This window comes from Myotis daubentonii, chromosome 3, assembly GCF_963259705.1.
Source record: "Myotis daubentonii chromosome 3, mMyoDau2.1, whole genome shotgun sequence".
Taxonomy (NCBI): Eukaryota; Metazoa; Chordata; class Mammalia; order Chiroptera; family Vespertilionidae; genus Myotis; species Myotis daubentonii.
The window spans coordinates 64,246,090-65,399,522 of record NC_081842.1 but is presented as its reverse complement, the minus strand read 5'-3'; the positions used below and the strand labels follow the sequence as shown (position 1 = coordinate 65,399,522).

General features: G+C 39.4%; 4 protein-coding genes, 1 non-coding gene and 1 pseudogene across 6 annotated transcripts; 2 read left to right on the top strand and 4 right to left on the bottom strand.

Annotated features, from left to right (window-relative positions):
- Positions 1 to 185,840: 185,840 nt before the first annotated feature.
- LOC132229609 (large ribosomal subunit protein eL29-like) lies at positions 185,841 to 186,385 on the top strand (annotated as a pseudogene).
- A 122,162-nt stretch (positions 186,386 to 308,547) lies between these two features.
- Positions 308,548 to 412,662, top strand: GAP43 (growth associated protein 43). The gene is made up of 3 exons (XM_059687785.1): positions 308,548 to 308,681; positions 373,027 to 373,636; positions 411,975 to 412,662. The coding sequence occupies exons 1-3, from the start codon at positions 308,652 to 308,654 to the stop codon at positions 412,061 to 412,063; spliced, it is 729 nt and encodes a 242-aa protein (XP_059543768.1). The 5' UTR covers positions 308,548 to 308,651; the 3' UTR covers positions 412,064 to 412,662.
- Positions 412,663 to 432,056: 19,394 nt separating this feature from the next.
- On the bottom strand, positions 432,057 to 432,503 carry LOC132230396 (large ribosomal subunit protein eL21-like). Its single transcript, XM_059687784.1, has one exon. The coding sequence runs from the start codon at positions 432,462 to 432,464 to the stop codon at positions 432,072 to 432,074; it is 393 nt and encodes a 130-aa protein (XP_059543767.1). The 5' UTR covers positions 432,465 to 432,503; the 3' UTR covers positions 432,057 to 432,071.
- Positions 432,504 to 471,489: 38,986 nt separating this feature from the next.
- LSAMP (limbic system associated membrane protein) lies at positions 471,490 to 1,123,160 on the bottom strand. Of its 2 annotated transcripts, XM_059687782.1 has the most exons (9): positions 1,122,528 to 1,123,160; positions 785,165 to 785,397; positions 711,784 to 711,909; positions 523,928 to 524,062; positions 513,408 to 513,528; positions 512,768 to 512,916; positions 505,218 to 505,253; positions 486,178 to 486,210; positions 471,490 to 479,448 (listed from the first exon to the last, which is right to left on the bottom strand). In XM_059687782.1, exons 1-9 carry the CDS (start codon positions 1,122,680 to 1,122,682, stop codon positions 479,351 to 479,353), a joined length of 1,086 nt encoding a protein of 361 aa, XP_059543765.1. In that variant the 5' UTR covers positions 1,122,683 to 1,123,160; the 3' UTR covers positions 471,490 to 479,350. The 2 variants fall into 2 exon arrangements, with proteins under 2 accessions (XP_059543765.1, XP_059543766.1); XM_059687783.1 differs by lacking the exons at positions 486,178 to 486,210; positions 505,218 to 505,253.
- Positions 490,533 to 490,669, bottom strand: LOC132232178 (small nucleolar RNA SNORA41). Its single transcript, XR_009452320.1, has one exon. It is a non-coding gene; the product is annotated as a small nucleolar RNA SNORA41 (small nucleolar RNA).
- Positions 907,732 to 908,295, bottom strand: LOC132230394 (selenoprotein K-like). Its single transcript, XM_059687780.1, has one exon. The coding sequence runs from the start codon at positions 908,247 to 908,249 to the stop codon at positions 907,974 to 907,976; it is 276 nt and encodes a 91-aa protein (XP_059543763.1). The 5' UTR covers positions 908,250 to 908,295; the 3' UTR covers positions 907,732 to 907,973.
- Positions 1,123,161 to 1,153,433: the final 30,273 nt, after the last annotated feature.

The window sequence follows — 1,153,433 nt, the reverse complement described above, 5'->3', positions numbered from 1 at the left end:
TAACCTTTACTTCCATAAAGGTTCTCTCTCCAAACACAGTCACAGGGCTTCAACTTATGAATTTGAGGGTGGGCACAGTTCAGTCTATAATGCCATTTTAAAGTGGGTTATAATGTCTTTTAATTGTTGAGTTGTAAGAGTTCTTTATTCTGAATGCAAGTCTCCTATCAGATATATGGATCTGTGAATATTTTCTCCCATTTATGTTTTCTTTTTCACTTTCTTGATGATATCGTTTGAAACAAAAAGGTTCTTAACTTTTGGAGTGACATTAGTTAATAAGATTATATGGGTTCAAGTATAGACTTCTATGAAACATGATCTATATATTGCATTGTCTGCCTACCCAAAGTCAAATTTTCTTTTGTTACCATATATTTGACCCTCTTCACCCTTTACATAGTCTGTGTCTATGGGTTTTTGTTTGTTTGTCTTTCTTCTTTGTAAACTCTTACAGTCATTATGGAAAACAGTATGAAGGATCTTCAAAATATTGATAGAGACACCCATCAACCCCTCTTCTGGGATTCTACCTGAAAGGTTTACAATTTTGATAAAGTCCAGTTAGCTGTTTTTTTCATCATTTGGTGGCATATTTAAAAAACCATCGATTAATCCAAGGTCACAGATATTTGTTCCTATGTTTTTTCCAAGAATTTTATATTTTAAAATTTTATAATTAGGTCTTTGGTCTATTTTGAGTTAATTTTTGTATAAGGAATGGTGTAGGGTTCCAACGTCATTTTTTTACATGTAGCTATCCAGTTCTTCCAGCACCATTTGTTGTAGACTATTCTTTTTCTACTGAATTATCTTGGTATCCTGCTAAAGATCAATTGACCACAATGTAAGAGTTTGATTCTGAAATATGAATTCTATTTCATTGATTTATGTATCTCATCTTCGACCAATACTACACTGTCTTGATTACTCCACCTTTATAGTAAATTTTGAAATTGGGACATTTGAGTTCTTCAACTTTGTTCCATCCATTTCCATTTGTATTTTAGAACCATTGCAACAATTTCTGCATAAAAGATAGTTGAATTTTTGTGTTGAGTATGTAGATCAGTTTGAAAAATATTACTATTGCAACAATATTAAGCCTTCAAACCCATAAACCTGGGCTATCTGTACATTTACTTAGTTCTTCTCTAGTTTTCTTCAATAATGTTTTGTAGCTTTTAGTATGTGGGTCTTACACTTTTGTGTTAAATTTATCCATAGGTGGTGATACCATCATAAAAAAATGTTTTTCTTATTTTCACTTTCAGGTTGTTCCTCAATAGTGTGTTACAATACAATTGTTTTGTATATATTGATCTTTTACCCTACAACATTGCTGAAAACATTTATTAGTTCTAATAGTGTTTCGGTGGATACCCAAGATTTTCTATATATTAGTTCATGTCATCTACAAATAGAGATACTTTTGCTCCTTTTCCCCCCAATCTGCATGCCTCTGACTTACTTTTCTTGCCTAGTTTTCCTGACTAGAACTTCCAGTATAATGTTGACTAGAAGTAGCAAGAGTGTATAGACTTATCTTTTTCTTTGTATTAGGCTGAAAACATTCATTTTTTTCACCATTAAGTATGATATTAGCTGTATTTTTAATAGATGTCCTTTATCAGGTTGAAAAGTTACATTGTATTTTTTTTAAAATATATTTTTTATTGATTAAGATATTACATATGTGTCCTTATCCCCACGTTACCCCCTACCCCCCCGCCCCCCGCTCATGCCCTCACCCCCCCACCCCCCCCGCTGTTCGTGCCCATTGGTTAGGCCTATATGCTTGCATATAAGTCCTTTGGTTGATCTTTCCCCCTTACCCCTACCCTCCCCTACCTTCCCTCCAAGGCCCGACAGTCCAATCAATGCCTCTCCATCTCTGGATCAGTCCTTGTTCATCAGTTTATGTTGTTCATTATATTCCACAAATGAGTGAGATCATGTGGTATTTATCCGCTCTCCAGTTCCATCCATGCTGTGGCAAATGGTAAGAGTTCCTTTTTCTTCTTCCTCTTCTTAAAGAATACCTTTCAGCATTTCATATAATGCTGGTTTGGTGGTAATGAACTCCTTTAGCTTTTTCTTATCTGTGAAGCTCTTTATCTGACCTTCCATTCTTTTTTTTTTTTTAATATATATTTTATTGATTTTTTACAGAGAGGAAGGGAGAGAGATAGAGAGTTAGAAACATCGATGAGAGAGAAACATCGATCAGCTGCCTCCTGCACATCTCCTACTGGGGATGTGCCCACAACCCAGGTACATGCCCTTGACCGGAATCGAACCTAGGACCTTTCAGTCCGCAAGCCGACACTCTATCAACTGAGCCAAACTGGTTTCGGCTGACCTTCTATTCTGAATGATAGCTTTGCTGGATAAAGTAATCTTGGTTGTAGGTTCTTGCTATTCATCACTTTGAATATTTCTTGCCACTCTCTTCTGGCCTGCATGGTTTCTGTTGAGAAATCAGCTGACAGTCGTATGGGTACTCCCTTGTAGGTAACTGACTGTCTTTCTCTTGCTGCTTTTAAGATTCTCTCTTTGTCTTTTGCTCTTGGCATTTTAATTATGATGTGTCTTGGTGTGGTCCTCTTTGGGTTCCTTTTGTTTGGGGTTCTCTGCACTTCCTGGACTTGTAAGTCTATTTCTTTCACCAGGTAGGGGAAGTTTTCTGTCATTATTTCTTCAAATAGGTTTTCAATATCTTGCCCTCTCTCTTCTTCTGGTATCCCTATAATTCTGATGTTGGTACGCTTGAAGCTGTCCCAGAGGCTCCTTACACTATCTTCATATTTTTGGAATCTTTTTTCTTTTTCCTTTTTCGGTTGGGTATTTTTTGTTTCTTTGTATTTCAAATCTTTGACTTGATTCTTGGGATCCTCTTGTCTGCTGTTGGATCTCTGTATATTATTCTTTATTTCAGTCAGTGTATGCTTAATTTCTAGTTGGTCCTTTTTTATATCCTCGAGGGTCTCACTAGATTTCTTGAGGGTCTCACTAAATTTATTGGCGGTTTCCATAAAATTCTTGAAAAACCTTACAAACGTGGTTTTGAACTCTATATCCAGCCGTTTGCTTTCCTCCATTTCTGTCATTTGTGACCTGTTTCTTTGTCTCCGCATGTTTTTATGCTTCCCTGTGTTGGTAGAGTGGTTTTGTGTGCTAGGTGTCCTGTAGGGCCCAGTGGCTCAGCCTCCCCCGTTACCTGAGGTGGACACTCTTGGTGCACCCCCTTGTGGGCTTTGTGCACAGTCTTGTTGTAGTTATGCCTTGATTGTTGTAGGATAACTGGGAGGAATTGACCTCCAGGCCAATTGGCAGTGAGAATCGGCTGTGTCTGCAGTGGGAGAACTTCTGTGCTGAAGACACCCTTCTGGGGCAAGACTTGCTTCAGTGGGGCTTTGGTGCTCACTGAGTCTGCCCCCTGGGTGTGTCCCTTATGGATCTGAGGAGTTGTAATCCGGATGGTCCCCCTCTGACCACTGGGTACACTGGCTCTTGGAGGTTACCCAGCAGGAGCTATGAAGAGAACTGCAGATTCCCCTTCCTTTTTAGGAGTTTGGAGGTGCCCTGATGAGGCCCAGCTGTGAAGCAATGCAAGCTGCTGTGGGGCCTTGGGCCTTCTCTTGGAAGTTCTGGGTCTGTGGCCCAGCTGCAGTTTGTTAGGTAATTTTCAGGTTGCAAAGGGCCAGGGCATTCATATGCAAAAGCCTCTGCTGCAGCCTGGGTGGGGCGGGGTCTCAGGGAATCAAAGGGCGGAGCAAGGAACTATGGCGGATTCTCAGCCCTGCCCTAAGGGGCCGCGTGTGTCTCAGTGTCCTGATAATTTAATTGCTGCAAGCACCTCTGAGGGAAAGCCGCCCTCAAGTTCTGAGTTCTGCCCGCTGCCAGACAGTCCAGTTTCTCCCCATATGAGTCCTGGGTCCCCAGAGACTTCCCTGAACCAGAGTTCAGAGCAGTCGGGAGCTTGTGACTCCCTCCCGATTCAAAGAGACAGCCGTGTCCTCAGGTACCAGCCCCTTTCCGCGCACTCTCGAGCCTCTGTACCTTCGCTCTTTACTTCCGCAGCTCCTGACCCTCAATGTGCTTTTCTCTTTCCTTCTAGTTGTAGAATTTCCACTCCGCCAGCCTCCCTGTAAGTTCTGGATGATGTCCGTTTTGTCTTTTTATTGTGTTTTGAAGTTGTTGTAGGAGGCAGCAATTTCGGTGTTTCCCTATGCCGCCATCTTAGTTTTCCTCTCCATTGTATTATTAATTTCAGTGTTTTTATCAAAATAAGTTGTTCAATTTTGTCAGATGATTTTTCTGTAACTACTGAGGTTTTGGTATTTTTTTTTCCTATTAATGTGATACACTGATTTATTTTCACATGTTGTAACAACCTTGCATACACCTTGTTTGTGGTGTATAACCCTCTTTATATGTTATTGGATTCTGGATGCTAGTGTTTTGTGGAGAATATACAGTATATGCTATTGGTCTGTACTTTTTTTGTGATGTCATTGGTTTGGTGTCAAGATAGTGATGGATTTTGAACAAGAGAATGATGCTAGTACTTAATTTGGTGGGGAATAAAGTAATTTTTCAGGAAGATCACTCCAAAGCATGATGAGTGGATTGGAAGATGTGAGGATGGGGGGGGGGTGAGACTTGGAATGTTGGAAACCATTGAGGAGTTAATTAAATTATGCAAATTAGAAACAATGAGGTCTTGAATCAAGGTTGTTGGCACAAAGATTGAGAAGTGTTAAATACACAATGTTGGAGAGGTCTATGAGAAATCTCATTTTTATATTCTCTAAACATTTTTATATTCTCTAATGTTCAAAGATAGGTGTACATGCCTTTGGGGTTCTTTTATTTTATTTCTGCTGACATTGCTGCTCTCCCTTTACTTGTGAAACAAGCATTGGTAATATTATTCTCTGCCTTTATAAAGCTGAAATCAGGTGAATTTAAGAAAGAAACTTTGCTAAAAGACCCAGGGTAAAACAAGAGAAACAAGAAAAGAAAACATGCAAATATACACAAATGTGCCTCAAAACCTCATCAGACAAACTTAGTATAGATTTTGGACCCTTCAGTAGCCAATCCTTAGCAGGTAAGCAAGCTCAGTCTTAACCTGTATCCTATACAAGGCCAATCCTCATTTTCCTTCCCTCCCATGCTCCCTCTAACAGAGTCCATGTTCAAAGAGAACAGATTACCTATAAAAATCAATGGGTATTACAGCTCCTTGAGAAAAAAATCAAACTTTCTTTAAGAGTCCATCATCATAGAAAGAAATTGTTTAGAGAGATATTCACATTTTTGACTCCCTCAAAGGATAAGGTCCATGAGGAAGTTTATCCTTTCCTTTGAGGCAAAGTTCATTCTCAGACACTCAGTATCTTGATAGATGTAGCAGTTTTCCCTTGTGTCTACTAAAGGGCATAGAAGGGCATCAACTTACCTATTCATTAAACTAACTTTTTCTGACAGCTCCATATGTATCTGTCAGAAACTTGCTGGGCCCTAGATTCACATCCATTGTCTCTAAGAGGCAGGAATTGAGGGGAGCAGGGCAAACACCGAAAGAGTCATTGCAGTACAACGTTGTGAGAATTAATGTTAGCAGAGAGCCTGGATGGTGGCTAAATGGTTAGATCATGGCCCCCACACAAATGGGTCTTGAGTTTGATTTTCAGTCAAGGGTATGGATCTGGATTGCAGGTTCTCTCTCTCTCCTCCCTTTCCCATTCCCATTCACTCTCTCTAAAAATATAATCAATGGAAAAATTATCTTTGGGTGAGGATTAACAACAACAATAAAAAAATTAAAAGAGAGCCCAGCTAGTGTGGCTCAGTGGTTGAGTGTCAACCTATGAACCAGAAGGTTATGGGTTGATTCCTGGTCAGGGTACATGCCTGGATTGTGGGCTCATTCCTGAGGGAGGAGAGACATGCAAGAGACAGCTGATCAATGGGTCTCTCTCATCATTGATATTTCTATCTCTCCTCCTTTCCTCTCTCTCAAAAAATCAATAAAAACATTTTTTTAAAAAAAGTTAGGAGAGAGAGCACAAAAGAACAACATCTCAGTTGAACATGATGTAAAGAAAGAGTGGGAACAAGGAACTCTTTTTTATTTTTTAAATCATAAAATAAAAAAACTACCTCGATTTTGCATATATTTGCTTTCACAATGCACTAAAATTATCCTAGAAGTTTCCAACATAGTAAATTAATTGGTCATCTGATAAAACAGATTGCTTATTAAAATAAACTCTTGCTTTATCTTTCTAAGCCTCAATTATTTTACTTTGAAGAGAAAGAAGTTGGATTCCATAAACTTTACTGTCCTTAGATTGTATGTTCTTCCTCAGAGGAAAATGTGTTTGTCTCTGGAAAGTTAGTAAAGACATCCAAAGGGATTTTTGGAAGCCTGGGATGATTAGAGAGATTTTGGGTGTGGTGCAAGTTGAGTGGGCTGGGATAGCAGGTAGACTGAAAGGGAGTACTGTGGCTTTAACTCCACCTCATTTGGAAGTGGATCAGAGGAGGGAAAGCCCACAGAAATGGTTGTAATACACTTGGGTTGTAGGAGATTCAGAAATGAATTTGAAAGGTTTAATTATAAAAGATGCTTATTACCCATTGGATCTACTTCTGTTTGTTGTACACACAGCTTTTTTTAACTTTATCATTTTTTTAAATTTCTTTATTGATTAAAGTATTACATATGTGTTCTTATCCTCCCATTGCCCCCCCCCAACCCCCCACTCATGCTCTCCCTCCCCCTGTTGTCTGTGTCCATTGGTTAGGCTTATATGCATGCATACAAGTCCTTTGGTTGATCTCTCCCCCTTACCTCCACCCTCCCCCACCTTCCCTCTGAGGTTTGATGGTCTGATCAATGCTTCTCTGTCTCTGGATCTGTTTTTGTTCATTAGTTTATGCTGCTCATTATATTCAATAAATGAGTGAGATAATGTGATATTTATCTTTCTCTGACTGGCTTGTTTCACTTAGCATAATGCTCTCCAGTTCCATCCATGCTGTTGCAAAAGGCAAGAGTTCCTTCTTTTTTACCGCAGCGTAGTATTCCATTGTGTAGATGTACCACAGTTTTTTAATCCACTCATCTGTTGATGGGCATTTAGGCTGTTTCCAAATCTTAGCTATGGTGAATTGTGCTGCTATGAACATAGGGGTGCATATATCCTTTCTGATTGGTGTTTCTAGTTTCTTGGGATATATTCCTAGACGTGGGATCACTGGGTCAAATGGGAGTTCCATTTTTAGTTTTTTGAGCACACAGCTTTTGGTGTGTGCCATTCTGGAATTCAGAAACTGTGGTTGTATATAGCCATAGTGCATGCAACTTCTCAAAGGACCTATGGCCCGGGAATTAATTAATTAATTCCTCCCTTTCTTCCCTTCTTTCATTCCTCCCTCCCCTCCCCCTTCCCTTCCCTTCTTTCATTCATTTTCTTTCCCCATTGTTGAGTAAGACTCCCTCCACGTTCTGCGTGGAGTAGGGTTCGGTATCTGAAAGAGGAGCCGCACAGCAAATGAGAGAAAAAGACACGAGATAATTTTGCAATATTGGGGGACCAGGCAGCAAGTCAGAAGGACTTCCCTCATGCTCAGGCCTCACCAAGCTTTTATTGATCTGGGATGCCCCCATAGCATAGCCCTTAGGCAGGTGACCCCCTAGTAACAAGCAGACTAGCCCATCAGCAAGGATTTACATAATAATAAATGGGGGAGTAGTTTCAGCTACCACTGTCTGGACAAACAGAGGTGTTGCCTAGCTCTGACCTTTGCTAGGGCTTCAAAGGCACCCAGCCTTCGGGGGTTCTCTGTCTCCGCTTATCAGATAGTGAAGGCAATAAACAGTTTCCCACATCCCATTCCTTCCCTCCCTCTTGCCCTTCCTCCTTCCTTCCCTGTCTCTTTCTTCCTTGTTCATAACGAATTCTTTGTCACTCCTAATAATTTTCCAGAAAGAAAATGCAGAAAGTACTAACTGAAGAAATATTCTTGAGGAAGATCTCTTGATTAAAGTGTACTAAATTCCAGAAACACAAACTAATGTCCTCCGAGATGAATGTTGGACATGTTCGGACCATGAAATATGTTTAAAGATCACGAGTCATAATTTAAAATAAAAATTTTATATATGCATTTGAATGCCTAGCTTCACTTATAAAGTTATAACATTTGACAACACTAACACACTAATCTTAATGCCAGCAATAAGTTGTACTTGAGTAGGAGACACACCCTTTATATGGGGTGTGTGCTTATAACTTAAAAGCTGTGTTTCAGTTTTCCTACCTTTAAGTTGGGGGATAATAAGGGAACCTAACTCTTGGAGTGGTTTGAGGGTTAAGTATGTATAAACTCTTCAAACGGTGCCCGGTTTAAGGTAAGAGCTATTTCAATCTTTGCTATGATTCTCATTGCTATTCCTTCCCAATGAAACATGCCCTTTACCACTCGCTATTGTCTTACATCCATCTTGAGTTATTCATTTATGTTTCCTACCTGGCTCCTATCATCATTTGTGTTTTGATCCCTGATGTAGGCTTTTGACATTTGTGATTTTAACCACTTTAAATCCACCCAAATATTCATGACTTATTGCAAGTTGTCATTCTGTTGAAGCAAAATTAGAATTATTTATCTTGAAAGCCTGGTCAGAAGAAGCAAACCATCTAGCCAGTGAGTGGGCCCAGCTCAGCATCCACTTTTCATGTGGTGCTGTTGTTCTCCTGTTCTCTGCAGTAACTATCCTGAGGGGCTGCCTGAGGGAACATCTATTGTAATATTCATTGGGCCATCAACACAGCCCTCTGTGCACCTCAGGATCTATGGTCTGTCTTTTTTCCTTTGATACAATGTTATCCCTGTTTCCATAATAAACACTCAAATAAAATGTTATTCTGTGACTCCAAAGGTTGGAACACTTGAAAAATGAAATTCTGAATACAACTGTGAATAATTTCTATGAGAAGGAAAAGAGGGGATCTCTTTAGAAACCAAAGTGGCTGCCCAGGGAGCACCAGCCAGCTCAGCTTTTCTGATGGGCCCACATCAAGATGGCAAAAAGAGCATTAAAAATGAATACAAAAAGGAGTTTCAGGGGCCTGGAAAAATAGTAGAGGAAAGCAAAAATCCACTGGGAACCTATTTTTGAAAACACACACAAAACTAAGAATAATAAAAAAGCTTGGGTTGAAAGAAGTATGGGCAAAGTCTGATGCTGCAGAAAGATAAATGTGATATTAAGAGACAATGGCGAGATAGAAGGCAGAACTTTCTGATGCAGATTTAGTGATCACCCTCTCTGATAACCAGAGGTTTCAAACATTGAAAGGGTCAGGCAATGGCTGGAAAATCACTGGTCAGGGAGGCGGTGCCACCTGGCCCTGCTCCGGGAAGCCTTTCTGCTCAGGTGGGTTAGGAGCATTTCTACACTGAGGCCCTGAATCCCTCTCCTGCATTGAGGAGGTGCCTTAGGATGGACCCCTCTTTCTTAGTTCTATCTTGTTTCTGCTTCTCTTCCCAACTCCTTCAGATTGAGGTTTTATTTGATTGGCTCATAGTTTTGATTTCACCATGTGATGTGGTATTTCTGAAATGTCTTAAGCATATTTCACCCACCTGTAGTCCTGCCCAGATTCCTGACACTTTTCTGTAGCCTGAAACTGCCAGTCTAGGAGAAGAATTAGAGATTTTGTTATCAAAACTCTAGTGACCAAATGAAGCAATTAACATTTTCTCTTCATTTTTAAATTTCTTTTTCTTTTTCTTTTCTATTTTATGAGATTGCACTCTAAGTAGGATATTGGACTAAATTATCTTTGTAGGTAAATTCATGTAATTGGAAGGTTGTACAATTTTACAGTATTTGGAGAAAATAGACACATATTTTCCTGATAAGATCTAGAGAAAGAATACAGTGACTACAGAAACTGAAAAAGAGGGGAGAGGGTATTTTTATGTTGTTCCTTTCTCCTTCTACTGGAGTTAAGTTTCTTCCTGTTAGTAAAAGGGCATACTGCCCTGCTTCCATTCCCCTGCCCATGTGTTAAAAGGGCAGAAAGGACTCATATCTGCCCACAGCTTTATGTTGTAGCTGCATTCAGGAGTCCTGACGGTGCTGCTGTGATGTTCCTCTTTGGCTTTGCAGGCTGAACTGGAGTACAAAGTAGAAATTGGCCCTCAGCTAAATATAGGCACAGATACCGATTGCCCAGTTCTTGGCTATCCTAAAAAGGGACTGTTGTTTGATCACAAGAATATAATTAATGTGCCTCTCTCCCCAGGAGACAGAAGTTACCTTTAAAGAATTGGTTAGTCATTTCACCTTCTGCAAGTCCCAGTTCCCTCATCAGAAAGTTATGAAATTCATTAAAAATATTAGAATGATCCTAATAAGTTACTTGTCATAGGTGTGCTTTCAAGATACAGAGAAATATTGTTGAAATCTTACCACGGGAAGAAGGCATGGCAGGATAGATGGAGGGGGAGAAAAAGCAGACAAAAGTGGTGGTATTTTTTGTCCTAAAAAAAGGAAACTATTTCTAGGGCACAATGTTTCATAGAACATGCTGAACAGACAATCTTATGAAACCCAGAAGCAAGCAGTGGAATTTTGCCCCACTGAGCTGGTATTGTGGATGATCTCTCTCTGCTTCTTTCTCCGTTTTTGAACCTCTGCTACCATCTCTTTCTCTTCTCCCCTCTGTATCCTATAATTTAATGTCTATGCTTCAGTTTGTCCCTCTTCCATTCATTTCCACATTGGTCCTCTCCTCTGTCTTTTCTGTATGACCATTTCCATTTGTCCTCAGGAATTGATTCATGATATTGACATTCTTTCCCACACCCCTGTGCCTACACATTCTGTACTTCATGGCTTCCATTGTGCCTTTGTCAATATACTTTTATTGCTATCACTGACTCAGTGGGGATTCCTTTGAAATTCTGTGTTTGTCTGTTTAGAACAGTGTTATCCTACTCTCTGACATGCAATCAAAACACCACTCAAATTTATTCCTGTGTTATGGTTGTAACTAGCTAGTTGATATTAATAATAGGAAGAGAAAAGGGGAGGCCAGAAATTATAAGCATGATCATCTTGGCAGTTTCACCAAGAAGCTACAATTTCACAGTCCCTAGGGAGCCACCAGTCTATTCCCTGCAGATCACTGTAGGGGGACTGGACAAAGGGGAAGATGGGTGCATATGCAGTGAAGTGGGTGACATAAACAAGGCACTTGTTTGTCAGTCTAAACTGGGGAAAAAATCACTGGCCAGGAAGGTGGACCCCAATGCAAGCCCATAAAAATTTTGGAATACATAATCTACAGACAAAGGAATTCTCTCTTTCTTGTTCCCCTTGTTTTGCTCCTGCTTCCTTACACTTGCTTGTTCCATGACCTGTGCTAGCCCACATTGTATCCCTAGATGCTGCATGGACCAGGGCCATGCAGACCCCACACACAATAGACTGCAGCTGGGAACACAAGCTAACCTTGCCAGGTTCAGGACTGGATTGTGCCGCAATATGGAATGGAAGCTATGGGCAGTGGCTTTGATTCTACCTCTGTGAAGCAAAATGGAACTTTTCCATGGCAGAACAGAGAAAGATGGGACCTTGGAGACTCAGGGGTTTAATTCCACAGAAATACAGCTTTTTATGACACTTCACTCTCCTGTGGGGGGCTCAGGATATTCTTAGTGCTGTGGCACCCCAAGAATCCTTTTACCAGGAACAGGTGGGGATACAGAGAACACCACACCGATAACACCTGCAGAGCAGAAAGCGTTGGAAATGATCTTGGGAAAGAGGCCATGTCTTCTGACTCTAATTGCAACAGAAATCCCCTAAATGGACAGAAATAGAAAATTCTTAGGTCATGCAATGCAGGGACAGAAAAAGAGTTGCATTATCTGATGTGGGGGGTTCAGAAATAGAGGGATCACATAAGCAAGAATTTCAGTGTCCAGAACCCTTACAATGAGTCTATATAATACTGCTTGCTAGGGAGCATAATTTTGTCCTGCATTAAAACATATATTGTTTCTGGGCATTTTCATGGCTGTTTCACACATTGACTACCTTCCAACACTACCACCCTAGACATCCCAAGCCCAAGAAATAAAAGGGGTTCATGGGGAGCTTTGTGCACTCTGATGTAACCCTTGGTCTCTATGGTTCTCATATCATTTGGATGTTTGAGAAGTTTGGACGTAGAGTTAGTTGGTATCCGTAAATTGTATTTCTTCAATTTCTCAAATCCCATTCTTATCTTTTTAGACCTGACTCTAAGATAGAATTTGATGAATAGATTTGCCACAAAACCATAATTTGATGTTTTAATTCCCACCACACTCACAGGTTCTTCCCACATTGAAGGAGAGGGTTTTGGGTTTTTGGGGGGGAGTTTATACCAGCAGGTAGAAATCCTTTCTCATCAAATTTCTAGTTTGTTTTTTTCTGAGACTAAAGTTGATGATGGTATTATGTATTACCCCATCAACAAATACTTATTGATCTGTACGCAAGGCTATACTAATGCACAAAGTATGATTCCTTCCCTAAGGAATTAGTTATAACCATGTTAGGAAAAAAGAACATTAGATGGGGGAGGGGGTGAAGGTAATCTATATGATCTGTATGATATATACAAAGACTGTAAAAGATAATGTATGAGAAGGCCAGTGCAGGAATAGTATAAAAATTTTCCTGGAAAAGGTAGGTATAAATAATGGACAGAAGCAGACATTGACCTATGTAGTGGTCCTATTCCTTCATTGGTTACTGACTGCAGATACCCTGGACGAATGGAATAAAAAAGAAGAATGGCAGACAGTACAACATAACTCATACACATTAGGGAACTATGACTAGATAGCCAAGGTGGAAGATCATAGGTGTGGAGGAAGGGCTTGGCTGCTGTCCAAGGTGCCAGACCACCGTTAGTTTTAATGCTAGCTGATTGACTCAACCTCTAAGGAATGCTGAACCAGGTATGGGCAGAAGTTTTGGTGGTAGAGATGGGAGAAGGGGAAAGAAAAGATAAAGAAGAAAATAAGAGATTGTTCCAGTGGTATAGCCATTGAGAAATGTCACAATTTTCAAACACTTGCAGATATGGGAAAGAAACCACAAGTAATCTCAGACAAAAGAATTAAAATTTTATAAAGGATTATGTACTGACAATACATTTAAAAATATGTATTTTGAAACCTGTTTTGTTTTGAGTAGAGATGAGATTTTTTTTTTTATCATACTGTTGGTTTTTAAGTCAAAGTTCCTAATGCATTGTATATTTGCAATGGATAAAAAAAATAATTGTATTGGTTTTTATGACTGCATAACACATTTCTCAAAAACTTAGTGACTCATAAACAGCATAAATTTATTATTTCACAATTTTTTGAAGGTCAGGAATTTGGGCATATATCAAGCTGTTGACTGGGATGCATTCCTTTCTGGAGCTTGGAGGCTTCTTTCAAGCTCATGTGTTGTCAGTAACATTTAACTCCATGGTTCCTTGTGGCTGTAGGACTGAAGCCCCCAAAGTCCTGTTGGCTCTTAGCCGGGGCCACTCATAGATCCTAGCGGCCATCCATAGTTCATTGTCACATGGGCCCTTCTATACGCCCCTCAAATCTCTATAACTTCATGAAAGACCCCGTCTCCTTTAAGAGCTCATCTGATTCAGTCAGGTCTACCCAGGTAATCTCTGTTTTAATTAAGGTCAACTGATTGGAAACCTAATCATTGGAGTGATATCACACCATATTTATAGGTCCTACCTCTATTCAATGGCATGGAATTATACAGGTAGTGTATATTAGGGTGTGGAAATCTTGGGAGCCATTTTAGAATTCTGCCTATGCGCGAAGGGAAAATAAACTTGAGTTGCAATTTCTATATTAAGGTTCTTTTTATTATAAGTATCTATATCAACTCTAAATAACTTAAGCTAAAAAGGAATTCATTGGACATATAGTAGGCTATTTTATGGATTCCAAGGAAGAATTGAACAACCGGCCATTGAGAGAAGTAGGTTCTAAAGAAGCTCTAGAGATCACAGCTAATGGACCACCTCTGCAAAGCACCAATAGTTGGCCCAAAGTAATTGTGCTTCTTAGTTTGAAAGTATGAATTCCTGGGAGAGAATTTTGAGATAAATGTCTACCTCAGATCTATCAAATACAATTGAGGAGTATCTCATAGTATAGACATGGTTTATAGAATCTATTCCTGGGCATTGGGTCTAGTTATCAGTGAACTAGTAATCACTTTGAATCGTGCAGCTACCCTGAAGGGAGTCTATGCCACAAGCGAGGCAAAATGATACAGTGTTGACATATAGCAACAGTTATGCCTAGACAGCATGAAAAATGTCAGCCGGATAGAAATGGTATCATTAAAGTGTTTTTGTTGGTTAAGTTACCTATCTATATATAAACACAAGCAACCAGAATGACGGAATGACCAGAACGACCTCTCGCTATGACGCACACTGTGGCAGCCAACTGGCCCGATCTGGGCCCCAATCGGCCCCCTCAACCCTGATCGGGTGTGGGGCCGGCCAGCCAACTGCCCCTGTTCTCTCCCCACTGCTAGCCCGGCTCCGATCAGCCCCCATTGGGGTGAGCCGGTTGGACCCCACTCATGCATGAATTTGTGCACCAGGCCTCTAGTATTAAAATATTTAAAAGGTTTAGTGTTATACATTTTTCTATTTTGATTTAACTGTTGTATTTTTAAATGATACAATTTAAAGAGTTTATATAGTTGTATTTATTTTTAATAATTTTAACATGTTTTTAATCATTAAGATACCCACACTTTTCACCTTGGAAATTTGAAAGTGGATAGACAATCTCCCTGCTCCCCAGGTCACACGTGTAAGATGGAAAGGAATGTTTAGACCTGTGAAAGTAATCTGAGAAAAGTTTGGCATCGTGGGCTAACTATACCTGTCATTTGAAACACCCCCTTTGCCACCATACGTCAGCCTTTGACATAGGTGTGTTTGACATTGCAGTTTCTGGTATTCATAAGCAATACTGAGAAATTACATATATTGTACTATTGCATGAATTGAAGCCATATGTACTAGGAGATTGAGATGGAATAGTAAGACATTTTGCTAGTGAGTGAGCATAGCTGACCACACAGATCCTGAAAGTCTTATTTTAAACATTTATTTTGTCTCTACTGCTATTGTACATTTTTTAAGATGGGAGGAATTAATTGCAATTGTGGTATTTACCTCTGTGTTATTAAGTTCTGGGGTGTATTTGTTTTTTAAATGGTAATGAAAAGAATTTTAAATTAAATTAAAAAAATATAATGATTTTATATGAAGCTTAATATTTATAAAATACTTAACAGATTATAAAGCACTTTTCTACATATGATCTCTCACCAAAACCCTCTGAGGTAGTCAGGTAAACCCTATTCAGGGGGGAGAACTCAGAGGGGCTCCTAAAGAATGTTTTGGATGCTGAAGCAGAATCCCTGGTTTTTTGACGTTTACCCCTGTGCATTTTTTTCTTAATAGAAAGGTGCCTTTGTTTGTGTCTGAAGTTGTAGCTGCCAGTGAAAATAACAAAAGCCCAACATTAGCATACCTGTGCGCTCTCAATAAATATTCATTGTGATGTTTAAGCCATTTTTTCAAGAGGGTGTCCACAGATCTCTTAGTTAGTGTGGAATCATCCTAGTAATGTTCATTTTCTATGGGCTTTGTTCCTAGAAACTCTTTGAAACACAAACAAAATAGACTCATCCATTATAATTATTTTTTAATTTCTTTCTAATATAGGAATCAGGAAGAAAAGACACTGAGCAGAGAAAAGAAGCGATACAGAGCTAGTGACAGGCTGGGCCTTGGGGAATCCCTGGAAGTCGAACAATGCAAGACACCCATCTTAATTAACAGAGGAGTGAGTTGTATACAGTCACACACATCATTTAGTTATGTCTTCTGTTTCTTTGTTAAGTGAAACAAAAAAATACTGGACATGAATGTATTGTCTGGGAGAATGATATTTGTGACAATGTGGGCAGGAGAGGGGCAATGATAAATGATGGTTTCTATATTGCTTTTTTTTTAACCTTAATGATATTTTGGGCCAGTGGTTAGTCTCTTGACTTGCAGCTGTGTTCTTTTGTTAGTTGGTTAATGTGCTAGGTACCTTTTGTACGAGAAAAATAAAATGAAATATGAACACAGCATCTGCATGTTGGACTGCTTAAAGATAGAGTGTTGGCCCTTTAGCTATAATGTTGCCTTAGGGCTCAGTGTGGTCCTGCAAGTCTGATGTATTCAAGATGTGTATAAAGCAATATTGCAGGATTAGAAAAAAGGTTTGTGCCCAGGCTGTAAACACATGTTCTACTGTCCTTCGCATTGCTGAATCCTTTGTATTAATGTTCCTTCCCTCACGTCCTCAACAACACCTGTGATGTTGGTTTTGAAGAAAAGAACTGTCCTCTGCAGATGATTTTGTGATTTAGGAAATTTGGTCTTAAATATTTTAACTTCATCTTCATTTTTATTTGGCTTTAAATATTTTAATTTCATCTTTATTTGGTTTTAAGTATTTTTTTTGGTCTTAAGTATTTTAATTTCATCTTCATTTTTTAAAATTTAAATTCTTTATTGTTTAAAGTATTACATGTGTCTCCTTTTCAACCCGTTGAACTCTCCCCGGTTGCTCCCACCCCACAGCACATGTCGTCACCCTCCCCACCCCCCGCCTACTGTCTATGTCCATTAGTTATGCTTATATGCATACATACTAGTCCTTTGGTTGATCTCTTACCCTGTCCCCCCCCCCCCCGCCCCAATGCTTTCCCTCATAGGTTGGACAGTCTGTTCAATGCTTCTATGTCTCTGGATCTATTTTTGTTCATCAGTTTATATTGTTCATTATATTCCACAAATGAGTGAGATCATGTGATATTTATCTTTCTCCAACTAGCTTATTTTGCTTAGCATAATGCTCTCCAGGTCCATCCATGCTGTTGCGAATGGTAGTTCTTTCTTTTTTATAGCAGCATAGTGTTCCATTGTGTAGATGTACCACGTTTTTTAATCTACTCATCTGCTGATGGGCACTTATGCTGTTTCCAAATCTTAGCTATTGTACATTGTGCTGCTATGAACAAAGGGGCACATATATCCTTTCTGATTGGAATTTATGATTTCTTGGGATATAGTCCTAGAAGTGGGATTACTGCGTCAAATGGGAGCTCCATTTTTAACTTTTTGAGGAAACTCCATACTGTTCTTCATAGTGGCTGCACCAGTCTGCATTCCCACCAGCAGTGCATGAGTGTTCCTTTTTCTCCACATCCTCGCCAGCACTTGTTGTTTATTGATTTGTTGATAATAGCCATTCTGACAGGTGTGAGATGGTACTGCATTGTTGTTTTGATTTGCATCTCTCAGATTATTAGTGACTTTGAGCCTGTTTTCATGTCTCTTGGTCTTCTGTATGTCCTCTTTTGAATTTTTCTCTCTTTTTAAATGTTCATTCTTTCAATTCTACCAGAACAATAATTTTTCCAAGGTCTATTGAAGAGAAAGATAATCTTGTAAATTAAATAGAAATAAAACAGTAGTTATTTCAGGTTAATTTTCATTTAAAAGTGAAGTTTAAGCAATCAACTTTTCTAAAAATTTATTTTTCAATTACAGTTTATATTCAACACTATTTTATATTACTTTCAGGTGTACAGCATAGTGGTTAGATAGCCATATATTTTACAAAGTGTTCCCCCCGATATTTCCAGCACCCACCTGGCACCATACGTAGTTATTACAATATTATTGACTGTATTTCCCAGGCTTTCCTTTTTACACCCTCATGACTACTTTGTAACTACCAATTAGTCCTTCTTAATTCCTTCACCATTTTCACCCAGTCCTCCAAACCCCTCCCCTCTGGTAACCATCATCTGTTCTCTGTATCTATGAGTCTGACAACAAACTTTTCTTGTTCACTAGGTTATCCTTTCATAGATGAAGACATGGGCTTAAAGGAGGTCAGTAACTTACCCGGTTACTAAAGGATGCAGGTGAGATTTCTCTTCCTCCAAAGTCTGATCGAATTCCTTGCCTAGTTATGCTTACCACTAAGGACAAGAATTTCTTATAGAGGGAATTTTTAATCATGAAGTTATAGAATTTTAATAGATAGGGTTACAAGGTCTTACAAAGAACTCTCAGACCTCATTGTATTTACTTAATTCTGTTTAAGGAAAACCCTACTGCCCAGAAAAAGGTTTTGTAAGAAGAAAATCCTACTGCCCTTTCTTCAATAGGGTGGGATCATTGGGGGAAAAATGCCAAGCAGTGAGTGGGAAGTGGAGCAGCGTCAGTTTGGTGCTGTCCTGAGGTCCTCCGTTTTCTCTCTGCACACGTGCGCTGGGTCTGAGTTACTGCAGCTCAGCCGAGGGCATTTAAAGTAATCTACCACTTACCTTCCTGAGGGAAGCAGAATCCCTCTTTTCTTGCCCACGTGTATGGTTAGGGATCAATAGGGAGGCATGGTGGGGATGAAGCTATGTGCACAATGCTTAACAGTGGAGTCTGATATCAGCTGGTCCAGGTTTGAGACTCAACTTTGCTTTTTTAAAGTATGGGACTTCAGGCAAATGCATTACTGTCTTCACTTAAAAGATGAGATGATGTTAGAAGTCTATCTCATGGGCTGGTTGGTGGATTACATGAAATAATAGAATGTGGCTGACATAGAGGAAGTGTGTAATAAATGTTGGCTAACTTAAAATGCTAATTAAAATAACTCCAGTGTAACCTCCTTATAATTGTTCCTTTCAAGTACTAACGGTGTGGCTTGCTTCTAAATTACATGCCCTGATAGGGAAAAAGAAAAATAAAGAAGGGGAGTGTGTAGAAGGGAGAAAATTATATCTGGCTAGATAACACAGAGATGCTAACTAACCAGCGGCCCAGAAGAGCCCGGATATCTTTCTCTGGAGCCACAAGCTATAGAGGAAGTTCTGCTCAGCTCTACTCCGGAAGATGTATGCGCTCTTTCCTGAATCCTGGCTGTGTGCTTTGTGTTGCAGGGTTAGCTCAGCCCCCACTTAGCCTGTCTCTGCAGGGCTGTCACCGTGTGATTCATAACTCAACATTAACCGCAGATGAGGGAGGAGTGGATAGGGGGATTTTCTTTCATGTGACACAAAGTAACTGGGATCAGGGCTTTTGTATAGAAGCATTAATTACCCTTGTCAGTCTAACCAAGAACAAATTTTACTTCAACCAAGGATCATGGTGTTTCATTGGCATCCAGTGAATGTGCAATGAAAGCTTTGCCATTTATCCATGAGTATAATAAATTTAGAATCTCTGGTAATTTATGTTTTCCCCTTTTCTGTTTAAACTAGTATGGTACCTGTTAATAATAAGCACACAATTCTGGAATGTGAGGCAGGAGGAAGGTTATCGGTGATAAGACTAGATTATCAGTGTATAAGTAAAGGTTTTTCAGACTTCTCAATTCATTGCCTCTCTTACCCTTCGTGTTCTCTCTACTTTCCCCTTTATTGATTGTGGAAACTAATTGAATATTAGATTTGAAAGATCCTAAGAGATCATCAAATCTATTCTAAGGAAAAAATGTAAAAGATTAAAATTTGGTGGGTGCCCTGACTAGTTGCTGTATTTAATGAGGATACTTAGGATATTCTGCCAACATAGAAGTTAAATTATAAAAACCGTATGATAATACAAATAATTTCTGTCTATAGAATGATTCTGATAGAGTAAACTTGATTATTAGCCTATAGATATAGATAAGTTGTACTAGTTTTATGTCTGTAAATTCAGTATTCCTTATCTGACTATAATTCCTTATCTGACTACTGTAATATCTTACTGGTTCTTCATTAAAATACAGGATGTATTCATTTTACATCTGTATGAGTGATATAGTTTTACCTTTTAAAAAATTATGCATTAACACTAGAGATGATAAAATAAAAATTAGAAAGAGAGTTATATATACTCATCCGTAAAAAGGGGGGAATGTTACCCTTTGTGACAGCATGGATGGACCTGGAGAGCATTATGCTAAGTGAAATAAGCCAGTCAGAGAAAGACAAGCACAATACAATTTGACTCATATGTGGAATCTAATGAACAAATTGAACTAACAAGCAAAATGGAGACAGACTCATAGATAGAGAGCAGACAGACAGCTCTCCTAGTGGTAAGGGTGGAGGAAATAAAGGGATTGAGCAAAAAAGAAAAGGAAAAAAAACACCTCATGGACATGGACAACAGTGTGGTGACTGTGTGTGTAGCGGGGTGAGTGGGGGACGGCAAGTGTAAGTGGAGATGGAAGAGGCTATGGGGGAAAATGTTGATGGGGAAAAATAATAAAATAAAATAAAGGAAAAATAAAAATAACAAAGAAGCACCAAAAAGAAAGAAGTGAATTATACAAACTTTTTGTCAGAGTTAGACTTGAATCCATGTTTCCGGACCCTGGCTCCAGAAACTACATTTACACCATGGGTTCTTCCCCAATCTACTGGCCTGTATTTTACAGTTCCTCAGATTTTCTTGGTCCTTCAAAATCAGATCATGTGTCTATAGTGCAATGAGTTGATGTCTTTAATATCGACTTGGTATGTGCTATATTTTCCCCCAATCAGATGTGTAGAGATTACTTGGCAAAAGGTGGTGAAGGTGACTATGTCGAATGCTTTGAGGAGCACTGTCCTCTCTGCTTCCTTCCCTCACACCTTTCCTGGACCACTCCAAATGCATCTCCTCATCTGACCCTCATTGACACTTTGGCTGATATCAACAGAGCATCACTTATTTCACCAGAGGGGCTGGCCCTAAATAAAATAAAAAAATATTATTGGGAAGAGTAAATATAGCACATAATACAAATAGTTCATGGAATTTATTTCCGGTTTGAACTCTAGATGAAAGAAGGTTGTTGAAAGAGAAGACTGGCTTAAAGGATGTGGACATTTGATGTTTTAGGAGAGAGGCTTATTCTTTCACTCCAATAATCTCATGATATCTGTTTTGTAATTTTGGTGTTTGAGAGAACTGACCTCTACTCTCACAACTCGGGTGCCTTAATCATTGTGCCTCTACTTTATGCATATTTCTCCCTTCACACAGGCTAAACTTAATGGTGAGGGCTTTCCTCAGACTGAAGGTGATGTCTGTTGGAACCTCTCAGATTTATACCTGGGAATTTCAATTTAGTTTTCAAAGTTTTATTTTTTATACCAGTTCTTAGGGATTATAATTTTTAGACTTTTCTCTTTTAACCCATTCAGCATTAACACATTCTTATACTCATCTGTTTAATTTTGGTATCCAGTCCTTTCTGATAAGCTTTCCTGATGGATATAGCAATAATACATTACCATTTCTCTAAGTGCCAGATTTCTATCTAGTCATTGAAACACATGCCTACCAGATCATTTAAACTCAGTGTAATCATCTCTAGTCATACATAGGTAGATATACTCTGGATATGGTTAATTTGTGCAGACTCTGATTTTCTGAATATCCTTACACTATACCTACTTTTCTGTATCCCAGAGGCATACTTAAGTTCCTTAATTAACTTTCTTCCATCTCTTCCTCTTTATTCTCTTCCTTTTCTTTCCTTCCTTTTTTCTTTTCCTTCCTTCTTTCTTCCCTTCCCTTCCCTCTCCTCACTAAGTACTTACAAAGTTCCTAATGTGTGTTCAACACTTTGCTAGGCACCATGGAATATGTTTTATTATCCAAATTAAGTATTTTTAAGCTAAAGTTTTAGAGGTTACATAGGCTTTGAATTTACACAAAGTCCAGTTTTACCTAGACATTATTTTTTCTCCTGTTTTTGTTGGCAAACATGGGAACATTGTTTAAAATGCCTACCATTTAGAAAATTTAGATAGAAAGGCTATCTTCAGGTTGAATCATGACAAAATCTAATCTTTCAAAGACCACTAGTTTGAGTATATTTTTAAAAAATACTAATGACTATGATGATAGTAATAATTACCTACATTGTAAGCATTTTGAGAAAGAACATCTGAGATTGATATTTAGATAAGATGCTCTCCAGGCCAGGACTCAAACTGGCCACATGTCAGGTATATTGAGATCTTTCTTATCCTTTTTCATTCTAGAGAAATTTACCAATGCTACAAATTAACCTTTGAACAACCTTCCTTGAATTTCACATGAAATTCCCCTTTACTCAACTGTTTCATGTGATAAAATGTAAGAATGTGTCCTACAGGATGTGAAAAAATTGGGAACTCTCACACAGTGCTGATGGAAATGTAAAATAGTGCATTTGGCAGTTCATCAAAACGATAAACATGGAGTTATCATATAACTCAACAATCCCACTCCAAGAGAAATGAAAACATATGTTTACACAAAACTTGTGATTATTATAAATTATCACAGCAGCATTATTTATAGTAGCCAAAAAATGGTATGTTGAGTGTTTCCTTCCACGACTCGCGTGGAGTAGGGTTCGGTATCTGAAAGAGGAGCCGCACAACAAATGAGAGAAAAAGACACGAGATCATTTTGCAATATTGGGGGGACTTCCTCCCTGTGCTCAGGCCTCACCAAGCTTTTATTGATCTGGGATGCACCCATAGCATAGCCCTAGGCAGGTGACCCCCTGCAACAGGCAGACTAGCCCATCAGCAAGGATTTACATAATAATAAATGGGGGAGTAGTTTCAGCTACCACTGTCTGGACAAACAGAGGTGGCGCCTAGCTCAGACCTTTGGGAGGGCTTCAAAGGCACCCAGCCTTGGGGGGGGGGGGGGGGGGCGGTTCCTCTGTCTATGCTTATCAGATAGTGAAGGCAATAAACAGTTTCACACAATGGTAGCAACCCAAATGTCCATTAACTGATGAATGGACAGATAAAATGGACTATGTCCATACAATGGAATATTATTCAACAATAAAAAGAAATGAATTCTTGATACATGCTACAACATGAATGAACCCTGAAACTATTTTGACAATTGAAAGAAGTCAGTTACAAAAAAATACTATTGTATAGTTCCATTTATATGAAATGTCCAGAATAGGCAAATCTATAGAAAGAGAAAATAGATTATAGTTTTTTAGGGTTGGGGAGAGGTGGAATGGAGTGACTGTTAATGGGAAAGAAGTTTCTTTGGGATGATGAAAATGTTCTGTAATTAGATTGTGATAATGGTTACACAATTCTGTTAATATACTAAGACCACAGAATTGTGTACTTTAAGTGGTGAATTTTATGGTATGTAAACTATATCTCAACAAAGCTGTTTTTAAAAAAGCTTTCAGGGAGATAAGCTTAAATGTAAAAACAAAAAACAAAACCTCAGACCTGTAATATATGGATTCCCTTCTGTACCAGGACCAAGGATAGCATGGCATATAAAGAAAACAATATTATTGGTCTGACTGGTTGAAAGCTTGATGTCCAACAAAATTCTAAGTGGTTATTTTTCAAGAGAATTTGGAAGATTCAGTAAGGATTGTGGAGTTAACATCAAGAATGTACTTCTCTCCCTATCAGTTACTGGCTGTAACTGCTGGATTTTGTTTTATATTCTTTGAAAAATGACAGTAACAATGTCTCATAGTGGTGTGTGTGTGTGTGTGTGTGTGTGTGTGTGTGTGAGAGAGAGAGAGAGAGAGAGAGAGAGAGAGAGAGAGAGAGAGCGCCTGGCACATAGAAGGTACATTATTATTTTATTAATAGTGTTATTACTACCTTTATCTAAGAGAAAGAGCATAGGTTCATTGACAGATGTAATACTTAGAATTTTTTTAGAGTAGGAAATAGGTTAAAACAGCCATAGAGACACTTGGCCTTCATCTCTGGTGTGTCTAAAAAATTACCTTCTTTGTCTAGGAAAACTATTACTTTAGTGAAGTAGATTTTTTCTTTCTGAATTTGTAAAATATAAATTTTTTTCACTACAGTACTTTGCAATGAAATGAGTATTTTTTTAGGAATGCTTTTTTTAAAAAATGAGAACAACTGAAGTAAAGTACAACATTAATTGAGAGCGAGAGCTATGGGAATTAAAAAGCAACTAAATTCATATATTTTTAGACAGTTGAGAAAGATTTGAAGATACTGTGATGCTGGATTTGAAGATGAAGGAAGGAACCACAAACCAAGGAATGTGGTGGACTCTAGAAACTGGAAAGGTAAGAAAATGTACTTCCCACAGAGCTTTCAAATGGAATGCAGCCCTGCTGACACCTTGCTTTTAGCCCAGTGAGACCCATTTCAAACTTCCGTCCCTTTGAACTAGAAGATAGTAAATTTGTTTTAAGTCACTAAATTTGTCATTTGTTCTAATAATAATATGAAATTAGTATAGAAGCTATGTGACTGCTGAAGCTGGTTCATAAAAGGAGATACAGTGGTCACCTGATTTTCTCTGAGCCTTGTCACCGTGCCATGAGGAAGTGGAAAGATCACAGGGAGAGGTCACATAAGTAGGCATTCTGGCCACCAGACTCAGCTGAGGTCCCAGCCCATGGTGAGCATCAACTCCAGACACGTAAATCGTCCACAAGATGACTGCAGCCCCAGGCACCCTCTGACTGTAACTTCATGCAAGACCCTGAGCAAGGATTGCCTAGCTGAGCCCAGCCAACCCCAGGACTGTGATGATAATAAATTATTGTTGTTGTTTTAAGCCACTAAAAAAAAATTCATATATTTTTAAAATATAATTATCAGTTTAAAAGCAAAAAACAAAGATGTATTTAAATAATGCAATCAATAGTGAAAATATATCTCTGAGCTGGAAAGAATTTAAGTACTTAGTGAAGGATCCAGGTGTAAAAGAAGAGAGAATGAGAGGTTAAAAAGGATAGAGAGAAAGGCAGAGAATAACAACAATGCTTCTGAAAATTCTGAATGTTAAAAAATGTAGCACATTTGACTAAGTTAATAATTAGTTTAAAGCTTTAAAACCACAAGTATTTTTGAAGCATACATGGTTTTGAAAACTTTATTGGTTTTCAAAGAGAAATAAAAACCTCTATTCAAGAATATAGTAGCTATTGCAACTCATATTTTTAGACAGACTATAAACACAAGTTAAATTATCATGTTTTCTACATCAGAAAGCTAAATTATTTTCTATTTTAAATTCTAATATTATATTTCTGACATTTTAAAAGATTCATATTGAAAAAAATTGGCAATGGTAATGTTAAATTTTAGCTACAGAATGAAAGTTTCCCATAATAAAGCTAAATTTCTATCCATTCCTAGTCCATTTCTGTGTCATTAGACAAATAAATGTACTAGAAATATGGACTATCTCGAGTCTGAGAGCTATACTGTGCTGTTATCTGTAGCAGCACAGTGGGATATGTTTAATGGCACAACACTTGGATGCATTTAATGATCATTTCACATTCTGAACAATTGTATGTGGCTATTTAAATAAAATTAAACATTTAGTCCCTTATTCATACCAGCTACATGTAGTTAGTTGCTACCATATTGAGCAGTATGGACATAGAACATTTAAATCATCTCTGAAGGCTCTGTTGGATACACAAAACTACAAAAAAGATACTTGTTGCTGAAAGATCAACTTGATATCTAAGTTTATTGGTTGAGGTTACTAATAAGGCAGAGTTTTGATACAAACATAAGACATTCATTTTACATAGAAGTTCTCTTCAGTGGCCATAGAGATGTCCTTAAGCTTACTTAGAGATGTATTAGTAGACCCAGTGACTATATGAGACAGTATGAAAGAATCATTTAATCATTCATTTATTCATTCAGCAAATATTGATTGAGCACCTACTATGCTCTAGGTACTATGTTCACCTATGGTAAGTTCACATGGTATAAAGAAGGCAATGTCCTTAACCTGAAGAAACTGTATCAGAGCAGAAAGAAATAAGTCAGGTCATTACAGAGCTAATAGCAGAAATAGGTTCTATGGGAACACTATAAAAGGAGTGGTTTATTATAGAATGGATAGAAAGGGAAAAATGGAGAATCCTTTATTTTTTGTTCTGTTTGTGACACTTAAGAAGAAGGTGGGTTCCTTGGTGATGAGGGAGAGGAATTATATGGAGTACTTTTCCTTTATTTCCCCACAGAATCTAGTAAAATCTTAAATTCACAATAGATAATCAGTACATGAACTGAATAATTTAGCAAGTACGAATCACATTTTTAGATCTTGAGAGAATTTTTCTTAAAGTAGCTATCTCTTTTTTTTTTTTTAAAGAAGATTAAAAACACTGCCTAGCCCTAGCCAGTTTGGCAAAGTGGATAGAGCATTGGTCTACAGACGGAAGGCTTGTGGGTTAGATTGTGCTGAAGGAAACCTATCCATGTGTCTCTCTCACATTGATGTTTTTTTCTCTCTCTGTCTATCCCCCTCCCTTTTACTCTCTATAAAAATCAATGAGAAAAAAATGTCAACAGGTGAGGATTAAAAAACACAAAACACAAACAAAAGCAAAACAAAACAAACAAAAACTGCCTGGCCAGCTTGGCTCAGTGGCTGACCTATGAACCAAGAAATCACAGTTTGATTTCTGGTAGGGGCACATGGCAAGGTTGTGGGCTCGATCCCCAATGTGGGGGATGCAAGAGGCAGCTGATCAATGATTCTCTTTCATCATTGATGTTTCTATCTATCTCTCTTTCTCTCCCTTCCTCTCTGAAATCAATAAAAATATTTTTTAAAAATATTAAAACATTCTGAGTTTGTTATTGTGTATGTTGTAAGTTGGTGATCTAGTTTCACTTTTTTTTGCATGTATCTGACCAAATTTCCCAGCACCATTTATTGAAGAGACTATCTTGACTCTATTGTATTCTCGTGCCTCCTTTGTCAAATATTAATTGAGCATAATGGCTTGGGTCGATTTCTGGGTTCTCTGTTCTGTTCCATTGGTCTATATGTCTGTTCTTGTGCCAGTACCAGGCAGTTTTTAGAACCGTGGCTGGTAATATAGCTTTATATCTGGTATTGGATTCTCTCCAATTTTGTTCTTCTTTCTCAGAAGAAATTGCTGTGGCTATTTGGGGTCTTTTTTTTTATTCTAGATGAATTTTTGGAGAGTTTGTTCTAGATCTTTGAAATATGCTATTGGTATTTTAATGGGGATTGCATTGAATCTGTAGGTTGCTTTGGGTAGTATAGGCATTTTAATGATGTTGATACTACCAATCCATGAACATGGTATGTTCTTCCATTTGTTTCTGTCTTCCTCTATCTCTTTTTTTTTTTTCAGTGTCCTGTAGTTTTCTGAGTACAGGTCTTTTACATCCTTAGTTAAGTTTATTCCTAGGTATGTTAATTTTTTTGGTGCAATGGTAAATGGGATTGTTTTTTCATTTCTCTTTCTGTGAGTTCATTATTGGTGTATAAAAAGGCCATAGATTTCTGGGTGTTAGTTTTGTATCCTGCTACATTGCCAAATTCATTTATTAGGTCTAGTAGTTTTTTGATGGAGTCTTTGGGATTTTCCATGTATAGTATCATGTCATCTGCGAATAAGGAAAGTTTTACTCCTTCTTTTCCAATTTGGATGCCTTTTATTTCTTCTTCTTGTCTGATAACTATGGCTAGCACTTCCAGTATCATGTTGAACAGGAGTGGTGAAAGTGGGCATCCCTGTCTTGTTCCCGTTCTTAGGGGAAACAAGTTTAGTTTTTGCCCTTTGAGTATGATGTTGGCTGTGGGTTTGTCACATAAGGCTTTTATTATGTTGAGGTATGATCCTTCTATTCCTACTTTGCTGAGGGTTTTTGTCAAGAAAGTGTGTTGGATTTTATCAAATGCTTTTTCTGCATCAATTGATATGATAATGTGATTTTTGTTTCTCAGTTTGTTTATGTGATATAGCACACTTATTTATTTGCAGATATTGTACCATCCTTGCATCCCTGGAATAAATCCCACTTGATCATGGTTTATGGTCTTTCTAATGTAATGCTGAATCCGATTTGCTAGAATTTTGTTGAAGATTTTAGCATCTATCTTCATCAAGGATATTGGCCTATAGTTCTTTTTCTTTGTGGTATCTTTATCTGGTTTTGAGATTAGGATAATGCTGGCTTCATAGAAAGATGTTGGTAGGGTGCCTTCCTCTTGAATTTTTTGTAATAGTCTGAGGAGGATAGGTTTTAGTTCTTCTTTGAATGCTTGGTAGAACTCCCCTGTAAAGTCATCTGGACCAGGGCTTTTGTTTGCTAGAAGATTTTTGATCACTGCTTCAACTTCTTCTGTAGTTATTGGCCTATTCAGGTTTTCTGATTCTTCCTGATTGAGTTTTGGGAGCTTTTATTTTTCTAAGAATATGTCTATTTCATCTAGGTTGCCCATTTAGTTGGAATAATGTTGTTCATAGTATTTTTTCATAATCATTTGTATTTCTGTGGGATCAGTTGTTACTTCATCTCTTTCATTTCTGATTTTGTTTATTTAGGTCCTCTCTCTTTGCTCCTTGGTGAGCCTGTCTAGAAGTTCATCAATCTTGTTTATCCTTTCAAAGAACCAACTCTTGGTTTCATTGATCTTTTGTATTGTTGTTTTTTTGTCTCTATGTCATTTATTTCTGCTCTGATCTTTATTATTTCCTTACTTCTGCTTATGCTGGGCTTTTCTTGTTGCTCTCTTTCTAACTCTTTGAGTTGTAGGGTTAGATATTTATTACAATTTTTTCTTGTTTTTTTTTTGAGGTAGGCCTGTAGTGCTATAAACTTCCCTCTCAAGACTGCTTTCACTGTGTCCCATAGATTTTGGATTGTTGTGTTTTCATTGTCATTTGTTACCATGAGGCTTTTTATTTCTTCTTTGCTCTTTTTGGTAATCCAATCATTGTTTCATAGCATGCTATTTAGCCTCCAGGTGTTTGATTTTTTCCGTTGTTTTTATTGTAGTTGATTTCTAATTTTATGCCATTGTGATCTGAGAAGATGCTTCATATGATTTCTATCTTCTTGAATTTGAAGAGACTTTGCCTGTGTCCCAATATGTGGTCTATCTTTGAAAATTACCCATGTGCACTTGAGAAGAATGTGTATTCTGTGGCTTTGGGGTGGAATGTTCTGAAGATTTCAATTAATTCTTTCTGATCTAGAGAGTCATTTAGGATTGATGTTTCTTTGCTGATTTTTTGTTTAGAGTATTTATCCAGTGGTGTTAGTGGGGTATTAAAGTCCCCTACTATGACTGTATTACTGTCAATCTCTCTCTTGATTATCTTCCAGAAGTTTTTTTTTATGTATTTTGGTGATCCTGTATTGGGTGCATATATGTTTACCAGAGTTATCTCTTCTTGTTGAATTGCTCCCTGTAGTATTATGAAGTGGCCTTCCTTATCTCTGTTATGGCCTTCACTTTGAGGTCTAATTTGTCAGATATAAGTATTGCTACCCCAGCTTTTTTTTCATTTCCATTTGCCTGAACAACTTTTTTCCACCCCTTCACCATCAGTTTGTGTGAGTCCTTTGTTCTGAGGTGGGTCTCCTGTAGACAGCAGATATATGGGTCATGTTTTCTTAGCCATTCAGCTACCTTATGTCTTTTGATTGGGGCATTTAAATCATTTACATTTACAGTTATTATTGACTAGAGGCCCGGTGCACAAAAATTTGTGCACTTGGGGGGGAAGGGGACCCTATGTGTCTACACCCAAAGACTTATATTCCCAAGTTTTTATTAAATAACATCAGCATATAGTTATAAATATACTAGAGGCCCGGTGCACAAAAATTTGTGCACTCGGGGGGAAGGCGGGGTCCCTCAGCCCGGCCTGTGCCCTCTCGCAGTCTGGGACCCCTCGGGAGATAACGACCTGCTGGCTTAGGCCTGCTCCCGGGTGGCAGAGGGCAGGCCCAATCCCTAGGTGCAGCCCCTGCTCGGGCTCCGAGCAGGGACAATTGGGGAGTTGGGGTGCCGCCCCTTGTTATACACAGAGCAGGGCGATTGGGAGGTTGTGATTCCACCCTCAGTCACGCTCAGGGTAGGGCCGATTGGGGGGTTGGGGCACCATCCCCTGTCACACTCAAGGCAAGGTCGATGGGGAGGTTGCGGCGCCACCCCCTGTCATGCACAGAGCAGGGCCAATCAGGGGGTTGGGGCACTGCCCCCTGTCACTCACAGAGCAGGGTCCATCAGGGGGTTGGGGCACCGCCCTCTATCACCCACAGAGCAGGGCCCATCAGGGGGTTGGGGCGCTTCCCTCTATCACCCACAGAGCAGGGCCAATCAGGGGGTTGGGGTGCCACCACTCTCACACTCAGGGCAGGGCTGATGGGGAGGTTATGGCTCTACCCCGTCACACACAGAGCTGGGCCCGTGGGGTGGGGGTGTTGGGGCGCCGCACCCTGTCACACACAGAGCAGGGCCGATCAGGGGGTTGGGGCGCCGCACCCTGTCACACACAGAGCCTCAGGGTGATCAGGGGGTTTGGGCGCTGCCCCCTGTCATGCTGATCCTGGTGCCGGGAGGCCTCTTGGCTCCACTGACCCCGGTGCTGGGAGGCATATTAAATTTTTACTATATAGGGTAGAGGCCTGGTGCATGGGTGGGTGCCAGCTGGTTTGCCCTGAAGGGTGTCCTGGATCATGGTGGGGGTCCCCACTGTGGTGCCTGGCCAGCCTGGATGAGGGGATGATGGCTGTTTGCAGCTGGTCACACACCCTTCAGGGTGGGGGTCCCCACTGGGGTGCCTGGCCAGTCTGGGTGAGGAGCTGAGGGCTGTTTTCAGTCTGGGGTGACTGAAGCTCCCAACCGTTCCTTTCTTTCTTTTTCTTTCTTTTTTTATTCTGGGCCAGCTTTAGCTTGAGGCTTGGCTCCAGCTCTTAGGCTTCCGCTGCTGAAAGTAGGTTTCTGGCCTTTGCTTACAATGTTGCGATCCGGCTGGCTGAAGCCCAGCAGGTTTCTGGGGTTTTGTTTAGCTTCTATGTTTGTTACATAGTTGCTTGCAGCTCAGAGGCCTGAAGCGGCAGACGTGGAACGTTGGAGTCCTCCGTCACTGAAGCAAGCTAGCCTCACGTTAGTTTCAAGCTGCCTGGCTGCCGGCCGCCATCTTGGCTGACAGTTAATTTGCATATTGCCCTGATTAGCCAATGGGAAGGGTAGTGGTTGTACGCAATTACCATGTTTCTCTTTTATTAGATATGATAGGTACTTGTTTGTTACCATTTTTATTCTTCATGCCTGTGTTCTTTCTTCCCTTCCTATTTCTTCTTTTTACAGCAGACCCTTTAGCATTTCTTGCATTGCTGGTTTGGAGGTAATAAACTACCTTAGTCCTTTTTTGTCTGTTAAGCTCCTGAATTCACCCTCAACTTTGATTGATAGCCTTGCTGGGTACAGTATTCTTGGATTCAGACCCTTGCTTTGCATGACTTTGTATATTTCATTCCATTTCCTTCTGGCCTGATGTGTTTCTGTTGAGAAATCAGTTGATAGTCAGATGATATATCCTTTGTAGGTAACTTTCTGTCCCTCTCTGGCAGCTTTTAAGATTCTTGCTTTGTTGTTGGTGTTTGTCAATTTAATTATGATGTGTCTTGGTGTCAGCTTTTTTTGGGTTCATCTTGTTTGATACTCTGTGAGCTTCTTGGACTTGTGTGAATTTTTTCTTCCCAGTATCAGGGAAGTTTTCTGTCATTATTTCTTCAAACAGGTTTTCTATTCCTTGCTTAGTTTCCTCTCCTTCTGGCACCCCTATTATGTGGATGTTGTTTTGTTTCATGTTATCCCAAAGTTTCCTTAGGCTCTTCTGTTTGTTTTTTTTTTCTTTTTCTTTTATTTTTCCAGTTACTGCTCTGCTTGGATATCTTTTTTTACCTTGTCTTCTAGCTCACTGATGTGGTCCTCCTCTTCTTCTGTCTACTGTTGATGCTTTCTATTGTGTTCTTTATTGCAGCAATGTCATTATTCATTTCTTCTTGGTTCTTTTTCATTTCCTTTTTGTTCTTACACATATTGTTGAATTTGTTTTCCATTCTTTTCAGTATCCTTATGACCATTGCTCTGAATTCTTTATCTGACATATTGCTTGCCTCAATTTCATTTACTTATTTTTCTGGTGATTTCTTTTTTTCTTTTGTTTGGGGGCTGTTTCTTTGTCTCCCTATGTTCACTCTTCTCAGGGTGTTGATTATGTAGCTCTCTCTCTCTGTCCTGCGTTGACTTAAAGGCGCTCTCTCTAGGTGATCTCTGACCTTTCCATCCACAGATTGCCTCACCAGCTATGTTTAATTCGCCAGTTCTGGGTGGATGTTATTCCATTCAGCTGTTCCTTCTATCTGCTCTGTGAGAAGGTGCATGACCCATTTGCTTAATTGGCCACCACCTTGTTTCTCCCTTGACAAACTTTTTAGGTGCCCATGGCCAGGGAGGTTGGAGTCTCGGTGTTTGTGGGTTCACAGCTGAGGCAGCTGGGTCAATTTTCTTAAGTTTTAATGAAGTATTTTTAATCTACATTTATTTTAATGTCAACCGAAAGGGCCTTATATATATTATCTACAAAGATTCATTTTTTATTGGTAATTTTATGATGAACTATAGATGACTGACAGGAAATATAATAAATTGATTCTACTTGCCAGGTTGAAAGCAGTTTAGACTTAGTAATATTGAGACCTGGCTAAAAAAAATAAAATACAATAAAATAAAAGAGGAAAAGCCAGGAACTAGGAAGATGCAATGTAGAGTAAGGCAGTTGCAATGAACATTAGGGTGGGCATCAGTTCTCCCAAAAGTGCTTATGAGTTGGGCGGTTCCAAACTACCCTTTTAGTCTCTTAGTTACCACCAGATGGGTTGTCCAGTTCTTTCTACTCTGTACTAAACAACATGTCGAATAAATATTCAACACTTAGCATATGCAAACTGCACTTGTTGAGCCTCCCTAACAGTCACTAATGAGGACATTAGCTTTCAATTAACTACATAAAGCTTTGGGTTTGGACTGGAACATTCATTCAGCACAAGCATCAATTTGTACATCATTATAGGATATTAGTTGTTTGCAAGGCAACCACATGTCCTAGCAGATTTTAGGATGAGCTCCAATGATGAGCAAACATCAGATATTTCAACTCTTAAATTATGTCTTATTATCTCCTCTATCTAGACCAGCCGTGGGCAAACTACGGCCCACGGGCCGGATCCGGCCCGTTTGAAATGAATAAAACTAAAAAAAAAAAAAGACCGTACCCTTTTATGTAATGATGTTTACTTTGAATTTATATTAGTTCACACAAACACTCCATCCATGCTTTTGTTCCGGCCTTCCGGTCCAGTTTAAGAACCCATTGTGGCCCTCGAGTCAAAAAGTTTGCCCACCCCTGATCTAGACTATTCTAACAATTCTACAAGTCTCACTACAAGGCAGAGATTTTGGGAGCAGCTACTAAGTTACAATTTGGTAAAATATGAAGAAGTAGAATATCTGTCGTAAATGCAGAGGTAGAAATGTTAGTGTAGCTTGAGGCTGGTGACAATTGCAGCCAACCTGTTAAGGGAACTACCATATGGAGCAGGTAAATCTGCTCACATGTTATCAGGTATGACTTCATAGTTTCATTTTAGTGTCTTTAAATTTACTCAAGTTTCATGATTATTTCACTATTTTTTAATAAAAATTTTCTGTGAGCAATATGATTTATAACTATTTTCTATAGTTGTTATTTTAATTTTATTATAGACAAGTCTTTTCCATAAATGTGTCTGTGATATTACAATAGAATCAGTGTGAAAAGTAGGATATTCTACAAATATCACTTAGCTAAATTGCTATACCTTGCTGTATTTAGTTAAGTGTTTCTCTAAGTAAATCTTCATAAACAGATCTCTCATATTGGGTAAAATGGCCACAAGACAGAATTGACAAGTTGGAAAGTACCAAATGACTGATTTTGTATTGCTTATACATTTGAGTCGGATTTGCAAATTTTGTGAGGTCTATGGAATGCCAGTCATGATTGTGGCCTCTGGGGTTGTTCTCCAGCCTATCATCTTCATTCCATAAAGTAGGATATAACTCTGTCTATTCCTCTCTATTTTTGTGAGTTGAATCATCCCTCCTCTCCAATTCATATATTAACTTATAACCTCCAGTACCTCAAAATGTGACATACTTGGGCACTATGGTTGTTGAGGATGTAATTAATTAAGATGAGGTCATATTAGAGAAGGGTCGTGTGACTTGTAAAAAGGGGAAATTTGGACATAGACTGCACACAGGGAGAACACCATATCAAGATGAAGGCACAGATTGGGGTCATTTTCTGTAAGTTAAGGAATGCCAAAGATCACCAGCAAATCACCAGAAGTTAGGAGAGAGGCAAGGTACAGAATCTCACACCCCTCAGAAGGAAGCAGCCCTACTTCTAGTTTTTGTTTTTTGTCTAGTTTCCAAGACTGTGAAACAATAAATTTCTGTTTTTTAAGTCACTCAGTTTGTGGTACTTTCTTGTGGCAGCCCTAGCAAACCAATACTAGTACACCTGTAGTAGTAAGATGAGCAGATGCCCATACATTTTCTGGTCAGTTAGTTCTCCCAAATGTCCTGCCCAGAGGTAAAGTTCAGGCTACTGGCCATACAACACTTTCAAAATTCAGAGAAGATAGAATCAATAGGCTTGGATGTTACTACGAATTCATTTGTGTCATCTATCAATAATACAGTCCTTGTGTCTGATCCATATCAAATTCATTCCAGCAAGTGATTTTCAATGATATCGATAGAAGGCACCCCCTCTATTCATTTTCGGAAGCATGTGTCATTACTCCCTAAAACAAGCATTGATCTCATCCCATAGCCTCCTCTGCTTTGAGGAAGCAGAGAAGGGCCTGATAAAAGCCTAGTTAAAGGGATTTTCCATTGACCAGGGTGCTTTTCAAGATATAATTTAAAAAACCTGATACATCTCCAGTCCATTAGGGTAAGCCACACCTGTCAGAGGCGTATTAGCAATTACAATTATAGAATGTCCACAGTGGGTCCTGTATAGGTGAGCAATAAACACACATTGAACTGGAAAATATGGTGTATTATGATGCTCTTCACATTTGATTCAAGGCCCTGGTTGAGCTCCATGGCTGTTTATTGCCAGTAGTATTTCTATCTGGGACTGGTTCCCTTTTACACATAGTAAATGCTTAGTAACATTTGTTAACAGAATCAATGGATGCATAACTAAACAGAACTAAGTGGGTTCTAGATTCACCCCTAAGCTCTGCCTATGTTTCTTTTCAAGAGCCTTTAATTGGGCATCCCACTATCTTATACATTCACAAAATAAAGTTCCTCGATATTCCAGTAAACAAACTATCTCTCCTTGCCACAGGGTTAAGTAAATGCTACACCTATCTCGTACTTGGCACCAAGTTATACGTTATTCCTCCAAATGGTTCAAAATCCACCTAGCTCAATGGTCCATTTGACAGACGTTACTAACCAGTATGTTTACTTAGTTGTAAAAATAAGATTTATACATTAATCAAAAATTGGTGGGCACAAGCTGCAGCACAGATTGAGGATCACTGACTTGCTGTTTATTGGGATTCAGAACCCCTTCAGTTTATGTTACCAATTTATTACTCTAATTTTGGCCATATGTGTGTCCAGATATCAGCATAAACACCCTCAACATCATTCTCTACACTAAAGCAGCAGTGATGTAGACTGGAGTTCAGGATTCACAACTGTGACTCCCAGTCGGGGCAGGGGGCGGGCAGTGAATTAGCGGACACATAAGGCCAGCAATTTTGGGCTGGTTATTCTTCTGCTAGGAAGACTATGATTAGTCAGCATGCCTGGCTATTTCCTCTCCTGATACAGACAGCTGGAATCCATATAATTCCCTTCTCTAACATGGTTATTGATAGTGCCCTGCCATTAAAAGGGCAGGGAGTAACACAGATTTATAGGAAGACATAGGTCAGGTTGTATTAGCTTTTGAGCACAACAAAGATGGCACTAATGACCCATCATCAATGCGTGTGCTTAGCTTTGTTTATCCAGTGGTCAGGATGGGTTTCTAGTCATCTGGTTCACACATTCTCATTTATTATATTTAAAAGCCACATTTTGGATCTGTAAGGCTCTATCCTGAAGCTGGAAGATGGAGAGGAGATGGCTTAAAGCAGACTCAAAGAACTAATCAATCTCATGGACTTGGACTCATCAGTATGATGTTCTCAACTGAGAGAAGCATGGAAAGTGACAAACCCATGGTTCTCAGAGTCAGACATACCTAAGTTAGAATCCTATTTCTGCTACTCCCAAGCTATGCCTCATTGAAAAACTTATTCAAACTCTCTGTTACTTAATTTTCTTTTATTTAACCTGAGGCTAGTAATACTGCCTTCCTCCCACATTTGTGTGTGTGAGTGTGTGTGTGCAGATTATGAGACAACATATGTTAAATAAGATAATATATTGGAAAGTGCCTGCCACAATGCCTAGCACCAAACAGGTGTTCAATTGCTAATTCCTTTTCTTTCTTTATAACCAAACCAGGATGCCGGAAATTTTCTATCTGAGTCATACAGTTCTGCTTGCAAGACACTGTCTCCTTTAAATCAGAAACTCATAAACAAATGAAAATCCATTTTGAACAAATCTGCATGTTCTTTTTAAATCAATAAAAATAAAGTTTACTTTTATGGGAGCTTTAGCTGCTCAACAACAAAGACCCAGTTGGTTTTTTAGCCATTGCATAATTGCCACAGTGTGATCTGGAAGAGAGGTGGGTATTTTGCCAAAACACAAATGTAGATGCCTTGAGTACATGAATAATGCATATCAAGTTAACACATGTATACTAGGAAAATGTCATTTTTAAGACCAGGATTTTGGGAATAATTAGAAAATGTAGGCATTGATAACAAGTAAACTTCTTCCCAATTGAAAGTATGTCATGTTATGTTCCCTTTAACACAATGTTATGCATTTTTTTGTTAGCAAAATAGATATCACCTTATAGATAGTAAAACATTAGCACAGGTGTTTCTCAAGAGAAGAAACTTGTTTATATCTCTTTTGTCTGTATTTAGACAGAAAGTCCTCAAGTATCTTGTGCTTTTAAAAATAATATTTCCTCTCACCTGGTATAATGTTGGCCACATGGGAAGTAAATTCTCATTGATTAGAATTTAATGAGTCAGAAAATAGAAGTATGACCAAGAATAAAAGTGCAGATGAGTTAGAGAGGAATGAGAAGGGCCAGTGTTTGTATGGAGAAGTAGGAGGAAGAGAAGGAAAAGATTATCATGTGGACATAGCAACTACTTTTGGGGGTGGAGGCTGTTAGGCCTGCTAGTATTTCAACAATCCTTGTCTGAAACATTAGCCCCAAAAGATGCTATTTTATGCCCTGAAAGTAAAGAGGGACCTAATTGTATTTAGCTATTTACAGTAGTCTCTTCCTTCTGGTCTTTGTTTAACTGTTAATTTATCAATGATTTTTCCCCCTGACAACCCTACTTGAAATCCATCAACACCATCACCAAATTCATTCTTACAACTAACATTTTTATTTTTTTCTCCATAACACTTATCATTATCTAACATACTATATGTTACTTATGCCTCCTTTATAAAGTTGGCTCTACAATTGCAGGATTTTAAAAAATTCCTCTATATCTAACATACAAACCAGTATCTGGAACCTAGTAGATTCTCAACACGTATTAGTTCATGTGTAAAATTAACTAATGAAGGGATGGGTGAATTGAGTGTCTACTGCATCCCTGGCATTGTACTAAGAGGATACTGGGACTATAAAGACAATAATGCAGGCTTCCTACCTTGAAGTTTATAGAGACAGACAAGTAAAACAGTAGTCTCCAAAAATTATGATCAGTGTCCTGAGATTTATGGTAGAGGTGAGTGTGTGTTTGTGGGAACATACAGGAGGACCTCTCACCTTGGCTACATTAGGAAATTGGAGGCTCCAGGAAATTTTCCTCAAGGGAGTGAAGTCTGAGCTGGGGCCAAGAGAATGGGTAGAAGTTAGCCATACACAAAGGAAAGAAAAGGCCTTAATCCAGCAATAGATGTTTGGGTGCGAATAGTTTCACTTTAAGAGGTTAAATACAGTAATTAACCAAAAGTATAAACCTAACTGATTTATGCATACTTCGGACCATGCAGGCCTTAACTGGCAAGGAGAACCTGGCCATCAGCTCTGTGATAGAGTGATATCTTCTGAAGCTGAACATTGAAGATGACGCCTGAGATTAGGCACTCAAAAATTAAGGCAGATGCCCAGTGGCAATAAAAACTATTAGAAACAAATACAGTCAAGTTGCAGGATACAAAATCAATGTGCAAAAACCCAGTGCCTTTCTGTACACTAACAACAAAACTTCAGAAAAAGAAATGAAAAAAACCCAAAACAATTCCTTTTGCAATTGCAACCAAGAGAATAAAATACCTATGGACAAATTTAACAAATAACATGAAAGACCTATATACTGAAAATTACAAAGCATTATTAAAAGAGATTGAAAAAGACACAACAAAATGGAAAAATATCCTGTGCTCATGGATTGGAAGAATCAACGTAGTTAAAATGGCCATATTACCCAAAGCAATATACATATCTAATGCAATCTCCATCAAAGTACCAACATCATTTTTTAAAGAAATAGAATGAGAAATCATCGTATTTGTAGGGAACCAAAAAAGACCCCGAATAGCCAAAGTAATCCTGAGAAAAAAGAATGAAGCTGGAGGTATCACTCTATATGACTTCAAATTATACTACAGAGGTATGATCATCAAAACAGCATGGTATTGGCAGAGAAACAGACACACAGATCAATGGAACAGAACAGAGAGCTCAGCTATTAAACCACATGTATATGGACAGATACTTTTCCACAAAGGAGCAAGAAACACAATGGAATAAAGATAGTCTCTTCAATAAGTGGTGCTGGGAAAACTGGAAAGCCACATGCAAATGAATGAAACTGGATTAGTTTGTTCCCATCTACAAAAGTTAATTCAGAATGGAGCAAAGACTTAAATATAAGACCCAAAACTAAGTTACATAGAAGAAAATATAGATACAAAACTTATAGGTCTTGATCATAGAGAACTTTTATGAACTTGGCCCCAAAGGGAAGTAAAGGCAAAAATAAATGAATGAGACTATATCAAACTGAAAAGCTTCTGCACAGCAAAAGAAACTGATAAAAAACAAAAACAAAAAAGCAGCCAACCAGATGGGAGATGATATTTGCAAACAGTAGTTCTGACAAAGGTTTGATTTCCAAAATATATAAAAAACTCATAAAACTCAACACCAAACAAACAACCCGATTACAAAGTGGGCAGAGGACCTGAAAATACACCTCTTCAAAGAAGACATTCGAAAAGTCAACAGATATATGAAAAGATGTTTAGCTTCACTGGCAATTAGGGAAATGCCAGTCAAAACTACAATGAGATACCACCTCACACCTGTCAGAGCAGTGGTTCTCAACCTTCCTAATGCCGCGGCCCTTTAATACAGTTCCTCATATTGTGGTGACCCCCAATTTCATTGTTACAAATTGCACATAATTAAAGCATAGTGATTAATCACAAAAACAATATGTAATTATATATGTGCTTTCCGATGGTCTTAGGCTACTCCTGTGAAAGGGTCGTTCGACCCCCAAAGGGGTCGCGACCCACAGGTTGAAAAGTGCTGTGTTAGAGTGTCCATTATCAACAAGACAAGCAATAACAAGTGTTGGAAAGGTTGTGGATAAAAGGGAACCCTTATTCACTGCTTGTGGGAATGTAGACTGGTACAACCACCAGGGAAAGTAGTCTGGTGATTCCTCAAAAAAGTAAGAAAAGTAAGAATAGAGCTACCATATGACTCAGCAATCCTTCTCCTGGGGGATTTTATACCCCAAACACTAAAAGTCATGCATTCGCAAAGATATATGTGCCCCTATGTTCATTGCAGCATTATTCACGATGACCAAGACATGGAAACAACCAAAGTGTTCTACAATAGAGGACTGGATAAAGAAAATGTGGTACATATGGAATACTACTCAGACATAATAAAGGATGGAATAGTGCCATTTGCAAAAACATGGATGGACCTTGAGAACGTTATGCTAAGTGAAATAAGTCAGAAAAAGCTAAGAACTATATGATTTCACTTCTATGTGGGATATAAAACTGAAACTTGTGAACACAAACAGCAGTGTGGTGATTGCCAGAGGGAAGGGGGTGGGAGTAGAAGGGGATCTTAATATATGGTGACAGGAGAAGATCTGACTTTGGGTGGTGGGCATATGGTGCAATATACAGATCTTGTAACATAGAAACCCACACCTGAAATCTATGTTTATGTTGACCAGTATACCAATACATTTAATAAATAAAAAAGAAGATATTGAAGAAGGCAATAGGCATTCCATTTCCCTTCTTAAAGAATACATTAGGAATTTTTACACTTAAGCGAAGAGAAAATCGAATTAGTTTAGAAAAAGGAAACCTGTAGTGTTTTTAATGTTCAAGACTATAAAGATACCAGCTATGTCAGAAAAAAGCATCACCTATTTTGAGCCCATTGTGTGCTGGAGTTGGCTGTTCCAGCTCATAAGAGCTAATTCTTAAACTGTCAGAAATCCTGTGAGTTGGTTGTTAAACATCCATTCGAAAAAATTAAATTACATAAACTTTCCATTAAATAAATTATATTAAAACAAAGATAATAAGTACTCCAAATACATCCTAATTATTTTAATATTTTTGTTCCTAAGATTATTTTTATCTACTCTACCTGTATGGTGGAAATACTGTGGAATGGAGAGCATCAACTCCCCAAACCCTGAATGCACACCACTGCTTTGAGCCCAAAGACCTAATTGAGGTCTGAGGGCTGAGTCTGTCAGATTCTGTCCACAGAGTAGATCTGTGTCAAAACTGTGGTTTCTCAACTGCTAAATGCTTTTCTTACATTTTGAAAATTTCCTAATATTAGAGTCCTAAAAGCTTCTCCCAGCCTCCATTGCCACTAGGCACAGACATATGACTTAGAAGGGGTGCTGCTTAAATTCCCTGTCACTTGCAGGGTTGGTACAGTGTGGTGGAGGGGTGCAGAGAGTCAGGACAGTGATGAAGCTGATCCTATGGTGGCCTCCTAGGTCTCCTGTGCAGTGAAAACGGTGCTGTCTGCTTATGCCCCACGGATCACACCTCTAGGGAACTGATAGTGATCTGGCTTATTCAAGGCTAATCAGCCTGAGAACTGAGTCTCAGCCTGATTTTCTGACTGTGAGCTTCTAGAAATCCTGTGATCTTTCCCTTTAATCAATTTATATTCTGCTTGAAATAACTAGATAGGTTCTGAGGTTTGAAACAAGAATCTGGATTAACACAGAAACCCACTTCTATTTTAGCACACCATAAATGAAGCTATAATGGTTTAAACTTTGATATTGTAGAACAAAATCTAATTATATTGTATAGGTTAAAATCTTTACTACCAATTTATTTATACTTTCATAATAAATGTTGAAAATATAGTAGTATTTATTACCCATGACTCACTGCTACTAACATTTAATATTTCTCCCTTTTTCTTTTTGTATGCAGTATATATTTTAATAAGAGCAAGCTCATACTACTTTGCATTATACTATGCTGGTGGCATTAGTTATTATACTTAACAAGCATTCTCTGCATTTGTCTTTGTAAATCAAAATTGTATTCATTTCTCAATTTAGGTATAGCTTATATGAGGACTTTCATTTGAATCTGTTTCTTCTGAAGCTTTGTTGAGTTTTTTTATTTATGGAGAGATAGTCTGATATCTTGGAACAAGCATAACCTTTGGAATTTATTTAGACATTAATTAATTTAATAAATGATTATTGAGTATCTGCCATGTACAAGGAGCTGCTGTTAAGTGCTGGAGATATAGCAATGAGTATTTGGACAAAAATCTTTGCCCTCAGGTAGCCTATATTTTGATGGGGGGATGAATATTACAGCTAATGAGTAAGAGTTGGGTAAAGGTGCTAAGTTACTATGGAGAAAAATAAACCTGGGCAGGAAAGATAGGAAGTTCTGGGAATGAGAAAGTGCTTACAATTCTAAACAGAGTGGTTAGAGTGGGATTCACTGATGATGTGATAGTTGAGCCAGGACTTAAAGGTGATTGAAGCTTGCAGGGGAAGGGGCTTCCAGGCAGAGAGAGGAACAAGTAGAAAAGCCAGAGGTAGGATCTTGTCTGTAGTATTTGAGGAGCACTGAGAAGGCCAGTGGGGCTGAAGTGGAATGAGCAAGGGTGAGAGTGATAGACGATGACAGTGAAAGAGGTAAGGGGGAAGTTTGGATCACTTAGGATTGTTGGCCACTGCAAGGAGGATGGCTTTTACACTGAATGAAGTGGCAAGAGCATAGAAGAAACATGACTTCATTTCTGTTTTAAAAGCATCGCTCTGACTTCTGCTTTTCAACGTGTTGTCTGTGAACCAGGAATATCAGCATCACCTAGAACATGCAGAGTCTCAGGCCCCAACACACATCTTCTAAACCAGACCCTGTCTTTGGTAAGATCCCCAGGTGCTATGTATGCACAATACAGCCTGGGAAACAGTAATACAGACTGAGGAGGAGGGAAAGTGAAAAAGCCGGTGAACTGTTAAGAGGCACTTTCTCTACTTCTGGTGGGAGAGGATGATAGCATGGCCAGGGCAATATTAGTGGAGGTGAGAGACGAAAAAGTGGATGCAGAGTGTAAGGGAAAGAACAAACCAAGAACAAACCCCTGTTTTTTTGCCCAAGCAAATGAAAAATGGAGTTCTCATTAACTGAGTTAGGGAAAGAAAACGGGTGGAGCAGACTTGGCCAAATTATATTTGAGATGTGTGATGGTTACCTTTGTCAACTTGGAGGATGTTTTTGGATGAGATTAACATTGAAAGTGGTGAACTTTGGGTAAAGCAGATTGCCTTCCATTATGTGAGTGGCTTTACCTAATCAGTTGAAGGCCTGAATGAAATAAAAAGACTTTCCTGAGCAAGAGGGAATTTTCTAGCAGATTACCTTTGAACTTCATCTTCATCTGCACCATTGGCTCTCCTCGGTCTTCACCTACCAGTACACACTGCAGACTTGAATTTATCATCCTCTATAATCATGTGAGCCAATTCCATATATATGTATATACTAGAGGCCTGGTGCATGAAATTTTTGCACTGGGGGTGTCCCTCAGCTCAGCCTGAGCCCTCTCACAGTTCAGAAGCCATTGGGGGGATGTCCGACTGCCGGCTTAGGCCCACTCACTGCAGGCAGTAGGACATCCTTAGTGCTGCCGCAGAGGCGGGAGAGGCTCCTGCCACTACCGTTGCACTCACCAGCCATGAGCCTGGCTTCTGGCTGAGCAGCACTCCCCCCTATGGGAGTGTACTGACCACCAGGGGGCAGCTCCTGCATTGAGGGTCTGCCTCTTGGTGGTCAGTGCGCATCATAGTTACTGGTCATTTTTGCCATTTGGTCGATTTGTATATTAGCCTTTTATTATATAGAATATCCTAATATCATATTGGTTCTGTTTATCTAATTTTGAAGTCACTGGATTAAATAAAATTACTAAGGAAGTAAGGTAGGTAGAGAAGGGAGGAAACCCAAAGGACTAAACTCTGGGGCCCTCAAATGTTAAGAGTTCAAAGAACAAGGAAGAAACCAGCAAAGGCTGAAAGGGAAGTTCAGGGAAGATGTGAAAGGTGATTGTGATACATAGAAGCCAAATGAGGAAGTGTTCCAACAAAGAGGTTGTGTCTAGTGCTATTGATAAGTTGGGTAAGATGAGGATTGAGAATTGGATGTATTAATATTGAAGTCTCAGATGACTTTGGCAAGGTTAATATACATTTATTACAATTGATGAACCAATATTGATACATTATTAACTGGAGTCCATAGTTTATAATAGGGTTCTTTGTTTTGTATATTTCCACAAGTTTTAACAAATCTGTAATGTCATGTATCTACCTTTACAGTTAAAATTTTCAATCACAAATCAACCACTCACTATCTGTATGATCTTGAGAAAATTACTCTAAATTGAATCTCTATAAATTGTGATGGCTAAATAAGATAATATAGATAAAAATGCCTAGCATAATTACTGGCATCTATTAAATGTTAATCTCCTTCTATTCTCTTTTGAATGAAAGCCAAAGGTATAGCCCAATACTATTGGTTTTATTAAAATGCAACTGGATTTTTACAATAACTTAAATAGTACCAGATTAATGTTAATTTTTTCATTTTAATTTCAGGACATATATCTTCCCCCAAATAATTGTTTTACTACCACAATTATTAGTATTTGGTCCAGATGACTCTGTGGCTTTGGGGTGATAAAGAGTCCAAGTCATCAGTTGATCTCTATATGGGTCAGTTAGTTCTACAATAAGAGTTATATTGCCACAGACAACACATCTCACCCATCCTGGCCATCCATCTCTCAGATAGACTGAAAGAGGTCTTAGCCTGGGCATGCTGACATCCCAGTGCAATCCCATTATTTTTAGAAAAACAACAAAGGCTATAAGGCTTTTATGTGGTATACACATTTTTAGGTGAAAACCATTTCCATGTAAAGTTTTTGGTAGAAGGTGTTTAAACATTGGTTAATTAGACAATCTTTAAGAATCCCTTTAAACTGACACTTTCTCAAAATTAATTTAAGAGTTAGTAAAATAAGTGTGAGATTCTGGAATCAGAGAACTGTGCTCTTATGGGAGAAAAAAATTGATTGTTGAAAGGAAGGCAATTTGAAATCTTCAAGTTTTTGACAGAGTTCATAGAGCAGAAGGCAAATATTTAGTCTCTACTAGAAGGAAATTTTTCTTTGGTGGTTTTGGAAGCTGTAATGATCTTTTACTTTATGAAATCAAATATTTTTTATAAGAAACAGTATTTAGGAAACGTAGTGTGTGAAATGATACAGCTAATGACTAAGTTGAGCTAAACTGGATTAGTTCAATGTGAGTATAGAATATGAAAACAAATGTTTTTCTCAGATTTTATGAAAAATGCATTAACTATAATCTGTCTTTTTGAATTTTGAGTGGAAGGTTGATAATACTTGTTAGGTCTCATATTGACAATAAATTTTGGTGTGAACATGGAGTTAACTAAGAGGGGTGAGCATTGTTAGTAAAGGTAGCAGTAAGTGCTCAGAATAGGATACAATTCATCTACTAAAGTAAGTAAGTAAGTAAGCAGTAGTGCTGGTAGCTGCCTAGGTTGAGACAAGGTAGGATTAGAGTGGGCACAGGTTTCATGGCAATGTAGATTATGTAAGAACTAGACAAAATGTAGGGTTAAGAAGATTAGGGCCATCCATGGATATCAGGAAGGGCAAGGCCAAAGAAATGCCAAAGAGAAGTCAAAGGCAAGACAAGGCCTTTTGGCTGAACCAAATTGTTTATTTTGGCAAGCTGCCTGGGTTTCCAGGGTAGAGCCACCTACCAGGTAACCCTTTATAGCCTTCACAGGGTTAAGTTTCCATTTAGTCAGTAATTTGTGTAACATCTTCATGAGTTTTAGAATATTCAAGTACCACTCTATGATTAGCTACTTAATGTAGACTGACTTTTTAAACCCTTTTATAAATCATTTTAAAAGGAAGTTTTTAAATCACTAGTTTAAATGGAAGACCTTTACTATAAAAAAGGTAACTATAAAAATAAATATAATAGAAACTAAACAATGTTAATTGAATTACAACTAATTACTTCTATCTGCACATTTGCCAGATTCTGATTTATATCCACTTCCTCTTTATTAAATGGGAGATTTCCTTAGTGTTGGATCTGATACAAGTTCCAAATTGAATCTCCATCTCTGCTCAGAAGAGCTGAAGGAAAACAGAAATAGATACAACTTTTCGCTATATGATTCATTGTCATTTAATGACTAGTCTATGTGAACTTCCTCAGATACCACACAAATTATCTCATTTACTACTCAAAGTCATCCCAAAATGTCACATTTGCGGAAATACTACTCTAAAATAAAACTTCTGAAATCTGGAGTAACAATTTCCAAACCTTTTGTGTGTAGACTTCTGCTAACCTATGAAAGTGTTGCTGCTGGTCCATATTGAAAAAAAAAAAAAAAAAAAAAGAACAATATGTAAATTTTTCTTAATGCTGATTTTATTCAACTTATGATTATTATCTTTCAATCCTAGCTGAAGTCCCAAGTTTCTTTTCTTGAAACACACTATATCTTCTTGTAGAATCTTTCACCTGAAATAACACCTTTATTCTGTAGGAATCATTTGGTAACATCTTTATTTTGTAGAATTCACTTGTTCTTTATCACATTTTACATTGCTTGCCTTCTTGTCTTTTCTATCCTGCTATCCCATAAGAAGCTGTCGAGGTGCAAAGGTTCTTTTTACACCTCTTTGGATCTACCTGCAGTATGTAATGCAGCATATAGTATATGCTTAATACGCTTTTGCAAATTATTTCATTTAGGATATCAAGAATGAGTAAAATGCTTTAGTGGAAGAGCTGGCAAGATATCAAAGTAAACATCACTTCTCCATGAGTCACCTCACCTGTCTTCTTCCCAAAGTTTTTCTAGTTCTAGGGTTCACCTAGCTTCTACTTCTCAAAATAATCTGGTAGGCCATCTTTTCTATTCATTCCATTGATAGCTCTTGCCAGGGCTACTTCCCTCCATATGGAATTTCCTTTTGCACGGTTTGTGACCAGGAGACAACTTCCCAGGAGTGCAGATGATTCTCTGTGAAGCAGGAGTTGGTCACCATCCAGCTCCCCTGGGCAGAAATCCATACCATGGAGCATGACTGTCCAAATTGGCAAGGATTCTCTGGATTCAGCAGAAAGGATACTACCTGAACAGATAGCAGAATTTGAAGTCCAAATTGCCTTTTCTGGCTCGAGTAACTTCCTAAAACTCACTGCCAGTCAGAATGAGCTCTATGTGCCCCATTAACTTCTAGACACTTGATGTCCTGGGCTTTCCAACATAAGAAGAATGAGCATGGATTCTTTTCTCAGGGTTATATTTTGGAGAAGAAGAAAATTAAGATTAGAGCCTTTGTTTCTCAATTGCCTGCAAGTGTATCACTATAGCCTAAGAGAAGAAGAACATGGCTGAGATGATTTTTAATAGCCTCACTGCCGGGGTCCAGCCCCAGCAGGTCCAGGGGTCCCCAAAGGTGTGGACGGAGTCGGCGAAGAAGGAATGACACGGAGACAGCGTTCAGTTGATCAGCAGCCTAGCCAGGATCTCCAGCCAAGTTCTGGTCTTGATCTCCAGAGAGGCTCTGCTTCGGATCTCCAGCGAGGTTCTGTAGCCATGTTCCTCGCTAGGTTCTCCAGCCAGGTTCTGTCCAGGCTCTCCAGTCAGGTTCAGTGTCCAGGTTCCAGTCAGGTTCTCCTGCCAATCTCTGTAGTCAGGTTCAGTCCAGGATCCCTTGCCATGTTCTCCCTCTAGGCTCTGTCTCTAGGCTCCGAGGCCAGTCCCTCTCCAGGATCCTCTGGCATGTTCTCTCCAGCAAAGTTCTTCTGTCTCTAGGCTCCGTGTAGGTTCTGTCCTCTTGATTCTGTTCTAAGTTCTGAGTCTTTCTGTCTTATGAGTTCTGTGTTCTGAGTTCTGTGTTCTGAATTCTGTGTTCTAAGTTCTGAGTTCTGTCTCTCTGTCTGGTTACATCTGTATTTATACCAGTTGATTCAATCCTATCAATCTCTATTACAAAGGTTAGGGCGTTTCTTATCTCCATTCCAGGGAGTAAAGATTATGTAGCTTAAGCATGATTGTTTGTAGTGATTAACTACCCGCCTGGCACTTAGTTAAGGAGTTTCATCCCCTCCCTGACTTCAGGGAAAAATTCCTACCTGGGGAAACAACCTTTCTAGGAGAGGCATCCGCTCCCTGACTTCAGGGAAAAATTCCTACGTGGGGAAACAACCTTTCTCAGAGAGGTGACCTTGGTTAAAACACAGCGCCAAGAAGGTGAGCAAACATATTAAGAACCGTATGGTATATATGCCAGGTCCCTTGACAGCAAGGATGGACCGGCTCCCGGCACCTCACCATAGATTTCTGACTCCAATGTATTTTCGTTGAAAATTTCAGCTATCTCTTAGAAGTTCTGAAAAGGGTATTACTTGATTATCTTGTATTTTATTTTATTCCATGACTTTATTGCACTTTGACTTTCACAGATCCATATATTTATCTGACATACTCCTTTTTTCAGCTCTTTCTCCATGTAACAGACTAGCTAGGTTAAAGCATTTAGAGGTGAAGACTTCCCTCAAAGACAAGAATAATTTACCAGATGTATTTATCATACTGACTTGCACACACACAGCCTCACTCTTCAATATGACATTTTAAAAAATATATATAACTCTGTTGTGATAATTATAGGAACACTGGAGGCCCAGTGCATGAAAATTTGTGCACTCCGGGGGGGCGGGGGGGTCTCTCAGCCCAGTCTCCATGCTCTCACAATCCGGGACCCCTTGGGTAGGGTCCAGTCCCATCGCAGGGTGGAGGGGGAGGAGGGACCAAGAGATCAGTCTGATCGCACCATGGCTCAGGTTCCCCGGAGCCTGAGGGTGGGGGGAGGGTCCAAGATTCCCAGATTGCAGCATGGCTCTGGTCCCCCAGAGCCTGTGGGCAGGGAAGGGACCAAGAGGCCAGTGCGATTGCAGCATGGCTCTGGTTCCCTGGAACCTGCAAGTTGGGGGAGGGACCCAAAGGCCAGTTCAATGGCAGCATGGCTTTATTCCCACAGCTCCCTCCTGCTGCAGCGCTGTGGGCGGCCGGCACCCAGAACTGACTCCTGCCATGGGCAGCCGGGACCCAGGACTGACTCCTGCCATGGGCAGCCGGGACCCAGGACTGACTCCCGCTGCAAGCGGCCAGGACCCAGGACTGACTCCCAACACACCACCGGGACCCAGGACTGACTCTCGCTGTGGGTGGCCGGGACCCAGGACTGACTTCCACCATGCCCGCTAGGACTCTAGCCTGGTCTTCAGTCGTCCGTCTGGATGTTTAGGTTGTGAGGGACCCTGGCTCTTTATATATTAGGATAGCATTTTGGAAATGCAGCCATTGTGGTATACAGGTAAGCAGAGAAAACAGTGATTCCTGACCTGAGAGGCTTTGTGAGTGCACTACCTGCCTAAATGAAGATGAGAACATTTCAAATGTAAGGAGAGCATTTCTGTTCATCTTGCCCTTAGGAGGGCATTGAAAGTAATTTTCAAGTAAACACTTCCTTAACATCTTTAGGCTTTGGTTTCCTTACCTGTAAAATGAGAGAATTGGATCAGGATATCTGAGGCTTATTTCATGATTTTATTGATTAGACTTAACATGGTGAAATCACTTCAAGACAGACTGATAAAATTTCTGACACACTTAGTAAGGTTTTCCTATCTGAACCAACACAATTACATCAAACACTGAGCTTATTCCTACCTCTCCCCATTTCCTCATAACTATGAGTTGTTACAAACAATTTTCCTAAGGTTTAGGCTGTAGTTTGGTTGAATCCTTACTGACTTATATGGGTACTGTATCATTATCCAATTTTGTTCATTGCTCACTTAATCCAGTGCTTCTATGGAATGGCATTCCCCAGAATGTAACAAGCAAATTACTAATCAGGGCAAGAAGTGGCGACAGATGCACTGTGCTCAGCACTGCTAACTTCATACAGCAGAAAACTGGAATCCGGGTTCTGGAGGGCACCTAGCCCTATCTATCACAACCTGGGAAAAGTTATTGCCTCTGCTTCAGAACTGAATCACGTGCCTCCATTCTCAATATATATGAAACAATAACATCAATACCATCTCTCCTTCAGGCTGTTACAACACCTGTAACTTGCATCTTCTGATCGCTTCAGACTTCAGTGGAAATAGGTCACAAATTACTTTCTTAGTGCCCCCTCCTTCTCCTTTCCACCTCCTTCACAAGAAAGTTGTGACTTCCTTTTTAATTAAAAAAGGCAAGAAGGCTTTACTCCCTTCATCTACTTTTGCTTATTTCTCCCACTGCTTTATTTCCTTTTAAACAGTGAAGGTAGGTACATAACCTCCTTTCACAGACATCTTTCCAACTGAGAAGAAATCCAATGAACAAATATTTATTACACATGTACCATATACTAAACACAAGAGGAGCTAAAACAAATAAATCATGTTCCCACAAAGAGCTCATCAGGTACACATGTAAATGAGTGAATATAAACAGCATGGGCTGTGTCAGAGGTGAGTACAGGATGTACAGAGGTAGTCGGAGAGAGGCACTCCAGTCAGATAGGACGTTTAGGAACGGGTCAAAGAAAGCTTCTCCAAGGAGAAAATACTGCTGTGGGCTTTGAAGGACAATTGTGACTTAAGTATTGGGTGGGCATTCCAGGCAGAGAAAAAAGCTGGAACCTATGCCAAGAGATAAGGAGGAGCACAGAGCAGTGTCAGGATTGCAAATGACTGAATATTGATAGAAAATAAAGTGGGAGTAGATGAAAAAGGGAATGCCAAGAAATGACAGTGATGAGTTGGACAGAGGCCATGGCATGGAGACCCTAGTAAGCTATACTATTATATAAGAAAACTTAGATTTTATTCAAGGCCTCCTGACGCAGGAGAATTTTTTTTCTGACACTACAAATTGAAACAAGAGAGTCACATGATCCAATCTCCATTTAGTAGGATCACACTGACTGCAAGGTAAGGTCCAGAACCAAGAGCAGGACAAGGCACATAGTATGCCCCTAGGAAGTTTTTGTAGAATGAATGAATAAAGGAATGGTGTCAGGACAAGAATGGATTGGGCAGAGGCAGGTTGAGCAGGGAGTCCTGGTGAGAGAGTGTTGTAATAATAATTTAATGTAATAATAAAAATAACATTAATAATACAGTATTAATAACTAGAGGCCCGATGCCCGAAATTCGTGCAAGTGATTTGGCCCTCGCAGCCCCGGTTTCATCCAGAAGGTTGTCCATAAGGATGTCCGGAGAGTCGTTTGGCTGTTCGGTCTAATTAGCATATTAGCTCTTTATTATATAGGATGACATTAATAATGTTACATATGGGATTAAGAGAATGTATTTGAAAGCAAATAATAAAGTATAATTGCTGCCCTGACTGGTTTGGCTCAGTGGATAGAGCGTTGGTCTGCGGACTGAAGGGTCCCAGGTTCGATTCCGGTCAAGGCATGTACCTTGGTTGTAGGCACATCCCCAGTGGGTGGTGTGCAGGAGGCAGCTGATCGATGTTTCTCTCTCATCGATGTTTCTAACTTTCTATCCCTCTCCCTTCCTTTCTGTGAAAAATCAATAAAATAAATTTTAAAGTATAATTGCTAAATCTTCATTTTTAAATAATAGCTAGGCAAAAGGGAAAATAAGGGAAACAAGGTGACTACCAAGTTTATGAATTAAAGAACTAGGGGAGAGGGCTATGGCATTCACTTAGAAAATGAAACATGATGAAGGAGAGGATGAATATGAATTATTCAAATTTGGACAAGTTGTATTTGAGATGAAGTAAGACATACAAGTTGAAATATTTGGTTGGATGTTTAAATTGGGAACTCAGGAGGTAAGTACAGGTTGAAGATTTGAGTCATCAGTGTAGCCATCGGAGCAGATACGATCAGTGGTAGAGCCCACATGGAATAACATGAGGGCCTGCGAGAAAGTCGGGCCAAAGATGAAGACATGAGAATACCAACCACTCCAGTGGGTTTTCCTACTTCCCCATTAGTTGTGAATTGCTCTGCTGTCCTCTGAGATATCTAAAACATGCTGCTGAAAATTTGGGTTTCTAAGTGTGAAATTTATAATAAGCCTAGCTAGCAAGAGAACACGAAGAAAAGAGTCAATGCATATAATAACAATCTATACATATGAGTAGGAAGATAATGACTGTGATGGACAATTTAAGTAAGAAAATTGACTCAAGGGAGACCTGTTGAAAGATTTGGGTTATGAAACTCAGGGGAACATGTAACTCAGTTGTCACTAGAGATTGGAATTATACATGAGCATAACAAGATGCAGCATCCCTGAGAACTCAGACTATGAATTGGCTAACTAGCCTGAGAATGGAAGAGATTGAATTTATAAAATTCACACTGTGCTGACTTATGCTTTGTTAAACTAGATGCAGTGATTTAGCTTAACACCATGGTTAACTTACCTATGTGACATTCCTCACTCTACAGGAAGGCAGACTTTCTATATAACATGGCTAGATAAGAAAGCCACACGCTAACACACTATTTCAGAGGCTATGGAATATGAAATAATACTGTGACCTAAAAGTAAATTTGCTTCCTTGGATTTTTGTGGCAGAATTCACCCGAAGGTCTCCTGGACAGTTTTGATACAGTAATATTGTCTAGACTTTTACTAGCATTTGAGGTAAGAGATTTTTTCAAATTTATATCATTTTGATTAATACTAAAGCTTATTCCCACTTTTCTTTTTTTAATGGGAAGAGAAAATTACCAGTCACCTACATTATCCAATAATACTTAAAAAACTAATTCAATCTTCCTACATTTTTTTCTTTAAAAGATATAATGTCAGTTCCTTTAGGATTTCATATTGCTACTCATTCCACTAATCTGGAATAATTTTTGTTTCTGTCATCTTTAATTTTTCCAAGGATCCCACTTCACACTTCATTTGTGGCACCAAAATTTGGACAATTCTTCTACTAAAGATTGACAAATATTAAAAGTAGAGAGGAGAGATAGGAAGATGGTGGCGATATAGGCAGACGTGTCCCAGGTCATCTCCCAGAGCAAATGGAGTAAGCAGCTGAAACTAATAACACCCACCCCAAATTGGCGAAACTGGTGAGACGGTTTGCAGCCTGAAAGGGCAGAGCTCCCCTGGAAAGGTGAAAAACCAGGGATCTGGGCAGGAAAGTTTGCCAGACCTCTGAGCCCAGAGGGATAGAGGGAGACCGCGTGGCAGACAGCCGCGTCCCTTGGGACAGGCACAGCCCCTGACTGGGGAAAGGAGATCCGGGGGATTCCTGGCACCGCCGGGGGATTTGAGAGCTGGGTTCTGTGATCACGGAGGACTGAGCCTAAAGGGAGCAGCCTGAAGAGCTGACCAGAGCATGCAGTGCCAGTAATAGAAGAGCTTGTAAGAAAGTCAGCCTTCCCCGTTTCCGCGGCCGGCGTTTGCTTGTTTATTTTCACTGAATCCTGTTCATAAGACATTTTGGATACAGACACTCACCTGTGCTGAAGAGAGGGAGAAGGTGCGGACGAGTGGAATCTGGGGAGAGACTGAGGAGAGAGGCAGGGCCGGGAGAGGTGGCAGTGAATTGAGTGCTGAGACACCCCTGGGCCCAGGATCGGGGCAGTCATTCTCTCCAGAGGGTGGGACTCCCCTACCTAGCCCCCAGGCAAGGAGCACAGCCACACCCAGATTCCATTGTGAACGAGATCAAGGATTAAAATAATCTGATCAATCCCTGGGAGTTAACAGGGTCTGGCCTATAGAGGGATTTTCAATCCCAGCAACAACACAGAGCAGGGTAATGATTAAAGAAACAGCTCTGGATAGTTGACCTCCCCAATCCAGTTTTAAGTGCGATAATGAAGCCGTATAGCCTCAGAGGCCAACCCCAGAACACTGCCACCCAGAGGCTGAGCCACAAACTGACTCTTTGCTAAATACAAAATAAGGCAGTCTGGGAAACAAATGCGGCCTGCTTTAAAATAAGGACTGTGGTTTACAACACAAAGGAACAGGGTATCGCAGGGAAATTCAACACTCTCCTGAATACCTGGCAGGACTAAGGCGAGCCAGACTGACGAGTAGAAGAACCGAAGGACCTTCACTACTGCAATTTTTTTTTCTTTTTTCACCTTTTAACTAAGAAACCAATTTTTTTTCTTCTTTTTCCATCACCTGATTTTACCCTTTTAATTACTACATTCTTATTTTTAACCAGTATTTTTACTGCTACCATTTTTTTTTTTTTACCGTTTTTTAAAGTGCCATTTTATTTTATTTTGGGATTAGTGTTCTCCATTCTATTTTCATCGTTCCTTTAGCAACAATTTTCCCTACCTCAATTTTACCTCTATGCTAAAACCCTCTCCCTCACTTTTCCCCTTTTGTTGTCCTGTTTCTCTTACCCTATTCCTGCTTTAGATTTTCCCTATTCCTTCTGTTTACCTCCTGTCAAAATTTCACCCTACTTATATATCCTATTTCCAAACCACTGCTCTAAATCTTTATACACATACGCCTTATCTTTCTTCACTATCCAAAATTTTTTTTATTTTTTTCTTCTTTTATCTTTCTACTGTTTTGTTGCTGTTTCCTTGATTGTTGAGTATACTCTTTTGTTGTTGTTGTTGCTTGTTTTTGTGTGTGTGTCTGTGTGTGTGTGTGTGTGTGTGTGTGTGTGTGTTTTAGGACTGGTTGTGAGGCTCTTTTTCTTTTTCTTTTTCTTTTTTTCTGCTGGTTTTTCCCCTCCCTCCACCCATCCCCCCCAGTTATTTTTGTGCTTCTGTTTTCCCTTGCCTCTCTTGATATTATTGGCTGTTTCTAGTTTGCATTCATCTCCAGGGAGCTGTTGCTGGAATTTGTTGGGATTAGTGGCGGTTCTGTAGGAGTTTTCTCCTCATATAAATAGTCTCTTCCCCTCTTCCACTTTATTCTCTCTTTTCGCTCTTTTTTTTTTCTTTTCTTTTCTCTCTTTTATTCCCCCCCCCTCCTTTTTCCCAATTTCATTTTTGCACTCCTTTTTTTTTGTCCCTACTTTTCTTTTCTTTTTTCTCTTTTAACTTTTTCTCTTCTTTCTTCCTTATTCGGGTGTTCACCTTTATTTGGGGTTATTAATATTGTGAATATATTTGTGTTTAGTGCCTGGTACATGGTGCCTTGTTGTGTTGTAATTTGTGCCTTTAAATCAACGCAGCAGATCCAAGCAACAGCAGCCACCTGAGCACCACACCCTCTGTCTGAGGAACAGCAGCTGTACGTGAAACCTCCCCCCACCAGCCAGAAGAGTCACCACAGCTGTGAACAGCACCCACCAGAGGAGCTGCTGCCAACTGAGGAGAAGCTGCTACCGCAACCGCCCGAAGAGCAACCACAGCCCAAGGAGTCACTGCCACCCAGGGAGCAGCCACTGAATGACTCAACATCTAGATATGTCAGTGAGATCAAACATGGGTAGACAAAGAAACCCCCAAAGGAAAGAAAAAGAGGACTGGCCAGAAAAGCAGCTAAATGATACAGAGTCATGCAACATGACAGAAAAAGAATTCAGAATAAGGGTCCTAGAGTGCATAAACCGGATGGAGGAAAAAGTCAACAACTTCTGCAAGAAGCAAGAAGAACCAGATGAAAAAATCAATCACATATGGAAGAAGCTAGACGAATCAGATGAAAAAATCAACAACTTAAGTAAGACCCAAGAAGAAATGAAGAGTGATATAGCTGCAATAAAAAACACCATTGAAAGTATCAATAGTAGACTAGGAGAAGCGGAAGACCGAATTAGTGAATTAGAAGACAAGGAAGCAAAACACACCCAAAATGTACTGCAATTGGAGAAAAAAATTAAAAGACAGGAGGAGAGCCTAAGGGAGCTTTGGGACAACATGAAACAAAACAACATATGAATAATAGGGGTGCAAGAACAACAGAAAGATGAACACGGATTAGAAAACCTACTCAAAGAAATAATATCAGAAAACTTCCCTGAGGTGGGGAAGGAAAAAGTCACACAAGCCCAGAGAGTGCCAAACAAGGTGAACCCGAAAAGACCCACACCAAGACACATCATAATTACCATGGCAAATGTTCAGGACAAAGAGAGAATCTTACAGGCTACAAGAGAGAGATGGAAAGTTACTTACAAGGGATCTCCCATTAGATTATCAAATGATTTCTCAACAGAAACACATCAGGCCAGAAAAGAATGGATGGAAATTTACAAAATGATGCAAAGCAAAGGACTGAATCCAAGAATACTCTATCCAGCAAGGCTATCATTCAAAATTGAAGGGTAAATAAGCTTCACAGACAAAAAAAGGCTAAGGGATTTTATCACCACCAAGCCAGCAATGCAAGGAATGCTAAAGGGACTGGTGTAAAAAGAAAAAATAAAAAGCTCAGAAAGAAAACAGCCACACAAAAAAAGGAATGGCTACAAACAAGTACCTTTCAATAATAACTTTAAACGTAAACAGACTAAATGCTCCAACCAAAAGACATCGAGTGGCTGAATGGATAAAAAAACATGACCCATACATCTGCTGTCTACAAGAGATCCACCTCATTAGAAGGGACTCACACAGACTGAAAGTGAAGGGATGGAAAAATATCTTTCAGGCAAATGGAAAGGAAAAGAAAGCTGGGGTAGCAATACTTATATCAGACAAAATAGACCTCAAAGTGAAGGCCATAACAAGAGATAAGGAAGGCCACTTCATAATACTAAAGGGATCAATACAACAAGAAGATATAACTCTGGTAAACATATATGCACCCAATGCAGGAGCACCCAAATTCATAAAAAAACTCCTGGAAGGTATCAAAGGAGAGATTGACAACAATACAATCATAGTAGGGGACTTTAATACACTACTGACAGCACTGGATAAATCCTCTAGACAAACAATCAGCAAAGAAACAGCATTCCTAAATGACTCACTAGATCAGATGGACTTAATAGACATCTTCAGAACACTTCACCCCAAAGCCACGGAATATACATTCCACTCTGATGCTCATGGGACATATTCAAAAATAGACCACATATTGGGTCACAAGCAAAGTATCCTCAAATTCAAGAAGATTGAAATCATAAAAATCATCTTCTCAGACCACGATGGCATAATATTAGAAATAAACTACAATAAAAACAACCCCAAATACTCAAACACTTGGAAGCTGAATAGCATGTTATTAAATATTGATTGGGTTAACAATGAGATCAAAGAAGAAATCAAAAACATCCTGGAAACTAATGACAATGAAAACACAACAATCCAAAACCTATGGGACACAATGAAAGCAGTCCTGAGAGGGAAGTTTATAGCTCTACAGGCCTATCTCAAAAAACAAGAAAAAAATGGTAGTAAATCATCTAACTCTACAACTCAAAGAATTAGAAAGACAGCAACAAGAAAACCCCAGAGTGAGCAGAAGGAAGGAGATAATAAAGATTAGAGCAGAAATAAATGACATAGAGACCAAAAAAACAATACAGAAAATCAATGAAACCAAGAGCTGGTTCTTTGAAAGGATAAACAAAATTGACAAACCTCTAGCCAGACTCACCAACAAGCAAAGAGAGAGGACCCAAATAAAAAAAATCAGAAACGATAGAGGCGAAATAACAACAGACTCCACAGAAATACAAATGATTGTTAAAAAATACTATGGACAGCTCTACTCCAACAAACTAGACAACCTGGAGGAAATGGACAAATTCCTAGAAAAATACAACATTCCAAAACTCAATCAGGAAGAATCCAAAAATCTCAATAGGCCAATAAGTATGGAAGAAATTGAAGCAGTCATCAAAAAGCTTCCAGCAAACAAAAGCCCAGGACCAGACAGCTTCACAGGGGAGTTTTACCAAACATTCAAGGAAGAACTAAAACCTATCCTCCTCAGACTACTACAAAAAATCCAAGAGGAAGGAATACTTCCAAGCTCATTCTATGAAGCCAGCATCACCCTAATACCAAAACCAGGTAAAGACAACACAATGAAAGAGAATTATAGGCCAATATCCCTCATGAACATAGATGCCAAAATCCTCAACAAAATCTTAGCCAATCAGATCCAGCAGTACATCAGAAAGATCATACACCATGACCAAGTAGGATTTATCCCAGGGATGCAAGGATGGTACAATATCCGCAAATCAATAAACGTGATACATCACATAAACAAATTGAAAGAAAAAAACCACATGGTCATATCAATTGATGCAGAAAAAGCATTTGACAAAATCCAACACCCATTTTTGATAAAAACTTTCAGCAATGTGGGAGTAGAAGGATCATACCTCAACATAATAAAAGCCATATATGACAGGCCCACAGCCAACATCATACTCAATGGACAAAAACTAACACCATTTCCCCTAAGAACAGGAACAAGACAGGGATGCCCACTCTCACCACTCCTGTTCAACATAGTACGGGAAGTATTAGCCATTGTAATTAGGCCAGAAGAAGAAATAAAAGGCATCCAAATTGGAAAAGAGGAAGTAAAACTGTCCTTATTTGCAGATGACATGATATTATACATACAAAACCCTAGAGACTCCATCAAAAAGCTACTAGACTTAATACATGAATTTGGCAATGTAGCAGGATTCAAAATTAACCCCAAGAAATCTGAGGCATTTCTATACACCAATAGTGAACTTTCAGAAAGAGAGATTATAAAAACAATCCCATTCACCATCGCACCAAAAAAATTAAGCTACCTAGGAATAAACTTAACTAAAGAGGTAAAAGACCTCTACTCAGAAAACTACAGGACGTTGAAAAAAGATATAGAGGAAGACATAAACAGACGGAAGAACACACCATGTTCATAGATTGGTAGAATCAACATCATTAAAATGTCCATACTACCCAAAGCAATCTATAAATTCAATGCACTTCCCATTAAAATACCAATGGCATACTTCACAGATCTAGATTGAACTCTCCAAAAATTCATCTGGAATAAAAAAAGACCCTGAATAGCTGCAGCAATCCTGAGAATGCAAAAAGTAGGTGGGATCTCAATACCAGATATCAAGATGTATTACAAAGCCACTGTTCTCAAAATTGCTTGGTACTGGCACAAGAACAGGCATATAGATCAATGGAATAGAATAGAGAGCCCAGAAATCGGCCCGAACCAATATGCTCAATTAATATTTGACAAAGGAGGCAAGAACATACAATGGAGCCAAGATAGTCTCTTCAATAAATGGTGTTGGGAAAATTGGACAGATATATGCAAGAAAATGAAACTAGATCACCAACTTACACCATACACAAAAATAAACTCAAAATGGATAAAGGACTTAAATGTACGACAGGAAACCATAAAAATTCTAGAAGAAGCCAAAGGCAACAAAATCTCAGACATATGCCGAAGCAATTTCTTCACTGATACAGCTCCTAGGGCACTTGAAACTAAAGAGAAAATGAACAAACGGGACTACATCAAAATAAAAAGCTTCTGCACAGCAAAAGAAACCATCAACAAAACAACGAGAAAACCCACTGCGTGGGAAAACATATTTGCCAATGTCATATATGATAAGGGCCTAATCTCCAAAATTTATAGGGAACTCATACAACTTAACAAAAGGAAGATAAATAATCCAATCAAAAAATGGGCAAAGGACCTAAATAGACACCTTTCAAAAGAGGACATTCAGAAAGCCAACATACATATGAAAACATGTTCAAAGTCACTAATCATCGGAGAGATGCAAATCAAAACAACAATGAGGTACCATCTCACACCTGTCAGATTGGCTATCATCAACAAATCAACAAACGACAAGTGCTGGAGAGGATGTGGAGAAGAAGGAACACTCGTGCACTGCTGGTGGGAATGCAGACTGGTGCAGCCACTATGGAAGACAGTATGGAGTTTCCTCAAAAAACTGAAAATGGAACTCCCATTTGACCCTGTGATCCCACTTCTAGAAATATATCCCAAGAAACCAGAAACACCAATCAGAAAGGATATATTCACCCATATGTTCATAGCAGCACAATTCACCATAGCTAGAATCTGGAAACAGCCTAAGTGCCCATCAGTAGATGAATGGATTAGAAAACTGTGGTACATCTACACGATGGAATACTATGCTGCTGTAAAAAAGAAGGAACTCTTACCATTTGCAACGTCATGGATGGAACTGGAGAGCATTATGCTAAGTGAAATAAGCCAGTCAATGAAGGAAAATTACCACATGATCTCACTCATTCATGGATAATAGAGACCATTATAAACTTTTGAACAATAATAGATACAGAGGCAGAGCAGCCTCAAACAGATTGTCAAACTGCTGCGGGAAGGCCGGGGAGGGGTGGGGGGCAGGAGGGAAGGGGGTAAGAGATCAACCAAAGGACTTGTATGCATGCATATAAGCATAACCAATGGACATAAGACACTGGGGGGTAGGGGAGGCCAGGGGATTGTCAAGGGCAAGGGCGGGGGGGAAAAAGGGACACATATGTAATACCCTTTGTAAGACTGTAAGCAATAAAAAAAAAAAGTAGAGAGGAGATGCAAATCCAATCCAATATACAATGCTTTGATATTTGAAAGTATAGTATATTTGTTCACAGCATCCCATTGCTGAATCATAGTTAGCTTGTGCTGAAGATGGCATTGTAATCTAGTCAGTCTGACTTGGGAGATAAAATCTTGTTTTCATGGCATTGAATCCTACTTATTTCATATCACTTTTGTATTAAGAATAGACAAAAAATGACAAAAGAAGTTATGAGGTGGAGATATTAAGTTTTAAAGTACAAAATTGTATTTGAATTTTTTAAAGATAAAGCCTCACAATGGGGAAATTTTTAATATGAGTAAAGGGGCAGGGAAATTTGAAGATGTTGAGAAGTTGTAAAAGTGAAAGCAATTTTACCACCTTTAGTTCATTTTCTCCTACCTCAAATCTTCCTTAGGAACCCTTTTCAAAGGTTCAATTTCTTTTTTTCCCCCTGTTCTTTCCCATTCTTCTTTCCTTTTTCTTCTGCCCTCCATTTTTTGTTCTCCGACCTTCATCCTTCCTCTTTTTTTCCTTTTTCTCCTTTCCCTCATGACTGAGTTCTGCAATAGGAAAATTCAGAAAAATTGCCAGTCTACACATAAGTGTAGGGGATAAATAAAGACAAAGTTAAATATGAGCTAGAATAACTGGGAAATGTGCCAAATAAGTTCCACTATTAAATACAATTTAATTCATGTCAACAATAATTTATAAAGCACCTCCTATATGCAAGGCATCATGGTAAGCACTAGGGACACAAGGATGGAATTAATATGCCATAATTTTACAGGATACTCCAGCACATTTAATTCAGACATTCATTGACTACTTTATTTTTACTGAAGAGAATTGTCATCCTTTTCACTTTTCATCTACTGTTTACCAAAGAGTTTATGTAGCAGTATTTGAAGACTAAATAATTGAGATCTGGCAGGGATGTTTGCTGTTTTGTTGCCTGGGACATTAAGTGTTTATTAGAGGAGTTCTTTAGGTGCCCAGTACAACCTTGATATTTAAGACTTTAGCATTATACTATTATTTAATTTTATCCACTTGACTCAAGAACAGAAAGATAAAACTAAGTCAGTCCAAGGCTTCTCTTCTTGTCTTTATTTTAACTACGTCAAACATATCTCATAGTGAAGACCCTAAACTGAAAGCTCCATGGTGGTTTTGCAGTGTTTGGGCACCTTCACACCTCACTGAAGCGGAGAGGTCATGATGGTGGCAGTGTAACCAGAGCTTTCTTTCCTCTGTGCTTCTTTCCTTCCCTCTTTCCATTTCTTTCTAAGCATCTATTGACTCTCTACTGCAAGTTAGGCACCATAGTAGCACCCCTTTACTCTGCTCTTTCTAAGGCCATTTTAAGGATCACTAATGGCATCTGCATACAAAGGTGTCTGAATTATGTAAGTTACACTGTGTTTGTTAGCTTACACATACAATTTGAACTTTTTTCTTTAATCAAATTTAAACATGAACTTTGTTTAAGGTGTGAGAAGACTATCCTATATAATAAAGATGTAATATGCAAATTGACCATCATGTCCTCACACAAGATGACCACCCCTATGTGGGCACAAGATGGCTGCCACAAGATGGCCGGCAGGGGAGAGCAGTTAGGGGTGACCAGGCCAGCAGGGGAGGGCAGTTGGGGGCGATCGGGCTGGCAGGGAGCAGTTAGGTGTCGATCAGGCTGGCAGGGGAGTGGTTAGGGCAGTGATGGCGAACCTATGACACATGTGTCAGCGGTGACATGCGAACTTATTTTTTTGGTTGATTTTTCTTTGTTAAATGGCATTTAAATATATAAAATAAATATCAAAAATATACACCTTTGTTTTACTATGGTTGAAAATATCAAAAAATTTCTATATGTGACACGGCACCAGAGTTATGTTAGGGTTTTTCAAAATGCTGACACCCCGAGCTCAAAAGGTTCGCCATCACTGGGTTAGGGGGTGATCAGGCAGGCAGGCAGGCAGGCGAGTGGTTGGGAGCCAGCAGTCCCGGATTGTGAGAGGGATGTTCAACTGCTGGTTTAGGCCTGATCCCACAGGGGGATAAATCTCATGCACCGGGCCTCCAGTAAGACATAAAAAAAATTAAATAAGCAGTACTCTGCATCTCTATTTTATGCTATGCACAGGCAAATTCTTTTGACACTTTTAAGTCTTTCTTTTGAAAAATACCTCTAGATTCTTAGCATGCCTAAAATGCTGGTACATTTTTTAGGCCTTATCTATTGATGGAACACTTTGGAATATAAGTCTGCAGATCCCTTTTATCACTACTTCCTACCATCCTTTGTAGTTTTGGAATGGACAATGGTGTAATACAGTGGAGACTGAGGAGAAGTCTGCTGGGAGGTGTGTTAGACATATACGTCTTAGCTCACATCCTCTCAGCCCACTTCTGTGCTCTGCCCATTGCTACAAGCAGATGTCCATCCAAATGCAGTCTACATCAGTGGATAGCATGCTGGCCTGCAGACTGAAGGGTCCTGGGTTTGATTCTAGTCAAGGGCTCATGCCTAGTTTGCAGGCTTGATCCCTAGTAGCAGGTATGAGGGAGGCAGCCAATCAATTATTCTCTCTCATCACTGATGTTTCTATCTCTCTCCCCCTCTTCCTTCCTCTCTGAAATCAATAAAAATATAAAATATAAAAAAACTATACAAATGCAACCTACAGCACTTAGTCCCTGTGAGTTTCTTGCTTTCTGCCTTGGCTCATCTCTGTATCTCCTTGTGGGGCATCTTAGAAATATACTCAGCCATATACATTTGTTCATAGAACTGATAGTGCAACAGAGTTCATTTCCTTGGGTAAACCCTTGTCTACTGGGGGACAGGAGCAAGTAGCAAATGTTCTCTTCTTTTTTGTTTTGGACTGACAGGCTTGAAGGGCAGTCACATGGTTCTTCTGAGGACTCCAGGGGAACCCAGTCACAGTTGCCTGTCGGGGGAGCCAGCTTAATAATGCAACTTTGCATTGACTCTCTTCCCTGCCCCTCCCACCCACCACCACAGACTCTGCTTATTTTACTCATCTCAGTCTGCCCTCCATAAATAATTACCTCCATACAGGCTTTTACTCTAAGCTTAATTGTTCTTTTACTTTTCTGGAAACACAGGCCACTACAAAGGCTTTTGGGAAAGATGATTCTAATGATTCTATGTGATTAAAAAAGGAATGATGCTTAAGAAGAAAGGTCTGCCTTTTTTTCATGCTATTGCACATCGTGTTGATAATATGATGCTCAGAACTATGAAAGAGAGGCCAGAGAATCACAAAAGAGGAAACCTACAAAGAACCACAAAGGAAGAATCTTGACATTATTAAGCTGCCTAATTCTGGAACTGCTTCTTTTGAATTCTTGTTACGTAAAATAATGATACGTTAAAATGTCGCTATCTAGGAATTTCTTATTGTAGCTGAAACTGTACCAACACACACCATGATCTGTCTTGGCTTTATTTATATCTGTCCTGGTGGAAACGGAAAACAACTTCCTCTCATGTCCTACCCTCTGATCCTGCTATTCCTTGTCCCTGGAATGGCCTCCTGTCTCCTTGCTTTTCTACCTCTTTTGGTACTTCTCAGTTGTTGAATTCTCATTCTTCCTTCAAGAGTCAACTCAAACTCCACATTTAGTTTGGAGTGAATGCCCCTCCTCCATGCTTGCCTGATGCTCAGTGCATACCTCCATCAGTACACCAAAACCATTGTCTTATAACATGCTGTTTGTCTTTTTGTGTCTTCTATTGATTGTAATATTACTGGAGATAGGAACTCCATTTTCAGGGATTAGCACATGCCTAACATTTAGTTATATATTTGCTGAATGACTGGGTTTGGTTAGTGGGGGGAATGTTGGCAGAGTGATAATATAGACAAGCCACATGTTAGACAGAGTCAAGGTCATTTGTTTCAGCACTCCTCTTTCACAGCAAACAAAACAGGTTGCATATGGGTGGTGAAGAATTCTTACTATATTAGAATTACTAAGATACTCCATAAAACAATGGACAGGATTAGATGACCTTTATGGTTCCTCCAAAAAACAAAACATGTATATTCTTTTGTTTTTGTTTTTGTTTTTTTCAGTACCAGATACTGGCAGAGCAAGTCTTAAAGTCAAAGTTTCTTAACATTTATTTAGTCTTAAAAAATAAACAAAAACTCCTTTGACTCCTAGTTCAGTAGATACATGAATAGATATTATTATTAAAGTTATCTCATGGCAACTGTGAGTAAAATTTATGGGTAAATAAGAGACTATTAAAGACAAAATAGTGTGCTGGTTATCAAGCTATAATTTTTCAGATTCAAACTTTCTCTTCTATACTCTGCTCTTTGATGCTCTGTCTGGGACTCTGTAGACCATTGGTTCTCAACCTTCCTAATGCCGTGACCCTTTAATACAGTTCCTCATGTTGCAGTGATCCCCAACCATAAAATTATTTTCGTTGCTACTTCATAACTGTAATTTTGCTACTGTTATGAATCATAATATAAATATCTGATATGCAGGATGTATTTTCATTGTTACAAATTGAACATAATTAAAGCATAGTGATTAATCACAAAAACAATATATAATTATATATGTGTTTTTCGATGGTCTTAGGCAACCCCGTGAAAGGGTTGTTCGACCCTCAAAGGGGTCGCGACCCACAGGTTGAGAACCGCTGCTGTAGACCAAGCATGTCAAACTCAAAGGCTAACACAGGCCAAATCAGCGAGGCATGTGGCCTGTGGGTCGTGAGTTTGACATGCTTGCTGTAGACCATGTTCCTGCTTTGCCAGCTGGCTCCCATGAAGTTCTGCCAATAGAGAACACTACAGGGAGACAAAGGCAAGAGGAGGGAAAGAAAAGTGTCAGGCTTCTTCCTGTTTGTTGGCTTCCTGTTCCTATCACTGTCATTCCGGCACTGATGCTTTGCCCCAGCAGCAGTGGCTAGTTTCAGTAGCAGTTTGTTTCAATTTTCAGTTTTTTCTCTATACTCCCATATTCAACCTTATTCCTTACCCATGTCTATACCAGCTGAGTCCCAGCTCCCTGGGGACCTTCCTCTGAGCACCCACATCATTAGCACCTGACGGCAGTGTCTCTTCCTCAGATTTCTGGGTCTTTGCTCCATGGGGTCATCCTTCAAATTTCTTGGCTCTAATAATCCACTTCCCTTTGCTACCCCAGCCCTAGGGGTGGTAGTTGCTTTCTGCAGTCACTGCCTCTGTGTTAAGCAAAGTCTCAAGTGTTCTCTTTTGCTTTTTTTCTAGTTCTCCAAAACCTATCTATGTAGATCCCTCTATTAAATTATCTCAATTAAAATAACTGGCATGGTTTCTATTGTTTAACCAGACTCATGGTCTGAGACATAAATGAGTTTACTATAAAAGATAGATACATAAAATATTTACATTTAATTCTATACATTAATAGAAAGTAAATGTCTTAACATCTATAAGCAGTTTTTTCTTTATGGAAAATCATTGTGAGCTCTCATGGGCTCCTTGAAAACAGTGATGATCTTATTAATTTGTGTGTTCCCTGACCCAGTGCAGTGCCTGAGCCGTAGTAAATAGGTTGCTCAATGAACAAATGGTCATCTCTGGTTAAAATGCTGCCTATACAAAAGCAGGACTAATGCCTGAAGCCATGATTAACAGCAGGAACTTAGCCTTAGCTGCTGCAAAGCAAAGGGTCATCTCTGAGGGAAAGGAACTGTGGCACTGTCTGTAACATAACCCTTTGAATTTTACATCATTTTGGAAGATAGGTTTATTTATGACTCAAAGAAGCTAAATTTAGAAACAAATTTCTGGCCACAAGGGGCTGGAATGTGCCAAGATTATACGAGTCTCAACCATTCCTTATGCCCCTACTTTGTGTCTGTGTGGTGCTACTTTGAATGTTTTATCTCTAATTCCCCCCATAACATCTTATTAGTTAATAATATAGTACCAACTTTAAAAATTAAGAAACAGACTCTTATAGTCTAAGTAAATTGTCCAGGATTAAATAGCTAGTTAATGGCTAAACTATGATTTAAACTAGGTTTTTACTCCGAAGAACATTTTTTTTTGCTATGTCTTTGCAGGGCCTAGGAGTTGGGCTTGTTAAATTGAGATAGAGACAGACATGCTTTAGTGTTTTCATATCAAGAACAATGTGCTCTAATAAGCCCTTGAAATTGTTGGCTAGTATGAGAAATAACAGCTATAAAAAGATTGAAAATTTGAAGTTTTTTTTCTGTGGAAATAAATGCCAGTAGAAGAAAATAGTACTTTTCTTACACTTTCCTAACAATTGTCAGGCATAGTTTAATCTACTTCTTTTTGTTGTTAATCCTCACTGGAGGATATTTTTCCATTTATTTGTAGGGAGAGTGGAAGAGAGAAGGAAAGACAGAGAGAAATATCAATGTGAGAGAAACACATCAATTAGTTGCCTCCTGCATGAGCCCCAACCAGGGCCTGGGCTGGGGAGGAGACTGCAACCAAAGTACGTGTATTTGACCAGAATCAAACCTGTGGCCCTTTGGTTCACAGACCCATGCTCTATACACTGAGCCAAATCTGCTGGGGCTAATCTACTTCTGACTCAGTGATGAGCTTTGGTCAGAGTGTTCCCTAAATCTAAATCTAACTTCCTGTTGAAATCTGATTGAGATTTAGCTTTGATTATTTTGGTGCCAAAGACCCTTGGGATTTTTTCTTTTAGGAGCCAGTGGTTTTACTTTCTCTGTCTCTTTCTAAGTTGATGAACTTTTATCTTTCTTTTTAATATGTTTTTATTGATTTTTAGAGAGAGAGGAAGGGAGAGAGATAGAGAGATAGAAACATTGATGGGGGAGAAACATTATCAATTGGCTGCAGAGAGAGGAAGGGAGAGAGGTAGAGAGATAGAAACATTGATGTGGGAGAAACATTATCAATTGGCTGCCTCCTGCATATCCCCTACTGGGGGACCGGAATCAAACCTATGACCTCTTGGTTCCTGGGTTGATGCTCAACCACTGAGACACACTGGCCAGGTTAAGTTGATGAATGCTTTGTCAGCATTAGAGAGTTACCTCTATTAGCCATAGGCCTCATTTTTCAATCATTGAACTTGACTTTTTATTTTTCTAGTTCTCTCTTCCTGGCTAAAGGCAATTCACTTTGTGAGATGAATCAGGCACAGCTACTGATCTTGTCTGGACTAAAATCCCAATCAGGCCAGTGCCAACAGGAATTTCCAAGTGTGCTTTTCTGTTGAATTTATTTCTTTTCCTTCTCACCATTTCGCGGAGCAGAACAGCCTTCCACCTCTTTCTTAGAACATGTAAAAATTGCTTCACATATAATAATAGAAAGGCCATTGTACCAGATTGTTGCTGCCAGCAGCTGTTTTCACAGTTATACTGCTTCAGTTCAAGGGCCCTTGTGGCACACAGAATATTTTTTAAATAAGAAAATTAAACAGAATTTTGAAATAAGATTTCCACAGAAAGAAGATAAGTAAATTTTGACAATACTGCAGGTGGGGAATACATGTTGAGCATGGACATGGTTTGAATGAGTTGACATTCAAGGGATCTGGGAAGCAAAAGGAGATTTCAACAGCTCCCCTAGGAATTTCTTGGGGAATGCTATTGGAAAGGTAAATGGAGTTGATGGACTAGATCTTTCAGTAATCTGTCTTTCTAGAACAGTGCTAAACATAAGGATTTTTTGTTTCAAAATACAGATGCAAAGCTACATGACAGTCACATAGGTACACTATTTCTTATAGTTTAAAATGGGAAGGGAGTGCTAGTGGTTTGTGGAGAAATTCAAAGTGAGAGAAAAGATTAAAGACAGATATTGCTAAAATATTAAAATAACTCCACTGGAGAGGTCCCACGATCCAGTGTTATGATTTTTTAAAATAATTTTTTTATTTTTTCATTACAGTTGACATACAATATTATATTAGTTTTAGGTACAATTTGTGATTAGACATTTATATAACTTATGAAGTGATCATGCTGATAAGTCTTGTATCCATCTGACACTATATACAGTTATTACAATACTAGAGGTCCAGTGCACAAAAATTTGTTCACTCGGAGGGGAAGGGGGTCCCTCAGCTCAGCCTGTGCCCTCTCGAAGTCTGGGACCCCTCAGGGGAAGACCACCTGCTGGCTTAGGCCTGCTCCCCGGGGGATTGGGCCTAAGCTGGCAATCAGACATCCCTCTGGCAGCCCAGCAGCCCTCGGGGGATGTCCACTTGCCAGTGGGGAGCAGGCCTAAACTGCAGTCGGACATCCTTAGCACTGCTGAGGAGGCAGGAGAGGCTCCCATCACCACTGCTGTACTGGCAGCCATCAGCCTGGCTTGTGACTGAGCAGAGCTCCTCCCATGTAAGAGTGTCCTGACCACCAGAGGGCAGCTCCTGCATTGAGTGTCTGTCCCCTGGTGGTCAGTGTGTGTCATAATGACCAGTCATTCCCAGTCCTTCTGCTGTTAGGGTCAGTTTGCATATTACCCTTTTACTATATAGGATAGAGGCCTGGTGCACGGGTGGGGGCTGGCTGGTTTGCCCTGAAGGGTGTCCCAGATCAGGGTGGGGGTCCCGCTTGGGCACCTGGCCAGTCTGGGTGAGGGGCTGAGGGCTGTTTTCAGGCTGGCAGGTGACTGAAGCTCCCAACCTCTCCTTTTTTCTTTTTCTTTTTTTCTGGGATTTATTTACCTTCTATGGCTGTCACTGGAACTGAGAGCCGGCTTTAGCTCTGAGGCTCTACTCCAGCTCTGAGACCTCAGCTGCTGAAAGCAAGTATCTGGGTTTGTTTGCCTTCTATAATTGAAACACTGTTGCAACTCCAGCTCTGAGGCCCGGCTGGCTGAAAGCAGGTTTCTGGGGTTTGTTTAGCTTCTATAATTGCAACATTGTTTCTTAGACTGCAGCTCAGAGGCCGGCAGCGGCAGGCAGGAAACCTTGGCTTCCTCCATTACTGGAGCAAGCAAGCTTCCTGTTCGCTTCAGCTGCCTGGCTGCTGGCCGCTATCTTGGTTGGCAGTTAATTTGCATATCGCCCTGATTAGCCAATGGGAAGCGTGTCAGAGGTATGGTTAATTACCATGTTTGTCTATTATTAGATAGGATTATTGACTATATTCCCTATGCTGTACTTTACATCCCTGTGACTATTCTGTAACTACCAATTTGGACTTCTAAATCCCTTCACCTTTTTCACCCACCCCCAAGCCCTCTCCCATCTGGCAACCATAAAAATGTTCTCCGTATCTATGAATGTGTTTACATTCTGCTTGTTTGTTTATTTTGTTTTTCAGATTCTACATATATGTGAAATCATCTGGCATCTGTCTTTGCCTGATTTATTTCACTCAGCATAATACCCTCTACATTCATCCATATTGTTACAGATGGCAAGATTTCATTCTTTTTTATGGCTGAATCATATTCCATAGTAGATGAGTGGATAAAATAGCAGTGGTACATTTATACAATGGAATACTACTTGGCAGTAAAAAAAGAAAGAAATCTTACCTTTTGTGATGGCTTCATTACATAGGCAGGACTGATTAAATCATTGACCATTGGTGATTGAACTCAGTCTGCAGCCTCTCTTCCCTCCTCAGAGGTCAGTGAGTAGGAAGACTGAAAGTTCCAACCCTCTAATGTAGGACTGGCTCCTAGCAAGCAGCCCTAATCCTTAGGTGCATTCCAAAATTTGCCTCATTAACATAACAAAAGACACCTTTATCACTTTGAAAATTGCAAGGGTTTTTTGAATTATGAGCTCCAAACTCTGAAGGAAGATCAAATATATATGATCTTCCATTTTATAAATCACAGTATTGCAATTTCATTTACAACTAGTGCCCCGGTGCATGGATTCACGCACATTGAAAGGAAATTAATTAGAAGGTGGCCGGTGGGACGAGACTGGGCTGGACATGCCCTGGAGCCAACATCCCACAGTCCCTCCCTGGCCAGCTGCACCTGGGGGCAGCATCACAGCTCAAAGGGTATCTGTAGCGTGAGCGGAGTCCCTCCGGCAGGTGGGATCCCTCAGCCTGATCTGTAGGGATGGGGCTGAAACCAGCTCTCTGACATCTCCCCAAAGGGTCCTGGATTGTGAGAGGGTCGTTCTTGGGTAACATACCCCAGAACTGGGCTCCCTCCTCTCTGGTTCTGGGGTGCATGACCCCAGAACCACTGCTGCCAAGTCACTGTAGCTCGGCAGCTCCTGCATTGAGCGTCTGCCCCCTGGTGGTCATTGTGCACCATAGCTACTGGCTGGATGGTCGAATGGTTGCTTAACCTTTTATATATACAAATGATTCTCATTATCTGACATTCTTATTTATTTACATTTTCATTCTCTGCCTCCACAAATATGTAATCAACTCCAAAATGGGAAGACTTACTACCTGTCTTGTTTACTGTGTGGACAATAAAGGGAACACATACTAAATCTGATAAGCGTAGGGATACCTATCTAGTGGGCCTTAAAAACTCAAAGACCAAAAGCAATATCAGATGATCTGATATTAAAACTTTCTAACTAAAAGCAAGTCATGACAATTAGTTATGTCTTAGGCCGGTATCTTCCTTGACAAAGATCAATCTTTATATTAACTAAAGCTGTCTATTATCTTTTTGCATCTAAGGTAACATACCTTTGGAATGTCAAGGTAATTTCATTTTTTCTTGACCTCTCACTGTACCAGAGCAGAGACTACGAAACCCATCATTGCTGTTATCCTGTTCATTGTTATCTGTTAGCTGTCCTTTACCCACGATATAAAAGATGTATGTATCTATTAATTTTATTTTTTTATCCAATGTCAGAGGTTTCCCATTTGCCTTCTCCCATCTCCCTAATCTATCACCAATGGATTTTATGTAACCCCATATGGCTTCTCCTTTTAGTGTATAAAATAAGGTGTAAAACTGCCATTCCCTGGAGCATTTTCTCAATCCATTCAGATTTTGCTTTCAGGCAATTGTCATCAGTTTGCTCAAATAAACTCATAAAATTTCTCTATAGTTTAAATGTTTCTTACATTGACAAACCCCTTTATATCTTCTCCTTTTATTCTGATGTATAAAAAAAATGGTAAAATTGCCATTTTCCAGAGCATTTTCTCAATCCATTGAGATTTTGCTTCCTGGCAATTGTCATCAGTTTGGCTCAAATAGACTCATACGACTTTTTCTTACGCTGAACGTTATTTTGTCAACAACTGCTTTAGTCTCAACTTCTAGTAGAGTGCCTGGTACATAGTACATGCTCAGTAAATAGTTGTTGAATGGCTGAGTGAATTATAAGCAATATCAAAAAGAACTAGGTCTACATGTTGATTCATTTCACCTGGAATATAAATTGGGTTTCTGCAACTTGGAAACGTGGCCTCATTTTCTATTTTTTTCTTTAATACAACCTACAGTGAGTATCTGCTCTGTGAAGAACAATAAGCTGTGAGGAGTAACAAAATAATGCCTATCTTGTCCTCAAGTTTAAAATCAGTAAATAGAAACACAGGTAATTCCTAGTCAGCTAGCCATCCTCTGAGGGATATCTGAACCAGGAAAGACCAGATGGGGGCGAGGGTGAAAGAAGGGGTTCTTGTCTCATTAGCCAATGGAGTATAGAGGAGTTTCTGCTCCCTGGAAGTAAGTGTCCTGGAAACCACTATCCTATTGAATCTCCTGGGATTTACCCCCATGTGGTGATGATTCTGATATGCTATCCCTCCTCCGCCACTGTTTCTCACACATATGGTTTTATGGTTCCCCTGAATCTCCCATGCCTGGGAGGGCCCCCTGCCATGTATGCCAGCTGGCTTGTGGGTTCTGCTTTCTCACCTCATTTCTGCCAGCCCTGTTTCAGAGAGCTGGGCTTGGGTCCCACTATATCGAGCCTTATCTCAGAGAGCATTTCCTGAACACAATCATCCTCAGACCGGAAAAGAAATACAATCAGGATACAACAACTTTTCAATACTCATTGGATTCTCTGCCTGGAAATTTCCACTATTAAGGACTCATGTTTTGAGTTGATTCATTAGCCTCTTTTGAATACAAATGCCTCTGGGAACAAACGTGGGTGCATTAAAATATTACAAAATAAAGAATAAAGCAAAACTATTAAAATCTTAGTATGAAAATGTGAATCAGGCATTTGCCATTTGGATTATAAACTATCACAAGTGAAAAGAAATATGTATTATTAAATATACATTATATTTCTGCATATGTATATACACATATATACGATATCCCAAAATCTATATACACTTGGAATAATTATTAATTCCAATGGATTAAATCTGAAAAGAAAAGAACATCAATTGAACTATCAGCTATTAAGTGCATATACATTTTTGGGGAAACCACTATATATATAAATTTTTATCTATCCCTATTGTTTTTCCAGGATGACAACACTGAGCCCTAGAAAAGCACAGTAGCTTTGCTAAAATCACAACCAAGTTTTCTTACTACCTGCCTCTTTGGAATTTGAGGGGTAGATCTTGTCGAGTATTAAGTGGAAACCAGAGCAGACAGTCAACAGGCTGAGACATTGAGCACCTAGGTTAACATAAAGAATCATGTTTCTGAAGGCTCTTTTCAGTTGTGTTGTGGTTAAAGGCTTGGGTTCTGGTTAGAGCAACATAGATTTAACTCTTGTTTTGTTATGCGAAGTGGACAAGTAACAAAATCTTTAAGATGCATTTTATTCACCTCTAAGAGACAGATGGTGATAGTTTATGCTTCCTGGAGTTTTTATAAAGATTAAATGAGTTAAAGTAGGTGCAGCACTAGCAAAGTCCTGTGCTCATAGTATGCAATTGATAAATACAGCTGTAACTGTGAGTTTTTAAAGACAAGTTTTACCTACTTCACAGTGTTGTGAAGGGCTCTCCCAATGTCTGGGAGATTGTTCCAGCCAGCTCTCCTCTCATCCCCACTGTTTCTCTGCATCTCAATTTTCATAGCTTCAAAGTGGAGTAGATGATTCATTTTCCCTACTTTTTTTTGCAAGAATATCTCATATATTTTATAAAACAGTTAATTTTAGATGGGACAGTTTGTCCTTGGGCATCTTCAAAGCTCAATATTTTTGGAAAGTATGAAAGGCATTTTGGAAGGTGGAAAAAGCAATCAAAATGTTAAGGCTTTATGATAAAGTTACCAACTACCTGTTTTCCCCTGAGATGACATGCATTTCCATTGGCTGAAATGTAGCAAGGATTAGAACCTAAGTATTTGAAAGGCCACTGGAAACTCTACCATGAGATTTAGAGGTTAGGGGAAGGGACTAGGAGGTTTTAGCATGTTCTATCTAACGTGTCTAATTTGTATCAAAACCCCAAGAGGGTTCAGAGTGTGTCTATCTGGTTTACTCAGCAGAAGACATGGGATCAAAGCTTACTCCTGAAGAAACTAACTTGTCAGTTTTTAAAAAAATTATACTCCAGACAAAAAGTAGCCTGGGAAACTCAAGTGAAAAGAATTTATCATATAAGTCATCTTTGTGGTTTTCACATCACTTATCCTATCTAATAAAAGAGAAACATGGTAATTAGCCATAACTTCACTACCCTTCCCATTGGCTAATCAGGGCGATATGCAAATTAACTGCCAACCAAGATGGCAGCCGGCAGCCAGGCAACTGACGCAAACAGAAGGCTTGCTTGCTCCAGTGACGGAGGAAGCCAACGTTCCCCGCCTGCTGCTGCTGGGCTCTGAGCTTCTCTCTAAGAAACATTGTTACAAATATAGAAGCTAAACAAAACCCAGAAACCTGCTTTCAGTCAGCCGGGATCTCAGAACGGGAGTCGCAACAAAGTTTCAAATACAGAAGGTAAACAAAGTCCAGAAACCTGCTTTCAGCAGCTGAGGTCTGAGTTAAGCCAGCTCTCAGCTCCAGTGACAGCCATAAAAGGTAAATAAATCCAAGAATAAAAAAACAAGGGAAAAAGGAGAGGTTGGGAGCTTCAGTCACCCACCAGCCTGAAAACGGCCCTCAGCCCCTCACCCAGACTGGCCAGGCACCCCAGTGGGGACCCCCACCCTGATCCTGGACACCCTTCAGGGCAAACCAGCCGGCTCCCACCCATGCACCAGGCCTCTATCCTATATAAAAGGGTATTATGCCTCCCAGCACCGGGATCAGCAGAGCAGCGAGGCCTCCTGGCCCCTGGAGCAGCGTGACAGGGGGCAGCGCCCAAACCCCCTGATTGCCCTGTGGCTCTGTGTGTGACATGGGGCGGGGCCACAACCTCCCTATCCGCCCTGCTCTGTTCGTGACAGGGGAAGGCACCCCAACCCCCTGATCAGCCCTGCTCTGTGCCTGATAGTGGGGAGTGCCCCAACCCCCTGATTGGCCCTGCTCTGTGCGTGACAGGGGTGAGCTCCCCAAACCCCTGATGGGCCCTGCTCTGTGGGTGACAGGAGGGAGCTCCCCAACCCCTTGATCAGCCCTGCTTTGTGTGTGACAGGGTACGGAGCCCCAACCTTCTGACGGGCCCTGCTCTGTGCGTGACAGGGGGCAGCGCCCCAACCCCCTGATCGGCCAGCTCTGTATGTGACAGGGGTGGCACCACAACCCCCTGATTCGCCCTGCTCTGTGCGTGACAGGGATGGCACCCCAACCCCCTGATTGGCCCTGCTCTGTGCGTGACAGGGGGTGGCGCCGCAACCTCCCCATCGACCCTGCCTTGAGTGTGACAGGGGGTGGCGCCCCAACCCCCCAATCGGCCCTACCCTGTGCGTGACTGAGGGTGGCATCGCAACCTCCTGATCCGCCCTGCTCTGTGCATGACAGGGGCGGTGCCCCAACTCCCCAATTGGCCCTGCTCTGAGCCCGACCAGGGGCTGCGGGGCAGGCACCTAGGGATTGGGCCTGCCCTCTGCCACCCGGGAGGGGGCCTAAGCCAGCAGGTCATTATCTCCCGAGGGGTCCCAGACTGTGAGAGGGCACAAGTGGGGCTGAGGGACACCCCCCTCGCCAGTGCACAAATTTTTGTGCACCAGGCCTCTAGACTATATATATAAAAAGCCAGGGGCCATCACATCTGAAATACTGAAACAGATGACCAAACAGGCTGAGTGGGGCGACAAGGCTGGCAGGGAAGTTAGTGAGGGACAACCAAATGACTGAACAGAAGGCTGCATGGGGCGACCAGGCTGGCAGGGGGACAGGCAGTGGGGGGCAACCAGGCCGGCAGGGGGGCAGTTGGGGCAACCAGGTTGGCAGGCAGAGGTGGTTAGGGGTGATCAGGCTGGCAGGGGGGCCAGTTAGGGGTGATCAGGCAGGCAGACAGGTGAGCAGTTAGGAGCCAGCGGTCCTGGATTGTGAGAGGGATGTCTGACTGCCAGTTTAGAAACCGGCAGTCGGACACCCCCTGAGGGGTCCCGGATTGGAAAGTGTGCAGGCTGAGATGAGAGAACACCCCCCCTCCCCCCCCACACACACACGAATTTCATGCACTGAGCCTCTAGTTTCATTCATAACAGCCTAAATTCCCACAAAGTCCATGGAATCATCAGGAGTTTTAAAATGCAGATTCCTAAGCTCTCCTTTCAGATTTTGATTTAGTAGGTCTGGAGTGGGCCCTTGGAATAAGAATTTTCAATATGCACCCTAAACTGATTTGGACCCAGAGGGGTCAATTGAACTACACTTAGAAATATATTAGGTGAAATGAATGTTTGTCTGAAAGTTAACATAACCCACCTCTTTTATATTCTTTGTTATAAGAACCACTCCTTTTATTTAGAGCTCAGATATGATTTCATTGCCAGGAAAGTTGAATGGAACAGACCAGAGGATTTAAAAAGTAGCTTACATTTTCAAAATATCATTTTGAAATGAAAAATGCAAGGTGAAAATAGTATGCTATCATTTTTGTAAGAAAGTAAATAAGAATACTTACAAGACACACACAAGTATCTTCTAAAGCAGTGGTTCTCAACCTTTGGCCCTTTCAATACAGTTCCTCATGTTGTGACCCAACCATAAAATTATTTTCGTTGCTACTTCATAACTGTAATGTTGCTACTGTTATGAATCGTAATGTAAATATCTGATATGCAGGATGGTCTTAGGCGACCCCTGTGAAAGGGTCGTTTGACAGCCAAAGGGGTCGCGACCCACAGGTTGAGAACCACTGTAAAGGAAATACAAGATGGTTAACACAGACCCTAAAGATTTTGAGTAGCTACTGGGGTTGGATGGAAATAAAGTAGAATGATAATAAAGAAAGCAAAAATAAAGCCTACCTTTCAATAGAGTTTTGACATTTAAACCACATTAATGTTTTATATATTCAAAAAAGGATATTCATTCACCAAGTATATATCTGTACCCAATCTTAAAATTGGTTACGAATAGAAACACAAAGTGAACTACATATTGAATTTATAATATGAACACAAAGAAACAATTGATTCAAGTAAATGTTGAACTGCACCCCACCTTCAATGGTTTTTTTTTCTAAAGTCAAAAAGAAACTGTAGGTATTAGTGGATACTTTGAAACTATTTTGTGTGAATTGTAGAATTGAGCAAATTAGTAAATATATTGGAGTTTTTGGAAATGAAGTGCCACAACTCAATTTTTTGGAGAATGAGAACAAACATGAAAAGGGGGAAGGAGAACTCTTTTATATTGGACTAGAGTCCCATCGCATGGATTCATGCACCCATGGGGTCCCTTGGCCTGACCTGTGCCCTCTTGCAATCTGGGACCTCACCGGTGCATGATTGGGGCAGGGAAAGGACTGAGGGAAGGCTCCAGGGTGTGTCCGGCCCATCTCGCCGAGTCCTGATTGGCCAGACCCAAGCAGCAAGCTAACCTACTGGTCGGAGCATATGCCCCCTGGTAGTCAGTGTGCATCATAGCTACCAGTTGAATGCTCCAATGGTCAAATGGTCTTTTAGGCTTTTATATATATATATAGATTAGAATTGGAGATATCAGTATAAACTTTATGATTTTATAAAAAATATATTTTATTACTAGGTGCAATGAAACAGCTTAGAAGCAATTACACCTCAATAAGAACGAACAAGTCTAACATTCTGATCTTGGTTCTAACTACCACTTCTCATTCAAAGGAACCAGGGCTCCCTGAAAAACTGTCTAATTCTAAGTCTGGGGGTAATAAAGTACTAGGCAAGCCTAGAGCATTAAATTGAACAAAAAAGTAAAGAAGTGCTCAAACTTGTTTAGGAAAATCTCCAAAAACATGGAAGCCAGATTGAAAGGGCTTCCACAGACCAATTTTGAGATACCTGGAATAGCAAAATAAATAATGGCAGGAATGGATTATAAAATTTATTTTAAAACCCCGTGAGTCCACAATGGTACCAAAAACAATGAAGGTAAATGGAGAGAAGAGGGAGCTTATCTCTAAAGAAAATGGCAATTCATAAATGTAGAAAGAATAACAGTGATGATTTTTCTAAGGCTGTCAATCACCACTGTAATTATTGATTCAAGCAAAAATCATCAAAGTATTCAAAAAATGCTGTGTAAAATGTTGGCCTTTATAATCACCCAAATTGAGAACTATTTAATTACTGTGGGAACATGGTATATTTACAATGGAGAAATCTGGCAGCATCACCTCAACTAAATGATCAAACTGTCACCAAGTTTGAAAATCTGACAGTTGTCTCCTGATGTGATACACTAAGAAGGACACATCCTGCCAAAAATGTTTAACCTTCTTCTAATCATGAGGAAGCAATCAGAAAAAATTAAATTGAGACACAGTTTGTAAAACAATGGTCTGGATCCTTCAAAATGTCAATGTCTTAAAAGTTTAAAAAAAAAGTTAGGCACAGTTCTAGAATACAAATGACTAAATGACTATAAATAATGCATAATTCTGGATTGGATAATGGATTTTTTAAAGTTATAAAATATATTATTAGGACAATTTAGAAAATTGGAACATGAAATGCATATTATATAATATTTTATATCAATGCTAACATTTTCTAAAAATGATAAACTCCATTGTGGATATGTATGAGAATGACATAGTGCTGTCTGCCATTTAACAGTAGAGGGAGAGAGAGAGAGAAAGAGAGAGAGAGAGAGAGAAAGAAAATGAGAGAAAAAGAAAACATGGGAAAATATTCACACTGGTGAATCTTGCAAAAATAGCATCTCATTTTATTACTAGTGAAACTTTTCTGTAGGTTTGAAATTTTTCAAAATAAAAGATTAGGAGCAAGGGAAAGGACAAAAAGCGAAGGCAGCATTGGTTGTAACCAGTATTGGTTGCCTGAATTAACTGATATGATTCACCACTTGTCACTTATTGGGCTGGGCAGAGCCTGCTAAGAGCCACATTCATTAATTCAATTCCCTCCTCAGACTGGCTTTCTCCCTTCCTCCTCCCATCACCAGGAGGTGCTTAGGTACAATAGTGAGGAGAGGAGGAGGAGTATAGGGAATGTTACCTATATTACCATCTCAGAAGGATATTCCCACTTCAAGCACCTCTCTCTAGGGCTAATGAACTACAAAGTCTTATTACTGTCCTGGGATAAGTTCAATATATTTTTTATGATAGCAATTTATTACACCAGTTTGCCACTTGCCTGCTGCTTCCTTGTTAATCCAATAATCTATATGAGAAAAGCAATTTGAAGTACCTCTTTCCCCATCTGCTGCCCATCATCTAATCTATATCTTAACTATCAGTGATTTATTAACGGTGTCTGCATTAAGCACATCTCTGCTTCACTGGAGCCCTCCTTCTCAGCCTCCCACTTGGATACACTGTCTGGGTGTCTTAGAAGGCAAACTCAGCATGGAGATTAAAAGCAACAATGAAATAATCAACTGAGCTTCGTCCAAGAGTTGCTCCTTTCAAACAATTAGCATTTATACACATCCATGCATTAAGCAGATCCATTTCAGAGCCAGTTTTAAGAAATGTGAGAAACTAGGATATTTCTTGTCATGCTTTTTATCATTTTTCAAACTTGATTTTCTTAGCTGGTTAAAATTAATCATTGGAACCTGCAAATAGGCAGCTGTGACATTGCCCCTTGTGCCCCAAATGAATGTTGCATTCCTCATCCCGTTTCCTACATGTCCATCCACTTGAATTGAAGGCCAGCCTGAGCCTGGGACCCTAGTCCCTTTCCTGCAGAGATGAAAGGAGCAGATAGCTGTTGGCTGGAGGTACAGAGGCAGCTCTGAAGAAGGAACTTTGTTCTGAAAGCTGTGAACCTGCTTCTCTGCACATCAGAGAATTGTGATTCCTGAGCTGCATTTTTCTCAAGTCACTCTGGCCTACCCAGAAGAAAAAGGCTCTAGAATGATACTCCCAGAGGAAGGGTATAATAGAGTTGGGTGGGTAGAAAATGATAGTATTTAAAAGTGTTTGCTGTCTGCTCTGATCTGAACATGCCACTCCCTTAGACTCTGCGCTATTCTTTGCCTATAGAAACTTGACACACATGGCCCAACTTAAAACCTATGGTAAGAGAAGAAACGTGGGCATAGAATGGAAATCTTAGGAATCCATTCCTACCAGTACCTATTTGTAGTTTCCACATACAGGAAATCCGTATGGTATAGTGGTTAGCTCATTGGCTGATGTGTGAATTCTAGCTCTGCAACTTCCTATCTCTCTTCTCTGTAAGTTTAGGAGCCTGTTCAAGTCTCAATTACTTCTGTAAATGGGCCTGCTCTCTCTGCCTCATAAGGTGGTGATCAAGAGCAATAATGATTTATCAGTAAATCGTTTTTATTCTCCATTTCTCATCCAATATGATCTGATTTTTAATTCTGTAATGACTTTTCCTCCCCCCACCGTGCCCCCTCCCCAATACACCCCCTCCCCCCCAAATTAGGTGCCCCAGGAGTCCTAGTTGTACTTGCTTTGCTCTCCTTGGTCCTATTTGCTTTGGATTGCCTCTGACCTGGCTTGTTCGGCTGCTCTCAGGCTTGCATTGCCTGATGTTCCTGGTATCTCCCTTCCAGACTGTGGCTTTGAACTCTCTGCAGAGTGAAAGGCATGCAGCTCTTGTTGAGAGTGAGCTGTCAGAGGGACACTTTCCTGAACTGATGGGTTTTAAGGAAAGGAGGTGAAAAAAGACAACCCACCTGGTTCTACCTTTAACATTCCTTTTCTTCCAAAGTCAAAGGTGGCTTAAACTCACCTACCAATGCGCCTTGTAAGGCAACAGTTCTGAAAAGCTGGTACATTCCATTTCACAAGGGACTGAAACTTATGATTTTGCATAGCAGTTGTTGTATAAATATTTTATCCTCTCAACTAAATGCCAATTGCCTAAGGGTAGGGATTGTTTGATTTCATTTTTCTTCCCCACCCCATCTCTCGCCCCCCCTCCCCCCAACCCCACAGAACCCAGCACAGCGTATTGTCCTCTGAAAGTGCTGGGTAAATGCTTCAGGAACAAGTGATTATGGTTTCAACTTTGTGAACAGAATGATAACATATTTTGCTATGATTTCTTTTCCAAAATTCTATTACTAAACTTTTTCCTTCTGTCCAAGAGTTGCTTTTCTTTCCAAAGTAAACATCCCCCTTCATCTTTTCTTAATTAACAGCCCTTTCCAGTACTTTTTCCCCCCTTCTCTGTGACAGTTTCCCACTATTGTCTGTTTGCAGCTGTTACACGTTTGAGAAAGGGAGTAGACATGCTAATGAGTGCCTGGTGTGTGGGAGGAGCACCTCTAAATTCTCTGGCACTGGCCAAGCAGCCTGATCCTACTTACTCTTTTTTTCCCTCTTACTCTTTCTAAAATAAGCCTCTAGCTGGCAGCCTGAGGATGGGTTGTTTGCAGTGTCTTTCTGTGGAGGAAGTTCTTGCTTGGACTAGCTGCGTTTCTATTTAAGCACAAATAAACATGTTGCTGCTCCCAAACTCCTTAGGTCTGCATCACACTTCAAATTGCCTGATGCAGCCTTGTTCACAAACACGTCCAAATGACTAGAAACCAGCTGTAGTTTATGTGTTTATTTCAATTAATCAGTTACTTTAGCAAATTGTCTTGTGTGGGGGTTTTTCTTTTGTCCACATCCAGTCTCTTCCTACATTGATCTTAGATGTATTCTCTGGAAAATTAAGACACATTGTGTCACCGAATGGGTTTTGGTCCTTGTAATTGTCTTTACAGCTGTTGTGGCTGAAATTGCACACTTCCATTAGGAGATTTTGAGCACTTTGTTGTTTATTTATTCTTCCCAGGAGCTTTGAGGAAATGATATTGATAGCTTGTGTTCTGAGAGAGGTTACACAGGTGTACGAATTTCCTAGCATCTGGGATGATGACCCATAGTACTAATCTGAGATTCACATTCTGAGTCATGTATTTCAGCCAGTAGGATGGAGTCAAGCTAGTTAATTCCCCTTTGGTATGTTTTGCAGCTGTTCAGATTCCATGACCTTTACGCAAAGACATAGAAAATCTCACTGATCAGAGAGCAAGCTGGAGGGGACAGGTTGGAGGCCTGGAGAGATGGCAGGCTTTGAAGAAGGCATAGGTGGCTGCCAGCCATTTTGTTAACACAGGCATTGTCTCAATGATAAAGATACTTTAACTTCCAATCTATCCTAAAAGAGCTCTTCTTTTCCCATTGAGTTTCTAAGATGACCTGTAAAATAAAATAAAATAAAATAAAATAAATAAAATAAAAGCCTAAAGTGGTTACACATTAAAAACCAGGAGACCATATGGAAGAAGTTGGAGCTATGAGGTTTCTTTGTCAAATCCTCTACCTTTCTGCCCACTGAGCATAGAAGGAAACTATGGAAAAACAAAAACATCTCATTTGTATCATTCTCTTTCTCTGAGGAGGTAGGAATAAGGGTGAGACAATATTAGACTATGTATTCTTGTGAAGGGGCTTGCCTTATTCATCTTTGGGTTCTACTTCTTTACCAACTTGTTCTCATTCCTACTTCTCCAGGACGTAGACAATAAATCTGATAGCACTTGTATTTTCAAAAGTAATTCCATATACATATACATCTCATTAATAGTAATGGATCCAATTTGAAATTAGTACCTATTTTACTTACATGTGCCAGAAGCTATTGGGTTTCCTCAGAGCCTCAAAATACAGCAGGGCAATTTCTTCTCTGAATTCTATGCCCTGGCTCAGTTATGCTACTCTAAATAAGCATTCAGGTTAGATTGCTGCTGGGGGTTTACCACTTTACTCATCATTTGTCTCAGCTTGGGAAGTTCTTTATTGAAAGAGTCAACATAAAAAGTAATGCTCACAGCTGGAGAAGTTGAAAATATGTGATGAAATAATCAGACTAATTGGCCAGGTCTGGTAATCAGTAGGTAACCCAATAATTTTGACATAGAAAATAAACAAGAGATTGAGTGGAGTAGGTTGATTTTTCCAACTAAGAAGAAAACATCCCGTTAAAATAGGGAGACTAGCTAGGGATACTAGGATATTGTAATTTCTTTGTATTACATATCGATTTTCCTCACAGACTGTGAAATGAGGTGCAGATGGTTGGCTGAATAAGAATTGCAGTGTATCTATGATTCAGGCTAATGTGGAGAAACTATGGAGGAAGAAAGCTTGAGACTATATATCAAACCAGCCCATAGTGGATATTTGTGTTTAATTCAATTAGAGTGTGAATACACTGGGACTACTATAACCAACAATAAAATGAAGGCAGAAATATCAACAAACTCCCTCCCTTCCGTTGCCGCCTATCTCTTTGTCATGGTCCAGTGTCTCTCTGATCTATTATCAAAACAAGAAGTGGTTCTCTGTGCATAGTGCCACTAGCAGCATCAGCATTTCTCCAGGACCTTTTAGAAATGCAAATTCCCAGGCCCCGCTCTAAACTTGCTGAGTCAGATACTTTGTTAATGGGCCCAGAAGTCTATCCCTCGGGTGATCCTGCGGCACACTAATGTCTGAGACCCACCGGTGCACAACCTTGCTACTCAGAGTACGGTCTGCAGTCAGCACCCAGGGGATCATTGAAAACATGTAAGAAATAAAGAACCTTGAGCCCCTCCTCATGGTTTCCATTTTTAGCCAAACCCCAGGTGCTTCAGATGCCCATAATAGTACCTGAAGTACTGGTCATTATTCCTACTTCCTCAGGTCTGATTTACACTCCATCTAGCTCCTGCCACTCCATGCCTATGAAAGAGCTCTCAGTATGACCAGTGACTCCTAATCATGAGATTCAATAGCTATTTTTCTGTCAGTCCTCATATTTTATTTTATCTCTGTGATATATTTTATAGAAATGTTCATTCCAGTCTTTGGATTATGGCACAGCCTCCATGGCTCCTTAATAAGTTATTTTTTGTTTTTGTTTTAAACCTTTTAAATATTAGCAACCTCCTCCCCTCCTGCCCATCAACCAGGTTTCCGTCCTCAGCTCACAGTTCTCATTCTCTATTCTCTTTCTGGGTCATCTTAGCTCATACATGGATGACATCTAAATCTAGTTCTAGGCCATCCTTCAGCTTATGAGGTATTTTTCTTTGTGTGTCTGGCAGGCACTGCAAAGTCAACATTCAAAAAATGAACTCATCATTGAGTTCAACTTCCTCCTATTTTTATAGTCTCTCATTCTGTCAGTGTTATCACCATCTACCCACTCAATCTAGACACTTGGAATTTATCCATTATTCTTACTTATCTTTATTCCCTAATAGAGAATGCAAGTTGCTACTCAATATCTACTCTTCTCCTCTTTAATGGAGAACCAAAATGTTTATTCCAGTACTCGGGATAAAAATTACATTTTCCAGCCTACTTTGCAACTAGGCCTTCATATCTGAGTTTTGATCACTAAAATGTAGGCAGAAGTCTTCTTGGAAGTCTTTTCTAAAGACAGGAAGCATGCACTAGTTTTTCCCCTCCTCTGTTCTTCTGCCTGTAACATAGAGCTGATGATTCTGGCTCTAGCAGCCAGCTTCGATCATCAGAAATAGGTCCACATCAAGGATGACATATGGAGAGAGGGAAAGAACTAGATTCTGGAGGAAAATGGGGCCACTACTAGACTGAATTCTGTTATATATGAGTGAAATAAACTTTCCTCTGTATAAGTATTTATTTTTTAAGTCTCTGTTTTCACAGCTGAACTTTATCGTCAGTGATATATAACCCATATCTAGTTATCACCAAGATTTGCTAATTCAACCTCAAATATGTTCTAAATACTTATTTTTTCCCATAGCTTGTAACCGACACTTATTAGGCCCTAATCATCTCTTACCCAAATTACTAAAATATTTCCCATGTTCAAACCTTTAATTCTTTATCCTCCAAAGTCATTCTCCATTGATGTGAATAATTTAATTAAAATGAAAATCTCACCTTGCCATTCTTTTGCTTACTACTCTATCAATAAACCCCCTTTTCCAAATAGAATGGCTTTTCAATTTGTTTCCTATTGATTTCTTATGCTCATCATTAATGCCCAGGCATATGAAATGTCTTATAGTCCCCAGAGTACTTGGAAGTTTTCAAGTTTTATTTTGTTCCCATGGACTGGCTTCTGTTTCCTGATGTAAGAGCACTACATTTGGGAGACCCATTTCTCTATTCTATAATGTGTTCTGTGATGATCCCCTCAGAGCAGAGTTGGTCATGCTTTCTTTTGTGCCTCCATAGCATTATATTTTTTGTTGATTTGTTTTTGCCTTCTATTTCATGAGGTCCTTAAAGCAGGGATTATATCTTATTCTTTTGTATATTACTACTACCTGTTGTTTGGCCAGTATTCATTTATTTTTAATTCATGCAATCAAATGCCACTCAATATTTATTGAATGTCTGCCACATACTAAGCAGGTCAATTCTATGACCTGCTCTTTGTTCCTATGACCTCCATGCCCTTAACTCCTCCTCTAAGCTCTGCTCTCGCCCCATATGCTTCTTTCTCTAGTTTATAATGTGCATTTCAATTATGCAACTGCTACGATTATAGAATCTCTTGCTTTTTCACTTTGCAACATTTCTAAATGCTTTTTTACTTTTCTTTTTCCAAAGACTCACTCACAGCAGATGATGTCCTCTGTAGTACATGTTTTACCATCCCCCTCTCCTTTTGTTCCCGTTTCTGAGGAGGAGGTGCTGGTCTTCTTCCTGCTGAAACCATGAACCTAGTCCTCGGCCTCCTGCCTCAGGGTTCTGTCATGGAGAAAGCATGGCTTTCAGCTCTAGCCACACAAGGGCTAGAGGTTCAGGCCTGTTTGGTACATAGATATATGTTCTCAGACATGTTCAACCTCCTTGCATCTTAGATTTTAATATTTGACAGAAAATAATAACATATCTCTCACAGTGTTGACATGATAACTAAATAATAAAACATAAATGTATCTTATGTAGTGTTGGGACAAAGTGGACACTGGATAAATGTTAGTTTATTCCTTTCCCCTGGTGCTGGATTAAGGATTCTTATTATGGTTTTACTTTTCATGTAAGCTCTCTATCTAGTTCCTTTTCCTCTGTATACACCTGTGCTTATACCTGTCCTAATCGAAACAAGCTTTCCTCCATCGCTAAGTAGTAAATCCATGGTCTTAGTCCTAGTCCTCCTTGTTCTCAAGGCCTCATCTGATACTATTGACTACACTATTTTTTTTAACTGTTATCTCTTGGTTTCCAGAAGTAAGCTGCTATCCTACCTCTAATGACTTCTTTTCTTTTTTCTGGCTCTTTTTCCTGCTGTTCCTACTTTCTTCCCTTTTTTCCCCTATAGTTCCCCCCACCCCATTCTTCTGATTCACTCCGATGGCCACAACATTCACCTTTAAAATGACTTATTCTACCAGATCTCTCCCAAGGTCCAATCACAGATTTTCACGCACTGATATGCACCTGCATGTCCTGGAGATACCATAATATTTATAAAGCTGAACTCTTCATTTCCTCTTCTTAATAACTCCCTTCAAAAGGTGCCCTTATTTTCTCAGAGTAATCTTTCCCTTCAAAAGGTGCCCTTATTTTCTCAGAGTAATCTTTCACACTGTTCTCTGCCTTGCCTCACATCTCATCAGTTGCCAAGACCCTTGAATTATGACAAATTTGTGTTTCCCTTTAAAAACTGTTGTTCCCGATGCCATCGCTGTACTTCAGAATTTCACTGCCTTTCCTTTGTACATTAGAAGTGCATTCCTAGCCAGCCTCCCATCTTATGCCTACTTCTTCCCTGTCCATACTAGATACACTAAAAACATTTCCCAATTCAAAACACTTTGGTGGCGCTCATTGCCCTCCAGCATTCCAGATTCTTCATAACCTTTTCCTGCCTAATTTATCACTATCTAACATATTTATCACTGCCTTCTGCCTAAGAAACCTTCATTTCAATAAAACTGGAGTATTTTCCCTTCTTCAAATAAGCCTTTCTTTATTCTGCCTTCGATAATATATTAGTAGTGCTTTTTTGGTCTGAAATGCATTCTGATTCTCTTTTTACATTTTGACATCCTACCCTGCTTTCAAGTCTAATCTCAAATCTTTTCTCTTCCCTGAAATCATTTATGTTCCTCATCTACACTTATCTCAATTTTAATAAATTTCTCTTTCCTTTGAATGAGAAATCTATTTCTTTTTCATATTATAGCCATCTGTCTACTTATCTACTATACTACATTGTATGTTGTCTATGAGCAAAGATAGTATTTTACTTCTCTTCTCCCATTTTGTGCTTGATACATTACCTCGCTAATAATATTTACACCATATATATTTGTTGAATTGACTTAAATCAGTAGTACAACTGGTTCATTATATGCAAATCAAAACTCTGTCTTAAAGAGAAAAGTGACAGAACAAATTTATTGCTTGTTTAGGCTTTTTCTATATTAAGCAATATAGAAACCCATACAAAGTTTATAAACTCAAAACATTTTATTTTTGACCAAGAGTGAATAATTAGGTAACATGCAACAGAGCAAGAGGAAGATGAAGACTATGTAGGAATTGGTTTCTAAAGAATTGTCATGGAAGCACATGTGCACGCACACACACACTCACTTCACTTGGTAAATTGGCTCCATTTTGTAGATGACTCAGTTTAGCATTTGAGAGACAATAGTTTTTGTTTAGCCTCTTATAGTAATTTCTAGGATGATAGTATAAAAATAATAATCTTGAAAGTTTGTGCTAATAAAATATATAACCTTTTAAAAAAATTAAATGCCATTACTGTTTGGCCCTCAATGAATTTGGTAGTGTGCGACACTTGTTTGTTCCTCAATTCGTTCTTTTTTTTTTTTCAAATGTCACCTCCTCAGAGAGGCCCTCCTTGACCCCTCTACCTAAATAGTGTGTCTCTTTCAGTCCCTTTACCTTCTGTTGTTTTTCTTCATGGAACTTACATTACCCATCTGTCTCCTTCATTGGAATGTAACCACCATGGAGGCAGGCACTTTGTTATTTTGTTCTCTGAAGTATCTCCACTCTAGTCTAGAAAGCCTGCTCTATGATGAGAGCTCCATACATTAATATTTTTTAATGATTTAAAATGCCAAAATAATGTCTACAATTATTTTGTAGTCATTTCAGTGACATGTTATTACAACACCCAGTTGCTTGATAGGATGTTATTTAATTTGATTCCTCTCCGGTTGTGTTCACGTGGGCAATATAATTGTAAAGCTCTCTTAATTCTTTCTAGAAACCCTTTTTCATACATTGGCCAACCTACTCTTTCCTTTCTTTTTTTATGATTTACCTTGGTTTTTCTATGAGGGAAGATGGTTTAAATTTTCTCAGTAAGTGAAAATGGGTTTCTAATTCAGGCTTTAACTCCTTATCTTTTTCTTTTAATTCACAACCATTCTTGTTCCTAGCTGGTCTCTGTTGACCTACTCAGAATCATTACTGGGAACCAGTAAATGGTATGTAATTGAATTGGTATCACTGCTGTCACCATCAATTTGTGCAGGAAAAAAGGCTGAGGAAACACAAAGGCAGAAACGATAATTGAATTTGGTTACTCCAAAGGTAAAACACAGTTGCAATTTTCAGAGAGCATGGCAGGTCAGATGGTGAATGGGAAGGGGCTGAGTGAGATGGATTATCCCTAGGGGATATGAAAACCAAAGAGATGGACTTAGATGGACTTTGGCTGAAATGGATGTTAGGCGTCACTAAACCCACATCTTTTTCAAGGTCAATTCTTTCTCTAGGCATTCAAGTACAGTGCGCACTGGATTATGAGGTGATTGGAGGGTCAGAAGTGGGTTCTAGTTCCAATTTCTCCAGTAAAGGTAAAACAATAAGCAAATGATTTAATTGCCCTGAGCCACAGTTATTTCACTTATAAAATTGGCACAACACTATAATTCCTGCCTCTCAGGGCTGCAAAGAGGACCAAATGACATGATATCTTAAATTGCTTTTGAATAGTGGTTCATGCTGTTTGGAAGCTAGTCTTATTATTATTACATGATCAATGCCTTATTTTTACAATGACTTGTCATTTCAGTTCACTTTTAATCCATTACAGAAAGCATACCACAGAGAATTTGCTTGCTTAAATTATATTTATTTAACTTCCAACCTCCCATTAATATTTATTATCATGGATGGAAATTTAACAGGCTTTGTAAGCCAGGGAATATGGAAGTAATAACTGCATAGCATCCTTACATTTCAGTACTTCTGTCATCACAATGAGAAATGATGTTTACTTACTCTGTTGTCTGAACTATTATTTTTGTGATATTCTTATAAATACTATTTTTGATGGAATCCTGTGGATCAGTTCTTTATCTGTCTCTTTTCCACCCAGAATTTTTCCCTACCATTGTTTTTATTTCTTCAAGTCACTGCATTTGGCGATATTAGAGAGCTCATTTAATATCTTACTTAATTATGGCCTCAGCCATTTAACAGAAGGAGTGAGAATTGCTTTAAATTTTGTTCTTCTATTTCAAAAATTTCATGTTTATTTCCTTTTGTATTATCTATTACTCTCAGACATATTGGCAACTAGATATAAAGTTAAAATTTTGAAATCTTAATGAGGATCTGGAAATTGTTCATATATGAAGGACAGGGTCTCCCTACAATCCAGTGTGCCTAAAGGTTTTTACCTGATATCTAGGAATAATTGTTAATAATACTCCCTTTCACTCACAACATGTTTGTTTAAGGCAATAAATAATGTGACACTCTATTGCCGACAATATATCCAAAGTACCTTTCTACTTTTAGAACTGTGGGTTATTAGAACAATAAGGGTCTTTAGACTCACCTGCCAGTCTCTAACCACATAGATACTGATAAAGAGCTTCAGTAGTTCTGGTCAACCCTATAACTTTTGATGAATCATAATCTGTCTCAGACTTAGAGTGTTAGTTCTAAAATGTTAGCATTGACCTAGAACTTATATGGTTTCTCTCTCATCCATATTGATATTATAATTACAAAATTAATACATAATCTTTAAAAATTAAAACATTATGAATCATGTAATAATTAGAAATAAAAAGTGCGCTCAGAAGTCTATTCTGAGATAGACAATATTAAATATATTTGACATTTATTTAGTTTTCTTTTAAGTTTTTTTTTCTTGCTAAAGATCTAAGAAAAGTTGTTTCTTAGAATAGTTTTAGAAATTTTTAAAAATATATATTTTATTGAATTTATTTGGGTTACATTAGTCAATAAAATTATATAGGTTTCAAGTGTATAAATCTATAATATATCATCTATATATTGTGTGTTCACTACCCAAAGTCTAGTCTTCTTTTGTACCATTTATCCCTCCCTTCCCCCTTCTCTACCTGCCACCACCCACCTTTCCCTCCGGTATTCACCATACTATTGTATGAGTCTATGGGTTCTTTTTTTTTCTTAATCCTTTTACCTATTTTACCCAGCGCCCCCACAATCCCTTCTTTTCTGAAAGCTATATCTATAAGTCTGTTTCCAGTTTGTTTGTTTATTTTGTTCATTAGATTCTACATATGTGTGAAATCATATAGTATTTGTCTTTCTCTGACTGGTTTATTTCAGTTAGCATAATACCCCCAAGGTCCATCCATGCTATCATAAAAGGTAAGATTTCCTTCTTTTTTACAGTCAAGTTGTATCCCATTGTGTAAATGTACCATGACTTTTTTATCCACTCATCTACTGGGGGGCACTTGGGCTGTTTCCAAATCTTGGCTATTGTAAATAGTGCTACAATGAACATAGTAGTTATTATATTCTTTCATATCAGTGTTTTAGGTTTCTTCAGATATATTTTCAGAAGCAGGATTGCTGGGTAAAAAGGAAGTTCCACTTTTAATTTTTTCATGAAACTCCATAATGTTTTCCATGGTGGCTGCTTTTCTCCACATCCTCACCAACACTGGTTGTTTGTTGATTTACTGATAATAGCCATTCTGACAGGTGTGAAGTGATATCCCATTATGGTTTCAATTTGCATTTGTCTGATGATTAGTAACATTGAGGATCTTTTCATATATTCTGTGTGTCCTCTTTGGAGAAGTGTCTAGTCAGGTTCTTTGCCCACTTTTAAATTGAATTGTTTTTTGTTTTTTGGTGTTGAATTGTATAAGATCTTTATAAATTTTGGATATTAACCCCTTATCAATTATATCATAGGTGAATATGTTCTCCCATTCAGTGGGCTGTCTTTTCATTTTGTTTATTGTTTCTTTTATTGTGTAATAACTTGTTAGTTTGATGTAATCCTATTTGTTTATTTTTTCTTTTATTTCCCTTGCCCAAGGAGATATAGCAGAAAAAATATTGCTATGAGAAATGTCTAAGATTTTCCTGTGTATGTTTTCTTCTAGGATTTTTATAGTTCCTAGTCTAATATTTAAGTCTTTAATCCATTTTGACTTTACTTTTGTGTATGGTGTAAGGAGGTAGCCTAGTTTCATTTCTTAGCATTTCATTTCATTTTGTATCTGTCCAATTTTCCTAATACCATTTATTGAATAGACTGTCTTTACTTCATTGTATGTTCTTGCCTCCTTTGTCAAATATTAATTGACCATAAAGACTTGGTTTATTTCTGGGCTCTATTCTATTCCATTGATCTCTATGTCTATTTTCATGCCAGAATCATGCTGTTTTGACTACTATGGCTTTGTATTATATTTTGATATCAGATAGCATGATACCTCCAACTTTTTTTTCTTTCTCAAGGTTGCTGAGACCATACAGTGCCTTTTGTGGTTCCATATAATTTTATTTTTATTTTTACTTTTTTCTCTTTATTGATTAAGGTATTACATATGTGTCCTTATCCCCACATTGCCTTCTCCATCTCCCTGCTCGTGGCCTCACCCATATAAATTTTTGTTCTAGTTCTGTGAAATACACCATTGATATTTTGATAGGAATTGCATTGAATCTATAGATTGCTTTGGGTAGTAATGACTTTAATTATGTTAATTCTTCCTGTCCATGAGGATGCTATATACTTCTGCTGATTTGTATCTTCCTCAATTTCTTTGTTCAGATTCTTACAATTCTCCTGCTACAGGTTTTTTACCTTCTTGGTTAAATTTAGTCCTAGGTATCTTATTTTGTTTTTGTTGTAATTATAAATGGAATGGTTTTCTTAGTTTCTCTTTCTGATAGTTCACAATTGCTGTATAAAAATGCCACTGATTTCTGAATATTAATATTGTATCCTGCTACTTTACTGAATTCATATAGCAGTTCTATTAGTTTTTTGGTGGAGTCATTATTATTTTCTATGTAACACTATCATGTCATCTGCAAATAATGACAGTTTTACTTCTTCCTTTCCAATTTGGATGCCTTTTATTTCTTGTTTATGTCTGATTGCTATGGCTATGATTTCCAGTACTATGTTGAATAAGGTTGGCGAAAGTGGATCCTCTGTCTTGTTCCTATCTTAGGGACAACATTTTTTGTTTTTGCCTATTGAATATAATGTTGGCTGTGAGTTTGTCATGTATGACCTTTATTATGTTAAGGTATGTTCCCTCTGTTCCAACTTTCATGAGAATTTTTATCATAAATGGTACTGAATTTTATCAAATTCTTTTTCTGAATTTATTGATATAACCATGTAGTTTTTATCCTTTATTTTGCTTATGTGGTGTATTATGTTTATTGTTTTGTGGATATTATACCAACCTTGCATCTGGAATAAGTACCATTTGATCATGGTGTATGATTTTTTGTGTGGGTTTTTTTGTTGTTGTTTGTTTTGTTTTTTAATCCTCACTTGAGGATATTTTTTCTTTTTTTTTTTTTCAGAGAGAGCAGAGGGAAGGGAAGAGGAGGGAGAGAGAGAGAAAGAAACATCAACATGAGAGAAACACATTGATTGGCTGTCTCCCACAGGCACCCCTAGGATCAGGGCCTGGGATCAAGCCTGTAACTGAGGTATGTGCCCTGGACCAGAATAGAACTGTGACCCTTCAGTCCTCTGGCTGACACTCTAACCACTGAGAAAAACTGGCCAGAGCTATGATATTTTTAATGTAATATTGGATCTGGTTTGCTAATAACATATTTGTTTATCAGGGATATTGACCTATAATTTTCTTTCTTTCTAGTGTCTACCTGGAATTAGGATAATCCTGGCCTTATAAAATGATCCTGGGAGTCTTTCCTTCTCTTTAATTTTTTGGAATAGTTTGAGAAGAATAGGTGTCAGTTCTTTTTTGAATGTTTGGTAAAATTCGCCTGTGAAGCCATCTAGTCCAAGACTTTTGTTTGCAGGGAGTTTAATTTTTTTTTCTTTTTTAAAAAAGTTAGTACTTTAATTTTATTTCTTTTAATCTATCCAGATTCTCTGATTCAGTTTTGGAATATTGCATGTTTCTAGGAATGTATTAATTTTATCCACGTTCTTCAATTGGTTGGCAGAGAGATTTTTCTAAAGGCAATAGGGCCCAGCCAGCATGGTTCAGTGGTTGAGCATCAACCTATGAGCCAGGAGGTTATGGTTTGATGCCCGGTCAGGACACATGCCTGGGTTGTGGCTCCATCCCCAAAGCAGGCCATGCATGAGGCAGCTGATCAATGATTCTCTCTCATCATTGATGTTTCTAACTCTCTCTCCCTCTCCCTTCCTCTCTGAAATCAATAAAAATATTTTTAAAGAGATTATAAAAAATAAACATAAAGGCAATAGAAATCATCCTGAGTGGTCAAGAGGCTGATGACTATTTAAATTGATTTTTCTAGAAATCAGTTTTACCTAGCAGCTCATAAGATAGAAATGAGGTGATGGCAGCTTTTCTCTCCTTTATGCTTCCCTGTCATTGCATCAAGACCTGTCTTTTGATTATGTAGAAGTCCACTGATGAAAGGTAACAGGCTTCATTTTGGCTGATTCAACATGCTATGAATTACCTGGTTATACTGTAACTCCTATACTGTAACACTGATGGTCCTCTTTGTCTCCTATGGCTGTATTTGGTTGCAGTGATTTGATTGTACTGACCAATGGTGACAAGAGGCAGATGTCCTGAGAGTCCTCATTTCTGAGGATAAACTGTCATGGTGGACAGACTCTTCACTGTGCATAGAATGTGGTTTGGATACCAAAAGCACATGTCTAAATTGAAGGCCTGGACTTTCTGCTAAAATGAAACCAATGCTATGGAACTAATTAGCAAAGCTGGATCCTATGCTTGCCTCTGGAGCTTTTGTAACTAATTAATGTGGCAGTAAGGCAAAGGAGATAACATGGCAGAATGGATATAATAATACTGTTATACTTGTCTCAGTCACAGAAAGAAGCCAAGCAGTCCACAAAAGCATTTTAAAGGATGTAAATGGTTACACAAATGTTAGGCATAATTAAGTTTATTATACTTGCTTTGTGGTATTCAGGTGTGGATATTCTGGATATTTCTGGTATCATTTTCTGCCTAAGCAAATTATTGCAGTTTATAGCATTTTGGTCTCATTGGGTACAGTTAGGATATCCCAGGAAGAGGGATTTTAATAGTGGTCCCTCCAATTTTATGATCATAGATACGTTTGGTATGATGTAGAAGATGTTTGATCTCTTGGGTATATTAATCAGGTAATAATGTTACGCCACTTAATTCTCTCTTAAATGACAATTTGGATAGAAATCATCCCTAAATTGTTTCTCACATTAAATTAACTCTGTCAATGTAAGAATTGTCCAAACCTGTAAGAATTTTTATGAGTTTTTTTTGAGCCAAACTGATGACAATTGCTAGAAGCAAAATTTCAAGGAATTTAGAAAATGCTCCATAAAATGGCAGTTTTACCACTTATTTTATACATCAGAATCAAAGGGAAAGATGAGGAGGGGCTAAGGAGTTACATAAAATCCATTGGTGATTGATTAGGAAGGCTAGAGAAAGCGATGCAGGAAAATATCTGAGATGGGATAACAAGTAAAAGGAATAGACACCCTTTTATGTAGGCAGGTATAAAATAGTCAACAGTTAAAACTAACATGATAATAACAATGAGAGGATTTGTGGTTTCTACTCTGGTGTGGTGGTTGTACTTTGAGGGATGGAGGGTGGGAAAGAAATTATAAATTACTTCGATATTTCAAAGGTATGTTATCAGGTATGTTATCTTAGATAATAAAAAGACAGCAGACAGGTTTAGTTAAGGCGAAGATTGACCTTTGTTAGGGAAGAATACCATCCTAGGACATGACTACTGGCCTTGAGCTGCTTTTAGTTAGTTAGTTTTAATTTTAGATCATTTGATGTGGTTACTTTAAGTCACTGAGTTTGCAAGGCCATCATGCAGGCGTCACCTGAGCTTGTCGGTTTTAGTATTGGCCCCTTTTTCATCCACAATTCAACTTGATGCTTCTCTACTACTTCTCTCCCATCTTCCAGTTTCTTAATTCCTCATTTTCTGTTGCTGAGGGCTCACACTCCTCTGGGTGCTGGACCTCTGCTCTATTTTAAACCCACCTGTATTCTGATATTTAAGGTCAGGGACCCATTGCTAATTCTATGCTGGCACTACCTTCTGAGCATTAATTACAGAGATGTGTAATTAATGTTACAGAGATGCATAATTAATGTTACAGGGATGTGTAATTAATGCTAACAATAAAAATACTTTCATGCAAAGCACATTTCTGGAACCTGGTGACATAAAAACAAAAATAATAACAGGCTGAAGATATTTTTATGATTATCCAGTTCCACCTGGCTTTGGTTTGATAGCCTGTTTGATAATTGACAACAACAAAAAAATAATAATAGAAGATGGAAATGTTTGAGAAAATCAGAGCATTTTCATAGTCCTAGCCAGTTCCTGCTGCTAACCAAATCCATGATGCAATCTTCTCCATTTCCTAGGGGTACCTCTTTCCAGCATGACGGGGAATACATTTGAGGCTTTTTACTCTGCCCTAGATCCACAACCTGCTACTCCTTTGAATGGTCACTGCTGCTAAGGAACCCAGTGACCCCCTGATGAGCCTCAGCCCAGTAGCCCATCCCCTTTTCCCCCTTTGCTGAATTGAATTGCAAATCTCAGCATCCCTCAGTGAAAACACTTATATTGCTGATTCCCCTACTCCTCTGGGAGAGCAAAACCCGGAGGAAACTATCAACCTCAGTTAGGCCAAGCCTCTGATCAGATTAGCTCTTTGCTTAATAAGACTTGAGGTGGGCAGCCCAGCTGCGCTCCTTCCCATTTCACATAAGCAGAAGGGTCAATGGCTGAAGACCCTTATTCTGTAGAGTGAGGTTTGTAAAGGTAACGCTAGTACCAGTTTCTCCAGTTTTATCATGAGGTTCAGACCAGGAGACATATTTTCAAGTTTTAATGGAGAGATTTAAAATATAAGAAAGAGCTGAAAATCCTTACCTAGCAGAGGTAACAAAAGTATGGGCTAATAAAACTTTAGGTCCTGTTCACTTCTTTTAGGCATGTAGCCCAAACAAAACATGATTCTTTTGATAGCATAAGGTCATCATTATTTCAGCCCTCTGGTTTCTTTTCCTAGTATGTAAAACATATTGAGATAACACATGATAAGTCTTAATGCTCCTCTCTGATATAGACTTCTATAAGATCCTCAGACTCTATAATACTTTTATGGGCAATTATCTTGAGGAAAGAATGAGAAGACTGACCATAAAATGAATGAGGAGATTATCCATTTAACTACTTATGTATTTGGCAAACATTTCATTCAGGGCTAATCACATGCAGAAACTCAGGTAAGAAAGCGCAGTGCCTGCCTGCAAAAAACTTATAGTTTAGTGGGAGAAATAGAGCCATAATGTGTAATCATAATCCAATGTGGTCACTAAAAAAATCAAGGCTATCCACTCTATTAAAACCATCTGCATGGGTGTCTTTCTCCATTGCTTATGGGAGTGGGGTTCTTGGGCAACCACTGGAATTGGCATTTCTTGAGGCTCCCCTGGGAGGATTAGATGTGGTAGAAAGCTTTATTTTCATGGAATTATATCTCTGGGTTTGCAAAATCTTATTTTCCTTAATCCAGTCCTGAAAGATGTACAGCTGGGGATTCAGTAGAGCTAGAAGCAAAGCCAGCACCCAAAGTTTCCATCCCATGGCGGAGTTGGGTCCAGTACAGCATTAGGCTAGTTGCAGTCCAATAGTCCGTTGTGTGGGGTCCACGTGGCTGTGGGCCATATGAGCGAATGTAGGAGTGTGAGAGTTCCACAAGCCAGGAGTCAAATGGAAACAAGAGCGAACTTCTTTGCTTATGAGATTCAGTATCTCAAATTTTCCCATGCTTGCAGTGGCCATGCCTACTCTAGCAAATGACCTGTTCCCATGTCTGACTGACAGATAAGTACCGCCCCTATTTCACTCAAACTTTACTGGGCATGTGTCTATTCTTCACCTATCCAGTCCCTTTCCCCAGCAATCTGTGGGGAATAGACCTGGAGAGTGGTAGGCTATAGCTTCCTGGCAAAGCTGCACAAATGGCTTCCCATAATATTTGGACTTCTCTTTGCTCCTTCCTTTTATTCAAAACTAGGTTAAATTACAATGGTATCACTATAAAAGTAAAAGTTTCCATGCCCTATTTATAGGCTAAGAAGAACCATAGGTGTCTTCCCCTTTTCTTATCTTCCTCTTGGAGTCCTCATTATTCATCCTGGAGGCCTGCTAGGTCTTAACCCAGCATCTGAATTATAATTATTTTGCCTAGTATAAGGATGAATACTCACAGAAATTATTTGAGGCATCTTAGAAGTTGTATTTAACTACAGCAGGCCCTGTGGGATCCCAGAAATAAGCCTGTTGAATCTGTTTTGGGTTATCTTTCAACCCAAATATGTCATCAAAAATGGAGGTTGACCCAGCCAAACTGATGTATCTGGTTACTTATCAGGAAGAATATGAAACTAGCAATATTTTTAAATGTTAATGTATCTATTTTTGGAAACATGCCACAAACTAAGACAAGGTTTTGTGGTTTTTTATTGAATGCTTTGTTGTTCTTCAATTTTGTAAGCTGATAAGAGTGCTACATTCTTCTTCAGGTGTAGACATAGGCCTTTTCTCTTTCTAGAAAAACATCACTGTGCAATAGAAAATATACTGGTTCATTAGTTAGGAGACCTAGGGTTTGGTTTTAGCTCTGCCATTAAATAATGTTAGTCAGATTACTTAAACTCAGAATCTTTTCTATTAAATAAAGTGGCTGAATTAAATGATCCCCAAGTTTCCTTCCAGCTTTAATAGGATAGTGTCTGTTTCTGATCTCAATAGTGTTCAGTAATGATATGTTTGACAAGATAGGCTCAAAGCATAAGAAATTAGTATGAAGATGTGTCACAGGTTGAGTTTCCTGGGAAGCAGGCTCTGAGATGGAGATTATCAGGCAGATGGTTTCTTAGGGAATATTTGTGGGAAGAATCCTTTTGGAATGGAATGGAATGGACTGGAAGGGAAAGGAAGGAAGGGAAGGGAAGGAAAGGGAATGAAGCAATAGTGAACAGAAAGACAAGTGGATCTTTGTTGTAGTCTCAATGGAAAATACACATGGGATGACTCTTCAGAGCCATTCTGAGTTGAATAAGAGAGCTTGACCTTAATATGCTTCTGTTGAGCAATCATTGAATATGGCATCTTTTAAGCAAAGTAATCCCAAAAGGAGACTGACAATTTCAGGATTTCTGCCAGAAGCACTTCCAGTAGCTGGAAGAATCAGTCCTTGATTCTTCCTAAAGAGAATGGTACATCACTGCATCCACTCCAGAATATCTGTGTGCTCTCAGACTGTTGTGAGCATCAGTGGAATATATACGAAAACTCCTAACATAGTGTCCATGTTCAATAGATGTTCATTTGTCCATCCATCAATCCATCCATCCATCCATCCATCCATCCATCCATCCATCCATCCTTTTATTACTCTCTCTCAGATGTCATAGGACTGAAAGGAGAGTATGGGGTCCATGTGGCTGTGAACCATGTGGGTGAGTGCAGAGTGTAAGGGCCCTGCAAGCCAGGAGCCAGGTGCTAGCAGCCAGAGGTATGAGAGCAAGAAGAGAGAGAGAGAGAAAACTTTTTTCATTTAGGAGCTTATGTATCTCAGTTGTTGTGCCCTTGCAGTGGCCACACCCATTCTGGCCAATGAACTGCTCCCAGGTGTGACTGACAAACAAGTGTCTTCCCTATGTCACCCAGACTTTACTGAGTACGCGTCTATTTGGCCCTTTCTTTGTTCCTCTCCAGTTAATTAATAACTAGGTTAAGTACAATGATGTCATATCTACTTCCTTACATTTCAGCCCCATGTAGCTCACTGAGCCTGTGCTTACTCCTGTGTATAAACTGTCAGCGGAACCGCTAAACTTGGCAATTTTATAAACAAAGAAGCAGAGATTGGTTCCTGTGACTTAGTGTTGGTTTATGGTGAAGAAAAGATGTCTTGGCAGGTGAATGTGATGTGTGCCATCCCACCCACCGGTGCTTTTCAAGCCTCAACTTGCATTCAAACCCACTGGAGATCTTTTTTTTTTTTTTTTTTATTGCTTAAAGTATTACAAAGGGTATTACATATGTATCCATTTTATCCCCCCGCCCTAGACAGTCCCCTAGCCTCCCCTATCACCCAGTGTCTTATGTCCATTGGTTATGCTTATATGCATGCATACAAGTCCTTTAGTTGATCTCTTACCCCTCTACCTCCTGCCCCCCAACCCTCCCTGGCCTTCCCGCTGCAGTTTGACAATCTGTTTGAGGCAGCTCTGCCTCTGTATCTATTATTGTTCAAAAGTTTAGAATGGTCTCTATTGTCCATGAATGAGTGAAACCAGAAACACCAATCAGAAAGGATATATGCACCCCTATGTTCATAGCAGCACAATTCACCATAGCTAAGATCTGGAAACAGCCTAAGTGCCCATCAGTAGATGAATGGATTAGAAAACTGTGGTACATCTACACGATGGAATACTATGCTGCTGTAAAAAGGAAGGAACTCTTACCATTTGCAACGTCATGGATGGAACTGGAGAGCATTATGCTAAGTGAAATAAGCCAGTCAATAAAGGAAAAATACCACTGGAGATCTTGTTAACGTGCAGACTCTGGTTCAGTAGGTGTGGAGTGAGACCTAAGGTTCTTCATTTTAAACAAGTGCCAGGTGATGCTGATGGTGCTGGACCATATGTTTCCTCTCATCCAGTGACAAAAACGTACAGTCTTTCCCAAAGAGAGTTCAAGGTTGGTCCTTGCCTTAAAAGTTAATTTGAATCAGTCATCTCAAAGAAATTATCATAATTTTACTGTAGTTACAGATTCTCATTTCTTCCATCCCTTCCTAACTTCCACCCTTCCTAAGGGGGAAAAAAAGGAAGAAGGGTAGCAGTAAAGGGAGGAAGGGAAGAAAGGAACAGAGAAGGAAAGAAAAAATGGAAACCATATTGGAAATGTAGTTTGTGGTCAGAACCAACAAAGCTGTACATACATATGTGACACTATTAACAGGTACCATGCCACTTGAAGCCTCTTCTTTTTAGTAGGGTCAACATTATCCATTTTGTGCAAGAGAAATGGAAACCATATGGATGAAATCTGCAGACACCAGAGGGAAAGATGTTGCGGACAGGCACTCAGAGTAATGTGAGCCCTTGGGGTTAGAAACACAGGAGCAAAGCCCTGTGATCTGGCCAAACCAGCTCCGTTTAATGTGCTGCGGCCTGGTATTTATGCAACAGAGCACCCCTCACTACAATCCCTGGGGTATTAGTTTACTCCTTGATGGTGGCTTCATTTCCTGGCTTCTTAGGCTGGTGGAGGGGGAGGGTGGAAGGAAGCAAATGCTTTTGAAGTGATTTTTCTTGCTAAAACATTCAACTTGCTTTTTCCTAAGGGAAAGGAAATATTTTCTGAGATTTCACGTGTATAGTTTCTCCAAGCAATTGAAGGAGGGGGCAGGGAATGGAAGCTGGAAACAGCCTTAGTCAGGCATGTTCTCAGGAGTAATACCAGGCAAGATGGGGGGAGGGGAGCTTTTCCCTACAAGGCAAGCTCTCTAAAAGCAAAAGAAATATGAAAATTGGGCCTGCTCACCAGGGAAAAACTGTCAATGCAGTGGTGGAATATACATGTGAATGGAATATTTAAAACAGGCTTGGTCAAAGCCCCAAGGGGTATGCATTCTGTCCAAGTAGCTTCTCTGCCAGTCATCTACTGTCTTCCTGACTGTCTCCATCCTGGTTTCAGAGTGATGGCGTTGGGAGGGGCAGGGCTGGTGCTGACAGTCATTGTCTGTATTCTTAGGCGTGTGTGTGTGTGTGTGTGTGTGTGTGTGTGTGTGTGTATGTTTTCAGGCTCTGGCGCCAGCCTTCCAGAGTGAAATCAGAAGTATGATAATTAGGCATCTTTCCCCCTTAGGCAAATGGGGAAGGAGTTTGTTTTCCCTGAGAGTCAGCCTGCAGAGATGAAAACCAGGAGGAAACACCTGGCTCAGGATTCCTGAGGTCCATGGTGAGAAGGTGCTGCTCTGAGCATCTGTCATAGGAGACACTAGCTGTCAATTTGTACATCTTGGTCTCTTTTCTGTGGATTTTTTTTTACCCACTTGTTTGAATGATTTATTACAAGGAATTCACATCCTCTCCTTGAACATTAAAATCTTCTGAGAAAATGGTACAGTGGGCAGCAGGGAGACAGACATAACAGGGTATATAATTTTGCTTAAAGGAAATCTCCATGGACTGGAAATAACTTAAAACTTAAAATAGCCTATTTTGTAAGAACACTTGCAGTTTGCTAATTGATTTGCATGTTTAGCTATTGAGTTCCACAACAGGCCTGCAGGAGGCAGTATGATAGTCATCTCATAGATGAGGACTGAGATTTTGAGAGGCTGTGGGTTGTCCAAAGTCATACTATTGTAGGTGGCAGATTTGGGACTATTAAAAGGTCTTCTGTCGCCTTCTGCTGATTGTGATAGTCTCCAAAAATGAGCCGTTCCATTCCATCTCCATATGGCAGTCCTACTTCCTTTGGGATTTATTTTACTATTGTTCATAGAAAATAAACTGACCCCCACTCACTTTGTAATTCTAGGCTATATCTTTAGTTAGTATTATATATATATATATATATATATATATATATATATATATATATATATATATATAATATATTGTATATATAATATATATATATTATACTACATAGTATTATATAGTATATTATATATTATAATATAGTATAATATATATATATATATATAATCTTCACCAAAATTTCTCTTGTTGAATGTTGAATACAAAGGGAGGTTGCCACGCCTATCCTGCCCACTATGATGTCAGGGAAGCACAGGGGTTCCACTCTGCACCAGGATTTCAAAGCTTTCATTGCGTTCTGGTATAAAGCAAGTGAGAGGCAGTAAAGTAAATATTAACATGGGCTTTGGAGTCAGACTTTCCTATATATTCTAACCATATTACTGATTAACCTTTCTAGGCCTCATATTTTTATCACCTATAAAACAGGAATAATAATATCTCTCTCAAAGTGTCACTGTGAAAGTTAGAATAAAGAATGCATATGATACTCTAGCCATCTTGGCTCAGTGGATAGAGTGTCAGCCAGCAGACTGAAGGGTCCCAGTTCGATTCTGGTTAAGGGCATGTACCTCCTTGCAGGCTTGATCCTCTACCCTGGTCAGGGTGAGTGCCAGAGGCAACCAATTGATCATACCAATTGATCTCACATCTATGTTTCTCTCTGTATCTCCCCATTCCTTCAACTCTCTCTTAAAATCAGTGGAAAAATATCCTCAGCTGAGGATTAACAAAAACAAACAAAACAGAATGCATATGAAGTGGTCAGTAGGGTACATGGTCCCAGGATATTAGCAACTGCTATTTTTAGGTGCATAGACTTTGCAATGGGATCCTTGATAAAAGGTTTGACTTTGAAATACTTGCAAGAATTTTGTGTTTTAAATGCTATTCAACTGTAAGGACTTTACTTTCAGCTCTGTGATTCTAAAGGGTTTAGGAAATACTACAGAGCCAAGGCTGTGTTCCATGCATCCTTGTATTTCTCATGGTTACCAAACACAAGGCCTTCCATGGAAAAGGTGCTCAATGAATTTCAGTTGACTGGGTAAGATGGGGAGAGAGACTGTGTATGTGGGAGGGGTGAGGAAATGGGGAAGGTGTTGGATGCAAAGTAATGGTGAATAGGGGGATATGGTGATGTGTCCTTTGAACACAACTTAATGTCTTTGGATACCTTCTTTATAGCATTGCCTTTAGGGAAAATACCCTTCTTCCTCTTGTATTTTTTTCCAGAGTACAATGTCAACAGAGATACTTTTATGATTATTGTCTTGGGTATAATAAACTCTGCTTTACTAGGGATGTAAGAATATTTTTCACAATAAAACAAAAAAGCAGTTACCTAAATGGACAGAACTTCCAAAATTTTTCAGCTTTGGGAATTACTTGAAGACCAACCATTGCTGGATTTATTGGCTCACACCTCTCTATCACAAAATCCATCTTCTTAGAGGTCGCATCCTGTTCTCTTCTTAGACCGATCTGGTCATCAATAAGATCACAGAGAGCTGCACCTTTACCTCTATGAGCTTAATCCTCAGCCTCAGTGGAATTCTTTTCTTTCAACTGACTCCTCAATCTTTTATGAATTATCCTGTGAGATCCCTATTTCTACACTAAAGAAAGTAGATAGACCCTATGTTCAAGATCTCCAGGGAATAGATAGTAAGAGACCTCTTTAGATCTGTTTACCTTGGGATTAATGACCAGTAAAATGTTTAGTTTAGATTGGGGCCTGGATGCTGAGATGAAGATGCAAAGCTACAACAAGGTGTGGTGTCAAGATCATTGAGAGTCCGTCCTATTTATCCCTATATCACTTTACTATCATGTCATTGGGAGTGATTTGTGATTATCGTTTATAATTTTTTAGGACTTAAAGTCCTGTGTTAGGTATGTTGAATCAGAACAAACCAGATAGACCCAGAATCATTGTCTAGATTCATCCATTACTGGATCTATGACCTCAGACAAATTGCTTTAATTTCTTCATTCCGTAAAATGGCAAATATATCCCCTGTGTGAATGTAGTACAGAATAGAAATAATGGCTGTAAAGTGACTCATAGTGCTTGATATGTATTAGATGTACAATAAATGGGAGCCATTTATTATTTTAGTATTTATAAGTTGTTCCTCCTTAAACCATTTCCCATTTCATGAATATGCCTCCTGGGAGGAATAATACTCTTGGTTTATTGGTTTAACTAGCTTCACTTTGGAAAACATATAGGTGTCAAGGCATGGGGCAAAGAGAGGTGGGTTTCGAAGAGGAAGTGGTCTAGGGGAAATAGGCAGATATAGCAGGAGGTTAGAATTCATATGGACACTTGAGGTTGAGATTCCTGTGTATCCAGTGGGTAGCAGAAGTGCCCTAGAAGCCTGAAAAGGGTAGTTGATCAAAGGGGGTGGTGCCCAGAGGTTAAACTGGAAATAGACACCTATCACCAAATTGTACCCATGATGATTGTACTAGGCACTGTAATAGATCAAGTCATAGAACTCCTGACTATGGGAAAAGTTCTTCAGCACTCCTGCAGCTTCCAAATAACCCCACTTTCTACTGTCTCCGGCTATAGCAGAAAGGAGCTTGGTCAGAAATAAATTAGACATTTCTTAAAGCATTGTATGAAGACCATGCTTTCCAATATATAGGAAAGTCTGAAAACCAAGCAGAATGTGTATTCTTTTAGCTTGTCATTTGGCCGTTTACTCACAAGGGGCTGACTTTTGGAGAATTGATCTAGAGGCAGAGTCCATAAACCCCTTTCCCATTTCATCCACATAAACACTGATTTTTGTGTTTTATTTGTAGAATAGTTAGATTCTGTGAAATAATGGAAAATATATTGGTGATCTCCAGTTCCTGGCACAAAGCTGCTAAAAACATTGTAATTCTTTTGTTCTAATACTTGGTCTTTAATCCTAGTTCCTTATGCAGCGCTCCTAAATCTCTTAAAATTTCCTATGTGATAGGAATGTCTTTTTCTCTAATGAGGTGACTTTTGGTGGCCTCCTGGATAGCTTCAGGGAGGAGGCTGGTCTCCAGAATGATCAAACCATGATTAGAAGGTTGAGACTTTAGTTCTACTCCCTATCCTCTAGGAAGGGTGGAGGGGCTGGAGATTGAGTTAATGGTCAATCATGCCTACATGTTGAAGCCTCCATAAAAATCCCCAAAGTACTAGAAATACTGGTGCACACATGTACATGTCAGGAGGGTGGCACATGTCAACTCCATGGGGACAGAAGCTCCTATGCTCAAGACCCTTCCAGACCTCACCCTAAGTACCTTTTCATCTGGTGATTCATTGATATCCTTTTTTAATAAACCAGTAATTGTGGACAAGTGTTTGCCTGAGTTCTGTGAACCATTCTAGAAAATTATCAAACCCTAAGAGGGTGTCATGGGAAACCCTATATTGAGCATATATGTCTTAAGTGGGGGCAGTTTTGTGAGTCTGAGTCCTCATTCTGTGGGATCCAGATAGATAGTGTCATAATTAAATTGAATTATAGGACACCCAACAGGTGTCAAAGCATTGTTTGATATGTGGAAGATCTACACAGACAGTGTCACAAGTATTGTGTGGTAAATGTCTTAGAGCGAAGGAGAAACACAGGAGTGTTTTCATAGATTCTCTTCTCCACTATTGTCTATTACCCTGGGACACTAGGGAAGTTTTTCTGTGTGGTACTTCAATTTTGAAGAAAATGACTTATTTTATACTAATAAGGTACAAAAAGAACTGGACTGCAATTGATATGTAATTGCTTTTTATGAGCTACACTCTAAGTCCAAGCTGCTGGGAGCCCTCCATCCCTTACTAATGCACTATCTAAATGCTGAATTTTTCAATTAGTAACCCACCAAAAATTATCTGAAATTGGCCTAGAATAAAAAGAAAGATGATTTGATGGTTTTATAAAACATTCATTATGGAGGGTGGGGTAGAAATACCTTATTCCTTTCCTTAATTCAAAGCACAAATATCTAGATGGTTGAGAGTTTTCTGGACCTTGTGAGCAATTATGGGTGAATTATCTGTGTCATCATTCTAGTTTCTCCTTGAGTTGAATCCACAAACAGATTTATTGCTTTCTACACATTTTAAACCCAGTAATCAATTTAAAGAGCATTTTAAAGTACACGTGCCAAGTTTCATCAAGGGTTTTTGATGTCTGTTTAGAACAAGCTCAATCCTAGAAAAACCTCACAAGTAAAAGAACAGCCAAGGGATGTAGCAGGTGTCTGGAATGCCTGACCAAAGCAGGAGATATGCCCAGTTGTAGTTCAGTAAATGTGAATTTTTTTCCCCTTACTTGGCCTAGAATGTTGATTTAATTGCATTTAAAATATGAGAAAGGAAACTAGGTTAAGAGGCAAGGTTCTCTCCTTGTAATTGAGGAAAAGAAACCATTTTAAGGAAGGATCTGATCAAGACAGTTCAGAGAGGTAACGTGGCCCACGAGAAGGAAGCAAATAGACCTATCTGAGATATAACTAGAAGCATTAGAATTCTATTAATAATTACATTATTATTTATTGAGAAGCCCCAAGCATTGTTATACTATTTCTCACCACAGTAGTACCAAGTGGGCACTGAAGTTCCTATTATTTAGATGAAAAAAATCAAATGTATCAAGTATTGATCCAAGTTTATAACACCAATGAATGGAAGAGCTTAGATTTGAACCCAAAGTCTGTTCTTGTCTTATAACTTGCTTATTCTTTATTCCACACAAAGTAAATGTTGTTTTGTTTTTAATGATTAATTATTCATTTGACATTTATTTAACCAATATTGCTGGAAACTTCCTATTTGCTAGGAATTATAGGGGCTACAACAATTCATAAGGCAATGCCCTTCATCTCAAGAAGGTTACAGTTCGATAGGGGAAATAATTGCAATACAAGGCAGAGTATAAAATATGCCAAGAGAGAAGTATGTGTCTCTGCTTCTCATTTCTCCTTCCCACAGATAATCAATAATTAATTCTACTATGTATTTGCTCATACCTGTCTTTCAAGGAAACCAAATGCTTTGCATATACAATATTGTCAGCACTCCCAAAGGTAGAATAGCTTCATAGTTCAGTTCCAAAAATCTATGACTTGTAAATCTGTGTGTGGCCAATCTCACAGTTTCTCATGTCAGAACAGTGACACAATGTCTTGTAATTAGCATTAGTGATCTCAAGCACACAGCACCAGCCTGGGGATCACATAACCCAGTTTTGTTTAAATCTGCATGGACACAGTCAATAATAATAATAATAATAATAATAATAATAATAATAATAAAGATTGTGATGGATAAGTTAGTCAATGGTTCAGTAAGGTAAGGGTAAAAAGGATGAAGCAATTTTATTCAATTTTTCCAGCAGCAGAAGTCAGACCCCAAAGGGAAGTTAAGGGGCACTGATAGCATCTGAATGCTGAGTTATAATGAAGGATACCATTTATGGAAGACTGACTATGTACTAGACATGGTGCTGAGTGCCTTACTTTCATCACTTCATTTAACCTCCACTTTCTTAACTTTAAGAGGGTTGTACTTATCTTTGGGTAAACACTCTCATTATTTTCACTTCCTTACAGGTGAAGGAACTGGAACTCAGATTGGTTAAGTAATTTGGGCTAGTCTGAAATAAACTGGAGTTCAGCCACAAATGTATTCCTTTAAAGTTCAGGTGCTAACAACTATGTCACATCCCTTTCCAAGATTGGAAGAATCAAGGAAAGCTTCGTATAGATAGAGGCTGGATGTTCAGGGAAGCTGTGGGTAATAACCAGGAAGACTGGAATTGGGAAACATCCAGGTTTATGGTATGTCCATGAATTGTGTAACAGTAAGAACCCTTGAATTGAAATGACAGAAGCCCAACACAAGCTATCTTAAACTACAAGGAGCTTTTTGTCCCAGGGAACCAAACTCAGGCAATAGTGGGGAAGGGTGGGTCCAGTCTCTTTGTCTCCCCATATTTCAATCCAGCTTCTCTCTTTTCTTTTCATTCTTCAACACCCACTCTCCCCAAGAGGCTGAAACCATATCTATAAGGTGCCTCAAAATTTTGTCTGTAAAATTTCATGACTCATGAGAAAAAAGAGCTGTTCCCCTTCAATTTCAGTTAGAGAAATCCCGGCAAAATTTCTGATTGTTTTTTTCCTGTATTATTTACTTCTCTGTGGCTAGGGTAACATTCTGATTGAAATATCACCACAACCAACCAGATGGTGGGAGTAGGAGGATACCTATTTCTTCTTCCAGTAAAAGGAGAAAAAGAGAGGTTGGACTGACAATAACAGCAAGTGTGTACTACAAGCAGAAACCAGATTGGTCATCACAATAATGGATATAAGAAACTATGGAAAATGTACCTTAAAATTGGTACTTTTTTCTGCCTGATAAAGCATCCTGCTGCCAGAAGCTAATCCATGCCAACCCAAGATCAACAGCATCATAAAATCACAGACTCCTTCCATCTCATAGTTCTCCCCATTGCTCTCCATATTCATCCACAATGTTCTCCCTTTAGCTAATTCTTGAGTGTAGCTCATTTCTTCTTAAATTTTTCTATCTGTTTCTCCATTTGCAGTGACTTTTACCCAGTTATTCAGATCTCAGATCAAGTGCCACCTCCATATAGAGGACCTGACTACCTTATTATTGTAAAGTAATCCCTTTTCAGTTTTATCTTGTCAAAGGACTTGACACCACTGACATTCTTATTCTTCTTTTCTATTTTTTATTTTTTACTTTCTTTTCTTTTCCTCTTCTTTCCTTTCCTTTTTTTATTTTGTGTTTGCCTTCTCTAAAAAACAAGTTCTATGAGAGTAGAGATATTTTCTGTCTTCTTGTCCATTGTAATGCCAGTACCTACAATATCTGCATACTGTGTGGGTCCTTAACACATACTTGAATATTTGAATGAATGAACCACAGATATAGAAAGGACTAAAGTATTTAAATGGAAGGTTTTTACATAAGAGGTACTTCAGACATGTTTTCAAATGGATGGAAAAGAGTCAGGAGAATCCCAGAAACCTACATTATTAGAATATGCTGGGAATATTGCTGAATTTGAATGGTATAACCAAAACTTCAAATCCTTACACCAAGGTCAAAAGGAAAATGTCCACTTTCCCCCTTCCTTAGTCTCATGAGGTTGTATGATCTGTGTGAATGGTATTTTGGAAAAGCCTAGCCTCTTGCATGACTATCATTTATTGAGCATATGTCATATGCCAGATGCCATGCAAGGTACTTAAGCGGATTACCTCCAATTCTGAGAGTCAAAGTGGTAGGTAACTTGCCCAGGGTCCAGTGGTTTATGAAAGGCAGGAATGGGATTACAATCTTTCCACTACATCACAGTAGAACTGTTTTTTCAAAACCTGCTCTAGTGTATCAAGGAGATGATGTTAGAGTTGTGTGCATGATGTGATCTGATCATTGGTATCAGTCCACAAACCCTTTTCATTTTTACCTATTCCTGGCATGTGGTGAACTGATGAAATTCTGTTCCCAGTTGTCCCAGAGGTTTTTATCTCTCAGGACAGTGGTTGAAAAGTCTGGTCCTCAGAGCAGCAAGTCAGCCTGTTCTGAGGACATGCTAGAACTGCAAATTCTCAGTCTCCATTCTTGACCTACTGAATCAGAAACTCTGACAGTAAACCTAGAAATCTGTTTAAGGAGCCCTCCAGATGATTCTGATTCACACTAATTTTTAAGAGTTATTGCTTTAGCCTGGCCAGAGTGGCTCAGTGGTTGAGCATTGACCTATGAACCAGGAGGTCATGATTCAATTCCTGGGCCAGGTTGTGGGCTGGATCTTCTGTAGAGAGTGTGCAGGAGGCAGCCTATCAATGATACTCTCTCATCATTGATGTTTCTATCTCTCCCTCTCCCTTCCTCTCTGAAATCAATTTTATATATATATATATATATATATATATATATATATATATATATATATATATATATATATATATATATAAAAGACTAATATGCAAAGTATGCAAAGTGTCCCCTCGGGATTTTGACTGGGAGACCAGGAGTTTGATTGCTTGCTATGATGTGTGCTGACCACCAGGGGGTGGAGTGGAACATGGCGGGCGACCAGCAGAAGCAGCAGCAGGGCGCTGAGGAAGCAAGGGAAAGAGGAGGCATAGAGGCGGGGCACCTAATTGGCCATGATCGCCAGCCAGGCCTAGGGACTCTACCCACGCATGAATTTCATGCACTGGGCTTCTAGTGTATATATATATATATATATATATATATGAAGTTACTGATTTAGGGCATCTTTTCGGAAGCCAGGTAATTTCAGCTGAAGGGTACCTATGTATTAATGGAGAATTTTAGAGCCCAATACTAGGGGATGAGAAATGGGGTGGAGTGACCAATTGTCCTGGTTTTCCTATATCTAGAAGGGCTCCCTGGATGTGAGATTTTTAGTTTTAAAACCAGGATAGTCCTGGGAAAACCAAGAGGAGTTGGATGCCATAACAAATTGCCACACATGTGTAGGTTTAAACCAAACATTTATTATCTTTACAGTTCTGTAGATCAGAATTCCAACATAGATCTTATAGGGCTAAAATCAATTGTTAGCCGGGCTGTGTTTCTCTTGGGAGGTGTGGGGAGAATCTATTTCATTGCGTTTTCCAGGTTCTAGAGGCCTCTTCCTCTGTAATTAATGCCGGCAGTGTTGCATTTCTGTAACCATTCTTCTGTATTCACACCTCCCTCTGACCACAGGCAGAAAGAAATGTTGTTTTGATTTTAATGACCCAGCGATTATATGGGAGCCTTTCTGGATAATTTCAGAGACTCCATTTCAAGATCCTTAATTTACTCACATTTGCAAAGTCCTTTTTGCCTTGTAAAGTAATATATTCATAAATTATAGGGATTAGGATGCAGATATCATTGGGGAGCCATTTTCTGCCTACTAGTTACCATCACGGAAAGCCTAGGATTTGGAAAGTCCTCGGCAGAACCAGGACAAGTTGGTCCTTTAATTGGAGTGAAGGAGTACACGAAGGGCCCCATTGCTGTGGTGATGGCTACATCATAAATTGGCGAGAGACTGTGAGCTCATGCACTGAAGCTAGGCAATTAAAGTTGTGATGTGCTTTTGCTACCTCAAAACTTGATAACTAAATGGTAGCAGTAGTTAATGTAGCATTTTATAAGGAACAGTGAATTACCCATGGTTAGTGACTAATAATAAATTAGTATGGTTATATTCAACAAAACACGCACACAAAAATGTCTACCAATGAGAGATCATATGACAAGTATGAAAGAGAGAAAGTTTAAATCAGGTTACACAAATCACAGAATAGGAAACTCAGGAAAACTCAGGAAAGGCCGTTCATTCAACATGCTTTCTATCCTGTGTCAGGCTGAAACTGAAGATATAAAAATTAATAAATGAATAATCCCTATCTTCTAAGAACTCACAGACTTTCTGGAGAGCAGGAAGATCAGTGTTCCTGAGTTTCCTATTCTGTGATTTGTGTAACCTGATTTAAACTTTCTCTCTTTCATACTTGTCATATGATCTCTCATTGGTAGACATTTTTGTGTGCGTGTTTTGTTGAATATAACCATACTAATTTATTATTAGTCACTAACCATGGGTAATTCACTGTTGCTTATAAAATGCTACATTAACTACTGCTACCATTTAGTTATCAAGTTTTGAGGTAGCAAAAGCACATCACAACTTTAATTGTCTGAATCAGGCTCTGTGTGTGTGATCGGCATGCGATCAGGGTGTTGCTGAGTCCTAAAGAGAACTGGGGAAGCACATTTACAGGATGCAAGCTATAGTGGTAGCTCTTGCAGGGAAGTAATGTTCCATGAGTATTTTATTGCTTGTAGTATATAGTAAGGACTTATTTGTCCTGTGTAAATATCTGACTGTCTCTACTTCTACCATCTTTTTAGATTAAATGACCCAGACAAAATGCCTTCTAAAATAGCTGGAGATAGATGCACATAGAAAGTATTGATGATGCTATCGGGATTTTATGAATGTAATATAAACAGAGGCATATGAAACCAATGAATGTTCCTCTTCTTCACATTAACCAGGAGGCTAGGATAGAAGTAGACTAAGGGCTGTGTCATAGGTGCTGTTCTACTTTACGTTTTGGCACAGGTGCTTCTCTGTAAAGGAGAGAGCACAGTCATTGAAATAAAGACAGACATGGAAGGACTCAAGATTCCAAATCTATTATTAACCGTGTGACACAGGGGTATTTCTTATCTTTCTGAGCTTTGTTTTTCTCATTTTTTTTAAAAAAGGATAATAATACTTTATGTTTGTTGGGAAGATTAAATAATAACATTCATTAAGCATTAAGTGTGTGATACAGAGTTGACACAAATAACTAGCAATTATGAATATTATTGGTTCACTTTTCAAAGATATCTCCAATAATAATTGAGTAGTTGTCAGGGTGCTTTAGCACAGTGGTAGCTATTTTCACTCCTTGAAAGGCCGTTCATTCAACATGCTTTCTATCCTGTGTCAGGCTGAAACTGAAGATATAAAAATTAAATGAATAATCCCTATCTTCTAGGAACTCACAGACTTTCTGGAAAGATGACACTTGCTTGAACTGGAGGAATCATTGAGTGTCATTTGGAGAAGAGAGCATGCCACCCTTTGAGAGCAGCATGAGTTAAACCAAAGCACAGAGTGAAGTACAGCCTGGTCTTTGTTGTAAATTACATGTAGATGATATTGCTGTGATATAAGTATATTAGGAAGGAAGTAGTCAGAACTGAGGCTGAAGAGACAGCTGAAGCATGAAAGACTTCTTATATGATGGCAGAAAACTTGGACATTATCTGTGCATAGTGAGAGTTCACTGATGGTTTTAAGTGAGGAGGGTTGTGCTCTAATTAATATTTTAAAACTATCTCTCCAGCCATTCTATGAGGAATGGAAGGGTAAAAGAGAAATTGGGAATATTAGTAGGAAGGCCTATCAGTATGGTATCTGCATTTAACAGAAACCACCTGAAGTAGCTCATGATACTTCAGTTAAAGAACTAGAGAGTGAATGTGAACAGGGTTAAGGGGACCACCAAGACTGTTAAAACACTTCAAGACTAGCAACAGTGGGAATTGTTACCAATCTAAGGCACGAAGGGGCAAGAGAAAGAATCAGTGAGAGCTGGAGCCACGGAGAAAAAGCACTGTGATAGATAGGAATTATATATAGTCTTTTTCAGGTCTGGTTCTCCAGAAATTGACCCTAGGGCAAGATTTCTGTGCAGGTGAGGATGTGCTTCCAGGAGGAACTGGAAGGAAGTAAGGGAAGAATCCATGCGTGGGTACTATCTCATCTGTATCTTGTGAAAAGAAGGCACTGTGCAATGAATTAAGAATGAATAGGAGTTAAAAGGTCTGGTACCAGGCCCTCTGCCACTTATGTCACTCAAACTCTCTGCTTTTTAGTTTTATCATCTATAAAATTGGCAAAGTACATCCTTCCAGAGCCATTGCAGGAATGAAAAAATGAAATATAAGGATTTTGTAAGAGGTTATGCCAATGTCAGGTGTTATGATATAGGAAAGTCACAAATATTTTTTAATAAATATCTCTCTTTTTTAATATATTTTATTGATTTTTTACAGAGAGGAAGGGAGAGAGATAGAGAGAGTTAGAAACATCGATGAGAGAGAAACATCGATCAGCTGCCTCCTGCACATCTCCTACTGGGGATGTGCCCGCAACCCAGGTACATGCCCTTGACCGGAATCGAACCTGGGACCTTTCAGTCCTCAGGCCGACGCTCTATCCACTGAGCCAAACCGGTTTCGGCAATAAATATCTCTTAACATGCTTATTTTCTATCTATTACTTCATAGGTGAAGTATCTTTATTAAATTGATTAAGGTGACATTGGTTAATAAGATTATATAGGTTTCAAGTGTATATTTCTATGATACATGAACTGTATATTGCATTGTGTGCCTACCACCCACAGTAAAATCATCTTCCATCACCATATATTTGACCATCTTTACTCTTTATTACTCCTCATCCTCTTTCCCTCTGGTAACTGCCATACTGTTGTCTGTGTCTGTGAGTTTTTGTTTGGTTGGTTTTGTTTGTTTTTTTGTTGCTTTCAGTTTTATATCCCATGAAAGAATTAAATCATATGGTTCTTAACTTTTTCTGACTGATTTATTTCACTTAGCATGATATTCTTAAGGTCCATCCATGTTGTCACAAGGGCAGTATTTTATCCTTTCTTATGGCTGAACAATATTCCATTGTATATATGTACCACATCTTTATCTAGTCGTCTATTGAAGGACACTTTGGTTATTTCTATGTCTTGAACAACATAAATAATATTACTATGAACATATGGGTGCATATAACTTTACAAAAAATATTTTCACATTTTTTGCCTGGCTAGTCTGGGGAATGAGTTCAGAACTGGAACCACATAGAGAGGCTGCTCTTAGGTCTTCTGAGCCCTACATTTGTACGCTAGGCCAGATGTAGGCAGGCTTTGAATTAGTTCCTGGACACTAATGGCTATCTTTTTATAATGAACAGAAGATATGCTGCTAAATGAATTTTTAATTTTTTTATGATGATAAGGATAATTTGTATAAATTTTTAAAAAGAGTTTTATCTTTTTTAAAAAAATTCTCACCATGGATATGCTTTTTAAAAATGATTTTTTTTAGAGAGAAAAAGGAAGAGGAAGAGAGAGAGAGAGAGAGAGAGAGAGAGAGAGAGAGAAACAACAATGTAAGAGAGAAACATTGATCAGTTGCCTCCTGTACAAACCCTGTTCAGGAATCAAACCCACAATCTGGTTATGTGCTCTGACCAGGAATTGAACCTGTGATCTTTTGGTGTATGGGGCAATGCTCCAATCAACTGAGCTACACCAGTTAGGGCTTATCTTTTAAATTAGATGTAGCACCTAAATCAGGGGTGGGGGACATTTTCTTTGTCAGGGGCCATTTGTGTATATATATATATATATATATATATATATATATATATATATCATTATTTGCTTAATATAATTCACTTAATATAAATTTATATTGCTATGAAAAAAGCTCCTACATTTATTGAATTTCAAGTCCCACCTGTGGTTGCCTTGGCAGGGCCAGATCAAATGATTTTTGCGGGCCTTATATGGCCTGTAGGCTGGATGTTCCCCACTCCTGACCTAAATGATGATGTATAGATACAAATTGCTATGGTTATTATATTTTTAAAAGGATGTTTGCATCCAATATTGAGTCATTATCACAGTATGAGCTTTGTTGGCCAACAATACTGTTTATATTATTAGTGGAAATCTGACAGTATATAAATTAATAGAATTACTGCCCTCTAAAAAGATGTTAAAATATAACTATGTTTTTTTTTTACTATTTTATGTTTCTCTAAACTTTTCTTTTCTTTTTTTCTTTTTGTTAATCCCCATTGATTTTTAGAGAGAATGGAAGGGAGGGAAGGAGGGGGAGAGAGAGAGAGAAACATCAATGTGAAAGAGACACATCCATTGGTTGCCTCCCACAGAGGCCTGAACTGGGACTGGGATTGAACCTGCAACCCAGATATGTGCCCTTGACCAGGAATGTAACCCTTTACCCATCAGTACTCAGGCCGATGCTCTAACCACCTAGTCCCACTGTGCCGGGGTCCAACCCCAGTGGGTCCAGGGGTCCCCAAAGGCGTAGACGGAGTCGGCGAAGAAGGAATGACACGGAGACAGCGTTCAGTTGATCAGCAGCCTAGCCAGGATCTCCAGCCAAGTTCTGGTCTCGATCTCCAGAGAGGTTCTGCTTAGGATCTCCAGAGAGGTTCTGTCCAGGTTCTCCAGTCAGGTTCAGTCACCAGGTTCTAGTCAGGCTCTCCTGCCAATCTCCGCAGTCAGGTTCAGTCCAGGATCCCCTGCCATGCTCTCTCATCAGGCTCCGCCTACAGGCTCCGAGGCCAGTCCCTGTCCAGGATCTTCCGGCATGCTCTCTCCAGCGAAGTTCTTCTGTCTCTAGAGAACGTTCTGTGTAGGTTCTGTGCCTAGGCTCTGTCTCTCTTGGTCCTGTCTTCCAAGCCCTGTGTCCTAAGTTCTGTCTCTTTCTGTCTTGTTACATCTGTATTTATACCAGTTGATTCAATCCTATCAATCTCTATTACAAAGGTTAGGGCGTTTCTTATCTCCATTCCAGGGAGTAAAGATTATGTAGCTTAAGCATGATTGTTTGTAGTGATTAACTACCCGCCTGGCACTTAGTTAAGGAGTTTCATCCCCTCCCTGACTTCAGGGAAAAATTCCTACGTGGGGAAACAACCTTTCTCGGAGAGGTGACCTTGGTTAAAACACACAGCGCTAAGGGGAGCAAACATATTAAGAACCGTATGCTATATATGCCAGGTCCCTTGAAACAGCAAGGATGGACCGGCTCCTGGCACCACTGGCCAGGGCTCCCTAAACTTTTAAATAATTTCTTACTAAATGGTAATATATATGGCACCGTGAAACAGTTTGGTAAAGCTTTTTGATATGGAAGGCTCTCATTATCTCTGGGTGTTGGAGAGAAAGGCAGAGTAGCAAGGAATGTGTGGGAGCATCTGATTCCATTATGATCGATGCACAAGTTACTTTCTCCAGTGACAGCAGGAAATACTGGTAACCTTGGCAACACTAGTGGCCCTTCTCATCCCTTTTCAATTTAAATAACTGTTGCTAGGATACACCCTAAAGCAAAAAGAAGGGAAGAGAAGGGAGCAAGAGGATGAAAGAAATGAGAATGGGAGGGGGAGGAAGGATGAAAGGGAGAGAAAATAAGAAAGGTAAGAATGAGAATGAGAAAGGAAGATGAAACAAAAATATCAGGTAGTATTTGAAGGGCAGACTCCAGGGCATGAAAGAGACTATTGAATTACTGCCAAAATTAGAGCATGAGGTGGGGATAAGAGTAGAGTGTTAGTTCCTGACTTACTAAAAATCATTTCGACCTTGAGTTTTCTCCAGCATGCTCACTTATTCTTAATGTGGGTGTTTTCATATTGCCTTAGGAAATGTTTATTAGCTATCTTTCCTTTAACCAAAACCTGCCATCAGCATTCTTTCTTCTGATGCATGCCTTTTCTAATAGCCTAAAAATTTAGTATCTGCTGATAATAGCATTACATTAAAATGCAGTGAATGCTCCTCTGTCAAGAGGGCACAGAAGTTTCTCTGGTGTCTAGAGGAAGCTATGACCCAATCATCCATGCTTCTGCCCTCTATCTCCTGTCCATCCATGCACAGGCTTGAATACTGGTTAAGACAAATAGTTTCAGCAGCTGACAACCTCTGAGTTCAGAGGAAAGGTTATGGTTGCTCTGGGTGATTGTAGCAGGGGAGTTACATCATGCAAGACTTACAAATGAGGAGCACTGGCAGCCCTGCTGAATGTTTCCTCTCTACTGTGGTGTGGAAGAGAGTCATCCCATTTCCAATAAACTAGTAGGCTACCCATGATAGAGTCATAAAGTCATTAAGAAGCTTTGAAATCTTGGGAATTTACTGCTATTAAAGGAATTTTGTGTGCTTTGTTCACCATGGTATCTTCACCTAGATTTGAGGTCCTAGAAGAATACCAGGAACATGGTAGGAGCTCAATAAGTGCTGATGAATGAATGAAAAGAAATCACTTCCATTTTCTGAGCCAATGTCATCTCACTAGTCCAAATTTTAGTTTAGAGGGTTCCCATCTCTGATCTCTAGATGTAGAACCCAGGCTTCAGCTCATTAAGAGAGCACCTTGCCTCTGACCATGGTGATTGATTCAAGGATGGATTTCTGATTTAATCAAAGCTGATGAGATAGAGGAAGAATTTATTTAGGATTCCTAAACTTGCACTGTCTTGCCCTTGGACATGAATGAGAGAGGGTATATATCTGTTTCCTCTACAGCCATCTGTGAGCATGATGGCCTCAAACAAGAGCTAATCTTAAGAAAACAGGGCCAAGAAGTGGGAACTCTGATTGTCTGCTCAGAGGACTGTTTCCAACGTTTCCCAAAGCTGCAAACCCTTGAGCTGCTACAGGGATCATCACTACCTGCTTTCTACATTATACTGGAGCCATAGGTGTACATGTGAGATGCTCTTCTCACAATACAGTGTCTCACTTTTCTACTTGGGTATTGAATCAACATTGCTTGTGTTTTTCTGCTTTTCCGAATTTCTTAAAAAACAACAACCTAGATGTGTGCTTTTCTTGGTAACTCCCTCTCATGCAGACTTGGTCCTTAGTGCTTTAGATTTGGCTGAGCAACAGAGATTCCTCTCTTCACCTCATTACTCCCACTCCATAATTACTCCTGAATTTTTTGGATTTGTTCAAAAATGTTTTTTTTTCCTTAAAGATAACTTAATCCAAATTAATACAATAATCCAAATTAATAAAATAGATACCAAGAAGCTTCCTACCCACCAACTTATTAGAGTTATTTGAATATATTCTGAGTTTTAGCTAGGGATGAACCATTACCCCGTACTACAAGTAAAATAAAAGAAATTCTAAAGGGCTCATTCATTACCAACATTCTATGGCTTTGACTCTAATACACGATTTCTATAATCTACTTAGTGCCCACTGCAGTGGCTCAGTTGTTGAGCATCTATCTATGAACCAGGAGGTCATGATTTGATTCCAGTCAGGGCATATACCCAGGTTGCAGCCTTGATCCCTGATGGTGAAGGAGGCAGCCAATCATTGTTGATGTTTCTATCTCTCTCTCCCTCTCCTTACTCTCTGAAATCAATTTGAAATATATTTAAAAATAAAATAAAATTAATAACTTAATGTTTTTTTTATATACCTGTTATCTGCCAGGCACTAGCCTAGACACGGGTTACTGCCTTCATGAAAAGCAATCTAGGGTGTGTGGGAAGTAGATAGGGCATTTATCTAATAATAGAATAATATGCAAATTGGTCAGGATACCGTTATGTAACGACTGATCAGCAGGCTGCGTCCCCACCCCCTGTGCCGGCCCAGAGACATGAGGCTTGCGACCCTGAGCCCTGGAATTGGCCCCAGGATGTGAGGCTTGTGTCCCTGCCCCCGGTAACAGGCCTGGGACGTGAGGCTCGTGTCCCCCACCCCTGTGCCAGCCAGGAGACATGAGGCTCATGTCCCTGACCTCAGCAATGGGCCCAGGGATGTGAGGCTCACATCCCCGTCCCCCTGAAACAGCCCGGGGGTCTGCAGGCATGCAGAGAGGCCCCTCTGCCACAGGCCCAGCTAGGGGTCTGCAGTTGCGAGAAGGTCCACAGGTCTGTGCCACAGCCCAGCCCCCGTGTGCCTGCCTTTTTGGGGCAATCCATCGAGAAGCCCTGGATGGGTGGGCGGGGCCTACCTCTTTGGGGCAATGGATCGCAGGGCTCCCGCACTGTGACAGGGCACAGACCAGGCTGGGGGACCCCTCTCCCCTGCCCTGAGTGCACGAATTTCGTGCACCAGGCCACCAGTAAACAAATAAACAAGATTTCAGGTCATGGTATGTGCTACACAAAAGACAAATATGATAGTATGACAGAGCATATCTGGGATGCCTGAGGTCCACCTTAGCTAGGGTAGCCAGAAGGCCTACTGGAGGAAATGACAACTGGTCCAAGATCTAAATGATGAAAAGTAATTAATCACGTGGAGAGATAGGAGAGATTGTTCTAGATAAAGAAGAAACAAAGGTTGAAAACCCTAAGGTGGGAATGGGCTTGGAGTTTTAAAGAAAATTAACCAAAAAAAAAAAAAAATCAATGTTCCTTAAGCAAGGGAAGGAGAGGGATACAGAAAGGACAAAATCACATAAGATCTTGAAGACTATGAGGAGGAGCTTGAATGCCATTGCAAAGCACGGAGGCCATTATCTGATTTTAAAATAATTACTCTGATGCTATATAGAGAATGGATTGTAGGGAGGCAAGGACACAAGCAAAGTAACTGGGTAAGAGATATGAAAGAAGTTTTGAGAGGTGTTGGTAGTTTAAATTAGAGTGTGGCCAAGTCATTAAAGAGATTAAATATAAGCAATGACAAAAGAAAGAAGGATTAAGGATAGCAATTAGTGTTGGGTTTATGTGACTGTGAATGAGAATATCATACTGAGGGAAGACAGGGACATATAATATTTGGGGAAATCAAGAATTTAATTTGGATATATGTTTAAGTAGGAAATTGAATATGTTAGGTTGTATTACAGGGAAGGAAGGTGTCAGAACTGGCAGTGTAAATTTTGGATGAATTGGGCTACAGATGGTATTTTAATTACTATAGTGCTGCATGAGATCACCTGGGGACAATGTAGATAGGGAAATGCAGAGGGCTAAAGAATTCCCACATTTAGAGGAAGCCAAGCAAGCAGAAGAGGAGATGCCAGCAAATAAGAATCTGCATTTTTTTTTAAAAAAAATAGTACAATACATTTGGGAGAACAAGAGTATGGTATCAAACAATCAGAGAAGGGAACACTAAACCAAACTGAATATTGCTTAGAGGTCAAGTTAGGTGTATACAGATATAACCATTAAATTTGACAATACTGGTGACCTTAGCAAGAGGGGTTTTAAGTGAGCGGTGGGGACTGGTTTAACTAAAAAGGTAGCAATAAGGAGAGGCAGCAGGCAAAGACAGTTCTCTCAAGAAGTCCAGCTGTACAAGAGAGAAAAGAAATTGTGTGGTATTTGGGAGGGGGTTTGGATTCAAGAGAAGGTTTCCTGCACTCCCAAAGGTTGGCAATGTTGGATTGATTTTTAATATGAAGTGGAATGATTTAGTATGAACTTTCCAAGGCGTGTCCCAAACTCAAAGGTTTTGGATGCACAAAGATCACTAGTGCCTTCTTAGAACCTCTTCAGGGCTTGAAGATCACAGTCTCACAGAGTGCCTCAGTGGACATCTACATTTTGGTTTGTTATGGCCTAAGTATTACAACTCTAGGCTATTAACGGATCAACTCTGTATCAAGTTTTCCTTATCAAACTGGTAATGCAATATTATTTTTAGTTATCTAATCAAAGAAGAAATATCTTTCCTGGGTTGTTATAAACTAAAAAGACAGAAATTAAATTTAACCTAATATTATTATTATTATTTTCAATTGTTTTATTGCTTAAAGTATTACAAAGGGTATTACATATGTGTCCTCCCCCCCCCCCCCGCCATTGACAATCCCTTGGCCTCCCCTAATAGAAAAAGAAATAAAAGAAAAAATTATGACAAAAATAATCCCTGCTGAAGCAATCTTGTCCATTTTATTCTTCCATTTCTCATTGTTTTGGGATATAAATTATTTACCATTTTTTGTTAAGAGATGTGGCAATTCCACATGCTCTTGGGAAATGAGAAGAGTGGTCTAGGGCTTGGACCTGATATATACTAGTAATAGAGTATAGAGTAAGTTTTAGCGTGTTTTGGTGGTTAAAAACAAAACAAAAGAAAACAACAATCTCTGCCTTCTAGGATAGAAATGGGAATTAACTGTGAGGCAGACTATTCTGGAAAGAGCTATCCTCTGTGTATTCCTAGGTTGGAAGAAACCCTACAGGGAAAGGAAGTATCTATCCTGATACTGCTGCTCTTATTCTGGTTTCTTATTTGGATTGGCCGAGTAAACATATATTTATTTGTTCTACATATCCTTGCGTGTTGGATTAAGGCTGGCATGGGCATTGACCATGTGGAAAAGTGTGGTTTGTTTTTCTTTTCCATAGTATCATCCTAGGACCTAGGGAGTTGACTAAAAATATATAGTCCTGGATGCCACTCCAGGTTATTAGATTAGAATCTTGTAGATGGGCCTACAAATATGAATATTTAACAAACTTTCCAGATGATCTTATCAGTGGTATTCTCCTAAATGTTTATCTGCTGGCTCTTGTGTGTGTGTGAGGAGGGAGAAGCCCTGATTTACATTATCTACCAGTTGTTGTTTTTTCTCTAGTCCACATAGATAAATTAGAAGAAGAATTTTTAAAGCCTGATGGCAATAAAGGGGAGTTTGGTGACATTTTTTATTTTTATTTTTTGCTAAGGACTATTTTTAATACTCTATAGTTCAAGCTTCAACTGACATTTATATTTAGCAAGCTCTGATTTCACTTTGCCTCCTCTCTTGTCAGAAAACAGATATGTCTTTCTGTTTAATAGTTGCTGCCAGTCACACCTTTCAACCTCTCCTCTCCCCTTCAACCTCCAGGTAATCCATCTCTTTACAGGGTATCTATGCCTTCCCCTCACAGCACTAGGTGGATGGTCAACCCTTTCCACCTGTTTATCTGTAGCTTTGCTTTGTATATAATCAACAAAGCTAGGATTTCCAAGGCTGCTTTTTCACCTTCCCTCTTGAAATTATATTTACATAAAAAGAGACTATAAGAAGTCAGGAAACTTAAAGAACTGCTCAGACCCTAGAGTGGGAGGCTATGGCCTTCTACCAGAAGCTCATTAGCTCTTCATTCCAGAAAATTTTCACTAAAAATTTTCCACCTCCACCACAGAGTTAAGACATATTGCTTCCTTCAACCTGAGGCTGACCTCAGAGCCGAGGTGAAGTCCTATCCCCCACCTCACCACCCTGTCACCTAATAAAGCATCCTTGTCATATTCTTTGAAATAAACCTTATAATGTCTTCTCTTCTCAACACCTGGGGCCTCACCCCTGAGCAATGATCTCAGAAAGATGACCCTGAAGTTCCTTTCATCTGCTACAGGATTAACATTATACATCAGTGTCCTTTTCTTTTCCCAATAGGTTCTGAGTTTGGTGGTGGCAGGAAGAGTGTAAGATCTGAATTGTTTATCCTGACTTATCCTGCTGTGGGAATTTAACCACTCAAGAGCTTAACGGTCTGGCCTTCAATGTTTTCCAGCTATGAAAGACAACAAATAGTAACATAAAGAAAGCTTCCCTCTCAACACACACACACACACGCACACACACACACACACACATTTCATAGGTATTTTAAAAGATAAATAGTATAGAAGTTTTGTCAGTTCAGGATTAATCCTTTCATTGACTTGAGAACAAAGTTGGGAATGATTTAGTATGCCATGTAAAGGTTTAATGTTTTCAGAGAGCTCTATTTAAGTGCTTTGCATGAACCATTCTACTCATTCTTCCTAACAATCCTGTGAAGGTTTTACAGATGAAAAAACTGAGGGTCAGAGGGTGTTCAGTAATTTGGGAGGAGTTGGAATTTAGACTCAGATGAACTGGCTGTCCCTAATGACTCCCTAATGACTCTCAACTCTGTTTCTCAGACATAAGACAAATCTATATCAAGATCTATCTCTTGAACTCCAAATTTTATGTCTAAGTACCTGTTTTTAATTGTTTCCCTTTGGAGGTTGCTATTACTGTAAGACAAAGACTCTTAACTCCTTACCTATCTGGTCTTATCCTATAGCCCTCTCCCTCTCATACTCTACACTTGTGCCCTATTGAATGGCTTGCAGTTCAGCCATAACATATGCTGTGATAGATCCCGTGGTACCACATATGTGTCCTTCTTTGGGATCAAGATATACATTTCCACAGTTGCCAGTAGGTGTTGCCTACTTATAACTGAGACTTCCTGAAGGAATTGCCTTCCACGAACGGGAGGTGCCATGCACAAACTTACACCCACTTCAGAAGCAGCTGGTATTCCATGACTGGTCAGTGCAGGGGCATAAAGCCCAGTCTTCAAAATGGGTCAACTCTGAAGACCATTACAACTCAGAGCTTCCCCCATTCGATTGGCTAAGTCCTCTGTTGGAATTGCAATGCTCTTCAACTTCTTCCTCTGCCTAATCCTGCTCTCCTTACTTCTTTACAAGTGGTTTTCTTTCTAAATGCCTTCTCCATAAATCTGCATTCAAAGCTCTGATCCACAGTCTGTGTCCTGGGGAGCCTGACCTAAAATAGTTGATACTGGAGTTGTCCTAGCAGCTTTGAGATGGGATATTGGAGCTACATTACAATTTGGTGGGCTTGGAGTGAGGACACCACTAGTGGTGGTAGGTGGAATTTTGATAACTCATGGAATTCTGTAGCAATGACAAAGTTACATCTTTCACCAGTGGTAAACTGGGATGAAAACTGAAAGAGAATGTATTGACAGTTGCACTGTCTCAGGCGATTGAGCGGTTCTGGGAAAGTAGTAATTATAATGACGGTGGAGTTATATGGCTTTGGCTGGGGGCTATCAAGGCATTAGAGAATGACAATGAGGGCTGAAAGTGATTAATCTCAAATTTAAGGCAAAGTGAGAAAGCCAGAGGGCCTGAGGGCAGAAAGGCTGAGGATCAAACCCAGAATGTGATTTAAGTATAGTAGAGTTCCAGAGATTGATTTGTCAACCTGGCAAATTTGCTCCACCAAGGTCAAGGCCTTAATTGAAAAGGAGTGAGGCTTTGAGGCTTGGGATGGAGTTATCTGAATTAATGTCCTTGAAAATCTTGAATCCTCAGTTTCCTCTGAAACCACAGAAGTGACCCGTTCTTCCTGCTAAAAGTAACCACTTCCTTTTTTGCCTGCAAGATTGCAAGATAATATACACTCTCACACTTCCCTCCCCCATTCCTCTCACCTATCTCTATCTTGGCCATTAGACCAACAACTAGGGTCAAGTCAAAACAGAACTGGCTGGGGAAATGTCTGGTCTGTATATTAGTGGAAAAAAGGAACTATAAACCCAAAGAGCTTCAGAACCTGGCCAAACATGTATCAATAGGACAGAAGAGAACGTGTAGAACTTTATCCTGAGGTCCTAGATCAAGGCAGGATGAGGACTGGGGATGAGGGCAAAACATAAGTTTGGATAAGAAGAATTCATTTATATGAAAACACTATCCATTAATGCAGGATTTAATACCCTGGTAAGGACCCAGGAGATAGTGCTAACATGCTGCTAGAATGGCTCTTAGAAGTTTGGAAAAAGTTATTGCCCACACTAACTAAAAATACAAGAATTTCCATGACACATAGTGAAAGGAGAGATCAAAATTTCAGAGAAGCGGTATGCCAGAGTGGATATACTATGAAAAGCAGAAAACCCATGTGCTAACCATGTTCCATTTAAGGGTCCACAGAATACTCCTTTTACCAGAGCAATACAGAATGAACTGACTAGAGGGCCATCTTTATAAATGAAACACTCAGTGGTGGCTGTCCTCTGTAGGCTAGGGCTGCCGGTGGAGGATGATGTTATAGAATTGTGAACCCTGATAGAAATGAAGAGGATGCCAAAACAATAGAGGCCAGGTGATGGCACATAACTACCAAAAGTGAAGTGATCACAATTATCATAATGAATGGCCAGTGTGAATAAGAGCCAGGGAGGCCTGTCCCACACAGCCAAGGAGATGGTTAATAAAATACAGTGTACCCATAGGTAGCCATCAAGGTTGCTGCTCAATGTATGCAATCAAAGAAGTCAAAGATAATCAGGAGGATAAGGGAACTTATTCCAATAAAATTCATAATCCCTTACCTAGTTTCTCCCCACTGCTCGAAGAAGTCACATCTTGAGGAGGAAGAGATCTGCAATCCCATGTTTAGCATATGTGGTAATTATTCTCTCAGTACTTCCTCAAGGTACCTATGCCTATTTGAATAATCATGCTCTGGGGAAAATGGGAATATCCCATCATTTCGAGTAGTGTTGTACACAGGGTTTGAGTTAATAATTATATCTAGGCACCCGAAGCATCCTTGTGGTGTTAGAGTAGGAGCATATGAGATCCAATTAATAAATGGAAGCCTGGTCTAGTTCCATTTCAGAGTGAGTTCACTACACCAGTGGACTCACTACATAATCACTTATATGATCCACAAATATAAAATTGAAATGGGAATACTTAGTAGTTGGCAGAGTTGTCATATTGGCTCCTTAGCTTTTGGACTAGCACATCCCTCTCCCAATCAGATTGCTATCATATTTATAAGCAACCTAATGGATTCATGGGTAGCTTCATATCCTTTATTCAAATTACAAGTCTAGCTTGTACAAAAAAATCAGGTGGATCTCTGGAGATGATAGTGGACACCTGCAAACTCAATCAAGTAGTGACAACTCTTCCTCAGATTACACATATGGCCACATAGGGGAGGAGGTCCCCTTTGACCGATGGATACAGGAATGAAAGGACAAACCTGGTTCTTGGATGATTTGGTTCTGTATGTGGGTGCAAGCTGAAAATGTACTGTCCCTACCTTAGAGTCCCAATCTAGGTGTCCTGAGAGTCAGCAATGTGAGGAAATACTCCTAATGAATAGAGCTTCAGATGGTCACAGCTGTTTCTCGACCTTTTGGGCAATGAAGGCAAAAGCTGTGAGTAATGCAAATAAATAAGCAAGTGGCTGGGCAAAGAAGCAGAGGCCCAGTAAGAGTGAGGCAGCAAGTATGAAGGGGTCTTCCTGATGCTACCCCTCTCCTGATTTCAGTTTCAGTCAATATCCAGGTGTTACAGCAACCTGCACTGTTCCCAGATACTCTAAATGTGACCCTTTTCCTGATGATCAAAATAACATAACAAAAATAGAAATCAGAGTAAGAACCCAAATTTTGTGGCTCCCAATTCAGTGTTCTCGCCATTGTATCTATTGGCCTTTGCATCTGCCTGGCCCTTCCTTCTCTACCTCATGACCAATTTCTTCTATTCAACCTACCTTGAGAGGGGGGCGGGTAGATGGAGACAAGTAGTCCCCAAAATATAATTCATACAACCTATACTACTAATTATACATTCTGTTATTAAGATGACTCTCTCAAACACAACTGGACATTCCTGACTCATTGCCAGTCTTAAAATTTTACTCTTATCCCATGATGACTCTGCATAAACATGTTATCAATCATCTTATTTGTATGAAAATAGCTAAATTTATTTCCAACCGTATGTTTTGTATTTATCTAAACTAGGAAAGTGGACCACAAGAGTTAATATTAGCTCTAACAGTTGACTAATAACTTATTTCTCTTTGGTAGTTTATATTGGAAAAATTTATATGAGCACTATCAGTCAGGGTTCAACCAGAGAAACAGAACCAGTAGGAGATTACATTAAGAGATTATTGTAAGATATTAGCTTATGTGATTATGGGGGCAGGTGAGGCAAGTCTGAAATCCATAGTGAAGGCCATGAGGAAGGGCAGGTTGAGACCTCTTAGGCAAGGGCTGAAGCTGAAGTTCACAGGCAGAATTTCTTCTTCATCAGGGAATTTTCCTCTTTGCTCTCAAAGGCCTTTAAACTGATAGAGTCAGGCTTACCCAGATCATCTAGAATAATCTCCCCTATTTTAAGTCCATTTATGGCTTTAATGACAGCTGCAAGGTACCTTCATGTTTAATTGAATAATTGGGGACTGTACCATACTCTAGACAAGTTTACATGTTGAAAGATCATGTGAGATCATCATAAATACCATGAAAGAAGCCTACTATGTAAATGCAAAATTTTATTGTTCTGTAAACAAGTAATAGTTTTACTTCTCTAAACTTTAGTTTTCTCTAGAAAAATAAGCAAATTGCATTTGACTAATTTAAAAATTTGATCAATATTTACTTATTCACTCCTGCAAATAATGTATTGTGCTAGTCACTCTCATTTATTTCATCAGCGAATCCTGTCAATTCTGCCTTCAAAATATGTTAATAATCCTACTACTACCTTGTTTATTGGTAGCATTCTGCCCAAGTCACTGTCTCCTCTTTTCTAGACTATTGTCATCACATCCTTAATTGGTCTCCCTGCCTCTCACCTGGTCCCCACTACTATTTAATCTCCATATAGCACCTAATGTAATTGTTAAAAAATCAAGACACAGTACTCCCCTGGATAAGTCCTGCAAACAATTCCTTTATCATGCAAAGTAAAAGCCCAAGTCCTTTCCATGGCCTGTGTGTTTTTACATGATCTGCTTCCACTACTCTCATCACCCAACTCTTTCACCCTCCTTTCCTGTATTCCAGTACCATAGACCTCCTCACTGCAGGGCCTTTACACCTACTGTTCTCTTCAGCCAGAATGAGAAATCTGCTTTGTTTGTTTTCTTACTTTCTTCAGGCATCAGCTTAAATGTGACCTTTATGTGGTCTTTCTCGGTTATCCTTTAATAAGTAGCATCCTCTTGAAATATCATAATACTCTATCTCCCTGTGTTACTCTTCTTTGCATCTACCACTTGGTCTGCTTTGTTTATTGCAGTGCCTAGAACCGTGCTCGGGATGTGGTTAGCATTCCAAAAATATTTGCTGACTGAAGGAACAGTAGAAAGATGTTTACTTGTTGTAAGAGTTAGAAAATAATCTGAACCCTCCTATCTAAGAATGTAACAGTGCTTTTATGTTGAGAAACATCCTCCTCTATTTCGAATTTGTCAGGAAATTCTCCCTGCTTTTCTGCTTTTTTGAATAGTATTGTGATGTTGTTTCTCCTAAGACCATTCATTGAATAGGAGTTTCTATGGTTACAATGTTATTTCTAGTTAGAATCCTGTCGCAGAGAAACCTGAATCTGGTATCTCAATAAGTCAAGATTCCATTGACATACCATTAAAATACAGATGGATTTTCACAAATCAGCTTCCTGCATCATTCACCAAATCAGTTGGAGATGGAGTGGAAGACATATTTAGGGTTCAAGTGCAGAGTTCAGAAAAATGACATTGTAGGAAATAGACAAAATGAGTTACCAACACCCTTGCTCATCAATAAGTTCTCAGAGAAATCACTTCAATTTTACCTTGTTTCCCACCACTGGGGCCCTGGTGTATTAGTTGTCATTGTGCCTTTGTCTTTATACCTAATCAAGCTGTGGATTCCTTAGGCTGTTTATTCTTTCTGTTCCATTCCAAGGCTAGGAATAAAAGTATAGACAATTGTACCTCTAGAGCTTAATTTGTGAGTTTACCCCAGAAAACAAATGAAGTATGGCTAATGTTGACATTCAATGAGTACATGGGGATCTGGCTGTGTTAGAATATCAGAACGGAGCTAACCTTACAATTTAGACTTAAGCTCAATTTCTTCATGCATATCAAGCATAGAGAACTACGGAGAGGATAGAAAATGCTATTTTCAGCTTTGTCTCATTTTTTCTTTTGGTGGCCTCCTCTTTTGTCTTGGCTGTCTATCTTCCCACTAATCTTTAATCTGGCTCATATTGCTCATAATCTACCCAGGTGTAAATTATATACAGTCCTGTTCTTATTGAATTATGAAAATGTGGAAACATTTCTGAAGCTATACAGATATCTCGATATCATCTTAAAACTAAGAAACATTGCAAAATGCAAATTAATTTTCATATGTATGATACAAATAAAATGACTGTTTCATGTCCAATCCCAACTTTATAAAAAATTTAAAGCCATTGTCAATTTAATCACTGAGAAGCAGTTTGCATTTTTATTGAAATATCTTCAAAATATGACAGGAGGAATTACATTTTAAGGCCTAGAGCAACATATCCTCACTATGCCTGGCTGGGGCTCAGTTTATTGAACTCTGCTTGCTCAGGTCTCTCCCTTTGCCACATTAAAAAAAAATGTTCAGGACTTATTATGCCTTCCATGGTACATATTATACTTGAAAGAACTAAATTTTCATTTATTTATTCATTCAACAAGCATTTACTGAGCATATACTATGTGCCCTATACTTTAATAGGTATAAGAACTGGCTTCCAAATTGAAGAATTAATATATAATGTGTATATTCTGGGGCAGGGTAGGGAGATATTGTATCATCGGCACATCCTTGTGCAAGATGTGATAAATTTTGTGAATCAAATAAATGAATAAAATTATAAAAGAGTTCCTGAGCCTTCTGGATAACTAAATTTCTCATTTCCTTGGTGAATAGCTTCACTGATTCTCCGTCATTGAAGTTTTTCCTCCACATCCCTTCCAAATTAAAAAGAATCCAAGGCACCACTCCAACCTGAGTTTAAGATCCACCTTTTTGCAGATGTATTTTATGACTAAATTGCTCTGTCTGTCTGACATAGGTCATTAGCTTCTTGACTAAGATCTATGCCTTTTTCTAAGTCTATTCCTACAGTAAGTAGCTGCTATTTCACGAATAATTAATAAAAAACGACGATGACTCCCAGAGTCTTTGTGACCTACTCACTGGCTTCTAAAACACATCTTTCATTTCTTCTGCTAGGGAATATGGCAAATGATTCTTAGAGTAATTGAGAAAGTTAGGTTGGCTCTTCTAACCAACATTTTAAAAAATGCTGATGAGAATAGATAGAATCAATGATTAGGTGAAGTGATTTCCTGGAACTGTGGAGATTGAGTATAAAGAAATATGGCACCTTATCTTGGCCCAAGAAGGGTACAGCTGTTTGGTTTCTTATTTAATCAATTGTAGATGAAAGGAACATTTTACTTAATAAAATGGACTGAGTCAGACACAGTTGGCTCTGGGGCATGTTCCTTTCAGAATGTGGCTTGGGAGCTACTGGTACATTTACAATTTCTCTCAGTTGAAATGGCCTCAGACTATGAAGTCCATCATAGGATCTCATCTAATGTAATTTCCCGAGGTTGAAATGAGAATGCTTGAAACACTACAGGTTTTATGGCCTAGAGTCACATATGGCTTGGAAGCTCTGATTGGGAAACTGCACCAAAGTCCCACGATGTAAGCAGAACAAGCCTAAGCAGACACCTACCCTGCTGATAAAATTCCTCTGACTCCATGTTGGCCTCAAAGCTATGGTTATCTTGGGTTCTTCAATCTTGTATGCAATAGCCGTGACTATTAAAATGCTAATATATAGTCAGGAAGCAAAATGTTTTATTAAGAGATAAAAATTTTAAGTTATTAGGAAAAATTTAGATAAATTCCTAAGTACTTCTAAATTGCTATTTGGCATCAAATAACCAAGTATTTAACATTATCACTAAATTTATCAGTTTTATTCAGTTAATAAACCTCATTTCAATTAAACACTGTTCATATTGGAACTCATTCTTTATCTGTTTTTTCTTTTGCTGGATATTTGACTATAGTTATCATCTAAACTCTATGGACTCAAACAGGTTTATATTTATACATTAACTCTCATACTTTGACCAGGTAAATAGAAATATGGATAGATATAGATAAGTTTTTAATATAATTGAATGTTTTAAAATTAAATCATCAATTAACATTCAGGTTTAATGTAATGCAATAATGATTATGAAGGTTATAAAGCCGTAACCTTATTATACGTACTTGTAATTTATATAATTTTTATAAACAAATTTATATGTATAGACCTTCAGTGATAAGGACACAAATATGACAAGAAGGCATTTAGACTTCTAGGAATTCCAAGTTTGTTGCATAATATTTGAAACTGACATAGGAGAGCACACTGTAGACTACATATTCCTGACAGTTCATTTCCACTGCGGTAGCACCAGTGGTATGGGACCCTCAGGAGTCACATTATGCTAGAAAGAGCAAATTTCTGGAAGGTACAGTTTCTGCTTAAAGTGAGATGTGCCCCAAGCTTGTGGTTATTGATGGTTTACTATTGTGTTTTTGTGTCACTCAGCTAGATTACTATGGGCTAGTATATTTCAAGTCACAAAGGCTGTTCTGAGGTTGCTTTAATATTCCCCACATATGGTATATGGATGATCAAAGATTCTCATTGGAATAGCACATCTGTTCCTAAGTGAAAAGAAAAACACTACAACCTCTCAGGTGAGAGCAGCCACCAGGTAACATTGAGAAGAATTCAGCTAATAGCTGCCATTTCAATAGAAACAGCCCATCACATAGACGAAATGGCTAAGGGCTTTATGATAATGGTGATATTAGGAAAACCAGCCCCAAACAGCAGACCATTTTCTCTGTTCAGTTATACATCTGTACAGTCTGTGTTAGTGTCATTTGGCTGAATTAATTTTGTTTGTATTTGACTCAGCCTGCTATAATTTTATTACATGAAAGTGGTCTCTAACAATGGTTAAAAAAAATTCTTTAGAGGGAAAGCTTGGTCAAGCTCGCAAAAAGATGCTTCATTGAAACCATTTCTATTGTTTAGATCTTCTGATATTTGCTAAATTTCAAAGAATGGAGAACTGATTTTCATATCCTGTTATTTCTTACCTGCAAAATTTTACCCTCTCGTTCTTTGGCCTAGAGATAAGCGAAAAGAAAGAACAAAGATGTAATATGGACTAAATTTAATAATGTAATAAGTGTGTATAATTTATTACTTCCAAGGACCTGTACTATTGTTAGAGTATTTTTAATAATGCAGCTGACCTATTAAATAGTGCTGTACCTGCCAACATTCCCTTCCCAACCCAGCCATCCCCACTGGCCCCCAGGCCTTCTCACAATTCCCAGGAAACCTGAGACATAATTACACCTTCTTATAAACTCCAAGAAAGTTCATTAATTTATTTAATAAATATGTATTGAGTGTGAAACAGTGGACATGAAGCATACTGAACAAAGCATCCAACCCCCTGTCCTCCTGAAGCATTCATTTTAGGGGGAATTTGAATGAAATCAAACTCTGTTAGTTTCCTAGGATGGATTGGAACCTGCAAAGGCTTAAATAGGATTCACCCACCTCCATCAGTAACCTCTGAAAGAGCTGATCCAAATTCCAGCACAGATCCTAATTTCTGGAAGTTTGGGGGGCTCTCGAATGGACCAGAGATTTGGAACCGTGTCTTACAATGGAACTGGCGGGGTGGAGACATAATATAGTCTTCTACTCTCTTCACTGTGGGATATGTGCAGTTATCCATTCAAGATAAAATAAAAAAGCAACAAAAAAGTAAAACATAATCAAGACAAACTTCATTTAATATATTTCTCCTTGTAGTTCTAGGGTGCATTATCTGAGAGTAACTGCAAAATACTTTGGTCTTGTCATCCAGGATCTCAGGAACTATTATTCTGGCTGACAGTATACTCTGACTCTACTCTAGGTAGTGAGACTTGGAAAACTCTAAAGAGATTTGGGCATTAAATACAGTGACTTATTACATAATTCCCATGTGCAGTATTTGTCCCTGATTAACTGACCAGAACTGACTGTTGACGGGCTGTAGGCTATTGGTACTTGGTACCCTTGCCAGATGTCTTCATAATAACGTCCAGTCTAGTTTCTGTCTAAACTTCCCTCTGCAATCGTCTCCAGACTCAATTCATAGAACATATTTATTACTTGCTCTGACACAAGTTTCTTCTCTTTATTTTTATGTTTAACTTTTTTTTAAATTTTAGTATTAATTTTAATTGTCTTCAAAGCAGACTTTCAAAGGATTTGAGATTTTAAAGTGTTGGTTTTGAATTCTTTTTATAAATTCCAGCAGTTATATAAAATGTTAAAATTAGTTTATTTTTCCTGAATTTCTAATTTATTAAACATGGACCTTTATTAAAATATGAGCAATAGGTATATTAAGACAGATTTAGAAACAGCTTAAGCCAAATTTTGAGCAATTTTGCTAACTCAATGACAATACCAAGACAGTGCCAATGAATGTAAAGGTAAAAACAGTTGAGTGATATGGTACAAAGATCTGTAAGATTGAGAGGTGACAGCAGGCACTATCCATGCATCTCCTTATGTTTTGGGAGTCTTTTAAGGCCACATAAATACATGGTACCTGGCAAGAACATTTTTGTCCCACCAGAAGTGTAATGATACTGGGAATACTTTTGTAAAGGTTATTTGAGAGTACTTAGGTTTTAACTTTATGACCCTTGGTCCACAACTTGAAATTTGTATGATACAAAGAGATTTAAGTCCTGGATGAACTGTTCTTTGCATCTAAGTCTAAACTTGTCTGCTCTTAATGTCCAGAGCACCACATCAACTGTTGGCATTGACACGTGGTTGAAGACTCCTGTTAGATAGTGACTTTACAAAGAACCATTCTTTATTGATCTGGCCACGTGGTGCAGAGTCATCTCAAGTCTTCTTTTTTATTTTCTATTAATGTCTCCTCATGGGAGGCCTAGAGAACAATTATTATTGTGTTGGTGCAAGTAGTCTATCTGTAATGACCTTCTGTAGAGCCAGGAAGTGGTGTGCCTGTGGCCAACCCAATTGTATCACAGGCTAGACAGAGCACCTCATGTTGACTCTGGTGAATGGACCAGGAAGCAACATGATAAATCTTTATGAAAAATCTTGATTGTTGGAGAGGAGAAAAAAAGACCCCTAACCCCACCCCAATTTTCTTTTTCATTAGCCTCCTGATACTATCTCCCGAATAGCATCGAAAGTAAGCAGCCTATAAATATTGCACGTTTCCAATACTAAAAGCTGATAAAGTTTATTGTACTTATAAAATAAATAGAAGGAAATGCTTTCAGTTTCCTATTTACAGGTCTCTGGGGAGATTTCAGGTATAATGTATTGCTTCAATTTAAAAAATGTACTGCCCCTCACACGTGCTCTCTTCTTTTGCTATTTTTTCTCTTTGGTATTTTATGTCTCAAGCACAACACATAAGCATCCATGCACTCAGGCAATGTCAAGCCTTCTGTTATATACTCCTATTTTTGTTATATCTTTTAAATTGCCTCTTTAAAGATAATTATCTCGTAAGTTTCTACTTTTTCCCCTCTATTTCTTTATCTGTTCTCCTTTTCTTTGGTTAACAAATGGATTAATCTTTCATTGTATCTAATATGTCTGGATTCTGGAAACAGCACCCATGTAGCTACTTGCTCACAAATTTATGAGATTACCAAATGGCTGGTTGTCTAAAACTAAAAATATAAAATATTTATTTCCAATAATGCTCATGCAAACTTTGTCACTGCTTTATATGGAAGAAAATCTTCTGACTGTTTGATGAATAGACTGAATTTCAAATGCTCAAGAAAAGGGTGTGTGGGGGGGGGGGTAAGGGGGGATGAGGGGTGGGGAGGGAATGATGGGGGTGCTTATATAAACGCCTGGTCCCAAAGGTCCTCTGCTTATTGATTAGCCAGTATTATCATAGGTTCTGGAAACCTAGTCTTTCCATGAATGCAAAAATGTCAATGACTGTGGGGATCATCTGATGTGATGTCTCCTTTCATTCACACCATTCATGGTCTCATTATTTCTAAGGTGCTGCATTTGAAAACAAGTTTGGACTTGAATTATCACCCTATATTTTTGGAATCAATGTGCATTTAACCTTTCCTTAATTAATAGCACTTCCTGCCACACAGTGAGGTAGCAGCAGCCTCAGTTTCAGGATGAGATGGGAGAGAATAGTGCTGTGTTCCTTTATTTATCATAAAGATCAACTGAAAAGGAGGCCATCCAAGAATACTGGCTAAAGATATAGAAATTCCGAACTTGCCAAGTGAGGCTTATAAGATGTACAAGTGTCTTCACCCATGCCTTTTACAAGAAGGTTATTTATATTCACTTATGAAAAGGCATGGTGCAAAATAATGAATACTATATTAAATCATTAATGAAGTGCCTTGTTAATTATTATTTTAAAATTAGAGGCCCAATGCACGAAAGTCATGCAAGAGTAGGCCTTCACAGCCACAGCAGCTGCCTGGATTCCTCCTTTGCAGCCTCGATCCACGGCTGCAGCCCTGGCTTCATTCCATCTAATTATCATATTACTAGAGGCCCGGTGCACGAAATTTGTGCACTCTGGGTGATCCCTCAGCACAGCCTGCATCCTCTCACAGTCTGGGGAGAGGGCTTAAGCTGGCAGTCGGATATGCTTAGTGCTGCCGCAGGGCTTCTGGCTGAGCAGCGCTCCCCCTGTGGGAGAGCACTGACCACCAGGGGGCAGCTCCTGCATTGAGCGTCTGCCCCCTGGTGGTCAGTGCATGTCATAGTGACCAGTCATTCTGCTGTTCAGTCAATTTGCATATTAGCCTTTTATTATATAGGATGCTTTTATTATTATAGATAATAATATCTGACATTTATTGGGGTTTACTATGTGCCAGAAATTGAGATATATGTGTATTTTCTAATTTAAATTTTAAAAGAAAACTGAGAAAGAAACTATTGTCCCCAATTTATAGAAGAGAACAGTGGGGTTCAAATAAGTGAAGGAACTCCCTCAGGTCACAGGTTGTGGATAGTGGAGCCAGGTTTGAAACTCAGCTCTGTTTAACTCCAAATCTGTGCTTTAACCAAATGTAATTATATTTATTATTATTATTATTTTTATTATTGATTTCAGAGAGAGAGATAGAAACATCAATGATGAGAGAGAATCATCAATCAGCTACTTCCTACATACCCCCTACTGGGGATCAAGCCTGTAACCCAGGCATGTGTCCTGACAGGGAATCAAATCGTGACCTTCTGGTTCATGGGTTGATACACAACCACTGAGCAACACTGGCCTGACCCAAATGTAATTTTAACATCCTGTTTTGAGTCACTGACAGAGCCAAGAAATATATGAATGTATCTATAAATATTTATATATATAACCATTTATATCTATATTAAGCTAAACGTGAATTTATACTGCTGTCTCCAATTCTAATTCATTACCACAATGATCAATCTAGACCCATCCTATTGTTTATCTGTACATTTCCACTCCATCAGTGAGAAACCTGGTTCTCACCAACTACTTAATTGTTCAATTCTAGTAGATATACAAAGGGATTTCAGAATTGTTAACCCATACTCCCAAGGGGCACAACTTTATCAACTAACATATAGTGCTTATGTGCAGGTACTTTTTGCCTCTGGTCTTATAGATGCTACTCATTTCCAAAGTTGCATAGGTTAGCACCTTGCACCCACCCCTTTCAGTAAGTGCCTTTCATATGTACCTTTATCCTAGTTAGATCCACTAGGCACAATCTCCATTCCTTATGAAATCTCCTGCCCTTATAGTTTTTCTTTTTAATTTTCATAAGTTAATGTTCACTCTTTGTGCTGTAAATTTTATAGGTTTTGAAAAAAAAACCATAATGCCTAATATCATAAAGCATGGTTTTGCTGCCATAAACACACACACACACACACACACACACACACACACACACACACACACACATCACCACCACCACCACCACCACCCTAATCTTCACCTTTTCAACCCTTTTTCTTTCTTTCACCCACTGATGTTTTTGTGTCTCTATGGTTTTGCCTCTTCCATTATATCATGTAGCTGAAATTATGTGTAGCCTTTTCAGGTTGCTGTTTTCACTTAGCCATATACATGTAAGGTCCCCCCATATTTTATGGCTTGATGGCTCATTTTTTATTGCTGAATAATATCCCATTTTATGATTGTATCACAGTTTGTTTGTTTATTCGCCTATTGAAGTAGATCTTGATTACTTCTGGTTTGGGGCTTGTTATGAATAAAGCTACTACAAACATTTACATGCAAGCTTTTGTGCAAACATAAATTTTCAAATTAGGGTAAATATCCAGAAATACAATTGCTGGGTCATCTGGTAAGATTGCATTTAGCTTTGTAAGAAACTGACAAACTGTCTTCCAAAGTAACTGAACATTTTGCAATCCCACCATCCAGAATGAGAGCTTCTATTGCTCCAAGCCCTCACCAGTACTTGGTGTTGTCCATGTTTTGGATTTTAGCCATTCTCATAGGTGTGTAATGGTATCTCATTGTTGTTTTAATTTGCATTACCCTGATGACATATGATGTGGAGCATCTTTTCATCTGTTTATTTGTCATATGTATAACTCTTTGAAGAAGTGTCTATTAAGGTCTTTGGTGCATTTTAAAATCAGATTGTTTGTTTTCTTATTGCTGACTTTTAAGAGTACTTCGTACATTTTGGATTTGTCCTTTATCAGATATATCTTTTAAAAACATTTGCTACCAGTCTGTGGTTTGTCATATTCTCTTTAAAATGTCTTTCATAAGCAGATGTTTTAAATTTCAATTTAACATACTGATTTTTTTTTCTTTAATGGATCATGCTTTTGTTGTATCAAAAACTCATCATCAAACTCAAGGTCATCCAGATTTTCTGTTACTGTTCTTCTAGAAGTTTTATAGTTCTGAATTTTGCACTTAAGTGTACAATCAACTCTGGGTTAATTTGATATAAGAGAATAAGATCTGTGTCTAAACCAATGTTATTTTTGCAAATATACATGCAGTTGTGCACCATTTATTGAATAGATTATCTTATGTGAATTAAATTGCCTTTCTACTTTTTTCAAAGATCAATTGACTATGTGTGGGGCTTTATTTCTGGGCTCTCTATTCTGATTCATTTATCAATGTGCCTATTTTATCAGTGATACTACAGTATCTTGATTTCTATAGCTTTTTAATATCTTGAAGTTGAATGTTGTCAGTTTCCCATTTTTATTCTTCAGGATTGTGCTGGCTATTCTGGGTCTTTTGTCTTTTTAAATAAACTTTAGAATCACTTTATAGATATTTACAAAATAGCTTGTTGGGATTTTTATTAGTATTATAGTGAATACATAGAGTTAGGAAGAATTGACATTTAATAATATCAAATCTTTCAATTCATAAACATGGAATATCTCTCTATTTAGATCTTTGATTTCTTTCATCAGAATTCTGTAGTTTCCCATATAGAGATCCTGCACACATTTCATTAGATTTATATGTAAGAATTTCAATATCTTTTGCTATTTGAAATAGTATTATGTGTTTTTTTTCAAATTATAGTTGTTCACTGCATATATATATATATATATATACCCACTATTGACTTTTGTAGAATATGACCTTGCTACAATTATTAGTTCCAGGTTTTTTTCTTTCAACTCTTTGGTATTTTCTACATAGGTAAACATGTCATCTGGGAATGACATTTTGCTTTTTTTCTTTACAATCTATATATGACCCTCCCTTTCTTTATCTGATTGGACTGGCTAGAATATCCAGTATGATGCTGCATAGGAATGGTGAGGGGGGGCTTTCTTGCCTTTTCTCAATCAGAAAGAAAGCCCTTAATTTCTCACCATTAAGTATGATAGTACCTGTAGGTTTTAGTAAATATGCTTTTAAAAAAATTTGATCTCAGAGAAAGGTATGGAGGAAGGGAGGGAGAGTGAGATATAGAGATAGATAGAGATAGAGATAGAGATAGAGATAGAGAGAGAGAGAGAGAGAGAGAGAGAGAGAGAGAAACATTAATCTGTTGCCTCCCACCTACAATGCACCCCTACCAGGATTGAATCCACAACTTGGGTATATGCCCTGATTGGGATTCAAACCACCACTTTAACTAACTGAGATACTCTGCCAGGGGCTTGGTAAATATTCTTTATCAAGTAGAGGAACTTTCTCTTTATTCTTAGTTTACTGAGAATTTTAATAATGAATAGATATTGGATTTTATCAAATGCTTTTCTTTATCAATTGTTTTGATCATGTGTTTTTTCCTTCTTTAGCATGTTGATGTGGTGGATTACATTAACTGATTTTCAAGTGCTGAACCAGTGTTGCACACCCAGAGAAAACTCCTTTTGGCTGTGGTTTTAAATTATTTGTCTACATTGTTGGATTTGATTTGCTAATATTTTGTTGAGGATTTTTGCATCTATGTTGGTCCGTAGTTTTCCATTCTTCTTATGTCTTTATCTGGTTTGAGTATTAGGGTCATGCTGGCCTCATAGATGAAATAGGAAGTGCTTTGAATTTCTGCCTCTAATTTCTAGAATGTGTTGCATAATTTCTTCTTTCAACACTTGGTAGAATTCACCAATGCAGCCACCTGAGCCTGGTGCTTTCTGTTTTGGAAGGTTACTGATTTAATATCTTTAGTAGATGTAGGCCAGCTTGGATTACCTATCTCTTCTTTGTTGACTTTCATTGTTTGTATCTTTCAAGGAATTGGTTCATTTCATCTAAATTTTCAAATGTGTGATTATAAAGTTGTTCATAGTATTCCTTTATTATCCTTTTACTATCAATTGGTCAGTAATAATTAAACACTTTTTTATTTCTGATACTAATAATTTGTGTCTTATGTCTTTTTATTCCTGGTTAGCTGAACTAGAGGTTTATCAATTCAAAGAACTAGTTTTTATTGTGTTGATTTTGTCTATTGTTTTTCTATTTTCAATTTCATTGAATTATGCTCTAATCTTTATTATTTCTTTTCTTCTGTTTGTCTTTGGCTTAGTTTTCTTCCTTCTCACTTCCCCACCCAGCCTTTACATAAGACCAAAAAAGGTAGAAGCAGTTGGGGTTGGTAAAATGTCCCTCTTTCACCTAAAATATGGCTCTGGATGAACCATATAATTGGAGAGCAGATCTTTGTTATGGAGAATGCTCTGGGCTTCTTTACAAATGGTCACTTTTCCCTTCCCCTTGCCAGAGAAATGAAGTGACTGTTTTCCTTCTTGTCTCCACCATGAGCATCTACTGGTGTTCCTGGAGGTAAAAACTCATTAAAGTATGCCTCCACCCCCAATACTATAGCTTCCAAGAGTTTCTCACTCAGAATAGTCCTCTCTTAGCTTCCAGCAATTTATCAAAATTACTATTTAAGTATCCCGACTGCAGTAGTTCTCAACCTTCTGGCCCTTTAAATATAGTTCCTCATGTTGTGACGCAACCATAAAATTATTTTCGTTGCTACTTCATAACTATAATGTTACTACTGTTATGAATCGTAATGTAAATATCTGATATGCAAGATGGTCTTAGGCGACCCCTGTGATAGGGTCATTCGACCGCCAAAGGGGTTGCGACCCACAGGTTGAGAACCGCTGCCCTACTGGCTTCAGTGGCTCTTATTTCAAGTAGGATGATATTGGCTGTTATTTTCTATATTTGCCTGTCTCTCCGGATTTCAGGGTGACAGTTTCCACTGTGACTTTGATCGGCCTTCCCAAGAAAACTCCCTAATTTTAATTTTTTAGGCTTTTTTTATGTTGTAAGGATGGAAATGACAATGTTCAAGTTCTTTACATATCTGAGGTCTACTCCTTCTGTACCCCTTTAAGACTCCAGCATGATGTTGATTAATTGAATTAGCTGATAAAATAAACCAAGTTTAGGTACAACTCAACAAATTTTCTAAATTTCTCAGGAATTGCTTATTAGATATAAAATTAGAAAACACTGAAAAAAAGAATATAGAATAATAATGATTATTTACTATTTTAAAAACTTATTCTGTGTGTTTTAGATTAGAAAACAATTACATTTAGAAATATAATTTTTAATTGCTAAACTAATATTCAATTATATTCTTGTTTCCAAAACTTCAAGCAATGCATAAGCATATGAATTGAAATGTGAAAATACTCCCTTAACCACAGCTTGCCCTCCAACTCACCTATTAAAAATGCTGTTTTATTTTTTTTAAATGTTTTCAAGAAATATCATTTGTAATTGCTCAAAAACTGATAAAATTTGCAGATAAAATAAACCAAGTTTAGTTGCAAATCTATGAAAACATGAACAGGACTTGTATGATGAAAAACTTCATTACACTGATGAATAAATGTATTATGCTCATGGATTGGAAGACTCAATTTAATAAAGATGTCAATTCTTCCCAAGATGATATACAGGATTTTTATTAAAACCCCAATTACACTTTGTGTATAGGTAGAGAAGATTATTTAAAAATATACATGGAAAATAGAATGGGTAAAAAAGAAGAAAGCAAGAGAAATCAGCCTCCCCAATTTCAAGACTTACTATATAGCTATAGTAATCATGACAGTGTGGTATTGGTGGCTATATAGATACCTGGATAAATGGATAGAATAGAAAAACTAGAAATATACCTACAAAAATACACCCACCAAATTTTTTACAAGAGTGTGAAAAAATTCAAAGTAGGAAAGCATGGCCTTTTCAATAAATGTGCTAGAACAACCTGGGGGAAAATCTTAACGTAAGCCTCATACCTTATAAAAAAATAACTCAAAATGCATCATCGACTTAAATGTTAAATACAAACACATAACACTTTCAGAAGTAAATATACAAGAAAATATTCAGGATCTAGGGCTAGTCAGAGTTCTTATACTTGACACCAAAGCATAACCCTAAAAGGCAAAAAATCAATAAATTGTACTTCGTCAAAATGAAAACCTTTTTGGGGGGGATGAGGACACATTTGTAATACCTTATCTAATAATTTAAAAAAAAATGAAAACCTTTTGATCTACAGAAGACTCTGTTAAGTGTATGAGAAGACATACTACAAAGTGGAAGAAAATATTGCAAATCACACATCCACATGTGGTATCTGGAATATATAAGAAACTCTCAAAATCCAACAATCTAAAAGTAAACAGTTCAATTAGAATGTGGGCAAAAGACATGAAAAGTCATTTCAGTCAAGATTTTAGATTAAAAATAAGCATGTTTAACATCATTAGCAATTATGAAAATGCAAATTGAAGCCACAGTGAGGTATCACTACATATCTATTAGAATGGCTACAGTAAAATATGGTGGTAAAACCAAATGCTAGCAAGGATATGATAAACTGGAATCCCTCATACATTGCTGGTGAGAATATAAAACTCAGTTTGGCGATTTCTTTAAAAACTAAACATGCAACTGCCAGGTGACCAGTAATTGTGAACTTGGGCATTTATCCCAGAGAAATGAAAGCATTCTATATAATAAAAGGCTAATATGCAAATAGACTGAACAGCAGAACAGCCAAACAACTGAACAACCAGTCGCTATGACATGCGCTGACCACTAGGGGTGCACACAAAACATGGCAGGCATTGGCCGCAGCGGGATGGTGGAGCAGGTGATCAGGGTGCCAGACCAAGACAGGGTGCTGGTCGCTGTCATCGGGTTGAGCCTCTGATGGTTACTGAGAATTCTTTGCTCCCACATGCTGCTGTCCGGCCCGGTGCTCGCACCTGCTGCCAGCACCAGAGCCGCTGCTTGCACTCACTGCTAGCACCAACCCTGCTCACACCCATCGCTAGCACTGGAGATGCCACTCGCACCCGCTGCTGGCACTTGGTGCCAGGCCTGATTGCTTGGTGTCATCAGTGGGTGCAAGCAGCCACTGCCAGCCCCAAATGCCACTGAGGGCTTCTCCACCTCCCTCTGCTTTTAAGGGGCAATTGGGGCAGCAGCCGCCACTTGCACCCACTGAAGGTACCAGCTCCGCTGGCACCCGCTGATGGCACTGGCCCCAATTGCTCCCTGCCATCAGTGGGTGTGAGCAGGGCCAGCGCTGTCAGTGTGTGGGAGCTGCGGCAGCTAGAGCAGGGTTGCCTGCAGACAGGGTACCAGGGGCTGCGGTGGGAGGGGCTGGGCTGAGACCTGTCCCTGTGCCCATTGCAGCCTCACGACCCACAGTTCCCTTCAAGGTACACGAATTCATGCACTGGGCCCCTAGTGTTCATATAAAAACCTGTATGCTAATGTTTATTGTAGCTTTACTTATACTGAACAAAACTGTAAATTACCCAAATGGTGAATGGTTAAACAAGTTGTGGTAAATCCTTTCGATTAATTTTTTTTTTTATATCTACTCAGGAATAGGAATGTTCTTTATATTGACTGTATTAATGTCAATATTCTGGTTGTGAGATTGTACTATAGCTTTATTAGCATTGGGGGAGATTGGATAATTATTATTAGCATTGAGGAAGATTGGATAAAAGGCACACAGGATCTCACTGTATTATTTTCTTTAACAATTGCATTTTACTCTCCAAATACCTTAAGATAAAAAAGTTTCCTTAAAAAATTATGGAACTTTTATACAATGGATACTATACAACTCTCTCAATCTCTAAAATGTAAGAAGACATAATTTTATTGTGTTGTTATTTGATATGTTATATTCCCAAATATAATAAAAGATTCTTGAAAGGACACATGAACTGTGGAGTAGCACAGTACTGAGTACTTGGCAGGCATTCAACACATGTTTTATGCAATCAGCTAGATATTTACTCCAACAATCCCCTTGGTTTACCAGCACAGACAGCCCACAACTGCAGACTTATTTACACTCAGTTCTTTTAGCCTCTTTGCAGCTCTTCCTCCTCCTTAAAATTCTCTTTTTTCTTGACTTCCGTGAGCAATCTCGTTTGATTCCCCTAATTACTTCATCTATCTTATGACTCATTCTCTGATATTTCATCTTTCCAAACTAAAAATACAAATGTTACTTAAGTTATTTTATTTGGCTTATTTTCTCTCTCTCTCTCTCTCTCTCTCTCTCTCTCTTCCATTAATAATGTCAACCATGTTTCTGACATTTTTTTTTATTAAGAAATACTTACAGATGGCTTTCTAGTTTTCAGTTCCAGACCTTACCTAAGCTCCTAAACTCTAATTCCTCACTGTCTGATGAACATTGCCATCTGAACTGCCCTGTGGCATTTCTAACTCAACATTTCCCAAAAGAGAACAAATCATCTTTTCTCATCTAATTACCCACATCTCTTCCTTGTCTCATTCTTATAAAGAACACAGCTTCTCTATTTCTTATAAAGACCTCACCAACATCAATGACATGAACTCCATATGTTCATTGTTGGCAGTGGCAAACAAAGCTTTCAAAATTTGCCCCAGGAAACTGGCCATCTTTTTTCTATGCTAGAAAGGACAATTTCATCTGAGGTCTCCCTGCAGAGATTATATATAGGAGTTTTAGAGATACATAACTCTGATTTCAAGACAAAGCCTGCATTTCTTTCCACTAGTATTTAAAACCCCTAATGCTCTACCTCATATCATGCTGGCCTCCCTGTATACTAGAGACATTGCTCCAGGAACCAGCTGCCCAAAGGAATAACCTGATAGCACCTCAAGTTGGCTCCTCCACCTATCTCTTACTTCCTGATCTGGGGCTCCTATGCCCCATGGTGCTGCCTGCAGAAGCTACTCAGCCCAACACAGTGTATAGGGCAATTTTTGATCAGTAGGGGATGGAGGATTGAGAGTTTGCAGATAAATATCTCCTTTTTTACCTGTCAGTTGGGAATTTCTGCATGTTTCCTCAGGCAGTCCCCAAGAAAATTGGATCAAACTACAGTTGCCCATAATACTAACCTGCTCAGTAACACATGCTTGAATTAGCATTTCCTTCTTTCTGGCTTCACTCTTCTCAGACCACAGTTATGTTTTTCATGATCTCTTCCAAAATTCAGGTACATGGATTTCATTCATGATCTCAGGCTTTGCTTGTAGGGCAGACAAGGCTAAGAACTAGTGTCTGGGAAGCTACTTACATTTTATTTTATAGATTATGAAAAGTTACTGAAAATTTACCAGCTGTAAGTTAAGAGGATCAATATCCTATCTAATAAAAGAGAAACATGGTAATTGGCGTACAACCGCTACCCTTCCCATTGACTAATCAGGGTGATATGCAAATTAACTGCCAGCCAAGATGGCGGCCGGCAGCCAGGCAGCTTGAAACTAACATGAGGCTTGCTTGCTTCAGTGATGGAGGACTCCAACGTTCCCCGCCTGCAGCTGCAGGCCTCTGAGCTGGCAGTTTGAAACATAGTTACAAAAATAGAAGCTAAACAAAACCCCAGAAACCAGCTTTCAGCTAGCCAGGATCTCAGACCTGGAGTTGATACAGAGTTTCGATTGTAGAACCTAAACAAACCAGATACCTGCTTTCAGGAGCGGAGGCCTAAGAGCTGGAGCCTCAGAGCTAAAGCTGGCTCAGAATAAAAAAAGAAATAAAAGAAAAAAAGGAGCAGTTGGGAGCTTCAGTCCCAGCCTGAAAACAGCCCTCAGCCCCTCACCTAGACTGGCCAGGCACTCCAGTGGGGACCCTCGCCCTGAAGGGTGTGTGACCAGCTGCAAACCGCCATCATCCCCTCATCCAGGCTGGCCAGGCACCCCAGTGGGGACCCCCACCCTGATCCGGGACACCCTTCAGGGCAAACCAGGCAGCCCCCACCCATGCACCAGGCCTCTATTCTATATAGTAAAAAGGTAATATGCCTGCCAGCACCGGGATCAGCATGACAGGGGGCAGCACCCAAACCCCCTGATCGCCCTGTGGCTCTGTGTGTGACAGGGGGCAGGGCCATAACCTCCCTATCGGCCCTGCTCTGTTCCTGACACGGGAAGGTGCCCCAACCCCCTGATCAGCCCTGCTCTGTGCCTGATAGGGGGGAGCTCCCCAACCTCTTGATCGCCCTGCGGCTCTGTGTGTGACAGGATGCAGCGCCCCAACCCTCCCACCCCACGGGCCCTGTTCTGTGTGTGACAGGGTAGAGCCATAACCTCCCCATTGGCCCTGCCCTGAGTGTGAGAGTGGCGGCACCCCAACCCCCTGATCGGCCCTGCTCTGTGCATGACAGGGGGGAGCTCCCCAACCCCCTGATGGGCCTTGCTCTGTGAGTGACAGGGGGCAGCTCCCCAACCCCCTGATTGGCCCTGCTCTGTGCGTGACAGGGGGTGGCACCGCAACCTCCCCATTGACCCTACCTTGAGTGTGATAGGGGGCGGTGCCCCAAACCCCCAATCGGTCCTACCCTGAGAGTGACTGAGGGTGGCATCGCAACCTCCCAATCCACCCTGCTCTGTGTATGACAGGGGGCGGCGCCCCAATTCCCCAATCGGTCCTGCTCTGAGCCCGACCAGGGGCTGCACCTAGGGATTAGGCCTGCCCTCTGCCACCGGGAGCAGGCCTAAGCCAATAGGTCGTTTTCTCCCGAGGGGTCCCAGACTGAGAGAGGGCACAGGACAGGCTGAGGGACCCCCCCCCCCCGCCCCCCGCCGAGTGCACAAATTTTTGTGCACCAGGCCTCTAGTATTTCCATAAAGTAGGATAAACCGAGAAATGGAAAATAGGAGGCTTTTATACTAGTTCAAGAATGGGTAATGAGAACCTGAACTATTGGCTAAAAAGGTAAGGATGATAATGGGACATTGTATAGGACTTGAGGGATGATCTGATATTGCCAAGGGGTGGATGGATAGAAGCGTAATGACAAAAATGCTTTTGAGCTTTAAACCTATGTGCTATAGGTTAAAACCCCAACCATAATTTACATATTTAAATCTATTGTAATACCTTAGAATATGACCTTTCTGGTAATAAGGTTGTTATAAATGTAACTGGTTAAGATGAAGGTCCCTAAGCAATATGATTGGTACTATCATAAAAAAGGGGAAATTTGGACACAGACTACTCACATGGTGAACACCATATGAAGATGAAGGCACAGATAGGGGTGATGATTCCATAAGCCAAGGAATGCCAAAGATCTTCAGCAACTCACCTGCAGCTAGGAGAGAGGCATGGAACAGACTCCTCCCCCAGAGCCATCAGAAGAAACTGACCGTGTTGGCACCTTGGTTTTGGACTCCTAGCCTGTGAGATAATACATTTCTGTTGTTTAAGCCATCAAGTTTTCAGTTCTTTGTTATGGCAGCTCTAGGAAATGAATGTATCTAGTAAGTAGATGCTATTAATACCAATAAGGAAGCCAACAGGGGGAACCCAATTGAGGTGAGGACAAAAGTAGAGGCAGGGGAGAGTGCTTCAATTTGGGGCATACTTGATTCATTAGAAAGGCAACATAGAAACATGAGTGCAAATTGGAATTTTTGTGTAATAGGACAAGAAACATGGTCCCCGTTAATTTAGTTGGAAAGGAAAACATTATGTGAAAAGGGCAAAACTCATCTTCTGCATGTAAGTAATGAATCTGCACTTGAAAAGCATGCTTACTCCCTCAAGCCTTAGATGGATAGAGAAGAACCAATTAGGTAAATTGGGTACAATTCAGATAAGGAATTTATGAGAATGGAGGATTGGCTTTGAGCAAAGATGAAAGGAAAGAAATGTACTTAGCAAGACTAAGTGATGATTAAGTGAGATTTGATGATAAGGGACACATTTTAAAGCTGAAGTTCAAAGTAGAAATAAAGTGATGCATAGAGAAAGATGCATGCATTATATTAGTTTTGTTATAAATACAGGAAAATATTTTTTTAATATGGAGGTGGGAAAGACCTTATTAACATGATAATAAAGTGAAAAACAATATGAGTAAAATGAACGAATTGAATAACAGAAGCATTTTAGAGTCTGCAATAAAAAACTTTACATCACAATAAAGAACAAATGAAAATAGGAAAAATATTGTAGTTTATATGACCGATAAAGGGTTAAAATACAAAATGTATAAAGTACTACTATTAGAAAAAAAGTGATTAATTTTAAAATAGGAAAATTTTGTGAAAAGATAATATATTGAGATAGACATATAAATGACCAACAGACAGCTGAAAAGATATTCAAAGTCACTACTTATCAAAACATGCAAATTAAAAGTATAAGATACTTTTCTTATTATGTTGGAAAAGTTTCTAGAGATTTAAAATACTTGATTTTGGTGAAGGTACAGAAATTGGTACTTTTGTGCAATAGTGAAGGGCTTAAGTGGGTCTAGACTCTTTTGCACCAATTTTGAAATTATTTAAAAAAAATGTAAATTTACATATATTTTGAGTCAGCCAATCATCCTACAGCCAATTACTGTAGGAGTTTATCCAACAGTAACACTACCACAATTCTTAAAGAAATATGTGCTGTGATATTTTACTGCATAATTGTTTGGGTAGTGGAAAACTGGAAGTAACCTAAATGCCACTATTAATATAGAAATAGTTAAATAAATGGTGATAGTCATAACATGAAATACTATATGCCAAGTGAGGTAGATTTCTGAGCAGTTTTATGACCTAGGATGATGCTTGTGACATATTTTTAGTGAAAAATTGAACGACAGGATGGTGTTAGTTAGATGAGCCTCTTTTTTGGTAAGCAAATACATATATATTCATTTAAAAGCCACAATGCTTACCTCTGGTAGGTAGGATTATGAATGACTTTTACTTGCATTTTGCACATATCTGCATTTTTAAAATTTTTTCAATATGAATGTATTTCTTTTATAATCATACTACAGGCCTGGTGCACGAAATTCATGCATGGGTAAGGTCCCTAGGCCTGGCTAGCAATCAGGGCCTTCCAGCTGCTGGCCAGGGCCTTCATTCTGTGCCACCCCCTGGTGGTTAGTGCACATCATAACAAGTGATCAAACTCCCAGTCTCCCAGTTGAACTCTCGAGGGAACAGTTTGCATATTAGCCTTTTATATACATAGATACTCTTTAAAAATTGGTTAAAAGAAATCTTAAGAAAAAATAATACTAACAAGCAAAAATATGTTCCAGAAATAAATTTTTGAAAGATAAGAAACACCTATTGAGAAAATGCTTATGGATATGGGATGCCTGGGTCAGGTGTGACACTCTACCTAGTTAGTATTATTTTAAAAAGATCAATAAATTCATGATGGAACTTTGGATTTTATAGATTTAATACTCAGAGTTTCCATTGACATTTTGTGATAAAAAGTAATTTTTTCATTTTCCCAAGGCAGAGACTTGAGTTAGGTGCTGAAAAGCTGGTCTGTAGGATGCAAGTCACTTAGCTATGAGAAAGGTTTAGAAAACCACAAACATCTTCATTTCAACAAGTCTTTGATTTTTTTCCTGTTGTAGATATTGTAGCTCTTGTGAAGTAATGAAATCTTGCTTTGTGAAAAAGGGACAATAAAGGAGAGAAAGGTATTTTCAGATGAGAATATTCCCTCAAGAATATCACATTATGTTACTATATAAGTCTTTAGATCTAGGAAAAGGCCATAATATCTGTGGGTTAGCCATTATTTGTGTCTGTATAGTACCTACTCTCCTTTCCTCCTACATCTGGTGAAAGGCCCTTTTCTTCTTGGTACAGACAGGAACACATGACCAAGATTTGAACAGTAAGATCAAACACCCCCAACCTCCTATTATAGTCGTTACTTAGGCTTGAAATAATCAGAATCTGTCTTAGATTAGGATCCCAAGAAGTAGATCCTGAGATGAAGACTACTGTGAAAGTGACTTTTTAAGAAATAGTCTAAGAAAACTCTTGAGGAAACTTGGAGAGGAGGGAGATGGTACTGGGAAGGAGGTAGCACCAAGCAAGGCAGCAGGATCCTATGCAGGAAAATACGTCTTGGTTCCCCAAGACCACTCACAGGATTAATGATTTTCTAGGAAGATTCACAGAACTCGGTATATAATAGTGCTCACAGCTATGATTTATTACAGTGAAAGTATACAAAACAAAATGAACAAAAAATAAGGGGGGGTGTATAGAGTGAAGTTCAGAGGAAACCAGGCATACGCTTTCTAGAGTCCTCTTCCAGTGGAGTCACACAGGGACACTAAATTTCTTCAGTAAATGAGTTGTGACAACACATATGAGATGTTGACAATCAAAAGAGTTTATTAGAAGGTCAGGGCTCAAGGCTTTTATTGGGGGCTGGTCATATAGGTACCTTCTGCCTAGCATGTACCAAAGTCCTAAGCTCCTAGAAAGACAATAGGTTTTCAGCATGGACAACATTGTTGGTACAAACAGTTTAGGTACAGCCACTCTCATCAGGGAATGGTGAAAACCATCCTACTATCCAAGTTCCCAGATGCCACCAAGGGCCAACCTTGTAATTGATCACTTTTAAAGGTACCAGTTTCAGCCCTGCTCTGTTAACTCTTTTCTACACAGGCACCTTTGGGTCAATCTCAGAGGAAAGTTCTGAAAAACTGTAGGGTTATGCCTCACTTTTGAGTAAAGGCACTAGAGTATATTTCCACACCTGCCAGTCATTGATATAGATTTCCAGACACTTCTAGAAATCTTTGTGGGCGGGTCAAGCTGCTTTCAGCCACCTGTGGGCAAGTGCTCCAACAAAGAGATGCACAACATACTGAGAGACACGTGCTTGAAAAATGGACCTAACCCTGAAGTTCTGAGAGTATCTCTACAGATTTTATACACTAAACTAGAGATAGGGAAACCATCCTCTTGAGATGAGCCTAAAGCAGCCTGTAGCTATATTCTCCACCAGAGGGGGAAGAACCTTCTGCAGTAGCCAAGAATGAAATCTGCACTCACCCTAGGATATTTTCTCCATTGATCTTTAGAGAGAGTGGAAGAGAGGGATGGTGAAAGAGAGAGAGAAAACACACACACACACACACACACACACACACACATCGATATGAGATACATTGATTGGTTGCCTCCCACACATGCCCCATCAGGGTCCAGGAAGGACCCTGCAACCCAGGTATGTGCCCTTTACTGGAATCAAACCTGCAACCTTTGGTGCACTGGCTGATACTCTATCAGTGAACCACACTGGCCAGAGACCATTTCTTATTTTTTAAAAAATAATTACGTATAATAGTACTTAGAAAAATTCTCTTCAAACAGAAATATGGGAGAGATTGAACCAACAAAATTGGATGACATTTAATACCTTATCCTGGTAGTGACAGTGGGAGGGTTGGCTTAATGACAGTGACTACCCATCACTAAATGGGTAAGTACAATGACTGTGTTTGAATACAATTAGTGTTGCTATCTGCTTGCCCTTGAAAGCATAATAAGGTGAATGAGAACTGATGAACCTCCTTGTAATTAAGTTTTGAGAAGTCAATTGAGGACTTACATAAAATGCCCAAATCTATGAATCTGACAGCTCAAAAAATCAGAGATTCAAGTGTGTTAACTAGTTCATATTTTAAAAGCAGATGCATCTCTGAGAATACTGAAGAATTCAGTCATTCATACCAAGTAAGCATAGTTTTTATCATAATAGATCACTTTTTTGTTCAGCTATCCAGGGTATGTAAGGTGTAAACAAAGAAAGAATAGGAGGGAGAAAAAGAAATGTGGTTTTTGACCCTGAAAAACTTTGAAAGAAGGTGACCCTGTGTGTGGCACTCCATTGAGTGGGCTTTTATTTTTGTCAGACTGAGAACTGTTTCTAAGAGTGCGATAGGAGGAAAAGTAGTTAACTTTAAGATGTGGGGGAAAGACACAGAAATAAATGTGGAGAGTGCCAAGGAAATTTGTTTTATTTCACACTTTTACCTAGAGACCAGATCTCCTTATATGCCTATGAAATACACATTGCCTGCATATAATTAGAAAATCAATGTGGATATATTATTATCTTAATTTTGCTGTTGTAGATATTTTGATGGACAAGTTGTATAAAATCACCTCCTTGTGATTAAGTTTTGAAATGTTTGTTAATCCCAGTATAAAAACAATGAAAGTGAAAATTGACTAATCCTTCTTGAGGGGAGAAACCATTTCTCTCTCTCTCTCTCTCTCGCTCTCTCTCTCTCTCTCTCTCTTTCTCTCTCTCATTTTTAATTAATCCTCACCCAAGGATATTTTATCCATTGATCTTTAGAGCTAGAGAGAGAGAAAACACACATTGATGTGAGAGATAGTTCAATTGGTAAGTTTTATTATATATAAGATATTTCCTAATATTTTTTCTGTGGTTGCCTCATGGCCTTTCCTAAGGAATTACTTGAAACAAATAATCATTTATAAAGCATTACTGCTGGACTATTTTAAGGAGCATTTCTTCAAGCTAGTAAATAATGATTTACTCATATCCTTTTAGTCACCCACTGGGAGGAGGTCTTTGTAATCCATAATGAGGAAGAGATCTAGACCAGTTTCTCAAAGGGTCTCCTTAGCTTAGCATAAAATTACAAATTGGAAACCTTAACTTGAGAAATTCATTGTCTTAGATTCAAATTCCAAATTTTGGAATTTTGTGTAGTTCATTCAACAGGTATATATGAAGAACTAACCATTTTCTCTTCACTGTTCTCTACCTTAGATACAATGATAGACAAAATAGAGAGTGGGCCTGCCCTCATAGTACCATCATCTGCCTTCCATCCTGCACCTATGTGTGTCCTTCAAGTCTTCAGCAATTTATTAATATCCAACATTGGTACATTTTCAGTCTTTAATTCATGGTTATTGTTATATTCATTCCCACATAGAATTGATCTGTTAAACAAATTATGAAATTTGGTTTAGCAAGACAAAGACACATACATTTTATAATGATAATGGCTAACTATATTGAGTATTTATTAAGGGGTAGGCCCTGTACTAATTAGTTCACATGCATTATTTCAAGTATTCCTCCCAACTTTACTATGTGATAGGTAGTATGTTACTTCCATTTTATAAATGAGGAAACAAGAGTGGAGAAATGTTAAGTAACTGCTCAAGGTCACATCACAAGTGAGTTATGTTTCAAACAGTACTCTGACTATCAAGGCTGAATTATTAATTATTGGGATAGAACCTCTCTTTAAACCAATAATTCTTACTGGTGATACTTGGTTATCATACAACTGTCTGTCTCATGAGAAGGTAGAATCAGTCGGTAGATACATTGACTAGGCAAAGTAATTCCACTTAGAAAGAAGAGCAAGACCTGAAGAGGTAGAATTAGTATGGGGATTGGTAAAGAAGCATATTTATAATGAAGAGACTTTCTTGACCATCAATATGGAGACTTGTGGAAACCAAAATTAGACAAATCAATGCCATGTGTGGAAAACCATGAATACCACACACACAGGACTTTGAATTTAATGCAGCAGAACTGAAGTATTATAGAAGTTCTTATGCTAATGTGGCAGTTTGAAGTATGCATTGAAGTCAGCCAAAATTGTTATGTAAGTTGGTTGGGGGGAATGGTATTTGGTGAAAATATAAAATATACCCACGTGAAGGGAGAGAAGAGAAAAATGAGTAGGTAAACTTTGAGCACGTTGAAATTAAAGTGAACTTAAGATGTTATTGGCTGGTTATCCAAGTAAATATATTTCATAGGCAGTTTCAGTTACAATATTGTAGTTTCAATGAGTGGTATTAGGATTGATGATTGGGGTCTATATAGAGGAATGGTCATTGAAGCTATGAAGAAGGAATAAGTGTAGATGAAGAATAATAGAAGACTGGGATCATAGCTTTGGTAGAAACGAACAGTTTGGTCATGGGAGGAGAGAAAAGAGCCATTAAAGAAGACAAAAAAAGAATCATTCATCAAGTTTGGAGAACAATGGAGTACAATGTCATGGAAGTCAAGAGAAAAGCAAGAAAGAAAAAGCAGGTGCTCAGCAGTGGCAAAAGCCATAAAGAGGTCAGGAGGATGAACACTGAGGAGAGGTTGGACTTGATTATATGGAGATCATTGGTAACACTTGAAAAAGAATTTAAGAAGGTGAAAGAGAAGGAACAGACTGTAGGGAATACATAGGCAGGAATAAAAGGCAATTAAAGTGATCTAGCTTGAGTGGTTTGACCCTAAAAAGAGAAATTTAAGTGTTATAATATAACACAACCCTTATTTTGTAATAAAAGACAACAGAAAATTGAGACTCGTCTAAGAGGATTTCACTTTCCAGCAACACTTGCTGGAGCTTCTATAAATGAGCTTCTATAATCTTTGGTGGGAGAGAAATCAGTAGGAGTGTGTCTTTTTACTACTGAAAACTGAACTGCAGAAGTCCCTATTTCTAAGTTGCCCTTCCACAGGCATTAACTTTACATTTTCCTTAATGTCATATTTCTTTGCTGACAGTAGGAAGAAAAAAAAAAACATCCTAATCGACTGAGAAAAAGGTGAAATTTCCAAGACTGTCAATTACATGATTTCTCTGGTGATTTTCCATTGGCAATGAAGTGTCTAATGTTCAGGGACAAGAGGAATCAGACCGCAGGGTGCCTGCTAGCTCTCCAGGGGGACAGAAACCCACTTTTGCATGCATGTAAATGAGCCCAGAAATAGATTGTGAGATAAGAAATGGTGTAATATGATAGAGCCCTAGCCATGGTAAGGGGCCTGGACTCTCCTAAGGGAGGGGAATTTGGATGCTGTGTGGCTGCAGTAGATAATGATGTTAGAAAAGAATCTCTCAGAGGCATGATATATTTTCTCAGAGTCCTGTGCCAAGGTGGCAGGTTGTTTAATTGCGGAAATTTAACACTGAACTGTTCCTTTCCTCTCAGCTTCCAAAATTGCTTATGCTTGCAGAGAGAAAGTTTGGCATCAGTTTCCATTCACTTCAAAGAATAAAAAAAGGCTAATGTAGAGATGTATTGATCTTTTGAAAGGTCAGCAACAGATTCATAGGTCAAGGTGCTCCTTGTAATAGCCAAGATACTGTGTGATGGGAGGAACCACAGGAAGGAACAAGAACATAACAGAGAAATGTCCTGCACATAAAATAATTACATTTTATTGCTTTGTCTCTAAAGAACAATATAACAATAAAAATTAACATTATATGTGTATGTTAACATCAGCATTTACTTTAAAATTTGAAGCAGAATCCCCATTAAAATGCTAATGGCATATTTCACGTATCTAGAAAAAATATTCCAAAATTTGTATGGAACTAAAATGACCCTTCAGCAATCTTGAGAAAAAAGAACAAAGTTGGAGGGGTCACAATACTGAATATCAAACAATACCAAAATGCCATTTTAATCAAACAACCTTGTACAGGCATAGGAACAGGCAGGTAGATCAATGGAACATAACAGAGAGCCTAGAAATCAACCTATACCTCTATGGTCAATTAATATTTGACAAAGAAGGCAATAGCAGACAATAGAGTAAAGACAGTCTCTTCAATAAATGGTGCTGGGAAAATTGGACAGGTACATGTAAAAACATGACCACCAACTTACACCAATACACAAGAATAAACTCAAAATGGATAAAATACTTAAATGTAAGTTGTAAAACCATAAAAATCCTAGGAAAAGATATAGGCAGAAAAATGTCAGACATTTCTAATGACAGTATTTTTGCCAATATATCTCCTTAGACAAGGAAAACAAAGTGAAAAATAAACAAATGAGACTACGTCAAACTAAAGAGCTTCTGCTCAGCAAACTAAAAAGCTTCTGCACATCAACAGAATGAAAAGACAACCCACTGTATGGGGAGAAAATATTTGCCAATGTTACATCTAATAAGGGATTAATTTCCAAAATATATAAAGAACTTATGCAACTCAACACCAGAAAGACAAACAATCCAATTAAAAACTGGGCAAAGGACCTGAATATACACTTCTCCAAAGATAACATACAAATGGCCAAGAGACATATGAAAAAATCCTCAGTGTCACTTATCAGAGAGATGTAAATTATCAGAGAGATGCAAATTAAAACCACAATGAGATACCACCTCACACCTACTAGAGTGACTACCACCAATAAATCAACAAACAAGTGCTGGTGAGGCTGTGAGAAAAGGGAACCCTAGTACACTGCTGGTGGGAATGCAGATTGGTGCAGCCACTGCAGAAAACAGTATGGAGTTTCCTAAAAAAAATTGAACATGTAACTATCTTTTGACCCAGTGATTCCACTTCTGGGAATATATTCTAAGAATACTGAAACACCAATCTATAATAATAAAAGTACAATATGCTAATTAGACCGGACAGCCGAAAGAACTTCTGGACGTCATTCTGGATGTCCTTCCAGATGAAGCCGTCATGGCAGGGGCTGAGGCAGAGGTGGTTAGGGGCAATCAGGCAGGGAGAAAGAGTGGTTAGGGTTGATCAAGCAGGCAGGTGAGTGGTTAGAGGTGATCAGGCGGGCAGGCGAGCAGTAAGGGGCGATCAGGCAGGCAGGCAGGTGAGTAGTTAGGAGCCAGTGGTCCCAGATTGGGAGAGGGATGTCTGACTGCTGGTTTAGGCCTAATTCTGTGTGGGATCCGGCCTAAACTGGCAGTTGGACATCCCCTGAGGGGTTCCGGATTGCGAGAGGGTACAGGCCAGGCTGAGGGTGCTCCCACCCATTCATGAATTTTGGGCACTGGGCCTCTAGTCTCTCTCTCTCTCTCTATATAAGCATAATATGCAAATAGACTGGTTGGCTATGGTGCGCACTGACCACCAGGGGGCAGATGCTCAACGCAGGAGCTTTCCCTAGCCCGCAGGCCCTGATTGCCTGATTGGGGCCTACCAGCCAACCTCTTGGTCTCTCTGACTGGCCAGCAGGCTCTGATCACCCGATGGGGAATGGGGAACCAGGGATGGGTACTTGCACATCTGCAGGGGCCCCAATCATCCCACCGGTTACCCCACTCGCAGAGGACAACTGGCGGCCGCGGGGAGTGGGGCCAGTGAGTGGGCAAGAATGGCCAACCTCTTGGTCCCTCCCCCTGGCCAGCAGGCTCCAATCACCAGATGGGGAACCAGGGGTGGGTGGTGGCTGATGTGGGTGGAGCCAGGGCCCCAATAGCCCCACCAGTCACCCCACACACAGAGGGGGTGGGGCTGGCTGCTGGCAGCCAGAGAAGATCAGCCCAGATCACAGTGCATAATTTTGTGTACCTGGCCTCTAGTCAGAAATAATATACACACCCCTATGTTCATAGCAGCATTATTTATAATAACCAAGATCTGGAAACAGCCCAAGTACCAGTGGGCAGATGAGTGGATAAAACAAGCTGTGGTAATGCAGACAATGAAATACTATGTGGTGGCTATAAAAAGAAAGTAACTCTTACCCTTTGAGACAGCATGGATGGACCTGGAAATTATAATGCTAAGGAAAACAAGCCAGTCAGAGAAAGACAAATACCATAGGATCTCATTTGTATGTAAAATCTAATGAACAAAATAGAACCAGAGTCATGGATACATGGTACACACTGACAGATGTCAGAGAGGAGGTTGGGGGGTGGGGGCGTGGAGGTTGGTTCTGGACAAAAGAAGGTGAAGAGAATAGCCAAAGAACATATATGCTTACCCATGGACACAGACAACAATGTGGTTATGACCAGAGGGAGGAGAGGACTGGGTCTGGGTAGAGGTAAACAAAGAGGGTAGGGGGGATGGGGGGCATCTGTAATAATGTCAACAACAATAACAACAGAAGAAGAATAACAATAAAAAATACAGAGGAACAGAAAACAAATGGACAAACAAAAACTAACTTGGCTGACCCAAGACAAGTTGACCCTTGACCAAGTTGGCAGAAGGGGAGATAATTAAAAATGTAATTTTGATACAAGTAAAAGACAAACTAAAGAACAATAGAATTTGATAAATAAAATCTGGGAAAAATATATGTAGCGAAAACCTCTTTTATACATACACTCAGGAAATGTAGCACCTATGAACCTTTCTTGAAGAAAATGTATTGACAGTGAATTATGGCTAAGCAACATTAATAATTCAGCAAAGGGGGGGGGCAGACAGATAAAAGGACTGGTAGAGAATTGTCATCATTTCAATATAAAATTAAGATTAAATAATTTTGGGAATTAAGGCAGTAAAACAGCATTAAGTTTCATATACATTGACAATGTAAGAATAATACCACCTGAAGAAACATAATTAGAAGATGGTGGGAGAGATGATAAGAAGAAATGTAAGAGTGCTAATTTCCTTATCTACCCAGCAGAAAGAATACTGGTGATGTCTAAAAATAAACTTGTCATTTAAAAACAATGACAACCTAAAACCTCAAAACAAGAAAATTCGAAGCAGAGTGCAGGCAATTTAATCAGTAATTGAAAGAAATTGATTAGAAATATAGTATTTGTTTCATGGTGTAACCTGAAAGTTAAAGAAATGAGAAGAGACATACAGATAAGGGCAAGTGAGATGAAAAAAGGAGAGGGGAAAGCATTAAATGCGGAGTGACAGGTTATGAAAAAGAAGGTAGAAATGAACAGGGAGAATTAAGGAAAATAAGGAAGAAAGGAAAAGAGAGAAGAAGGGTATGTGTAGGGTGAGCATCTTCTATGCTCCCAGAACAGCAAAAAGAACTAAGAGAAAGGGAGGTTAAGCAGAGTAGTAAGTGGAAAAGAAGGCCTGACAAATGCTCTTTACATTCTGACTTGAATGTGCTGGTTGGCGATCTGTTGCCCTTTTCACTTACACACTGTTCTTTGCCTGAGTAAGGGCACCAAAATAAGCGTGCTTTCATGTCATTGCCCTTTCAAATTAGGTCTAGCTCTTCGGCAGTTTAGAGTAGTCCTTTCAGAGTTTGAAATACATTTTCTTGTTTTGTTTTCAAAGTTCAAAGCAAATTTTTGAAATAAAATTTTACCTTCCTTTGGGATCTATAAGGTTTATTTTTAAGTGGAAGGAATGAGTGCATTTTAGAGTCTGACTTCGGAGTCTTAGTGATATCATTGGACAAGCTGCTGCATGAAGGAATTTGACATTCAGAAAGCAAGATACCACATTTTACCACTGCTAATGGTTAGTGCTGACTGAGTTAGCACTTGTGTCTCCAAAAATGTATTCTCATCTTAACATAGATTTTGCCTTCAGAATAGAAGTTGGCAAACTATGGCCTGCAGGTCAAATCCAGCCTGCCACCTATTATTTGTAAATAAAGTTTTATTGAAACACAATCACATTATTTCCTTATGTCTTTTCTAAGGCTATATTCCTACTACACCAGCAGGGTTGAACAGTTGTGTCAGAGACTGTTAAGCCCACAAAGCCGAAAATCTATGTTTGCCAATATCTTCCCCCCTGCCCCCAAAATATATCTCTATTGATTTCAGAGCGGGAGTGAGAGGGAGAGAGAGAGTAGCATTAATGATGAGAGAGAATCATTGACTGGCTGCCTCCTGCACACCTCCTACTGGAGATCGAGCCCACAACCTGGGCATGTGCTCTTGACCAGAATCGAACCTGGGATCCTTCAGTCCGCAGGCTCTATCCACTGAGCCAAATTGGGTAGGGCACCAATCTCTTTTCTAAAGGGTACAAATACATACTAAATAAATATTTAGTCATAGAAACTATATAAGGATGTTTTAATTCATCAATGTGCCACATGCCACATTGATAATTGAATTAATTAATATATTCTGAATTTTACCTAAAATTTCTCAGCATTTTAGGAAGGATCTTAGAAATCATTAGGTCTAATGCTCTAGTAAGAGGAACACAGCTAGAAAAATTTGTCTTGGAGGTGCAAGCCTGGATTAGCTGCCTTTATGTTCTCTCCAGGGCCACCTGGCATGAGCTACAGAGCAATCTGCACATCACTGCTACTTGTGCTGGGTTTAGAGGTACCCAGGCAAGGCCAACCTGTGAACCAAAGCCAGCTGCTGTTAGTGTCAGGCCTGGGGCCACTTAGCAAGAGGTACAGAGTACTCTGAGGCCAGATGCTACTTGTTTGAGAGATTTTAGGATAACCTGAAGCATAAACCAAGACAGGCCATTTGTATAGAAAAGCCACTGGAAACAGTTTGGATGGGCCCAAAAGTTGGGTTGGGAGGGTCCTCAGGGAATTACCAGGTTGATGGAGTCTCAGATATAATGCTAGCCTGCTGACTCTGTGAGGGGAGGGCTTATCAAAGGAATAATGGCCTCTACCAGCACTTCTGTCTAGGAGAAAGCTGCCCCCCACATTTTGCCCTGATGCTGGACAATTCAGTTCCTCCTCTTATGTCTCTGGTGCCTTTCGAGTTGCTGCCCCAGCGCTGGAGCTCGGAGAGAGTGAGTCCAAGTAAGTTCATGCACTGGCCCTTTAAGAAAAATGCCTGGGACTCCAGGAACACCCTCCTCCCCCCCATCTCCCTCAGCCTCAATCCCTGCTGCTTTTACAGCCAGAAGTTATGGGAATTCTCTTCCTGGCACTGGAACCCTTGGCTGGGTGGTCAGGTGTGGGGCTGGGACCTCTCACTCCTCATGGGGGACCTGCAGCTGAGATATCCCTCCCAATTTTTATCCACCACACATGGGTATGGGACTAGATCATTCTGCATCTCTGCCCCTCTTACCAGTCTCAATGTGGCTTCTTCTTTAATTCCCTATATGTAGGACTTCCATTCAGCCAGATTTCTGGTGGTTCTGAATGATGGTTGTTCTGTAGTTTAGTTATAATTTGGATGTGGTTGTGGGAGGATGCGAGTATGCATTTATCTACACTGCCGTCTTGAACAGATCTTTGTGTCAGTATTTCTGTTCTGTTGGAGAACTATCCAAAATTGTCCATTATATCTCCCTATATTCAGAGGGAACTTTTGTAAGTAGTAAATTCTATATGCTAAATAAGCACAAAGATATACATTTATTAATTATATCCTTGATATCAACAGTAAAAAAAAATCTAATAGCTCCTGTAAAAGTCTAGATAAGTCTAGTCCAGAGTACAACTGTCTCTTTGAGAAAGTCATAGTCTAGATACCCATGGTTATTTACTCTTCCTATGGCTTCTTCACTTGAAAAGTGTTGAGCTGGCTGTACTATTTACTCATTGCTATGTGACAATATTACAAAAAATTAGCTGCTAAAATCAACAGGTTTCTAATCTCACAGATTCTGTGCATCAGGCATCCAGATACGACTCAGCTGGTCCTCTGCAAAATAGCAAAGTGTCAGCTGCGCTGTGGTCTTGTCTGAGACTTAACTAGAGAAAGTTCTACTTCCTTATGCATATAGTTGCAGGCAGAATTCAGTTGCTTGTGGGTTGCTGGACTAAGGGTCTCAGTGCCTGGCTGGCTGTCAGCTGGAGTCTATCCTCACATTCCAGCTGCATGGCTCTCTCCATACATATTTCGCAATATGACAGCTTGTTTCTTTAAATCCACCAAGGTACAGACAGTCTTTTAGCAAGGCAAGCATAACAATGTTAGGTAATATGATTATGTCCATCCATTACCTTTGCTATTTTCTATTGGTTAGAAGCAAGTCACTGGTCCCATCTACACTCATAGATATGGGACTACAAAAAGGCATAAGGACTGGGAGGTGGAGATCATGGTGGCCACCCTAGTGTCTGTCTACCACACTGGTTTATCCTTCTCCTGGAGCTGCAGATACTGCTGTCAGATTTCTTCCCCCTTCTCCCCCTGCAGAATGAAGCTTGAATGCAGTTCAGAGTACCTTCTTATACTCCAAACTAAAATCAGAATACTTACCATACAAATAATGATTTAATAGCAATGATGACCAGAGCTTGATCTTAGCTTCCATGCATTATAACCATTATGCTTATTACATATTTTCTTATCTCTCCAACTGGATTATAAGTACATTTTTTTCTTTTTTCCACATTGTTCATGTTATCAACAATCTCTTTCTTCCAAGTTGTATTTACAAGTGTACCAATTTGTTTTGTGTGTTTTATTGTAATTTCTCTTCATTTGGAAATTGGCTCAGCCTTCAGCTTCCCCTCCTTCCATCAGAGCATCTTTCTTTTAGATCTACCTGAGAAATTACTTTCTCATAACTAACAGTCCTATCACGTTGCTATTTTGCCCTGACTTTTGACAAGGTTGTTTGGATTTTTCCCCTGGAAAAGAAGGATTGTGATTATTCTGTGTAGATCCAGAAGACAGAATAAAGATTAATAGCGGGAAGTGAGAAGAAGAAATATTGTAACTTGGTTTGTGGAAGATATTTCTAATAACTACAACCATGTGACAGTCTCTGCAAGTGCCCAGGTAGTAGCTGGCCATTTATTAGAGCTCCTGGAGAAGCAATGCCTGCATTTCTGTGCCATGCCTTAGAAGACTAATTCTTCCTAGTCCCTCCTGACTGTAGGATGCCATCATTGAGAGATATTTTTTTTCAACTCTCCCTACCATCTTCTCTAAAGTCTAAGCAAAAAACATAAAATAAAATAGTATATAATAATATAATAATAAAATAATAAAATGAGCCGAAACCGGTTTGGCTCAGTGGATGGAGCGTCGGCCTGCGGACTGAAGGGTCCCGGGTTCGGTTCCGGTCAGGGGCATGTGCCTGGGTTGCGGGCACATCCCCAGTGGGGGATGTGCAGGAGGCAGCTGATGGATGTTTCTCTCTCATTGATGTTTCTAGCTCTCTATCTCTCTCCCTTCCTCTCTGTAAAAAAATCAATAAAATATATTTAAAAAAATAATAAAATGAAACCTCCCTGGTATAGCTACCAAATTAACATCTTTAGGATGATTGCATTTCTTCTCTCTCACCTGCACTGTGACTGTATTTTGTAATGTTGGATTTTTTCTTCATCTTTACACTGTATACATCCCTTTATATTATACTAGCGCTGTCAGCTCCCAGTACTATGATTAGCCTTAGCTGCATCTCCAAATCTCATTCTTGGTGTTTTTTTTTTTTTTTTTTAATATTGTGCATGAAATAACATGGAAAAAATGAAAGGCCACATTGCCAGTAAGAGACTAAAGGGGAGTCTTGCCTTATTCTTATAATTCTTCACATTTCTGTTTCCATCAAGTTGAAATGCAATTTCTCACATATCTCTACAACACAATTGAAATACTATATTGTGTCCCACTTTCCCATTGGGAAAATAATCCTAGTTTGTCAGGTTAAAGGCTTTTCCCTGATGAAACTATCTGATTATACTTCATGCATTCCTTCCCCCGCCCCCCATATTCAGCTTTCACAAGGATTTGCCATTTTTCATCCCTTTGAGAATGCTCCCCTATATTCAATATCCTAACATAAGCTCTGCTGTCCTAGCCAGACTTTAAGCTCAGTGATTACATTCTTAATCTGATATCTAATATCTACACTAATAAAAGAGAAAAATGGTAATTGGCGTACGACGATACCCTTTTCATTGGCTAATCAGGGCTATATGCAAATTAACTGCCAACTAAGATTGGCAGTTAACTGCCAACAAGATGGCGGTTAATTTGCATATGTAGGCACAATGCAGGGAGGCGAAAGGGAAAGCAGGAAGAAGCCCCCTGCCACTGACAGTGATCAGAAACCCAGGGGGGAGCTAAGAGCTGCGGGGCAGGGCAAAGGCGGCCCTGGGGCCGCCTTTGCCCTGCCCCCCAGCCATGATCGGAGAATCAGGTGCCTTTTCCGCCCTGGCCAGTGATAGCAGGAAGTAGGGGTGGAGCCAGCGATGGGAGCTGGGCACGGTCGAAGCTGGCAGTCCCGGGAGCTAGGGGTCCCTTGCCTGGGCCTAAAGCGAAGCCCACAATCATGGGGCCGCTGCAGCTGCGGGTCCCCGCTGCCTGGGCCGGACGCCTAGGCCAGAGGCGTTAGGCCTGGGCAGGGGCGGAGCCTGCGATTGGAGGGTGATGGGGGTCAACGCCTGAGGGCTCCCAGTATGTGAGAGGGGGCAGGCTGGGCTGAGGGACACTCCCCCTCATACACACCCAGTGCACGAATTTCGTGCACCGGGCCCCTAGTCACATAATAAAAGGACAGTAGAAATTGCACCTAACTAATAGAAAGTGTAGGAGTAAGACTGAAGTAGGTGTAGGATTGGCTACCTTTGTGAGAAGCATTATTACCTTGTTGAACTTAAATAAATGTAAAGGTTTCAAAGGTGGAAATTATGTGTTCTTGCAATAATGTGTGGTGTGAGAGAGCATATATGACCTAGGATGATTCCGATGAGCTGAGAAAAGGTGCTTGCCCCCTCTATGTCAGAATGACTTCAGGTGTTAATTAGCCACACAGGAGCTGCCCTGGATGTTAAATGCCAGTCATAAAGGCTTTCATGTATAATGTCACATTTAGATTGTTATTGCCAGTACATAGTTATGGAATCATAAATGCTCGTTATCAGCCTACTATTTCTAGGATAATGAATATTACTCATGCAAAATGCCAATGCAGTAACGGGTACACTGTAGGCACTCAAAGCATGACAGGCCCTTCTGCTTCTCACCCCCAACCCACCCACTAGCTTTCTACTTTTGCTTAAGCTCTTCTTAATAAATAATATACATGGACAATCAATACAATCAATAACATACCTTCTGCCATTTCCATTCTTTTAAGGTGGCAATGTGGAATTGAGCATCTTTAAATAATTTTATCCTACATTTTGTGTTTGAATAAAGGGGCTCTGAAGGAGCTCAAATGATAAAAATGCTACATCAGCCTTTTTATGATCTTTGAAAATCATTAACTGGGGAAAAAATCCATTTGGCCTATCAAATTTGCATTTGCTTCACTCATATTTGCAGAACTACTTTCTTTCCCAGGAATAAAATTTACTTTTCTCTATTCCCTTAATGTTCCCATGTTAAATGAAAAAAAAAGCAACAGACATACACACAACACCATCCCCATCATCACCACCACATACACCCAGATACACATTTGCACATCTTTCTGTAGATTTAAAACATTATTTCATACTTGATTTCTTCTATATCCCTGCTAAATCAGCATGTTAATTTGTTTTCAAGGCTGCTTATATAATTGAATAGATGAAAGCTTGAGAAAAAGTTGTGATTTATGGGTATATGTTGGCAGGGGCAGGGAGGCTATAATCAGCCTTGAAGGAAGCTAATGTCACAGTTCATACTAGCCCTCTACAATTGCCAAAAACCCATCATAGTTCTAGTCTCATGATGGCTGCAAATCTTAGTGAAGCTAAGTCCTATTTTCTCTAGTAGGAAGAAGGCATGAGAGAGAACTCCTAGGCTGGAAGAATAAATGGCTGCTAAGTTTTCTCAAGGAATATAACATGTGCCTGTTGATCTATCATTCTGAATAAGTTGTTTTCTCCTCTCTAATCCAGTGTAGTAAGGGTGTAACATTTTGGAAAGTGGAAAGATTTAGTAGCCATTTGAGGAAAATTCTTTCAGCAAAATATAGTGAATAGTAAATGAGGAATATACCAATGAGCCAAAATAACCAGTGAGAGCAGTTGCTGAGGGGGAGTGAGGTAAAAAGGAGACAGATGTGTAACCTCTGGCAGGTACACATGCCTATCAGCACCTCCCCTTTTTTCTTTCTTTGTCTTACCCAGATTTGCAAAAGATTGAGCACTGAAGGTACAGACACTAGGCTGTTGAAGAGAAAGGAGAAGGAGAGGCTTAAATCCCAGTCTTCTACTCTAGTCTGGGTAACTGGGGTCATTGGAATCCTAGAGCATGTCAAACAACTTTCAGAAGCTTAATAAGAGTCTTAAAATATAGATATTTTTGTGCATCTCTTCTACCTCTTTTTTTTTGCTTATTCCTCTTCAGTTCCTCAGAACCTTTGCATAATTTTCAGCTCTTACAGAATCCCCATTTGGATATCCCACCCAGGTCCTCTGCCATCCTTTGCTAATGCCCAAAGTTCCAAGTGACCCCTCCCTTTCAGAGTTAATTACGACTAACACCAAGATTCAGAATGCAGTTCAATTCATTTATGTAGTTACTCAAACTAATTCATGTGAAATTATTTTTGAAAGGATTTAACAATTCCTGGATTTCTACATTTTTAATCTAAGTGAAATAGTAATTGATGGTCTGAGTCTAGAATAGATGTTTGGAGGGAAGGCTTTTCTCAACGTTCTTCCCATCTCTACTCCTTTTCCTTTGATGAGCCATCTTTAAAATGGTTCAGCTGTCGTTCATCTACCTGCCATTTGGAGCCTTTGTAAATATTTCTGAATTCCATGGGACTTAGAGATAATAGTAGGGTTAGGCATATTTTCAAACAGACAAATCACAATCCCAAAATGAAGAGCTTCTTTTTAAAAATTTATTTATTGATTCTAGAGAGTAAGAAGAAATGAGAAAGAGAGAGAGAAAGAGAGAGAGACATGAATTTGTTATTCCACTTATTTATACATTTATTGGTTGATTCTTGTATGTGCTCTGATTGGGGATTGAACCTGCAACCTTGGAGTATTGGGGTGATGCTCTAACCAAGTGAGCTACCTGGCCAGGGCTAGTTTCCTCTTTTTATGTCCACATTTGGCTATTAATTTACCCACACATCAGAGACCTCAACCTTTAAAGATAGTTGACTTTATCATACTTACTTAATATTCTTTATTTATCCTGATAATAGAAAAGCACAAAAGAGCTTAGCAGAAGGTTAAAAATAATAGTTAAATAAAAATAACCAAGAGCCATTGTCTTTTCCCTTCTGTACTTGTTTTACAAATGTCTGATTTTAATTCCTATTTTAAATGTATTATTAACTCTAAAACTGCAATCTTATAGTAAATGATACTACACTCAAACATATTCTAGACATCAATTTAGTAAAGACCACACCCATTATTCATTTTGTCAGTTGAGCTGGGTTTTGTGCCATTCTCAGAATAAAACTTTTCATGTAATCACTCTTTATACTAGTATATTTAATCTTAATGTAACATGTCACAGATTAAAAGAACTCTAGTTCCATGTTATTTTTTAAAAAATTCACACCTGAACATCTCTCCAGTACATGTCTACAGAACTCATTTAAAAGCCATGCAAGACTTAAGCACATCTGTTTGGTGCATGCTATACTCCTGCTTCACTTATACAGACACATGAGTATGCAAAATGTTATTTATTTCTTATAGGTTTGGAAATCATTATAGAAAAGACCTTTATATATAGCAATATGTTCGATGAATTTATTTTAAGCTCATTGTTTAGACTGGGCCCTCAAAAGGTCAGAGCCAAAAAGAAGGTGGCAAATTCTAAATTCATAGTCCAAAGTGAGGTGATGAACCACCTTTGCAGGGTTTTCAAAGGAGACTTGAAAATACTGGTTTTATGACATTTGGCTGATCACTTACCCTTAACTAATAAAGGAGCACAGAGGCCTAGGGAAGGGAAGTTGGGAATTTGAGAAAGGTTTTCCCCAGAGAGATGTTCAAATCAAATCCTGTGAATTTACCACCTTTACCCTGCTCAAAGTGGAGGGCAGTGTGGGGCTTTGTCCTCATGTTATAGGTGTGAGGGACTTCAACAGGACCAATCACAAAGCTTAAATAACCTTCCTATTGTTTGAGGCACAGAAACTCATTCTTGAGGATTGAGCAAGTGGCTGTGTCTGGAGCTGCTGGCTCTCATAAGGAGCACAAAGAGAGGTAGCAGGGACGGTCTGCATGCCCAGAGTTTGGTGGGGTAAAGTCTGCAAATTTTCCCCATGAACCTGGTGTGGACTCTCTAGAACAGTGGTTCTCAACCTTGTCTGCACATTAGAATCACCTGGGAATCTTTTTAAAATCCTGATTTCTGGGCCTCATGCTCTGGAAATTCTGTTTCTTTGTTACTAATGTTGTGGCCCCTCCCCATAACAAAGAAACAGAATTTCCAGAGGGTGGGGCCCAGAAATCAGGATTTTAAAAAGATTCCTGGGTGATTCTAATGTGCAGCCAAGGTTGAGAACCACTGCTCTAGAAGCTCTTGCTTGGGGTTGTCTTAGATGCAGGTTGAGATAGTTGTCTAGGACTCAGAGGCCTCAGTAAACAGGTGTGGGGCTCATAGAGGAATAATGTAACCAGCTTGGGGAGATGCACTTATAAAATGAGCTTCGGGTGAACATCCCAAGCAATTTAAAAGAGGAGTATCTGAGCATTTCACAAAGCATCTGATGAGAGAAGCTGACACTAAATGATCACAGACAGATGAAACCAAGGACAGATTACAAGAATGTCAATAAAGTAACACCTTTTACATACAACCACACTGCACACACAAATACACACACTCACACACATAACACACATACTTACACTTCTATACCCAGAGGAGCCAGGAGTCACAACTAATGACTATTTTTTTTAAGGGGATAAGAACTGTTTTTAAATAGACTTGTTAGGTCAATTTGAGGTTCACAGCAGTATTAAACAGAAGGTCCAGGTCCAGAGATTTCCACTTATTCCCTGTCCCCACATGCATAGCCTTCCTCATTATCTATTTCCCTAAACAGAATGGTGTGTTATCTTTGATGAACCTACATTGACATATAATTGTCACCCAGAATCCATAGTTTCCATTAAGGTTCACTGTTGGTATTGTACATTCTATGGGTTTTGATAAATTTATAATTATACTAGAGGCTCAGTGCACAAATTCATGCACAGGTGGGGTCCGGCTGCCCTGCCCTGATCAGGGCTCAGCCAGGCTGGCTGTGGGTAGGAGCTATGGGAGGTTGCCTGCCAGCCCCGACCCCGATCAGGTGGGGGAAGATTGGGGGTGGGGCTGGCCACAGTGCATGTCATAGCAACTAGTCATTACGATTGTTCCAGTTGCTTGGCTTTTATATATACTAGTATATAGATGTATTTACCATTACAGTATCATCCTATATAATAAAGAGCTAATATTCTAATTAAACTGATGGTGGAACGACCTTTCAGAATGACCAGTGGGTGCGGGGCCAGGCTGAGGGGCTGCAAGGCATCTGGGGCTGTGAGGGCTTATTCTTGCACGAATTTTGTGTATCAGGCCTCTAGTATAGAATAGTTTCACTGCCCTAAAATTCTGCCTGGTCATCCTTTTCTTCCATCTAATCTTTGAAAACCACTGCTCCTTTTATTTTCTACACAGTTTTCCTTTTCCAAAATATCATATAGTTGTCATCATACAGTACATAGTCTTGTCAGGTTGGCTTCTTTCACTTATAAAAGCCATTTAAGTCTCCTCTGCAAGAAACTGCCAAACTATCTTCCAAAATAGCTCTACCATTTTGCACTCTCACGAACGATGAGTGAGAGTTTTATAGTTTTGTATTTTACATTTAGGTCTATGATCTCTTTTGAGCTAATTTTTATAAAGTGTACAAGATCTGTGTTTAGATTCTTTTTTTTCCCACTAGGATGGCCAGTATTCCAGTACCATTTGTTGAAAGACTGTATTTCTTCATTGTATTGCCTTTTCTCCTTTGTCAAACATCAGTTGACTATGTGTGCATGTATCAATTCCTAGGCTCTCTATTCTGTTTCATTGATTTATTTGTCTATTCTTTCACCAATACCACACTGTCTTGATTACTGTAGCTTTTTAGTATATTTTGAAGTCAAGTAGTGTCAGTCTTCCAACTTTGTTCTTCTCTTTCAATATTGTATTGGCTATTCTGGGTCTTTTGCATCTTTATATAAACTTTACATTCAGTTTCTTGACAGTCACAAAATAACTTGCTGAGATTTTGTTTTGGATTGCATTGACTCTATAAACAAATTGGAGAGAACTGACATCTTGACAAAATTGAGTGTTTCATGAACATGAAATATCTCTCCACTTATTTAGTTCTTTGATTTTGTTCATATAAAGTTTTAAAATTTTCCTCATATGGATCTTACATATATTCTGTTAGATTTATACCTAAGTATTTCATTTTGTAAAGGAAGTGCTAATATAAATAGATTGTTTTCTCAATTAAAAATTCCATTTGTTCATTGCTGGTATATAGGGAAGTGATGGACTTTTGTATATTAACCCTATATCCTGAAGCCTTGCTTTAATTGCTTATTGGTTCTGGGGGGAGAGGGGGAGTTAAAAAGTAATTCTTTCATATTTTCCACATAGACAATAGTGTGAACAAAGACAGTTTTATTTTTTTCTTCTCAATCTATATACCTTATATTTTCTTTTGCTGTTTTATCGTACTAGTTAGGACTTCTAGTACAATGTTGAAAAGTGTGTTGAAAGAATATCCTTGCCTTGTTTCTGATCCTAGTAGGAAAGTTTTGAGTTTTTTACCATTAAATATGATGTCATCTTTTTTTTTGTAGGTATTCTTTACCAAATTGAGGAAGTTCCCCTCTATTGATAGTTTATTGAGAGTTTTTATTATAAATGGGTATTGGAACTCATGAGATAATATAAGACATAAGGTATAGTAAGAAATAATGAATTTTAAAAAGCAGATGTGTTTTAGAAAACCTATTATTAATGGAAGTACTTGGTTAGAAAACATATGAAGCAACTGTGTACTTTCATATCTACCACAACCATGTGAGATTTTTTGAAAACAGAAAACTTTATACAATACCTAAAATTTTAAAAGATTAATGATGGGCATACAATACATTCTTCTGCCTATTTATTCTTCTGCCAAAAATTAGAATTTGTGATGCCCTTTCAATTTCTTTAGCCATTATAAATAGTAGCATGCAATAATTTTTTAATGGAATTTCTATTTGTTGAGAAATCCTTGGTTTATATATTGGAGTGCCCACAAAACAGTTATGTCCATTATACTCAGCAGAAACCAGAGAAGGGAATGATGTAAAGCCCTTTAGAAAAGGTCAGACAGAGCATGTCATGTGCTTGTTCTTGTTTGAGCTTTCTTATTGTGCTTACCTTTTAGGTGCACAACAGCACTTTCTCCTCTCCAGCAGTAAATGACTTTTGTTCCATGAAAACAGTGATTTTCCCTGCCTATGAGACAATAATTTTTGATTCAACCATTATTGATTTGGGCAATCCAATTCAATCACATTTGATTGGGCTCTGCTCAATGATTAGTCCATTGCATGCCACACATTATAGCAAATGTTCCTTTGAATTATTATAATATTATGATTATTAAGAATGACTAATCACTCAAATCATTTTAGGATAATTCTATTATTTGGATATTTTAATGATTTTACTTCTGTACTAAAGGTCTTCCATTTATCTACATTCAAGTTTCTGGATGGATTTAATTGAGAAATATCCTGATGTAAATGAAGTGTTTTTGTTTAGATTGTTCTTTGTTCTTTGTTCTTTGTTATTTCTTAGTTTTGTGAATCATATTTTTTACTGCTAGCACATACTAAAACAAATTATAAAAATGAAATCTATTCTCAAACTAAGATTTTATAGTTACTAATTTAAATGGTTTGTGTTTATAAAAAGTTTGTTTTCACTAATGGAATTGATAAGTTGTTACAAATCTGATATTATGATTTTATATTAAATTACATAATTTTACATTAATAACATGTGTTAACTATTTTATTTGAGGTATTTGTATAAATTACATTTTGAAAAGTTCCTATTACTCTCAAATACTTTTGAAAATTATTGGCTTATATTAAAAGTTTAATAAACATCTTGTTTATCATTTGTGTTATAACACTTTGGGCTTCAGGTCAAATTAATTATCCACATTTTAGTAAAAACAGTTAACTTAGGATTGTTTTTATAATATTAATTTAATCACATGGATTTAGGTTTATATTAACAATGTCTGCAAAAACATGTTTGCTAAACATTTTTTTAAAATATTTTTTATTGATTTTTTTACAGAGAGGAAGGGAGAGGGATAGAGAGTTAGAAACATCGATGAGAGAGAAACATTGATCAGCTGCCTCCTACACACTCCCCACTGAGGATGTGCCCACAACCAAGGTACATGCCCTTGACCGAAATCGAACCTGGAACCCTTGAGTCCGCAGACCGATGCTCTATCAGCTGAGCCAAACCAGCCAGGGCAATGTTTGCTAAACATTTTGATAAGGCAGGCCTTTACTATTGTCTGTTGGCATACAAATAGGAAATGTTCATTAGAAACTGTTCATGCTCAGCTGGTATGGCTCAGTATTTGAGCATCAACCCTTTAACCAAGAAGTCACTGGTTTGATTCCCAGTCAGGCACATGCCTGTGTTTTGGGCTTGATCCCCAGTTGGGGACATGCAGGAGGCAGTCAATCAATGTCTCACCAATATTTCTATCTCTATCCCTCTCCCTTCCTCTCTCCCTAAAAACCAATAAAAAACATATCCTTTTAAAAAAGAATGAAACTGTTCATTAAAACAATACAAGGCCCTAGCTGGTGTGTCTCAAGGGTTAGAGCATCGGCCCTTGCACCAAGGAGTCACAGGTTCAATCCCTGATCAAGGGCATGTACCTGGGTTGCAGGTTCCATCCCTGACCCTGGTCAGGGCACATACAGGAGGCAACCAATGTGTCTCTCTCACATAAATGTTTTTCTCGCTCACTTTTCCTCTCCTTTCTCCTTCCCTTCCACTCTTACTAAAAATCAATGGAAATAATATTCTGGAGTTAGGATTAACAACAACAAAAACAATTAGAGGAATTTGATATTCAGACTTAATAATAAACTTAAAAAATCAAAGTAAGGAATAACCAAAGTAATAAATTCCAAATTTCTGTGTTGTTAGGTAAATTATAGGTCAGCCAATCAAAGCACTCATATGGTAATTGAACACCTGTTATGCTAGAAATCTTGTGCAATATAAATAAGTATAAGAAGTAGTCTTGCCCTAGCCAGTTTGGCTCAGTGGATAGAGCATCGGCCTGCGGACTCAAAGGTCCCAGGTTTGATTCTGGTCAAGGGCATGTACCTTGGTTGTAGGCACATCCCCAGTAGGAGGTGTGCAGGAGGCAGCTGACCAATGTTTCTCTCTCATCGATGTTTCTAACTCTCTATCCTTACCCCTTCCTCTCCGTAAAAAAATCAATAAAATATATTAAAAAAAAGAGAAGTAGTCTTTACTCTCAAAGACTTAGATGTGGGAAGTGAGATTATAAACATGTGATATTTAACTAAAAAGATTTAAATCAGTTGAAGAAATTACTAAAAGGATGACTCAAGAGAGTATACATGTTATCAGCTGCCAAAATAATTCATTAAACCGTGTATTCTTTTCAGAGGAAGCCACCTAATCTATCCCATAGAGTGACATATACATTAGAGAATGTAAATCTCAGAACATCCATTTTGATAACTCAGCTTTCTCTTAATTTAGGTGGTTTTATGACATATCTTATATAGGGCACTCCTTGAGATGCTATACATATTTCAGTATGTTAGATCAGAACTTATGCATTGTTAAGAATAACATGAGACTCAGGTGTAAAGTCTTTTGGTTCATGTGACAAGAAAAGGCAGGAAGACGTAACTAATACAGGAAAAGTGGGCAAAAAACGATTTCAGTTGAAATTTTCTATTTTTTTGTGGATTGTAGGTTGAATCTAAGTTTTAAAGTACTATTCTGTAGCAAGTGATTACCAATGAGGCGATAAAATGTTAGTGATATTAATGGTGGGGTGAAAAGGATATTGGTTCCTTAGTCAAGGGTTTTGAGTTCAGAATCTTTCCATCTCTTTGCTCTCTTTTTCTAATTAATTAAGATGAAACAGCTTCTCCTTCTGTCTTCCTCCTCTTCTTTTTCAATTTACCCTGCCAAAAAGATAATTCTCTGATTTTTGGAGTAAATTTCTGTTGCCAGTATTTTTTGTACTATGTTCATTTTTCCTCAAAAGAATTTGACACTGGGACTCAAGGTCTCTTCCCCTTTTGTGCCTCTCTAGATATCACTATCTTGTATTGTCTCCTGTAGTATGACATCTACTTATATAAAAACCCTGGGTGTAACATCACGGCCAGAACCACGACCAAGCAGAAACAAGTCAGTCCTGCAGGGGTTGTCTTGGAAATGGCTGCACCCTCCCCCCAGCTGTTTCCCAGAGCTGTTTCCTGAAGGAACAGGGTTTGAGGCAGGAACCCACCCTCGGAGCTTAGAGGCATTATCTTTTTAAAGTGTGCCACACCAGCACAGCCAAGGGTGAACCTGAGTGGGGCAGCTGAAAGGCTTAGAAAAGACAGACAAGAGAATGAAATCTGGGTCTCGGTGGGACGCTGCTTCTCTGAGAGACAGCGACCATGCCCACAGCCATGTCTTTATTTTATAGCAGATGCCACAAGGCAAAGTAAGGGTGTGACCAAGATGTTTATAACATTCTCCTGGGTTTCAATCCTACTTAACTACATGCACCTGAACTCTATCAAGCCTACATGACTCAGGCACATGGGGCCATGTGTTTGTACCATAGGTTCAAGCTTACAACTACAGCTGTTGGCTATAATTGTGCTGGGAGGGCCCTGACCTCCAAGCTGGGACTTGCACATGGCAGTGAGAGGACTGTTCCCTCTCATTAGTCCAAAGCTTGAACCTGTCCAAAACACTGTAGCGGCTCCCCACAATAAAGTTTTAATACATTATATTAGAGGTTGTAGTAGTACTGTTTTACCCACAGCGTCTACAGGAATTGCTGCAAATTTACTTCTCAGTGGAAGAACCTTTCATTCCCATTATAAATGACCCATTCCATTAAATGAAACTTCAATTTCTAGACTTGATATAAACAGTGAAGTTGCTAAAACGATTAATAAGGCCCAACTTCTCATTATTGATGAATGCATCATGGCATCCAGTCATGCTATAAACCAGTGTTTCTCAACCTTCTGGCCCTTTAAATACAGTTCCGCATGTTGTGACCCAACCATAAAATTATTTTCGTTGCTACTTCATAACTGTAATGTTGCTACTGTTATGAATTGTAATGTAAATATCTGATATGCAGGATGGTCTTATGCGACCCCTATGAAAGGGTCATTCGACCACCAAAGGGGTCGCGACCCACAGGTTGAGAACCACTGCTATAAACGCCATAGACAGATTACTAAGAGAAATTATGAATTTGAATGTTGTATTTGGTGGGAAAGTTCTCCTTCTTGGAGAGGATATTCGACAATGTCTCAGTATTGTACCGCATGCTATGGGATCGGCCATAGTACAAACAAGTTTAAAGTACTGTAATATTTGGGGATGTTTCAATAAATTGTCTCTTAAAACAAATATGAGATCAGAGGATTCTGCTTATAGTGAATAGTTAGTAAAACTTGGAGATGGCAAACTTGATAGCAGTTTTCATTTAGGAATGGATATTATTGAAATCCCCTGTGAAATGATTTGTAATGGATCTATTATTGAAGCTACCTTTGGAAATAGTACATCTATAGATAATATTAAATATATATCTAAATATGAAATTCTTTTTCCAAAAAATGAGCACGTTCAAAAATTAAATGAAGAAATTTTGGATATACTCGATGGAGATTTTCACACATATTTGAGTGATGATTCCATTGATTCAACAGATGATGCTGAAAAGGAAAATTTTGCCATAGAATTTCTTAATAGTATTACACCTTTGGGAATGCTGTGTCATAAATTAAAATTGAAAGTGGGTGCAATCATCATGCTATTGAGAAATCTTAATAGTAAATGGGGTCTTTGTAATGGTACCAGATTTATTATCAAAAGATTACAACCTAACATTATCAACGCTGAAGTATTAACAGGATCTACAGAGGGAGAGGTTGTTCTGATTCCAAGAATTGATTTGTCCCCATCTGACACTGGCCTCCCATTTAAATTAATTAGATGACAGTATCCCATGATGCCAATATTTGCGATGATTATTAATAAATCACAAGGATAAACTCTAGACAGAGTAGGAATATTCCTACCTGAACCCGTTTTCACACATGGTCAGTTATATGTTGCTTTCTCTCGAGTTTGAAGAGCATGTGACATTACAGTTAAAGTTCTAAATACTTCATCACAAGGGAAATTAGTCAAGCACTCTGAAAGTGTTTTCACTCTTAATGTGGTATACAGGGAGATATTAAAATAAGTTTAATCACTTTATCAGTCATTGTTTGCATCACTGTTGTTTTTATATCATGTTTCTGTTGTTTTCATATCATGTTTTTATTTTCATATCATGTTTTTGTTGTTTTTATATCATGCCTCTGTTGTTGTTATATCCTTTTGTTACTGTTTATTTATTAATAAATTTATATATTATTTTCATATACATTTTACTAATTTCCTTTCATCTCTCACACTTCTATTATAGAGAAAGGGCAAATAGCAATATTAAAATATCTCCACTAATTAATTCCCTTTTTAAACAAATATATTTTATTGATTTTTTACAGAGAGAAGGGGAGAGGGATGGAGAGTTAGAAACATCAATGAGAGAGAAACATCGATCAGCTGCCTCCTGCATGCTCCCCACTGGGGATGTGCCCACAACCAAGGTACATGCCCTTGACCGGAATCGAACCTGGGACCTTTGAGTCCGCAGGCTGATGCTCTATCCACTGAGCAAACTGGTTAGGGAAATTAATTCCCTTTTAAATTGCATGAATTTCATGCACCAGGCTACTAGTATCCTGTATAATAAAGAGCTAATATGCTAATTAGACCATCTGGAATACCTTTTGGATGAAGCTGGGGCTGTGAGGGCTGGCCAAGGTTGTGAGGGCCTGTGAGGGCCAGCTGAGGCTGCAAGGGGCTGTGCAAGCTGGCCAAGGCTGTGAGAGCAGAGCCCTTGCAATAATTTCATGCATCGGGCCTCTAGTTCTATTATAATGGGCATGACAGGACTATTTTACTTCAGTGCAAGGGAATCTGAGGGTTGAAACTATAATTAAATCAAATAAGTTACAATTGTGCATTATTTAATTACTAAGTCTATCTTATGAACATTGCAAGCCAACTCTCTAGTCACAACCATGTTCTCCTCTCTACTTTTTTCTATAAATAACTCCTTTGTGAATCTACTTTTATCCTACACCTCCAACATTTCACTTCTTTGTATTAAAAATTATCCTTCAAAATATCTACACTATATGATTTTAAGTATGGAATGAATATTAGAGATTGTCTAGTTCATCCCTTGAAATATAAAATGGGGTGAGAAAATTAGACTCAGAAAGGTAATAATCACAAAGAAAGTGGCAAAAGTCAAGTGGGTCTAAATTTAATAATCAGACATATGCTCTTTTTATAATCAATGCATTAGTTTTTTTTTCCTTTCCCGATGCTATTAAATTGGACAAACTTCAATAATTACTATAGAAAAACTAACTATGTAGTCTAGCCTGCAGTAAGATTTTCAGGAGTGTGGTAGTGCTTCAAACATTCTGGTATTTTTGTATATTATCATTACTAATGGCCTGGTGCATGAAATTCATGAACATTAAAAGATAATTAATTAGAGGCAATATTTTAATATTGCTATTTGCCCTTTCTATCATAGAAGTGTCAAAAATGAAAAAAAATTAGTAAAATGTATATGAAAATCTCCCTCCTTTCAGAGTCTGAGGCATGCCACAAGACCCAGAGTCAAGTCCCTGCCCATTCGCATGCACCTTGAAATTGCACAAGACCCAGACCTGCCAGCCCCACCCCAATTGGGCGAGATCCAGACCTGGCCAGCCCCACCCCTGTCAAGCCCCGCCAGGTAGAAGGAGCAGCCTCAGGTCCCCCAGTGCACCCTCAGGTCCCCCAGCCTGGCGTCGGGGCGGGGTGCATGGCCTGAGGTCCCCCATCAAGACCTGTTGGGCATAGGGCATGGCCTGAGGCCCCCTGTAAAGCTCTGTCAGACAAGGAGTGCAGCCTCAGGTCCGCCACCCCAGCCTGGCACCACACAGCCTCAGGTCCCTGCTGATCACTCGTTATGGCTCATTTTGGAAACCCTGCCTCTGCTGTGGGCACAGCCATCTTGTGACGGTGTGACAGAGTGAGGGTCAATTTGCATATTACCTCTTTATTATATAGTACTAGTGGCCCGGTGCACAAAATTTGTGCACATTGAAAGGGGATTAATTAGAGGAAATATTTTAATATTGCTATTTGCCTTTTCTCTATAATAGAAGTGTCAAGAGATGAAAGAAAATTAGTAAAATGTATATGAAAATCTTCCTCCTGTCAGAGTCTGGGGCATGCCGTGGTACCCAGAGTGAAGTCCCCTCCCACCCACGGCACCTCAAAATCGAACGAGACCCAGACCCAGATGGTCCCACCCCCATTGGGTGAGATCCAGACCCGGCAGGCCCCACCCTTGTCAAACCCCACTGGGCAGGGGGGTGTAGCCTCAGGTCCCCTGGTCCAGTGCTGGATGTGGGGGCACAGCATCAGGGCCCCCATCAAGACCCATAGGGAGGGGTGTGCAGCCTCAGGTCCCTGCTGATTGCTCATTAAAGCTCCTTAGGGGAACTCAGCCTCCACTACGGGTGCAGCCATCTTGTGTTATGGAACAACCCCCCCCCCCCCGCCTCCACTGTGGGAATTTGCATAATCACTTTTTATTAGATAGGATTATTTAAATTCTTTTTTTTTTTTTTTACTGTTTTAAGAATTATTTGTTTTTTTGTTGTTGTTGTTTTTTTTTTATTGCTTAAAGTATTACAAAGGGTATTACATATGTATCCATTTTATCCCCCCACCCTAGACAGTCCCCTAGCCTCCCCTATCCCCCAGTGTCTTATGTCCATTGGTTATGCTTATATGCATGCATACAAGTCCTTTAGTTGATCTCTTACCCCCCTACCTCCTGCCCCCCAACCCTCCCCTGCCTTCCCGCTGCAGTTTGACAATCTGTTTGAGGCAGCTCTGCCTCTGTATCTATTATTGTTCAAAAGTTTATAATGGTCTCTATTGTCCATGAATGAGTGAGATCATGTGGTATTTTTCCTTTATTGACTGGCTTATTTCACTTAGCATAATGCTCTCCAGTTCCATCCATGACGTTGCAAATGGTAAGAGTTCCTTCCTTTTTACAGCAGCATAGTATTCCATCGTGTAGATGTACCACAGTTTTCTAATCCATTCATCTACTGATGGGCACTTAGGCTGTTTCCAGATCTTAGCTATGGTGAATTGTGCTGCTATGAACATAGGGGTGCATATATCCTTTCTGATTGGTGTTTCTGGTTTCTTGGGATATATTCCTAGAAGTGGGATCACAGGGTCAAATGGGAGTTCCATTTTCAGTTTTTTAAGGAAACTCCATACTGTCTTCCATAGTGGCTGCACCAGTCTGCATTCCCACCAGCAGTGCACAAGTGTTCCTTTTTCTCCACATCCTCTCCAGCACTTGTCGTTTGTTGATTTGTTGATGATAGCCAGTCTGACCGGTGTGAGATGGTACCTCATTGCTGTTTTGATTTGCATCTCTCGGATGATTAGTGACTTTGAGCATGTTTTCATATGTCTCTTGGCTTTCTGAATGTCCTCTTTTGAAAGGTGTCTATTTAGGTCCTTTGCCCATTTTTTGATTGGATTGTTTATCTTCCTTTTGTTAAGTTGTATGAGTTCCCTATAAATTTTGGAGATTAGGCCCTTATCAGATATGTCATTGGCAAATATGTTTTCCCACACAATGGGTTTTCTCGTTGTTTTGTTGATGGTTTCTCTTGTTGTGCAGAAGCTTTTTATTTTGATGTAGTCCCATTTGTTCATTTTTTCTTTAGTTTCAAGTGCCCTAGGAGCTGTATCAGTGAAGAAATTGCTTCGGCATATGTCTGAGATTTTGTTGCCTTTGGATTCTTCTAGAATTTTTATGGTTTCCTGTCGTACATTTAAGTCCTTTATCCATTTTGAGTTTATTTTTGTGTATGGTGTAAGTTGGTGGTCTAGTTTCATTTTCTTACATATATCTGTCCAATTTTCCCAACACCATTTATTGAAGAGACTATCTTGGCTCCATTGAATGTTCTTGCCTCCTTTGTCAAATATTAATTGAGCATATTGGTTCGGGCCGATTTCTGGGGTCTCTATTCTATTCCATTGATCTATATGCCTATTCTTGTGCCAGTACCAGGCAGTTTTGAGAACAGTGGCTTTGTAATACAACTTGATATCTGGTATTGAGATCCCACCTACTTTGTTCTTTTTCAGGATTGCTACAGCTATTCGGGGTCTTTTTTTATTCCAGATGAATTTTTGGAAAGTTCGTTCTAGATCTCTGAAGAATGCCGTTGGTATTTTAATGGGAAGTGCGTTGAATTTATAGATTGCTTTGGGTAGTATGGACATTTTAATGATGTTGATTCTACCAATCCATGAACACGGTATGTTCTTCCATCTGTTTATGTCTTCCTCTATGTCTTTTTTCAACGTCCTGTAGTTTTCTGAGTAGAGGTCTTTTACCTCTTTAGTTAAGTTTATTCCTAGGTAGCTTAATTTTTTCGGTGCAATAGTAAATGGGATTGTTTTTATAATCTCTCTTTCTGAAAGTTCACTATTGGTGTATAGAAATGCCTCAGATTTCTTGGGGTTAATTTTGTATCCTGCTACATTGCCAAATTCATGTATTAAGTCTAGTAGCTTTTTGATGGAATCTCTAGGGTTTTGTATGTATAATATCATGTCGTCTGCAAATAAGGACAGTTTTACTTCCTCTTTTCCAATTTGGATGCCTTTTATTTCTTCTTCTTGCCGAATTGCAATGGCTAACACTTCCAGTACTATGTTGAACAGGAGTGGTGAGAGGGGGCATCCCTGTCTTGTTCCTGTTCTTAGGGGAAATGGTGTTAGTTTTTGTCCATTGAGTATGATGTTGGCTGTGGGCCTGTCATATATGGCTTTTATTATGTTGAGGTATGATCATTCTACTCCCACCTTGCTGAGAGTTTTTATCAAAAATGGGTGCTGAATTTTGTCAAATGCTTTTTCTGCATCAATTGATATGACCATGTGGTTTTTTTCTTTCAATTTGTTTATGTGATGTATCACGTTTATTGATTTGCGGATATTGTACCATCCTTGCATCCCTGGGATAAATCCTACTTGGTCATGGTGTATGATCTTTCTGATGTACTGCTGGATCTGATTTGCTAAGATTTTGTTGAGGATTTTGGCATCTATGTTCATGAGGGATATTGGCCTGTAATTCTCTTTCATTGTGTTGTCTTTACCTGGTTTTGGTATTAGGGTGATGCTGGCTTCATAGAATGAGCTTGGAAGTGTTCCTTCCTCTTGAATCTTTTGTAGTAGTCTGAGGAGGATAGGTTTTAGTTCTTCCTTGAATGTTTGGTAAAACTCCCCTGTGAAGCCGTCTGGTCCTGGGCTTTTGTTTGATGGAAGCTTTTTGATGACTGCTTCAATTTCTTCCATAGTTATTGGCCTGTTGAGATTTTTAGATTCTTCCTGATTAAGTTTTGGAATGTTGTATTTTTCTAGGAATTTGTCCATTTCCTCCAGGTTGTCTAGTTTGTTGGAGTAGAGCTGTCCATAGTAGTTTTTAACAATCATTTGTATTTCTGTGGGGTCTGTTGTTATTTCGCCTCTATCGTTTCTGATTTTATTTATTTGGGTCCTCTCTCTCTGTTTCTTGGCGAGTCTGGCTAGAGGTTTGTCAATCTTGTTTATCCTTTCAAAGAACCAGCTCTTGGTTTCATTGATTTTCTGTATTGTTTTTTTGGTCTCTATGTCATTTATTTCTGCTCTAATCTTTATTATTTCCTTCCTTCTGTTCACTCTAGGGTTTTCTTGTTGCTCTCTTTCTAATTCTTTGAGTTGTAGAGTTAGATGATTTACTACCATTTTTTCTTGTTTTTTGAGATAGGCCTGTAGAGCTATAAACTTCCCTCTCAGGACTGCTTTCATTGTGTCCCATAGGTTTTGGATTGTTGTGTTTTCATTGTCATTAGTTTCCAGGATGTTTTTAATTTCTTCTTTGATCTCATTGGTAACCCAATCAATATTTAATAGCATGCTATTCAGCTTCCAGTTGTTTGAGTATTTTGGGTTGTTTTTATTGTAGTTTATTTCTAATATTATGCCATCATGGTCTGCGAAGACGCTTTTTATGATTTCAATCTTCTTGAATTTGGGGAAACTTTGCTTGTGACCCAATATATGGTCTATTTTTGAATATGTCTTATGAGCATTTGAGTAGAATGTGTATTCCCTGGCTTTGGGGTGAAGTGTTCTGAAGATGTCTATTAAGTCCATCTGATCTAGTGAGTCATTTAGGATTGCTGTATCTTTGCTGATTGTTTGTTTAGAGGGCTTATCCAGTGATGTCAGTGGTGTATTAAAGTCTCCTACTATGATTGTATTGTTGTCGATCTCTCCTTTGATATCTTCCAGGAGTTTTTTTATGAATTTGGGTGCTCCTACATTGGGTGCATATATGTTTACCAGGGTTATATCTTCTTGTTGTATTGATCCCTTTAGTATTATGAAGTGGCCTTCCTTATCTCTTGTTATGGCCTTCACTTTGAGGTCTATTTTGTCCGATATAAGTATTGCTACCCCAGCTTTCTTTTCCTTTCCATTTGCCTGAAAGATATTTTTCCAGCCTTTCACTTTCAGTCCGTGTGAGTCCCTTCTAATGAGGTGTGTTTCTTGTAGACAGCAGATGTATGGGTCATGTTTTTTTATCCATTCAGCCACTCGATGTCTTTTGGTTGGAGCATTTAGTCCATTTACGTTTAAAGTTATTATTGAAAGGTACTTGTTTGTAGCCATTTCTTTTTGTGTTTGTGTGTGGCTGTTTTCTTTCTGAGCTTTTTATTTCTTCTTTTTATACCAGTCCCTTTAGCATTTCTTGCATTGCTGGCTTGGTGGTGACAAACACTCTTAGCCTTTTTTTGTCTGTGAAGCTTCTTATTTCCCCTTCAAGTTTGAATGATAGCCTTGCTGGATAGAGTATTCTTGGATTCAGTCCTTTGCTTTGCATCACTTTGTAAATTTCAGTCCATTCTTTTCTGGCCTGATGTGTTTCTGTTGAGAAATCATTTGACAGTCTAATGGGAGATCCCTTGTATGTAACTTTCCGTCTCTCTCTTGCAGCCTGTAAGATTCTCTCTTTGTCCTGAACATTTGCCATGGTGATTATGATGTGTCTTGGTGTGGGTCTTTTCGGGTTCACCTTGTTTGGGACTCTCTGGGCTTGTGTGACTTTTTTCTTCCCCACCTCAGGAAAGTTTTCTGATATTATTTCTTCCAGTAGGTTTTCTAATCCTTGTTCATCCTTCTGTTGTTCTGGTACTCCTATTATTCATATGTTGTTTCGTTTCATGTTGTCCCAAAGCTCCCTTAGGCTCTCCTCCTGTCTTTTAATTTTTTTCTCCAATTGCAGTACATTTTGGGTGTGTTTTGCTTCCTTGTCTTCTAATTCACTAATTCGGTCCTCTGCTTCTCCTAGTCTACTGTTGATACTTTCAATGGAGTTTTTCATTGCAGCTATATCACTCTTCATTTCTTCTTGGGTCTTACTTAAGTTGTTGTTTTTTCATCTGTTTCTTCTAGCTTCTTCCATATGTTATCGATTTTTTCATCTGTTTCTTCTAGCTTCTTCCATATGTTATCCATTTTTTCATCTGTTTCTTCTTGCTTCTTGCAGAGGTTGTCGATTTTTTCCTCCATCCGGTTTATGCACTCTAGGACCCTTATTCTGAATTCTTTATCTGTCATGTTGCATGCCTCTTTATTACTTAGCTGCTTTTCTGGAGAGTCCTCCTTCTCTTTCCTTTGGGGGTTTCTTTGTCTACCCATGTTTGATTTCACTGACATATCTAGACGTTGAGTCGTTCAGTGGTTGCTCCCTTGGTGGCAGTGACTCCTTGGTCTGTGGTTGCTCTTCGGGCGGTTGCGGTAGCAGCTGCTCTTCAGTTGGCAGCAGCTCCTCTGGTGGGTGCTGTTCACAGCTGTGGTGGCTCTTCTGGCTGGTGGGGCGAGGTTTCACGTACAGCTGCTGTTCCTCAGCAGAGGATGTGGTGCTCAGTAGGATGCTGTTGCTTGGATCTGCTTTCCAGGGGAGTTCTGCTCTTCCCGGCTGCAAACCCTCTCACCAGCTGAGCAATTTCGCCAATTCAGTGTGAGTGTTACTAGTTTCAGCTGCTCACTTCATTTCCTCCGGGACAGGACCTGGGACGCGTCTGCCTATATCGCCGCCATCTTCCGTCTCCAGGATTATTTAAATTCTTAATATAAAATTGAGACCAAATGTGAATGGCCAACCTGTAATCATTTAGAACAGATTTACTTTATCTCATAGTAGAGTGTTCCAAGATTAGACCTCAAAAATTCTGAATTATTAATGGCTAGAAACAAGCATAAAAAATGTTATTCTAAAATTTCGATACACTTGCTTCCTCTAGTTCTGGGATTGAGGTAGGAACTTGGTGAACACAAATATATATTTCTTTGGGGGAGTATTCATTATTTGCACATGTCATGATTGTTTAGAAAAAAATACCTTTCTTTTTTTTTTAAATATGTGTTTATTGATTTCAGAGAGGAATGGAGAGAGTGAAAGAGATAGAAACATTAAGGATGAGAGAGAATCATTGTTTGGCTGCTTCCTGCACACCCCCTACTGGGGATTGAGCCCACAATCTGACATTTGCCCTGATGGAATTGAACCTGGGACCCTCCATAGGCCAATGCTCTATCCACTGAACAAACCGGTTAAGGATAGCTTCCTTTCTTTTTCTTCCTTTTCTAGAGCTTCCATTTCCCACCAATTCTTGCACCTGCTTGCATTTCCTGAATGCCAGTGTGGCTGTGAGTGCCAGAGGCAGCAGATGGGAAGGTAAACTTTCATGGCTACACTCTTAGATTAGCCAGTAGGATTTCTTGTTCCTTCCCATAACATTCCACTCAGTTGATCACTAAATAATCAGATACAATGTCAAAGGCATTTAGTACTTGTTCAATATAAGATTCTGAATCAGTAATTACCCAAGACTCAACTGAATGCATGGGTTTGAACTTACTCACTAACTTCACCACCTGTGATGCAATGCCCAGGAAATGTTGAAGGCAAATGGGTGGTCAAGGCTTTCGCCCCCACCCTATGTTGAGGTTATCAGCATCTCCAAATCAATGAACACGTCAATCTTTTTTCATAATGCCTAAACATTGTTGAGTGAGTCTTTGGACAAGATGAGAAACTGGAGAGCTGGGCAAGTCACCCTCCTGAATGCCTGTAAAGTTAGCAAGAGGGGGTCTGCATATACCCTGATGCTGAAGGCTTGGTTCAGAGAACACTAGCCAATGGAACTTTAAAACATAAGAGATGTTAATTAGGTCCACCTGAGAGTGATACAGACTGGAGTTACTCAGTGAACTTTACATTTTAAACTCAGCCTGCCAAAAACTGAATACTCTCCCCAAATCTAATGAACATAAACATTGGTGAGGGGGTGGGGGTGAAGAAGAAATGTGGCTACTCCTGCAGAAAGTTTTGCTTCGCCTCTCATACACAGTCTGATTTCAGGGACTTCCCAATACCCAAGGAGTGCAAAGAAGCTGGTATGGATGAAAAATATTGTTACAATAATAGCTGAAATCCTCAATAGCTTCCTGGGAGTCAGCTGCTGGAGCATTTGGCTACAGGTTATCAGACAGCTGTTGAGGCAAGGGATGCCAATATCTCACTAAGAGGGAACTTGCTCAGCCTGCTGTCACTGGCATGGTCCACCACACCCGCAGTGGAGCTGTAATAAGGAAGGTAATCTAGGTCCCATGTCTGTGGGGAGGGGGAGAAGGGGCACAAGCATCCTTTTCTGGAAAACTTTGGAAGATGTCCAGACCAGGCTTTGAGCTTAGATTTCTCCCCGGATTATCTGGGGTCTCTGATTTGGGGGGGGGGAAGAAGTGGGCTTTTTTAGAGGATCATAAGAGACCACTGTATTTAAATTGTTCCATGGAAAACATGTGTCCTGGTTCTTCTAGTCCCAGGTACTTCAGGAGCCACAGGTCTTGTGAAGATATGGCCAAGTCCAAGAACCACACCACATACAACCAGTCCCCAAAATGGCACAGAACAGCATCAAGAAACCCCGATCACAAAGATATGACTTCCTTAAGGGGGTTTTCCCTAAGTTCCTAGGGAACATGTACTTTGCCAAGAATCACAACAAGAAGGACCCGGAGAAGATGCAGGCCAACAATGCCAAGGCCATACATGCGTATGCCAAGGCTATCAAGACCCTCAGAAAGTCCAAGGAGTTCAAGCCCAAGACTCCAAAGGATGGCCATCACAAGCTCAGTCAACTTGCCTACATCACTCATCCCAAGCTTGGGAAACATGCTCATGCCCACATTGCCAAGGGTCTCAGGCTCTGCTGGCCAAAGTCCAAGGCCAAGATTCAAACCAGGCCTCAGGCTGCAGCTACAGCTGAGGCTCAAGCTCTGGCTCCCAAAGGTGCCCATGCACCCATGAAAGCTGCACAGTGGAGGCCTCTGTCTGCCAATGTGAGGACCAAAGGATTGGTGGTACCCCTAGACTGCTGCTGTTTTTACATGCAAATCTGAGGCAGGTTCTGTCAAAAAACATAAAACAAAACAAAACGTCCTAAAGAGTAATCTTACTGAAGTCAGACTTAAGTGACTGTTAGGTCAGAATTTTTTGAAACGAGAGGGTGGGTAGTCAGTGGTTGGAATCAGTGAGGTGTAGCCAGAATTTGAAAGTAAGCAGGGAGCCTCACTGTAAATTGGAACCAAGTGTAGCCTGTTTAAATGCTAGGCCCTCATTCTTGGAAGCATAAAAACTTGAGGGCCTTCCATGGTTTTTTTTTTTTTTTTCCTTCTTCTTCCTGTTCCCATACTGTGCTTAGCTGCTTACAGAGAATCCAAGGCACATTCTGGGACATCTTACCTTTTTTTCTAGGGATTGAATCCCCCAGAACCCTTGAATTGAGCTCCAAGAGCTCTGATTTCAGGGACTTCCCAATACCCAAGGAGTGCAAAGAAATGGAGAATGAAACTTTAAGCCAAGAGTAATATTTTCTCTCATTATGATTGAAATGTGGAATATGTTCAGGGTGAGAACACAAATAGAACCGAATGACCTTGTCCATCTGAAAAGGTCCCTAAATATCTCATTGTATGAAGTGAAGAACCCTATGTAATCTTTTTTGTGTTCCCTATCATGGCAGTGAGTAAGAAAGCAGTTCTGAGAACCCAAGCCTGTGACTCCCTATTCACAAAAACTTCAGACATGAAGGCCAACTCCATGCACGGTGTATAAGGTCTTATAAAATATAAACCCTAACAATCTCTGAAATCTTAGCCCTTATCACATCTGTAGTTCCCCAAACAGTGGCTGGCACATGGTGAGTGCTCAGCACAAAGGTATGAAAGATAAAGTCTTCCAGCTGGCTAATACCTTATCTTCGTAGGACCATCATCCAAGGCTATAAAGCCTTTTCTCACATCCCTCTCTTTCCCAGATATAACAGTTACTTACTATTATTTACTTCTACAATAGCAGCCATGAGACTTATGAAAGAACTATAACATTCCACTCTGAATTCCCAGAACCTAGCATAGTCCTAGGTATTCAGGGCATACACAATCAATATTGAATGCACAAGTTAATGGCTGAATAACCAAGAAGCTCAAGTACATGGATATGTAGTGCCTTAGTAAGAGCATTTTGTAGAATCAAGACAAGACAAAAATTAAACATAAAAATTTTATCCCTTGCTATCTTCAAAAATCCTCCCACAGATTCTGTTACATGAATCCTTTTTTGCTTGGTCTTGCATTGAGTATCTATAGCTATATATAAAGTGAACGCCTGGTGAGTGGGTGGATGGTGGTGTTCACTCATGTAGTGAAATGTGAATATGTCAGAATCAGAGAAAATAGCAAGAAAGATGTTTATGCAAAGCTATCCGTTCTCATGTCTGTTTTTTAAATCTGAGATGGTGCCAAGATGGTTCAAACTTAATATTCACATCCATTTTATCACGTCAAATATGATCATTAGTGTTTGAATGGTGGTTATTTCCTGGCTGACAATAGCCATCGGGGTACTCACATTCCCATATGCCCGGGACTGATATAATTCAGATAGTCTGGAAAACAGTGGGAGGAAGGAAGCAATTAAAAATGAAGGGGAAGCTGGGGGCAGGGAATAGGCACCAATTTTATTCCATCCAAGAATATCCTTATACCTATTCTTCTAAAAGTTATGGGTGGGGACAGAAATGCTATTTTTAAAATAATTTTATATCCTTCAGTTGGCATGCTGTCTTGCCCATAGAATAAGTGTCAGGAAGCCATAAGGGTGGGCATTAGTATTTAAAATAAGCTCAGGCTGTAGACTGGAAAAAAACAGGGAGAAATTAGTTCTAGAATGCTGTCGTGGTTGTGGAGAAATCTGAAAAAGCGGACAGTGATGAAAGTATAAATTCAGTGTCCAAAGCAATATTTTATAACCCATTACTTACTAACCCCACCAGCACCCTAAGCAACACTTCACTGCCACCAGCAATATCTTTACTATACAGGATGGGGGTGAGGAGTAAAAGGATGGGAGAGAGGCCTGCCATTAGCATTCTGAGCACTGCAGTGGCTTCTTGGGCAAGAGCATCATCACCCAGAAAAGCAGAGGGAAATAATATGTTTGTCAATAATTTGCGAACACTGAGGATCCAAAGTAAAGAGGCTTTAACTGCATTCTTAATTTTAGGACTAGTTTATTGCAAAACCTGACAGATGGTTGTCGAGTAAGACTCCCTCCACGTTCTGTGTGGAGTAGGGTTCAGTATCTGAAAGAGGAGCCGCACAACAAATGAGAGAAAAAGACACGAGATAATTTTGCAATATTGGGGGACCAGGCGGGCAAGTCCCGAAGGACTTCCCCTACTGCTCAGGCTGCTCCAATCTTTTATTGATCTGGAGTAGCCCTTAGGGTAAGGAGGTTTCAATGACACACAGATCAGCAAACAATTGCCAGGAATAGACAAAGTATCTGATTAACTCATCAATAGATTTCCGAGTGTAGGCAGAGTATCTGATTAGCTCATCAATAGATTTCCAGGTGTATCTGATTAACAATAATCAACAAGGATCTACATATGAGTATCTAAGGAATTAAGGGAACTAAGGTGGGGATGCTTCAACTATTATTACCTAAATTAACTGAGTGGTTCCTAGATTAACTGGGTGGTGCACAGCCCTGACCTTTGCTAGGACTTTCAAGCCCTGACATTTACTAGGACTTTCAAGAGCTACTAGCTTTTGGGGGGTCTCTGTCTAAACTCAGCTAGTGAAGACAATGAATGGACTCCGGCAATGGTTTACTACATTCCTGTCCTGATCTTTCTGATCATTCAGCTAGATTAGATTGCCCAACCTTCCCCCATCTCCAGTTAGGTGGGGGTGGGGGTGGCGAGTTCTAGCCAACGGAATGGTCTGAAGTGACTGAGGCCATTTCCTAAGCCCAGCTCATAATCCACTGTTTCTTTTCTCATTTGTAGCCTGAATGGAGAAGAATCTGAGCCTCTGAAAGGGGGAGGGCCCCCAAACTAGATAGGGTCTGGGTCCTTATATGATCTACTCATAAGGTGGCCTACCAAACTCAACCCTTCCTTCCCCACCAGTCATTCCATGAAGCCACTGGGGTTTGGGAGTTTATTCCTTACAGTAGAGATACAGCTGCTTCCTCCAAACTTTTCACAATCATGACTCAAACAGTCTCACATACTATGGCCTCCCATGTTCTCTGTCACTCTCAGGAGCACCCTCTTGACATGTCCCCTCCCGTTTGGGGCATGCAAGCAAACTGTTCATTCAGAATGTCAAAAACTTACTTGTGGCTAGAATAGTAATGACATTTAAACAGCCAAGGAATGGACAGAGCGATTTTGGGAAGAAATGCATACAGAATTGAGGGGACATGATAAGCAATGCCTTTAGCCGGGGCATTCTTTCCTCATTGATGCACACATGTAATTTCTCTTAAAATTCCAGGTCCACATGCATGTAGCCTTCCCCAGAGTTTCTGGAATATCTGGGACTTAACTAGTAGACTAGTGGGGCAATTCAAGCAGCTTTGAGCTCTCAATTTAAAGCTGGGTAGTTGATGTGAGGCTTCTAAACAAATAAATAGACAAATAATGGCTCTCTGTATATCTAGAGTGAAGTCATGGGAAACTGGAATTGGATAGACACTGGGGGACACATAAAACTGAGACGCTGGTGAGCAAAGTATTTCCTCAAGGTCCTGTTGCATATTTGAATCTTATTCTAGCTGCACAGGCTTCTTATTTATCCAAGTGATACATTAGGACGTAGTGCTCCAGGCTAGGGCAAGCATAACCTCTCCTGAATGATGACTCCCCCTCATGCATTCTGCCCTCTACTTACTCACAGTCTGACTTTCAGTTGCCTCTGCCCAAACTTAGAAAGGAAGTTCTTTCTTCAGCAAAGATGATCCCCTGGCTCACTGCATTTCCTTAATTTTCTACTGCCCCTGTGACACTTAGGCCACATAATAAATATAAAAAGAAAAGTTCATTTAAGAGCAGAACTACTTATAATTACAGAGTGAAGAAATAGATGTCTATGCCCAAGCAGTTGCAGGAACCAGAATGCTGAGCTTCAGCAACCCACCGACTTGCCTGCCATTTGACTGGGACAGAGGAAAAGGGGTTCTGTCTACTCATCATTGCCTGGGGCAGCCAGTGAACTGTTGGGGACAGAAGAACAAATTGTTGGTGCCTCTTCCCTGTCTGATAGCCAGAGAGAGTCTTTTGAGTGTCCTGAATGACCCAGTCAACAGAGCACCATGGTCAGGGTCAGCAGTTGCTAAGCCATGACTATGACCTATACCTCTTCCCTTTCTTGATGTATTTTCTTGAACTTGCTTTTGGATTAAAAACCTCCCTTCCCCCATACACACACTTCTTGACTATTGCTTTTTTAGCAAGTTTCCTGTCAGGTACTTTTCTCTCCAACTCGAAGGTACCCTAGATAATGGTGCTGCCCAATGGAGGAAAGATCCCCAAGTTTCAGTTTGGAAAAAAAAATTCCCAAGAAAATGACTCATCATAAGTTACATTATTGTTCACAAATACATTCACTTCCTTGTAGGATTCCCACCTATTGATGTTAAGATCAGCTGTGTGATATGGTTGAGGTAAAGAAATGTGAGCAAACGTGATGTAGGCTACCACCTTTCAGAAGCTTTAGGAGGCACCGTGAGACTCTTCCGGTTCTTTAGCTTCTGTTTCCTGCCATGAAAGTGGTACATCCCATACTGACAATTATTCCTTAGCCTAGGTCCAGGGATAAGAAACATGGAGCAGAGGCAAATGAAATCAAGCAGAGACACAGCATCTGCAGCCACTAATATAAAATGTAGCCTGTTGTAAGTGACTAAAATTTTGGGAATTTTGTGGATGCAGCAAAGCTGACTAATATGCTCTCTGATCAGGAACATGAGGAATGAATTTTGTGAATGAAAGATAAAATTTATTGGGTTAAACCCCCATAAGGGGGATTTGTTGTTTGTTGTAACTGTTCAATAATTACCTTCACATAACAATCTCCTCACCCCTTTAACAGCCTAGCACACTCAGCCCCTGAAATGGAAGAATTATGATGAGGTAGAGGGGGAAAAGCCTAAATACTCAAGCTGGGTAAGATTAAAAGTGACTGGCTTGAAATTTTTCCAAAAAACTGGTGCAGTGGTGGACATCCACCACCCCCATCTACTGTAAGTCATTACACTACAGGTAGAGTGTGGTACTTTAGTGTTTATCTTTGTAATAGCAATAGGAATCAACTTGGCTTTTCTTTTTTATCTTTACCTTATTTTATTCACAGATTTGCTAGGTACTGTTTCTTAGCAACATGATTTTGGAAGGAGCGTGATTCTTTTAAGCTGGCACTGCAACCTGAGCATGCTCTTTCCGATGACCTCTATGTTTCCTAAGAGGCTTCTTAGATTCTGTATTTCTCACTCAAACCCTTTTTCTTCTCCCTCCATGACTCAAGCACATGCCAACCTTTCCGCCTGCTTTTCTCTAGCCTCTGCTTTTAATTAGACCTAGGATTTCTTATTCTAGCTGTGTTAATTTTATTTTTTGGTATCTGCTTTGGTCAGCTTACTCCGTTTTATCTCCCTCCTGATTATGTATCCATATTAACACTAACTTGTACCACTGAAGTATTGGGAGACAGTTCTCCATGAAGCCTGTGTTCCTGCATGTATTGTAAGCTAAAGCACTGACAGCATTTTGTTCTAGACTATCTTTTCAAGGGTGTGTATAGCAAACAGCCTTTGAAAATAGAGATAGTGCTTTTTCACCAGAGAAAAGGGCAAGTTTGTTTTCTGTCCAGTATAATAAAGGTAATGTCTTTAGAGTAAATATTGGTTGGGTTTGTTTGTGGCCCACCATAAAAGAATGGAGTTTCCTATGCTCAGGTTCCTCAGCTGTGACAAAAACCAACTGTGTCACTGCACAGCATGTGTCACCCTCAGGGGTGGTAGAAAACACAGGGAACTAGCACAAACATCTCATTCTACCTGCTGTGCTACAATAAAATCATTTGTCTCTGATCCAGGAGTCTCATGTCTTCTGCCGGCATCCATAACACTATGGCAGGCCAACTTTTTAAGCTTGCAAGCTGAGCAAAATCTTGGACCCTTTAGAGTGTTTGACTTGTACCACTTCCCGTATGATTACAATTTAAATGATAATATATAGTTTATCATAAATTAATATCTGTAAGTTTCCATATGTGTGTGTGTGTGTGTATGTGTGTGTGTAGGATGCCTCTTTATTTAAAAAAAAATTGTAAAACAATGCATCTACAACACACACAAATGCAATTATCATTGTATTCCTGATTGTTTAGTGTAGTTCCTTGCTCTTATAAAAGGTTTGTTGAATGATTGAATAAATTAAAAGCTGGTGAAACAATTATATGTTATTTATTATAGAATTATCAACCCATGTATACCTCTAATTACTACTGAAAGTCAACATTGACTTCATGTCTTCAAAATAGCAATCCCAATCTTGTTGCTATCTCCCAGAAGTGGATGAATTCATTTTATTAAGAGTGTATGGAGGCATCTCATCTCTACCTGTGGCTTTGTCCTTCAGGTAGTGAATGTTTTTGACCCTCTAGTCCTGACCCTCTAGTCCTCTAGCCCTGACCGCACTATCATGTATAGCACCATAAATATTAGTTCTTGAGTACCTTCTTCAACATTTTTTGAGTGCCTACTCTTTGTAAGAAAATACTAGGCCTTTGGGATTTAAACATGTAAATAGGCAAATTATAATTCAAAAACAGTAAATGATATTATACAATTAAAAATTCTGCAGAATCCAGAGAGGCACAACCAATTCAAAAGACAGAATGAGACCACTAAGCCGAAGGACTGGGATAGGGGTATGTATTAACCAATATTTATAGTCCGACCTAATTTGGGGGCCTCATCTACTTTTATTTTACTTTTAGTTTCTTAGCCCTTGATTTTACCATATTGGTGAAATCACTCATTTCTATTTTCTCTGCCCTGACATCCTACTTCACTTTCCTATCAGAAGTTCTTGCTCCTATAAGAAGTTCCTGATTTAATTATTATTCCACAGAGAATTTCATTCTTACACCTTACTTTCCTTTTCTGCTCTGTTTCCCTTGGTGCTGACCACAGAGGGTCACCCTGTTTGGTTCTAGTTCAGTCTGGGGTATCTGTGTCTCTAAAATCCCTTGCTATGTGTTCTAATGTGCAGGCATGTTTGAGGACACTTGTAGGATTTTCTACAACTCCACCAATTCTAAATTGAAAGAGATTATGCATACCTGTCAGCACATACTCATATCTGATTTTCCCCCCAGTTAGTTTCTCTTCTTAGCCAACCCTTCTCTCCTCCCACTCTGCATTTTGACTTTATGAAGAATAGAATAGCCCTGGCTAGCACTGTGTGTTGTTCTAATTTAAAAGTTAGCAATGTAGTTCCAGAGCTAGAACTAGAATCTGATGTTTCTATCAGTAGGACTTGCACGAAGTCTTACAAGGCATAGAAAACCACAAGCAGGATTTAGTGCTAACCTCTGTCCATCCTAGATCCAGTGGAAAAGAAGAGGGCGAGGGAGAGGGAAGGAGAAAAGTTGCAGCTTTCCACCTCTCCTGGTGGACTAGCACACACAGAAAGTAGAGAAAAGACTGGGAGTTGCCATGGCAGCTTAAAGCATCCCACAGACACCAAGGCCATCCTAGTCCAGCCATTGGAAGAAGAATACCTTTCTTAGCAAGTCTCAGCAGATACTGTGGTAGCCTCATGAACTAGGGGTGTACCCCTGCTCCAGAGAGAGTCAAAGAGATGGGCCTCTTTATTTATGCAGCAAGCAGCCCATTTCTACTGAGTATGACCAGGCCAGGATGCCTAAACATAAGAAACCCACTAACTCAGGAGTCCTCAAACTACGGCCCGCGGGCCAGATGCAAATACAAATATTGTATTTGTTTCCGTTTTGTTTTTTTTTACTTCAAAATAAGATATGTGCAGTGTGCATAGGAATTTGTTCATAGTTTTTTTTTAAACTATACTCCGGCCCTCCAATGGTCTGACAGTGAACTGGCCCCCTGTTTAAAAAGTTTGAGGACCCCTGCACTAACTCCTTAAAAATATGTAACTATAAATCAGCCACATTCTTACATTTAAAACATTTTAACATGTTAATCAAGCAACTGAATTACAACCATGTTGCAGCAATCAGATTTATATGCAAGTCTTTTAGTCTTGCAGCAAATTTAGGAGAAAATCTAAAAACTAGAGGAGGTATCATTATCTACCTTGGCATTTATTTGGGTATCCAGGCACCCATAAAAACATTGCCTTGAAGATGCTTTCTAATTCAAATTGGTGAATATTGAGTAGGCTGAGTGTGTCCAGGGATCCCCATTTTTATGCCCCTGTAACCTGAGACATGGGGGCTGGGGGGCTGCTGTTCAATAGGTTGATCAACTAACTATTTGACTCATTAATTCATAAAACATTTATTGATTGGTTATTATGTGCTAAGGACCTTGCTATGTGGTAAGGATATAGAGTGAAATAATTTTATAAATTACTATCTTAGGGAGCTTTTGATATAGACAGGTAGTTGCAGTTTCTAAACATCGTGATAGGTGTTATAATCAGCAGAGAAGTATGTGCATGTATAAAGAAGTGTAGGTATGTGTAAAGGAACAAATAACCCTGCTTTGCTGGAGGTAAGGAGAGATTGGAGTCCAGGGAAAAGATATGGTGTCTCAGCTCAGTTTTGGAAGACAGTAAGCATTTATCAGCTGCAAAATGTTGGGGAAAGTATGCAAGCAGCAGAGATTACACAAGCTAAAGATGTATAAAGCTATGTGCTACAAATGGTACATATAGTGCATAATACATGTGCAGAAGAGCTGCTGGTGAGAAAGAGACAAGAAAGAGTCAGAGGTCAAATCAAGGGGGCTTTTGGCCCCAAACTAAAGAGTTGGGACATTATTCTGCATGTGACAGGGAGCTTTTAAAACCAAAGACTACTTTGATCAAGTCCTCTGTGTGTGTGTGCATGTGTGTGTTTCAGAAACCTTTCAAACATTGGGAGTGGTGGTTATCCAGGTGCTCTGGTATGTTTGTCGACAGGGTGACAAGTTAAGAGGCCATGGGTGACATGTTCATGACATATATCAGTCCTTGGGGTTAGAGATGTGAGAATATATTTCTGAGAATTCACATGATAAGATGACTGTGAAGGTAGGGCTGAGGATAGAAAAGGGTTTTTTCTGTTTTTGTTTTTTATCATCTGGCTTTGGTACTTGGGTGAAGTTGTTCACCCAAACAGGAACATGGTGGGTTGGAGATGATGAATCAGTCTTGAATGGGACAAGTTTGAAGTGCCTGTAGAATATCTAGAGAAAGATGTGTGATAGGTCTATACACAGAGAATAATAGAGTTTATGCTACAAATTTGGGCCTTGTGGTTAGAGATAATGTAGTAGGTCAAATTTTCCAGGAATATATTAAAGGATTAAATACAATATTCTAAATTGGGTTGCTCAAGCTTTAGTGTGTATATAGGTCACTTGTTAAAATATAAGTTTTGATTCAGTAGATCTGGGGTGGGCCTGATAGTCATCATTTCTAAGTAGCTGTATGCAGACCACATTTTGAGTAGCAAGATTCCAGAAAATACTAGTGTTGGAAGACAGGCAGATGATGAATGCAAAAAGAACTGAGTAGAGGAAGTGAAAAATGTAAGGGGAAAAAAAGGAGTATTGCCTTAGAATCCAAGAAAGACAGTTTTATGAAAAGGAAAATGTTCAACAAAGTCAAAGACTGCTGACAAATAGAGTGAAGAACAAACTGTTAAATGTCAGATGAAATCAGCAATTGAAGGTAATTTTGAACTTGGACAGGACAGTTTTTGTACCATGAAGGGAACAGAAGTCAATTGTAGTGGAGAGCTAAATAAATGGTAGGTGAGGCAATAGATAGCAAGTATGGACTGGTTTTTGTAAAAAAACAAAACCTTGGCTGTTACAGCAAAGAGACAAATTGGGTGACAATTTAGGAAGGGCAAAGCTTAAACATGACTCATTATTTTTAAGATAATAAAGACATGCCGTTTTTGGTAAGCCAAATAATGCCTCTCCCTCAAAATATTCACCTCCTAAAGCCTCAGACTTGTGAATTACCTTAAATAGCAAAAGGGACTTGGTGAATCTTAAATTAAGGATCTTGAGGTGGAGCGATTATCCTGGATTAGCTAGGTGGGCCCAGTGTTATCACAAGGGTTAAAAAAGGAGGCAGAAAGGTCAAAGCCAGAGAAGGAGGTGTCACAACTGAGGTGGGAGTGATACTTCTTCTGGCTTTGCTATGAACATGGGAATGTGGGTAGATCCTGGTTAAAATCCCCAAAGAGTTTTCTTGTCCTCACCCATGCTCTCTCTTGCTCCGTGAGCCACACTTGCCCATTCATTCTCCCGTTTGCTCTCCATAGCCATGTGACCTTAAGTAGTAGTAGACTGTAGCTGGGAACCAAAGATAAACTAGCCAGATTTGGGCTGGATTTAACTTACTATGGAGCAGAAACATGGGCAATGGTTTTTATTCTGGCTTTGCTGAAGACAAGGTTATATTTCTTTTATGGCGAGACAGACAGAGATGGGACCTTGGAGGAGAACCTCCTTAATTTTACATTGAGCTTTCCATGAAACTCCTTCTTCCTGTGGGGGCCTCAGGAAATCCTTTTCCTTGTGGAATTCCACTTCCACCAATAACAGTATCATATGTAGAATGCCCAGATGTTACCAGAGACAAATGTATCTCACCTTCCTCCATTGCCAGTGGCAGTAAGGTCCTATGATGTTCTGAGAAAAGGAATTTTCTGAGACTCACCCAAGAGGATGCAATATTTTCATGGAATTACATCCTGGATTTCTCAAGTCCCATTTCTCTTGTTCCAGTCATAGAAGAAGTGTAGCTGGAGCTTCAGTAAGAGCTAAAATCAGAGCCGGTGTCCAGAATTTCCATTCCATGCTGGAGCAGGGTCCAACATAGCAACAGGCTAGGTGCAGTCCATTAGTCCACTGTGTGTGTATGGGTCCACATGGCTATGGGCCACAGAGGAGAATGCCAGGAAGCCAAGTGTGAGCCATGAACCAAGTGTTCCAAGAGTGTGAACGTCTTCATTCAGGGGATTATATATCCCAAATTTTGAGTGTTTGCAGTGGCCATGCCCTTTCTGGTCAACCATCTCTGTCCCCAAGTATGATTGACAGACAAGTATCTTCCCGATGTCATCCCAACTTTATTGGGCATGTGTCTAACTTTCCTTTGTTGAACACCTCCCCCAGTGTTTGGATGCAAGGAACATGCCTACAATGTCTGGCCTTTCCTTTGTCCTTTGCTATTATTAATAACCAGCTAATTAAAATGTTATCACAGACAGACTGGAGGAATGCAGCGGTGTTGCCTCTCTTACTTGTTTTAAGGGATTTCAGGAAAGTGTTTTACTTGAATAGGATATGGTAGCTGCTGCAATTTAACTAAATACAGAACCTGACTTCCCTAAATAATCTCCACTTTAGGCTGAGCTCTGTTGGGTATAGGGGAAATTGACCAGTGGGAGGATCCTGGGATTTCTTGGACTGTTTCTCCTCTGAAGGTTTCTATGCTGAAACCAAAGTTGAGAGAAAATATTGTCTCTTAGCCCCTTCTGTTTCCACCTCATCTTACAGCCTCTCAGCCTGAATCTACTTTATTTCTCACCAGTTTCATGTTAATATAGTGGTGGTATTTTTGCAGCTTCCCTGACCCTGCCAAGCCTCTAACCCCACCAGGTACTGGAGCTGCAGGAAACCACTCTGGGCCTCCTGGTTTCCATGGAGACCCTACTTGAAGTCCTAGGCTGCTCCCAAACCAGGGGAAATCTAAACCTGAACATTTGTATTTAAATGAGGGAAATTGTGGGGAGGGCCTGCTGGTGTTCAAGAACTCAGACAAGGGAATCTAAAAATGTCATTACTCAGTCACCTCCTGCTCACAGCAGAAATCTAAGAGACAATAGGCAGCAAGGGACAGAGGGCTGTTTAAGAAATATCTTTTAAAGACTCATGTTTGATTTCAGGTTGTAAGGGCCAGAACTACCCAGGAAACTGGGAGCCCCCTGTCCTTGTGGGGAGTTCCTGGCTGATAATGATACACAGTTTCATTTCCAAGAAGCAAGGAAGAGTTTTCACTTCCCCAGAGTCTAAAGCAGTGGTTCTCAACCTTCCTAATGCCACGGCCCTTTAATACAGTTCCTCATGTTGTGGTGACCCCCAATTTCATTGTTACAAATTAAACATAATTAAAGCATAGTGATTAATCACAAAAACAATATGTAATTATATATGTTTTCCAATGGTCTTAGGCGACCCCTGTGAAAGGGTCGTTCGACCCCCCAATGGGGTCGCAACCCACAGGTTGAGAGCCGCTGATAAAGTCTTAAAGATTCCCTGCTGATGGAGAAAGGGCCACAGCTGTATCTCTCATTCTCCACCCTTCCTCTCCCTACAAAGCTCTGGGCTCTGGATTAGCGGCTATTTGGTGGCTGAATTCCTAGCAAAAGGTTGGGAGAGGAGGAGGAGGTGATAGCTGGGCAGAATATATGGGAAGATTGAGTTGCACAAGAGTTCAGATGATGTCAGCTGGAATAAGGGTCTGACCTACTGAATGTTAAATGTGGCTGAATGATGAATCCTCGGAGGGGATTGATGGCAGAAAGCTCTAAGAAAGGACCGTGTGCATCTTTAAAATATTAAGCAGGTGGTTTTGCTGATCTCTGGCTGCAACTCCCAGGGCACTGGTGGAATCTCAGCTTTCTGCTATAATCACTTGAACATTACTTACTGCCCTAGATAACCATGGGTCACGTGCAGTTTGCACCGTAAAGGGAAATGTTTCAAAAAAGAAAAAGCCATTTTAAGCTATCAGAGTGCCTGCTGGTCTTACAAAAAGAAACCAATTCAATTTAATACACACCTCCTGAGGTCTACTATGAGCCAAATGTGTGCAAAATGAATGAGATGGTCTTTGCCTTCAAGGGGCATGCACTCTGATTGGGATGACAGATACACTCACAAATGACCAATAGTGCCAGACAGCAGTTAATAAGTACCACGGATAGGTCCAAGGAAGGTGGAATTAATTCTAATACAGAACAGAAAGAACAGTTTAAGGACACATATGTAATACCTTAATCAATAAAGGAAAAAAATAATTAAAATAATAAAAAATAAAATCAATCAATAAAATTTTTTTAAAAATTAAATAAAACAGTTTATATTAGATACATCTGAGATCTAGCCTTTTTATAATAGACACAGAAGAAAGAAGTATAGGGAAAACTTCTGTAGGAATATAATAGAAAAATAAGTTTTATGAATTGCCTGTTATAAGATGCCAATTCCGTAAAATTGTCAAGTGACATAGAAAGCTATTTTTTTTTTCTTTCTGATGACTATTCTATTGCTGTGATTGATAAGGGATTTCATATTGGTCCCGCCTTGGCCTCCATTCCATTTTTACTACTCACTAAACCACAATATGTTGGTATTAGAGATTCAAATTTTCATGGTTTCATTCTTAAATATACCCAGAGGCTAGAATTATGAGAAAGAATGCTTTAAAAAAGTACATGGGTTCAGGCCAAGTAAGAACTATGTGAGCATGAAGGATATCAAGAAATGTTTCTACTTGAGACAGGACTGAAATGCAGGAGGTATTTGTGCCCATCGGAACTTCTTTGCAGAGTCATGGTATGCAAAAATGAAGAGATGAGTAACAGCATCGCAAATGATGAAGAAATTTTTGAAATACTTATCACATGTGGTCTGAGTTTAATGCATGTTTTTCAATAATAAGCCTTCTAATTTTCATTACAAAGGTAAGACAAATTTAGGAATAAATTAAAGGGCATTGAAGCCAAAGGTTAATTCTTGGCTTCAAGCCGTTGGGTGGGAGATATCAAGAGATAATGGGATTAAAGGAAAGCAATTATTTCTTAGAAAGGAGAGAAAAAAAAGCTATATGTGCTCAAGCTAGTCATATCTTCTCTGTCATTAAGATATTGGTTTCTAAGGGTTTGTTTTCTAGGTCCTACTCTCAGTTGGTTAAGGAACATACCTATAATAAAAACATCTCACAAGAGTTTTGGCAATATGGCAGAATTTTAGCAATTATTAGATGAAAACAACAACTTTAAAAGCACAGAATGCCAAGAGTCTACTTATTTTCATTATTTATTATTTTTTTCATTCTCTGTCACATGGTTCACTGCAGGATCTTAGACTCTTAGTTTACTTCCTTTGAGGCCATATTTGTCAAGCTTCTGAATAACTGAGTAAAACTCTCTGGTTTCTTAACTTCAAATAAACACCCATAGACACATGGGCACCTCATTCATCCAAAAACAATCAAATGCTTGTATAGAGTATATTTTTGTAGTGGTCATCAGTATGGCATGGCAGTGCCTAGATATGAGTTTGGTAGTTTAAGGAGTGCCCACTTGTCACCACTAATAGCTGGAAGCAATACGGACAAAATAAAATCATCAAGGAGAAATGAGTCATAAATAATGAAAATATGGAGAGGAAAAAGGAAGTGAAGAAACAAAAGGGAGAAAAACTAAATAGAACAGGGTGTCTTAAGCACTTAGTGAACAGGTTAGGATCTACAGTTTACTCTCCTTGGGATTTAAAGATAGAAATTTCAAAGATGGAAAGGATCTGGTGAGCATTCAGTCTTCTTCTTCATTTCACAGATGAGAAAGCAGGGTCCAGGAGGAGATGAGTGACCTGTCTAGCATCAGAGCTGATTACAGATGCAGCCATCAACACTCAGGTTTCCTCCTGGTCCAGTGTTAGTTTTGCTTCATCATTTTTCACACTTGAAAAAGCTCACTGAATCCAAAGTTCCTTTGACATTTCAATATTTTTTCATTTTTCCTTGAACTCCTAATAAATTTTTTACATTTATATTTTTTCTTTACAGCTTATAAAGTGCTTTATATATTTAACCTTTGTACAAATTCTGAGAGAAGTAAACATCAGCTATAAGACTCACATGGGACTTGTCTAATTTTGATTTAAGATATTTCCCCTCACAAATACTTACCCAATTCTTATTTATGGAGCAGTGAGGTAAATTAAAAATAAATAGACCATATTGTTCCTTCTCTTATCCACAATATCACCAACCAGGAACTCATTGTCTTTCAGGACAATGAAGCATAGAAGTGAGAGTGGACAGTATGACAATAAAGATGACAAGGAAGACATAATAATGTAGTTAGCAAACACACACACAACACAACTTTGCAAATTGGTGCTAGGGATAACTGTGGTTAAATCTGCTGATGGTTCTAGATATTTATGATAGTTGTAGCACTACCTTTAGTTGCTTCTGCAATAGTGATCTTATTATTTCAAGAAAATTCTCTTTGAAGCTCATGAATACAGTTCCAAGAATAAGACCGAGGACTGATGTCAGGGGATAGGAGCATCTCCTCTCACCACTCTCTGCACTCTCTGAGGCTTAGCCCTCCAAGGCAGGATGGTTTCCATCACTCCTGCCATCCAGTCATCGCTGACACTACTTGGCAGCCAGCCTGCCTCTAATGGAACGTGTCCTACAGCTGGGAATTAGGTCATCAGTAATTCACTTAATAGCATTTTATGAGCTGGGCTCTAACACAAGAGAGTGATCTGGCCTCACCAGCAGGAGCTTTCCTTGATGTGAGAGGAAGGAGGGAGGAAAATATACCATTCTGAATAATCAGACAATACATTCATTTCCAGAAAGTAGTGAGTAAGGACAAGAAAACTGGATGTTTCTTCAGACTCCCTGCCTGATCAGGTCACTTCTCATTTTTGGACTTCAGTTTCTCCAAAAGGCTTCATTCAAATCTAACATTGCATATTTCTGACTCTAGGGGACCCCTCATGGAAGTTACAAAATGTGGGATTTGTCAGGTCAACCCCCTCTTTCCTGATGGTGCTCTCTGGAAAGGAAGATGGATAACCCTATTCTTTTGCCACCAGTGTGCTGGGGTGGGGTGGGAGGAGCACTGATTTACAGCCTTTGTTAATTTCCATGGTGTATTTCTGACCCAGTTGATTTCAAGCTATCAGTGATTTAACTGGTGAGCAAAATTTCTGAAAATTGAACAATTGGCTCTCAGAAGCTGGTGTAAGCAACATGAGCACACCACTGGTTCACCACTAGATAAAAAGAGCTGCATCAGTGAATAACTTCTTATGCATAGACATGAAGCTGGATTGTTCATACACCAAATATATATTGTATATATATACCAATAAAAGGGTAATATGCTAATTAGACTGGATAGACTGGACATCTTCCAGACATCCTTCCAGACAAAGCCATGGTGGCAGGGGCCGAGGCAGAGGTGGTTAGGGGCCATCAGGCTGGCAGGCAGGCAGAGGTGGTTAGGGGCGATCAGGCAGGCAGGCAGGTGAGTGGTTAGGAGCTAGCGGTCCCGGATTGTGAGAGGGACATCCCCCAAGGGGTCCCGGATTGAAGAGGGTGCAGGCTGGGCTGAGGGACCCCCCCATGCACAGAATTTTGTGTAACGGGCCTCTAGTACATATATATATATGTATACATACATACATACTAGAGGCCCGGTGCACAAAAATTTGTGCACTTGGGAGGGTCCCTCAGCCCGGCCTGTGCCCTCTCGCAGTCTGGGACTCCTCAGGGGATGACCACCTGCTGGCTTAGGCCCACTCCCCAGGGGATTGGGCCTAAGCTGGCAGTCAGACATCCCTCTGGCAGCCCGGGAGCCCTCGAGGGATGTCCACTTGCCAGCAGGGAGCAGGCCTAGCTTCAGTCAGACATCCTTAGCGCTACTGAGGAGGTGGGAGAGGCTCCCATCACCACCGCTGTGCTGGCAGCCCTCAGCATGGCTTGTGGCTGAGCAGAGCTCCCCCAGTGGGAGCACACTGACCACCAGGGGGCAGCTCCTGCATTGAGCGCCTGCCCCTGGTGGTCAGTGTGTGTCATAATGACCAGTGATTCCAGTTGTTCTGCTGTTAGGGTCAATTTGCATATTACCCTTTTATTATATAGGATGGATATATATATATATATACTAGTCTATCCCTGTTTTGGTTATAGATTAAAAAGAGATTCACAACTTGTCCTCTTTGATTCTACTCCAGCTGCTTTTCTTAATTTATTTGAAGTTCTCTCAAAAATATGTAGAGAATTCTCATTAGAAAAATGTACATACTCCTACAGCTTTTCACATGAATTTCCATTTCTTCTACCACATGTTCAGGGAGCCATTTGACTTTTATTTTCTTCTGATCGGTAGGACCATGCATTCTTCTTGCTGAAAAACTCAATATGTATCTCATGAATTTTTCAGAAGGTTCACTGCTATACGAGGCTTAGAAGTTGAAAAAAAAAATCACTAGAGTCTTCTTTCCTCCTTTTGACTTGATGGGAAAGAAGCCCTTCTTCTGGGTCCCGGAACTTTACTGCAGAAAATCTTCCATAATTGGGGTGATTGAGGTTGAAATCAGCACCTGGCATGGTGATGGATAAAATGATGAGTCTGTTTCCTTTTATCCCTTCAATTGAATAGAGGGTATAGAAAATATTCAATTCACATCTACTGAGCATTTGCTACAAGGACTCAGCACTGCCAAGTATTGTGAAATACAAGAGAAAGTATAAGTGATGATACCAGCCTTCAAATTTATCATCTGGCTGGGGAGATAAGATTAACATGCACAAATTAATGAAAATCAATTTAAAACATTTTATAATTAAGTGTTTAATGATGTGGTACAAATTCTAAATGCAGCACGAATATAAAGAAAAGTAAAATTAGTTGAAACAAGTGTTATCCAAGAAAATATAATGACTGGCAATGGGGCTTAAACTGCCATTGATGTGAAGATAATGTTTCATTAATAAGTGAAGTATAGGACTAGCCAGGTTGAGGGGATTGCATTTAAAAGGCTGGTGGCAAACAAACAAACAAACAAACAAAAAAACAGGGAAAGTGGAGAAAAAGTGAAATCCCTGGCCTAACACTGGGTTCCAGGATGAATGTGTGTCAAGGAGAGAGATCAGAAAGGATCATACAATTCTCTGATCTACAACCTCTGCAGCAACCAGCACATGAAGCTAAGCTTCAGTTTCTGAAGCAATCAGTCCAGAAAGTTCAGGATCTGTTCATTGACTGTCAACTTCCCTAATTTTTGTTCCTCACCCCCTGCTTCCAATTCAGGACCAACAAGAAAGCCAAAGATGCTCTGAAGACCAATCATATAGGTCATCCCCCTTCTAGTTAGTCTGCTTCCAGCTTCTCTATGCCAACAACCTCCAATCAGAGCACACCCAAAGTCTCCCCCCACCTTTTTTCTCTATACAGCTTTCCAAGTCCCCACCTGACTTTGAGTCTTTGCCAAATGTAAGTGATGGTGGTTGAATCACACTCTGAATAAATTGCCTATATGTTTTCATTTGGATGATCTTTGTTTATTCCACAGTGGGAGAAGAGCACACCTACAATTCTGTCTCCTATTATTACAGAAGGATATATATACACACACACTAGAGGCCTGGTGTGCAAAAATTTGTGCACTTGGGGGTGTTCCTCAGCCCGGCCTGTGCTCTCTCACAGTCTGGGACCCCTCGGGGGATATCCACCTGCTGGCTTAGGCCCGGTCCCCAGGGGATCGGGTCTAAGCTGGCAGTTAGATATCCCTCTGGCAGCCCGGGAGACCTCAGAGGATGTCTACTTGCCAGCGGGGAGCAGGCCTAAGCTGCAGTCAGACATCCTTAGTGCTGCTGAGGAGGCAGGAGAGGCTCCCGTCACCACCACTGTGCTGGCAGCCGTCAGCCTGGCTTGTTGCTGAGCAGAACTCCCTCTGTGGGAGTGCACTGACCACCAGGGGGCAGCTTCTGCATTGAGCATTTGCCCCTGGTGGTCAGTGTGTGTAATAGTGACCAGTGATTCCCAGTCATTCTGCAGTTAGGATCAATTTGCATATTACCCTTTTATTATATAGGATTTATATCTATATCTATATCTATATCTATATCTACATTTACATTTATATTTATATTTATATTATTTATATTTATATTTTCCCTTTTTAAATTTATTTTTATTGTTGAAAGAATTACAGATGTCCCCCATTTTCCCCCCTCCACCTGGCTCCCACCCCACATCAGGCCTTCACCATGCTATTATCTGTGTTCCTGTGCTATGCATATATGCATATAAATTCTTTGATTAATCTCTTCCCACCCTTGTACACCTCCTTTCCTCTGAGACCTGTCAGTGTGTTTCATGTTTTCATGTCTCTGGACCTATTTTGTTGGCCAATTTATGTTGTTCTTTAGATTCATCATGTGAGTGAGATCATGTGATATTTGTCTTTCTTTGACCGGCTTATTTCACTTAACATAATACTCTCCATGTCCCTTCATGCTGTCTCAAAGGGTAAGAGATCCTTCTGTTTTACAGCTGGATGGTATTCCATTATGTAAATGTACTACAGATTTTTTATCCACTCATTTACTGATGGGCACTTGGGCTGTTTCCAGACCATAGCTATAGTAAATAGTGATGCTATGAACATAGAGGTGCATATATTCTTCCTGATTGGTGTTTTGGGTTTCTTAGGATTTATTCCTAGAAGTGGGATCACTGGGTCAAATGGCAGTTCCATTTTAAATTTTTTGAGGAAACCACACTGTTTTCCACAGTGGCTGCACCGGTCTGCATTCCCACCAGCAGTGTACTAGGGTTCCCTTTTTGCCACATCTCTTTCTCTCTTCTTGTCACCTTTCCTTCTTGCCTCATGATATCTATACTTTATTTAGGCTTTCTTACCAAATTTCTTAGAATGCTGATTAAAAAAGACAGAAGTCCAGGAAGCTATTATCTCTGTTTCAGAGATGAGTAGAAATAGGTGTTCAGTGTAGTCTCTGCTAATGACATTCCTTTATTTCTTTGGATCTAAAGAGAAGGCTGAATGCCTCAATTCTATCTTGACTTTTGACTCATGTTAAACTTTTTGTCAACAAAAATCTCCTTTGTTATTCTTCTTTTAATAGCAGGCCCCATGTTTTAAAAGACTTAGTCTAACAGTGCTTAACATTTTTCTAGTATATTTTAATTTAAGACATCTAAAATGGGTAATCAGAGTTTCTGATCAATACATGATAGTAAGCATTTGCTGTCATGCTAGACTATACATTTCCAGTCAAATCAAAGAAGATAAGTTTTTTTAAATATATTTTTATTGATTCCAGAGAGGAAGGAGAGGGAGAGAGAAATAACATCAATAATAAGAGATAATAATTGATTGGCTGCATGCTCCTCACTGGGGATTGAGCCTGAAACCTAGGCATGTGCCCTTGACCAGAATCAAACCTAAGACCCTTTAGTCTTCAGGCCAATGCTCTATCCACTGAGAAAGCTGGTTAGGGAAAAGATAAGGTTTTTAAATTGTCAATGCCCTCCAGTAAATATATGGATTCTATTAGGGCTTTCTAAAATTCTGACAATAGCTAATTAATTTCCCTCTCCAATCATACTTATGAGGAGTTATTATGATTCTGAAAAGTCCAAGTTGAAATCAACTCCTCAGATAATATTAAAATATTTTTGTTATGATAACTTTAGTAATTCCTAGAAGTACTTCCGAATTAGTAATTCGGAACATTTGTATCATGTTCCGAATCTGTAAGGCACATTACTTTCTAGGTTTTACAGGTAACATGTGATCAGTTTGGCATTTTAAAGGAATTTGACCCCGGTACCTAACATGTATTAATGGACTGGATGTTGATATGCAGCTAGCAATTAATTTTAGTATGTAATAGCTTCTTCCCTACCATATGATCAAGAAGCTAGAAGCAGCGAGGTGAGCAAGTAGATTAAGCTTGACTATACTAAAGCTCCCCATGTTTTTGCTTTCCATTTAAACTCTTAGGCCTGAATTTCATGTTTGCAGACTTACAGTGTTCAGTTTCTTCTTGAACACTAATGCTTTAGTATATTTCATCACACCTCCTATTATATGTTCTTATCTTACCCTGAGTGTTTCCTTCATTGTACTTACTCCCAGTACCATAATGACACCAGCAAGAGGTCTCTATGTCACTCTTGGGAAGAGGGGATATTACTTTAAAAAACGTCGCTTTCCTGATGATGACTCCCTTCCATAGCATTCATCGTCTTGTTTAATGGAATCACAAAAGCTGGGCCTTCCTCACCAAGGGGTCCTATCTTCTTCGTGAAATTTGCTCAGTCATCTTTTGTTATCTAGGGATGTGTTTTGGGGCATATATTAATTAAGATGAGCTAAGATGCTGTAACAAACATCCAAATTGCATAATGGCTCCACACAACAAAAGCTTACTTCTTATTTCTTCAACAGCCAACTTGAAAGGTGTTTTAGATCAGTATTACTTGTCAGCACCTTGCAGTCTCCATGTGGCAATTCAGACACCAAGTCTTCTTCAGTGTCATGGCTCTGCCATCCTCTAGGGCTTTGCCATCTCCATTTGGCTGAATACAGTAGGGGGATAGAGCATGGAAGAAGCACATCTGCTTCTTTTAATGCCTTGACCCTGAACCAGCACATATTCCTCCTTTTCGCATTCTGTTTGTGAGAACTAATGCAAAATAGGCTAAGAAATTTAGTCTATCTGTGGGCAAAGGGTAAGATGAAAATGAAAATTTGGTGAACAGTTAACATTCTCTGTTTTAGGCATTTGTAGCCTCAGCCTACTTCTTGCTGCCCACTAAAGATATTGGAATATGACTAGAGTTGCAAAGAAACCATGATAAATATGATTTTCCTTTCTTTGGCCTCATTAACTGATTCAGCAGGCAATGGTCAATCTTTTATTGGAGAGGAGACTTGCAGTTGATCAATCATCTCTAATTTTCTCTAGTTTGCTAGGTTGAGAGAGGATGGTTATCTCTGGTATAAAATGTCCTCAGTCCATCCTGTCTCAGTGAAGTCCCAGTGGCTTCTTCCGCTCCGCTACTGTGACAGATGTTCTTGGCAGGAGCTCCTTTCGGCTCCACAATTCCTGCCCTGAGATTCCTCATCAGTGGAACAGCTCAGGGTTATGCTTTCAGCTTTACTTCTTGAGGGCCCACTCATGGCCTCCGTGGGTTTAGATGATCCCAAGACTAGCTACAGTTTGGGGCCCTACTTTAGTGGATAACCATAGAAGGCAGAGAACCTGTCCCTGACTCTTCTTGGAATCACAGAGTCATAGGCCTTTCTACTCTTTTCCCCTTCAGCTTTCTGACAGTACTCATGCCTCAGTTAGCAGTCTGGGCAGAAAGGAATTTGATAACCAGATTCTCTCCAAGTTCTACATCAAGGGTGGAGAACCTTTTTTTGCCATTTGGATGTTTATAACATCATTCGCAGGCCATACAGAATTACCAACTTAAAAATTAGCCTGCTATATTTGGTCAAATATTTAATAAACTCACCCCTAATGCCTTGGCACGGCCAGACCAAATGATTTCTCGGGCCTTATATGGCCCGAGGGTTGGACATTCCCCACCCCTGTTCTACATGATTGCCAAGAGCCTAATGTGCCTTAAGTAGTAGAGAGACATTTACTGTTTAAAAACAGACACTGTCGCCAGCACCGATTTGGCTCAGTGGATAGAGCATCAGCCTGCAGACTGAAGGGTCCCCGGTTTGATTCCGGTCAGGGGCATGTACCTTGGTTGCGGGCACATCCCCAGTAGGACATGTGCAGGAGGCAGCTGATCAATGTTTCTGTCTCTTCGATGTTTCTAACTCTCTATCCCTCTCCCTTCCTCTCTGTAAAAAATCAATAAAATATACTTAAAAAAAATAAATAAAACAGACACTGTCTAGTGATGGGATACAAGCTATGTGAAAGATAAATAGCATAATTGGGCAAAGGTTGCTTTTCTTTACTGCTCAGATCTGTAGTTTGGGATACCACCCATGTTTTCTATATATGAAGAAGACCTTGCCTGGAATCATTTATTCAATGTTTTATTTTATTTTTCCACTCAACAGATAGTTTTGAGCATCCACTATATTTTAGTCACCAGAGATATACTAGTAAACAAGACATGTATAGTTCTAGTTATGTGTGATGTTAATAGGGTCCCTGGGTCACCATAAAAATAAAATTTTCAGGGATGTGTAAATTATCCGAGGACTTTTGAGCAGCTCTATCTCTAATCCACATAGGTTGTCTCTGCTCTACCTCCTTTCTTCCCTCTAAGCTTCATTGCACAGACTTGAAAGTAACCTAGAGACTCATTTTTCTTAGGAAACTAGGTTTGGTATTAAATAAATCAACATACTTAAAGCACCTAGAAAGCTCCCCAAATAGATAAGACAATTAAATGGTAGCTATTACTAGGGTAACATTATAGTCTTTAGGAAATCATGGGGGGGGGTGTCCAACTGACAATTTTAAATTGCTTTTATTTCTAAAAAAGCATGGTCAGGCCTCAAAAATTCTCTTGTGTGTCTGATGATCTCTGCTAATTACTTCTCTAATTCCTCACCTCAGGTAGCAGTCACCAGTCACTTCTGAACAGAGGTATTAGGTCAGCAGACTTGAGTTAGCCAAATGTCACAATGCCTCTAAGTCATGGCTGGGATACTTAATGAATCTTACAGAAATGAATGGGGAAGATCTGTGTTGGGATCGCTGACAATGTAGCATAGGGATGCCTCCAGCCCCAGCAGGCACAACCAGGTACTGCTCATATTTCTGTTAATGACACTGTGGGATAGAGAAAGGGAAAAAAGGTTCAGAGACCAGGAGTTGGAAAGGTTGGAGAATGAAACTGGTTGTTCTGCTACTGTTTCTACATATTCCATCTTCCCTTCCTGTTATACTTCCAGTTTACCCAAGAGGGAGGCCTCCAAATGAATGATTCATGAGGATTGCAACCTCAACATTAAGATGCTATGCAATAATTACCTGGGATCAGAATCATTAATCATCTAAGTTTTCAGTGAGGTTTCTTCTGGGTCCAGACTGCATGAAGTGCTGTAGAAGGAGGCAAGAGGAATTTATGATGCCACTCTACCCTTAAAGAATTTATAACCTCCATGTGGAAACCAAACCCCCCCCCCCCAAAATACAAAACATTTACGGAACAATTCAACTCTAAACTGTTTGCCACTGACTAGAATGACAATTAAAAACTCTAGCTTGGTCTTGATAGCCACCTGCAGGGAGACACTGTGGCACAGTAGAGGCACACAGGTGTGTAGTCCAATACACTTGGAGTCTAAGTCTCACTCTGCTGTCTAATGAACTGTGTGACCTTGATCAGTGTACTTCATGTGCAAAATTTTAAAAAAAAAGCTTTCTCCTGGGGTTTGAATGATCATTCAGTGAATTAAAATCAAATACCTGGGAAAGATTCTATTCTCAAAAATGTAGTTGTACACCCCAAGTCCACATGGCTGTTCCCCAAGAATCTCAGAGGCAAAGTGTTTAAAACCAGATGCATGGTGTTCTCCACACCTCCCTATATGGAAAATCCAACTTGACTTCCAGTTTCTTCTCCATTTCTGCTTATGGCAGCACACTGTTTCTCGTCGTCTAGGCTTGAAACTGCCATGTCATCTTTGACAGAAGCTCCCTCACCTCCACATCCAACATTTCTAAGTTCTATCTGCTCTTTTACTTCCATTCAATGTCTCTCTGATCTAGGGGTTCTCATGTACGGTCATGACTAGCCTTTAGGAAATCTGTGAACCATCTAATCTATGGGGAAAGGGCCATAATTTTCATAAAATTTTAAATGTACCCTGACTCAAATAGAATATATACCACTAATATCCCTTAACTTCTATTTCTTCTGTTACCATGTAGTTGCATGATTTTTTCATTTTCTGCCCAAATACAACTCAGAACCTTCCAATTCACTTCATTCTTAAAAAAATATACATATTTTTATTGACTTCAAAGAAGAAGGGAGAGGGAGAGAGAGAAACTTCAGTGATGAGAGGATCAGCTGCCTCCTCCATGCCCCGGATCTACACTGGGGATCTACACTGGGGAGCCTACAACCCAGACATGTGCCCTGACCTGGAAGCGAACCTTGATCTTCTGGTTCATAGGTTGATACTCAACCACTGAGCCACACCAGCCAGGCTCACTTCATTTTTTATACCAGTGTCATAGCTATTTTAAAATGTACTTCTAATCATGCAATCAACAATTGTCAACACTTCCAAATATCTTTCATGTAAGCTAAAGATTCTTATCCTAGTTCTCTGGCCTAACTTTGAAACTTTTTTAGTCTTCTGCTGCCTCTGCATACTATATGCTCCAGTAAAATCGATTGCTCACTGTTCTTTGAATATACTCCAGAAGAAAATTAGCTGGGTCTTTTGTAATGTAAAACATTAGGGGAAATGCAGAGAAAATCATCAGTGGGCATAAAATGCAGATTTCAAGTGATTAATTACGAAGTTTTACTCCAAGATGCTCCTCTTACACATACATTTGTACTCTGTACTTATCCACCCATAATTCATAGTAATCTGGGTTACAGAGTAGATGCTCAGTTAGGCCTGTCCTAGACCAACCATGGTTGAAAAAAAGCCCACAACTTTTGTTGCTCTTTTACCATAAAACCTTCAAATAATTCCTTTTTATAGTATCCTAGGTTGTTAATCAAAGCTCCTGGACTGGCAACAACAATTTGCTGCTTTCTTTGGCAAATTTGACCTCCTATAATAGACAATGTTTGGGCGTCCACTCAGCCCTGGAGCCACTCCCTCTTCCCTGAGAATGTGCGTTTACTTACCTGTAGACCACCCCTGAGCAGCTATATTTTCACCATGCTATATACTCCTTTCCTGATATTAACTGATTAGACTATGAGTGATACCTGATGCAACCTGGGTCAAACATATTTCTTCCCCACATTTGGGATTGAGTAGAGGGATTATGAGCTAGGCAGGACATACAGCTAAAAGTCTCAAATGTAAATAGAAGCTATGTAGGGAATGTAAAAAGTTATTCTGCAGCCAGAAAAGAGAACAAAGCAGATAATCTGAAAAAAGAGAATAAAATTATTCTGATGCCCTTTCAGTTTCTGGTTTCAGACCTTCAAGAGATCTGGCTCCCTCCCTTTCCTGGGTTCTCTGATAGACACTCCTGCATTGCCCCTTCACATTTGGTGGCTCATACTGACAACCAAGAGTCTCAACCAATAAAATAACCTGATCCTGATTTCAGACTGATAGTATAAATATCTCCCTTCCTCCTTTCCCCTCTCCCCCTCCCTTCCTTTTTTCCTTCCTTTTCTTCCTTTCCACACACACTGATTGAGCATCTACTATATACCAGACACTCTGTTAGCCTCTCTGCAGGACCTTAGAGAGACAAAGAGGTAATAATATAAGAAATTCTCTGGTAAACGTATCTGCAAAATAGATAGACATGGCAAACACATGGATATTGAAAAAAGGAAACATCAATAATTTGAAACTAAATAGCACCTTAACTAAACCTTGAGCCAAGGCTTTATCAAGTGAAGGAAGGAAGCATGCCAGGCAGAGGGAACAACATGTGCAAAGGTGTGGAGGCAAACAGAGCTTGATCTGTTTGGGGGACTGCAAGTCACTTCTTATTTTTGGAGTTTAGTGTATGTACATTTGATATCTCCATGTAGAGAAGGGTGGCAAGATATTAATGCCTGGGCCAGATGTAGAGATTATTGTCTGCCATACCATGGATTCTGTGCAGGTGATGGAGGAATTATTGAAAAATTTAGGCAGCAGATTTAAGACCTTATTTATAAATAGCTCAAGCATACCAAGTTTGGATGGCATGTTCCAATATCTCATCAAGTGGATCATGAAAAATAGCTCTTGTTATTAAGGGCCTTAGGAGTCAGGTGTAATTATTCCTGTTCCTCTCTCTGGAGCAATCACTTTTGATAGATGGGTAAAATTCCTGATCTCTTATGTTTTACCAGTTACTTAGTTTATGATTCTCTCTTCAACATGGTCTATCTTTCTCTCCACTACCTTTTCAGCCTTTTTTTTTTTTTTTTTTACAATTCTGTATTTTACTATCTCTCATGTATATCTCTTACATAAAACATTTTATAATTTATTTTACAGCAATTATTACAATTAAATTTTAATCATAACCACAAAGCAATTAATCTCATTACAATTAAAATTATATGAAACTGGGAAGGATATAGAATAATTTGCATGTCAAGTCAGGACCCAAAAGGATCTCCATAAACTAGAGTGATTGCTGGACTCTAAGAAAATCCACATAATAGTGATAAAATGGAAGGTCCACACTTGTGTCTACAAGTACCCAACAATAACATAGGAAATAGCCTAACAGGATAGCTTTTAGTTATCTGTAAGCTCAATGTAAGTGCTCATCATGCTGTGACATTACCCCAAAGCCTATGTTTAGGGGCCATTAGTGGAAAGATATGTCTTTTTAAAAAATTTCTTTATTGATTAAGGTATTACATATGTGTCCTTATCCCCACATTACCCTCCACCCCCCCACACACTCATGCCCTCACCCCCCTGTTGTCTGCGTCCACTGGTTAGGCCTATATGCTTGCATGTCTTAAAAACAGGGGATTGTCAAGGGCGGGGAGCGGGGGCGAAAAAGGAGACATATGTAATACTCTTTGTAATACTTTAAGCAAAAAAAAAATAAAAAAAAGAAACAAAGGGATAAAATAAAAACGGCACAATTGATACACACACACACACACACACACACACACACACACACACAGCAGGAGCAAATGGTCCCACCAGTCTTGATACTAATCCAATGACATGAAAAAGGTTGGGCTCATTTAGGCTCAGCACACTTTAAGAAAGAGAAAAATCTGAACTGTGACTGAGATCATGAAGGGATTTTTTAAGTGGGGATTTATGATAATAGTTTGGAGAAAAGAAAATTTAGTTGTTTTAAAATATACAGACAACTGTCATACAGGGGAGGTCAGACTTGTTGTTTTTAGGTCCAAAAGGAAGAAGTAGGACCAACAAGGTCAGAGTGGGATATATATATATATATTAGTTTAGAATAAAGGAGAATTTTCTAAGGGCTTAATCTAATGACAGAACAAACTGCCTCAGACAGGGTCATGATTTCTCTGTCTGTATGTCTTCAAGTTTATTCAAGGATGAATGACTACCTGTGAGGTTGCTGTAGAAAGGATTTAAGCTTTACCACTAGTTTTGGCTTAGGCTTCTAAAGTTTCTTCTATTTTCACTAACAGGAATAACCTCTTACACCATTTTTACTCTTAAAAAAAATTCCCATCCTTTAGACAAAGATTTTATAATCTTCCAAATAAGCTCTCTTTCTATGTAATATAAATTCATTTTGTAGTTATTGCACTTCTAATATTTTTCACATTGTATCATGTAGTAGTTATGAATATGTTTTATCACCTCTCATGGACTACTTCGTACCTAAGGGCAAAGAAGTACCTTATTCACTTGGGTATTCCTTAAAGTGCTTTGCACACTAGATACTTAATGAATGATTGCTGCATGAATGAATATTGTTGATTAACAGCCACCTTCCCCTTACTCAGATTTCTCACTGTTAACATTTCACTATATTTTCTCCATCTCTCTCATTTTTCTTTCTTTCTTTCTTTTTTTTTTGTTATCCACTGAGTCTAATAAAGAGGCTGCATCAAACTTAAAAGTCAACCTCTCTGTTTCAGATCCTTGGAAAGAAATTATTTCTAAAAAAGTGTAATTCAAACCAAAAGGGGTGGTTATTAAAAAATAAACCAAGAAATAGCCAATAGAAATGTGTTTCTAATGAAAGCTTAGTGGAAGAGGAAATTCAATCTGATAAAACTATCTAGACATGTTCTCTTTTCTGTAAGGAATGCAATGTACCACAGCCCCTTACATAAACCCTCCTTGCCGGGAGCCGGTCCATGCTTGCTGTTTCAAGGGACCTGGCATATATGGCATACTGTTCTTAATATGTTTGCTCACCTTCTTGGCACTATGTGTTTTAACCAAGGTCTCTGAGAAAGGTTGTTTCCCCAGGTAGGGATTTTCCCCTGAAGTTAGGGAGGGAATAAAACCTCTTAACTAAGTGCCAGGCGGGTAATTAATCACTTTAACTATGAACAATCATGCTTAAGCTACATAATCTTTACTCCCTGGAATGGAGATAAGAAACGCCCTAACCTTTGTAATAGAGATTGATAGGATTGAATCAACTGGTATAAATACAGATGTAACAAGACAGCAAGAGACAGAACTTAGAACACAGGACTTAGAAGACAGAACCAAGAGAGACAGAGCCTAGGCACAGAACCTACACAGAACGTTCTCTAGAGACAGAAGGACTTCGCTGGAGAGAACATGGCAAAAGATCCTGGACTGAACCTGACTACAGAAATTGGCAAGAGAACCTGACTAGAACCTGGTGACTGAACCTGGCTGGAGAACCTGAAGAACCTAGCGAGGGAACATGGCCACAGAACCTGGCTGGAGATCCGAAGCAGAACCTCTCTGGAGATCCAGACCAGAACTTGGCTGGAGATCCTGGCTAGAGATCCTGGCTAGGCTGCTGATCAACTGAACGCTATCTCCGTGTCATTCCTTCTTCACCGACTCCGTCCACACCTTTGGGGACCCCTGGACCTGCTGGGGCTGAACCCCGGCACCTCCTGAAAGTCCTTAATTAGACTACATTTCAATGCAGAGACCAAATGAAAATATTGTTAAAAAACAACAGTGACATGGCCAGGTAACCGAATGTATCTTTCTTTTTCTTTCTTTATTGATTAAGCTATTACATATGTGTCCTTATCCCCCCATTGCCTCTCTCCCTGCTCATGCCCTCATGACACAGGACACCATCCTGGTGTCTGTGTCCATTGGTTATACTTATATGCATGCATACAAGTTCTTTGTTAAATCTCTCTCCCTTACCCCGACCCTCATCCCCACCTTCCCTCTGAGGTTTGTGCATCTGATCGATGCTTCTCTGTCTCTGGATCTGTTTTTGTTCATCAGTTTATGTTGTTCATTATATTCCACAAATGAGTGAGAGCATGTGGTATTTATCTTTCTCTGACTGGCTTATTTTGCTTAGCATAAAGCTCTCCAGGACCCTCCATGCTGTTGCAAATGGTAGGAGTTCCTCCTTTGTACTGCAGTGTAGTATTCCATTGTGTGGATATACCAAAGTTCTTTAATCTACTTATTTGCTGATGGGCACTTAGGCTGTTTCCAAATCTTAGCTATTGTAAATTGTGCTGTTATCAACATAGGGGTGCATATAGCCTTTCTGATTGGTGTTTCTAGTTTATTGGGCTATATTCCTAGAAGTGGGATCACTGGGTAAAATGGGAGTTCCATTTTTAGTTTTTTGAGGAAACTCCATACTGTTCTTCATAGTGGCTGTACCAGCCTGCATTCCCACCAGCAGTGCACCAGGGTTCCTTTTTCTCCACATCCTTGCCAGCATTTGTCATTTGCTGATTTGTTGATGATAGCCATTCTGGCAGGTGTGCGATGGTACCTCATTGTCATTTTGATTTGAGTCTCTTGGATGATTAGTGACTTTGAGCATGTTTTCATATGTCTCTTGGCCTTCCTTATATTCTGTTTAGAAAAGTATCTATTTAGGTTCATTGCCCATTTTTTGATTGGGTTGTTTATCTTCCTTTTGTTAAGTTGCATGAGTTCCCTGTAAATGTTGGAGATTAAACCCTTATCAGAGATAACATTGGCAAAATTGTTCTCTTATGCAGTGGGTTTTCTTGTTGTTTTGTTAATGGTTTCTTTTGCTGTGCAGAAGCTTTTCTATTTTGATGTAGTCCCATTTGTTTATTTTCTCTTTAGTTTCCATTGCCCTAGGAGCTGTATCTGTGAAGATATTGCTTTGGCATATGTCTGAGATTTTGCTGCCTGTGGATTCCTCTAAGATTTTTATGGTTTCCCGTCTTATGTTTAAGTCCTTTATCCATTTTGAGTTTATTTTTGTGTATGGTGTAAGTTAGTGGTCTAGTTTCTTTTTTTCTTTCTTTTTTTTTTTTTGCATGTATCTGTCCAATTTTCCTAAAACCATTAATTGAAGAAACTCTCTTGATTCCATTGTAGTCTCTTGCCTCCTTTGTCAAATATTAATTGAGCATAGTGGTTTGGGTCGATTTCTGGGTTCTCTATTCTATTCCATTGGTCTATGTGTCTGATCTTGTGCCAGTAATAGGCAGTTTTGAGCACAGCAGCTTTGTAATACAGTTTGATATCTGGTATTGAGATCCCTCCTACTTTGTCCTTTCTCAGGATTGCTGCAGCTAATTGGGGTCTTTTTTTAAATTCCAGATGAATTTTTGGAGAGTTCATTCTAGGTCTGTGAAATATGCTGTTGGTATTTTAATGGGGATTGCTTTTAATCTGTAGATTGCTTTGGGCAGTATAGACATTTTAATGATGTTGATTCTACAAATCCATGAACATGGTATGTTCTTCCATCTGTTTATGTCTTCCTTTATCTCTTTTTTCAGTATCCTATAGTTTTCTGAGTACAGGTCTTTTACCTCCTTAGTTAAGTTTATCCCTAGGTGTCTTAATTTTTTTGGTGCAATGGTAAATGGGATTGTTTTTTTAATCTCTATTTCTGTAAATTCACTGTTGGTGTATAAAAATGCCATAGATTTCTTGGCATTAATTTTGTATCCTTCTACATTGCCGAATTAATTTATTAAGTCTAATAATTTTTTGATGGAGTCTTTAGGGTTTTCTATGTACAGTATCATGTCATCTGCGAATAATGACAGATTTACATCTTCTTTTTTAATTCGGATACCTTTTATTTCTTTTTCTTGTCTAATTGCTATGGCTAGCACTTCCAGTACTATGTTGAACAGGAGTGGTGAAAGTGGGCATCCCTGTCTTGTTTCTGTTCTTAGGGGAAACAAGTTTAGTTTTTGCCCATTGAGTATGATGTTGGCTGTAGGTTTGTCATATAAGGCTTTTATTATGTTGAGGTATGATCCTTCTATTCCCACTTTGCTGAGGGTTTTTATCAAAAAATGGGTGTTGGATTTTGTCAAATGCTTTTTCTGCATCAATTGATATGATTATGTGATTTTTATCTCTCAATTTGTTTATGTGATATATTGAATTTATTGATTTGCAGATATTGTACCATCCTTGCATCCTCAGGATAAATCCTACTTGGTCATGGTGTATGATCTTTCTAATGTAATGCTGGATCCAATTTGCAAGAATTTTGTTGAGGATTTTGGCATCTATGTTCATGAGGGATATTTGCTTGAAATTCTCTTTCTTTGTGTTGTCTTTATCTGGTTTTGGTATTAGGGTGATGCTGGCTTCATAGAATGAGCTTGGAAGTGTTCCTTCCTTTTGAATTTTTTGGAATAGTCTGAGAAGGATAGGTTTTAGTTCTTCTTTGCATGTTTGGTAAAACTCCCCTGTGAAGCCGTCTGGCCCCAGGCTTTTGTTTGCTGGAAGCTTTTTGTTGACTGCTTCCATTTCCTCCCTAGTTATCGGCTTATTGATATTTTTAGATTTTTCCTGATTGAGTTTTGGAAGGTAGTATTTTTCTAGGAATATGTCCATTTCCTCTAGGTTGTCTAGTTTTTTACAGTTGTTCATAGTATTTTTTTTAAATAATCCTTTGTATTTCTGTGGAATCTGCTGCTATTTCACTTCTTTCATTTCTGATTTTGTTTATTTGGATCCTCTCTCTTTGCTTCTTGGTGAGCCTGGCTAGAGGTTCATCAATCTTGTTTATCCTTTCAAAGAACCAGCTCTCGGTTTCATTGATGTTTTGTATTGTGTGGTTTTTTTTTTTTTTTTTTTTTTTTTTTTTTTGGTCTCTATGTCGTTTATTTCTGCTCTGATCTTTATTATCTCCTTCCTTCTGCTCACTCTGGGCTTTCTTGTTGCTCTCTTTCTAATTCATTAAGTTGTAGAGTTAGATGATTTGTTACCATTTTTTTCTTGTTTTTTAAGGTAGGCCTGTAGAGCTGTAAACTTCCCTCCCAGGACTGCTTTCCCTGTGTCCCATAGATTTTGGATTGTGTTTTCATTGTCATTCATTTCCAGGATGTTTTTAATTTCTTCTTTGATCTCTTTGGTAACCTAATCATTGTTTAATCCAAATGTATCTTGGTGAATATTTTTTTCACCCACCTCGAACTTGGGCTTTCTAGGAAGATCACCAGTTTTCCAGTCAAAAACATTCTTGAAGTTTTCAGGAACAGAGGGAGGCTTGGCATCTGGGAAGTTGTATCACTGGTTCCATATCTGGAACTCAGGAGCCAAATTGCACGATCATGCAGAACATCATGAAAACGTTCCATATGGCGATGAAGATTCAGAAATACCTGAGGCTCAGTAGAAATTCCCTAATGTTGTCACCTGTGTCAGGCTCCCTGAACTCCTCCCCAAAGCCATGTGTTTCCTTCTTTTCCTCGAAGAGCAGCATGTCTCCAATCATCTTTACAGCTGATGCGTCCACCTGCCCCATCTCTTATTTCTTCCTCCCGCCCTCCTTTATGTTTTCTCTGTATGTATCTGTACATTTATATTATTCACATATATGTATATACACACCTATATTTATAATATTTCCACTCATTTGTCTTTTTTTAACCATTTGAAAGCAAGCTGAAAACAGTATTTCCGTCACCCCTAAATACTATAACTTGCCAAAAACAGAGTTATTATCCTACATGACCATTGTGCAAGCCTTTGAGTCAGGAAATCAATAATGATACACACTTCTGTCTGAAGCAAAGACTATTCTTTTTTTAGCAAGCTTTTCAACAATGACTCTTTTGCCTTCTGGTCCAGGATGGCATCCAGGAACTCATTGCATTTAGTTGTCGTGTCTCTTTAGTGTCTTTCAATCTGTGAACAGTTTGTCATTCTTTCCATCTTTCATGTTTTCAACTGGTAGTGGAGGTCTATAGCTGGGCTGTTTATTATAGTGGCCACCAGCCACATGTGGTTATTTAAATTTAAATTAATTAAAATTAAAAAAGATAATAATTTTACTCCCCAGTCATACTAACCATTTCCAGTGTTCAATAGCCACATGAGGCTCCTGGCTACTAAATTGACGGCTCAGATATAGGACATTTCTGTCATTGCAGAAAATGCTATTGGACACCACTCATCTTCAGAGTCTGGGTCTCCCTGATGTTTTCTCAGGATTGGTCTCCGGTCATACTTCTTTGCCAAAATACCACAGACATGATGCTGTGTTCTTCTCAGTGCATCACATTCAGGAATATTCTCTTTAATACCTTTGTTTCATTTGACTCTATTCCATACCACCATCAGCAGCACTTACTTAGTTCTGTATATGGCAATATAATCCTTAGTACAAATAACATAATCCAGTCTTTGATAGCAAGAAACATGTCATCTGGGAGGCTGTTACACAGTAGATGCTAAGAGTCCACACTTCAGCCACAGAGAGATCTGTATTTGTATTCCGGCACTGCCATTTTTTAGAATGATCTCCCTGTTCAATCATTGTGCATGTGTTGCGTGCACACGCATGTGCAAGCCTTAGCAGGAGGTAAGTTTACTGAGAGCAGAGATCATGGCCTTTTTGGTATCTTTCTTAGCACCTAAGTTAGGTAGCTCTCCCAATAGCAGTGGGTTGTTGGAATGGGAGAACCCATAAATGCTGTGATGATTTGAAACTACATAAAGTTTAGTAACAAATAAAGTCTAGGAAAACTGTGTTGTGTCAAACACTCCTGGTAATTTTAAGCAAAACTTGTGTATTAATGGACAGAATTCTATTGAACTCATCCATCCTAACTATAGATCTACTTAGAGCTGCTGATTAAGCCCAGAGTCACTCATCTCTCAGCAGGCAGTGAGTCTGGTGAAAAGAACTAGAGGATTAAATATTTATGTCCTCCCAAAGTCCAGGAAAAAGGGAAGGATATTATATGGTTACACAAATTAGATTTCCTCGTAAGATATAAATCACACTATTAATCTATCATTAGTACTTACATACCATGGGCTAAATCTCCATTGTCAGGTTAAACACAGCCATCTTTTTTGGACTGTGATTATGTAGAGTCCAAATTGAGTTTTGATTGAAACATACAAACTCTTTTGTCAGACTCTTGTCCAAGTTGCTCACCAATCTGAACGTCAGTTTCTCTGTGCATTACATGGAGATAGAAATAGTTTCTAGATCCTAGGGATGATTGAGGATTAAATGAGAAAATGAATATAAAGACCTTTCTTAGCATGAATTCAGGAACATGGTAAGGCTTTGATTCTGTTGTATGTTATTTTTATTTCTTCATTTTGTCTGTCCTTACCCTACCTGCCTCACACTTAACATAAAATCATATACTTTAGAACTTAAAGTGTTAAAATGTCCCTAGCCGGTTTGGCTCAGTGTATAGAGCGTCAGCCTGTGGACTCAAGCTTCAATTCCAGTCAAGGGTACATGCCCAGGTTGCGGACTCAGTCCCCATAGGGGCTGAGCAGGATGCAGGCAATCAATGATTCCCTCTCATCATTGATGTTTCTATCTCTCTCTTCCTCTCCCTTCCTCTCTGAAATTAATAAAAATATATTTTAAAAAATGTTTGTTTTTTAAGTTAAAACGTCACCTAGTGGCCCACTCATTTTTTAGAAGAATAAACTGAAATTTGGTTTATTGGTACACATGTTAGTTGAAACTGCTGCACAGGGGCATAGCCAAGAATAGAACCACTATTCTGCACATTTATTAAGTATGATCACATGCCTAGCACTAGGCTAAGCCCTGGGAATTAAAATGATGATACAGCTTCTTCTTAGGAAGCAGTCATAAGGAGCTGGGGTGGGGAGCAGGTGGGAAAGAAAGTATAAATCTGTTAAAATATAGTAAGATACAGTAGCTAAGAGAGGGGCATGCAAAGGGAGCTGTGAGACCATTTGACTCCCTTAGAAAGTCTGTGTTTTGACAAATATTTTGTCATAGATCCCAGGAGTTCTTTGAAACACCACCTACAATTATATGTTTTAAACAAAATACTCAGGTGATCAAACCCCAGCTAGCACTCAACTCCCTTCTTCTAATATCATACCCCTCTTAATGGTTTGGGTCAGTTTCCCAATGTGTATCTATGACCTCTTCACCTTCAGATTAAGTATGATTTTTAATTTGTGAGAGGAAATGGTTGAAATAATGACCTGAGAGCATAGATTTGTTTGGGTGAAATCCAATTGTGCTACTGACATGTTGTACAACTTGGTATGAATCATTTGCTCATGCTGTCTTTAGCTGCTTATCTCTAGCAAAATCTCTTACATCTCAGGGTTGTTGGGGGACAGATTTTACCCATGTGATGCAGATGTAATTATGAAACATTTTACATTTTGATTTCTTATGTAAGTATTTTGTTTGATAGAATTGATATTTGGAAGGAAGTTTATAAAATAGTATTTGAAGGAACTTTAGAATTCCCTTTGTTTCTGCAGATAAATTAAGAGTTTTCTTCATAGAATACTTGGGATGTATATTCAACATGATTGCAGCTCAACCTTTGAGATAAAAAAATATATATTGTCTTCTAGATTATGGACAATACTGATTTTAAGAAGCTATCATCCTGAATCCTATGATGAATTTCCAAATTCACTTTACTCATTTATTCATCCATCTATTAAAAAAACAGTGCATTGAATTCTTATATGTCAGTTGCCAGGCTATGCACAAAAGATAAAGGGTTGAATAAACACCTTGTCTAGGAGTTAGTTAATGAGTGAATGAATAAATGCATCTATGAATATCTATCCATCTCTACCCCATAGGTGAGACAGAAATATACATAGCTAACTATAATACAATGTGGTAAATTCTATAACAGAATGATTTTAAAAGTACTAGGGAAGGCGACATATGAATTCTTCTTGACAGTTGTGCCAGGGAATGCATCACACTGGCAACATTGAGCTTGGATATTAAAAAATTACCAACTCTGACAATCTCAAAACTAATTATGAGAAGTCAATCATATACTGACTGATCTATATTAATATTTAAAAGCTTCTGATTTATTTATAGCATTATGGCTACATGGTTCAAAATTCAAGAACCACATAAGGATATACAAGAAAATGTCCTTATCTCACACTTGTCACCTAGCTATCCATCTATCTATTTTCATCATTGGAGGAGCTAATGTTATCAATGTTCAGGGATAATTTATATTGAGATATACATATACATGTAAGGTAAATATATATATATTAGAGGCCCTATGCATGAAATTTGTGCACTGGGGGGTGGGGGTCCCTTAGCCCAGCCTACCCCCTCTCACAGTCTGGGAGCCCTCAGGGGATGTCCTATTGATGGCTTAGGCCTGCTCCCTGTGGGGAGCAAGTCTAAGACGCAGTCTGGCCGTGGAGGCTCAGAGCAGGCACCCTGTCTCTCTCTCTGTGTGTGTGTGTGTGTGTGTGTCCACTGGGGGCCTGCCCTCAGTCGTGCCATGGAGACTCAGAGCAAGTGCCCCATGTGTGTTTCTGTGTATCCACCAGGGGTCTGCCCCCAACTGTGTCAGAAGCTCAGAGCAGGTGCCAAGTGTGCGTGTGTGTGTGTGTATGTGTGTGTGTGTGTGTGTGAATTTGGGAAATTTTTCATCATCATAAAACCTAATATATTTATCAAAGTGCATATGCACATACATACCTCTCCTTTACTCAAACCTTCTTTTATGCTGTTAATGAAGTTATTTTGCTTTATCATTCAGATCTTGCACACTTCTTAATTTTATTTTAATTAAATCCATATTTAGTGTTTTTATTATTATAACTATATGATTATGTCTCATTGTTGAAGTAAGTAGTGAACTGTCATCACATTTTCATCCTTATAGAACCTTTTGTTTTTCTGGAGCTATCAAGTGCCTCCTACCTATACTAATAAAAACCTAGGTAGTCCTTGTGCATGATATCATCACAAGATGGCTGCCACAAGATGGCCACCACAAGATGACTGTGCATACAGTGGAGGCAGGGCCCGGCGGCCGCTCTGTGCGGTGAGGCTGGGGGTCCTACAGCTCTGCGTGGCACAAAGGAGGCTGGTCTCAGTGTCTCTGCTGCCTCGCGTGGAGGAGGCGGGTCCTGGCAGAGGAGGTGGGTCGTGGCAGGGGAGGGCAGTTGTGGGTGATCAGGCTGGCAGGGGAGCAGTTAGGCATCCATCAGGCCAGCAGGGGAGCGGTTAGTGGGCAATCAGGCAGGCAGGCAGGTGAGCGGTTAGGAGCCAGTGGTCCCGGATTGTGAGAGGGATGTCCGACTGCCAGTTTAGGTCAAGGATCGGGCCTAAACTGGCAGTCGGACATCCCCCGAGGGATCCCAGATTGGAGAGGGTACAGCCCAGGCTGAGGGACACCACCCCCATGCACGAATTTTGTGCTCTGGGCTTCTAGTATTTTTTATAATGCTACAAGTTTCTCTGGTTAAGTCTTCTCAGATTCTCCAGTTTTCCACATGTTCAAACCTGCCAGATATGCCAGAAATTCTCTTTTTTTTCTGATGATTTGCCTTCTAGAGTCCTCTATTTTCCTACTCTAATCAGACTTAGTTCTCTGCTGTAAAACTACCATCCTGGGCCTTCCCTTCCTGTTACCCTAGAGATTGCCTTTGGCTCTACACTATTGCATCCCTGTCTCCTGGATTCCATGTCTTTCTCATTCTTGGTTTTATCTCCCATTTTGCTGAAGTACAGCCTGTTGTAGCTTCATGAAATAAGCTTTCATTATCCCCATACTGGAAGCCTAGTCTGGCTTGGTGAAAAATGGAAAGTCAACATGTTTCACTCAAAACTTTGAATATAGGTATCTATTATCTTCCAGGCTCTAAGAAGTCTTGGCTATTCTTTCCTATGTGACCTGTTTTACTCTCTGCAAGCTTTAAGGATTTTGTTTTTAGTTCTAATGTTTAAATTTCCATAATGGGAGCATCTTTTTTTTCAATTATTGTGTTGAGGATTCAGTGGGCTTGAAAGTCATGTCTTCCCTGTGCTAGAGAAATGTTATTGTATTGTTTCTTTGTTCCCCATCATCTCCTTTTTCTTTTTTTGGGACTCCTACTAATTAGATTTTGGATCTCCTGGTGTGATAAAATAAATGTGGACTCACGCACCAAATGCTAACCTAGATGTATTACATTATTAAATTTGAAAGTATTCCTTTAATGAGAGGCACACAGACACAGAGTCCTATAGTAATAGCATGGAGTTTAAGAAGTGGTTAAAACAAAAACTGTTAATATGTATGTTTTAAGGGTTTTAAATGTATGCATAGTAGTTTAATTGGCCATGAAGGCAGACTGGTATGGATTAGAATTTGGCTCTACCCCTTACTACCTACTTACATTTTCTGAACCAGTTTCTACAAATGTAAAATGGATGTAATATCCTATACTAATAAAAGAGAAAAATGGTAATTGGCGTACAACCGATACCTTTTTCATTGGCTAATCAGCGAGATATGCAAATTAACTGTCAGCCAAGATGGCAGCTGGCAGCCAGGCAGCTGAGAACAGGAGGCTTGGTTGCCCCAGCGATGGAGAAAGTCAAGGATCCCCGCAGCTGCGGGGCTCTGAGCTCCTGAAGCAACAACTCCAAAAGATACAATGTTTCAATTATAGAAGCTAAAAGATGGCGGTTAATTTGCATACTCAGGCTCCAAGCAGAGCGAAGCCAAACAGCCCTGAAGCAGCAGGGCAGAGAGGCCTCAGGGCCCCGGGATCAGCGGAGCCGAGAGGCCTCCTGGCCCCGGTGATCAGCGGAGCCGAGAGGCCTCCTGGCCCTGGTGATCAGCGGAGTCGGAGGCCCCGCGATCAGCGGAGCCGAGAGGCCTCCCGGCCCCTGTGATCAGCGGAGTCCAGAGGCCTCCCAGCCCGGTGATCAGCCGAGACGCCTCCCAGCCCCGGTGATCAGCTGAGTCCATAGGCCTCCCAGCCCCGGTGATCAGCGGAGTCCAGAGGCCTCCTGGCCCGGTGATCAGCCGAGACGCCTCCCAGCCCCGGTGATCAGCTGAGTCCATAGGCCTCCCAGCCCCGGTGATCAGCGGAGTCCAGAGGCCTCCTGGCCCGGTGATCAGCCGAGACGCCTCCCAGCCCCGGTGATCAGCGGAGTCCAGAGGCCTCCTGGCCCGGTGATCAGCCGAGAGGCCTCCCAGCCCCGGTGATCAGCAGAGCCCAGAGGCCTCCCGGCCCCGCGATCAGCGGAGCAGAGAGGCCTCCGGGCCAGGGATCAGGGGAGCTGAGAGGCGTCCTGGCCCTGGGATCAGCGGAGCAGCGAGGCTTCCCAGCACCGGGATCAGTGTGACAGGGTGCAGAGCCCCAACCATCTGATCGGCCCTGCTCTGTGCATGACAGGAGTGGCGCTGCAACCTCCCTATGGACCCTGCCTTGAGTGTGACAGGGGGTGGTGCCCCAACCCCCCAATCGGCCCTACCCTGAGCATGACTGAGGGTGGCATGGCAACCTCCCAATCCGCCCTGCTCTCTGCATGACAGGAGGCGGGGCCCCAACTCCCCAATGGGCCCTGCTCTGAGCCCGACCAGGGGTTATACCTAGGATTAGGCCTGCCCTCTGCCACCCGGGAGCAGGCCTAAACCAGCAGGTCCTTATCTCCTGATGGGTCCCAGACTGTGAGAGGGCACAGGCCAGGCTGAGGGACCTCCTCTCCCAACCCCGAGTGCACAAATTTTTGTGCACCGGGCCTCTAGTCTATATAATAAAAGCTTAAGCAACTATTACAGTGGAATGACCAAAACAAACGGTCGCTATGATGCACACTGACCCCCAGGGAACAAACGCTCAAAGCAGGAGCTGCCCCCTGGTGGTCAGTGTGCTCCCACAGGGTGAGCGTTGCTCAGTCAGAAGCCAGGCTCATGGCTGGTGAGCACAGCGGCGGTGGCGGGAGTCTCTCCTGCCTCCACGGCAGCGAGCCAAGCAGTGAAGAGCAGTGAGCAGGTGGGCAGTAATGAGTGAGTGGACCCGGACTGTGAGAGGGCTCAGGCTGGGCTAAGGTACACCCCTGGTGCATGAATTTAGTGCACTGGGCCTCTAGTTTAAATGATAAAATGCACTTAAAGAACTTTGCACAATGCTTGGCTTACAGCAAGTACTCAGTGAACATTATGCTGTTACTAATGTGATGGGTTATTAAGGGGAAGTTGACAATGTTCAGAAGACTTTGCCTGCTGGAATTTGATTTCATAGAGAATTGCCAGGTGGTTTTTTTTGTTTGTTTGTTTTGTTTTTATAGACGTCTTGATGTTACTTTGTAATACATGAAATGGTCCATTTGTTTGATTTTAGAATAGCAGATATTATAGTCTTATATCCCAGAAAGCCCTTTTTGTAGCCATGTTGATGATTAGCAGAAGTTCTTGATCAAATTAGGTGCTTGAGTAACCTAGTTAGATGTTCATTAAATTGTGAAGAAAAAGGATGGACCCAAACAGAAAAAGGTGGTGATATTAGAGGAAGAAAACAGATATAGGGGGAACCAAGACCAAAGGCAGAAAATGAGAAGGAGAAACCCGAAAGGACCATTGGGTTGAGATGCTGCTTTAGTGAAATGGTTCTATCGGTGTGATAAGTGGCCTTCTCTGGGATATTCCTAGAAGCGGTCTCATGGAAGCAGAAAGCAATGTTATTAGAGATAAAAATGAAAAAGGTTGTTGGAGATAGAGGCACAAACCCATCAGAAGAGTTTTGACCACTGAGGCCATTCCATATGCAGCTAAAACCAAATTGAGATACATAAGCTACTTTGGCTGCTTCTTCCATTGTGTATGGAACAATGTTTTTTTGGGGGAAAGTATCTTGTTGATAGCAACAAATGTTGGTTTTTATGCTTATGGTCATTTACTGCCTTGATTCTGTTGTCGAGCTATCTGGTTGCCCTGGTTTATCACGTTCTCTCTGAAACCAAGATTATGAGAAAAAAGAGATACAATCATAGAATTACTTCTGGCACCTGATTATTTAGAGTGGTGTGATGCTGTCATTAACTCACCTGAGCATTTCTGAGGCTCTTGATATTGACTGAATGTCTGTGTCGCCCCAAATTTATATACTAAAATCATAACCCTTATAGCAATGATATTAGAAGGTGGGGCCTTTGGGAGGTAATTAGGTCATGAGGGTGAACCCTAACCCTAACCCTAATAAGAAATACAAGAAAGATTTTTCTCTGCTATGTGAGGATACAAGTGAACATGAATACCTGTCAATTAGAAAAGGCAACTTCACCAGGAACCTAAATATGCTGGTACCATGATCTCATAATTCCAGTCTCCAGAACTGAGAGAAGTAAATGTTTGTTGATTAAGCTTAGATATTCATTATATAGCCTGAATTGATTGAAACAGTCCCTAAAGTACATCGTTTCTACTAGGGTTTAGTGGCAAAAGAGATGAACTGGGCATGGATAGAGCTGTTTCCTAGTTGTGGTGTTTCTAACTGTCCATGGGCAGATCTCCTAACTTCTCAAAGACTTCACTTCCCATGTCTGTAAAATTATTTTATTCATCTGGCTAGGTGGTTCTTAAGCCTTTTGGATCAAGAACCCTTTGAGAATCTGATAAAAGGCACAGATAATCTCCTCAGAATCATGCCGATTGCAGTATTATAGATTAGCAAGAAGTGGCCACACACATGCAGACATCCTCTACAAAGCTCAATTGGCTTTCTATTTTATTTTACCCAAAAATACAAAATTTGGGGGAAGTGATGTGTCAGACAGAGTAGGAGCAACTGCATTTGACCCCGTGTCCTTTCTCTTGGGCCTATGCACCTAATAGGGAGCTGATGACACTATTTGAGCACATTAGGATCTTATCTGATCCAAGACAGGAATGCTTGCTTTTATGTGTGAGACTTGCTTCACCATGGAGGAATTTACACTAACAGTCCGTGAGCTTCCAATCAGAGACATGTTTACAAATAGCCTGTCCTTTATTCTTGAGTCACATGCATCAGCTGAGCCACATCCTTATCTAGAGAGAAATTAAAATCAATGCCCATTTTCCACCTCCAGCTTTCCAGCATGCCAGAAAGCATACACACACACACACACACACACAATTTCAGATGGCTCACAGATCCCCCATCCCCACCCCAAACTTATTTCATGAACTTGAAGTTAAGGGTCTCTGACCTAGATGATTTTTATGATGTTTTTGACCTCTAAAATGTTATTGTTCCAAGACATTTTACTCATCACCTATATTCCTTCAGATGGCAGTGGGGAGATTTGGGAGTGGAATGAACAACTTTCATCTTTTCAGACCAGCAATATAACATTTTCTCTTTGATCTATTTCTTTTCCTATTTTAATGGTAACATCGCCAGAGTTTGCAGCTATCATGAAAAGTTCAGAACAACTTTATCACTCGCTCTTGTTCACATTAGAGATTATAATGTCCCAGAATAACACTTGTAACATCAAAGGTGAAAGATTTTGGAAAGTCATTCTGTGCTGACTTCAGCTGAGAGTGAAATTAATGTCTGTATTGTGGTTTATGTCCCAACTTAATTTAACCTAGGACTCTATCTTAAGAGAAGCTAGATATCATACCCTTTATGTTTTATCTGAAAGGTCATCTCTGCAAACTCCTATTTAACCAGAAATCGGTTTCATGTTCATGGTCACCACCATTATCAGTTCATTGGTTATTGTTCAACTAAACATCCAGTGGAGCCCTCACTGACTTGTTTAGCCACTCATTTAAACAATAATTTATGAGAATAAATAACATTTATTGAGAATTTACTGTGTGTTTGGCTCTCTGCAGAGCACTTTGCAGATACCATCTCCTTTAATCCCATTTGATTGCTTCTTTCAGGGATCTGGAAGTTATATCCTGCTTTCCCATGGTTTTGGACCAGCAGATCATAATTATTTGTGAGGAGGAAATGCTTTTCATTTCCTTGAAACTATGGGGTCACTCCTTCTGCCACTGCAGCTACTCCTGTGGTTAGTAAGAAAGTGGCGCTAAGGACAAGGGTCAGGGGCAGCTGTGTGGGAGGGAGGAGCCCTGGGTTTCTGAGTGCTGCCAGGAGGCAATCACTCTAACCTCCAACTGAGGATCCTGGCAAAACTTAGAAGTATGGAAGAATCAGGGAAATAAAATTTATGAGTTTCTACTAAGTAGCATGCTTAGTCATATTGGCTTTACTACATTTCGTTCTTACTTTGCAATGTGAGATGGGTGTTTACTACCTCTGTAGAGAGGCCTGAGGCTCAGAAGGTCACATGGCTAATGCATGTGGAACTGGGGTTCTAACTAGGCCTGTTATCCTTCAGAGCTAAACCTCTTTCCACTGCCTCATGATGAAGAAAAGACGAGTAGAAGAGAAAGGCCCAGCAGAGCCTTTTTACAAAAGCAACTTGGGCCCCAGTTGTTGAGATTGATGGACAGAACTTGATTCACCACTCAGAAACCTGACACAGATGCTGGGCTGACAGGAGGCTGGTTAACTCCTGACAGGAAGTGCTAGATGTTGAACAGCAAACAGGTAGATAAGTAAATAGTACACATACTCTTGACTAACCAAAATGCTCCTGTTTCAATGAATCATTCTAGCCTGTGAGCCACATTCTCTCCCAAAATATTCTATAAACCATTTTATTTATTTATTTATTTATTTATTTATTTATTTATTTATTGCTTACAGTATTACAAAGGGTATTACATATGTGTCCCTTTTTTCCCCCCCGCCCTTGACAATCCCCTGGCCTCCCCTACCCCCCAGTGTCTTATGTCCATTGGTTATGCTTATATGCATGCATACAAGTCCTTTAGTTGATCTCTTACCCCCCTCCCTCCTGCCCCCCACCCCTCCCAGCCTTCCTGCTGCAGTTTGACAATCTGTTTGAGGCTGCTCTGCCTCTGTATCTATTATTGTTCACAAGTTTATAATGGTCTCTATTATCCATGAATGAGTGAGATCATGTGGTATTTTTCCTTCATTGACAGGCTTATTTCACTTAGCATAATGCTCTCCAGTTCCATCCATACTGTTGCAAATGGTAGGAGTTCCTTCTTTTTTACAGCAGCATAGTATTCCATCGTGTAAATGTACCACAGTTTTCTAATCCATTCATCTACTGATGGACACTTAGGCTGTTTCTAGATTCTAGCTATGGTGAATTGTGCTGCTATGAACATATGGGTGCATATATCCTTTCTGATTGGTGTTTCTCAAAGAATTAGAAAGACAGCAACAAGAAAACCCCAGAGTGAGCAGAAGGAAGGAGATAATAAAGATTAGAGCAGGAATAAATGACATAGAGACCAAAAAAAAAAAACAATACAGAAAATCAATGAAACCAAGAGCTGGTTCTTTGAAAGGATAAACAAGATTGACAAACCTCTAGCCAGACTCACCAAGAAGCAAAGAGAGAGGACCCAAATAAACAAAATCAGAAACGATAGAGGCGAAATAACAACAGACCCCACAGAAATACAAATGATTGTTAAAAAATACTATGGACAGCTCTACTCCAACAAACTAGACAACCTGGAGGAAATGGACAAATTCCTAGAAAAATACAACATTCCAAAACTCAATCAGGAAGAATCTAAAAATCTCAATAGGCCAATAACTATGGAAGAAATTGAAGCAGTCATCAAAAAGCTTCCAGCAAACAAAAGCCCAGGACCAGACGGCTTCACAGGGGAGTTTTACCAAACATTCAAGGAAGAACTAAAACCTATCCTCCTCAGACTACTACAAAAAATTCAAGAGGAAGGAACACTTCCAAGCTCATTCTATGAAGCCAGCATCACCCTAATACCAAAACCAGGTAAAGACAACACAATGAAAGAGAATTACAGGCCAATATCCCTCATGAACATAGATGCCAAAATCCTCAACAAAATCTTAGCAAATCGGATCCAGCAGTACATCAGAAAGATCATACACCATGACCAAGTAGGATTTATCCTGGGGATGCAAGGATGGTACAATATCCACAAATCAATAAACGTGATACATCACATAAACAAATTGAAATAAAAAAAACCACATGGTCATATCAATTGATGCAGAAAAAGCATTTGACAAAATCCAACACCCATTTTTGATAAAAACTCTCAGCAAGGTGGGAGTAGAAGGATCATACCTCAACATAATAAAAGCCATATATGACAGGCCCACAGCCAACATCATACTCAATGGACAAAAACTAACACCACTTCCCCTAACAACAGGAAAAAGACAGGGATGCCCACTCTCACCACTCGTGTTCAACATAGTACAGGAAGTGTTAGCCATTGCAATTAGGCAAGAAGAAGAAATAAAAGGCATCCAAATTGGAAAAGAGGAAGTAAAACTGTCCTTATTTGCAGACGACATGATATTATACATACAAAACCCTAGAGACTCCATCAAAAAGCTACTAGACTTAATACATGAATTTGGCAATGTAGCAGGATATAAACCATTTTAAATAGATGATCATATTCTTAAACTGCATTTGAGTCTTTTCTTACCTAGCTTAAGGGTTGTCACATAAATCCAAGAGATGATCAAACCTAAGTAAGCTAGTTTCTGAACATTCTTTTGTTCAATGCAACGTAATTCTTGCCTGGGAGGGATACTCTTGCTATCAGTATTTAGGGTCTTTAAATCAGAGTGATGAGAAATCATTTTAATGAAGGAAAATCCCTATGTCTTCCCCAACAGCTGGTTTGTTTGCAAGTAAGAAAGCCTAAAAATGAATCAGAGGAAAAGGGTTTGCACAATTTCTAAAATAACTTGATATATTTAGAAGTGTGACTCTGTGTGTATATTCTTGTGCAAATGTAGAAAACCAGAGAGCTTATGTGAGTCTCAACTATGTTGCAATTTTCAGAATCTTTTATCATCATATAAAATACATGGTATAGTTGTATATTTCAACATATAATATCATATTATGCCTGGCTGTGAGCTTCACATTGCCATAAGAGTGTATGAAAGTATAGATTTCATATTTTTAAATTCAGGAAATATAGCTGTTGTACATGCAGACATGGGAGGAAGGTTATTTTATGTATATGATCATGTAGACTAAATACCAGTGAGAAATAGTAGATTAGGGAAGTGTTATTTATAGACAGGCATCTACACCTGTTTTCCTCTCTATAATCTGTGATGATATTTGATGGTTTGTCCATAGAACAACAGGTGGTGCCTAATGTTAAAAGCTGAAAGGCAGTTACTATGGAAACCAGATGCAAATTTAGATTTGTGCATCCACTCTTTGCCGCATATGGAAAAAATGTGTTATGATAGAAATGAAAAACTGAAATATGATTCACATCCGTGTCTTTTGAGTCTTAAAATATCTGCCAAATACTGTCAAATATTGAGTAACTTACAACTTCTCAGCCTTAGCTTCCTATAAAGTCTATGAAAATGCAATTATAAAATTAGTAAACATCTATAAGGTTCTGTATTTTTCTGAATTACCTTTTCTAAGTATATGTATAAAACAATATCAAATCTATTTTATCATATGTAAAGTTCTATAAGTACAGATAAAAAATAGTATTTAAAATATTAATTGCTTATTACATACAATTTATAAAATATACAAAAGTGAAAAATTTAAAGTCATTCATGGAACCAAGATTCAATGAAAAGAGCTACTGATGTCTTTGTCTTTCCCTCATTCTTCTTTTTATATAATGATTTAATGCACTTGAAGTCAGATTGGATGTACATATACTATAAATACATGCTATATATGCTGGATTTTTCTTTTATTTAACATAACATCATAAACCAATGCATTGAAAATACATAATGGACATCATGCTAATGACAGCATAAATATATGACTACATGAATTGGCTTTAAGGTATTTAACCTTTCTTGGTTTTTTTGGACAAATCAGATGCTTGAATTTTTTTGAGTTATAAATAACACATGATAGTATTTGCATGCCAACATCTTTCATATTTTCTATATATGCCTATAAGTAGAATAGCTTCTTAAAAAGTACAAATTCTAGATTACTGTATACTACTTTTGAGACTTCACAGACATATATGTATAGATTATATATAGAGATCAAGATAGAGATAGAGATTTTTTTAGTTACAAGTGACAGAAAACTAATTAAAACGAACAATTATTGAACACAGTCCAGGCACAGTTTAAGTACTTTATATTACAAATTCATTGATCTCTTACAGAATTCAATAAGGAAAGTTCTAGTATGATTCCTATTTTACAGTTCCCTCTCTCTCTCTCTCTCTCTTTCTCTCTCTCTCTCTCTCTCCTCTCCTCAGTGGCTTCATTTCCAGGCAGGTGCTCTATCTCACCTTCTAGCTGTTCCAGATTCACATCCTCCCAGATGAAGTTCACAGGATCTTGCCTCTTTCCTGGTTGCAGAGGCAAAAGTTTCAGATTAACTCTATTTAGATCTGACTCCGGGTTGGCCTTGGCCCGACTCTCACCTTTAATCTAATCATCATGAGGTTGTGAGACCCTTATTGGCCAGACCTGACCTAACCTCCCACCCAGCTCTGGAGCTGAGAGTGGAACTAACTACATCCACACTACATCCACGTACTTGACCTCAGAATAGGGACACAACAATTCCTCCAAAGACAAACCAGGTACTGTTACCCAAAGCAGAGTGAATAGAAAGCAGATGGTCACTTCTACTCCAACAGCAGATTCCACTACAATGAGGACTCAGAAATTTTGTTTGCATTTAGAGAAGGAAACAGTAGCAACAAACTATCTGGAATAAAAATATCTTCCTGGTGTCAGTTTCTGAGGGGAAGTGTTATTACTTTTTACATTTACAGTACAGAAGACTAGCTTTAGTTAAAAAACAAACAAACAAAACCTTTGCAGATGAGAAGCATAATGTAGATAAATGTGCTCATTTTACATACAAAATTCAAACATATATGTAAAAAAGACATTTAAAAAAACTAGCAGAATTACTCTTTGTTTTTGTTAATCCTTACCTGAGGATACTTTCCCATTGATTGTTAGAGAGAGTGGAAGAGAGGGGAAGGGGCAGAGAGAAAGATCTATGTGAGAGAGACACACATGGACCGGGATCAAGCCTGCCACCAAGGTACATGTCCTTGACTGAAATCAAACCTGGGACCTTTCAGTCTATGGGCCACACTCTATGCACTGAGCAAAACCAGCTAGGGCTGGGAAAATTCTTTCCATTTTAAAGCACACATCATTATTTTCCTAAACCTATGTGGTATGTTCAAGAAACTACCTAGATAAAAGACATTTTTCCCAACTTTAAGACAAAAATATAAGGTTTCTTTGTTGCTTTGTCAGTGTTTGGGGTTATGATGTAGACTGTAACTATTCTGCAGTTTTAATAATCAGCCACAACTTCAGTGGCTACAGTACCTCATTGCATTTGCCAAGTATGTCTATTCATTAATCTTTGTGTTCTTTGTGATTTAATGAAGGTAGTGGTGGATAGGAGAGGAAAAAAAAGTCTGAGCTATACATGGATTGCCATGGAAACGGCAGCTGACCAATCAATGACAAGTCCTCAGAACATATACCTCCTCTACTCAGCAGTCTTGACAAATTGATGTTCTGATATTGCAATCCTTTTGGCTTTCATGCCATTTGTAGTGATAGTTTTTTGACATCTAAATACATGACACACACCTGTTATTAAAAAATCAGATTTATAAATTCTTAGTCTTAAATTTTTCAACCTCCATATACATATATCCACACAGGTATTTGTTTCTCCCTCCAAACTGTTCCCTAAATTTTCCATACATTCTCTTCTCCAAATTACTTTACTCACCATTTTCTCACACCATCCACTTACCTTCCTTCCGCTTTACTATCTCAAACCACTTTAGTCCAGTTGGTATAAAGAAATTTCCACAATATTAAAAAACATATAACCATGAGACAATTTAAAACTGTTCATTTTTAGACTTAATAAGGAGACCAAGTGAAAAATATGTTCAGAATAACTACAAGAGGCCAACCACCAAAAACATGAAAAAGCTGATTTCAGGAAATAAAAATAGATCTGTTTCTCAGGAAAGCTTGAGAAAAATGAAGGAAGAAAAAAGCAAGAGCCTTTGGGGTCAGAATCTAGTTTATAGAAATAAGTAAATTACATTTTGCCATAACCTGTCAGTTATGACACTAGTCCCATTGATTACAAAGGTATTTGCAGATTTTTCTCAGGGAGTGAAGCCTTGATCTGCAGAAAAGTTCAGGCTCTCTGGACTTTCAAAGAATCTCTCTTGGAGTGACGTATTTTCTACAGTAGCTTCAGTGAGCAGGAAGGGGTATGTGCCATGATGATAAAGACAAAATCCAGCCCTCTGGTCTTTGCTATTGTTGTTGCATGAGAGATTTAAAAGACTGACTTCCATTGAGCAGACTTAACAATAAATAATGCTTGCTGACATTTAAACCTATCTACAGATCTCATCATAAATCTGTGGGGATGGTTGTGCAAAAGTCTTAAAAAACCTAGTGTCCAACTGATTTGGTAATATAGTAATGATCTTATTCTTTTGGCTCACTAAAGAATTAAGCATTCAAAAAAAAACACCATTTTTTTTTTAATGCAAACCAAGGCTTTAAAAAAATTCAATGCTCACCTCCTTGGTTTGGTTCAGAAATTATTCTAGTAGCTTGGGTTATATCAGTGAATAAAAATAGATTTCCTGACTTCATGGAGTGTACATTCTCACAGAGGAGACAAAAAATAAGAAAAACATATTGAATAAATTAATTATATAATATGTTAGAAACTGAATGTTCTTGTTAAGGTGGCCAATATCCTCTTAATTACTAAAACCTTACTTTCTTTATTTCCTCAGAACATTTGATACTGTAAAACCAATTATCCTTATTCTTTCATCTCATAGAAGAACAATTTTTTGAGTGCCTACTACTGGTAAACACTAGGCAGAGTGCTGGGTACCAGGGACCCAACAGAGCATATGGCATGTATTACCTGTCCCCTTCTTTTCTAACAGTTCTCTCTCTCTCTCTCTCTCTCTCTCTCTCTCTCTCTCTCTCTCATATTTTTATTGATTTCAGAGAGGAAGGAAGAGGGAGTTAGAAACATCAATGATGAGAATCATCGATCAGCTGCCTCCTGCACGCCCCCTATTGGGGATTGAGCCCACAACCGGAATAGAATCTGGGACCCTTCAGTCCATAGGCTGATGCTCTATCAACTGAGCCAAACCGGCTAGGGCTCTCTCTCTCTTTTTAAGTCACTGATTACTTCTTCTCCCTCTTTCGCAGGCCTTTTCCCCTCTGTCTGCTCCATAAATATTAGGATTCTACTTGTACAACGTTCTGTCCACAGTCCTCCCCTTGATCCACATGCTTTTTGTGTGTCTGATCTCACTGACGGTTAAGCCTTCAACTATTATTAATGTGTGAATGACTATCTTTACATCTTGTCACAATAATTAATTTATTCACTTAATAAATATTTGTTGGGCATTTACTATTTTTCAAGAACCACTCCAGGAGGTGGAAATTCAAGAATACTTAAGAAGGATATGTTTTCTTCCCTCATGGAGATTATAATCTGGTGGAGAAGGCAGGCAAAAAGTAAATAAAGAAGAAAATGAATAAAAATAAGGAGATGATTGTGACAATTTCCATAAATGAAGCAAAGAGATGAGAATGAAAATATGAAGACCTAATACTGGGCAGGAAGATCAGGGTGGACTCACTGAGGAAGTGACACTTGGGCAGAAGCAGAACGATGCAAAGGAACAGCCTTGCAGGATTCTTCACAGAAAGACCATCCAGTCAAATGAACAGCATGAGCTAAGGTCCTGAAGTGGAAAAATTTTGCTGACCATTGTGACTGGATGAAAATTAATATAGGAGAGAGTATGTGAGATTAGTTTGAAGAGCAATATAGGAGCTAGATGATACAGAATTTTGAAGTCCTTGGGGGGGCGGGTTGGAAAATGTTTTATTCTAGGAAGTAATTGTATTATTTTAAGCAAATAATTAGTGCAATCTGACTCTTTTTTTTTATACTGTTACTCTTGCCATGTGTACAGACAAGAAAAAAAGCTCTCACTGAAAATATCACCAACCAAAAATCTCTCCTACCTGATGGTTATTATGTAAAACTCCTTTAATAAGAAACACAACTTTTTCTCCAGAAATAGTACTAAAATCATCAAAAAAAACATAAAAGTACCCAAGAAGGAAGAATAGACTACTAAATTCCTGATATGTATAATCCCAAATTATCCATGTATTATTTTTACATAAAGGGCAATGTGAATATTTTATTCTAAGATTTATGTAAAATAAAGTGAGATTCAAAAAGATGTTGAGCACATAGGTGTTTCTTATCCTGAAAAACTAACCGTATTTGTGTTTTGAGTTATTGCTGTGTGCATTTCATAACATAGAATTGATTAATTCCTGTATAGCTGACAGAAAAGTGAATTTTCATATTGAACCCCATTTTCCACTGGTTTCTATCTTTAAATAAAAGATTTTTTTCTAATAGTTTATCATTGAGTAATGGAATAGTTACCCAGAGTTGTCACACTGAATCCAGTTATCCTAAATCCATTCTAGTTATTGAAGTGAGAGATTAGAAATGCTGGGTTACTTGGACACATTGTGGGCAATTAAAATATCTGGATAACTACAAATATTCCCCCATTTAATTTGGAAAGGGTAGTGTTGTGCTAGATTAATAACTTCAGAATCTTCTTGAAAAAGCATTTGGGGTTAACATTTTTTCTTATACTATATGCTCCTCACAAATTAAAACACCAGATGGACTCAAAAGGTGAGAGAGAGATCAAAGTGAAGGTCACACTACAAAGCAATGATTTCTAAAGAATTGCTGCCTGAGGAAAAAGCCCAGAAAAGGAGGAAAGAAAAGAAAGAGAGTTCAGCAATGGCTTTTTCTCAGGGATGATTGATATTCAAGGATGTCGACATTGAATTCTCTCAAGAAAAATGGGAATACCTGAACCCAGCTCAGAGGATCTTGTACAGGCACATGATGTTGGACAATTATAGAAACCTGCTCTTGCTAGCTATGTCTCCTGAAGATACCTAGAGCTTGATGCCAAAGACAGACAATGAGGATTCATTACTCAAAATTGTACCACTTGGCCAGAGGTATGTCCATTGGCATTACTTGTCTCTTGAGTGTTCTACAAGCCCTCACTGTAAATTTCAGGGGCTCCAGGCTATTAGATTAAATAGAATGATATCATAGAATGCCTGGGATTTTAGTTTCCATGGAAAGAAAGGCCTGGAAGGAACTCAGATGCATGGAGATAAAAATTTGAAGGCCCATTCTTTGCACCAACATGCTCATATTCAGCTCTTCCATGGCTGTGTCCAGCTCTGTGCTCACTTTGGGATTTCTCTACACTGAATAGATTAGAGACCAGAACTTTGGTTGGTTGATGCTTTCATCTCTCTCGACTGGTGTTTAAACTTTCCAAAAACTTAAAAGTAGGTAAATAGGAGCAAAGACCAATATATTTTGGTGCTTTTGCATCTTTCTCATTAAAACCTATGCTTTAGAAGGCAATATAAATAAATAAATAAATAAATAAATAAATAACCAAAATTGTATTATGCTTCATTCATCTATTATCAAGTAAATACTTATAGGGACCTGGAATGTTAGTCCTGGGCATGCAATAATAAATAAATAGCAATTTTTTTCAGCTCTTGTGGAATGCATTCTAGTGAGATTATAAACAAAATAAATAATAATAAATAGTATCAGGTAATAATAAATACTATGAAAAATTTAAGCAGGAGCGGAAAATGGGGAGGTCAGAGGCTGAAACTTGAATGGGGTCTGGAGAAGTCTAAAAAGGTAACATGAAAAATAAAGCAAAGGGAGGGGGAGAAGTAAACCATGTTGATATCTAAAGGAAAGACTATTACAGGCCAAGGAAACAAAGAATACAAATGCACACAGGTGGGGTTGGCTGCAATGTTCAAGGATTATTGAGTGAAACAATGGGGGAGAATAGTAATAATGTCAAAGAGGTACCAAAGGACCTTGTAGCCAGTGAAAAGTCTTTTGTTTTTGATTTAGAGTAAGCTAAGAAGCACTTGGAAGTTTATGAGCAGATTGACATGATCTGAGTTATATTTTATAATTATTTGGATACTAGAGGCCCAGTGCACAAAATTCATGCAGGGGGGTTCCCCTAAGCCCAGCCTGCACCCTCTCCAATCCGGACCCCTCAGGGGGTCAGACCTAAACTGGCAGTCAGACATCCCTCTCACAATCCTGGATCACTGGCTCCTAAGCACTCACCTGCCTGCCTTCCTGGTCTCCCCTAACTACTCCCCCACCCGCCGCCGGCCTGATCACCCCTCACCGCCTCTGTGTGCTAGCCTGATTGCCACTAACTGCCCCACCTGCCAGCCTAGTCACCCCTTACTGCCCCCCCTGCCAGCCTAATCTCCCCCAATTGCCCCCCTCTGCTGGCCTGGTCACCCCTAACTGCCCCATCTCTGGCCTGGTCACCCCCAATTGCCCCCCTTGCCAGCCTGGTTGCCCCTCATGCCACCCCCACCCCGCGCCAGCCTGGTTGCCCCATGCAGCCTGCTTGTTCAGTTGTTTGGTTGTCCCTCACTAATCCCCTGCTGGCCTGGTCATAGGCAGCCATCTTGTGAGGATGTGAGGGTTAATTTGCATATTACCTCTTTATTATATAGTATTGTGGAAAGAATAGGCCACAGTTGATAAAAAGCTGAAGCAGGGAAGTTGAAGTTAAAACACTATTGCGGTAATCCACATGAAATCAATGGGCCAGAGTACAAAGTGGTGAGAAAGGGTCAGATTCTGAATATATTACAAAGTTAGAGTCAAAAGGATTTGCTAATAAATTAGTTGTGGGGTGAAAAGAAGAGGAATCATGGATGAGTCTAAGGATTTGATCTGAACAGGTGGAAGGATGGTGTTGTTATGTATTCAGATGAAATACTTAAGTTTGGGGAAAATGACTAGGATTTGGGTTTGGGATATGTTACATTTGAAATGCCTACCAAATATCCAAGTGGAGATATCAAGTAAGCAAATAGATATAAAAGTCTGGGTTTCAGAGGAGAGGTCCAACCTGGAGATTGGACTTCGGGAATCATCAGTATAGAGATGACATTTAAAGTCAGGAGACTAGATGAAATTACCAGCAGGGGAATGAGAATAGATGGAAAAGTGAAGTTCAAGACCTGAGCTTGGAGGCTCTCAAAATTTAAGAGTTTGGTGATGTGAGATAAAAGCAAAGGAAGTTGAGAATATGTGGCCTGTAAGATTAGAAGCATACTAGAAAATTATGGTGTTCTAACCAAATGAAAAAAAAAAAAAAGGTGTTTCAAGGAGGAAGTCAAATAATAAGGAAATCACTGACAATCTTAATAAGAGTGACTTCTATGCAAAGGTGGGGCAAAACCTGCCTGGAATACATTTTAAAAGGTGGTAGCTAGAGAGGAAAGTTGGGCCAAGAATCATGTTGTTGAGTTTCTGTTTGTTTATTTTTTAAGATGGGAAGAACAAGATAATTTTTGTAAGCTAGTGGCAATAATATAATATCAAGAGGAAAAAAATGCTGAAGCTAATGTGAAATAGAAGGTTAACCTTGGGAACATGGATCACAGTAACAAAAAGAAAGGGGGAGTGTATGGGCACAATTTTTAGTAGGTTGATTAAACAGGGCATAGATGCTTGTTGAAATTCTCTTCTGATTACTTTCATTTTGTCAATAAACTGGGAAGCAAGGTCATGAGACGAGGTTGAGGATGGGAGAGATGGTTTTAGGAAGAGAAGAAATAACCATGTTGGAGAGTGAGAGTGAAAGGAGCAGGAAAATAGGGCAGTTTTACAGATGTCCTAAGGGCATTGAGCAAGCATTTTATATGTTTTTCTCCAGTCGCATTCTGCTTTAGGAGCACAGATGAGTAGTAGAGATGGAGAGTTAGAATTAACCAGAAATGCAATTTTATTAAACTGCTCTCATGACAAAAAATGAGAAAGGCAAAAGAATTGTAGATACATGTAAGTGTATGTCTCCTAATGATGGACTATGTATGGGCTTTAATCTGTGTAAGAGGGCAGTACAGACTCAAGAGTGGTGAGAGAAGGTGAGAAAAAAAGGGGTTAGTCAAGAAACTGATAAGAGGGAATTAGGAGGAGTGTCTATGTGGATATTAAATTTGTCAAGAATTACAATAGGAATAGTGTGGAAGATAAAGAAGTAATCCAAGTACTAAAATCTCCAAAGAACTTGTTTTGAAGATTAAACTGGGTAGAAGAGAATAAAACTGCCATTCTGTGTTTGTTTTTCCTACAGATCTAAATCTGTTTTGAAATTTTTGAGGCATACTAAGACAGGTTTTATTTCTTCTCCTAATCCAGGCTTCTTTCTTCCCCCTAAAGGGCAAGATTTTCCTATCTTTGACCCTTAGTTTCTCTACCTCTTGCATTAAAATATATATATTTTTTCTTTTTTGGCAACACTTCTCCTGAGATCCAACACTCTCTTTGTTACTTCTCTACAATTCCTCTGCTCATATCTCAAGAATCATTAATGAGAAAGTGAATTTTGGGAAGATCAAGACCAGACAAAAGATTAGGGGCAGAGTTAGAGTAAGAGAAAAATCTATTCTACTCAACTACCTACTAAGCTCTGTTCAGTCATGGTCATGGTGCATTTACATCTTAGACAGTATAAAGTTGCATGCATGAGGTTCAGTATCAAAGCATTACCTGAATAGATACAACATGCTCTATGATGTGTGCAAATGGGTAGAGTAAATTTGATTATGTATTCTGCAAATGTACTCAGGGCTTCTAAGATGGATGCCTTTCTACAGAATAGCAGCAATAATGATGATTGCTATGGCATCTACTGCAATAACGACAAATGAAAAATCAGTTTCTTTCATGACTGAATTAAGCCCTTAGACTTTTGATTAGAGCACAACACTGCTTAATTATCAGTAAAACCTATTATTATCTACCTTACCATGGATTGCATAGCACAGAGCTTGCCAATTAACATTTTAAAATATTTAGAGTATAACTATGACCCTAACTGCAAAAGATTATTTTATGAAAAAACATGAGGTGGTCAAGTGACAGCTAATATACTTTTCTAAATACTGGATATGGTGGGTAATAGATGTTTCCACAAGAGATAAAATATGAGAAAAACAAGGTGTATTTTTAAATGTTATCTATTCTATAGCATAATTATAGATAAACATTACATTCAAATTCTCTTTGGTCTGAAGACTTCAACTCAGTTAATTTTACATTCTTTTGTAATAGTATGAAGATAATTCAACTACAATTAAAGGTCTAAATTCTCACACAGCACTGAAAAGTTTTGGGGTTTTTAAAAATTATTTTCCAATTGCCAAAAATCTTTATTCCAATTTATAATCTTCCTAAACAATTCCTCCTGACATTGAAGTTATTGCTCTTTTGTCATACACAAACACTTTCTGGCAACACCATTAGTTTGATCTTTAAATAACAGAATCTCTCATCAGACTTAATGCTTGAAAAAGAATTAGATTTGATCAATACTTATTTAGCAGATCTGGATGACTGGATATTGGTGGTGTTGTGTTATTAACTGTACAATACTCATTTTGGTGCATACGACCTCTTTACCAAGAGTCTATAGATTAAGGATTTTAAAACTTATTTTATGAAAGACATGTGCTAATGTTCAGTGGTAAGGTTCAATTCAAATGTGGAAGCTCTTCACCTTTTATGAGCATGATGCTGAAAATGTAATCTGTAAACTAAAGAAAATGTAATCTAAAAATATAATATATAGACTACCTAGACATCACTTGGAATCCGGTTAGAGATACCCCACCCACATTTAATCTTAAAGGTCCCATCACAAATCTAGTGAAACAGAACCTACGTTTAAATAGGATATCCAGGTAATTCATATGCACATCAGAATTTGAGAAGCTTTTATCTATGTGATTTCCTTTGTAGTTGGGGAAGAATGAAAGAGGATTACATGGAAATAATGAAATAAATATTAATAAACAGTCACTCATTTATTCAACATGTATTCTTGTACCTTGTATAGGGCATTCCCTGTGCTAGGAGCTAGAGACACATCTATAAATAATTAAGACTGTCACTGTGTGTATAAGGATTTTCAGTTACATGGATACTTTGCTATGGTCTCAGCACTATACCAGGTAATGAAGGACTGCAAAAGAAACTGTATTTCATTTGGCCCAATATTTATAAGCAATTAGTATGTATGTAAGTACTATAGAAACTATAAGAATTTATAAAGGTGGAGGTCCCACCCTCAAAGAGTTTACATATAGTGGTAAGACACATTCCTAGCTCTTATCAACACTAATAAAAGAAAAAAATGGTAATTGGCGTACGAGCTACCCTTTTCATTGGCTAATCAGGGCTATATGCAAATTAACTGCCAACTAAGATTGGCAGTTAACTGACAACTAAGATTGGCAGTTAACTGACAACAAGATGGCGGTTAATTTGCATATGTAGGCACAATGCAGGGAGGTGAAAGGGAAAGCAGGAAGAAGCCCCCTGCCACTGACAGTGATCGGAAACCCAGGGGGGAGCTAAGAGCCGGGGGGCAGGGCAAAGCCGGCCCTGGGGCCGCCTTTGCCCTGCCCGCCAGCCATGATCGGAGAATCAGGTGCCTTTTCCGCCCTGGCCAGTGATAGCAGGAAGTAGGGGTGGAGCCAGCGATGGGAGCTGGGCACGGTCGATGCTGGCAGTCCCAGGAGCTAGGGGTCCCTTGCCTGGGCCTAAAGCGAAGCCCACGATCGTGGGGCCGCTGCAGCTGTGGGTCCCCGCTGCCCGGGCCGGACGCCTCAGCCAGAGGCCTCAGGCCTGGTCAAGGGGCCGATCCTGCGATTGGAGGGTGATGGGGGTCAACGCCTGAGGGCTCCCAGTATGTGAGAGGGGGCAGGCTGGGCTGAGGGACACCCCCCACACACACACACCCAGTGCACGAATTTCGTGCACCGGGCCCCTAGTCCATATATATAAAAGCCTAAGTGACCTTTAGAACATTTGACTGGTAGCTATTACGTGCACTGACAACCAGGGGACAGATACTCAATGAACAGGCATGGAAACTTGGGACAGACTGATGAATCTCAGAGGGAAGTGGGGAGGGGGAAGGATAGGAAGAGATTAACCATAGATCTTATATGCATACTAGAGGCCCGGTGCACGGATTCGTGCACCAGTAGGGTCCCTTGGCCTAGCCTGCGGGGATTGGGCTGAAATTAGCATTTTGACATCCCCTGAGGGGTCCAAGATTGTGAGAGGGTGCAGGCCAGGCCAAGGGACCCCATTGGTGCACGAATCTGTGTACCAGGACTCTAGTATTCTAATAAACCAACAAGATTTACATATGAAAAACAGCTTGGGAATAATACAAATACAATAAATTATCTGAGGTAAATTATGAATGGTTTTGCAATTAGAAGAGGAAAAGCATAATGTTTGAAGAACTATTTGGCTTAGGTTTCAAGATGAAACCTGGATGACTGTTGAAAAATACCAGGGATATTCATGGTAGACTTCAAGAAGGAAGCATTTTTTAAATGGATGGTTTAGGAAAAAAAAAAAGAAAATAAGAAAGCTAGATTTGGAAATGTGGGTGCCATTAAGTTTTTTAATAAGATATATATGCTTAGGTCTATTAATAAACTGAGATACTTGTACCCAGATTGTAGTTTAAAAGATCAATCAAAGGAATGTAAAAGGGCCAATAGCCCCTATTTATCCAGGTGCCCTGAAGATGTCTGAACAACATCTCCAGGATTAGAAAGGGCCAGTCTAGTGGAAAGTCAGAGGTTTCAAGGTCAGAAGACCTGAGGTTTTGCTTCCCAATACCTTGCCCAAGTTATAATGTGGTAATGCCATCAAGGTCCTCACTTCCTTCAAAGAAAAGAGAGCAAATAATTTTATTTCTGCCTCTGTTTCAGTAAGCATATGATGATCCCCAGGCAGTGTCCCTCATACATACATGCCATGCCTAAGAAATTTTGCACATCCAGCATGACTACCTTTCATAGAGGTCAAAAATCAAGACAATGTGTCTTTCTGGTATGACTGTTTATAAAGTTTCACAAAATACCTACAATGACCCTAAGTTGTGAACTTTCTGAGGTAATTCTATTTTGAAATATTCTTTCACAAATTCTCCTTAAGTACATTTCTGAAACCAGAGGGATGAGTTAAAATCATCAGATAATTCACCTATTCTCTTTGAGCTTTTAACTTTCTGGTTGGTAAAATAAGATAATAGTACCTACTTTTTAGGAATTATTGTAAAGATTATGGACATTGTATGAAAAATCTAGCACAGTACCACATAAGAAATAAGTCCAAAATAAAAGGTATATTACTCAGCCATATAGAGCTACACATAATGCAGGTACACATATGTATTTCCCCCTTAGTTGCTTTATCTAGGTTATAAGTTTTTATTCCGTTGTGCTCGGTGCCCACTTTCACTGAAGCCTCTATTCACTTTCAACACCCCTCTCTTCATCCCTTTTCATTCTGTATAATGAAATCTCTCATAAAAATCAAATCTGTCATGTAAAGGTCACACATGCCATGAATGAAGGTAGAGAGGCCTATGGGGCAGTATCGCTCCTCCTCCCTTTGCCCATTACCATTTGTGCACAAAAGAAAAAAACTAAAAGTCTAAGCATAATTAAATTAGCTCCATTCTTTCTCTATTCTTTTTATATGGGGCATTAGAGTGAAATTATATTTATGACAGGTGCTCTATAAATTGAACAGGTGAATGACTAAATAATAACACCATCTTCATTTACTAATTCATAGAGCAAATTTGGTCTCCTACTGTGGGTCAGTCAGTGTAATATGCCCATGGTGGGGAAAAAAGTTTTAAATACCTTTGAAAAATTTTCATTCTAAGAGAATAAAATGTAAATTCTATTTAAGAAATCTCAAATGAGAGAGACAGACAATTATAATACAATGTGATAAAGCCAATAAGAGAAATATATAATTAAACTAATTCCAGCTGCTGTAATTTTTTAAAAGTGCATGATGATTTACTAGTAAATACAGTAAACATTTCTCATTCACATAAAGTCTGAAATGAATGACTGATCAGTGTGTGAATTCTTCTCCAAGAGATGGTTTAGGGACAGGCTCCTTCCTTCTCCTAGGCTACAGTCTCTTCTAGTCAAGTGGTTACCAGCAGACTAGACAGTTGGAAGGGGCACACACATCAATTTTGCTCATATTCCACTGACCATCACTCAATCAAATTGCCATACTTACTGCAAGGGAAGCTGGGAAATGTAGTCATGTTCTATGCTCAGGAACAGAGGAATCATATGACAACTAGTTAGCCAGACTCTGCCATTATGGTAAGCCCAGAGTGCTATTGGACCATGACTTTCTGAAATTATGTAAAGTTTTTAAAGTACTTTCTAGGAGTAAGAGTGCAAGTGGGATGGGGTGAGAAGTATCATAAGATTATTTTCATTAAAAATATATATATTAATGAAACATATATATTAACTTATATTCTTCCAGTCATGAAATTAAATAATCAGAATCAGCTGCTGTCTTTGGGGAATTTGTAATCTGATGACAGACTCATCAAGATCCTCACAACGATCTATGTTACATATGTCTACACTCTTAATGTGATTAGTTATGTGTTCCCAAACAATATTATAGCTAAATCTTCACATACTTAAAAGAAATAAGCACTAATGAAACTGATTAATTAAATACACTGCTTTGTGTATATTGAGGGAGAAAAACTCTCATGCAAAGCAGTTACTCAGAAGTCCTGCCTTGCATATTTTGTACCTAAATGTAAAATAAAATACAAAATTTCATATTTTCTAACATATGCATGTGCATATAATTTCTTGAGCTGCTCTGACACAAATACATGTATAAATGCATTTAAAAATCTGACAAATTTAGACTGAAATTTATGCCAGATCTATTGGGTTAGGACTTATTATTTCACTCACGTTAGAAGTGAGTTTTAACCACTTCACTATTACCTGTTTTTACATCTAGCTTCTCTCTCTTTTGCTCTCTTTCCTCCCCTTGCCTCTTCCTCACTGCAGGGAAGCACTCTTGCTATTCTGACATCTGGAATATATGCCTTGGTAAACAGAGAATGACTAAAAGACTGAGATCTAAGCAGACAGCATGACCTAGTGTAAGAGGAGATGACTTAGAATTTATAATTAGAAGCCTATTTCAGCTTCCTTCATAGGATTGTTGAAATTCCTTTCATGGGTGTCTTGACTGCCTTGAAATGGAATGTCATTGAGGGGTTTTTTTTTGTCCTCTCCTGTTTCCTTGGCAACAGGTTGGTGATGCAGCAGCTGAAATCCACTGTCTCCCAGGAGATACTGGTGTGGGCAGGTTGCAAACCACTGGTAGAACCTATGATGGACACTGAACTTTACCAAATCTTTTCATTTCAGCCCTACTGTATGCATTACACAGAGAGAACAACTTAATAGAAAACAGGCTTTACAATATAATTTTTGGCATGACTATCAGCTTTTTAAAATAGCTTATCTTTTGTCACATAAAACTTAATCCTGAGTCTTGAAATGTAGGCGTTTCACATAATTGTATACATCAATGCAATGTCAGAGTAGTAGATTGAAAAAAATTTTTCTGTGTTAATATAAAGTCTGAGAGAAAGGGGTAAGGGATTGAGGGTCAGGACCTTTTCCTCTGGATTTATGTCAGGCATATGGTCCTCTATGGGCAGTCACATCCAGCAGCCACTCTCCATCCCTTAAATGTTCTGAAACAAATCATGCATGTGATCTGCAGAGAAAGCATGGAGGGACTGTAAATGGATATCATCTGTCAATGTTCTGGAAAGCTAGGGGGAGGGAGCAACTAGAGAAAAAAAGGTCAGCTGGGATGAGAACACCACTTAGGGAAAGCATATAAGAGGCTAGAAGGATGTATTATAAACTTGTACACCTGAAACCTATGTAATTTTATTAACCAATGTCACCCCCAAAAAAGTCAATTTTAAAAAAGATGGCTGGAGGGACAGACAGACATGGCTATTGCAGTCGTCGATGGATAAGACAGCTGGGATATAGATGGACTAACTACCAAGATAGGCTGGCCTAGATGTTCACAGATGGGTGAATAAAAGTTTAATGTAAACATAATAGACAGAGGGAGACCAAGTTAATAAAACTATAATGTTATTGCAACAGGTGAGCAGGGAAAATGGAGGAGGAAATTACAGTTTAGTTCCATTAGAAAATAGAGTTTAGAATGGAATTGATCTTTTCTTTAAATAACTAAATCCAATCAACTGCTGAAGTTATGTTGAGAATAGACCCAATGAAAAAGAAAATGAGAAAGAGAATGTGCTTAACATTAAGAGTATGTAGAGGAAAAGAATGCTGAAACAACATAGTCAGTGTGGGTGATGTCTAAGAGACATATGTCTAAGAGATAATATAAAGAAGAAATAGGAAAAGAAAAGATGAAGTCAGGTGGACAAGAATATTGGTCATAAACTACCAAAGGAAAGAGGATACATACTATGGGCTATTAAATTTAAGAAAAATACACTAAATATATAACAAACATACTTAGTTAACTTGTATACCAATCAGTGTGTAGTTATTATGAAGCATACTAGGAAATGTTATTTAAAAATCTTAAAATTTTCATGGCCTACATTATTGATTGTTGCTTAGGGCTGAGTTTCTTATGAAGTTTGGAAAACTGTGCCAGTAACTTGTTTTTTGTCCTCCCAGTGCTGGTAGTCAGTCCAGGTGATAAGAAATAAATATCTTGGGAAAAGGCATGTCTGTACTGTATTATTTTTAAAGAACATGCTCACTGGCCTAAACTTTCGTCCCCTTTGTTGATATAAGGAGCACAGCCCAAATGAATCAACACCATAGTTTTTCTTCATGTTAAGGCAGAACACATAGTATAGGAATATGAAGACTAAAAGGAAAGGACGATCAAGAATTCTCTACTGGTGCACTTAGCAGTTAATTGCACTGGCTTCGGAGTCAGGTCATCTGCATTGGAATCCCTAATCTAGCTTTTAACCACTGTGTAATGTTGAGTGAGGTAATTAATTTATCTAGGAATCAGCATTTGTATCCCTAAAATGGTCATTATCATAATAATAATAACAATAATAATCCTATATAATAAAGAGCTAATATGCAAATGGTTGTCATGTCCTCATGCCATCACGCCATAAAGGCTCAGACACTCAACAATGGAGAGAGGAATGGGGACCAGCCAGGCTGCAGCCCAGGAGAGGGACAAGCCTCCAGCCCCGTGGTCCCAGGTGCCATCAGCTGTGCCTGCACCTGCAGCCCAGCCCGGAAGAGGTACAAGTCGCACGCCCGCGGGCCCAGGTGCCAGAGCCTGTGGCTGCGGTCCAGGAGAGGGACAAACTGCCTGCCCTGCAGCCCTGGGCACCAGTGCCTCCAGCTGCGGCCCGAGAGAGGAATAAGCTACCCGCCCCACGGACCCGGGTGCCTGTGGCTGCAGCCCGAGGAAAGCCACCCTCCCATGGTCCCCTGTGGCTGTGGCCGGCCCAGGCAAAGCAGACCTGGGTCCTGGGTGCCTGCAGCCTGCCAGAGGGAGGGAAGCCCGAATCCCAGGTGCCTGAAACTGGCCAGAGAAGCAAATCCTGGGTCCCAAGTGTGGGGTGAGGCAGAGGTGGTTAGGGGCAATCAGGCAGGCAGGCAGGCGAGTGGTTAGGAGCCAGCAGTCCCGGATGGTAAGAGGCACTCGGACATCCCCCGACGGGTCCTGGATTGGAGAGGGTGCAGACTGGGCTGAGGGACACCCCCCATGCATGAATTTTGTGCACAGGGCCTCTAGTGGCTACATAATAAAGCTATTCTTGGATTAAATCAGGAAATGCATGTAAAGCTTTAAACACAGTTCTTGGCACATAAAGAAACCTTAACTATTATATTTTATGATGACAAACATACATGACTAATCAAACTACTTGTGGAATCTAAATTCATCATTAAGTTTAGCATCTGGAATGAGCAGTTATGTTGAACAAAATGGAGTAAATGTCTCATTTCCAATTCTTTGACTGATAGGACCTCTGACTCTCCCTTACATGTGCAACTGGGCTTGCTAATGCCTTCAAAATCAGTCAATTTATTAATATTCTTCCTTTAGCCTTCTTTGGATATTTCCCTTTTAAATATAGCATTTGAATTTACTTAATTCAGCGAAATTAAGTTATGCTAGATTTAGAGAAGCTCTATCTTTTTAATCAAATGATGATTCATTACAGATTCACTGACAATTTTTTAAATCATCATTTTAAAATGATGCCTCCAAGTTCTCTCTCTTCTCTCTCTCTCTCTCTCTCTCTCTCTCTCTCTCTCTCTCTCTCTCTCTCTCTCTCCCTCTCTCTCTCTCTCTCCCTCTCTCTCTCTCTTTACCTCCTATATGAATTTTTTTAAATGAAAAGGAAATACAATGAAATTCGGCTTTGCCAAGTGTCTTTTCATGCAGAGCAAAGGTCAGATACTTGATAAAATACGGGTAAAAGTCCTAGGTCGTGCTGGCACCAGCAGCAACAGGAGAGCGTCGAGGTTCAGATAAATAGCAGGATATTTGAACCAAGAAAGGAAGGCAGAATCCATGGGATAGTGAACAGACCAAACAAGCAGTGATGGTTCTACAAGGGGATAGAAATGGGCACAACCAGCAGTGGGTGATGGAGGAGACTGGATGCATCAGTCACCCAACTGAAAAGAAGGAAAGAAGAGTTAGCAGCTCAAGACAGATGCCAGCCCAAAACTTGCTGGAAGAGCTAAATTCAGATAAATCAACAAGATCAGAAGAAATTTGAGGCTGCAGCTTTGGATCACATGTCAAAAATGGACAGCCTGTATTTAGAAATTATTGCCTTGAGGGAATTTTTTATATACTTTTTCTCCAGGATTTTTTCTTCCTCTGGGTAAAATACTACCTTAAAGGTCCACTGTATGTTTAAACTGATATTTTTCAACCCAAAGGAAAGTCTCTGGGGAAGATATGCTTGTTAACAAGAATTTTAGGGAGCCAAGGTGGGCCTTGTGCAGATGGCTGTGAGGAGAGAAACCTGACTTAATCCTGCAGGAGGGCATGGGGCACAGCTCAGAGGGACTGAGAGAGTATATTTTTTCCATTGACTTTGCACTTCAAATGGCTGGGTGAGCATGTCCTGTGGGGAAGGGACTCTGTGAAAGAAGCTGAAGGAAAGTACAGGATAGGACATGGTCCGAAAGGCAAAAATCCCTGATGGGACGTAGTGGAACAAAAAGCTGGAGCCCTAGCCTGTGTGGCTTAGTTGGTTGGGTGTGATCCTGTGGGCCAGGAGGTTGCTGTGCCATTCTTGGTCAAGGCACATGCCCAGTTTGTGGGCTTGATCCCCAGTAGGGGGTGTGCAGAGCAGTTGATTGAGGTTTCACTTTCACATCCCTGTTTCTCCTTCTCTCCTTTTCCCTTCCTCTGTCTCTAATATGTATTCTGGAAAGTGGTTTGGGGTACCTGGAAAAGTTTAATCACATGTGAAATTGTGACATTTTTGGTAATGTTTTTATATATGCCAATATTTTATTTAATTCTTTCAGTGCATTTTAGTCCTTTGGGGTATTAACATTTGACTTTAAGCTCATTCAGCAAACTTTGTTCATTTTAGCATTTTGACATTATGTTGAAGCTGAAAAATAAAGCTATGATTTTTGTTCTAAACTTTGATAGAATTAAGAGTTGAAGTAATTTTCTGTCTTATAAGAGGAAGAGAATTGGTTCTTTAAGAAAAACTGGCCCCTTCCTCTACAAAAGCCACCCAAATAACTCTGCAGTTACAGAAATGCAAAGAATCTATGTGTTGTTCTTTAAAAAAAAATTCTGTGAAGGAAGCAGGTCTTGTCATTGAGAAAAGAAACCATGGGTTCGATTTGGTGATGTGAATTATCATGTGAGTCTGGTGCAGGTTAGGCTGGGATGAGGGTAAGGAAATTCATGCATGGGGGGAGGGTCCTTCAGCCCAGCCTGCACCCTGTTCAATCTGTGACTTCTTGGGGGATGTCCAACTGCCTCTCACAATCCAGGACTGCTGGCTCCTAACCACTTGCCTACCTGATAACCCCTAACTTCTCCCTTGCTGGCCTGATCGCCCCTAACCACCTCTGCCTCGCCCTGCACCTGGGAACTGGGCTTCCCTCCCTTTGGCTGGCCGCAGGCATACAGGACCCAGGCTGGCTTTGCCCAGGCCAGCCACAGCCACAGGGGACTGTGGGCGGGCAGCTTTGCCCAGGCCACAGCCGCAGGCACCCGGGACTGCAGGGCAGATGGCTTGTCCCTCTTCCAGGCAGGGCCGCAGGTGCAGCTGCTGTCACCTGGGACCACAGGGCAGGCGGCTTGTCTCTCTCCTGGGCCACAGGTGCAGATACAGTCACTGGTGCCTGGGACAATGGTGTGGGTGGCTTGTCCCTCTCCCGGGCTGCAGCCTAGCTGGTCCCTATTCCTCTCTCACAAGCTCATTTGTGCCTGGCTGGTCCCCATTCCTCTCTCTCCAGTGTTGAATGTCTGAGCCGTTATGGAGTGATGGCATGAGGGTGTGACAACCATTTGCATATTAGCTCTTTATTATCCTATCTAATAAAAGAGAAACATGGTAATAGGCGTACAACCGCTACCCTTCCCATTGGCTAATCAGGGCGATATGCAAATTAACTGCCAGCCAAGAAGGCGGCCAGCAGCCAGGCAGCTTGAAACTAACATGAGGCTTGCTTGCTTCAGTGACGGACTCCAACGTTCCCCGCCTGCTGCTGCAGGCCTCTGAGCTGCAACTCTAGGCAACTATGTTACAACTATAGAAGCTAAACAAAACCCCTGAAACCTGCTTTAGTCCGCCGGGCTTCAGCCAGCAGTATCGCAACATTGTTTCAAATACAGAAGGTAAACAAAGGCCAGAAACCTGCTTTCAGCAGTGGAGGCCTAAGAGCTGGAGCCAAGCCTCCAAGCTAAAGCTGACCCAGAATGAAAAAAAAAGAAAAGAAAAAAAGGAGCGGTTGGGAGCTTCAGTCACCCCCAGCCTGAAAACAGCACTCAGCCCCTCACCCAGACTGGCCAGGCACCCCAGTGGGGACCCCCACCCTGAAGGCTGTGTGACCAGCTGCAAACAGCCATCATCCCCTCACCCAGGCTGGCCAGGCACCCCAGTGGGGACCCCCACCCTGATCCAGGACACCCCTTCAGGGCAAACCAGCCGGCACCCACCTGTGCACCAGGCCTCTATCCTATATAGTAAAAGGGTAATATGCCTCCCAGCACCGGGATCAGCGGAGCCGCGAGGCCTCCCGGCACCAGGATTAATGTGACAGGGGGCAGCGCCCCAACCCCCTGATTGGCCCTGCTCTGTGTGTGACAGGGAGCAGTGCCCCAACCTCCTGATTGGCCCTGCTCTGTGGATGATAGAGGGCAGCGCCCAAACCCCCACCCCACGGGCTCTGCTCTGTGTGTGATGGGGTAGAGCCATAACCTCCCCATCAGCCCTGCCCTGAGTGTGACAGTGGCGGCACCCCAACCCCCTGATCCACCCTGCTCTGTGAGTGACGGGGGCGGTGCCCCAACTCCCCTATCGGCCCTACTCTGTGAGTGACAGGGGGGAACTCCTCAACCACCTGATTGGCCCTGCTCTGTGCGTGACAGGGTACGGAGCCCCAACCCCCCTGATGGGCCCTGCTCTGTGTGTGACGGGGGGGTGGTGCCGCAACCTCCCCATCGACCCTGCCTTGAGTGTGATGGGGGCGGTGCCCCAACCCCCCAATCGGCCCTACCCTGAGTGTGACTGAGGGTGGCATCACAACCTACAGATCCGCCCTGCTCTGTGTATGACAGGGGGTGGTGCCCCAACTCCCCAATCAGCCCTGCTCTGAGCCTGACCAGGGGCTGCACCTAAGGATTGGACCTGCCCTCTGCCACCCGGGAGCAGGCCTAAGCCAGCAGGTAGTCATCTCCCGAGGGGTCCCAGACTGCAAGAGGGCACAGGCCATGCTGAGGGACCCCTCCTCCCCACAGTGTACAAATTTTTGTGCACCGGGCCTCTAGTATAGGATAAGAATTTAGATTACATTGTGCCTTTAAATTCTTGCTCATATTTCTGGTGAATATGTGTCTATGTAAGTGTGTATGGGTGTGTTCTTGGATCCTCCAGTCATTGAGCTGAGTCCAATGGCCTAAGAAGAACTTCAGGTTTTATTTTTCCTTCTCAAAATAAAAACTTTGAGGAGATCAATTATAGTAAACCATTGGGAATTCTATCTAGACTGTACTCTTGATGACCTAATTTTGAATAATCTAAAACTGATAAAAAGAGTTACCAGTAATTCCAAATTAAAACATATGGCAACAAAAAAACACAAACATGGTCACATGAAATCATATACATGAATTTTCATAGCTGCATCATTCATAGTAGGCTAAAAATGGAAACAATTCAGGTGTTTATCATCTGAAAATGAATAAACAAAATGTGGTACAGCCAATCAATGAAATATAATTTGGCAATAAAAATAATGAATTTTTCAAAAATACAATAATAATAGTGTAGAATTTTAAAGACAGGTCTATTTATTAAAGAATGAGATTCTATTAGGGGGTAATGTTTGGCTTAATTGGGGTTTAGAGCCAGTAGTCCTTTTCATAAAAATCAACTACAGATGTTCATTGTTAATGGTAATCTTAATAAAATTGTGCATATCTCATGTTAAAAAAATGAATTTCTGATATACACTGCAACATGGATGAACTTGAAAACATGATGCTGAGTGAAATAAGCCTTATGTTTTCATTTACGTGATATGTTGGAATGAACAAGTCTATGGAGACAGAGTAGAGATACTGGTTGTCAGGGAGTGCAGGGGGAGGGAAGCAGAAATGAAAAATTACTGCTAATGGATATGAGGTTTTGGGGGGTGATGAAATGTTCTAGAATTAGATTGTGGTGATGGTTGTGCAATACAGAGAATATATTAAAAACCACTGAACCACGCACTTCAATTGAGTGAATTATAGGGTATGTGAATTAAATCTCAATTTAAAAATTCTGAATGACTCAGAGTTTAAGCAATGTACTTCTCTTGGACATAAACCTATATGAAGTACTGGGTAGCAGCATAGGCTCTGGAACCAGATGGTTTGGACTCAAATACCATCTCTGCCATTTAACAGCTATGTGATCTTCAACAAACTACTGTAATATTCTGTACTTCCATTTCCTCATCTATAAAACGGGGTACATAATTATACACACCTCATGAGACTGTCTTGAAGTTTAGATGAATTTATAAAGTACTTAGAACAGTACCAAAAACTTAGCACAACATAAACATTTGTTATTATTATCATTATAATCCTTACTGAAATGTTGCTGTGCAGAGACCTGAAAATAGGGTCATACCCTGGTGGGTAGAAGGTGGTATTTCATTTACAGGAAGTGGTGATTCCTATTGACAATCATCCTGGTAAGTCACTGACCTCTGGACAGGTAACGAAGTTTTGGAAAGTAAGATTTAACATTGCACCAACATACAACTTCTTCTCTCTGGGCCTATGGTTATTGGCATTAAAATTCTAGGACTGTAGACTTGAGCAGATTCCTGATGATGGAGTTCTGTCAAGGTCTGCCTCAGAGAATGGCTTGGAAGGAGGCAGGGTGCCATATAGCTAGTCAGGGAACAATATAAGGGACTTGTGACTGTGCTCTGAGAGCGGCCACATCTGGAAGCAGTTGAAGGTAACTCTATTGATTGTGATTCCCTTCTGCCAACCAAGAATCTCAGCAAAGTCCTATTGAAAGGCCAAGCCTGGACTTAACTAGGCTGTGGGAATTAAAGGAAAGGGTGTACTCCATATTTTCAGTAGAGGAGGACAACCTCTCGTCTCATCCCCATCGCAACCCAAGGCTAATAGAATGGTTACAAAATTCACTGGAGAAGTCAGAAGTCCCAGAATAAGAGGAGGGGATAAACAGAAGTGCAATCAGTGATCATTAGGTGGGGTGGAGATCAGTGAATCTGGAGTACAATGACTGGGGGAAGGCAAAAGCTCTGACAGACAGAGGAGCCCTGACACTACCTGAGGAGGGCTAGATGAGGTAAGTGGGACTAATGTCCCACCACATGGCAGGTGTGGTTTAGAACTATTATAATTGGGGTAATTAGGTTATTGTAATTCACACATTCAAACCTAGGAAGTCTAATATTTATGACATGTGAGAGAGTGAATTTTTTTAAACCCAGAAGTTGAATTAAGGCAAAGGCATCCAAAATTAGCCCCCTGTAATTTCCCATAAGAAGAAAACTTATTGGATTTCTCAGGGTTCTGTCTACCACACAATTTCCTGTATGTACCTTCGTCACTGTTTTATTTACACTAGTTTATGACTGTTTACTTGCCTTTCTAAACCATGAGGTTATAGGCTTTTAAGGACAAAGACTGGAATTAAAAAAAAAAATTCACTTTGCCTATTAACTTCTGGGTCACCATTGCTTAGCTGAATTTCTCACATTAAGCACACAGGAAGTACTTACTGAATGAACCAATCACCAGTTGAGGATGATTAACGTATAAGAATCTTATTCACGCCAGCACCGGTTTGGCTCAGTGGATAGAGCGTTGGCCTGCGGACTGAAGGGTCCTGGGTTCGATTCCGGTCAAGGGCATGTACCATGGTTGCAGGCACATCCCCAGTGGGGGGTGTGCAGGAGGCAGCTGATTGATGTTTCTCTCTCATTGATGTTTCTAACTCTCTATTCCTCTCCCTTTCTCTCTGTAAAAAATCAATAAAATATATTTTTAAGAAAAGAATCTTATTCATCAGAATACAACCAGCCTTTGGTGGTAAAATGAGATTCAGTCGCATTTCTTTTATTCCTTTTCTTCCCAGGAGATCCACTGAGCTGTACACTTTGATGTTCCCATGCAGGTCAGCCACTCCCTTTCCTCACCCATTCTCCTCCAATTCTCTCGGAAGCTCCTGTTATGTTATCAAGAACTTCTCAGCTATGCTCAGAACTTATCTACAAAACTCCCTCCACATCTTTGCCTAACTAATCCTGGAACTCTTACCTCTAAGATTGTTCCATCTTCATCTCATTGGCTGGCTTCCCTTTTTCCAACTGACATTATAACGTGGATGATTCTATAATTGGATCATATAATTTTTTCTCTTTTCATTCTATATCTGCTCTCCTTTGGTGACCTGGGAGCACAAGAGCAAAGTTAATGTTGGGGACCCAAAGTGGTTAAGTTGAGAAGGAGATTAGATAAGGATATTAATGACATACTACAGGGTCTGAATTTATTAATTTTTTCAAAGAGAGGGTAATGGATTAAAGGTTTTTAAGCAAAGAAACCACACATTAAAATATCTAACTCTGAAAGATAACTTGTGGTGTATTTTAAATGAGCTAGTACTGACAGAGTTTTCCAGGGAGATCAGATAACATAAGCTGACCATAAGAAATGGTGGTGGGTATAGGGTGGTGGAGATGGATGTAAGACATTTCCAAGGAAGAATGCGTACTATTTAGTGACTTGGTAGATATGAGAGATAGTAGGAAATAAGTCAAAGATTACTGGAGTTTCTGGCCTGGGTAATGCCCAAATGGCAATTGTGTACTAACTAGTAAGGGATAGAAAAGGACAGAATAATTATCTATGATCTGACTAGGTGGCATTATCAAAGTTAATAATGTCTCTAGTGGTCAGTATCTCACATAGATGTATAGCAGCTAATCTGCTTAATTGGTACAGGTGTGGGCAGGGCCTCTGGTGGCAGATGACAGAAATATATTAATTGACAACATTTTCACCAAAACTTCTTAGCTTTTTCCATGTTAGTCAGGATTACCACAAAGACACAGCATAATAGAACTGACATAAAAAATCAAAATATTTGAGTATAAGTCTAAGTTTTGCCACATATCATCTCTGGAATATTGAGTATTTCACTTCATTAAGCCCTTTTATTTCAAACTGTAAAATGGAAAAATAATACTTACCTCAGATGGTGGTGATAATGACTAAATAAAAACATAGGCGAAATTGATTTGTAAACCACCAGACACAGGGGTGGGTTGAAGAAACAGTATGCCAGTAGTCTTTTTGGCTCAGGGATTGAAAAGGCAAGATCCAGAGTTAAAAAGATGGGTCCAAAATTCTATAACAACTGTATGTCTATTGCTTTGATGAAACTTGGGAAGAAAACTCTCTCCATAATCCAGAAGTCATGACCTGTGAAGTTACATGCTCACACTTTGTAAACTAATGGTGTGTCTGATGCAAGAGGCCTTAACTATCATACAGTTTTATTTTTTAAACGATGAGTTGGAGGCCAGAAGGGTTATAAAACTTGTCTGAGGTCACAGAGACCAATGGGGACCAGGATGAGAACACATGTTTCTTAACTCCTGGCTCAGGACTTCTACCATATCACAGGGCCTTTCAATTTCTGTTGAAAAATACATTCACTTAGCCAAAGAATTATCTTTAAGGGTCTATATTTTTCTTTCTTCTTTTTTTTAAGTTTCAGTTTATTGGAGTGAGAATGAGATCTGGCCTAAAAGCAATCTTTGCTGGCTCAACTGCTTTACCCAAACTATTTTCCCTTTGGTCTTTCCCTGGAAATTAACATTGTTTTTCTCTTTTAAAAAAAGTCAAGCAATAGATGTAGAACAAGCATGTCAAACTCTAAGGCTAACACAGGCCAAATAAACAAGGTTTAAGTTTATGTGGGCCACACAAAAACAAAAGCTTCAATTTTAATAGAAACATAGGTTTATTTCGATACAGACTTGTTGAATACAAAGGGCTGAAATGAATGAGTAATCATTAACATAAAATGATAGAACATTTTAATAAAGATTAATATTTTTTCTTGAACATTAACTTACCAGACACTGAATAACTGCACAAATTAATAAGTGAAACATAAATAAACTTATTTTTCTTGTTCTCTGAAAGAAATATTTCCTGTTGCACACACCAAACAAGTCAGTCCAAGACTAATGACATGGAAATCGGCTGCTAAAATATTTGCTGCTAGTATTAGTGGAGAGAAATGGTGCACCTGTGCATAACGCATGTAAGGGAAATGAATGCAACATGATTATAATAATCAGTCATTAGCAAACATTGTAGCTCATTATTAATAATTATGTATAACAGGATATTGTAAAAATTAAGTTATGAAATTTTTATTAAAACGTTTCTTACATACCATTATATTGGCTGGGCCACAAAAATATTCATTGTGGACTGCGAGTTTGAAATGCTTGATGTAGAACTACTATCCTCATTTCAGCATTTCTAAGCCCTGAGGGGATCAAAACACCCATAGAAGTAGATTGACACTGGCAAGAGGATGGTTGTTACCTGAAGATTTCCAGAATACTGCAATAATAGAGAACTTGCATTGGACAAAGTTCCAAATCTAAAGTGACAGGAAATTTACTTTCCTTCACTTTTCATGCCACTCTTCCCCCTTGAATGCATAGCAAATATAGAAATTACATCTTAATTGTCTATTCTGTATCATATCCATTCCCATAATAACCACTTTGCAATCTCTTATTAAGGGCATTCTTGACAGGCAACAACTTGAAATCAGGCTGGACCAGGAAAAAAATGTGCATTGGGAAAGAAATTATCTTTGGGTCTCAGGGTGCTAGAAGGACTATCAGATGATTCAAAGAAGGGAACCTTGTGTACCATTCTTGACACTGACTCATTTAAGTATGTTCTCCTTCAAGAGGTGAAATCTACTCTAGGGATATGTTAGATGGTGAGTTAGTCACTAAACTAAACTCTGATTAGCTCTCATTCACACGCCAGGGACAGAAACTGTGCTTTCTCTATCTTGGTGTTCTCTGCACCTATCTCAGTGTCCTGCATGGAGAAGAGTGCACAATACAATTGTATGTATGTGTGTATGTGTGTTTAATTTATTGATATATAACTCACATAGCATATGCACAATAGAGTTTAACTGAATAAATAACTTTATTCAAAAGCCAGAGGTATTCTTTCAGACAAGAAAATTTATGGAATCCCCCAAAACACACACACACACACACACACACACACACACACACACACACACACACTCCTTATCCATTTGCTTGCTGTTATTCTTAATAAGTTTTATCTCTTTTCCTAAAGTTCTGATACCAATGAAAATGCAAATCTTCCCAAGGCTAATAATACTAATAGTGTCCCTGGATCGGTTCTCTGAAGGGGGTAGATATGCTTTTTAAAATTAAGATTCTTAGGCCCCACTCTATACCAATTAAATCATAATTTCTGAGTTATGGGGCTTGGTATCTGGTTGTTAATAAGCTCCCCAGGAGATCCTTATGCACAATGAAGTTTAAGAACCATTGCTCTGGACTGGAAGTCCTCTGCGACAGTCATCATTGTAGTTTTTTAGTGTACTGAATATAATATGTGCTCAGATAATATCTGTTGAATAAATGAAGGCATGAAGAAAGAAGTTATTTCATCCTTGATCCTTCTAGTAGCATGTTTTCTTAATCAGAGGCCTTAATAGCCTATGTATAAGGTGAGGAAGGCAGACTTTAAGCTATACCTCCTTATGAGAAGGGAGCTTTATATACAGAACATGCCCCTTCTAAAATGATCCAGAAAGACTTGTAAGAAAAGCTGCTGGGAAGCTAATTAAAGAGCCAGAGGCAGAAATGCTGCTGAATTAGGTCTTTGATAAACCACTGACCTCAAGGACAAAATTGTAGACCGGGAATCGCCATGAAAAGCCCCAGGGCTGGGGCTATATATGCTGATAGAAAAGGTCAGACTACAGATTATTGTCAATAGACTGGTAGCTAGAAGGGACAATGCAGTCATACATCCAGCTTCTAGAAAGCATTAAGTTTCCATCCAAAGCAAGACAGAAAGTGGGAACTTGAGACACTTCTGAGTCTACCTTTAGTGAGACTTGGGTGTGGTGGTAGGGGAAGAGCAGAGGATGATATGGGGGCTCAAAATGAACCACCCCGAGTTGTGCCTCTGTGGTATGCAGATTGTTCTAGCCCTGGCTCAAGAGAAACTTCTGCCCCTCCCTTAACTACCTAGAAAAACTTGAGTTAGGGGCCTACCCATTATAAGAGATTATCAGAGATAACCTCTTTTGACCTATCTATAGGGCAGGACAAACTTCTATTTATTATGCATCTGCTCTTCTTATAATCCTGCAATGATCCTTTGAAGCCCCAAGGCTTAGTACCTCATCCCTAGCTCAGGGTGTCTTATATACCCATTTCTCTTCCTATCTCTGAACCTCTTGTGCTTGTGTGGTCTCCGACTCTCCCGTACATATGTATGTATGAAATTTGGTTGTTCTCTTTTGTTAATCCCTCTCATGTCTATTTGATTATTAGACCAGCCAGAAGTACCTGAGGGCGGGGAAAGTGTGTTCCTCCCCACAAAGTTAATGCAGTGGAAGAGCTGCCTGAGCAGGAGCAGTCAACACAGTTGGCTTCCTACATTTTAAAAGGTGTTTTTCACTCTTTGTGGGTTTGTTCCCCTTGAACAAACACCTGCAGCTTCTGCAGGGGAAGGTGAAAACGGGCCTTCTTGAAGAGTTACTTGTTGCAAATTACTTCTTACGATGATCATGTAATTATATTTTCTGTTCAAATGTCATTTGCTTAAGCCACATTGTAGTGAAACCCCTAGTCAACTATGTTCAATGCTGTTATCCATACATAAAGGTATCCATACGTGTCCTCACATGCATCCATACATGTCCTCACATGCTTTAATATTTTCCAAGTAAAAACCTCCTTTCTTTTTCAGCTTTTAGTTATATGGAAACTTCAGACAAACTAATTTAGCAAGAGCTTAGGAGATTTTTCCAAGAGTTAGTAGTGTAGATGCTAAAAATTCACAGGACAAGAGCTGTGCAAATGGCAGGCGACCTGGGACAGTTCATTGGGCATACTGCTTCATCCACAGCTTCACACAACACTGTTGGAGCCCAGCCAGAGTGAGTGATGTAATTACTCATAAATAGGCAATGGAGTGCCAGCTTTCTCTCTCTGTGCTCTAATGGGCCATCCTTGACCTCAGTTCTCTGAAACACTCAAGTAACAAGAAAAAAAACCTAGAAAGGAGTAGGGCTTCCCCAGGATTCCTTTAAGATGCAAACAATCTGGCCCAGTCCTGCAGAAACCACACAGATCACAGCCAGCTACTCTCAAATAAAGATGCTAATCCCTTTCATTAGAAAGTCCAATAAAGAATTCAAAGGGAAATGGTGAATCCCTTATTTATGGAAGATAAAGGGTGTCTTTTTTTCTTTAGAACATTAATCATCTGTGTGGTATTGTCCCAGGATAAGTACTCTGGGGGACACTTGTGCCCAGCATTGTGACAGAGAGTGAGTCATCCGGGAGCTGGCACAACCTGAGAGAGAGGGCTGTTCCAATTTGCTGGGGGCTGCTCTTTTCTCCTTTCTTCTGTTTATTTGGGGCTAAAATATTTTTGTTGGGTCTTTTGAACAAATAGCTCACATGAACCATGTTTTTCCTATAGATGGGAAAGTAGAAGATGAGAAAAAGAGAATGGGTTAAGCAATTATTACCTTTGCCAGTGAGTCAAATAAAGAGCTAGATAACAAAGGCAGCACAGGGAACTGGATGGGTCGACTTGTGGTGTAGCTTCTTATCTAATACTAGAGGCCTGATGCACGAAATTTGTGCAAGGGTCTCCACCATCGCAGCCCGGCTTCATTCAGAAGGTCGTCTGGACAGTTGTTCTGCTGTTCAGTCTAATTAGAATATTAGCTCTTTATTATATAGGATTCTTGAATTAGAATTTAAGAAGATCCTTCTTATCAAATCCACTTAGGTTCCTAAATAGGTAAAAAATACTGTTTTATGAGGGGTGTATAAAGAAAATGTATTCATTTGAGATACTAGAATGAGGCTGACCCCTGTCTTTGACTTAGTAAATGTTTTTTATTAGCTAATATTCATTGAGCATTTTATGGGGTACCAAGCATTTATCTATGTACTTTCTCTGAATTCTCTCATTTCATTCTCACAATGACTTTTTGAGGTAGGTGCTACTCTTATCTCCCTTTGACAAATTAGAAAACTGAGGCCTAGAAAAGTTAAGTAATTTACTAAGGGTACAAAGCTAAGGGTAAGTAGCAGAGACAGGACTTGCACCCTGGCAGTCAGACCCCCAGAAGGTTCCCCTAATCAGTTAGTATATTGCTATCCTTGATGAGATTGCCTTTGCCAAGTGTTTATTAACCATAAAAGCATCCATACATAAACTATTCTTGTTCCTATTATAAAATACATTCAGTTCTCTGATTCATTGAGATGACATAATAGACCTATTAAAATTTAAACATATAAGAAAATGTGGAACAAATCGACATATTTATAGTGATAATATATCTTTTTTAAGCTTAATCATTGAGGAATAGAAGATCTAGCTGTGACCTCTTGTCATTTTTCATGTATCTGTTAAAAATAGATTCATTTGACCTATCCCCCTATACTTTTATTGCAACCTAGTAAAAATAAAAGAATGTTTAGTAAAGGAAACAAGAGAGAGAGAAGTAATATAAGCAAAGCAATTTGTAATATTATTTAAACCTTTCCCTAAATCATTTGAATGATTCTGCATGAAGCCATAATGATAGGCTCTTCTTTAAAACAAATAGCATGCTTTCTTGATTCTAAGATGCAAATTTTTTTCATATCTTGATGTTATTTAAATTAGTAGATGCCTTTTAATCAATGTGAATAATTAATATAGAATTATTTACCCACCTTCCACCCTCCAAGAAGTTATTAAAACTATGGCTCATTTTGGAATCTTAAAATAGAAGAAATACATAGTATTTTTCATTCTTGTTATTTAACACTAGTCAGCCAGTATAGGTTGCGCACTATTTTACTTCGTGAATACAGTTTGCTTTGCTCAAACTGCCACTTTAGACATAACAGAAAAAAACAACAACAACACTAAATATCTTTTAAAGCCTGTGTTATAAAATCTATTTGTATTTCTATGTTTTGGATTCTTAGTACTTCCACAAAATGAACTACTGTCGATCCCAGTACTGGGGCAGAGAAAATCCAAGATGAGTTTAGAACATGTGGCCATGCTAAAAAATAAAGAAATGATCAAAAAATAATGAAGACATATCAAATGAATAAAAAGGTCTCATCTGATCAAATCTGTGATGAATTGTACTTTGAAGTGATAATTACAGTAATGAATTAAAACCCACTGAATAAAATAAGAACCCATGAGTTCATATTGATAATAAATAAATAAGTAAGTAAGTAAGTAAGTAAAGGGAAGAAAGGGAAGCTCTTTTTTCAGTAGAACATTACATAATAAATGATGGGATTTAAAAATCACCATTTTGCAGTCATCCATAACAATCAGGTAAGAATCATCATGGGATGCTATCAAGATTGGTGGAAGTTTAATGAGAAACAGTGCATTTATATAGTTTCAAAGTATCTCTCCACATATTTCTTACCAACACAAAGGAGAAAATTATAACCTTACAATGGAGAAACCTGACACAGCACCTCAACCAAGTGATCAAAGCTATTATCACCAACAATAAGACAGCTTGAGATCATGCACCTACTGAAAAGGTGCACATGGAAGGACACAGCATAAACTCTTGGTCTGTAGTCGTTTTTTATTATTAAAATACTAGAGGCCCAGTGCACAAAATTAATGCACGGGCAGGCGTGTGTGTCCCTCAGCCTGACCTGCACCCTCTCCAATCTGGGAGCCCTCAAGGGATGTCCTACTGATGGCTTAGGTCTGTTCCCCATGGTTCTCTGCTCTCTGCAGGGCCTGCCTGCTCCACACTGCAGTGACTGCCAAGCAGGCCATGCTGGGTGCTGCCTGCGGGCTGCACTTCCCTGCACCCGGGTCCCCATGGCAACGGCAAAGTAGGCCATGCTGGGAGCTACCTCCTACTTGCTGTCAGTCTCCATGGAGGCAATGAGGTTAATTTGTATACTCACTCCTGATTGGCTGGTGAGCATAGCGGAGGGACGGTTAATTTACATGTTTCTCTTTTATTTTATAGGATAGTTGGCATACAATGCTATATTAGTTTCAGATGTACAACCTAGTGTTTTGACATTTATATATCTTACAATGTGATCACCACACTGAATCTAGTAATTATCTGTCACCATGCAAAGCCATCAAATATTATCTATCTAATCTAATAAAATAGAAACATGCAAATTGACCTTACCTTTGCTACACCCCAAGCCACGCCCACCAGCCAATCAGAGCGACTATATGCAAATTAACCCAACCAAGATGGCGGCCAGCAGCCATGAGCTGGAGCAAGCAGAAGGCTTGGTTGCCCTGGCGATGGAGGAAGCCAAGCTTCCCGCCTGCCCTGGCCGGGTGTGGCCTCTGCTAAAGGCAACAAAGTTTCAATTATAGAAGACTTGTAGCCCGGTGCATGAAATTTGTGCACATTAAAAGGGAATTAATTGCCCTAACAGTTTTGGCTCAGTGGATAGAGCATCGGCTTGTGGACTCAAGGGTCCTAGGTTCAATTCTGGTCAAGGGCATGTACCTTGGTTGCGGGCGCATCCCCAGGGGTGAGTGTGCAGGAGGCAGCTGATCAATGTTTCTCTCTCATCGATGATTCTAACTCTCTATCCCTCTCCCTTCCTCTCTGTAAAAAATCAATAAATTATATATTTTTTAAAAAAGGGAATTAATTAGTGGAGATATTTTAATATTGCTATTTGCCCTTTCTCTATAATAGAAGTGTAAGAGATGAAAGGAAATTAGTAAAATGTATATGAAAATAATATATAAATTTATTAATAAATAAACAGTAGCCGAAACCGGTTTGGCTCAGTGGATAGAGCGTTGGCCTGTGGACTGAGGGGTCCCGGGTTCGGTTCCGGCCAGGGGCATGTGCCTGGGTTGCGGGCACATCCCCAGTGGGAGATGTGCAGGAGGCGGCTGGTCGATGTTTCTCTCCCATTGATGTTTCTGACTCTCTGTCTCTCTCCCTCCCTCTCTGTAAAAAATCAATAAAATATATTAAAAAAAATAATAAAATAAATAAATAAATAAACAGTAACAAAAGGATATAACAACAACAGAGGCATGATATAAAAATGACAAAAACATGATATGAAAACAACAGAAACATGATATAAAAACAACAGTGATGCAAACAATGACTGATAAAGTGATTAAACTTATTCTAATATCTCCCTGTATAACAAATTAAGAGTGAGAACATTTTTGGAGTGCTTGACTAATTTCCCTTGTGATGAAGTACTTAGAACTTTAACTGTAACATCACATGCTCTTCAAACTCGAGAGAAAGCAACATTTAACTGACCATGTGTAAAAATGGGTTCAGGTAGGAACATGCCTACTCTGTCTAGAGTTTGTCCTTGTGATTTATTAATAGTCATCACAAATGCTGGTATCATGGGAAACCATCATCGAATCAATTTAAATGGGAGGCCATTGTCAGATGGGGACAAATTAATTCTTGGAATCACAACAGCCTCTCCCTCTGCAGATCCTGTTAATACTTCAGCTTCGATAATGTTAGGTCATAATCTTTTGATAATAAATCTGGCACCATTACAAAGACCCCATTTACTATTGAGATTTCTCAATAGCATGATGATTGCACCCACTTCCAATTTTAATTTATGACACGGCATTCCCGAAGGGGTAATACTATTAAGAAATTCGATGGGAAAATTTTCCTTTTCAGCATCATCTGTGGAATCAATGGAATCATTACTCAAATATGTTTGGAAATCTCCATCGAGTATATCCAAAATTTCTTCATTTAATTTTTGAATGTGCTCGCTCATTTTTGGGATAAAGAATAGCACATTAGATATATTTTTAATATTATCTATAGCAGTGGTTCTCAACCTTGGGTGCACATTCGAATCACCTGGGAATCTTTTTAAAATCCTGATTCCTGGGCTTCATTCTTCAGAAATTGTTTCTTTGTTATGGGGTGGGGCCACCACATCAGCAACAAAGAAACAGAATTAAAACTTTATTGTGGGGAGCCACTACAGTGTTTTGGACAGGTTCAAACCTTAGACTGATGAGAGGGCACAGTCCTCTCATTGCCATGTGCAAGTTCAAGCTTGGAGGGCAGGGCCCTCCCAGCACAATTATAGCCAACAGCTGTTGTTGTAAGCTTGAACCTATGGTACAAACACATGTCCTCATGTGCCTGAGTGATGTAGGCTTGATAGAGTTCAGGTGCATGTAGTTGAGTAGGATTGAAACCCAGGAGAATGTTGTAAACATCTTGGTCATGCCCTTACTTTGCCTCGTAGCATCTGCTATAAAATAAAGGCATGGCTGTGGGCGTGGTTGCTGTCTCTCAGAGAAGCAGCATCCCACTGAGACCTGGCTTTCATTCTCTTATCTGTCTTTTCTAAGCTGTTCAGCCACCCCCACTCAGGTTCACCCCTGGCCATGCTGGCACGTGGCACACTTTAGAAAGATCTGCCTCCACACTCCCAGGGCAGGTTCCTGCCTCAAACCCAGCCCTCACCGGAAATAGCTCAGGGGAGGGCACAGCTGTTGCCAAGACAACCCCTGTAGGACTGACTTTCTTCCAGTTGGTCACCAGCCAGACCCTGGTCATGATGAACACCACCCATGGTTTTTATATAAGTAGATAAATAAATGCCAGATACCTGCTTCCAGCCAGCCTCCACTGGGAGCTTGGGTGGCTGGGGGCTGTGGCCAGCCTTCAAACAGTCATCAGCCCCTCACCCAGGCTGGCCAAGCACCCCAGCGGGGGCCCCCACCCTGAAGGGGCTATGGCCAGCCTACAAACAGCCATTAGCCCCTCATCCAGGTTGACTAGGCACCCCAGGAGGATGCCCCTCCCTGAAGGGGGTGAGGCCAACCTGAAAACGTCCCTCAGCCCCTCACCCAGGCTGGCCAGGCACCCCAGCAGGACCCCCACCCTGATCTAGGACACCCTTCAGGGAAAACCAGCCAGCCCCCACACATGCACCAGGCATATAATAAAAGGGTAATATGCAAATTGACCCTAAAAGCAGATGACTGGGAATGACTGATCACTATGACACACACTGACCACCAGGGGGCAGACGCTCAATGTAGGAGCTGCCTCCTGGTGTTCAGTGTGCTCCCACAGGGGAGCTCTGCTCAGCCACAAGCCAGGCTGATGGCTGTCAGCATAGCAGTGATGGCGGGAGCCTCTCCCACCTCCTCAGCAGCGCTAAGCATGTCTGCCTGCAGCTTAGGCCTGGTCCCCGCTGGCAAGTAGACATCCCCCGAGGGCTCCTGGGCTGCCAGAGGAATGTCTGACTGCCAGCTTAGGCCCGTTCCCTCGGGGAGCGGGCCTAAGCCAGCAGGTGGACATTCCCCAAGGGGTCCCAGACTGAAAGAGGGCACAGGCCAGGATGAGGGACCCCCCTGAGTGCACAAATTTTTGTGCACCGGTCCTCTAATATATATATATATATATATATATATATATATATATATATATATATATGCCTAAGTGACTGAATGACTGGTTGACCAGTTGCTATGATGTGCACTGACCACCAGGGGGCAGACACTCAATGCAGGAACTGCCCCCTGGTGGTCAGTGCATTCCCATAGCTGACCAATGGGCACCAGGCATAGGGCTCATGGCTGGCTGCCACAGCCTGGAGACCACAGCAGAGCAGCAGCAAGCCTACTGAGGGCCAGGATGAGCACGAGTGGCAGACAGGGGTGACAAATGGTGTTGGACTGCTGGTTTCAGCCTGATCCCTGCAGGCTATGCCGAGGGACCCCACCGGTGCACAAATTCCTGCACTAGGCCTCTAATTGACTATATTTCTCTTCACCTCTTTCACCTATCCCTCCAATACCTTTCCTTCTGGCAATCATCAATTTGTTCTTTGCTTCTTTGAGTCTGTTTTTATTTTATTTTATTTGTTAGTGTTTTGTTTTATTTAATTCCACATACAAGTGAAATGAAATATTTGTCTTTGTCTGGCTTATTTCACTTAGTAGAATACCCTCAAGGCTCATCCATGTTGTTGCAAATGGCAGGGTTTCATTATTTTTTACTGCTGAATAATATTCCATTTTGTGTATATACCACTTCTTTTTTACTCAGTCATAATTATTAGATTCAGTGTGGCGATCACATTGTAAGATATATAAATGTCAAAACACTAGTTTGTACACCTGAAACTAATTTAGCATTGTATGCCAACTATCCTATATAATAAAAGAGAAACATGTAAATTGACCATCCCTCCACTACACTCACCAGCCAATCAGGAGTGAGTATACAAATTAACCTCATTGCCTCCACAGAGACTGACAGCAGGTAGGAGGAAGCTCCCAGCAAGGCCTGCTTGACCATTGCCATGTGACCCAGGAGCAGGCAAGTGGGGCCCGCAGGCAGCACCCATCAGTCTCTGCAGTGATGGACATCTAGGTTGCTTCCATATCTTAGCTATTATAAATAATGCTTCAGTGAACAGAGGTGTGCATGTAAGGTCTGTACTATTTTAAAAATGTCAATGTCAAAAAAGATAATGCAAGTTTGAGAAACTGTCCCAGATAAAAGAAAACTAAAAAAAACATAACAACTAAATGAAACATGTTTTCTTGGATTAGATTCTTAATTGATGCTCAACCTACTGAGCCACATTGTTGGGCATCACCCCAGGCACTAAAAGACTGCAAGTTCAATTCCTAGTCAGGCATGTGCCCAGGTTGTGGGCTCAGTCCCTGGGAGGGATCATGCAGGAGGCAACCAATCGATGTCTTTCTCTCCCTCTCATTTCCTCTCTCTCTAAAAATCAATTTTAAAAAATCTTTGGAAATAAATAAATAAATTGGACATGGGGTGGGGGAGATTGCCATAATGCACATTATTGGGATAATTGGTAAAATTTGGTAATGAAACTTCTATTAGGTAATAGTACTATGTGAATATTAAATGTGCTCAATTAAATAATTGAACTACAGTAATGTAAGTGTATGCCCTGTTCTTAAGAAAAATTGAAATATTTAAGAGTAAAGAGGCATGATTTTCACAATATATTTTTAAATGTTTGGGGTTATAATATATAACATATGGAGAAAGGGAGATAAAGCATATGTGTCAAAGTGTGAACAATTGATACATTTGGATTAAGGAAATACAAGAGTTATTTTTTAATATTCTTGGAACTCTTCTGTAAATTTTAAATTATTTCAAAATAATGTTTTAAAAATTTTAAATCTATTTTAATCTGTTTGAATGCATTTTAAAAAATGTAAATTTTGAAGCATTTCTGTTAATGGGTCTTTGATAGAGGCAAACCTAGAAATTTGTAATAAAAAATGTAATAAACAAGTAAACTTATGTGTAAGTTGTTCAGCCCTAGATTTCAGAAGAGGTTCTTATGTAAAAGTAAGTTGTTAGAAAGAACAATATGCTAGGGAAAAGGCTTTTATATAAGACCTTGAAGTCTTCTTGTATGTATGACTATTTGTATTACTTATTTTTGAAATTAACAATAAATAGTAAGCATTTTGAAGTTAAAATTAAGCAGAACATCTGAAATGATAGATAGTATAATTGATAAGCTAAATGGGGTAAAGTTCCCTGTGAGGGCATTTGATGATAAGACAATACACTGAAAAGAAGAATGTGAATTCTAGAATGTTTGTGTCTCTAATATAAAGTTCTGAATAAATTGCTTTACAATCTTCCCAAGAGAGAACCAGAATTAAATTAAGCATGCATTGATAACAATTAAGAGTTATACATTGATATCTTGTTATATCATGAAACTATATTTCTTTAACATATACACACTTGTATTCCTCCAAGTCAGTGGTTGTCAACCTGTGGATCGCGACCCCTGAAAATACACCCTGCATATCAGTTATTTACATTAAAATTCATAACAGTAACAAAATTACAGTTATGAAGTAGCAACAAAAATAATTTTATGGTTGGGGGTCACCACAACATGAGGAACTGTATTAAAGGGTCGCAGCATTAGGAAGGTTGAGAACCACTGCTCCAAGTAGTCAATCACTTTTTGTACTACTCTCTTCTGGTAAATTTTTTTAAACTATTATTTTATTATATAGTTTTTTCTGGTTAGTTCACTGTTCAGTTATGCTCTCACAATAAAGTTTAACTTTGCAGGAAAGATAAAGTTGACTGTAGCATGTACTATGGTCTAGGGCCAGTGGTAGGCAAACTGTGGCTTGCGAGCCACATGCGGCTCTTTGGCCCCTTGAGTGTGGCTCTTCCACAAAATACCACGTGTAGGCGCGCATGTACAGTGCTATTGAAACTTCGTGGCCCATGTGCAGAAGTTGGTATTTTGTGTAAGAGCCACACTCAAGGGGCCAAAGAGCCGCATGTGGCTCGCGAGCCGCAGTTTGCCGACCACTGGTTTAGGCCCTCAGTTATTCATGATTATAGTCCATGGACCTATATAAAGATACCATCATTAACTAAGAGAAAGTTACCTGATTTATAAGAAAGTTGGAAAATGATTTGTTTTGGAATCCAAATCCATAAAATGGCGGGGGGGGGGGGGATGGAGATGCCATTGATGTCTAGGACATGTCTGGTACACATATTTCCCTTTAGAGTACATCTCTCAGGGTCATATCCATTCTTAACTAAGATTTTGAATGACCAATATGGATATATAAGAAAGACTTTCCTTTTGGTTCTTCCTGATAATTAATGATTATTAATTATCTGAGAATTTTGAAGCAAGTGGCTTCAAAAGAAAAAATATATAAGATTATAGAAATGTATTCCCCTCCTACCCTTTTTGGGAAAACCATTTAAAACTGCAGTTTTCTTATTGAATATCTAGACTCATAAGAATATTAAAATACTGTACTTGATAAGCTATTGAGACTGACCTTGACACAGACATTAATTAGGCCTGAATTAGGGAACTCAAAATTACAAAAGCTTCCATCCACAAGTAGTGACTGAGTACGGACTATATAGGGAGTATTGTGCTAATTTTTCCAGGGAAAACACAATTTAAACAGTTCTTCTGTACTCCTGGGGCTCAGCTCAACTTGGGAGGCAATATATTCACAGAAGTAGCTACGATACAGGCAATATATTCTAAGGGTCATGCGAGTGGTAGAGGTGAGGGCCAGTGAGCAGCGAGGCCATCCCTCCTTGTTGCGCATCTCTGCATCCAGCCCATTGTTAAGGGACAGCCAAAGATCACAGATTTACAGCCTGGAAGGAGCCCTCCAATACCACAGATGCAATAAACAGACTCAGAAAGGTTATTTGATAAGCAGCACATGTTGCAATTCAAGTCTTCTGCTTTTTCTGATGCAAATAGAAAATGTTTCTTGGTCTGGTTTCTTAAAGCAGCTGGGGATGTTGGAAAGGGGACAAGCGGCTAGAATGGGTTCTCATTCATTACAACTATGACACTTAATCATTTACAAACTCCATTTTCTAATTGTAAAAATGAGGATAATAGTACACGCGTTGCATCTTATACCTGGTGAGTTAATTAGGAGAATCATGTGAAACTATGTAAAAGCACTTTTAAAATATTAAGTGCTATAAAAATGTAGAGGATTATTAATAGCATCTGACATTTATTAAGTACTCATTATGTGTCCGGCATTGTGCTGGCACTTTATATTCATCACCGCAGTTAACCCTTCCCCAACCCTCTGAGGGAGAAACTACCATCAACATTTCACTGAGGAAGAAACTGAGGTTTACAGTCATTAATTGCACAAGTGTAGGTGCCCCAGAAAGACTTCAGGCTCAGGAGATCTGATTCAAGAGAGCCCGCATAGTCGCTCTTCCAATCAGCTATCAGTTATTATGGAAGAAGCCCAAATGGATGCCTGACCATTGTCTATAGCTGGGTAGGAGCAAATCTTGCTCACACTCCTAATAAAGCCCAGGTTTCGGCTTGAGGTTTACAGTCATTAATTGCACAAGTGAGGTCAGTATGGGGATAAAGTGCTGCACCTCGCAGAGGGGGATAGGGGTGCGTGGAGAAGGTGTAAGTCCTGGGGAAAAGAGCATTTCTCAGGAGGCTCACTGAATCCCTTTGCCTCAGATATGCACAGGCATGCACACTCCAGCCCTGAGTATTTAACCAAGCTAATTTCAAACTAATATTCAAGGCTTGCACTGATTAATCTATTAGCTCTTGGTAACAAGATGAGGAATTATTGCTTCAACTGCTCTCTTTCTGCTCAGAAGCCCAAGGGGGCTGCCCGCACAGCCTCTTCACAGCCCCGACTGTAATGGAAGTCCTTAGGTCAGTGTAAAAGGTCAGCCAGGGGCACAGTTGAGGCTCAAGCAAGGACAAGCTGGGAAGATGGCAGCTGATTCTGAGGATGTTGGCTTTTGTTTATAAAGATGAATTAGAAGGCTGCTTTTGCTCTCAACTACTTCTTGGCAAAAGTCTGCACCTGGGAGCAAAAGGTGAGATGAGACTTGCAAACAGATCCTCAGAGGAATCATGCATATGCCTGTGGATTGTGCGGACGCAGGAAGAAGGCAAGCATGGACGGGAGGCCGACGGTCAGAACGGGCTTTTCTATCTGTTTCTGGCTCTGATGGAGCCTGGCTGGCACGAAGAAAGCTTCTCCTACACAGTGCTCCTCCATTCTCACCTGTAACATTCCCTCCTGTTCCCAAAAGGAACTGACAACCATGTGGAATTGTGTGCTGCCTGGAGAAGCACTAGGTTGAGATGACGATCCCTGTGCAATGAGATAAGTGCTGGCAGGTTTGGAAGAGGAATCTTTGCAGTTTCACCAGGCTAGCAAAATCACATTACCTGAGCATGACCAGCAAAAACACATTACCCAAGCTAACCTGCCCTGCCTGTGCCCCCACTTCCTAATTCCTTCCAGAGGAATAGACACCGGAGTGAGGAGAGTGACTTGAGTTCCCCCGACTTCCCTTGTACAAGCTGGGAGTCCTCCCAAACCTACCTTGAAGCTCGCTGCCCTTTGATACTGTGTCAATCACTCAACATATATCATCATATGTTATCCCCACAACACTCATAATAAGTAGGCATTATTACCTCCTCCCTTTTTTATAGATAAGAAAATTAAGGCTCAGAGAAATGTAGTAACTTAGTAACTTGTAGGCTACCATACAGACACATACTAGTAGAAATAAAGTCGGGATTAGTACCCATGTTGTCCAACTCCAGGGCTGGAGCACTTATCCATAGAACTTACTGCTGAATTGGCACACCCTGAGGATGCCTGCCAGCAAGAAGAGAGGAGAAGTTTGGCTTTGGTGATCTCAGGTTGTATGTGCATGTGTATGGGTGTGGCTCTGTGTGTGGTAAATGTAGGCATGCATGCTCATTTTTACTCCCCTTTTCTTTCTCATTCTCCCAATCCCCACCTCTGTGCCACATATACACCTTTACCTACCTTGGCAGTTCTCCTGTTACCTTCCTGAGAAATTAATTCACACACATGTCTTAGGAACTTAGTAATTTAACTCTCCCTTGAGTATTTGCATTTAGGAGGAAATAAAGAGTGAGACAGACACTGATAAAAAATGTACCAGCCTTTCAAGCAGGAGTATATGCAGATGTTTTCTGGAAGGAAGAAAAATGATATTTTGGGGGCCATGAACCCCATCCCTGACTAGTATTAGTAGTGCTAGAGGTATAGTAAGAAACCCAGAATATCTTCCATTGTATAGTATGGGTGGAAGGGGATTTTGTCTATTCTGATGGAATTCCTGTTGGGTTATTAGATCCTGTCTCATGAAGAAATAAGAGGTGTAGTACTTCTTTCTTTCTTTTTAAAACCACCACACTGTTGTCCATGTCCATGAGTTTGTTTTCTCTTTTTTTTCTTTTTTGCTCAATCTTTTTACCCATTCCCATCACCCTCCCTTCAGCAGAGCTGTCTGCCTGCTCTCTATCAATGAGTCGATCTCTATTTTGCTTGTTAGTTTATTTTGTTTATTAAATTCCCCATGTGAGTGAAATCATATGGTATTTGTCCACTAAGAAGCCCCCTCAGATCCATTCTACAAAGTCAGTTCTGATATAAAGAATAGGTGAGAGTAGATTTTTAATGACTATTGCCCTTCAGAAAGGTATCTGTTCTCATGTTAATATGTAGCCTATGCATGTTGTTGTTGTTATGGCAAATAATAAAATAATACCAATATTTTTAAAATGTTTTTATTGATTTTTAGACAGAGAGGAAGGAAGACGGATAGAAATATAGAAACATCAATGAGAGAGAAACATCATGGATCGGCTGCCTCCTGCATGCCCAAAACCCAGGCATGTGCCCTGACAGGGGATACAACCAGTGACCTCTTGGCTCATGGGTCAACATTCAACCACTGAGCCACACCAGCCAGGCATTAATACCAATAGTTTAGTTAAGAATGGGCAAACACAGAAACTCACACATAGATAGCATCAGAGGCATATGTATTAGACGAGGGAGGAGAGACTAGCCTGATCCTGTTTGAGGTTGCTCAAATACACACATTTACAATCTCAAAAAGGGAAACCTGGTAGGCCTTAAGACAGTGGTTCTCAACCTTCTGGCCCTTTAAATACAATTCCTCATGTTGTGACCCAACCATAAATTATTTTTGGGTTGAGAACCACTGTCTTAGGCTACCATACAGACACATATGGTTGGGTCACATGTGTTCTCAGTTCTCCTTTTTTTTTTTTTCATTACAACCACTTTATTGGCAGGTATAAGGTTATCATTCAGAAACTTCAAAGGAAACAAACACAGTAATTGACAACTGCCCTTAAAAAGCCCAGTCCCCAGAATTTCACCAGGAAAAAGAAAAAGAACAGAATGAAGAAGAAATTTTAAAAACTCAGCTAATTAACTAGCTTGGCTCATAGCATTATTTTTTAATATTACATGTTATAGTGTAAGGTCAAGTATAGAATGCCTGATGATATGACCTTGCATCTGGACTGGCCACTGAGACTTGGGGTCTGTCAGACCCATCAAGTCATGGAACTTGACAGGCCTATCTGCCGTCCATCACAGGACAGCCCGACATCAAGTGTGTGTGTGTGTGTGTGTGTGTGTGTGTGTGTGTGTGTGTGAGAGAGAGAGAGAGAGAGAGAGAGAGAGAGAGAGTTAAATGAGCAAGGTTCAATGAGTAAGAACTAAATTTACAATCCAAGAAGTAAAGGAAACATGGTTTAATGTTATTAGTTTACTTCGGAAATTGAAATCAAATGCACATTTTAGAAAGAAAAGCCTAATTAAGAGAATTTTCTAGATGATGTCAAAATATTACTATCCCACAGATTTTCTGATTATATAACTACAAGTTATGTCATTTGGGTGAGGACATCGGCAAAATAAAATGCTGCAGCAAAAAAAGCTGCTTCACGGTGCCATGACTAAGGCTGACACTGGTGGCCGAGTGATGTTGCAACTGTTATGAATCGTAATGTAAATATCTGATATGCAGGATGGTCTTAGGTGACCCCTGTGAAAGGGTCGTTTGACCACCAAAGGGATTACGACCCACAGGTTGAGAACCGTTGCTCTAAGATATAAGAACCTCCCTGTGTCATTGTTGTCTAGGCCACGACAGGGCTGGGTCAGGAGAGTGAGCAGGGAGAAGCACAGGGTCCTTCCTGGCAATGCCTCCTCATGCTGCCCACCAGCCCAAAGTAGGTAGGTGTAGCCTTTTTCTCTGCCTGTCACTCTTTCCATCTCAGCCCTAATGACCAACACAGGGTCCCTGTGGCATTCAAAACAGCAGAACCTGCAGTACATGCTTCATAGTGAGCAGGAAACATCCTTTCTACTCTGTCATTTTTGGTGTGGAAATGCAGCATCCAAAGGAATAGAAGGTAGGAAGAGAGAAGGGGAGCAACCCGAGTATCACTATGGTAACATCACTCTTGGCATCATTTCCCCCCACATGTAAGCCCATCCTTAATGTAGTTGTTCTTAGAGCTATAGTCCTGTGCAGAGAAGGCCATGCACAGTGCAGCTTTCTCATGTGTCATGTTCAGTTGGTCTCTCTTCCCTCCTCAATGCATATGCCTTTAACGTTGATCTGAGTGCTTGTTTTTGCCTGTTCTCTTCTGTTAAACTGACCTAGCCATGGTCTTTGTTTTCTTTTCACCAATTACTCCTCCCCTAAACAGAATACAATAAACTCTATAAGGACTAGAAATTTTGATAATTTTGTTGATGACTGTATCTCCACTGCCTAGATTCATAGAACTATATTTGTGCATCATAGGTACTCAAAAAATACTTGTTTAATGAGAGGAAGAATTAATATATAGGCTATCAGAAAGTATGTAGCTTAGCTTTAATATCTACAGACACCCATCAGCATTTGGCCAAATATTCCTAGTGAAACACTTGAAATTCCCATTTCTGGGCCACACATTGGGACACAGCTACAGCTATGTTGCTTAATCAGGTCAAGGCACAGGACAGGGGTAGACCTATTAACTTTCCCTTCTGGAAATTTTAACCCAGATCTGAGCTATGGCACCTTCCGAGTTTTCTATGAGAGCCATCAAAGTAAATGCAGTTGTTTGATTCATTTATTCAGTGAACATTTAGAGACTAATGGTGCACCAGGCACTCTTCTAGGTGCTGGGGCCCAAAGAGCGACCAAAACCTAGATGTGAAACAGATCCTCTAGTGGAAACATTTATGAAAAAGAAAGAGTTCCTGCAGTAATATCTTTGCTACTCATCTTTTTTTCTGGAAGATATTGGCTACTGGTATAATAAAAAACAGCACATTTTTACCTAATAACAAACATTCCACAGATGGCTGGGTTAGGAAGATCACTGGCCATCAACTTTTCATTCTTTGGTGCAAAGAATTGGAAGAAATACCCACAAAAAGGAAACTGGAAAGTTGATTTAAAAAGAAACAAAAGGTGATTTTGGAGGGTGCTGGCACCGACGGTTCTGAAAAAAGGGGAAAGCCAGAGGCAGGTGCAGGACGCTAGTATCCGAAGCCTAACGCCCCTAGCATCAGTGATGTGAATCAGTTTCTCTGCACAGTGATTAGACATGTGAGCTCAAATTCTAGCTCTACCCTTTCTTAGCCCCTGGTCTGGACAAATTCCATAACCACAATAACCCTTAATGTCTTCACACACAAAATGAGAGGATGATGCTATTACTTATACCATAGGATTTTGTGAGGCCTAATGCTTGGCTCATAATGTCAGCTGAACAAATGACAATTACTGTTGAATTATTGAAGAATGCTAGGAAGCTGAGATGAGAAGGTTCCCAAAGACAAATCTCAGTTCTGAATGTTGCCCAAGCCAGATCTTACCCTCCTCTCAGAGACCAAACATGAATATTACTTAACTCAGATTGGGTCCCACATTCTAGTGTTTGTTTACCCTTTTACAGCAGTGATTCTTGAACTTAAGAGTATATGAAGCAAAAATACAGAGCCCTGGATTCAAACTGAGAAACTGAAGTAGCAGATCTCAAGCAAGGCCCAGGGATCTACATTTTAAAATAGCACTTCACGTACTTTTCATGAATAGTATAGATAGATTCTGCTTTGAAAAACCTGCAGAGGACTGCAAGGCAGAGATTATCTAATATGCCTAGGATACAGAAGCAGCAGTGTCTCAGAACTAGAATGTGTAAGCAGAGGTTAATGTACAGAGTATAGTAGTAACTAGAGGCCTGGTGCCTGAAATTCGTGCACAGATGCAGTTCCTAGGCCTGGCCAGCAATTGAAGTATGAGCATCTGGCATGGAAGGCAGGTTCCAGCTGACCTCTGGGCCCTGGGAAGCACCTGGGCCCCCAGGCTCCCATGTGCCCCCATCCTCCTGAGTCACGGCACCCACATGGAGATGCAGTGAGCACAGCTGGATGCCGTGGGCCAGGGTGCAGCGTGGGCTGCACAGAAGCCGGGCAGGTAGTGTGCTTTCTCCTGGCTGGCCTCGCAGACTGGCTCCTGTGCGAACCCATGGGAGCCTGACTGGCCCCTGCAGTTGGGGCGGCTGTGGCCTGGCTCACCGTGAAGTGGTCATGCAGATTTGGGGCAGGATCCTCGTGCGTGGCTGGCACTTGAGTACAAGGGACTTCCTTGGCGACCCAGGGGAGGGTAATAGGGAGAGTGAGAGTGAGCTTGGCGGACACCCCACATTCTCACCGCACCTCCATCCCCATCACCCCTGCCCCAGGCAGCCAGCGAGAGCTCACAACCCCCCCTCCCCTTTCCTAGCACCATGGGAGGTTGGTCGCTGCCACCCACCCCCAGTTCCCTGTCCCAGCCCAGGGCCCGGCCCCAATCAGGGCCTGCCAGCTGCTGGTCACTGTCTGTGAGGCAATCGGCAGTATGATCAGGCCCCTGCTCACACCCACCTTGGCTTGGCGCCACTCATTCACCTAATCCACCATCCCGCCGTGGTCCTGCTTTCTTTGGGGCCCCATTGGGCCTGGGCGGCAGCACCTCCACTGCCACCCTGCTGCCAGCACCACATAGCTGACACCCACCATGTTCCATGCTGCCCCCTGGTGGTCAGTGCACTTCATAGTGAGCAGTTGAACTCCCGGTCGAACTCCAGGGCGATCAATTTGCATATTAGGCTTTTATTATACAGAATTCTATTTGGGAGAGGCCCGATTCAGGATGCTGTCAGGAATGAGTGGTTTGATGGACAGAGGCCCTACTATTTTTCAACCTCCTAACAAAACAGCTATCAGTTTAGCTTTCTCTATGTAATTTAAAAGCCAAAAGATATTACCAAATGTAGAGATATTTGGTAGTCAGATCATAGCTTGAATATCCCCCTTTTATCTCAATGATTCAGACTCATATAGATGACCTGAATTGTCTAAGTCTTTGCAGCAATTCTGGGCTTAAGTAAGTTATTTCTGTAATCAAGTAACTATTCACAAGTAACAGATTTTACAAAATAGCAAAACAGGAAACAAGCAAGAGTGAATAGTTTTCATGTGTATAATTGCTGAGGACTATTTCTTCTCAGAATGTCCATGTAACCAAATGAATCTATGTAGAAAAAGGAACAGGAACAATGACAGCAATAAGAAAAACATTGTGTGTGTTTTTATTCAAGTAGAAAGAAAATCTAATAGTCCCAAAGAGAGTGAGCCACAGTAGGCCTCTTTAATAGAAATGGGGTTACTGGCAGTGTAATACCATTTAATCCTAAATTAAGATGTGTTCTAAGAAAAATAAAGTTTGTGTCTTCTAAAATGTCAACAGGGCTAGTTAAGTAGTGAAAAATCAAATCCATCAGGATTGGCTTGTCTACATCATGTTTTGTAGACCCTTGTCTCCACCACATCACAACATGCGTACATTTTCTGCTATACACCATGAGCTCTTGCCCAGAGTAAAAAGAAACTTGCGGGGGGTAAGAGATCAACCAAAGGACTTGTATGCACACATATAAGCACAACCAGCAGACACAAGACACTGGGGGTGAGGGGCAAGGGCAAGTGTCGGGGGTAGGGGAGGCCAGGGGGGAGGTCAGTGGGGAAAAAAAGAGAGACATATGTACTACTATTTGTAATATCTTAAACAATAAAATAAAATAAAATTTTATAAAAAGAAACTTGCAATGACATTATCATAATGTTGTGGTAATTATCACTGTTCCATTGGTGGCCCCAGAGGACCCATTCCTTTTGGTATTAAGCTCTTGGGTAGTATGAGCTAGCTGATGGTTTGGCCACTGAGATATTAGGAAGCATGACTCAAACAGATGTTTATACATAAATATTTGCACATTGGAGATTGTCTTTTGGAATGTTCACTTTTAGAAGCCAGCTACCATTTTATAAAGAATGAGGAAATGTCTAATAATTATTAGAGGAAATTATTAGACATTCCATCCCCATATGAGCTCCCCGCTGAATGCACCTACTTGAATGACCTCAGCTCCACCACGTGGAGCAGAATCTATTGAGCCAGTCAACCCACAGAATTATAAGACATAAAGATCATTGATGTTTTAAGCCACTGGGTTTGGGGATGACTGTTATGTAGCAACACATAATTAACATAAAAATTGGTACTTAGAAGTTGGTTGCTGCTGTAACAAAAACCAAAACACATGTGTCATTGGATTGTTTTAAAATATACCTAGGATTTTGTTTTTATTCAGGTATGGTGAGGCCAAGAGATGAGAAGATGATTGCCATTGAAAAGGTAGTTTGTTCCTTCATAATCTCTAGAAGAGACATGCTACAGTATGTAGGGTCACATGGGGAAGCACCAAGTTCTGTCAAGAAACAGGAGTGAGGGCAAAGCATGGACAAGAGCCTTTATTGTGGTTTCCAGGGGAAGGAATGGGCAAGGCAGGCAATCAGGCCAACCAGGTTTAGGATTACTTAATAATGTCAGCAGGCTTTGGGGTATAGAGACTGTCTTGAGTTGTGTGATAACTGGCCCTGGGGTGACTAGGGTAGTGAGTGATATGTAAGCACTTATTAAAGGTAATTGGGGGTACTGGCTCTAGATTGGTTGCTTTGTATATGAATGGTGCACCTGCAGAGTAGTCATTTGCTATCTTTAGTAATTAGCTAGCCCTGGAAGGGGCAGTCTCTTTTGGATCAGTGAGGCCCTAAAATGTCAAATCACCATAAAGTTCAGAAAATAAATTTTAAAAAAAAAACATGATTAATACAGGATTTGGGACTGGATGGAAGATGGAAGCCTGAAAAGTGAGGAGCTTGTGAGTGAAGGCTGGAAGAACACCAACATTTCTATTAAAGGCTGAAGAAAAGGGGATCTGTGTTATATATTGGTAGAAGAATGAATAAAGCTGTCACTTGTGGTAACTAAGAAGATAGAACAATTAGATCCCTAGTAAAGTTGAGAATTTATCAAAAGAGATTTCCAGGCAGAATACTGAATGTGTCAATTGGTGCTGTAAGCAACTTATAGTACAACTAGGGGCACAGTGCATGAATTCGTGGACCTTGAAAGAAACTGTGGGCCGTGAGACTGCAGTGGGCACAGGGGTGGGTCTCGGCCCATCCTCTATGCCCCTGCCGGGCCCCTCCCACCACGGCCCCCAGTCCCCTGCCTGCCTGCAACCCTGCTCCCACTGCCACTGCTCCCACGTGCTGACAGCACTGGCCCGCTCACATCTGCTGACAGCATGGAGCGATTGGGGCCAGCACGGCTGCCGGTGTGAGTGGGGCCGGCACCCTCAGCAAGTGCGAACAGCGGCTGCTGCCCCAATCAACCCTCTGGAGCAGGGGGAGGTGGAGAAGCCCTGAGGGTCAATCTTGGCCGGCAGTCAGCGCTCGCACCCACTGACAGTGCCCAGTGATTGGGACTGGTGCTGGGCGCTGGCAGGGGGTGCAAGCGGGGCTGGCACCAACAGTGGGCGCAAGAGGCGTCTTTGGTGCTGGCAGTGGGTACACGCGGGGCCGTCACTGGCAGTGGGTGCGAGCAGTGGCTGCTGGCCTCAGTTGCTCCTCAGTAGCAGGAGGAGCTGGAGAAGCTTTGAGGGTCGACTGGGGCTGGCAGCTGCTGCCTGCACCTGCTGATGGTGCCCAGCGATTGGGGCCGGTGCCAGGCGCCAGCAGAGGGTGCGAGAGGGGCTGGCGTCAGCAGCAGGTGCAAGTACTGGGTGGGACCGCAGCTCACAGAAATAAAGAATTTTCAGTAACCACCAGAGGCTTGCCCCAATGAGAGCGATAGGTGCCCCGCCTTGGTCTGGCACCCCTGCTCACCTGCTCCACCATCCCGCTGTGGCTGACGCCTGCCATGTTCCACACTCTGGTGCCTGCTTCCAATGCCCACCATGTTCCACATGTGCCCCCCGGTGGTCAGCACACGTCATAGTGACCGGTTGTTCGGTTGTTCCCCATTCAGTCTATTTGCATATTAGCATTTTATTATATAGGATATTGCAAGAGAAACAGAGAGCAGCTAAAGAAAATACTATTCAGTTTTCAATCCAAATTTAGAGAAAATATTTCCAATTCAGGGCTTTTGGGGTTAGACAATATAACTTTCTCATTTTCAATCCCTCCAGCAGGTAAAACTTTTTAAAGTAAGAAGTTTTGTCAGAGATAAAGATCAATGAAATGGGGCCTCAGAGTAAATATCAAATTAAAGTTGCAGCTGTTTGATCCTTTGTTTAGACCTCTGAAAGATTTAAGTCAATTTTCATAGATCCTCTCACCTAGACAAAATCACATCCTAGAATCTTAAGGGAATTTGACCACAACACATTTATTCTCATCCCAAACTAGGAAGAGACCTATGTCATGATACTTGTGGGTGCGAGCTTTTGCCAAATGGAATAGATTTTAAATTTTATGTCTAGAAATCCATAGCATTTTTTAAAATATGTTTTTATTGATTTCAGAGAGAGAAAGGGAGAAGGAGAGATAGAAACATCAACAATAACAGAGAACCATTGATCAGCTGCCCCCTGCATGCTCCCAACTGGGGATTGAGCCCACAACCAGGGCATGTACCCTGACCAGGGATCAAACCAACCACCTCATGGTACATGGGGCAGTGCTTAACCAACTAAGCAACACTGGCGGGGCGCACAGCATTTTTAAAGGAGCTGTATCAACTTGGACTGAGAAGGGTAAGTCAAAACGAAAAGAGGTCTCTGAGCCAACAACTTATCATTGGCAGGAATTAGTCTGAAAGTATACTCGTCTGCAAGAATAAGCCATTATTTATAGAGAGGACAGCCATCTCAGAAAGTGGAGCCAAGAACTCAGAAAAATCAAAGAGTGAAGGAGAACAATGGGTTAAGGAACCATTCCCAAAGAGCACAACAAACATTCTCCTTTTCCCGGTGACATGTGTCTGGATTGCAGAATTGCTATACCGAAATAATTATACACCCTCTGCCTCCTTCCCCTGCTGAGATTTTTGTCTATTGAGGTTATCCTTTCTTGTTTTCACCGTTGAACATTAGATGTGTGGGGCAGATAACTTCTTTTAGTTCATAGCTCTCTTAACCTGAGGAATCACACCAAAGGAACCTCATCTACTCCTGAAACTGATTTGTATGGCAAGATGCTATACACCAAGCCTGAGTGATGCTGAAATGGGGTGTAATTATGTGGGTCCTGAGAAAGAGGGAAGTATATTTTGAATGTAGGAGAGACATGAATCGCTGAGGGCCAGCAGGCAGACTGGTTTTCTCTTACCTTGGTAGCCCCCATTAATCCATGTTTCTGAGTATCCACACCCCTGTGTAGACCTCTCCCACATTGCCACTGGGATTGGCCTTGCGACTTGTATTGGCCAATGAGATTTTAGAAAAATGGTGCAAGCAAAGGTTTAATAAACACTTCCTCCTGGAAGCCACGTTCCTCTTGGTACACATCCTCTTGGAAGCCACGTTCCAAGCTGTAAAAGAACTTAGACTAGACTACTGAACCATGAGAAGCTGTGTGGGGAAAGGCCCTAGAGTATGAGAAGCCATTTTGGATGTTTCATCTCCAGCTGAACTATCAGCTAAATACAGCCACATTGGTGACCTCAGTGACACCATGAGGAACAGCAAAACTGCCCTGCTGAGACAATCAACTCACTGCTGTTTTAAGCCAAAAAATGACAAATACAGTCTACAGACCACATTTGGCCTACCACCTGTTTGTAAATAAAGTTTCACTGAGACATTGTCATGCCCAGCTGCTTACATATCATGTATGGCTGCTTTTTTCATTACAATGGCAGAGCCCATATGGCCCCTAATGCTAAAATGTTTACCCTACAGCCTTTACAAAAATTTTGCTGACCCCAGTTTTAAGCCACTAACTTCATCAGTGATCTGTTATGTAACAGTGGATTAATGAAATGTATGTTTTGCCTATGAAACTAGAGAAAAGTGCAAATGTGTACTATGTGTTAAGTGTTGTTACAGCAAGAATGGAGGAAATGAGAGAAGAGAGAACAAAGTGCCTAGAGAGGAAGATATGATGTACAGAGATCTGATTTTTTTTTTAAAAAGTGAGAAGAATAGAGAAAAGACGACAGGTTTCCTGAGGAGTGTATATTCTACTCAAGAGTAATGTTTGAACCTTGGCATTTTTTTTTTTTTTGGTTAAGAAGCTATTAAGTCATTTTTGTTTTGTAGCTGGTCACTATTTATATTATAATTAGTGAAAGCATCAATGCTAGTTGTCAACACAACATTCATTTTTCCTTAATCTGTGTCTTCAAACTATGATTTTATTAAGTATACAATATGCTCAGCTAAACTGCTAATGACTCCAGACTACCTTCAGCAAGAAGTGGTCATATCATGGTCAGCCCCTCAGGCTGCTATACCAAAATGCCATGAGGGTGGCTTATACACAACAAAAATTTATCTCTCACAGTTCTAGAGGATGGGAAGTCCTCAAATCAATGTGAGAGAATGGGTTTCTGGCTCACAGAAGGTGCCTTCTAGCGATAACGTCACCTGGCAGAAGGGCAAAGGAGCTTTCTCTGGCCTCTTTTGTAAAGCTAATAATTCCATGGATGAGGGCTCTGTCTTCATGACCTAGCCACTTTTCAAAGGCTCCACCTCCTGATACCATTACATTGGCATTGGATTTTCAATATATGAATTTTGAGGAGATATATTCAATCTATATCACCACATGATTCAGTTCTGGCCAATGAAATATAAATAGAAATCACTGGTAGGGTATTCATGAAAAGAAATCTGGCTTTTTGCTTCCTTTTGCCCTCTTCTTTTGTATTTCACTCATTCTCCTGCCTGGAACATGGGTGTGATTTGTATAACTGTAACTATTATCATATAACCACAAAAGGCTGGAAGATAAAATGAGCCTATGGCCAGAAGAATACCCCTCTCAAATCAGCCTTGGACTGCCTACTTTTTATATGAGAAAAATGAATCCCTTCTCTGTTTATGCCATTATTTTCAGGTTTCTATTACTTACAGCATCAATAAATCATAACTAATACAGATTGTGTCCTTGTCTTTTCTTAGAAATCCAACCCTCTCTTCAAAATGTTGGCAGACCGAAGGGTGAAGAGTTGGGCTATAATATGGAAACTGCTCTTTTTCTTATGCTCTATAATTTAGTATTGATCAAGTAGCTCCTACTTTTATCATTTTGTAAATTATAAAGAATAAATGCATTCTTCTGATATTTTGGCTTTTTGTGAGTGATAAATAGAAATTAAACTTAATTACTGGAAAAATTATATTAGACTGCTTAAACTAATGTATCATATACTAAGTATTTTCCTTAAATTGCACATTTTTTAATCTTCTAATAAGGTAGAAGTTTTTTTTTAAGTTTTAGTGTGGAAAGATCTATGATACCAATAAAACAAAAACCTTGTGCCCTAGCCAGTTTGGCTTAGTGGATAGAGCATCTGCCTGTGGACTGAAAGGTCCCAGGTTCAATTCTGGTCAGGGGCACATGACCGGGTTGTGGGCTCGATCCCCTGTGGGGGGCATGCAGGAGGCAGCCAGTCAGTGATTCTCTCTCATCATTGATGTTTCTCTCTTCTTCTTTCCTCTCTAAAATCAGTAATAATAATAATAAAATGGTTGCATCAATATTTAAAAAAACCACACACAACACAAAACAAAACAAAAAACCTTGTGCTTATTTTACTTAAAAAAAAAAACAAACTTATGATTTGACTGATTGAATTCTGCAATAACCTTCAAACTAATGTTCCTCTCTGGCGTGTTTTTTCTGATACCAGTCAATTCTCCATTTTGTTGGTGTCCAACAATTCCCTTCAATTATGACATTAACTATCAAGAGTTAGTCTAGACGTCACAGGTTAAGGGCTCAGCCTCACAAGACTGCCCACACTTCAGACACTAGTCCTGGACCGCCAGTACTACTAACTAACCAGCAATAAATTCGGGTTCCCATGACTCACTTCTTGGGTTCAATAATTTGTTAGAATGCCTGATAAAACTCAGGAAAATACTTATGTTTAACAATGTATTATAAAGGACAAAAATCAGAAGAGTCAATGGAGAAGATGAATACATCAAGGTGTGCGGAGCAAGGGCACAGAGCTCCCATGCCCTTTCTGGGTACACCATCCCCCCAGCAAGTGGACGTGTTCACCAACCCAGAAACTCTTCAAACCTCATTGTTCAAGAGTTTTTATGACCCAATCACCAAAGCTACTTCTCTTTCCAAGTTTGGGGGTGGGACTGAAAGTTGCCACCTTCTCATCACAATTTTAGGCTCTCTGGTGACCAGCCTTCATTCTGAGGCAACTGGTAGCTAAGAGCCCCACCCAAGACACCTCACTAGCAAAATCTCAGATGTGATCAAAATTGGCTCATTGTGAATAATAAAACACACAACTTAAGGAATTCCAGGGTTTTTAGGACTTCTGTGCCAGAAACTGGGGGCAAAGACCAAAAGCAATATATTTCTTAGTATACCATATCCCCCATTCCTTTTTCTTCTTCTAAACTTACCACAACAATGAGATATATACAAGTTTAATAGAGTATTTTCCCAAGCAGTTAATGAGTATGAGCTTCATAAAATCTTCAACTCTTATAGCTGTTAGAGGAAACAATAGTAGCCACTTTTTAAACTCTGCAGCTGATCCTTGAGTCCTATTTGATCAAAGCCACATCAGTCCTGTCTGACACTTCCACCACAAGCTCTCCATACAGTCCAGGGTTTTCCAGGAAGATGGAGAACATGTTGCATGGCAGAAAGTATAAAGGCCCTTAACCTGGGTCAATCTACTCAGAGAGATGGATTCCCCAAAAGATGGATCACCCATTTATAATGAGTAAAATTTACCCTTCCTCAGATTGTCAAATCTTTCAGTCTTTGACATCTCTGAATAGCTCAGTTCAGGGCAGAAAAGAAGTGGCATTTCTTTTCTTTTCTTTTTTTCTTCCCCTGTTATAAAGTAAGTTCATTAAATTGATTTGAACATACTGTAGGTCAAATAATATTTTCTGAAGATAATAATTAATGGACTTTAAAGCTTAGCATATAATTAGTAGCTTTAAAAGTGTTAGTCATATTCCCTGGCAACAGCATGATAAAAATTCAGCTATGTAGAACTACAGAACTCTAGGACTAGCTGGAAACTCAGAAATTGGTAAGCCTAATATGCTCATTTTGTGAGAAAACAGACTCAAAGGTTAAGTGACTCACCCAAAGCTCACATACCTAATAGTAATAAAAATACAAATCAAACCAATTTTTCCTAAAACTAAAATTCTATTTCAACTGGTTCTCTATCCACTAAAAGTATAGACTTTTCTAACAACTCATTATTGTGACGTGAGTGATAAGACACAACAGTAAATCGGCGTTGAGGAATTCAGGCCTAGAAAGGCTGTGTCCCCTGATTGCACTGGCCCTCTCTTGGTGAGGAGGAGGGACTGTGTGAGAAGTGACTCCCCAAAGGCTTGTTTGCCATGTCTGGAGTCAAATCCAGATAGTGACTGATTAACCGCAAGTCCCATCTCGTTTCACGGCCACCCACAAAATTATGTGCTCCTTTTAAATCTCCCTTATGCGCTGAGGTTTTAGTTAAACAAAACCCCTTCCAGTCAAAGAGAAGAAAATTCAAATATGAGAAAGCCAAGCTTTGTTTCAACATTTCCATGACTCTTTTGGGTAGTTCATTTTCCAACTTCTCTGACAGTTGACAGTTGACAGCCATGAACAGGATCACCCATTTCAGAGCTTCAGAGATCCTTCATTTCCCCCAAAACCCTGCGCAAAAGGACTAGACTTGAGGCCTGAAAATTCAACTGTAGTTGTTTGGTTTTGTTCATGCCTTACAAGTATCCTTCACTGCCTCTCAGATCCAAGCACTAGAGTTTCAGAGTGAGCCCTGGATTTCCTGGTAGCTCATGCCATGAAACTACCCGGAATGAGCTTTCAACAATCTTGAGGTTGTTTCTTTCACTTCTCACTCCTAATGAAAACAGGAGGGAGAAGTGAAAGAAACAAAGTTGAAAATTAGTTGCTTTTTGTTCTTGTCATTGGGGACTTTTGGTCTCCTAAACATTCCTTGAGTTCCTCCAAATGAGTTTTTTTCATATCAGTCTAGACACACACACACACACACACACAGCCTATAAACATGAGATTCGGAGCAGCTCAGTATCTCCCTGCTCGCTGCTCACCTACACTCCAGCACCTGCCACCTGGTATTTCTGTCTGCCCTGGAGGTTGAGGGCTCTTTAGGTTATGGAGATGATTGGGTTCACACAGACTAAGAATAAGATGAAATCTATACATGGGACAAAGGTTTGAGTCAATTATGCTTTCTTCGACTGTAGAGAAGAGACAACCTCAGGAGTCTGAGACTTTGAAAATAAAAGGCCTTTCTGGACTGTAGAGCTATGTTAGGGGAGCTGCCCAGACCATGGCTAGTTTCTGTCCGAAGTGCTCCCTTCCTTACATACCCAGAGCCCACCCGCCCACCTGACTGCCTTGCTTGGAACTTTGTCTCTGTGACTTCAAGTACCCCCAATAGCAGCTGCTTATCCTAACCCCTATCACACCCTCACCTGCCCACTATTAATCCTTATAATCAGTTCCCTGATTCAATTGGTTAGACCTGACCTCATCTGACCTCAACTACCATCTGTTCCTGTAGTGGAGCCTAAGGCACAAGCACACTGTACTGTAATCCAGTTATTGTACTAAGTCCTCCACCACTACCAGTTAACTATGATAACTGCCAAGAAAGAGCAGCACACATCCACACACATGCACTCATGTGCATGCACACAAAATATACACACATGCATATATACAGACACAAATAGCTCAAAACTTATAGATTATTGAAAGAATTTCTGGAAAACAAAGATGATTCTGATTCCCCGCCCTCCGCTCACCTTTCTAAAGCTATATTTTTTTTTAATGTAAAACGTTGTCTTTAATTGAAAGTATACTTTCAGGAAATAAAGGTTTTATAAAATTATTTTCAATACCTAATGTACCAAGGAATTTAGTAAATTCTGATTATTTCATTAAAGAAATAAGTAAAGAAAAAAGTTTTAGTCTTTTCTTTCCAAATGCACTCACAAAAAAACACAACTATTAGATTTCTAAATATTTAAATTCTGCTTGGTGAAGTACTGCTTAGTTCCAGCCTAGAAAAGCTAAGGAGTACAAAACAATGCTAAAATTTAGTAGGACTTGACCACTCTAGAAAGATGGGAAAATTAAAGCTAGATATACAGTTAAGGATAACCACAGAGAGAAACAATAGATCAATACATTTGCAAGATATGAACATGATGTATCTAGAATAGATAGTCTAAATATTTGGACGTGGATTATAGCTAATCTAAAAATACACAAACATGGATATATATAAACTAAATATATATCTAAATAAATGTTTACAAAAGCACATTCATCTATTATATATTTTTTGTTTATGTAAAATATACTTTATACTAGTGTTCTGCCTGAGTTAATACTTTCAAAGAGAAGTAAGGCAAATTGGCAGACTTATAAATGTAGCAGAAAAACGGGTTTTCTAATAAGGCATAATAAAAAGCAGGGATATAAAATGAATGATGACTCAAAAAATAAAGTATCAATTGCTTTAAAAACCTGCCACTAACAAGATAAACAGAAGAAAATAAAGCAATGTCAAGGAGCAAGAGGCTGGGGAGTGGAGTATTCCTAAGTAATCAGGGTGGAGGAAATGCATCTGGACCACAAAAGGCATAAACACCAATAGCCAGCATATGCCTGGCAACCTTGTCTGTGCAGCTTTGCCGAACTGATCAAAACATTGCCCATTCGTTTTGTTTTGCTTTCTGCCATCATAATGGATAGTTACTAAGCAATTGATTGTATCATTGTGCAGTTGGTTGGATTTGGTCATTAAGATGGATGAAATGATGGGACCAAGTGCTTCATGGTCTGGTGATCTTGGTCACCTTAATGACCCAATTGCATTGACTGTGCAGAAACCTGACCCCCATGCATTCTCTCCAACTCCAATTGATATTCTCTTATAATCCATATACTGTCCTTAAAGCTGTTTCCATTCTCTCTCTCTCAGAACTAAGACACTACTGAAGAAGATCTAAAATTAACACAAACCAATAACGTAACTATATTAAGACATGCAAATCTGTAAACATATTGTAGATAATGAATTCATGAACACCACCTACTACTGAAATGCTTTTTTTGAGAAGTTGCAAGATAAACTTTTCCTATGGAATTTATCAAATTAAAGTTTGTGGATCCTAACATGCCTTCTATCCCCACCCAGATGTAATTTTAGGTCAAACATTAAGTGTAAATTGGATGCTAGCAACTGCAGGGTGTCATGCTCTGATCTCCTGCCTGCATTCACCATTGCTGCAGACACTAGAGGTTTTGCTCTCTCCCACCCTGTGAGCCAATATTGCCTGAGGCTAGTGAGACCTTGAATTAAATCCTGACTCCTAGACCTAAGGCCTGAAAATTCAACTGTAGTTGTTTGGTTTTGTTCATGCCTTACAAGTATCCTTCAACTGCCCCTCAGATCCAAGCACTAGAGTTTCAGAGTGAGCCCTGGATTCCTAGGTAGCTCATGCCATGGAACTACCTCTAATATTGGTCCTGGCCATGTTATCTTACTTCTGCCTAACTTCCTCCTCCTTGGTTTGCAAAACAGTCATCCATCCAGAGACAGTTGTCTGCTCCCTGTGACCAGAGCCCACTCTGAACTGCAGTACATCTGGCCAGGGCCTGGAACCCCCTTGGCACCTGTCAGGAACTGGACTCTTGCCCAAACATAGACTTCTGGCAGGGATTCTGCAACATATGGGTACAACTCCCAGAATCATGACAGCCACCTGCCTGGCTCCCAAGGGCTCACCCACTGCTGTGCCCTGTCTGACCACATTGGACCTTGTGCCCAAGATTGCTTGAATCATGACTGAGCTTACTCCATGATTCCTGGCTGGGCTTTGTCCTTGCTGGTTCTGGGACTAGCGCTATAGTCCATCTCCTTGACTTCTACTCCCTGAGCCTGATGTTTTTGATATTTAACATGTTTCTCATGTAAACCCACTCAAACCTCAGCCTAGTGGAGAAAACACCAAACTGGGGACCCGAAAACTAGAGTTTCTAGCATTGTCGCAAACATTAACTAATCATTTTGACTTTTTCAGTCTCAATTAAATGCAGCAATGAAGGGTGCTGGAGCACTTGATACTGGAAGCTCATTTAAGTTCTGATCTTTTTTATGGAAAGGCTTAGGATTTGGTTTACAAATGTGAAGAAATTATAAAGTGAGCATATATACAGTGGGTGATGACTCAAAGTTCAATATTATACATTCTGATTTGGTTCCATTTAGTATTATATTCATGATCTGGAAAAGGGAGTTAGCAGAACACGAATGTAATTTGAAAGTTAATTATATTAAATATTTATCAGCACTGGTAAAGACAAAAAAATATAAATGAGCCTAAAGAGGTTAGAAAGATGAGTAGAAATATTTTTACCTACAAAAATGCCAATGACTACATCAGGGGAGAAAAATTATTCAAAACAGATGCTGTGCAGGTGGGAACGGCAGCAGAAACATTGTCCAAACTATCCAGAGACATGTTCAGTAAAATTTTTAAACTAGGAAAGCAATGAGGCAATGTAAGATAAAAACCAATACAGACTGGGAAACGATAGAGCAGTGATCAGACACCTAATTTCATCCCCTAAGGCAGACAGGGGTTAGTGTTCAACCTCTTTCTCTCTTACTTTTCTCTTACTATGGAGGTGTTTTTTATTTATTTTTTTTAACAAGTAAGGTACTTACTTTTCCAAGCTCCCTGCTACCCAGTGTGATCATTAAATTCAGTTCTGTCCAATATGACATAGAGCAAAATTTGCTCAGAGGATTCTGGTAAAGCTGTTACTTTGTTATAAAAGAGACAGATAGCAGTGCTGCCTCTTCCCCCTCCTAGTAGTTGCCTGGAAGTATCCATAATACCTGGAGCTGCAGCAGCCATTTTACCACCAGAGGCAACACAAATAGAATTTAATAAAATAAATAAATAAATGAACAAACAAAACAGTGAAAGATAGCAGAGAAGAAGGAAGAGCCTAGGTCCCTAATGATTCTCTCCAGGAATGAATGAATATAATCACCTACCACCATTCTTCTTGTTATAGGATACAAATGACTTATTTTTTTAAATCATCATTGAGTTTAATTAGTTACTTAAAGCTCTAAAACCTTCCTGATACATCCTTTTTGTCCTTGGTTTTGTATCATCACACATATACATACACTTCAAAAGCTCTTACCCAACAGTGATGACTCTTATGTAAAGAACAGAATTAGGTCTATAGTATCATTTCTGGGGCAGAAGAGTTGTATTTGAAAAAAAATGTATTTATGTTGTCAAAAATTAAAGTGATAAGAAAAAGTTTGTCTAGTGAACTAATAAGTTTAATATTGGTACACGTATCTAGAGTTGAATATTGAAGTTCTGGTTTGAGAATTTAGATGAAAAAAGTACTGATCCCCAAAATCCAACATTAATTCATTGATAATAAGTCATGCTAGCTTTTATATTTCTTTCTTTGATTGAAGTGTAAAATATTAAATAAGAAAAAGATATTCATATATTGAGTTACCTAGGATGTGCTAAGCCATGTGCTAAAAACTGGCGATGCAAAGATAAAATAAAATGAAATTCCTTCTTTTAAGATATTTGTTAGTTTCTTATTTTCCATATAATGATGGAAATAAGTGTCTGATAAGTGCTTGACTGGCGCCTGTACAGAAAGAATCACAACATAAGAAATGGTGGCATGAAGAGTGTGGCCATGATCACAGAGGAGAGTTTATTTTAGTTATTAGTTAGAAGAATGAGAATTTCATCACTAAACACTGAGGAAAATTTTTTCTGTGAATTGAAGTGAGTATGAGTACAGGCATCCTATCTAATAAAAGAGAAACATGGTAATTAGCATACATCCGCTACCCTTCCCATTGGCTAATCAGGGCAATATGCAAATTAACTGCCAGCCAAGATGGCAGCCGGCAGCCAGGCAGCTTGAAACTAACATGAGGCTTGCTTGCTTCAGTGATGGAGGAAACCAACATTCCCCGCCTGCCTTGCCGGCCTCTGAGCTTGCAGTTTGAAACATAGTTACAAATATAGAAGCTAAACAAAACCCCAGAAACCTGCTTTCAGCGAGCCGGGATCTCAGAGCTGGAGTTGATACACTGTTTCGATTATAGAACACAAACAAACCAGATACCTGCTTTCAGCAACAGAGGCCTCAGAGCTGGAGTCAGAGCTAAAGCTGGCCCAGAATAAAAATAAAAAGAAAAAAAGCAGTTGGGAGCTTCAGTCACCCGCCAGCCTGAAAACAGCACTCAGCCCCTCACCCAGACTGTCCAGCCACCCCAGTGGGGACCCCCACCCTGAAGGGTGTGTGACCAGCTGCAAGTAGCCATCATCCCCTCACCCAGGCTGGCCAGGCACCCCAGTGGGGACCCCCACCCTGATCCAGGACACCCTTCAGGGCAAACCAGCCGGCCCCCACCCATGCACCAGGCCTCTATCCTATATAGTAAAAGGGTAATATCCCTCCCAGCAACAGGATCAGCGGAGCCGCGAGGCCTCCTGGCACCGGGATCAGCGTGACAGGCGGCAGTGCCCAAACCCCCTGATTGCCCTGCGGCTCTGTGTGTGACAGGGGGCGGGGCCACAACACCCTGATCGGCCCTGCTCTGTGTGTGACAGGGGGCGGTGCCCCAACTCCCCTATTGGCCCTACTCTGTGAGTGACAGGGGGGAGCTCCCCAACTCCCTGATTGACCCTTCTCTGTGCGTGACAGGGGGTGGCGCTGCAACCTCCCCATCAACCCTGCCTTGAGTGTGACAGGGGGCGGTGCCCCAACTCCCCAATCGGCCCTGCTCTGAGCCTGACCAGGGGCTGCACCTAGGGATTGGGTCTGCCCTCTGCCACCTGGGAACAGGCCTAAGCCAGCAGGTCATTATCTCCTGAGGGGTCCCAGACTACGAGAGGGCACAGGCCGGGCTGAGGGACCCACCCCCCCCACCCCCCGCCGAGTGCACAAATTTTTGTGCACCGGGCCTCTAGTCCGATATAATACAAAAGAAACATGCAAATTAACGGCCCCTCCACTATGCTCAAGCCACGCCCACAAGCCAATGAGGAGTGAGTATGCAAATTAACCCAACAAAGATGGCGGGTAATTTGCATACACAGAGCAGAGTGGGAGAGCCAGCAGCTTGGGGGGACATGGCTCCCTCTGTCAGGGAAAACCCAGAGTGTGGGGAGCACCAGGAATTCTGGGAATGGTAGTTTTGGTGGCAGCCCCGGGACCATAAGTGGAAGCACAGAGCACAGGGAGCACCAGGAATGCTGGGAATCATAGTTCTGGTGGCGGACGGATCTCCTAGACAGTAGAGCAAAGTGATCCTGGAGCAGGTTACTATTGCGATTGGGGATGGAGGGAAAGCAAAAGTGAGAGACATAAGTAAAATCAGAGTGTCTAGGAAAAATTAAAAGGAAGATATCCTAAAACTTCCAGGAAATCTCCACCAATGGAGCAAAGAAAAAAAAATGCCTCTATTATTCTGTGAGCAACAAACCAAACTGGGTTGAGGGTCTCAGACAATTTGCTCATATGATTGCAAAGACAGACAGAAACTCCCGGATTGGAGAGGGTGCAGGTCGGGCTGAGGGACATCCCCTCCACTCCCCCCTCCCCGAGAATCTTCATGAATCTTCACGAATCTTCATGCACCAGGCCCCTAGTAGAGAAATAAGGCATAGACCTCTTTGGGGAATGCAATGAATTCGGTGTTTAGTGGTATCATTGGAGAAGTAGGTAGGCAGTGTGACGGCAAGGCATTTGGATTTTTTCCTGCAGTTCAGTTGGAGTTACTCTGGGATGTTAGGTAGAGAAGGTCTGTGTTCCATAGGGTTGTGTTAGAATGATGACTCAGGCTGGGGGTAGAGGAGAGATTAAGGAAGTGAGAGACTATAGGCAGGGAAGTAATTAGAAACCTATCACACAAAAATCAGACAAGAAATGAGAACCTAAAATATTGAAATATAAAGGGTTTTATGGATCACTGAGTGTGGGTAAAGAAGAAGAAAGAGGTTTCCAGCACATTTTTGGCCTGGATGAGGGAATAGGTGGCAGTCTTCTAATAGAGAATAACGATTACAAGAGGAAGCACATATTTTGATGAGAAGATGCAGGGGGAAGATAAGATGTTCATTTTGGGAGAGTGAATCACACATATGGAGATCTGTATTTGAAACAGGATTTCAACAAGGTCTGGGCTGAAAAGACAGAATTGAGAGTCATGCAGAATAATGTGGTGGTGATTGAAGCTGTGGGCAGCGCTGAGAATGCCCAGGGAAGTGGTGACTAAGGGAGATAATCTGAAAGTTAAGAAAGAGAAGGCACCCAGAGATGAAGAAAGAAAATTAGGAGAATGAGGTGTCATTGAAACAAAGATAAAAGGGAATTCAAGAACAAAATCAGAAGTGGTTAGTCATGAAACTGCAGAGAAGATTTATAAGGCAAGAAATAAAGATGTGTGTGTGTGTGTGTGTGTGTGTGTGTGTGTGTGTGTGTGTGTTGTTTCAGAAAGAGAGGAGAGAGAGTGCTCATGCAGGCAACTATGAGGTTTCTGGTGATCTAATTCAAACCAATGAATTGGTGAACGCAAAAGGCAAATTGCCAAAAACTGAGAATTGAAGAGGAGGTGAAGAAGTGAAGATGGTTGGCAGAGGGACACAATAAGATGCAGACTAGGTTGAAGGAGAATATTTTATTTATGAACAAATGAAAGAAGAGAAAGACAGTGATGATGTAAGAGAAGAAAGGGGAGGAAGAAGGTTTCTGAGGAATTACAAACGTGTTATTCCAAATATGCAGGGGGAATTACCACCTCCTCTTTGCCAGGTTCCAGTGCAGATAAGTTTGAAGGTGGCAAAGCAGCAAATGAATGAAGCCTCTGCCTGGATGCATCTACTCTGTAAGTGAGAACAAGGTCATGGTATTTGCTACACTGAGGATAGGGGAGAGATAGAACTGTAAGCCCAAGGAAAGTGGAAACAATTCAAATATGCAATATTACAAATGGGGAAAAAAGCAAACTTGAGAAACAAAAATTTGGGGGCACTCCTTATATCCAGTTTATATTCTAGGAGGGTGGAGGTAGAAGAAGAGGTAGATTGAAAAGACAAAAGAGAGGAGGCATAATTGATGAATCCTGAGGAAAGTGATCAGCTTTGCATAGGGGGAATGTCATTTTTTTCTGACATGAGAAGAAAGAAAGTGAGGGTTTCTGGACTTCAGTCATGCACTTCATAAATAATCTCTCTCGAATCTCATGGACAAGGTGGAGAAATTTGGACTGGAATCAAAGGCAATTCGATAGACGAATATCTCATTGAATCAATGCTGATTAATGGTTTGATGCTTGTGTGCAGGAAGGATTCTATTTGCATGGCCAAGGATTCTGTCCTTGACCCTGTGCTGCCAGGCATTTTTTTAAAGATTCGGTGTCGTGGATAGAGATATATAAGGCTTGCTCTTCAAATGTGTGGATGACAGGAAGCCAGAAGGAATAAAGATGACAGAAATGTTGGATGACAGGATCTAAAGAGTTACTGACAGGGTGGAATGAATGGTTGAATTTGACAAGGTGAAAATAAATAAGAATACAATACAATATTTTATCTATATAAAAATATAAAAAATATTTAATAATATAATTAAATGACTTGGAGGGTACTTAGTTTAGCAGGATCACACATCAAGGTTTCAAAATTTTAGTTGGAGTAAGTAAGTGGTATGCTAGATATGGCTGTATGAGCTTTAGCAAACTAATGGTTAACTTTTCAGGAATTTTTCAAGCCAGTTGTTAAACACAGCCATTATTAAAAGTTAAACAATAGAAACAAAATTAAATAAATTATATTAAAACAGAGATAATAGATACTCAAAATGTATCACATCCTGCTTTTTTATTTATTATCTCTGCTCTTAGAAAGAATATCTTAACAGTTGCCAAAGTCAAAAATGAAAAGTTTTGGAAGTAACATGCTTTCCTTCAAGCACAAGATAGTTTAAAATGTTGTAACATAAAATGGGGAGATGGGCCAGATGACCTTATAGTTATCATCCAGCCTCCCGGAGTCTTTGAAGTTAAGGGTATGCAATGTGCATGACTGAAGGCATGCAGGCCAATTTCTGTGAGGCTGATTATTTGAAGACTTATTAAGAGGGAGCTCATATCCTCATTGTTCTTCAGACCATTAAACACATCCACAGTGATGAAGGCCCAGAAGATAATTTGCTAATGTGAGGGATAGAGACTCCTAATAGATCAGCTATTAGAAATGAGGATGACAAAACCTTAATGAGAGATTCCCTCAACTTAAAAAAGAAAACAGAACTTTGAAGTCATTCGTTAGTGGCTGGGAGATAGACAAGATGGCACTTTTGAGCTCCGGTCTTCATAATTCTGTACTGTGTAAAATAATGGATTAAAAATATATAAACTTCCTGGCCAAGTGTGGTTATGTGGTTGAGTGCTGACCTATGAACCAGAAGGTCTCAGTTCAATTCCTGTTTAGGGCACATGCCTGGGTTGTGGACTGTATCCCTGATAGGAGGCATGCAGGAGATAGTCAATCAATGATTCTCTCTCATCATGGTTGTTTCTATCTCACTCTTCATCTCCTTTCCTTTCTGAAATCAATAAAAATATATATTAAAAATTATATAAACTAATATAATATCACCATGTAGTACTTAAAATTTATATGTGGATTAGGGAGGCTATGGTGTGAATTGATGTACAGTAGAATTATTACATGCTAATTTTGCCAGAGAGGGGTATTTTAACCAACAAAGAATCTTGAGAGGTCTGAATGGTGTAATTTTTTGTTGAATTTTAGAGAAGTTTGACTTTTTTTTTTTAAATATATTTTATTGATTTTCTACAGAGAGGAAGGGAGAGAGATAGAGAGCTAGAAACATCGATGAAAGAGAAACATCGATCAGCTGCCTCCTGCACATCTCCCACTGGGGATGTGCCCGCAATCCAGGTACATGCCCTTGACCGGAATGGAACCTGGGACCCCTCAGTCCGCAGGCCGACGCTCTATCCACCGAGCCAAACCGGTTTCGGCTGAAGTTTGACATTTTAAGATGAAGGAAGGAATAGAGAACTGGGAAATAGAAATTTAAATAAATAGCAGAGGAATTCTGGAGGATTTTATAGGTACTAGAAGGGATTTAAAAGAAATCTGATGAGGTTTATTGGGAATATGTGTATATCCCAGAGCCTTAAGGACAGAGAATGAGGAAGTCCGTTCAAGAAAATTCTGCAGAGTACATTAGACACCCTATGTGTGTTTTGATGGCTCCACTGTGAAGAATTTTAATGTAAAGAAGAATAGGCTTGGATGTTAGACATTAAAGGACCAAGGCTGTTAAGCACAAAAGCTCAATTCTAGACTTGATGAAATCATGGTGAGGGGAAAGGGAACAAGGAAAAATAACCCAGAGGATTGAATGACAGGATGAGCTGCCGTCTTAAAATGAAGGTTGAAATCAATAACATTTAAGTAAAATCTATTAATGCTTCAAGCCAACATGACATGTAATATGAAGCTATACTAGTATATCTGAAATTTCTTTCATTATCCCACTATAAATTGTATAGTATAGAAAACCTCCCAATACTGCTCAGTCTGCAGAAAATAGTAAAAGAGGTGGCATGAGACATGAGAGAAGAAAAAACGTTATGAGTTTAGGGAAATCATCTTTGAAGAAGGATACCTCCCTAATTCCTCCTCGTGGTAGCAGTTAGCATTTAATGGAGTCCAAGTGGGAGCTTCATGTTCAGAGCCTACCAGGAAGCCTATGTTTTGTCATTTCTCCAAGCCGTGTGCATTCCAGAAAGTAGTTTAAAATGGGACAACTTGAGTATATGAGTGGGAATGATGAGAAACATAGCCATGTCTATGAAGAACAAAATAACAATCACAGATTGAAACAATTGGGCATCTGGAAAATCAATGTTTGAAATTTAGTTCAGTCTTCCTCCCACCCTTTTCCCCTTCTTCTCTCTCTTTCTCCCACCCTCCTATTCTTCTTTAACAATTATTTATTCAAGACTTAATGGCTCTGAACTTAATACTGAAAACCGGAAGAAAATTTCCCAAGAAGCTAATTCAGCTTAAGCTCCAGAGCTCCTCGCTCAGGCAATCACAGACTTGCTGGAGAGCTGGTGGCAAGCTGAGTCTTACTTTGCGGGCTTCAGGCTTCTCATCTTCCCTTCCTCTACCAGCACATGGTTCCCTCCCTGGGATTTCCTTGTCCTGGGATGTTGGCCACTTGGAGTTTCAGATGGCCTCCAGGGTGTGCTGGAAGGAGAAATTCCGAAAGGCGTTGAGGCGAGACTGGAAAAAGAGATGGAGATTTAGAGGGTCCTAAAAATCATCCGGTGTTGGCTTCAGACCCTTGTCTGCCTGAGGGAAACAGGATGAATTCTGGCAGTAAGGCCATACTGAAATACGGTCGGCCTAATTAATATGGTGACATCATACCACAGGTGCAGCCATGTCTGCCTGAAAGACTTGGGCAGGCTCAGACAACTTCAGAGTCTTCTCTCTCACAATCTGTCTTGTGTTGCACTTGAACATTTTGGCACTTCCATAAAATGAACACTATCAAACCTTCCTCACAATACCAGGTCTCTTTTGGGGTCTCCTCACATCTGAATTTTGTAATCTCATTCTCCACGCTTCCCAAGTTCAGTCTTCAAACCATTTTTGGTCCGTCCCTTTTTCTCTCCCCCTGAATATTCTCTGTGAGGTAAATGAGACAGAATATGTAAATCATAAAATAAGTCATACATGAAACATGCTAGGCACTCAACAAGTGATAGTTCACATTCTCTTCCATCTTCTCTCCCTGATTTAGGCATTAGAGTGATTTTCTGTTTCTCCACTGGGCCCCCTTATATCTTTCTCTCTATTCCATACTATACAACATCACATAGGCATTCCCTAAAATATTCATCCTCACAAACTGATGTCTGATCCCCTATAGCAGTGGTCGGCAAACTCATTAGTCAACAGAGCCAAATATCAACAGTACAACAATTGAAATTTCTTTTGAGAGCCAAATTTTTTAAACGTAAACTATATAGGTAGGTACATTGTTATTAACTTAATTAGGGTACTTCTAAGGCTTAGGAAGAGCCACACTCAATGGGCCAAAGAGCCGCATGTGGCTCTCAAACCTCAGTATGCTGACCACGACCCTATAGTGATGTCTTGTGTTCCTAAAAAAGCTATATCCAAGTCCTAACCTCCAGAACCTGTATATGTGACCTTACTTGAGAAAAGGGTCTTTACAGATACATGTAAATTATGGATCTGGAGATAAGATCATCCTGGATTTAGAGTGGGCTCTAGATTCAATGACAGGTGTTCTGATAAAAAGAGGGGAAGGCCATCTGAGATGGAGGAAAATTGGAGTGATGCATCTACAAACCAAGGAAAGGCAGTTACTGCCCACAGTCACTAGAAGCTAGCAGAAAGGTATGGAATGGAGTCTCCCTCATAGCCTCCAGAAGGAACTAATCCTGCCAACACTTTGATTTCAGATTTAGAGAAATATGAGAGAATAAATTTGTCATTTTAAGTTTGTGGAAATTTCTTGTGGCCTTCCTAAGCCATTAATATCCTGACCCTTCAGGTCCTTCTTAATCTGGGTGTGTAGCCTCCCCTTCCAAGGTTCTCTCAGCTCTCCTTTACAGCTTCCCCCCTTCTGTACATCAATAGTCCCCTGGTTGTGCAGATTATTTGTGCACTTTGCCTTTTCTAATGTGATGCCTTTCCCTCCTCTAAAACTCCTTGTGCTTTCTCCACCTGTTCAAATCCTAATCATGAAATAAAAACCTATCCTGGTCCACAGTGATTTATTTCCTATTCTGAATTCTTATAACATAGATTTGGCATCAAATCCTGTTCTGTTAAAACAGCATTTGTTTTGTCTTTCATATATGTGTGTGTACCTCCTTAAGGGTAAGATGTTTTTGCAACATAGAAAATGTTGAATAAATGAATAAAGTCAGAAAATACTGATAAAGAATGCTGGTTTTGTGGACTGAATTGTGTCCCCCCCCCCCAAAAAAAAATCATATGTTGAAGCCCTAATCCCAGTACCTCAGAATGTGACTGTATTTGTAGATAGGTCCTTTAAAGGTGTAATTAAGGTTAAATGATGTCATATGGGTGGACTTCAATATAATTGGACTAATGTCTCTTAATAAGGCAATTCAGACACAGAAAGACACCAGGGTGCACAGGCACAGAGGGACCACCGTATGAAGAGGCAGTGAGAGGGCGGCTGTAGGGCACGAGAGGGCTCTGGAATATATCTTTCCTTTGTGGACCTCAGAGGTAGCCAACCTTGACCTTGGTCTTCCAACCTCCAGAACTGTGAGAAAATAAATGTCTGCTATCTAAGCCCCACAGTCTGTGGTATTTTGTTATGGTAGCACTAGTACACCAATACCGCAGGTAAAAGGTTAAGACTAAAAGTTAAAAAAATAAACTCCTGGAAGGGGGAGTAAAAAGACAAAATGTATTTTCTACCTCAATTGCTGACACGCTTCTTTCAAGTGCTAGCCATAAAATGGCAGACTATCTGACAGAGCCTGCAGTCAAGCCCAGTGACTGTTGGGTTTATTATAGAAACAACATCATTTTTCTATGAAATTAAAAAAGATATGAGAATAGAACTGGGATCTGGCCTCACCACTCTTCACCTTCTTATAAAATGATGTTATTATCTAACCTATACTTGGGAAATTTCCTGATAGTTTAATGAGTTAATGTGCTAATCTAAAATTATATAAACCTAGGCATTTTCTGGGATTGGCTACATGGTCTAGTGGGTTTATTGATAGGGATCAAAACAACACTGGTTAATATATATATATATATATATATATATATATATATATATATATACACACACACACACACACACACACACACACACACACACACATATTATTATTTTTTTTGCCAAGATCACATCAGTGTGTGCTTTTCTCTTCCTCATTCCTCTATCATCCCATAACTTCCATTGCTGAAGCAGGAGGGGTGTAGTATTGGATTTGATTCCATATTGTTCAAATTAAATTTGGAATTCTTTGTTTGTTTGTTGTTTTTTATTAACCTCAGCCCATGATATTTTTCCATTGATATATTTTTTAGAGAAAGTGGAAGGGAGGGAGGGAGAGAGACACAGAGAGAGAAACATCAATGTGAGAGAGACACATTGATAGGTTGCCTCCCGCATGGGACAAGACCAGGGATTAAGCCTGCAACTGAGGTACTTACCCTTGACCAGAATCAAACCCAGGACCCTTCAGTCTATGGGCTGACGCTTTATCCATTGAGCCAAATCAGCTAGGGCTGGAATATTGTTTTTTTTAAATCCTCACCTGAGGATATGTTCATTGATTCTAGAGAGGGGCTAAGGGTAAGGGGCGGGGAGGCGGGGGAGAGAGATAGAGAGAGGAGAAAGAAACATTGATTGGTTACCTCCTGCAACCTGGTTATGTACTTTGACTTGGAATTGAACCCAGGACCCTTCAGTGCACAGAACCACACTCTTACCAAGTGAGCCACACTGGCCTGAATTTGAAATATTGAGTTCCCTTCTGGGAAGTAATTTTCAGAGGCTCATAGACCTAAGGTAAAATGTCCAGAGGAAGCCATCCAAGATGGGCCAAGTTTTAAATACTGAGGCTTCTGAGGGTGATTGAAGTCGCTGATATTTGGTCAGAAACAAATGGAGGACTTGCTACTAGATGATGATATCAGCTTGTTCCCCATGGCCCTTGAGGTAAGGGCTGGGCCTAATAGGTGGACCTTTGGGAATGCTAACTTCATTTCAACACAAAAACGTCCACTGCATAGTCTAATTTCCTAAGGACCAGAAGTAATGAGGTATAGAGATCCATTGAGTAGCAATGCATTTGAGTAGCTAACAGGGTTTTGTAGTCATAACTCTTATTATCTGTGGGACCTGGTCTAGGTACTTAATTTACTTAGCTTTAGAATCTCCATAAAAATGGATTAGTGATTGTAATGACCTCATTTATAGTATTAGATGAAATATTGCATGTGAACTACTGAAAAAACTGATGCCAAGTGTTGTGGCTTAACATATGTCATCTTAAAATTCATCCAGGCCTATGACTATTTTTGAGTACTAGACTCTATTTGACTTCATTATGCCACTTAGGTTCCAAATTTTCTTCCAACAAATAAAAAGGAAAAGAAGCTATAAATAGCAGGCTGCCGGGAGTGCATTGAAAGGGCAAGGAGTTGGCCTCTTTCTATGGCCTACTATGTGGGCTTCTGCTAGCTGCCTTATACTGGACCACATAATGATTGTATCTATGAGTCTGTTTAAACACCAGAAAAAGCAATTCTTCTCACCTCCTCTGCTTCCTTCCTTTATCACACTCTAGCCCCAAGCAGGCTAGGTAGGGTGATCCTAATCCATAAACAAAATGCCTCTGGTGAAGACATTTCTTATATTATATACCCTCTTCTATCACTTATACCCATAGAAAACTGTTTTTGAAAGCTTGGCTCTGACTGGGCTCATTACAACATTAAAAAATATTAAACTCAGAACCTAACTTTATACTTTATTTATTTATTTATTTATTTATTTATTTATTTATTTATTTATTTTTAATCTTCACCCTAGGATATGTTTTTATTGACTATTTTGCTAGAGAGAGAGAGAGAGAGAGAGAGAGAGAGAGAGAGAGAGAGAGAGAGACATGTGAGGGAGAAACATCAATCGGTTGCCTCCGGAACAGCCCTTCACCCCCAACTGGGGATGGAATTTGAAATCTTTTGGTCTAAGGCAGTGTTTGGCAAACTGTGGCTCGGCAAACCACGGCTTGGCAAACCAGGGCTCGCGAGCCACATGTGGCTCTTTGGCCCCTTCAGTGTGGCTCTTCCACAAAATACTGGCTCTTCCACAAAATACCAGCTTCTGCACATGGGTCATGAAGTTTCAATCGCACTGTACGCGCATGCCCGCAGGTGTTATTTTGTGGAAGAGCCACACTGAAGGGGCCAAAGAGTAGCATGTGGCTTGCAAGCCATGGTTTGCTGACCACGGGTCTAAGGGATGAAGCTCCAACCAACTGAGCCACCCATCTGGCCAGGGCCTAACTCTATATTTTAATCATAACATATGAAAGCTAAGAAGCAAATTGAGAGGAATGAAAAGCCAAGTAAGGCTGGATCTGCATCAGGTGAGGCTCAGGAAGACCTCTGGGGACAATTTATAACCATCAACCCCTGAGTATCTATCTCTCTGAGAGAGTCCCTTCTGAGATGGGTGTACCTCGAATTTCATCAAAACACATTTTGCATATATTAAACTCAGTGATCCTGATACTATATATGATAATAACTGTCTGGTTAACACCTATTAACTAGGCTCATGTCTAGGAGCTGAAAGAATATGAGCTGTTTAATTGGGAATGCTTAGCATCACTAATGAACAACAAGAAATAGTATAGTCTTTGAGATAGTCTTTGGAAATGTCACCTAAATTTCAGAAAAGTACAGTCTGTGAGGTAAATCTACTATGTATTAAGAATGGCTTCATTGTGCTTTGCATACATTTGTTATTTGTTCTTTGCTAATAATAGGTTGGCATTATTATCCCTATTTTAGAGATTAGAAAATGAGGTGCAGAGAGGTTCAGTAACAGTCCCAAAATTGCACAGTACTATATACCTAAAAATTATATTATTTACACTTTTAAAAAAATAAATATTTTTATTGATTTCAGAGAGGAAAGAAGTGGGAGAGAGAGATAGAAACATCAATAATGAGAGAGAATCATTGATCGGCTACCCCCCCCCACATGTCCCCCACTGGGGATCAAGCCCACAGCCCGGGCATGTGCCCCTGATCTGAATTGAACAGGGGACCCTTTAGTCCACAGGCTGATGCTCTATCCACTGAACCAAACCAGCTAGGGCAATATTAGTTATTTCTAAACTCAAGTGCTTAGAATGTTTAAAATGCAATATATTCGTGGATTTTTTCAAGAATATTGAAGCAAAATGAGATATGTTTGTGCATATCTCAGCTTATATGTATGCATTTATTTTAGGTTATGTGAATACTGAGTACAGTATACACACAATGTGTAATATTTACATGTTATTTTATTTTTTGAGAGAACTTAACCCTCACAATTATTAACTGCATAAAACCTAAATAGCAGATATAACGTGTTGTATAAGTCTGACTACTCATTCAGAATAGCTGTTCTTTGCTTTTATGATATTGGGAAAAGAACAGAGTTAGTGAAGAAATACAAGCATTCCTCAAGCCCCTCTTCCATGTAAAACACATCCCATCCAATCTCCTGAACCGGCTGGGATATACTTCTCTGCCCCCACCCCACCCACTCTCTCAATGCAGCGAGAAAGTCGGTGGGTAATTGGGTCCAGATTGGAGATGTTTAAATATTCATGAGGCTGGCAGGGGACTGGGAGGGGGTGACTGTCTAGAATGGGGGTGGGGGTTGGGGAAGAGATTAGTCATTGAAAGCTAGAGAACAATTCTGAGAAAGAGATGGAGAGACGAAAGAAAAAGAAAGAGTAGGTGGGGAGGGGAAGAGAGAGAAAAAAGGAGAGAGAGAAAGAAAGAGAAGAGAGAGAGAGAGAGAGAGAGAGAGAGAGAGAGAGAGAGAGAGAGAAGAGAGAGAGGAGAGAGCATGTGCGATGAGCAATAGCTGTGGACCTTACAGTTGCTGCTAACTGCCCTGGTGTGTGTGAGGGAGAGAGAGGGAGGGAGGGAGAGAGAGCGCGCTAGCGCGAGAGAGCGAGTGAGCAAGCGAGCAGAAAAGAGGTGGAGAGGGGGGGAATAAGAAAGAGAGAGGAGGAAAGGAGAGAAGGCAGGAAGAAGGCAAGGGACGATACAACCATGCTGTGCTGTATGAGAAGAACCAAACAGGTAGAGCTAAAGATTTTTACTTCTTGCTGTTGTGAAATTACCAGAGTACAGTATTTCCCTGTAAAGGCAGGGAAAATATTTTAACTGCTTCTGCTCTGGCCATGGTGCTCGCGTTTCCTTAGCCTATGGTAACTGACGGTTGCATCCCAGCTTTTATTCTATTCTGTTTCTCATGCTCTGGTTTGGGGTTGCTGCTACTAATTTAGATGATGATAGGAAAAAATACGCCTGTTTGGCTAGAAATACGATTTATTTATTTATTTATGCGGCTATTAGTTAATGTTCAGCATTTCAGGTCTGGTTTTTCGGGTGTGGAGGTAGAAACGGATCTGGGAGAAAGGTGTAGGTTTTACCTATAAGATGGGGAAGCAGCCCTTTATATTCTTTGCGAAAAGCAGGTTGAACGAATAATATTTAGTAATGAGTATAGCTTGTTCTGTGGTACAATTTTCTCACATGTGCTGCGGGAGAAGCCTTATTTCCTACATGCCTGAGCCTCAAATGGGCGCAGGTATTAATGGAAGAACATATGAAGGTTTTATTTATTTATTTGTCAATGAATGAAACTGATTTGGGAGATGCTCCTTTTTTTTTTTTCTTTTTTTCAAAAAAAGAATCTGAAGGCAACTGGGGCTGGGGGAGAAACTGGCCGCGTGGAAGGGGAAAATCCGTAGCGATTGTGCACCCGCCAGCTGTCCGAGGAGAGGGCGGACCACGCCCCTAGGAGCTTTGAGCTCCAGGGGATGGGAAAGATGAGCCCAGTATTACCTGTTGGAAATCAGGTCTTTTCTCCCTTTCCCTTGCATTTTTCCTGGGGTTGTCAGTGACCAGAGTCAGGCTAACATTCTGGATAATAAGCATTTGGTGACTCATTTTCATCCGGAAGAGGGACACACACAAGATTAGCAAGAATCCGAGTCCTCACCCTCCCTCCCCCACTGCCCAGGTTTTTCTTCCATTTCAAATTGCTCACTTATTTCTTGAAAGACATTTTAGAAACTTGGAGTGAGGGCAGGGAGGAATGAAGAGTATGGTGTTTAGCAGGAACCGACAGTGCCCTGGCATTCGCCAAATGAAGCTTTCAAACATTTATTGGAACACGTTTGAGTGATTTTGGCGAGGGTTAAAGAGAAAAATGGGTGTGGGATATGGGTGAGGGTGTGCCTGTGCGCGCGCGCGCGAACGCGCGCGCGTGCCCGGAGGAAGGGGATGGCAGTCTTGGTTAAAGAAGCCTTTTGCAGATTGATTGCCTTAGGGGTGGAGTGCAAGAGATAGGAATTGGGCATTATTCCTGTGCAGGTATTGGATACTGGGCAATTTGTAATACACTCGCTGAATCGGAAGGGGGTGGGGGGACCGGGGGGGGGGAGGGGTGGAGGGGGGGAGAAGGAACAGCCTTCCAGATTAGAACATTTAGCCAGCGCCCTGAAAGGAGGGGCGGGGAATGAGGATGAAGGAGAAGGAAGAGGAAGGGGAAGGGAGACAGAAGCAGAATATCAGAGCAGTGGATGGAGAGGCATAGCATGCATGCATGCATACATACATACATGCATACATACATAAAGTAACCGGCACCTGGGGTTTTGTGTGTGGTTTGGTGGGTTGTGTAGGGGTGTTTGGGGAAGAGCATGAGAATCTTACATGCCGGACTTCCCCAAACTGTTTTATGGTTCTAGAGACCGGTGCTTCTATGGCTTATTTTCCAAATCAGGACGCTTCTTCTTCTCGTGTTCATTCTAACACATAAATGCAGTGGATACAGGTGGCTGGGTTAAGCACACTGTCAAGGAAACATCCTGAGGTTGCCCCACTGGTGAGCTGGGGAAATAAAATTTAGAAAGGCAGAGACCAAAGGAAGCCAATGCTATTCATTTAAGAAAGCTTTAATTTTGAAAAGAAAATATGTTGCTTTACAACTTTTTGCCACTTTCTGTAGACACACACAAGTATATGTACACCCCCCTTTGACAAAGGAAACCAAGCATGATTTTTAGAAAGGGAATTGAGGCTAATGGAATTCCCTTCCCCAAAAGGGGACAGTTGCCTTCCCTAGGGTTCTCTCTCAGTGACAACCCCAAGTGTTCATTGGATGTGCAAAGTAATGAAGCTGAAATTTTGTGTTTGGGAGTTGTAGAAATTTGCACTAAATGTGCATAGCATCTGCACACTTCATGTACGATAGTCATGCATGTACTCTGTGTAGCTTCCACATGCCTGAATGCATTTTAGCATAATTTATATGCATGAGAGAAAATAAAAGGTATAGAAATTGTCCTATTGTATAAATGTGTGCTTCTCTGTGAAATGGCCCTGTTCCCTGTTTACCACTGTTGTGTATCATTCACATAAGTCAGTATGTAGGATAGAATTAAATCAGACTGAAGGAAATGATGTATTTAGGGCGTGGGCTCCGTACTACACTGAGTGGCATTTATGTGTGAGTACTTCTCTCACATCGGTTTCCTGCTTGTGGGTGTAATGATCCTGTATCACTCATGGCAGGATCTGATTGTGCTTATCTTCATTCTGGCATCTAGTCATCCTGGTCCTTAACAGGGAATAAAACAAGGGCAAAAATCTGCAAAGGTCTAAACTCTGCCACACCCATAAAATCCAGCAGAAACATGGGAGGGGGCTGGAGAGATTGCACTTCCTTCCTCTTCCACTTGAGCAGCATAAAAAGCAGTCTTGGATTTCTGAGTTGTAATGCATTGCCAGTGGGTGAGACGAAAGCATAAATGATCTTTATTGGCCATTAATTACCCACCGCTATAGATTATTAAAGCAAGAAGAAGAGAATGGCAGTGGCATGGGGATGAGACGATGATAAAGAAGTGGGCAATGGAGGGATAAAAGGAAAGAATTCCTGAGATATTATTGGTGATGATTTTCAAATATCTTGGGATTAACTTTAAACAGCTTAATTACCGTGCATATTGCAGATGATGAAAAACTTGCAAGATAGGATCTAAGTCCACAAAGCAAGAAATTTGTGAGGTGTTTCCTTTGTTTAAAACTAAGGACTTTAATTGAAGTATAAAGAATACCAATGTAAGCAAGTAGCCCCTTCAACCCCACCAACATCTGCCTTTTCCCTCATACAACAGATAGTCCTTAGAGCGTGTGATCTGTAGTTTAGAATTCCGACCTCGTCTTTCCCTTGCAGTGTTGGAAAGGTGTGGAAGGATGCCGCCTTGCTGCCTGGTGCAGAAGCTTCCTCCCAGTTATAAATTAGGTTCCTCCTAGTTATAAATTGGATTTCTCCTAAATCTCGCCGAGCCACACCCAGTGTCACCCAGGGACTAAGTGAATTAATTAAGTGGAGACATTCTACTTAATACAATTGAAGCTGTTCATTTTTGAAAATACTGAGTTCTACCACACATTTCCAAACATAAACAGAAAAGAGAAATCATTTAAAGGGATTTCTTTTTCTGCCAAATTATCTGAACTTGCAGAGAACCTTAGAAATTCAATGTGTGCATATCTGGTGGCTCTAATTCCTTTTAACCCATACACAATGAGCTCTGCTCTCTCATGCTGACAGTCTGTAATTCTGGCCCCTCCCTCCCCATGCATGCTGAGACAACTGGGATAAGAATATGCAGGGTTAATGTTTTCTCTTGCTGAGCTGGCAAAACTATGGAAACCTCCTTTCATGTTTTATGCTAAAGGGCAGTGCTCCTATTCACTGAGAGGAAGAGTGGCAAGGGGTCCCTCTTGCCTCGTTCCTAATGACATTGTCAGTGATATCCCTGGGCCTGATAATTCCACATACTTCAGTTTTACTTGGCCCCATAAGAAAGGGGGAGGGGTCCTTTCAGGCAATAGTAGAACATGCGTATTTACTAAATATTTTCCTTGTTCATACTAATAAAGTAAGAAGAATCTAAAATCATCCTCTAATATTAAAGGAACATTTCAAAGGGTGCACATGCCCAGATCATCTCAAGAGAAGATATAGCATTGACATCCCTATTAACTGTCATAGAGACTTTCAGGCAACCAAGCATGCCTATTGTCAATCAAAGAAATGATTGTGGGTAGGGATTCTCTCTTCTGAATTTCAGAAGTGTGGTCTGGTTGCCTCTGCACCATTGCAGTGAAGTCTTCATAACATTCTCTGAGGTATTGGGAAGAGCACTGGGTAGAGAGTCCTTAGTCTATGCAATATACTGATTCTATGATCTTGAATGAATCACATAATCTTGGGTTTCAGTTTCCTCCTGTAAGATGGAGACTAAAAAAACAAATCCAAAGCAAAGAAGCAAAAATCCCACTCTGCTTGCCTTAAAGGGCTTTTGTAGCACTATACAAAATTAATATGAAAACAATAATCAATACAAATATAAACAAAAATTTCTGTCCAAGTTTTGCAATGTGAGCCTTGGCTTAAAACTGCCAATTTTCCAAGATTGTCCAGTGTCTACTATGCTGCTTTTTTCTGTTCAGGTGTTGTTTCTGGTCACAGTTGCTTTCTCCGCTTGTACTCTTGTTCCTCCTATTTTTTCTCCAGAATCTCATTCCATCATGTCCTACTCTCTGTTAAGATTTTATCTTGTACTATATCAACTCCTTTCCCCACAGCCTATCACTATCCTCATGTTTATTCTGTCTTAAAGGACTGTTTCCTGACTCTCCTGTCCCATCTCTACAGTGTTCTGTCTCACCCACCTGTTAGAACAAAGTTCCTAAAAGGTCTCCCCATACTCACTTTCTCCTCTTCATCACTCCCCACTCACTATTCCATCTACTTTCATAAGGTTTCTGTTTCCATAATCCCATTGAAACATGTTCTGAAAAAGACACCACATCCACTAACTTCAGTTTATGTCTTATTTGCTGTCTCTTTGACATTTTGTGTTGTTGGCTATCCTTCCTGAAACTCTCTCTCATTTGACCCCCATGACAACTCTCCACATTCTCCTCCCGCTCAGATAGGTCCATCTCATATGCTTTGCTGTCTTTGTTCATTCTCTTCTCCCCCAAATATAGATTATCTCCAGGTTCATGATCCTGATCCATTTCTCTTCTCACTTTACACACCAATTCTAGGTGATCTCATTCATATCAGAGTTTTAACAACCTGTGTGAATTCAAATCTGTATACTGCATACCTCTCCTAAGCTCCTGGTCTACTAGGTATCTCTATTTAAATATTTAAGAGATAACCACATTGTTATGTACAAAACCATACTCAGTCTTTCACTTAGCCTTCCTCCAAATGCCCACCGCTAGCCAGCTTCTAAGCTCTAGGGACCGGGAGTAATCCTGAACATAGTTCTTTTTTTTTTTTTTTTTAAATTCCCACATTCAGCTACTAAGTCCTTAGATTCTTATTAATAAAATTTTGTATCCATCCTCTGCTTTTTAATTCCACTACAAATATCCTGATTCAGATTTTCATTATCTTCTCTAGACAAAGGCAATAGCTTCTCACATAGACTCCTTACCTCCATCTTGCCCTCCTTCAATTCTCCTTACACATAACACTGTACTTATCTTTACCTAACACAAATCTGGTCATATGATATTCCTCCTTAAAATTCTCTAATGTCCCCGCTTAACTGGAAACAAAAATATAAACTGCTCAGCATGGATGACATGATCCAGACTTGCCTACCTTTCCAATGCTATCTTTAAACACCCTATTCTCTCATCTTATGATGCAACATAGTTTTCAGATCTTGGTGTCTTTGCTCATATTGTACTCTTTGCTCACATTACACTCCTTATCAACCTAGAAAATTTACATTTTTCCTCTAAGAATGGCTCTTTGAAGCCATTCTTGACCATCCTAAGTTAAGTTTCTTCCTACCTTTTTTGTGACTATGTTATCTATAATAATAAAAGTGTAATATACAAATCGACTGAACAGCAGAACCACCATCCAGACAACCTTCAGGATGACCACGCTATGACACACACTGGTGCCAGGTCAGCCAAGGTGGGTGCGATGTAATTGGTCAGCAACCAATTGCTCCACAATTGTCCCACAGAGGGAGACCCAGGCCAGCCAAGTGATCGCACCCCACGCCTGTCACTTGCAGAGGGAAGCGACTGATGGCAGGGGCGGGGCAGCACAGCACAGATGGCAAGCAGTGGCAGTGGTGGGGGTGGGCCAGCTGCTGACAGCTGGGGGAAGGAAAGTCCTGATAGGCCCTGGTCGCCGGCCAGGCCTAGGGACCCTACCCAAGGGGTCCCATATTGCAAGAGGGCATAGGCCAGGCTGAGGGACACCCCCCATGCATGAATTTCATGCACTGGGCCTCTAGTATTTTATAATATCACTATTATGTCACTTGTTGCACTATATAGCATTTTTATTTGTTTCTTTTTCTTTCTTTCTTTTTTCTTTTTTTACACATTGGTGTCCATACAATGAGTTGTTTAAGGGGAAAGGTGTAAGGTTAATTTTTTTTTTCTATCTTCAGTGCCTACCACAAGACTTGCCAAATACAGTAATCAGTTTCAATTGTAGGTGATCTGTTTGCTAAATGAATATGGAACCAGGTTCATAGACTTTCCATAAGTTGTGGCACATCTAAATGGATGAAATCACTAGTATATTTTTGTAATTCATTGACATCAAATTTTGAAGTGGAGCTGATATCATTGATTCTTGATATTGACCAGTAGGATGATAACCATTATTTTTTAATGAAAGCAGGCATAAAATGAGCCTATTAATGCTATGTTTCTCCAAATTACCATAACTGGTACTATCTGAAAGCCTCCCATTGATGTCCTACTCCCCACCAACCAGCATATAGTCCTGCCCTCTGAGATTAGCAGAGTCCCAAGAAAGATACATGATTTACTATAGTCTTGAAGCTTTTCATGCCCTTCCTTTTTGACCCAAGTACTTACTGTTATTGCTTTACTCCACAACTTTTCCAAATAAACTTTGACTCGATCTTTTGTTACTCTTAGTTGACTTATTTCATTGGTCATATAAAGTTCAAAATATGTTGATCTGTGCTCAGGGACCTGTGTTTAAGAATTAATTTTATTTTCATTTAGGTTTCTTACCTTTTCACTGAAGTATTCACATAATAATATTCCTCAAAGAGAAACCTTTCATGGGAGTAAAGGGGGGTTGAATAGTAAGTGGTTCTTCATATGTCATGTAAAAGGAGGGAGAACCAGATCAACTTTATCTTTCTTAGGTTTGAATAGACTGAAAGATTTGGATTCTGAAGTCGGCATATTGTGGCCAGTATGAGGCAAACTGCAACCACAACTTTCCATGAAAATTCTTCTTGCCAGACTCCAGGAGGCATATTTTTCTTTGACTGAATTGTCATGGCCTTGAGAAGAGAATAAGACAAAATGATTTATAGGTGAAATTTGTCTTCAACTGCTAAAGTTGAGTAGTATCTCCACACTCTTATTCTTTATCTGGGCCATTACTCTCAATCCCTTTCTATCTCTTTCTTGAAGTTTTCTCTATTTTTTTCTCCTCCTCTCAGGTCCAAGTACAGTTTTCCTTATTGATTACTAATGTTTAATGGGTAAGGCTATGAAAAGAAAAACTTTCAGAAAAAGTGTGTCCCTTCCAACATTCTAAATGGGTATTTTAGACAAAATAGGCATCTTAAGCTGTGTCTGGCACATATTAACTTCTCAACAAAAAATATTTACTGAAGAAATAAAAGTAGGAAGGAAAAGGTTATCATGATGTACCATTATGGGAGATGTTTGGGTCAGAAAACCATTCTTATGTACCTATTCATAGCTGACTTTGTGTAAATGTGCATTCAACTCTATCAGTCTTTCTCACAGGTAGTTGTGGTCAAATTTACACTTCCCTCTCCTGTCTGCTTAGATGAGAGTAGTACACTTGCTGTGAGTTTACATTGTAGTATGGGAGTCTGACCCTCCAGATTTTCTATCCTTAATTATTTACAGATCTTATTTTCTTAAATGTTGTTTGTTTAATGTCCTGTTTCATGTCTTTGTAGTGGAATAAACCCTTTCCCTGGGTTCTAGACCTGGCTATGCCAATTGCTTGTCGTGTGACCTTGGGTAAGTAACTTAATCTTTCTGAGCCTTAGTTTATTCATCTATGTAGTGGACACATAAAAAGAACACTCCAACCCTGACTTTTCTTTTCTACTAGACTGGTTTGAGGTTCAAATAAAGTTATAAAAATAAGTGTTTTATAAGCAATATATTTTTCAAATATAGGATATTATTAATTGAGGAATTCCACATATTGAAACCTAAAGTATTCATATTTCTTTGCAAAGTAGCAACCTTACTCCTGTATGGAATATAGATAGATTATAGATAGAGATGATAGATATAGAGATATATATCTTCCATTCTCACTCCTTCTCTCCTATTAACTACAGAGTAAATATTAGTCAGATGGATGGGAGACCCCAAGGATCAGCTCAAATTAGAAAAAAATCACAATATTTATTTTAACTTTTTCTGTTTTAGTCTTTTTCTTCATATCTATACTTCTCTGCTTCATTTGCTAAGTTGGCTGCTTCTCCACCTCACTTCTAAATTGGGTTCTCAGCACTAATATTACCAGGCATGCTGTGCTCACATCCATCACATGAGTGACCAGTCAGGCAGAAGGTTAGAGAAGGATTGTGGGACTGGGTAGGAGACTGAAAATGGGATGAAGCCTGGTTGAGGGAAGTTCAAAGATTATCACCTAAACACCATTTTTATACAACTTTAGGGTTCCTCAATGTATCAGAAATTAATCTTGATCAGAAGTGATATACAATCCTGAACCTTTTCCACTCAACTCCAAATGCCATAAATAATTTTTGAAGCTCTCAGGATCTCTACAAAGGACATTTCAGTTCTCCTGTATTCCTGGTTGATTGGGTTAAGTGACCAATTTAATAATACAAAATTTATCAAATTTTCATATAAGCAATGGAGTTATTGCAAACTAAAGAATCTTATTTCTTGTATATGGATAATATCTGAAAATATTTTAAGTATAATAATTGGATCAAGTTTGTCTAAGAGATTTAGTTTTTCCTAGAAACCAAAAGTTTAAAATAGAACAATTAATATCATGCATATTTTGAAAAATACTTTTATATAGGGAGCTTATATTTAATTTAACAGAAAGATATGTTGCCTAGAAATTTGGAAATAAACTAGTATCTAGAGGAAAATAGTTATTTCTTTTATTATGTCTATGGTTGGCTAATGGTATCCCTTTTAATCCTTCACTCTAGCCATCTGTTTCTGTCTCTTACTCTCTCTGTTTCTCATGCCATCTCTCTCTGTCTCATCTCTACACACACTCATGTATGCTTCTATTATTTGTCTTTAATGGAATACAAGTAACAGAAACAAACTTTAATGGTATATGTAAGGGATCTACTGGAAAAAAAAAACTAGGTATCTTAGAAATTAGAAAGTTGAATAGCCAAACTTAGGGGAACCAGAGTAGAACTGGGAACCTCAACAACAGGAATTCATATACTTTCTTTCTGGAGCCCTGCCTTTAAAGGACCCAGTTACTAATAACCCTAGCTTCTCTGTTTCTTCATTCAAATTCTTCAAAATTCGAGAGAGAGAGAGAGAGAGAGAGAGAGAGAGAGAGAGAGAGAGAGAGAGTATGAGCAAAATAAAGAAAATGAATGAATCTGATTGGTCTTTTTCAGGTCAGCTAGTTACCAATGAACCAACCATCTCTGACTAGAGGAAGGGCCAGGTCACATGGTTTAGACAAAATTTCTGAAAGGCTATACCCAATCTAGTGAGAGAATAATATGGGTGAGAAAGTTTCTCCTGAAAATATACTTATATGTCCATAATAGGGTAGCTACCCAGATCAGGATGGACTTACCTCAAATGTGGTAGACCACTAATTTTTCCCTTTGGAAGTTTTCATATGGGCTTGTATTGCATTTTATTATTGGTAGGGCTCTCTAAAAAGAAGTAGTAACTACACAGATTACTGATCTGATGGGCTTTTATACCTAAAAAAGAAAGGTTAGGGCAAATCTCCACATCTAGAGTTGACAGGTACAGGTTTTTCACTGTCTTTCAGAGGCTGAACTCTGGCAGGTAGGCAGGTACCACTTGTCTAAGAGAAATATTAGCTACCAAATATTCTTGCTAATTTGGCACAGTAGATCTTTCCTCTCTTTATTTTTTAGTGTGCAGGATCTGTTTCTGTGAAAGAATTGGGCAATAATAGGTGTAACACATCTCCCTTAGATTTATATCAGAGAAATGCTACTCTTTGATATTAATCATCTCATTTTGAATGTCATTGAATTAAGTCCATCAATAATCATGATATTTATCTATTTTTAGCAAATTGGCACTTTCTAAAATCTTGAGCTGTTGTCTCTATATCCACCAGTTTGCTCTACAAATAGAATTTTGGTAATTAGCCTTTCATCCATTATCTGTAATCCCAGTTCCAATAATCATTCAAAAAATTTTTTTGAAAGACCTAAATATCTCCCATTATAAATCTATAAAGGAGTTAGATGAGGCAAAGAATAAAAAGTTAAAAAAATTATCTCCAAAGCTTAAGTGAACTCAATAACTGGCTGCTTTTCTAAATGACTTGAGAATCTCTTAGCACAACTAGCCTAGGAACTAGACTAGACTAGGAGCTGTTAGAATGCAAATCCTCTTCTCACTCCTACTTGCTTTAATTCTAAACCAATTTACCTGCTTGATAAACTCAGAAGTAAAATTAATCATCAGATTAGATCCTTAACAGTTATTCCAAAAGATGCATTCCACAGTTGTACTCAAACTCTAGTAGAGGCAATTGTCTCTATTATTTTCAATAGTAATAATAATAATAATAATAATAATAATAAATCAAGGCAGAATTTCTTTAAAGAGAAAATTCTCAGTTTCTAAATAATTAACTTGCAGTTAGATTTCTAAGAACATGTTGTAGTGAAGATAATCCACTTTAGTTCTTTACTCTCTTCAGGGTTCTAATGGGAGAGGAGAAAGAGGCATTTAGTACATTAGGAGTGGACATTGCATTTCAGAATTCTTTCTCTTTAAATCAATGAAAAAATAGTATTTTAAATGAGTGATGTAAGGGAATAGTTGAGACTTCACAAGTGATCCATCATAAACTTCTTTCACTTCATCTTCGAAGACCCAGGCATTTGAAGGTTTTTCTTCCCTGTTTTATTGGATTAATCTTTTTTAAAACTTCTGAGATTTTTAAAAAGAAGGAGAATGGTATTATCTCATTTAAAAAGTATTGGCCCTGCCATAACTGGTTTGGCTCAGTGGATAGAGCGTCAACCTGCGGACTGAAAGGTCCCAGGTTCGATTCTGGCCAAGGGCATGTACCTTGGTTGCGGCACATCCCCAGTAGGAGGTGTGCAGGAGGCAGCTGATTTATGTTTCTCTCTCATCGATGTTTCTAACTCTCTATCCCTCTCCCTTCCTCTCTGTGAAAAATCAATAAAATATATTTAAAAAAAAATAAATAAAAAGTATTGGCCCTTTCTTTAGTCAAATCTTATTTGAGGGTTTGGTTTACTCAAAATATATTTTTTCCTGAAGTGTAAGATCTTTAGAATCTTGCCCTTGCCCTCTAGCAATTGTTTACTCCAGTGAAAGAGAAGATGATTCTGTTATCACCTGAGAAAGCTACTTTGGAGAAATTGGGTTGGTATTTAGTATTCATTTGAACATCTTTCATGCTAATCTAAATTCAGTGTTCCCCATGTCTTTGATTGCCTTTCATTGAAAGATACAAGGAATAACTTTGGATAACTCAGCCATATTTGTACTCCATACTGATGGACAGTTAACTAAAGAGCTGTATAGAAAACATCAACAAGACCTAGTTTCTTGCATATTCTTTCTTCCATCTTCAACTTCACACTTGACATCTTTGGGGTAAAGCCAGTACAAAGGAGGAAATGGAGATTATAATTGAAAAGGGAGGAAGAGTTATAAAATAGAATTACTCAATTTGGAATTGGGCCATAATCCTCTAGTGAAAATTGTCTTGGGAATATTAATGACCACAGATGGCTCAGACTTCACTTCTAAAGATCTGGAAGGTACAATAAGCCCAAGAACAAGAGTATTCAGGGAAGAATCCAACAAGATTGGGAAACTAGTGTAATAAATTATACTTTTAAGCATACTTAGGGCCAGTTTTTATCCTCACTTAAATAGGAAAATCTAGTCATTCTTAGTTAAAAAAAACAATGTCAATTTTGTCATAACAGGTATTGTTCTATTTTATGTTAGACTATATTTCGGTGATTAAGGGTTTTCCTCCAGACCTCTATAATTCTCCTATATTAGCATTCTAGTATCATGGAAATTGATTGTCTCATGCACAGACTAATATTTATTAAGTATATCTTACCAAAATTATTACTTTTATCAAACCTGGGTATATTGTAAAATTCCATCCATAAAGAACCAAGCTATAAGAACCAAAGGAAAACCCATAGAAGAATTAACTTCCTCATAATTTAAGATTTACAGCTATTAAAATATTATTTTTTCTTCTTTTCTTTGATGTCACCTCAGATAGTATCATGATAAACTAATTATTTTCTCCCTAGATTATACCTCTGAGTCCCGTACTTTTGACTATATATATATTTTATTGATTTTTTACACAGAGGAAGGGAGGGGGATAGAGAGTTAGAAACATTGATGAAGAGAGAAACATCGATCAGCTGCCTCCTGCACACCCCCCAAGGTACATGCCCTTAACTGTAATCGAACCCGGCCCTTGAGTCCGCAGGCTGACGCTCTATCCACTGAGCCAAACCAGTTAGGGCACATACTTTTTTGATACCAGCACATTCCCAGTTACCAGCTCATTACTTAGAATAACTGATTACTCTTCCTTCCTATATGAGAACCATGCATGCTATCTTATCAGTTACTAAATTCTATTTGCAATATCATTCACATCCATCCTTTCCTTCTTCTACCAGCCTTTCTTAACCAGCATCCTAGAAGAAAAACAAGCCCTAACATCCTAAGGCCCTAAAACCAATGAATTAACCTCTTTCCTCTGCATCTAGACCAGGCTGGTACTAGATACATGCCAGTCTTGTGAAAAAGAAGAAAAAAGTCACTCAAATCTTTGCTGTTGTTGTCAGATGAAAAACCCCAGGAGAAAGAGACTGGATAGCCACCCAAATTCCCTGCTGTAGGCATCACCTTTACACACTGCCTGTTGGTTAATCTTACATTGCACTTCCCTTCTCCTCAAAATTGCAATTGTTTTTTGGTGTTTATAGGGTTAATTGTATTTATTTATGATTGTTTTCCCAGGCTTCTTTGAATCTGATACCAATTTCCTATTCTTGCCTTACCTCCTACTGGCTCTGCCATTGACTAGGCTTATAAATTTAAACAAATTTAATGACTCTGGCTTGCCATTCCTACCTATATAAACAAAAGAATTGGACTGAGTTTTCTCTAAAGATTTCCAACTTATAAAATAACATGTTCTATAGCAGTGGTTCTCAACCTGTGGGCCGCGACCGCTTTGGGGGTCGAACGACCCTTTCACAGGGGTCACCTAAGACCATTGGAAAACACATATATAATTACATATTGTTTTGTGATTAATCACTATGCTTTAATTATATTCAATTTGTAACAATTAAATTGGGGGTCACTACAACATGAGGAACTGTATTAAAGGGTAGCGGCATTAGGAAGGTTGAGAACCACTGTTCTATAGCAAAGCTCCTCTACTGTGGCATTCTGTCCCAGACAGTCTTAGCATAAATTTAAGTATTAGTTTCCTTGTATCTTTCTCCATTGTCATTTCCACTACTTGGAAAGTCCCCTTTCTGCCTCATGCAATCTCATCCAACCCCTGAGGCCAGAATAAAGAGTTCTCTCCTTTGTGAATGCTTTCCTGACTACCATATTTCTCTTAGTTCTTCAGTAGCATATATTACCTGTTCAGTTTCTTTGGCATTCACGAAGCAAAGCTTTACTTGATTATCCTTTTGTATTTGTATGTACCTAATTTTCTCTCAACTAGTTTGCAAACCCTTTGAAGGTAAGGTATTGAGTTCAATGCCTGACTCAAGAAACATATGTTGATTGATTGATATCTACCCTGAGAGAGCTCTGCATTAGTCTCTGTTGGGGTATACAAGACAAATAGGAGGCTCTGTAAACTCTTAGAAAGACAAGTAAAGTGATGACATTTCTGGGACATCTGAAACCATGACACATGCCTCCTTTCATTCTTGAATCTCTTTACTTTCTTAGCATCCATAAACATCTATTTTTGCAGTTTTTTCTCTCCTATATCTTTGGTTAAACATTGTTCTTATCTGTTTGTTTGTTTTTTCTTCTTGGCTCCTTTTTCTTTACCAATCTCTGAAAAGTTGTTACCCAGGCTTTTGTCCTTATTCTTGTATGTTCTTTTTCTACAGAAGCTCCATGGATAATCTAATCTATGTTCTCAGATGGACTATGGGTCTCAGATTCTCTAGGCTTCATAATTACTGGGGTCTAAACCTTTATATATAACTGTCTAATGGAAATCTTTTTTTTCTGATGACCCTCAAGACCCCCAGCCTCAACATATCTTAAAAATAAGTCACCTCTTGTTCCCAAATCTCGTTCCCTTTCTCATTCAGTCATCCAAATGGAAATGGAACCTTGATTCATTCCACAGTATTTTCCTTTTGTCATTAGACTAGAGGCCCAGTGCATGGAGTCATGCACCCATGGGGTCCCTAAGCCTGGTCTGTGTGGATCCAGCCAAAACCAGCTCTCCGACATCCCCTGAGGGGTCCCAGATTGCAAAAGGGCGGTTCTTAGGTGACGCACCCCGGAATTGGGCTCCCACCTCTCTGGTTCCAGGTATGTCACACTAGAACCACAGTTGCCAAGTCACTGCAGCTCAGCAGCTCCTGCGTTGATCCCTCTGGTGGCCAGTGTGCATCATAGCTACTGGTTGGTTGGTCAAACGGTTGAACAGTCAAACTGTCACTTAGGCCTATATATATATATATATATATATATATATATATATATATATAATATATTTATGTATATATATATTATATATCTATATCTATATATAATATATATATATATATACATATATAGATTCTACTTTTTCCAGTTTCTATAAGTAAAAACAAAACTTTTTTTTTCATTCTTTCTTTTCCCTCACACCTCAATCAATTATGTCTTCACTCTGTTCGCTTTTCTCCATTTCCACTGTCATCTCTAACTCAGTTGTCTCTCATGGAGATTAATGCAATAGCCTTCTTTTCTAATCTGCCTTATTTTACCCTCACTCCTTAAATTATTCTCCCCTCAGTATTCAGAATGTTTTTTAAAGTGTCTGTCAAATCATGTATCTTCCCCACTTAAAAACTTTAAATAGTTCTCACTTCACTTAGAACCAAAACCAAATTCATTAGAGCATGGCCTGTAAAATCCTACTTGATTAAAGCCTGGTCTCTTTGTTGGGGTTCTTATAACTATACTCATCTTGATCGCCAAGTTTGTTGACCTCCTTTCAGTTTTTAAAACATACCATACACATTCCTTCTTCAAATATTTTGCATGTGTTATTCCCTCTACCCAGAAAACTCTTTCCCTGATTCTTTGAGAGGCCTTCTGTGACAAATCCATCTGTTTGGCATCCAAATCACTATTTAATACATCACCCCACTTCTTTTATTTTCTTTTAGAATTGCTCTCAATCTGACTTTTTAAAGAAGAATGTTACTTGTTAATTTTCTGGTCCCTGCCTATCTCTTAAAACTTCAGAATCCACCCTCTTCACATCACACACACCATTGAAATTGTATAATTTCATGGAATAACCCATAGTTTTTCATCGTTTCTCCCTTTCCAAACACTGTTCCTTTTGTCTGGGATGTCCTCCTTTCTCTCATTTTCTAAGTCACACATTTTCAATTTATTTCCACAATGTGGTTGAAGTTGTTCTCCTCTTTATGGAGACTCCCTGATCCTCCAGTCAGATACCATCATCCTTTCCTTTATGGCTTCCTTATCTAGTACATGTCTTTACTACAACATTCAACAGACTGCATTATACGTATTCATTTACACATCTGTCTGTTTTGCTATTCTAGGAGCTCCATTAGGAAAGAAATCAAGTTTCATTTATTGCTTATGTATAGCTCTAGTTCAATGCTTTGCACATAATAGGATCCCATTAAATAGGAGCTGAGTAAACAGAGCATAAACAAATGAACAAATATCAGTGTCTGCTGAGTAGTATGTGATGGCAAAATTTGTGCAAAGGTTTCTCAATTCTCACTGATCAATCATGGAACCTGTCCACTCTGGCACGGTTTATAATTGGGCACCTAATAGATATCTCACACAGAGCTAAGGCCACACACAGTTGGTTTTCACCCAAGTAGTGCCAGCTGGTTATTTCAATAAATAACAGTCACCATTTTATAGAAAGATACTTTAATAGGAACAAAAACATAGCCATATTTAACACAAATAACTTTTTATGATCTGGGCTAAGAATGAGTAGCAGTTTAAAATATATAGCTATAGTTTTCTTAAACCATTAATTTGCCTCCTAAGCCTGGTGCTAAACATTTAGCCCTTTCTTAACACTGAAAGCTGTGTCTTCTGGTGCTGATCCCACAGGAATAATGGTGAGGCTTCATATCCTACCTCTTTGTCAATGATATGACTTGTAGCCGCATGTACACACATTCTCTCTCCTTTCACACTTTTTAATTTCTAGTTAGAAAATTTATACACTATGATGTTTAATTGTTGTTGTTTTTCCTGGTCCCAGTATACATGTTATGAAAGAATCTATCTGTCTGATGTTGTTGTACCTATTCCCAAATGATAAACAAACAAACAAAAAAGATACTAGTAGATTTCCCTATAGGGGAATGAAGAAACAAATGGCCAGGTAATCATAACTTAACACCTAACTTACACACAAAACCACGACTCTTTCTGAGTAGTGTAGCTGAGAAGGAATGGGGCTCCCCGTTGGAATTCTGAAGATGGAGAAATATTCTTCAAAGTAGTCTATTTCCTTCATATATCTAAACTAATAAAAGAGAAAAATGGTAATTGGCGTACCACGATACCCTTTTCATTGGCTAATCAGGGCTATATGCAAATTAACTGCCAACTAAGATTGGCAGTTAACTGCCAAAAAGATGGCGGTTAATTTGCATATGTAGGCACAATGCAGGGAGGCGAAAGGGAAAGCAGGAAGAAGCCCCCTGCCACTGACAATGATTGGAAACCCAGGGGGGAGCTAAGAGCTGGGGGGCAGGGCAAAGGTGGCCCTGGGGCCGCCTTTGCCCTGCCCCCCAGCCATGATAGGAGAATCAGGTGCCTTTTCTGCCCTGGCCAGTGATAGCAGGAAGTAGGGGTGGAGCCAGCGATGGGAGCTGGGCACGGTCGAAGCTGGCAGTCCCGGGAGCTAGGGGTCCCTTGCCTGGGCCTAAAGCGGAGCCCAGGATCGCGGGGCCGCTGCAGCTGTGGGTTCCCGCTGCCCGAGCCAGACGCCTCAGGCCTGGTCAAGGGGCCGATCCGGTGATTGGTGATCAGAGGGTGATGAGGGTCAACTCCTCTGGCCGAGGCATCAGGCCTGGGCGGGGGGCTGAGCGGGGGATTGGGGAGATATGATGGTCCCCTTGCCCAGGCCTGAAGCCTGGGTCAGAGGTGTCAGGCTTGGGCGGGGGGTGGAGCAAGCGATCAGAGGGAGATGGGGGTCCCCTGCCCAGGCATGATTCCTGGGCCAGAGGCCTCAGGCCTGGGCGGGGGCCAGAGCCAGTGATTAGGGGGAGATGGGGGCCCCCTGTCCAAGCCTGACACCTCTGGCGGAGGCGTCAGGCCTGGGCAAGGGGCCGATCAGGTGATCAGAGGGTGATGGGGGTCTACGCCTCTGGCTGAGGCATCAGGCCTGGGCAAGGGGCAGAGCCAGCAATCGGAGGGGTCTGGGGGCAGAACCAGTGATGGGGGGAAATGAGGGTCCCCTGCCCAGGCCTGACACCTCTGTCAGAGGCGTCAGGCCTGGGCAAGGGGCCGATCCTGCGATTGGAGGGTGATGGGGGTCAACGCCTGAGGGCTCCCAGTATGTGAGAGGGGGCAGGCTGGGCTGAGGGACACCCCCCCACCACCCAGTGCACGAATTTCGTGCACCAGGCCCCTAGTATATATATATATATGAATCAAGAAGGGAGGAGAATGGTTCATGGTCATTAGGTAGCTAGGTCTCTGAACTTAAGCCAAACAACATAGAGATTAAATATGCTTTTTGTTTGTTTGTTTGTTTGGATGGTAAACTCAAGCACTTCTATAGATTCATTTCTTCAGGAAATGGTAGTCTAAGTTTCAAACTGCTAACTTGCAAAGAATATTTTGAAAACACCTCTCATTTATAGGCAGGGGTAATGTTCACTCTAAACCAAATTTGGGATGCACCGAAAGAATGCAATTTTCCTGTTTAGGGAATGGATGAGCCATAAGGAAGGCAACATAAAGCAGACTTCAGCTGGGGGAAAAATGAGTCACTTTTCTCAGTTATACATTTTTTATTTCAGTAATGTGGGAGGTGGAAAAGATGCATGAGTAGTTTGGGTTGCTGAGAAGCAAATACTCAACATTGGAGAGGTTGGTTTGGTGGTATATAGTAGAACTTTGAAAGGCCCACCAGACATGGCTGCAACCTTTGGAATCATGTCTAGAAAAGAATTCATTTTTCCACTGATCTAGCCATATATTCCTTTGCTTCCACTTTCCACAGACTTCTCTATAGGCTGTTTTTTTTTTTTTTTTTCAACAGAACCCTTCATAAAGTGGAAAACCATTTTCACACCAAGACTCAACTTCTCAGTTGATATATACCCAGAGACACTGCAATGGCAGGTCACTGCAAAGTTTAAGTTGCCATTAATCTCATCATACTCCAGGAATAGCCAACAAATGTGGGTTTTCCTGATTAAACCAAATTTCAGCCATATTCTCTGGAACTGAGAAGGGAGCTTACTTTTTTATTTTTATTTTTTTGTATTCTAGTCCAACAGGTTAGGCCTATATGATACAAGAAGATCAGAGAATAGACTAGACTAGGGGATAACAAAATCTTCTAGGCCAGCAAACTGTGGCTTGCAAGCCACATGCGGCTCTTTGGCCCCTTGAGTGTGGCCACAAAGTTTCAGTCGCACTGTACGTGCCCGCCCTTATGTGGTACTTTGTGGAAGAGCCACACTCAAGGGGCCACAGTTTGCCGACCACTGTTCTAGGCCAGTGGTTCTCAACCTTGGCTGCACATTAGAATCACCTGGGAATCTTTTTAAAATCCTGATTTCTGGGCCTCATCCTCTGGAAATTCTGTTTCTTTGTTACTAATGTTGTGGCCCCACCCCATAACAAAGAAACAGAATTTCTGGAGGATGAGGCCCAGAAATCAGGACTTTAAAAAATTCCCAGGTGATTCTAAAGTGCAGCCAAGGTTGAGAACCACTTTTCTAGGCACTCTCCATACATACTAGCTTTTATTGCCTCCTAATATTTAGTGCTATTATCTCCACCTGAAACTCTTTTACTTCCATTTTGCCAAATCATGTCCTGCCTTCAAAAATTATATTGATGCATCATTATTTACAGTAGTCGAAATTTGGGAGCAACCCAAGTGCCCATCAGTGGATGAATAGGTAAAAATGCTGCGGTCATTTATACAATGGAATACTACTCAGCAATAAAAAAGAAAGAAGTCCTCTTTTCAACAGCATAGATGGTCCTGGAGAGTTATTATATTAAGCCAGTCAGAGAAAGACAAATACCATATGATTTCACTTATATATGAAATCTAATGAACAAAATAAACAAACAAAATAGAAACAGATGTAGATACAGAGAACAGACTGACAGCTGTTCAGGGAGGAGGAGGGATGGGGGTCTGAGTGAAAAAGGTGAAGTGATTAAGAAAAAAAACAAAAAACTCATGGACACAGACAACAGTAAGGTGATTACCAGAGGGAAAGGGGAGGAGAGTAGAGACAGGTAGAAGAGAGAAAGGGGTGATAAATAGTGGTGGAAGGAGACTTGATGGGGTGGTGAACATATACTACAGGTGATGTCTTATAGAACTGTACACTTGAAATTTATATTTATTAATGTCACCCCAATAAATTCAATAAAATTTTTTAAAATTTTTGTTGAAAAATCACCTTCTTTACAAAATCATTTCAGACATTTTTCTCATTCCCCATCTGGATTCATACTGTGATCACTATAGTAACCTCCCTAGTAATTCCTTCTCCCTCACATTGTGTGTATGTGTATGGATTTTTATGTTTTATACTTATATGCATTGTCATTTTCTATTCCCTACCCACTGCTTAATTTTTATTCCTGAGTTCCCCTTTATTAGATTTCACAAGGCACTACTATACAATGCTTGCACATCCTTAGTGTACAGTTTAAGTTACCTTCTTATTTAGTCTCCAAGGGAAAAGTTGTCACCCTCTTTTACCATATGCCTGATGGTGATAGTTATCATTGATTAGTAGAGCTAAGGTCATCTTAGAGATCACCTAGTTTTTTCAGACTTCTTTTTAGCCACAGAAACTTTTGTCCCAGATATTTCTCAAAATCCAAATGCATGTAACAGGTAAAATTTGCTGTGTGCTTAAAACAGCTGTCTGCCAGCCCTGTCCTCTCTTCCTCAAAGCCCTTTTGATGAAGACTAGGGAGCAGAGTTTTGGAAACACCGACTTACATCCCGTCCTTCATGGTACAAATGTTGGGAAGTTTTGTGCTTAAGATCTTTCCCTCCAGAAAGAGTTGAACGGATCCTCCTGTGTTGTTCTTTCAGAGGGGTCATGTACTCAATTTCTGGATGTACATATCCCTAAGTATTCTAAATTTGCGAAATGAATACTTATGTGGTTCATCAGTGGACAGGGTTCTTTTACAAAGAAAGAATAGAAGTTATTATTCTGTTTTTCACCCTTTGACTCATTCTTCAATTAATCTTTTTCATCTGGAGACAATATGCTCCTTAAATGTTATATAAAGGTCATTTATTTATTTAATGAACATTTATTCATCATCTACTGAGTCGGAAATTATGCCAAGTACTGAAAATACAGGAATAATTTTTAAAGGAACACTCTCTACCCTCAAGTAGCTCACAGTATAGTATGGTAGACCCATGTTTGTCTATTTAGAAATCTATTATAGAATGTACTTCTAGAGAATTTTAGCAATCTCAGGTGTATTTTCCTAATTCTTCAAGGATGTTTCCTATTATAGGAATACACTAAGGTTCTTTTTATTCATGTAGATGTGACTATCCAACCTGTCTTGAAAGACCAGAGGGTAAATTTTGTGAATAAGAGAACATTTGTAGGTATTAAAACTTAAGTACCAAATGCCAAAGCAATTTTAAAGATTAAATGTGTTTGTGTATGTCAACTACTTAGAACTATGCCTGGCATACATTAAAGCACTTAATGTCTGAGGTTTAATAACATTAAATGCTCCTTAGGGCTAATATATATCGGTTCTTGAGGTATAATATGAGTTATAATTAGCCTATCTTATAGATGTGGCCAGTAAAATAGGAATAGAAATCTGAGCCTGCCTTATACTTAGAAGGCAAGAGGCCCATCACTTCCAGGTAACTGGAATATGAGCCTCTTATGATCAAGATTCAGCCACTGTGAATCTTCAAGCAATGATGCAAAGATGGTTTAAATTATCTGCAATTGCCAAAACCGGTTTGGCTCAGTGGATAGAGCGTCGGCCTGCGGACTGAAAGGTCCCAGGTTCGATTCCAGTCAAGGGCATGTACCTGGGTTGCAGGCACATCCCCGGTGGGGGATGTGCAGGAGGCAGCTGATCGATGTTTCTGACTCTATCTCTCTCCCTTCCTCTCTGTAAAAAATCAATAAAATATATTTAAAAAAATTATCTGCAATGGTGAGAGCATAGGGTCTGGTGGCTGTGGTGTCCACAGACTAATGTCCTAATAAGACAGTGGTCTCATCGTGGCTGTTTTTTCTGAGTTTAGCTTGCTTTCCTTTGTTCTGGCCTATTTTCTGAGCCTCATTCTCCAGCCTTCCCATCAATAATGTGAGCTCTGATATTATCCCAATTCAGTCCAGTTTCCATTTCTTGGACCTAAGCATCCAACTGATAGAACCCCATACTCAAGAAATCAGGCCTGAGCTACTAAGGTTTTTCACCTGATTGTTGCAACAGCCTCGGGCTTTTTGCATTTACTGTATCTTCTGCCTGAAATATTTTGTTTGCACCTGTTCTGGGGACTTGTTTCCATACTTCCTCAGGGCTCTGCTCAAATCTCACTGCTGTAGATTTCATCAAGGAGGCTTTCTCTCATCACCGTGTATAAAGCAGCACCCCACCTTACACTCCCTTTCTGTCCCCTTTTATTCTCTTTCAGCTTTCTCTCTAGTCATTATTTACATCCACCAAGATAGTTATTTATTATAATTACTGCTCACACCAGCAGCATGCAAACTTCATTAGGGCTTCCTGACTCTTTCAGTTACTGATAATTCCTGGTACCTAGTAAAGTGCCTGCACATGTTGGATGCTCAATAACTATTTCTTGCATGAATGAATTTAAAGTCTGCTCAGATACAATAAGAGCAATAAGCTAAATATGTGCTATAGCTAATACATCCATTCCATCTTCCTCCATGTCATTCTTGCTTTCCTTCCCTTAATCTTGACCAGTAGCATCACATGTATTTCTCCTCACCTCTAATCAGCCTAAGATAGGTGAGACAGTGGATTTCCTAAGATAAATAAAAGAGAAGTTTGGTCCTGCCTACCACTACAGAATGCTTATTTATTTCTCCCTTTATGTTTTAATTGTTAAATATTTGGGGAGGACTTTCCTGCTGTGGTAAATTTACATTCATTAAATTGTCAAATGTGACTATATTATTTATTTATTTATTGCAGGCACTGTGAGGGGAAAACGCTTGCTTTTGCTACTGGCACCATCTGGCTTTGACTGATTGTTGTATTTTACCTGATAGTCTTTGGACAGGACTATCAGGGTGATGGATGGGTCAGAGTGGGAGGAGTTCGAACACTGGTTGAGAAAGAATAACAAACCTGTAGCAATAAGTCACACACCATGAGGTATTCTAAACACTGAATAAGATAGACCATCCATCCTGCATCCTATTTGCATTTCAGGTTAATCTTCAAAGAGTCAACATGGCAAAAACATTCCAAGATAAATATAACAAGATCTTTTAGAAAAGATTTACCTTGCAAGAAAAAAAGAAAAACCCCTCTGGTTACTGAATGCGTCATGATTCCGCATGATTGTGGTTGTAACTGGTATTCTGTGTATGCCTTTTCTCAGCATCAGTATCTTAGAGATTTTTTTTTAAATAAAGCTTTTAAAGACATTCTGAGACATTCTAAGAGAAAATTTGATTTGTGGGAATTGAATATTAAAATGCATAATGGCACAATACCAGACATTGGATTCTGTGGTTATAACCTGATCTCAAACCAAAGCCTACCCACCCCCTGGCATTCTTGGAGCCCATCCTCATTAGAGACTTTATTCCAGAAAGAAGTGAGCTGCCTAGGGCATTTTCAGGACGTCTGGATCCATCTGACAGTCATGTTGAGGGAGGGAACCTAAAGAAGGAAGCTATTATTTAGTTTTTTATCTTTCCCCAGAGAAACACATCTTTAAGGTACACATATGACTGGCCTCTGTATTACAATCATGTGCTGCTTAATGATGGGGATACATTCTAAGAAATGTGCTGCTAGGCGATTTTGACCTTGTGGGAACATCGTGGAGTATTCTTACATAAACGTTGATGGTGCAGCCTACACACCTAGGCTGTGTCACAGCCTATTGCTCCTAGGTGACAAGCCTGTATAGCACAAAACAACATAAGATTAAATCAAGCACAAGGGAAAATGATGCAATCAAAAGCCAAGATAGACAGGAGATATATGAGGCTGCTGCCAGCAGAACAGGGCATACTTTACAGAAAACTTTATTTTGTATATGTAGGAAAAATACACAAAAATAATGATTAATTGCATAGTAACTAAATAAACCAGTAAGATAGTTGTTTATTATTGCTATCAAGTATTATGAGCTGTACATTATTGTATGTGCTATGCTTCTAAGTGACTTTCACTGCAGTAGGTTTGTTTACACCAACATCACCACAAACATGTGACTAATGTGTTGTGCAGTGATGTTATAACAGCTATGACGTTACCAGGCAATAGGGATTTTTCACCTCCATTAAAATCTTATGGGACCACCATCATATATGTGGTCAGCCTTTGACTGAAACATCATTATGTAGCACATGACTGAATTTTGATTTATCAACAGATCACCTATCATGTTCATAGTATCATAGAGTTAAAAGAGATTTTAGAAGTCACCTTGTCTATGTTATTCACTCATTCATTAAGAAATATTTATTGAGTGCCTACTATAAACTAAAGGATCTAGACCAATTATATGAGTCAGATAAGGTCGTCTCCTCTATAAGATTCATTAATTTCCTTTCATGACATCCTTGTTAGGTCAGGGTTCAGATTTTTTCTGGAGTATCTCCAACATTTTGTGTGTTGTTGGTATTTATTTACACAATCTTTAAATTAAAAAAAGCAGGTTAATCTCGTATAAAAGGGAAGAGAGGCCCAAGCAAAACTTCGCTTATCTCTCATCATTCAAAAAGTCAGATGCAAAGAGATCAAAGTAGAATCCTGCAGCTTTGAACAGTTAATTTACTGAACTCTTTCACCTTTGTCTTCTTTTCTTGGTTTAGTCAGACTTCACTGTACTTGACAATTCTCCATTTTCATCCAGAGATGGGAGCTAAATAATAAATTTGGATATCTGTAACCCAATGAATGTTAGTCCTTGTCACCACAAAAAATATTCCAAAAACCTCTTAACATATTTCAGAACTCTTTTTCTTCTTTCTGAATTTATTATTAATTCAGTTTAGTTTTATTTGCATAGAAAAAATCAAAATCAAGCTTTGGAATAAATATAGTGTTAAAATGAAATTTCTACATTTGTAATGCTAAGGAATATATCAAGAAAAACATTTCTTGAGGTTTTGCAGCATTGGCCTTGGCCAAAATTAAGGCATCAAAAGCTCCTATAAAATGAAAAATAATTTGAGATGTAAAACCAAACTATGGGATTTTACAGATTTATAATTTGGGTCTAATATACTGGTCAATTGTAATTTATCAGAACTTCAGTTTAATAATAATTTTAAAAAATTAAAATCCTCTTCTTTCTCTCTGAAATCTAAAAATATATAAAAAAAATACTTTAAAAAATTAATCATTGGACTAGCTTTTAAAATTTAAAAACTAAAACCAAAGCATATTAGATTGTGCCTCGTAATAAGAATATTCTTAAATCATGATCTCAGATTCATTGTCAGGGTCCAGAAACTCAGGGCCAAGGGTAAGTCAGCCTTAGATAAACAGATTGTCTGGCCTAGGCCACCAATCTGTCCAACATTTGTGACCTATAAAGATTATTCCTGCAAGCATCTCTGCTTATGCCAACTGTTTATATATGCACAGTGGAAACTTCCAAAGCTGTCATCTCCCAGGTTTGCTTTGCTTATACAACCAATTATTACTGTGCGGGGCTTGCCTTCCTTTCTTCTTTCTTCCCTTCCTTCCTTTATTTTTTCCTTCCTACTTTCCTTCCTTCCTTCCTTCCTTCCTTCCTTCCTTCCTTCCTTCCTTCCTTCCTCCCTTCCTTCCTTCCTTCTTTCCTTCCTTCCTTTCGCTCTTTATTTCCTACTTTTTGGAGTCAAGAAAAGCTTAATTACTCGTGCCTTTTGGTCAAGGATAGAAGTCAAAGGAGAAGATTTCAAGATTTTAGTGTTCATGCTTTGCGCACTGTGCCTTGATGATGTAGAAAGGACGCAGGTTGCCATAGGTGGAGATTCAGAAAGGAATCTCCCCAATGAAAGGGGGTGGGGAGGGAGAGAGAGAGAGAGAGAGAGAGAGAGAGAGAGAGAGAACCCTCAAATTATTCAGAAGAAATAGAAAATAGTAGAAATAATTCAAGATAAGGGAAGAAAAGCTCAACAGGTATCTTGATTAAACATAAGCTTTCAGAAATACTTGCAGTGCCCTAAATTAGTAGATGGCCATTTCTTATAGAGAAGATATAATCAGGAAAGACCCCCAACCACATGACACCTCTCCATTGAGACTCATTTGCAATTTGGTTCCATATTATGTGTCAGAAACTACCTCCTCACTATATATCAACACTTATAAAAGAGAAAAATGGTAATTGGCGTACGAGCTACCCTTTTCATTGGCTAATCAGGGCTATATGCAAATTAACTGCCAACTAAGATTGGCAGTTAACTGCCAACTAAGATTGGCAGTTAACTGCCAACAAGATGGCGGTTAATTTGCATATGTAGGCACAATGCAGGGAGGCGAAAAGGAAAGCAGGAAGAAGCCCCCTGCCACTGACAGTGATCAGAAACCCAGGGGGGAGCTAAGAGCTGGGGGGCAGGCCTTTGCCCTGCCCCCCAGCCATGATCGGAGAATCAGGCGCCTTTTCCGCCCTGGCCAGTGATAGCAGGAAGTAGGGGTGGAGCCAGCGATGGGAGCTGGGCACGGTCAAAGCTGGCAGTCCCAGGAGCTAGGGGTCCCTTGCCTGGGCCTAAAGCGGAGCCCACGATCGCGGGGCCGCTGCAGCTGCAGGTCCCCGCTGCCCGAGCCCGACGCCTCAGTCAGAGGCGTTAGGCCTGGGCAGGGGCGGAGCCTGCAACCGCGGGGAGCTGGGGGTCCCCTGCCCAGGCCTGACACCTCTGCCAGAGGCCTCAGGCCTGGTCAAGGGGCCAATACGGTGATTGGTGATCCGAGGGTGATGAGGGTCAACTCCTCTGGCCGAGGCATCAGGCCTGGGTGGGGGACAGAGCTGGGGATTGGGGGGATATGATGGTCCCCTTGCCCAGGCCTGAAGACTGGGTCAGAGGCATCAGGCCTGGGCGGGGGCCAGAGCCAGTGATTGGGGGGAGATGGGGGTCCCCTGTCCAAGCCTGACACCTCTGGCAGAGGCATCAGGCCTGGGCAAGGGGCCGATCAGGTGATCAGAGGGTGATGGGGGTCTACGCCTCTGGCTGAGGCATCAGGCCTGGGCAAGGGGCAGAGCCAGCAATCAGAGGGGTCTGGGGGTCCCCTGCCCAGGCCTGACGCCTGGGCCAGAGGCATCAGGCCTGGGCTGGGGGCAGAACCAGTGATGGGGGGAAATGAGGGTCCCCTGCCCAGGCCTCACACCTCTGTCAGAGGCGTCAGGCCTGGGCAAGGGGCCGATCCTGCGATTGGAGGGTGATGGGGGTCAATGCCTGAGGGCTCCCAGTATGTGAGATGGGGCAGGCTGGGCTGAGGGACACTCCCCCCCCCCACCCAGTGCACGAATTTCGTGCACCGGGCCCTTAGTATATATATATATATATATATTTCCAGGAAACTAGTCAACCAACTTGTATTTCCTGAACCTCTGTATGGAGCTGTGATAGGTATTACAGGACATATTGTGACAGGGTGGGAGAATGTAAACCCCGCCATCCAGGAAGCAAAAGAAGACTGATGATTAAGAAATATGTACAAACTGAAGAATAAAGGAATGACACTCATAAAAATAACAAACAAGGAGTCTGTAATTAAAGGATACAGGACCTGTGAGAGATCAGAGAAGGCTCCTTGGAGGAGGCAGGCGAAACTGAAGGCTTTAAGGGTGGAAAAAGTAGGAGAATGTTCAAAATGAGGGAGAAGAGATGGTATTCCAGCTAAGTGGGATGTTTGTGGAGCCTTTGTTTCTCCTAAAAAAAGAGAAAAGTGTTTGATGGTAAAAATTAGGGGGAAAAGAGGTGTGTAACAAAGCCCAGCCAAATAATTTGGACTGCTTTGGTAAGAAATTTGTGCTATTAGCAGCTTTTGGTTGAAAGTATTATATGATATATATTTAGGGTACATAAACATGCAGGATTGCATAGGGAAAACTGGGGATTGGAGGTTGTTTAAAAAGATTGAATGAAAAAATGAAACATTGGACTAGAAAGGGGTGGAGAACATCCAACCCGCAGGCCAGATAAGGCCCAAGAAATCATTTGCTCTGGCCCTACCAAGGCATTAGGTGTGATTTAGTTAAATATGTGACCAAATATAGCAGGCTAATTTTTAAGTTGATAATTTTTTATGGCCTGCAAATGATTTATAAATATCCAAATGACCCTTAGCAGAAAAAAATGTTCCCCACCCTTGGAATTGAAATTTAAAACTAATTGCAGAACTTTTGAGAAAACTGAACCATTTTCAGTGCCTGTGGCCACAAAGAAGTCTCTGTCAGTACATGTGGTCTATGCCCTTCCCATTTGTCTGCCCACGTGACAGAAGTATAGGCAGTATGACAAGGCAAATCATAGAAGCAGTCCTTTAGTAGTAACTCCCTGCCTTTCTGCAGGCCTATTTGCTTTTCATTTTCATCTCTCTAGTTCTTGGATTGCTAGCTCTATCTTCCACCCTTATTTCTTCTGACCCCTTCAGATGGACCCTATCAAGCATTTCTTGGATTCTGAGGTTTGGATCCCCTGCCCACTGGACTATCAGTCCTGCTCTCTTCTCTACCCTCAGGCACCATTTATGGCATTGAACTCTGTCACTCCATTTTAAACCCACTGAACCCTATAAGGCAGGCCAGGCCCCCTAAGTTTTCCTGTGATGAGTAGAGAAATAGAATATAATTTTCAGCTTAGATAGCAGAGTGGAAATACTATTGGCAGCACTGATTAACTTGAAATGAAGAGCTGATTTCATAAAGAAGACAATGGTTTTGATTTGCAGTGTGGTCAGTATGAATAAGGCATCCAGAAACAAATGCCTAATTGAAGATTCAGGAGTAGAGGAAGAGGAGATAGGTGCAAATGACTCAAAGATGTGATTCAAAGTTTATATCTTCAAGAGAGTTAGAAAGAGAAGAGCTGAGGGAAGGGCTTACTATCCCTTCAATGGCAGAAGATACTTCATTAAAGAAACAGAATAATGAGTGAGCAAAAGAACCAGCATATAGAATAAGAGAAGTCCGTAAGGAGAAGCTCCACAATAGAATGGACAAAACTATTAAAGCAAGAAGGATGAGAATGGGAAATAGACCATTGAATAACGGAGGACCGTTGATAGTCTCCAAGTGGGCAATTTAACAGAGTGGCGAGAATGAAAGCCAGATTGTAAGGGCATAGAAGGGGACTGAGGTGGAAGAAGCACAATTGGCAGACAACACATTCGAGAAATTTGGCACTGAACGGAGGAAGACACATGAGACTCAAGTACAAGGATGTACTTTTCAAGCTAGGGAGAGACCTGTGTCAACGCAAAGGGAAGAACGCAGACAGGGAGACTGGGCTGATAGGCTAACAGAGGAAATAAATGTAACATAATTAAAGGGATTCAAAATCTTAGTTTCAAGAGTATTTCTTGTGAATAAATGATATTACTTTGAAATGGAAAGGAAAAAGAAGAGAGGATGAGAGGTTTGTTAGATTGGGATGGGAATCCCATCAAAATTCCGACTCCTCCACCTCCTTTTTTTCTCTCTCTCACTGTGAAGCACTATGATTAGCACTATGATCAGAGTAGAAAAGAGGAAATGAAAATTTTCAGGGGAGTTTACTAAACAAGAGTGAGTTAAGGAACATGTCCCCAAGCGGTTTATGGGTCACCAGACTTCATATCACCTGGAGAAGCTTTTTTAAATGAGGGTTTCTTGGAGGACAGACTTCATTTACAAGCTCTTCAGATAATTCTTATGCATGAAAATTCATAAGCCTGCACTTTATTGGAAAGTGAAGCCACCTTGGAAACACTAACTTCGGAAACAAACAAGAAGCTATGATGTCTCTCATCCTGTGTTCACTGAAATCCTCACATCCCTCAGTGTTCCCTTCCCTAGGTGTGTTTCCATGGGAAACAATGAAACTCATCCAGCCTACACTGTCATGAGCTCCAGGATACCCAGGAAATCGTTTTTATGAAAACCTCAGTACTGATTATGTACACACATGAAGTTTAGAGGATGATATAGAGTCTATTATAGACCATTTATTTTTTTTCCACTGAATTTCCTTTCACTCCATTAAGAGTTTATTTTAGGCAGTGGCATCAGAGACTCCCCTTCTTTCCTGGGCTCCCTTTACTTTTCTCTTTCCTCATATCCCATTTTCTATCCCTTTGTCTTTTCTCCTCCCCCACCCAGTTCCATCAAAGACTTGAGGTGTGACATTAGATCTTTACAGTTCTGTGCATGGCCCATTTCTAGCCCAGTGGTTGGCAAACTCATTAGTCAACAGAGCCAAATATCAACAGTACAACAATTGAAATTTCTTTTGAGAGCCAAATTTTTAAAACTTAAACTATATAGGTAGGTACATTGTTATTAACTTAATTAGGGTACTCCTAAGGCTTCAGAAGAGCCACACTCAAGGGGCCAAAGAGCCGCATGTGGCTCATGAGCCGCGGTTTGCCGACCACAGTTCTAGCCTAAAGCCGTGGTCGGCAAACTGCATCTCGCGAGCCACATGCGGCTCTTTGCCCCCTTGAGTGTGGCTCTTCCACAAAATACCACATGCGTGCGCGCACGTACAGTGCAGTTGGAACTTCATGGCCCATGCGCAGAAGTTGGTATTTTGTGAAAGAGCCACACTCAAAGGGCCAAAGAGCCGCATGTGGCTCGCGAGCCACGGTTTGCCAAGTTGCAGTTTGCCGACCACTGGCCTAAAGGGTCACCATTAGCAGCTTCAGATATTTGGTCCCTAGAGCCTTAAAAGCTGCATGTGTAGAAGATGAAAATATGCTTACTTGCTAACCTTGACCCCTTCTCTAGCTTAACTTTGATATATTATTGTATATTAAAAAGCCCTGTTCCTTAATCTAATTTTACTTCTTGTAAAGAGTAAAAAGGAAGACAAAGTACATAAAAAAATACACAGCGCAACTGTTCCTCATGGGCATTTTTTTGTTATTTGGGACCCATTTGCCAGCAGGCCCACTATAGGGAAGCAGAGGCACTAGAGGTGGAGTTCTGTGCATTGTAGCATTATGAGTTTCCTGCTAAGGGAGGTCTCTCTCTCTCTCTCCCTCACTTTCTTTCTCCTCTTTCTCTCTCTCTCTCTCTCTCTCTCTCTCTCTCTCTCTCTCTCTCACACACATACACACTAGACGGAAGAGCTGTTGTTTTATTTTGTTTGGAAAGTTTGACTTGGTGTTTGAAAATTATTTCATTAGTTTTAGTTTGTTTGTTTGGTTAATTGAGATATTCTGTTTAAAAAACAAAACAAAACAAAAAAACAATTCACTACCAGCCATCTAGGGCAGCAACTTTCAACTGGTGTGCCACAAGAATTTTTAAAACATGCAATCCCTGGCTATTTAGTCAGGGGCACCAAACTCTTTTCCCTTAGATTGTCAAATAAAAAAATGACAACAGCCAAAACAACAATAGCTGCCTGATGTGAATGAATCAAAATTATTTCTTTTTTTTTTTCAGAGTGGGGAAAAATATATAATACGTTTTTTTGGAGTGCTGCATAATTTTATTAATTAGTTTCTGTATTTCACGAGATGAAAAAGGTTGACAATTGCTTATCTAGGGTGAGAAAGAGTCAACATTAAATGCCACAACATTGAATTGGACCATGTTATCAAGAATAAACATATCCTAAACTTATTTCATATGTAAATTCTATATTTTTCTCTCCTCTCTCTGCATTCCATTTTATTTACAACACAGAAATAGCAGGTTTTAGCTTCTCAGTTTCCTTCTGCCAATTTGCCAATGTATTCAGAATAATATAGTAATTCCCCCATTTTTATCTGGCTTGTTCTTTTCTTAAACATGTAAACTGTCCTTCCCGAACTCCCCCTCCCCTGTTCTAAAATTGTTCCCTCTGAGGTCCCTGGTGGTCTCTTCATTTTCATTTCCAAAGACTCTTTCTCAGTCTTCACTTAACATATTGACTGCATTGGACTCCGCTGGACACCCTGCTTGGGAATGATTCTTTTTTCTCTGGGCTCCTATTTGGCCCTTTCAATTCTTACTTTCCTTGTCTGAGCTGGATTTCACTACATCAGCTTTCTCCCTTTTCTTCTAAATTTAGATGTCCTCTAGAAAGACCTTTCATGTTTTCATTTTCTTCATCAGAAATCTTATCCACCTTCATAGTTTCAACTATGGCCTTTGAATAAATGGCTCTCCAGTTTATATTTCTGTACTAACATGCTTCTCTCAGGACTAGGTTTACAGTTTATGAGAATTAATTAGCTGGGAGGGACTTACCCATCTAGTTCAAATCCTTTAGTTTTGTTTTGTTTTATTTTGGTATGTGTGTGTGTGTGTGTGTGTGTTGTTGTTGCTATCAACACTAATAAAAGAGAAAAATGGTAATTGGCGTACGACGATACCCTTTTCATTGGCTAATCAGGGCTATATGCAAATTAACTGCCAACTAAGATTGGCAGTTAACTGCCAACTAAGATTGGCAGTTAACTGCCAACAAGATGGCGGTTAATTTGCATATGTAGGCACAATGCAGGGAGGCGAAAGGGAAAGCAGGAAGAAGCCCCCTGCCACTGACAGTGATTGGAAACCCAGGGGGGAGCTAAGAGCTGGGGGGCAGGCCTTTGCCCTGCCCCCCAGCCATGATCGGAGAATCAGGTGCCTTTTCTACCCTGGCCAGTGATAGCAGGAAGTAGGGGTGGAGCCAGCGATGGGAGCTGGGCACGGTGGAAGCTGGCAGTCCCAGGAGCTAGGGGTCCCTTGCCTGGGCCTAAAGCGAAGCCCACGATCATGGGGCCGTTGCAGCTGCGGGTCCCCGCTGCCCGGGCCGGACGCCTAGGCCAGAGGCGTCAGGCCTGGGCAAAGGGCCGATCCTGCGATTGGAGGGTGATGGGGGTCAACACCTGAGGGCTCCCAGTATGTGAGAGGGGGCAGGCTGGGCTGAGGGACACTCCCCCCCCCCAACACACACACACACACACACACTCACACACACACACACACACACACACGCAGTGCACGAATTTCGTGCACCGGGCCCCTAGTTGTTTTATAATTAAATTGATTGGGGTGACATTGGTCAACTTTGACATATTGGTTTCAGGTGTGGGTTTTTATGTTACAAGATCTGTATATTACACCATGTATCCACCACCCAGAATCAAATCTTCTCCTCGTTGCCCCCCCAACCCCTCACTCCAGACTTTCTTCCCTCTGGCAACCATCACACTGCTGTTTATGTTCACAAGTTTCAGTTTTATATCCCACATATGAGTGAAATCATATGGTTCTTAACTTTTTCTGACTGACTTATTTCCCTTAGCATAATATTCTCAAGGTCCATCCATGTTGTTGCAAATGGTGCTATTTCATCCTTTCTTATGGCTGAATAGTTTTCTGTTGTGTATATGTACCACACCTTCTTTATCCAGTCCTTTATCACAGGACACTTAGCTTGTTTCCATGTCTTGGCCACTGTGACTAATGCTGCAATGAACATAGTGGGGCATATATCTTTGAGAATACATGATTTTGAGTTTTGGGGTATATACCCAGGAGAGGGATTGCTGATTTGTAAGGTAGTTCTATTCTTAATTTTGTAAGGAATCGCCAGACTACTTTCCACAGTGGTTGTACCAGTCTACATTACTAACAGCAGTGAATTTCCCTTTTTTCCCACAACCCCTTCAACACTTGTTATTGCCTGTCTTGTTGACAATGGCCAATCTAACAGGTGTGAGGGGGTATCTCATTGCAGTTTTGATTTGCATTTCCCTGATTGACAGGGAGGTTGAACATCTTTTCATATATCTATTGGCTGTTTGTATGTCTTCTTGGGAGAGGTGTGTTTTCTGCTCACTTTTTGATTGGGTTGTTTGTTTGTTTGGTATTGAGTTTTATGAGTTCTTTATATATTTTGGAAATTAAACCTTTGTTGGAACTACTGTTTGCAAATATAATCTTCCATCTGGTTGGCTGCCTCTTTGTTTTGTTGTCAGTTTCTTTTGTTGTGCAGAGGCTTTTTAGTTTGCTATAGTCTCATTCATTTATTTTTGCCTTTACTTCCCTTGCCTTTGGTGTCAAGCTCATGAAATGTTCTCTCTGACTGAGGTTTGGTACCTCTGTTTTCTTCTATGTAACGTATTATTTTATGTTTTATATTTAGGTCTTTGACCCATTTTGAATTAATTTTTGTACATGGGGACAAACTGTATTCCAATTTCATTTTTCAAACCCCTTGTTTTGAGATATGTGACCTGCTTCCTCCTGATCTTATCTCTGAAACCCCAACTTTGTTTAACCTAGAATTTGGGTAATTCCATCCAAATGAAAATATTTCTGTTTTATTAAAAATAACATATTTTCCCTGTTTAGTGGATTTTCCCATGAAAAATGGATTTCTTTCTTATTTTTCAGATATTTAATCTTTGAAATGTAAAAATTAGTCCTAAAGAATATTTTCAAAAATATATGGAACAATAATAGGAAGTAAATATTACTCTGTATTTCTCTTCTGTCCATGCCTTCCTCCACCTCAAATCAACTGTATATGTGAGTACTGCTTCTGCAATAAGATAATTCTGTAATTATCTTATTGCAGACTCCATTGAGAAATCAGCTCAATTGACTTTCATTGGTTTCAAGTTTTCTTCTCTGGTGCAAAATATTCTATATTTCAATTACTCCATTGCTTTCAATTTAATTTACAGTTGGTCACTATATGTGTGTAACAGAATTGGTGGTTCAGAGCAAAGTACTAAATGATTCAAATATTGACTATTATATTTGGTTTCATATGACCTTAAGCTAGTCACATACTTGTCCAATTATCTGCCTATAGTGGATACAAGAGCAAATTCAAAGGATTTATCTGAAAAGTTCTTCTCTGGAGAAAGAGACTTAGGAAATACAAAGTCTCTTTACTGAAGGACCCAGCTCTTCCCAGGAAGATCTGAGGAAATGGTGAGCAAACCCATTACAAGTTCAACACACCTCTCTCACAGTCTTTTTAAAAAGCCCTATTTTATCTAAACACTCCTGTCCTGAGTTAAAAGAGCGCTTCAGTAAAATCTGCCTTCCTAGGGGCAAAAGCAATCTCACACAGTCACAGTCTTACAAAGAAATATACTGCTGAACATTGCCTGGACAAAAGATGTTTTTGTTTTTCCATCCAGGAAAAAATTGTTCAAATTGCTTGAGAAAGAGATACAATATGATGTTTATCCCTGTTTACAGATGTTTAACCAGTGCCCCTTCAGAGGGTCATGTGCCTACAAACAGCATCATGGTAATTATATCCATTGCTGCAAAGAACAGATGTGTAAATTGGTGGCTTCTTGGGGGGAAGATAATACCAAGTCCATTTTCCAGAAATGTACACAGTGCGGTGCAGCTGTAACATTCTGTGCCAAGGTCTCTTTTGTGTCTATAGCTGAACGTGCTCACATTGAAAGAATATGGAAGTTCAGCAGGCCACTTAGCAGGCAAGTCCAGGGGCTCCTAGAAAATGATTCTTAAACTGACCACTGCATGGTCTGGCAGGGATCAGGCAGCTCCAGGTCCTTTCCTGAAAGCTAGAATTCAAAGGTTCCTTACTTTAAAAGCATATGTTACCTTGGATATAATGAGAAGTATTTGGTGAAATCATTTCTACTAATGCATTTATTGTATTAAAATTGCTTGCTTTCCCTCAGGATGTATATTTAAGTAACTATGTGGAAATCAGTATTATCCCTAAATTAAAACAAAAACAACGCTAACCAAATGAGGTAAGCTTATTGTCTTCAAATAACTTGGTAGGTCTGTTATCACAAATTGAATATCACAATAAACTTCACTACCTCCTCTCTGGATGAATTCTCTTGTCCTCTTATACTATGTCAAATAGTGTGTGCGAATGTTATACAGTGATCCAGTGTACCATAAGGATACAATTTCTCCTGGATAGGGGCTATCTGTACCTTTACAAGCACCAAACTGTGCAGAAGACCAATGTGTATCGTATAACTTAGTAAATGGGATAAAACATTGGAAGTTAATTTGCATTTACATTGCATACTATAATATGCAATGACATTATGCCTAACTTGGGAATTCTGCTTCTGGGGCAGAAAAGCATAATCTTCTTTTTTCAGGCTCCGCTTCTCTTGCTTTCATGATTCCAAACAAACTACCCATCATCACCAAACCACATCTCTATGATTGAAATGTAACAAAAGAAAAATTTAATCTGCTAATCTGGATCTTTCAGGCCAGAATGGAAGTATAATAAAGAAACCTTCCAATTGCCTTAGGCCAAAGCATGCCTTTTGATGCTAATGGTCCAATTCAACTATCTACTTTGTCCCAGATTCAGCCTCCCATTATCTGTGGCCAGAGAACTCAAAGGAAAATAAACACAGGAGGAGATGAAGGCTAACCCCAGCTCTATCACTGATGGCCTCACTGTCTAGGCTTCACTTTCCATGACTATGAAATGACCTGGTTTGACAATCTCTTCTAAGGCTCATGACTTTGTTCAATGAGTCTATGCATGCTGAAATATAAAATTTAGGTCATATATGTGGGATAGCACCAAGTTCTCTAAAATCAGGAGGCAATGGGCTAGAAATAGAAAATTTTGTTGTTTGATGTAGATAAACATCAATTTTCAATAAAATCAAGGAAGATATTTCCAAACAGGGGTGTGGCTCAGGCCTCATTGTGGTCCACGCTCACTAGAGTATCACTAACGTGCATTTTCAGTGCTCTACCGCTCTGCACCAAACTCTTGCAGTCAGTCTCGTAGGAGGGGAGTCCATGAATATGACTTACACCAGCACCCCTGGTAGTAAATATATGGGCTGAGGTATGGAAACTACTAATCTAGATGAAAGAGCACTTTTTCAGCTAGTCCAAATTTTTGCTGGGGGAAAAAAATCATTTAACCTACTCTAAACCTCATTTTTGTAATAATAGAAACCTTATGTGTCCTTCCTCATTTCCCAGTGTTAGTGGAATAGCCTTTTAGAAAACAGCTTCTTGGAAAAGCAAGCAATTTCCTAGTTACAAATGAACTGTATTTCAAAAATACAGTTGCTACACTTGAAACTTAAAATGCTTTCCCCATAGAAATAATGTAAAATAGTCTTAAGATTTCTGGGCTTATCTATAAAATTTAGGTTGATTCAACAGATAGCTGACTTTCTGTACATTTGCAATGGAAACTTAGAAGGAAGCAGTAATGTTATGGGATATTAGAGAGTAATAGAACCAGCTCTTTATATCTAACTTCATTTGAAAAAAAAATATCATGCACAAGCATGCACACACACACACACACACACACACGCACACACACACACACATGTGCGTGCACGCAACTTCCCTTTTCTGATCAGGTGTTACATATGCTGACCCCATATAATACTAAGTGAGAATGGAAATTATAGAAAAACTTCTGTTTATTAGGTCCCTTTGGGTCATAATGGAATAAATGAAAAGAGGAATAGATCAAAAGGAAATTTCCAATGGTGAGTGGGCAAAAGTTGGAAAGGAGGGGTGGGTAAGGATGTTCGAAATCAGTGCAGGGATAAAACAGGGAGAGAGGTAAAGGATTAAAGAAGAAATGAGTGGTTTATGTGGGCAGATGATGTGCTGAAGCGGAAGTGTAGGAGAGATGAGGAAAAAAACGTATTGGGTGTTTATATGTCCACTTCCAAGCAGAAGAAAGGAACACTGGATAAGAGTTTTTGTCAATTACCCATATTTACCACCAGATGGCAAAATTAGCCCAAGGTCTCTTGGGAACTGGTCAGTTTATAGGAAAGAGGGGAAAATATATGTATCACTTGGCAATTCATCATTTACTCCACAAATATTAATTGAGTCCCCACTATGTCCCATGAACTATGCTAGGAACTGATGTTGAAATGGCCAATGGGACAAAGTCCCTGCCCTCAGTGAACTTACATTACAGTCGGACAGAGGGCTAACCAGTCACAAGAGTGGCCCTAGTACGCTAGTAAACATTCTTCTTAAGTAATGAGGTACAGGTTTGTTCCTTTGGTGACTTGCCTCAATGTCAGCCGGGACAAAACCAAAAGACAGGCCCAGTAGTTTTCTCTAGGGACCTGCTCACACCTCCCAGGCCTCTGCACCCTACTTCTTGGTCTTTCAGAATCCTGCCCTCAGTCTTCTCTCAAATAAAAATGTACTAGTCAATGGCCTCTTACCTATAAAATGTTTATCTTGTCTAGATGACTGGTATTAACATGATTAACCAAAAAGTAGAAGTATTACCCCCACTACTTCTGGTATCATATGCATTTTAGGTGGTATTGTTTGTCGCCCCACCATATCAGAGACTAACATTTAACCTTGTTTGGGGCAATGGACAGCTCTGACGTTAGAAAAGCTATGGACAATTTATAGGAAAATAATTATATAAACACAATACATACCAACGAATGACAGTACACACTGCTTCAGATTCAGGGACACCCTTAGGCCACCGCATATATCTATTTTTAAAACTGTGTAATTCAAAGTACCGACCCAAATGGTGGGTGTGTGTGGAACATGGCGGGGAGCAGGGGAGGGGCTTTAAGCGAACTTTCATTTTTCCTAAGCAGGGCTGGTTCAGCCAGGTGTCTCCGCCCACTGCTTCTCTCCTAGCGCAGCAGCTGTCTGCTTGGGCTCCCTTCCCTGGTTTTCCCTCAGCCTTTGTCTGCCCGCACCCTCCCCCTGCATTTAGAGCGGTTTCCGTCCCACAGCCTCTCTCCTCCACTCCTTCTCTGCCTCCTTTAGGCGTTCCCTCTGGTCTCTCTTCAGGGTGACCTCATCCCTTTGTTTCTCCACTGCTGCCACCAGCCAGCCGCTCCCTGCGCCCCCAGGTCCGGGCTGGGGCGTGGCCCCTGGGGACCAGGGGGACCCCGAGGGCCGCAGGGCGTGGCTGGGACCCAGCGCGGGGCGTGGCCTCTGCCTGCAGCTCTAAGAGCCACTAGCGCAGCTCCTCCTCCAACGCCCCCCAAATCTCGGGAGCTGCCTCTTGCTTCCCCAGCACAGTGCGGAGTTTCAGATATAATCTTTAGGAAACTCCACAGACTCTTTTATGGGAGATAATGGCCTCTTTCAGTGGCCAGGCCGGGCCTTGATGTGGAAGCAGTAGGGGCCATCAGGCCTCCCTCCTCAGCCCCTCGCTGGCCGTGGTGGGCCAGCACCTCCCGCCTGCTTCCTGGGAGAGCCTCCTCTCCTTTCAAGGGTACACAGCGGGTGGGGGAGGAAGGGGAGGGAAAACTGGGCCTATTGGAAGTCCATGGGAGTTGGAGCTTTCTCTCCCTGTGTAAACAGAAATACCTTGTCATTAGAATAGAGCAGAGATGAGAAAACTAAGGTCGGAGCCCTGAGACAGTGATTCTTCATTATTAGAAAAAAGAAAAAAAAATGTCTAGTCTTCTTCATGTGAGCTTTGTCATTCCCAGGATAACATTCAGGCTCCAGAGACCTTTGCAAATGAGTTTCTTTGTGGGGGCGGGGTAGGTAAATTGAGCAGGTGGGAAGAAGTCAGATGCTTTATTGTAAGCGTGGCCAAATTTAGACTTGGTGTGAGATTTCTCTTAGTCTGTAAACACATGGTACCCGTGCATATTCATTCATTCAGTAGTATTATTTTTTTAAAAAAATGATTGAAGAGACATTTGAGGTGATACAAACAAACTTTAACTAACACTTCATGAGTGGCAGTCTCCATTCCCAAGGGTCCAGGGAGCTGCAAAATGGGTGAAAGGCAGAAAGTTATTATAAGATAAAGAATAGGAAATACCACCCTGGCCGGTGTGGCTCATTTGGTTGTGCCTGGCCCCTTGCACCCCTAGAGGTAGTCAGTTCTATTTGGTTGGGCACATGCCAGGATTGTGGGCTGATCTCAGGTAGGGGGTGTGCAGGAGGCAGCCAATTAATGCTACTCTCTCTCTCTCTCTCTCTCATCTGTCTCTAAAAAATCAATAAAAACATATTTAGAAAAAAAAAAAAGGAAATGTCAAGGAAAGAATCATCCAAACCTATAAAGATATTTTTATGTGTTTATTCTAACCGAACTGACAACAATTGCCTGGGAGTAAAATCTTTAAGGATTGAGAAGATGCTCAGAGGATGGCAGATTTGCACCTTATTTTATACATTACAATAAAATGATGAGATGTAAGGAGAGTTGCATGAAATCCATTAGTAGTAGATTATGGGAGCAGGAGAAAGCAAAGTAGGGAAATCTCCGGGAGTGGCTAAAAAGCAAAATGGAGAGGCACATACTGCTTTTACGTGGGTGGGTACAGCATAGGTGACATTTACAGCACCTAGAGATAATATTCTGGAGATAAGATAATGAGGAGGGGTTCTGTGGTCTCATGCTCTGGTGCCAGAACTTGTGCCTTGAAGGGTCTGGAAAAGATTACTCTGACATTCCAAGATATGTTATCTTATATGCAAAAAGACAACAGGCTGGCTCACTTAAAGACTGACCTTTGTCAAGGAAGCTACAGGCTTGGGACATGACTACCACCAAGAGCTGCTTTTAGTTAGGAATTTTGTGTTCAAACCATCCTATGTTACTTGCAGTCTCTGTGTTTGTAAGGCCGACGGGAGCTTGTTAGGTTTAGTATGTAGCTTCTTTTTTTGTCCACAAAAACAAGGAAGTAAGTGTAGAGCCCTGAGTTGGCTTGGCATTTGGGGACTGTGAGTGGATATACTGCATTTCTGATCAAGTGGAGCACTTACCAGGACATAAAAATTATTTAAGTTTTGGTTTGCTGACATGGCATCCCTGGGGAGGAGCGGCCTAGAAATTTATTTTAACAGTATGTATTGAACACTTACCCTGTGATGGACTTTGTTTCCAGCTGTAAAATGACCTCAGGTCCACGTGAGAGGAAAGCTGAAAGGAAGAGAAGGAGAGAGCCCAGGTGTCAGGCATTGAACTACTTAATAGTCCCCAGCCCTGGGATGGGTGGGGTGACTTCGAAGACACCTGGGAGAATGAAGGAGCTGCAGAGAGGCAAGTGCTGAGGGTAGGAAGCTGGTGGGAGTTTGAGCTTCCTCTCCCTGTGTTCCGACCTCTTTTTTTTTTACTTAAATAGGTTGAAACCAACTGTGGCAGAGGATGAGTGATTTGCACATCTTATTTACTTATTTTTAGCAATCTTGGTTTTTTCCTCCAACTAGGACAGTAGATTTCATTCAGATTTTTCTCACAGACTGACGATTTCGCTTAAAAAATTGTGAGGCACAGCATTCCTTTAGAATGCTTCATTCTCTCCTGTGAAGGCTTTGGGGAAGGTGGGGAAGGCGCAGCTTTTTGCTGACTGATGAATGGTGTGTTTCTGCATGCTGAGAGGGTTGGAATTAAGTGCCTAAAGGAAGGTGGTGTCTTCTTTCCTGTTGAGATGGGTCATTTGCTAGTCCACAGAAGCATGTGAGAGATGTCATCCTGCACTGTGCATTCAGGACTCTGAGCACATGAGAGGTTGAGGCTGGCCGACAGGCAAATTCTGGGACAAATTCTGTGACAAATTCTGTGCTAGATCAGATTGGTGATCTTCTCTGGGGAGTGGCACATTTTAGAAAGACCTGAATCTCATGTTCAATGTATATAATTAATTTTAGAAGATTAGTGACAGTAGAGGCTAAAGTGTTGGGGGTTGGGGGCTGTCCATGCCAGAACAGCATTAGATCACAGTCATTTCTCTGATGCTTTCTTTTTTAGGGAAATTGGAAAACAAAACATATAGAACTGAAATTTGCATACAATTAGGACTTTGGTAGTTTGAACGTTTGCATCTTAAATCTCCTTGTGAACTCCCTCAATGCCCAGATACAGTAACTGAGGCCTAGAGAAGTGAAGAGACTTGTGTAAGGTTGTAGTCAGGTTGAAACTGTCAGATGTACAGCCCTGGTCTCTGGTTTCTAACCGAGGGCTTTCGCTGCTTTACCTGCTGGCTCTTATTTCTCTGAATTTTCGTTTAGAGAGACATTCAAGAGGGACTATGGATTTACCAGGACAGGTGTTATAGGTCAGTACCTTTCACATTGTGATGTGAAAAAGATTTAGTAAAATGCAGCTCCTGGTGAGTAGATCTGGGGCAAGGTTACAGCGCATTGCCACCCAGCTCTTGGCTGTACAGCTGCTGCTGCTCCATATTCTGTGCAGCAAAAATTGTGAGCATCATCTTTCCTCTTTGCTTGTTCTTTCTCACTGGGGATTTAGAGCCTTTTTTTTTTCCCTTGCTTCCTCCTGTTACCAGGTCATTGTGCTCCCTCAGCTAATCTGGATGTCTTTCACTGGCTGTCCTCACCCAGACCTGAGACTGTTAGAAATAGTCCCTAGAGATGGGTATCTTGAGCTGGAGGGTATGATCTTTTGTCTAGTGAGTTAGCACCATCTAACTTGATTCCACAGAAACCTTTCACACATAAGCAACTTGCTCAAATCTTATGGTTAAAAAAAGTCTCTTTTCTTTCTCACACAAGGGGCCTCACAGCTGCAGCCTCTCGCCTTCAGGGAATGCAGCTGGCATGTTGCTTAGCTCATAGGGGTGGCCTTTCAGCTGGGGCTCAGCAAGTATCTTTGCTTCTGATAACCAGTCACAAATTGGAGGTTCACATGACCCCCTCCAACTCATGATGCCAATTGCAAGTCCTATAATTCTGACTGACTGGCTGTAAATCAGAGGTTCTCAAAACTCACTTCTTGGGTCCAGTTAATTTGCTAGAGAGGCTCATAGAACTAATCTGTTTACTCACTAGATTACTGGTTTATTATAAATATATATATCCTCCTATCTAATAAAAGAGAAACATGGTAATTAGCCGTAACTTCGCTACCCTTCCCATTGGCTAATCAGTGAGATATGAAAATTAACTGCCAACCAAGATGGCGGCCGGCAGCCAGGCAGCTGACGTGAACATGGAGGCTTGCTTGCTCCAGTGACGGAGGAAGCCAGTTTCCCCGCCTGCCACTGCTGGGCTCTGAGCGGCTCTCTAAGAAACATTGTTACAAATATAGAAGCTAAACAAAACCCCAGAAACCTGCTTTCAGTCAGCCGGGATCTCAGAGCTGGAGTCGCAACAAAGTTTCAAATACAGAAGGTAAACAAAGTCCAGACCTGCTTTCAGCAGCTGAGGTCTGAGCTAAAGCCTGCCGGGAGCCGGTCCATGCTTGCTGTTTCAAGGGACCTGGCATATTTGGCATACGGTTCTTAATATGTTTGCTCACCTTCTTGGCGCTGTGTTTTAACCAAAGTCACCTCTCCGAGAAAGGTTGAATCCCCAGGTAGGGATTTTCCCCTGAAGTTAGGGAGGGAATAAAACCCCTTAACTAAGTGCCAGGCGGGTAGTTAATCAATTTAACTACAAACAAACATGCTTAAGCTACATAATCTTTACTCCCTGGAATGGAGATAAGAAACGCCCTAACCTTTGTAATAGAGATTGACAGGATTAAAATGAACTGGTATAAATACAGTTGTAACAAGACAGAAAGAGACAGAACACAGAACTCAGAACTCAGAACTAAGAACACAGAACTCAGAACACAGAACTAAGCACACAGAACTCAGAAGACAGGACCAAGAGAGACAGAGCCTAGGCACAGAACCTACACAGAACGTTCTCTAGAGACAGAAGAACTTCGCTGGCGAGAGCATGCCAGAGGATCCTGGACAGGGACTGGCCTCGGAGCCTGGAGGCGGAGCCTGGCGAGAGAGCATGGCAGGGATCCTGGACTGAACCTGACTGCGGAGATTGGCAAGAGAACCTGACCAGGACCTGGCCACAGAACCTGGCTGGAGATCCGAAGCAGAACCTCTCTGGAGATCGAGACCATTCCTTCTTCACTGACTCCGTCCACACCTTTGGGGACCCCTGGACCCGCTGGGGCTGGACCCCGGCATATGGCGCCCGAACAGGGACCCCTAGGTAAGCGCCCCGCACTCGGGACGGATCGGATTCCACCATAGGAAGAGGGTGGATAGTCTTCGCCGACTCCGTCCACACCTTTGGGAACCCCTGGAACAGGATTCCCTTAGGTAAGCCGCCCCGTTGAGAACCTCCACACTCGGGACGGATAGGACTCCACCATAGGAAGAGGGTGGATAGTCTTCGCTGACTCCGTCCACACCTTTGGGAACCCCTGGAACAGGATTCCCTTAGGTAAGCCGCCCCATTGAGAACCTCCGCACTCGGGACGGATAGGACTCCACCGTAGGAAGAGGGTGGATAGTCTTCGCCGACTCCGTCCACACCTTTGGGAATCCCTGGAACAGGATTCCCTTAGGTAAGCCCCCCCCCCTTGAAAACCCCCACATTCGGGACGGATAGGACTCCACCAGGGTGCTACAGACCCCCCCTATAGAGGATAAATAGGGTAAGAAGGTGGATAGTACAGAACTTAGATTGAGAAGATGTGCCATACTGAGTCCAAAGAAAGAAGACTCTGTATTGATCTTTAGATTAAGAAGATGTGCCATACTGAGTCTAAAGAAAAAAGACTCCGTATTGATCTTTTAACATATATGCTTGTTAGCAGAGGAATTAAGGTTACTCCCAGTCAGACAGAACATTTTATACAAGAAATACGTCCATGCTTTTCTGAGGAAGGAAAGGTGCCAGAAAGGTAAATGTAGAGGCATGGGAGAAGGTAGGCCCAAGGAGCCTTATCCTTAACCCCACTGCAGCCTTTCCACCCCGGGAAAGTGCAGGATTGGCAAGCTCTCCCTGGGATGATAGATCAGGACTCAGGTAATAGCGGAAAGCGCCAATCCTAGTCTTAAAATGGATATAAGAGAGCATTTCAGGTTTTTCTTTTTAATGCTTGCTTTTAAAAAATAAAAAAGGGGGAATTTGCCGGGAGCCGGTCCATGCTTGCTGTTTCAAGGGACCTGGCATATTTGGCATACGGTTCTTAATATGTTTGCTCACCTTCTTGGCGCTGTGTTTTAACCAAAGTCACCTCTCCGAGAAAGGTTGAATCCCCAGGTAGGGATTTTCCCCTGAAGTTAGGGAGGGAATAAAACCCCTTAACTAAGTGCCAGGCGGGTAGTTAATCAATTTAACTACAAACAAACATGCTTAAGCTACATAATCTTTACTCCCTGGAATGGAGATAAGAAACGCCCTAACCTTTGTAATAGAGATTGACAGGATTAAAATGAACTGGTATAAATACAGTTGTAACAAGACAGAAAGAGACAGAACACAGAACTCAGAACTCAGAACTAAGAACACAGAACTCAGAACACAGAACTAAGGACACAGGGCTTGGAAGACAGGACCAAGAGAGACAGAGCCTCTCTCTAGAGAACCTACACAGAACGTTCTCTAGAGACAGAAGAACTTCGCTGGCGAGAGCATGCCGGAGGATCCTGGACAGGGACTGGCCTCGGAGCCTGGCGAGAGAGCATGGCAGGGATCCTGGACTGAACCTGACTGCAGAGATTGGCAGGAGAGCCTGACTAGAACCTGGTGACTGAACCTGGCTGGAGATCTGAAGCAGAACCTCTCTGGAGATCCAGACCAGAACTTGGCTGGAGATCCTGGCTAGAGATCCTGGCTAGGCTGCTGATCAACTGAACACTGTCTCTGTGTCCTTCCTTCTTCGCCGACTCCGTCCACACCTTTGGGGACCCCTGGACCCGCTGGGGTTGGACCCCGGCAAAAGCCGGCTCTCAGCTCCAGTGACAGCCATAGAACGTAAATAAATCCCAGAATTTAAAAGAAAAGGATAAAAGGAGAGGATGGGAGCTTCAGTCACCCGCCAGCCTGAAAACAGCCCTCAGCCCCTCACCCAGACTGGCCAGGCACCCCAGTGGGGACCCCCACCCTGAAGGGGGTGTGACCAGCAGCAAACAGCCATCATCCCCTCACCCAGGCTGGCCAGGCACCCAAGCGGGACCCCCAGCCTGATCCAGGACACCCTTCAGGGCAAACCAGCCGGCCCCCACACATGCACCAGGCCTCTATCCTATATAGTAAAAGGGTAATATGCCTCCCAGCACTGGGATCAGCGGAGCCTCAAGGCCTCCTGACACCAGGATCAGCAGAGCCACAAGGCTTCCCGGCACCGGAATCAGTGGAGCCGCGAGGCCTCCAAGCAGCGGGATCAGCGGAGCAGCGAGGCCTCCTGGCCCCTGAAGCAGTGTGACAGGGGGCAGCGCCCAAACCCCCTGATCACCCTGCGGCTCTGTGTGTGACAGGGGGCGGGGTCACAACCTCCCTATCCGCCCTGCTCTGTTCATGACAGGGGAAGGTGCCCCAACCCCCTGATCGGCCCTGCTCTGTGTGTGACAGGGTGGAGCCGCAACCTCCCCATCGGCCCTGCCTTGAGTGTGACAGGGGGTGGCGCCCCAACCCCCCAATCGGCCCTACCCTGAGCATGACTTAGGGTGGCATCGCAACTTCCTGATCCGCCCTGCTCTGTGCATGGCAGGGGGGATCTCCCCAACCCCTTGATCGACCCTGCTCTGTGTGTGACAGTGTACAGAGCCCCAACCCCCCTGATGGGCCCTGCTCTGTGCATGACAGGGGGCAGCACCCCAACCCCCTGATCGGCTGGCTCTGTTTGTGACACAGGTGGTGCCACAACCCCCTGATCTGCCCTGCTCTGTGGATGACAGGGGGTGGCACCCCAAACTCCCCATCGACCCTGCCTTGAGTGTGACAGGGGGCGGCACCCCAGCCCCCCAATCAGCCCTACCCTGAGCATGACTGAGGGTGGCATCGCAACCTCCCGATCCACCCTGCTCTGTGCATGACAGGGGGCAGCGCCCCAACTCCCCAATCGGCCCTGCTCTGAGCTCGACCGGGGGCTGTGGGGCAGGCACCTAGGGATTGGGCCTGCCCTCTGCGACCCGGGAGCAGGCCTAAGCCAGGAGGTCGTTATCTCCCTAGGGGTCCCAGACTGTGAGAGGGCACAAGTGGGGCTAAGGAATAATTCCCCCCCCCCCGCCAGTGCACAAATTTTTGTGCACCGGGCCTCTAGTATATATATATAAAACTCAGAAATAGCCAGATGAAAGAGCTGCATAGGGCCAGGCATGGGAATTGAGGGGAGGAGCTTCCATACCTCTCTGAGCCCGCCACTCTGCCTGCATCCCCACTTGTTCACCAAATGGAAGCTCTTCAAACCCTGTCCTTTTGGGATTTTATGAAGGCTTTATTACATAGGAGTGATTGATTAAGTTATTAGCCATTGGTATTTGATTCAACCTCCAGCCCCTCTCTCCTTCCAAGAGGTCAAACGTGAAAGTGAAAGTTCCAACCCTCTAAGCCCAGGTATATTCTCCTTAGGTGGGTGTCTAAAAATGATCTGTTTTAAACCTTAGAATAAGGGACTAATGCTCTAAGAAGGAATTTCAGACTTTTGGTAAAAGGAGAATCTTTGTCTAGGACTAGGTGTTCCCTGCACACCTGCTACCACCATTGCCAGCCACCCCCATTATTACCTTGATTCTACACAGTGCTTTAAATCTTCTATGGTATGCTTCTGGGTGCTCCTATACCATGGCAGAGCTGGACTGCTGTACACCCACAGAGGCTGCACAGGTATCAGGCAGTTTCATTTTGTTAAGCTCAATGGGCTTCGATGGGACTTTTAAAACTAGGGAATTATTCTAGCCTGGAGCTGTTGAGTTACCCATACTGCAGAGAAAGGTGGTTGTTGGATTGCCCTGGGAATCTTTTATTCCGAATCTTGGGTCTAGTCCTGAGCTGACACAGGGATAGGGAGCATCATCGACTTCTGGTGAGTCAAGCAGAATTGTGGGAAGAGTGGTTACATCACCCTACCTTCTTGGAAGTCTTGAACTCAAATCTTCCTGTGATGACACAAAAGATCCTCATTTCCTGCAGTTTCCCAGTGCCAGGCACAGACTTGGTGCTCTGTGTCTCTGGGTCATGCAACATCACTGTGGCACAACTCATAGCTGTCTATGCATCAAGAAGAAAGAAAGTAATTTTCATTAATCTCAGGACCTCAGAATCAGACTCAATTCAGCTTAATATTCTGGCTCAAAGATTAGGTTATAATAAATCACTGGATGACAGGTTTATATGGACTGATTCAGAAGTTGTAGAATTTGCCTGCCAAGTTTTAAAAACAGATTAGAAAAAGGTAGTTTTTCTCTTTGAGGGCAACAGAGGGTGCAGTTCCTCCCTGCAGAACCACAAAGTGGGAGGTGGGCTGGTTCTCTGTGCCATGAGGGAGGGACACTGTCCCTAAGCTTGTCCAGTGAGCTATGTGGATGAGTAGTATGACACTTTTTGAGCATATAAGCAGAGCAAGAAGTATGGTGTTCGTGGAATAGTTCTAGATGGATTTCTCTGTCTGCCTCACCTCATTGTCAGGAAAATAACAGAAATAGTTGGTTCATGGAAAAGGCATTTCAGGAACTCTGGCTGGATTTAAATTCTCAGACACAGGAATAAATGACAGAGCCTGCTCTTTACCACTTGCTCAATCCCTTCCTTCTGATGAGAATGTAGATGAGGGTGACTCTAAGTTATTCATTGGCTTTTCCCATTTAATTAAATAGCCATAATTCCTGACCCATTCCTCCCACTTCCTTCAGTATTGCTTTCTCTGCTCTCTGATATTTCCTCTCGCCTACTTTCAGAATTAATAAGAAACCTAGTCTCTAAACTGTTCTCAACATCTCAAGTGTGACTCCTCCCTGTCAAAACCTTCACAAGGAAAATGAGTCATGGCATCACCTGGGGGATGAGGTCATGATAGCACAGCCCTTGCTTTGAAATTTTGTTTGTACTTTTCTATTGGACAGAGATTTTGAAAAGGGGAGGATGAAATTTCAGTGACAGGTCTGAAGCCTGGCCCTTTAGGCACTCAGAACTAGCCCACCATTGGCTGGCACTGGCCACAACTAAGTCTGGCTCTGGATTTTTCCACTCTCTAGTCTACTTTTCACCTTGTCTGGGAGTCTTGAGGGGAAACCTGCAGAGTAGAGGGGCCCTCCCTTCCTAGGGTGATTTTATCTCATGTGCAACTTGTACAAGTATTTTGAGTTCAAATCTGGCTCAGCCACTTACTAGCTGTGTGATTTTGAGCAAGTTACTTAATGTCCCTGTGCCTCAGTCCCTTCATCTGGAACATAGATTTAAATTGATTGTGTCTGTTTTTAAACTTTAGAATAAAGGACTAATGCTCCAAGGAAGAATTTCAGACTTTTGGTAAAAGGAGAATCTTTGTCTAGGTGTTCCCTGAACACCCCCTACCACCATTGCCAGCCATTAATTAGTCCCTTATTCTAAAGTTTAAAAACAGTACCCATTGCACAGCCTTGTCAGAACTAAATTAGTTAATATATGTAATATATTGCCCTAACCGGTTTGGCTCACTGGATAGAGCATTGGCTTGGGGACTGAAGGGTCCCATGTTTGATTCCAGTCAAGGGCATGTACCTTAGTTGCGGGCACATCCCCAGTAGGGAGTGTGCAGGAGGCAGCTGATCGATGTTTCTCTCTCATCGATGTTTCTAACTCTCTATCCCTCTCCCTTCCTCTCTGTAAAAAAATCAATAAAATATATTGTAAAATATATATGTAATATATTTAATAAATATATACTTATGTGTATACATAAAGAACATAATAATTGCCCTGGTTGGTTTGGCTCAGTGGATAAAGCGTACAACTGCGGACTGAAGGGTCCTACATTCAATTCTGGTCGGAGGCACATGCCTGGGTTGCAGGCTCGATTCTCAGTAGTGGGGTGTGCAGGAGGCAGCTGGTCAATGATTCTCTCTCATCATTGATGTTTCTATCTCTCTTTTCCTCTCCTTTCCTCTCTGAATCAATAAGAAGTATATTAAAAAATAACAGAATAATGTACTTAGAAGAGCATTTGCACATACTACTATATAGTAATAGTTTTTAAAGATTATTAATATTATTTTCTCCAAAGATCTGAATGTATTTTATAGTATTTACATTTAAAGAATTTTTTTTATTTTGGAGATAGAGCATTTATTATTTTTATAAAGTATGTAAGTCCTACAAAATTCTTTCATGTCTCCTTTTCCCCCCTTGACCTCTCCCTGCCCGCCCACATGAAGCACTTTACCAATACTATTTTTTCATCATCAAGAAAGTTCTTCACAGTAAGCATTAGTATTACAATATGAGGGATGAAGAAACTGAATTCTAAAGAAATTAAGTAGTTTACCTCAGATTATACATTTAAGTAGCAGCTGAGCCAGGATTTGAACTCAAATCCTGATCCCAAAGCCAGACCAGGGAACGTGTAATCATGTGTCAGTGTCAATGACTGATGACCAAGAGAAAACTGGATGCCAAAATCAAAGGAGAGACAAGAAAGAAAGAATGAATAGGACAATAACATCATGAGCAAATTTAGACTCGGTTATAATTTACAGAGTTTTCTGGTGTCTTGTGTATTTGCCTTTAAAGTGGTTAGCGGCTCAGGGATAAGAATCCAGTTAAAATGGGAATCTGTCCTCAAACTGTGTGTCTTTTACCCAGCACCCGCCTTACCCTCCAACAAAATAATTCAATTTTTTTTCACACATGGAAGAATACAACATATCTCCTAGAATCAGAGAAAACATTCTTGTACTTTTTTTAGATTTTTTTTTCAAGTACTATTGTAAATGGGCAGTCACGTACCTAGTGATTGATAGTACATTAAGGCATGTGTAACTTAACGTTGATAGATAGCAGTGTCCCTGCAAATCATCCCACCTGCTACGCTACATCATATAAACAAGCACACTGTAAAGAGCAGTATGTTTGCTCTGCAAGTGCAGCTTCAAGAAAAATCTCCTAGCTCCCCCTCCAAACATGTTCCTGCCTCTGGCCCTCCCACATAGAAATTCTGGAGCCACCTCTGTCATAAGATCTGAAATGTAGACCAATTATGTTAACTGAAACGTACTTCAAATAGTCTCACTGCTGATATTAGCATTGTTATTTATTCAACGACACTTTCTGAGTGTTACATGTTGAATTCTCAGGTTGAATTCTCTGATATTTTAAAATGTACGAGATTGGAGGCCTATGTTTAAGGCCCATTCTATCACTGGGGGGCTTTCCATCAATCTGCTTTTTTATTTTATAAAGGGGATAGCACATATGCTTAGCCTATTATTATAATTTCTTGAGGAAAAATTTTATGAAGTTGAGAGTACTTTAAAACCTGTAATATAAAAATTCAAGCTGTTGTCTTTTTTTTTTTTTTTTTTTGAAAATGGTATTTCCAAGTTCTTTTCCATTCAACTAGGCTTTATAATGACATGACCTCTGATGGCATATTATGACCCTCACTAGATATTAGGTACAACGACATACAGAAGAGCTTTACTAACTATCCAATGGGGCTGCATTGGATAGAGTTGGAACTCCCAAATCATGATGCTTCTCTCTCCTCAGGACCAGATGCTCCTAAGCTAATCCCCCACGAAATGTCTGGCAGCTGCATCCAGAGCTTTTAGTAAACATGAGTAAATAGACTACATCTTAAAACCTGCACAGGCAATTGTTTTTCTGGATCTGTAAGGGATATGGCTAGGTCAGTGGCATAGATACATGAAATAAGAGCTAAATGAGATTTTTTGGGGAATGAGGGGTTGTCAGGTGAGGGGTATATACTCTGAGAATGAATAGACTTCTAGTTTAAGTGTATTTCTATCATCAAGATGCTGAACCACGTGGAGGTTTAAGAATGAATAAAGATAGAATTAGTGTGTGTTAGGAGGTACAGGAGTGGGACTGGACAATGCAAACAGATCTGCCTCCTTCCCAAGGATAGAAAATAACTGGATTTTGAGTATTGTGGCACATTTTGGACTGTTTCCTGCTTATTTCTTTGAGGATAGATAGCTTACTAGCACTGTAGAGTTAAGGTACTGGACTCTGTCCTCCCTGGGGGGGGGGATACCAGCAATCATGGAGATGAATGCATCTCACAACCAAACCTCCTTTGCTATGTATCTGACTAACATGCCTTGACTTATTGTCATGATAATGTAGAAATTACTCTGAGATGAAATTACTCATGATGATGGGAATGATTATGATGAGAAAAACAGTAGCAGCTACTCCTTTTTGAGTATGTACAATATGTCAAGGACTCTGTTAAGAACTTTATATACATTAACTCATTTAACCCTTAAAGCACCCCAATGAGATAGCCCTATATTTCGGATCTTACATATAAGAAAACCAAAGCTGACTTGCCCAAGATCAAGAGTTGATAATTAAGTGGCAGAATCAAGATTCAAGCCTACACACCTATAATTCTGCAGCCTATGTTCTTATGCACCAGGGAATATTGGCTTCCCACATTCAATTTTAAAAAACACTGGATGAGGAGTAGGATTGAGAGTGGGCTCTGGCATTTAGAAGCTGGACCCCTTTATGTTTGCTCAGCTGTTTCAATTGTGCTGTGTTCCTCACATGGTTCTGATGCGGACTGTTTGACATACTAACTGTATATGCTGTACAGCCATAAATGTAGAGGGTAGAGGAATCTGACTGCAAAAGAGTGGCTTGATGAAGCCCCCAAGCATTAGTTCCCAGAGCAAAGCAAAGATACACAGCCAGTGAGCTAGGTGCTGCCCGCTGATGTGCTCTCTGATCACTCACATAGTGTGACTTGTAGTCACTTAACTACAAATAAATATTTTGGAGCAACAATCATGTGCCAACACTACTTCAACTACCAAGACTTTGAGGATTGTACAAAACTGACAAGGTCCTGCTCTCAGAAAATGTATATTCCAAGGCAAGTTTCAGTTAATAACGAAATTGAAATAGATGTCAGTGATTCTAAGCACAAAGAAGGAAAATCAAGGTAAGTAGACCAAAAGTGACAGTTTTGGGGGAAAGATACATATCAGAGTGGATGAGAAAGGTCTTTCTCATTCACTTATTCACGGAACAAAACTTACCAAGTACTACTGACTTAGAATGTAATTCGTGAAAGAAGTTTAATTAAAAAATGAATTAATCACTTTTTGGTATAGTAGGAACAATAGAGTAATTTTTAAATAAGCACTTATCTTGTCCTGTATTCCTGAGTGCCCAACAGGAGTCATTTTGGAGTGCCTTACTTGGAAGGAAGACAGTTCTCTGCCAGGTTCCCTGGGCTCTCAGTACCTTCTCCAGTAGCTCAGGCTGTGCTTCACTCTTGTGAACTCTCATCTGAGAAGAATTCACCTGTGATAGTGATACAAGGGGCTGTCTGTTACTAAGATGCTTTTCTGTCTTTTCCCAGATGCATTGGCTGCCTGCTGTTCTCCCTTTTTCTCCAGTTGTTAGCAGAAGCCTCACAGTCCCTCTTATGTCCTGGTGTGTAATTTCAGCCTTTTCAGTGGCTTGATGGGGGAGTCCCTCCCTTTTTGTTCCTAGCTGTGGTATGCTGTCTTTAGTATGCTGACTCTTGTCTGTTAGTGGTCTCTATAGGCACAGACACCTCTCTCCAAGAACAGGGTGTAGTGTCTGCCCATCTTTCCCTTCTTTGAGCATGCCAATTGTAGAGGTAGTAAATACTTGTAGAGGTAATGAACACTGATAGAGGTAGTGGACGCTGGTAGATATAGTGAACACTGGTAGAGATAGTGAACAGGCAATGCTTATCAAAGGCTCTACTCCTGCTGCTTAAGAGTGGAGGCCTTCCTCCCAGAGCTGACTCTCAGCAGGTATTTACTTGGGCATCAGTGACTTTGACCTTGATTCAGTCAGGTTACTTATACCGTTGTCTGCCATACCAAGGGTTTTTCTGAAAGAGTTTAGGCAAATTATTCGGTTCAGCATGTGCCCTGATAGATCAACCAACATAAGTATGTGCCTCATCTCAAACCTGGGCTCCTCCCAGTCCCAGTTTAAGAAGTGGGGCCTTCCTTCCTTAAATGACCAAGGAATAGTCATCCCACCCTACAACTTTAGGCCCTGAGGCTCATTATACAGATAAGTATAAAAAGAGAGAAGGGGAGCATCTTCAATAATCTCCCATGAATATTTTCACTGTTTTACTAATGGAAAAGCAGAAATATATATTTAAAAATAATTTGATTGATATGACTGTAGGCAATCCATACATAAAATGAATGTCAATTTTTTATCTTAGATTTATTGACATTTCTAGGAGCTTTTAAAATTACTTTCATTATAATATCATTTCTATAGTTTTGTGACTTCTCTCCTTGTCTGACCCTTGCACATTCATTTTCATAATTGGTTTTTGTGTTCAACCTCACCATATGAAGTCAGTTATTCAGTTACAGTTACGTGTTGGGAAACATACTTGTCTTAGCCAGGTGTTCTTCTTTGCCTATCATCTTTCTGAAGTGGCACTGAGATCTTTAAATTTAGATTTATTCAACAAATATTAATGAACATCTACTATTTATCAGATGCTATTTTAGAAACTGGAGATTTGGCATTAAACAAAATAGATAAAGTCTTTAGTATGCTTGTCTGTTAGAAGGCACTAATTTAATGTGCCCTTTGCCTCTTCTCTATCTGTCTTTGTGGGACAAATAGAATTACAAATATATAAAATAAAATAAAATAAAATAAAATAAAATAAAATAAAATAAAATAAAATAAAAAATAACTCTTTTGATTGGACACTGAGTTCTCCAGTATTACCTCATACTGTGTTGAACATGCCACTTCATATTCTTTTGGAAGCAGGTGGGCTGTACATCCTATCTAATAAAAAAGAAACATGGTAATTGGCGTACGACCGCTACACTTCCCATTGGCTAATCAGGGCAATATGCAAATTAACTGCCAGCCAAGATGGCGGCCGGCAGCCAGGCAGCTTGAAACTAACATGAGGCTTGCTTGCTTCAGTGACGGAGGACTCCAACATTCCCCGCCTGCCGCTGCAGGCCTCTGAGCTGCAACTCTAAGCAACTATGTAACAAATGTAGAAGCTAAACAAAACCCCAGAAACCTGCTTTAGTCCACCAAGCTTCAGCCAGCCGGATCGCAACATTGTAAGCAAAGGCCAGAAACCTACTTTCAGCTGCAGAGGCCTAAGAGCTGGAGCCAAGCCTCAAAGCTAAAGCTGGCCCAGAATAAAAAAAAAGAAAAAAGAAAAAAAGGAGCGGTTGGGAGCTTCATTCACACCCAGCCTGAAAACAGCCCTCAGCCCCTCACCCAGACTGGCCAGGCACCCCAGTGGGGACCCGCACCCTGAAGGGTGTGTGACCAGCTGCAAACAGCCATCATCCCCTCATCCAGGCTGGCCAGGCACCCCAGTGGGGTCCCCCACCCTGATCCAGGACACCCTTCAGGGCAAACCAGCCCGCACCCACCCCTGCACCAGGCCTCTACCCTATATAGTAAAAGGGTAATATGCCTCCCAGCACTGGGATCAGCGGAGCCGCGAGGCCTCCCAGCACCGGAATCAGTGGAGCCTAGAGGCCTCCCGGCACTGAGATCAGCATGACAGGGGGCAGCGCCCAAACCCCCTGATCCACCCTGCTCTGTGGGTGACAGGGTACAGTGCCCCAACCCCCCAATTGGCCCTACCCTGAGTGTGACTGAGGGTGGCATCACAACCTCCCGATCGCCCTCCTCTGTGCATGATAGGGGGCGATGCCCCAACTCCCCAATGGCACTGCTCTGAGCCCAACCAGGGGCTGCACCTAGGGATTGGGCCTGCCCTCTGCCACCCGGGAGCAGGCCTAAGCCAGCAGGTCCTTATCTCCCAAGGGGTCCCGGACTGCGAGAGGGCACCGGCCAGGCTGAGGGGCCCCCCTCCCCACTGTGTGCACAAATTTTTGTGCACCGGGCCTCTAGTGTTAAATAAATAATATATGGAATTGAGCTGAAGACCTATATCTTGATCACCAGCTATTATCTGAAAAGGTAACATTACTATTCTAATGTCCAATATAGGATATTTGGTTTTCTTACGTAGTGAGTCAATCAATTGGCATTTATTGTCTACTTATTATAACTCTTGAGCTGCAGCAGTATGCTGCACCCTTCAATTGAAGGGGAAAAAGCAAGTTCCCTTACTACTACTCTGCCATGATTTGAAAGATCACTCTTGATGTCTCACATTCTCCTGGAGAATTGCTTAGTTATCATATATTTGTGCTCTCACCTGCCCAGGAACTAAAAAAAGGCTTTTCACTGGACTGAAAACCAGGGGTTTCAAAAAGTGATGATATTTCTTGGCAAAATCACAATAATTTCATTGTTTCTACCTGCATCCTGCTCCCCAACCCCTCACACCATAGATATTTCAACAGGATTGGCTATTGAGGGAACCCTAGGTATTTAGGTGTTTTAAATAACACCTTCTTCCCTATAACTGCCCAGAAACCTGCAGGCAATTTATCTGCATAACTGGAGGAGACTGGCCCATCCTCCTTTCCCTCCCCCATAAGAGCATTTCACTGGATTTATGATCTTTGACTGGGTTCAAAGAAAGCACAGAAACTCCACTGTGAATTTCTTTACTATCTGGATATTTCCCCTAAAGTATGTGCTATCCACTATGCTTAAAATCAACTAAGCTTAAAAAAAGAGTGAAATTTTCTTATGTGTGTGTCACCTCAATAAATTATTAATTAAAAATAGAATGAGTCGTAAGTAAATATCTGCCAGATTTTATATATATCCTTCAACACTTTATTCTGGTTTTCTATGGGTTAATAAGATTCTCATAGGCATGTAAACTATAGTGTGCTAAAGAAAACTTTGCTTAGAATATTTATTTCCCTTTAATTTTGCTTCTCAGAAATATCTTTTGTTCAATCAACTTGAAAATATTTTGGTTTTCTAAATATATTATTAGGATAATTGGTATTACATCAATGACTTTCTAAAGCATTTAAAATTCAATCCTGCTTAAGAGAAACTTTGAGGTATTATAAAAGTAGTATTTATAGCTGGCAGCAGTAGATACAGGGCCAAGTTTTTCATGCTCTGAAGGTTGAGGCATTCCTATGATAATTGGAAAACGTTAAATGAATTGAGGTGTCCCAGTTAAATGGATGATGTTATTTTAGTTCTAAAAGTCAGGCTTTCATGGATTTTTGCCCAAATTTCTTTTGTAACATAAAGAATGCAAATGTTTGGACATCTTAGAATAAATCCTAAATTGTCCACTTCTCCTTCCCCCAGAGAGAAAAGAAACTATTAACCAGAGTAACAATGTTGGATATTAAATAACTACTTTTTTTTTTGCTTTCTTATCTGTAATTCTTTTTTTTAAATATATTTTATTGATTTTTTACAGAGAGGAAGGGATAGGGATAGAGAGTTAGAAACATCGATGAGAGAGAAACATCGATCAGCTGCCTCCTGCACACCTCTTACTGAGGATGTGCCCACAACCAAGGTACATGCCCTTGACTGGAATCAAACCTGGGACCTTTCAGTCTGCAGGCCAATGCTCTAACCACTGAGCAAAACTGGTTAGGGCTGTAATTCTTAAATATTAATGAAAATATTTCCCTTTCATCTAAAGAATGTAGAAATTTGACTAAGTCTCAACAAATGAGTGTAATGATACCTTTCATCTTCTTTAGACCAACATTCACCCAAGATTTTAGTCTTGATTGAAAAGTAAAGATTTCAGGTATCATGGTTTTCTCTAATACTTCAAAAATTACGGAGCTCCCAAATATATTGGTCAGTAAAAATACTAAGCTACAACAATAAAAATTCCTGAATAAGTTATTACAACTCATAATGGTACTCTTCCTACATGTAATACACTGCACTGGAATATCCTCCTCAGTGAATTCACATTCAGCAACAATTCCATGTAAAAACAAAATAATTTTTAAATTCCCTCAGAAGACATCAGAGCTCAGCACAAAGCTTATTTGTAGCAAGGCTGAGTACAAAAAAAAGCAAACAAAAAAACCAAAAAACAAACAAAAAAACCCCACCTATTTTAATGAGACTTGTGAACTGACTCTTTAACCACTAAATAGCAGTGTACTCTTTTTATGGACCTTCTCCATCTATAACTCACATGTTTATTTTATACTAGAGGCCTGGTGCATGAAATTCGTGTATGGATGCAGTCCTAGGCCTGGCCAGTGATCGAAGTGTGAGCATCTGGCATGGAAGAGCAGATCCCTGCCGACCTCTGGGCCCTGGGCAGCACCTGGGTCCCCACGCGCCCCCTTCGCCTGAGTCACAGCACCCGAGTCCCCACATGGAGATGCGGTGAGCGGGCTGGACATCGCAGGCTGGGGCCACAGCATGGGCCTCTGGGCCGCCCAGCAGTGCTGCATGGAAGCAGACTGGCAGTGTGGTCTCTACCAGCTGGTCTTGCAGACCGGCTCCTGTATGAAGCCATGGGGAGCCCGACTGGCCCCTGCAGTCCTGGCAGCTGTGATCTGGCTCACTTGGAAGAGGCTGTGTGGGTGCAGGGTGGGCACTTCAGGGGCGCCTGGCACCTGAGCATGGGGGTTTCCTGGCACTTGACCCCTGGAATCCTGGGAGAGAGTAGCAGGGAGAGTGAGAGTGAGCTCAGTGGATATCCCGCATTCTCACCACACCTCCGTCCTCATTACCCCCACCCCCAAGTAGCTGGTGAGAGGTCGCAGCCTCCCAACCCGGGCAACCGCAGAAGGTTGGTCACCGCTACCCACCCTCAGTTTCCTGTCCCAGCCCGGGGCCTGGCCCTGATTGGGTGATCAGGACTGCCCACTGCTGGTTGCTGTTTGTGGGCGATGGATCAGGGCTGAGCCCCCCACCCGGCTCCTTCAGCACCTGGGAGCCTGGCAGCGGCCCTGCCCACCACCACTGGTCACTGTCTGTGGGGCGATCGGCGGGGCAATCAGGCCCCCTCTCGCACCCACCTTGGCCTGGTATCGCCTGCTTACCTGCTCCACCATTCCATCACAGTTCTGCTCTCATCAGGGCCCATTGGGGCTGGCAGTGCCTCCACTGCCGCCCACTGCTGACACCACATTGCCTGCCATGTTCTGCGCTGTCCTCTGGTAGTCAGCACACATCATAGCAAGTGATCAAACTCCCAGTCTCCCAGTCGACCTGTGGGTCAAATAACCGCCTGCATATTAGGTTTGTATTATATAAGATGTATAATTTGCATATTAGGCTTTTATTAAATAGGACTAGAGGCCCGGTGCGCAAAAATTTGTGCACTCGGCAGGGGGGGAGTCCCTCAGCCTGGCCTGTGTCCTCTTGAATCTGGGACGCCTTGGAGGATAACCACCTGCTGGCTTAGACTCGCTCCCCAGGGAATTGGGCCTAAGCTGGCAGTCAGAAATCCCTCTGGCAGCCCAGCAGCCCTCAGGGGATGTCCACTTGCCAGTGGGGAGCAGGCCTAAGCTGCAGTCGGATATCCTTAGCGCTGCTGAGGAGGCAGGAGAGGCTCCCACCACCACTGCTGTACTGGCAGCCATCCGCCTGGTTGTGACTGAGCAGAGCTCCTCCTGTGGGAGTGCACTGACCACCAGGGGGCAGCTCCTGCATTGAGCATCTGTCCCCTGGTGGTCAGTGTGTGTCATAGTGACCAGTCATTCTCAGTCGTTCTGCTGTTAGGGTCAATTTGCATATTACCCTTTTATTATATAGGATAGAAGCCTGGTGCATGGGTAGGGGCTGGCTGGTTTACCCTGAATGGTGTCCTGGATCAGGGTGGGGGTCCCGCTGGGGTGCCTGGCCAGCCTGGGTGAGTGGCTGATGGCTGTTTGCAGGCTGGCCACAGCCCCTTCAGGGTGGGGGTCCCCACTGGGGTGCCTGGCCAGTCTGGGTGAGGGGCTGATAGCTTTCTGCAGGCTGGCCACAGCCCCCAGCCATCCAAGTTCCCAGTGGAGGCTGGCTGGAAGCAGGTATCTGGGATTTATTTGTCTTCTATCATTGAAACTTTCTTGCCTTTAGTGGAGGCCACAGCCAGCCAGGGCAGGCAGGAAGCTTGGCTTCCTCCATTGCTGGTGCAACTAAGCCTCCTGCTTGCTCCAGCTCCGTGGCTGCCGGCCGCCATCTTGGTTGGGTTAATTTGCACTCTGATTGGCTGGTGGGCATGACTTGGGGGTGTAGCAAAGGTTAGGTCAATTTGCATGTTTCTCGTTTATTTGATTAGATGCCTTACTCCACAAGATGGTTAGAAGATCAGGTGTCTGCTGTGAATTCCTGGTAAATTATTGATTGTTAAAGCACTATGGACTTATTTTAACAAATAACATTTAAAAAAGAAGCCTGTGTGTCCTGTGTGGGTAGGTACTCTATTCTTCTCAGTAGAGTGTCTATAGTGCCTTGTATAGGCACTCAGTATTGTTAAATAAGTAGATAAATGAGAATTTTACAAGGGTGCTTTATGGATTGTCTGCTACAAGAAAGACCAAGCTATTCCAGGTCACTGAAGCAATAAAATTGGACTTGGGTTGGATGGGAGAGGAGAGGACCTGAGTTCAAATACCAGTTGAGCCACTCACTCACTTTGAATTGAGGCAGGTAACTTTTCCGGGCCAGGATGGCTGTTTGTTTGTTTTAGAAACTGAAAGGGCTATGCTAAATGTACTGACAGATGTCTGGTTTCCCTGGGCTCAAAAGTCCTTTGTCTTAGATACAGTCTTCTGTTTCTTTTGTTAAAAATATGTTTTTATTGATTTTTTAGAGAGAGAAGAAGGAAGAAGAGAGAGAGGGAAACGTCAATGTGAGAAACATCTATCAGCTGCCTCCTGCACGCCCCCTACAGGCATGTGCCCACAACCTGGCATGTGCCCTGACCAGGAATCAAACCAGCAACATTTTGGTGCACATGGCAACTGAGCCACACCTGCCAGGGTTTCTGTTTCTTATTGAGAAAAGTCAATTTGGCCTGACATCTTGGGGTTGCCCCCACAGCTAGCTTTAGAGAAGGTTCTCTTCTTCCTTCATCTCTCTACAAAATATGCTCTCAGTCCAACTACTTCTAGTACTGTGAAATGAATTAAACAAGAAAATAACCTCTAGTTGAAGCTATATTAATAGAATCAATTACATATTTTTTAAAAAGACACACACACACACAATCTGGCACTGTCTAGCTTATGACCGAGTTTTTATTTAAAATATTTTTGTTTCTTGATTCCTCTGTTCAATCACTTAAGTCTGACCTCGTAGGCTGATTTATTCCCTCCATTTCCCTCCTCCTTCTGTCCTCTCTCCTCTCCTCTTTTGTTTTTCCTTTCCTTCTCTTCCCTTCCTTCCCCCTTCTCTTTCTATCCCTGTCTCCCTCTATCTAAAATATTTGTAATAGTTGTCTTTTTCCAACCAATCTCTAAAATCCAGTTTCCCTAAATCTCTAATGACATCAAATGGTCCCGCCTGTTCCTCCAGTTAGAGCTACATGCCATGGAGGACTTTGAGCACCTCTTTGGGTGTATCAACCCATCTGGACACCTACCTTTTACAGTATAATCTTCACCTCTCACTTCTAACTCAATCTTTTGTAATTCTCTTCCTTCCTGCCTACCCTTTATCTCTTGTGTTTCTTAGACTCCTGGATTGTTCAGGTGAAACTGGTCCCACAATCTTGGCACCCAAGTCTACTCTGTGCCTCTCTAAATAATAATTTCAACATGGAGGCTGTGTATAGAAGCTTAAACACTAATCATTTGGAAAGGTAAAGTGGCAGATAATCAGAAAAATTGAGGTGGGAACAGAAGGATTGAGTAGAGCTCTTCCTTTATCCACGTAAAGTTTCTTTCTTTATATCATGCAGATTCCCAGCTTCCTTATTTTATTGTTTTCCAGCTTTTCAAGAATTTAATCTCCTTCGATTTATGTTCTAAAAAAAGGGGGGAGGGCTCTAAAATTATAGCTTTCTTGAATCACTAGAGGGTCTTTTCTGCACACCTGCCCTCTCTGAGATAATTGGTTTGTCTACTTCCCAAGGAGCAGTATTTGTATTAAAGAATCACTTGGCATCAATGCCCAAGTGCAGATGTCCTGTCATATAAGATGGTGCCTCATTCAGAAAACTCAAGATAGAGTAAAATAAATTAACAGCATCTCGGCTCCATGCTCCATTCACAACTGTTAATTTAACAGGGTTATGCTTCCATCTCTGAGCAGAGAGCGCCTGGCAGGGACAGCTGCTCCCGTGCCCCAGATTGTGCCGTGTGTCCCAGTAGGAGTCTTCAGGAGCAGCAGGAGAGTGGGAAGGCGGTAGTGCATCAGAGAACTGAGCAGTGCAGCATCATGGTCCCTGGAGGAGGGAGCAGGCCAGGCCTGTACAAAGTGCTTTTCATTTAGTCCTTCTTTCTTTGTGTGGATATACACACAGTTATCTGAGGAAGAAGTAGTTTCTTGGATTTTACTGAAAAATTGTCAGTCCTGCTTTTACTGTCATATATAGCTTTTCAAAAATACTTTTGTATATCCACTGCACATTGATGAACTTACCTAACAACAGGCTCATATGTTTGTCCAAATTATGTCCGACAGGCCTACAACCTGATTAGCTGGATCTAGGTCACTGGGGCAGAGCTGGTATGACAGGTGGAAAACGTACCACTGTGTTGGCCTGCTGTAGCTTACTCCTAAACTAGAGCAAAGGCCACAGTCAGGCCAAAGTCAAGATTGAAGCCAACCACAGGACTCAGTACATAATAAGCACTCTTTTTGTTGTTGTTAATCCACACTCAAGGATATTTTTTCCATTGATCTTTAGAGAAAATGAACAGAAGGGGGAGAGAGAGAGAGAGAGAGAGAGAGAGAGAGAGAGAGAGAGAGAGAGAGAAACATGAATATGAGAAAGACATCATTTTGTTGCCTCCCGCACCTACTCCAACCAGGCTGGGGATTGAGCCTGCAACTGAGGTACATGTCCTTGACCAGAATCAAATCTGAGACCCTTCAGTCTGTAGGCTGGTGCTCTAACAACTGAGCAGAACTGGCTAGGGCAGCACTCTTTTACTATTATTATTTTAAATGTATCTTTATTGATTTCAGAGAGGAAGGGAGAGAGAGATAGAAACATCAATGATGAGAGAGAATCACTGATCAGCTGCCTCCTACATGCCCTCCCACTGGGGATTGAGCCCGCAACCCAGGCATTTGCCCTTGACCAGAATCAAACCTGAGACCTGTTCGTCCACTTAATCCACTGAGACAAACCAGCTAGAGCTATTATTGTTTTTTTTAAGGAAAGTTGCTGCATCGTTCACTGTTGTATTTCCCCAGTGCTCCAGAGTTAAAGGAAGGAATGCACGGAGACTATAAGCAACCACATTGGGGCACCATGGTGAGCAATGGAGCTATATGGAATTTGGGTACCTGCCCATACTGTGTATTTCTTCCCATGAATATACCTTGTATGCCTATCCTCTGATTTAATTTCCTTGTGGAAAAAAGTTATATGCAGCATACTATGCTGTAAATGTTGTATCAAATGATAAAAAATGTGTATTTTAGTCTCTTGCTTTTAGTACTAGAATGGCTCTATCAGTAATAACATAAAACTAATTTTAGGTTTAAATTGCTTTGGGAATAAGAAATTGTGATTTGGTGAATATATACCACTTTTTCAAAAGTGGAAACGGTGTTTTTCATTCTCATTTTTTTAAAAAACAAGAATAACGGCCACTTTCTGTCTTCAAATTGTGGCGATCTGGTGTGTTGACTACTAATGTTGGACCACACACAGGGGAAAGTAGACATCATTGTGTGACCAGCATTCTGAATTATAACATTTTAAGCAAAAGCCCCAAAGCCCTGAACTCCTTTGCAGTTGTACAAAACCCTGATAGAATTTGTTGTCTAAACCTCTACCATACTCTTTGCCCTGAATCTATTGATTTCTTGACCAGACTTGAAATCCTGGGGAGGCGGGTGGACAATACACACAGACTTTTCCATAATATTTTTAAATGTGAAGTTTTGCACAGAGTTCCTCTCAGCAACCCTGATAAAGCAATATCTGTCAGAGCACTTTGATTAAAACCTAGAGTGGATGTGATCTGAGTAGCCAAGGTACATCCATGGAATGGCTGGTTGAAGTTTGGCAATGAAGAGACATGGAGCTGGGGAAGGAAGCACATATAAATCCATGCCAGTGGTCCTGCAAGGCCAAAAGGATGTGTTTTCCCATAAAATAATGTGTTTTCTACTCAATTCTCCACCATGAAGAGAGAGGAGGCTTAATTTGAATTTCCACAGTATTGTTGATGTCTGTGCTTGGCACAGTACAAATCATTGAATAAATATTAAATGCTATGATCTGAAGGGAAGAAGCATCAATTCATCTCTCCCTTTCCCCCCCCCCTTTTCTCCTAAAAGGTTGAAAAAAATGATGATGACCAAAAGATCGAACAAGATGGCATCAAACCAGAAGATAAAGCTCATAAGGCTGCGACCAAAATTCAGGCTAGCTTCCGTGGACACATAACAAGGAAAAAGCTCAAAGGAGAGAAGAAGGGCGATGCCCAAGCCGCTGAGGCCGAAATGAATGAGAAGAAGGATGGCGCCCCTGTGGCTGATGGCGCCGAGAAGAAGGAGGGAGAAGGTCCCACTGCCGCTGAAGCGGCCCCGGCCACTGGCCCCAAGCCTGAGGAGGCCGGGAAAGCAGGAGAAGCGCCCTCCGAGGAGGAGAAGGGGGAGGGCGCCTCTCATGCTGCCGCAGAGCCGGCAGCCCCCCAGGCTCCAGCCCCCTCAGAGGAGAAGGCCGGCTCTGCTGAGACAGAAAGCGCCGCTAAAGCTCCCACCGACAACTCGCCGTCCTCCAAGGCGGAAGCCGCCCCAGCCAAGGAGGAGCCTAAACAAGCCGATGTGCCTGCTGCTGTCACTGCTGCTGCTGCCACCACCCCTGCTGCAGAGGATGCTGCCACCAAGGCAACAACCCAGCCTCCCACGGAGGCTTCGGAGGGCAGCCAAGCCGAGGACAAGATAGGTGAGCTACTGGGAGGGTCAGAGGCCACGGGTGGGTAGCCCACCGGGGCCTTTCGGAAAGCCAGGCCACCTGGGCCATCAAGGGAGAGGGGAATGTCTAGAAGGTGTTTTCAAGAAATTAAGGAAAGCTATGCTTAAGTCCCCAAAGAGGCAGGACTAAGAACTAACTCTGGCCACTTATATTCCCAAATGTCTCCAAGCCTGAAGGAGAACTCTGGCAGGTAGCAGCCAGGACTAGGAAGATGTGGCAATTACCTTATTAATAGGACTGGCATAAACAGGAAAGCTAGATAATCTTAGTTTTAAAAAATATATATTCTATGTGCAAGATAGACTTAGTTTAATAAGTAATTACTGAGGCCACATATATTTTATGGACAGGAATTAACTAATGTGCTTATTTGGCTTTAAGAAGTGCCTGTTATGAGAACAGCCAACTCCTTATTGATTCAGATGATCTAGTTTCTGAATTGCCGGCAGCAAAAACATAATCTCAGACCACCTTTCCCTTATCCCACAATATGTTACTGGGCATTCTCCCCACCATCAATTGATGAGTAGTGTGCGTATGCTCGGAGAATGCTAATTATAACAGTAATCGGGGTCAAACTAATTAGGAAAGTAAGTCTATTAATGTTGCCAAAAACAAAAGAAAAAAAAACCCCAATATAGAACATGTTGTGAAGTTAAACATCAATTATCATTTTATTATAGAAGATGCTACTTTCTGCCATATGCATAAATAATTGAGGGTTGACTGTGATTACAAACAGGTTCTGGATTTGCTTTGGTTTGAAGCTCTTACTTGAATATTGGAGTGTTTTTCACCATTATTGCCAAAGAGACTGTGCGGAATGGAAATAGAACATTTCCAAAACAAGATAAATTTAACAGACCTTCGCCCCTGGGGACTAAGACCTGTCCCTCACCCCACCCACCCACAGTGCTGAAGGAGGCCAACAGCCTCCATGGTCTTTCTTCAGCCAAGTATGACTCATTAACACCTTTCAGCCCCAAAGACCTTATGGGTTAAGTTGTTTCTGTACCAGTTTAAAAAACTGGGTTTATTCCTTTAGAATTTCATGGACTGAACCCATGATGTGTCCAAGGACCCAAACTTGGACTGGCCCACACTGTGCCCACACTGCTCCATGAGAATGCTCTGGGAAATGTTTGGCATCTGCCTGTTAGATTGAAAAAGTAATTATTGGAAATTTGCTTTTATTCCCATCCCTCCAAATTAGATACTGGAAGATGGCAGATGATTATTCAAATATTTTCAGTTCTGCCTCTTTTATCTTGCCCCAAAATTCTGGAAGAAGCCAGATTATATTATCATTGTTATTATATCGCATGCCTCTTTCTATCAGTGATTCATTTTAAATATTTATCCTAAATATATACCTGCCCCAGGGGCCAGACTTTGGGGTTAAGAAGAAGAGGATTTTTTTTTTTTTCCTGGACAAGGAAAGGCATGTGGTAAAGAATATGGTGTTGGTTTTACTTTACCCAGAAAAACAAACCACTGTTAACTACTTTTCTTAGGTTGAAGATTTTAGCCTCCGTTATGATGGCTGGAAATCATTTTGCATATGACAGACTACTTATTACATATTTTCAAACATTTTAGAAATTAATCACGCTTTTAAAACATAGAAAATATTTGACATTGCTCAGACCATATTTTTAAACAGGGATTTCTAAAATTGTGATCATAGACAGAAAGACATGATGTGATTTTTAGGTATATGATCATGATGTGAATTAATAGAATGATTGTTTGGATCAATGAAAAGTCTAAAATATAATATATCCTAAGAATATTTACATGTATTATTTTTTCAAGTTATGATAATCCAAATGAATTAGTAAAGTATTTTATGTAGTACATGCTCAATAAATGTCAGATATTGAATAAATGAGAAGTGACTAGACTTAAATTATAGATCATTTGTTCACTCATTCATATAATCTTCCTGCAACCTTGCTTAATCTACACGTATATTTGATTAAAAGTGTGTCTGGTCAGTAAAAAGCAAATAGAAATCATCCTCTGCCCGAAATTTTATAAGTTCTGGCTGAAGAATATCTCAGTTGGTCTGATTTTATTATGTGCATTGAAAAGTAATTGAAGGTGTAGGTAAAGTTCAACTTGAGGGTAATTAAAAGGCAAATTTATTATTGTTTTGGAGCTGCAGCTAAGTAGTGTCCTCTGGGTTGGATCCTGAAATGCTGCCTGTAGTTTTCTTTGGACTGGTGTATCTATTAGTCTTGCCTGCTGTATGTGACAAGCACAAATTACCCAGATGTGCTAAGTTTCATGGAATCACAGAAACTAGAGGTGACAGGAGATCTATCACAGCATCTCGAACCCAAATTCCCAGGGGCCCTGCACATCATTTTCTTCTATCTTCCATTGGATTGTTTTCCAATCCAGGTTAAAATAGCAATATTTCCAATTGGCCTCTCCTGTTTGGAAATGGATGCCTACTTTGGGTTGCCTGGTGGGGTGTAGAGAGATAATCTGAGAAAGTGAATGGGGTTGGGGCAAAACAAGTCAAAAGAGAGAATTCAAGACAATAATTTGGTCAAAACTTTTACACCAAATCTGATCACTGCTTTAATATATAAATAAATGCTTTATAAATTATAAATATGTAGTTTATTTTACCCCCTTTAAAAATTATTTATGGGTTTGTTACAGGTGGATGCCATTTACATTAGGACCTTTGGAGTTGGGTTTCTTTTAATCCTTCAACTATATCTCCCTCTCTTTGCTTTGGCACTCTGCCTGCCCATTTCTCAACATGCTTATGACCATAAGGTTTCAGTGTGTTCCTGATGATTATTCCTTAGTAGGAGGAGGAGTGTTCAAGGCTCCTCTGGGACACTGCCCTCCTGCAGCCATGAGGAGAGAACCAGCAAGCCGCCTTCAGTGATTGTCATTGGTATCTCCTGAACAGTGCAGTGTGCCCATTGGGCTCTCAGCGAAGGAATTCTGTTATGTTTCTTCTACCCGTGGTAACCTATTGACTTTCTCCAGTAGAAAATTCTAAAATTTCTGCTGTGGCATATTCAGTGCCATAGTATTACCAAGATAACACAGCTCAGTGGCCAGAAATCAGAGATGCTGACTGGGTGGCTACCAGGGGGTACTTGACTGATATTGGTAGGAAGTGTAACCCAAGTTATCCTAGATTTTCTGTGTTGATCTTGGTTGTATTTTATTTTCATGATCTCTTTACCCCTTTCTTTTTTTTATTACCTCTTTCTAATTGGGATCATTAATAATGATGGTATTTGCCATTATCTGAATAGAAAAATTAACTTAGTGTGTTCCTACCTCTCTTTCTCCTTCCTTGTTTGCTTCCTTCCTCCTTCCCTTCATCCTTCTCTTTCTCTCTCCCCTTCTTCCTTCCTTTTTTTCTCCCATGTATATTAACTTTTTACTGTTCTAGGGCTCCAGGGTCATAAAGATAAGTAAGATAGGGCTGATCTTAAAGAGTTCTCATTTGGTAGTGGGGTTGGGATAAAGTTCAAGGAGTGATGTTGAAAATGTTTACAATAATAATTTCAACTCAATTACATTCTGCAAATAGGTACGGAGTGCTTCTTTATGCCAAGGCACTATGGGACATAATAGGAATGAGATGGCGCTTCTTGCAGTTTGATACATGCTATAAAATTTCTACATAATGTGTGTCTCTATAGCTAAATTAATAGCCAAAAGAATGAATGCAAAATGTATAGTTTCTGGAATGATAATTATTTGTAAGAAAGTGAAATATTTAGTCCACATTTCTGTATTTGGGGAAATTCTTTATGTTCCCCAGAATAATGTTTTTCTAAGGCCAAGGTAACCAACGATAATTTTTTTATCTCTCCAAAAGCTAGATCCTCTTCCACCGAGCTCTGTGTTAGATATTAGCTTTCCCAAAGATATTTACACTTCTTTGGCAGGGTGCCTCATAGGCGGTTTTGATTTGAAATGTGGTTTTAACCACTTCCCAAATTTATAAGCCACTCATAAAGAGCAAAAATTTGGATTGTGAAAAGTCCATAAATGCTGTCTATAAAACATGGGCACTCTGTCAGATGCTCAGTGGCATGGAGCTTAAATACTGTTGATTATTAGGCTTTTATGGCACACTGTTATATTGCTAGAGTAATCATTTTTATTGGCTTTTCTTGACAATAATTCAGTGCCTTTGATAATATTTTCCTTTCTATTTTTACATTCTGAGAATATGGGCAAATGAAACGGGTATTGTGCCCACAAGCGCAGTCAAACAAAACAAGGGTCAAATTGGTAGACCTCCAAATCTTCTCCTTAACTTCAGCCCTGCAGTTCTTTACCTCTCTTTTAAGGTGTTGTGTTTTCATCTCAATTCTTGCAGTTTATCTTATCAGTTCTGATATATTTTATTATTGTTGGGAGGTATAAATCAGGTCTTTCCTCGGGCATTCTCTGTCCTGCATGCACAGTAAGATAATGCAGAGGAAAGAAACCTTGGACTAGGATAAGGAGACCTTGATATTTCCACCCAGCTGTGGGATCTTAGGTAAGTCACTGCTTCTGTCTGCTCCTCAGTTGTCTCATCTTCAAGAAGAGGGACTAGAATAGTTTGATTTTAAAGTTTTTTTCAAGGTTTAAAATACAATGTTTCTATAATTGGTGGTCCTTAATGAGCATTTATTAAGTGGCAGGCCCTGTGCTAAGTGCTACGTGGGGATTATCACGTTTAATCATCATAACCGCTCTATGGTATAAGTACTATAATTTCCCCATCACTTTTCACAGATGAGGGATCTGAGGTTTAGAGAGATGGTGGCTTCTAATCATTGTCAATAGCTAGCAAGTAGCTGAACCAGGAGCTAAACCTTGACAGCCTGAGTATAGAGGCAATCATTGAATTATGAAACCACAAGTACTATTCTGGAAGAAGTAAAGACAAGAGTTGTCTAAGAACCCCAACATGTGTTCTGAGAACATTCCCTCATATGTATAATTGGATACTAAGGACTCACATTTGCAGTATCTAAACATAGTTCCTGGTCATAATGCCCTCAAAACCCCATCACCCCAAAATGATTGGGACTATTAAACAAGTTCTGAGTCATGGGTTCTTAGTTTGGAAATCCTTCAGGTACTATTTTGCTAGGCCTAAGAAAGCTGTAGAGATCAGTTGAAATTCATGGTTCTTCAGAAGAGTACTACTGACTCTATTAAATATGTTGGGATAACTAAAAATTGAAATTTTTAGATATCAATCTGTTGAAAGTAATTTCATGTATTTGAGGTGATACCGACCCTAAATTTGGCTTAAAGGAATTATTATCTTGTAAAATTCTTTTTCATATCCCTCCTCCCTTCTTTGCAAGTACATTTGCAAAGGACCCTGACACCTTTATATTTATAACTAAAATGATATCATGAACTTAGTAGGGCAGATTAAGAGCAATCACTGTCTAAATTAAGAAATGCTTAGGAGACAAAAGCTTAGAGGAGATGTATTTTAGAGTCAAGAAATCATATCATGGGGCCTTTGATCCATTTCTTTCAAAGCTCATATTAAATAACTACTATCTAATGAAAGAGTAATCTGCAAATTGACCAACACTCCAACACACAAGATGGCCGCCCCCATGTGGTCAAAGATGGCCACCACAAGATGGCTGGCAGGGGAGGGCAGTTGTGGGTGATCAGGCCAGCAGGGGAGGGCAGTTGGGAGGGACCAGGCCTTAAAGGGAGGTCAGTTGGGGGCGATCAGGCCGGAAGAGGAGGGCAGTTAGGGGTGACCGGGCCGGCAGAGGAGGGCAGTTGGGGGTGATTGGGCTGGCAGGAGAGCAGTTAGGCATAGATCTGGCTGGCAGGGGAGTGGCTAGGGGTTGATCGGGCTGTCAGGCAGAAGTGGTTAGAGGCAATCAGGCAGGCAGGCAGGCAGGCAGGTGAGTGGTTGGGAGCCAGCATTCCTGGATTGTGAGTTAGACATCCTTCAAGGAGTCCCAGATTGGAGAGGGTGCAGACTGGGCTGAGGGTCACACACTTCCACCCCCGACCCCATGCACGAATTTTGTGCACTGGGCCTCTAGTTATCTTATAAAGAAGAAAGTAAACAGGAAGACATATAAGTGACTCCTCCATTTTTTAAGTGAGAAAACTATATTTAGAACTGAAAAATCAAACAATATTTCTTAAAATGCAGAATATGTTTCAGATACTAATGCATACTCATCAAATTTTTTTTCTCTCCACTCCACACACATGTACACACACACAATCCCACAAGGACTAAAAGGAGGAGGAGAAAGAACCAAGAGTAGCAAGTGTTACACAGTCAGTCCATTTGGCTAAACATGGGGAGAAAGCAGAGCACTCAATCTAATGGACTAAAAGCATTGAGTGGTCATCACTTTTATTTTGTTCAGGTAATGATAGCTTCATTAAATAAACAATGAAAAGCTTTCTATAACCATACATAAAAGGAAGGAAAGAAGGAAGCCAATGATGCTGTTTAAAGCTACAAGACCTGAGCCCTTGAAGACCTCCCAAGATTATATGGTTTACAGCATGCATAGGAGGAAAGGAAGGTTTGAAAGGATGTGTAAGTTTTGCCAGTTCTCTTAGTCATGTATAAATTTTGTGCCATAAAAAAATGACTGAGTTAGATGTTGAACCTCAAACCAATTCATATAATCAAGAAAATTTAAATCCCTTCCTTCTTTAAAAAATCTTTAGCCAGTCATTGATCTGACAGCAAAGAAACTTGGCTCTGTAAGCAAATAATTTACTTCTGGGCTTCCTAAAAAGAATTGCCCATAAATTGTTTTCATAAGGATAATGAATGGTATCATGCTTTTAATAGACCCAACATCTTATAGGATGCATATAATGCAAATGCTCTGTATTTTCAGCATAAAAGACTAAACACCACCTAAAATTAAGAGAGTTGGGCTCTTATTCAGATTCTGATGATGATTTCAGGCCAGCTTTGTTTGTAAATCTACAGTGAGATGGGGAGCATTAGAAGTTGAGACTAAAGTTATCTATGATGAAATTTATAGTGTCTGAAAATTAAAATCTTTCTTAGGCTAATTAATGGAAAATGGTACAGGAAGAATTTTTGGTGTAGAGGTTACCTGAACTGAGTCTTAAAGGACAAGATGTATCTAATGAACAGGAATACCTTTTACTAAAATAAAAAAAATTCAAATTAACATACAAATAACTTAATTCATCACAATTCAGCAGCAGCCATTGAAAATTAACCCTCAGTCAAAAAAGTAGCTCCATGCTATATTTTGCTTATTATTGAATCCTTACACCTATAGCAATGAGTGGGAAATTGGAGATAGTAAATACCTGATAAATGAGTTAAGAAAAAATGAACAAATGTTATTACAGTAGAGAAAGTCCAAGAGAGTAGATTCTAGCCTTTAGACTTTGGACAGGCAAATCACTTGAGTTCTTTGAGTTAAATGCTGGACAAAGAATCTCAACAATGCCAATGTTATGACACCTTTTACCTTTAATTGCAGATTCTGAGTGATGAGGTGAGGCAGACACTTGCTCAAACAGAAAATTTTGCTGCTGTCCACCTTTTTGCTATTTCAGAAGCTGAGTACAGAAGCTCACTGGAAAGTGCTGTGGTTGCTCAGGGGTATTTGTCATGCTTGAGGTAGCCAGATTTCCAGCCACTTAGAGCTTCGTAGACCAATGTGAGCATTTTGCATTATGTTGAGAAACATATTGAAAACTAGAGGAAACCAAAGCTGCTCCCTTCTGAAAGCAGGTGATTAATTTCATTCCAGCTCCATGAATGACCTGTGTGTGTGGCTCTTGCCAGTGTGTGACAGATACACCCAGGGAAGGAAGGATCTGCCAGGTTCCTTGGCTCTTTTTCCTCATCTGACATGTTTAAGTAATCCTTACAAGGTTGTAAGAGTCTCCTGAACCTGCTGTGCCCCACTATAGGATGAATTGTTAATATGTTTCCAGACCAACGGTGTTGGGATAGAGACCAGAAAATAGGCTTTCCTGTTTCTGTTGCCTCTTCTCCTTTCCCACAGTGGTAGAAACATAATTTGTGTACAGTTTGTGAGTCGTTCAGACTACAGACCATAGAGGACATTGTGGTGGGAGGTTGAACAGGTTTTTCCCCCACATATAAACTATAAATTGAAGCAACTTATCATGTATTTGATAAAAAGATAGACAGGGCCCCACTTTGTGAAACTGTCTCCAGTCCAATGTAAGGGCTAAGAAAGCCAGAGTTCAGCAATGTGGCTACAGCATTTCCCCCCGTGTTATAACCAGATCCTTTTAGAAAGAAGAGCAGCAGTGAAAGATTTCTGTTTCCCTTTTACCTTCTTCTTTAATATGGATGATTTAACTATAATAGCTTGATAGGAAAAACTGGCTTTCATTGGAAGGTACAAGTCAGTATCCTTTTCTTGCCAATATTTTTTTTAAAAAAGAAAAAACAGAAAGTAAAAAATGAAGCAAAACCCTGCCACTTTCTAATTAACATTTATGCTTTTCACCCCAGCAGAAAAGCAGGCAGTTAAGATGAACCACTGTGGCCTTGGCCTGGTAGCTCGGTTGGTTGGAGCATCATCCTGATGTGCCAGAGTTGCAGGTTCAATCCCTGGTCAAGGCACATACAAGAATCAACCAATGACTGCATAAATAAATGGAACAACAAATAATGATAATAATAAAAGATGTACCACTGTATTTGTAGGACATTGACTATGGTCTGGATACAAGGTTGGTGCAGTTGTCAAATTACATATTACTTTTGAACTTCTATGAGGAGAAACTCTTCTCTATTTTCCTAATATGCCAATGAAACAAATTTTTGCAAGAGTAGCAATCAACAAATGAAGAAATTGTTTTTCATGTTCAAGTTTAGGCTGTGACTCTGGTTGCATGTTTATCACATCAGGAGTTTCTATCCCAGGGTTAGCTTGAAATATGAGTTAGAATGAACATTTATCACATTTTAGGTAGTATAGAATAATATTTCTCTCCCTTAGTCTCTCCCTGTACTCATTTTAGTAATTGTCTGGCCATCTGCACTGAGGTGCATGATGATTGAACATCGATATATGTTACAATATAAAAAAATAAACCATTATAATTGACTAGAAGCCATGTGCACGAAATTCGTGCACAGGGGGTGAGGGGGTCCCTCAGCCTGGCCTGCACCCTCTCCAATCTGGGACCTCTCAGGGAATGTCCAACCCCTTAGGGGATGTCTGACTGCCATTTTAGGCCCGATCCCACGAGGATAGGGCCTAAACTGGCAGTCAGACATCCCTCTCTCAATCCAGGACCACTGGCTCCTAACTGCTCGCCTGCCTGCCTATCTGATCACTCCTAACCACCTCTGCCTGCCGGCCCTATGCCCCTAACTGCTACCCTGCCAGCCTGATCACCCCCTAACTGATCTCCCCTGCCAGCCTGATCACCCCCTAACTACTCTCCCCTGCCAGCTTGATTGCCCCTAACCCCCTCTGCCTTGGCCCCTGTCACCGTGGCTTCGTCTGGAAGGATGTCCGGAAGATACCCAGTCTAATTAGCATATTACTCTTTTATTAGTATAGATGGTTTTATCAGATATCTGTAATGGTGTGTTGGTAAATTGGCTCTCCCCCCCAAAAAAAAATCCACAAAAAACCCCCTAAAACTTAAAAAGCCCTGATTTATAGTGTTTGTCAATATTTATGGCATAAATATTCCCATGGCTGATTTCACACTACCAGTGAGTTGTCACTGAACACACAGATAACTTGTGCTCAGTAGCCAATGGGAGCCAGCTCATCATACCCCAAATCAGTGTAATATAATAATCTAATGAACTTTACTTTTGGTAACTAAAATACTGGAACAGTAATTATCAGCTCCTAAACAATATATCAGTATAGAAGTACAAAACTATCTATTTATTACACTCATTCACTTATAGACATATGCATGTGAAACCTTGAGAACTAGTTTTAACATGTGGAGTGATTTCTATTCTGCATTGGACATTTATTAAAAGTTAAAGAGAAGGGTAAAATTTGGAATTGTACCTGCTATTCAATTAGGAAAATAATTTCCCCTAAAGGGATGAATATATTGTACTTAAAAGTGTGATCTGAGCTGCATCTTTTCAAGGAGGCTTTTTCATTTTTTCAGAGATGAATTCAGGGTTGGATTGAATTTTGAGCATGGCTGACTTTTTAAACCTCTAATGTAGAGGAAGGGCTGACTCTTTTATCCTAATTACTTTCAGCAAGAATGATGCTTTTGATTCTAGGAGGAGCATCAAGAAACAGTGAATTCAGAGAGGGTGGGATAAAAAGTTTTTATAATTCTCAACCTGGGTACATTTATTCAAAAAGTGACTTTCAAATATATGAACAGGGATGGGCAAGAGTAGGTTTACAGTTGTGACTATGTGAAAGTTTATACTTGTGTTATTATTTATTAAATACAGTATTACTTAGCTTATCATTATTGTTGCTATTATTTTGTATCCTTACGGTTTATCTTTTAGGTAATGATGGCTAGTAATTTAACCTACTTTTGCCCACCCTGCTATATATACTAATTTCCAAAAGAAAGCTGATCTGGTTGAGAATGGCAGGGGAAAATGGAGATGACTAGAGAGGCCCAGAGCTCCCTCTACTCTGTTTCTATCTCTCCCTCTAAATGGAATTACTCTGGGCTGTGAAGTACAGTTTGAAAGGAAAATGTAAGCAATTTTTGTGTTAATGACTTTCTACACATGGCCAGCAAATACTGTCAGGTCCAAATCTGTTCCTTGCACTCACTGCAGCTGGTTGTCAGAGTGAGTACGGAAAACTCACTGCAGTCATATTGATTAAAGTAGATTATGTGTATCATTTCAAAGGTTGACAAATCCCTCTCTCCCCATATTATAGTCCAGTTGTTTAATCACAGATAGTGGTCTGAGTAACTGCTAACCATGGTGCTAGGTCCATTAAACAATGTTCTATTTTATTTTGGTTCCATACAATATTAAAGCCATGCAAAATTTATTTTATGAAAATATTTTACAACTATAACTAGAGGCCCAGTGCACGAAATTTGTGCATGAGTAGGGTCTCTAGGCCTGGCCGGCGATCAGGGCCAATCTGTGGGGCAACCAGCAGGGCGATCGAGGGCCCCCCCTCGCACTGCCTTGGCTGGCCTGGGGCCTGCAGGCTGAAGGCAGCTCCTGCATTGAGCATCTGTCTGCTGGTGGTTAGTGCACATTATAGTGACCAGTCATTCCACCAGTCGTTCTGCCATTCAGTTGATTTGCATATTAGGCTTTTATTATGCAGGACACCAAGGAAATTTTATTTCCTAAAGCCTTGTTTTAAACCCCCAAGTCAGTGAATTTTGAATTATGTTCCTTGGAGCCCTGGCATTCCAGGTGCCTCAGAAGTGGCTTGTGGGTATTGGGTTGTCTTCAGAGGCCAGGCTGGCTGAGATACGGTCCTCCACACTCACACAGTCCTCTGTTCCCTCCATGACTATTTCTAAATCTTGATAAAACTTTGACATTTTAATGAATAATAATTGAAAATTACTGTCCTTAAGTAATTTTTTAAAGTAAGTTATGGCCATTATCAAAAGTCCTTGAATTTTGGCATGATTAAAACTTAACTGAAGATAATTCAGAACTCATATTTTCATTCAGGTGTGCACTGTATACTTAGCTGGAATTGTTTATTCTTTGCAAACAGATAATCCTCCCAGTAATATTATAGGAATTATCCAAATTCAAAGAATTTTCTTAGAGTACAACAAATTATAAGTAAATGGAAGTTAAGTGACTCATTTGGGGTTACTAATCAAAGCTAAGTAAAATTACTACATCTATGACTTCTGAGTCATTAGGAAAAAGAAGCACTAATAATGCTATAATTTTGTTTAGTTCGACTCCAATTTGCAACACAATTGAATAAACAAAACATTCTCTCTGATGAGATACCACTTAAGCAATTCTATCAATGTAACTTTGAAATATCCACAAAAATAAGACTTCTAGAATGTTAAAGCCCAAAATCTGTCTCAAGAATTCCAAAAACTGCCCTCTTCCTTTCTCCCATTCCTCAGCCCCAGTGGGTGAAAGCTGTTTGTTCCGGTCTAAAGGATGCCTGAAAGGAAAACACCCATGGGCAATGGGGCCAGGTCTTCCTTAACTCCAGACATTGGCATCCAAAATGTCACTTGAATGATGACCATCATGTGAAGCAGCCCACTGGGGTAAAAGAAGTAGATCCAATAATCTCATTGTAATCTTAGGCTTAGGGTTTGGGAGGCTGCCACTAATTCTTTTAATTTCTAATCGACTACTCTGAAGACCACTCACGAAAAGCTACACAGTCATGTCTCTCCAAATAAATACCCTACATTAAACCTCCTAATGCTTATTTTTGATCACTAATGAAATCTGAATTATTACCATGGCCACAAGGCTGCATCTGATCTGACTTCTGCTTATCTCTCCGAGCCTATGTCCTTCTGCTCTGACCTTCTTTACTCTTCTCTAGCCATCCATACTCTTTCTTTAAGACTCTGGAACACACTCAGCTTGTTCCTACCTTAGGGCCTTTGCATTTGCTTTCTCCTTTGATTGTCCCACAGCTGCCTCTTAGCACTGAGATCTCCATTTGGATGTCATTTGCTCACAGAAGATTTCCCTGACCATCTACGCAGAACTGCACTGCCCCTCCCAACCCAATCACTTTGACATGTTTCTTTTATTTATATCACTCTCAGTGCCTAAAATGACTGTATTTATCTCTCTAAAATAACTTATTTATTTCTTACTAGATTTTCCATTTCTTAAAAGCAGGGGCTTGGGCCCTGGCCAGTGTGGCTCAGTTGTTTGAGCATTATCCCATGCACTGAGAGGTTCTTGGTTAGATTCCTGCTCACAGCACATTCCCAGGTTTCAGGCTTCATCCCCAGTAGGGGGCACACAAGAAGGCAACCCATCAATGTTTCTCTCTCTCTCTCTCTCTCTCTCTCTCTCTCTCTCTCTCTCTCTCTTCTTCCTTCCTCTCTCTCTAAAAATTAACAACTTTTTTTTTTTTATATAAGTAGAGGCTTGGTATCCTTTAGCCCAGCAAGCACACACAGTGCTCAGAATGGAGACCATCACGCAGATAGACCTCAGTGAACGTCCACTAATTGACTAATAATACGAATTTCACTTATGGAGAGATTTTTCTTCATAAGCAGTTGGATAAAGGAAAAGAATCATTTTATTTTTTTTCCAATTTAAAGACCATTAAAGGAGCTAAGAATTTTTCAGGCAACTATTCATTTTTATTGCGTACAGCCTCACTCTCCTAGGCTTTACAGATTAGCAACCTCTTCTCCGGGACCTGCTTCTAAACATCATCCTGGCACCCAGACACTCTGAGTCTAGATGTGGATGTTTGGCCCAAAAGGAAAACTGGACAGAGCGTGAAAAGAAGTTTGAGCCCCCAGCGAGAATCAGGTGGGATGTGGGTGAGGACTCTTCAATGAAGGAAGAGGAAACGGGGAGTAGAAAGAAAAAAGAATGGGGAAGAAAATAGGAGAAAATAGAGGGAGATGAAAAGTAAAAGGGGATCAGAAATGGAAGCATTAGAGGAGGTAGAAAGAATAAGGAAGGAAGTAGAGAAAGACAAGAAGGTAGGAAAGAAACAGAAGGGAGTTAGAGGAGAAAGAATGGGTGAAGCAGGACTTTGGGGGACCAGTGCAGAGCAGAGGAAAGGCACTGAGCTGGGCACCAAGTGGGTTCCCTGCAGCTCTGCTGCTGACAGACTGTGTGGCATGGGCAGGACAAATTTTCCTCCCTCTCTGGTACAAGGATATGGTTTATTAGGTGTCTTCCATCTCTAGCACTCTCTGTTCTTGACTTCACAAATAGCAGGCTGCAAAGGGCTCCTGGCAAATAGATTTTCTGTCTCTGAGCAGGTCCAAGTGGCAGATGGGTCCCAGCTCCCCAAGGAGAGACCCCCCCCCACACACACACACCCCCGCACACACACACCAGGCTCACTATTGTTAGAGCCCTTGGCAGCATAATCCCCAGTCAGTGCTGCCTCCACAAACCAAGAGATGAGAGACTGCCTCTGCGTGCTTCCAGGCAGAAAAGGAAAAGTTGAAAGAAAAGTTAAGCTTCATTATCCCTGGAGTTTAAATGTAGGTCTGTTTTCATGCAGATACATTATGAATTCAAGGCACAGTTCAGAAGCTTCTTTTTTTTTTTCTTTTCACTTAGAACACCTCATATAGAAGCAGTATTGAAACTGGACAGTCCTCGAGTTCAATGTCAGGCTTCTCCCTGTATGGCTTTTATAATTTGTTGAGCCCCCAAGATCTTCATTCATAATATGGAAATAATAATGCTACCTTCGAACAACTGTTGTCAGAATTTAATAATGTAACATATTTAAATAACCAGGTACAGCGTAGGTTCTCAATAAACATCATTTTGCTTTTACTTTTCTTCTGATAACCTGAAGTAAGTAGTCCTCTCCCGATATGGAGATCCTCTGGGCAGATCTTCAAATTAGAGATAGTGAAAGCAAGGACAGTCTGTCACTTTGCCATAGGTAAAATAGTGGAAGAGAATCTTTCATCCAGTAAATAAAGAGAACCTTTTTGTTTTTCTAAAATTTTGGTGGTCCAAGGTGAAGTATTTCAAAGAGCATAAAGTACTACAAAAGAAAAGCGCATTACTTATGGATACTGCAACCATAGACAGAGACTTACAGCAGCCATCGATTTAGCTAACACTCTTCCTTGGAGGCCTGCAGTGCAAGGAAGCATCGCAGGTGTTGGAACTGAACCTGCCTTTGTTTGAATCAGAGGTCCACTCCTTAACCAGCTCTATGCTCTCAGTTTTGTCATACCATAATATCCTTATTGCTGAACTTGATGGTGGTTGGTTAGGATTAACTAGGTCACATGTAAAGTGCCTACTGTTGTGTTTTATTGAACACATAGTAAGTGCCTAGTAGAAAGTCACCCTTGCTTCTTGTTCCTTTCAACTGAAGCTCTTGGGAAACATTTTATAAAGGAAATTAATGTGCAGATAGGATGCGCTTTATGGCCATCAGGAAAGACATAATGATATACAGTCTCTTCTGGGAGATAGAGACTATGCTATTTGGCTTACTTTGTAGTTCAGCAAGATTACCAAGTTCTTACATGATCAGTAATGATTGAGTCTGGAAGTCAGCCAAGGCTACCAGGTAGTGATGGTAGGATTAATTCAGGCTCCAGGTAATTGGTCCCTCAGAAACTGCGATCTAAGGATTCAGTAGAAAATGTGGGGGTCCCCTAAGGGAGACAGCTAATACACTCTTTCTAGGTACATATCAGCTATCAACTGTCCTATCGTGGTTCCATCTTACAGTTTCAAACCTAAAACAAAACTTAAAAATCACCTAGACCTGGGCACTGAGTGGGCTTCAGGGGGGTCCTTAGTACCTAAAATCTTTTGCAATGTGTTATGCTGTGTGTATATATGGATGACATTCTCATGTCCTTGTATTTCATCAGATACTCAACTGGGATCATGACACAAATAGACTAAGCTCCACTGTACTCGAATAATTTCTAGGAGAGCTTGTGTAGGTGTGGGTTTTAATGAAAAGATGAGACATACTCAGGGGTTCAGGCTGCATGTTCTGTCCATAGTTGCACAATGAGTTACTATCAGAGTAGAGTAGTTAAAACCCAAATGTCCCAACAACTGCTACCCAATTAATTAATTTATTAGTGTATATTATTTTCATTCTGCACTAGGCACTGTGAAGGATATAGAAGTATAAAAGTGACTATCTGAGGTCCTGGAAATTACAATCTAGTTGAGGGGAAAAAAAACAAAGGTCTTAAAAAAAAATCCAGGACCAGTCAAGTGAGGAACAATGTAAGTGCATGCCTCCTTGCAAGCTGTAGTCTATAACTGCAGAGAAGGAATTCAGACGGATGGAGGTAAGGTCCAAAGGAAGGCAATGAGCATCACATTGGAGTGTTGGTGAGAATACTGGCCCTCGTAACAGGTGTTAGTGTGGGGAAGGTGGGGTATCCTGGATCCTCTTACTAAAAGCCTTGACGTGATCAGAGACTTCACTCTTAGTACAGTAGTGAATAGAGGTAGGTTGAAGTTCTTACTTTATTACATTATTCTTGCTCCAAGAAAGAGTCTGTTGTCTCTATAAGGAGTACACACAGCACAATCCACACTTACTAATTCAGCTCAAAGACTAACAATAGTATTAGATTATTCAATAAAGCAACTTCAATAAACAGTATTGTGGCTCAGTTTTTAGTCATTTTGGAAGAACTGAAAAATAAAAATTAATTTCAGGAAAGCTTAAAAGTAGAACAATCACAATAGGTTGTTTCTTCCCTGTCACCACTCCTATCACTTGCCTGGAGTCATTTCTTCCTGATTTAGCCTTCCACCCAGGCTCCACAGCTGGGAATGGAATTACACTGGTGCCCTCTACTGGAAAGAGATGGGAAGTTTTGCAGGAAACAATGGTGTCCTGGTCTGCAGTGCAGGGGCTGAGTCCTGTGTTTCTGGGCCCACAGCAGCCTCTAGGCTGGAACCATTTAGTGTTGTTTACAAGCCTCCAGGCCAGCGATGCTCTGCCATCATGCCTGGCTTTATCAACCAGATGGAGTAATCGGATTTTTATTGTAAGGACGGCGCTGTCACTTAAATTTTTAAAGCATTCCAAGAAAACTGTCACCTTTACTCTGTCAGTTTGAAAGCAGGACACTCCTTTCATTGAACACAAAACCGTGACTCATCATGGGTGGTGGCCATCATGCTATAGAACAATACCTCTTGAGAGGCTGGTAAGAGACTCTGAGGCCTTTTTTTAATCCTGTTCCGTTATTGTTATTTTAATGGTGGGGAAAACACATTGATATTCATTGCTAAATTCTTGGTGTAAGTAATCAGAATTAATGCCATGGTATTAAATTAGATTTAGAGTGTCTACTCTGGTGTTCCTATAGTGCCCTGCTCAACTCATTTTCTTTGCTGGAGGTGAAAAATCATTCAGCTGTAATTAAGAAAGGAGTAAGGAAGTGCTGAGTGGGAAAACCAAGACAGAGAAGAGTTGTGAATTCTCATGTGTGCAAATTGGAGGTGAGCTTCTAAAATAAAATGATGGGGGAAGTGGAGAGGATGGATTGACATGATCCTTTCCAACGCCCACTTTTATTTTATTTTATTTATTTTTTTTAGGATCAATACTATAGACATGGAGGTCTGCCTCTGGTTTCCATAACAACCTGGCTTATTGAAAGACTGCAGGCTCCACAAATCCCCAATTATCAGCCTTGCAGGGCTTATTAATGGAGCCCAGGATCCCAGCGAGGCAGGCAGCTCATTGCAGGCACGTGCCTGCTGGGCGGTGGGAGGGTGGAGGAGATGGGAAGGGGAGAGGTGTGGTGAGATTATACAGCCATTTGTCCCCCTGTCACTTGGGGAGGGTGCAGTCATTTAGGAAGCTGTGTGAATGTCTCTGGAAGCTGATAGCGGCTGTGGCTGCTGTTGCAGGAGCCTAGTCATGAAAGTAGAGACTGTTTCTCCCAGCCCCACCCCAAAGGCCATCTATCTGGAATAAATCCATAACAGTATACCACATGCCATGTGTGTTTATTGAGCTCCTATAATTAATTGAGACTTCCTCACAAAAACAATGGTGAATCCAAATTTCTATATTAACTCAAGCCTTAATTAACACATGAGGCCAACCTAATGCATATTTGATAGCTTTGAATTACTCAGTCTTTGGTCTAGTGTTCTCTTATTAGGTCCTCACCATAGAATAAATGCAATAGCAGCAATAATACCGATGATAACAGTGTGTATAACATTTACTTGTCTTCTACCAGGCTCTCTGCTAAATTCTCTGCATGGAGTTTCTTGTTTAAAACTCACAATGACCCTATGATGAGGGGTATCATTGTCTCTTTTTCACAGATGAGGAAGTAGAAGCAAGAGAACTTAAACAACTTATCTTAGGCCACATGGCTAGTGAGTGTGACTATATCAGCACCTCATTTCTGCTTTCTCTATGTAACTATTTTTATTGTTCTCTTATCATTTAACTTGGATGTCCTCAAGATAAAAAGAAGAGCAACACATTTACAGTAAAGTCTGTATTCTCCAATGTGATTGGGAAGTGGAATATTCTAGTTACTGTTTTAATGAAGTGTTTCAATTATTACCATCTATGTTATAATTGAATTTCCAATTGGGATGTAATAAAATATACACAATATTAGAAGTATAGTAATCATAATCATAAAATGCTTCAAGACCATTACACAAATGTCAATTTTTATTGTATTGCAGAAGTGTTCGTTGACAAAGATGTCTGTTTGACAGAATGCCAGATGAACTGTTTTGTTGCATAGAAATATCAATGCCTTCACATTTTGAATTTATACATTTCAAAGTACTTTATGTGAACACCACTGAAGCTAATGGGATCAGAAAAAAAAATCTTTTGGGGACGGTCTTTCAGAGTTAAAGAATATTAGTGTGTGGAAAACCTTAAATTCATTAAGTACTCCGGATCACTAGACTGTGTTTTTATTACACCAGGACCTCACACGATGTGGAAAATGAAACATGACACTCCCCTGAGGTGGTTCAATCCAAATCTGTCATAAAGCCATTTGAGAGTAGGTCAAGGTTGGCAGCATTTTCATCATAGTTGCTCAAACAACAGTTTTTGTTATTTTAGTCTCCAGAACTGATAATAGAACTTGTTCACAAAGGCTTTATCTTTTTAAGGATTAAGAGAAGTGATAATAAAGACTGTTTTAGTTAACACTTACTGAGCATCTCATTTAAGCATTTTATAAATATCATATTTTACAATAACCCTGTGAGGTATATACTATGTCCCCATTTTATAGTTGGAGAAGTCAAGGCTCAGGGAAGTTACATAACTTGCCCAATATCTCACATTTGGGAATTGGAGGGCTCCAGATTCACACTCAAGCAGTCTAGCTACCGAATTTGTAATCTTAACCAGAGTTGTCTATGCTCACTGTCTCCAATTAACATTTCTATTTTCTCTTGAATCCATAACACTCACACCTACCCTCCCACCCTACACTAAAATAACTTTTGCCGAAGCTGGAAGTGATCTCCATGTTGCTAAAATCCAATGGTCAAGTCAGAGGCCTCATTTTCTTTGACCTACCAATAGCATTGGATTGTTGATCACTCTCTTCCCTTTGAAATACTTTTGCTACTGCTCATCCAGAATATTAATTATTCCTGATTTTGCTCCTAATACAGAGGCTATTCAGTTTCCTTTGCTTTACTTCTTCATCTCCTGGTTTCTATGTTGGAGTACCCACATGGCTTCATCTTGTAGCTCCTCTTCTCTCGTCTCCATTTATATTTACTCCCTTGGTGATCTCTTCCAGCTCATGGCATCACATACTGTCTACAACCTAATAAATCCCAATTTTCCATCTGTAGCTCAGACCTCTCTCCCCATTTTAAACAGCTGCTTACTCTACACCTCAACTTGTATATCTAATGGACACCTCCAATGGAAGATTTTAAAAACCAGACTCTTGTCTCTGCTCCTTGAACCTGCTCCTTCTCAAGTTTTCGCAATATCAGAAAATGACAAGTCTGTTTTCTCCTGAGGCTCAGGCTATATATCTTGGAATTATCCCTGACTCATTTTTCTTTAACAACATTAAATCTGTCAGGCAATCTTGTTTCCTCCACCTTCAAAATATATGTAAAATCTGAGCACATATCACTTTCTCTCCAGCACCTATTTCACTTGGATAAAAGCCAGTTCCTTAAAAGGGTCCGATTCCTTCATGATTAACATCCTCCCCACCAGATCACCACTTGGATGTCATCTTCCTTTACTGTCCCTTTCTAGTGCCATGATAGCAAGACTGATTTCCTTGCTACAACTCCAACAATCAAGTATTTTCACAATTGCGCTTAGTATTTCCTCCAACTAGAAACCTCTCTCCTCTAGATACTCATAGAGTTCCCTCTCTAACCTTCAGCTCTCTGTCCACATGTCCCCTCTCAAGGAGGCTTTCTGTTTAATACTGTCATTATACCCTCATCCTGGCACTCTCCATTCTCCTTTCCAATAGTGTTTTTGTATCTCTTACCACCACCTAACATGCTATATATTTTAATTTTTTTTTATTATAGTACAATATATACTCCACAAGAACAGGCTGTTCTTAGTCTTATTATTGTTTTATATACTGCTGTATTCCCTGCAAATAGATAGAGTAGATAGTGAATACTCAATAGACATAGTTGATTCAGCAAGTGTTGAAGAAAATAGCTCTTTAGTCAGAGTAGCTGAGTCAATTCTTATGGTCAATGCATAGGTGGAAACAGTGACCCCAAATCACCCCCACATTTCATTGGCTTACACCTCATACCCTCTGCCACCTGGACAGATGTTCCCCCATCTTCCTTTGCCCCTGAAAATTCTTTGGTGACTCATAGAGTTCTCACAAGTTACACTGTGCCTCCTAATGACCAGAAGATGTTGGCAACTTGACAGTGACTATAAATGGGCTGTGTCACTGGCACCTGAGGACCAGATCCTTGTCCTAGTCTCAGAGCTTCTCAGTCACTCCCTGCAGGGAACCAGGTCATAGGGAGGAAATCGGTTTCATCTCCCCATGCAAAAGGTTCATCTCTAAAGCAGAGAACATTTCAGCAATTCAAAACCACTGGGGATTCTGCACTGACTGGAAATAGATGGCAAAAACAAGTTGCCTTTCTTTCATGTTAAATCATCAAATCAAAGTTATGCAAGCTTTAATGTCTAATAGTCTCTGGTGCATTAAAATGTTCCACTTATCATAAATTATAGTTAAATGAGAATTTACCTATTAGTAGCCCTTTTTTAGTATGTTGAATTTGCTTACATGTTGATTTTAGTTCAATATGACTGCAACACTTTTTCACATAGGAGCATTTTCTTCAGAGGAACCATTGAATAAAACAGAATAAAAAAGTAGGTTTACAGTTGTGAAGAAGCAAAACACAGAGTTTATTCTTGTGTTATTATCTATTAATTATTGTATTTATTCCATACAAACAACTGTAAACAAACTTTTGCTCCATTCTGTATATATCTATATTCAGGCAGCTTTGTTGGCTTTTATCAGAGTCCAAGGATTTGTATCATTTGTTAGCTTTGCACAATTAAAAAACAGTTTTGTGACCCAGATAACTCCAGTAAAACCAGCAGGTCTTCTATTAGATCCTAACTGTGGTGGGTAAGGTTAAACATTGAGACAGACAATAAATCTAGTCTCTAAAGCTGTAGACCAACTTGGGCATTACCAAAGAGCCTGGAGGTCCATGGGGGGTATGTTTGTATGTGATAGTACTTAGTCAAGGAAATGGGGTGGAGAGATGTGGGGAGGGGTGGAAATTGGCACACTATTAGTGGTGAGAGGGGTAGGGTAGGGGTGCCAGTGCTACCTAAAAATCACAATCAAAAGGAATGTGTGATGGGAAGGGGAAAGGTGACCACAAGCAACTGTCAAACTGCAAAATCCATGATTGGAAACCTCTGATGATAGAAATCTATATTTGAATAAGAGAACAAAATATGTTTGTATGATTGAGGCCCTGAACTGGTAACTCTTCATTTCTTACTCATTTCCTCACCATTCCCACCACCATCCTTCTTTATTTAACAGCAGCCCAACCCTTGCCTGACAAGGGAAAATGGGAGCAGCAGGAAGGGAGGACACTGTAGGTATAAAGAGCTGTGATTAATCTTCATTGCTGAGTGCTTGTAAAAATGACAGCAATCTTAGGGACCGGAATTTCCTACGCCAGAGACTTCAGACAATTGTTGATCCTGTCTGTTTACTGTGGAAAGCTTTGGTTTACTGAGGATGTTATTTGGCACTGGCAGGAGGTTGATGGGAATATAATCATTCCAGCTCTGCTATTCATCTTCAGCAACCTGTGTCCTGACACCTGCAGAGTACAGCAGGTTTGTACCTTGTCACCATGTGTGTAATGTGCATAAGAAAAAATAGTAACAACGTTAATGCCGCCCTTTCACAAAGAGAGTTTTGTTTTGTCTTTGCCCTTCCCCTTATTGCTCTAATACTCCCTGTGCCATCTCTCCCAACCTTTCGTCCTCTGCCCCCACCACCATGCTCCCACCCAGATCTCCTGAGAGTCATTACTCCTCAGCCCATCAGCCAAAGTTAGTGGGTTCCCATGGTTACCAGGCAGCTGGTGTCTAGACACTGAGAGATGCCTTACAATTGAGCTGCAAAGCTAGCTTCTACCACACACACCCTCTCTTTCCTCCTCCTTTTTCCCTCCATTTCCTCTTTATTTACAGCAGGCATTAATGCCAACACAGGATGGAATTTCCTTTTGACAGGCCATTAAAGGGAGGAGGGGAAGAGAGAGGCAGAAAAGCCCAAACATGCTGTCTTGTCATATCAATGAAATGAGAAAACAACTGAGGTGACAGACCCCAATCTGGCCCGCTCTGTCTTCCTCATGAAGGATTTTATTTAATTAAGATATTTTAAATTAGAAAACAGTGCCACTAGTCCCTTGGGAGCCATGAGCATCTTTAAGAGCCAGTAAAAGCATTTCAGGATAGAGCTTCAGCTGATGGTGCTGGTTGAGGTGGAATCTTTTTGCTGTCTCTGTGCAATCAATGTCATTTCTATTTTATGATGCTCAAGGGAATCACATGTCCATTATTATTACTAGATGGAAAACTTCAGAGTGGGACACAGGCAGATGCAACGAAGGTCTTAATGATGGCACGTCAGATATGGAAAGTCAACTTGAATCTCCCTTATTTCTCCTGAGAAAGAGAAAAGAAGGCCCTGACAGCCGGGAGCTGGCTTGGTGCTCACAGATAGGCCTTAGTTCTCCTGTTAACACAAACAGTTTCACAGAACACCAACATCAGACTTTGTATGATGGCCCAAGACAAACAAACCACCATAATCACGTCTGAGCACAGCCTAAATATGGCCATGGTCTGCACAATAAAATGTCCAAGTATTTCCCAAACCTGCCTAATATGGATGATGATGATACTTGCCTCAATCCTCCTTCCTTTCAGATAATATTTGTTGAGATTTACAATCATAAAATGACCCCTGCTTCATGACAGCATTAAATCCAGAGCAAAGCTCTACCTACTTGAATCCAAATCTCCTAGCACATGCCCAAATAGTCCTTTCTAACCCCCTGAAACTGCAATACCTTATGGTTCCCCACAGTGTGTGTTCTCCCTGCAACATGTCAACAAACTCCACTGCATTCAACTACGGGTGTGTTTCTCATAGTCTTTGGCTAGAAAGTGTTGACACTTTGTAGATTTTCATCCTATTATAATCTATACTCAAGTTAACTTCAGTAAAATACCTTTTTCTTATTTTCCACTACAACTTCTGAATATTTTCAATACTATCTTTATCCCCAAATTTATTACTACATCTCCTTTAATTAATTAATTCTCCTTCCAAGATCTCATGAAAATCTAACTTAAAAAACAAAATTAACTTTTAATTAATTTTTTCTATAGTATTTTCTTATTTTTGGTCTCAACAATTAGACAAGATGGCCTAGGCCCCTGGAAGAGCTTAGAAGCCATTGTGCTCCTCTTCTGGACTTCTCTGACCTGAGTCAGCAGTGATGGCAAAGACGTGTGGGCCAAACAGACAGCTGACAAGGGAGCAGGTCCAAGGGAATTTATAGTGAGATCATGACAAAAAATGTTTTTAGTACACTTTCATGTAAATGACTCAATTGTATCAGATAATTTGTTGGGACAGCAACCATCTCCTCTCCCTTTTCACATTATCGTCTGTTGGCTTTAAATAACTATTTTAGCTGCCACTATCCATGACAAAAAAGTCTTCAAGAGGAAACAGAAAGATTTATTAAGATATGACTGCATTGGTTCAGACTTTAGTGTCTCCACCACCCCCTAAAATCCTAGTCTGATATTGCCATCTATCCCTGAAAGCACCACTGATCAGGTCATTCACAGTTCCTCTTTCAGATTGAATTCTATGCTTAGTTCTGAAATTGATGTCATTGTCATTCCTAGGGTGGAGAAATTTAAAGGGCCCTACACACAATTGGCTCAGCATCAAGTCTATTTGTACCTAAACACCAGTAATTGGTCTTTTACTTTAAACAGTTCCACTAACTAGACTTCTGCTTGGTTTGCTTTATCTAAGTCCCTGTCTCATTCATCTCATTTGTACTCTGGTCTCTCTGAGACTAAGGTCCTGCCTTATTATCATCATACTCTTAGAGATAGGAATCTTGTTCTTACTCCCATGATTGGGGGCCCTATTGCTGGCTGAAAGATTCCCTGACATGTCCATGGCCTATCTGTATTGGTCTCTTTCTAGTTCTATGTTCCTCTAGCCTCTAATACTTGACTTCCCCTGCTGTTGACCTCCTATTTGACTATTTTCCTTAAACATGTACTTCAGGTATTGTGTTATCTTTATCCACTTGCACTTCCTTCCATTGCGTACTGCTGGTTTCAAAGTAGTAGTATGGTTAGCTTCTATTGCCTTTGAGTCTGGCATGATTTTCATCAGCACAGTTATTTTTTCTTGCATTTCATGGCCTCAAGTAGAGATCTATCATTTAAAAAGAAGAACCAAAAGATATAGATAGGTGCATATGGAGAGAGAGAATTTTAAACTTGGATCAGGGAGAGAATGATAAGGCTAATCAGTGATCATTTGCAGTGATGTGATGTCCAGTACAGACTGAGATATAATATTAGAGTCAGGAGTAGGGTCAAGGATGTGGAGAAATATTGGAATTTAATATATATGAAGTCAGGAAATAGTAAAGTTTTTTGATAAAGGAAATAATACGTTTACAGGGATGTGTGGGGATTAACAATATGGCAGTGATAATAAAAATTTGCTGGTTACCTGATGACCTGATGATGGGTTCAGTGTTTAAGTCACTAGAGCAAATGAGTTTTCTGATGCAGAGTCTACAAAGAGAATTTATAATTGAATCTTAGTTTGTGGACATGTTAGGGTACAGGGACTAAAATCTAGAAACAGAATGGAAAAATAAAAGCTAGAAAATAGAAGAAAAAAATCCAGAACATTATTGCTGAAACTAAGAAAAAAGGAATATTTTAAGAAGATGCCAAAAACAAAAATGGGTGGAGAAAGGAGATAATGGAATGATTCTTCAATATTTTATGATGGGCAGACGTATTTGATTCCTGAGTTCTATCTCAAATAAGCTAAGACTTACCAGCTTATCTTTTTTTAAAAAACTATGTTTTTTATTGATGTTTAGAGGAAGTGAGAGGGAGAAAGGGATAGAAACATCCATGAGAGAGAAACATCCTTGGTAGGCTGCTTCCTGCATACCTCCTACTGGAGATCAAGCCCGAAACCCAGGCATGTGCCCTGACCAGGAATCAAACTAGTGACCTCTGAGTTCTTGAGATGATGCTCAACCACTGAGCCACAGCAGCCAGGCAAGTCTTTATTCTTTAACTGCTTATTGTCCCAATGTCCCCAAATAGCCAAAGCTATTACATTCTTTGCCACTAAATATAAGTAAAGAGCTTTGGCATCTTTGACTAAAAAGAGAAAAATTAATACAAATAAAAATATTATTTTTTTATATAGTTCTGGTTGTATTCCAGTAAGTGCTATTGATTCTGAAAACAATTTTTCACTCACAGGCAGTGCCACAATTTGACAGGCCCCAGGAAGCCAAAACTCACAAAGAGTGCAAAATGAATTCTCACAGTAAGAGATGGAGATTGCATTTATTTATCTACGTGCAAGCATAAAGCACAAACACCTTCTCTAGGGCTTTTTTTGTTACAATAATGTTTTTTAAAATTAATTTCAAAATTGAGTTAAACCTTCTCAGTTGGTATTTTAACACTCTGCTTTCATTGGGAAGTGGAGGGAGTGGTAGATGGGGGAATGGCATGCACTTTTATTTCCTCTTCTTCACAACCTAATCATGATCTCTTATAGATTCCTAGATATGACAGTATTTTTAGTAATTGTCAATAATTCTGGACGTTCATTACCTAATAACTCTTTAGTCATTCAGTTTATAAAGCGTTCCCAAAGCAATGGTGACTATTCCATCTAAATTACAGTTTTAGAAGTCCCCATTTCTTTTCCTCTCTGCATGAAATATCCACTTCATTTCTCACAATCTGTACTTAATATGTTGAAGTTTGATACAACAATAATCCTCCGCCCTGTGGTTCTGCAAGCCACTGGACTATCTAACATTATTTCTGACCCTGGCCGATGTGGCTCAGTTGGTTCTTGTACACCATAGGGTGGTGGGTTCGATTCCTGGTCAGGGTACATAACCAGGTTTCAGGTTCGATCTCCAGTCAGGCCATGTGCAGAAGGCAACAGATCAATGTTTCTCTCTCTCAAAATTAATTTTTAAAAAGTAATAAAATTACTTCGTGTAGCCCTTATAGCAAAATTATACTGAACTTACCTTCTTTTTCATAGCAGAGAAAATAAATGGAAGGAGGGAGGGAGGAAAGAAGTAGAGAGAGAAGTGAGAGAGAGAGGGAAAAGGGGAGGAGGATAGTAAAGAGGAAAAGGGGGGAGGAATAGATGTATATAGTATATTTAGGACTACTGGAGAGACAGGTAAATTAAAATCAAGTAACAGAATCCTCTCATCCCCCAAAGTTGTGAGAGATATTATAGTATTATGGGAGGACTTGCTGAATTGTAATTAGCTGTGTGACTTTGAACAAGTCACAGAAACTCTCCATCTTCAGAGGGAATGAGGGGCTGAGATCAGATGATCTCTAAGATCCCCTTCAGCATCCACTATTCTGTACTTTTACGAACAATTACAAGCCGACTCTGTGACAATGTATACAGATTTTATATTTTTGTCCTGAATTGTGTGGTTTATCCATTTGCATTGATAAAATTAGCAAGACAACTACCAAGTCTTTAGTTTTCTTTGTGCTGTGTAGATACAGCCATAAGGAAAATTAAACAGCAAAGATAAATAATTGTCTGGTGTATTGCAAATACAATCAAACACATCATGGTGAGTCATAGCAATGCCTGAGCTGAATATAACTCACAGACTTAGTGCTTTTATTTTAAAATTTAAATGTTGCCCAAGCAATAGTTATTCATACACAGGAAAAGTTTTTAGGTAGCTGCATGGCTATTGGAGTGACTCTTATGGAGTTAGAATTATGTCTAGTTTTGATTTCTGTATTTTAACCCTGGAGTCAGAGAAGTAATTTAATCACATCATATCAGATTGTGGAATTTGAAATACCTACATCTGCTTTTGTTTTTAAAGACAAATATTAAAAATGAAAACTTTGTAAAAAGGCATATTAACTCATTCATTATATGTTAAAACATTATAAATAGTTGAATTTTAAAATGTAAACCAGTATAACCCAGATTGTTCATTAACTTTTTCAAGGTCTGACAGACACAAATGACTATGCTTTTGTAACTGATCACTAGATAAGACCTAGGGTGGCTCATTGTTGAAAACAATGAGAATAATAGAGATACCTAAGGGAAAACAAACAAAATGATGTATGATGGCTAGTATGATGCTTAAATAGCTAGTCTGATGCTTAAGCAGCCAGTTTCAATAAATGTGAAAAGGTGCTAGGAATAAAAACTAAGAATAAATTCAATGACAAATGACAAAGAAACATGATTAGCCTGTTTTGATATAGATGGGGTGCCCTCTGTACCCCAGCCATTACCAGTGGAAGTGGAGTTTTTGTGATGTCATAAGGAAAGGAATTTAATGAGATTTGAACAGGAGGATGAGTGATCTTTATTTCCATGAAATTAAACTCCTGGGTGTCCAATGTCCCATTTCTGTCTATTCCGCCATGGAAAAAGTCCAATCTTGCTTCAGCAGGGCTAGAATTATGGGCACTGCCAAGAGTCTCTGTTCCCCATTAAAGCACAGTCCAGTCCAGTCCAGCATCTGGCTAGCTTAGCTCATGTTCCCAGCTGCAGTCCATTGTGTGTGGGGTCTGCATGGCCATGGTCTATGCAGCTGCTTAAGAGAGAGGAAGCTTTTTGTTTGGGGATTGTAACCAGTAGCTTAACCAATTAATCCTTGAAGAATTCACATGCTTGCATGGCTTCACCCTCCTAGCCAATGATCCTTTTCCTCAGGCTAGCTAGACTGACAGACAAGTACCTTCCCTACCTCACCCAGACTTCACTGCCCATGTGTCCATCTCCCCTTTTGTTTGAGTCCCTCCCCCAGATCACTGGGAATGGACCCAAGGTTCCCTGGGGCGTGTGAAGTTGTAGCTTCCTCGTGAAGCTGCTCAGATGACCATGCTTATAATGTTTGCCTCCCCCCAACCCCCGCTGCCACTTTGCTCTGTTCCTATTATTAAGATTAATAACTAGCTAATTATGATGATGACAGTTTGATTTTTCCTCATCTCCTAAGTATGGATCTAAATAATTAACATCAAATACCTAAGTTCTGATTTTTTTAAAAATTACTAATTTCCTCCTAAATGCAGCGGGAGGAATTAGAGATCATCCTAGGAGTGGGGTGGGGGAGGGATCGTGTTTTTATTAGATTCCCCAAAAGTAGGGTATTTCTGTGCCTGGATTTCTTTTAAGAGAATGGTTCCTTCCTACTCCATCTGTTTTCTCTTTATTCTTTAAAATATGCTGTAGTTCCTTGCTTCAGAAGGCCCAGAAAAGAGAAAGAGTTGTGCATAGGTAGAAAGAATTACCCCATCAGAACGCCAATGTCTTTCCCAATACATGCCCTGTCCCCAGATAACTGCAAAGCTTTTTGGAAATGAAAAGGTCTTTCTCATCATGAAATTGAAAACTTTCACTGTATTTGATTATTTTCCATAAGGTTAAGGGACAAGAAATTTTAGGTCTTTTTCAAGTTTTGAATTTGATAATTATTGAGTAAGGGAATTTTTCTTAGATAGATATCATAAACCTGGAGATTTGTCATCTTCTATAATTTGCCTGCCAGATACAAAATTTACTACATAGTCAGGGACAGAGGACAATTTGGTTCTTGCTCATTCAGTATGATAAATTTTTGCTACAAAATTTTTTGCTACAAAATTTAACCTCATATAGAGCTAAGGCTGAGGATAAGTTGTTTCCTTTTAAAATCAATTGCTTCCTATTCTCCAGGTATGAAATAGAGAAATTGTTCTGTTCTCAATAGAGGCAATATCATAGGTGATTGCCTTTTGAGACATTCCTTTTTAGCAGCCTTGATTCTTGCATCACAAAATCATGCCCTTCAAGTTTGATCGATGCCCATCTTTACCCTCACAGTCATTTCTGAACCCTGACCCTTGACATCAAAGCCTTTTTTTAGAGTTTTTAATTTCATTTTCATTCTACAAGCAAAAATTTCATAAGGCACAAACTCTTCTTTCCCTTTCTTTGGATATTTGAAGAAACTTTCCTCTTGATTGTGGGCTAAGATTGAATGAGCATAAATGTGGAGAGAGGAAGAACATAATTCATTCATTAGGCACATAGGTGAGCAAGTAGTGGCACTGTATTAAGTTCTTTATTCTCTCATTTAACACTCGTCACAAATCTATGAGGTAAATATTATTATTCCCAGTTTACTGATAAAGAAATGGGGAAGCAGGCAAGATGTATATTGAATACTTACGTGTGAAACCCCTTAGAACAATGATTGGCACATAGTAAAAATTAAATCAATGTTAGTCCCCTTTAAGTCATGTAATAATAGTTAACACTTATTGAGCACTTATGGAAACACACCGTTCATTATTAAGTACTTTAAATAATTAACACATTTAAATATCATAAAAAGCCCAGGAGGCAGGTACCAATATTATCACCAATTACAGATAAATTACAGAAAAGGAAAATGAGGCAACAAGAGGTTAAATACCTTAATCAAAATCATGGTAAATGTCAAAGATAGAATTTTTATTTATTTATTTTATTTATTGGGGTAACATTGGTTCGCAAAACAATACAATTATACAAGTCAATAAAACATCATCTTCACACTGCATTGTGCACCCATCGCCTCAAGCAAAGTTTCTTTCTGTCCTCCTTTTCCCCACTTTGTCCACCTCCAACTCCTCCTCACCCTTTTCCCCTCTGGCTATCACCATAACTGTTGTCTGTGTCTATACATTTTATATATATAAAAATCTGCACATATACAATTTATATTTATAAATATAAATACATGTAAAATATATTATATATAACAGGCAGCTGTCAGTCTGTGCCATGCATCCATGCCTCTATTTCTATTCTGTTCATCAGTTTATTTTGTTCATTAGATTCCTTATATAAGTGAGATCATGTGATACTTGTCTTTCTCTGACTGGCTTATTTCACTTAGCGTAATACGCTCCAGGACCTTCCATGCTGTTGCAAAGGGTAAGAGATCCTTCTCTGTTACAGCTGCATAGTATTCCATTGTGCAAATGTACCACAGCTTTTTTATCCACTCATCTATCCATGGGCACTTGGGCTATTTCCAGATATCGGCTATTGCAAATTACACTCCAATGAACATAAGGGTGAATATATTATTTTGAATTAGTGGTTCAGGTTTCTCTGGATATATTGCCAGAAGGAAATCACTGGATCAAAAGACAGTTCTATTTTTAATTTTTTTAAAAAAATATATTTTATTAATTTTTTACAGAGAGGAGAGAAGAGGGATAGAGAGTTAGAAACATAGATGAGAGAGAAACATCGATCAGCTGCCTTCTGAACACTCCTCACTGGGGATGTGCCTGCAACCAAGGTACATGCCCTTGACTGGAATCGAACCGGGGACCCCTCAGTCCGCAGGCTGACGCTCTATCCACTGAGCCAAACCGGTTAGGCCTATTTTTAATTTTTTGAGGAAACCCCATACTGTTTTCTACAGTGGCTGTACCAGTCTGCAGAGATAGAATTTAAATGCATATATTCTGGCTCTAGAACCAGCTCTCTTACCTAATGGGGAAAGAAGGTCAAACATCTAATTTTTGATGGCAGACATTTTATATAGAGAATGTTTAAGAAGTTTTCAAGATCAAACTGTATTTCCTTTAAGTTTTGTTTTAACATTTTAAAATCTCTGGGTCTTTTCTCCTTTCAGAAAAAAACACTAACTTTTGTTCTATCTGTTAAAAATCCTAGATTCTATAATTGAGCAGCTCTATTTAATTAATAAATCACTGTATTCTTATTTTCTAATTAGAGTTAGAGACTTTACAGGAACATTCTAGGGAAGAAATTGTCTTAGTCATTTATCTGGGAAAGATTTTCGGGGTTTTGAGGTCAGGATTATTATTTTTCTTCCTGGGATAGAAATGTTAAACTTGATAGGCATTGTTTTGGGTTTTTTTGTTTTTACCCAAACCCCACAGGTTGGATTAAAATCTTGACGTATTACATACTGTACTTTAAATTTTATAAAGTCCTTTCAAATACCCCCCCCTTTTTTTTTTTACCTCCAAACAAACTGCAATAAGGTGGGGTAGGCATTACTATTCATATTTTTTCATAGATTAGGAAACTGAGTCAAAGAAAGAAAAGGTCACATGACTAATTGGTTGCGCAGTCAAGGCTAGAACATAAATCAGCTTGAGCCTAGGCCTCAACTTCTGAGAGAAGGAGTGTGTTTCAGGTATCCTGCCATGTTGCCTCTGAGTCTTCTTCTTGGTTAAATTCTGCTTTGTTCTTCTTCGAAATCCTAAAGTGAATAGTATTGTAAGCAATAGGGTTATACTCTCTTTCAAAAGCACAGAGAGCAAGGAGGGGACATAGGTGATATTTGCACCATTCTGTTGACATCAAAATAGTGTACACTGGTTCAGTGCTTTCAAAGGAACTTGAAATGTAAAATATGATTATGAAAAGCATAAAATGTGGATCCAGTAACCACCAAAAGCCATGATCAGGTTCCAGATCGACATCTGGTACACAGCTCAAGAGGAAGACCCCGTAAGTAATAAGAGGGACATATGTGAGTTAGCTGCAAAATGTTTTTTTATCGCTTTCCATTGAGACTTTGAGATGATGATACTTAATACTCAAGAAAGATGAAAATAAAAAAAAGGAAATGGAGCAAACACCCCAGCCCAGTGGTGACTGGTAGAGTAATTGTGGGCATGGCCCCAAGATGATAGCAGCTTCTATTTAATCAATGTTGACAAGGCTGGGGAGAGCTGGGCAGGTCCCAAGAGGTAATGTTTTACTCGGAAATCCACTCAACCTAATTTCAGTAATGTAGGGCTGCGGAGGGGCCTGGACCAGAGCCAGTAAACAGGGCCATTAGAGCTCAGTGTAGGCGATGGCAGCTGGGAACACCGCCATCCCTTCAGCAGCATTGCAGCCGGCTGCCTGGCTGACGCGCAAGCAGCCGCTGCTGCATATGCTCCTGATATTTGTTCACCAACAGAATGTGCAGACGTGCTATTCTCACCCTTTCGAGGAAATGGATGGAATGCATAAAGGCAAGAGCAGTTTCCAGAATCTATTTCAGCAAGGATCAGAGAGCCGGTTTGGTGTGCATTTTTCCAGGACCACTGTGAAGGCTTCCATGGATCCCCTTACTCTTTCAAGGCTACCACCACACAGTTTCCAAGGGGCATAGAAATGACTTCCATCTTTATTGGCATCTAAACGTGGTCTTGGTATTCCTTTAGGAATGGTTATTGTGAATCCAGAATGTGAAACCTACTAGGGTTTTTCCTATTTCAAAACTTATGAGATTCATTCAAGATACTCAACTTTGCAAATCCCAGGAGAAAGAATACCTCTTTGTGCTGACTTCTTACCTAACTACTATGTTTTCTTTTATGCCTCCTCCTCCAACAAGCAATACACATGCCAGTAATTACTAGCATATAAATTCTAAGAAGGTCGAGATCATTGCTTGGCGTTTTCATTGCTGCATTACCGCTGCTGTGTTTTTAGTGCTTAGAACAGTGCATGGCACGTAGTAACTACGGCCTAGGACCTTTCACCAAATGAATAAATGAGTAAATTTACACATTTTTCTTCTCTTTTGAAGCATCCTTCAACTCTAAGACATTAAGAAGATATGGCTTTACTGTGTATGATGTGCACTCTCTCTTTTGAAGTTAACACAGAAAATGATCAAATACATGGAGACTGCTAGAGAACATGGTGATTTCTAAGAGGTCTTTGAGCCTGGAAAAAGTAATGTTTTTGTCAGGGTTAAAATGTCAAGGCTGGAGAAGTTTATGGCTCTTTACCAGATTCTAACATGGTCTGTAAAAACTGACAGATAGTAATTTTTGAGAATTTAAATACTATTTAATATAAACATTATCAAAACTGTCAATTTTGTTAAAAAAACAAAACAACTTTTTCACCCCTTTTAGACCAAACCACTAAAATGCATCATCATTTGTTTTTTCTTTGACATACTCCTTCTCATAATAAAGCTGGATTTGAGGGTTGATTTCCCCTGGTGAAGAATTGTGGAGAGAAGCCATCACTAGATAGAATATTAATGACTCTTATAGAGGATAAATTCACTGGCCACCTAAGATGATAAATAGGTAGGTAGGTAGATAGATGATAGATGATAGATAGATGATAGATAGATAGATAGATAGATAGATCCTGTGATTAATTTAATCTTGCTCTTTTCATGTAATGTCTTAACCAAAATTACAATATCATTATTAGATAAACATCTAATTGAACTTCATTAGCATGAGATTTTTATGTTTAGTATAAACAAAAGTATATTCAGAGCTAAACTGAAAAACAACAAGTGTTTTCTACTCTTGAACTTGATGGGTTTCAGCTGTCATAGCAGCAATTGCAGGTTTTCCTTATTTTCCAGCTTCAGACCTTGTACTTTCACTCACTTGTCCTATGTCACTCGGTATTAAAAATGTCATGTAATTTTTAGCTTCTACAGCCTCTTCTTAAGCAATGACTATCTCAGTGGGAGGCTGATCCTCTAGATGGGAAATGTGATTAATTAACCTAATTGGATCATGATAACTGGAGTGACCAACTGGCCTCAGCCATTCATCTATCTTTGACACTCATCATGATGATCATAGTTTTTGCACAAAATGCTAAAGATTACTGTACATATTAACTAATTCCTAGCATTTAAAAATTATGCAATTAACACCAGAAAGTACTAAGACAAGATTTTATATTATATTAGAGGCCTGGTACGTGAAATTCGTGCACTGGAGGGTGGTGTCCCTCAATCCGGCCTGCGCCCTCTCACAGTCTAGGACCCCTCACTCCTTACTGCCCGCCTGCTTGCTGCTCCTTACCACTAGGATGTCTGCTCCTTAGCGCTCCTGCCACCTCTGCTGCATTTGCCAGTCATGAGCCTGGCTTCTGGCTGAGTGGTGCTATCCCTATGGGAGCACACTGACCACCAGGGGGCAGCTCCTGCATTGAGTGTCTGCCCCCTGATGGTCAGTGCGCATCATAGAAACTGGTCATTCTGCCGTATTGGTAGCTTAGGCTTTTATTATATAGACTAGAGGCCCGGTGCATCAAATTCGTGCCCAGGGGTGTGTGTCCCTCAGCCCAGCCTGCACCCTCTCCAATCTGGAACCCCTTGGGGCAGTCAGACATCCCTCTCACAACCTGGGACTGCTGGCTCCCAACCACTCACCTGCCTGCCTGCCTGATTGCCCCTAACTGCTTCTGCCTGTCAGCCTGATAGATGCCTAACTGCTCCCCTGCCTGCCTGGTCACCCCTAACTGCCCTCCCTTGCTGGCCTGGTCACCCCTAACTGCTCTCCCCTGCTGGCCTGATCACTCCCAACTGCTCTCCCCTGCTGGCCTGATTGCTCCCAACTGCCCTTCCTTGCAGGTCTGATCGCCCACAACTGACCCCCCCCCCCTTGCCTGCCATCTTGTGTCCGCATGGGGTCAGCCATCTTTGACCACATGGAGGCAGCCATCTTGTGTGTTGGAGTGATGGTCAATTTGCATATGACCGCTTTATTATATGGGATAGACAAAACTAATCAGGATTCTTCCCTCCATTCTGAGCAGCTTTTACCAAGATCTGTTTTTAGAATTTATAGGCTCCAGGCTTACATACCTGTGGACTCCCTACTCTAGCTCCCACTCTGTGAACACCCACTCTTCTTGGGCAAAGTTAAAGGCAGAAAGAGCAATCTTAAGTAGAAGCTGCCAAATGGCTCTGTCCTAGGTTAGAATTCCTTGCTGCCATTCATAAACAGTGTGGTCTTAGGTAAGTTACTTCATCTTACTGTGCCTCAGTTTCCCACCTATAAAATTGGATGATTAAGGTACCTGTGAGAATTACTAGTAAATAAAATGACATAGAATGAAATACGTAGAATGTTCTGAGCATAGAGTCAGGGTCAAATATGTTAGCTATAATTAAGTGCTTTAGGGGCCAGCGAAGTCATAAGTCATGATTCTTTCTAGGCAGAGAGGCTGCTGGATAGAACAGGTAAGAAAATATAGATATACAACCATATGGTCAACATGATTTATTAACTACAATGACTTGTCTAGTGTCAGCATCAGTGAAAGAAAGAGCAATTTAGCAATCCCCAGAAGTTCTTGCTGACATTCAGGCTCAAATGGACCTGTTTATCTATAACTCAGGTTCTGTTCTCAATAAATTTCCCTTTGTCTGTGGTTCAAACCTTTATCAAACTCATATGCAGTCTCTCATTTAAGTGGCTCTAACTAGAGCAGGCATATGGTTCACATCTGATTGCCTGTTTTATTCATTTGCATGTAGGTTTACTTTTTTAAAGAAATATTGGTATGAGTTCTTAGCTTACCTCACTTTTGTGGTTATAAAACGTTGTTATTTTATATTTTCTTCTCCCCATAATTCCCTGTGGTCTATAAGAATTTCATTGAATCCACTGATTTGACACATTCTATTTTTACTAACTAGTTGTCCCTTAATATAATACAAAAATAACCCCTTTGTTTAATATTCAATAACATAAACAAGTATAAAATCACTCTCATCTCATATAAAATATGTATATATTATTGTGTGTGTTCAGCTGACTTGAATCCCAGCTAACTGACTGACATGTTACCTTTTGTAGTCATCTAACTGAACTTTATCAGTTTTAATTATATGACTTTTATTTTACACTAGAGGCCCAGTGCACAAAATTCATGCACGGAGGGGGGGTTCCCTCAGCCCAACCTGCACCCACTCCAATTGGCGGCCCATTGGGGAATGTCTGACTTCCAGTTTAGACCCCCTAGGCAACCCAGCACTGACTTCTGGTCTGGTCGAGCCTTTGGTCGTTACGACCCTGGCTCTTTATTATACAGATTTGGGAACAACAATTTGTTTTTAATCATGGAAGTTTTGTAGGTCACTCAAAACCCGTGAACCCTAGGTACTTAGTTTCCAGTGCTGAATTGATAAAACGTATTTGAGCTGAACCCCCTCTGGTTGAGTATGGCAACCTGATATAATGGGAAAACCTGGTCATGAGAAAATCTTATGATTTAAGGAAAATCTCTTCCTTTTCCTGGACTTCAGTTTCCTCATCTATGAAATAAGGATGTCCATTCATTCTTGCATTCAATAAATATTAATTGAGGGCATTCCCTGCTCTAGGCAGGGGTTAGGAGCTAGTTGTTCAAAGTTGAGCAAAATAGATATTGTTATTGACCTTGAAGAGTTATGGTTTAATTACTGATGAATGATCTTAAAGGTCCTTCTCACTGTTGACATATTATGATTATAGATTTCATTGTTTGTTAAAAGTTTATTATGAAAGGCTTAAACAAGAGCAAGGATATTTATTGTTTCTTCACTGCTTCGTCTCAATACTTATAAAAATGCTTGGCACATTACAGGTGCTTGAAACAAATGTATTGAATAAATAAATAATTATGTTTCAAATAGTTTGAAGCATTTGAGGAGAGAATATGTAGATATTGAAGCTCTTTTAATAGAAAATAGTAGCGACTTCAATTAACAGATGCATGTCAAGTGTCAACTTTTCCCCTAGGCCCAGGCAAAAATGTCAATAGAAAGTGGGGAAATTGGGGGGGATTTAACCTGATTGCCCACCAATGGGGGACAGAAAGTATGACTGCTTCTCAGGGTTACCTACATTTTTGTTATTTTGTTTTCCTCTTTTGAATTCTGTTCCCTTAATTCCACAAATATATAATTCCTCTCATCTTACCCAACCTATGTCCACCTTTTATTTTGAATGTTTTAATCTCCCTCAAATCATACATACTAGCTTCTAAGATTTTATTTTAGGAAGAGAGTTTTGAAGTATTATTTCGCTCCTACAGTTAATTCTTCTAAACAGTTCAAATCAATATTCTATTCTTTTGTAATTTGAAGAGGGCACTAAACACATTGGGCAAGGCTGGGAGCTAACTAAATTCTATAAAAATATTTCAAATTGCTATAGAAGGCCCTCGCTAAAATAAATCTGGGAACTTTCTTTTGGTAGAACATTAAATGACTCATTAGCATACTAAATTTCTGTAATCCATGAGGAATGCTGCTGGTACATAAAGTATTATGATGATCAGAATGTAGTTAGTCTCATAGAAAAAATTTTGCTGGAAAATATGATTGGTATGTTGTGTCTTTAATGGTTAATAATGGTCATTTTGGAAGGTTTTGGCCTTTAAAAATATTTATGAGTAGTAGTAGGTAGTCTTACTAAAATGACTGCAATTAGGAAATAGCTTAAAGTCTTCTACAAACACTCCAAAAATCCCCATTGAATACACTTATTCATAAGGCAAGTGTGCTTTGACAGCTTTAGCTTTAAGGGGCTGGACAAGTATTTCATTTTCCAGCTTTTATAATACTAGAAATAAGGGATGAGAGAGTGGGGATGACTGTTCAATGATCCACATAAAGTAGTTGTCACAATTAGTCTGACACTAATGAAAAATATACAAGATTATTGTTGATTCCCAGTGTTAAGAGCCTGTACATGGATACTTTGATTGTAAGGCTGAGAGATTAAAGACAATGGTAATTTCTGTGTGGGCTTCTTGCTCCCAATATCATAGCTCCTGAGCTCTTCATATGTGTCACTGAACAACCTTCTGGAAGTAACTCTCCTGAGCTTGGAAATTATATTACTAAGACAGCAATCTCCTTTCATCGTAAAGCACTTGTGAAATGGTATGAAAAAAAATGCATTGCACTATCATGTGAACAGATGAGAAAAAATACTAACTCTTCTCCCCCTCCCGACCCCTCCCATCTTGTTTTCTTCAGAAGCTGCAGATGAAACCAAACCTAAGGAAAGTGCCCGGCAGGATGAGGGTAAAGGAGAAGAACTCGAGGCGGACCAAGAACATGCCTGAACTCTTAAGAAATGGCTTTCCACGTCCCCGCCCTCCCCTCTCCTGGACCCTGTCTCTCCCCACCCTCTTCTCAGCACCACTCTGAAGTTGCCCTTCCTGTCCTGCTCACGTCTGTGAGTCCGTCCTCTCCCACCCACTAGCCCTCTTTCTCTCTATGTGGCAAACATTTAAAAAAAAAAATAAGCAGGAAAGATCCCAAGTCAAACAGTGTGGCTTAAACATTTTTTGTTTCTTGGTGTTGTTATGGCGAGTTTTTGGTAATGATGATCCAATCATTTTGGGAAATTCTTGCACTGTATCCAAGTTTTTTGAATTGGTGCGTGTGGCCCTGTGGGAGTCCACTTTCCTCTCTATCTCTCTCTGTTCCAAGTGTGTGTGCAATGTTCCGTTCATCTGAGGAGTCCAAAATATCGAGTGAATTCAAAACCATTTTTCTTTTCCTCCTTTTCAATGTGATGGAATGAACAAAAAGAAAAAAAATTAAAAACTCAATTTGTTTTGAAAATAAATAAATAAAGCAAATGTGCCAATTAGCGTTACTTGCGGCTCTAAGGCTCCTTTTTCAATCTGAATATTAATAAACCATGAGAGTAATCAAACTCCAATGGCTCTGTATTTCTGTTCCACCTTATCATTAGTTGGCTTGATACACCCTCTAACTGGGATCTTACATTTTATCTTCTTTCTAGCCTCCCATTCATACACCGGCAACCTGACAAAGAAAAGACAATGAAGCTTAAGGCTCTGGCCAGGACCAACGGCTTTCGTCCTCAATGGGATGGTCGGGGCCGTATTAGTTCGCTAGGCTGCTGTATCAAAGTGCCACAGACTGAGTGGCTTAAGCAACAGCGTATTTTCTCATTGTTCTGGAAGGTTGAATTCTAAAATCAAGGTGTTGGTAGTATTGGCTTCTTCTGAGGGCCATGAGGGTAGGATCTGTTCCAGGCCTCTGTCTTTGGCATATAAACGGTCATCTTCTCTTTACCTCTGTTAATTTTCTATGGCTATTTCTATGTCTAAATTATCATTTTTGTAAGGACATCAGTCAAATATGATTAGGTTCCACTGCAGTGACCTCATCTTAACTTTATTACCTCTGTCAAAACCCTATCTCCAAATAAGGTCATATTCAGAGGTATTAGAAGTTAGGATTTCAACATATGAATTTGGGAAGAAGGGGTATAACTTACAGGTATGTGTCATTGTTGGTAATTACAGCATATTTAGTGTCACAGATGGTCCCTTACTAAGACTTTTACTGCAGTCACCACGGGGTGTTCTCATCCTCCGGGAGAAGTCCCCAATGGCAGGTTATTATAGATTTTAACAAGTTCAATATAGAGGCATGCACTACTCTTAGAAACCTCCAAGAGTTTGTTTAGATTATTTATTGTAACCCAAGTGTTGACACAGCCCATTCTATATGTTCCTGCTAATTGACTTCTGTTGGCCTTATGCCCACACAAGGCAACTGTCAGATTCTTGATTAGTTATTATCATTGTTCTTGTGGGTGGTGGTAGTATATAAAGAAATGGTGTTCTTTTAGCATATCCATACTCTTCAAATTTCCTTCCAGTTCCTGTTTTCTACATACCCTCTATTAGAAGGTAAATAGTTCCCATGAGAAACAGCTATGTCCCTAAATTTTGAAATATCTGATGCTGTTCTTTATTCTCTCTAAATTTCCTAAATCAATTCAATCCTGGTGCAAATTCCTAACAAGTCATTCACTGTCTGATCCTGAGTTCCCTCCCATGGACAAGCATGGACAATGGATCCCCTTAAGCTTCCTACACTCATCTGCACATGTAATTTTCTAACAAGGAAGAGAAAATTGTTTCAAAACCTTCAAATAATAAGATCATGTAAATAAGTGATCTTAGGAGGTACGACCTACACCTTGGTAACTCTACTCATCTCTGTGTGGAGCTGATGTCTGGTTAATGCTTTGAAGAAAGCTAGTGTCACTTGAAGGATCAGTCCTCCCTAGATCAAGGGATCAATCCTTGTCACTGACATTAAATAGAATTTTCATTGAGAGAAGCAACCATAAAGAAAAAAAAGATCAGAAAGCATCAATAATATAACAAAATAATTTAAGATTTTAAAATTTGTCCTGTCTTGGTATGATTTCCAAAGAAGACTTTGAAGCAAGTACCTGGGACTCAGTTGTTATCTGAGTAGGATCTCATCAGATGTGAGATAAGGTTTTAGAAAAGGTCATCAATGGAGTGCAGCCATATTGGCAATATATTGGATTAGGAATTCTATTTTATCTCTAAGTTTTTATGATAGCATAAATCATTTAATATCTTCCCCAAATTTATTCTTGTAAGTAACATTTCTATGACTTGGAACAGTTTAACTTCTCCTTCAAAATTTAATTCTAAATTCCACTGAATCCATAGTCATACTGAAAACAGTAGCATATGATTTTTAAGTCTATGTTAATATTAATTTTTTAGAGCTTACTAGTTTTGTCAGCGTTCGGGTGTTGTTTTTTACTTATGCATAGCTTTGTTTGATAAAGTCTTGGCTCTTTAATAGAATTTTAAAGGTGGGGAAGACAGCTCAGGGAGGCTCATAATAATTTTAAAAGGCATGCCAAGTATAATTGCAACCCTCACATTGACACAAAGAAATGTGATTCAAACTTGTTCGCAACACACACAAAATCAGGTGATCCTGGGAAACAGATCATTCAAAATACAAAAACAGAGTCCAAATCTGTTCAGAAAGCAACACAATTTGTTGATTATGAAATATCTACATCTGATTACTTTCAAAAAATAAAAACTAGGTTGAGAATAAGTTTAAGAAAGCCCTCAACATTGGTAAGTAGTTCTTTCAAATGATAATAAGATCATATTCTGGGTACCAGACCCAATATTCAATTGACAAAAAACCATGGCCACGTATTCATGAAATAGTCTCTTGACTGAGCTGAATTATTTGGGCTTAAAATGTTCAATCAAGATGTAAGACAATTTGAGTTTTTTGAAGATGAAGGTATTTCTAAAATAGAATCCTTTATTTCCATACTCTACCCATTGCTCATCCTTCAGTCTTTTTCACGATCAGCTACCCTGTGGCTTAGTTCAGAAACCTTGGAAGCAGCATGATTCCTCTTTTTATTTTTTTTTTCACATAACATTTAATTCATGAGCAAATTTATTGATGTGGATTTCAGAAGAAAGTAAGGATACACTGTGCCTGCTGCTCTGACCAAACCTTCTGAAGGCTGACTTTCCTTGGTCAGTCTGAGGTAATCTGAGGGTCTTTACAGCGATCCCTTCCCATATTCACCTCAAAAGGGAGAGCGGGGAGGGATTACCAAATCTCTGTCTCAATCCCCTAGGGCAAAAACACTTTGGAGCTCTCAAAATGCATTATTCCCAATACCAACCAGTTCTGCAGTTGTCATGGAAGCCTGAGCAATAGGAAAATCAAATTAATGAATGATTTCCATAAAGCATTATTAAGATCACTACAAATTCCATTAACTTTTTTTAACCTTCTCATACATTGTCTGTTGTCATGGAAATAGCTTCTGCTAAGCTGGTTATAAAATTAATTTAATGATTGGTGATGCTTCTAGCTAAATGTTAGCTAATGAGCATAGAAATGTAGGCTTTTTTTATTTCAAAAAACAAACAACAACAACAAAAAAAACTCATTTTTTTTCCCTTAAGAGATTAAAACTCATGCCTGCCTGTTGTGTAGGCAAGGCCTGCACCCACACCCACCACCTCTTTTAGTTACATATTTACTCCTATATAATTGTGCTTTTGTTCTTTCTTCTTGGAAAGAAATTCAGTCACTGTGAATTAAGACAAGACTATAGGTATGAGAATGATGAGTCATTAAATTCTCTTGGAGAATTCTATTAAAGTGGCAAGGACATTTTGAATGCACATTTTCCAGAAAATTGATTACCTGATTTTTTTCTTTACAGGTATGTGTCATTGTTGGTAATTACAGCTTATTTAGTATCACAGATGGTACCTTACTAAGTACATTTTTGATGAAGTGAGATGCCTCCATACAAAAAACATGTTCCTGGTTAACCCTGTGTCACACATAATCAGGCTATGAGAGCACATGGGATTGTTATAAGAATCTTAAAATAATTCTATTGTTTAACCACCCAAATTATACTATTGGAAAGGTAGAAAATATAAGAAATAAAGAAGATAAAATCATTTCACAGTTTACACCCAGATTTGAGCATTTTAACATTTAGAGATATAGCTTTACATAGTCTGTCTGCCTGTTTGTCTCCCTCTCTTCTGATATATTATCCACTATCTAATTATCTATACTCATATGCATAGATAGATATGTATATTTAAGACATCAATGGGACCGTGCTTTATATATGATGTTGAAAACTGCTTAACACATTGCAGGTATTTTTAAATAGATTGACAAAATGGAGACAAAGGACTGTACAATTCAAGATTCTCATTGTTTCCGGGTGCCTTATTAAAGCCTGAGACAAAAGGAAAAACATGCAATGCTATATACACTTACTAAAATATCCAATTTTTTGAATCAAATAGAAAGATTAATAAAAGCTCTACAATAAAAAGCATGGCTACATAGAAAGGTCCACGTTGCCCAATTTGTTGGCTTGCTGTTGTCAGCCTTCATAAACCTACCAGCTGGGGACCTGGGCTCCATTGCCTTGCTGGGTCAGGGAACTGAGGGTTGATTGGAAAGGACAGATACCATTGTGCAATAATGCAGGGTGGTGAAACGAGCAAATAGCAACCTGTCTTTAATTGACATTTTCATATTTTGCTTATTCTAGATACTTTTGCATTAATTTTGATTTTTAAAATATTGCATTGAAATATTACTTTGATTACTATTGTTTTGATGTGATCTTCAATTTTGCCCTTGAGTCTAGTGCAGCCGTGGGCAAACTACAGCCCGTTTGAAATGAATAAAACTAAAAAAAAAAAAAAAGACTGTACCCTTTTATGTAATGATGTTTACTTTGAATTTATATTAGTTCACACAAACACTCCATCCATGCTTTTGTTCCGGCCCTCCGGTCCAGTTTAAGAACCCATTGTGGCCCTTGAGTCAAAAAGTTTGCCCACGCCGGGACTCTAGTGCCTCACTCTACTTTTTCCCTGAGACTCCCAAAGGGAATGCTAAGGTCCTTGCTTTCTAGACAATTTTCCAATGATTATAGGAGGTCTTAGTGATTATCCAGGAACTGTGAGGCTTGAGCATAGGTTGGCCCATGAGGACGGGGGAATTAAATGTCTTATATTCCTAGAAAGCTAATACAATTAATTTAAGAAGTTTCCTTGCTTTCTAAAGAAGGTATAGACTATGAAATAGCTGCATATAGAAAACATGGACTGGTCCCACGCTGGTCAGGTTTGTGGTGAGCTGAAGAATTCATGACCTACCTAAACACTCTGAAAATAAATTAAAAAACAAACAAAAACACCACTGGGCCTGCCAAAACAAATCACCAGTTTGCAATGCCTGGTGGGCTTTCACCATCTCCCACTGCAGGGATTGTCTGGTACGAGTATGCTTACAAAACTAGATTTGTGTCATTTGAAAACTCATGTTCGTGCCCACAGAGTGGCTCAGTGGTTGAGCATCGACCTATGAACCAGGAGGTCACAGCTTGATTCCAGGTCAGGGCACATGTTCAGGTTTAGGGCTTGATCCTAATGTGGGGTGTGCAGGTGGCAGCTGATCAATGATTCTCTCATCATTGATGTTTCTCTCTCTTCCCCTTCCTCTCTGAAATTAATAAATATATCCTATATAATAAAAGGTTAATATGCAAATCCACTAAACCACAGAACGACTGGTTGCTATGACGTGCACTGACCATCAGAGGGCCGACGCTCAATGCAGAAGCTGCCCCCTGGTGGTCAGTGTGCTCCCACAGGGGGAGTGCTGCTCAGCCAGAAACCGGGCTCACAACTGGCTAGTGCAGCACAGTGGTGGGAGCCTCTCCCTCCTCTGTGGCAGTCAGACATCCCCCGAGGGCTCCCGAACTGCGAGAGGGTGCAGGCCAGGCTGAGGGACCCCCCCACAAGTGCACAAATTTCGTGCACCGGGCCTCTAATTAAAAAATAAAACAACAGCTCATGTTCTTGACAAAGCTTATCAACTAGGGCCTCTTATAGACTGTAATTATTACTAAATGTTGTGAGAATTGAGTGCTCATTTATTAACTCATCCTAAATGCAAATTTATGTTTATACAGTATTTAAGAAGATGGATATTTCATTTTATACACTGAGTAAAAAGAATTTATTGCTCTCTCCTGTAAATGTTTTCAAAGCATGGGAGGAAAAATTATGCTGCTTAAAATTTCTCTTCCACCATGTTGGGAAAAGAGATTCAGCATAGAAACCAAAGGAGGAACATTTCTGTCTGTCTTTCTTTGTTTCTCTACATAGTCCTTCCCGCTTCTTTCTTTAGCAAATAGGGTAAGGGAAGAACCTGGAGACCCTGGAGTGTTCATTAAGCCATGGGGGATGTGGAGGAGCACCACCTGTGTCCTGGGTTCTACAACTGCAAGAGTCAGTGAGGTCTCTAAGCATCCCCTCCACCTGGGGAGAGAAAGGCAGCCTTTGCCTCAGCATGGGTGGTCACCAACAGTGCCCTGCAGTACCACCTGTACCTATGACTTTCTCACCTGCCAACCTGTACCTATGACTCCTGCCTTCCTCCCCTGGATGTTGCCCATCCTGTCTGTGCAGACAACTCCTGCTAGACAGCAAAGTGCTTAGGCATGGGATTTTTGTCCTGCTTCGTTTTTGTACTCTGTTTCCTTGGTGTCCGAATATAACAGACAGATGTTAAATAAATGAATGCATGAATGGATGAATGAGAGAATGAACGAATGGACTTTAATTCTGGCCTATCAGTATCTCCTTTTCCTTTCCTTTGGCTTTGTACACTTCCCACAGCAGCATCAGTTACAACTCATCCAACAAATCTTTTCCTCTCATGCTCAACAAAGAGAAGTATTTTCCTGAGAGCTTTGATATACCTGATGGTGAACTTGGGGCAGCAATTATCCAAATGAGTCTGATAAGTTTTGAGTCAACCACTAAATGACAGCTGAAAGATTCCAGTCACGTGGCCTCCTCATAGTCCCTGCTTGCCCTAGTCCTGACTTTGCCCGAGTGGATCTCTAAGACTTTCTTGCCACCTTTGGTCTCGTGGTTCTCTCTGCTTGAAATGCTCTCCTTCCAGATATGCACACGGCTCTTTCAGTTCTTTGATTAATGTCACCTTCTCATCAAAGCCTCCCATGACCAGCTCACTCCATATTTCCTATCACCCTTCCCTGTGAAAGTACTTCAAGTAGAGATAATACTTGTCTCTATTTAAAATACTACCAGTATATCCTTTACTCAATTATTTTATTTGCATGTCTTCTATCACTAGAATATAAGCTTCATAAAGGCAAGAACTTTCCCTTGTTTTGCTTCTGTCTCTAGCTCTTAAGATACTGCCTACTATTGAGCATGATCTCAAAATAGCAAATTAATGTCTCTCCAAATTACAACTCAAATTGTACTTTAAGTATTTTAATTGCTCTTTGAATCTAGCACTCATTTTTATTTTTATTTTTTTTAATATATTTTATTGATTTTTTACAGAGAGGAAGGGAGAGAGATAGAGAGTTAGAAACATCGATGAGAGAGAAACATCGATCAGCTGCCTCCCGCACATCTCCCACTGGGGATATGCCCGCAACCCAGGTACATGCCCTTGACCGGAATCGAACCTAGGACCTCTCAGTCCGCAGGCTGAGCCAAACCGGTCTCGGCCTAGCACTCATTTTAAAAAGTGGTTCCTTCTACTATAGTATTTATCCATGAGTCACTGTTCTGTAACATTACCTAGCAATAGACATCCATTGTTCTTGCCCATTCAGCATCTTCTTACATTTCTCTAGTAACATACAACCTCTTTTCTATGTTGAACCTATTCCATTAAGTTTGAATGGAGCTGACTCAGAATCTTTTCCTCTCATGCTCAACATAGAATGGATATAAGAACCAGGCCTGGCCAATCAGACCATCACATCTTCTGGCTGTAGTGATTGCCTTAAGCATGGGCATCTGACTAAAGGCAGGTCCTCCCCTAGGATTTTCTACCAAAGCTGACAGGATAAAATTTTCTTCCTAGTAGGATTTCTAGACAAGTGAATGCAAGTCTTCCACAGATAATGGCTGTTTTCTTACCAAGTGGAGAGAGCCTGCCCAAGAAATGGAAAGAGATAGAGTCCTGATAACACTATTTGGTCTTCTAGTTCTACAATTCCTGAAGCAAGTACTGTTCTTGGACTTTTCAATTATGTGTGTTAATACCCCTTTTCTTTTTTTTGCATAAGCTTATTTAAATTGTAATTTTGCCATGTACAACTTAAAAGATCCCTGACATTTTAGTTCCTCTATGCAGTGCCAGCCCTCATAACCCCTACACATAAATAACCTCTTGGGTGATGGTTTCACCCAGTTGGTCCTAGTTTCCTGGACCCTGGACATTTTTAGAGTATCTGTGATAAGCATGGCGATTTGTTGTCCAATATATATAACATATCATTTTGCCCCCACAGGTTGATCAGATATTTCCAAGATTTAATGCACAAAGTGAATATGATGAGAAATAATACCATTATGTCTACAGAGGAGGAAAGCATGATAATATATAGCTGAGGTTGGAAGTGAGATTCAATGATGCCGATGACACTGCCCCCATCCCAAGCTCTGAGTAGAAGTCATAAAACATATCTTATGCTTAGATGAACAAGACAGTGGATAGGATTTAATCTTAAAATCTTAGGTGACTCCTTCAAAAATTAAACCTTATTTTACATCAGAACAGCATATGGTATGAAAGTAATTATACATCTTAATCAACACGAATCCATTCCTATTAGCAAACCATGTTGAACAAATATTTAAAAATATTTACTCTGAGTATATTACTGTTATATTACAATAGAGTGGGTGTTTATTTAAATAAAAATTAGAATGCTTTGTTGCCTAGAGTAAGAAAACAATATATACTTATGTATATGAATTTAATATATGTATGTGTGTATTTTGATAAGAAGTAGAAATGAGATAAAAATATTTTGATAAGAAGTAGAAAATGAGATAAAAAAATTAAAGAATTGAAAACAAAATAAAAATAAAAACACTGGAGCTTCACCTAAATAGCTGTAATACCCACAGAATCAGTTGTCACATGTGTCTATCCTGGATATTTTCCAAAGGAATTAGGAAGTAGAAATTTTTCCAGGGTATCATGTAAAATACAGATGATTAGTCAACACCAAAGGTCTCCCCTGGAAGAAATAGGGGTCAATTATATTAAATATAAAATCTACTTTATTGATATACTAGAGGCCCGATGCATGAAATTTGTGCACTGAAGGGGGTGGGGAGGTCCCTCAGCCCAGCCTGCAGCCTCATGCAGTTCAGGATCCCTCTCACAGTCTGGGACCCCTCGCTCTTTACCGCCCACCTGCTCGCTGCTCCTTGTCACTCAGCTTGCTGCTCTTTAGCGCTGCCACATATGTTTTTAACAGTACTGTTCAATAAGCTTTGCCAAATCTATACACCTGTGTAACCCTCATCATAATCAAGATATAGAATATTTCCATTTCCCCGAAAAGTTGTGGTTTTTTTTTTTTGCTCTTTCCCAGCCCATTTCCAAACCTACTTTGACTCCTTGCAATCATTGGTCCTCTTGCAATCATTATATTTTAATTGTCTTTTCCAGATTTTCATATAAACAGATCATATGATATACTAGAGGCCTGGTGCATGGATTCATGCACTGGTGGGGTCCCTCAGCCTGGTTTGTGCCCTCTCACAATTTGGGACCCCTCGGGGGATGTTGGACTGCTGGTTTCAGCCTGATCCCCCCGCTGCGGGTATCAGCCGAAACCAGCAGTTCAACAGGGATGTAGTAGTGCGCAAAGCGGCAGGAAGCCAGGGAGGAGCCGAGCTTGAGCCAGGTGCCACGCAGCTCCTGCTCATCTTGGCCCTGTTGTGCCTGCCCCCTGGTGGTCAGTGAGCATCATAGCAACCAAACGGTAGACTAGTCAAATAGTCACCTGGTTGCTTAGGATTGTGTGAGAGTGTGTATATATATATATATATATATATATATATATATATATATATATATATATATATACCTTTTCGTGTGTGGTTTCTTTCAAGCAGTTTATTTTTGAGACTTATTCATGTTATTTAATGTACCAGTGGTTCATGCCTTTCTATTGCTGAATATGGTTATATTATCTAGATATGCTATAATTTGCTTATTCACTCACTGCTTCTCCCTCTGTCCCATAATAATAGTAGGAGTTGATGCATGTAATTTGTCCCATAATAATAGTAGCAAAAGAAAATAAATATAGAATGCCACATTTATTATCAAAAAACTAGATTAAATTAAACAATAAATTAAAAATGGTACTCCTAATTTTTATTTTGAGTGTTCAGATAGTTTCTGGATTTTTCAATAATGTCGTTACTGCATTTTAAACTTGTAGATAGGATCCCCTGGCTGCGAAGCTTTGCTTTCCCTATATGTGTGAGCTTAAAATTATTGGAGCCATCGTTCCTCATTGCTTCCAGCATAACTTGTTGAAGTGACAGAAACGTATTATCCAGTATTTTGGGAGAAATATTATCAAAGGCTAATATGGTGCTTCTTCTGCTAAAAGGAATATGTCTAAGTTTTTTAAGTTTTTCTCCATAATCTTTGCATTTACATCCACAGATTTGTTTTTTCAAAGAATCAACATTAGCATAAGGTTTTCCTTGACAATTATTTTCGGAAGCATGTTTCCAAATTCTTGATATGGTCATTCTGTTGCACTTAAATTGTTTTGCAGCTAATGTAATTGCACCTTTCTGCAACTTTTCCTTTTTCTTTTGATGCATCAAGAACTGGACAATCGCAACTCTATCTTTGCTTGAAAACTCTTCTTTTTTTCCTCTTACTTTTACAATGGGTTGATAGTCAACTGAAATAAAACAATTGATTTCGATCAGCGGGTGAAATTAGAAAAATAGCTACAATTCATAATAATTAGATTAACCTAAAAATTGAAAGATGTGTCAAAACAGATGACAGATGTCATGAAACATTGATTTTGATTGAAGGCTTCGCAATTTTGCGCTACAACATAACTTACAGCTGCATTCGCCAATAATTCCCGTTTAAATATTCACTTGCTACTATTATTATGGGACAGAGGGAGTACTCGATATTTGGGTTGTTTCCAGTTTAAGGTTATTGTGAATTAAATTGCTATTAACATTTATATACAAGTTTTTGTGTTAACATGTTTGTATTTCTCTTGGGCAAATAACTGAGAATAACATTGCTGGATTATGTAGTGAGTGAATATTTAATTTTTGAAGAAGATCACTAACTGTTCTAAAGCGGTTGTACTATTTCTCATTTTAATCAGTAGCAGAGTTCCACTTGCCGGAAAGCCTCCCTCACCAACACCTGATGTTGTCAGTCTTTAAAATTTTAGCCATTTTAATGGGTATGCAGAGGCATCTTGTGCTTTTAAAGTTGCCTTTCATTGATGATTAACGATCAAAATCCCAGGCAGATTTATTTTAGGAAAAACTGACAAGCTGAATTTGAAATTTATTTGGAAATTCAGAAGACCAATAGGCAACATGTTTTGCTACCTGATTTTAAAATTTACTGTGTAGCTAAAGTAATCAAGACAATATAGCATTGCCAAATGTCAAAGGAACAAAATAGAGAGTTTGGAAACAGATCCACAGTTATATGTTCAACTGATTTTTTATAAAGAGCCAAGGTAATCAATGGTGATAAGATAGTTGTTTCAATAAAAACGCAAGAACAATGGATATCTGTATGGAATAAAATAAATCTCAACTCTTACATCAAATCATATACCAAATTAACTCAAACTAGATCATAGATTAAAATGTAAAAGCTAAAACTATAAAACTCTAAAAATAAAGAAGAAAATTTTTATAATCTTGCTATAGGCAAAAATTTCTTATATAGAACACAAAAACATACTTTATAAAAAATTGATAAAATGGATGTCATTAAAATTTCTGATCTTTTTTGTAGAGGGTGTACGTTTTTTAAAATATATTTTTATCTATTTCTGAGAGGAAGGGAGAGGGAGAGAGAGATAGAAACATCAATGATGAGAGAGAATCATTGATCAGCTGCCTCCTGCATGCCCCACACTGGGGAATCGAGCTGTAACCAGGCATATGCCCTGACTGGAAATCGAATTGTGATCTCCTTGTTCATCAACTTCTGGTCTTTTTAAAAAATATATATTTTATTGATTTTCTACAGAGAGAAAGGGAGAGGGATAGAGAGCTAGAAACATCAATGAGAGAGAAACATTGGTCAGCTGCCTCCTGCACACCTCCCACTGGGTATGTGCCCGCAACCAAGATACATGCCCTTGACTGGAATCGAACCTGGGACCCTTGAGTCCTCAGGCCAACGCTCTATCCACTAGCCAAACCAGCCAGGGTAACCTCTGGTCTTTTAAGGACAGTATAAATAGATAAGCTACAGATTGATAGAAAATATGTTATATATTTCATGCAGGTATATACTCTTACTATTGAGTTATAAGAATTCTTTAATATATTTTGAATACAAATATATAATTTGATAAGTAGTTATATCCAGAATATATCAAAGAACTTTTACAACTCAATAGTAAGAAGAAAAAGTGACCCATTAAACACTGGTCAAAAGATGTTAACCAATAAAATAGTTCTAAATAAAATAGTTCTAAACAATAGCTTCTTTTTGGAAAAAAAATATTTATATAAGAGAACATTATCACATTAGGTATATATATTGTTGATGATAAATATCATTTTAGAAACATTAACATATGAAAAATCCACATTTTAGGAATTTAGGATATATATATAATACTAGAGGCCTAATGCACGAAATTCATACAAGAGTAGGCCTTCCTTCCCCCAGCTGCCGGCACCAGCTTCCCTCTGGCACCTGGGACCTGGCCTTCCCTCACAGCCTTGATTTCATCTGGAAAGTCGTCTGGAAGGACATCTGGTCTAATTAGCATATTACACTCTTATTATTATAGATGACCTTGCCAATTTTCAAGTTGTCCACTTTCCAGATTGTCAATGTCCTATCAGGGAGGCCCCGGTCATCAGTTACTCCATAAATCTTCTTTTAATGTATTAGAAAGGACCTTTTTTTCTCTCATTTTCTATGTAGATTCAGAATTGATGCTGTTCTTGCCCCAGTCTCATACTGGAGAACCTTCCAATCTAATTTAGAGGCCATCTTTTAGGTTTATTATAACTACTTTATATTCACTTAAAATAGAATTGCTTAGAAAACTTCAGTAAATATAATGCCACCTTCAAAATGGCACCTCCTTCCATGTCTTTGGCATCATGCCTGCTAAATCTTCCTTAACATGGATAAAACCTTACCTGAGAGTATTTTCAAGTTACACAAAGTAATAGCAAGTTGAATTATGTGTCCCTGACAAAATTTCCAGATTATTTCTAATTGCTTCATCCTAATTTCATACTTTATCATAAGTAAAATAAAGGATAGCTAGATATTCTGCTAGTGATAACATTTATAATGCTGACCCCTGGGGAAAGAATAGAACATGTTCTGATTGGTGTGACCAGGTTGAATAGTTAAGAGAATCAGCAGAGCATAAATCCAGAATCCTCTAAATACATATTAATATTCTATACTTATACTTTTTTCATTTCTCCCCACATTAAGTTGGCTCATTTAGCATATTAAAGTGGAAACATTAAAAAAAGACAAAAATCTTCCCTTCCATGGTCAATCTGAGAAACCAGAGTCCAACCAGGATTCTTGGACTAGAAAGGCTTGTTCTTAACCATTGGGTGGTGATAGGCACAAGGATGTCAGAGGTCTACAAAGAATTGGCCAAGATTGCAGGCTACAGAGGAAATGAGGATTTTGTCTTGGTGAGAAGCGTTTTATTTTATATCTGCTTGGTTTGCTCTGATATCACTTTAGTCTCTCTGAGCATTTCATTATTCAGCCTCTTTCTCCATTTACAGCAGACTATACAGGGTTTAATGGAGTCCCTTGGCTTTTCCATTTGAAATATTCATGGGCCTTTAGCAGTTCCTTTTATGCTCACCTTCTCCTCCATTAGGGGAGAGACCTGGAGGAGCTGAAGGAGAGGAAGCTGTGCAGGAAGAGATGTGTTGGTGTGTGACAGGTGCTCACTCCCAGCTCCAGGAGGGGAAAGAAAGTGCTCATTCCCTCAGGGAGCCAGGCAGCCTTCCCCAGATCTAAAAGGGAGGGAGAGTAGAAATGTCACATTCTGGGGAAAGGGGTTTGGCCAAGCCCCTTCTCTCCCTGTGTCTGCCCTCTCCCCTAGATAAGAGTCTACCAAAGGCTCAAAAGAATAATGAGACATTGCCCTCTGTGGAAGGCTTGGTGGAGGATCAGCAAATAAAATAAGCATGACATGACCTCACACTTCTCAAAGAGCATCTTCACATTGCTGCCATTGGGCCCCTTCTCCACTTTCAGACCCACCCACCCAGCTTCTTTGTCTACTGTCATTCATTGGCCCCTCTCAATCAGAAGGGTAACATGCAATCACATAGTACAGCAGGGCCCCTCCTTGATTTTCATCCTGGTTTACTGGAGTAAACCAGGAAAACACACACACACACACACACACACACACACACACACACACACAGATCTGGGGAAGGCTGGCTGGCTCCCTGGGGGATGAGCACTTTCTTTCCCCTCCTGGAGCTGGGAGTGAGCACCTGTATACACATATACATATTGTGTGTATATTGTGTGCCTTCATTTAACAGCTACTGTCTATCTACCCACCATGAAACCCTTTCCAGAGCCAAGTTTAGCTCTTAACAGCTATTCTTCACAGAGTACCTATTGTGTGCCAGGCACCGTAACAATCTTGTCCAGTAATTACACTCCTCTTTTAACGAGGAGATGGAGGCTCAGGGAAATTAGATAACTTCAAGCCTCTCTTAGAAGAGCTGAGATTTGAACCCCTCTCTAATACCAAAGTCCAAGCCTTCTTCCTTTTTCTGCCTCTCTTGCTAATGGTAGTTTGAGACTTCATACACTTAATATCATTTTTAAAAATAAACAACAAAAACGTTTTTCAGGCAAAATATAAATACTTTCATTTTAAGCTTGGGGGATCTATGCATAATCCCAATTAAATGAATAGGTCAAAATAAATTAAGAGCATACATTAAATAAAAACCATAATAATTGATCATTGTAAGCTTATCTAAATGTTATGTAATCAGACTATAAATCATGTTAAATAGAGGAATGCCTATGGGAAGGAACTAGGGAACTGCATTTATGTGTGCAAAGGAAAAGCTAGATAAAACTTAGAGATACAATAAACAGGCAAGATAGAAAAACAGTGTCTAGAAAGTAGATTATTAATACATATATTATTTATTAATTCTGTTTCTCTAAGTTCTAAAAATTGTCCTCCTTTCCCTTAGAAATTCTTCCACTTCACATAATCTATAGTCAGATTATATGATATTAATATAACATCTCTTTCTATTCACTGAACATATATTTATTAAGCAATGAGAACTAATTTATTAAGTATTAATTATGTTCTAGGCCCTTATCTAAGTATTTTATATATTTGCCACACTTAATTTTTACAATATTAAGAAGTAGACATTATTTTTATTCCCATTTACAGGTGAGCACAAAGGCACAGAGCAGTTAAGTAACTTGCCCAAGGTCACTCAGCACATGGCACAAACAGAAATGAAACTCAGAAAGTCCATTTCCATACTACAAAAGACACATCCCCTAACATTTCTCCCATATACTCAGATGTATCCTGTGTAGGAAATCTGTTTTCAGATCCTAATCTTTGATCCACAATCCTATGATACTTCTCACTGTCAGGCACCTGACTAAGCTACAAGATGAAGAAGGTATATGCTGTACTCTCCTAAGGATCTCTCAGTCTGGTAGGAAATAAAGCCTGGGATCAGGCCTACCACCTATGACCTCTGACCCAAGCCCCCCAAATATACAGTGCCCTGTTGGTATCTCAGTGAAGTCAGAAATAAAGTAAATTCACTCCCCAATAAGAAACCAAAGTTGAATTGCTACAGAATTGTGTAAGAGATGTCAAATAAGTATAAAAGAGCATTAAAGTATTTTACACCATTCTCCTATAACACACCTTCTCAGGTAAAAATGCAAAACCTGGCATTAGGTCTAAAATGAGCTCTTATTTTATCTGAGAAACTATTTGGCTCACTTGCTTTGATATGCTGACTAGGCACATCTGCCTGGCCATATGAAAATAGAGCTTTCCCCCTTGGTTCTGTAAGGAGGCGAAGGGCTCCGGCTTTAACTACAGATAAGAAAAGCAAGATGAGAAATGACACAGCAGGTTAAATGGGGCTGGTGCAGGGCCCAAAGCAGTGTTCCTGTTTCTCATTGCTATGTATTTTTTTTCCCTTTACAAAAGTTAACTTTTCTTACAGAGGCTTTAAATCACAAAATGATATTACACAATCATTCCACCAGGGATAAAGGTTTGATAGTCATCCTTGCAACCTCAATTACTAGATCACCAAGCAATTTCTCCGCAAAGGTCAAATGAATATAATCCTTCAGTTTCCCATCTCGAAGGCCTGAGATGGAGCTGAACAGAAGCATTAGGCATCAGCGGCATATGCCCCACTGCGTCAGAATCTGATAAAATAAATCAGAACTGGGGTGCCAACTTCTTTCATAAAATACCTCCATCTCACAAAAGCAGCACATTTACACTTTAATACACTCTCACTGCCAAACTGATAATGAATTCATCTTCTGTTGCTCATGTAAGTTAAAAATACATATCTGAAAATTGTACCTGAGGTCTGTCCCTACTCATCATTCGCAACTGTTTTATCATCCTCTGGGATATCTGCAGCATTAAAATGTAGCTAATAATGCATACTGCATCAATTACCCTGACAAGTACAGGAAATAAAACATGCTAAAATGTTAAAGAAATAGATGCATGGGTGTGGTCAGTCTATTGCAAAAATGGCTGCAGTTTTTGACCTCTTCTTGTGTCCATGTCCTTTGTAATATGACTTTGGAGTTCCTCCCCTTAAGACGTGGAATCTGTTTCCCAATCAGGACTGAACTTTTACTTGCTTTGGCCAATAGAATATGTCAGAAGAGATGGTGTGTTTTGTAGGCTTTTGCTTTCTTTATTGCTCTACTTCCTTTGCCATGAATAAGCCTGGGCTAGCCTGCTAGAGGGATATAAGAGAAACATGGGAAGAACCAAGGCTGTCCTAAACCAAGCAACAGACTGCCAACAGCCAGCCAGCCCCCAACATGTGAGGGAATCCAGCCAACTTCAGCAAAGCCAATACCTAGAGGACCCTAGATGACTGATGAAAGCCAATTGAGACCAGAAGCACCCAAAGACTTCTGAGCAACAATAAAGTGTTACAAGTCATCAAGTTTTGGGAGGATTTGTTATGAAGCAAGAGCTGACTGATATATTAAACTTTACCTCTATTCTCTGGACCAGAGGACCCAGGGTGGAGCCCAGATTTCTGTTAACTTTATGTTCCCAACCCCACAACTGGACTGGGACATTTTAAAATGCACATATCTGGGACTTTTATTTTTCAGGCTTAAATCAAAAATTATTGGTAAAGGGACCTGGAATTTGCATGTTTCACAAGCTCCTGAGGCAATTCTTAATTATCGATAAGAGCCAATGATCTAAGCCAAAGCACACACCACACTGCATAAACTCATCTCTAGCTAGCTAGGATCATAGAACATAGATGTTCAAATGAAAAAAAAAATACTGTATCTTTTCATTAAACTAGGAAGGAAAAACTTTGCAGATAAAACTGCAATATTTGACAAACACATACCTTTAACATAAAAATTTATGAATCAGATTTTGGCAAGGTTGGATGGCAAGGTTCCAAGGCCCTGGTTCTAAATCTAAAGCTTGACTGCAAATTGGAATCAACTGGGGAGCCTTAGGAACTATTGAGCTTGAGTCCAATCTGCAGGAAATCTAGTTTAATTGGTATATGGTATGGCTTGGACATTGGGATTTTTAAAACGCCCCTAGCTGGTTCTAATGTGCAGTCAAGTTTGAGAACCACAGCTCTAAATTTTGCTGTGCAGCACCATTTTCAGTAAAATGAAGGGAAAAATAAAAAGAAATCAAACAACAGGTGTCTGTGGTGTGGTCATTGAGATTCCCTGTGATGGTCCAAATTACCTACTCTTCAGGAAGCCTTGTGGCTCAGTTGACATAATTTATCAGCAGCCTGTCTATATACTAATACTAGAGGCCCAGTGCATGAAATTTGTGCAAGGGTAGGGTCCCTAGGCCTAGCCAGTGATCAGGGCTGATCAGATTCCCTACCTTCGTGCCGCCCAGCCTCCTCCTTCCCTTGCTCCCACAGCACCCTGCTGCCACCCCTGGTTGCCCGCCATGTTCCATGCTGCCCCCTGGTGGTCAGCACACATCATAGTGAGTGATCGAACTCCTGGTCTCCTGGTCGAACTCCAGAGGGGACAATTTGCATATTATCCTTTTATTATATAGGATAGATTTAGAATGGAAGAAATCATGGGACCGAAATCTGGCCCTACCCTTCTTAAATTGCTAGCATCAAATTCAACCACAAGTTTGGATGATTTGGCACTGAATATATATAAATATAAATAATGAATATTAAAAATATGTACTTATTTAGGGGGAATTTTTTTTTCAAAGTACAGGTGCTTAATATGAAACTTACTGTCAATAACTGTGACTGGAGCATACATTGGATGAAAAATCTTAGTTTGATTAAATAAAGAGTGATCCTGCCATGGCCTTGAGTGATCTTAATCTAGGTTGACAATGGTCCAACTTTACAAACATCATCATGAATAGATACCTTGATTAAATTGTCAGCACTATCACTAATGCAGTGTGTTGGTGTGATGCACTCCATCCCTCTCCTTATTGCTTGAGATTAATTTCTCAACATAAACAAGGATAAGAGGAGAAAGAACATGACACAAGAGTTGATGGTTAAAACTTTTGCCAATTCATTAGCTGTTACCTATGCTTTTAAAACTATGATTTTAATTACTCAACCAAGCACAGTCTGAAACAGCTCTTCTACTGGACTAGTTCTTTTCTGCTGAGTCCTGGTTGTGTAATAGGAATTTAAAGATGTCAATGCTCATAATCATCTTATCTGAGATCATTATGATAATATAACCACCAGCAAATACAAAACAATTGCTGAGTACGTACTGTGCCCTAGGTCTATGCCAAGGTCTTTGTAAGCATTAGCTTATTTAATTCTTATAATGGCTTTGGACGATAAGAGCTATTATTATTAACTTTAGTTTATTCATGAAGAAACTAAAGCACAAAAAAGTTCAAATATCTCCATATGGTTCTCAACAAATAAGCAAATAAACGCAGTGAAGTCAGGATTGGATCTTTGGCTGATGGACTCATTAACTACTAGACCATATTGCTGTATGTAGCAATGTAATGACATTTACCAGAAATCAGTAAATGTAGAAACTTAGAGATATTTCCAAATCCTCTATTTTATTTTATGGATAAGAAAACAAAATCCCAGACAGATAGTGATTTGTTCCAGGCCATTGTGCAAGCTTCTGGCAGGGACAAAATTAGAATTCATTATTTCTCAGAAAATGTACTTAAAGCTTCACATATTTAAAAATGTATTAAATATTTTTTTTTAGAAGGGATGCCACACTTCTACTCAATTAAGAGAATCATTTTTATCAGCACAGAAGTCTTTTTTATTTTTTCCCACTTATCATGCCATGAATTCATAGGGAATGGGTCCCAGCAGCTCAGGCTCCTTTCCATTGGTTCTCACAAAGTGGAGCAGGCTAACGCTTCAGTTGAACCCAGGTACCTTTCCCTTTGGCTTCCTTCTTTTTCTGATCATTTTCCTTCACACACTTCAGGAAGCTATCTTGGCTCTTAGAGTGCTTAATATGCTCAATACGTACATTAATTCTCTTGGCAAGAATCTTGCCCTTAACTTGCTTGTTCACAATAATGCCCACTGCATGCTGGGTGACATTGTAGACTCTTCCAGTTTTGCCCTGGTAACACTTGTGGGGCATTCCTTTTTGAACAGTGCCCATTCCCTTGATGTCCACAATATCACCTTTCTTGTAGATTCGCATGTATGTGGCCAAAGGAACAACTCCATGTTTTCTAAAAGGCCTAGAGAACATATGGCGGGTGCCTCTCCTCTTTCCCTTTGTGTTAGTCATTTTGGCGAATTACTGGAAGATGGCGGTTCTGGCCGAAAGGCTAAAAATGTATTAAATCTTGAATATTTATCCATAAAAACCCACGTTCAAGGAACATCTTCATGTTCCAACACATGCAAAATGGTTAGCTCTGTGCCTGGTACACAGTGGGTATTCAAAAAATATTAGTACCTTCCTTGGCATTTTCACTAAGATGCTTTCTCTATTAATTATTCAGAAGAATAAAAAAAAATCCTTGATCTCTACCCAGTACACTCTCTTAAAACACCCTCTCTTCTTGGCTTCTCCTGATTTCCATCTCTGAAAAGATCATTTTCAGTCTTCTTCAAGGCTTCTTTTCCTTCATCTGTTCCTTAATGCTAATGTTTCTAGATTTTGTCCTCAATTCTCATCTCTTCTCAGCCTGCACATCCTCCCTAGGCAATCTCCTCCTCCTCTTGCTTCACCTACTTCCTGTGTGCCAATGAGTTCAAAAAATGTATCTTAAGGTTAGCAATCTCTCCTGAGTTACAGTCTTACTGCATAAACTGCTTGCTATATACCTAGATGTCATCCTTCCTGAGGTTTAGGGTCAATATGATTCAATGTAGAGCATTTGAGGGGATGGTGCTGGTGACAGGTGTTTTATGGGACGACTAAAGTTTCAACCTAGTTTTCTGAAATGAATTACTTGCCCTCCGACATTTATCTGAAAAAGCAGAGTATTTCAATCTACAGACATGTCCAGTGGGTTAGCCTGCTCTGCGTGCAGGTCAAGTCCAGAACTCATTATTTGAAAAATTTATTTTAAAGCCTCTATTTTAGAATATAAAAGTCTTTTTCTTTTTCCTTTATTTTTTTAGGTGTAACTATATATTTATATATAGAGAGACATGTATTTATACATATATGCATACCTATATATACACACATATACATACATAAACTAGTATATATACACAAATTTCCCCATCATTTCTCATAGCATGATGGAGAGGTAGTTGAATGGGGTAGAGGCGGAGGCCACAACACTCACATATTTTTTCATAGCATGAAAATTTTCATCCGACTGCCTACACACTCTCCAAGAGTGAAATGTTTATCAAAGTGTTCACAGATTGCGCCATGCTGCCACAGAACCATCTGAATGTGCCCGGAACCATCTCAATTACCAGGTATTCATATGCCTCCCACAGATTTTTCTACAGGGGCATGGCACTGAGTGAGGCGTCTTGTTTCTATTCGCCTGTTTACCACAGACACAGGGCCATCTGACAGCCAAGTCAGGGGAGCAGTGATCCAGAGGAAGGGAAAAGCAGGCAGGAAGACGCACTTTCCTGGTGAAGACAGGAGAAAGCTCCTGCGTGTGGCTGCAGGGCCTTAATCCATTGAGGCGGTAAGGTCCACTTCCAGGTGGTGCTTAGCACACATACTTAGTTTTATGTCTTATGAGACTATTATTTCTGATCCAGGTTTCATTTGCACTCAGTGCAGTGCATATTTCTAAATTCAATTTCCCTTAGGCACAAAATATAATACCTCTGTTATACCATATACTCTGGCTATGGAAAAACATATAAAGGAGGGAGGTAATTTTTATTTCTAATTCTCATCTCAATATATCAACCAACTTTTTACCTATAATATAGTTGTTTCAATATTAGTGATATTTCAAATTGCTCCTGAACATGGATCATTGCCTATACATTGAGTGCTTAATTAGTGTTATTTATAATAATAAAAGCATAAGACTTAGACCAGACAGCCAAACGACTTTCTGGACATCCTTCCAGACAAAGCCAGGCCTGGGAGGGCTGAATGTCTTGCATGAATTTTGTGCATTGGGCCTCTAGTTATTTTACAAAATTCAGAAAACTACACGTATACATTCTATAATTAAAGCTCTCCATAAATTAGCATTTGTTATATTATGTGGTTAAAAGTATTTAACTATATACAGCTTTTCAACTTTTACATATAAAATTTTGTTAATTTCAGAAGCTTGAAATCATAGCATAGTAGAAAGGGTGAGTCACACAATGTTTGGATTTTTAAACTTCTTTCATATTTGTGTGACCATGGCCAAGTTGCTTTCTTTTAGCTTTAGTTTTCTTATCTGTGAATTGGTAATAACAATGTTTACATCTCAGTTGTTTGTAGGATCAAATGAAACTCCTTGTAGAGGTTAGCTCCGAGCCCCTCTGCTGGGGGAAAGCCCCAAAAGTCTAAATTCAGGATCCATTCCCAAGACTGACACATAGCTTTATTCAGATTCATCAGACCTTCAATAGGAGAAAATTACATACAAGAGCAAAGCAGCTTCTCCCAGTGGTGGCCAGCCTGGAAAAATCCACACCCCCTCCCTGGACAGGATTCCTTTCTATAAGGGGATCATAATAAAACCATATAGTGGATAGTCCCATGGTCCACCCGAAAAAATAATGCATTTCTAAGTTAACAGGTAATGTCAGTGAGTTACCACACTTATTAAACTACTTCCTGGGGGCATGACTTTTATCTTTGGGCAGCATTACTGGTTGTCTGGGTAGTCAGTCAAGCCCGAGGCTACAGAGAGTTAAACAGAGAACCCAACATTTCCCAGACATCTTTGCTGCTGGAGCCATATTACATCTAAAGTGAGTTCGTCTAACTTGCGGCCTGTGGGCTGCATGCAGCCCACAATGAATATTTTTGCGGCCCAGACGATACAACAGTATGAAAGAAACATTTTAATAAAAATTTTGTAACTTAAGTTTTACAATATCCTGTTATACATAATTATTAATAACTACAATGTTCGCTAATGACTGATTACTATAATTATGTCGCATTCATTTCCCTTATATGCCTTGCATGTAGGCGCATCATTTCTCCCCACTAATACTAGCAGTGAATATTTTAGCAGCTGATTGCCGTGTCTTTAGTTTTGCACTGACTTGTTTGGTGTGTGCAACAGGAAAGATTTCACTTTCGGAGAACAAAAAAAAATAGGTTTATTTGCATTACGCTTATTAATTTGTGCAGTTATTCAGTGTCTGGTAAGTTAATGTTCAAGAAAAAATATTAATTTTTATTAAAATGTTCTATTATTTTATGTTGATGATTACTCATTTATTTCAGCCCTTTATATCTAGCACGTCTCTATCGAAATAAACCTAAGTTTCTATAAAAATTGAAGCTTTTGTTTTTTTGTGGCCCACATAAATTTAAACCTTGTTTATTTGGACCATGTTAGTCTTTGAGTTTTACATGCTTGCCCTACACCCTCACTTCCTCTAGACATAGGAGAAAGGGTGAAGTGAATGCTCACCATTTTGCTTAGCGTGGTTGGACTGGAGGTTAGAGGCAGGGACTGAGAACTGAGGAAGAGAGAAGGCTCTTGTGTGAGTGGGGCAGGAGGTCTACTAATAACAGTAATAGAGATTTGCTCTATTTGCCCTTGATTTTTCAGGTCCTAGCACTGCCCCAATCTCTTTGCTGCTACTTTCAGAAGCTCTCACAGGTCTGACTCCTCTGGCATTGCAGTTCCCCACTCCTCTCTGATCCTAACAGGTTACTTACCTCCATTGCAGACCCACCTCCTCAAGACTCCCCTCCTCCCTCTCCCACAGCAGGAGGGAAAGATGATAGAGATAAAACCAATTTGTAAGAAACTTGCTGAACAATGGGATTGTTTAGTTGCACAGGAATTTGGTTAATGTCGACACTTTGAAAGCAAACTGGCTCTTAGCAAGAAAGAGGGAACAACAGGTTTCAGTCTGAGTTGGAAATTAATAACTGAAAAGCTGTCCTGCAGGGAAGGAGGGGCATCCAGACCCAGCTGTGAGCTTCAATCTCTCTGGGTTTTGTTCTTGTTGAACAAATGTGTGTGTGTGTGTGTGGGGGGGGGGGGGAGTGGCAGGGGGGGGGCTGGGGTTTGGGAGGGGAGGAGAGGAGGGTGTGTGTGTGTGTGTGGGGGGGGGGTATTTACCTGGTAGTTAAGGCAAAAGAAGCATAAACAGCTCAGTGGTGGCTCAACCCATCTTCCCTCCTTGCCCACAGGGCACAAAACCAGTAGATTTCTCAAGGAGTTAGGACCAGAGAAGGAAAATCAGCAAAGGAAAGACTTGGGAAAGTAATTGGGTACAGGGCCTGATCTACAAAGGTGATTGTCCCTGGTGTAAAATGTCCCCACAGCACCAGGCTTTTTATTCTGGATGAGGTGGGCTATAGAGAGGATAAGAGATGACTTATCCACCCTGACAGGTTGGAGCTGATGACCGGCTGTCTTGAAGTAAACCAGGAAAGATGAAAGGATGGGGGAGGTGAGGTCATCCTAATTCACTGCTGGGGCTTAGGAGGATGGTGGAAGGGCCAGGTTCTCAATGAATTCTTTTTCTTTCCATAGTCGCTTGTACTTTCAGTGAGCCCTGAGACGAAGGAACAGACAGATCAGAAAAGTGATTTCTCATCCCACTCAGTTCAGCATTAACGGCATAAAATCCCATTAGTGCACTCTAGGGGTTCATTTCAAAACAGACAATGGCCTCTGAATCAGTCTGCCATGCATAATCATCTGGCAATAGGGAAATTGCTCAATCAAAAATGTAGCAAAGAACCAGGAAAAGCGGCTATGTGAGGTCATGCCCATTCATCTTCTTTTGTGTGTGGGAGAGGACTCACTTCAAGGCTTGCAAGACTGATTTTTACTGAATTCTTACGATTAGGCCAGGAAAGATATCCTGTACTCTTTTGGAATAGAAAGAAGAATGAGTCTCTTTGTTATAACTATTTTATAAATAGGTGAAAACAATGTTACACTCCTGTGTTCTCTACCGCTGTTGTTATAGGAAGCCCTCCCCCTTTCCCTTTCATAATAATTTAAGTCCAGGAGGATTGTCCGTCATCCTTATCTTCAGCCTATAGTCCTCAACTTGAGACCTGCTTTTCCAATAGTTTGTCAGATTTTATCCCTCGGATTTCCTTCACATGAATGTCTACTGTCAACATATGATCATCATGCTTCTCATTCTTTATTTTTGGACACATTTATGGGGACATTTATAGTCTTTTTCAGTTCTCAACATTGATTCATATACATTACCTTGATTCCTACAACTGGGGAGTAACAAATTCTATCAGGATTCTCCCAAATCCTTCTTTTTGTTTTTTTTCTTCTCACTGTGGTCACCCAGCTTAAAATCTTATTATGCCAAGTGAAGGTTATTGCCATCTTTATTCTGGGCTGTGAGTCTTACATTATTGCACTCTTCAATTTCTCCTGCTGCTAGAGTAATCTTATAATAGCAATCCTTTGTTCAGTTCTTTTTGCTTAAATTGCTTAAATTGTGGGCTTAAATAAATGGATTAAATTATTTACCATATAAAAATAAAAGCCCTTCCACCCAGCATTTAAAGCCCTCAATGAAAAAGTTACCTTTTATTTTTTAACCTTTTTTGTCCATTATTTTCCACCTCCTGTAAAAGGTCTTTGAAGAATTCACTTTATCAGATATTCCTGAGTAGCCCTGTGGTCCCACCCATTTGTCCACAGATGACCAGTGTAGGGGTAGACAACTGACCAGTTAGACCAATCATATCCTCTGTCCAAGGAATTTAGATTTGGGATTCAACAGCTCAGTTGATTGTTTAATGTGCCAGAGTGTGTGGCTATCATTTCACCACAGCTGTTTGGAACCTACAATGCTGAGAGCTAGGTAAAAGAAACACTCTAAAGAGAGAAACCAATAAATAGAATCAAAATCCAGAAAATAGCAAAAACTAGGGGCCCAGTAAAACAGAGAAAGATTGATAGTAGATGCCTTAATTATTGAAGGCATACCTGCCCTTAATTCTACACAAATATGAGGCTTAGCTGGTCAGCCTGTCCTTGGGTTCCATGAAGTACTCAAGTTCTTAGAATAAATCCCCATTCATTTAGATTTGAGTGAATTTCTGTTTCTTGTAACTAAATAGTCTGACTAATAAATGTCCCTTAGGGACAGCCAGATCAGCCTTCTTGCCAGGCCAAAATACATTTTGCCGTTTCTCATACTATCTGTCAGAAAGGCCCTCAACTTTCATTTTCTTGCATTCTTCAGTATTCACTCCAGTGCCATTTCTTTTATCCCCACTTTAATAATTGCCCTCCTCTGAAAGACAAAGCAGCTTTTGGCAATTCTGCCATCTGAAAGTGCCGAGAGAATTTCAGGAATTGACTTCTGACCTATTGAATCTCTACATAAATTGTTCAGGAGAGAAAAACCAGGACAATCTTCTGTTTTGTTTCAGAAGAAGAAGAAGAAAAAAAACCTTCTCTCACTCATATTTAGGGACAAACCAATTTAGTAAGTTAAGAGATGTTTGAGGGCATTGAACTAAATCTTCTGTCCCCATTTGGCCAATGCCTTGCCTCTAACCCTGCCTCTCTACTGAAACCTGGTTTTTAAATTATTTTAGTGGTGCAATCCGATGGCCTCATCTCATTGGTGCTATGGCTCTGGAGTGAAGCACACTCTCCCAGATACAGTGTCCCTGGGTCGATGGGAAGGGCCACACTGTTCCCTCTCCTCTTGTATTATGTAGCCTGTAGCCCACACTGACCACTTTGACTGTCAAGTCACACTAAACTTGCTGCCTATGGTCACCTCATAGTCTCTCTTGTTATCATTATTGTTCCAGGTATTTATGATATTGAATATATGGTGCTTTGGATATTTTCCCCAAATGATTTAGTCAGTATTGATTCAAGCTGAAACTCATTTTCCTTCTATTTTTATGAATCTTGTTTTGTGCTACAAAATCCTTTCTTTCTTTCTTTCTTTCTTTCTTTCTTTCTTTCTTTCTTTCTTTCTTTCTTTCTTTCTTTCTTTCTTTCTTCTTTCTTCTTTCTCTCTTAGACTGTGTTTTAGAGAAGTTTGCTGAGCTATGTACTTCAAGTGTGTGGCCCTGATTTGTCCTGCCAGTGTTGCAGTATAGCATGGACCAGTTTTGAAGCTGATGGTTATAGAAATCTCTCCTTCATCAGAGGCCTCAATTGAAGAAGTCTCATTTTATTACAAAAAAAATAATCAAATTATTATGATTCTAAGATTCACTATATTTACAACTTACTTTTAAAAATCACTTATACATTTGTTAATCCAAGTTTTATTGTTATCTTTCTCTCTCAAACAGGTCTTTAATCTGTACTAATAAAAGCCTATGTGGCCCTCAGGCCCTCATGCGATGCCCTCACGTCATCACAAGATGACCACCCCCACATCGTCACAAGATGGCCACCACAAGATGGCCAGCAGAGGAGGGCAGTTGGGAGCCATCAGGCCAGCAGGAGAGGGCAGTTGGGGGTGATCTGGCTGGCAGGGGAGCAGTTAGGCGTTGAACAGGCTGGCAGGGGAGCAGTTAGGGGGCCATCAGGCTGGCAGGCAGAAACGGTTAGGGGCAATCAGGCAGCAGGCAAGTGAATGGTTAGGAGGCAGCAGTTTCAAATTGTGAGAGGGATGTCCGACTGCCTGTTTAGGCCCTATCCCACAGGGATCGAGCCTGAACAGGCAGTCGGACATCCCCTGAGGGGTCCCAGATTGGAGAGGGTGCAGGCTGGCCTGAGGGACAACCCCTCCCTCCCTGCACAAATTTTGTGCACTAAGCCTCTAGTTCTGTAATAATCATGTTAAAGATTTATGATATGATTCCACCACTTCTTCTTGCTGATTAGTCTAGAGTTGAAATATCATTCCTGAATACTTCTCCCTGACTTCTTGAACTTGGAAACTTGCCTCTCTAGTCTTGTGGTACCTGCCAGACCCTCCTCTTTGCCCAAGCTCCCCTTTCTGCTTTCCCCTAATCATCCTGTTCTGAAATTTTCACTGTCTGTTATAACCAAATTATTTCTGAAAAATAGTCATGAAATGTATATGTTAGTGACATCTAAATAACATTTTTTCTCCAGTGTTCTGGAAACCAGATTTCTTTTTGCTCTCTTGCCATAGCTGGACAGTCAACCCATGATCACCCATTTATCCTTTTCTCCAGGGAATTTGAACTGAGAGATACAGGAGTAGGAGCATCGTCTTTATAAGCCTATGGGAACAATTGAGCAGAGAGAAAATATTTGTGAACATAATCTAATCCACAAATTGAGAAATTGACTTTGGATAAGAGCATGGGAATGACATCCATTATAACAGGAAGGGAAGTAGTGTATATGGTACAGAAGCTGGTAGATGAATGTATCTATCCTATATAATAATCCTATATAATAAAAGGCTAATATGTAAATTGTCCCCTTGGGAGTTCAACTGGGAGACTGGGTGTTCAATCTTTTGCTATGATATGTGCTGACCACCAGGGGATGGTGTGGAACATGGCAGGCAACCAGTGGTGGCGGCAGGGTGCTGAGGAAGCTAGGGAAGGAGGAGGCAGGGAGGTGGGAGGTGGGGAACCTGATTGGCCCTGATCACCAGCCAGGCCTATGGACCTTACCCATGCAGGAATTTCATGTACCGGTCCTCTAGTATGTGATAATGTAGTGGGAGTGTTGGATATCCTCTGCTGATTGTTTCTACTTTCTCAGGAAAATATGAAACAAGTCTTTAGTTGAGAGTAAGAAAGGGTAAATAGATGTTGGAAGTTAGAGAGGAAAAATCTGAATAGTTGTGCAGGAGATTGGAAGAGTAAAATGAATCATCATTTGATTGCCTGCAGAAGTAAGTGCCCACCTGGGATTCAAGATCATAAATTTGAAGTTAGTATAGTTGTGCATTTTCCTCCAATTATGTTCAATGGTATAGGTGCAGTTTGGAGTAAGCAAAGAGTTAGATTCCAACATAGAATTTAGCTATTAAGCATCTATGAGAGCAAAAATGTAGAGAGTTAAGACAGTGATTTTAATGTCTGACTAAAGAACTTAGCTAGGTAAGAAGAGAAATGAGGATATCAAGCGGGCAGAAAACAGTAACAGCAAAAGTTTGGAGATGGTCTTTGAGTCAATATATTGTATAGATTGGGGTACTAGAAGGAATGAGCCAGAAATTTGGGAAATGATGATTAGAGCATCAGAGGCAAATAGATTCTCTTCAGTTATTGATAATGAAAGATAATGTGGGAGTAAGTGATTGAGGTTGGGGAAGAACAAGCTATCTAGAGAGAAGGAGCTTAAAAAAACAGAGGTGAAGGTATTGGAAGGATCATGTAAGTGAATATAGAAATTACGAAGAATAAAAGCAATAATATTATTTGAAGGAATTACAGTGAGCCAAAAATACAAATAATCGAGAAATGAGGCCTAGGTGTTGGTAGATATAACAAGTTATGGGAGATAACCAGCACCAAAATGAAAAGGGAACCTATTGTATGAGTGAACATATTTGCCAAAGATATATCTGATAAGCTGTTAATTTCCAAAATATATAAAGCTCTTATACAACTCAAAAGGAAGACAAACAATCCAATCAAAAAATTGGCAGAAGACCTGAATAGACACTTCTCCAAATAGGACATACAAATGGCCAAGAGACATATTAAAAAATGCTCAACATCACTAATCATCAGAGAGATTCAAATTAAAATGACAATGAGGTATCACCTCACACCTGTCAGAATGGCTTCCATCAACAAATCAACAAATGATAAGTGTTTGTGAGGATGTGGAGAAAAGGAACCTTAGTACACTGCTGGTGAGAATGCAGACTGGTATAGCCACTATGGAAAACAGTGCAGAGTTTCCTCAAAAAATTAAAAATGGAGCTGCCATTTGACCCAGTGATTCCACTTCTAGGAATATATCCTAATAAGTCTAAGACACCAATCAGAAAGAATATATGCACCCCTATGTTCATAACAGAATTATTTACAATACTTAAGATCTGGAAACAGCCCAAGTGCCCATTAGTAGATGAATGGATAAAAAAGCTGTGGCACATTTACACAATGGAATACTATGCAGCTGAAAAAAAGAAGTATCTCTTAACCTTTGAGACAGCATGGAGGGACCTGGAGAGTATTATGCTAAGTGCAATAAGCCAGTCAGAGAAAGATAAGTATCACATGATCTCACTTATATGTGGAATCTAATGAGCAAAACAATCTGACAAACAAAATAGATCCAAAGACATGGAAGCCTGCAACAGAATGAGGATTCTCAGAGGGAAGGGGGGGTAGGAGGAGAGATCAACCAAAGATATTATATACATATATACATAACCCAGATAATAGGTGAAGTCCTGGGGAGGGGACAGGAGTGGGAAGGAAAGGGTCAATGTGGAAAAAAAAGAGGGACATCTGTAATACTTTCAACAATAAAGATACATTTTTAAAAAGTAATGAGGAATATAACCTAATGTCATGAGATTCAAAGTTGAGGGAATTTCAGGGAGAAGGAAGGGGGAATGGTGTGAGAGTGGCAATGGGGAACATCTGTGCAAACTCTAGGCTCAGTGGCGCCAGCTTCGAGGGAGAAAACCATTCCCCACCTGAAAGTGCAACAGGGGAAGCAGAATCCTTAAGAGAGTAAGGTTTGCATCAGAGGAAAAGGTGAGGGGGACATTCATAGGAGAGGTTGATCGTAAGGCAACTTCTGCTAATAATAACCATGAATTTTAGAGGACTCAGTGTCAATTTGGAGGGTATTTTTGGATGATACTAACACTTTAAATCAGTGAACTGACTGCCCTCAATAATAGGAGTGGGCGTCATCTAATCAGCTGAAGGCCTAAACAGAACAAAAAGACTGGATTTTCTGAACAATTAGAGATCATCCAGCTGATTGCCTGTAGACTTCATCAGTGCCATTGCCTTTAGACTTCATCAGTTCATAGGCCTGGGCCTATGCTGCAGATTTTGGACTTGCCAACCTCCATAATTGTATGAGTCATTCTCTCTCTCTCTCTCTCTCTCTCTCTCTCTCTCTCTCTCTCTCTCAATCTTGCTAATATAGGTGGGAATTGTGGGAAGAGGGGACTGAATAGGTAGTTTATGGAGCCTTATATAGATTAGTGTGCAAGAGATGAGAGGTGACTTAGATGTCTGGGAGGTTCTTGTCACAAATATAAAGGGCCTGATGAGATTAATCCCAGAGGTGATAAAGCTCTGTGTTTGTGGAGTATGGAAGAACATGTTTCTGAGGCTCACTCTTCACCCATGAAGAAGACCTGAGGGGGTCATGAAAATAGTCTCAATTCATATTTCTCTTGACTCCAGATGCTAGGATACAAGGCCTATCGAAAGATTTGATTGCAGACCCACTGTTCAGATCTTCCCTGGTAGGTGGAGAGATGATCTTTCTCTGAGTTCCCATGGCCAATCATGAACCATGTTGATGGACTGAAGGAATTCTGTGGAAACTGGGTAAGACCAAGAGCATAAGTCCTTTCTCCTCTTTTAAGGATTGGGATAAAGGACTGGGGAAGGAATGGGCCACTGCTCTAAGTGCTGGGAGGAGAACAAAGTAGGCAAGATCCCTGCCTTCATGGAGTTTACATTTTAGTGGAAAGAGACAGGGAATAAGCAGGTAAATTATTAAATTAAAAAAAAATCAGATAGCTTTTTAAACAATGCAGTAAACAAAATGTGTTATTTGCTAATGGAATTGTAGTCAAGAAAAGGTTCATTGAAGATATGACATTTGATCTAAGACTCTTGAGGGATACAAACAAATATTATACCACTCTTTGAAGAGAGGTGTAACTATTAAGTAGAAGGTAAATGCAATGAAGTTGAGAATTTTATTCACTATATATTTCTTTAGAAATCATCCAGAAAAACTAAATGTATCAAGGGTCCCAACTGCCTTTCTCCTCAAGAAGCAAGAGAAAAAGTGTGCATGGAATAACTGTGTCCTCCAGGACTCCCAGACTGGCTTGGGACAGGTGAGAGTAGGCATACCTGTGAGGACTTCTCCCAGGGAGAAGGGTAGCACAGTGCAGGGGACAGAGAAAGAGGATGAAAGGAGCAGAATGGGACAGACAACTGGATTGGGGAAAGAGGGAGCCATGTTTAGAGACTGCTGAGAGTTTAGAATTTGGGAAAAAAGGAGACAATGACTAAATAGAATATTTGAGAAAAATAGCATAACACTAGGATGACCATATATCTAGGCATGCCTGAGTTAGTCTTGGTTTCTGCCTGCTAACATAGCATATTTTTTTAAGGAGAAATTTGTTTCTGTCAAAAGCATCCCAATTTATATAAAAACCCTCCGCTGGGCCCTATATGAAAACCCACAATGCAAATCTACATTTTTCAAGGTTTGTAGATTAAGATTTATGGTTCCTTTGATTACTACTCTATGTAGGACTGGATTACTTGGAGCCCTGATGCATATGTGGATATAAAAGCACTTACTGTGACATTTTAAAATTGGAATTTGTCAATCTTATATGATTTTTATTGAAATACTTTATGATCCTCCTACAATGAAGTAAAGGTGAAACAGGTCTAGAAATAAATAAATGCATCTTCATACTAAACTGAAAGCTGGGTATATAGGGAAAGCTATTAGTCTTGCTTTTATCTTAGTCTGGGATATTATGTTAGAAAGGATTGAAGTTCACTCAAATTCATTTAAGCAAAAGGGGAAATTGTATTGCATTTCATTACATTTCCCTATGTCTTTCCAAAGGCAGGATGTGCAGCCAGGCCTCACACTGGTGTGTAGCAAGAACTACAGACTCATCAGGGGCCAAAAAAAGCTATACTCACTCTCTGCCTCTCTCTCTCTCTCCCCCTCTTTCCGTCTTTTTCCTTTCTTTTTGTAGATACAGTCTCTCACTCTACAGCAGTCTTCTATTCCCTGCAAACTGGCTTTTCTCAATTCCACTTATGACTATGATCACTGTTCTAAAAAGGTGTTCTCAATCTCTGAGTAACAGCATACTCCAGATCTAGCTTCTGGAGTTACTGCATCCAATATATCTGTTTCTGTATTATAGATTACTGGAAGAATTTGTCTGATCAGCCTAATTCAGCTTCTTTCAGTGGTATATGTGGACCACATTCCAAAAAAATCAAGTGTAGAATTAAGGAGTGAATACAGCTTTTAGTATACCTATTCATTTAAGAGCACTAATTTAGCATGTACTTTATGCCTAGTGTTGTGCTAGTCTCTCTCTCTCTCTCTCTCTCTCTCTCTCTCTCTCTCTCTCTCTCTCTCTCTCTCTCTTATTCATATGATGTGTGTATGGTGTTATTCTGTGTGTGTATTGGAAGTGAGGATTCTAGAGTGAGTGGGGTTCACCAAGATGAATAAGATGTATCTACAGTTTACTGGAAAGAGAAAAAATAGAAACACAGCAAACATGTATTGAATGATTTATCTGAGACACTGGCTTTGCTAAACACTTTTTATACATTATACCACTTACTGTCACAAAGCCATATGGACATTATATTAATACCCATTTTTATATGTCACTTGCCTAAACTCATGTTAAAGCACAAATCTGAACTCGGGTAAGCTTGTCTCCAAAATATAAGAATAGTCTGCTATATAAGACAACTGTGTGTTCAATGATCTGTTAAAGACAGGAAGTACTATGGAAGCAAGGAGAAAGACAGAAATATATAGGAAAAATTATCAAACTAACCAATGCTTACTGAGCTAACGAAGTGTCAGGCACTGTCTTAAGGCACTAAGATGTTATAATTCATTTAATCTTCATGAGGTAAATATTATTTTTACCTGTTTTAAGGATGAGGAAATCGAGACACAGAAATGAACATAGGAGTCTTCTATATACAGCTTGCTCAAGGTCATAAAACTAAAAATGGTAAAGCAGGCCTTAGATCCAAGCAGACTGGTTCCAGGGGAGGAGCTTTTTTTTTTTTTTTTCTTAAAATGTTTTAAAAAATCTTTTCATTTACAAATAATTTTAGACTTACAGAAAAGATGCAAAAATAGGACAAAGTTCCCATATTCCTTTCCCTTGGCTTACTCTAATGTTAACATCTGGCATAACCATAGTGCACTTATAAAAAATCAGGACATAAATGTTGGTACAATATTAACTGAACTACAGATTTTATTAGAATTTCATCAATTTTTACCCTAACATCCTTTTTCTAGCCCGGGATTGAATCCAGGATCACATATTGCTCTTAGTTGTGTCTCCTTAGTCTCATCCAATCTATACCAGATCATTGCAGATTTGGGACTTCTTTCATGAGCTTGATGCATTTGAAGAGTACTGCACAGTTGCTTTGTAAAACACATCTCAATTTTGACCTGTCTGGTGTTTTCTCACAATCAGATGGAGGGTATGCATTTTGAGCATTAATATCACAGTAGTGATGTTGTGTCCTCAGTGTATCATTTCAGGGGATACCTAGTGTCAGTATCTTATCACTGGTGATGTTAATTTCGTGAACTGGTTAAGGTAGTGTCTGCTAGATATCTCTACCATAAAATTACTATTTTTCCTTTGTAGTTGATAAATATCTTGGGTGATATACTTTGAGACTATGCAAATATCTTGTTTCCTCTCAACAAAGGACCTGCTGTTAACTACCATTCTATATGTCCCCTTATCAGAATAATCTTATTGGGAATCAAGGACATATTTGTAGAAAAGAAAGCGCTTTATCTGAATCAGAAGCTAGATTTTAATAAGCAGAAATAAGGGGAAGAGTGTTCCTAGCTAAAGAATTAGAATCAGCAAAGGCTTGGAAGTCTGAATAACGATGTTGCCTTCGGTGGGACTGATGTATAGGCTGTATGTGGAGAGAAAGTGAGAAATGGGGCTTTTAAAGATATAGGGCATAGATCATCCATGCCTTAAATTCTCTACTAAAGAGTTTGGATTTATTTTTTTAATCCTCACCTGAAGAGGATATTTATTTTTTCTATTGCTTTTTAGAGAGAGTGTAAGAGAGAGAGAGAGAGAGAGAGAGAGAGAGAGAGAGAGAGAGAGAGAAACATCTATGTGAGAGAGACACATTGAATGGTTGCCTCCTGCAGGCATCCCAACCCAGGTGGGGATCAAACCTGCAACCCCAGTACCTGCTCTTCACCAGGAATCGTACCCTCAACCCTCAGATCTGCAGGCGAGCACTCTAACCACTAAATCACATGGGCCAGGATTTTTTCCATGTGCCTCATATACCTGTTTTCAACAAATTGTGATTGGGAGGAGAGTATGGAATTAACTTTCTTAGAGTCTATATCCTTACCTGTAAAAGAGCATTAAATAGCCTTTAAAGTTCCTCTCATTCATGGAACTTTGTGATTCTGTGAGTTGGTATGTGGTTGTATATAGAAAACTTCAAAGGTCATAGCTTAGTGGTTTTCAAAAACCTATCCCATGCCCTGGCCGGTGTGGCTCTGTTGTTTGGGCGTCATCCTGTGCACTGAAAGGTTGCTGATTTGATTCCTGGTCAGTGCACATGTCCAGTTGCAGCTTGATCCCTGATAGGGGGCATTCAGGAGGCACCCAATCAATGTTCTACTCTTGAATCAATGTTTCTCTCTCCCTCTCTCTTCTGCTCTCTCTAATAATAATTATTATTATCATTATAGTAGAAAAATAAAAATTAAAAAACCTTTAAAAACAACTATCCCATGAGACCACTTTCTTCCTCTCATGAAATCATACCCACAATCTGAGCTGCTTCTATTAATGAGGATCCATGAGCTTATTAACCAGAAGCCACCAGCCACATTGTCTCTGATGAAAACAGAAGATAAGTAATGGAGTTGGTTTACCAGAAAGACTGACAGACTCAGGTTTGGACATGGCTGTGTTAAAGGGACAGCAGGGTTTCTTCTTTAGTCAGACGCACAATACAGGATTAGCTGTCGGGACTGCATCCCTTCACTGCACAGTCTGCCACGAGTAGGCGGCATGAGTAAAGCTAGAGACCAGGAACAGCGTCTCCGTCTCCTTGTACTATGAATTTAAATAATTTGCAGATAGTAGTAGCCAGAAAAGAGGAGAAAATTTTACAGAAGAAAATTGGAAAAGCAGGAAGGAGTGTGAATCCATTGATAGGAACTATAGAAAGCTTGGTTCTGCTGTGAATTTAGAGACCATACAGAAAGGTCATCTTGCTCCCTCCCTTAGGCATTGGGGGGAAATATGAAAGGGTCAGAGCTTCCTACATTCACTCAATTCTATTAGCGAACGTAGCTTTGTAGACATACCATGTTGATAAAAATAATTTTACATTGCTTTCTTTATATTACTGAATGCCACTATGCTTTAGAAGAGAGTCCCAGACTGATGTTAAAATGTCAGATCAATGAAAGACAAACTATGATGGATTGTCAGTAGATTCTTGATGTTCTCTTTGAGCTTATTCTGTGATGACTTTGCTAGCTCCCACATACAGAAATATACAATTTTGAAACTTAACCAATTCACTAGACTTGTTACCTTAGAACGCTTGTCTTAGATAGATTAAAAACTGGTTAACAATTTGTCTAAGTTTAGCAATTCTAATTTTTCAAGTGCATTATTATAAATAATGACACAATTTTTGCTTCCAGAGTTATCAGTATTGGGGATACTTATTTTACATCTGCATTACTCTAAAAAGGATTTAAGATAGTTTCAAGGATACATGCCATACATCAAGATAACATTAATTAGAAGCAAATGAAAAAGAAAAAGGTTAAACAGCAGGTCAGGACCTAAATTAGAATCAGAAATAAAACTAATGCATAAATGCATTCATATTCTAAGCTTTCTAGCATTCATTTATATAAATTCTAAGACTATAAGATCTTGGCAAAGCAGTTTTTCTCTGCAAGAAATAGGCCTATTTTTTATTTATTTTGGCAACACAAAATCCATCCAGTTAGCAGCTCTCTGCTGTCTAGATTTAATCCAGAGGCAGATTTTTACAGTATCTGAAGAAACGGATGTGCTGCAAACCTTCAGGCTCCACCTGCTCTCTCACTAAGCTTGTGATAGATGCTGGGTAGCAATGCTCAAGGTATCATATAGGTCCCCACAAGTATTACAATGTCCAGTTTCATTGTCTAGTAATGTAAAGAGAGAGTGCCTTGTATCTGAGGGAGTTTGTTGCAGTCTTCGCTCATCTTATCTCTTTAGTAGGAGATTGTTTGTTGGAGGAAACAGATAACCATGTACATTTGTTACCAGAAAAGGATGTAAGGATGTAGGGATACAGAAAGGACTCCCATGATTTAAATATGAAAAATAAAGAAGAGCTGGGATTTGTTGGAAATATATCTGGGAACTGCAAAGAAACAAAGGCAGTCTCTCTCTCTCTCTCTCTCTCTCTCTCTCTCTCTCTCTCTCTCTCTCTCTCCCGCCCTGTCATCTATACCTCTCTCTCACTTTGTGTCTGCTATTTCCTTCTCTCTAGAGAGGTTTTGCCATCATGGCCCAAAGCAGCCACTCCAGGCCTCAGAATGAACAACTCAGCACCAACAAATCCGTATCATTCACTTGAATTTACCAAGCCCAAAATCCTAGGAGAGGAACTTGACCCAGCTCTTCTTAAATGGCCTTTGAATCCTCTATGTCCTTTGGCCCAAAAAGTGTGGCTAGAGGTGTGGGGACACAATGCAGACCTTAGGTATGACACTTCAGCATAAAAGGTAGAAGTGAGGGAGGTCCCAAATGTGACCAGAGCATCACTCCAAATGTGATGTGTTACTGAGCTAGCTACATGTCTTAAAAAACAGCCTATTGCTTAGTTTTGCAGGATGTCTTCTAGACAGGGCAGGCTGGTCCAAACTAATCCAGAATAGTCTCTTGGAGGGAAGGGGAGAGACACTTACCTGCTGGCTCCTTTCCATCATCTGTCTCATCTTAGTGAAAGTTAGCCTCTTAGAGCATGTTACCCCACACTGCCAAGTCATGTTACCCAGGAGTTTGCTGTAAGCCAGATCCCATGCTTAGCTGCTTCATTTAAGCCCCAAAGCAGAGGGAGTAGTCTCAGTTCTAACTAATACACATTTTTATCTTCACTCAGTCCTTATCCCATTTGTTCATCTGGACCCCCTTCTCATTGTCTAGTAATGTAAAGAGAGAGTGCCTTGTATCTGAGGGAATTTGTTGCAGTCTTCGCTCATCTTACCTCTTTGCTGTACTTATTCCCTGTATTAAGTGGGTGGATAATAGGGGTGTTTTGGGAGAAGATGGCATTCACTATTTCCCCCCCCGCCACATTCTCTTTTCCTTGGTCAGACCAAAACCCAGGAACATTTGCATGTGTATTTGCTCATTTTGTAACATGTACAACCAACCTTTCTATCTGTTAAAATATTTAAAAATAAATTGGTCTATTTATGTAATCAGCGGTCTCAAAATTAGGGCATGGGTGTAACATGAGCTGATGTAACAGTGAAAAATGACAACATCAGAATTTCTATTTTATATTTTTATTTCATCTTTTTAAAGATTTATTATCTGTGTATGTTTTTAATTGTATATATCACATTAGCACAGAAACGTAAGGCATACTTTAGAAATAAATATAAATGTGTGAGGACACATGCTCAAATTATTTTTTTCTAGATTGTGTTCATGATGTACAGTTTGGAGCCCACTGATATTGAGGTCTCAATGAATGGGCATTATGGTTATTATATCTACAGGAAGATGAACAGTTCCCATTTTGGGCCAGTGGCCAATTCTGACTCTAACTTCCTCATAAGGACCCGGTCCCATAACCCATTATGTTATTCAGCACATTAAGCTTTCAAACCACTCACCCCTTTATTTAAATATTTATTTGATATGAGACGCTAGGAGACAGACTGGATTATGGTAATTTATTTATGTGTTTAACTTTCAACCGGAAAGTTTGAAACAGCAAGTCCATTATCACCACAGGGTGAGCACTAGCCGATGCTTATCATCAGCTTATAGAGTTGCTTGGGATCCTTGTGAAAACTGAAGTTTTTGAACAGGGAACCAGAAAAGCGGGTATCTGTTCCTTGTAAAGACTCCATTAGATAAGGCATACCTCCTGCCCTGGAATGTATCATATAGGTCTCCACAAGTATTACAATGCTCAATATACAGGGTGGGGCAAAAGTAGGTTTACCATGGTGAGTACACAAAACATAGTTTATTCTTACATTTATTATTTATTTGTTCATTTCCCCCCATATGAGCAACTATAAACCCACTTTTGCCACATCCTGTATGTAGATTGTCATCAAATGTTGAACTGGGTGAGGATGAAGATCAAAGAGGACTCAAGGATGATGCTCAGTGGTTAGGAGGGAATGGAGAGTAGAGAGCTTGGAGGGCATGGAAAGAAGAGAATGGCACTGATAGTTAAGTCAGTACTTTCTACAGTGGTTCTGCTTCTCCAATGGAACCGTAACTTACAAATAAGCAATATGGTGTTGCAAAACTAAGGTTGCTATACAGTACATAAGGGTATTAATTTTTTTACACCACCATTTTGATTTATATATCAGATCTCATCTCTTTTACTCTATGGTTAGGCTTCCTTTTTTATAGATTGAAATAATTATACTTTTTAATATTCCTTTTACTTTTTAGTATTTCTAAGACTGATTTCTAAGGAAAATTTTTTATTATTAAATACACATACATTAATTTTGTTGTACATTTTATTTGCTTTCAAGATCAAATTTTTGTGTATGGGTGCATGCATAGTAGAGATGGTATGACTTGTATGAATGCTTTCTTCATCCTTAAAATATAATTGAGGCAATCTTTGTGGTAGTCTGACTCTTTAAATAATGTCCCATTGCCTATTTCATTGAATAAGTTTCCATTCAATAGTGTTTATTAAATTCCCACAGTATGCCCAGATCTATGAATTTCTATGAGGGATTCAAAAGAAATACACAATACCATTCCTGATCTCATGAAACTATTACTTTTATTTTTATGTTTAATATGCATTTTCAATTTTTAAACAATTTTAAGTTTTCAGAAAATCTGAGAGTTTAGTACAAAGATAATTTTTCACTAAGTCATTTGAGACTAAGTGATCAACACAATGCTTCATCATCCATAAGCCCTTTATTGTGTATCTTTTTTTAAAAAAAATATATACTTTATTTATTGATTTCAGAGAGGAAGGAGGAGGGAGAGAGAAATAGGAACATCAATGATGAGAAAGAATCATTGATTGACTGCCTCCTGCATGCCCCACACATGCAGCCCACAACCCTGCATGTGTCCAGACCAGGAATTGAACTGAGACCTCCTGGTTCATAGGTCGACCCTCAACCACTGAGCAACACTAGCCACGCTGTTGTGTATCTTTTTAAATGCCTTCTACATAACCACACTATAATCATTAAAATCAGGAATTAACATTGATACTCCACTCCCATCTTATTTCCAAATTCCACTCAACTTTCACCAATTATCCCAATAATGGTTTTTATAGCAACAGGATTTAGTTCAGAATATAGCTGCTTTTAGCGGTCATGTCTCTTTAAGTCTCCTTCAACCCGGAATAGTTCCTCAGTCTTCCCTGACTCCTGGCCTTCACAGTTCTGAAGAGTATTGGCCAACTATTTTGCAGAATGCCCCTCAATTTGAGCTTATCTACATTTCCTTGTGATGACACATATTACAGAGGTGAGTGACGCTGTGCTCCTTTCACTGCATCCTGTCACATGGCCCATGATTTTGATTTGCCCCATTACTGATGGTGTTCTCTTTGATCACTTGATCATAGTGTCTTTCAGACTTCTCCACTGCATAGTTCCTCTTTTCCCTTTGTAATTAATGAGTATTCCCTGTGTGTGTGTGTGTGTGTGTGTGTGTGTGTGTGTGTGTGGTGAGGTGAGGATTACTCTAAAACTATGAATCCCCTTCCTCATTAAACTTTCAACTTATTCATTCATTTATTTATATAAGGTGGACTAAGCTATTTTATTTAATGATTTATAATCTGTTGCTCTCATGATTTATTTTAATGTTCAAGTTATCCCAGATTTGGCCAATATCTCTTTCAAGCTGCCTTTTGTATTCTTTTCATATGTTCCTCTCATTCTTTGAGCCTTCTTTAAAAAACTATTGACTTAATCAAACATTCCAGGTTAATTGTATACATTTTCTCCCTAGCCCTGGAATCAGCTATTTCTCCAAGGACCCAGTATTGGGGAATGGTGCTTAGAAAGCAAGTTCTGGAAACTGAGTGAGTACCTTACTTTTGGGGTGTTGCTGCTCTTGGAGGATAGGGCTAGGATTACATGTGTGATCACACACATTCATGTGCATACACTTACATCTCCATTTATCTATCATTTGTCTGTCATCTCTCGGCTCTGTTTGTATTTGTCTATAGTGAGCATTTTGAGTTTACACTGATACCTCAGATTCCATCCCAACACTATAGAGTTCATTCTGTTTTCAACATTTCCACCTTCCTTCTCTGACAATGAGAAACTTAGCTCCCATTATGTTTAATATAGTTATTTTTTATCAGTCCCCTATGTGTTACTATCTTCCCATTGCAACTGCCACACCGTGACACTAAGCTTTAGGGCCTCCCATTTTCATGGACCCCTATGAATGTGATTTTCTGGGGATTCTAGCATGTTCTTGATTGGGGGGGGGAGCCAAATTATAATCAGGACAAGTTTGCATGTAAGCATTTTTGGTGAGTTGGTTGAAGAAATCTCAGAAGAAAACAACCTGAACCTCCAAGTCTCCTATTATTTGTTGAGATTTTTTTCTCATTCTAAATAAATATTTTTAGCAAATAGTTCTTTAATAAAAATGTTATTTTTCTTTTCTTAAAATAAGATCCTCTAAATTGAATAAAGTTTAGGTTCCCCAAATTATGAAGTTACCTGTCTTGCTATATATTTTATGTGCATGGCCTGACCTAATGCCCATAGTTAACCTTTGAGGCAGGCATTGTGATTGATAAATGAAGTCAGTGAACTTCTGACAACCTAGGTCATTTGCTCAAAATCACACAGTTTGGAATTTGAAACCAGCTTTTCTTATGTCAAGCCCACTGCTCTTTCTAATATATCACACTCCCTCATGGAATATAACCTTGATGTAATGGTGGCTAGAGGTTGAAGAGCTACTTCTTTAGGGAATGGACAGTTTTTAAATGCTTGTTGAAGTGTGAGTGGCAAAATGTCTTTGACTTTTTCTCTACTGTGACTGGCTAGTTTAGGTCTAGAGCAGGGGTGGGCAAACTTTTTGACTTGAGGGCCACAATGGGTTCTTAAACTGGACCGGAGGGCCGGAACAAAAGCATGGATGGAGCGTTTGTGTGAACTAATACATGTTAACACTGCTGCTGGTGAAGGAGCGGAGGGGAGAGCAAGAGAACCCTCCGCTCTTTCGGCTCCGCGGGCCGGATAGAACAGCCGAACGGGCCGGATCCGGCCCGCGGGCCATAGTTTGCCCATGGCTGGTCTAGAGGCAGGGAGTGCCTACCAAGTATACAGATTATTGCAGATCAATCATGCCAAACTCGCGGCTTGTGGGCCAAGAGTTTGACATGCTTGTTGTAGATACCAGAGCAAAACTTGACAAACTGCAGCCCAGAAACCAAACTTGGTCCACCAACTGTTCTGTTTTTTTTTGTGTTTCTTCTTACCTCTGTCCGTTTTTGCACAGCTTGAAAGTTAAACTAAGAATGACTCTTACCTTTTTTAACTGTTGAAAAAAATTAAAAGTAACATTTTGTGACAAGAAAAAATTACAAGAAATTTATATTTCAATGCCCATTAATAAAGAATTATTGGGACATAGATATGTTCATGCATTTACATACTGTTTTGTGCAATAACACAGAACTGAGTAGTTGCAACAGAACGCATTGCCCACAGAGCCAAAAATGTAATTACTACTTGGCCCTTTACCAGAAGAGTTTGCCGACCCCTGCGCTAGAGACACACACACACTTGCATTTGAGCCTTGGCTGCCCATCTACCATTTGTATGATTGTGAGCCTTTTATCTAAGCTTCTTAGTCTTATTTTCCTCAGCTTTAAGCAGGGATAACAAGGATATCCACTTCAATGGGTTATTAGAAGAATTTAGCATAAGATGCCCTCTGTAAATGTTAGTGTTACAAATATTTGGATGCTGAAAAAATTACATTTCTTTATTCGTCTAGACCAGTGATGTCAAACCTATGACACGCGTGTCAGAGGTGACACGCGAACTCATTTTTTTGGTTGATTTTTCTTTGCTAAATGGTATTTAAATATATAAAATAAATGTCAAAAATATAAGTCTTTGTTTTACTATGGTTGCAAATATAAAAAAAATTCTAAATGTGACACAGCACCTGAGTTAAGTTAGGGTTTTTCAAAATGCTGACACGCCGAGCTCAAAAGGTTCACCATCACTGCTCTGGACAAACTGAATGATGGCTCAGCTCTCAGATATCAGGATTGTCAGGAAAACGTACCTTGATCACTTTAGGGGGTCTCTTCCACCTCCCTTGGGTTCATACAAATATCCCAAGAGCATTCCTAAAGAGGTTTCTGGTAGGTGATCCCTGTGTCTCCTTGATCTAGCCCTCATGGCCTATCCAAGGCGGGGAGCTTTGCTCCTGATCCCCCCCCCCCCCCCCCCCCGCCATTGCCATCACAAAAGATCATTGGACCTTCACCACAGCTCCTACACCTGAGGCCCCAGGCATCACAGCACTATTCTCTCCCAAGGTTCGGCTGCCTCCGGGGCACTGTGAGGAAACAGAGTACAGGTGACAGCATTTATCAAGTTGTTCTTCCCAGGCTCCTCTATGCAACTCCTTCCTCAGCTCAGCTCAGTGGTTCTCAACCTTCTGGCCCTTTAAATACAGATCTTCATGTTGTGACCCAACCATAAAATTATTTTCGCTGTTACTTCATAACTGGAATGTTGCTACTGTTATGAAGCGTAATGTAAATATCTGATATGCAGGATGGTCTTAGGCGACCCCTGTGAAAGGGTCGTTTGACCGCCAAAGGGGTCGCGACCCACAGGTTGAGAACCGCTGGATCAGCCATTTCCTTCCTTTTCAATCCATGGGGCCTCCTTCCTCTCTGATAGTTTGGTTCTCATCTCCACAAGTCCCTAATACGCCAGGAATCCATGCTCAGATGCCTCCAAAGGCCATGGAGGTGAAAAGGTTGAGTGTGAGACAATAGGTTGGGGTGGGGACTGTGGCAAACTTGCCCCTGCTAATAGCAGGAACAGCTCCTCAGCTCCCAGGATGGGTGTCATTTAGGTCCAGTCTCCTGTTTCACTTGTTCCAGGGAAGCTGTAAATCTGGACAGTTACATGAAAATTCCCGTTAAACATAATACATTGTTGAGAAAAACAGTCTGGAGGCTGAGTCCTGCCCAAAGGTGGCCAAATAACCCCAGCTTTCCTAAAATTAAATAAATGAATACAGCTTCCTGCTCCTCTGGAAGTGGCGAGATCCAAACCTAGCTACCTTCTTGGAAGGAAAAAAAAAAAGTATTTTATGCTCTCAACCAAAAACCAAAGAAATTAGATGCTGTTAACTTCTGGACCAACATTATTTTGACATCTTGTTATTATTATTATTTTACATTAAAATAAAAACATTGTATACCTAGCACATAGGGCTCAGTAAATGTACATTATTATCGTTGTTAATGCTACTATCCTCTCCACCCTATTTTGAAATATGTTAAAAGGATGAAAATCGCAGCAGGACACCAGGACCGTGTGTGTGTGTGTGTGTGTGTGTGTGTGTGTGTGTGTGTGAGAGAGAGAGAGAGAGAGAGAGAGAGAGAGAGAGAGAGAGAGAGAGAGAGATCCTGTGTGTTGGGGGTCGGAGCAGGGGGCTGGCTGAGACATACACATGGCAGAGCTCCAAGTTCGGTCTCCTGGAGGCTGCAGGTTGACAGCGTTACTGCCACCTGCCGCCCAGTTCACCAAACTGTCACTACTCACAGCCGCACCCGCAGCGGAGGGAGGCTGGCCTGGCCGCCCTTCTGGACTGCAAATCCATCTTCTCCCCTAACATATGCACTGCGGGCCGGCTCCTCCACTGTCCCCGGAGAGGCCAAACAACGCTGCTCCTTAGATTTCTCCTGACCTGGCAACAGGGGAGGGAGATGAGGGGGAGGGCCCGCGGGGGGGCCAGGACGCGCTGACCTAGGGGCCAAGACTGAGGCAGCCAGCCGGAACCCCTGGGGGACGCGAGGCTGCGAGACCCAGTGGGCTCGCTCTGCTTTGCCCCTTTCCCTTCCCTAATCACAGGCAGCATGAATCACTCCTTTGTTTCTGGAAGAAATATCTGTACTAGCCCGAGGCGGAATTCACCCCTCCCGCACTCATCAGGAATCGCTTGCTTATTCGCTGCGCCCAGTCGTACAGCCTGGGACGCGGGCAGAATCCTTAGGCGGCTGTCAGCGGCGGTGATGGGTGACACGCGTGAGCAGCCTTCCAGCCCCCTCCCAAGCCTCCAGGGTGTGCGTGACGGTGTGGCTCGCCCGCCGGCGCGTGCCTCTGCCCCCTCATGGCGGCTGCGAGCATCGCAGCAGCACCCGACCCACCGCCCACCCGCAACCCTCCCAGCGTCACTTCTGGGTGTTTTTCAAGGGAGCATTTTTACAGCTCCAGTCAACGGCTGGGTTTAGGAAATGTGCTTCCCAGGTTAATTAATAATAAATGAGAAGGAGAGAGAGAGAGAGAGAGAGAGAGAGAGAGAGAGAGAGAGAGAGAGAGAGAGAGAGAGAGAGAGAGAGAGACTATAAGACATGTTTGTGACAGGATAACGGAGAGGAGAGAAAGGAATAGGAACATGAAGAAAATTAAGAAACAAAGAGGAAAAGAGACAGTGATGAGGGAATAGAGTGACAGCAAAGAATTCGGAAAGAAGGCAGGGAGCAACAGTTTGATGGGAAATGGGAGGGGACCCGTGCTTGAAAGAGAGGGGGAGGATTTGATATCCCTGAGAGGCACAGTTTCATTTTGGTGAAGTGAACCTTGTGAACATTTTAATATACCTCTCCCCTGTTTTGCATCCTATTTGTTTGGCAGCTGCTAGAAATGAGTTTCCATTTTTCTGTCTTATTTTAATATTCTCATGTCTCCCACATCACTAGAGCATTAGAAGCAGAAACAATTATGCCATACATTCCCTGTGACTGACAGAGCCCGGGTGCGTGTGGGTTTATTAACTCCCGCCTTGCCCAGCCGCCATCAGCCGCATCTGCTTTTGTTATCTGATCCAGGTTGTACGCTGGCGCTCTCTCTCCACTGACCTCTACGGGCTAGCTTGTCCTTTGGGAAATAGACCAGTAGCTGCTCAGAATTCAAATGTATGTAACAAATACTCTCACAAAGACTTCTGCCACCCACTCATCAAGAAACAAAACAAAGCCCAACAGCAACAAACAGCCTCAAAAATGGGTCCTTTTGAATCACATCCGCAACTCCTGATCTAATCCCTTTCACCTTCCCAAGAACAAAAGAAGGAGCCAGATTTTGCAAGGTCTATGCTAGCTATGACTGGGTACATACAAACAGCGAAAAGGTTGAAAGAGATTTTCCATTTCTCAAATCTCAGTTATTATTTTGCCAACATTCCCCAATCCTCTTCCAGATTTGGGGGATGCGGGTCACATTTAGAAAGCCTGGACAGGAAGAGAACAACTGTTTTGGCAGGAGATAAATCAATGCATATGGGTGTGGGCAGTAATGCCCAAGCTCATTTACCACAACAAATGGTTTCAGGAAAATGTTTCGTCAATACAGCTTATTTTGCCACATGAGGAGTGGTTGCCTATCCCATTGCAAACTGAATGAAGGGGATGCAATATCAAGAGTCATTCATTCAGAGGGAGCGCTCTGAGGAGTGGCCATGCTTGGTGCTTGACCCTTATTCTGGGATATGCCGGGGATATTCCAGGGATGCAGCTTGGTGATACTAGTAAACCATTTCTCATTGTGGTCAATGGATTAGGAAGGAAAAATTAGTTTGGGCCCTCAAATTACAAAAGCTTTCAGTAACATGGTTAATGTCAAATGTAGAGAGTTATATTATTCTTGTCTCAATAAGTTGTTATGCAGTACAAAAGTGTTCATATATGTGGACCTTGCAAAGTCAGTAGATGCTCCTCAGACCTAAGGCAGGACAATGCTTCGGGGGGGGGGGGGGCATGTTTGCCACAGTTTTTTTTCAGAGCCAGTCAACATTGTAGCTTCAAATCATGAATTAATTGCACAATTATTCCTCTAACATTCAAACATTGATATTTTGTTTCCTTAGCTTTCTTTTTACTCCTTTCATATATCTTGCTGTTGAATCTGTTTAGTGCATTTTTTTTATGTTCCTCCATCACGGTATCTGCCAAGGAACTCAGGCTTTTATTGTTTTTGGTTGAAGTGGTGTTAAGGCTGGCCTACAGTAGGGGTCAAGGAGTGCCACTCAGCTCCATGCTCAGCTGCTGTGCCTCAAAAAGCTCACCGCAAAGAATTCGGATGAATCTGTGGCTTTTCCTGTGATGGAGTGGGGGTAGGAACCACACTAACTATATTTTCTATTGATAGAAATTGATAAAAATTCAGTGCTATGCATATATGTATATATATTTGTATATGTGTATGAAATCTCACAGTATATACATTAACTCCCTCTCTCACACACACAAACACATCTAATTTTTTCATACACACACACACACACACACACACTACTAATATTTCTTACCCCACACACAAGATTTACCCTTTATAGGTCTCAGCAGTTTGACTTCCGATTGGAATAAGAACAAAAATGCATGTCCCTATAGTAACTGTCATCCCAGGATTGACTAGCAAGGACATTTAGCAAAACCTTTCTAATAGACCAATGAACTTGCTCTCTGTATTCATCTGCTGAGACTGCCATAACAAAATACTACAGACATGGTGGCTTAATCAACAGAAATTTATTTCCTCCAAATTCTGGAGCCTGGAAGTCCAGGATCATGCTGCCCGTAGGGCTGGTTTCTCCCAAGGCCGCTCTCCTGAGCTTGCAGATGGCCACCTTCTTGCTGTGTCCTCACATGGCCTCTTCTTTGTTTACATGCATCCCTGGTATCTCCTCTTCTTATGAAGATACTAGGGGCCCAATGCACGAATTCGTGCACCTTGAAAGGAACTGTGGGCCATGAGGCTGCGGTGGGCACAGGGGCAAGTCTGGGCCCAACCTCCAAACCCCTGTCCAACCCCTCCCGCAGAGTCCCCCAGTCCCCTCTCTGCCAACAGCCCCACTCCTGCCACCGCCACTCCCACACACTGATGGCACCAGCCCCCACTCACATCCGCTGTTGGCATGAAGCTACTGGGGCTGGCACCAGCAGTGGGTGTGAGCAGGGCCTGCACTGTCAGTAGGTGCGAGCAGCGGTTGCTGCTCTGATCACCCCTCAGGAGCAGGGGGGAGTGGATAAGCCCTCAGGGGTGATCAGGACCGGCGCTGGGTGCCAGCAGCGGGTGTGAGCAGTGGCTCCAGTGCCAGCTGCGAGTGTGAGCGGGGTTGGCATTGGGAGTGGGTGCAAGAGGCAGCTGCTGGCCCCTATCGCCCCACAGGAGCAGGGGGAGGTGGAGAAGCCCTGAGGGGTGATAAGGGTTGGTAGTCGCCACTTGAACCCACTGACAGCACCAAGCAATTGCGGCCAGCACAAGGCGTGGGGCCAATGCTGGCAGCAGGTGCAAGCACTGGGCAGACCCACAGTACACGGGAGCAAAAGAATTTTCAATAACTACCAGAGGCTCTCCCCGCTGACAGCAACCAGTGCTCTGCCTTGGTCTGGAGCCCCCGCTCACCTGCTCCACCATCCCACCATGGCCATGCTCTGCCGCCTGCTGCTGAGGCCTGCCATGTTCTGCACGCACCCCCTGGTGGTCAGCGCATGTCATAGCAACTAGCTGTATGGTTGTTCAGTTGTCCCACCATTCGATCTATTTTCGTATTAGGATTTTATATATATAGATGAGTCTGATTGGATTAGGGCCCCAACCTTATGACTTCATTTAACCTTAATTACCTCTTTAAAGTCCTTATCTACAAACAGTGAAATTCTAAGGCATACTGGAGAGTTCAAGCTTCAACTATGAATTTGAGGGGACACAATTTGGCCCATAACCCTCTTCAAGCATATTCACGTGGGCTACTGAAACGGGCAACTGGGAGTCCTCTTCCAGATTCCATAGGGAGAGAGTCTGTAGGGCAGCAGTTCTCAACCTGTGGGTCGCGACCCCTTTGGCAGTCAAACAACCCTTCCACAGGGGTCGCCTAAGACCATCCTGCATATCAGATATTTACATTATGATTCATAACAGTAGCAACATTACAGTTATGAAGTATCAACAAAAACAATTTTATGGTTGGGGGTCACAACATGAGGAACTGTTTTAAAGGGCCAGAGGTTGAGAACCACTGCTGTAGTGGAAGCCATACTATTGTTAGACCCAGAAGGCCTAGGGGTCCGGTGCTGGGGCCCCACTGTCCAACTAGCTGTATTTCCTTGAGCCAAGCAGTTAATTTTCTGGGGCTCAGTTTCTATACCCACGAAACATAGACTGATAGTGTTTTGCCACTGATTAGTACTGCATTTACTATTGCTATCTGGTGCCCTAGGGTAACTATGTAATATGGTTCTGTGAAATGATATGTGCTGTTTCCATATATAGTACAGAAAACCCTCCATGTCTCGGACCTCAATTTAACGGACTTCAGATATAATGGATTAAATTTCCTGTCCACATGTCATATGTGAAAATTAATAACATGTTAATTTTAAAATGCTTTCAACCAAGATTTGCTTATAATTAAATTAACAGATTATATTTTCTCATTAGTAATTTGCTATCTTTGACAAATTTTAGCAAATAGGCCATATGTTGGAAAAAACGCTAGTAATTTTGCAGACATAAATAAATATTACATATCTACAACTATAGTCTACACGTTTAAATCCAAGAGTCACTGCTTGTAAACAATGTTCGGCGAATGATTAGCACGTGCTCACACACGCTGCGTTGCCTGGTAATTGGTCTGTTGACCTGCGGCATGCCTTTCTGCAGCAGTTTTAACGCTTGCCAGCTGATGCTCCCACATGCAATAAGCCACACCCAGCTGTGTGCGTTTGTTTCTTGGCGGTGCCTGGTGAATGAAGACATTTACTAGACCTATTCAGTATTAATTTTAAATTACAGTGATACACACAGAAAACTTTTCTGTGAAATTAAATTTTTCATACATACTTAATTTTAATTGCACAAATGTGTCTACTTAAGTAAAAATAAGTAAACTAACTAATTTGTCAATTTTTCAACATATGCATTTGGAAAACCTACTTTATTATATAGTGGACTTTCAGTTTTAACAGATACCCCCTTGCCTGAATGAGTCTGTTATATCAAGGTTTTGCTGAAATTTAAAAGGCAAAGGAGGAATTGGGACATACTACATGGTAAAGGGTTCTGAAAAGATGCCTCTTTCATTCATAAAGCCTAGTCACAGCCCCATCTTTCAATGACCTCAGTCCCACCTGGGCCCAGCTGTAGGCTTGCATAGTAGTTTGGTCCAATGGCAGGACCTTGAAAGGGCCATTAAAATACCTAACTTGCATCATAAAAGGATTGATTTATAAATAAATCTTTGCAAAATGTCAGTTTTTGCAGCCAGACTTAAACTCCTGCGGACTGAGGATGGGAGCTTGCCCTCAGAGAGCAAGTGAATGATTAAGCCTGGTGCCTGGTCTACACTACCTCTCCTCAGGAAGATTTGTGAATGAACAAACCAAATGAATGAGCCCATAGCACCGCACAGTAATTGGCATCTGTGTATTCACACCTCTCAGGTTTGCCCACTACTCAGGCTGAGCAAATTGTTGTCTTGAAAAGTAACCTTTCATTGGCAGCTGCCACACCCTTCTGCATGAGCCCCCCTTTTAGACTGAATTTTGCACCCTGTCATCTAATAGTAGTTTTCTATGGTCAAATTGCCTAGCGACTGATATCATTAGCTCTCCTTCTTTCTCATCACGTCACACATGTGGGTCTTGACTTAGTTCCATTGTTATTTATGTGATCATATTTTAGGGTGTATTTATTTCAAAAAGGCTAATGTATTTTGCAAGTGTGATATATACAGGCAGTTTTAAGTGGGACTAAATGCAGCAATTAATGCTAATGAGTCTGCTGTTAGCACGTCATGTTCTTGGTGTTATGATCCTGCTTCGCTGAATGTGGAGCCTCAGTTTGTTCAACAGACGCCAGCTTTAATGGCCACATTCTTCTCCCATGGATACATTTGCTTTAGTTAAATGTACCATTAAAAATAACCACTTAACATGTTAATGAACACAGTGACTGTATCCACCAGGATTTTTTTGTTTTAATCTCTGCTGTATTAGTTCTTATTTTCAAAAGGACTTTGGGAAGGTGAGGAGCCTATTGCCTAATTAAGGTGCTTTAAAGAGGAAAAATAAAGTTCAGTTTTTTCCAGTTATAGTCTGGTGTATATAGGCAAGAGTCAGAAAGAGGGACTCACTGGAAAAGCCAATATGACTTCTGTTCATAGTGGACTGCAGGCCTGTGTTAACACTAACTATACTCAGAAAGTAACTCACTCTCCTGTGTTTCCATCTCTTGTTCCTTCTCAATATTTTTCCCTTTTTTTTAAAATAAGTTTTTATTGTTGAAAGTATTACATATGTTCCCCCTTTACCCCCATTGACCCTCTCTAGCCTACCCCCAACCCCCACCCACCCCCTGGCTCCAGGCCTTCAGTACCCTATTGTCTGTGTCCATGGGTTATGCATACAAGCAAGGTCTTTGGTTGATTACCTCCCACCTACCTTCCCTCTGATATTCCACACTCTGTTCCATGCTTCCATCTCTCTGGATCCACTCTGTTCATCAGTTTATTTGTTACTTAGATCCCACATATGAGTGTGATCATGTGATACTTACCTTTCTGTGATTGACTTATTTCACTTAGCATAATACTCTCCAGGTTCCTCCATGCTGTCTCAAAGGGTAAGAGAGTCTTCTTCTTCTTCCTTTTTTTTTTTTTTTCTGCTGCCTAGTACTCTATGGTATACTAATAAATGTACCAGAACTTTTTTACTCACTCATCTACTGATGGGCACTTGGGTTGTTTCCAGGTCTTTAGCTATTGTAAATGGTGCTGCTATGAATATAGGGGTGCATACCTTCTTTCTGATTGGTGCTTTGGGTTTCTTAGGCTATATTCCTAGAAGTGGGATCACTTGGTCAAATGGCAGTTCCATATTTAGTTTTTTGAGGAAACTTCAGACTGTTCTCCACAGTGGCTGCACCAGTCTGCATTCCCACCAGCAGTGTACTGGGTTCCCTTTTCTCCACATCCTCTCCAGCACTTGTCATTTGTTGATTTGTTGATGGTAGCCATTCTGACAGGTGCCTTCTCAATATTTCTTTAGGATGTGAGGAGAATTGGGTTATTGGGGTCCTTCCAGAATAACAAGAAGCCTGATTTGGGTCAGGATCATTAATTTATGGCTGACAAAACCTAGGTTCCAGAAGTGAACAAGTGGTCAATTCCAAGAAACTGAGCAAGTCACTGCATCTTCCCTGGAGACCTGAGTGTTTGCCAGTTCATAAGATGCTGTCCAGCTAGTGTGACACTCTCCTTTGAGAAGTCCAGGCTGATATCAACAGTGGTCTTATTTCTGTCTATAAGCTCTGGGAAGTTTACAGGTAGTTCAGAGTATAAAAGATGGAAGGGCTAATGTAAATGAACTCGTTTGTCAGATTTACCAATGGGAAAGCAGAATTAATCTGTGGAGATGCATGTTTTCAGCATCAGGTATTAAGGTTGTGGGAATTCATTTGGTTAAATGTCTTGTAAAAACCACAATTTCTATAGTCTAAGTGGGTCACACTTCCTCATCTTATATGTTTCTATAGTCATATTTTCTTCATGGCTGGCTGACTTTTAACAGACATAAGTCCTACTCCAAAATATGTCTACTATTAGACTGTCTAGTGGCCTTATATTTTAGCATTAGAAATTCCCTAAGATCCTGCAGGCACATCTGTTTCCAAGAATCTCCTTACCTGTGCAAAGCATCACATATTGAAGCCTATCATTCAATCACTTTTAGAGGAATAAGACATTTACATTTAGCAAATTAAAACAACCGCAAATTGGGGCACATACCTGGGTAGCAATAAAAATTCAACCAATGATTATTTGTTGAATACAGTTGTAAGTACACAAAACACAGTTTATTCTTGTATGATTATTTATCATTGTACTGCTAGAGGCCCGGTACACGAAATTCATGCACTCGGGGGCGGGTGGGGGGGGGGAACGGGGAGGGAAGTCCCTCAGCCTGGCCTGTGGCCTCTCACAGACCGGGAACCCTTGGGGGATGTCCGACTGATGGCTTAGGCCCATTCTCTGTGGTGAGTGGACCTAAGCTGTCAGTCAGACATCCTTAGCGCTGCCGTGGAGGCAGAAGAGGTTCCCGCCACTGCTGCTGCACTTGCCAGCTGTGAGCCCAGCTTCTAGCTGAGCGGCACACCCCCTGTGGGAGCGCACTGACCACCAGGGTGCAGTTCCTGCATTGAGCATCTGCCCCCTGATGGTCAGTGCGCGTCATAGCGATCAGTCGTTCTGCTGTTCGATTTGCATTTTAGCCTTTTATTATATAGGATTTTTCACATGAAACAACTGTAAACCTACTTTTGCCCCATCCTGTACTTACTATATGTTGAGCATTGATCTAGACATTGAGGTGTATAAGACAGATAAAATTCCCTATGCTCATAGAGTTCAGGATCATTCTATGTGTGTGTATGTGTGCATGCCCATACAGATAAAAAAGAAATCTGTAATTAAAGTACACAATATGTAAGAGGAGGTTAAAGCCTGTGGTAGTTTCGTTCTGTGATCAATGGGCTAAGCTGGAACCATGTCTCCCAGAGTCCTTCCTTGTATGGTTCCTGGTTAACATTGGCCAAAAATGGAATTTACACAAGGTTCGGAAATTGAAAGTGAAGCAGCAGTCATACTGTCTGAGGATCATAATGGTTAGATGCCATGAGAGACAGACAGATAATTAATTGTGTCTTGCTTTTCTCTTACCTTGATCTGTGTCCAGCTCTTTTTACCAATGTCTGCTTTGCTGACCAACCTACAGCAACCTCAAGTTGACCAACAGAGCAGAGGCAAGAGCCTTCCGTTACCTTCTCCACCAGCTCGCCCATGCTACCCTGCTCCAGCTGGATGCGCCTCGAGCCCCATATTCTCCTGTAAATTCCTAGTTGTCCATCTGAGACAGCAGTGTTTCAGCAGGGCTGATCTTCTAGTTCCCTTTGCAGATCCTTACTTTCCCAACTTCTCATACAATTGTCTTATTTCCAAAATACACCATATTTCATATTTTTTAAAAAATAAACTTGGTTTGGAATTTTTTTCACTAGCAGGCAGAGTTTGTAAAACAAAGGATGAAAGATACAGAGGGCAAGTTCTGTATCTTTCCATATTGTATCACTAGTCACCCCCTGAGACAGGGTCTCCAGATCTTAGAATGTGGCTGCCAGGTGAGTGAAGGTGGGGTAGTGGGTAGGCTAGAGGAATTTCTGTGTCTTGGGACAGCCCATATGTATTATTGGGTATTACTCATGCCACCTCTTGACTCATTTCTTACTGGGAAGGGCTACATAATTCTTCAGGCCTGGCTAACTCTGTTCAGGGCACTGTAGCTGGTCTGGGCTGGGGAAGAGCTAAGTTGGGAGAGGTTGGCCAGACCTGGGAAACATGTTTATGAAGATCACGAGAATGAAAAAACCTGGCTCTTTCCATTAGAAATTAGAATCACAGACTCACCTTCTTCCCAGCTCTCATATGCTGTTTTTGGACATACTTTTAAATAGATAGATATAGCAAAAAGGGGGGTATACTAGGAGGAATTTCTTCTGAGGCACCAATGATGACAAAGCCTCAATGTGGTGTCAACTTTCAAACCATGAAGCTTCTGTGGCTTAAAGAAAATAAAATCTCAAGCCAGCTGGGGACAATGCTATTAGAGACTCCAGGTGATTTTTTATAAGACTGACAACAAGGGATATATAATAAAGACTTTGGCTAACCTTTGTCCCTGGGAGGTAACCTCTAGGTCCTTGAAAATTTCCAGTACAGCCATTTCCCACTTAGGATAGTTCAATTTAAGATTTCGAGAAAGTGATATGCATTCAGTAGAAACCGTACTTCAAATTTGAATCTTTTCCTGGGTTAGAAACATGCATTACAGTACTCTCTCGTGATTCTGGGCAGTGGCAGTGAGCCACAGCTCCCACTTAGCCACACGGTCATGAGGGAAAACAAACGGTATTCTACAGTGCACTGTTACGTTTTTCAGATATTATGTTTTGTGTTTTTGCATCCCATCCTGTCTATAAAACACCCATCTGTGTCTCCTGCTTTTTTTTTTCCTGCTTTTGGTGAGGAGAGAAAAGCAATTACTCTTGAGATGAAACTCAAGATAATCATCCAACTGTAGGCCAATGTAAGTGTTCTGACATGTTTGCATAGTGTAGGCCAGTGGTCGGCAAATTCATTAGTCAACAGAGCCAAATATCAACAGTACAACGATTGAAATTTCTTTTGAGAGCCAAATTTTTTAAACTTAAACTATATAGTTAGGTACATTGTTATTAACTTAATTAGGGTACTCCTAAGGCTTAGGAAGAGCCACACTCAAGGGGCCAAAGAGCTGCATGTGGCTCGCAAGCTGCAGTTTGCCGACCGCTAGGCTAAGCTATGATGTTCGGTAGGTTAGGTGTATTAAAAGACATTTTTGACTCACGATATTTTCAATTTATGATGGGATGGGTTTATCCAGTGGTAACCCCATCATAACTGGAAGAGCATCTGTAGTAGGAGTTTCTTTGTTGTTCATGTTGGTTCCACTTGGGCCACAGCTCATAGCGGATTCTAATGAAGTGACTGATGGTGGATCCATAGATAGTTATATGTTAAGGAGATGACTCAGTATGAGATTGACCACATCAGAAAGACCAGCCACTTGGTTAAAGTAGCGGAGCTTTGAGTCATGTGATAGTGATACCAGCTTGAACTCCTGGCATGGGATGGAGACTGAAGATTGAGTTCAACTGTGAAACCAGTGATTCAATCAATCTTGCCTATGTATTGAAACTCCAATATAAACTCCAGGCACCAAAGCCTGGGAGACATTCTGCGTTCCGTCACACATCAGTTTGTTGGGGGCGTAATGTGTCCTAATTCCACAGGGAGAAGGCAGTGGAAACTTCACATTGGGGATTCTCAGACTTAGCACTATGTGTCTCTCCCTTTGGCTGGTTCTGATCTGCATCCTTTTGCTATAGTAAAATTTTAATCATAAGTACAACACTTTCCCTGAGTTTTGCAAGTCATTCTAGAAATTATCTACACTAATAAAAGAGAAACATGCAAATTGGTGTCACTCTGCTACCCTTCCCATTGGCTAATCAGGGTGATATGCAAATTAACTGCCAGCCAAGATGGCGGCCGGCAGCCAGGCAGCTTGAAACTAACATGAGGCTTGCTTGCTTAAGTGACGGAGGAAGCCAAGGTTCCCTGCCTGCCGCTGCCAGCCTCTGAGCTTGCAGTTTGAAACATTGTTACAAATATAGAAGCTAAACAAAACCCCAGAAACCTGCTTTCAGCCAGCCGGGATCTCAGAGCTGGAGTTGAAACAGTGTTTTGATTATAGAACCCAAACAAACCAGATACCTGCTTTCAGCAGCCGAGGCCTAAGAGCTGGAGCCAAGCCTCAGAGCTAAAGCTGGCACAGAATTTAAAAAAAAAAAGAAAAAAAGGAGCAGTTGGGAGCTTCAGTCACCCGCCAGCCTGAAAATGGCCCTCAACCCCTCACCCAGGCTGGCCAGGCACCCCAGTGGGGACCCCCACCCTGAAGGGGGTGTGACCAGCGCAAACAGCTATCATCCCCTCATCCAGGCTGGCCAGGCACCCAAGCGGGACCCTCACCCTGATCCAGGACACCCTTCAGGGCAAACCAGCTGGCCCCCACCCATGCACCAGGCCTCTATCCTATATAGTAAAAAGGTAATATGCCTCTCAGCACCGGGATCAGTGGAGCCGCGAGGCCTCCCGGCACTGGGATCAGCATGACAGGGGGCAGCGCCCAAACCCCCTGATCACCCTGCTGCTCTGTGTGTGACAGGGTGTGGCGCCCCCACCCCTCCCTCCCCATGGGCCCTGCTCTGTGTGTGACGGGATAGAGCCATAACCGCCCCATCGGCCCTGCCCTGAGTGTGACAGGGTGCGGTGCCCCAACCCCCTGATCTACCCTGCTTGTGTGTGACAGGGGGTGGTGCCCCAACTCCCCTATTGGCCCTACTCTGTGAGTGACAGGGGGGAGCTCCTCAACCCCTTGATTGGCCCTGCTCCTGCTCTGTGCGTGACAGGGGGGAGCTTCCCAACCCCCTGATGGGCCCTGCTCCTGCTCTGTGCCTAACAGGGGGGAGCTCCCCAACCCTCTGATCAACCCTGCTCTGTGCGTGACAGGGTACAGAGCCCCAACCCCCCTGATGGGCCCTGCTCTGTGCATGACAGGGGGGAGCTCCCCAACCCCCTGATGGGCCCTGCTCTGTGCGTGACAGGGGGCAGCACCCCAACCCCCTGATTGGCCCTGCTCTGTGCGTGACAGGGGGTGGTGCTGCAACCTCCCCATCGACCCTGCCTTGAGTGTGACAGGGGGCGGTGCCCCAACCCCCCAATCAGCCCTACCCTGAGCGTGACTGAGGGTGGCATCGCAACCTCCGGATCTGCCCTACTCTGTGCATGACAGAGGGTGGTGCCCCAACTCCCCAATCAGCCCTGCTCTGAGCCCGACCAGGGGCTGCACCTAGGGATTGGGCCTGCCCTCTGCCACCCGGGAGCAGGCCTAAGCCAGCAGGTTGTTATCTCCCGAGGGATCCCAGACTGTGAGAGGGCACAGGCCGGGCTGAGGGACCTCCCCTCCCCCTGAGTGCACAAATTTTTGTGCACTAGGCCTCTAGTTAAATAATAAATGAGGGTGGCTTGAGGACCCTGAATTAGTAGTGTTTGATGTGAGGGCTGTCCTATTTGAGCATTGGTTCTCTTTTGTAAAAAAAAAAAAAAAAAAAAAATCCTTACCCAAGGCTGGGATTGAACCTCTTACTCAGGCAATGCCCTTGATCTGGAATTGAACCTGAGGCACTTTGGTGCTTGGGCTGATACTCTAACCACTGAGAACCCCAGCCAAGGTGAGCACTCAGTCTTTAACCTTGAGTTTGACAAACTCATTGAAGAAGAACATTTTCAGAGTTCTATATAAAATTCAAATTTGGGGAGATTGGGGGTTCTCAATGCTGTCTTTTTAAATCTGAGGAGACCAGGGGTTTTGCTTCTGAGACACTGTTGATTACTAGGGCTGGTCATGAATGCTCACTTCCCCACCCTCTCCCTTTCTGACCTAGTTTGGCTCCAGGTATTCAAACTTTAGACCCTCTCAATCACTTCTGATACACGATTGGTCAACCTGACCTCTTTAGATTGCGGATTGCTTATTTCTTGTCTTCTCTTGTCATCTGTCTGTCTTGTACAGTGCTATAGGGATTCTATGCAGAGTCTGGAAACATTTTGTGAAGAAGGTAATAGCTCTCAGCAAGAATAGAAAACAAACTGTTTTTTTTCATAAGTAGAAAAAAACAGGTGGATTTGGGAGCTAGTACTATCAGGTAGGGTCCTATGTAAAGTAACCCTTAAAGATAACTTCTAATGGAGACTTAAAGAAAGAGTATGCTCCCTAATGTTTTTTTGGTATGTCTTAAATTCTAAAATTCAAGAACTTTATTCTTTATTTGTGGCCTCCCTATGGTAATTTGTGCTTATTTCTTATGATCTTTTAAGGGAGAAAAAGAAAAACTTTCATATAATCTCTTTGTTTAGATGAAGACAATTGTTGTAAATACCACATTCCCTTCTGTGAGAGAAAAGGGACATTGATAGAGAGCTTTTGAGTGAGTCTGCAGTATTCCAGCCACCCTTTCCTCACATGATTTCCGTTATCCTCAGCTCCATTCCTGGTCTTATTCATGAAAACTTCTAAGAAGTAGTGCAGTCAACCACAGATCACTGACTCAGGCCAATGAAGACACATCTCCTTTTCATGTTTATTTCATTTTGTTTTAAGATCACAGAAGAGCAGAGCATTCATACATGTAAAGTAACAGAAGAGAGAAACAGAATTTAAATACATTGAAAAAGTAAAGAAAAAAGCTTTTTTTAATTTTAATTTTTTTTACACACACTGCGCTTTTTATGTTCCTTCACAGAGCTAGTATCCAGGGGAGGGGAAACCCACCCAATAAACAAAAATTAAAAACCTTGAACAACCAAAAGAAACACAACAAACAACAGAAAAATGGCCATGTGTTTTATCAAGGAAAGATCTGTTTATGTCTACAGGGCTGAAAAAAGGAATATATTTATATATTTATATATATTTATATGTATATAACACTGTTAATAAGGAGAATTCTAACCAAGAGCAGGATTTATACACCATTCAGTACAGCAGTGAGGAGGAAGGGGTGAAGCACTGGGGGTGGCGGGAGGGAGTTGGAGGTTTTCTCCCATGCTTCTCTCCCCCTGTAATTTCCTGCCTTCCACCTTCCCCCACTCCCAGTAAATACTTGGGTGGCAGAGCTTGGCCATCATTCACCAGGATGAACCACTGATATTCTCTGGTGAAGAGCAAAGACTTGGGGAAGTGGGTTCAAAAAGGCCCCAGGTAGCTTAGAATTACTTCCACGTGCCAGGAAGCTAGCAGTTCCAGGTGTTTTCATTTGCAAGAAGCAGATTTGAACTCTGTGCCTGGCTTTACATAGAGAGGGCTTGTGCAGAGAAGAATGCAGCTGCAGGAGCAGATGGAGGAGCACCACTCAGAGAGAGGCACCTCTGAAATGCCCATGGCAATGGGGAGCTGTCCTGAGGGCAGGCCATCCCCGCACTCAAGGAGAGCTCTGGAAGTACCTAAGTAATGGTGTTCCCTTAGCTACATATAGTGATAGTGATGCTGGAAGTTTTGTGTAATCCCTCCTCTTCAGTGTACAGAAGACTCTGATTCTTTCTGTTCTCTTAGGCAATGCATAGAAAGCTTCCATTGGACAGATGCTGAATTGAGCCTCTAGGATGGTGTGGAGCTATACTTTGAGGGGTCAAGACAAGAGGGTCTTTGCTCAACCCATCCAGAACATGGCACAAGTAAGTAATTCTTCATTCACCACGGAAGAAACCATCCTTTCTGCTTACCCTCTTCTCAGAGAACTTAATTTCACTTCTGGTGTTTGGCCTTCACGACAACTCTCAAATATTCAGCTCTGTAACCTCCTAAAAAGTGTTTATGTTTAACTTTTCTTTAGATGGTATCAATTTGCACTTTCTGAAAATGAGGTTTGTTTTCTTTCCATCTACTTGCTTGACCTCATAGCCTATAATTCAAGTTCAGGGAAACTTATGCCGTACAAAATTCCTTCCCAAGCAAAATATATTATCTTGCCAGTTTCTCACAGAACTGCCTTTTAAACCACATGCTTACTGTCATCAGCACAAGCAAAGTATTTTCAAGGACATACATTGACCACAGGGAGGCACTTGGCCCAGGATGAGAGAAAACTGATGTTTCCTTCCCTATGCACAACTTCCTCACTTGTGACGTGCACAATACACAATCTGGTTGTTTTCCTTCCTATGAAAGGTTATTACAATATAATTCAACAGTTAGATTTTACGATAAATAAGGAAACATCTCTAGCTATTTCAGTGCCTTCAGTTTAGTCTTAATATATCCCTTTTCAACATTGCTGAGAAGTTTTGATCAGAAGAGAATTGCAGAACCAGGCCAGGGATCCTATCTATATTCTAGGACGATTTGGCTTTAGAAATGGAGCTGTTGGAATGATGGTTCTGAGAAGAGAAGATAGTCCACAGATCAAACTAGAGATGACAAATAGCTGCCTGGAATGATTCGCTGGGCACAGCACTAACAAAAGCATCACATTCTTATGTAGAATCAGAGAGCTTAGAGTTGAAAGAGGTTCTAGGGATGTCATGAAAATTCCTCACTTTCAGGAAGAGAAAACCAAGAGTCAGGAAGGTTAAATGACTTGCTTAGGGTCACATAGCTTGTTTGTGGTCAGATTCAGGGCTAGAACCCAATTCTCCTGACTCCCAACCCAGTACACTTTCCACTTCACTTTAGAGTTGCCATGCATCTTGAGTCAAGGCGTGTATTTTAAGCATGTTATTCATTTGACCTAAATTTCTTTTTATAATAGTCCTTTCAGAAAACTCATGTGGTCCTTGAAGTCATCTCTCCTATGACTTTTTATGAATCAGTTGTTTAGAATTTAGAAAAAGTCTATATGTCTGTTAAACATATCAGACATTTCAAAAAATTCCAAGAGAATGTGTCTGAGAGGGATATGCCCAATTAAAATGATTTTGTCCTCATTTGCAATATTCAGAATAGATATGTAGAAATATAAGTCTACTGGATTAAGTAAAAGTAGTTATTTCCTAGCATGATTTAGCAAGATATTTCCCAAAGTTCCAACCTATTTCTTATATTCCACAATTTCTTAGGATTAAGATGACAAAGAAGCTTTCATTTGGATGGATGGAAAATGAAAACAGAGTAATATTTTCTGCATCAAGGTGTAGGTGACTTCCTTGGAACTCTTTCAGTAAGATGTCTTAGGTGGTAAGTAAGAAGTATCAAGAAAACATTTGGGAGTTGATGCATCAGATACATATGAGCTCTTAAAACTCCTTCCTCCCTATCTCATCATTTCCCTTGCTTTGGAGTCAGGTGAGAAAACTGTGGAAACAGTTGGGAGAAACTCCACTTTGGTCCTGAAGAAACAAAGAGGTGGCTTCCTGTGACATGAGCAGGATATGAATCCCTAACAGTTCCTGTGGGTCTGCTTCCTTTGCTGGGGCAACCTTGTGTTTGGGCCATTAGTCATACTCCTTCCCATTCTGACTTGTGAAATGCTTTGGTTTTAATTTATTTTTATTTATTTTTTTCTTTTCTAAGATTCATAGGTTTAACTGAACTTGAGCCCTGCCTGAAAACTGAAGTTTACATAGTTTTTATTATGTACATAAACTAGTGATTTACATTGATTTACACATGATTGGTGCCTAATTTATTAATCAGCACACAGTATGTAAATATGCTGAAAGGAAATCAAGATTTTAAAATAAGTTTTCCATAATATCCACAAACATTTGCACTGGTGTAATATCAAACCTAAACCTAATGTTAACATCAGCTTCCCGGCCAGGGGGAAAGTAACAGGCATTGCTGGGTGAAAAATTCTTTCTTGAATTTCAGTCGGCCACATTTGACAGCAGAGCTACATACAAATGAGAATGGTTTGCCTCTCTTTCACTAGTATGCACATAAATGTAAACTTCATTTTGCATTTTAGGGAGACATTTACAGATATTATGCCAACCATGGTGGAGAATTTACATCACTGGGGCAAAAGCAGTCTTTGGAGGAGAAATATTTTAAATACTTAAGAAAGAAGGAGGTTTTCTAAACTGATTTGCATTTATTAATTTAGGCTCTTATCTCACTATTTTATGATATATTTAACATTTGTTCCAAAATAATAGTAGTTTTTATGGGTCAGGTAATTGCATTATACTTTTATTTCTATAAAAATGATAGTTATTAAGAACCTAGACTATATCTAAGGTAAAAGGTTATGAAGAGAAAAATAAGGCCATGGTTAATCCCATGGAACATGGTTCGTAAGCAAATTGCTTTGAAACAAAAAATAATAAATTGAAAAAAATGGGGCTCCATGTCTTTCTAAATGAATCATAGCTCTTTTTTTAAACCAAATTCAGTACTTTTCTTCCTTTTAAGTTTAAACCATTGTTCTAGAGTCTTCTAATACACATACAATTGTAAATATAGCATTTGTAAAGATAAGATTAAAAACAATACATACACACATATATTATTTTTCCACAAATAATTCAAGGCCTGCAAAAAACAAAATAGAAATTCTGGGAGACAAGCCAATAGAAACAGTCAAACCACAACCAATCTGGGGATGGAAACTGTGACTCTGGAGTTGTTTATAAGCTAACAACTCAGTAGGTGATAACTCAGATACAATTTCATGCTGAGGAGTTTAGTTTTTGTGTGCAAAGGAGGTAAATCCATTTTTGGAGGAGAAACAGATTTTTGTTTCTGTCCTCCAAGAACGTGAAAATCACGAGTACTTTTACAAGGTCTCTATGAATAGCCCCAGTTGTCTGAATATGTAGTTTTTAAAAATGCCCATGACAAGGGTGAAGTCTGTCTGACTTGGAAGAGAAGGCAAAGGTCAACGGGACGATTCTTTCCAACAGAAAACTCAATGACTTTCCCATCAGCCTCAGTTCTTGTAGGGCAGCGGGATATTATGTGGCAAAACAAGTAAGACAAAAACCTTTTGATGAACAATTGTCCAGAGGATGTATTTCTGCAGTTGTAAAACCTAGGATTAGTTCTCATTCTTCAGGAAGTGCCCTGGATCAAGGGTATTTCTGCTTTTTTAACAGGAAATCAAGTCTAAGGATTTTGTTTTATGAATGGTGAGGTGCATTTTGTGTTCAAAGAACATTAAATCTATTAGCCATTCAGATTAATTGATGCACTTCACTCCTCTCAGAGCACTGATACTAACAAGTTGGTTATTTTTAGTTTAGGGCTTAAGCTTTGATTACCAATGGACAAGATTCTTGAGGGGATTTATACAGCAATATGATAAGCTGATGAACTAAATTTCAAAAGTCCCATGTTCAAACCCAATTTCATGGTGACAGTCTGATGGCTCCTACCTGTTTTTTTCTGATTTTTCTCCAATCTGTATTCTGCATTCTTCACATTGCTTAGAGACATTCTCATACCTATGAGATTTCTGGGGTCACTGTTTGCTCTGAAACAGGAGCCAGGATGAATTTTTTAAATCCCCAGCTCTTGCCAGAAATATATGCAACACTACAATATCCAGTATATGTTTAATTATGTTTAATATATGGTTCATATTAAAACTCAGGAACAAATGGTGCCAACATGGCAAAGACATTCCTTTCAATGGCATATCTCCTTCCATAAAACCAAGACCTTGTCTTTATGATAGGGTGGGGATGAAAAGAAATCTAGGTGTATGATTAAAATCTGTGACATGCCACTGGGATCTGTTCCTGAAACTGACACTAAACTGAATTAAGTCCTGTTACTCTTCGCTTCTTATATATCTTTAAATTAGCATGTACTTCTTTTGAAGCTTCCACTTAAGGATATGGCTGGCTCTTCATATATATGGGGAACATTTATCAAGGATGATAAACTTTTAATCCTGTACTAAGAAGACCAAACTGTAGAGAAACCTCTGATTGTCAGTTAGTTGATGCTGCATAGGAACATGGCAACCTCCCCTGTATTTTAGTAGTTACCTGTCCTACAGCAGGATTTGCCACAAACACTCTCACAGATTCCTAAGTCCAATTTGTTCTTCAATTTCATGTCTAAACTGCAAAATCATAAAAGAAGGCTGGTGAAAAACTTCTAAAATAGAATAAAATCTCTCAGAAGAGATGAAAAATACTGCCTATCAAGGCAATTGTTATGTTCATAGACTTATCACAAAAAGCCTTCAATTAATAAAATCTATCAAGAGAAATTTTCTTTCCTTCCTTCCTTCCTTCCTTCCTTCCTTCCTTCCTTCCTTCCTTCCTTCCTTCCTTCCTTCCTTCCTCCCTTCCTTCCTTCCTTCTTTCCTTCCTTCTTCCTTCTCTCCTTTCCTTTCTTCCTCACTTCCTTTATTGATTTGCAGTTCTGAAGTTTCCTGTTTTATATCACATGGCAGCTATTTTTCAGGTTTCAAAACTTGGTGAGGTACCATATCTGGCTCTGCTAAAATACTGTCAATTATGACCTCAATAATAATCCTCTGTCCTTTTATAAACTCAGTCACTTCCAATGTCTCCTATAGGGTTGGTTTCCTGACAAAGCTATCTACACACATAGAGCCAGCTCTCTGCAAGGCCTTTCCTAAGAAAATCCTTCTGATGTTGTGATGATGCCAAGCTTTGTGTTAATCATACAATTTCTGTGTAAATTATTAAAAGCTTCCTGGCTCTTTTGGTTAAGACACTAACTCTCATTTCAGTGTTAATGACAAGATGATGCTTGTAGATGTGGCCTTAAACAGCATATTCCCCACTGCATCTTTTTCAGGAGACTAGAAGCGAAAAGTGAGCAGGGAAATTGGAATGTAATTTCATTCCTAGTGGCCTGGCCTAGGATAAAGATGGACTACTATGACCAATGTTGCTGCAGACACCAGCAGTGGAACAGGAGCGAGATAATGTGGGCAACCAAATAAAGTCTTAGCCTAGAAAACCAGGACAAAAGTCTGCAAAGGAGCACAGGAGCTGATTCCTTTTTGTTATGGTCAATGCATTGTATTGAGTTCTGTCAGCATCTCTACAATTCGAGTTAGGATCTGAGCCCCTGCTCACGTTCCCTGCTTCACTCACTCTCACATATCCTGTCTGAAATAGGAAACAATCTCTGCTCAGAGGAATCTATGGGCAAATGCAGTGTTATTTGAAAATTAGGGAGGGAGCAAAACAGGGTTGCTTAGGATCTCCACATGGCTCCTCCTCTTCCATTGGGAGTTAACACTGGGAGACCTTCCTGCATCTGGGGATTTACTCAGCACATGCTGCTCACCCTGCAGCAGAGCAGGACCCAGCCCGCAACAAGCCAGCAAACCTATGAATCCCTCAGATTCATGGAACAAGAGTGAAATCAGAAACCTTTTCTCCTAGGTCGCCTCATCCACATCACCGATTTTCTCTACTGTTTGCTCACCCCATCACTAGTAGGCACTTTCATTGACAGTGATATTCTGAGTGACTCCTGACTGGGTTCTGATGATTGGACTAGGAGAAAGATGAGGTTCTGCCCTTAGGAGGGGCATAGCATGGTGTGAACACACACCGATGTTGGGTGACAGCCACGGATGGGGAAGGGCCCTGCTCCTGGCCTCCTTCCCCACTCTGCCCCCAGCAACGTGTCACAGCTGCGTCTCACAATTACAAATGCAGGACAGTATCTACAGCACGAAGTCTATGTACACATGGACCATTCCCTTGGCATGCTTGAGAGAGACACACACACGCACACACATGTACACCCACGTGAGAGCGAGAGACGCGAGCACGCACGCACAGCAGAGAAAATTAAAATGGCACTTCCTAGCGTTTGCGGCATGACTAGTGCTCAGGGTGGTGGGAGTGAAGAGAAGTGTGTGGGGGGGTGGAGATAAAAAAGGGGGTATCTGGGATGAATGTGGGGAGATAGAACACACTGGAGTGGGAGGAGATGTTCTTAAAAGTTGGTGATAGTGGAGGCAGAAAGCCAGAGAAAGGCTCAACACAGGACTCCGCTTGGATTCCACTGATAGTCTCAAATGGTTACAAGTCAGCTCAAATGAAAACAGAGGAAAAAGTTGATGGCAATATACACACAAAGGCAAGACCTTGTTTCTTTTCCCCTCATGATGAAAAAAGATGAAGGAAGGATCAAGTGTGTGGGGGAGTTAATATCCATCTGGAACTTCTTCACTTGTCCTAGTTTTACACCTGGATGTCCTTAGCATGATGGGTCTTCACACAGCATATATCTGCTTAGACATACACATAGCCTAATAGAACTTTTCCCACCCTGAATCATACTCAAATGGTTATTGATGGACTCGAGAATTGTTTTAAATGTTGTATTGTCTTCTTCCTTTTTCTTACTTCCCCCTTTATTTATAAACACACAAAGTTGTGAAATAAACAGTCTCCCCCCATCTCACTCTCTCTCTCTCTGTATCCTGTGTGACGCATATTTTGTGTGTTTTTTTAAATTATTTTAAAATTTTTATTCTATTAACATTTGCTGAGAAGGCAGAGCAGAGATGCTGCCAGCAGCCACAGTGGTACGGCCAGACTGATGGATCCATTTATTCCTTTCGCCGACCCAGGTCCTGCAGAGCAAAGGAGAGAGGGAGAAAAAAGAGAATGGTTACATCTGGCCCACTCTGTGTTAGAGCTGACTGCTGCCCTGTCAGAGGTGAGGCAGGTCTGGTAGGCACCAGTGCCTCCAAGTCAGTGTGTTTATGTACGGCTCAACAAGGTCTCACATTCCTTCCTTAATCCTTCTTCTTGAACTGTAAATATCTTAGGAATTATCATTGGTTCAAACATCTCTAGATACAAAATGCTCTCATCAGAGAATGTCCTAAACTAGCTGTCCCTGGCGTGTCTGAGGGCGTGGCAGGCCCCTCCTCACCCAGCCTCCTCTTGCATGCTCCACTCGGCACGGCAGCCAAAGCCAGCACTCATTAAGATTCTAACCATTGGTGAGGGTCTTCTGCAGCCAGACACGGGCTCCTCCAGCTGACTTATCACAGCATCTCCATCAATAAAACATGGAACCAATCTGTGACCCTCTTGTTTCTCATGGGGGAAGCTGTAATTATTTATTGGTTACAGGGAGGAGAGCTCTTTCCAAGTAATATTTATGACTGGTGACACTTGAGCTTCAAGGTGGAAAATAAGTCAACTCACTGTAGAATTTTAAGAGACAGAAGGGGATCACCTGGTCCAAACTCTAACTCTGACAGTTTAAAAATCAAAAGTAAAGACAACAACAACAACAGAAAACAACAAACAAACACGACTTAGGAATGTTAAAGAGGCAGGTCCAAACCAAAAAAAAGACTAAGCTTGAAGTTGCCCAGAATTCGACCTGGAGTGACAGTCTATGTGACTGGTTTTCCCCAGGTGGACAGGATTGGGGTGTGTAAGTGTGGCTATAGATCCAAGAGGGAGATTGGATTGGAAAGGAAAGAGGAGAAGCAAGGTATGTGTTGACAGAATGAGGAGGATTGGGGCAGAAAATGTTGCTCTGAAGAGCTTGTCTCCTATGCTTTGCTTCCACTCTCTCCTTTTGTATGGTTCTTTTGTAAAGATCGTTTAAAAAAGAAAATACTAGTATTTTTCACAACCAAGACTTTGGGATTGAAGACTGTATGTTTAGATGATGACATTCAAAAGAGAGATTGGTGTGACTATAATTATGGGTCACTTTGAAGTTTTGAGGGCACATACGCAAACGAATCTGTGTGAATGAGTGTATATGTGAGTGTGTGTTTAAACTTATGATGGTTCAAGTGCAATGAAGTATCTCTGGTTATGTGAATGTTGTCAAAACTGTCAATAAACATACCAGATTAGAGGTAAAATTACAGGGAAAGTGTTGAAATAAAAAAAACATTCATATATATATATATATATATATATATATATATATATATATATCGTAAATTATAACAGCAACAACAACCAAACAAAACCATTAGATAATTAGGTAGCTCTTACTGCAAGGTACTGTTATAAATGCTTTACAAATACAAGCACACTACCATGCTGTGAGGCAGGTACTCAATGAGCCCAGTTTTACAGCGAGATAACAGAGGCAGAGAGAGATGAAACCTATTGCATAAGTTTACACAGCTAGTAAGCTGGGGTTTTCACCCAGGCAGCTGGCTCCAGTCTTTGCCTATCACCACTACACAAGTTATCAAGCGAAGGGATGCCAATGAGTCTCTGGGCCAACATTTGGCAAATGAAATTTGTCTTTGCTTAAAACAATAGCCAGAACAAACAAATCAACATGAAGACATCCATTATCTTTTTTAAAAAAGTGATTTCAATAGAACATTTAGACTAGAATGGCATCTTCTAAGCATTAAAAATATTACTATAAAATATGAATATATACAAACTTTGAACAACAAAGTTATAGTATAAAATGAGCTTTATTATAGGTAAAGATATGAAACGGCAGATTAAAATTTTAAATATTCAATCAATCAATATTTTAATTTTCTGAATGGCTATAGGATCATCCTATCTAATAAAAGAGAAAAATGGTAATTGGTGTACGACGATACCCTTTTCATTGGCTAATCAGGGCTATATGCAAATTAACTGCCAACTATGATTGGCAGTTAACTGCCAACAAGATGGCGGTTAATTTGCATATGTAGGCACAATGCAGGGAGGGGAAAGGGAAAGCAGGAAGAAGCCCCCTGCCACTGACAGTGATCAGAAACCCAGGGGGGAGCTAAGAGCTGGGGGGCAGGGCAAAGGCGGCCCTGGGGCCGCCTTTGCCCTGCCCCCCAGCCATGATCAGAGAATCAGGCGCCTTTTCCGCCCTGGCCAGTGATAGCAGGAAGTAGGGGTGGAGCCAGCAATGGGAGCTGGGCTCAGCCGAAGCTGGCAGTCCCGGGAGCTAGGGGTCCCTTGCCTGGGCCTAAAGCGGAGCCCACGATCGCGGGGCCGCTGCAGCTGTGGGTCCCCGCTGCCTGGGCCGGACGCCTCAGCCAGAGGCGTTAGGCCTGGGCAGGGGCAGAGCCTGCAACCGCGGGGAGCTGGGGGTCCCCTGCCCAGGCCTGACACCTCTGCCGGAGGCCTCAGGCCTGGTCAAGGGGCCGATCCGGTGATTGGTGATCAGAGGGTGATGAGGGTCAACTCCTCTGGCCGAGGCATCAGGCCTGGGTGGGGGGCTGAGCCGGGGATTGGGGGGATATGATGGTCCCCTTGCCCAGGCCTGAAGCCTGGGTCAGAGGCGTCAGGCTTGGGCGGGGGGTGGAGCAAGCGATCAGAGGGAGATGGGGGTCCCCTGCCCAGGCATGATTCCTGGGCCAGAGGCCTCAGGCCTGGGCGGGGGCCAGAGCCAGTGATCGGGGGGAGATGGGGGTCCCCTGTCCAAGCCTGACACCTCTGGCGGAGGTGTCAGGCCTGGGCAAGGGGCCGATCCTGCGATTGGAGGGTGATGGGGGTCAACGCCTGAGGGCTCCCAGTATGTGAGAGGGGGCGGCTGGGCTGAGGGACACCCCTCCCACACACACACCCAGTGCACGAATTTCGTGCACCGGGCCCCTAGTATTAATATAAAGGCACTTTAGCTACCTTCAGGTTCATGCCTTTCATGAGGAGTTAAGGTTCAAGAGGATCATGTTTCCTGCATGATGCACCTGATTAGGAATTGTGATTAAAACCCAAGTGTTCTGAGCCTTACTCACCCGCTACCTGCCTCCTCCCTACCTTTGGCCCTGTGGTATCTTTAAGCTTTCTTAATGGCAGCTCCCAGGGCTTCTGGCCCGAAGGGCATTTTAGTTCCTCTATATGCTGTAGGTAGCATGAACTCAGTGGCACATTTGTTTAAATTAGTGTGTCAGTGAAGCAGAGAAAGACTACACACAAACTTATGTCATTCCTGGTTAAACAGATTTGAGATAGGGATGCTGTGAAACAGAAGGTTTCCAGAAAGACTCTAATCCTGCCTATTTCCTTAACTTTATTTTTAGTGCTGGTACAGACTAGATTATCATAAGGCATCTTGGAGTTGAAGGTACCTGGGAAGTCTAAGAAGCCTAGTCTTGCCATTTTTTTGAAGGGCAGTAAATGTTTGAGAAAGCAGAAATTCCATCATTGAAATATAGACATATTTGAACCTAGATAAACATGTTTAATATAACATTTTGCTAATCATGTACATACATAGGTACTAGAGAAGAATATATGTTATATGCATATTCATATATGTACATATGATATACACTGGTATTGTTGGTGTTTTCATACACATAATTGAGAATAAACTATCACTTTCACATGATATTCTATGTTACATATAGGGAATCCAAGTATATGACTATTAATAATCTTTAATTTTATCCTTAATAAAATTATAACATAGTTGAAGTGAATTCTGTAGATCTGTCAGTTATTATTTTTTAAGTGCTCTCATATAGCTAGTTGATGTACTTATATGACTTGCTCTTTTCACAATTGGTTTTGAGAGTAAGTAAATAGGCTTGAAAAAATGCAAAGGTAAATGGGAGACAGTTGGGGAATCATCACAAGGGGGCATGCAATTATAGATATTTATATATGACTGTGTAGGAGAGTACTTCGGTTAATGGCCATTTTGAGGAAAATAATCAGCTAAATCATTAATTATGTTTTAGTTCATAGTTATGAAATTTCTGCTTATTTGAGGAAATGCAAATGGTAAAACTTATTTCCCACACCAGATGGCCAGGCTTAGCAAGTATTTTCCCATACAGACAGATAGAATGAAAGCAAGAGTCTGCAAACATGAATTAGCCTTAAGAATAGATGGGCAAATAGAACCACAATTCAAAAATTGCTACACGCTTATCACATAACAGACAAATACCATATCTTGATCTTCAGTCATATTCTATATGTGTGTTTGTATATGTGTATGCACATGCTTACATGTGTGGTATCTAGTAGATATTCAACAAATGGTAGCAGAATCATTATTGCTATTAACTATAGCTATCCAGATTACAGAAAGGCACAAAATACTCCTGAATCCAAGGGTTAGTTTGTGAATTGGGTCAAGGCTTTCAATGTTTGACCTAAAGGGGCAAAATTTAGCTGCAGGAAGATTGAAAGTCTTAAGTCAACTCACCAGGTCTAGGTTCTCAACCCCAGGACAGGATGATAAATGAGATTGTGTCAAGGTGAATGCTAGATTACACTTTGCCATCATAATGCTTAAAAAGGGAATGTGTGACTCAGGGCAAGAATGATATAGCATCCTGAAATTGAGGAATGTGAGTATTTTTTGGCAAAGTGTATATACTACAAACCTGATGCAGGATGCTGAGCCAATTTATCAGTCTTTCAGTAAAATCCCAAAGTAAGGACAGGTGATTTTTCAACACCTGCTTTAGAGAGCACACTCTTAGTGAAACTTTGTGATTCAAATTTGGACAAGATATTTCTGTTGATCTCCTGGATATTGAGGGCTCATTTCAAAGACCGGGGGCTAGATGTATTCAATATAATCATTAGTCACACCCTCAGTGACTGTTGGGCAAGCCTTTCATCCTCTAAGCCATCGAGGTCAATCATAATTTTATTCCTGTACATAGTTCAGCCATACAAGAAAAGAGGGAAGGCCAGACAAGTTTAAGTTTGAATTACTCCTTATAATTACTAAGGGCTGACTGAGTGACTGAAAATAAGATAAAAACTTAAACAACATAGTTAACACTTGTTAAGTGGGAGAAAAAAATAACCTCCCACATCTCTCTTAAATATTATCCAGATAGACACATAGAGGCCTGGGAAGCCATGTTTAATTAAGGGAAGCCTGAAAAGATTGACTTTGGCGCCATCTGCTGTCTATATTCAGCCAGTTCAGCTTCCTCTGGCTGAATAAATTGAGAGTAGAACAGGAGATACATTGATGTTTTCCTTGAGCCCTGTGTCTTAGAATTAAATTTGGGCTCCTCCTACATAATTCTTTATGCATTATCTCCCCTCTCTACAAAGTGAGTTTGGGGTAGGGTTTCACAGTAAAGTTGGAATTATCACATCTTTTCCATCAAAATAGCGTCAAATATTTTGCCATGCAAAATTCTGAAATTTTAGGCCAATACTTAGAATTCCTTTGGGTGACACTTGGAATTTATCTCAATGGTTTCTGGAGAAACACACACACATACACACACACGCGCGCGCACACACACACCCTGTTCCTTATTTTTATATCCACACCAAAGCCCTGAGGTATCCTATGTTTCACTACTTAAGATTCAACTATAATTGATAATCATGGCATTTGGGAGAGAAGGGCTGAAGAGGGCAGTAGCTTAGGTCTTCTTGCCCCAAATGATATTAGTTCTATGTATATATTTCTGGTTGCCTCTTCCCTGCTGCCTTCTGTGGGGACTAGCTAGAGCTGATATAAACAAAATGCTGGCCCTTTCCTGAATAAGCAACGTGTCCATAATCTCTGTGGTTCTTGGTCACTGGTGGGGTCTAAATCCCACAAGAATCATTTTCACTATTGATAATGATCTTGGTTGTCTCATCTCCTTTGAGGTTCAGAGAAGAAGACATCTTCATAGGAGACAATTACCAATCCAAGTGGGTGGCCACAAGGACTTAAGGAGGGTGGTATCTGGCCACAAAGATTCCTCTGTGGTTCTGGTCTGGAGATTTCTTTTGGACTTGTAAAGAGGTAATTGGTAATTGTTTGCATTTTAGGGTCTATTTATTGAAGCTTTAACCTGAGTGCATTGTTGTAGGGAAAAGTGTGTGAATGACGTGCCACATGGCTGATGGAAGTACATGGGGCAGTTGGAGGGCAATTCCTAGGCGATCCCAGCAACCCTGGTGTACTACAGCAGAGTGAGGGTAGATGAAGACCTGGGAGAATGCTGAGGTAGGAGGGAGTATTAAATTCTAAAGTCTTTCGTTTTAGGAGACCCTACTCTATTTTCCTTAGAAATATATCCACTTGAATAGCCAACAAGTAACAGTAAAGTCAGTTCTATGTAATTGGGCAGTGAACATTTCCAAAAAGTATAACTCTGCAAGAATCAACCATGGGCACTTAAGACGAGGAAAGTGGGAGGGGGATAAGTTGCTCAGTTCCAGACATTCAAAAGTGAACAACTAAAGCAATAGAGTAGACATGGGTAGTAGAGGCTTTTTGTGAAAGAGAAAGTTTACAATTTTGGAATAAATAGTGGCAAATGTGTTATAGAAATTATTTTCACAAACAGTTGAGATGAAATAAACTTCAGTATATAAGACCCTAACACACTGCTGTGAAATTTTAATTTTAACATGTAGAAGGTAATTATAAATAAGAACCATACCTTTTTGCTTGAAGTGCATGGTCGTGCCAATTTCTAAAAAAGAAACATTTAGCAAAACAAAAACAGGTAAAAATTTTTACCAATTGAGAATAAGCACAAAAGTAGCCTGGTACTCTCCACTTAAAGGAGAATGAGAGGAAGGGTGGAAAAGCATTCTAGTAGAATCACATATTGATAGAGATGGAAAGAAAGGTATGTGGAAAGAGATTGGTTGGTTGGAACAAATGTTGTGCATTTGGAGGTGGCAAAATCAATTTGTAACTACAAATACTTGATGTCACATGTTAGTATATGTGTAGACAAGTGCAAGCACTCTGAGTATGGCATGAAGATGAACTCTTGACTGCAATTTAGTGAAATGATAGAATGTGTCTGGATCCCAACACCATCCTACCATTTTGCCCCTGGTTGGCTCCACTCTTTCTTTTCACCCAAAATGCTAAATGCGTTCCAACTTTAAAGCTTTTGTACGTGCTGGGTCATCTGCTCGAGATGCTCTTTCCCCAGATCTCTGGATGGCTCACTTGGTCACTTCATTTAGATTTCTGCTAAACTGTTTTAGTTACCAGTTCAGGAAGGACTTCTCCCATCACTTTATCAAAAACCGATACCCTGTTACTTTCTATTCTTTTACTCTGACTTATTAATATTAATAGCACTTAGCACTACTTGGCATCATGTTATACATTTACTTAGTTGTGGTAAATGTATCCCTTAGATACTTTAGAGGGCAACAATAGCATCTATAATAATGAAAGTGTAATATGCTAATTAGACCAACCAGCCGAATGGCCTTCTGGACGTCATTCTGGACATCCTTCTGGATGAAGCATCAGCAGCAGAGGCCAAGGCAGAGGGTGATCAGGCAGGCAAACAAGTGGTTGGGGCAATCAGGCAGGCAGGCAGAGTGGTTAGGGGTGATCAGGCAGGCAGGTTAGCAGTTAGGGGTAATGAGGCAGGCAGGCAGAGGCGAATAGGGGCAATGAAGTGGGCAGGCGGGTGGTTAGGGGCAATCAGGAAGGCAAATGGTTAGGAGCCAGCGGTCCCAGATGGCAAGAGTGTGCAGGCTGGGCTAAGGGGTCCCCATCCCCACTCCGTCCTGCACCGTGCATGAATTTTTTTGTATATAAACCCTAGAGGCCCGGTGCATGAAAATTCATGCACTGGAGGGGGCGGTCCCTCATCCTGGACTTCCCCCTCTCACAGTCTGGGAGCCCTCAGGGGCAGGAAGTAACCTGGTGATCAGGGGAAGGCAATGCCCCCATCAGACCTCTGCTGCTGCCATTGCCAGCAGCACAAGCCTGGGGGCAGGCCCGGCCTTTCCATGTACCTGCCACCCCGATGGGGCTGAGGGAACTGGGGGCTGCCATCTTTGAGGGTGTGGCAGACAATTAGCATATTCCCTCCTTATTGGCTGTAGGTGCCGCCATCTTTGCGATGGTGTGAAGGTCAATTAGCATATTCCCTCTTTATTAGATATAATTTTGTCAACCATTGTATTGATAGTGCCTAAATTAGAGCCTGGCATGCAGTAGGTACCCAATACATATTTGTTGAATGTATAAATAAATCCCAGAATTGTTGAATCTAAAATAGGTCAAATACTTGTATTTCCTTTTAAGTTGCCTTATCAACTAAACCATAGTACTTTGAGATCTGTAGACGCCTATATGAAAACTTTCCATAGGATACCACTCTGAATCTGAGGACCAACTGAATGGTTGGTCAAATACAGAAACCCAAACCAAGGCTGCAGAATATGATTTCTTTTTCTTCTTGAAGACCAAGGCATCACCTTGTGTCCCTGAATAATATACTTTCTCTAAGGAAGTACATTGATTAGATTCTGAAGACAAAGAGAGTATTTGAATTGGACATCTAGTGGACTCATTGTCCTGTTTGAAACTTCTAGGATAAACACCCAAATTCTTAGCAGGGCACCTGTGCCTCTGCCCCCTCTCCTCTCCAGCCTCATCATTGTTCATCTTCTCTCCAATCCAGACCATAAGCCTGCCTTAATTTCTCTGTCCTAGGGCCAATGGCCCAACAATATTTCTACTAGAAATTTCACTCATCCTTCAGAATTCAGTTATAACTTCCAGAGGGAAGATAGTCTCCTTGGTAAAATAAACTCCCTATATTTCTGCTCTCCTTCATAACACTCATCTCAGTTTTAATTTCAAGTACATGTGTCTGAAGTTCTGATTAACGCTCGTCTTCACTACGGGACTGTGGGTGCTGTGGAAGCAGGGGCTGTGTCTGTTACGTTCCCTGTTGGAGCACAGCCAGTGCAGGAAGGCACTCCGAATGCTCACTGGGTCACAAGAGTAGATCTGTAATCACTGAAATCTGAGAAAAATAAATATGCCAAGCACCCTCCTAACAGAGGATCTGAGACTGTTAAAACAACAGAGAACCTGAATAGCTGAAGTCTAGATTCTCTGACTTAGCACAAATGGGTCAGGTCCTCAGAAGGAGGTGTGCAGAGTTTCTGAGGTTCAGTGCCATTGATGAATCCACTCCCTCATGGATCTTTCATTTGTCTATCCAAAGAAAGTCACATGGCTATAAGAAGAGCACAATTGTCCTAGTGTCTGAAGTCTTGAAAATGTTTGGCTGTAATTCAGCATTAGTAAAACTAGTGTCAGCCAGACTATTCATAAGAGCAAGCTGTGACTACACATGAGGACAGTTCCCCTAAACCGGTCGGATGCGGGGTGGATGTGGAGGCCCAGTGTGAATGCCCCATTGTATCACCATTCCTGTTGGACCTCCAGATGCTCTTCTGAAGATGCTCGATCATCAGCACCTGCCCTTAGTCCTCAAAGAGCTAGTCCATTGCCTGCAGAAGTATTGCAAGTCTTCTGCGTGAATGCCCATACAGAGGATGGAGGGAGAATTCTGTTCCTTTCTGAGAAGCCTGTAACTGATGTCACTCTCACCACAGATATGGAGCCAGGTTCCATCAAGATATGAAACGCCAATCTCCACCTTTTGACCTCACTGATCATTTTCCCACTGATGTTCCAATTGTATATTAAACACACCACCACTTGTTGTTTATTTCCACAATACCTGCTCTGACAACTTTTCCTGAAATCCACATATTGCCTTAAAAATTGTTGAAAAGGCACTATAGAAAATATGCTCATCATAATATGTGGCCCAGAGAGATGAATCAGTTACCCAATGTCACACAGCCTGAGGCAGAGTTGAGACTATAATTCAAGTTTCCATTTCTCCAGCCAGGATGCTGTCCATTATTCCTCAATACATCCTAGTATTTTTCTGAAATCAAGGCTATATCTATAGTCCCAACAACTCTAGGGTTATGACTGGCACATTGAAATGATTCAGAATTGACTGGGAAGAGTTTGGCTCTTATGCAAACTCTTTCTTGGGGTAAGCCTTTTAGTTTATTGTTCCTTAGAATTTGTAAGAACCTCTCAAGGTCACAGAGTGGTGCTTTTCACCCAAAGAAGCCTAATTCCTGATGGTACCATCTTTATGTAAAGAACACTTGTTTCCCCTGGTCCACATGGAATCATTGCAAGCAATTGTTCAGAAACCTGGGCTGATAGGAAGACCAATGGCTTTGCTTAAGCTAGAAAAAAAATCACTTAACCTCTCTTTGCCTTAGTATCATCATCTGTAAAATACGTTTAATCAACATGCTCCTTATAAATTTGTTTTATCAATTATATAAATTATCATACTATACTCAGAATGCTGCCAGACACACAGTAGGTGCTCAATAAATGAGGGTTGTCAGATTTGTGGTAAAATACCTTCTACAGGGAAATATCAGTGAAAGTTTGGTGGAAAAAGAGAATTAAAAAAAATTGAAAAATCTACTGCAACAGTATAGATGAACAAAACATTGAGAGAAGCTAACACACTGAAGTGATAGCGAAGCAGACTGGTCAGGCAGCATTTTGTTCAGAAATGTGCAGGGGTTAACCAGTCACTGGCACAGGCTTGGGTGCGAGTCTCTGTGGCCTAAACAGATCTTTTAATTGATCTCCAATCAATTAAAAAGAGATCATTAAAAGAAGGATTTAAAAGTATTGTAAATATTACACTATATAAATAAAATACTATAAAATCATGCAAAATATGCATTTGCTTGAAAATCTTCAATAAGCAAATTAGCTTACCACTTAAATTTTAGGAAGTCCTCCTCATTGCAATGAATGAACAGGTTTGTGAAATTCTAATGGTATTAATCTTTGGAATTCCATTTGTCTTTAGGAAAAGAGGGTGGAGTGCTTATTTGGTACTATTCTTTTCTATTTATCATATTCTGTTGGAATAGAACATTATTCTTTTGACGAGCAAAATCTTGATTTTTTTTCTTCTGTTTGTCACACATATGCCCACTTTCTGTTTTGCTAAGAAAGAGGTGTTTAATCATGTAACAATTTTTTCCTCACAGAGGAATGGCTTAACTGCCTCCATAAGAAAGGCTAGCTGCACACCAGTAGCTGTGGAACTGATTTCTTTTCTGTCTGGCTCTTTGAAAATCTGGTTGTGTGCTGCCATCTTGTGTTCATACTAAGACATAGTCCTAGCCACTGTCTAAAAGAATCTCCCATGTCCACCAGGTGGCAGTAGTTGGAAAAATAAAAGCAACATTTCTTTTTTTTCAGTCAGGGCAGGACCAAAATGTTACTTTCCAAAAGGGAGTCTTTCCTATTCTTATAGACAAGAAAAAAAATTCTTTTGATCCTTAACAACTAAAAATTACTATTCTTTTTCTAGTGCAAAGTTCTTGAGAAAAACAGCCTTGTCAGGGATATTATTTCTGTAGGCATTCCTTGGACATACTCATTAGACCATACCTAAAACATATAATATGTATGCCTTTCAGGAAAACATCTCTCTACATATCTATCTTGCTTTAGGAAACACATTTAACAAGTAAGTGTGGCAGTGCAGGTCCAAATAATAAAATAAAAAGATAAATCTACTGTAGCTATACAATGGATAAAACTTTGGGGGAATCTAGTACAGAGAAAGTTCTAGAATTCTCTGGAATTAGCATGTGCCTAGATATTACCTTGTGATGAGAGGGTTCAAGGAGGCAATGGGGAAAGAATCAACACGAGAAAAGGGAAATGCCTTCACAAATTTATTTATGCTAACTTTTTTTTTTTTTTACTTTTGATTTTTGGAGAGTCTATATCCATCCATGTTAGACAAACCTACAACATTAAAAAGTGCTGATTTAGCCTTTCTCATGGACACAGATGATGTCTTCCGGTTCACTACTGTAGCCTCAGCTCAGTATTTCTCTAGCACAGAGTAAGTGTCCAATATATTTGCTGAATAAATATCCAGAGTGCATGAGTGAATAATGAACCAATGAATCAATCAATTAAAGCCTCAAATGCTGCCCTAGCTGATTCTAGGCAGGGGAAGATTCTATTCTCCTTTTGGAACCACCATGCCTTAATCCTAAGGTTCAGCCATTTGAAGAGTCATATGGGGCTAGGAGGCCCTTTCATCAGTCTCCAAATCCTGGCAGGTAGAACATTTTCTGGAGGGTTGAGCTTTATTTAAGAATATTCTCATGGCTAACTGAATTCTAAACCTTAGAAAATAAAAATCCAAGCTTATTTTTTGTTCAGAGGCTAGAAGATTTATTCCTTCCCTTCCCTCCAATACTTCTCTCTCTCTCTCTCTCTCTCTCTCTCTCTCTCTCTCTCTCTCTCTCAATGAAAGTGAGTATTGTGAAGATAAGAGAGGCTTCCTTAGTAACTCTAGAATTTATAGTTTGATAACTCCCTTATTACCTGAGAAAATTTTCATATCCATGTTTATGAACAATTTTGGCATTTGCCTGCATTGCATTCTATCTGGGAGAGGAGATGAGGGCACAGCAATCCCATAAAAAGAATAATTGATTTTTCAGTGCTTTGACTCTTGATAGCTTCCTTCCAGTCCTCTGCTTATATGCATTCATTCTTGCCCACATGTAGGATATTCAGAGTGTGGGGGTTCTTATTGTTTGCATAGTTTTTCTAATTCCAGGGTGTATACTTGAACATAAGCAGATTTTTTTTTTTTTTTTTTACCTCCCACAGCCATTTGAACAAGGAAACATTCTCCCTTCTGCTGTGCAAGGCACAACTCTTTCTAGAAGGCCAGTCTCCTAAACAGGCTTTCAAAATGACATATTAGAGAACTAAAATAATTAATGGCACTTTTTTTTTTCTGGGCAAGAATTAGCAAGAGTGCTTATTCAGGAGAGAGGGAAGGTCCACATTCAATAGGGATTGTATACTCCACTTGACTGGAAAGAGTGGGGGGCGGGGGTTTAAAATCATGAAATTCAATCAAAGAAACAAAGGTGAAGATACCATTGCTATTGCTTCCGCCCTCACCACTGTCGAGGACCTGAAGCATAACATTTGTGAAGATCCTCCACGGAATTTTTAGTTTTTGTGCTCTGACTCATTTTTTTTTTGCCAAGATTTGGGGAAAAAACAAAACAAAACAAAAACCACCTTTATTATTATAGTGGTTAAAATGGGGACATTTTTTAAAAATATATTTTATTGATTTTTTTTTTTTTTTTACAGAGAGGAAGGGAGAGGGATAGAGAGTCAGAAACATCAATGAGAGGGAAACATCGATCAGCTGTCTCTTGCACACCCACTACTGGGGATGTGCCCGCAACCAAGGTACATGCCCTTGACTGGAATCGAACCTGGGACCCTTCAGTCTGCAGGCTGATGCCCTATTCACTGAGCCAAACCAGCTAGGGCAGGGACATTTTTATTAATTAAGTTTTCAAAGCCACACTTTGCAAGTTATTAATTTCTTTCTCAAAGGTTTCTCCACTGTATTCAGAGACTTTAGGGATTAGCAGTTTCTATTTACTTGTATTATATTATTATTATTATTATTATTATTATTATTATTATTATTATTTTTATTTTTATTTTTATTTTGACATAGAAAAGGATATGCCTGTGATTTCTGTTTAGATTGTTAGTTTTTTATTTTCTCCCATGCATTATATTCATGTTGTATAAACCCTAATGCCTAATATTTCTAGAGTCATGTGCTCTGAGAATCACAGCGATCAGTCTAGGTCTAGCTCAGGGAGAAAGAGCCAAAATAAAGAAATGGCTCTAAACCTCAAAAGTAAGGTTATTCCTGCGTGTGTGTGTTCATTGATGAACCATTGTCCTAACTACTAAGAAAATTTATCAATTTGGTTTGGAAAATGAAGAAGCCTTAGCATGTCATCAATGTTGAGAAATGAAGTTGGCCTCCCTTAGCTAGATTTGGGTCAAAATCTAGTTACACTTTACTTTCAAATACTTATACGGGCTTTCTGTATTACAGTTGGCTTCAGATGTTTGATGCTATTTTGGGGTGTGTCAGTGACAAAAATGATTGACCAGGATATTGGTCACCTTGGACATATAATGATAACTCCTTGTTGAATGAATGAATGAATAAATCCAAACCAAAACTAATGCTGACATAATTTCTCCTTATATAATGTAGGTAAAATATTTGAGTCTCAGTCCTTATTCTCATTATTAGTGGGCAAACCCTCTATAAACCAAATGTCCTATACTGAAGAGAATTAGAAAAAAAAATAAGTAAAAAATCATTTAATTAAAAAAAAGACAAATTTACAAAAGGAAACATGTTAATACATCAATTCAGAGAGAGCATGTAGGAGCTCCCACATCTGAAAGGAGGATTCTAACTGTAAATCCTGCAGGTGACACAAGGCAAATCTCTTGTAAATCTAAAGAAATCTCCTGAAAAAGTAAGTCAGATTTGATTTAGGACCTGGAATTGCTGTGAGTGTGCCTGTCACTGAGGGGGGAGCCCTGGCCCAGGCAGGAGGCTGTGAGTGGGCGTTTCACTGAGAGGAGAGCCCTGGACCAGGCAGGAGGCTGTGAGTGGGCGTTTCACTGAGAGGAGAGCCCTGGACCAGGCAGGAGGCTGTGAGTGGGCGTTTCACTGAGAGGAGAGCCCTGGCCCAGGCAGAAAAGCTGCTGCTGCGCCAGCCTCAGCCATGACATTGAGCAAGTCACAGAAACATGCCCGGCTGAGAGAGGGCAGAGAATAGAGGACAGTTAAGGTGTTTTCACTTGAATGTTATATAGTACACTGGCAGCTCCCGCATTCAGACAAAGCATTTGTTTATATCACATCAATGGTGTTATCTCTGAGGAAGGAGCTTATTATGTATGATCTTTATTTTTCATAATTTTTTTATAGTTTCATAAATTTTCAAGCTCTTCCATAATGGAAATGCATAACACTTATTATTAGAATAGAAAACTATTTATAAAGACAAATCAAGGCATTAAAAATACCCTCTATCTCTGGGGGAAGTTAATAATCAGTTTCTGATTATTTGGCATTGGGTGGACATTACAAGAAGACTGAATTTCTCCCCACCACCCCTGCCGAACACCACCCGCCCCCCCTAACTTTTTAGTTGGCTGGTATCATATAGTAAAACCAAAGAGAAGCTACAGTAGGTGAGGTATAATTTTTGTAACAAACAAAGTCCTAGCAGCATGAAATAGGATGCAATAAAAAATGTATCATATGGGTTTATGAGGTCCTTCTAACTGTAGGCTTAATGCAAGTGCCCTGTAGAGAAAGTAGAGGTGCATGGTTTGACTTTAATAGCCTGGGCTTTGCTCAGTGGCAAGATGTACTGTCTCAGAACGTACAGTCTCACCAACATAAAAAGAGGGCTTCACCAAGTCTCTTACCCAAGTCAGCTTTCTTAGATCCTGCAGGCTTCTCATTTAGCTTTAGAGGTTTAACTTTTATTTTATTTTATTTTTAAATATATTTTATTGATTTTTTACAGAGAGGAAGGGAGAGAGAGAGATAGAGAGTTAGAAACATCGATGAGAGAGAAACATCGATCAGCTGCCTCCTGCATACCCCCCACTGGCGATGTGCCTGCAACCCAGGCACATGCCCTTGACCGGAATCGAACCCTGGCCCTTTCAGTCCACAGGCCGATGCTCTATCCACTGAGCCAAACCGGTTTCGGCTAGAGGTTTAATTTTTAATAATCAATGAATTAGAATGTTAGAGAATGCTTGAGGCGAAGTTTAATAAAGTGGTTTCCCTGGGCCATTTCACCTAAAAATCTGTGTAAGGTTAGATAAACTCCAGAAGTAAATTCATTTGAATCAAGTGTCAGGTAAGATATTAGGGTCAGATATGTAGTTTCTGCCTTAAAGAAACAAGTTTTGCCCTCGTGCCCGGAATATACCCATTACATCTGTGGGTACTATCCTGGCCTTCTACCCCTTGTTGGAATTGATGACCAGTCATCTCCAAATTCAACGAGATTAAGAATTACCTCCCAGCCCCAAGTCTTCTCAGTTGTTGCTGCAATGTAGATTATGTTCTCTGCGTTTAAAAACATACATTTTACAGCCTTTCATGACTTCATTCATTTTACTCGCTAACAAGGATTAAAGGCATAGGTTTGGGTAGGTCTCTAGAGATGCTCATCCTTCCTGCTTTTCTTCTTTTTTCTATTTCTCTGAGGAAGGAGCTTATATGTGATCTTCAAATTGGTTTTAAAATACATTTTAGATTTACATTCCGAGGGATTCAGCGCTATCTTTAATCCATTTAAAGCGTATTTTTATTTTGTATATTTCAAAATAAAAGAACATTCAAGTACCATGAAACAAGGTAACTGGCCTGTGGAATTTGAATGCAGAGATAACAAGTGAATTTATGAGATTTCCTGGGGTTTTAAGGCACTTGGAAATAAGAAGATATGGGATTAAAAATGGTGGGATGCGCCTAGTTACCCTCGGACTTGCATACATGGCACAAACCACCATAGTGCAGACTGGGTAAAGGCGGGTCTCCTGTGGACCCCCATCGAGCGCCAGGAGGCCTCCAAACATAATGTTACAGCCAGGCTCTGGGGCAGCTCCTGGGAAACACTGAAGGCTCCTTACAACTGGGTCATCCCCATAAAATAAAATAAAAACCTACCATTCAGCCTCCATATTGAAAGGCTGGAAGTTCTCTCTAGAGATTCTGCCAGATCGTGGGCTCTCAGTATCCAGAAAACTTACGCTGGATAGCGCTCCCTGCCACACAGTGTGAGCACTGGTACATGTCTGTACAGGTGGTCTTTCTTGTCCTAAGAGTAACAGTAGGTGGAAATGCCGATACCCTTTAACTCCTTTGGCTTGCCTTTTTGCTTTTTTCTTTTTTAAACAGGCCAGATACAAATGAAGAGAAGTAATAAATTCTTAGGGCAAAAAGTATGTTTTGTTTTTCAGATTTCTAAATTAATTAGACTTAATATTGTTCGTCTCCCTTTGGATTTTAGACCTTTGTATGTACTAGAATGTTCGGCTCCTCTTTCCCTTCTCTTCTTCGACCTTTTAAATTTCACTTTCACTTGCAAGCCTTCTGACCCATCTAGGCTCTCTAAGGTGCCCCTGTTCTGTGCGTTCCAAACACCACAAAGGTGTTGTAAATTTAGCCAAGCATTTTGTGATTGCTTAGTTTACCACCTGCTGCCCACCTGTAAGCTCTATTAGCACAGAAGCTGTGTCTGGCTCATTTGCCACAGTCCTCCAAAACCCAGCTCTGAGCTTGGCCATAGAAAGTACTAGGGTAGTTTTGTGTTTTGGTGGTTTTGTTTGTTTGTTTGCTTGTTTGTTTGTTTTTAAGTGAATGAATGGTGTAATCAAAATATTGTCATTATCAAATAAACTTAACCTGGGTCAGAAACTAGTTTTTCACTGCCCATCAAGAATGAAGGCTCTTTCTTGTGTTCCTAATGATTAGATGTCATAAGGAAAAGAAAATGTAAATGCTAAAAGAAACTCTACAAAGCAAAAGCAAGTGGAGAGTACACCTAAATGCAGAAAAGAAGTCCTGCTATGAACTAAATGACTTAGAGCAGAAGGGTTGATCCTCTAGGGCAGTGGTCAGCAAACCGCCGCTCGCGAGCCACATGCGGCTCTTTGGCCCCTTGAGTGTGGCTCTTCCACAAAATACCACTTGTGGGTGCACACGTACAGTGCGATTGAAACTTTGTGGCCCATGCGCAGAAGTCGGTTTTCGGAAAGGAGAAAGACGAAACAAGTATACAAGATGAGTGTGGATGGGAGAGTTGAAAGGGGTCGACCTCAGCGAACGTACCTCAATCAGATTGAGGACGTTTTTAGCAAAGGCCAGCTTAGGAGTACCCTAATTAAGTTAATAACAATGTATCTACCTATATAGTTTAAGTTTAAAAAATTTGACTCTCAAAAGAAATTTCAATCATTGTACTGTTGATATTTGGCTCTGTTGACTAATGGATTTGCCGACCACTGCTCTAGGGAAGACCAACCTCCAAAATTATTCCGTTTTTTTTCAACTCTGCAGCATTGAGCAGCTTCCGATGATGAACTTACCTGAGTTCTGGAACTCCAGGGCAAATCACTCAAGTTACTCTCTAACTTGCTAGTCAACAAAGAGAAGTGCAAGCAACTGCTTGGTTTCTTTTGTTTAAGCTGTTTCTGTCCTCCAAACATCCCCTGCTTCAAGTCATACAAAATCCATATGTATACTTTCCGACATAGAACATGGCTGGGAATGCTTGGTGCTGTGTGGGCCAAAGAGGATGGGATGGCACACAGAATGGACACGTGGCCAAGACACAGTTACCTCCTACTGCTGTTTTTTTTCAAAGTTCATTTTGTTTTGTTTTCATTGAGTTTAGAGAGAAAGGGAAAGGGAGAGAGAGAAACATCAATGATGAGAGAGAATCATTGATTGATTGCCTCTTGCACGCCCCACACTGGGGATCGAGCCCGCAACCCGGGCATGTGCCCTTGGCCAGAATCAAACCTGGTACCCTTTAGTCCTCAGGCTGGCACTCTATCCACTGAGCCAAACCAGCTAGGGCTGCTGTTTTTTTAAACCACAAGATGCTGTGGTTGCCCCCAAACAATGTCCTCTTAGGCTGGTGAAAAAGTCATATTGTAATGGCAAGCTTTAGAAGGTGAGTGGTTAAGTGAGACTCTCTGATATGAGGAATAGGACAGGATGGACAGCTATGATTTACAGTAAAGATACCCTGTTAGTGGTGTTAAAATATACACATGTGTTAAAGAGAAGGGGTAAGTGCTTTCTTTGACAATCAGCACCGTGATAAGCAAAACAGCACAGTAAACTATGGCGGTGCTTGGCTCTCCATGGTCCAATTAGAAAGCCTGACAAATGACTTGTAAATTCTCTCCATGCACCCACTGATTTGTGGTGTACGTAAGCTGACAAGTATGTAAGCTCTTAGTGGAGTCCTAGTGAGTGGTCTGCTTACTCCCATCATACATCTGGATCCATATAAGCACCTTAAATGGAATTCCAAACGCACATGTCCTGCTGTGTTCTTACCTGGCAGGTGTGTTTCTTCACAGCGGTATATAGGGGAGATGTAAGGTGGGACCACTGAAGCTGATTTTCCCCCGTGCAAAGACTCCTTTAATTTAATACCGACAAATGACTTGTGATGACAAAAGACCATTGTGAGGACAGAGTGAGTGCACAGGCGAGTTGTTACTAAGGTTAATTTGTGTCTTGCCTCTTCAGAAGCAGATGTTTCCTCCAGACAAAGGGGATAATGGCTTTGAGGTGCCTGCATGACTGACAACCAGTGTTTAGATGTGAATACTAATACTACCAAAACTTTTCCTTGGTTGTTTTTTTTTGTTTTGTTTTTGTTTTTTTTAGAATGTCAAAGAAAAGGTGTCCATGTAAATGCAAGGTGAATATGGTGGACAATGTGGAGAAAAAGAAAATCAAGAAATACAAACCAGGAATAAGAATTTCAAATGAAAAAAAAAAGAAAAGAAAACCAAGGGGAAGACTAAAATTTAAGTTTATACTTTTGGCAGCTATGATATGACATTTATCAGGGGCTGAGGCTGTGTTGATGACATAATTCTTGGAAGACTATGTGCTATTTTTTTTTTTCTTTTTGACTCTAACAAGTCCCACTTCCTTTAAGGACTCCTGCTCCACACAGTGTCTCTGAGCCTAGAGCAAAGCTCTCACAGAAAGGACCTCCTTCCTGGCTATACCCACCAATGCCCCTCACAATAGACTGCTGCCCTACTGCTAAATGGCTTACTGATGCAAACACCAAGGCAAGTTCTAATGGGGCTGCGCTCTAAAGTCTAGAGGGGCTTGCATCAGCTTTTTCTGTCCATTCAAGATCCTGGTCTTCTCACCCTTCGGCGCAGCATGCCAACATTTTTTTCTGCTGCAAATCTCATTGAGCTCTTCTTAGGCAGCATTATTCCTTTTAATTAAAAAGACAAGACTGTCAATTACTTAAACTTAATCCCCAAATGTAATTGTTACTTTGAGAGATTTTCCCCCTATAAAGCTCATAGAAGAGAAATATTTCCATCAAATTAAAATTTAGTGTGAGCTTGGATTTTCAAAAATATATTCATTTTCAAATCCCAGTTGGCACTAGAAATGTAAATAGCACAACCATCCACAGAACAGAAAGATCACTAGGAAAGGCTGACTGGTGAAGGCAGACCCAGATTAGGGAAATAGTGAAAGGCATTAGGAAAGAGTTCCAAGCATAAAAATTCTCCTACTTTTAAATTGATGCTGTAGGATTTTTAGCTATTTAGCTTGAAGCTAATGTAAGTTCTTAGAGAGGTAACACTTCCAAGCTATTGTTGGACATTGAAACAATAGTGTAAGTGTATTTCAGATTTATTCTTGCTAGTAAATTTTAACAGGGAGAAAACAAGAACTGTTTAGGAAACAAAGCAGAAAGAAGGATAAAGAGGTGAGAAGAGAGACACAGAAATGGATTCAACAAAGACAAATGCCTATTACAGTTGGGTCTAAATCACTGGATTGGCTGGTGAAGTATTGATTTCAGGTGAAGTATTGGCACGACTCTCCCACTTGGTTCTCGACCAATAACAAAAATCAGGAGGAAGTCAGACTTGCTCTCAGTAAAAGAGTCAGGGTAATAAAGTTAACTCTTAATTACCTTCATGTGTATTAATCAAGGTCCATGATTTTGCTGTGAATTTGTGTTGACATGGCTGCCAAAGTTCTATTACTAAAAACAAGGCCCATGTTTGCACCAGCTAGTGGCAAAGGAGTAATATATATATAAAAACTGAAACCTTTTCTAAAACATGTTTTATATCTTTGACCAGAAAAAAGGGAATATTCTTTAAATTGATGACTTTAAATTAGCCTAATAGGTGGTAATGTGCCTGATGGACATCCAATGAAAGTGTATGAGTGTGTGTGTGTGTGTGTGTGTGTGTGATATGTGTGTGCCATACAACAGGAAACTGTGCAACTTGCAGATCTGCTTAAGTGTAGTATTATGCTATTAATGAATAATAATTTTTTTATTTGGCCTTGGGATAATTCTAAACTTGTTAGCACTGCGGGTATTTCAGATATTCCTAGAATCCGTAACATGTCAAACTATAATGAAGCCACACTGAACTTATATCTGGTTAATATTCAGACAATATGCTACAAGTACATCTCTAAATACCAGTCCTTTTAAATATCATGAGACATGTGTGTATCTGAATATGATTATTTTAAATCCAATATGCTTTCTTTCTAGGAACTTGAAAGCTCTTTTTAATATATTATTTAAAACATTGCTTTGAGCTAGTAGGCATGGAAAATATAATTTCTTTCCCATTTCACAGTTGGAAAAACTGAATTAAAGAGAACAATGCTAGTAATTATTCATGATTAATAGAGGTTTGTATGTAAATCAGCCCGAATAAGGGTGTGAAATTAGATGTGCCGATGCCAGAGAGCTCTGCTCATGTTTTTTAAAGATGAATGCTTTCATATAAATCTCTGCGTGATACATTCTGTTTGGAAATGGACTTGTAAAGTGTGTGAATATTAAGGTAACTGAGTATTGTGGATTAGAGACATTATAATACATAAAGTATTAGACAAAATTTTTAAATTCATTAGACATATATATATATATCTAATGAACATAAATGCAAAGATAATGTTTATTTAAAATGTATGACGGATTTACATGTGCCTGGGTGCTGTGTTGGGTAAACTGGAATTTGGGTATACCATGATGCTTAAGAAATGTGGGAAAAGGTGCATGTTAGTTTCTTAGGATTGTGGGCATTAGTTGAGTTAATACATGCAAGAAGGCTTAGAACTCCATTGCCACATGAGAAGCCCACTATGTTAGCTATAATTAATACCATTATTAGACAAGGTGAATGTGCTATTAATATAAGGAGCTTAAAAGAGGCATGCTCTCTTTGATAACCTAGGATAATATCCTACAGAATATAAATAAAGCTGTAGGAATTATACAGTCATCTTCACAGCATGGGATATTTTCAGGATTTTCTTCCAGCTGTCTTCCCATCCCACGCAGTCTGATTTTGAGAACCCATTCCCAGGAGTGCCAGGTGAGGGCAAGAGTATCCCCTCCTCCTTTTGTAGATGGAATCTGGCTGTTCTGACGCCAGGCCTGCCCACAACAACATGGGTCTCTCTCAGGAGGAAGCATCCCAGGCAGAGTTCAGATTTTTGCAAGCCTGGTTTGTGGATCAGATTTTAATTTTTTTAGAACTTCAATTTTTTTTTTTGCGGGGGGGGGGCTTGTTTTGTTTTCAGAGAAAGCTTTAGACAGCTGTATTAATCATGCAAACCCAGCCATGTGCAATGTGTTTTATCAATGGAAAAACAGGAACTGAATGGCAAGTAGCTGTGAACAAACCCAGTGCCAATTCCTGAACCTGGAAGATAATCTCAACATTTCCCAAACCCACTTGCCACAGGGGGTTAGTGAATGAAAAGGCTGTTCGCTTGGGATAAATAATCAGATGGGAGACAGACCAGTGAGATATTCCAGGGTCATTACATTTCTTAAGTTGCAGTGACAGGGAAGGATGGGCTGATTGAGCCCAGAGAGCCCCACACTCAAGGGAATCCTTCACATAAGGGTGATAAGAATAAGATAATGGTGTTTGTCCTTGTCCTTTTCTTTCATGTCCCTTTAACTGTCTGAGGCTGGTTGCTCACCTCATTTTGAACCTGCAGTCCTCCTAAATATGAGAGCATCTCTAGGTGCACTTTCATCGTTATGGGCAAGTATTCAGAAGCCTCAGGAAACGACTTGAGCCCAAGAAAGTGAGAGGAGTTACTTCCCTGCAAGGAGGGTTGGAGTAGACTCCTTCCTCATTTGACTATTCAGTGGAGTTTCTGCAGTGATATATTCCGGAGTAGTTATGCAAATATATGCCATTCAGAACTCATTTCAGAATAAATAAACCTAAATTAAAATTAATGAGAAAAACACCTATCAGGAACAGATCAAGGATTTAGTATATATATATATATCTTGTAAATTAGGAGCAGGGAAGCACACTGATTTTTTTGTTTGTTTTTTGGCTGAATAGAAAAGGACATTTGAAAAATTTCTGATTGGCCACAGACAATACAAATTATCCTTTGGTGTAATTCCAGTATTATCATTATCACTGCAGAAAATCAAGCGATATGATGAAGGAAACCCAGGGGACATACATTTGATTTATTGAGCCTTGTTTTTGTTTAATCACAGCTTGAAGGGTTTAGGACTGCATCCCTGCTGTGACTGCTGCTTATCTCCAGTCAGCCTGATGAGCCTCATAGAGTGGGAGTGGGAGGGGACACCCTCCACTAGGAGATAGGAACAGTGAAGCCCCTGGAAATATACACGCATTTCTGTTACTGGGAAGTAGGAGGAAAAGTTCTCTTTCTTATAACGGGAGGACAGCAAAGGACCTTTGGGACTTTCTCCTACTGTCAAAACACCTTAAGCAAATTAATTGGTTCAAAATCCTTCAGGCCATTTGCATCAACCAATGGCTTATAGACTTTTTAACACTTAGAGCTGAAATGTAGGATTCCACATAGATGATGACATATTTAATTAAATGAAGGTGTCTAGTGTCATAACTATGATCACAGCAAGACTGGCATGCTTTCCTAGCTATTTCTGTACTTAAATGATACTATAAAAAAATGAAGGGTCCTCTAAAATAGTTTTTTTTTCTTTCCATTGGGAACTACATTTCACATGAGTTGCCATCTTGAATGGAAAGACAAGGAGAAAGGGATTTGATCTCTAGAAAAATCAAATCCTTGTAAGGAATAGGGAACTTAAGAGGGCACTATCTTTTCTTCCCAAACTCTCACACCAACTATCCCCAGTCTCCATGAACAGCTTTTCAATTTCCACCAGCAGAAGCTCAAAGTATTAGTAAGATAAACTATATTCTCTAAAACTAATGGATCTACAGAAGCTATCTACATTCTATCTACAATGTAAAATCAAACTAGGGTCATTCTCCAATCAACAATTCAGTTTGTAGGGAAATATCAAATTCAATAAAATCCCACATCTCAATCCTTAATCCAGACTGTTTTTCAATATCCAACAGCTGTCCTTTGTGAATCATGTCTGGCTTTATTTGTTCAATGTTACATATATCATAAAGCCTGATCAGATAAAATATTTGAGTTCACAGCTGCAGAACTGCTCTCACAAAGGACACCTAGAGTCACATTGACACTGTGCAAAGTTCATCTTGGATGGAGCTGAACCTCTTTGAAAATGCTATCCATTGGGACAAATGTGTATATGTGTGTTTGTCATGTCAAGATACTTGCAAGATGGCAACATGATAAAACGGTGTCAAAGTCTGCAACACTAAATGATGAAAGTCTTAAAATAATTGTGGCATGTCAGGAATTCAAAATGCGATATTTTCCATGAACACTGTAAGTTTGATGTCAAGTCTAAACAACAGGCACATTTTAACAGTCTTATTTTTAGTAATTGGCACAAGAAATGGATTTCATTAATGTTTTGGGGGAGGATTTTATTCAACAGCATTCTTCTAAAAATAGTTTGAACACTTCTTAAAATGTAAGAATAACTTTTACTAAGCTGTTTAATTGATCCTTTAAACCTTGCAATCCTCATTTCAAATATAATTAAGTTCACAGATCTATGAATGTATTATTGACACTGAATATCTACACCCAATTCTGACCTATTTTTTAGTTTGGACAAGTGTTAATGAAACATGATCTGTCTTCAAACTAATAAAACAGCAGCTTTCTACCTTTAATTCTGAGCACATTTCCTTAGAGTGTATATGATAATCTTGTTTAATTGGATTTATTTTTTCCACATTAGCCCCCCGCATGGCCTACCTTCCATTTTTTTTCTCAGGTCTTTGAGTGTTATTTGCAAATCACTTTTCAGGAATTTAATTTCAATGGTAGGTTGGTTTCATTTCAGATTTTTTTGTATTGTTTTAATTTCATTTGCCAATTTGCCTTTAAACAGCCTTAAGCTAGAAGGTTGGGCTGCAACTTGCATTTAAATGTGATGTAGGAGGCAAAATTTAATTTGAGTGTGTAGAGACTTTTATGAAAAGGAATACAAAATGACTACCTTATTTTTTTTTCATTTGTGTTTTCTAAAATGGTTATGTTGAAAAGGAAAAGCCCCCAAATAGGCCACTATTTAAAGAAAAATCAATGTTCTTGTAATCTATTTGAGTTCAACCTTAGGCAGTAGATAATTCATTTTTATAAGTAATACTTCAGTTTTGGATTTTATAAGCCTCAAAATTTGAGGGTGGTCAGTTTGAGGATTCATACTTTTATGAGCTACAGAATTTAATTGGCTGTGTTCCAATTATGTAAGTTTATAATTTCCAATAATTGAAGGAAAGATTGCTTTCTGAGTTTAGTATCATTTTCCCAACTACTGACTAGCCTGAAGTTTAGTCAGGTGACATATCTATGGCATGCTTATCGACTGGTGTGGAACAACTTATTGGCTTTCTTTTGCAGATTTAAAAAAACGATTTCAATTGTATGTTACTTTTGTGAATGTGTTTCCCCCTTTTTTTGCACATTATAGATGATGGAGAATGACCCAGTGACAGAGCTACAGTGATAAAAATCATACTGACCTTGAATGGGGTAGGGGATTGTGGGTAAAACACGCTCTGAAGGGGAAAAAATAGTAATCATCATGGAGAGTTTATATATAGATATATCTATATATCTTATTCATATTTAGATACTCAGACAGATGAATTTATAAAACAGATGAATTTCCATGCTGGTAGGATTATATCTCCCATAAAGTGTTTGGGAGATATAATCTTTCTACCAACACTAAAGTATCAGAGAGCTACTAGTAACACTTAAAATCCAAAGCCTTTTCAAAAAAGTTAGCAAGAGCAGGACACAACATCCCATTCTGATAACCCTACACACAGGACCCTACCCTTCCCTGGAAAAACCACTACCAAAATTATAGATGTTTTGGAGGATTAAGGTTGAGGGTGTTTAAATCACTAGTGATCAAGTTCAGGTTATGAATTTTGATCCTGGTTCTGGTTTCTTGAACTCACAACAGATGGAACTATGGTGGCTAAGGATGCCTTTCCTCTCCCTGAGCACTATAGCTCATATCAGCTTTAGCCAAGCATCTGGAAAATTTATTTTTGGAAATAAAAATTCAACTTTTCCCTCAGGTTTTTATTTCCAGATTACTGATATCAGTGCAATAGTAATGCCAAGGTAATATGTTTCTTGGCATGATATACTTTTATTTTTAGTCTTTTCCTTAATCCCATCCTCTTGTAGTAATACAATCTCACCTAAAATTTGATCAACCAATCAAAATTGTTTGATGATATATCCAGTTGAGTAATAAGAAGTGCTTTTCTTTTGAACACTTGAGTCTTAGCTTATGTTTTCCCTCACAGTCCCATCCCTAAGCTACTGAACACAAATTGTAGATGCTACAGAGTGCAGGCATGAAGGTATCCTCTAGTTATCTCATCAAAACCCCAGGTTTAACTCTAAATCCTCCTCTGAGGATCTTTCAGGGAGGCAGAATGGTGCATTAAGGATAATATAGGAGGCATTCTTTGCTACCCCAAACCCTGCAGTATAACATAATCAGCGCACACTTTTCTGCAATCCTCCTATCAGCATGGTTAAATAAAGACCAATGATAAATAAAAGTCAACAAAAATCCAAACCATAGAGAGAAAACCATACATATGTACACATATTCAAATTTGATCTTCCTGCCACTTTGTACCATGAGCTTAGAAAGAGTAGATTTTGCCTGGAATTTTGGCACTAAGTACATCTGGATGCAGAAAACCTGGTCTCCTTGCAGAGTGGGCTTTTTTTTTTTTCTAGCTTAGCTAAAAGTTGTAGCTTAAATGCCAAAGTTTTCTAAGTGCATTAAGATGGAGCAGGTCAGTAACAGTGCAGTGAACAATTGTGTCTTAGTTACACAAGTGTCAAGTAGAAAAATGGTTTAAACCTCCACTGGTTATTTGGTGTTATGTTTCCAGCTTTGAAAATAAATAGCTAAACTGCTTTCAGCAGTTTATGCAGCAGTTGGAGACCACTGTCCTATATTATATTCTCTCTACTGTATTTTATTTTTATTATTACTGTTATTATTCAGAGTGTTTAAATAACTCAGCTTAATATTTTCTCATCACACTGTTCACAGCTGGGTAGCTGCACTCTGCCCTCATTCCCACAAGACCATTTGTATTGCTAAACCATCTCACCCACCCTCCTTTCATAGCCTTTTCAACTGTCTCCCAACTTGTTACTTTCATCTTAGCTCCACCCTCTTATCATCACCTTAGTCCTAAGATGCCCATCAGTTATTCTCATTCTCTTAATTTCATCCTATGGACTTATCATTCCTTAGATGAATATCATCTCAACTTTTTATCCTTACGCTTCTACCATCATTCTGTTGTATTTTATAGTTTATTCCAGGGTTTGTGGACTCCTGTAAAGTGAAGTAAATGCCACTTATGAAATGAAAATTTTTTTTTTCCAATTTGTGTTATTCAAAAGTAGGGTAGGGCAGGAACCTTGGTGCTATGTGCTTTGTCTTTTTGGCTGATAATACAGGCATAGTTCATTTTATTTCACCTCACTTTGTTGCATTCCATAGATGGTGTGTTTTCACAAATTGAAGGCAAGATCCTCCACCATCAAAAAGATTACATCTCACTTTATTGCAATACTTGCTTTATTGCAGTGACTGGAAGGGAACACACAATGTCTCCGAGGTGTGCCTGTACTTGAGGAGGTCAACCTAGCTTAGCAACTGATTGGGAGGCTTTAAGAACAGAACTCTAAGTTTGACCCCAGTATCATATTGTGTACCTCTTATTAACTCCCTTAACTCTGAGCTTCAGTTTCTTGTCTTCTAAATGAAGGTGTGGGGTATTATTGGCTGATTCTGCTGGGGCATCATGAGAAACAGTTACATGGGTACTCTCACTTCACAAGAAAACCCTCTGAATTAAAAGCATCTAAATGACAAAAGCTGGGGTTGAGGGTTACGTATATATAGAGAGTAGTAATTTATTAACTCCGATATGATTTTCCTTTAATTTCCAATGGGAATTGCAGATGTTCAATGGTCTTTCTAGAAGACAGCATATTCAATGCCTATTTTTGAAACTAAAACTAGTTTTCCATGTATTTTCTATTGTATCCACAGAGAGCCATATCAAGTAGTTTACAACCAGTCTTTCAAATGACATGTGAGTATTGTTCAAACAGCTGCTCAAACTGTTTTATTACGTGGCATCCAGGGTAGTTGGCTAAGAGGCTTTGCCACATCTTAACTAACATCATCAAATGGTGTATATTTAAACTCTGGGCCCCTAGTATAATAACTTAAAATGATTTCTGAAGAAGCAGGGGAGGCCCTCAATTTGAAGGCTTTCTCCAGGGCTGGGTTGCTAAGGTAGTACTTGAGATTTAATCAAGTGTAGGTTTCCAAGTTAATAATCTTTTAACATTAAAAAGAATATTTAAAAACCGCCTACACACTGGTGTGGTATGGCCCAGTGGAGATTTCTTTGTACTTTTATTCTTTTGTACTCAATAGCCTCAAACTTTGTAGTAAAGTGCCTCACCAGTCCACACATTGATCAGTGACTGTCCTTTAATATGTGGGACTATTCCCTTCAAGGGTCAGATGCTGACCATGAGGCTTATGAAATATCAGTTTGGAATCTCAATGTGCCAAAGAAAAGCCAGCGGTCTAACCTATGGATCCAGGCTGGTGGGAGTTAATGGGAATGGAATGTCACAGAAGTGGTGCTTCTGGGTGGGAAGGAATATACTGGTAGTGGAAAGACCTTGTTAAGTGAAAAATGGAGAAAGAAATAAGAAGTCTCCTCACCTCCAAACAACACAAGATACATCTCCTAACATTTCCTCACAGACACAGATGTAGATAATGTGTTGGTCTAGAGCAGGGGTGGGGAACATCCAGCCCAAGAAATAATTTGGTGTGGCCCAGCCAAAGCATTAGGGGTGAGTTAATTAAATATTTGAGCAAATAGAGCAGGCTAATTTTTAAGTTGATAATTTTGTATGGCCCTCCGGTGATGTTATAAATATCCAAATGGCCCGTGGCAGAAGAAAAGATTCCCCACCTCTGGTCTAAGCCTGGACTCTGGAAACAGATTTCATGAATTTAAATCCCAGCAGCCTTACTTGATTGTACTTAGTTAATTAACCTCTTCGTATAGTGGGGAAATATGAGTACCTAATAGGGTTATGCTGATGATCAAATGAAATCATGTATGTTAAGTGTTTCGCACATGTGCAGAGTACCTTGTAAGCACTCACTTGATGATCAGTAATGACATTAAAATAAGTATTCTTCCTTCCTATCTGTTTCTTTGAAAGTAACTTAATGCCGAAACCGGTTTGGCTCAGTGGATAGAGCGTCGGCCTGCGGACTGAAAGGTCCCAGGTTCGATTCCGGTCAAGGGCATGTACCTGGGTTGCGGGCATATCCCCAGTGGGAGATGTGCAGGAGGCAGCTGATCGATGTTTTTCTCTCTCATCGATGTTTCTAACTCTCTATCTCTCTCCCTTCCTCTCTGTAAAAAATCAATAAAATATATTTTTTTAAAAAAAGAAAGTAACTTAATGTAAGCAATGAAACAAGATTGGGTTCCTTTTTGGGTGCATCACAGTCATCATTGCGGAAATATGGACTCTATCACACTGCACATGATGACAATGGAACTACTCATGGCATTGTCAGAAGTCCAAGGCTTCACCCAGGTGATGCACATTCCCCCGTCTGAAAAAGCCTGAGGAGCTGAGTCCTTGCCCATACACATTGTACCAATGGATTAATGAGTTCAGAAAAATTACATAATGGAATGCTTTGCCCAGGATGAAGGAAACTATATAAAGGCATTACTTGGATCTATAGACTGAGGAAGTATGACTCCTTGACAAATAGAAAGCTAGAATGTGTGGAGAACAAGACACATGAAAAAGAAATGCCTTCATGGGCTTAGGAAAAAGTTCCAATGAATGCAATGTATTCTTGCCCTATCTTTCCACTATTTTGATCCCTCTTGAGAGCAATATTTGTATACAGAGTGAAAAAGAATATGTATGTATATGGTGGATCGGTGACCGCAAATTGACACTGTGTAAAAAGTCAGTATAGGTCACTGGGGTGGACACTGAAAATGTGCTGATGCACCAATGAAGATGGATAATTGTGAACTCTACAGGGGCTCTGGCTCTGATTTCTACCTGCTGCTGCCTCTGGCTGGCAACAGCGCACCAGCTGCCTCATCTGCTCTGGACTGCTGGGTCAGCAGAGCACCCCACTGCCCACACCGTGCTCTCTGTCAGGGTGGCCAGCCCCAGCCCCAGCTGCCCCTCCCAAGCATCTCTCCCCTCCTGACCCTGTTATGCAGAAAAGGACCACCAACAGTTTCTTCCTTCTTCCCCTTAAATCCCTCTACCTACTTTGAATCTAAGTGATGGGCAGTCTGTTCACAGATGCACTTTTTCTTTTTCCCTTTTCTTTCCTTCCTCTTTCCCACCTCCCGTCCGGGTACCTCCCCTCCCCTTCCCTCCCCTCCCCTTCCCCATCCCTTCCCTCCCCTCCCCTCCCTTCCCCTCCCCTCCCCTCCCCTCCCCTCCCCTCCCCTCCCTTCCCCTTCCTTCCTTCCTTCCTCCTCCTCCTCCTCCTCCTCCTCCTCCTCCTCCTCCTCCTCCTCCTCCTCCTCCTCCTCCTTCTTCTTCTTCTTCTTCTTCTTCTTCTTCTTCTTCTTCTTCTTCTTCTTCTTCTTCTTCTTCTTCTTCTCTCTCTCTCTCTCTCTCTCTCTCTCTCTCTCTCTCTCTCTCTCTCCCTCTCTCCTATGTGGTGGTGGGGTGGGCATGGTAGAAGTATCATTCCTGCTACATAAGAAGTAGAGCTTCTCCTTTAAAATGTTGATACTTAGGCTTTGGGTCCAAGAAATCCCTGATTTTTGGCAAACTAAATAGCTTCTTTTCACCTTAAAGACTCATGAACTTTTAAAATGCTATTATTCTGTATTACACCTCCTAACTTTCCCATAAGGTGGGAAATCAATGCAAAACCCAATGCTGATGCCCCTGCTGCCTCTACGTAGTGCTATATTCAGAGCTAGTGCCTGTGTGGGCTGTTCTATCGGGCAGTGTGGGCCCCCTGGAAGGTAGTACATCATTTATCACACCACTGTGCACTTCTCACAAAGGTAATTGAGGGTGACTGCCATGAAATCATCAAGAATAATATGATTATGACACACTTGTCCAATTTTTTGACTCTCAGTTTACAAATAGAAATTATGCAGGATTCTTGACATCTTACTGGGTAGTTCCTAATTTTGCTTAACTTAAAAGTCCATTAAGTGAATTTTTGTGAACAGGGTGATGTTATTATGGGGCTCGAGATTACTTATCATCACCACCAGCAGATTAGCAATATCTCCATTATCTCTGATCCACTCCATGCTCTCTTCATCCTCCTCAAGTATGCCATCCTTCCTTCCTTCCTCCATCCTCTTCCTCTCTTGTCTATAGCTATCATTGCATTTATTAATTGAAACATGTCATTAGTACACTTCTGGGAGGGATAGGAAGAAAATATACTTTAATGCAAAGTTGTAGTAGCTCACTTTTTCTAATTCAATTTTCTCTTTCTAATCCCTATTAAATCTGTTAAGTATATGTTATTCTATTTAATCAGGTCACCCAAGAATTCATCATTGAGGCTGTTTTCCCTCCTATTTATGGAATTCCTAAAGTCAGAAACAGGTAACTACATTTCTTAACAAATGTCTTCTCAAGTGTCTTGAGATATTGATGTCTATATCTGAAGTGAAGAACACCGATGTTTGGTCTTTGGAGACAAGTAAACAGGGGTATGACTTCTAAACTTCATATTGACACAGCTTTTGCATATCCATATCCCACCAACTCTTACAGACTGCAATCAATGGAAGTTATGAATGAGAATAGTTTGTAGTGTTTTTTTCTTATGAGTTGGATTTTGAGCCATTTTAAAATGACTTTAATACTTCATTTCAAGAGAACTCTCACTGAAATTGAATTTTCTCCTAAAAATCCCTTTTTTTTCTTCTTCACGTCTCCTCTAAACTCTATAAAGTAAGATGGAGACATCTCTCCTGGCCACAGTGTCTCTAGGTTTTCCAGTAGAACCTGCATAGAAAAAAATCTCCTAGTGGCTTGTTATTCCAAAATAATAATAGTTAATTATTTGGATTTTCTCCTTTAGTCCAAATAAACTTTCTGTACCAGCATATGCTAACATTTTTGTTTGTTTTACTTGTTTTGATAAACATTTCCTTATTCCAAATGTTATCATCTTCCATAATCTCTTCTTACTTCTGTTTTTCAGGGAGCATTTGCTTCTATGCTCAGAGCTACCAGCCAACAGGGCAAGGGTCAGATACCTAACAGAGCAAGGCCCCAAGGTGCACTCTCCTACTAACATCACTAATGTATCATGACTGATCCCTCCTTAGCCCGCCTTTAGGCTCTTCTTAAGTTTTCATAAATGCCCCTCTCTCTTACCATTCCATCTGTCTTCTAAAAAATACATCATATAAGCAATGTTTCCTGCTGTCATATGGGAACCTGTCAGCAACCATGCTTCTTCCTTTAGATTTTATATTGTTTTAATCATTAATTCCACTTTTCCTTGTGCTGTTAATAATACACTTTCTTTTTCCAGCCTCTCTCTTCTTCCAGCACCTAATCCATCCTCACTTCATATTAATCAATTAATCACTTTCATCACTGCCATTTTTATACCGTCATCTATTTTCTAGGGTGTTACATCACCTCCACTCTTTAAAGAGACAATCACCAAAAATATACTTGTTCTCTGAACAAACAACAAACAAACAAGCAAACAAAAACAAGGCAGCTATCCAAAGTAAGCCAGGGAATAGAGCGGGAAGTTGTTCCACTTGTAAATTTGTCTTATGCAGAGGTATTGAGAACCTTTTTTTTTTTTTTGTTTCAGTGACGATAGTATGATTTTTTTATACATGTTCCTTTATAGATAAAAGACATGATTTTCAAGCTTCCCATGGGATAATTCAACCAACCAGATGCTCCCAGATTTGGCCTGTGCTGGCATACTTACTGAAAAGGACTAGGCTGGCATTGGTCACCCCCAGCTTGTTGGCAGCCACGCAGGTATAGTTGCCATAGTGCTCCTCAGTGACGTTGGTCACTGTCAGGGAGGACTGGCCCTCCGTGCTCTTAATCTCAAGGCCATTGGCACTGTTTATCCTAAGAGTTCAAAAACAGAAAAGTAAAAAGAAACACTGATGAAGATTTAGCTTAGTAATTCCTTTTTCATCACTATATTGGAGGTAAAGAAGAGAAAGAAAGTGGTTAAAGTTCTTGTTCCCTGTCATGTCCTCATTTTAATCGTGCAATTCCACATTATCTGAATCAATTTCCATCCACAGAGAAGACTCAGGATGGATGAGTTTCATTGGGCCTTGGTTTCTGCTATAAGCAAGAAAGACATGCAGGTGGAAACTACCCACTGGGCCACCTGCCTCACTCTCTGCCTATAACCCGAGTGAGTGCCTTTGCAGCTTCAGCTTAAGAATTACAGTCCTGAAAGCACTTGATAAAGAGATTTTGAAAAGAAAGAGTCTGAGAGTAGAGGCTAGGGAATTACAGTTGGGCATGTTTTTGTCATTAGGGCTTCTGGGGCCCTTAGGGCCACCTATCAGAGCAGTCGGGGCACAGCAGGTTTGGCACATACATACCTGGTGTCATCCCGGTACCACTCAAAGTCAGGGGCAGGCACCGCGGAGGCCTCACATTTGAGTGAAGCTTGTCGCCCTGTGGGGGCTTCGTTGTTCTTGGATTCCGTGATAGTGGGAGGATCTGTGGGAAGGACAGGTACAGAGTTTACATGATGATTGGAGGGCACTCCAGAATTTCCATGCAAGAAGGAATTAGAAAGGAGAATCTGATTGGAGAGGTGCAGGAAAGAAATAGTCTTAGAGCGCCATTTGCATGAATTATGTGATCAGCTGAATGGGACTGATCACTAGAAAACTAAATGAAAATAAGAGATGATTAATGAAGCCACAGATGTGTTTACTTAAATGGGCCACTTAACAGGGTTTTATGGAAATATAATCTAGGATTCCTTTTTCCTTCCCCTAATACACCATCAATTACTTCAACCATAGATTGTAATATTGACCTATTTTTTTTCCTTTTCATAAACTAAGTGGTGATACTAAAGGACTTTGGATTTTTATGTATACTTTGAGCATTTTTCGTTTTCATCATCATCATTATTATCATTGTGATTGTTACAGTTTGCGACAATAATAAGCAGTCTGAAGAAAATAATAAAGAGCTAAAGTTCTCCCAACCCAAGCTTAGCCTAATATTTTTTCAGGAATTCAGAAAAACAGTTAAGTATTAGATGATTACTTAACCCTCTTTCTCTTCTATCTTCCCTTATTGCTATGACCCAGGTAAATTTTTCTTTGATGTGGGAAGGTGCAATTTGACGTCTATCCTGGAGTCAACCTTCTCCTCTCTCTGGCAGCTGTGCACTGGATTCTGTCTGCTTAGAACTGGCCTACACAACTGTCACAAAACACATCTGACATTCTGATTTGCCATAGTTCTTTTTTTAAAAAATAAACATATATTTATTTATTTTCCTTTATCCATTACTACAATTTTTTTTTTTTAAATTTAGTGATTTGAGAGAGAGAAATGAGTCACTTTGTTGTTCCACTTATTTATGCATTCATTGGGTGATTCTCGCATGTGTCCTGACCAGGGATAGAACCCAAACCCTTGGCTTGTTGGTATGACACTCTAACCACCTGAACTACCTGGCCAGGGCAGTACCACTTAAAAAATCATTATTTTGTATTAGTTTCAGGTTTACAACATAGTGGTTAGACAATCATATACTTCACAGAATGTTCCCCCTGATATTTCTAGTACCCACCTGGCATCATACATAGTTATTACAATATTATTGACTATATTTTTTGTGCTGTACTTTACATCCCCATGACTATTTTGTAACTACCAATCTGTACTTTTCAATTCCCTCACCCTTTTCACTCAGTTCCCTAGCCCCCTCCCCTCTGGCAACCATCAGTCCATTCTCTATGAGTGATTCTTTCAAACAATCCTACAGAGGGTGAACAGGTGTTTACAAGTCCACATGGCAGAGTTAGAATAGCAGATGTGAGCTCCTGGCTTGATAATTCTGTGTTTGTGGAGGTTCTAGACCTTTAAGGAAAATATGATTTTTTTTTTGTCCAAAATCTATTTGTCCAAAAATGGCAACCTGGCCGCATGTGCATGGAACAAAGAGACCCAAACTATCTGTTTAGACTTTGCAGAGGAAAAAGCTTATTTAAGGATAATAGGAAAGTGATCTCTAGTACATAAAATTCACTTAAATCTCTTCAGTGCCTGGTTCAGCTCACTTATTTCTGTGTTTTTTTCTTCATACTCAGATACTATTTATTTTTTCAGTTTTATGCCTGGAGAAGACTCTGATCTTAGTTAGAAAAGATGTGTACAAAAGCATCCAGTGAGTCTGGAGTTTTCTCTCCATTTCATTTTCACATAAGCTTGGGTATCTTAAATCATTGTCAGAGACGAGAAGTTAGAGAACATTTGGATAAGCACATCAGCCTGTGCGTAAATGGATGTCTCAGAGTGGGTGATGGTTGCTGCTTTTATTGCTTTAGAATTATCTGCTCATTTTTGTATAGGCACAAAAAGGCAACATGATGAGTGGAAAGAACCCTGGGTTGGAAACTAGGATTTCTGGAATTTAATTTCACCTTGCTTCTGTGGACTTCCCATCACACACTTTATCTTTCTGAGTCTTGGTTTTATTACCAATGTAATGAGGGAACCACACTCTAATGATCGATAGCATCCTTCCAGCTAGTAAAAAATACCCCAGATCTAGTAAAACTGCTCATTCTTTACAAATTGGCAGTTTGGATCATTTTGACCCAAATGTATTTTCATACCCCAAACTCATTTAACCCTTAAATTGCTAACATTCAAAATTATAGCTCATTTATCCATTCCGTGGGTTAGGAGTCAGGATTAGTAGTTAGAAATGGGAAACACAAGGACTGATTTTGATTCTTCTCTCAACCAGAACTGTGGCCTGGGCAAGATTCTGCTCCAGTTTGAGCCATTTCTTTCTTATTGTTTAAAACAAGGGGTAGTTTAAAATGAGCACCAATGGGTTCCATTTAAATTTTTTTCATTCTATGATTTGTTACATAGTTCATTGGAGCACATTAGTTCAAAGAATAATGTAATAACAGGGGGTAGTGGTGTTGGGAGAGGAGGTATTTGTAGGGATGGGACACCCAATAGAGTTGAAACACTTGTATTTAAAGTTTGATAAACCTGAGCTCAAATCTAGGCTCTGTCCCTCATTTTACTAGTACTTCCTAATTAGAGAGCTTAGTACCTTCTCTAGACTCACATTGCTTCAATTTTCTCATCGATGAAATATTGGAACCAGAGGCAATGGAGATTACTGAAGGATTCCAGAGAATACCTGCACTTGGTTTGTGATAACGGGGATGGAAGGAAATGGACAGATTTGAGATTGAGAAGTAGGAAGCTTCAGAATTGCTAAGATTAGATGTGAAGGGTGAGGGAAAGAATGAGGTGTGTCAAAGTTAACACAGGTAAAAGGCAAGTGAGATAAGCTACATAAGAAGAGAAATAAATGATCAGCAATAATACACTGAATGAATATTAGTTTCCTGTCCTCACCTCTTCACTGTACAGTTAGTTGACTCTTGAGCAACACAAGTTTCAACAGTGTGGTTCCACTTATACGTGTGTGTTTTTTAAAAATAAATACTAGAAATGGTTTAACATTTTCTTTTCTTTAGTTCCTTTATTGTAAGAATACATTATATAATACATGCAACATACAAAACATATGTTGACTATATTATCAGTAAGACTTCTGGTCAACAGTAGGCTATTAGTAGTTAAGTTTTGGAGGAGTCAAAAGTTATAGATGGATTTTTGACTGTGCAAGGGCTGGCACCCCTAACCCCACACTGTTCAAGGGTCAACTGTATTAGGTTCTTAAGTTGCCAATAACTCCACAGTCTGCAGCATGTTCGCTTGAGAAATAATCTTGCTCATGATTCTATTGCCTTGTTCAGTTGCTCAAATTGTGAAATGAGTTTTAACCAGTTTGTGAGTTCCTGGAGCCACGTGGTTATAACTGACGAATCCTTAATGATAATTTACCACTTTGCTCAAACAGCCCTAAACCTGGGCCAGACTACACATTCATCACTTCCACGTTTGGCACTCACAGCTGTAGCACCTCAACATAATAATGCCATGGTAGATGCCTTCCGGTCCCTCCACTAGAAGACCAGGTATACAGGTCTCAGGTCTGAGTTTCATGGGAGAATTCTTCTTTGCTTTGGGTGTTTCCTTCTGTGTGGCATGGGCTTATTTAGTGTACCTCCATGCTCTGGGACCCTGGGGGAAGAAATGGCTTTTCTGATTGAAAATTTGGGGAGGAGCAAAGTAGATTTATTTGGCTCAGCTCTTCCCCTTCTTCCTTTTGGGACCAAGCGGGATCAGAGGTTCTCTTCTGCTTCTCAACACTAAAGTCTTACTGGGCCTCTCTCCGTCCCAATCTCATGTGGGCAAGCCTGTCCTAGTCCAGGCCTACCATACTTTGGGGGAGGCAAGTCAGCCACACAAGCTACTACCTCTAATAACCTTGACCTCTAAAAAAGGGGGCCAACAGGCCTCCCTTACTACTTCTTTACTTATTTCTCAATGTGTTCAGAACCAAAACAGGTAAGTAGTAAGCTATTTATTAACTCCTCAGAAATGCCAGCATGGGAAAGGTGGCAGTAAATTGGGGTCGAATAGTATTAATCGTATTAATCTTGGGACAGAATGACACCAGTCAATGACAAAGGCCAAACACTTGCTTCTCTCATTGAAAATCTAGGGAGTTTCTCATACTAGGCTAAGTTCCCAGGTAAAGACAAATGTATGAAGAGCTCATTGTTGCCAATATTTCTCAAATGACACAATGCTGCAGGTCTATTTGTTCATGGTTTATTGGAGTGAACATTTCAAAATTAATTTGTGATGAATTCTATATAGAAGAGGCTAAGAAAAATTGTTACAAATTATATTGTGGCATGCCTATTGTAGTTAAAAAATAGATGTCCTTGCTCAAAATACAGATATAATAAAAATGTGACTTAATAAAAATGTTGCACGGAGGTCCATTGTTATTTGTTATATGACTTTGGAATAGCTTACAATTGTCAAAGGACTCTTCCAGTTTTTATTACTTCAAAATTCTGGGTTCTGAAAATATTAATAAGGGCTTTCTTCTTACATCACCAATAACAAGACTCTTGCAATTAGAATGAACAGGATAACAATGACAGTGGCCTAGCAAACAGAATAGCTTTCCTTTACTCTTCCTAATATTAGGGATAATCGTGTACGTAATGAAATTCTTAATGAGGAATCCAATTTATAACTATTTACCATATTTCAGTTCTCTGCTAGGCTTTATATTCTTTCATCCAAGTAGTAGCCATTAGGAGGTAAGGATTATTAACCCATTTTATAAATGAGAAGACAGACCTACAGAGGGTAGTAATTTGTCACATAGCCAGCATTTGAGTGAGTCTAGATTTTAACCCATCTTTCTGAAGCCCACACTCTGAACCTCTCTGTGCTTCCGTTTGAAAGAATTCCTTTAGAGAAAATGAATTTCTGCTAATGAAAAATACCATTTAGAGGAGCATGCTGGTAGCTTAAAGGGTAAATGTTACATTATTCTGCTATTACAGATAACAAAAAAATGGTACAATATGCAGTGACATCATGGATATAAACTCACATTAGGAATCAGGAGACGTGGACTCAATTTCTGCCTGTACCACTTAGGTTGTCACCTCCCAGAGGTGACATGCTGATGTCCTGGAGCCCCTAACCTATTAATTTAGATGATGATACCTGCCTACCTATCTTTCAGGTTTGATGTGAAAGTTAAAAAAAATGTATGTATAGGAGAGCATGTTTAATGCCTGAAGTGATTACATTTATTAATTACCATTAGCACATGGTGTCATGGAAGAAAAGAGGACTTTAGAATTAGACCTGGGTTACACTCCCAACTCTACCACTCACAAGTTCTTTGATTTTGTGGCAGAAAATGCTTACATATTCTGAGCTTTGTCTTTGTCCTCCTGCAATGGGGATGATTTGGTTATCACCCAGGGTTAGTATGCAGAAGTGGGCCAATGGGGTGGGGGCAAAGAATGCAGGCAATAAGACAGACATTGTCTGTAGAGAATTTAGAAACAATAACGAAAGTGACTAAAAGTTGTCTGTGTGGTTTTTTTTTTTTTTTTTTAAATCATCATCTATCAGCAACACTGAACAATGTCAATGATAACGTAAATATTCCTCCTCGTTGGGGCAGGCTCCAGCCCAATATGCCTCCCACTTAGGTGGTCACTGTCACTGTGATGATTACAGTGATTCATACAAAATCTTTAGCATAGTCTTGGAACTCTCAAGGTACTCATAAACTTAGGTTCTTGTTCACATTGCAAAGTTATGGCCCAAAATTACAGTAACTCTGGATTCCTACAGAATATTTCCTCTGAAGATCCCATACTAGATCAGAAGCACTAGAATGTGTTTTTACTGACACTGTACCAAATATAAGAATAAACTAAAAGTTGGCATGGGGAACGGGTAGGTGAAACTAGAGAAGGTAGCCAGTTGGTTCTATATTGAGGGATTATTTTCCTAAAATTTCCTCATCAGGTGATTTTTTAATCAATGCACTAAAAAGTCCAGTTAAAATGCATATATATATATATATATTATCGGGAGACAACAGATGTCTCCAGTTCCAACTGTGTATTCCATAGTAGTAACCTCTGCTTCTTCTAAAATAGTGGGCTCTCAAATGTAAGGAGTCAATGGTTGAGCATTGACTTGTGAACCAGGAAGTCACAGAATGATCCCTGGTCAGGGCACATGCCCAGGTTGCAGGCTTGATTCCCAGTGTGGGATGTGCAGGAGGCAGCCAATCAATGATTCTCTCTTATCAGATGTTTCTATCTCTCTCTCCCTCTCCCTTCCTCTCTGAAAGGAGGTAAGGATTGTTGTGAGATAGAATATATATATATATATTCTATCTCACAACAACAAAAGCAAAGCTTGCTCCTCTGAAAAAATGTAAGGGGAGCTTCAGAAATGTCAGTGTCTCATACCTCCCAGCAACTGTGTTGGATTGGTCATCCCTGGACACCAGGGTGGCAGCAGAGCTGAGTTCAAAGGGACACAAACCGAGAAAAGCAGTCATAAAGAGTGACAATGTGCACCTACTGGGAGAGATAGCTATGGGAAGGCAGGAGGTGGGAATATTATCTGGCCATTGGGTGAGGGGAAGACTTCCTGGGGTAGCTTTTGAGAAGAATTTCTCCAAGAATAGGAAGGGTCCAAGGTAGGAATAAAATTAATAGGCTGTATGTATTAGACATTTACTCTGCACTAGATATTATCCTCAGTGTATGGGGCACTAGGATGAGACAGACCCATAAGTGGATCTGCTTTTATTGCACTGTGAGAACTAAAATTGATGGATTACACATGGGACCTGTAACGAGAGGACTGCTGTCCCTAGGGCTGGTATCTGGAAGAAATTAGTAGCTATCCTGTAAGTAAGATACAAGAAACCAGAAGTCTTGCCTGTTGTACAAGATTTTACTAAGCTTATTTAGTTGAAGAGATTTCAGGTCAATAATTTAGCTTCTGTAAACTCCAGGACCTCCTGCCATTTAGAAACTAGATTTTGTGTGTCAAATGGCTATGTGCAATGCCACAGACCAACCGTGAGAAGTATTAAGGGAAGTAAAGAAGGAGAGATTGCAGAATCCAGCTGGTGAGCTACTGTAAACAGGAGAAACTGTTAGGTCTCTCTTGTTTACTGCTCTAGCTTCTCAGTGCCCTGCAACAAATACCTGTTAGCCACTGTGTAAAAGAATCAATAAAATGCTGGTAGGAGATAATTACCAGCACTGGGATTTTTTTTTTTCATATTGGTACTCAGGACCCGTTTCATTACAATAATCTATTCAGCCATTAATTATCTGAGCCATCCTGATCTCCTGACCTAATTCTAAACCCTGTGTTTTGAAAAGGAAGAGGGGTCAGTTTAAATAATGGGGAGTTTTCATAGTAGGCAAGTTTGGATGGAGTGACAAAGTTGATACTAGATATTTCTCAGTACCACAAGTTTTGCTAGACAGACCTGGTGATATAATTTAATGTGGAGACTTCATCTTTTTAATATGATTACATTAAAGTAGAACAAGTTGTGTGACCAGGACAAGAGGAACAGTGGCTAGTTGTTATAATGTATTATAAACATTTACAAATGCTACCTCCCTGTCCCCATTTATTTTTAAAAAGTTTTATTGAATTTATTGGGTTGACATTGGTTAATAAAATTATATAGGTTTCAGGTATACAATTCTCTGTATATTGTATTGTGTGTTCAATAACCAAGTCAAGTCTCCTTCCATCACTATTTTTACCCCCTCCTACACTCTCTTCCACCTCCTCTCACTCCCCTTTCCCTGTGATAGTCACCAAACTGTTGTCTGTGTCTATGAGGTTTTTTTCTTTTTTCTTTGCTTAATCTCTTCACCCTTTTCACCCAGCCCTGCAACCCTTCTGCCCTCTGACAGCAGTCAGTCTGTTCTCTATCTATGAATCTGTTTCTGTTTTTTTTTTTTAAATTTATTTGTTCATTAGATTCCACATATGAGTGAAATCATATAGTATTTGTCTTTCTCTGACTGGCTTATTTCACTTAGCGTAATGATCTCCAGGTCCATCCAAGCTGTCGCAAAGGGTAAGGTTTCTTCTTTTTTAAAAACAGCTTATGAAATGTTGGTAAAAAGATGATTCCAAAGGAAACTGATATTTGAATATACTTCCTGATTTGTAACTAACATCATTGGCAAAATTTGGAGAAATATTAAGAGGGCAGAGTGTACCTGTGAGTTTCCACGTACTCATTCAGTAAACATTTACTGTATGTCTGACTAAGCTCATTATATTAGATTTTCATTAAGAGGTATTTTTTTTTTAATCTCTAGGTTCTGTCCATAATCTTCTATGGTTCACTCATCACTAGCAAAAGCTCACATTTTCATAAAAGCCTTTTCTTGAAAATTAGCAGTATTTTCTTCTCTCCTAAGTTACACTTTGGGGACAGTCAAAAAGGACCGATGTCAGACTAATTGCACCAATAATAAAAGGGCCCGGGCGGCTGGCTTTGATCTGGGGAACCATCTGTAATGCAGACCACTTTGATGTTCCACACAATGGAAGCATAAATATTTTCTATGTATTCCATGATTGGACTTTCAGAAATCTAATTAAGATGAAGGTCAATTAAGAGAAAATAAAATCTTAACTCCAAAAGTCAGAGAAGAGGTGGAAGATGATGGAATAGCTGTGTGTACATAAAAGAAGCTAACTAACCTAATTACAACTTGTATAAACACCCAGAGAAAGTGTCTTTCATGTGGAAAAAAAGGTCCTAAAGCATTTTATGACATTGCGATCATTAATGTGTCTTTGAAACACACCCAGTGCTGGAAAAGAATAGGAATACTGACATTTCAAAACTCTATTACTAAAAAAAATTGCAGACAGCTCAGGGATAAAAGCACTTCAGACCTCATCAAATGCAGGCCCTTGCTTCTTGGAAATGAGTGCCATCAATGTCTCTGGTGGAGCTGCAGCTACTGGATTCTAGGCATGCGGTGCAGAAGGCTGAAAGGCTGGAGGAAGGCCCCTGGGTACAGTGCAGCCTGGCGTGGCTGGCTCACCTTAGGCAAGTTTCCTCAGCAATCTATGCCTCCGTTTCCAAATTTTAAAGTCAAACCAATAATATTTATCTCATGAGTTTACTGTGAATAGTAAATGACAAATGGAAATCCCTTCATCCAGTGCTGCACATTGGAGGTAATAAGAATTGAAAACTCCTCCTTCTCCTCCCCTTTTTCCTGAGAGCATGAGCTTTAGAATCAGACTTGGTCTGTGTCCCTTTCTTCTGTCTGCTGCTCATGTCACCTAGGAAAGGCCATTTTATGTCTTTGGGCTTCAGTGTCTGAAACTCTAACGTGGAATAAATTATATCTACCCTCCCCAGGAATTTATATAGACTCACTGGCACACAGGTAAAGGCATGGAGGCTTAGGATAACAAAAAGTTATCAGTCTAAAGCATACTTTCAAATAGGGGTTGTTTGTATCTGTGTCTTTGTGTCTGTGTGCCTCTGTATGTTATTTGTGCATATGTGTATATTTCTGTGTATGTAGGGAATATTTGTATATTTCTGTGTATTAAATACAGAGAAGGAAAGAACTGTCGGGACACCTCTTCATCTCTGTCACTAGTCACAATTGCGTGATGTGAAAATGAATTTGAATGATGTGAAAAATCACTTCTCACTGAAAAGGGTAAACAAATTCTCTTTATTCATTTTTTTAGGTGACACATGTCATATGGAGCCACCCCTCCCCCAATCTTTTGAACTACATCTAAGGATTCTTTCATCTGAGAAGTTCAAAATATGCCCACTTACCTATGCATCTTTGAGAAATCTTTCTTTCTAATGCCCAAAGTAATCTCATACTTTGCAACAAATAGGTAACCAAAATTAACTTACCATGTATCCTAGCCCTCAGGGATACATGGTTTCTGACCACAGTGGCTTGAATTTGTTCCCAAGGCCAATTAGTTAAATAGCAGAGGATAAAATATGATCTTGGGTTATCCCCTCTGACAAACAATGCATTAAGGTAAAAGTTCCATTTAAAGCCAATATGAATTGTTGCTTTTTTCCAACGTTGTATGACCTTGGTCTCCACAAAGACTCGAATAGTGATTGCCAGAAATGCTAGTGCTCTCTGATCATGTTTTCTTAATTCTATAGTCTGAGTAAAAGGCAGAGTGTATTGTTAAATGTATTATAGGTTATATTTAGAGTTGGTCAAGTTGATTTATCAAATTCAAAGGCCAAATCCTGCCCTTGGATGTGTCGAATGTATAAATGTGCATCCCTGACCAGAGGAACATCTGCTTGAAATGCAATGTTCTTTTGCTAATGGGATGTTTAGAGCTCATGTCAGGTGGAGGGCCCTGGGCACACAGAGCCTGCTGCCATACTCACAGTTCACAGTGACCTTGACTTGTTTGACATCCGCCGAGGAGACCTCATTGGCTGCCTTGCACTCATATTTGCCTGACTGCTCCCTGGTGATGCCGAGGATCTCCAGATATTCTTCTTCCCCTTCAAATTCTCTTCCTGAAAACAGAAGTTTGTATGATTGGTTTTTAAAGTTTAACATATGCAGCAGATTGCATTTTTTTTTAGAAGCAAATAATCTACATGGCTTTTCAATCATCTGACAATGTGCTTTGTCTGAGGTCAACTCCACAGAAGCAGACTCCAAGACAAAAAGCCATGTGGGAGTCATTAAAGAGGAAGTCTTCTCAGGAAAACTGGTGGGGAAGTGGGAAGATGGGACCTGGAAAGCAAGAATCCAAGCTACGGTGTAATGCCAAGTTCACAGAAGGCCAGCTGGCTCCATCCCTTGGGGAGCTCTGGGGATAGCAGCATGTCCCACTTCCAAGTCATCCTGACCAAGAGGCTAGAAGCTGGATTATATATTCACATCCCTCAGTCATTGGTTCAAGGCTTAGAACAAAGTGGGAGTTGGGGGGAGGTGTACACAAGTTGTAAAGGGCTGACATCATCGATCACACCACACTGCAATGAGCTCTTTCAACCAAGGTTGTGTTCGAAGGAAACATGGCTTTTTTTTTTTTTGAGAAACTGTCACTCTTCTCCCCAGTGTATGTAGAATTCTGTTCACAAAGGTCACGTTCAGAACCCTATTTTGCAGTTATGGCTTCCTTGTTCAGTGTGAAACTCCATCTGAAACTCCATCAGTCACTAAGACTTCCAGGCCATGGGCCAGATCCATGAGAATGTGCTGCTGATGGTGCATTTTCAGTAACACTGGCTTAAATAGTTGGGATTGACAGGCTTGTTTAATTCCCTTCATGAAGGGAGTGAGGAGATAAATAATGAAGAGGTGGAAGAGGAAGAAAAGGAAAAGGGAACAGAGAAGGTACAGTAGAAAAGAGGTTGAGCAGGGAGAGCTTGGCCAGAAAGGACCATGGACTTCAAATCTAGCTAAATTAAGTCCACTCACCCCCAAGTTGCAAAACCCCACTGCTGCTTGGGTTACAATAGAGCAGCTGGGAGAGGGCTAAAGAACATAGTTCTGCCGTTCCGGTCATCCTAAACTAAATGGTACCAATTAATAGCTCTGCTCAAATGCCACAAGCTGTTTCCCTTTTCTGGAAATTCCCTGATGGCCATATCAACATACCAGACAGCACAGAGACAAATCCATTGTCTAAATATGTCAACTAAGCCTGTTAACTAGGCTCCCCATAGAACACACAGCCTCTTTGATAACAGTCTGTAACACAACTGCCGGGAACACTCCAAACTTAAGTCTTCTGTCAATGTCTCTATTACTAGCTTTGAGGGAACTTTGTAATCCCATGAATAAAAAAGGCAATGGTTATATAAAATAATTTGTTCTGAAGTCCTAAATATTATCTAGCAAACACTTCTAGTAAAAAGTGTTTTAGAATAAGTTTATAAGTATATAGCTGCATATTCTATATAATAAAGTGCTAATATGGTAATTAGACTGGATGGCAGAACGACCTTCTGGAAGGACCTTCCAGAATGACCAGTGGGCAGGGGTTGGGCTGCGGGGCTCTGAGGCAGCTGGGGTGCAAGGGCCAAGCCCCTTGCATGAATTTCGTGCATTGGGCCTCTATTTATTTATAAAAGGCTTTTTTCCCTTCCCTTATGTTTGTTTCCCCTTTTCTTGTCTCCATATTCAAGCAAGTAGTCAGACCTGACTTCATAGGTCACAGAAGTGGAATATGGTAAAAATGGAAACAGAAACCTCTGAAAGGGTAATAGTCCACTATATTGGATTAGATGGACAGGATTTTTGTATCTATGGACTGAGAGTCATGTCAACTAGCTGAGACTAAGACTCTTCTAGCTAAACATAAATGCCCAGTTGGTGTGGCTCAGTGGCTGAGCATGACTAGGTCAAGGTTCTGGGTCAGGTCACATGCTTGGGTTGCAGGATCAGTCCCTAGTAGAGGGTGTGTAGAGGGCAGCCAATCAATGATTATCTCTCATCATTGATGTTTCTCTATCTCCTTTTCTCTTCCTCTCTGAAATCAATATATTGTAAAAAATAAAAATAAAAGTAAACATAAATACTCTGAAGACTCATGGCAGCTCTGACTGTTGAGGCCAAAAAGTTGTAAGCTCTTTAAAAACTGTAGTGCAGAGGGGAAATTGACAGTAAGACATGATTATTGATTTTGAGTATAATGATGTATTGAAATAAAAAAGAGTTAAATAAGATTTCAGAATGTTTTAGTATTTCTTTCCTACACCGATCAACCTTATTCCGAAGTGGGTGCAGATGTGAGTAAAAGAAAAAGAGAACAAGTATGGTCATCTTAGAAATGGCTAACAACACTGAATTCTTCCCAACTCCTATAAAATACCTAGAAATGGTAAGTAATAGGTCCCAAACTTGCATTTTGAATGTCTGATATAAACCAGTTCCAGGAGAGAAAAATATAATTTTAGCAGCAGTACCACCTAAGGCCCTACCAGTTTGGGAAGATAGCACCATAAGAGTAAACATTAAGGTGAACTAGAGAAAATAAAACAATATTTATTCGGTTTTGGATCTGGGATTCTTCTATGTCAATGTATTAATAATTTCATTTCTTCCTGATAAGCAGATAATAAAACAGATCTTTACAGGATGGCTTTTCAAACCCACATCTCTAGGAAGAATTTTCTCCATTCCTATCTGAGGATAAAGGGGGAGTTTTCCCTTAAATGCCCCACCCATAAAGCAGGAAGATCATTTTTGCTTCTCCCGTGATAACTCATCCACTCTCTGGCTGCCTCCATCACAAGCATACAACATACATAGCTGTTTCACTAGAATGAGGAGTCTCAAAGTGCAACTCAAATGCAGGAAAGAGAAACTAGCCTGATGAAAATGTAAACTATTAAATAACATCTTTGAGCCCTCCTTCTTGTCATTCTGCCTTTATCCCTTGCATCCTCTAGTTGAAACTCTTGTACTGTATTTTTTGTGTGTGTATAATATGCTATTTTTCCCCCTAAAATTGTTAGATTGAAAATTGACTGGCATCTTATACACAGAAGTCAGCCGAGGGGGGAGCTGTGCCCCTGCACAGCTGCCTATACCTTGTCAAACAGGCTTCCTCCAATCATGAGCCTTATTGTTACTGATGTCAGCTGATGCCATAATTGGAGGTGGAGGTGGAAGAGGTGAGTGCACAGATGCAACAGGGACTGGAGTGTTCTGAGCCCATAAAGATGTCAAAAAAATAAAGAGATAAATACCGGTAAGCGATTGTCTTACTCTGCAAAATTCAAACTGAATGTAATCAGCTATGCAAAAGAGCATGGGAACAGAGCTGCAGAGAGACAATTTGGACCGCCTCCCACTGAGTGTATGACCAGACAGTGGAGAAAACAGGAAGAACAACTCCTTAAGATGCCAAAAAGAAGGCCTTAAGAGGGAAGCTCAAAATGTTTAAAATATTGATTTAATTTTGTGTTGGAAAAGTGGGGGCATCTTATACACAGAAAAATACCGTACTTCCTAGCACCTCATGCTAGATGTTTTCACTTGCATCCACAGGGGACTTTGCCCACAACGTATTGTCTCTCCTATTTCACTTGAGAATTTCTCATTAATCCACTGTGATTTGAGAGGAAATGGGAGCTTTGCTGTTGCTGGAAAGCCAGAGAACCGCAGTGTAAATTGCTCTGGAACCACGCTTTACTTGTGAAGCCCCATGAGCCAGCCCAAGGTTGGGCAGGATTAGTTACTCCATACATGTCGAAACACAAACAAAAACTAGTCAGGTTCCAGACATCTGATAGCTTAAGAGAACAGAGCAAAGTATTAAAAAGTGGCTAAGCAGTTCTGTAAGAGAAGCTGGTGTATAATTCCACTCCCCTTTCCTCCCCCCTCCATTGCTATTTTTTAATTTTTTTAACTTATCATTATTGTTGAAAGTATTACAGATGTCCCTCTTTCCCCCCAACTCCTCCCACCCTTCCTCACCACACTATTGTCTGTGTCCATGAGTTATGCATATATGCATGTACATTCTTTGGTTAATCTCTTCCCTCCCCCTCCCCCCCCCCCTTCACTCCCTTTTAATGATCCTAATAAGAATACTGGGGAAGGGCGGATGTGCTTGGTCCTCTGCTCTACAAGGCTGGGCGGGGCACCTCTGGTCATGTCCTGAGGATGTATCTGCTGTGTGCAGTTATTATTTCAGAAAAAGGTGCAGAGACAACAACAGAGCCCCTGGTGGAAACAGAACAATGCCATTTCTTTCATCTGAGCAACTGCAATTGCTTGTTTCAAGGCATAGAATGTGTTGTGTTAGTCTTGAGTCACAAAATTCTAAAATGCACTCAGATTCTCTTGTTCCTCACCCTTTGCTCCAAAAGTGTCTGCCTGTATGGGAAACACCTTTTTTTTTTTTTGCATTTTTTCAGTTCACTCTGACCAGCTGCTCTTAACCCAAGTGTCCTGTCACCATTTCCTTTCACTCGCTCAGCCTTAGAAGGCTCTCAGGCCTTAACCTGTGGTTCAGTTCTCTGTGGAATGAAGCCCTGTGGCTACAACTTGGGCTCTTCTCTTGTTCCTATCATTTTCTGCCCTTGTATAAATGTTTACTTGAAATGCAAATTTCAATATTCTGCTGTTTTAAACATCTCAACCTATTTCCACAAGCTTGCTCACATCGCTGAGTGTTATATTTATTCTGGGATCAGTGTTTAGTTTAAATCCCCGTTTGCTTAATGTGCTTTAGTGTCTCCTGGCAAGATGCAGTTACCAGGCTCAATAACTCCTCGTCCCCCTTGGTGTATGCACCTTTCAAACTCCTTTGCATAACATGCTTATCTCTTTAGTCACTGTTTACTTGTACATATTCTTTTAATATTTTGTCATAGAGCTAATGGCAAGAGGAAACTGTTCTCTTCTGAGCTTTCCTGACACAGAGGAAATCAGCCAGGAATACTCCAATTAGAGTATGCCAGGTGCTGCCTTCCAAGCCAGTGCCGTCAGAGTACTGACCCTGCTTCGGTGAAACTTGTAGAGATCACAGCCAAAATGTTGGTTTGTTTAGATTTCCAAGGTCAAGCAGGAGTTTGTAAGCAAGCAGCTACTTACAACTAAATACATTTTGCCCTGGCTGGTGTGGCTAAGTTGGTTAGGCATTGTCCCTGCACTGAAAGGTTGCCTTTTAGATCCCCAGTCAGGGCACATGCCAGGGTTGTAGGCTCTATTCCTGGTGGGGGGCATGCAGGAGGCAGTAGATAAATGTTTTTATCTCACATCGATGTTCTCGCCAGCTTTCATCCTCTCTCTATAAAAAAATCAATAAAATGAAATTCCATGGCACTTCCCTTTCTCACTTTCTCCTGTTCTCTGTCCTTTCTCTTCCTCTCCCCTTCCATCTTCTCTTTTCTTCTTCCCTTCCCTTCCCTTCCCTTCCCTTCCCTTCCCTTCCCTTCCCTTCCCTTCCCTTCCCTTCCCTTCCCTTCCCTTCCCTTCCCTTCCCTTCCTTTCCCCTTCCCTTCTCTTCTCTTCTCTTCTCTTCTCTTCTCTTCTCTTCTCTTCTCTTCTCTTCTCTTCTCTTCTCTTCTCTCTCTCTCTCTCTCTCTCTCTCTCTCTCTCTCTCTCTCTCTCTCTCTCTCTCTCTCTCTCTCCTCTCCACACATACACACACACACACACATTCACACACACATACACACACATTTACACACACACATTCACACACACACACACAGCTATTTATTTGCATATAACCTTCCACTCTATCTTTTAGGAAACAACATACAAATTCACTAGCACTCAAATATTTGCTCACTAAATAGAGCAGACCTATTTTTGAAAATTCCCCAGGACATGACAACCAGTCCTTTATTTTTTTTTTAAATTAAGAGCTTACTACCTCAATAATAATTATGGTATTTGTTGTTCTTTTCTTTTATTTGAGATACAACAAATGAAATATAGGAAACTTGTGAAATTTGAGTGTTTTATGACTTTGAAAAGCTAGAATCCCAAAGATTGTTATATGTTAGAAAATTGATGAATCTTTTTTTTTTTAATATTCTGAGAAGAGTCTTATAAATATAATATCTCTGTAGATCATTTTTTCACTGAAAGGAAAATGTGTGTGTTTGAAATGGGGTTGACATTCCCTTTACTCACCTAAATTTGAGTATTTACAAGTAGTGGCTGTAAACACAATAGTTATAAACACAAACACATACAGATTAATGAAAAGCAAACAAGTGGAACTTGTTTTGCAGATTGTGTATGTGTGTGCATGTGTGTGTTTGTTTGGGTATGTGGTTGAAAGGGGAGTGAAAAGGGTGGATAGAAGCAAGCTATAAACGTCTGTCTCTAAAAAGAAAAGAAGATTGTGAATCAATTATGTCATTTGAAGTTGCCTGTGCTAGCTTCAAATGCAATAACAAGTTTCTGTTCTTACAGTACATTTCACGTTTTCCCCCCTAAGGACATACTCAACTGTTCCTGTTTTTATTATTTCCCTGCTTCTTCTTCTTCTTATTTTTTTTTTGCACTTTACATTCTACACAAACATACTAAAAACAAAATAAAACAAAAAAATGAAGCTAGAGAGAAAGAAAATAAACCTAGAAAAAAATGCCTGCAATGGGTTTTTATATTTCCTACCATGTCTTTCCAAATCCTTTGAAGATTTTGTTTCTCAGCTTCACATCCCACCTGAGAGATCCTTTAGATAGAGCAGTGGTTCCCAACCTTTTTTTGGCCATGCCCCATCTAAGCATCTCTAAAATCCTGATGCCCCCCCCTTGACATATAGTTCTTATTATTAAAAAAAAAACAACGAACTCCTATTCACATGGAGACATTCCAAAGGGCCATTAACTTGATCTAATAAGCTTCCAAAGAACATGGCATCCATGAAAGAAAAAAAATAAAAGAACAAAAGTACAGTTGAAGTACTGAGGAAGAAATCACTAAGAAATTGTTAATAATAATATGAAGTGATACAAAAAATAGCAAATAAAGTTTCAAAATGTATAATAGAGAACTGAAATGCATAAATATGTCACAATGTATATTTATATGCTATATATGAGGTCCCCTAGAACCATAAAAACTGCAAAAAATTCACTGTTAATAAATCGTTCTCAAATTACTCCCCTTAAAAATCAAATTGCCCCCCTGTGTGATGTGTGCTCCACATTGGGAACCACTGCTTTAGAGTTTGATAATGTTTCTGACCAAAGGCTGAATCCACTCTTTATTGCTACCTCTCATCACCCATCAAGGGAGGCATGAAGGGTGAACTGATTCATGATTGAAAGAAGGCAGGTGTTGAGGACAGGCACAATTGCCAAAAGCAATAATCATAGGAAATTGGGAGACACAGAGAAGAGCAAAGAATGAAGAGAATGGAAGGGGGGGGGGCAAAGAAGTGACATAATGTAGATGAATTTAAGAAAGAGAAGAATAAAAATGAAAAAAGGAAGTTCTCTAAAGAGTCATTTGACTATTAAGATATGCGAGCTACTTGGAAGAGAAGGGGTAGGTTACTCTGCTGTAGATCTGCTTCCTGATCAAATAGTAAGACACAACAGGGTGTAAAAACTGGCCCCATGCCTTCTGCAGCCCCAAAGGGTGGAGTTAGTACCCAGAAACCGGAGGCAAGCACAGTGCCAGGAAAGATCCACAAATGGCTTTGGCTCTACGAATAAGCATGGGCCAAATGAAGGATGCCCTGGCATTATTTTCCTGGCATCCAAAGAGATTCAATTCATTATTGCATTTTTCCTTCCACATACAAAAATCAACAAGCTGACAGAGTTTGAGCTCAGCAACCCACTGGAGGCTGCCATCCACACATCCTTTCCAGTGGGCCATGGCATTTTGTTATTGTAGTAACACCTAACCGTTACCACTTACTTGGTGTCAGTATTTAGAAACTGTTCTGCCCTTCCAAATGGTAGGCTGGAAAACAGGACCCCCTGTGTTTGGTTCTCTGAAGAGCAATTATATTGATAATAGCTATCACTCCATTGTAGGGGCCACATCTGGTTTTGCTCATCATTGTACCCCATTGTGCAGCACAATGTTGGATGCTGGTATGTTCCATAAATATTGCAGAATGACTGTTGAATGAGTTACCACTTAAATAAACATGTTCTAGGCACTGTGCTGGGTGACTTGAATATTTTCTTATTTAATTCACAGTACTGTTAAGATTGATTAAAGACAAAGAAACACAGGAACCCGTTTAAAGTAGGCCCGTAAGGAATGTGCCCACGGTGATAATGTTACTAAGGGAGAGCCGAGGTTTGAACGAGGTCTGTGAACTTTTGAAGCCCATGATCATAAGGAGGCGTGGCGACTTTCATCATTAGAATGCCAGGAGGTACTAGAGCTGGCTGAGCTCTTAGCCCTCAGAATCTGCTCGATTTCTGTTTCTGCTTATACCGGGAAGTCAAGAACAGGACAGGTGGGGCATTTCCAAAGCAAAGAAGCTCAGTTATAGACAGCCATCAGCTTTGAAGTTTGTACTCTTCACTTAATTTCTTTATTGAGAAAATCAAATAAAGCAATAAGTGAGAAAAAAGTTGGTATTTAAAAGTTTAGTCCCACCCACTTATTTACAGAGCCCCCCCCCCCCCAAGGTAAACAACAATATAAAGCATTGATACACATAAATGCCAGCAGCCAGCAAAGGAGCTACAGGAGCAGTGTAGAGTGGACTTACATTAGGAAAGACTTCCTGGGAGAAGTGAGTTTTCAGGAAGTTGAAAATCACCAGGAGAGAGAATCAGAGTTGCCTAGTTGTGAGAGGGTGTGGCAGGCTGGAATGCCAGCCTGAAATAGAGCTCCCTGCACAGGAGAGATAAGCAGTGAGGGGACAGGGAGACATACTCTAGGGTGGGAGAGGTGGTGTGAAGACTGAATTTGCTGTGTTCAGTACCTTTGCATCTCAATAATGGTACAGTGAAACCTTTCAGCATCCACAAAGTACTGAGTAAAATTGACATCTTGTATAACATCCTTCCCTCTCTCCTCCCTCCCTTCCTGCCTTCCTTTTCTGGAGTCAACATGTATAAGCAGGGAATCCCATGGAAATTCTATTTGTTTAAAGTCCTTTCTGTATCAACACCAGAGACACTGGGTGAGAATTTATTGGCACTGAGACCTAACATGTACTGTGATACGCCACCCTGTGACTTGCTGTGAAAGTGAAGATGGTTCTTCAAGGATGTCCAATAGTCCTCATCAGTCCTGAGCAACAGACAGTGGCTGCCTAGGGCATGATGCTGAGAGGGACTCTGAGGTAGAGCCTGGGCTCAATGGGAAAGAGGCACAATGTCCGTGAAAGCAGAGGGAGTGTGTGCCCCACACTAGGACCCTCACCGCCCTGGGGTCTCCTGTAGTACACTTGAGTTTTCTTGGGTATGCAGAAATCTATTCTAAATGCAGTGTGTAGGTTTAAAGCTAGTGTCTTTCTGGGTTTGAATGCTGTTGGTACTTCTAAGGCAATTAGAAAGGAGTGTTTATTTTCGAGTGGCGATAATGAGCTTGACTATTGATGTGGTTGGTATCAGTTTTTCTTAGAACATCCTGGGGAGCACATTCGATAGGCACTCAGAAATATGGAGTTGCTAAGAAACTGGGGTTAAATATGGATTAACTGTTTAATATATGTATTGATGGTCATTCAAACATGGTAGTAGGGACTGCAGAACATTTGTGTGATGTAGCATGATGTCACAGGGCAAGGACTCACTGTCTCTCTTCATTTTTATTACCTCAGGGGTGTGGGGAAGAAGAGGCCAAGAGTTAAAACTGTAAAAAGAAATATCTAGAAGACTCCTTTGCAGTACAATAGAAGTGAAAACTCCTGCAGCTGTTGATTATTTTCTAGACTATTTCCTAAGAAGGGGGTAGGGCAGAACAAAGAATCACTAGTCTGAGAGAGCAACAACCAGGATCTTTCACCATTGTTGTCAGAACCATAGGGGTATTCCACCACCTGTCATTAGCCATTCTGCCTTGGCTGAGGATTAAATATCAAGGGGTATGAGACCAGCGGTTGCTGTTTTCAAAAGTCATATAAATCAATTGACATTTTGTAAGCGAATGTGTTAAGCTCAGCAGGGCGATTGCACCGTGGAAGGATTGGCTGGTACAGTTTTGTGGCTGCCACAGTAGCCTTTAAAGGTAATTAAAACAAAGCAGGTGATAACCCCATCTTGCCCTTAGCCCTTTCCTTCCAGGCTCAGATGCTGCAGTGACCTTATTTGGACTCACCCCCAAATCCCAGCCTCACTTCTTCGCTAGACTCACTGCTGAAGGAGCTGTTCCATCCAATTTAGAAAACTGTTCTCGCTTAAAGTCAATAAATAAGTAATGAAGAGAAAAGTGGGAGTAAGGTGGGGGGCAGAGGGGAGGCCAGAAAAGGAAATGGTTTGAGCATGAGCTAAAGTGATAGTCTTAGAATGTTCCCATTTAACAGAAGGTGGGCAGCCTTCTGTTGCTCAGAGATCAACACATCAACACTAATAAAAGAGAAAAATGGTAATTGGCGTACGAGCTACCCTTTTCATTGGCTAATCAGGGCTATATGCAAATTAACTGCCAACTGAGATGGCAGTTAACTGCCAACAAGATGGCGGTTAATTTGCATATGTAGGCACAATGCAGGGAGGCGAAAGGGAAAGCAGGAAGAAGCCCCCTGCCACTGACAGTGATCGGAAACCCAGGGGGGAGCTAAGAGCTGGGGGGCAGGGCAAAGGCGGCCCTGGGGCCCCCCAGCCATGATCGGAGAATCAGGTGCCTTTTCTGCCCTGGCCAGTGATAGCAGGAAGTAGGGGTGGAGCCAGCGATGGGAGCTGGGCACGGTGGAAGCTGGCAGTCCCAGGAGCTAGGGGTCCCTTGCCTGGGCCTAAAGCGAAGCCCACGATCGTGGGGCCGCTGCAGCTGCGGGTCCCCGCTGCCCGGGCCGGACGCCTAGGCCAGAGGCATCAGGCCTGGGCAAGGGGCCGATCCTGCGATTGGAGGGTGATGGGGGTCAACGCCTGAGGGCTCCCAGTATGTGAGAGGGGGCAGGCTGGGCTGAGGGACACTCCCCACCCCACACACACCCAGTGCATGAATTTCGTGCACCGGGCCCCTAGTATAGTAATAGGAAGGAGTCCAACAACTTGCTTCTTGTACTTAGACCCAAATGAATGAATCAATCACCACCATCAACTCTCAGTTTGGATGGCGGCCCTCTGTATACCAGCACCCCTCCATCTTGGTCCTGGGTGTTCTGGGCTTTCTGTGAAGCAGACGGATGTCAGTGGGAGTGAAGGTCCCAGCAGCAGCAGTGTTGGGAGTACACATCCGGGGGGAGTGGGAGAGACCAGAACGAGCTCATGTCTGCTCTAGAAGTCAGTCCTCTCCCGGGCTGGGCTACACGCCCCTGGAAGGCTGCAAGGCCAGTGGGCCAAAGCTTAATAGGAAAACAGCAGCGATTTGTCTCCACTGCTATTTATGTTTCAAGAGCATGACAGGCTGTCAGTACAAGTGAGGGTCGCTAAATTTACTGCCTTTCAGATTACTGCCACAGTCTCTGCCTTGACAAGTCACTTCATTTAAAAAGCACCCCATGAGGACGTTTCCTCTATTTATTTTTAAATAAAAACAAAGGCAGGGGGAAAGGGCCACCACAGAGGTTTAGTTTAAAATGAAGGAAGCCCACAAAACTGTCTTAGCCTGATTGGGGGAGGGGGACTTCTTTCACAAATCCTCTCGAATTAAAGTGGCAAGTGAGGGAAAGGGGTACCCCGAAGTTCTTGGTTTGACTGATTTGTGGGCTGGATGGTATTTTTATGGGGGTGGTGCTGGAGGTAATAAAATGAGTTTTTATATCTGTCGACTTTGAATGCTTCAAGGACATTCAAGTGGAGATTCCTTTTAAACAACTGAATATAAATGAAGAATAAAACTACTTATTTTTTTTTTACTTTTTATTTTCTTAACTATTCATTTATTTTCTGAGGTCTTTATAGACTGGAGAAATTATAGACAAGAAGAATAAATTAGCCAATTAGGGGGTAAAGGGCATAGAGTTGAGGTATCTCCAAATGTCAAATAAGATTAATAATTCAATATATAATTTTTTAATGTAAAAAGACCTAATACTTAAAATATACATTTAAATCGACTGATCTGAACAGTAGAATATGGCTTCTGAGTCCCATTATAAACAGTAATTTGACAAATATCAATTTGTGGCAGCCAATAATTTAAACAGGAAATACAAGAAACAGAGGGAGTAGGAACAGATATTATTCCTATATCTTATAAAAGTTGCATTCTCATCAGGGATAAGTGCAGTTAAACAGCTCTAGAGGGCCTTGCCTTCTTTCCTGTGAGAGCAAAATGGATTAACGGACTTGGGAATTACACTTAAACTTTGTCTAATAGTTTCTATTTAAAACTATTAATCATATTTCCTCAATGATTTTAAATTCTAATCCTATTTACAACTTGGTTTGTTTCTTGATTCTGTTTATTCCTGGACCAGTCTCTTATGATTTTAATTACATTAGCTTTTTTAATAGTTTTAAATTAAGGATATGAATAGTTATTTTTCAGCATTTTTCTGATTGGTTCCATTTTTTTTTTCCAGATGAACTTTAGAATTATCTTCTGAATAAAAAAAAACACACAAATATCTGGTCCTTTGACCAGGTTTATATTGGATTTAGAGATTAATTTAGAGAGATCTAGCTTTATAATCTTGATTCCTTCTATCCAAGAGTAAGATATTACATTTAGGTGTCCATTATTCATCCATCAATTGTCTATTTTTTTCCTAATTCCTGAGAATATGCAGTAAGCTTATTCTAATATATTTTATATATATTTTTTATTTTTAATGAATAGGGTCTTTTTATAAGCATGTCAAACTGGCGGCCGGCAGGCCACATGCCTCATTTATTTAACTTGTCATATTTAGAAAAAAAAAAACACAGTTTTGCATGCCAGTTCTCTAATTAGCTACCTATTGAATTATCTTTTTCTTTTATTGTAGCTAAAATGGTGTGGAAATAATGGGCTATCCTATCTTTTTAAAATCAAACCCTTACTTTATTCACTGAAACAAATTTAGAAGGATCAAATGATTTCAAATTAAAATTTAAACTGTAAAAGTACTAAAAGAAAATAGAAGTTTGATAATATTGCAAAAGGGAATATCTTTCTAAGAAAGTCATGAAACATAGGAGCATTAAAAAAAATAGATTGGTTTGACTATATAAAAAGTAAAAATTTTTCCACAGTAGAAAATCTTCATCCCCAAAGTCAATACATAAGTGACAAGATGAAAAATGTACTTATAATATACATGAAAAAATAGTCAAAATCCTTAAAAAGTTGATTTTTCAGTCAGTAGGCTGGTCCAACCATTTTGGGAGAGAGTTTGACAATATCTACTAAAGCTGAGAATGTGTGCTGTGATGCTCACAGAAGCATCAGAAACACCCACATTGTGTCAGGGTAAATAAATGGTTACACATTGATTTAATAGAACACCATGAAGAAAGAAAATGAATAGGTGGCCGCTAAAAGTGGCCACATGGGCAATCTCCTAAACATAAAGTTTGTGAAGTAAATAAAACAGAATAAATACAGTATAAATGGAGTTGCTAAGAAACTGGGGTTAAATGTGGATAAAGTATAAATTTCATCATCTGAAAATTATAGACAAGCAAAACTAATCTTTATTTTCCAGGAATGCTATATAGTTGAAAAAGTATAAAGCCAAGCAAGAAAATGATTGTCTTAAAATATTTAGCTTTGTTATACTTAGCACTTATCAAGTGTTAACTATGTGTCATACTTTTTATACAAATGTATTCACTTAAAAATTAATTCATGTAATGTAATGAGAACTAGTCATAAAAATATATATTGATTATAGAATACTATATATAGAATACTATGTATAGAATATGTGCATTTGTGTGTGTATACAATAAGTGTACATATTCTATAATCTCCTTTGTGTTTGAAAGTTGTGTACACACATAAAGGCACATATTCGTATCTATGCTTTTTAATACACTTGATATATATTGGACAATATTAGTAACAGTCATGCTTCTGAATTATGGAATCAGAGTGTCAGAAGTGTGTGGTCAGGGAATTTTCCTTCATTTTATGCTTTCCTATACTGCTTGAATTTTTGACTCAGATCATATATTTTATATTAGAAGTTTTTTAAAAATGAAATTGGATTTAATACTTTCAGTACAGGGGAAAGACATACCCAGCCTTGTGGCTGTATCCTCAGGGCAGGTTTCTCATAATGAATAAGAAAATCTCAGAGATTTTTCTATTTCTGGCATAAGGAAAGAAGAATTAATAGAGAAATAAGACACCAAAAACGTAATGACAGGCGGAATAGTAGCAAGGAAGTTGACATTATATAAAATCATAAAAATTCTCTAATTGGCTGGATAATATGGAGTTTTAATGACTGTATGTGGGCATTGTCTCTTTTACCCTACCTCCTGTAGTGTTCAAATGTGGCCATTAAAGAATTGTGACCTACAGGCTCAGCCCACTCAGCCCTGAAGCAGTGAGACTTGAGCCTGTTGAGAGGGGTCTGGACATAAGAGTGCTGATCCTGAAGGTGGAGGTATCTATATGCATACTCAGTTGCCTTTTCTCTTCCGACTCTCCAGCCTTTGGCACTAGTTTGCTTGAATGCTCTTCAGTTCTTATCACTGGCACTCAGATTACACTCTGGCCCCCAGATGCAGCTAAAATTGGGCTGCATCATGAACTTGATTCATCATCCAGTTGTCAGTATCTCCCTTCCTCCAAGGCTGAAGTCTCCATGCTGAGTTTCTATCACTGATTAATAGTCTACTAGCCTTGATACACACCATTATCCAGAAATCTGTGCCCTACTATTGTCATAGCCCTTTGCACCTGCATATTCTAAAAATGATCCCAACTTGAGTTTCTTTAATGATATGAACTATGAGTCCTCCAGGAAAGAGGAGGAGACCTGAGATGTGCATAGACAGAATTCATCATCTGCCCTAACAGGTTTGGCTCAGCGGATAGAGCATCGGCCTGCGCACTCAAGGGTCCCAAGTTCCAATTCCAGTCAAGAGCATGTACCTTGGTTGCAGGCACATCCCCAGTGGGGAGTGTGCAGGAGGCAGCTGATCAATGTTTCTCTCTCATTGATGTTTCTAACTCTCTATCCCTATCCCTTCCTCTCTGTAAAAAAATCAATAAAATATATTTTAAAAAAAGAAAGAATTCATCATCTGTCTTAGTTTGTTTTTCCTGTTATAATCCATTAGCCCATTCAATACTCAGCTTATCTTCCTTTCTTACAGGGAACTTCTAAGTTTGCTAGTGGCTTACGCCACCCACAGCTTAACAGGCAAAAACTACAGAATTTTTCCCTAAGAGTATACAAGTAATAGGGTCTATATCGAGAGATCAGGTGATAACTAATACCTGTCATACAAAAATATCAGGCTCAGTATTTCTCCTACATTATATAGCACAGAACTTTGTATCTCAAACAAGCACTTCAATGTACTCAATCATCTGTTTATATCAGACAACTCCCAGCCCTGTGTTGAAGCTGTTTTGTCTTGTTCTAGGCAGCTGGTCAGTCTGCCTACACACTCTGCCCCATCACATCCCGTACCTACCATGTAAGGATCTCACTGCAATCACACGGAATAACTGTCCAGGGATTCAATTGCTAATGGATTTCAACCTAGGATTGTCAAGTGCTTGTTTAAGACATTTGATAATTCTAAGGCATGTTGTTATGAACTGAATGTTTGTGTTTCACCAAATTCATATGTTGAAATCTTACCCCAATGTGATAATAATAGAAGATGGGGTCTTTGAGAAATGATGAGGTCATGAGAGCAGAGCCCTCATGAATGGCAGTAGTGCCCTTACAAAAGAAACCCCAGAGCCCTTGCTGGTGTGGCTCAGTTGGTTCAGTATAGACCCATGCACTGAGAAGTCGCTGGTTCGATTCTGAGTCAGGGCACATGGTTGGGTTGCAGCCTCCATCCTCAGTAGGGGGCATGCAGGAGGCAGCTGATGGATGATTCTCTCTCTCTCTCTCTTTCTCTCTCTCTCCCTTCCTCTCTCTCTAAAAATCAATAAAAATATATTTAAGAGACCCCAGAGAACCCTCTCTCACCCCTTTTTCCAGGTGGGACATAGGGGAAACATGGCCATCTATGAACCAGGAAGCAGGCTCTCACCATACACAGAATCTGCTGGTGCCTTTACCTCACACTTCTCAGTTTCCAGAACTCTGAGAAATAAGTGTTTGTTGTTTAAGTCACCAGTCTATGGGACTTTGTTATAGCAACCCAAACTGATTAAGACAGCATATCTACTCAGTACGCTACTATCCATTTATTTAACCCTTTTCAGTCCAACGTGGAGGCTGACTCGACAGACCAGGCGCTAGGAGCAGGTCCAACATCGAGGCTGAGGTCGACACCACAAACCAGTTCAACATTCAATCTCATCAATTAATTTGGACCAGACTGTTTGAATTCCAAAAATAAAAATTGGACTGCAAAGGGTTAAGAGTCTCTGGAGTCCATCCAAGGATCACAATTTAGAGCAAGCCACTTGGACCATAATTATTTGTGCATGTCTTAGGAATGGCTTTGCTGAAGTGAGGCCACAGGCTTTTGTATAAAAACTACAAAATTACCCCTTTGAACACTAATCTACACTAGTAATTTTCTATCCACACTAATAAAAGACAAAGATGCTAATTGACCATACCTTTGCAATGCCCCAAGCCATGCCCACCAGCCAATCAGAGTGACTATATGCAAATTAACCCACCCAAGATGGCGGCTGGCAGCCACGGAGATGGAGCAAGCAGGAGGCTTGGTTGCCTGGGCAATGGAGGAAGCCAAGCTTCCCGCCTGCAGAGAGCTGTCTGTAGCCTCTGCTCATGGCAACAAAGTTTCAATTATAGAAGACAAATAAATCCCAGATACCTGTTTCCAGCCAGCCTCCACTGGGACCTTTGGTGGTTGGGGGCTGTGGCCAGCCTTCAAACAGCCATCAGCCCCTCACCCAGGATGGCCACACCCTCATGGGGTGAGGGTTCCCGCTAGGGCCTTAGCCAGCCTGAAAATGGCTCTCAGCCCCTCACCCAGACTGGCCAGGCACCCCAGCAGGACCCCCCACCCTGAAGGGGCTGTGGCCAGCCTGCAAATGGCCCTCAGCCACTCACCCAGGATGGCCAGGCACCTGAGTGGGGACCCCCACACTGAAGGGGCTGTGGCCAGTCTGCAAACAGCCATCAGTCCCTCACCCAGGCTGGCCAGGCACTTCTATATAATAAAAGAGTAATATGAAAATTGATCCTAACAGCAGAATGACTGGGAATCACTGGTCACTATGACACACACTGACCACCAGGGGGCAGACGCTCAATGCAGGAGCTGCCCCCTGGTGGTCAGTGCGCTCCCACATGGGGAGCTCTGCTCAGCCACAAGCCAGGCTGACGCCTTCCAGTACAGCGGTGGTGGTGGGAGCCTCTCCCGCCTCCTCAGCAGCACTAAGGATGTCTGACTGCAGCTTAGGCCTGCTCCCCGCTGGCAAGTGGACATCCCCCAAGGGCTCCCAGGCTGCCAGAGGAATGTCTGACTGCCAGCTTAGGCCCCATCCCCCATGGTGCGGGCCTAAGCCATCAGGTGGTCATCCCCCGAGGGGTCCCAGACTGTGAGAGAGCACAGGCCGGGCTGAGGGACACCCCTGAGTGCACAAATTTTTGTGCACTGGGCCTCTCGTGTATTTCATAAACTTTAAACTACATTACTCAATATCCTTCATAAATAAATTCTATGCCTCAGATATTTGCAGAAAATAAAGTCTCCTCAGATGGATATTTAAATTCGTACTATTATTTTCCCAAATAAAAAACAACAACTATGTGAATTAATTTCCCTCTTTGTTTTCACTTTAGAAAAAGTATGCAAATATTGTGCTCAGATATGGTGATCAGCTTATCTCAGGTTCCTGTCAGCATCTATTCCAGTGTTTCTCAAAGTGTCACCTATATAAGGATGTCTTTGGGAGCTTATTACATGGGCAGATCATTGAGCCTTTTCATAAAATTACTGAGTCAGAACCTCTCGGGGTGAGTCCCAGGAGTTTAGAAAGCTCCCAGGTGATGCTTGGGCATACCTACATTTGGGAACCATCCATCTGATCTTAAATAGTCTTAGATCCAGAGGCACATCCCTTTTCTTCTCTCAAAAGACTTCAATTAACCCTGGCTGATAGATATAACATTGGCTTGGGATAGGGGATCAATCCTGTTTTTAGGTCATGGAAGAATTAGAAGAAAAGTTAAATTATCATGATAAGAATCAACATTCTGCAGTGAACTGCATACTCGATTCCCATTCCTGAGCTAACAATTCAGCCTCCATTTGTTGGTATCACTTTGTGTCACAGACTGATTTCATATGCTGTATAGATGTATTCCTTTCTTTTTACAAATGAAGCTACTTAAGTGTAGCCAAGTTAAGGAACTTTCTCAATATCATACAGATAAATGACAAAGCCAAGGTATAGGTCTGACTCTAGAGTTTTAAACCATTATACCATATTTTAAAAAATCTTAGCTCTATTCCTGGGACTGATCTCCATCTTGCCTACCCATTCTAGACAGTTGGTTCCTGACAAAAGCCAATGCCGACTGCCTGCTGGTCTGCCTAGACCTCTACACAAAGCCTGGATCCCAAGTCCCAACTGTCTGCTATTCTTTACTTTCCTCTTCCCGCAGCTCACTGTGTTTTACCTGGCATGGTTGTTAGATTTCCAGATTGTAAAAACACCAAGAAGAGATCATTTATGTGCAAAGTTGGACAAGGAAATACAAATTGCCATGCCTACCTCCACTATGCATGAATTTTGTTATAGAAGCACCGTGGGTCAGTGGATAAGCTGTCTGTAAGCTTGGAAAAGGGCAGATGGATGGCTTCTGACCTTCTCAAATATTGGAAGATCATTTACAAGTAAATTAATTTGAAACAGATGAAAGATTTAATATGGGGGGATCATGTTACATAGGATTCCAAACATCCGACTCTACACTTCAGTAATCTGGTTGCAGAGTTACATTGAAAGTACATGTGGCAAACATGAGGTGCAGGCAGATAAGGTGATGCCAAGCAGGGGCTGCCTCTGTGGTGAGATTTGACAGGTTTTCAGGCAGGATAAATTGCCTCAAAGATATCAAACTTTAAAGCTTAATTATTTCCCCATTAAGACTTCTTTTGCAATGCAAATATTAATGCAAGTGGTTATACCTTTTATAAGCTAATGTCTCAATTCTCAATGAACACCTAAGGACTTGTCAGCCTGCAGACAATCAGGATAGTTACCTGTGGGAATAGGTTCTGGGGAACTGAAAGGACTAGAATAGAAGAGGAGGTCACAAGTTCAGAAAGCACATTTTACAAAACTCTGGCTTAGTGTGTCTAAATGTTTGAGGTCACTGAGAAGTAGGTAGTAAACACTGAGACAGAAAATCATTCTCACTAATATCTAAGTCTTGATGTAAAATTAGTTGTAGATATAGATTAAAAAGGTCATGGCCTGTGATATATAAATAAGTCTGCCTTGGAATAGGTATGAAACACACTAAAAGTCTTTGGGTCCACCTGAGGTCATGCTAGGCATTTAAACTTGTTGATCCATATCTCGATGAGAACAGTAATATCTAGTTTTTCATAATTGGGTAAGTTTTGAACAAGAGGTCTTGGAATATCTTCAATAAATTATTAGATTTTTAAATATCCTCAGCTGTTCCTTTCTTGTGTACTATTCTAAAATATTGTTGGTTTCCAGAAAGCTAACCCTGATTGTATCAATATCTCAACATAACATAGGCTGACGCATTTTCAGGTCCTGGTCTAAAAAAAACCCTTGAAATTTCAAGGTAAAAGAATTCAGCCACTCAGATCACCCCATTTGGACAGATGGTATCATCTGAAGGCAAACTTAACAGTGGTTTCCATGCAACACTGCCTGATCTGCAGTGTCCAGGGTCAGAGGAGACCACAGGAAGATGTGTGAAGGGGAGGTCCCGCAGCAAACAAGAAGGTAATAGAGTGGGGCACAGGGAAATCATGGGAAGAAATCGAGGAAACCAGACCAAAGGGAGGAATAAGAGCAGGAATAAAATGCTACCAGAACTGTAACAGCCCGGAGTAGACTCATAGGTAGCTCTAGCAAGGCAATCAGCCTTGTTGGCAAACAGGGAAGGCAGGGGTTTGTTTTGGTTGGTTGAGACTAAGCCTAGTCACAAAAATACTTCATTTGGATATGACATAAAATAACCATGATAAAAAGCGGTCACCTATCATTCTACATATCCGAGAATAAGTGAATAGATAAGCATATGATGCAAAGGGTATAGAAAAGTGTCAGTCACAAAAGTCTGGAGTGGTCATTCCTGACATTATAATGATAACCTTTAGTCTTCTTTAAGAGATCAGAGGGTCCAAAACATGATTTTTTAAAAACCAATATTCCCAGCCCTGCTATAGTTTTAGGTGGTTTAAGAGCTCTAGGTTTAGGCTTGGACATGTTATCAAGGCATTCTCTTCTCAGGAATAATTAAAAAGTTGTGCAATTATGTTTAACTCTTATAATTGAGAATCTACCTAGAGAGATGCCAAGTGCTATCATGGACAAGAGCTATTGGCATTGGCATGGGAAAGGAGGATGCTGGCTACATACAAACTACATGGGCTGTTGTGGGGCTAATTAAACCTAGGCTTGGTTGGATGATATTAATAAAAAAGTGATGTAATGCCAAAGCAATCAGATGCTTGACCACCCCTTTGCCGATCAAAGCCTTAGCCATTGAGAAATCTATTCCTTTCTCCATCAATAAGAATTCTTAAAGCGAATGAAGGATAAGAGGTATTTAGAAGAAACTATGTTTGTAGAAAGGTAAGTGGCTGAATTTGGGCTAGCAGAAATGTGGACTTATTTCTTAAAGTAGCGAAAATATATTTTTTACTAGAGACACATATATTTAAAATGAAGTTAGGGTAAAGAAACTTTAAAAATAATTTCATTAAATTTAATCAAAATCATATACACTTAAACTCTATTTTCTGGAAAAGACACTAATAACATTTTCAAATTACAACCCAAGACATAGGTTCTCAACATCGTTCAGGTAGCAGAGCACCTGGAAATGATAATGCTCTTTGCCTAACAATAAGTCTAAATACAAGAGGCAAAATATTTGATTACATGATGATCTTGTGATTATCTTGTATTGGACTGTTATATTTTAATTCAGGGAAAACAGTTTTAGATACTAAGAAATTTAAGAACTTTTTATGGGCTAAGCTTCAATCAATAAAGTTCTAGTTAGTAATATTTATTTTCTAACAGATAATGAAAAGAATGCCAATATTTTATTTTAGCATCGGAACCACTAAGGTCAGTTTCTGGAACACAAGTGTTCCTTGGCAGATAGTTTGAAAACCACTGAAATAGTTTCCAAAGGGTAAATCAATGTAATTATGTTCAAGGGAAAACTAAAATCAAATAAAGTCAAGGGATGGTATAGATTGTGGCTGTGGCTGTCGCATAAATCAACTGCCAATTGTCCAGAATTGATAACCATATTGAAAAGCCAAATATATCATCAGGAAATTGTTTGATACCTTGAGTTCTTCATAAAACTGGATGCTTCTACTTTGTGATGGGCAGCGGAGGGCTGGGGGAGAGAGAGAGAGAGAGAGAGAGAGAGAGAGAGAGAGAGAGAGAGAGAGAGAGACTGACTGTCTACAAATATAAGCAGGATGGCTGTCCCGTTATTAATCTCTACTTGATGAGTACCTGCTGCTGAGAATAGAAAGCAAAGTAGATAATTTATTTTGACAACTGTTACATGTCCAGCACCAAGCTGGGGGTATACGACAACGCATAATAAGATAATATTGAAAAGTATAAGAGGTGCAACTATTTAGGAAACCATTATATTGATAATAATCCATCAATAATGACTTACATTTGCTTGTACTATTGATATTCATTACTTATGGATGTTCTATTTCCCTACTTTTGAATATGATGAACAGTGCCCACATTAGGCACTCATTAAATCTGATTTTCATTTTAGCCTCTTTCTCTTTCTGCCACAACTGTCAGCAAGAGTTTTTACCTCCTCTGAATAACCAGCTCTACTTCTGGTGAACCACTTGGAAAATGCAAGATTGGAGGTTTGACACACAAAACTTTCCTGAACAAAAGTCTTTTTATTGTTGGGTTATATAATTTTATTGATAAACAAAATTGTTATTTAAAAAATTAAACAGTTCCTGAGACTGTGGTTTATTCTTTGCCAAATTTAAGTTGGAAGCAATAGAGGTACAAAGAGGAAGTTGGAAAATTATGGCCCATAAGCCAAATTTGACCTGATGCCAAGGTTTTCTTGTTTTTGTTTTGTTTTTCTCATTTTTAAATGATTTTAAAAAAATAAAACAAGCGCAATATTTTGTACACACAGAAACCACAATAAATTTAAATTTCAGTATCCATAAGTAAAGTCCAGTTGGGACACAGCCATTCCCCATGTATTAATGTGTAGGCTGCTATCAGCCAGAACTGCAGAGTTCAGTTGCAACTTAAAGTATTGACTATTTATCTGGTCCTTTATGGAAGACGTTTGGTAATCCGTAGTATGAAGAAACAAACTAACTAGGGGGAACTGCATTTTTCATTGGGCTGTTGTGTTTCCCCTTCTTTAAATGGGGGAATCAATGCCTCTGAGTCCACTTGCATGTTTTAGGTCATCTTAAATATCATTCTAAAGCAGCAATTCCCAAACTAGGAAAAGTCACCTTGGGAACTCTGTAAAAGGAATATTCTTAGGCTCAACTCCAGAAGTTCCAGTCCAGTAGGTCTGCTGTGAGCCCCGGGAATCTGCATTATAACACTCCAGTGGGGATTCAGATGCACATTTTCACTGCAAAAGCTTCACAAAGCCTGACTCACTGGTTCCTTTTCCCTGGCTTCAACGAAATAGCAACAGTGTAAAGAAATCTTTAGAAGCTCTGGCTGTGGGTATAAAGTGAACGATTTAAACCTGCATCCTGAGATATTCTAGGGAAGAGATTTCAGTGGTGTTGCTCCCAGGAGAAGTGAAATAAAAGTTAGAATCAGACCAACAGCCTTATACTTGCTTTTTTTTTTCTGAAAAAGCTGAAAAAGCCCCAGGCAATTCTTTTGCCTGCTGGAGATGGTGATCACAAACCTGCAATGTGCACAGTATTTTGCTTTTCACAGCAGAGCAAAGCCATGATCTGAAATCACACACAAACACCAAAAAACAAAAACAAAAACAAACAAACAAACAAAAAACCAAGATGGGAGAGAAAGTCACAGAGCTTTCAAATGATGAAACTAAGAGCTGAAAAAGTTTTCCCCTCAGAGAGTCCTATTATTCCACATTCACAATAAACCTCTTGCTCATTTTATGCTGCCTGGGAGTTCCTTAAATTGATGGTCCATAGAAGAAATGGCATGACATTCTCATAGGGACTGACAGCCTGAAATGACCACATTGTTTAGATCCTGAAACACAGAGATATTCATCCCTTCCCCCTTTCAAGTTGTGCTCCTTGCCCCGAGTCAAGGTTCAAGACTAAGATTAAGTCTATGCAGCAGGGACAGAGAAAAAATGGCTACAGGGAATCAGAAAACAATCATCCTGAGAAAGGTGCAGCCCTGGGAAATCAGCCATACAATCGGAGATTCCAAAGGCCCTAGCAGGTCTCTGGAAAGGCAGAGAAATGGAAAGGAGAAAATATTAGCAGTGTAATGCAAAAATTAAAAAAGGGGAAAAGATAGGTACCCCTATTGAAATCATTCCAGTGAACAAAGAACACTTCCACCCCCAAAAAACCAATGGGTAGGTAGTGTTTATGTTTGTGTGTGTAGAAAGATGATAGATAGATAGACAGACAGATAGATAGATAGATAGATAGATAGATAGATAGATAGATAGATAGATGATAGGTAGATGATAGATAGATAGATAGATAGATAGATAGATAGATAGATAGATAGATAATGTGTCTCCAACTTCTTGCTGCCTTAAATTTTTCTCTATATATCTCACCTGTGGGTACCCTATTGCCCGACTTTCCTGAGAGTACTGTTAAACCGTAACTAGGAAGAATTAAACATTTATGTGAATGTACAGAGCAAAAATAGCATCTGCATCTGCATTATATAAGCTAGAAAAAGTATGGCAGACACCATCAATCCTTTTGACTCAGGACATAAAGTGATCGGCAGCTGGCCTCTGAAACATCCCTATACTATGTAGCAGAGGGCCTTGTGGGGAAGAAGAGAGAGTTACAAGTGGCTTAGAACAATTGTACAGCTTGGCTGGTATAGTGAAGAAATGCTGGCTCTAAAAGTAGTGAAATGTTCATGTCTAGTTGTCATTTATATCTCAGTATGTCCCTTTTTATGTCCTTAGTTGATTTCTTCTTAGATTTCTATTGATTTACGTACTGTTATTTCTAAAGTATTAGAAATGGGTGAAGAAGAATTAAATAGAAATACAAAGATAAAATTTTCCATAAGAATGAGTGAAGAAGTGATCCCATGTTTAATTCTTGTGTGTGTGTGTGTGTGTGTGTGTGTGTGTGTGTGTGTGTGTGTACGCGCGCACAGATAGAGAAGGCGAGGAATCAAGAGGATCTCTACTGTTCAATAAATTTTGTTGTCTCCATTCTCCAAAATCAAAGATATCTATATCATTATCCTTCAGTGCCTGAAGAATCCTCAGGACAGATGGGCTTTTTCCATCAGCCACTCTGGCTGGTTTCTATTCCAGCTCTTGAAAAGTTGGCAAAGGGAAGAAGAAAGGCATTGGGCATTAAGGAGAAACTACAGAGGGGAGTGCAGGAGAAAATAGGAAGTAGAGTCTGTGAAAGAGGCGAGATGAGTGCCGGGGAAGGACAATAATAGGAGGTGGGAAAGAAAACAGTATTGAGATTCTTGAGGATGGAAGAATGGAAGAAAAGTTTCAATCGTGTACAGAATGAAAGTAAGAAAAGAGTGAGGAAGGTTAGCAGCATTTACTGAGTGATAACTATATGTTAAGAACTCTAACATGAATTACATTATTTAAATTTATTGAAAACTAGGTAATATAAGTTTTATTATACTTACAGATGAGGAAACTAAAGCTCATAGTTATTAAATGAGCTTAAGACCACAAAGAAAGGGAAGGAGTTGGGAGCCAATACTGGTTCACTGAATAAGTATTTATTGAGAGTGTATTGTGAACCAGGCACATGTGCTAAGCAATTACACACATATTTCTTTGTTTAATTTAAAAAATATGAGATTATGAGATGTAATCATACATATGCCATTACAATTAATATATGTGGGCGAGGTGCAGAAATCTGAATTAGTTTTTCAAGATTATAAAGCTAATAAGAGGCAGAATCAGAATTTGAATTCAGCTCTGTCTAGTTCTGAAGTCCATGCTTTTTAAACTAGAGCAGAAATTCTATTTCAGAAATAAAGAAAAGGTATTAGACTAAAGAGAGATGTATTGCTTGAGATAGAAGGGGTAGTTGCAGGGTGGAGAGGGTCAATGGGGGAAAAAGAGGACATATGTAATACTTTCAACAATAAAGATAAATTAAGAAAAAGAAAATAAAATGAAAAAATAAGGATTAAAAATGAGATAACTGGTAATTAGGTTAAACTTTGTTCGTACAAGGGAGTCAGAAAATTTATTTTAACATTGACACTTGATTTTTCTGGTCATTCCTCTTATTTTATTTTATATTTTATTGTTTTATAAAATAAGCAAGATTATGTAGAGTAACATAACCTTAAAACTGAATTTAGGAAACCTGAGTTTATAGTTTTGTCATTAACTTTGGGCAAGTAATTAAGTAAATATCTCCAAAATTCACTTTCTTCATCTATAAAATAGATATTGCACCACCTTTCTTAATAACCTTAAAAGATGATTATTAAGCTTAAAAGAGGCAATATATTCAAGCACTATATATTTGTAGGTAAATGCATGCAAGTACATTTCACAGAACTCTTGTCTGAGGCTGCTGGCAAGCCTTCAGCTTATCCCTCCTTTGGCCCCTGTGCAGACCATCCCAGGATTCAACCTTACACACAGGAAACTGCCCATGAAGGTGCAGGCCTCAAAGAGCAGAGTACTAGTCATTTGCAGGATATCAGAGCCCCCATACACTTGGAAATAGTTTATACTCAGCTTCTGCCATCTTATAGGTTTAGTCTTCCATTTGGGGACCTTTCCCAGTTTCATTGTGTATTTAAATCCAATCAAGCCCTGAATATTGCCTCTGAATATTGTAAAATATTAGTTTGTTTTGTTTGATATAATGGAGTTGGAGCTTTTAGATTTCATTGTACAAATTAATGCAAATAACCCATGCTGTTCCTCTTTCTCCAGAAAGACACTTCCTCTCCTCTCTGCCTGGGCTTTTTCTCCTCAACTTTTTTTAAAAATTTCTTTATTGATTAATTTATTACATATGTGTCCTTACTACTCAACTTTTAAGGACCAGTCTAAATGACAGCCCCTTGAAGTCTTTCTCAGAACCTCCCCTTCTCCCACCCCCTTCTCCTCTCAATTCCTGCTTGAAATATCCCTATTCCAAATCCCCATTTCTTTTTGGCTTCCTTATACTTTAAAATAATGGTGTTCATACAGTTATGGTGCCATAGATCAGGCTGCACTGACATCACATGTACAAATCTGCCTCCTCAAGTAGACTATGCCATTCATGAGCTTAGTTCTCCAGGCCTATGTATACACACACCCATTCATTGACTTCTACATTTATTTATACATTCAACTAAATATATTATTGAGTGCATACTATACACAAGACACTGTGCTAGGTGCTTGTGAATAAAACACACATAGAAGTGCATAAAACCAGCTCATTTTCACTTTCATGAAACTCACTGTTTCCAGTGTGTATGTATGTGTGTGTGTTTATTTGATTAAGTCTCAGTTAGAACCCTATTCGGTGTGAAGAAGGCAAGATATCTGGAATGAAAGAAAACCTATGCAAGAGAGTTCACCTGGTTAGGATAGTTGAGAAAAATCACCTAAGAAAAAGCCACTTAAGTTGAGATTGAAAGGATAAGCATTTTATTACCAAGTAAGGAGCTCACAGATCATAGTAAGTGCTTAAAACACACACACACACACAATAAAAAAAAAATGAAAAGCCTCCTCAAATGAAACAGAAAACTTTACTAGAAATAACTATCATTTACTTAAGGCTTTTTACACACATCTTTGTTATTTCAGGTAATTCTCACAACCCCTACTGAGAGAATATTACTCCTTTTATTTTTAATCACAACTTCAAAAGATAGATTAGAAGTTAGTGATTGAAATGTAACACAAACTGTCTACTTTCAGTCCAAATCACAAATTATTCTAGAGATCCTCTCCCAAATGTTTTTCTTTCAGAAGAGATGTTATCCTTTTTCTCTCTGCCAGAGGAAGCAACCTTAATCTATCATTTGAATTTATTTGTTCCAATTGTATTCTTTATCTTCACTTTCCAAATAAGATGTTCTTCATAACCTTACTCATTTTTGTGTTGAAATACTTCATTGAGTGAGAGATGAGAGTAGGGGTTTTATAACCAGTTGCTGTCTTTCATTTTAACAAATGTGGTAGGTTATCAAAATTGCATTGTAGTCATGTCTCTATAAATAGAAACCCATTACCAGAAGGTACAGAATAATTACTAGTATAATATTATCCTAAATATCCATATGCACTATGCCTGTCACATAGTAGATTCTCAATAAATGATGACTTTTTAATGATGGATCTGACGTAATTTTTCCTCGACAAGCCATTGCTGATATGATTGAATATAATTTGAGGGGTCACTACCCATGTTGAAGAGCATGGTTGAAGGACAAAGCGAAACTCCCTAGATTATGGAGACTGTCCTTGTTGTTTGGACTTCATTAACATCATCCCCAGGGTTCTTGAACTCAATACCTAAAATAGGCATTATGAGGGCATTAAGGAATGTCACAGTTCCTCTCTACAGGAGCACAAACATTGAAAGAGTGCAAATATGCATGTATTTTGAAATCACTTTACAAAATGTGACCCTGGATAAGTGTTACACAACAGTGTTTCTCTTCTGAAGTTTAAGAACAATATCCCTAATTTTGTAAACAGCATAACATCAGGCTGATGGTTTATTTACAAAAGACAAATCCTCCCCTAACTTTCACAAATGGGACTGATTCCCCCTTCCCCCCCTTTCATTTTAGTTCTTAGAGCATCAAGGAATTTCTTTCTGTTCTAAACTATAATGAGTGGTCTGTTCAGGAGATTTGTCTCTATGGCTAGTTTTCAATGCTAATCAGTCATGTAGTTATTTCCACTTTTAACACTCCCACTGATCCAGATCTTTTGCATAAATTATCTGCAGATAATGCCTTCAGTATTGCTCAGTAATGCCTTTAGTTCCTCACTCACTTTCACCAAAAGAAATAGTTCTGAAAAAGAAAGCAAACTGTTTTCTGAGGCAACAAATGATACCCAGAGTTTGTGTAGTGCTTGTTAACTTTACTTGATGAAGGTTTAATCTCCAGCAGATATTACACCCACACTGCTAGCAAATGAGCATGTGTTGTACTCCAAGGGGACCAAGGAGCCAAGTGCTTTCTGCCACAGAATCTGAAGCTACTATTGATTTCTGTCTTGCCCCTTTGCGCCATTGATTTGATGCCTGTTGCAGTCCTGCCACAGGTTCATTCTCTGGACCAAGAATCCTGTATCACAAAGGTGTGCAGCCTGGCTTCACCCACATTTCTGTCATCATGATCCTATGCTTAAGATCTCACCCACGACTTCCGTTAGTTATCCTGTGTTTCTCATTTCAATCATCCCCTAACAGCTTTACCTGTCTCTCTTCCAACCCATTTTTATCCCTTTCTTCTTTTTTCCTGCACTGTGACCATAAACATGTGAAGAACAACATGCTGGGATTCCATAACATCCTATAAGTCCCTGAGTTATGATTCTGAGAAGACATGGATGGCTCCCTGTTATCAGGAGAGGAAATTTTAATTAGCTCTTTCTTCTTACAGTTCTTCCTCACTCTGTCCACACTGTCTTCCCTCCCTAACTCACCCTTTCCTTTTTGGAAGCTTTCCAGGGATAGAGCACAAGGAGGCAGTCTGAGAAAGGTTAGGCAAACACAACAATATTACCGGAATAAGTAACATATTGCTCATTAAACATTTAAAATCAACAGTTGCTTGCTTGATCTGCCAATATTTTGAGAAATGCCAGTTTTATTGCTAGGTGCCACTTGGCTTGAGCTGCTTAATTCATGATTTGTGAACTGACATCTGGGATAACAAAACCATATTCCAGTTAGGATTTTGCCATCAAGAGAAAAGCTGAAGTTTCATAACACAAAGCTTCCTGTTTCCCGCTCCTTCCTGCCACCTTCCCTCCCTCCCTGCCTCCCACCCTCCTGCTCCTGCCTTCCTTCCAGAAACAAATGGATGTGTTAAAACAGTGAAATGTGTTTGTGGAAGATAAATAGTTTATCTTAAATATACTGTTGTAGTGTCAAACCGAGCTTCAAATACATGTACATATTTTATTCACAGACATAACATTTCAAAATGAGTAGTGTTTTTCTTTTTTAAACATTTATACATAAATGCAATGTCTACAAAAAATAAGAAAGGAATGACAATGTAGCCAAGATCTTATCAGTATTATGTGCAGATCTCATCAAGAACACAGCGCAGAGTGTAGTGTTTTGTTCCATAAAAGGCATCACTTTCCAACTGGCAGCAGAAGGAAGACAATTTTTAACACATCCTTCTCCTTTCTCCCACCCTGAAGTTTTATTTTCACTTTTCTGGCACAAATGTATGACTTTGTGGCTAAGGATTCCATTTCAGCAAGGGAATCCTTTGGTCAGTTGAACCATCAGTAACTATTACCAGGCATTGTGCTATTTGGGGGAAGGGGTTGCTAAAGTAAACATAATTTGGTTCCCACTCTTAGGCATATCACAGGCTATTGGAGAGATAGCTAAGCAAACAAATGTTAATAACATCTATAATAATAAAAACATAATATGCTAATTAGACCGGAAAGCTGGACGTCCCTCTGGACGAACTTCTGGATGAAGCCGTGGCTGCGAGGGCCAAGCCCCTTGGATGAATTTTGTGCATTGGGCCTCCAGTAGATAAATAAGTGCTGAAACAGAGGTTTTTTTGGACCACAGTTCAAACTTTCAAACTCAATGGGATAGGATATGTACCATCTGGCCAATGAGCTCCATTCCCCTGAAACTTACCTAGAGGTACACTTGTTATACTACACATATATGAGGTGTATGACTGCCAATGCTGATGTACTAAAATGATGATTCTCAACATCCACATGGTCATGGAGAGATAATCATGACTTAGGAGAAAGAATCTCACAATTATGTAAGACTCTTCATGAGTGTCCACTCAGAAAAGTGGTGTGTCTCAGCATGAAAGGGGGAAGGGGAAGGTGACCAAGGGCACTTTGCACCAAGCCTAATACCATTGGTCATGGGATCCAATTTTGTATTGAATAGAACAATGATGAAGCATTTTTGTCCTGGTTATAAAGAGTGACAAACCAGGGAGAGTCAAAAGAACACATGCATCAGACATCATCTATAAGAATAAAAGCATAATATGCTAATTAGACCAGACAGCTGAACAATCTTCTGGACGACTTTCTGGAAGAAGCCGGGACTACGAGGGTTGAGGCAAGCTGCCGTGGCTGCGAGGGCTGAGCCCCTTGCATAAATTTTGTGCACCTGGCCTCTACTTAACCAATAAAAGATTTGCTTGGTACTTTGAGGACATGCTAGTGTATAATGGATATGTAATAATAGTAACAATGATGGTACATGTCACCAATGAGAATTACTTGGGAATCGATGTAAACATGTGGCAGTTAAAAAGGATTTGGTGAGTCCAATTACATTTGGTGAGTTATGGAGTCAAATTGAGTAGCAGAGACTGATGCTTCTAAAGCCTTGGTATTTGCACCATCTGCAAGTTGAATACATTACTCCAAATCTGCAGTGCCCATATCTCAAAATGTTGATGAAAATTACATGACAGTGAATTTATGATAGGCCCTAAATAATCATTCTCATGTCTTTGGAGCTGCAAGTTCAGTCAAGTTTGCACCATTATTACCATTTCTTGAGACTACAGAGGGCAAATTTTATGATCCAAGAAGTACAAGTCCAGCCAAGCAGAAAAATGGGTTCAGATTTATTGTGAAGATGCACTATTTTACCCTTTTCTGCTGCCTATGACATAGGTCCACAATGTGTACATTGAACAAAATTAATGGAAATTGTCAATTTCAAATTACCCAAGCCATTGGATGCTTAGAGTATCACAAATGAGTAAATGAAACTCAAAGATAAAGCTCAAACTTTATACTGCTTAAAAAACTTCAAATTCCACCCTCATTACATTACTATTAGGTAGAAAAAAAACTAACAAAACTGGATTTTATACGTCTTTTAAGAGCTTGTATACACTAGTTTATATTGTTAATAATAAATTTAAAAGGTGACATTAGAAGGTAGGTAGAGGAGATGTAGTCACTCCTTCATTCTTCCTTTCAACAAATATGTCTTGGTGCCTATGCCATGTTTCCCTCAGCATGGGGTTGACATTTTTAGTGACAATTTTAAGACTAGACAGCAAGAACTGAACAATTGAAAACTGGCTGATTAGCTAAGCCAATATGTAGATGAGAACTAATGACATCTCGTTAAGAAAGAGGCCAGCTTTTCAAAACTGAAGCCTGGGTAAAACTAAGAGCCATGGCATATGAGGCACAAATACAGTCTTTCTTTCCTGATCTTTCATTTAAAAAGTTTTTATGGCAACCCCTGTATCACAGATCAAAACACTTAATTTGACTTTAAAATGTGAGCCAAAAATAGAAGCTTGGTATTTGTGAATTTAAATTTATTTAATCCCAAATTTAAAAAACAATTTTAATTAAGTGTAAACATTAAGACCCATTAAATAAACACATAAATAAAAACAAATTTAAAAGCCTGCATGGATTTGAACATACTGATGACCACAGGCATTCCAGAGACAAACTCTAATACTTAAGCCAACATAAGCTGGGATGGCTTCCTGGTTACCAGTGATTTCTCTGGTGACTATTTCTGTGACATTAGTCTCTGGACAGGCTGTCTGACCCAATGGGAAATACAACTTAAAGTTGGACTAATAAAAGTCTCTCCTGGAAATGTGAGAGTCTCGGAATGAGAGGAGTTTCTTAAGCATCATGCTACAGAGAAAGTCCCCAAACATCTCCCGCTTAAGAGGTGCCTTATTTTTGCCTTACCAAGGGCGCACTGTTCAACTTTTTCTTCAAGTATGATTTATGCCCAGAATTTATTTCTAGTAAATTCTGTTTTTCCCTATGTCAGGTCAGTTTTTGTTGCTTACCACCAAAGGACATTAACAGAGATAAATACTTGATAACTGACTTTTCCTCTTGAAAACCTCAGAGTCTCTACAAAAATCAAGGGCCACACTGAAATTCTGTTTACTTGCCAAAACTTCTAAATTACTGGGAAAATCTAATGATTATGAGTAAAATTTATGGAATCACTTAGTAGCAAATGGAGACTATTTTTAATGAGTTAGAAAATCAGATTTTAAAAATCATGGTTATATTGAAGCCTAAATATTTGAAATCTTCTGTGTTAAAATAATGTACACAGTGCTTTATGTGCCATTTCCAGGGAGACTGTATTATCCTTACACCCAAAGTTATTAACGTTGTACTTGAACAAGTAACATTTTAGTAGTTTTATCATTTTCATTCACAGATGTCGCTGCTAACGGTGGCTGTAAACCTGTGCTCAGGTACAGAATTAACACATAACCATTGCTCTTTGTCAGCCTTGAAAACTTCCCTAGCATCAATAAGTTAAGTTGTCACCCTTGTGCCTTCTACCATTTGAAGTCCTACAATAGGCCTGTTTTGAATGCACAATCTATATTTTGGTGTGACTTGCCTATCCTGCATTTACAATTATTCTTTTTGCCAGGTTTATTGAAGCATTCTGCATTGCCTGGGGCCTTGCTTTAATGTGTTCTGCTAGTATGTCTTCTGCTCACCTTGTTTATGATTTCCCTATCCAGCTGCCTATAAATCTGGTTGCTTCACCCCGCCAATATTAAGAGCAAATATTCTTTTACTGCTTCTCAACTGCTTGTGTTCATGGACTTGGTAGTTGTTTATATTCATTTGCTACTTAAATGTGGGTTATAAAGTGACAGTGATTAAGCAGATGGGACATGTGCAGTATGCTGAGTAAGATTCATGGCCATAAAGAACAATTGGGAAATATCCAAATCCTATAAAACGTGAAGGTGGTTCAGAGTTAGATTGGGTCAGACTCATCTTTTCACTCACCCAATAAAATATTTATTGATTACTGCAGGCAATGCTTTAGTATCCAGTTTAGATTTCTTTTCCAGAGGGTGCACATCTCTCCCAGCTGCTGTGAGAACTATGGTTAGCAGCTTATACTTGTGGCTTCCTCTGGAGAATTTTTGGTGGATAGAAGATAAAATACCCAGAAATTTCTGGGTTACAACTCAGCTGCTCCCAAGTAATTAATAATGGAATGATTCAGGATTTAGAAAGCCCAGCCCTTCTGTCTCAAGGTGGGACAATGCTGTAGTACTATTTACAATCCAGAGCCTCACCAGGGACCAGAGAAAGGCAAGAGTATCCTTGAGGCATTATTATTTTTGGCCCTTTTCCCTTTCTCATCCCACTTCTCTCCTGCTTATAGGTTTTTCCTGAGGAATACTTCTCAATAAAGCATATACCCCTAAATCACTGCCTCAGGCCCAGTGTCTGAGAAACTTGACCTAAGATAATCGCCTTCTCTGTGCCAAGTACTAGGGCATAAAATCTGAATAAGACATTGTCCCTTCCCTGCAAGTGTTTCAGGATTATTTCTTTTCTGGAATTCTCCCGACATCTTCCGGTTTAATAATTGCTGGTCCAGTAAATGATTTTATTTTTTACAATTTTTTATTTCTCTGAATATATACATTCTTATATACCTTACTTTATTCAAGAGCTATGCTCCTAAAAAGTTATGCAATAAAGTCTCTGTAAAAAAAGAGTCATACTTGAAATGGCATAGGGGACTATGCTCTAAAAACCATTATTGTTAATCCTTTCATAAAATGTAAAAATCACAAAATTACACTACTTTGGTATTTGAATTCCCACATATTATCCTATCTAATAAAAGAGAAACATGGTAATTGGCGTACGACCGCTACACTTCCCATTGGCTAATCAGCGAGATATGCAAATTAACTGCCAGCCAAGATGGCGGCTGGCAGCCAGGCAGCTTGAAACTAACATGAGGCGTGCTTGCTTAAGTGACGGAGGACAGCAATGTTTCCTGCCTGCCTTGCCAGCCTCTGAGCCTGCAGTTTCAAACATTGTAACAAATATAGATGCTAAACAAAACCCCCAGAAACCAGCTTTCAGCCGGCTGGGATCTCAGAGCTGGAGTTGATACAGAGTTTCGATTATAGAACTGAAACAAACCAGTTACCTGCTTTCAGGAGCGGAGGCCTAAGAGCTGGAGCCTCAGAGCTAAAGCTGGCCCAGAATAAAGGAAAAAGAAGCAGTTGGGAGCTTCAGTCCCGGCCTGAAAACAACCCTCAGCCCCTCACCCAGACTGGCCAGGCACCCCAGTGAGGACACCCACCCTGAAGGGTGTGTGACCAGCTGCAAACAGCCATCATCCCCTCATCCAGGCTGGCCAGGCACCCCAGTGGGGACCCCCACCATGAAGGGTATGTGACCAGCTGCAAACAGCCATCATCCCCTCACCCAGGCTGGCCAGGCACCCCAGTGGGGACCCCCACCCTGATCCAGGACACCCTTCAGGGCAAGCCAGCCAGCCCCACCCATGCACCAGGCCTCTATCCTATATAGTAAAAGGGTAATATGCCTCCCAGCACCGGGATCAGCAGAGCCGTGAGGCCTCCCGGCACCGGGATCAGCGTGACAGGGGGCAGCGCCCAAACCCCCTGATCGCCCTGCGGCTCTGTGTGTGACAGGGGGCGGGGCCACAACCTCCCTATTGGCCCTGCTCTGTTCGTGACAGGTGAAGGCGCCCCAACCCCCTGATTGGCCCTGCTCTGTGCCTGATAGGGGGGAGCTCCCCAAACCCCTGATCACCCTGCGGCTCTGTGTGTGACAGGGTGTGGCGCCCAAACTGCCCCCCCCATGGGCCCTGCTCTGTGTGTGATGAGGTAGAGCTATAACCTCCCCATCGGCCCTGCCCTGAGTGTGACAGTGGCGGCGCCCCAAACCCCTGATCGGCCCTGCTCTATGGGTGATAGAGGGCGGCGCCCCAACCCGCTGATCCGCCCTGCTCTGTGTGTGATAGGGGGTAGTGCGCCAATTCCCCTATCAGCCCTACTCTGTGAGTGACAGGGGGGTGCTCCTCAACCCCCTGATGGGCCCTGCTCTGTGCATGACAGGGGGAAGCTCCCCAACCCCCTGATGGGCCCTGCTCTGTGCGTGATGGGGGGCAGCGCCCCAACCCCCTGATTGGACCTGCTCTGTGCGTTACAGGGGGTGGCACCACAACCTCCCCATCGACTCTGCCTTGAGTGTGACAGGGGGCGGTGCCCCAACCCCCCAATCGGCCCTACCCTGAACGTGACTGAGGGTGGCATTGCAACCTCCCAATTCGCCCTGCTCTGTGCATGACAGGGGGCGGCGTCCCAACTCCCCAATCGGCCCTGCTCTGAGCCCGACCAGGGGCTGCACCTAGGGATTGGGCCTGCCCTCTGCCACCCGGGAGCAGGCCTAAGCCAGCAGGTTGTTATCTCCCAAGGGGTCCCAGCCTGCGAGAGGGCACAGGCCGGGCTGAGGGACCCTCCCTCCCCCCTGAGTGCACAAATTTTTGCACCGGGCCTCTAGTATTAATATAAAAAAAGTATTGCTTTACTGGGCAATCCTATATAATAAAAGCCTAATATTCTAAGTGTCTGGTTGTCTGTACAACCAATCAAAGTGTAATATGCTAATGATATGCTAAGGCTACTCAACTGCTCGCTAGGACATGCACTGGCCACGAGGAGGTACAGTCGACTGTTCGACCAGATGCTGTGACATGCACTGACTACCAGAGGGCAGATGCTCCAACTAGTAGGTTAGCTTGATGCTGGGGTCTGGCCAATCGGGACTGAGTGAGATGGGCCGGACACACCCTGGAGCCCTCCTCCAGTCCCTCTCAGGCTGGCCAACCTCCTGCATCCCTCTCCGACCCCAATTGTGCACCAGTGGGGTCCCTTGGCCTGGTCTGCACCCTCTCACAATCCGGGACCCCTCGGGGGATGTTAGAAGGCCAGTTTCAGCCTGACAGTGGAACAACCAGTCTCTATAATGCACACTGACCACTAGGGGGCAGACGCTCAATGCAGGAGCTGCCCCCTGATGGTCAGTGCACTCCCAGAGGGGGAGTGCCACTCGGACAGAAGCTGGGCTCACAGCTGGCGGGTGCAGTGATGGTAGCAGGAGCCCCTCCTGCCTCCATGGCAGCGCTAAGGATATCCAAGGACTCCTGCCCTGCGAAAGGGTGTAGGCAGGGCTGAAGGACCCTCCAGCTCGAGTGCATGAATTTCATGCACAATGAAAACACAACAATCCAAAATCTATGGGATACAGTGAAAGCAGGCCTGAGAGGGAAGTTCATAGCTCTACAGGCCTACCTCAAAAAACAAGAAAAAATGATAACAAATTATCTAACACTACAACTTAAAGAATTAGAAAGAGAGCAATAAGAAAAGCCCAGAGTAAGCAGAAGGAAGGAAAAATAAAGATCAGAACAGAAATAAATGAGATAGAGACAAAAAACAATTCAAAAGATCAATAAAACCAAGAGATGATTCTTTGAAAGGATAAACATCATTAGTGTACCACTAGTCAGGCTCACCAAGAAACAATGAGAGAGGACCTAAATAAACAAAATCAGAAATGAAAGAGGTGAAGTAACAACTGATCCCACAGAAATACAAACAATTATAAAAACATACTACAAAGGACTCTACTCCAACAAACTCAACAACCTAGATGAAATGGACATATTCCTAGAAAAATACAAGCTTCCAAAACTCAATCAGGAAGAATAAAAAAACCTGAGTAGGCCGATAACTACTGATTAAATTGAAACAATAATAATAATAATAATAATAATAATAATAATAATAATAAACTTCCAGCAAACAAAAGCCCTGGACCAGAAAGCTTTACAGGAGAGTTTTTATCAAACATTCAAAGAAGAACTTAAACCTATCCTCCTCAGACTATTCCAAAAAATTAAAAGGGAAGGCACACTTCCAAGCTTGTTCTACGAAGCTAGCATTACCCTAATCCCAAAACCAGATAAAGACACTACAAAGAAAGAGATTTACAAGCCAATATCCCTGATGAACATAGATGCCAAAATCCTCAACAAAATTCTAGCAAATTGGTTCCAGCATTACATTAGAAAGATCATACCAAGTGGGATTTATTCCAGGGATGCAAGGATGGTGCAATATCCACAAATAAATAAATGTTATACATCACATAAACAAATTGAGAGACAAAAAACACATAATCATATCAATTGATGCAGAAAAAGCATATTCCCTTTCCCAATAAAAACTTTCAGCAAAGTGGGAATAGAGGGATAATAAAAGCTTTATATGACAAACCTACAGCCAACATCACACTCAATGGGCAAAAACTAAAACCATTTCCCCTAAGAACAGGAACAAGACAGGGATGCCCACTTTCACCACTCTTATTTGACATAGTATTGGAAGTGCTAGCCATAGCAATTAGACAAGAATAAAAAAATGAAAGGCATCCAAATTGGAAAAAAAAAACACAAAAAAACAATGAAGTAAAACTGTCATTATTTGCAGATGATAAGATATTGTACATAGAAAACCCTAAAGACTCTGTCATAAAACTACTACACTTAATAAATGAATCTGGCAATTAAGCAGGATACATCATTCATACCCAAAAATCTATGGCTTTTTGATACACCAATAATGAACTCACAGAAAGAGAAACTAAAAAAAATAATCCCATTTACCATTGCATCAAAAAATTTAAGATACTTAGGAATAAACTTAACTAATGAGGTAAAAGACCTGTACTTGGAAAACTAAGAACATTAAAAAAAGAGAAAAAGGAAGACATCAACAAATGTAAGAATATATTGTGTTCATGGATTGGTAGAATTAATGTCATTAAAATGTCCATACTACCCAAAGCAATCAATAGATTCAACACAATTCCCATTAAAATACCAATGGCATATTTCACAGACCTAAAACAAACTCTCCAAAAATTCATATGAAATAAAAAAAGACCCTGAGTAGCCACAGGAATCCTGAGAAAGAAGAACAAAGTTGGAGCGATCACAATACCAGATATCAAGCTGTATTACAAAGCCACTGTTCTCAAAACTGCCTAGTACTGGCACAAGAACAGACATATAGACCAATGGAACAGAACAGAGAACCCAGAAATGAACCCAAGCCATTATGCTCAATTAATATTTGACAAAGGAGGCAAGAGCATACAATGGAGTTAAGTCAGTCTCTTCAATAAATGGTGTTGGGGAAATTGGACAGATACTTGCAAAAAAAAAAATGAACTAGACCACCAACTTACACTATACACAAAATAAACTCAAAATGGACAAAGGACTGGAATGTAAGATGGGAAACCATAAAAATCTTAGAATAATCTACAGGCAGCAAGATAGCAGACATATGTCATAGCAATATCTTTACAGATACAGCTCCTAGGACAATGGAAACTACAGAGAAAACAAACAAATGGTGCTACATAAAATAAAAAGCTTTTGCACAGCAAAAGAAACCATCAACAAAACAACAAGAAAGCCCACTGCATAAGAGATTGTATTTACCAATGTTATCTCCCATAAGGGTTTAAGCTCCAAAATTTACAGGGAACTCATACAACTTAGCAAAAGGAAGATAAACAATCCAATAAAAAATGGGCAAAGTACCTAAATAGACCCCTTATGAAAGAGGACATAGGGAAGGCCAAGAGACATATGAAAACACGCTCAAAGTCACTAATCATCCAAGAGATGCAAATCAAAGTGACAATGAGGTATCATCTCACACCTGTCAGAATGGCTATCATCAACAAATCAACAAATGACAAGTACTGGCGAGGATGTGGAGAAAAAGGAACTCTCATGAACTGCTGGTGGGAATGCAGATGGTGCAGCCACTGCAGAAAACAGTATGGAGTTTCCTCAACAAATTAAAAATGGAACTCCCATTTGACCCAGTAATCCTACTTCCAGAAATATATCCCAAGAAATCAGAAATGCCAATCAGAAAGGATATCTGCACCCCTATGTTCATAGCAGCACAATTTACAATAGCTAAGATTTGGAAACAGCCCAAGTGCCCATCAGCAGATCAGTGGATTAAAAAATTGTGGTACATCTACACAATGGAATGCTACACTGACATATAAAAGAAGGAACTTTTATCATTTGCAACAGCATGGATGGACCTGGAGAGCATTATGCTAAGTGAAATAAGCCAATCAGAGTAAGATAAACATCACATGATCTCACTAATTTGTGGAATATAATGAACAACATAAACTGATGAACAAAAATAGAGCCAGAATCATAGAAACGTTGAACAGACTGTCCAACCTACGAGGGAAGGCAGGGGAGGGGAGGGTAAGAGATCAACCAAAGGACTTGTATGCATGCATATGAGCATAACCAATGGATACAGACACTTGGGGGGTGTGGGAGAGGGCATGTGCTGGTGTTGGGAATAGCTGGGGAGCAGTCAATGGAGGAAAAAGGAGACTTATGTAATACTTCAAACAATAACGAATTTAAATTAAAAACTATCACATTTCTCTCAAATTAAAGAAAAATAACATATAATAAAATATGAATCAGTTCCAAATGTAGCTTATTCGGTCCCTGAACTAGCACCAGGCCCACATCTGAGGCTCTGTACTGTAGAGGTCCTGGATCTGAATCTAGTAAGGGGTAGTCACCTTAGCTATGCTCTATTTCTTCATCATTAAGCCACCATTTACATAAAGCAATGTAGGGTATTATAACTTAGAAGTGGGGAAAAAAGAATTCTACCAAACATATGAGTCATGGTTGACACAAATAATTAAAGTCAAAAGAAGTATTTTTAAAACCTCATGAAGGTATATGAGGAGGGAGAATATCACTGAGTGAATCAAGCAAAAAATTAAATGAGGGACATGACATTAATGATAAGTGCAAATGGCTGAGAGATCCAGCTAATTTCTTAAATTTTATTTTAATAAGAAAACAATTACTGTGTGTGATTAAAATATAATTAAGTTTTTGCAAAAACAACAACAAGAACAAAAAACAAACAACAGCTCCTAAAAGCAGAAAATGGAGTAGTTGAAAAATTTGGACATTAACAAATCAGCAACTATGAGTATATGATGCCTACAACTGACTTGATAGTTGGCTATCACAGTGATTGAATTTGATTTTTTGCAAAGGTATGAGGACAAAAGAGAGCTCTATGTATATCCAAAAGATGTAGTAATAATGGGTGAGTGGAGTTAATCTTCATAATAAGTAAAAAGAATGATTTTGGAGGCTGACTGAAGCAGTTTTCAAAAGGAACAGATGTTCATAGAGAACAATCTTAAACATAAAGATGACAGGTAAGCAATATTATCTCGAGAAGAACAAATGGTGGACATCATTTTTGATAGCTCTATAGTAGACAGAATTATAAGCAAGTAATAAAAGTCAACATAGGACAACTCATATAGTTGAGTTTCAATAAATATGAAATGGATATTAAAGATTCTATTTTGACTCAAATTCAATCTGTAAGTAATGCTATTGGCCTTTCAATGAGTAAAGATTTATTATGACTGACTAGAGATCTAGTTTCAGTGATCTCTTTAGTGGGGTACTCTAAGGTTCATTACTGTATACAAGAATGATTATGGAGAACTTACAAATGGCACTAGATTTAAAGATATTGCAAATATCAGAGAACAGAAAACAATGCTCGGGATGCCAACACATTTACAAATGTGAACAGAAAGCATCTAAAATAAGATTGAGCTTAGAACAAATAAATGCTCAAACAGAGGAGCATTTATTTCTAACAGACACATATATTCAGTAAGAAGATAAACCCAGAAATCAGCAACATCTAAAAAAAGAACAAGCATGAATGATTATAAGAAACACAAGTGTATTGTGAGTACAGCAAATATAAACAAAAGAGTTGTTCCTTTAGATGCCGAGGGTAAGAAAGCACTCTTCAAAGGCTAGAGAGGTGCCTGTACATATAAGATAGGCAAATTCTAAAAAAAAAAAAAGCCATTTAACACTAGTATGTGCAAATTACTAAGCAATACTCACACAAAAGAAAGTGTATTAAACGTGCTAAGTTGAACTGAAAATCTTTATCAGCCAAATACAAAAGTTGAGGATATTTACAGAAGAGAAGGGTAAAAACTAGTGAGATGGAGGAGCTGTAAGAATGATGCAAACTCAATTCAGCAAGTACTTAAATTTAACACCTACTCAGTGTTCTGAAAAAAATAAAGCAGAATTTGCATGTGTCTATTCCTGTTCTCTAGTGTTTTATTCTTTTTTGGGAGAGATTTATATACAACAGAACCTGCCTTCTATTCAACAATTTTAAGAGTTGTAAATGTGGCATAGTGGAAAGGACAGTGGAATGAGCAGAGATCCAAGGTCCATTATGATTATGAGATAAAGTGGTTGGGCAAGATGATATCAGTTCCCTTCTATACATTACAATCCCATGGTTTTCAGTTCTGTAACAAGGTCTAGAAGATTAGAGGGGAGTAAGGCTGTCAACCAAGAAAAGACTAAGGGTGGGTTAAAGAAGAGAGATTTAATATCGGCTATAGCCATGACACCATCAAGCTTGGATTTATAAAGGAACCATGCTGTAACCAGCAGAGGTCAAGTTTAGAAGGTAAACTTTAGGGAGGGGGGCAACAATTTGTCACATAATACAAGATGCTCCTTTATCTCATTTAAAAACTCTTTATCCAACAGAATATTAGAAAGAATTTAGAAAAGCAAGGCTGAAGTGCGAATGATGACTCAATTGTGCAAGTGGAAGCTGCCAGAATATGTAGAAGAACCAGGATGCCAGAAGGCTTGAAGCCAAGGTGGCCCTGCCATCCCATATTGTTCCTCAGCCACTAGAAATTGAGCACTTGAGTTCTTAAAGCACTCGGTCAAGGGGAACTTTGGAGTTTCACATCTGTAACAGGGCTCCGTGCACCCAAATATCATTTTAAGGAAGGACTGGTTTCTTTCAGTCTTTGGCAGAGATTTTTCCTTTGAGAGCAGACAATCAACGCAGGAGCTTCTCCCTGGTGGTCAGTGTGCTCCCACAGAGGGAGCACTGCTCATCCTCTCCCACCTCCACAGCAGCACTAAAGATGTCCAACTGACGGCTTAGGCCTGCTTCCTGAGGGCTCTCAGACTGTGAGAGGGGCAGGCTGGGCTGAGGGACCACCCCCCCCCCGAAGTGCACAAATTTTGTGCACCAGGCCTCTAGTATATCCTATAACACTAAATAAAAGGAGGGGTACTCTTATTTGAGCAAACACTAGGCAAAATGTTGATTATTCAGATATTTGCTGTTTATGATATGATATTTTGTGATCTCCTACCGACTTCAATATTAGAGGTTAATAAGGATAAATGAAAGGAAGTTAAGGCGAAGCATTATAAAAGTAGGTTCAAAGTCAAAAGTATATTCCATAGAATCATAGAATGTTAATTACGGAAGAGCCCTTAGAGATTTAAGTCCTCATTTTACATTTGAGGTAACTGAGACATAAAGGTGAAATGAGTAGGTGGCAATGGCTCCAATTAAATTTAAATCTTCTCACATCCATTGCTATATAGTTTTTCTTAAATTACATGCTAATCATCACTACTATTCAAAATGTTGTCTGTAAACTTTTTTGCTTCTTTACCAGGTAATTGTGCCTAGCTAAACATTAACTCTCAATTTCTACATTTATCTCACTGTGGACTGTTAATAGTTTACCCAATGGGACTGGTGCATAGACCACACTGGAGAAGCAGTGATATAGATGGCAACATGCACCATTTGAAATTAAACAGCCAAATATGTTTATAGAGTAGAAATATGCTATATCCAAGTAAATGAAGGTAAAAAATTCAACTCTAAACTGCATTTTCTTTCCTCTGACTTGGAATACTAGTGGCATTCTGTTCCTACATTTTCCCTAACCAAATTGTTATGCTACTTCCAGTTCTGACCGTTAGTGTTTCTAGCTAATCTAGTTCTAATCCTCTTTTGAGAGGCTGTCAGAAACAAAGCAGGTAAATGGGGCTGGCTGAATAGGCTAAAGCTTCATCTCCACAAACCCACTTCACTTGTGACCCACAGTGAAATGAAGCAGTTGTCTCTGAGGATGGGATGCTATTTACAGGTAAACAATGTGTTGCCTTTTCTTGTGTATTTTGGAAATTGGAAACCATCTTTAGATAGTTAACTTTTTTGTTCAAATTGTTAAATGTTTCATTGCTGCCTATGTAAACAGAGTTCAGCAATCATGTTTTCTTGGACAAACATGCTCAACTTAACTCATTTTTTAAAAACCAGGCTCCCATGACAGAGGCCTAACACAAATGCCATGCCCATGTCAGCAATAATTAACATATAAGGACTTCTATACATTCTCGATAATAGGATAACAGGTTTTCTTTGAACCATCTTGACCTTAAAACAAGGCAAAGTTTAACCTACATAAATAGAAATTGCTTTCATAAGAACCCAAACAATTATTTTGTAAAACTTCCTGAAAATTCCATTAGTTTTTAAGTGGCTATTAATACTTTCTAATATTAAATATTTTATGGTAGAGATGATTATGATTAGAGGGGTGACTATGTGAGATCTGCCTTTCTCTTTTCTATTACAGATATTATTTGTATAATTTTATTATATCCATATATTTATAGAAGCATCAGAAATAAGAACAGCTTGCTGATTTTTATCTTAGACTATAAATCAAAGTAAAGATAGATTCTAGTTTAATAAATAGCAAAAAAGTTCTGAATTTATGAAGACCCACTTCACTGTTCTTGATAAAATGAATAAAATGTTTTAACAAGTTAAATACCATTTAATAATTTCATTTGACTCAAATATTGCTCTTTTGTTTTTCTTCACTAAGTAGGATAGTTAAATTAAATTAATTCATGTATGAATATAAATATTTCAAATATATTTAACCCATTTCTCCAAATTGCAGTTGATTTTGGAAGCAGGGATAAAATTTGTTGCATTTTTCAATGCCATGGGCAAAAGCTGAGACCATCTTGTTTGTCATTTAATGAGTTATAAATTCAGCCAGCATTTGGTATCTATACATATCCACAATATCTATAATAATAAAAGTGTAATAGGCTAATTAGACCAAATGTCCTTCTGGACGTCCTTTCAGATGAAGCCTGAGCTGTGAGGGGATCCCAGGTTCCAGGTGCCAGAGGAAAGCAGGGGCCAGCAGCCAGGGTAAGGAAGGCCTACTTTTGCACAGATTTTGTGCATCGGGCCTCTAGTTTTAAATAACAAAGGAGAGAGTGGGTGGGAAATATGTAAAAATTTAGAGTAGTTGACTTCAGGGAGATCTGTAAATCACACTCTGCTTTGTGAATTGCAGGTGAACTAGGGTCTGCCTCACCTTGCTTCCGTGAACTTAATCACGCTCAGAAACCTCAGAATGAAGTGTTGATTGATATTTTTCAGGTAATACTCCCTTTCCACTGAATCTCACATCTTGACTTATTTCATGGACAGCAAGGGAAGCCACATCTCTCATGTCTCAAGGGTCTTCACTTTACAAGGGGAAAAACCTGAGGTCTCAAGACCCCATGGGTCAGAATTCTTCAGGTATCCTTTTTGCTTACAGCTGCAGCCATATGATGATAAAGAGGATGTGGTAAGACAAAGATACTGACTGATCTTCATTATTGTTAAGTTTTAGCTGAGATGAAGGGCCATAAATACTCATGGTTTGTAAGCTGACTGTTTTGAATTTATATTAGAGAAAAACTCAGAGAAAACCAGAATGGCAGATTAGAAATCAGACAATGATTATTGATCAGTTTGCCAGGTTAAAGAAACACTATACTCCTATATTTAGATTGAGAAGTGTCAATAGGAAAATATACAGTCAATCCTGTTAATAATTTAATAGTGAGTACCAAATTGTTATTACTGATACTTATAAAGAACATAATTATAAAGAGTCCTTGCTCTGCGTAATTGATACTGTGCGGTACTCCAAGATGATTTGTCACACAGCAATATTGTGGCAAGAACTGATTGATAGAAGTACTGTATTAAGTCTGAAACACCTAGCCGTGGTCGGCAAACTGTGGCTCATGAGCCACATGCGGCTCTTTGGCCCAGGGGTGGGCAAACTTTTTGACTCGAGGGCCACAATGGGTTCTTTTTTTAAAAAAAATATATTTTATTGATATTTCACAGAGAGGAAGGGAGAAAGATAGAGAGTTAGAAACATCGATGAGAGAGAAACATCGATCAGCTGCCTCCTGCACATCTCCTACTGGGGATGTGCCCGCAACCCAGGTACATGCCCTTGACCAGAATCGAACCTGGGACCTTTCAGTCTGCAGGCCGACGCTCTATCCACTGAGCCAAACCGGTTTTGGCCACAATGGGTTCTTAAACTGGACCGGAGGGCCGGAACAGAAGCATGGATGGAGTGTTTGTGTGAACTAATATAAATTCAAAGTAAACATCATTACATAAAAGGGTACGGTCTTTTTTTTTTTTTTTTTTTTTTTAGTTTTATTCATTTCAAACGGGCTAGATCTGGCCCGCGGGCCATAGTTTGCCCACGGCTGCTTTGGCCCCTTGAGTGTAGCTCTTCCTAAGCCTTAGGAGTACCCTAATTAAGTTAATAACAATGTACCTAGCTATATAGTTTAAGTTTAAAAAATTTGGCTCTCTAAAGAAATTTCAATCGTTGTACTGTTGATATTTGGCTCTGTTGACTAATGAGTTTGCCGACTACTGACCTAAAGCAATCATTGGCTAAACAATAATCATTTTCTTAGGACAGTACAGTGATATTTATCTTGTCATTTGATTAGATTTAGATGAGGTTTGATGAATAAAAGGAACATTTTGCCCTTTCATATTCTCATTGAAAATACATGTATTTGTGATGATGTATATATGGCTATTTATACACATGATTCTGTTGATTTAGAAAGCAACATAACAATCATTATTTTACCTTTTCTTATAAACCATGAAATACCATACATTGCAAGACTTAAAAGAAGTAAAAGCTCTTAATTACCAATTATCTTGCCATCAACTTAGCTGTACTAAGAGCTACTTCTCCGCTTCTCCTAATACATTCATGTTATCTTCCTATTGCCGCTGCAGGCCTTTTTTGTAGCTTCTAGTCCCATCTGTTACAAAGTTTTTAATTTCAGTTTTTATTTAGATTATAGCTGTTAATTATCTCTTTAACACCTCTCTGCTACTCTACACAGCATCTGACCCTACATTATACTCAGTGCTTTTGGTATAAATCATTCCTCTGTTTTTCAGAGTTCCAAGTCTCCCCGTTTTCTCTCTCAAGTCAACTATCCTGCTAATGCATGTAAAGAGAAGCAGGAAATGTACTCAAAGTGACCCTAGTCCCTTCCATTCCATGGTCCACCATTCCACTGAAACCCTCTCTCCTTGAGAACCAGACTTCCATGTTGTTTGCTCTCTTGAAGCTCAGAACTTTTCTTTTTGATGTTTTAAGAAATTCAGAAAAAGAATGCATAGGTTGAACAGACTTCCAGTTCTCCATACTCCCTTCCCCCTTGACTACCCTTGTCTCAGACTGTTCAGAAGTTGGTTCATTCAGAAAAGGAAAAAGTCAATTATGTGGCTAAATATAATTGTTGAGATAATTTAGAATGGAAATCTTGTCTGTTCTAAGTCTATCACTGCAAAAAGTGAATTCAGAAGAAGAGAGAGCCACCCCATCTCTGCCATCTGAGTACCAATGTCTCCGGGCTCAGCTCTGCCTCCACCACACAGAGAGAATAAACACAGAGGGAAAAGAAGGGCAACAAAATAGGACCGTCCTCTGTTGAGACTCTGAATGGTCTCTCTCTCCCTAAAGTGCTCTTAACAGTACAGGCATTCTAGTTGAGTTTTCTCAGGGTACTCCAGGTACAGAAAACTGGAATTAAAAGTCAAAGCATGAAGATGCATAAGGCTGTTTGCATTAAAAAATGAAATGCAGTTAGCTGTCCTTTTGCTTAATGAAAATACTACTCATTTAAAATTAAGTATAAAATCTGAGGTTGAATATCTGTATAATCTAAATACCCTCAATGCCATATGTTGCATTGGTAGAACTTCAGAATTCTACATGCTGGTAGGTGTGTGTGTGTGTGTGTGTGAGAGAGAGAGAGAGAGAGAGAGAGAGAGAGAGAGAGAGAGAGAGAAATGAAACTTGGATTCTGGTGTTCAAACTGGGTTTACATTTTGATAAGGTCTTGGAACTTTGGAGGGAGTCAAACGATATAGTCTGGGCATAGATCCAAGTACAAAAAAATCTTATATTTCTAATACAAACATATCATTAAATTAAATCTCAGAAGGCCTGGTTTCCAGCTCTTGTTTGTCCCTGATTAGGTGTAACTCATAAATGAAGGAGATGGCATTAGAGTATCAATGAAATGGCTGTAGATATTGAAGCAAGAGGTTGAAAACTGGCATTGGCCTTAGAGAGTAATATTCTATAAGTCTATATGATAATACTATAATAATAATTTACTTCCTTATTATATCTGAACTCTCTGTAAACAATATAATACTAATAATTCTGTTTAGGCATCTCTTCCTGGTTATTGCCTAAGACATAATCCTAAAAATTGCACACTATGATAGAAAACTTGACCATGCCTCCATGACTACTAAAACAATGTGAGAAACATACAAATCATTTTAAGACCATCTTATATTGCATTTATATGTAGTTACAGTGGAAGAGATAATTTTAGGTACTCCCTCAGATCTGGAAAGAACATCCCCCTTTGCATCTCTCCCATTTGTTATTGTTTGCAGACACAGTTCATAGCTAACACTTGTTTTATGTAAACAAATAAAAAACTCATAAACAGTACATCTATCTCTTCCTACTCTGTAGCAGTAAATTTCCATTTTAATGAGACTTGGATTGAATACAGTAATTTTGATTTTCTTTAAGTTGCTTAAAGTAAGATTCTACCTGAATTCTTAAATTTCAAAAGCATCCATATCTCTATAGACAGGCTCAGCACAGAAAATGTTAATATGTGCTCGCTCTGGGAATTTTGAAAATAATTTCCTGAACTTGTAGAGAGGGTATTAGAGCTTCAACCAGCTAAAATTATTAGTGACATTACAAATTAATAGCCATATAAGTCTACCTGATAATCCAAAAAAGAATTATTTACTTTCCCACTATATTTAAACGTTGTAAAACAATATGGCACTCATAGTCCAGGCTAGATGTCTCTTCCAGGGTACATTACTAGTTTGGCATGAGGAAACTCCTCACCTTCCAGGCACTGACAACATATGGTCACAGGTAGAAGAGGTAGAATAAACTTATCCCAAATCATGAGGGTATTTTTGCTTTCTAAGCCCTCTCTCTTCCTTTCCACTGTTTCTTTCCAAGGCACATCTCCTGTTCTTTACTGTGAAAGCCTTTCACATCTATCATTTCTTTTTCCCAGAAAACAAAACAACAACAACAACAACAACAACAAAACACACTTAAAATCTCAGTAAAACATGTGGCGATTAAGCCTTCATGTACTCAGGTGTAAACGACTGATGAGGTTTTTGTGTTGTCTCCCCAGAGGTGCTTCCATATGGAGAGTCTCACACCAAGGGGATGAGTATCTAGGGGTGAATGCCTGAGAAGCCTCCACCCTCTAATGCAGATCTTCCCAACTAGTGGTCTGGGTCTCACAGATGTGACAGGAACTGGTTTTGTGTGTGTAAAGATATCGAGCCGCTTAGCTCTCAGAGGATCCACTCATTTTGTCCCTCATCATGAGCAGCTCTGTCCAGTATGCTCTAAAGATGTCATCATTTTCCAGGCATGCCTTGATGTGCAAAGAGTTTGTAAGAAACTCAGTTAAAATGAAGGAAGACTTTTTGGAGGAGGAAAGGTGTTTCCATTGTGATACAAATTATTCCACCGGTGTGCCCTCTGCATACTTTTCTCACCCAACCTTAGATTACTCCTGAAGATATTTCTAAAGATACTGCCAGTTATGTGTGGAGGAAAGGCCAGGACCAGAGGGGGATTTACTGGATACATAATTTTCATGGAATGGTGGTAAGAATGGTCCCAATCTCCCCCCTTACATTTATCTACTCTCATTGCTATGGAATTTTATAGGCCTCTCCCACTTCTGACTCAGCCATAGGACTTGCTTTGAGCATTGTGATATTAATAAGCATGATATAAACTGAAGTTTAAAATGAGCTATGCCTGGCTGACCTGATGAAAAATGAGAGACATGAGAAGGGCTGAAGCATCACAAGTCATCCCAGTCAAAGCTTTCTTAGATCAGTTGATCCCCACAACATATGAGTGATCTCAGCCAAGATCAGCAGAGCCATATAGCCAGCTATCCCTGACACATGAGCTGAATGCCCCTGAGTTTAAGTTTCAGGACCCCTCACTTGTCAAGGCCACTTTCCAATCCCCTGAAAGAAGCTTTTGCTGTTTGTTCAATTTGGTCAGATGCTTTGTAAAATTTGCAAAAATTAGACATTTAATCATCATGGGATACGACCATTGCCTCTCTCACCCTCGTCTCCACCACCACACTTTTAGTTCTTGGTGGCATCGTAGTGGCTTCAGTTTGGGAATCCTGTAAGTAGAAATTGAGTTGGTGCTGCATAGAGTTAAGTTGAATCAGATATGTTTATTAGTTTCACAGTTAACATGTGAATAGATGGGTTATTATTAGCACCCTAGTATAGGATTATACCTACATACCATTACTTTATCTCTCTCAGTATTGCAGGGACAAAGGTTGAAACATTTATCACCCGTGCCAGAATTACATGAGTAGTGGAGGATAAAGTTTGAAATGTTCAAAGCCAGAAGAAGCTAATCAATGGAAAATTCTTCTAAACATCAGAGTTGTAAAGTTTAAGCAGAGTGGTTCAGCCACTTGTAAAAACTATTTGGCAGAATCTACTAAGGTAGAATATATGCTTACCCAAGGATCTGGTAACCCCACTCCTAAAAACACAACCAACAGAAATGAACTCATATGTTTATTAAATGATGCTATGTGATAATGTTCCCAGTAGCACTATTTATATATATTTCTAGCCCCAAATTAAAAACTGCCCAATGTCCATCAATACTAGAACAAATTTTAAAAATTGTGCTCTATGCAATTGAAAAACTCTACAGCATAAGAATAAAGCATCTTTTAGAACAAGACCTAAGAAGAGCCAAATCCTCTAAGCCTTCAAATTTATTCATTCACCAGACCAAAACCATGAAAACCCCATCACAAAAAATCACTAGTTCTTAGGCACTGTCCGAATGAAAGGGCAGTTTTCTTCTGTTTACAGGGAGCCTGCACACAGAGTCATCCTGCAGCTGGGATGTGGAAGCACAAGGAAGGGCCTGGAACAGTAGGTCTGCCTCACTGTTTTGTGAAGAGGCTACAGGGGCCCATCACACCAGGGGGGTCCTTGGTTTTGATATGGTAAAACATTTATTCTAAAATCCAACATTTTGAGACTTAAATAACAAGATACTTCTTGAAGACTTATAAAATTATAATGGAGGGGGATAGCCTGGCCTGCAAAAGGAGCCAGGTGGAGCCAGGTGGAGACGCAGAGGTGGATGGACACAGGCTCAGTCACCTTTGGCTGAGGAGCCTCAAGAGCTCCTTTGCCCTCTCTGGGCTTAAGTTTTCTATCAGCGACATGTGGCAAAGGCCATCCGACTCTCAGGATTGTTGTGAGAGCTGTTAAATATCGACTGTGTGTGCCTAATTACCACCTCGAGCGTCAGACATTTCTTAATGATGTGCCTTATGAAAACCAAAGACAATGATTTCTCCTAATGGGGTAACATTTGGTGTCCTGAATGCATTAGCAGAATTCAAAGACCTCCTGAGGTCCAGATCTTTAAAAATCTTGGTAGATTAACTGGACTTTTGCTTTATTCATTCATTTGCTTAATATAAATGTATGTGCTCACCAGGCTCCCAGCACCTACATAAGAACAATTTAGGGATTATCAGTCTTCCCAGTCCATATGTTAATAACAGGATTTGGGAAATGCATGGCAAGATTTTTGGACAAACTCAAAAACCTAAAAGAGCGTTCCATTTTACTGAAAGAAAACTTGATGTTCTTTGTTAGTAAAAGTTATAATTATGAGTATAGCTTGTAGAAATATGAGTTTGATCATTTTAAGCTGTTTTCATACATTTTTGAAATGTCAATACTTTAAATCAGATCTAAAATAATTAAATTGTGCCCAGCCAGTGTGGCTCAGTGGTTGAGCATCAATCTATGATCCAGAAGGTGATGGTTTGATTCCCAGTCAGGGAACATGCCTGGTTTCAGGCTTAATTCCCTGTAGGGGGCATGCAGGAGGCAGCTGATCAAAGATTCTCATCATTGATCTTTTTCTCTCTTTCCCTTTCCATTCTTCTCTGAAATCAATAAAAATGTATTTTACACACACACAAAGAATAAACTATCTAAGCTAAGGGCATGTCAAAAACCCACGGAAGGAAAGAAACCAAATACATACACAAATGGTAAAATAGTCATTCCATTTATGGAAAGTACAAAAGCAGGCACATAGTGACTACTATTGTGGGAGGTTGTGACTGGAAGAAGGAAAAAGTGTGGGTTTCATGGGGTGCAAATAGTGTTCTATTTCTTCACCTGAATACCTATTTAATGAAAGTACATTCGTGAAAGTTCAGTGAGCCACACAATATGATATGGGCATTTTTCAGTATGTACATCCTATATAATAAAAGCCTAATATGCTAAGTGCCCAACCATTCGTTCAACTGTTTGACCAGTTGCTATGATGTGCACTGCCAGGGGGCAGATGCTCTGACCAGTAGGTTAGCTTGCTGCTGGGGTCCGGCTGATCAGAACTAGGCAAAACAGGCCAGACATGCCCTGGAGCCCCCCTGTGGTCCCTCCCTGGCCCAGTTGTGTACCAGTGGGGTCCCCAGGCCTGGCCTGTGCCCTCTTACAATCTGGGACCCCACAGGGGATGTCAGAGAGCCAGATTTGGCCCAATCCCCACAGGCCAAGCTGAGGGACCACATTGGTGCACAAATCCGTGCACCGGTCCTCCAGTACTTGCATAAAATATTAGAAAAATTGTAAGCAGTGGATTCTGCCATCAAGATGAATAGCCTTCCTTTCAGGACTGTATTTAATAATACAGTATATATAATTTTAAATACTATGCATATAATTACATATTATATATTATTTTTATGTAAACTGTGTAAAATGGCATTTATCAGCATTCCTTTTTTAAGGAAGTAGAGTTATCTGTCACATTTCTGCAAATATTTGGCACAGAGGTATGGGAAATTATATGTAAAATCACTGAATCAAGGAATATATAAATTTCTTGCCAACTTTACACAAAACACTAAAGTCAACAAGGATACAATAAAACTCTTAGTTTGCTTCAAGGATGAGAATACTGACAACACACTGGTTGAAGACTGTTGTCAACTCAAAGAATATTTAAGAGTAGTCATTGAACAAGAAAACTTGAAATGTCCTTCTTTTTAAAACATTTTTATTGTTGAAGGTATTACATATTCCCCTTTTTAAAAGCTCATACATAAAAGAATCTCAATAGAGGTTTCCTTTTCCCCAAATTGACAACATCTTTAAACATTTCAATGACATTGCCAATAATAGTTGTGAAACTCAAAAGAACTTTTTAAATTATCCATACTAGAATACCAACTTTGATCACCCATAGTAGAGAAAAAATTAAATCATCCTTCTATGTAATCTATAGAAATTATTACAAAACTGTATTCCTATAAAAAAACAATCAAAATATATACAACCAAAATAAAGCAGGGATAAAACTATTAAATGCATATCAGGAAGTTAATTCATAAAATTATATTTTCTTGATTTTGTTATGTTTATGGTATGCACCAGTTTTAAAGTTTATAATTTATTACAACTTCTATTTTTATTTTAAACAAAAATTGATTTTTATACCCAATTGTATTCTTTTTTTTTCAAGAGGACTAACAAATTATGCATATTTCAGGCCTCACAGACCCAAATGCCCATACATATTCTACAGCTGTGTGCTCTGGTCAAACAGCTGTCTCCTACCAGGCAGGTTGTCATCCCTTCAAACCCCCTTCCACATTCTGACTCCTCCTATGCTGTAGGTCAGGCCTTCTTTTCTGCTTTCCTATTCCCACTCTGCCCTGTTTTTCTTTCTTACTCAATTTGGACAGCCCCATTCTACAACATAGTCTGAATTAAAGAAGTATTTATGGATACATCTTTATTGTACCAGCCCTAGCCCAACAACTTAGACATCTGTCTTTCTCATAATTGGACGAAGGTCTGTTATGCACTCCCCTATTGCACTGAGGGCACTCTTGCCCAGATCTCTGAATTCATCTAGCAAACCCATACAATTTCCTCACCACCTACATTTTCTTGCTGGGATAAGGGGGAGAACACAGTAAGGTAAAAATAAGGGGTTTCTCTGGCAGACCATCTTATTTAGAACTACCATCTGCATTAGGAATACTAACTCAGCATTCAGATTTAATTCACTGTTCATTAAAAAATGAAAACTACTGATAGATATTTTTTCTATAAGGAGTTCAGGAAAAAGTCTCAAGCTACTGAAAGAAGGATTCATTTGCCAGTAATGAAACTGACACAGGAAAAATTTTAAATCAATCTCGTGCTTAAAAGCAGAACAACACTGATGGTGCTTCCATATTTTCTCCCTTTTCTCAAGACTAGCTTGTTGTTACCAGTGAACACATATTATGCATATTACCCACAAACCTTTCCTCTATTTAAATTTTAAAAAGAAACACCATGTTTTTAATCAATCTGTTTGCACTTGGCTGTCAAAACTCACAAAGGCGCTTTGATTTCCTTTCATTATTCTCAAGAGAATCAAATGCAGATGAATAAAAAAAGAGAGAGAGAATGAAAAGGAGGGCAAATTAAGGGTTAATACACCTTGCCAAATTCAGGCAAATGTATCAAAAAGAGAGAGGAAGAACTGTTTATTGTTGGCCTTTACAAATGTGCATTCATTCCTTTCCAATGACAGTTACCAGAATCATCAGGCATACACATAGGCTTTTGTCCTTGAACTACCTGATGATTGTTCTGTGATTCTTTTTTTTTCTCTTTCACAAGCCACAGCTCTTGGCATCAGAACTGTCCAATCTCTTACTGTGATTTACAAGGTCCTAGAGAGGCTGGGTAGGATCATCCCTAAGAACTTCAGAGGTGTATGATTTCAATGCTGTTGGTCAGAACTCTTCTTTGAGAGACGAAATATCCATCAAGGGGGCAGGGAAATGGAGTCAGATGGCTCCTAGCAAGTTCCAGGTATAGGGAGTGTCTCAGCAGAAACCCCACTGGTTACACAAATTGGCTGATCATCAACTTTCTGAGTGCAGTTTCCAGATTTAGCAAATAAAAATATAGGGCACTTGGCTACATTTGAATTTCAGAAAAGGAAGAAATCATTTTAAAATATAAAACCCCTTTCATGGGAGTGCATCAGGAGGGGAATGTATTTCTTTGAATGGATCTGTGGAACCTGGGAGGAGCAGGTGGGTGGAAGTAGTATGAGGAGGGGTGCCTGTGTTTGATATACAATAAGGACATGTGACAAATTTGTAATTCCCTTTCAGTGTATTTATTCCTGGCAGAATAGAAGTATTTCTGTAAGACCATATTTATCCAAGACTCTTTGGAAAGGATTTGTTCTGGAAAGCCAATTTTTTTGTTTGTTTGTTTCTTAGTAACTGAGGGGTTCTGTCTTTAAGCAGCAAGACATTTTACATTTGAAATTCTTTGGATGGAAATCTCTCTTAAATGTGTCACACATATATTTCTGCCATTTTAAACAAAAAACACTGCTATTAATTCAACTTCTTTCCCTGAAGAGACAGGATTATAATTATGAACATCTATTATTGTAATAGAATCTTATATCTTTAAAATTCATTGAAGGATCTACTGGGTTTTTAGCCTTTTAACCGTCCCTATTCTGCTGTGAGTTTTAAATTTTCATGTCTGCTTTTGTTGTTTTAATGTCTTCTCTTGGTCAGATTATTAACTGTTACTCTTGTTCTTTTCTAATCTTTCCTAAATTCTTTCTCCCTTGAATTTGTTTCTCCTTATCTCCTAAGTTTAAAAATTAGATAGCAAGGCATTAAATTTATTATTAGGACTGCATGGAATTTAAAGGAGCCTCATATTAAGGTCCTAATGGGGTATCCTATGAAGAAAGTGCATTGATAGCTAAAAGAGGACCATAAACTTCTAAAATAATTGCCACTTGGATATTCTATTCAAATTGACTGCTAGCTAGTCCAGGTAGGTGTGGTTAGAACATGAGCACTTTTCTATCCCTTCTGGATATACACAGTGGTGCCTGAGAAGAATTATCATGGTGGTAGAAAAAGATGGGGTCAGTGGCTGGAATGCAGGTGGTTCAGAATCCAAGAGACAGTGGGCAATGGGGCCATCTTGCCCTGTCAGATACAGTGTATGGAGAGATCATCTGGTCTGCCATTCACTAGCTTATATGAACTTGTACTATTCATATAGTCACCTTGTGCCTTGGTTTTGATAATTAATACCACCTTTGGGAAAGTGAGGGATATTTCTGCTGCTCTTCTCATTTTTCTACAGTGGTCATATAAGATGCAGCATCCACTATTTTTCTATGTGATCCACACCTCATTAGCCTCAATGGAAGGACTTTCTAATTTGATGGAAGAGAACCTCTATCCTTTATGATCATGATTTACAATTGTAGAGTTTTTATGACTTGAAAATGAATTTCAAACTTCCACTTGGCACTTCTGTGTCTTGCACGGGGGACCTCTTGTACTCCCTGCAATCACATCCCAGCAATGCTGGGCAGGGACCTCCATGTCTACTTCTATTCTTACTCCTTGCTCTGCCACTGCTTGGGTAAATGCAGATTTAGACTTTTAGGATGGGGAGGGAATAAGAAGCCTCACTTATCATGCCTAGCCTAAGCTTCCCACTGTTACCTCTTACCAGAGAAACTTTGAACTGGGTAGGGTTGGTCTATGGGGGGTGGGGTAGGGAGGCATGAGTGTAGAGTATTCCTCACATGCTTGTCCAGCTATTAATAAAGTCAAAAATGTGTCCTCTCATTTGGCCAGTGTTATTGTCACATATACTTTTCTCTACAGCAAACTGGGAGGGAGGAGGCCAGAGCAGCATGAATCTTACTAAGCAAACTGGGAAGGAGGAGGCCAGAGCAGCATGAATCTTACTAAGTCCTATCGAGAAATCACATTACCCTTTGAGGACTGTGGTGATTATAGGATAAAAAAGCTTGACACACAGTAGGCCTTGAGTTATTTACCTCTCTCTTCCCTCCTTGAAGAGAAGAGGGGAGGGGGACTGAGTAGAGAAGAATGAAATGGTGAAAGCAGTAAATCATAGTGTTCTACTTAATAGGGAGGCTGTGAGGAATAACTAATGAATGACTATAAAGGCTTTTGGAAAGATAACGTCTATAGAAATGCAAAATAATAATATCAGGGAAGTAGATATGTCAGTTGAATATAAAAGACACAGCTTTTATTCCCATAGAAATATCGTGGTCACCATCAGCAGCAGTGGAGAGAAAAGCAGAAAGAAGGATATGTGACAGTTTAATAGTGTTTTGTTAAAAATAGAACAGGCTTAAGAGTATGGACTTTCTTTAAAATGGAAAAATGAGCACAGACTCACTGCCTGCTAGAATAGTTTTAGAAGTGGTTTTCCCACTTGTTATTGGCAAAAATCACTGGTTTTCCCACCTCCAATTTCTTATGTTAATTTAATTGGAAGAGCACCTTTGATTTAGAAGAGGAACAATGTCAGGAAGCCATGCTGGTAGGCAGTGTGCCACTTCATGCAGGAGCAGTTTGTGACTGTCCAGCTATGAGCATCTCAGCCTTCTAGTCTATATTCCCACTCCAGATCCAAGTCTCTGGTCCCTCATATGCCTCCCAAATATGTCCTCGTGGTTTCCATAAACGCAAGAAAGACCACCGGCTTAAGGACTTACATTCAGGAATCAGGGATGAGTGTGAGCTCGTGGGATATGCTGGGGCAGCATTGCCCCAAATTTGAGATGATGGTAAATGCTGTGCAAAAAGTAATTTCTATGGCAAAATACGTTTAGAAAACACTGGGTTAAAAAAAATTAACGGATTATTTTTAACTATAGGAGATCCTAAAACATTTAATATACTAATGTATATTGTGAATTTCTGAAAGACAAAGTTAGTGTGTTCCTCAAATTTACTTGACCATGGAGCTGTTTTCCAAAGTGTTTAGCAGGTCACCCCATGAGGCACACTTTGGGAAATACTATTCTTGGGGCCACCTATGGATTTTTCTTTTTAACTTGGGCTTTTAAAGATTTTTTTGGAGAGAACTGAATTCCCAGAAGAGCCAAGAAAGTGGGTTTCATTGAAGTCTGAACAAGCTACCTAGGTTGTATCTCAGACATCTTCACTACCAATTTAGAAATCTCTAAATGTGTCTTACAGTCTGCAGGTTGATATATATATACATTCAGGCACTCAAAAGAGAGTTCCTTGAGCTTAACAAGATATAATTAGATTGCCGAAACCGGTTTGGCTCAGTGGATAGAGCGTCGGCCTGCGGACTGAAAGGTCCCAGGTTTGATTCTGGTCAAGGGCATGTACCTGGGTTGCGGGCACATCCCCAGTAGGAGATGTGCAGGAGGCAGCTGATCGATGTTTCTCTCTCATCGATGTTTCTAACTCTCTATCTCTCTCCCTTCCTCTCTGTAAAAAATCAATAAAATATATTTTTTTAAAAAAAAGATATAATTAGATTAAGACTCACCTAATTACCATCCAGTGGTAAATTCTCCTTTGCTGGGCCTGAGTAAGGCAGACCTCACTTAGTAGAAAGGTCAAGACATAGAGAACACAATGCCTCCTTGTTTGATGGTGGTAGGAAATCTGCAGTGGTGACCACCCCACTAAACAGATGGAAAGAAAGCTTGAGCAAAGCAAGAGAGGAACTAGTATATGTGATGTTCTCTTTGGTCACTGAATGCACAGTGAGCGTGGGCTGCAGAAGCAGAGGTACTGCTGGGTAATGGTCATTTGAACTCATGATCAATGCACACATCCAGGAGCATCTCAAATGTCACTACAATATAGTGCATAGTTCATGGACACAGACAATAGTGTGGTGATGGCCTGGGGTGAGGCAGGGGCTGGGTGGAGGGAGCAAAGGGGAAAATTGGGGACATCTGTAATTCTGTTAACATATGTAGGGAGACAAATTACTTCAGGATCTAGAACCCAAGGGAGAGATTTGTGCTGAAATCATGGAAAGGAAGAAAAGAAGCCTCATTTAAATATCTCTCTCACACACACACACACACACACACACACACACACACACATAACTAAGGCAGCCAATCTGAGGCAGAGGCAGAGGTATTCAGGGAACAAAAGAATAACATTTTTAGCGAGCTTGGCTTCCTTTCAAACAGTTTTTCTCAACTGTGAGAGCTTTCTGAGAAATGCATTTATATAGGTACAAAGCATGTGTCACTGTGACAGCAGGAGTTCTTATTTGCATCAGATTTACGTTAACACCTGTTTGTTTCAAAGAGCTCTGCCTTCCTAGGAAACACTCCAGAAAGACTTATATAAAGGAAGGATGCCTTATTTTGGAAAGAAGAGGCACAGCAGAGCACTCACAGTTCCTATAAATCACCGAGTCTACCTTCCTTGGCAAATAAGAGGAAGGTACTTAAAAAAATTATTATTAGGAGAGCTATGATTTCCCTTGCATGCATAACTGCCTGCTGCCTATTTTTAAACCATGTCCTTGGAACACAATGAGTATTCAGAAAAAGGTGTAGACTGAACTATTTCATAACTCAATCCTGCACATTCACTAAATCCCGTTTGTCAAATTGCCATGAAATCTAGATGTGATGCTCTTTTTTTCTGTTGATTAGAATGATTTGGTATCTATCTCTATACATAGTCCAAAAATCAACTTTGTACTGTCAGCAACAATCTTAAACATCCACAGAAGGGGACATGGCACCTGGCTTCACTTTAAATTGTGCTTACTATCCACATCAGAATTCTGTAAAAGAGGCAGTGGAGTCTATATTTATTTACATCTAATTTATTTCAGAGGCACAGACCCAGTTTCCAAATTAAAACATGGTTCTCCTGATGACCATTAGGAATGTCCTACTTTCTTAAAATGTAAAAGGCAGAAAGCAGATGAAGGACTTTTATATATTATAATCCTCTACTTCCTCACAGTGGTGCTTTAAGCATAATAAATAATTTGGAGGTAGAATTGCACTGGGCTATTTACTCTTAGGATATCTGTGTCATTACCAGTATTCTGTAAACCCAACGGATTAGCGGATTTCAGTGTGAGTTGTGAGGTTGGAGGTGCTACTTTCTAAATCCATATTCTACAGATGAGAAAACTGAAACAGGACAAGAATAAGAGCTTCATCTAAGCTGCAATTATTATTTGGTATCAGAGCCAACATTTCCCACAGAGTCTGACCCTAAAGCTCAAAGACCAGGGATTTGAGGATCATCTACCTGTGCTAATTTTCTGCATGGTGATAAGATGGAAGGATACATGAGTATGTTTAGAACCAAATGGAGAGAAGCTGGCTGCCCCATTGATTTGATTCCTGACCTTTGTCTTTAGCAACAAGGGAAGAGCTGAAAGTGAAATAACAATCATGAAATAAAAAAAAAATGTTCATCTCTTGTGAGGTGCCTTCCTGGGCCCATGGCATTAATACAGTGGATTCTACATCAAGATGGAAACAGCTGATTTTGGTTTATGGCTATAGATCCCAGAGTTGAAAATGTTCAGCTATTTCTTATTTATTTGCTGAGATTTTTACTTCTTCCCTCTCAATTTAACAGAAAGTTTATATTTCTTCCACCCACATATATTCTTACCAGCCCTCTGTGTTCGACTTGACTTAGTCATGAGAGTCAGACTCCTCTGTACAAGCTCAGTAAGAGAAACTAAAGCAGCGGGAGCATGTTCACAGATGCACTCACTGCTGTTAGCTGCTTGGACAAATCTTTGGAGGCTCTGCCATTAGAGATATTCTGGATCTGAGATCCGGGTTTAAACTGTCAGCAATGGCAGCCAAGAGCAACACTGGCCAGTTAAGCAGCAACATACTAGATAGAAAGGCATGTGAGGAAGGCATATGTGCAATAATAAATGTTTCTACGTTTCAAAGTGTATCCTTGGCTCCCTTCTCTTCTCATTTTATTTGCTTTACCTGGGCTGCGATTACCCCCTTTGATATGGATGCCTCCAAAAATAGTGTTTCAAGGTCAGGTCTCTCTGTTGAACTACAGATACCTATTTCCAACTATCGTCTACACATATTAACTTGGAGGTCACACCAGCATTTCAAAAGCAACATTCAAACTCAACTTTTCATCCCATTCTCATGAACCAGCTTAGCTTCCTATATTTCCCATCTCAATTATAGCATCTAAATCCATTCAATAGTCTAAGTCAGAATTATCCTGGATTTTCAATTTCCATAATATTACCATCCAATTAATTACCAATTAAAGGCTTATAAATATGCCTCTAATATATCGTCTTCCTTTCTCCATTATCATGGCCTTAGTTCAACACATTACCTTATCTCATAGAGGCAACTAAAATTAATTCCTGGGCATAAGTACAATATTATTCCTAATAAGTGGAGAATAAGAATTTTAAATATATATGGATCTTTTACAAACAATGATCACATTCAGAAATAAAAAGAGCAAATCTCAATAAACAGGGCCACTATCTACAGATCATAATCTCTTGTCAAAATGCAATTAAATTAAAACAAAAAATCAGTAACAGAATTTAACTTAAAAAACCTGCTCGAAATTCTAAATAACTCAAGGGCAACAGTGCAAGTCATAATAAAATAAGAGTGAACGATAATAAAAATATCACAAACAAACGCCTGTGGTTTTCAGTTAAAGCAGTCCTTAGAGGGTAACCTATAACATTAAGTGTTTATGTTCTAAAGAAATAAACACTGAAGATTAATGAGCTCAGCATGTAGTTTTGGAAGTTACAAAAAGAACAACATAATAAACTCACAGAAAGTAGGAAGAAAATGAAAAATACAGATAAGAGCCAAAATTACTGCAATAGGAAATAACAGGATATAAGCAATAGAAAAGATCAACAAAACTGAAAGCTTATTCTTTAAAAAGATTAAAAATTATCAAGTCTCTGTCAAGAATCAAATAAGTATTAGAAAAAGAAAACTGCATATGAACTCTGACCAGGTAGCTCAGTTAGTTAAAGCATGGTCTCAATACATCAAGGTTGTGGGTTTGATCCCAGATCAGGGCACATACAAGAATCAACCAATGAATGGATAAATAAGTGGAACAAAAAATCTCTCTTTCTATCCTTTCCTCCTTTCCTCTCTCTCTCTAAAATCAATTTTTAAAAAGTAGATATAAATACAGATGCTAATAAAAAATTGGATGTCAGTATAAATTAAAAAAGTAATGAACTATTATACATGTTTTCCAAACTATTCACTGGAGAGTTAGAACAATTCATGTCAAGTGCTTTTAAAAATTTAGATGAGCCCTGGCCTGTTTGGCTCACTGGATAGAGCGTTGGCCTGGGGACTGAAAAGTCCCAGGTCCGATTCTGGTCAAGGGCATGTACCTTGGTTGCAGGCTATCCCTCTCCCTTCCTCTCTATAAAAAATCAATAAAAATATATTTTAAAAAATTTAGATGAAAAACTCCTAAAATAATATAATTAGCAAATCTGATTCAAGAAGAAATAGAAAATATATATGGTTTCAAAAACATTTTAGAAATTTAACTGGTAGTTTTAAATCTTGTGGCAAAGAAAACACCAGGCTCAAAAGGAAAGTTCTACTCAATATATTTAAGAAAAAAACAAAATCAATCCAAATTTACCTTACTACTCCTGCATATATATAAACACAGGAAATACTTTATTAGTGACTTTATTAGACTAGAAAAACTCTCAAAGTATTTCTTAATCTGTGTCTTAGTCTTTCACTTCTTTCAGATCTACCCTTCACTCCCAATGTGATTTTTCTAAAATGCAAACCTGGTCCTGCCAGTCTTTTTGGGACACTCTTTTCAGTGGTCCCTCATTGCCACCAAGATAAACCGCCACAGCTCCTTCCTCTTGAATCCTGTCTCCTCATCCATCCCATCTCTTGCCTGTCTTCCCAACCTCATCACTCACCACTCCCCAAGTGTCACTGTTGCACTTTTCCAAAGATGCCATGCATGTGCACTTTTCTGCTGCTACACGCATACAGTCTCTAACTTCACATTCTTGTCTTTCTAAACTAGATTTAGTTGGTCCCTCCGAGCACTTCTACATACCATATCTTCCCACCATATTGAACTCTGCTTAGTATCATCATTTTTTTCTTTCTCAAGATAATATGAATTCCCTGAAAGAATTTATTTGTGGGTCTTCAGGGATCGGCACATGGTGGGTATGGACATATGATGGATACATGCTTTTTTTTTTTTTGGATAACTTATCTGGTAACTTCATCATCAATTAAAATCTTATTTCTGTGGAAAAATGCATTCCAGGGAAAGAGAACAACAAGAAATGTACTTTTAGAACACAACCCATTTGTAGGTTGAGATCTGTCTCTATTAGCTATGAAAAGTTTTTCAAAAGTTTGCGATATGAGGAGACAATAAAAGCATCATCTTTCTCTCCTGGGCACTTCAAAAAAACAGGAAGCTCACAGTTGCTCTAATATGAGATACTGATGATATTGGGAAGCGTTATTTGGTGCACAGACACATGGCATCCTGAAAAAAAAATCAATGTTTTACTTTCCTCCCTGCTGGGTTTCATTTCACAATACAGAGCTATCATCACCAGCCTCTAAAATATACCTGCTCGGTTCTTCATCTGTGAACAACATTACACTGATTTCAATTAAATTCTGAAATAGATACCCAGGAGTCCACCCTAGAATTTTTAATATTTGGCCTTTAATATAAATTGTTCTTTTTCTATTGAATCAGTAACATAAAACCAGGAAAAGGCTTTGAGAGTTATTGAAGTCACAGGCTGTGCAGCTGTATGGGGCATAGTTAGGAACATGTGCTACAGAAATACAGCCCTGCATAGAGAAGTCACATATTTACAATACGTTAGAGGCCCAGCATGAGAACCCCGCAGAACCCATGCCAACATGTGCATTGGTCTCAGCTGCACAGGCAGTTCCCAATGCAAGAGGGGGTTTCATTCTGGCTGCCCCTCAACAGCCTCTCCCATTCAAGGGTATCAGGAAGTCAAAATCCTGTAGAATATTTGTGAGGAGAAAATATTTGGCATTCTGTTTAGACAAAGCTGGGGAGGTGGGATTAGGATAGTGAGACCCAGAATTCCCAGCTCATGAGGTGATGGCAAAACTGGAAACAGCAAACACGACTCATGGCATTCAGCCTGTTCATCTGACCACTGGACCCTGGAAACAGCACTGGAATCTCACAGAAAACAATGAAAGCTCCCATTCAGATTATAGGCCTTTGCCAGTGTCAAAGGGAGAAAGAGATGATGAGTTCACCAGCCCGGGGAATTTCGTTCTGGGCCTCATTCCTTCAGTGTTATGCCAGAAGTGCATTCATTGTTGGAGTTCTGCCATTTATAACATGTGTCACTTTGTCTTTGGGAGAGCAGAGGTAACTTAGTGATGTTCCTCTTATTTATTCCACTTCATCTATCTGAGACCAGCAGTTATTAAGCATGGTTCTGAGATTATACTTAATTTCCCCCTTCATTTTCTTTTATTGTTTTTGCATATAAGTCTTGGGGAAAATCATATTGCTCTGGAGAGCAAATGACTTAAATGAATCTGATGTTGTCTGGGTGTAGGTATTGCTATGAGACCAACTTTATTATTAATTGTTATCATAGCTCTGCAACAAGCAGCTATCTGCAGAGTGAACTTCAAAAAATCAGGCCGTTCACAGCTCTGTCATCCAGAAAGGAGGCAACAGGGCAGAGAGAGCAGACGCATTCACTTTGGAATCCCATTTCTCTCTCCTCTACCTGTATATCCAGGGGCAAGTTACCTCTATCGTCAAAGACTTAATTTATTCACTTGTAAAGTAAAGCCAACAGTTTTGTTTGCTGAAGGCTTTCAATAAATCACTATGTATAAGACTTTGGCATAGTTTGAGCACTCAGAAGGTGCTCATTGCATGTTAAGTCCTGTTTGTTATTTTAGACATGGTTTTCCAAGAGAGCTCAGAGATAATGAGGCATCATAAATTAAACTGAATTACATGAGGTTAATGAGATCGTTGCTAGTTTGAGTTCCAAGAATGAGGAAAGTAACTCTTGGGTTTTTGGGAATTTTTAGTCAGGTTCCACCCAAGTAAAGAGGTAGACAATAATCCTAATAATTTAATGTTAGCACCAATTCAGAATAGTTTGAAAAGAAAAACAAACGCCCTTTTCTTCAAAAACTGCTCCAGTGGGTTGGTTTCCCCTCTCAGTCCTGTACTGTTAAACGACTCCAACACACCTAATGCTATGGGCGATAGTCACTCTCCAGTCTTGTTTGCTTCCAAATAGAAAGTTGGATCCAGTTCCTGTCAAGTTTCTGACATTGGCTTCAGTTTTCATTCCTGATCCTCTTATCCATCTTCTGACTTTCTTCTCTCCCTCAAGCTCACTGCAGTCTACATACACTTCCCCCGTCAGATCTGTCTGACTCCACGTAAAAGAAAATTCACTTAGGAACAAGAAAATAGCAAATGGTATTTCTCACAGAATTGGGAACTAGTGGTGAGTATCATGTAAACTCAATGGTAAAAGGTTTTTCAATAAAGTGATTTGCTTTGTAATCAAAGCAAAATCATAAATTTATATCTGAAGCATTTTTCTGGGGCATAAAAGGCATATGCACCAGGTAAGTAAGATGTGACACCACTTGGGGGTTGATCAAAGCCTTCTTATCCTGAAGATCACCACTCCACTTGCTGGGAAGTTCCCAATCAGACAACATAGCCTTGTCTCCTGTCACTCCTGACTTAACTGCCTATAGATGAATTTTGAACGTTAGAAGAGTGCTAGTGACCTACACGTAACTCATGGGGAGATTTGTGACCAGCATATAAAATCCTGGTGTTTAATCAAAGGGAAAGATAAAAAACAAAAACAAACAAAAAAAAAACAAAAAAAACCCTTGCTTTATATTTTTATAGGTCAAACATCACCTTATTAAAAACCTACCACCAGGGGAAGGTCAAGGGGGAAAATAAAAAGGAGACCTATGTACTACTCCTTGTAATATTTTAACCAATAAAACAAATTTAAAAGCAAACAAACAAACAAAAAAACAACCTACCACCACACATCCAATTGAGTACTTTTAGTTCACTTCATACCTTGCAAATTATGCTATACCAAGCATATTCAGTTGTTTACTTCACCCTCTCTTATCTTATGAACATGAAATCTCTGGTATAATCTGCCTATCTCTAAGGCTTAAAATAAAACATAGCAGATGGCCAGATTTGCAAAATCCCAAACACAGGAACCTACCGTGGTATTTAGCAAGGTGAATGACCAGATGGACTCCTATTCAGAGCCTCCATAAGCCTGATTTTGAAGTTGCTCATAGCAAGTATGATTTTTCAGATATATAGCCCCTGAAATTTATACAATATAAATATACAAAAGCAGAATGTAAAAGTAAAAGGGCAAGAAGTAGGATTATTACTGATTGCTATTAATATGATATCTTGTATAGTGCAAAGAGCATTATTTTTAAATCATTTTAGACATGGAATTTGCAGGAAATAAATCTACATCTCCATCAGAGTTTTTCCTGCTTCCATCCTGAAGTCTTCTCCACTTACAGCACCTCTGTCTTCCTGTCAGCCTACCTAGATGATCACTCTTTCCCCAAGCACCAACTCCCTCCTGGCCTCAGTCAAGAGTCAAGTAAAGTGCTTGAGTTGAAAGATCTCCAAGTGAATGATTCAAGTGAAAAATGCTCAGCAGGTGTTTATTTTTGTTCCCTTGGTTTAGTCATTCACATAGCTTACCATTAATACTTGTTATTTCTTTAGCAGCAATATGAGGTTCCTATCTCCCCTCCTCCCCCCCCTCCACACTCCACCCCTGTAAATACACCTTGGCTTAAAATCGCTGATTCTTAGATATTGGCTCAATATTAGATTTTTATTTTCTAACTTAAAAAAAATCAAGAAATGCATCATTTCTTAGAATGGGCAGTATTAGTCCAATAGGTTGAAAGTTTCCCTCTATTTGCATTTTGGAAGATGGTGCCACAAGGATAAAATTTAAAATGTTCTAAATAGCTAAAGTGATATCATCTGCATTTCATCAATTTTGGATGGAAAATAGAAAGAGGTTAATCAAAATATATATACTTAAATGAGGAGTTTAGGTTAGTTTTTTCTTTGTAAGACATATCTAAATCCTTGATACAATGTGCTCATATCAGTGATTCTATTAATAATAAAAATACTTTTAGGTTACAGATACATTTTTTCTTTCATTCGATCCTTATAATAACCCTGGGGGGAAAGTAAAAAGGATATATATATATATATATATATATATATATATATATATATATATATATATATATTCCAGTTTACAGAGGAGGAGACAGAAGCTCAGAGAAACTACATAAAATATTTAAAATCCCCTGCCTAATAAAAAGTAGAATCCATGTATTTCTCTAAACTCCCCCTTTTTCCCTCTCAGCACTCCTCAAGGCTTTCTACCCAAGTACAACACAGTAGTTCACATTCTTGTCCCTAGGAGGTCTGCAATACAGTTTTCAAAGTCCATTACAAATGGGAAATATCTTTGATATCCCACATTTTATTAAAAATTCAGATAAAATTTGCATTTTACCCATTATATGTGTGTGTGTGTGTGTGTGTGTGTGTGTGTGTGTGTTTTAATGTAAGCAATGCCTCCTGTAACTTTTCCACCCTCCCTCTTGATTTTTGAAATTAAATGGTTTTGAGGTCAAATACATTCACATGTGATTGTAAGAAATAACACATAAATCCCTGTGAATGTTCTCTCTAGTTTCTACCAGTGGTAAACTGTGGGACAATATCACAATGAGAATATTGACATTGATACACTTAAGATATAGAACGTTTCCATCATCACAAGGAACCCTCACATTCCTCTTTTATAGCCACGATACGCCTTTCTATCCCACCCCTTCCTTGGCCTTGGAAACCACTAATATGTTCTTTGTTTCTATAACTTTGTTATTTTAAGAATGTTGTAAAAATGGAATTATAGAGTACATAACTTTTGGTATTGACTTGTTTTACTCAGTGTAAGTCACTGAAGAGTCATCCAGGTTGCTGCATGTATCAGCAATTAATTCCTTTTTACTGCCAAGTAGTATTCCATGGAATGGATATACCACAGTTCATTTACCCATTGAAGGGCATCTGGGTTCTTTCTGATTAGGCACTATGACAAATAAAGCTGCTATAACCATCTGAGTACAGGTTTTTGTATGAACACAACTTTATATTTCTTTGAGATAAATGCCCAGGAGTACAATCACTAGAGTATATAGTACCTGTATGTTTAACTTCTTAAGAAAATGCCAAGATTTTTTTCCAGAGTGGCTATGCCATTTTACATTCCCACCTGCAATGCATGAGCAATTCAGTATATCCACATCCTCTCTATCATTTGGTGACACAGTATTTTTTATTTTAGCTGTGAAGTGATAACTCATTGTGGCTTTAATTTGCATTTCCCTAATGCCTTCTTTTCAGGCATTTTTGCCATCTATATAACCTCTATTGAAATGTCTGTTCATTTATCTGTCCATTTTTTAATTGAGTTTCTTTTCTTCTTTTTTTTTGTTTTGTTTTGTTTTGTTTTTGGTTATTTGTGTGTTTTTTGCTGTTGAGAATTGAGAGTCCTTTATATATTCTAGATACCAGTCCTTTATCAAATAAGCATTACCTCCTACTTTCTATGAAGTCTTTTCATCCTTTTCACAGGGTCTTCTGCAGAGTATCAGTGTTTAATTCTGATCAAGTCCATTTTTTTTAATTTTTCTTTTCTTTTTATGGGTGATGGTTTTGGGGCCAAGTCTAAGAACACTTTGCGTAGCCCCCAAATCATGAAGATTTTTTTTTTAATTTTATAGTTTACATTTAAGCCTGTGATCCATATTGAGTCAATGTTTGTATCTGTGTGTTAAACTCAGGTTGATGATATTCTTTTTGCCTGTTGGTGACCAACTGCTATAGTACCCTTTGTCCCATCTGTCTGAGACTAACCCAGTTGTGGAGGTGGGTGGGCTCATCACTACTGGGTGGGTGTGGAAGTCTTCATTTGGACTCCACTGATATACGGGGAATGGGCTGAGGACTCATTACTGGCCACTGGAGATGAAAAGCTCAGCACCCTACTTGGCTTTCTCTGACACCATGCTGGCAGAGACATTGTGACACCTCATTAGAGCCACACAAATGTGAAGTCTAGGCTCCATACTTCACCTCTACTGGGATAAGCGGGATTGAAGCCAGTTATTTTCTGTGGCATTGGGCGAGTGTAGAGCAGTTATTGTCTAAAAGTTTTCTGTCTTGCTATTCTGCCCTTTCTTGGTCTTTTAGTTAGAGAGAGCAAACTTTTGTTGGGGTTTCTTTTGTCTATGTCCATTACATTTCCAGGTTGCCAGCTTCTGCAACTCCAAGTCTGGGATATATAAAACAAACAAACAAGCAAAAAAACCAAAACCAGGCATGTGCTTGGGGCGGGGGGGGCGGGGGGGATGCAGCCAGGGAGAGGTCAATTGGGGGGAAAGGAGACTTATGTAATACTTTAAACAATACATTTTTTTTAAAAAAGGAAAAAAAAAAACACAAAAAATGGTGTTTTTCTCAAGTCCTGAAATCCTGACCTAGTTTGCCTCTTCTCTCCAACTTTTTGAGTCTTCTATGTTTGTTTTATATGCAATACTAGAAGCCCAGTGCACAAATTTGTGCATAAGTGGGGTCCCTTCACCTGACATGTGATCAGGACCATCGGGGCTGTCTCACACAGTCCTGATCGGGCCTGATCAGGCCGATCGGCTGGGGAAAGAAACTGTGGGAGGTTGGCTGGCTGCAGGATATTGGCAGTAGGAGCTCACCAACTGCCAGGGGGCAGCTCCTGCGTTGAACATCTGCCCCCTGGTGGTCAGTGTGCATCATAGCGACCGGTCGACTGATCCATGGGTCATTCAGTCATTCAGTCATTCAGTTGCTTAGGCTTTCATATATATAGATGCAGGGTTTTGTAATTGTGTTTTCCTGCAAGAATAGAAATAAATATGTCTACCTCATCTTTCTGGAAGTGGATTTTCCCAATTTGATTTCTGAGTAAAACTTGATGGTCTAGAAAATACGTCATATTTATTACTGCAGGCAAACTGTATTATTTCAATATGCTCTTCAAAGTTCATAGCACAAGGCTGTAAGGAAAACAGATGTTTCAATAAATTACTGGAATTTTATGTTGATGATAAAAAAGAGAAAAAAGCCCTGACTGGTTTTGCTCAGTGAATAGAGTTTTGGCCTGTGGACTGAAGGGTCCCAAGTTTGATTCCAGCCAAGGGCATATGCCCAGGCTGTGGGCTTGATCCCCCATGTGGGGCATGCAGGAGGCAGCCGATCAATGATTCTCTCTCATCATTGATGTTTCTCTCTCTCTCTCCTTCTCTCTTCCTCTCTGAAATAAATAAAAATATATTTATAAAAAAAGAGAGAAAGAAAAACTGTTATCAGTTGTATAATCTGCCCACTTATTGGCCTCTAAGGGAGCAAATTTAATTGATATCATTTTTATGTTTCTCTGACTTCACATTCCTCTAGACCAGTGGTTCTTAACCTTCTGGCCCTTTAAATACAATTCCTCATGTTGTGACCCAACATAAAATTATTTTTGTTGCTACTTCATAACTGTAATGTTGCTACTGTTATGAATCGTAATGTAAATATCTGATGTGCAGGATGGTCTTAGTCGACTCCTAGGAAAGGGTCATTTACCGCCAAAGGGGTCGCGACCCACAGGTTGAGAACCACTGCTCTAGACTTATAGCAACTTAGTTTCTATCCCACTCAATTGGTTGTATTGACACCTCCAGCTCTCCTAGCTGCATGACAAATCCACATCCTTACTAACTTGTAGGTTTCTGTCAGTCTACAAATATTTATTGAAAGCCCCCAGGGACAGAGACTTGTGTTGGGTGCTTATTCTGGCAGCAGCCAGTGTCCTTTGGCCTTCAGCCTCCCTAAGGCAAGGACTGTCAGACAGCTGAAGGGTACACAGGTGTTTTAGGTTTTTAAAAAATTGCCCTGGAAAGGCCTTTCTTCAACAAAGCTCTTCTGAAGTTGGGTCTGAGCATCATCTTAAGGGGGGGGGGGGAAAGAAAACTCCCCTTTTCATTGATGAGGAATCTCTCTTTGACATGGAAATGGAAGAGAAAGGAGAACAATGCATCCTATATGTGAGCTCTGCCACAAAACATCAGTTTTTCCATGAGGACAGGACCTGTGCCTTCTTCACTTATGTCTCCTAGCATTGTGTCTGGCGTAGAGTAAAAGCTAAAATCCATCTATGTCACACTGAGCCACAATCATGTGTAAACCCCCTGTGGGCCTTGAGAAAAAAATGTCCCTGGAATTGAACTCCACTAATCCAAATGCATAATTAAACATTTTAAAAGAAAGAAAGTAAAGAGACAGAAGACCCTTAAACCAATAAGTTTCATAAGATCACTGTGACTGTGGCAGCTCCACAAATATAACACTGTGGTTAAAACAAACAAACAAACAAACAGAAAAACGAAGGGCCCCAAAGACATAGAAGATTCAGAGAATTGACAAAGACTCTTGTTAAGGAAAAAAATTATTAATTACACTTATTAAAGAAAGGCAGGTCAACTTTATTTAAGACTATTGATACAGCGGTAGCAGCCACTGCCGTGGGGTTTTGCAGTGAAGGAGAGAGATTGGGCACAACTCTGAATACAACAAGAAAAGTAGAAATTTATAGCCAAGGAGCAGGGTGGGGATCAGTGGATAGAAAATTACTAAGAGGAAAGGGGGATTCCGGCTAGACCACCTAACAGGATTCTTATTGAAGGCAGGCCTGGGTGTCACACATCACCTGGGGATGGAGGAGAATGAGCAGCCTGATCTATCAAAGTTGATCAGATATCAACGGTGGGGGATTCTGGCTAAACTGATTCGGTAGGATTCCTGCTAAAATTGGACAATGTAGAAATGAACATGGAAGTCTTCCAGAAGTCGGGGCCTCATCATAAAAGGAGCTCAGAAGAGCTTGCACAGTTTGGTCAAAAAGATAATCGTTGTTGCTCTCTTTTTGTCCAAACTTTAGTCAGACTCTTCTAAGCCATATTCTCAGCTAGGCTTCAACCTTGGCCTCTGTTCTCTCTGGGACTGCATATCCCAGTGGTAGCAAGAATCTTGCTAAGTCAATTCAGAGAGAATCCTCCTACCCTGATTACCATCAATATCAGATAAAATTCCTTAATCCCCACTAACCCACTCTTGAGACCTGTCTTTAGCAAAAACCCTGTTAGATTAGCAAAAATCCCTCTTAACCCTTGATGTCTCCTTTTAATTTAAATCTGCTAACCACCCCCTACCTTCCCCTGCCTCAACCTGGTTCTTGGCTATAAATCCCACCTTGTCTTCTTATCTTAGGAGTTGAGCTTGATCTCTCTCCCTTGTTGAAATAGTCTCTACATCTCTCACAGTAATTCTGAGTAAAGGCCTCCTTAACATTTTATCAAGTGTCTGGATAATTTTTTCTTTAACACAATCTAAATCTGGAGGAAAACTAGAGAGGCAGCTTCTTTTCTTCTCTCTCTCATATTATATTTCCATTATCTCTAAGAGCTAGAAAAACCAGAGAGATAAGCATCTCTCTATGGACAGACCTGCTCATTGCTGCCCAGAGATTTGTCCTTTTTGGCTGCACATCACACAAAAACTGACCTATGGTGCCAGGAAGAATGGGACACGAAGTACTCTCAGGCATATAGATTTTAGAAGCTTCTTCATTCTTACTAACCTCTTAGGATTTGTCTGCACTGCTGGGAAGTTGGAACTGGGAAGTACATTTTTATACTTGAAAGGCCCGTATCCTGGGTTGGACTCCAAAGAGGGCTGAGTGAACAATCACCTTGAAAGGGGTGGGGTGGAGGAGGGATGCAGAAAGTGAGTGAAGTTTATTTCTTTTATTTACCAGAGAGCCAGGAGGATGGCATCTTGCTGTGATATAGAAACTGTCTGAAAAGGAATGTCCTCTACCCTCTCCTTGCTGTTATGTAAATTAAGCTGGAATTGGGACACCCAGGATTTGCAACACCATTCCATTCCCTTTGGTTTTCTTCCACGGTGACCAAACACCTGAGTGAAAGTTTGGCATTCCTAACCTGGCTGAGAAAACTCCCATGTATTAAATATGGCTAACTCAGCTCCCTTGCATTGGCAAGGTCTCATTGAACTCTGAAGTGATAAATTTAGAAGTGGAAAAATGAGACGGGGTTTCTCCAGTGTCTGCGTGCCTCCTTGTAAGAGGTTTTGCTGACTTCAAAATTTTCCTGCTGCAAAAGACCTTTGAGATCAACTAGGTCAACTATTCCCTTATTTTATAGATAAGGAATAAGAATTTTAGAGGGTGATACAAGATGGCTTAAATCACCCAGCTAATTAATAGTTGTGGTTGATGTTGGTTTCTTCCAGCTTTTTCTTCTCCATCACTGTATATAACACTCCTGAGTTTACCTTTTTGCAGCTTTTAAATGTTGATACAACCCCTAAAATATTATGCTAACTGTAGGAAGGGTGGTAAACATATAAGGCACCAGAAATGTCTTGGAAAGACTACCCTGTTTTCAGTCATTCTCATTTGGTAGAGTGCATGAAAGAGATTTTTCTTTTTTACTTTATAGATGAGTGACACACAGCTGAAATGTTAAATATTAAAGCTTAAGGTCCAACACCAATCATCCAACAAAGAAATAGATGCAAGCAGATACAGGAAGCCACAGAGATGCTTCAGGGTTGCCTCCCACTTGCCTCTTCTTTTCAAAGCCCACTGCTTAATCAGCTAGGGTGTGCATGATGAGGGATTTAGAATGAAATTCAGTAGCCAAGAGACAAAGTAAACAAATGTTTACACAATGGAATATAAAAGCCAAAACATCTGAAATATACAATATACAAGGAGAAATTTAACTTTCTATAACATGTCTGTCAAATATCACCTTTTTCCCTCAAGTCTAAATCCCCAATACCTAACAGATCTTAATTGTTCTGTACAGCTCAGATCAGGATCATAAAGAACATTCAATCATAATATTGTATGAGATGTATCAAACTAGGAAAAATCTCTATAGTGTTTAGCGGTAGTCTCCTTTACCTTCTTTTACATTAATTATTTTTTGCATGTGTTCTTCTCCCCTCCAACCTTATGGAGAGATAATTGACATACAACACTGAATAACTTTAATGTGTGCATTGTGATGATTTGATACACATATATAATGTGAAATGTTTACCACAATAAAGTTAGTTAATGCATCCTTTCAACTCACATCATTACCATTTTGTTGTTTTGTTATGGAGAGAAAATTTAAGATCTATTCTCTTAGCAACTTTCATTCTCTTACACTAATTTCATTCATTCTTTCACTTAAAATCCAACTTTCCAGGCATTTTAGTTGATAGCAAGAGCTTAAAAATATTTCTAGGATGGGGAAATGAATGAATGTTATTTCATTTATTTCTCATGACAACAATATAATGAAATAAATATGATTTTCATATTGCAGATGAGAAAATTAAAGCTCTGAGATTATAAGTCACTTGCCCAAGGTGAGAAACTACAGCTAAGTCTGTCATCAAAGCACTATTCACATTACATGTATGCCTTTATATTTTCAGAGACCTAAGGAGAATAAGGATAGAAAAAAGTGGGCTGGAAACAAAGTGGTAATATTTTCCTTATAAAGGGTAGCTACACTTTTCTATGAATGAGATCCCCAACATGTATATTATTAAAAACTCTAACTTAGAGACTGGTAGTTCTGCAAAAACCCCAGTAGAAGAACTAGGGCCTCTACTAATGATTTCCCAAAACTTGCCTCAGGCTTGCAGCTGGGAAGAAGGAAATGATTGCTTCCCAAGGCGCATAGTAACTTACTGTGGATGTGGTTTCAGATATTTTCTGGGTTGGGAAACTTAAAGAAAAAATAAAATATTAAGGTGAGTGTTGAACTAGGACATTAAAAAATGCTCAATAGCCTTGGGCAATCCCTGGATACCTGCTTCCATACTTCTAACTTGCAACCAACCCTTTGGTTCCACCACTTTAACTGATTATTTATTACTTGCCTTTGCTCATGTATTATTGCTGCCTTCTGAAATAAAATGCTTCCATCCAGGGATCATAGAACCTCTCAGCAATAGAACTAGTCTTTCATTGATTTCTTCTTTATCATTTTTCCAGACATAGCTCCCAAAGTATTTTTATTAGCACCCCCTCTTCCTTCCTGATACTTCTAAAACACATTTCCCTTTACACTTTTCCATCCTCAAAAACTGCATGATCCATGTGTCTCTTTGTTTCACACAATCCATAAAACTCACTGTATATTTTTCATATTCTCTCATCCATTTATTCAATTCATCCTCTTTCTATAAAATTCTCTCTCTTTTTGTGATTGGCACATCTTTTTTTCAAGTTCTTTTTTAAGTTATTGAATACCTTTTCAAGTTCATTACTACTAGATGTCTGAAAGTTTCCCTTGGATAAGAATCGTATCCCCAGTAGGAAGAAGGGTTCATTTGATGTCTTTCAAATATTCCAAATGGAATGGAATTTTCTTCACTTTTTTTCATTTTTACCATTTTCCTAAAAAGTTATAAAACACTTTATTTACTTTATTAAGTGCAGTACATTAACCTTGCAAATACACTGACTGAAAACCTGCTGCCTCAGCAACTTCTCTGATTGTAAAAATTATCTCTGTTCATCAGAGAGTTTTTAATTATACATTATTATTTCCTAAGAGCATCTCCTGCTCCAATTTGAGGCAGTCTTCAAAATGCAAGCACTGTTCAATAAGTGCTGCATCCAGGGCCAATGGTGTGGCTGTGGGCAGCATTCAGGGACAACTACCACTTCTATCTGCTGACCTCTCCAGTTCCTTGATCCTTCGGGGCAGTGGTCATTGACTCTTAGCAAGGGACAAAGAAGAGGTTTTATTCTTCAGGTGCCATTAAGACCCCAGGTTTATTGGTGAATTCTCATGTAGAAAGATTACTGGCATAGGTCCTGGATAAAATCACATAATTCCAAGCGATACAAAGGTTAGGGATTATTCTCCCTGACCATGGTAAAAAAAAAATCACCCAGTGAAATCAAATGCTCAAAGATATTTCCAGAAGCTGAGAAATGAATGATGCTATCTGGTATGGCATTAAGTGTTCCTTCAGTAAAAACAAATCCAGATTTAATCATTTAAACAACACTTTCCGAGATCATGATAACCTCTTGAGATAGCCTGCTAAGGTTTGAGGTGTGGTGGGGGAGGCTTTTAATTTTGTCTCTGGTCAAAATTCCTATCTACATCAGTCTCCTGCTGGCACAGCTATGATGAAAGACAGCAATGGAACCACAGTCAGCTCAATTATTCTGGCCCTGACTGTGGCTTTGGCTGGGTGATGATGAACTGCTGCTCTCAATGGCTGCTTTGCTGAGTAAATCCCCAGATGGCTTCATTTTTAGATTGGGGACAAGATCTGAAAAGACAGCATTTTGTCCCTATTTCCATGGTTCTTATAGCTCAAAGCGATGGGGGGTACCCTTAACTGCTTTGAAAGGAGTTTAGAATGAGTTACATTTGACCAGATTAGATAAAAACTACCAATCATTTGGTGCTTTCTACATGCCAACCATTGTGCTAAACTCCTTACATGCATTATCTTATTTAATCTCATCATCTTAACACAATCTACCCTGTCTGCCAGGCAGGCTAGGTGAAGAGAGGTGAATTATCTGCTCTAGAAGAGTTGATGCTTCCTTACTCCCTGTAGGACAGACCACACAGCACTTGGCAAATTCTGCCCCTCCTGCCCTCCCCACACTGCAGACCCCACTGTCCTGCTGGATGCTAGGTTGTCAATAGGACATGCTATATTTAGCTTCCTGAATCTAGAAATTAAATGCCAACATGATCCATTCAGAGTTCTGTTTTATACACCTGGGTTTGTTTAGCCCTGAGGGAAAAGTTGCAGGTGACCTTTCTTGTTTTTACTTGACTCAAAAATACATGTAAAGTAGCTCAACCAGACCAGCTGAGAAAGAAGGGTATAACTGTTTTATAGCAGGGCAGAGTTCTGCTGCAACACTGTTTTCCACTTCAATTCTGGAGGTTATGTATACATGTGAAGTGTGTGTGTGTGTGTGTGTGTGTGTGTGTGTGTGTGAATCCTAGAGTTTTTTTGGTTTTTTGTGTGTATATAGTTGGATTATATATAGTGTCTATCTCTGAATAAGTGTGAATGGGGTGTTTAAGATGTGAATAATTGGCATTTTTTGTTTACTTCTTTCTTTCCTGCATCTGAAAATGGTATAAAATAGATTTTATTTTTTTCTAATTGATCAATTTCTATAGAAACCCCATGATGCATGAGGTAGGCTCTGATATACTAGTAGATTTATATTGATGGATTTTCTGGAGTGGTCAAATCTGGAGTTACAAAAAATTAAGCATATTATAATAATTTATCCCTGAAAGGAAGTCTCATATACATATTTATGTACAATGTGTCCTAATTCAAGATATAATGGAACCTACATCTATCTATCTATTTATCCATCTATTATCTATCTATCTATCTATCTATCTATCTATCTATCTATCTAGTTATCTGTCAATTCATTATTGTCATAATTAATATTAATAATAGAAAGAGAGCAAAGGCAAGACCAGACATTATAAACATGGTCACTAAGACACTACAGCTTCATGCTCCCAGAGAATCATTGCTCCATTCCCTGTAGATCACTGTGGGGAAGAATCAAACAAAGGGGTAGATGGGCACTTGTGCAGTAAAGTTGGGGTGACATAGAAAAGATCCTTACCTGTGCATCTATTCTGGGAAACCAGAGATTGGCAAGGAGGGTGAAGCCACTGCAAGCATGCAAAGTTTGGAAAGTTAAAATACCCAAACAAAGAGTTATCTTCTCTCCTCGTGCTCCCTTGCTCTGTGGCTTGCCCTTGCCCTTGCACTCGCCTCCATAGCCATGTGGCCTTAAGTAGCTGCATGGCTCATGGCTATGCAAACCCTACATACAATGGACTACAGCTAGAAACACAAAATAAGATAGCCAGATGATATACTGGACTGAACTATAATATGGAACAGAAACTCCGGGCAGTGGCCTTAAATCTGGCTCTGCTGAAGACAAGACTGTACTTCTTCCATGATGAGACAGACAGAAACAGGATTTTGCAGGAGAACCCCCTTAATTTTACAGCATCAAGAAAGTTTTCCATGAAACCTCATCCTCCTGTGGGGGACTCAGGAAATTCTTTTCCTTAGTGTCACCCCAAGAACCCCAAGAATACCATTTCCACCAATAACATATCTATCTATATCTATCATCTATCTATCTATCTATCTATCTATCTATCTATCTATCTATCTATCTATCATCTATCTATCTATCTATCTATCTATCTATCTATCTATCTAACTTTATCTATCTAATCTTGCATCTTGAAAAATGCAAACTTCTTAGAAATATATATAAGATGTTTTATAACATATTTCTTTAAAATCATTTTAGGGAAAGAGAAGAGAATAGCATAGTGATCTAAAGCATACTAGAGATTAAAGGCATTTATATTGCAACTTTATCACTTGATAGCTGTGAGACTGAAAATTTGGCCTAAGCCTCAGAAGTCTGAAAAATTTGGCCTAAGTCTCAGAAGTAATATTTATTTGTAGAGTCATTGTAATTCTTTTTTAAACTATTGTGGTAAAGAACATATAATATAAGATCTACCTTCTTAAATTTTTAAGTATAGTGTGTTATTTACTATAAGGACACTGTTATATAGCAGATCTCTAGAACATTTTCATCTTGCATGACTAAACTCTATACTCATTAAGCAGCTAATCCCTATTTCTTCCTTCATGCAGCCCCTGGTAACAATTTTTCTACTTTCTGTTTCTGGATTTGACGATTTTAGATGTCTTATATAAGTGGAGTCATGTAGTATTTATCACTCTGTGAGTGGCTTATTTCACTTAACATAATGTTCTCATAATAGCATATAACAGGATTTTCTTCTCTGTTATGGCTAAATGAGATTCCATTGTATGTATATATCATTTTTTATCCATTCATCCATCAATGAACATTTAAGTGGTTTATACCTCTTGTCTACTGTAAATATTGCTGCAAGGAACACAGAAGTGCAAATATCTCTTAGAGACCTTGATTTCAATACTTTTGGGTAAATACTCAGAAAGAGGATTACTGGATCATATGGTAATTTTTTGTTTAACTTTTTGAGAAACATTCATACTATTTTCCATACTGACTAAACCATTTTGCATTACTACCAACAGTGCAGAAGGATTCTAATTTCTCCATATTCTCTCTAACACTTGTAATTTTCTGATTTGTTTTATTTATAGCAGCCAGCCTAATAGATTATGAGGTGATACCTCATTGTGGTTTTGATTTTAATTGCATTGCCAATTAATGATGTTGAGTATCTTTCATATATCTTTTGTCCATTTTATGTCTTCTTTGGTGATATGTCTATTTTTAATTGGATTATTTTGGCTTGTTTGATTATTTTTTGATTATTATTTAGTTCAGGATTCTTAAATTTGTTAAGAATTGCATATGACATGATGCTGTAAAGGTTTCACCAAAAAACTATGAAAACTAATACATGAATTCAGTAAGTAGCAGCATACAAAATAAACATCCAGAAATCAGTAGCATTTTTATACACCAACAATGAACTACCAGAAAGGAAAACTAAGAAATTGCATCAAAAAATGAAATACCTAGGAATAAATTTAACCAAGAATGCAAAAGACCTGTACTCAGAAAGCTATAAGACACTGAAAAAATTGAAGAAGATACAAATAAGTGGAAGCATATACCATGTTCATGAATAGGAAAAATTAACATCATTGGTCCCAAAGTAACTCTGCTTGGGCTTCTATAAGCCATAGAGTACTTCAAGACAATAACTCCATCTGCTTTTTCCTGAAGTCCTCCCCACATCACTTAATTGATGTGGAGAGGACTTCAGGGGACACACACCTAATGTCTATTTTCTTTCCTCCAGAGAAGAGTGTTCAAAGCTTCCCCCCTGAAAGGAGATCCAAGATAGTGGCTGATGAGACAACAGGCTACAAAAAGTGTGTGAGTGAGAGAGCTAAAGGAGAGTGCTTGGGCATGCCGGGAGTGTCTGTATTTGTGAGTGAGGGACAGCTATATTCTAAGGACTGTTGGGGACTGGCGGACCAGGCTCTACTACTGCTGAAATCTCTCCCGGAGCAGCCGGCTCTGTGGCAGAGACCATGCCATCTTGAAGGGGAGAGCAGCTGTGATCAGAAGCCTAGCCTTACCTTCAACCCGGAGATCTCAAATATGCAGATGGGTCCTGTGCCTTCTCACAGAGTAGATAGAAGGAACAGCCGAGTCAAATAACATCCACCCGGAATTGGCAAATTAAACACAGCTGGTGAGGCAATCCATGGATGGAAAGGTCAGAGATCTCCTAGAGCAGTGGTTCTCAACCTTGGCTGCACATTAGAATCACCTGGGAATCTTTTTAAAATCCTGATTTCTGGGCCTCATCCTCCAGAAATTCTGTTTCTTTGTTATGGGGTGGGGCCACAACATTAGTAACAAAGAAACAGAATTTCTGGAGGATGAGGCCCAGAAATCAGAATTTTAAAAAGATTCCCAGGTGATTCTAATGTGCAGCCAAGGTTGAGAACCACTGGCCTAGAGAGAGCTCTGCCTCCTCAGATTCATCTGGGTGTTTGTTGTTTACATTTATTGGATTAGTTGTTTGTTGTTTGCCTTCATCTCTGGGTGTTTGTTGTTTGCATTTTTGGGATTAGTTGTTGGTTTTTTTGGAGTTTTCTCCTGATATACATCTCCCCCACCCCTTATTTTTTCTTCTCTTTCTTTTCTCTCTTACATTTTTTCCTTTTCTCAATATCATTTTTGGACTCTTTTCTCTACCCTAATTCTCTTTTCTCTGGTGATCACCTTTATTTGGGGTTACTGGTATAATGAATACATTTGTGTTTGATACCCTGTGTGTTGTGTCTTGGTGTGTTGTATTTTGTGCCTTTAAGTACATGCAGGAAAGAGAGAGCTACATGACCAGATACCCTGAGGGAAGCGATCATGGGGAGACAAAGAAATAGCCCACATATGAAAGAAATGGAGGAATCACTGGAAAAGGAAGTAAACAACATGGAGGCAAGCATTTTGTCAGAGAAAGAATTCAGAGCAATGGTCATACGGATGCTGAAAAGGATGGAAGACAAATTCAACAATAAGTGTAAGAACCAAGAGGAAATGAAGAAGAAATGAAAAATGACATCACTGCAATAAAGAACACAATAGAAAGCATCAACAGTAGACTAGAAGAAGCAGAGGACCACATCAATGAGCCAGAAGACAAAGTAGGAAAAAATACACAAGCAGAGCAACATCTAGAAAAAAAAATTAAAAACAAGAGGAGAGTCTAAGGGAACTTTGGGACAATATAAAATGAAACAACATCTTCATAATAGGGTTACCAGAAGGAGAGGAAACTGAGCAAGGCATACAAAACCTATTTGAAGAAATGTTGACAGAAAACTTCCCTGATATCGAGAAGAAAAAATCACACCAGTCCAAGAAGCTCACAGAGTCCCAAACAAGATAAACTCCAAAAGACCAACACCAAGACACATTATAATTAAATTGGCAAACACCAACGACAAAGTAAGAATCTTAAAGGCTGCCAGAAAGAGACAGACAGTTACCTACAAAGGATCTCCCATCAGACTATAGACGGATTTCTCAACAGAAACACATCAGGCCAGAAGGGAATGGAATGAAATATACAAAGTCATGCAAAGAAGGGTCTGAATCCAAGAATACTGTACCCAGCGAGGCTATCAATCAAAATTGAGGGTGAAATCAGGAGCTTCACAGACATAAAAGAACTAAGGGAGTTTATTATCACCAAACAAGCAATGCTAGAAATGCTAAAGGGTCTGCTGTAAAAAGAAAAAATAGGAAGGGAAGAAGAAATACAGGCATAAAGAATAAAAATGGCAACAAGCAAGTACCTATCAATAATAACTGTAAATGTAAATGGCTTAAATGTCCTAATCAAAAGACATAGGGTAGCTGAGTGGATAAGAAAACATGACCCATGTATTTGCTGTCTACCAGAAACCCACCTCAGAACAAAGGACTCACATAGACTGATGGTGAAGGGATGGAAAAAGGTTTTTCATGAGAATGAAAATAAAAATAAGCTGGGGTAGCAATACTTATATCTGACAAATTAGACCTCAAAGTAAAGGCCATAACAAAAGATAAGGAAGGTCACTACATAATGCTAAAGGGAGCAATTCAACAAGAAGATATAACTTTGGTAAACATATATGCACCCAATACAGGAGCACCCAAATACATAAAACAACTTCTGGAAGATATCAAGGGAGAGATCAATAGCAATATAGTCATAGTAGGGGACTTTAATACTCCACTGACACCACTAGATAAATCCTCTAAATAAAAAAAAAATCGGCAAAGAAGCAACAATCCTAAATGACTCACTAGATCAGATGGACTTAATTGACATCTTCAGAATATTTCACATCAAAGCTACAGAATATACATTTTTCTCCAGTGCACATGGGAAATTTTCAAAGATAGACCACATATTAGGACACAGGAAAACTCTCTTCAAATTTAAGAGGACAGAAATAATATGAAGCATCTTCTCAGAACACAATGACATAAAATTAGAAACCAACTACAATGAAAAAAATTAAAAAAAACTGGAAGCTAAATAGCATTCTATTAAACAATGATTTGGTTACCAAAGAGATCCAAGAAGAAATAAAAAGCATCCTGGCAACAAATGACAATGAAAACACAACAATCCAAAATCTATGGGACACAGTGAAAGCAGTCTTGAGAGGGAAGTTCATAGCTCTACAGGCCTATCTCAAAAAACAAGAAAAATGGTAATAAATTATCTAACCCTACATCCCAAAGAGTTAGAAAGAGAGCAACTAGAAAAGCCCATTGTAAGCAGAAGGAAGGAAATAATAAAGATCAGAGCAGAGATAAACAACATAGAGACCAAAAAAACAATACAAAAGATCAACAAAACCAAGAGTTGGTTCTTTGAAAGGATAAACAAGATTGATGAACCTCTAGCCAGGCTCACCAAGAAGCAAAGAGAGAGGACCCAAATAAACAAAATCAGAAATGAAAGAGGTGAAGTAACAACCAATCCCACAGAAATACAAAGGATTATGAAAAATACTATGAATAACTCCATTCCAACAAAATGGACAACTTAGATGAAATGGACATCTTCTTAGAAAATTAACAGCTCCCAAAACTCAATGAGAAAGAATTAAAAAAAAAAACAACACACAACCTGAATAGGCCAATAACTACTGAAGAAATTGAAGCAGTGATAAAAAATCTTCCAGCAAACAGATGCCCTGGTCCAGACAGCTTTACAGTGGAATTCTACCAAACATTCAAAGAACTAAAACCTATCCTCCTCAGACTATTCCAAAAAATTCAAGAGGAAGGAACACTTCCAAGCTCTTTCTTTCTATGAAGCCAGCATTACCCTAATCCAAAAACCAGATAAAGACACCACAAAAAAAGGGATTTACAGGCCAATATCCTTAATGAACATAGAAGTTAAAATCCTCAACAAAATTCTAGCAAATCGGATTCAGCATTACATTACAAAGATCATACACCATGACCAAGTAGGATTTATTCCGGGGATGCAAGGATGGTACAATATCCTCAAGTCAATAAATGTGATACATCACATAAACAAACTGAGAGACAAAAATCAATAATCATATCAATCGATGCAGAAAAAGGATTTGACAAAATACAACAGCCTGGTTGTAGGCAGCCTTCTTGTGAGGGTGTGAGGGTTAATTTGCATATTACCTCTTTATTATATAGGATTAACCAATGTCACCACAATAAATTCAATTAAAAAAACTGTTAAGTTTTGTTTTGTGATTTAACATGTGATCTATCCTGGAGAATTTTCCTTGTGCACATGAGAATGTGCATTCTGCTTCTGTGGGTGAAATGTTCTGTATGTGTCTATGTGTCTATTAGGTCATTTGATCTGTAATGTCATTCAATTTTTCTGTTTCCCCATTTATCTGGATGTTTTATCCATTATTGAAAGGGGGGGGGGTTGTTATCCTCTTCTCTTATTGTGCTGCTGTCTATTTCTCCATTCAGGTCTATCACTGTTTGCTTCATATATTTGGGTGCTCTGATGTTGGATGCTTATTTGTCTATAATGATATCTTCCTGGTGAATTAACTTTTCTCATAATATGATGCTCTTCTTTGTCTCTTTTGACAGTTTCTAACTTAAAGTTTATTTTGTTAAATATAAGTATAGCTACCCCTGCTCTCTTTTGGTTGCCATTTATTTACAAAAAAATATGTCTTTCCATCCTATCACTTTCAGCATATGTGTATCCTTAAATCTAAAGTGAGTCTCTAATAGCTAGCATTTAGTTGGATGTTGCTTTTTTAAACATTCAGCCACTCTGTGAGTTTTGATCAGTGTTTAATACATTTACGTTTAAAATAATTATTGATAGAAAATAACTTACTTTTGCCATTTTAAAAATTGCTTTTTATCTGTCTTGTAGCTTTATTGTCCCCCTTTTAGTCTATTGCTTATTCTCTGATAATCATTGATTTTTTTGGTAGTGATATGCTTTAATTCCTTTATCATTTTCTATTGTGTATCTTCTATAGGTATTTTCTTTGTGATTACCATGGGGCTTACATAAAACATCTTGCAGTTATAACAATTTGTTTTAGATGATAACAACTTAACTTTAATTACAAATAAATCCTCTATATTTTTGCTTCTCTTACTCCACATAAACCTTGTATTATTGTATCACAAATTGCATCTTTTGATTTGCATATCCATTAACTTTTTATAGTTATAGTTGTCTTTTATACTTTTACCTTTTAACTTCTAAACCAGAAGTAAAAGTAATTATGAATCAGCATGACAGTCTTACAATATTCTGTATTTATCCATATATTTACCTTTACCAGCCAACTTTATACTTTCATATACTTTTATGTTCCTGTTTAGCATCCTTACATTTCAACTTGAAGAACTCCCTTTAGCATTTATTATAAGGTAAGTTTAGTAGTGATGAATTTCATTAGGTTTTGTTTTTCTGGGAGAGTCTTTATTTCACCTTAATTTTTTTTTTTTTGAAAGGTAGTTTTTCCAGACATAGTATTCTTAGTTAACATTTTTTTTTCTTTCAATACTTTAAACACATCATTCTGTTCTTCTTTGGCCTGCAAGGTTTATGTTGAGAAATTGCTTGTAATCTTATGTTAGTACACTTGTATATGACCAGTTGCTTTTCTTTTGTTTCTTTCAAAATTCTCTCTTTTGGCAATTTGAATGTAATGTACCTTGATATATCCTAATATATAAAAAGCCAGGGGCTGTCTCAACCGGAACAACCGGACTGACCACCAAACAGCAGGGTGTGTGGGGCAAAAGGCTGGCAGGGGGGTTAGTGAGGGCTGACCAAACGACTGAACAGCAGGCTGCATGGGGCAACCAGGCTGGCAGGGGGGTTAGTAAGGGACAACCAAACGACTGAACAGCAAGCTGCATGGGGTGACCAGGCTTGCAGGGGGACAGTAAGGGGTAACCAGGCCAGTGGGGGGCAGTAAGGGGAGACCAGGCCAGTGGGGGGCGCAGTTAGAGGTGATCAGGCCGGCAGGCAGAGGTGGTTAGGGGTGATCAGGCTGGCAGGGGGAGCAGTTAGGGAGTTAGGGGAGATCAGGCAGGCAGGCAGGTAAGCAGTTGGGAGCCAGGGGTTCCGGATTGTGAGAGGGATGTCCCAGGGAACAGGCCTAAACCGGCAGTCAGACGTCCCCTGAGGAGTGCCAGATTGGAGAGAGGGTGCAGACTGGGCCGAGGGGACCCACTCATGCATGAATTTCATGCACCGGGCCTCTAATATACAGAGAGTAGGTAAAGTCCTCCTGGGTAAAGTCTGCTTGAATCTGGATGTCCATTTCCTTCCTCAGATTTGGGGCATTTTCAGTCATTATTACCTATTTAAAAATGTTTTTTTAAAATATATTTTTATTGATTTCAGAGAAGAAGAGAGATGGAAAGAGATGGAAACATCAGTGATGAGAGAGAATCATTGATTTGCTGCCTCCTGCATGCTCCCTACTGGGGACCAAGCCCCAAACCGGGGCATGTGCCCTGATCAGGAATTGAACAGTGACCTCCTAGTTCATAGGTTGATACTCAACCACCAAGCTAATGTTTTGCATTTGTTTTTTTATTGATTTATTTTTAGAGAGAGGAAGGGAGAGGAATAGAGAGATAGAAATATTGATAAGAGAGAAACATCAATCAGTTGCCTACTGCATGCCCCCTACTGGACATCAAGTCTGCAACCTGAGCATGTGCCCTGACCAGGAATCAAATTTGTGACCTTTTGGTTTATGTGTTGGCACTCAACCACTGAGCAACACTGGCCAGGCTCAGTCATTATTTCTTTAAGTACGATTTCTGCTTTTTTTTCTTTTCTTCTACTTCTGAAATCCCATAATGCATATATTGGTCTGTTTTTGGTATACTCTAAGTCCCTTAGGCTCTCTTCATTCATTCTTTTTTTTTTTTCCCCTTTTCATTCCTCTGATTGGATAATTTAAAGTGACCAATCTTTAAATTTGCTGATTCTTTCTTCTGCTTGATCAAGTCTGCTCTTGAACCCCTCTAGTTAATCTCTCAGTTCAGTTATTCTTCAGCTCCAAAAATTCTGTTTGTTTCTTTTTAATATTTCCTACCTTTTTGTTGATATTCTTATCAACTCCACACATTGTTTTCTTGAGCTAGTAGAGCAACTTTATGGTTGTTATTTTGAATTATTTTCCAGGTGATTAACATATTTCCATTTCTTTAGGGACAATTTCTGAAGATTTATTATGTTCTTTCCTCCCTTGGTTATTTCAAAACTATGTCTGTTCCATCAACACTCCATGTAAAAACAAAAAACAAAAACAAACAAACAAAAAAACAACAACAGCAGCAATGAACAAACCTAGAAGCCAGTTCCTTGATCAAAAAGCTGGAACACTGGATACACACACTAGCTATTATTTCACTGAGAGAGAAGTTGTGAGGTGATGCATTCTCTCCTTGTACTAAGCTGTATCAGCTTGAGGGAAGGGCTGGTGCAGATAAAGTGAAACTGCTCTTCTTGTCTCAATGAAAGTGCTCTTGGCTTTGTGCACACCTGGGGTACTGAAGCTTCTTAAATGGGTTATGGAATTCTCATAGAAGTATTTTGGTCCACATATCATTGTTAAATTGTTACTTATGTGGAGCAACAAGAACTGGGACTTCTTATTCCAAGAGTGATATCTTCCTGATATCACTCTTCTACAGGTTTTAATTGAGATAATCTATGTGAAGTGCTAGACACATTTTTTGTTATATAGCATATGGTCAATGTCTCTCATTGGCTGTTAGTATTAGACCAGCCATCTTCTTCTACTTTAGTGAAAATTTATACTATTTCCTGAACCCAGCATGCTTCCATGTCTTATACTGTTTCCTCTACCTGAAAGGCCTTTCCTTCCTTTTCCACTCAGTGAACTCCTACTCAGTTTTCTAGAAGTCCAAATGCCATGTTCATTATGAATCACCAGAGAAAGCCTTCTCCTTCTAAAATAATCATAGTACTTTTTTTCCACTTTTTATTTGAACCCATACCACATTGTGTTATAATAGGTTTCCGCATTATCTGTCTCCAACTTCTTCAGGAACTACCTAAGATGATCAGTGTTTCTATTGCTGGCACTTGTCTTCTCTCTGTTCTGTCTAGTGCCAAGCAAGGTGACCCACATGAGTGCTTATTAAATGCTTAGCCATTGAATTGCATAGGGTAACCATGTGCTTTCTCTGAATACCTAGGAATCTAATTCAATTTCACATTAGCAAGAGATAATAAAAGTTTTGTTTCTTCCCACTTTGATTTTTTTGGTCTTGATACATATGTAATACCCTTTGTAATACTTTAAGCAATAAAAAAAAAAAAAAAAAAAAAGAAAAAAAAAAAAAAAAAAAAAAAAAAGTCCGACAAAATGAAATGTCAATGGACTTGTTCTTTATGGTCCTAGATAAGTGAATGAATAAGAATGGTGGAGACAATGTTGAAGCTAAATGGAACTATACAGATTTCCCAAACATTGACCTCTCATTTACTGGACAGGAGAAGCAAATTATCCAGTCACTTAGCCTTTTAGGAAGAGTGAAGACATTGCTCTTTTCAGGTTTGGATAGAAGGGGATTTTGAAAGACTATTTCACTGAATATTACCCAGGCTGATGAAGTAGGACAATATTATTTTGTTACTTCTTTCCTGTTAATACTATACTTCACTGAGATCCAGGCCAGGGAATCCCTTGATGCAGGTCCTACACTTAAGCTGGCCTTGTTCTGGCCTGTCTCTTGCCATTATCTACCCCATGAAAAAAGAATTCATGGTACCAATAGAACAGGCCCTGTCACAATCAGTATCTACTCCAAAACCATCTAGACCATGCCCTAGGTTTATGAGAATCCAAAATCTCTGCCCACCTAGCAAATAGCTCCTACTTGGCTCTCAGGCTCTGCATTCCACTCCATTCTTTGGAGGTGGGTCCAGGTGTGTATATTCCTAGGCCTAGGGGGTGAACAAGGGATAACTATTTACGGGAAAAGTTTATGAAGCTTGAACAGAGGGACAAGGATGTCTATACATGTGTTCAGAAAACTGCATGTGCTCTGAGACAAAGCCAAGTGTGAAAAGAGAAGAGGGATGGGCTATGACCCAGGATGTAGGTAGGATTCAGCTCTCACCACCACCACATTCTGGTTTTCTGAGGTAATCAGGAATTTCCATTCAAACTTGGTTTTCATGCTATTTCAAAATAATTTTATAAATGAGTGGACAGAATTTCTTTAAAAACTTGATTTGTAGGTTTAAAACACACACACACACACACACACACACACACACACACACACACACACACACACACTAGGGTATGGGCCTCCATTCACACTTTTGCTATAGGACTCACAAACATTAGAGAAAGGCCCACTTGCCTTGGTAAGTATTAAGGATCATGAAAAATACTAGATTTTTTTTGATAATTGCAACTTGTACAGCAATATGGATCAAAGACACTGAAAACATTTTGGATTATAGCTACTATGAACTGACCCTGAAACAAACCTTGAAAGTTCTTAATTAAACTCTCAATTATTATCTCCTTTATTTAAAACTTCCCTTTTTATTCTAAAAGTGGAATGTCACTGATTGTGTAATCTTGCATTCCAGTTAATTGGGTCAATCAGCATTTTTCTGAATAATATTATTTTTGACTGGGTAGAAGATGCTGATATGCACAGTTGTAGGAAACAGGTAGAGAAGAGGCTAAATCAATGGGAGGAATTTTATAAGCCAAAAAAGAATAATTTAACCATGCAATTTGAGGAGAACTTTAGGTCTAAAGGGCAAAAAGATGAAAGAGAACTAAATAACATAAATATTAAGTACATAGGATACAAAGAAAATAACAGAGAAGAATCACAATACATACTAGAGTGCATTAAAAAGAAAACCTTGCAAGGGAGTGTGTTGAGTATTGTGTGAGGTGTATGAGGAATTGGGGAAAACAAGTGCCTTGAAAAGAGCAGATGCTGCCTGTGTGATCATAAGCAGTGCTGTGTTCCTTCTGGGCAGGGCACTGCACTTAGAAAAGAATGTGTGCATTTGGAGCAGGTCTAGATGAGGGTGACTGGGATGGTAAAGGATCTGACATCTCTCACACAGAGGGATCAATGGAACTCATTATAAAAAGCACTGCTTTCATGTCTTAATCAGTGTGGCTCAGTCCTTAGAGCATTGTCCATGCACCAAAGAGTCATGGGTTCCATTCCAGGTCAAGGGCATGTACCTGGGTTGAAGGTTTGATCTCTGCCCTTCCTCCCTCCCTTCTACATCTTTAATAATAATAATAAAGAGTGCTGTCTTCAAATACCTGAAGGACTGCCATATGCAAGTGAAATTGAACTTCATTGTAGTCCCAGATGACTTAAGGTAAAAAAATAGGAAGTCACAGGATAATAGGTTTTGAAAGAACATATACATAAACAAGCCTCCAGCATTGAGAGCTCACCTACACAGTGCCATGAGGACAGAGAAAACTTTCGCTGTGTTCACTGCTGGTTCTCAAACCTGGTAGAATATCTAGTGTAGCCTTTTGAAAAAATATGTATACTAAGAGATTTGCATTTAGGAGGTCTTATAGGTGTATGTTCCTCTGGAGTCCTGAACTGCTGTTCCATAGGGGTGCTGATGTACATTAGGAATCAAGAACCATGATCCTACTATGAAATAAAAGTCCTGGCACATACTAAGACCATATTAATATCTTGACTCTGGACCTTGACTCTGAATAGCACTTGCTGTTCTCTCTGCCTAGGACATTATTCTCTTTTAAAAAGTATGTTTTTATTGATATCATAGAGAGGAAGGAAGAGGGAGAGAGGAATAGAAGCATCAATACTGAACACAGCATTGGTTGCTTCTCACACATCCCCAACTAGGGATCAAGCCCACAACCTGGGCATGTGCCCTGACTGGGAATCAAACTGTGACCTCCTGGTTCATGGATTGATGTGCAACCATTGATCAACACCAGCAGGCTAAGACATTGTTCTTAAGGCTCCTAAAAGTCTTGCTCCCTTACACAGATCTAAAAAAGGCCCATCTCCCATTACTTCTTATTGCCTTGTGTTCTTTCTCTTCTTTGTACTTACTGCTTACTTAAAATTCTGTTTATCTGTTATTGGTCTCTTTGCCGCTGGCATGTATGTTCCACAAGGATAGTGACTTTGTCTTATTCCCTGCTGTACATACATTTTTTAGAAAAAAGCCTGGTTAACAACACATATTCAACAAATATTTATTAAATTAATGAATTGATAAATGTATGGATAAGTGATTATTGATTGGTTAACAATTTGATTGTTGGATTAAATGGCACCCCCCTTTATGTAGAAGATGTTCAAGCAGAGGTTGGCCAACCACTGTTTTAGAAGGTGCGTGGGGGAAAACATGCATCATATGGAAGTTTCTTCCCAGCTACAAATATTAGACAGGGGATATTGAAGAAGAAGAGGAGAGAGCTGGAATAAAAGGCAGCAGAACTAAGAAAGAACTAGAGAGCACTGGAGTGAAACAGCTTGCTGGGAAGCTGGCTATGACAGCTGACTTGTTGAAATATTCACCACATTCTGAAATAACAGATGTGCATTGAGATATCTGTGTGAACATTTGCAACCTGCTTTCTATGCCTTTCTCCTTCTATCTGCCTCTCATAAACAGCAGCTTGCTGCAGGACCATCCACTCCCAGAAAGCCCAGAAGTCTTCTTTCCCACAAGAGGGCTAGCCCTACCTTACCTCACCATGGCCATACATTATTTCATTCCTAAAGAAAGGGATACTCGTTCCTCGGGCCTTTAACTACCTCTCCTCCTCTCTTCCCTCCCATGCTACCCCTGCCCTTGCTTACTTTACTTCAGCCACTGGCCTTCCTGCTTTTCTTCAAACACACCGGGCATGCCCCTACCCCAGGGATTTGGCTGTACTCTTCCTGGAAAGGTCTTCCTCTGGAAGGCCACTGGCCTCCTTCTCTCCCCTGTTTCAAGTCTTTGCTCATATTTCACCTTCTCAGTGTGTCTGAATTGACAACTATGTTTAAAACAGCAACCTTGTCTTCTGTACATACTCCTGAGACCATTATCCTGCTCCATGTTTTTTATTGTTCCATGTTCACACTATTTGAAAATATGCTTTAACATTGTATTTATTATGTCTAATTGATTATCTGCCTTCCCACAACACCTCTTCACACTAGAGTGCTTATGAGAGCAGGCAGTAAAGAGTTTTTGTTTTGTTTGAAATTGTATTCCCCATGAGCAGAAAAGTACCTGGCATGTGCTACCTACTCAATAAATATTTATTGATTCACAAAATGAATGCATGAATAATATATTACACAAAATCCAGAAAAGGATACTAAACAGTTCTTATTCCAATGAAAGAACTTGGGAATCCCTGGTCCTTTTGACTTTAGATTCCACCTTGCATTCATATTTGCTTCTTTTGTTCAATAATTAATTTACTCAAAAAGCCCTTACTTAACACCTCCAGTATAAAACACCTCACTGAGCTCTTGAAATTGGCAAAGACAAAAGAAGACAGTCCTAAGTAGCTCACAATACAGATATGAAGAGAACGCATTGATAACAATGTCCCCTGTCCACATATCATAGGCTATGGAAAAGGCTTATACCACATTTCCTTTGCTAACATGTAAATGTGAGAAATGTAATAGCTTTACTTGCTTAATGGAAGTCAGGGATTTGGGGAAAGATAAGGAGCTGCCTTTAAAATATTTAGTGAATATTATGAATTCCTGGAGTTGTTTTACAGAATTTATTGAATTATATCCAAGTGAGATGACCCCTGGCTCAAAAGACAGAGTTTACCTGAATGTTTGGTGGGAGGTGGGGGGTGGTATTAGAAAAAGGGATTGCAATGAGTGCTCTTGAGTAGGTAGCATACAGGAGAAGGGTGAGAGAAAAATAACATGAGTCTAGTCAGAAAACTAGACCCCAGCATGAAGAAATTACACTCTGTAACCATGGATCTCAGGTCTTAAGCCAGTAAGAGGAAATGGAGAAAAAATGAGAATCCTGTGGGAATATTAAGAAATTTTTATTTGCAATATTAAGGGTAGAGAGAGAAATACAGAAGTAAAGATTTATATGGGAGAAGACTAGTTCCATGAATGTTGGGATGCTAATGTTCCCTATTTGACTTGTGATTTATTGTGCAGGTTTTAGGATATCTGTGTTTGTGCACTATAGGAAGTTGAATAAAGCTAGTTAGTTTATCTCTTAGCTTTGATAATATTCTATGGAAGTCTGTGACTGATTAATGTGGACCCTGAATATAACTAGATAAAGAGGTTTCCCTAGACCCACCAGGAAGGCATCTTAATCTTCTAGTGCCCCAATTGGAGAAATAAAGGTAATTGATTAACTCAGAAATGGAGAATAGGAGACATATAACTTGTAACAAAAACAAAACAAAACAAAACAGAATAAAAAACAAACAAACATTAATCCTATAAAGGAAAAGAGGAAAAGTTAGAAGGAGAGGCATGAAGGGTCTATGAGAATTTGTGAAAGCAATAAATCTGGGTTCTCATGAGACTCTACTTATGATATTATCTCAAACCTCAGGCCTCAATTCTCAAATAGGTGGTATTTGTTCAAGTTGTATATATATTCTGTACAGAAGTAAAATGGGTGAGAATATGAAGAATCTTTTTCTATTAGTTTCTTGCTGGTGGCTCTGAAGAGAAAAATTTCTAGATCTATTGAGCAGGTAGGGAAAGCACACAGAACTGGAAATACCATCTATATATAGCCTATCTAATAATAGACAAACAGGGTAATTGACTATACCTTTGCTACGCTTCGCATTGGCTAATCAGCATGATGTGCAAATTAACCGCCAACAAAGATGGCGGAGAATTTGCATACGTAGGTTCCAAGTGGCAGAGCGAAGACTGAAAGTGAGCTGGAGCCACGAAGATGGAAGACGGAAAGTGGCTCTGGATGGAGCCGTGAGACAGAGGACAGAAGGCGGCTCCGGCGGGAGCGAAGGCCTGGGTCCTGGGTGCCGGAGGAAAACCGTTGCCGACAGCCAGGAGAAGGGAAGGCCTATTGCATGAATCTCTTCATGCAACAGGCCTCTAGTATCTAATATAATAATAGACAAACATGGTAATTGACCATACCTTCGCTATGCCTCCCATTGGCTAATCAGTGGAATATGCAAATTAACTGTCAACAAAGATGGTGGCTAATTTGCATACTGCAGGCAGAGTGGGCCAGCGCGAGCCGCCATCCAGGCCCCAATGTGCCGCCTAAGCCCTGCCCCCAGCCAGGACACCCATGTGCAGCCCTGGGCTGGCGGAACCCCCATCTGAGGCCCTGGGCAGAGGGGCTTGATGGCGCGATAGGCCTGAGGAAGCCCTATTCTTGCAGGAATCCTCCTGCAACTGGCTTCTAGTCCTATCTAATAAAAGAGAAACATGGTAATTAGCATACGACCACTACCCTTCCCATTGGCTAATCAGGGGGATATGCAAATTAACTGCCAACCAAGATGGCAGCCGGCAGCCAGGCAGCAGGAAGCAAACATGAGGCTTGCTTGCTTCAGTGATGGAAGACTCCAACGTTCCCCGCCTGCCTTGCCGGCCTCTGAGCTTGCAGTTTGAAACATTGTAACAAATATAGAAGCTAAATAAAACCCCAGAAACATGCTTTCAGCCGCCAGGATCTCAGAGCTGGAGTTATACATTGTTTCAATTATAGAACCCAAACAAACCAGATACCTGCTTTCAGCAGCAGAGGCCTCAGAGCTGGAGCCAGCGCTAAAGCTGGCCCAGAATAAAAAAGAAAAAAAGAAAAAAGGAGCGGTTGGGAGCTTCAGTCACCCGCCAGCCTGAAAACAGCCCTCAGCCCCCTCACCCAGGCTGGCCAGGCACCCCAGTGGGGACCCCCACCCTGATCCAGGACACCCTTCAGGGCAAGCCAGCCAGCCCCACCCATGCACCAGGCCTCTATCCTATATAGTAAAAGGGTAATATACCTCCTGGCACCGGGATCAGTGGAGCCATGAGGCCTCCCGGCACTGGGATCAGCGTGACTGGGGGCAGCACCCAAACCCCCTGATCGCCCTGCAGCTCTGTGTGTGACAGGGGGCAGGGCCACAATCTCCCTATCTACCCTGCTCTGTTCGTGACAGGGGAAGGTGCCCCAACCTCCTGATCAGCCCCGCTCTGTGCCTGATAAGGGGGAGCTCCCCAACCCCCTCATTGCCCTGCGACTCTGTGTGTGACAGGGTGTGGTGCCCCAAACCCCTGATCGGCCCTGCTCTGTGTGTGACAGGGTAGAGCCATAACCTCCCCATTGGCCCTGCCCTGAGTGTGACAGGGTGCGGCGCCCCAACCCCCTGATTGGCCCTGCTCTGTGGGTGATAGAGGGCGGCCCCCCAACCCCCCCACCCCCACGGGCCCTGCTCTGTGTGTGATGGGGTAGAGCAGGGGTGGGCAAACTTTTTACTTGAGGGCCACAATGGGTTCTTAAACAAAAGCATGGATGGAGTGTTTGTGTGAACTAATATAAATTCAAAGTAAACATCATTACATAAAAGGGTACGGTCTTTTTTCTTTTTTTTAGTTTTATTCATTTCAAATGGGCCGGATCCGGCCTGCGGGCCATAGTTTGCCTACGGTTGGGGTAGAGCCATAACCTCCCCATCGGCCCTGCCCTGAGTATGACAGTGGCGGCGCCCCAACCCCCTGATCCGCCCTGCTCTGTGTGTGACAGGGGGCTTTGCCCCAACTCCCCTATCAGCCCTACTCTGTGAGTGACAGGGGGGAGCTCCTCAACCCCCTGATAGGCCCTGCTCTGTGCGTGACAGGGGGGAGCTCCTCAACACCCTGATTGGCCCTGCTCTGTGCGTGACAGGGGGAGCTCCCCAACCCCCTGATCGACCCTGCTCTGTGCATGACAGGGGGGAGTTCCCTAACCCCCCTGATAGGCCCTGCTCTGTGTGTGACAGGGGGTGGCACCGCAACCTCCCCATCGACCCTGCCTTGAGTGTGACAGGGGATGGTGCCCCAACCACCCAATTGGCCCTACCCTGAGCATGACTGAGGGTGGCATCGCAACCTCCCAATCCGCTCTGCTCTGTGCATGACAGGGGGCGGCGCCCCAACTCCCCAATCGGCCCTGCTCTGAGCCCAACCAGGGGCTGCACCTAGGGATTGGGCCTGCCTTCTGCCACCTGGGAGCAGGCCTAAGCCAGCAGGTCATTATCTCCTGAGGGGTCCCAGACTGCGAGAGGACACAGGCCGGGCTGAGGGGACCCTCCTTCCCCCCCGAGTGCACAAATTTTTGTGCACCTGGCCTCTAGTGTATATATCAAAGCCTAAGCAACTGAATGACCAGAATGACTGGAACAAACGGTCGCAATGACATGCACTGACCTCCAGGGGGCAGACGTTCAGCTGAGCGACCCATCCCAGCGGCCCACCAGTCTGGCGGCAGCCACTCCCTCCCTCAGTAGTCCTGCAGGTCCAATCTCCACAGAACGGGCCAGACACTGATGGACCAGTACCTCTGGCATGATCCTCACAGCACCACTGGCCTCCTGGAAGTCGGCCTCAGGCACCATGGCCACTTCCCCTCCCTAGAAACTCCAGAAGGAAGAAAGGATATAAAGGCAGCTGCCAGGTGGCTCCCAACAACCAGAGCAAATGTCAGCTGGATGGATCCGGATCCCCAGCCTGCAAAGGGCATCCACCTGCCCAGAGGGCAGATCGCATCCCGTACCGCCCCCTCAGGACCCCACCTGTGCACAAATTCATGCTCTAGGCCTCTAGCATAGTTTATAAGATATCTTGGCAGTGAGTCAAATAATTCAGTGTTCTGCAGAAGCTTAGCCATCAGCCACTATATAATCTTAAATTTCACCTGTTGACTAGGTGGATTATACATTCCTTTCCTACTAAAAAGTGCCATGAAAGTCTGAATTTGTTTTACAAAAAACTGCCAAGAAAGCAGAAAAATGGTCCTCCTGAGATATATAGGGCTCTTTTCTTCAATTTGGTGGCAAAGATACCACTCAGCAGTAAAAGTAGCAAACTTCAAGATAACTAGAAAGCACTAAGGTTCCTTCTACTCCTGCCCCTGTGTTCCTTGAAATTTACTCTAAATTTCAGTCTCTTTTGATTAAGTTAGTTTTGTTTCAGTGGTCATCTTTAAAACACCAGCATTCCTGGAAGGGTCAATGCTTGACACATAGTAGGTACACACAATAAATTAAATGGTTAGATGCCAGATCTATATAGTTGCTCGAGCCTTTATTGAATAAGACATAAGATAGGTCTAGTGTAGTGTTGGGGTCTAAGAGTACAGAATTTAAAATGAAGAAAGGGGTTAGTTATGTGGTTAATTACATAATTAGTGGCCTGGGGTGTGACTCCAACCCAGCTGTGTCCATTTTTCAGTTGGGCCTGATGCATGTTGAATTAAGAAGAAAGTTCATTCAGTCAAAATTACAGATTTATTTTTGAGAGTCCAAATATAGCCTTTTAACCTTGTGGCTCTACAGTGAAAAGAAAATAATTAACACCTAATAATCTGCCTATTACAGATCAGGCAGAGGATTGGATGTTTTGTTTTCACTTTTATTATTTGAGCACTTCCTCTAGGACAGTGGTTCTCAACCTTGGCTGCACATTAGAATCTCCTGGGAATCTTTTTAAAATCCTGATTTCTGGGCCTCATCGTCCAGAAATTCTGTTTCTTTGTTATGGGGTGGGGCCACAACATTAGTAACAAAGAAACAGAATTTCTGGAGGATGAGGCCCAGAAATCAGGATTTTAAAAAGATTCCCAGGTGATTCTAATGTGCAGCCAACGTTGAGAACCACTGCTCTAGGAGGCATTCTGGGAGATTAAAGAATAACAATAAGGCTATATTATGTGGCTAATTTGCAACTAGGGAAAGAAGAAAAGTTTGCTAGGGTAGGACAGTTAGGGTGGGAAACCCAGTCTACAGTAAGTAAAAGGAGAGATATGAAGAAAGAAAACCCACTCCAACCCACTCAAATGATACTAGCACTTACATTTACTTCTTAACTTTGTATTGTTGAACAGCCCACAATCTAATGAACCTTTGTGAATATTTTTGTTTGAATGGCTTTAAAGTACAGAAAAATAGCTCACTGGTGGCCTAGGTGCTGACCTTTCCATTTTCTACTTTGAGAGGTAAAAGGAGACTGACGGTGACCTCTGCCTTTCGAAGTTTCTCCCCCTCAACATCCTAATACTGTAGGGCTTTTCTTGGCTTGTTTGGGGAAGTCATCTGGTCTTCCATGTCCTAATACACGGGATGAAGATGTGAGCCTGGAAACCTTAATTTTATTTATTTTTTGCTATTACATTTTATAAAGACAAGTCACAAATATATAAATTGGTTGAAAAGAAACAGTCTTATATCAGTGAGTCCTAGGTGCTTTAGTGAACACTTCTGTTCTTAGAGAAAAATGTGATAAGGTCAATGTTGACTGCAGATGAGGAGCAACCCAGTTGGAAGCTTATTCTAAATATATCACTGCTGGTATCACCTTTGGCAGCACCCTGCTTCCTTCTTCCATCCGGAATTTCCCACCAGATGGGGAGAGACCTCATTACTAACCAGGAGGGAAGAACTGATGCTAACACCCACAGCAGCAGTTCGCTCTGGCCCTTCATGACTCTTCCTTCTGCCCACACTCCCAGCAGCTGCTGGTGAAAACCGTGGCCATGGCACACTGCAAATCCCATGGCCCCTCATGAACACTTCACTTTTCATGGAGGTCATGACTAAGCCAAGCAAGACTTTCTTTGCCTGCCCCAAGCTGAGTGACCTGCTTTCTCAGCAGCACGATTTCTCTAATGAGATTGTTTCATAAAGAGAAGAATAAAATCAAGTATCAGGGGGTTAGATCAAAGGGATTCTTATGCTCCGAGGCACAGGGTAAGATTGCAGGTACAAATGAACTTTTGGACCAGAGAAGGTCCTGTTGAGAGCGCACTCCCTGCCCCCATCTTTCTCCTTTCTCTTTGCCATGATCCCCTTTAAAACGGTGGAAAAGATTCTCCTATGCAAATACTTGAATTGGTTTCAAAACAGATTAATGGACTATCTAACATATAGTTATTCTTTTGAGCACTTAGCTCATCCTACATATTCCTATATCAGTCATCATTACCTTACTTACAGTAATCACAATAGGTAAAACTATTTTTTACTCCAAGTTTACCAAAGGAGAAACTGAGTCTCAAAAATGTTGAGTAACTTGCCTCAATTAGAGTGCTAATTAGTAGCAAAATGGAATTTTTAAACCAGTTTTTCCTCCAAAATTTATGAGCTCAAACCATAAGACACAGTAAGTAGTATATACTTAGCACTGAGATGGGCAATGTGGTGGGTGCAAAACAGACCAAGTTGTGGACTCAAAGAGTTTATAATATAATGGTTGAGACACATGTGAACTTAAGTTATAGAAAGACAATATGTGGAAGGATGTGAAAATTACTGTACCATGATAGAGGTACAAAGAAAATGCTTTGGTAACATTAAGATATAAAACAATAATGAAATCCTATCTAATAAAAGAGAAACATGGTAATTGGCGTACGACCGCTACCCTTCCCACTGGCTAATGAGGGGGATATGCAATTTAACTGCCAGCCAAGATGGCGGCCAGTAGCCAGGCAGCTTGAAGAGAACATGAGGCTTGCTTGCTTCAGTGATGGAGGACTCCAACGTTCCCTGCCTGCCGCTGCGGGCCTCTGAGCTTGCAGTTTAAAACATTGTTACAAATATAGAAGCTAAACAAAACCCCAGAAACCTGCTTTCAGCCAGCCGGGATCTCAGAGTTGGAGTTGAAACAGTGTTTCAATTATAAAACCCAAACAAACCAGATACCTGCTTTCAGCAGCCAAGCCTCAGAGATAAAGCTGGCCCAGAATAAAAAAATAAATAAATAAAAAAGGAGCGGTTGGGAGCTTCAGTCACCTGCCAGCCTGAAAACAGCCCTCAACCCCTCACCCAGACTGGCCAGGCACCCCAGTGGGGACCCCCACCCTGAAGGGTGTGTGACCAGCTGCAAACAGCCATCAGCCCCTCACCCCGGATGGCCAGGCACTCCAGTGGGGACCCCCACCCTGATCCAGGACACCCTTCAGGGCAAACCAGTCAGCCCCCACCCATGCACCAGGCATCTATCCTATATAGTAAAAGGGTAATATGCCTCCCAGCACTGGGATCAGCGGAGCCATGAGGCCTCCCGGCACCGGGATCAGCGTGACTGGGGGCAGTGCCCAAACCCCCTGATCGCCCTGCAGCTCTGTGTGTGACAGGGGGCGGTGCCCCAACCCCCCCCCCCAACGGGCCCTGCTCTGTGTGTGACGGGGTAGAGCCATAACCTCCCCATTGGCCCTGCCCTGAGTGTGACAGTGGCAGCGCCCCAACCCCCTGATTGGCCCTGCTCTGTGGGTGATAGAGGGCGGCGCCCCAACCACCCCCCACGGGCCCTGCTCTGTGTGTGACAGGGTAGAGCTATAACCTCCCCATTGGCCCTGCTCTGAGTGTGACCGGGTGCAGCGCCCCAACCCCCTGATCTGCCCTGCTCTGTGTGTGACAGGGGGTGGTGTCCCAACTCCCCTATCGGCCCTGCTCTGTGAGTGACAGGGGGGAGCTCCTCAACCCCCTGATGGGCCCTGCTCTGTGAGTGACAGGGAGCAGTGCCCCGACCCCCTGATTAGCCTTGCTCTGTGCATGACAGGGGGTGGCGCCGCAACCTCCCCATTGACCCTGCCTTGAGTGTGACAAGGGGCGGTGCCCCAACCACCCAATCGGCCCTACCCTGAGCGTGACTGAGGGTGGCATCACAACCTCCTGATCCACCCTGCTCTGTGCATGACATGGGGCTGCGCCCCAACTCCCCAATCGGACCCGCTGAGCCTGACCAGGGGCTGCACCTAGGGATTGGACCTGCCCTCTGCCACCCGGGAGCAGGCCTAAGCCAGCAGGTCTTTATCTCCTGAGGGGTCCCAGACTGCAAGAGGGCACAGGCCGGGCTGAGGGATCCCACCCTCCCCCCAGAATGCACAAATTGTTGTGCACCGGGCCTCTAGTAGAATAAATAAAATCTGTGGTGTTATTTTAAACCTGACAACGACTTATGAGGAAGATACTATCATAGATAATGAAACTCTGTACTACCTTAAATCACCAATGAAATAGAAGTAACACAATTTGAGCCAGGATCTTCCGACTACAGTTCCTGCACTCTTAAAATTCTATGCAATTCTAATAGACTGTCAGGGGAAATTTTCATAGAGAGATTGTAATTTGAGCTGGGCCTGAATGGATACATTTTTTTTTTTTTTACAATAAAAGTTTTGGGGGATAAAGGACTGCAGACAATGAGAAAAATATGTGCAAAAGCTCAGATGTGTGATAAGATATCAGGGTAGATTTCAGAATCACTAGTCAATTATGGCTAGAGGGAGGAGACTGTTTATTGCTGAAGTTAAAGCCTAAAAACTGATTACCTAGATCTTGTTCTGCAACTATAGTACAACATATAGCACAACTTAAATATTAGAAAAATCATAGTGGTCAATTTGATAAAAATTTTAACACATAAAATGGTTCTGTAGGTCATCTCTAGGTACTCTGTTTTAACCTTACTCTTTTCTAACCTGGCAGTCATTTAAAAAAATCTTATCTATATCATGACTTTATTTACTAGAGATAAATCAGTGACTTGCATATCATAGTAATCAGAAAAGATTTTAATTGGATATCATGACTTTATTTACTAGAAATAAATCAAGTCATGATATCCAATTAAAATGTTTTCTGATTACTATGATATGCAAGTCACTGAATTAAAAAGAGTAATGGCTAAGGAGCACATATTAAATGTAAGAGATACAATTCTATTCAAACGAAGAGGTGACTTTCTATGCTAAATAGCAAACATGTGTAATTAGATAGAAGTGACATGGCTGTCAGAAGAAGGAGGTGAAACTGAACTAGTCCTTCAGCATTCCTTTAACTGAAAATGATTCCAGGGGGAAAAAGATTAAAAAAATGGGGGGAGGGTGGTAGTGAACAAAGTGAGAGCTAGCAGTCAAGGAGAGCTGGAGCACAGGATCACAAGAGGGAGTGTCCCAAGTTTCAACCATTATGGGGAGGCTCTGTCATGGCCATCCATACCAAGTTTAGCTTGGGCTCCACCAGGATGGCAAAGGGGAACCACTGAGGGTTGTTCATAGTGTAGTAAGAGCAGCGGAGGAGCAGAGTGTTAGAAAATTTGACTCTGCAAAAGGTAATTTTGAATGGTTTGGAGTTCAAGAGACTAAAGGTAGAAAAGACCAGTTGGAACATTATTATAGCTTTTGCTCCAGTAAGTGGTAATGATAGTTACCAAATGAAAAGGATGTATTGGGTTGAAAAATATTACAAAGAGAAGATCACCAAGCTTTGTGAATGAATAAATGCAGGAAACAAAGGAGAAAGACTCAAAATAATGCCAGTTGAGTAGAGAAAGAATTATTAACATTAAGAGAAACTAGTTGTCATGAAAAGGAAGATTTATTGGCCATGTTAAAATCAAGGCATCTATAAGACATCCAAATAAAAGGATCAGAAGGCAAGGAAATTCAGGTCTGAAGCTCAGAACAGCCTGCCTTTACAGCTCTGGTCTATATAGGCTTAAGAACAGCCCTGGAAGAGTATATAGAGAAAGAAGATCAATTATAGAAAAATGAGAAGTATCTACATATTCAGGTGACAAGGGAATGAGCAGCCATCTAAAGAGTTAGTAGAATCCTGATAAAGTGTTATGGGACAGGGACAAGTACAAGAGAATCAACCGTACAAAAAGTTGCACTGCCATTAATTAGGTTGTTTGTAACTTTCTGGGAAGAAAATAGTAGAGTGTTTGGGACAGAAGTCAGCAAATAGAATTAATATGGCCAAAGAAGCAAAGACAATAAATGTCATTGGCAAATATGTTTTCCCACACAGTGGGTTTTCTCGTTGTTTTGTTGATGGCTTCTTTTGCTGTGCAGAAGCTGTGTGGGAAAACATATTTGCCAATGTCATATCTGATAAGGGCCTAATCTCCAAAATTTATAGGGAACTCATACAACTTAACAAAAGGAAGATAAACAATCCAATCAAAAAATGGGCAAAGGACCTAAATAGACACCTTTCAAAAGAGGACATTCAGAAAGCCAAGAGACATATGAAAACATGCTCAAAGTCACTAATCATCTGAGAGATGCAAATCAAAACAACAATGAGGTACCATCTCACACCTGTCAGACTGGCTATCATCAACAAATCAACAAACGACAAATGCTGGAGAGGATGTGGAGAAAAAGGAACACTTGTGCACTGCTGGTGGGAATGCAGACTGGTGCAGCCACTATGGAAGACAGTATGGAGTTTCCTTAAAAAACTGAAAATGGAACTCCCATTTGACCCTGTGATCCCACTTCTAGGAATATATCCCAAGAATCCGGAAACACCAATCAGAAAGGATATATGCACCCCTATGTTCATAGCAGCACAATTCACCATACCTAAGATCTGGAAACAGCCTAAGTGCCCATCAGTAGATGAATGGATTAGAAAACTGTGGTACATCTACACGATGGAATACTATGCTGCTGTAAAAAGGAAGGAACTCTTACCATTTGCAACGTCATGGATGGAACTGGAGAGCATTATGCTAAGTGAAATAAGCCAGTCAATAAAGGAAAAATACCACATGATCTCACTCATTCATGGACAATAGAGACCATTATAAACTTTTGAACAATAATAGATACAGAGGCAGAGCTGCCTCAAACAGATTGTCAAACTGCAGCGGGAAGGCCGGGGAGGGTTGGGGGGCAGGAGGTAGCGGGGTAAGAGATCAACTAAAGGACTTGTATGCATGCATATAAGCATAACCAATGGACATAAGACACTGGGGAATAGGGGAGGCTAGGGGACTCTCTAGGGCGGAGGGATAAAATGGACACATATGTAATACCCTTTGTAATACTTTAAGCAATAAAAAAAAGACAATAAATGTAATACATTCTTTTCATGATGATGGCACTGAGAGAAAGGAGAGAGATGGAGTAGCAGCGTGAGGAACTAGCTATGTTAAAGAGAAATTTTTTAAATGGAAAACATAATTCTCTCAATGTCTTTTGGATATGGCTTTAGACTTTAAAAGCTTGAATTTATTCACTCTAAAATAGTACACCAAAACAATTTCCCTAAATGCATAGTTTCTACTGTGTTTTTAAAGTATTATTGAACTAAATAAAAGTCTTATGTAAAATATAAATATACCATGTTTTATTTGAACCTCTGGACCATGAGAAATTGAGTGCTGTATTTTGTAAGATAGCAGAACTTGATGAACTAATGATTTGAGTAGACAGAGTATGTGTTTTGCCATTAAGTCAGACAATTTAGTTTTCTTTCTTCACAGATTACTTACACCTGGCTCTGGCTCAATCCATGGAGGACTTGGTGTAGATAATGACCCTGGGTGTGTCACTGAACTGTTCTGCAGCCTGGGGCAAATTAATTGGCTTGTATGGGCCTCTACACCATTTTCTAAAAATAAAGATTATGGACTCAGTAATCTCTTAGATTCCAACAAGAAGGTGTGCTATGTCCTCCCTTCCTTGCTCTAACTGTATTTCGGGGAGGGTTTGAATACATTATATATGCATAATGGATAGGATTAGAAAATTGGTCAAACTTTAAGAAACAAGTTTCATGAACTGAGCACTGAATTATTTGGAAATAAATGTAAGACATGGGTGAGGCCAAATACAGAAAATTCACCCATAGAAAAAATAAAGAGAATTACAGTTTCTGGAATGTTAAATATAATCTAGAAAACAAAAATAGAAGAAAAGGGCAATTTAATAAATAAAATATGGAAACATTTTTTATGTGAACATGGGTTTTCTTTTGGTTTAATTAATAAGAATATTTATAATAGTCTTCTAAGCCATAATCATTTTGCCAGAAACTTTATAGTCTCTTTAGTTGTATCATGGGAAATGGGGAGAGAGAGAGAAAGAGAGAGAGAGAGAGAGAGAGAGAGAGAGAGAGAGAGAGAGAAAGTAAAGTTCATTCAACATGCAATTTTGTACCATGTCCAATTTCAGATGAAAGAAAAGTCTTGATTTGAGGATGATGAATCAATGCATGTGATTCGAGGCATGAGAGGCTCTGAGAACATAATGTGGGATATAGAACCTCTTGAGAAAGTTAAGTGGAAAGAACCACAGACAATAACTGGCAAACTGCAATCTTGCCTTTATGGGAAGGCAGTGGACAGTGTGTGTGTGCTATACTTATACTATTGGTCCAGGCAGAATAAAAGTACACTGGGCATAGGAGGTGCTGAGGTCTGAATGTTTGTGTTCCACCTCACATCCCTGGCCCTCATTCATATCCTAAACCCCAAGGTGATGGTATTTGGAGATGGGATCTTTAGGAGCTGATTAGGTTATGAATCTGCCCTAATTAATGTGATCTGTACCCTTATCAAAGAGGTCCAAGAGAATTCCTATGCCCCTTCTGCCATGGGAGGTTGCAGTGAAAAGTAGGAAGCAGGTTTTCATCAGGCACTGAATCTACCAGAGCCTTGATCTTGGAATTCTCGGCCTCTACACTGTGAGAAATAATTATTGCTTACAAGCCCCTGGGGCTATAGTTATTTGTTATAGTGGTCCAGACAGAATAAGACGGGTGGCTTTGCTGTTTTCTACCCAATTATTTCTTCATCTCTACTTCCTTGGACATGATTCCAGAAGGCTTGCTTTACTGGGAGTTGGTTAGGTAGTTGCAACTTTGTTTCTTTCTGATTTTGAGATATAGCTGTGCACCTGCTGTATTTTAGTGAGAAGCGACTCCCATCTCAGAGTGTCAGGTTGGGGGGATATCTTTGGGGGAGTAGGAAAGGAAGAGACAAGGATTTTTCACATCATGACAAGTTCAAGAAGCAGCAACATGTTTTAGTGTCTGTAAAAGGTAGCAAGGTGTCATGACACTTCTTGGCTGTAAATAGCACTCCTTCAGAACCTGAAACGTAATTCGAGGTGTCCTGTCAGTCTCCTTTTCTTCCCACCACACATGCTATAATACCTGTCCCAGGCAATGTTATCAGTTGTGACTTTGTGATCTGAACAAACCTTCACTATTTTGGTATTAAATTGGATTTGAACTTGGGTCTCCATTCAATTCAGTTCAGTTAACATTTACTGAACACTCACCAGGCGAGGTTTTCAACCTTCTCTATAAGTCACATCCGAACTTCTCTCAACAAGCAAATTGAACTGGAAGTCTGGAAAGTGTGGAAACGACCACACTTTCTTACAACACTTCCAGTGTCCTTCGGTGTTTGGCTACATCAAATATCTCAGGGTTGTTTTAGAGATCAGTATTCCTTGGTAACTAGGATAGCTAAGAGACTAGATGTCATGCATATCTTTACTTGAGTCACAAGAGTGGTTCCTGCCAAAGATTCTATAGATTTAAATTGTAAGTTAAGACCAGCATGGACACAGATTTGAGTTGCTGCTATCTGCACTTCAGAATCAGAACAAAATGAACCCTTCAATTTGGGTATGTCTTGCTTTTCTTAGTTGGGTGCTCCCTATTCAGTAATACATTTTGAAAACACAAAAAAAGTGAGGGGTCATGAAAAGAGAATTCTGGATAAGCCATATGATACTTGAGGAACTCTGGACAAATTGCTTGATCCTACCTGGGTTCCTTATTTCAGTGACAACTCTATCATGTGTCACACAATACCTGGCACATTAGATGATCAACTCTTCCTCTTACATAAACATCGGTCATTAAGGAATGTCCTTTACATATTTTGAAAGGAAATCATTAACTGTAAAAAATGGTTTTGTTGTCTCTATTCAAATATGTTTTAAATGTTTAGTTTGTTTGAGACAGTGACAATATTATTACCAAAGCAATATTTTCCTCATGGAGGCCAGTGGTCCAAACAACGGCAGATGATATGTTTGATAGCTTCCTTTTGATTTTAGCCTTGATGTAGAATTCAAAGTGATGATAGAAGGTCATTTTATTCTAGCCTTTAAGGGAGTTGACAAAGACTTATCACTATTTAAGGGGTCAGGGAGGAAAAGTGAAACTTCCAGGTAACGAGGGAAAGAAGCAATCTAAAAAAACTAGACTTTGGGACCCTGGAGGAGATTTCCAAGCCAGGGAAAAAGGCATGTCCAAAGTTAATTTATTCAATTCATTAATTTAAATATATTAGATTAAGGTCCTACAACATTCTGGGCATGGTTTTAGAAGAAATGCATAGAACAGAGCATGTAGTGGAGTTGCCACACTAAAGTTGGTTAAATTAGGGGCTTCTGACACTAGGAAGAAAATATAAGGAAATATGCAAACTAGATCTGAGCAAACTCAGTCTTAGATAAAGCTGAAATTAATAGTCACTGTCATTTAGTTAAGTATATAAACATATTCATACATTTTAATTAATTTTAACTTTTTCCACATTGTATCTCTTCCATATGCTCATGAATTATACTAAAACACCATTAAAATAATATTCATCTTTAATATATTTTTAGATCACAAAGCATAATTTAACTGTGTACCTTATCTATCTACCTCCTTCTTACATTTTTTCCTATTAAAATTTTCTTTGAGGAGAATCTACCACTTTATCTACCAAATCAGTAACAGCAGTATGTGGTGTAGGCTTCTAGAATTTTAGGCCCAATGAATAGGGGATATAGCTTAATGCAATAAAATTTTATGTGAATTGTAATTGAAAAAAATAAACTATGGTGCCATAAAAAAGTCTTGCATTAAATACAAATTTTAAAACACAGTGCTTGATTTCTAAACCAGCCTTTACTTTCCCACATCTGCCTTACTTAACCTTCTATTCTTCTGTGAAAAGGGATGATCAAGGCATGCTGAGTGGTATTGACTAATACTGTATGTTTACCTACTTCCTTCACATTTAAACTGTATGCTTACTTAGGCATTAGTTATGTTTATTACCAAACCTGTTTCTCACAGTTGTGCTTGTAACTGTCATTAAGTAATTTAGTTTAATATTGTGCAGACTGCTGAAATATGTTAAAGAAAAGGTTTTTATTTAAACTCTATTCAATACATTGGAAATAGTTATTAAAGGAAAGTTGCTTAAAAAGTAGTACTAAATTGGATGTGTGCAAGACAATTGTAAAAGAATGAAAGCAACTTTCATTCAGTAAAAATCCTGCACTCAGATTACTACACAAAGGTCTAGGTTTTCATTTCACTTAAAAGAAGCTAATATAGGAATCTGAAGACAATTTACTATGGGTGTGGTTTATGAGAGAAAAAACATTGAACTCTATTGAGCAGAACTATATTCACAAAGATTACCATAATATTAAATCATGAGATAAGGATATGCTAATATGATTTTATGTACATTGAAATATTGAAATGTTTATAGATTATATTTTTTATGATTTCTGTATTTGAATGGACTTTTCCAATAACTAACCATTTAAATTTCTATTATATCAGTTTCTTTTTGTAATAATTATCTCCCAAAATCTTTAATAGAAAGTCATAACATTTTACCATAGATGTTGAGTAAAATATAAACTATGTTTAGGCTCTTATAACATTGAGGCATCACTGTAGCTAAACAAAATATCAATCCATCTTTAGTAGATTTAGTCCTGAATAATGTGAGTTTTGAATTATAGAAGTTTTTAGGAAACATATAAAATGCAGGGACAAAAGAAGACATTTAACACACAAAAATTTCATTGTCTCGACACATCTCCTTAAATAGAAATATAGAAGGATTAATAGTGATTTTCAATATATGAATAATTGCAGTGATATAAGGCTACCAAAACAAATAGTTGTAAAAAAAATCCATTCAAATGCAAATGTATTTTTATGGTTTCTGTGAATATCTTATGAGACACTGAATTAATCCATTTCAGAACTTTGCCTAATTTTTCTTTGAGTTCCAAGTACTAGGACAGCAGGTATTAAGTAAATAATAATTTCTTATAACAATACTAGAGGCCTGATGTATGAAATTCATGCAAGAGTGGGCCTTCCTTCCCCCGGCTGCCTGCACTGGCTTCCCTCTGGCACCTGGGACCCAGGCTTCCCTCCGGCCAGCATGCACCCAGGACCCGAGCTTCCCTTGGAGCCCTGGCTTCATCCGAAAGGATGTCTGGAAGAATGTTTGGTCTAATTAGCATATTATGCTTTTATTATTATAGATAGAACTTGATAATTATTATTCTAGCTGCTTCATTGAGTATCACATTCTGGGCCTATGATTTTTGGTCTACACAGAAGCAAAATAATGAAGGAAATGCCCTTTGACCTTCAAAACAAGTTTTGGAGGTCTCAAAATGACTTGCTATCTGTCATAAGATTAGCTTGTTGTATGTGAATAGAGATGTCCCACTGATGAAAAGCTGGGTTCTCACAAATAGTAAAATAAGTTTAACATTGAGATATAAGTTTCAGTGAAGCCTCAGTCTTAGTTTCCCCTCTTAAGAAGACAAAATAAAAAGTGAGGGTAAGAGACATATGAAAACATGCTCAAAGTCACTAATCATCTGAGAGATGCAAATCAAAATGACAATGAGGTACCATATCACACCTGCCAGAAAGGCTATCATCAACAAATCAACAAGTGACAAGTGTTGGAGAGGATGTGGAGAAAAAGGAACCCTCCTGTACTGCTGGTGGGAATGCAGACTGGTTCAGTCACTGTGGAGAACAGTATGGAGTTTCCTCAAATAACTAAAAATGGAACTTCCATTTGACCCAGTAATTCCCTTCTAGGAATATATCCCAAGAAACTAGAAATACCAATCAGAAAGGTTATATGAACCCCTATGCTTATAGCAGCAAATTTACAATAGTTAAGATTTGGAAACAGCCTAAGTGCTTATCAGCAGATGAGTGGGTTAAAAACCTGTGGTACATCTACATAATGGAACACTATGCTGCTGTAAAAAGGAAGGAACTCCTACCATTTGCAGCAGCATGGATGGACCTGGAGAGCATTATGATAAGCGAAATAAGTCAGTCAGAGAAAGATAAATATCACTAATTTGTGGAATATAATAAACAACATAAACTGATGAACAAAATCAGATCCAGAGACAGAGAAGCATTGATCAGACCATCAGACCTCAGAGAGAAGGTAGGGGAGGGAGGGGGTATCAACCAAAGGACTTGTATGCACGCATATAAGCATAACCAATGGACACAGACACCAGGGGGGTGAGGGTATGAGCTGTGGGGGTGGGAGGGCAATGGGGGATAAGGACACATATGTAATACCTTAATCAATTTTTTTAAAAAAAAATGAGGGGAGAAATATGTAACCTAAAATAGAACAAAACAAGTGGGCATTGGCCTCATTTCTGGATTTGGCATCATGCTCATTTCATATACCAGATTGCTCCCTGAAGGATAATGTCTTATTTCTTTATAAAAATTGTTTTCCTATCACATTTTCCCTATTAGTTATATAATGGCTTGATATTTATTTAATAAATTCTGCTAAAATGAATATATTGCAAAAGAGAGCCAGTAATCTGTCTAGTTGATAAAGGAAGAAATGGTACATTCATATTAATCAAAGACATAAATGGAAGGATAGGAAAGAAAACAAGTAATAGTTTTGCAAACAAACTTACTGTCTCTTTTGAGTTCCATCATAAATATTGTCTGGCTTCAAGTGTGTGTCTTTCTTATTTTCTCCTTTATATGAAAACTTGGCTTCCTTATGAAAGTGTAAATATTTCCCATCACAAAGGGTCATAATTCTACTGGCATGTGAGGAGCAAAAAGGTCTACTCATAAAAACTCAGCCAAAGCTAGGCCATGCCGATTGAGTCTGTTTCTCCTATATAAACTGGTAATTATCTCACATTACTAAAGAATCAACCATGCAGAAGAGAACATGTACTTTAAGAGAGTGCAACATTCTGAAAAGTTCCCACTCTCTTTTAATCAAAATTTGAACAGCAATGTTTTGTTTCCTTACATCTTTTGTTTCTACTTCATCTTATAACCCCAAACATGATGATTCCATGGTCTCAAGTTTTAGTGCACACTAGAAGCTCTTGATGTAGTTGCTAAATGCATATTTCCAGGTTCCCCCTTCTCCAGAGATTTTGATTCAGTAGGTCTGTGTTGAAGCGTAAGAATGAATATTTTTAAAGCTCTCCAGTAAATTTTCATGCAAGTGATCTGTAGACCACAATTTGGAAACTTTGGATAAAGACCTATCTTGAACTCTTGGGTTTATATTAAAGGTGAAAATAAAAACCATACTAGCATCCATGGCTTTAACAGTCTCCTTGCATACAGTTGTCAACATTAGTGCTTTCACAGATTGATTTATAGTCTAGTGCAAGGAGATGAGTAAAGACTCAAATATGCACAATACGATGCAATAAAAATAACTCAGTGAATTGCACGGATGAACAACATAAGTTAAAGAGAGCTCAGAGGAGGAAAAAATCATTTTCAGTTGTAAGGTTCAAGAGATGAATTCATTTGAAATGAAATCTGAAAGGTGAGCATTTATGTGAAGGAGAAATGCATTTCAGTAATGGAGTAAGTTGTGAAAAATAAAAACACCTGGAAGAAGGTTCCACCTGTGATGCAGCAGGTATGCCAGTGAGGCAGGAGTGCTGGATGCGTGCCAGGGAGTACAGGGAAGAAGAGGGTTGAGGGGAGGTCTGCTGGGCCAAGTCTGAGGTTATGGGTTTATTCCCATTCTTTCTTCATTAGGCTCTGACTTCTCTCTCATCATCTGGATTGACTCTCCCTCTAGACCAGCTGCACACACACTTCGAGGGTGGTTGGGAGCTGGCAGTTCCTCTCTCTTTCACTAGGAAGTGAAAATGAACCACATTTTTCCCTAATTGAGGTGTCCACCCACAAAGAAGAAGTTGGATGCTGGCTCCTTGCTGTTCTGCTCCTAGTGTTAGACTATTACCCCCTGAAATCAGTTAGAGCTTGAGCACATGACAGACAGCTGTCTGCTGTAACTCCCTGGGATTTTCTTCCTCAGCCCCTTCTGAGATTGTCCTTAATAGACAGCTGCCATACCCTGATTAAGCTGTTCTCACTTAAATGATGAAGCAGCCCGAGCAATGCTATTTGACCTTCTCAGGTCTAATCTAAGACTGGAACTGAACGGTGCATAAGGAGATACAGAGCTGCCTGTTCTTCATCTGCCCTCCTGTGAGCCTTCGACAGGATCTGGGTTGTGGGTAATTCTTAGAGGATCCCACTTTGCCAAGAATGTCTGCACCAGACCTCAAATAAGCCTTTGGGGAAATCCCCAAACTGCCTGTAACTTCTCTCTCCCGCTGAGGGAGAATGCATCTCCTTATAACAGGCTTATTTAGGAACAAGTTCCCAGACGTTGATGACTCAAAATCTAGGGATTTCTTAAGAAGAAAATGATATATAAACAAATGCACAGATTTCCAGTGCAGCATTAAAAACAGTCATTAATGAAGTTTTCCCGCAGACCTTAATGAGGATGATGGTTGGTGGGAATGATATATTTCTGACAGCGCACTCTTGCCAGGGGCCCTCGGGAAAGGAAGCTGCTGCTGGCTGAGGCATTTAGTTTGTGCTAAACTCTTCTCAGTGGGAATGTCCTTGCCGGCGCTGCTGCTGAAGAGATGAAGGACTGAAGGTGAGGTATTAGCTCTCATTGAAAGTAAGGACATATCGACCCTGGGCTATTAAAGACAATCTCTTTGTATACACGCATTGTTATCAATAACATGGCAGTTTCACCTATTTGAAATTCAGCCCCATGTTTCACTCTGAACCCCTGGGTGACTGTCAATTTGAAACTTTAAAGAGGACTTTGTCAACTAAGTTTCAGCTCTTGCAACTCCACCCTCTCATCTTTAATTACTCCTGATGGAAATAAATAGGATGGGTTTCAAAGGCTCTGAGACCCCAGTGTACCTTGTTCTGCTGATCCTGAAGTAATCCTAGCTATCATTTAAGGAAGGCTTATGTGGCAAATACTTTATAAATTATCTTTGTTAATAATTGCAATAGTTCTTTATGTTACTATCATTATTCACATCTTAAGAAAATATCATTATTCACAAATCAGGAAAGTGAGACCCAGAGTTAGGGAACTGTTCAAGGTCAAATATCTTGTATGAGGCAGACCCAGAATTTGAACCCAAGACTCTCTGACTCCATAGCCGGAGCCTTTAAACCTCTATAATGTATAACATTGTGCCTCTCTCTAGTCTACTGGGTCCATCCATGTTCCTTCTCTCTGCACTTGCCCAGATTACTGTGCTATCTGAATAGTTCCCATATCTGCATTTCCTTCTTCCCCTATATTTACCTATCAAAATTCTATATATTTCCTCAATGCTGATCTTAAATATCATCTTCATCATGAACCCTATCCTTATTTTCTTTTCCTCTTCTCTACACCCCTCTAACCAGATATGGGCTTCATTTTTTTTTTTTTTTTGTATACTTGGAAGCAGCTTCCTTATACCTGTTATGGCCCTTACCTTATTTTTCCTTGTGTACTTGGCTATTGAACTCTAAACTCCCAAATTCTGGCTCTCATATATCCCCAAAAGACTTAATCAGATATTCACTATATAGTGGGTACTCATTGAATATCTATAAAATGCAATTTTCTAAAAGCATTTCTAGGATTAACCTGGATCAGGACTCAGATGAAGGACCTATTCTATTAGGTATTCACATATGGGGGCCTGGGCCTCTGTCTCCATGTGGAGGGCTGAAGGTTGTAATATAACTTAGGCTCTACCAGGTTTCAGATATTGTGAGGGGTACAGGATGAGAGGCAGGAGAAAGTGCTTACCAAATGTCACACAACTTTGAAGCTTCAGAACCATTGAACTGTGATTCATATTGCTTTCATGCCAGTGCAATATTCTTTTTACTATGTCTTGCTGACACGAACAGAACCGGTGGCTTTTCAAATATCTTGCCATCGATTGTTCTGGTCCTAGAGTCCAAGACCTTTTTCCTTACAATGTAACTGGAACTTCAGAAGAAATCAGACCTCAGATTTAAGAAATAAAATTATTTAACCACTTTTTTAAGAGTTTCAATTTAATGAGTCTTAACTGTCACAGAAACTTTGCTGAAGTAGACACCCCTCATTTATTCACAGATGGATCATCAAGAGCAAATTTTGCTTTCGAGTTGTTATTGACATCACCTATTCAGCTCAGTTAAATCTTTTTGTTAAGACAATGTCAGTGTACTCTTCTGAAGTTTTAAATACAATGAGTCAGAAGGAAAATCTGTTTTAAACTCAAACTCTTAAATAGAATAGTCTCTGAAAACTCTTCTTATATATTTAATACATACTGATTGAACAAAGCATCATAGTCAATGTAAAAATTAATGTCATGAGGCTTCCCTTTTCTAGATATGACAAAGTAATTGCAATTACATTAACTCTTATGTTGAGAAAAAATATAAATATTGGCTTTAAAAAAAACAACAAAACTTTCAAATGATCAGAAAGCAATCTATACAGCTGGATTTGGGGGGAAGAGGGAACACGATCCCAGAAAGGAGGGCAGCCATTGAGGTAAGGCACATATTTAAAGCTATTTTGGGGGGGAGGGGATTTGGAATATTTGTTCATTCAAAGTATGGGGCAAAGAAAGGAGAAAGCATTAGTCTCTGAACTTGGGGTAATACATACATATACATATACATACATATATACATACATACATACATACATACATACATACATACATACATACATAGTGCTACCAAAGCAGCTAGGATGTGAAGGGGTACAATCCTGGGATCTGCAAGAAATTTTCCCTATATGTCCACTTTCAAGATGTATAAGCACAGGGCAAGATGCCAATAGGACAGAAATGAGTAAAAAAAAACAAGAGCTGCTAAGAGGCTAAAACATCTAAGCAGAGATTTTGTCATTCTCATAATACTAAGCAATAAAAATTGAATTTAAACTTGCTAAGGAGCCCTGTTAAACAGCCCACATGCTTCCAGATGAGATCTTTGAAAGACTATGCAGCAAGTGTAGTAACAAACATGAAATAGGCCAGCTTTGACTGAATCAAGTTAATCTGCCCACACTCTAACAAATCCTCATGGAAGAAGGCAGCATCACCCTGGGTCTCTAATATTATTTAATACAATTTAAAACATTATCAGACATTCACAGAAATAGGATTCAATGACTAGAGACTAGGAGAAAATATATACAAAAAAAAACCTCCACCGAAAAAACAAAACAAAGCAAACAAAAAACATCCACAGGTGATCCAGGTATTGATGCTATCAGATGCAGAGTTTAACACCATATAAGTAATATGTCCAAGAATAGAGGACATTTGGATAACTTTAACAAAGAAATAAAATATCTAAATAAAAATATACTAGAAATCTCAAAATTTGAACCAATATTCAAAAGATAGATATAACAATGCAAGGACATAAAAATACATATTGATCCAGATTTAACCATAGATAATTTTTTAAATGAAAGTAAATACAGCAATGGGTATACAAGATATACAAAACATAATAGAAGGCTTATAATAAGTATAACTAGAATTCTAGAAGCAGAGGAGGAAGGGAAAATAGGACAGAATCAACATTTAAAGAGATATTTACCAAGAAATTTCCCAAACTAATAAAATACATCAAACTATACATTCAAAAAGAGCAATAAACAGAAAGAAGGGTATACTCAAGAAGACCACACCTAGACATGTCATGCTATTAACTACTGAAGATCAAAGGAAAATAGAAAGTTTAGAAACACCTGGTAAGGGAAAACACATTACCTTCAGAGCAACAACAATAAGACTGACAGATAAATTCTAAACAGAATGTATGGAAGCAGAAGACAATGGAATGGCATCTTTAAAATGTTAAAGAAAAATATCTATCAATCTAGAATTCTGTACCAGTTAAATAATTCATCAAAAACTTAATGCAAAAGCACGGTTTCAAAAAATGAAGCACAGAATATTTATTAGCAGGAAAACTACACTGAATATCACACACACACACACACACACACACACACACACACACACACACAGACACATTCTTCAAACAGAATGCAAATGATTCCACATAGAAGCACAGTAATGCAGAATAAATAAAGAGCACCCTAAAGAAAAAAATGTGTGGTCTGGAAAACTGAATATCTACACTTCAAAACAATAATGGCATCTCACACTATTTTAAGATATATGTTGCACTAAAATATGCTATGAAATAAAAGTGGGAGGTGAATAAATGGAGTCGAAGGGTTGTTTCATCTTGGAAGTGGTAAAAGTATTAATTTAAAGTAAACTAATAAGTCAAGTATGCAAGTTGCAATCTTCATGGTAACCATTAAATAATAATTTTTAAAAGTATATAATGAACAAACTTACAAATATGGAATAATTTTTAAAATACATGATGAATTTAAATGAAAGTATAAATGGAGAAAAATAGATGAGGCAAAGAGAAAACTAATAATATAATGGTATAAAATGTCAATTATCTTAAATATAAATACATGAAATATTGTAATTAAAAGATACGTTGTCAGACTAGATATCAAATGATATGCGGAATCAAAAAAGTATATCTTAAATATAAAAACACAAAACTTTGAAAGTTAAAAAAAAGCATACCATGCAAACATTAAATAAAATAAAGTTAATGTAGCTATACAAGAATTAAAAAATAAAAAAAAATAAAACTAAGTCAGGGGTTACTATTGAAGATAAGAGAGACATTTCATAATAATAACTAATAAGCAGAATATAGATGATCCTAAATTTGAATATACCTAAATGCATTGTCTAAAATATATAAAGCAAAAATTGTCAGAAACAAAGGGAGAAATAGAAAAATCCACAAAATAGAATATTCAACATATATTTTACATTAGCTAATAAAATAAAAAGACAAAATAAATAAGTATATGGAAGATTTGAAAAGCTTAATTTAATAGTAATCTGACTAATCTATATAAAACACTCCACACAACCACAGCATAAGATGTGTCTTTTTTTTCCTGTGCCTGGTACATTTACCAAAATTTACCACATCCTGAGCCATAAGGCATTACTGAATAACTTTCTAAGGATTAGAAACTTTCAGAGTGTATGTTTTCTGACCACAGTAAAATTAAGCTAAGAATCAATCATAAAAAAGTAACTAGATAAAAACTAAATATCTCAAATTAAGCAACACCTTTCTAAATAAGCCTTACTACAAAAAAATTACAATGGAAACTTAAAATATTTTAAAAAGTATAACAATAAAAATAAGACATGTCAAAACTTGAGGGGTATAGTTGGAAGTACATTTATATATTTATGTATATTTGAAAAATTTAAAAGGCCAGAAATGGTATAATAATCTATTTCAAGAAACTATGAAATGAATGGCAAATAAAACCCAAATAAAGGAAAGATATAATGAAAGGTAAAAATTAGTAAAACAAGGGCAAATCCTATATAATAAAAGGGTAATATGCATATTGACCAAACAGCAGAACGACCAGTCACTATGACATTTACTGACCACCAGGGGGCAGACACTCAATGCAGGAGCTGCCTCCTGGTGGTCAGTGCACCAGGGGGAGTGCTTCTCAGCCACAAGCTGGGCTGACAGCTGGCAAGCGCAGCAGCTTGCCTCCACAGCAGCGCTAAGGATGTCTGACTGCAGCTTAGGCCTGCTCACTTGGGGAAGCAGGCCTAAGTCATCAGTTGTACATCCCCCAAGGGCTTCCGGACTGCGAAAGGGTATAGGCCGGGCTGAGGGGATTTCCCCCCGACCCCAGTGCATGAATGTCGTGCACCTGGCCTCTAGTATAATATAAAGAAAGTAAACTTTTGAGGAAACTCCATGCTATTTTCCATAATGGCTGACCAGTCTGCATTCCCACCAGCAGGTACTAGATTTCCCATTTCTTCACATCCTCGCCAGCACTTGTCATTTGTTGATTTGTTAAATATGGAACTTCCATTTGACTCAGTAATCCCACTTTTAGGAATATATCCTAAGAAATCTGAAACACCAAATCAGAAAGAGTGTATGCACCCTTATGTTCATAGCAGCACAATTTGCAATGGCTAAGATCTGGAGACAGCCCAAATGCCCATCAGAAGATGAGTGGATAAAATACTGCTGCATACAATTGGCCTGGAGGTCAATTCCTCCCAGTGATCCTACAACAATCAAGGCATAACTACAACAAGACTGTGCACAAAGCCCACAAGGGGGTGCACCAAGAGTGTCCACCTCAGGTAACTGGGGTGGCTGAGCCACTGGGCCCTACAGGACACCTAGCACACAAAACCACTCTACCAACACAGGGAAGCATAAAAAATACAGACAAAGAAACAGGTCACAAATGACAGAAATGGAGGAAAGCAAATGACTGGATATAGAGTTCAAAACCACGTTTATAAGGTTTTTCAAGAATTTTATGGAAACCGCCGATAAATTTAGTGAGACCCTCAAGAAATCTAGTGAGACCCTCGAGGATATGAAAAAGGACCAACTAGAAATTAAGCATACACTGACTGAAATAAAGAATAATATACAGAGATCCAACAGCAGACAAGAGGATCCCAAGAATCAAGTCAAAGATTTGAAATACAAAGAAACAAAAAGTACCCAACCGAAAAAGAAAAAAGAAAAAAAGATTCCAAAAATATGAAGATAGTGTAAGGAGCCTCTGGGACAACTTCAAGCGTACCAACATCAGAATTATAGGGATACCAGAAGAAGATAGAGGGCAAGATATTGAAAACCTATTTGAAGAAATAATAACAGAAAACTTCCCCTACCTGGTGAAAGAAATAGACTTACAAGTCCAGGAAGCGCAGAGAACCCCAAACAAAAGGAATCCAAAGAGGACCACACCAAGACACATCATAATTAAAATGCCAAGAGCAAAAGACAAAGAGAGAATCTTAAAAGCAGCAAGAGAAAGAAAGTCAGTTACCTACAAGGGAGTACCCATACGACTGTCAGCTGATTTCTCAACAGAAACCATGCAGGCCAGAAGAGAGTGGCAAGAAATATTCAAAGTGATGAATAGCAAGAACCTACAACCAAGATTACTTTATTCAGAATAAAGGTCAGATAAAGAGCTTCACAGATAAGAAAAAGCTAAAGGAGTTCATTACCACCAAACCAGCATTATATGAAATGCTGAAAGGTATTCTTTAAGAAGAGGAAGAAAAAAAAGGAACTCTTACCATTTGCCACAGCATGGATGGAACTGGAGAGCAGATAAATACCACATGATCTCACTCATTTGTGGAATATAATGAACAACATAAACTGATGAACAAGGACTGATCCAGAGACGGAGAGGCATTGATTGGACTGTCGGGCCTTGGAGGGAAGGTAGGGGAGGGTGGGGGTCAGGGGGAAAGATCAACCAAAGGACTTATATGCAAGCATATAGGCCTAACCAATGGACATGGAGAATGGGGGGGGGGTGAGGGCATGAGCGGGGGGAGGGGGGAAGGGGGTAATGTGGGGATAAGGACACATATGTAATATCTTAATCAATAAAAAATATATTAAAAAAATACTGCTGCATAGTATTCCATTTACACCATGAAATACTATGCAGCACTAAAAAAGAAGGATCTCTTATCCTTTGAGACAGCATAGAGGGACCTGGAAATATTATGCTAAGTAAAATAAGCCACTCAGAGAAAGACAAGTATCACATGATCTCACTCATATGTGAAATCTAATGAATAAAATAAACTGATGAACAAAATCGATCCACAGACATAGAAGCATAGAGCAGACTGCAGAATCTCAGAAGGAAGGCAGGGAAGGTTGGGTGGGTGGGAAGAGATCATCCAAAGAACTTACAGGCATATATGCAATAACCCATGGACACAGACAATAGAGTGCTGAAGCAGAGGGTGGGGGCAGGCTAGAAGAGGTCAATGGGGACAAACAGGGGACATATGTAATACCTTCAACAATAAATATTTGTAAAAATAAAATAAAATAAACATAGCCAAATATAAGTTCTTTAAAAAGACTAATAAAATTGATGAACCCATGTAAAAGTATTATCAAAAAGAAAACCACCAAAACTTCTGAATATCAGGAACAAAAAGGTGTACAATACTACAGAATTTGTAGACATTAAGAAATATGAAATTTAGGGGGTCAATGGAAGGGAAGAGGCATTTGTAATGCTTTGAACAATAAAGATAAATTAAATTGAACAATAAAGATAAATTATTTACATGTAAACAAGTCAGTGCCAATATATTTGAAACTCTGGATGAAAATAATGTATCTCTTGAAAAACCATTTCCCAGAATTGGCAAAAGAAGAATAAAAAATTCTAAATAGCCCAATAGCTACTGAAGAAACTTAATGCATAATTAAAATCTTCCCACAGAATGAACTGCAGGCCCTTCATTGATGAACCCTTGCAAACACTTAAGCAGGGGGAAAAAAGCAAAAGAAAAAACTTTCAGGGAATAAAAAAAAAGGGGGAAACATTTCCAAAATACTTTTCTTTAAAGTCATTATAACTTTGATAACAAAGCCTGACAAGGAACTGCAAGAAAGGAAAATAATAAGCTGATTTTATCTTGTAAATGTAGATGCAGAAATAAAGTATTAGCTCATCAAAATCATATATAATATCATAGAAAACATTTCAAACAAAGCTAGATTTTTTTCTCAGAAACACAAAGTTAGTTTAACTTTAAAATTAATCAATGAAATTTACCATGTTAACAGAATAAAGAAGAAAATCAATATGATATAAAAATGAGTTGAAATTATGTGAATTCCTAAATATATTCATCTTATCCTCCTAAGTAATAAATCATAGTACATAGACAAGATTTTATTGAATGACAGTGCCCTGAAGTGCCCTGCCTCCACTTCTCCACCCTTGGGTTTTCATGTACTTAGCTCTGTGAGCTCCTATTGATGGGATGAAATTGACCTGTCTGCTCCTCCAGATATACAACCACAGGAAATTACCATGGGAAACAAACAAAAAAAACAAGTTCTTCCTTCCCATGGTAGTATCCTTGTGCAAAAGTAACCAAGTTACTTTTTTTTTTTAGTAAGGGGCCAGGGAAGTTGGAAAGCACCTCACAAATGCAGAAAGAGGACTGATAAGAATGCAAGAATCTGATGCATTGTTCTTGGATTCATCAGCCACAGCACTGAGATAGAACACTCAGCAGTACTAAAGCCAAGCTCTTTCAATATCGGGGCCAAATATAGACTAGAATGAAAGGGCAATGTGTATGTGTGTGTGTGTGTGTGTGTGTGTGTGTGTGTGTGTGTGTGTGTGTGTGTTTAAATACATTTTTATTGATTTCAGAGAGGAAGAGAGAGATAGAAATATCAATAATGAGAGAGAACTACTGATTGGCTGCCTCCTGCACGCCCCCTGGGGATCAGACCACAACTCAGGCATGTACTCTTGACCGGAATCAAACCCAGGACGCTTCATTCCGCAGGCTGATGCTCTATCCTCTGAGCCAAACCGGCTAGGGTGGCAATGTGTTCTTAACCAAACATGTATTTTAAGATGGCTGACAGAGAAAAGGCATTCTCTTTTCAGAGCTCAGCATTTATTAGCTGCTACCTTTTTGATTGTCTCTGATCAAAGAGGAAGATGCTGGGTCAATTTTTTAAAGTAGCTTGATCATTATTTCCTCCTAAATGCACCATATCCTGTTTCCAGATTGGTGCCTCCTGGCTCCTGACCCTGTGGGTCCATGTAATCCTTGGTAACTTAGGCTAGGCCTTTTGTTCTTGACTTTGCTTCAACCAGTTTGCTTCCCAATGTTTCTGATATTTTCTCTTATATCATGGTACAGTGACCTCATGGTCGATGCTTGCATCCTGAATAGGATTTCTTTGGCTGTTTTTTATGTTTCTCCAGAATTATCATTGTTTTACCCATGCTCTTAATTTAGTCCTAATAACTTCTTTACAAAATATCTCAGCAGACCTTGTTCACATCCCATGAAAATAGAGGTGATACCAAACTTCATTCATTCCTTCAAACCATTCATTTACAGATATTTATTAAGCATCTAGTCTAGTACATGCCAGACACTGTCCTTAGTGCTAAGGGTACAACAGTCAACAAAATCAGTAGGATACTCGCCCCCAGAGAGCTTATAGTTGGGTATAGAGGACAGATATTTAAACAAGTCATTATAGTAACTGCTGATGGGGGGGGGGGGGATGGTGCTAAGCCAGCAGGTAGCTCTGTCTGTGTGTATTATTAGATAAAAAACATTTTGGAGGAAATGCTATCTAAGTGGAGGTCTGAGGCAGAAGTCAGAATAGCCAGGTACTTTGTTTGAACAACAGCAAATAAAAGTCTCCCTAATTGCTGCATTATGACACCTGCATCTCACCTGCTTGGGACCTATGTGACTCTGGAGCTACCTCCAGAACAGATCTCCAAAATGAATGTTTTTGATCCTGGGAAGGTCAGTGATCCCCTTCACTTAGCTATTTGTATAGGTGAAAGGAGTGAGGTCCTGTGCATTAATAACCCCACAGCTCTCATTATGCCAGTATCATATCTTTTCCCCACCCAGAGTTTTATTAGAAAAGTCAAACTACTATCAAGGAGAAAAACTGAAATGTCATCATGGTCACCAGGGTGTAACCCAGTTCAAATGTAGGCTACCATGATACATTTCCATGTCTAGAACCTCACCTAGAGACATACTACCCTCTGTAACAACTTTATGAAAGAGCTTATGACCTCTTCCATGATTATTATTTCCATAAAGCTAAAGTAGAAAATTTAAAATCTGACTGAAGGGGGAGACTGGGCAAAGTACTGGGGTACCTGAGATCAGGTGTTGGGGCCTGAATTTGCTCAGAGTTCTGCATGCCAGATCTCATCTAGCAGGCCTCCTACCTAAGAATCAGTGATTGTCTCTTTCTGGGAAAACAATCATGAAATAGAGAAGCTTCTATTATAGCCCAAGTAGTCATTTCCAAATAACCTGAATACACAAGGAAGAAATATTTTGGCTTGCCAGATTGACACTGTGGAATATCTACCCCATTAAAGTTACTATTATCTGCACCACATTTTTCAATTGACTCATGGCATCCAGTTTGTTGCCCACATCTGTTCTTAGATGAGACCTACTTTTTGGTAGAAGATACTTATGTTCTAAAGATATATCTCTTGAAAGTGGAGACAAGTGGAGATAAGTGGAGACTTATCATGTAGAAAATAATTCACTGAAGATTTGGATTTAGATTCCTGTCAGCTTGTTTCCAAGAAAGAAGAAATCCACAAGGCAATAAGGACAAGGGAAAGTTGGGGACTTACAGTTAAAAGCTTTACAATACTTTAACCACTTCCCAATAAAATATATCAGTTGACATTTAACTCTAGCACATTAGGGATGTTCAAAGGTTTCTTAGGTTTAAGATACCCTTCCTTTCAGCCCCAAATGGGAATTCTTCCTGAAGAAGTCAGTCCAAAATTTTTCAGATGCCATTAGTCTTGAACTTGAAAGTCCACTTTTATTGGATTTTTTGTTTGTTTGTTTGCTTGTTTGTTTGTTTTTGAGAATCCAAGTCCAAATTTACCCTCAATAACCATTTATGGTCAAAATTAATACCTTAAACAATTACATTTGTCCAATTTTGTTTGAGCATACCCTGATGCTACCTCTGTTCCTCTTTGTGAATATCTTATAGAAATTTAACTCAAATTAAGTGAATAATTTATGTAAGTTAAGAGTACTCATAATAAATATAGAAAGTATGGTATTTGTATTTTAAGAAATCTAGTGCCCATCAGGGGTCAGTACGCATATCAGATAAGCAGGAAACTCCTTATGACAGACACAGGAGCTGGCTCCTCACTACAGTGGCTACAACCACTGCACACATGGCTTATATTGGAAAACAGAGCCTATTTGTTTAGAAAACTTTTACCCTGAGCACTTTGTCTAAGTATAGACTAATCTAACATTTAGCAATACCTTACCAATTCTATCCTGACCCCAAGATAATCCTGACTATCTTGAGTTCCCATCACCAATATATTTACTTTTTTTAAAAAATGTATTTTTTAGTTTAGAGAGGACAGGAGAGGGAGAGAGAGTTACATCATTGATGAGAGAGAATCATTTGATCGGCTGCCTCCTGCATGTCCCCTACTGGAGATCAAGCCCACAACCCCGGGTATGTACCCAAATCAGAGTCAGACCATGACTTCCTGGTTCATAGGTCGATGCACAACCATTGAGCAACACCAGCTGGGTACTTTTTACTCTTCATCTCTTCTTTGGGAAGACCTAAATCCCAATACACTGTGGCAACTGGATGGAACCACCTGGCCCTTAAAGGGACATTGGGGACAATAATTTACCAGTCTTCTTGCCAATATATGACAACTATGTCACTACTGTGAGTTCTTATGCCCGGACAAAAGAGCTGAGGAATTTGTATTTTCCATGCCCGCCTCAAATGCCTTTGTGGTATAGTTTCAATGAATTTAATGATCTCTTTGCTTCCATCTCAAAGCCCTAGTACTATCCTTGTAGTTTTAGTGTTTAGAGTAAGACAAATTTGTATCTTTTTCTGGGAGACGTGTGGCTCTCTTATGCAAGAGAGCTTCCAAAAACATGCCTCCTAAACCTCACGGTTCCCATCAATGATGAGAAAGAATCATTGATCGGCTGCCTCCTGCAGGCTCCCCACTGGGGATTGAACCCACAACCAAGGCATGTGCCTTTGACAGGAATTGAACCTGGGACCCTTCAGTCCACAGGATCTATCCACTGAGTCAAACCGCCTAGGGCTGCAATGTCTTTCTTAATGTCTTCTTAATCTAACTTGAAATTTTAGAGGGAAAATGACTAAGTATTTAGATATTGATTTTAACAAATCTTAAAATATGTTTTATTTTCCAACTATATTACACATGATTAAAAGGTAGAGATAATTTTTTAAAGAATCTGTAATAGGTTCAGAACAGTATTTTCAAATGATGGGCATTTAAAAGCTTCAAAGCTGTTTGTGAAATTCTATGCTGGCATTGTTAGTATTTCTCTTCAATTTGCTCAGCTATTGTAAGTCATGTGTGATAAGTGAGGAGGAAATGGAGGGCAACATGAGGTTGATGTAACTTCCCTGAAGGTCAGCCAACAAGCTGGAGGGAATTAGGACGGAATTAGAACTCACACCCCTTAATTTTCCAGGCTGTGCTTAGCCCAGTGAACCCCACTGCCTCTGACTCAGTGCATTAATATAGACCGTGAAACACAGATTGTCTGAACATATGGCAGAGAGGATGAGAAGATAATATTCCATAGCAGGATGTGTTCCTGCAGACGGGTGGCTGCAAAGGCTGTTTTTCTGCAGAGGATTCAGCAAGTGAAGCGTTAAGAGCTTTTCTTATTTTTGTCTCTAAATGATACAACTTTTCCCTTTGAATGTGATACATTTCTGGGCATTCCTATTGTCAGGGGAAGCTGGTGGAAGTGAGACCAGGAGGTGTGTAAGGCTCCTCATAGGCCATGTTTGGGAATAAATGATAAGGCCCACGCTGAGCACTCAGTGTTATACCTGGAGGGGTGCCTCATAATTGTTGTTTCCTATCCTTTGTCAGCAAACCACATCCTGCATTTAAGCACAGGTTCCAGAATTGTCTCCTGATCTAGATATTTCCATTCTCCTTAACAATAATCTACAATATTCTATGTTTCTATAGGCCTACCTTTTTCTTTATCACTATAACTAAATGCCACTAATAAACTAGTCCAGGGACTTCATACAATTCATTGGGCAAGTCATTATGGATTTTAGGCCCAAATTCTTGAGCAGGAAATAGCAATATAAGGCTTGTAGGGAGGAGAAGGAAATCAGAACAGATGAGACAGGGTATAAGGCAGAGAGTCCAAAAGTGCAGGGACATTAGGCATGATTCATGGCTGTTGTTTTCAATCTGGTGGACACTCCAAAAAGAGGAAATGGGGCGACAGCCTGGGTAGTGTTCTTTATCCCTCTCCTCAACTTATATCTTGTATATTGGTGCCATGTAATAGAGAGCAGTATCAGAGATTGGTTGGAAAAATAAGATTTTATCATTAAAAGACAGCCTTAAAAGCCTGACTTAGGAAATATTTGGTTCCATATAATGTAGTATAGTAGTTAAGAGCATGGGCACTGGTTTTAGGCAGAATATAGCTTTCCACCTAACTAACCTTTGAACTTGACCCAGCTGCTTAGCCTCCCTGTACCCTAATTACCACATCTAAATATTCTTATATAATAAAAGGCTAACATGCAAATTGACCAAATGGCAGAATGACCTGTCGCTATGACACACACTGACCCCCAGGGGGAAGATACTCAATGCAGGAGCTGCCCCGTGGTGGTCAGTGTGCTCCTGCAATGGGACTGCTGCTCAGCCAGAAGCCCTGAGCTGGGCTCACAGCTGGCGAGTGCAGCGGTGGTGGCGGGAGCCTCTCCTGCCTCTGCATCAGCACTAAGGATGTCTGACTGCCGGCTTAGGGGAGCGGGCCTAAGCTGTCAGTCGAACATCCCCCGAGGGCTCCCGGACTGCGAGAGGGCGCAGGCTGGGCTGAGGAACCCCCACGAGTGCACGAATTTTGTGCACTGGGCCTCTATTGGGGTAATAATTGTGTCTACCTCAGACATTTGTAATAAGACCTAAAAGAGAATACATGGAGGCATTTGGTATTAAACACTAACTAAAAGGCAACTGTGATTATAATTTTACTAGAGGCCCAGTGCACAAAAATTCGTGCACTCGGGTGGGTCCCTCAGCCTGGCCTGTGCCCTCTTGCAATCTGGGGCCCCTCAGGGGTCCCTTCCCCTGGCTGCTGGCACTGGTTTTCCTCCAGCACCCGGAACCCAGGCCTTCGCTCTTAGTCGGGCGGGACAGGTGTGGTGGGCTTCGCTTGCTGCTCCTGCCCGGGGCCAGCGGGCTTCGCTCCATCACTTGGCGCCTACATATGCAAATTAGCCACCATCTTTGTTGGTGGTTAATTTGCATATTTCTCTGATTAGCCAATGGTGGGCATAGTGAAGGTACAGTCAATTTCCATCCTATTATTAGATAGGATTATTGCTATTACTATTACTTTTGCTTTATTTATTTATTTATTTATTTATTTATTTATTTAAATCCTCACCTGAGGATATTTATTTCTATTGATTTTTTACAGAGAATGGAAGGGAAACAGGAAGGGGGAGAGAGAGAACATCAGTGTGAGAGAGACCCACTGATTGGCTGTCTCCCACAAGTGCCTCGACCCCTGGCTGAGGATTGAACCTACAACCAAGGTACATGCCCTTGACTGGAATTGAACCCAAGACCCTTCAGTCTGTAAGCCAATTCTCTAACCACTGAACCAAACTAGCCAGGGCTACTTTGAATTCATTGTCTTAATCTAGTTTGGAATTTGTGCAGAATGCCATGGGACTCCAATGACCTGACCATGAATGATAAGTCCCCCACTCATGGAAAGAGAGAATATGAAACACTTTGGTGGCAACAGGAATAGAAAGAGATTCTACATGGGGATGGTGTTTCAGGGTCTAGGCCATGCTGATTGGCTGAACATACCCAATTCCAAAATGAATATTTGTGTCCCTCACCGTTACAGACTGAATTGTCTCATGTTCCATCCTATCCACCTCCACTCCCACACCCCAGAAAATTCATGTTGAAGTACTAACACCCAGCATCTCAGACTATGACTGTATTTGGAAATTCGGTCTTTTAAGAAGTAATTAAGTTAAAATAATTGTGATGGCCCTTAATCCGATATGGTTGGTGTCCCAAAATGAGGTTATTTGGACACAGAACATGCAGAGGGAAGACAGTGTGAAGACACAGAGAGAAGATGGCTGTCTGCAAGCCAAGGAGAGAGGCCTGGAACCTATCCTTCCCTCACAGCCCTCAACGAACTAGTCTTGCCGACACCTTGATCTGAGACTGCAAACCTCCATAACTGTGAGACAAGAACCTTCTATTGTTAAAGAAATTTAAACAATAAACTCAGTCCATGGCACTTCATTATGTTAGGCCTAGCAAACGTTGGCATTTTATATTCTAGCTGAATTCCAAAAGGTGAATTTTCTTTACGGGTCCAAATGCAAGGAGAGTAGGCTGGGGACTGGTACTCCCCTGAAATTCCAGTTCTACTCTTTGTTTTTCCAAAGTAAAATGCTACATGTTGGGATCCTTTAGACGCCCCAAGTCAGCATTTAATTTTTCAGCAGGTGTATTTCAGCCAGCTTTTCCTCTGGTATTCTCCAACACCCGCAAGCTTTCAGTCACTTTAACGGAATCTCACACATGTGGGTGGCATTGCTTTCCAGCTACACGCTGGCGCCTGGCATATTCACTATCTGCAGGAAGGACTTAAAGAGGCATCAATCGAGGTTTTAATCAGACAATATGATGCCTGCTAAGATAATGCCTCTGGAATACCCTAGAATCTAAGGTTAGTAAAAGCCAAACAAACAGAAATAAATCATTAAAAATTTTTCCCATGGAGAATTTTTTTTTTTAAATCCAGCAGGACCCAAAATGAAAAAGCTATCAAAGAAAGCACCCCTATTAGCTGTCAGTTCCTAGCAACTTCAATCAGCTGGTGTGCCTGAGCCTGCGGGAATATTTTCCCAGCAGCCTCCCACACGCCAAACTTGACTGCTCCGTGCGAGCCACATTAAGCCTGTCTGCCATCAATCCCCGGGTCTCCTTTGCAGCAGCAGCTTAACGAGGTGAGGGAGCTGGCATCACCAAGAGGCAACTGCTATTTTAGAGGGAAGCTGAGAGAGGAGCAGTGGTGGAGAAAAGCTAGATATAGGCCATTAAGCAACAGGGTTTTTCTCTTAAGATCTCATATTGTCATTTCTATGCATATGCGTTGTCTTCAAACTCCTACTATCAGAACAGGCTGTGGAAGATGATAGAGGAAGCACTAACTCACAGCAGCCTGGGCACCTTCACACAATTTTATCTTATGGAAAAGCTGGAGACTATGCCAGTTTCTCTCCATGCATCTCTCAGCGGTTAGAGACCCACCTCTTCCCAGGATAGGGCTATAGCTTCAGGTTAGGGGCTTCCTTTAGAATTCACAATGAGAAACATTAAAAAAAAAAAAAGAAAAAGAAAAAGCACAAGTTTTCTTTGTCCCTCTCAGACAAGTCTGGCTGGAAGCGTATTCATACAGTGTTATCACTACTGGGGGAGTTGATCTAGCTTTGCCTCCATACTCCTAAGGAAGGGGCCTCACCTCTGGCAATAGGACCAGATGAGAAGCAAAGAAACAGAGAATCAGCCCTCCAACCAATTCTCTGAGCTAGCAAACAATACCATGTGGGGCAGCTCAGCCTTTTCCCTCACTCCCTTCCTGGAGGCCAGTTTCACAGATTGCTTAAAGAGCACAGCAGTGCTGGGTTTAGAAGGGCTTCTGGGAATAGAAGCTGAACTTCTATTTTGAAATGCCTCCCTCCTGATGTTCTTAAATAACACTGGCAACAACAATAGGCATTTATACCAAGAGGGTCCTTCAAAACCTTTATAAAATCCTTCCAAATATACTCGCCTGCTTCTACCCAGCTAAGATAATATGCTTTGTGACAGGTGCCCAGAAGATGGCTGCATAGCTTTTGGCAATTGGAACCATCTGTTGTCTAAAATAACTCCTTTACTTGTGTCTAGGCTCTGACACGTGCCCGCACATTTCTTTGATCCAGTAATATGATGTGCTATGTTTGTTTTTTAAAACCACAGAAAAGCATCAAAGAGACCTAAATGATCCATTTGCCCAACAACATGCTTGAATGTATGACATCTGAATTAACATTGCAATGAAGGAGCAAGGTGAAGAATATAGAAGCTATTTTCCCTGCATACTGGCTCTTATTGAACACCATTTCCCCCTTAGTTTGCTTAAACTCTCTTTTTACGAATTCCATTTAACCTTTCCTTTTCCCTAAAAGCCATGAGTATAATGGTACTGTGTACAGAATGTGACCAGTACTGGAAGAGTAACATTTTCTCCATGTCTTTTATTATACAATTTGAGATAATCCTCTAATGACCCAACATGGCATAGTGAAGATAGCTCTGACCTTGGAGAAAGAAGATACAGATGCCAGTCCCAGCTCGATCAATTACTATCTTGTAAATCGGGAGGCCTACCAATCTCACTATCTATTTATAAAATGGAAATAAAGTTGTATGTCCTCAAGAGGGCTTTTGAGAGAGTTAAATGGGATGATACATGTAAAAATAATTTAAAAATGGAAAATTGCATGTATATGAATGGTTTAGTCCTTTTTTTATAACTTTTAGGTTACTCCTTGGAAAACTGTGCCAAAGTGGGTAGAAAGTGAAAATGGGAAGAGCAGAGTGCTTTAATTAGATCCACAGGACATTGTGTTCACATGGGTAGATGGAGCTCCAGGCCCTTTGCGTTTCAGCACATTGATATGTGGTAACTTAATATGCAAATGAAAGGCCTCAGAGGGCATCCAGTCTCCACATGTGCCAATTAATCAAAGGAAACAGTATCATCCTTTAATTCCACTAATTAAAGGATCATCCATAAGCTATGAGGTTTCTGAGCTACTAAGGTTTAATAAATTTGCAATAAATTACAAGTAATACATTAACCAGGGACTGAATTGCTACTGAGTGATATGATGAGAGGAGGGCGTAGTTTATTTATGTATTTAAATATTTTTTCTTAAATGTATTATTATTTTCCATCTTAAAAAGTTTTGAAAAACTTGGTTGTGTGAGGCCATAGATCCTTATGGCTCATGAAACAAGCAGTCCAGAAATAATGTATAAGTGCAGCTATTAAATAATGTGATTGGGGGAGCATAGATGTACAATTCATCCAATGGCTGCTTGCTTGAAATCAGTCGCTTTGTGAATCCATATGCTTGTTCTAATGTTACCACTATTGCTAAAAATTAGAGATTCCTTTGACATCTGCCCTAAAATACTCATTTTTTCCCCTCAGGTGTGGCAAGTTATAATATGAGGGTGAATTTGAAAGCCCCTAAAAATGTTTGGGTCTAAACAAAAAAACTTCCTCTTTAGCAAACATTTTGAAGAAATAAAAAGCTAAGACACTGACAATAGTTTTCTGTTTTTGCAATTTATATAACTGATGAAAGGTTATTATTCAGAATAAATACAAAACTCATAAAATCAATAAGATAAACAGAAAAGGGGAAAGGTACGGACAGGCAATTAATTCATAGATAAGAAAATCCAAATGACTAATAGACATATGAAATGATAAAACTTTAGTGTTTTCAGACACAATTTTTTAAATGGTTAACATCTATTTTTACCAACTATAAAAGGTCTGACAATTTTAATTGTGACACGTGTGTAGAGAAACAAAAACTCTCTTGGTCTTCAGGTGGTTTACAAATTAGTATAACCACTGTGGTAGAGGCTGCAAGTTATCCTCAAATATTTGTATTTCTCAGTAATAAGAACTCTATTTCTAGCTGGATCCATGGCCAACTGGGAGAAAGACTTAATTTCCCATTTTTCCTTGAAGCCAGATATGGCCATTTAAGTTCTGACCATGGGGATACAAGTAAAAGTGCTGAGTGCATCCTTGGGAAAGGGGCTGTCTTCTACCTGCCATCCAAAGTTTGGATACCCTGATTGGGTCTTTAGAAATAATTTTGGACCCTGGGTTGATCTTGTGGATAAAAATTATTCATACGAGGTGACCTCTACAATTGAAGGAGCCTGGGTCTTTGACACTGTGGAGTGCCTTACCGTGTCTGCACTGGCCAACTCCAGAGTTCTTGAACTTAAGATAAAAACCCATGGGTTTAGCCCTGGCCAGTTTGTTCAGTTGGTTAGAGCATTGTCCCAATATGCCAAGGCTGTGGGTTTGATCTCCTGATAGGGCACATACAAGAAGCAACCAATGAATGCATAAATAAGTGGAACAACAAATCAATCTCTCTCTCTCTCTCTCTCTCTCTCTCTCTCTCTCTCTCTCTCTCTCAAAATCAATTTAAAAATACATGGGTTTAAGCCACTGTGATTCTGGATTTTTTATTACTCACAACACTTAACCAAATCCTAACCAATACAACCTCATTAGGAAAAGCTTTGGGATTATCTCAATTATCTCATAAGGTTAAAAATATGCATGTCCTACAGTTCAGCAATTTATTTTCCTAAATATATGTTTGAAAGGTCACATTCTTGTGCACACTGGGAAGCATGTACAAAAAGGTGTCTGAGTAAAGTAAATATATCTCTGGGGACATGAAGAGATTCAAGTCTGACCATAACACTTAGGCTTAAGTACAACCACTATAGCAGAGCACTCCTTTCTCTGCTTTTAAATGCACAAATAATAATCAAGGACATGCAATCCAAGTGGATGAAGCTGACTACCCCTTCTGGCAAAGAGACTGAAAGCTCATGTCTAATCACCACCATCAAGACTGTCTCCACCTTGCTACCACCTTCACTGCTATCTTGATATTTCTGCTTTGTATGAAGCCTTTTATATTCCTGACATTTTATTAGATGCTTCATATCACGATCTCAATCATCCAGTAAGCTAGATATGATTACTCCTTTGTAAGATCGGCTCAGAGTAGTGAATAAATGAACTAACTTTGTCATAGCTAGTAAATGGCAATGCCTGGGTTCAAATACAACATATCTGTTTCCAAAATGTGTCCTTTCAACCATCATACTGCTTCTCTGAAGCCCTCAAATATGTATGTTTTTACTGTCATCCCTTCAGTTACAGTAAAGGGTACCATGGCTTCTCTGAAACATTTTTCATAGGTATGTTTTAAAGGAGTAACAAAAAGGAATAAAAGAGTAAATGTGTGACTGATTATTGACAATTCTTCTGAGAGGTTGGAAGATGAGACACCAAGAGAAAAGAAGCACTGAGGGTGAAAGGATAGAAATGAGTAAGACAAATTAAAACTAGGGAAACTGGCAGAAGAAAAGAAAGGATCAGGAGAATGAACAGAAAATGATAAGACTATCCTAAATAATTTATTTTTTTCTCCAAGAAGCCTCTGTCTCACCTTGAAATAGGTGTTTCATCTTTTGAAATAAGTTGGATAAATAAGAAGAAAAGGTTGAAAAGTAATTTCAAGTCCACAGAGCAAACACTAGGGTAGATTGTTTTTCCCTCGCAAGACTTCCATCCAGAAAGTTTTAAGGTCTCATGGTTTTGGCAGTAATTATAGCAATGAAAATAATAATAATAATAATAATAATAATAATAATAATAATAATAATAAATACTGCCTAGCTGGTGATTTCCCTTTGGCAGCATGTGTGTACCAATCAATTTGTCATAAAAGCATCTTCAAGTTCACACACTAATTTGCATGAATCCATTTATTAGTCTAAAGAAATAAGTGCCCTTTCATGCCCTTGGACATCATTGTATTTGGGGCTATCTTGAACATCTGCGCTAAAGAGGTACTTTTAGATCAGAACAAAGAAGTTCTTGCTTTGACTTATGTATATTTGAATATTTTAGCTGTGCATTTGAATGTATATATCACAGATATAAATAGAAACTTATTTGGGGTGTTAAAACTCAGATTGTTAGGGTGGGAATATGACACTTGGTACTCGCAAAAATTCTTTAAAAATAGGATATTTACCTACTTATTAAAAGAGATAATTTTGGTTCTGCTGGTTTCAGCAGGTGGAGTATATGACAAAACCCTTCCTCTTCTGAATTCTGTTATATATGTGTTGTCATAAGACCTGTTATCTATATATATGATGGGGTTTTTATAGCAATCACCATTTAACCCCTTTTATTGTAATGATGTTATGGGAGTTGAAAATGGGAGAGAGGAAGGAGGCATAATGGGGAAAGTTCATCCAACCTCTCCATGGCCTGCCAGGGCCAGAAAATCCAAGGGTATACTCAGATAATTCTGAGGCATGAGAATGAATCCTATGGTAGATGCCCTGAAGGGGAAGCTCTGGAGCAGTGATCATGAAGTCAGGAAAGGGCTGCAGAATAAGTTTCTTACTCTTCATTTTAAAAATTCAAAATCATGCCTATACAATGTTGATGAAAAATATATTATGATGAATATACTTCTATATGTTTTTGTTTGTTTTATACAAAATTTCAAAATAAACCAAGAGTTCAAAACCCATATGGTTTTCTAAACTAGGACAATGACATATTTAGACTGTAATGGCAGGCAAAACTATTGTTTAGAACTTCATAGTAAAGTTCTTTATTTTTTTTACTTTGCCTGAATTTATTCTTCTAAATTAAATTTATTGGGGTGACATTGGTTAATAAGATTATATAGGTTTCAAGTGTACATTTCTATGATACACAATCAGTATACTGCATTGTGTGTCTACCACCCAAAATCAAGGCATCTTTTATCACCATATATTTGGTAACCTTTACCCTTTACTACTCCCCAAACCCTACCCTCTGATAATCACCATATTATTGTCTGTATCTATGACTTTCAGTGTTACATCCTACATGTGAGTGAACTCAAATGATTCTTAGCTTTTTCTGATGACTTATTTTGCTTAGCATAATATTCTTAAGGTCTATCCATGTTGTCACAAATGGCAGTGTTTCATCTTCTTTCTGTGGCTGAGTAATGTTCCATTGTATATATGTACCACATATTTATACAGTCACCTTTGGTTGTCTCCATGTTTGGCCACCATAAATAATGCTGCAATGAAATTAGAGATGCGTATAACTTTGTGAATAAACATTTTCAAATTTTTCTGGTAGATATCCAGGAAAGGGATTGCTGGGTCATATGGCAATTCTATTCTTATTTTTTTGAGGAACCTCCATACTGTTTTCCATAGTGGCTTCGCTAGTGGCTATACCAGTTTACATTCCCACTAGCAGTGAATGAGGGTTCCTTTTTCTCACCAACCTCTCCAACATTTGTTATTACTTGCCTTGATAATAGCATTCTAACGGATGTGAGCTGGTATTTCGTTGTAGTTTTGATTTGCATTTCCCTGATAGCTAGTGAAGTTGAGCACCTTTTCATATATCTCATGGCCATTTGTATGTCTTCTTGGGCAAAGTGTCTGTTCAGGTCCTCTGCTCACTTTTTTTTTGGCCTTTCAACTATTTTTTTATTTATATGTACACACACATATGTGTCACCAACAGGTATCATTCTAACTTTATAAATGAAAAGTTCAAGTCAGGTAATGAACCAAGGCCTATAAGTGTTGGTGCTATCTCTTGCATACTTTCTTTCTCAGGGGAGTTGGCAGAAGAACCCAGCCCTGATACCCTAAACTCCTAAAACCTGTTAGGCAAGTTTGTGCGGCACAGGTAGGTTGGTAGAGGTGCCAAGAAATCTACAATCAGACCAGAAGAGAAAAATCAGTTGTGAATATTTAATGAACTTCCCTCCATGTGGCTTCAAGCTACCAGGATGCAGGCCCTGCCAACACCCTTAATCTTCTCCTCAGATCTTCTGCTGAAGAACTTGGCCTTCACAATGACAGGCTGCTTTCGGAGCTTTCCCTTCCCCAGAATGAATGATAGGAGCAGCTCCAGTCTTGTTTTTGGCAGCATTTACCCACATCTGCTCACTGACCAAGGCCCACAGTTTACCAAGGTTAGGTAGAAGCTCTGGTTCCTCTTTAAGTGGTAATGCTTCATACCAACTTTCCCAAAGTAACCTGGATGATATTGTCAAAGTTGACCCTGTGATGTGCAAACCACCAGCATTATCTTGGCTTCGCAGGCACTTAACTGTACTTGCTGATGTGGCCATGGCCCCCATGTTTCCAGGTCTTCCTCAGCCTAGATGGTATGTCAGTGGCCAACATGGCATGTCCATTTTTTTAACCGGATTGTTTGTTTATTTTGTGTTGAGTTGTATCTGTTCTTTACATATTTTGGATATTAACCCCTTGTGGGAGCTGTTGTTTACAAATATCTTCTCCCATTGGGTTGCTTGACTATTTGTTTTGTTGGCAGAGTCTTTTGCTATGCAAAAGCTTTTTAGTTTGATATAGTCCCATTCATTTCGTTTTGCCTTTACTTCCCTTGCTTTTGGGGTAGAATTCATAAAATCTTTTCTAAGCCAAGGTCAGTAAGTTTAATACTTATGTTTTCTTCTATGTAACTTATTTTTTCAGGTCTTGTATTTAGGTCTTTGATCCATTTGAATTAATTTTTGTATGTGAAGACAAACTGAAGTCTAGTTTCATTGTTTTGCATGTGGCTTTCCTATTTTCCCAGCACCATTTATTGAAGAGACTTCCTTTTCTCCTTTGTATGTTTTTGGCTCCTTTGCCAAAAATTATTTGCCCATAGCCCTGGCTGCTGTGTCTCAGTTGATTAGAGCATTGACCCTTGCACTGGAAGGTCACAGGTTTGAATCCCAATCATGGCATTTGCCTAAGTTACGGAATTAATCCGAGGTTGGGGCATGAATGGGAGGCAATCCATCGATGTATTTCTCTCACATTGATGTTTCTCTCTCTCTCTTTCCCTTTATCTCTCTCTAAAATCAATCTTAAAAAGTATTTGCGCATACACATGCGGTTTATTTCTAGGCTCTCAATTCTGTTCCATTTTCTGTGTGTCTGTTTTCCTGCCACTACCATGTTTTTTTTGATTATCATTACTTTGTAGTATAATTTAAAGTCAGGTAGTGTGATGCCTCCAGCTTCATTCTTTTTTTTCTGAGAATAACTTTGGCTATTTGGGGTCTTTTGTAGTTCTCCATACAAATTTGATGATTTTTTAGTCCTATTTAAAAATGTCATTGATATTTTGATGGGGATTACATTAAATCTTTATATTACTTTGGGTAATACAGCCATTTTAACTATGTTGATTCTTCCAATCCATGAACATGAAATATGTTCCCATTCTATTGTGTCTTTTTCAGTCTCTTTTAATAATGAGTTGTAGTTTTCAGTATATAGATCCTTCACTTTCTTTGTTAAGTTTATTCTTAGGTATTTTATTGTGTTGCAATTGCAAAATTATTTTTTTTGTTTTTTTTTTATTTTTCATTTATTTTTCTGAAATTTCATTGTTAGTATATAGGAATGCAATGGATTTTTGTACATTAATTTTGTATCCTGCAACTTCACTGTATTTTTTTATTGTTCCTAATAGTTTTTTGGTGGAGTCTTTAAGGTTTTCTATATAAAGAATCATGTCATCTGCAAAAAGTGACACTTTTACTTCCTTCCCAAGTTGGATGCTTTTTATTTCTTTCTCTTGCCTGATTGCTCTGGCTAGGACTTCCAGTACTCTGCTGAATAAGAGTGGTGAGAGTAGACATCCTTGTCTTGTTCCCAATTTCAAAGAAAAAGTTTCCAGTATTTCACCTTTTGAGTATGACATTAGTGGAGGGCCTTTATTATGTTGAGGTACTTCTCTTCTATACCTATTTTATTGTTTTAATCACAAATTGATAATGTATATTATCAAATGCCTTTTCTGTACCTATTGATAAGATCATATGATTTTTATCCTTTGTTTTATTAATGTCATTGTATTACATTGATCAAGTTGTATGTGTTTCCTTGGAAATTATATATTTATATATTTGTTTACATATCACATTTTCTTAAGAAGGCAGGCAAGAAACATCAAATTTTCAAAAACTGATCAGCAAAATAATTTACAGCAGTGTTAATCCTGTGGACAGTAATAGGTTACTTATTTATGTCAAATTTACAAAATTGAATTGCATATGTTGAACCATTTTTGTGCCCCTAGAATGAAACTCACTTAATTGTGATGTATTATTTTCTTAATGTATTGTTGTATTCTATTTGCTAGTATTTTGTTTAGGATTTTTTGCATCTGTATTCATCAGAGATATTGGTCTTTGGTTTTCTTTTATTGTGTTATACTTGCCTGGTTTTGGTATCGGGGCATGTTGACTTCATAAAATGTGTTAGAAAGTACTGCCTCTTCTTCAATTTTTCTTGGAGAGTTTGAGAAGCATAGGTAGTAAATCTCCTTTGAATGTTTGGTAGAATTCACTAGTGAAGCCACCTGGTCCTGGACTTTTATTTGTAAGAGGTTTCTGATGTTTGATTCAACTTCCTCACTGTTTATCAGTCTATTTAAATTTTTCCAATTCTTCATGACTCAGTCTAGAAAGGTTATACATTTTTAGGAGCTTATCTATTTTTCTAGGTTATTGAATTTGGTGACATATAGTCTTTCATGGTATTATTGTACGATCCTTTGTATTTCTATGATGTCTGTGGTAACTTCTATTTTATTTATAAGAGTCTTCCTTTTTTTCCCTTAGTGTGTCTAGCCAGGGGGTTCTCAATTTTATTATCCTTTTCAAGAAACCAGCTCTTTGTTGTATTATTTTTTATATAGTCTTTTTGTTCTCTATTTTATTCAATCTGTTCTAATTTTGATTTCCTCTATTCTGCTGACTTTGGTCTTCATTTATACTTATTTTTCAAGTTCTTAAGATGTAATATCAGGTTGTTTATTTGAAAATTTTCTTGTTTCTTGAGATAGGCCTGTAATTATATAAACTTATAATGACTTTCACTGCATCCTAGAAGTTTTGATATGTTGTATTGCCATCCTTATTTGTCTCTATATCTTTTCATCTCATCTTTTATTTCTTCTTTGATGCAGTCATTTTTTAGAAGTATGTTGTTCAGTTTCCACATATTTGTGTGTTTTTTTTTAACTTTCTTTTAGTAGTTGATTTCTAATTTAAAGCATTATAATCAGAGAATATGCTTGGTATGATTTCAATCTTCTTAAATTTGTTGGTACTAGTTTTGTGACCCAACATATGGACTATCCTTAAAAATGTTCCATGTGCACTGGAGAAAAATGTATAATCTGATGGCCTGGGATGAAAGACTGTAAACGTCAATTATGTCCATTTGGCCTAATGTGTCATTTAAGGCCAATATTTCTTTATTGATTTTCTGTTTGGATGATCTATCTTGAGCTGTCAATGGAGTAGACTCCCTACTGTGATTGTGTTTTTGTCAGTTTCTCCCCATAGTTCTATTGGTAGTTGCTTTACATAGTTCAGTGTTCCCTGACTGGGAATGGGTGCATATACATTGAGAGGTGTTATGTCTTCTTGATGTAGTGTCCCAGTTATCATTTTAAAATGTCCATCTTTGTCTCTTGTTACCTTTGGTATCTTGAAATCTATTTTGTTAGATATAAGTAAAGCTACACCTGCTTTTCTGTGGAAGCTATTTACTTGGAGAATCATTTCCCACCTTTTCACTTTGAGTCTAACTTTGTCTTTGCAACTTAACTATGTCTCCTGAAGGCAGCATATAGTTAAGTTTTATTTTTTATCCAATCTGCTACTCTATGCCTTTTCATTGGTGAATTCAGTCCATTCACATCTTGGGTAATTATTGATGTTATAAGGACGCCCTATAAACATTTTATCTTGTTTTCTGGTAGTTCTGTGCCCCCACTGGTTTTTTTCCTTTGTGTTTCTGTCTATTGTTTTTGTTTGGTGGTATTCCATACTTTTTTCCTCTTTTTGTAAGTTATGTGTCTCAGTTTTTTGGTGTTTTTTTTTTGTGTGTGTGTTAGCATTAAGTTTATGAAAAATAAAGTTTCATATATACAGTAGTCCTTTTTCTTTTGAATGGGTCTGATCTCCATCCTCTTTTGCAAATTCAGACCCTTATCCCCTAGCACTTGGTTTTTGTTGTCACAAGTTATCCCCATTTATGGTGCAAGTTTGTTGGTGATCTTACTTGTAGTTTTGTGACCATTTGTTATTTGTTTCAGGTAGAATAACCTCTTGAGTATATCCTGCAATAAGGTCTTTTGGTGATAAATTCCCCCAGCTTCTGTATGTCTGGAAAGGTCTTTATTTTTCCTTTATTTCTAAAGGATAACTTTTCTGGATATATTATTATTGGCTGGTAATTTCTCTCTTTCAATAGTTTGAATATTTGGTTCCACTCTCTTCTGGTTTGTTGAGTTTCTGCTGAGAAGTCTGATGACAACCTAATGGGCTTTCCTTTATAGGTTTCTTTCTTCCTTTCCCTGTTTGCCTTCAGAATTCTTCCTTTGTCATGAAGTTTGACTGTTTATTTAAAGGTTTTATTCTCCTTAATGTTAAACATGAATCTTTTTTTTTAAAAAAATGTTTTGATTGATTTTAAAAAGAGGGGAGGGGAGATGGATAGAGAGATAGAAATATTGATCAGTTGTCTCCTACATGCCTCCTCCTGGGATTGTTCTATCTGGGAATTGAACTAGTGTCCTTTTGGTTCATAGGTTGATGTTCAACCACTGAGCCACTCCTGCTGGGAAATTTTTGACAGTTTTAATATAATGTGCCTTGGAGAAGGCCTTTTTGGATTGAGGTAGTTAGATATCCTGTTTGCTTCTTGGATTCAAGGATCTAGCTCTTTCCATAGATTAGGAAAGTTCTTGTCAACTATTTGTTTGAAGAGACTCTTAATTCCTTTCTCCCCCTCTTCTTTTGGTATGCCTATTATCCTTATATTGCTCTTTCTGATGGAGGTAGACAGTTCTCAAAGAGTTCTTTCATTTTTTAAAATATGCTCAAATCTCTCTCTTCTCCCTTCTGCAAATTTTTCATATTTATATCTTCAATATCACTAATTCTTTCCTCCTTCTGGTCAGCTCTATTTCCTATGCTTGATAATTAATTGTTGATCTCTTTTCTTGAGTTCTTCATCTCAGAATTTCTATTTGTTTATTTTTAAAAGTTTCAATATTTTTGGTAAAGTACTCATTTTGTTCATTGATTTGAGTTCTGAGTTCATTAAACTGCCAGTGTTTTCTTGAATCTTATTGATTTTTTTCAGTGCTGCAATCTTGAATTCTCTGTCATTTAAGTCTTATATTTCTATGTCTTTTAGTTTTAGTTTACTTTTCATTTTCTTTCTAAGCTGCCTTGTTACCTTGGTTATTCTTGGTATTTGATGGATTCTTCTCTGTCTAGGCATCTAATGTTATGCGTGGCACTTTTCTAGTAGATTGATGAGAAGTGTTTCTATTGTTTTCCAGTAGGTGGCGCTAAATCACAAGTTTTCTTTAAGCTCTCTTGCACTTCTCTGGCTTTCAGATCTTCTTGGGGTGGTAGGAAATGGCCTGTGTTCCCTGGGAAGGTGGGCACCACCCCTGTGATCTGGTTGTTCCAGTCCCAAGGGACTAATCCCACAGGGAGCACAGTGGGTGATGGGGCTCCAAATCCCAGGCACCAACAGTACTATAACCTTGATTTGTGGATGTGGCGTGAGCTGGGGAACCTTGCCACTTCCTTTGTTGCTTTGTCTTCCTTACAATAGCAACCAGAAGATCTCGGCAGAATGCCTCCTGTGCCTCCACCCAACCCTGGGTTCAGTCACAGTGTGTGCCCTTCACTCAGGGAAAAAATGTTTCTGTAGTACCAGTTCTCAGGTTTGAGGACAATATGCTCAGCAAGCAGACACAAAGGGTAAGCGGAGGCAAGCTCTGGGAGGTGAAGAGAAGGCAGCCAGGTTCCATAGCTTTGTTTCTTTGTCTGTAATGATTGCCAGACAACCATGCCACACCTCTGTGCATCGTCCTTGCCCAGGTCACTGGGCTCAGCCCCAGCTTTTACTGCCCACTCCTGCAGGAATGCTTACTAAACCCCTTTGCTCTTCCCAGCTGAAGGGAATCTTAGTAACAACCCGATTCCTCCCCTTTCTGGGCTGAGCCCTGCAGTGAGCTCCAGGCTGTAGCACTGTGTTTATGGCTTCTTGGAGCGCTTCTCCCTACTTGCCTCCCCTGTTTGCTCCAGCTTGTCCACCTTTAGATGTTTCAATAAGCGGATCTCTCAGACGTGTTTGTGCATTGAGCAGGGAATCCCTTGTTGAATTATAGCTGTTCAAATTGTTCAGACTCGAAGGGGATCTCTCACACCGCCATTCTTCTGATGTCACTCCATAATAAAGCTCTTTAAAGGGGCTTTATCTTATCTTCAAAGGCCCTAAGGGGGAATACTTGCTCATTTTCCTTCACATTAGTAAAAGGACTGTTGCTTTCGTATGAAATCTGGTCTTCTTATTTCTAATGCACTGACTGACCTAATACTACTTAAGCTTTAAAACCATTCTCAGCATCAACGCTGTGTTTTCCTAATTATTATTTAATTGCTGCTGATCATGAATAACATGCAAGATATTCTCTTCTTAGCTTTTTCTAAAAGTTAATAAAAAATGAAAATTTTCAAAAATTCTCTTTTGGTGACTCCAACACTTTAATTTAGCCATTAACTTTTGTCAAAGTCATTATCATCCTGGGGATTTCCTTTGCATACTACATATAAATTAGGCAATTAGAATACCTATTATATGGTAGCCTGCGTAAGATAAAGTTTTATAATGTTTCACATAGAAGGTTATCAATAAATCCTTATTGAATTAATAAATAGATAGATCAATTATTTATACAAGTTTAGCAGAAATGCAGCATTTGAAAAAAATGAATTTCATACTTACATTTTCCCCTATGATTTCAATCTGAATTGCACTGACTTATCATTTGAGATGGTAAATTTTCTTAGTTTGCTGTGGCTATATAATAATATAAATCCTACCAATTCTGTACATTGATTAGATAAAGATGAAGAAAATTATTTGCAAGAATGCACATTTCTTTAGGTTTAGGACCCTAATAAGTAAGCTCTAATGGGAAAAGAAAACAACCAACAACTATGATTTCTGGTTATAATTATATACTTAGCTTCAGAATTCTATGATCAAATTCTACTAGTTCATAAAAACCAGTTTGGAAAGTTACTAGAAACAATGTGGACACCATTCATCATTTCCAAATAAATATAGGGTAAAAGGAAAGCCAAAAGATGTTGAAATGATATTAAACTACTAAGGAACACTGTAAAAGTAAATCACTTGATTCTAAAACAGAACTTTGGAAAAATAAAGGTAAAAATGCCAAATTAATAGAACTATACACTAAAAAGGGTGAATATTATATGTAAATTATACTTTGATAAACCAGGCTAAGAATACACAGCATAAGCATTTAATATGTCATTATTAAAACATTTCACCTATTATTATGGCTTCTAAAAATATTTGGATTAAGGTTAAAAGCACTGACTTTAAGGTCAGTCGAATATGGAATGCTGTTATGTTATGTTATTTTGAGCTAATTTTTAAAATCCACATAAACACCAGCTTATTCATTGGTAAATTTAGAAAACAGTAAATATGTGATAGAGTTATTAGGAGAATTTGCATGATAATGTATATAATCTACTTACCATAAAGTCCAAAACATTTTGTATTATACATTACTTTCTACTGGAGCAATCAACAAAAGCTTCACAGAGAAGGGTGAGTAGAAAGGATATTACTGGCAAGAATAGAATGAGCAAAGAGCTGAAAGAGACAGGCAAAGAACATATAGTTTGAATGCAGCCATGAATCTCTGAAAGGGAGAAATGGAAGCTAAGTCTAGAAATTTGAAATATCACCAGATGGTGGATGGTATAAAATATTATTTTAAGTATTTTGAATTTAATTCAATGGGTAATAAAAAGCAATTAAACATTTTGGAGTAGTGAAATGATATGCTTTAAATTGTACTTTAGAAAGATTAATTTGGAGCAAGGACAGATTAGAGGCAAAAATGTGGAAGGTTAATACCATTCTTAAGTAACAAAGAGGTATTGAATTAGAATGGTGTTGGTGACAGTAATAATACAAAAGGTATAAAATTTATTAATGAAAAAAGGAGGTTCTATGGAAAGTAACCTCACAGGGTAATCAACTCTTATAAAATTTCTTTACAGATACGGACGTTCTTACATCAACAATTTGGAGGATGTTCTGTAGGTAGAATTGATAGGATTAGATGTTGGAAAGGGGGGACAGTAAGGGGCTGGATAGAGAAACAAATCAATGTTGTTTTCAAGATTTACAACCTGGGCATCTTGGATTATTCCTAAGTCATTAGAAATATTTTATTGGAAGACTGTGGGTTCTGTTTAGGATACTTTGTGCTTGGGATATAAACATGAGAGACATCCAGGTGGGCTTTTTAGCCAGTTTATTGTAAATATAGGTTTTGAAAGAGGTTACTATATACTTTTTCATTTTTCTGATTTACAAAGATGACTGAAGCAGAGGACTGAAGAGAGCTTTGGGGGATTATTGCATTTAGAAGACTAAAGGAGCAAGCAAAGGGACAAAGCATATGATCTTTTCTGAGAAACCAACTTCAGTCAATCTATGAAATGAGGAATTTGATTAATGAAACTTCAAGAAAGTAAGAGAAATAGGAAGTGATGTTATAGAGACAGTGAATAAAGATGCCTTACTCAAGAATAAAAACCATTCTCTTGGTCTCTGTGCTTCTGTCTCTACCAAGTTATCCTCCAACTTTTCTAGCCATAGAGGTGTGTAAACCACCAGACTGTTGACTTTTTCTTGATCATCATCCAGACTAGGTTATTGATTTCTTAAAAATTCTTGACTAATGCCTTTTATGTAAATTAATCACGAGTCTACATTTCTAATCCTTATCTTTTTCCTGAGTCCCAGCCTACCATTGATGCAGCCTCCTTCACATGTCTGTCTACACGAAACTCAAACAGCATGTACCAATAGTCCCTTCTTCCCAAAGCAACTTTTCTTCTGGGTTCTTTATTTGACCATTTCTCTCGGTGTGATGGTTAATTATATGTGTCAGCTTGACTCGGAAACAGGGGTGCCAGACTTTGGGTCAAACATTATTCTGGGTGTGTCCATAAGGATGTTTCTGGGTGAGATTAGCGTTTGAATTGGTAGACCTAGTGAAGGAGGTCATCCTCTCTAATGTAGATGGTGGCCTCATCCTATTGACTGAAGACCTCAGTGGAAGAGAAAGGTGGCGGAAGAGGGAATTTGGCCTGCCTAAGGTGGGACGTCACCCTTCTCCTTTACTCGGATGGAAATTTACACCATCAGCTTTCTTGGTTCTCAGGCCTTTCGATTCAGGCTAGAAGTACATGATATTTCTCAGCTTCCATACCTGTGGGAGCAAAACCCTTATATGAATCCAGTTCCTTGTTTTTGTTTTTCTGGAGAATCCTAACTAATAAACCCAGTCACTACAGTTTGAAATCTTATAAGAAACTTTAATTTTCCACTCTCTTTCATGTTATTATTAATAAGTTCTGTGGTTTCTTTTGTCTCTCTCCCTCTTCCTCTTTCTCTTTCCCCTTCTTTTTTTTTCACTCTCTTCATCCCTCTCTCCCTTCATCTCTCTCTCTTTCAAGCTTAAATATGAATAGCTGACTGGAGCAAGTTCCAGTTATAAATGAAGGAATGTGTGACAAACTAAAAGAGAAGATGTTTTCATATCCTTGAGGAGCAGAATGAATTAAATTCACCCTAGGTTATTTAAGAAATTGGTAGATGTTATGACACACTCAATAGCTATTATTTTTGAGTAGTCATGGAAGGTGAAATCCCCAAGGACAAAGCTCTGGGGGTTGGAAGGAATTTGAAGAGACACAATCTTCCGTCTTAAGGCAAAAAAGTTATAGTGATTTTTTTTCCCTTTGCAGAGGCAAAACCTATGCCTCCAATAAATGAAAAAAGTAAAAGACCACTTGGATAATTTGTGGATATATTTAACATTGGCTCTCAGTAAGAATATAGGATGGATCAAAACAGTGCTTTCACATTTATAAGGTGCTTTTATGTACAATCTGTCATTTGATTATCACAACAATGAAGGAGGCAGTGATTTTAATCCTCATTTACAGATAAGGAAACTCACAGTCGGCGAGGCTAAATCACCAAGGTCTTTTACATTCTAATCCAGTAATATTCCCATCATATATAAAAAAAAATGACTTACCAATAGTTTATTATGAAATTTTGAAAAGCAATGGTGCTAAGCAAGACATTTTATTCCTTTTATTATAGTAACGAATTGTGAGGAAATAAACTCAAAATCCACTATTATTATCATTATTTTATATATTTTTCTCGATTTCAGAGAGGAAGGGAGAGGGAGAGAGAAATAGAAACATCAATGATGAGAGAGAATCATTGATCAGCTGCCTCGTGCATGCCTCCTACTAGTGATTGAGTCTGCAACCCCGGCATGTGCCCTGACCAGGAATCAAACCATGACCTATTGGTTCATAGGTTGATGCTCAATCACTGAACCACACTGGAATATTATTAATAGTATTTCTGCTTTGTAAATAAATTCTATTCTTTGAAGAACTCATATAAGGTAAAAATACAAAACAAAACAAAACAAAACAAAAAAACCCAAATCGCATCCCATTTCATAGATGAAAAATATGAAAAAGAGCCAGTGAAGAAAAAAAGAGGAGTCATAAGAAAGGAAAAAGAAAGAAAAAGAAGGATAAGAAGAAAAGCAAGAAAAGAAATAGAGCCTACAAGTGGCCTTTAGAGGGCTATCATGAAACAAAGAGAATTGAGATCATGCCAAGACCATTTGATTTTGCAATTAGTTAGAAACTGGTCATTGCCAAATTCAACTAAAAGTAAAAAAGGTGACTAAGGAAACAAAGTCTACTGTTTTGATAAATATGGCCCAAAAGAAGAAATTTGTTTATTGGTAGAGAGGGTGACACTGTAAAATAGGAAAAAAAAAGTTAATACTGAGCCATGCATCTAAGGCAGAGAGTTAAGAATACATAGAGAGATACTGAAAAGGCAAAATAAGATCGATACACCAGGGTTAAAGAAACAGAATATTTAGGAGGAAAAAAGAGCACACAGATGGACAGAGAAAAAATAAAATAGTTGGGTAGTTGGTCATATTGGACCTCATCCATCAATCCTAGAAAATGTTTACCTTGTACTAGTATTTGTTTTAGAAGGGATAAGTTGAAGAGGAAAAAAAATGAAAATGCTAGATGAAATCTAGCAGAATGAAGTGAGAAGAAGCCAGGAATATTGTAGAATTTATAAACTTGAAAAGAATGAAAAGCCCTTGTTACATCCATTATGGAATGTATATGAGATGTGCAGAAAGAGTTAGATATAAGCATTCCTAGTGGCAGCAAGGAGTCAGTTGATTTTAGAAAGCATGGAATTGGTGGCTCTATGATTTTCTTTATAAATACCTTTGGGCCTGGGAATATGAACAGAAATTAGATAGTGGCTATTATCCTGATTGGAGGTTTAGGATATTTTTTCTTGATATAATCTTGGAATGAGCTTCCAAAGGAGGTTAACAAATCACTATTCCTAAAATATCCAATAGCATAAACAATAAAGTTCCTTTAAGTACTGTGATTCCATGAATAATAATTTTGATCACAGTACAACAGATTTCTCACCTCTACATAGATAAAGAAGGGACAGAGATTATTCCTTCTAACCATGGTATATTCTCAATTAGTTCAGATGTTAATCTCTCCATACAACAGGTATTTACTATTTTTTTGGTAAATAATTCTAAGTACAAATAGGCTTTGAAGAGATTCAAGTGCCTTTAGTGAGGCTTATGATTTTTCTGTTTAAAGATACCCTTTCATCATTACCATCTTTGTTTACTATTTTTCTTACATATTTTATTAAGTTAAATTAATGTATTCATTGGTTCTAAAACCAACTTGTATTTTAACTTCAGTAAGATTTAGTGCCTGCAATACACTGACCCTTAATTTAAGATAAACTTGTCATACAAAATATATGACACCCTGTTTACTCCTATAGTTTATTCTAGAATTGGGAGGGGGTTTGATATGTAGAAAAATATTCTTAAGTTTTCAGACTATTACTCCTTTGCCAATTAATTTCCCCCTTAAGAAATGGTCATTTCATTTAAACTATAAATTCATTATCATTTGGAATTGCATAACAGTACTAAAAAATAGATTGTAACTATTTTCTCCTATTGACTTTAGTTGCAGAAATCGTTTTATAATTTGGAAAATTTTCACAGTTCTCTGAACTTCTGAATAGATTATTCTTTGCACTTTCTCAAGTTCTTTTTTCCTATATCAAAGAAGAATAAGCCTTATAGTAATCTCTCAGATGGAAGTTTGTGTTTCTTTCTGTGTAGAAAAAACATCTTAATTTTTACTTTGAGATTATAATACTGTAGGAAACATTTCCACATTAATTTTCACATATATTCCCTTTAATCCTGGTTTTATAAAAGCATAATGAAAATACTGGAATACAGCATGTTGGCTGACCCATTTTAAAACTCTTAGAATACTTTGAATAATTATGGAGACCTTTGGTTATTATCTGTACCGAGTCTTTTGAGGTTCATCCACCTGTGTCTTCCATCTAAAGGAGACCTTGGTCCTTATGACTTCAGAAAGGACAAGCCCCAAGGTCCCAGCTATGTTCTCCTTTTATACCTTAATCTGAATCATCTCACTCACCTCTAAGGCCACGTATCTCTTGCTGCTCTTTATTGCATGAAGTGGCCTTTATGCTTCAGAAAATTTAAAGGTCATTTTCCTTTCTTTGAAACCTCACTACATTTTGTTACTTACAATGTCAGTTTCAGTAGAAGAAAACAGAAGTGAATTGTTATTTCACTGGTGGTAACCAGAGCTTTGGGGAGTACCTCCTAGTGTTTTGTGGTGTGTTTTTTTTAACCTTGGGTCATAATGCCAGTGTCCCAGGCTGAGTTCTCTTCCCATTTGAACTCTATAAACTATATCCCAAAAATGGCATGGTATTCCTGGTGTGAAATGAAACTTGTTCCATAAAAAATTGCTTAATCATAGAAAACATTTGGGGAGAAAAAGGAATTGAGCTTCTGATCAACCAGAAGGAAAACTAGTATAGGACTAAAATATTCTGTTCTAAGTTCTTAGAAATATATTTGGAAATTAACACATGCTACAGCTTTCTAGCAATATTCTTTCTCATAAGTCATTAGAAATTTATCTAAAGCTGAGCCTTTTGCAATAAATAGAAAGCAACAGGCATTGTTCTATAAATTCTTTTCCATTCATTTGTTTTGGGTTTATATTCTTTCCTACTGTTGATAGTAATATCTCCTAAAAACAAAACTAACAAACAAAAAACTTGTATATTTTCTAAAGCTGCAAAAACCATTTTCCAAGCCTGTTAACCCTGCAACTTTGTAGAATTGAACTCTGATCCATTATTTTACAATGCTGACTTCCATCCATTTTCTTTTTCTTCTCTTTTTAAAAAATATGTTTTTATTGATTTCAGAGAGAAAGGAGAGGTAGAGAGAGATAGGAACATCAATGATGAGAGGGAATCATTGATCAGCTCCCTCCTGAAAGTCCCACACTAGGGATCAAGCCTGCAACCTGGGCATGTGCCCCAACTGAGAATCAAACCTGTGACCTTCTGGTTCATAGGTCAATGCTCAACCACTCAGTCATGCTGACTGGGCCATCCATTTTCTGACATCAGCTGGCCATTAATCATATGAAATGAATACTGATTGGATGGTATCTTCTTGTCATGAATTCGGATTGGCTAGTTGCTCAGAAGCATGAAGGTCACTTGCTGAACTGTTTTGTACTTTAGTCAATATTGTCCCATGTTCTCATGCAGACTTGATTTCTGAGAGCATTGTTTAACAAACGTCCTCCACATCTGCACATTGGAATTCTAACCAAGAGTCCTTGTTTTCTCTCAATCTCCAAAGTAAAACTACAGTTATGAAAATTACATTGTTCTTTTTTATGGCACTTTTCTCTGAACAGTCAGTCATACAAGGATAAATTCACAGAGATATCTAAAGAAGCCTATCTACATGTGATTGGATGTCTAACACAAAAATGTCACTAATGATAGAAAAGTGTGAATTGGAGGTCCAAAGTGTACCATCTTAACCACTTGTAAGCTCCTGGTAAATATTTTTTCCTTCGGAAAAGGCAATTTAGAAACATAATACATTCACATTTTATTCATCTTTGAAGGAGAGAGGGGCTATAGAATAAAGCAGCTACAACTGTGAATCCATTCTGCAGATTGAGAATGGATAGAACTGAGACATTCTAAGACTTTCATCAATGGTCATTGGCGAATGAGAGGCAATAACACCTTTATTCACCTGGTGGATGTACTAGGATGAACTGTGCATAAAGAAGAAAACATTTATAGACAGAAAGGCAGGGGTGAGAAGCAATTGCAGGAAATGCAGACAGTATGATGATGACATATGATTCTTATTCAGGAGAGACATTTGCCAAGTTCTCTAACTTCCTATTTTAGGAACTGAGCTTCCAAATAATCTGGATGCCTATGACACATTCACCCTGATTTTGAATTTTGTCTTATAAGACAGAGGGTTCCTTATTTAAGTGTTTGTTTATTTTAAATGAAAGGAGGAAAAATTCTTTAAATTACCCATGATTTTTCTGGTATAGAAGTTAATAAGACAACTGAGAGGCGAGACCGAAGAGGTTCTTAGTGTCTCAAGTTCCCATTGTCTATACTCTGAGTTATTTCTCAGTTTTCTCAGCCTCTCCCTAAGTTCCTCTTCCCCAGGATTGTACATTTTCTCTGTGCTCTTCTTTCCCTCTCCGAGCCTCCAGCCCCCATTCCTCCAGCCTCTCCAATTACCAGAAGTTCAGACTGTATTTTCCCTCTTTCTCTTTTTATCTCCTTCTCTGTCTCAGCCAGGGCTTCTCAGGTACCTGAGATATTTTATTTTTAACCGCTTCCTCCTTTTCTGTTTATCTGCCTGTCACTGTCTTTGCCTGTTTCAGCCTCCTCCCATGGGTGAATCCTTATCTATTTTCTCTGTCTTAACCAATCACTGCCCAAGAAGGCATTTTTTTAAATATCTAGCATAAGGCAAAGTATGAATAGTTTGTCAGAGAGGTCACTGGAGATTCTATTTAAAAATGAAGCTATGAAAAACCAAACTTTTCAATATCCTTTTCTTACTGCCAGCCCTGCCAAAACCCAAATACAAGCAAAAAACAAACAAACAAACAAACAAACAAAAAACACACAAAAAAACAACCCCAAACCCAAAATAAAAACCTGACTTTCTGAGACACAAAAAAGAAAATGGATGGCTCATCTTGAACATTATGGAGGATCCCTACATCTAAGATGACATTGAGCAGCGTACATTAATTAATGGCTAAATTACAAACTGCTTTCTGGTTGTAGGTTTTGTGCTCTTCAGTGTTAGGATTTCTGATAACATTCATTGAATCACACATATTGACAGAGAGGGCTGTGTATAAGGAGGGTTTTCCAGGATAAGTAGTTAACATTTAGTCAGAGAAAGCCATGTGGAGGGAAGAGCAGAATACACAAGAGGATGGTATCTTCTAGGGACTGTAAGTTATTAGGTTAGTTAGGTATGGCTCCCCATGTTTGGGTCATACAGAAAGGAGGGCAGGCAAGGGATGTGTCTCCAGATAGGCAAGGGTGAACCACAGAGCAATCTCTGCACAGGACAATAGTAGTAATATTAACATGATGGCAATGGGGAACTACTGATAGAGTTCACACAGAAATGGCATGTGGCTAATTTATGTTGCAGAATAATTATTTTATAGTAGTAGGGAGGGAGGCATGTCAGACAGTAGGGAGAGAAACCAGTTAGGGGGCTTTTGTGGTATCCTACACAGGCATGATAAGAAGCTAGAAAATAGGTAGAGAAATAAAAATGATCCTAGAGCTATTTAAGTCAGAAATTTAGTGACAAATTGGGTAGGCAGAACAGGAAAATAGGAAGAGCCTGGGATGACACTCAGGCTTCTGGCTTGGGTGAATGGTGGTGCCACTCACAAAGCAAAGGAATTCAAGAGTAAAAATGATTATGAGTGGGAAACATGATTAATTTAGTTTTGAATTCAATTTTATTTTGGAAATGATAAATGGAGACTTTTATCAAAGAGTTTGGCATATGGAAATAAAACTCAGGGTAGGGGTCTGGACTACAGTTACATTTTTGGAAGGCATAGAGTATTAATGGAGATGTAAATAAATTGGATCATCCAGGGAGAACAGGTACAATTAGAAGAATCGGTCATTTTCATTCATTTTAGAATTGTTAAACATTTACTGAGGTTTACTCTTGGTCCAAGGAGATTAGGGAGCTTAGCTTGATAGTAAGTCAGAATGATCCCTATCAATTCATTCATATATTCACTTATGCAATCAATAAATATTTATTATATGATTACTACTTGGACTCCAGTATGTTAAGAAGGAAGATTGATAAAGCCTCTATGATAATGGAAGTAATTTCCAGTGCAGTTCCTTTGAGGATGAAATACTAAAGTTCAGGAGACAAGGAGATAAACCATTGCAAAACATGCTACAGTATAGGTTCACATACATTGCAATGATAGCACAAACATGAAGGAGCAACTAGGATCTATACAGGTTGTAGGGAAAGGCAGGTAATCTTAGGTAAGATGATTGGCATATACAATGCACAGAGGAGTAAAAGTTCTTATTATATTTATAGAAGATAGTAAGCAGTCATGTGATTAGAGTACCAAGTATGTATGGAGAGTAGTTGGAGATGAAGGTAGATATATAGACTAAGGTTGAGATATAAAGGGTCTTGTGAGCAACAGTAAGGAAATTCACTTTGTTCTGAAGGCACTGGAGCCAAAGAACTTTCACTAACATGCTCAAACATGTATTTTGCAGAGAAAATTCTGGTCACTGTAGGGGAGTAGATTGGTTATAAGAGAGCCTGAAAATAAGAAACATTCAGGGTAATTTAGGGTGTGAGGTGTTTTTTGTTTCATTTTGTTTTTTGGTGTGTGTGTGTGTGTGTGTGTGTGTGTGTGTGTAGTAGCAGTGGTAGTAGTAGTAGTTATTTGAGTATCATAGTTAATTAAAAACATCCGCACCAGGAGCAGTGTTGCTGTAACAAAAAATATAATAAGATGTGATATTGGCTTAGCGGTTAATTGGTGACCTAACTGAAATTTTGGTGGCCAGTTAAGGACTAGACTTATGCTCTATTAAATGAAGCGGTAAAATATTTGGTAACACTGTCACCTTAACTATGTTAACTTATGAGGTAAACTATATGCTTACAGAGTAAGCAGATTGAATATTAGGTGTATGTGTGATGAGAAAGGTGAGACGACAGACAACTTATCTATTTCCTCATTTGTTGGACTGGGAGGTCCACTATCTGGACCTCATGGGTAAGTCTGTGAAATTTGAGGTGCATGCAGAGTCTGGGAGGGGGTGATGGTATTTTGTGTAAAAATAGAAGTATGTGTGGAAACTGGAAGGGCCAATTACAGCAGAGAAAATTTTTGTGTTTACTGTATCTCATTTCATTTCTACTTCCTGGGCACAAATGAGAGCAGTATAAAAATTAATAAACAGAATCCTCATTTAAAATGGAGTGGCTAGAAGTAAAAACTCACCCACACATTTCACTCAAAGCACACTACTGACCCCAACAGGAAGAGATGTTCCTTGTGTCTCCCATAGGGAGTAATACTTTGCTATTATCTCAAGAAAAGATTCCTTCTTGCCCAGTAACAGCTCAGCCAATGAAGACTGCAATAACTCAGCCAATGAAAATTCACTATACTTTGAACTTTGTTTCCTCCAATAGACTATGTTTTCAACAGCCCTACCCAACCCCATAAAAGAACATTCCTCTACTTTGTTTCTCTTGACTTGAGCATGGTTTGCTACTAGAGCACATGTCACAAATTGAACATTTTTGTTGTTCCCAAATAAACCCATTTTGCTGGTGAAATATTTGGCTATTTGTTAAAGGTCAACACCATATTTCTGAGCCTTCAGTCATTAGGGAGGGTCACAAGAATGAGTTTTGGCCAATGAATTGAGTGGAAGGGAAGTGTCTGTCTTTTGTGTTGAGGTAATTATGAGTTAATGGTTTCCCTATCCTCTTCCACTCCCCCCTTCAAAATAATTTAGAGGCTATGCTTTTAGGTGTCAGTGCTAAACAGTAGAGAAGAATAATGCCATTGGACTGTAATGTGATAAAGGAATATAGTTTTATTGTGTTAAACCACTAAGATTTCAGGAAATAGAGTGTCAGCTAGGATTAATTATCCTGGCATTTAGATTCCCTTCCTTTTTCTTCTCTAGCCCACATAAGAATAATAAAAACATCTACTAAATAAGTAATATTATTAAGATCAATATCTTCAAAGTTTGGAAAACATTCATCAGATAGAATATAGTTTCATAATATTTCATTTACAGAAAGGTTTCTTGAATGATTTGTGAATTCATGTTTATGCTATCATACGACTATGTCTCAAGAACTATTTTATCTGTATACTGAGTTCTGCTCCACACCTAAAAATAATTATTTGTATATGAGACCTTTAATACATGTATATTTTGCAACCAGAAGAAAATGCTTGAATACGAAAATTCTTTTTATATAAATAATTGAATGGAATGGCTCCCCTATCACTGTATACATAAAAATCTTCAAACTTAATTCTTCCCACAGGCCAGAACCTCTACCTTCCTCCTAAGCTTTGGTGTATATAAAGGCTATATGATATTGTATGTCTGTGATTTTTCTAAAGCCAAATACTTATATCCTCTCTAATCACTCTCTAACTGCAACACTTTCTATTTTGATAATGCCTACATCTCCCCTTCTCCTCAACAAATATGAGAATATCTATCTTATCCAACAGCTTTATATCTAGAAGGAAAGCAGATATATGTAAACTGCTTCAATGGGTAACTTCTTTATACCTTCATTTTAATAACAAAACCACATAAAATTTTTTCTTCAAATGCCCCCACATATTATATGTATTGCTTGTTTTCATTCAGTGTTTATATTTCACCTAAAATGATATAGTTAATTCTCTTTCTTTTTAAAATTTTCAGAGTATGTTTTTTAAAGCTGGGAACAATGAAACACAGAAGGGTCTAGAATAGAAGAAGCAATAGGAGAGAGCCTAGGTGGGGAAGCTTTGTCTCTCTAGAAATGATATGTTAAAGAAGTGAGCTAAGGTGGGGCTACTGTCAGCTCCCTGGCCTCCTTTTCTCTGACTCTTCAGGAAGTTAGCAAGAGATTAGCTGCTGCTGCCCATGGCTCCCCTGGTTGCAAGTCTCTGTCCCATAGAGATTCAGAGATTCATGCCTGTGGGGTGAGAAGATGGGAACGGGAAAGGAACGGAAGTACTCCCTGGTTAATTCTCTCTATAGAGCATTTAATTTGATTCCACATGCCCATGGAAACAAGAAGCAGAGCTTAAAAAGTAATAGCAAGGCAACAAACAATGAGTGAATTTCCAAGCTTGTTTCTGGGACAAGTTAAACACTGGCTATCAAAGCTGAGAATAAAATGGGCCTAGGGTAAGGCATTCTTGATAATAATTAATTGTGGGTAGATTTAGCATGAACCTTTTACAAAGGGCATGATGTTAAAAATTAGAGAACTACACATTTAAACACATTGACCTTTTTATACATTTTTAAAATTTTCTTCATTGATACTAGAAAAAACAATACTTTTGATTATCAAGATAGCTAATATTTTATAACCTCTGAGTTGATAAAGGTTCTTATAGTTGAGTTACTAAAAATGTCATCAAGATGCTCTTGCTTATTTTCATCAACATCATCTATTTTGTTCTTTTTTCTATGTTGTTGTGACAATTTAAAAATGTATTTAAAAACAATTAGAACTGTTTCACCCTTCAGGAAACTTGATTCCCTTTCTCTTAATGCTTTCCCTTCTCTCAAATAAAGCCATACTATTTCTTTCAATGAGAGGGGCACAGTGATATCAAACACTGACAATTCACTCTTTAAAAGAGCACTCAATTTTCACACTAAATTAGTTGTTCTGAGAATGAGAGTACAGTTCGTTATGTGGTAAATATAACTGAAGGAAGAAAAAAAAAACATAGGGAGAGAAGAAAAGGAAAAGAGTAAATAGTTTACTTTGTGTACAATATAAATAGAGAAAATAAATTCTGGCTAAATTCCTGGTGATTTCCTGTTTCAAAGAAACATCAACCATCTCAATTATAGTTTGCATCATACCTCATACAACATCCTAGAGGGAGCTTCTTTCCAAAAAGTTATTGGTACTGTGATGAATACCACTATTCAGTAAGTAGTATTTTTAGTTTGTAGTAATGACAAAGCTTGATACTGGACACTATAATAGTATTATTAAAAAGTATTATATCAATGATTAAATTCATATATGATCTGTCATCTCCGTGGTGCTAAAGAAAAAAACCTTTGACTGTGTGCTGGAATTTCTGGATGCAGCCTGGTATATCCTTATTGTCAGTGGCCCAGGCATATTGGTCCTTTATAGTATGCCTATTTCTAGGAGGGAACCTCATTTTGGCAATGTATTTTTTTACAGGTTATTTCCCTTAATTCTTAAATGTAGAATAGATTAGATAGAGCCAACTTATTTTGTTGTTCTGGCTTTTAGTCATGATTATTATTATTAAAATGATAATTGGATCAAATCTAAGCTGAGGACTTGGCTTGGAGCTTGTAAGAGTGACTCAGAATAAATCCAAGATTCTGTTAGCAATATCTGATATTTAACAAAGTGACCAAGAAGAGTATTCCATGTATAATTTATGGCTTTAATGTAAATGGAGAGAAGTTGTTGCAAATAATGGACATTTGGGGTCAGCATTAAAATCTGGAGAGGCTTTTAAACCAAGTGTGTTGAGATGATGCCCAAAAGAATTTTGCGTGACCCAGCTGGTAGACTTCAGTGGTTGAGTGTCGACCTATGAACCAGGAGGTCACAGTTCAATTCCTGGTCAGGGCACATGCTCGAGTTGCAGGCTTGATCCCCAGTAGGGGGGCATGCAGAAGGCAGGTGATCAATGATTCTCTCATCATTGATGTTTCTATCTCTCTCTCCCTCTCCCTTCCTCTCTAAAATCAATAAAAATGTATTTAAAAAAAGAAAAAGTAAATGCATAAAGATCAAGATACTCCAATTTCTAAACAGCTTCCCCACAGCTGACAGTGGTTTTAAAAACATTCCTACATTGATTCCTCCATGAGATGTAATCCAGTCAGTGAAATAGAAATCTCCTTGCACTTGAGTCTTATTTGTCATAAGTATGCATCTTTAGGGTTTCATAATGACCAATTTAATCACTTTGCTGTTTAGAGGACTATAACAGCTAATCATGATAATAGGTTTGGTATTTGGTAGAAACCATTTAAGGCCCAAGAGCCCTTATTCTGAGCCTCCTGATGCTACTTCAACTTGACAGACAGCTTCTGATTAGCACACGTTGCAAAACCTTTGGTAAAATGCTCATTTATTTTAAATAAACTCTATGACCTAGTAGTAGGCATGCTGGCTTGCAAACAAGGTCACCATGTGAGAAAAGTTTCCCCCAAGATGTTTATTCTCTTCTTATTCATCCATTATAGGAGTCTGAATACACCAATCAGCTTTTACATCCTCAGGAATTCCAAATGTACTGTAATTCTAATTGGCTGCTCATAATGCACCAGACCTTCCAAAACAAGTTATGTCACTGTCATTGACTAATACTGGGGAATTCACAAGCTGTGTGCACCTCAAACTTACCATTTTCCTATCATCAGCGGCATTCGCCAATTCCTTGCCCTACTAACATGATGAGAAACAACACAAGATCTTAGGGCATTTGTGCTCCACCGGTAGTGGGCAGAAGGACCGCCAGGAGAGTATGCTGTAAATGTAGATTCCTGGAGCTTGTCTGCAGAAGGTCTTATTTTTTGTCTTGGGTGGCCCCAGGAAACTCCATTTAACAAGCACCCTGGGGATTTTGACTTAAGTAGCCTTGGATCACATTTTGAGGGAAGTCGTATAAGGCAAATTACCAGTAGATTACATATTATAGGTGAAGACATCTCAGCATTTTATCTAAATGCATTTATAAAATGGTTTTCCTTTTCTTTTTTTCATCTGCCTATGCCTCCATTTCCTCAAGTATTTTGAAAATAAATATTTGAGTACATTTACTGCCTTCATAAAACAGAAGGTAAAAAAATACAGTCTTTTGTGTTTGTATAGCATGACTATACAAATGAAGGGAGATTATAGTTTGTAAAGCTTTGCCAAGATTATAATTCACCAAATAGCGGTTTGAGCATAAGATGTGGGTTCAAGTACCATCTATGTCATTGACTAGATCTTAATTATTTTTAATGCTCTAATCTTCAGTATTCTCATCTGTAAAATAGGAATAGTAATAACTTATAGAACTCCAAAAATTATATATATATATATATATATATATATATATATATATATATATATATATATATATTTGACCCAGAATAATCTTATGTCTTCATTGTAATCATCAAGGAACTAGAGAAATATTAACATCCTCAAATATCTTTATCTATCTGGGAATAGGAAAAATTTGGCTTCTAGCCAATGTCTAACCCAGTCTTCCTTTATGGGTAAAGTAAAAGTAGTAACTAAACAGAAAGAAAGTGCCATTTAAAAACAGGCTGCAATTCTGAAAGGTATGTCATAGGATTGCACTGTAGGTAACTAAACATGCTAATGTTGGCCCATGCCCAGCAATATCATTGTAAGCTTGGATGGCAGGAATAAGGTAGTGCCATACTGTAGGGTGAGACAGATGATCTAGAACTCTCTCTTTTTCCTGACCCATATTTGCTCTTGCATATGGTACTAGATTTTGTTTTTTTAAACACAAGTAGTCCAGTTTCTTCTTCTTAAAGGGAATGGGTGGATAGCATGGCTGCAGGAACTAAGTGATTTTATTTGTCATTAGGATAATTTGAGGAGAAAATGTGCAGCGTGTACAATTTTGTTAGGACTTCTTTATGAAGTATGTTAGCTGAAGAATGATACTTTGGGTTGTTTTTCCCAGTTTAGATATCTTTAGGTCCCAGATCCAACTTTGCATCAGCATCAGCCTAGTGTGAACCAATCAAAATGGCGGCCTGAGCCCACATTTGCAATGGCATGTAGATAATGAGGGTCAGAAGGTGGGGGAGGGTGATGTAGTGATTACTCACAGAATTGTAACTCTCTCTAGGTAAAAAATATTTTCTTCTTCTTCTTTTGTTGCAGTGGCTGCTGGTCTTTCTGCTTTATAGTTTTGAAGATACATATTTGGCCTCCCAGCAAAGTCACCCTCCTTCCTCTAATATCAGGGTTAAAGTCAGCATGCAATTCAGGTTATACCACTGAGTAGATCTGGTCATTTGAAACTTCAGAGAAGAGTCTTCTCATATAATGCAAATACATATTAAAATTATATTTTGGAAAATGTTTCTTCATAGAAAATTTTTCAAAAAAATGCATTTGTTTTGTGTACTGATGGCCTTTCTTCCTTTGTGAAGGTCTATCATGTGATATTGGCATAGTTATAGAGATGACTAAAGGGTAACAAGGGAATAGATGCAAATAAATTTACAAGAAATCAAAGCTCTCTTAAGATGGACAATGAGGAAGTTGCTTTGGCATGACTCATCATACATTTATCTGCTGCCCAAATTAATGCTGTGTGTGAAAATAACAATGATCACCCTCCCTCAGGGTGCTCTGCCTCTTCAGTCACAGATATTGAGAACTTGGTAGAGCCCTCTTTTCTGCTTATCTTTTTCTTCTCTACCTGGCTGATACTGGTTGTGTGAATGGTGGAAATTTCTCCAGCCCCTGTTTTCAGGTTTCTAAGCATGATACAGCATGCAGATATCTGTCTTCAAAGCTTACACTTACCTCACCATTTCACCCTGTAAACAGGATATAATTTTACATTTCTCCTACATACCACATAGGATTATATTCTTACTATTTTAAGTCAATGTTTATAAAACAGAGATTTATGAGACAAGGTTATAAACAAAGACATAAGCCTGAACTCAGCTCCACTATAAAATCCAACACATCCTTTGATAGGTTTGACAATGTTAGGAAAAATTCATTATTTGTTTTTCATTCCAACTGCTGTGCTACCTATGGGCATGTTTTCTTTTGATGTGTAGTGCATCTAGAAGACATAAGTAATTTAGTATTCCATAAAGGAATCAATTCCTCTAAGTTTCTGACTATATTACACAGGTTCAATAATCTCATTAACATGTAATGAATATGTAAACTATTCCTCTTTTAAAATTTGTTAATAACTTGTCTCTTGAAAGTTTTCCAATTCATGACACTTTATGATAATTTGATCTTTTTATTTTCATGATTCTTTTTCCTGTGTTCTTAAAGAAACAAACTTTAATTATAGAGATGAATGTACATTTTTTTTCTTTTGCCCTAAAAATTGTGACACTTCTGCAATGGTGGTATGTAAAAAAAAATGAATGTAAAAAATGAGGCAAAATGTAAAATAATCATATTTCTCCTCTCTCTTTCCCTTTTCTTATTGGCATGCAATATTTTTATAGCTAAAAAATAAATTAATCAAGATGTGAATGTTGATTTGTCTCAACAAAGGCAAGTCATACATGAAAAGGATAGTGTTGATGGGTTCTAGAAGTGCATTCTCTTAGAAATAATGCAGAGAATTTTTCCAGGTTGAGCTATACTTTAAAAGTCTAAAAATTAGTAATTCAAATCCTCGAGCTTCCATATGGTGGGAGTTGGGACAAATAAACTTTGGCTGTTCCTCCCTACCCCCTGCGATCCCCACCCTTTGCACCTGTGTGATTTGAGTCTGGCCTTTGGAAATGACCAATGGCAACTCAACACTGCAGCAGTGCCTAGAGCAATCAGGAGAATGGCTTCCTGGATGTCAAAGTGACATCAGCTTCCTAGAACTCCTGCTCTTCATGGTGGCATATTCATAAAACAAGCAGTCAGTTTCAGGGCAAAAGGGAGGAACCAGGATGGCATTATCCGAGTTTACTGTCTGGGGATTTGTGAGGAGTGAGTCTAAAGATGAGAAAAGATGATCTCACTCACTATAGGCAAGAAGAGAGCTCTAGTCATGATCAAAACAGCCCTACTACCCAAAATGCAACTTTATTTGATAACCCAACTTGGGAAGTGGGTCATTTTATAAAATGTCAGAATTCTGTGACTTTTTCCAAAGGCTTACTTTCTTTTCATATATTCTTTTTTTAGTTCTTGTCTATAACTGATGTGTTTTGCTGTTGGCTAATCATTAGCATGGCCATGTTTAACTGCTGAAAAGCAGCTTTATTTTAGCACAGAGTAAGTGATCCCTACATACTGGTAGTGGAAAGTATTGCGATTTCTAAGGATAAGAGAAAACACGTCAATGTAGTCATTAAGACTGAATTTTGCTGTTTAAGTGTTATACAATAATTTAATTTAAAATAAATTTTGAACAGAGCTGTCCCCCCACTTCTTTTTGCTTAAATCTGTAGTCCCAAAGGGAATTAGTCAACTTTAGCTATTAAATCTTTGCAACTCAGGTGATACCACTGAGTAAAGCTACTAGAAAAATCATTCCCCTTATCTCTCTCTGAAAAAGATATACCAAGTGAGATGCAGATATAAGTGAGGATGTAGATGCCTATGCATTGCCTAATGTTCATAAAGGTTTATACAAAGCATTCCTAGTGACTTTTCTTGCATACCTACCATCATTGTTCTTGCTGGTTTAAGCTTCTCAACTTTTCTCATATATAATTCATTAAAAGGCTTTTCAATAAATTCTTTTTAAAATAAGGAAAAAGCCTGTGTGATGCCACCATTATTACAGACTATAGCCAGATAATTAAGGGTACACATGATCAATAGCTTGTCTCTTCCAGAGCTTGTTATAACTTCACCTAAAAGTGCCCATTCATGGTGGAGGCCAGTGCTGATCCCATACAAGGGGATCCTCGTTTCTTTCATTTAAGTTAGTACCTTCTTCTCCATAGCATTCAGAACCTTGCTGACTGAATAGCACATAATACAGGCTACTCATCGAATATTTGTTGTTGATGATAATGATAATTATTTCACACTAGAGGCCTGGTGCACAAAAATTTGTGCACTTGGGGGGGGGGTTCTCTCAGCCCTGCCTATGCCCTCTTGCAGTCTGGGACCCCTCAAAGGATGTCCACTTGCTGGCTTAGGCCTGCTCCTTGGGGGATCGGGTCCAAGCTGGCAGTCAGACATCTCTCTGGCAGCCTGGCAGCCCTCAGGGGATGTCCACTTACCAGCAGGAAGCAGACCTAAGCTGCAGTCGGACATCCTTAGTGCTGCTGAGGAGGCAAGAGAGGCTCCCACCACCACCTCTGTGCTGGCAGCCATCAGCCTGGCTTGTGGCTGAGCAGAGCTCCCCCTGTGGGAGTGCACTGACCACCAGGGGACAGTTCCTGCATTGAGCTTCTGCCTCTGGTGGTCAGTGTATGTCAGAGTGACCAGTCATTCCCAGTCATTCTGCTGTTAGGGTCAATTTGCATATTACCCTTTTATTATATGGGAATAGAGGCTTGGTACACAGGTGGGACCTGGCTGGTTTTTCCCTGAAGGGTGTCCCGGATCACAGTGGGGGTCCTGCTGGGGTGCCTGGCCAGCCTGAGTGAGGGGCTGATGGCTGTTTGCAGCTGGTCACAGCCCTTCCAGGGTGAGGGTCCCCACTGGGGTGCCTGGCCAGTCTGGGTGAGGGGCTGAGGGCTGTTTTCAGGCTGGCCAAGCCCCTCCGGTGATGGAAGCTCCCAGCCTCTCCTTTTTTTTCTTTTCTTTTTTTTATTCTGGGATTTATTTACCTTCTATAATTGAAACTTTGTTGCTTTGAGTGGAGCTCAGAGCCAGCCAGGGCGGGCGGGAGAGAAGCCTCCTGCTTGCTCCATCTCCGTGGCCACAGTCGGCTGAAAGCAGGTATCTGGGGTTTATTTACCTTCTATAATTGAAACTTTGTTGCTTTGAGTGGAGCTCAGAGCCGCTGCGGCAGCTTGGCTTCCTCCATCATTGGGGCAGCAATCCTCCTGCTTGCTCCAGCTCTGTGGCCGCTGGCTGCCATCTTGGTTGGGTTAATTTGCATATAGTCACTCTGATTTGCTGGTGGGCATGGCTTAAGGCATAGCAAAGGTACAGTTAATTTGCATGTTTGTCTTTTATTAGTGTAGATCACAGACCATTAAGAAATACCAAATTACTTAATTATTGGTTTTATGTTTTAGTTGTTATTGAATTAAAGGAACTACATACATTCCAGAGAATGTTCAGAAGGTGGTTAGTTTTAAGAAGAGATTCAGACTATTTTTTCAATCATCTATTTAATGACCAAAGTTGTATTAGGTTTATGATGGTAAGAAGAAAGTAATAAAGTAGAAAGATATATATTGTAGTTCCCTTGACCTTACATATTACTAATAGGGCAGAAGAGTCATTCAATGCAAAACTGAGGAAATCAATAAACTTTACAGTTGATCACCAATGACTTATTCTCAAGATCTAATTTTCCCATAAAATGAATTGGCATTTATTAGGATCTAGTAGGAAAACTGTATATTATACATTTTCCAGGAAGCATCAGTAATTTGTCTCTGGAGACATATGAGTTATCATCAGAGAAAGCTTAGGTTGAGACATAATCAGAACTCTAGATTGAATAAATATCTGAGTTCCACTGATTATGATTTACCAAACAACCAACTAAAGGAATATAGCAGAATATAATAACATTTAAGCAAAGAGTCTGTCAGAACCTATTTTTGTAAGCAACATGGGATATGTGAACTGGGTTATGGTAAAATGGTTTCATAACTGATTAAAAACTTTTCCCAAAGAATTAATTAAAGGACTGATGCCAATTTGAGAGGTCCAGAAAAGAACAAGATAATTAAAATTTAATGATTATAACCACTTAAACTGATTAAAATAGCTACAACACAGAGTAACAGTAATAATAATGATCAAACATTGACTTTACTACATGTTAGAAATAATTTGTTGATAGAATAGTCTAAAAGAGTGAGTATACTTCTGAACTGACTTATGCAGATGATTCCCCATAATCTTTTATTTCAAAGGAGATATTCAGGAAATTGATGTTTTGTTTAGATTTTTGTAACAAGAATTTCAAGATCATTGCCTATTATAATACCTCAACAATAAAACAAACCTACTAAGATTGCATATAACAGGATAAATATAAAGTCTTTTTCTCACATTAAAAAAACAATGTAAATTCAAGCTAGGATATAGATGGCTAATTAGGCTTGTGTGAGAAATCACTCATAAGATTTTTGGTTGACTGTGATCTCACAGTCACTGGTATAGCTCTGGGCAAAAATGTCCCACCAATTTTTTAAAGTCCTCATGAAACTCATTATTAGTTTAATAATAATAACGAATTATTATTTATTAATAATAAGGTTAAATTCATATTGTTTTTGCTTATCCTTTATTACAATTTTCTCAGGAAATTTCCCCTCTGGCTCCCTTCAACTTTCTTTTTTTTTTTAAATATATTTTATTGATTTTTTACAGAGAGGAAGGGCGAGAGATAGAGAGTTAGAAACACCGATGAGAGAGAAACATCGATCAGCCGCCTCCTGCACATCTCCTACTGGGGATGTGCCTGCAACCCAGGTACATGCCCTTGACCGGAGTCGAACCTAGGACCTTTCAGTCCACAGGCCGACGCTCTATCCACTGAGCCAAACCGGTTTCGGCCCCTTCAACTTTCAAAGGGAAATAAACCAGGTCTATTCAACTTTAAGGTAAAATACATTGGGTTTCTGGTCAGATCCATGCTCTGGATCTCCCTCCCCATTCCTCACACACAGAAATAAAACTAAAGGCAGGATTCCTGGTCTTTTCCCAGCAGGACAGAAGAGAAGTAGGTCTGCTGGCAAAATCCATGTGCAGGCTGGGGATTGAGGGCCTCCTATGAATCATAGGAGTCAGTGAGTTGTTACTATCTAGCCCAGGAGAACTCATCCTCCACAGTGTGTAGAGTGTAGATTCCTGGACCCCAAACCCAAGAGATTGTGTTGTGTTAAATCTGGAGTAGAGCTTAGAATTCTATATTTAAAAAATAAATGCCTAAGTATATTTTGTTGTGTGCTCATTCATTTGTTAATTAATTCAACATAGAGTTTTGAGTAATAAATATGTCCTGGACATCCATCTAGGGTTCAGGAGTATCACCAATGATCCGGCACTGAATAAGATAAAGTGAGCACTGTCATGGGACTTATATTCTACTGTGGTAACACAGATAAAACTATCTAATAAATAAGCACATGATAAACTTTCAAACAATGACAGTGGGGCAAGAAAATAAAATAGCACAATGGTAAAATGTAGCAGAGTGTGTGCTATCTGAGCTAAGGTGACTGGAAACAGCTTTCCTTAGGATTGGGAACATCTTTCACTAGTATTTGAACTAAGGCTTCATTGATGAAAAGAAGTGTGTGTGTATGTGTGTGTGTGTGTGTGTGTGTGTGTGTGTGTGTGTGTGTGTGTGTACATACCTGAGTCACAGGTTGTAAAACAACTGCAAAGGCCCTAGGGTCAGAAGAACTTGGTGATCTTGAATAAAAGAAAGCAGGTCCCAGTAGCTAGAGGAGGGTTTCTTAACAGTAGAACCATTAATATTTTGAGCTAAATAAATTTTTATTCTTTATGACTTTCTTGTGCACGATAGGATTTTAATAGTATCCCTGACCTCTGCCTACCAGCTAGTTATATTCACCTAATTGTGACAACCAAAAATGTCTCCAGCCATTGCCAAATGTCTCTTGGGGGATAAAAAATAACCCTAATTGAGAACTACTAGGGTAAAGCTAGTGGGGGATGGAGAATGGTAGGAGATGGGAGTGATCAAGTAAAGTGGCTAAATCACAAAGGGCCATAATAATCCCTGGGTCTTATTCCAAAAGACTCTGAAGTCACTGGAGGGTATTAATTGGGGTCAGGGGACTGATAAGATCTGGCTTATGTTTCTAAAAGGGCACTCTGATGTCTGGGTGGGGAATAGAGAGGGTAGGAAAGGGAAATTGGGATTACAGACGTAGTTCAGCAGAGATGATGGGATTGAAATAGTGGTTAGCAGCAAAGATGGTGGGAAGACTTTGGATTCAGACAGTGTATTATAAGGAGCCCTGGCAAGACTTTGGGTGGTCAGTAAACCAGACTTGGAAAAACAATATTCTTTAAAATATATTTTATTGATTTTTTTTACAGAGAGGAAGGGAGAGGGATAGAGAGTTAGAAACATCAACGTGAGAGAAACATCGATCAGCTGCCTCCTCCTGCACACCCCCCACTGGGGATGTGCCCACAACCAAGGTACATGCCCTTGACCGGATTCGAACCTGGGACCCTTCAGTCCGCAGGCCAACGCTCTATCCACTGAGCCAAACCGGTTAGGGCAGAAAAACAATATTCTTGACCCTTGCTACTCAAAATGGGAGCCATGGACCAGCTACATGGTCTTCACCTGCGAGTGTAGAGGTTTCATTCATTCCATGGCCCTACCCCAGACATGCCAAACATAACCTGCATTTTCATAAGGTCCCCTAGGTCATTGCTGTGTGTCTAAACACTTGAGAAACTAGCTCTAGGCTAGATTATAATTTTATTTATAAATAAAAAGATATGGTTCAAGAAAAAGAGTGGTCTGTCAAGGTCACAAAGACAGTCAAGGGCCATCAGGAATGGAACCCAATTCTCTGATCTCCCTCCCTGGTTCCAGGTCCTCTAGCAGCCTGCTTGGTGGAATGATATGTCTCTCCTACAGGAGTCCTTCCTTAGCCAGAAACTGAAAGTTTGTCTCTTAATTGTCATAGGGCAAAGAAAAGTCACTCTTCAAAAAATTAAAGATCGAAATTCCTCCAGGGAAGAACGCAAGACCTACGGTATCAATTTAAAGCAAAAAAGCATTTAAAAACCAATTACCAAACTGTGTTGCTGCTGCTCACAGGGTTGGCATCTTTTCCCTGCTCAGAGTGTTAACACTGCAAATACAAAACAAATCCCTTGAAAAGTGCTGCCAGGACTGGGGTGTGGGCAATGACAAGGAGGGTGTGAGATCGGCCTCTGCGCAGGGAGCTGTGCGGCTGTATATTCAGTGACAAGAATATTCCGATCACAAGCAGCAGGATCTGCAACTTGAACCACGCTTCTTTTCCCTTCATGTAAAGAGAGATTTTGGAAAGCTGAATATCAGTCTGTGTTCCCCTTGTCTTTATCATCCTTCTCTCTGACTAGCCAGACTTGCCTCTTTCTCATCCCCTGGGGAAATGGACCATTTGTCAAATTCTCTTCTGCTCAAAACCTAAAGCACAAAAAAGCTACTGTCCTTTTTGGCAGCTCCTGCCGAGCTAATATGCTGTGCTTATCCCAATATGTGGGCCCCATCATATCATAAATTAGAGAGCCTGCTTTGCAGAATGAGCTGCAGGGGAAAGAAGGGTGAGAAAAGTGATTCGAATCCTTAAGGCTGCCTTTTATTTGACAAGAAACTGATCTCTAGCTCTGTGCCTTGGGAGTGTGAGGGCAGCCCTGCCTCCTTCAAGCCTGGAAGTGATTTGGTGAAATCTCCTCTGCCAAGGGGGGGTTTCTGATTTCCTGGAGTTAGTGGGTTTATAAAGGACAGATAAACCAGCTGTATGAGCACAGTGGCTGGTGGCAGGGAGATGGCCACGGGATCACATGGGAAAGACAAAGCTGAGCACCTTTTAGGGCTTAATGTGAAGCTGCTCCTCTCTGCAGGGGACTGGCCCCGGAAGCACACAGCTTCTGTCATTGCACAGCTGTCATCTGCCATTAGCATGTTCCCAGCAGGGACATGTGGAGTTCCCCGTGCTTCTCCCCAGCAACTGAAGCTGGGCAGTGATGCAGGGGTGTATGTGTATGTGTGTGTGTGTGTGTGTGTGTGTGTGTGTGTGTGTGTATACGTGTGTGCTGGGAAGAGAAAACAAAGCAGAGAGATTTACACAGTATAGATGGAAAAGAGCAGAATTTGAGCTAGTTTTTCTATTTTCCATTAAAGACTTTGGGTAAGTCATTTCATGCCACTAGACTTCACCCCCAACCCCCACCAATGGAGAAGAGCGGCAACCTATGCTTTGTAGACTCCTTAGTAAGTGCCAGGCCACATGGGAGAGCACATTGTAGGTACCACCTCACTTAATCTTCACAATGACCTGATGAGACAAGTAAGGAAACTGAGGTTGGAGGAGGAAAAGAAAATTTCCTCCACAGCCCCCAGATGGGGGCGGTAGAGCCAGGATTCCACCCCAGGCTGTGCAATCAAGAGTCACTTCCCCCTGTGACTGGGAGGTCAACTGAGCACCGGTGGGAAGCACTGTGTGTGCTGAGTGCTGTACCAATGTCAGCTACTGCTACTTAAGGAATTCAGCATTAACTTATCTATTCATGCTGCACAAATGGTCTTCCCCTACAAAGTATAATTAGTTATAATGTGGAGAGATGGAGTAAGAAAAGTAGCTATGGGTTCTTCCTTCAAGTAACTTACATTTTATCAAGTACTGGGAAAAAATGTGATGTATCTGTATAGTAGGTTCATAACACCAGATATCTAGAACATCCCGCATGCTCACCAAATGAGGCTAAAACCAAACCACTGCTTAACTAGCAGAGGTCACTGTCATTTCTAGCAGAGATCATTGACAGTGAGGTCTGGTATTAACATTTTTTTTGTATCAGAATTTTAAATATTGTACTTAATAGTAGCCATGCGATTTCATTTTGTCTCTCATTCTATCATTCTGTAGGAAATTTCAAGGCAAATACCCAAAATGAGTAAATTTTAATTCTGAAACAATTATGCAGCATCCCGAAAGTTGTGGTTTAACAGACATAATCTAGACACTATATCATAGTAAATGATGTAAATGTCACTACTGGTGGGGGTTTCTGTTCTCCAACAGTTCTTTGAACATCAATCGTCAATAATAAAATATGTGACGAAATCATTGATTATCAGACCATCTTAATTCCCCATTATGCCCAAACAAGTTATTTTGGACAGACATATGTTCATTATCTATTTCCCCACCAAAAAATTCAAGCCAATTTTACATAACTGAATATCTGGCTATGTCACCCCTTACATTCATTTCCTGCTACTGCTATAACAAATTGCCACAAACCTAGTGGCTTACAATAAGCCACTTACAGTTCTGGGGTGAGAAGTCCCAAATGGTCTCATGGGGCTTAAAATCAAAGTGCCAGCAGAGCAGTGTTCCTTCTGGAGGTTTAATGCCTTGTCCAACTTTTAAAAGCTGCCTGTAGGCCTTGGCTTGTTGTCCCATCCTCCATCTTTATGTTACACCCCCACCCCTTACTAATAACTCATTCATTACAATGTTCTTCTCTGTCTTTTCTCTTTGGCTTCAAAGTTTTGGGAAGCAATAGCCCCTTTCCATATATTATGGATAGGGTGATTCTGAAGTGAAAATTACCAAAGTTCATAATATTGAAGGAAGCAAATCCAAACAGAACCTCTACTAATATTTGACTAAGGAGTCAAATTTAGCAACAAAGGAGCAAAGCTGGAAATTGCCCACTGCACCATGTGTGACCCACTGCCACTGATGCCCCAAAGAAGAGAGTTGCTTAGATTTCTGTTTCTTGAAGCTTTGACTTCAAGATTAGAACAACTTGGAACTGGAGCTTACAAGGAAGAAAGAAAATGATGGAGACTATTTTCCTGGTGCCAGACAGTGGAGAACACAAGAGGAGATTAAGAAAGAGAAAGAGGGGGCAGAAAGCCAGGCTGAAAGAAAGTTTGGATGCCATGTGACAGGCCTTTTGAATGTGCAGTTTGGCTGCCTGCCCAGCTGCACCATGTATCCTACATCCCTCTGTGCATTGAAAGCGGAACAGGAAAGCATCCCTTGGAGGAAAAAAAAACATCTCAGTGCACCCAGAGAATAAGGTTATGGAAGACACTAGCCAAGGGTCACAGGAGGTTACAGCTGTGTGGACGAAATGTTCTGACAGGAAGAAAGTCCACAAAGGTTGTGCCAGACTCGTCTTCTGTTTTCCAGCTATGGACAAACGTCCTCTCTGCTACCCTTTTGCCAAAACTCACTTTGGCTGCTTGCCTCTAGGTTATGTTGGATATTTCTTTTTAATCTGAAATTTTAGTGTTTCATAAGCCCTGTCATTTGCAAAACCATTAGGTTTTAAATAGGACACCTAACACATCTATTATAAGCAACGTTTGAAGGAACAAGATCCATCATTTCTCTGTGTTCAAGCCCACTTAAGACATAGAAAAACTCCCTTACTGCAAAGCACCAGGGTGAAGGAAAGATGAAAAAGTATCATTGTTAGCTGTTGTTTATTTTGTTTTGCTTTTGTGTTTTCTTTTTGTATGGGCATGGCCACTTGCGGATTGGTGCATTGCACATAGACAACACCTTTTCTCATTAGAAATTTTAATGGAACAACAGCAACAGCAATTATGTTTATTGAGAGCTTAATAGGTCAGGTACTGTGGGAAGAGTCTCATGAACATTATCTCATTGATTCCCACAACAATAATGAGAAAGTCACATAATTGCCCCATTTTGTAGGTCATTATATGGCTGAACAAAGTCATTTTGCCATAGTCATAGTTAGCAAATCATATCTAAAAATTCAAATCTAGGTTAGCTATTTCCTAATTTTATCCTCTCAGCAACAATGCTTATTTGGTCTTTTTTTTTCTATAAAGATATTTGTCTGTCTAGGTAAATTCAGGGAATTGTGAAGCATATAAAATCTCTTCTCAGATTACTTAATAGGTAATAAAGGTAAGATCTAATTACATTTGATTTGAATATGATAATACTTGGAGCTTCCCAAGTTTTCCTTTCAAAAGTCATTTGGGTTGTTCCACTCAAATTTCATTACTTTCTATTTTTTCCCCTGTAAAGCAGATTGGAGTGTGTTGAATAGTGGTTACCCCAAAAATAGTATGTCCAAATCTTAACCCCAGAACCAGTGAATGTGACCTTATTTGGGAAAATGATCTTTTCAGAGTACTTAACTTAAGGATCTTGAGATGTGATCATCCTGGATTTAGAGTGAAACCCAAACCCAATGACTGGTAACTTGTTAAAATAAAGAAAACAGATTTGAGACACCCAGATACAGAGAAACAGAAGGCCATGCGAGGACTCAGGCAGAGGTTGGAGTTATGCAGTCACAGGCCAAGAAACACCTGGAGCCACCAGACGCTGGAAGAGACCAGGAAGGATCTCACCCTAAACCCTTTGGAGGGATGTGACCCTGCTGATACCTCAGGTCTGGATCTCTGGCCTCCAGAACAGTGAGAAAATACATTTCTGTTGTTTTAAGCCACTATGCTTGTGATAATTTGCTGTGGCTTATTACAATAAGGTAGAAAACTAATACATAGGTATATTTTGATGGTACATATCCCAAGAAAGTTTGACAAACATTACTACAAAGAACTGTGTGACTTGTGACTATTACTGGGTCTCAGGAATGCAGTGTTGTACCTTAGTTTCTTACGGATACCAACTGAGATTTATGTGTCAATATATACATATAATCTTTATATTGCTTTTTGTATGTTTAATTGGTTTCCTTTGAAAGGCCAACAAGGAGATAAATTTATACAGAAACCCTATTAATACCTGGTAGATTCTGCTGTCCCCGGTTAAAGCCAGAAATACCCCTGGGTAATGGTCTAAAACCCAGTTCTTAATTTAGAAGTGATTTCCCGTAGAGCTCTGGGTTTGGGCTGGGAAGGAATTCTGAAAATTCATGGAACTGTTCGTCAATGATTGGCTAATAGCTCTTAAAAAAATTGGCAATTACAAATGCCAAATACCTTGGACATGACTGGCATGGAGTAGGTATTTCATCATTAACAACAGTAGTTGATGCTAGTGAATTTGTTACTAGTGACAGCAGTAGTAGTAATAGTAACCGTAATGTACAAGTGGGGAGAAAAGACCTGAATAATAATTTTTGTTGTCTAAATCTCATGGAACTCTCTCATATAAGATAGAAGCCCCAAAGAAAGGACACCAGCTCCCTATCTTGATATTTCAGTGGATACTAAGATCTATTGAACCCAAAAGGATACCACCTTGAGTAGCTAAGATAAAAAATGGATGTTCTGGATCTGCTAAAACAACTCTTAGCCTAGCTCCATTAGGACTGCAAGCATGATGCGGTGCTTACAGGCTGTCCATGGTAGCAGCCTTCATACCTCCTCCAGTCAATCACCCACCCTTATGCAGCATGAAGGAATGAGATTATGGGTTCCTGCTGTTGCCAGACACTTCCTTGGCAGAACCACAAGAAACAGACCTTTCCACTCTTAAAGGCTTAGCCACATTGCGCACTGGCCTCAGCAGAGGCTCCGGTGCACTCTGACTTGACACCCAGCAGCTGAGTCAGCCCGCTGTGGAGACCTGAGTACTTAAATGTTCCTGGGAATTGTCTCCTCCAGCAACTACCAGGAACAGAACTTTCAAGGGCAGACAGTCATAGCTACGCACACACACATAAAACCAATTATTCCTTTGGCCTGGACTAACAGAATGGGACATGCTTTGGGTCTCCTACTGGTCCTTTGGCATTATGGAGAGGACGCCTGAAGTGTCCCCCACGGAGAGTGCCGGGGTCCAGCCCCAGCGGGTCCAGGGGTCCCCAAAGGTGTGGACGGAGTCGGCGAAGAGGGAAAGACTCGGAGACAGTGTTCAGTTCATCAGCAGCCTAGCCAGGATCTCCAGCCAGGATCTCCAGCCAAGTTCTGGTTAGGATCTCCAGAGAGGTTCTGCTTAGGATCTCCAGCCAGGTTCTGTCCAGGCTCTCCAGTCAGGTTCAGTGTCCAGGTTCCAGTCAGGTTCTCCTGCCAATCTCTGTAGTCAGGTTCAGTCCAGGATCCCTTGCCATGTTCTCCCACTAGGCTCTGTCTCTAGGCTCTGAGGCCAGTCCCTCTCCAGGATCCTCTGGCATGCTCTCGCCAGCGAAGTTCTTCTGTCTCTAGGCTCCGTGTAGGTTCTGTCTTCTGAATTCTGTCTCCTGAGTTCTGAGTCTTTCTGTCTTGTTACAACTGTATTTATACCAGTGGATTCAATCCTATCAATCTCTATTACAAAGGTTAGGGCGTTTCTTATCTCCATTCCAGGGAGAAAAGATTATGTAGTTTAAGCATGATTGTTCGTAGTTAAAGGGATTAATTACCCGCCTGGCACTTAGTTGAGGGGTTTTATTCCCTCCCTAACTTCAGGGGAAAATCCCTACCTGGGGATTCAACCTTTCTCGGAGAGGTGACTTTGGTTAAAACACAGCGCCAAGAAGGTGAGCAAACATATTAAGAAAAGTATGCCATATATGCCAGGTCCCTTGAAACAGCAAGGATGGACCGGCTCCCGGCAAATTCCCCCTTTTTTTATTTTTTAAAAGCAAGCATTAAAAAGAAAAACCTGAAATGCTCTCTTGTATCCATTTTAAGAGTAGGATTGGCGCTTTCCGCTATTACCTGAGTCATGATCTATCACCCCAGGGAGAGCTTGCCAATCCTGCACTTTCCCGGGGTGGAAAGGCTGCAGTGGGGTTAAGGATAAGGCTCCTTGGGCCTACCTTCTCCCATGCCTCTACATTTACCTTTCTGGCACCTTTCCTTCCTCAGAAAAGCATGGACATACTTCTTGTATAAAACGTTCTGTCTGACTGGGAGTAACCTTAATTCCTCTGCTAGCAAGCATATATGTTAAAAGATCAATACAGAGTCTTTTTTCTTTAGACTCAGTATGGCACATCTTCTTAATCTAAAGATCAATACAGAGTCTTCTTTCTTTGGACTCAGTATGGCACATCTTCTCAATCTAAGGATCAATACAGAGTCTTCTTTCTTTGGACTCAGTATGGCACATCTTCTCAATCTAAGTTCTGTACTATCCACCTTCTTACCCTACTTATCCTCTATAGGGGGGTCTGTAGCACCCTGGTGGAGTCCTATCCGTCCCGAGTGTGGGGTTCTCAATGGGGGGGCTTACCTAAGGGAATCCTGTTCCAGGGGTTCCCAAAGGTGTGGACGGATTTGGCGAAGACTATCCACCCTCTTCCTACGGTGGAGTCCGATCCGTCCCGAGTATGGGGCGCTTACCTAGGGGTCCCTGTTTGGGCGCCAGATGCCGGGGTCCAACCCCAGCGGGTCCAGGGGTCCCCAAAGGTGTGGACGGAGTCGGCGAAGAAGGAATGCCGCGGAGACAGCGTTCAGTTCATCAGCAGCCTAGCCAGGATCTCCAGCCAGGATCTCCAGCCAAGTTCTGGTTAGGATCTCCAGAGAGGTTCTGCTTAGGATCTCCAGCCAGGTTCTGTCCAGGCTCTCCAGTCAGGTTCAGTGTCCAGGTTCCAGTCAGGTTCTCCTGCCAATCTCTGTAGTCAGGTTCAGTCCAGGATCCCTTGCCATATTCTCCCACTAGGCTCTGTCTCTAGGCTCTGAGGCCAGTCCCTCTCCAGGATCCTCTGGCATGCTCTCGCCAGCGAAGTTCTTCTGTCTCTAGGCTCCGTGTAGGTTCTGTCTTCTGAATTCTGTCTCCTGAGTTCTGAGTCTTTCTGTCTTGTTACAACTGTATTTATACCAGTGGATTCAATCCTATCAATCTCTATTACAAAGGTTAGGGCGTTTCTTATCTCCATTCCAGGGAGAAAAGATTATGTAGTTTAAGCATGATTGTTCGTAGTTAAAGGGATTAATTACCCGCCTGGCACTTAGTTGAGGGGTTTTATTCCCTCCCTAACTTCAGGGGAAAATCCCTACCTGGGGATTCAACCTTTCTCGGAGAGGTGACTTTGGTTAAAACACAGCGCCAAGAAGGTGAGCAAACATATTAAGAAAAGTATGCCATATATGCCAGGTCCCTTGAAACAGCAAGGATGGACCGGCTCCCGGCAGGAGAGCACATTCAGACTCAGGGAGCGGAGCGAGCAATAGAGTGGCGATGCTGTTCCCATTTGGCCTCTGGACTATGGCTGACCTTAACAGAGGATTTCACTGCAGGATGTATCCAATCCTAAAGAAGTGTGAGAACAGAGCTATTGCAGGTCTGTGACCCAGGAACTCACAAGACTGATGAGCTGGGAGTCTTGAGACCAGATACTATAGGCTATGGACTGAATTGTGCCCCCCACTCCCGAAATTTCTATGTTCCAGCCCTAATCCTCAATGTGTTGGCATATGGAGACAGGCCTTTGGGAGGTAATTAGTTTTAGATGAGGTCATGAGGGCGCAATACTCATGGTGTGACTAGTGTAGTGGTCAGCAAACTCATTAGTCAACACAGCCAAATATCAACAGTACAATGATTGAAATTTCTTTTGAGAGCCAAATTTTTTAAATTTAAACTATACAGGTAGGTACATTGTTATTAACTTAATTAGGGTCCTCCTAAGCTGGGCTTTGCTAAAAACGTCCTCAATCTGATTGAGGTACGTTCGCTGAGGTTGACCCCTTCCAACTCTCCCATCCACACTCCTCTTGTATACTTGTTTCAGATAGACGAGTGTGGATAGGAGAGTTGGAAGGGGTCGACCTCAGTGAACGTACCTCAAAACATTGTACCCCCGCGCTGAGTATCCCACGGCCCGCCTGCGCTGCGTCTCCTGTTGCCCGACCGACCGACACCCCCCACTTCTTCTAATGCCACTTCTTCAAAACAGACTCGCCCAGGCTGAAAACCAACTTCTGCGCATGGCCACGAAGTTTCAATTGCACTGTACGTGCGCGCCTGCATGTGGTATTTTGTGGAAGAGCCACACTCAAAGGGCCAAAGAGCCGCATGTGGCTCGCGAGCCACAGTTTGCCGACCACTGTTCCTTGTAAGGAGAAAGCCCAGGGAGTTTGCTTGCTTTCCCTCTCTGTGCACACAAAGAAGAGTTCAGGTGAGCACACAGTGAAATACAAGCCAGGAAGAAAGCCCTCACCAGAACCTGACCATGCCACGTCCGTATGATAGACGTCTAGCATGCAGAGTTGTGAGAAAATAAATGTCTGTTGTTTAAGCCTCCAGTCCATGGTAGTTTGATATGGCAGCCCAAGCTGACCACTATACTATAGGGACAGGTTTTTAAAAAGTGGGCTGATTTAATTATCATTAAATATTCAGGCTTATAGAAGTCATTGCAAGTGCAGCCAGCAGAGTTATCACAATTAATTACTTTGCTAAAATATAAAAGTGTCTACCTCTTCTTTCTTCAGGGAACAAGGGGAACCTACCTGCCTTCTCTCAGATGGCTCCTAACCTGAGCTGTCCAAATTCCAGAGTTATCCAGAGAATTGCCCACCTTTGTTTCCAGACTAATTGACCATAACCTACAGACATCCAAATCCTCAATGTCACATGTTCTATTCCGGATGACTTTCCTTTTAAGGTGAAATTCTGTAATTTATATTTTGTTGCAATTTGAAGCAACTTTGCCATGCTTTATTTAGTTACTTTTTGAGTGGTAGGAATTTTTCAAGATGCAAAATATCTCCTGGATTGCCACATAAAGGCTAACTTTCAGTAACATTTTCCTGCCCACCTTTCAAATCCCTTACTCCCTGAGCTGGCTCTGTCTTTCCACAACCAGAATAGCATAAAGCCTCAGTGACCAGGCCAAAAAGTAAAAATAAATAAAAAAGACTGATATCATTCAGAGACTGACATTTCAGTTTTTATTACTAGAATACCTTGAAGAATTAGATCTGATTTGCATTGATATTTGCCAAGTGAATTATTAAAGTTTTCTCTTTCTTTTTTCTTCCATTCATCAGATTTTAACATATTAGTCAATGCAGACACATTAAAGAATCATCTAACTTCACATTTCTTCTGGGCTTCTGAATTGTTGACCAACTTGAGAAAAACACCTGAGTTGATTCATAAAATGAAGGCAGGTGATGACACATAAAAGAAACGGCAAGGTACATTTTGCAAAGTATCCTGCTTCTCACAAATGTTTAAGTGACCTGGGGCAATTTAATAGGCATGTCTTTTGTGGGCAGTGTGACCCCAGTTGAGTTACCTATTGAGGTTGCTCCATTTTATTAGAATTAATTGCAGCCTCCGTCTACTGGGAGACTTGGAAATGAATATGTCTAGAGAAGGATAAAGATTTCAGAAATGTTTGCACATTTTAAGTGATATGTTAGCTTCCAACATTATTAGACTGTAGATGAAAAAAGACAAAGTGGAAATTTCTGTGCAGTTGTTACTTCTAAACCTCTTCATCTAAAGTGACAGAGAGTCTAACCATAGAAATGTGATAGTGCATTTATATGTCAAATGGTTTTAGGCATCTCTCTTTCCCTCCTACCCCCGCACTCTCTCTCTCAGCAGGTCATCAAAAAACTCCCTATTGACTTATTATTACACAGACAGAATCTCAAGTGCTCCCATCGTTGTGCTTGGTAAAAATAGCAGTCGGACATCCTTAGCCTCTCCTGCCACCACTGCTGCACTTGCCAGCGTGAGCCTGGCTTCTGGACATGGGCAAAATAGGGTACGGAATTTGCATTTTAACAAGATTCTAGATGACTTTCCAGCACAATACAGTTGAAAATCACGCCTTTAAAGCTGCTTGCCCTCCTGTGCTTACATAGTCACCATTCTGCTCACCTGACTGGTCATTTGACTCATTGGGAGGCTTTACTCCTACAGAGAACCTGAGTCAAGACTGAGGATTTCAGAGCATTCTCTATAGCAGTGGTTCTCAGTCTTCTGGCCCTTTAAATACAACCATAAAATTATTTTTGTTGCCGAAACCGGTTTGGCTCAGTGGATAGAGCGTCGGCTTGCAGACTGAAGGGTCCCAGGTTTGATTCCGGTCAAGGGCATGTACCTGGTTTGCGGACACATCCCCAGTAGGAGATGTGCAGGAGGCAGCTGATCGATGTTTCTCTCTCATCGATGTTTCTGACTCTCTATCTCTCTCCCTTCCTCTCTGTAAAAAATCAATAAAATATATTTTAAAAAATATATTTTTGTTGCTACTTCATAACTGTAATGTTGCTACTGTTATGAATCATAATGTAAATATCTGATATGCAGGATGGTCTTAGGCGACCCCTGTGAAAGGGTCGTTCGACCGCCAAAGGGATCGCGACCCACAGGTTGAGAACCGCTGCTCTATAGCCTACTAGATGATGCAAGTCAGAAGTGACTCAGCACATCAGTACAACACAAGTGAAAGATTTTAACAGGACCTAGACAGAGAACTTTTTTGAAATTTGCAAAACCTTATCAGTCTTTTTATAGAGCCTATAATCTATGTTACACATAATTAAAATGCAATTTTTTTAGTTCTATGATATGGCTTCCTGGAGGAAGTGTCAAAAGTCTTGCAAGAGAAAGTTATACTGGCAAATGATGACATAGAGGGATAAGAAAACATATTTCAAATGTGTAAAGGCTAAAAAGAAAGTGGACAATGCATAATTTTGAAATATAATTACTATAATCTATCGACTGCATAAAGTTGAATGGTTAGGGGTTTAGTAGAATAAGTTAAATGAAGGGCTTTAATGCTCAGTAGTTGGAACTTTATCCTAAAAGCATTAAGGAGTTGGGAAATTAAACAGAAAAATCAACTTGACCATTTTAATATTTATAAATAGTGCTTTTGTAGTAGGGGAAAATATCTAATAGCAAGGGTCCAATTGAATAACTGTTGAAATACAGGTGAGAGAAAATGTTGGTTTATCTTCATTTTGACAATGACAATTTTTGGAAAAGAGAATGAATTGGTAACTACTAAGGAGGTAGAATCAAATGAATCATTCTTGGGGGAAAAAAAAGGAAGAAAAGAGTCCAGTCTCACTCAATTTTCTAGCTTAGACAATTTTTATTTTGTTCTCTGAGCATCTCTTGGAGTTTACCCTCTAGTCCCTTTGCTCCCAAACACCCTCAGTTAATGTCTTGATTCATGGGAGCTAGGCTTGCTCTCCTTATCAGGAACCTCAGTCAGACCTATGCTGATTTCTCATGAGGATTCTTAGGATAGACTAAGCTGACATTCACAGTCACGATCCCACTGTATATGGTCCATAAGGTAACCTATCCTGGCTTTTGTTGTATGAGTAAGCCAAATCAATACACTGTGAGTCCTACTGTCTCTTCTTCTACAGTGGTTTGTTTGGCTCCTAAATAAATCAACCTGCACTTACCTTAATGACTTGCATTGTGTAAATATCTGCCCATTGCAATAATTTCACAATCACTTTGATCTTTTTAATATGTGTCTCCAAAAAACTATACTTACTGCTTTCTTTTTGTTTTGTTTTTATTGTGTCACCCTACTGTTACTGTTCAGTGGCTCAATCATGAAAATCGTCAGTCATTTTTCTGGTGTTGAAACACCAATTTTGTTTTAAAAAAAGGTGCTGTGATTTACAACCTATAGGTTCTATATATATCTACAATTAATAGATATTTGCTGTTACATAGCCAGACTCAGTATAAACTGTCCCCTAGGAGAAGCTCGGATTCATGAATGAGCTACTTTAGAAAATCTCTCTCTAACATGGCACTGTTGTCATGCCCTTTTTGAAAAAAGGTACACCTCCAGTGGGTTTGTTGAGATGTGATGCAATGTAAAACATAAAATGGTAAATGTTATCTTGATAAGAACATTTAAAAAATCTCCCAGGTTGTTGTATTGAAATGGAGGATAGACCTGGATAAAGATGGCATTGCGATTGTTTTCAATCTAATTATTAGTCTCCCCCCAAATTATCATTATAGGAAGCTAATGTATGTGTAAATATAATTAAATAAATAATAAAATAAGAATAGCAATAATATCTAATACTAACCTAAGAACTTCGCTTACATATTCTATTTTCATTCTCATGATAACCTTTGATAAAAATTCTATCTTTAGACCTATTTTAAATGAGAAAATACATACTATTTGGAATAATGGCAAAAATATTTGAAGTATCAAACTTCAGAGGGAAAGTAGGGGAGGGTGGGGGTAAGGGGAAGAGATCAACCAAAGGACTTATATGTAAGCATATAGGCCTAACCAATGGACACAGACAACAGGGGGGTGAGGGCATGAGTTGGGGGGATAGGAGGTAACATGGGGATAGGTACACATATATAATAACTTAATCAATAAAAAATGTGTGACGTAGTGGGATACTGAGAGATGTGGACTTTTATGCTCAATTAGATCATGTACAAAGTTTACGATTAAACTATTCTCCCTCCCCTACCCAAGCTTCCACAGTGTCCTGGAGCACCCAAGGCCATGTCTAGGGTGATTAATTTCTCTTTGAAAGAGTATTCTGGAGGTTTGATGAGAGATGTGGGTAGGGTAAAAATGAGGTGCTGACGTGGTGCTAGGACATTTGTTCAATACTCCTCAGAATGGCCAGCAGAGCTGGTTGTGGAGATCCTCCCATGGCTTCCAGGTTGACAGTGCTAGTTATTGGGAGTCTTGTCCAGGGTTTTTAAGGTTTGGATGCCAGTAATCATGTGGTTAAATCCTGTAGTCTTTGTTTTCTAAGTTACCCATTTGTTTTTATGATAAGGTTACTGAAAAAGAGTTTGTGTTGACTTTATTAGGCTATTTTGAAATCACCTGTGTGGGGCAAGAATAGGTTTCTGACCTAAACTTAATATATTCATACACACAAACAACTGTCTATATGCCTGCTATGCTGGTATATTCAGCACTATATATTTATAACCAGTATATAAGTAAGATACTGAAAAAATGTATAGCAAGAGTTTTATTTTTCTTTGAAAAGAAAACAGGAATATTAAAAAGTAAAATAAAAATAATGTATGCAAAAAAGAGATTTAAACATTAACAAAGGTAGCATAATTAAACATTGACATCGTGGTTTCACATAAAGATGCTCCCTAGATTCTTATATGCATTATTATATGTTTTTGTTGTTGTTGTTTTTTCTGCCTGGGACACTCTTATCTTTCTATTTTCTTGGCCAGGTCCATCCATCCTTGAGGTCTCAGCATAAGTTCCTCTCAGGGGAGCTTTGCTGGCCTTGCAGGTTTTACTATATGGCCCTGTTTTATGGCTTTATTGAATGCTATAATTTTCCTTTGTACTATATAAATCTAATTAAAGGGTTATTCATGCAATTATTAGTTTAATGTTCTGCCTTCTTATTGAACTATAAGCTCCATTTGTGCAGGGACTATGTCTGTCATGCTCTTCATTTTGTCCTTTTACAGAGTGAGCATTCCATAAATATTTCTTGCCCAAAGAACAAATTATGAAATAGAGATCAAGGCTAATTTGGATATAATTCTGTATTGGCAGATGAGCTATTTAAGAAACAATATACAAGTAAGACAATGAAAAGAAAGCAGCAATTTTTTTCTGCTGTTTGTAGAGAAAAATGGAATATTAAAAATAAAAATGCAAGAAATAAATTAAAACAATGAATAGAACAAGTTGCACCATTACTCTCATTTATATTGTCACCACGTAGTCAAGAGCCTTTACCTGCAAAGTGCCCAGGTTTGATTCTTCCACATCCTTATACTACCAAGATTGACCCACAGAACCTTCTGGAAGGTCCATATAAGAAAAAATCTTAGAGAAAGAATTTCCTGAAACTTAAATTGGTAGAACATATACTCTCTGTGTGAAGTGTGAAGTCCTGTCTATTCTAATATGCTAACTAAAAAGAACAGATGATAGTTACTTATAACATGTACTTCTGGAATTTAGATAAATGAGCATAGTTTAACATTATATATTTTTCCTAAGCCTTGAGGACGGAGTCTAGGCTGGAAATAATAATAATTGGGTGAGTTAAAAAATTAGAAATAAGACCGATGGAGTTAAAGCATTAATGGAGTTTAAGAGTACTGTCAGTATTCAAACTTAGAAATGAATTAAGAGGAAATGTCCAGCCAAATGATTAAAACCCAACATCCAATGAGAAAATGGGATTTCAGATTCTCCAGAGTCCCCTGGGCTCCTCCCAGCACAATGTTTTCCCACCCATTCTACCAAAACACAAAATATGTCTGGCTTTTGACTTGGACAGAGAATTGTATAGCACTGATTAAGTTATTCTCAGCCTGAATGGTCAATGTGTGTTTTTGTTTGTTTGTTTGTTTGTTTGTTTTCCTTCTTCAGGTATAGAAAGCTACTGAGGTTGTAAAAACCTTTATAGAAATGAAATGTATAAAAACTTCCTGTAACCCTGAACAATCTTGACACCACACGAGGCACACTTGAGAAAGAGACTTCCTCTTGAGTGTGAGAAGAAAGATTTAGAAACAAAGTTAAGAGAGATGAGAGTAGCATGGTTCACAGAAGGGAGATCAAACACTCTATAGAAAATACATGTTACAGTGCAATTGCCCTAAAGGAGTTACAGGATTATGAAAGCCTAACTTAATTAAGGGAGAAAATAGGTCACATTTAACCACCACATACATGGCATATCATTTTGACTATGCAGAATAAGAGGAGAAAAAAATGAAGACATCAGAAATACAGGAAAGACAACCACAGAATGCATCAATCTCTTTTGCTCCATCTCAGTCAGGTATATGTTTTGATTTTATATGTATGAAAGATTCACAGTTCTTCTAATATCCTGCTTTAAAAACCATTAGCAGTATACTTGAAAGAGAAATTTCAGGTGTCAAAAGAATGAGAAATAAAATGGCTCAACCTAAAATTAAAAATAAATAAATCTGAAGTAAGAGGTAAGAATATCCTTCCACTCATAAAAATATACCTTGCACTCTCTTCCCTTCCTCCCCCCATGTCATCAAATGACGGGTAATCAGGTCCTTGTGAACCCTGCATGGAATCTTCCCCCTTTCAGGGCTCAGTGTCCCTGTGGGGTCGAGCTAATTACAGGTACGTTTCCTCTGCCAGGCAGTCACACTCTGAACTGTTGAAGGCACAATTAATAATTGAACAAAGCTAGCCGGGGTTTTTTTCTCACAAGGCCATGGGTTGCAGGTAGCTTTGCTGTCACACAGGGAGCACAGCCTCTTCTTTGGGTGTCTACAAGAAAAGCTTTTGCAATATAGGCTGAAAAGGATCATCCCATTTTCAATTTTTGGAAAAAAAAAAAAAGGAAAATAACCCACAAAAAACAAAGATGAAAAAATCAATCTTAGTTTCCTTTATAGGACAGGAAAGGCAAATTCTCTCTCCTGTCACCAGGAATATGATTATGATCAGATAGATGCTTATTTAGGTCAGATGTGAAAGATGAAAGCGTGGCCTGGGGAATTAATACCACTGTAAGGGAGAACTGGAGTTTGCCATTGAGTCTGTGAATGCAGCAGGAGTTAGTTTTGCATGCGCCAGAATAGAATTTGACCCACAGAGAGGACCTAGATAGAGTATTATAGAAGAATAAAGTTCTTTCCCTTGAGATGTCCTTAGGAACTAAATGGATGATATCTCCAAAGCCCTATAGCATTAAGGATGAGTGCAGAAATCCTCAACCTATCCTCTAAGACGTAGCCTTGAACAGGAGACTGTCTGTAAACCATACTATAAAAGGTCAGATAGAGAACATTTTAGGTTTTGGGGCTAATCCACCTTTGTTTCAACTATTCAACTCTGCTATTTTAGAGCAAAGGCAGTGATAGACAATATATAAATGAGTGAGCATGGCTGTGTTTCCATAAAACTTTATTCATGGGCACTGAAATGTGAATGTCATATATTTTTTCACAACAAAAATAAAATTCTTCTTTTGAAATGTTTCCTAACCATTTAAATACCATTCTTAGCTTGCAGGCTGTACAAAAGTGGAGCAGGCTGAATTTGGCTCGGGGATGTAGTTTGCTGCCCCCTGGTCTGCCTATTGGAAACCCCTGTGAAGACACCTGTTTTTCTAGCTGATTTTGAGGGTTCTCTGAATGTATCTAGATGCTGCCTTTACTGTGGAATATCTGGCCTACCTATGGCCTTTGTTGACTTGAAACATCATGGATAACCAGGTTATTCAGCGTTCAAATCACATGTTCATTATCATTAAAAAGTTTACCCTACCCCAGCCAGTGTGACTCAGTGGTTGAGCTTCAACCCACAAACCAAGAGGTCATGGTTCCATTCTGGGTCAGGGCATATGTCTGGGTTGTGGGCTCAATCCCCATTGGGGGCGTTCAGAAGGCAGCTAATTGATGTTTCTCTCTCATCCATGTTTCTATCTCTCTATCCCACTTTCTTTCTCTCTTTCTAAAAAAATCAATATATTTATATACTAGAGGCCCGTTGCACGAAGAGATTCGTGCAATAGGCCTTCCTTCCCCTGGCTGCCGGCACCAGTTTTCCTCCAGCACCGGGGACCCAGGCCTTCACTCTGGCCACAGAGGAGAAGGCAAGCCTCTTCAGTCTTCAGTCGTCTTCAGTCTTCAGTCATCTTCAGTCTTCAGTCTTCGCTCCTTGCCTGTATATGCAAATTAACCTCCATCTTTGTTGGGTTAATTTGCATACTCATCCTGATTGGCTGGTGGGCATAGTGGAGTGACATCAATTTGCATGTTTCTCTTTTATTAGTATATATATATATATATATATATATATATATATATATATATATATATTTACTATCTACACTAATAAAAGAGAAACATGGTAATGGGCGTACGACCGCTACCCTTTTCATTGGCTAATCAGCGAGATATGCAAATTAACTGTCAGCCAAGAAACTAGCATGAGGCTTGCTTGCCTCAGTGATGGAGGATCGTTGGAGGAAACCAACGTTCCCCGCCTGCGGCTGCAGGCCTCTGAGCAGGCAGTTTAAGAAACATTGTAACAAATACCGCCGGACTTCAGCCAGCAGATTCGCAACATTGTAAGCAAAGGCCAGAAACCTACTTTCAGCCACTTGAGCTGGAGCCAAGCCTCAAGGTAAAGCTGGCCCAGAATAAAAAAAAGAAAAAAAGGAGTAGTTGGGAACTTCAGTCACTCCCAGCCTGGAAACAGCCCTCAGCCCCTCACCGAGACTGGCCAGGCACCCCATTGGGGACCCCCACCCTGATCCAGGACACCCTTCAGGGCAAACCAGCCAGCCCCACCCATGCACCAGGCCTCTACCCTATATAGTAAAAGGGTAATATGCCTCCCGGCACCGGGATCAGCGTGACAGGAGGCAGCACCCAAACCCCCTGATTGCCCTGCGGCTCTGTGTGTGACAGGGGACGGGGCCCCAACCCCCTGAGCAGCCCTGCTCTGTGCCTGATAGGGGGGAGCTCCCCAACCTCCCCCCCCCACGGGCCCTGCTCTGTGTGTGACGGGGTAGAGCCATAACCTCCCCATCGGCCCTGCCCTGAGTGTGAGAGTGGCGGCGCCCCAACCCCCTGATGGGCCCTGCTCTGTGTGTGACGGGGGCAGCGCCCCAACCCCCTGATTGACCCTGCTCTGTGCGTGACAGGGGGTGGCGCCGCAACCTCCCCATCGACCCTGCCTTGAGTGTGACGGGGGCGTTGCCCCAACCCCCCAATTGGCCCTACCCTGAGGGTGGCATCACAACCTCCCAATCTGCCCTGATCTGTGCAAGACGGGGCGGCGCCCCAACTCCCCAATTGGCCCTGCTCTGAGCCCGACCAGGGGCTGCACCTAGGGATTGGGCCTGCCCTCTGCCACCCGGGAGTAGGCCTAAGCCAGCAGGTCATTATCTCCCGAGGGGTCCCAGACTGTGAGAGGGCACAGGCCGGGCTGAGGGACCCCCCTCTCCCCCCCGAGTGCACAAATTTTTGTGCACCGGGCCTCTAGTATATATATAATTTGAAATATACATATTTCAAATTACCCTCCATATGTATTTTTCCCATGTGAGGATACAAAATGGGTCTGAGAGGAAATGAGCTTGATCTACCAAATAAGTACCTCATTTATTGTTCTTATATATTATAAATAAATGACAAGTTGCATCCATTAACAATGAGGATAGGTACTAATATTTTTCTCCAGAAAGTAGAAGCCTCTAGTAAGAATAGCTGCTTAAATAAAAGACTGTTCCATAGATTGGTTCACACTTCACTTGATACATTAATTTGTATATATATATATATATATATATATATATATATATATATATATATATATATATATATATATTAAAGTTTACCAGAGTTAGCCATGAAAATCTAAACTTCTAGACCAAGCTTAAAACTCTGGCTCTAGCTAACTATTTTTCTGAAAACAAGGGATAAAAAAAGAATATATCTTTAGATTCAGGTCACCAATAGCATTTTTTTCCTGAGAAAAAACCTTTACTAGGCAATAGTGCACCTAAAGAAATAAAATAGTTTTATTAATGTAGTTCATTCCTTGATTATCAATTGAATATAATCTATCTTCCTTCTTTTCTTTACAACTTTTTTTCACAGAAATTAAGAGATTATAAAGAATATAGTATATATACATTTAAATTTGTTATAGGTGAGACAATATTAAAATAATGGTAAGAAAACAAGAAGAAAGCAAGGATTTGATGCCATAAAATCTCATATAGTTTGCTTAAAATTCATATTGTTAACTTGTACTTTACATAGAATTTCCTATATTCTTTTATAAATGGGCCATAAATTTGTCTCTACCTTTGGTAATAGTTAATACAATGAAGGATTCATGATCATTTATAAAAATTCACTGGGTTTATTTATAGAAGAACAAGGTATTGCTTAGAAAAACAACACTAGAAATAATGAAAATAAATAGCAATTTCCTTAAAGGGTCCTTGAAATGGAAACTATGTAATAAAATTAACAATCTCTCAAAAACTTTCAACAAAAGCCACAATTTTAGAGGAGATCTTTTATGACACCTTTAAATGGGGCCAATAGCTTTTATAGCAAATTTTCATTCAGTAAAAGCAGTTCTACTTGGGACAGAGGTAGGTGGTGTAAGGTTGGGGGATGATATAATTCTATCCAAGTAGAATGTGCTCTGGTGGTTTAATTTAATCCAGGGGAAAGGTGTATGATACCCAGAGGTTCACACTTAAAATTACCCTCCATATGTATTTTTCCCATGTGCGGATATAAAATGGATCTGAGAGGAAATGAGCTTGATCTACCAAATAAGTACCTCATTTATTGTTCTTATATATTATAAATAAATGACAAGTTGAATCCATTAACAATGAGGATGGGTACTGAGTAACATTTTTCTCAAGAAAGTAGAAGCCTCTAGTAAGAATAGCTGCTTAAATAAAAGACTGTTCCATAGATTGGTTCAAACTTCACTTGATACATTAATTTGAGAGCTAACATAAAATGGAGGCCAATATTCTCACACTACAAAATACAGAATGTTTTTTTGTTGTTTATTTGTTTGTTTTTTAAGACGCTATAACCAAACACTATCCTGGCCTTTTAAAATATCTCAGGATAGCTTTCCTTGTATGTCTAGCTTTGCACAACAACTTTTTTATGGTGTTCATTCCAAAATAAAAATTGTTTTAAATTAATCTCTAGATAATTTTTATAAAGAAACTTTAAGAGACTATCAGATATAAGTCAGTTAATAGTTGGGAGCTATCTACTAAAAGAAATGACATTTCATAAGACTAATTGATCCCTACCTTTATAGAAAGAAGTATGTAAATGTAATCCATACAACACATTTGCCCCAAGACACTCAAACACCAAACTGGGATACATTTTAAACATAATATGAAGTAATTTAAGACATTTAATGCTTCTATATTTGTTGCCTTGGGGGAGTGTTCTATTGAAAATAAAATAAAATATATCCATTTGTACCATGGTTGAAGACTTTATAGAGATGGACCCATACCAGGGAGGACCCTAAATAACTTCTATGTCACAATTCTATTCGTGTCATAATAACAAGACACATGCTTGCCTTTCAGATCCACTGGAATCTCAGAAGTGTGGGGCTCTCTTAAATAGTGTGTGGCATTTTGGAGACCGGAGGGTTGCTTACCAGTTGGTGTAAGGTGTCTCCAGGTGATAACAGGTTCAGGACGGCCATTGGCCATGCAGACCAGGGTCACATTGCTGCCCTCATTCACAGTGACATCCGAGGAGATGTTGGAGATCTTTGGTGGAACTGTAAAGACAAAAGCAAATAGAATGTGTAACTACGTCAGTAAAAGCAGATTTTCAGCATTGGTCCATGCAACTGGAAGTGGCAAATATGAGCTAAGTACTCTTAAAACTTTAGGCCTCGAAATTTGGGTGTTAGGAAGCCAGAGTGTTTTAGGACCTACTAGAGACTTCATGAGCAAATAAGAAGCATGAGTCTTACTATAAGTTGAGATTCTTTCCACTATGGCCAAGTGCTTTAGGAAGTACAATGAAAATGACTCAGCTTTTTTCTGATTAGAATTACTTTTTTGGCTATTAGAGATTGTGGACATTTATACATATTAAGAATAAATTTTCTTATTACTGTTACTTATATTTTCTTATCTATAAAAAGGAATATAATCTAATCTCGAAATGTCAGGGAAAAAGGTATTATTTAGTATAAGATTTCATAGTTGTGTTATTAAGATATAGTAAAACCTGGATACTTATAATCTAGCCCCATAAGGAAACAACTAGTTAATCACTACAATAGAAAGTCTCTAAATAGCATCTTGGTATGTGCCTGCCAGATAATTAAAATTGAATTAATAAGGCCTATGTCACAGATAGGTAGATATCACCAAAATATACTATTACTCCTAATAACTATCATCACCACTACTACTAACAATTTAATAACAGCTAACTTGCATTACTTACTATTCATAGAATTTTACTTATAGGTGAGAAAGTGAGGCATAGAGGGGGCTAGGTGAGAAGCAGAAAACTGATTTGACTCTAGGCAGACTCCAGGGCCCACACTTTTAAGCACTACTTGAATGAAACTTCATCTTCACAATCCAGGCTACCAGATGGCTGCAAATGACGACAATTACTTTTTGGTGATGTGAGAAATGAGTCCCCAAGGGCTAGTGGTACTGCCGTCTGACTCCTTCATTAGTGTTCAGGGCAGCCACATTAGATCGCACATTGGTAGACTGGAGTGGAAAGTGAATTACTCCCAAATTTCTTCACAGAGGTTATACACTGACTACAAATAGCAGAGTTTATGGTTTGACTGTGATTTTCCTTTTTTTACTCTTAGTGGCTTATGCTGTCCCTGAGAAAGTATGTGTTGAGAACAGCAGGGAGGAGTTCAAGAATCTTACTTTTTCTTTATTTTCCTGTCTATTAGGAACTCTGTGTGGTGACAAATAAAACAGGAACACTTTCTGCTTGTAGAGGCAGCTGCCTGATAAACATATAATCCCCACAGACACTGATGGGACTTGGGCAACTGACCAGATCAGAGTGTCACAAGGAGGAACTGAGTAGAGAGCTCTCATCGTAACATTCCTCACACAGTGACATGCTATATGGCTTCTGGGTAGAAACCAGGGTTTCCAAACCAAACCCAATGACAGAAATAGAATGTAGTTGATTCTCATTATTTAGTAATTTATATTTATAATTTTCCAGTTCCCCTTTAAGAAAACATCCCCTAACCCCAATATGTTGACTTGCAATATATTCTCCCACACTTTTATAATGAGAACCTGAAAGGTTATACGCTTTTTATAGAAAAGAACAGAACAGGACACAAGAGAGGAATAATGGCTTGTTGAGGGTGATCCCATCAAGAACTATGGTTGGGCTTAGAACTCATAGCTCCTGAGTGTCCAACTGTTCTGCCATTTAATATTGGAAGTTTCTAATTCCGAACTGAGTAAGCCAGGTTTCAGAACCTCTCTAAAAGCAAACAAACAAACAAACAAAAAAGCACCAATAAAATATAAAGCTATGATAGAACAGAACTTAATCATTCTAGGTGCCTTTCTCAATAATAGGAATCTATACAGTAATTACAAGTGCTCATATCAGTCAGGTTGTAGCTAATTTTGAATTACAAGGCACACAGCATAGAGGAAATAAAACTGTGTTCTGATATTTAAAAAAGTGAAGTTGGGGGGGGGGGCTATATATCCCTAATATAAAAACACTCAAATTTATAGAACAGAAAAAATCTTCAATGATCAAGCTCTCACAGAGTTAATGCCTATGATGCAATGTACTTACATTACCTCTCTTTTATGAGAGGAATATACCAATAGCTTTAATTTTACATGGTATGCAAGTCGAGATATGCTCAATGGTACATAGACAAGTAGTAACAAAATCAGGAATAAAATCTAGAACAGCTGACTGCAGGGCTATGTTTTGGCCACCAAACTATATTATTTCTTTTAGTTACTAAGGACAATATACTCAGGTCCCGGATCTCAGATACTGAAGGTACAAAAAGTGATTATGTTGAATAGTTAAGAAATATAATCATGTTGACATTGTATCACCTCTTCCTCGGGGTCACTATCAATGGGTTTCACTCCATTATTTATCTTCCTACTTTACTGCACTTTGTACCAGCTTCTTCCCATAATATTTATAATCCATGTAGTTCTTTTTCTCTATAAAAAGTCCCTCTGCAAATCCCATGTTGCCCTCCTACCAACTTTCAACCTCTCTCTTTCTCCAAGTTTCTTGAAGGAATTGTTCTATACAACATCTTCATCTCCTGTTTATCTCCAACCTTCAGTGCAATCTGGATTCCCTCACTGACCTCCAAAGAAAGTGCTTTCAGGAAGCTCACCAATTTGTTCAAACCATATTGTTTATAGGTCCAGTGAACAATATGTATTATTATTTTTCTCTAAAGTAGATTATTTTGTTGACCACAAACTCTTCCATTCTTTACTTTTCTTAGTTTCTAGGTCACCAAAATCAGCTGCTTTTCCACTTAGTCCTCTGGCCAGTCCTGCCAGTTTAACTCTGGGGCTTATCTTGTCCGATTCCTTAAATATCTATATTCCTGAGGGTTTGTTTGCTGTCTTTTTCTTGCTATCATTCACTGTGAGTCATCTCATCTACTTTCTAGCTTCAGAAGTATAAGCCATGTTGTTGATAATTCCTAAATCAGTATTCACAGCCCAGATTTTTCTCATGAACTTTGTACCTAGTTTTCTCTTTGGCTCTTCTGCATCTCCATTTATGCCTCACAGATACCCAAGGTTCAACATAGTACTCATCATCTTCCTTCCCACTTGTTATCTTGTGTTTACTCTCCCATTAAATGGTGTCATCCTGCAAACAGTTGCCCAAGCAAAAAGAGAAGCTTCTCTATCTTGACAGCTCTCTCTCCTTTACTGTCCCATATAAAATGGATCCCCAGTTCTGTGACTAATGAATTTTCAGATTCATCCATTACTTTCTCTCCCTATTTCCACTAGCTTTTTCCAGCCATCAACATTTCTTCCCCGAATTTCTGCAAGAGCATTATAACTAGTTTCTTTGCCTCTAGCTTTCGTCTCCTCAAGCTCATTGTCATTCATGTACCACACAACAATCAGAATTTTTTTCCTAAATTGCAAATGTGAGTATAGTATCCCCTGATTAATCTTATTGCCCTGAAGAGAAAATCCAAATTTCTTAATATATCTTAATAGGTCATTCACTATTGGCCCCTGCTTCTCTCTCCAGCCTTACTTCCTAATCACTTTGAATTGCATCATCCAGTCAGATCAAACAAATTTGGTTCCTATACTATAATCATTTTCTTCCAGACATGCAACATTCTTTTTCTTTTTTTTCTACATGGAATATCCTTCTTTCAACTCTTCATGTGGTTAGCCCCTTTCCTCCTTCAGGTTTCAGCTTGTCAGTTTATTTGCTCACTTTTCCAGGAAGATTGTCCTGTCATTCCCACCTCCTCCATCCCCTTCTGACTCCACATTGATTGAAGTACCCTCCTGGTTCTCAACACTGCGCCCTTTATTTTCTCCACCACAGTACTGAATCTTAATTGCTGGGTTATGTACCTGTCCTTGTCACTAAACTGAAACAGGCAGACAGTAGGGCCTTTGTTTCCTTGACCACTGAATCTTACAGAGTACTTGGATCATGGTACTCACAGTATTTGGGGGAAAAAAAACAACACAAACACACCAAAAACGCTACACAAAAACAACAACACACACAATAAAGTTTTCCTCCAAACTCTTTTCTGAGCTAAAGGAAGTCATATCACTGAATTTTTGTCAGAAAAACAGAAAGCTTTTATTTTGAACCAATAAAACACTGACAGTTTTTATAAATATTTCTTTAGCTACCTTTTAGTTATGTATTTCACTATAAATGTATTTCACTAACAATTAACCATGGGGCAGAGAAATGTTTGGATTTTAGGAACATACAAAGCAAGACAAACTTGGTGTCCAGTTTCCTCAATTACAGATTTTTCAGGGTTTTTTTTTTTTTTTTTCCTATGAGGAGTCATGCATAAACATTTTTAGTTAAATGGTTTCATAGTTCCTTTCTAATTGCCTGTAGTAATTCATGGAGTTTACATTTACACCATCACTGATAATATAACACTAAAGTAACAATTCAGAGGTTTTATTCTATTACCTAGTAAAATCTTTACACAGACTCTGGGAAGTAAAAGGTATTGTTATTATTACTGCCATTTTATAGATGTATACACAGGGGGTAAAATGAGTAAAAATCACATAGCTAAGAAATGCCAAAGCCAGGACTACAACATGTTTATAGATTTCCCAAACTTAACTGTAGGTCAAAATCTTGCAAAAGTGGTTCCAAATAGTATATTTTGCTTTATTTTAATGCTCAATAAGAATGACCACTTAGAAAATAGTGTTCAATATGCTAATCTTATTTATACCAGCAAATATAAGTCATTTATCAAAATCACTGCAATACTGATTTATGTATGTTCAATTCTTAATTCTTGGGTTATCACAGAACTCTGTTTTTTATGTTTGTTTGGTTTTGGTTGTTGTTTTTGTTTTAATTTCTGGAATATTGCCTAACACTTTTTATTCACAGGATACTAGTGTGACTGATCACTTTTTCCTAAATGTATTGCCATGGACCATTTACTTCATCTTTTACAGCCTATTCAGTTTCAGTAATCTCCTTAATTTGTTTGGACTAATAAGAGTTCCTTATGTCATAAGGAATTAACCTTCTGCTGTCATGGTATTTGCAATCTCCACAACGTATTCCTAATTCTTAACTTCACAATGATTTTTCTTTTGCAGAAGTTTTCTATTACTTTGTTAATCTTTTTTTATGATTTTTTCTATTGCTTCTGTGCATATTAGTTTCTTTCCTAACATAAGATCAGTTAAATATTTACATCTATTTCTTCTTTTCTTTTAATGGTTTGTTTCATTTTTTTATACTGAACTCTTTAAACAATCTAGGATTTATTTATGGTGTGAGCTACAGCCAAGTTTTCCACTCCAATTATTTTTAGTCAATTTCCCCAATACCAAATGTGAAATATTATAAAATATATACATCATTTTGTTTTTCAGAAATACCCTATATAGTGCTACCAAATTGACCAGGGCAATATTTTTGGGAAACATGCAAAGGTAAACCTTACTAACCATGCAAATTAATTTTATCAAAATATTTAAAAGTATGTCACTAATCTATTGGACACCACATTATTAGTATGTATTCCTAGTTCCAAATTTAACTGTTTATTAGATGAACACCTCCTAAAATGTTGAGTAAAATACACCATTTAGATATCCATCTTTCAGAACACTGGCAAAATTCATTATTCCAGAATATTCTCAGGTTTTCCCATTGTTAAAAACATTGTAAAATGAAAATGCCACACCTAATAGTTCAAATTCTGAACTAATAGGTGATATTCTTTCACCTACTGAAACACACACCTACTGTGAGAAATACACACCTATTGAAATACACATAAGTTATGTGTTAAAGAATTGCATGCTTTTTCTATTCAGTACAAGTAGAATGGCAGTTTCAAAAATAATGCTAACATCAAGGTGTACTTGGACACATAAATGAACCAGCATTAAGTAGTATTATGACATAATCTAGCTCTGCTACCCATGATTTTATTGTCCCTCCTCACTTTTTTGTTGTTGTAATATCCATACCCTCTATCTATACCAAATCTCCAGGATCTGTCCTGGCATTTGCAGACCCAGAGGTGCCTGTACCTCTTTTGATAGTTCCCTAGGTTTCAATCATTCCTTTTTCTCTTATATAAGACTAGCATCTCTTATGCATGACCAAAAGTGGAATTGAAGGCAAAGTTAGAGATATGAGTGGAATTTTTTACCTGCCCAAATCCACACCTTCTTCTGGTAAGACACCCTATTTTTCCTTTGTGGAAACCATCTCTCACCTACTGTCATTGGTTTGTTGGGACTGTCAATCAAGCGACCTGTTTTCCCTAGGCCAAGGATTGGGAGTATGCCATAAACTGGACCATTAAACCTCTCCCTCCCTTGACCTTGCTTTTTATAAGGAATGGCTCAAGAGATCTTAACACTGATTCAACCTGTGATAGACTGTATTAATGGCCCCAATTTCCCACTGTTCCCTGTATCCACATCCTTTGCCATGCCCATGCCTTCCTATAGTGGGTGGTGCACAGTTTTCTACCCCTGTGCCATGTTATGGACAGGGATATCAGCATAGGGAATACAAGAAGGGTTTTGAAAAGAGTTGGCACAATTGAACTCACTTTATCTTGTGCCTCTGCCATCACCATGAGAAGAACATGCCCAACTGAGCCTGTTGGTTCCAGGAGAAGGAGGATGGAAGATGGCAAGTAGTATTGCCAGATAAAATACAGAGTACCCAGTTAAATATGAATTTCAGATCAACAACAAATGCTTTTCATTAGTACAAGTTCCAAATATTGCATGGGGTATACTTATACTAAAATATTTGTTATCTAAAATTCATTTTTAACTGGCATCCTATTTTTCATTCAACATATCTGACAACCCCAGCAACAGTCACCTGCAGTGAAGTCCGGCCTGGCTCTGCTGACTTGCATGTTTGTGAGGAATAAAGAATAACTATTGTTTATGCCTCTTACTTTTGGAGTGGTTTCTTCAGCAGCAATGGTTAGCTAATATGGATCATAAAAGAGCAGCAATAAAAGAACCATTAGTTTTCACTAGTGTCTGCAACCTGCATTCATAGAGATGCATGACTTCCGGGCTTTCCAAGGCAAGATTTTTCTGCTTTTCTTTGGATTCTGTGAGCTACTCCATATTCTTCCAATCAGCTATTCCATGTTATTCCCTTAATACATCAATATACCCAATTTCTGCTGTTTAAATCAAGGAATCCTAATTGTTGCAAATTGGAAAGCACTCATAAGGGAAAAATTTGAAAAGGGGCCTTTCATAGAGGTAATTTTTTCATCTCTCCTTACTTAACTCCTGTAGCTGATTTGGGTTTTCACAAAACCAACCTAGTTTTATGTTTAGCTTTGGTTCTTATCTGTTAGTACACATTGCTTTAAAAATAATCGTAGTTTTGCAGACTGTCTAATTCTAGCTGTGATTGTTTTAATGCCTTCATCCTTGGCTCCTAACTAACCAGACTACAGAAGAAAAATATTAGCTCCAGAGTAGGGGAAAAAAGGAGTCAGCTGGCTTATTTCCCTAACGTTAAATAATGAGCTGTTATTACTTGTATTTACTTCAAAATGCCATTCCCAATGGTATAAATTAGCAACAAATTGGCCTTCCTTGTTCATTTAAAGTTGGGACAAGGCAAATATATTCCTTTGTGTATGTTGATGGTGGGGTTGTTCAAAGCAGAACACTATCAACTTCCTAATCGCTAACCTTTCTTTGGTCTGGGTAGAGAAGCTTAAGCCCTATCCTGTTGCATATGTAGTAGATTGTACGGAACAGTATGGTGAGTCTATATGAACTGGGTTCAGAAATCTACAGGGTGTTTCTTGAGCAGTGCTTGACTTTAATAAGCATGATCCAAGAATTCAACAATAAGAATAAAAAAATATACTGTAACACATAAATGCTATCTTGTGAAACATCAAACATCCATCCAGCCTGGCATTTTGCTTTTGAAAATGCCACGGAAACATGTTGTGCTGCATTTTGCGGTAGTTTCCCCAATGAGTGACGGATTAGAAAATGTAACACAGTGTGCTAGATTGAGAGCCAGGGGCTTTGATCCCACCCTACCACTAGCTCACAAGCGAACCACATATTCTCTAATATTTGCTTTTGAACCCACACCACCAGACATTTTGTAGCTGTTTAGCAAATTTTGAGTGAATAAATGAATAGATTAATGACAAATTATTTTAATATCTTTGAGTCTTAATTTCCTCATCTGGTAATTGGAAATAATGTGCAAAGTTGATTTTTAGGCAATATTACAGGATTATTATTTGGGCCAAGTAAGGTAATGCATGTGAACTTACCTGTAAACTATAAGTTCTACAAGTGTATTATTTATTACATGCTAAAAACAGTGTTGGCTTAACCCCTCCTAGAATAACATGATAAAATAGTTCAAGCATTTATATGGCAAATGGAATTCTAGTTATATTCTTAAGGACATTGTTATTGCCAAAAAGTGTAGGTAATTATTATAATTCATAATTAATCCTTAACAGTGGCATTAACAATAAATCATCCCAAAGTTATATACTGAGTTCTTATCTGCTAATGGGCAGAGCTATGCCAATATGCTCAGCCCTTTAGTCAATGTCTAGACATTTTATACCTATAATAAAAGTGACACAAAGATGTGTGTGTACAACGATAAGTTTCATCAAAAAATTTTAGAAGCGTAACTCTTGGGATCCCAAGAAAAAGCTCTCCAAATGAAATTCTGTCATCACATAATGTGAAATGTAAGTCTCAGTCAAAGGGGGTCCCTTTTAGTTGTTGTTCTTGTAGATAACAGATGTTCCCAGGTGTTTTGTGTCTGTAATTTGAATCTCTGAAGCCTTAGATATTGCAGTAGAAGGACACAACCAGCAGTGGTGATTTCTTTTCCACTAGTACTAGTTTCCACTATTAGGATCCTTTTACAAAGCAAGAACCACCTGCCTCTGGAGTAGGTATTTGGAAAGGAGTACTCTGCAGGAACATGATTCCCTACAGACACACATTTTATGGGCGAGTAGGGAAAATATGGAAACTATAGATCCTTTAAGTGTCAGATGAAACGGAGGGTTGGAGAAACTCATTATAAGTACCAGTTACTCAATTTCTCTGTCAGGAGTGGTTAGAGATGCTGCATTAATGCATGCATTAAATGATGAAAAAAAGCAAGGAAAGAGGAATAATATGTTAACAATTTAGAGGAAAAGATAAAATGCATGTATGAAGCAAAGCAATGCCATGTGAGTGGTGATGTCAGAGAAATTAGAGAGATGGAGCTCATGAAAATGATATGTTAAAACAATGTGCAGTTAAGAAAAAGCCATCCTCTTTTACTCAACAGTAGCATTTTGTAAATGGTACATGTAACTAAGGTAGCGCCTGAAGCCTCAATCACCATAGTCCTCTGAGAGGTAGCTGACATTTTACTGCATTGTCCAAAGGGATTAGATGCGTAAGACATACTCCTCTTAGCCTTTGAGCCCTACATTATCATATTCCCAAGTTGTCATGAGTTCCTAGCACTGTCCTAGGACGTCATATTTACACCAAAACTAACCCTAGAGATGCATCCAGACAGTAGCCACCATCAAAAGGGAAAGTTAATTTGGGTCAGACTAAATAACTCAAGTGCAGTAGCCATGAGACAAAAGGGCTATGAGCTCATTTATACACCACCCAGTGGTGAATATGAACATGTGGTGATATACTAGTAGGTGTGGCACGAATATCTGCATCTGGTTGAGTCTCCTGAACTATCTACAAAGAAAGTATTTTAAATTAGAATTTTTCTGTATTTGTTAAATGTTCAAAATTACCTTGGAATCCAAGTGTGTGGGCTGGTTTAGAAAAGGGACAAGTTATTCAGACATTTGCATTCATGACCAGCTAAAAGCGTCCATTATTGCTGCTTCAGCAATAAGTCTACTCTGCGGGAAATCAAATGGCTGTTCCCATGCACGGGTCATTGCTTTGCTAAATAAGAGCAAATGGAACTATCCTGACTCTGCTCACTGAGGCTGCAGTTACTCAGCAAGTCAGCAGCTTCTCCAGAATCTCATATTCCCAGACCCTTATTTCAGCTGCTTGGATATTTATTTTTGCTAATCTGGGAGAGAATCCAGAAGCTGACCTAATCAATAGGTGAAAGGAATGAATCTGCTATCTTCCCTTTTCCTAGGCAAAATAGCTTCCTCATTTCTGGTCATCACAGAATAGCCTTTAGATACAGTGTAAGCAGACCAGATGGTTTTATTATTTGGCAGAAATGGGGGTATGGAGCAGAGGGAGGCTCAAAATTATCAGGCTACCTAGGGTAGGTGGCAAAGAGCACCTGGGTGAATTCCAAAGTCTGAGAAGTGGCACCCTGAGAGTTTATCAGAGAACAGATGAGTTTATATTTTCCCCTTTGTACTGAAAAAGACACTTTTCCATGTTATAGACAATTGTTTGGTATAATTCTCAGAAAGATGAAAACTTAGGCTATGTTGCTGGCATCGACTAAAACCCCACTCCTACTCCATGTATAGCCTGTAGATTTAACCCAAAACCAGGACATATTCTTAAAATGCTTTATGGCAACCAAGGTATTTTTTTTTTTGTGTGTTCCATTAGCTTTCTTAAAAAAAAATAATTAAATGTGGGGTAAACATTGCTTGTACCCCCTTAATGAATTATTTAGCTACTAGAGGTCTGATGTACAAAATTCATGCAAGGAGCTCGGCCCTCACAGCTCCCCAGCTTTGTCCAGAAGGTCATCCAGAAGGACGTCTGGAAGGTCATTTGGCTGTTGGTCTAATTAGCATGTTACACTTTTATTATTATAGACTAGAGGCCCAGTGTACGAGTTCATGCACTGTGGGGTCCCTCGGCCTGGCTGGCAATCAAGGCCTAACCTGGGGGCTGGCCAGCCAGGGGGAGGAACTGCGGGAGGTTGGCCTGCTGCCGCCCCCCGACCCTGCCAGGGCCATGGAAGGTTGGCTGTGGGAGTGCATTGACCACCAGGGGGCAGCTCCTGCACAGCTCCTGCATTGAGCGCCTGCCCCCTGGTGTTCAATGTGCATCATAGCATCCGGTTGACCGGTCGTTTGGTCATTCTTGTCATTCGGTCGTAATGGTCACTTAGGCATATATATATATATATATATATATATATATATATATATATATTTATTAAGAAAATCTTACAAACAACTCCCTATATCAAAAGCAGAGAGGATTTTAAATCAGAAGAAAGAGGGGCTGTAAGTGAGTAGAAAATAGAAATATAAAGGTTTTAGAAATCAATCTGTTGTCTATTATGCTTAAGAATAATACAAACTGACCACATGTGCTGAGCACTTATAACACGAAAAGGCACTGTGCTAGGCATAGTTACAGGTTAGGTGGGGATAAAACAATGACAATTATGACCTAGATCAGCCAGTTTTTATTCTTTCAGCACAAGTGCCAGTAAGAGGTTATCATGAATATAATAAGAATACTTATTCTAACATTTTCAAAATGGCTTACTGCTCATCTCATTTCTTCATTGCATTTTTGGAATCAGAAATATGTAGATAACTAAGATGCTTATAAGAATTCCTAAACTTAATGATTTCCTGCCCACATTACTAGCCTAAATTTGATTTCTATTTTTTAGCTGCTGAAGGCATATAGTGTTCTTTACATGTAGGGAAGGAAGTAGATTCTAATAGAAACCAACTAGGGTGAACTAAAGCATGCCTAGAATACAATGAAAATAATAAAAGTTGCTTCCTGTCATCACTCAAGGGCCCAGAAGATAGACTATTCAGACAAAGAATAGGATTGACAGGAGGTTTTTAGAATTTCTCTTTTGCATTGCCCCCATTCAAAGCTTACCTATGACCATTACAAATAGAATGTGGAACATTCACATTATTTCTCTCTAAACAAATAGAGTCACCATTGTGAATTAATACATTCGTGCAAATTACAATTTTTCAAAAATTATATACAATAGAGCACACAGTAATTATTGCAAGTATTAAATGTCACAGAAGAATAGAATACTTTCTGCAATTTTAAGTAGGTTTGAAATTTCCGGAGAGGTAAATAGGTGGGCAGCATACGTGTGGGGGGTTGGGGGGATGGGAGAAGGGAAAGCATAAAAAACAAAAGCTAGAGTTGATGAATATGGGTTATATCTCCATTTTATTTTTGCTTGACCTCTGTTGGAGGGGCAAATGAATATTATATAACTAGAGGCCTGATGCACAAATTAGTGCACCAGTGGGGTCCCTCGGTCTGGTCTGCGGGATCGGGCCGAAACTGGCTCTCTGACATCCCCCTAGGGGTCCCAGATTGCGAGGGTGCAGGCCAGGCTGAGGGATCCCACTGGTGCACAATCAGGGCAGGGGAGGGACACAGGAGGTTGGCTAGCTGGGGAGGGACTGCGGGAGGGCTCCAGGGTGTGTCTGCCCCTCTTGCTCAGTCTGGATCAGCCAGACCCCAGCAGCAAGCTAACCTATTGGTTGGAGTGCCTGCTCCCTGGTGGTCAGTGCACATCATAGCAAGCGATTGAGCATCCTTAACATATCATTAGCATATTACGCTTTGATTGGTTGAATGGTCGACTGGACAACTGAACACTTAGCATATTAGGTTTTTATTATATAGGATGAAGAAGACACAAGCAATTAGAAAAGGAGAAATAAGAAAAATAATAAAGATAATTAGTAATATTGTAGGTAGTATAGCATTATACAATTTATAAAACACAGTTATATTCCCTGTTTTATTTAATCCATACCCTATTCTTGTGTGATGGCTTGGACAAGTATTATTACCACCATCTCCCATCAATGGTTGCTTGGATAACCAAAGCACAATAATGAGGTAACAAACCTGGAAAGTGACTAGCTCTTCTCATTGTGTCAAGAAGATCCAGTAAGACCTTGCTACTTCACAGACTAGATTATCTACCACTAAGACGTGAGATGCTACCTTGTTGGTCGAATTGAATGGCTACCAAGATAATCAGGGTGCAATGAGAGATATGAAAGTGTAGGTGGGTAGTTGTACTGAGTACAATGATGAAAATACCACTGATTGTGTAGAAGCTCTAGAAATTTCATTTACTGAAGTTAGTTTTCTCTGCATTATTCAGTTCAATTAATGTTGTATGGCTAAGTGTTTGGCTTTCTGGTTTTGAAGGAATTTTTAAATAATGCTGATAATATTTACATCCGTAACTTGAAAATCTTGAATAATTTTACAGTGGAAACTAGAGCCATCCTCACAGGCCTTATGTACTGCCTGTATTATGTTTTCTCTTCCTCAGTTTGGCCAACTCAAAATGAAATTTCTCTTCTCTCTCTCTCCCCCCTCTTTTTAAAACTGAAAAATGGGGGCATGGTGATGGTGGTGAGAAGGAGTGTTCCGTCCCTGCTTTCCTTGCTTCCACAAATGAAACCGGAATGAGCTGAGTCTCTCATTAATCTTGAGCTAAATGTGAAGTTAGACATGAAGGCACCTCGGTCCCACCTGTTTGTTCAGAGCCATGGGCATGTTATGGAGAAAATGTCAAAGATTTCTCTACGCTTGCTTCTGCACCCTGCCGTGATGTTTTATTCAAACCTCTATGTCCTTAGGAAACAAACAGTGCCTATCAAAAACTCCCCCACCTGGCTCCCTGTCTCACACATAAACATGCACAACACCTGTGTTTAGGAGAGCTGATCAAGTCTCAGAAAAGGCAGTCTCCTGGTAACATGCTGTGAGGCCGGAGCACTGGGGCGAATGATTTCTGAGGCAGCATGACCCTCTGTGACTATGTCTCCATCTCACAGCGCTTATGTTTATACAGCATGATGTGTCCACTGACCCAGCCTTCCAACAAGGGATGGTTTTAAGTACCAGTGGAACTCTGGGATCATATTGAGAAAATCAAACGGCGTGGGGTTCACAGGGGTCGCCTAAGACCATCGGAAAATGCATATATAATTACATATTGTTTTTGTGATTAATCACTATGCTTTATTTATGTTCAATTTGTAACAATGAAATTGGGGGTCACCTCAACATGAGGAACTGTATTAAAGGGTCGCGGCTTTAGGAAGGTTGAGAACCACTGCACTAGAGGAACAGGCAGGATTTGTGCTGGGCTCTGCATCAGCTCTGTACAGTGGGGCCTTGACTTACGAGTGTTCCGACTAACGAGTTTTTTGAGATACCAGCTGTCTCTCAGACAATTTTTTGCATTGAGTTGATAGAGTAATTTGAGTCAACGAGCTCCTTAACAAGCTCCTTAATGAGCTCGGTCTCGGAACGAATTAAACTCGTAAGTCAAGGCCCCACTGTATTTGGTAATTATTGCTCTGTTAGCCAGCAGGGTAGTAGCTTGTCCACAGGGCCTAGGCCAGAAGACTATGGATATGCATTTGAGGTTCTATATGGAAAGTATGAGCATTAGAGAAGGAAAGCAAGAATCTCCCATCATCTCTGTCTATTCTTTGCAAGTACACAGGTAGGTTACGGAGCAGAAATGGGTCATGAAATTGGAGGCACATTGGCCAGTTAGTCCTCTCATCTACCAGCATTCAACTGACTGAAAGCAGTTGATGTGATGGCTGCTTTGTTTCAAATGAGCTGCAGACCACACAAGACAGAGACGCGCACTGTAACAGTGAGAGGATTCGTGTGTTTTTATCAGTTCCAAAGAGCTCCAGATGGACTGAGAAACAGGCCTGTTGGCCACCAGAAGTATTCTTGACTCAGCCCAATCTCTCCATTTCAATCCACTGGGAAAGGGTTAGCATGCCTTTTGTCAATGACTCCATCCACCTCCCTCTGGCCTTAGACAAGTCTCTTTAACTTATTAGGAAAATGACCTGCCCTGAGAGACAAGCCACTGAGGATCTTTGATTTCCATGAGTCACACCAGCAGGAAAGCACAGTGCCCAGCCTGCTGTGGCTTCTCATTAACTGCATGTTAAGGGAGTGAAAAAATAACTTAATTGAATCTTCAATACCATGTGTAAAATTACATGGAAACAATGAATACTTGGGGCCACTTGTGATTACTTTGTTCTCTTAGCCTTTGCTAAATACTTTCTTCCATTAATTATGCAGCCATTACATATCTCTTGATGGTAAAATAGCCCGAGGGGGTCCAAACTACAAATTTTTAGCTATTTGTCTTCCCTCTAATGTTCAGAGACTGTATGAGAGAAGGTAACACCAGCCTCTTTCCATTTCTTGTAAATTATATATATATGCCCAGACTAGCTAAGTTTTAAGTTTAAAAGAAAAATTTCTCCAATGTATACATTTCCCAAAGAAATAGAAAAGAATGTAAACCACCAGGAAGCACCACAATGCATTAGGTTTTGCCTTATGCTGTCCCCTCCGATAGCTTTGGGAGTCAGATCAGGTTTCAGCTATAAGCCAGCTGGTGCCATTCATTTAAAGGAAAACAGCTATACAAGTGAGCAAGATTCTGATCACTAAATCTAATTACAAAGTGCAGTAAATTATTATAAATGTTTTAGAGGTGTCTTAAAACACTGTAAAAAAGAAAAATTATCAAGCAAACAGAAATCCACTATGCTCCTAGTTGATAGCATCATTTGGGATTAGGACATTCATGTGTGTAAATGTTATATGCTCTGGTTATGTCTGATACCTAAATCTAGCATCTGCACATTAAAACATTACAAACTTTATCACATTTCTCTCTTATTCAATCAGATGCTAAACTGTTCCACTCAAAGTACACCTTCGTTTATAGGTCCTAATGGGAGTAGTAGGAACATTTCACTTACACTATAATGAAGGGAACTTCAAATCTCTTCAGTAAAACAAGAACGATTAGTCAATTAGTCAAGGAAAGGAAAAGGCAATAAGGAAAATGAGAGACATTTTACATGGGTGTGTGTATTTCCCCACGCAGTGTTATCCTCTTCTTTTTAATATCGTTCATTAAAATATTTCAAATGCTGCACATTCCCCACATCACAATGAAAAGCCAAAGACAAACACATTCACATTTAATCCTTGGCTTCCAAACGAGCTGTCTGCCCAGACATTTCTCATATCAGCTGTGTCTGTATGCTGTCAGGGCACCATGGACCTCATCTCTAGTCTGTCTGCTTCTTCCAGGGATGGATGTGTGTGTGTCTGTGAAGGTCAAAGCTCTTTAGAACCCTATTCCCAATTCATTGTCTATGATGTCCTTTAGGGGGAAGGAAGGGGTGGCTGTTAGTACTCACCAAGGACTTAGGAGCTTCACTACATTCCCCAACCTCCTGTGGTTAGTTCAGGGCCATGTTATAGAGCTCTGGCCAATAAAATGTTGAGGAAAGTGAGATAAGCCATATCCAGGCCTGGCCCTTAATAAAAGGCCAGTATGTCACTCCAGCTCTTTCCTACTGTGTCACGGAAACAATGGGGATAAGCCATCCAGTTGGCCTAGCTGCTATGTAGCAGGGGCCTGCCTGACCTGGATTGAACTTCATAAGCAAAAAAACAAGCCATGAGGGTTCCATAAGATCTACTGTGGCAGCTAACCTAATTACTCTGATCAAAACACATCATTAAGAAGAGCAAACTGTACAACTTTTATTTAGAAGTGTACCGACTTAAAGTTGGAAAATAGATATGATGTTCTCTCAAGTTCCTTCATCTTTCATAATTATGACTTTTGAATGAAAACCCTCTTTTCCTTCATTCAACAAAGCCTTGATTGGCCATTGCTTATGACTACACAATTAATCTTCTAGTCTACTCATCCATTTCTTTTCTATTTTCTGACCAATTGTAGTCTCCTGCCTTGCTTTGGTCATTGCCTGTAAGAAGTGTAGGAACCTATCTGCTCTGTAGTATCGAAGCCACAATGCACAGGCAGAAATGGATATCTCTGCCTAATGCTGTGCCTTGCTTTTGTCTGTGCCACCTATCTGCCCACCTACCTCAGATTATAAATCTCTGGTGTTAAGAAACTAGAAGAGCCTGCTTCTGGACCCCGGACCTCTATATATATCCTAGAAATTTGCCATTCTCAAGTTTGAATTTCACAATTCTCTATAAGAGACATAGTGTGAAAACAATTTTTGTATAAAATCTAAGCAAAGATAGTGCAAAGGAATAGTATTTGAATTAGCAAAATGGCATCCTTGAGCACAAGAGTCACAACCTCTATTCACAACAACAGAAATAATGAAATAGTAGCATATATTTCTAGAAATCACCTGAGAAAATATTGTACTAAAAACGATTATTTTGACCTCTAGAAACTAGAACCAAATTTCTCTCCATTTGCATATGCTTGCTAGTAAGTAGCACACTGCCTGGAACTACTTGAGTCCTGGGTTATATTTTTGGCTTTCCCTCTGTCTTGGTATATTTTGTACCTGCAGGGTTTTGTTTTGTTTTTTTCTTCCGCCAGCTAGAGAAGGAGGACAATGCCTCAGGAGCTGTGTTATATAATCAATGCAAGGACTCAGAGACCTCTGTATTAGCTTTCCTTACTAAATACAAAATCATACTTTATTGGAACAAGTAAGGTTTCTAACATGGGTTGAGTATGTCCTCAGCTTTCCCATAGTGAAATGATTCTATAGTTGGCAGTCTGCAGGCTTTATTATTACACAATTAGTTCTTCATAAGAAAACCATAAAAGAATTTCACTGAATGTATTTCTAATACAGAATGATTTTTATGGCCAGCCAGGGAGAATATCAGGATACTAGTGAGGGACACATACTAAATATGTGTGACTCTGAATAGAAAATAGGATCTGACCCACATAAGTAAACAGAGTTATCTAAGAGCAGCCCCACTCACTAAATACAAGGCTTCAAGGAGACCTAGATTTTGAGCCCCACACTTCCTCTCACTCCCAGTAGGGCTCCTTCAGACCACAAAAATCTCTTTATACCTCAGTGTAGTCATCTCTAAATATAATATTTTTTTAAAATACCAATTTTTAAAATTCCAGGATGGATACAAGGATTAACTAAATAATTTAGGAAAAATATATTGGGTATACATGCTGAAATACTTTAAGTAATATCTTTTCAGAAAGCAGAAAGAAAAAGATAAGATTAAGTCAGGATTGGATGCTAGCATGACTGACTTTTATGTGGGCTGCAGAATATGTCCCATGACTTTGTAATTATACTTGGCTTACCACATGTTATAAATACTAATTAGGGACTAAGAGATTAACCTTTATAGTTTGTGTATATGTCAACAATAGCCTATATTAAAAGGTTCTATCCAACCTCAATGTTATAAGCTTATTTATTAAGATGGCTTTAGAAGTCAATCAAAAGGACTGCTCCTTAAGTGGGCCAATGCTTCCCTCTACTATGGTTAATACATTCCTGTGCCTATGAATGTAAGAGGTCAAAACTCTAATGTCAAAGGCGTGAGTGTGATAACCTAAGTGCTGACCAAAGGAAAAACTCAGAAATGTCTGAAGACATACAAGTGTAGGACCATCTCTTTTAATATATTTGTAGAGTATAATTTAGTGGCTAGACACTTGGCTATAAGGCCAGGTAACGTTCTAATGCTGGTTCCTCAACTTACTAGCTGCTAAATCTCAGGAAAGTGTTTGGTCTTTCTTTGACTCGGTTTTCTCATCCTCAGAATGAGAAATGTACCCTATCTCATAGGATTTTTAAGTATAAAATGAGATAACTAATGCATGTGAAAAACTTAACCTGATACCTGGTATACAGTAAATGCTTATAATAAATGTTGTTTATTTCAGAATATGTTAATGCCACCTGATTGGAATGTTAGGGGTGGTAGATTAAAATATAGACTGACTGACTGACTGAATAAAGCCCAGAAAAATTATCTGGAAATATCCTTTGGGAGCTAACACTGACCAGTAGCTTCTATTTACTTTATTCTGTGATGTCTCTGAAGAGCAGGCTAAAGCATCTACATCTACATAATATTTATTTCTTCAACGGTGTGATACACTGAATACTTTCTGTCTATTTCTAATGTCTTTGCTTTCAGAGGAGTCCAAGCTTAGCTACTCTTCTGAGGTGTACACCACTTTTACTTGAAGGCAATTCATTTGGTAAGTTTAAAGTAAGATAGAAGTGAGAGTCAGAAAGTCAAGAGAGGGCACCAGAATAGAAATGATGCCTAAATGCTTGTCATTTTCTCTATATCACAAATAAATTACTGAAATTTTTCCTTATATCAGGTAAGAGTTACAGTTGATTGGGAAACCACAATTGAATAATCTCTCTTTTATGCAATTAAAATACTACCCTTAAGGCAGCATTAGAATATTTTGCATAACATTTACTTGAGGTTTTTATGAGAGGGGAAAATCATTTGATGCAGTCCAAGGTCTTTCTTTCTTTCCTGCCAGGGTTTGAAATAGCCTATATTTAAATGTATAGAGGTGTCTTTGGAGAACCACAGGCATAGAGAATTGGAAGTCTGTAACTGGAAGCATCTTTTGGGGTTGAGAAATGTAAGCTATTGTGAATGCTCAACAATACATGTTGAAATAATTAAATCTTTTAGAAATGATTGAACTGGATGTTTTCAAATAAGCAAATCTACATTTGTCATTCTGAATTCTTTTGATGGAAAGATGGTGTTTCTCCCTCCTGTTTAGGTAATTAAAAATAGTCATCTGAAGATCACTCATTATCAAACATAATTCTGCACACAGTAAAAAATGTTCTGGGGCTGAGACCTTGCTTGCAAAAAATGTCATCCCTCAAAGGAAGTCTTTCTGCAGAAGCTATTATTCCCTATTGGAATGGGAATAAAAGCATTGCTTCATACCTACACATGTCTTCACAGCACAGAGCGTCTTTCCCTTGGTGGCGAGGATCCAGTGCATGTATTTCATGTACATGCCTTGCCCATCCTGAAAAGCTGGACACTTTCCAGTACCATTAGGGTTTGGAGGAAGAGCTGTTGCTCCTTAGAACTTTACTTTTCTTATGAATATTATTGTCTCAATTTATTTTAATGCAATGAGTGGGAGAGAAAGTGGGAATTAAATGCATACTCAGAAGCCTCTATCTAACAGTCCGGCTGTTTGGGGCATTACAAAAAGAGGCACAGGGAAACCTTTGAGAGTTTGCAGCCTGCTGCATGAGAGAGATAAAAGTAGAAACAGCAAATTGGCTGCAATACGAATGGCAGGTGCATTTGTTCACTGGAGGCAAGTAGGCAATTTAGTTTTCAATGACCAGCTTGCGTCTCTAAGGTTCACCTTTCAAAGTTCTCCCTTTTGCCCTCAACTTATAGTATTGCCAAAGCTCTGCCTCATCTCCAGTCCCTAGGCTCCAGGTAACAGACACTCTTCATCCTGGTTCTTCTTTGGGAAAAAAAAAATGTCCTGATATCTTCTCTGCTTAATGGGAGTGGAATTAAAAAGAAGAAAATGGAAAATTTGCACAGTGGAATAACACACCCAAAGAGAAAGCAAATGTGTGTTGTGTAGGGATGGTTTTGTCCTACCTAGATAAACACAAACTGAGGGGAGGAGGACTCTGACAAAACACTGTGACTCTGACCTCACTCCAGCATTTCAACAGATAGCAGAGAAGTCAAAGCCTTTCTTTCTACTTCCAGGATGGGACTTAAGAGCACAGGTTAGAGGAGAGGAATTTAGAATAGAGAAGCTGATGAAAGCAATCTGGCAATCTGTCTGCACTGAATAAAGATAAGAGGGAAATGACAATTTCCAACTCCCCACCTCAGGTAAGCAAGGAGAAATTACTGCTTTCTGGGTACAGCTCATCTGGACAAAAAAATCATTTCCTCGTTACATAAAAGCAATGTAATGCTGAAATGTACATGACACACATATTAACCCTTGTTTATGTTTATACCCACCATTCCTATTATATTGGTTGGTTTTTCACCTCTATGTTGCCATCATGATTACATTTCTTACTAATTCCTCTTTTGAACACCTTTGGTAGAAATGGACGAGATCATGCCCAGCATGATCTTCCATGAGAAGATCATTTTCATCTTCCATGAGAGAGAATGTCGTTTTAGAGAAGTTTATGGAGTAATCTAGGTTACATGATTTTAAGGCCTATCCTGGTCAACAGGATGGCATATAGACCCTGGGCAACAATTAAAAGAAGAGCATATAGCAAATAACTGACTTCTGAATTACACAGATGTCTGGCAATGAATATCAACTTATTAAATATGGTTGTCCCAGGTTTAACAGAAAATCCATGAAACACTTCTGTCTCAAATTTGTCTCTCCACTCTGTGAAATCAAAGGCCTCTGAGTTTAGGCAAGAGAACAAGGTTCCTATTCAACATTCAGTTCATTTGCAAATGAATGACTAAATAATGAGTGTCTCCCAGGGTGTGCCTTCTTCTGCCTCTTCCTATTGTGGAGGTTGAGGGACAAACTTAGATGTTTCTCTTTTCAAATGGCCTTGATCATGTCATAGAGATATGTACCATAAAGAAGGAAGCAGGAGAAATGGCAGTAGAAGCTAATGCATGATACCAACAAAAAACAAAAAACTTCTTGACACTCTCAATAGATACTGCTCCTGAGATATCATTTTATTTTAATAACATCTATAATAATAAAAGCATAATATGCTAATTAGACCTGACAATCTTCCAGGCAGAGCCAGGCTGTGAGGGAAGCCCCGGTCCCCCATGCCAGAGGGAAGCTGGTGCTGGCCGGAGGGAAGGAAAGCCTACTCTTGCAAGAATTTCATGCATTGGGCCTCTAGTATTAGATATCACTTTAATTCAGTAAGCAGGAAACAAAGTCATGCATATGTTTTGAGTGCCACAAAAGTAAACAAAAGTATACAAAAGTTAACCTTGACTTCCAAATGCAGTACAACATCATCCCATATAGCAACCTGTTTTGAAAACTTTTTTAACATGGGATCATTTTTTATGGTTATTACTAGAGGCCTGTTGCATGAAAAGATTCATGCAATAGGCCTGTGTCCCAGGTGCCGGAGGAAAACCAGTGCAGCTCCAGCCGGAGCCGCCTTCAAAGCCCTTGCTGCTCCGGCCAGAGCTGCCTTCAGTCTTCACTCCACCACTTCGTGCCTACGTATGCAAATTAACCGCCATCTTTGATGGCGGTTAATTTGCATATCTCACTGATTAGCCAATGAGAGGTTTAATGAAGGTATGGTCAATTTCAATCTTTGTCTATTATTAGATAGGATACTTGAATATACTTGAAGCATTAATTTATGCTTGAAGTACACTATATTATTTGTGTTTCTTTGCCATAGGCCTCCACCCACTGCTACGGTAGAACCAACATATATACATATGTCCACAATTTACTTAGATTGACACTGATTGCACATTAAGTTTATGGGCAATGTTACATGATAAACAGGACCTTCACTGCCTGAAAATTCACCCACTGTTCTGAAAAATGTGTAACTATCAAGTTTAGGATTAACTATACTGGTGTTAGTTAATTCTGAGAAGATGTGAAGGGATACAATGACAATACCTAATACTTGCCAAGTGTTTTACACATAAGAATTCATGGAATCCTCGTAACTACTCTGGAAGATAGATATCATTAATATTTCTATTTTAGGGATGAGGAAACTGTGCTACATAGAGTTGTAAAAGTAGCTTATGTTCCCCTGCTGGAAGTTCCAGGAGGGTGATGATCCAATGTTTCTTTTTCTCAGATAATCCTTGGTCTGTTTGTAAATTTTACATTTTTCTACACATCTTACTAGCACAGAGTTTCTCAGCTTTGGCACCACTGACATTATGGTCTGAATAACTCTGTGTGTGTGTGTGTGTGTGTGTGTGTGTGTGTGTGTTTTGTCCTTGTATTTAAAGCATGTCAAACAACACCCCTGGCCACTATCCATTATATATTAGTAGCTTCCCATTTTTACCCTCCATGCTTTCCTGTCAGTTATGACAACCAAAAATGTCTTCAGACATTGCCAAATGTCCCTGAGGGCACAACCAGCCCTGGTTGAGAATCTCTGGTCCAGAGGTTTGTGCTGGATAGAGTAGGGAAGGGGATGAACGACTAGGCTACTAGTAAATGAAGATGGCATGCCCCTCTTTCTCAAAGACAAGGTCAGTTCCCACAATAGAGGGCCTGACCCCAAAATCAAAATACTTGTGTCTCTGGTTCAAGAGTAAAATTAACAATGGAATCAGGTTCTTAAACAGCTCCATAAAACATATCATTTCATAGCTTAAGATTCTGCTTCAATTAATTAAAAAGTAATAAAGGGTGTTTTCATCTATTGCTATTATGTTTTACTTTTTAAACACTCATCTGTGGTTACTGCATCCTTTTAAAAAATAACCCCAACCCTATCAATTAAAAACCTTATATGTAGGTGCTTTCAGCAGGTTCTAAGGCAAACATTCTGTTTACCTTCTTCCATGTAGCATATGAACCATGAGGAATTTGGCAGACTAACACACAATCATTAACGTCATTTTCATGCCGATAGACGTGAAAAGGTTTCTTCTGATTATCTACGCTGCTTGAGGGATGAGTGGTGCTGCTACCTACCTAACTCAGAGCAGATGTCACCTCAGCACAAGGCAACAAAATGGTATTTCTGGGCACTGAAGCAGCATCACAGTGTGAAACGCTATCCAACAAAACTTACCAAGAACACTACTATGTTAGCTTGCTGCTATGCAAAGCAGACCTGCCAATAACACCTGGCCTGTGTGCAAATGGCTCTGTACACTCAGAGAGGAAATGGAAAGCATCCATTCTTAATGTCTTTGCACTTATGGTTTCAAAGGTTCCTCTACTTTACCTCCCTTACCAAGTTCTGGCAGAGGTAACTTTATGCCTCTTTTAATTCAGGTATGACCAAGTAAGAATGCTTTAGCTATATGGACAGGCAGAATGTACTCGGGGGAAATGCTCAGGGTTGATAACCTGGCAGTGTGTTGTGTACTGAGAAATGCTGCTCTGCTTTCCGGATGCAAAGCAATGGGAATAATAATATGTAAATTGATGTATCAAGATTTCTGAAAGCTCAGCATTATTTCCCCTTGCCCAAAGATTTCACCTCGCCTTATTAACTATTCTAACAACCCTACCATTTTTTTTGTTTGTGTAATTCTTGTTTCCTCCCATTTAGCACATAGAAAAAAGCATTAGTAACACTCTTGGTTTTAAATGAACCCTATTAATATTCGCTTCTGCAAGGGACTCTGGGATAAGTTTGATAAATGTGGCCGTGAAGCCAATCTGACAGAGCTAAGTGTGATGTTTGTGTGTTCATGGGGAACTGCTTCATGCACAAGAGGGGGACAGGCTGAAATGGGGAGTCTGATGGTCTCTATTTCCAAGCCACAGATAGCAATCTAAAGTAGAAATATAATGGTACTTTTTTAAAAAAATGTAAGAACCTAATCCAAAAACAAAGCAAGCAATTCCTGTGAAGCTAAAGCAAACCCCACCACTGTCTGATCAGGAGGTTACTCACACCAGAGAATCCTCAGCTCTCACAACCCTGGCTGGCAAGACCCAGAAAGCCCTGAGGGAGGGTAATGAGAACATAACCTGTGCCTGTAGGAGAAGAGGTGAGCCTGGGGCTCAGGCTGCATTGCTCTGTTGCCCCCTAGCGGTAGGAGTTGCCCCTGAAAGGTAGGTGCCTATGGGGGTGCATCGTAATTACATTTCTAGGATGGGAGGGAAAACACACAAACAAACAATAAAACAGGCTGTCATTTCTGAAAAAGCTTTATAGTAAATGTCAGCAGTTCTTGGAAATGGGCTCATTCCATATATGTGGCTTGCTGGAGACGGGCCTCACCAAGGTCCTGAGCTTTATAATAGGATACATAAATAAGCGGTGTGGGATTAAAGGCTTATAAGAAACTGAAAAAAACTGTTATTAATTTTGCTAGAGAATCTTCTAGCCTAATCAAGGTGCAACTCCAAATGTGGTCACATAAATAAGAGAGAAAACTTAAGTTCTTTCTACAACTGCTTCCAAATTTCGCCCTTTATTTTCTTTAGTATTTCAGTCTTAAAATTTTTTAAAAATTTATTTATTTATTTATTTTTCAATTAGAGTTGACATACAATAATATTACACTAGTGTCAGGTGTAAAACATAGTAAGCAGACATTTATATAAGTTACCTAGTGATCACCCCTATCAGTCCAGCACTCATCTGACACCAATCTGAATTAATTTTTATGAACTTTGATCACATTTTGGGAACAAAGGTCCACTTTATTAACACAAAAGTTCCCAGACAATCACAGTGACTGTCATTGAAGAGGACATTGGCAGGAAACAAGTAGAAAGTAAAGGGAGTAGTGGTAGTGGTTCGGTGATCATATTTTGGGAAGAGATGGCAAATCTAAGAGATGATGATAATAGGGTAAAAAATGTATAAAACCACAAACAGATCAAAAAGCTTATTTGTGGTGGTGATAAAAAGAAACAAAAGATTGGCATTTTCCACAAGTTGAATGCCCAAGTGTTTCTGAAAAGCAGAATGGAAAGATTGGTTACATGGCTATCATTTATTGAGCATGTACTATAATAGCAAGCCTTGTTCTAAATGCATTTCACTTAATTAGAAGATTCTTCTTGATATGTAGATATTATACCTACTTTACACATAATTAACCTGAAGCTCAGAGAGATAAACCATGCTGAAAAGTAAATGACTTCACTCTCACAGGTAAAAACCCAGGCTCAAGTTTAGGGCTCTCAAAAGTCCCACAGCCTACCAGCTCTAGGCTGGCCTCACTTCAGATGAGAAGCTGTCATGCTTTTGATGATTTGACTCTTGTATTAGTATATGGAAAATCCCTTTGGATAGGCTAAATTAGGTGTGTTTTGTTATTTAAGCAATTTCCATTCATAGAGTTTTCAGTCTTTGTGTAGACCTAGAGATTCATATAAGGTGACTCCATTAACATAACATTTCTTAGAATTTAAAAGACAAAACAAGACTCTAATTTTGAAGCTAACATGACTCTTATTTTGGGCTGCATTGCCTTTGCAGTGGATGCAGCACTCCTGTTCTTAACTTGGTTGCTGGGAGCCTGCACCTGGTAGAGGCATCGCCATCTGGTGGTCCCATCAGAACTCATTAAGCACTGGGGTAGACTTCCTGGAAGTGGGGAATATGGAACAGGGAAGCTCAGCTTGGGCTACAGGACTTCACCTTTGAAAAAAAAAGAAAAGGAAAAAAAATACAGCTCGCACAGCCTACAGAGCAATTGTTCCTGCACAGCAGCTCCAGTCTAATTGATTTGGACACCACAGCTAATTTTCCCTCAGACATCTGTTAGCACACATTAGTGGATGTCGTTAGGTAGGGAGGCACAGATTAGATGGGGAGCAGGGCTCAAAGGCCCTGGTTTAGGAGACTGGAGCAGACGGAGGAATGACAACAGATAGTTTGCCAGCACCCCAGCAACGTCAGATACTTCTGCTGCAGCAGCCCTGAAAGGAAACGGTAATGGCTGGAAAGCCATGGCAGTCATGCATAATAGTCTCATCCTTTCTTGTGTTTCCCCAGATAATGTGTTTTTGGAACTTCCAAGGGCAAAAAAGGTGATCCAGATATCAACAGAAGCCAAAACACACAAGGAAAAAAGACCTGCACTGCCCATGCCCCTTCTGTTTCATTTGTTCTTGTATTTCAGACATTAGCATGCAGGGAGGATTCCAAGGCTCAGGCACACAGCAGTCAGGCAGGTGATAAAATGCTGGTGAGGTCAGAGGTGTCCAAATCATCTCCCATTGCAAAGGGCTGGAAGATAAGTCCTGTTTTACTTATTCTCTTCTGTGCAGCTGTTTTCAGATACTTAACTGATGCCAGAATGCAATTCCCATCCTTTGGGACATGTTTTGCAGTTGAGCAAGTCAAAAAAATCTGATGCCCTCAAGGAAATCCTCCATGAGCTGGTCTATACTTCCGACTACTCTCCCAGTGAATACATTTAAAAATTTGTGATCCTTTTTCAGAAGCAGCACACTATGCATTGAAAATAAGCTGAAGGAAGAAAAGACTGCGTCTCAGGCCAAAACTGAAAAATTCTACATACAGACAAATATCTCCATTGGTGATACAGATTCAATCTTTCCCTTACAGCTCCCAGCATCCTTTACAACATATGTTCTCATCACTTCACTCCACTTTGAAAATCCTTACTTACCTAGTCTGCAAAGTGTCCAAAACCCATCATATTTTTGGTGTCAACTGATCATTCACCTCCCCAGATTTCTCTCTATGTTCTCCCTTACTCTATTTTATTGATTTTTTACAGAGAGAAAGGGAGAGCAATAGAGAGTTAGAAACATCGATGAAAGAGAAACATCGATCAGCTGCCTCCTGCACACCTCCTACTGGGATGTGCCCACAACCAAGGTACATGCCCTTGACCAAAATCGAACCTGGGACCCTTCAGTCTGCAGGCTGACGCTCTATCCATTGAGCCAAACCGGTTAGGGCTCCCTTACTCTATTTTAAAACAGACTCTGCTATTTCCTAAATGCCCCAGCCAATTCCACACCTGTGTCTCTTTCGTTATTCTTGACTACCTGATACTCTGGCATGTCCTTCAAAGCTCTGCCCCACATCCTCTCCACAGTGAAACCTCTCTCAGATTCTAGGGAAAGAGTCTTTCCTCTCTGTGTGCCAACTGGACCTTGCTCATGTTTTCATACATTTTATCACCCATTACATTTTATGTTTGCATGTCTAGTCTTCCTTCTCCTCAACTGCTCTACTTGGAATTCAAATGTATGTAGCTCTTGATGGGAGGGCTATAGTATGAGTCACCTTTGAATTTCCAAAATCTGGCACAGTGCTTGGTATATGGCAGGCCCTTAATAAATACCTGTCAAAGGGATGAATTTATGAATCAACTTCACCACTACATATAACTATCTCAGTAGCAGATGGTGCCATGATTCATTGTTAGAGAAGAGTATTGATGATGGGACTTCTGAATGTCCAGGTATCTTTTACTTGGTAAAACTGACAAGTGTATCCATCTTGAAAAACATTGTCATGTGTACACACTTACATAACTTACATAAGACAGGAAATAAGAAGTCACCAAACATAATGTCCTGGATTGTCACCAATCTACCAAGGAAGAAGTATTTTGTTCAGTAACAGTTCTGAGGACTCAGTTATGGTGAAGCATATCTGAGACCTTGAAACATAATACATTAAAGTGGAGTAACAAAAAGTAATGAATAAAGTGTCCATAAGAGCATGTCTCTGAATATTATGACTCAGCTATGGACTGTCCATCAGAGGAATTAATCAATAAACAGAGTCACATGACCTATATTGTGAGTAGATCAAATAGATCAAACAAATATAAATACAACTAGAGGCCTGGTGCACGAATTTGTGCACATTGAAAGGAAATTAAATAGAAGAAATATTTTAATATTGCTATTCACCCTTTCTCTATAATAGAAGTGTCAACCAAATTCATGATCAACAATGATAGATAGAAACATGCATGTGATTGGTGCCAGCAAAAGCCATATATGGCTTTTGGTGCCATATATATATATATATATATATATATATATATATATATATACACACACACACACATATAATATATAATATATAATATATATTGGCTTAATTATTCCTGGTTTCTGATTTAGCTAAACTTTTTTCCAGCCCAGTGAAGCACCCCAACCTCTCTTTCAGGTAATTGTCAGCAACACAGGAGTAAATAGCAACATGGAGCAGATTATTATTGTAGATCACGTAGGGAGAACAAAGGGTAAAATATTTAACTGCAGCAGTTTTTTACTATATTCTGTGCAGAGAGAAAACCTGAAGTCATTTTCAATTTCCACCATTTCTTACTTCTTTTCAGTTGGGTCAAGTTTCTAAACTTGCTAAATCTCCATTTTCTGGCTAATGAAAACAAAATAGGATTCTACTGAGTCTCCTATCTACCTACTCCAGGACTTCTGTGAGGATCAAATGAGATGAGGCATGGGAAAACACTTCACAAACATTTGGTTAAAGTGTAAAATATTTCCACCTGGCTATAAAGCAAGTCGTGTTCCTGGGCTGAAGAAACTCCAAGGAGGCTAGTTGCTAGGGAGAGGAAGATGGGTGTCACTATGTGACATCATTACCTAGCGCCCACAGCCACTGTTGCTGGGCTGGGTTGGGCTGTGGGCTGCATTTTGCACCATGGGGTCTCAGGGAGCTGTCAGCTGTGATTTGGTGGGCTGTCGCTCTGGGTGGTGGCAAGGCCTGTGTTCCACTTGGGGGAAGCCAAGTGTTGCTTTGTCAGTGCCAGGTCTGCGGTGCCATTTCTTTGTAAATGTCCAGTGTGCATCACAGCAGCTCCTGCATTGAGCGTCTGCCCCCTGGTGGACAGTGTATGTCATAGCGACTGGTAGGTGGGACACTTAGCATATTAGCCTTTTATATACTATACTAGAGGCCCAGTGCACTAAATTCATGCATGCGGAGGGGTCCCCTCAGCCCAGCCTGCATCCTCTCCAATCCAGGACCCCTTGGGGGATGTCTGACTGCCGACAGGGATCGGGCCTAAACCAGTAGTTGGACATCCCTCTCACAATCCTGGACTGCTGGCTCCTAATCGCTTACCTGCCTGCCTGCCTGGTAGCCCCTAAATGCCCCCCCTGCTGGCCTGGTCGCCCCCAACTCCCCCCCCCCCTTGCCCGCTGGACTGGCTGCCCCACACAGATTGCTGTTCAGTCATTTGGTCATCCCTCACTAACCCCCCTGCTGGCCTGGTCATAGGCAACCATCTTGTGAGGGTGTGAGGGTTAATTTGCATATTACCTCTATTATGTAGGATAATCTTTCCTGTGAGCTTCTTTTGCTTCCACACTATTTGAATATTAGGAGAGGGGAGAATAAAATGAAAGTATTTATTTAGCACTTATTATATACTAGGGGCCCGGTGCACGAAATTCGTGCACTGGGTGTGTGTGGGGGGGAGTGTCCCTCAGCCCAGCCTGCCCCCTCTCACATACTGGGAGCCCTCAGGCGTTGACCCCCATCACCCTCCAATCCCAGGATCGGCCCCTTGCCCAGGCCTGACGCCTCTGACAGAGGTGTCAGGCCTGGGCAGGGGACCCTCATTTCCCCCCATCATTGGTTCTGCCCCCAGCCCAGGCCTGATGCCTCGGCCAGAGGCGTAGACCCCCATCACCCTCTGATCACCTGATCTGCCTCTTGCCCAGGCCTGACGCCTCCGCCAGAGGTGTCAGGCTTGGACAGGGGACCCCCATCTCCCCCCGATCACTGGCTCTGGCCCCAGCCCAGGCCTGAGGCCTCTGGCCCAGGAATCATGCCTGGGCAGGGGACCCCCATCTCCCTCTGATTGCTTGCTCCAACCCCCGCCCAAGCCTGACGCCTCTGACCCAGGCTTCAGGCCTGGGCAAGGGGACCATCATATCTCCCCAACCCCCGGCTCAGCCCCCCGCCCAGGTCTGATGCCTCAGCCAGAGGAGTTGACCCTCATCACCCTCCAATCACCAATCACCGGATCGGCCCCTTGACCAGGCCTGAGGCCTCCGGCAGAGGTGTCAGGCCTGGGCAGGGGACCCCCAGCTCCCCGCGGTTGCAGGCTCCGCCCCTGCCCAGGCCTAACGCCTCTGGCTGAGGCGTCCGGGCAGCGGGGACCCGCAGCTGCAGCGGCCCCACAATCGTGGGCTCCGCTTTAGGCCCAGGCAAGGGACCCCTAGCTCCCGGGACTGCCAGCTTTGACCGTGTCCAGCTCCCATCGCTGGCTCCACCCCTACTTCCTGCTATCACTGGCCAGGGCGGCAAAGGCGCCTGATTCTCCGATCATGGCTGGGGGGCAGGGCAAAGGCAGCCCCAGGGCCGCCTTAGCCCTGCCCCCCAGCTCTTAGCTCCCCCCTGGGTTTCCGATCACTGTCAGTGTCAGGGGGCTTCTTCCTGCTTTCCCTTTCGCCTCCCTGCATTGTGCCTACATATGCAAATTAACCACCATCTTGTTGGCAGTTAACTGCCAATCTTAGCTGGCAGTTAACTGCCAATCTTAGTTGGCAGTTAACTGCCAGTCTTAGTTGGCAGTTAATTTGCATATAGCCCTGATTAGCCAATGAAAAGGGTATCGTTGTATGCCAATTACCATTTTTCTCTTTTATTAGTGTAGATTGGGCAATATGTCAAGTCCTTTCATGTTACTTTATTTTTTTTTTTTATATTTTATTGATTTTTCACAGAGAGGAAGGGAGAGAGATAGAGAGAATTAGAAACATTGATGAGAGAGAAACATCGATCAGCTGCCTCCTGCACATCCCCCACCAGGGATGTGCCCGCAACCCAGGTACATGCCCTTGACCGGAATCGAACCCGGGACCTCTCAGTCCGCAGGCTGACGCTCTATCCACTGAGCCAAACCGGTTTTGGCTCATGTTACTTTAGATAAGGGATCATCATCCCCATTTAAAAGGTGAGGAACGAGGTTTAATGAAATGATATCACTCATCCAAGTCACAGATCCACAGCTGCGATCCCCAAATCAAACAGATGTTCTGGTTTCAAGGCCAGGACTCCTCTTACTATGCAATGACTTTCTGTTTCTTTTCTCCATTATGATGTGAGACAAAATAAAGCATAATGTGAGGAAGACACAGGAGTTCAAAATAAAGAGGGCAGGACCCAGCTGAAAAAAGAGGTAAAAGGCAGTCAGGAATGGCTGAGTGAGGTTCACTGCTGTAAGTCTATGGGAGCTGATACTATAGAAATTCCATGGAGCACAGAACCTTCTCTTGGTTCACTCTCAGACAGTGATTAAGAGACGATAAATACAGTGTCTGCATTATAGAGGACCGCAATGCCCTGCTGGAGCTTGAAGCCAGGGCTGTCCATCTGTCCTAGCTTTAATGGGATTGATCAGGCTTGGCTATCTCTGCTTTCTGCCAAACAGAATCAGAAGCCATCAGTGTTAGTAATTTGGGAGCAGTTTTTGGCTACATAAATGGCTGTTAGTAGAATTTATGGACAGTGAAGCTCGATTCAGGGCCAGCCTGAAGCAAAACCAGGGAGTAGGCAGTTCATCTTCTCTACATCCTTCCGTGTTCCATTCTTCCCCCAACTATTAGCCTGGAAAGAAAGTATTTGAAACATTCCAGTAATTTATAGCAAGGTGTTGGTGGCATCTGCTACCTCTCTTTTCTACCTTCTCCCAAGTAAAAGGTATGTACCTTTGAACTCTGTCTTTAGTTCTGTGGCTATGGAGTAGTTGCAGTAGAGGTCATAAAAAGGTGATTACTTACATAACCACCTTCACTGACTACTCATAAAGCCTCCATTTTCCCCCCTTTTGCTGATTGCATATAAGGGGCCTCTAGCTGCCTCATACATTAACCAAATTGTATCTTCTTGGATCAATTAATCATTTTCTTCTGAAGAAGGATAATTCTGGATGCAAAAACATATTTTTAATACCAATAGTGGGCCTTCAGAAACTAGATAAAAATACCAGTGTTTTCACTTTAAATTATATTGCATGTATATTTTCATCAATATCTAATGCTGAGTCAAAACAGATGGCAAGGTAGACTTAACTAATAATACACAGGGGTCTATTTATTTTATTTTTTAAATATATTTTTATTGATTTCAGAGAGACAGGGAGAGAGAGAGAGAGAGAGAGAGAGAGAGAGAGAGAGAGAGAGAGAGAGAAACATCAATGATGAGAGAGAATCATTGATGTGCTACCTCCTACACGCCCCTCACTGGGGATCAAGCCCACAACCTGGGCATGTGCCCTAACCGGGAATTGAACCATGACCTCCTAGTTCATAGGTTGATTCTAAACCACTGAGCCATGCTGGCCTGGCAAGACTGTGTCTCTTTAAAGAAAAGAAAGGGGTCCATGTAGCTCAGGAATTATTCTTTTTGCTGGAAATATTCAATTTACACATTACCTTCCATCCCAGCTTCCCTCTGCTCTGTGTCCTGGAAGGCTGACCACATGAATTATGTCAATGGCATTCTTGCCTCTGGCTTCCAGTTAGGATGGGCCAATGAGGAACATTGCTGAGATTTGAAGGACAAGTAGAATGTGGAATAGGTGTTTATTGGTTTATTGCTTGGCTTGGGCACTGCAGTCTCCCACTCTGCCTCCCCACTCTTGTTAGAGGCTCTCATTTTCTGGCTTTTAGCAACTGCTCCCTCTTATTACCCCATTCTCTTCAGACCCCGGGCATTACACTATCCCTTGTGGTTTTCTTACCCCTGCCTCTTGCCCAACCATTAAAAATATATTCCTTATTAAACTCCTTTGAAATTATCCAATTTGAGTGTGTGCCATCTGTTTCCCACAGGGACCCTGACTGATAAAGCCTAATTACTCAGATTTACCTTTATTCTGAAACCTGCATATGGTCCTGGGGGAAGTTGGGGGAAAGGGGAGCTTCTACTAAGTTACAGGTACAGGGTCGACGGGGTCAAAATGGGCAGTTTAGTAAAAACAAAACAAACAAACAAAAAAACAACAACAACAACTAAAACAGAAAAGAAAAAAAGTACCAGGAAACCAGATGAATTTCCCATGCCAGCTACTGGCCATTATAATGTGACTCACATTCACCCACTGAAGCACGCTTCCCGGCCAAGGTCTCAATAACAAAATAAAAGCTTTGGAGTCAGCTCTGCTCTCCCTAGGCCAAGGGAATATGTCCCAGTTATTCCTAAATGATTTCTTGTGGAAAAGACCCAAAATATGAGTTGCTAGGAAATGCCTACTTTCTTTCCACCAGCCATAACATTCATTTGTATCAGCAATGGAATCAGTGACATCTTGTGAAAGGTAAATTGTGCCTTAGGAGGCCACAGTGCAGGCACACTGGAGTCCAGAATTACAACATGTCTCCAGACAAGACCTCTGGAAGTTCCAGAGACCAGTTAAGTAATCAAGTAGCACAAACTATTTGCAATGGTTGTATAATGTAATCTTCTTCCAGGACTGCCTCCAGTATAAACCTGGTGGCGGTGTGGCAGTGGCAGTGAGGGACATATTTGGGAGCCTAATTTTCCCCTCCAGAGGTATGGAATCTACAATAACAACAATAACAACAAAAAGTGAAAGGGCTTTGGGCACCTGGCACAGCTAAAGGCTGTGAATCATTAAGGCCGGTCCAGAGGCAACAAGGTGAATGCTGGTGACCTCCCCTGTCAGGTTTTAGCCTCCTATACGTTTGGCACGAAAAACGAGGGTTTAAAATAGCTTTCCTGGAGGTTCCATGTGACTTGTCACTGGACCCAGACAGCACAAAAGGGATGATTAGTGAGGCAAAAAAAAGAGGATGTTCTCCTGAGATGACTTCCAAAAGCTGCTTCTTGCAGCACAAATCTCCCTTTGAAACGCAGAACTTGCTGGGACAGGCAGTAGCATTCTCCCCTTCCAATGATTAAATTTTGCTTGAGAATCTTTTTTCTTCCCCCCCCCCTCCCCCCCGGTCCCCCAAATGAGGATCACCTTCCAACTCCAGCAATCTTTATTTGGAGGAAGAAATGGAAATTCAAAGGACAATCTCTCCCCAAAGCCACTATCCTTGCTTTCTTTCCCACTGGCCTTCAGCAAAGAATCTCAGCCTCTTCACAGCGTGGTGAGCAAGGACTTCATGACCAGTTCTGACTGCTCCCTCCAGAGTCATGGGGATGTCACTTCTAGTCTGGGTGCCCACGCAGAATGTGATGGAGGCCCCATCCATGTCAGAGCTGCCAGCAGAAGCAAGTCGCTGAAATGGTGCAGGGGGCTGGGAAGAGGGGCATTCAATTTTCCTCTCCCAATGGAGTCAAATTGCTCCCCGGGGAGTACAAGAGAAACAGCTGTCATCCTACCACCAACTGCTTCAGAACTGCCTTGCACCTATTTACACAAAGCACAGAACAAACATGAGAAGTGCTGAGATGTAAAGTGAAATAAAGAAAATAGAGGAAATGGGGGTTTAAGAGAAGAAAGGGGAGTGGTAAGGAGGAAGGCCATGAATTCAAGAACTCAAGAATTGACACTCCAGAGTGGTTAGTGAGCCAAGTACTTCAGGACGGTGGACTGGGTTGACAATGAATGCTTCACAGAATTCCTTCATTGATAGCTTATGATAGTGGACAAAATCCTCTGTGCATAAAGCCAGCAATGAAGAAAAAGGAGAGGAAGAAGGATGCAAAAACAAGAAGACAAAGAAGAGGAGGGAAAAGGGGTAGAGAGAGAAGAGATAGAGCGAGAGCAAGAGCGAGAGAGAGAGAGAGAGAGAGAGAGAGAGAGATTGAGAGATTGAGAGAACACACACACTTCCTAATTAAAAAGAGGAAAATAGAGAAAAATTACATGTGGCTTTTGTTTTATTTCCCTCTTGTTCCACAAAACTTGAGTTGTAGCTTTCACAATAAATTATGTGAAGAACCATATGGCATTTACATTATCTGAATAAATTTATTATAAGAACTAGTGGCCCGGTGAACAAAATTCATGCGGGGTGGGGGGGATGTCACTCAGCCCAGCCTGCACCCTCTCCAATCTGGGACCCCTTGGGGGATGTCCAACTGCCAGTTTGACATCCTGGGGATCAGGCCTAAACGGGCAGTCAGACACCCCTCTCGCAATCCAGGACAGCTGGCTCCTAACCGCTCACCTGCCTGCCTGCTTGATTGCCCCTAATCACTCTGCCTGCCAGCCTGCTCACCCCCAACTGCCCCCCTTGCCAGCCTGATCACCCCAAACTGCCCTCCCCTCATGGTCTGATTGCCCCTAACTACCTCTGCCTCGGCCCCACCACCATGGCTTTGTCCGGAAGGTCTCCCGGTCTAATTAGCATATTACCCTTTTATTAGTATAGATTGCTTCTTCCCAATATCTTGTACAGAAAAGTCCTGGCTGGCTTGATGCCTCTAGGTTCCTTGCAGGTGGACACTGTACCAGTGATGCCCAAAAAGTTCAATGTTAAAGGATGACAGGGCAACACAGCAAGACATTTTGCAGAAGAGCTATAATGTTTAACCTCCCATAAAAAAGGAATTACGCACCTGCTTGCTAGCTAGTAGTTCCCAGACACTTGGGCTCCATTACCCAGGACACTGCTTTCAGAGAGGGCCCATGCTCATGCATCCTGGTCACAAACAAGTCTGTGTGATGTCATTCAAGGTGCTCTGTGCTTCCTGAGCCTATTTCACATCCCATTGCTTAGCTGGATGGGATTGGATTGTCCATGCTCTCTGGTCTCTCTAACCTGGGGAATCAACCATTTCTGAAGCAAAACTTGGTGTCATTACAGGAAGCAGAGTGGAACATGGAGTGAAAAGTCTGGAAATAAGGTCAGGGGAAAGTATCTCTATTCACAAGTCGGCCTGACTCTGAGTTAGTAGAGAGAAAAGGGGGGCATGCACCCTGAAGCCTGTGGCACTGCCCATTATCTGCTGCTCTGTGGCCAGAAGTAAACATTTCTAATTCACAAGTTCAAGTGCCAATATCTATATTATCTATGAGAACTATCAATCCCAGTCCTAGCTCTGTAGCCCTGACTGGAAAGGCCAGATGTTCAATTCAATTGGGTCATAGTTATGAGCTCCTAGCTTAAGGCATCTTTTGGGAAAAATAGGCAATTTACTCATGATTTTTCCCCCCTCTATCCTCAGTGTTTTTACAATTCAGAGGAGACAGGCATACAGACAAACATAGCACAATGAAATGGATGACACTGTGAAATAAAACCAAACTAAAAGCATATTGAGGAAGGAGAGATCATTTACAGATGCTGGAAAAGTCTCTTTAAGGACATAGCATTCAAGATGAATAGAAATATGATACTGAAGGGGTGAAGAGGAAATTCTAGGTTGGGGAACACTTTGTGTGAAAGGTTCAAAGGTGGTGAAGTTTATGTTTTTCGGGGATTAAGAGGTTTTTATATATGACTGAAAGTGGGAATGTAAGTAAATGTGACAAGAGACATGGTTGGAATGCAAGGTTGTTAGAAATTCATGGGAAACATGAATGCCAGGCTAAAGTGTGATACTTTATTCCGTAGGTCATTCAAGTGTTTTGCATAGAAGAGTAGCAGGCTCTAGTGTTTTTTGATTTTTGTTTTAGTTTTTTGTTTGTTTATTGCTTTTTGTTTCTTTTCTCTCTTTTTTTATTGTTTAAAGTATTAAAAATAGTAGTACATATGTCTCCTTTTCCCCCCATTGACATCTCCCCGGCCTCCCTGCCCCCACCCCCCAGCACATGCCCTCACCCCCCTAGTGTCTGTGTCCATTGGTTATATTTATGTGCGTGCATACAAGTCCTTTAGTTGATCTCTTACCCCCCCCCCCACCCTCTCCTATTGTGTTTTTGAAAGGCAGCTGGAATAAGGAGGTGGATTGGAGGGTTTTAGATTAGAGACAATTGGTAAATTTGGTCATCTTTCAGTCCTATACACTTCATGCTTCATTTTTTTTTACACTGCACTAGTTTTCTATCACTGCTCTAACAAATTACCACAGAATCAGCAGCTTAAAGCAGCATAAGTATACTATACTAGAGGCCTGATGCACAAAAATTCATGCACTCAGGGGGTCTCTTAGCCCAGCCTGCATGCTCTCACAATCCAGGACCCCTCGGGTAGGGTCCAGTCCCATCACAGCATGGCTCTGGTTCCCCGGGCCTGTGGGCCTGAGGGGTGGGGGTGCAAGAGGCCAGTCTGATTGCAGCATGGGTCTGGTTCCTGGAGTGTGTGGGTCAGGGGTAGGGACCCAGAGGCCAGTCCAATGGCAGCATGGCCCCGTTCCCACAGCTCCCTCTTGCCACCACACCATGGGCGGCCGGGACCCAGGACTGACTCCGGCCTTGTTGGACGGGACGCTAGTCTGCTGTTCGGTCGTCCATCTGGCTGTTTCGGTCATGATGGACCCTGGCTCTTTATATATTAGGATTATAGTTTTAAAAGTTAGAAGTCCAAAATGGGTCTTTAGAGCTAAAATCAAGGCAATGGCAAGGTTGTGGTCCTTATGGAGGCTCAGGGGTAGAATCTGTTTCTTGCCTTTTCTCAATTCTAGAAGCTGCCCAATTCTGGGCCCCTGGGCCCCTCCATCTTCAATGCTGGCATCTTAGCACAGTCAAATCTCTCTCTGACTCATACTCTGCTTTCAACATCAGGTCTCCTCCTCTGGCCCATATAGGACTCTTATGATTACTTTGGGCTGATCTGGGTAATCCAGGATAATCTAATGTCAAAATCCTTAACTTAATCTCATCACAAAGTCCTTTTTTTCTACCTAAGATAACATATCACAGGTTCCAGGATTAGGATGTGAGCATCTTTGGAGTGGAGGCAGTTTTCTGTCTTCATAGGAACACTTAGCTCTGAGTACAAAGCATAAAAGGAGAGGGTGGAGCGTGATGCTCTAAGCATTGGCTTCTAAAGACATGTCCTAGATTTTAGTCAGTTTCTCATAGGTGCATCAAAATAGCCCAGGAGGAAAGCACTTCAATTAGAACTCTGCCACCCCACCTACTTATTTAAACTCCTTTGAATTAATACTTCTGAGTGACACTGAATAAAGATTTAACAAGAATACAAAAGATTACATTCACTTAGTGTCAAGAAAAAATAGAAAATTAATTTTCGGAGAAATAGTGAATTGAACATTTGGAAAACTGAGATCATTCTTCTGTCTCTGCCTGAAAATTCAGCAACAAAGAGTCTGACATTTATATTCACATTGACTATGATGTGACCCTGTCCTGTTGCAAAATCACAGAACAAAAGTGTCCTGTGTTTGGGCTGCTCTTTTCCAGGGCTTGAGGCTTCAAAAGTTTAGGATTTCCCCCACAGTTCTCTATTAAAGTTCCCATGCTCCAGGTATATGAAAATATATTATGGAATATGAGAATAGATGATGTAATAATTTAGTACAAAGATTCTTTGCCTGGGATTCAGGGAAACACCATAATTGTCCCTGATTTGCTGTAAGATCAGGACAAAACCAATGAACATTAACATGTTTAAAGTTTCCTGTTACTCAAGTATTAAAGTTTCCTGTGTTACTCAAGTATTAAAAAATTATTGGCTCTAGATATACTATGGATATGTTGTAGGGTGAAAAGAGATAATATACCTGAAAGTCCTTTTCAATAAAGTTCAAAACTAATGTAGGTTACTATCATTCAATGAGCATCTACTAATTGTCATGCACCATACTATACAGGGGATTCAGAGATGATAACAAGTGGCCTAAATATAATAATGGAGAAGCATAACCTGGAAATAAGTACAGTGACTTGTGATTAGGGCCCTAAGAGAGGTTTAGAAATTGTGTTCACTTACCTTGTTTGCTAGTTGAATGGTCAGAGATAAACATGATGATTTGAGGAGTCTATTTAGAATGATGATGACAAGCATTCTCTAGAAGTCAAAATTGAAGGGTAAGGTCTCCCCAATCTTTCATAAATACTGACCTACCTCACACAAAAGTATGAAAGTGTCTGTATTTGGCAGTGTCTTCACACATATCCTTATGCAAAGGGATGGCACTCTCTGGAGCTCACTGCAGACCATGCACTGGCTCACCCTGGGACCTATTCCAGGATCAGTCATACTTGCCATTCTTCGAATGTGTGTGAAGGGAGTAGAGAGTTATTGGAGAAAAATGTCAGTGAATTCCATATGCTTCCTTTTAAAATAACTTATACAGCAAATCTGCTTAGTCTACATGTCAAGAGAGGGTTGTTTTTTTTTTTTTTTTTTTTTTGAGCTAAGGTTGCAAATTCCATGTAGGTTCTGGAATTATGCCTGTTCTTATATCATCACTATTTTCAAAGAGTCTGCAATTGGAGTATAAGGTTATAAGTAAACAAAAGATGTAAAAAAGCCTTCCCCCACCCCCCCACCCCCCACCACCAGCGCTCCCCTGCTATTTTGATTTAATCGGGCTATTGGGACAGCAACTGCATTAAGCCTGCAGACTTGCCTTATATAAAATAATATTCCTAATTCCATAATTATAAAGAAAAATACTAAACTTTCAATCCTCATCTGGATACTGATTTTATTTATTTATTTTCATCTCTGGCATTCATTCTTTCATAAGAAAGAGTTTAAACTAGAGAATGGGATTTTTATGTAACAACAGTATGGTACAGAGCTAACCAGTTCAGGTAGAAATATAACCCTTAACTAAAAATATGATTCCAACACCAAACTGACATAACTAATAATAAGTACAATTACTATATATATATATATATATATATATATATATATATATATATATCTCCCAGATATATCATAATTGTACTTCTTAATAGAAGGTAGAGAGTATAACATACTATATAATAATATTACTCAGACACAAATAGTCTTAGAGGAAGACTAGTTTAATTAAATTTCTGGGCATAAATTTATTTTTTTAATACAAAGTTATCTTTAAGTTCAAAGAGGCAACTCTCAAAAAGTGATTCCAGTTCCCCTTACCTCTACTTTCTATATTTTCTTTGCTCTGTCAATGTCTCCTCATCTGTCAGAGAGCACACATGCTTACAACAGACCTTTCTTTTCTGTTGTGGGAGGAAAGGTAACTGAGAAACAAATCCCCACCAATGCGTTAGGGATCTAGATTCACCATCCCCTGAAAAACTTTTAGTCACTAATTTGAGGATTCACTAAACAAATATTTTGTGTGTACCTACTATGTACTGAGCAATATGCCAAATATAACATTTATAAAGTGAATGCTAGAGAGATAGCCTGATGTGCAATGCAAATGAATGCATAATTACATTGAGCCACACAGAATTCTAGGTGCAACCTTTATAAAGTTAGCACATATCATTCATACCAAAGCCTGACTCTAGCTGCAACCTCTGCTGAGACCTCTTCTGCACAGATTTCTCACTGAATGTCAAGATCCACCGACAGGCTGACTGTTTTATTGTGAATGCTGCATAACCACTAGCAAACAGCACTTTGGACATGGCTTTGCTCATTGGCACTTTTTAGCAATAAAGCAAACATGAAACAGGTAAGAAAGTCAAATCAGTCAACCAGTTACTAGATAAAAGGAGAAGCAACTTTAGCCTGCAAAAGCATATTTTGGAATTTTTAGCTATAAATGTGAATGTGCTTGATTTTCAAGTAGAGTTGTCTTTTACTTTTTACTTGCCTAGCATCTTTCCTTTAAAGAATTTGTAGTCGCCTGGTGGGGCAGTCATACAACTACTACAGCACCAGTCCTCTCACTCAAGTTCCACTTATATAAGCACTGGTCATCTAACCCAAGCTAGCCAATCAGAGGACTGTTCTCCTTTAGAAAGAGTGGTTGGTTAATGACTGAGCATGTGACTGAAATAGTGCCAACCACAGTCTTTCTTTTCATAGGCTGAAATGGCTGGAGAAAGAGAGGGAAGGATGGGGGAGATAGAGAGAGAAAAAACTAGAGATAAAGACAGAGAGAGATTCAGAGAGATTGACTTATTTTCCTTCAGGGTCACCTTTCCCATTGTAAGTAAAAACCCTAACTGAAAATAGGGTTAAGGTAGAAGAATCATAGCCAAGAGGTATAGAGATAAATGACATCATTTTAACTTCTGAATCCAACCATGCCTGAAATTAAACCACCCCTCTGTTTTCCAGTTACATGATCCATACTTTCTCCTTTCCACTTAACTTATTATAATATGAGATTCTGCCACTGATTTATTCACTCTCAAAAATTAAAAGACTATGGCTGTGTTTTGAACATGTACACACACATATAAACACATACCTATACCAGTATATAATACAAATATATGTATATACACAGACATGAGCTGAATTAAATAAAACAAAATTGATTTGGCAAAATAAATATGTTTTGGGGAAAATGGCATACTGTATGTATGTGATAAACCTATGCCTTCTGTGTCACATGTTAACATAGGCATTTGAAAATGAATGGCATTCTAGGGAAGCTATAACGGGGTGGCATGGTATAGTGGGAAACACATACTATTGGGAATTAGAAGGGACAAACTTAGCTAAATTATTTAGAGTGAATAGATTTTACTTTTAAAATAAAAAAAGGAGTAAAGGCAGCTCCATTTTGGAAGTGAATTAGGTAGGTCTAGGTTCTAGTTTTAATTCTGCCATTAGCTAGCTCTTTCATTAGTTCCCTTCCTTATAAAATAAGGGGGCTGGAGCAATGGCTTTCACACTAGACCCTGATGGTCCCAGGATGTTTTATGGAACACACTGAAGGTGGAATGCAGGAAAGGGCAACAAAGTAGGGGTCCCATACTCTTCCACCCTGATCTGTTACCCAGAGGAGCTCTAAACATTATCTTTTATCTACTAAGCTTGAATATATGCTTTCAACTGCTTTCTGTGGTTAAAGTCCAGAGGGAAAAAGTTAAAAACCATTGGGCTTGGTGATCCCTAAATCCCTATTGCTTTTACACACTGTTTGAAGTTAATCTCCAAATTAATTTTTCCATCAGAAATGCAGTACCCTACTCATAGTAAGTAACCATCTTCTATAATTGCTTTTACTTAATCCAAGCCTGTGGGTCATATTTGAATACTCACAACCTTTACTTTTGTGAAGTATGGCATTTAAAAGTTATAAAAGATAACTTAGTCTGAGAATTCAAATTAGTATTTTAGATATTCAGATTCAGAACATTTAAGGAATAGAGAAAGGACAAACTCAATTTATATCACTGTGACAATAAAGATTAATGACATACATGTTTCTAAGACACATACAAGTCTTCAGCCTCTTAGCCATGAGGAAAGGAACTAAACACAACGGATGATGTTCATAAACTAGTAAGAGGCCTTTGTTTATCTGTTTTATTTCTATCATTACCAACAAATACTGTCATTATGTCCACTTTGTCCTGGACAGAATGATAGATACCTGTATTATATGAAGGGCTTTGACATGTTTCCCATCTAGCTAAGTACAGATATGAGCTTAAATATAACTACAGTTGCAAAGCTCCAAATGGTGTGTGCAGAGATTAAATTTTCTGTCTGAACAAGAACATATCTCATTTAGCACCTGGCTAGTTGAAGTTTCAAATGATTTAGGTTTCACCCTAAAAACTTATTTTACTTCTTTGGTGAAATAGAGTGGTAAATTATTTTTATTAAAGCATGTTTAATGTCCTGTAGAATAAGGTGTCAGAATAAGTACTAGCCTTTTGCCTTACCCAACCCTTTCCAGTCACTCATTTTTGAAGGGACTAAAAAAAAAAAAATATATATCAAAACAACAACAGCAGAACCCAACTAGGAAAAGATGTGTTCCTTTAACTCTGTTTACTTTAGATCCCCCTTAGCATTTTGTTTACCTACATAGAAGTGTTGTGGGAAAAGATATCTAGCTCCTGAGAATTTTGGTGATGAAATAATTATCACCTTTATTCTCCTTTCTCATTTCTTTCTCCAGTGTTTCCTACATCAAACCTCATCGTTCACCTGGGGAAAGGCACAGCACAATTCCACCAGAGGAATCAATAGGCTAAGCTGGTGTCTTCTAACAAAGGAGTTTTCATTCAAATCTCAGCTGTGATAACCTAGAGGTTATGTGCACACAAGTAGTCAAACAGACAGAGGTGAATGAGGTTTCTTAATTAGGTGACTGGATTTCCACTGATGGACTTGGCTGCATCTCAGTTTTAGAGGATGGAAAATCACAGGAACCCTCTCTGATGAGTGCCTCTTGTTCTGGCATGTGAGGGCTTTTGTGAATCACCAGGGAGGGTAGTAAGGAGCCCTCACTGATCCAACTGAGTATGCAGGCCTCCTGCTGGAGAAATGGCTGGGTTGTCACAACTACTTGGAGTTCTCCCTCAGTCCAGCATTCCTGGCTGAGCACAGGTTTATGTTACATAGCAATGCCTTGAGGCAGAAAATGCTGCCAGTAATTACTTGCTATGGGGGACTTGGAAAATACAAAGGCTTTTTGGGGTTGTTCTCTGTCTCTCTTCTCTTCCCTTCCCTCTTATCCTCCCTCCACTTAGCTAGCTTCCTTCCTTCCTTTCTTTTTTTTTTAAATATATTTTCATAGATTTTTTTACAGAGAGGAAAGGAGAGGGACAGAGAGTTAGAAACATCAATCAGCTGCCTCCTGCACACCTCCTGCTGGGGATGTGCCCACAATCAAGGTACGTGCACTTGACCAGAATCAAACCTGAGACCTTTCAGTCCACAGGCCTACGCTCTATCCACTGAGCCAAACCAGTTAGGGCTCCCCCTTCCTTCCTTCCTTCCTTCCTTCCTTCCTTCCTTCCTTCCTTCCTTCCTTCCTTCCTTCCTTCCTTCCTTCCTTCCTTCCTTCCTTCCTTCCTCCCTTCCTCCCTTCCTCCCTTTCTTCCTTCCTTCCCCCTTTCTTTCTTTTTTATTGATTTCAGAGAGGCAGGGAGAAGGAGAGAGATAGAAACATCAATGATGAGAATCACTGATTGATTGTCTTCCTCCTGTAGGCTCCCTACTGGGGATTGGACCTACAACCCAGCTTGTGCCCTGACTATAATCAAACTATGACTTCCTGGTTCAAAGGTAGACACTCAACCACTGAGCAACACCAGCCTCCGGGCCTTCCCCTCTGCTTTCAACACTTCCCCTCCTTTTCCAACTGCACTTCTCTTTTGCCAAAGCCTTCTAGCAATATACTTTTTTACTAGCAGAATTTGAAGGCAGCAAAATAAATGTGGATTCTGAATTCTTCTCTTTTTCTCCCTCTCAAATAGAAGTACAAAGTTAGAAAAACACACAAATACATCAAATCTTCTTTAAAGAAAATAATGCAAATACTCAGTGAAGTTTTAATAGCTAAGAAAACTCAGGCACTAATGAATAGGTTGTTTCAAAATCTGAGAGATGTGATCTCTAAAAAGTAGAGATTTCTTTTAAACTATTCATTTCACAAAAAATTAATGCCTTTAATATCCAAAGCACTAGACTATATGAAAAAATAAAAAATAATAAATATCAACCATATAATATTTGACTTTCTAGTAGACAGGAATGCAGTTGCACCCTCCTCCCCCATCCATGGCTTTTTTTTTTTTCTGCAGTTTCAGTAACCCACAGTCAACTGCAATTTGAAAATATTAAATAGAAAATTCCAAATTGATTAGTTTTAAATTGTGTGACATTCTGGGTAGCATTATAAAATCTTGTGCCATCCCGTTCCCTCCCACCCAGAAGTGAATCATCCCTCTGTCCAGTGCATCCACTGTATATGTCACCTGCTTGTTAGTCACTCAGTAGTCACCTTGTTTATTAGCTCGGCTGTTGCAATAACAAAGTGCTTGTGCTTGAGTAACTCTTATTTTACTTAACAATTACCCCAAAGTGCAAGAGTAGTAATGCTGGCAATTTGGATATACCAAAGGGATGCCATAAAGTATATGTATGTATAGTAAACAAAAATAGCATATACAGGGTTGGGTACAATTTGAGGTTTAAGGCATTCACTGGAGATCGTGGAACTCATTCTCCACCAATAATGGGAAACTACTGTATATAGAAGACATGAGGCCATTCAGTCTCAAGTTGTAAAGAAATAGAACAATAGAGAATACAGTCAGGGACAAGGAGAGGCCCCAGACACTTAACATACTTTATCATATTTCACTTAATACTTATTATGTTCTGCAAAAATGTTTTAATATTAATATTTTTACTTTGAAAATGAATACACAGAAGCTCTGCTGCATTAAGTACATAGCTAGTAATGAGCAGAGTCAGGGCTTGAAGACAGGTCTCTCTGCTCGAAAGCCCATGCTCTTCCTAGCATGTCACATAGGAAAGGGAACTGTGCATAATTTACTAAATAGAATATGATTTAAAATGAAAATGCTACAGTTAACTATAGTAAACCACTTAAGTCTCTTTTCCTCAGGTGGTTGAGGGAACAACCTGTGGTGGCCAGGTCTTAAATTTTCCTCCACGTGTGGACATGGTACTTGTGTGATGCAGCCCCATCTAGGTGGTGATAGGCAGAGCTGTGTGGTGGTGGTAAGTACTTCATTATTCCTTCATTCCCTTCAGATCTTTGCTCAAATATCACCTTAAGCAGCTCAAATATCACTGAGAGGTCACACTACTGAAAATCGCAAACACCCTCCCAACACACACCTCCTGCACCCCTTATCGTCTTGCATTATTTTTCTCTGCAGCATTCTCACAATCAGACACACTGTCCTTTTTCTTGCTTTGCATATGATTGACCATCTCCTTTTCTGGGATCTAAGTACCATGAGAGGAGAGTTTTTTGTTTCTTCGTTTTGTTTTAATCATTTATATTCACTATTCTATATCCAGCATCTAGAGGGCACATAGAAGATGCTAAACAAATGCTTACTGAAAATATTAACCCTTACTAATCTTTAGGCAATATGTATGTATAGCAAAAAGAGTTCAAGGATATTATTCCTCTTTCCATAACCTATTTTATTTGTTCTTCTTTATATGTAATGTAACTCTGTGAAATAAGAACACTGTCCCCAAATTGATGACATTAGTTCCTTCTGAGGAGAAAGACTGGCAATTGTGGTGAAAGGAGCTTCTAGTTTAAGTGTTTTGTTTAAAAATTTTATAAGAAAAATATATTCATGAACTTACAAAATTACAAAGAAAATATGTAAAAATACTGTGATAAAATAAAATCATCTTCATTACACCTGTTTTCCCTATTAAAATTTTCATAAAAGCTTCCAACATGCTTTGCATATGATGCCACTTAATGAACTAATGAATAAAAGATTATTCAGACAATAACAAGAGTAGTGTGTGAACCACAAAACTATGTTATAATTAGAAATATAAGAGCAAGAAATGTTGAGATAAGGGATTAGTTGAGATATAGCATACTATTAATACATTTATAGTTCTTCCCCAAAATTCAAATGATTCAATCTCATTTATTTTTCTATGGCCAAGATATAGGGAAATCCTCGTGTTTCTACTTTTCTCTTTCAGAGAGCAATAACAACAAGTAATAGTGATAATACTAATAGCTGACTCTTTAATGTATACACCATATCAGGCAAATTATCTATAATAATAAAAGTGTAATATGCTAATTAGACCAGATGTCCTTCCAGACATCCTTTCTTCTGGATGAAGCCAATGCAGGCAGGGGTTGTGGTGGGCGGGGGCCGAGCCCCTTGCATGAATTTCGTGCACTTGGCCTCTAGTATATATAGAGTTGCACTAAATTCATGCACGGGAGGGGAGGAGGGGAGCCCTCAGTCCGGCCTGCACCCTCTCCAATCTGGGACCCCTTGGGGAATGTCCGACTGCCCGTTTGTGTCTGCACTTTTAACAGATGACAGCTCCATTATTGTTTCTTTCTTTTCATGCTTAAACCCATTGGAATTAGCAGGTATTCAAAGTGTGTACACATTTTGAGGGGACACCCTCTATATCTCTAGTCAGCAGTGAAAGGAACCAACAGCGGATTTGGAACCCCCAGGCAGGGAACCTCGCTCACTCCCCGCATGTCTCCCCACTCCACTTTCCACCTTAACGGGCAGCAGGAGAATCAATGTTTTCTCTCATTAACTCGGAAAATCACGTCCTCTCACCCGCTGCCCGGCAGGAGTGCGCTAGGCCCCAAGCAAGCGAGGCTGTCAGGGCAGCCTTCACTCCCGGGTGCCGGCACCCAAAGTGCACATTCCTCCTCTGAAGTCGCCCAATTATCCCACCGTTTCATTGAGAGGACAGAACTCCTCGCCTCCTCTGGGTTCCCAATCTTGAATGCTGACTGAAGGCACCTCAGCGAGGGCTACCTGTGCCCACCAGGTGTGTCTGTCTGCACCTGCTCCCGCCTCAGCACCTGCATTAGCCCCAAAGAGGTGATCTTGTCACTGCACTGGCCTCCTCAGGAACAGGGCATCACCACTCCGCCCTCTGTCATCTCACAGGTGCCCACCCCCAGCACCCAGAACACCCAGACATTCTCCAAAGGACGTGAGCATGCTGGAGGGGACGTGCGCATATCCTGTGAGGGGAGTAGGCATGCTGAGGTTGATGGAAGTGTGGCAGAGGGGTGGAGGGGAACTTGTGCACACCATGGTCCGGGACTATTGCAGGCATGCATGGGTGACAACGTACTGGGGGATGTTCACACACCAGTTGGGGAGGAGAGGATGCACACACTGGAGGCCTGCACCTGTGCAGATTCACAAACCCCCGTGACACGGCCAGGAGGACGTCAGTCTGGCCCACCACGGTGGCCGTCCCTGCGATTGCGCACCTTCTGGGCCAGGAGGCGGGACTTGCACAGACACTCCTCATCGCTGATGGCCTGCAGGCTCCACTTGGCATGCTCACGGCTGCCGCCACTGCCATGTGAGGAGTACAGGCCACCCTCCACTGCCCAGAGGCTCTCTGTGGCCCAGAGGCTCTCAGCACGTGCTGCCCACAGGCCCAGAGCATCAATCTTGGGTGTTGGTAGGAAAAGGCTTGTTAGCCAACTACTGGGGTGCCTGCAAGAGTCCCTGGAACTCTACCCACAGGGAGCCACTGTAACACAAATAGTGCTCCACCTCGAAAGTTCACCCTCCCCCAGTTCCACGCACTGCCCACTGGTCTGCGACGAAGGCAGGTGTCCCGCCCCACCCCGGCCACTCTGCACCTCTGAGCCTGAGCACTGCCCACAGGTTCTCTTCCATCTTTGTTGCAGAGTGACCCTCAATTTGTATATCCCCTCTTTATTGGCTATGGGTGCCACCATCTTTGTCACAGAGTGATGGTTAATTTGCATATTACTCTTTTATTAGATAGAATATATACAGATATATTTGTATGTGTTTGTATCTACATCTATCTACCTATCTTATCTCTAAATAATTTTAGATTTCTTGGATCCAAGGTTTTTTTGTGTCACTGATTTCAAAAAATTCTTCTTTATCCTTACTTCCAATATTGCTTCTACCTTCTTCTCTCTTTCTTTCTATTCTGGGATTTTACCATTTCATAGTCTCACAGAACTAAGATGCTTTGTTCATGTTTTTCAATTCTTTATTTGCTGTACATGTTCATTTTAAATAATTCATATGATCATTGTTATTGTTAACTAATCTCTTTCTCTCTTATATCCAGTCTGCTGATAAGGTCATCAAAATAATTATTTGCCCTGATGTGTTTTCCATCTCTTATATTTCTCTTTGGGTCGTTTTTTAAAATAGGTTTCATTTCTCTGTTGAAATTCTTAATCTCTTCAGGTATGTTTTTAGCTTTCTCACTGAATGCTTTCACATATTTATAACGTAATTAAAGTGATAAATTACTTTATAAAGTAATGAAGTCTCTTTTTTTGATATTTCCATAATTTGGGTCATCTCTGCTTTTCTTTCTATGAACTATATTATCTCTTAATGATAAATTCTATTTTTTTGCTTATATTGCCTCACAGTATTTTATTACATTGCATGCATTCATCTGAATATAAAACCTGGAGTGAAGAGGGCTTTTTTCAGTTCTCTGCTATGCTTAGGCAGAACTTGTGCTCCTTTCCCTTGGAATGGAGGGATGGACCTCAACTCTCCTGTCCTTCCCTTATAGATGGCCACAGATATATTGGACTTCTACACTATATTTTATAGCATCAAATATTCTCTTAAGCTTTGTACATTTTAAATCTGTGAATTAACATTAAATGGAATTATCACCTGAATTAAGAAGCCCTAAGTTGAAGATGTACCCTTATGGGGTATTCTCATAAATGTTTTTTCTAGGTATTTATGATAATCATTGGTCATAAATGTATTCTTGTGTGTACACTGGAGTGAACAATGCATAAAATGAGGCAATTCTAAGCCCAATATCTATTCATTTTTAATTATTTCTAGAAAGACAGAAAGAATTGTGAAGGCATTAGACTTCTCACCTCAGAACTGGGTGTTATGAAGAGATGTTCTATTCTGGGTTCTTGGACAGGGAGGTGGGATTACTCCAGACCCACATTTCATAGTGACAGCTCTTTCTTGGCTCCTAGCTTTTAATATAGAGACCAGTTCCAGCAACTCCACTCTGCATAGGGTATCTCATGTTAGTTACAATTCCCACTTTTACATTAAAGTCTTGACATGTAACACAACCAGTTCTGCTACTACTGAAGGCTTCTATTTTTAACTTTCATTTATCCCTTAACTTTTGGCATCTGTAGATTACTCTATTAGTTATGTCTCTCAAACATATTCTTTCCTGATGAATGGCTTGAATTAAATTGAAAAATCCCACCTTAGACATATTTGTTTACTTTGTGCCACTGGTAGAGAAGAATTCTCAATCAACAAAACACCCCTATTATTTTTCTATTTAGCCTAAGAAGAGATATGAAGAGGTCAGAGTGTACATAATCAGGATTAGTCTTATTGTTCGACTGACAGCCACTATTCTCATTTCTCTTGTCTAATTGAATAGGATACTAGAACAGCATAACTAATATTATGTTTTTTTAAAATACAAAGTTCACAAAATGGAATTTATTCTATCATGATATGTGGGTATGATTAATGTGTATGTATGTTTGAGTTTATACAGACATATCTAGTATGTTTATGTTAACAAAACTATTTTTATTTTAAAGTAAATAAAAGTATGACAGTTATAAACATTGCAGAAAATTTATTTAGAAAAATATTTATGCTTACTTTGATAATGTAATTATTGTTCTAATTATTTTGAAAAATTATTTTTGAAATTCACTTCTAAGATGTTGGTACCTTGGTAGTAAGCCAACAAATATTTATTCACCAAGACTGAATCCCAATATTAATAATGAAAGTCTGTAATATAAATAATTGAGCTGGGTAATATAGTGCTGTGTTCTGTAAAGAAACAAAATAAAACAAACATTCATACAGTAGTAAAAATTATTTTCCTATTGTTCATAAACATATCAGTAAATAAAAAGTTCTCTAAAAGGGCAAAAACAGTACAGTATTTAAAGAATAGAAAAGTAAAACATTTAAATAGAGTGTGGATTATTTTGAAGGATAAAATTTATTTGAATTTATAACCAATTCTTATCCAATATAATAAAAGACTAATATGCAAATCGACCAAATGGCTTAATGATCCGGTTGCTATGACACTCACTGACTACCCCGGGGGCAGATTCTCAATGCAGGAGCTGCCCCCTGGTGGTCAATGCACTCCCATGAGGGAGCACTGCTCAGCCAGAAGCCAGGCTCAGTGAGCACAGCAGTGGTGGCGGAGCCTTTCCCACCTCCACAGTAGGCAGACACCCCGAGGGGTCCTGGACTGCAAGAGGGCACAGGTCAGGGTGAGGGAACCCCCCCACCCCCAGTGCACGGATGTCATGCACCGGCCTCTAGTTATTTATAAATTAGTTCAGTTATTTATTATTATTCCTTATCTATACATGCTTGTGTATGTGCGTGTGTGTGTCTCTGTGTGTGTGTACACATATCTACTGTGGGCTCAAAATAAGTTTGTCTAATTTAAACACCAAATCAGGATATTAGGTTATTGTGTCCTGACCTTTGGACTTGACAAACTTAATTAAGCATTTTACAATTGAAATTGCCACACAGTTTCTAGTATTCTTTCTGAATTGCACGCAGTACAAATTCTCGTGACTCTTTACCGATTATGCTGTTGGAACTCACTGAAGAAGCAAAATACACAAAACCCAGCCTAAGCCACTTTTTTTAAAAAATGAGAAAACAACATTATTCTTTCCATTGTCAAAGGCAACTCAATTTAGAACATGTTTCTAAAGAACTGACTCATCAATCCTGTGGGAAAGATAGAATAATTGTGTATCCTGCTCCATGAAAGCCCAATATTACATTAAAAACATGAATGAAAAATCAAAGATCTATTAGGAAATGAAACGTTTTAAATTGTGTCAGTTTATGAAAAAAAAATAATGAAGATAAATTTTGATATAGACTTTCCCTAGGTGCCTAATGCCAAAACAAAAAAACAAACAAAAAAACAAACAAAAATTTTTTCTTTAGAAGGCCTAGCGTTTTATCAAAACTAGTGTTTCTTGTAAGCCATTTTTCCCTCAAAACTTCTGAATTGTTCCCGCATATTTTGAAGCATCCTTTAATCTATTATTATTTTCTTGGCTTTACGCTGTATCTTTGGCCAAATTCTAGGTAACATGACAAATAAATGCTGATGTAGAGTAGTAAATCAATAAATTATAGTCATATTTTCTTTTTTTTAGGGTTTGGTCTTAGAAGAACAGGGCTCTAACGAAAAAATCAGTAATTTGGTAATTTACAAACATCATTAATAATTTAGAAGGATAACTTTCTCTTCCATGCCATAAGCATTTGGAATTTCCCAGACAAAAGAAACGTAAAACATTCAGAAACACAAAAAATACATTTGTACCTTTTTTCCCTGATGGAAATCCAAGCTGATGATTTATTTAAATAATTTTAATGTGAAAAAACTGTAAATAATAGCCCAGTGTGGCTAACATGTTTTTAAAGGAGATAAAAAATAGAAATAACTAACAATGCATAATATTAATTGAGCACCTATTATTTGTCAGGTAATGTGGTAAAGGTTTCGGATTACAACTTCTCCTAATGTCTACAAATTCACACACTCATACACAAACATGTATAAGAGTGTTAATATTGCATTCTCTCTTTATACAAAAAGTAAACTAAAGCACAAAAGATAATGTAATGTGCATTCTAATCACACAGCTAGTAAATGAGTCAGACAAATATAATTCATATATTATTACCTTAAAACAAGTGCTCTTAAGCCACTATGTACTAAATCTTTATGGCTAAGCCTGGGATTTTGGCAGGTCCTCAGCCAAATATTCTAAATGTCAGTTTCAATATAGTAGTAGTAATAATAATAATAAAAAATATTTTAAAATTTTCCCCATGTCTGAACTAGTTTTCAGATAAACATTTACCTGATGTATAAGAAAGAACAGGATTCAGTAGCAGCCTTTTTTTCAGATATACTATATAATAAAAGTCTAATATGCAAATTGTCCCCTTGACTGGGAGTTCGATCATGAGTCTGACCACTCACTCTGATATATGCTGACCACCAGGGGGCAGCGCAGAACATGGTGGGTGTCGGGGACGAGGTGCCTGCAGCGGGCGGCAATGTAGGTACTGCCGGCCCCAATGGGCTTCCAGGTGAGTTGGGCCACCGCCACAGGGACTGATTGGGCTCTCCGTGGGCTCGCGCCGGTCTGTGAGGCCCGCTGGGAGAGACCGTGCTGCCTGCCCCGCTTCTATGCGGCACCACTGGGCGGCCCAGAGGCCCATGCTGTGCCCCGGCCTGCAGCGTCTGGCCATGCTCACTGCATCTCCATGTGGGGACTCAGGCGCCATGACTCAGGCAGAGGAGGCCACATGAGGGGCCGGGAGCCCAGGTGCTGCCCAGGGCCCAGAGGTCAGCTGGGACCTGCCCTTCCATGCCAGACGCTTGCACTTCAATTGCCGGCCAGGCCTAGGGACTGCACCCATGCACGAATTTCATGCACCAGGCCTCTAGTTATTTTTAAAATGACATTTCCAATAAGAAGAAATGAACCCTGTAGACAGGTGGATATTATTCACTTTGGAGTTCCTGAGTAAGCTTTCAAAGCATTCTGCGAAAAGCTGTTCACTTGGACTGTATGACTAGCATGCAGAAAGTAGGTTCAAATTATGTCCATGCCAAGTCAAGTAAGAAGATAGTTAATGATGATTCAAGACAGGAGATTTATATAGCACTTATGATATCTATTTCACAAGATAGTAACATGTCAAAGGCATTGTATCTTCAGTTTTTTTCAGAATTACATATTCAGTTTTTTTCCTACATTTAGTCAATATTTGTGAAAATTGTTACTTGCTGTCACTATCCAGGCCATCAAAATTAAGTTCCAGTGACCTGTACTGTACTCGTAGGTAATACTGGGAATACATACAGACTAGCCATGTGGCTCACCCTTACTTGCATCACTGTTAGCATGAACTATTTTTTATCATAATCAAATTATTCATCCACTCCATTCCTTCCATGAGACTACCTAATGTGTAGTACCTAATACCACACATTTCACAGGTATGCAAAAAACCATCTGAGCAAGTACTTTATCTAAGTAACATCTCCAGATGGCTATCTCCTTGCCAACTCAAATTAAATACTCCCAAGAGAATGGATTGCTATTTTTTCTTTATATGCCTTCTCTGTGCTCAAGGAAACAGTGTGTTAGAAAAATATGCAAACACACAAATAAACAAAAATGACTTTTGAAATCAGACTGACCAGAGTTTGAATTATGACACTACTACATATTAGTTGTGTGAAATTGGGTGAGTTACTTAATTTTTTCTGTTTTCATTATCTTGTTTGTAAGAGGAGTCAAAATATTCACTCTAGAGCAGTGGTTCTCAACCTTCCTAATGCCGCGACCCTTTAATACAGTTTCTCATGTTGTGGCGACCCCCAACCATGAAATTATTTTCATTGATACTTCATAACTGCAATTTTGCTACTGCTATGAATCGTAATGTAAATATCTGATATGCAGGATGTATTTAGGCGACCCCTGTGAAAGGGTTGTTCGACCCCCAAAGGGGTCACGACCCACAGGTTGAGAACTGCTGCTCTAGAGGCTTTGAGAGAAGATTATAGATAGTGAATTTGAGTGTCTGGTACATAGAGTGGGTTCTTCAAAGTGGGACTTATCGCATTACCACAACATTCCATGATTCTCTGGTGGAAATATGATAGAAGAAAACAGGTTCACTTTTAAACTCTTAATTGTTTTTATCATAAAATTTGAATATTTATGCCAGATATTTACAGTTTTTTAAAAAATATTTTTATTGATTTCAGAGAGGAAGGGAGAGGAAGAGATAGAAACATCAATAATGAGAGTGAATCTTTGATAAGCTGCCTCCTGCACACCCCACACTGGAGACCGAGCCAGCAACCTGACTGGGAATCAAACCATGACCTCCTGGTTCACAGGTTGATGCTAAACCACTGAGCAATACCAGCTGGGCTGTACAGTCTTCATTCGTTAAAAAAATTTTCCTATCTCCTTCCATTAGAATTGAATTCTAAATACCCCCTTCCTGACACTAGCACTGTTTTCCAGAAACTACCTTCAAAGCATCCTACTTCTCATTATCTTTGCTCACACTGAAGATGCTGCTCATCATTTTTACCAAATTAACACCTTTAAACCTTAAGAAACTTTCTTATTTTTTTAATTGTAAAGCAAACCATATATTTCTCTTAATATTGTTTCTATGACCTTAAGAAATTTCAGTCTCACATGGTACAAAGACTAAAATTCTCATCAACTACCTTAAAATGTTTTATATGACACTAGAGGCCCAATGCACAAAATTCGTGCAAGAGTAAGCCTTCCTTCCCCCTTCTGCTGGCACTGACTTTCCTCTGGTACCCGGGACCCGAGCTTCCTTTTGGCTGCCAGAAGGTTGTCTGGAAGGTCAGTTGGATGGTCCGTGGTTCTGCTGTCCGGCTGTCTGGTCTAATTAGCATATTATGCTTTTATTATTACAGATTCCTACCCTAATATATCTTCTCCTAATCACCTATTCTTCTCTGTGTCCCTGAGATCATTCATTTTCACATATCCATGGCATGTTTTATCTAACTCCTGTTTCCTTCAAGCCTTTGTATTTTTTTCCTCAAAAGCCCTGCCCTCCATTGTTTTCCTGCTCAGCAAGCATTCTATATCTGATCTTTCAAAGACCTGTGGAAATGCCACCTATTCTAAGAACCCTGTGAGTTTACTGTTTAGAAAGAAAAACCTTAGATGAGTTCATGTATCTGCCCTGTTGAGCACTTCTTACCTGCTTAAGTCCTCTCCAACTTAGGAAAAAGCATCAGTAACCCCCTCTAATGTTCGAATCTCATAATTCCCTCTTTGGGCTTCAAGTTGACTAAATATATTCCTTTAATATCTTCCTTTCTATCTATATATGATGCCTTAATATCTGAGCTTGTAGCCTCCTAGAGAGCACATAATATGTCTGCTATAAATGGTAGCCCATGCAGAGAGATACTTCAAAAAATTACTGGAGCTGATGAAGAGAAAGATGAACAAAAATGTGCTATTACCAGCTAACCTGCAAAACATAATCCTAAAATTATAATTTTACCCAAACCAATTCTACCATCTCATGCCACTGGCACTCAAGCATTAAGACTGTGCACAGCTTATACACACTGTTGTGAAATTCAGACCTCAGACAGCAGTCGAGATATATAAATATGCAAATCACACATGTATACAGATACAGCCTTCCAATAGAGAATGCCAGCTGTCACAGGCAGCAAAATCACTCTAAGGACTTGGCATTGGTGAATCAGTAAATACCCCCTGGTTGTTGCTGCCCCATCAATCATGGGCCATTTGGCCAGGCTGCATTCTTGAACAGGTTTTCTCCCTCTTTTAACTCAGTTAAAGAACTCTTCTTTTTAGGGCTATGAAATAGCCTAGTGTAATTTTTTACCTGAGTTAGTTGGATAAGGAGTTTATTATCCTCTGGACATGTACTTTTCTGTACCTTGCCATTTAAAAAAAAATGCAGCCCTCTTCATCCCCCACCAAACCAAACAAAATAAAAACATCAGCTGATATTTTTGTTTATCTTTATTAAAAAAAAATTAGGGGATATTCTACTGGGATATGGGTGATGGGCAATGTGCAGTTTGGTAGTTGGTTCATTGACGCTTTTTCTTTTTCTGAAGATTATTGAGGTATATGAGCCCAGAAAATTCCCTCAAGTTATCCCAACTGATTATGAAATGGAAGTCAGATGAGGAGAAGGATGAAAGATAGAGTGAATATTGACAAACCAATGATACCCCCAAAATCTATGGAAACTCCAGTTTAATGGAAGAGTGAATAAGAAATTTACTTCTCAACAAACAACAAAGAATGGTTTATAACCATAGAGGCATTCTGAGAGAAGTAAATATGTCATTGATTTTAAATAGCAGTTTTATCCAGCAGAAAGCAGATCAATGAAAGTTGCATAGGTTTTCAGATGCTTCAGGATATTAAAGAACAATCCCATTTCCCCCTCCATAAACTATTTCATCTCAAAGAGTAACTTAAAATGTACCATAAATCATTATCTGCTCAGCAACCAATCAGCATTCAGGAAAGTTATATCTACTGCTCCTTTTCAGCCTTGCAACCATCTAAAGTGCTCTTATTTTTGTTGTAAGAGTTGTACAGTTCTATTGACTGGATATTTGGTAGAAAATAATAAGTTTATTATCAGCTTTCATGGTTTCTCATTGTAGCAAATACCATATGAGAAAACTGACATGGTTCTTTGGAAAATTTAAAGTACTCAATAATTATTTTTTGGATGATGTTCATTACATCCTAATAAAGTAGTTGATGAGATTTATTGCTGTTTCAAAGACAGAGGGAACAGGGTACAGATAATTACAAAGATCTGTTCCTTCCATGCCAAGGTGGGGTGATAAGTAACCACAATGAAAAAGACTAAGATTTTCATCAACAGTCAACAGACTCCACCTTCTACTGTAAACCTAGATGTTACTGTTAGAAAGTTAAGGCTATTAATCCATTATCAAGTGTTTCTGAGCTTTCTATTTTCTGAAGTTGTGTGTAGTGTCCAAGAGAAACAAGGCACAGTCTGTGCATGCTGGGAGCTCTTATGGGTGGAGAAGAGAAGATGTGTATTCAATGGACAGGTTATAAAGTGAAAGGTGATATGTGCTCAGAAAGACACAAAATGCTGCCAGTTAGAGGAGAGAGAGCTTGTGTGTGAATGGTGAGATCAAACAAGCCATCAGAGAGAAAAAACACTCTACATAAAGTGTGCAGGGTGATTTTTTAAAAACCTCAATGGGGACTTGTTCCTCCCCTGCTTGAAACCTTCAACTGATTCCAGTGACACATGGAATACTAAATGCATTTCCCCAAAAGCGAGGCAAAATAAAATCCTAACATACCTACAAGGCTCTGGGTCCCTTTGCAGCATCCTCTTGCTTCCCATCATTCCTGGCTCACCATGTTCCAGCTTATTGGCCACCCCCTCCCCCTAATTCTGCCTGAAATCCTCTTTCTCACATTCAATGCCTGGCTAGCTCTACCTTCATAATTTGGTGGAAGAATGTGATTAGCCAGGATAGGGTATGCACATATGGAAAAGTTAGTTTGGAGCATTATGCTGGAAAAAAACAACAACACAGAACTTGACAGTTTTTGAGACAGAAAATGTTAATATCAGAGCCATATTTTACAAATATCTGCAAGTGATATTCAAGGCAGTTTAGAATATAGAAATGTGGAAGCAAGGGAAAATATGAGAAAGAGATAGCAAGGGCCTAAATTAGAGAATATAAGAAAGTATTATTCACAAAAATGTGTGACTGATTGAATGGCAGAGGTAGCTGGGGATGGAGATGTTAGAAATAATCCTGTTTTCAGAAAGATCAACTACACCATTTTCAGAATTAAGATATCAGAAGGGAGAGGAGGAGATACTTTAGAGGAAATGAATAATTTTGACTTGAGCATATTAAACATAAAGTGTCTGGTGTATAGAAAGAAACGCTTGCAAGGTATTTCTGGACTAGGATTCCTCCCTACCCCTGCCCTCACTAAAATAATAAAAGGCAAAACTGGCAATGTAGACTTGGAATCAAACTACATAGAAGTAACATTAAAGATGAGATCATCGGTAGACAAAACATGAAAAGAAGCAAGGGCAGCTCTGGCAAAACATACAGAAGTAAGATCATACAACCAAAGGATTCAAAGTTGACATAGACTGAGAGGCAGAAAGAACACTAAGATGGGGCATAATTGCAGGAAATAAGAAAGAAAGGGGTTTTAAGAAAAAAGGGAATTATTAGTAGTGTGACTAAAGAGAAATCAAAGAGATTGGCATGAAAAAACTGGCTCTTTAGAAAGGGAGGGACAATGGAAGGTTGTAAACACAGAATAAAGAAAAGGCCAGGGAAAGCTAGTTTAGGCAACTGGATTGAAAATCAGCCAATGATGAATGGAGAGATTTCCAGAAAACATGAGGACTCAGCTGAGGCTAGCAAAACTTTGTAGGGTACTCAATAACATGTTATGATATCCCATTTCCTATAAACCTTTAGATAAGAGGAGAAAAATAATAATCAAAGTTGTTCATGGCTAGGGACTAGGGAGGTCATACAAGATCAGATCAGATGGACTTGAATTTAGGGTGCCAGTAAGGAGGCCACTAAAATGTCAGACTAGGGGCTCCAGCTTGGGTAGATAGACAAATAAATATAGTATGTGTCTATAGCAACATCTAAGAAATAACAGAAGGGTTGTTTTTGTTGTTGTTTTGTTTTGTCGTCGTTTTGAAATCAGTATGAGACTTAGAAATCTTATGCAGAAAATTGTTTATTCTATAGTTTTAATTGATTTGAGATTGACAAGGTCCTACTTACAGAAAATGTCTTTGTTTCTCCTCCCTAAACTTTGTAGTGTGTGTGTGTAGCATTAACTTATCATATTTATTTTAGAAAGACTATATACTTGCATAATATATGAAATTAAGGCTTTATCATTTTAATAATAAATTATTTTATAAATTTGCTTCCACCATGATAAAAAATATATAGAAAAACAAATGGGTGAGAATGATCAAGGGTTGATGAGGAAAAATAAATAAAATGGAGGTAGAAGGCCCCATATTTGCTCTCAAAAATATTTCTGGCTCTGTCCTCTCAATAACCATATGTTTATTATTTTAACATTTTTAAAGCTTTTATCCAGTCATTACACACACACACACACACACACACACACACACACACACACACACGCATGCACTTTAACCTACAAAATGACTTTTTTTAAAAATCTATAAAACGATATTTACAAAAACTATTGTAAAAACTATTTTGATCTACTTCATTCTATCTTTTTTTTTTACCATGCGTGCATATGATTTGAGTGCCTATTTGTAATAGTTTACAAAATTGAGGTTATAGATTATACTGTTTTGTAAGCTGCCACTTCATTTAACTATATAGTGTGAATATTTTTATCATGTAATAAAATGTTTTATAAAGCATGATAGTTAATAGTTGCTTAGTTGTATAACTTAGAGTTTTTAGTTAGAAGAAACAAAAAACATCTCTGGCTGCCTTGTGTGGAAAAAGAACTTACTGCCACTCACATCTCTGGGAACCCTACAAAACCAGAATCATGTCAAACATCATATAAGGGGGCATGAGTGCTGGTGAATCTCAACAGAAGATGGCACAGCTTTCACCACCACCAACATGGCCCTTGGTCTAAACATTGATAAGTTTTAGAGACATACCAAAAACTCTGTGCACTTTGGGAAACACTTATTTTACATTATTTGTGTTGCCATTCAAGAATTAAATATCCCCATCCTATTAAAACAAAAAAGACCACCAAACTGACAAAACAACAACAACCTTTTATTTTATTCTCCCAAGTAAAGTGATATCAACTTATTCACTCAGGTTCTCCACATTGCTTATTTAAATCATTCTTAATTGAGTTTATATTTTTGAAGTTTTGTGAATGGCCATTTTATAGTATATCTTATGTGTTTATTATAAACTATTGATTTGATATATTTCTTCAGATAACTGGAGAACTTACCAAAATTTATTAGTGCTCATATTTCTCTCATCTACCTATATATATAAAAGGCTAATTTGCAAAGTGTCCCCTCGGGAATTTGACCAAGATTTAGATTGCTTGCTATGATTTGCGCTGACTACCAGGGAGTGGCACAGAGCGAAGGGAGGCCCTGGCTGGCAGCCGGAAGGCCCCAATTGGCTTTGATCACAGGCCAGGCCTAGGGATCCTACCCGTGCAGGACTTTCGTGCACTGGGCCTCTAGTTATTAATACATAAGAGATTTTTAAGATTAGTAATCATTTGAGCTGGAAATTTTAAGTTTATTTCCTCTTTTGCCACAACTATATCCCTTTTGCTTGATTTTCTTTTATGAAAAAGTATAATTATTCAACAGATGGTTATAAATAATTAAGAAAAAAATAAAATTATATTTTTACTGAACAGCCACTCATTAAAATTAATACCAGCTCTCTAAGAGATTTAGAAGTAGAAAACAAAGGAAACGGCTAGAACTGTCAATAAATATGAACCTCAACAAAGTGAGGAAGGCTTTCTTAACATAAAAATTAGTTTAAAAAACATAAAGAAAAATGAATAAATTTGACTATACACATATAAATGTATAAAATAAAGAGAACTGATAAAGTGATTTAAAAACAAACTGTGTAAACAAGTTTTAATGTCATTGGTATGTGAACAAACTTTGACAGGTGAAACATCAGTGATATAAGTCCTCCCCTATTAACTCACTGTTACTGGTGCCACCAATACGTGAACAGATTCTTGTTAGTCCCAAGTTTCTTGTATCAAATGTCTATTAATAATCCTGAGTTTGCAGCAGGTGCAGGTTTCAAGGCCTGCATCTCATGTCCAATTTCTAACTTGGAGGGTGTCTGAATTTTATTTAAGCTTTGACACTGTTTGGTAATGTCTACAACCCAACAATCCTAAAAGGGGAGAAGTTCTTCAACACAGGGAAGAGGTTTGCATGCTGGGCAGCCAATCTAATGTCCATCATAATGGTATTTCTTCTTATGAAATTAGTTTAATTCCTCATTCCTTATTCTACATATTTAGGGTGTTTTTCATAGTTTTCTCTATACATAATTCTGTGATGACCACTTTATACAAAAAACTATTTGCATTTCAAAGGATTTTCTTTCTACACATTCATGGCAGTGGAATTACTGGGTCAAATGATACAAATCTATTTTAAAACTTTGATAGACATCCTATATGACCATAACAAAGTTTTCACTAATTTACACTCTCCACAGGGAGATATGAAAGTGTTAGTTTTCCTACTGACGTGCCAATTTGGACTAGCCACATTTTGTTAACCCTTTCCCAGTATTATTGGTTTTAAAAATAACAATTTAGTGCTGTTTTACTTTGCCTTTCCTTGATTATTAGTAAGATTTTAATAGTTTTCCATATGTCTGCTATTTCTATGGTTCATTTTGTAAATTGGCAATAGGCACCTTGAAAAATTTTATTCCTATTTTCTTTATTGGTTTTCTTCTCTTTTTATTGTCCCATTAATTGATTAAAACTTCCAGAATAACGTTAAATAAGAAAAAAATATTGTTAGTATCCGTGCCTATTCCTATTTTGCTGTATTTCTGTTGAAATTATCCACATTTTTTTCATGTTAAGAAAGATATCCTCTATATTTAGTTCACTAAATTGATGAGTAATAAATAAAAATAGAGGTTGGTTTAATGATATCATATGTATTTTTGTTGGTTATAGGGATTTATGATTTTTCCCCTTTAACTTTTTGATGTAATATGTTTTATTCATACATTTCTTTATAATGGATTATGCTTAAAAATATCTTGTTTGATCATGCTTTATTTAATATTTAATATAATTTTGTATTTGATTCACACTAGTACTTAACCCTAATATCTATTTTAAGTATTATTATATACTAGAAGCCCGTTGCATGAAGATTTGCACAATACGCCTTCCTTTCCCTGGCTGCCGGCACCAGTATTCCTCCGGCACCCGGGACCCAGGCCTTTGGTCTAGCCACAGCGGAGAAGCCAAGCCTCTTCAGTCTTCAGTCTTCAGTCTTCAGTCTTCAGTCTTCAGTCTTCAGTCTTCAGTCTTCACTCTGGCCGGAGCCTTCAGTCTTGGCTCCACGCCTACGTATGCATATTAACTGCCATCTTTGTTGGGTTAACTTGCATAGTCACTCTGATTGGCTGGTGGGCGTAGCGGAGTAACACCAATTTGCATGCTTCCCTTTTATTAGTGTAGATGTTTTATTTTTGTTCTGGAATTATTTCAGATTCACAGAAAAAAAAAAAAGCAAGAATAATACAAGAACTCCCATATACTCTTTACCTGAGACTCCATTCAAATTTTGTCAATTGTCCCAATAATGTATTTTCTAGAAAATGGCCCAATGTAGGATTACATACTTTACCCAGTTACCAAGTCTCCTAGTCTTCTTCAATCTGAGGCAGCTCCTCAGTCTCTCCTGACTTCCATGACCTTGACTTTTATGAAGATTAACAGGCCAGTCTTTCTATAGAATGTCCCACCATTTTGATGTATCCAATGTCTTCTTATGATTAGACTCAGGTTTTGATAGACATATTACAGAAGTGATGCTGTATTCTGCTCATTGCATCCTATCATTTGGCACACGAGGCCAATTTGTCCCATTACTTGCAGTGATAACTTTGAGTGGCGTCAGCTAGATTTCTTCACTTTTGTACTTTTTAAATTTTTCCCTTGCTTCTTAATATATAGTTTGTAGAGAGCTACTTTGAGATTATGTAAAAAATTCAGTCCCTATTTTACTTTTACTAACTAGTTTTATAATCCATTCATGTTTCTTGCCTTAATTAATTATTTCTGCAATGGTTGCTAGATGATAATTTTCAAATTCCATCATTACTTCTACTTTGATTAGCTGGCATTCTACTATGAAAAAGAGTTACACTCTCATTTTTAATTATTATTGCTTAAATTATCCCAGTGTTGTACTACATTGCTTTTACACATTTGTATACACTACTTGGCCCAGAATTGGACAGTAGAAATCCCTTTCAAGCTGGCTTCTATATACTTTTAGAATGCCTTATTTTTCTTTGAGGACTTCTTTACTTTCTGATACAACAGATGCTCCAAACTCACGTTGTTTCTTCCTTGCCCAGCGCTGGAATCATCTGTTTCTCTGAGTTAGGCTTGTTCCTTTTAGTGAAGAGTGATATTTTAATAGCAACATCAGGCCCTGGATGGGTAGCTCAGTTGACTAGAGCATTGTCCTGATATGCCAAGGTTGTGGGTTCAGTCCTTGGTCAGGGCACATACAAGAATCAACTAATGAATGGATAAATAAGTGGAACAACAAATTGATGCCTGTCTGTCTATCTCTTTCTATAAAATTAACCAGCAATCCCTAACCGGCTTGGCTCAGTGGATAGAGCGTCGGCCTGCGGACTGAAGGGTCACGGTCAAGGGCATATGCCTGGGTTGTAGGCTTGATCCCCAGTGGGGGGCATGCAGGAGGCAGCTGATCAGTGATTCTCTTTCATCATTGATGTTTCTCTCTCTCTCTCTTCCTCTCCCTTCCTCTCTGAAATCAATAAAAATATGTTTAAAAAATAATAAAATAAAATTAATCAACAAAAACATTTTAAATCAACATCTGGATGCTAGGTATGCTCATTGCTACTAAGGTGTAAGTATTCCAAGCCCATCTCAATGGGAATGATTAGAAAATATAGACACATAGTTACATCTATCTACCTACCTATATATCTATCTTCTATTAAAATTCATGAATAAACACTAATAACTTCAATTTTAATCCACTAGTGAACAACACAGGGTTCATTTTAGCTTACTCCCTTTCCATATTTATACTTATCTAACAGTAAGAAACTGGTTATCAAAGGACTTACATGCAGGCATATAGGCCTAACCAATGGACATGGACAACGGGGGGGGGGGGTGAGGGCACAAGCGGGGGCGGGGTAGAGGGTAATGTGGGGACAAGGACACATATGTAATATCTTAATCAATAAAAATATATTAAAAAAAAGAAACTGGTTATCATTACCCTCAATATATTTACTATCTCTCTCAATTACCTTAAATGTAGCCAAATGTGTTAACCTTCATGACTGCCTCTCCACTTAGATGCCCTTTTTTATGTACCCTGTGCTCTGTAGTGGACACATCTCACTCAGAAAACCTCCCTGAGGGGTCCTGGCACAGGTTGGGTTGTTTTATCACTATACTTCATTGATGTTTCTATCTCTCTCTACCTCTCCCTTCCTCTCTGAAATCAATAAAATTATGTTAAAAAATAAATCAGCCCTAACTGGTTTGGCTCACTGGATAGAGCATTGACCTGGGGACTGAAGGGTCCCAGGTTCGATTCTGGTCAAGGGCATGTACCTTGGTTGCAGGCACATCCCCAGTGGGGGGTGTGCTGGAGGCAGCTGATCAATGTTTCTCTCTCATCGATGTTTCTAGCTCTCTATCCCTCTCCCTTCCTTTCTGTAAAAAAATCAATAAAATATATTTAAAAAAATAAAAATAAATCAACAAACAACAAGTGTTGGTGAGGATGTGGAGGAAAGGTAACACTTTTGCACCACTGGTAGGATTTAAGATTGGTGCAGCCACTGTGGAATCAGAAAAACCAGGAAGTCATAGCAGGGTAAGAAATTGGCATTATTAATGGAATGTACTTTTTTATTTATTGAAGTTAATGGTGATGTTTTCTTAATCTTTGATCTTATAATCTATAAAGAAGATTACATAGGAGCCCAAATATATGGCTTTATAAATGGGTCTCACAATTTACTATCTCAAATGCATATGTATATTTGAAAAGTCTTGGCTTCCACTGATGCAACATTTAATACCAATGATCACAAATGATCCCAAAGTCATTATTGATATGTATATTTTCATATGAAGAAGGTGTGTGGAGATGTCATGTAGCTAAAGATTAAGTTTAGCAGACCATGCAGTTATTTATTTCAATACAGCATATTTTTACATGTAATGACCCTCATGAACTGATAAAATTTAATTTATTTGTGAAAATTAATCACTGAAATAGATAAAATATTGGAGATGTTGAATAGTCACTAACATTGTGGGAATACATATAAAAGGGAAAAAAAGAATGCACCAGGAGAAATAGAATACAGGAGAAATCTGAGGGATTACAAATACCACTTAAAAATTTATGAAGATTTTGAAGTCTAGAGCAATTCTTATGTCTCAACAATTAAATTTTTTTTATAGCTTTGATACTTGAAAATGAACCGTTTGGAAAGAGGAGATTTTCTTTCCACAGGACTAGGCTAGGTAAGTAAGCAGACTTGGAAGCCTTAAGATGTTAGTAAGAAAAATAAAGTAGTTACCCATCTACCTGTTTTCTGTCCCATGCCCCAAAAGATTCATTTTAGAAGTATTTTTGGGTGTAGCACTGTCTAAAACCAAATGAAATTATGCAGGATTATTTTCCAGATGTTTTGAAGGTGCACAATTCTTTTATTAAAGCACTGAATCTCAAAGTGTGATCCCTGTACCAATAGCATGGCATCACCTGGGAACTAATTAGAAATATTAGTTCTCAAGCATCACCTCCAAAGTACTTAATCATAAATTCTTGGAGAGGTCCCGCCAATCTAAAAGACACCAATATGGTGATTACCAGGGAGAAGGGAATTGAGGAGAGGTAGGATGGTGTAAATGGGGGATAAATGGTGATGGAAGGAGGCATGACTTGACGTGGTGAACACACACTACAATATACTGACAATATATGATAGAATTGTACACCTGAAACCTATGTAATTTTATTAACCAATGTTACCCCAATAAATTTAATAAAAAAGGAAAAAAAGATAACATTTTCTCCTCAAACAGCCTTAATAAATGTAGTTAAGAACTTAGAAGTTATGCTTGTCTAATAAGTCTTTAGAATCCTAAAGAAGTAAAGCTAAAGACTGGATGCTAAGAAAAAGGACAAATAAAGAAAAAGATTGGAGTGATACAATATAAAAGCTGAAAGAGCCTACCATAAGGGTAACAGGCAAGGGCAGCGGCTTAGACAGTGGGCAGCATCCCCAGGGTCAAAGTGAGCCTTATGAGAGGTACTGTAGCAGCAGCAACAACAGCATCATAGTTGTCATCATCCATCATCATCATCATCATCATCATCATCATCATCGTCTATTGGCTGAGAACACATGAGCTCCAGACACTGAGCTAGGGACTTACATAGATCATCCAATTTAATCCTTACAATAAATTCAGAGGATTTAAAATTTTAACTGTACCTGTATTTTACATATAACAAAACTAAGCCTTAGAGAAATTAAGTGGTTTACCCCCATATTTATTTAAGTAGCAAGAAGGAAAGTTGAGATTCAAACTAGGCAGCGTGAATGAAAAGCCTACTTTTAAACTGCTATTCTTTAGTGATATGTCATAGCATCATGGGTGTCCTCAAAGGGTTGGCAGGGAAAAATAATACAGTAGCCTATATAATAAAAAGCTAATATGCAAATCAACCAAATGGCAGAATGACCAGTCACTATGGCATGCACTGACCACCAGGGGGTTGACACTCAATGCAGGAGCTGCCCCCTGATGGTCAGTGCACTCCCACAAGGGGAGTGTTGCTCAGCCAGAAGGCAGGGTCATGGCTGAAGAGCATAGTGGTGGTGGTGGGAGCCTCTCCTACCTCCGTGTCAGCCCTAAGGAAGTCTGATTGTGGGAAGTGGGCCTAAGCTGTCAGCTGGACATCCCCTGAGGGCTCCCAGACTGCAAGAGGGCTCATGCCGGGCTGGTGGACCCCACCGAGTGTATGTATTTCATGCACTGGGCCTCTAGTTTACTTAATAATCAGTTAAGTTGAAGGTAAGCAAGTTTGAAAAACTAAAAAGAAATATATTCTGAAGGAGGGTGCTGTGGGATTGGAGGAAAGACAGGTCAGCCAGACCTAGGAGCAGAATATTTGAAGTGGTAGAAACATGTAAAGTTGAAGCAGGGATTAGGAAGCAGCATGAATAGTGTACAGGGATGGAATACCTCACATAATCACAAAGATGAGTGTCCTAGGGGGAAGAGGTTCAATCACCTTGTGCTAAAGATCAACAGCCAAATAAATGTCCAAAAAAAATCACCTTTCATGACTCAGGCTCAAGGAAGAGACAATCCTTTCTTCATCTCCCTTATAAGTACAGGCTTTGTTGATAATTTTCTCTTTCAAAGAAATATGGTTAAGACTAAAATTAAATAACATGTGGAGTCAGATATGGGTTTAAAACCCTGTTCCCAGCCAACAGGGAGCCTTTAGCAAACTCCTAATTATCCATGAACTTTAAGTTTTTGAATATCTACACTAATAAAAGAGAAACATGCAAATTGGTGTCACTCTGCTACTCCCACTAGCCAATCAGAGCAACTATACAAATTAACCCAACAAAGATGGTGGTTAATTTTCATATGCAGGCCTGGAGCAAAGACTGAAGGCTCCAGCTGGAGTGAAGACTGAAGACTGAAGACTGAAGACTGAAGAGGCTTGGCTTCTCCACTGCGGCTGGACCAAAGGCCTGGGTCCTGGGTGCCGAAGGAAAACCAGTGCCAGCAGCCAGGGGAAGGAAGGCCTATTGCACGAATCTTCATGCAACAGGCTTCTAGTTTATAATAAAGATATAATCCTATATAATAAAAGGGTAAAGTGCAAATTGACCCTAATGGCAGAACTACCAGGAACAACTGGTTACTATGATGTGCACTGACCACCAGAGAGCAGATTCTCAATGCAAGAGCTGCCCCCTGGTGGTCAGTGCACTTCCACAGGGGGAGCGCTGCTCAACTAGAAGCCAGTTCATAGCTGGCCAACCCAGCTGTGGTGGCAGGAGCCTCTCCTGCCTCTGTGGCGGCCCTAAGGATGTCTGACTATAAGCTTATGCCCGCTCCCCACGGACATTCCCCGAGGGCTCCCAGGTTTCCAGAGGGATGTCTGACTGCCATCTTAGGCCCCATCCCCAGGGGAGCAGGCCTAAGCTGGCAGGTTGATATCCCTCCAGGGATCCCAGAGTCTGAGAGGGCACAGGCTGGGCTGAGGGGCCCCCTCCGCCCCCGCTGCACTGAGTGCACAAATTTTTATACACCGGGTCTCTAGTAATATTATAATTAAACTAGAGGCCCAGTGCACAAAAATTTGTGCACTCGGGGGGGAGGGGTGTCCCTCAGCCCGGCCTGTGCCATCTCGCAGTCTCAGACCCCTCGGGAGATAACGACCTGCTGGCTTAGGCCTGCTTTCGGGTGGCAGAGGGCACGCCCAATCCCTAGGTGCAGCCCCTGGTAAGGCTCAGAGCAGGGCCGATTGGGGAGTTGGGGTGCCACCCCCTGTCATGCACAGAGCAGGGCGGATCGGGAGGTTGCGATGCCACCCTCAGTCATGCTCAGGGTAGGGCCGATTGGGGGGTTGGGGCACCGTACCCTGTCACACTCAAGGCAGGGTCAATGGAGAGGTTGCGGCTCCACCCCCTGTCATGCACAGAGCAGGGCCAATCAGGGGTTTGGGGCACTGCCCCCTGTCACTCACAAAGTAGGGCCTATCAGGGGTGTTGGGGCTCTGTACCGTCACGCACAGAGCAGGGCCAATCACGGGGTTGGGGCGTTGCCCCCTGTCATACACAGAGCAGGGCCCATCAGGGGGTTGGGGCACCACCCTCTATCACCCACAGAGCAGGGCCGATCAGGGGGTTGGGGCACCACCACTCTCATACTCAGGGCAGGGCCGATGGGGAGGTTAGGGCGCTGCACCCTGTCACACACAGAGCCGCAGGGCGATCAGGGGGTTGGGGCGTCTTCCCCTGTCACGAACAGAGCAGGACAGATAGGGAGGTTGTGGCCCCGCCCCCTGTCACACACAGAGCCGCAGGGCAATCAGGGGGTTTGGGCGCTGGCCCCTGTCACACTGATCCCGGAGCCAGGAGGCCTCGCGGCTCCGCTGATCCCGGTGCTGGGAGGTATTTCCATGCCTTTGGGAACCCCTGGACCTGCTGGGGTTGGACCCCAGCACTTTTAGTATATAGGATAGAGGCCTGGTGCATGGGTGGGGCTGGCTGGTTTGCCTGGAAGTGTGTCCTGGATCAGGGTGGGGGTCCCCACTGGGGTGCCTGGCCAGTCTGGGTGAGGGGCTGAGGGCTGTTTTCAGGCTGGCGGGTGACGGAAGCTCCCAACTGCTCCTTTTTTTTCTTATTTTTCTTTTTTTATTCTGGGCCAGCTTTAGCTTTGAGGCTTGGCTCCAGCTCTTAGGCCTCCGCTGCTGAAAGTGGTTTCTGGCCTTTGTTTACAATGTTGCGATCCTGCTGGCTGAAGCCCGGCGACTAAAGCAGGTTTCTGGGGTTTTGTTTAGCTTCTATATTTTTTACATAGTTGCTTAGAGTTGCAGGTCAGAGGCGTGCAGCGGCAGGTGGGGAACATTGGAGTCCTCCATCACTGAAGCAAGCAAGCCTCATGTTAGTTTCAAGCTGCCTGGCTGCCGGCCGCCATCTTGGCTGGCAGTTAATTTGCATATTTCCCTGATTAGCCAATGGGAAGGGTAGCAGTCGTACGCCAATTACCGTGTTTCTCTTTTATTAGATAGGATAAAACAAGGAATATATGGTACTTGGCACTTAGTAGGTTCATGTCCTTCCTTTAATATTAAGTTAAATTTAAGTTAATTTCACATGTGCTGACATGGCATGGAGGTGTGTGCAGTATAATCTAATCTAGTTCTAGCTCTAACCCTCTGGGTTAAAAAGTGAATAGTTGAATCAGAAATAAAGGAAAGAGCATTGAACATTTGGCACTAAGAGCTCAGACTTAAATATAAACGTGGTAGTTCTAGAAGTAATAATAAAAATTTTCTCTTTTTAGTTTTGGGTCCCAAATTTTTTTTCTTTTTTTAAAATCTTTATTGTTTAAAGTATTACATATATCCCCCTTTCCCCCTATTGATCTCTTCTACCCCTCCCCACACCCCACCCTAGGCCTTCACCACCCTATTGTTTGTGTCCATGTGTTATGCATATATGCATATAAGTTCTTTGGTTGATCTCTTCCCACCCACTCACCCCTGCCTTCCCTCTGAGATTCAACAGTCTATTTCATGCTTCTATGTCTCTGGATCTATTTTGTTTATCAAACTCTGAGTTATTTCACTTAGCATAATAAAAATTTTCATTCTAGTAGAAGTGCTTCAGCCCTAGCTGGTTTTGCTCAGTGAATACAGCATCGGCCTGTGCACTGAAGGGTCCCGTGTTCAATTCTGGTCAAGAGCACATGCCAGGTTGAAGGCTCAATCTCCAGAGGGGGAGGGGTGTGCAGGAGGCAGCTGATCAATGATTCTCTCTCATCATTGATGTTTCTATCTCTCTTTCCCTCTCCCTTCCTCTCTGAAATAAATTTTAAAAATATATATTTAGTAGAAAGTGCTTCAGATTTGATTCTAGGTTGGTTTGGCTTCAAGGTACTCCTGAATTCTCTGTGTGATCTTGAACAAGTAACCTACATTTAATGAACTTCTGTTTCTTTATTTACAAATCAAGTGATATAATTAGATTGTCCAATTTTATTCAGTATAAGGTAATATAAAATTTCTAGTGTGGCCTCTAGTGGCTTTCCAATGACATTTAAAGTACAGATATTCATACCTGTAAAGGTATTGATATTGATTGTGTAGCAATCTATACTAATAAAAGGGTAACATGCAAATTGGTCAGGATGCACTCATAGTAACAACCGAACAGCAGGCTGCGTGGGGTGAGCAGGCTGGCAGGGAGGTTAGGAAGGGACAACCAAATGACTGAACAGCAGGCTGTGTGGGGTGACCAGGCCAGCAGGGGGCGCAGTGAGGGGCAACCAAGCCAGCAAAGGGGGGCAGTGAGGGGCAACCAGGCCAGCAGTGGGGGCAGTTGGGGGTAACCAGGCCAGTAGGGGGTCAGTTGGGGGTTACCAGGCTGGCAGAGGGGGCAGTGAGGGGCGACCAGGTCAACAGGGGTGGGCAGTTGGGGGCGACCAGGCTGGCAGTTAGGAGCCAGTGGTCCCGGATTGTGAGACGGATGTCCGACTTCTGGTTTAGGCCCAATCCCCAGGACCAGGCCTAAACCAGCAGTTGGACATCCCCCGAGGGGTCCCAGATTGGAGAGGGTGCAGGCTGGGCTGAGGGGACCGCCCCATGCATGAATTTCATGCACCAGGCATCTAGTCTTTCTAATGGACCTTAAATAAACTAGTTACCTCCCCTTTGTCTGCTATTCAATGCGGTAGAACTTTGGTTTGAAGTATGCATGTGTATGCGTGCGTGCATATGTGTGTGTGTGTGTGTGTCTGTGTGCATGTGTCATAGAGAGAGAGTGTGTTTATGAGGGAAATGGTAAATTTACATATTCACAATTCTCTAGTTATATTTAAAAATTTTTAGTGGGCTGCCTGAGATCCAAGCCCTGGTGTCTCTTATTATTGTACCTCAAGTACTTTCTATTAAACTAAATGGAAAGTATTATCTGCTTTGATTGTGAAAGGAACTTTGCAAGTCAGTAGACATGCCTTTTAAAAGCAATAAAATGAAGCTGTCAGCCATTGCAAATGGACCAAGATGGAGGTCCCATGACTAAACCACCCCTGTACCAGGCAGCCTCTGATGTATTTTACTCCAGTTTCAACCTATTAATCAGAGTAGTTCGAAGAGCAATAATTTAAATGCTGCAGTAATCAATTCCATACACATTAATAGAAGCTACAGTCAAACTTTGCCACACCACTGACTGCATTGGAATCTTGACAGGAGCCCTGAGGGCCATGCCTAATTTGCATTAAATTTACATAAAATTGTAAATCAAGAATACATGAACACAGCCCTGATATTTGTTAGTGTTTAGATCTTGTTAGATAGATTGAAATTGCTGGTGGTTTGACTTCGCTTGCAATAAAATTGTGCAGCTGATCAGCTTTGTTCTCATTCTGCAGTTATGGGGAACAGGACCCTAGAGAGCTATAGTTTGGGAGCATGTGTATGCCATTTAGGGTTTCCGTCCTATAAAACCATGACTCAGATGTGTCCTTGGAAACCCCAATCTAGAAGCAGATTTTCCCCAATGACTTTGTAGAACCTTGTCACTGGATTTGCTCATAAATAACTTGCCATTAGATGGAGACACAAACTACATAGAAAGCTGGCCAGCGGAGAGGATGTCAAGGCCTCTGGAAACTTTTATTTTTCCAAACAAAATTTGCTATCATGAAAACAGATAGTTAGGGATATTACTTAGGCTGGGGACAGGTAAAAATCAAACCTTCAGCAAAGTTTGCAGTGCTCAACAGCATGAAAAAGTGGATTTCACATGGTTCTAAGCGTGTGTGTGTTCTTGTGTTCCTGTTTCATCTTATTCCAATGGCTGTAGCCTTTGCTGTGTATTTTCACACTGAGGGCCAGGAGAAAAGATTCTCACCAAGAGTACTGGCTCATAGGGACAAGACTCAACTCCATATTCTCCTTAGTCTTCTCATTATAAGTCTATTCTTTTAGAGAAGAAACAGATACTTAAGTGCCATAATACATTTAAAAGTCTTTCTTTTTTATTTTTAGAAAGTATTATGCAAGTATTTTGTACATCATGATTATTCAGTGCCCCTCACCTCACCTATCCTATCATTTTCTTACCTTGCACGATCAAGTAAACTTGGGAGGTCTTGGGCTCATGCTGTGTCTGAACCGAGCAAGTGTAGGAACCCTCATCATAGACATCCACCTTCTGGATTCGAAGACTGTATTCCAGAGAATGGCGTTTCTCCAGCTCCACCCGGGGGTCCAGAGACCACTTGTCATGCCCAGCAAAAATGATGCCAGAACGGTTCAGCCAGGCCACTTTTGAGTTCTTGTCTTCTACAATGCACCTGGCAGAGCAGAATAACAACATTAGAGCTTTAGCCATGCCTGCATCTGCATTCATTCTTCACATGATTAGACTCAACAAGACCAGTCAAGGAAAATATTTAATGCAGGATGAACCATTGCCATGTTCTTTCTTAGAGTCTTAAATATCATCACTAGTTCTTCTTGAAGATCTAATTACCATTCAATGGATAGATATCATTACATTAGACTAAATTCAGCAATAAACAATCCGAGTATGAGTAATGCAGGCAAAGTTAAATGGGTATTGATTTCCCACTGGATTATCTTCTTATCTAGGAAAAGGTCATTCACACAGAACTCCATCTGTTTAAGTAATTTTGAGAATCAGATGATTGATAATGTGGCACATTTCCCCAGTTTTGAATTGTACTTATTCTTTCATAGCTATTTTCTTGTGCGATGGTATATTTAAGTTATGCCCCACCATGGTAGGAATTAGACCAGATTTCAGAGTTTGCATTTGATCTGTATGAGTTTGGAATGCCTACTCTCAGGAGTGAGGCATGTGTGAGCAAGTCCAAGTAGGTAGATAGGTGTTGGGTCAAGGTCATCAGAGTTAACTAGCATCATCTTGCCTATGTATGGTTCCAGCTGCTGAGGGCAGCAGGTTGTAGCTGGCAAGACAGTTTGCTACCAGCATTTCTGAGCCCATTAGTATGAATTCACTCTTTTGTGGGAGGTGAAGAAACCAATTTTACAGTTTCTATTGCAAGGATGATGAAAGAAAAATGTTTATTGAAATTATTATTTTAGAAACCTAAAAGTCTCTCCCTGAAACTTGAAAGAAAAGGGCAAAGAACACAGACCACTGAAGAAGGGGAAAATACTTTACATGATACAGTTTTTTCAATTATATCAAGAACCTGGAAATGAAACACACACACACACACACACACACACACAAAAACAAGCAAAAAGTTTTCTGTTTCACTTTGGCAAGATTTATGTGTACCCCATAGGAAGATTGTCCCAGACTTTCTTACAGCTGCAGAGCCAGCTGCTCAGCACTCTGGGGCTTGAGGGATGGACAGAAGGAGCCAGGAATATGACAGCAAAACAACCAAAACACCATATTCCCTTATATTTTCCAAACTGTGTCAAACCCAGGTTTCCTCTCAGGTCATAACAGCCAGGCATAGAGATTCCACACCCATGCATAGACAGGAAATTGATGTCCTACCCACAGGCTGTCCACAGAAGGGATACAGAGGCTGATTTGTATCTTTCATAAGGAGAAAGGCTGAGTCTTTTAAAAATTCCTATTGTGCAGATCTCCTCACCCCATTAATTTTTGTTGAATTATGTATTTTATTTAGCATGATTATCTTATTTAATTAGTTGGGTGCCTTGATATGCAGGTCTTTCTTTTCTTCTCAATCTATTTATTTTCCTAAAGACAGGCAAATGAAGGTATCATTTAGTATCTCCATTACTCAATATGTGTTTCTCTACCATACAGATATTACTGGGATTAATTAGATACATTTGATAATTAACACTTCTGAAAGAGGGAGTGCAGGGCTAACTTCATGGATACTTGCTGCTTCTTTCCAGACTCAATTTTACTTTTTCTCTTCTTTCCTTTAATGGCATCATTTCTCTGTCCTTGTTGATGTTTGCGGCACGTCTCAACTTAGAATCATTTTTTAATTAATTAACAAGCTGTTTGCTATCTTCTAGATCATAAGTGAAGTTGTTCATGCAGAGTTACTGTGTTTTTACTTTTGACTGAGAAGAATGGAAATGTACCTCTATAAATGTGTTTTAAATTTTCTATCACATTTCTCCTTCTAGTTTTCTCATCTACACAGCTCAACACAGAAGCAAGCAGATATCATAGAGATGGACTTTGAATGCTGTTTAGGCCAGCACATGGTCCTAATATGTTCATTTTGGATAAAAAGATAGCATATAATGCATTATACACAAAATTGGCCCATCAGTCAAATAAAGACTGAGATTTTGCCTAATTCATTAAGGTATCTCCCAAAACTAATCTGGTGTAAAACAGTAAAATTTGGCAAATGCCTGTCATGTGAATTAACAGTATCACAATGTAGACACAAGACTTATAGGTACAAAAATAGGTTTACCATTGTATCAAAAACACAGAGTTTATTTTTGCATTATTACTTATTTTATTATTTTCCAGACAAACAACTGTAAACTTACTTTTGTCCCACCCTATATATTTCACCCCACCCTGACCCCAACCTGAGCTCTATAGCATCCACAAATGAATTGGGTGAATTTTCTTATCAGCATAAGATAGAGTATCTAAATCAGGTCTTTAGTGTCCTTTGGATATTTTAGCAATTTTTGTCCATGGAAAAGTTGAAATTACCATACATATAATTACTCCAAATTATTCTCTGAGAGGAGACAGATCTATCGTACCTAAAGGAGTAATTGACTATTTCAGCAAAATTGCCAGACCCATAAAAATGCATCTTCTTGAAACAATATATTATATGGGAATTTTGCTATGACAATCTACATAACATCTTATTTTTACATTGTGTTTCATTCATATTTAATTTTTTAAATTTATTTTTTACATTGAAATAAGTGAAAGGTGTATTAGAATTCAAACATTTATACATACATTCATTCCTTTTACTAATTAAATATAAATAGCCAACTCCAAGCACCAGAGCACAATGTAGTATTTCTTAAAAGAAAACCACTGTTCCAGATATTTAAGGGTTCTTTTTTTTTTTTAATAATCGATAGTTCCAAAGTGAATGCATTGACTATAAACTAGAAAATCATCTTTCTAAAATTGACTTAAACTTTCATACTGAAAAATAAGCAAATGAATGTGTTTATTTCAATTTCAGGACTAATTAATTTTAGAATCTTGATATAAGGTAGCAACTTTTTTAAACCATAAGGAGTGGATGTAAGAAAAAATATGGTAAGAGTCAACATAATAGTCTCAGTTTGTAGACTTTGTTTGTTAAATAAAAATAACCAGTAACACAGGGTAGGCACAGAATGCATGGCTATTTAGAAATGAGGAAATGCTGATTAATGCAGACCCAGGTTCCCAGCATGCACTGACTGGCTGATAAGCATAATAAGCTTGCATCAGGAGATGAGTTGGCTCAACTGTGCATTTGGCATACCTGTAGAGCAAATGAAAATTCTCATGCTATGCCATCATGATACAGTAATAATATATTATCCTGCACTCGATGCTGCTCTAGTGCCAGACAATCTACTTCAAAACTGGGTACCTAGCCCGGCTTGCGTAGCTCAGTGGTTGAGCGTCAACCTATAAGCCAGGAGGTCATGGTTCGATTCCTGGTCAGGGCACATGCCTGGGTTGTGGGCTGGATCCCCAGGAGGGGTCATGCAGGAGGCAGCTGATCAATGATTTTCTCTCATCATTGATGTTCTATCTCTCCCTCTCCCTTCCTCTATGAAATCAATAAAAATATATTTTAAAAACAACAACAACAACAACAAAAAACAACAATTGGGTAACTAATGACTTTATCTTCAAAATCATCCTTCACTAAATCAGGAAAAGTGTAAAGAGATATATTTTAAAAACATGTCAATGCTATGTGTTGTTTGGTTTTAATAGAACGTTTCTTCCAGGAGCTCAAAATGTTGCAACTCATTCCAGGATTTAGAAAGGATAGCACCCTAAAGAGAGCAGGTATTGCTGCCAAGAGGAGAGGGACAAAGACCATCCCTCCACTCTAGGTGGGAGTTCTGGCAGGCGGCTGAAGACATGGGCATAGCACAGAGTGCCACCTCTCCAGGAGATCTTCTCTCATCAGGATCCCATCCTTTTACTTGGCTTTTTCTTATGAACTCATTATAATCCACATTACATTAGGTTATTTGTACTAATCTTTCCTTATGAAATTATTAATGACAGTTGAGCCTCTTGGAATTCACCTATGTAGCCCTAACAGTGCCTAGCAGCATAAACCCATCATGTACACCAAACATGTCAAACTTGCAGCCTGCAGGCCACATGCCTTGTTTATTTGGCCCATGTTAGCCTTTGAGTTTGACATGCTTGATGTACACAGTTAAGTACTCACTGAAGTGTGGAATAAATAAACTGAATTTAATAAAATAAATTGCTATTAAGTCAATTTTCAAATATTTGTTAACTAGAGGCCCAGTACACAAAATTTGTGCACGGGTGGCAGGGGGGTCCCCTCAGCCCAGCCTTCACCCTCTCCAATCCAGGACCCCTCAGGGGATGTCTGACTACAGGATCGGGCCTAAACTCACAGTCAGACATCCCTCTCACAATCCTGGACTGCTGGCTCCTAATCACTCACCTGCCTGCCTGCCTGGTCACCCCAACTGTGCCCCCCTGCCAGCCTGATCACCCCTAACTGCTCCACCGCCGGCCTGTTTACCCCTAACAACCCACCACTGCCAGCCAGGTCATCCCCAACTGCCCCCTTCCTACTGACCTGGTCGCTCCTAACTGCCCCACCACTGGCCTGGTCACCCCTTACTGCCCCCCCCTGCCAGCCTAGTTGCCCCCAACTGCCCCCCTCTGCCAGCTTGGTCACCCCTAACTGCACCCCCCCTGCTGACTTGGTCACTCCCACTGACCCCCTGCTGGCCTGGTTGCCCCTCAGGGCCCTCCCACTGGCCTGGTCGCTCCATGCAGCCTGCTCTTCAGTCGTTTGGTTATCCCTCACTAACCCCCCTGCTGGCCTGGTCACCCCACACAGCCTGCTGTTCAGTCGTTTGGTCGTCCCTCACTAACAACCCTGCTGGCCTGGTCATAGGCAGCCATCTTGTGAGGGTTTAAGGGTTAATTTGCATATTGCCTCTTTATTATATAGGATTATCTAATAGGCACAGAATAGATGGATAACTATTTTAAGTTTTCTTAAGAAATAAATAAAATGATCAGATACAAAGGGGCATTTAAAGAGAATTATTGCGTGTGGTATTAAAATTAAAGCAAAAGAGAAAAAATGCACTGACTCCAATATGATAGAAAATCACCCCTGGGAATTAAATAATCTATATTGTATGTGAAAAACAACAAAAAGAAGCATAAAGCACTAGATGAACATTTAGTGGATGGCCCATTTTAACCTTGAAAGCAAAAATATCAGGTGGGTTACTTATCATAACTATGAATCAATAATATTATAAAAACCAGCTTAAAAAATAACCAGAAAGGCAAGCAAACAAACTTCTATCTTCCCTGTTCAGTATATCTAAGTTCATAAAACTGTCACAAAATATCAATACACCCATAAAAATCTCAAGCATTGGATCTCTGTGAACATTTTACACCAAGTATATTTTGTACCTTATACAAACAGGTACACTAATAATTCCACTTTTACTGTATAAGTCTGGGGATTATGTTTCCAAAACAATGAATCTAATTGAAAGCAGAAATGAAATGCTAAATTCCACTTGTACCAATTATTGATTGCTCAATAGCATATTTACTGACAGTATATCCATGATGTAAGTGATACACATCTACTAGATATTAAGCCTGTTCATTGCTACTAGAAACATCTTCACTTTTTAACAAGCATTATTGGTTACCAAGAACATACCAATTTATAATTTATCCAAACTTAAACTTTCTACTATTTCTCAAGAGTACATAATAACATTGATAACAAATAAATTACATTTTATTTAAGCTCTCAGTAGTTATCTACTCTCCTAATTTTTTAAATGTAAGGACTGAGGAAAGAGGAACTGGCCAGATAGGGAGATTTGTTTCTTTTTTAAAAAATATATTTTTGTAGATTTCAGAGAGGAAGGGAGAGGGAGAGAGAGATAGAAACATCAATGATGAGAGAGAATCATTGATCGGCTGCCTCCTGCACCCCCCGCACTGGAGATCTAGCCTGCAATCGGATATGGGCCCTTGGCCAGAATTGAACCTGGGGACCCTTTGGTTTGCAGCCCGATGCTCTATCCACTGAGCCAAACTGGTGAGGGCAAGATTTGTTCTTAAATTAAGAATGAACAGTTAGATGAATGGCTATCAAGTGGGGGCAATTTGTGCTTCCAGATGATATCTGACAATACTGGAGACATTATTGGATTGTGACAACTGGAGGGGGGAGGTTGCTACTAGCATCTAGTGGGTGGAGACCAAGGATACTGTAAACATCCTACAATGTAAAGGACAACCTCCCCTTTCCCCCCGCCCCACACACAACAAATACATATTCCATCTAAAATGCTGACAGGGTCAAAGTTGAAAAATCCTGAGTTAGACTTTGTTTAAATGTCCAGAAACATGGGACAAACAACTACAGAGCAGCAGTCTTTTCTCATAGGCACATGCTTCTTAATGTACAGAGAACTAAATTGCCACCAAACCCCCTGAATATATAAGTTCATGACATAGTGATGTTCTGGTTATAAGTTTATTTTTTTCACATTTGTGATTCTCCCTCTTTTATAAGATGTGGAATAATTCAAGATGTAGATGGGAAGAAAGTCTTCAAGAATGTGTTGGCCATTTATTTTTATATTGTTTGCTTTATAACTTTAAGGTACAAACACCCTAGTAAATCAATTCATTACTCTAGAAGGAAATATACTTGTTCTGGGAAGCAATTCCCAGCATTAAAGTATGGAATCAGAAAAAGTTCTAAGCAGAGGATAAAATAAAGCATCATGGAAATATCCCAGATTCTCCTGAGTCAGAAGTCTGTAGTCTGACTTTATCATATTATTTTAAGTAAAATGAATTCCAACAACACATATGCAAACATATTTTTTAAAAAATAACAAATCAGTTAAAAACCAAATTTAAGGAATTTTTAATTAATCATTTTAGATCATCTCTGCTTTGTTACCATGTTCTAAGATTAAACTCAGTAGAAAATAAAAAAATTGTGGCGATTCTCTACTTGACCTCAGGCCACCTGTCAAGCCTTGTCTGCAAAAAAAAGCTTTGGGCCGAACTGGTTTGGCTCAGTGGATAGAGCGTTGGCCTATGGACTGAAGGATCCCAGGTTCGATTCCAATCAGGGGCATGTACCTTGGTTGCGGGCACATCCCAAGTGGGGGGTGTGCAGAAGGCAGCTGATCGATCTCTCTCATCAATGTTTCTAACACTCTGTAAAAAATCAATAAAATATATTTAAATATATATATATATATATATATATATATATATATATATATATATATATATATATATTTTTTTTTTTTTTTAAAGCTTTGGCTCTCTATCTGCCTTGCTCCTGTCTCTTCCTCTTTCCACACTTGACTTCTGGCTTTGAACCCTGCCTGCTTTCTTTGTCTCATCCTCTTGAACCAGAAACAGATCTTAGTTTGATGATGGTATATTTTTCTAGATTCTGAATTTTGGTCCAATTAACACCATGACAGTATCCACAACTAGTATATGGTAGGGTCATATCCTCTCACTGTATCTGCTTCACACACATTCATGTACAAGAGCCTGCATGCACGTGTGTTTATACACACACATGAAGTAGTGATGGAAGTTCAAGAGAGGGTTAGAACATGGAGGTAATGAACCACAGGAACCAGATGTGCATGACTCTATCACTGGCCACAATGATTCAGGAATCTGAACACTGCTGATGGAGTATTATGGTAAAAGACACACTGTTTAGTTCCTGAAGATTATTTTGGTTCTGACTTTCAGTATATTTCCTAGTGAAACACAGGTAATTCATTTAACCTTTCTGTATCTTAGTTTTTTCACCAGTAAAATGAGTCTAATGATACTTGCCCCAACCTCTTAGAACCACTTTTATGGTAGTTCTATGAATAAAAGGAGGTGATGTACATGGAAACGTTTCACAAGATGTAAAACAAGTATATATGCTTATGCTCAAATTCTCTTCTGGTAGAGTATTATTGACAAGAAGAAAACATTCATATACAGAAATGATTATAAAAGAAATAGTGATTTCTCTAAGTCATTCTAAAAGTTTATCTCTTTAGAGAGTATAATGACACCTACTGAATGTATTATTACCCAGACTTCTGATCAATTATATGTTTCCTTAAATTCGTTATTTGTGCATGCCATATTGACAAAACACCCTCTCTGTGATTGGGTACTACTTATGAGAATAGCGTATCACCTATAAGAGCAAGAAAGAATCCATAGCGGTAAACAGTAAAGCCAAGTCAGGCTGTGTGAGCCCTGGAACAATGGAAAGGCCTCCCTAAATATGCTTTTTGTCTCTTAATATCACTAGGTAGCCCCATGCCCAATCATATATGCATTTTTACATATATAGATATGTGATATATACATTGCTGTATTTTCAGGTTCAATTTCTTGAAGAAGCATAAACATATATTCCATGCAGATGGTATAGGTGAGGTGAAGGGTAAGAATAGGAGGAACAAAAGCACCAAATTTAAGAGTTGAACATGCCTGGACAAACCGTCAATTCTAGGACACTCTGTGCTTCACTTGTCATCACATCAACTGTATCATCTCTACATTTACATAGAAGAAATAAATGAAAAAAAGGAAGACAGAAATTATAAAAAGAGTGTAGAGTTGAGGCTGAGATCCAGGGAAAACTTGATTTCTATCTCAGTCATAGCTAGAGTTAGGATCAATCCCAGGAACATTTACAAATGCTTGGAAATAGCTTTCCTGAGGTCTTTCCAAGAGTCTTGTTCACTTTAGAAAAATGAATCAGCATCTTTTAAATTACACCATAACTCAAGATCCCCATTTTCTTGTCAGTGATGAGGTGGAAAAATCACAGGCTCCATGGTTTTGTAGCTTTGGGCAAGTTACCTAGCAAAGAAGACAGCATGGTGGGGTGGTAAAGGGTTCAGGCTGAGACAGTTTGGGCTCTGTTTTCTACCTCCATCACATGATCATTCTATGATCTTGGGACATTTGCTTGACCTCTCTGTACCTAGGATTCCTCATCTGTAAAATAAAGATTACAACAGTATCTACTTCAATGTTGTAATGTCTAAGTGGGTTAATTTTAAACATATAGAGCAGCACCTAGCCATAAATGGTCCACTATTACTAAAGAGCTTCTCTGTTTTTCCTCAGCAAAACAGGAATAATAATTACCTTATTTTATGATTGTGATTATTAAATGGATTAAATGTAGAGCACCCAGTGAGCTTCAAAGAGTCTAATAAATTTTTGTGCTGGTCACTTTTAATAATTTGAGTCATGGACAATCATTCTGTAGAAATCCCATTTTGGTGGCTAAATCCAGCAATCTCTAGATTTTGTTGTTTATTCCAATTCCTCTCTTATTAGTAGGCACCTCCAGTGAAACCTCCATTTAGGGCCCTATGTTTTCTTGCATCTGGTCAGCAACTGGTCCCCTAAAGCCCATGAACATTACATCAAAAGCAGAATGATGCAGTGTGATGCTAGTGCAGCCATGTAAATTGAGGCTCTGATGCCATCTCTGGAACATTTTTAAAGGGCTTTGGAATACCCGTGCATAGGCAGCCCAAACCTGAAATGCCTCACCACTTTTAATCAGATCCAGTTAGAACACACATCAGGATCTCTCTTCGGGGCAGCCCACAACAGCTGGTCCATGCTGTATTTTGGGATCTGCTGAGATATGTTTGGCAGAATTGGGGTTCCTCCTTGATTAAATGAGGCATGCTCTATGCTTTGTGGACCTTCATGTTGCAAGAATATGTTTAGTCCTTCTCCTCCTCAATGTGTGAGAGGCAATTACACTCTCTCTGTAGTAGCAAGAAACTATAACCCTTCCCTCTCCTTTGAACTACGGGTTCTCTCAGTGGAGGAGGATGAGAAACAATTTTAAATCTTGCCTTTTTTAATTATTATTCTTGTTATGAGTCACTGTTCTGTGTGAAAAATCTCTTTCACTTACAATGGGGGGGGGGGAATTGCCTTGAGTTTTACCTTTGAAAAAGTAAAAATAATCTTGGAATCGTGCCTCAAATTTCTATTTAAACATTTCACTTCCTTTGCAATAAAAAACAACTCCATAGCTATATAAAGAAAATGTTGTTACCTTCTGAGTCATTACAAAGTAAATATAAAAAATATGCTAAGTCCTAGAAGGAAAGAAAATATGCTCTATATCATGTAGGGTTTACTCTTTATCTTATTCCAGAAGTAAGAAGAAATCAATTATAATGCACTTAGGATAAGCATTCTTGTTGTATGAGGCATGGTTATAAAGTCAGGATTCTTTCTATAAGTTTCACTTGAAAACCCAACCCCTTACTTACTCGTCTTATCATAAACAGCATTATGTAAATTGTTATCATTGGAGCATTTAGATACAATGTGGATCAAATTATGCCCTCTATACATGACAATTAATAGATATAGCATGTATGAAACAACAGAGTTACTATATAGTAACTAAGTAAATAATAGGTAATCAGATTGTCTATCAGGACTACCTTTAGAAAAGGGCTCTGCAGTCTAGTTTGCCTTCACAGCAAGAGGCAGAGGTAAAAGAAATACAGGCAGATAAATATAAAGAGTAAAAAAGTCTTCAATTTTTAATGTACTTTGTAGAGACAAATATGAAATAGGGGACTCTGGTAGCTGCAAATTGAAGGAGCACATATCAAACAGATCTATCTTAGGCAAAGGAAATGTAGCAGTCCCTTCCTCCAGCTGACAAGAAACCAATATATCACTGACACATGCTTATGAATCACAAGGACACTTCTCACATGAAGAATTATAATCCTAGTAATTTTTATGATGTCCATGTTTGTTTTTTCGTTACTCACTTTCCACCTCACCTCACCTCCTACGTTTCTTATACTCAAAGCTATCCTTTCCTCCACTGCTTTCTCCCAAAGAGCATTGGTGTAAGGGGCCTTCACACATATGTGACAACCTAGTGTTGTGTTTTTTTTTCCTTCATTTTCTCCCGATCACTTTATTTCCTCATATAAACATTTCTTTGAAGACTTATAGTTCTTGAACAGATCAACAATCAGGTCATGAGTAGGACTTGGAATCAGATGATAAAATGGAGCTTCGGAAGTTACTGAGAGAATGGGCATGAACGCCTCAAGAGCTGATGAGTTTGAAGAGAGAGCCCATCTGGGTGCGCTCTTGTAAGGAACTCGCACACTCAAACTGGAGAATGACACCGTAGATATAATCCATAATTTACATAAAGCACAGACCCTGGCAGGGGGTGGGGGAGCAATGCAGGTGATAAGGAGTAACTGGTGTCAGGATTTGGGAGAGAGAGAAAGTCAAAGGCCATCATCACCTCTTGTACTACTACATCCACTACATAATTTAACTCTGAAATTTCACAGTCAGGTTGAGTTAAAAAGGGAGTTGCATATGCTTTAAGGTGAAGGTCATACTCCATTCTAGGAAGACCCTTATGATTCAAATGTACTACCTCTTTAGTTTGAGAGAATTTGTATTCCACTTCGCCACCCTCTGTGTTTCCTGGGGCACTCTAACTTTGAGATTGTATTACAGGAGAGGCATATACTTTCTCAGCACCTCAAATTATGACTGTTAAATGAATTAAATAGGCAGAGATAGGGAAAGAGCTAAATCTAAGGAGAGATTAATAAAGCATTGTTTTGAACTTGTTCCCCTACTTCTCTGAATTGTTTAGTGAGTAAATACTAGGTAATAAGACTGCCTGCTAGGGCTAGCTTTCAAAAGGGCTAAGGCCCAGCTTGTGTGGCTCAGTGGTTGAGCATTGACCTATGAACCAGGAGGTCATGGTTGGATTTCTAGTCAGGGAATATGCCCAGATAACGAGCTAGATCCTCAGTAGGGGGTCTGCAGGAGGTAGCCAATCATATGGGCACTATGGTTATTTGAATAAGACTTGTTCAGTCTTTACTACTGGCAAGTTTGTTCCACATTTCTTTTCTCTAATATTATAAGATGCAATTTCCTCATTCTGAATAACAGTGTCCAAATCAGTAATCATGGCAAAGCAAAACTTCCCAAAAATACAGACTGAGGGAAGGAGAAGCATGAAAGAAAATATTTTTAATATTTATAGTTGAGCTTATCTCCGTCAGATGGATAATAACATATTGTTGCTTCTTATGTCTTGTTCTTTTTTTAAAATATATTTTATTGATTTTTTACAGAGATGAAGGGAGAGGGATAGAGAGTTAGAAACATTGATGAGAGAGAGAAACATCGATCAGCTGCCTCCTGCACACCTCCCACTGGGGATGTGCCCGCAACCAAGGTACATGCCCTTGACCGGAATCGAACCTGGGATCTTTCAGTCCGCAGGCCGATGCTCTATCCACTGATCAAAACCAGTTAGGGCATATGTCTTTTTCTTTCTTTCCCTCTTTGGGTAGGTTTTCTAAAGTTCCTATTGTTACCTCAGTCACAGTGTTCTTCAAAAGAACTTTGCTAAATGAAGTAACTGTTATAGTTCATCATGGTATTGTTAACAAAGTAGGCCTAAAATGGAGTCACTTGTGCTAATTCATGTCACCAAACCCCGACTTAATTCCTAACCTTATTGGGGTACCATCTCTCCCAGGAATATAACCTAAACCCAGTCAATCTGGAATTCCCTGATCAGTAATAGTGAAGTAATCTACTTGATAGACCTCTTCCAACACCCCCCAAAAGATGAGGCAATCTACAATTTATTTGCCCTTGTCCTTCTTGGCCTATAAAAAACTTTTCATTTTGTAAAGTTTCTAGATATCGTACCTGATGGGATGCTGCCCAACTCATGAGTAGTTGAATAAAGCAAATTTGATCTTTCTATTTAATCAGTTAAATTTTGTTTCTTTTTTTAATGTGTTTATTGGTTTTATTTTTTATTTATTTATTTATTTTTAGAATGAGAGGAAGGGAGAGGGATAGAGAAATAGAAGCATCAATGAGAAACATCATTGATCGGCTGCCCCCTAGTGAGGATCATGCTTGCAACCCCAGCATGTGCCCTGACCAAGGACTGAACTAGCAATCTATTGGTTCATGGGTCAATGCACAACCACTGAGCCACATCGACTGGGCTGAATTTTATTTCTTAATGGTATATTCTTATATTTGAATATTAAGAATAATGATGTAAATGGCCTTATTCAGAAGCAGAATATTCCATTTCTTTACTGTATCAATCACCACATTTATTCTGTCTTGAGACTAGAATATTGTGATCTAATAGACATGGTATAAATCATAATTTTATTCATATTTCTGTGTCACTTCTCATTCCATCTCTTTTTTTTGGTCACAGTCTGTATTGAGAACATGAATCACTTTAAGAAAACTGCTAATTTATATGTCTTTTCCTTTTACTCTCATGTAATGTGGATCCCTTAATTTCTACAAACATTCTCCTATCTGGATAAGACCTAGTGCCATGCAACATGATGCTTCTCATTACAAGTATGCCTCTGCTAGACTATAAAATTAAGTCAGAGTCCCTGATTTCCCTGTTCTAAGTATATCAGTGCAGAAATGATTTAAGTGCATGAAAATCCTGCGGTATTCAATAAAAAGTTTTCTCTAACAATGAAAGTAACTATAAATGCACACTTTCTATGGACCACTCTACCTCTATATAACACCTGGCTCACAGATTACTGAGACGGAGGTAAACCAAATAGGAACTTGAGAAAATCTGTCCATAGAGAAGAGAATTCGATCACAAGAGGGCAAAGGATGTATGGTTTATGATGTAGATGCTTTCGCTAAGTGAGCCTACACTGATTTTGTTCCTACTCACTGAGATCTACACAGGGCATCTGTGGCCCCAAAAGAACTCAGTGTTCGCACAGCCAGTGACTCCAATCTGATCATTTCCAAACCCTTTGGCAGTTTTCACTTACAGATTTCCCCTAATCATTAGTCCTTAGCAGCAACAAAATGGCAGGAGGAAAATAAAGCAAGATCAAAAGATACATATTCAATGCAAAATAGCTCAGCCTGTTAGCCTCAGGCAACAAATAAGTAGAAAACATTTTCCAAAGTGAGTTTCTGAGAGGCTGATGTTAGAGGCAAATCTGCCTCAGGCAATGCTAGCAAAAATTAACAACCCAACAACAAAAGCAAACCAGGTCTGTATCTTTTGTTCTCCCACAAAGCTCACTAGTCCATCATGTGGGAAATGTAATATTATTTTACAAGGAAGATTAGAGGAGATTAACAACCTTACATAAGCTATTAACCCTTTCTATATTGCTGTTGCTAAAATCCTTCATTTTTAAACAGCATAGGTCAGATATGAGGTTGCACAGGACAAAGATATTGTAGAAAAATAATATTTGCTACAGTGTGACCCTCAGCAGACCATCCACAGGTGAATTACTGCAAATTTCTCTAAAGTAAGAAAATGCAATTAACTCTTTGTCACTCTAAAGTACTAAATCTGTTCATCCTACCTTGCCAGCAGGAGGTTCCAGGTGTGAGATCACACCACAATCTCCACAAAAGACTTTATAGCTATCCCATTTCTTCTCAATGTCAGATGAAAAGCTAATAAGAATATATTATGGACCAAAATCATTCTTGACTAAACAAAAGCACTTTTACTTTCCATCCTTGGGAAACACAGCCACAGCAGAAACATAGCATTAGAAGAGCCATGTGTTTGTGTTACCTGGTTCCAGGTGCTTTCTCAGCAGACTCCACAGTTAGAATTAGGGCAGGAAATGTGCCTGAACATCAGCAGGCACAAACTTAGAAGAGCCGACTACTCGCTAAAAGGCTTTTGAAAGTTTGACTAGGTGTGAAACAGCCAACTGAAGGCATTTCTAGGGCTTTTGGCTAAAGGAAAAGGTATTTTTCAATTTGCCTAGGAAAAATGTTTTGCCACAGCTAATGATACACGGGATGGGATGAAGAAACAAGTGTGGCTGGCCAATCATTTGAGACTGTTCCAATGGCAATAAAAGCATAATGTGATAGAACTAACTGCCACAAAGACCTCCCAGCTTCCTGTGCAGTCCACTACTGCCAGGCACATCCCTCTGAATAGAAACAGGTCTGGACAGACGGTAGGACAGTTGGCTGTGGATGGCTACACAGCTAAGCAGGCACTGCCAATGAGAAATGGTAGCACAGGTAGTAAATGTCTTCCTTTGATCAATAAGAAGTTTTATTTCCTTTGGTTGGTGTCTAACAGAAGGCAACTCCTAATACTTGTGGGTTCATGGATTTGCACTGTGATAGGAGTTAATTCTTTATTTTTATCAATGCAATTAGAGTGTTCAAAGAGTTTATTTAGAATCATATGGTAAATTACTTCAAAATCTTTCCACGTTGAAGCTTGGACCTACAATCCCCTATGTAAAAGTAGATTTTTACAGTCATACAGCTTATGATCTTAGTAGTCTGTTGTTTTGATTTTCCTTCCTTGTCCCTCCTTTAACACTAATTTTTATACATAGGTTATGAAAATTTGTTTAGTATTTTGTTTGCACAGAATTACAAGCCTATTTGTTTCTACTCGGTTTCATTATTTCTGCTAATTTGTCAATTACTTGGGTAATGGCATTCACTGTCTTTTCACTGCTCTCCTGATAAGAGTTTTTCTAATAGAAGAGATATACTGGCTGGCTGTTTTAAAATGTGCTTTCAGAGAGGTTGAGGCGGCTGTAATGGATGTTGGTGCAAAATCAAGAGGACTCCAGCAACAAGTTGGCAGCATGTGAAAAGCACTCTGCTTCTGCTAACTAGCACTAAATTTTCAGAGGCAGAGTTAGGGAGATGAATAGAAGGGTTTAGATAACAGAAGACAGCTTCTCCTCCAGTGTGTGAAAGATCATTACTCAGTGGGATTCACTTGGACAGAAGCCATGTGCTGTGGTGAGGCCTACTTTCCTGCAGGAATAAGTGTTCCTAGCTGGATAACAAAACAGAAAGTTGCATTCCAACTGGAATGCTGAGGGACAGAGAAACTGAAGCTCCACAGATGCTTTCACAAGGGAGCTCAAGACAAGGATTCCCCTTAGAAATGTGGATTCCGAGACCACAACTCATCAAAACCAATCTCTCTTTTAGTGATAGAGCGTATGCAAAGATATGTACCTTAACAGAAGGCTCAAGTGTGTGATGAAGGGCAGGGTGGGAGAGAACAGAATTCAGCTTGACTAACTGTTCTAAAACAGCTGGTATATCTTTCTTTGGAACACAGAGGAGTAAGTTTCCAACTAACTATGATAAGAAAAGTAATGCAAGATCTAGGAGTTAGAATGGTTCACAATCTGAAAAACAGTCATACATTTAACAATTAAATGTAACAACCCCTGCTCAACCCTTTAGTGTTTTCATAGATGGGATTTTTGACCCATAGAGCTCATGATCTTTAAGGTTTTTAGAAACATTGTAACTAGCCTAGGAAGTTTGTAATTAGAACGAGTGGATCTGGTGGAATCTGTACGGCAGGTCTGCGGGGTCCTGGGAATTGTTAGTAGTTAGAGAAGGAAGGCAGGAGAGAGTTTGAAATGAAAACCATCAGGGAAGTTAACCATGCTCTCTCCAGGGAATCTTCTTTCAAAGGCCTGGGCCAACCCACCCCACAATATCTTTGCCAATATCTATGTTTATATTTCCCTTTTACCCCACATGAGGCCATTTTAATAACAAAAATTTTAAATCTATTAGATAACTAATAATTTATTCAAGTGATTTATTTTTACTTGCATGACTTTAGCCTTTGACAATTTAAATTTGAGTTTCAGTGCATATTCATATCCCTGATAATTATTGGGCTCTGCGAAGATTCTGAAATATTTTTCTAAGTACTAGTGAATTAAAGGTTCTGAGATTCCAGTGTTCAGATGCCTTTTTAAAAAATGTATTCGGGCAGAGGAAGTAAACCAGAAATGTATCTACAACAATAAACATGAGAGAGAGTGTGTGAAGGAGAAATAAAGAAGGGACACAAACTCAATGTCAGCAAATGTGAGAAACAGAGTGAGAAAGAGCAGAGAGAAAGAAAGAGCTGATCCAGAGCAGCTATTACAGAACCAGATAAAGGAGTGTATATGAAATGCCAAATGAAATCCAAGAGTCTATATGACTTGTTTTAAGTAGGAGATAAAGAAGCAAGCAACAAGAGTTTTTGTGTCCAGACATGTTAAGTCATGCTTTCTCTCTTGTCGTTCAAATCCACTACCTCCCTCCCCCTGTAAAACAGCAAACTTGAAGGAACAATAAGAAATGTAAGGTAGAGAAGTTTAGAAATTCAGAAACATTTCATTGTGGGTTTTCTGATTAACAAATAACACCTGTTCTGCACCAAAACTTCAGATAACACAGAAAAGTACAGATGAATAAAATCAATCAGAATAGGGATAAGGCTTATATCTAATGATTTATATTTAAAGTGATTCAGTCACAGTTATGTTTAATTAGAATCATATTGGGCTGATGATTTATATATTTATACACTTATACAGATCTACACTAATAAAAGAGAAACATGCAAATTGGTGTCACTCCGCTGCACCCACCAGCCAGTCGGATGAGTATGCAAATTAACCCAACAAAGATGGTGGTTAATTTGCATACATAGGCGCCCAGTGGCCTGGGTCCCGGGAACATCATCAGCACCCAGGTCACTTTGAGGTAGGCCCCGTGTGGGCCCTGAGCAGCGTAGGAAGGGCCTGAACCAGGGGGCTCCTGGGCAGGCTGATTGGAGCTGAAGGGGCCCCTGCCCAAGCCTAAAGCCTCGGCCAGAGCTACAGGGGCAGAGCCGGTGATCAGAGGTAGCTTGGGGCCCCTGCCCAGGCCTAAAGCCTCGGGGCCTAGGCAGGGGCGGAGCCAGCAATCAAAGAGTCTGGGGGTCACCTGCCCAAGCCTAAAGCCTTGGCCAGAGGCTTTAGACATGGGCACGGGCTGAGCCGGCAATCAGTGTGAACTACAGAGGAAACATCTTTTCTGACCGCTCATTGGCTTAGCTCTCTGTATGCCACTGGTAATATTCTTAGTAACTTGGGTAATAAGAATCCAAAAAGTTATCTTGGGTTTTTCCACCACACTCCTGGGAAAAAAAAAAAAAAAAAAAAAAAAAAAAAAAAAAAAAAAAAACAACTAAGGTCTGATGCTGGAGGGCTAAGAAATGTCATATCCTGCCCTAGACGGTTTGTCTCAGTGGATAATGCCTCGGCCTGCCAACCGCAGGGTCTGGGTTCAATTCTGACCAAGGGCATTTACGTAGGTTGCAGGTTCCTCCCTGGCCAGGGCCAAGATCAGGGCTCATGCAGGAGGCAACTGATCAAAGTGTTCCTCTCACTTTGATGTTTCTCTCTGTCTTTCCCTTTCTCTTCCACATTCGCTAAAAATCAATGGAAACATATCCTCAGGTGAGGATACAAGAAAGAAAGAAAGAAAGAAAGAAAGAAAGAAAGAAAGAAAGAAAGAAAGAAAGAAAGAAAGAAAGAAAGAAAGAAAGAAAGAAAGAAAGAAAGAAAGGAAGGAAGGAAGGAAGGAAGGAAGGAAGGAAGGAAGGAAGGAAGGAAGGAAGGAAGGAAGGAAGGAAGGAAGGAAGGGAGAAAGAAATGTCATATCCTATGAAAGTATGAAAGACACATCTTGAAAATGCCTAAAAAAAGTTGCCATTTTTTCATGGTGAAGGGACTGGAGTCCATGTTGATGAAAACACCATGGTGGCTGCGGTGACTGGCAGTGGTTGCAGCAGCTGCGTGATGGGGCTGGTGCCTTCCCCTGATCAGCTCAGTTGCCTCCCACAAAAGGGAGGCCAGACTGTGGCTTAGGCCCACTCCCAAAGGGGAGCAGGGAGCGGGCCTAAGCCATTAGTAGGACATCCCCTGCGGGCTCCCAGTATGTGAGAGGGGGCAGGCTGGGCTGAGGGAATGCCCCCTCAGTGCATGAATTTCATGCACTGGGCCCCTAGTATATATATAAAATGTTGGATTCTACTTTTAAAAATGATTGTAGCCCTGGCCAGGCCTGGTAACTCAGTTGGTTAGAGCATCATCTGGTACACCAAAAAAATTGTGGGTTCAATTACCTGTCAGGGACCTTACCTAGTTTGTGGGTTTAATCCCTGGTCAGGATGGGTATGGGAGGCAATCAATCACTTTATCTCTCACATGGATGTCTCTCTCTCTCTCTTTCTCTCTCACTAGTCAATAAAACATATTCTCCGGTGAGGCTTAAAAATGATTGCCTTAGACAAATAGTACATGTTAATCATTGAATAATATAACTTCTCTCTTACCTACTTACCAATTAGCTCTTGAAGGTGTTCCCTTAAAATGGAACTCCTGGGACAACCGCACTATTGCCTCTGTAGTACAACATGCATGAGGGTAGCATAATGTTAACTCACTCTTCTCAGTAAAGTTAAACTTAGGTGGGGGACTGATTTCCCTAGGCCAGCAGCTACTCACCTCACTACCACCCTCAGGATTGTAACTGAGTCCTAGGCCTCCCTAATGACACTGGACTGTGTGTGCCTCCCCAGTGTATGTGTTATTGTGTGATGGGAAATTCCAAAGTCAGTGTAGTATAATGAGCAAAAGTGGTCTGAGGAGGTTAAAAGTCTCAGCTCCAACACATTAGCTATAATACCTTCGGAAATTACTTCACATCTCTTAAGTCTCCATACCTCCTCTATTGGATTGTTTTTGGACTTAGTAAATCATTACATGCAAAAAGCCCTTAGAATAGTGTCTGGCACATGAGAAATAATTTGTAACTGCTACAAACTATTGTTGATACTGTCACTGTTGTTATCACTGTTATTGCCATTATATTTACTAGTCACAAAATAGAATGAGGAAGGATGGAATGTGAGGCATATTCTTTTCTGAATCAAGTAGGTCAATGATTGCAAGACACAAGGAATAATGAGGAGGATCTCAGGAATGTCCACTTGGACAAAAACAGCGACTGAGGTGTAATTTGCTGAGTTGACTTTCTAAATGGAAAGAAAAATAATAAAGAAGACCACATGGAATAAGCTCTGCATTCCTGGGAAGCAAGAATGATTAACACCGCCTGCCCCCCACCCCCTCCTCCCAATTTCGTGTTCCAGGAAATGGCTAACTGCAGAGGCCCCGATGCTCTGATAGAATATGAGGTCAGATTCATCTCTATTCTTCTGCATGACTTCCACTAGGCCAGGATGACTCTCTGCCCCTGTGAAACCATGGCTCACTTCCTTCTTCTTATTGCAATACTGCAAATAATATTTCTGTAACAGTCTGGGGCCTTTGTCTTTCACATGTGTCACAGGGTTCTCTGAGCTGGGTTACCCTTTAGAAACGTGTGCTGGGAGCAGTGCCCAGAGCAATCCCGGACAGTGCATGGGATGGCAGACGAGGTTAGAAAGGAAGGCTTTATTTCTATTTGGTTGTGAGGCTGCTCATTATATTATTCCTTATTTCACAAAATATATGAATTCCAGAAATGCACTTTTTTCCTACTGGCTTAGTGACCACTATTAGAAAACCAGAGATCTCTGAATATAATATAACCCTAAGTTGTAATAAAATTAGACACTTAAGAAAGCAGTAGTACCACATTTTATACTTTATATTTAAAGGAAATAGTAATTCTGCTTTTATAAAACACTCTCAACATCTATAATCTTAGGATACCATCACATTAGTCACACACTGAAAATACTGAAAGGGAACCCATTAGGTAGATGTTAGAATGCAATGGTCTGCCTACACTTTGGATCATTCCTCGGTGAGCATCATAAAGTTAGGAATTTGGCATTCTTTGTCTATTCAGTTTAGTCATTGTGTTAACAGATGCAGAGTCCCTCCTTTTTATTTTGTTTTCCTTTATTTTACCCCACTGGGTTAACAGCTGAGAATCACCACTTTTAGTATATAAGATAACTTGCAAATGCAGATGCTTTCAATAGTATTTTATGAAGTGGAGGGAACTTTTTTATTTTTCATCTTGTGATAATTGTTTGTAGGTTTTGAAGGTTTTTGGAAACACTTTAAATAAAATCTTTAGTTTAGCTCAGAGTTTATGAACTTAGGCAATGGAAACAATGTGGCTTGCACTTGGAGACTTATTTTTTTTAAAAAAATAAGCCAATACATTTATGTTAATTTTTTAAAATTCTCCCATGAGGATATGCTTCTAATGATGTTAGAGAGAGAGGAAGGAAGAGAGAGAGAAACATTGATCCTTTGCCTCCCATATGTACCTGACCGGGATCAAACCTGAAACATTTTGGTGTATGAGACAGCACTCCAGCCAACTGAGACACCTGGCCAGGGTATATATACACTTACCTTACTTTTAGTAAAGACTGAATAAGGAGAAAGTTGGAAGGGGCCTTAATAATAAATTGCGGGAAGCCACTGCTTGCCAATACTGTCATGAGAGTGCACCAAGGAATGCAGAAGGGTGATGGACCTTGGGCATTAGCAGGACTGACGCTAAGCACTGATTATTCCTGTTGAGATAGTGGTGGCTCAAGGCAATTCCCTAACCTGATCATCTTTTTACTGTTTACCAAATTTACCTTTTTATTAATTTTATTTTTCTAAAATATATATTTTATTGATTTTTTACTTTTATTTTATAAAAGTATATTTTATTGATTTTTTTAAATAGAGGAGGGTGAGGGATAGAGAGTTAGAAACGTGGATGAGAGAGAAACATCTATCAGCTGCCTCCTGCACACTCCCCACTGGGGATGTGCCCTGCAACCAAGGTACATGCCCTTGACCGGAATTGAACCTGGGACCCTTAGTCCGCAGGCCAGTGCTCTATCCACTGAGCCAAACCGGTTAGGGCCCAAATTTACCTTTGATATGCCTGTATGTATTGCTAAAGGGCAATTGTGTAGTCAAGTAAATAAAAGGCGGACCAAGCCAGAAGTCGGTGTGTCTCTTCAAGAAAGAGGCTCCACCTGGCCCCCGATGCCTTCTAAATTCATATTTCTTGTGTAGCATTTTCATTTGTGCGTCTGACCCTCCTTCAGATCCTGAACCCTGCCATGAAGGCCACGGCATAAATAGTAAAGGACAATGCTTATTGAGCACCTATTTTGCGCTAGGCACTGTTCAGATATATTTATGTGATATTAGATTTACATCTCACAACAATTCATGTGAGGGGCAAGTACTCTGATTATCCCCATTGTACAGAAGGGGAAAGTGAGTCACAGATTGGTCAGTTACATTACTCAGGGAACTTAGTCAATAAATGGTGGTGTGGGGAATGTCATGTAGTTCATTCTAAACCATTTGCTTTCTATATCTGTTAGCTCTCTTTGCCTCTGTCCCAAGTTCAGTCTTCTATTTGCTCTAGTCCCATAGCATTCTTTTCATCTATTTACTCATTTTGGTGGAACATATCCTACAGTAACTTCTTGATTAATATGTGTGACATGTATTCATCATTTTATAAATTTTATGTCTATCAATCAAATGTGAATGTAAAAAATACCAACTTTTTTTCAGTGAAGAGCTCTAGATTGGAAATTATTTTCCTCCATAATTTTGAAGATATTTCCCATTGAATTCTATATCCCAGTTTTGCTATTGAGAAGTCCAAATCCCTTTGATAACTGATCCTTTGAATGTGACTTGCTTTTCTGTTTATTTTCCTACTTGGATGCTTATTGTTCATTTTCTCTCTCTCTCTCTCTCTCTCTCTCTCTCTCTCTTCCTCCTCCTCCTCCTCCTCCTCCTCCTCCTCCTCCTCCTCCTCACTGGAGAATATATTTTTAGAGAGAGGAAGGGAGAGAAAGGAAAAACATCGATTGGGTGCCTCCTGTAGGCACCCTGGCCTTGAATGGAATCTGAAATCTAGGTATGTGCCTGGACTGGAAATAGAACCCACAACCTTTTGGTTTATGTGACGACACTCCAACCAACTGAGCCAACAGGCCAGGGCTTCCTGGTTCTTCTTTGTGTGCAGTGTTCTGTAAGTTCAAGGCAAAGTACCTTGTGGGGTGGATCTACTTCCTTCCATTGCACTTCTAAGCATTTTGACCTGAAAACACACATTCTTCAGAAATTTTTTATTAAACTCTTCTGTTGGTGATTTCTTCCCTTCTTATTCCCCTGCTTTCTTTTTATGTAATTACTTTATTTGGATGGTAGGTCTTCTGGACTGGTCCTGTAGCATAATCTTTTATTTTTTCTTCTATTTTCAACCTTTGTGCCTCCACTTTCTGATAGATTTTCTCAGTGTTTAATGTCAATACATCTATTGAGTTTTTCATTTCTATCATCATGTTGTAACATTTCAAGAGTTCTTATATAGAGGTGCAATATCTTCTCTTATCTAAGAATATTAATATTTAAATTTTTTCCTGTTCAAATCCTCTCTCTTTTCTTCAAGTTGACTTTATCTATTTGTTTCTTTTGGTTTCTCTCTTTGATGATAGGGGCATTCCTTAGGTATCTGGTAATCTTCATTTGCTATTAATATTTAAAATATGGAATAAAATATAAGTGAGTCTTGGAAGACTCTCCAGCCATGTTAAAAGTTTGACTATCATGAGGCTTCCATGCTGGGTAGTCCATGTACAGGCAGGTATCTGGCCTAGATATCTAGCCAAGTCCAGCCTTCCAGTCATCCTTTAAAGGTGCCAGAAAGTGAGTGAAACCCACCTGGACCCTGCAATCCAATTTTGGGCAGAATTGCATAAAGCAACCCGAGTCAACACCGCATAGAAAAAATGAATCACCTCCTCAATCCCTGTTCAAATTCCTGGATATTGAAATATAACAAAGTGGTTGTTATTTTAAGCCACTAAGATTTGGGTATTTTTATTTTTTATTTTTATTTAGCAATGTATAATCAAAACAGTACATCACCGGAAAGGTGATGTCTAAAATACTGGTAAGTTAAATAAATGCAACTGGTATAATGAGTTTAAAAATGGTGATGAGATATTCTGATGGTCTGGGTGGGATTCCTTGACTAGAAACTTTACTATAAGTTTTCTTAGAGGAGCAACAAAGCCTATCCCTTCCCCACTATTTATTATTTTATTTTTCAATTATAATTTACATTCAAAATTATTTTGTATTAGTTTCATGGTTGCCAGAGGAGAGGGGGTTGGGAGACTGGGTGAAAAAAGGTGAAGTGATTAAGAAGTCCAAATTAGTAGTTACAAAATAGTCACAGGGGTGTTATTATTTTAAAAATAAGTTTTATTTGTTAGAACAATTTTAAATGTATAGAACCATTGCAAAGTCAGTATAAACTTCTCATAAAATCCACACCAACTCCTCCTTATTATTAAAATATTACACTAGTATGGCACATTTGTCATAATTAATGATCTAATATTGATACATTGTTATTAACTAAATTAAACTGCTTTAGTTTTTGCCTAATGTCCATATTCTCTTCCAGGATCACATTCCCGTAGTTTTTGCCTGTCTTTCTTCTCCTCTGGGTTCACAGCCAGGATGCCACATTGATTGACATGTCTCTTCAGGATCCTCTTGGCTGTGACATTTCTCTGCCTTGATTTTGCTTTTGATTATTTTGACAGTGTTGAGACATTTTGTTGAAGGCCCCTCTATAAGAATTTGTCTGGTATTCTTCTCATAATTAAATGGGGTTTATGCATTTTGGGGAGGACACCACAGGGGTATAGTGCCATTTTTATCACCTCAGATTAGGAAGACTACATGCTGTCAACATGACTTGTCACTCTTGATCTTGACTTAACCACATTGACCTTGATCACCTGGCTCGGGCAGAGTTTGGCAGGTTTCTCCACTGTTTTCTTTTTTTATTTTTTATTTCTTCCTTTGCATATTGTCCTCTTTGGAAGGAAAACACTAAGAGCAGCCCACACTCAAGGAGTAAATAATTATGCTCCACCTCCACCTCCTGGAAGGAACAATATCTACCTAGATTATTTGGAACACTTCTGCATAGAAGATTTGTTTCTTCCCACATTTTTTTACTTAATCATTTATTTATATCATTATGGATTCATATTTTTTACGTGATAACTTTTTTTTTAGATCTTTCCTTTTGAGTTAGTTACAATATTCTGCACAGAAGGTAAAATCTGGCTGCCATTATTCTGGAGTCTCAGTGGAGAATTAGGACTGGGTTTCATACTTAATACAAAAATATCATGTATCCAACCTTCAACTGTATCTGGTTTTCCCCAGTCCAGAGATCCTGTTTTACTTCCTCCAGAGAATGAATCTAAATTATTTTGCTTAGTTTAGTGAAGGAGAGTCAGCCAGGGGCATGAACAAAGAAAGAGATCTAGGAATTTAACTCATTTTTAAATATCATTAAAATAATTTTGCTTATTTTAGTTGCCCCTCCATCTCCACCTTGATCTTCCCCCTATTTCCAGTGGTATATGATGCTGCCAATTCCTGGATGCTTTGGGGATTTAGTGGGAAGAATTGGTTCAGTTCTCAGTCCTCTTCGTTATTGGCTTAGGTGTCAGCATTTTCATGTTTGCTTAAACAGTTTCACTCATCCAACTGCTTTCCAGCTTGCATAATTGCTTTGGCGGTGCTCTCCTGTCCTGTTCTCCCCTTCTTCCCTAGTACATTTGACTTTAGAGGGGGGAAAAAATCCCTGTAGAGCAGGTTTAGTAGAGTTTGGGGGAGAACAAAATTGGATGTGCTCAATCTACCACCTTTTCGCAGATTCACTCAGATTTACAGAGGCTCTGTCTTACTTATCTTTGTGTCCCCATCACCTACACACATGCCTGATGAAGAGGAGGAGGTAAATACTAATTGATTCTTGAATAAATGAAAATAGGAAGCAGAGTCAGGACTAAAATACAAATCTAAATCCAAGTTAATTTTTGTTTTACATTACACTAAAATCCCACTCCTCATCACTTATGAAATTTGTTATTGTCAATATTTAAAATGGAATTTTTGATCATAAGATCTTGCTTTTCAAACTTCAATGTGTATACAAGTATGCTGGGGATCTTTTAGAATGCAGATTCTGATTCAGCAAGTCTGAGTCTCTGCTGGTCGAAGGACCACACACTTGAATAGCCAGAATGCTTACTGATGGATATATACCACTACATATTCTGGCATTAAAAATGCCATTTCACACCATCCTGTGGACTGAGGGGTTTCTGGTTCAATTCCCAGGGTTGTGGGCTCAATCACCATTGGGGGTTATGCAGGTGGCAGCTGATAGGTGTTACACTCTCACGTTGAGGTTTCTCTCTCCCTGTCTCCCTTCCTATTTAAAAATCAATAAAAATATTTTAGACAAAATTTTAAAATGTGATTTCACATCTTATTTCTATCGTAGAGGTACTATTTGCATAACAATTTTTGTCAAAATCATAATTTAGATAGCAACAAGTTGAGTTGTGCTGGGGAAAGGAAGAACTAGGAGCTCAAGTCAACCTACCAGTTGAGTAAAAATGTAGGATGTAATGTGAGACTGCCAGCTATATCTCTATCTATCTATCTATCTATCTATCTATCTATCTATCTATCTATCATCTATCTATCTCTATATTTATCTATCAATCATCTATCTATCTATCTACCTCTATATCTATCTATCTATCTATCTATCTATCTATCTATCTATCTATCTATCTATCTATCTCCATTTGGAGCTAACTGCCAGAGCCATATTTATGATAACCCTGTCATGTGTGCATATAATTTTTGTGCATATTTTGTGTCCTAACCTCAACATTTGCTGTATTCATCTTTTTTTTTGGTCATTTTCCCTTTGCCTTCATTTCTTTGACTCTTTTAATAAATATTACTTGCATGCATAGTTAAGTCATCTTAAATCAGTTTGGTATAAGATATAAGGTATTGTATAATATTAGTCCCAACCATTTCTTCACAGATAACAATCTTATGGCTATCTGTTGGAATAAAGTTCCTGGTAGAATGAAAATGCACACACATGCACACACACACACAATTAAGTCTATTTAACTTCTACTTAGAAAAACTCCAAATATCGATTCATGCAAAGTTTTGGTTTGGACTCTGGGTTTTAAGAATATCACAGACCATTTTAAGTTTTTCTCAGGCCCTGAGTAAAAAACAAACAAATGAATAAACAAACAAATAAATACAATTTGACGGAATCATCAGGTTCTCTTCATTCAGTTATTCCTGCTAACTCTCTTTACATTAATTCGATGCTCATCAAGTGACCTTCTTATTTTAGAATATCAACAATTTCAGATGGATGTCACACACCATGAAGCCTATTATGGGAACCTTAGGTTAAGAACACTCAGGCCAGGGGCAATGTGATGACCTAAAGTCATGAAGGTCACAACATCTTCAATTATTTTAATCCCAATCACATTTCATTTGTGTGTCCTTTTCTCATTACCTGGCCTTTTGGCAGACCTTATCACCTAGTAATAGTTGCCCACAGTAAGACCTTAACCTAAAAGCTGAAATGTATTCTTGCTTAGCATTGAGACCTCAGTGAGTAAAATATAAGTACTTTATCTACCTACAAATATTGAGCCTAGCAATAAGTTTGCAACTTTTCTAACCTTCCCAATAAACACAGCCATAGACTTCATAGGTCATGGAAACTTATCTATTGTTGAGTCAGTTCTGGGGAGGTATCTGGACACACAATTTTGACTTTATCTAAACTTTCTTACAAAATTTTAAAAATAAATCACAAACTTCTCCCACAGTTAGAATAATAAAAGACAATGTTTGGTTGGCACATATATTTCCTTCTTCAGAAAATTCTGTAGAACCAAAAATGGTTGCTCACATGTAGTGAGATGCTCAGGTGGTGTCAGTACTTCCTCTGTACACATTGTAAGTATTATCTCAGCGAAACCTACCAGCAACACTGTAATGTGAGTATTATTACTAAGCCCATTTTAGAGATGACAAAACTGATAGGATAAGCTATTTGCCTAAATTAACAACTGACATATGGCATCCTCATAAATGGCATAGCCAGTCAAAACTCAGGCAGGCTGGCTGCTGTGCCTGAACTCTTCAATATTTCATTATTGATACTCCCATCTCAGAGACCTCACTGTACAAAAATAAAAATCAAGATATCCAAACATTGGAGAAAAGATAAGTGTGGAAATAATAGCAGAAGCTGATTAAATAATATTAGTTGAATTCCACACTGTCATTAAAATGTAAATTGTAGAAATAAATGTAGTGGGCTGGTAAAATATTCACAATATACTGCTGAATGAATAAAGCAAACATACTCTATAGTAAAGCCCATTTATACATACACACATATGCAGAAAAAGAAACTCACACACAAACGCAGAATATATATATATATATATATATATATATATATATATATATATGTATATATATCTCAAAATGTTAATTATGATCAATTCCATAGTGGTGGGTAAATAGGCAGTTTTCATTTATTTTCTCAAGAATGCTCTTCTGATTTTTATGCAGCTGGCTCTTATTTTGTTTTTTTTAGAATTTATTCTAAATGTTTCCTTTTCAGAGAGGTCTTTCCTGACCCCCTGGTCTGAGGTAGACATCCAGGTGCACTCTTTATATCTCTATATGATAAATACTATGTCATACTTATCACACTTCAATATTTATTATCTTTTGTTGCTAATTTTTACGTAGGTTTTTACTTTTTTTTTTCATCTCCAATATACACAGCCTACACGACCACTTATTTGTATATTTCCATGATTTAGAAAGTTGTGTGGGTGCTCTGTAACTATGCACTGAACAAATGAGTGAACAAATGACAAATGAATGAATTATATATCTACAATTCAACACATTCTTAAAACCTGTCACTTAACCACCGTAAACCTCAACCTCAAATTTAATTGAAGAAAGTTCATAAATTCTTTCCCTTCACCAATCCCACATTCACTTCTAGTATCACATGTAACTGGATAGTCATTGAACTATGGTAACCATTGGAGGCATGGAGGAGATGCCCCTGTCCCTTAGGTTACATCTAGTGGGTTTGAGACTTCTGAACAAATAACTCTATTTTGATAAAAGATGCCTAAGTGATAATATAAACTATAGAGACACAGAGGAAAGATTAACTTTTCCTGAATTACTTTCCAAACTGGAGAAATCAAAATAGCTTTTTAAAATTTATATATGTATATATATATATATATTTTTTTTCCCCAAGCAATTCTCATGGTAAAACCAACAGGAAAAGAACAGTATATTAGTAGTGTTTGATGAGGTCTCTTCTGCCCATGTATAAATAGATATAACTAAAGGTAGTGTGAGCTCTCTTCTCATTTGGATACCAGTGTTTGTGTTTAATAGAAGCTTTAGGAAAATGGCCCCTGGCACCTCCAATGATAAGCCACAACCAAAGCAGTTTTTCCTCAGAGTTCAAGTTTATCCTCTGCATATATTCTATACATAGCTTCTATTTCTCTCCATAGACAGAGAAGCATCAATCAAACTGTCAAACCTCAGAAGGAAGGTAGGGGAGAGTGGGGTTAAGGGGGAGAGACCAACCAAAGGACCTATATGCAAGCATATAGGCCTAACCAATGGGCACAGACAAGAGGGGGGTGAGGGCATGAGTGGGAGGGATGGGGTAATGTGGGGATGTAATAACTTAATCAATAAAGAAATTAAAAACAAACAAAAAATTTCTATTTCTGGCAACTCATGTCAGAAGAAAAAGCAAAGAGAGTCTAGGTTTTTCAACTTCGATGACATTCTAACAATAGGGAAAGCTATACCACATGGGAAATATTTTGATGTGGAAGAAATTTGAAAATTAATAACAATTATTGATTTATCATGACACTTGAAGAACAAAAGTCATTCTGCTTTATTTGCTACACTCTTTCCTTTACCTCTTTCATTATAACTATTGTGAATCAAAAGTGCTCTCTTCAATGATGTTTTTATCTTAAATGAATGTGTATACAGAATACTAAACTAAAGAAAAAAATCATTATCTGCTAGCATAACAGACATTAGTCAGGCTTACCCAACTCATCTTTGGGGTATAGTGCTGTATGAAAATTCCATAAATTTTGAGATGTCCTACCTAAGTAATTGAGTTCCAGATAATATAAGTTATATTTAGAGAAAAGCTCTGTTCACCAAAGAATTGTAGTACTGTAACTCTGGAACAATGGGCCACACACCTTCCTTACCACCAAATTGTGATTTGGAGAAAAAGATGTATGTACTCAGGAATGATAAGAATACAAGTTTTGAGCAAACACTCCCTTATCACCTTATATCACTAAAATGCTAGGCATAAAAGCAAAAAAAATGTGAAATTATTTTCATGTGTTTGGTGAAAGAAGAACTCATTGAAAAAGAATAATGGGAACACTCAGCATTGCCCATTGGTGTACAAAGATGAGAAGTAACTGAGTCACTGGAATGGAGACAGGCCCAGGACAATTGTAATTCTTTATCTACTGCAACTTTGCCCTTTGAATAGAAGACCTACCACTCCCATACCCTAGAAAACCAAAGACATCATTGTGTCTCACTCATAAAAACTTATCTGTGGGCCCTGAGGCCTTCTGAGTTTCTACAAAGTTATACCAAATGTTCTTGTCTTAAACCAATTAAGTCTTTGTGAAGTCATTCAGGGTGAGGTCTTTGTCTCAAATCTAGAAAAGTTTACTTGAATTAAATCATTTGGGAAAAACTAAATCTAAATATATATACTTAGCATTTAAGCACTTTAAGGCAATTAAAATGTAAATAACTTTGAAAACATTTTAGGGACTGATTCACCACCAACCATATTTATAATTATAGTTGTGAACAAGTTTTTGGCCAAGAGAGATTTAAAAACATAAAATGAAAATGTTAAACTGTGAGGAAAAAAAGAAGAGAGTAAATTCCCTCCATTCAACTTTAAAATTGCAGACTGTGGAGTTAAGGAGCCATTTAAAGAAGTGAACTTGTTTATAGCACTTTCACACTGCTGTAGGCACGGAGATGGTCACACACATACTGAAGGAAGGTAATTCAATTTGAGTCATAAATACTTGAAAGTTTTACAAAAATATTCATTGTACATATGAAGTGGGTTATTGTTTTCATTTGAAAACTCTACTCCAAATATTGCACACCAAACAAACAAACAAAAAAAAAAACAGACTGGCATTTGTTAATCTGAGGGGTGGGGAGCAAATTAGATAGCTGGGTATGGAAGGATCCAGAGATTTGGGGTTCTAAAGGGAGACTTTAAAAAAAGAAAATGGTCCCTGAAGCACTTCAAAGTCGTTTATTTTCCAGGGACCTCTTGCTTAGCCAGGAGTGAGCCCATTGTGTATAGTGTCCAATCTACTCTGCTATGTCTTTCCCACTTGAAAGCAGAGAATGGTCTCTGTTATAGGAAGCAAGACAATGACAAACTCATTTCCATATCTAAAGCCAGCTCTGAAATATCATACAATGACATTCTTAAGAGAACAAAAGAAGACTTCATCTGTTTCTGTGTCTATTTCCCTCCAACAATAACCAGGAGATACCACCTTTTGGAATATTCTGTTCACTTTTCCTTTTTCTACTTCTCTCCATTTCAAAGTTGTTAATGATTCAGCACAGTGTTGTTGTTGATTTTTGCCTCCTATTTTTTTCCTCTGTTCCTTTAGCTTTCCTTGGTGTCTATGTTCCTTTCTTAATATTCTTCTTTCCTGGTGGTATATAGTGGCATTCTCTCCTTCACTCATCCTCCTTCACTGCCTTGACCCTCTTATCTGCTTTTCCAACACCCTCCACAACCTTCTTCTTTAACTTTCCTCAACTCGATTGTCCTGCCCTCAAAAGGAATTGGTTCCCCACAGATTGATTGCATTTATTTGCTGCTCTATTTCAGTTGGAAAAACAATGAAATGGAACAGCATTTTGTACAATAGCTCCTAGGAGATTTTTCTGAACTCTCCTTAAAACCACTACTCATAATGGGCTTTATAAACTAGCACAGTTCAATAAATAATGAAGAAAAATGAAAACAAAAAAAAATTTCTGGTATTTCTTCTGGCAAGAATTACAACTGCCAATTATTGAAAATTAGTAACGAAAAGAGAAAAGACACTAAAGGTTAGAGATTAGGAGCTGTGGTTATGCCTGGGCTCATTGCTCTTTCATACTATATAATAAAAGCGTAGTATGCAAATTGTCCCCTCAACCGGGAATTTGTCTAGGAGTTCAACCAGGGGGTGGGGCCCACAGGGGGAAGGGAGGAAGTACCTGGCTGGCAGCTGCTAGGGACCCTACCAGTGCTCAAATTTTGTGCACTGGGCCTCTAGTGGTAAATAATATTCCTTCAAACACTTTGAAATATATAGCTGTGGGGAAAATGTGGATAATAGCATCTGGACTCTGAGTCTTTCCTCCATGCGACAGCATTTCATATCCAATTGCAGGCAGGATTCTTCTACAGACCCCAATGATAAAAAGAAGAAGTTTTTGTTTTTTGGGGGTGAGAAAATTGGGAAATTGAGATAACTATGACTTTGGACTTTGAATATATCAACTCAAAACTTCTAAGCTTTTGTCCATGTGAAAAGAAAAATCATGACAAAAACAGGGAAGCTCAAAAATGCAGCCAACACACCTGGACGTCTGACTGCATTTTTTCTGACAATGTGTAAACTCAACTTGAATATCAGTTGAATTGGTATGAGTTATGACTCACCCTAGCTGCCTCAATGTAAGTGGTGAAGTTCGCGGGTATATAGAGGCAGAAATCCAGAGGACAAGTCCCTCTCAAGAGCATTATCAATGAGACATGTCCAAAGGATACCAATCCCTCTGCCAAATTTCAGGGTGTATTCAAGATCTAATAAATGATAGAATATAATACCATGGATATGCCCTTCATTTATGTTTGTTAAACATCAAAGCCCAGAGTGAGAGCACTAGGCTGGGTGTTTGAAGATAAAAATAGAATTTTTATCTATTTCTTAAGGGGTTAAGAATCTAGCTGGGGAGATGGGGAAAATATGCCAATAAATTTTACTATTTACACTTGAGGTTTGTCTAGATCCTACCTCTTTCTTGTTCTGGGGGAATTTAAAGCATTCCGTGAAATAGAAATCTAGCTAGAATGAGAACTGCTGGTTTAGATCTTAATCATTTTATAAATTTCTCAGATGTCTGGATTCAGTTAATGTGATTTATTTACAGAGAATAACTCAAATATAGTAGGTATCTCCAGGATTTTCTAGGAACTGTCCAGTAATAAACTGCAAAATACATAGGCTTTTATTATTTAATTTGCCATATAAAAGTTTAATTAATTAGGATAACAAATGAGTTTGGTTTATATGTTAAATTATATAGTGGCTGGTCAGTTTAAACAATTTTCTGTTGATATCGGTAATCATATCCAAGTGGCACATATGTATCTTGGACAAAGGTGCAGATATATCCTTTCCATTCCTTTTGCATCCCTAGATTCCACCTTAGTCATGTAGAAATAGTAGTATGCAACTATGTTCTTTTTTTTTTTATTGCAGCACAAGCACTTTGAGTGAAATGAAAGAAAAGGGGGTAACAGGTGGAAGAAAAGGCAGACAAAGAAGAGAAACACATGTTCAGATTAATACCAGCAGAGTACATTTGCAAGTCTTAAGTCATTTTCAGAAGATGTGTAAATCCACAAGTACAAAAATACTCACACTTAAAAATAAAAGTTGAGAAAGTTCCTTTTAATATACCTTCTCTTGATGTGGGAATTGATGTCGCAAGAAAGGCTAAAAGTAGAGTAGGCAAATGTTTTCTTTTCAGTGTTTGTGGATGTTTCTTGTTACAGACATTGGCTCATGAGGCAAATAGCAGTGAAACCCCTTGATTTTATCATGGAGATATACTAAAAATGAGACAGTTCTGTATTTCTGCTTTCTATTCATTAGGAATATTAATTTTAAGCAACATACATTTCCTTTAAAACAACAATTTTTAAAGATCAACTTCATACATCACACTGTTTAGCATCTCTAACAGAAGCTTTTAAAGCATCACTGTCAATTGTTCAATAAGTTCCTCAAAACTTAGTCCTATCTTTATTCTCATAATTGGACCAAACAAAATGGTCCAAGCCCTTGGAATACTTTTATTGGCTTGCTGTAATTTTTTTTAATTTGAATCTCTGGAGTGATTGTCTGTAATTCACAATTTTATATATGTATTATTTATTTCAGAGATGAAAGGAGAGGAAGAGAGAGATAGAAACATCAATGATGAGAGAGAATCATTGATTGGCTGCTTCCTGCATGCCCCACACTGGGGATTGAGCCAGCAACCTGGGCATGTGCCCTGACTGGGAATTGAACTGTGACCTCCTGGTTCATAGTTGATGCTCATCACTTGAGCCACACTGGCCAGGTGTGCATTTCACATTTTTAACATTCATGCATTAATGCATTTACTTAATAAACATTTATAAAATGTTTTCTGTTTCAAGCAATGTCCTAAGTTTGGGGGATTCCAGGGATGAAGATATAATTGTTGCCCTAACCAGATCACAGCAAAGTGTAAGGATAATCATATACTGAACAACTATGATCAATCAGACCCTTTTTATAAACATCTCTTCACTTATTTCTCCTAAGAAAACAACAAAGATAGTCAGAAAACTTGGACTAAGTAAGTACCTGAGTTTCTGACTCCAAAAGCCAAACATTTCTCCACAAAATGATGTTCTTGGAAACAGGTAGGGCAGTTTCTCCCCTCGATGCTTTGGTGGGCACACACATTCCCATCATGTCCATGGGTGAAAGGTTAACTGGATTTGTTCATGTTATGGACCCTTGAATTCCACACCCTTTGCTTTCATAATTGCATTGTGGTCTATGTCATGTGATATAGTGGACACAGCTGTGCTACCACCTATTTGGACTGCACGTTGGAAAACTATTTCAGTATGTCCAGGATCAATATCAGTTAAGTGACCATTGCTACTACATGGGAGGTTGGTCCATCGCAATAATTGGAAGAGATATCCCTGCACTGTTTAGTTAGAAATCTTAGAGAAAGCATCCAGACAATGTGATTCTTCAAATAAGATTAAGAATTATAATAAGAATACAATGCAGAAAAAAAGGACAATTTTTAATTCTCACTTTCCTGCAGAGAAAAAGAACATTAAAACAACATGTCACTAAAATTTTTGTGCAATGCCTTTCATATGTCACCTGAGCTAACTAAAATCCTTTCAGCAATGTGACAACATTCCTGGGTATTTGTCAAAAACAAATATTCAGGCTACTGAAAAGTATAAAATCACAAATAGATTGGATGTGGTAGGTTCATAGATGGACATGGTAAAGTGAGAATGTGTAACACTGTATCACTATATTTATATTGCCTCCATGATAGCCCTTAAAAAAACTTAACAAAATGTGAATCCACAGGACCTTGATATTTGGCAATAGGGAATGTTGATAAAATTGATCTGCCAGCACAGAGGAGTGTCAAATAATAGACTAGGTACACAATATAATTAGAAATGATGAACTTCCTTTTGCATACACAACAGCTTGTGCCAAAGCTCTGGGTAAATCATGAACATAAGAGTGGAACTGCATTGCGCTCCACAGAATATGCTCAGGCTGAAAAAGACAAATAGGAGAGGTTCTGGCTAAACATTTGTTCAGAAAATACCCTCTGATAACACACTGCCAATTTCCTACATTGGGTAAATAGCATCCTCCTCTCCCAAGGTAAGTAGGTCTTTGCTATATTAGATTTTATTTACCAAAAGGAACTCTGGCCACAAAACACATAAAAGTTACGTGGACTATATGGCCCAGCTTGTCTCAAAACATTGTCAGTGTGACCTTTGGCAAGGGCCCAACAAAAAAAAAATTGCATTCCCTAAAGGAAACCAACACCCTTTCCCTATAATCCTGCTAGCATGGTGTGGGGCTAATGAAGCAAGCCCTGCTTCCGGTGGCCATCGCACAAATTGCCTCATTTGGCTTGGTCACAGGGAGGATGGATGCCAGGTGGGGATGTGCACACATGAGCATATGCAAGGTTTCCATGGAAATTCTACTTGTTCTGCCTGCAAAGCCTTGGGGGGACACATCCAGCCCTGCTGTGATGTGCTGTATCTTTCTGGAGGTCAGCCCAGTGGAAAGTGAAACCTCAGAGATGCACCAGACTCTACAGTCTGTGTGTTTATCTGGAGGGCGATTAAAGCAATTGGGTTTCCAATCTCACTTTCAATATCCACTGTATTCTGGACACCAACTCCAAAAATAGCAGCCCAAATATTCTTTTATCTCAGAGCCCAAACATAAAGGTGACAAACTTTCCCAAGCATACACAACAGCTTGTGGCAAAGCTCCCAGGGAACACTCCCAGTAGTTTCAAGGACAATATTATAAAGAGAAAAACATTTTGAGTAATTGTGCCAAAAACAAACAAACAACAACAACAACAAAAAACACAAGCATTTTAGCCCATCTCATGGCTGCCCTGTCTAGCTGGCTTTCTCTTTCCTTTTACTTCATATATCTGCCACTGTTCTTGCCCGCTTATTACCCGTATCCCTTACTTACATAACTGTTGGTTTGTATTCCAGAAAATTCCTTGGAAGGTAATTTGGCTGATCAACATTCCTATGATCTGGTAGGTGATTTTATATATAAAAACCAAGGTTATCAGCATAAGGTTAGAAAGCTAGAGTTGACTAATCTCAACTGCGTAGGTATAAATATAGGTAGCAAAAATTCTTACATGAGCTGCTTTGTTCTTTAAAACGTAGCTCAGTCATCTGATGCCTGACTGGAAAAAAAATGATTATTCAATACTAACACATGGACTATAAATGGTGCCATTTTAAAGATAAGGCCTCAGAGTTGGGACAAGAGATTCTTGTATTTTTTTTTTCTATATGTCATTGACCATGTTGGAAATATAATTTGAATAGGAGCATCTTTTAATGATGATGAAACTAAAAAAATAATTTATTCTTATTCTCACTGTCCCACTTTTTAAGCATTTTGTTACTATACATTTTTAAAGAAAATATAGAAATTATAGTTTTTTATATAAAGTCACAGGTTCTTCCATATAAAGAAAAAATTCTTATCTATTTAGGAATTCTAAACATATATCTAAGTGCAGATCATATCTGGATAGATACCTTCTTTCCCCCTTCTTTCCTCTTCTCCATCATTCTTATCTTTCCTCACCAAATCTTTCCACTTCTTTCACTCATTCTTGCTCTAAATGAACACATATTGCTCTTTAACCACTCAGGCTTCATTCATTTTACTAAGGATCCTTCGAGGGACACCTACTTTCATCTCTCTGTCTTTGTAAGTTGATTGATACCCACTTGATGACTGCAGAGATAGTGCCCAGGGATGAGACAAGCAATGTATCTATTATTGGTCAAGAGACAGAGATATGACCCAATCACAGCCATTAAAATGGAATAAAGTGGTTTGGGATTTTTATTGGCTTTTGGGAGAGAGAGGCTTGCTCATTCTAAGGGATTTAAAACCCAGAGGATACAAGGTCTGGAGTTGCAATGGCCATCCTCCTACCCTGAAAAGACAGCCTGTCCAGGAATGAGGTAAACAAGGAAGCAATAAAGCAAGGCACAGAGAGCTTGGTCAACTGACACTTGCAGCTAGCTCCCACTGTGTTCCTTACTTATGTGAATCAATAAATTCCCTCAACGCTTAGCGAGTTTAAGTCAGGTATTCTGTTTTTTCTTTTTTTTAATCAAAAGAGTATTGAATGATAAACCTAGCCTATAAAAAACAATGCGGAACAGGTAGACAAAAACAGCCTAAACCAATAGCTCTCAAATTTTCAAGTCCAAGGATCCCCTTGAACAACAGTTGCTCCTCCATCAAGAACCACTGTTCTAATCCTTTGCAGCTGAACAACAAGTTACTGATAGAGCAATCCAATGAAGAAAATAGTACAAATGCCTTAGAATTAATGTCCCTTAAGTCCTTGAAAGACAAACCTCTTTAACCTGGTAGCACATATCATTCCCCACAGAACACTCAGCAGTTGAGATAAGCATCAACCAGCACCACTTGGCAATAAGAATGGGGTTGAAGAGAATGTGAAATGTCCAGCTGCCTCCGATTTGCTCTTCACACCTGATGGATTACTTGTAATGGCACACAGTTGTTCGCATTTCCTTTGTAAAATAGGGGCTGTAAGGACTCGGATAAAAATGAAGAGCATAATTTTCTAGTACATGTGTTTCTCATGAACTAATGACAGAAAAGTCCCCAAAATTTTAAAAGAAAAAATATCCTCAGGCATTATTCTCTCATTTTGTTTTTCTACCCATGTCCCCTTTTCTTCATTTCTCCCTTCTCCACTTAGTTCTTCCCCTTATCTCTTACAATAGCTTAGTACTTTTGTTTCCATTTAACTGAAATAATAACAAAAACATTTCAATCAATTAATAACTAATGACTTGGTATAATTCAGTGAGTTATTTTGTAGTTCACTTTGACTTTAGGATATATATCTCCTCTAATAGAGTGTATTGAATTATCCCGTTATGTTTACCTAAGAGAACCTGCTCCTTCTTCTATCAATCTACTTCTGTTTCTTCTCAGTACCTCCTCTACCACCTCCATGTTGGTATAAGTAGAGTATAGAGCAGAGTTTGACAAAGAGAATGAGATCCTGATCATAATCATTCCTCAGATCACCAGACCAAAGTGTCTTGACATAGCCAGACTTTTCTGGGTTTGAATGAGGCCCGGACATTTTCATAACAGGAATCCTCAGAATGGAGCTTTTGAAGATTAGCACTTGCCTTCTTGTTCAGTGAACTGCAGTCAAATGCTTAATGAATTCAAATTCTGGCTCAGTTGCACAACCTATGAGAATTTCAGCATCTGGCTTAAACTCAGTGGGTCTCTGTTTCCACATTTAAATTGAGAATAGTCATACCTACCTAATCACCTGGCTTGGCATTATTCTACAGGCTAATAATATACTTTGATTAAAATACTCAAAATTCTATTGTAAAGCAGTTTATAGTTCACTTAAGACTATTTAGTTTATTGTTGAATAAACTAAATTATATAATTTAAATAAGTCCAGCATACAGAGTCTAGCACACAGTAAAATTCAACACATGGTATCCAAGGTGAGCTCTCTTTTCCAATTAGGGCATTCCTAAGTCTTTCTTTTTCTATTCAAATTTCCTTAGTCTTATTAAGGTTTTTGGAAAAGTTGGGTAGGAAGCATCACACTTTAGAATGAGCCAAAATATGACTTGAATAATCTAGAACTCTCCCTTGAATAAAATACTGGGGTAGATTTGGTCCAAGCTGATTAAAAGATGGGATTTTTAAAAAAATGACACATATTTTTCTAGAATAAACTCTTTTCAAGCCACCCTTGTTTCCTTTTATAAAAAAATTCTCCTTCATGAAATTCATCAGCAATCTTACTCCCCAAATATACTCTATATGTATTTTCCTTCCTTTCATCTCCACTGCCTCCCCAGTACTTCACATTTCTGTAATGCTAGGATAAGCTACCACCATCTGTCTTCCCAGCAGGCAGATTACCTTTAAAAAGGGAAAGCAGACCATTCTCACAAGCTCTAAATATTGTCTGGTGCCTTTTTAGAACACTTACCATACCAAACTCCATCATCTACAAAGCCTTTACACGATCTTGTCTCTAACTCTCGACCCCATACTCTGATAATCCACCCCCTGCTCATTGTACTCCAGACAGCTCGCCTTTCTGATCAGCTTATTCCTGCCTCAGAGTTCTTGAACTTGCAGTTCTCTTTTTTTAATAGTTTATTCCGTGTCACTAATGGTGGGTCTTGCCACCTTATAGTCTCACAAATCAATATTCAAATTCAATGACAAACTTTTTCAAAAACATAACTCAATAAGCTTTAGTGCTACTTAAAATGTGTTCATCCTCCCTTCCCATATTTGCATTCTTTCCTAGTTTAAATTGTATCATTTCAGAAGGATCTGTGCTGACCAATAATCTACTTTAACCCAAATCACTCTCTTTCACATCACCCTGTGTGTTAGCTACTTTATAAGGTATGAATGAGTCCAACTTCCCCGCTTCTAGATTATGATATCCATGAACAGAGATTTTCCCAGCTTGTTCTCCTCTGTAATCCCACTGTCTAGCTATAAAAAGCAATCAGTAAGTATTTGGTAAGTAAATGTATAATATCTATGAAATTAATAATTCTCTCAGTATGCACATAGATAGTTCTTTCTAAAAATTTCCCAGGCGCTCATTAATCACATAAAAATGTTATTGATGGAATATTTATGGTGTGTGAGGCACTATAGACATGTAGAAACCATTCAACATATATTACCAATATGCATTTTCCATTGGTCTTCCCAATGACTTTGAGGGTTTGGCATTATTGTGTTCATAACCATTTACAGCTTAGGGAATGAAAATTCAGAGACAATGCATTTACTACACAAGAACTCACAGCTCATAAGTAGCAGAACCTGGGTTCAAATCTAACTCTGTCTGACACTAAAATGTTGGTCTTAATCTCACAAACATCACCATCCACCATACTTTAAAAAACACTTTTATTTTTTGTAAAAATATGTTCTTAACAATTTTCAGAGAGAGGGAGAGAGAAACATCAATGATGAGAGAGAACCATTGATCTGCTGCCTCCTACATGCCCCCTATTATGGATCAAACCTGCAACCCAGCCATGTGCCCTTACCAGAAATGGAACCGTGATCTCCTGGTTTATGGGTCGATGCTCAACCACTGAACCACACCAGCTGCAACTGTATATTTCCCTGTGAGTGCTAGATACCCAACTAGAAGGGAGAACCTGTCAAAACTAATATTGTTAATAGAGAGCATTTACTGAATGTTTACTATGCACAGGGAATTATCTATGTTAATTTACAACATCCCTTATTTCTCAGTAGAGAAAAATTCAGCTCCAGTATGTCAGATGAAAGTTGAACCCAATCTTGTCTGACTCCTGAGCCTGAACTGTTTGCTACTATGGGATAGCATTTCCCTGACCCAGTGACAGGCAGTATGGCTTGCCAAATCACAGATGATAGGAACCACTAGTCTAGGCCTGTGGCACAAGCTGGGTGCAGACCTACTGCATGGTCAGTACATTCATCTTGGTCAAATGACAGATGCATTGTGTCTCTAACTGTGGAAACCAGGAAGCGCTTGGCTGGCTGACCACCAACTCTCTGTCAAGTAGGGGAAAAACAACCAGAAGCTTAAACTTTCATTATTACGTTAGCGGTGCCTCCTTCATTTATTTTATAAGCAATAAACAGTGCTCGTCCATTGTTTTAATTAGAGAGTTTCAAATAAGATTGAAGATAATGCAGCCCATAATTTCTCACCCTTCCCTCTTCCACAGGATCAGGCAGAGCTGATTCCAGGGTGGAATTTGCACTCCTGATTGATGAGGTTAATAAAGCGCCTTTATTGTGATATAAATAGCCTTAAAAATGTCCTCGAGAGTCAATACCAGTGCTTGATTGCCTTACACAGGCAAGGTCCTTGTCTTAAGCAGCACTAAAGCTTATTGAGTTATGTTTTTGAAAAAGTTTGTCTTTGAATTTGAATATTGATTTGTGAGGCTACAAGGTGGCAAGACCCACATTAGTGACATGGGGCAAACTATTAAAAAAAGCACACCCATTTCTTTCACACACCTAATATATCAATACTTTTAATACCTTGCTGGATCATTCAGCTTTGGCAAAGGATTGGAGCAGGTGTAAAACAAATGACACAAGTATTTATTCAACCAGACCGATGATTATTGCCCTACCCACACTTGGGTTATATAAGAGTGCAGCAGACACTTCCTAGAAGGCAAGAGTGGGCTTTCTCTGTCTATGAGTCTGTTTCTATTTTCTTTGTCAGTTTATTTTGGTCATTAGATTCCACATATAAGTAAAATCACTTGATACTTGTCTTTCTATGACTGGCTTATTTTGCTTAGCACAGTGCTCTCTAGGTCAGGCATTTAATGACTCATTTCCATCTGGGGAGCATTGTATCTGCAGACAGAGTCACCAATTGGATTATATTATCTTGTCTTTGGTTCTTATAGAATATATGCCCTACTTTTCACCAACTAGCAAAGGGCCACAATAGAAGAGAGATGGTCTTATTACTCCAAGTTTCTACAAGTTATAAATACAGGTGATGAAAGACCCAGGAGGGGAGACACAAAGGATCACTGAACACTCCTTGGACTTCTTAGAATTAGAAATGGTCTTTGCTCTTAGAATAGTAAAAAGTTACAGCAAAGTTTTGACAAGTTCTCATTCTGAACTACATTTGGTAAATTAAGATGTGCTGTTTAGTTTTTCAGAGGTTGATTCATTTCTTCTGTAGACATGGACATTAAAAAAAAATTGAGAAGCCAAGTGCAATAATTCTAATATACCACCAGGTGACAGTGTTTCTAAAATTAATCTTTGAATCTAGACTCTAGCATCCAGACCTCATTTGCAAATGGGACCACATTGTAATACACAAGTGAATGAACAATGACATGTGTGTGTGTGTGTGTGTGTGTGTGTGCGTGCGTTGTTTTTTGAATCTTCAGCTGAGAGAAAGAGAGAGAGAGAGAGAAAGAGAGAGAGAGAGAGAGAGAGAGAGAGAGAGAGAGAGAGAGAGAACATTGATGGGTTGCCTTTCGTATATGCTTTATCCGAGAATCGAACACACAACCTGGGCATGTGCCCTGACTGGGTATTAAACCAGGAACCTTTCTGTGCACATAACAATGCTCGATCAACTGAGCGACTTCAGCCAGACCACATGGTTATTTTAAACATAAGTCAAACACAACTGAATTACTTTTCTTAATTATAATTAATTAAATGTGAGGAGATCACACACCCAAGTGACAGTGGTGGGGTTAATCTGTGCTGAATATGCCAGAATGACTAGGCCATGTTAGAAAAGAAATGTGCATAAGCAGTTTTAAAAGCTAATTTTCAGCAACCCCTCTGAAGATCAGGATCAGCTAAATTGAATTAGAGAGGGTAGTAAATATAATTCATATTTGTCATAAGATGGCAACAAAACACAACAGCATTGAGACTTTAAGGCAATAGGTAGTAATTGATTCACATCAAAATAAACATTCATATAATTTTTTTCAAAAGATATCTGCTCAAGGGCTTACATTGACTAATAGAGATAACATGAGTATTTGGGTTCATTTGCTGAAATGGTCATCATTTTTTGTAAAAAGTGAAACTATAGAAGGGGAATGTTTAAACTAACCCAAATAAAGTGGGAAAGTCAGATTTCTAGGGAGTAGGAAAAAATAAGAAGGAGAAGGGAAAATGATCAGTGGTTTTCTCCATAGGCTTGGTATTTAATAACTAAAAGGATTTATGTTGGCATGAATAGAAGAGTCATAAAAATAAAACTAAGGGGTACTACCTCAAGCAATAAGCTCTCCCTATTATCTAGAGCAGCAGTTCTCAACCTGTGGGTCACGACCCCTTTGGCAGTCGAATGACCCTTTCACAGGGGTCGCCTAAGACCATCCTGCATATCAGGTATTTACATTACAATTCATAACAGTAGCAACGTTACAGTTATGAAGTAGCAACGAAAATAATTTTATGGTTGGGTCACAACATGAGGAACTGTATTTATTTTATTTTATTTTTATTTTTTTTAAAGTACAGAAAAGAATTTATTGGAAATCTCCTGAACACATTTTAGAGTCTAACTCAGTATTTCCAAACCAGGTAGGCTGCAGGAGGGAGGGACTCTGCCCCCTGGAGACAGATGGCTGGTCCCAGCCCCGCCCCCCAGTGCTACAGAAGTCGGTCTATCTAGGCTCACACCTTTCATTGTACAGGGCTGAGGGGCAAGGGCCAGCCTTGACTATTGCTTTGCTCCTCTTTGGCCTCTCACTGATGGGGTCCTGAAGAAAGGTTGCTGCCTGCACAGGCCAACAATTAGGACATCAAGGCCAAAGGCTTTGACTCAGTCTGTGCACTCAGGCCCTTCCACACTTGGCCTCAAATGGGCAGTGGCTGAGACACTGGGGTGGGGGGGGGAAGGCACAGATAACTTGCCATGGGCCTCCCCCCTTCTCACCTTCTCAGCACGGGCCGTGAGGATAACCCACTGGGCTGTGGATGGTTTCGCAGGCCCTGGGGGTGCTCTGGCCCAGACAGGAGGGCCAGTCGGACACCGCTGCTGGGAACATCTCTTTGTGCAGAGAACACGCACAGGCAGGCTCAGCCTCACGGAGACGGCATCAGGCCCACAAGGCCTCAGAGAGGAACTGTATTTAAAGGGCCAGAAGGTTGAGAACCACTAAAGAGCATGCTATTGACCAAGTGGTTAGAGTTGATAGCTTCCCATTCCATTCATTTTTACTAAAATTTCTCAAATACATTATCTGACAAAGTGACTGAAATTCTATCTATAGTTTATTTAAAACTATATATTTGATATTAAAATTTATTTGAAGTAAGTGTCAGAGCTGTAATATATATTTAAAACCTCTGATTATAAACCGTGTTTTCCCCATTACACACCATTCAAGTGCTGTCTACTATCTCTATTTTTAGGAAGGTTGAAGAGATGAATAGCAGCCCAAGTGCCCACCAGTAGATGAGTAGATAAAAAAAAGCTGTGGTACATTTACACAATGGAATATTACTCAGCCATAAAAGATACCTTTTGAGACAGCATGGATGGACCTGGACAGTATTATGCTAAGTGAAATAAAACAGTCAGAGAAAGACAAGTACCACATGATTTCACTTAGATGAAATCACAAAATAGAATAGACTCATAGAGACAGAAAACAGACTGAAAGCTGTCAGAGGGGAGGGGTTTGGGGGGCTGGTTGAAAAAGGTGAATGGACTAAGCAAAAAATCCCCAAAAGACCTCATAGACATGGACGACAGTATGGTGGTTACCAAAGGGGAAGCGGGGTGGAGGAAGGTAGAGGAGGATAAAAGGGGAATAAATGGTGCCATAAAGAGACTTGATTTGGGTAGTGAACACATAATTTAATTACAGATTATATATTATAGAATTGTACACTTGAAACCTATATACTTTTATTAACCAATGTCACCCCAATACATAAAATATTTAATTTTTTAAAAAAGAGTTGCATAGAAGGGGATTGGGAGAAGGGTGAACAGAAATGGAGATAAGGATACTTCAGAAAGGTGTGAATTAGTTTTGTAAAAGTGCAATTATAATTATAGCTGGAAGAATTCTATTTCACCTTCCCATTCCTCTCCTCCATTTTCATTATACCCTCCTATTCTCATTATTGCTTCTACAACCTCCTTTTCTCATTACTACTTCCCCAAAGTTAAGTCCCAAGTTAAAATATAGAACAAGTCAGGAAAAAGAATGACTCCTTAACACTGCTGAATGCCTGTAGCAACAGGTATCACATAGGAGTCCTCATGTGGTCTTATAGGTTGGCCTAGTCTACATTGCATAAAAAGGGACACTGAAGACCTAAGGAATCACCTTGTATTTTAAGTCAAGTTCCTAGGAAAAAAATCCTTTGCAGAAGCTCTGGAACTGCAATGGCCTTTCAGAGTTGTATAGCCTCAGGGAAGGGAATCTTAATGCTCCTTATCAATCTGTCATTGAACTTGGACTGTATTCTGGGAGAGGGTGGGACATGGGAAAGTAGCTGTCTTTGGTTGAATGTAATTCCAGGGGAGGGAATCCGGTAAGAATCATAAGCCACCAATATTTGCGGCAGCTAGAGAATGGTTTCCTTGTTCTTGCACCACAAAATCCACTACTAAAACTTGGATTCCCTTTGCAAGGCAAATCCCTCTCACTACTACAGTAGCAGGTGAGTTGGTTGGTTACAACTAAAGGAATTCTTTGGGATTTTAATACTCCTAACATGGATAGTAATGACTACAGAAATTTAGTACATTCATCCCAAACATTAAAAAAAAGTTAATTTCAGAATGTGTAGATGTTTATTTTACTTTTGCCTAGGACAAATCACAAAATGAGCACCATTTCCTCAGCATGTTCCATGAACCTGGAAAGTAGACACAGTTTTTAAGTCCATAAAATTAAACCTAAAAGTGCATCTTGTCCAGCCTTTCATGTGATGCTTTTGTCCCCTCTGCCACCTTCTCACTAAGTGACCACCCAGTCTTTTTGTGTATCCTCCAAATACAAAGAGGCATTCTCACCAGCAATAACCCATTCTGTGTTCTGACAGATCCAATTAATAGAAGTTTTAATTTAACATAGAGACTATCTGTTCATCTATGATTTTCATATTTTGGTCTCAGTTCCTACTTTGTGGAGCAGAATACAAATATTTAACTCTTCTTTTGCATGTTATCTCTTCAAATATTTGAAGACAGCTCATGACCTTTATGATATGATTTAAAGTCCCCTCATCATTTTAGCTATTCTCCTGGGAAATAATATAGTCCTCATCACCACACTGAATACAATGGTGAAAAAAGTTGTGAGAAACTAATTTTTCATTTCCTATTGAATTAGTGTTGTCATATTTTTTTCTAAAAATGTCTATTTTATCTAAGTCTTCAAACATATTAACATAAAGTTACTTGCTCTTATTATTTTACACTTTCAACTATATTTTAATTGTCCCCTTTTACACCCATCACTGATTTTTCTGCCTTGTCTTTTATACTTTATCAAGCAGTGAATAGATTTTATTAGCCTTGTCAAAAGAATAAGCTTTTGAATTTGTTCCCCTTCTCTATGATTTCCCTATAAATTCATAAGTTTGTTGCCTTGTTCTTTACATATTTCCCTCCATTTGCTTTGGGTTAAGTTAGTTCCTCCTTTCTTACTTTTATAACCAAATATTTAGCTCATTAATTTTCAATCTTACTTCTTTAAATTATATTTATTTATGATATATACCAAAATTTCCATCTAAGCTTATTTTAGCTGCATCTTAACACATTTAGTATATAATGTCTTTATTGTCATAAAGTTCTAAATATTCAGGATTTTCCACTATATTTTCTGCTCTGACACATTTCCTTATTTAGACATGTGTTTTTTACTCATGCAACATTTGCTTATAGTCCATCACATTCAGATCAGATGTCTTGGTTGTGACCTGTTACCAGTATATTAGAGAAATCCAAAATAATGTTTAGATCAAAACTTTTTAATGTAGGTAACTGTAAAAGGCTAGAGCCTAAAAGTTTCTCTGTCATGGATTGTTGGAGGCCTCTGAAAGTACTGGCAATTTTAAGAGTTCTTAGCGTAACCATGTTTTTGTTGTTTTAATGAACAATGTTTCCAGCTATGAATTCCTTGAAAATATATTGTCTTTGTTTTTGAAAAGTAATTTTAAAAATTTAGCAATGTCTTATTTATTTAAAATGGCTATTTTGAGTATGAAGAAATTATTTTTATCTCTATAAAGTTAAATTTCTAGTTTTACCATGAAAATTATTTTTCAAATTTCCATTAATTATAACATTTTTTTTTTTTTACTGGAGGTGCAAGGATTGAAAACAAGTCATTTTTTCTTATATACATGTAATGTAGCATGTAAAAATGTATTGACTATTTTACTTAAGCATAATGGTGTGGTTATAATTTTTAAAGTGAATTAATTTAGTGTTTTGTCTGATAAAATAAGTACTGATCAGGATATATTCTATGAGGTAATTTACTTCCTATTTCCTTCTAGTAATCCTTACATTCTAAATTTTCATCTTTGGGAAATAACATAAAGGGAATAGACTAAAACTAGAGGCCCCGCACACAAATTTGTGCACGAGTAGCGTCGGGGAGTGGGACATGATCAGCTCTCTGGACAGGCGGTGGGACACCCTTGCAGGCCAGGGATCCAGATCCTCCCTGCTGATGTTCGCACCGGTTGTCCGAAGCTACTTGGCGGCTACTTTTATATCCTTTCTTCCTTGCAGAGGTTGGAGAGGAAGCGGCCTCGGTGCTTAGGCCAACTTCCAGGAGGCTGGGGCACTGTCAGGATTGTGCCAGCGTTGCTGGTCCTTCAGTGCCTGGCCCGTTCTCCAGTGATTGGACCTGCAGGACTACTGAGAGAGTGAGTAGCTGCTGTTGGGCTGGCAGGCACCCGGACGGGTCTGGCCATTTTTACAGTCTTAGTGAAGAAGTAATTCCTCCACTATTTTCTATGTGATAACTTGACAACAGGGGTTTTAGTTGGGAAGAAGGCACTAAGTATCAGGGAACTTGTACACCACTATCTATGCAGCATTGTGATAGTCTGATGATTTCTGTGCTTTGAGTAAAAGTTTGTTACAACATGTTTTTTAAAGTGTGTTTTTTAGTTTCTCAGCATAGAAGATTGGAAAGTAGGGAAAGTTATTGTATTGTAATCAGAGTTGTTTTTGTTATTTCTTATGAGGGCAGTTTTAAAAATGACTCATTCGTGCTTGAAAAGAATATATATTCTCCAATTGCTCTGTACAGGACTCTATAAATGCTCATATTTAAGCTCCTTAATTGTGTTGTTCAAATTCTCTATACTATCATACCATCACTTTTATTTTATTGGTCTTTTTCATCTACAGGTTTGAATGAGGGTATATTAACTTCCCCACTATGTTTATATTTGTTAATGTTTTTGGGTAATTTGGCCAAAGTTATCTGAATATAATTTAAAACTTTTATTTGGCCACATAATAGTCTCAGTTTATTTTATTCTGTTGGTAAAAAAAGATTTTGTAATGTATTACTATTACTACATCATACTTCTTTTTAAACATTTGAATTTGCCTTTTCCCCTTATTATTTGTTTTCAATCTTTCTAGATGTGTTCATAGTTTTTTAAAAAATATATTTATGCACTTATATATGCACACACAAATATACATACCCAATTTAATTAATTTTATGTATGATAGTATAATTGGGTATAGAATTGTAGAAAAATAATCATTTTCTTTTGCTACATTGAAGCAATACTCCATTGCCTTTTTTTTTTTTTAATTCCATTGCCTTCTTATGTATTCTGTTGCTGATGAGAAAGAAGTCTGCTTAACTAAACTGACTTTTTTTTTTTTTTTTTTTTTACTATTCTGTCTTATTTCGTTTGGTTGCTTTTTAGATTTGTTTCTTTTGCTGTTCCTTGGGTCCACTACAAGGTAGCTTTGTGCAAATTCACTTTTATTTATTTTGCTTGGGTCTTTTGCTTTTAAATCCTTAAGACTTTCTTATCCATTATCCCTTGAATATTTCTTCTTCCCATTTTATATACTCTCTTTTTCTGAAACTCTTATTAGACCTATTTTAGAATTGTCATTTTATATTATTCAGGGTTCTTCAGAAAACCACAACCAAATATGTGCATGTGGGTGTGCATCCACTGGCCCTTCAATTACCTAAAAGATAGCTTTCATATCTGCTTCAAGTCTCCTCCAGGAAATAGCTCCAGTTCTTCAAAAGTAAAAACTCATATGCCAACTGACTTCAAAACAGAAGTCTCAAGTGCCACATGGGCAATTTTCAATAAATCTTTTTCACTGAAATGGTAAACAGCAAATTATTTTCTGCTCTTTATTTTGTGTTCCTGTACCATTCACAACGTATCTGCTTCAAAGCATATAACTTTGTAATGTGATTCTTGTTTTATAAACCTTCATCTACCACTAGACTTGCAACCTTAAAAGTAGGAGTTGTATCTGGTCCTGGTTGCCTTGAATTTATAAACTATAAGAAGCTTTAATATTACTAGATCATGAAGCATCTCATCTTCAGTGGGCTTGAAACTGAACTAGTATTTGCATGAACAGAACAGGTGAGACATGGCTCAGCAGCTGCTATTATTTACAGAAACAAAAGGGGCCATAGAGATCTTAGTTGACAAAATCCCAATGAGTCAATAATATGTTGTTTTCTTTTAAACAACATGCCTCTTTGAGTGCAGAGAAAAGTCTTATTTTTCATTCTATTATCAATACTAGCACATCAATTGGAACAGTAACGATATGTTGTATACATAGATGGCAATATTAACAAAAGAGGAGATTTTGACCTGATATATATTATACTGGAAGGGAAAAAAGCAAAAACAAAGGGATTTTCAGTTACCTAAAGAGCTGTTGGAAACAAGACGGATGAGGACTTTTTTGTGTAATTCAAGTGAAGAGAATAATATCTACTTGGTAAAAGTTACAGGCAAATCAATTTGTGCCCAAAAGAACACATTTATGACAGTTTTATCTACTTAAGAAAAGAATTCTCTATTATGATGGTATGGAAAAGACTGGAACACAACTTATTAGAAGTGTTGTTGAAGGAATTTATATGAACCATAAACATTTTTGAGCAAGATAACTGTTCAGGGTCTTACCAAACTGAAGATTCTGGTATGTTTCCTGATAAAGACATGTATGTATAATTCTAATGGCACCTGTATTGCCCTTTATTTTTTATATAACTTTCTCACAGTATTGATTTGAATTGAAATTGCAGTGATGTTTTGATGGCCAAAGTTTTTACAGATACCCAAATATTAAATTTACATATATTCTTAGAGCCTTATTTTTTAGAGATTTGTATCATTATTTTAAACTAGAGGCCCGGTGCACAAAAATTTGTGCACTCGGGGGCGGGGGGGGGGGCTCCCCTCAGCCAGGCCTGTGCCCTCGCGCAGTCTGGGACCCCTTGGAGGATGTCCACCTGCTGGCTTAGGCCCCCCTCCCTGGGGGGATTGGGCCTAAGCTGGCAGTCAGACATCCCTCTGACAGCCCGGGAACCCTCGGAGGATGTCCACTTGCCAATGGGGACCAGGCCTAAGCTGCAGTTGGACATCCTTAGCACTGCTGAGGAGGCGGGAGAGGCTCTCACCACCACTGCTGTACTGGCAGCCATCAGCCTGGCTTGTGGCTGAGCAGAGCTCCCCCTGTGGGAACGCACTGACTACCAGGAGGCAGCTCCTGCATTGAGCATCTGCCCCCTGGTGGTCAGTGTGTGTCATAGTGACCAGTCATTTCAAGTTGTTCTGCTGTTAGGGTCAATTTGTATATTACCCTTTTCTTATATAGGAGTGCCTGGCCAGCTTGAGTGAGGGGCTGATGGCTGTTTGCAGGCTGGCCACAGCCCCTTCAGGGTGGGGGTCCCTGCTGGGGTGCCTGGCCAGCCTGGGTGAGGGGCTGATGGCCGTTTTCAGGCTGGCCACACCCCCTCCAGGGTGTGTGGGTTCCTGCTGGGGTGCCTGGCCAGTCTAGGTGAGTGGTTGATGGTAGTTTGCAGGCTGGCCACAACCCCCAGGAACCCAAGCTCCCATTGGAGGCTGGCTGGAAGCAGGTATCTGAGATTTATTTGTCTTCTATAATTGAAACTTTGTTGCCATGAGCGGAGGCCACAGCCGGCTCACGACAGGCGGGAAGCTTGGCTTCCTCCATCGCCTGGGCAACCAAGCCTCCTGCTTGCTCCAGCTCCGTGGCTGCCGGCCGCCATGTTGGTTGGGTTAATTTGCATATCACCTCTCTGATTGGCTGGTGGACGTGGCTTAGGGCATAGTGGAGGTATGGTCAATTAGCATCTTTGTCTTTTATTAGTGTAGATTTCTAAACACTTTACAATTTCAGGTTTACTGTGCAGTACATTATGTTTGTCCACATTCTTGTGCCACACCCAATCTCTGTGATTTATATCCTCATATGATTCATTGACAGAAACATTGATCCTTACAACATACATTAAGAAATTCCCACTAGGTGAATTCAGCTTTATTAAGATTTTATTCTTTTCTCTCCATTCTGTTATCAGTGGCATCATGGTATATATTTGCCAGTGTTTTGGTATCATTCATCTATACTACATATACTCATTCTTCTAATCAACAGTTTTTCAAGATGGTCAGAAAAACACAAGTTCAGTTTGACATAACCTGGTTTTTAGTGACCCTATCCTAGCGCGTATCTACCTATGCCACCCCACCTTCTGTTCTTACAATTAAGCTAATAATTTGCCTATAATTGTCTTTAAGAATTGGTAACAAGCCCTATAGTATATGGTTTGGGACCTCCTTTTCTGTTTTTAAGAATTGGGGCTCCATTTTCTCATCTCTAGTCTTCTGGTGCATTATATTTGATTTTTCAAAAATCTCAAATCAGTTTCATAGTTTTATTAGCAGTCACTGAAGTATATTTCATCTGGCCAAGGACAACTGAACTAAAGTTAGTTAAATGCTCTCATTATTTCTATGTGTTTTGAGCTTATCTTTTTTAGTTTGAAATCTTTCTCCATTACACAAATGACAATTTCAAAATAGGAAAAAAATGGTTCTATTCTTTCCTCTTTGTCTGAACCTACCTGTTATTTATTCTTTCCCTTAAATTGAATGAAATGAATATATATCTTTTTATCTGTAGGCATTTCCCCAGTTTCCTTAGTTCTAATTTTAAGAGTTTCAAACACTATTCTTAGATATTTGTGGCATTTTTTTCTTTTGGTATTTTTTTTTCTTCATCATCTTCATCATGTAATCCTTGATATTTTTTATACAAAAAATAATGCTGCTTCTGCTCATGAGGGATGGTGTCCAATTTGCATTTATACCCTCAGAGCTAGTTAAAAACAGCAGCAACAACAACGAAGAATAAGGAATTGTGTTTGATTCAGTATTTATTTACACAAATCCAGCATTTAGCCAATGTCCTTTTAAATGGAACAGAGAATCACTTTGCAGACCTGGATTAATACTTACATAATGTCACACATGTGTTCCTTGCTCACCTTCTCTGGATTATGATTATTATAAAGAGCTCAAGTCAGTACAGTGAGGAGAAATGCAATAAATTTACTTTGTCTCACTATATTTTGAAGCAAAACCCTTATATATTACTGCAACATAAAAAAATATTGGTCATATTACCTTTATAGTCATACCCAATTGCAAATAAATTGAGTTGTTGAGGGGCACAAACCAGTGTTCAAGAAGTAGATAGTGAACCTCTAATGAGTTCAAGGCAGTTTCTAGCCATGTGAGAAATTTATGGATATAGAAATTCATGGATATAGAAGTCCTAGTGAGTTAACCACACCAGGAGATCATAATAAGCCATCCAACATCTTTGTTCCATGTAATCTCAGAGACTAAATGTACTTGTCTTCTAAGATGCATCTGTCAGAGTAATTAGCATGTGATTGGTAAACAGAAAGAGGCCTATCCCAGACTCAGAATAAATGTGAAATTGATATTGGATAATAGTCCCAGGTATGTTTCAAAAGAATGTTAGTAGTTTGCGTATAGTAGTGTATATATATAGCAAACAACTGATTTTGGACAATAGCACCTACTCTGTTATTTGCAATCACAGATGCAAACATTGAAAATGGGACAGGCTATGAAAAGGCTAGTAATAATAGGAGGCCCACTGCTATGCTGAGGCACAGCCACAGAGCAGGCGATTGAATAAGGTCATCTATTCAGCCCCTAATGAGCTGTAGTTAGCACTCTGTTCAAAACCTACCCCTAGTCACCAATTATGTTTACAATTAGCAGTTCCAGTACATAGTTACATCGCTGGAGAGTGGGTACATGTGCAGAATTGTGGTGAATGGATCACAATATGGCTCTCGCACCCTCAATGTACAGACTCCGGGAAACCCTGCAGCACAGTTAGATTTGTGCTGGAAGAAAGAGAAAGAAAAGAGGAAGAGAAAAAAGTATGGCAAAGAGGCTGGAAAGCAGGGTAGGGCAGGAGAGGAGGTTGTGTACTGCCTTTGCTGTACCTAACAGGAAATTACAGCAAATCCTAAAGGCTTGGCCTGTGACTAAAGACGCATTTGTTCCCGACCATTAAACTGGCTTGCTCACCAGAAGGATTTTACAGTCCCTTTGACCATGTTGAAAATTTGAGGATGGAAATAATCCCTTTCACTCCTGTTTTTGTTGGTCTGCAAAACTGTTTGAGAGATTGAACCTTGAGCATTTGTCAGTGAGGTTTAATGCACATTTTGCTCTCTTTCGATGGGTATTCAGCAGACTTCGCATCTATGAAAATTCGACTTAGTCGTTGCCCATTTTCTCATCTGTGGGGGCTGGGCAGCTCAGCATTATCTGAAAGGTGCCAGCTGTTGCTATTACACACAGCATTCAATGGTTCATTTATCGGAATGTGTGCTATTACTCTGCAAGATCTCAGGAAAGGAGCCTTTGTTGGGATGGTGATGCACTTCTTTTTTTGATGGAGCTCTTAAATATCGTTTTTTAAAAAGGAGAGCTCTCTGAGTGACTGGAAGTATTTCTTATATACATAGTGACGTCAGCAGCTGATGTATATATGAAAACCCCTTGTTTATCCACAACACTACCAAAAACATATATATTGTTGAAACAGCAAGTATCTAGAGCACTGAATATTACTCAGGGTATGTATGAAAAAGTAATAACTACGTTCATAAATTTTTACAAATATATTTTTATTTATTTCAGAGAGGAAGGGAGAGGTAGAGAGAGATAGAAACATCAATGATGAAAGAGAATCATTGATTGACTGCCTCCAGCACACCCTACACTGGGGATTGAGCCTGCAATCTGGGTATGTGCCCTGATCAGCAATATAACCGCAACCTCCTGGTTCATAGGTTGACATTCAACCACTGAGCCATGCTGGCTGGGCTACATTTATAAATTTGATTGTGATTCACATGTTCAATTATCAGATGACTGAAAATGTTGAATGTGCACAGCTGATTTGAAAATATAAGGATTTCATTAAAGACATTTGGTGTGTTTTAATGAGCAGATTACAATTCTCTGACCTCATGAATGTGTTAGAATTTCACACACATGCTTTACACAGCAGGGCCCTAAGTTTAGCCAGCACTTATAATTAAAGTAATATAAGAAGTCAAGCCCTAGAGTTTAAGTCAACAAATTGTTTTATAAATTCTGAACATATAAATAGATCTCAAATTTATAAAGTAGCAAATTCTTCTCTCCTATACTGGATTCTAGCTATTGTTAGATAATTGAGTCTAATGTCTGCACTTGTGGATTTAAATATACTTAGACATTTGGCTTAAAGAACCATTTAAAAGTCTCAAGCATATGGAACTACTTTTTAGCAGGATGGTTGTGATGTCTTTTTTTTTTACTGTAAATGAAGGCTTTAGGTGAAATAATTTAAATATCAAGTACATGGTAGCAGAAAGAAAAAGGGAAATGGTGTTTCTATTATCAATAAAAAAGACTGTTTAAAGAAAAGCTAGAGATGGAGAAAACAAGGCCGAAGACTGCATGGGGCTAAGGGCCAAGCAAGGAGTTTGATGATAAGAGATGCATAGTTAATAGAAGTCAGAATTATTAAGGATGTGCTGAAAAGAGAGCTATCTACCTAAAGGGCTGGAAAATGCACTAACAGAGGGAACAAGCAGTTTTAATTTGACCCAAAGTGTTAGAAGCAAGTTTTAAGATATAGGGAAAATTTGGGGATGTTATCTACACTAATAAAAGAGAAAAATGGTAATTGGCATACGACGATAACCTTTTCATTGGCTAATCAGGGCTATATGCAAATTAACTGCCAACAAGATGGCGGTTAATTTGCATATGTAGGCACAATGCAGGGAGGCGAAAGGGAAAGCAGGAAGAAGCCCCCTGCCACTGACAGTGATCGGAAACCCAAGGGGGAGCTAAGAGCTGGGGGGCAGGGCAAAGGCGGCCCTGGGGCCACCTTTGCCCTGCCCCCAGCCATGATCAGAGAATCAGGCGCCTTTGCCGCCCTGGCCAGTGATAGCAGGAAGTAGGGGTGGAGCCAGCGATGGGAGCTGGACACGGTCGAAGCTGGCAGTCCCGGGAGCTAGGGGTCCCTTGCCTGGGCCTAAAGCGGAGCCCACGATCGCAGGGCCACTGCAGCTGCGGGTCCCCGCTGTCCGAGCCGGATGCCTCAGCCAGAGGCGTTAGGCCTGGGCAGGGGCAGAGCCTGCAACCGCGGGGAGCTGGGGGTCCCCTGCCCAGGCCTGACACCTCTGCCGGAGGCCTCAGGCCTGGTCAAGGGGCCGATTCGGTGATTGGTGATCGGAGGGTGATGAGGGTCAACTCCTCTGGCCGAGGCATCAGGCCTGGGCGGTGGGCTGAGCCGGGGATTGGGGGGATATGATGGTCCCCATACCCAGGCCTGAAGCCTGGGTCAGAGGCGTCAGGCTTGGGCGGGGGGTGGAGCAAGTGATCAGAGGGAGATGGGTGTCCCCTGCCCAGGCATGATTCCTGGGCCAGAGGCCTCAGGCCTGGGCGGGGGCCAGAGCCAGTGATCAGGGGGAGATGGGGGTTTCCTGTCCAAGCCTGACACCTCTGGCAGAGGTGTCAGGCCTGGGCAAGGGGCCAATCAGGTGATTAGAGGGTGATGGGGGTCTACGCCTCTGGCTGAGGCATCAGGCCTGGGCAAGGGGCAGAGCCAGCAATTGGAGGGTCTGGGGGTCCCCTGCCCAGGCCTGATGCCTGGGCCAGAGGCATCAGGCCTGGGCTGGGGGCAGAACCAGTGATGGGGGGAAATGAGGGTCCCCTGCCCAGGCCTGACACCTCTGTCAGAGGCCTCAGGCCTGGGCAAGGGGCCAATCCTGCGATTGGAGGGTGATGGGGGTCAACGCCTGAGGGCTCCCAGTATGTGAGAGGAGGCAGGCTGGGCTGAGGGACTCCCCCCACACACACCCAGTGCACGAATTTCATGCACCGGGCCCCTAGTGATATAAAAACTACTAATTTGGAATGCAGAGAAGCCTGCTGAATAAGTAAAAATCTAAATTGCAAAATATGTAAAAGAATTGCCATTTATATAATAACGTATTTCCAGGTAGTGTCCTACTAGATCCACTTGAGGGGTTTGGATGAGTCATTCCACAAAGTCTCAGATCAGGGAGGGAACATCAGCACAGACTGTTTTCCACCCTTAACTAGTGCTTACCTATTTCACAGCCCATTTTAAACTCTATAATTTCAGAATCCTTTTTTTACATTGAGTAAAGGTCAGGCTTGAGGATACCAAGCCAAAATGCAAAGTCATTGGCATCAAAAATCTTACAATTTAATTAAAAAGACAAAAAAGTAACAGTGGAATTTACTAATGTTGCAATAAACAAAAATATGAATACAGTGCTACTGGGTTACAAAGGAGGACATTTATTTATCTGAGCCTGAGCTGAGGTGGACATAATAAGAAAGGATTTCCTGGGAATAGTAATATGGCAACTGAGTTTTTAAGGATGTGTAGGGTTTAACCCAGTAAAAGCAGTAGGAATGGGTATTGCAAGCAAAGATAACAATTTATTCAGAGGCCTAGAGACCTGAGGGAAACTGGTGTGAATAGGAAGCACATAAAATTCACTATCTTATATAATAAAAGCCTAATATGCTAAGTCCGGTCTTCCAGTAGGCCATTCAACCAATCAAAGTGTAATATGCTAATGATATGCTAAGGCCACTCAACTGCTCTATGTTGTGCGCTGACCACTAGGGGGCAGACAGTCGACCAGTCAACCAGGCTCTATGACATACACTGACCACCAGGGGGCAGAGGCTGTGACTGGAAGGTTAGCTTACTGCTGGAGTCTGGCCGATTGGGAATGAGGGAGATGGGCCAGACATGCCCTGGAGTCCTCCCGCAGTCCTTCCCTGGCTAGCCAACCTCCTGCGTCCCTCCCTGGCCCTTATCATGCACCAGTGGGGACCCTTGGACTGGCCTGCACCCTCTCGCAATTCGGGCTGAGGGACCCCCCTCCCCTGAGTGCACGAATTTCATGCACCAGGCCTCTAGTAACTCAGTAAGTAAGCCAGTTTTTCTCTCCCTCTTTGAATACGTTCTTATTTTCACAAAATATGTATTATGCTTCTTCTGTGTATCAGTTTGGTCTCTTCCCTTAAGATACTTAAAGTTGAGGGAGTGTGGTGATGGGGAAGTGACAGGAAAATATGCCTTTAGTATTGAACTTCAGAGTGGACACACTATCATGCATATCCCAGGACTTGTTCAAGGAGCTCCAGCACTAGGAACTTGGTCAACTCTACTGAAAAGGAGCAAGTCCCTGAATTGTCTTCATTTCTTCATTAAAAATCAGTCTACAGAATTCCCTTCACCTACCTTTCCACTCCACACACTCTGCTAATCTCTTGTTGCTGGACCCATGGAGAAAATTGTTCCTTTTTAAGTAAAGCATCCATAAATGACACTAGCCATAATAAGAGCAGCAACTAATTAGGGAACAAAGAAATAAGAAGTTACTTATAATTCTGTTCAGTGTTTGCCTCTTTCCTTTTTCTAACCTCTCTGCCCCTGACCTCTGACCTACTTAATTATCTTTTAGCTCTATTCTAAGAAAATCCTTGGACTTAGTTCTTTCTCACCAAACTTGTTTAGTTCCTGCCCTAGATCAGGTCTGACACAAGTTCTTGGTGCAAAAGTTATGTTGTAAAATTTTTAAATGCCAGGACATTCTTTGGGCTTACCTCATTGTGATACACTCTATGACCAGTAGCAAAAATTTATTGAGGGCTTAACATGTGCCAAGCAACCTTCTAAGTTCTGTCCATGTATAAATTCATTGATTCCTATAATTACTTTAATTTATCTGCAGTTATTACCCATATTGTAAGATTTAACCAATAGCTTTAAGCTAAAGAATGAAAAGAAGGTCATAGCTGGTTAACAGAGGGACTGGTGTGCACATCCAGGCAAGCCACCTTCAGAGTCTGCCCTCTTACAGTGCCCCATGACATTGCACTGGGGCAACCACTTTGTTCTACTGTGCCTCAGTTGTACTAAATGGAGCTTGCATAACTTAGGTTATTGATTTCACCCCCACTTAGGTCCTTTACTGTAATAATCCATCGATCAATAAATATTGAACAAGCAACATCTATATGCTGGGCTCACTGTTTTAGACATCTGGATACACAGGGGGAGAAATCGTGTGGTCAATATCCTGATATAGATTAAATTCTAATGGTGGTAACTGAAACTGCAGAAGATTATGTGGTGGAACCTGCAGGAGATGCAGAGATCATCAAGTTTAATTTATTATTTAGCAAAATAGGAAAATAAGACTTGAAATAAAATTCATTATAAATATGCACACACACGTTATTTAAAGTTAGAAGGATATTATTAGAAGAGTGTGGACTAAAATCCAGTTTCTGTAGTCCATCTCACTCATTTTTATCATTTATATGCTTAGAAGCATGAGCTGCTGAGCACAGTCTTAGCTCTATAAATAAATCAATGCTTAAAAATGATTAGAAGTAAATTTACAAAAATATTATCAGTGTTTACCTTTCCATGATATTATAGATATTTTTAAAAGCTATCTTTTATATTTAAAAGGAGACCTACATTAAGTATACACAAATATTCAGAAAAAAGTTTAAAGTGAAAAAATATATTCTCCTCTCAAAAATTTTGAATGTTTAGAAAAATTATATATACCTTTGCAAAGTTCTTTTGAGTTTGATTTCATGCTTTGCTCAAGTTCCTCCAAAGTTGAAGCACCTGCTATCTTTTGGCCTCCCCAGACCACCTGATAATTCCAAGGAGTTTCTCAGACTATACCTAAATTACTTAGCTAATGACTCATCTGGACTCTAGGAAAATGAGAGTAATTCCATATTTAGGGGCTCAGATCTGGAGGGCTAGTGTGTTCCTAAGAAAAGATGACATAAAACTTGGCCATCTTTTCAGTAATTGACTAGGCAGATGAACTCAGCAAGGGTGAAAAAAATAGCTTTGGTACTGAAGAGGCCACACACATTTTCCAATCATGATTCTATTGATTAAAGAGAAATAATAAGATCAATTTGAAACACTCAAATTGTCCCATTTTACTAAATGGACTCCAGTGCATTTATCCAACTTCAGTGTAGCAAAAATTCAATGACAAACGCAGTGTGTATAATTTTTTTTTATTTTTCCATAGAATGATGATGGTACATAAAACTAATAGTGAATTTAATTCAGTATAATAGGGAGTTGTATAGGCTGGTAACCATAATGTGGTTACAAATTCATTAAAGCTATGAGTAAGCTCTCATATTATTAAGAGGAGAATTGACATGGCATAATTAGATTTTCTATCACTCAGCTCTTGCCTGGGGCTCAGAACCAGTTCCTGAGGCAAAGGGGCACTTGACCTAGAAATCTCTTATTTCAATCCTGTGAGATTTCTTTAAGAGTAGTTTTAACACTTTGCCTTTAACTACAACCTAGTCTAAATAATCACATTTACAGTAGTTAGCAACTACTCATTTATTACCTTAGCTAACAAGATCTGATAGACTGCTCTGTAAGTAAGAGAAAGAAAAACCAAAATAAATTTTATACTTTTGTGGTTGTCAAATCTTTGTCGTTAGAGCATCAAAATCATACAGAGCTCTAGCAAATGAAGCATTCTAAATTTGTTTTCACTTATTAAAAAAAATGGCAAGTCTCCCAAATTAGCTCATGTATTATGGTATCACTTCTAATAATAATCTATAACATAAGCAGCCTAATGGTTTTCTTGGGCCTATGTACCGCATAGTGTGGTTGTGAGGATTAACAGTTATTGCAAGGAAAACACTAATTTGCTGCTCTATTATATATTTTCAGACTCTAAAACAATATGCCAAAAGAAATCTGATTCAGAATGATGATAATTATGAACACTGTCATAATTATCAGTCACAAATATATCATTGGTCCACCTTGAGGAACTGCAAGGCCAAAGATTCAATTATATTTGTTATGCCACTTTGTACGTTATGTACCTTGACTAATTTAGAAAGGCATTTTTAATAACAAAGCTTGGATCACAAAGAGTATTCTCATAAACTTTGATTTATCTTAAGCAACGCATTTACTGACAAAATCAGTTGCTCAAGGTTTAATATGCTCTGGTAAAATCCATTCTCCACAATTAGTTAAAATGGTCTTTTTAAAACTCAACTGGAATCTTCTCACCTGCCAATTAATCTTCCCATTGGTCATAGGTTAATGATCTAAGACTTGGTTTTACAATGCACTGCCTGGTCTGGAACCAAAGATCTTTTTGAGTGTCTCCTAACTGTACCCTCTCTCTTCTACTCATACTGGGCTCCTTTCAGCTCTTCGGACATATCTTACTCCCTTCTTTTTCAGGGCCTTGATACATACTCTTCCCTCATTCCTACTCATTTTGCTTAGTCAGCTTATCAATATCCTCAAAGAGGTCTCCACAGTAGGATGCGTAGACCCTATGAAGAATGCAAGACTGTCCTTTGGGAACTAGGAATAAAAATTAATAATAAATATTATTTTTATTTCTATTTATTTTTTACCTAAATGTAAAGGTAAAGTATGTTTTAAAAAGATTAAAATAACTGTAGGCAGGAATACAGATAAGTTATTTACACATAATAAATGCATATTTGAAATATATTTTATGAAAAATGTTTGCAGGCCACTGCCTCAGATTTCAGCTCAACTGTCACCTCATCAGGAATGCCTTCCTTTATCAATCGACTAAGACAAAAACTCCCCCTGGAGACTCATTACACAGCACACTTCTATGAAGCATTATGGTAGTTATAATTGTACATTTAGCTCTGAGACTGTTTGATTAATGTCTGTTCTCATTCACTGGATTCTCTCATGAGAGCAGGCACTGAGGTCTATTTTTAATCACCCTTTTCCTTCATAATGCATAGCATGTTGCCTGACTTACAGGAAGTACTTGATAAATATTTGATGAGCATAGGGGTGCCTGTGTGTGAAACTAAAATATATATACATTTGAAACATATAGTATGCATTTGAAACATACAAACATATATGTATACATATATACATTAGCCCAAATAGAAGCTCTTCAAAGGGGGAGAGCTGAAATGTTTTTCTTCTCTGTTTATAACCAACAACCAATAAACCCTTTCTCCATTTTTCTAGTTTATTTTCCCATTAATTTAAGTGGACTATATTTGTGTCATATATTTATTTGCTATAGGCTTGTCAGAACAAAGCTAAAATATCAGCTGGGTCCGTGATGCCCACAGTAATTGCAAAACTGTTTGCTATAAAACAGATTAAGAGGCCCTCCTCAACCAGCACTGAGCCAAGTTCTTCCCTGGCTGCTTCAGGAACATGTGGCAGGGCTCTGTAATGCGATGGATAACACATGAATTGCAGAGGGCTGCCCATATGCTGCTGCGATTTTCCTGTACAGGATGTGCTCCTTGGACTTAATAATGGTGATTTAGGATCTGGGTGAAAATTCCAGTTTTCTTTAGGTCTCACTCAGAGTTACCAGCCAGAGTTGGCAAACCTATAATCCAACACTGCAGGAAAGAAAATGAAAGAATGGAAAAGAGGCCTCTAGGAACAACCTGTATTAGAACTTAACAGATCAATTCGTACTAACTATCACAGGAAGGAACAGATATTATTGCTGAAATACTGAAAGTTGAATAAAATAATGAACTATGTCACAAAAGGCCCTGGTGATTTGAGTTGGGGTTGGAGAAAGGAATGTTGGCTATCCTTATCTGAAAATGTATTAATATATTTGATATTGATTATTGACATGTATCTCTCTCTCTCTCTACATATATATATATATATATCCTATATATATATATATATATATATATATATATATATATATCCAATATATTGGATATATATATATATATATATATATATATATATATATATATATATTGGAGATATATATATATATATATATATATATATATATATATATATATCCAATCTAATAAAAGAGAAACATGGTAATTAGCATACGACCGCTACCCTTCCCATTGGCTAATCAGGGCGATATGCAAATTAACTGCCAGCCAAGATGGCGGCCAGCATCCAGGCAGCTTGAAACTAACATGAGGCTTGCTTGCTTCAGTGACAGAGGAAACCAATGTTCCCTGTCTGCCTTGCCGGCCTCTGAGCCTGCAGTTTGAAACATTGTAACAAATATAGAAGCTAAACAAAACCCCAGAACCTGCTTTCAGCGAGCCAGGATCTCAGAGCTGGAGTTATACATTGTTTCGATTATAGAACCGAAAGAAACCAGATACCTGCTTTCAGTAGCGGAGGCCTAAGAGATGGATACTCAGAGCTAAAGCTTGCCCAGAATAAAAAAAAAAAGAAAAAAATGAGCGGTTGGGAGCTTCCGTCACCCGCCAGCCTGAAAACAGCCCTCAGCCCCTCACCCAGGCTGGCCAGGCACCCCAGTGGGGACCCCCACCCTGATCCAGGACACCCTTCAGGGCAAACCAGCCAGCCCCTACATGTGCACCAGGCCTCTATCCTATATAGTAAAAGGGTAATATGCCTCCTAGCACCGGGATCAGCGGAGCTGCGAGGCCTCCCGGCACCAGGATCAGTGTGACAGGGGCAGTGCCCAAACCCCCTGATCGCCCTGCGGCTCTGTGTGTGTGAAAGGGGGTGGGGCCACAACCTCCCTATCAGCCCTGCTCTGTTCCTGACAGGGGAAGGCGCCCCAACCCCTTGATCTGCCCTGCTCTGTGCCTGATAGGGGGAGCTCCCCAACCCCCTGATCACCCTGCAGCTCTGTGTGTGACAGGGTGTGGCACCCCAACCCCCTGATCGGCCCTGCTCTGTGTGTGACAGGGTGCGGAGCCCCAACCTCCTCCCACCCCCACGGACCCTGCTCTGTGTGTGATGGGGTAGAGCCATAACCTCCCCATCGGCCCTGCCCTGAGTGTGACAGTGGCAGCACCCCAACCCCCTGATCGGCCCTGCTCTGTGGGTGACAGGATACGGAGTCCCAACCCCCCTCATGGGCCCTGTTCTGTGAGTGACAGGGGGCAGCGCCCCAACCCCCTGATTGGCCCTGCTCTGTGAGTGACAGGGGGCAGCGCCCCAACCCCCTGATTGGCCCTGCTCTGTGTGTGACAGGGGGTGGCGCCGCAACCTCCCTATCGACCCTGCCTTGAGTGTGACAGGGGGCGGTGCCCCAACCCCCCAATCAGCCCTACCCTGAGCGTGACTGAGGGTGGCATCGCAACCTCCTGATCTGCCCTGCTCTGTGCATCACAGGGGTGGTGCCCCAACTCCCCAATTGGCCCTGCTCTGAGCCCGACCAGGGGCTGCACCTAGGGATTGGGCCTGCCCTCTGCCAACTGGGAGAATGCCTAAGCCAGCAGGTCGTTATCTCCTGAGGGGTCCCAGATTGCGAGAGGGCATAGGCCGGGCTGAGCGAGCCCCCTTGCCCCTGAGTGCACACATTTTTGTGCCTCTAGTGTGTGTGTGTGTGTATATATATATATATATATATATATATATCTCCTACCTAATAAAAGAGAAACATGGTAATTGGCGTACGACTGCTACCCTTCCCATTGGCTAATCAGGGCGATGTGCAAATTAACTGCCAGCCAAGATGGCGGCCGGCAGCCAGGCAGCTTAAACTGAACATGAGGCTTGCTTGCTTCAGTGACGGAGGACTGCAACATTCCCCACCTGCCTTGCCGGCCTCTGAGCTTGCAGTTAAAGAAACATTGTAACAAATATAGAAGCTAAACAAAACCCCAGAAACCAGCTTTCAGCCAGCTGGGATCTCAGAGTTGGAGTTGATACAGAGTTTCGATTATAGAACCTAAACAAAACAGATACCTACTTTCAGCAGCTGAGGCCTCAGAGCTGGAGCCAAGCCTCAGAGCTAAAGCTGGCCCAGAATAAAAGAAAAGAAAAAAAGGAGCAGTTGGGAGCTTCAGTCCCAGCCTGAAAACAGCCCTCAGCCCCTCACCCAGACTGGCCAGGCACCCCAGTGGGGACCCCCACCCTGAAGGGTGTGTGACCAGCTGCAAACAGCCATCATCCCCTCACCCAGGCTGGCCAGGCACCCTAGTGGGGACCCCCACCCTGAAGGGTGTGTGATCAGCTGCAAACAGCCCTCAGCCCCTCACCCAGGCTGGCCAGGAACCCTAGTGGGGATCCCACCCTGATTCAGGACACCTTTCAGGACAAACCAGCCAGCCCCAACCCATGCACCAGACCTCTATTCTATATAGTAAAAGGGTAACATGCCTCCCAGCACTGGGATCAGTGGAGTTGAGAGGCCTCCTGGCACCAGGATCAGTGTGACAGGGGGCAGCGCCCAAACCCCCTGATCGCCCTGCGGCTCTGTGTGTGTGAAAGGGGGTGGGGCCACAACCTCCCTATCGGCCCTGCTCTGTTCGTGACAGGGGAAGGCGCCCCAACCCCCTGATTGGCCCTGCTCTGTGCCTGATAGGGGGGAGCTCCCCAAATCCCTGATCACCCTGCGGCTCTGTGTGTGACAGGATGCGGTGCCCCCACCCCTCCACCCCACGGGCCTTGCTCTGTATGTGACAGGGTAGAGCAATAACCTCCCCATCGGGCCCTGCTCTGAGTGTGAGAGTGGTGGCGCCCCAACCCCCTGATCGGCCCTGCTCTGTGTGTGACAGGGGGCGGCGCACCAACTCCCCAATCAGCCCTGCTCTGAGCCCGACCAGGGGCTGCACCTAGGGATTAGGCCTGCCCTCTGCCACCTGGGAGCAGGCCTAAGCCAGCAGGTCGTTATCTCCCGAGGGGTCCCAGACTGCGAGAGGGAACAGGCCGGGCTGAGGGACCTGCCCTCCCCCCCCGAGTGCACAAATTTTACATATGCATATATACATATCTATACACATTTGAATGTCTTTATCTGTACGTGTGTGTGTGTGTGTGTGTGTGTGTGTGTGTGTGTGTGTGTGTATAAACCAGTGCAAAACACATGTTTGAGGTTTGGGAGAAGTGACCAGATGAACAGCAGTGCCCATAAAGCATGCCAGGGTTTCAGTAGGCAGGAAGTATGATATGATGGGGACATGGCTATAAATATTGTAAATTAAGTCAGGCTTTACTTATAGAAAAAATAGTTTGGAGTGTTACATTTCAAAAGGATAGCAAACTGGAAATCTTTTGGAAGAGAGAGACCACTATGATGAGGTGACACAAGACTAATAGTTAAAATAGAATGATTACACAAAGTTATCAGGATGTAACCAGAAGAAAAGAAAGCTCTAAAATTATGTGATTGGTAGCATCAAGTGGAAAAGTGTATTTTGTGAAAGGAGTATTAGGTGTAGAATTAGGCACATTCTCTATAGACTTTAAAAGTAGCACTGGGGTCAGTGGGTAGATGCTTCAAAGACAAGTTCAATTCTGTCTAAGAAAGAATAATCTAAGGACTCAGTGATGATGGGTAGCAGGCTCAAGAAGGAGGGTGAACATGGACCACTGGAGGGGATCAATCATAGCCCAGATTACTGGTTTCCAAACCTGCCAGATTATCAAAATCACTTGGAGAACTTACTACGCTAGCCAAGACCCAAGACAAGTGATTCTTATGATGAGGCAAAGTGTAGGATCCCAGGGCTAGGTGGTCATTATGTGATATAGACATAATTTAAGCAGGATGAGGACGGTGATTTCTAAGAGTCCCTTCACTCCTAAGAGCCCTATTCTTCTTTATAATTTCTTGTGATAATAAACAAAACCTATAAAAGGAGGAAGCCATCATTGAAGATTTGAAGAGCTTTGATGTATGAGATTTTCAATGAGACCTTTTAGTTTCTTCAGGTGCTCCTCTGTTCTGTACTTTATTCTCCAGTTATGTTTGTTAATGCAGTCATTGACAAAGAGAAGAGATAAATATTCTGGCTAGTCACTTCAACCAAACCATTTAGTAATTACACTCCTGATGGGAATTACTTTATGACCCAAAAATACATTGGAAGAACATATCTCAATAAAAAAAAGAGTAAAGATAAAATAGATACAGGCAAGGGAGACTATTTTAAATAAAATATATTTGGCAACATTTGAGTGATTAGTATGTGAATGTGTAATTGATGTATGTATGATGAGGCATTCTGAAACTTCACCACAGATAGAAAACATTTGAGAAGTGTGTTAACAGGCAGATTTGAGGGTCATATCTCAATGATTCTGATTGAGAAGGTCTTGAGTGGGGCCCAAAATTTGAGTTTTTAATAAGAAGGAACAATTGGAAAGACCACATTTAGAGGAAATAATATTTTACAGAGTTCTCCAATAGAACTTCCTGCAATGATAGAAATATTCTATATGAGCTATTCAGTGAGGTAGTCACTAGATATATGTGGTTGTTAAATCCTTAAAGAGTAGGTAGTGTAGATAAGGAACCAAATTTCACTTCATTTTAATTATTTCAAAATTAAATAGCCACATGTGGCTAGATACTGCCGTATCTAAGAGTTCAGCTTTATAATATATTAGTATTTTGTTTTGAGACAAGGAGTGTGCAGTTTTCTTTTGCACTATGAGGAAGCAAGACTGTCTATATCTCAATAAGAATGGCATGAAATAACATTTTCTGCAGGATGTTTCCATTCAACCCATGAGTGATTATAACAGTATGACTTTACATTATCAGTATTACCAGAGCCAACATTTTTATTCCTATCCCAGTCTGTAAATAGCGAGTAATGCCATATTCGTTGGGTGAACTAAATGAGCCATCTGTGGTTATCTGCATTTATTTGCACTTAAAATGACTGAAGAGCATGCAGTGGGTATGTTGTTGGACCATGAGGCAATTCCACCAGTTTCCTTCATGACAATTTTGCTTGTGGCTGATTAGGTAAGGCACATAAGCCTTGATTAGGTGTTAAAAATGGCTACACTATGGGCTTAAGAAGCTCACCAAACCCATAGACCTCTCCTTGTTAAGCAAACAGTAAGAATGCTGACTGCCAAGAAAATCATATCAGAAGAAATTGAGAAACAAGCTATTTCATGAATGGGATTAGTGCCAATAAATATTCTAAATCAATGAGCATCAGGGTATAATATTCATGCATCAAACAGAGATGATACAGTGGACTCTCCTTCAAAAATTAGTTGGATTCCTATGCCAGGCTTAGCAGGGATGTGAAACCTTATCTTTATTGAACTTTGCTGAGAAGCATTTAGATAGAAAAGCTAACAACTGCACACACACAAATACATGCATGAACTAAATAGATGGGGCATAGTAGATTTGGATGCTGGAATGAGAGTATATAATTGTGTCAAAATTATGCATCCCCAAGCAGAAAATAAAATAAAATAAAAGTAAAATAGGGCAGACAAAAACCAAAAAAAACAAAACAAAACACAAAACAAAACAAAAAACACACACATTAATGGCTTTGCCTCCTTTACCCCTACAGACAAAGGTTCTTTCTGCACATTTACATTAGCATTTTGGCATGTAAAAATGAATTCTAATGTTAGTCTATGACTAATTATTGCTCTCCTAACTAAAATCTTAGACATCTCCATGTGGCTGGTAATAATTGGTCTTTGACAACTGTTTTTAGAAATTCTGTGATTGGCAGTGCACATGTCTTGTTTATGGGTTGGTGTTGACAATATGCCATGACCTGTGCAGCTTACTGAGGTTGCCTGGTTCTTGGGAGAACCTTCCCTAGAAACTGATTCTGACCAGAAAATAGGGGGAAGGATGGATGATGCCAGGGAACAGTATAACTGCCAGGCATATGGCTGTAGGGCAGCCGTGGGAAAACTACAGCCCGTGGGCCAGATCCGGCCCGTTTGAAATGAATAAAACTAATGAAAAAAAGGACCGTACCCTTTTATGTAATGATGTTAATTTTGAATTTATATTAGTTCACACAAACACTCCATCCATGCTTTTGTTCCGGCCCTCCGGTCCAGTTTAAGAACCCATTGTGGCCCTCGAGTCAAAAAGTTTGCCCACCCCTGCTGTAGGGAAACTTGAAGCAGCTGCCCCTAACTAGTACTGAGGTATCAGCAAAGGGAACTAATTCTGACTAACACTTATGAATGGGTGGCCTTCATCAACTATGCCTGTCTGAGCCCAACTCCTCATTTGTAATGTTTAAAAAAACTCATGTACTCTAATGTACTAGGAATAGTAGGTGTAAACATTTACTGAATCTACCCTCCCAATATCAATTACTTTGTCCAGACATAAAGTTACTACATCTGAGCAGGGATGGTCCTCAGTTGAGATTCTGTACACTCATCTTATAGATCATGTCTACCTCCCTTTGCCCTTTGTCTGGGGACAGGAGCTGGTCTCAGAGGCCTAGACCTGGCTTATCTGCAGTCCCCAGTGGTGACCTCTCCTCAGCCAGAGCCCAGCTCACACTACAGTTGTGCCCCATCATTGTAGCTTTTTCCTCTTGTGTTAATTCAATAGTTTATGACATGTACAAGGGAATGCTGTAAATTTAATTTTATCCCCTGCAGTGCAATTCCTATTTTGTTTGCTGGCAACATAATGAATATGCTTGCCCTCCAGACCCCCTGCCCAGTGAAGCAATTGAAGGATAAAAAAAGAGAAAAAAAGCAAAGCAGGTACATAGATTAAAACTGGATTAATCAAAAACTCAACCAAAGGTTGTGTGTGTTGTGTGTGTGCACAAAAATATATATTAGAGGCCCGGTGTATGAAATTCATGCACGGGGGGGAGGGGGTGTCCCTCAGCCTGGCCTGCACCCTCTCCAATATGGGACCCCTCGGGGAACTGCTGGTATCCGGCCTAAACTGGCAGTCAGACATCCCTCTCACAATCTGGGATCACTGGATCCTAACAACTTGCCTGCTTGCCTGCCTGCCTTCCTGATTACCCCTAACTGCTTCTGCTTGTCAGCCTGATCGCCCCCTAACCGCTCCCCTGCCAGCCTGACTGACACCTAACTGCTCCCCCAAGTGCCCTCCTTTGCTGGCCTGATCGCCCTCAACTGCCCTCCCCTGCCAGCCTGATCACCCCCAACTGCCCTCCTTTGCCACGACCCGCCTCCTCTGCCAGGACCCGCCTCCTCCACGCGAGGTGGCGGAGATGCCGGGACCAGCCTCCCCCACGCTGCACAGAGACACGGGACCCCCAGGCCTCACCACATGGAGCATCCACCAGACCCTGCCTCCACTGTTTATGTGGCCATCTTGTGGTGGCCATCTTGTGGTGGCCATTTTGTGATGACATCACACGATAAAATTATTTTTCCAGAAATCCACTAAACAGGAGATGATAATTGATAATTCAGGAAAACTGGGACTCTATCTGTGCCTTGTCAATTTAATGGTAGTCCAGGTAGGTTATTTTTAATTATGAGAGCAACATACACAGAATAGACTGGCTCTATTCAACTCCATAGATCTCATTTGCTATCACCCCCACCCTTGCTTCTATGCTGCAAAAATGCCAAGTTCCTTATCATAAGAACTCAGCACAATTAAACAATAATAACACCAAAAGGCCAAATGTGTGTGTGTGTGTGTGTGTGGTGTGTGTGTGGTGTGTGTGTGTGTGTGTGTGTGTGTGTGTGTGTGTGTGTGTGTGAATTGAAATATACAGATGAATTGAAATGAGAAAGAAAGACCTCAGGATGTCATGAAGCATATATAGCTTTTATCCCTGGTCTTTATGTCTGTCCATCCATCCAACTTTCCATGCATCCACCCATCTATCCTTCTATTCAGCCATCCATCTATCCATCCAATGCCTGCTCCTCACTGTGTAAGTGATTTAGGCAGGAGATATAAGCAATAGCCAAGGCAGATACTGTCCCTGCTCCTGCACCATCAGAGATACATTGTTCTCAACAGTCCTAGACCCTCATCCCATATACAGAGCTATTGTGTGAAGACTAAAGGCAGAATAGAAACAAGAGGCATAGCCATCAGAAGAAGAAACTCTGGGTAATGGGGCAAGGAGTGGTGAGAGGAAATGAGCAATTACAAAGCAGGAGATAAAAGTCAGGGGACCTGCCCTAGTTGGTTTGACTCAGTGGATAGAGTGTCAGCCTGTGGACCAAAGGGTCCCAGGTTCGATTCCGGTCAAGAGCACATGCCTGGGTTACGGGCTCACATCATTGATGTTTCCATCTCTCTCTTCCTCTCTGAAATCAATAAAAAATATATTTAAAAAAATAAGGGGACCTAGGGAAGGGACAGATCAAAGAAGGAATGACAATTTTATTCCATGAAACTCAGAAGGTTGATCCCATGTACCTAGGACAAGTGCAGTGATGGCTCATCTTAAAGTATTTTTAAAAGTGTTTTAAGATAGCCCAACCAGCCTGGCTCAGTGGTTGATCACTGACCTATAAACCAGGAGGTCACAGTTTGACTCCTGGTCAGGGCACATGCCTGGGTTGTTGACTCTATCCCCAGTGGGAGATGTGCAAGAGGCAGACAATCAATGCTTCTCTCTTATCACTGGTTTCTATCTCTCTCTACCTCTCTCTTCCTCTCTGAAATCAATATAAAAATATAATTTTTGAAAGTGTTTTAAGATATATTTCTGGATGTAAAGAACTTGTTTAAGGTGTTACTTTTTCTGTGGAATACAACAGACCCCACTATCCCATCACTACTATGTTTGTTTGGGGGATGACACCCTGAGAAATTCTATTTCTTTATTGACTGAAGGGGTCTGGCAGGTTACAGGAGAGGACATTCCTGGAGTGGAGCTCTCTCTGTGCCATGATGGGTGGCAGAAATATGGCTGCATCTGCCAAATATCAAAGAACATTAATCTACCTTTTGAAATAAGAGAAAAAAATCACACCTCATTTTATTGTCAGTTCTGTTTTAATTAATCCACCGTTTCACCATGACTGCCAAGCAGACCTTTGATAAAAATTCATCCTATAAATAGGATATAAAAATGTAATGAGATTATATTGATGTTTACAAGCTCGAAGAATGTCCCCCACAAGTAATGTGGAGGGAGGCATTTTCTTTTGCTTCTCCTCTGCATATATCTGATTTCTGAGCATTTAACTTAGCAAGTGCTGACAAGATTGACTGGAACACCCCTGGCTATGCAGGTTGTGCCCGCCTGCCCTGCAGTGTTGGCTGAAGGGGCAGCACAGCCTCCATGGCCGGCACAGTCTCCATGGCCGGCACATCTCTTCCCCCCCCAACCCCCCCCCCCCCCGATGCCTAAGATTTCGGCATTAGTGGTTAATGCTTAGGAGAAAACAAGGAGCCATTATGGATTACATAAGTTATTTGTAAGTACAGTTTCTTAATTACCAAAAAGCACAGTATAATTCATTATACAGTAGGTCCTCGGGTTACGTCGGAAATCCATTCCTACAGCATGATATAATGCGATTTTCGCCGTTAAGTTGGAACCCACATACATAAGCACCTATGTCACTCACATGGAGCACATACACAGCAGTAATGAAGTGAAACAGTAAAAAAAAACTTTAAAAGAAAGATAACAATTCCTGAATTTTACTTGTGGTAAATAAATAAAAAAAAAAACATAAAGCACATATGTGCATACATCAAAATGACAGAACTTTTTTTAAAATAAATAAATGGGAGATGGTGATGTAACCATGATTTGTGGCCCCAACCAGTTTGGCTCAGTGGATAGAGCATATGCCTGCAGACTGAAGGGTCACAGGTTCGATTCCGGTCAAGGGCATGTACCTTGGTTGTGTGCACATCCCCAGTAGGGGGTGTGCAGGAGGCAGCTGATTGATGTTTCTCTCTCATCGATGTTTCTAACTCTCTATCCCTCTCCCTTCCTATCTGTAAAAAAAAAAAAATCAATAAAACATATTTTAAAACAATTTGTGGATCAAATAGTTTTACTCTCTACACTTAACAAGTTGGGGAAAGGCTTATAGAAAAACAAAAAGGGCAAGAAATCCCCAAATAGAAATTGCTTTTCCCTCTAAACTCTCTATAGTGAATCTAGTAATAGAATAGTAGTTTTTTAAGACCCTTTGCTATTTTCCAGTTTATATCCCAATCAAAAAGAAAGAGAGAGAGAGAGACAGAGAGAGAGAGAGAGAGAGAGAGAGAGAGAGAGAGAGAGAGAGAGAGAGAGAGAGACTGACTTAGGCAGGGCTGACCACAGGGGCTGAGCGTTTCCCATCATTAAGCTTGCAGAACCTGCTTCTCTTCCAACTGACACCCTCTTCCTCTGCCTCCCTTAGGAAAGATGTCACAGTGAGCAACACAGCCCTGAGTGCTTGCAGAAGTCTGGGCCCAGCAATGCCAACAGAACACCCTCCACTCCCTGCAGAGAAAGTCATCACTGCTGAGGAGGAAGGCCCTGGAGATGTTAAACTTATTGTTATAAACGTGCTGTTCGTTTTAAAAGCACATCCCCTGAATGATAACTGTATTTCTTTAAATTCGTTTCATTCTTTGATGATCTCAGCTGAAAAGGTCTTAAAAATCTAATTTATTTTCCTCCCACTCGTGCTGTTGATAACTGTCAGTGGATCTGGTGAAACCAGACTCATCTATTTTTAATGCCTGCCATTTAGTACATTTTTAAAATAAATAGGTGTGCATTTGGGTAAAGCTTGCATCTTTTGTTACAGGCTATAAACACCAAGGGTAGGCACTGGCGATTTTCTTATCCAAAACTCACAGCTATGGATAATTGGTGGGCTTAAAGTTCATCTATGAGAAATGAAGGTCATAGATATGGCCAGCTCTTCTGATCATCTTTAACCTATTTTTTGTGTTTTTCTGTGTGCTTTACCATAATTTTTAGATTTTTAAGATGCCTAAAATTTGTTCAAGTTCCTCTTCGATAAGTTAACACAATTACAAGCATGTATATATTTAAAACAAGTCATGTGAATAAACATAACTAAGTAAAATTCAATTTGGAATTTTTTCCAACCTGATTTAAAACCATGAAAAATGTCAAAATTTTAGATATGAATTGCCCTAATTTGTTGTATAAGCCAATCAGAGGTGACCAGTATTTAAAATGAAATCTAATTTATTAGTGGCAAAAGATAGTATAATGTACTTGCTATGTGAATGCTCTTTGACTAGTTTAGCAGACTTTACATATAGATATAGTTATAGATATATAGATATGAATATAGGTACTTTCCCATTGTAAAAGGAAAAATCTGCGTTGTACAACATGCATTATATAACAAGATTTTATTGTGAAATAATATTTACGATTGGGGAAGACAGTGGTGTAGGGTGTTAAGAACATGGCTTTGGCATCCAGTATACTGGCCTCTGCCATTTACTTGCTAAATGATAGTGGGGGGGAAAAAACAATCTCTTTAACCCTCAGTCTGGATAGGAGTATCATAAAACCTATTTTAGATTGTGAGGGTTACATAAGATAATATATGTAACACACTTGCTATATGGCAAGAAATGGGATTAGCATTCAGTACATTAATAACTACTTTGATGCTTTGGGCTATACAAAAAGAGACACTCCTGAGATAGGGTTTAGGCTATGAGAATGTTTATTGTCTCACATAACTAGAAGTGCATGTGGGACAGGCTCTAAGGTGGTATGTCAAATTGCTAACTTTGCTTCCTACAAGTCCCTCCTCCCTCTGTTGGTTCAATTCCCAGGTGCAAGAAATTTCCAACAAATTTTTTTATCACATATTAAGCTTGCAGAGCCTGCTTCTCTTCCAAATGGGCCAGAATTGGGTTTTGTTCAAAATAAAAACATGAGAACTGGTATAAGGTGGCTTGAGTTGAAGAGGTCCATAGCTATGACTCAGTCCCAAAGCTGGGCAGTTGCTTTGTCTTTCTGTACCAGAGATTCCTTATCTATAAAACGAGGATGGATGCCAATACTACCTTCCTCACTGAATTGTTTTGATGAGTACATGGGCTAATAAAAAGCAAACACTTAGAATAGTGCATGATATATAATAAATGTTTAATGAGTGTTTGCTATTTTTAATTCTAAATCAATCAATGAGAATAGAAATGAAAAACTAGTATTGGTTTAGAATAATCAGATTTTATTAGCTTGAAAGTCACTTTTTTAATCATGTGGGAGAACAGGAACCTTAACAAAATTGAGTTATATTAAGTAGGCAACCAAGTCTGACCCCCACACTCAATGCACTAACACTCTTATTCCTCCTTCTACTCTTTTAGTAACATCACCACATTACCTTTCTCCCCAAATAAAAATATATTGACTGAAATACAGGTGTGCCCTACCTGATGGTTTTATTTTTTACCTATTATTTTGAACATGGAACATTTAAAAAATATATATTTTTATTGATTTCAGAGAGGAAGGGAGAGGGAGAGAGAGAGATAGAAACATCAATGATGACAGAGAATCATTAATCGGCTGCTTCCTGAATGCCTCCCAGCATGGGGGACGAGCCTGCAATGTGGGCATGTGCCCTGACCTGGAATCAAACTGTGACCTCTGGTTCATAGGTTGACGCTCAGCCACCGAGCCATGTTGGCCGGGTGGAACATTTTTTAGCAACTATTTTGTTAAAAATATATTTGTATAACTACTTGTCACCCATGATATCACTGAAACAGGACTTCAAACTAGTCTTGAGTTATTATAAGTCTTTTCTAGTATCTCTGAACCCAAAGGATCCAAATCCTTCCAGAACCTCTGAACCCCCCTGTCCTCTAAGTAACCACAGACCATGGGCCTTAGTAAGGTAAGGTGACAACAAAAGGGTACTATGGGAGGTAGGAGTACATGGAGCTGTTGGAGAAAGAAGAGAGAATGAATGGATATGCATAGATCCTTTATAAGATGAGCATATTTCCATTCAAAACATTTACATACAAGAAAATAGATTCATTTTGTGTCCAGTTCCATTAATTTTGAAAAATACACATATTCATGTAACCACCAACACAATAAAGACAGAAGTCGTATTACCCCGCCCCCCTCCAAAATTTATTCAATAAGTATTAATTAATTTTCTACATCCTGTCAGGTACTGGGCAAATACAGTTGACCCTTGAAAAGCAAGGGTTGAAACTACTTGTACACAGTTATTTAAAAGTAAATATACAGTCAGCCCTCTGTATTCCCAGGTTTTGAATCTGTGGATTCAACTGAGGATAGAAAACAGTAATTTCCATCCACGGTTTGGAATCTGTGGGTGCAGAGTGCCAGTTGCATGCATTGTTCTACTCCATTTTATACAAGACACTTGATCAGCATCAAATTTTGGTATTCATGGGGGTGGGGGTGATAAAACCAGTTACTAGCAGATAGAAATGAACAACTAGAGATAAATTTTGGAGAAGTCAAAAGTTATATGTGGATTTTCAACTGGACATTGGTCAGTACCCTTATCCCCTACACTGTTCAAGGGTCAACTGTGTCTAGCTATATAGGTTGGTGAATAAAGAAGATTTGGCCTCAGATAATGCAGACATTGTAACTGGCTGTTTGTTCGTTCACAGTCTTCCATAACTTGATGCAAAAAGGGTTAAAGGGTTTAACATTTCACCAGAAAGAGTAGGTGAAACATAAAACTGTATACTTAGAAATTTCATTGTTTTAAGGTTTTACTTTCAAATTTTATTGAAAGCTCTTCAGTTCTTTTAACCTAACTATCAGTATCTCTGACTTCTGCTAGAGGTAAGAATCAGATACATCTATAATTTGTTACTGGGGCTTTCCAAACAACTGGTACTTTTTTAATTGTGTGATAAAGAGCAGAAAATGCAGTGAGGATAAAAGGCAACTTCAAACCCAGGTTTAAGAGCATTTGTAAACTCCCATGGAAGATGGTAGCAATAGTGTAGAGAGGATATGCGATAGAAATGTAAATACTTAGCTGCTCTCAAATTCTCTCAAGAATGCCTGCTTCCAGAATCATTAGTGTTATTGATGTTGTGTGTCATGATTCAAGCTTTGTTCAATAATCTAAAAATGAGGATCAGTTTACTTCTATTGGCATTGCTGAGTGAAGTGTTGCTCCCTCCATACCCTTCATGATATGAAACAGAACAAAGTCTCTACTCCTACAATGACTATTGGAAAATAAATTATTGAAAGGAGAGAAAAGAGTAATATCTTTTCAAATAAGACGCAAAGAGTCAAGTAAATTGTCAATATCGCTCTCTATTAAATTCTCAAAAATCTCAACATTTAATTATTACAATGTGCATAATTTTATGTTCATTAAAGAGGCCAGGTTAGCTGCCCTGAACTAGTTAAGCAGAGGAAGCCCATATTTGGGTAAATCCCACTGCATTTGTTTAATTTGCTTCTCCCAAACCTTGGATTAACAAATCATGATATATATACTAGAGCCTTTTTGGGTTGTTAATTAAATGGATAAACACGGATCGACTTATAGATAATAAAGATCCATTAGAAAAACATTAATATTAACTCTAGAGTTTATAGTCCAGTGCCAAATATCCACTAATAATTGAGCAGTTCAAAGATATGTAAACTATTTGCTATCACCTTCTGTTGCCACTTTCATTATAGAAACTGTTTAAACTTAAAGATGGAAAATTCCCTCTATCTCTATATCTCTTCTTTCTTCCCTCTCCCTTTCCATCAATTTGTATGATATGTATGTTTTTGATATTTCATCCAATATGTTAAAAACCCAGAAATTTAGATTATAACATAATTTTGAAGGTAAGTGTTTTTATTTTTGATGGAAGGTAAAAATAGAGTTTATTTAACAGCTGGTGTCTGTCTGACATAATAGATGGAAAAGAGAAAGAGGGAGAAACATTTTCTCTTTTTTAACCACTGGAGAAGCAATCTCCAGTTTCTCTTGCTTTCATCCTCTTCTATCTTTCTTTGTTCCAAAGATGCATCTCACACAGTTACATTGTTATTGAACAATCTATTTCCTATCCCTTTTGAAAAGTATCTAGCACTTTGATTAAACAGTTTTTGGTCCTCACATTCTCATACTTTTCAACTCTGACATTTTAATTTCCAGACTCAAAACTTTTCCAAATCAGAAAATGCCAGATTTGTGCATTGTCACAGGTAAAAATCAAAGCAGTGTCATTTATTTCCAAGGACTGTTTAGCTGCCTTTAGACACAGTTAATATTATCACTCAAGAGAGTATGTCATACTTTATGGCTGAGGTATGAGTTACCATTGCAATTAGTTCTTATAAACTTCCCAAGACAACAATAACAACCAACACTGCTATGACTATTGGTTATGACACCTTGCATTTATACAGTGCCTTTTATTAGAACTAATTCCTAAATATCCTATAAACCATATTCTTGGGTATCACTTCACCCATCTCCAGTATGCAGATACCTTAGGGTAAAAAGTAATAGCTGTTTAACTTAGCACTGGCCCACAAAATACCACATTAAGATTATTATTCTCTCTTTGATCTTCAAGGCATTTTATAATAATAGCAATCATAAAATCTATGCCTTTTACTATGCTCACTCATTTGCCCTATTCATAGACCAGAGGCATTATTCAGTAAAGATAACATGATAACTTCACTAAAAAGCCCCAAATAATTAGCCTATAAAATTATGGATCATCAAATCCAGTCATATCTCATATCCACAACTGTGACAAAGAATACCTTATTACATACATCTAAGGGAAGATTTTTGTGCCCAACCTTTTTCTTATCTTTCTGTTTTTCCTCTATATAGAGCTCTAAGTCTATCTCAAATACAACATTCAGTTAATGCAAATTATGTAGATTGGCTCCCTGCTATCTATCATATCACATGCAAACTCTACCAATATCCTTTCAGAATCATCCATTATCTTGTCCATTCACCACTCTCTTCTCCAATCTTGTCTTTGAACTTGACCATGTGTGTTAGCCTTTGTTTCAACCCATTTCCCATCACCTGACCTTATTCTTTTGTACCTCACCTTTCTGCATTGACTTATGCTACCCCTCTACTTCCCACCTTCAAATATATCCTCTCCATCAATCTAAGGACATATCTAGAACAAAGAATGTTTGCTTATTAAGGAAATTTATCACTTGAACCATCTTTTAGCCTCAGTGGAAATCCATTCTCACAGTATATCAAACTTGTCCTAAGATATATGAGATGATCATTCATTAGGGTTTTTTGTTTGTTTTGTTTTTGTTTGTTTGTTTTTAGGTCTCTCCAATTAGATTATGCTTTGCAAGGAAAAATACGAACCATCTTATTTCTTTGACTCTCCCAAAGCATCTAGAGCAGTGCTAGAAGTCAGGAAGCACTCAAGAAATATTCATTAAATGAACGTGTGAGAGGTATACGTCCAAGGAATAGGAATACAAAACACATCTGTAGCATCATGAGCATACTCAAACAGAATCACATTTGGATACATTTTAGAATATTTCTTTTTTTTCCTGACAAAAAAAGATAGTTTCAAAGTGGGTATCCTATAGGTATAAGCAGATATCTTTTCAAAATGGCTCATGAAGAAGGCATTTTTGTGCTAAGAATCAGAGCCAAGCGTCTTAGTACTTTAATACAATGCAAAGACCATTGTGTTAATGGTTATAGTAAATCCAATGAAAACTCAAATTGCAGGATGTGAAAGCCTAACACCTAAAGCAAACTTATTTTTTTCTGCTTATAAAATTGCACCCTTGTGCAATAACACAAAATCAAAAAAGGCGGAAGGAGTTTTGAGGTCACCCAGTTTAACCCTTTAGTTAATGCTTAAATTATTGACATAATATCCCTCCCTAAAATAGTTTTCCACCTGATAGCGCATGGCAAGTAGTTCAAAAGAACCCTGCAGTATTTCAATCATTTTCCTCACCAGTATAGTCAGAAGTGCAGAAATATAATAAATGGTATTTTCAGACATATTATTAAGTGCCCTATATGTGAAAATAATTGCACTAGAAACAGTAGGAAATGGAGCAATTCACAGAAGGATGAAAAATAATCTCTGTCCTCAAAAAAAGGTAGGAAGACATAATAATAAGTGTGAAGAAAAAAATATGCAAGAGAAAAATGAAAGAGAAATGCTAAATATGGGATGAATATAGAAGCAACCAGTCTATGTTTACAACTGGAAGGCAATGCATCATTGACAAATACTTTAATACCTAAGAACAATGAGAACATTTCATGATCTCACCCACTCTCAAAGTAACCACTGCCATGATCTTACTTGTCGAATTAATGAAAAGATGGATCATGCAACCAACAAGCAATTAACCCATCAACCCAAGGCTCTTCCTTAGTATCAGAAATGATAAACATCAAAAATGTTATGCCCATTAGAGAATAAGATACATGTGGTTGGCAACATTTAATCTGTTCAGATTCAGGCTGCTATTTCAAAATACCAGGGACTGGGTAATTTATAAACAGAATTTTGTTCTCACAGTTTGGGAGGTGGAAGGTCTTAGATCAGGGTGCCACCAAGGTCAGGTGAAGGCCCTCTTCTAGGTCTTTGCCATGTAGCCTCACATTGCAGAAGAAACAGGAGATCTGTCTTGGGGCTCTTTTATAAGCCACTGATCCCATCCATGAGGGTTCTGTCTTCATAACCTAATTACGCCCAAAGGCCCCACCTAGTAATACCGTATATTTGTGAATTAGGATTTCAACATATGAATTTTGGAGAGACACAAAAATTCAGACTATAGTAGGAACCATATCTAATTTTTGTTTGTTTGTCTGAATTAGTTATAACTAGCAACATATCTAATATCTGGCACATAGAGGGACTCAGTACACAGGATCTTGAACTATATTATGAGAGGTAAGTGGGTATGAAAGAAGGCAATACAATTTTGCCTCCATAAATGACTTTTAGATGGGATAGGCATTAAGAAAGATGAGAAAGGGTGTTAAAAAGCTTCTAATATTTGAAGAATCATTTGAAGTTAGTATCAGGTTTAATAGCTTTGTATTTATCCCCTAATATAGTTAACTTCACCCTTTTCTAAGCTTTGGACATTCTGTTGTGGTGAATGCTGTTTTCCGAAGTAAAGTCTTACTTGGAATCCGAGTTATACAAAATAGATAAAAGCAAAGTTGGCAAACACTGAAGCTGTTCTCAGAGGAAACATCGTGAGAATTATTTTATGAAGGCTAGAAATCATCGGGTAGCAGTTGGAAAACCACTGCCCTGAAAGATTCAAGAAGTGCAGTGTTTGTGCAGTTGTGTTGCTTTGTATATAACACTGATGATAGGAAGGAACAGTAGTTCCCAAGGCTGGCATTTCGGAATTGCACTATGTCTCAGAGATTCAGGATAAGGAGTGCTTGGACCCTGCACGAGAAGCTAGTGCAGATTCAAAGGAGAGACACTTTGATCTGATTGAAGTTAATAGGAATTCATGTCCTACTGAGGGTATGAACACTTTGCATAAGAAATCTTGCACCAGGGAGGTGTGAGATAGCCCCCTTGAGACTGAATAAATGTAAAACAGGTCCCGATGTTTTCACAGTGTAGCCAAAGGGTTTTATGTGCATTTTTACAGTGCGAAATGCCATGGTGTGAACAAGATCAGGAGTGAGTGTAAATAAAACATTAATTAAAAGGTAAAACAACAAACAAGACAAAAAACAGTTCCCTCAGAATTATCCAGGGATGACAAATGTAATATATTTTCTTGAAGGTTTCTATAAAAATTCATTTCAGAGGGAGAAAAAAAAGGGGGTGATATTTTCATCTGACTTATCTCATGACCTAGATGAGACAACCCTCAAAATTATTGAAAACAGTCACCCATTCATTCAGTAAGTATCTATTGAGCACCTACTATGTGAAAATTGTACCCTAAGTATTATAGGGAAGAGGAAGTTAAAGAAATGTTGTCTCTGACTTAGGGGAATTTATAAATTACATGGAGAGGACAATGCTTACATAGCATGGCTTGCAGATATATGGCATATCCTGCTACATTTTATCAGAGATACTGGAGTGAAATTAGTGTAAGTCTTGAAAGTAGGAGAGTGGAGTTTAGGTTTAAATGAGAAAACACAGAAAGCAGGATGAATACATAATAATATCTGTTTTTCTGGGCAGTTATTCTGATAATCCTGTGCACATGTGTATGTGTGTGTGAGTGGGCATGCACACTTGCACATGTATGCAAAAAGAAACTACTTAAAGCAGACAGTTCCGTTAGAAGGCGATTACAAATGTAGTCATTATTACCTAAACCAGGGAAGTGGTAGAGCAGAAATGGCAGGGTGGATTAGGGGACGCATACTATGAATGCTAAGAAGGAGCAGGTAATAGAAATTCTGCTCCCCTAAGAAGGCTCTCAATGAAAAAGAAATAAATTCCTGTCACTTGGGAGCCCAAGAGGACCCAAACCCATTTCTCACCTGACTGTCTATTTTAGTCTCCAATATAGATAATAAAATATATAAGTATAAAAATTAAACAAATAAAAGTTATTAAAGGGGCATTTTTGGACAAATTTATGAGTTCTTTCTTAATAATAGCCTTCTGCCTGAAGCTCCCTTAAGTACTCTCTGGCCTCACTGTCTTTTTTTTTTTTTCCCCCACCCTCCCTCTCCTGAAATGGTCTAGAACCTTGGGATTCCATCAAATTGAGTTTTAATCATTTTGCAATCCATGAAAAGATGTTGCATCCAGTGCCTTTCTAAGGGTCTCAGCTATCCAACTTAAAAAAAAAAATTCCTCTTGATAGCTCTGGCTTCCTCCCATTTCCTGAATAATGACCCCCATGATTGCATCGTAGTTTAAATTTCTCCAAGAATATAGTCAAGCGGTTTGAAAATAAGAGCTTACAGAGTAAGGCCCTTCCTGCTGCTCCTGCTGCTTCATGCTGCAACCTCAGTTCCCACAAACCACAAATCCCTTTGCTGACATCTCCGGGAAGCAGTTTCATATACAGGCACTTCCTCGCATAATTCCGCAGTTCAGCAAACAGAGCACTGAGGTGCATAACTTCTGTCCTCAAACACCTCCTGTGGGAAAACCCTGTCTATGCTCGATATCAGAACACTGGCAGATAAATTTCAGTAGATAGAGAGGGGACAATTGATCATAGAACATGCTTGATAGTCCCCAAAGACATTACTGTCAGAAAAATGTAATAAAATAGTATCTAACCAATGGCTGCTATAATAAAATGCTTTTGAGCTCCCAGTCTCTTGGTGGGAATGTTTTAATAGCATGCTTGCACTGGGCCAAAGAAGTAGCATTTGTTCTAAGTACATGTCACATAATTATAATAGCATTAGAACAAACAACGGGGGCTCAGATCTCAAGGTGTTTGTTCATTTCAGTCATTCATTTATTTTTTCATGACAAATATTTGTTAAGATTATAGCCATATGCTTAGTCCCCAGGACATCGGCGAGAATATATACAATGAACGTGTCAGGTACCATGATTTGTATTGGAGACAAATCCCTGAATTAGATGGACATAGTTGCTGCTATGTCATGGAACTCAGAATGCACTTAGGGTGGGCAGCAGACTTTATGCAAATAACTGCTCAAATGAACACATGATTAAAAGTATGATAAGAGAAAGACAGACAAAATAAAGGATGCCATGAGAGTGTATTACCAGAATCTGGAGATCTGAAGATTTAGATTTGTTGTCCCAGAATTCTGTCTTATCATATTTTCTCTTAAAAGTGAAAGCATTAGCCCTGACCAGTTTGGCTCAGTGGATAGAGTGTCGGCCTGCAGACTGAAGGGTCCCGGGTTCGATTCTGGTCAAGGGCATGTACCTAGGTTGCAGGCGCATCCCCAGTAGGGGGTGTGCAGGAGGCAGCTGATCCATGTTTCTCTCTCATCGATGTTTCTAACTCTCTATCCCTCTCCCTTCCTCTCTGTAAAAAATCAATAAAATATATTTTAAAAAGTGAAAGCATTAGAGATGATGCTAAACTAGTTAAATATCTGCCAGGGCTAAGGAAAAAACTGCACCATAGGGAATATTTCTAGGAGGGTGAAGAACTTTGAGGGTATAACATGAGACTGTGTTTGACTAATATAGAAAGTACATGGTCACAAAATTCCCTTAGGATGTAATAACTTACTTGACCTCATGGGTGAAGAGTGGAGGAGAAGGAGCAAACTTGGATGTGACTGGATTTGATGAACAATCATTTTTCGGGCAAATTTTTTTGATTCTTGGAAAGTTATCATGTTTTCATTCCTGAATCATGCCTCTGGTCTATAAGTAGGTCAAAGCAAGAGCATAATAAAATGCATAGCTACAATGATTGCTATTACTAGAAGTCTCCTTGAAGATTTGAAGAGAAAATAATGTATCAATGTGGTGTTTTGTGGTTTGTTAAACAGCTATTACCCCAATGGTGGCTGTACAATGAAGATGAGTGAAGTGATGCCATGGTTATGATTTCCAGAATACTGAGAGGTCTGCGCAAATAAAAGACAGACATAGGTGCTGCTGAAAATCAGCTGAGAACAGTCCAAGATAATTTTCAGAGTGTTTTGTACTTCAAATAATTATTTAAACCTTTAGTCTGCCATTTATATAGATGTTTCCTAGCCAGGCTACTTCATCCAATTATAATTTATCTGTAAAAATTAGAACACTGTCTAATAAGTCAAGCACCCTTATTTGAGTCACTATTTTTAACCTTCTTTGGTTCTTCCCTTCACTAGAGTTGTGGAGGACAGATTTCTAATCCAAAGTGAAAGATGCTATTCAATATATAGTTCATCAGTTGTCAGCCTCAAATACAACAGGATACTGTTGAAAAGGACACTGCTAATGAGTTTCCAACTGACAAATTGTTAAAAATATTTGATTTCATATCTACGGAGAAAGTTTATGTCTGCAATGACTTAGGAAATCCCAAATTCACCTCATTCCCTATTCATACCCATGGTTCACAGTATCAAAACCCTTGCAAATATTGTATAATGACATCTGTATGACTGATGCAAAGTAAAAACATTAACATACTTCTATATACTTGGCATTTTTCTGTCCCCTTACTTTCAGAAAGCATTTGCCAAAAAGTTATTTTTATTACTCATCACAATTTCCTAAGGCTGACAGCCATTGTTCAAACGCTAGACTGTCAGCCTTCTTGCCACAGTGACCCCAAACTCTGAGGTTCCATCTATGCATCAACTTTCCTTAGGAATAAATTTGAAAATTTAGACTAAAATTGTCTTTTTGCTGTTCTGATTGGGTATTTTTTTCTTTTTTAATATTCCAAATCACTGATTTGATTATTGGCATCATCTATTCTACTGTCTCATTTCAGTTAGTGTATCTTTAATTTCTGACTGGGTATTTTTCTCTATGGTGTTGAAGTTGCAAAGTTCATTGATCATCCTTATAACCAGTGTTTTGAACTCTGCAACTAGTAGATTGCTGTTCTCCATAATTTTTTTTGGTTCTCTTTTATTTTTTGAGTTTTGTTTGTTTGTTTATTTATTTATTTATTTATTTATTTATTTATTTATTTATTTTCATTTGAAGCATGTTTCTTTGTCTCCCATTTTGGCAGCCTCCCTGTGTTTGTTTTTATGTATTAGGTAGAGCTGCTATGTCTCCCAGGTTTGGCAGCATGGCCCAATGTAGTAGGTGTCCTGTAGGGTCCAGTGGCGCAGCCTTCCTGATAACCCAAGCTAGACACTTTAGGTGGTCCCCTCTTATGGGCTGTGTACATCATTCTTTTGTAATTGAGCCTTGGTTCCTCTTAGCACTTTAATGGGATGGACTTAACCCCCAGTTTTGAAACAGCTTGGGTGGGCTTGAAATTTCAGAGCGGCTGGGCCTCAGGGAACCACCAGGGCAGACAAACAGTGTGAGCCATGTTGATATGGCTTCCCCATATGCCATTTCTGTAGGGGGAGGGCCCAGAAAAGGAACAATGGCCTCTGCCAGGACTTCTGTCTGGGAAACAGCTGCCGCTCCAGCTCTCATGTTGATGTCAGACAGTTCAGTTCACCCCCGTATGTCTCTGGTGCCTTTCAAGCTGCTGCCCCAGTGCTGGAGCTCAGACAGAATAAACTGAGTAAGTCATGTGTGGGCCACTTAAGTGGAACTGAGACTCCAGGAGCCCTCCATCTCCCTTGCTGGCCTTTATAGCCAGAAGTTATGGGGACTTCTCTTCCTGTCATTGCAACCCTAGGATGGAGGTCCTGGTGTGGTGCTGGAACCACTTGCTCCTCAGGGGATCCTCTGCTACTGAGATTTTCCTCCCAATTTTTATCTGCCACACGTGGTTGTGGGACCAGCCCATTCCGCATCTCCATGCCTCCTAACTTGTCTTAATGTGGCTTCTCTTTTAATTCCCTAGTTGCAGGATTTCCATTCAGTCAGATTTCAGGCAGTCCTGAATGATTTTTTTTGTAGTTTATATATAATTTTGATATGGTTGTGGACAAAGAGAGTATAGCATTTATCTATACCACCACCTTGCCTGGAAGTCTCGAGCCATTTTTTTTTTGTATGTTATCTTTATGTTTGATTTTCTATTTTTAAGATCTTGCTCTATATTAAAAGAACAAAATACTTTCCTAATATCAATATTATTAAAAGCTATTTTAAAATGTGATAAATTTAGAGGAGTCCTAATAGTTTTGTTATACATTATTACCACTTATAGAAGCTGTGGTACCTTTCTCTCAACAAAGGAGGGTTTGAAAGCATTTATTGAGTCTTATTTCCATTATGCATGCCACCAGTAAGACTAATATGGAAATAAAAGAGCCAGTGATTTTTTCATTATTTTATTTAATTATTCTGAATGGAACATTAACACTGTTTGGAGATTTACTGACAAACAAATCTCAATAAAATACAGGGAGTGACTATTTCAGTGAGTTTCTCAGATTTTCCCTTTTTCTCACAGGCCCACTATTCATACACTGACCACCAAATGATGATTCAAATTTCCTAAAGGATTCGGTCCTTTGGAAGACAGGACTACTTGAGCTTTAAGCAGGTTCCCAACAAAGACTTAGCTACCTGATTGAAAGACACCTTTAGTATTACATTCTGTGTGCCTCTCATGGGATCCTCCTATGTTGATTTCTTGCATGCTTGGGGCTTGCTCTGGTTGGTTGATTTTTCAGTTCTTCTTAATTGCCTTCCTCCCTCCCAAAGATGTTTTTTTTTGTTCCTTCCAACAAGAGACTTTGCTGGTTACTCGGGCAGTTTTGTTTTACTTTTACCAGCCCTTAGTCTTTTTGAACCTCAGAATACATTTATTCTGAATTCCCTATTAGGTATTTTAAACTTTTCCAGGTTTCTTGTGGTTTATTTAACTTTGCAGTTTCCTTTTACATTTTTTTTTTCAAATTCCCGTATTTTGGCACCATTGCATATTCTGGGGTTTATTAGCTGGATGATAGATTTCTTCAATGTTTTCCTCTCCCTCCAGAATGTGTGTGTGTGTGTGTGTGTGTGTGTGTGTGTGTAATATATTGACACATCTCCTGCATCAGTTTCTGTTCAAGTCTAAGGATTATCTCTAGACATTTCCTTTTCATTTGAATTCTAAACACCTGTTGTAGAAGTAGTCATGTATCCTATCTGGGAAACTTATCATTTTCTTTTCCCCCCAATGTATGTATTCAACACTCCATATCTGGCTGACTCTTATCCCTTAGTATTACTACTTATCCTTCTTATAGATTTTCTGTGTCCCTCCATATTTTAAGGTCATGCTCATTACTTTGGAAAGAAAGTCAAAAGAGTATCCTTATGGATACGTTATTTAAGTGAGTATTTTCACATATAGGAACTCTATCACACAGTGTTTCCTTTGTATTATGGGATTTTTACTCTATTTCTGCTTTAGACCTCTCTTACATACCCTTATTATAGATCCCAAAGGCAAAAGCATTAAATTCAATTGGTTACCTTTCCTCCTCAACACCACCTAGTTTTAAAAACAGCTGTCTCAACCATTGTTTAACAGATGTTGAATATAGTGCAGTGCTTTGAAACATTCTAATTATCTTTTGTCATTGTTTAGCAGTAAATGAATGTTCAGGCGTTTTTATTCACTATAGTGGCATAAGTGCTTCCTAGGAGACAATGCCTTCCCTGCACTACACCCGGTGTTATTTCTTACTGCTAAAAATGGGAAAGTTGGGGTGAAGAGTGGGAAGAAGAAAAAGGAAGCTGAAAAATCTCTCTAGTTTCTTCTTTAAAGAAAAGTAATGATTTTCTTCTAGAAGGGAATCAAAGGCTGCATGGAATGTCTGTCCCTTTAAAAATGTAAGCTGATTTTTTTTAATGCCAGGCACTTTTATCCTTGTAGCTTAAAGGCAGAGAATGAATAAAATGTAGAAAATGAAGGACATGTGACAGCATCAAAGGAGCAAAGCAAAGATGGAGAGTGTGTGGCTGGCTATGTCAGGCCAGGGTGGGCCTTTGTAGGCAGACCATTAAGGCAATCTGGCTGCCAGATGAAGTCTTTATGAAAGGGCAGAAAAGATGTATAAAGTCTTATTGATGTTTTAAAGGAACCTCTCCTTTATACTCTCCCTTCCCCTTTCCCCCTCATCATCTTGTCCCACCAATGGCATCCCTCTTGCAAGGCAAACCATAACCATCTATAGAAGTGGTTTATATTTCAAAGCGTTTGGATCTTGACTTGATCTCTATCTTGAGGGATACTAGAACATTTTCATTTCTGCTAGGAGAAAATGATGAATTGCTGGGCAAATCAGTAGAAGCCTCTAAGACATTTTCAGAAGCAGTGGTTATTCAGAGTGAAATTAATCAAGTCCTATTTACCTAATCAAGATAAGGATTATTTCTTGAGTAGACTTAATTATATCACATTGACACCATTAGGACACAGGACAAGTCCCCTCATTTTATAAAGAGGAAATTGAGCTTCAAGGACTCAGAATTAGTCCAATGAAATTCCAGGACTGCAATCCATTTTTTCCACATTCTTGTTTCTTATACCATCTCATCTCTCTCTTTACTCTCAGAAGACCTCATTTACCGTCTCTACTCCTGCTTTCTCTTTCTTGGTATTTGACTCCATTCCATTGTCTGGAAAAACTAAGTGACCAGCAGGATTTGCATCAGCTGAACATGTCTCTGAAGATATTAAAATCTGTGGCTTTGAACAAAGCTGGTCAGCATAGCAGAAAGGCCCCACTATTTATGAGAGTATTTTTGGTGGGGGCAGGAGAGAAGGGCAACTTTGGATGTCAGGTGTAAGGAATAGCAATCAGGTTCTATGGGATAATAAAAGGTACCACAGAGGGTGCATCATGCCCTTATCCTGACCTTTCTGGTTTCCATAGTTCTTATAAATGTCTTCAACCCTCCCACCTTCTAAATCTACATCACTTCCTTGGCCTACTTCACACTTTTTCCATATTGCACTTGGTATGTAGGTTGTATCACATTAGTTTAGCTGGATACTAGGGAAGTATAGTGCAAAGGTGGACTGGCTTAAGGGGAAATCAAAGACTTCCTGATCCAAGCCCTAACTACCAATATCTATCCCTGTAGCTTTGAGCAAATTACAGATGGGAGACCCGGCTCATAAAGTTGAAGTAAAATGTAGAGGTTAGATTTCTGACTTTTAAAGTGCTTTTCAGTACGAACTCTCTAAGAACCAGAAAAAAAAAAAAAAAAGCGCATTTCCTTCCTTCTTTGCCTGGTCCCTACCCCCTACTCTTTTTCAATTACTGTGATATTTCTATTGCCTCAAAATGTCAGCTGTGCATTTTTCAAAGTATCAAGAACTCAGCAGAACATGAAAGCTTTGTATTTTTCCCATTCCTTTCCCTCTTGAGAGGAATTCTCTTCCTCCGTAGTAATTACACAGTAAGTTATCAAGCTATGAAACGTTCTCTGACTTTTTCAGCATCCTTCTTTCTAATCACACAACTTCTCCTTAATCCCCCCTCATCCACACCAAAGGTATATCACACCTGGAATTTTTTTTTCATAGTTAGATAAAGCATACTCTTACCTATGTACATATTTTTCTAAACAAACTATCATAACACATAAAAACAATAGGCTCTTTACAAGTCTGTTGTAGATCCTTGCTGTCAACATCATAGCTACATGTCTTTCAACACCCTCCCTATCTTGAATTCTTGTTAGTGGAGTCCTTTGTCTCATGTAGTGGTCTAGCTATGTACAAGGCAGAGGTGGACAATCCATTGCTTCAATAAGGCCTCCTGTAGGCTCATGACTTTTTCTGGCAGACTCCCCGGGAACAGTTAGCTTTGAGACTATTGTTGGAGGCTAAATTGATTAGGGATCTAATATGACATCTTAAAATATATTTAGCAATGCTTGGCATTTGCATGTTTCTTGGGGCTCCCATGGGTGCCATTAATCTGTTCAGTCACAGGGCTGTTTCCCCTTTGCCTTGAGACCCCAGGGATTTCAGCTGCTTTATGTGGGCAGCTGCCCAAATTCACTCCATCTCCTGACTTTGTAGCCTCCTTCCAGCAAGTTGGTGGAGCAAACTATAGTCCCTTTATTGGCTCTCAAGTTCTTGCTGGCCCTGCCAGATGCAAAAGGACCCTTTTCATTCTAACATATTTATTGCTAATCATTGCTGAGAGATGGAGAATAAGCAAAACAGAGAGTGTGGTGAGTTCATACTGTCCATCTACGTTTATATATTGAACTTCAATTCTATTCCAGGCATGGGGAAATCAAGAGTAAATGCAAAATGATGCCTTCCTCCAAGAAGCTCCCAGTCTAACAGACAGAACTCACATATACTCAATAGATACTTTTACAGATTGATAAGTGCAGATGGCACAGTAGAACAAATAGTTCTTGTTATATTTAAAGTTAAAAATATTCCAGAATTGTAAAAGGTTGCTGCAGTATTCATCTCATGGCTATTGAATAATTATTTATTTATTTATTTATTTATTTATTTATTTATTTATTTATTTATCCAACACATTTCTAAGTATCTACTACATGTCAGATTTATTCTGGGTCCTGGAGACATAATAATGAAGAAAAACAACTAATATTCTAGTTTACAGTCTAATGAAGGAAACCATTAATAAACAAACTTACAGTTTCATGTCATGATATGTGCTATGAAGAAAAAGTGGATACAAATTAATGTGTAGCCAGAGAAGTCCTCTCTGAGGAAGTGACATTAGAGAAGAAACATAAAATGAAGTTGAGAGAGCTAGATGATGCCCTAAGGGAAGAGTTCCCCTAGTGTCAGAAGAAACAACAGTGTAATTCCTGAGGTGACAATGACCATGACAGTTTGAGGATCATGAACAATATCATAACAGACACAGCAGAACCTCTCAATTCACCATGATGAGAGCATTGAAGCATGGAAATTAGCAAACGCTACAAATTGATGTCTGGGTAATGCCACTAATCCAGAGAAAAAGCCTACTTCTCAGACCTCCAAAACGTCTTTGTTCCTGAGAAGATCTCTGGCAGAGATTGGGCAGTCTCAGGGCTTCATCCCTGTCACTACAGTGCTGGACACTTCTAAAGCTGCTGGAGTCCAGGCCAGAAGGGACAAATAAAGTCCTCATAGGTAATTTGGTATAGGTTTCTAAATGGCCTATATTAGCTTGGATAGAGCTGTGATTCCCTCAACTTTTGTTTTATCAATGCAGAGCCCCAGTTTCTCTTTTCTACATTTTGCCCGTGGTAGTTATATTAGACTAGAGGCCCAGTGCACAAAATTCGTGCACTCAGAGGGGTCCCTCAGCCCGGCCTACACCCTCTTACAGTCTGGGAGCCCTTGGGGGATGTCTGACTGATGGCTTAGGCCCGTCCCCCATAGAGTATGGGACTAAGCTGGCAGTTAAACATCCTTAGTGCTGCTTTGGAGGTGGGAGAGGCTCCCACCACCACTGCTGCACTCATCAGCTGTGAGCCCAGCTTCTGGCTGAGTGGTGCCCGCCCTGTGGGAGTGCACTGACCATGAGGGGGCAGCTCCTGCATTGAACGCCTGCCCCCTGGTGGTCAGTATGTGTCATAATTACTGGTCATTACGCCATCAGGCCAAAACCAGCTCTCTGGCACACCCTGAGGGTTCCCGGATTGCGCAAGAGAGTGCCAGCCAGGCTGAGGGACCCCACCGGTGCACAATTGGGGGCCCAGGAGGGATGCAGAAAGTTGACCAGCCAGGGAAGACCCACAGGAGGGCTCCAGGCCATGTCCAGCCCATCTCTCTCAGTCCTGATTGACCAGACCCCAGCAGCAAGCTAACCTATCAGTTGGAGTATCAGTTGGAGCATGTGCCCCCTGGTGGTCAGTGCACGTCATAGTGACAGGTCAACTGGTCAAGTGTCTGCCCCCTGGTAGTCAGTGAATGTCATAGTGAGCGATTACGCAGCCTTAGCATATTATTTGCATATTATGTTTTGATTGGTTGAACAGATAACTGAACAATTAGCATATTAGGCTTTTATTATATAGGATACACCACATATGAATACTAAATATAAGAGACATTGGCCTATATAGGAGAGAAAATATAAAGAAGCTGAACAGAGGATAAAATAATTATTTCATAGTTTAAAAATACCGAGAAGGGATAGACGATTGCTGGATGGGAGGGGGTTTGGGGGACTAGATGAAAGAGGTGAAGGGATTATAAAGTACAAATTGCCAATTATAAAAGCAGTCACAGGGATGTAAACTATAGCATAGGGAATGCTATCAATGTAGTAATAACTGCATGGTGTCAGATGGGTACTAGACATATCAGGGTGATCACTCTGTAACTTATATAAATGTCTAATCTGTATAGGGTACACCAGAAACTAATATAATATTGTATGTCAACTGTAATTGAAAAATAAAATTACTAAGAAGGGTTCTTAAAGAGAATATAAATGAGTATCAAGTAATGTGATATTCAAAAGCCAGACACCAGAATGAGCCTCAGGTGCAGTAGTAGAAGCACACACAACACACACACACACACACATACACACACACACAATGTATTAAGAAATCCCTACTTCATAAATCCTCATAAATCCACTAGATGATCTCCCTACCCCCACCCCATAGTCCAAGACTGTGCAATTGTCAAATAAGAGACTGAAATAATTATATGTGATACTTAATTAAATATCTATACTTCCAGTGAGTGAAAAATTTACCTCCCCCCCTTTTTATTATAGGCAGCTCTGAGATAAAACCTTCAAGTTATGAGTAATTATACCCTGCTGAGAAAAGTGATGGAGTGCTATCCTCAGAAGGACTTATCAAGCCCTGAAAACGTGGAGTCAACACTTAAGACCTTTTCTTTATTATTATTTTCCCCAACACTAACAGTTTCTCAGCTTGTTCCCAGAGGGAGATAAACAAACAGCGTGTACCTGCATTTTAATGGGAATAAACAGTACAGGCTCATTCACTTTTTTTACTACATTGGCTTCATAGTTCTCAGCTGGAAGGATACAGTGAAAAGTGCTTGTCATGGACAATGGTAAGTTACAAGGAGGGTAACATTATGGGTGGAGCTTTAGTATAAATTGGATAGTAACATTTTGTAAACAGAAATTAACAGCTTAGATTACTCTTTTATATGGTGCTAGGAAATGGGGAAGCACCCTTATATGCCTTCTGAGGCTCATGCTAAGTTAGATGACCTCTTATCTTTGGCACCTTCAATGCAGAAAAAACCAAGAACTTCTTCCCTTACTAGGGGCAGTGTTCTTCCTAGCTTCAATATATATGGGCAACATAGCAACATGGTTGAAAGTTGAAACAGGATGGCTGAGTTTGTGGAGCTATCTCAAGTTTATTTTTCTAAGGTGGGTGCTTTTTATCTGGCTTCAATGTACTTAAAACATATGTTCTCAAATTTTAGAATGCATAAGAATCAGTTGCACAACTTTTTAAAAATGCGAATTCCTAGCCACCATACACAGAGAATGTTTTCATGTGTTTGGAATGAGAATCAAGAATCTAAATTTTAATAAGCAAACACCCTAACAGATTCTGATAAAGTGGTCCAACAGGTCTACTCTGAGAAACACAATCAACTGTCAGGTTTAGGAAATCTTTGAATGCCTGATATTGAATGAAATAGTCATGTGAGTTCTTATGACTACACATTTTTCTTAGAATTCCTAAATGGGTCCCCAGTCTAAAGAAGCTTAAGAACCTCAGGAAGACATGATTTTGAGCAACCTGTGAATTCCACTCAACTTTTGGATCCCAAACAGCTTCACCGAGTCCCAGGGTCAACCCGGCAGCTTGGCTCAAGAAATGGGATTCATTTCCTTCTGTTAGTCTGGTTTCTTGGTTTAGCTACTCTGGTCCGAATCTGTTTTTTAGGCTGTGTCATTGTCCCAACATTCCTTCATGACATTGCTGTAATTAGCCAGTGACATATTCCATGTGAACAGATGCCACTGTACTGGATATTAATATAATAATTCATGAGACAAACAAAGCCTTTAATAGAGTTTCTGATTGTTCCTACCAGTGAGAGGTGGCTTGAGAAGCACCTTTTACTATGGTGGTGACATGGGAGTAAACATGAGTTGGAAGAAAATGAAATAAAACCAAGTACATGAGGACATATCAGAAATCAGTTCTAAATCCTAGCACTCCAGCTTCTTTTTAATCACTTGCCCCTATGCCCAGTCATCCTCCTCGTTTTTTGTATTCCACTGCTGCCTAAATTTCTCCAGTTCACCTTCCCTTCCTTTTCCTTCTCTCTGCCTAAGTCTTTTGATTTCCAAATTTCAGTCTATTTTCCTTTATTTCCAAGTATGCTGGGAGAATGGAATGAGAGAGAATGAGTTGGAGGCATATGAAATGAAGGCATATGAAAATATCAACACTAATAAAAGAGAAAAATGGTAATTGGTGTACGACGATACCCTTTTCATTGGCTAATCAGGGCAATATGCAAATTAACTGCCAACTAAGATTGGCAGTTAACTGCCAACAAGATGGTGGTTAATTTGCATATGTAGGCACAATGCAGGGAGGCGAAAGGGAAAGCAGGAAGAAGCCCCCTGCCACTGACAGTGATCGGAAACCCAGGGGGGAGCTAAGAGCTGGGGGGCAGGGCAAAGGCGGCCCTGGGGCCGCCTTTGCCCTGCCCCCCAGCCATGATTGGAGAATCAGGTGCCTTTTCCGCCCTGGCCAGTGATAGCAGGAAGTAGGGGTGGAGCCAGCGATGGGAGCTGGGCACGGTCGAAGCTGGCAGTGCCAGGAGCTAGGGGCCCCTTGCCTGGGCCTAAAGTGAGGCCCATGATCGCGGGGCCACTGCAGCTGTGGGTCCCCACTGCCCGAGCCGGATGCCTCAGCCAGAGGCGTTAGGCCTGGGCAGGGGGCCGATCCTGTGATTGGAGGGTGATGGGGGTCAACGCCTGAGGGCTCCCAGTATGTGAGAGGGGGCAGGCTTGGCTGAGGGACACTCCCCCCACACACACCCAGTGCACGAATTTCGTGCACTGGGCCCCTAGTTATCAATAAAGGGCACCTGGCAAGGCAGAAAATTAGAGAAGTGGGAAAGTCAGCAAATACAGACAAATGGATCAAGTTTCTGCATCCTACCCATCATTTCTGCTACAACCTTGGTCATGGTTAGTGTAATGCTATTCTCCTCTGTTTTTCAGTGGTTTTTCTTATGAAGCAATTAAGACATTGGAATAAATGATTACTAGAACCTTTTCAGCTCTGAAAGGCTTCCTCATGAACAGAGAACTTTCCAAGCCAGAGATTATATGTCCAGTATTATTTCTCTTACCTGGCAAATGTAATTGGACTACACTGGTACCAGAGGTGCTTCCACTATCACTTAATTAGATACCTTTTGTAGTGATATGCTAACCATTGAACATAGAACAAGTCCACAGTAGATAAGTAGTGTCTGTGCAATTAGAAGTGAGGAGGATGTTAATATCCTTTATTTTTATAATGCTTTAGTGCTTCTAAAGCACTTTCACACACATGCATCACTAAGTCCTCACTAAAATAATGAACTATAGGCACTATGTCCACATTGTACAAAGTGCTGAGCTTACAATCGTTTGATTTGTTAGAGGTTGACCAGGAACTATAAGGCAGTCTTCTATCTCCCATAAGAGAAGGTGAATTGATTCCTGATCGTCTCGATTTTTCTTTGTTGTACAGGTAATTAGATGATTTGAACTCAGATGGTCTCTTCCTCAAAGTATCCATCTATGGAGTTAGTTATCACAACAGAGGTGAGTCATGATGATTGGAATCATTCATTTCTGGCAGAGATGCAGTTCATTAAGGCATTTGTTTTTGGAAAAGCTGGGTATAATTTGTATTATAATGTGATGAATTCTCAGATTTCAATGAATGTCCCTCATTTCAAAGACTTGATGAACCTTGTAAAAACAGGTATATTATAAAAAAATAAAAGAAAGAAAATGCTTACTGCAAGCCAAACACTGTGCTACATAAAAGCTGATCCCATTTGGCAACAATATACTTCATTTTGGGATTGGAACTTGCTCAAATTCATCTGAAAAAACAACTGGAGAAGACCCGAAATCCTGGCCACCAGAACATAGAAAAGTACACCTAAACCTTCCTATCTTTTGGCCCATATCATCCAGCTAAATAAAACACTAAGGTGAAACGAAGAATAAAGCCATGAAAGCAAAACATTAAAACCCTGGCCAAAACAACAAAATAATCAATGCAATACTCCAGGAGTGGAATTAAGTGCCACACTATCGCTGGCTCCACAGTCTTCTCTTTGCTGACCCCAGTCCACTGTTTTAGTGGAGCACAGTTTTTTGTTTTTCACAGCAAGGTCATGCTGAGTTTCAGATAGAGGGCTGAAAACCCGTTGTAGCTGCATGCAAGTTGCAATTAGAGCTGGCCACTCCTAAAGTTTACCCATTAAAGCAAGCCCCTGCCACAGGAAAGAACGAGGTCCAGTAAAAGACACATTACACTAGGAAGAAGTAGGAGAAGTGAGAGAGGTACGGGGTGAGAAGTGATGGTAGCCATTAAGAAATGGATGCAAGATATTTTGCCTAAATCAGGATACATCAAGCTGAAGATGGCCAAATGCACATGGCCACCATGTGAGGCCCTTACAAGAAGTGCACACAGCAGTCTAGGAACAATGTCTGCAGTGGAAGGCACATACCCCTTTCTTCTTCAACTTCTGTGCATCTCAAGAACCACACTCCCAGGAATCAAACTGCAGTTCTGAAGTGGGGCATTCTTAAATGACCCCCCACTCACACCTTTCCACCTTGACTTATGTTTAACTCAATCACGTTTAAGATTCAAGTTTGGTACAATATAAAAAGGGGCTTATAAAGATGATCTAAGACAAAATTATGTTTTTAATATATTCTTGTTGATTTCAGATAGGAAGGGAGAAGGAAAGAGAGATAGAAACATCAATGATAAGAGAGTCTCATTGATCGGCTGCCTCCTACAGGCCACCAGTTGGGGATCGAGCCCACAGCCCGGGCATTTGCCCTACCTGGGAATCGAACCATGACTTCATAGGTCGACACTCAACCACGGAACCATGTTAACAGGGCCAAAGACAAAGTTCCTGGCATTAAAGTAAATTTAGGGGAATAATTAGAGTAAATTTGGGAAATATGCACCTCTCTGCTGGTTCTTGGCTCTACTACTCTGCTAAATTAGTTAAACAAGGAGGCTGTTAGACTAAGATGGCTCTAAAGCCATGGCATTAGAGTTTGGTTTGGTGGCAAACCCAAATCTGAGCCTATAAATATCTCAGGTTATGAAACCAAAACCTAAGGACAACCAATCACAGTAAACTAGGTTTTAAGCTATAGCCAATCAACAATTCCCTTACTTTACTTCTACCCCTCCTCCAGCTCTGTTAGAGCACTTCTAAACACTTCTACCTTGCCCCTGCTCTATTCCAATAGATTTTTGCTCAAATAAATTCTTAAAATTTTAGTATGTCTCACTTTATCTTTTAACAATCATTCCCCTTCTCTTCTGGGTCACTGTGGGGATGATTGTTGCACACATTTCCCAGGCTCCCCTGTCAACTGAGTCCACTCATTAGGTAAGAATGGCTGGCCGAAAAGTAGAAATAGGAGCATGGCAGGAGCCAGGGCATTTCTCCCCCTTTTTTTCTGGCTCCCTCACAATCTATGGCTGTGGCTATATCTCCTCAGAGATCAATCCCTGGGCTCTCCTTATCCTAATCCTTCCGATTGTCTCTGTAATTGATGCTAATCTCTGGGTTGCTTTAATGCCTGCTGACTGGCTTCTCACAGTGTCATCACCCAAGTAACACATTTTTTTTTAAATTTTATTTCCTTTATTTGAAAACTAGGAGTGATCTATGTTTCTCTGACTATTCCTTCACTGAGTCAACCACCTTTTATCAGACTTTCTAGTACTAAAATCTGTTTTAATATTTCCAATTAAGTTATTTATCATATTAGCATTAATTAATATGGCAAAAATATAATGAAATTAAATAGGTATATACAATGCAACTATATCTCTAAACAGTTTTGCTAAATGTTCTCCTAAATTGGCATGATAATGAATCAACATCTGAGGGCAACCTTTTGTAATCACTATTGTCTGGAGCATAAACAAAGAACAAAAGGGTAGGAAGAAAGTTGCAGTAGTGTACCATCTAATGGTACTTACTCATTTTTGGTAAAGATGGAAGCCCCAAAATAAATGAATACATTTTTTAAACTGTGTTCCAGGAGAAAGGTATTTTAGTAAAAAATGGAGACAATTTTACAAAGAAAGATCTTTCTCTGTAAGTAGTCTTTTTAAAATTATTCTTCATAGACCAATTATATTAGAATCATTCAGGCTGCTTACTAATGCTAGATTATTCCTAGTCCCTCTCTAGGTATACTGAACATATTTAGTGGTTGGGATCCAGAAATCTCTTTTAAAAGAAACAAAACACTTAGCAATTTTTATGTACATTAAATTTTGAGAGCCACTGCTCTCAAAAGGAAAATAGAACATTATTAGTGATTAGAAATGATTGATCTAATCACAAATAGGTAGTTGAAGCAAAGTCCACATTTCAAAAATGTAAAGGCATTTCTTTTTTTAATAACAGACATAAACATAATGGTCCGTACTCTTTACTCCATCTTCTCCTCATTCTTCCTAGAACTACCAGTGATCTTCAGCTGAATTTTAATATCCAGAGTTCTTTAGTTAAATTTTGATATGCTTTGACTAAGACTACTAGGAGGTATTCCAGGGACATTTCATCCACAGTTATGGTGGTGGTAGACTCCATATTATTATAGCAACTAGAATAATTTCTGGCTCTGGAAAGTCCTCTGTAAATATTTGATTATGATACTGTCTTATCTCCTCATCCACAGAACCTAATGCAGTGTCCAACTATCAATAAGTATTTGTTTACAAGAATGGAAATGATAATAATTCCACTAAGTCCATTTATTTCAAGCAAATTTACCAGGAAGCAGATGGAAACATTTTATTTGTGTCTCAAATAGGTCATAATTAGTAATAGTATTGGTTTTATTTTTCCTAATATACCACCTAAGCCATCATGTTCATTATCAGGATTTTTATTTTAGCTGTTATTGTCAGGATACAATTTCAATTATCTATGAAAATCACATTGGCAGTGGGGTAGAATTTTATAAAAAATAGCAAGAATTCTGCCTTTTTAGAAATCTGTCTTATCATGTGTAGTTTAAATACAAAGCCAGTGCCTATCTTGGGTAAAATTTTAAAGGTGGAGAATTGCACTTTCTTCCTTACTTTTTTTAGATTTAAAATGCTTTTTCAATTACAGTTGATATTCAATATTATTTTACATTAGTTTCAGGTGTAGAGCAGAGTGTTTAAACACTTATATAATTTATTAAGTGATCCCCCTTATAAGTCTAGTACCCACCTGGCACCATATATGGCTATTACAACATCATTGACTATATTCCCTATGCTGTGTTTTACATCTCATGACTGTTTTGTAACTACCAATTTGCATTTCTTAATGCCTTCACTTTTTTATTTTACAGTCTCACTTTTCTGTCCCTTCCCTCATTCCGCCTTCCCAGCAATCTTCTCCTTCAGATCATCCTCTCTCCAGTCATTCTCTCAGTCACCTCCTTCTTGGACTACCATACCCTTTCTGGCCAATATCCCTGCTATAACACACTGATTAACTTCTGAATGCATTCTACTGTCTGGGCTTTCACTGTCATTGTCTCTAATTCTGTTATTCTCTTTACCTGGTGACCAAGTTGCCTGTACCTCCTAAGAGATCCAATAAATTAAGGGGAGAGTCTAGACCAGTGGTTCTCAACCTATGGGTCGCGACCCCATTTGGTGGTCAAACGACCCTTTCACAGGGGTTGCCTAAGACCATCCTGCATATCAGATATTTACATTACGATTCATAACAGTAGCAGCATTACAGTTATGAAGTAGCAACGAAAATAATTTTATGGTTGGGTCACAACATGAGGAACTGTATTTAAAGGGCCAGAAGGTTGAGAACCACTCTAGACCAGTGATGGCGAACCTATGACACGCGTGTCAGAGGTAACACGTCAACTCATTTTTTTGGTTGATTTTTCTTTGTTAAATGGCATTTAAATATATAAAATAAATATCAAAAATATAAATCTTTGTTTTACTATGGTTGCAAATATCAAAAAAATTCTATATGTGACACGGCACCAGAGTTAAGTTGAGGGTTTTTCAAAATGCTGACACGCCGAACTCAAAAGGTTCGCCATCACTGCTCTAGACCATTCAAAATCTCTCTCTTTCAAATACCAAGCACTTTTAAGCAGCAGTCTCTGATAATAGGGTTCTCTGGCCAACTCTCAAACAAAAGGTTACCTCCTACCCTCCTCTCTCTCTGGGGTCCATCAACCACCTCTCAATGCTACCCTCAACTCTCCATCCTGGAAAAGACGAGTATTGGTTTGGGAGAAATGCAAAAGGGCTGCATGAACGCAGACTGAAGGCATGGAATTTATAACTTTGTTCTTGACACTTATCCTTCTAAGCATCTCACCTCCAAATATTCACATAGAGCCAGCTGCTTCAAGATGCAGACATAATTTTTATTTTAACTACAGAGACAGGCAATCATGGTTCACAATCTAGTATGAAGTATACAAACTCACCTTACTCAGCGAGATCGAATAAGTTACAACTCCATGGACTCAGCATATTAAGATTGCCAGCACTGTGCCAACTCTCCAGAGCCTTCCCTATTTCACTGCTGGGCAGGGCAGCAGATTCTGTAACCCAATCATGGGGATTGTTCTCTTTTCCTCACAGTACAATCTTAATTCCTCTACTCCAACATCAAGCCAACTGTTTTAGATTATTCTTAATATTGAGAATTTCTAGTTATTCAGACGAACACTAGGAAACTGAGAGTTAGGGAAACCATAGTGTCATTCTCCATATGGGCAGGTAGGCATCTCCTAAGCACGAGTACAGACCCAGTCCTTTTCCCTGAGGAGATGTAGTCCACTGGGCAGACATGAATGACCAGCTTTACTATAAACTGATTCATGCTTCAGAGAATAAAATTTATACAAGTCTCCATGAGGGAGTTAGAAGTCCTGGTGGAAATTTCTGTGAGACAATAAAAGCTCAATATAACAATTAGTGTTGAGATGCATGCTAGTGGAATTTTTGGTATTTTTCCAGGGTTGAAGCTATAGAAAGTCTGGAGCTGAGTGGAAAGTAAGCAGAGCAGGAAAGCTTGGGCAGCATCTACTTTTACAAAATGCATGGTTAGTTTGTTCTTAAAAATGGAAAACTCAGCTCACTGGTCCCTTCTTTGAGGATGCCTTTCTTTCCTGATGCTCAGCCTGAGCAGATACCCAAGTTTTTCTCTCTGCCTCCAGTCATAGCACACTTGCACTAGCATTACACTTAACTTGCTAGATGTTAACTCATTTTGCATTATTTTATCCACATTGATATAAAGTTTCCTTAAAGCTGGGACTGTGTCTTCACAATTTTGTAGTCCCAGAACATATCAGAGTACTTAGTACAGGGCAGAAGTTTAATTCATGTCTACTAGAATAAATGGGGGGGGGGAGTGAATGAATGAATAAATAGAATGAAGAACAATGACACAGAAAATTACCAGAAAGCTAGGTTGAAGGTAAGTCAACGTTTCAAGAAGGCTAACAGTGTGAAAGGCTATACAGCAATCACATGGAGTGAGATTAGAAGAAGGACTTGATTAGCTTAGGCAAATAATATTTAATTGAATGTTTGGGGTTATATATTTTTTAAGAATTTGTTTCCAGGTAGCAGAGGTCAGAATTCAATTCTTTGATGAAATATGGAAGGAAGGAAATGGTTCCAGCCACCAGTGACTATACTCAGAAAAATTTAGAGAATTAAGGGAAAGTAAAAGACACATGTTAATGTTGAATGACAAGGATTATAACGACAAGATTTGCATGTGAGTGAAACTGAAAAAGCATGTATAAGGAACCAAGAAGGATATGGTAATAATCAAGAATAGTATGGAAGATGGCTTACATTTTTACAGTTGTTCAATCTCACTTTCCATCTCTCTCTTCTTCTGCTGTGTCCCTGTTTCTCTCTTTTACACACATACACACACACACACACACACACTCACACACTCACACACACACACTGATAAATGCATAGAATGTATTTTCTAACCCCTTGTTGATCAACTGAGAGGTTCAACAGTTAATACTAAATGCCAGGCAGGAGAGAGGGCTCCATTTTCAACTGATACTCTGACATTTCAGGAAGCTTCAAACACTTTATCGGGAGGAGGAAAATATTCACAGTAATGTAATGGGACTTTAAGAATAAAGAATATTTTTAAAACCATTTCTGGCAAGCTGTAGGAGGGGGTTTTCGACCACATGCTCAAGTTGAGGACAGCATCATCTGGGTATTGTTCCCCTAAGTATAAAAAGGTGGAATGTGCCATTTCTAATTAAATATGATGCATCATATCTGGTTTCCCAATGACAGCAGCTTTTCCAGAGGAAGGTAACTGTGATAGTCTCATCTACTGCGCAATTTGACTCACTGAAGACAGAGTCCAGCTTTCTGGCCTTGTTTCTCTCAAGCTGCAAGATAATCAGTCATGACCCCCAAAAGGAGACTCAGCCCCAGTGGCTTTAAATATTATTAGTCATGAAATCACACAGTCCCCTTTAAAATCCTGCAAAAGGTTTGATTCCTTGACTTTCTGAGGAGGTGAATTCAACAGGTTAAATCGACGCCGTGTGAAAAGCGTTCATTTATTCTAAATTTACCACTGACTCCTGCCATGAGTGACCTTTTGTTTTCCTGTGAAGCAACCAAGGAAAAGCAAGAAAGCCAGCAGGGCAGCTCAGGTAATCCTGGTGTTGCAGTGTTTTCCCTTTTCTTGTCCCTCTTCTATTTGTAGGTAAACACCCAAGCTCCCATCTGCAAAATTCAGCCCAAGCTCCCACCACCTTGTCAAACTCTTCAAGGGAAACATTATTGCCTTAATTGCTTACACAAAATTTGCATAATGTGGAGTTCTGACAGCCACGAAAACAGGGATGCAAAAAGGAGATTAACAAGTGAGGTGCACGCTCAGCCAAGCCTGTGCAGTTTAAACACGTGAGCAGAGAAGAATTCATTGGATGGGTGGGTTTGTTGTTTCAACTGCTCTCTGTCCCTCCCTGGGCCTCTCCATCCCACCTTCAGGTTTGTTTTTCATTTGCATGCATTGGCTCCTCGCATGTGCCCAGACTGTTAATTGGCATTCCCAGCAGAGCCCGCTCCAGGCCCAGGAAAGCTCAGGAGGCTCCAGCTCAGGAAGCTCCAGCCTGCACTGATTTAAAACAGCCTTGCCTCTACACTACTCACCCAAACATTCAAAACGCTAACACTTCTAGGAAAGACCGTGCCTCCCCCATCTTTGTACTTCAGTGTTTTGTTTTTTTCTCCCAAAAACAAAATTGATTTTTTTTTTTTTTGGAAGAGTCAGGTAGGCAACTCCTCTCTGATTCCCATAAGACCCTTGGCATGACTGCCAGCATCAGGGCAGAAGAACTCTGTGCCATTCTGTTCTTGGAGCACTTCAGTGATTTCCAGTGGCCTACAGGTTAACGAACCCCTTAGAATGGCTTCTAATCCTGATCCAGTCACCCCACATTACTTCTGTAAAAGGAAAATGTTCTGTTTACTAAGGCACTTGCCCAGGAGATAGACAAACTGCATGCTAGTTCACTGCACTTCCTTTAACCAGCTGAAGCAGATGAAGTGCATGAACTCAGAAGGACTCCTTCCCCCAATCCCCAGACCTTTACTGGACCAAACCTGAAGTATCTTTCCTTAGTCCACTGTGTAGAGACCAATGGACTCATTCTATCCTACCCAGGGTGCTAGCTTTTCATGGTCAATTAGCATAAACGCCATGCATTCTCACCTTCCATTACTTAGAAACCCCTGACATTTCCCCTCAGTGAATTACACAGTGAATGACCTCATTGGTGCTGCCTGGCAAGTTAATAAACTCACCTTCTCCCCCACAGTCTTTGATTAATTCTCTGACACTTGCTATTCTGTTTTTGCCCCAGCTTCAATCTCTTTATTACATATCATATCAGCCAAGACTAACCTGCTCCCACCCTTTCCTTTCCTTGCCTCAGTTCTACCGTACTGAATACTTGCTCCAGTAACTCCTGCTTTACAAAACATTCCCTACTCCAAAATAAACTCCCATGGGATGCTGCAACTTTTGCCTTTTGCCTTGGAAGTCTCATCTCTTTGCAAGTTAAGCATCCACGCCCCAATCATTGTACACAGGCACCACTAATATTATCAAGGAGGAGAAACATAGGCATGTGTTTTTGTTGCTGAAGTATACAAACACAATTGATTTTTGTATATTGATTTTATATCCAACCACTTTCCTAAACTATTTCATAGTTCTAATAGTGTATAAATCTGCTTGTTTTATGTAGGCAATCATATTTTCTACAAATAATAATAGCTTTCCACTCTCCAATCATCATGGCTTTTATTCTCTTTCTTGTCTTGCTGACTTGGCTCTGAAGCTTCCCATGTGATACTGTGATACAGAGCATTTTTGTATCATTACTGATTTTCAAAGCAATACGTAATTTTACCATTAAACATTTAGCTATATTTTTAGTAGAGTTCTTTTATAAGGTAAAAAAACTTACTTTAATCCCAATTTGGAAAATGTTTTTATTATAAATGTACATAAGCCAAAGCCGGTTTGGCTCAGTGGATTGAGCGTCGGCCTGCGGACTGAAGGGTCCCAGGTTCGATTCCGGTCGAGGGCATGTACCTGGGTTGCGGGCACTTCCCCAGTGGGGGATGTGCAGGAGGCAGCTGGTCGATGTTTCTAACTCTCTATCCCTCTCCCTTCCTCTCTGTAAAAAATCAATAAAATATATTAAAAAAAAAAAAAGACTTAAGATTTCAAAAAAATAAATAAATAAATAAATAAATGTACATAAGAGTTTATAATTTTTTTCTCAATTTTATAGAAATGTCCTCCCCAAATTCTACTCTATTATTAGATGTGTATTTATACTTTTCACCCCATGCATATAGTTTTCTAAATTTTTTCATTCATGAGTGATTATTTAAGCCAGTAAAGTTTCAAACTGAGGTGTATTTTGCATACACTGTGGTTTCAATATTTTTATATATTCTTCTTTTTTTTTGGGGGGGGGAGGCTCTGATTTGGGTAAACTAAAAAAATTAAGGTGAAACCCAAAGGAAAGTAGGGAAAGTAGTGAGCTAGTATTTAGTCCTCTAGAGTCTCAAACAGAACAAATAGATTTTGAAATTTTATTTTTTGATTCTTCAGTTAATAGGAATCTGTTTAGAAATGAATAATATGTACCTGGCTTTAGTGTCCCATGTTTTATTTATGATGATGATGATGATTTGAAAACATAAATACATAGCATAGACCAGCAGTAGAAAATGCTTCTAAAAGTGAATGACTGAATGAAAAGTCAGAGACAGATGATCAAAAAGCAATAACCAAGGTTGCACTAAGCAGATTGACTTTATAGTTGGCTAACACAGAAATATGAGAAAGCCAAAGGCTTTTACGGTATTTCAAATAAACCTGGGAATCTAAGAGGATAAGGTGCCCAGCCTGTGTTGCTCAGTGGCTGAGTATTGACCTTTGAACAGGAGGTCTCAATTTGATTCCCAGTCATGCCACATGCCCCGGTTGTGGGTTCAATCCCCACTGGGGAGTGTGCAGGAGGCAGCCGATCAATGAAGCTCTCGCATCATTGATGTTCCTATCTCTCTCTCCCTCTTCCTTCCTCTCTCTGAAATAAACAAAAGCATATTTAAAAGAGGATAAGATAACTGATCCATTAGTCACAGCTTAAATATGGTAGTGGGCAACAATATGCTGATATTATTGTCTTATTTGATGTCCCAGATGTGGGCTGCAGACATAAAAGACCGAGTCAATCTGGCAAAACAATGACAATTAATTTGGGGCTAGAATTTATCTTGAGAAAAGAGTCCCATATCACTTCTTAATTAATGAGGATTCTGCTATCTACCAGCCCTTATTTTCAGACATAAACAAAATGTGAGAAATAAGCAGGAGAGAGATCACAGCAGGAAACCTTGGTTTTATGGGTTAAAGCCCGTGTCAGTATTCCGATTGTGCTTCCTCACATGTAATAGATGAGAGAAGTCAAGTTACAATTTGATTCTGATTGTGATAAAGACTGAAAAGAATGCTAAGAAAGAAGGCTCTCATCCAATCCAGTGACACAGGATTTTATTGCTTGACAAAATTTGTTGAGCAGCCATGAGGAAATTCACAGTCTAGTACTTCTGGAAAATAATGAACCATGTGTGCTGTGATATCAAGTAAATGGAAGTTAGAATTGAGAGAATGCTTATGATCAGCCAATTGGAAAGGTGCACAGCATTCAGTTCTAGGTGCAAAGTAATTCAGGAGTGATGAGAAAGTTAAATTTTAAAGATGCTAAAGGTGAAAGTTTCTTTTCATTTATGGCAATGCTATAATGTTTCCTGATAAAGATCAAAATAAAAGGAAAATCCAATTTTAAAGAGTATTGAGAGGCAAGTAATTGAGAATGATACTCCATATAGAATGATATTCTTCTGAGCATACTCACCATGCAATTTCACTTTTGCCATTTGCTCTGTTAAGGCAGATATTTAATTTAGAGAATTTTGTTTAGAGACAAAATGAAACTTCAAAGTACCCGCAGAAGGAAAATCAACTTCAAAGACACCCTTCCAAGTTGATTTGATATTATAAATTCTTATTTAAGCACTTAAAGACCATCTAACTAATATATGAAACTTATAAAAATCATAAAAACAGGTTTTGGATTTGCAAGTTCAAGTACTATTTTCTTACAGCATGCTGCTCTCTTCATCAGCTGGGAGAGTGTCACTCTGTGTGCATACACTGGGAAGGAAGCAGCATGTAGCTGGCAACCTGACTTATTTGTATCTCTAAGCACCAAGTTCTGCTGCTTTGCTGCACTAATGGTATAACCTGTGTGGGAATGTAAAGATTTTAATATAAGTCTCATCAGTGAGAGTTTTAGCAATATGAATATTTTTAGTGGATCACTTTGTAATTTGTTTATTTTTAAACTATGTTCAACAATTCTGAAGTTTCACTGTCTATCCCCTTTTAGAAGCCTGGCTGGTGTAGCACAGTGGTTAAGCATTGACCTATGAACCAGGAAGTGACAGTTCAATTCCCAGTCATTCAATTCCTGGGCACATGCCCGGGCTTTCAGGCTTAATCCCCAGTACAGGGCGTTCAGGAGGCAGTCGATCAATGATTTTCTCTAATCACTTATGTTTCTATCTCTCCTTCCCTCTCCCTTCCTCTCTGAAATCAATAAAAATCTATTAAAAAAAGCATTATGGGGCATTTGCATTAAAATATAGAGATTGCATACTCAAAAAGAAAATGCTAAAATTATTGCTAGAACAAATTTTAAGCATATGAATTCATCAAAATAAGGTTGTTTTTTAAAATATATATATATTTCTTTATTGATTTCAGAGAGGAAGGGAGAAGGAGAGAGAAATAGAAACATCAATGATGAGAATCATTGATCGGCTGCCTCCTGCACGCCCACTACTGAGGATCGAGCCCGCAACCCAGGCATGAGCCCTTGGCCAGAATCGAACCTGGGACCCTTCAATCCGCAGGCTGACGCTCTATCCACTGAGCCAAGACAGCTAGGGCAACTTGTTTTGTTTTTGAAAAAAGGAAAATTTACTGTCATAAAAAAAAATAAAGCAGAAAACAACCAAGTAAGTAACTGCTGATGGGTTGCTCTAGACAACTATGAGATGTTTCCAACATTCATTCTCCCTTTCATCTGTACTTGAGTTGTGGCTCATCCCTGATCATTCAAGGGAGACTCTATTACTCAGCCTTCCTTACAGTTGGATGCAACCATGAGACAAAATTCTGGTGAATGCAATGTGAGTGAAGGTGATATTTGCAACTTCCAAGTTTGCTCTTTAAATTATTGAGAATGAAATGCCTTGGCACATATCCAGGACCCTGCTGATGCAAGAAGGTGAGAAGGAGGAAAACTGCCTGGGTCAGAGAGATGGAGGGCACTTACTGAAGATGTGAAGGCACCCTGATCAAGACCGCCTATTTCTGAGCTGTTACCTGAGAGAGAAATGATCTTCTAATATATTTGTGCTACTGTTTCCCTCCCACCCCAGTATATTTTTTATAGACTCTCAGTCTGACCCCTCACTAATTCAGCTGCCAAGCAATTAGAAATGTGAGATTAATTAGATAAAACTCCTTGAGTTGACTTTGAGGGAGATGGTGGGCATAGATTGTTCAGGAGAGTGTATGTATATGCAATGGTCCATGATCAGGATAAACCATGGTAGTTGAGGATAACTGGGTTGACTAAAGCAAAAGGTGTTCACTAAGACATTGATAAATAACCAAGTTGTCCTTCAGTAGGTGAATGGATATATAAACTGGGGTATGTCTAGACAGTGGAATATTATTCAATGCTAAAAAAAAATGAGCTATCAAGTCATGAAAAGACATGGAGGGACCTTAAATGAGCATTACAAAGTGAAAGAAATCAATGTGAAAAAGCCATACACTGTATGAATCCAACGATACAATATTCTGGAAAAGACAAAACTATAGAGACAATAAAAAGATCAGCAGTTAGTGGGGTAGGTGGGGCAGACAGAACACAAAGGATTTTTAAGGCAGAGAAAATACTGTGTATGATACTATAATGATGATAGATATCACTATACATTTGTCCAATGCACATAAAGTACAAAAACAGGGGTGAATACTAATGTGGACTACAGACTTCAGGTGTTTATGATGTGTCAGTGTAGTATCATCAGTTATAACAATTGTACCATTCTGATGGGGGAGAGAGGGGTGTTGATAAGAAGGGGGAAGAAGGCTTGCATGAATAGGGGCAGAAGGTAGCTGGGAAATTTCCTTACTTTCCCGTCAATTTTCCTGTGAACATAAAACTTCTATAAAAGAATAAAGTCCTGAAAATTTCCAATGTTCACTTAAATTGGGTGATTTTATAAGTAAAGAACACCTCAATAAAGCTGTTTTAAAAAAGAAACAGAACAAACAAACAAAAAAGGTGAATAATAAGGTTCAAATGATTGAAGAATAAAGGTCATTAAGCATTTCAGACAGTCCGGGAGGTTATGTGCTCAACCTTCCTTCTCTACCATGAAAATATGCTGCAAAATCTGGAATAAGTAGCCATGCAACAGCTTCTGATACAAGAAAGCCACTACCTCACACAGCATCATCCCTATTTACATGGATAAAACATTAGAAAACTCTTCCTGAGGTGTATCTGAAATCCACTTATCCTTAGTTTCCAATCAATGATTCAAGTTTTCTCCTTGCAAGTAAATTTAATCCTGGTACTATGTAACACACCTTGAAGTCATAGTTTGTCGTGTCTCCTTTAGCCTCTCTATTTTCAAATACACTTCCTCAGGGTTTTTAACTTGTCCCTTACCCGCCATGACTTCTAGGCCCACTGCCATCTGGATCGGAGTGTAATGTGTCTCCTCTAGTGTGCTCATGCTCTTTAAATGTGTCTGGAACGGAATGTACCACCCTAGGTATGCTCTGATGCGGACATTCACTGTCCTTGTTCTGGGCAATGCACATCTCGTAATAAAGCAGAGGATCAAATTAGCTTCTTGGTTTTTGTTTTGTTTTCCTGGTAGCCCTGCTTTATTAATGAGTTAAAAAACTCATTTAATGAGTTAAAAAACTCATTACTTTTACGTCTTGTCTGAGATGGCACGGGCATGGGGGAACCTAAAAGCAGGGAAACAGAAAATAACATTTTTATAATAATCTAATGCATGAGGTAAAGAGGAAGGAAGAGATACAAGAAACTGTTCAGGGAAAAAGAATCAGTTGGCGTAGTTATGAATTGGATGTGAATATTTGAAAAAGAAAAGTCACTGAAATAACTATGAGTTTAAAACAGAAGATATTTAGGGAGGAGGTATGAGGAAGAGGTGAAGACTCAATTCTGTTGAAACGTTCGCAGCTAGTTCCTGCTTTACTTGACGGGGAGAGGAGAGAAATAAACTACTTTGGAAATAGATCATGATCAGATGCAAAATGGGACAGGGAGAGGAGAATGCTTGTTCTTATGTACTGTTCAGAACCGTGATGGGAGCAGAACAGATGGTTGGGTGGTTAAGATAAGCACTTAAAGTGAGGCTGTTCTTATCCTAAGCTTATTTCAAACACCCAATTTTCTTGAATCTGCAATATGACATTGGAAATATCACAATCAGGAAGTTTTCAAATGTGATTTCTGGCACTTCCTGAGGCAGTTGTATTCCCCCGAAGACTTTTAATTAAGACTCGGGAGATTAATCCTCACTGCTGGTGGCTGTTGGGGTATGAGCTCACACCTTCACCAAACAGATAAATTCCTGCAGGTAATTGAGCCAAAACACTTTACTATCAAGTCCTAAGGATTTATGGTTGTTTTGCCACCAAGCCTGTAGAGCTCAACAAATTATGCTTGAAAAAGTAAGATCTAACCCTCACAAAGTAAAGAAACTTGAAAAAAGCATTTATGTTTCAGAAGACTGCCTGGCAGCATAGAATAATATGTATCTGGCCTCAAATTCCAGCCCTTCTAACAATGGGTAACTTTGGGCAAGTTCTTTAAATCTTCTGAGCTCCTGTTTTACGATTTGTTCATAAACACAACATTCTTCATTCATTACTTCCAAATTCATTGTCTACTATCTTCTGCATAGATATTAAGACACAGTGTCTGCTCTAAGGAGTTTACATTCTAGTGGGAAGAAGCCATTGATTATAGTTTTCTATTCTCTTATTTCAAAAGAGCTGCCATGTGCCAAGTACTGGGCTAAACAACCTATATAATAAAAGGTTAATATGAAAATCAACCAAACAGAAGAACAACTGGTCGCTATGATGGGCACTGATCACCAGGGGGCAGATGCTCAATGCAGGGGCTGCCCCCTGGTGGTCAGTGCGCTCCCACAGGGGGAGCGCCGCTCAGCCAGAAGCCCGACTCACAGCTGGTGAGCACAGCGGTGGCAGTAGCTTCTCCCGCCTGCGCAGCAGCGCTAAGGATTTCGGACTGCTGGCTTAGGTCCAGGGGGCAGGAGGAGCAGGCCTAAGCCATCAGTCAGATATCCCCCAAGGGCTCCCAGACTGTAAAAGGGCACAGGGCTGAAGGATGCCCCCCCCCCCGCCCCAGTGCACAAATTTCATGCACAGGGCCTCTAGTTTTACATAATATTTGCTTATTTATTTCACATAACAGCTTTATGAAGATAATATCTTCAATTACAAATGAGAAAACATGATTAAAAAGTTTAAATAATTTGTTTAGGTTACTGTTTGAAATCAGGTAATTTCTAATTCTGTGCTTTTGTATACAGCCTCTGCAACACACTGCTTACATCTGCCTATGTGCTGGGTGGGGGTTTGGAGGGGACTTTGAGAACCATGGGGGGGGGCTCCCTTCCCAGGCCATAGGACAGGGACTAGTAACATTTAGTTCATAGGGTTTATTCCCAGAGAGGTTCAGGTAAAAAGGACAGCACATTTGAAAATAGTGCAAAGCATGTCTAGTCTGAAACTCTTCCAGCATTTGAAGATGCTACTGAGCAATCTGATAATGTATGTGGGGCATGTGGATCGCATGGTCTAGGTACTCAGGAGTGGGAGGTACATGTGGGGAATTGGGGAGCTAAGGAAGAAGAGGAATGGGAACCCTTCCTTCCATGTAGTCACCTTCCAAGAGCAGTAGAGCCCATAGATGTTGGGAAGTCCAACTTTTCCAACATGTCATGGATTCAGGAGAAAGAAGATGCAGACCAACTATGTAATTGATCCCAGAAGGACACAACATGGATCAAATGTCAGCCTATTACCTCTGGAGTACAACAGATGATAACAGGCTTTATCTGATGAGCTGTTTTAGAAGGTACAGCAACAGTGGGGTTTTGTTGGTTATCTGTTATGAAAATACACTCACAATTGTACTGTTTAAATTAAAACTCTCCTGGCCACCACTGCATCTCCCTTCTCCCATCATCATCCCCCACTTGCCAACAGTTTTGATACATATTTGGAAAATTTGCTTCAGGTGTTTACAGCAGCAGCACGGAGGTCTCTGTACCCAGCAGTACTGCATGGATTTCACTGATAACCTCCCACCACCAGGCACCTCTCTCCTAAATGGGCTGCATCTCTCTCCCTTCCACTTTCATTTTTAAAACCATGTATTTAGTCTTCAGATTTTTAACTTTAATTTGAGTGGGTTCAAATTTCTTACCAGTAACAGTTTATGCTTCTGCCCTCTAACCCTAGTAGTAAAGGAATTACCTTTTAATAAAGTCTTGCCATTTTCCCTGTTATTTGCATATATGTGTGTGTGTATATCTCTACATTTATATGCATATACTATATGCTTTTTTTAAATCCTCAGCTGAGGATATTTTCACTGATTCTAATGAAAATAGAAGAGGGTGGAGAGGGAGAGAGAGAAACATCGATGTACAACATCTATTGGTTCCCTTCTGTTGCATCCTGACTGGGGATAGAACCCACAAATGAGGTATTTGCCCTGACCAGGAATTGAACCCACAAACTTTTGGTGCATGACATGATGCTCCAACAAACTGAGCCACCCTGCCAGACATATACTATATATTTTTATGTGTAATATATATGCACACACATATACAAATACACACACAAGATCATTCTAAAAGGAACCAAGTACCAAAGGAAGAGGGACAATGACAATAGAAGGGGCTCAGTTGGAACAGAAGCTCAATGTGGGGAAATGTGTAATAGAGAATAATTTATCAGTCATTGGAAAGAAGAGATGTAGAGACACTTCGTGCTGCCTCACAAAAAAGAAGTAGATAGTCTGAGATACTACCATCTTTGTTCTATCAGGCATTGGGATTTGCTGGGTTATGAACAGCCATTATGGCTTTTCTGGCATTAGACCTTTAAGAGTTTCAGGATTTGTATTTATCAAACTAGAACCAAGGAATGAGATAAGGGATTTGGGGGTCACTTATCCACTGCAATCAAGTAGGATGGAGAACAACTCTGACATGAGCAGGATTAGCAGCCATTCTGTGATCAAAAGAGTACTAAATGGGATTCAGGAAGCATAGTTTCAGTTTTGACCCTGAGACTAAAGAAAAGGGGAAACAAAAATACTACAAACATTTGTTTAAAATACTGAAACTACTTATTTACATATATTACTTCCTTTTATCTTAAAACAGCATGTATAAGAGTTTTGATGACCCTATTTTATAAACAAGGATATTGACATTCAGCAAGTTAATTAACTTGACCAACTTAACAAATCTGATAAACTAATGGAGGCAGGTTTGAGATCAAGAATCTCAGGATTCCAAATTACAGCCCTCTCTAGTCTCCCACCTCACCTTCTAACCAGCTAGGGAAGCCACTCAACCATTCCACATGTCTGAACCTCCTCTCATTTGCCTGTATAATGAGATAGCTAACATAGATCAGTTGTTTGCAAGTGTATGGGGTGGGGGTGGGGGCTATATGCATTTGAGAGATAGAGAGAGGCAGAACCTTCAGGATCACAATATCTTACACAGATTTTTGCTGTATGTAACAGATACCAGCAGAGCTATGCTGACTGAGGCACTGATAAAGGCCCTGCTATCTCATTCCCTCCATCCCCACTGTGACCCTGAAGAGATGCCAAGAGACACATAACTTTGCAGAGAGCAATCTGAAAACATCTGTGTAACATTTGGTGAACAACTATACAAAGTGGGGTAAAAGTAGGTTTACAGTTATTCAAAAGGGAAATATATATATTATGCAAATCGACCGGACAGCAAAACGACTGGCCGGCTATGACCACAAGGGGGCAGATGCTCAACACAGGAGCTGCCCCCAGCCCACAGGGGAACTGGGAACTCAGGTGGGTGGTGGCGGACATGGGTAGCGCCGGGGCCCCAATCACCTCACCAGTGGTCCCACACACAGAATGCAACCTGGGGCAGTGGCAGCGGGGGGCAGGGCTGGCTGCCAGCAGCCAGGGAAGATCAGCCCTGATTGTAGGCCAGGCCTAGGGACCCTCCCCGTACACAAATTTCGTGAGCCGGGCCTCTAATAATAAAATAATCAATAATAATACAAGAATAAACTTTGTGTTTCGGGTATTCACCATTGCAAACCTACTGTGCCCCACCTTGTATGTTTGTGTAGGTGGGGTACAGTAAGCACATTTGACGCTTTTTTCTTTTTTTAAAATGTTTTTATTGATTTCAGAGAGAGGCAGGAAGAGGGAGAGAGAGATAGAACCATCAATGAAGAGAGAGAAACATTGATAGGCTGCCTCAAACCTGAACGTGTGCCCTGACCAGGAATCCTATTGTGATCTCCTGGTTCATAGGTCGACATTCAACCACTGGGTCACATGAACCAGGAAGACTTCACCTTTTTCTCTTGCTCTTCCTCAAAAGTCTGATTGGTCAGTTTCACAGTGTGAAAATTCATTCAAAAGGCCAGGGGATTGTCAAGGGCGGGGGAAAATAAAAGGACACATATGTAATACCCTTTGTAATACTTTAAGCAATAAAACAATAAATAAATAAATAAATAAATAAATAAATAAATAAATAAATAAAGGCAAGAACTTTGGTGTCAGGAAAAGAAAAAGATAATGATTAAGCATCTATTATGCGCTGTGTCTGAGGAAACAGTCTCACCTCCATGGGCTTACCATCACTGGAATTGGCAGCTGCTTCTCTTTCTGGAAGAAAGATCTGTAATGATGGGGTTGTACAACTCTCCGGATTCTAGCTCTGGCTCCAACACTAAGCTGTGTGATTTGGGAACCTTGTCTCTCCCTGGATGTGGTTCCTCATTCATAAAATGAGTGTAATCTCTAAGACCTCTCCCAGCTCTCACAGTATCTGATGTTATGCCTATTTTATAACTTCAAAAATACAATTAGATACTTTTTTATATCCATAGCACTGCATCCCATGGGCTGACAGTTGCCTGCCATGGATGAAGTTACTTTTTAATAACTATTTATTTGGAGCTTGTTTTAAAATTTTTAAGTATCCCCTTTAGGGCATAAACACATTTATATATCAAGCTATTTAAATGTGAGATGGGAAAAGGATTAACCTCATTATTTTCCTTTCTGATTATGTTGGTTGGACTTTCAGTGTGGATGTGAAGTTGTGTGTCAGGAATATATTTGAGTTTTGTGCTGTGAACAGTGTCTACTGGGGCGTGGGGAAAGGAAGAAAAGATGATTTCACAGAAGCCAGGGGTGGGCTCTGTGAAGGGATTTAACATGTTCCTTACCTCTACTGCTCTTTTTTTGTCTCATCTTTTATCTTCTCACCCATTTTTGAATGGACTTTTGTGGTTTTTCCACAAAAATCCCCTATTCAAAATACATAAACTGCATAAACGGTAAAATACTCTCTTGTGTAATAGACACAATGCAGTGCATGCAAACTAAAGAAACTATTAGCCTAGATTTGTTTTTAATGTTTAACAAATAACAACTACTGGAGAGGTTGAGAGTAAAAGGTATTCATACAATTTGGTGACATTGTAAATTATACAACTTGTTGGATAAGTAATAGAAATTCCAAAAACAGAATGACATTCCTGGTAATACTAGCCTAGAAAGGACAAACATAATTGTATTCATCCCTTCACCAAATATTTATTAAATACTTACATTAGACCTGAACTGTTCAAATGGGTCAAAAAATTAATTGAAATTTATTTATAGTAATGAAAAATTAGAAACAATCTAAATGTCCAAAAATAGAATTTTCTAGTGTGGCATATAAATTCAGTCAAATATTATGAAGCCACTTAACACTGAAATATATAAGAATTGAAAGCTACTGAAAATGGTTAGCCTATCATGTTACATAAAAAAGCAAATCACAAAATGGGTTTGCGCACTAGTATCTCAGCTATGTAAAATACATGTTCATATGAACAGAGGTTTGAAAGAAACATGAAAAAGTAAAAATTAAAGTTTTATGAAAGTGGTGCTATTGTACATTATCCTCTGGAAGATTTGGTATTTAATGTAAATATTACAGCACTTTTGTTTAACATTAAGAAAAGGGCTGCATTCCCTAATGATACGGTGGGCATGTGATAGCATTTAGCTACCGAGACTGCTTCAGGTGCACGGTGATGCCAGTCCCACAATGCGGCTGCCTGAGGTCTGACCCTGCCTGCATACCAACTGCACAGATGATTGTACAACCCTTTGGAAACTGCTGATGCTTTCACAGGTCTAATTCTTTCTCCAGGGGGATATTTTAAAGTGGCTCCTTTGCTGATTTCATAAATTTTCTTTTTCAAACTTTTCCCCTCAGTCTCTTTTTAATGAACTTTCTTTAAAAAATAAAAATTCTTCCTGAAGTGTCATGCTGTAGTACTACCTGTGGGTATGATCCCCCTTGTGAGGATGTCAAATTTAATTAGATTGCACTCCCTGTTACTTAATGACTCAACGAGGCTTACGACTCCAAGATCATAACCTCCCTACCAGGCTGCCGGGTTAGCTCTTTCAAGGAACCACTATTCATATTATCCAACCATAATTATTTTAAACCATTCCCAGAAAATAATAAAAATAGTAATGCTCCCTTAATTAGACCCTTCACCCAAGGATTGCTAAGCATTTTAGTGAAGATTTCTGCACTCAGTCATTTGCATAATACATCCAAGAAACAGGTGAGCAATATAGGAAGCATACTTCTTAGGCCTGCAGTAGACCAATTCCAGCATGTCATAATTTTAAGAGTTTCATCAAAAGGTTGATGAAACCTGGGGACTCAACAGGGTTGAGTCACACATGTAGTCACCTGTTGGGAATGGCTAAAGGCATTTCCCCAAACCTGAATAGGAAACTGATTGTGGCTGCCAGACAGTTAAAGGGCATCTAAATCTACATGTTATTGCCTCCTGTTGGCCAAACACCTGAACAGCCGTAGGCTATTCCCCAAACTGACAATGCTTCTGTACCCTTTGAAACCTTACCCTTTGAAGTGTATTATCTCCACCTCGCCTTAGGACAAATTGTGTTAATAAAAGCAAGGGTATTAGAGAAGGAAGTACTCTTCAGTTCCTTTAGCTGAAGGTCCTTTGACCCCCCAATGCATTTCAAAATTACAACTTGTCTTCGGACTCTTTATTAGTCTCTGGATTTCTATGTCATTTGCGCACAGCCTTTTCCAGATTTCTGAACCCTTCTTGATGCTGGGACATGAACCCTGGCATAGGCCCTCCTTAAGAAATATATTAAAAAAACAAAAATGGTATACACTCATTCTCAGTTTCTTTCTTTTCTTCTTTTAATAACTTTTCAATTCATTCACAGATTCCAATGGAATATGACAAAAGATAGAGAATCCAGAACTAGATAACACAATAGACATTTGGTTTAAAAAAAAAAAAGGCAAACAGATAAAAAGGATATATTTTTCTGGGCTCAAAAATGTTCCTTATCACCCGAAGAGCCTGTTCAATTTCTAGCTCCTCATTAATCATTCTGGTCTAAAAAGTGCCTGTAAACATGTAACTAAGGAAGCAAAAGCCTGTCTACCTTACAGAAGTCAAAGGCACAAAAGAAAAGGCAGCCTTTGATCTGTCACTATAGACACTGTCCTCCAGCCATTCAGCTTAAAGCAACACTCGTGAGACCATGTAGCCCTGTGATAGTTCGGCTAGCCCTAGAATGACCTTCCAAGTTAGTCCCTGGCTATTTTGTTCACCATATATATACCAAGCAACTAGGACAGTAGGTCTGGCCTCTAGGAAGTGCTTAGTATTAATTCATATTTGTTAAATGACTAAATCTATAGTATTTTTGATTTATTGATCAGAAACAGATTTTCTCAGCTTATAAATTAAATACTTAGCTCAATGAATGGACTTCAATAGTAATTTGAACCAATCAGCTGTAAACGGTATGCTAGAAATCATATAGGGAAAATTTGAATATGGACTATTTAGTGGATACAATTGACTCCCAATTGAAAAATGGTGCAGCCACTATGAAAAACATTATGAAGTTTCCTCAAAATATTAAAAATAAAACTACCTTATGACTCAGCAATTCCAATTCTGGGTATTTATCTGTAGAAATCCAAAACACTAATTAAAAAAAAAAAACACCCAAATATATATATATATAATCTTAGAGGCCCAGTGCAGAGGGGATGTGTGTGTCCCTCAGACCAGCCTGCACCCTCTCCAATCTGGGACCCCCTCAAGGGATATCTTACTCCCCTTTAGCCAGGATCAGGCCTAAAGGGGCAGTCAGACATCCTTGTGACAATCCAGGACTGCTGGCTCCCAACCGCTTGCATGCCTGCCTGCCTGCCTGATTGCCCCTAACCACTTCTCCTTGCCAGCCTGATCACCCCCTAACCACTCCCCTGCCAGACTGATCAACACCTAACCGCACCCCTGCCAGCCCGATTGCCCCTAACTGCCCTCCCCTGCCAGGCTGGTCACCCCTAACTGCCCTCCCCTTCTTGCCTGGTCACCCCCAACTGCCCTCCCCTACAGACCTTGGTCCCCCCCAACTGTACTTCCCTGCAGGCCTGATCACCCATAACTGCCCTCCCCTGCTGGCCATCTTGTGGTGGCCATATTGTGTCCACATGGGGGTGGCCACCTTTGCACACATGGGGGCAGCCATCTTGTGTGTTGGAGTGATGGTCAATTTGCATACTATCGCTTTATTATACAGGATACTCCCCTATGTTCATGACAGCATTATTTGCAACAGCCAAGATATGGAAGCAAACTAAGTCCCCATCAATAGGTGAATGGATAAAGAAAATGTGGTACATATGTGCAATAGAATATTACTCAGCCATAAGAAAAGAATAAAATCTTACCATTTGCAACATGGATGGACCTAGAAGGCATTATGCTCAGTGAAATAAGTCAGACAGAGAAAGAAAAATGTCATATGATTTCACTTATATATGAATTGACCAGTAAACAATTGATGCGTTTTTCTAATTCTCCTCCCAAACTTCATAAGCTGCTCTGAGGAACGAAAACCACAAATCTCCACACACCCTTATCGCACTCTCCTGAATGTTAGGCACCTGGCCCAGAATCACTCATGGTTTATAATCAAGTCCCCTCCTCAGAGAAGAGCCTGTCTCCTCAGCTTCTGAAAATAGTTGTTTGTCTATCCCAGAGAGATAACACCGAAGTTTGACAAATTGCCATTTAGTTCACTTCTACTAGAAGGTGATCCCAGCATATTACATGTTCTTTTGGTACTCCTTGGTTCTCTCTTATCCTATTGCTGACCATTGCTGGAGGGACAGAGCAGTCCATTTACCCTGTTTTATCATCAGAAGCTGTTCTCATAACTGTTTCACAGTGATAAGATCCTCTGGCCTATAGATCTTAGCTTTTGATCACTGGGCCATCCTTTTATGGCCCACATCCTTGCAAAAGTATATGTTAGAAGGTTTAATCCCTTCCAGGGTTGTTGTTCTTTGTGTGTGTGTGTGTGTGTGTAATGTAGACATATCACAGATGGGCTTTATAAAGTACATGTCTGGCATTATTATTATAGGAAGACTAGCTCTTTTAACCTCTCCTGAAGAAGAATCTGAGAAACCAGGCCCCTCAAATTTCCCTTCTACCCTATGCCCCACACACCAGCACTGAATAGTATTTTGTAGCCCTTACTTTCTTCTCCCTCCATTCTGTAACAAATTTATATACTACCCCCCCCCGAAATATGCATTAGTGTTTTTTCCTAATTATTTATTTCATTAGCATCAAGGAATTTAAGGTGTTCTTCTGGAGAGTGAACCTTGGGTTTGCCATTCTGCTTCAAGTTCCTCTACACCCACCCCTTCATAGTGAGGTATCTAAATAATCACAGAGTCACTTGCTTAGGAGTCATGAAATGACTGCTATATTGTGAACATTTCCCAGTATTATCTATGCCATGCTTGTCAATTATATCTATAAAGCATCTCTTGATCTTCTCTTCACATAGGTAGACCCTTCTCATCTTTCTGGTTTCAATTTAACCAGTCATCTTATCTAACCACCCAATCTAAGGAATACCTCCCATGCATGTTTTCATCATAGCATTAGTCAGAATATGTATTTATATAATATTTATGGGTTAAAACCTCACTTATTTTACCTGATTCCATACACCAGGCACATATCAAATGGTTAATAAATATTAGTTAAGTGTTGTAGTATAACATGCATTCAAAGTCCAGGTTTACCCTGCTTAACTGACTTTATTTATTTATTTATTTATTTATTTATTTCCAAACTATTTTCCTCTTAAAATAGAATTATCCCTTCTGTTCTTCTCTATTTTTGCTTCATCTTTCCTATCTTTCTTATATCTCTTATTATTATCTTGCCCCTTCTTTCCTCTTTTCTTCTCTGTTCTCTGTAACCCTTTTTATGAAGTTTATGGATGACACCTCACATATAAACAACAGAAATGATAGTTGGTTCACATTTTAAAAGATTATAACTTTCAATCATATGATTTTGCTTAGCCTGGCAACAGCTGTGATTTTAAGTCTTACCAAAATTCAGTCATGCTGGTATTGGTTCAAAGGAGAATAATGATAAAGCATTCAACATTCTACTAATTCATATTAATCACATAGCTATCTAAACACATTGATACATATTTGTACATAAAAAGTACAATCTTGGAAAAAAGTAATGTAAGCCAGGCCATAGAGACAAAATATGAGATGTGTGAATTAGTAGAGCCTGCCTTCAAATGGAAGAGAACATCATTCCTGTCTGTTTCTACAAATTTAATGTTGTTTTTCAAATCCTCCTTATTGTATGCAGGCTCCAGTCTTTCCAACACTCATCTAAACTCTTGAAGAGGTGGCGCAGTATTATAGAAAATATCCTTTCATAGAACCTCCTGTGATAGTATTGATGAGAAATCAATATTCCCAAGGCTAAGTGATATATTAACTATCATTTAATTTAGATGTTTTTTTTTTAAATTGATTTCAGAGAGAGGAAGAGAGAGATAGAAACATTGGTGATGAGAGAGAACTGTTGATGAGCTTCCTCTGGCATACCCAAGCCTGAAACCTGGGTATGTGCCCTGACTGGGAATCAAACCATGACCTCCTGGTTCATGGGTTGACCCTCAATCACTGAGCCATGCCAGCTGGGCCATTAACAATTCTTAAAGTATATCAAGTGTGGAAGAGACACATTTAAATGTATAACTTCATCACTAGTACCCCTAGAATATTTACAGCTCAGACTCTTTAATTAGATAGACTTGGGTTTTAGTTCAGATTTCACTACTAATCACGTCACTTTGGTCAAAACATTGAACACTCTGAGCCTCATCTTTTTATTTGTAAAATAAAGATAATAAATTAATTATTAATACAGAAAGTACTCAATTAAATGATAGCTATTACTATTATTGTGATTTTCATCACCATTATTATGTTATTGTGGTATCAGTTGTAATTACTTTGTTCCTGTTAAATGTGAGAATAATTTGCCAAAATAAGGGAGGTCAATTTTAAGTGCTATCAATATAGAAAACATGTCAAGTAAAGCAAAGGTGGGTACAATAGGAAAACTAGCACAGATTTTCCAAAGAAGATTAGCATTAATCCATGAAGGAAGCTAGGGTCTTTAGGATAAACAGGTAGCCTATTCACTATCTCATCTAGTATTTCCTACAGGCTCTTTCAAATGATAATCTGAGGTACTGCTTGGGAAATATCAGCTCTATCACCTTGCTCTAGGGTTCAAGACATTCAGTGGGATTTAACAAGTAGTAAAATATTTGACAAATTCAAATCCAAATAACTGTCATGTTTTATTAAAAATTGAATAAATCCAGCACTTAATTTTCTCTAAATTTTTTTCCATTATGGTTTGTAAGCTTCCTCATAGAAATTTCACAATCAAAAGACACCAGAATTCCTTTTAAAAATGTTTTCTTGGGGGGATTATAGTCTTTTTCTACCAAATGAAAATATTGAGAGAAAAAATGAACAGAAACATTTGTCTTTCACATTCTCAAGATTTTACACAATTCATTTACTTATTTAAGAAAAACCAAAGGAAATCTAGAAGTTATAATATATCCTCAGAGTATTTATAAATGAAATCTAAATTCAAATCAATGTTAATACCAAAGAGCTAAAATTAACTGGAAATTCCTGCTTATTTAAAATTTTGAATAAACTATACAAAAAGATAATGAGACAAACATGTGCATTTATAGAATTGCATGTCAGTCATGCCAGATCCCTGTGAGGGAATTCCCAACACGACCTCATTCGTCTGTGAGGACACAGAGTAATTCTTGTTTAGACATACACGTTCATTTACTTGTCCATCCTGGTCAGCCCTTCACTGCTTGATGGTTTCCTTCCACTATGAATGTGCATGTCCAGTTGTCTGCTTCCTCATCCACCAGCCATTGGAGGAGGACTGGGGCCACGCAGATGATTAATTCGACCCATTCTTTTGGGAGGGTTTCCTGGGGGCCCTCTTCCATCATCATATCTGGAATCAGATGAGTTTCCGTAGCCTCTTCCCTTTTTCATATCTTTCTGAAGCAGAGTTTTGAAAAACAAAACCACGAACTCAGCTATTCCCCAGAAGAAATCTGTTATCAAAGATAATCTCCATGGGGACTGACTCCTGCTGTCCAACACTTGTCTGTTTTCGATGTAGACCATCTTGATCCTCGTTCCCCTCCTCCCAGGCAAATTGAAAGTATTAATATAGTTTAATAAGTCAATATTTTTAGGTTACCTAATTGACTACTCATCTTTGTATAATTAAAACTCCGAATTTGTAGAAAATTAAAAGGCTATGTATTTAGTACTGTTGGTGCCCTTTTTCAGCTTCTGAAAGTGTTCATTGTTAATTTGTTCTAATTTATAAATAAATCACATTGTATTTTAAAAAATAAATAATAAAATTTTGATAGGCTAGAGATAAATTTGCTAGTTGGATAGCACTGAATTGCACTCCTAGATACCAATAATTACAGGCAATTTCCAATATACAAAGGAAACATTCCAAAATTCCATTTATAATTCAGTCATTTGGAACTGACAACACACTTTCTCCATAGAAAGTCTTTCATAATTTGTGGTTAAGTTCATACATAAGGCCACAAATTCTACTTCTACATAAAATCATTATGAAACATTTTATATCTATAGAAGGAAATTAATTTTTACTCTTTCAATAATAAAATTATAAATGGAAATAAAATGTATTATTTTATATTTATTTGAAATTTTATGAATTGGGTAAAAGGATGGCAAAACTCAAAAGAGAAGAGAGGTTATGTCTCTAGTAGTTTCTGAAGAAGGTATAAGGGGATCTATAAGGCCTTCAGTAGTTATTAGGCCTGATTCTCTTTTTCCCTAAATAATTTCAGATCTTACAGGTGGTACAGGTAGGTTTTCAATGATCAGTTATTGACTAAAAAAATATAAAGGAGAGATAAAAAGGAGGTTACTGAATTACAAGGAAATGGAGTTATAAGAGGAAGGAAGGTTTTTAATAAGCATGTAGAAATGTCTAGAAACGTAGGAGATCATCTGGGAGGAAATTATTGAACTGTATGCAGATAATGATAGAGGTGTAGGATTGTTTATAATCCTTTGGCAGCAGGTTAAGAAAATGTTGGGGCAGAAATAGGGGCGTACTTGTTCTATGAGCCATCTACAGAGTGGTAGGGATATTTCTTTCTAACATTTTGTTTGGCAAATGAGAATGCCCATAAGTTGCGAAAGGGTAAACACTTGGAAGGCTCTGTTGTGGTGTACCTATTGAGACTTTCAAGCTTGTGGATAGAAAGAACACTTTTGTTTGTCTTTAGCAGTTTAATATGCAAATGTTGGCCAGTGCTGTTCAGCCACGTACTAGGCATTGGGTTTTGGCATTTTAGCACATTATGAGAATGTTTCTTAATTTGTAGCAAAAAGTAAATGGGTGATATAAAAAGGGCATTTGAGATTATATCCATCCATACTGTAGTGTTATGCCATTGTGGTTATTTTCATTTATTTCAAAATGTGTTTGATTTTTAGGTTCCCATTTGACAGTAGACCCAGCAAAAAGTCCAGAGAGACACCATGAATAACGTGTTCTTGTAATAAAATAGCATTTCCCCTAGTCCATAGGCTCTGTCACTTTCAATTAAACAGTGGCTCAATCAGCATGAAGACAGCCTTCGGATTTTTGCCATTGAAAGGTCTCTCCTTTGTGACTAAGCCTTTTCCAGCTGTTGAGAAGTTCACCAATTGCTGCCTCAGCTCCTTGGAACCCACTCAGCTTGCAGGCGCCAATGCATTTACTGTACTGGTAATTAATGCTGTTAGCTTTGTAATTAAAAAGAAAAACTTTTTGCCTTTATGCTCAGAATGATAATGCTGCAAGTAAAAATTAATTAAAATGAGATGAATTGCCTTCAGTTAAACAAAATGAAAGGAGAAAGGGAGGGTTGAGAGGAGGAGGAAACTGACTAAAAGTTTGTAGCCTTATTAGTGAAGCAAACCAAGGGGGTTGGGCTTTAAATTTTCTCCTGATCCTTTTTCTTTTGTGTCACAGTCTGAACTAATGGAGCCAAAAACTATCAGTTGGTGAGGAAACACAAAAATGTTTCACGTTTCTTCCATTTAGCTATGGGTCGCCATGAGGACTACAAACGTGAACGCCCATGTTTGTTTAAGCCCCCCTTTCAAATTCCTCCTATTGGCCTGTTTGAAGTAATGAGCTGTGAAATTGGCCCTTATGTAATTATTAATTAGATCTGAGGCCTGATTTTTTTTTAACACTTGATGCAGTAAAAAAGTCTGATTCTTTTTATGGGACAAAGTCCTGACAAATTCAATCACTGATCATAACAGTGTTTGAGTGAGAAAATCTGACTTCTCCCCGCCCCAAAGCACAAACCTGGTGAGAGCCAAGTTCTTCATCTTCCACTCATTTTTCTAAATTCAGCCTCCGATTTCTATCAGAGGGTCACAGATTCTTCTGGGCTTTTTTTTCCATTTTAATTTTTTTCCAATTGCACTTGACATTCAGTATTATATTAGTTTCAGGTGTACAACATAGTAGTCAGACATGTATATAAGCGACAAAGGGATCCCCCGTAAGTCTAGGGCACAGCTTCTTTTTCATTAGTGTCATGCAACAGTGCCCTACACTTCATGAAGGAATAGCAATCAATTAATCAATAAACATGTGCTTAATGAAATCCAAGTGTGAACCTTAGGATTATGTCAAGGGCTTCAAGGGCTATAAACACAGTGAAAAACCCTTGATGTCAAAGAATTAATACATTCACTAGGAGAAAGAAAGCTAAGTTATACAAAGCAGTTATAAGTGGACAATTGAAGGCTAATGGCTCTGACGCTCCGAGTGAAATGAGAGTCTATGTAAAGGGAAGGCACACTGAGATGGAAGTGAGTAAGGACTTCATGGAGAGAATGAATCAAAAGAAAGGAGCAGAAAAAAGGACACAGTTGATGAAAGGATTTTCAACACAGCTCAGAACATATAATTTTCATCATCTTGGTCATCATCCAAGAGTGGGGGGAAAATTCAGCAGGTAAGTAATTGTGGAATTTATCTAGCACTCTAGGAGGCTTCTTTTATACTCTAACAGTGTCACACCTTGGACATTCTACCCCTTAAGGCCTTGAATCTGTGAGATACCTTTGCTACATTTTCAGCCAGAAACATATCCCCACAGTTTATAGATGGGGATCATCATATGGTTCATCTCTCAAAGTTAAGACCCTGGTCATGGTGTGTGAACTAAGCACATTTAGAGAAGCGCACATTGAACCAACAGTTCTCCACATGGGTTTTGAAATTAGTACAAGAGGAGATGCTGGGGAGCCATCAAATGATGTCCTGGAAATTCTAAATATAGTCCTCCAAATTCCACAGTCATCCATGTTTCGCTCCACTTCGCTAGCATTGCCAGGTAACAGCTTTTCAAGAAAACGGTAGTAAATGCAACCATATGACTTCTCTAATGTCTGTTCTCAGACATTACGGAATGTAAAATTAGATTCCTTAGATTAAAGAACAGAGTTGATATTCTCTTAGTGAGCCATCTGTACTTGTGCAAAGGCAACTTACAAAAGTCCTTTCAACCAAAGATGTTTAGAGAAAAAGGTTCACTTGGTCCATTCAATATCTAGATGGAAAGCCTGCTGACAATCTGTGGAGCCCCACAGAAGCTTCCCAGATGCATTGTAAAGGCCTTGGCTTGGCTGCAGAGCATCTCAAGTTCCAAGGGAAGAAAATCAATCCTAGCTCCCAGTAGTTCAGCCTGAGAAAGGGGACTGTTTGAGAAGCATTTTTGCTGTTGTTGTTAAGCAACAGGGTACATTTGCTGCCTGAGGCAAGGAAGGTCCTGAATCTCAGATGAGCACAGGCCTTAAACACCAAGAAAGTAGAGCTATTAGGTTAAATGAACCTAGCTGGGCTTTGATGGATGTGAGATGGGCTTCTGAGCAGCTGCTGAACTACTCAAACTAGGGAGAAGCCTGTACCAACTAGAAGCATCCTTTTACTATAGGAGTAAGAAATTAGTAAGCAAGGGAAATTTATTTTTCCCTCCCTACTCCTTGCCTGCCTTTATGCCTGACAATGAGCTAAGTTGTGTGGCATTGACAAAGCTAAAGCGCACAGTTGATTGTTTTTCCAGTTTCCCTTCATCATTCCTTAGAATCTTGTAGAAAAGGAAACTGCCCTTTAAAATATATGGGGGCTTGCAAGAAAAAAAATGTGCAGCCACATTTTAATTAAGAAATGATAGACTAGATTATATGATGACACAAGAAAAAATGGACCTTGAACTAATGAAGCAGTATGAAGAAAATGGGCCAGAGTAGAAATGATACTAAATTACTACTAGTTTAAGGTGAGTTATTGATATTCTGTGACCTCTATGAATTCCACTTCGCAGTTCAATTTGTAATGGTCACATGGTTTATTTGAGTCTCCCCTCCTAGTTCCAGAAGGCATAGCAACACGCTCTGTGAACAGCAGAGAATTCTCCTGCTGACTGGTTCGTAGACTCTCCACTTGAAGTGCTGAACTTACAATCTGGTTCGAGCAAAGAACTGCTGACTGGCAGCTGGCATGTGCACAACTATTGGCTCCAATACTTTAAGGCTTGGCTGTTAGAAACAAATACAGTGAGATCACGGATCTTGGAGTTGGCTGCACAGGACACAGACTATCTCTGTGCACACTCTTTCTGTGATAGTTCAGTTTTCTTCTGTTTTGCTTGATGGATAGGGGCTTTTCTTAGTCTTTTATGGTCTAATCATAGATCCCATGGATTGGAGAATAAATAAACTCCTACTTATTATAAGACCTTTTTCCATCACGTTCAATTTTTCATTTTAACTTCTTTTGGGATAAGAATATTAGGAGAAATAAGAAAGAATGAAAGGGCATACACAGAGAACAATTTGAGATGACCAAATCCTGCCTGATGATGAAAAGGTGAAATTTAGCAAAAGACATACATGGTGGTGCTAGCCAGTTTGGCTCAATGGACAGAGCATGGGCCTGTGGACCAAAGGGCCTTGGGTTTGATTCTGGTCAAGGGCACATACCTCGGCTCCTCCCCCACCCGGGCCCTGGTCAGATCACATGCAGGAGGCAGCCAATCAATGTGTTTCTCTCAAATTGATATTTCCCTCTGTCTTTTCCTCTCTCTTTCACTCTCTCTAAAAATCAATGGAAAAATAACCTCAGGTGAGGATAAAAAAAAAAAAAAAAGGCCATACATGGTGAAAGACATTGTAGTCAGCTTTGAAGCTTCAAAACTTCATTCATTCGCCGAAACCGGTTTGGCTCAGTGGATAGAGCGTCGGCCTGCGGACTGAAAGGTCCCAGGTTTGATTCCGGTCAAGGGCATGTACCTTGGTTGCGGGCACATCCCCAGCGGGGAGTGTGCAGGAGGCGGCTGATCAATGTTTCTCTCTCATCGATGTTTCTAACTCTCTATCTCTCTCCCTTCCTCTCTGTAAAAAATTAATAAAATATATTTAAAAAGAAAACGTCATTCATTCAATCAATCAAATAAGAAATCCATTTCACCAAAGGAAAATGACTTATTGTTTAAAACTCAACCATAAAATTAGCATCAGAGCTGACTGCTTTTTAGTGTAGATTATTAGAAAAGGAAGACATTTTTTTCTAAATGTGTTAACTTATAACAAAAACAAGTCCTCTTCTGAAAAATGAAATGTATCTTTTCTTCCACATTCCAATTTTTAATTCTCTGCTCGTGACTGGAGGGCATGAGTACTTGAATTTCTTGATATTGAAAATGGAAACTCCTATTTATTATAAGACCTTTTTCCATCACTTTCAGTTCTGAAGTGTAATGCACATCCTGGAATTATGCTTCATGGAGTATGTGGGGCATGTTTTTGATCCTTGGGACATGTTTCAGATATTTTATATAATAACTAGGGGCCCGGTGCACGAAATTCGTGCACTGGGTGTGTGTAGGGGGGGAGTGTCCCTCAGCCCAGCCTGCCCCCTCTCACATACTGGGAGCCCTCAGGCGTTGACCCCCATCACCCTCCAATCGCAGGATCGGCCCCTTGCCCAGGCCTGACGCCTCTGGCAGAGGCGTCAGGCCTGGGCAGGGGACCCTCATTTCCCCCCATCACTGGTTCTGCCCCCAGCCCAGGCCTGATGCCTCCTCCAGAGGTGTCAGGCTTGGACAGGGGACCCCCATCTCCCCCCGATCACTGGCTCTGGCCCCCGCCCAGGCCTGAGGCCTCTGGCCCAGGAATCATGCCTGGGCAGGGGACCCCCATCTCCCTCTGATCGCTTGCTCCACCCCCCGCCCAAGCCTGACGCCTCTGACCCAGGCTTCAGGCCTGGGCAAGGGCACCATCATATCCCCCCAATACCCGGCTCAGCCCCCCGCCCAGGCCTGATGCCTCGGCCAGAGGAGTTGACCCTCATCACCCTCCGATCACCAATCACCGAATCGGCCCCTTGACCAGGCCTGAGGCCTCTGGCAGAGCTGTCAGGCCTGGGCAGGGGACCCCCAGCTCCCCGCGGTTGCAGGCTCCGCCCCTGACCAAGCCTAACGCCTCTGGCTGAGGCATCCGGCCCGGGCAGCGGGGACCCGCAGCTGCAGCGGCCCCGGGATCATGGGCTTCGCTTTAGGCCCAGGCAAGGGACCCCTAGCTCCCGGGACTGCAAGCTTCGACCGTGTCCAGCTCCCATTGCTGGCTCCACCCCTACTTCCTGCTATCACTGGCCAGGGCGGAAAAGGCACCTGATTCTCTGATCATGGCTGGGGGGCAGGGCAAAGGCGGCCCCAGGGCCGCCTTTGCCCTGCCCCCCAGCTCTTAGCTCCCCCCTGGGTTTCCGATCACTGTCAGTGGCAGGGGGCTTCTTCCTGCTTTCCCTTTCGCCTCCCTGCATTGTGCCTACATATGCAAATTAACTGCCATCTTGTTGGTAGTTAACTGCCAATCTTAGTTGGCAGTTAACTGCCAATCTTAGTTGGCAGTTAACTGCCATCATAGTTGGCAGTTAATTTGCATATAGCCCTGATTAGCCAATGAAAAGGGTATCGTCGTACGCCAATTACCATTTTTCTCTTTTATTAGTGTTGATATGCTCTTTTAAATTTCACAGTCCATATAAACATATTGAAGGCTTAAAATCCTATCCACCAAACTGTTTGAACACAAACATATATTTTTAAATGTAGTACAATTAAGGGATTAATAAGTACAAACTGACAGTAACAAAATAGTCATTGGGATGTAAAAAGAAACAGCATAGGGAATACAGTCAATAATATTGTAACAACTATGTATAGTGCCAGGTGGGTACTTGAATGATCAGGGGAATACTTCATAAATTATATAGATGTCTAACCATTATGCTGTATGCCGGAAACTAATGTAAACTAATATAGAATGTCAACTGTAACTGAAAAAAAATAAATGTAATACAATTATTTTTATGCAGAACAAATATTCTAAAAGATATGATTTGGGAAATGCTAATATAGTGCAAAGAAAATGGACTGATACTCAAGAAGGCCGATATTCACTTTCTGGTTTTCCTAATAAAGTGTGCCTATATTAACTTTTAAAAATTTACACATACACATGCATGGATTCACAGAGGAAAAGATGAAAGGAGAAAGGAAGGAAGCTGGGGAGGGAAAGAGAGAGGAGAAAGAGAGATACAGAGATAGAGAGATTCGTTTTGCCCAAAGCCTTAAATAATTTAATCTCCAAATATTTGTTTTTTTATATGTAATAGTGAAGGTAGTGTTGTATATCAGGAAAAGAAAAGAAAATTACATTTGAATATATACTGTGTGCCACTCACTTTTAAAAGGTACTTTATATATGCTATTTCATAACGTTATCAGAATAATTGCAAAAAGCACCATTTTAAGGTCATTTTCTACTCCCAAAATGCTATGCCTCTACAATGTACACAATATATATTATTTCAAAAATAACATTTGCCTTTTGAAATAAGCCATTTCAAAATCTGAAATATAAAACTGAAGACACTAAGATTACCTTCTCAAAAACATTCCTGTATGAGTATAATTACGTTGAAATGCAGGGCTCGTCCTATTCTAACATGTTATTAAAATCCACTCTCTACTGTCTATACCCGTGGTCGGCAAACTGCAGCTCGCGAGCCACATGCAGCTCTTTGGCCCCTTGAGTGTGGCTCTTCCTAAGCCTTAGGAGTACCCTAATTAAGTTAATAACAATGTACCTACCTATATAGTTTAAGTTTAAAAAATTTGGCTCTCAAAAGAAATTTCAATCGTTGTACTGTTGATATTTGGCTCTGTTGACTAATGAGTTTGCTGACCACTGGACACCATTCCTCAAACAAAGCAAAGGTGAATCTAAGATCAGTATCAGGGATAACATATAAATCCTATAAACAGTATCCTTTTATCTTCATTGTGCAATTCTGTTCAGTGTGTTGAAGAGTGCAAAATTAAAATCAGTAACAATTTAATACATTTCAACCTTTGTTTTTGTTCTTGTTTTGCTTAGACTCTACAGTGACAATGTTAATGATTGTTGATAAATGAGCAAAGCAGGAAAAAAAGGAGTGCAGGACATTTCCCCATTATATACAAGGTAATGAAGTATGGAATGAAACATCTACCACACAGCCAGGTTCACAGGCTTCATACATGTCTCCTGACCCAATTAGTGTGGAGGTATTGTAATTACAGAATATCTACTCCCATCCCCATCAATTATCTTCACCATCATTTACTAAACACTCACACGAGCATTTAATTCTCATAAGAAACCTTAGAGACACTGCTAGCCCTATTTTAAATATAAACAAGCTGAGGTTCAGAGAGAATTGTGAGTGGCCAGAGGTCATGCAACACACTGCCTGGGACTCAGACTCAAGCTATTTAACTCTGAAAACGTGCTTTCATCACTGCTTAATTCGACCACACATTAAACCAAGCTCTCATGTGTGTCTTAAAGTTGGTGGGGGCATAGAGGATCAGGAGGCTGACATTTAAAGGCCAGTTCAAATAAATGCCCCGATCGGGGTTTCTCAGCCTTGGCACTGCTGACATTTTGGGATGAGCATACTTTATTGTGAGGGACAGCCTTGTGCATTGTAGGATGCTTAACACGATCTCTGGCTTCTATTAACTAGATTCAATTAGTGTCTACCCATCCCCCCATCAAGATGTGACAGCCAAAACCATCTCTAGACATGGCCAACTGTTTCTGGGGAACAAAATCACCCAAGGTTAAGAAGTTCTGTCTAGAGCAGTGATGGCGAACCTATGACACACGTGTCAGAAGTGACACGTGAACTCATTTTTTTTGGTTGATTTTTCTTTGTTAAATGGCATTTAAATATATAAAATAAATATCAAAAATATGTCTTTCTTTTACTATGGTTGCAAATATCAAAAAATTTCTATATGTGACACAGCACCAGAGTTAAGTTAGGGTTTTTCAAAATGCTGACACGCCAAGCTCAAAAGGTTTGCCATCACTGGTCTAGAGGAATGATGCCTTTACCATACCACCTGAGTAATCAACCCTGCAAGGGTCCCAATATTTATCACAGGCCTTCTGGGGCTTGGATCTTCCTGGTTCTCTCCTACCAAGGGACTGGCTCGCTCAAAGATTCACTAAACAACATGATCCTTTTGGCTTTCACTAAGCTAATCAAGCCCTTTTAGTCATTGGAGCATTATATTTACCCTGCCTGACATTTCTGAAAAATGGTTAAGATCTTAGAACAGAAGCATAAAATAGCTGAAATTTTGGGGAAAAAAACTCTGATGTTTTAACTATGCCTGTATAATGGTGATCTGCTTAAATATCTGTCCTGAATTCTGCAGAGGGTTACTAATATATGCTACCATGGCTAACAAGATTGCATTTTCTGTGCCCACTTGTCTGGAATACTTGCTTCATGGCCCCAACTCAGGTACAAGATATACAGGAAGGAAGGACACGAAGAAGAGAAAGAAGGTACCTGTGTCTAATGCCTTTATACAAAATCCATTTAATGGATGGCACTAGAGTCCCTTCCCTAAATTGTCATATCTGTTTTCTAATCTCTCTTCCCTGTGGCAAATAAAATCAGCCCAAGAGATTCTAGTCTACCTGCCTCCACTCTAAAATTAGCTAAGGAAATGCAAACCTGATAGCAAGGCATCCCAAATACTAAATTTAGTCTGGTATTTGCTGACTTCAGCAGAAAATGTACTCAATATAAAAATGAAATGATGACATGGGTATCTTTTTTTTTTTTTTGAAGTAGCAATGCTAAACCACTCTACCTGCACTACCTGCAGTCTTAAAAACAGATCGAGTTTTGTGCTTTTATTTTTCTCCCTCACCCCATGCATCAACACTATATCCTATGACCATAACTCAACTGACAAGGTTTTGATGATTCACAAGGTGAGAGTGAATTCAGCTTAGTTCTCCCCATGTGGCTAGGTATAGCTATGCTTTAGAAACTATGAGTAGTAGACTTGCATTTGTGTCATGTCATCTGTGATAGTCTGAGTCTAGAATAAAGGGAATCTATTCCAGATATTTTTCTGTGAGGGTTGCTGACCTCACCACAGGACTATGAAATATATGTATAGTCCCCAGTCGGGAGAGGGAAGTGGATGACTTGGGGTTCAAATCATGATATGCTGCTGAATGAGTGTCCAAGTGGGAACACACATGCACACACACAGCTGTATGTCTCTGTCTTGATAAAGGACACTTACTAAACTACAGAAAACAAAAGTGACTACCTGGCTCCCTATGTTTTAGAATGATAGCTTGAGATCCACACATCCCAGAATACATAATCCAGAATGTATGCTTATAAAAACAAAAGACAAAAGTTGATGAAATCTAGATCTATTGTAAGCCAGGAATCCTATTCTTAAATTCCTAATTAAATTTAATATAAGATACTATATTAAGGAATGTGCTGTTTTATTCATTGAATAAATTGACAGTAACCTTAAACAAATGATTTAAAATTTTTATATTATTGAAGCAGAGAACATAAACTAATTTGCAAAGCAATCAATAGGTATCAAAATATAAAAAAAATAGACCTAAGGTATATAACAGTTACATAAAAGCATAATACACTTTAGATTTAAACTTTAAAAAAAAATTAATCCTCACCCAAGGATATGTTTATTGGTTTTAGAGAGAGAAGAAGAAGAAGAAGAAGAAGAAGAAGAAGAAGAAGAAGAAGAAGAAGAAGAAGAAGAAGAAGAAGAAGAAGAAGAACAAAAAGAGAGAGAGAGAGAGAGAGAGAGAGAGAGAGAGAGAGAGAGAGAGAGAGAGAAGAGACATTGGTGTGAGAGAGAAACATCAATCAATTCCCTCCCATACATGCCCTGACTGGGGATTGAATCTGCAACTTAGGTATGTGCCCTGGCCAAGAATTGAACCTGCAAACTTTTTGGTGTACAGGACGACACTCCAATCAACTGAGCCACCTGGCTGGATAGATTTAAGTTTACTTAAAAATATACTTATTAGAATGCATTTAACAGGCTTCTTGTCTAATGGTCATCTAATCTCTGCTTGAACTCTTTCAGGGATAGAAAGCTTACCATTTAAGATTCAATATTCTTCAGCTGGATGATCTACTGGCTTTAAGTCATACTGATATTAATCTGATTATCTTTACACACACACACACACACACACACATCCACATATATCTTATACTCACTAACTCTAGTTCTGACCATTGGACCAATGCAGGATTAGCATACTTTCTTTCTTATGCCCATCTTTCATACATTTGGAGAGCCACGTGTGGTCTCCCTTTTCTAGATTAGATTTAATCAGTTAGGTTACAGCCCATGCTTCCTTGCATTAACAAGCTTGTGATCTACAAACTCTGACATTTGGAGTCCCTCAGTTGAACATACTGTAGCTGCTATTGCTCTTTCCTTCTTTATTTCATTTTTGTGATCATTATATATATATATATATATATATATATATATATATATATATATATATATATATATACAGTTAGTTATATAGAAGCCACTTAGCATTGCATCATAAATATTTCTTCATTTTTAACTTTATTTTTAAGAGCAGTTTTAGGTTTACTACAAAAATTGAGAGGGAAGTACAGATATTTTCCATATACCTACCCCGCTCCCACCCCACACATACACAGCCTCCTCCACTATTAATATCACTCGCCAGAATGGTACATTTTCCCCCAGGGATGAACTTACATTGAAACATCATAATTACCCAAAGACCATAGTTTACTTTATGGTTCATGCTTATCATTCTTTCTATGCATTTGTCCAAATGTATAATTACATATATTCATCATTATAATATCGCACAGACTGTTTTCATTGCTCTAAACATTCTCTGTGCTCTAGTCATCTCCCTATCCCCTTCTAACAACTACTGATCTTTTTACTATCTCCATATTTTTGCCTTTTCTAGAATGTCATAGAGTTGGAATCATACAATATGCACCTTTTTACTGGTAGATTGGCTTAGAAATATGCATTAAAGTTATTTCATGTCTTTTCATGGCTTGATAGCTCAACAGAATACTTTATTGTCTGTATGTACAGCACTGTATTCATCCATTCACCTACTAAAGGATATCTTGGTTGCTCTCAAGTTTTGACAATTATGAAGAAAGCTATTATAAACCTGTGTGCAGGTTTTTGTGTAGACATGAGTTTTCATCTCCTTTGGGTAAATACAAAGGAGCATAATAGCTGAATCATATGTTTATTCTGTAAGAAACTACTAAACCCTCTTCAAAAATGGCGGTACTATTTTTCATTCCTACAGCAATGTATAAAAATAGTTCCTATTGCTCTACATTCTTGGTAGCATTTGGTGTTGTTAGGGTTCTAAATTTTGACCATTCTAATAGGTGAGTAGTGGTATCTCATTGTTATTTTAATTTGCATATTCTTGATGACATATGATAAAACTTCTTTAGGTGTTTATTTTCCATTTCTATACCTGCTTTGGTGAAGTACCTGTTAAGGTTTCTGGCCCATTTTTAAAATCAGGTTGTTTGTTTTCTTACTGTAGAGTTTTAAAAGTTATCTGTATATAAGAATAAGAATCATTTACCAGATGTGGTTTTTGTAAACATTTTCTCCCAATCTGTGGCTTATAATTCTTTTGGTATTACCTTTTGTAGAGCAGAAGATTTTAATTTTAATAAAGACTAGCTTATCAATTATTTCTATTATAGATTGTTTATTTGGTGTAAAAAGATATCACCATATCCTAAGTTTTCTCCTATGTTACTGTCTAGGGGTTTTATAGTTTGCACTTTACATTTAGATCTATGATCCATTTTAGGCTCTGTGGCACAATGGATAGCACATTGGACTTCTAGATCTATGATCCATTTTGAGTTAATTTTTGTGTAGAGTATAAGGTCTATGTATAGATTCATTATTTTGCATATGAATGTCTAATTATTCCAGCACCATTTGTTGAAGGAATAATTTTTGTTCCATTGTATTGTTTTTACTCCTTAGTCAAAGATCAATTGACTGCATTTATGTTAGTCTATTTCTGGGCTCTCTATTCTATCCCATTGATCTATTTGTCTATTATTTTGCCACTATCATACTGTCTTGATTACTATAGTTTTATAGTAAGTCTTGCAGTTGAGCAGTGTCACTTCTTCAAATTTGTTCTTCTCCTTCAATAATGTCTTGTCTATTCTGTTGTGTTCTTTTTGCCTCTTCATATAAATTATGAAATCCTTTTATACACATCCATATTCACTTGCCAAAATTATTTTTTCATGTTTAAAAAAATCATAATATAGACGATATTCTCAAATTATATAATTAAATTAATAGCTTGATTAAACAAATGATATGTCTCATGACTGCCATTTATAAGATATGCAGAGGCTGAGTCTCTTAGAGTTCCCATAAACCTATAAGACCCATATGATTCCATAAGCCTTTCTTAAAATCTTAAGGAGAGGATCACATCACTGAATCTGGATCTGCTGTTTTTGAGCATCAATGCAAAACCTTGCAACTTAGCCTAGAGTTAGAAGATTCAGGGAGACAATCCACAGTAGCAAGATTTAATAAAAAAGTACAGTAAGTAAGAATGCTGTGTTATTAATTTTCTTTGAGAAATATGCCAAGTAAAGCAAAACATTTATGCTAGATCTGGTTGGCACAATCTCTCCCCTATAGAAAACACTATAGATAATTGAACTTACAAGTTCATTTGAGGAGCAAGATATTAGAGTCAAATGAAACATGATCTGTATAGCTAGCAACACCAGTTACATAGGTTAAATCAAGTATTCTGAACAGATGTCCATGAGCTCTTGGGCTTTAAGGCATCTGTGATACCCAAGACATTGTGAGGGGAAAAAGTGTGTATATATGCACATGTTTAATGTTGAGGAGTGAAAAGGCAACAGTTACATCAGATCCTCAAGAGGGTTCACAATACAAACAATGTTAAGCATTAAATAATATGCCATGCCAAGTGAACAGGAAATCTTATGTCATCCATATAGAAGTTGCTTTTCCTGAAACAACTTTCAGACACACATATTTTTCACTTTCTTGGCTTCGTACAAACCACCCTTTCTGTTAATATATTCTTTATGCAGACAATTTATTTTTATTTTTTAATCTTAATTGTTGAAAGCATCACATATATCCTCTTTTTCTCCCATTGACCTCTTATAGCTTTCCCCTGCCCTTGCCCCAGGCATCCATCACACTGTTGTCTGTGTCCATGGTTTATGCATACATGCATACAAGTTCTTTGGGGCTTATACACATCCATATTAACTTGCCAAATTTATCCCATCCCACCAACCCACCCACCCATCTCTTCCTTCCCTCTGAGATTCCAAAGTCTGTTCCATGCTTCTGTGTCTCTGGAATTATTTTGTTCACTAGATTCCACATATGAGTGAGATCATATAATACAGTGGGGCCTTGACTTATGAGTTTCGTGATGGAGCTCATAAGTCAAATTACTCGTATGTCAAATAATAAAGTGAACAAGTGAAACACTGTGATGCTGGGCTGATGTTGTGGCGTTCACTGTGACATTTGCTGCGCCAACTAGTGGTGGGATATCTGAAGCTGGCTCGTAACCCGAATTTTAGCTCACAACTAAAAATCAGCCGAGAGACGGCTTGTATCTCGGAAAAAGTCATTAGTCGGGACACTCGTAAGTCAAGGCCCCACTGTACTTGTCTTTCTCTGACTGGCTTATTTTACTTAGTATAATACTCTCCAGGTCCTGTTGTTGCAAATGGTAAAAGCTGCAAATGGTAAAAGTTCTTTCTTTTTTACAACTGCTTAGTATTCCATTGTGTAAATGTACCATTCATCTGATGATGGGTACTTGAGCTGTTCTCAAATCTTAGCTATTATAATTGTGTTACTGTGAACATACGGGTGCATATATTCTTTCTGATAGGTATTTCTGATTTCTTATGATATATTCCTAGAAGCGGGATTACTGGTACAAATGGCAATTCCATTTTTAATTTTTTGAGGAAACTTCATATTGTTTTCCATAATGGCTGCATCAGTCAGCATACCCACCAGCAGTGGACTAGGATTCCCTTTTCTCCACATCCTCACCAGCACTTATTTGTTGATTTGTTGATGGTAGCCATTCTGACAGGTGTGAGTGAAGTGATGCCTCATTGTCATTTTAATTTGCATCTCTCTGATGATCAGTGACTTTGAGCATTTTTTCATATGTCTTTTGGCCTTCTGTATGTCCATTTTGGAGAAGTGTCTATTTAGGTCCTTTGCCCATTTTTAAATTGGATTGTTTTCCTATTGTTAAGTTGTATGATTTTTCCTTATATATTTTGGATATTAACCCTTTATCAGATGTACATTGCCAAATATATTCTCCCATACAGTGGGACAATTTATTAATGTACAATTTTCTTTATAAATCTGCCCATAAAAATATGACACAAATCACACCATTTGGGGTCTAATTGTTTTTCTAATCTCTAGTTACATATTTAAGGTCCCTTCCTGAGGGATAGGTGCATCTATGATCAGTGAATGTCATCCACTGAATATCCCCATGTTCTAGAAGGATCATGGGGAAGCTCCCAAATATGTGTTCTTAGTACTATCACTATTAGAAAAGGGACATGTCCAAGGGCATATCTATTGATGTTGGAGTTCCGATCCTTTATAAAGAACAACAGGTTTGGATTCATTACCTTTCACCTTTACATGTCATTTTTGGTAATGTGTAATCCTAGTAATCTGACACAACTACCATAAAAGTAGAACTTTCTCTTTAGACCCAACTTAACCACATGGGTGTGTGTTTCATTCCTCTCTCAATTACTCAGACTGCACATTCCCTTCCATGCTGTTTTCCTCAATAGCTTCTACATCTATGGAATACAAGAGGAGAAAACTACCAAAAGAAATAAGAGTAAAATAAAACAAATTGCCAAGGAAAAATATCCAAAATCGTTTTACAGAGAGAAGGGAAAAATCGAGGTTTCCACAGATGAGTGCTTTTAATTAGAAAGAGGGCTGAACAGCAAAGAGCTTATGCTAATAAGCAGCCTCTTTTCATCAGCGTATTAAAAGGAACATTTTTAACTGCCAAAGAGTTTCAAAAATGGTAATTATTACAAAAGTATTAGTAGGCTGATGGTAGGGGAAGGAAAGGGCTGGTCAGGAACTGAAATTTAAAAGCTTTGGGATACTCCAGGCATGCCCAGTGATCCTCAGTGATCCTAAAGAAGGGGGGCAGCCTCAGGGTGGGCATCTGTGTCAGCTTCATCTCTTTTCTTCTATAAAGACTGCGTTCTTTCCTAGGTCTCCTGGTTTCCCACTTTTCCTCTACCTTTTAGATTTTTTTTTTTCTTGGCTGGCCCATTATCATTTCTAACATGTTTTCCCAAATAACTTTTCTCTTCCTTCTTTTATCACTACAAGGCTGTGTTTCCACATTCCTGCTATAAATACACTTTCCTTGTGTACTGATCTTTGTACCCAAACATGCTTAACCTATCTAACTTGAATTTTAATATAAAAAAAATCCTATTAATATGTGGCGTCTAAGGAATATTTCCAGCATTTTCACTCTCTTTTGTATCATACTTAGAGAAGAAAACCTCCAAATAGTTATTAAATGCAATTCTAATATGAATTAAAATACCAGGATCTCTTACCCTAAAGTAAGCTTCTAAATTTGTTGTGTTAGTCATGGCATAAGCAAAACACACAATCCTCTATAAGTATTTAACAAAAAGAGGAAATTAATGTAGGGACTTGACAAATAGATGATGGAAGAGGATGAGAAGTCAACCAAGGAACACTAGGCCCTAAGGAGAGTAGCAACCAGAAAGCTACTCCTTCCCTCTGGTTGTACAGACAGGGGAAAAGCTATCACTTAAACTTAGGGGCAATAATGGGAACTATGCAGGCCTGTCCTGGGGATCTGGGGTCACAGAAGAAATGCAGGGGCTGTCCAAGTTACCAGATGGAGAAGAGAGAGAAATACTCCAGCTGTTTCCTTTCTTCTGCCCTCCCGTTTTCCACCAGAACTTCCACTGACTGGGTCCAGCAAGAGCCCAGTTTAGCAGGGGAGCCTTGGAAACAAAGCCTGTGGAGGTTAACCTCCTGCTACAAAGACGGAGAAGAACAGTGCATGGCCTGGATATGAAGAGCAATCACCTTGAGGCTAGCATACTCCAGCTCTATCTTGGAAATGGATTATTCCGTGTGTGTGTTGTTGTTGTTTTTTAATTTTTTATCTCCTGTATGTTAGCAAATAATCAATGCCTGTGTCAAAACAGTATTTAAATATTTATAAGAGACCCTAAACCTGAAATATTTGAAAGCTTCTAAGTCCCCTAAGTCTTAATTACTCAATGCATGCTCTAGCTTTGAACTAGCTATCTTAGAAACTAAGGGTTCAGAAACTCATATGCTTATAGACATAATTTCCCCACTGTATCCATCCATACAAATTGGGGAACATCAGGGCAAGGAAAAGATAGGATATCTGTACAGCTGCAAACTTCATTTATTTCAGAAATCATATGCTGCTACAAAAATAAATGCGTAGAGGGATATAATAAAGAGATATGGAGAAGTTGATAAAAATAAAATTTATGACATGCATTTTTTATTTAAAGGCCAGACTTAATCTATTATAAGTTAGTTATCTGCAGACTCACAATTATGAAATGTATAATCTGCAGACTCACAATTATGAAATGTATATTTCTAAATTATAAATCTAGTGAATAGCAGAAACAGCAGAATCAGGTTGTCTAATTTCAGTGGAACATTATGTTGCTTGGCAAATCCTTTACTTGTCCCCGGGCAGTTCACTTATGCAATCCTATAGTAGAGTTCCTAAAGTTTTCCACTCTGCTTTAGCATCCATTTCCTAAACACATTCAGAATAAACTTCTCTAGGTGACATTTTCCTTAGTTTCCCTTCCTACATCTTTAACACCTATAGGTTTATTCATATTTACTAAATCCCTGTCACAAGAGAAGCACTCTGTCCTGTCTCCCTGGAGTCCATGTGACCTTGGGCCTTACTTAGGTCTTATCCTCTCAACAACTGGCAACTTCTATCAGTTAGTGTTTTTCTTCTAAATGTTTTACTTTATCTCTTTCTTTACCACAATCATAACTTCAATTTTCCTCTAAAATTTGGTTATTCCCAGATGAATGCACATGGATCTAATCTTGTATTGTGTAGCTAGAAATATTTCCAGCTGCCTACCAGGCAAATCCATGTTGTCACACCTAACATGTTCTCGATGAAGTCATGTGCCCTTCCAAACATGCTCTGCTTCCTTTATTCTCATCAATTTAAATTCCAAAATAGAAATCCATTCCTATGCCTGGAATACCTTCCTCTTAATAATCCCTGTGTGTCTTGATCTTTCCTGTCATTCCCCTCTTTGCCTCAGTGAGACTTCACTAATCAAAACAAACTTAAAAAAGCTGCCCTGTTGCTCCGACACAGCATTCTGTGTTAATGATCTGCAGAACATTTCCATCTTTGGAAATATTATTCATTTGTTTATTCATGTATTGTCTATCCACTCCCCATTAGAAAATAAGCTCCAAGAAAAAGGACTCAGTCTTTTTTTATTATTATTGCTGATACATACTAGGTGTTCAATACATATTTATTAAATGAATAAATAATGATTTCCTGATTCCATTAGCTATTCAATTGATAACCAAATCTTGTTGATCCTACCTCAGAAATATTTCCCCCTGCCTCTTTTAGTTAAGATTATTAGCCTTATTTTGCAGTTTCTATCTAAACATCTTCTAAATTACTGTCAAAATCCTATTACAAAACAAATAATGTGCTCATGAAACTTGGTTCTGCACATAAAAATCTCTACTTTTTTTATTGCTTAAAAGGTAATATGCAAATGTCTTAGATAGGAATACAAAGACTTCTAAATCTGATCCATATTTTTCTCTTAGCTTTTAATTCCTACCATTTTTTTAAATATATTTTATTGATTTTTTACAGAGGAAGGGAGAGAGATAGAGAGTTAGAAATATCGATGAGAGAGAAACATCGATCAGCTGCCTCCTGCACATCTCCTACTGGGGATGTGCCCGCAACCCAGGCACATGCCCTTGACCGGAATCGAACCTGGTACCCTTCAGTCCGCAGGCCGACGCTCTATCCACTGAGCCAAACCGGTTTCGGCAATTCCTACCATTTTTATCTATAATCTATATTCAAGTGATATAAACTTTATCTCTTTTCTCCAAACATGTCAGACCTTCTCATGACCCTTTGTTCTAGTACATATGGTTATCTCTACATAAAGTGTTTTTCCTTTCTTCGTTGGAAAATTATAACACTTCTTCTAAAACTCAATCCCAATATCACCTCTTTTGTGATATTTTTCTCTATATCGTCTTAGTAAAATTGGTTCCATTCCCTGTGTTTTATTTTAGCACTTACTACATCTCACAACATATATATAGAGGCAACATGCCTCCTCTGGGCTGTAATTCCTATGAGGCATATTTCCTGACCATCACTGTATCCTATAACCTAGCACCTGCCTGCAGCAGAGTTTGCTGAGTGAATGAATACATAAATATGTCAATTCAACACAGGAGAGACTATAGCCATTTTCTTGGGAGTTGTCTATTTTCTCAAATAAAGTCAAAATGGAAGCACAGAAATACTGATTCTAAGGGAAGAGAGAAAGAAAAGAGGGAAGAAAAAGTGGAATGTACTTCAGAAATAAAATACATACTAAATCCTGCAGCCATTTCATTGTGTTCTTTTTACTTTCACTCCATGGATCTTTAAAGTAAACAAAACAAAATAAAAACAAACAAACAAACAAAAGACCCCACACAAGTAGGCCAAAAGGTAGGTGTTCTGCAATATTGTTTCTTTACAGTAACCCCATCCAAACTCTTCATTTTTCCAAAGGAAAAAAAAAATGTTTGACTAAAATCACCCAGTTAATAAGTAGTAGTATCTTAATTCATTTTCTAAAATAAAGATAAATGACCCTTTCATCACACATATTTTCTCTCAGACATTGTTATAGTTTCCAGAGTTTAAAACACATTCTTATTCTTTATAACATCATTTTTGTTCTAAATTTTTCAAATACACTCTACTCTCTTAAACTTATTTTTCTGATATATCACTGTCCTCGTTCATTTAAAGAACTACATAGAAAGATAAGTACAAAAAAAATCTTATATACAAAATTTTGCTTCATAATAAGTGTTATGAGTGCAACCATGTTTTATGAACACCATGAAAGCTTATGACACTGACATGCATGTAATTTAAAACCTCCATACTTTTTCTGCAAAAGTACCTTATTTTCATTGTTATGTTTTGATGTGAATAACTATAGAAGGCAAATGCCAGTATTCTCAGCCCTAGTCCTAGTTTGTCTGAGAAAATTATGCCAAGTATGCAGTGCCATCTGCTCCTGTAGCGATGCCATCCTTCCATTTTTCAGCACGGTGATAAACAACCCAACTGTACGTCATTCTCTCAGCCCCACAAGCACCTCAGGGCAGGTGAAGGGAGGGTATGTGGTCCCCCTATGTCACATCCAAAGGGATGCATTATGGTAGTACAGAAAAAGGGAGAGGCAGTAAGTGTACACTTGAGCCAGGAATGGGAAGGCAGACCTAGAACTAATAAAGCATACACAGGACAGAAATATTCTTGCTTATTTTGTAATTGTCCTGGTAGAGACGGGAGTGGGGGTGGGGGTGATATTCATTTCAGAACATTTTAAAATCAGCAAGCCTCATCTCAATTTTTTGTGTGACTGTGGTCATTGTCTCACTGATAAAGACATTAGAAAATAAGGTTGGAAAATCATATAGAACTGGTGGTATTAACAATTCATGCAGGGCTTACATATCATTTTCAGGTAAGACACAGAAGTGAGGTCAGGGAACTCTGATCTTGACTAAGTGCTGTGAAAATTGAGAGAATGATAAGTCTGGGAGTCAGCATTATCTAATATTTAAATGCTTCCATAATTTCCCTACCTCTCTGTTGAGCTGGCTTCTGTTTTTTCACAATCAGTGACAGGAAACTCATTACCTTTTTCTATCAGACCATGACCTTTTTATATGTATTCTATACTTTCCAGGTCTTTTTAGATATGTATGTCACAGTTTCTTGGTTTGGGAATAAAGCAAATTGTCATTTGGCATTAATGTCCTACCTCTATAAGCTCTAAGACACAAGTAGGTTGAATAAATATTTAAGAAAGTTAACATGTGAAGAGGTATTCTGCTGATTTGAGAATGAAAATATGCCCTATTGATGTGTTTGTCTCACATCAACATTTCTCTCTGTCTTTCCCTATCTCTTCTACTCTCTCTAAAAATCTATGGAAAAATATCCTAAGGTGAGGATTTAAAAAAAAGTCCTGGCTGGTTTGACTAAATGGATAGAGTGTCAGCTTGCAGACTAAAGGGTCCCAGTTTTGATTCTGGTCAAGTTGCACATGCCCGGGTTGTAGGCTAGATCCCAAGTAGGGGGTGTGCAAAAGGCAGCCAATCAATGATTCTCTCTCATCGCTGATGTTTCCATCTCTCTCCCTCTCCCTTCCTCTCTAAAATCTATCTATATCTATATCATCTATATCTATATCTATATCTATATCTATATCTATATCTATATCTATATCTATATCTATATCTATCTATATCTATTCTAATCTATATATCTATATCTATATCTATCTATATTAAATTTTATACACATTTTAAAAAGAGAATGAAAATCCTACAAATATGACACAGAAAAATAAAATTATAGAAATAATAGGAAATAATTTTTAAGAAATTGTTAGAACAAAGTGTTTACTCTTAGTGTGGAAAGGAAGAAGTTTGGGGACTAGGGTAAGCTTACAAGTGCACTCAGGGAAGAAATGTTTCTGTAGGTAGAATCGTGAAAGAATGTCAAGCTGCATTTAGCCTGGGAACAAGGATAGAATCTAGAAAGAAGAAACTCTAGTAACTAAGGTCTGCCTCTGATTTTTGACTACATAAAGCATAGATGCATTATATAAACATGCAATGATAATAAAAACCAACAAATGGGAATCTTTCTCAGGCCAAATGGACTCATTTGAGAGTGTTTGATAGGAATTACTTATCTTTCCTAAATTATAGTGAAATGGCATGTGTGCACCCAGAGACCTACAGATCATGGTGAGTTTGAGTCCCAGAGCATAGTAATCAAGGAGAATAACAAAAAGGATGGTGACTCTGGAAGACATTCTCTTTGAAAGTGATACCATTAATCACCTGAGTAGTGACAGTTACCAAACTTTGTGTCAGGTAATGGACTAGGTTCTATAGATACAAACTTAAAACAGACAGATGTCCTACCTCTAGAAGCTCAAAGATTAGAAGGAGAGATTGATGCACAACCAAGTAATTCACTTGGAAGGAGGGCTCAACTTCTGGGAAAAGTTAGAAATGGCTTCAGAAAGAAAATAGAATTTTATCCTTCAGGGCCTTGAAGAATAAGTGGGATTTTAACAGCTAGAAGTGGAGAAAGGGACATTCTAATCAGCTGTGATATGTGGACAAGAACTCTGCGGCAGAGTAAGCCATTTAGCCCATATCCTCCATTCTATAAACCAGTGATTCTCAACCTTCTGGCCCTTTAAATACAGTTCCTCATGTTGTGACCCAACCATAAAGTTATTTTCATTGCTACTTCATAACTTTAATGTTGCTATTGTTATGAATCATAATGTAAATATCTGATATGCAGGATGGTCTTAGGTGACCCCTGTGAAAGGGTAGTTCTACCGCCAAAGGGGTCGCAACCCACAGGTTGAGAACCGCTGCTAAACATTACCTTGCCTTGGCAAAAACTCAAGCGAAGGAGACAGGGCTATCTTCTATGTTCAGGCCAACCACATTGGGTACTTTTTGCCACTAGCTCTCCTCTGCCTGCCCTGCTCATGCCTCATAGGAATTTCATGAGCAAGAAGTTAGGCCAAAGGTCCCTGTGTATGTATGTAGACATGAGCACATCCAGATGTTTGTATAGACTTATGTTTGAAAGGCTGACATTTGTTCAACTCCCATCAGAAGAGTATTTAAAAATGAACTAAAGTTTAATAACACTTTTAATATTAACAGAATCAGGGAATGCATGAATCTAAGGTATGTCTAAATAATATCCCTTGGTTTCAAGATTAAGAAATCATCTAGTACCTTTAGTTGATATTTTGCCTTGGTGCCTGGATGACAAAGCACTTTTCTGCCTAACCCTGGGAGTTCTCAGATGTTTCATCTAATTCTAGATGAAATTAGTAGAAGATCCTTTAATATCTACTCTTCTGGGCACTACATCCCCCTGGGGGGGTGTGGTCTTAGAAAATATTGCTCTATGATTCTCCTGTAGATCACACTTCACAAAGTTATGGACCAGTACTACTCTTTGGCATAAATTTATTGTTATCATTCTTATTATAGTTTTACCAACAACAACATCATATTGTCAATAACCCCTGCAGTTAAGATGAACATTCATAATTTACAAAGTGATTCCAAGTGCATTATCTCATTTAAGTCTCCCACAGACTCTAAGATGAACATTAGTGTGAACCCTGTTTTATAAACAAAGAGCCTGGGATCTAGAGAAATAACTAACTTTCCCAGGACCACTCAGCTATTTGATAGCAGTGCCATAGAAAAATCCAGATCTCCTTCCAAGTCCTATGTCTTTTATTGCCCCCAAATGATGACTTGTGCCATACAGAATCAAATTCAATAAAGTGAGTAACAGCATACTTGACAATAAAAGGCATGGGTATTTCCTCCTTATCTCATTTAAACAGAGATATCATTGCATTATTTCCCTATAAATACTTGTTCCAAGTGATATTAAATCTTTGCTGCCTAAAACACAATGTTAAGTACAGAGTACCAGGAGTTCCTTGTATATTCTATCTGCTCTAAAAGTATGCAGCCTGTTATTGACTACACACTTGGTAGCTCTTCCCTTGTTAGAGAGCTTCCTTTCTCCACCTTCACATTGACTTCCAATTGTTTTCAAGCCATGGATCTGAAGAAAATATTAAATAAATAACTATAGCTGTATAGAGATTAAACATAAAGTATTACCAATACTGTGACAGCTTTTTAAAAAAACAAAACAAAACAAAAAACACCTTCCTCAGATGTTCAGAGTTGAGATGAAAAAAAGCAAAATAAATAACCCCATATGAGAAAAGGAAAAGTAAACTCATTGGTGTCCATGTGTCTGTATTAAAGCTGTGATGAAGTATTCAAGCAGAGAAGGAATGACCAGCTTATTCTTTAGGTGGGATTCACTCAAGGGACAGGAGATTAGCTGTACATGTGCCTACCTTCATCTTGTTGGTATAAGTTCAGACCCTTCCTTGCCAAGACATGGACCACCTTGGGAGGACATGTGTCCCCAGGCAACAGTTTTCCTTTTTATAAAACATGTTCCTGCCATTTGCACAGATCAGATGAAACAATAAAATACTGGAACAAATTATTAATTTATGGTTAAAACATCTGACTTGAGCATCAATTTGACTTATAAATTTTCTCTCATGAAATCATTCAAATTTCATAAACTCTAGAATCTAAAATTACTAATTCAGCAACAAAGTTTAGTGCTAATTTTTTGAGGAGGGCATTGGTAGTATAAAAGACAGAGATGGGACAGAGGCATCAAACACCTGATACCAACAACACCTTTGCAACAGGAGTCTATCATGGAGGCCAAAGCCACCCAGCAAATGATTTACTCAGAAGGTGCATTACAGTGAGAGCAGGTGGTTTCATTAGCATAGGAGAGGTCACAAATACAGATAGAAGCAGGTGAGATAAGGCAGTTCAAGTCTGGTAGGTCTCTGCTTTTATCTCAAGACTGTAGAGGACAGCACCCTTAAGGGAACTGTTTAAACAAGACTAGATAGCTGATCCATTCCTCAGGAGGCATTCCTATAAGGGGCAGGAGCTTAGGCTGAATGACATCTGAGAATAATTCCAGTGTTAAGATTCCATAAAATATTTCAGTTTGCAAATACCTTAAGCTCATCCTACGGGAGCCTTACTTCATTTAGACATACCAAAATTCCTGCTTATCACTTAAGTCATGTTGTACCTTTAAATGTAAATGGTTGGTAAACAGCATTGCATTATTTGTTAAGCTTTAAGTCCTCAAAGCTGAAAAACTCATTGTGCTTCTCATACATTTGACCAATAGTGACAAATCACCAGCTGGAGGCAGCCCAAGAGGCCAATGTTTATTAAATGTCTCACTCAACCCCAAACCTCATGAATTGTTTAACATACAAGGAAGACAAAAAGCCAGTATTTTTCCTTGTGTCAGCTCTTGTTAGTAGCATCCCTGGTCCTCCCGCTGCTGGCTTGGAACATTAACATGCATTGTCCTTAAACACATGGGGGCTTTGGGGACCTCGGAGAACACAGCCAACCCTGTGCCAAGTGTCTACAAGTGCCCACCCAGTCTACAAGCACAGAGGCAATATGTGAGGGCCACCTGGATGGCATACACTTAGGAGGGCAGGGCATTTAGCAGTGTGTTCTGCCACCACTGGGGACAATTCCTAGGTGCTAGAGAAAGAAACCAGTAATCTCACACCAAGAAGAAACCCTCCTGAAATTGATACAGCTAAAATGAGACTTTTCAAGTCATCCATTTAAAGTTAGGCATAAGAGAACTGGCTTTGGGTAGCCTGTGACCTGTGAGATGAAGACCTTTACCCACCCTTTGCAGTCATGAAGGCATTTTATCATTGTTGCTTTCTTTCCCATGTCACTTCCCTCAATAGTTTGTGGGGGGAATCTGAAGGCACTGTAGGGGTGGTAGGTGGCTCATTTGGAAAATCTTTCCAGGCACTTGTAATCATGAGTTGCTCTGTTTCTCAATAGCTAAACATGTTTATAAATAACTAGAGGCCCGGTGCACAAAAATTTGTGCACTCGGGAGGGAGAGGAGGTCCCTCAGCCCGGCCTGTGCCCTCTCGCAGTCTGGGACCCCTCGGGAGATAACAACCTGCTAGCTTAGGCCTGCTCCCGGGTGGCAGAGGGCAGGCCCAATCCCTAGGTGCAGCCCCTGGTCGGGCTCAGAGCAAGGCCAATTGGGGAGTTGGGGTGTCGCCCCCTGTCATGCACAGAGCAGGGCGGATCTGGAGGTTGCGATGCCACCCCTAGTCACGCTCAGGGTATGGCCGATTGGGGGGTTGGGGAACCGCCCCCTGTCACCCTCAAGGCAGGGTTGATAGGGAAGTTGCGGCACCACCCCCTGTCATGCACAGAGCAGGGCCCATCAGGTGGGTTGGGGCTCCGTACCCTGTCACACACAGAGCAGGGTTGATCAGGGGGTTGGGGAGCTCCCCCCTGTGATGCACAGAGCAGGGCCCATCAGGGGGGTTGGGGAACCGCCCCTCTTCACACACAGAGCAGGTCGGATCAGGGGGTTGGGGCGCTGCCCCCTGTCATGCACAGAGCAGGGCGGATCAGGGGGTTGGGGCGCTGACCCCTGTCATGCACAGAGCAGGGCCCATCAGGGGGGTTGGGGCTCCGTACCCTGTCACACACAGAGCAGGGTTGATCAGGGGGTTGGGGAGCTCCCCCCTGTGATGCACAGAGCAGGGCCCATCAGGGGGGTTGGGGAACCGCCCCTCGTCACACACAGAGCAGGGCGGATCAGGGGGTTGGGGCGCTGCCCCCTGTCATGCACAGAGCAGGGCCCATCAGGGGGGTTGGGGCTCCATACCCTGTCACACATAGAGCAGGGCCGATCAGGGGGTTGAGGAGCTCCCCAATGTCACTCACAGAGCAGGGCCCATCAGGGGGGTTGGGGCACCGCCCCTCGTCACACACAGAACAGGGTGGATCAGGGGGTTGGGGCACCGACCTCTATCACCCACAGAGCAGGGCCGATCAGGGGGTTGGGGCGCCGCCACTGTCACACTCAGGGCAGGGCCAATGGGGAGGTTATGGCTCTACCCCGTCACACACAGAGCAGGGCCCGTGGGGGGGGGGGTGTTTGGGTGCCGCCCTCTATCACCCACAGAGCAGGGCCAATCAGGGGGTTGGGGCGCTGCACCCTGTCACACACAGAGCCGCAGTGCGATCAGGGGGTTTGGGCGCTGCCCCCTGTCACGCTAGTCCCGGTGCCAGTGCCGGGAGGCATATTACCATTTTACTATATAGAATAGAGGCCTGGTGCACGGGTGGGGGCTGGCTGGTTTGCCCTGAAGGGTGTCCTGGATCCGGGTGGGGGTCCCTCTTGGGTGCCTGGCCAGCCTGGGTGAGGGGATGATGGCTGTTTGGATCTGGTCACACACCCTTTAGGGTGGGAGTCCCCACTGGGGTGCCTGGCCAGTCTGGCTGAGGGGCTCAGGGCCGTTTTCAGGCTGGCGGGTGACTGAAGCTCCCAACCGCTCCTTTTTTTCTTATTTTTTTTTTTCTTTTTCTTTTTTTTATTCTGGGCCAGCTTTAGCTCTGAAGCCTCGGCTGCTGAAAACAGGTTTCTGGCCTTTGTTTACCGTCTGTATTTGATTCAATGTTGCAGTCCTGCTAGCTGAAGCCTGGCTGAGTAAAGCAGGTTTCTGGGGTTTTGTTTATCTTCTATATTTGCAACATAGTTGCTTAGAGTTGCAGCTGAGAGGCCGGCAAGTCGGGCGGGGAAGGTTGGAGTCCTCTGTCACTGAAGCGAGCAAGCCTCCCTGTTCGCATCAGCTGCCTGGCTGCCGGCCGCCATCTTGGCTGACAGTTAATTTGCATATCACCCTGATTAGCCAATGGGAAGGGTAGCGGTCATACGCCAATTACCATGTTTCTCTTTTATTAGTGTAGATGGAAATTTCCTCTAAGAAGAAAATATTTTAGCATTATGAATGTGAAAAATTCAAGGAAATTTTTACTGTAATAAATGTCTCCTTAAAGGGCATTCAACACTACCATGTCTGTAATTAGCATGATTTCAGCTGTCCTCACAAATGTTACCATAAAGTTAGCCTTAGGGATTTTTTGCTGCTTTATAACAGCCTCCAGGAAGACCAAGTGCATGACACCCAGCATTAAGAATTAAGGGATGCCTTGAGTGAACTGGAGACACAAGTCCTGGTCAACAAAGAGAAAGGCCTATTTGGTCTACAATGTCCTGACCATATTAAAAAAAAAAACAACAACACCTAAATACTGAATAAGTCTATCCCTCTCTAGAGTTTTTGACCACTATTATCTTGAGCTCTACCAGCAGTTCCAGAGTTGTTGTAGATTTAAAGGATTATCAGAGCTACAGAGCACAGCACATGGCCTCACCATTTCCTTCCTCTTTCTCCCTCCAGAGAGAGCTAGGAATGTTCTTGATAAAGTATTACTATTGCAAAGAGGTCTAAGAAATGGATGCATTTTGTAAATTAAATAAATACGTAAATAAAACACCCTTCACCATCTGCACATACGGACGAGCCATATAAACATGATTTGCAGTAATAAGATGTCATTCATGTAAGCACAGAAAATGGAAAGTGGTATTTTCTATTAGTGACATTCAATCCCCAAAGAGTTTCTGTTGTGGCCTACTCTAAAAGATCAGCACAACTCCCTGGAGAAACAACTTTTTCTAGAACATTGCATATGTAACATGCTTTTATTACTAGTATCTGTTTTTTATCTTTTACATATCTTTGCAGATGACTATTCATAGTAATCCAAAATAAAACTGCAGAGGTGAGGGGGAAAAGGAGCCCTCCATAACCTTAAGTGTAATAAACCTTAATAATTCTCTCTTGCTTACTCACAAAGCTGAAGTTGGTCTAAAGGAGGACCTGTGTAGGTTTCTTTTGCAAGTATGAACACTTCTGACTTCTTCTTTTACATTGGACATGGACAGGTGCTGCACTTCAATAGACTCAGAAGTTTTAAAATAGCAAGGAAGAAACATAAATAAAACCAACAAAGTTTGAGTTTAAGAGTGGAGGGCAATGCCAGCAAAACCGAGTGGAGTGGTGTGAGGCAATGCTGTAAAGGTCAAAGTGAGAGCTCTTCTCTCTCAAGGAACCTGGTAAGAGCATTCTCATTCCCCAATCATCACAACATTTTATGAAGTGCATATTCCTTTTCAGACCATCTAATTCTTTCCAATCTAAATACCATGTGCTTCTTTTCCATCACTTCCTTTCCCTACAGTTTCACACTGGTCCTCCGTTCTCTAAAGTCAAGTAATACTGACTGCACATCTTTCATGGGGGACATTTATTATGATAACCTGTAGAGTAGTTTCTCTTTTAATATACCCTGAATATACATGAAATATTCCCTAAAGATGGGGACCATAGTATATCTCTCAGTATCCCCAAACTCTGTACTATCCAAATACAGAGGAGGTAAAAACAAACAAACAAACAAACAAACAAACAAACAAACAAAAACTATCTGTTGATGTTAAAGTTTCTGTATCCATTCTACAATCAATAGTCTGTCCATAACTAAAATCTGGATTTGACAGTTCTTATATTTATTCATGCAACGAATAGATTAATATAGAATTTCCCTCACCACTGCCTACTTGCTTTTCAGAAAAGGACAATGACATAATGTGGCCAGAGCAAAAATGAGAAGAAAACAGATTACTAAAGACAGAGAGGTTAAGAGAAGGAAGCCCAATATGTCATGGTAAAGCAGCTGTGAGAGTGGTTTCCTCCATTTTTCTTGTCATGGATTAACAAAACGAGTGTCTCTATTAACCCCTTCTTTCTGTAATGTCATAGCCTGATTTTTCTGGGACTCAAACTGACTTCACCAGGACTAGAAAAAAAGCCAACCTGTGGCTGTATATAAACATTTGGCTACAATTTCTTATGGTTTGACTTGTTATTTTCAATCTTTTTGGAAGAAACTAATGGTTGGCACTATTTCCCAGAATCCCCAAATTTCCCTATAATATATCTTTCTACAAACCTCCCTCAATAAAAACTCATATTTTTGCCAAGGATATGCGCTTTTTTTCTCTGGTTATTTTCCAATTTCACAGACTTCCCCTTTCTGTTTCCCTAGAGAGATTTCTAAGAGGACATATACTCTCAAATTTCTTCAGACTGGATGGGGGCTCTCTCTTCAGTTATTGAGGCTGGACATTGAGAAAGCACCTTTCTCCTTTCTTCTTTGATCTTAATGTGTCTTTTCTTACAGTACTTCTGTGTGAAAATACATTTTTCTCTATATTTTCATTTCATTTTTCAAAATAGCTCTAGTCTAGATTCTTATAGTCCAGCTCCTCCTCCTCCTCCTCCTCCTCCTCCTTTCCTCCTCCTCCTCCTCCTTCTTCTTCTTCTTCTTCTTCTTCTTCTTCTTCTTCTTCTTCTTCTTCTTCTTCTTCTTCTTCTTCTTCTTCCTCTTCCTCTTCCTCTTCCTCTTCCTCTTCCTCTTCTTCTTCTTCATCTTCTCCTTCCTTTTTTTGTTGTTAATCCTTATCTGAGGATATTTTCCCATTGATTTTTAGAGAGAGTAGAAGGGTGGAAGGGAGGCAGGAGAGACAGAAAGAGATACATTGATGTGAGAGACACACATCAATTGGCTGCCTCCCACCAGTGCCGTGACCAGACCAGACCAGACCAGGGCCCTAGAGTGAGCCTGCAACCACTGTATGTGCCCTTAACAGGGGATCAAATTGCGGACCCTTCAATTTGTGGGCCAATGCTCTAGGGGCAAGGCACTCCACTTCTTGATCCACCCATCATCACTGGTGGTAATGTGTATTTCAATAACATGCTTCTGTACTTGTATGACAAATATGGAACTGCAATTAAAAAAAACTGAACAATTGAGAGCACTAGATTTTCAAAGAAAATCTAAAATTGTAATTATATTTCAGCACATCAGTTAAGAAAATGAAGCTTGGCCAGAGAGGTGCAAGAGTACTAGAGAGAGAAAGTGTGATGCCTGACATGTAAATTTATCGATGAGTTTGCGACAGGGTAAGATCTTTGGTTAGAGCGGACACAGTGTACAAGACCACCTGCTAGGACGGCCTGATTATGAGTCAGCAGTCTCTTTTTGCCAGTCACTTTGAAACATGTATGTTTATAGACAGAGAACCATAAAAATTGCATATGGTCTTCTGACCACTTGAGCATTTAACTTTAACTAGAGAAGTGAAGTAGAAGACAATTTAATCTTTTTTCTCCCCCCCCCCCTTTTTTTAATACTCTGGTAGCACAATATTACACCAACTATTACAATTTGCTACTTAGTTAAATCCCTGAAGGCCATGCTCTGAGATTCCTAAAACTAGAAGCTGGAAGATATAAGAAGGAAAAGGATTGAGTTTACATGACAATTAGACAAGAAGTCTCTCTAGGAATCTAAATCAGCTTGAGCTTTAGGGGGGGAAATGTATGCTTCCATGAGAAAAATAAAAAAAAAATTTGTATTTCTAACACAGCCTAGAGGCAAATCCATACTGAAACAGGAGGTGCTGCTTGAGAGGTTTATGTGTGTTTATTTATTTTTTTAGGTGACACATTGAGTCATAATGAAAATAGTTAGACACCAGTGGGTTGTTTATATTGTGACCATTTTCCTTCTTTCCTGACTTTCCTTTTTCTTGCTGGCGCTTGCCTGTTTATCCCATCTAATGCAATAAAATGCATAATTAATTTCTAAACGCTTCCGTTGAGCAGTGCAATTTGTCAAGTCAAGTTGTTAATAGAATTAAGCTTTTTATCAGTGATTAGCAAAAGAAGGTAAAAAAAAATTAATTACGGAATGGTATGCCTCCCTGGTTCAAAGCCAGGTTTTGGATTAAATGTTCGATAAAGGCTTCCTGACACGTTATAAAACATTTAGCAAAAGCTGCTTCCCCTGATGCGTTTAAAATCTGTCTCCGCAAAACCAAGCAGCAAGGCAGGAGCATTTGGGCAGACCTTTGTGCATACCAGTGTGGGAAGATAGAAAATCACTTTCACAAAATAGGGAGGAAAAGACTGGTTTCCCCCACACTGCTCAGGAAGAGGGACAAGCTGTGACCTCACAGGTGTTTTCCATCTTTAATTTTTGATAGTGCGATTTGCAGCTTGAGTAAAGTTGAAGAATTGGTTGGAGGGAGCAATAGGACAGTGCAATGATGGCATGATTAATACATAATATGGCTTCACCTATAATTACATACCACACACCTAGGTCAAAAGTAAAGAGTAGAAAGCCTACTCAAAAAATCAAATCCTCTCTGAATCTCCAATGTAATTTATCCACTTCTCCCATGATCTGTACCCTTTTCATCTTTCTTCTGTGCCTCATCACCTCCCTTTCTCTTAAAGTAGAATAATTCCATCCATTCCTTCCCCTCTTTTTCTTCACTCCAAGGGAAGAGGAAGGAGAGGAAGGATGAATATGGTGGGTCAGACCCTGACATGATTGAGTCATTTTTTTTATGCGTGGCACAAGTAACTGGGCCTCAGCAGCAGGAAACAAGCCCCATGTTATCTTTTTTCAACAGCTGTACTCAGGCACAGCCAACACTTCTTGCCTGGTCCTTCACATCTGGGAAAACATTCTTTGGGCCATCTGCTTCCAAGTCCCACATTAGGGGCACTTGTGGGCAAGGCCCAGGGTGTGGTTTCCATAGTATGTGCTCCTCAAACAAGGCACAGAATTTAGGAAGGGAGGTCAGAGGTTGGCCCTTCAGCCTCAGAGTCATGCCCTGTGCTCTAACCACTGAAAGCAGACAGCCCGGCATTGGAGTTATAGTAAACTAGAGGCCTGTTGCAGGAATATTCCTGCAAGAATAGGGCTTCTTGCAGCCGGAGCGAAGCAGAGAAGGGAATGAAACCCACAGAGGCGGGCTTCGCTCCTGCCTCCGTCTCCCCACTTGCTTCTCCGCAGCTTCGCTCCCTTCTGCAGTGCTTGGCTTCCTTCTACGTTGTCTTCAGTCTTCGCTCCGTGCCTGCATATCCATATTAACCACCATCTTTGTTGGGTTATTTTGCATACTCATCTGATTGGCTGGTGGGCGTAGCAGAGTGACACCAATTTGCATGTTTCTCTTTTATTAGTGTAGATAATGCTGACAGACTAATAAAATTGGTACACATTTACAAACAGAGTATACCCAAGCTACGGGTATATCCTCCATCACTTAGAAAACCGGGAGAAGAAAGAGTAAGTGGTAAGCCTCAAACACACAATATGAAAAGCATTATTTCTCTACCAGGGATGCTGTCTTTTTTTTTTAATAGTAAAAGATGGAAATTTATTGAGAAACAAGCACAGACTCCCACATGGGGAGGGGGAGAGAGTCCCTAGAGATGTTGTCTTAATATGGGCTGCTACCACAAAAATACCACATACCGGTGGTTTAAACAACAAACATTTATTTCACACAGTTCTCAAGCTGGGAAGTGCAAGATCAAAGCCCCAGAAGATTCATTGTCTAGTGAGAGCCTGCTTGCTGGGTTATAGACTGCCACCTTCTTGCTGTGTCCTTCCATTGTAGAAGGGGTGAGAGAGCCTTCCAAGGTCTCTTTTATTAAGGGCACCTATCCCATTCATGAGGGCTCCATCCTCATATCTAATTACCTCCCAAATGCCCCATCTCCTAGCACCATCACATCTAGCATTAGGATCACAACATATAAATTTGGGGAATACAAAATATTCTGTCCCTAACAAATGCTCACTATTTTCTTTTGTTTTCTGAGTACACTTCCTTTCCTTTCATTCTCTTCTGTCTTTTCTGCTTTGCAACAGTCTTTGGATAATTTCTTGAGTAATCATGTAGGATTCAATTTGTAAGCAAAAATAGTACTGTCTGACTATTTTATAGAACACATTTGAATTCTATGAAACATAGTGTCAGTGTACTTTCCTGTATAAAGTTATAGATTTGTTCTAAATATTTTCTGCCAATTATGAAATAAACAACAATAACAACAAAAGAGAACATAGAATCAGCTTACATATCTGCTTGAGAATTAAGTGTCACAATATAAATGCTCTGGTTATTTGAATTTAAGCTCCAGAGAAATGTTTAGCCTTAGTACTGTAACCTCATCAGTTAGAGTTTCTGATTCATAGTTGGTACTCCATAAATATTAGCTAAATCAATGGATAGTAAATATTATTATTTGTATCTGTTTCTTGTTTTAGCTGTTCTATTGAAAACTTTTAAAAGTATTTCTTTATTTTCTCAGTAAACATAGAAACATACTTTGACTTTCCTTAATAGCTCAGAATTTTGCAGTGCCTTCTTTAGTATGAGTAATATTAATTAGCACTATAAAATTAATAACCTGACAATTATCAGGTAAAATGGGAGGAATTAAAACTGATGCTCATTGACCCTAACTTGTCACCCACTTGCTTTTAACTAATTATTTTATTCTAGCTTGTTTTACTGTCCTTTATCTCATTCTCATAAAAGAATAAAGAATGTGCAGTCCTATGGCCTTCTGAACTAAATTTAACAGGGTTGCCGTTCTATAAAATTAATGAGTAAATCTAAGGATGAAATCTATCTTCCTCCAAATTGTTTTCCAACCCTCATTATCATCTTTCTTACCATTTGTATCAGTTTCCTTTGAATTTTCAATAGGTTTTAAAATGTATTTTTTCTGAGAATTAACAATAACTTACTTAAATATGGAAACTTTACTGCATTCCATTCAAAAAAATGAGTAAGGATCCTTTCCATTAAAAGATAAAATAGTATATTTGAGAACCTTAATCTTGAAAGTACTAAACAAAGGTTCAGGAACACATTTTTTCCAAGTTGTTCTTTTTCATTAAAATTTAACAGAATTTTTGAAAAAATAAACATTTTGAAAACATTGTACTATAATTAGGAGATGGAAATCTTTTTTTAAAATTTCTTTTTTATATTCTAAGTAACAACTAGGCCCACAGTTTGTATTAAGGAAGCAAAAATGGCCAATAGGAAAATGATAAAAAAAATATTATATCTTAGCTCTGCTTCCTGATGGTGAGCACAATTGCCTAACAGTAAAACAGAGTTACTATTTTCAGGTGAGCATATCCTTCTGGAATGATCTATTTTTGTGTATATGATAATGCAAAAGGTCTACTCAATAGAAAAGAGTGAAAGGGCGAGGGCTATGCCCTCCATCCTACCCTGGATCCTCCATGTTGGGGCAGAGGCCATGTGCTCAGAAGAGTGCCTTCTTCCCGGAAACCCAGGCCCCTGCTGGCCACGCCCGGGATTTCTTTGAACTAGCCAATGACAAGCAAGGGATGTGCGCGCCATAGAGATGACCACATCCTGTGTAACAAGACCTGACTTGGCGCCTGGCCAATCGGCAAGGCCCACAGCTAGCTCCCTCCCCTCACTATTAAAGCCCTGATTTTCTCATGGATATCACTCGGTTTTCCGGTCGCTGCGTCTACTGGAGGCCCGGGTCGGGTTAGCTAACTCAATAAAGGACCTTCTGCTTTTGCATCGGACTGGCTCCCTGGCGTGGTATCTTGGGGATCTTGAATTCTGGGCATAACAAGAGAGAGTGACATTTATGCATCTTTGTACTTTCTTAGCAAATATGATTATATGTAACACTCTTGAAAACTATTAAAATAATATTTTGCATCAATAAAAATTTTGCTTTTTAAAAAACTCCACACTATAGTCATTCTGTCCTTATTTCATTGATTCTGCAGATGTTTGAATTTGGCTTGACCCTACACAAGGATTGTGGTGTTGTTGCTGTTGTAGTTGTTTCTAAAGCATATCAGTTTATTGGTGCACTAATGCTGTCAACATTTTTAGTAATTGGTACAACAGAAATTCAAAATTCTCCAAAACTGTTCAGTTTCTATGCATTTAGCTGATAAATTTTCACAACATACATTTAGCTATTCAATAACATGTCAATCTTAAAATGCCAATGCTATCTTACTAACAATGCATATGACTCAATCAATTGTGTTTACTCAAAAGCATTTATTTTAGTTTATTCATGACACATTGGGCCACAGATAGCAGTTAAAAATACTCAAATAAAAATATGGTTTGTATGTTCTAATATTGCTCCATGGGTACTATATAGCATCCAATGGCTATATTTTGCTTACATAAAATAAAGAATTTAGACTGGATTATTTTCAGTCCTGACAGTCGACAATATAATCTAAAATTGGAAAATGTCACAAAAGGTTTTTCTTATGTTCATTGTTTCTCATAATTATATGTGTGTTAAGGCTTATACCACTTTGATAGGTTACTTTTGTATCTTTCACAACTAGAGGCCAATCTGATACCCTGATACCGTTATGCATGAAACAATTTTTTAATTCAGAAAACCCTACATAATTATGTGTAGTTTGGTGCTGGTGGCATTGGTTTATTATAATGTTGTGGTCAATTTACTTGCAATAATAAGTTTATCTGTTTTGTTTGAGTGTGTAAATGACTGAAGAATTGTGTTGGCAACAAACACCCTTAGGTATAAAATAGTGTTTGATTCTCATACTTCTTTGCTCCCTGCCACCATAACAACTAGCCTCAGCCTCTCCAATATAATTGCTACTTGCTCTCTCCTCTCACTTCAGTTCAAAATACTTTCATTTTTCTCTAGTTTTTCTCCTTAGTTTCCATCAGCAATTTCCCAGGTATGGGTTGTTGCTTGAGAGGATACATTTCCAGGTTTAAGTATTTGCTTCACAAGTAGGGTCAAATCCTCATTTTGTATTTAGGAAGAAGTGCTCGGGTGATGGATGGTTTTTCTCCAAAGAAAGAGATGCTAAAATTTCCTTCCTTCAAATCCTTTTAACAAAACCCCCCCACACACACACCTTTTTTTATTTATATTTGTATAGCATATTTAACTTCCTGAAGGGTTTAAAAAGCAGACTTTACTTCATTTGATATTTACTGAGACCCCCTAGTTAGAGGTAGGACTCTTTACCCTCTAGAAGTCTCCCTCCTATCCAGTACTATACAGATTTTTGAAAAATTATTTAAAGCACATGATCTCAAATATGCATACTTATATTCAAATAGTATTCATGAACTGCTTTACTAATATAAATCACTTTAATATGTTATAAACTATATAAAAATGAGTGGGATTAAAAATTAGAATTTCTAATATTTCTCAGTGCTTAAGTCATGGGACCCGTTCTGAGAAGTGCATGATCTGCCAGGTCATTAGTAATCGCATTTAGACACCTGGGGGGCTCCAGCGTGGGGGTGGGTAGAGCGGAACATTTGTATTGCTACAGCAGCATAACTCCTGGATTCTCATTTTCTCTGGCCTGAGCCAAATCAACATTTGTGAGGCTTAGAGAAATGGGAGCCAATTAGTGTGCATCTGTGCCTTGAGGAGGGAGAACCTGGGCCCCAGGCCCGAAGTCCAAGGCGGCATTTCCTGCGGGAGATTCAGCTTTCAGTAAAGTGCTTCTTGTGGAGTGTTTGTGGATGCGGGCAGAAGTGTAGGCAGAGATAGAGCATCACCTTGGGGAGGATGCAGCTGATGAACATTCAGGGCATGCGAAAGAGTTTGTGCACAATTAACTTTTCTGAAGCATTTTCCAGAGCTTCCAAATTATGTTTTGTGTAGTGTAATTCTATCCTATTACCCTTAGCCACATACACCTTATTATCACAATATTGTAAATTATCCTTTTCTTCCTTAGTGTTTACAATTTTCTGATACAGCACTTATAGATAGTGATCATGCATATTCCTTCCCAGTTATCAGAGTGAAACTAGAGCTATTTTATTCGAATCTGTCTTCATATGCCGTACAGTTCTTTAATCTTCACTGTTGTTGATTTCTTCTTTCATTTCCAGTTATCAGTATCTTTCTGATCCTGGACTCTCAGAGTTAGAGGGGATTGCCTGATAGAGTCCAACCTTACCTTATAAATAGGAGCTATAGGCTATAGCTTTCCACTACTGTGATAGCCTGTGTCTGTATATGAAGCCAGTGCTCTTCTGCATTTTTATTACCTTCCCCTTACATTGAATTATTAGCATATCATCTTGCTATTTAGAAAGCTGTCATCTGATTCCCTCTTATTCATGGCATATCTGTACTTTAGCTCAATCTTGCTGGGAGCTTTGAGTTTCATCTCCCCACCTCCTGCTCTCCAGTTTTGCTTTGCTTGAAGTGATCTGTGGTTTGTACCATTTCCTGGTTAGGAAACAATTTCCTATGTAGGAAATTAGCATGGTGCCCTATACCCAGTCTTTCAGAAGACTGGGTCCTTCAGAAAATTCTTAGCCAACTGTGAGCACATTCCCAGAATGTACTGATCTTAGAAATTTCCTCTCCAAAATGCTCTGATTTTGTCCAGTCTCTTTGCCGCTAGAATGTGTTGCTAGTCTCCATCTGAGTATGTATATCTGCATTCACATCTTTTTCCTAAATAAACTAAGAGAGGATTGAGCAAACACTTCAATACCCTATGTGGCTGATGTACTAGTATACAAGAGAAGAATAATTTGAAAATGTAATAAATACTCAATCTCTTCCCTAATGAGTTGAATGGATCTTCTTCCTTACTATTGTCTTACTATTTTTCTCACCCAAAGGAGATATAAATGCTCATATTGTATTTGTCATTTAGATTTTAGGTGTGTCTCACTAAAGTGTAAGGATTGCTGTGCTTAAATGCCGGGGTCCAGCCCCAGCAGGTCCAGGGGTTTCCAAAGGTGTGGACGGAGTCGGTGAAGAAGGAATGACACAGAGGCAGCATTCAGGTTATCATCATAGCCAGGTTCTGTCTAGGATCTTCAGCCAGGATCTCCAGCCAAGTTCTGGTCTGGATCTCCAGAGTGGTTCTGCTTCGGATCTCCAGCGAGGTTCTGTAGCCATGTTCCCTCACTAGGTTCTCCAGCCAGGTTCTGTCCAGGTTCTCCAGCCAGGTTCAGTCACCAGGTTCTAGTCAGGTTCTCTTGCCAATTTCTGTAGTCAGGTTCAGTCCAGGATCTTTTGCCATGTTCTCTCCAGCAAAGTTCTTCTGTCTGTAGGTTCTGTGTAGGTTCTGTCTGTAGGTTCTCTCTTCTAAGTTCTGTGTTCTAAGTTCTGTCTCTTGCTGTCTTGTTACATCTGTATTTATACCAGTTGATTCAATCCTATCAATCTCTATTCCAAAGGTTAGGGCGTTTCTTATCTCCATTCCAGGGAGTAAAGATTATGTAGCTTAAGCATGATTGTTCGTAGTTAAAGTGATTAATTACCTGCCTGGCACTTAGTTAAGAGGTTTTATTCCCTCCCTAACTTCAGGGGAAAATCCCTACCTGGGGAAACAACCTTTGTCGGAGAGGTGACCTTGGTTAAAACACATAGTGCCAAGAAGGTGAGCAAACATATTAAGAACAGTATGCCATATATGCCAGGTCCTTTGAAACAGCAAGGATGGACCGGCTCCCGGCAAATCAAGGATGGACTGGCTCCCGGCACTTAGAGTATAGACCTTCCAGCATCTCTTCCTTTGGCTATGCAAGCAGAATCAATAGTTACCACCCATTTTTGTGCCTTTGACTTAGTGAGATTGAATCTCAAATTTGATTTTAACTATCAGGGAAGTAGAAATCATAAACTACTGGTATACATACGGCATTGTGGTGTGAGGAGAAGATTTCTGTCTTCTTTGGCTCCTAGGTTTTAGGGAATAAACTGATACAAATACTGATAAATTTCCTCCCTAACTCTGTATCCAAGTCGCCTTGCATCCTCCCATAAAAGCATCTCTGACTCAACAAAATGTTCAAGATCCTACCTAGGAGTCTAGACTTTTGAGCCTAGTTACTTTCTCACTCAGGTGTGCACTATCGGCTTTGGATAGATGGCAGGCACTCTTTGGTGCATGTAACATCTACAGAATAGGTGAAATAAAAAAAAAAATTAAAAAGAGAAATGCCTGCATTTTAGCTTGCACTTAGTTGTTACCATGTGCCTGTCTCATTAAAGGGAAAAACCACCTTTTACTATTAAGTCATCTGCTAGTTATACTGAATGCCAGTTAGGTATATTTGCTTAGTAAATTAAAGTGGAAGATTCTCAGTATATTCTACTACCTTCCTGGTCTCTTCCTTTTTATCTGATACTAGAGACCCGGTGCACAAAAATTTGTGCACTCGGGGGGGGGGGCCCTCAACCCAGCCTGTGCCCTCTCACAGTCTGGGACACCTCAGGGGATGACCACCTGCTGGTGTAGGCCTGCTCCTCAGGGGATTGGGCCTAAGCTGGCAATCAGACATCCCTCTGGCAGCCTGGCAGCCTTCGGGGGATGTCCACTTGCTAGTGGGGAGCAGACCTAAGCTGCAGTTGGACATCCTTAGCGCTGCTGAGGAGGCACGAGAGGCTCCCACCACCACCGCTGTACTGGCAGCCATCAGCCTGGCTTGTGGCTGAGCAGAGCTCCCCCATGTGGGAGCGCACTGACCACCAGAGAGCAGCTCCTGCATTGAGTGTCTGCCCCCTGGTGGTCAGTGTGTGTCATAGTGACCAGTCATTCCCAGTCTTTCTGCTGTTAGGGTCAGTTTGCATATTACCCTTTTACTATATAGGATAGAGGCCTGGTGCATGGGTGGGGGCCGGTTGGTTTGCCCTGAAGGGTGTCCTGGATCAGGGTGGGGGTCCCGCTTGGGTGCCTGGCCAGCCTGGGTGAGGGGATGATGGCTGTTTGCAGCTGGTCACACCCCCTTCAGGGTGGGGGTCCCCACTGGGGTGCCTGGCCAGCCTGGATGAGGGGCTGATAGCTGTTTTCAGGCTGGCCACACCCCCTTTAGTGTGGGGGTTCCCACTGGAGTGCCTGGTCAGTCTGGGTGAGGGGCTGAGGGCCATTTTCAGGCTGACCTGCGACTGAAGCTCCCAGCCTCTCCTTTTTTTCTTTTCTTTTTCATTCTGGGATTTATTTACCTTCTATAATTGAAACTCTGTTGCCTTCACTGGCGCTCCCAGCTCCGAGGCCGCGGCTGGCAGAAAGCAGGTATCTGGGGTTTGTTTGGCTTCTATAATTGAAACTTTGTTGCCATCCTGCTTGCTCCAGCTCTGAGGCTGCAGCTGGCTGAAAGCAGGTATCTGGGGTTTGTTTAGCTTCTATAATTGAAACTTTGTTGCTTTTTGGAGCTCAGAGCTGGGCCACGGCAGGTGGGGAACCTTGGCTTCCTCCATCACTAGAGCAAGCAAACCTCCTGCTCGCTTCAGCTGCATGGCTGCCGGCCGCCATCTCTGTTGGCAGTTAATTTGCATATCTCACTGATTAGCCAATGGGAAGCGTAGCGGAGGTACGGTTAATTACCCTTTTTGTCTTTTATTAGATAGGATAACCCTAAAAATTCACTCTGCTGGGATGAAGAGATAAGAAAGTTTTTCATCTGTTCTTCTTTCAGATTACATTTTAATCTGGACTTAACTTTGGATCAAGGTAGAGATTGATCTAGAATTGCCTGCCTGCCAAGTTTGGGCAATGAAATGGCATTGGGATATCTCCCATGTACTGGAAGGGCGTGGCATTCACCAAATCCTGGCTTTTGTGCAGCCTAGCTGAATGATGGCACAGCCCCGCTTCTCAGGTCAGATTCACTGGGAGGCTCAAAGGGAGATTGTTCAGTGTTTTTGTTTTGCTGAAAATAACAAGAGAACAAGAGAGGGGAGGGATAAGAAGAGCTAGAGAAGAAAAGATGGTGGTAAATAGTATTAAATTTATCATGTATTCTATTTCATATCCACTTATTTTTTAAGTCTCCATTTTATTTTATAAAAGTATATTTTATTGATTTTTTTACAGAGAGGAAGGGAGAGGGATAGAGAGTTATAAACATTGATGAGAGAGAAACATCGATCAGCTGCCTCCTGGTACATGCCCTTGACCGGAATCAAACCTGGGGCCCTTCAGTCCGCAGGCCAATGCTCTATCCGCTAAGCCAAACCGGTTAGGGTTAAGTCTCCATTTTAGAGTAATATTTGGCTTTGATAATATCCTTAGTAATTTGACTTCTGTTTTCTAATGTCTATGAACTGCATGTGTATTGATGCTTCCCTATGTATTGATTTTCAGTTGAAGGAGGTTGGTTAGAGATCAGTCTCTCATTTTAAACAGACGGATAATATTGCACACATTTGATTGAAAACCATCTTTGGCATGAAAAAGTATATGCTCAAGAGCACCAGAGCTGTCAAATTTCCCTTCCTAAGGAAGGGTCACCTAGAGAAAGGCTAAAGTTCATGTTGGAAATTATTTTTAATTGGGAGTTTGGCACTTGTTTGAGGCACACAGGATTTCCAAAAGATTACAGGAATGCATTTTTATTAAGGTTCAATGTGGAATTGCATTTGGTGCTTTATATCATAACAGGTTTACAACTGTCCTTTTGATGATATGATAATTCACATATAGAGCACTCATTGCCCCACCATCTGTTTCCCTATAAGAAACTCTAGTTTTTCTTCTACCAGAATATGGTTTTGGTTTATATATCCTGCTGCTCTGGCCACAGGAATCTACATAATTGTTCCAGGATGATGAAGCTCTTAGAAGGAGAAATTTCTCCCCACGGGGATCTACCTTACATGACAACTTCCCAAAGACAGTCCAGTGGTGCACCATTTTCACAGAGATGAGAGGAAAGCATTATATTCAACAAGGCAGCTATCTTGGTCATTCTTTAGGGCTCCCATAGAGGCTTCCCAAAATGTTCCTGTGCTAAACAATCCAGCCCCACTAGGTTTCTCCAGCCAGCTTATGACTTTGGCACTTGTCCTCCTTTTCCTGTGAACTGGGTTAGTATTATACACTGTGTTCTCGCACCAAAATCAAAGACAACGTATGTTTTTATTTTTGGTTTAAATGTGTAGAAAGTTTTTCTTTCAAATAACTATCAACAAGAATCAGGAGAGGGAGGTTATTTTCTCTTGATTTTTTTAACATAAGGGAAGTATTTTATTTTCTTCCCTTGAGAGTTTGCTAGCTGTTTTGTCTACAGAATGATAATTACTTAAAACTTTGTACTTAAGCATTAACACCCCTTTTCCATCATTAGTCAACCTATTCCGTTCCCCCTTTTTCCCACATAAGAGGAAACTGCGAAGAAATACTACTTAATTATCACACCACGTAACTCATTAAAAGCACGATGCTTGTATATGGTATGCTAATGAGCTATTAGAGATCCAGCATGCTTTCATGATAAGACATGGTTTCCTAGTCTACCTTTCACCTAGCCCTGGATTTCCAGTTGACAGATAATGATGATGAGACTGGAATTTATTATGCTGCTTACTTTGGGAGAGGGCAGAAAGGTCAGGCAACAAAATCACTCAGAGAAAACAACACCTGAGCTGAAACTACAAGTCAAAGACATCTGAAGATTTTATTTATAGAAAACTATGGAATGTGTTTGTACATTGCAGAGCACATGGAAGAAGGTGTTCAATAAATAGAAAACTTTCATTATTATTGCTAGTGGACCCGATAATTGAAGATGAGCACATTGGAAGTTAACTATTGATCCGCTACCTGTATGTATGCCCTCTGTCAGTTTTTATTATATTAGTCCAGAAGTCTCCCAAGACAGTCTAAAACGACTGGCCCTTCATGAAGAGGCGAGGTCAGAGGCAAGCACAGAAGTGTATAGAGAGGAAAGGAGGAGGATTCTAGAACAGAGGGAAAATGGCAAGAGTAAGTACACATAATCACTTTTGTCTGATTGTAAGAAAAACATTTGGATGGAACTGGAGAGCATTATGCGAAGTGAAATAAGTCAGTCAATGAAGGAAAAATATCACATGATCTCACTCATTCATGGATAATAGAGATCATAATAAACTTTTGAACAATAATAGATACAGAGGCAGAGCTGCCTCAAACAGATTGTCAAACTGCAGTGGGAAGGCCGGGGAGGGTTGGGGGGCAGGAGGGAGGGGGTAAGAGATCAACCTAAGGACTTGTATGCATACATATAAGCATAACCAATGGACATAAGACACTGGGGGGTAGGGGAGGCCAGGGGATTGTCAAGGGCGGGGGGGGAAGGACACATATGTAATACCCTTTGTAATACTTTAAGCAAGAAAAAAAAAGGAAAACATTACAAATGGAATAAGCATTGATGTCAGTGAGGAGCAAGAAGCCAACAGTAAATCAAATGGCAGTCCGAGAAAATGGAAGAATCTATGTAATATCAGATCAGTCAGTGGACATGAGAACTGTGCTGTCCCAATTGGTGTATCGACATGGGTCACAATTTCCATGGAAGGCCTAGACAAGCTCTCCCAATGAATGGTCCTAGCAGCTCAGAAAGCTACTATATTTAGGAGTGTTCTGCCTCTCTCATCATCACCACTATCTATTCCCTCCTATATCCCAAGCACAAGGATCTTTAATGCATCTCTCAGCTCACCTTAATAGGTAAAATGAAGAAGCGACAAGTGAAAAAATTTAATAATGACTGTCCATACATTTCAACTTTCCACATATGAGTTGTGTAAGAACAAGCAAGAATAACCTCTGCAAACCATTTCCCTCATTTATACTATGTGAAATGCAACCTCTCTTATTACATACTAAATGATATACAGAGCACACATATCATATACTTTGCCCATTTATAACTCTCATTTGAATTTCTGGCACCCTACATACAATGCTCAGTAAATTGCTCAAAACTATTTACTGACACATGGTGCTCAATAAATATATGCTAAAGTTTGAATAATACATAATTAACTAATGAATGAATGTCCTAATGGCAAGGCTCTGAGTCCTAGCTAAATCTTATTTGTATAATTCCATTTTATATTGAAGCTAACACTGAGCTTACTACATTGTGCAGTAACCCTATTGATAAAATGACCATACAATTTATCATCCAAACCAGGACACTTTTGAAAATGAAGGGAGGCACTATTAATAATTACTATAGCACCAGTGGAATAAACTGTTTTTTGTGTCTTTTTTTTTCCTTTTTTTCTTTTTAAGTGCATTGTTCTTTGCTTGATCCCTTGATCAGGATCACAAATGAATTTGTAATTGTGAAAGTATGCAGAGGTTTGCCTCTCTCAATGTTTAAGCCAAGAAAACTGCCCAACATTGTACACATATGCCTAACTCTGCACAATGGGTTGCTTCCTGATCAACTGTGTTCAGTAGATTTTTAATAAGTGAAAGTGTCCCCATGGGGACACTCTATTTAAAGAATCTCAGTATTGAACCATTTTCAAAGCAATAAGTTCTAAAATTTGAATAATCAACCATCCCACCACAAAACCTGATATCTAATTTATTTGCTTGTAAATTATATTCTTTTTTAAAATTTTATATTGAGTTTTACAAATCAAGACCCACCTCCAGCCAGAGTCTTGTTTGAAATGTCCTAATAACACTCTATTGGTCAGTTAGTCACCTAGGACACTTGTAGTCACACAAGGCCTTTGATATGATGAAAATTGTCACCTGAATGGGGGTGATAGAACAGTAGAGGACTGTCACTAAGTTTGAGGGCAATTCCCTTTTACGTTAGCACCCCATTTCCCTCGATGGCCACAGAATTAACATCTTTTTGCTCCATACAACTCAAGCAAGGTAGTCTGTGGTTGAGTTTTCAGGGTGAGATGAACTCCTAAAGCTTCTTTATTGCATTTGAGATCCCGACTGCAATTGTCTTAGCAGTTGAGCGTGTCAGAATGACTTTGGGAATACCAGAGATGGGTCTGGTGCCATCAACAACAGCATTCACTCTTTAGCAGCCAACAAGTACTAATCATCCTATATATTAAAGAGTTAATATGCAAATTGACCATCATGCCCTCGCACAAGATGGTCGCCCTCACGTGGTCACAAGATGGCCACCTCAAGGTAGCCAGCAGGAAAGGGCAGTTGTGGGCAATCAGGCCTGCAGGGGAGGGCAGTGGGGGCAATCAGGCTGGCAGGGGAGCAGTTAGGCATCAATCAGGCTGACAGGCAGGCAAGCGGTTGGGAGGCAGCAGTCTCAGATTGTGAGAGGGATGTCCAACTGCCCCGTTTAGGCCCGATGTGATCACAAGATGGCCCACAAGGATCGGGTCTAAACTGGGTAGTTGGATAACTCCAGTGGGGGCCCAGATTGGAGAGGGTGCAGCCTGGGCTGAGGGATAACCCCCTCCAGTGCGCAAATTTCATGCACCGGGCCTCTAGTGAAATATAACATTGGTTACATTGCTCTCAATTAGGTGTACAATAATATATTCCAGGAAGCACATGGACACTGTAATTGCTGGACCCAGTATAACGTTGACTCACTGAGGGTGCTTTAATGTTTGACATATGCTGGAGGGTTACACAAAACCTTTCAGCTGTGCCTTTTATGAGGGCTCCCTGTTTATTCTTTTTGAGCTGTGAACACAGAACATCACTTTACAGAGGATGTTAAGTAACATTTTCACATGCTAAACCCAGCCCTTCCTTACCTATCCAAACAACCCACTTGAAGAGGTATGTATAATAAGCAGTGACAATACTGTAACTTAAAGTCAGGAAATTTTAAAGTGCAGTCCAGGCTGTTTTAGTCACTAGCTCTGAGAATGTGACAAAGCCTATTTACTTCTCCAGACTTCAGTTACTTCATATGTAAAATTAGAGAGTTAAATCATATATACTAGAGACTCATTTCATAACTACCATTTTAGGAGTGATTCCTCAAAGCCTTAAATAGATAGAAACCTACAATGTTATAGGATGATATAATGATGTTCCATGGTTCCAGCTAAAAAGTTGATGGCTAAGAAGGAAATTAATTCAAGACTTAAGTCAAGAAAAACAGAATTTAGCCCTTCAGATAGGATATAGCATGCAAACAAGATATGCAATTACTACCATAATGTTTTTCAATTTACAAATTACTCTGTAATACCTAACTTAATTGTACTCCTTATTTTACAGAAGAGAAAACAGATTCAGAGAAGTTAAATCTTTCCCAAGTTTGCCAGAACTTGAAATACTCTAGATTTGCTTACTCCCAGTTAATTTCATATTTTAGATTTCTTCAGATAGGAAAAAACAAAAAGAAACCAAAACTGGATTATGTTAGAAAAGAGTTAGAGCAAGGTGATCTAGAATTATTACTAAGGAACAGTCTAATTTACTAACAGTAGGAAACAAATGGAAACATTTGTACTTAAACCTCCCATTTTATACCATAGACGTATAATCTGCCCTGTGGAGAGAGCATAGAGTACACTTTGTTGAGGGATAATGAGCTAAGCTGCATTTAGTCTAAAAAAAGAAGCTGGACTTTTATTGCTGTTTTGAGGGAAGAGTAATTCAGTAATATTCACTCATTCTTGGGCTCTTTTCTGGTACAGAGAAGGGCAGCTAGAAACTGAGAGAAGAAAGTATCTGGGAGTATTTTCCTACACATTCTATCTGAATTGAGCATTGAAAAGGAGAAAAAAAAAACAAAACAAAAACAAAAACATGGATAGGATGCAGTTGTGAAAAAACAAAAATAAATAAAAGCAGTGATGAAAGAGAGTTTGGATTTCAGAAAAGAAAGCAGAATGAAAAAGGAAATGATTGTTAGGATGAGAGGAGTCATTGAAGCCCTTTCATTCTCTTTCTTTCTTTGACAGCATTGACTACTTATTCATGTACATGCATTATGAATTATAGAGCCACAAACAAACATGCTCAAAACAAAAAACAAATACAGGAACCATATGTCTCAATAATCTTTCTGTCTAGCATTGTATTTGTGCATGCACAGACTTATCATAAGTCCCCTTATAGCATACAACTGAAGGCATTGATTATTTAGAGAAAGGCAAAAATAACACTAGAAAAGCAAAACTAAAATATACAACTCCAAGACTTTAAATTGACATTCTTTGGGATAGGTAAGTCTTATTATTTGATACAAGGACCATCTGGAATAGTCTAATTGCACTCATTGAATGATTATTCCCAAGCTAAAAGTTTAATAATGGCTATGCAGGTAGCAGTTCACTACACCTCCTCAAATTTGTCATATGATGGCCAACTGCCTAATGAGGAGATTAATTTTCTAGACGAAGAATTAATGTAATTTGTCTTGAGTTTTCATATTTTGAAACAAAGACCTTGAACTGCATTGAAGTTTTATGTTTCTATTGGCCATGGTATTTTTTGTTTTTCTTTATTTTGATTCAAAGACAACAGGAAAAAGTATTCATCTTCTGGCTAATCCATCATTTTCTGCATGACTGTGGCCTCCACATATGCAGGGCACATACAAAAAAAACCATCCTCTGTGTACAGATATCTGCTCTAAATAGGTGGTAGAAAAGTCTATTGATATGAAAAAATTCAGAAATGTTGGTTTGCTATTTGACTTAAAAGTCTTAGTTATAAAAAGTAACTTTTTATTGTTTAATTTATTTACTTGTTCATGGAAGCAGTGCTTTAACTATAAATTACCTCTCAGAATCAAGTAAATTATTTCTAGAGCTTTATGACATGCTAATGGGTTCCCTTGGATTTCCTGAGTCCTTCTGATGTTGATAAGTATCGTCCTTCATTGTTTGAACACTACTTAGAATTGTTCACTGTTCCTCAAAAGATCATCAAAACACTTAACAATTTCAGAAAAACATAAGCAGGACAAAAGACCTTATCTATAATATTATATCAAATGGGAATTCATGTGTGACCTGCTACACAAGTGGAACTGCTGTCCCTATCACTCCCATCTCTACCTCACTCTATCATTGGCTGACACAGCACTGGACAAGGGCTCTTGTGATTTCCCATTCTCATCCTGGCTTCTAAATTAATCTGCTAGGTAACTTCTAACCAGTCACAGACAGAAACCCACCCCATCTATATATATAAAAGCCTAAGCGACCATTACAACTGGTCAACTGAACCACCAGTCAACAGTGCACTGACCACCAGGGGCAGACACTCAACACAGGATCTGCCCCTTGGTGGTCAGTGTGCTGGCCTACCTCCTGCAGTCCTTCCCCCCAGCTGGCTGGCTCTGATCAGCCCTGATCGGGGCAGCCAGCCGACCTCCAGCAGTCCCTCCCCCTGGCCATTCAACCTCCCGCAGTCCTTCCCCGCAGCTGGCCAGTCTCAATCAGCCCTGATTAGTCCCAATCACCAGCCAGGCCAAGGGACCCCACCCATGCACAAATTCATGCACTGGGCCTCTAGTCTTAATATAAAAAGGAAAGTGAAAGAAGTAGAATATTCATCTAAAATGTATTTGAGGACAGATACTGGGCACTCTTGTCTATAAAATAGAAAATATTAACTCCAAAAGTACTTTTGGGTTTTCCATTTCAGTCTCAGATAGAAATGAATTATGGCTCTCTTGTAGAAATCTATTTCAGAATGTGGAGTTATGACCTTCTTCTTTTGCATTATATATACGTGCAATGCATTCTTTCTGTTTCAGTCTCTCTCCAGAAGAGTCTACATGACAACCTATCAGGGTTTGTAAATGTTTTTGATCATGGGCTAGAAGAGAAGCCCCAGATGACCACTAATATTCCTTCCAAGTTTAAGATTCTCCTCTGGCTCCTATTTGTTTGGTGTTTTTTGTTGTTGTTGTTTGTTTGTTTGTTTGTTTTATTTTTTCTATCTACTTTCTTTGTTTCTCACTAAACTTCACCTCTTCACTATGAATCACATCAGAAGAGTCTCCCAGACTGGTCTGTCTCACATTTAGTATACTATTTTCTAAATTTGCATTTTATCTCTTTAAACTTCCTTTTCAAGAGGTTCCATGCTTAGTCCATGTGTTAGAATTTGGGAGAAAGGTAGTTTGTATAAGAATATGTTAGCATTGTGTAATTTCTGTGTGTGTGGTTTTTTTTTTCCCCATTATTATCTTGGGGCTCCTATTACTAGAATTTAGCTAATAGAAAAAAAAAATCAGGAACCGATAAGAACTGAAAATTAATATGCTTTTTATGCTTAAAATATTGATATACATGCAATAAACATTCTCAATCTATGTGCTTTAATTTTAGTAAATAATTTAAAACACATTTACTGAGTATTTACTAGATACTGAACTAATAGCTTTCCTCGTCTGTCAAGCTACTTAAAACCATAGCTTCTATGAAGTTAAAAACTGAAGAAGCAGTGAAACAAAAAATGGTAAAGTTTTTGTTTTTTTGCTTGTTGGTTTTTTGTTTATTTATTTTAATCATTTTACAATCAAAAGCTTTTTGCAGAGAAAGATGAAATTTATTTGCATGTTGCAATATTTTTTTCTCAGTATTAACAAATTAAATGTGCAAAATTCAGTTAATTCATCAGCTACCAACATGATCATATAAGGTCTATTTCCATAATTTATAAGGAATAGAATCAAGTAGTACCATCCAAGCCTGAAGAAACTATGTTGACACACCTTATTTTTTGTGGTTGGAAAAATCCAATGTGTATCTGTAGGTGAATGGTGGGAGTCTATAAGTTAAATAAATGTTATTTATTTATTAAGCAGAACAATATAAAAAAATCATACAGGATGTCATAGCATTTTCTATTTTTTTCAAAAAACCTCATTTAAAAAAAAAGCAAACTTTTAGACTATGCAGAAATATCATCAAGGTTAAACAAATAGTTTTTTCCAGACTTCTAAAAGAGATTGTGGATAAAATGTCAAAGTCTGAATCTTAAGAGATTTAAAACAAAACTAGCAATAATGAGCAAGTCAACTCTTCCTCCTCTCTTCCCTTATATTTACATCTTTTACCCCTACCTTCATTCTTACAATCTGGAATCTATATGCCAATTAATGTTATTCCGGTAAGGAACAAACAGGAGAAAGCTATAATAAATGGCAGGATCATTCAACACAACTGAATAAAACTAAACTGAGAAAAGGCACAAAGTTGAAATTATGTAAACTTTAAGTACTTGAACTATATACAAGTGCATGCATAAAGAGATAAAAGACACTCCGAAGACTATATATTTTAAAGGCAATCAGATGTAGAAGGCGCTGAGTTTTAATATTAGAGATAATTGATTCGATGTCTTCAAGAAGCTTTTACTTAGAAGTATAAAAGGTGGATATCTCCAGGGAAATATTTCTTTTTATATGTACTAACTGCTCTATAGTTTGGGACATAATCTTGAGAGAAGGTGGTGTGAAGAGCACATTATTTATAACTAGTAAATACTTGGATTAGAAAGAAAGTACATGCATTCACCTTTTTCTCTTTTGTTATGGTTGGATACACCTTTTAAAGTCCTCAAAAAGATTTATACTTGAAATTAAAAAAAAAAGTTACTTTATGCATTGTTAGTCAACAAAGAATTTAAGGATTATGAGTTAGGATGAAAGTAAATGTAGTTTAATAAAGAGTTAAAAAGTGTCATGGGCAACGCCTATACAAAGTTTTATTAAGAGATAGTCTTCGTGGCCCAATATAAGGCTTAAAGACTGAACTCCAAAAAGAAATTTCATGAGGAACAGAATATGAGTCCAAACACATGGAGCTGGCCCCTATGGAGCAATTTTTACTGAGAACAACCTAGACAACCTGCTGAGAGAGACAGCCAAGAACACTGTTTGTAATTGAATGGGCAAATCACCATGGTCACCAAGGAAGGACTTTGAAATGAACAGGACTTCAGTGCCCTCGTGTTCTCCATCTGTTCACAGTCATGGTTGCGGCAGATGCTGTCCACCCACAAGGTAGCACACATGGGACAGACGACATAGAGCTAGATGGATTGAAAGGAAATGCAGAGATCAACCAGATAACTTGTATGCATATATGTATAACCCATGGACACTGACAATAGGGTGATGAAGGCTTAGGGTGGGGACCAGGGGTGGACTAGAAGAGGTCAATGGAGAAAATCATAAAGATTTAAAAAAGAAGAAAAAAGAAAAGGCAGTTGTGACGGTAGGGCTTGCAGTTTTGTGCACTTAGCCTGCTTTATTATTCATGCCTGTACACTTGACTGATCACCAAAGGGCATGCAAGAGAACATGGCCTCTGATAAGGGAGAGATCAAACAATATTTGATCTGTAAACAAAGTTGAATGATGATACTCCAGTAGGAAATTTGGTGTTGTTAATATTTCTGTAGCCTATTATTAGCCAATACTCATTGATTCAGATAATATACTGAACTTTGTAAGTATGCAGTATCACTCTAGATACAAGACATCCCAGGGTCATTTTGTCCGGATACTTGGTCAACATTTGTTTTGAATATAGTAATCCACTTGTTCTCATTGTGCCAATTTTTATATACTTGTAAAAAGAATGTAATCATATGTACTTGTTCATGTCTACTTATGTCAGAGCTGTAATAGTCACCTGGTATAGGGTTTCTAAATGTCCCAGGATAAATAGACCAACTATTTAAAGTCATTTATGGACTCAGACTATTCTCATGTTCATCATACCAAAAAAAATCATGTTTGTTGCTTAATATAAGATACTTCCCCTATCTTCTGGACAAATATCTGACATTGGTACTGCAATGTATAAGAAATCGCTGCAATGTTTAATAATCACTGTAACCCTATTTAATGTTATTTATCTCCATGAGATATTGTGCTGACAAAACCACACATTTAGAAGAGGGGCTGAAAGCAATAATCCTATAATAAAAGTGTAGTGTATTAAAGATGGAAAGCCCTATTACCACAGGTAAAATCCTTTGAGGGCACTGAACGTTTCTCTTATTTATAATTTAGTCCCAGCAGGACAACCCTTCTGCGTACTGATTACCAGAGCAATTCTAGCTTTTGGGAGCAAAAAAGTCATACATACACTGAAATAAGCTTTTCCTTTCATGTGATTTAAGAGCTATTGTCACTCTGTGGAGTTCTGAAAATTATCCCATTTGAAAATAATTCAGCTCCTAGATTATATATTGTCTAGGGTTCCTCTTCCTGCTCTTTACTACTGAGGACATTTAAATGAAACTATTAGCCGATTTTCTTACTGCTTATTCTCCACCTGAAGTTATTATCCTCAATTCATGATATCATAGTCATCTGCAAAGCAATTAAACAGGAACATGAATTCAGCTGGGGAAATAAACAAGAGGAATGGAGGGATGTATAAGGCAGAGGGAGCGATGAAGAAAAGTGTCTCTGGGGAGACATGAACATGCATATGTTTCTTGTCACTTCTAAATTACTGATTTAACTGTACCTGGGTTTGAGGTAACTAAGAGTTGCTTCTATTATGACGTAATTATGGCCATGAATAAAGTAAAGAAGATTCCTTTTTAAATTAATTTTATTGAGGTGACATTGGTTAATAAAATTATATATGTTTCAAGTGTACAATTCTTTGATATATCATCTGCATATTGCATTGTATGCCTCCCACCCAAAGTCAAATATTCTGTCACCATATACTTGACCCTCTTTACCCCTAAGTACTTCCCTTCCCCCACACCTCCCTTTCCTTCTAATAACCACCATACTGTTGCCTGTGCCTATGAGTTTTCGTTTGTTTATATTGTTTGTTCACTTGTTGCTTTCAGTTTTATATCCCACAGATGACTTAAATTATATAGCTCTTGACTTTTTCTGTATGACTTATTTTGCTTAGCATGATAGTCTCAAGATCCACCCATGTTGTCACAAATGACAGTATTTTATCTTTTCTTATGGCTGAGTAGCATTTTGCCGGGGTCCAACCCCAGCAGGTCCAGGGGTCCCCAAAGGCGTGGACGGAGTCGGCGAAGAAGGAAGGACATGGACAGTGTTCAGTTGATCAGCAGCCTAGCCAGGATCTCCAGGCAGGATCTCCAGCCAAGTTCTGGTCTGGATCTCCAGAGAGGTTCTGCTTCGGATCTCCAGCGAGGTTCTGTAGCCATGTTCCCTTGCTAGGTTCTTCAGCCAGGTTCTGTCCAGGTTCTCCAGCCAGGTTCAGTCACCAGGTTCTAGTCAGGTTCTCTTGCCAATTTCTGTAGTCAGGTTCAGTCCAGGATCTTTTGCCATGTTCTCTCCAGCGAAGTTCTTCTGTCTGTAGGTTCTGTGTAGGTTCTGTCTTCTTGGCTCTCTTCTAAGTTCTGTCTCCTAAGTTCTGTGTCTTGCTGTCTTGTTGCATCTGTATTTATACCAGTTGATTCCAATCCTATCAATCTCTATTCCAAAGGTTAGGGCGTTTCTTATCTCCATTCCAGGGAGTAAAGATTATGTAGCTTAAGCATGATTGTTCATAGTTAAAGTGATTAATTACCCGCCTGGCACTTAGTTGAGGGGTTTTATTCCCTCCCTAACTTCAGGGGAAAATCCCTACCTGGGGATTCAACCTTTCTCGGAGAGGTGACCTTGGTTAAAACACAGCACCAAGAAGGTGAGCAAACATATTAAGAACCATATGCCATATATGCCAGGTCCCTTGAAACAGCAAGGATGGACCGGCTCCCGGCAGCATTTCATTGTATATATGTGCCATATGTTCTTTATCCAATCATTTATCTAGGGATATTTCAGCAGCTTCCATGTCTTGGTCACCATGAATAATACTACATACTGAACAAAAGCATGCCCATATCTTTATGACTAATTGTTTTCAAAATTTTGGGGTAGACAACCAGAAGACGGGTTGCTGGGTCATATGGTAACTCTAGTCTTATTTTTTTGAGGAACCTCCATACTGTTTTCCATAGTGACTATACCAGTTTGTTCGTTTGTTGTTTTTATTGTTGTTGTTGTTGGACAAATATCAAAATTAGCTCTCGAATGACAATGTCCATGTTTGATGTGCATCCAGTTAACTTAACATCTAACACAAAGCCTAGCACATGGCTGTTGCTCAACTGATTTTAGTTGAATAGATTTTGATAAGTAATCTTTACTGAATTAGAGTAATCTTTATTGAATTAGAATATATATATCTGCCAAATTGAATGCTTTATTAATCCATTTGCTACTGTTGTTGTTTTGTTAATCCTCACCCAAGGATGTTTTTTTCTATTGTGTTTTAGAGAATGGAAGGGAAGAAGGTGGTAGGCGGAAGGGAAGAAGAGGGGGGAGAGAGAGAAAGAGAGAGGGAGAGAGAGAGAGAGAGAGAGAGAGAGAGAGAGAGAGAGAGAGAGAGAGAGAGAGAAACAGAGAAACATTGATTGGTTGCCTCTGGCTTGAGACCCTATGGGCACCAAGGATAGAATCTGCAACCCAATTAATGTGCCCTTGACCAAGGATTGAACCCCATGACCCTGAGCTGTGCAGGCCAATGTTCTAACCAGTGAGCCATGCCAGCTACACCTGTTAATACTTTTGTATTAATTCATCTGCCTAAAACAAGATGGGCAGCTCTTCTCACTTTCATTCACCATCCAGGGACAGCTAAAGAAACCCCAATTCAGCCTGTGCTTCAGAGAATGTATAAACCTTCATTCTGAAACTGTCAGCAAGTCTTTGTACCTGGTTTTTGCTTTTATTGTAGGAGAGTTTTAATTAAGATTCTTTTTGCTGGCCCTTGCTACTTGAACAAAATTTGTCATAGGAATGCACTCACCATTATTGTGTCCTGTATTTCACAGTTATATTACATTTTATGTGTCCCTATGAAATGGAAGTACAGAGAAAACCCTAAGCAAGTGGGAGAGTCTCCTGTGTTGTCCTTAAACACATACATGGCACCCCTTCATAAATTAGGGGTCACAAGGTGTCTGCCTTCCAGATGAGAAAGAACCACACATGAGCACTGTCTAAAGCAGGATGGTTTCTTTCTCACAAAAAGGCCTGATTCCAGCCCAGTGTTTCCAAAATGATGACACCCTGATGCCAGCTTTCTTTGCTGCCCATAATATACTTCTTTCCCTCTATCAATATCTCCTCTTTAGCTTAACTCTGTTCTCTGACTAAAACCAGGTGTGGAAGAGCAGGAAGCCCATTGGTAATTGTGTTTGTGTCATGTGCTGATTTCTGCTTGTGCTAGGCTCAACATTTAGAAATAACATTCTTTTTCATATTAGTAAAAGAATTATGTGCATATCTAGAGAAAATATATTTTTGGTTATTGTATTTTATTGCTTGTAATTATTGAAGAAATATAACTACATTCAATAATACTATTACTACTTGTATATTGCTGACTTCTGAGTATATATTATCTGCATTGAATTTTGGAAATTTTTTATATATAGTACATGAAAATTTCATCTAAATGGTAAGCATTTCTAGAGACTCGTTTCCCCAAATTCCACTGGTTAATGATTATTGAACTCTGCTGTGAATGAGTTTTGCATAATCTATGATAGAGTAGCTGCATTTATTCTTTTTATCCAATATCATCTGTTCTGGTAAATGTCAGGAATACATTGCAAACATTTACCATTATTTATGACCCATCCTGGTTAGAAAAACAATAATTCAGAAATCTGAATTTTGGCCAAATATGGAGCCTGCAATACAGGAATTTATAAAGGAATCTTTATATTTTAAAAATCTTAACACAGGTGGCTTCAATTACTGATAATCCTTGTAAATCTATTTTGTTGTTGTTACTTAACACAAAAGAGAATGTGGAATGTGACCAGAAACACATACCATGGAAGACAAAAGAATAAAAAGACAGAATAGTATTCAATCACCATGAGGCAACTTTTTAACATTCTCATATTTTAGCTAAATCATATCAGTTCTCTGCCATAACAACTGGGTGAGAAAAGCATAACAGATTTTTTTTTTTCACTCTAGAGCTAAAGATATAGAGGCTCTGAGAAGTGAAGCATCTCAGGGTCACATGACCAATGGGTGACCTGGAGGGACCTAGACCAGTTTCCGAAGCCCTAGTCCTCTGCTTTTTTCATGCACTGAATTGGAAAAACAGGGGCATTTTCAAGGACACAGTCACTGGACGTTTCAATTTATTTGTGCCGTATTGTTCTCCTTTCCTACAGTAGCTTGGCTGTGGGTCAGGATTCAGTCGACTGAAAATGAGACCCAGGATTGGCACCCATTGCCATGGTGTGGGCCAGGAAGTTTTAAAATGCTATGCTGTTGGATGATGTTTAGGGACTGGGGTTTCTAACCAAACTTGTATAGATTTGGAAATAAACATCTTTTGAGAATGTGAGCACTTACAGGAGGGGGTTAACTGGCAGCATTTTCTAGGTGACTGTCTGTGTCTTGCAGCTCCTCTCTTTCCCACAGGGAGGCGTGATTTTTACTTTCCTAACAAAATACTCATCTAATACTTAAAGAAATGATTCCATGGTCAAGAAATTGGAAGACATTGAACACACAAATGATAATGACTGGAAAAGGGAAAGGAAGGGAAGGGGAAGGGAAGGGAGGAAAGGGGAGGGGAAAAATGCAGATGTTGGAATAAATATGAAAGAAAACCCTGCAGCCAGAAGCTCTAAAACCATACAGGCCTTAGATTTATAGGATCCCTGAGACAAGGGAGGAAAAGAGGTTCCGGAAGATAGACTGAATAGGCTTTGTGGGGGAATTTTTAAAAAATATTTTATTGAATTTTTACAGAGAGGAAGGGAGAGGAATAGAGAGTTATAAACATCAATGAGAGAGAAACATAGATCAGCTGCCTCCTGCACAGGCCCTACTGGAGATGTGCCCGCAACCAAGGTACATGCCCTTGACCGGAATTGAACCTGGGACCCCTCAGTCTGCAGGCCGACGCTCTATTCACTGAGCCAAACCAGTTAGGGCTGTGGGGGAAATTTTTGAGGAGGTTCAAAGAGGGAAAAAAGAAGGACATTGAAGATGCACAGAAGTGGAGTAAAAGAGAGTCAGGGAAGAGCAGTTTATACAGCTTTGGAAACTTATAATCTATTTTTCAAGCTTCACATGAGCTGACATCTTACCGTTCGCCAAGAAACGCATTTATTAGTTGGTGAGTCAGTCCATTTCCTTAGTGTTCATAACAATTACCTATTTTGTAATTAGATGAGGAAGAATGACAGGATGGCTAGAATGACAGCATCCTAACTGATAAATATAGAAGAGCCATACTTTATCTCGATGATGGCCAGAGTCACATGGCAGTTAATGAGTACATTAAACCACCATCTGAAAAACATGTATAATAACCCTACCTTAGGAGACACTTGGGAGAAATAAATTTGACTAAGAAGCCATTTTGTAAAATAAAAGGTGCTACACAAATAACAAAATGCTATTATTATTATCTTTAGCATGTATGCAATCCAAGGGCCTATATCTCCATGTTGAACAGAAGTTCTGTTAAATTGAAAGACACTAGTTATGTCTTTTGAAAGGAAGATGATTTCATTGAGAGTCTCACAACTATATTTCTCTCCAGAATTTAACTGAATTCCTGTGGCTACTGGGTAATCTCCACATTGTGCAAGTCATCTTTCAGTACTAATCAATAAATGTTAGCTATGCTTATGTTAAGCGAAGTGTCTGAAATAAAAACATCCTTTTCACATTAACAGACTTCCTAATTAACCTCCTGACACTGCCAATAGGAAGGGTCACTGTTGTTATGAAAAGGGATGCTATTTAAGTGATTATGTGTATGCCCTTGCTTTGCTTATCTTCTATAAGAAAATCAAGATGCTCTTTTAAAAATGTCTTCACTCTTTACTAAAAGTGAAGATAATTTTGATAGATTTCTGTGCTTAGACCATTGACTGGGCTCGTATTGGGCAGGGCCAAATTGAAATAGTAATAATTTGGTTTGATGTAACTAGGACAGAAGATAAGATGCAGATGGAAGGGGCAAGAGGTGAGGGTCAAAGCTAGTTGCCTCTGGTTTTTTCCATCCCCAGTTTTACAAGGGCAAGAATGCCATGTCATATCCAAAATACATCTTGGAGAGTCAGCTGCTGGAAACAACCCATAGTTTGGGAATTTGGGGGGAAAAATCTGTTCTTTTAGCCAGTGGTAAATAAGCTTTTCATAAAAGTAATTTATTCAGCATCAGTCCATCTCTGTAATATTCTTTTTTTCTCTTAATATGTTCTTTCCTTATGAGTATCTCTTTATGAAATAAGAAATCATAGTATAACTACTGTAATGGGCTGCTATATAGCAGGAATAGGGTTATGTCTTACATCTATCATACATAACTGTAGTATCAGCCCATTCTCCTTAATCTGTGCATGGCTATTACACCTCCAGTCTCCTGAAACTTGCCTTTTCTGGCATGTGGATTTTAACTATATGCTAAGCAAACAACATTGAACAACAAAAATACTCTGGAATGCTACTAAGCAAGGATGTTATATCAGATTTCTCATTAACTCAGGAATCACAATGACATCCCTGGGAGGGAAATATGAGAAGCATACATTTGCTACCCACTTTACTGTTGACATTGAGAGCTCAACTGAAGCCAATGTATTTCTTCCAGGTAAGACAAACCTGAAGCAAGCTCATGGAAATGTTTTGTTTGGACTCCTTGCCTGTTTCCTTTTCAATGCTTCTTACACTCTCTTCTACTTCCTCTCTTCCAAGAAGCTGCTCGTTGCCCTCATCCTGCTTTTGGCTCCCCAGGATCCTGTCAATATTCCATAATAATCTGCCCTTCCCAGACACCTGTCCACTTCTGGGTGCATCTCTCTGCTATCTCTCCCATACTTAAAGTGTAGTAGTAGTAAGTGTGGTAATAACATTAGCAGTAGCGGTTATAAGAATTTACATTTGATGGATACTTTAAGCTTGTATTGTCCTTAAATGTCAACATATTATTTAATCAATATGACAAACCACATTCAGAAAAGTGATATCTTGCACTACTGGCAACAAAATCATATAGGTGTTGGGTGGAGAAATGCAAATGGTTCAAGCTCAGGTTTTCTGACTCTAATTCACAACACATTCTCGCTTATGCTGGACATTCAAAGACCTTAGTTATCAGTAGAGGTGGGATGCTGGAAGACAGTTATCACAAGGCATAAAGGTCTTTTGAGCTACTACATTATGACAGAGACAAACTGTCTGTGGATAAAGCCAGGGACATTCAGGTTATCTATCTAGGTAGGTTGGGTGAAATAAAATTAATATTTTCAAATTATACACTTTGAGAAAACTTAAACATATGGAAGGACATATGGAAGGATCCTCAATAAATGAATCATAAATAAGGACGATTTACTATCTGCTACATGCTATACGTTATCATGAGAATGTTACAATGTAACGTTTGGTGGAGAGAGCCACCAAATACCAAAGGGAGTCATGAGATTCATGGTAGAAAAAACAATAGGCTAGAAGAGTTTTAAAACTCTCACAAACATTAAATACACACATAAAAGGCTTGAAAGCTAAGGGATATGAAAAAAAGATTCTCTTTTTTAAAAGCTGTGCAATAGCCCTGTTCCCAATTGATTGATGGCTCCCCAATCACCTCAAGAGAGCTTCAACAAGACTCTGAGAGCTTTATAGGCAGTTAAGGGTCACAGTGGACTTGTCTCTGACTTATACCTGAACACGTAGAAGGGCAAAAGATAGGCTGAAAGTAGAGCTAAGATGAAGTTGTTTATTATATCATCTTCACTCCCTAGTATTCCCAAAGATGGTTCCTATGTACTAGACATATGCCCCACATGGCAGAGAGCCAGGCTAAGTCCTTGTAGATCCTTTACAATAGAGCAATCTGTAGAGGAAAGCAGGATTAAGCAAAGATCAATTGAAGTTACATAATTTGATTAATAGGGCTTTAGAAGGAGCCCATCGTCGTTGGGAGAAGGGATTCATTTAGTGTGACCAAAGAACTGCAGGTGAGCACTTTCCAAGGATGGATGGGGTCTCCTAAGAATCCTTGAAGGTAATACTTTAGAGAAAGAGCTTAAACATTTTCTAGGATTAGGGAAGGTAAAATTGTTTTATAATAGTACTGATAGGGTGACATGTTTCCTGTTTTTCTCGCCCCTTCTCTCCCCACAAAGACCCTGTCCCAGACAAAACAACAAGAAGAATCAAATAGTTACTGAGAGGGAAGGAAAAAAAGAAAAGAAGCACTGGTAAGTACCCTCTTCTCCCTTCAAATACAGATAAAATTATTGAATATCTAATAGAGTTTATCAGTTTACTTTTTAATCAAATCTAGACTTTGCACTTAAAGTAACCTTAGGGCTTTGTATTATCTGGTCAAGGGCAGGGGAGAAATATCCCAGTGAATACATTTTAAAGAGATACTTGGAATCAAAAAATAAAGATGGTTTATAATGAAACCCATGAGCCTAGTTTTCTCAAGGTTCAGATAGAGGTTGTGATGGCATGAGGAGTCTACCCTATGGAAAACCATACATCCCTCCTCAATCCTGCCTAGTTTCTATTTTGTTTCTCATTAGAATAGCCCAAACTTATGCAAGAGAGCTATGCATATGCACATGCACACACACATCTGTGATTTTACATGTGCTCAGGAGAGAAGATTAGAAGAATGAGAAAAGCATGTAGAAACCATTTTCATTATTTATGCCTTCCAAAAATAAAGTTGGAAAAGGTGATTGGAAGTCTGACTTTAGAGCTCCATCACTGTAAAGGTGATTTTGCTTCTTCATTCCTGAAATTGCTTCTTCATTATCACATATCCTCATGTGAAGTATTTCACTACCTGGTTCCTATAATTAAGAGTTCTGTTCACCCCCCCCCCCCCCGCCACACACACATATGGTTTATTGTAAAATGTATTAACCTTGTAAAGCTAGCAGTATAATTTTAATATTCTTTTATTTTTTTATATAACTTTTTCCTAGAAGAGAACATATATATTCCTTAGGATTCAAGAGGACCTAGAAGGCATGCAATTTGCTAATAATGCATTTGCATGTTTCTGGTTCAATAATTTAAAATTAAATTGTATCTTCTCCAAGGCTAATACATCACAGAAGCTGTGGACCATTTCTGAGGAATTCAGCTTATCTTATTTCTTACCATCAGGTGAGTCTTTGTTTGTATTCCATTCTTGACTTCAGCACGTTCATTGCTACTTTAGTACTGAAGGAAGGAAAACCACCAACTGAATTCCCTCAAGGCTATCCCCCTGCTGTATAAAAGCACTTCCATCTCATGGATGCCCAATCCAAAGAAGGCAGAGGACATTGTGCATACTTCAAAATCCCCATAAATGGCCAATTTCATCTAATATTAAAATATTTTATTTCTAAAATAATCAAGTCCATCTAGAATTTCATATTTTCTGCTCATCAATGCTATTCAAAGAAAGTAAACATGATACAACTATAATAATATAATAAACAGGGACAAGTATATATCCTAAGATATCTCACTCTATGGTAAAGTATCTTTGCTTAGCAAATAACTGAATGATCTAGCTATTTTTAAGGACAAATACCAGAAGGGACATTGAGAGTAAAGGTCTTGATCTCAAAGTTGAGACAGAAATCCTGGATTGCTGTGTAGGGCTGGTTTGATGTTTGAGCTTTCGGGTTGGCTTAGCCCCAAATGTCTGAGTGGTTTGGGGGGACTCCCTTCAATTTCCTGACCTTTAGTTGTACCAAGTGACCTTTTAAAATGTCAGTCATCTTATGTCACTCTCCTGCAATGCCTTCCCATCACACAGGGAATAAAATCCCACTCCTTATTGACCTATAGCTCTACAGGAGGTGATCCCCACCCGAAACCAGCCCTTGCTTTGTTCTTCCTCCTCTAGATACACCGGCAATCCTGTCAGTCACATAGGGCAGCTGAGCACATCAGTCCAATGCCATTCTCCCCCTCTCCCTGAAATGCTTTGCCTCCAGACTTTTGCATGGTCCATTCCCTCTTCTTCTAGTATCTGCTCTACAGTAATTAACTGCTCCTGAGATGATTGTATATTTAAAAATAGAATTACTTTCCAAATATCCCCCATTCCTTCAGTTTGCTTCCCAAAATTTATATAAAAATCAAATGATGGTATGTATTGACTCACTAGAACATAAGAATCATAAAACAGCAATTTTGCTTCCACACCATGGCATCTCTTATGTCTAGAACAAGGCCAGGTGCATAATAGGTGCTAATTAGATGTCAATGGAAGGTAAATGCAAATGTTCACTCTCTTCCTATAAATATTAGCAAGAAAATCCTTAGAAGAGAAAAAGGCAGTTGTGTCAGTCTATCAGTGGGAGCTTGGGAGATAAGGAGGTTCCTTTGGGGAAAAGAACTAGAAGAGGCAGAGCTCTGTGAAAGAGGAAAGGGAAGCAGGCTTCCTCTCCAGGACTTCCCAAAAGAAGGACAAAGACTCAGAGGAGGCTGCCTAGGTCTGAGACGTGACCCAGTGGGCTAAACCGTAGAAAGCATCCTAAGGTTTGCCTCAGTCGTAGACTATGCTTTGAAATTCCAAGAGAAGAGGGCACTTGACGCAGTGTCCTCTTCTAGTCCTAGGAACCAGAGGAGCTTTGCAATGCATATGGAATGTACTCTGCAGCCCTGGCAGACATCCTGCTTTGGGAATGACTTTCTTACTTAAGCCAAAGACCTTGAAATGGAGACCTCATGTGTAAATATGTGCAAATGTTGAACTAAATTTATCCCATAAAATTTTGAGAAAACAACCTTGCCACAGCTACACGCTGTTGAATACATTATCTGCAGGGGTTAACAGGGTTTCTTTCTGCAGATATAAATGAATTAAAAGAAAGCACTGAAGGGTTCACTACTCCAGATTTGTCTTTAATAACATCGCATTAAAAATGACGGAAAGACACAGCTCTCAGAGTGATTCAGGCTCAGAGCGATGCTGTTTTCTCAGGCTTGTGTTCTCAGACAAGGCTTCTGTGGTTTTAATCTTCCTCTAACTCACCCCCGCCACCCCCACCCCCCCTTATCTTTTATCCTTTCCATTTTTGGTCTATCTTTTCATCTGACTATGGCTCATTTCCCTTGATTAGCAGAGGAATTGGTATCATATTTTTTCAATAAGGACTAGTACTTTTTAAACAATTTAGACCAAAAGTTACATAAATCATCTGTACCATGCAAAATCCCAGGGATCAGGGATTTTAAAAAAATGTATTTAGCATCTAGCAGTTTTAATCAGCACAAGAAGTTAATGTTCAGTATGAATGTTAGAGACTCTCCCCTATTCAGCATTTCCTACTTTTATTCCGTGTCTATTTATCCCTAAAGTTCAAAAACAAAAGGGAACTAGGACCTAAAAGGTCGATAAAAAGATATGGTCACCACCAGCTGTGACAATGTCCTTCCGTTCTGTCTATGGCCATCTAGTTTAAGATGCTTGCCTCATAATAGCCACTTATAGATATAATCAGAACTCGTTGAAGTTTATACTGTTTCAGATATTTATATGTAATTTATTTTAAATATGTTAACTGTTTTTGGCGTGGTGATATGTGTGCATGCCTGTGAGTGTGTATGTATGCGAGTAGAGAGTGCGAATGTTATCACATTCAGAGAGCCCCAAATTCATCTTTGCAGATAAAATATTGGCGTGGTGTTGTGGGCATTATGCAGGTGAGGTCAGAACCGCTGAGCCCTGCTCTCTGACTTTTTCACTTACTAGCATAGCTCTCACAAGGTGACCCTGTAATATGAGAAGATGCATTCCCAAGCATGCAGCCTTAATTTTATAATCCACACAAATCCCTCTGCCAAAGTGGGCGGTGGGAACAATCGGCAGGCTCTCATATGGTACCCTTGCACTTGTGCACGATGTGCAGAGGGGCTGCCCGTGAGATGCTTATTCCTTTTTGTGCGCATTGCATCTGGCCCTGTCACTTACTGCAGCTTGATTCATGGAACATGTTCCAAAGACAAAAAAAGTAAAGATTTAAAATATTAAGGACTTTGAAAGCAAAATCCATTAGAAAAATAAACCTGGCAAAATGAATGTTGGAAAGGTGAGAAATTTTAAAATGTTCCTTCCTTATCAGATGAAAAAGAAGGAAGCCAAAAGCAATGGCCATTTATCTAACTTGATCATTCATATCACCAGCATGTCCCAAAGTCCCACATCCAGTCTGATCATTTCATGCTCCAATCTCTAACCCTTGCAAGGCATATTTCTCTGCCTACTCTTATTCAGCTCCTCGTTTGCCTTTAACTATGTGTGTGAATGGGCAGTCTCCCTGGCTAAGAACACTGCACGAGCCCCAGACTTCATGCAATTCCAAACCAGCTGGCTTAGATTCAGGACGCGTGACATTTCCTCTTCATTTCTAATAACTTTAACCTTGAAAGGGAACAGACACTGCTACCTCCCCAGAGGAGAGGCAGGAGAAAATGATGTAGGATACAATGACCAGGTAAAATAGGACAGGATATATTCATTTTAGGAGAAGAAGGTAGGCTTTGGTGTTGTCTACATGAGGTGGAGGGAATGGGAAAAAAGACAAGAAAAAAAATGCAAACAAAGGCATGTAGGGAAGTGATACACAATGCCCTCTGCGAGTGGGTGAAAACTACTATTGAGCACCATTCGTATTTTTTCTATCCTTTCCCATCTTCTGTTGTTTCTGCTTTCCTCTCTGCATGGACTCCTCAAAGAAAAGACAGGTTAAAGGAGGCACATTTAAACATGGACAACACAGTATGGGTGTTGAAGAAATGGCAAAACTGCCATTTAGCCTGTGTCTCCCCCTCACTGGGACCATTACAAGCAGTGGATTAAAATGTTTGTATGCTGGTGCACCTGTGATTACTTTCACATTGTTGATTCTTTACTGGGGATCTGTAGAGTGAATCTTGTGTAATTTCTAACTCTTTAAACCTTAAATAGCCAATTGAAAACTTCATTATATTTTGTTGTTCTCTCTCTCACAAAGTCTGAAGGTTTTTGTGATGAGGCCCTAAAAATACTGGAAGTTTCAATTTGCTAACTTCCCCATAACATGAACTAGCTGATTTTTTTTCCCCGATCCACTCTGGTCTCTTGGGTCTTCAGCACAGCACTATTCATTTTCCTGGCATAAGGCAATGAGAAATTTCTTTTGTTCCCAAATCACCAGGTAGGATATTTTTCATAAGGGAACCTCAAACAAGAACTAGGGTCTTGAATTAACTTCCCTAGTATTTAAGACCTATCAAGACCAAGAAGAAACAAACAAATGAACAAACAGAAGACTAATTCATTTGAGAATAAATGAAGTGGAATTAAATTCAATTTTCTATAAATGCTTAAGCCAGTTCACACATAGTCAAGAGACCTGTGCTTTTCCAGTCTTATATCCCATGGGCTTATTAGGTTGGCTTGAAATTATTTACTATAAAATACAGTGCACACTTAGAAATGAAATTAAACTCATTAAATCCCAAGTTTCTACTTGTTTATCTGTTTCATATAATTGCATAAAAGAGGCAATCAATAGCATCTAAAGTGATCAGAGATGGCCTAACACAAAAGAACACTTGTCAATTTATAAAAGAAAGGAACAAACCAAGACTGGTATTCCCCTGAGATATAAATAAACAGTTCTAAAAAAAACTGTGAGTAGGGGCTTTCATTATCAAACATATGAAAACCACTGCACAATGTATCTTTTTTAGATATTTAAAATGCACAATAACATATAAAATGCTCTGAAAAGTCTCACTTTCCCCAAACATGTTTAACTTGGTTAATCTGTTTAAATAGGGTTACCTACCTGTATTTAACTTAAAATAAACTTTTTCTTTCAAGAAAATGGATTATCCACTAATATAGGACACCTTAGCTTGTCACACCTCACTCAGGGAAATGCTCAGTTAAATCAATAGCCAAATGATGCAGCAAAGGCTATTGAAGACCCACTGACTTTGCAATCAATTTCGCTAACTTTTTTTACTCTGTTACTTTTATATATGCCATTTCCAACTGCAAAACCAAAAAATGGATCTATTTGACTTTGTTGTATCCAAAGTAGGTCAATGATAATTTCCTGTATGGTTAGTCAAATTCACCAACTGGTACTTACTTGGTAGCACATTCTAGTAAAAATCTTAGTCCACCATCTCCAACAAAACCTCAGTTATTAAGTTTTAAGTGATCAACTTGACAATATTAAAAATTAGATCAATATGCTTATGGATTGGCTGCAAATAACAGAGACTCACTCAGGCTACCTTAAGGAAAGATTTATTGTAAAGATGTGTAGCCTGAAGCTAAACCTAGACTAGAAATCTATCATAGTACAAGGCAGCTGTGTGAACTAATTACATGCCCCATTTTTCTCTCTCTTTGGATTTCTTCAACCTTCTCTTTTCATAATCTCCTGGTTCATCCCTCATACTTCCTAGGACAAACACCAGAGGCAACTACTCCGATTGTACAAAGTACAGCTAGAACTCCTCTTGTATGGAGTTAACTTGTATCAACTGATGTCATGGACTCTAGAATGGCACCTTTGGGGTTGGATAAACAATGCCCTCTTTCAGTAAAAAAAAAAAAAAATACTTCTGTATAGGCAGCCTATAGTGACTTTTAAGCTAAATAACTGGATTAGTGACATTTTGGTTTAGACATTGCATATGAAGGTTTCTTAAATGGCATGTCCCTGTATACTACCTTTTAGTAAACCAATGTGGGGGAAATATTAAATGTCACCATTTGTGCTGTACCACAATCAAGAATAAGTGGACATTAAACATTGGAATCTGTACATTGAAGAGTTTCCTCCCATCTTTCCCAAGATATATGTAAAATAATTTAAACCAAAAAATATTCTCCTATTTGGTCTTCATGCCTCTAAATTCTCCCTAACATAATCAATCCTACTTTCTGCTATTGAATTATACTAATTAATAATGGTTAGGACAAACAACTGTTCTCTTTAAAAGTCTCCAGTATCTCTCATAGTACCCAGGATGCTTTCCAAATTCTGACATTTTACTGAAGACTCTACATATCCTGCACTATGCCTCTAAACATATGTGCCACTTCAGTGTAAAGGAAACTGTTACTCTTTGCCCTAGTTGCTAAGGACACCAGCCAAATTATCTTGTTTATGTCTTTTCTCAGGTCATTCTCCTTGCTGGGCATATTCCTCTTTGCCACTTTAATCTAAACTGCCTACTCTTCTGTACATAGATGCTCTAAATTATAAGCCTGTGCCTTACTAATCAGGGTTAACATATATGGGTAGGAGAATTGAAAACTGAATTAAAAAGAAAAATGATTAGTTTAGAGTTTCTGGGACAGAAGTAGGTCTTTGAGGCTATGCCATATGGCTTGGCCATATGGACAGACTATATTGTGTTTGACCAAAAGCACTGGCCTAGGAGTCATTAGAGCTGGGCTCTAATCCCAGATATGGTACTAACAAGCTATTTAACCCTGGGCAAGACATTTAACCTCCATGCATCTCAGTATCTTCATGTGTAAAATAAGTGTTTTGGCCTAGCTGATACCTGGAGCATTTTCTGTTCCTCATATTTTATGATGCCATGATGGATGTTTTCTTTGCAATACCAGTTGGCTTCACTGGTTTGCCATAGCTAACAGTAGCTTAGGAAATGGCTTAGGTTAGAACTGGGGGATATTTATCCAAAGGCACATTTGGATAAATCTACAATCAAGCTTTCATTGCTTCTTGCGTACCCCAAAGCACAATTATTTCTCATGCCCCACTGCAACTTCCGGGTCTCACCATGATTCAGACAGTCTAGGTACCTGAACTTAGGCAGAATTCCCTAGTTGTGAAATAGACACAACTACTTGGGGACCAGACAGACTTCAGAATTCACATTATCTACAGTTTTTTTTTGACAAAAATCATCCTTGACTCACACACGAAAGTGCCTAGCGGAGATCCCATTGTTATGAAGCAATCTGCTAGGCAATAACTTTTCGGATTTTTTCTCTTTATCTCTCTTTACCAATCTCCCCAACTCTAAGGTCACCACTCAGCCATCTTTTCCAAAGTAAATTGTGTAACAGAGATTCTGGTTATAAAGTAAATAAAAAGGATAAATAAACCCTGGAAAGACTTATAGTTTTGTCATCTTTTGAAGCATACCCTCTCTGAAAACACCATCGATGTAAAATGACAACCCTCACAAAAGGTGTACAGAAGAAGGTATTTTCTTTCCTGACCTGCAGAGCATTGAGTTAATTTAAAACTTATCTTTGATAATCTCCCCTACTTCTGTTATTTATTTAACGTCTGCAGTTTAGATGGAATGTACATTTTATAATTAAATGTAAGTAGGAAATAATATCACACCGACAAAGCTCCTAATCTCTCCAAGATATTAATAGTCGGCTCATCAATTCAACTCATCTTTAATCCTGAGTTTCACTATGTGAAAACAGCATGTAAGGATGAAAAGAAGATCAGATCAACCATAACTTCTCCAATGATGATTACAGAACACAAAATGTGTTATGTGATAGAAATAAATTATGAATATTGATTAAAGACCTTGTGTGTCTATGTGTTGTCTACCTCAGAGTAAATGAGAAAAAAAGTTCTACTAGGAAAGAGGAAATCAGGTTTACTAATCTCCCCTCAGTCATTATTTAAGTGAAAGATCTTGGTTTAAATGCACCTAGTGCATTTAACTTACTGAGAAATCAGTAAGTTAAGGGGGACATTTGAGTTTATAATTTGTAGTGTGTTTACAAATGTAAGACATTATTACTAGATCTTTTCCTCAACCTCAGTGCATCTAGGTGTACCTCCTGACTTCTGATCCACAACATAAATTCCAACACCAAAAAATGACTTCACAAATGACCTTGTTTCTCACCTTCATTTTCCAGAGAAGATAACTGAAGCTCACAAGGTTAAATGGTTTGCTCACATAGTTTCTCTGTTGTCTAGGAAGTGTCCATTTACAAGACAGTGAACCTAAGTGCATGTAAGGGTACAGCTCAGAATTATATAATGTTTGATAACCCAAAGGCTCACAATAAATTTTTTAAGTCTATATCCTATGGAAGGGTTACCCCTCCAGCCCTCTTGTCAACCTTTACAAAAAACAAACAAACACTATTTCTCAGCTTATTTATTTATTTATTTGTCAAAAATGACTATCCACACAAAGGCCTCATTTGTTACACCCTCACTCTCTTATACCCACCATCATTTTCTTCAAAGAGAGTTCATTTCATATATTTTTGCTTTTTTCTTATAAGGCTCAAGCTCCTCTTCTGGATGTCCTTTGTTACTGGTTCTGCCACCAAGGTGATTTCTCTTTCAGATGACTCAATAGAGGCTATCAGTAGTCTTGAAGATTACCCTCCAAACCTGAACATTTTGCAACTATGAAGGACTATATAAATATGTGATAATTTACTATTTCCATTAAAATACTATTTTTTTAAGATGAGAAGCAACCTAGAGGGACAGGCATAAATTCAAATGTTCTCAACTTATAAGATAAGGGTTAAGAAATATTGTCTATGGTTCTTGGGGTGAAAATGGATGTTTAACACTGGCTACAAACAACTCATACAGAAGTGTTCATAAGAGAATTATGAACACATTTATAATCATATTGGATTGGAAAAATTAGGGGATGGTTGAATAGCAATATGATTATCTACTATAACATGAAGTCAATAGATATTATCTAAAGTTGATAAATCTATTAGCATAATTATAAGCATTATATGGGATATATGAAACTAATCAACATAATTAAAACAGAAAAATGGAGAGTGGGATTTGAGGGCTAAAGAAGAAGACTGTTCAGCAGTTTAATGTTTTTGGCTATATGCATGTGCTATTTTGAACATACACACATGCATAAAAACTCACTTTTTTTCCTCCTAGGTGATACACAATATAAAACCAGTGCTAAGCACAATGTCCTCAGTAGATACTGGTTACTCCATTGGTTGTGTAGTTGTCTAGTTCAAGGGTTGAATGAATGAATAATTGACTACATAATAGAATGAATCATCATCATATCTTCATCATTATCTTGAATCTACACTTCCTGCACACATCCCTACTAAAGCTATTGTATAAGAATCCAGCAGAAGCACAAACACTTGACAGTGAGCACTGGCTGGCTAAACTCAGTCCATATAGTCTGGTTCTCAACCTTCTGGCCCTTTAAATACAGTTCCTCATGTTGTGACCCAACCATAAAATTATTTTCGTTGCTACTTCATAACTGTAATGTTGCTACTATTATGAATCATAATGTAAATATCTGATATGCTGGATGGTCTTAGGCGACCCCTGTGAAAGGGTCGTTTGACCACTAAAGGGGTCATGAACCTCAGGTTGAGAACTGCTAAATAGTGGATTGTTCACATGATGATGATCAACTGTTACTGGTTGAATTTTATAAAATAAACCAGAAGTACAATATTATAGGGAACAATATTTCTATGCAATTTTGAATCCTGATTTTACTATAATTATTTCAAATGTTGATTGCTGAGTCTTACTACAATCTACAAAAGCATTTAAATATTCTCGCATTCAGAAATAATGAGCAAAATAATCACTTCTATTTCAGAAAAGTCACTTCACATGAAATTAATAAAAAGTGTGTGGAAATCAATCTGAAGTAAAAGGAAAATCTTTAACAGACTCTTTAAATAAAGAATAAGGATTTTTTTTTTTTTTTTGGTTACCATAGCGGTAGTGATTTTTAAATACTATTCATATAGATTCAGCATTATAGTAATCTGTGTTTTCTATTGTGTTTCAGGTATTAAAAGCAACAGTGTTACAAGCTTAGATTGCCATTTAAATTTAAATATTAATAACTGTTATGAATCAAAGGTTAATTTATATGTTCTGTGGATAATACCCAATGTGGAATATTATACTGGCAGCCATTTCATTATTAACATCAAATAGCATGAGTAACCGGCACTTAACTTTCAAGCTTGCAGTGATTGAACATGAGGAGTCATGTGTGAGGGGAACAAAGGGTGTAGAATTCAATTTGTCACCAATAGAACTTTCAGCATTTATACTGATAAGAGCCAGATCAGAGGAGCTATAGCTGTTGCATAATTTTTCAGCAATCTTTTCCCAAAGCTCAATTAAAACTTATTGGCAAGGGTATAGAAAACAAGAAACTAAAAGGACAGATTTTATCTCCAGGCCATAGGGGAGTATAAGAATGCCCCTGTGCAGAACACACAAAAAATGATGGAATACTAGAGGAAAGACGATGATAAAAAAAAGGACATAAAATAATATTTTTATAGTTGAGGGAAAAATAAAAAGTGGCTGGAATTGACATTACACAATTGTCTGTCTTTCAAGGAGTCAGAAGTCTGGCCAACAAGAAAGGAATTTTTTATTCTGTCAAATGCTTTTCTCTGAATCTATTGATATAATCATATGGTTTTTATCTTTTTGTTTATATAGTGCGACACATTAATTGATTTGAAGCTATTGAACCAATCTTAGGGAATTCTTTTTTTATTCTGAATAAAAGTATTGCTGAGGGGACCCTCTTTTTCTTGGTTTCTGTTTTGGATATATAAAGACTTCTACTACAGTAATACAGTGGGGCCTTGACTTACGAGTTTAATTCGTTCCGTGACGGAGCTCGTAACTCAAATTACTCGTATGTCAAATCAATTGTGAACGAGCGAGACATGTGATGCTGGGCTGATGTTGTGGTGTTCACTGTGACGTTCACTGCGCCAACTAGCGGTGGGGTATCTGAAGCTGGCTCGTAACCCAAATTTTAGCTCGCAACTCAAAGCAAAAAATCGCCCGAGAGACGGCTCCTATCTCGAAAAACTTGTTAGTCGGGACACTCGTAAGTCAAGGCCCCACTGTACCTTGGCCTACTGACTCTCCAAGATTGAGTTAATTGAAACCAGGTGACATCCATAGGGTCACATTTCTTGAACAGATGGAGCTAATCTTCATTAAAAGTTGCAGGTTATAGGGATTCTTTCTCCATCTTGAAAAGCATAAAGCTATCATTCTAGGTAAGTGTGACTATTCTGTAGAGTTAAACTTTCTAAACACCAGGGATGAAGTAGGTTAGAGAGAGAGTGGACACAAAGTGTTATCATGTCCTCTTAATCAGAGTTCTATAGCTTTATTCTCCACTTGCCATTATCAGTAGTAACTAAGTCACCATGTCATCAGATCAGAATAAATACTTGTTTTCTGTGCTTTAATTCTTAACTAGATTAGAACTCAGAAGGGCAAAAAAGTGGTATTACATATTGCTACCCCTAAGCCCCCCAAAAGAAAATCATAGGAGTATTTTGCTATGAAAATAGATGGATTAATGAGACATTATGGGAAGAAACATAGTACACTGCTAAAGTTTCAAACTTTGGTTAACATGCAAACCGGAGCATTTTTGTGTGTATGTGCCTTTAGAACAGCATGCTGGGAAACCTATGTACTTGGTCACATAAATTTGTATGGATCATTAAAAGCTAGTTCAGAATAAAGAACTGATTCCCACTGAGTTTACAAGGTTCATATCTGCACATGTCTGCTGGATGCACTGAACCATTCTGGCCACATAAAGTAATGAGTCCGAGTGAGTATGAGTATGAGCATGGTTATTTTAGCCAAATCACATGCTAATCAATTGCTAAGGATCCTGAAGTGAACACATATTGCAGCTGCTCTCTACTCCCTTAGTTAATACTCTACTGAACTTTGCATGTAAAGAAGATGTTCTTCTTAAGTGTTAAATAAGGCAATCTGCTACATTTTATGAATTATATAAACCATAAAGGCTCTACTTCACTGTAAAAAAAATCTCACAAACACCCCACACTAAAAGGGATTTGATGAGAATAGCCCAGAACTACAGTGTTGACAACAGCAGTGTTTGCTTTCTCTAAGAGAGGTTGTTTCACATCCAGAGAGTTTTTTAGGCGTTAGACTTACATCAAAATAAGGATTGTTTTTTATAAGAAATCTTTAAGCGCCTTCTAAGAATCTATTTCCACAGATTCTACATTAGACTTTGTGTCCCGGGGGATTCAAAGAAGGTGAAGACATAGTCCTTATGCTTTGAAGGCCCTTGAAATCTATCACCATGAAAGAACCTGGAAAAATAGTACAAGGTCCTCATTTTACAGATAAGAAACTCAAATGACAACAGTCCAGAGAATTTAAATGACAAGCCCCAGATTTCACAACCAGAAGGAACAGGCTTGAACTGAACATCCTCATATATTTTCCCCCTCATATCTGTTGGTTCTGTGGGGATAAAAAATACAGCAACACAGATGACAGGATTCTGAGCACCATGTAGTATGCTCTTTCCCAATTTTCTGCAAAGACTACAAACAAAACAAAATGCTATGACTGGGTTTCTTGTGGATCCCAGTGAAGAGACTGAATTCTTGTATCCAAATTGGAAGTGAGCAAATGAGAGATGAGATACATAGATAGAAAACTCAGAGGCAAAGAACACTACAGGCAGACACTGACTTACGATGGTTTAACGTAAGGTTTTGCAACTTTACAAGGATGGTACAAAAGCGATACACCTTTCATAGAAACTGTACTTCAAAGTTTGAATTTTGATCATTTCCAGTACTAGCTGGATGTATGGTACTAAAATCTCTAGTGATGTTGGGCACCAGCAGGGACTCACAGCTCCCAGTCAGCCATGCGATTATGGGGGTAAACAACGTATATTCTACAGCATCGATTTTCAACCCATGTGCTGCACGAAGTTTTAAAACATGCAATACCTGACTATTCAGTCAGAGGTATTGACCTACTTTCCCTTAGATTGTCAAATTAAAAAAAGATGACAACAGCCAGCACAACAATAGCCATTTAATGTGAATGAATCAATATTATAACTATTTTTTTTTGGTGGGAGCAGAATTTTAGTAATTAGTTTATGAGTTCCATGAGATAAAAAGGGTTGAAAATCTCTGCTCTACAGTATAGTGGGGTGCCAGCATTTTTCAGATATTGTATCTTGTGTTTTAGCATCCCATGATGTCTACAAAACCTCCATCTGTGCCTCCTGCCTCTGGTGAGAAGAAGATGAAGAAGTCAATTACAGATGCTCCTGGACTTATGATGGAGTTACAACTCAATAATGTAAGTGTTCTAAGCACATGTAAGGTAGGCTAGGTAAGCTGTGATGTGTAAAAGGTTAGGTGCATTAATGCATTTTTGACTTACAGTATTTTCAACTTATGATGGTAAGCAGCAATTGTTAATACTCTTCTACTTAGAATCATTACAATCTCAGAGATACCACTGAACTTCCCTATGATTCAGCATCATTGTTGTAGTCAAAGAAATTTGCCCTGGGTATAAAGGCTAATGAAATCCCTAGTTTCATTATGATCTACTTATATAAAAACCATGGGTGATGTTCATCACGACCACCAGAACTGTGGCCAAGCGGAAGGAAGTCAGTCCTGCAGAGGATGTCTTGGCAATGGCTGCGCCCTCCCCTGAGCTGTTTCCCGGAGCTATTTCCTGTAAGGGTGGGGTTTGAAGCAGGAACCTGTCCTGGGAGCATGGAGGCATCTCTTTATGAAGTGTGCTGTGCCAGCACAGCCAAGGGTGAACCTGAGTGGAGGCGGCTGAAAGGCTTAGATAAGACAGACAAGAGAATGAAAGCTGGGTCTCCATGGGACACTGCTTCTCTGAGAGACAGCAACCATGCCCACAGCCATGCCTTTATTTTATAGCAGATGCTATGAGGCAAAGTAAGAGCATGACCAAGATTTTTACAACATTCTCTTGGGTTTCAATCTATTCAACTACATGCACCTGAACTCTACCAAGCCTACATCACTCAGGCACGTGGGGCCATGTGTTGGGACCATAGGTTCAAGCTTACAACTACAGCTGTTAGCTATAATTGTGCTGGGAGGGCCCTGCCCTCCAAGCTTGGACTTGCAAGTGGCAATGAGAGGACTGTGCCCTCTCATCAGTCCAAGGCTTGAAACTGTCCAAAACACTGTAGCAGCTCCCCACAATAAAGTTTTAATTCTGTTTCTTTGTTGCTAATGTTGTGGCCCCACCCCATAACAAAGAAACAATTTCCAGAGGATGAGGCCCAGGAATCAGGATTTTAAAAAGATTCCCAGGTGATTCTAATGTGCAGCCAAGGTTGAGAACCACTGCTATAGATATTAAAAATATATCTAAACGTGCAATTCTTTGTCCAAAATATGAGCATATTCAAAAATTAAATGAAGAAAATTTGGATATACTCAATGGAGATTTTCACACATATTTGAGTGATGATTCCATTGATTCCACAGATGATGCTGAAAAGGAAAATTTTCCAATCGAATTTCTTAATAGGATTACTCCTTCGGGAATGCCGTGTCATAAATTAAAATTGAAAGTGGGTGCAATCATCATGCTATTAAGAAATCTCAATAGTAAATGGGGTCTTTGTAATGGTAACAGATTTATTATCAAAAGATTAAGACCTAACATTATCGAAGCTGAAGTATTAACAGGATCTGCAGAGGGAGAGGCTGTTGTGATTCCAAGAATTAATTTGTCCCCATCTGACACTGGCCTCCCATTTAAATTGATTCAACGATGGTTTCCCGTGATGCCAGCATTTGTGATGACTATTAATAAATCACAAGGACAAACTCTAGACAAAGGCATATTCCTTCCTGAACCCGTTTTTGCACATGGTCAGTTATATGTTGTTTTCTCACGAGTTTGAAGAGCATGTGATGTTATAGTTACAGTTCTAAGTACTTCATCACAAGGGAAATTAGTCAAGCACTCTGAAAGTGTTTTCACTCAGTGTGGTGTACAGGGAGATATTAGAATAAGTTTAATCACTTTATCAGTCATTGTTTGCATCACTGTTGTTTTTATATCATGTTTTTGTTGTTTTCATATCATGTTTTTGTCATTTTTATATCATGCCTCTGTTGTTGTTATGTCCTTTTGTTACTGTTTATTAATAAATTTATATATTATTTTCATATACATTTTACTAATTTCCTTTCATCTCTCACACTTCTATTATAGAGAAAGGGCAAATAGCAATATTAAAATATCTCTGCTAATTAAGTCCCTTCTTTAAAAAAAAATATATTTTATTGATTTTTTACAGAGAGGAAGGGAGAGGGATAGAGAGTTAGAAACATGAATGAGAGAGAAACATCAATCAGCTGCCTCCTGCACACTCCTGCACATCACTGGGGATGTGCCCGCAACGAGGGTACATGCCCTTGACCAGAATCGAACCTGAGACTATTGAGTCCGCAGGCCGATGCTCTATCCACTGAGCCAAACTAGTTAGGGCAATTAATTCCCTTTTAATGTGTATGAATTTTGTGCACTGGGCTACTAGTATGATAATAATATTATGTCTGCTAAAGAAAATACTGTTTAATAAATTTTTAGAAAACTCTATTTTATATATGAATCCTTTATGTTATTTCTTAAGGTCCAAAAAATAAAACTTTTACCTGTATAGGTGATGATAAATTTAATGCTAAGTTTGGTTTTGTCATGTAGCATGCACATTTTAATCCCTTTGCCTTATTCTTTTCAGTGTTATGCTGGGAAATGTTTTTCTGAATAGATTAAGAATAAAAACCACAGGATTATTGTAAGACACATTAACCAAACTGATAAAAGCCAACTAACTTTTCTGTAGATTGATATCTTGATATATAATACAAATAAAATGGCTGAATATTATCTTTTCAGAAAAAGTGTTTAGCCTTTGAGCTCATGGGTGGGGGAAAAAGCATAGTATTTCAGTTTTGCTCAAGTTTGCAAATTTTATCTTCATTGTTCTTCTCCAGTGATACCTCCCACTACCACCCTTTCTCTTCTTCCAGAATCCAGCTTTGTAGTCTTAATAGATTTACTGGTTATTGCTCTATCTCCTTTATCTTCTTTATGTGTGGCATGTCTGGCAGGCAAATAATCTCCCAAAAGGCATCGTGTGATACCATTCCTCAATGTATGTTCCATTTCTATGTATCATCCATCTAGGTATCTATCTATAAATCCAGCTAGCTATCCATTATGTGTTTGTTGCAGGCACAAATACCTAAAATATAATGCAACAATTGACTTACATCTCTTGGAAATTGAAGAAGCCGTCTGTCTGATTCTTCTCTTCTGGTTCCAAGAGAAATCCCTGCAGATCCATGGACAGAAGGGAGAGGCCCTCCTTCTGTTCTCCTCTCTAATTTTTGGCCCCAAATTATGCCCAGTTTTAGCAAATAAACCATGGACTTAAAATCATCAACTTTGTATCTGCTGGCTGCAACACATCTGCATATGTTTGAGAGGCATATGTGCTCACAGTGAAACAACCTGGGAGCTAGGAGGCTCTTCTCTGATTTCTGGAGTTTGCCAGCAAGAGAGGGGTGGGGTGAGGGAAAGCAGAAAGGCACAAAGAAATCTAAGCAGGATTGTTCAGTAGAAAATGTATGTAAGTGCTCTCTTCTCAAATCTGTAAGGATGTGGTCATGAATCTGTGGCTTTGGGGAAAATAATAGCTCCATAAAATAATTTCCTTATCAATTAAAGTATGTTATATATGTTATAAGAACAAATTTCAAGGTACAGTTTCACTTTATTTTCTATTCTTCATGCTGGAGAAAAAATTATTTTTAAGTCAGGCTTAATTAAGCATTTGCAATTTTTGAATCCACAGGAGCTTGTCTAGTGATACTGATTTATTTCCTGGTATATTTAGAGTTTCCCATCCTGTGCCACACAAACTCTTGGTACAAGGAGCAAAACAATACAACCTACCTTCATAAAGGTTTTCAAATCTGAGCAGTGTCTACCCTTACATATGGTGCATACCTGCCAATCACTTAGAGTCTTTGGAAAAAAGGTATATCAGAAGTGGGGAGAGAATGGAACAAAACTTTAAAAAAAATAACTGGCAGAAATAAAAGGGTAATTCAGCCTTATGCAAATGACTCAGAACACAAAGTCTTGCCAAGTAACAGACTGGAGATTGCCTTTTATTTTGACCACCCAAGTATTCTACCGCTTCAACATCTGTAAGGAATGGCCACCCATGAGGTCTTGAACTGGTGGAGTAGGAGAAGTGGAAACACAATGACTGAATTCTTCCAAAACAGCAGTTGTGAGTGGGGAAGGATTATTAGTGACATGCTCAAAGGTCACATGCACAATCTGTGACAGATAGACCCTACAGGGGATAGCATGTCACATACTGGAAACAGTACTGACAGAAAGCAAATTCTTAGGAAATATTATGAAAGCAGTATAAAAGGACTGTGCAGAACCACACAGGACCATGGTCATGCCTTTAATATCCATTTGATTGAGAAAGTGCATGGTGAATTTATTTGTAATTCTTTAAATTTATTTATAATATTTATGATTCCTACAAATTTATAAATATTATGTCTACATTAGAAATGATGGCAATACAAATATGAGTTGGGCTCGCTTTCAATTCTATGTATAAATGTTTCTTAGAGTGCCTATGGTTTTGAGACTCTTTAATATTTTCCTGGCCCTCCAGGTATCTCGAACCACTGGACCATTGTGCCAGCTCAGAATTAGACCCAGCTTTGGGGGTAGCAACTCAGAGATCCCCAACTGTGGCTTGTTGTGCATGAGGCATGCAGAGTTTCGAAGCAGACCATGGCTCAGAAAAGAAACAAATGGTCTGTAGAAAGCCCTGGCCTGTTCTGGGAAGGCTAGAGAGTCAGGGCCCTTCACATATCCCAGAAAACCTAGAGCCAGCGGCGAAACCCACAGCTTTCCACTACTACAGCCACAAGTCAAGTAAGCGCCGAGCCTGACAGCTTGGGAAAATGACCCACTTCTTGCCGACTCAGACAAAAAGGCTTCACTTAGGCCTAGGGAAAGTGTCTCTAATAAGGCCATCTGTTAACCATGTCACCTGAGTCCCTCTCAGCAATTCTTCACTCCCTCCCTTCTCACCTCCCAGCCTAAAGCCAGCCATTAATGCAACAGGGACTGAGGAAAATGAAGCTGTTGGTCTCAGTAAATATTACTGAGCTTCACAAGAAATGCAGCCCCATTATTTAGGCTCCCAGGCCGGGCACATTTTGATCACATCCATTTAGCAGAGAGGTGAAGAGAGAAGGCAGGCCAGCTATGCAGAAGCTCTGTCATCCATCCCCTTGCTCAGACAAAGCCATCGTGGAGACAGCTCAGCCACAGTTCCAAAAGGTTTGAACCTAGAGCTCATAGGACATGGGAAATCACATAATCCCAGGGAGGAAGCTCTGGGCAAGTTTGGGGGTGTTGGAATTTATTCTCTGCTCTCCCATTGACTTGATCTGTATCATGCATAGAATCATTTAAACTTGTAGCAATGGTAAGCCATGTCTAAATGGTGACATTAATTTTTATTTCATCACATAGGTTACACGTACTTTTCATTAAGATGAAAGACCCATCTAACCCCTGGAAACAGGATTCTCATTTTGGGGAAATGACTGAACACTTTCAGGTCATCTGTGTTTGTCCTAACTAAAACAAACAAACAATATAATAATAATAGTAATAATTAATAATAATAATAATATTTTAATACCTGAATACTAACCCTAAGGTCTCAGAATATGCTTTCAATCAGAAATTACAAAAGTTAATATATTGAGCATACTTTTGAAATATTTAAGAAATTATATCAGTATTTTAATATTTGGAAATTAAAGGGAAAAAGGAAATTCAGAAATGAAAATATGTTATTAAAAGCCATACCCACCCCAGCCAGGTGGCTCAATTGGTTGGAGCATCATCCCTCACACCAAAAAAGTTGTGGGTTCAATCCCATGGTTGGGGTGAATACAAAAGGCAACCAATCAATGTTTCTCTCTCATATGAAAATCTCTCTCTCTCTCTCTCTCTCTCTCTCTCTCTCTCTCTCTCTATATATATATATATATATATATATATATATATACCTTTCTCTCTCTGAAATCAATGAACATTTCCTCAGTGAGGACTTAAAAAAGAAAAGCCACACCCATATGCTTGAGATTTGAAAGTATTTTGCCCAGGCTGAAGGATAAACCCTAAAGTTACTTGTAGGTTGTAGCTGAAAGTGACTCTCTGATAACCAAACTGATCATTAGTAACAAATGACATTGAACTCAGGAGAAAATTAACTCAACCTCTGTATCTGAGGTCAAAAAACAAACAAACAAACAAAAAGTAATAAAATAAAACCAATGAGGGAGATGTCAACAAACTTTTATGATCTAGTGATGCAGACATGGGAACAGAATAGAGGACTGTTTTTAATGTTCTCTCATCCTAGAGAAAAGTAAATCATCTGTTGATTTCCAAAACTATCCTTTCTCAAAATGGTTTCTTGAGAAAGCTGCCCACCCTGAAGGGATTGAAAGGTACTTCCAATAATTTCCTGAGGTTTATGAATTTCATTGGATGAGTGACTGGAGATATGACTGGGCCTCATTCCTCATACATATATTCATAGTAAAAAAAATTACCTGCCAAATCATAAAATTAAGGCTTTATAAAGTAAATCTTTAAAAATTGAATAAAAGTAAAAAATATATAATTTTAGAAATTATAAAGATAGCAAGCAAGAATTTCCTTCACACAAAGGCGTCATGATAGAGCTGGCAATTTGATCTTAATTGGTAGTTCTCTCCTCCCCGGTGAAACACCCTCCTAAAGAAAAATGGTTGATTGTGGTTGTGGGGACAGGGTAAAAATGCACCCACATTTCCACCCTCAGAGCAGCTCTGCTGGGCAAGGATAGGTAGATCCTTCAGCTCAGGTCTATTTTTTTTAACAGGCTGTGTTCAAGGGCTTCTTGACAAGGCAATCTGTCAAAAAGGAAGGAAGTGTTCTGAAATGAAGGCACTGACAATTGTGACCCAATAATGCAGTAGAAAGGGTCCACTTGTTATGGAAATCTCCAGTGGCAGTCTAGATAATGCGTTCAGTTTGTTCATTGTGGCACATTCCCAATTAGGCAGGCCTGGAACAGCCTTAGGAAAATTGTATGTAAGTAACTTTTTCCCCCTATAATTCACTATCCCTCTGTAAGTACATTCATTTTATCTGCTCCTCCTTCCATTAGTGCCAAGCCTTTATCTTTCTAAACCCCTAAAATAACTTTTTCCAACAGTTATTTATAATAGCAATCACCTCTATAAAATCCTCGCATACACAATTTATGTAAAGACCACCTCCATTCTGCTAACTTTCTAAAACATGAAGGACAGAATGTTAATGCTTAATGTAGTTCCCAATACATAAGAAGTATGCTATAGCTTTTTGTGGACTGTTGAATAAATAACCTTCACTAAAAATATAAATAGTATTCGATGCATAAGTCTGAAAGGATCTCATGTTTTCCCACGTGTCTGCTTTGATAAAGCATAATGGTCATTCAAACTTACAGGTCTGGTTTGTTTTTAAGGCAATTCCATGCCTTTTGTGCATAAAAAACAGGTGATCAATAACTAGTTTTTAAAAAGATTTTGATAAATAAATGTTTGGATGGACAGCTGATATCACTGTAGGGAGAAAACTGACAGTTCAGCAGTAGCTGTCTCCACTGTTTCCATTAGGAAAGATATACAAGATGGTAAGGGCTAGTCTACAAGAGAGTCATTCATATATTTGTCAGTATACCCAATAAACACACGATTTTTCTCAGAGAGTCTAGAATTCTAAAGTATTTGAAAATTTGGTTGCTGTCTGTGGTCCTAAGTTCTAAATTACATATATCCTGAGTGTATTTTTACTTTTGCTTTCATGAACTCTGGAATTAATGTGTGCCCATGAACACTGAGAAATGAAACAACTAGAGAAGCCTCCTCAATCTCATGCAAATGCCTGGCTTCTTGAAAGAGGGTATATACTAACTGAAATGTTAAGTTGTATCTGACTTGAATTAAGCACACTACAGAAGTCATGCCTTCTGGAGAACATAATTAGGAGAAATAGAGATTTTAAGAATATTGCCATATGTCATTAAAGTTTGGAAAATAAATGGAAGTCATGCACTGTATTGCTTATTTCGAGTTAAAAATAATTAAGAAGCAGATTTTAAAAGAACTGGCCAACTTGACACCAAAGAATTAAATGTGGGTCTATAAATACACAAATTCTGACATGTAGGCATAACATAAGTAATTCCTAATGGATTTTTTTCTTTTTAGTTATTTATTTCTTAATCTGTAATTTAATGTCCATTTATGTCTGAGATAGAACAGAACTACAAAAATAAAAACTATTTGACTCTCCTTGAATTTCAGGAGCACAGAATTACTCCATACTGGTAAAAATTATGTCAACAGATATCCAGCAACATCTCAGTGATTCACGGTATCTTCATGATCTGAAAATAGCCCAGAGTAAATGCTTGTGAAGTGTACTGAGAGGTTAATCAAAAACGTTACAGTCACTAACCCTGCGAGCGAATAATCTGTATGGGCAGACTGGCACGAGTGTATCCAGAGCACAACAGATTTAACGACTGGATGCTCAGAGCAATCTTTTACATGGAGTGTACTATTTGGGTGGTTATCTCTTATATCATGGTGAAGAGCAAGTGTGAACTGATGGAAGTGTTAAAACAGCCAGAGGAATTTAAGGGATGGCATTACTTGAAGGTGGGTGAAGGGGCAGTAAATTACTGGCTGAGTAATACCTATAAAGGAGTGAGATAAAGGGGCAAAACAGGGATAAAACTTCCCCAAAATAATCATGAACAGATCATAAGTGATTTTTACCTTACTGACTGGGGCACGGTTAATAATGTCTATGTTCTCTTACTGGCTATGCTAGCTCAGCCTGGTCTGCTGGATGTTCTATGTAGTTCAACAAATACACTGAGCTACTGGTATGTGCCATATCCTGAGCACTTGAAGACCAATAAGAGACAAACGTTGCCTCAAGAATCAGAAATTAATTGCAAAGAAGCAGACAGGTAAACAGTTTAATCCAATATACTTATAATCATAGAAAAACAGATAAGATGTAGGAGTAGATAGAGGAAGGGTTAAGTAATGATGTGGGACCTAGGGTTGAAAGGAAAGTTCATAGTAGGGAGATTTCTCTTAACAGGTGAAAGCCACTTGGACATTAGGATATGAAGAAAACAATATCACAGACTAAAGAAACTACAGGGGAAATATGGAGTCTCTGAAGAAATAAGTTAGCCACATTTTTGAAGTTCAGGTTATGAGAGGAGTGTGGAGATGGGAAAGGAAACTGGGCAGAGAGGCATGGGTCAGTATGATATTCTTGTAATAATCCAAAATAAATACAAAACAAAGGCTTTTAAGAAGGTGAATAAGGAGGTTAGATGTAGGTTTTAGAAGGAGTTCTCAACTGCAATTAGAGGAAATGAACTTTGATGTAAGTCTGGGGTATGGAGAACATTGGGAAATTTTGAGTAATAGCCCTGGTGATTGCTGACAAGGACCTAATCTAAGGCAATGGTGTTGAAGATACCTAAATGGGATATGAATATGATGCTGAAGTAGAATGAACATAAATTTATGTTAGGATGTTATTAGTGGGAAAGTTAGATAATATAAAGCAACGAACAAAATGTCCTTTTTCTGTTTCTAAGTTATTTCCTCCTGGAGAAGAGTCAGCAGAAAGTCACAAGCTGAGTAATAGAGGGGTATCAGGAAGAGGAGGTAAAGTACTCAACAGGTGTTCTTGTTTTTTAAAAATGTTTTTTTATTGATTTTAGAGAGAGAGGAGGGTGAAGGAGAGAAAAAGAGAATAATCGATGAGAAAAAGGAACATTAATCAGCTGCTTGCTGTACTCCCCCTACTGGGGATTGAGCCCACAACCAGGTCACATGCCCTGACTGGGAATCAAACAGGCAACCCTTCAGTGCATGAGAGGATGCCCAAGCAACTGAGCCACACTGGCCATGGCTTGACCTAAGGTGCTTTTGTCACCAAAAAGGTACCAGATATCTACAACATATTTGATATTTGGGGAATATCATTTGTCTTTTAGGGAAAGATCAACTATAGAACAACCTACTTTTGCTTATGTCCCCAGTGTGCCTCCCTATTTCTATGGTAGGGCCAAAGAATTACAGATGCTGGCACAGCCTTGTGCATAACTAAACTATAGTTCCCTCATAACATATCCCAATTATACTCACAGTATTTATTGTAACAGCAGACAGATTTTATTCCAGTTCTACATCTTTCACATAAATGATTCATAAAAAATAAAAAACATACTTGGGGTAAGAAAAGAAGTGAGAGAAAGAAGACAGTTCTAAACTATCTATAGTTCTAAAATCTAGGACCATGCCATTGTATGATCTGCCCTGTGCAAACTCATTTCATCTTGGATAAAGAAGTCCTAGAAAACTCCAAAGCCTGAGCCAAGATGCCCTTAAATTAAAAAGAATCTGTCTCAAATACAATATAGTCTCATTTCCCATTTTCTTCCAATTCTTCATTTCCTTCAGGTTGAAATAATGTATGGACCAGTTCCCAGAAAAAAAAAAAAGAAAAGAGAGAGAGAAGAAGAAGAAGAGTTGGGAGAGAAAAAAATAACATTGATATGAAAGTGCAGATGTCAAAACCCAATGAAACAAATACCTCTTAATTTCACAAAAAATAATTATATTACTTATATTCATCACAGTTCTGTATATATTCTAAAAGTGCCCTCGTAAGACCCACTTTGTAATAGGATATTAAAAAATGAAATTATCTCACCTAGTAAATGCAACAGAAAAAAATAGCTTTCTAGGAGAAAGTAGGTATAGTTTGAAGTAAAAACAAAAAAGAAAATTTTTCTCATCTCTCAGCTTGAGGGATACTGAACTTTTTCTTAACAATATTATCTCTCTGTCTCTCATATTGAGCTTATTTCTTTAGTATTTTAAAACAACATATTCATTTTTTCCTTCAGTCAATATTTTCTGCTGTTGTTGTTGTTTATAGATTGTTATTGATTTCAGAGAGGAAGAGAGAGAGATAGAACTATCAATGATAAGAGAATCAGTTGCCTCCTGCATGCCCCCTACTGGGGATCAAGCCCACAACCCAAGCATATGCCCTTGACTGGAATTGAACCCAGGACCCTTCTGTCTATCCATTGAGCCAAACCAGCCAGGGCTTTTCAGTCAATATTTTGAGTTTGCATTCTGTGCCCAGCACATGAGTAAGTTTCCATACTAGGCCATTAGCTCCTTTTGAGTGACATTTATCTCCCTATCTATCTATCTATCTATCTATCTATCTATCTATCTATCTATCTATTATTTACTCATTCATTCATTCATTCATTCATTCATTCCATTCCATTCAACCAGCATTTATTGAAAGACTATCATGTACCAAGAATTATGCCAGATCCTGAAGAAACAATGGTATGTGAATGTAGGTTTAGTCCTTGCCCTCAAGCCTTTGAAGCCTGACCCAGAGGGGAAGGGCGGTGAAGTGAAGGCATTATCCTTAGACCAAAGGTGGCACGCCACACCTTTCCTTCTCCCTCTTTTGCAACTGGAGGTTTATGGTTGAGGGATGAATCAAGGTATAGTCAGATTATAATGTTTAAAGTTAGGAAGTGGAAAATGTTCCCAGAAACAAAAATCTACAAGGAAAGTCATTTTCTGAGAGTTGGGGAGGCCATGGTCAGGACCTTTTATTTATGTATGTGTTCTTGGCAACATGTAGCACAATAGTTAGCACATACCTAGTACTCCTGAAATGTATATTGTATAGTTATTTCCATGGGAATAAAGAAATGAAGGATTGAAGGGATGATTCTGTTGCACTTGGACTTAAGACATCCTGACTGGTAAAAAGTTAGTGAGGGCTGCATAAGTATCCTTCAAAGTCGATATTTCTGGTTATATAACCTAGGCTTTGTGGAAGAAATGTCCAGAAGATTCTTCTGTCCAGACCTCATAACTGCAGGGAAATGAAATGAGTTGGAGAAGAGAACTATAAAACAAAAGTTATAATGTACAATAGCAAGAGCATTATTTTCTGTAACTCTCTTGCTCCATTTTCTGAAAGTAGGCACATTTTGAGTAAAAAGAGGTTTTATGTCCCAGCAATAAAGAGATATAACTATAAAAATATATGTCTTATCAGCAGGCATGTCTCTAAATAGAATGTTTTACCAAGTTTCCCATAAGGCATCGGAGGCCCTTTAAATTATAGGGTATATGAGCTTCCCCGCAGGGCAGCCTTTGAATGAAAGCTCATTGACAATCTGAAGCAGAAGTGGGAAATGAACCTTTTTGGAAATGAAGGAGGTGTGTTCTTTGCTCAGCATTTCTGGGTTTCTTCCTAAAGATGGATGCCATCACCAAAAGGAAAAAGAGATGTGTAATCAGTATAGTCTAGTGAAGCTTAATAACTTAAACTGCATTCATTTGGGGGAGAGGGGGGAATTCGCACATCTTTACCTAAAGATGAAAAAAAAAAATTATTACATTGCACATTTCTCTCTGCTAAGTAAGACTTAGGGCAAAGCAATAAAAAATTGCCAGCACTCATTTAAGTGGACAGAGTGATGTGATAAATAATATGGAAAAGCAGATAATCCAAAGATTACCTCTATTTGGGTTTGTAATTGTATTTTAAGCTGATTTACTTTCTTAATTATATTTTTTCATAGGTTAATATTAAATCTAATCTGTAATCCTTTAGAACATACTAACTGGGAAGCAGAGGCCTAGAAATACCCAGGCCTTCAGAAGCAACCAACTGGTTTGTGCAATACCTGAGGGATAATTCCCAAAGGGAAAAAATAATCCAAAATAGAGTGCATTTAGTATGTGCTCTAGCCTTCAAGGACTGCTCTTACTCTTGGAGACAGTACCAAGAAAATCTCACGGGCCTTTTTCCCTTAGGCTGGGCCTGAGAAGAAAATCCTGATTCACAAAACAGGTCATGCATTGTTATTCAAAATAGTAAAAACTTGGAGGCAACTTAATGTCCAACAATAAAGGACTAGTTAAACAAATTGTAATACATCAATAAGATGGGTTCTTGTACTATTAAAAGAGCATTTATAGAGAATTTTAATGACTTGGGAAACTGCTTATGATATACCATAAAAGGGAAGGAAAATCAGGTTATAAAATTAACTATTTAGTATTATCACCACTATGTGGTTAAAAGCACAATTGCAAGAATGTGGCTGTATACACTGGCGTCCTTACAGTACCCTGATTAGATATGTGACCTAGAGTACATTACTTCACTTGTCTGAGTCTCAGTTCCTTTATTTGTGAAGTACAGATAACACTACCTATCTCAATGTGTTGTTATAGGATGAAGATATGTTTAATGTATTTATAAAAATGCTTGGAACATAGCAAGTACCATAATAATACTATTTATATTTGTTTTAAATCAACATATCTTTGCTCATGCTCTTTATTCTACTTAGCTCCCACTTTCCCTTGGACGCCCCGCTCACAGGTAACCTCCATAGAGTATGAAGCTTTTTCTCATGACAGAATTAACCACCCCTGCCTTTTCACTGTCAGAACACTTTATAGTAAACTATCATAGCATCTGTACCACGGGCTGGCAATCAGTGTGTCTCTTTCCCCATGAAAGTGAGGGCCTCTCAAGGTTAGGAACAGGTCTTGCTCTTTCTGTACCCCCACCTCCTACGAAGTGCTTGGCATATGAGAAGTGCTAAGTCCATGTTGGATGAATAAATGAACAAATGAATGAATACATGAATGCTGTTTTCCATGAGTGAAGCATAGCGGAAGAAAAGACAAGGCAGCCGTTTCTTTCCCTGTGATTTCCAAAGGCTCAGGTGTACTTCTTTCAACTGGAGGAAAAATGAGGAATATTTGCCGTCATTCACGACTCCAAATCCTCAACATTTCTATTCTCCTGCTATTGTTGCCTTTCCTAATAAACACTTGTCCTGAGAATTGAACAGGGTGGTAAAACAGAAACAAAAATAAATTTAGGAACTAAAAGCCCAGTTTCTATTGCTGACACTCAAACCATATGACTTAGAACACATAAGTTAACCACTTTGAACACGTAAAAAACAGATGATAATATGCATCCTGTCTCCATCCACTTTGAAAGGTTATTTTAAGTGACAGAGAATGCATGTGAGAGCATTTCAGAACGGCAGCATACAAATATAAGATATCATCATTAGTTACTTTGCCGGTAAAGCTTTGCTTATTCAGAAGTTGACATTTAATATCAGATATTTTACAAATTTGCAAGAGCCTATAATTCTTTGACAAGATTAAGGACAACCTTTCAATATTCCCTTTGCCTCATTTTACAGAGAAGTTGTTGAAAAGATGGAGAAGATTAAAATTGTTAAATAGAGTTCCTATGGAACACACTGAAAATGAGGACTGTAATTCACATTAATATTTAAATATACAAACATTCTTCCTTGTTCTGTTTACAAAGCATTAATTAGCAATTACATTAAAATGCCCACATGATTCCTATTTGGTTGACAAAATGAGACACAGCTAGGTCTGAAGGTATTATTACAGATTTAGCAAGGATGGTCTGGCAAAGGAATTGAGAATTACTTTCTAAGCCAGATCTGCCCAATAAAACTGCCTGTGATCATGGCACTGCTTAAAAATCTGCACTGCTTCAGTATGATAGCCACTCACCATATGTGGCTTTTTATTATTTGAAATGTGCTCTGTATGACTAAGGAACTTAATTTTAATTTAACTTAATTTTAATTAACTTTAAATAGCTATTTCTGAATAGTGGCTACTTACTATATTAAATAGCATAGTCTTAACCAGTCACTGTATTTAGCCTGATGACTTGCTCATTAGGCAAATGAACACTTAAAAAAGAATGACAATTTATTATTTTATAATGTGAGAGAAAACTCCCACGCACTGTCAGTGTGAGCAACGTCTTTTTTCCATTAGATGAACATTGTGATCCAAATTGGTTTAGGAGGCACAGAATCAAAACAAATGTTTACTGGCATTTGGTTACAATAACGTGGACAACAGGAAAAACTGACCTTATTGCTAGAATACTGAGTCCACCAGCCAAAACCTTCCTTGGATACTGTTTGGACAGGCATGGCTCCCCTTGCTTTGGTGTCTCTCCTTTCTGTGGCCAACCCCCTTTCTGATCGACAAGTCCTTCCTTTCTCTTTTTCTCCAAACTCACACTTCTTACACACTGACAGAGAGAAAAGTCTCTGGCTGTGCTTCCCCATAACTCTCAGTCCTACACACAGATCTTCCCTTTTATCCACCAGAGAAACACTTGGAAGGCACAGAGGGGGGAAATATTTATTTTAACCCTTCTGATAAGGAAAGATCTCAACCTGTCTGGGAACAGCCATTCCTTCTTTTCCTTCAGACATACTGTCAAGAGCATCTTAAGCTCAGACTATAAATCATGTAAAATATCTTTATCTTTTCTAGGCAGTTTTTCACCAATATTATAATCAAGGACAAGAGAGATCACAAAATTCCAGCAATGCAAGTCCTCGCAATAGCAGTGGGAGTGAAACTTTTAGCTACTGTAACTGCTCTCTCAGAACTCAACCAGGTTCTGGGAGGGAATCACTCTTAGCCAAGATAAGGTCCTTGGAGTCCCAATTTGGTATGTGGGTGATTCTGATATTCATTAAAGTGACAAGCTGGCAGAGAGAGGCAGAGACAACCTTCGCCCACTCATCAGCTGTCCAGTTGAGAAATGCTCTGAACTATGTCAATCCTCTAGGCTTCCTGTACATACAGCTTTTCAGACATAAGCTTGAAATCTGCCCAGCAAGATTTAACTTACTCAAGAGCTGGCCTTTGAAGTAGAGATTCTATAGTTACTGAATTATAAAGAAGTTTCCCAATTGGAAAGAAAAAAAAATGTCTCAAGATAATTGAGTATTGATGATGATGGCCCGAGATCTTAATTTCATGGATTTTCACAACTTTGAGTTTACTTAGTCCAACTCCCTCATTACACAGGAAATTTGGGACCAGAGAGGTAAAGTAACTTGACCAAAAACATACAAATAGTGTCTAAGCAAAAATGTTGAAAAATATAACAACATGATTATTATTATTTTTTTATTTTCAATCATATGATAACTAGATTACTAGAGTCAGTAAACTGGAAGGTTAGAAGATCAAATCATTGTAGTGAAGTACTCAGTACAAGTGCCCTTTAAAACCTAAGATCTATTCAACCTATTAAGGGTTACAGATAATCATTTATAGAATTAGTAAGTGCAAATCTAAAGCTACTGACAACTATTTTCTAGAAATTTGATATGATATCTAAGACTTAGATAACCGTGGAAATTGCAAAGTCAGCTAAACAACCTCAAACATCCTTCCCCAGTTTCCACTCCCTCAGGTAGGATCTATGTTACCCCTCTCATAGAAGGGATACATATATTACTGTGGCTATTGAGGATAACACAGTAGTTGTTCTCAAAGTTAGCTGGGCTTTGGAATCAATGAAGATTTTCAATTTGTGTGTGTATTGTTGTTGTTGTTGTTTTCATTTAAAATTATAGATTCCTTGGTTATAACCCAAAGTTTCTTGGTTGCAGTTTGGAATCTATATTTTTAATAAATTCCCCAAGTGATTCAGGTGCATCAGTTCAGAATTACTATTTGGAATATTCAATGCCAGTTACACTGATAGACTTTTCATCCACTAAATTTTAAAGTAAAGAAGAGGCTTAATTATATTCCCTTTGGGGGTTGGGATGCGGTGCCTGGCTTCAACCCTATTCCTTGCATAATGATCTGTACAATGACTTAGAACCAGAGACTTCTCAGTTTGAATTTCAGCTCTGCCACCAGTAACTATATGACCTTGAACAAATTGCAAAACTTCTGTGAGCCCCAGTTGCTTGTGTAACTGTACATACATCAAAGGTTGTTATAAAATACAAATAAGGTGATGTGCCAAGCAGGCAAACCATGACAATATGAGTTTTTATATATGGTACCTATTACTAGTAGTTGTGCTAGTAGAGAGAGTGGTATTAGCAGTAACAGCAATGGTTGTAGTAGTATTAATAGTACTGCTTAAAAAACACCTTTGATTTTTAACTAAAAAAGAAACAATCTATTTCAATAATCTGGAAGAAATAAGGCTCTGAGCAACAACTAATGCCTATGTGAGGAGTAAATGGTGCCAAGTCATTTAATTTTCATCTCAGCTAGAGTAGCAAGCCATGCAGAAAAGGGGAAGCAACAGATGTAATCTATCAATCAATAATGTTTTTGATTCAGTTCCATTTGGCATTACCATCAATAAGCAGATAAAAAGTGATCTAGGTTTGTGCATTTACAACCCTTTTGCTTCATCACACTAAATCACCCTCTACATTCCCATTTCTCTCTCATCACCAACCCTTCTCCAAAAAAGGCAAAAATTTAAAAAAAGAAAAAAAAAGCACCAGATCTTGAAGGATGTATCTACACAGGGGTTGGGTACAGATGGCAATAAAGGGAGAAGAGTTTTTTGAAAAAGTTTTTTGAAATGTTGGGTCAGCAACCCTGATGGTCTCTGGACTTTCATTTGACCTCTCTAGAGGATATGACATAAAAGCCAAGCATTAATTTCTAAGACCCAGTCAGCTATTCTGTAGCACCAAAAATGACTGCTGGTGGCCTTTACAAACCTCCTGACAACGCTCACCTCCTTCTCTTTCCTTCTTTTCCACTCATAGTCCTTTATTTGCTCCCTCTCTCTCCTCATTGCATTTTTTTCATAATTCATTTTGTTTTTCCTTTTTTGTGTTTTTCTTCCATTTGCTACACCATTTAACCTATCTGCAATTCTCACAAGCATTTCTTGCGCACCCCAGAGCAGACAAGGCTTAGCAGCTACTTATAATCCTCACAAAGAGAGGGATGGGTCTCTGGGCTCAAACATACCAGTGGATTCCTTTCAGCTACCCGAGGTCAGATGGAGAGATAAAAGAAACCACAACTATACCATAATAAATGAAAAATAAAATTTTTTAGTTAAGTGATCTAAAAAGAGAACTCAATGTGTGTCTTTGCAAGTGTGTGTGTGTGTGTGTGTGTGCGTGCGTATGTGTGTGTGTGTGTGTGTATGTGTCTTCTGATCTGTAGGCACACACCTAACTCACAGAATACATGCATTTCACTCATGTTATTGTTACTAAACAAAATTGTCTCCAAAATGTGATTTCTCACCTTTTTCAGTGAAGATAGTCTTGGTCAACATCAGGGACTCAGTAACAAAAGTACAGATTCTGAACTCTTTGGAAGAAAAAGATATTCTAGTGAGGACTCTGTTGTTAAACTGACATTGTGTTTGTTGTTTGTTTGTTTTTTGTTTGTTTGTTTTGCTTTGCTTTTCTGACAGTCTCAGGTGCACACCTGAACCTCCAGTGTTGCTGAACCCATTGAGGCCAGATCATGGGGACAACATGTTATCTCATGACTTTCTCACTTTTCCTCCAATTAATCACCACAACTTTATAACACTTAGCAGTGCTCTGCTGAAGTCACGTGAAACACAATGCGCCTTTCTGCTGATGAAACTTTGCTGTCTGTGGAGATATTTCAGCCTGCTGCCCAGATAATTGCATGTGTTACTCACATTAGAGATCCAGGGCGACTTGAGACTGCTGCGCCCAGCATAACCACACGGCGCCTGCACACGGGGTCTGTGTGATGCTCCTTGCCATCATGGGTCACTGAAGTGCAGCTGCAATAACCTCACCCAGTTCTGCCCTCTCAATAATCATCTGGCACTGACCATGTTCTCCCTTGTTCAAGTGAGGGCAGCACCTTCTGGACGTGGGGGTTGGTCGCAGATTGAGACAGAATGTCATGTGCCTTAGAAAGTCAAGGTTGGTTCACAGGTCTCTTAGGGCAAAGCAGGGTAATAAAGACAAACTAGCATTTATAAAAAACTTAGAATGTATCATACCTTGTGCTAAGCCTGTTCACACACAGCACATACCTTAATTCTCACAATAACCCAGTGAAAAACTGAGGCCCAGAGAAGTTTAGATAATCACCCAAGGTCACCAGCTAGTTTGAAGCAGACCTGAAACTAGTTCCTTATCCAATGTTCTTTCTATCAAAATGTGCATAATACATTGTTCCATTTATTCATATATTCAATCAACAGATATTCATATGATGTGATATTTAAGAGTTCAGATGCTAGAATTAGATTGATTCCAACATCTACTAATTATACAAGAGTAATTTTCTAACCCTCTATATCAGTGATTTTCAACCTTTTTTCCTCTCATGGCTCCCATGAACTAATTACTAAAATTCTGCAGCACACCAATATATATATATTGCTGATATACAAAAAATAAACACAAGTATAATTTCTATTCATTCACACCAGATGGGTTGCTGTCATTTTTTTATTTGACAATCAAAGGGAAAAGAGGTCAGTACCCCTGACTAAATAGTGAAATATTGCATGTTTTAAAAATTCTTGTGGCACACCAGTGTGCCATGGCACCCAGTTGAAAATCACTGCTCTATATACATAAGTTCCCTATTTGTAAAATTGAATTAATAATAGTATCCATCTCAGAGAATTGTTATTAAAATGAATAAATTATTCATGTAAAACATTTAGAACAATGCCTGAAACATGGCAATACTTCAAGAAACTCCTGATAGAACTCATAGGCTGGTGAGGAAGACAAATGCATAAACAGTTACTTATATTACAGTATGACAAATGCTAAAATAAAGGTAAAAAGAAAATGCTGTGGGACCTCAGAGAATTCCCGCCCAGCACCTTCCATCCTGAAAAATGTCAAATGAGCCTCCCTTAATAAAAGGAAAACAAAACTCATAATGGTGTCTATGGAAACTGGCTATGCCAGAAAATAGTTCTGGGTTTAACTGGCAAAAACAGATAAGTTAGGCCCAGGGGCCATTTCTTACTCAGAGCTCCCCTGCCTGCTTCTGGAAGCCCTCTGGGGCTGCTGTATTGAGAACTTAGCTTGGCCATTATTAGTACTGCTGTTTTGAGAGCTGTCAACATTTATAAAAAGCGAAACTCATCTTATTTAAACATGTATATATATATATAAGGTCTAAGAATGAATAATTTTCCATTTAAAAAAAATTTCACAATTCCCAGAAAACAGAAAGTAATATCAATTTCTAATTTTTTGTTTAACCTAATAAACAATGATATTTAAGCAATATAAATCAGATGAAAATGTTATTCACCATTTGATAGAATGACTCTTGATTTCAGTATTTCACCCCAATTTTCACACCTATACTGTGCTACACCAGCTACACAGAATTATTTGAAAGTTTCCTAAATATGTCTTCAGGCTTTCTGGCCCCCAGACTTTGCTCATTCCAGCCCCTCCATCTGGAATGATCTTACCTATGTCCTAATCTCCATCTCTAAATTCTACTTACCAAGCCTCCAAGACCCACTCTCAGGCCTACTCCTTCCTGAAGCCTCTTCAAAGAATCAGATATTTCTCCCAATGTAAAGGGATCCAGTCTCATCTACATTGTTTTTGTCCAAAGCCCCATGGTTCGTACTAGTTATGGGCATACTATTTCTAGGTAGTCTTTTAAACTGCATGTGACATACATTTTTAATAAGTAGAGGAAAGAAATCTATAGGGGTGCAGATAGAGTGCAAAGGGAAAAAAGCTATGCTTCTTAGTATCCATTATATGACAAGCACCATGGATAGTTCTCCATTGGCTACAGAAGAGATAAAATATAGTAACTCTACCTTTTCAGAATGTATGCTTAAAGAAATGAAACCTATATTAAGATAACAGTTACTTACCAACATAAATATATTTACAAAAGTAAGTAATGCTATCTACTATTTTGCTGAATGTTTACTATGTTTCAGTATCTATATATCATCATTCTACCTACCTATATATATCTTCATTTGATCATCTCCATAACTCTAGGAGGTGGGTATTAGTATCTCCTTTTACCAAGGAGAAACTAGACAGGGGTGGGCAAACTTTTTGACTCGAGGGCCACAATAGGTTCTTAAACTGGACCGGAGGGCCGGAACAAAAGCATGGATGGAGTGTTTGTGTGAACTAATATAAATTCAAAGTAAACATCATTACATAAAAGGGTACGGTCTTTTTTTTATTTTATTTTATTTTTTTTAGTTTTATTCATTTCAAACGGTCCGGATTCGGCCCGCGGGCCGTAGTTTGCCCACGGCTGAACTAGAAGCATGGAGCCATCAATAAATTGGTAAATGATGAATGCTGACTCCAGAATTTATGTCCTTGATGTACTGTCTTTGGTGCATGATAAGTAGCTAAATTTTGAAATTCCAACAACGTGTTAAGAAACTGAAAATAGCATTCAGGGGTGGGGGAATCGGTGTATTCAAGTAGGAACCCAAGTGTTTAGAGAGAGAGGAATGAAAACAGAAAATACTGCCTGCACAGAGAAGATCTAGTGTGATATTTGAGATAGAGGGGGAAACTTCAATAAAGTCACTGAGACCAGAGTGACCATGGTTTATGTGGTGAGATCCAGTGACAAATAAGGACCAATAGGTGAAAATAAGTAGACTCGATACAGGGCCTTGAACATAAGTTAAAGAGTTGAGATGTGCCCTAACTGGTTTGGCTCAGGGGATAGAGCGTCGGCCTGCAGACTGAAGGGTCCCAGGTTCAATTCCGGTCAAGGGCATGTACATTGGTTGCAGGCACATCCCCAGTAGGGGGTGTGCAGGAGGCGGCTGATCGATGTTTCTCTCTCATCGATGTTTCTTCTATCCCTCTCCCTTCCTCTCTTTGAAAAATCAATAATATATATTTTTTTTTTTAAAGAAGAGTTGAGATGTGATAACTCAAGTAACATAGAGCCATCATAAGTCCTAGAGAAGCAAGAAGATGCTGGATTAAAACCACTGATCATTTTAAATAACTTGTGAGTAGGATTGTATATTATATCACATAATTTATATTTGTTACAAGATTCTGTCTTTATTATGGTTTTTAGGTTGTAGCCTCCATGTCTAGCAAAACCCCTGGGAAATGATCATAAATGGTTGTTGAATGAATGTATAAAAAGAGAGCTGAAAGAAAATTGGACCGGGCAGTATGGACAGGCAAAAAAAAAAAAAAAAAGTATGCTTCAAAAATGAGGTAGTTAGTATAAGAATTAACACCACAGTGAAGATGAAAGTTGAGAAGAGGTCATTTCAATTTGGCTAGAGGGGTTTTGAGTGATTTCAAGAGTACTGTTCTAATAGAAAGAACCCAGTCTAGTCTGCATGATGTTAAAGGACAGCATAAAGGCAGCAGATAGAGTCCACAATTTTGTTTTTAATTAGCAGAAGGATAAGAGGTTTGAAAGTGAACAATTGGATCAAGAATCCATTTATTTTAAGAAGAGAGAAGTCTCTTCCTTTAACCTGTTAATGCAAATGTCTTCTTTGAGCTTGATAATAAAATACTCACTCTTACCTCTGATGGCAGCAAAGTTACATCAAACCCTTTGTGTCCCTAATACAGACAACTGACATGATGCTAATGAAATGTTGGGGTTTTTATAATAGATTTATGAACCAGATATTAAGAAATTAAATTATCCATCTAAAGTTTTTATAAAAATTCACAGGTATACATAGAATCTATTATCCACTTAGTCTTCCCATCAGGAGAAGGAAGGGATTGGGCATGACCATTTCAGAAACTCTTCCAATCTGACACTCTCTTACTCTCATCACTGACATTCTTTACCCAGTAAGCCTCCTGCTTTTCCCAAGCCAACTGCTAGCCTGACCTTTACAAATGATCCTTAGTTGTCTAATTAGATCCGAGAGGGGTTTCTATTATCCCATGGTTATAATTTTAATTAATTAAAAATATAATAAAAGCTAAATAACAAAAATAATTAAACATAATGCAATTAGCATCCAATGTATACATCTAATTAATGCCAATACCCATATGAGGGTAAAAATCATGAAATAAAACTCAATGCAAGGTACATTATATTTGGATACTCTAACAAAGACTTCTTTAAAAATTTCCTCTGAGAACAGAGCATTTGGGGATGATAGAGTTAATTTAATGCTATAAGACTAGTGATCTATGTGACAGAAAGAAATAAAGCCATGAATAATTTATAATAAAAATGTGAACTCCAAACCTTATTCTATCAGGATGACACTCTTTCCACAAGAAATAGGAAGAATGAAGAATGAAAAAAGCAAATGGAGTGAAAGGCTAAGCTCCTGGCTCAAATTTTAATCCTAAACTAGACATAGGTGAGTTCCTTTACTAACACAAAATCTTATATGCTAAGTGTCCGGTCAGCCATTCAACCAATCAAAGCGTAATATGTTAATGATTTGTTAAGGCCACTCAACTGCTCTCTATGATGTGCACTGACCATCAGGGGGCAGTCGACCAGTAGACCAGTTGCTATGATGTGCACTGACACCCAGGGGGAAGACACTCCAACTGGTAGGTTAGCTTGCTGCTGGGGTCCGGATGATCCGGACTGAGCAAGATGGGTCAGACATGCCCTCGAGCCCTCCTGCCAGTTGCCCAGCTGGCCAACCTCCCTTGTCCCTCCCTGACCCTGATCGTGTACCAGTGGGGTCCCTTGACCTGGCCTGCACCATCTCGCAATCCGGGACTCCTCGGGGGATGTTGGAGAGCCTGTTTGGCCTGATCCCACAGTCATAAAAGGCTAATATGCAAATAGACCAAAGGGCGGAATGATCAGTCTCTATGATGCACACTGATCACCAGGGGGCAGACGCTCGATGCAGGAGCTGCCCCCTGGTGGTCAGTGGACTCCCACAGGGGGAGCACTGCTCAGCCAGAAGCCAGGCTCATGGCTGGCAAGCGCAGCTGAAGTGGCAGTATCCTCTTCTGCCTCCACAGCTGCACTAAGAATGTTTGACTGATGGCTAGACTCACTCCCCAGACACCAGGCCTCTAGTAGTGTTATAAAGCACTGACAATGGGGGAAGGTGGGGGAATAATGCAAATGGTAATTTTTAAACTGAATTGGTGAATCACAGACCATTTTTCTTTAAGCTGTGGTCTTCATTTAACACCACAGGTCTGAACTTGTTTTACAAAAAAGTCATGGGCAAATTAGACTACATTTACCTTACTTTCTTTCCTCTATAAATAAGTGAACAGATTAAAGAATGAGATTTCCCTGCTATTTGGGTATACATATTCCCAGTTGCAAGTAATATTTTGTCAGCTGTGTTGGAGTGATTATTTTCATTATGTCAGGCATCACTCCAGATTCCCCATTCAGTAGAGAACTGTATAGAGATAGATATGTAATTTCGCTTTCTATTCTATACCTTAAATTGACACCATCACCATTTGTATTATATACAGAAAGCCAGCATAGCACTCAGAAGAACCTGCATCCATCTAGCCAATTCATGAAACACAAGCATTAATGAAAAAAGATTTAAAAAATAAATAATTTCCCCCATTTAAATAAATATATATATTTTAAAGAGTATTAGCTGGAAAGTGTGTACATAAGAAAGGAATGGAATGTGTGTTAATCTCCTTGTCTCCTCCTGGATCAGCACCCCTGGAAAGGTCAGTTCACCAGCCTCAGGGTTAATTCCCTTTCTTGCTGCTACTGTTCAGAGGTAAATGCTTGCTTTTTATTAAAAATCAAAAGCACAGAAGCTTGTAATCCTCAAGACTCAAAGTTTTTTTTTTTTAATAAAAATGGAAAGTTTAGCTCAAAGCAATAGCAGCTCAAATTAAAGTGAAATCAGCAGCTGCTCCCTAAGGAAGATGGAAAACCAAGCCATGGTTTGTTTTATTCTTTGACTACAATTTATGTGGAGTTTTGTTGTTGTTGTTCTCCTTTAAATTTGAAAGATTTTCCAAACATTTGCATATGTCGGCAAAACAATATGTTATATTTGCAACCCACAACTTCTACTCTTCCCAAATGATGTCAGACACCAGCCTTTCAGATAAAGGTACAAGAAAACTTCCATTGTGTTTCCAATATCACAGCCCTTGAAAACAATAGCAATAATTCATAGCATGAGTGAGGCATTAATCTGTACTTTCAGTTAATCTTCCCCCCCTCCCTACAGGTAGGTTAGTAACCTGTCAGTTGACACAAGCCAGAAATACTAGGTTCACTGAGGCTGCAGTGGCATCTAGCTGGATGTGTTGCTCAGAAATCATGCCCAGAACAGGTCAGGAATCAAATATTAAGACAAAGCTTAAATGCCTTTTATCCTCACTCTCACCTGCCTCTCTCTACACTGTTTTCTACTTCATTTGTCCACTGTCCTCTTGATACTGAATACTAACTAAAATTACTATGGTTATCACTTGGTAATATATACATATATCAAAATATTATGTTGTATGTCTAAAAGTAATACAATGTTATATGTCAATTATATCTCAATTTAAAACAGATGGATTGCTCTCCCTCTCCCCATTTGCCACCCCATGCCCAGCCCTCATTACAATGGCAGTACCAGCACACAAGTGGCATATCATATGCAAAGAGGGAACTGAATCCCACACTTGGATAAACATACTCTCAATATTTTTTTCCTCCATCTGCCTTCAGTGTTTTCTCCTCCTACCTTCAGGATCATTGTGAGGGCATCTGGGTTGTGCATTTTTCTTCCAACTTGCTTTCACGCCAGAGCTTCGTGGCCCAAACCTGTCCCTTCCTTCTCCCAATGATTTCCTTTCGAGGTTTTCTTTCCAAAGGAGTCATTAAAAAAGGAAATCTATTTACAGAAGTAGTTTTAATCACTGTGACTACATAAAGAACAGACATGATCATTATTAGCAATTCAGCTTTACTAGGTGGTTACTATGTGTCAAGTACCATGTGGGGGATTTCCGGGGCTCTTTCCACTCACACAACTCTATGAATTATTGGTGTTTTACTGCCAAGGGCACTGAATTGAAGGATTATTAGCTACAATGGCACAGCTAATAAGAGATGGAACCTGGGTTCAAATTTAAGTCTACTTTTTCTTTTACGGTGGTTTTAATGTTTCAGATCTCTCTCTCTCTCTCTCTCTCTCTCTCTCTCTCTCTCTCTCTCTCTCTCTCTCACACACACACACACACACACACACACACACACACACACACTCATTCTTAGCTCCTGAAGGGAGAAGAGTAAATGGCCTCTAAATTTTCCCTTCTTCAAAACCAACCAGTTGGGACAAGATGGGCCGTTGGTGAGACAGGATTTGGAATTGGAATTTGGTCCCAGTTATTTTTAACAAGCTAACCTGCTTTGATGCGTAGGTAATTTTTATAGTTGTTTTCCAAAATCTATTCATTCTATGTAGGGTTTAGTGATGTGCAATTAATATGTAAAATAATGACACTAGAAAATAATTTGAGGAAGACACATGGCAAATCCAATACTATTTCAAGGGAAGACATACCATTTATAGGACAATAAAAGAGATCTGCAGTTATAATATTTACTGAAGCAAAAAAATGTTGTGTTATCAACCCATATGTTTATAACATAAACTGATCAACAGAAAGGGTCAAGAGAGTATTTCCCTTGAGCAGTATGATTTCAGGTAATTAGACACATTTCAGGGATTTTATACCTTCCTCAGTAGCATCCTACACTAGCCATTTTGAGAACTGATAAACTGATGGCCACTTCTGGTATTGTAATTTTATCACCCAATATAAAAATAAATTTTATTATTTTATATTATTGAAGTGGCTATAACCATTCCATTGAGTTGTTATATGGAAATATGCTTGCCTCCTTTATACAAACTCCACCAAGGACATCCAGACATTTTACATTAATATGTTTTAGGGCTCTGTAAGAAGGCTCAGCAGTAGATAGGTTTTTGGTATATAAGTTACATATTAGTAGTAGATAGATTTTTGGCATATAAGTTACATGTAAACATCATCCCATCTTAACACAATTTGAGCATGTTTATTTTTGTTACGTTATATTTGAAGGCATATTGCTTATCCAGAATATGTAGGACTTAAATATTTGCACATGCAAAAATATTTGAAATCAACTGTCTTATTTCTTTTGCTAGATGACAGATAACTTTAAAGGCTTTTTATATTATAGATGAATGAGCTTTCTTATACTAAAAACTCACTTAGGGAAGTATGCTAACTACTTACTGGATTATATTTTTTCCCATCCAAATATTTCAATCTTTTCATCTGCTAGTCTCTTTTCTTTTATTTTCTCCCTCCCACTTTTATCCCCTCATTCTCTGCTTCCTTACCTTCTTTTTTTCTCTTCTTCCTCCCCTCTCCTCTTCTCTGAAAACTGGGTTAGGCCAGCTAAGAGTACACTATTCATATTTTTCAAACCTCAAATAGAATCAACTTTATTAGTTGTACATGAACAGTGGGACAGGTTAACTAAAATTTGAGAATGTGCCAAGGAAAATTTGCTGCTTAGTCTTCACACAGGTTTTTAACTGGATATTTTAATAGAGTACTTTTATCACAAATAATAGGGTCATACTGAAAAGATATTCTTTTCAGTGAACCAGAAAAGACTGAAACCTTAAAACTCAGTAAGAATAGGAATTATAACAAAACAAGGCTGTAGAGAGTACAAACTGGTAAATACCTATATACCATAAATATGACTCAGCTATTCTCTATAAATCTCCACCTCTCTTCCTAATGCTGACTGGACTGGATCCTTTTCCCTTATTTTCACACACCTTTTTTCAACTTTGTAGGTTTTGTTTTCTTACAACTCCATCTTCTTATGACCTTAACTCATGGGCTCTCTGTGTGATTTCATTTCAATTTCCTTTGTTAACTAAGCCATTTTGTAATTTTGTAGTAACTCCCTCAATTCATAGCCCAGAGCAAATTTCTTAAGCCCACTTTATCACTTTACATTGGCTATACCTTAGGCCAGTGTGTGTGTGTGTGTGTGTGTGTGTGTGTGTGTGTGTGTGTATAATTTTCCTAGTTAGCAGATGCCCACTTTAGTCCACGAATGGTGGTTGAGTTAAATTGAGAATAGCATGAGAAGGAGGAGGAGACAGGAGGGCAAAATCTGGTGATTATATAGTTTCTCAGCAGAGGCCAGGATGAAATAATTTCCTTCAGAGGGGCCTGTGCTCATTGTAAGCATCATGGTGGAAATTCCCAATTGAAATATTATAAACCAACTCTGAAGAGAAAGCATTATTTTTTCCACCATCTGCAGATCATCTGACCTGGATATTTCTATACCTAGATGAATTATTTTCCTCTTTGGTAACTTTCCCCATTTATACCACAAGTAAAGGGCAGAGCTGTTTGTCTCAGATTTGTAGGTCCCTGGACAAGCAGAATCATTTCCCACCTAATGTCCAATTCCACCATCTTTTTAGTTTGATGCTAACTCTTCCAACAGATATGTAGACTCACCTGCAGACTGATCGTGGCCCTCAGAAAGTCTTAGGACATACTATCATGCTTTCTGAACATGGAGACCACTTAGCTGCCTCAATTGGAACATTATCTCAGCTTCATCAGACTGCCTTCCCCTCACAGAACTTAATGGCACAGTCTGCCTATTTTTCTTCTTGTTTTTAAATATTAGTAGCTTTCCTATAGTTGTTTTTTTTAATATATATATATATATATATATATATATATATATATATATATATATCTCCAAGTCCATCTTGAAAGTAGGATCTTTATTCCATAGGTGAAAAACTGAGCCTCAGTTAACATATCAATCAGGTCAGGCCCATAGAGCTGGCAAGTTGCAAAGCCAGGATTCAAACCAGCCTTTCCAGTTTTAAAACCCACCCTTTTTTCAGGTCACTGCACAAGATTAGTTAGCATCTATCATTTGTTAACATCCTAAAAACTAGAGTTCTAAAGAGGCATAGATAAATGGCTTGAATCTTCATGTATTTACAATCTAATTGAAAAAAAATAACCTATATGAAAAGTTCATTCTCCCTTATATTTTTATTTACCTACTAGAGGCCTGGTGCATGAAATGCGTGCATGGTGGGGAGGGGGGAGAAGGAGGGGCTGTGTCCTTCAGCCCAGCCTGCACCCTCTCCAATCAGACATCTCTCTCACAATCCAGGACTGCTGGCTTCCAACCACTCGCCTGCCTGCCTGCCTGATTGACCCTAACAGCTTCTGCCTGCCAGCCTGATAACCCCCTAACTACTCCCCTGCCAGCCTGATTGACGCCTAACTGCTCCTCTGCTGGCCCGATTGCCCCTAACTGCCTTCCCCTGCCAGCCTGGTCACCCCTAACTGCCCTCCCCTGCAGGCCTGGGTCCCTCCCAACTGCCCTCCCCTGCTGGCCTGATCGCCCACAACTGCCCTCCCTACAGGCCATCTTGTGGTGGCCATCTTATGTCCATGGGGGTGGCCATCTTGTGTGTTGGAGTGATGGTCAATTTGCATATTGCTCTATTATTAGATAGGAAGTGTCATTTGAATAGGGACAGAGGTGTCACTTTAAGTCAAATCTCATCTTTGAACCACTCACCACTGAGGGTTACACTTTAGCATCAATGTCCTAACACCTGATTTAGGCAACTGAATGACAATTACTTATGGACTGTCTAACAAAGGATGTTGGAGTCTGAAAAATAATCATTAAACCAGCATATGATCTCATTAAATTCAATTTTATTCTTTAACCAACAAGTGTATATTTAACAACTACCATCACTAAACAAAATTCCATTCCTTACATTAGCTAGTTTTTATTGAAGAACTAACCATGCACATAGCACTGCATTAAAATTAAAGACAATTCTTTCAACTCCTATGGGACTGACTAGGAGTCTAGACATGCCTCTTGTTGTGCTTAAGAAATATCTCAACTCCAGAAGATAGAGACATATGACCTTCACAGACCCATATGAAAGAGTTTCAAATTTCCACTTCTGAGAGAGCTAGAGCTAGAGTTAGAGCTAGAGCTAGAGCTAGGTAAATAGATAAATGATAGGTAGATAGATAGATAGAGATTTTCTTCAACTTAAAAAATTTAAAAACTTTACCATATTAGAAAATTATTTTTAAGTTCCTGAAATGCATATTCTGAAATGTTAGAGTCTTTATACTCTGCTATGTGAATGTATAATGCTGATGTAGCCTGGCTTCTTCTAATCATGGGTCTCAACTTAAATGACACCCCATAGAGGCCTTCCCAGACCACCCAATGACACAGTCTATCCTCCTTATCAAAGTAATGAATCTCCATAATGCCATCTTCTTCTCTTCCTTCATAGTAATTTTATCATTTCGAATCATCTGTCTTTCTCTATCAGCCTATAAGCTCTATGAGTGCAAGGATGGAGTCTATGTAGTGACAATAGTATCAGAAACAGTCCCTGATCCTTCAGTAGGCATACAATTATTATTAATAAGATGAGTAAACATATGAATGACTGATGAATCAACAAATGAATGAATAAACAAGAGTAATTAAAAATATGATACTACAACTGATATTCCAAGGCTTTCCCTATTTTTGTAATTGTTACACACAAAAGTCAAAGTGTAGGATTCAACTGATTTATTGTGTTTATTTGCTAAAGTTGTGACAAGGGGGTTCTCACCACCACTCTCTCAGCTCCGATCTGAAGCAGCTTGTCCTGTTTAATTCTCTCTTGTAATATTTGGGCTATAAAAAGTCTTTCTAAGCTATGTGTTTTGCCATTTAAATTTAACAGACAGAAGTAGCCCACACATTATTCACCTAAGTTTTAACTTAAGATTCAGACCTCCCAAATTTGATAATTTTAGATTATGTAGAAAGATCTATATAGTATATGATAAATAAAACTTATTTTTTAATTAATAACACTAATGTCATAGTCTAGTCATTCTGAGATATTGGGCATCTGAACTACAACAAACAAGGCTTTGTTTTCCCCTGGATGTTCTTTTCTTGGTTTCCTTGAATTCATCTTTTTGCTGCAAGTTATGTTCGATACTCATAGCCCCTGAATAGTATTTTCACTTGAGGTGAGAGAAATCATGTTTCTTTCCTGCAGCTTATCTTCTCTAAGCTGGCCCATGATAACCAGTGTGCCTTGGCATTACCTACAGCATTTAAGATTTTATAGTCAATTACATTCCCTCTTAAGTGCCTCTTCTTCTTCATAGGCCATACTCATTATAAGTTTATTTTAGTCCTTCCAGGGTTGGATCGGGCCCCAAGGCCCCTTACACCCCTTCTATTGCACTCTTTCATAGCCTTTCCTGCTAGCAAGGTGTTGATAAGCCCCTGTCTTGCTGTCATAGTCCAAGAAGGCAACTTTTCAAAAATGTTTCTTGGTCATCTCTAAAAGATCTGAACCCAGATGACTCTGTTAACATAGAATCCAACCAGTTTAAATATATATTAACAAGGAATCACCACTTTTCTCTTCCAGCTGCCTTCTGCTCTAACCCAGTCTTATTTTAGTCACACTCTTATTCCTTGTCTTACTAGTGTTCCTGTGCTTATGAAATAAATGACAGGGAAAGCAAGGAAGGTCACATATTTCCCTTAAAATCAAATGCCCTTGTCTCATCAAAGGCATAGAGTCCCCTCAAATCTTGAGATAAATCAAGATTTTATTTCAAATAGGAGAATTTCCAAAACTGAAAAACAAATATACAATAGTAACAAAAAGAAGTTTTAACCATCATATTTCTACTTTCTTAACATCAACTCTCCAATATTATCCTTCCTCTCTGTGATGTCTGCTCTCTAAGTTTATATCAGTTATAGTCTCTTCACATGCAGATCAGAGGCAGAGTTTTAGGGTTTAAGCAACACTATTTGCCTCTGAGCTGAAGGTACCAAAGAACTGAATATAGAGCTATTCTGAGCCCTCAATGATCAAAGTATTATTTGAGGACTGCCACAGCAGAGCAGCACTTCTATTCTGATGATAAAAATTTTCTGCTTTCTCTCTACCAACCAAAGAGAGGTTTAAGACCCCAAGCCCTCAAAGAAAATAGAATAAAGAGAACATAAGCATATCCAAAGACATTCATGGTTTTTTTCCCCACAGGTCCCTTTTCCTCATTTTCAATGTATGATCAAAGGCTTGAATAGTTGAGGAATGGAGAATTTTACTCTATCTACATTTAAACTATCAGACACTTCTCAGTAGAATCAGTATTTCCAATTTCACTATATATATAATGATGGATCTCAATTTAATCAATAAAATCATCTATGTAGACATTTCAATTCAGTCATTTAAATGAGTTCTAAACCTTAAACTGGCCATGATTCAATGGAGTGGTTTTACCCTAAAGCCATGGTCTTTTGTACTCTGGAGCAGTGAGAAAAAAAAAAAAAAAAGCAAAGCTACTTTAATCAGGATTTGATCCCTATTCTCAAGTAGAATTAATTTAAAGTTAATTTAAATATTTTTTTCTGGCTCTGTTCTGCATATGGGTAGAAAGAATCACATTTGTTTTAACATTATTTCACTAAAGTTCAATTCCTTTGAACAGGTGAGCACAACCATCCTCTAGTGCAGCGGTTCCCAACCTGTGGGTCCCGACCCCTTTGGGGGTCGAATGACCCTTTCACAGGGGTCGCCTAAGACCATCGGAAAACACATATATAATTACATATTGTTTTTGTGATTAATCACTATGCTTTAATTATGTTCAATTTGAAACAATGAAATTGGGGGTCACCACAACATGAAGAACTGTATTAAAGGGTTGCGGCATTAGGAAGGTTGAGAACCACTGCTCTAGTGGAACTCTGGTCAGAGCCTCTCATGACGCTCAGTGTTCTTGGGGCCTCTATTCCAATATGATGCTAGAATACAATGCAGGAAAAAAAAACACAAAAAAAACCAGGGATGAGTCAGGCCAGGGCTTCATGAGCTAAGAGGACAACTTAGAGAAGAGAAAGCAGCATTGAACTTCATTCACATCAGAAAAGTTGATTTAGTCTGGATTTTGCTTCTTCCTCAGTCATGTGACTTTCAACAATTGACATCAGCTGTCTCAAACATTTTCAACTGCAAAATGAAGAAGTTAATTATGACCTCACACGGCTTATGTGAAGAACATGTATGTGAAAAACTGACAACTATTATGCAGTGAGAGAATATTAGTTGTTAACATTAGCCTTCAAGATTTTCCATAGCATCCTCCCCACCTTCCTTTTACCCTCACATACCCAAGGCTTTCCACGCCCAGGTTTGCAATGGTGTGGGGGCGGGAAGGGGGATGGATAGGTGTCACTGAAACAAAGCAGCAGAAATCAGAAGTTTAAGGCCCAAATTGAAGCTAATCTGAGGAGCCCATTATTGTTTAGGGAGGAAAAGAAAAAAAAGTAGAGAGACTGGCTGAGAAAAACGTCTGGTCTTTCAGCTTCAAGTTATGTCTTCTTCCATCTGCTCATACCTACTACACTAGTGCTTTCTGAGCTTTATTGTGCAAACAAATCACCTGGGGATCTTGTAAAACCCAGATTTTGATGGGGTAGGTCTGGCCAGAGGAGTTACATTTCCAACAAGCTCCAGCCAAGGTCAGTGGGGAGGACTGTAGATAACACTGAGTAACAAGGTCCTACATGTCCTTCCATGTTCTGTTGCCTACCTTCCCCACCACATGTCCCACCTGTGCTCCTGCACTTTACCTTCTAGTAAGAACAAAACATTATTTTTTAGGAACACCCTAGAAGTTTCTCACTCTATACTTTAGCTCATCCTAAATGAGGAATATTCTTTTAACATCTCATTTAGACATATGCCAAAGACTACCTTCTCTAGGATTCTATCTTGTAAAGCTCCGACCTTAGTTGCTCCTCTATTCTCTGTTCTACAATATCTTTACACCAAGGCTTAAGTTTATGTGGCTATTTCTTCCCACTAGATGCTGAAGTTATTCATGACAAGAACTCCATTTGATTTTCTATATCCTCAGCTTTCAGCATTCTTTGAAATGCATACTAGAGCACTTTGTAAATATTTGTTCAACTAAGTAGTGTATAAAGAGCGCACTGAAATTTAGACCCACACCTGACTGATCAGGCAGTTGAGGATCAGGTAGAATGTTAGTCCCTAATAACAGCTTATTATGCTCTGGCTACTGCATAACACCCAGTTAGCAATGAGTGTGACTGTGGCAGCGGTTAAAGAAAAAAAGTGCTGAAAATGATTTTTTTTTTTGTTTAAATTTAAGAGGCAGAGTGAATTAGGCTGAAATCTATGTAATATTCATTGAAGATATCTGTTCAGTGCTGAAATATCACAAAGGTCTGGACACGTGAGGAATAGCTGTGCAACCAAGCTCTATATGCTACTCAGTTTTGTTCCTTATTTCTGAGGTGCTAGTTCCCTCACCTCCCTTCCTCTTGCATTTTCCTTCCCAATGCTTTGAATATGGTGCTCTTGATGCTCATTAGCTGAGAACCTAAGGGCCCAGTCCTGCTCCTCTGTGCTCATCCTCCTTCCCAAAGCTGCAGAGAGGGAAGAGTGGTGATGCATCATGCAAAGGAAGTGATCTCCCACAGTCACTTGGGCACTAAAGAGGTACCAGGCCGAGAATATTTCCCTTCATCACCTTCTCTCCCTTTCCATTATGAATTTCAACTACTCTTCTTTGGGCCTACGAGACGTTTCCTGCAAGTCTGACAGTGCTAAAGAAAAATTAGATTTAGAATTCTTCACTGACTTAAATTAACAGGCATACAATTGAGAAGAGGTAAACAGGTGAATTTGTGTTCCTACTGTGACCAGTAAATAGCACATTGTATTCCGAATGTATAGAAAAACTCACATCAGAGATTAACATTAGGGTAATATATTTTGGCTTCTATAACCTTTAATTATTAGAATTATCATGTAAAATCAGAACCACCTATTTGCATTTAATATACTGAACATGAGGGAATCAGGAGTAATAAATGAAGGGGGTTAAAAACAAATGATAAGAGCTAAAGAGAGACAGGGTCTTCATCATTACCACCTTGTCAACAAAAAGACCCATCTGTACACTTACATACCAAAGCAAAATGGAAAAGGGATGATACTATTTTACATGGCCAATAAATATAAGCTCATTATAATTTTTCAAAGATGTTCTGTTTTTATCTGATTAAGATATATTTTAAAAAACTAATATATTTTACATGCTTATTGTAGAAAATTAAAAGTACTATTATTAATATTTAAGATGGAAATGTAAACTTCCTTTGCTCTACAGTATAGGACAACAGCTTAACATATCTACACTAATAAAAGAGAAAAATGGTAATTGGCGTACGACGATACCCTTTTCATTGGCTAATCAGGGCTATATGCAAATTAACTGCCAACTATGATTGGCAGTTAACTGCCAACAAGATGGCGGTTAATTTGCATATGTAGGCACAATGCAGGGAGGCGAAAGGGAAAGCAGGAAGAAGCCCCCTGCCACTGACAGTGATTGGAAACCCAGGGGGGAGCTAAGAGCTGGGGGGCAGGGCAAAGGCGACCCTGGGGCCGCCTTTGCCCTGCCCCCCAGCCATGATCGGAGAATCAAGCGCCTTTGCCGCCCTGGCCAGTGATAGCAGGAAGTAGGGGTGGAGCCAGCAATGGGAGCTGGACACGGTCAAAGCTGGCAGTCCCGGGAGTTAGGGTTCCCTTGCCTGTGCCTAAAATGGAGCCCACGATCGCGGGGCCGCTGCAGCTGCGGATCCCCGCTGCCCGAGCCGGACGCCTCGGCCAGAGGCGTTAGGCCTGGGCAGGGGCGGAGCCTGCAACCACGGGGAGCTGGGGGCCCCTGCCCAGGCATGACACCTCTGCCAGAGGCCTCAGGCCTGATCAAGGGGCCGATCCGGTGATTGGTGATCGGAGGGTGATGAGGGTCAACTCCTCTGGCCGAGGCATCAGGCCTGGGCAGGGGGCTGAGCTGGGGATTGGGGGGATATGATGGTGCCCTTGCCCAGGCCTGAAGCCTGGGTCAGAGGCGTCAGGCTTGGGCGGGGGGTGGAGCAAGTGATCAGAGGGAGATGGGGGTCCCCTGCCCAGGCATGATTCCTGGGCCAGAGGCCTCAGGCCTGGGCGGGGGCCAGAGCCAGTGATCGGGGGGAGATGGGGGTCCCCTGTCCAAGTCTGACACCTCTGGCGGAGGCGTCAGGCCTGGGCAAGGGGCCGATCAGGCGATCAGAGGGTGATGGGGGTCTACGCCTCTGGCCGAGGCATCAGGCCTGGGCAAGGGGCAGAGCCAGCAATCGGAGGGGTCTGGGGGTCCCCTGCCCAGGCCTGATGCCTGGGCCAGAGGCATCAGGCCTGGGCTGGGGGCAGAACCAGTGATGCGGGGAAATGAGGGTCCCCTACCCAGGCCTGATACCTCTGTCAGAGGCGTCAGGCCTGGGCAAGGGGCCGATCCTGCGATTGGAGGGTGATGGGGGTCAACGCCTGAGGGCTCCCAGTATGTGAGAGGGGGCAGGCTGGGCTGAGGGACACTCCCACCCCCCCACACCCAGTGCACGAATTTCGTGCACCGGGCCCCTAGTCCTATTTATAAAAGCCTATGTGGTCATCACACCCTCACGCCATGACGCCTTCACGCCACAATGAGCAATCACCAGGAGGCTGCGTGCACAGTGGGCGTGTGCGAGTGGGCAGGACTGTGTGCACACGCATGTGGGCGAGGGCTTGACGCTGCATGCACGGTGCAAAGGTAGGTCCCGTGGCTCCGTGCAACAAGGCCAGGCATCCCACAGCTCCATGTGGCACAGAGGCGGGACCCCTCGGCTCTGGCCTACCTCTTTGGGGCAATCCATCAAGGAGCCCCAGACGGGTGGGCAGGGCCTACCTCTTTGGGGTGATTAATCACGGGGCTCCCACACTGTGAGAGGGCACAGGCCAAGCTGAAGAACCCCCCCTCCCCTGAGTGCACAGATTTCATGCATCAGGCCTCTAGTGTAGAAATAAATGCAAATAAGTTAAAATTTCCATATCTTTATAATGCAACATTTCATTTCATCAAATGGTTCCATAATCAACACTAATAAAAGAGAAAAATGGTAATTGGCGTACGAGCTACCCTTTTCATTGGCTAATCAGGGCTATATGCAAATTAACTGCCAACTAAGATTGGCAGTTAACTGCCAACTAAGATTGGCAGTTAACTGCCAACAAGATGGCGGTTAATTTGCATATGTAGGCACAATGCAGGGAGGCGAAAGGGAAAGCAGGAAGAAGCCCCCTGCCACTGACAGTGATCGGAAACCCAGGGGGAAGCTAAGAGCTGGGGGGCAGGGCAAAGGCGGCCCTGGGGCCGCCTTTGCCCTGCCCCCGAGCCATGATCGGAGAATCAGGTGCCTTTTCCGCCCTGCCCAGTGATAGCAGGAAGTAGGGTTGGAGCCAGCGATGGGGGCTGGGCATGGTCGAAGCTGGGAGTCCCAGGAGCTAGGGGTCCCTTGCCTGGGCTTAAAGTGAAGCCCACGATCATGGGGCCGCTGCAGCTGCGGGTCCCCACTGCCCGGGCCGGATGCCTAGGCCAGAGGCATCAGGCCTGGGCAAGGGGCCGATCCTGTGATTGGAGGGTGATGGGGGTCAATGCCTGAGGGCTCCCAGTATGTGAGAGGGGGCAGGCTGGGCTGAGGGACACTCCCCCACACACACACACCCAGTGCACGAATTTCGTGCACCGGGCCCCTAGTTACAAATAAAGTAAAATGTCACCCAATATAGAGTAGTGCAGGGTAAGGCACTTTTGGCTTACTAAAAAGTATGAATTATAAAACAGTTTTCAGTAAGAATAGAATGTATCCAACTTTAATAAGCTCTATGCTAAGCATTGAATGTCCATTTTCTAGTTTGGTTCTTACAACAGCCCAATGAACTTGATCCCAGTTTGATCCCCATTTTAGGGTTAAAGAAACTAAAGTACAGTCACCTAAGATATATCAGCTATATGTGGAGAAATCACCACACATGTCTTTTAACATTTAGTTTAGTGGAGTTTTTTTTCTACGAAAATTGTTAAACCAAAAAAAACTATAGTTGTTTGTTCTGGCTTTATGAAATTCTTTGATTCTTTGATTATTCTTTTTAAGACTAAGACTAAAAATTGTTAGCAGGAAAAGAATTATTTTAATAGATATGATTTTTAGACTTTGGCTTCTTCATGTAATCTGTAAATATTTTAGCTAAATCTAAAATTCAGTGATGCTATTTATGCACATCCTTATTTATCAAGAAAATCACAAATAAAATAGTGTCCAAATTTTCAACATTCAACAGTAATTCTGCCAACACCAGGTGCTCATACATTTCCTGAATATTATGGGGTGGACTTTATGATATAATGGTAAAGATTGGGCCAGAACAAATGTACCACTTAATTTCACTTTAAATGTTAAATGCCATTATATCTAAAACATGGTTTTCCAGTCACTTCTATCTTATTTTCTGTGATTTACTTTCAGTGTGTGTGAAGCAACAAATAGTGTCATCCATAATAAATAAGCAATAACAATCTGGTTAAAACTTATTTAAAATAATTGCATATAAATATAAAGTTTACTACTTGCATTAAAACAAATAAATTTTGAATGCTAATGATCTAACACAGTGATTGGCACAGATCAGGTGGTGAAAAATTACTGCTTTCTATTTCGTTTTTCTACATCGCTCTTCCAAGAAATGTGTTCAAAGGGGCAGTTAGCTCACATGATCTTTGTATGCTGTTTACTTATTAAACACATCACACAGTTAATCTTTATATTGATTAGAATTTTACACAGCCTCTACTGGCTCTTCCATTGCTGGGAAAACTTAGTATCCATTTGGACAATTTTATTGGATTCAATATAGAAAAATAATCTGTAAGCTTTATTCAAAGCTATAGAGGCATTTTTACTCTATTCTGCATTGCAGGTAGCCTTTTTTATTTTTTTCAGAATGTTTGCTGACCTAATGACCAATTAATGTTAAAGAAAACTTTATTTCATAGAGGTCAACCACTTAACACCATCAAACTTCAAAAGACTCTCCTAGTGCCCATGGATCCCCTTGAGGGATAAGGAGAAAGAAAGAACTGGTGCATGTTGATAGAGAACTTCAGCAACATTCTTCCTGGCTTCCCCAATACTGGCATTGGCAGGATCTTGGCTAATGTCTCTTTTACTTGAGTATGGATCTGAGTCACTGGGCAACTTGTTATGAATTCTGATTTCCAGGTTTCATCCCCCAAGTTGCTGATTCGGTAGATCTAAGGTCAGCCCTAGACACATCATTTTTCATAAAACCCCTAAGGGATACAGTCTGTTCAAGAAATACACTTTTGAAAATACAAATAACTGGACTCCGTCTGAAATCACAAAAGAGGACTGAACATGTTGCTTATTTGCTTCCTGCCCTCCACAACCTTATCCCAGCCCTACAAAATACATGATATAACGTTTATTGGCTTTCGCTAGTTTTATTTACTTTTCCCAAAGACTCGGCCTCTATGGAGGATTTGGGGAACGTGGTCCTTAGTGATCATCATCTCTCTAGTCTTCTTCAGATGAAGTTGTGAGGAAGTGACTGAGACTTAAGACTGTCCCCAGTAAGCTTAGCAAGCTGAGCTTGACTTTCCTGCCCAGTGGATACGTGTAGCAATGTTCTCACCATAGTCTCTCTAGTTCAATCCCAGGACAATATCCTTCGTTTCCTGTCCCTTGCTCAAGATAACTACCCAGTGCATTCCAGCCTCAAAGCTACAGAAAGTCCTTCCTCCAAGCACTCTTTCCTCAGTGCTCTTCATCCTCCCCAGCTGGTCCTTCTCTGCCACGGCATGCATGGAAATTAGGCTTGTGAAACTCCTGATAATCAGAAGACTGGAAACCAAGCAATAAAATAGAAGTCTTCTTTCTCTTTTATTTAAGAGAAAGAATTCTCACTGAGGGGCCTGGTTGCTGATGCAGCTGAGAGATGCAGTGTCTAAGGGGAGAAAGAGTTAAGAGATTGTATCAGACATTTCTCTGGATGTGTGGACTGCCACCCTCTGGTTCTAAACTTCAGACAAATGCTGAAGGAAGCTGTGGAGGCTCTTTGAAGATGTTTTCATTGGTGTGAAGCTGCTAGAGTGGCACCCCAAAGTGGCACCCCAAAGTGGCACTTCTGTGCACATATCAAGTTATAAATATGCAAATCGAATCATTGGGTGCTACTAGCCCAACCATTCATAGCATAGTAATTATCAACTGACAGCTCTAAACTGGTATGCCCCCTGCTGTGATAGCTTCAGCAGAGGTTTCCCTTAAAGTCTTGTCACCCATCCTTGATGAGGTGGGGAAGTGAGCTCCCAGGATTCCTTTTGTAAATGTAGAGGTGGTATTTCTGAAAGCTTCATGGAGAAGAGGTGGGGATGACAAGGATTTTACCAGGCTGTAACAGCCCTGCCAAGAGTGGACCTGGCTGTAAGCTTCTGAGACCATCTCCACCTACAGAAGCAGTGTAAGGAAACTTTTGTGCTTAGTTTAGGCTGGCTGCCTAAGAATCACCAGCAGTTTGAGAATACTACAGATTACCAAGCCCCACCTTCCCCATCCCCCTGAGATTTTGTTTCAGAGTGGAGAAACTTCAGAGGTTTATCATGCTTCCCAATGATGGCGATTTGCTTCCATGGTTGAGAAACATAGCAAATAGACCAAAGCCATGAGAATGAGTTTTTCTAGAACACATATTAAGTTCATAAGACAGAGTTCTTCAAGAACACATATCAAAACCTGAACTACAAAGGTTTTAAACAGGTCTGAAAATGGGCACTTTTCCATGGAGAAGTGGGGTTTATATCTCCTCCTCTTGAACCTGGGCTTAACTTAGGGAACAACTGGCTAACAGAGGACACAGAAGGTGACACTGAAAAAGGATACAGCTTCTGCCTGGTTTTCTTTTTTAAATATTCACCTAAGGATATATATATATTTTAAATTTTAAATTGTTTTTAGAGAGAAAGGAAAAGAGAGAGAGAGAGAGACAGACAGACAGACAGACAGACAGACAGACATCAATGTGAGAAAGAAACATTGAGCATTTGGTTGCCTCTTGTACGCACCCCGAACAGGATCAACCTGGGTATGTTCCCTGAATGGAAATTGAACCTCTGACCTTTCAGAGTACAGGACAATGCTCCAAATAATTGAGCCACTCCAGCTACAGCTGCCTGATTTTCTTAAGACGCTTGCCTTCAGAGCCTTGATCCACCAAGTGAAAGTCTCTGGCTGCCACGTTTCCTAAGAAGGCATCACTGTAGTTGATTTGGCTGATTGCTGTAGCTGAGAAACCAGCCAACAGCAGTATCAATGTCCATATCAATGTATGAAACTGCCTCCAGATATGACTATCATTATTGCTGAGTCACTCCAAGCTACTGAGTCACCTCAGCTTTGGGTCTTTCCAGTTGAAGTCTCAGTTACCATGAAGCAGAAACAAGCTATTCTCACCAGGCCTTGCCCACATTACTGACCCATAAAGTTTTGAGCACAGTGACAGGGTTGTTTTACAGGACCAAGTTGTGGGGTAGAATATACAGCATGGCCACAAATCATGCAAGGCATTGTGGGAGAAGCAAGGAATATACACTGAGTGGCCAGATTATTATGACCACCCCATCAGTACTTCATCGGGCCACCTTTTAACTTCAATACTGCAGCAATTCTTCTTGGCATTGATTCCACGAGATGTTGAAAGGTGATGTGAGGAATCTAACACCATGCCTGATTAATAGTACTGTCCAGTTCTGTGAGATTTGATGGCTGTGGAACCAGCTGCCTGATGGCTCTTTTAACTTCATCCCACAAATGCTCTATTGGATTGAGATCTGGTGATTGTGGGGGCCACCTAAGCAAGGTAAAGTCTCCCTCATGTTCTTGAAACCATTCCTGCACAATATGAGCACTATGGCATGGCGCATTGTCTTGTTGGAAGAAGCCATCTCCATTGGGATACGCCATCAACATGATAGGATGAACTTGATCAGCAACTATACTTAGGCATGATGTGCTAGTTAGACGTTGTTCCACACAAATTTAAAGGACCCAAGTCATGCGAGGAAAACATGCCCCAAACCATAACACTGCCCCCACCAGCTTGAAGGGTTATACTCATGCATGTGGGGTGCATGCTTTCATGCTGTTTCCGCCAAATTCTCACTCTACCATCTGCATGATGCAACTGGAAATATGATTCATCAGACCACATAACTTTTTTCCAATGCTCGACTGTCCAATCCTTGTGTTCCTGTGCAAATTGGAGATGTTTTATCTTGGTAACTGCAGACAGCAAAGGTGTTCGAACAGGCCTTCGGCTTCCATATCCCATATGATACAGTGTACAGCTAATTTGCCTACAAACGTCAGGTGGTAATAATAATCTAGCCACTCAGTATGTGTGTGTGTGTGTGTGTGTGTGTGTATATATATATATATATATATATATATATATATATACATATATATATATATATATATATATATATATATATATATATATATAAAATCTCCCATGTTCAAAGGCTGTTAAATAGCATTGTTTACCCATATCTTCAAAAAAATCACTTGTACTGTCGTGGTAAACAACCTGCTTCCCTATTTATAATGGTCTGGCCCTCTAGCAACTTCAGCACGAAATTATAGCTAATTTGCCTACAAACTTCAGGTGGTCATAATAATCTGGCCACTCAGTGTAGAATCTGATAGTACTGGCTTTGTCATTCAATTATTCCTGTCATTCAATTAAAACCTGTGTGACTTCACATAATTTACTCATGCTCCCAGAAGATCAGATTTCTAATATATAAAATGAATAGAAAGGTATGTATCAGGATTGTGGTAAAGATTAAAAGAGGGATGTGCAGGAATGTGTCTGGCACAGTGCCTGTAATATAGTGAGAATACAGTAATTGTTGCTACTACCTTTGTTGTTTTCATCATTGACATGTTGTAACTAAATATCAAAAATCCATAGATGTCTCAGTGGAGATAAAAAAAAAATTACCCATTATGATTGAGGGAAATCAGCAGAATGCATCTGAGTCATGGCAATAAATCTCATGGTGGGAAAGAGGATTATAAAATCGGTCCTTCCTAACAAACTTCTTGTACAGTTGAGACACTTTTGAAATATTTATTTCAAGTCAAGGAGCCCATCATTTTCCAATGTGATAACTTTTTCTAATGTATAAACAACCACGGACACTCATATAATAGTAGTATTCATGTAAGAAAAATATTTTGTGACTAACCATTGCTTGTATATTCATATTAAAAATAGCAATGTTTATCTGTCACACAGCAGACAGACAAGACTCTGCAAATACAGATAGAAGCCTCTATTAAAATAATGTCCTTATTGCTCAGTAAACCCCAGAACCTGGGTATTCTTACGACAAGTCAACGTCCCTTTTCAATTCTCCATGTCTAGGCTCTCCAAAAGTGATACTACATATCCACAATTAGGAACATGATTTGTAAGTTATTTTTTTTACTCTTTCCATTTAATAGAAAGGAAATATTTCTGATAAGCTTTGTACACCTCATTATCAGTCCTCCTGTAAGAGGAGAAACTGATGTGATTACTTGTGTGGCATATGGAGGAAAGAGAAGCTAAATGATCCTTTTAGGGATCCAGATGGCCTCAAGTAACTGAAATAATGACATTTAAGCACTTTCAACAGCAATTTTTGTTTTAACTATTCACATCATACATAGGTAAAATGTTATCTCTATGAAAATATGTATCATTAAACTCTCAAAGTTTTTGTTAAGAAAACTATCCCAATTAATTCACACAATTCAACATGGAAAGGAGCAGAATGAATATTTTTATTATGTATAAAAATAGTGCTAATGAGTATTTTTCTTGTTGGGGTATTCTTAGCTCAGATCTTAATAAATCTCTTTAAAAATGACCTGGAAAAGGATTATTTTTGTTGTGTTAATAATCTCCTGAGTAAGGAAAGAGTGGAAATAGCTCATTAATGAAACTTGCAGGTGATAAGTGGCAAGGCAGGTACCATGGAAGCTCTAAGATATATTCATGAACCCAAAGATGGCAGTGATATGAGTAAAAAATAACAAAATCTGATTCAGCTTAGAAATATGAAAACAAATACATCTTGAGTAAAATAATCCAATCAACAGGAGAAACCTGGGGAAAAGTAATACTAAAGGAGATCTGATGCTGATAATGGAGGACAAATTAGATATCAGTTTGCAGTGTGATATGACGGCCAAAGGGGATAATGCTATTTTGAACTGAGCACAATGATCCATTAGGTTAGGGCAGAGCAAAATAGAGAGAAATGACTTCCTTGACTCTGGTATGGCTAAGCTATAGCATAAGGCCGCTCGACATTCAAAATATGTTGAGAAATTGGACTGAGCACAAAGAATAACACTGAGATGATTAAAGAAATGGAATGATATGTTTCTGGGAAAAGATGAAAGAAGCAAAATATGTGTTGGCTGGATAAGCAATGACAAACAGAGCTGGGGCAGCACCAAGTCAGCATTTGAAAGGTCTCATTTTCCTCAGGGGAAAGGGCTATATAAATGTCAATAATATCAAAACACCATTAAAAAAAAAAACACATCTAAGAGGGTATGGATGGTGTAGCTTTAGTATATAGTTAGTGGTGGGGCTCACTTCCTGACATCAGCTATCCTAATAGCAGTCCTCTCAGTTTGCCATGTTGTTATTGGAGACATTGGACAGATACTCTTCTTAAATCTCAGGGTAGAGGAACTTGAATAGTTGAGATGTTAGTGGGAACAATTAAATTTTGTGTAGTGTCAGTGCCTTTCTTAACACTGATCATGATTACCCTGCTCTTCAGTCATAATTTAGTTTCCTCACCCTTGTTTCCAGAACTCACATCAAATCTTGTTTTTGACCATCCATCTCTAGGAACTTTTCTCCCTTTAAGTGAAACAGTAGAGGGAAAAAATGGAGGATTTGAACCAATTTATACCCAGATGCTTCTCTGTAAGATAACAGTTTAATATAGTTCTCATGCATAAGGGATGATATCTTTTTCCCCACAAAGAAGTCTCTCTGTCCTGTAGGTGGGAAGCATGTTTTGATATGGATCATCCCTGTGTCCTTCAAATAATATTCTCCAAGCTTTCAAGTGTCAAGTGCAAATACGTGAAAGTGCCCCATATACCATTCTGAGCAGCTAAAATAGATACAACATAGTCTTAGAGATTGAATGGGGTCTATTTAATTTTACATTAAAACCCCAAACATGCCCTAACCGGTTTGGCTCAGTGGATAGATCGTCGGCCTGTGGACTGAAGGGTCTCAGGTTCGATTCCGGTCAAGGGCATATACCTTGGTTGCAGGCACATCCCCTGTAGGAGTTGTGCAGGAGGCAGCTGATCGATGTTTCTCTCTCATCGATGTTTCTAACTCTATCCCTCTCCCTTCCTCTCTGTAAAAAATCAATAAAATTTATATAAAAAACAAAACAAAAACAAACAAACCCCAAACAACAAGAGCCTATAGCATGCTTTATAACGTGAAGCTGTGTGGGGAAATTTCCATGCAGTTACAAGGAGCCAGGGCATGCACTGTTGGAAACATAGATGCAAGAGAAATATAACCTAGCTCCCTTCCAGGGCTAACATTCTAAGACTCTATAATTCAGCAACTGTAGGATCATTTTCATGATTCAAGAATCAATATTGATGGATTCTTTCCAAAGTGAAAATGTGAGAAAGTAAGAGATGACAAGTTGCTCCATTATGTGTTAAGTATTTACAATGCCAGGGAGACACAATTTGGGAACAAAGTGAGTGATGAAGTATGTAAGGTTAGCAAACAAAAAGGGGAAATCTAAAAAAAAATCAAACCAAACTGCCACAACCATCCGTCACTGATCCCTGGAGTGGAAAGGAAGAAAATGTGGATTTCCTACACCTACTTGTGATCTATTTGGAAAGACAGGAAATCTTGCTCAGGGGAAACTTTAAGAGTCAGACATCTGCTGTAGAGCAAACATAGTGAAACATGGGTCACTAAAGAGCTCCTCAGTTAGAGAGAGAAGCAGGTTTGTGACCCTGAAACTAGGCAATGCAGGCAGAGTAAACACCCACCCTCAATTTGCCACTGACTGGCCTGAAGGGATGGATGGGGATGTGAAAACAATATAATAATCACCAGGATCCACTTGTTATTGATATTCTAATAGTAAAGAAAGTAGCTTCTTAAGTTTCAGGTAATTTCCTCATGCAAGTACTGTAATGGAAACAAGATAGTCACCCGAGGCATCCAGTTTAACCAAACATGGTCAGTAAAATGCACCTTGCTGAGTATAAAACGGCCTGTACTGCTGCCCACAGGCAGTCTTTATGATAAATTCGGGTCACTTGCATTTACTGATAGCAAGACTCTCTGTGTTCATTATTAGTGGCCAAACATAAGAACTATTTTAACCACGTCTCATACATTTCTCCAGCTTTCAAGAGGCACAGCCTGGTCAACACCGCCAAAGCCAAATGCAGAATGAGCTGCACAGAGAGGTAGGATGAACCAACTTGCAGAGTCTGTTTTGGTTTCAAATACATCTAGGTAGGGATCCCTCAGTCACCTGATTTCTTCAAACAAACCTGGCTAGTTTCAATTACAGCATCACTGTATAGACACTGTGAGAGTAACACTTGTTATGAGTCAGATAGAAGCTACATACTCTTTCCTTGCCATAATTTTAAGGTAACGTTTTTGCAAAAAGCAATATTTTAAAATATATAAAGATTTGAATTATAGAGTGACAAGCTCATCATGTAGGTACCCAAAACAAGCAAACATTATCAGGCTCCTATGATCACATTTGAGTAGTGGTACCACCATGCCTCACTCAATGCCAGGTAGTAGTACCATGTGGATTGGCTCCAAGTATTAGATCATAGTACTGTACTTGTGCTTTCAGTGTGACTCAGCTGTGATTTCATACATACAGACAGCAGACATTCATAAATATTTGAGTGAAAGAAAGACTAAAATTGTAAAAGAAAAAGTAAATAACCCAGAATTTCTCTACGCATTTATGACTTGTGGGACAAGAAATCTAAAGACAAAGAAGAATGACTGACTGATAGCCAAAGTGGAGTGGGGGGTTGATAGGATACTACACTGCAGCTCATTGAGGACTTGCAATCAAATTCATGAAAATCTTCAACAGAGATGATTTAATTCTACGCATAAACCTACATTAACTACATGATACTTACTAAAAAAATCTCTGCCTTCCATTCCACCTCCTATAATTGTCATATCTGAACACAACTAATGCTAACATCTAGAAAACCCACCCCAGAATACCACAACTATAATTCTCATGCCAACTTCATAACAATTAAATGATGACTATTTATCTAGACACAAAATATGTCAGGACCTCAGAACTATATCTAATCCGTACAACAATCATATAAGGTGCGTGCTATTATTCAGATGTTAAACAAGAAGAAACTAAGAGGATATGTACTTATACAGTCCGTTTAGCACACAAGGTTCAAAGACAGGCCTGGCTAATTCTAAAGTTTCTATTAGAGAAACAATAAAAGAGATCCATTGGTTTCCTTAAATTCATCTAGACCCCCCTCTGATTTCCATAGCATTCACTGCAAACATTTCTTAAAAGTTGCTTTGGTTCCCTCAGATTGTGAGTGAATAGATTGCAATAACTGTGTGTATGTGCGCACATGCATGCATGTACATATTTTATTTGTTTAACAAATATCTATCAGACACATAATTCTGTGCTAGGCATTGTGCCAAGTGCTATGAAAGAAGTAATAGCCATGGTTTCTGCTCTCATGGAGATTACCACCTATCCGCCTGCTCTGCTTGATGAGAGGAAGTTATTTAAAACCAAATAGTAGTCAGTGCTTTAAAACATGGAGAAGGTTGATTCCACTGGTTTGTAAAGAGAAATATGGAGCTTTGCAAGAGATCAACCACATGCTCAAGATCAACCTTTTTATACTATTGCTGTGATTATCATCATGGTAATTTTATTATTGTAAAATTGGAGAAATTGTAATTCTGCAGGGCTGTGGACCCTCAGAGCAGGGGGTCACCTGGAGAAATGAGAGGAACTAGGTACCCATCCCAAGGGTTAGGACTTGGGGTATACCATTTTCCCCTTTCCTGTAAATGAACAGAAAAATAACTACCTTATTTGAATTACAATCATTAAAATGGGATATCTCCAGTGACTGTAGGGAGCAGGCAAACTGGGATAAATATTTAGTTATATTTAGTAGTAAGACTGTGTTCACAATCTCATTAATTTCCATAATTTCAGATTTTATATTCTTATTTTTCCCCTAATTTCTACATAGTGTTACTTTTTAGAACTTCTGTTTTTGTGTGTTTTGTTCTTTTGTGTTTGTGTTTTTGTTTGTTTTACCTTTGACTAATCTGAGAAAGAAAAAAAATGTTTTGTTAATACTTAGATACCTAGCCTATGATACCCAGACATTGTTACCTGAAATTCATCATGGTACTGTCAGCTGCTGGTCCAGGTACTAAGCCCAGAGGAGCTGGTATAATTATGTGACAAAAACAAAACAAAACAAACAAACAAACAAACAAACAAAAACAAAAATACAGAGCAGAAAACAAAATGGGTATGGTAATAACTATTGATTGTTTCCTATAGATTATTCCTTTACTATGAATGTCATAGCTAGTGAATAAATTAATATAGTATGCCACACGCATAATCTAAAGGAAGAATCATTTTGAAATGAGAGGAAGGAAGAAACCAATGGACACAGACAACGGGGGGGGGGGGTGAGGGCATGAGTGGGGGGGTAATGTGGGAATAAGGACACATATGTAATAACTTAATCAATAAAAAAAAATTTAAAAAGAATAGGAAAAAAAAAGAAACCAGAAGGTATTCTACAAATCAAGAAGTCTGAGTGTAAATTATTTAAAGTAATACACATTCTAAAAGGGTTAGACTCTGGAACCTCAGTTAAAACCTATGAAAAAAGAAAATTATCTTTTAATTACAAAAATATCATATGACCACAGATAAGCATTTCATGGAGATGGGTGCTACTTTGCACTGTTAGATGTCCTATTATTGAGAGTTTTGAATTTATGTGCAGATGTATGCCCAAAGAGTTTTCCCTCCTAAAACCAGAATAGATTATTTATTTTTAAAGGATTAGTTGAATCTTATTAGAGTTTTAATACTATCTATAGTTTGCCTGAGTGTTTCTGGGACTCTGGAGCTAATTCATATTGTTATTTTCATTGTTATTAATTATCATTATGACTTGCAGAATTTTAGAGATAAAACGATCCATACAGAACATTGCTTGACACCTTCTTTTTGCAGAAGATACCGAGGACCAGAGAGGCTATATGTGTTGCTAAATGTCACATAGGTATTTAAATCAGCCTGGAAATTACTATTTCATTCAACAAATACTCCTTAAGTACCTATTATGTATTGGTTTGGGTTCTACATATATCCTAAACAGTGATCTCTTGACATATCCACAAGTGTCTCTTTCTCTCTCCCAATACCTTTAAGTATGTGTATTCATGTACTCACTGAGTAACATTAAATTATACAACAAATCCCTCTGCCCTTAAAATCATTTTCTTGACTTGATAAGTAAACTAATTAAAATGACTTGTTTATGTACAGTTTAAAAACTGTACACCCAAGTAATGCTCTTACTTATGATGAAACATTAACACAGAAAAACAACTTTCTAAAATGGCAGGAAAAATACAGAGTATTGCTGGAAGAATACAGGAAAGATACACTTTCTAATCTTGCTTACAGCTATGCATACAACATAGAACAGTTATAAGTAATAACAATCCGTCCTTCTATTCAGTCCCCATGAAATGAGCTTTGATAGCGAAGGTCACATTTTTGCTGTTGTATACAGAATTAGCCTCTTCTTCCCTAGCTTGAAGAAGCATTTTCACAGTTGGTAGGTCAATCAAATAATTGCTTCTGAAAACAAATATTGGCTCTCCTTAGACTTTATAGGCAGGTTAGCATGGTCAGGCAGTAACGATGCCTGTCTTTAGAAAGGACACTAACCCTGGATGAAGGATTTGATCACTTATAACAGGATAGCCCTGCCATCCTTCTCTCTCTCTCTCTCTCTCTCTCTCTCTCTCTTTTGTCTCTCCCAGTAAAATATTTAGGTTTATTTCTATCCATGGGTTGTAACAATTTATATTTTAAAAATAATGCATACAATCATCTTTAAGAACAAAAATGGTGCAGTACTAAAAGGACAAGTAATGTCAAAACCAAGAGGACAGGACCATTGCTCCATGGTCCATCCATACTAGAACCCAAGCAACACACAGTGGATTTCAGGTAACCTTTTTTTCTCCTATTTATAAATTGACATGTAGAAGTAGAAATATTGTATTCTGAGGATGGAGGAATGTGGCAATGTGAGGAAATGGAACAAATTAGAGAAGGAAGGAGAGACAGAGTGATAGATATAAAGAAGTAAACAAAATGAAAAATATTGCTGTCCATCACTTATTTGAGATTTTTTTGCAGGTAGACTTTGAAGTATTTATGTGAGAGAAGTAGAAAAGGAAAGTCTAAGATATGTAAATGATCATATATTTCATCTTTCTTGGAAAGATGTGTTTTCATGTGCATATGTTTATATATTTTGTATGAACACGAAGAAGTATATAATAGAGAATATATAAAGGTATTAAATTTAATTACTTCAAAAGGGATAGAGATAAGAAGGGTGGGTTATTTATGTCTTCTTCATACTTTTTATTGGTATAAAAGTTAGTTTTGACATAAAAACAAATAAGAAAATCAGAGAAAATAAAAATTAAATGGGTAAATGCAAAATAGTCCAAAATCAGAGTAATCAATTTCCTTAGAACAGCCCATGGTAGGGGCTCAATAAATACAGGTGAAGCAGAAATATAAATGTATCATATCACTCAACTCTCCAGGATTTGGCATATAAAGTAACTGAGGCCTACACAGGTTAAGGACACACAACTTTGTAGTCTATACCAATTTATCTCCAGTGGATGTACCTATAGAACACCCTCAATCCTTTTTTGTAAAGAAGGCTCCTGTTGTGGCCCAGAAGACTGCCTGAGCATCTATTGAAACAGTTCACACAAATGAAGGAGGGATTTGGGAGTGTGGTTTTGGGGGAGGAGAATGTAAGAAAAACCTGCATTATTGCCAGTGAAGGCAGCACACCTGCTGGGTCCTACACACAATGCAATTGATTTGTTTGAATTTTGCCTTTTGTTTCTTCCCTAGAACCTACCCTCTGGGGGAGGTACCTTGAAACAAGAAAATGATCAAAAGCTCAACATGTGAAGGGAGAAGAAACAGAATGACACCTCAGCAGCATCACTGAGAAAGGGAGAGTGGCTTCCGCACCTCGCCAGGGATTGCACAGAGGGTGTCTTGCTGTGTCGGGAAAGCATCCTGAAGAATTGTCCAGAGTCGGCAGCATATGCACATATGTAACCTATACATCCTCTCACATTACATGTACCTCTTTCCTTTCTCAACTGACTAGAGTCAGAGCTCTTCAGCTTGGACTAAACAGACTTCAATGAGTAGAAGAATATTTTATTCATTACCATTGGAAACTACATGTGAATAAATGGCAGTGATGTACTAATTAAATAAATAAAAGCATAGCCGCTCTGTTATCTGCTTATCTGGATTGCTGCTGAGGATGTGAAAGCTGTTATTGCTATCCTGTGCCATTTCCTTCAAAAGGACTGCTCTGCCTGACAAGGAATTTGGAATTCTTAAAATTGTTCAAAAATAGTATTAAATAGAAGCCAAACAAAAAGCATTATCTCACTTCCTCTCAGGGACAAACACCAATAAGTTCCTTATTTAAATATACCAATACCAGCAACAACTAAATATCATCTTCTTTCAGGTATCAGAGTGTAAAAATATCAGTGACAATGTCAGAGGTCATTTTAGCTAAACTCTCCATTCACTGCGACATGATTTTTCATTAGCTCTATAATCCGGCTAAAAGCTTAATCATACTTGGCCATATGTACAAATAGGAAAGGCAGACACCTACTCCAGGAATTGAAAGAGATAGTTCCACCTGTCTTAGAAATGCCTTGACTTCTCTGACATTTCCACAATTAAGGTTGTCAATAGAAGGGATCCTTTAATAAAACACATCACTCTATTTATATGCACTTAACATCAGAGTGGGGTTGGTTATCAAGGTGTCTAAAGAGAAAAGAGTTCTGGGATGTATATGATGAAAGGGCTGGGATGGGAAAGGAGAAGGTAAGACAGATCCAGAGCATGGGATTTCCAGTCAGGACCAACTAGAATGGGAGCATTTCTGTGGGAAAGTAAGGGCCTCACAGAGAGCAGTGCAGAGAGAAACTGAGGGGCACCCCAGAAGTCATGAGTGCAGACAGGAGTGGGGAGAGACCCAATGGGCCCTGTTTACAGTATCAGCCAGAGACAGCTCTGAGAATAATGGTGGCTCGTTAAATAATCTGCCTTTGAATTTTTGATCTGTAATATGAAAATATTCTGCTAGATAAAAGATGCAGTAATAATTCCCTTACCTCCCTCTCCAGAGAATGTGGTTTGCCTCAAAGTAAAACATTCAAATCACTGAAAGTTAGCTCTTTAATCTCTAAAACATGCTTTCATTTTAAAATTTTTCTTGTAACTAATTATAAAACATATCAATTACTTATTTCCTTTAATTCATATAAATTCCATTTCTAACAAGCATCAATTGTTTTACTGTGCTGTATATCACAGTAAAACAACTTTCTTGGGATCTCTTAGAGCCATGGTTGGCAAACTGTGGCTCGCGAGCCACATGCGGCTCTTTGGCCCCTTGAGTATGGCTCTTCCACAAAATACCACGTGCGGGCGCGCACACAGTGCGATTGATACTTCGTGGCCCATGCGCAGAAGTCGGTTTTTGGCCTGGGCGAATCTGTTTTGAAGAAGTACTGTTGATATTTGGCTCTGTTGACTAACGAGTTTGCCGACCACTGTCTTAGAGTATGTACATAGGTTATTTGATCCAATGTGGAATGACTCAAACCTCATCATAAGTTTATAGCCACTTAGTTTCATCCCATTGTCATTAGTTGCCTTGTACAAAGAAATGCCTGCTTCTTTTTTATAGGGTTTGGAATTTCATATCCTATCTGGTAAAGATAAAAATATAGTTCACCTTCTAAAACTCATTCAACTCAGCTCTGTACCTTTATTATTCTCTTCTTGTCCTTACCTTCAAAATACATCTAAATGGCAGTGATTAGCTCTACCTCTTGTTGATCTGGAGGTAGATCAACCTAAGCAAAAACATGAGGATCATGAAACAGAGATGTAGACAAACCACAAGGGAGTGAGGGTTAATAATGCCACACTCCTGAGAATGTGACTCAGTCATAACAAGGATTGGGTGACCTAACTGAGAAAATTCAGACAAAGATAAATTATATTCCTCTACTCTTGCTGAATTATTCAAAATGATAAATTAACTCTGGCTAGTTCTGCCCATTAGAATTAGAGTTTGAATCATATAATTATGGTTCTTGATATTTAATTTAGCACTTTATTATAAATTGTCTTGATTTTGCTATTTAATTGCTTCATGATCACACATTTTACTTCCTTACCAGGACTGTAGTTTAGTTGAGGGCAGGGAGAACGTCTTTCCACCTAATTTGGGCTCCTCCACAGCCCCCTAGATAATCCACTGCATGTATAGGACACCCCATAATTCTAATTGAGTTATATATGAATCTTTAAAATTAGACTAAAATTAAGATTGTATAAATCTCCTGCTATTATCTAGCCAAGTTACATACAAAAATGGGAGAAGAGGAAAGGTGTGTAAGTGTAGGTATCAGGATATTATGTAACAAAGTCATATAGTCCATATTTATGTAATTTCCCTGAAAGTTCATAGATATGAGCACATTCACACAAACATTGGATTATACATTATTAGTGCCACTTCAGGAAATAATCAGTTGAATCTAATAAAAAGAGAGTTCATGAAAATTATTGTAAAAGAGTTTCTAAAATGCCTCAACTGAATATCTACTCAATGATTTATTTTTTCTGGACATAACAGCTACAATATCACTCATAGAATCTGGCTGAAAAGATTATTATCAGGCCCTGCTAGAACCATCTCAACCTTTTCTTTTAACCTTTGAAGTTGGAATTCTTCAAATATCAGTATTTAAATTTAACACTGATCAAGGAGCATTTAAAGGGATCTAAGCTAATAGAATAGTCTTGTTCTATCTCCATACCCATATCCTGAACTTCAGTAACTGTCCTATCTCTTCCAGCCATAAATCTCTGATTCTTTTTAAAACTCTCTTTGGATCAAAACCCAAAGCAGACATTCCCGGGATTAGATGCTTCCATGCAAACTGCAGACTTTCTTGATGCAATCCTGTTTATACCGCCTTCTTAGAAATACCTTTACCACCAGGCTTAGCTGTCTCAGGCTTGAATGTTTCCACAACTATTTGAATCATGGCTCTGCCAATTACCAAAAGTTTTCCTGTGAATCAGTCTTTGTTGAATTTGTAGAAACATAGTTCCAGTGGCTTTCCCTTGTAAATGAGAAAGCTTAAATATTTCCCTATACCTAGAATCACATAATCATAAAAAATTTTAGAGCTCAGAGGGATTGAAGAGATTCTTCAAGTTTAAAGCTAAATTGGATGTTGTATGTAAATGCAGTATTTTATTGTAGGTTGCCCTAGAATCTGCAAAAGGAGACACAAAACATATGTCTAATACTTATGTATTCTCAAAGGAAATAGGACTAGTTAAACACTGTGGGCATCATCAGTGCTTTTATAATTCCAATAGGGAAGATGGAGAGAGCCATCAAGGATGTCTATGGTTGCAGAAAAAGTGGTGTGTGTGTGTGTGTGTGTGTGTGTGTGTGTGTGTGATATTTCCTAGAGGAAAAAATGATTGAGAACACTGAATGTATAAAGTCACACAACACTTACATCCAAATGGCATGACTAATTCTCCAGCCTTACTCTATAGATGTTATTTGCTTCTATATAATATGTAATTATCTTTTATATTTTCAAAGAATTAGCTTACTCTACTAGCTATTGATTCTATAAAATGAAATCCACTACATAAAGATAACTTGTGTTCAACACATATATGTTTTCCACATTTATATGTGCACATATATTCTGACTTTTAAGATATGAATAATATCTGCAATAAAGGAAAAACAAGATAATTCATATAGTCTGTTCTGCATATTAAGATAATTTTTAAATGAGCATTCCTGATGATTATGAAATACTATTTGAAAAGGTCTTTTAAAATTTTTTTTCTTAGAAAGTCAGTTTCTTACAATGATGGACCTAATCAAGAGTTAGGCCCTTACTTAAGCTTAGATAAAGATCATCAAATTGGACCTGGTTGGTGTGGCTCAGTTGGTTGGGCATTCCCTATGCACAAAAAGGTTGCACATTTGATTCCTGGTCAGCACACATGCCTGAGGTGTGGGCTTGATGCCTGGTAGGGGGTCTACAGGAGGCAGCCAAGTTATGTTGTACTCTAAAATTAATGTTTCTCTCTCCCTCTCACCTCCTCTCTCTCTAAAAATCAATAAAAATATACTCCACATTTTTTAATTCCATCAAATTGCCAAACAAGATCACTAGGTCTGACTACCTCAATATTAACTTTTAGAATCAATGTTGAAACTATAACTTTAGAATCAAATAAAGCAAATTTCACTCATTTATCTCTATATAATAAAATGAAAAAATGATTATAGCTTCTTAAATGTAATAATTTTCAACATTTTCCCTGAAAAGTAAGAAGGTAGGTGGAGAGATCAACCAAAGGACTTATATGCAAACATATAGGCCTAACCAATGGACACAGACAACAGGGGGGTGAGGGCATGAGTGGAGGGGATGGAAGGTAATGTGGGAATAAGGACACATATGTAATAACTTAATAAAGAAATTAAATAAAAAGTAAATTACCAGAATCTCTTTAACAAATATGACTCTTTTGTGAAATCACCTGAAAATTTATAGAATCAAAGCCTTTTCAAGTTCAAAAAGAACAATGAGTATCTTGCTGAGATTACCCCAAATCTTGACAATGGGTGTAGTTAAAGTAGATAATCCAAAACCATGTACAGTGGTAACAAAATCATTCACAGAAGCCCTGGTCTAAGAGATTTGAAACCATTATTCACCCAGTACATTACAAGATAATAAACATAATAGTTTACATAGAGTGTACCATTTTCAAAGAGATGGTGAAGTTTGCAAACTGAAAGATTTGTTTTAAGCCTAATTTATGTATATGCGGCATGGATTTTAGGTAAGGTATACAACCATTGGGCCCAATTATCTTGTTCCAAAGCTAATAACATAAATAAATAATAAATAAATTCTGAAAACAGAGTCTAAAACAAATTTATATCAGCTCATACCCTTCATTGAAAGCAACAGAAAATTTCCATCTGGGGCTAACATCAGAGGGGGAAAAATAATGGAGAGATTGGCTTCATAAAGTAAGACAAAGAATCAAAGAAAGAGTTGAACAAGCCAGACTTAAGAAAATAAAATACTAGAGAGTTTCAGCAAGCTTGGAGGTAGGAATTCCTGGAGAGTCTCCTGTGCTTCCATCCTCACATGAGTTTGCCCCACATTCAAACTGATGAGAAGAGCTGTTAGCCTAGTCCCAATAATCGAGGTGGAGAAGCCTTCTTGGCTGACAGTCCAGCTAGCACCAGGTGGAATGCAGGAGTGGCAGTTTCCCAAAGGAAATGCTACTTGTTTTTATAGGAATGAAGGAAAAGGGATTTTGCCAGGCCAAACCCTTTCATTCAATGTAGGCATTCCCTGGACTTCAGTAGTGAGCTAATGTGTGAGCATATAGGAATACAGGAGAGTTGTTGGGCGACAACAGCCTAGATGTCTTAGGAACAAAGCACTAACCACAACTGCAAGGGAACACAAGAGGGAATGGAACAGAAGCCTATGATCCTCCCCACATTGCAAGGAAGAAAAGCTTTTTTATGCCAAATGACATCTCATTGAATTAAAAAAAAAGACAACCATTACATATGCTCATTATTAGAATACAATAATAAATTCACCAGTTGGAATGGGTTTTTTTTTAAAGTTTGATATGAATGATGTATTACAGGAAAAACATTCTGTCTTTATGCACACCTGTTTCTATACAAAAAAATGTTTACTGAGTCAAAGTTTGTACTATGAAATAAAAATGTGAGATATTCAAACATTTTATTTTAATGATAAGTGCCACTGGTTTTAATAACATTTGCAAAAATAGTAATAGATACAAATAAAAATCTAAGAATGGTTAATAAAACAAATATGGATTTGAATAATGTATTTAGCAATTATCCTTCTCCACCAAAGAGCATTTGGAGTTTATATAGGACATAAATAAATAGTCAAGTTAAAAACTTTGGGTTTCATTTAAGTATCTGCCTATCTTCCTTTGATATCTTCACCATGTACAAAATCTAAACTAAACAAAGAAAATCCTAACTTCTCTGAAAGGAAGTTAGACTTATTTGAGCCTTTTTATTGCAGTTATTTTAAAATATTATATTCCAAATTATATTTTAAACTTATTGAGAACAGAAACTATGATATGTATTACTTTTGAATTTAACTCTTTTCTAAGCTGAGGTATAATTATACTATATGTATAATATATTTCAATTAATTAACCCATCCATCAATATGTAAATATTTCTCCTTGAATCAAGTGGTGAAAGAATTTTTGGTGTGATACAAACAAATAGGATCAAGATGCTGAAGCTCATCAAATGGCAAGAATAATAAAGACATAGACTTGGCCTCTCTTCAACATAGCACTGTAGAATCACTCTGCACTAAATCAATCACATTATACTGGTAACAAAGAATAGGTGTAAGAGGTTGACCTGCCTCCAAGTATATACACTGTGTAAATGTTGCATAATCTATGCCCCTAAAAGGTTATTTTTGTGTGGAACTGTGAAGAGTCAGGCCATAGGAAAGTAAAACACCAGAGAAGACAGCTGAAGAATCTCCTTCAGTTTAATCCTAAGATGGAGTTTCAAGACAATATCCTGTGCAATAAACTGCAGTTTTACTTGAAGTAAACTTTTTCCTGTTTGGCTTTCTAGTGCAGTAGGTCTGGAGAGACTAGATTTCCTTGAGGCCAGTATCTTACTTCTATCAACAGCATCTCTTCCTAAGACTCATCAACTTTTCATGAAGGTGATAACCAGGATTGATAGGCAATGAGAAACAGTGTATTTTTCTACCCATGGTGATAGTTTTTGTCACTGACTACTCAGACTATTTATCACTGTTTATGTCTTTAAATGGCCATTCATATTTGTTTGCAAACATAACTGTCATTCAGAATCCTCCCCACACATATTTTTACATAAGTGAATAAAAATTTTCAAGGAAAATGGAAGAAAGCTTCACAGCATCAAAGAATTCCAGGCACATGGTCCCCGAGAAGGCATGTAGGAAGTGCCTGAGAAGCAATGCATGTGTTCATTTATTTATTTAATAAATCACTTTCTGAGCAGCTACTGGTGTTAAAGGCTGGGAATTCAGAAATGGTAAATCAATTCTGTACTCTTAAGGGTTATTCTCCCTGCTTATCCTTAATTATGATGGCTGAGATTAGGGTATGGTTGTAGGTACCAATCAAAAACCTTTTTATTTTTCCATATCATAATATTTTTTGAATAGACTCTCTCTCTCTCTCTCTCTCTCTCTCTCTCTCTCTCTCTCTCTCTCTCTCTCTCTCTTTCAGCACCTTGTATTCTTGAGTCAATTTTCAGTCATTAGCCTTGCCTAGCCCAGTGGTTGGCAAACTCATTAGTCAACAGAGCCAAATATCAACAGTACAACGATTGAAATTTCTTCTTTTTTTAAAAAAATATATTTTATTGATTCTTTACAGAGAGGAAGGGAGAGAGATAGAGAGTTAGAAACATCGATGAGAGAGAAACATCGATCAGCTGCCTCCTGCACATCTCCCATTGGAGATATGCCCACAACCCAGGTACATGCCCTTGACCGGAATCGAACCTGGGACCTTTCAGTCCGCAGGCCGACGCTCTATCCACTGAGCCAAACCGGTTTCGGCTGAAATTTCTTTTGAGAGCCAAATTTTTTAAGCTTAAACTATATAGATAGGTACGTTGTTATTAACTTAATTAGCATACTCCTAAGGCTTAGGAAGAGCCACACTCAAGGAGCCAAAGAACCGCATGTGGCTCGCGAGCCGCAGTTTGTCGACCACGAGCCTAACCCTTCACAAAATATAAATGGAGAGGGAGAGGGGAGGATTGATTTAATCAACTAAGTTTTGGGAATAAGGCAGATGCAATATCTTATACCTGAAACAATTACTCATCTATGCCTTACCTAAATACTTCTAATAGGCACATTAGACATTAACAACCTGTTAAATAGAGATTGATCAGATTAATGTTAAGATAATTGAATCCTTTCCTTAGAAGAGTAAAAGATATGGACATAGCCCAATAAGATCCTCTCTTTTTTTTAATGTGTGTATCTGAAGCCTTAAAATAGATAAATCACAACCCCTAGCATCTTCAAAATAGTGTCATGGATCCATTTCTTGAGCAGGGCATGGAGTATGAGTGTGCTAAATACTTCATAAAATGTGAAACGAGAAATCAGGCAGCCATCCATTACAAAGACATATGAACTTGAATATATTGTATGTTTTTGAATCCCTTTTATTTCCTCATTTCCTATCAAATGTACTTCTTTCTGACCTACATTTTTTTTCATCTCTGAACAGGGTATTTCTCTTTCTTACATTTATTCATTTCCTTGCCTTTCCTTTCACTTCATATGAAATCTACTGCTTATAAGCAAGAGTAATTATTCACTGTTTCTCTTATCTCTGCTTCCCCACACATTCCTTCCAGGCCTAAGGACTATGAATGTATGCCATCTCAGAACGTGCTGGTCTGCAAGCACAAATGAAAATTCTCTTAACCTAAGGACATGAATGGCAGGTGAGCGAGTGGGAGCAAAATTGCTTCTGGTGAATGCAGGTGGGCAGAGAATGTTAGCTGCCTGATAGGTTCTTTTAAATGCTGTAATAATATTTCTCATTTAATTAAAAGTTAGAGAAGGGCACTGGTAAGACCCAGAGGGATGCCATAGTGTTCTTCTGGAGTGGTGTACAGAGGGATGGAGAATATGCCCTAATAGGTTAATACCATGCTAATATACCGTGGAATGGGACCCAAGGCAACCTAGCACTTAAAACTCCAAAAGAGGTGATTGTCAAAAGTGGGGCAGGAGTTATTCTGACTCTACTGTAAGCCCCACTTTAACACTTTTGTTAATACTGCTGCAGCCCACCTTTATCTCAGAACATGTATATGTAAAATACAGGAAAAGATTGAGTGGGAAATTATGACAAATCTCCACAACTGAGAGTGATTATCTAGATACTAGATAAGAGATCAATTGAAAGAAAAAATAATTTAGATTTGTTTAAAAAAACAAACACGCCCAGGTTAGCTGAATAGTATTTGGAGAAGCCTCGTTCTAAATCTACTTTTAAGCTTCCTCTAAAAGATAACTAGTGTGAAGAAAGCTGGTGCTAGCCAAGTAGGCTCCTTCAAACCAAAAGGAAAAACAAAATTATGATTTTACTGGGCACCTTTGATAGAATATGCTATGAGTATGGCATGGCGAAGGAACAATTAATGACTGAATGCTTCACCAAGACAGAATGTATGAAAAGTCCGTACTTCTATTAATGAGGGGGTTCATTTTCAGAGGATTGATTAATGCCTCCATCATCGCAGACAAAAGTCAGAATGTAAGAATTACAATTATCAGAAACCAAGATGGCGGCATAGGTAAACACCGAAATTGCTGCCTCCTACAACTTCAAAAATACAACAAAAAGACAAAACTGACATTATCCAGAACTACAGGAAGGCTGGCTGAGTGGAAATTCTACAACTAGAGGGAAAGAGAAAAGCACACTGAGAGGCAGGAGCTGCGGAAGTAAAGTGCAAAGGTGCAAAGGTACGGAGGGGCTGGTACCTGAGGACGCAGCTGTCTTTTTGAATCGGGACGGAGTTACAAGCTCCCGACTGCTCTGAACTCCAGTTCCAGGAAGTCTCTGGGGACCCAGGACTCATACAGGGGAGAAACTGGACTGTCTGGCAGCAGGCAGAACTCAGAACTCCAGGGTGGCTTTCTCTCAGAGGTGCTTGCAGCAATTAAATTACCAGGACACTGAGACACACAGCCCCTTAGGGCAGGTCTGAGGATCTGCCATAGCTGCTTGCTCCGCCCTTTGATTCCTTGAGACCCCGCCCCACCCAGGCTGCAGCTGAGGCTTTTGCATATGAATGCCCTGGCACTTTGCAACCTGAAAATTACCTAACAAATTACAGCTGGGCCAGACAGACCCAGAACTTCCAAGAGAAGGCCCAAGGCCCCACAGCAGCTCGCATTGCTTCACAGCTGGGCCTCATCTGGGCACCTCCAAACTCCAAAAAAGGAAGGGGAATCTGCAGATCTTTTCGTAGCTTCTGCTGGGTAACCTCAGGCAGAGACTAAATTAGCACCTCCTTAGATCCAAGAGCCATTGTACCCAGTGGTCAGAGTGGGACCATCCAGATTACAACTCCTCAGATCCATAAGGGACACACTCAGGGGGCAGACTCAGTGAGCACCAAAGCCCCACTGAAGCAAGTCTTGCCCCAGAAGGGTGTCTTCAGCACAGAAGTTCTCCCACTGCAGACACAGCTGATTCTCACTGCCAATTGGCCTGGAGGTCAATTCCTCCCAGTGATACCTACAACAGTCAAGGCATAACTACAACAAGACTGTGCACAAAGCACACAAGGGGGTGGACCAAGAGTGTCCACCTCAGGTAACTGGGGAGGCTGAGCCACTGGTCCCTATAGGACACCTACCACACAAAACCACTCTACCAACACAGGGAAGCATAAAAAATGCGGAGACAAAGAGACAGGTCACAAATGACAGAAATGGAGAAAAGCAAACGACTGGATATAGAGTTCAAAACCACGTTTATAAGGTTTTTCAAGAATTTTATGGAAACCGCCGATAAATTTAGTGAGGCCCTAGAGGATACGAAAAAAGACCAACTAGAAATTAAGCATACACTGACTGAAATAAAGAATAATATACAGAGATCCAACAGCAGACAAGAGGATCCCAAGAATCAAGTCAAAGATTTGAAATACAAAGAAACAAAAAATACCCAACCGAAGAAGCAAAAAGAAAAAAGATTCCAAAAATATGAAGATAGTGTAAGGAGTCTCTGGGACAACTTCAAGCGTACCAACCTCAGAATTATAGGTGTGCCAGAAGAAGACAGAGAGGAAGATATTGAAAACCTATTTGAAGAAATAATGACAGAAAACTTCCCCTACCTGGTGAAAGAAATAGACTTACAAGTCCAGGAAGCGCAGAGAACCCCAAACAAAAGGAATCCAAAGAGGACCACACCAAGACACATCATAATTAAAATGCCAAGAGCAAAAGACAAAGAGAGAATCTTAAAAGCAGCAAGAGAAAAAAAGTCAGTTACCTACAAGGGAGTACCCATACGACTGTGAGCTGATTTCTCAACAGAAACCATGCAGGCCAGAAGAGAGTGGCAAGAAATATTCAAAGTGATGAATAGTAAGAACCTACAACCAAGATTACTTTATCCAGCAAAGCTATCATTCAGAATTGAAGGTCAGATAAAGAGCTTCACAGATAAGAAAAAGCTAAAGGAGTTCATCACCACCAAACCAGCATTATATGAAATACTGAAAGGTATTCTTTAAGAAGAGGAAGAAGAAAAAGGAACTCTTACCATTTGCCACAGCATGGATGGAACTGGAGAGCATTATGCTAAGTGAAATAAGCCAGTCAGAGAAGGATAAATACCACATGATCTCACTCTTTTGTGGAATATAATGAACAACATAAACTGATGAACAAGGACTGATCCAGAGACAGAGAGGCATTGATTGGACTGTCGGGCCTTGGAGGGAAGGTAGGGGAGGGTGGAGGTAAGGGGGAAAGATCAACCAAAGGACTTATATGCAAGCATATAGGCCTAACCAATGGACATGGACAACGGGGGGGTGAGGGCATGAGTGGGGGGGTGGGGGGCTAGGGGGTAACGTGGGGATAAGGACACATATGTAATATCTTTTTTTTTTTTTTTTTTTTTTTTTTTTTTTTTTTTTTAAATATATTTTATTGATTTTTTACAGAGAGGAAGGGAGAGAGATAGAGAGTTAGAAACATCGATGAGAGAGAAACATCGATCAGCTGCCTCCTGCACATCTCCCACTGGGGATATGCCCGCAACCCAGGTACATGCCCTCGACCGGAATCGAACCTGGGACCTTTCAGTCCGCAGGCCGACGCTCTATCCACTGAGCCAAACCGGTTTCGGCCATATGTAATATCTTAATCAATAAAAAATATATTAAAAAAAAGAAAGAGAAAAAAAATAAAAGGTTGAAAAAAAAGAATTGCAATTATTTCTGGAAAACATATTTATGTGTGTATAATTGCATATACATATGTATATATACATGTGTGTATATACATACATACAAATATAAGTATACACATGTCTATGTGTGTTTTTATAGATGTGTATACATGCCATTTAAATGAAAAAAATCCATTAGTGTTGGCTGTAAATCTTCCCTACATAAATTTCAAAAGAGATGGCATTTTATAAGATAAAACATAAATTCATAGCCAATAAGCTAGAAAGTTAGTGCATCAGAAAAAAAATGCTTATTTTTTTAAAAAACCTAGATAGCTATGAGATTAACATCCTAGAACAAATACCAGGAAATTTGTGCAATTGGAATCACATAGGTAGGGTTTAAAACAAAGTCAATAACAAAGCTTAGGCTTAAGTACTAAAGTTTATCTGAAGTTTTAAAGAAGAGTATTTTACTAGCTGTGTAAGGGAATTCGCAGCTTTTCCATGAGCACAAAGAAGAAAGCGGGTTAAGAGGCAGGTCCTATGAGATGAAGGTTTTCAGGTAGGGGTGGGAGGAATACAGCAATAAACAAGCCATAGCTTCTGCCTACAAAGACCTCGCAGCCCGCAGTTTGGGGCAGACAGATGCAGCAAATCGTTTTAATAAAAGGCTGAATGTGATGTACACGATGCAGTCAGAGGAAAACGTTATTTACAACCCTGGCAGCAATTTGATAGAAGCATTCTTTCCAAGGAGAGAATTGCTCTTACATTCTGGGAGACATCTTTCTGGAACTTTCTGGCAGTATTCCCTGGCAGGTCTACCCAAGGGGAGGGAGACCAAGAAGTAATAAAATACAAGAATGTGGGCTTGGCCTCTAGCAGCTCTAGAATGAAAAGATGTTTTATAAAGCAACACACAGAACTGGCATGAGGAGGAAGAAAAGGGCCCGATAAGGAACATAAAGTTAGTCTGGGGTCATGGGGAAACAGATCATTTGGGTTGAATTGTCTCCACCCCAAATCCATAGGTTGAATCATGTACACCCTAAATCCATAGATTGGAGTCCCAACTACCAGTACCTCAGAATCTAACTGCTTTTGTTTTTGTTTTTTGTTTATTTTTACTCTTTTCTTTTTATTAATTTAAATTCTTTATTGTTTAAACTATTACACATGTCTCCTTTTTCTCCCATTGGCCTTTCCCTGGCTACTCCCACCCCCCCAGCACATGTCCTCACCCCAGGCTGTCTGTGTCCATGGGTTATGCTTATATGCATGCATACAAGTCCTTTGGTTGTTCTCATAACCACCACCACCACCACCCCCCGCCTTACCTCTGAGGTTGGACGGTCTGCTCAATGTTTCTATGTCTCTGGATCTATTTTTGTTCATCAGTTTATGTTGTTCATTATATTCCACAAATGAGTAAGATCATATGATATTTATCTTTCTCCTTAAACTGGCTTATTTTGCTTAGCATAATGCTCTCCAGGTCCATCCATGCTGTTGCAAATAGTGAGAGTTCTTTCTTTTTTACAGCAGCGTAGTATTCCATTGTGTAGATGCACCACTGGTTTTTAATCCACTCATCTGCTGGTGGGCACTTAGGCTATTTCCAAATGTTAGCTATTGTAAATTGTGCTGCTATGAACATAGGGATGCATATATCCTTTCTGATTGGTGTTTCTGGCTTCTTGGGATATATTCCTAGAAGTGGGATCACTGGGTCAAATGGGAGTTCCATTTTTAATTTTTGAGGAAACTCCATACTGTTTTCCACAGTGGCTGCACCAGTCTGCATTCCCACCAGCAGTGCATGAGGGTTCCTTTTTCTCCACATCCTCACCAGTACCTGCCATTTGTTGATTAGTTGATGATCGCCATTCTGACAGGTGTGAGATGGTACCTCATTATCATTTTGATTTGCATCTCTAGGATGATTAGTGACTTTAAGCATGTTTTCATATGTGTAATTGCTTTTGGAATAAAGTTTTAAAGAGGTGATTATATTAAAGCTTTTAGAGTGGGTCCATAAGCCAATATGACTGCTGTCCTTATATAAGATAAGGAAGAAACACCAGGGCATGTGTCCCCAGAGGGACAATGATGGGGAGAGGCAGCAAGAAGGCAGCCATGTGTAAGCCAAGGAGAGAAGCCTCAGAAGAACCCAACCCTGCCAGCATCTTGATCTCACTCATAGACTTCCAGCTTCCAGATCTGGGAGAAAAGAATTTTCAGTTGATTAATCCACCTAGTTATGGTATTTCGTTATAGTAGACCTAGGAAACTAATACATAGAACTACTGAAGTCAAGATGAAAAAAAGTATATTAAAGTGGGAAAAATGTAATGTTAAGTGTCCCTTCATTGTCATCAAGTCTTTAAAAAACTCTATTTACATAATTTTGTGGCTGTAGTGCTTTGGGGAATAAAAAAAGGTTTTTGAAGAAACACAAGGCAAAGAGAAGACATCAGCAGTAATGGGGGGAGTCTAGAGTTATAAAATTAAGGTTTCAATAAGAGAAGATATTTATTGTAAAAGTTGTCAGAAGACTAGGAGAATTCTGGAAAGATGATGGAGTAGGAAGCATCAGAAATCTCTCTTCCCCCAGCTAGGCAATAATCACCCTGGCAGAATCTATCTAATGTACGTATTTGGAACTCTGGTGTCTGCTGAAGCCTTTCCGGGGCAAGGTTAGACAGTTAAATTTAATCAACTTTAGCTCTTAACACAGTAGTAGCTCCCCATCCTCAACATCTCAACCCTAAGACAAGCAGTTGTGTAACATGTCCCAGGAGTAGCTTGCACATAGCTTGCAGGAGCCAGGGTAAACAAAAAGGCTCTTGTCCTCCAAATAGTGAAGATGTGTGCTCTGACCGCTGCTTCTAATCACAAATGTTAAGGGAAAGAGGTGGTGGTCATTGTTCTTGCATCTCCTCCCATTATTTTAAGCTCCTTCTCCTTTGTCTAAAGTAAATGCCAGTGGAATTAAAGGGTTGGCACCTTCCTTTTTGTTTTTTTTCCTCTTTTGGCAGCCAGGCATTGAACATAAGATATATAAAACAACATCATATATGGGGGAATTTAGAGAATCATTGCACCTGCCCACAGAAATAAGTAGGTTCAGAAAAGACCTAAAGGCTACTTAAACACATTGTGTACCGCATAGAAATCTCTAAGACATATGCCAGGGACCGCACATTTTGGGCAAACTGCACGTTATTTAAATCATCATAATGCACTTTAGGTGTTGTTTTTCAATAATTATAACATTTTTATTTACAAAAACAATTAAATAATTAAAGTTCCTAGTACTTTTTTAACGTATGGTACTGCGTAAAACATTTTCCTCTATGAAGAGGGACCAAACAAAATTTACATAAGTATCTAGATTCGCTCCTTTTTCCATGGGCATGATTAACGAGAACACTCGTGAGCGGTCCTTAATAGATGGCGCGCGAAACACGAGAAAACTCCTGAGCTGTACGAAATGTGTTAAGTTTAGCCCTCAAGCACATCCTTAGGACAGAAACTGTATACAACAATTATAAATACCATCCAATAAAAAGATAGAGATTGGTGGAATATGTTAAAATATAATCCACCTATATACTGTCTCCAAGAGACTCGCTTTAGGTCAAAAGACACAAACAGGTTGAAAGTAAAAGAACAGAAATGGATATTCATGCAAATTATAACTAAAGGAGAGCAGGTGGCTAACCTAATATCAGACAATCGATTCTCAATAAAAAAGTTACAAAACAAAGGGAAGGGCATTATCAACACTAATAAAAGAGAAAAATGGTAATTGGCGTACGAGCTACCCTTTTCATTGGCTAATCAGGGCTATATGCAAATTAACTGCCAACTAAGATTGACAGTTAACTGCCAACTAAGATTGGCAGTTAACTGCCAACTAAGATTGGCAGTAAACTGCCAACAAGATGGCGGTTAATTTGCATATGTAGGCACAATGCAGGGAGGCGAAAGGGAAAGCAGGAAGAAGCCCCCTGCCACTGACAGTGATTGGAAACCCAGGGGGGAGCTAAGAGCTTGGGGGCAGGGCAAAGGCGGCCCTGGGGCCGCCTTTGCCCTGCCCCCCAGCCATGATCTGAGAATAGGCGCCTTTTCCGCCCTGGCCAGTGATAGCAGGAAGTAGGGGTGGAGCCAGCGATGGGAGCTGGGCAAGGTCGAAGCTGGCAGTCTCGGGAGCTAGGGGTCCCTTGCCTGGGCCTAAAGCGAAGCCCATGATCGTGTGGCCACTGCAGCTGTGGGTCCCGCTGCCCGGGCCAGACACCTCAGCCAGAGGCATCCTGCAGGGGCAGGGGCGGAGCCCGCGCGATCGCGGCACCCCCCGCTGCCACTGCAGGTCCCTGCTGCCCTGGCCGGACGCCTAGGCCAGAGGCGTCAGGCCTGGGCAAGGGGCCGATCCTGGGATTGGAGGGTGATGGGGGTCAACGCCTGAGGGCTCCCAGTATGTGAGAGGGGGCAGGCTGGGCTGAGGGACACTCCCCCCCACACACACCCAGTGCACGAATTTCGTGCACCGGGCCCCTAGTATATTAATAAAAGACTCAATACAGCAAGATGATGTAATAATTATAAACATGTATATGCCTAATAACAGACCACCAAAATGTATAAAGCAAAAATGGAAAGAATTAAAGGGGGAAATAGATAGTTCTGTAATATTAGTTGGAGATTGTAATACTTTTCTGTCAATAGTGTGTACAAAAACCAGGCAGAAGATAAGTGAGGAAGTAGAGAACTTGAACAACACAACCTATAAACTAGATATATCAATCATAAATGGAACGATTTACTTATCAACAAGAAAATACACATTCTTTTCAAGTACACAGGGAATTTTTTCAGGAAAGACTACATGTTAGGCCACAAAATAAGTTTCAATAGATAGATATCAAACAAGTGTCTACTCTGGACAGGGAACCAGGGTGAAGTTAGAAATGGGTAACAGAAGGAAAACTGGTAAATTCACAAATTTGTGGAAATTAAAGAACACACTCTTAAACAGTCAAAAGAGTCAATGGTTCAAAGAAAAATCAGAAGAAACGTTAGAAAATACTTACAGATGAATGAAAATAAAAACAAAACATTACAAAATTTACAAGACACAGTGAAAATAACACTAAGGAATAAATTTAAATCTAATAAAAAGGTTACATTAAAAAAAATCTCAAATCAACAACCTAACTAAGAAGAAGAACCAACTATACCCAAAATATCAGAAGTAACTAATAAGTAGGGATAAGTGAAATAATGACTAGAAAAATAAGAGTAAATTGTTTTAAAAGTAAATTGTTCAAAAGGATCAATTCATCAAGCATATATAGAAAACAAACAAAAAAGCAGACATACTGACTTCATGAGAAATTTTTAAAAAATTATACATCAAAAGGCACCAACAGGGTAATAAAACAATCCAAAATCTCCTCTCTCTCCCCCTCTCTCTCTCTCTCTCTCCCCCCCCCCACCATTTTTTTTGAGGAGGCAACCACATTTTTCGTAGACTTATTTCAACAAGGCTGGACTGGGGAATCCAAAGAATGGGATAAAATATTTACAAATCAAATATCTGTTAAGGGATTAATATCCAGAATATGCAGAGAACTCCTAAAACTCAATAACAATAACAGAATAAACCACCCAATTCAAAAATGGGCAAAGGGCTTGAATAGATATTTCTCCAAAGAAGACATACAAATGACCAATAAGCACATGGAAATACACTCAAGATCACTAACCATTATGGAAATGCAAATTAAAACTACAATTAGGTACCACCTCATGCTCATTAGAATGACTACTAACAAAAGAACATAAAATAATAAGAGTTGGAAAGTATGTGGAGAAATTGGAACCCTTGCACAGTGTTGATGGAATATAAAATGGTGTAGGTGCTTTAGAAACCGTATGACACTTAATAAAATAATTAATAAATAGAATTACCATATGATTCAACAATTCCACTTCTGGGTATATACCCCCAAAATTAAAAACAGGGTCTTGAAGAGATATTGCATACTCATGTTCATAGCAGCATTAATAATAATAGCTAAAATGTGGAAGCAACCTACGTATCCACTGACAAATGAATGAATAAGCAAAATGTGATACATACATGTAATGTAATATTATTCAGCCTTAAAAAGGAAGGACATATCCTAAAACATGGATGAAACTTGAGGACATTATGTTAAATGAAATAAGCCAGTCACAAAAGGACAAATATTCTATAATTCCACTCATATCAAGTACTTAGAGTAGTCAAAATGATGGAGACAGGATAAAGGATAGTGGTTGTCAGGAGCTGGGGAAATGAAGGATGGGGTGTTATTATTTAATTATAATACATTTTCAATTTTACAAGATAGAAGGAGTTCTGGAGATGGACAGTGATAGTTGTACACCAACATGAATACACTGAACTGTAAATATAAAAATGGTTAAGTTGGTAAATTTCATGTTAAGTATATTACCACAATTAAAAATTGGGGAAAAAAGTTATCAGAAGTATATAACCACACCAATTTCCCCTATACCTCCCCCAATAACACCCTAGATATTTTCAGAAACATTGAAGACAACTTCTGAGACTTCTCAACTTCTTCTATTAAATAGAATTGTGAACAATTTTGCGTAGTTAATAATAATTTTAGAAAAGATACCAATAGTCTGGATAAATAGGCTGCATCTGAATTATCATATACTAGAAGCCCGGTGCACAAAATTTGTGCACTGGTGGGGGGGGGTCCCTCAGCCCAGCCTGCACCTTCTTGCAGTCCGGGAGCCCTCGGGGGAATGACCTACTGCCATGGAGGTGGGAGAGGTGGGAGAGGCTCCCGCCACCAATGCTGTGCTCTGCCAGCCCTAAGCCTGGCTTCTGGCTGAGCGGTGCTCCCCCTGTGGGACTGCACTGACCACCATGGGCAGCTCCTGTGCTGAGTGTCTGCCCCCTGGTGGTCAGTGCACATCATAGTGAGAAGTTGAGTGGCCTTAAGCATATCGTTAGCATATTATACTTTGACTGGTGAGCGGATGATCGGACAATTGGACACTTAGCATATTAGGCTTTGATTATATAGGATTCTAAAGTGAGATTCTATAGTCAATACTGAGGTCTCATCAAGTACTTGACTTTGGGTTGGTTTCTTATACATTAAAATGATAATGATATTCAATAAAGAACATTATAAAATGTCGAACAAAATAGATACAGAGGCTTATATGCATGCATATTAGCATAACCAATGGACACAGACACTGGGGCAGTGGGGGCTTGCCCGGGCTGGGAAGGGATGGGGGAGAGGGTCAATTGGGGAAAAAGGAGACATATGTACAACTTTAGACAATAAAAAAAGAGAAATTAATCATTATACCTGAACAAGAACAAGTACTATTTGATGCAAAGGATTTTTCCCCCTATTTTAAGAAGTTTCAGTTATATAGAGTCATATGTTAGTTAATGGAAAAATGATAAAATATTTAATGGGCAAAGACATTTTACAAACAATCCTTTCATTAAAATGTCTGGAATAAAATTCTTTATAAAAAAATAGATACAGAGGCAAAGAATCATCAAATAGACTGTCAAACTACAGCAGAAAGGCAGGGGAGGGTTGAGGGGGTAAGAGATCAACCAAAGGACTTATATGCATACATATAAGCATAACCAATGGACATAAGACACTGGAGGGGCGGGAGTGAGGGCAAGTGCTTGGGCATAGGGGAAGCCGGAGGAAGGTCAATGGGGAAAAAAGAAAAGGAGACATATTTACTGCTATCTGTAATACTTTAAACAATAAAATAAATAAGTAAATAATAAAATCTCAAAACAAAAATAAAAGAAGAATATTCAAGGTTGAGTAGACCAATATGATCAAAGACAGTATCTGCAAACCTCTTATGAAACCCATAGTTTGGTGATACAAAGCAAGTGAGAACTTTCACATGTTATACAGTGACCTCTTCAGGGTCCTACATTTAATGTCTAGTTCAATGTTCCATAATTAATGTGTTATATGAAAGAAAGTGTCATCTATATAGTGCTCAAATTATTTGGTGAGGCAGTTCAGCAGTATAGAAATTGAACTATGGAATTCATTTACAATCACTTACAATAAAAAAATCTTTATTCTGTTAAGGATAGCAATGGTTCCCTACTCATTTTAAATAAAACCACATTAAGTTGTAATAAAATAAAATAAGAGGCTGGTTTTATATTGAAGATATGTTATTTTCATGAAAAGCTTTGAGTAAACTGGTAGGCATTTGTCATGTGTGGGTACAATGCCAGTTGACACTTAGCACTGGCCTTCCAAGAGGTTTAATAAGCTAGACAAGTATTATTACAACATTAAATTCATTTTGCTAGAGATGAACTGAGGGACAAAGAGGTTAAGTGTTTGAACCCATGCCATCAAACAAATCAGCTATAGAGATAATAGCCAAACTCTGTTCATCTGCACCTTAGCGACTAGATTTCTGGTTGTATTTTACTCTTTAACCTGAATTGTACAGAATTTCAGCAAGAAAAAAAAAATTAAAAACAGAGGATGATCATAACATTCTTGGCAATCACATTAAAGACAACAAGTATATTTACAGATGAGTTTTTGGTGCCAATCAGCCTACCAAGTTCTCTCTGGGCTATGCAATTGATTCTAGACAAAACTGAAATATCAAAAGTTGAGCTCTTCTAGGACCCCAGAGTATAAATTGCTACCAATGGAGCTTCTGAAAATGAGGAAATGGTCATTAATATATTCATGCAAGATGCAAGATACCTCCCCAACCATCTGACTAGCTCCTATAATCCTCCTGCTTTGAGCCCAGCCAAAAAAAAAAAGGTACTGATTCTTTTTGTTAAATAAGTAATCTACTTCACAGAGTTCATAGCATGAGAAATAGATATCTATGTGAAAATTATTTTTCATATAGAAATGTATGTTATGCTTTTCAAATATATGTTACTTTGTCTTCTTTGTCTGTCATCTCTATTATGATCATTATATTGTTACTGAGAGAAGAAAGCACCACTATTTCAGTCAATGTTGGGAAAGAGGATTCTAAACTGCATTCTATACTGAACAGTTTTGAGCTGCTCTTTGTTATTGGGATAGTATTTGAAAATTAAAAAAAAATAAATTTCATTATTAAAAAAATAATGTTTTTTAAAGAAAATAAATTCATTAATTTTAGGAAATTCACAAAACACCTAAAAATAAAAGTAGTGAAAATAAAAACCCTTAGTCCCACTATCTCATGATAATTACTACTAACGAGGATTTGTTTTCTATGAATGAATTTGATTTGTATTTTATACTGTGACTATTATAATATACATAAATGTTGCATCTTTCCTTTTTATCTTCATTATTTTTACACATGCATTTTTATTATTTATAAAAACAACAATGCTTAATGGTGGATTTCATTGGCAATATCTTCTCTGAGGCTTTGTCTTAACTTTTATAGTTGAGGATCATAAGATCATCCTAAAATTAAGTGTTGAAAAGAAAATGAATATAATCACAAAATTTACTCTGAGAGCATTCCAGAATATTACTTTAGTCACTGAATCCTCTAACATTTTCAAGATTAAAATTGCAATACACTTTTCTATACACTAAAGTCTCATTTTGAGTAGAAATATTTCAAACTGTAGGCATTTATGTGAACTTCTTATCATCTCAGACTACTTTCTTTGTAGGACAACTATTGTGTATATTCTTACTATGAATATAATTTACTTTTTATAATTTTTATTTGACTCAACAGTATACTAAGTTCATTAATATTCAGGGAGTTTTGCTGCTAATATAGCAGGATTTACTCTTCAGAACTTTAAAATAATTAGAATAATGCTTGACAACAAACTTTGGAGCACACTCCTTCACTCAGAAAGCTGTTGCAATTAAATGTTGTGTGGCTTATACTTCCTTATAAAGAATACTATTTGAATTCTGATAAATATAATCATAATAAGGTAAAACATGCACTAGATGGATAAATTTTAAACACTGATGATGAGATATTCTTGCATCTAATTACTATTTCTCAAATACAAGAACCTTGTGTCTCTCATTTCAAATAAAATGTGTGATGAAAAAGAAGTTCCTTCTTATTACAATAACAATATTTTAATTTCACAGGGTACACCAGAGCTTGACCTGATGTTTCAAAAATAAAAGACAACCTGAACAACAGCAGCTCTTGTTACATTAGGAAATTATAGTGGGATTGGAGTTTTATTCCTTTCACAAATACTTGATGAAAGCTATAGTTTAATTTTTGTTGGTAATGGTTCTTTGGGTGGATCCAAAAAGGACATTTCTGTATTATCAGTCAATCTGTATTTAAGCTTGTTTTACTTAGTTTTTACTAAGTAGAACTAAGACAAACTTGGGGTACTTTCTCAAAATGTCTGTCTCTCTCTAACACCAGCCACAGTAAACCTTCACAGTACCTTAGACCCTCTACTCTGTGTGGGATCAACCAAATGCCTTAATGAGAGCTCCAAGGCTCATGACTATGAAGTAAACTTGAGAACATGGCCAGGCCTAGTTGCATGTGGGTGGCCTGGTTCATTGATTGCTCCTGGTGGCTGATTAAGTATTTCTTTAAGGGATCATAAGAGCTCAGGCTACCAGAATGGTGTTGACACACTAATTTGGGGAGGACTTTTTAAATTCACATAGATAGAAGCCTCCACAGAAAAATACTTTCCCAAAGCTCACTGACCCTACTGATGGCCTTCCTTCTGGGGATATGAAAAAGAATGAGAAGAGTTTACAGTAGTGGAAAGAATAATTTAATACTGTACATTGTAATTTATTTTATAATTCATAAAAAGCTATCCCACATATCTTATTTGATCTTCATAAGAACATAAGCAATTTTTGAACTCAATATATTTTTATTAATGGTCTTTTGTTTTGGATACTGCACTGCATGCTGAGGGCTCATAGTCTTACAAGATAAATACTATTCCTGATGTCAAGAGACCTACAGTCTAGTGATGTAAACAGAAATTAAGCTAATTACAAAAATAAATATCAGTTATAATTATAAAAATTGCACTAAGGTTGACATGAGAACTCCCTATCCCTTCAATAGAAAACCACCTCTCCTATTCCGTATGGTGTGTGTGTTAAATGTCCTTGAGTCACCTCTGACTCCTGGTGACCCTATGAATGAGAGATGTCTGCGATATCCTGTCTTCATATCTCTGCTCTGCTCCTGTAGACTCTTGACTATATGGCTTCCTTTCTGGAATCAAACCATCTCATACTTGGTCTTCCTCTTTTCCTGCTGCCTTCTATTTTTTCCAGCATTATTGTTTATTCCAAAGAACCCTCTCTTCTCATGATGTGCCCAAAATAGGACAGCTTCAGTTTTGTCATTTTTGCCTTCAATAATGTTTTAGGCTTAATTTGCTCTAGGGCTCATTTGCTTGTCTTTCTGGTGGTTCAGGGTATCTATGGAGCTTTCCTCCAACACCATATTTTAAATGAATCATTTTTTTTTCCTATCAGCCTCCTTCACTTTCTGACTTTCACATTGGCACATGGTAAATGGGGATATGAGGGTATAAATGATCTTAGCCTTAATCTCTAATGACACGTCTTTGCTCTTGAACACCTTTCCTAATTTTTCCACTGCTGCTAAGTCTTAGCCTTCTTTTGATTTCTTAGCTATAGTGTCCATTTGAATTGATGAATGAACCAAGGTAAGCAAAATCTTTTACAATTTTGATGTCTTCATTGTCTGTGTAGTCATGATTTTTGTCTACTTCATATTTAAATGCAGTCCTGCTTTAGCACTTGCTTCATTCACTTTTATCTGAAGTCATTTCAAATCATTGCTACTTTGTACTAGTAAGATGGTGTCACCTGCATAGCTTAAGTTGGTATTTCTTCCACCAATTTTCATTCCTCCTTCCCTGAAGTAGTCTAGCCTAGTTTTTTTGTATATATGTCCTGCATAGAGATTAAATGGAGATAAAATGCACCGCTGTCTGGCACCATTGCCTAGAGGGAACCATTCTGTACCTCCATATTCTGTCTTGACTGTGGCTTCCTGTCCACAGTCTGTATGGTATATATGGCTATAAGAAAAATAGCAACAATTTAAGTTTATAGGGGAATGAATTGAAATTGATAAATTAAACTGACTTTAGTCAAGGTCCCATAGTGGATATGTGGTAGAAGTAACTCATGTAACAGAACTTATGATTGGTCTATTGTTTTTTACTATCTATAATCGTTAGACCAAAAAATAGTGAGCTCTATCATGATGTAAACAAGCTAATTCTTTTTGCAAAGAGCAGTTGTCTGCAGACATTCTAAATGCTGTTACTACTTAACGTACATTTTAAAGACATAAAAGCACCATCAGTGAACAATTTAATTGTATTATTGATTATAAATTTTAATGTAATTGTAATTATAAATAAAGACAATCATTTTAATTGATTTAACCAAGAATACATCTGTATATGTTCTCAGTGTTTTGCTGAGAATTAAAGCAGTCTACTGGTTTAGAAAGTGATTAGGTGGCCCAAGTAACCTCTCTGGGAAAGTGAGAAAAACAAGAACCCAGACTCAGAGATTCAGGGCTTACATTGCAACGAAAGTGTACAGCTAATCTCAGTCATGGAGAGGAGAGTATACATCATTGGAAATTATAAAAGGACAGATCATGTGTGGCCTTTGTTGGATGAAGCTGAAAACTGAGTTTTATTTGAAAAGTTTTGGGAAGACTGAAAAGTCCTAATCAGAAAAGACCTGATTTGACTTAGATTTTTAGAAAATTGTTCAGATCAAAGTCTCTTGGAATCAAGTCAACATCTGGAATGGAAATAACAGTGTTCCAACTGGAAATGATATTTAAGAATAGTCCTTAATAGAAAGTCAGAGGGTACAGAAGAAAAAAATCTCTGTACAGAGGTAAAAGCCATAGCAATCAGAATAGTAAAAAAGATTTGTAGTCATCAGGTTAACAAGGGATTATATATATCTTTATAAGTAAGGACAATAGTCAAATATGGATAACTTGATGCAATATCACAATGGAAGACAGCTACTTGCATCGAAATGTGGGAATGCAGGTCAGAAGGTTAGGCATTGTCATAAACTGTGGTTTTCATGCAGATTCCTTTTATGTCCAGAATTTCTGATTCAGCATTCTATAATCACTGGTTTTCCTATGTGCAAAACTCTGTACATTTGGAGTCTTTATAAGGGACTATCTTTATGTGATAACAACACTTTGGAGAGAACAAGGACTTTGAGCTTAGACCAAAGTAGGAATATATCCTAAAAATACCGAAATAGCAATCAGAAAGAATATATGTACCCCTATTTTCATAGCAGTGTTATTTACAACTAGAGGCCCGATGCATGAAATTCATGAAAGAGTAGATCTTCCTTCCCCTGGGTGCCGGCACCAGCTTCCCTCTGGCACCCAAGACCCTGGCTTCCCTCACGCCACCAGCAGGCACCCGGGACCCGGGCTTCCCTCACAGCCCCGGCTTCGTCCGGAAGGTCATCCAGAAGGACATCTGGTCTAATTAGCATATTATGATTTATTATTATAGATAGCTAAGATCTGGAAACAGCCCAAGTGCCCATCAGTAGATGAGTGGATTAAAAAAGCTGTGGTACATTTACACAATGGAATACTAGTAATATCCAGGGGAAAAACATTGATCACTGGTTATATGAGGGGGAAAATAAAGGGAAAAAAGATTCAGTCCACAAATTTTCAATTTCAGCATTGCTTTTCAAAATCACATCAGTTGTATAAGCTAGAGATAACCTGGGCAATAACCTTTATCTGTATCCCTGATGAAATTTTGACAGAATTTGAAAATCTGCTATTCAAGATTCCATGTTGCTTATTGAAGAGTGTTTCCCTGCCAAGAAATGAGTCTTGTTTACAATGGTCATCAAGTTGACTAGCATAGAGAATGGCTCTCACATGTCAATTTATTGCATCATGATATGTTAATGCTCCTTGTTTTGAGCACCTGCATGTGAACATCAGTGTTCCCGCTGGCCAAGTGGCTTAGCATCATACAGCATGGACATGACTCTGAGGCAGGGAGAGGTTGGCAAACTATGGCCCACGGGAAAAATCTGACCCATGGCCTGTTTTTGTATACCTTCAAGGAAAATAATCTTTTTTATATTTGTAAAGTGTTGCAATAAAGAAAAAAAAAGAATTTGCAACTAAAAAATCTAAAATTTCCAAATTTATTTGTTCTGGATTTTGTCTATTCTGAGAGTAAAAGGTGTACTCTTTCTCAATTTGACTCCAAGGTTGAAAAGGCAAGGTGGCTTACTACGCTGAGTTGCATTTGCTAAATGTTAATGCACATGCACACACACACACACACACACACATATCTTGTAGGAAAGATGGCTTAAGAAAGAAAATGCATAATGCAAATTTGCTCTGTCTATAAATGCTACTAAATCCCCCTTGCTTGCTTTCCATCAACAAAGAAGAAATAATTATTATCTGCCCAAACTATCTCACAGGCATATTGTAAACTGAGCTGAGAAGAGATCAAGCTCTTTACTGAATGCTATACTGATCCAATGCATTGCTATGATAATTTATTACTTAAGAGATTACTAATGAAAAATTCTTCCATTAGAATAACTACCCTAGGAGAAAGTTTGAAGGTGGCAGTGTCACCTTGCTTTGTGCTTGGAAGTATGTTTTCATATCTAAAAGCTCTATCTTCTCCTCCATTCTCTAAGTTTCTATGGCAGTTGAACTACACCTCCTGTGCCATGGATTATGAGTAGGCACTCATGTATGCCCCATGGCTTGTAGATACCATGGCTCAAAAATGAGTCATCATGGTGATAAATAAACTTGATAGAAGTAATGCCATGGACAAAAACATAAAGCAGGCCTGTAAGGGATATCTGGAATTCTATTTTTTAAAGCAGAAAGGACATTATGTTTTTTCTAGTTCCTTTATTCCAATACTCACAGAAACAGACTCAGAGAGATGAAATGACTTGCCTTTATAGTAGAACCAGGATTAGATCATAGGGCTCTTGAGTTACCATCCATTATTTTTTGTAATAAAAAGAGAAAAATAAATAAAGTAGGGAGAAAAGATGAAACATGGAACTCAGAAAAAAACAATAACAACAAGAAAATGAAAGAAAAATAGAGTATGTAAGTATATAGAAAATGACCTAATGGATTTCTATGTGAAAAAAATATAGCCAAAGTTGGTGACAAACTGGCAATGCGTGTTTTATTCACCAATGCCAGGATTATTCCAGTGAACTTGGGCCAAATTACATGACGATAATTACTCTAGTACTTTGACAAATCATTATGAGGACGTTAGCAGAACATTAGTGAGAATTGCCCATCTCTCACATATTGATTACATGCCATAGTTGGCTCATTAGTGCATTGGTGTCTAATAGCTGCACTCTAACTAGCACTTCCTCCCTTCGTCTGAGATCTAAACCTAGTAACCCCAGACCAAGCCATGTAAAGAGACTTTATTAAATTACAGAAGTACAAATCCATTTCACTTGCTTAGGAAGAAATTTATTAAATCGAGCTAGAGAATTATTTGGCCCATCTCTTCTCACCAATAACAGTAATCTAACATCTTTCTCAGATAATAAATGACTTGTCATACATTTTTGGAAGAACATAAAACCACATCAGCTTCAGACATTCTTCAGACTTTCTCTGAGTATTTCCTAGGCTGTTTCTATCTGAGGTTTCCACTCAGGAAGATGTTGCTTCCCATTTCATTGTCTTTATTCTGAGGAATAGTCTTACTGGCATATTTCATCCATATCAGTCATCAGTTGCCTTGGTTTATGAAATCAGTTAAGCTGCTCTCCCTAGTCTGTACATTAGAACCACCTAGTAAGATTTCAAAGAAATATTTATGTATGGTCCACATTCCAGCCTAAATGACTCAGAATTTCCAGAAGTGGTAGCTGGGCATCTATGTTGGTTTATTTGTGAGAATGATTCATAGTGAGGGCTGGAAGTTACTGCATTTCAAATATATATTTAGGTACATTAACCTGAAGTCCCAGGTGATGTGGGATAAATAGAGTAATGAAGTTAACAAATCAGTTGTATTATTCCCAATATTGATGACAGATGGCACATTGTTCTCTGTACATGTGAAGAATCTAAAAATCCTAAGCAGAGAAAAGGTAACATTGAGGGGGTGCTTTGTGATTTTTTTCCCCTTTTCTTGCATATCACCACCTGTCAACCCACACAGAAAACACATTCAATTTTAAGTCATATATTTTAGGAGGTACTAGTACACTTACCTCACACCATTTTATGAGTATCATGTTTTCCTAATTCAAAGAAGTCCAGCATGTGCAGAATTCCCTTAACCATCCCTTTCCTTCCCTCCACTTTCAAAAGCTGTGTGTCAAAACAACACTATCCAGAATATGTGAAAATAATTATTGAGATGCTAGGAGTTGAGCAGTGTCCAAGACTGGTTGGATTGAGCTCCACTCAGTGGCAGGGTCAGAATCTCTCTCTTTTTATTTTTACAGGAAACTCAAGAAGAAGGAACAATAATAGACAAAGCCAGAGAGAAAAGAATGGAGGGGGAAATACTGTGTTACTATGACTCTCTCACTCTCTCTCTAAGAGTGAGAGTGAAATTAGAGAGAATTGAAATTAGCTGTGAAACTTCAGTCAAAATAGTCCCCATCTTCTGGATTCAGTTTCCATATTTGTTACATGAGAAAGTTGATTAAAATCCATTTTAATTCTTAGCAAGGGGTAAAGCCTGGTGATTCTATGAGATAACTTCTTTGTCCCAAATAGTAGGATACACATAAACTGGCTTCAGTAATGTAAGGTAGATCTTCGGCATTCAAGGATTTGTTTATAGTCCCCACTCCTTTAGAGCACTCTCAAAGGTGCAAGAAATGTGAAATGTAACTCGGTCCTGTCCAAGAGGCTGCACCAGTGGGGCATTCCATTCTCTACTGTCTTTATACATTTAAGGACTCACAAGGATCTCAGGCTGTGTCTCTCAAGTCTGTTAAGAGACTCTCAATCTTCCTGCGTGTTATAGGGGTGCCTTTACTTAATATGGTAGACTGTCTATTTTTTAAATATCTACCCTGTCTAGTTATTATTTGGGGCACTGAATGGAACAACTTATTTAAACAATAACAGATGCCTTCGAAACTGGGAGAGTGTATTCGTTTGTTACAGCTGCTGTAACAATGTACTACTGATTGGTTGCCTTAAACAACAGAAATTTATTTTCTCCCAGTACTGGAGGCTCCAAGTCTGAGATCAAGGTACCTGCAGGGCTGGTTCCTCTGAGGGCTATGAGGAAAGGGTCTGTTCTAGGTCTCTCTCCTAGGCCTGTAGACAGCCAGCTGCTCCCTGGGTCTTCACATCATCTTCCCTCTGTACATACCTGTATCCAAATTTCCTCTGCTTATAACACCCATATTAGATTAGTATCTGCCCTTATGACTACACTTTAACTTTATTATAGCTTTAAAAAAAACAACAACCCTCATTTCAAATAAGGTCACACTGATTAGGACACCAATATAGGAGTTTTCTTTGGGGTGCAGTTTTGCCCATGATAGGAAGCGTTTTGTATAATAAGAGAGTCTTAGTGATGGATCATTTCAGTAAGTACTTCTACAGTAATCTTTTTGAAATGTGAATTAAAGAAAAAAGCAAGGAATAGTTATAGTCATTGATGTTATAATCATTGATATTAATACTAATATGACTACAAATAGATACCAATTACTGAGTTCTTAGCCAGGCTGGAAACTGTAGCAATTATGATATTTTATCTATCTATCTATCTATCTATCTATCTATCTATCTATCTATCTATCATCTATCTATCTATTATCTATCTATCTATCACCTATATCTATCATCTATCTTAATTTAATCCTTTACAAAACTTTATTAAATTCTTACTATTTTCCTCATTTGATAGAAAATAAAAGTAACTCAGAGAGGTCCAGGGTAACATGATTAGTAAAGTGGTGGAGGCAGGTTTATAATTCAGATCTGTTAGAACATCCTCAAGCCCTAGTGCACAGTAAGTGCTGATAACAGAGTGGGTATTGTATAGTGGCTAAGATAGCCCGTGGAGTAAAAGAAATATCTGGCAGGCTTTTCTCCACTAGGTCTTATACTCAGTCAGAGAGTTCTGTTCTGATTTTTAAAAATCTTCATGAGAATACATTTCCTACCTCCTGAATTCAACTATCCTAGACAGACATTCCAGTAACCCTAACCCATCATCTGGTTATAATCTGTGCTCCCTGTCTGAATGTCCACTAGCCCTCTACAGTATTTCCAGTGCATTCACCTGAAGGTAAAAGTGAAGGAATTGATATTGAATATTTTCTTCATTTGGCTTTTGAAAATCACCTACTCTTGTCATTTCACATCTCTGGACATTTTACATCTATCCCTATTGCCCATAAAGCATATAATTCTATAAATGTTTGGATCTAACAATAGGGCTTTTCTACTTTTATAAATCTTTAAAAATAAAAATAAGGGCTCTGAAACATAGAAAATTATGTCACTAGATGCCAACAGAAAGCTCTGGAGAAGAGTATCAGATAGAAAAAAATATATATATGAAATATTGAATATTTCAATATATATATTCAGATAGAATAATTATATATATATATATATTAAAAGGGTAATATGCTAATTACACCGGACATCCTTCCTGATGAAGTCAGGCCAGAGGGAAGCCAGCCTGGGTCCCGGGTGCCTGCAGGCGGCTGGAGGGCAGCCAGCCCAGGACCCCAGTGCCTGAGAGTGGCCCAAGGGAAACCAGGCTGTGTCGGGGGTGCTGGAGGGAAGTCAGTGCCGGCATCTTGGGGAAGAAAGGCCTACTATTGCATGAATTTTCATGCATGGATTCATGCACTGGTGGGGTACCTCAGCCTGCCCTGCACCCTCTCATAATCCAGGACCCCTCGGGAATGTTGGATTGCCGAAGGGCCAAAACTGGTAGTCTGACATCCCCCGAGGGATGTAGTAGTGCGTGAAGCAGCAGGCAGCTAATGAGGAGCCCAAGCCCAGGCCAAGCACTGCTCCTGCTCATCCCAGCCTCACTGCATCTGCTGCTGCTGCTTGGTAGTGCTGCCAGAGACAGGAGAGGCTTATGCTGCTGCAGCTGGGCTCACAGCTTCTGCATTGAGTGTCTGCCCCCTGATGGTCAGTGCATGTCATAGCAACCGGTCAAACGGTCGACCAGTTGACTGGTTGTTTAGTGTTTTATGTATATACTAGTGGCCCAATGCACAAAATTTGTGCACTCGGGGGTCTGTCCCTCAGCCCAACCTGCACCCTCTCCAATCTGGGACCACTTGGGGGATTTCCGACTGCCATAGGGATCGGGCCTAAACCGGCAGTCAGACATACCTTTCGCAATCTGGGACCGCTGGCTCCTAACTGCCTCTGCCTGCCTGCCTGATTGCCCCTAACTGCCCTCCCCTGCCAGTCTGATCTCGCCCCCAACTGTCCTTCCCTGCTGGCCTGATCTCAGCCCCAATGGCCCTCCCCTGCCAGACTGATCTTGCCCCCAACTGCCCTCCCCTGCAGGCCTGATCTTTCCCCCAACTGCCCTCCTCTGCTGGCCAATTTGGTTCTTATTGGTTGGTTTCTACACCAGTCAGCGTCAAAAGCTCTGCCTCCTAGGCAGCCATTGGCTCCTTACAGTCACCCAGATTTGGTTCTGATTGGTCAGTTTCTATGCCAGTCAGCATCTTTGGGCCTATCAATGGGGCCTGATCAGAAAGGCGGACTGATCAGCAGCCCAGGTGGAGGCCTAGAGAGAAATGGAGGCCTGGCTGCTTTGCTGGCCAGACTGGGAGAGAAAGAGAGAGGCAAGTGCTGATCAAAAGCTGCCACAGAGGAAACAGATCAGTCCCTGCTTCTCTCTTCAGGCCTCTCTTTACCCCTAATTTGCAGTCCCTTCAGCAGTCAGTGCTGGGGCACCACACCTGCAGCAGAAGCAGTTAACAACCCGGCGCTGACTGCAAGACTGACTTCTTATTGGTGGAGCCTTGGGTGTTACCGGTCCTTATGACTCAGGGTTTTTATATATTAGGATATTCTTTTCTCCATCCCTATGTTCATTGGGACCACAGTTCTGAAAGTTCTGAGCATGGCACATTTAAAGGTAAATCAATCCTGACAGCAGGCTTGTTTTTGTTTGTTTGTTTTTTAAGATTAGCCTAATAGAATACAAATTGAAATGAAGAAATAGGAGACCAGACCAGAAAAAGAAGAGGTGCTTTTGTGAACTTCCAATAGAGGATTATGAAGCAATAGCCAGGGGAACCAGCCAAGGGACACCAGTTCTAACTGCAGATGTTACATTCCATCTTGAAGGGATGGGGGAGAGGTTTTCAATAGTCAAACAGGATGCTGAGACTTATCTTCTGACCTTGGGCCAAGACAATCTGCTTTTTAACTGGAGGCAACTGTAATTCATTCTGTGAACAGATGGCATACAGGAAAAAATGCAAACACAGGCTCTCTAGTGTCTATTCCAAAAGCTAGCCAACTTCTAGCTGTGGGAGGATAAGCAAGGGATGATAAAGGTCCTAATGGGTGGTGGAGAGTTGTGTAAAGAGCAGGAAAGATACAGTCCCACAGTAAAGAATGAGAGGCAAAAAGGGCCTGCTTTGGTTACAGAGATGCTGGATACATTCACATTGTAATCACTTTCATATCACTTATACCTGTTTAATACCATGATTTCTGTCTCTAAAATAGGCCTGTATCTTATCCAGAATCTACATTCTTTGTCCCTCTGATGATAACACTTTAGTTATTACTTATTTTAACTTCCTCTTCACATTGTACTACTCGAAAGCCAGCAAATGTACTGCTAAAGCTTGATCATTTGCTTTACAAGTACATGGTAGAGTCACAGGAAAAGACTCAGCAAGGGAGGTCCTTCTCATGACATAATCAGGGGGAAAACAGACAAGCAAGGGTGAATGTCCATGAAATGTCCAATGGTATGATAGTGCCAGCTTTTAATGTGATGTGAACATATCATCTGTGTTGATATTCTGTGGGCTTCTCAACCTAGAAAACATTGACTGTCAATACAATTATTATTAATCCTGTGAAAATGTTATTTAAAAGAATTAAAAAGAGGGTTTTAGGCATATAAACACTTTAGTTACTAAGGGAAGATTATGGAGGTTTGAGCCCCAAGCAGCTGATTATGACTGCTATATCCACACCCACCCCCTTTTGGTGCACAGGACGATGCTCCAACCAACTAAGCCACACTGGCCAGGGCTTCCTACTCACTCTTTTTTTTTCTTCTCACTATTTATCTTATGGTTATTTCTCCAGAAAAGGTTCAGACTCCTCAAAGCATGAAAGACAACTAAATGATAATTAGAATTTACATATGTCACATCATCCATGATTATAATAGCATTGAGAATGACCATCATAGTCCATTCATGCACCTAAATCCTGTGCTCTGTCTGCTCCTTCTGGCCTAGGCCCATGACAAATTCTGTCAATAAACTGGAACTTTAGTAATAGTCTCCCCTGGAAACTCACACCTGCTCTCTCCCCCTACTGCGTGCACGTACGTGTGCGCACACGCGCACACGCACACACACACACACACACACACACAGACTGGTGTAAGCAACGCCAGCCTGCTGTAATTATGACTCACTAAAGCATGACTCAGACCAGCCCCTCATTAGGCTCACTTTCTAATACCAGAACTGGACAATTTTAGGCAGAAACACACACACACACACACACACACACACACACACACACACACACATTGAGATCTTCGATCCTTGATACTTTTTATTCTAGTTGTGACTCTTTCTTCCTCACAACTCATCACACCATTTCAGCTTCCCCAATTTTTGAAATAATGTGTTTTTCCTCCTAAATCCATTGCAAGAAGACATAATCCCTCAGCGAGTTTTAATATGTAAAATATTTCCCACTCACTCCTCATGTCTTCCTTCATCATTAGCTCTCATAGCCCAGTGGCTGCCAACACACAGTTGCATTTATATTAACTGAAAATGACTTAGCAAAATATCTCAAATCCACTTACTTCCAAATATTATTGAGAGTTATGTGCCAGCTTCCTACCAGGCAGGCCATCTCTGTCCTTTGTTCTCATTTCCACAATTTCTTTCCCCTTTGCAATCACTATGTTCTATTCCTTCTGTCATTATTTTGCTTTTTGTTCTTTTGCCTTCAGTATCTACCCTCCTTCATATATAGTGACTTGTACATTCATTTCCTTTCCTGAAAATAAAATAAGAACTTCATAGCATCATTAATGATCTCTCCTGTTTTAATAATTAAAGATGAATCCATGACAAAGCTTGCTCTGCTATTCCCAGTGTTCACATTAGATCTGAAATGGCATATTTTGGCCCCAAAAGAAATAGAGTATTTCCCACCCTGAAATACATGGGCATGAAGCCCAGCTTTTCTCTGGAACCAGCATGTTACCAATGGGTCTGTTTCAAAGTAAGTGTAGTTGGAATATGGGAAGGAGCATTTGATAGTGTTTGATAATTCACAATTTAACAGCTAAGGAAAGGCAGCTTATTATTAAATGCAAATAAAATGAAATGAAGTCCAGCTGTCTGGGTGCAGATAGAAATTACACAAAGCCCATAAGCCACTCTAGAGATCTTAACAACCCGACAGAACAGAGCTCTGGGAGCTGCCAGCAAGCACAAATCCCTTCTTTGAAGGGGCTTGCACCCTGTGTTATCTCCAGAGAAAGACTCAGATTATACAGTCTGCTTAGAAAACTAAGGTGTGACTCAAACAGGGCAAGCACAGCTACTTCATGGAAGGCGAACACGTTTTGAGTTTTAACGTATTTCAACCTCTTTAGCTCCTATTGTTACCTTTCCCTTCTGTAGGGTAGATTTTTATTAGTCAGGGGAAACTTGCCTGTTTTCTTACAGGGTTGAAAGATAGCCTGCCTAGAGCAAATAGATACATACTGTTTCAGACTATCCAAATTCAGAGCACTAATATGTCCGATTGATAATGGTCATAAGTATGACCATGATAATGGTCATAAGTATGAACATGGGAACATGATCATAATTTCATATAAATAGTATTTATATATCTTTGTTAGGTCTATTTCAAAGCTATGGAATTAGATTTTTTTCTTTATTGATTAGTCTCCAGGGTTTTGATGGGCAATATCTTGCAGAAAATACTAAAGCTGGATTTGCAAAACTAAATATATTCAACATGGCCATCAGATTCATTTACTAAAAGCAATGCATTATATATGCTATTCACTAACTCAAAAATTTCTAGGAATACTGTTCACCACATCAACTTTATGTCAGTTTTTACACAACTCTATCCTTTATCATCTAATCTGTGACTTCCATACATGCAACCCTAGACCGGTGGGGAAATCTCCTCTGCGTCTGAAAGTTTTGTGGTGTTCTCACTCCTTCCATTCTGGGTCGGGAACACCTCTCTCCTTTGAAATTACTGAAATTCAACACATGTCTCTGCATCACTTTAAACCCTGTCTTCTCTAGGGACCCTTCTCTATCCCTTTCCTTAACCCTTCCCTGTCCCTTCCCTGTCTTCTCTCAGGACCCTTTCTTCTCTGGGGTGTTACTGCACATATTTTCTCCAGCATTCATTCATTGCTTATAGGCTTTGCAAACATACTATAACTACTGCTTTGCATTGTCTGTTAATTACTTACATGTGTCTAACATGTGCAGCTAGTATATTATACCTCATATATCTCCATCATATAAAACAGATCTCCATCCTGGACCACTCCCTGGATCCTATGTTTATTTATACATCTATTTACTCAACATCTCCCTTTGGGAGTCTAATAGGAGTATCAAACTTATTATAGTCAAAGAAACTTCTCTATATTTACCCCCTAAAATCTGTTCATCACATTGCTTTTCTATCTCAATTTTTGGAAGCTCCATCCTTCCAGTTGTTCATGCCAGAACACCTTGGATTCATCTTTCTGTCACACTCCCTGTCTCATCCATCATGAAATCATCTCACTTCTCTCTTCAAAATACATCCAAAATACCATCACTTCTACTTCAATTGCTATCACCTTTGTCAAGCCATCATCATCTCTGTCCTATTACAATGCTATTACAAAATACAAATTGGTCTCTTTGATTTCATCCTGCAACCTGCAACCCATTCCCAAAATAGGAACCAGGAGGTACTTTGAAAACATAAGTCAGATCATGTCATTTATCTTCCCAAATGGCCTTACCTTTCAGAGTTAGTGTCAACATTTTAACAGGGTAAATGTTTAAGTTTTAACAATGACCTAGAAAGCCTTTTAGACCTGGCATTCGGTTACCTCTTTGACCACATCTCCTTATCTTTCCACCACTCAATCTACTCCAGCACACTGGCCTCCTTACTATTCCTGGAATATGCCAGGTGAGTTACTGCCCCAGAGCCTTTTCACTTGCTCTTCCTTTAGCCTGGAGTGCTTTTCTCTATGTAAATTGCACCACATACACCTTTGGCAAAACACCTTTGGATACTCCCTTCCACTTAAATTTTGTTCTCCATTGTGCAGATAACCAGTTAACATGCTGAGATGTTTACTTATTTTTTTGTTGTTGTTGTCTGTCTTCCCTCAATGGAACATAAGCTTCCTACATGTAGCCAGTTCTGTACGCATTTTTTTTTTTCCACTGCTCTATTGTCAGCTGCTAGAATATCACCAGTCAAGCAGTGAATGCTCAATAATTATTTTGATGAATACATGAATGAATGAATGAATAAACAGGCAGCAATATATTCCTGTTAAATGCTTAAGTTCTTATTAAATGAGGACAGTGTAAAATAAATAGAAATTTCTTGGAAAATATCTCAGAGTAAGGCATTACTCAAAAAAAGCACATCTCTCCTCTGGCGTGGAGAGTTGTATGTGTTCTACCGTGACTAGGAGTGGTAAGCTGCAGGCCAAATTTAGCTACTGGTTACCTACTAAACACCAGGAAAGGCCTGGAACTCTTCTGGTCCTGGGCACACATTGTACATTTTTTATGAGCCCTGTAATTAACCTGTGTGCTTTATCCACTATTTGGTGACTTTTTCTCATGCTGTCTTCTCTGTGACTAGTTAACTTCTAACAGAGTTGGCTATCTCTTTCACATAGCATTGTATATCCAGTAGTGGACTTGAAGACACAGGACTGGTAAATAAAATAACGCCTGTCATCCCAAAATTCACAACTTGATGCAGAAAAAACAAATAAAAAACTGTGAACCATAAATTTAAAACATAAAATAAAGATATAATTAGCCTTTATAACACATTATAATCCTAAGCTTGACAATTATATCATCAATATAACACTGCCTAGTTCATAGTATCTGCTCAATAGATGTTCACTGAGCAAAAATATAATTTAAAAAAGTAACAAAATGACTTACTGTTGATAGTGCACGCTCATTGAGGAGGGAAGAGAGGCTGAGAGGAAAGATGCTGTAAGATGCCCATGGACATTGTCTCTTTTACTGAATTGACTCTTTATCTCATAAAACTCCATGAAAGACACAGTGTTTTAAGAATTTTTGTTTATTTTAATGAAGGAAAAAAAAGAGATGGCCCTTGGACTATGTAAACCTTAGATTACATGGGACAACCACTCAAAGAATTAATGCATTTGGAGGACATTTTAAAATGTATATTTAAGGAGAGTGAAGAATAATTGGTAATTGCTAGAGTCATAGAAAAGGTCTTCAGTATAGAAGTTAAACATCTTTAATATTATCTCAGTATAAAAGGACTATTCAGGTTTTAAGTACTTTATGCGCCAGTCTCTGCACTAGAAGCTGGAGATGAATGAAATGTCACTGTTCTCAAAGAGGTGGCAATCTTTGGAAAGAGACTCATAATGAAATAAATAAATCCAGCAGACAATGCTGAGTATGCAAGGGTTACCTACGCAAGCCTACTGGTGGGTCAGAAAAGGATTCCCACAGAAAATGCAAACTTAGATAAAGACTGAAAGAAGAGTTGAGGTTAAACAGAAAAAGGTTTGGAAAAAGAACTGTGGAAAAGAAAATGGCACATTGAAAGACACATACGAAGGTCATTGTAGTTGAATTTCAAGTAGATTGAATTACAAAAGGTTTGTTTGCCTTTGGAAGAAATTTCAATTTTATTCTAAGAATAATGGTGAGCAACTAAAATCATGTAAGAAAAGTAATGAGATGTAATTAAAGTAGGATCCACATTCAGTCAGACCTATCTACAGTATGTATAATAGATTGGAGGGCGGTGTGGAGAATAGAAAATAGTTGAAGGCTCTTTCAAGGGTACAAACCAAAAATAGCATAGGCGTGAGTATGTGATGATAGAGGAAGGAGGATGGATTTAAAAGATCTTTAACAAAATGAAATTGGCAGGAACTCACTGTATAAAACACTGAATAAGATAGAAAAGGTCATGAGGCAGAGTGGTTAGAATCAGACTTAGATGAGCAGCACTAATAATGGGAAATCCAGTGAAACTCCAGTTGAGGACTGGTGAGAGAACAGGCTTTGTCTGTTTTCTAGTGATGAGATGGATCTGCAGAGCTTGGGTCTTCCCTATTGACTCTGCAGATTGAAGTCATATTCTCTGTGGCATCATGGAGAGAAACAATTCTGTCTCATTGCATTTCATGTCCAGACTCTGTCGCAGCCTCATTTACTAGCATGTAGAAAGCACTGGCAAGATAGAGCAGAAACTGCATTTAGAGTGGCAGGTGTATGTGTTCCTTGATGGCTGGAGTGAAGAAAGGATATGAAATAGCAATGAAAAGGTGCATAATTAAAGTATTAGGGCTGAATTCTGGCTTAAAACATTTTTTTCTATGCTTCATTTTTTCTGAACTACTCAGGAAGATCTGTAGGCTAAAGATTAAGGTAAGGCTAATACGTTTACAAATTGCAGAAGAGCTTTTGAATTTCCGTGTTTCCCTCATATATTATAGAGATGGTTAATTTATGTTGTTCCTACTTTGCATTGCTGGCATATAGTCTTCTGATGAGAATTCCATTTCCTCTAACAGCCTTAGTTTACCACTGGAGATGTGTCAACATTTGTCATCATCCTTAAACATTCCAAAAGTCAGGTGCTCTTCCATGCCTGGCTTGCCAACATCAGCACAGCTCTCAGCCTCTTCTGAACTTGTTCCTTTTAGACACCATTTTCTCCCGGCCTAGTACATATGTTTTGCAAATCCATTGTTTATTCCTTTTTAAATAATTTACTTGCTTTTCTTTAAATCTCTACAATGGTTTGCTCCTACAGGTGTAGTCACCTAAGTGCAAAGGTACAAAGTACATGGGATGGACCTACAAGCAAATAGTGTTCCATGTACCCTCTCCCTTTAGAACTATTTCAGCATAGATCCCCAAGAGAAGGCCACCACCACTAGGTTTGTAGTTCTGCTGTAGCCTTAGTTCATCACAGGAGATGTGTCAATATTTGGCATTGTCCTTAATGTTTTCCTGAGCCCACCATGGCCTTCAGGAGGACTTCTGGGACATGAGCAACGTAAGGACTGGCTTATAAAAACAATCAGTGGCCGAAACCAGTTTGGCTCAGTGGATAGAGCGTCGGCCTGCGGACTGAAAGGTCCCAGGTTCGATTCCAGTCAAGGGCATGTACCTGGGTTGCAGGCATATCCCCAGTAGGAGATGTGCAGGAGGCAGCTGATGGATGTTTCTCTCTCATCGATGTTTCTAACTCTCTATCTCTCTCCCTTCCTCTCTGTAAAAAATCAATAAACTATATTTAAAAAAAACAATCAGTGGTCACTTAGTATTCTCTGTACTTTGACACATGATAAGAGTTTCCATATAATATCCAGAAAATATTGATTAGGTAAAAGCTTATTGTACTGTACTCTACATCTAGAATGATTTCTTTATAACAACCTATAACCTCCTCCTCTTTGCTAACTTGATAATCTCTTCTAATCCTTTAGGGCTCATGTGTAATCTTCTTTTGCAAATCCTAACTAACCAGCTCCTGACTCCTCCTTTGTGCAAAATTAGTTTTCTCTTCCTCTATTCCCACAGTAGCTCATACTAATTATTCATTCACTGTTCATGATAACAGACCAAATCGAGGTTCCATATGTTCTGCCATATATCGGATAGATATATTATTGCACATTTATTAAGTTGTACAAGTCTCTTCACTCTGCAGACTGTGACCTTGAGATCAGAGACTTAGTGTTATTTTTATGTCCTCCCTGCCTAGTACTACACCTGGCATGTTTTAAGGAGTTCACATTTTTTTAATGAAAGGAATTAAACCACTTGCTACTCAATGAAGGATCTTTTTTCATGTTTCTACTGCCCAATATAGAAAACCAAAATTTAAAATTCAACCACTGACATTTTTCAATAATACACTTCACTCCCTCATCATAGAGAACATTCAGTGACTCATAGTCCAAATATACTATGAAAACATCTTATATGATGTTATTTTAAAGTGATAATTATGTTCTTTATTTGTGATTTCACCTATTAGGGCTAAAAACCAAATTTTGGCTAGTAGCAAATAGACATTAGCATATCCACTCATTAATGTACTATTTGCAGTTCTATTCTGATGAATAATCACTTTTCATTTACGAAAAATCTTGACTCTTCCTGCAAACTGTCATCCTCTGGAACTGCTGACTGAGGAAAGGCCTGCTAGGAAAAGCAAAATGTGTGCACTGACACCTCTGTACCACTCACACCACTTCAACTTAAAAATAGCTTATCTTGATATCCCCATCACTAGACGTAGAAAAATATTTAAATCCAAACCAAAAAGCCCCTATTATCTTTGTTTAAACAAAAAAGTCATTTTTAGTAGCTTATAGAAATAGAAACATAATCATGATCCTACATTAGTTTTGTAATAGATTACTATTCATGGACATTAAACCAAATTAAGGTTGCAATGAACATGTATAAGTATGTCTGTGTCTATACCCAAATAAACCTCCCTATATAACTGAGTTAATTTATTTACAGTGTGCACTATAATTACCTGCAGTTTTAAAAGATAAATCTACTATACAATACTAGTTGTTATAAAACCCCATCTAATGCTGATCATTCCACTATCCAGCATTCTCTGCATTCACCTTGCACTCTGTCATGAAATAGTAGCCAAATGGGTGTTTCACCTACACAGTCAGTAAATCCTTACACTTTCCCCTGATGAAAACCACTCTTGCCCTCAGGGACTGCTCCTTTGTCATCCACCTGTGTCTCAAGTAGAAAATGCCAATCACATTGCCCAAGTTTCTGGCCTTAAGTGTTAAGATATAAGTAGGATATAATCCAGATATGACCAATCACTGTATCTCATTCCTCTGATTACTCCACAGTGATTATTGCAAAGAGGGAGTAAATTCTAAACCAGGTCAATTAGTCTCCTTTAAGGTAGAGTGACTGAATAATTTATTGCCTAAACTGGACTTCTGAGAGTAAAAGAGAGTGTTCTTAATAGTTAGCTGGGACAAGAGGCTTGCAGACAGTGTTCTGGACAATAAACAGTAATCAATGGTAACCTTCTTCCCAGAGATTTTCTGGATGGTGTTGGCATGGGAAATGTCCTTTCCTTTATGGTTGTAACTTTAATTATGGGTATATCCCCATGCTGCCAGCAACCCTGCAGTGTTCTGATATGTGGAAAAAGCCAATGAGCAGCACTGAAGAAAGAAGCCAGAAAACAAGAAAAGTGGAAATAACAAGTGGAAAGAAAATAACAGAGAGTGTTTACAAGTTAGAAACCCTTAGATTCCATTGTGTCCTGAGACCATTTCATTCACATCCCTAGAGACAATTATTTTTTTTCTTAAGCTACTAAGAGTTGGATTACTGTTACCTGCAAAATGTTGCATACAAGAGGAATTGTAGCTCAAATACCTTATTATATACATAATTAGACTGCAGCCATGCAGGTTAAATTGCTTATCCAAGGATGGGAAATATTTCCAAGTTAGCAAATAAGTCAGGTGTCTATTTTTCCTTCCAATTATCCTAATATATGTAACATCTTTTCCATATTACTACAAATTATGATTTTATTCTTTCATATCATAAATATACTCATCATTCTAAGAGAAAATTGTGTCTCCTTTAAAAAAAACTTTTTTTATGTAACTCCTATGTCCCTTACCCAATGAAAATATAATAAATACTTCTATAATTAATAACAGGTAAATTAATAAAATCCAGCACTTCATGGTCTGCCTCTAATGAGTTTCCTTTGTAAGACAAAAATGAGAAGTAACCGATAATTTGTTTACATGTACACCAATGGATAAATTTTCATTATAAAATTTTATTACTTCCAAATAGTCATACAAGTATTAGCTATGTGCATATGTGAATAATTATGAAATTATAAGGGGAACATCTAGGCTCCTAGAGGTAAATATGCTCCTTTGGGAGATGAGAGATATTTCATCTAAGGAATGGGAACCTAGGAAGGTTTTAGAAACATAAAACATCTAATAAGAAATCTCCATGAGGATAGACACCATTTTTATCTCAATAACTGCTGTCAGGAAAGCTAGAAATAAGGACTGGAGAACTATCATTGCATGAACAATAACAATAGGAGCAGTCAGCTGCGTTAACAAGGGGAGTCAAACTTTTCCGTTAAAAAGGAAGTCTAAACCAAAAGCAGAGTCAGGGCAGCCACTCAGAGCCAGTGGGCAGTGCTCCTGGGAGTGGGGGTGGGCAAAGAATACTCTGCAGAACTGGAATTAATGAACAATGGATTTCTACTTTCATAAAATCACCATCAATGCATTTAGGCACCCAGATAGGCACCCTTGAGTTTGCTTTTACAATTCATGTTTATTGAACACATATATCCACCACTGATGTTAGATTAATCTGGGAAATATTCTGTTTCTTTTCAAAAGCTATTAAAAAAAGATCCCCTGGTACAAATCTAATCAATCTACAACTTGGAGAGCATGCATTAACCAAGTCCACATTAATAAAATTCAGCTAAAAGTCTAATTGAAATTATTCTGCATGCTCTCAAAAATTTATGGATTGAATACATATGAATTTGTTGTTTTACACATTTTCTCCAGATTGATGCAGTGAACGTCTGTCAAACATGATTGATAAACCACATGAAAAGTTTCATAAATTAAGTTTGGCTTAGAATAATTTACATGTTAAAGATAAGAGATATAAGAGGAAAGTATTTTTCTCCAAAATTTTAATTCGTGTTTAAATAAATAAAAAAGAAATATATGGAAACATTTGAAATGTTCCTGTGGATTTTTAATAGCAAGAATGGTATGAATAGTCTATTTGTTCCATGATTATATTGATTGCAAGTTTTAAACTTGGGACTTACAAAATTAAATGTAAGTGTCTAGTTCTTATGATCTAATGGTGAAAGCTGGAATTCCCTCTGTTTTTAATGTTAGAGACAATACTAATGTATGCCTGCTCTGTTGGAGTTTCTAATACAGTAAAAATATGCCAAACTATTACTATACCTAATTAGCTTAATAGATAATCTTTGTAAACCAGTTCTTTGTTCCTTGCATTGTGTTTTACAGGGTGTATGCACAGAGAACATATGCAAAATTAATGGATGGATACATGGGTAATGGGTGGATGAATGCAAATAAGTTGTACGTTAAAAAGAAGGCATGGTCTTATTATTATTACAATGCTGCTGATAATAATGATGGTGAACACAACTATTTTGTATTTCTATAGCTCACAAAATACTCTAATTTATTTGAATAAAATATACTTTTTTTCCTTCTTATCAGACATCCTTGGACAGATCATATCAAGGAAGGGGAGAACATTTTTTTTGTTGGGTTAAATATCATAAGCTATGCTCAGTATTTATAGAAAAATAAAAATCATATATTTTCCTAGAAATTTCCTTCTTGTCCTTTATACACTTTCAAACAAATGGCAATTCTGTTTATCTCCTTTAAATGTTCTAGTATCTGAGATTGGTGTCCTAATGCAATTCAGTATTTCAGGTTTGTTAGCATTGTGAAAAACAAACAGGAATGTATTGAAAAGACATGAATCAATAGGAAATGGCAATATGAAGAGCCCCAAGTCATGGCATTCAGAGGCAAAGAGTATTTATTCAAATTGAAATATCTATGGGCTACATAATAAAAATAATAAGATAGTTACTTCCTAAATGTAGGCAAAGCAAAAAGATTCAAAGAACTAGCATAGATGAGTGGTGCTGACCACAATATTTCTGTGAGTAGGAGGTCAGGATAATTTACCACTCTTAACAACAGAGCTGTCTGGGTCTCAGTTTGGGGGTGTCTTATATCCTATTATATTACACTATCAAAACTGCAGAAATTGCAGATGCTATGCCATTACCTTCTAGACAGACAAGCTACTAAATAATTTGTATGGGGAAGATGAGCCATTTACTTATCTTCCTGATATGGGTGGGAGATAGGTGGGGACTGTCTGGAAGACAGACAGTGGTGGGGACTCCCCTGTCTGGGTTGTAAAAAATGCCGCTCTTTGAGATGTTCTAGTTGAGTGACAAACTGATATTAACGAACGCATCAGCAATGTGAAATGTTCCCAATATGATAAATAATTGGAGAGGTGGTGCTGCACCTTGACTTCAAATGAACAAGTCAACAACTCCATTCAAATGAGCATGCTTTGTAATCAACAACGTGCTAAGTATAAAATAATTTTAAAGTGAGTCTCAAATATTTAGATCTATAAGGCGCATTAGAGGTAATACAGGTTAATCCTTTTCTCCCCTGCTGAAGATACTGAATCCACAGATGCTGAAAAGTGCACAAGATCATGAAGTTAGTAATCAAACATGAAGGAGTAGAACCCATGACTCTGATGTCTTGGTAAGGTTGCCTATGTGAAACACAGTGGGGAGCAAAGAAAAAAATACATGAAGTTGCATAAACTAGACACAATTAAAGCTGAGCTTATTGTTGGTGTCTCAGCCTAGAAAATTATCTGGACTCTCAAGCAAAAACGTTATAAGATTTCTGGGTTTTCATTATGTTCATTTTGATGCAAATTCAAATGGCATAATTTTCTCATGGCAGTTAAATTTCTATTTCTTTTTTAGTCCCGGCTAAAATCTGGAAGTGTACATCTGCCTAAAAAATGAAAGGTCAACAAACAACATAGTATCCAAAATCCTTTCCTACTTGGAATAATCATTTATTTGAGGTTTGGAGGACTCTGGGGATGTACTGCATTAAGCAATACAGGCCACAAATACCAATGCAGAATAAATTAACATACAGAGATGTATCCAAAAAGCCAACTCTTTCTATGCCTTGGAAATCACACTCTAAATATAAGGTTAAAATATAAAGTATAACCTTGAATCAAAAAATGGCATAAAAGAGTTATTAGCTGTAAATTCTTGGAGGCATAGCTCTCTTTCAGGAGAAATGGTATTGTTATGAATCCTCTTTTTGGCAATTTCTTTCTTGATTATGCCTCACTGAACCTACTCTATTACTCTGCTCACATACATTTGCTTCCTGCCTTTCCTAATTTGTATTGATATTTAAATCAAATAATTCCACTTTAACTTCCCATTTCCATGCATCTTCTTCTCATTCTTCTTTTAGGAATTGGGTAGAAAATGCTCATTACTGCAAGAGAGAGGAAAAATGGGAAATTGGAAAAGCACTCATATTTCTTCTCTAAAGGCCTACTTCTCCTGTTCTCTTTCCACTCTGTACTCCCATGGTAAAAAACAAAACTCAAATAAGTGTTTGGTCATATTCTGACTGATAATAGGGAAAACAAAGAGAGAAACAGGGAGATTGAGAGTAAATATTAGCAAAATAAGCATTTGAATATATAAATGTAAAAAAAGAAAGATGAGGGTTAGCAAGAGGTAAAAAATGAGGACACAAAGATAGAAGAAATTATTGGGGGAAAAGAATACAGAGAAACAGAAAGACATGTGATGGCTCTGTTTAGTAATACTGAAGCCACCTGTCTTTGATTCTCAAAGCATTTGTGAGAGTATAAAGAAAATTTCATTTTCTACCTTCAGTAATTGGATTTTTAAAATTCAAATTTCAAGTTTTTTAGGAAGGCTGATAAAAAATAGCCCAGCATATCTGTGAAGGGAACACACAGTACATTCTCATCAGTTCATCATCCATTCATGTATCCCTCTCTCTGTTCATCTTCCATCTACTTGTCTCTACCAGTGTATTATTTATGCATGTGACTTTCCAGCCATGCATCTATCAAACACCTATGTGAAGCATATACTGAGGGAAGATCATTTGGAACAAAGCAGAAATAGATTTGCTATTTGATGCATACATATAAACAAATTGAAATTAAAGTTAAATTCAAAAGACCTATGCAGCAACTGGTGACCCTTAGTGAAATCTCAATTCTGATTATTTTATTTTTTTAAAATATATTTTATTGATTTTTTACAGAGAAGAAGGGAGAGAGAGTTAAAAACATCGATGAGAGAGAAACATCAATCAGTTGCCTCCTGCACACCCCCTGTTGGGGATGTGCCTGCAACCAAGGTACATACCCTTGACCAGAATCGAACCTGGGGCCCTTGTGTCTGCAGGCCGACACTCTATCCACTGAGCCAAACCAGTCAGGGCTCAATTCTGATTATTTTAAATCTTAAATACTATTTTTCTCAATGGTATTATCCACCTTTCAGGAACTCAATGCCACTTAGTTTTGTTGTTTTGTTTTGATTTTCAGGAAGGATACAACAAGATTATATTCTCTATCTTCATGCTTTTGCAATGGATGCCTAAGTTATGAGAAAGACATGCATTTAGCCAGAGGATCTGCACAAAGGCCAATGGTGACTTATGAGGGCAACCCTGGGCTTGTTCAACCACAGAATATTGTTAATTGTTCAGGTAACACTCTTCATGACTGTGGTGCATGATTTGTATTCCTGATTTGCTCTGTCAGGTAAAATGATGAATCTTCATGCTAGGATCTGTAAATTTTTTAAATATGTTTTTTAGTGATTTTAGAGAGGAAAGGAGAGGAATAAAAAGATAGAAACATCAATGAGAGAGAGAAACGTCAATCAGCTGCCTCCTCCACACACCCTACTGGGGATCAAGCTTGCAACCCAGGCATGTATGTGCCCGGACCGGGAAGCAGCAATCTTGTGACCTCTTGGTTCATGGGTCGACACTTAACCACTGAGAACACCGGTGGGATAGGATCTGTAAATTGAGCATGACAGAAGTAATCCACAGGCCAGTGCCTACTAAACCCAACTTTCCTGGTGGCCACTGATGGCATGTGTTCTAACTCCAGGTCTGACTATCATTAGGCAGGGGACCTATTCTAGTGACACTCTGCAGAGTCATGAGCATCTAAGAACACAATTAAACCCTAAACAAGTTTTGTTGTATTTTATGTAGTATTAAAATATACTAGTATATCAACTATGGTGGATAAAAAGGTAAACATCAGAGCCGGATATAAATTTACTGAGGAGTAGCCTTTGAGGTAACTGTTAATTTAATCAATACCCCCTCCCCTGGGAACTGACCCTTAGGCCATTTCACAATGGACATTCCACTTGCTTAACCACATTCCACTTGCTAAGACAATTATCTCTCCCCTCTGGACTTTCCCAGAATCCAGACCTGCACAGAGAATTCTCCGCCCAGAAAAAGCTGGCCTAGAGTCCTTTAAAAACCTGACTCCCATCTCTGGGTGCCGGCATCATTTTGGTGCTCAGCCCATCTGGTATCCAGATGACCTAATAAATTCATAATTCTTTACCATTTTGGCCTCACGTGTTCCTCCTTTGGTGACCTAAACAGTAACCATCACACAAACTTCTTGTTATAACACTTTTTATAAACTAACTAGAGACAAAGCATGGGCTCTTTAAGAAATATGTTTCTTGGAAGAACTCTTAAAGAAACACACACCAAATATGATTAATGTCGTCCTTTTTTACACATATCTGGGTCATTTACATTTCATATAATAAGTATATATTGTTTATAATTGGAAAATGCAATTTATAAAGGTATTATACATGTAAACTGGTAAAAAAAAAAAGTTAGTGTAACTTAATAAGTGGATGATTGAGACATTTTATCAATACTATTCGTTTGTGCTTCAAGTGCTGGAAGAATGTTTGCTTTCTTCCTTGGGAGAAATTCACTAAACTAGAGAATGTATTTGAAATGGACAAACCTACAGTGGGTAACTTCCAAAAATGAAAGCTGAACGGGAAAGGATATTGAGCATCCTTCCATACGTGGCATTTTAGATAGAAGCAGTATTAAATCGAGTTTTCCTGCCGAGGAATTTAATCATACCTGACTGACTGGTACCAACTTTACATTTATGTTCACCACATTGAGAAACATATTATCTTGACTATGGGCATAGTAAAAATAGGTGTGTAATCCTCGTAACCACTATGTGTGATAGATAATCATTTTCTCCAAGTTATGAGCTCAGAGAGGTTAGAGAGATTGCATCAAGTCTCCCAGCTAGATAAGTGGCTGAATCTGACTCCCAAGTCAGTGGTCTTTCCACCACATCATGAGCATAATAACTGCAGAAAAGCATAACAACTGGCAGGTTAAAAGTGAGTTAGCTTACTGATTCTCAGACACGAGGACTATAAGAGTGTAAATCCTTCTTTGCTTTGGTTGTAAATGGAGTGTTTCTCACGAATAATTCCTCATTTAGTATGTGGTCCAGTGCCTACCCAGAGGAACTGTAGTCAGGAGACATACTGTCTATTCCCAGGACTGCTGCTGAGTCATTGTGAAAAATAGATAAAAGCATTTGCCCTCCCTCCACATCAGTCTCCCCATCTGTATAGCCAAGATCATGTTTGCTCCGTAGTTACCTAGGAGGGATGGTGGGAGCTAATGAGTTATCATGTACAAAGCTCTTCAAGTTTCTTAGATGACAGAGGCTTTTAAGTGCAAAGCTTTAGATTAGCATTGGCATTGTTACCAGACACAGTATGAGCAGTATGAGCATAACCACCAGCTGTTTGCTTAAGCACGTTCCCTCTGGACACCTCAGGCACGATGTAAGACCGGAGTGGACAAAGCATAGTTTTTCAGGCCAAATATGATGCAAAGGCACTTAAAGTGCCCTCGGTGATCTTCCTCTTTAGTGATGAGGAACATCTCAGAGAGATGAAACATCTCTTTATGTAGATTTTTTTTTTAATCAATGCTACGATTTGTATGCAGGAGACTGTAGTTTTCACGCATCACATCTCCCTTTTAAAAATGAAAGTTAAAGTCATCTGCTCCAATGTACACCTACAGGAAACTGCCCTTGTAACCTTAAGAAGTAAAGGCAACAGGTGGAATCAGCCCCTTCCATTCTATCCATTAGAAACAGCGCTAATAAAGACTGGAAGGGTGAGAGATAGGCCCATCGTTATTCGGATGCCACTGGAGAGCTCTGAGGCACTTCTCCTGCCAGGATTTAATGACTCCACGCTAATGTATAAATACAGGGAGACAACCAAAGATGGGGTAGGTAGAGGAGCTGTGCTTATTATGTTAATTATTAATTACTAGGAATTTTCAACAGTGGGACATTAACTGCTTGACCTTTTAAAAGGTAATAAACAGCAGACATATGTCTAATTAAGGAGCTGTAAATTCTTTGGAGGAGCTGAATAGAAGGAGAAAGACACTTTATTTACAGACTATACTAAATGTAATAGTTATTGGTGTGTTTAAAGCCAGCTCTCCCAGTAGGTATCTGCTCAGATTACTAACTCTCCCTTCTCGGCCAGGGAGTTTCTCACTGTGCCTGGTGCCAGGGTAAAGACTCCTGGATTCTTTTAATGGTCTCTTTCAAAAGCAGTCTCTTTAGTGGAACTCAGGTAAATCTCACTTTCCACTCATTCCTGAGTTTTCATGATTAGGACACGATTTTCATTACATTAAGGCAATTGCTTTGGCTTCTGTTGCTAAATCTCTACACGGCACCTAAAGTAACCACAGAACTCTAAGTAACAGGATTGCTAGCACTCTTAATAGATGGTTGCATTAAACAGGAAAAACAATTATTTATGTGAGACCCTTGACTCCAGGCCCCCACCAAGGGAGGCGTAGTAAAATGTTGCAGTGCGGAGAGGAGCTCATATAAGGGGGTGTCGTACGAAGACCTCCAGTCTCCGTACATATAATCCATGATGTTCCCATGGACTTGGGCAAAGATGAAGGACACTGCAGAGCAGAAGGATTAGTGTTACAGAAGCTCGTTCAACCTTCCTCCATCATCTGCTGGAATTCACCTCGAAAAGTGTCTGCTGGTTTGTAAAATCTTTGTAGACTTACCAAATTAGTTACTTTTGTTCTGATTTTGGTGCAAATATCCGTTGCTTTTTTCTATTTCTAACTCCTATTTTGAAACAACCCTCCTTCACTGCTTTGCAGACCAAAACTGTTCAGAGCAAAATTCAGGTCACAGCAAAATGTCACATGACCAGACAAGAGCACAATGGTTGTCATCTGGTCCATCAGGGGAATGCTGTGCCGACTCCCTATCCAGGTCAGCTCTCCTCCCTTCACTCCCCACCCCACAAATGGGGTAACCCTGCCAGGAGAGATGGGGTTTTCTCAAGCCTTTCCTTCTGTGGTCTGACTTGTGCTTCCATGCATGTGCGGCAAATGTTTTATTATGACTTTCTCTATATTACAGGGCCTTCCTTCTTGGTCCCCCTTTTCCTACAGCAGCTCCATCTGTCTGGGTCATAGGTGGCTATCTGTAAGGTTATATCACTGAAGCTCTCATTACCATTACATCTTTTCTCCTGGAGCTATTTCTATGGAAGGACTTGGATGGACATAGCTGGAAGTCCCAATTTTTCACATGATTACACTACCCAGCAGCCAGAATGGAGATGAAAACATGAAATGAACAAGGAGGCAAGGCAGTTAAAGAGATCCACTTTCACAGAGGAATCTCTTGGCTCTGCTTGCCTGGAACTCTCTCTCTCGGGACATGCCACCCTAATACTGCAGGCTCCCACATCAAGGGCATTGCAAATACTTGCTTTACTGGTGACTGTTTCTACATCTCTGGTAGTTTGCTGAACTCTCTTCCACCTTAATAGGAAATGTTTTGAGAAACCAAAAACTTGTCTCAATGAGAAACATGTTTTTAATGAGAATATAATCTACTACTGAGCAAGAATTAAACAAGCACTGACAGCAAGTTCCTAGTTTAGTAGCATCTATAGAAATCACTAATTACTTAAAATTTTTGTAATCTATTTAGAGGCCATACAATTTAACATAATTCTACTTTTATTTCTCCTCACCTTATTCATATAATCCATTGAACAGATTTATAAAGGCTACATATGAAAGATAGTGGTATTATAGTATTTCTTAACCTGTTATATAAAAAACAACAACAGTATTTTAACAGGAATAAAAACACAAATTGAATTTCCATTCTTTCTGTATAACATTTATGCAATAAATAAATGGTGTTGGGAAAATTGGGCAGGTACATGCAAACAAATGAAACTAGACCACCAACTTATACCATACACCAGAATAAACTCAAAATGGATACAAGACTTAAATATAAATCATGAAAACATAAAAATCCTAGAAGAAAACACAAGCAGAAAAATCTCAGACATCTCTCATAATAATATGTTTGCTGATACATCTTCTAACACAAGGGAAACAAAGAAAATAAACAAATGAGACTACATCAAAATAAAAAGCTTCTGCACAGCAAAATAAACCATCAACAAAATGGAAAGGGAGCCCATTGTATGGGAGAACATAATTGCCAATGACACATCCGATAAGGGGTTAATATCCAAAATATGTAAAAAAAATCATACAACTTAACACAAGGAAGATAAACAATCCAATTTAAAAGTGGGCAAAGAACCTAAATAGACAATTCTCCAAAGTGGACATTCAGATGGCCAAGAGACATGAAACAATGCTCTAAGTCACTGATCATCAGAGAGATGCAAATAAAAATAACAATGAGGGATCACCTCACACCAATCACAATGACTACTATCAACAAATCAATAAATGACAAGTGCTGGCGAGGATGTGGGGAAAGAGAATCCTAGTATACTGCTGGTGGGAATGAAGACTGGTGCAGCCAACATGGGAAACAGGATGAAGTTTTCATTAAAAATTGGACTGCCATTTGACCCAGTTTTCCCAGTTCTAAGTATATAACCTAAGAAACCTGAAACACCAATCAGAAAGAATGTGTGCACCCTTATGTTCACAGAAGCACAATTTACAATAGCTAAGATCTGGAAACAGCTCAAGTGCCCATCAGTAGATGAATGGTAAAAGAGCTGTGAGGTACATTTATGCAATGGAATACTATGCAACAGTGAAAAAAAAGATGGATCTATTACCCTTTGAGATAGTGATTTTGGTGACCCTAGGACTATCTCATAATTGCTATTAATTAAAAAAAAATTACAATGATCTTAAGTTAATCATGCTTTTTGTAAAGATAAAAATATACTTTTGGTCTCATACACACACTCACACAAATATATCGTATAGTGTTAGCGATACATAAATTCGTATTTCCACATTTCATTTATAATACACTAGAGGCCAAGTGCGTGAAATTCGTGCACTTGGGGGGAGGGTCCCTAAGCCCACGCCCTCTCGCAGTCCAGGAACCCTTGGGGGATGTCCGACTGCCATGGAGGCGGGAGAGGTTCCCACCTCCACTGCTGCGCTCACCAGCCATGAGCCCGGCTTCTGGCTGAGCAGTGCTCTGCCTGTGGAAGTATACTGACCACCAGGGGGCAGCCCTGCGTTGAGGATCTGCCCCCTAGTGGTCAGTGCGTGTCATAGCAACTGGTCATTCCACCATTAGATCAATTTACATATTAGCCTTTTATTATATAGGATTAGGTACTTCCAAAGAATAAATTACTTCCTTGGAAATCCTGGAAACTGATGCTTAATAAAACAACATTGAAAAACAACAATAAAAATAACACTTCCTCATTTATTCTGCATCAGTCAGTGTCCAATTCTTTACAGATATTCTATATAATCCTTAAAATATGTATACCAGACATTCAAATGATCTCCCTATGTGCTGATGTGCCTCCTCTCTTACTTGCTTGCCATGAAAGATGCAGAAGTTTAATATGGTCGTTCATAAACTAGACCTTCATCGAAGCAAATAATTCAGTCCCAATGAGAAAGGTGATTGTGCTTTGAATTGGATCAGACCCAATATTTTGCACTTTCCCCTCCCCTGCTTCCCATGTTCATGTAGCAAGCAGAGGGGCCACTTTGCACCAAAGACTATTGGTACAAAGTATCCACAGAAAAACTCTTAGACATCAACTGTGGTTCAGGGCATCCTGGGTAAGTGAACACAGAGGAAAATTCAAGAGAAAGAAAGTCCAATGAAAGAAGAAAAGGCCTCACTAAGAAACCCGTAGATCCAGTCAGCCTGTAGAAAGGACAGGAAATTGAAAAGTCACTTGCTAATCTCACAGAAAATAAAAAATAAAATAAAAAGCCCGAGGAAACTGGTTTTGGAAATTAGTGTTTTTGTTCCTTTATAGTACCTGTTCCTTTATAGTATATGCATGTCTCTGAGAATCAATTTTAAGGAGATGGTAAAAGAAGGAGGTAGGGAAGGGGGTTGGGGTAAAAAAAAAATGTCCAATAAAGGAATGTACATTATATTTTTAGAGAAAAAATGCTGTTGGAAAAAATGAAATAAAATAAAGGGAATTTTTTTAAAAAATAATAAACTATTATACATTGTCAGATGATCTTGCCAATCATTCATTTTGTGGAATGTATGTTTTTGGGAGGGTGAATTTTATAGGTCTGGTGACTGCTATCACTGTTAGATACAGGAACAATGAAAGCAAAAGTAGCAGAAGTATTCATTACGGAAAAGAGCCCATATAATTTTTATCTTTCCCTATAATACCCCCTACTCCTTCAGTAGCAAAATGAGCTACCTGGAAGAACAGTGGATTTCAATCCAATGTAGTTTACTGCACACTTCCTTCAGCATATCACAATGCTGCCTGGCCTGCACCTTTCAGCCAGTTCATTAATTCATTAATGCATGCATGCATTCATTCATCAGACATGTATCAAAAGCAAGGGCCTAACCTCAAAGATCTTATAACTATTTGGAGCAGACGGAGCAATCATCCAACCTGGGGTCCTTCTTATCTCAGTGGGAATTATATTTCAGCTAAAACTCATCTAATTCCCAGTAAAGCCTGATTAGACTCTTTACAGTGCCTTTAGATGCTAGAAAGAAATGAAGTGAGCATTGTTCAATACTCACTCTTCCTATTGGCTCATGGAACTTCAGTGAGTTCCGTTCTGTGGTCTGCTGCCATTACTAGGCTCAACTCTTACCATAGACACTGTCATTTAATTCCAAAAATATAATCCTCAATAGTAGTGACCAAGCATTCTCAGCTGCCCAATGCTTACCCTCTGCTTTGTCTTTTTCTGATCAAACTTTAGTCAAGCTTCTCACCTTGCTATAGGCCCCTGAAGCAAGTTTACCCCCAAGACTAAGCAAATACCAAAAACAAATAAACAAACAAAAAACATAAGCCATAGCTCCTGATCAGTGTCTCCCGGAAATTGCTGACCAAAGAGATACTTTCCTGCCAGACCCTCATGGTCATGTCTCCTTGCTTGTCCAGCTTTCCCTCCAAAGATTCTGCTTCTCTCTGGTCCCCATAAAGGACCCTATAAAAGAAAACCTTTTTCTGTTTGATTTTGAGACACTCGCAAATTTCTGAGATCAGAGTGTTCTCTCTCTTACAAAAATCTTGTTTTCTAATTAAAATCTCCCCCTATCTAATTCCAAATGCATTTTTATTTGACCGTAGTTATTACAACTACTTTACAAATGAAGAAACTGAGATTCACAGAGGTGGCTTGAGTGATCTAATGATCACCTGAGGTCATAAATGATAGAGTAAAGACTTACAGAAAGGTGTGCCTCCAAATGGTTGCTGGACGGAGTAAAGTATTTCCTGTTTCACAATATTGCTGGCGGACAGCTATAGATACACCAGCCCAACCTGACAGGGGCCACAGGATAGAGTTAAATCTGCTATAATAAATACAAGTAATCCAAATAGGGTTTTTGGTGCTTTTCAATATACATATCAAAATGATCAAGGCAGGGAACTGTTCCCTTTGGAACTGTGGCAGGAAGAATTGCCCAGGTTGTCTTGAGTTTTTCTTCTATCTTGGAGAAAGAGCTGATAGGCCCTCAAATTATCTGTACAGATGATTACTGAAGACTGGCATGATGAGGGCATTTGAAACTTCCCACAGGTGAAGTGTAAACTCAAAGCATCATAATAAATACTGAGAGTGCCTTACCCTTCATGCTGCATTGTAATGCTGCTGATGTCAAATTAGCATAGGCCCTTCCAAAGAATGCAAATGAAAGACTCTGGAATATGACAACAAGGCTTTGGGTAAAGGATAGAGTGAGAAATAGCTAGAGGGGAGACAGGTGGTCTAGTGGGGGATGGAGACAAAGGAGCAGGGCTGGGGCAAATGTATTCTGCAACTTTTGTAAATTTTAACATAAAATGTTTATTCCAATTCAGACACTTTCCTTAAAGCAATGACATTCACAAAGGTTTCATTGTATATTCTTGCAATTCTAAGCACAGGAATCATACATAAATTCAAGGAAACCGTTAGAATACTTGGGTTTTATTTCCATAGATTAAAACTTTACTTTGATCCGTAAAAACCAATGTAGTATGGGAAATGATTCTGGGCCATTTGCCTGCAGTCAGAATTATTGAAATAAATTGAGTCAACAAGCACTAATTGAGCACTTCTCAGTGCCAGGCACTGTGCTGAGGCTGGGATGCCCAAGCCGGACCAGACAAGGTCTCAAGGAGCTCATAATTGTGGTTATTCTGTTTAACTCCTCTACTCCAAGCACTCTACACCAAGTCCCCGCAGATTTCTGAGCTCTTCTCCTTCTTAACATCTATCCTGCGCTAGCCCTCACTATGTTTCCAAACTCACTTCCCTGTACTCCTCCAGGGACTACACCTAACCGGTTCCTCTCCAAACCATGCAGAGCCCCTCCCTAAGTAGGTGCCTACACATGTTTTGTCCCAGGACTAGGAAAGGAGTGAGATTTTTACTTAGTTGTAGTGCAATGTAACTGCTAAACAGGAGGTGTTAGGGAAGCACCCAGATCAGAGCTGGAAGATCCTGCACACTAGATCACTAGTTTGGGATGCTACATTTGGAGAGAGAATGAGGTCCGGAATCAAACTGGGGACAAGAACACTGTGGAGTTAAGAGACTAAATGTATCAAGTCATGTGGCAGTGAACCTGCTGCAGTTTTTAAGGTGGAGAGTTGTTGTAAGCCATGAATCACACAAGGACGCCTCAAGAAGTCGAATTAAGGAGCCACATTTATTTCAAATCCGGGACTACGAGGGGGTAATTTGCTCTCCAAATCTTGTAGTGCCTTTTTGGCCGAAACATCACACTTATATAGGCAAATATCACAAAATATTGATTACATCTCAAGGTTTGTAATGAGGAACCTGGTTTGCAAAAAGCAGTTTGTTACAGAAGCTTAGATTGAGCAAGTTAGTTACAAAGATTAATTATAGTTTTGGGTCTTGGGACCACTGAGTCAACGGAAACACATTATCTGGAGCCACTGAGGCCATTTAGAGTAATTGTGCTGTCCTGGTCAGGTCCTGGGACCACTGAGTCAACGGAAACACATTATCTGAAGCCATCGAGTCTTGGGACCACTGAGTCAATGGAAACATTATTTGGAGCCATCGGGTCCTGGGACCACTGAGTCAACGGAAACACATTATCTGGAGCCACTGAGGCCATTTAGAGTAATTGTGCTGTCATGGTCTCCAGGTGCAGAGGAATGTGTTTCGAAGGACCAGTAAGATCACTATCAATGGGGGTATTCAAACCACAATCAATGGAGTATTTGATTGAATGGGATAACTTATATAAGTTCAGAAAATCAAAATAACTTTTTTTTATTATTTTATCAAGCAAGTAATTACAGAAGCCAAGTCAGCAGGGTTAAAATATTAAACAGCAATTTTTACGTAAGCATAGTTGCTACCATGCTTCAGAGTATGCTGACTTTGATACTTAGTGGGGCTGGAACAGAGCTGACACACTACCTCAGTTACTAGTACACCATGTTCTTCCCAAACATGCTTTCTTCTCTTTGGAATGTCCCTGTCCTTACCCTTTTGTTGAATGAGTAGCCACCCTTCAAAGCTCAAGACAAGCCTGCTCTTACATGAAGCGCCCCTGGTTTCTTCCAGCTCCCATACTGCATGCTACTCGGCTATGGGTTTTTCACATTGCTATTTCGTGATTTATTTACCTCCTGGGTCCCCTGCTTAATTTAAGGCATGTCCTTGATGATAGAGACTTTTTCGTCCTTAGCATTTAGAGAGTATCTTAAAAATAAATAATGCATGTTGTTAAACAGAATCAAAGAAGGAGATTTAGAAGGAAGGGAGAAGCGGCAGCCAGAAAGGACAGAAGAGAGTGGGAAGGGAAAAAAAGGCAAAACGTGAAAGAATGAAATAATCTCTTTTTTTTTCTTCCCTTACTTAAATTTGGAAACAGTCTTATAATTATTTGCTTTTATATTTTTACTTTTAAAATCCTATTTGTTCTAAACTCCCCTATATTTTTTTCTACCACAAAAATGTACATCCCTCAATTCTTGAAGTTCAAGAGGCAAAGGTCTATTATTATTATTATTATTATTATTATTATTATTATTATTATTATTTGGCTAAGCAAAAAAAACTCAGAGGAGAGATATCTTTATTCTTTTACTCTGAGCTCCATAAACGAAGCCCAGAATCTGGCCTTCCACTACAGTGGATTTCAAAACAGCAAAACAGAGGTAGGCAAGCTAAGGTTTAATTTCCTCCTCCTCAAAAGGAAGGGATTTTATTGTGCTGTTAGCAGGGTTGTTCCTCTGAACCAGTCCCAGCCACGTGGAAACGCATCTGGGATGGGGCCAAGGGGCTGTGCTGTCCATGCTGGAGGATGGCTACACCAGAGTGAGAGCAGAAATTAATCAATCCTAGACAACATCTGTCAGGATATTGAGTTTGGCTCTTGTTATCAGCTGCCTGCACTTCAGGGGCTGTGTAATATTCAATTTGATTATCTCTCACCTGAAAAGAGTATGCTTCTCTCTGCTTAAAATCACTGGGGCTAGCTGAAGAGGAATCGATCCGTTGGAGAAAATGCTGACAAGAAAACACAAATCAGAAATAGGACCAGAGGATGAGAAAGGAAGGGAAAAAAAGAGTCTAGCTTATAATCTGGCCTTTTGGAATTTGGTTTTATTTTTAATCAACTGGCTTGGTTTCCTATTGCTTTATGAGAGTCTCTTTGTTTCACTTGTCAGGCCTGATTATGATAAGTAAAATGATGACAAGAGGGCAGTTCAGTTCTTTTGTATTTCTTTCAGATTCCATTAGTAACAAAGTGTTGCTCTTTGTCTCTAAGGACCAGGACCCACGTCCTGTAGGTCTTGTGGATTTCCAAGTCCTGTAGATCTTGTGGGTTTTCTGCTGGAGGGGGTCACAGAAATGACCTGTGGCACTTTTGTACATTGTAGAGGAAAATATTAAATCCCAGAGACAGAGTTAACACATTTGGGACTAATCACAATGGTTTCAATAATCTAAACTCTCTTGATATATCACTGATGTAATCTTGAAAAGTGCCACCTTTGAAGCATTTGTTTTATAAATGTGTTTATTCTCTCTCACTGATACCTGAATTTCCACATGGTCCTTTTCCTGTATGACCACAGTAAAGTAAATGCATTTTATGCCATTTATGTTTATTTTAAAGTACTACTATTTCTTTGACTACAATGTAAACCTTCCCAATCCAAAGTTCACCATTGATCTCACTCATGAAATTTAGTCCTTTATCTCAGTGAGCTAGCAGAAATGTTCCATAGGCATTTGAATGTCTCCCAAACTCTGCAAATCTAAAAACCCAGTTCAGTGCCTTTTCCTCACCAAAAACACTCCCTTTTTTAAATTTCGTTTTGAAAACTTGAAACTTCAATGATATCTTTGACTCCTCACTCGCCCATGCCACGTTAAGTCAACCAGTCACAGATGCTTGTTGGTAATTTCTTCAATATATTCCTTGTCTTATTTTTATTTCAATACTTCACTCACTACTCAAGCTTATCACTTTGCTAGTAAACACAAAGTACTGCAAAATGGTTCTAGATGATGGCCCTTTTGCCAGCCTTTCCTCACGTTCAAAGTAGCTCATAGACCACAACTATCGCAACGTGAGTTACCAAATCATTTCCCTCGCCTGAAAGAATTAAAGTTAAACTCAGATTTCTAAACCTTGTATTCCAGGTGACTCACAACTGATCCATCCTATGTTTCCAGATATATCTATCTTGATTACCTTTGCAATCTTTATACCTGCCCAACAGACATTCACCGTTTTCTAAAATTACCTGGAGCTCTCCCAATGGTACCCATTTGCTCATGCTCATATTCATATTGTGCTTTATCCATGCCAATCCACTCTCAGTTATCTGAATTCTACATACACCTTTAAATGTCTATGCCATTGTACACATTATTTCCTTATCCTGAAAAATATCCTTCCTCCTTCTAACCATTATTGGTTAACTCTTACTTAAATGTAAAATATTCAATATTGATGTCATTTTTCTAGCAATGTCCACTTGTCTCCCAATCTGTGTAGATGACGCATAAATATTCTCTGAAAGCACCCTAACATTCTTTTTCTCTAGCATTATATCTAGTGATGAATGAATGAATAAATGTATAGATAAATGAAACTATACTTTTGGAATTGCCTATCTTTCTATTCTCCCTACCTCTCTACAGAGTTTATCTCATGATCCTTCAAGGATCTTCACTTATCATACATCTTTGATTCCTTCTTTGACCATACAAGATACAAATGATTCCACTTTTTAAGTTCCCTAAATGCTTATTCCATAAATCATTTACTGCTTTTATTTGGAGCTTATAAAAATTGGATTGTTTATTGTGCTTATGGAAGGTTTGGGGAATAAGTTAATGAGGTCTTAAGTAGTATTGGTTTTAGTATCTAAATTTATTTTCTAAAAAAATTGTGATCTGGGTTTTAGTTCTAGACAATGGTAGTAGGAAAATAGGAGAGGAGTGAAGTAGAGCAGGCTGGGTCAAGATTCAAAGCATGAAGACAAGTAAGATCTCAAAGGTAGTTATTTAGAAAGAAAACATTAATCATTAAGCAATCCAAAACAGGCATCACTAGGAGCAAGGCAGACTAGTGGAAACAAGGGAACATAAATGAACAGGATGAAGGCAAACAATACAAAGACAAAATGAGCCAGTTTGGACTAGAAAAGGTAGGGCACATTGCTTATTGTCCAACATGGAGATAAATATAACTCTTAGTACTCAGCTACTTGTATTGGTCATTTAAAATATTAAACTTTGGATTACAATTAAATAACCATAATGCCTTCTACTAAAACAACCACAGTACCTTTTACTAAACAACAAGCATAGTGACTTTTACAAAAATAATTTTCATGTACCAGCCATAAAATTCTAACAGTTTCATTTTGCTCTTTATAACATCTAAAAGTAACACTGTACCTACTCTTGTTAATAGGTATGGGAAGGTTTATATATGACCCCTACATTGAAAACTTTTCAAGAGAAAGAAAAATTCCTTGTGTCCCTCTGTGCCTAATACAATACATATTCAATTAAATAACCATATCTTGTGTATCCTTTAGAAAAATAGGTAGTAACAGGGATGGAGGACTACAAATTTCAGGTATCCTACGGAAATGACTTATCTAAGAACAAACCAGCAGATTTCAGTTTCCTGGGCCATTATTCCTCCCTGAAAAAAGCAATCCTATATAATAAAAATATAGTATGCAAATTGTCCCCTTGACTGGGAGTTCTTCCAGGAATTCTATCAGGGGGTGTGTCTGGACAGGGGAAGGGAAAGAGGCCCTGGCCTGAGGCAGGGGGCCGGGAGAAAGGAGGGAGTACCTGGCCAACCATGGCCAGCCACTGCCAGCTGCTAAGGTCCCTACCAGTGCACATATTTTGTGCACTGGGCCTCTAGTTTAAAATAAATAGATTGGCAAAAGTACCAAGTCAATTCTATAGGGATAGGATACTATTTTCAATCGATAGTTCTGAACCAATTCTATATCCACATTAAAAATTAATTTAGAATTCACCTCACACCACACACAGAAATGAATGAAAAGTGAATCTCAGACCTAAATATAAGAGCTAAAGCTATAAACATTTTAGAAAAATAACTTGAAACAAATCCTTTTAACTTTAGGCTAGGCTAAAAGTTCTTAGATTTAAAACCAAAAGCACAATTCAAGAGCCAAACTTTATAAATTTAACTTTATTAAAATAAAAAACTTTTATATCTCAGAATAAAAAAATGAGCCATCAATTATATTAAAATATGTGTAAGTTCATATATATGATAAAAGACTTGCATCCATAATATATAAAAAGTTATGACAATTCAATAATAAGATGGACATTCCAATTAAAAAATGGGGCCAAATCTACACTAATAAAAGAGAAACATGCAAATTGGTGTCACTCTGTTACACCTAGCAGCCAATCAGGGCAAGTATGCAAATTAACTCAACAAAGATGGCGGTGGCCACGGAGCTGAAGGCTTGGGCTGCCCCTGGTGATGGAGGAAGCCAAGCTTCCAGCCTGCCCTGGCGACTGCTCAAGGGAGAGAACAACATCCAGGCGTGGCCAAGACCCTGAGAGATCAACACAGAGAGGTGCCTGCTCCAAGCCTCCATGGTGTGGCTGGGGGCAGCCACCTGTGGGGACACACACACACACACACACACACACACACACACACACACACGGCACCTGCTCCGAGCCTCTGCTGCCAGACTGTGGCTAAGCCATCAGTAGGACATCCACTGAGGGCTCCTGGACTGTGATAGGGGGCAGGCTGGGCTGAGGGACTCCCCCACCCCCCCAGTGCACGAATTTCATGCACCGGGCCTCTAGTATATAAATAACATGTTATTAAAATATATACAAATGGCAGAGAAACACTTGAAGATATTTAACATTATGTATTAGGTAAGTACAAATTAAATCCACAATAAGATGCTACTGGATACCCAAAAAGATAAATGTAAATAAATGTTTTGTTAAATGAAAAAGACAAACATCAATAAATGTTGGCAAGAGTATTGGAAAGTGAAACTATCATATATTGCTGGTGAGAATATAAAATGGTATGGTTACATTGAAAAACAGTGTGGCATTATTTAGAAGTTAAATATAAATTTTTCATGTAATCTAAAAATTCCAATCCTAGGTATGCACCTATAGAAGATAAATAAAAATGTATGTTAAAACAATGAATGGTTCACAAATATTTATAGCAACATCACTGATAATAGCCCCAAAGTGTCCATTAAATGTTGAATGATTAAACATAATATTTATTATATCCATATAATGAAATACTATTCTGTCATAAAAAAGAACAAACTACTAACATATGCTACAATATAGATAAACCTCGAAACATGCTGCTAAGTGAAAGAAGCCAGATGTAAAAAGACCACGTATTGAATAATTCCATTTATATGAAATGTCCAGGAAAAGCAAATAGACAGAGACAGAAAGTAGAGTGGTGATTGCTCAGAGTCTGGGGTGGGAACTGGAATTAACTAAAATGAAGCTGAGGGATTGTTTGGGAATGATGGAAATGTTCTAAAACTAGATTGTGTTGACGGTTGCACAACTCTGTACATTTACTAACAATCCTTGAACTCTGGATATTTTACATGGGTTAATTTTTACATCTTATACCTCATTAAAACTGCTAAAGATAAATAAATAGTGCCGATAAACCTGCATAAGCAGCTTTTATGTTCCAGCTTTGATATCACTTCTTCAGAGGGTCCTTATCTGGAAACTTTACCTAAAGTACCCCACTCATAGTTTCTGTTAGTATATCCTGCTGCTTTTCAATTGCGGCACTACACAAGCTGTAACTCTCATTTACGTATTGAAACACTTGTTTCATGCCCTCCTTCTCAACTGGAATGTGAGCCCCACGCAGGCAGTGCTTTATTTTCCTCATTTACCATTTTATTCTCATAACTTAGCACAGTACCTGGCACAAAGACATTTTTAAAAGTCATTTGTTAAATATATGAATAAATAAATAGCTGAATACATGGTTGACCCCATACTTTCTAAGCAAATTAGTTTTACATGTTTTTTGGGAGAATAATCTTCCATTTTGAGAAGAAAACAAAAGGCAGCAGAAGGGAAGTGCTACTTCCCCATGATCAGGAAAGCAGAATCCCTGCACTAGATCAGGCATCTGAGACTTTTATTCCCAAAAGGACTAGTTGCCAGAACAGAGCACAGCCAACTTCCACCTCTCTTTTTCTTTAACCATCCCATGAACAAAGTGATTTGAGTCTAGATCCAATTAAGAGCAAGGGCAGCAGAGAGTAGAACACTGAGTGAAGCCACCTTAAAGATGCTTGAGCACATTCCTCTGGGGGATAGAGAAAGCTTTATTGGCAGTCCTCCCCCTCCCCCCTGTTCCTCCCCCTTGGTCTCCCACCTCCTGAACTCCTTTGCAGAAGGAACAAGGACAAAAAAAGCACCCAGCATTCTGCTCAGGAACCAAAAAAAATAAACACACTGGGGATACTTCATGGTCCCTGGCTGAATACAAAGCAGTGATTCAGCAAAGAAGCTACAGCCTCAGTGACAGCAGAGGGCCTGCGCTGAACAACACAGCAGCAGAAATGATGGGAGGGAGGGAGGAAGGGAGGGCGTTAGGAGGGAGGGAGGGAGCACATCTTAATGTCTTCACCATATTTCCCTCTTGTGATGTCTTCCACAATTGTGAGTGAAAGGAGAAAGGGAAAGGGGAATGGACTGTTAACAATACTACTGCAAGAAGGGTAGAACACAGCAAGATAAAAAAGAATCAGTGTTCTCAAAAACTTAAGATGAGAATAAAGTAGGGTCTAAATCAGATGGTAGAAATAGATGATTTCAAAGGGAAAGTAGAGGGGGAAAAATACTGTTTTATATTGGTTAGTTCAGAACAAATCAGGGAGCCGTGTTCTATCCGTGTCCTGTGGCCACTGACTTTAATTACCTTGTTTAAAAGTCTGAGCTTTATTTCCAGGGTATGTGGTGAGGATAATCCGCATGCCCTCTTTCCTTCTTCACTAGGGTCTGGCAAGAACTAATTAGGCAAAGTATGTGACATGTCTTTAGAACTTTGGAGAGCTAGATAAACAGAATGCTTTTGGGAAGTGGCTGTACATTGTTGGTGCTGAATAAACATTAAATCACACTTGAGTTCTGAAGCTGAGCAAGAGAGAGAAGTTTATAGTTCATTGGGGAAAGATTTCAATTTCATTCCAGCATTTCTAACCTAGTGACAAAACACTAATAATTTTCCACAGCCCCACTTTCTCCAAGGGGCAGTTATCTGGGGAGAGGGGAGAGATACCGCTTACTAATGAAAGCTGAATGTTTTGTAATCAAGTAGGGGTCACAGAATGATATAATGTGTAGCAGTATGTGGGTAAAAGTGGAACTTGGAAAAGGACAGAGCAAAAATTATAAGGAATATGTCTAAGTCTTAGAGACTCTGTCTTACACAGGGCAAAAGAGGAGATACTGTGGATTAAATATGTTATTTGCCCAATAAAATCACAGAACCTAGTGAGTCAAATGCCCTATAAGAGTCTTGGAAAGCCAAGTGTTCCATTCTTCTGATTGGTGGAGCTCTGTATGCACCAAATAAGGCTGGGTGCCAGGTTAATACTCTACATATTAAGAAAACTTTGGGGAGTATGCCATTTTATTCTAATTTCGTTTCTCCTGCATGCAGACTTCTATTTTTTTTATTTTTTTTTTTTGCCTTTCAACTAGATTAAATACTGTAAATCACAGCTTTATTGGTAGGAAAGGAGCTATTTGCATTACTCTGGAAAATGCCATTCCCAAGGGGCCAACCTCACTAATGAAAAACAGAGTGGAGTTTTCCAAGCCACATAAATTGCCTACTGTGGGGGCTGTGCACTTCGATATGGTGGTGACACTATATGTCTAAGTAAAAAAGCTTTGCCAAATCATCAACTCTGGTAATGCAACTGTCACCCCCAATCGGCATGAAAATAACTTCAAAAGAATTGCTCACATTTGGTATTTTCATTGACCCTACAGGTTTCACCACCCCTTTTCACTTATGACAAGGGGAAAACGGATGTCCTACTGTCACTCCATACCTTCGGCCATATATAATCCATCAAATGGAACACAGCAACAAATACACCCCACTCAACCTACCCATAAAAGAAATTATTGAGCACCTGCTACTTGTCCAGCTCTGTTCTAGGCAACATGTGGGCCACAGAAGACAAGGCTTTGTGGAAGTAGCAGTAACTAGACCAGCATCTGCTAATAACTAGTTGTTTCACCACTGGAAACTCATTTATATTTTTTTCTAGAACTTTATTTCCTCTTCTTCAAAATGCAGAAAATACAGTATACTTGAATAAATATCTCAGTATAATAAATGATGGAGAGATTACTCAGACCAAGATACTCATGTGGTCTCCAAACTTCCTTAATTCTATGATTTAGGCAGCTTGCATTCTAATTGAGGATACAAAGCTAAAAAGCACAAAACCATTAGCAGACAAGCACTAAACTTGGTTGGTATTTTGTATAAGTCTCAAAATAAACAAATAAATAAAGAAAATAATAAACTGAGGATGGAACAATTAATAGTTTCTTGCAGGATGAAGGGCTTAAATAAAATTTAGGTAGATGCGGGGGGGGGTAAACCACACGTACTGATGGAAAATAAAACATCCTATATAATAAAGAGGTAATATGCAAATTGACCATCATTCCAACACAAGATGTCCACCCCCATGTGGTCAAAGATGGCCGCCCCCATGTGGACACAAGATGGCCAGCAGGGGAGGGCAGTTTGGAGGGACCAGGACTACAAGGAAGGGCAGTTGGGGGAGACCCAGGCCTGCAGGGGAGGACAGCTGGGGGGAACCCAGTCCTGCAGGGGAGGACAATTAGGGGTGACTAGGCTGGCAAGGGAGGGCAGTTGGGCGTGACCGGGCCTTCAGGGGAGGGCAGTTGGGGGGACCAGGCCTGCAGGGGAGGGCAGTTGAGGGTGACCAGGCCTGCAGGGGAGGACAATTAGGGGTGACTAGGCTGGCAAGGGAGGGCAGTTAGGGGTGACCAGGCTGCCAGGGGGGGAAGTTAGGGGCAATTGGGCCGGCAGGGGAGCAGTTAGGCGTCGATCAGCCCGGCAGGGGAATGGTTAGGGGGTGATCAGGTTGGCAGGCAGAAGCGGTTAGGGGCAATCAGGCAGGCAGGTAGGAGAGTGATTGGGAGCCAGCAGTCCTGGATTGTGAGAGGAATGTCCAACTGCTCGTTTAGGCAGTAGGACATCCCTCGAGGGGTCCCAGATTGGAGAAGGTGCAGGCAAAGCTGAGGGACATCCCCCGCCCTTGCACAAATTTCATGCACCAGGCCTCTAGCTAATATAAAAAAGGGATATATGTGCATTGAGGTATCAGGAAATATTCCTGAGAAAAAGACAGGAGAAGCATCACAGAGAGATACAGTAGGGCCTGATGGTGCTTTGAAATTGAGGCTGATGAGACATAGCCTTGAGTTTATTGAGCAAGGAAAGGAACTGATGAAAGCTGTGCTTCCAAACAGTGGTAAAATATGGATGGTTAGACAGTAAGCCCCATATTATTCAGTGTTCAATCCTTCAATCAGTGCTCAATCCAGTGCATAGCATAAAGTAAGAACTCAATACATGGAAAGACTGAAGTCAGTCATGCACTTATAAGGATTTGGAATAGAGTGATTGAAATGGGAATAAAGTCCCATTACTTAGAGACAGCTCATTAAATTTACCAAGTATAAAGAAAAAGAAAAACAAGATGATGATGATGATGATGATGATAATTGTAACAGCACTGTCGTACAATTGAGAAACAAAACCTGAAATGTGAACATATGTTCTGTGATCTCCCTGTGTCTTCTCTTATCACACTGAGCCCTGGAGCCTTCATCACCGTATTTCCTAACTTTGAAGCAACATAGAGCTGTCAACAGCATAGTAAGGCTGTATCTGGTGGTAAAGAATGATGAGCCAAAGTAGTCTACAGAGCCATGGGGTGTAAATATAATTGCTAATCTGCCTTGAGGTAAAGAAGTGTGCCAGGAAGTCTGAAAACAAAGATCTCTTGGGGGTTTTCTGGTAGCACACAACCTAGGATTAGTTTACTCTATTTATTGTGCCCTCACTTCTTTACTGAAATGCCTGCCTTTCTATTTTTTTCCTCTCTTTTCCCATTCAAGTTTCACCACAACCCTTCAGACTCAGTTCTTTCGTTTAAAATATCCATAGCAGCACATCAGCCCTCAGCAATTTTTAAAAAGCTGTCTTAATCATCATCGCTGTTTTTACTGTTACTTACTTTTTCATTTATACAAGCTCCTTGAGGAACTAGAAAAAGTATGATATCTCTTTGGGGTGGGGGGCTGAAATTTCCACAGTGTGGATTCTTACTTTAAAAAAAGTACAAAGCGATAAATTAAAAATTAGAGACAAAGCTTTGGAGTGGGTAACCCATGTGAGTAAAGAGCCCCAAAGTGTAAGTGTCACTATAAATCTACTTCTTTTGGACATTTATTTCATCCCCATAGAGTGTCCAGCACAGGGTCAAGCATACTCACTATCCATGTTATATTCTTTCCCTTGGTAATTTTATGTAAACTAACTTAAACTATCCCCTAATAGGAAAGCAGGTGATGATCCTGCTTTTTTGTTGTTTATTAAGTAACTCAGATCTTTGTCTGACTACCAGATCCTCCAATTCACATGTCAATAGGCAACTCTATTTGAACACTTGATGGCCCTGTAAATTCAATTTAACCAACTAAATTAATCTTACTTTGAAAAGTCTATTTTATTCCATATATCCTTTCATATTTGTTCCCTATCTTTCCCCATCTGTATTTCCAATCATAGTCTAACTTACTTAGGGCTCTCTCAGTCTATTACCCTTCTGGCCTTCTTATCACCATTTCCTACCTATATTTTAATTGGACCTACCCTTCCCTGATCTAGAATGGTCTGCAAACTTTCTAAACGAGAGAATTCTTTTATCATTAAATTTTCTTACCTCCTCATAATTGAGGAAGTCTTTATTAAAAAAGATAAAATAGCACTAAAAAAACTAACATAAATTCAGAGAAAATTAATGTATTTTTCATTTTAATAGTCTACACATATTTATAAAAGAGTAATTCATTTATGTTTTAGATATAATGTATACACATAATGCTTAAGGTACACATAGAAGTTTGGAACTTTTGTAATAATTTTGTAGCTGCCCTAGAGACAAAGAATTGGGGACTGGTTACCTAAACCTTGTCTCTTGGGACTAAGATTGAAGAAAAAGGAGACTTTATCCACATGGAATTAACTCTGACATATTTAGGACTTTGTTAGATAATTCTTAGGATCCCTCATCATTATCTTTTAACAAGCTCCATTGTAATTTTAGCGTCCACAGATTTCCATTAGGAATTTGTAACATTCTTGGGAATATTATCAGCTTTACACATAGATAACTCACTTTGAAATGGAGCTATCTGTGTTATACTCCAAGCCTGACATCCAAGCCTTCCCTATCTGTTTGTTCCTAATCTGTCTCTGTCTTTTCACTTCTCCCTTAAAATCCCCACTTTTGTTTGCTTGATCTTTTTGAGCTCTTTCAAAACTATTACCCAAAATGCCACATTATGTATGTAAGTCACCTGGTTCCACAGACAAAGCTGTGCAACAATGCTTTTTTTTTTAATATATTTTATTGATTTTCTACAGAGAGGAAGGGAGAGAGATAGAGAGCTAGAAACATCGATGAAAGAGAAACATCGATCAGCTGCCTCCTGTACATCTCCCACTGGGGATGTGCCCGCAACCCAGGTACATGCCCTTGACCGGAATCGAACCTGGGACCCCTCAGTCCACAGGCCGACGCTCTATCCACCGAGCCAAACCGGTTTCGGCAACAATGCTTTTTTCACCATAAATACTGTTAAGGCAATGACAAGGTAATTGGCTAAGTACCTGTCAGCTCGTCAGGAAAGAGACTGGTTTTATACTCTGATAATTGTGCTCTTTATAAATTTTAACAGTTGAACTTTTAAGTAAATTAAAATCATTTCACAAAAAGAGATAAAATAAGTAAAGATGCATAAAAAAATAAGAAAGCAAAAATGCTGAAGTTGGTGAAAGAGATCAGTTTCAGCAGGAGGTGGAAATATGGTTTGCCTAGATTCATTGATAGATGCCATATGTTGCTGACCTCATATTTAGTGACAGCAGAGGTTCCCTGAATTGTAAGAATAGAAAATCAGACATTCAAATTCTTTTGCTTCATTATTTCTGGAGAAGACATGTTACATAAAAAGTAAGCAAATTATATAAACAAAGCATTCATCAACTTAGGAATACAGATTTACAGACAAAGTCCAAGGCAACTGCTAACCACTCCCATTCTACTGGAGATCATCTCTGATGAATCTGTGGGAGCAAACAGAGGGAAGGTTCTTACATCAAATAGCTGGGGAGTTGACTGAGTCCTGTCAGGGCTCCGAGGGAGCCAGGGCCAGAAAGGTGTAAGGCCTAGGTTCTAGGCCTCAGAGGAGAAAAGGAGACAACAGAAAGCACGGATTTGGAGGTAGCATCATGATTTACTCATTTCAGACAGTAAGCAAGGTAACAATTTGAGCCATTTGCAAAGAGGTTGAGATAAGGTGAATAGTTAAGGGTTAACATAAGAAATCTTGTTTTCATAAATTTCAAATTCAGATAGCAACAAGATGTCAGTTAGAGATGAACATCAGTGGGACCTGGAACTGTAAGGTGGATTTCAGGCAAAATTATATTAACATATGTGCTGAAGTAATAGAGGTAGTAGTTAGAGATATGAGATGAGATCACCATTTGATCAAACACAGTCCCTATCTCTGTACATGTTTGCAAATTCCCCAGTGGAAAGAAAGTATAGAGGTATAAATATTAACACCCACTAAAAAAATAATTAGAGAACATCTTTCTGAATGACATTCTTCATAGCAAACTTATAATAGGATGTCAGCAAAAATGTAAAAATACATAACAAAAAGTAAACTACATTGATAATTTGGAATATCAGAGAATGATAGATTATTATTAGTAGGAAAGATATGAAAACTTATTTCAACCTTCTACTACATAAAGGTTGCTTTTAAAATAACATTTCCTAATAGTGGTTACTAAAATGACTAAAAATGTACTTCTTTGCAAGGAAACCTATTCCACCTCGCAGAATATCAATGATATTTATAAAATACACACACATACACACACACACACACATTCTTATTTTATTATAACCTCCTGAGGTGAGAAGGTAAATATTATCATCATATTCATTTTGTAAATAAAGGATCTGAGGCCCAGCAGGGATAAGTGATTGGCCCATTTTCACAAAGCTGATAATTGGCAAAGGTGGTATTCTGAGCCCTGACTCCTGGCTCAGAAGCCCTGTTATTTCCATTATGCCATAATGCTATTTAAATGTTCATTTTCAAAATAATTCAATCTGATTTGCTTATTTAAATCATGTCCTCTTTAAATTATAAATCACTCCATATTCTTTGGTTTACTTTGCTTTTGCTTGCTTTCTCTCTTTTTTCATACATATGAAGTACAAAGAGCATTCTTTTTTTTTTTCTTTTTTATATAGAGCTACAATTTGTGCCCCTATAGATTCATCCATTTTTACCCTATAATTCTATCAGCAAACAGAATCCTCTTTTCTTTGTGTCACATACATGGTAGGAATTATTCCTCCTGAGTTTTTATACAAATACTAACCATGGCCAAACACAGACTAAGAGAGTGCTTCACCACTATCAAGCATTATTTCTTTGGCCTATTTATCCAACCAAGTAAAAACAAAATCTAGCTCATTATGGAGCCAAAATCTGTTAATAAGTATATCAAGGGAAACAAGTCAAACTACAGATACTCAGGGTACATGACATTTCCCTGATGTACCAGTGTGAAATTTTGGTTGTTTTGAAGAAATCTATTTACCATGTTATATTTGTTCCCAGAGAACCCATGTTGGCTCCTAGTGATCATCCCTTACTTTTCAAAAGGTTCTAGTACTTAGGCTTTTGTTCTTGTTGTTGATAAAGTATTAGTTTGCCCCTTTTATTCATAACTAGCATGATATTGTATGCCACTAATACTGTGCAATGCCTCTGTCTTCTACAAGGTTTCAAATGTCAGCAATAGTATCTCTAAGATCATGCTATCAAATAGTTTCAGTATCCTGGGGATGATAGATAAGAATCTTACAGCTGAACCTGTTCTTATTACTCTAATAATTTCTTCACATGACTTAGATCTTACGTATTGAAAAAGGTATAAAAGCACAATTATGATCATTTTATTTGATAAACAAATTGAAATTTAATTAAAAATCATATTTTTCTCTTTCAGTGGCCTGTCTCTCATCTTGATTAAATATGCCTGTTAACAAGCACTAGGTCCCATGGTATCTGAGGATGAAAGAAAACAGAAATTCAGTCTAGAATTGAGATCCAAATACAAAAAGTTTACTCTGCTTAAAAATATTTCTAATTTAGATGAGATAGCATTAGTGTGTATTCTAAATGACAAATAAATGAAAAAAGCTGTAAGATTTTATTTTGCTCTTTAGGGGCTCTATTGGAGCCAAGATGTAATAGAAACAAGAAACACTGTCTGACCTGTCTTACAAAATTATTTTAGCACTTCAACAATGATTAATTAAAAATAAAACATACTAATCAAGACATATGAAGAAAGCCATTGTATGATGCTTTTTATATATTGTATCTGTCCACATCCTTGGTTACCTCGAAAATTTGGTTCTCTGCGATAAACATTCCTATCATTGATGCATCAAATTAATTAGGTTCCTATAAAGTGTGCTGTGACCCAAGTTCACAATTATATTGATATTCATATTTTATGTATGTACTTTTATGTACATATAAGTCGGACATACATGCTTTCACTTTGATACATAATTATAAATATGTGGAGGAGAAATTAATATTAAAATATTGTGTTCAAACACATCCATACAATATAGATTATGTATATTCATGACATAAATTGTTTACATATAGCAGATTCTACATAAGTATCTAGTCTTATTTTTTGAACAACTGGATTTTAAGTTCTATTTTACTGCTATACAAGGTTCAAAACCTTGCAAAAAATATTTTAAAAGTTTCTATACCTTGGCCCTTATAAGATAATGTAGGAGTGTGTGTTTTTTTTTCAATTAGAGCATATCATCATTCCACTTATAACTTCATGCATTTCTTTTGATGTATACAACTGTACACAAAAATGTCATTTCATCAGACCAACATCTCTTTGTTTAAAAGGTAAATAGGAATTATACCCATTTTGGAGTTGAAAGAGTAGAAGATAATTCCCAGTTTTACTCCATTAATAGTTTTGGTGGAACCAATGCCTAAAGCCCTTGATGTTCAATGTGGAAACTTATCTACTCCAGTGATATCATAGAGACTTTAGGAAGTACTTGTCATGGTGATGATACTAGATATTAGTTTATCATATTAGAGTCTAAAAATATAGAAGAATAGAGGTCATGAAGTCAAAGAAAAATCCATGTTTTCTGCTAAGTTAATGATTCAGCAAAGTAAAATGCTGATCTTAAAGTATGTTCTTACAACTACATTATGAACATGCATAAGATTATAGCAACCTTTGTTATCTCACGATAAAGATCAGCTACAAATTGGTAGCCATATGTGACTCAAACCCCATAAAATAAATCAGCTTGATGTAGGTGCTAGAATGGGCTGTAACTGAAGCAACACAAAAATCAGAAATCAGAAAACCAATTAATTTTCTCAATGTTTTCCCATGTAGACATTTGGCTATGCATGACTTAGTGTGAAACTGCATCACTTTCATGTTTAGCTTGTGTCTCCAACAGTGTGGCAAATAGTAGCATGATTAAAGCACAACTTTAGAAAGCATATTGTTAACTGTAGAAAACTTCAAAGTATTAAAATTCAATATAGAAAAGCATCATCAAAAAATTACAATAGAATAAAAAGTCACGCATGATTGTATGAGAAGCTGATGGCATTTTTCTTCAGTTACAAGATTTTTCTATCACCTTATATAAATAATGCCCTATGCATTATGGCAAGATATACAGAAGGGGATTAGGGAGTTAGTTTACAAAGTCCACTGTACATTCAAGTTTGAATTTCTCCAGGAGTGGTTCATGTGTGCTATACTGCAAGACCCAGGTAGGCTCCATTGGTCAGTACAAATAATAATTTTAAGTCAAATGAGTGAAAGCAATCTGCACCTTGATTTATTTAAAAGAAAGTAGAGCAGATTAATAAGTAAATATACTTGTTGCACGACAATCCCTACACTTGACAGAACTCCCAAATCCCTAACTTAGCCCCTGGAAATTCACAGCCACCACCAGAGGGAGAAAGCTTCTGTAGCTCCTAAAAGGTGCTTTCCTTCCCTCACAGCTGAGCTACCTGGGATGCTGAGCCTTCACAGACATTGGCCATGCCCCACTTCAGGTGCCCTGGGTCACTCCTAGTTTTGTCAAAAGCTAATCAGAGAATGGAGCACACTTTGTTTGGGCACCTATGACAAAAGCTTTCAGATCTCTTCACTTGCCTTTCTCATTCTCTGGAAATCCGTGCTTGTAACGAGTAGCTGAAATGAAAATGTTGAAAGTGGGTCTAGCCCCTTCCACCACCAGTGGTCAGGAAAAAAAAAAAAATCAATCTATGATTTTACCACTTTGCCTTCTTCAACCACACACCCATAGTTACTTCAGTGCTGGCTGATTTCACCGCTAACTTATCTTGCTTCATCCTTGTGTCTTCAAATTTGTTTCCTCTTTTATAAGCCAATTTCTGGTCTGCTTCATTTACATATGACTATCTCTCTCTGTTCAACTCAGTGAGCAAACATTTATCTGAGCACCTATAGTACTAAGCTAAATTCTGGGATGAAAAGGTAAAGTAGATGAGATGCTTGCTTGCCTTTGAAGAACTGATAGCATATTTAAGGTAAGACAAGCATGGATATAATTTTTTTAAGTATAATAAAAACTCAATTGAGGTATGTATATGATCCACCTCTCCCAATTCAGGGTATATATCTGAAGGAAACAAAATCAGTGTCACAGAGAGATAGCTGCATTTCCTGTTCATTGTAGCATTATTCACAATAGCCAAGATATGAAAACAACTCAAGTATTCACTGATGGACATATGGATAAAGAAAATGTGAGCTATATTTCTTTCTATCTATCTATCTATCTATCTATCTATCTATCATCTATCTATCTATATTTCTATCTATCTACCTACCTACACAGAAACACAATGGAATAATATTTAGCTATAAAAAATAAGAAAACCCTGTCATTTGTAGCAATGTGGATGAACCTGGAAGGCATTATGCTAAAAGAAAAAAAAAAAAGCTAAATAGTGAAAGAAATACTGATGATCTCATATGTGAAATCTAAAAAAGTCGAAGTCATAGAAACAGAGAGTAGAATGGTAGTTGCCAGGAACTGAAGGGGGTGGAAATGGGAAGATGGTGGTCATAGCATATAAACTTGCAGTTATACAATGACTAATTCTGGAGATCTAATGAACAACATGGTGACTATGGTTAATTATGTTGTCTTATATACTTGAAGTTTGCTAGGGCAGTGAATCTTGGGTGTTCTCACCCACTTACAGAAAAAAAAAAAGCAGCTATCTGAGGTGATAGATGTGTTAATGTGTTAATTAACTTGATTGTAGCAATATTTTCACTAATATATATATATAAAATTAGAGGCCCAGTGCACGAAGAAATTTATGCATGGGGGGGGGGGGGGCGGGTCCCCTCAGCCTGGCCTGCACCCTCTCCAATGCAGGACCCCTCGGGGGATGTCTGACTGCTTCTCGCAATATGGGACTGCTGGCTCCTAACCACACACCTGCCTGCATGCCTAATTGTCACTACCCTCTATCTGCATGCCTGATCGCCCCTAACCACCTCTGCCTGCCTGCTGATCACCCCCAACCACTCTCCCCTGCTGGCCTGATCGCCCCTAACTGACTCCACCTCAACCCGCACCCAGGACCCAGGATTCTCTCCTCCCACCAGTCGTAGGCACCTGGGACCCAGACTTCTCTCCCTCTGGCTGGCACCAGGCACCCAGGACCCAGGACAGCTTTGCCCAGGCCAGCGGCAACCACAGGGGACTGAGAGTGGGCAGCTTCACCTGGGCCACAACCACAGGCACCCGGGACCATGGGGCAGGCAGCTTGTCCCTCTCCCAGGCCACAGGCACAGGCACAGGCACTGGTGCCCAGGACTGTGGGGCAGGTGGCTTGTCCCTCTCTCGGGCTGCAGCCTGGCTGGTCCCCATTCCTCTCCTGTGAGCTCATTTGTGCCTGGCTAGTCCCCATTCCTCTGTCCCCAGTGTTGAGTGCCTGAGCAGTTCTGGCACAAGGGTGCGAGGGGACGAGGGCATGATGTCCATTTGCATATTAGCTCTTTATTATATAGGATATATATAAAACCTCTATATATATAATCATTTCACTATTTTCACTATTCTAATATATAAAAACCCAGGGTCTGTAACATCCAAAATGACCAAAGTCTCAACCTACCAGAAGTCAGTCCTGCAGTCAGTACTGGGTTGCCATGGTGACCCAGCACTGACTGCTGAGGGGGCTGAGGATGAAGCCCAGAGAGAGGCCTGGAGAAAGAAGCAGGGTCTGATCCATAGCCTCCGTGGCAGCTGTTGATCAGCCCTTGCCTCTCTCTTTCTCTACGGGTCTCCACAGGGGCTGCTGATCAGCCCCACCTCTCTGATCAGGCCTGGAGATAGGCCCGGAGATGCTGACTGGCATAGAAACCGACCAATCAGAAGCAAATCTGGGTGAACTGTGAGGAGCCAATGGCTGCCTAAGAAGCAGAGCTTTTCATGCTGACTGGCATAGAAACTGACCAATCAGAACCAAATCTGGGTAAAGTGCAAAGGCAGAACCTAAGGTGGGGGTTGAGAAGGGGTTTTAAGGGCAACAGCTGTTTGGTGTAAGGTGAAAGAAAGTGATTCATTCTTTTTAAGGAACAGTTTGGCAGTATAGCGCATATGGCTGGCTATCAGTCCAGATATAGGGATTATGTATTTTTATCTGCCACGAGCATCTCCTCCTGTTCAAAAAGGATTCCCCCCTCCACCATTTAACCAATCCTATCCTATATAATCTATCTATACTAATAAAAGGGTAATATGCTAACTAGACAGTCCACCAGCCATCTTCCAAACGTCCGACTTCCTTTCAGACAAAGCCATGGTGATGGGGGCTGAGGCAGAGGCAGTTAGGGGCGATCAGGCCAGTAGGGGAGGACAGTTGGGGGTGAGATCAGGCCAGCAGGAGAGGGCAATTGGGGGCAAGATCTGGCCAGCAGAAGAGGGCAGTTGGGGCAACCAGGCCAGCAGGAGAGGGCAATTTGGGGCAAGATCAGGCCGGCAGGGGAAGGTAATTAGGGGTGATCAGGCAGGCAGACAGAGGAAGTTAGGGGCGATCAGGCAGGCAGGCAGTTGAGCAGTTAGGAGCCAGTGGTCCCGGATTACCAGAGGGGATGTCTGACTGCCAGTTTAGACATCTTCCGGCACTCAGTCATCCTCCAACTGGTCCCCGATTGGAGAGGGTGCAGGCTGGACTGGGGGAACCCCTGCCTTGTGCATAAATTTTGTTCACCGGGCCACTAGTATATATATATATAATCAGCAATAATACACAGAGTACTTAGCCCAGTATGGGAGAATTAGAAAAGATTTCCTAGATGAAATAGCATTAGAACTACCAGAACTAGCCTTGAACCTGGAAGGAACAGCAAGGAGGTACCTAGCAAAGAAGTATAGTGGTGGGGATTTCGTGAGGGAGGAAAGGAGGCTTCAGACAGGGAGAACAACGTGAACAAAGGTAAGAACCAGCACTAACTGGTTTTGCTCAGTGGATAGAGCATCGGCCTGTGGACTGAAGGGTCCCAGGTTCGATTCCGGTCAAGGGCATGTACCTTGGCTGCTGGCACATCCCCAGTAGGGAGTGAGCAGGAGGCAGCTGACTGATGTTTCTCTCTCATCGATGTTTCTAACTCTCTATCCCTCTCCATTCCTCTCTGTAAAAAAAAATCAATAATATATATATTTTTTAAAAAACAGGTAAGAACCAGCACTACTGTGTACACACATTCACATGCCCATGAGCAGAAACTGTAAGTGGTTCTGAATTAGTGAGCACAATGAGGTAGCAGGTCATGAAGAATTAGCCTGTAGAGGGAGCTTTGATTTTATGTTGTGGATGATGAGAAGCTTTGAAGGATCTGGTCTCATTTCTAGATCAACATTAGAACACAAAAGGCCTGAGATAGTCAGGTCCATGGTTCTGATAACTATATGGAATCTTGGAAGTTCTAAGCAGGCTAAATATGTAATCCAGTAAAGCACCTAAAGCAGGGAGAAGCAGGTAGTGCCAAATTCTCACTTCATTTTGGACCTTTGCCTCCATCTTTTCCCTACCGAGCTGGACCAGGTTTTATGATCCTGAACTTACACAGCAAGAGTTTTAAAAGATGGAGCTTAGTACTCTGAGATTCATATCTGCGTCACCCTTTGTTGATAATAGTTTTGATACAGAGATTCACTTTATACTTCACTAAGTTACCTATTTTAAGAATATGTCAGGGGTATGAGTCCCTTATTCCTGAAGGTTCTGCCCTGGGTAAGCCAGCCCTTGTCCCAAGGACTCTCCTCCTTCTCTAATCCTCAGCCTCGTGCCTGAGTCTCTACTGAGATCTGACAGGCCTCCCTGTGGGGTTCACTGAGAGTTGCTGACCTGCTATTTCCCTTACTGTGCTCTGTCCTTTTTTTGCTGTAACATATTGGATCTCCCTTGGCTCCACCGTTCAACTGCTAGGAAAGTTTCATGAGACCTTGTTCTGCATGCCAGAAAACCCCAGGTACCTACAGAAGGGTTTATCACAAAGTCCCTCCACCACCCCAGGAAAGGGGTCTAGATCTCTGTCCAGTTCCTTCCAGTTTAACACCACAAGACTACGTTAGCCCAAAGTGAATTCTGTGCAAATTAGGGGGGAAAAAAATCTACCTTTCTCAAAGGATTTTCACTATAACCTACAATGACCACCAGGTGTAGAGTAACCCCTGAGGTTGTGCAAAGACTAGTCTGCAACTGAAGTCAGAGACCTGAACTGCAATCTCCCTGCAGCCATCCAAATCAGGGTCTGTAAGAACAAGTAGCAGGAGACTTAACCAGGCAGAAGGCCATAAGTAACAATAAGGTGGCAGTAAGATTTAGGAACACAAATGAAGTACTGGCGGGGTGGGGGAAAGCTAAGAATTCAGATAAAAATCTGAGTAATAGGCAGAATACCAGAAGCAAAAAGAAAATTTAAGACAAAGTTGCATAGATTCTGCCAAGAATGGCTTTGAGAATATGATAACATGGAGCCTGCAAGTAAAGGAAAGAAAATCCACTTGGTTAATATAGATAGAAAATATGTGAAACGTGAAGCATTTCCTGCAAAATTCCTTCTTGACTTGCACTAGCTAGATGGTCCTCCACAGGTTAAGTGCAGCTTTCATTTGTTGGGATGAGAAAGAGAAGAGAGAAGAAGGCAAGAGATAAGAGAGGGGGTGGGAAGAAGGGTGGAGGAGGAAGAGAAGGGGAGATAAAGGAAAAGAGAACAGAGAGGAGATAAGAGAAGGGGAAGGGAATCATGGGGAGGAATGAGAATTAGGGAGGGGAAAATAAGGAAGAGAAGAGAGGGAGAGAAGTTTTTAGCATCATTTTGGGTTAAAAACAGCTCATCATGGGATAGCATGAAAACCAGGAAGATCATATCAGAGTTCGTAATGGTAATTAGGAGATATTAATTCTAGTTCTCAAATGGTCACCCAAATCTTAGGATAACCAACTACATTTTTCTCTTCTCAGTTACATCACTTTCAAATGAAATGGTGAACTGTGTAATATTCAATGTCTTTCCTTACTATAAATTTCTTCAAGTTTGTCCCAGAGTAAGTAACAAAATCTGAAGCCCATATTTTGTTTGTTTTTTTTTACGTGTGTGTGTGAAGGTTAATCATTCATTAACTTGAGATTATGCTTTGATTACAGGTGACTACCTACCATAAAAAGGTTTCACTTGCCCTGTATTCCTGATAAAAAATTCAACTCTATTCTAAGATAGGTATGACTTTCAAGGTTTTGAAATTAAATGATATAAACATCTAGTGACCAATCTTGATCCTAGAAATAAAATTTAAAAGCTCATTTTATTTAAAGATTTCTAATTTTCTAAAAGTTATTCCCTACTACTAATATAATGATAATCTAATTAAGAGCTTACATTTTATAGCATTTCACAGTTTACAAAATACTTGGCTATATAGTATCTCATTTAATCATAAAGTAGGTTAATTAGTGGGCCAAGTAATTGTCAGTTATTTTCATTTAATAGATCATATTATTTCAAGTTATTTAGATCTTGGTCTTCAGTGTATTTATTGAGCATCTGGACATACTGTACTGCTGGTGAAAGTTTTTACCTATGACACGGACTTGTCTTTAAGTTTCAGTGACAGACTGATCACCATGTAAAAGTTGAGATGAATTCTACAAACATATTAGTTATTATAGTTTATAATATTTATTATCTTATAAATTATATATGAAAACAGAAGTGCACACAATTAAGCCTATTTGCATAAGTTAATAATGAAGATAGTTTTCTTGTGATCACATTAAAAATACCTAGAACTGTTTTGTGTCTTGCTTAATATAAATGAAAGACAGAACACAAGACAATCAACTTGAGAAAAAATTAAATGTAATGTTATTTCAATAGATATTACTTACATTGGATCCATCTATGTATATAAAAGGCTAAGTAACCAACTGTTCATCCGTCCAACCAACCGACCAATCAACTGGCTGGCTAGTACATATGACGCACACTGGCAATTTAAAAATAAACGTTGACTCGTGCATGCACAATATACATAAAGCTCTCACTGGTGCCAGTTGCACACAACACCAGAATGTATCTGAAGACCAACTATTAGCACAACATACCTCTGAAGCCAAAAGAAAGTGATGTCATCAACAGACTATTGTTTATTTATTAATCAATTTATATATTATTTTCATATATACTTTACTCATTTTCTTTCATCTCTGACACTTCTATTATAGAGAAAGGGCAAGTAGCGATATTAAAATATTTTGTATTTTATTTTTTTAATACTATATTATATATACTATTTTGACATGTAATTTTCTGCAGTAATTTAATGACCGCACGAATCTTTCTTCTAATTTCCTTTCAATGTGCACGAATCCGTGCACCAGGCCACTAGTATTAAAATAATGTCACCCCATTTTCCATGACAAGTAGTTAGGAGATCGTGTGGTAAAGAAATAGAACTATGACAATCTCTTTTCTCTCTCCCAACTGAATTTTTACATCTTTGCTGTTGACCTATTTCAAGCCATATAACATGACTCCAATTTTTTACTACATGGTTATTAAACGCTGGCCCACAAAGGATTGTTATTCCTCAAACAATGAGAACACAGTGGTTCTCAACATTGTGAACATCTCAGAATCATTTTTGTAAAAACCTATGCCCAGGCCCGGCCCTAACCTAATTAAATCAGAATTCCTGAGAGTAGAAAATGTGTGGCTTCAGTGTTTTTAAGGTCCCCAGATGATTGTAATGTACATAGTTGTGAACTGTCTAAAGCTGTACTTCTCCAACTTTAATGTGCTTATGATTCATTTGAGGATCTTGTTAAATGTAGATTCTGATTTATTAGGTCTTGGATAGACCTCAAGGTTTTGGATTTTAATAGGCGACTATGAAATACTTCAGATGCCCATCTGCAGAATATACTTGTAGTAGCAGGGTCAGAGGTTCACAAGTTGTGAGGCCCAGTCCTGCAGCATCAGCAGCATCTAAGAATTTCTTAGAAATGCAAATCTCAGACCCTACCAGAGACCTACAGAATCAGAAACTCTGAAAATAGGAGCCAAGTCACATTTGTTTTAACAAGCACTCCAAATAACTTTGATACACCTTCAAGAAGAACACTGATTTAAAAAAAAAATATGTGCCTAAAGTCTGAACAACTGGCTGCATATGGTTGGAAAACCACTAATAATTAAACTTTCCTACTTTACTTCTTATCAGCTTCCTTAAACAACCCCATAGAGTAACTAAAATAGATAGTTTAGGTGCTTTATAAAAGAGACTAAAAAGCTCAAAACATCTAAGGAATTTGCTCAAAGTCATGTTGCATGCAAGGATAGATCCAAAATGGAGTCCACATCTTCTGAGTCTTACAAATAAACAGGCAGGGCACTCAGAAAAGAACAGGGCAAATGGTCCTAAGCCCCCAGGAATGGTCTGAAGGGAAGAGCTCTCTAAGGCTCAGGTAATGGCAGTGAGGGGACCAGCACACATTTGGGCCACCTCCTATCAGGTGAGTCACAGACATTTTTACGTGGAGCTCCGAGAGACCACAGCAAAATGCACTAATCCTTTTTTGCCTGAGTTTGCTATTATATAGAACCAGATTAAAGAAACACAATGTTTAAACCTCACCAACTGATTTTGTGGATGAGTCCGTCACTTTTAATAGTTTGCACCACAATTCTACAAATAATTCATTCAAAGTCAAATTACATAAAACAGAGAAATCACTTTAATATGTGATGTGATGTGTGTGTGTGTGTGTGTGTGTGTGTGTGTGTGTGTGTTAGTATTTAGGTGTTTTGTACTTACAGAAAAACAAATTATCACAATCTGCATTTGTTCCTCAGGCCATAAGTGACAACAAATGATATAACTCACAGGAACATAAACATCATAAACATCCTTTAAAAACATGTATATAATATGCCATATTCCTAGATAATACAAAATATGCTATATTCCATTATTTACCAAATATATTTAATAAAATATCTTATGGACAATGGATGGTTCTTGAAATATCAGTAATCTACACTAATAAAAGAGAAACATGGTAATTGGCGTACGACTGCTACCCTTTTCATTGGCTAATCAGTGAGATATGCAAATTAACTGTCAGCCAAGATGGCGGCCGGCAGCCAGGCAGCTTGAAACTAACATGAGGCTTGCTTGCCTCAGTGACGGAGGAAACCAATGTTCCCTGCCTGTGGCTGCAGGCCTCTGAGCGGGCAGTTTAAGAAACATTGTAACAAATACCGTCGTACTTCAGCCAGCAGATTCGCAACATTGTAAGCAAAGGCCAGAAACCTACTTCAGTCACTCCCAGCCTGAAAACAGCCCTCAGCCCCTCACCCAGACTGGCCAGGCACCCCAGTGGGGACCCCCACCCTGATCCAGGACACCCTTCAGGGCAAACCAGCCGGCCCCACCTATGCACCAGGCCTCTACCCTATATAGTAAAAGGGTAATATGCCTCCAGGCATCGGGTTCAGCGTGACAAGGGGCAGCGCCCAAACCCCCTGATCGCCCTGTGGCTCTGTGTGTGACAGGGGGCGGGGCCCTAACCCCCTGAGCAGCCCTGCTCTGTGTCTGATAGGGGGGAGCTCCCCAGCTCCCCCCCCCCCATGGGCCCTGCTCTGTGTGTGATGGGGTAGAGTCATAACCTCCCCATCGGCCCTGCCCTGAGTGTGAGAGGGGCGGCGCCCCAACCCCCTGATGGGCCCTGCTCTGTGTGTGATGGGGGCAGTGCCCCAACCCCTTGATTGGCCCTGCTCTGTGCGGGACAGGGGGTGGCGCCGCAACCTCCCCATAGACCCTGTCTTGAGTGTGACAGGGGGCGGCGCCCCAACTCCCCAATCGGCCCTGCTCTGAGCCCAACCAGGGGCTGCACCTAGGGATTGGGCCTGCCCTCTGCCACCCGGGAGTAGGCCTAAGCCAGCAGGTCGTTATCTCCCGAGGGGTCCCAGACTGCGAGAGGGCTCAGGCCGAGCTGAGGGACCCCCCGTCCCCCCCTGAGTGCACAAATTTTTGTGTACTGGGCCTCTAGTAACCAATATATTTTGATTACCTTTAGTGATGTAGTTACAAAAACAAAAAACCCTATGATTGTTCCAAGTTCTCTCTATAGACCCATGCCCACAAAGTTTGTTTTCACATAGAGAATTATAAGTTACAGAAAACCACATATCGTGTCAGGAGTTTGTTTGAGTGTTGACACTTTCTTAGTGAATGTAGGCATTCCAGAAGCCTTATAGAAGGGAAACCACTTTTTTCCCCCTTGAAATGTGCATAAAGCGTTTACATTTTATGGTCAATTAATCACATCTTTTGTGTTGATTCTTCTTTTGCCCCTAGAAACATGCAGGGGAAAAATACCTACATTTTTGAAAACTTAAAAAATTTAACTATCATAAACTTAAATATTAAGTTTCTTACAGCTAACACTTATTAGGTACATTTACATTTAAATGAGAAAAGTGTCATCACCATAGGAAGTATTATAATATCCCACAAACATCAACTAGAGTCAGAATTGTGAAATAAAATTTCCATACCTCAAATTCAAAATATTGAACGTCACAATAGTGTGAAACACCTGCATTTTACCATATCTGTACTTATGCTATATATTCAGATATACATGCATTTATAATTTTGACTAAGATACCTTAAAAACAAATACATTGAGATCAAGTATTTTATAATTATCTTAAAGATATATGCTGTTGATACTGAAAATATACTCTACGAGATTGTTGAAAATTAAATTTTAAAGATTTGATTGGAGCATTATCTATTTCTACTTTTCCCTTATCAAGAGAGCTACATAGTTTCAACCTGCCAAGATAAACCAGGAGCTGAATCTGTAGGGGTGACTGAGAGCAAGGAGAGAGGGTTGGAAAGATTAGTGGTAGAACCTCATCCAGTAACTGATGGACGCCTATACTGATAGGGGGTGGCAGTGAGTCAGGAGGGCTTTGTTCCCCACCAATGAAGTCCTGTGAATAAGTGCATTACATACGTCACTGCTGATACAAATATAAACACAAATGCTGGTTCAGAAGGCCTTGGACGTATCCCCAGGTGCTCCTGCTTTGAGTCTTTGCCTTTGAGATGAAGAATGGTGTTGTGGTTTCCTTCAGCTCTTAAATAATCTCATAAAGGACCAATAAAGTTCTACAATCTTCTCTGGGAAACAACAAGGTTAAATTTACGTACATGAGAGTATCTCTCTTTCCATCTGGTGTTGTTACCTTCATTCTATACTCTTTTGTTTTCCCTCCAAAAGATAGAAGGTACAGAACAAGACCCCAAGACTAGTGTGCATTTTCCTAGCAAGATGGATATTTACATCAAATATCATAATTATATAAAAATGAGCATCAATTCACACACACACACACACACACACACACACACACACACACCCAAAAAAAAGAAAAGAAAAACAAAAAAAAAACAACACACATTGGTTTCATGGACATAAGGTAGTAAAGCGAAATGTTTTAGGGAAACGGTTGGCCAACCTTCTGTCATTGGGCCACCAGAATGACCAACCCCCCTGGCTTCCTGATGCCATTTCAGATTATTCAGAGCCACACACTCACTGAGGGAGGATCTCCCCCGTCACTTTCACAGTGCCAAACATTCACTGTGGCTTCCAATGAATCAATTTCTGCTTCCTCTCCTCCCCTGGAAGCGCATGCTCTCAGTAAAATGTCACAAATAAAGTAGAAGCAAGCCTTTCCCAGGGTGTACTTGTAAACAGAAAGCAAGAGCACCATTCTTCACCAGGAAACTGACCCACAAAGCTTACTGGATTCAGTTAAAGAGATTGAGAAGAAGGTCAGCTAAAAAAACAAAGGGAACTCTCTCTCATTACTTCTGATCAAGCTCCATCAACCCAGAAATAAAGCCTTGTCCAAGGCAAGGGAAATAAAAAGGAGGGCACATGAGGTGAGAGGTCTGGGGAAGCAAGGGACTCTCACAGGTGCCTACTTTGCATGCTCTGTGAGTCTATCTTCCCTTTTCTTGGGAATAACTGCTTCTATATTTATTCTCTTTTCTCACTTCCCCCAGTTCACACTGTAATGTCTACTAAAGTGTACAGCTTAAAACCTCCATTTCTTTTGAGCTGTAGACACACAAAAGCAACGTGTATATTATATATAGATATGTATGTAGTGAGACTGGCTCTCATAGACACATATAGTATATGGAAGTATAAGAATTCTTTTTTCTTTCTGAATTAACATTTCAAGGCTTATCTAACTCTTTGCTATCAATAGCTCAGGATATAGGCGTTGTTGATATAGGAAGAACTCAAAAAGTTCATGGACATTTAAATAAAAACTTAGACATCCAGGGTATTCACTTCTCCCATACTCAATCTTATAATCAGTGAAAAAATATTTCTAGGATGGCACACATTTCTATACACTGCTTTATTAGCAAAAGGGTTAATGATGTCAGGGAGTGTAAAGCTAGCGTGAAGACAGCATGCTTATGTGTTTGGAAAAACATTATCTGCACCATGTCCAAATCCCTCTGCAAACAGATAAATTACTCTATAAATCTTATTACTCCATGTGGATAAATCATGCAGGCAGGTTTACAAGGCTGGAGAGCTGGAAGAGAAAATCTGCTTTGGAGAGTAGGATCTTTGGGATTCATAATCATCCAATGCTCAGGAAATGAAGGAGTACTTACACATTAGGATTTCCTGAGTTTTTACATCTGCAGCAACACACACACACACACACACACACACACACACACACACACACACACACTCCTCTCTAACAAGGATAGAGATCCCAAAGCAGGACACTGTGACAGCCAACCAAATTTATTTCTGAGAAAAGGAAAGAAAACTTTGCTGCTGTAGGCAGCTCTGCTACAGAACTGCTCCCTGATGCCCCAGGGTTTATGCACTATCAGCTCCTTGCACACAGATTAGAGGTCTATTTGCTATTGTATACTGGGGTTTTTATTGCCACAACAAGCAACATTAGCTAGATAGACAAACTGACACTGGGTCATTTTATTTGGAGAAAATGAGATTTTAAAGGCTCTCTAAGGAGAACAGGTTTTTTTTTTTTTTCATTCTTTTTCTAAAATTTTTATTAGAATCTGATGGAAATTCAAGGAAAGCTAGGAAAAAGGACCAGGGGTATATACAGGAGGTATAGGGGGTTAGAAAGAAGAGAAATACAGGAAAAGAAGCTTGAAGCTTTTTAGAACTAGAATTATGGTTAGGTTCTATTCGAGTTTCTCTAGCTCACTGTCCCTTACAGGGGTCAAACTGTTAAGGACTTGGGACTCTTCTTTTCCAAAATTCAATCCCAAGTTATATTTCAGAGTTTGGTAGAGCTGCACAGAGATAAGACTTGGAGGTCAGTAACCAACTTGAAATATCAATTTCATGCCAGGTTAATTCTCCCCTAACCTCTGTGCTTAACACTCCTATTCTTAAATATCTGCAATTTGGCACGTTCTATTATTTTCTTCTTGTTCTTCTCTTTATTCTTTTGTTGATTTCTATCCACATTCCAGAAAAGGCTCAGTAATTAACCAAAGTTCTAAGATTGATTTATTGCCTCAATGTCAATTAGAAGATGCTTACATCAAGTCTCCTATTGGACTCCTGCTGGGCAGAGGGGAGTCCTGATGTGCTTATTCACACACACACACACACACACACACACACACACACACACACACACACCATGGAGAATGCAGCACTGTGTACCACTCTCTCAGAGCCATAATTCAACAACTCTTCTTTCCAATTAAGGAACCCCAACAAAACTCTGAAGCGCAAAGCATCTGCAATTGCAAAAGCAAGAATACTGTCCAGAAGTCATTAACACCAGAGGGGAAGCCAGCCCTTTTCTTGGTCAGAGAAACAAGGTCCTCAGAACCAAACAACATTTAACCAACCCTCCTGGTCCTTGGTAGGGACCGAGGAATTCCCTTGAAATTTGTTGGCAGATACCTCGGCCAGTCAGTGAAAGACATACACACACAGGCACACACACACACACACACACACACGCCTGCAGCATGAGGAGCTGGAGTTCAAGGAGATCATACAGACACGGGCATGCACACAACATACACATACACACACCACACCACACACACAGTAGAAAAGTTGCCTGAGAGCCCTACCTGAGGATGGCCGTGTCCCCCTGCCTCACGGTGATGTTGTCCGTGCCTCGATTAAAATCCACGCTGCGAACAGGCAGTCCTGTGGGAAGAAGGCAGAGCAATCTCAGTAGGACCAGCGGCAACTGTTTCCGATCAGGCTGAACTCTGCCGACCATGGTGGCCACGCGAGGTGAGGGTCCTGGACTCTGGAGGGTGTGCGCGCTGCTGAGCCGAGGGGGCTTCACCAACGGAGGGCTTTCATCAACAGCAAAGGCAGAACGGCTCAGCCAGTTTGTGGTCCTTTCCACTTTGCCTCTCTCTGTCCCTCTCCCTCGCTCAGTCTCTTTTCCCTCTAAGACTTAACAAAGCACTCATAAAACCCAAGCAAAGGGGGTGAAAGTCAAAGGAACACAATTTCAAAAGAGAGAGAGTACAAATATAAAACCCTCCAGAAAAAGATGAAGAGAAGGCTGCCGACGGAGGGTGTTCTCCAGTCTATTCGGGGCTGGATGCTCCTTTGCCAGTGTCTGTCTGAGTTGAGCTCCTTCCCTCTGTAACCCACTTTCCCGGGCTGGCGGGTGGCAGCAGGGAGTGTAAAGAAACCCACACAGCAGCGGCAGCAGCCCAGAGCCTCTTTCCCCCCTCCTCCCTTTCCTGTTTCTCTCTCCAGCCCCTCCCTCTCTCGGCTCAGCACCTCCCCCTACCCCCACCGATTTCAACAGCCCCTCCACGTCACTCCCACCGCCCGCCCCTTGGCGTGGCCCCTCGCTTCGCACAACTGCCCCCTTCAGCAGCGCCAGCCTCAATGAAAGCCTGATGCACCTTTAGGTTGTCAGGACAACAGCTCCATTCGAGGTCTGGCTGATTTCCTTAAGAAGAGGGAATGGTGCTTGGAGATACTGTGCAAGAGAAAGGGACAAGGAGAGAGACTCAGGCTATAAAAGAATGGGAGCAAGAGTCCAGGAAAGGAGAGGGAGAGGGAGAAAAGGAGGAAAAGGAGATGAGAAGAAGAGAAGGCAAAGTGTGACAGAGGAAGGGAGTGAAACAGAGAAGGGCAGGAAAGCATGGGGGGTCGAGGGGGACCTGTGCTGAAAGATGGGATGAGGAATGTAAAACAGAGAATAAACTTGACAACGGAGGCTAAAATTAAAAGCCAAAGTTGATTTCAAAGTTAAACGTTCCTGGCAACTGACTTTTCATGCTCATAGCTTGCTCCTCCTTGCCTCTCTCCTGCCATCTCACTTACAGGATTAAAAAGGTTTATTTTCTCTTCTTCCCTTATCCCCTCCCCCTCTTGGAGCCCCCTTATGAAAGATGGATTGGAGACAATGCTGGTATTGAGTGGTCTGGGGTGTGAATGCTTGGTTTGTCTTTTCCACGGGCCAGCCTCAGCAGCTGATCCCTGATCCCTAAATCAACCTCACTCTCCAGGAAACCCTCATGCAGTCCCACACAGGAAGGACAGTATTAAGGATGATTGTTTTAACTTCATGCTGCTGTGGCTACCCAAGTATCTACTGGCACTTTCTTCTTGAAATGTTCATAAGTGAGGAAGGCAATTTGTATCAGAAGGCTTGTCATTTACAGGGTGGCATTAAGGCTGCATACGGCACTCCAGTAAATGGCAGTTTCCCATCATTTGTTATTCCTTCTACTCCAAGAGTCAAGCCAAGTGATAAGGCCACAGGGGCTAAAGCTATTAGCCACTCTTGTGGGAGCCTCAAAGTGTTTATTAGACACCCCCCCTCAGAATTGACACTGAGGGTACAAAATGGACCAGCCAATGACCTCTAGTTTTGTTTTTAAATTTTATTTGAATAGTTAAGACATCAACATGATGCAAAAATATGAAGTGGTACAGAATGCTATAGAGTGAACTGTAATTATCTTTTCTATGACTGTTTTAGGCAACCCATTTCTCCAGTTTGGAAGCAACACATATTTCTAGTTTCTTATACATCTTTCCCTAAATATTCAATTACATACAAGTACACACACACACACACGCACACACGCACGCACACCACTCACACAAATGATTAGCCAAGGATATCTGAAATGTTTAGGAATTCTTCTCAAGCCCTCTAGAATACAAGACATACGGAGGCACTTACTATGCTGACACCTGCCTTTTCTCCACAGAATATTCGAAGTATTTATCTACTACATTTTATCAATTTAAAAGGCAGATACACTATTTTAGATTATGAGAGGGGGGAAAGGAAAACCTACTGTTTTTGTTTTGTTTTTTTAAAGAATTTGAAGGATCAGGAACAGAATTGTCAAAAATTCAAGATTGATGGAGTTCATTTTTCTCTGTACTACACATTACATTTATATAAACTGAGCTGTTCTATATTGGGGCTGATAATATGCCAATGGTGTTTCACCACTAATTTTAACTCAGATGGTCAAAACTTGGAATGGATTTTTCCACAGAAAAATAATGGTTATGTGGTTAGCTGAATTAAAAAAAAAAATCTGTAGTTCCCAATATCAGTGGGAAAATTAGCTTCCAAGTGGAGATGCAAATTATATAAGTCTCTGCCAAGATTGCAGGGAAAAGAGCACCCACCTCCACCCACCACTGCCAACAGGCTTGAAAAATACCCATAGGTTTCTTCTGAGGTTTAGAGATGAAGGGTTGGCTTAGACAAAGGCTTAGATGTAATACCTTCTTCTTTGGGAGGTTGGTGTTTCTCCAAGGTCAGGAGGAAGAAATGAAAGACACAAAGGACTGGGGCTACTAGAACATATATTTCTATTAATGATGCTAGATGAATGGTATGACCTTCTACCCCCAATGGTAGACACTCTGAAGGGATGGATCAGATATATCAAGAATAAGAGTATCCTCTTGCATCAGAGGACTATGCTTTGAATGAGAGAGAAAGATGTTTTTTCAGGCAAGGAGGAAGTGCGGTGGGGTGGTAGCATAATATTTGTAGGAGATATTTGTGCATGGTGGTTGACTAATGCTTATACCAGTAATCTCAAGTCTCCAGGAGGACTTGTCTGGTCCTAGGATGAAGCATAAAGTTTAACATACTAGGGTACAAAATAATTCATACTAAAGTAATGGGAATGTGGAATGTATAGCAAAGCAATCAGATCTGGAGCTTGTCTGTACAATCATCCTGAGAAAAGGATGTATTAAGTTAATCAGGATTATAATCAGAATTGTAATAGACATGCCTAATATTCCTAAGAGGATAAAATCATAAGTTCATATTGTCTAAAAAAATCAAATAATGTAATTAAAGTTTTTTAATACTTTCAATAAATAAAGTCCAATTCCTGCCAACTTTTATTAAACTAAATTGACTTACTGTGTGCTCTGGAAGACACACAAAAAAAGACTACATTTTTAAAATGCTCTAATTTAGACTGTTCCATAATTCAGACTGGATTTCTGAACAATTTCAAAATCATGATGTTTATTATGTAAGTTAATTATTTAATATTTATCATTTACGTCCAGGTGGCACTTCATGTGTAACTTTTAAACCCAACCCTTGGCACAGAAGGGACACTCTATAATATATATAAGAATAGAGAAATGATTGTCCAAGCGACTCACATGGCTATCTCATTATTTCCAAAATAATAAATCTATTTGTGGGTGTAATAGTGACTTCCACTTCAACTTTATGCCTCCCAGAACCCTTCCCCTTTGCAGTCCCTTAAGAAACCTTCCTAGTTTTCTTTCCTCTAATAGAATCTAATAAATTCTAGTGAATTAAATAGTCACTATATGTGGAGTAACTTATCTCATCCTAATGGTCATCCCCCAAAACCACTCCAATATTGACTCCTCTGTTTGCTTTCCTAAGAAACATCAAGAAAGAAACAAGTAGGTGAGTTATTGAAATTTATATAAGCTATTTTTCTTTAAACCACTATAGACATTCTTCCAAGAGGGCTGGCAAAAATGAACATACTTTCAGGTTATTTGTGAGGCAAGTATGGCTGTTAGCCATGGGAAACAGACATCATTGCCCAAGTAAGATGATCTTAACTACTACTTTAAAATAACATACTGCCATTCTAAAAGAGGCTTTAGAAGATTTGGGCACTCTCCAGGGACAAATGCTGTAGGAAAAAACAAAAGACTGGCTAATGTCTCAGCACCCTAAGAAGCATGGAAGGTTTATTCTCCTGTTAGCTTTGTAAGGTAATAGGCTCACAAGAAATCCAGATGCAGCCTGGAATATACAGCTAATTTAGCTACACAGCTTACATTTTATGCTAAACTTGTCTATAATATTATTAATATACCCCTCTACATCTCTATAGTTGTAAGGTCTTAATCATAATAATGCCAAGCCCGTACTTTACTTTCATAAGTGGTATTAGCATTTCCATATGAACCAGAAACACAGAATTGTTAATACTTCTCCTTAGGATTCCTGCTATGACATTCTCAATGATTTCATCCTAATTTAACAATGTTCAAGTATCTCAGTTTATGCGCATAAGCATGGCACTATTTTGCGTGAATTTCCTTTGAAATTTGGCTCCTTTGAATACAGTAGCTTCATTCACATGTGTCCCACTGCCTAACAAAATCTATCAGTGACAAGTCAATTAAATATTGTTCAAATCCTTACTGTAGAACCCTCAGCAATGCAAAACACTCAATCCATGTTCTGCACAATTAAAATTGCTTTTTTATGGTTTGTTTTTAGTTCATGCTTTTGTGATTCATTGTTATCATATTGGTCTACTGTTTCTTTGTTCACTCATTCTGTTTTGGTAGGTATCAGTGCTTAGATCTGTCCAAGTTTTCAAAAGCTCTTTAATTCTTGACCTGCTGAAGACTTATTCTCATATATACACCTTATTATTTCTTAAACGTCATACTCATTAGCCCTTGTACCTTCCTCTTTTATAGACTGCCCATTTTGCCACCATGTATAAGGAGATAGCCATTGCTAACTAATGCTGCATCTACATTGCTGCTGTGCTTCATAATCCTCACATATGGGTAGAATATTGCAACATCTGGAAAGATGGAGGTATAGCATCTTCATTACAGCAAGATGTTAATACAAGCAAGTGATCAGGTCATTATATCTACATCCTCTGTTTATGGTTGCTGTAGTGACTTGAATTCCTATCATGAAAAAAAAATTGCCAAAGAGAAATGAGGAAGAGTGGAGGCGAGTAAACAATTCCATACACTGACATGTCCATGTAGGTTGATCACTCAATATACTTTAATTGATATGGTAGTGAATCAAGACACTGTACATTCTTAAACAAACAAACAAACAAACAGGTTTTTGTGGCTTTTTTTTTTTAATCTTAGAGAGGAAGGGAGAGGCAGAGATAGAAATATCAAGGATTAGAGATAATCATTGATTGGCTGCCTCCTATAGGACCTCCACTGGGGATTGAGTTTATCCCTAGGGGATGTGCCCTGACCAGGAATCCACTTGTGACTTCGTGGTTCATAGGTTGATGCTCAACCACTGAATCACACTGGCCAGGCTAGAACTTACATTCTTGAGGCAGAAACAGACATGAAACAAGTAAATAAATATTAAGATTACTTTGGAAAGTAAAGGTTATAGACAAAAATGTATATGATACAGAGAAAATGGCCTGGAAGTGTGGTGAGGAAAACATACGTCCTGAAATCTAAGAAGGCAGCCATGCTAATATCTGTAAAAAGACCTTTCCAGATCAAAGAAATAGCATGTGCAAAAGCCTTGAAGCAGGAATAGGTATGTCATACACTAGGAATCTAAACAAGAATAATACCCCTAAAATGGAGTTTGTGTGTATGTTGTGGGAGGTAGTTGGAAAAAGCAGATGAAATTAGAAATTGGGGAGGGGTAATAATGAAGAGATTCTGAAGTAAGGAATTTAGATTTTATTCTAGTGACTTGAATGGTACGTAAAATACTTTAATCAAGGAATTGGCATAATCTGATTTACATTTTAGAAAGATTTCTCTGAATAGCACATAAAGAATAGATTGGAGAATGATAGTAGAAACAAGAAGACAAATAGAAGAAAACGTTAGTCATCCAATCGTAACAGGCTTGGATTGGGAGAGGGAGAGGCAACAATGGAATTGGAGAGATGATTGAATTAACTAGACTTGTTTATGATGGAAAGACCCATGCTCTCTCCCAAGTGATCAGTGTTTTCCACATACCAGCATTCTTTCTTACTGTATTAGTTCAATACTGGTGTTCCCTTGTAGAAAGTCAACCCTCATCAAATAAAAGCTGACAGAATGCCAAGTAGAACACCATTTATACCATATAGTCAGAAAAAAATAATGTGTCCTTCAAATATAACTTCACTTATCCTTTAATATGTTTATTACATGTTAATTAAATGTAATTATAAAAAAGTGCTTTATTACATATTAAGAAGTGTCTCATAAGATGAGCAGACACTAATTGCTAGAATTTACCAAATATTTTCTTACATATTTATTTAGCAAGCAGTAGCTACCATGGTAAATATAAATAGAATGTCTTACATATCTTGAGGCTATAAAAAATGTAAATAACACTAATATGTTTTCTCAAGAGTTTACTGACAATATTGAGTTTCAGGACAAATCTATTGTTAGCTCATCATACTAAGTGTACCAGTTAATAATGAGGATTTTGTAATCAAAGAAAACACAATAATTTCAAGAGAAACATCAAAATGCTTTATTCAAAGTAATGTCTATTATTAGCTACACATTTTCCCCATCTTTCAGGTAATTTGTGGATACCGTCCTAATAGAACTTTTCTTGTTTTGAGGCAGACAATTCAGAGACTCAATTTTCCACTTCTTCGTACATTTTGAAGTGCTGCTCAGAAAGTGCATGTGCCATCGATCAGAACAAGTGGTAATCTGAAGGAGCAAGGTCTGGAGAATATGGTGGGTAGGTTAATACTTCCCAAGCAAGATCTTTTAACGTGTCTTCAACTGGTTTTGAAGTGTGTGATGGTGCGTTATCATGACGCAAAATTACTTTGCTATGTCTTACGATCAAAGCATGGTTCAAATTGATTATTTGTTGTCAGTAGCTGTAGCAATCAGTATTAAAGGTTTCACCTGGTTTTAGAAGCTCATAATACACCACACCTTCCTGATCCCACCAAACGCAGAGTATTGTCTTCTTTCTGAAGCAATTTGGACTTGCAGTCAATGTTGATGGTGACCTGGATCAACCCATGTATTTGTGCATTTGGGATTCTCAAAATAAATCCACTTTTAATCCCTAGTCACAATTCAATGCAAAAAAGTCTTTCTTTTGTACCGTTGAAGCAACATTTTACTGATGACTTTTCAGTTTTCCTTTGTCTTTTGTTCAGTTGATGTGGCACCCCTTTTCCTATCTTTAAAATCTTTCCCATTGCTTGTAAATGATTGAAAATTGTTTTCTGAGCAATGTTTAATCTTTCTGCAAGTTGGTTTTGAGTTTGACATGCATCTTCATCTAATAATGCTTGTAAATTTGGTCTTCAAACTTTTTTGGTTGACCTGGATGTTGTCTTTCACATCGAAATCATCACTTTTAAAGTGGTTAAACCAGAGTTCACAAGTATCTTGAGATGGAGCATGTTCACCATAAGCTTCCTGAAGTATTCGATAACTTTCAGCAGCACTTTTCTTCAAAATAAAGTAATGAATTAAAACTTCCCACAAATGCTCTTTTTTTTGGCATGAAATTCGACATTTTTAAGCGTAACAATATCTATGATGTTAACACCTTCAGGAACTTTGATATATGAAGTTTTGAAGCTTGCTGTCAATACAACAAAATATCATACATATCAAATGGCGTATATATCAATATATTAGTATATGTAACTCCATCTATTTAAAAAAATCCACATTATTAACCAGTGCATCTGGTAATACTCAAAGGGTCCCAGAAGTTTGCCCGCTTAAAAGTATCTCCCTTTCCTATTTTCAGCCCTGTTTTCTTTTAGTCATGAATGTAGGAGCATTGTCTACTCTACATAAAAGAAAGAGGATTAAAAATGTGTCTCATGTTGCCATATATAAAACAATTCATTCAAATAATCAATAGTTTTGAGACCTATTATATGACAGGCACGTACTAAGCTCTGGGGAAACAATAAGGTACAAAATTGATATCCTGACCTCATGAAATCTCATGAGGAGTATGTCATTTAAAGCCCCTCTTCAAGAGGGACCAAACATCATCTTTGTACAATTATGAGGCAGGAATTTCAAACCTGCTCTTCATTACAGACCAGGACCAAAATTAATCAACACATATGCCCAAATCTCTCTGATGCTGAGCAGTACTACAAAATAATAAAATCCAGAGTACTTGTTCTTAGGAAGACAGGAGCTGACAAGCAAGATGGAGGCGTAAGATGAACGCACATGAGACAGGTAATAAGATGGGTCAGTGAGTGATTGAGGACTAAATTAGAAAGAAGCAGAACCAAAACATAAAGGTAGTTAAGAAAAGGTAATCAAAAAAGAGATTTCTTGAAGCCATTAGAAGATATGTAAAAGGACAATGGAGAAAGGCAACATCTTATGCAAAGGATGCAAAGCATAACCATGAGACCCAGCCTGAAACAATGGAACTGGAGGAAGACTTACCTGACTAGCAGTGGGTTGGAGAGAGAGAAGGTTGGAGGAGAGACTGCATAATTGAGAATCCTAAATTCCTGAATGAAGAATCACACTGATCATCTCACAGAGGGTACCTCAGATAGTGAAGTGAGATACTGACATCTTAGGGAGATTATTTTTGGCAATGAAAAATCAGAGGTTAGAAGAAAACTGAAGAAAAACAAAACTAATTAGAAGATTAACAAAGTTGGTGACATAATGAGAAAGGGATAAAGATCGTTGATTATGTACACTGCTGCTTTCTAATAATGATGAGAAATGAATTCCTTCCTGGGGACTTAATGTTAGCAGTGGAGGTAAGTTGTGGAAAAGGATGTGCGGGTAGAGATGGGGAAAAGTTAGAATGGAAAATGACTGTTTTTTTTGTAAGTTGGGGGCAGTGAGGGTTTTGACAAGCATATTAATGAGCTTGGCTTTATTTTGAATGCAAAAGGGAGCTTTTACAAGTTTTTAGTAAGCCAGTGACATAATCAGGCCTGTGTTTTAAAAAGATAACTAACTGGCAGTGGAGTGGAGATGAACTGCGGCAAGTCAAAGTCAGGGAAGACCAGTTACAATGCTTCTGAAATAGAACAGGCAAGAGATGACAAAAGCAGGCAACATGGCAATGACAGTGGAAAGAGAAAAGAGGCAAAGACTTAGAGGAATTTCACAGGGGGACTGATGGGGCTTGTCAATTAACTGGGTATAAAAGTTGAAGAAGCAGGAGGGGCACAACAGTCCTCTATGTATTTTTTTTTTCTCAAAGAACAGGCTGATAGAATGAAAAAGCAGATTTAAAAAGCTAGTTTCAAAGAAAATTTGAAAATTCTACTTTTAGAATTCTGGGTTGGTTCCTAAATTGGTACCCAAATAGCCTGTACCTCCAGATGGACATGCTCAGGAAGCTGTCATAGGAATATGACAATCTCCAGAGGATGTTCTCTCTGAATTCTGTAATAAACTAAGCCCCAGAATCAAGATTTTTCTCCCATACTTTTCCTTGTGTTTTCTTTTGCTTTCTCTCATATCTCTTTGAAACTTCATTATATAAATATAGCATTGATCAAGTGACATATTAGTCAATAATACAAACCTCATTCTGTTTTTAAAAATATATGTGCACATAGCAATTAACTGATTCTACTATGTTCTAAGAAGAAATATAATCTGATCTTGTCTCCCTCTGGTGGTTGCACAATGAGGTATCATGGATCTTTCTAAGCCAGAGTAATAGTATGAACAGAAATATCCAGTAATAAATACCTATTTCTCTAAGGCTAATCTACATTGCTTCAAAACAATCCATAGCAATGTTTAAATTTTTAAGCAAGTAATACATAAATAAATATACATCAGTTTTATAAACAGATAATAAGGCAAAGACCACCCAATTTCCTGTTTGAATATAGCTGTGGTCTTATATCACCTGAAGCTCTAGAATCATAGGCAAGGTTTAATATGATTTTCAGGGATGCCAGAGTATTATACATTGTGTCAGCAAAACTGGAGTGGAATTCCTCACCTCCTGACTGCCTGGCACTCTCTTTTCTTCTTCCTTAATGGCCTCCATAGACAGTCTACTACAACGGTCTGGCTAGTCACCTGACATACTACTCTCCAGTTATCTCCATTCATGATGGATAGTCCCATTCTCTTTTAGCAGAAAAAAACAAAGGTGATTGAAATAATTTATACTTATGTGGGAGTGACTTGTAAATATCAACCTCTGAAGAGATAATGAACATTATACAAGAAGAGTTTCCTAAACCCAGTAATTTCTAATAGGGAAAATATGTAAAAATGGTATTTTTAAATGAAAGAGTCCTTTTGCAACTTTTATTTCTTACTGACATGAGATAAAGACCTTTGGGTCAAAATTTTTGAAAGTACTTTAAGACTTCTAAAATTAAAATAAAAAAACAATCTACATGATTTTAACCCATTAAATCATACCTCCCCCCACCCCACTTCCCCCGACACACATACACAAGAAAACTCAACTTAGACCATCAACTCAATGCATTGTGCCTACTAAAAAACTTTTTGTACAGGAAATACATATTGGTCAGTAAAAAATAAGAATATAGTGAAATATTATATAATACATATATGCACACATAAACAAATATAGACAATTAACAACTCAAAATATAGACAATGTCCAATACACTTAGTAAATATTCCCAACAATAATTTATCAGTTAAAACTTTCACACAGTTATTATTTTCAATAGCAAAATCAAAATTGGAGTCTTTTTCTTCAATGATGTTCTCTTTTTCTCTTGCAAAAAGCATGACAGAGTATTGATTTTAGGATAGAATCAGTACTTTAAAAGCTTTTTTGTGATGTTTGAAAGCAATGAAAATGACCAGATATGAGGACTATTCACTATTTCAGGAAAAATAGGTTATAGGTAGAGCTTTGATCTAGGAAATATCTAGCTTGGATATAAGGTCAGTTTGTGGAGGTAGAAGGATAGAGAACATGAGAACCAGGTGCAAAGATTTGGATTGTGATAGCACTAAGTGAACAAGGGAAGTGTGAGCCAACATCTATAATAATAAAAGCATAATATGCTAATTAGACCAGACATCCAAACGACCTTCCAGACATCCTTCAAGACAACCTTCGGATGACCTTCTGGACAAAGCTGGAGCTGTAAGGGGCGAGGCAGCTGCCAAGGCAAGCAGCCGCAGCTGCGAGGGCTGAGCCCCTTGCATGAATTTTATGCATTGGGCCTCTAGTCCTATATAATAAAAGGCTAATATGCAAATCCACTGAACAGCAGAACAACCAGTCGCTATGATGCACACTGACCACCAGGGGGTAGATACTCAATGCAGGAGCTGCCCCCTGGTGTTCAGTGTGCTCCCACAGGGGGAGTGCCACTCAGCCAGAAGCCCTGAGCCATCAGTCAGACATCCCCCAAGAGCTCCCAGACTGCAAGAGGGCATAGGCCAGGCTGAGAGATCCCCCTCCCCCGCAAGTGCACAAGTTTTGTACACCAGACCTCTAGTAGGCAATAAGAGAAAAAAAAATAAGGAAGCAAAGGACAACTTGCAATGTGATCAATTATTTCCTAAAATACAACATTTTTATTCATCAGCTGATGTGAGACCATCTAATGCTGGTGCCCATTTCAATTCATATGGTGACTGAGCAAGATGATTTTTCTCGAGACAAAAGTGTCCACCTTGCTATTAAGGAACAGCAATAAGTGATGATTTGTAATGCTTTTCCACTCCTACCAATTTGATTAATATTATTTTGGTTTGTGATATTATTAGCAATAGTATTTGTTAATTTAATTAAGTAACAAAAATTTACTGATCACTTACTTTGGAAGAGGGTACTTACTCTGAAAGATCTGTGGGAACCATTCAGTATGGTCTCTATAAAAACATTCCTCTGTAATAAGGAATTTTAATCTTGTTAGGAAAAGAAAATCAATAAATTAGTGAATGACTCAAAACCAGTATGCAATTAAGTCTGAAATTTTAAGAAAAGAGCTTTAAATGCAGAGAAATGCAAGTATGTGGAGATCACTTCAATCTTCTATGTGTCAGTCAGGACACTAGGCACTGAGGTCACCCCTGCTCACAAAGAATGCACAGCCTTGAAAGAGATGCAAATGGTTGGGCAATGACAATGAGTATGAACTGTGCAAGTACCCACATGGTAGCTGAGCTGTGACTTAAAAGAGAATTCATCTGAGAGGAGAGGCCTAGGGGATGGAGACCTTAAAGATATCTGGGATATTAACAGTTGGAAATGAGTGTAAAGTTCATAATGGTCAACAAGAGAGATAAATGCTGACTTAGTATGCAACATCTTGGGCAGGGAAGAAAGTGCCCCCAAACCAAAAGGGTACATGTTGGGTAGTAGTAGAAAACTTATATAGATGAAGAGTGTGGACATGGATTACAAAGCATTTTAAAATACCAAAAAGGGATATCTAAACGTAATGCTAGTAAACAAGAGTGTTTTATTTTCTTGTGCAAGTTCTTAAAAGTGACATTCGGTGTGGCACTTTATAAAATGGAGTGAGGATATTGTCTCAGTAACTCAGGCTTCAAAGATAATGAACTCACAGTGAGGATAAAGAAGTATATAAGAGATACAAAGGAAGAGTCAAATGCAATTGATGATTGAATATATGAAATGAATAAAAGAAAGATATGCGAGATGAGTCTTGTGATCCCCCTTGGGTTTCTAAGGAGTGGATAATTACTGATAGAGATTAGAGAATTAAAAAAGCAGAGCAGAGTGTTTGGGGAAATGGGAGAGGGAGTAACTAATCCTTCCTAAGCATCCGGCTTGCCATTTGGTTAGCTACTGCTACTGGAGAGATTGTTTGTTGATGAATTTGGCTGCATTAGCACAATCTGTATGAATTTCCCAGATGTGCATAATTAAGAAAGTTAAAATTTCAAAAAGAAACCATCTGATCTTTTCAGTATTGATGCTTATATTTTAATTACTCATTAATAAATTAGCATTAATTATTTGCTAATGTCCACTCTCTAAAAATGTGATACACACTTTGGAACATAATAAACACAACACCCGAGGTGAAGTGGACTTTACTTACTGATGTTTGATTGCCCTAAATTTCTGCTTAATATAACCCTTAACTAGCTTTTCCTAGTTCTCACTAGATCTCACCCTCAAACTCTCAGAGTCCAAAATATTCAGGCTATGCTCACTATATTTGATTATTCATCATAATCCTCTGCCCTTGAGCTTCTTATACCTTTTCTTATGCTAATCTATTCCTAACTGGGGCCAGGCCATTAAAAAAAAATCTGTACATTTCAAAATGCATTTTGAATATTAAATAAAGTTATAAAATAGTTTTTCTATTGATAAATAAATAATAAGCTTTATGTTGGGAATGTTAGATTTGTTTAAATATTAAAGAAGAAATGTACACAAGATAGTTATAAATATGGACGTGTAGTAAAATAAAGTTTGTGGAGTCATCAGGGTCAAGTTGAGAGTTGAAATGTAGGTGTGTGTGTGGGTGTGTGTGTGTGTGTCTGAGAGATTGAGCAGAGCCTAAGAACTGCACTTTGGGTAGCGTTTGCCATGTTGGAACAAGAAAACAAGGAAGAATCAAGGAGTGTGTTCCTGGAAAGCAGCAGGCCCAGTATGAATCTCCTTTCATCTGTAGAACACAAAGTGCTTTCATATTCATTTGTCTTTATTTGACACCCTATTGCACTCCTGAAAGCTCTTTGGAAGAAAGATGTTATAAATGCCAGGTATTAAGATAATAAACATAAAAACAATAATAGACATTCAAGACCTTTAAATAGAAGGAAGCGCTGCCTATATTCATCACTAAGTGGTTTTAATCAATATCAAAGAATAATTAGTACTCAGGGTAAACAAAGGACATCCTTATGTATGCAATGAGATGATAAACACCCTGAGGAAAAGGGGGTGGTCTCCTCTCCAAATGCACCCCTACGTCTTATCCAAAGTCCCATTAGGCCTGCCACTAATTCAACAGATGATTCCATAGATTCATCAACAGATGAATAGAGAGATGATTGCTACATGTATAATGGGACTTCCATGTTCCCAAGAGAAATTCTAACATCACAGGCACTAACTTCATCATTAGCAGATGATGGACCTTTATGAAGGGAATGATTTAAATACATGTTTGATGTGTTTGTTTTTTTCTAGTACACAACTGAAATGAAATCTGTTTCCTAAAATGCCACTTCACAGTAGTTACTCCAATTTGCAAATATGGTTTGCAATTCTGATATCATGCAAGCATTTTACAAGTGAAAAAAAAATCACTTTTGATAACCAGCACTAAATTATCATTTACCAAGAAACATTTATTTTGTTTATGTCTGTAGCAGTTTTATTCATAATTGTCAAAAATTAGAACAACCTAAAATGTCCTTGAGCAGGTGGCTTGATAAACTGTGATATATCCAGGTATTGGAATATTATTCAGTGCTAAAAACCAAGAAACATTTAAATGCAATTTGAAAAGATATAGACTATCAACCCCCATACAAACACATAGAGACAAACATGTGCAAAAATATGTCTACCACAAATATACCAACAACTGGACAGTTGGTGACTTATTAAGACTTATTATTAACCAGTTAGTAATTTATACAATGACTCATTAATTCAATTAAAACTTAACTATGTAATTGGCAGAGTTTAAATTTCAAGTTTGCTTCTTAATTTTGTTTGTGGTGTTTCCAGATGGGGCAAATGAGGTACCAGAGAACTGCAGATTGAAAACTTGAGCTCCAACTCTATGAGAGATGTTTGCAGAAGGAAGGATAATGTGCCTGGTGCTATCTTTGGTATTATAAGTAGTTTGTGAGCTCAAGTGTTCATATTTGACAAATGCAAATCCTACAGATATTCAGATATGAACAGAAGATCTGGTACATTTCCATCATATTTCCCGTCATTAAATCTCGCTGTCACTTGGAACTTGGGGCTGTGTACGACACTTATTCTTTATCATCTCTACTTCCCTAGGCAGAGCCAGCCAGACAAAGTATTTTAGTGTACTATATGTCAATGTGCTTTTAGCAGTGCCTTTTCTTATCTGAAATTTAGAAAAAGAAAGGTGTCATTAAGTTTTAAAGAAAAATGTCAAATTTATATCCTAACAATTCTGTTAGCAAATGGCAAAGAAATACATATTTTGCAATTATTTTCCTATTAATGAGTCTAAAATGTTTTCCTTTATTAAATAAAAAATATGCTAGCTTAGATCGCATCTAATAAACTATTATTTTATTCCCTAAATCATGAGTTTTAGATCAAACAGGCTTAACTGTGTCTCTCATTCCCCTCAGCCCCCATTGGATGGAGACCTAGCTATCATACAGTCTAGCTTCTTAATTGTATCAATGGAATAACTGAGATCCAGAGATTTTTTAGAGGTCTTGCTCAAGATCACACAATAAATCCTAGCAATGCCAGGATGAAAAAGCACTTCTTATTCTCAGTTCAGAACTCTGAACTACTCTGACAGACAGGCATAGGGGAACATACCATATATGCTATGTGCACAGGTATGTGTATGCGTATACTTTTGCTTAGTCTCTTTCCAGAGAAATTAACCATACCTTCTTCCCATCCTCCCTGCCTCCACCTTTTCATTATGCAGCAAATTCTTACTCGTTAATCAAGACCCAGTTCAAACGGCATCACTTCCTTCTCCCTGGCCCATTTCATGCAGTACTCACTGCTTTCTCCTCCTTGGGAGCACTTGAGTCATCTGGGTAGCACAACTGTCAAACATATCAGAGTTCTTTGCAAATACTTCTACTTCTCTGAGCTGGTAATGAAGTATTATCACGACATCATGAAGTTCTTAAGGATAGGAACCATAGCCTATTTGCCTTTGAATGTGTGGTGCCTAGTACAGACAGTGCTTAATGGTGATGAGTGCTCACAGGGGTTTGCAGAAATGACTCAATTTCATTTAAATCAGTTGAGTGAAACCATACTCCTCAGAGTATATAGTGGAACTAAGAATTTTACCTTTACTCTATGCTTCATCTTGCCTTTGTTTTAATTCATCTGGAATGTTTACAAAGTACATAAGGACCTTACTTTAATAAGTTCTTTGTAAGATAGCGGGGGTGGGCCAGGTATTATGGACACAAATTCAATACCCTAGATGAAATGAACCACTTCCTTGAAAGACAAAACAACACTGGCACCTACATCTCCCATTAAGTCTTATTCTGAAACAAACAAATAAAAAAGAGTAATATCTTCTCAGGACATATAGGAACCTTCTGCTATCTTCCTGTTAAAGATAACATTTCTCATCCATTTAGAGCTATTTTGTTAAAGTCATCAGAGATTATCTGAAATTTCTTAAGTGGGTGATGCTTCAGTTAATGATCTGTTCACTTGCCTTAGATTTGCTACTTGGGAATATAGGAACTATCATATCTCTTTCTGTAAGAATATACATTGAATATTCAGAGAAGGCTCCAATTTTGGAATATGTGAATAAGACCTTTGAGGACAGGACAAAGAAGGGCTAGCCATCGAGTTCAGCTATGTCTTTCATGAAAGATTGTGGAAGGTCATTTATCCTATGCTATATGTCCAAACATTGCAGTCTAAACTATGACATATTTAGTTTGGTGGGGAAGTTTGGGCAAGGGTCATTCATATAGGGTTTGCCTTTTTATTTTATTTTTTAACATGTAACATCTCTTTCTTTGCCCTCTTTCTCTGTTTCCACTTTTCCTCCCACCTTCCCTACTGTTCTGATTCATATTCAGTTAGTATCCATTCCTAAAATTTCCATTATTTGCACCCCTTAATCTCTTTTTAAGACTACCTCATTTTTCCCCTTCATCCTCACTTTTTACACTGGACCATAAAAAAGGAGTTGAAAGTTTTAAAATTATCTAATATGCATACTGAAGACTGCTAGGTTTGATCAAATAATTGAATCTATACCCCTTCCCTGGGAACTCACCTTTAGGCCACTTCACAATGGACATTCCCTTTCTGTTAGACCACATTCCACTTGCTAAAATCATTGTCTCTCCCCTCTGGACCTTCCCAGGATCTGGACCTGCCCAGAGAAAGCCCACCTAGCATCCTTTAAAAACCTCTGACTCCCATCTCTGGGTGCTGGTGCCATTTTGGGGCTCAGCCCATTTGGTATCCAGATGACCTAATAAATTCATAATTCCTTACCACTTTGCATTTTGCATTTCTCCTTCAGTGACCCTAACATTTCCTTCTGTGTTTTTTTCCCTTAATTTCTGATTTAGTTTCCAGTTACCAAGAATACTTGATTAGTAGTGTTTGAAGATTAAAACAGTAAATATTTACTTTTGACAAAAAGAACAAAAGAAAGAGGCAAATATTATGCTAAGAGCTGGGGAAATTTTTTGAAATAGATGAAGTCCTTGTTCTCAAGAATATCACACTCTAGTGGATAAGGCAGACACATGAATAAGTTGCTTTTTGCTTATGTGACCTTAGATTGAATTTTCAAATATTGTTTCTGTAAGTCACTGACTCCTGGAAAGTCTAGAATCCCCCCTATGTATTTCGATATATTAAGTGAGACAAAGGGTGGGATATTACATAGGAATGCTAACCTGAGACCATAAGGTGATCCTTCAAGACCTTTCTGAAAATTGGCATATAATTTGAAGACTTTAGGCCTTAGTGAGAAGAAAAGATTTATAGAGATTCTAAAGCAGAGCCCCCAACATGATTAAAGCACTTAGAAAAATTAGCAGATGCCCATCAGTTTGGAGCCACACAGATATTGTTGCTGGATCAAATTAAAATCTGCCCAAAGGTCTTAGGAAAATAGTTCTGTAAAGTTATAGTTTTTTAAGCCTTGAATGTCACCACAAATTCATTTTGTTGACACTAATTTAGCCTCAGGCGGCTTAATCCTCTGCCAGCCCCCTTCTAGAAGTTCAGGCTTGCTACATTCTTGATACCATCTCATCATAGTTTAGAGGAACAGGAAATATCATCCAAACTAACACATTAGCACACTAGAGAATGAGATGCTGGGATAAGACATTTGCAAGAAGAAGAGTGAAGGCACAAAGGTGAGATGAATTACATGTTCTCAAAATTTCTTAACAGGGTAAGTGATTTCAAGAAAAGCTTTATGTTTAAAGGAATGCTGGAGCTAAATTATTTTTAACTAGGGGCCCGGTGCACAAAATTCGTGCACTGGGTGTGTGTGTGGGGGGGGGGAGTGTCCCTCAGCCCAGCCTGCCCCCTCTCACATACTGGGAGCCCTCAGGTATTGACCCCCATCACCCCCCAATCGGAGGATCGGCCCCTTGCCCAGGCCTGAGGCCTCTGACAGAGGCGTCAGGCCTGGGCAGGGGACCCTCATTTCCCCCCATCACTGGTTCTGCCCCCAGCCCAGGCCTGATGCCTCGGCCAGAGGTGTAGACCCCCATCACCCTCCGACCGCCTGATCAGCCCCTTGCCCAGGCCTGACGCCTCCACCAGAGGTGTCAGGCTTGGACAGGGGACCCCCATCTCCCCCTGATCACTGGCTCTGGCCCCCGCCCAGGCCTGAGGCCTCTGGCCCAGGAATCAGTCCTGGGCAGGGGACCCCCATCTCCCTCTGAACGCTCGCTCCACCCTCTGCCCAAGCCTGACGCCTCTGACCCAGGCTTCAGGCCTGGGCAAGGGGACCATCATATCCCCCCTATCCCCGGCTCCGCTCCCCACCCAGGCCTGATGCCTCGGCCAGAGGAGTTGACCCTCATCACCCCGATCACCAATCACCGGATCGGCCCCTTGACCAGGCCTGAGGCCTCCAGCAGAGGTGTCAGGCCTGGCAGGGGACCCCCAGCTCCCCGTGGTTGCAGGCTCCGCCCCTGCCCAGGCCTAACACCTCTGGCCTAGGCGTCCGGCCCGGGCAGCGGGGACCCGCAGCTGCAGCGGCCCCGCAATCGTGGGCTTCGCTTTAGGCCCAGGCAAGGGACCCCTAGCTCCCGGGACTGCCAGCTTCGACCGTGCCCAGCTCCCATCGCTGGCTCCACCCCTACTTCCTGCTATCACTGGCCAGGGCGACAAAGGCGCCTGATTCTCTGATCATGGCTGGGGCCTTTGCCCTGCCCCCCAGCTCTTAGCTCCCCCCTGGGTTTCCAATCACTGTCAGTGGCAGGGGGCTTCTTCCTGCTTTCCCTTTCGCCTCCCTGCATTGTGCCTACATATGCAAATTAATCGCCATCTTGTTGGCAGTTAACTGCCAATCTTAGTTGGCAGTTAACTGCCAATCTTAGTTGGCAGTTAACTGCCAATCATAGTTGGCAGTTAATTTGCATATAGCCCTGATTAGCCAATGAAAAGGGTATCATCGTACGCCAATTACCATTTTTCTCTTTTATTAGATAGGATAATTTAAAAGGAAAAGTGAGAAGAAAGTCATACATTGTTCTATTCAACTGATAGTGCGAGATGTTTTGTATGTCTAGAAGAAGGCTATGAGCTAGAGATCTAGAGAAACACACAGTAGTTGGATTGCAGAGGGCTTGCACTAACTCCTACCAGCAACCAACTAGGAATGGAGTCACGATGTTAGAGGACAGCATATATGATCATAGGGCCACAATTCCTCTACACCTATAAATAGACTTACCACACAGACTCCACATGTGCTACACACATCATTTTCTTTCTATATTTGAGGTATAATATCACATATTTATCCAAATTAAATATTCACCTTGGGGTCTGGCTCAGTTCTGGGCTTAAAAAGAATTTCAAATGATGGAAAAAAATTATTTAAATGCTTCCTCATATATTCTCCCCCAAACCTCTAAGCCTAGCACCTATTATTTTTTTAAAATTTATTATTATTATTATTATTATTATTATTATTATTATTGTTTATTTTAGAGAGGAAGGGAGTGGGAAGGAGAAAGAGGAAGAGAGTGAGAAACAGACAGAGAGAAAGAGAGACATTGATGTGAAAGAGAAACATTGATCAGGAGGACACTCAACCAACTAAGCCACATAGGCCAGGGCAGTATCTATTATTTTCTTCACATGCACCTCTTCATAACACACAAACACACACACACACACACACCACTTATACTAACAGGGACTTTTAGGGAACTCAAAGGGAGACCAAAAAAAAAAAAAAAAAGGGAGGACAGAAAAAGTGGGAAGAGGCTAGAAATGAGATCTTCAACTGCTTATCAGCGGTTCTCAACCTGTAGGTCGCGACCCTTTTGGGGGTCGAACGACCCTTTCACAGGGGATGCCTAAATACATCCCGCATATCATATATTTACATTACAATTCATAACAGTAGCAAAATTACAGTTATGAAGTAGCAACGAAAATAATTTTATGGTTGGGGGTCACCACAACATGAGGAACTGTATTAAAGGGTTGCGGCATTAGGAAGGTTGGAAACCACTGGCTTAGATAAAAAGGCATCAAAACTTTTAGAATGTTATTTCCTCTTACTTATCACTTGACCCTTCAGATATTAGCCATTAAATAAGCTGAATTTCCAAGATCATTAGGCATATTAAGTGAAATTTCAGCCAAATGTCAGATTTATAAATCTTAGTGAGAGCATCTGATCTGAAAACCAACAAAAGTGGCTGTTATAACATTAAAATATTTGTATTGACAGACTTTCAAATTCAGAATATTTAAAATTCCTTTTGAGATAAAACATTTATTTTAATATAAAGTCACAAGGGCTTGTTACTACATCAACAATATTCAGACAAGTGCTGTCAGAGGACTCTGGTATAACTGCATTTTCCCACCCACAGTTCCATTTCTGCATTTCCTCTCTCAACTCCATAGACCATCTGGCAGCGCATGTACACGCCACTGTAAGATTTCAAATTGGAAATGGAATTTTTAGCCTTAAAGAAAAGATGAAAATGTTTAGGATTTACCAAAAGCTTCAAAACCCCAAACAACAGCAATCCTATTTTGAAACTGAGGAAAGGATTGTGGAAACTTTTTTGTATAAAGCACTGCTAATAGTAGCATTTTGCAGAAATCTTCTCTAGAGAGTGATGACTTCATTAGTAAGACAGGTGGCTCCCCCTACCTACTTCCCAAATCCTCCTTTACTCATGGTTGCAAAAGACTGAATGAACCTGGACTGTCCAGCTGCCTCTTGTTAGGAGTGGACCACTGCATTTGACATTTCCTTACCTAAGAAATTTCACTGAATTATTGGGCAAAAGGGGAAATAATGGAACAAAGGAGCCTGAATGAACAAAAATTTGTTTTGATAGGTCCCTGACAACCTTTCGCTGGAATGTATTGAGGCATTTTGCTCCTCTGAGTTGCAAATTTGATCAGACTACATTGGATATCAATGAATTGTAGAGAGTTCAGTTTTCTGATCCAAGTTATTTTCCTGGAGTATTTCCTGGTTCCTTTTTCTACTCTATTTATATAAATGTTTCTTAGAATCACATTGATTTGGGGAACATTGCTTCTATGGGGAACATAACATCTTTCTTTTATTATTGTTTCTAGATATTTATTTTTGGTCTGTCAACAATAAGTTTAGTTAACATTCAGCTAGCTACCCTTTCCATTTGAGTTGATCTTTAACATCTATTTTAATTCCCTTCTCAAGAGAACTGAAGTGACTCTAGTTTTTGAATCTCAAAAACAAGAATGATACTGTTAGAAAGACCATTACACTCCATCCAGTTCCTGGTTTTCAAACTATGATCCTCCAACTTGGGAATTTTAAACAGGTGTCCAAGGCCACAGTGCAGAGTGGGAAGAAACAGAATGCCAAGAAAGATTTTAACAAAAGAAGAAAAAGGTAAAGATAAAAATTATGAACAGCAAATACACATCTATCAACAAGTTAATCTAAAAATCAAGTGAATAAACAATATGATGAACAGAGTAAACTGGTGAATATAATAGAACCAGGGGTATGGAAAGGGAGTGGATTTACAATTCTTGGGGGGAAAGGGGTGTGGGGGTGCAGGAAGAGACTGGACAAAAATCGTACACCTATGGATGAGGACAGTGGGAGGGGTAAGAGCAGAGGGTGGGGTGGGAACCGGGTGGAGGAGACCTCTGGGGGGAAAAAAAGAGGAACAACTGTAATAATCTGAACAATAAAGATTTAATTTTAAAAAAGCAAAACTTTAAGCTACTTTTATATACTGAACTTCCACTTCCAATTTCATTTGATAAAAGATCTTTCTGTTAGTGGATGAGAAATTCCAGTCTGAGAGAGATTCAGTAACTTCTTTCAGATCACTCAGCTAGTGACAGAGCCAGGATTAGAACCAGGTCTCCAGAGTCTTCATCTGCTAAGTATCTTTTCTACACCCAAATCTTCTAATTCCTCTTTCCATCCTGTTGGCATCTACTTATTCCCTTTAAAAAATCTACCCATTTTATTTTCTTCTTCCAGCATTTTATATATGTGTGTAGAGTGGCCTTGTTTTAGTTTTCTGTATGCATTTTATTAAATATCCTTTTCCCATCAATTCTGAGAATAATAGTCCATTGCCAAAAGGCATGAGGGATTATTATTATTATTATCATATTATCATCTTCTACACTGACAATATTTTATTTAAAGATGTTCCGTTTTCACAGATTTACACATACATTATATTGGTATAAACTGATATATCCTTATACTAGTAAAATGCAATATAGGAGTATAAAAACAAAGACCCTGAAATGAGAAATGACTTGGCAATGGTTAAGAACTATTTTGAAGCACCAGTGGGCTGGAGTTCTGTTTCCCAGTCTTTGCTCTTTCCATTTGACCACTACAAATGAAGAGAAGGACTGGATGGTGAAATGTATTAAATTCCCACTTGCATGGGAGATTATTGTGCTTTCTCTTGATATTTCTAATGACTTAGTTCCATATTAAATAAGTCATGAATACACTTACAAATTAGTCCTTCACCTTACCAACCTCACTAACAGGCTGGAGCAAGACCAAAAGGTTACACATTCCTTCATATACTTTTTCCCACTATCCACATAGTTGATTGCCCTTTCATCTAGACATTCGTTGCAGCCTTTAAATTTTGACAATGTTTTCAACACAACTGATCCTCTTTTGACCTCATCAGTACTGCATTTTCCCTCCCATTGATTTTTTTTTTTACACAGTCACCCTACTCATGCCACATTATTTCATTTTGGGAACACCCCTCTGTAATATACTATCCAAGATTTGACCATATCTTTGTCCCTTTGTGGAGACTCTACATGCCTATCTGAATTATTCAGTCTAGCAAGCACAGGAGACAGAAAGAAGGACTAGTAGAAGCCAAACATGAAGTAGACACTCTCTACTGAAAATAACAGTATCAAGAACAAGCAAATTCCCTAGCAATGGCATATGCATAACTCCAACGTTAGGTATATACAAGATAGAAGCCCCGGTCGGGCAGCTCAGTTAGTTGGAGTATTGTCCCATACACCAAAAGGTTGTGGGTTCGATCCTTGGTTGGGGTGTGTACTGGGCAGGTGGGAGAGGGACAACCAATCAATGCTTCTCCCTTTTATCAATGTTTCTCTCTTATATCAATGTGCTCTCTCTCTCTCTTTCTCTCTCTCTCTCTCTCTCTCTCTCATCCTTTCTTTTAAAAAAATCAATTAAAAAACACATAAACTCAGGTGAGGATTAAAAAATAAATAAAAGATGCAGCCTTTAGATATCTACCCCTTTCATAATCTAATGGATGCAGAGACCAGAAAAGACCACAAAGTAGTAGGTGCTATATACCCCACCACTGGCATAACTGTCATCAAAACCTGAAGATCTGCCAAGAGCTGCATCCATTTCCTTGATTCTCCACCGGAGAGGAGACACATAAATGGTAATGATACTAATGAATCTTGAACTAAAGCTCATGCTCTTCCCTGTAGTAGGCAGTTGGGAGGTTAACAATATCAATTTGAACACCTGCTGAAGGGTAAGGAGCCTCTTTGTGGTATCACCAATTCAATTTTCTATTGAAAACTAGTATCTTTTAGAAGTCATTGTAAAGCCATTTCTGGGTCAGTCATGACAAAATGATTACAATCACACTTCTCTATTGTTTGATTAGGTCTACGCTCGCTAATGCCCTGTAACCATCAGCTTCTTTGAGCTATCATCTCATACCCGATACCACTTGTGGTGAGAGCTTCCTTATATCTAGTCTGGAAAACCAGCTGAAGACAGAAGGTGTTTTTTCTCTCTCTACTATAAAAAGAGTTTGGGTCACGGGTGGTTGCCTTCTCACTGTGCTTTTAAGAGAAGAGAGAAAATGCCTTCGGTTTGCTGGGAGCAAAAATATGTTCTTTTTCATCTGAAACTATTCCTTGCATCGCACTACATATTACTGAGCATCCCATAAGTAGCTTATCTTCTTGTCTATTTGTAACACCAAACCCAATGTATAAGGGAAACCTCTTCAGGCTGGTGAGCCTAGAGGCCCAGGAAGCTCTGAGGAATAAAATATATGACAGCAGGTGGCCTCACTAGACCAGCTGCGTGGCTGTACATAGGGACTGCCACTTAACAAGTTAGGGTAGCTTGTTCCCTGGCATGTGGGGAGTTGGGCACAATTCTATTCCCTTTAGACACTCTGAGCTGTAGCCGGAAAAGCAGGCATTTCATCATGTCCTATGCCTCCTTTATCATGTGATTTTAGGTTGTACTTGGACAGAACAGTTTCATGTGCAGGAATAAAAATGTCAGTCCCAGGAGATACTGGACCACTGACCCAGAGTCCATATGTCAGCAGTAGCCTTCCCCTTTGGGGTCCGGTTAGTTACCATGGTAACCAGCGGCCAAGGCTTATTAGTGCTTGTTAGTGTTTAAAAGGTGATTTATAAGAATATAAATAATTGGCAGCTCGTTAACAGGTGTGGCTCCTGAACTCAGCTGCCTTTGGCAATTATCTAAGGATTTGAGAGCTGTGCTCCTGTCCTCTGCAGCTGCCTGCCTGTCTATCTCAGAGACTATCAACCTCGAAAACAAGGCCAAAAAGGAACAATCTATCAGTGGGTGGGTGGAGCAGACCCTGTGACCGATGACTGTCCCTGGCCTAGCAAAGTCCAGAGGGACAGAAGGGAGGGAGTAAAGATTGCCCCACTTTCAGTTGTTCCTTCAGAAAATGTACACACTGTATCTTAAAACACTTGTTTCTTGGCACTTTCATTAGGAACAAAGCCAGACTTACATATACATTATTTGTATTGGAAGAGCCCCTTACCTAGAAATACTTCCCTGAACCAGCAATCACAGAACCTGAAAAGGCATCAGAATAGAAATACTGCATTATTTTCAGCTGTGAGTGTGGGAGTGGTGTGGTGAGGAGTGTGACTGAATAAAATGTGTTTGGGGGTGTTAGAGAAGAATTAGCCTGAGAGAGAAAAAATGGGGTGGTTCAATATTCCCAACAATGGTTAACACACTAACCTTGCTGTTGATCATATTGTTAAAAAGATGCAAGACAGCCCGGGAAGACCTAAGAAACAGCTGAAAATGTCACAGATTGTAAGGATTCCTGGATCAGAGCCAGTTTTTCCAGATTGCAATTTTGACAGGCTCGGCCTAACTTATATATTATAAAATTGTACACCTGAAACTTTTTTTGTTTGTTTTTTCTATAATTTTTAAAGACATTTTTCCATATATAATATTTTTCTGTAGTTTTGGAGTCCTGAATAATTATTACTAAGAAAATATACTAACTGAAGAATAGCAAACATTCATCTCTCCAAATACTATATTGATGATGATGATGATGATGATGATGATGATGATGATGGTGATGATGATTGATGATGATTTAATTTATTTTTGCTTGAGGTATATGACAAGGAAGGAGAGGAAAAATGGGAAGATACTTGAAAGATGTCACAACAGTATTAACAAGTAAGAAGAAAGTCTTTGGAAATGAAAAGACTTTAGAGAAGAAAAGACTTTGAGAGACAGAGACATAAAAAGGGGGAAAACTAGAGGGTATACTGATGTTCCATCTGGTTTCTGCAGCTATTTCTATTGTTTATAGAAAATCTTAGAAGCCTAGAACCAGGCACAGTCAGCCAGTTTGGGGTGTCATAAATAAGCCAGTCAGAGAAAGACAATTACCATATGATTTCACTTATATATGGAATCTAATGAACAAAAAAACCTAACAAACAAAATAGAAAGAGACTCATAGATACAGAGAATAGACTGACAGCTATCAGAGGGGAGGGGAGTTAGAGGGCTGGGTGAAAAATATTAAGAAAAAAAATCCATCATAGACACAGACAACTATATGGTGATATACCAGAGGGAAAGGAGAGTGGGGGACAGTAGGAGAGGGTAAAGAGAGAGGGTTAATAGTGATGGAGAAGACTTGACTTGGAGTAGTGAACACACAATACAATATACAGATGATGTATTATAAAATTGTACTCCTGAAACCTATATAATTGTATTAACCAATTTCACCCCAATAAATTCAATAAAAAAGCTAAAAGTACAAACTCACTGAGTTTGGGGCAATGTCTTACACTAAACCTGTAATCCTCAAACTATAGTATGTGTAAAAGGTATTCAATAAATATGTGCAGGGTGTTTTTTAAAAAGGGAAAATTAACAGTATCAGCTGTGCATTGCCCTGTATTAGGGAATGCCATCAACTCCAGGAAATGTACAGACCAGTAATAATAGTGTATATCTCAAAGCCAAAGGGGCTGATTACCTCTTCAATTATTTCATTTACAGAACAGTATATTTTCTCCCCCACTCAACTAAGTACCTAATTCCACTGATGAAGGACCTAACTCACCAACAACTTGAAAGTAGTTATTCAGGTTGATTAATTCTATTTATGGAAATACTTTTTCTTTTAATAATTGATAGTGGTTTTTAATTCTACCCTCTACAATGTCTGGGGTAATTATTTTGATCCTCTATCTTGCTGAGATTTTTTAACAACTCTATGCTTTCTGAAGAAAACTATTCCAAATAAAAAATGAAAATAAGCATTCATAATTGTAACTATGTTTTAGGCACCATTCTAAGTGCTTTACATATTTTAACTCATTTAATCCTCACAAAAATTTAAAACTTAGACATTATTATTGTTCCCCTTTTACATTTGAGGAAACAGAGATGTTAAAAAAAAACTTTTTCAACATTATAGCAAGAAGTAAATTAGGAACACACTTGGAATTTGAAAACTTAACACAGGAGAGAATGCCTTCCTGCTTCTCTCCACTCCTTCAACAAATGCAGTGATCCTCCCACCTTTGGTTATGAAGTAGGAAGTTGCAAAAGAGTGTAACTCTCTCATTACAAGCAAATCCATCAAAGCAATGGCATTGCAAAGAACCTTTTAAAAATTATTTATTGAATTTATTGGGTGACATTTTCCTATAAAATTATACAGGTTTTGCCCCAGCTGGTGTCACTTATTGGTTACAGCATTGGCTTGAGCAAGGAAGGGTTTTGGGTTCCATTCCCAGTCAAGGATACATACCTGGTTGCAGGTTCAATCCCAGGTCCTGATCAGGATGCATGTGGGAAACAACCAACCAATGTGTCTCTCTCACATCGATGTTTCTCTCTCTCTTCCCTCTCACCCTCCTCTTTCTCTCTCTCTCTCTTCCCTTGCCCTCCCTTCCGTTCTCTCAAAAAAAAAAAAATCAATGGAAAAATATCCTTGGGTGAGGATTAACAATAACAACAAAATTAAAATTATACAGGTTTAAGGTATACAGTTTTATAATACATTATCTGTATATTGTATTGTGTGTTTACCACCTCATGTCAAGTTTCCTTCAATCATCATTTATCCCCTCTTTACCTTCTTTTCCTCCCTCTGCTTCCCCTTCCCTCTGTCAATCACCATACTGTTGTCTGTGTCCATGAGTCTTTCTTTTTATGTTCTTTGTTTAATCACTTCACCCCTCTCATACAGTCCCCACCCCCCTCCCCTCTGACAGCTGTCAGTCTATTCTCTGTATCCGTGAGCCTGTCTCCACTTTGTTAGTTAATTTTGTTCATTAGATTCCACATATAAATGAAATCATATGGTACTTGTCTTTCTCTGACTGGCTTATTTTACTTAGCATAATACTTTAGGTCCATTCATGCTGTCACTAAAGGTAAGATTTTCTTCATTTTTATGGCCAACTAGTATTCCATTGGGTAAATGCATATCATCATTTTTATCCACTTACCTACTGATGGGCACTTATGCTGCTTCCAAATCTTGGCTATTGTAATCATTGCTACAATGAACATAGGGCTGCATGTATTCTTTCAAATTAGTGTCCAAAACACCATACAATCCAATTCAGAAATGGGCAAAGACCTGAATAGACACTTCTCCAAAGAGGACATGCAGATGGCCAACAGATATATGAAAAGATGCTCAACATCACTTTTCATTAGAGAAATAAAAATTAAAACCACAATGAGGTATCACCTCATACCTGTCAGAATGGCTATCATCAATAAATCAACAAACAACAGACGGTTGGTGAGGAAGTGAAGAAAGGAGAACCCTTGTGCACTGTGGTGGGAATGCAAATTGGTGGAGCCACTGTGAAAAGCAATATGGAATTTCCTCAAAAAAATTAAAAATGAAACTGCCTTATGACCCAGCAAAGAATCTTTAAATAAACTAAACCCCAGTGATGAAAACTTCATAGGAGAAAAGATATACAAAGCTGCTCTCCTCCCTGGCTGACTAGCAGGAAATAAAAATATCCCCATACAGAAAATCATCAGAATCTTGAACAAAATTGTAAGGCCTGTGTGTAGGTTGTCATGAAAGATTTGAATTCTGAGCCTGCAGTCACAGAGTAAATCTGCATTCACTCACCAATTCTATTGCCTGGGTCTTTTTATGTGCCGTTTTCTAAATGCTTGAAGGCAGGAGAGAAATGCTGAGAGGGATCAATTTCACCTCAGGATTTCAGCTTCTAGGAGTTCTGAGAGAGTGTGTGCTAAGGCATTCTGGGAAGAGAGAGATCTTCCTAGGCTTAAAAGTCTGGGTGAGACTGAAGAAGAGCAAAGAAAACTCCCAGAAACAAAAAGAGGTAGAAGCCAGGCTGTATAAGCAGAGAAATCGTCATGTTTTAAAAAGCTAGTATGACCCTGGCTGGTGTGGCTCAATTGATAGGATGTCATCCTGTGCACCCAGAAGTCCCAGTTCTCAGAGCACATACCTAGGTTTCCTCTTGAGTTCAATCCCTGGTTGAGGTGCATGCTGGAGGCAGCCAATTGATGTTTCTCTCTCTCTCTCTCTCTCTCTCTCTCTCAAATCAATGAAAACATCTTTAAAACAAACAAACAAACAAAAAAAAAACAAAGAAAACACCACAACCTAGTGCTTACTTGGGCTGAGAAGCACAGAGATCTATAGATCTCACTAATGCTCATACCCCAAGCCCAATGTTGGAACAACGTCCAAACACATCTCATATAGACATCAGATTTATTTAGCTCTCCACGCTAGATCTTTTCTTCAAATAAAAACTATTTACACCCATTTCTTCTGTTTTCTTATGCAAATTAGTTTCATAAGATTTAAATGACAAAGAGACAAGAAAATGTAAATGATGGGCAAGAAAGATATGAAAAGCAGCAGACACAAAAAGAGCCCAGATGCTAAAATTAATTATCAGTGAGAAACTTTAAATGAAATACATGTAATAAAATATCTAAAGGATGTAGTAGAAAAAATATTCAACATGAATGAAGAGATGGGGAATTTTAGCAGAGGCATGAATATTATACTAAACAAAATCTATTGAAGATTCCAGAAAAAAATGCAGTATCATAAATGCAGAGTTCATTAGGTAGATTTAACAGCAAGTTGGAATCGAAAACGAATAAGTATCTTCTTCAATGATAGGTCATCTAAAATGAAGCAAAAAAAAAAAAGTGAAAAAATAATAGTGAAGTGTTTGAGATCTGTGAGCCAATATCAACTCCATTATGAGTATAGAAAGAAAAAATATATAGGGTAGAAAAAAACATTTAAATAAATATGACAAAATACAAAAGAAATATGGTAGAAAATGATTCTAAATAACTAAAAGTCATTAACACATATGTTCAAGATATTATATATAGAGAGATCTAAGATGGCTGCAGATGGAATGGCAGGCTGCAAGATAGTGTCTGAGTGAGAGAATGAAAGGAGAGTGCATGGACATGTGTGGAGTGTCTGTATTTGTGAGTGAGGGATAGCTATATTCTACAGGACTGTTGGGGATTGGTGGACTAGGCTCCCCTGGCTGGGCAGCCTAAATTGCTACTGAAATCTCTCCTGGAGCAGCCAGCTCTGCTGCAGAGACCATGCCATCTTGAAGAGGAGACCAGCTTTGATCAGAAGCCCAGCCTTGCCTTCAATCTGGGAGACCTCGGATACTTCCTGGGACCCTACAACCACAACGCCCAGGGACCAGCAGCCTTATCTGCGAACCCATGAGCACCAGGACTCCAGCTTCCCTGACCATGGGTACCTTAAAAGTCTGTCCAGGTGGAGACAAAGCAGCGCTGAATATGCAGACAGGCCTTGTGCTTTCTCACAGAGCAAATAGAAGGAACACCTAAATCGAACAACACCCACTCGAAATTATCAAAGTAAACACAGCTGGTGAGGCAATCTGTGAATGGGAAGGCCAGATATCACCAACAGAAAGTCAATGCAGGAGAGAGAGAGCTACATAACCAGACATGCTGAGAGGAGTGATCATGGGGAGACAAAGAAACAGCCCACATAAGAAAAGGAGCAATCACCAGGAAAGGAAGTAAACAAAATGG

Bases quoted from the DNA above. Each gene is read 5' to 3' on its own strand.
- GAP43 (XM_059687785.1), top strand. From the start codon at position 308,652: ATGCTGTGCTGTATGAGAAGAACCAAACAG. The intron at 308,682-373,026 runs GTAGAGCTAAAG...TTCTCCTAAAAG, and splicing joins GTATGAGAAGAACCAAACAG to GTTGAAAAAAATGATGATGA. The intron at 373,637-411,974 runs GTGAGCTACTGG...TGTTTTCTTCAG, and splicing joins CCAAGCCGAGGACAAGATAG to AAGCTGCAGATGAAACCAAA.
- LOC132230396 (XM_059687784.1), bottom strand. From the start codon at position 432,464: ATGACTAACACAAAGGGAAAGAGGAGAGGCACCCGCCATATGTTCTCT.
- LOC132230394 (XM_059687780.1), bottom strand. From the start codon at position 908,249: ATGGTCTACATCGAAAACAGACAAGTGTTGGACAGCAGGAGTCAGTCC.
- LSAMP (XM_059687782.1), bottom strand. From the start codon at position 1,122,682: ATGGTCGGCAGAGTTCAGCCTGATCGGAAACAGTTGCCGCTGGTCCTA. The intron at 524,063-711,783 runs GTAAGCAACCCT...TTCTGTTTTCAG, and splicing joins GAGACACCTTACACCAACTG to GAAGAGAATTTGAAGGGGAA. The intron at 479,449-486,177 runs GTATGGTTCTTA...TTTGCTCTGCAG, and splicing joins CATGCACTTCAAGCAAAAAG to GACCTGGGTCGGCGAAAGGA.